Consider the following 1019460-nt stretch of genomic DNA (forward strand, 5'->3'; position numbering starts at 1 on the left):
GTGCCTGGTGTCCCTCACTGCACACCGTTCTGAGTGGGTACCTGCACCAGCCCCCTGGTGCAGTCCCTCTTACTCATGGACAAACAATGCTGACTCTGGTTCTGCAGGAAGCCACCCCTACAGGGAAAGGGCACAGCCCTGGAGGAGTGGGGACAGTGGAAGAGGCACCCAGGGGCTCCAGATCAGCAGCTCCTCCAGGACCCTGGCCTCAGGCTCCTGCTCAAATTCAAGCTGTCCTTTCTGCTGCATAAGTGGATCCCTTCTAGCACCCCCTGGCCAAGTCCCTCCACCTACATGGCTTCGATAACCAAAGGCCACGCCAACCTAGATTTCCCATATCCTCACCAGCGTCCCCAGCCCAGCCAGACTGGAGAGGGGCTTGGGCAATGCCACGCAGAGCGTCATCATAAACAAGAAGTCCACAGACTTCCTTGCGGTCATTGGGAACAGTCCAGTGGGCTCAGGGAATGAAGTGTGGCTCTAGGTCACCAGGGATGAACAAATCCTCTCATCTCATTTAACCTCTTTTAACAAAATGTGGCCACTGGGCACTCCCTCATGAAAACCCTGGCCAGTGCTCTCAGGGGGCGCTCACCCAACAGCATGGCTGATGCATGAAGCCCTCTGGGAGAGGGGATTGGGATCAGGGGTGCTCAGTGTGGGGCTAAGAAGGCTTCCTGGAGAAAGCAGTGCTGGGGTGAGGACTTGGAGGAAGCAGTGGGGGGAGATATGGATATATGGATGGACAGAGAGGAGCGGGGGAAGCTTTATATGGGCCAGAGGTATGAGTACATGTTGGAAGGGACAGGAGGTCATGGCCGATGGTCGGTCAGTTTGAACGAACAGACAAACTCAGGCGGAAAGAGGGAAAAGCATGGCCATCATCCAGGCGCTGGATGCCCACTTTCTGCCAGGTTCTGTGCTGAGTATCGGGCCCCTGTCCTCAAGGAGCTTGTAGTCTCTAGTGGGGAGACTGACATTTACCAACCAGCCATGATTATGTAAAATAGTTCCCAGGAGAGGAGCACTTGGACTTGAGGCCTCCTTGAGCTTGCCAAGAGGAGAATGCAAGGGAGTTTCTCTGGGCCTGAGAGGTAGAGAAGGGGCCAGGATGCAGAGACACATGTGTGGGTCGTCTGCTCATACGCTGGAGCAGGACAGTGGAAAACCACTTTGGGACAGAAGGCCTGAGGCGGGCCCTTAAGGAATGTTTGCCTCCATGCTGGTTACTTGCCTTATGGAAGGATGAATCTGCAAAAGAGACAGAGAAGGAGAAGCCGGAGGGAGGGAACAGTACCTCGTGTCTTCCCCGCCTTGTGTTTTCCCCTTGCCTGGGACCTTACCCCTGGTATTTTATTCAGTCCCCATTTTGCAGCTGATGAAACTGAGTCTTGGAGAGCTCCAAGCGCTAGGTTTAAGGTCACCTAGCAAATGCAGAACCATTTCGCCAGGAATGAAGCAAAGGATGGTCCTGAGCTCGTGCTACCCGCCTGGTGCCAGGGCAGAAACAGAATAAGAAGGGCCTCTTTGCCATCCTCTTGGAAGAGATGTTAGGACCATCCATGGAGCGGAGGATTAGAGCAGGATATGGCTGAGGGGGTCAGCGGAGGGAGCCTCACAGCCAGCTAAAGGGATTCGGAGGAGGTGGTACGTGAAAGGGCCCAGAGACAAGAAACTGGTAGATGGGCCAATGGTGCTCTGGGTGGAGGGAAGTGCATAAACAAGGACACGGAGTTGGGTTCACAGAGGTCTGGGGAGGAACAAACATGCTGCTTTTCCAGGAACATAGGGTAAGAGGGGAGGCGTAAGATAGGATCAGGCAGAAGTGGGTAAGGGGGTGACCATTAGGGAGGCTGAGTTTGGCATGAAAGAGTAGGGCTTTAGCCAAAGCTATTGGCGGTCCTGGAGTAGGAAGAACTGGTCAGATGGGGACCCCAGGAAGACAAACTGATGAACCTGAGGAGATAAAATTTCACCTCATGAATCCTCACTGGAATCGGGGGGATCACAGTCCTCCGTTTGAAACTCTTTGCTAGATGATGTGCTTTGAATGTTCTTGAGTCCCAGGTGGTCTTAATACAAAGCTCTTCTCCCTCTTCCTGTAACCATGCTGGGAATCACACTACTGGGCCCAGGATAAGAAGTGGTTCCTTCTACAGGTGCCACTCTGGAGACAGTGAAGGATGCAAGGTGAGGACAGGCAGCTGAGGTGGATGCATCCAACACAGCCTAGAAAGGAACCATGGGTGAGAGAGGCTGGAGGGCAGGGGATGAGTCTGCCTGATTGGCCATATATTCCTGGTTCCTTCTTCAGATCCCATACAGGGGTCTGAGTCATCATTATCTGAGACCCTACAGATGTGAGGTTGTAGGTTTAAAAAAGAGTACCCTGATAGAAGAACGTTAATGAAATGACCACTTAAAAAGTAGTCCCTGCCTGAAATCTCTCCTTCCACAATGCCAACATCCATCCCTGGCCATCACTTAATACTGGTGTCCATCAGGTTCTTTTTGGGTTTGGGGTGGTGTCAGCAACTGAACATACAATGCCAAAGGATTGCAAAATGAAACTGAGGTTTTATGAAGGTTGTAGGATTTAATGAACCAAGAAAGGTTCTCATCTCTTCTCATCTCACACAAAGCCACAGACAAATGAGAACCCGGCAGAGGTAGACCAGAAAACAACAGAAAGGGAAACTGGCAACAATGAGTTCATGGTTAGAAAACTTGAATGGTCGCTCTGTGATGGAGAAATGTGAAATGAGAAAATGTCATATCATGCTAGCATATGATTTTGCACAAAAAATTTATCTCCCCACCCCCGCCACTGCCCAATCAATACTTGATTTGTTCTTTGTTCATTGGAAGGTTTACATGGCTGTAATTATAATCTCATTTTGGTCCAATATAAGATTCTATTTTCATATTTTTAGTTTTACTTTTCAAAATAAAATCCCAGTTGAAACTTTTTTTCACTCACAATTTCATATGAAATTTTGGTCCCTGTCTTCAGTGGATTCACTGGAGTGGTCTCTTTCTGGTCCAATTATTGGGCAAATATGGAGGTCATTCATTTGTTTTTTCAGCATTAATGAGCACCCGCTGATGGCCAGACACTCTGCTAAGTACTAGGGATATAACTGTCAACAAAACATGCAAAAATCTCTGCCTTCACGGAGAGTGGACCCACTGGGCAATTCCCCCTCCCCCATCTCTTACTCCCTTCCCAATATTGTGGTTTCTGTCTCTGGACCATCGTCTTTGCTCAGAGACCCAGACATTTATGGCTCTACTTGCCAAGTTAGATTGTGCTGCAGTAAAAAGCAGCAACGTTTTCATTCTTGCTCCTGCTGCACATCAAAGTGGGTCATGCATATTGTCACATAATATAGTCACTCTTATGTCCAGGATAACAGAGGCTCCTTGTAGACATGTGTCCCCATGATCACAGTGGCAGGGAAAAAGATATGGCCAAGTACGCAGCAGCTTTGAAAGCTTCCTCCTGGGAATTGACACACCTCCCTTCCACTCAGTTCATTGGTCCTAACAAGACACACAGCCATACCTTCTAGAAGACAGCCTACCAAGTGCCCAGAGAACTGGAAAAGTCTGCCCAACAATGTGAAGATCACATGTGGGCTTCTTCAGAGAGGAGCATCATAGCCTTTATGAGAATGCAAACAGAAAATGGGTGGAAGAGGAAGAGTTATCTTGGGTTGAATCCCTTTGGGCATCTTAGCCCCCAGCCCTGGCCACTGAATACCTCACGGCCAGTGGACTCATCTTCTGCCAACCCTGAAGCCCAGCCTAGCAAAGCAGGTGGAGAGCCTTCATAGTGTCTCAGTCAGCTCAGGCTGCTTTAACAAGGGTACCCTACAATGTGTAGCTCAAACAGCAATTTACTTCTCACAGTTCTGGAGGCCAGAAGTCTGAGATCAGGATGCCAGCATGGTTGGCTCCTTGGTAAGGGCCCTCTTCCTAGTTTACAGACAGCTGTGCTGTGTCCTCACATGGTGAGGAGAAAGAGAGAGTTCTGGCTTCTTCCTCTTTTCATCTAATTCCATCAAGGGGTTCCACACTCATGACCTCATCCACATCTAATTACCTTCCAAATGCCTCATCTCCAAATACCGTCACACTGGGGATTAGGGCTTTGAATTTGCAGGGACACAGACCTTCAGCCCATAGCGTAGAGAAAGCTCTGCCATAGGAGCTCCAATTCCCCTGTGTTACTTCCCCCTCTGAGCCTCAGTCCCTGATCCTTAAAATGGGTATAATAATCTTTATTTTGCCCCAACTCACAGAGCTCCAATTTAAATCACAGATGTGAAAGTATAGTATAAATCACTCCATATAAGGCTCGATGCTCATTATTCATACTCTTACGGCACAATGGTAGATTTAAAAGGGTAAATTGGTCAGAGACTAGAACGCCCTCACTACTGTAAACTCCATCATTTTCTTTAAAAAAATTTTTTTAATGTTTATTTTTGAGAGAGAGAGAGAGTGGGGGACAGGCAGAAAGAGAGGGAGACACAGACTCCAAAGCAGGCTCCAGGCTCCGAGCTGTCAGCATAGAGCCTGATGCAGGGCTTGAACTCACGGACCACGAGATCATGACCTGAGCTGAAGTCGGATGCTTAACTGACTGAGCCCCCATCATTTTCAATTCTTTGAACCTTGAAGGGTTTTCTAAGAGATTCTTCAAGACCCTGTCGGGAGGTCTGACCTTGACCCGGTGTGCCCCTCACCCCATCTTCCCCCGCAAGGCCAAAGCTGCCCACTCACCTTCAAGAGCCAGCCCTGTCTTCCTCACACGGCTCCAGGCCAGCCATGATACGTACCTGTGCAGACACAGGAAGCACTTACTCTGGGCCGGGCCCTGGGCTCAGTGTTTCACACGCATTGCTTCACTGCCTCATGACAACACTCGAAAGCAGACCTGCTACTGTGCCCTTTTCACAGATCAGAAAACTGAGGCTCAGAGACATGAAGAAACCTGCCCTTGTCACTCAGAGGTACGAGTCAGAGCCTGGCTTTGAGCCTAACTGTTGAGACTCTAGAGCCTGAGCTCTTGGCCTTCAAGCTGGCTGACCGGGGTGGGGGGCTCTGCTGCTGGCCTCCTCTCCCTGCTTTCTCGTCCCCAGCTGGGTTAATCTCTGGTACTGACAACCCACTTTGTACCTGGCAGTCTGAGAGGGCTTTTCCTTTGCCTCTGAACGTGAGGGATATTGTTAGGACGGACTCCATGATGGCACAGTGAGAGACACAGAGGCGCCAGAAAGAGGCTGCCAGACTTCCGGTCCCAGACCTATTACTTACTAGCTTTGTGACCTTGGGCCAGTTTCTTAACCCCCCTTGTGTTCACCCAGATCATCTGCAGGAAAAAAAAAAGAAAGAAAGAAAGAAGAAAGAAAGAAAAGAAGTGCTACAGGCTCATGAGGAATCAGTGTGCTAATCCACATAAACTGCTTAGCGCAGTGCCTGATTCAGGGACGGTTTGTGATAAGTGTCGGGAGCCTCTAAATCCTATCTCCTTAAGCCTGGTTGGCAGTGGGGACTCTGTATCCTGGACCCAGCTCCTTCCACCGCCTCCCCACTCCCTATTAGCCTTCCGCTGGCTCCTCACCACCTGGAGCCCTCCCAGGAACAGGGACACAGCAAACCTTCCAGAGTCTCTCCCGCACTGTCCCCCTCCCCGCCCCCCTGAGACCCATTTGGAGGCCTCTGTGCGCATCCGCTGTGTTGTTTGCCTGTTAGCTCGGATGATTTCCCAGCGGGAGCTGCCTCAAATATGCCGACTCTGTAGGAGGAGGGCATGATGCGGATCCGACATTGCTGCTCGAAGCCTGGGGAAGGAGCCCCAGAAGGGTGGGAGCCAGCGTGGCATGGAACCTGGCCGCTTGGAATAGCAAGCAGGCTCTCAGGCACCCTCCCTGGGCCTTGGCACCTGGATCTGACTGGGAGGCTGCAGAACGACACAGTTAAGAACCCACGTTCTGGAACCGGAAGGCTTGGGTTCAAATCCGGCCTGTACCATTAGCGTGCTGTGTGACCTTGAGATTCCCTTAACCTCTCTGGGCCTTGGTTTCCTCTGCTATAAAGTGAAGGGTCCAAATCCCAGCTCCACCGCTTAGGAGAGTAGCACTTGGGCAGGGGATGTAAGCACTCTGGGCCTCAGTTTCATCATCTGCAAAATGGGAATAACGGTCATGCCTACTTCACAGGGTCGTCCTGAGGGTTCCCTGAGCTAACGCATGAAAAGCATTTAGAATAACGCCTGGTGGATATTAATTGCTCCGTACGTATTAGCTGTTATTATTTTTAAAGACTTCTTTCATGTGCTGGGGAATAGAACAAGGAACAAGACAGCTTGGGTCCCTACCACTGGGCAAGTGGGGCAAAGACAGACACTAAGCCAGCCAACCCACCCATCTTTGTGTCCCACTAGGTGTACTGTGTGTGGGGCCCAAGCGATGGATGCTGGCAGCATGTGTGATAGCAGGGTCCCGGTCCGGGGTCCATATGGAGTGGTTGGCAGAACTGGCACCTGGGCCTGGGGACCCCATCCCGGCCCACACAGCCTCCCTGTGCCATCTGAGGGGACAGCGTGAGTGCGGTAACCTCACAGCATGGCCCAGGACCTCAGAGGAAGTTAAGGCCGTGAATATATTCTTCAGGCAACACCCAGGCCGGGTGGCACAGAAAAGGGGGGTCCCTAGGGCAGCCGGGTGGCAGGTCTGGGGTCTATCGATGGCCATGACCACCAAGGAGACATACGAAACACACAGGTGCCCAGATGCAGTCTGAGCTGGGGGGAGAGTAAGACCAGGAAGGAATCCCAGAGAGGAAAGGAAAGGAAAGCCATCCCCAACATGTACTGAGGGGAAGCCCTGGGGTGAGCCCTCTACATGCAGTGTCTCACTTGTAATCCTTGCTGGAGCCCTGGGAGATAAATCGCCACGGTACATGCCCATTACACAGAGGGCAATACTGAGTTTCTGTGGGAAAGACTTGGAAGGAAGACTTGGAAAGGCTTCCCAGCCTGTCATTCCACCCTTAGAAGTGTCTGGGGGAGGCATGGTCCAAGGGTGCCTCTTCAACTTCCTAGGAGCCCCCCAGTGCCAGACAGCAGTTCTAGAAGGGAAATGCCTGGGGGGTAGATTCTAAAATGGCCCTTTCCCGGCGCGGTTGTTCCGTGGGCCCCTTAGCAACAGGGAGGCAGGCATGGATAAGGCCAAGGCCACAACCGTTTGGTGAGTACCTTTCATGGGCCGCAGGGATGCTGGTTGCTCAGCACAGGGGGCTCGCCTTGCACGTGCGGCCCTGGAAAGATGGGCAGAAACTGAATCCGTGTACACGGAGTCCGGTTTTCCCGGCGGTGTGGTGGCTCGCGTCTGAACGGCCCTCCGTGGGCAGAGACTCCAGTGCTGGAGCCTCACGGGGCCCCCGGGAAACGGGCATCTGGCACCTGCTCACAAGTATTCCCACCGTCACCTTAATGGTACACAACAAAGACTCTTTTCGGAAACCTGACAGACCTCATGGAGGGCTTGGGGGACACGCAGTTTTCGGCTTAGTTGTGTCTGTTTCTCCCTCCTGCAGCAGGCCCGGTCGCAGCCTCTTAGCTGGAAGCCTCTGCAGCCGTGGGCGGCTTGGGCCTCAGCCACCTGCAGGGCTGACTGCCCTGGACATCCGGACTGGCGGGACTCCAGGTCTCCCGGCAGGGCAGGAACACCGAGCACTGAGAGGCCGGGGCGCCCTCTGTCCTGATTAGCCCCGACTCCCCACCCCAACGGGAGACCACGGCTGGCTCCAGGATGGAATCCTACAGGCTTTGGGTTGAAATAGAGGGATTTCTCTCACTGTTAGCTGCTTTAAATGAACCCGTGGCCGAGGCCTATTCCCACCCCTGATACACTCTATCCTATTTATTTATTCATTCGTTCACTCACTCATTCATTCATTCATTGGGTAGATAGAGCACACGCCATCCATCCATTCAGGCCATCGCTGAGCACCGACTGTGGGCCAGACGGTGGGGGAGACAGTCCTTGCCTCCAGTGCCAGGAGCTGGCAGCCTCCTGGCTGGGGCAGGTGGCAGGTGGTGGGGGGTGGGGGGGCACTTCAGGACCATAGGTGTGGGCCCAAGGGGGGAGGTGTAGAGAAGGAGACCAGCTGTGAGAACCCCGGAATTCTAGAAGCTTAGGACAATCAGCGGGGCCTGAGAACCCATCGACTCTGCCCCAGCTTTGAAGGGAATACTGGAGCTCATCTGTGTGTGGGGCGGTCCTTGGAGGACAGGCTCCCGGCAGGGGCATGAAAGCATAGACTTCCTAGACAGCTTGGTGACAGGAAATACGATGAGGACCCCCAGCCCAAGGTGAGTGGGCAGGGTGGCAAGGCCAGAACTGCTTGGTGGGTTCACAGTCTGTGCCTGGCCCAGGCCTGGCTGAGACCACGGAGCTGGGAAGCCCCGACCCCGTGGACACAATCTGGGGGCACCTGACCAGGGGGAAGGGGAGAGGTCTCCAGAACGGCCTTCCAGGTGGAGAAAGAAGGCCTGCCATGCTGTCTCTGGAACAATATGAGCTAGGGAAGAAAGGGAACAGGGCACGTTCCGGCTCCAAGGTCAGAACCAGAGGTGGGCGCTTGGGCCGGGACCCGGGGATCTTCCCAGCTGTGCGAGCTTGGTGTCTGTGCAAGGTCACCCAGTCCAGGAAGGGGGCCTTGCAAGGAGACTCTATGGAAAAAAGGCCTGGAAGAGAAGCCTCCAGCCTCCTCAGGACCCGCCAGCTTCCTGCCCACCACTCACAGACATCGTCTCCTTTATCCATCCAGTTTCTAAGGAGGTGGGCGCCATCATGGTCCCATTTTATAGATGCAAAAGCTAAGGCACAAAGAGGTTAAGTAAGGGGCTCAAGGTCACACGATATATAAGCGGCAGAGCCCAGCTGAGTAACTGGCCCCAGGCCACCAGGGAGTGACCATCTCGGACACTAACCCAAGCAATGCTCTGGATCCTAGGACCCGGCTGCTACCCCACAAGCAAGCTCCCCCCACTTTCCAATCCCTTTCTGGCAAGTGAGCGGAGGCCCCTCTCCTGTACCCCAGGACCCTGGTGCTCCCCAGCCTGTCATGATGACTGAAGACAAGCAGGGACCCCGCACTCTCTTCTCCTAGCTCCTTTCCCTGCACACGTCCCCACATCACATGTAAACCAACTCACGCCACCTGCTGCAGGTTCTTGATGGCCCAGAGTGTTCTCAGCCTAGAACGCTGCATGCCAGGTGATTCTGGGACGACTGGGGCCCAGACAACAGCCTCCCCAGAGGCATCTTCTGGGGCCCGCAGCTGGGGCGGGGGGCTGGTATGCAGGGGCCTGCTGAGCTCATGGTGGTCAGGATCACAGCAGCAGCTTGAGAGGCATCACAGCCAGGGGAAGCCCAGTGTCCTGAAGCCCGGTCCCCCAGGCTCCTGGTGCTCCCTCCTCCTCACCCTCCCTCCCTCGCCAGCCTCTCCTATGCTCAGCATGGACTGGGAAGCAACTGGAGAAGAAAAGGACAGGCATTGGCCGGTGGAAGGCTGCTTGACCACCCACCTAGCCTGACCGCTCACCAACATGCTTCCAGACTTCCCCTCTGCACATCATTCCCCCCACCCATAAAGTGAGGGTGGGTGTGAGCTTTAGCGAGGATTACAAAGCACTAGAACCCGGTAGGTGCCCCATTTAGAGGCCCTCCTCTGAACTGAACCCTGTGCAGGAAGCTAGGACACAGGCAGAGAAGGAGGTGCGCCCTGTTCGTACAGCGCTTGGGGTCAACAAGCATTACTGATGAGCAGTTCTGGTCCATCCAGATGAGAGATGTGCCAGACAAGTGCTCAGAGGCCGTGGAGGCCCTGAGAAGGGCATGTCTGATGGGCCAGGATGTTGGGGTAGGGGGCTTCAGAGAGGAGGTGACAGTGAAACAGGGCTTTGAATGCTGAACAGGACTTTGAAAGGCGAAAAGAAAGCAACCATCATTCCGGGGAAAGGCCCAAGGGTGAGAAAGAACCTGGCCAGTTCAGGGCACAGTGAGAAGGTTGGCGTGGTTGAGACACAGTGATGGAGAACTCGGCAGGAGGTGACACTGGACAGAGATGGGGACCCAAATGGGGAAGAGCCCTGGGCGCAAGGCTAAGAGTTTAACCTGCTCTATCAGACGAGAGCAATGGGGAGCCATTAAGCCCAGGGGAGAAGAAGGCTGGTGTGTGTGTGTGTGTGTGTGTGCACCCAAGGTGACAGAGTGAACTGGAAGGGAGGGTAGAGATGGTCCAGGGCAGAATAAGGAAGCAGCGGCAGTAGAAATGGAGGGGAGAGGAGGCTGGCAAGAGACGCATGGAGAGAGATGGCCCAGCCCAGGAGAAGTTTAAGCAGGAGGTAGTGCAGCCGCGAGGCTAAGCGCATGGCTCTGCGGTCCTTCTGCCTGGGTTCAGCTCTCAGCCCCCTTACCTTCTGGCTGTGTGGCCTTGGACAGTCTACCTCGCCTCTCTGAGATTGGTGTTTTCATCTATAAAATGGGGATACTAAGCATATACCTACCACTGAGGGCTGTTGCCAAATTTTATATAAAAAGTCCATGGAGTGATGTTTCATTCATTCAAAAACGAATATATTTATTGAGCATCTACGATACCCAGGCATTATTCTCTTGGTCGTGGATGCAGCAGTGAACGGACTGAAACAAAACCCTCGTCCTCATTGGGGATTACACCCTGGAGAGCTGGGGAGACATGTCGAATGAGACTATTAGTAAGAAGAATATACAGTATGGTGATAAGTGCTAAGGAGAACGCAAGGAAAAGAGGGCTCAGACGTGCCAAGATTTGGAGGTTTTTAGAACAACCTATGTGGCTGCCTGCGTGGTTTTGGAGATGGGGCACACATGGGTGGTATGTCAAGCTCAAGGTGTGGGAGTGGAAGTCACCAGCTGAGCTGGAGCAGGAGCAAAGGTTACTGAGGTGCAGGGGTCAGGAGATAAAAGAGCCGGGAGATGCACCACACCTGTGGATGCTAAAGTCACCTGGTTGATGGCAGGGTTTGGGGAGCAGAGGAAGATGGGAGCCAGGTGCCAAGTGTTTGCTAAAAGAAGGGAGAAATCAAGACCTTGGGAATGGCAAGCAATGGGCGGGTACAGAGTCAAAAGGCAATAGTGCCCCCAACCACCACCACCACGGAGAAGGGATTTTATAGGCAGAAGCAAAATGGTGGTTTTGGAGCAGTGGGTGAGGCCAAGGAGGCCACCGTCCCACCCTTGACACTGAGGGGTGACAAGGAGTAGGCAGTCCTTCCCATCTAGGGCTGCAGGGGAAGCAAGGTCCTTGGCCAAGGACTCTGAGAAAATCCCAGGAGAGCCCCAGAATACAGGGGGCCTGCTGGCTCCAGACTGGTAGCTGCAGAAAGCACTGTGGTGGGCTTGAGGGATGGGAGGTGGCCAGAGGCTGGCTCAGGGACACAGGATAGCAGCGTCCACTATGGACCGATGGGTGAGCTCCAAGATGGCGGGACCTTGGTGCCACCAACGAGGGTGTATCTGGGGCCCTGATATAAACACTGAGATGAGAGTCTAATGGATTTAGCATCAATATCTTCTCTGAGGTGCTGCTCTGGGCCTGGTGGTCAGAAGACATCTCTCCCTCAGCTGGGAGAGCTGAGGAACCCCGAAATGGCCAGCCGGACATTATGACTACGTGTTGATTGATCCATTCAACAAATATTTATTCACCACCTACCATTGGTGCAAGCACTATTCAAGACACTTGGGATATATCAGTGAGAAAAACAGACCCCAATCCTTGCCTTTGTGCAGGGGAAGTAGATTATGAGCAGCAAACGTAATGCACAGATTGTATTACATCATATCATAGTGGTGCATGCTACGGGAAACATAAATGAAACGTAGGTTGAGGGATTGAACGTGAAGACGGACGAACAGGTCGCCAGTCTAAGGGTAAGCTTCCACGAACAAGTCCCCTTTGAGCAAAGACTTGAAAGAGCGAAGGAACGAGCCACGAGAATGTCTAAGGGAAAGCATTCCTGGGTGTGGAACAGCCGTTGCAAAAGAGCAAAGCCAGAAGAGCTGGAAGGATGTCATGTCTTCAATGGGAAGAAGGAAGCAGGCCTGGGGGGCCTGGAGGCATGCGGGGAGCCGTCAAGAGGGCTGTGCCATCGAGTCACGTGACTGGATCACGGCTTCAAGGCATCACTCTGTCTGCTCCACTGGGGATAGACTGTTGGACTACAAGAAGGTGGCAGCAGGGGAAGGTGACAAGAAGGGGTCGGATTGTGAGTCTGTTGGCTTGCAGCTTTATTTAATATGTGTCTCTCCCATTAATTTATGTCTCACACCTGGCTTGTCTCCCACGGTCTCCCCGGCACCTGGGTGATCACTGAAAGTTCGTGTCCTTGGGAAGCAGCCGACGTTCATTCATTCATTTCCCTGTGTAAATATTTATTGAGCACCTAGTATGTGCCAGGCATGGTACTGGGTACTTTTCATACATTATTCAATGTAATCTTCATGGTGCTGGTGAGGAGCCAGCCAGGGGCCCCTCTGCTCGCCTGGTTTTGCAGATGAGGGAGCTGGCATCCAGGGAATAAAAGGCACCCACTTGGGGCAGGGTAGCAGTCGGTTATGCACCAGGAGTCACGTTTAAGCTTGTCTGGCTCCAGAGAGGCCTGCCCGAAGAACAGGGATCACTGGAGATTTACAGGTTCTAGACCACCAAGAAACAGTCTTGGTGTTCAACCATCACACCAGGAACCTCCCATACCCCGGATGTGTTCTATGACCTGGTGGTCACTCGAGGCCCAGATTGGGAGGATTGCCTCTCCAGGCCCCCCCAACTCATGTGCAGAAGCAAGCACATCTCTCTTCAGGCCACAGTGTCCTCATCTGCAGAACAGCAATGTACCTCCTACATGGCTCTGAGGATTGAATGATGTACGTGCCCAGCAATTTCGATGTTTGACAGATCTCCCCGCCACGAGATTCTAAGCTCCTTTTTTTTCACAATTGTAATTATTTTTTATTTTGTTTTTTTCTTAATATAATTTATCATCAAGTTTAGCTAACATACGGTGTATACAGTGTGCTCTTGGCTTCGGGAGTAGATTCCACTTGTTGGGACGAGCCCTGGGTGTTGTATCGTAAGCGCTGAATCATGGGAATCTAAGCTCCTTAAGGACAGAGCTGTGTCTCATGTGCCCCCAGTGGCTAATTCGGGGCCTTGAATACAACAAGTGCTTATTAATGCTGGATGAATTCATGAAAAATATGCATTGTTTAGGCCCCAAGGAATCTCAAGTTCTCTCTTCCTGAGAAGAGAAAGTATTGATATTGTTAAAGGGGTGAGTTCTGAGTGAGTCTGCCCCCTGTTATCACCATCACTGTCATCCAAGCCTCCCTTCCAGGGCAAGGTGCCCCCGGGACGGGCACCAGGGACTGTGTGGGAAGATGTCCTTGGCCAAACTCCACCCCAGGATGGACTGAAGCTGAAGTCCAAATATTCTGGCCAGGAGGGAACCGGGCTGAGGAGGAAGAGGGAGGGAGTGTGGGTGGCAGCTGAGACGGCTCAGGAAATGAACTCCGCCACCTTGTTCTACCCCTGGGAGTGGTGAGGCTTTGCTCAGGCCACCAGGACAGAGAACATTCCTGAGAGAGGGTGGCTGGGGATCCAGCAGCTCCCTCCTGGCTCCTTATCTGCCTCCTGCCGTCAGTCAGCCTGCCTCGATAAGGCAGGGCTGAGAGGCGTCTGGGCCGGAACCACAAGAGAGAACATAATTATAAAGACGCTGCTGCGGGGCAGAGAGGGCAGGAGCCCCGAAGGAGCCACGCAGGGCCATGAGGAAGGCTTGCAGGGGAAGACTTCCCTTCCTTGGGAAAAGGCAGCGCAGTAGCACGCGTTGATCGTTGATCAGGCTTTGCTTGGCTCGCGCTCCACGGGGAGGAAAACCTGCCTTGAACTTGACCTCAAATTTGTATTCCCTACCCTTTGACTTTGCTTCCCTGCCAGAGTCCCGCTCCTGCAGATCCAGGGGTTCCCGAAGGATGAACGGCGTCGGCGAAAAAGTGAAAATAAAATAAAACAAAAATAAAAGTGGACACAGACCACAGCAGTGTGTTGGACTGGCCGCTTTATCGTGGCAAACGTGGCATTATATTTGCTAGCAATTTCCTTGTAGTGTGCGTCATCTATGTTTTCTGGGCTTTACCTAATTCTAAAATGTTCCTGTGTGTAATCACCCTTTAAGGAATAACATGGTTATTTTCTCATAACGCTCCCTCCTGCCCTTTGCTCATTGATTAATTTCTTACATTATTTTCATGACGTATCTATGTTTATCTGTAATCTATAAAGCATTTGCTTTGCTGTTTTCATGAAAGGTCATCTATCTCTCAACATCTCAAGTGGGACAGCTACAGGGACATGACCTCTTAGTTGTTTCCCTGAACCACTTGTGGTTTGAGGAACAAAATTGTTCGCCTCGGTCTGAGGTGCCAGGAGGGGGCCAAGAGGGCCTTAGGAACCCACGCCTTAGGCGTTCTCAGAGAGACCATGCACCTAGGAACTTATGAACCATTCTGCACCTTAACCAACTAGGTTCAATCATCATCTGGAATGCCTCTGGGGGCCAAGTGGGCCTAGGGGTTGGAGTAATTTGTGCCCATAGATATGCTCCTTTGTTGCCGGAGTGGGGCTTTCAACTCCATTTGTCTCTCCTTGGCTGGGAGATATATGGGGCTATCCTTCCTTTAGGTAGAGGAGTCTTTACAGGGGGTGGCAAGGGTTAAATGTAGGGCCGCGCAATTTCCTTGCGGAACCTTATTTTCTTTTCCCAATAGTTCTTTTCCCAGGGGGCCTGTCGAGGGCAATTCCCCAACAGACAATTCCCCAAGTTCTTTTATTTAAGGCCAAATTACATAAAAGCGGGAGGACAAGAAGCTTCACTGTCAGCGGGCCACCGTGCAGTCCCGATCCGTCCACCGCCCGGGCCCTGCCGTCAGGCTGGTTGGAGAGCTCGGCTTCTGGCACTTCCCGTTCCCACCCCACCCTTCAAGCCCAGGGATTACCCAGGAGGGTCCTGGGAGCCCAGTAGATAATGGACACATCATTGACCCGTGAAGTGCTCGGTCCTTCGCGATGGAGTGACGACAGTCATCCGTTCTCATATCGGTTTAATCAGCACTGAGGGTACAATAGGAAGCACAAAGAGACACGGCCTATCCCTCCAGGAGCACACACTGTAAATGGGATGACAGACAGCAACAAAATAACCTCACACAACAAAATGTATCCCTGCAAATGGATACATTTGCTCTCGGGGAAAGAGACTTGTCTCTGCCGAGGCAGACGAATGAAGGACGCTGGGCACAGGTGGTGTCACTTCCCTGAGGGGCAACCCTCTGTTGACACTGAAGGACAAGAAGGAGGTGACTAGTTTTTTTTTTTTAATTTTTTTTATGTTTATTTATTTTTGAGAGAGAGAGAGAGAGCACAAGCGGGAGAGGGGCAGAGAGAGAGGGAGACACAATTCCAAGCAGGCTCCAGGCTCCAAGCCCAAGGCGGGGCTCAAACCCACAGATGGAAAGATCTTGACCTGAGCCGAAGTCAGAGGCTTAACTGACTGAGCCACCCAAGTGCCCCAGGAGGTTACTAGTTTAAAGTGGATGGTGGGGTGAACCTTCCAGGAGGTGAACAGCAGAACAAAGGTGGGAGGTCACAGGATACCTCTGAGGAATGAACTGGAAGCCTGGGAGAGTCCCAAAGGCTGGGTGTGGACGTGGTGACTGACCAGCGGGAGAGGCCGGCAGGGCCAGACTGCACAGGCCCTAGGCGGGCTTAAGGGTTTCGGTCTCTGCCCCAGGAGCAGAGTGGTGGGGGAAAGAGACCAAACCAACTGGTGCTTTGCTATGGGGGCGTGGCCACTGAGTAGAGAAATGGCTGGAGGGGGCGGTGACAGTAGATTCAAGAGGCCAATGGGGCACCTGGGTCCAGACAGACACGGTGGTGGCTGGAATGAGGGTGCAGGTGTCAGGGAGGCGAAGGCACGATGGATGCCACCGCTTTTCCAGAGGTAAATCATAAGCCTTGGCCATGGCCTGGGGATGGGGGTTGCTAAAAAAGAGGTGCCAGGAATCACTCCCAGGCTTTTGACCTGCACACCTGGAGGGAGGGTGGCCCCTTTCACCTGAGTCTCTTTTGGGGGTGCTCCTCACTCCCCTCACAACCCCGAGCTGCTGGTGGTGGGCAGATTCATTTCAGACGCCCCCTGAAATCAGAGGAGGAGGGATGCGGTGAGAGATTTCAGTTCCCTCATGCTGCACAGGAAGCAGCCTCAGCTCAGAGATTATGGGACTGACATAGGGATGGGGTCAGAGCCCAAGGCCCCGGACTCCCATCCAGAGTTACGGGAGCACCGTCCACCGGAGAGGATTCCAGCTTGGCCGTGAGCCTGCTTGGACTCCAGCCCCGATTGTGCCCCATCTCGCTGAGTAATCCCAAGCGGGTCACCTGTCTTCAGGCCTCAGTTTCCCTGCTGTGACATAGAGGGAAATGAAATTCCCACTTCTCTCAAGGGTGCTTGAGAGATAGCAGGGGTTACTACCCAGGAAGCGTGTGGGGAACATGGAGAGAACAGTGTGCTGGCCGCCTGTGGGGGCTGAAGTGGAGAACTGGTTTGGGAAGGGATGGGGGTGGGGTTTCCCCACTTCCTGTCCTTCCTGTCTCTTTCTTGCAGGGTCTGAAGGCTGAGTAGCCAGCGGGATGCCTGGGCTGCTGAACCAGCTCACAGGGGCAGCCCTGCCCCTCACCGCCTCCGATGTCACCTCCTTCGTCAGTGGCTACGCCCTGGGGCTGACGGCCTCTCTCACCTATGGCAACCTGGAAGCCCAGCCCTTTCAAGGTGAGGACCCCTGTTATGGCTGCCCCAGGGCCACCCTGCTCTCAACGTTTTTTCCTCATTTTGACACACACAAGCGGATGGATGTAGGGCAAGTCATGTAACTTCTCCGAGTCTCGGTTTCCCCATCTGAGAAATAAGAATGGCATTTCTGCCCCCAGAGGCCTCAGAGCCAGTAGCAAGTCAGGTCGGGCTTTGGGCTCAGCCCCCACCAGCTGTCCCAGGACTGCCTGTGTCCCACACGGGCATGCCCACCTGCATCAAATGGCCAGACCCAACTTTCTCAGGGAGCCCCACAGCAGGAGAGTCGTCAAGACTCCATGCAAAACCAGGAGCTCCCACTCTTAGGCGTGGCTCACCCTGGTCATCTGTTTAGGAAAATCTCCAGAGGGTGACAAAACAGAACTTGCTGGGGACCCAGGAGACTAAATGATGGGCCAATGTCAGGATGGTCCTTTGGCATGCCACGTGCGGGAAGAACCAGCCTCTGCCCATTTCGTAGATGAGGAAACTGAGGCTCAGAGGGATGGGAGCCGGGTGGGCTCACCATCAGCCAGGCATTGCGCCGCCCTGGTGTTCGTGGCCACGTTAAATGAGATATAGCCTTGATCCCTCTACTGAATCAGAATCTGCCTTTTAACAAGACCCCCAGGGTGACTCATGTGCTCTTAGAGTCTGGGAGGCACTAAGGTCTATAAACACACAGGGCACACACTCTGGGGCACATAGCTCAATAAATGGTGGCTACTTTTTCCATTTGCATGACGACCTCATGAGTTTGGCTCTACTGAGCCCATTTTACAGATGGGGCTGGGAGGCTTAGAGAAGCTAAGTGTCTTATCCAAAACCACCAGGCGAGGAGAGGTGGTAGGGACTGGATTAGAACCTTAGTTCTAAGGTTCTTCTTCCTCCAATGTCCCAGCGTGCAGAATAGGTCACATAAAAATCCAGATTTCCACTGTGTCTTGAAAACTCAAAAGCCCTGGCCACATGGGTCTCATGTGCCTGCACAGTCAGCTGGGACAGGGGAGCAGATGTCCCTTTTGCAGTCACCCCACTGTTCCCACAGTTCCTCTGCTGCACTTGCCTGCTGGCTCCAGAGCCACAAGGTCCCAGCCAGAGCCCTCTGGCACCCTCTCTGTGACAGTGAGAACCAACCATCGATCTGGCAGGTCAAAGGCTTGGGTGCCCTCCGTGATGCTGATGCAGGGTGGGGCTGGGACCCTCCGTGATGCTGGGCCCTTCCCTGGCAGGCCTCTTTGTGTACCCACTGGATGAATACACCACAGTGATCGGCTTTGAGGCAGTCATTGCCGACCGTGTCGTGACAGTACAGATCAAGGACAAAGCCAAGATGGAGAGCAGCCACTTTGATGGCACCCGCATCCGAGCCACAAATGTCACAGGTGAGGAGGACGGAAGGGCCGTGGCAGGGCCTGGGTCTGGCTGGGGTCTCAAGCAGTCTGAAAGGACAACAGTGGGATAGGGTAGAGAGAGCACTAAAGTAGGAGTCAGGAATCCTGTGTGCCCTCAGGCTAATAATTTACTTCTCTGAACCTCATTCCTGTTCTCTCACCTCAAAAGCAGGGTGAGGATCAAAGGAGGCGACAAAAGCGTTGCTAAGTTGCCTCTACAGAGCAGAACAGCGTGTCCATTAAGCTCAGAGGTTGTGGAATGAATCACACCAGGGTTTGACTCCCCATCCTGTTGCAAATGGTATGGGCTTAAAGACAAAATTACACTTCATCCGTAAAATGGAACAAATAATCGTACGCATCCAAAGCCGAACAGAGACGTGTTTGTGGAGATGGCAGTCTCTGGTACAGAGTAAGTACCCAAATCATGGATGCGGATGCCTGCTATTGAGGATGCTGAGGCACAGAGAGGGCCCACACAGCCTCCCTGTGCCATCTGAGGGGACAGCGTGAGTGCAGTAACCTCGCAGCATGGCCCAGGACCTCAGAGGAAGTTAAGGCCGTGAATATATTCTTCAGGCAACACCCAGGCCGGGTGGTGCAGAAAAGGGGGGGTCCCTGGGGTGGCCGGGTGGCAGGTCTGGGGTCTATCGATGGCCATGACCACCAAGGAGACATACGAAACACACAGGTGCCCAGATGCAGTCTGAGCTGGGGGGAGAGTAAGACCAGGAAGGAATCCCAGAGAGGAAAGGAAAGGAAAGCCATCCCCAACATGTACTGAGGGGAAGCCCTGGGGTGAGCCCTCTACATGCAGTGTCTCACTTGAACTTGTCTCAGCCCAAGTTCACACAGCATGTTAGTGACAAGTCAGGATTTGAAGTCAGACCAAGGATCATGTGACATAAGAGACTCTTACCATTGGATCTGTGATCAAAGTGACATTTGTTCACCTGATCATTAAGACAGTCAAGAATCTTCGAATGAGCACCCGCTGTGGGCAAGACACCAAGCTGCCTCCAAGTTGTTAGGGCTGCTCGCAGTCTGGAAGAAAAGCTGTCCACGCGTCGGGGGAGCCACAACAGGAGGTGGAAGGCAGCTGTGCCAGAAGGGGTCTGCGTAACGTCAGAGGAGGGAAGGAGGGTCCAACTGGGGACCAGAGAGGCTTTCGTGGAGGGGCTGGTGGCTGCGTGAGGCTGGCCAAGTAGGGGCGAGGGAACGGGCCTCTCAGACAACAGCAATAGACATGAACAAAGGCATCTGCCCCAAAGGTGGGGGGATGCTGAAATGTGGTTCTTTGAGGGGAAGCAGGGCCTGCGGATGGGGGCGTGGCCTCTGTCCGGGTTGTATGGGTCCCAGCCCCCCACTCCCAGCAGGGTGCTAGTGGGAAGTACTCCAGCCTGGCCTCGGACCCACGTGGGTTCAGATCCCGGGCCAACGAGTTAGTTATTTGCCTAGTAACTTGGGCAAGTTGCACCCCTCCCACCCCCACCCCCCGCCCCACCCCCACCCCCGCCACTAAGCTTCAATATTCCCATCAGCAAAATGGGCTCTTAAACCTACCCCACTTCGAGGGGACTAGAGATAATACGTGCATAGCTGCTGACTCCAGGCCTGTCACTTAGGGACCACTCTGCAAGAGGGGGTTTCCGTCATCCCTCATTCCTGCACGCCAGGGAAGGTGGCTTTGGATGAGGATTTGGAGCGGGTCCTGTTCGTGGTCAACCTGGGGACCATTGTCCCCATGGAGAACGTCACCATCTTCGTCAGCACTTCCTCGGAGCTCCCCACGCTGCCCAGCGGGGCTATGCGGGTCCTGCTGCCTGCTGTCTGCGCCCCGACCGTGCCTCAGTTCTGCACCGAGAGTGCTGGCCCCTCCAGCCAACAGGCCCAAGGGTAAGGAGCCCTGCCCAGCCCAGGGCAGAGTGTTGGGTGGCAGCAGGGAGGCGGTGGATGAAGGCAGGGGAGTGTGGGGCCGGGGAGATAGGAGAGAAGACAAGGCTTGGTGGTACAGTAGCCACCACCCGAATAATTGCTCCCTTCTGCTCGCTTAAGAATCTCCCTGAGGGGCGCCTGGGTGGCTCAGTGGGTGGAGCGTCCGACTTTGGCTCAGGTCATGATCTCGCGGTCCGTGAGTTCGAGCCCCGCGACGGGCCCTGTGCCGACAGCTCGGAGCCTGGAGCCTGCTTGGGATTCTGTGTCTCCCTCTCTCTCTGCCCCTCCCCCACTCACACACACTCTCTCTCTCTCTCTCTCTCTCAAAAATAAATAAACATTAAAAAAACATTTTTTTTTAAATAATCTCCCTGAAATGCCCCGTGCTGCTACTGGCCGGAAGCTCAGGTATTTGGACAGCTTGGGATTCGAATTTCCAGGCTTTATTTTTTAATGCACTCGAGGCATTTTCTTAGCACCCTAGTAGTGCTAGACAGACGGTGTTAGGGATACAGAGGGCGCCCAACCAACATGGCTCCTTCCTTTTTGGGACTTAGGGGGAGAGATCATTATCCAACTAATAACGTAACGGATGCATAGGTAATTGCTTATGTATTGCATGCATAATTAATGATGTGAAAAGTGCAATGACAGGGCTGACAGTATGAAAGAGGAACCCGCCCTGGAAGGCCAGGGGCCAGGCCAGGCTTCTCCAGGGACCGGAGACCAATATTTCAGCTGTGAGCTGAGCGATGAGAAGGAGGTGGGCACCGAGAGGAGAGTTCCTGTAGGTGAGAACAGCAGGGGCAAAGGCCCTGAGGTAGCAAGGACAGACCCCAGAGAACTGAAGCACGGGTGACACGAAATCAGGCTATAGACACTTAGGACACCCTGTAGCCCTGGCTGACTTTGGATTTCTTCCAAAAGCAACAAAAAGCCAGTAATAGGGGTTTTAGGAAGGTGGGACTGGGAAAACTACAAGCCCAGGACAAGAGGGTTTCTCTGTGCTCTGCCGTGCCCCCCACAAACAGGAAAAGAAGGTGTGTCACAGCCTGAGGCACCTGCTGCTGAAATTGGGGCTCCTCCCTTCCCCCCCACCCCGTGGGGACTGAGGCAGGTGAGCATTTCCCATGCAGGGAGAGAGGAGGCCACGGTCAAGCAGCCAAGCAGCCTGCAGCATTCAGATGTCTTTGGAGGTCTCGCATTTTATCATTCACATGTGAATTTTTAAAATTTATGCCATAGCGTCTTTGTGCCACTCTGGCATAAAAATAACACAACTAATGACCAGTTGAACTGCTTAACTCCCTCCCCCCCAAGTCTTGTCTCAAACCTTTGGGCCAAGTTGAAATCTGTGAAGATGTACCATATACATCCAGGACTTTCATACACACCCTGGTATGACTCCGGGACAGCCGGGAACACGTGCCCATCGGGACACAGACAGCAGTGTCAGCAAATGTCTAGATGCCGCCGACCTCAGGCTGAGCCGGGGGGAGGGTTACGGCAGCTTCCCGTGTGGAGTGAGCCTCGAGTGCAATTTTCAGTCACTACATGAACAGTAATTAAACACCTACTGTGTGCCAGGCACCGTTCTGCGTGCGGGGAATATACAGCAGTAAACCAGACAGACAAGGTCGCTGTCCTCATGGGGCTGGCATTCTGACAGCAGAAGTGGGGGGGGGGGGGGCAGACAGTTAATAAAGAGATAAGCCCATAACATGTAATATGTTAGGTGAGTTCTATGAAGCTAAATGCTGTAGAGGCTAGGGAGGATAGATTGGGTGCTATTTTAGCTAGAAAGGACAGCTTAGGCAACATTTGCGTGATCTGAAGAAAGGGAGGGTGGAGATATGCTGGAGGAAGAACATTCTGTGCAGAGGGCAGCAAGAGGGGTAAGTGCAAAGGCCCTGAGGCAGCAGCGGGCATGATGTGTTGGAGGAGCAGCCGGAAGGCTAAAACATCTAGCAGAGTGCGAGACAGGTCAGAGGGATGATGGGGAGTCAGACTGTATAAGGTCTTGAAGCCTAAGTGAGGACACCTGTTGTCACAGCACAGAAACTTGAGGCACCAGCCAGTCTCAGACCAGGAACACCAGCGTGTGTGCTGTCTTTGTACGTGCTGACATTGGCCCCAAGTCTTCTGTGTTTGAGACACGGGGCCTACCGGAGCTGGGGACACTCAAGACCTCGGTGGATGGAAGAACAAGGGGCCCAGGAGGCCCTGAGAAGCTTATCCCTGCCCGTTCCAGCAGGCAGAGTAAAACACGCTCTCAGGAGCAGCCTGCATCAAATCCCCAGGAACCTCGGAGCTGTGCACACAGAGTGACACGAGAAAAAATAAGAATAACAGATAATAATACCAAGGGTTAGTGAGGGTGCCGAGAGGAGGAGACTCCTGTCCATTGCTGGCAGAAATGGAAACTTTACAGCCTGGAAAGCAATCTGGTGAAACACAGCGGCTGTCCTTTGACCCACGAACCCCAGAGACATTGTTTCCTAAGTCCACAAAAGGGATGCAGACCTGCTGTGTTATCTGTTAACCCAGGGAGGCAGGGAGAAGAAGTACAATATAACAGATGCCCCCAGGTGACACGCGTCCCAGCAAAGACTGGTTTGCACAGCGCACCTGGACAGAGCTTAAAAAAACAGCAGTGAGCAAAACAAGGGAAGTGATGGGCCACACACACACACACACACACCCCACAGGGTGCTTTACAAGGAGACCTGCAGATTAAGCACGTAGAACAAAGACCTTAGAGGGTGTGACCCTGAGGGGTGGGGGATACAGTAGGGTCAAAGACAGGGTGGGGGATGACCCAGAAAGAGAGCCTGGGAACTTGAGCCTTCAGCAGGTGACTCACTGAGCAACTCACTGTCATTATTATCCGCATTTAATGGATGGAAAACCCAGACTTGGAGAAGCAGCTTGGGCAAGGCACCCCCGGCTCACAAGGAAGAGCAGGGATCCGAGACATGGTGTGACGTTGTGTGAACATCCTCAGAGTGGAGCCAGACTCACCCGGCGAGGACATGCTCTCTGCCAAGTGCTAGTTGTGGGAGCTTAGGCTAGCCGCTACATCTTGCTGAGCCTCTGTTTTCCCATATGGGAAATGGGGGTCCTGGGGGCCCTGATGCCTCTTCTACGGGAGGTGGTGAGAACGACAGGTGCCAATGCTTTGGGGCACCAGGCCTGGCACCTGGCCCATCCACCGTGAGTCGTTGGGCCTCATGTCGGAGTCCAGGCTCTCCCTGGGGTCAGGTCCCATGGCCAAGTAAGGGTGTGGGGTGGGAGGAGGCTCCTCAGCCCCCTTTCGGGCTGGGCTGCAGGGAACGCCGAGGCCGCTTGGGACTCACCGTCTTCTTCCGTCTTCCTGCTGCTTCCTTCCTTCCTTCCTTCCTTCCTTCCTTCCTTCCTTTCTTCCTTCCTGCCACCTCCTCCTCCTCTCGGCCACCTCCCCAGCAAAGACAAGCATTGCTTCGGCACCCGGGCCCTGGACTCCTGGAACAAGCTGTGCCTGGCAACTCTCCTGGACACCGATGTGTCCAACCCCATGGAATACGAGTTCAACTTCCAGCTGGAGATTCGCGGGCCGTGCCTGCTCGCAGGTGAGAGAGGGCCACCCAGACCTGGATCGGGGCCGGAAAGACCTGAGGCCCGGAGGCAGGGAGGGCTTCCAGCAGAAAGCTGCCAGGGATAGAGAGGAGGGGGAGGGCAGGGAAGCTGACCCGCCCAGAAGCACATGGAGCTTCGTGGACCCCCACTTCCTGCTCCCCAACGTGTGGCCCAAAGATGAGCCTCTCCCAACGACAGGCTTCAAGGCTGCCTCCATGCCCACCTCAATGGCTCCCTTGCATAGTCAAATCGGCTGGGGGGTTTTCAGATCCCACCACCCAGATCCCACCCAGAGCTGCTGATGACAGTGGTCTGGGCTGTGTCTTGAACACTGGAATATTTAAGAGCTCCCAGACGATTCTAACACGCAACCAGAGTTGGGGACTATTGTTCTAATGGCTCCCTTCCCCAACCCACTCAAGGTTTTAAAGGGACACGAGGACGCAGTTTCTTGTCAATGAGTGTTCTCCCAGAGCAGCGTGATGGCATTTACAGAGTGCCCAGCCATCGAGCCCTGAGCTCTTGCTTTCTTTATGTGCACTATGAGGAAGCCACCCTTTGACCCCAGTGGACCCTGAGGTCAGGGCAGGAAGGGCCACAGACATCGCCAGTCTAAGCCCCCATTTTGCAGATGGGGGAATTGAGGAGGCCTGTCCATGGTTGCACAGCAGGTCAGGAGCCCCTCATCTCTGACACAGGTCTTCCTGTCCCCAACGGAGCCCCTATTTCTCCTGAGACTCCTGAGCTTATTCCATGTTTCTGTGCCACTCAGGGGTGGAGAGTCCCACCCACGAGATCCGAGCTGATGCTGCCCCATCTGCACGCTCGGCCAAGAGCATCATTATCACCTTGGCCAACAGGCACACCTTCGACCGGCCAGTGGAGATCCTCATCCACCCCAGTGGTACTACGCGCCAGGCGGGGCCCCTGGGAGGCCTGTGGGAGGGAGGAGGTGCTGATCCTGTGGGGCAGAGATACGCGGCCAGCCTGGGAGAGGGCGGGGGGGCAGCAGAGAGGAAACCAGCAATAGTGGCCCCTGGAAACCTGACTCCAGTTGGCAGAATTGAGTTCCTCCTGCCCGGATTCTAGCTCCAGAGGCCCTGGGGGTCTCATCCACCCAATGGGGAACTTGGCCTCCAGGCCAGCTGAGCAGGTAACCTTTGAAATCCCAAGCTCAGGGAGACCCTCGCAGCTCTGAACCCTCAAAGAACAATTCCTTTGTCTCTTGAAGGCTTCATAAAATGTCAGGATCTGAAAAGATCAGAGCCCAGTCTCACCCCGATTGTACAGATGGGTAAACTGAGGCCCAGAGAAGGGTGTGAGTTCTCCATGGCCACTAGGCTCCCCTGCCTGGCAGAGAAGGAGTCTTCCCGAGACCCACGCCACTCCAGGCAGCCAGGGGGTCCCTCCCCCTCCCCACATTGGGAGTCCTCCCCCTCCATGAAGATCTTCCTCCTAAACCAAGGCCCCTGGCCTTGCCCTCCCACTCGGACAAGTGCCAAGAGTTGATCTCATCTCTGCAGAGCCCCACATGCCGCACATCCTGATGGAGAAAGGGGACATGACCCTGGGAGAGTTTGAGCAGCACTTGAAGGGAAGAACGGATTTCATTAAAGGGATGAAGAAGGACAGCAGTGCAGAGAGACAGGTGCGTGTGGCTGGAGCCGAGTCAGCGGCGGCAGAACTGGGGTGACATCGGGGGCTCGGTCATCAGGGGACCCATGAGGATGCTGAGCAGGGGAAGAGGGTGGCTTGCCCGGGTCCCTCCCTCAGCACGCTGCTGGCACATCCTGATCACTGTTTCCATCTGTGGCTGGGGCGCTGCTGGGACATGGACGTCCAGATGCAGCCGTCACTCTGTCTCCCCGTCACCCGGCAGGCACCCTGTCTTCCTGCCTCCTGCCAGCCCACCTTCTCCTAATGCCACCGAGGTGCCTAAGCCAGGCGACATTCTAGGCTGGTGGCAGAAACAACCTTGGTCTTCTCCAGGACGCTTCATCCCAAGGAGCCCCCAGGTGCCCTCTCAGTCCCACCTTTACCCCTGGGCCTCCATTTTCCCATCTGCTGAATGGGTCTCCTGCTCTTCCTTCCTCTGAGATCCTTGCAACTATTACCTAAAGAATAAAGGCAGAGCAGAGAAAGCCGGAAGGAGACCCTTTCTTGGCCCTCCCCCTCCCCCCATGAAGTGTCAGTGTGAGAAGGCCTCAGCAGGGGGTGGGGGGGGGGCGGCTGGCAAAGGCTGGTAGGAGGCTGAGCCGGCAGCCTCTCCTGATCGTGGCTCTGCACACCAAGCCGGGCCCTGAATGCCAAGGCAGGTGCAAGGACGATGGCATGCTTCTTTTTCTGGTATCCCCATTTTAGACGAGAACGCTGAGGTTTAGCACCCAAGAAGAACCACTCAGCTGAGAGGAAGGGAAGACCGTTGGCTTTGGTGACGTGAGGCTAAGGACTCAGAGTCAACCCTGTGGGGGGCAGCTTGGCTGGATCTAAGAGCCCCTCCCTGACTGGCAGAGGACCATGGCAGAGGGGGAGGGCATGGGAATATGTAGACCCTTCCCTGCTCGTGCCAATCCCTTCAGCAGACATCCCCCTGGCAGGGCCTGCTTGGTGGGGGGCAGGAGGGATGGCGAAAGGAAAGGGTCAGTAGCTCACTGCCCCTGTCGTCGCATGTTGGAGACCCCACTGGGAACATCTGCCTTCCCAGAGGGGCTCCCTCACCCAGATGAATCAGTTTGGAAAAGAGGCTGGGGCCAGGTTCTCAGAGTGGGGGTGTCCCCGAGCTCTGAGGACTGTAGCATGTGGGCAGCAGTGGGGGCAGTGGGTCTCCCAGGCCCGGGGCTCCTCTGCCTGCCAAGATTAAATCAATTAGCCCCGGGAGGGCGGAAGCAAATGAGAATTTGCCACCTTGGGTTGGTTATGCAAGTACCCTGTATTCTCATGAGCTCCGGGGATGACAGGGGATCATCCAGAGCCACTAAGGAGTGATGAGTTTATTGCAATTGGATAAAGGCAGCGGGAGGAGACATTGGTGAATTCTGAGCCGGGGTCCCCACGCCACCTCGCTGAGAGGCAAAACTCAGGTTCCCAGAAGGGGCTCCTGTCACTGGCAGATGAGGCTGTTGCTGCCTTGGGCTCTGTCTTCCGGAAAGCCAGACTGGGCAGTGGCCTTTGGCAAAGGAGCTCCACGTGGGAGGGAGAGCGTGATCCCTCACGGAGGAGGGAGGCAGGCATCCAGAAGGTGAACATCAATCATGAAGAGTGGGTATGACAAGCCGTCAGAGGCTGTGATTTAGCAAAGAGGGGGCAAATGACACAGAGGAAGATGCCACGTACAAGAGACAGATGCAGAGAGAAGCAGAGACAAGTAGAGACAGAGACTGGAAGACAGAAAAAAAAAGCAACTCAGAGATGCACACATAGGTGCCCACACAGATTCATTTCTCATTTATTTATTCAACAAACACTATGTCCCCCAGGAGATGTCAGGCTCTGTTCTAGGCACTGGGAGGACACTAAAAACGACATGTCCTTGTTCTCATGGAGCTTACATTCTAGCACAGACTAGAAGTAAACGAATGAGCAAGTTCAGGGGCAGAGAGGGCTGGGGACCAAGAAAGAAATACCGCAGAACGATAGGATATAATGCGTGATAAGCATGGGCGCTGCTTAGCCTGGTGTTTAGAGAAAGCCTGTCTGAGAATGAGGCCTGGTGAGTGGTGAACAACGGAAGACCGTGCACAGAACTGAAAGCAGAATAAGGGCGACGCGTCTGGGAAACAGGTGGCCAGCGTTGCCGACATGTCGTGGGCAAAGATGGCGGGGACAGGTAGGCAGGGGTCAGGCACTAGGGGGCTTCATAACCATGGTGCAAGGCATGGGGGAAGCTGTGGTGTAAGCAGCAGAACGACAAGGATGATCACACTCCCTGCTCTATGTAGAGAACAGACCACAGGGAGGTAAGAGTGGTTGACAGAGGCATTAAAGGTCCAGACTAGAGACAGTATGGTCCCAAACTGGGCTGGGGGTGTGGGTAGAGACAGAGACAAGAAGACAAGTTCAGAGCGCATCTCAGCGACAGAGCTGACAATGCCTTGCTGAACGACGAGCCGTGGGGGCGGGGGGAAGAGGATAAGAGAGGAACCAAGGACAAGCCCTAGGTCTTGGGTGTGAACACACCTGGGTGGGTGATGATGTCACCTACCGAGGTGGGGAAGGGGCTGAAATGAAAACACTGAGACACAGACACAAAGAGGCACGCGCACCAGACACAGTCAGACGAAGAGGCAGACAGAGGAAATGGGGGTGAGGAGAGAGAGAGAGGTAGGGTGAGGATGGCGGAAATGAGATTCGGCGCAGCGCGCGTGGTGAGTCTGGAAGCAGGGTTCAGCAGCAGCGTGCCAGGGCAAGTGAAGAGAACACACAGAAAGATAAAGAAGTGTGGTGCTGTCCCGCCTTTGATGTTTATGAGTCCATCTTTCTACCGGGCTCTGAGGTAAGCCCTGGTAAGATGGAAAGAGACTCAGGTATGGCCTGCCTGCAAGTAGCGTACCAGCTAGGAGGAGGCAGCCAGGTAAGCAAAACATTGCAATGTGAGAAGCGCCTGGGTCCCCACAACAAACAGCAGCAGATACGGTGACGGTGGCTCCCGTGTAGAGACACTTGCTCTGCGCCAGGCGGCAGGCTTCACGGGCATTGCATTTAGTCCATATAACTCCGTGAGATCAGTACTCTTGTCTTCATTCCATGCGTGAGGAAATTAAGCAATAGTCAGTTCACCCTGAAGACGCGGGCAGGCATTCTAAAGAGGTAAAATCTGAAGACGGAGTAGGAAGTTATCAGAGGGAGAGAAGCGGTAAACCCAGGGAAACCAAGTTCACAGCCAAGATGAGCCGGAGGGAGTGGCTTAGACGCTGGGGGTGAAAGCCAGAGACACACTTCTCAGCTGAGGTCCTGCACGTGTCCATCCCATAACCACCCCGAGAAGGGGATGCTACTTGCCCCATTTTATAAATGAAGAAACAGACCCAGAGGAGGGACGTGCCCAAGATCACACAGCTGGACGGTGAGAGCTGGGATTTAAACCCCGGTCTTTCTGCCTCCAAAGTCTATGCTTGCTGTTTGTTGCCACTGTGAAAGTCTAGCAAACGGAAGAACCGGGTATGGTCGACCTGGAAGTGTCTCTCGTGCGGAGCATGAGTGGGATCTTGACAAAACCTGGTGAGTAACGGGGGACCAGCGTGAGCCCCCAGGAGCAGCTCTGGACGCCTTGAGTGCTCAAGTGAGAGAGTTTTCCTTTCTTCTCCAGACAGAAATCATCCGGAAGCGTCTCCACAAGGACATCCTCCACCATTCAGTCATCATGCTCAACTTCTGCCCCGACCTCCAGTCAGTCCAGCCGAACCTGAGAAAGACCCATGGGGAGTTTATCTTCCTCATTGACCGGAGTGGCAGCATGAGTGGGACCAACATCCACCGTGTCAAGGTACCTATGAGAGGACCCATGCCCCGGGATTTAGGGCTTCAGCACTTCCTCAGCGCTCTCTGTTCCAAGCAGCCCTCCTTCCACACCTGAACTACTTTCCTAAATTACTCCGGGACTAAAAGGAACAACTCAACTTTCTAAAATCCATTTGAACACAGACACCCAAACTCAACTTGTTCCCCAAATAAAACCCTGAAATGGATGAGCAGAGGTAGAACTGTTGCCCATTTACCAAGGGATAAAGTCATCATCAATAGCTTTCCTTGGCACTCTGCAAACCTTTGTTGAGTGCCTGCTTGGGCTGAGACATCTCACCAGGTACTGAGTGGAGAGAGGCACAGAGAAGAGAGGAGGGAACTCACACAGCATCAGGTTTATGTGCCAGATACAATACCAGCCACTTAATGCACAGCGTGGTGTTGAATCCACACAATAATCCCGTGAGGTTGGCCCTCTTGTCACCATTCTCCAAATGGGAAAGCCAATCCTGAAAATTTCAGTAACCTACCCAAAGTCACACAGCTAGTGTGGTCTAAGATCAAACTCATGTCTGTCTGTTCCTACCACCTGACATCAGAGATTCATTGCACATGGCCTCAGCCATTAAGGACTGTGTACAATCCACTAGAAAATATTTGGTTCATTCTTTTTTTTTTTTTTTCAAGTGCCTAATATGTGCAAAGCCCAGTGCTTGGCCATCTGGAAAGACAACAGGTTGTAAATGTAGTTCCTGGCCTCAAGGCGTTCACAGTCGAGTGAGGGAGCAGCCCTGCTAACCAGTCATAGCTGGGAGCATGGTCCCACTGCAGTGGGAAGTTCTGAAGGAGTACAGAAGAGTGATAAACTTTCCCCCCCACACACATATCCAGAAGTGTTTCCTCTCCTTCAGGAGATTATTCACCTCGATTATGGCATTACCTAACTCTCCTTTGTATTTTTCATTGTGGAGAGGTATGTCTCCTCTGCTGGAGTTATGAACTCATTAAGGGAAAGGACCAGATCTTTCTCATCTATCTCTCCCCATGGAGCCTCGCTCTGTACTTACCCATAAAAAGCCCCCAGTTGCTGTTTATTGAACTGGGTAAAGGCTCATAGTTCAAGGAAATGAAGGATGCGGGAACAGGAAGAGAGACAGTTCTGCTGCTGTCACCTGAAATGTCATCCCTCCCCCTAGTTTGTCTCTGGAGCAAACTCTTGTTCCCAGGGCAACAGGATTGGCAAGGAGGGGAGGGGTTAGATGGGATCTGTGATGCCAGGTATCTCCTCAGGCTTGCCATGACTAGGTTTAATCTTGAAGTATGCCTGAGCAATCATGTATGAGACCCAAGCTCCTGTTTGAGGCCTCTAGACGCTGAGGTACAGGACCAGTTGTCACCTTCTCCCCACCTTTGTCTGCCATCAAAAGCAAGAATTAGAATGGGGAGCTGTCCATAGTTCTGCTGAAGTATGCTCCAGGACTGTGTGGCCATGTGTATTTCATTCCATAGCTGTATCAGTTTTTAAGACATCTCTTCAGTTATTCTTAAGTATCATGGGATCTTATGATAGCTCTTAGCATTTAAGTCATTTTTCCTGCCATTTTCCAGGTAAAGAAACTGAGTCCCCAAGAAGCTAGGTGTTCTCCCCAGCACCACAGGGCTAATGAGGAAGTCAGAGCCTCCCATATCTTGGATCAGGGCTCATTTTCCTTAGGTTGCTGGTAGGGTATTAGAATACTCTTTTACTGAGAAAAGCTCTCTTCTCTATGTCATTTCTGCTGCATGGCTTAATAGAAAGAGCAATGCTTGGGTTTTGGGATCAGTTCTGCCACTGACCTGCTATGTGGCTTTGGACAAGTGGCTTCTCAACTCTGGGATTCATTTATCCTTTCTGCAAAATGAGCAAGAACGATTAATTCAGGGAAGGCAAACATATGTCACACGTCCCTTTGTTCCTCTCTCCTAAGGCCAGACAGACATCAATAATTGACCATGGCATTTTTTTTCTCACGCTGAGCCTGGACTCATTCTCTACACCCTTGTCATCTCAGTGGTCCAGGCTGTTACTACCAGTTAAATGGAGTCAGTTTATGAGTGGAAATCTATTTCCTGAACTAAAGACCTTTCCAAACTTCACCCTCTAGAATTTTCAGACAATGACTTCCTCTGACTCTCTTCTCAGTCCTTTCCCCCTTTGGAGTCTCCCCTGCTCTCTTTTCCAGTTCAGCTCACTGAGCTCAAGGTCATCTCTCCACAAATGGCTTTGCATTGGCACAATCCATTCTGCTACACATGCCCCTTTTAGAAAAAGGTACAGAAATCACTCAGGCACACGCTCCTTTCCCCACTGACAACGAGGCCATAGGGGGGTTGCTTGGGGCATTAATTGTGTGCCATTAGGTAGACATTTTAGGGAAAACTAGGCTCAGGAAGGTGGGAGAGAATAGAAATCCAAACAGCCACATCAAGGGGGAAAGTTCAGCCAATTTAATTTCCTGCAGCTGGTCTCATTCTTCAGCTGCCACTCGATGCCAAAAACATGGCTTTAAAAATTCTAATAGGTGTGAGCAGAGACAATCTGTATGGATCAGCAGAGTCTCCCGCTAGCGGGAATATACATTAGTGGCTAATGAAAAAATAAGCAGATATTGACTTCTTTTGTAGAGAAACAAAATGTATTGACACAGGCAACAAAAAGAGACAGAGAGAATGGTGAAGGTTGATGTTAATGTTTGATGTTTGTGGAGGGGGTTGGGAGAGGGGCTGCAGGTCTGTGGTGCCTGCAAGGCTGTATTGCTGTGGAAGTTGCCAAGACAGACTTGCAAGTGCTTCCTTCTGGATTCTGGAATATAACAGTTTGTCTCTCTGTGAAGTCAGCTGAGATCCCTGGGGTGCCATCAATAAACTCCTTGAGGGTGACAGAGAGCCCCTCATTTCTGAGCTCTGTGCCAAGGCAGAGCCAACATGAATAAGGATCTCAGAGCTATGTTTTAAAAGCTGTCTTAGGTTTTGCAATCCAGAGCAACTTCTTAACCCTCTGAGCCTCAGTTTTCTTTTTAATGTTTTTCTTTTTGAGAAAAAGAGGAAGAGAGAGTGGGGGGAGGGGCCAAGAGAGAGGGAGACACAGAATCCGAAGCAGGCTCCAGGCTCTGAACTGTCAGCACAGAGCCTGATGTGGGGCTCAAACTCACGAACTGTGAGATCATGACCTGAGCCAAAGTTGGATGCTTAAATGACTGAGCCACCCAGGTGCCCCTGAGCCTCAGTTTTCTTACCTGTAAAACAGAGGCATTGCTATTAATATGTTTCTCATTGGGGTGGTAATAATAACCATTTACTGAATGTTTACTAAGTGCCAGGCTGAGGCTTAGAGGAGGGACATAACTAACCCAAGGTCAAGTTAGTAATGGGGCAAAAGTGAGATTTAAACCAACATACATCTAACTTCAAAATGTATCTTCTTAACCACTGTGCTGTAATGCATGTTAAAGAGATTAAATGAGATAACTAATAGAAAGTGCTTAGCACAGGATTTGGCACATAGTAATTGCTTGATATTTACCACTGCACTGTTCTATCATCATCATCATTATCATCATCATCATCATCATCATCATCATCATCATCCCCCACCCCCACCATCTCTCCACCTTTCTTCTTTGTCATTATTTATTTCAACAGACCTTCATCAAGGTCTCCTGGTGTTGTCTAGTTAAGCAGGTTAGGACTCTACTGTTCACAAACTTCAGAGGCAAGGTGACACATGTTTGAGTTTTTGACTCCACTATTGTCAGAATGCTCATCAATGACTATCGCACCCCTCTGTGCCTCAATTTTCTCTTGTATAAAAGGGGAATAATGTTGTGCCTGCCTAAAGGGTTATTGCAAAGATTACATACAGTAATGTGTGTTAAGTATCTCCTGGCATTTAACAAATATGAACTGAAGAGACTGTCCCTAAGAGACTTGTCCCCTAGTTAACAGTGGGGAGGGGGCCCATCTGATGCAGAAGGCCCTGGATGAAAGCCAGAAGCCTGTTCCATCAACAGTGTGCCCTGGACCCAGCCACATGCCTCCCTTAGACATTGATTTTGTTTTTGCAGAAGGGAATGGATATTCTCTGCTCTCCCCAACTCTCAGGGTCAGCAGGAGGTGAAAGGGAACTGGCAAATATAATAGAAGGACTTTGAGAAGTCAGGCTTGCTACACGGGTGAGAAGTTTTATGATGATGGCTTTGGTCCAGCCTCTGGTCTCCCTGTCAGCAAATTTCTAGATCTGAGGGAGAAGGCAATGTTGGGTGCGGGCAGGGGGTGGAAGGCCTGCCTGGAGGCCACTTCTGGCTGGGATGAGAACACTGGTGTGTGGTGGCAAAGGTCGTAGCTCCTTTCTGAATTCTGAACATCCCTTTCTTGCCTGCCAGGATGCCATGCTGGTGGCTCTTAAGAGCCTCATGCCGGCCTGCCTCTTCAATGTCATTGGGTTTGGGTCCACATTTAAGACCCTCTTCCCTTCCAGCCAGACCTACAGTGAGGTAAGGAGGGGGAAGGGCTGGGTCCAGGAGTGGATGGGTGGTGAGGAGCAGAGTAAAAGAAGAAAAACAAGGAGCAGGTAACCCTGAGGCCAGCCTCAGAAGCCATCCCTCACGTGGCACCTCAATGATGCCCACAAGCAGAGAACCAGGGAGGCTATCTCTGGGTAGACCGGTTTCTAACATCTCTTTTTTTTTTTTTTTTTAGTTTATTTATTTTAAGAGAGAGAGAGATCATGCACACATGTGCATGAGTGGGAGAGGGGCAGAGAGAGAGAGAGAATGAGAGAGAGAGAGAATCCCAAGCAAGCTCCATGCTGGGCTCAATCCCACAACCATGAGATCATGACCTGAGATGACCTGAGCCAAAATCAAGAGCTGGACCCTCAACTGACTGAGCCACCCAGGCGCCCTGTCTCCTCTTTAAAATAAGGAATGTTTTAGGCAAAGTGTAGGTGTGCACAAAGAGGGGATACAAGGAAGGGGTGGAGATAGGATATATCCTAGGCCTGCCACTCACTGAAGCCTCTGTTTCAAGAGAACGATGGACCCATGCAAGGTTGAGCTAAAGGAGGGAATGGAAAGGGGATTGTGGAGTGAATAGGTGGGGAGGTGGGCTAAGAATAGAACTCACAAGGTTCAAACTACAATTTAGAACAAGAGGGCTGGGGCCCCAGCAGCATGTTCAAAATTGGAGCATATCCTATCCAGACCTAGGAACAAGAAGAAAGTAAGGGAGGGAGAGGAGAGAGGAAGGAAGAACATTTTTCAGTGAAAAATAACTTTATGGGCTTTTAAAATATTTTTTAAAAATTATATATTGATTGTCCCACAATTTCTAAATCTGGATAATCAAAAAGAAAAAAATTTAAATCTCCCATGATCACATCACAAAAAAAAAGAAAGAAAGTCCACTGTTATAGGCTTAGTATAAAGCCTTCCAGACCTTGTTCTATGTATTTACACACATTTTTAATAAAGATAGGATTAGACCTGCCACAACACCACAGCCTATCATAAGCATATTTCCGTGCCAGTAGATATTAATCTGCAGCATAATGTAAATGGCTGCCTAGTATTTCACTACACAGGTAAATCGGGACTTACTTAACTAGATCCCTACAGTTGGGCATTTAAATTGCTTCCATTTATTTTTCTACTCAGTCATCTTTGTAGCAAAGACTCTGTACCCATCCTTAATGATTCCCTTAGGATAAATCCTTAGTTCTGTTGGTTCAAAAGGGACATATACATTTCAAGACTTTTGCTATATGCCGTTGCCCCAATCATGGGCATTGAAAGAGCATCTTCGTGAATCAGGAGCAGTACATCTGATGTCCAGTGAGAATCTGTTCCTGCTGCAGTGACTTCCATCTGGTACAGCAGTCCTTGGCCAGTTGAGTTTCACAGTACTGATCCAGGGGAAGGGGGATCTGAAGCCCACGTCGGGGTACTTTGATTTCCTCAAAGCACCATAGGGAGTTAGCATCCCAGGCAGGCCAGGACTCAAGTCTTGAGATTTCTAGTGTAATGTTCTTATATCACTACACCTCCTGCCTTGCTCATCAGAAAAGGACACCTCATTTGTGCTGAGCAGTTGGGGCTTGATGTATTACCTTTTAAGGGGTGTTTATATTTTTAATGAGGAACAAAGAAAGGACAAAGGTAAGTGAACACACCATCAACAGCATTAGGGCACTGGTAGGGGGTGTTATTGGGCAGAATCACCCCAAATGAGTCGCCATCTATTCCTCCTGTGCACAGACAGGGTTGAAATTGGGAATATGAGTCAATCCAGTGAGACCCAACTAAGATCTAGGGAAACAAAGGGCTTATCCTCCAGGGGGCTTGGAGTCTCAGAGCCATATGGTGATCCTGGGGACTACCTTCCCTGCCTGTGGCACTTCCCTGCAGGAGAGCGTGGCCATGGCCTGTGATAACATCCAGAGAATGCGGGCCGACATGGGTGGCACCAATATCCTCTCCCCGCTCAAGTGGATCATCCGGCAGCCAGTGCACCGAGGCCACCCACGGATTCTCTTCCTGATCACGGACGGTGCCATCAACAACACCGGGAAGGTGCTAGAACTGGTGCGAAACCATGCCTTCTCCACCAGGTGGGCACAGGCTGAAGGTCTAGGGCTTGGTTATCCTGGGTGGCCCTGGGCTGGGGATGGCTGAACCAGGGCACCATGGAAAGTGCCAGAAGGGGAGGAGAGAACTCCCAATTCCTACAGTGCTTTGCGTCCAGGGTGGTGTAGCTGACTTCAGAGTTTGCCTTTTTGCCTCAAGAGTTCAGATGGAATGAGATGCCCACACCTCTGCTTCCAAAGGGCAGCCTCGTCAGAGGAAGTCTTCCTGCTGCTTTGACTCTGTCTTGGGGTGGGGGTTGATGGGCTATTGTGAATGTGAGTGCCTGCTGCTGGCCCTCTTCCTTCACCTTCACCCTCTGCCTGATGTTAGGACCAGCTCTGAGATAGCTCTGCCAGCTCATGCTCTGTCCCTTTCCCCACCAAAGGGACAAAGGTGGCACAGAGGACCAGAAGTAGCAGCCTCTCTCCTCCCCTTCTCCCAGGTGCTACAGCTTTGGAATTGGACCCAACGTGTGCCACAGACTGGTGAAAGGGTTGGCAACTGTGTCCAAGGGCAGTGCTGAGTTTCTGATGGAGGGAGAACGGCTGCAACCCAAGGTGGGTGACAGGGGCTCAGTCTCTTCTGGTGCTGGTACCTCAGGGGTGGAGCTGGAACTTCGTTTCGTCCAGGTCTGAGCTCCCCGCTAGGCCACACTACACCCCAGTGAGGATCAGAGAGGTGGAGGCCACAGAGCAGGCACCTTCTGGAGCTAGTCCAGGACACTAGATCCACTGGTCTCCAGTCACCGGATCTACGTGCTCCATCCCCTGGCTGGGCAGGAGAGGGGCTTCTGAAAGAGTCACTGCCTCTATGGATACGAGTTGTGTTTGGGGTCATTTCTGACCACATTCCTGATGGTGACAAATGGTGGCTCAAAAGAAATCTAAAGGACCCAGAAATCAAGGGGATTATAGTCTTCTCTCCATTTTCTGCACAGTTGGCACAAATAACTCAACCCTTAGAAAAACCCTGTGTCAGCCCAGGTCTTCCAGGAACCAGGGGCAGCTCTGGAGTTAAGAGTGCAAGAGGTTCACTGGGGGATAATATCTATGAAAGAGGAAAGAGGAAGAAGCAGGAAGGAGCACTCTTCAGCCCATGATGCATTTGCATGCCTGTGAAAGGGAAGAAGGGAAGCAGCATGGAGAAGGGAGAGCCTGACTGCAGGTCTGGCAAGGTCTCAGCAAGGACCCAACGGAGAGCTCTGGAGCAAAGATCTCCCATTAGGTAGTCAGATTAGGCTGAAACATCAGGTCCGCCCTGCTCAGCCATTGTCTCGGGGCTTCCAGGCAGAAGTGTGGTCTTGGCTCAGAAGCTGGAGCATTACATCTGGAGACTATCACCTAACTGCATGCCTTTCTGCAAAGAACACAGTCTTCCTCCGAGGGAGATCTGGGAGTGCGCCTTTTTGGCTGCCACAATCCCCAAATCATTTTTCTCCAGCTTTGCAGTACCTTTGAAGAAATCAGCCTAGCTGGTGCTAAACCACAGCTGTCTTTTTTGTTTGTTTGTTTTTTAATTTTATTTTTTTTTTCATTTACATCCAAATTAGTGAGCATATAGTGCAACAATGATTTCAGGAGTAGATTCCTTAGTGCCCCTTACCCATTTAGCCCGTCCCCCCTCCCACAACTCCTCCAGCAACCCTCTGTTTGTTCTCCATATTTATGAGTCTCTTCTGTTTTGTCCCCCTCCCCATTTTTATACTATTTTTGTTTCCCTTCCCTTATGTTCATCTGTTTTTTCTCTTAAAGTCCTCATATGAGTGAAGTCATATGATTTTTGTCTGTCTCTGACTAATTTCACTTAGCGTAATCCCCTCCAGTTCCATCCACCTAGTTGCAAATGGCAACTTTTCATTCTTTTTGATTGCCGAGTAATACTCCATTGTATATATATATACCACATTTTCTTTATCCATTCATCCATCGATGGGCATTTGGGCTCTTTCCATACTTTGGCTATTGTTGATAGTGCTGCTATAAACACGGGGGTACATGTGTCCCTTCGAAACAGCACACCTGTATCCCTTGGATAAATGCCTAGTAGTGCAATTGCTGGGTCGTAGGGTAGTTCTATTTTTAGTTTTTTGAGGAATCTCCATACTGTTTTCCAGAGTGGCTGCACCAGCTTGCATTGCTACCAACAATGCAAAAGAGATCCTCTCTCTCCGCATCCTCGCCAACATCTGTTGTTGCCCGAGTTGTGAATGTTAGCCATTCTGACAGGTGTAAGGTGGTATCTCATTGTGGTTTTGATTTGTATTTCCCTGATGATGAGTGATGTTGAGCATTTTTTCATGTGTTGGTTGGCCATCTGGATGTCTTCTCTGGAGAAGTGTCTATTCATGTCTTTTGCCCATTTCTTCACTGGATTATTTGTTTTTGGGGTGTTGAGTTTGATAAGTTCTTTATAGATTTTGGATACTAACCCTTTATCTCACATGTCATTTGCAAATATCTTCTCCCATTCTGTCGGTTGCCTTTTAGTTTTGCTGATTGTTTCCTTCGCTGTGCAGAAGCTTTTCATTTTGATGAGGTCCCAGTAGTTCATTTTTGCTTTTGTTTCCCTTGCCTCCAGAGACGTGTTGAGTAAGAAGTTGCTGTGGCCAAGATCAAAGAAGTTTTTGTCTGCTTTCTCCTCGTGGATTTTGATGGCTTCCTGTCTTATGTTTAGGTCTTTCATCCATTTTGAGTTTATTTTTGTGTCTGGTGTAAGAAAGTGGTCCAGGTTCATTCTTCTGCAGGTCGCTGTCCAGTTTTCCCAGCACCATTTGCTGAAGAGACTGTCTTTACTCCAATGGATATTCTTTCCTGCTTTGTCAAAGATTAGTTGGTCGTATGTTTGTGGGTCCATTTCTGGGTTCTCTGTTCTGTGCCATTGATCTGAGTGTCTGTTCTTGTACCAGTACCATACTGTCTTGATGGTTACAGCTTTGTAGTATAGCTTGAAGTCTGGGCTTGTGATGCCTCCTGCTTTGTTTTTCTTTTTCAAGATTGCTTTGGCTATTCGGGGTCTTTTCTGGTTCCATACAAATTTTAGGATTATTTGTTCTAGCTCTGTGAAGAATGCCGGTGTTATTTTGATAGGGATTGCATTGAATATATAGATTGCTTTGGATAGTATCGACATTTTAATAATATTTGTTCTTCCTATCCGGGAGCATGGAAACTTTTTCCATTTAAAAAAAATTTTTTTAACATTTATTTACTTTTTGAGAGACAGAGAGATACAAAGTGTGAGTGAGGGAGGGGCAAAGAGAGAGGGAATCCTAGATTCCAAAGCAGGCTCCAGGCTCTAAGCTCAACACAGGGCTCGAACTTACAAACTGCAAGATCATGACCTGAGCTGAAGGCAGATGTTCAACTGACTGAGTCACCCAGGCCACCGCCACAGATGACATGTATTGAACATTTATCATGAGGCAGCTACTTCAAATCCAGTATCTCGGCTAATCCTCCCAATGACGTTGAGAGTTGAAAATTACTAACTCACTTTACCAGTGGGGAAACTGAGGCCCAGGGAGGCAAATTAACTTGCTCAGGATCACTCTCCAGTCCACGCTTTGACACAAGCTTCCTGTGGGCCCTGGGCTAGTCACAACCTTACTTTGGGTCTTGGGTTTTCCCATTATAATAGGCTTAGAGGAGCATTCTGGTAGTTTAAGAAGCTCAGAGGCATGTTCACTGTTGGACAAGCCACCCCAAAGCCCACTGTGTCTTCTCTGCTCACACCCTCTCGTGTTCATACCCACACGATCTTTGTGGGTGCTCCTCATATGTGCATGTCCCTGCTCACGCATGCTTCCAACCTGTGTTCTGACTCTGCCCAACAGATGATCAAATCCCTGAAGAAGGCTATGGCCCCAGTCCTGAGTGATGTAACTGTGGAGTGGGTCTTCCCTGAGACCACCGAGGTCCTAATCTCGCCTGTCAGCACCAGCTGCCTCTTCCCTGGAGAGCGGCTGGTGGGGTATGGCATTGTGTGTGATGCCTCCTTATACATCTCCCATCCCAGATATGTAAGTATCTTAGACATTCCAGAACCTTGCCCACAAAGCCATCCTTAGCTGGAAAGACTACTGGGAACTAGGAACTAATTGGATCTGGTGTTTACAGTTGTGGGGCATGGTGGCCAGGCCAAGGGCATGTGGTCATGATGACATTGCTTGGCTAAGTGCTATCATCGCAATGCGTGGTTCTTAAGATCCCCTGCAGCAGAAAACTTGGGGTAACGCGCTTAAAATGCAGACTCCAACCTCCAACCTGGGCCTACTGAATCAAAGTCTTTGAGGGTAAGGCCTAGGAACCTATATTTTATATAATCTCCTCAAGGTGATTTTGATAAACAATTCATTTCAGAATAACTGCGTTCAGGTTTCTTTCCCCAAACACTCTATTCAGGTCATGTCTCTTCAGATGAGTTTGTGTTTTATTTACATGGATAATTCTCTTGTATGTGGTGACAGACGTGAGATAAAAGTGAGGAATGTCTATAAGGAAGGTGGAGTTCATGTTAAAACGTGGGAGATTGCCCGAGAAGCTATTTCCCCATCCATCTTCCCTCTTTAGTGAGTCTCTCCTCTCCTGCTTGAAGGATTTGTCCTCTTGTTTTATTTTTAAGCAGGAGTCACAAACTCATTGCCTAGAGGGATTGTGCAGGTATAAAATGATTGAAATGAACTTATAAAAATAAAAGGGAAAATGCCATGAAGGATAGCAGTGATCACTGAGCCCATAGAAAGGCCATAAGGAGTGATAAGGAATATGGCAAATTGGACAGCATGCACCCATCTAAATTGGGTGGTCCCCTACCCAGCTCTAACAAACTGTTCCCATGCAGGAATGTGGGCTCTGTGTTAAATGTGTTTTCAGTCTTACAAGAGAAGTTAGAATTTTATGTGCAATTTCCAGATTTTAGAATGTTATAGAATCTCCTAAGAATCATGGTCAGGGTAATGGTTAATGTGTTGTGGAGAGCAGGGCATTCAAATGCAGGGAGAAGTTGGTCAGTCTTTGAACAGTATAGACCCTTCTCGGAGGTCTGGAGGCAGCAGATCACCAGCAGACCCTACCACTGGAAGGGACCATCAAATCCATTCCTTTTCCTTACTCATGAGAATAGCAAAGTTTTCTCCCACTCTTACCAAGGCTGTTGGGTAAGGGTACCCTTGTATATCGTGGTGGAAACATGACTTTTCCCCCTGGAAAGCAATCTAGAAATAACTAATGAAATTTGAAATACATAACTTTTCAGCCCAGAAATCCCTCCTAAGAATCTAACACATAGAAATAAAAGTGATGTAATGGATTCGTGCCCAAGGATTCACCATAGCAATTTTTTATGGCGGCAAAAATAAATGGCCACAAAGTGAATGCTTAAAAATAAGGGGTGGGAGAATATTTATTCAGTCAATTGTTAAAAAGAATAGTTGATATGCAGGATTTCCAAAATGTTTTAAGTGCAAAATTCAAGATACTGATAAATGTAAGTAATACAGTCCAGCTTTGGTAGAATAAAAGTGACCCTCCAAAGCCCTTATGTTTTATATATATATTTATGTCATGGAGAATGGAATGGAAGGAACAGATGGTTCATTCTGTTAATTTTGATGACCTATTTGGAGACAGCAGTGGCATTTAGAATGACATTTTTAAACATGTTTCAATAAATAAGATAATTAAAAATATAAATAGTATAAACGATATGGAGAGTCAATGCCATTCACCATCTCTTAAACAGAAGTCTGCCTAAACAAATCAAGCAAGCAAAAAGCTTTCCTGTTATTCCAGATCTTCAAAGATTGAATGTCTGTCACCTCCTGTCACATGCTTGCTGCCCTGCACATGTTCTTTCCGACACCTAGTCTCACTCTCTGCCCTCTTCTCTCTCCCTCCCTCCAGGACAAAAGGAGACGATACAGCATGTTGCACTCTCAAGAGTCCAGCAGCTCTGTCTTCTACCACTCACAGGACGAGGGGCCCAGCCCAGACAGCAGGGACTGTGTCAGGGGCATGGGCGCACCCTGCAGCCCAAGGCAGCCCAAAGATGCCCAGCCATCCACCGGAGACTCCACCGCCAATCTTGGTTAGACTGTGCTCCACTCTCTCTTCCAGGGAGGCCATGGTTGCTACATTTTACTGAGCAGTTACTATGTGCTAAGCTGTTTTATACAAACAATCTCACTGCAGCTGTGCAGATGAGTACTGCTCTCCCTATCTTCAGATGATGAAATGGAGGCTTGGTGACTTTAAGCAATTTGGCCAAATCATGAAACTTGAAAGAGGGGGAGGGTACAGACAAAGGGTCTGAGAGCTGTCTGGACCCAAAGCTTCTTTATGGTGTTAATTTCTGGTCCTAGGTATTTATTTATTTACTTACTTACTTTGGTGGGGGGGCTCAAGTGAGCAAGGGTGGAGAGAGAGAGAATCACACGAGGGGCAGAGAAAGAGAAGGGATCACCTACTAAGGCTAGGCTACCCAACACAGATCTGGGAAGCAAAGATACCCCAGATGCGGACTCCTGTCCTTCAGAAGCTCTCCGCCTAGTGAAACAGATACAATTGGCCCTAACTCTGATAGAAGCGGAGTGACAGGGACCACAGGAAAGTTTAACAAGCTGTGAGGGTCCCAAGGAAAGACACATCGGTAGAGGATATCAACAAAGACATAATGAGGGCACTGATTCTTAGAAGCGGGAAGAGAGGAGATTCCAGGCAGCAGAAATGGACCTGAGATGTGGAAGTGTGACACCTAGAAAACACATACACAACTGATTGCTCATCTGGCATATTTGGAGCACATAATACATTGAAGAAGGAGCAGAAAGGACAGTAGCTGGGGGGATGGATTGGGACCAGATTAGGCAAGGCTTTAAATGCCAGGTGAGCCGAGACACCTGCAAATCTTTCACCAGGCAAGAGGTAGAAAATGCAAGACGTTTCCAAGCAGGAAAGGAGCATACAAGCCCCTCTCTCCTTCCCCACTGTTCTCCACCCTGATGGCTCCCCTGTCACCACCCTACCCAGGTCTGGACTTCTCCCAGCGACGGCGGGCATATAGCACCAACCAGATCACCAACCACAAGCCTTCCCCAAGGGCCACCACAGCCAGTGACCCCACATTGCCTGCCAGGAGATACCCACTGAGGAAAGCCAAGCCACAGGACCTCACCAACCAGACCAGCACAGAGGCCTCGTGGTGGCAGATTGATCTGCAGGTACCGAGCAGGGCAAGTTGGAGCTGGGGGAGACCATAGATGGGGAGAGAGCTGTGTGTCCTGCTTCAGCCACAAGGATGGGGCCTTTTCTGCCACATCCTATTCTGCCAAACAAGTCACTTCCTCTTCATTTTTCTGGATCTTCACCTGCCTGACCCCCTTTCTAATAATGGTACCCATTGGCCAGTGACATCACTCATTCCATGCACACAAACACCTCCCAGCCAGCAGGGAGCATCGAAGCGGGTGGGGGAGCTGACCGCCCCCACTCTGTACAGATGTGGAAATTGAGGGCCAGAAAGGTAAAGTGACTTATCCAGGGTCATGTAGCCAGTCGGGGGACTGCGACCCAGGACCCTCTCCCTACAAAGCTCCTGCTTCCCTCCCTCCATCGCACTGCACCTTCTGCAAATCCTAAGTGTTGCACATTCACCCCTGGCAGAGATCATCACAGAGTTAGAGCCAGAGCAGGACCAGTCACCCGCCATTCAGCTAGACCAGAGTGTCTCCGCCTCAGCACTATGACACGATAATTCTTTGTGGCCGGTGCTGTCCTGTGTTTTGTAGAATGTTTGGCAGCAGCCCTGGCCTCTACCAACTGAAATGCACCCCCAACCACCATAACCAAAAACAGTCACTGCCAAATCCCCCTGGGGAAGAGGGTAGAGTCACCAGAGAAATACTGTCCTAAACCAGATTGGGGGTTTCTTATTATCTGCATGCCTTTCTCCCATTTTCTTAGGAATGGGTTTCATGTAGCTTTGTCATCATTAGGTCCTGGTTCCATAAAAGCAGCCATTACTTCTCCCATGCCACCCACCGCCCCCTCCATCCCCGCCCCTCCGTAAGCTCCTGCCCTCCCCCCCGGGGCAGAGACTCAGCCACCTAGGCCCTTCTCTGTGCTTAGCCAGTTGGAAGACACTACCCTTGGACTCAGGCAGACTCTGCTCCTTAAGCATGTTGCTTACCCTCTCTGAGCCCTGATTTTCCCTTCTGTGAAATGGAGAGAATCGCTTGTGCAGATGATTGAGCTAATAACAGCCATCAACAGATTTTTTTGAGAGCCAACTGTAGTGGAAGGCTCTTGCAGGCAATGGCTGATAAGAGATGAAGTGCCCTGGAGCAGCAGCTGGTATGCAGTAGGTGTCCCTTAGATGCACCTCTACCTGGTGAGAGCTCTGGGCAGCTTAGCATCTGCTCCCTCCTGCTTGCTTCTGGCCCATCTTTGCTCGTCTCTCCCTGAGCCCCTGCTTGGCTTCTCCAGTCTGACTCTCCCCAACATGCTGGTACAAACGCACACACATGCATATGCAAGCACACACACGTACACACTCCCTGCAGCCTCTGGCTGGGTGAAGGACTGCATCTTAGACCAATCTGTTACCATGGAAGCTGTAGCAGCGTCTGTTTCTTGCTGTGGTTGTGATGTTGGGGCAGGGGTGAGGGGAATCCCAGTCTGTCATGGGAGAGGGGGACTAAGGATCCCTTGGGACCCAGCAGCCCTGGCTGGGTACCAGCTCCCATCAGGGACATCCTAACAATGACCGACAGTCTTTTCCTTCTCCCACACCTTTGTACTGTCCCCAGCCCCAGAGGAGACGGGAAGGAGGACCCCGGCCCCTGCCCTAAGGAGTCCCCATCTAATGGAGAGGCACAGTCCTCTTCTCAGTAAATACTTGATAGAGATGAGGAAGATTCCATGGTTAACTGTTGACCTTAAAACCTAAGAGGCACTTTCTCTGTTTCGCCTTGTAAGTGCCTTTGGCCCTCCCAATCCGCTCCCCCTACCAAGCATAGCAAGTTTCCCGGAGGCACAAAATTCATTTTTAATTAATACTCTTTAATTACAGAAGTACTACACATTCAGAGTTTACAATAAAAACCCTCAAACAGTGCAGTCAGGTATAAAGTAAAACTAACATCACCCCTTCCCTGTGCCCAAACCCACTGGATTTTCAGTGTTTCCTTTCAGAAATACTACAAACACACACACACACACACACACACACGTTTTGAAGAATCACATTATAAATCTCCAATCTATCTAATTATTATTGGATCTCTCCAAAGTCCATAAGTAAATCTCTGATTTACTTTGTTAATGTCTTTTTTAAGTTTATTTATTTATTTTGAGGCAGAAAGAGAGAGACAATGAGTGGGGGGGGGGGGACAGAGGATCTGAAGCGGGCTCTGTGCTGACAGCAGAGAGCCCAACATGGTGCTTAAACTTAGGAGCAGTGAAATCATGAGTCAAGCCGAAGTCGGGCGTTTAACTGGAGGAGCCATCCAGGTGCCCCTTTTTAATTCCCTTTTCTGTATACAGTAAAATTCCTCTTCTTGGTGAATTGTTCTGTGACTTTTGACAAACGCATAGTCCTGTAACTATCTCCACAATCAAAATACCGAACAGTTGCAAGTTACTTTTTTAAAATATGTTTGATTTTAAAACAAACATATGTCCGTCTCGGACAGCTTCCCACGTTGGTAGGAAGAGATCTGCCACTTTGATTTCTGGGTTGTGTGGCGTTCCGTTGTATGGATCTACCATAATAACTTATTTGTCAACCCCTATTGATGCACGTTTTTGACAGGGTCCAGATTTTTCACTTTTACAAACAATACTGCAACAAATCTACAGTACGTGCACGTAGATATCTGCATCCTTGTGTATTCCACAGAATTAAATTTCTGAAAATGGAATTGTTGGGTCAAAGGAGCCTGTGCACATTTCATGTTGATAGCACACTGCTAAAGGTTCCTCCCACAGGCGTGCACCGGCTTACGCCCACATCGACAGTCCAAAAGAGAGACCCTACCCTGTCTCCCCAATTAGCCACAATGTGTGTCATCAAATGTTTAAGTATTTGCCAATCTGGAAAACGGAAAAAAATCATAACTTATTTTAATTTAGAGCAATGCTCATGAAACAGAACATTTCTTCATGGGTTTATTTGATACATTTTGAATTGCCTGTAGATACCCTGAACCCACATTCTACCTCTGCCCTCCTGCCCCAGTGATTTACAAGCGCTTTTTCTTGAAAATGATCTTTGTCATGCATGTTGCAAATATATTTCCCAGTTTATCCCTTGCCTTTTGATGTTTTTTTTTTTTTTGTACCAGCACAAGAACAGATTAAACGCACAAAACAGAAGAGAAAGTCCAGAAATAAAACCAAATGTACATGAGAGCTTTGACAGGAGAGAGGCAGGGAACTGATAAACCCTAGAAACTGAATGAATGGACCATATTCAGGAAGCAGTGTTGAGATCTGTACTACTCAGAAAATCAAGGAAAAGGCTGATTTCTATTTCTTGACACCAAAATAAATTTCATGTGAATCAAAGATTTAAGCAAACAAAAATAAATCATAAAAATTCCAGAAGAGTTTTTTTGAGTGGGAAAGACCTTTTAAGCATGACATATGAGAAGACATAAGGAAAACGCTGATAATTTTAGCCTCCTCCCAACACACACACAAAGTTTTAAACTTTATGGCCAAAAAAAAAAAAAAAAGTGGATTTAGAGTATTATCCATGATATGTGATTTTCCATGGTTTTCCATGCTTTGGGCTTTATCCATGCTTTGGGATTGTTTGTGTTGATGGTTCCTCATGGGTAGTAGAGAGTAGGTTATGTGTCCTTGGGAACCGCAGGAGCTGAAGTGCCCAGGGAAAGAGCTGTGGCTAGGGGTGGAGGGAAGAGGGCAGCCACCAGGAGCTCAGCCTCCTCCCTTCCCTCTTGCACTCCTAGCCCTTGCTCAACAGCGGTCCGGACCTGAGCCAGGGCCCCAAACTCCGCGGCCCAGGTGCCCGCAGGCCATCTCTGCTGCCCCAAGGCTGCCAGCCCAGCCTGCCCTCCAGCCAGGAGACCCAGACCTGGAGCCCCATGAAAGAGCCGGATCTTGGGTTTAACCTGAAGCCTGTTTCAGACAGCCGTAGCCCTGGGGACCTGGGTAAGTGCCTGCAGGGTCTAGGACCTGACTGGGGACAGGAAGGAATCCTTCACCTTCAAATGATAGGACTGATGGCAAATGCCTTCCTCTGTGCCCTTGAGGGAGAAGGATCCGTTATTGCCCATTCCTGCCAGAGAACCTCACTCTCCCAATCAACCTAGCCCTTGGGCTGGCTGTGAGGATCCCAGATGTCCCTGAGGCTGCATTCTTGCGCCCAAGTGTCCCCACACCATTCTATCTGGCCACCTCAAGTACTGGATTCCTGGGAGGTGGGTCTGCCCCATTTTGGGGAGAAGCCATACCCTCCAGCTGCCCTAGGGAAGGAATCCTGTGTTCATTGAGGTGGGGAGGGTCGGGGGAAGACAGTACTTGCTCAGGGATGTCTGCGCCCTGGGGAGGAATGATGTCCCTAGGGATTGACCCTCCGTGCCCCAGCCCAGAGCCCCACCTGCTTGTCCCTCCACTCGCAGAACCGTCCCATCACCCTTCCACCTTCGAGACCGAGACGTCCTCGGACTGGGAACCCCTGGCCGAGTCCGAGGATCGGGTCAGTCCCAGCAGGCCCCCTACCCCAGGCCCGGTGCTGGGCAAGGCCGTGGTCAAGGGCCTGCGCGACAGCCAACGTTTGCAGTGGGAAGTGAGCTTTGAGCTGGGGCCCCCCGGCCCGGAGAGGGGAGGGGCACACGAGGCCGACCTGTGGAGCGAGACCTTCCACCACCTGGCGGCCCGCGCCATCATCCGCGACTTCGAGCAGCTGGCGGAGCGCGAGAACGAGATCGAGCAAGGTGAGCCCCGCGGCCTGCGTACTCCGATCTGCCCTCCCGGAGCCCCTCCTCTCAGCCCCGCCCAATGCCCATCCCACTCTTCCCACCATGATCCGCCCCCTCCCCGCAGCCCCGCCCAATGCCCATCCCACTCCTCCCACCATGATCTGCCCCCTCCCCGCAGCCCCGCCCAATGCCCATCCCACTCCTCCCACCATGATCCGCCCCCTCCCCGCAGCCCCGCCCAATGTCCATCCCACCCCTCCCACCATGATCTGCCCCCTCCCCGCAGCCCCGCCCAATGCCCATCCCACTCCTCCCACCACGATCCGCCCCCTCCCCGCAGCCCCGCCCAATGCCCATCCCACTCTTCCCACCATGATCCGCCCCCTCCCAGCTGCCGCGTTCTGCAGCCCCGTCGCCCTCCCGGCCCACCCACCCGGAGATCTGCTCCCTTCCCCTGGCTTCAGCTCTTTCCATCTTCCCACAGCTGCCATAGTCTATGCTCCACCTCTTCTCCCTACACTGCAGCCTCCAAGTGCCTCTCCTCTCCCCCAACCCCCCAGCCCTCCCTCCACCTCCCCCCGCCCACACACACAGCCAGGTGTTCCATCCTCTCCTGATCAGCCCCCATCCCCCAGCCACCTTCTCCTCCCCAGGGACTCCTCCACCCCTCTCACCCCCTCCGGTGATCCGTCCTTTCCTCTCTTTCCTTCTTCCCCTCTACTACAGGTCCCCCATTCCCCCTCACTCCCCACGGCTTCCCCTTACAGCGCCCCCTGTAGGGCTCCAGAGACAGAACGATGGAGCCAGCCCTGTCCCACCTGACCCGCTCCCCTGGGACGCACCTTCTTAGGGAAACCGCCCCCCCCAAACCCAGTCGGTCCACTCCCTCACTCATCAAGGCCATTTTATTGATTTTGGATCAGCGGGGGGCCAGGCTCGAAGCTGAACAGTGCGATGACCACCACAATTCCTACCCTTACTTACGAGTGCTTGATTGACAAGGACTAGCCAGGAACCCAACATCAATCAAATAATTATACACACAATTAATTGAGTGCATTTGTCCTAAGTGCTATTAAGAAATACAGGGATCCAAGAAATCCTATAACGGGATGGGAGGGGAGCTAATTTAGCTCAGGAAGTGGGACAAACTTTCCTAAGATGGTGACTCCTGGGATCAGGGTGGTGCACACTTAAGAGAATAGATAGATATAGAGAATAGTACTTGTTTATAGGTTCATGCTTTGTTTATACAATAATGTATTGCTTATATTTTATATTATTTGTACTTTCGTTTAATATATATCATCGTTTTCTTTCCATGAGCACCTCACCTTACAGTTTATGAAGCACTTGTACTCCTTTTATCTCCTTGGATCCTCACACAGACAGCCCTCTGGAGGCAGCAAGCCAGAGACTGCTCACCTGTTCCATGGAAAGGGCTTGGGCTTTGGGGTCAGACCATCTTGGATTCAGATCCATCACTGACTCGCTGTGTGACCCTGTGTTCGCCCCTCTCCCTCTCTAGTTTTCATTCTTCTCAGCAAGATTGTCCCAATGGGCCAGACCAGGGGTCCCCACCCAGTCAGGGAAACTGCAAAGTCCTGCTACAAAGTTTTTACCAGATAGCTGCAAAATGAAAATGGAAAATACAGACAACAGAAAGGTTTGGGGGGGGGGGGGTTTTGAGATTTTATTTTTAAGTAATCCCTACACCCAACATGGGGCTTGAACTCACAACCCGAAGATCAAGAGTCACATGCTCAGTAGACCAAACCAGACAGGCGCCCCTAGAAGATTTTTTTAATAATGCTGAAATTATTTAAGGAGTGTAACTATCTTTTTTGTCTTAAGACGTCTTACCTCTTTGACATTAAAATGTCCTTTTAGGAGGGGCGCCTGGGTGGCGCAGTCGGTTAAGTGTCCGACTTCAGCCAGGTCACGATCTCGCGGTCCGTGAGTTCAAGCCCCACATCGGGCTCTGGGCTGATGGCTCAGAGCCTGGAGCCTGTTTCCGATTCTGTGTCTCCCTCTCTCTGCCCCTCCCCCGTTCATGCTCTGTCTCTCTCTGTCCCAAAAATAAATTAAAAAAAAACGTTGAAAATAAAATGTCCTTTTAGGAAATGATGACAGAGGTTAATAATCTGGGGTGGGGGCTAAGGTCAAGGCATCCCCTCAATTTTAAGGGCTTATTTATTTATTCATTTATTTAAAGTTTATTTATTTATTTTGAGAGAAGCAGTCCGAGTGGGGGAGGGGCAGAGAGCAAGGAGAGGGGGAGAATCCCAAGCAGACTCCATGCTGCCAGCACAGAGCCCGATGAGGGTCTCAAACCCACGCAGCCATTGAGATCATGACCTGAGCTGAGATCAAGAGTCAGATGCTTAACCAACTGAGCCACCCAGGCACCCCTTAAAGGCTTATTTAATCCCAAAGATGAGGACCACTGGTCTAGCCCTTCTTTTAGCTTCCAGAACTTCCACATCAAGGGGGACTTTCCGAGCCTGCACACTGACCCCCAACTTCTCCCTCTGCAGGGTCCAGCCGCCGCTACCAGGTAAACGCTGTGCACACCAGCAAGGCCTGCAACATCATCAGCAAATACACGGCCTTTGTTCCTGTGGACGTGAGCGAGAGCCGGTACCTGCCCACCGTGGTGGGGTACCCCAACTCTGGTAAGGCGGATGGGTGGCTGGGGCATGCCTGAGGAACAAACAGTGCCCCCCTTGGCCAGCAAAGGGGAACTGAGACACAAAGGAGCATAGGCCTACCGAGAGGAGTACAAGGAATGACCTAGAAGCAAAAGGGGCCCCTGGCAGATGACTTGGTCACCGTAGGGTGGGGGGCGCATGAGCCCCCTTCTCACTGCTCTGCAGAAGGCCATGAAACCACCCCACTCCCTTTTTCCCACCAAGTGAATATGATTTTATTGTATTTTTCCAACTGGAACAATGTGTGCTCACTGGAGAAAGTTCCAAAATACAGAAAGACCTAAAATAAATAAAAGTGCTTGGAACTGACAGTCCTCCAGAAATGAGTACTAATTACTTCCTTGGTGTGACCATCCTTCCAGACTTCTATGAATATCTACATGTAGAGAAATCAAAAGACAGATAATTTTTTCATGAATTGGATCATACCAATATGCGCAACATTTTCCAAACTATGGGTGTAGAAAATATCTTTCCACGAAGCTGAATCTATATCACCATTTTAATACCTGCAGGGTTTTCTACTTTCATCATTGTAACAGCCAGTTAGACAGCATCCCAAAGCACTTTACAGCAAATGACTTAATTCTCAAAACAGCGCTGCAAACCAGATGTTGTTATGAGCCCCCCCCCCCCCCCCGACTTTACAGATGGGAAGACAGAGGCAGAGGGAGTTAAGTTACTTGCCCAAGGTCACACAGCAGGGAGGGGCAGAGCCAGGCTTTGAATCCCAGCGATCTGCCTCCAGCTTGTGTTCCCTCCTGCTCCTCTCCGCCGCCTCTTAAGGTTTATCAGAACCTATTTCACCAGCCCTGTGTTATTAGACCTTCAGTTTAACCCCCTTTTGATTATTGTAAATTACGGTGCAAAAAACACCTTTATGCCCCTGTCTGGTTATCTCCTTGGGACCAATTAACTCTCAGAAGTAAGAGTGCACATCCAAAGTTCTGCCCGTTGAAAACTGTGATGTATCGTGCAAAACTGACCCTGCCCAGAGGTTGTTCAGAAATCTTCCTTCCCCAACACTGCATGCTACTTATCTTTCTAAATGCTGCCGGGCTCATAGACAAGGAAAGATTCTCTCTTCAGGGAATTATTCTAGGTTTTTTGGTTTTTGGTTTTTGTTTGTGTGTTTTTTGTTTTTTGGTTTTTTTTTTTTTTTTTTTTTGGTGAGTTACTCTCCATAGGGGCATAAACTATATGTACTTTTTCTTTCTTATATTTCATTTTTCCGTCCGCTGCACCTCCATTTTCTTTTTTTTCTTTCTTTTTTGTTTCCTTTAGCAAACCTCCTGAAAGAATGTTTGAAAACAAAATGTGCCTCTCCTCATTTCTCCTGTGCACCCCTCCCACCCCACTCCCCCTGCTGTTTTTCATCTGTGGTACCAAAATAATCAATGACCCGTTCCCTCTTTCAGATGTCTCATTTCAGGTTCTGGCCAGAAGCCCAGGCTGCTCCTCCACTGGGCATTCTCATTCACCGGGCTTTTGTCATCCTGAATGACATTCAGGATGTCTCTCCCTCCCCTCCCATCTCAGACTGTCCTCCTACTGTCTGTAGCCCACAGCCTGTAAGGTTTGGGGACCTGGCCCACGTCTTAACCCAAGTCCCCAGCCCCTTAAGACCTGGATCAGTACCTCCCAAAGTGTGCTCCAGGAAATCAGTACCCTAGTTCCACGTGCCGTTCATGGCCATTCAGCACAAAACTAGGAAGTACTAGTTAGGAAATACATTTAGGAACCACTGGATTAAGCTTGGAACTTTTGATTGCAGAACTTGTCAGAGCCTTTTTTAGTACGTTAATCTACATCAGAAGGCTCAGAGAATGGACCGAAGTTTGCATCTTCTAAATTTACCTCCCCATAGAACTCCTTGGTATTTTTTAAGACATAATTTACAGACTAGTGTTCTCCAAAAGTGGGGTTCCCCAAAACATACTCGAGGGTGCTATAGTTTCATCTGTCTTCTACCCATCCCCCATTGGTGGGGCCCTAGGACTTCAGGGGCCTTCCCTGTGGGAGGGGAACTGGGACCTCAGTCTCTGGGACAGTAAACTAAGAGAGAAGGAAAATGGGGTGTTCCTGAGAAAACCAGCCTTTTAACTAACTAGAAAACATTGCTGCTTTCTGAACGCTAGCTCAGCAATAGCATGTACCCAGCAAGGCTATTATCCCCATTTTCTAGATAAGAAAACTGAGGCACAGAGTGGTGAGCACCCCATCCAGCTGCTAAGAGATGGGGCTGAGGTTCAAATCCAGGTCATTCTGGCTCCAAAGCTCACGGTCTTGCCTTGTAAAATGTCTCTCTGCCTTTGGATAAGTGACAGACTGAAGCCAGAATCATTCCCGCTAGCCTCGGGGGAGAGGCAAAGGACTGACACAACGGTACCCATCTGACCCCCTTCTCCTTGTCCTCGTGAAGGTGCTGCATGGCGGATGGTCAGCTCTCAGGTCCTGACCCGACAGTGGAGGGGAACCTCTGCCGGCTTCAGACGGTCCCAGACCCTCCTCAGGGAATACTCGGCAGCAGGAGATGGCAAATTCCAGAACCTGAGTAAGAGCTGCCTCAGGCGTGCTCTGAAGCCTGGGCCCCGTGTCCAAGGCCGCGGAGGCCAGTCTCTGAGTCTGCACTCTGGGTCCTCACAGGGCCTGGGTGAGGCCAGGCCTCCCGGGCTCCCCGAGGCTCAGCATGGCCCAAGCATGCCACCATCAACACAGCCTTGCAGAGCGAGCTGCGGGGCACCTGCATGCCCGCGCCATCCCTCCACGTCTCCCCCTTCACGGTTTGCCAAGCCGGTGGCTGTTCTCTGACTCCAGTCTCCCGAGTCCTCCCAGGCAGCAAATGCCAAGAAAGCTAACAAACCAGGGGGAAAGCCAGGAACAAAGAGGCAGTTTCATCTGGTTGGGTCCTACCATCTGCTTCTGTCAGGATTCCCAAAGCTTCCTTTCCACCTTCGCCTGATTTCCTTGTGCCTACAGCTTGGGTCCTTAAACATTCATGATTCGACCCTTTTGTGACCTTGCACTAATTCACGGGATCGCTTTCACCCTGCATGTCTTGAATGTACGTGTGTCCTTTGGTCCCTCCAAAGACAGCCTAACTGCTGGACTGGTCCTAACACTTTCCTTCGTGCCCTCTCATGTTCAGTGAGGATCTGCTGCCTTCTTCTGTGCATGGGAAGGACGTCAGAAGTCCCACCTGACCACTAGGCCAGGCACCCAGATCCTGATTGTTTTTTACCTGAGAGACTAGAAAGTCCTTACAGACATTGGTGGGTTAAAAAAGGAACAGTGTGTGAGGGGTAGAAGAGAGTGTAACTCCAGAATTAAAAAGCTCTGCCATTTCTTTGGTCCCTCAGAGCCTCCAAAACTGGGGGGAGCATGCTGTAACCCCTGAACCAAGCCGGGCTTCCAGTCTAGAGGAAATTTCTGTCTACCTTTTCATTTCTCCGTAGCTCAGTTCTTGGTGGCCCATGGCTTCCTTCAAAATCAAAAATCCCTTCTTTTCTTTTTTTTTTAATTTTGTATGTTTTTAAGTTTATTTTTGAGAGAGAGAGAGAGAGAAAGAGCATGAGCAGGAGAGGGGCAGAGATGGGGAGGAGAGAGAGAGAGAGAGAGAGAGAGAGAGAGAGAGAGAGAGACTCCCAAGCAGGCTCCATGCTGTCAGCACAGAGCTGGATGCTGGGCTCGATCCCATGAACTGGGAGATCATGACTGGAGCCAAAATCCAGAATCAGACACTTACCTGGCTGAGCCATCAGGCGCCCCACAAATACCTTCTTTTCAGTTGACCTCTGATTCACACCCAAGTGTCTATAACTTCTACACTCTGACTCTATCCCAAGCCCTTTCCCTCCCCAAGGATGACAATGGCTGACATTTCCTGAGAACTTTCTGTGTGCTGGCCACTGTTCTAATTATCTGACACGGTTTCTCTTCCTCATTGAGAAATGAGGAGACTGAGGCTCAGAGGAGTTAAGTGACTTACTCAATGTCACACAGCTGGTAGAGACGGGACTTGAACCCAGGCAGTGTCTGGCTCCAGAGCCATGAGGCTAACTGCCATGTTGCCTGCCAGTGCCTCTGTCACTCAGGCGTTCAGTCACTGGTGCACTGTTGTGCTATTCCCGCACCCCCAGCGATAAACGGATCTTCCTGGCCCTCACAGAGCCACTAATGGCCTCCTAGGGGACATAGAGGCTTTGATAAACATTTATGCATGAAGCTTTTTCCATATTTTGGAAATTCCCTTATGGTATATTGCCCATCGCTGTCCAGCCCTTGAAACAATCATAAGAATAAGCACCGTGAGTATGCATTTTGAACCAGCTATGTTCAGTTATTATCCCCATTTTACAGAAGGGGAAACTGAGGCTCAGAGCCCTCTGACAAGTTAGTGCCATGTTCTCGTGCCTTCTGGAGAGCTGGCAGGAGCCCCTTCTCAGTGAGGCACAGACCTGGTGAGCGAATGCCCACCTCGCCCCCCACCCTCAGGCCCCCGGCCTGCTTGCATTTCTCTGCTGGGTCTGAGCTCAGGGCTTTATTGAGCACTTACCATGGGCCAGGCACCTGGCACCATCATCTGTGTATTGTCTCCCTTGATCCCTAAGACAACACTGCGAGGTAGATACTATTATCCTCAATTTGCGACCTCAGTTTATAAAGGAAGTAACTTTCCCAAGGTCACACAGCTAGTCAATGGGTGAGTTGGGATTTGAACCCAGGCTTCTCTGACTCTTACGGTGGAGCGATGGTGTTATCTTTGGAAGACGAAGGACCATAAAACAGGGATGGAAACCCTGGCCTTGCTCGTCCAACTTACCCCCCAGGGACTGTGAATTCTTGCCCTCGCTTTCCTTGGGGGGCAGGAGAGGTGGGGAAAGGGAGGGCCCAGGGGGCTCAGGCCTCACCGGTTCCTCTGTTGTAGATGTGGAGGAAAGCCCCAGTGCACCCTTCAGAGAGACCACATCCCCGGGCCGCGAGAAGCATCCTGCTTCGGAAGGTGAGTAGGCAGTCAGCTGTCTCTTTCATTAAGATAGTGGAGTGATTGATCCTTGAGCCAGGAGAGTGTTAGCCCAACAAAGTCTTTGGTGGTTTATTTATTCCTCAAAATGCCACTGTGTGAGATAAGTATCCTTAATTGAAAGACATGGAAACTAAGATTAAGAGAGGTGAAGTGACTTCCCCAAGGTCACACAGCAAGTTAGTGACAACACGAGGCCTGGAATCAGACCTCCCAATTCCCAGCGGAGGGAGCATTCTAGAACCTAACTCTGCTTAGAATCCTCCAGCAATATTCCAGGGAAGGAAGCTCAGTATCCCCACTCGGGGGTGAGGGGGGCTGATGAGAAACTGTCACTGCCCCCACGGGTAACCTTCCAGAAGATACCAGCGGCCGCCAGCCAAGGAAACTTGGAGGCCTATTTCTTATATGTGGACACACATGTTTCACCCTTCCCCACACCACCTGGGTCAAAAACAGCCTAATGAGGGGCGCCTGGGTGGCTCAGTCGTTTGAGCGTCCGACTTCAGCTCAGGTCATGATCTCGTGGTCTGTGAGTTCAAGCCCCGCATCAGGCTCTGTGCTGACAGCTCAGAGCCTGGAGCCTGCTTCAGATTCTGTGTCTCCCTCTCTCTCTGCCTCTCCCCCACTCATGCTCTGTCTCTCTCTGTCTCAAAAATAAAGATAAACATTTAAAAAAAATTTTTTAATAAATAAATAAATAAAAACAGCCTAATGATCAGCGTGGATCCCTAGGGACCTAGGCAGGACCCTGCCCCGTTCTGGGTCACTGTTTCCCAGCTGGGGAGTGAGCCATTGGACAGGGTCATCTGTCAGGTCCCAACTGTCATTCTGTGGCTCTCCAGGTCCCCTGCGCAGTCTGGCCACCAATACCCTGTCTTCCTTGAAGGCCTCAGAGAGTCTCTTTGGATCCAGGTATGTGGGATCAGCTTCCCTGGGGCCACCCCTAGCGTGAAAGGCAGAAAGCAGGCCCAGCCTGACATTAGACAAAAACGAACAATCCGAAAGGGATCCAGGAGGCTCCCTACCCAGAAATATCACCATCTTCCCATCATCACACAGCAGAAGCCCCCACACGTCCATGGTCTCTATGCAGGTGCAAATCCCCTGGGAGGGCTGCCCCAAGACTCTCTGACCCCCGGGGCTGAAAGGAATACATGATCAGAGGGGGGTCAGAAGAAGAATACGGGACGTTCCTCGTCCAGGCTGCCGCTAACTCACTGAATGTCTCGGGAAATGCAAACCTCCCTCCCTGGGCCTCAGTTTCCCCAGCTGTCAAATGAGGAGGTCGGAGGAAGCCATCTGTCACATTCTTTCTGGCCCTGACTTTCAGAAGCTGCTGAGTGAGCACGGGGGGAGGGGGGAGATTCCCAGGGACACCATGGGGGCAGCTACGGCCACCTGTCCCCGGTTCCCCCCACACAGGCTGAATCTGCACAAGTCCAGGCTGCTGACTCGAGCAGCCAAGGGCTTCCTGAGCAAGCCGCTGACCAAGGCTCCGGAGCCAACCCCAGGGAGCCAGAACTTCGACTACATTCCGCTGGTGAGTGGCCCCAGACCCCAGACCTCAGCCCCCCACACTCCCCGAGGGGCCTTCCTGTGAGCCTCCTGCCCACCCCTCCCCCTTCACAAAGGGAAGAAGACCTACACCTTCCCACCCAAGTAGCCAACAGGGAAAGGGCCTGGGGCCTCAGAGTGTCGCTCGAATCCAGCACCAGCATCGTGAACATTCTTTGCAATCCGCTGTCTTTGCTTTAAAAATTCACAGGAATTTTGCATTCTACTCCACCATCTATGTGTGTTTATTTTTCAAGACATAAAAATAAGCCTTGGAATAGCTCACAAGTGAGTAACATTAACACCCCAAGGACACGCGATGTGTTTAGTAAGCGGCTCTGCAGACAGCCCGGCGTGCTGCGGGCAGGGTGAGGTGCCCAGGTCTGGCGGGGGCGTCTCTGAATTGAGGAACAAAGGGGCCTGGCCCCAGCATATCTGGGGATCAGAGGGTGCTGGGAGATGGACGCGGTGTGAGCTTTTCACCGCACAGCCCCAGTCCCTACACTCCCGAGGCATAGTGTCACTTTGAATTTCCAAATATCCTGAGCAGCACAGCACTGTGCTTACGGTAACTATTTGTTGAGCCAGGCACAGTGCTAGACCCTGGGAGACAACCTTGAACTGGATGAACAGAGTCCCTAAGTTCATGGCACTAAGTGTCTTGTGGGGACACAGACCAGGAACCAGGCAATCCTGAGAGGCTTAATTGGCCTGGGTACCCCTCAGGTCTCCCAGGCAGGAGGGGCAGGCTGGGGGGGATGAGCAGGCGGGCGGTGTGGACCCAGGCTTTTGCCCAGCCCGGGGCTGCACAGGCTGAAAAGTTTGAGGCCCACTGAGGGGCTCCCCCCACACAGGTGTCTCTGCAGCTGGCCTCCGGAGCCTTCCTGCTCAACCAAGCCTTCTGCGAGGCCATCCACGTCCCCATGGAGAAGCTCAAGTGGACCTCACCCTTCACCTGCCACCGAGTGCCCCTCACCCGCCAGCCTGAGCCCAAGACCCCAAGTCCCCAGCTGTGCACCGCCAGCCCCTCGGCCCAGCACCCGTCCTGTGATGGCTTCTCCCCAGAGCCTCTGGTGGGGGGCAAGCCAGGCTGGGAGACCAGGGCTGCGATCGAACACACAGGGAAGCTTTGGGCTACGGTGGTGGCGCTGGCGTGGCTGGAGCACAGCTCGGCCTCCTACTTTGTAGAGTGGGAGCTGGTGGCCGCGAAAGCCAACTCGTGGCTGGAACAGCAGGAGGTGCCCGAGGGCCGCACGCGGGGCACGCTCAAGGCGGCCGCCCGCCAGCTGTTCGTGCTCCTGCGGCATTGGGACGAGAATCTGGAGTTCAATATGCTTTGCTATAACCCGAATTATGTGTAGTGGGGGGTGGGGGGGTGGGAGGAGAGGGAGGGGACCATTTGGGCCTGGGTGGGGGGAGATTTTGAAGCTACAGCCAATATATTGGCTGCTAGAAAGAGCCCTGGACTGGCAGCCGGGAGGCCTGAGTTCAATCCCAACTTTGCTACCACCTAGCTGTGCAACTTTAGGCCGGCCCCTGCCCCCTGTCTGGGCCTCAGTTTCCCCACCTGTAAAATAAGCGTGTGAGGTGAGGGAGGTGGTCTAGATCTCTAGAAGCTCTGGAGGTTCCTTTCTGCTGGACATCCAGGGAGCCGTGGGTGGGGAGAGAGAAAATACAGTTTAAACCCAAGTTCTCCTGGAGGAGAGTCACGTGGGCAAAGCCCCCCCCCCCCCCGCCAAATAAAAGGGTGGATGAGCGAACCCAAAGGCTGCCAGTAACCAGAACTGCGAGCCTCATCTAGGCATGAGGAGACCACCTCTGCTCGCTCCACAGTGACGGTCCAGAACCCCTAATCCCAAAATCCCACCTACAAACCGACTGGAGAACCATCCTTCCCAACACGTTACAAAAGAGTCCGTCAGGGGCCTTTTCCCTGGGCTAGGAAGCCCTCGGTCTTTTTTAGTTTGCAGATTTACTGTGACTTCCTATCTAAGGAGAGGAGGCAGGGAAGATAAGGGGAGACCCCCTATGAGCTGACGTGTTGAAACAAAGCTTCATTGTGGGCAAAAATAGTCCCAAAAGAATAGACATGCTGGCAGAAGTCAGAGGAGAAACCAGGCGAACCCTGAAGTCATTTGCACACTTTCCAGAATTGTGCAAGACGGACTCAGCTTGCCCTGAGGGGCTACAGGGACCCCCGTGTTGGCTTCACCGGGGGGCAGTGGGGACCCTCTCCAGCCACACCATTGTGGGGGAGAGGAGCCCCCTTTGCACAGAGAACCAGTGCTCAGCTGCCATGCCTTTGGGGCCAGCAGCTCCAGTGGGGAGGGGAGATTAATTCAAAGACAGGGAAGGCTTGAATTGTAAAGCAGACAGCCCCTGGGGACTTCCCTGTCTCGGGCCTACCTGTGACACCATGTGGTGGCAGGCCTGTGGCCGCCTCAGGTTCCCTGGGGGCTGGTCCCCATCATCTCTGCCCCGAAGACTCCCTTGGAAGTCTACCAGCTTGAGACCCCAGGCTGAACCCACAGGCCCCCCTCCCTAAGGCCTTAATGTCTCCATCAGCTGTCCCTTCAGGCCCCATGGCCCCAGCACAAAGCCCCCTCAGGGAGGTCTGGAGGTCCCCACGGAGCAAACTGACCTGTGGAGGAAAGGAGCCATGGGCTCTAGCACAAGTCCCGGCCTCACAAAGCCTCCAGAAACGCCCGGTCTGCAGCAGGGGCTGAGGGAGAGAGGGTGTCCAGCAGAATGCCCTTCGGGCATGGAGAAGAGGAATCCCCACTGGATGTGCCCCTTGTGCAGCCCGCCCTTGAGCAGAGCTCTGCCCTGGCCTTCTGCTGAGGCTCCAAAAAAGCAGGCAATCGATCTATCCCCAGGGGAGGGAAGGGGCTGGAGGCTTCATATAAAGTCCCGCCTGCTGCCTGGCCCGTGTTCTGCTTCCGAATCACCCTCTGGGGAGGAACCAAGCCGGGCAGTCACCAACACCGTCGCCACCACGACCTCAGCTGGGGCAGGGTGACCGTCTGGGGTGTTGGCTTAAAATCAGTGCCACTGAGAGGGACAAGGGTCTTAGGCTCTCGTGCCCAAGGCCTCAAGCAGGTGTAAGGACAGCGTTATCTCCCTACACACACCCCCGCCCAAAAGTAGTGGTTCTGCAGCCGGCAGCCAGCAGCCCAGCTTCAGGGTCAGGAGAGAGGAGTGTGACATCCCCTTTGGCTCACCATGAATGGAAACAACAGTCAGGCTGAGAGTGCGAACTCCTGGCACCGGTTTGGGCAATGGCTTCCCCTTGCTGGGTGTCCTGGAGCTGGGAGGCTCCCCCGTGCTCGGACGTTCCCAGATTTTCTGCCTCTGAGATGTTTCCCTCTTAGCGACCGTGGACTTGCTCTCATTATCTGTGGGATCTTGAGCCAGTGGCGTGGGCTACCTGGGCCTCCTCCCTCCTCTTACACAGTGAGGTTGGACTGGGCTGTCTGGCCTCGCGATTCACCTGATTCTGGGCCTCCAGGCTCAGTGTGGACAATGAACAGGTTCGAGGTGGCCCAGTGTGGAACTGAAAGGGGTAATCGAGCACCCAGCAAGGTGGTGGGTGGACCACCCCCTTCTCCAGGGAATGTCCTCAGTTCCTGCTCCTCTAGTGGCTGCTGGGGCTCCAGGCAATTTTGATGCATAAGCAAATTGCTGACCTCTGACCCTCTGGCTCTCCTGCCCAGCACCCAAAGGTGTAGAGGGACAAACTCTCATTGATTGCAAATAACCCAAGGGCTCTGAGGGACATCTGGATAAGACATTTTTTTTAAACCTTCAGAGGTATTGAGATGGCATGTTTCTCTAGAATCTGCCCCTAGGATTGCCAAGCAGAGAACCGAAGGGACTCGCTTTAAGGAAAAGTTAAGAACGTTAGGTAATTAGCACAGGTGCTGAAGCTAAGACGGTTCCAGAAATTCTCAAGGAGGGAAACATCATCCCTGCACTTGGGATTAACTTGGATTAACCTGGATCCTTTGTTAAACTAACCCTTGCATTCTAGGTCACGGAAAGAAACGTTTATGCCCTGCCTGGCTGGGGAATCAGGAGACGACAAATGCCTAGTGGTACTGACCAGCGAAGGCTGGACACTTCAGTGGGGAGAACGCTGAGGGAGAGTGGGGGATTTCAGTGCTGGTCTAAACTCCACCAGTGTGCTGTGTGACTTCCGGCAAGTTGCTTGCTTTCTCTGGGCCCTGTTTTGTCTGTTGTAGAATGAGGAGGTCACGCTCCATCAGCATTTCCAACACTATCCCTTGGTGGATATGTGAATTAGCAATTCATGAGAAACTGTCAGGGCAGGCAAATATGTTGGGGAAACACTAGGAAAACAGATCTCTTTAGGTCAAGACTCAGAGTCATGAATATGTAAATATGTATTGTCAGGCTCCAATGAGGTAATTCCGAAGGTTGCTGTCCCCTGGGTTTTTCAGCTGGGAACATTCTGGTGGAGATCTCCCTCAGGGGTTTGCAGACACTGATGTTCAAAGATATCCTTCTGGATGCCAGGCACACCGGGCGGCATAGTGAACATGTCGGGTGGTAGTCCTGTGCTTTTGGAGCTTGGCGAGAAGTATTTGAAGAATGTCTCCTCCGTGAACCATTTCCCCACCCCTGGGGGACGCTGTGTCTTAAGCTGCCTGAGCTGCGACATCCCCGGCCTGTGGTTCTGTCATGTGCAGGTGTGGCCTCAGACTGTGCTGTCTGGGCATCATTTGCACCGAAGGCCAGCCCCTGAGCTTTCTGACACGGATGGCATGATAGAGCTGCCCGCAGCAGTGTGTGTATGGTGTAGCCAGAATGGAGGCGGCGTGGCACTCTCGCGGGAGCACCTGCAGTGAGCCTCCTCGGCCAGGTGGAGCAGGGGAGTCCCTTCCACAAAAGTGTCCCGAGGAGCCAACCTCCTGCCACACCCAGAGTCCTCCCTCAGCAGAGGAGATCAACTCTGGATCCTGGGGAAAACTGGGCCCAGCACTTAGGCAGACCTGCACTGGATTTGAGAAGAAGCATTGGTTGCCCAGTCCTTCCCCTGCCTGTGGACAAACGACATCTACTGGCCTGTGGTGCTGTGATGGATGAATGGAGTAGCTAGTTCCAAAGCTACCTGCTGGGGGTGGGAGTGGGGTGGGGGTGGGGGTTTCACCTGCTCTCTAGGAGGGGAACCTTCTCTCTTTCTTGGCAGGGACTCCCGGTGAAAGGAAGTGAGGAAATGGGTCTCCCCTAATCTGTGTGACCGGCCACCCCATTCACCTGCCCCACTAGAGCCTGTGACACAGCACCTGCTGTTGCAGGGTCCAAATGCTGCTGTCCCCTACTTGCGTCCTGGAGCATCCCCAAGTGGCCCCCAGACACAAACGCATCCTGTATCCTAGGGCTTTGGGAAGGGAAAGAGAAGGGCATTGCTACCAGGAACGGGTTGTGTTCACGACCCGTGGGAGATCTTTTTCTTCTTGCCACCAACTAGCAGGGACCAGGGAAATCAACAACCCCCCCCCAACCAAACGGGCGCATTCCTCAGCCGGCGCACGCGCCACAGCTCCAGTATAAAAATAACCAGGGCAGGGGCGTGTGTGGCATTTTGCAGCTGGATAATCTGATCTTCAGAGATCTGTCCTAAGGTCAGGAGCTTGGCTGCATCTCCCAGCCGGGCTCCCAGCCCCCCTCCGGTGGAGCCCCCTGACCCGCGTGTTCACCCGGCCCCCAGCCTGTTGACTTTGGCCTCTCAACAGCGCTGCCTCCCAGGTTACCCGCCAAAGTGGGATTTCTCCTGTTCATGCTGCAAACCTCCTTGGCTCGGAGCCAGCTGCCTTGAGCTTACAGCCGCTTCCCGAGGCAAAGCGCCTTGCCTCAATGTGGTCGAATGTGGTGACACACGCCGTGTAGTTTCACTATTTGCCCAGGTGGCTTTGGCTCAAGTGGCATGGCCGGTGCTTGTCCCCCTCGGAGCCTTAAGTGCCTACACCATGCTGCCCCATCCCCTTGCCTGCTCATCTGTAATGTCCCCACGGTGCCTGTGATACTTCTTGTCCTCGGAATACACGTTGCCTTTCTCCCGGTAGCCGGTCATGTCAACACTGTGGGAGTCCTGGATGTCAGCCGTCTTATGTCCACCAATAATTAGCAAACCACGCTCTCGGGCTGTATGACCGTGTCTGTCTTCAAAGGAATGGCTTATTTGTAAATGGTGGCTACTGTTCTCTTATAGGCATTTAGCTCATAAAAACTAATGAACCCGACGACATGGCAAAATTATACTTGTGTCTGTTCTTTTGTTCTCGAAACCGATACTGGGCTTTCAAACTCGTGGTTCAGTGCTCTGTCTGCCTTGCTTAGTGTGGTCACATCTGTCTTGGTTTGGGATCCCCCTTGATCAAGTGTCCCTGTTTGCCTGGAACTGAAGTGTGGGGCAGTCTCAGGACGTGGGGCTTTCACTTTTAAAACTGGGACAACCCCGGGGAAATCAGGACAAGTTGGTCACAGTAGTTCAGCCAGAAGAGGAGCCTGAGATAAGGATTCAGTGCAAATAGGGTAATCGTATGATCCTGGGAAACACACCCTTAGGCAAGTGAGGAAGTGAAATCGCAACACAAAACACCAACAAAGGGAATGCTGTGAGCAGGTTACTAGTATGAGTGTGGACTTTCATCCCACAGGGCTCTGGAAACCAAAGTACATGCCCATCTCAAAGCTCACAGAGAAGGAAGGAGTGAGAGCAGGCTCCAGCTCCACTCAGTCACTGGTTGAGGGTCACTCCCAGGCATTCTTTCCTTGGCACGTCTGGCCTGCCACGGGTGGCCGAGCTGGGCTCACTTCTGCAACTAGAGAAAGCCTCCGGTCAAAGAAGTACAGGTATTGGCACGTGTCTAGCCCCCGTGCCCCGGAGCTGAAAACCAGCCGTGGGGATACAATGCAAGGTGCTGACAGCACCTGCTACAGTCGTTCTGCACAGCTGACGTCCACGTTTCGGATTTTCCCCAGAAGCAATTAGCGATCACAAATATATTTCTTCGAAAATCATCGCCAGCCACCGTCTTGCCTGAGAGCCCATACAAACGGACCCCCAAAGCCAACCTGAGTCATCTGGAAGTCCGTTAGCAGCTTACATCGTATCCTTGCATCGGTCATCCCTTTGCAGCCTCCAGGGAGGACAGTTGATTAAAACAGGAATTTCCTAAGGGGCCGGAAACATGGCCGTGACATGCTAACAGCCCCTAATAGGAACAATCTGAGAAGCCAACAGGCTGAGACTACAAAAGCTAACAGAAATACTGCTCACAAGCATGGCCCTCTTGGATGACTTTCAGATGAGTAATGGGCCTTCGCTGACATAGACAAGCCCTTTCTCTGAGCCCCCAGCAGCTTCGACCTGAGGTTCCTTTAGCATCTCACTAATATGTGAGCAGGCACTACTCCATTTTGTATGAAACTTGCTTCTTTGCTTTCTTCTCCGGTTGTGCATTCTGTAAAAGCCAGTGTGTGTGTGTGTGTGTGTGTGTGTGTGTGTGTGTCCTGCTGGGATGGCAGTAAAGGTCTCCTAACTCCTCATGCTATGAAAACATACTCAAGAAAGCAGAAACTCAGGACCCCTGGGTTCTCTCCAGGAACTCGGTGGACGGAGACAATGAAGAAAGCCCAGTGGTTCAGGTCTCTCGGCCCCCTAGGTCCTCTGTCCTGTGGCTGCCAGTCCTCTCCAAGGCACTACTGACCCCCTGGGAAACTTGAGCTCCATTAGGCTTGATTAGTCTTAATCCTGGTCTGAAATGGGGAGAACACATCACGGTGAGTCCCGGCATAGCTCTGCCAAGCTCTCTTGTTCTGCCCCCCCAGCACCAGCCACCCTCATTCTCAGCATCACCTAGAATCTCCCAATCCTAAATCCCTCCTGGAAGGATCCAGACCACCCACCCAAAGTCTAGCCACCCCACACCCGTGGTTGGAGAAAGAAAGGGACACATCCTCTTTGATATAATGAGACATGAGTAATCTGTTGGGAGATGGCCCTCTCCTAGCCTGGGGGGAGGAGGGTCCCTAGATACTCAGAGCTCCTGAGCCTCCCGGTGTGATCTGGGGTGGGTGGGGGGAGTTGACTACCATCGCTCCCTCGGCCACTCCAGGCAGAACTGACCACCCCTCCACTACTCTTAAACTCCAAGATCTTCCAGGTCACAGATATGGACCCTCCCAGGCACTAACCGAGGTCCTATCCTTCACTCCTGGCTTCGGATTCTGGGGCTGCCGCAGAGCAGGGACCCCGGGCTGTTGGCACAAACGCCTCGGCGCGCGGAGCCTGCAGAGCTGTTCAGGTGCCTTCCAGCAGAGGGCGCTGTGGGCGTGCCCTGCCTTCCAGACCCGGGCCCCGCAGAAACATTCCGGGAGAGGAGGGGCAGCAGGGGCAGGGATGGAGAGAGGCTTCAGAAGCTATTCCCGTCCCCTGTCAACAGACTTTTTTCCCTGCTAAAAATGGGTGATTCGTGATAGCTAGGAAGCCCACTGAAAGGCTGCGCCGGTCACGTACTCACCCGTGAGTCCAGACGCTGGGCCAGCTCCCGGGAACTGGAAAGGGGACTACTTGGGCTTCCTTGCTCTGCCCATTGTTCCTCCTGTCTGCCATATTAGCACCCCTCCTTTTGCAGACTCCGCGAGAACCCACCTCCTTCGGGAAGGCTTCCCAGGTCTTCCCACAGCAGCAGCTTCTTACGGGATATTTACTAGTGTATACATATGTGTGTTCTGTCTCCCCCATCAGACCGGGGGCTCCCAACCATATTTGCAGATCTCTTCCGGGGCAAGGCTGTGTAGCTCCCATCAGACTGGAGGGTCTTTGAGGCCACAGGCCTTACGTCCTCCATCTGACCAGGGGTTGTCTCCCCCATCAGACCCTTCACTCTCTGAGGTAACTCTTGTGCACCTCCAGTGACACCTGTCTTAGGTCTCTGTCCCCAGGTAATCATCAATCTGAAGACAGCCCTCCTCCCTCCTCCCCTAAGGGGAGATCAGAGAGCTTTGCACACTGGGTGGGAGAAAGATGGGTCTGATCAGAGGAAAGATACTATTCGGGAAAAGAACAGAAAGCAGGCAGGTGAGATTGGAAAGGATTGAAGACACCAGACTCCCTGTTTGTACCACATGTCGGCTCTGCCTCTGAGGGTTCCCCCGTTCCATCTGTGCGGTCACCCAGAATTTGGCCCTCATCACTGCATGTCACAAGCCAGGGTAACTCGTTCCAGCCCGGGGCCACATAGTGAGCCCAGCAGCCTCTGCCTGTATCCACAGGCACTGACCAGAACATTTCATGTCTCCTGTTTTGGAGGCTGGAAGTCCAAGTTCAAGGTGCTGGCAAGGCTGGCTCCTTCTGAGGACTACAAGGAAAGGGTCTGTTCCAGGCTCCTCTCCCGGCTTCCGGTGCTTCCTTGGCTTGCGGCCCTAGAACCTGTCTTCACATGGCTGTCTCCCTGTGATGTGTCTGTCTTCAAATCCCCCCCCCCGTTTTTTTTAACATTTATTTATTTATTTTGAGAGAGAGCATAGGAGGGGGAGGCAGAGAGAGAGGAAGAGAGAATCTTAAACAGGCTCCATGGAGCCCCAGGTGTGGCTCGATCCCACGACTGTGAGATCATGACCTAAGCCAAAATCAAGAGTCAGATGCTTAACCGACTGAGCCACCCAGGCACCCCTCCAAATTTCCCTTTAATAAGGACCTCAGTCATATTGGTGGATCAGGGCCCTCCACAATGACCTCATTTTAACTTGATTGCCTCTGGAAAGATCCTATCTCCAAATACGGTCACATTCTGAGTCCTGGGAGTTAAGAGTTCAACAAATGGATTTGGGTGGAGGGACACAATTTCACCCATAATGCTACACTCGTGGGGCTGATGTTCTAGTGGAGAGAGACAGACAAGAAACACAAAATCAAGTAAATATACATTAAGGCAAAAGGTGATAAGGCAGAAAAATGAAGCGTTATTAGGGAAAGGGGAGCTCCAGGGTGGGCAGAAAGCTACTATCCCAGGGCAGTTCGAGTCCTGGGGCAGCAGAGAGCACTAGGTGACCGGGAACAAGAGCTGGAAAGAAGGCTGGAGCACACAAAACAAATCTTGCTGCCCTCCCCCACTTTGTGGTGAAACCCAGCCCCCCCCCATGCTGAAATAAGGAGATGGGGGGCACGGTTCACACACCCCAGAAGTCCTGCTGTGAAGGCCCAGGTCACGCCAAGCACACAGACTCTGGGCCTCAGTTTCCCCATTCAGGGAATGAGGAAGACTGGACAAGGTTCCCTCCAACTCTGAGGCTGGTGACTTTACCATCCTGGTTCCAGACTTCAGAACATTCCAGGATGAGAGGGGTGTGGGGATTGCCCAGAGGTTGTCAGCTCTCCTGGAGACAAGGACTCTTCCCTCAGGCCACAAGGCCCCAGCATGCAGGTGGCAGAGTCCTGTGCCACCACGCCTGGCTCAGGGGTGGAGACACGCGCTCTGGGAACCCAGAGAATGTGCAGAACGGCCACCAACCCCGCAGACCCACTGGGTGCAGCTCCAGGCCACCACAACACTGTCCCTCAGGGCCGGAGGCCCGATGAAATTACAACCACCATCAATGAAAGGTTTGGCCCCGAGTAGTGGAAAAAGTGTGAGTTTCTGGGCCGGCCTCTCCAGCCAGCCTGTCTCCTGTAGCTGGCTGGGCGATTCACCTCACCTCTCCCAGCCCCAGTGTGCCTATCTGGAAAATCACCATCCTTCCCTCCTCGGTGTTGGCAGGAAGAAACGTGCTTGTCCCTGTGCGGCTCGGAAGGGGGACCCAGGGGCCCCAAGTCAGCTTTTACAGAGTTGGGGGGTGGGGGGGGGGGAGAAGGGCGGGAGGCGCTGGGCACAGTTCCCTTGGTTTTCTTAAGCTGCAATTCCCAGCCCGGAGAGAACTTTCAGGGTGACACCAAAAAGGCTTGGGAGTTGGCAGGCCCTGTGCCCACAATACCAGTAATAAAATTAAATGAAGAAATGTCCCAAGCTGCCTGGGATGGGCCTGGGCTAATACAGGGAGGGGGTGGTCCCAGGCAAGAAGCGGAGCGGGCGTTAGAAGCCAGCCCGCCAGCGCCCTCTCCTGGCGGTCTCTGCGGCCTCCGTGTCAGCTCTGTTCTTCCCCAGCTGTATTTGTCGCACGTCTTCATCCGCTTCTCGCTCCCACTGTTTCCCACCCCCCCCCCCGAACTCTGCCTTTGTCCCCTCTTTCTAGGGGCGCCGAGCCTGGGTCTCTCTCAATCTGTTTTCCCCGCTCCCCTCCCCCCCATCCGCCCAGCACCCTCCCCCCCCCGCGCGCCCTGCCTCCAAACCCGGCGAAGCCACATCTGTCCTTAACCCAAAATCCTGCCAATTAAACCGCTCCCTCTGGCTCCCGCGGCCGCTGCTGACGTCGGGAGAACCGGGCGAGGCGAGGCCGCCGCCTACGCGGGTGGGGTGGGGGGAGGCGACGGTCCCCTCCCGGGGCCCAGCGGTCGTCCGTCTGTCCGCCCACAAGGCAGGCGAACCTCGCGAGGCCCCAGCGCCGTGCGTCCCAACCTCACTCCCGCCAGGCCCCGCGCTCGGGGTCCCCCATCCGCTCCAAAACCCCCACCTGGGTCCCCTGCACCTCCCCTCCGTCCTGATGTCCCCCATCCGTTCCGAGAGCCGCACCCGAGTCCCCCGGAACCGCCCCCTCGTGCTCGGGGTCCCCCACCCGCTCCAAGACTCGGTGTCGCTCTCCTGGCGGGAGCTCCGCGACCCCCAGCCCGCGCCCCCGCATCCCCCAACCTTTCCGACTGCGCGCTCCCAGCACCCTCTGTGCCTCCGGCGCGCACCCCGAGGTCACCCGCTCTCCCCGCACCCTCCGCGCGCTTGGGCCTCAGTTTCCCCGCGCCGAACCGCGCTGGCTCTGCCGCCACGAGGATGTCGCCTTGTGAACCCGAGGTGGGGGTGGGGGCACATTAAGAACAATCAGCGCGCGCATAGCTGACAGTGTTACCTTAATAAATAATAGTCTGAACGGCCTGTAAATAAATAGAACGCTTTATGTGGGGAGGAGGTGCAGCCCCGCGGCCGCAAGCTGCTCCCAAGACCCCAGGACATTGGCAGGTGCCCTGCGCCCCAGGGGCCTCACCCGCGGCGGGGCTGGGCCTGGAAGCTGAGGCCCAGAGAAGGAGCCCAAGGGAGAGAGACTGGGAGGAAGACAAAAAATGCCGTGGGAGAGAGAAAACGTGAGTGGGGGGCTGGGAAGGAGAGGGATAAATCCGAAGAGCGGAGTGAGGACAGTAGAAGAGGCAGAATCTGGTGTCCCAGGATAACACAGGAGAGAGCTCCCTCCCTCCTGCTGACACACTTCCTCCTGGGTTTCTCCTCCTGTGTCTCTGCTTCTTTGCCCGCTCCTCTTCACCTCCCCCCATCCCTTAACCCTGGGAGACCCCAGGGCTGGGACATGGGCCTCTCCTCACCTGTCCCCACTGGCTCACTAGATGAGTGCCTTCACTCTAGATGCTTTACATGTTGTCCCTGTGTGGAAGGCTCCCTCATGTGCGCTCCAGCCAGACCTGCCTCCTCTGAACCACAGACTAGCACCTCTCTCGGGCATCCAAGACCTTAACGTGCCCCCAGCCCAGCACCCACCCTCCTCCCAAACCTGCTTCACCCTCCTGTTTCCCGTTTGGCAAGTGGCAACTCCCTCCTTCCAGTTGTTGAGGCCAAAACCCTGCATCCTTGATGCCTCTCTCCCCTCCTATTAGGAAATCCTGTCCTCTCAGCCTTGAAAACATCTCTGGAATCCTTCCACTCCTCCCAGCTCCATGGCCAAGCCATTTCCCACCTGGGCTGCTGCAACAGCTCAGGCTTACTGGGCTCCCCATTGTCTCTCTATGGACAGAGTAGAGACACAGAAATACTAGTCACATTAAGCCCCTCCTCTGCTCAGATATTTCATGCAGAGGAAAACCAACATCCTTAAAGGGCCCACCAGACCCTACCGGCCACTGTTCCCTTTTGGCGCTGACCTGCTCCACCCCCCCCCCCCATCCCCTGCTCTAGCCACCCTAGACCCCTCGGCTGTTCCCACCTTTGAGTTTTCACACTAGCTGCTCCGTATTCCTAGAACATTCTCTCCCCACACATCATCATAGGTTAACCCATCACCTACTTCAAGTCTTTGTTCAAGTGTCCCATTCTCCATGAGGCCAACCCAGGGCCATCCTATTAAAGCTATGAATTTCTCTAACCCCTCCCTCCTCTACATCGTCATCATTCTGCTTTCTATTCCTTCAACCTCCAGTGCTCAACCTCTTCTAATAACATGACTTACCCATTTTCTTCTTTGTCTCTCTCTCTCTCTCTCTCTCCCAAATAGTAAGCTCCATGAAAGCATGGGTTTTGTCCCCCGCCCCCAACACTGCTGCTGTATCTTTAGTACCAAGAATAAAAGAGACTCAAAAATATTTGAAGGAAGGGAAGAAGAGAGGGTGGGTGGTTGGAGGGAAGGAAGAGGAGTGCACGGGGAAAAGAGAGCCCCTGGAGGAGGGAACAGCATGGCGGAGGCAGGGTGGCATCAGACAAGCGAAACAGGGTGGGGAGCACTTGGCCAGGCTGGAGCTTGGAGTGGTCCGAGGGCTGTCGGACGTGAGCAACTCTTCACCAGCCTGGTGCCCAGGCTGAAGGAGCACCCAGTGGGGGATGCGGCAGCCCTGTGGCAGGCAAGGTCCCCCCCCCCCCAAACCCTGTGGCAGGGGGCACCGGCACCACCTCAAGCCCCAGCTGGGTGTTGGACCCCGGGGCTGCGGGCGGTACTGCCTGGGTAGGCCCCTGGTAACAGCCACAGTAATTACTGGTTGTATGCGATTAGGGGATAATTATGCTTAATAAGTCCAAAAGTAATTACCATGCAGGCTGCTTGCTGCTTTGGAAAACAGAGGCCCCTGGTGAGCAGGAGCCAGGGAATTGAGAAGGGGGAGAGTGGGCATCACAGAACATCAGAGGCGCTGGTTCGTTTCTCTAGCAGATGCCTGAATCCTCTCGGTGGTATCCCCACCAGGGGCTTGCTCCCCTCCAGTGATGAGGCAGCTCCTTCCATCTTTGAACGGCCACACACACAATTTCAGCTGTTTCTGGCCACACCATAACCTCTTCACTTGCACGCAGCATCTTAGCATATGCACAGACAGAGAACTCAAGTATCATTTGGAAAAGGAGCAAAGCGCATCATCACACGCATTGCCACTGGCTGTTTTATTGACTCACAACATCACTAACGTAGTATTTCCCTTTAGTCCCACTGCACAGGTGAACAGACTGGGTCTCTCAGAGGCCAAGCTCACAGAAGTGGAGGACAGCAAAGCCTGAGTTCACATTTCAGTCTGTCTGATGCCAAAATCTATGTTCCCAGCACCTAAGTTTACTGATTCTCCCTGAGGTCACACAGAGCCAATCCAACCTACCTCCCCAGAAACCAACCCAGGACCTCGTGAGTCTTGTCTTTTTTACTCTACACAGACTCAGTGGCTGCACTCCGTGCTGTGTCCAGGAGGCCACGTGGGGTAATGAAAAGGACACCAGCTTCTTTCCATTGGTTCTGCTGCCAACTAACCCTGTGGCCCTGAGCAAGCTGCTTGTTGCCTTTGGGCCTCCATTTTCCCATCTGTGCAAGGGAGGTAAAGGGGCCCCCAGTTTATGACTTTTGGTTCTCTCCCCTGAGCCCAACCCGAAGACCTGAGCAGCTCCAAGCCCACACTGGCCCAAGGCTTCCACACCTGGGACCTGGGAAGACTCAGTGACCTTCTCCAACCCCTGGGACAGCTTCTTTTCTTCCTCTGGACTGGACTGCCCTGTAGATGCACCCTGAGAAGATGCCTTAGAGGGGACAGTGAGCAATACTTTGCTCTGGACACACACCCCCACCCTTCCATGACCCCAAACATCTACTTTCAACTTCATTCTGAGAACTTGATTTCCAGGGGAGGGGATGGAAGTGGAAGTTTGCAGGACACCAAGAATATCATGTTAACATACAAATGCCCTCCTTAAAATTGCTGCCATCACCTGGATAGAGATTCGTATGTATGATGAGAATAACTTATGGTGATGTAAAGGATGACACTTTGATGTCCATTTTCTCCCATATCTCTACACCAACCTGCTGGGGCATGGGTAGCACTGTCCACATTAGGCAACTGAGGCCCAAGAAATGGAAGCAACTTGTCCCAGATCACATGGCTAGCCAAAGACAGAACCAGACTTTGAATCCAGATCTGACTCCAAAGCCTGTAATTGTGACCATTACTCTGTATCTCCTCACAGCCTCAGAGCCAGCTGCTCTGGCATCAGGGAAATCAGAGGTGATGAGGCTTCAAGGGTCAGATCCAAACTCCCCACCAGCATTAGAGCCCAAGGGTGTCATCAGAGGCTGGTGAAGCTATCTGGCCCCTGCCTGCATCTTTCTTGGTAGAATGTCCACTGCACCTGCTTCTCCACTGAGGATTGTCCTTGGGGTCCCAGAGGGAAAGAGAAAGATTTGAAAAGAGTAAATACAGCAACAGAGGCATCTCATCGATGCCTGGAGCGTTACAACGTGGGGACAGAGAACACAGAAACATAATTAAAACCGCTCTAGCGCCCTAAATTGCCAGGCCTGCAGGCTGAGGAAAAGAATGGAGTGGACTTCAGAGCAGTGCAAATATGGAATCAGGAGGGACTATCCACTCTCAAGCTCCAACAGTGGAAAAAAATCACTACTGCTGTAAAATAATAGAACTGCCAACCACCCATAAAATCTGCTCCATTGATATAAAACATATAAAATGATTTATATTTCCTGTGAGAGTATCGAAATCACAAGTTGTTTTCAGGAACTAATATCACTGAAAAACAATGATCCGTGGGAGAAGCAGACTGGGGTTGGGATACACAAATGCTCCCCAAGGTAGTGGGGTCCCAAGCCACCCCTCGGAAGATTTCCAAACATGAGGAAGCTAGGTACTTATCTCAGGAGATTCTGAGTGCGCAGGTGAGATGAAAGGCCTGGGGATCACAGTACTGATGGACTCTCCTTAGGAGATTCTGCAGCGGTCCTTCCAGCCAGGTCTGGGGTTGAGGGACCACCACGCAGGGGCCAGACATCTTTCAGCACCAAGGACAGGGGCACATGCACAGGCTCTCTCAAAAGCTCCTGGTCCCTGCCCATGCTGGGAATTTAGCTCTTTTACTCTTTTCAGTGGGGAGAGATGAAGAGGATCTTCTTACCTCCTTCCTCCCTCTCCCTGGTTGGGAGGAAAGCATATGTTCTTTGTGGCCACTGAGGCCCAAGACTTACAGGACATGAAAAGCCAATGGTGCAGGGGAGGGGAGGGTGGGCTCACATATGGCTCAAAGATGAGGGACACCGCCCCGGCCAAAAAAAAGGCTTCCTGCTTTTACTTCACAGTGAGGGAGAAGCCAGGAGGGAAGTAGAAGGGTCCTGGACTAGGAGTCCTGTGCATCAGTCTTGAGTCTCTCCCTTGGGCAAGCCACTTCCTCTCTCTGGCCCTGACTGCACCATTTCCTGGGCCCTATGGCTGGTAGAGCAAAGCTGGGGTTTGACCCCAGATCTTTTTGATGACTGAGATAATGCTTTGAACCTCTACCCCACTCACCATGGTCTCAAAACAGTGAATAACACAAACCAGCATTTCTCAAACTGTGACCCTCAAAAGTGAGCGTGTCCCAAGAGACAGGCATTTTTGTGCCTCCAAAGAAGGGAGGGGAAATACTACAGTAAAAGCAAGTTTGAGAATTATGATGGTAAACAGAAACAGATCTGTTTGCTGTAGGACTTCTGGGCCCTCGAATGTGCTATTGTGTGTTGATTGTTTCTGAGATGGCGGGCAAGAAGTACTCAGTGTTTCTCAAACATCCTTTCGTGGAACACCTACAGGAATAGCTAACAGTATTATATCTATATCTATATCTATATCTATATCTATATCTATATCTATATCTATATCTATCTATCACTTATCATGTGCCAGGAGCTATTCTAAGATCTTCCCAATGTTAAGGCACTTAATCTTCACAACAGCCTATGAAGCAGATACTATTATTACCTTTTTGCAGAAACAGAAACTGAGGCACTGGGGGTTAAGTACTTACCCAAGGTCATGTGGCTAGTGTGCTCCAGAGCCTGCACTTAAATTGCATTACTGAAATGCATCTCCCACCTTGAGGACTGGAGTTCACATGCCACGGTCTGGGAAGTGCTGTCCCAGGTGCATGTCTATTTAACCTGGGATTTTAGCAATAGATTTTTCTTTTCAGTTTTATTTGCTTTGGGCTGCTGTTTAGATTCCCTGAGCAAACAGTGGCAGGCCCAGGTGATGACTGGAAGGCAGGAAGAGCCCATGTGGTTGAATGTACGTACGTGTGTATGTGTAAGGTTCAGGTTGGCTTTGCTGCAGGGAGGCTGAGAACTGCTGAGTTTCTAGTCACCTGGTGAGGGACCAGAGACAGGAGAGAAATGGAGAGTGCCTTCAGGAAAGAGGGAAGGAGGAGCAAGGAGGTAGAGGAGAGGAAGAGAGGGGCAGAGGAGGAAGAAGGAGGGCAAGAGAGAAGGAAGAAAGCAAAGGGCGGAGAGGGAGAGAGGGGAGACAGAGTGGAGAGGAGGGAGTGGACAAGAAGCAGGGAACAGAAGGGAATAGAGAACAGCAGGAAGTGGGGACCACCTCCCCTCAGTCCCAGGGCTCTGTCCCACCTTCCTCTGAGGGCCTCACTTGCCCCCATTCTCCTCTGTGGCAGCACCTTCTTCCTTCACAGCCTCAGCCTGGGTGAGGCCCCAGTGCATAAGGGCTCTGGGGACACCTGGGGAGCAGGATTTGGGGGCTGGTCCTGCCTGTGAGACCCAGGACTTTGGCTTGGGAGCCTCTCCATCCCTGGAACCCTATTCTGGGCCTAGCTTCTCTCCAGGCACTTTTCTGTGCTCTTTCCCCTGAACAAACCAACACCTGCCACTCACCAGCACTTCCTGGAACTTCGAAAGAGTCTGACACTCTTTCTCTCCAGTGGCCTTTCCCTGCTTAGGTGGCTTATCTGCTCCAGGACTCAGCTCTAACTCTCATTTTCTGGTCTCAAAAAAAAAAAATCTAAAACATAGATCCTGCTTCTTTTTCCACAGAAACATCAACACCAAATTGGAACATCATTGGTGACAGTCCCTGCTCCAGGCCCAGCCCTGGGGCTTCCTTGAGGGCATCAGGGTGATGTCATCCTGCCAGTCTGAGACACCAGTGGGCTCCAGCCCCATCCAGATCAGCTCCCACCCAGCCTGAGGTCTCTCCCAGCCCAAGCCCCATGCCCAGCACTTCTGGGAGAACATTTGGGGCCAACGTTGCCATGGTAACCATGATACCAGCGGTTGTATTCATTATGCTCAGGGTGTAGAATTATTTGGCCTAGAATCAAACAATGAGAAGCAGCTAGCATTGTGGGTAGAGCAACAGACTGGGAATCAGTGCCTGCCTCTGGCCGCAGCAAAGTTATCATCAGGCAGAGTGACTCTGACAAGTTACTTCCTTATCCTTGCTGGGACTTCACCTGTCAAACGCACACCTGTGTGAACATGGGGAGCATTGGATGGGATGATCCCAAAGATCTCTGACTTGTTGGATGCCTCCAGTAGCTAAGTGACTACCTGAAGTTCCCCACTTCCCCCCCCCCGCCCCCCGCAAAACCACCCACCACCAGCTCCAGGGAGAGACGGTGGGGAAACAGTCAAAAGCGTATCAACCCAACCTGCGTCTTAGGTCTCATTCCCATGACCAGAAATCAGAAATATTCGTCCAAAGGAAGGGAGCCTCCCTCATGAGTTGGTCTCCCTTGGAAAGAAACCAACCTCCCAGGGGCAGATTGCCTGGAACCTCGGACTCCCCTTCCCACCTACCCAACCCTGAGAGCAGCCTTTCTTTCTTTTCTTTTTTTAAGCTTATTTATTTATTTTTGACAGAGACAGACACAGTGTGAGTCGGGGAGAGACAGATAGAGAGGGAGAGGGAGAATCTCAAGCAGGCTCCATGCCACCAGCACAGAGCCTGATGCAGGGCTCAAACCCATGAAACTGTGAGATCATGACCAGAACCGAAACCAAGAGTCAACGCTTAACTGACTGAGCCACCCAGGCGCCCCGAGAGCAGCCCTTTCTTTGGTCCAATCACCCCCCTTCCAGGGATCTGTGCTCAGGCAAGGAAAACTTGGAGTCCACATTTTGGCTGCTAGGGAATGGCTAAGGGAATTGGGGTACATATCCCCAAACAGAACACTGTGACAACCGTTAACAATTATAGTTACTGGGAGTATAAAATTGCTTATGCTCTGGTGTTAAGTAGGAAAAACAAGATGCCAAATGTGGAGTGCTGTACGGTTCTTTTTAAAGGGCATAGGAAAAAATACTTGGCTTAGAATAAATTCTGTTTTCCTTTTTGAACCCTACTTTCCAAATCTCTACAGCTAACATGTATTACTCTATTCTAGAAAGATTAATAAAATGCTTTTTTCTTTTAAGTGGGCCTTGATAGGGAGGCAACAGGGTTTGTCAGTCCTTGGTTCAAATCTTGACTCTGACATTTGCTATCCATGGGCATGATGATTTCCTTGACCTGTCTGAGCTGTGATTTCCTCACATGGGGATGGTGGTGATGCTCAGTGTAAGGATAAAGTGAGATAAGGCCTCTAGAGCACGTAGCATGGCCTGGCACAGAGTGGGTGCACAGGAAACAACGGCTATTAGCTGGACTTTGCGTGGCCATCATCACGCACCCGCTCTGGCTCCGGCCTCAGTCCCCTTCCAGAGTCTTGGCCTCTGTCCCTCAACCTGCAGTTCTGACTCTCTGCCGCCCTCTCAGCCTGCCTCCAGCCCCATCTGGAGAGTCTGTCCCCTGCCCCCAGCACAAGCCCATCCCCAGATACCAGCAGCCCCAAATCATGCTCAAGGAGTTGCCCATAGGTTTCTCCCAGGATGCCCAGCTGACTGTGCACCACTCCCCCAGGCCCCGTCCAGCACCGAGCCCCCACCCCTAGCCAAGGACTCTCCAGCCCCAAGGACTGTCGTTTTTCATAGGCTTTGCCACTTTCCCCAAGTCTTCTGAGGAAGACACAGTCAGGCCTGAGTCAGCCTCTGGACCCCAAGCCCTGCCCTGGGGAGAGGCGTGTCTTTGGATGAATCCGCTGGTGGCAGCACCCCCACTCCCCAGGCCTGGTGACAGACGTGTTTTACCTCTGATAATTCTACCATTTTTGGCACCTAAGGGAGCAGAACAGGCAAGAGAACAACGAATATTTTGTGGGAGCCGGAGGCAACTAGGGTTCTGCAGAGTGACAGGCAGAGAGGACCAGGCAGGGAGAGAGGACAGGCCTGAGGTGGCAGTGCTGTGGCAGGGGGGCGGGGGTCTAGGACACACCCCCGAAACTCATCTTCCCTCTGTCTGTCACTCTCGTGTCTTTTCTCCCCGTTTCCTTCCTCCTCTCCCTTCCTTCTTTCCCTTCATTTGTTTTTTTCCCTCCTCCCTCCTTGCCTCCTCATTAATTCATTCCTATTTTTAATTCCTCTCCCATATTTGTTCAAGTGCTATGCTAGCCCTTTTCCTCCTGCTCTGTGTTGAGTCCTGTGCTGGGCGCTGGCGACATGGATGAACGAGACACAGCGTGGGTCCTTAAGGCACAACACTGACTTTTGCAACCCCATCACTCCAGAGCACTCCAGAGCTCCCACCAGAGAAGCCAGGGCTGCCCAGCCCTCTGGGGTATCTGGGAAGGCTTCTCTGAGGAGGTGCCCACCATGCAGGAGGATGAGGCCTTTGCCCGGGCGGGCAAGGTAGGGCAAGGCGAGAACAGTGTGTGCCAAGGCACAGAGGAGGACTCAGCCAGCAGTAGCCCACAGTGACAGTGTGGCCAGATGCTGAGGAGATCGTGCCTCTAGCTTGATTTCCTGTGACCAGGCATTCTGCTAAGTGCTTTCCCCTGTACAGAGAGGGAAACTGAGGCTCACAGAGTTGTGTGACTTGCCTACCATCACACAGAAAGTAAGTGGCAGAGCTAGGACTTGAACCCATACCTGGGTAGCTCTAAAGGCCATGACCTTGCCCCTTGATCCTGATAAACCTCAGCCCAGTGGTTCTCAGAGTATAGGCCACCCCTGACAGGCGATGGCATGAAGGCTTATCCCTGCAGGCTCAGGGAACATGTCGTACTTCTCTGATGACCACAAAGACAAGGAGCCTCTGCCCTGTGGGTGGGATGCCTCAAGCTGCCCTACGCCACCAGGGAGAAATCAGGTCAGGCCTTTACCCTCTCCCCATTTGGAACATCATGCCGGGTCTGGCTGGGAAGTGAGCCCAAGTGGTTCTGAGAGCAGCGCTGTCTCTCCTATGGCCCAAAACCTTGTTCAAACTGGGCATCTGTCCCTGGCTTCTACAGGAGCAGGGTGGGTGGACAACACTCCCAGCCCTGCCCTGGGCCTCCCCAAATCACAGAGTTGCAGAGGGTGGGAACCAAGACCATCCATGGAGGTCATCACCACCAAAGGCCTGTGGGTGGCAGTGCTGAGTGCCACCAACCAGAGCTGGCGATCCACCCTGAACCACCACCTCCTATCTAAATGCAAATAATAACTCCCATTTCCTCCTCATTGCCTGTGTCTCCTCTAAGCTCAGCAAAGGGTGGGGCAGCCCAGGGTGATGGAAAGACTGAGGGCTCTGGGGGCAGAGTCCTTGGTCTGGGCCTCCACTGCTGGCTTCACCTCTCAGAACCTTGGCTTCTTCATGTGTAGGATGCTGACCATGTTATCCCCCCAGTACCTAGTGATAGTAAGTATTCATAATAGCTACATGAACTGACACAAACTAAGCACTGACTGCTTTTGCTGCATTTCATTCATCACTCATTCATTGTGTCTGTGTATTCTGGGCACTGAACAAGGCATGGAGACAGGACAGGAGTGGAATACCCAAGACTAAGAAGGACAAGGTCCCTGTCTTAATGGACTGCACGGCTGGGGGCTGCAGAGAGTAGAGTGACAAAAAATACAAACCGAGTCATACAATGGCAAGTGACTAGAGACAGGTGTTCATGGAGGAATGGCAAGAAGGAGCCAGCCATGCAAAGATGAGGGGGAGACATTCTGCAGAGGCAAGAGCAGGCAAGAGAGATTGAAGACAAGGAGTGATAGGAATTGGCAGGGGCTGAGATTGGGTCAGGGAGTGTGGCCAGGTCAGGATGGGTCCCAGAATGCTTACAGAAGTAGGACACATCACGGGAGCTCAGCATAATAGCTGTAGGTATGATCTTCTGCTCCCATGTCCTCATTTTCCAGCTGAAGAAGTCCTACAGATGGGCTCATGTTACTGCCAGTCCATTTGCTAATGGCCCAGTGGTCCATCCCGATCCAGAGGGTACCTAGGGCCACCACATGTCAAACATGGCATTCTGAATAAGATAAGGTGGAACCCTAGACTGCACTGGGACTGGCATGGCCACCTTTTCTGGCAACCTCCAGCCTTGCCTGCTTCCTGTGACTTAACACCGTATAGTGTTGGATTCCAGGAAGGGGTGGCCCTTGTGTCTAGGAGAGCCCTTGGGAGTGGCCATCCCAATCAGACAAACAAGGAATCCTGGACAGATGGGGTCTATGAAGCCGCAGAGAAGGGGGCTCTTTCCCAGCAGCTGAAGACTTGAACCTGGCTGAGAGTGTGGGGAAGGGGGGGCAGACATCTCACCACCCCCCTCAATACCTGTAAGCTATGCTCGTGTTTCCTGGTGACCCCTCAGAGCCCCTCCAAGAATGGCTGGGAAAGTTGGTGCCTTGCCCAGAACTGGCACTACTCAGGACTGTCCCTGCAGAGCCACCCCATCCCCACCTTGTGCCTTCTCTCTCCCCTCTCAGTCTCTCTCTCCATTTTATTTCTCCTCTCCCTCTGCATCCCATCCTCTCTCTCCATCTCCTCTCCTATTTTACCTTGTTCCCTTGTCTCCATCCTGCCCTCTTCTTCCTCTCTTCTCTGGATTGGCTAGTTGATTGGTTGATAGACTGATTGATTCATTTCTCTCCCTCCTGGTTCCCAACAGACTTCTAGGAATACATGAAACTCGAGGTCAACAATGATCCGGTCCAGGGTTCTTGGGTGGTCAGGTGGTCGGGTGGTCAGGTGGTCAGGCTCAGTCCAGGAACTGAGCTCTGCATTCCCAAAAGAAGAGGGCTGCTGGTCCATCAGAAGACCGCCTACCAAGAGGGTTTCTCTCCAGAGCACTGTAGGTAAACACTGTAATAGGAGACAGTGAGATGTGTCCCCCAGCAAGTGTCTGAAGGGCAGCACCCTACCTTCATGTGGCCCATTGCAAACCAAACTGTTGGCTTCTAAGGTTACCCAGGGGACAGCCAGGTCAGAATCACCTGGGCAGCTTACTGCAAATACAGATCTCCAGGCTTAGCCAAGTTACTAAACTGGATTTTCCAGGGCTGGAGCCCCAGTATTTATATTTTTAACAGGATCCCTGGGGATTTCAATGGACTGTGGCAACTAAGGAAGCCAAGCAGGGCAAGGGCTGGAGAGAGGGGAGTTCTCTCCCTCTGTACTCAGCCATTCACTATTTCCTACTGTGCACCAGGCAGTGTGCTCACAGCTGGGTACCTATGGTGAAGAAAGACAGAGTGCCTGCCCTGTGGAGCTCATTCTGCCACGATCTTGACCCAAACCCTAATGCTCCTACCACGCCCCATGCAATCTGGCCCTGCCCATCCCCCCCTACTTTCCTACCACTGGACCACTCATGTTAGCTGCACTGGCCCTCATCTGGCTCTTTGAACACTCTTCACTCTTCCTACCACCCATAATTTTCCATGGAGCTCTGTTCCACCTGTCTGGCACTCACCCCTATCCCCACGCCCATGCCATCTTTGCCTTGTTAAACTCATTCATCCACTGGAAACATTGGGAGTAAAATGGCTGAGAAGCTAGCTTGCAAAGCCAGAGGGCCAGGGTTCAAATCCCTACCCTGCTACTTACTAGCTGTATACATTGGGCTCTACTCAATATCTCTGAGCCTCAATTTCCCAGTCTGTAAAATAATGATTGGTCATTACTTCCTCAAGGAAGCTCTGACTCTTAAAACCACTTCGAGTTCCCTGTTATAACTTCTCTTAGCAGCCCCTGCTTCTTTGGGGTAGAGCTTAAAAGTGTTTGTAACTACGTTTCCATTTGTGTAACTACCGGAGTCATGTCTGTCTTCCCCACGAGAGCAAGGACCACTTCTACTTTGTCCTCGCCACTGGGACCACAATGCTTGACACTTTGTGGGAGGTAAAAATGTTTGTCATGGGAGCCAATGAAAGAATCAAGTGTAACCCTCTTCAAGCCAGAGGGTTGAAGTCAACATCAGCATGAGTCACAGTCAGAAGAACATTAGTCTTATACCCAGAAATCACGAGAAGGAAAGTTGAAGGCTTTATGTAGTTTCTTGAGAGAATGCCAGAAGTATGGGTTACATCCATCACTCAGACCAAATATCTTTAAATCTCTCCAGCTCTGCCTCTGGCCTGCTCTAGCCTCTCAGGAAAATGGGCCAGTCTGCTACTCTAGGCCAGAAGCCCAGACTGAAATGCTGCTGGTCATTTTTCTCGTTGAGGGATCTAGAGACACTCTGGAACCTTGTGCTCTGGAACCTTCCTTCTCTAAGGGAAGGATTCCCTGGCCTGCCATGGGAAATATGAACCCTTGAAAGACTGGTGGACAAAGAGCTCTCAGTCCCCTACCTCCAGGCTCAACCAGCCTGTCCTGAGGTCCCCTTGGAAGGGACTGAGGGAGGAGCCCCTCCCCTACCATCTACTGTATAAACCAGCAATGAGGAAAGACAGGATGAAAGGGGTGCCTTTCATCCCCTTTCATTACAGATAAACCTAGAGTCCATACAGTCCTCACAGAATGTCTGTGCTATAAGGGAGTTGACAAAAAAGAAATATACTCTGAGCCTTCAATAAGTTTCTTCCCTTCCCTGAGTTTCAGCTTGTCCATCTGTGAGAGGCTGCTAGACTCCCTTCCAGCTGGAAACCAAGATGGGGTCCTCATAAACCTAGAGCAGCAAAAGAAATTGGCCTGGGACTTTGGGACATGGAATTGGAGAGGACCAAGTCTTCCCTGGGGTTGGTCACATTTCTGGGGCAGGAATACATGAAGATGAGAAGGCTCCTAAGTGACCAGAAGCCTAGGATGGCTTTTGTCAAAGTGTATGTGGCACAAGAGTGCCTCTAGGTGTAGTCTTAACCGCATATCACCTTTCTTTCCCATTGCCCTCAGGTAGCTTGCCCAGGACACATGTTTAGGCTGCTTAGTATTGATGATACGCATCCAATCTCCCTCACAGGGCTGTAAAGACCCCCACAGTCAGTAAGCACATTCATTTTGGGGCGCCTCATGGCGCCTGGTTAATCATCCGACTCTTGATTTCAGCTCAAGTCATGATCTCACAGTTCATGAGATTGAGCCCCGCATCAGGCTCTGCACTGACAGCAGGAGTCTGCTTACAATGCTCTCTCCGTTTCTCTCTGCCCCTCCCCTGCTTGCTCTCTCTCTCTCTCTCTCTCTCTCTTTCATATCAAATAAACTTGAAAAAAAAAAAAGAAGCACACTCATTTTTGCAACCCTGGTAATGGCGGGGGGTGGGGGGTGCTGTAACCTGTGTGCCAATGGACGCTCATTAAATGTCTGCTGACTTGATTTTTTTGAAAAACTGACTTCAGTGCCTGCTGGCTGTGTGATATTGGGCAAGTTTCTTTACCTTTCTGAGCTTCAGTTTTCTCATCTGTAAGACAAAAATAAAAAACATACATACCTATGAGGTCATTTTGAGGATTATATAAAGTTATGCATGTAAGATGTTTAGCTCTACATCTATCACAGACAAGGTTCTCAAAATGTTAATACTTAATAGTATTAATCGTGGTAGTGAAGATGGTGGTGATGGTGAGGGTGGTGATGAGGATGATGGTGGTGATGGTGGTGATGATGGTGATGAGGATGGTGATGGCGATGGTGGTGATGGCGGTGATGGTGGTGATGAGGATGATGGTGGTGATGGCGGTGAAGATGATGGTGGTGATGGCGGTGATGGTGGTGGTGGTGATGGTGGTGATGATGGTGATGAGGATGATGGTGGTGATGGCGGTGGTGGTGGTGATGGTGATGAGGATATTGGTGGTGATTTGGTGATGATGGTGGTGATGATGCAGTGGTGATAGTGACAGTGCTGGTGGTGGTGGGGATGGTTGTGGTGATGGTGGTGATGGTGATATAGATGGTGATGGTGAGGGTGGTGATGAGGATGATGGTGGTGATGGCAGTGATGGTGGTGATGAGGACGATGGTGGTGATGGCAGTGATGGCGATGTAGGTGGTGATGGTGAGGGTGGTAATGAAGATGATGGTGGTGATGGTGGTGATGAGGATGGTGATGGTGGTGATGAAGATGATGGTGATGATGGTGGTGATGGTGGTGATGGTGGTGATGGGGATGATGGTGGTGATGGTGGTGAAGATGATGGTGGTGATGGTGGTGGTGGTGATGGTGATGAGGATATTGGTGGTGATTTGGTGGTGATGGGGTGATGATGGTGATGAGGATATTGGTGGTGATTTGGTGATGATGGGGTGATGATGCAGTGGTGATAGTGACAGTGCTGGTGGTGGTGGGGATGGTTGTGGTGATGGTGGTGATGGTGATATAGGTGGTGATGGTGAGGGTGGTGATGAGGATGATGGTGGTGATGGCGGTGATGGTGGTGATGAGGATGATGGTGGTGATGGCAGTGATGGCGATGTAGGTGGTGATGGTGAGGGTGGTAATGAAGATGATGGTGGTGATGGTGGTGATGAGGATGGTGATGGTGGTGATGAAGATGATGGTGATGATGGTGGTGATGGTGGTGATGAGGATGATGGTGGTGATGGTGGTGAAGATGATGGTGGTGATGGTGGTGGTGGTGGTGATGGTGATGAGGATATTGGTGGTGATTTGGTGGTGATGGTGGTGATGATGCAGTGGTGATAGTGACAGTGCTGGTGGTGGTGGGGATGGTTGTGGTGATGGTGGTGATGGTGATATAGGTGGTGATGGTGAGGGTGGTGATGAGGATGATGGTGGTGATGGCAGTGATGGTGGTGATGAGGATGATGGTGGTGATGGCAGTGATGGCGATGTAGGTGGTGATGGTGAGGGTGGTGATGAGGATGATGGTGGTGATGGTGGTGATGAGGATGGTGATGGTGGTGATGAAGATGATGGTGATGATGGTGGTGATGGTGGTGATGGGGATGATGGTGGTGATGGTGGTGAAGATGATGGTGGTGATGGCGGTGGTGGTGGTGATGGTGATGAGGATATTGGTGGTGATTTGGTGGTGATGGTGGTGATGATGCAGTGGTGATAGTGACAGTGCTGGTGGTGGTGGGGATGGTTGTGGTGATGGTGGTGATGGTGATATAGGTGGTTATGGTGAGGGTGGTGATGAGGATGATGGTGGTGATGGCGGTGATGAGGATGATAGTGGTGATGGTGGTGATGATGGTGATGAGGATGATGGTGGTGACGGTGGCGATGAGGATGATGGTAGTGATGGTGATGATGGCGGTGATGGTGATGGTGCTGGTGATGGCAGTGGTAGTGATGGTGGTGTTGATGGTGGCATTGGCAGTGGTGACGACTGTAGTGGTGGTGATGGTGGCGTCAGTGATAAAGATGATGATGCCATGATGGCAACGGCAAGTCAGCTCAGGTTAACCCAGCTGGCCTGTCAGCTCCCACTGGCCCCTTGAGTCCAGATAATATTTGGCAAAGCAGGTACTTGAAACCCTGACAAGGCCTTTTGGCCTCAAGAACTGCCACTGAGGTGGCAACAGAAAGCATACAGCCACGCTCAGTAAGAGGTTGGGATGTTTCATATGGCATGTTTTGCCAACAAAAGGTGAAGGTAGTAATTTTGAAAGGAATATCTGTGCACTTGAGCTACTAAACAACCATTTAACACAGTGTTCAGCAGGGAAGGCAAGACACGTGGGCAATGAGAAATATGTATCCGTTACAACCCAGAGGATGGCTGACGCCTGTGTGGATCAGGGGCTGAATCCCACTCGTCTGGGAAAGGGGCTGCCTATGGAAATAAACCACAGACCTTTGTTGAGCACCTGCTGGGTGCAGGGCTGGGCTCTGCAAAGGGGTACAGTTGAGTATGGAACCCAAATGTTACCTTGAAAAGCCAGGTGTGGAGAAAGGAAGCAAAATATAGAGAATAAAGATGCCGGTGTCTGTCCATTCATTCAACAAACATGCACTCATCACCTAGAATGTATCGAGTCTATGGTATGTACTGGGAATACTAAAATAAAAGAAGGCTCTGTTCTCAAGGAGCTCCCTGCCTGGTAAAGAAAACAGAGTAAATAAATACTCGCAAAAGAATGGGCTCCAACCCATACAATGGCCTTCACTCACAGAGGACTCACTATGTGCCAGGCACTGGGCCCAGGGCTTTACTTCTGTCATCTCATTACATTAATCTTACCATGAGCCTGTGAACTTGGAGCCATTAGGATCCCCACTTTGCAGAGAAGCAGCCAGGGAGCCACAGAGGGGAAGTCACTTGCCCTAAGTCACAAAGCTCCTAAGTGGAGGAGTCAGGATTTGAGTCTGGCTTTGAGGCTTTTAGGAACCCTCCTGGCCTAGGAGATAGGGGGCCAACTCTACTTGGGGGATGAGGCAGGGGGGTTCAGAGGAGACCACTGAGCCGGATCACAAAGAATGAGGAGAACTATGCCAGGAGCTGGGATGCAGAGGGCAGGCAGGGCATGGGCAGAAAAAGGCTTTCTAGAAGTAGCCACAATGGGAACAAGGGCGTGGAGGTGAGAAAGCGTGGAGGTAAGAAAGGTGAGAAAGGGCGTGGAGGTGAGAAAGAGGTGGCATTCCCAGGGGACAGTGAGGAGAGCAATGTGGCTGGAAAGTTCCTGCAGACAAAGGGGAGTTGAGACTGCTAAGTGAGGGGCAGGGCCAGGTGCAGATCCCTGGTCTGAAAGCAGGGCTACTGGGAGCCTCACACAGCCTGTGCTGAGCCCTGCACTCCTACTGGGCAGTGCCTCCTTGCCCTCCCAGCATCTGGCCCTTAAGAAAGCCAAATCCTTCCTGGGCACCAGCTTAAAACTCCACTTTCAGGTACGGCTGATGTGGTGGAAAGAGCACAAATCTGGGCTAGAATTCCAGCTCCGACCCAACTTGGGGCAAGTGATCTAACCTTTCTGAGATTCTATTTTCTCACCTATAAAATGGGCTGATTTATAGCTACCTCACTTTTGTAAGAAGTAAACAGTATGATACTACTAAAAAGAAAAAATGCTAGCCTAAGGTCTGGCATCTGGCAGTTCCTAAATAATAGATCTTTTCTTTCTCTCCCCTCCCTTCCTTCCTGGTTTCTCCTGTTCCTAAATAACATGGAAACCACAGAGCCTCCATTTTCTGAATGTCCCGATCTCAAATATTCTGTCCCTTTGTCCCGACAAACCATCAAAGATGCCAGGAATCCTAAAGTTTCTACATCCGAACCATGTTCTCCAGAATGTGCAGCCTTCCTAGAATTCCTTTGTGGGTGCTTGGGGTTCAGAAAATACCTTCCCCATTTAGGGAGGATGCAAGTTTAATACAGGTAATGTGGGAAGATGCTTGCCACATTCCCCAGTGTTCTGTCTATCCTTAGATTAGAAATAAGTCTAGGGGATGGGCGCCTCAGTGACTCAGTCAGTTGAGCATCCGACTCTGGCTCAGGTCATGATCTCACGGTTTGTGGGTTCAAGGTCCACACGGGGCTCTGCACTGAGTATGGAGCCTACTTGGGAGTCTCTCCCTCTCTCTCTCTGTCCCTCCCCCCTCAAAATAAATAAATAAACTTAAAAAAAAAGAAAGAAAGAATCTAGGGACACCTCGGTTGAGCATCTGACACCTGATTTCAGCTCAGGTCACGATCCTAGGGTCATGAAATCGAGCCCTGCATGAGGCTCCACGTGGAGTGCAGAACCTGCTTGGGATTCTCTCTCTCTCTCCATCTGCTCCTCCCCCATTCTCTCTCTTTCTCTCAAATAAAAAATTTATAGGTACACCTGGGTGGGTCAGTCAGTTAAGCATCCAGCTTCAGCTCAGGTCATGATCTCGTAGTCCATGAGTTCAAGCCCCGCGTTGGGCTCTGTGCTGACAGCTTGGAGACTAGAGCCTGCTTCAGATTCTGTGTCTCCCTCTCTCTGCCCCTCCCCCACTCATGCTCTGTCTCTCTCTCTCTCTCTGTCAAAAATAAATAAACTTTAAATGTGTGTGTGTGTGTGTGTGTATAAATTAAGAAAAGAAATAAGTCTAAAATACTAAAGACAGATGAGGTTGGTTGCTTCTGGAAGGTGCTAGATGCAGAGGAGATCCTGAGGAGTCCCCTACCTGGGTCTGAGAACTGGGAGGACACAACATCCCCATCCACCCCTTCTCTGAGCTCCAGATGCTTCTACCAACTGCCACTGGGATGCCTCAGAGGCAGTGTAAACTCAACATGACCATAACTCAGCTCCTGCTTTTCATCTTCAAGCCTGCCAGTCCCACATTCACTGCCACGGCCCCAAGGCTGTTCAGATATCAAGAGGGCGTTGCCAACACCCCTCCCCCTACCGGCCTCCTACTCACCTATCGCTGAGCCTGGTCTGTGCCACCACCTGGTGGCTCCACACCTCCCCTCCTCTGCATCCCCACCCTTGTGACCTAAGCCAGGCCCTAGCTTTCTCCAGCGACAATCCCACCCTCCTGCCTGGTGATCCTGCATTCATCACACCCATCCTTGCAAAATGCAAACCTGCTTATGTCACTTCCTGGCTTGATGGTTCCTACTGCTCTTAGAATAAAGGCATCAGTGCTTTAAAGACAACCTTCCCGGGGCACCTGGGTGGCTCAGTTGGTTAAGCAGCCGACTTTGGCTCAGGTCATGATCTCGCGGTCCATGAGTTCGAGCCCCGCATCGGCTCTGTGCTGACAGCTCAGAGCCTGGAGCCTGTTTCAGATTCTGTGTCTCCCTCTCTCTGATCCTCCCCCGTTCATGCTCTGTGTCTCTCTCTCTGTCTCAAAAATAAATAAACATTAAAAAAAATTAAAAAAAAAAAAGACAACCTTCCCTAATGGGTCAGAAGGGTCCTGTGGGTTGGCCCCATCTTCCTGTCTATTCTTACTTCACACCTGTCTCACTCAGACAGACACAGCACCTTCTTCTCCTTTCTGTACACTTGCCCTGCTCTTTCCCACCCCAGGGCCTTTGCACACGTTTTTTCTTCTCCCTGAAAAGCTCTTCTAGCCCCTGTTACCTAAATAGCATCTTGTACTTAACAAAGGATACTTCCTCCAGGAAGTCTTCTGTGACTTTCCAGACTAATTCTGGGTTCCCATAAAGCACCACATATCTCTATGGAGCACTTATCACAGTTGTGATTGTGCATTGATTTGTGTGGTCATTTGATTAATGCCAATCTCCCCAGAACTCCCCAGAGGCAAGGATCGTGGCTGGTTTTGTGATTCCAGAACAGAGGGCACTGGTACATCTTAAGCACACGATGAATAGAACAAAATGAACGAATGCCATGATGCTTCTCCAGGTGCACACCCTCCACTTCCTGATCTTCTGTAAACCTTAGACTTCTACAAAGGCAGATGGAGACATTGAGAGGAAAAGGGACCTGTCAAGTCACAGAGCAAGTAGACAGCTGGGCTAGGACCAGGAGAATCCAGGCTCCCTGACTGGGACACCCTCCCCACCTGCTGACTTGGGGGTTCAAGCTCCACAGTGAGGGGAGGGATGCAGGAAAGACTGTCCTAGAGGACCACAGAAGGGAAGAACTTTATAGGCTGGGTTTCTGCACACCTGGGCTCTAATCCAGGCTGCAAGCACCCTGGCGAGAAAAATGTGTTTTTCCCGTGTTATGCTGGGCCCTGCCGACACCACATGCAAATGTATGCAAATTATGTGCAAACACAGTCTCTGGCTTGACTGAGAGAAACCAAAAGCCTGGTACCAGGGGGAGCCATCTGAGATTAGACCAAGCTGGCAGGCCCTTCTGGCCATAAAGTTCTGACGCAACCCGTTGGCTACACAACTAAGGATGGGGGGGCATGAGCAGGTGTGAGCATCTCCTCCAAAAAATCCCCCGCCCTCCTGTCCTCCCATCAACTCCGGGGGACTTGGGTGCTGGAAACTTAGGGCTATTTTTCCAGGAGTGGGGTCACCCCCCTGCCCACCCATCCTCAGCACAGCTGTAAGAAGGGTCTGCTCGGAAGGCACACCTTTTGGAGGAGTCAGTAGCGGCTCCTCATGCCCTCACTCAAGTGCACCCCAAAACAGAGCCCGTGGCCCCACCTTCAGACACAGAACTTGTGGGTCCAGAAGGGCCCTCACCTTTTGCTTAGCTGATGCATTCCTATCCCTCGAGACTCAGCTCAAGGATCCCCTGGGAAGCACCTCCCCCATCCCCTCACTGTCCCCAGTTGGCATGGACCTCCGCCCTCCTTGCGTCTCCCTGGATGCCGTCCAGCAGAGCGGAGCCCCCGGGGGAAGGTTGCCGTGTGAGGATCTGTCCCTCCCACTGGGCTGGGAAGGCCTCGGAAGCTCATGACCAAAAGTGGGGGGCAATCTGATGTGTGAATGAATGAATGTGAATGAATGAATGTGAGTGATGGGGAAGAAGGAGAGAATAAATCGAGCATCGCTGATCTCTTCGGGGAAACCCTAGAAGGTCTGGGAGGCTGGACGGTGGGGGCTGGGTAGATCCGGCCTCTAGTCCCAAGGTGCCCCTGAGGCCTAGCCCTGCCTTGGCTGACACCTTCCACACCTCCTGCTCCCCTTCTCCCATCCCAGGCTCGGCCTAATCGGCTGTCAGCACCAGTCCTTCGTCCAGAAAGTGAGCTGTTCCTTGAAACCTCATGGCCCATGATTAGATCTATGGCAGCTTTCTAAGCAGCTCAGTGGTTTCCATGGCAACCCAACTGGTACCCAACTGGCAGCAGGCCACCTGGAGGAGAGGGAGGGAGGAGGGAGACAGGTGTGGGGTGCTGCTTGAGGCAGGGAGAGGCAGACAGGATGGAGACGTCAGGAGAGGCCTGGGGAGAGGGAGGGGCCCATGTCACAGAGACCTGGGATGTGTGGGGGTGAGCTGGGGAGGTGGGGCGCAGGACCCAGGAGAGGTCAGACAGGGGCAGGTCCGGGAGGCCGCAGGGGCTTGCGAAGCTGGGGGTGGGTGGGAGAGCGGAGCTGGGGCAGACGGACGGAAAGCCAGGAGTGATGGCAGAAGGCAAAGAGGGCCTGAGCAGGCTGAGGAAAGAAGCAGGAAGCCAGAGGCCCGCACACTGGGGAAGCTAAGGCAGAAAATGCCCTCCAGCCTGCCCACACCTGCCCGGTCCTGGCACAAGGTCAGCCACCCCCCACGAGGTCCATCTGCCTCTGACCTCAGCCCATCTCCAGGCTGGGGGTGAGGGGCCTGGTAGAAGAGAGATCTGCTTGACCTTCAAAAGGCAAAAGGGCCTCTTCAAAAAGCCCCCACGTGGCTTAAGTGCCCAGGTTCCTGACGAGGCTGCCTAACGTGCAGCTGGGACTCAGGCAAGCAACGATGCTGGCAAGAAACGCAGTGGGCCTGCAGCGGGCCTCCAGCAGGCAGGGCGGCCTGAGGCTGCCTGCCAGAGAGAACGACCGGGGCGGGGCAGGAGATGAGGCCTGGGGTCGCTTTGTCAGGATGAGACAGCCATGAAGAGGTGCCGGGCTGGGGCTCAGAAATCCAAGAACCGCCCCGACTCTCTGTCCAGTCTTGGACTGACCTGAGTCACTTCTTTGCAAAAACGGTTTGAGTCAGATTAGGCACCTGGTGGGAGTCCTTCAGGGGTGGGGGACAGGAGCCCAGCTCGAAGTGGCTAAAGCCAGAACAAAATGTATTTGCCCACGACATTGAAAAGTCCAGTGGCTTCAGGCATGGACCAGGCACTCGAGAAATGTCCCAGAGGATGCCTCTCCCCTTCACTTCCTTCTTGGCCGCTTTATTCCCAGGCCACCCTTCCAAGGTCACCAACGGCAGCTCCAGGCTTACATCCTAGTGCAGCAGGAGACTCTCTCTACTGGTGCCAAGAAAAGTCTCCGGGCTGATGCTCACTGGGCAGGACTGGGTCCCCTACCTGTCCCCGAGTAATAACAGAGTGACAGTGAACCCTCCTGCAACTGGACACACACCAGGGACTGCTCTAGGCACTTTGCATGTATAAGCCTATTCTGTCCTCAAAAATGCCAGGACCCCTCTTATTTCCACTTCACAGATGAGGAGACGGAGGTACAGGAACCTTCTATAACTTGTCCATGGCTTGTGGCTGGTGGGGCTGGATTCCAGCCACCCAGGCAGTTTGACCTCAAGGTCCACATCCTCAAATGCACAGGGTCACCTGGAGGGCTTGTGGAAGCAGGCTCCCGCTTCCCGGGGTTTGGGCTGCGTCCAGGAATGGATGTTGCCATCTGCAGACCACGCTGTCAGTAACATTGAACTACCCCCAGATGCTTCTCATGAGCCGCTTGGCTCAGCTGCTGGAACCAATCACAGTGGCTCTGATTTGCCACACGTGGGTCCCACAGCCAACCCAGGTGTGGGGGACGTGGGGGCCAGTACCTAAGTCACATGGACCAAAAATGAGGAAGGCAGCATAAAGGATGTAAAGAGTTTCTGTAATCACAAAGAAGGGATGTTTGGACAACTTGGTACCCTCCCCGTGCCTCAATTTCCTCATCTGTGATTTGGGGATGTTAACAGCTCCTGCCTCGTGGGATTACTATGAGAATGAAATTAGTCAATACCTATAAAGCACTTAGCTCGTGCCTGGAACATAGTGAGAACCTGATGAAAATTAGATACACACTCCATGTGCATCAGCACGAACACACACACACACACACACACACACACACACACACTGATACTTGTGAACAAGAACATAAAAGCACCCAGTCCCACACTTGCAAATTCATGTGAGCATGCAAACACATCCAGAACATACAACTTCAAGCACGTGGGCATATGGAACACCTCAAGGACACACATGAGGACACGGATGTGAACACAAAAGGACACATGCCCTAAGACCTTTGCACACACGGTAAGCTGGCCCCCTCAGTTTGTTCTCGTGGATCCTCTCTGAGTCCACTGCTGCTGGCTGCTCCCCCAAGTTAGGTCTCCTTGTGGGTCTCAGAGAGAAGAGGCAGGTCTGGGACAGGACCACATCAGAGCCAAGAACCAGATATTTAAATCCGTCACAGTCAGATTTATGACCATCTCCAACAATTACTTCAACAATAGTAGGGTGACCTTGAGTGAGTTGCTTAACCTCTCTGAACCTGTTTCCACCTTCATAATAACGTGGGGATGACACATACCTATTTCCAAGGGTTGTAGTGAGAATTAAGTGTCTGGGCTATAGAAAGTGCTCGGTGAGAGGTGGCTGTGTGCACAGTTTTAAATAAGCATCTCTAGTTTCTGGATGGGCTTCCAGACGTGGGAGGGAATCAGTGCAAATTTGCACAAGTAGCTGGGATGGGGTCAGCCTTCAAAGCCGCAGCAGAACCAGGTTCTCTATCCCGCCACCACGACAGTGGGAGCAGCTACGATGCCGACTCACTGTCCCCTCCCAGAGCTGCAGCGTGCCCAGCAGGGCTGAGAGCTGTTGACGGTGTTCCCTGAGGCTCAGAGCCTCCCCCTGCAGCTCCAAGTGGCAGGGCAGTGTTTAGAAATTACAACAATCTGTAATTTGTGTTCAGTGATGTGTGTAAATGTATAGGATCCATATTGGCTGTGGGCAGACACGATTTGCTTTGCAGAATGGCCTTCTTGGTGGGCAGGCAGCAAGGAGCAAGGTCTGAAGTCACCCATGACAGCTTCACAATCAAGGACAAGAGCGTGTTAGGGCTAAGACAGCATCCAAGGTAGCTCTCTAAAGTTCTCCATGGCCAGGCCCCGTCCCTGTATAGGCTGCAGCTTGCTACCCCCTGCCACCCTCCCTGGCAGTCAAGCCAAGTGGTTAAGAATTTGAGCATAGGACAAGAACTTGGGCCTAGGGCATCCAAACAGACCTGGAATCAAATCCTGGCTTCATCACCCTCTCTCCAGGTGGCCTTGGGTGAGTCCCAGCAGCTTCTGGGGCCTCAGTTCCTCCTCTGTAAGACAGAGCAAATAAAAGAGCCTACCTCCTAAGGCAGAGACATCAGAGAGAGATCCTATATGTTGGCGTGTAACAAGTACTCAATCAACAGCACCTAGGATTTTTCCACCAGGCTGGCCTCCTCATTAGGTGCTCTTCACCGTTTTGGGGGGGCTTTGTTTTTGGTTTTGGTTTTGGGGTTTTTTTGCCCAGAAACAACCACTGAGCCTTGGTTCCAAGACAACCATCTCCCACTGGCACCTGGAAACACCACTTGGCACAGACTCTCAAGAAACAACAGCGGCAGCATCTGCCCCACAAGAGGTATGACTCACTTCTGTTTTTTAAATACATTGAGCATTAAACTGAGATCCACGATGATGGGGCGTTTGTCTTGTGTACTGTTGTACCCCTGGCTCCTAGAACAGTGCCTGACACACAGTAAGCACTCAATAAATGTTTGTGGAACTAGTGGATACATTTGTCCACTCACTCATTCTGGAAACATTGCTACTATATCTCAGACACTGAGTGCAGACTGAAGTCAAGTACAAGCTGTGGGGAGAAAGGAACACGGAGGCAAAGAAAAGGTGACAGTTCCTCCAAGAGTCCTGGCCCCTCTCGCAGGTCCAGTCTTGGCTTTGACCCTGAGCTTTTGGAAGTCACCCCCTCCCAGATTGTTTATTCATTCAAAAAGTATTTGTTACTCAGTCCTGAACCCAACAGTGATGCCAGAAAGCCTAAGTAGGTACTCTCCCTTTTAAGAACTTTTGAGAGCCAATCCAGATCAATCTGTCTGCTGCCCTATACTCTAGAGTTAGTATGAACTGGTTAATAAGTGCATAACCCGGGTGTTTGCTCATGAGAGTTGCCATGTCCCATCTGTTTCCCATCTCTCTCTAAAACTAGCATGACAGTGTGCAGAGGTCCCTTTCTGACTATCCCAGCTTAAGCCCAATTAGCTTCCAGCATGCATTGGGGCTGTTCATGCAGATTAACCTCCTCTCCTTGACAGCTGGCACAGAAGATAGTTTTCAGTCTAAAGTCCTGAGGCTGGCATTCAACAATGAACAATGTGACTCAGATGGATGGATGGATGGATGGAGGGATGGATGGATGGATGGAGGGATGGATGGATGGATGGATACATAAACACACAAATTAAAGGGTCAATAGTGGATAGATGGATGGGTGGGTGGGTATATGGATGGATGGATGAAACGTGGACACTCTCCTCACCTCTCCCATCTGATGGGCCCACCCCTCTGGTGATGAAAACCTGCAATGTCTGGCCCCAACTCAGGATAGGTAGGTGAATGGATGGGTCAGTGAGTATATGAACAGTTGACTCCCTGATCTCCTCTTCCCTTTCCGTTGGTCTACTCCTCTAAGCATGAAAACTTATGCACTGTTGCCTTGAGGGTTCCTCATAAGTCACTTACCCAAAATCCCAAGAGAGTAAGCCTCCAATGTTTCTCGATCAATGAGGAGCCTCCAATCAGCAAAATCTACTGAAATAAGTGAGACAATACAGATAAATATTCATTAATCCACTTATTAAGCACCTTGTGTGTTAGGCACAGAATAATAAACCAGCCACTTACTAGCTTTAGGAACCTGACCAAGGTCAGCAAAAGAAACAAAAGATCTCCATATTCTCACACAGAATTTTGGATTTGCACATTTATACAAAATGCCCAACCTCTCACTCTCCTCCCCCATCCCCCTTGGACCTCCCCAGTCAAACCCCATTGAGGGTACCTCCACATAGAGACATTGGGCGGACCCATGGAAAGAGGGTCAGGTCATAGTTACATGGTGAGGTTGATTTTCACTGAGTTCAGTTTAGTTCCATTCTACAAACATCCTCTGAACGCCCTTCTGTGCCTATCTCTGTGGGATAGAAGATGGGCTCCTACCCTTGGATCCTCGCAGAACAATGGCAGGGCAGTGGGAAAGGTCTCAGCTACAATTAGAGGTAACAATCTAAGAGGGGCTCCTCTGGGGCAGGGGCTGTGTTTGAGTCATGTCTGGGTCCTCATGTGGTACATTGTGGTACACAGTAGGTGTTCAATACAGTACTGAAGAACGAATGAATCTACCATTTTCCCCTTTGAGCTTCACCAAACATACCCTTTAAAAAAAAAAGCCAACATGGGAATCTTTTTCTAACTTCAGAGATGCCAGTGATGCTTCTCCAGAAGGAAAGAGGACAAGGATGAGAAGGGGATTGGAAATGAGATTGAGGTGGGAGTGGAGTTTCTCTGGAGTGGCTCCTTTGGACTGGATCCTCAGGCAGGAACACCCTGGCCCAGGCTGTGAGTCCAGAGTAATGATGACGTGTGTCCAGAGTGAGCAAGCTGGTAAGGTCCCAAGACCCCGGCTTCTGAGCCTACAAATCTCCACCCAGCTCCCTGGCATCTTTGCTCATGCCCAGTTTTGCTTTTCTAGATTTTGAGTAAAACTCTCACTAAAAAATGCTGCTGTTTCTCTGCTGGGCCCAGGGAACCCAGGAAAGTGCTGAAAACTTATACTGACCCTTTGCAGGGAGCACTGGCAACAAGCAGCAAATGCGGAAAACCCTAAGGGCAAGTGAATCAGGAGCCCCAAGCAGCTTGGTGTTGCTAAAAGAGCTGACCAAAATTGGACCAGGCTCCTCTGCTTACTAGCTGTGGATAATCTTGGCAAGTTGCTTTACTTCTCTGAGCCTCAGGTTATCTATCTGTAAAACGGGGATCATTGTAGCAACCCATGTGGTGCCTGTGAAGATTCTCCACAGGAAAGAAGTGATTTTTGCTTGTGTTTTTATTTCAGGGTGAAAATTAAATGGAATGATGAAAGGAAGGCACTTAGCCCAATTCCTGGCACATGGCTGGCACCTCATACTTGCAGCATCTCCAGTACAAGGGGCAGGTATCTGGGAAAGAAGAGGACTTTGAAGAATGATGATGAAGATGGTGATGATGATGATGACAATGGGGATGGATATGACGATGACAGTGGTGAGGATGATGATGACATTGGGATGAAGGGGCTGATGACGGTTATATTGACAGAGGTGATGATGAGATGCTGGGTTGAATGTGATGATGATGGAGGTGATGATGATGAGAGATGAAGGGGATGATGTTGGTTGTAATGATGGAGGTGATTAAGATGATGTTGGGATGAAGGAGATGATGACGTTGGTTATAATGATGGAAGGGGATGATGATGATGGAAGACGATAGCAGGAATAAAGAAGAAACTTGTACTGAGCACCTACCTTATTGCAGGTTGGGCTCTGCTCTAGAAGTTTCCCAGGCACTAGAGTACTGATTCCTCATTTTAACCATATTGTTTGCCCATTTCACAGATGAGGAACCAGACGCTCAGAAAGGTTCAGTGACTTACCCAAAACCACACATCTCAATTCCAGGTCTGTCCAACTGCGGGCCGTTAGCTCTCAACCTGAACCATCCTTCGTGAGTGGGATGCAGACAAAGCTGTTCAGCCAAGACGTGGCCTCTACCCAGAGAGAACTTTTTCTGATCTGCCATTCTCTGCCGCTTCCTGATCCATTCTTACTCATCTGCTCAGCCTCAGGGCTGGGGACACAGGAGAGGCTCACCTAGTTCCTTTCCCCCCGGGGATCTTTGGGTGATGTGAAGTGAGTTGGGGAGAGTGCCACATGAGCAAGTACCTAAGAAACTACGTGATGAGAACCACTCTCAAGGCCAAGGGAGCATCATGAGGGACTGATGTTCCGCCAGGGACAGGCACAGAAATCTTCACAGAAGCAGTGACTTTGGGCTGGTTTCAAGGGACGAATAGGAGTGTGATGATAAAGTGAAAATGGCAGAGGGAGCTGCCTGAGTGAGGGCATGAAGGAGGAGAAGAAAATTTGTCCAGGGAATGATGTGGCCAGGGTAGAGGGACCCTGGAGGAGCAAGGGGCTGGCTTACAAAAGAGCCCTGAATGCCAAGCTAGGCAATTCGGACTTTCCCCAGAGGCAGTGCAGATCCATGAAGATTCCAGCTGGGGAGCGGATAACCAAGTTTGTTCATGTTTTCCAAAGGCCAGCGCTGGTGGCAGTGGTGTGGAGAGTGGATTAGGCACGGGTGGGCAAGAAGGCATCTGGAGAGAGTCCTGGACTGGGTCCGGGCAGAGGTGAGAGAAGAGGGCTGAAAATACTGGCTTGTGTGTATCCCCAGCCCCGCTCTGCCATGCAGAGCCTCGGTTTCCTCATCTGAAAAATGGACCATCTCAAGGTTGGAAGGATAACATATGAAAGTGATCGCTCCAGTGCTTGGCATAAAATTAGCACTTGGTAAATGCTGCTGCTGATTGTCCCTGTGTGATAAATGAAGAAGCTGATGCCCAGAAACGTGCTGTGACAAAGTCATACAGCTCGAGAGCATCCAAGCCTGGGGCAAAAGCCGTGTCTTCCCACTCTCTCCATGCCTCAGTTTTATCATGTTTCTCTATCATGAGGGGTAAGTGGCCTCCCCTCAATTTCCTGCTCTGTATAATGGTATCAGGGACCTTCCTGGTGCCCGGAGTCAGGGCAAGGAAAGCAGCCAACACGCCAAGAACCAGGAGGGAGAGACTGGGGGTAGCCCCGCTGGGACCCAGTGGCTATAGAGCGTCCTCTCACTCCCCAGTCACGTCTTCTGCTGTCATCTGGCCTTGATTATGAAATCCTGCCCTGACTTCTTCAACGAGGTGGCATCGGTGGGCACAGGAGGGGCCTCCTCCTCCCCAGCCTGCCTACAGGGCAGATAAAACTCCCCTACCTGAGAGCAGAGCCTCCGTGAGCAGGACTTCCCTGGGAGCCCAGATGAGAAGCTAGTCCAAAATTGCTCTTGCTTGGGGGTCAAGCACTCTGGGTTCGAGTTCTGGCTCTGCCTCTAACTCCCTTTGTGACCCGGACATTGTCCTTCTTGGGACCTCAGCTTCCCCATCTCAGAGTCAGCGGGTTGGACTCTAAGCTTTGTAAAGGCCCTCTCGCCCACATTCTGCAGCCCCTTCAACCTTCATTCCACCTCCTCCCTCCTCCCCTGCTCTCTCCAGGTTCCTCCTTCCAAGCCTCCGACCTGCCCCCTGCTGTCATGCTCTTCGCTCAGGCTCCAGGGCTCCCAGGGTCGGAGGGGCACAGACCCCAGCTGGTGCTGAGCGTCTCCCCGGCTAATAACAGTCCCGCTGACCAGCGGGGTGCCTCCAGATGCCAGTGATGCCCCCCAGCCCTCCCACTCAGGCTCAACAGTAGCCACAGAAAAACCCCTGGCCCTGTCTGAATTGACTTCAGAGCTTGGCCAGAGCCAGGGTTTAAAAATACAAGTGCCCGTGTGCCCACACAGCCTGCACTGCCCACTTCCCAGATGCCATCGTGGACGCCGTGGGTGGCACAAAGGGAACAAGGGGGGGTGGAGAGTCCAGAGAGGCCCGGGGGTGGCTAGTGAGGGGGACAGACATTCCTCAGAGCCTAGACCACAGAACAGGGCTGTTTACACCATCTGGCCGTACCCAGTTCTCCGGTCTCCAGAGAGAAGCAGGCCCGCATTGTGCAGACTTGCAGTATCACGGGCGCTAAAGTCGGATGTACCTGGAGTCACATCCTGGCCTGGCCGCTGACGGGCTGTGTGAGTTTGGGTAGGTCACCTGCCCCCCTCTGAGCCTCGGCCCCACCGGTAATATAGAGGTAATAAAGGTACATACTTCCCAGGGCCCTTGTGAGAGCTAGTTAGGACGATGCACGCAGAGGGCCTGAGCACAGGCCTGACGGGGCGATTGTAGCTGTCTTCGTCCTGACTGTTACTATTTGGTGATGTGGGGGCTCTCTGCAAGGACTCCATCAGGGAGCCAAGGAGAGACTAGAGGCAGAATGTCCCAGCTCTGCTGTCTCACCCACCTCTGGAACCCCAAAAGTGCAGGCCCATCTGGCACCAACAAGGCTGACAGGGGAGCCCAGCTCCCTACAGACAGACAGGCAAGTCAGGGCCCAGAGAGAGACAGTGCCCTGCTCAAGCAGCTGGCAACCGCATGAGCGTCAGAACCTGGAAATCTGGGCCTCGCCTCCAAGGTGACAGAGACACAGCACCCCCAGAACCCGTAGGGCCCCTAGAGCTTACCCAAGACACCCCTCTTCGGTTTTCCAAAAAGGGAAACTGAGGCCTGGAGAGGGGAAAGGATTTGCCCAATTCATGACAGAGCTGGGACCCGAGCTAGGATTGCTGGCTCCCTGACCAGCGCTGTCCCACTCCATATGGCGGCCTCGCCCTCCCCTCTCCTGCCCAGGCCTAGCTGAGGGTCTCCGTCCCAAGGCGACAGCCAGGAGCCTGGTCCTGCCCCCCAGAGACTTCTGCTGGGGGCTGGGGGCGCTGCCCTGTTCCCCAGTCCCACCAGGGCCTGCTACATCCTTACATAACCTGCTCCGAGTTACATAATCTGTTGCTGCTTCCTTCCGGAATGGGAGCTCCGGGAGCAGATTCCAGCGTGGGGAGAGGCTGTGAGCTGCCTCCGTGTGAAAATAGGGTCATTACTGGCACTTGGGCTCCAGTGCCAGCTAATGGCCTTCCAACATGGCCTGGGGCCTGCCAGCCTCCTCCCGGCCCCGGGGGAAGTGGGAAGGCCCAGGTAGGACCTGAGCCCCATGCCAAGGCAGGGTACAGAGGGAGATCACGGTCTGTGAAGCCTTGTGGGGGGGGGGGGGGGTATCAGCCTGAGGCTGCTGCTCAAGCAGACACCGGTCCCCAGATTCCACAATCCCAGGCAAGCACATCGGCCCTAAAGAATTCCCTGGACGGAAACCTAAGGCTGACGCGTGTAGGGGCCATGGGCTCTGGTCTGAGTCTGACCTGGATTATCTTGGTCGTTAGCCAAGTATGTACAGACACATCAAGTTGCTTCCCCTGCACCTCGGTTTCCTTATCTGGAAAATGGGATTAAGAGAAATTGGTTTTATTGGTTACTGTTCATGTTAAATAACATCCTGACTCGTGGGGACCTAGCACAATGCCTGGCACGAAATAAATGCCCATTTGGCAGATGAGACAACTGAGGCCCAGACAGGTGCTATGACTTTAGGGAGCAACACAGCTGTGCAGAAGACAGCCAGCCTACCACATGCCAGGCACATACGTGTTCTACATATATTGACCGGGCTACTCCCCCAAAACCAACTCCATGGAATGGGTCCTGTTATACTTCCCATCTGACAAAGAACCCTGCCTTACAGGAGTTAAGTCACTTCCTTAAGGCACACATTTAGGAAAGGGCCGATCCAGGAATCCAACTCTGACCTGTGGCTCCAGAGCATGGGGGCAAGTGGCAGGCAAGGTAGACAGAAGTCAGGAGGGAGGCCCCTAGGGCTGTCACATCCTTTGGAAACACAGTCGCCCCCACCCCCCACCTGCCCTGTCCCTGCCGCTGCTATGCTGCGTGACCTTGGCCCAGCCGGCTGACCTCTCTGGGCTCTCATCTCCCGGCTTAAACAGGAAGCCCAATCACTAGGTTAACAATTACCAGGGTTATTGTGAGGACACATTAAGATAACGAGTTGGAAACTGCTTTTCAGCGGAGAAAGTACCACACAGCTGTGCGTGGCTCATCACTTCCCCAGCCTCCCTCGCCCTGCAGCTCAGCAGGAACTGGCTAATGGCTGGACACCGGGGGCCTCGCAGCATCCCTGGCTGTTCCAACAAACACCTCTCCCCTCCACTGCCCCTGCTCCGGGCTGCCCTTCGGACACAGAGGCGAAGCTCCAGGCCTGTCCTCTGGCTTCTCTCTAGCACTGGGCTGGGCCAGGCTGGGCCCATGGGTCCTCACCTTCCCACCTTTCTTTAAAAGAGCATTCAGGGGCGCCTGGGTGGCGCAGTCGGTTAAGCGTCCGACTTCAGCCAGGTCACGATCTCGCGGGCCGTGAGTTCCAGCCCCGCATCAGGCTCTGGGCTGATGGCTCAGAGCCTGGAGCCTGTTTCTGATTCTGTGTCTCCCTCTCTCTCTGCCCCTCCCCCGTTCATGCTCTGTCTCTCTCTGTCCCAAAAATAAATAAACGTTGAAAAAAAAAATTAAAAAAAAAAAATAAAAGAGCATTCATTTTAGCTGAGCCCGAACTAGGTGCTTCATGGGCAACCTCACACTTAATCCTCCCGGTGACCTGCATGAAGCTGGGATTCCTCCCCTTCATTTCATATATGAGGGCGCAAAGGCTCAGAGAGGTAAAAGTCAGTTGCTCGGTCACACAGCTGTCAAGCCGGTGGAGCAGGGACTCAAACCAGTACACCCTGGCTGCGGAGTTCAAACTCGCAACTGCCTCCCCAACCCAGCTGCCCGTGAAATGCGGCCTGTTATGCTCATTTTTCAGGGGGAGAGACGGTCACTCAAAAAGGTTAAATAAAGCATTTGCCCAAGAAGCCCCAAACAAGGGCCAGGCTGCAAACTCAGGGCTTTGGGGGCAGGGGGGGGGGGGGGGGGAGGGGCGGGTGAAGGGTAGCCCTTAGCTCCTTCCCTGCTGCTCTGTGTCTTGATCAGGATGCATGAGTGAGAGCCGTCCAGTCAGCCCTCAGTCAGCTGGGCCGGCCGGACACCGTGAGAGTTGACGAAGAGGCACAATAGGGACCCCGAGCCCCAGGGCAAAAGAGTGCCAGAGTGGGGGCCCGGCCAAGTCATGCCCCTCTCTGGACCTCAGTCTCCCCAAGTGTATAAGAAGCGCCAGACCCTGGGTCAACTGGGGAGACCCCTTAAAGTCCCTCCAACTGCAGGAGGCTGTGTCCTGAGCAGGAGTCCCCAACCTGGCCAGTCACCAGAATCCCCTGGGAACTTGTTACAACCCCAAACACCAGACGGCACCCCAGAGAGTCTGATTGAGTAGGATGTGGGAGGGGCCTGGGGACCAGTATTCTTTATAGCCACCAAGATCACCTCCCACACCCATATCCCCATCCCCACCCAAGCCTCTGTCATCAGCCAAAGTCTGAGAATCCCGGGCTAGGACAATTTTCCCGAGGCTAGGTGGACCCTAGTCCCCTGTGTGCCTTCAGAGCTCACACCTGGGGGCGAGGTGGTCCTCAGAGGTCCATGGGTGATCTGGGATAGGTCATAGATGGAGTTGGGGGTGGGGGGGTCTCTAATGTAGGGTCTCTAAGCAGCTCAGAATCAGGACCTGGTAGAATTCCAGATGCTGGGTTGGGCCGGGACCTTGAGATGCCCCCCCCCCACTTCTTATTTGAATAATTCTTCAGGTAGCAAATGTTGATTAGCAGCTACTATGTGTCAGGCACTGTTTTAGGTGCTGGGGGTGCAGCAGTGAGTAAAGCAATGTCCTTCCTCTTGTGACACGTCCATGCTGCTGGGGAAGATGGTCATAGAGTGGCCAAGGCTGGACAGCCCCTCTGGAGCTTCCAACAGCCTTCCACATCCATGACCCCTTGCCTATGACCCTAGTTGTGAGCTGGAAGCTTAGCCCCCATTGTACAGATGAATCACCGAGGCTCGAAAGCCATCTCCATAGTCCGTCTCCTTACTCTAGGCAAGCAACACCGCCATGCCTCCCAGCCAACCCTGTGTACGTCTGCCTCTGAGCAGAACTTTCCCTGTTGCCACGGCAACCCCCCTGGGGAGGCCTGTCCTACTTTATATCCCTGGCATAGAGCAGGCGGCCTCACCCCACCCGCTAAGACAGAGAGACGGGGCTTATCCCACTCATGGGGCAACTGGTCCCACTGGGGAGAGGACCGGGCTCCCTCATTCAGACATCCAATCAGTGCCGAGCAGCATCAGTGTTGCACCAGGGACCAAGCCAGGCCCCAGGACAGAAGAAGAAACGACTTGTGGTCCCCGCCTTTAGACAGCACATGCTACCCTCCTGGGGGGGGTGCTGACAAATGCAGCAGTGATGGGGATCCCGCGTGTGAGCTCAAGTAATCTTGCCATTCACTCCTGCAGCAGGTGTCAACCTTGTCCTCATTTTACAGATGAGGAAACTGAGGCTCAGAGGGGTTAAGAAACTTGTGTAAGGTCACACAGCTGAGAAGCGGCAGGGCCAAACGTAGGACGCAGGGAGATCCCAAGCCACACCGTAGGTGCTCAGGGAGGGGGCCCCTAACTCTGTCATGCTGGTCCGGGATGGGGAAGATGTCTTGTCCTCAAAAGTGATCTCAACAAAAGGAGACCGGGGTGCGGGGGGGGGGGGACAGGAGCATAGTGCGGTGGGGGCTCTCAGGACTTCCTGACCACCCGGCAAGACCCAGAACTGCGGGAGTGGCCTGATCCTCCTCCCCCTGCCTGGTGGGGCCCAGCTGGGACTCGGGGTACCCGATGTGAGAAAGCAAATGCAGTGGAAGGTGGCCAGTGCCAGAGAGACGGGCTCAGGAGCCACAGGGCACTGGTCCCTGAAAAAGTACCAAAGTGCTCCTGGCGGCTCCCGAGGACGCAGCTCGAGGCAGGCGTGCACAACCCCCCACATGCCCGTCGTCATAGCCGTGGGCAAGGCATCTCTACACTCACACTCTCGTGTGAGCCAGGCGAGGGACTGATTGGCTTGATCTTTGCAGCGCCCGCAAAGCCAGACTTGCGTTACCACATTAGTGCAACGGAGATGAATACAGACTGTGGAGCTGACCACCTGGGTTCACACTCCAGCCGTCCTACGTCCTAGCTGTGGGAAATTGGGCAAGTGATGTAACTTCCCTGAGCCTCAGTTTCCACATCTGTGAAATGGGGATAATACAGGCATATGTGTGTGTGTGCCATGAGGGCTCAATGAGTTAAAACCCCCAATTCACAGCAGCGAGTTCACTGTCAGCTGTTGTTCTTATCTCTGTGGCATGTGGATGCACCCGGGTCTGCATTTTCACACAGACAGGTGCATGTGAGCGTGCAAGCCTTGCAAGCCTGTGCCCGCCGTGAATGTGCATCCGTGACAGAGTGCCAGCGCACGTGCAAATCTAGCCACTCGCGTAGAGCTGAATGGACACCTGCTATGAGTGGGAGAGGCACAAGCAGCTGAGCACAAAGGTACAGGACGCGGACACCTGTGGGGCGCCGGCAGGGCAGCAAACACGCATGCGCGGGCCCAGCGGGCCCAGCCCCGTGTGAATACGTGGCTTCGCGTGTGCACCCCCAGGCCTGCGTGTGCGGTGGGCACCGTGGATGCATGGTTGAGGCTGATACACATGACGTAGATGGGTTCTGAGTTTTTTTCCTGGAGCCACTGAGATGCGAACAGATCTCAGCTCTGGAAATCACAGATCCATCGGCGAGGTGGGGGGGGAGGGGTAAACAGGTACTCAAGGCATCAACCTCCTCCCACCGGTCCCCTGGGAGTGTTCAAGCCACAGGGAAGAGAAGCAAAGTGAGGATGAAAGTCGGGAGCTCACAGAGGGCGAGCCAAGCCATGAAGTGCTTCTGTTTTCCCAGACACGAGATGGCCCGTTGTCTTGGGAAATACTCCAACGCCTGTCCAGGCCCCAGCCCACCCTCCACCAATCAGGAAACCCTCCTTCTAGGGAGAAAAAAATTCCACCTATCCCTACCACTGCCTTGGATCTTACTTGGAAAGAAGAGAATTAAAAGAAAAGCTTGCTCAGGTCATGATCTCGCGGTTGGTGACTTCGAGCCCCACCCGGGGCTCTTTGCTGTTACAGCATAGCCCACTTCGGATCCTCTGTCCTCCTGTCTCTCTCTCTGCCCCTCCCCTGCTCCCACTCTCTCTCTCTCAAAAATAAACATTAAAAAAAAATCTTGCTTATTAGCAAGACCCCTCTTGGGAGATTGCCCAGAAGCAAAGCCTCCCCACCTCCCAGGGTGTAAGGAATAAGAGAGGGGGGTTCTGTGCCTCAGGCTATCGGTAATTAGTCGAGACTACAAGCCTAAGTAGCACAGGGGAAATAGATCCTGAAATGAGGAAGACTTCTGTTTATTCAGCACTTTGGAGTATTCAAAGGCATTATCTTGTGAAACTGCATTGCAAATTTCTGCAGTTCAGAGAGGTTCAGTGATTTGCTCAAGGCCACACAGTATTTCATCTGTAGAGCTGAGACTTGACCCCTTGTCTGACTCCACATCTTGTGGCATTTTGTTTACATCATGGCACTGCCCAAACGTAATATATCAATAGCACTACTAATAATAAAATAGCATGGGGACTGCTCCCAGGGAGTCACATGGGACAAAACCAAAAAGCAAAAAAATAGAGGCTCATTTGTACAGTTCCTACTCAAACAGTCCTGGGAGAAAGGAGGGCTCAGATGGCCTTCGAGACAAGGAAATGCTTTGTGGAGGACAGGGGGGGGCTTTTTCATGGGCTTTAAAGAATGAGTAGGGTTTGGATAAATTGTGAGCTTTGAGGCCATTCCAGGCAGGGGGACATCATGAGCAAAAAGGCAGAAACTAGGAGCTTGGAGTGTTGACATTAAGGGTGGAGGTGGGGATGGGCAAGGATTGGTCTGAATAGGAGAATATCTGCTTGGCTGAAGGGGATGTGAATGAGGTGGGGTGGACCAGGTGGCCCAACCATGAACTTCCTATCATGTTCAGCCCAAGGTAGTGCAGGGCATTCAGCAGATACTTAATATATTTCCGACTGGCTGAATGGATGGATACAGATACATGGATGCATGGATGCATAATGGATGGATGGATGGATGGATGGATGGATGGATGGATGGCGAATGAATGGATGATGGATGGATGATGGATGGATGGATGGATCATGGATGGATGGATGGATGGATGGATGGCGAATGGCTGAATGATGGATGGATAGATGGTGGATGGATGATGGATGGATGGATGGATGGATGGATGGATGGATGGATGGGTGATGGATGGATGGATCATGGATGGATGGATGGTGAATGGATGGATGATGGATGGATGATGGATGGATGATGAATGGATAGATGGTGGATGGATGATGAATGGATGGATGGATGGATGGATGGATGATGGATGGATGGATCATGGATGGATGGATGGTGAATGGATGGATGATGGATGGATGATGGATGGATGATGAATGGATAGATGATGAATGGATAGATTGTGGATGGATGATGAATGGATGGATGGATGGATGGATGACGGATGATGGATGGATGGTGGATGGATGGTGGATGGATGGATGGATGGATGATGGATGGATGGGTGGACAGGTGAATTGTATGAGGTACAAGAGATGAGTGTGACAGCAAGGGCTCTGGGCTGGGAACTAGGAGCCTGAAATTCAGGTCCCTTTTCCACCACTAACCAACCATCTGAGGGATGTCTCTGGGCCCCAGTTTCCCCACCTGTAGAGCCCAGGTGATTCTCAAGAGTCCTCCACACATGACAGTCTGTGATTTTGGAGACAGAAGCAGGGACTCAGGCAAGAAAGCCTACTCATGTAGCCCAGGGGGTGGGGGGAGCTGTCAGCAGGGGGTGTGCGCTACAGGTTAAGAACACAGCCACCAGGAAGGAGAGGCAGGTGTCGGCCTGCCTCTGCCACTTATCTGCTGTCACTCCCCCTCCCTAGACTACAGTTTCAGTGGATGCATTCCAGGATTCTAGGACTCTGTGAGACTTGTCTGAGGAGCCTAATCTCTAGAGTGAAGAGCCCAGCCCCACCCCTCTCTTACCCCACTTAGGAGGTTAAAGCGACTTGGGAAAAGCACTTATTCTCAGCTCCTGGAATTACCCTTCATTTTCCTGGCAGATAAATGGGGCAAAACAGAAGATACTGATACATTTAAATGGATCAAGGCAGGCGGAAGTTTATAAGATTTGAATACACTTTCTGGCTGCCTTTGAATATTCATTTGCCCAAGGGAGTGTCGGGCAGCCAGATCCCTGGGCCCTGCAGGAGGTTATCTGAGGCTGGGGGGAAGGGAGGCACAAAGACAGGGTTGGCAGGAATCCCTGCTCATCAGGCACTCGGGAGCTCACCACGGTTCTCCACCAGCTAAAATGTCACAGGCTCAGAGTAAATTCTGAGAGTTGATACACCCCATGGTTACTGTTGCCGTAGCAACTGCCTCCCTGCAACCATGTGTCCCGGCAGATCACAGCAGACAAGATAGGTCTAGGAGGTGAAGGATGAGGAACCAGCCCAGGTCTCCAGGTGGCCCCCAGGGTTCTGAAACCTTCCCTGGAATTCCAGAATACACCCTAGGCTCCTCAAGCATCCCTGAGATTCTGAAACAGAGCCCAGAGATCCAGAACGAGCCTGAAATTCCAAAATCTGTCCTTGAATTCCAGAATAGTTCCCCCAAGGCCTAGAACACAGTCTAGATATCCAAAGGATACCCTTCACTTCTGGCTGTCTTGGCACACTCTGCAGGCAGCTCCCCCAAACTCTAAAACACACCCCTTAATAAACATGTCCTTAAGTTCTTATCTCCCTCGTGAGTAGATTCTTCCCAGGACCTGGTTTTCTGTCTGAACTGTGAGGACCGTAGAGCACTCAGGGCTCGTGCTGGAGGAGAGGGGCTGGGGACGAGCCTAGGGGTTGAGGAGATTGACCTTGTCCTCCAACCCAAAGTGCAGACCACCCCAGACGTGTGGGTACATGCCAGCCCTCACAGTCAAAGGCAGCTCCCCTGGCCCAGTGCTCCCAGCACTTTCCACGGTGTACCCTGTTCTCTGCAGTGGAGATGAGTCGATGCTGAGTCATCTCTACTCTCTGCCAAGGCCCCTGGGTGACCATCAGCACATTAATCCTGGGCCTTCCAGGAGAGGCCAAGCTGAAGGGCAGCCCAAACACTCCTCTCTGCCCAGGCAGTCTGAGGTGGGGGGGGGGGGGGCGGGGGTGGCAGCTGAGTGGAGAAGCCTTCCCCTCCTGGCTTTGGGAGGGGTGCGGTGAAAGGATGGGGGAGGGGGGACGGTAGTCCACAAGCCAGTCCTCCCCACCACCCCTGCCGACACAGTCACCCAGTCCAGACGCCTGAACAACAGCGTCATCCCCGCAAGCTGGTGGGAAACCTCAGACTGCCTCAGTCTGTTCCCTCTTCCTTTCCCACCACGCTGCTCACTGCCTGTCATCCCCACCCTTAGTTCCCTGACCCCATCCTCACTCCACCCCCACCGCCATGGTCCAGGCCCTGTGACTCCGGACCGTCAGCCTTCCCCGTGTCCCCACCTCCACTTCTACCCTCTCAGTTCTGCGGCTCACAGGCAAGGCCGCGACCATCCTGCTGTCCTGCCCAAAGCTGCCGTCCGGCTCCTGCACCAAGCGGCATGGCCACCTCACCTGAGCGTTCGAGGCCCCCTGACACCCGGCCACATCCAGCATTTCCCACTTACGGTCCCGACCTCTGCCAGGCGGCTGACTCCCCATTGTTGGAGAAGGCCCAGCCCCCATTCCCAGACCTCTGTGTCCTCCTCAGAGGCTCTCTGCACCTCTCTGAATCTCCATGTCAGCGTTAAGGGCCACCCCGTCGGAGATGACCAGAACCACTGCTCACTCTGCATCTCTCTGAAACCACAGCACCGCTTGGCTGTACCATAGTGTTCGGACAGAGTTGGTTGTGGATTGTCAGACCTGCCAGGAGCCACAGAGATAATTAAGTCCAAGTGGTTTTCAAACTGGGCTCTGTGGCACCCGAAAGGGGGGCAAGGAGGAGCCTCAAAGACTGTAGGAGGAGCGAGGTCATGAGGGGTGGTCCAGTGCAGAGCATCATTAGCCAGGCTGGCCAGAGAAGGCTCTCTGAGGAAGCAACCTCTGAGCTCACCCCTGAATTGACAAGGGCCACCTATATACACATGATTCTAGGAGCAGGATATTCGTGCAAAAAGAAAAGCCAGTGCCAAGGTCCTGAGGCAGAAACAAACCTGCCATCTTTAAAAAAAAAAAAAGACAAAAAGTTCAGGGTGATAGTGACCAAGGGCCAGAGCCATCCATCCAAGGTGAAACTTCCAAAGGCCCATTCCTCGTGGGGAAATGACCTGGTCTAATCCTGCTATTTCACAGAAGGAAAACTAAAATCAGTATGCCCAAGGATGACTGAGGTCCAGCGGACAAGGGGCGGCAGGGCTGAGACCGGCTCTCAGGTCTCAGGACACTGCCCCAGGCACTATCTGTCACCCCTCGTGGGCAGCACAGGCCTCCCTGGTGTCCGCCCCTCATGGCCACTCACCAGCCCCGCTCCTGGTCCCCACCCCGCCCCACCCTGTGCACAGGTGAGAAGCATGAATGAGGTAACGTCTCCCAGGCCTGGGAGCTCCCGGGAGCAAGCAGCCGGCCAAATAAAGGCTTTATTGGATTAAACATGCATCCTGTGGCCAAGGGCCTCCTGGCACCAGACAGCCTCACAGAGGAAAAAAACAGAGAAGCAGACGATGAAATTAAAAGGCTTTTCATTTCCAGAGCTGAGGCCGACACGTGCAAGTGGGGAAGGCGTCTCTCGTGGCTCCTCCCCACCCTCCTCCCAGGACCCCTGCCCCTGCCTCACCGGCCGGGCTCGCAGCTCCCATGGTGGCACGGGGCCTGCCAGGCGGCCCTCCTGCCGCACCTGGCCCGGGGCTCAAGGAACCAGAAGGGACTCAGGGAAGGAAGGACACGCGGCAGGTGTCTGAGAGGTCATGTCGTCCACCCCACGGTCTCAGGGCTGGATCACCTCTACCTCAGAAGCCAGCAGACCCCAAATGTGGAGAGGGTAGGGCAGGTGAGGGCTGGGGAGAAGGAGACACCTAACAGATCTCATTTCTTAAAAGTGCCTGGAGCCCCAGTTTTCCACGGAGGGGGAGAGGGAACCTCTCTGTTTTTCTGCTCCCCCCTCATAGCCTTACTCCAGCCTCCCCAGAGCCTCTGATAGCAGCAAACTCTCTGGGTACAAATACATGCACCTGCACGATATTTTCCCTGCTGTCCCTGGAGAACATCACCTGGTTTCCTTTCAGACCAATCAGGCCACTAAGATATTTGTATGTAAACAAATTTCCCCACCACGATCGATCCGAGAGAGAGAGAGAGAGAGAGAGAGAAAGAGAGAGAGAGAGTGTGTGTGTGTGTGTGTGTGTGTGTGTGTATGTCAGTTTGTTAGATGCATGTTCCCAAGGCCAAGGTTATCCCCCTCCTGTCAGTGCCGCCCTTGAGAGAGGGTCTGTGGGAATTGTAAGCACCATAAGGAAACAAGACAGTTTATAGATCACTTCAGAGGAGACCATTTCACTGCTGGCTCTTTTCGATGTTTGTTTTTTTTTTTCCCAACAAACATCTATTGAGCACTTCGTGTGTACAAGGCAATGCATTAAATATATTTTGTTTCCAAGAGCAAACAAAACAGACCTACCTCCTTTCCTCTGGGAGCTTACATGTCAGGGCTGAGGGACAGGGTGATTCAGTAGATCTATAATCAAATGACCCAGTTCAAGGGGTGCTGGTAAATGAATCGATGCCAGCCTGCAGGAAGTCTCTGATCGCTGGCTCTACGATTCTTTCTTTGGACATTCTCATCAAGGATGTAATGATGGAGGAGTCCTGGATCCCAGCAAGCTTGGGGCGTTCGTGCACAGATGTTCACAGAGCAGGTGCTCTGTGCCAGATACTGTTCCAGGCACTGAGGACACACCTGTGAACAAGACAGACCAAAACCTCTCCTCATGGGGCTCACATCCTAGTTGAGGGAGAGAGATAATCAACCAATTGATAAGTAAAAGAAAGAGAATATCAGATGCTGGTAGGTACCGTAGAAAAAGTAAAGTGGGAGCTATAGAGTGCTGGAGGGTGAGGGTTACATTTAAATATGATCAGGGAAGGCCTCACTAACAAGACAAAGGAGAGGATGCAGATCAGGCAAGCCGCCTAACACAGCATTCTTGAAAACGGGGAAGGGGGCGCGTGGGGGACTCCGTGGGTTGAGCGTCCAACTTCGACTCAGGTCATGATCTCACGGTTCATGGGTTTGGGCCCCGCATCGGGCTCTCAGCTGTCAGTATGGAGCCTGCTTGGGATCCTCTGTCTCCCTCTCTCTCGGCCCCTCCCCTGCTCACATGCTCTCTCTCTCTCAAAAATAAATAAACATTTTAAAAAATATAATAAAAAGAAATGGGGGAAGCATGTGCAAAGGCCCTGGGGTGGGAGTGTGCCTGGCATGTTCATGAAGAAGCAAGGCCGGTATGACTGGACCAGAGTGACAGAGGGACGTGGGGTGGTAGATGAGATCAGAAGGAAAACAAGAAGAGGCCATTGCAGGAATCCACATGGCCAGTGGAGGTGCTCAGTGGGACACACTAAGGAGTGGTTAAAACATGGGCTCTATCACCAGGTTGCTGGGATCAAGATTCACCTTGCATAGGTTACTTTAACTCTGTGCCTCCATTTCCTCATCTTAAGACAGGCAGAATAAGAGAATCTCCCTCTTGGGGTGGTGTGAGAATTAAATGAATTAACACTCATGAGAGTGGTCAGTACATAATCAGGCATTTAACTGTCAGCTCCTTACTTTCACAGGAGAGTGCCCTGGCCAACGCCACCTTAACCTGATAGTCAAGGTTCACACCACCGGTGATGTCGTGCGCCCCAATGTGATGGGACAGAGAAGGGCACTTCTGCTCTGTGTATGCTTTCCAGAACCCCATAACTTCAGCCTCGTCATGAGAACAGCAGACAAACCCAAATTAGGGGGCATTTTACAAAACATCTGGCCATTACTTCTCAACACTTTCAAGGTCACAAAAAGCAAGGAAAGGCTGAGAAAGTGTCACAGACCAGAGGATGTGGAAGAGATGGGAAAGCCCATGCAGTGTGCGATCCTAGAGCAGCAAAAGGACATTAGCGGAAAAACCGGCGAAACCCTAAGGAAGTCTGGGGCTGGGTGAATCATCATGTACCAGTGTTGGTCTCTCTCAGTTTGACAAGCCTATCGCAGTCATGTAAGATGTTAACGACAGGGAAAACGAGATAAGGGGGCAGAAATCTCAGCTCGTAATTAAACAACCCAAGGACCAGACTGGCAACTGTATATTATTTGTTCAACAAATGCCCATAGAGGGGCATCAGACTGACTCCACCTAATTCTACAGGACCCCCAGGGGAGAAAAAGGGGCCAAGCAAGGAAGTGGGGCATGGGGAGGAGAGGTTCCCTAACAACCCAGGTTCTTCATCCCTGAAAAGGGTGCTGCTTCCCCACTGTGGGAAAGGCTCCAAAAGAGCCTGGAGAACCCCTTGCCCTGGGGACCAGATTCTACCCCATCCAAGGGGGAGGCTGCAGACAACCTGGGCAGCTCCGGTCCCCACCGGAACGTCTGCCTCTCTGGTAGATCTCCAAGTCCGCTCCAGCCATTTCACGGGCTGGCCCCAGGTCACCCTCTCCTGTCCCGTCCCTGACAGACCCAGCAGCTGGCAGAGGCTAGCTGCTCAAACCCTTTACTGTTGACACACGCACCCATCACTGCACATCATCACTGTCAGCCATTCAACTAAGTCCTGTGCAATATGGCAAAGGGCATGCGAAACAGTTTGGGAGGCAGGGCTTGGAGGGGTTGGATCTCAGCAGCGCCCCCTGGGAAGTGTGTGACCAGGCTGGGGCCCCCTACCCTCTCTGAGCCTGTCTCCTCATCCAAAAGTGGGCAGACTAGTAGAACATACTTCAGGATCGGTGTAACTGGTCGTTAAAAGAGAACTCTAGGGGCGTCTGGGTGGCTCAGTCGGTTGAGCATCCAACTTCAGCTCAGGTCATGATCTCGCAGTTTGTGAGCTCGAGCCCCGTGTCAGGTTTGCTGCTGTTGGCCTGTGAGCACAGAGCCCACTTCGGCTCCTCTGTACCCCCTCTCTCTGCCTCTCCCAAAAATAAATACATATTTTTTAAAAGATAACTGTAATAATTATTCTTATGTGGTAAGTGTTGTACCGGACGCAAAAGGGGCACAAAGTTGAATAGACCTGACCCTGACATCTTCTTGGAGGGAAGTCAGGCATTTAACAGTTAATTATAATACAGGACAGAAGTTCTACTGGAAATGCCTACTCGGTCACAGAGTGCCCAGGCAAGGCCCCCAGCCCCATATCTCAAGGCTTCAAGAAAGGAATTATAGGATCTCCTCCTCAGAAGTTAAGGATCTTAGCTTAGTGTGGAGTTGAAAACCTGCCAAAGAAGATTGGCGTGTGAAATCTGTAGGCCTTGATTAGAGACAAACTCTTTTTGGCTTTTTAAAAGCACAACAAAAATAAAGATGCCTTCCTCCTCTCCCTTATGCACGTGCCCCGGCAGCCCTGCCCGCCTCGGCTCCTGCGGCAGCTGTGGTCCTGGGGGCATCCCAGATGCCACTCATCTGCTGCCCTCTGCCCTGCTGCTATGCCAGGAAAGGCCTCAGTGGCCCCAGTGATGACTGTCCCCAGCTTGGCCAGCAGGTAACTTCTCAATGCGCCAGGGCCAGGCCGTTTGGAGGCCAACACTGAGTGTAGACAGGCGAATCTGCCTAAATGGCAGAGGGCCAAGCTGGGGACCAGGGACTCAGCTGGCTGCCCTGGGCACCAGGAGGAAGTCAGGGGGAGGCACCTGCTGTTGGTGGGGTGCGGAACCGGTGGGCCAGGGCCGGGGATGCCTGGCTCATAAGAATAGCAATTTCTATCATGTACCTACTCTGTGCCAGGCAATGTAAAGCGATTTAATTGACTCATTGAATCCTCATGGGATGGAGGACGATTTTTCTCCCCATTTTGTAGATAAAGGAATTGAGGCCCAGAGAGTTGAGAAACTTGGCCATGTCACACAGCTAGTGAGTGGCAGAGCTTGACGTCCAGTTCAGGCCCCTGTTTTAAGCACAACCCGACCCCCAGGGTCTACACAACTCTGAGAAAGCAGGTAAGGAGCACCCGACTCTGCCCTGGGCAGTCCTGGGGGGCTTCCCTGAGGTGGCATCATTGGAGCTGGATCTTGCAGGACTCTCTCGGGCGAGACCTGAGGACGTCCAGGTATAGATGGCGAACGGAACACACACAAACATCTTGGTTCCCCCCACCCCTTGAATGCTGAAACAATAGCAAAGAGGCTTCTTTAAATGCTTGAAGATATGAGCCCACAGGATGGGGAGAATGGGGGAGGGGACAACGGCAACAAAATTTTAGGAGCTGAAAAATGAATGGGCAATTGAGAAAAAGGAATCAGGAAGAACAAAAAATCCCCCGAAGACTCAGGGATTAACCACATAGGTGCCTCTGGAAGTTGGGGTAAAGAGCAGTTCAAATAAAGATTCCTCGAAAGGCTGTTTAAGAAGCTGCTATCACCCCGGACCCCAGACACCTACAGACTGAGGGACACCAAGTACAGTGCACAGGATTGTACCCTCCTGACGACGCGGAGGTTCTGCATATACGAGCAGGCTAGATGTCAAGACCTAACCCTCTTCTACCACTCTGCTGACACACTCACACCCTCTAGGCAGACAACTGGAAGAACTTTTTCTGGGAAACATGATGCACCAAGCAGAAAAGACCCAGATCCACCCTAGATGCCAACAGTGGCGGTTTTCCAACCAAATAGCACTGACAGATCACCCTGCGAGGAAGACAGTCCACAAGACCTACCCACGTACTCAGAGCTTCCAATCAGCTCCTACTTTACTATTTTTAAATATGCACAGATACCAAAGGTTTGCCAGACATCTGAAGAATGCCTTTAACCTGAAAGATAAAAATAAAACAAACAGAAAACACCAACTTGAAAAAACCTGTCTTAATATCATCATGAGACATGCATAGGTGGAATTAAACTAGGATTCTCATTTTGAAAAAGAGAAAGAGACAAAGCATGAAATAAAAAAGCTTTCACAATGAAAGGTATAATGGAAAAAGGAAAAAGGAAAAATTGGAAAATAAGATTTATCTTTTCCAGAGTGACAGATAAGGGAAAAAAAAAAGAGAGAAAATAAAAGAAAATTGGAGGACTTGTCCAGGAGTTCCATCTTCAAATAATAACAATTCTATAAAGAATAGAAAAATGTGTAGGAGAGACAATGTGTAGGAATCATCAATAAAATAGATTGAGAAAATTTGACAGATCAAAAAAATCTTTCTAAATTTTAAGGACTCACATCACAGAGGTTCCAGTGCAATAAATAAAAATAGACCCACACCGGGGCGCCTGGGTGGCGCAGTCGGTTAAGCGTCCGACTTCAGCCAGGTCACGATCTCGCGGTCCGTGAGTTCCAGCCCCGCGTCGGGCTCTGGGCTGATGGCTCAGAGCCTGGAGCCTGTTTCCGATTCTGTGTCTCCCTCTCTCTCTGCCCCTCCCCCGTTCATGCTCTGTCTCTCTCTGTCCCAAAAATAAATAAACGTTGAAAAAAAAATTAAAAAAAATAGACCCACACCAAGGCATATCATCATGAAATGTCACTATCCTGGGACCTCAGAGAAGATTCTCTAAGATTCCAGATTGAAAAGATAAGGAATGAGAACAGTGTCCTTCTCCTGGAATAGGCAATAGAGCAAAACCTTCAAATGTTCTAGAGAAAAATAATTTCCAACCTGCAATTCTATACCTAGCCTAACAGCCAATCAAGGAGGAGGGTAGAATAGAGCCATTTTCAGACGTCCAAAATCTCCAAAACTTAACATCCCATGGATCTTTTCCCAGCAGCTACTGGTGGATGTGCTCCACCGAAACCAAGGAATCAACCAAGAGAAAAGAAGACATGAAATACAGGGAGGTGAGATCCAACACAAGAGAGAGACAGAGGAATCCTCTGGACTGATAGCAAAGGATCCAAGGATGACACCCGTACAACAGGTGCAGAAAGCAACTCGCCCAGGGGAGGCAGGTCACAGGTTCTGGAAGACTTCTTCAGGAGACGAAACTGATAGGAAATTGATGCATTCAAATGTGTCCAGAGGAGATTCACATTATTGGCCAAGAGTTTGGAGTTTACTTAGTTATGAGTACAAGCAAATAAGATATTTTTTTAAAAGACAATTGGTAACTCCAGGGAAAACAAAAACTTGCACAGAAAAGGGGGACAGTGATAGCATTACGGGGAGGATAGGAGACCAGAAGAGCAAGGTCATGGGGCAGGGAGCAAAGAGAGCTAAATCCTCAATTTATGTAGCAAACGATCAGATAGCTGGGCTTCCACTCTGGCATGGCAATGTGAAGAGCTCTGCAGATATGTTTCCCAGGGAAACTGCTGAAAATTATTTTAAAACAACCATTTAAAGTCTGTGGAAATGGTCCTAAGGGCACACAGCAAATGAAGAAACATTCATTTAAGAAAACCTAATAAAACTCTATAAGAGCAGCAAGAGTCTGCAGCATTTGAACTATGATCTGCTTCCTCCTTCTCTCTCAGCTCAGCATTATGAAAACGCCACTCCAGATGGGTGTAGTCAATAGCACAGGGCTCTCTCTGTCCCAGCTTCTGGTGGGAGACCCACAGTATCTTCCAGGAAGGGCAGAATATCAGTATATCTCATCCTGCCTCAGCTTACTGTTGCAGGGACTAAGTCTAGGTGCATGCAGCTAAGAGGTGGGGGCTCCCCTCTTCTTCCCAGCCCCCACCAGGGGGATCGGAGCTCTGCCTTGTGCCCTGCATGCTGGGGCCCTAATCACCCTCATCTTGGCTCATTCATAAAGCAGAATTTCCATGCCAGGAGAAGCAAACTGAGAAGACCAGAGGCCACAGCCAGCCCCCACTCCATCAAGTGCCCAGCTTCTAAAGGAGGGATGTCACTCAGAGAGGAGAGTGCCACTATTTCCACACTAAGTTCCAGAGACCTGGCTCAGAGACCTTGCCCGAAGGGAGAAACAGACCACAAATAGTTGCAAAACTTAACTCAAAAGCACTGAATTCGTTTGCAAACACGGTCTGGGGAAGATAAAGTTTAAGTACGCTATCAAAACCAATAGAGATTGCTGTGAAAAACACAAGAGGAGACCAGTGGGTTCATTTAACATTTCAGTGATACCATAAACTGACCAGTTTATCAGAGAGAACCATGGAAAGAGACAGATAAAAAGAGCCCTCTTCGGATCAGAACAAAATCTCGAACAATGACCTCAAAAATTATATCCTCAAAGGAGACTGGAATTGTTATCATATATTATTTAAGAAGTTCAATTTCCATCAAAAAAATTTACAAGTTATACATAGAAACAAGAGATTTTGGCCCACACACAAGAAAACAAACTGTCTGTGAGAGTAACCAGATGTCAGATTTAATAAAGAATTCTAAGTAGCTATTATATTTTCAAATAACTAGAGAAAGTCATGCTTAAAGAAGTAAAAGAAGATATCTTTATCTTTATCAAATAGAGAGCATAAAAAGGGGGGCAGAATTATTTTTTAGTGGAAATTCTGGAGCTGAAAAGTACAATAATCAAAATGAAAATTTCACTAGAAGGGCTCAACAGTTGATTTGAACTGGCAGAAGAAATAACTAGCAGACTTGAAGATATATTGATAGAGATAATGCAATCCAAAGAACAGACAGAAAAAAGCACAAAAGAAGACGAGCTTTAGGGAAGTGGGGAACCCTATTAAGTTCACCAATGCGTGTATAATGGGAGTGCCAGAAACAGCAGAAAAAAATTCAAGTAATGGCTGAAAACATCCCAAACTATGAAAAACTTTAATCTGTAGACTCAAGAAGTTCAAAAAACTCCAAGAAGGATAAATGCAAAGTAGGAAAAAATGCTGAAAATCAAAGAGGGGGAAATCTCCAAGACAGTAAGAGAAAAGTGATCACTTACAAGGGAACTCAGTAAGATTAAGACTGACTTCTCAACAGAAACAATGGGGCTAGAAGGCAGTTGGGAAAACATATTTAAAGTGCTTAAAAATACTGCCAGTCAAGAGCCCTCTATCCAGAAAAACTATCTTTCAAAAAAGAAGAAATAAAGACAACCCCAGTATTACCAAAGCAGAAAGAGAAATCAGAAGATTATAGACCAAATACATTCTCTGAATATAAATGCAAAATCCTCAATAAAATGCTAGCAAACCAAATCCAACAATGTGTAAAAAGAATTATACACCATGACTAAGTGAGATGACGTAACCCAGGAGTGCAAGATTGGTTTAACATCTAAAAATCAGGGGTACCTGGATGGCTCAGTTAAGCCTCTGACTTTGGCTCAGGTCATGATCTCACAGTTTGTGAGTTTGAGCCCTGCATCGGGCTCTGTGCTGATGGCTCAGAGCCTGGAGCCTGCTTGGGATTCTGTGTCTCCCTCTTCTCTCTGCCCCTCCCCCACTTGCGCTTGCGCGCGCGCGCGCTCTCTCTCTCTCTCTCTCTCTCTCTCTCTCAAAAATAAATAAACATTGAAAAATTTTTTAAAAAACATCTGAAAATCAATTAATGTCATACACCATATCAATAGAAGTTTGTAAAGTCACATTATTACCTCAATAAACACAGAAAAGGCACTTCACAAAATCCAACACCCTTTTGTGATTAAAAAAAAAAAAAAGCACTCAACAAACTAGGAATAGAAGGAAATCTTTCAACTCGATGAAGGGCATCTATGAAAACTCCACAATTAATATCATATTTAATGGTGAAATACTGGATTCCTATTCTCCTAAAATTGGGAGCAACACAAAGATATTCACTCTCACCACTTCTATTCAACAGTGTACTGGAGGTCCCAGCCAGGGCACTTAGACAAGGAAAAGAAAGAAGTAAAATACCTCTCCTCTATTTACAGATGATATAATCATATATATATATACATATATATGTGTATATATATATGTGTGTATATGTATATATATATATATATATATATATATATATATATATATATATTCTAATCCTGAAATCATTATCGCACTATATGCTAACTTGGGTGTAAATAAATAAGAATAAAATAAAATAAAATAAAATAAAGAATAGAAAAAATTAGAGAAAACCTAAGAAAAACACAAGACATGATATGTTTATGGACTATAAAACTTAATATTATTAAGATGCAATATCTCCCAAACTGATCTACAGACTCATTAATACGGGCAAAGGATCTGAATAGTCATTTCTCCAAAGAAAACATACAAATGTCCAAAAACACTTGAAAATATGATCAACGATATTAGTCATCATGGAAATGCAAACCGAAACTTCAGTGTGATGGCATTTCACACCCACTAGGACAGCTATTACCAAACAGTCGGATAATGACAAGCGCTGATGAGGATATGGAAAAATTGGAAATCTCAAACACTGCTCATGGGAATGTAAAATGATGCGACCACTCTAGAAGAGAATCTCAAAAGTTTAAACTATTGTCCTATGACCCAGCAATTCTGTTCCTAGGTATAACATACTCGACAGAAATGAAAACTTATGTCCACACAAAAATTTGTACACAAATATTCACAGCAGCATTATTCATAATAGCTAAAAGGGAGAAAGAACCCAAATGTCCATCAACTGACGAATGGACAAACAAAATGTGGTATATCATCTGATGGAACATAATTGGGCTACAAAAAGGAACAAAGGACTGACCCATGCTACAACGTGGGTAAACCTTGAAAACATTACGCTAAGCGAAAGAAGCCAGACACAGAAGGCCACATGCTGTATGACCCATTTATGTGAAACGTCCAGAATAGAGAAAACAGAGAGAGACAGAGAGTAGATTTGTGGCTGTTTAGGACTAGAAGCGATGGGGCAAACCTTGACTGTGTGGCACCTGCCAACCTCTTTTCTGGCAAGGAGTTCACAGTAGCTTTTCTCAGGGTCCCTAGGAGGGAGTCAAGACCAGCTCTCCTCATGTCACAGATGGGTAGACTGAGGCAACCTATAGTAAAAAGACCCTCCACAAGCAGCCGCCTGGAGCCCAGGGTCCTGACCCTCAGTCCTCCCCTGGATGCGGTGAGGCTGGCTTCACCTCCTGGTCCACTTGGGCCCCCTCTTATCCACATTTGAGATCCAGAGTGATGATGCCACCACTGGGAAGTCCTCTCCATGTCTGCCTTATTTTTAGATGCTGTAAGACTGTTGGGGAAGAAGAAAAAAATCCACTTTCCTGTTCAGAAACATGGACCTCCCTTTGATCACTCCACCTCCCCTGTCACAAAAGGGCCACTGTGCCTTCTCCTTCGCAATTCTGTTGCTCCAGGACCAGACTTGCACCCCTCTCCTCCAGGTGCCCAGCCCTGCCCGCTCTCCAGCTCATCTCAGACCCCACTCCTTCCCACCCACCTCCACCACACAGAACAGCCTGGAAGCCATCCTGTTCCTCCTCCCTTAGGGCCTCCGCACATGCTGTTCCTCCTGCCTGGAAGACCCTTCCCTCCTGTCTCCCTTGTGACTAAGCCCAGCTTCCTTTAGAACTGAACTTGAGGGGCGTCTGGGTGGCTCAGTCAGTTAAGCAGCCGACTTCAGCTCAGGTCATGATCTTGCGGTCTGAGAGTTCGAGCCCCACGTCATGCTCTGTGCTGACAGCTCAGAGCCTGGAGCCTGCTTCGGATTGTGTCTTCTTCTCTCTCTGCCTCTCCCCTGCTTGCTCTTTGGCTCTCTTTCTCTCAAAAATAATAAACATTAAAAAAAAAAAAAAAAGAACTGAACTTGAATGTCAGACTGGATCAGGCTCCTTGATCCTCGTGCCCAAGGCATCCTGAACTTTTCTTTCGTAACGCGTTACACACATTTATAATGACTCAAAAATTTATAAAAATTTTCAAATGCCTTGTCAATTATGCATAATCATTTAATCCCAGGGCGCCTGGGTGGCTCAGTAGGTTAAGCGTCCGACTTTGCTCAGGTCATGATCTTGCAGTTCATGATTTCGAGCCCCACATCAGGCTGTGTGCTGACAGCTCGGAGCCTGGAGCCCGCTTGGGATTCTGTGTCTCCTTCTCTCTCTGCCCCTCCCCCGCTCAAGCTGTCTCTGTCTCAAAAATAAACACTTAAAAAATTTTTTTAATAATTTCACCCTGCTAGGTTGAAAGCTTCCTGACAATAAGCCCTGTGTCCTCCTTGTTCCCAGTTGTCCCCAGTGCCTAGCAGAGTTCCTAGAACTTAGTAGGTGCCCAATTAACATTTGTTGACTGGCTGACCTACTAAGGCAAGGGAAAGCTCCCACCTGAGCGCCCGTATGTTACTCTGTCCTGTCCTCACTACTGAGGTGGCATTGGTTGCCCCTATTTTGCAGAGAAAAAAACAAAAATCAAAACCCTGTAGCTTGGAGAGGTGATGGAACTTGCCCAAGGTCACACCGTGCCGGAGGAAGTGAGAGGGCTGGATGGACACCCAGGCTTCTTCCCTCCAAGGGAACAAACACCCACTCCCCCTCCAAAACTCCCTCCAGTTAAGGTTGTTAGGGACAGGTCATGATGACAGTCTCTGCCACTGGGGGCAGCCCAGACCTGCCCCAGGCTCCAAACAGAGTAAAATCAGCCCAGCTCTTCTGAGGACCCAGTTGCTGTGGGGCCTCCTGCACGTTGTCACCCACCCGGTCCAGGCGCCCAGAGCCCAACCGAGGCAGGTAAATCGAGGGCGACCACGGCGCCTCGGCGCCCTCTAGTGGTGGCAGGAGAGAGCGGCTGTGGGGAGAGAGGAGGACTGGAGGGAGGGTAGGTGGCCGGGAAGGGGGAGGGGAGAGGGGAGAAGAGAAGGAGAGACAGTTGAGGCTAAGGAACAGGAGCCAGAGGCATTTGTCTTGGCTCCAGAGCCCCTCTCCCCCTGCAACCGTCTCTCCGCCAGTTGCCCCTCTGGATTTCTGCCCCCCAGCTCAGCCCAGGCCCTGGGGTCTTCAGAGGGACCCCCCCCCCCGAGACCCCCACAGCCACAGGACGAAGGCCCCAGGTCTACCCAGCCTCCCCCAATGCCTCCCCCCAAATCCCAGCAGCTGCAGTTGCCATGGTACCAGCACCCCCACCCCACCCCCACCCTGACACAGAAGGAGAGTCCCGAACGTGCACGGAGCCAGCTCATTTCCCGCCCCCCACTTCGGGGTAATTAGTGCAAATTAAATTTCACACCCCTTCTCCTGAGCAGTTAGAGCTCCCCGGAACGGATGCCCACGATTCATGGGGGGGAACATAACTCTCCTCGCAGCGTGCAGACGTGAGAGAACATTTCTCAGCCGTGAGTGAGTTCTCGCACTTCCCCCAAGTCGCCCAGGCCGGGCTCCGACACACGTGCACTTGCTGCTCCGGGGTGGGGGCGAACCCAAGAGAGGGTGGGAGGCAGGGACCGGAGCCCCATTCCCGGCCGCACCCCTCACCCAGACTTTCCTGGCTCTGGCTCTAAAACCACAAGGATGGGCCAACTCACGGTAGAAGAAAGGAAAGCCAGGGATCAGCAAGGCCTCAGAAACTCAAATGCGCATCCACATTCACAGGCCTGCTTCCTTCTGCCACCTGTGCCCTCCCAGAGGGCCCCAGAGCTCAGAGCCCCACCCCCACCCCCCGCCTGGTTTAAGGCTCTGTCTGCTCCCCTTCTAGGCCTTTTGGCTAAGATGAAGCGTAAGGCTCTGTCCACCGTCAAATTCTTTTAACAAGGGGCCCACATTTCGTTTTGCACTGATTTCTGCCAATTTTGTAGCCAGGCCTCCTCCCTGTGTGCCTTCGTTTGCACATAAGTATCTGGATAAGCCCACAAACACAACACAAATAATCCCACTACACGCTTTTCAGGTGCTTCCTACACTTTAACCCCGTTTAATCCTTGCAACAGCCCATTGAGGCCACTGTTTCATACAGTGCTTCTTGAACTTCTGGGACTTTCAAGTCCGGGGATCGTGTGAAAAGGTGGGTTCCGAGTCAGTGGGTCCGGGGTAGGGCCTGTGACTCTGCATTTATAGGAAGGTTCCAGAGGAGGCTGATACCACCGGAAGGTCATTTGAGAGGCAAGGGCATAGTCAAGGCTGGAGGGCCTGTCCCCCGGCCGCTTCGGGCTGCAACGGGCTCCCATCGGCCCCCTTCTCTGGAACGCTGCCCTCAGCCAACCCAAGCTGCCTCACCGGAAAATGCCACGAGATTATTTCCTCCTCCAGGTGAAGGGTTGGGGACACACAGCCAGGGACTGACTGGCAAGATCTTGCCTCCTTCCCTGGGGATGAACCCGCCTCTCAGCTTGGTGCCTGGCCACCTCCAGTGCTACCTGCTTCCCTCCTTCCTTACAGACTCTCCCAAAATAAGTCACTTGTATAAGAATGCCTGTCTGGAGGCTTCTAAGGGCACCCTCCCCAGCCAGGGAGATAACTGGTTTTTTCCTCATTTTATTGATGAACAGATTGGCCAAGGGGTTAACTTGCCTGGGATGCACAAGCGACAGACTGAAAATTCAAACAGGCAGCCAGGTTCCACTACATAATGCTGCCTCAGGATGCGTGTATACACCACGTAAATCCACATTTGCACTCACATACATACACTCTTGTGAATGCACCTGTTCGTGTATCTATGCGCGTAGCGTATTCTGCACGATATGGACACCCCAGTGCACATACACGGATATTGCTTCCTTCTAACATCTACTCACACACGTGCACCTACCCCTGATGTCTACCTCCCCAAAGACACAGATGTGCAGATTCGTTCATTCGCTCAGTGAGCAAATGAATTATTTCACATGTACCTGGACATCTGTCCATCAGATCCTGGCTCAGCCATCACCACCTCCCAGAGCTCTCCCTGTCTCTCTGAGATTAGGTCTGGAGTGCCTTCTCCCAGCTCCCTCAGCTGCCATCCTCACCCCTGCTCACAGGCCTGTCTCCGCAGCTAGTCTGAGGGCTCCCCTAGAGTGGGACACCTGGTACAAGGAGGGGACTATAGCAGGCACTCAGTACATCTTCAGTGAAGTGAACTTCACTGGCTCTGCCATTTACCAGTCTTCTGGCCTCAGAGGAGTCTCTTCCGTTTCTGGAACTCAGTTTCCTCGCTTCCCAGGGAGGGGACACCGTGGGGACCTGTAGTGGATGGGCCCCTGTCCAGTCTCAAGGAAGGCACTAAAGATCTCCTCAAGGAAAGAAAGGGATACTGAGTGGAGACTTGAGAGAAGATGAGGATTTAGCCAGGAGAAGAGGGAAAAGGAGATCTCCAGGCAAATGGAACAGCATGTGCAAAGGCTCAGAGGTAAGGGAATGTGGCTTTTTCAAGAAGAAACTTATTCAAAGGAGAAACGCATATGTCCTCAGTGTGGTGGGGAGAATTCTCCATGAGGAGGCAAGACTGATGCTGAGGGGCCACTGTTTGGATTTTATCTTGGGGGCAGTGAAGAACCATTGAAAATGTTAACGACGACATCTGACCTGAGTTTTTGCAAGGGCACCCAGACTGCTATGAAGAGACTCAGATAAGGCAGTGGGGGGGGGGGGGGGCAAGGGCAGGGGGGCAGGAATGGAAGTAGGGGGACCATTTTTTCAAGTTTATTTATTTACTTTGAGAGAGAACAGAGAGAGCGTGCACACACGCATGCAAGAGCAGGAGAGGGGCAGAGAGAGAGGGAGAGAGAGAATCCCAAACAGGCTCCACACTGTCAGTGCAGAACTCGCCCCGGGGCTCGAACTCACAAACCGTGAGATCGTGACCTGCGCTGAAATCAAGAGTCGGATGCTTAACCGGCTGGGCCCCCCAGGCGCCCCAGCCAGGTGCAGGATGATGGTCACTCAGACCCAGGTGGGATCCAGTAGAATCAGAGAGAAGTGGATAGTTTGGAGGTATTAAGAAGGTAGCACCAAGAGGCCCAGCATCAGCTTAGATACGGAAACACAGGGAGAAGGAACCCGGCCTCAGACAGACCCCCCCATTCTCCCTCCTCACATGCACCCCTGCCCCAGCCACTCCCACCAGAAGCCAGGGAGCCATTCCCTTTACTCGCCTCTGGTCCGCCTTTACTGGCCACAGCCAATTCCGTATGGGCTCAGAGCCAACCTGGTCACAAGGCTGTTGCCGCGGCCTGCTGGTCCTTCAAGGCCTTGGAACTCTTGTCCTTTCCAGCCCGCTCAACAGGCTGGGCTCCTCCAGGCAGGGCTTCCCCACAGCACTCAATACAAAGACACCGGTCCGTCCACACTGGTCTAAGTGCCTGCCCCGCCCCCCAGCCGCAGCAGAAAGAGCCCTGAACTGAAAGTTCCTGCTCTCACGCTGCCACTCACTTGCCGGGCGGCCCTGAGAAAGTTGCTCTTCCTCTCTGGTTTCCAATTTCTCCATTTGTCAGTGAGAGGATGGGGTGCAATGATCTCTAAGGTTCTGACCAATCAGAGCCCCAGATAGATCTCCTAGGTTACGATGATTGGTCCCAGACGGAGCACATCGCCCAAGCTGAGCCAATGAGAGTCCATCCTGGGACTTTGATTGAAATTATTATAATAAGCATCTCACTTCCTGCTGAGGTTGCTGGCTGGTAGCATCTGAACCTAGAGATACCAGGTACCCCTGGGAAGAGATCCTGCCTGGGAACCAAGCCGATACTTATCCCTAAGGGCATGGTTCAAGCACCTGGATCCAGCCATGCCTGAAATCAGTTACATAGACCAATAAAATTCCCTTTTTGCCTAAGCCCATCTGAACTGAACTTCTGATGCCTATCTCCAATGGAGTCTTGACCGGTATAAGTCTCTCCACTTGAATATGTTATATCATAGTGCTTTTTCCTGTGATTCATTTGGAATGCTTTTCCTGCTCTCATCTGATTCCCTCAATCCTCGTATCCTTGAATGTAGCTGAGGTGCCTCCCCCTCCAAGAAGCCTTTCCTCACCACCCTAGTCCATGCTGTTACTTCTACATCTGGCATTTCCCCAAATACGTTTCTCAACACTAATCCTTTAAAAATCCCACTTAATGAGAAGGATTGTATGGTCAAACACACTTGGGAAACACTGCATATGCTATATCCTCCTTTTGAAGGCTCACTGCACTGAGCCTATTAAGAATGCTGAGTTTGGGGTGCCTGGGTGGCTCAGTCAGTTAAGTGTCTGACTCTTGATTTCTGCTCAGGTCATGATCTCACGTTCAGTGGGATCGAGCCCCATGACAGGTTCTGCACTGACAGCACACTGTCTGCTTAACATTGCCGCCCATCCCGTCTCCCTCTGCCTCTCTCCCCCACTCATGCGCTCTCTCTCTCGCTCTCTCTCTCTCTCTCTCTCAAATTAAAAAAAAAAAGAATTCTGAGTTCTAATGTGAAGAAGTCAACTCATTTTGTGTTTCACAAACTTATTTCCTCATAAAGCCTCTTCTTTTATTTTCTGGGATACCTAATAACATCTTGCAGGACAGGGTTCCAGGGTCTCACTGAGTAAACACCACTTCAACTTCCATTGGTTCAGGCTCTGTGCCCTTCAGGGGCTTTTCACATCAATTTCCCTAGTGCTTAGTAAATGCCCACTGTGTGCCAGGCCCAGCACAAGTGGCTGGGAATGCCTTAATGAGTCAGTCACTTCCCAGACTGGCAGGAGCCTGCAGGTTGAGGGGCAGTCCTGACTTTACTGCCTGAGTCTGACCAGGGCCCACCAGTGCTGTGTGGCCTTGAGCAAGTCATTTCTTCCCCTCTCTGCCTCAGTTTCTCCATCTGTAAAATGAGAGGGTGAGATGTCACCCTCCCTCACTCGTGCTCTATCTCTCTGTCTCTCAAAAAGGAATAAACTTTAAAAAAAATTCTTTTTTAATTTAAAGGTTGTCATTTAAAGCCACTAACTTTGGGGGTAATTTGTTACACAGTAACAGATAACTACTATCTATCTGGTGAGAGATAACTGATACACGTAACGAAAAAGCGGGGACCTTTTTTAGCTCACTGAACTGAAAAGTCCAGGAGTAGAGTCTGTTTCAGGTATGGCCGGATCCAAAAGCTCAAATGTCAGCAGGACTCTGTCTTAGCTTGGGTTTCTGTGAGGACAGGCCTGAGACAAGGACCTGGACACCTGGTGGTGTTTGGGAGGGGATTACGGGAAAACAAGAATGAGAGAGAGAGAGGAAGGGAGAGAGAGGGAGGAGATTGAGACAAAGGAAAAGGAAAGGGGAGAAAGGGTGTGTTTCCACACTTGCTATGATAAGTAACACGGGCTGGGCTCCTCTGGAATCTCTGAGAAGCAGGCTGCCTCCCAGCGTTGTCCTTCTGGAGAGCGGGAGCCGGGGGCATTTAGCTAGCAGCTCCTCACTACTTGGGCTGACAGTGGCCCGCAGGGTATTGACCTCCCAGAGTGGCAAAGCCACCCCTGTTCTCTGGCTGGGCGGGCTCCTCAGCTCCGGAGACGCTTGAGGTGGACCCTGACAGCTGTCTCCCCCACCCCTCAGCTTCCCCCCACCCCCGCCCCCGCCATGAGATGCTTCCAGGGTCAGGCAGCCTCTTCCGGAGTGGCAGCGACAGTGACATGGGCAGTCCTGGACTCTCCTCCTACAGCTCAGCAACCCCTGGGGAAAGAGTGTGTCTTTCCTGATAGTTCCAGCAAAAGTCTTAGGAGAGGGTTTCATTGGACAGGAAGGATCCCATGCTCACCCCTGAACCAATCACTGAGTCAGCTGGCTAGGGGTCTTGACCCATCCCTGAAGCCATGGACTAGGGGTAGTGCCTCCACTGAAATTTCAGGAAGTTGAAGAAGAAGAAGAAGAAATGAACACTGGCAGGAAAACAGACTGACATCTGTGAAGTCTACATGAGTCTGACTCACATTAGTGGGTTATGAGATCAATTTTCATAGGTAATAACTAGCATTTTTTAATGTAGTAAAACAGGGGTTTTCAAACTTTAGCCGCATCAGAACCATCCAGAAGGCTTGTTGAAACAGTTTGCTAGGCACTACCCAACCCCCCCCCACCCCCCACAGTTTCTGATTCAGCTGGTCCAGGATGGGGCCCAAGAAATTGCATTTCTAACAAGTTCTCAGGTGATATTTGTACTGCTGGTCCAGAGACCCCACTCTGAGAACCACTGGGATCGAAGCTATCAGAGGGCACTGCTTGTAACAAGGCTAAGTTCTGTCCCAGTGACGTGTATGCGGACACAGGGTCACCACGTAAAAAGCAATTCTTACTGAGATTTTCCCAGTACAATTAAGTAATTGGTCCGGAGTCATACAGCTGTCAGGTAAGAGCACAGGAGCTGGAAGGCAGGTCTCACGGGCTTGGAACCACCGTGCTCGACAAATTGCTGCTGAACCACGCACAGCAACTCAGGATTTGGGCCAGTTGTCAAGCTGTGTTTACCACGTGAAGAAGGTAAGGTACAAAATAAGTTGTTGTAACAAATAGAGCCCAAAAGACACTGGCTTCAATAAGATAAAAGGTTACTTCTCTCTCATATGACAGTCCAGAGGTACACGTCCGGGGCGGCTCTTCCAGCCTCCCCCTGCAGCTTCCATACGGGGATCCAAAGGTCTTCCAGCAGCAGGAAGAAGAAAGGGTAAGTATACTCCGTCCTTGAAAGGGCACACCCAGAAATTGCCTGTGGCACTTTCATTCACATCCCATTGGCTAGATCCCAGTCACATGGTCAGATTGACAGCAATGGAGGCTAGGAAATGTAGTCTTGAGCTGGGGGACCGCAATCAGGGAGTAGGGGTGGGCAAGGACAACTGGCAGAGGCTACAACACCAGGTAGTGTGGCCCGAGGTGCCCCGACAGAGGCACCGAGAGGGAAGGAGTGCAGCTCCTAGGAGGACCCCGTCCCCTGCAGAGGACAGGATGATGGCCCAGCCTCAATCCCCAGAGACAGGGTCCAGCCACCTTCTCCAGCCCCCAGCTGTGGATCTAACGCTAAACTGCTCCCCCAGACCATTCTAACTTGGCTTAATAGTTTCTAAAAGGTTTCTACAGACAGCCTATTTCCCAGTTTATTACATCGTGTCAAGCAGAGCTTCCGATTTTAAGCGTCAAAGTTTATTTACTTAGAAAATGTTTGCTTTATCAAAAAGGATGCCATGTGGATATTAGTAAAGCCATGTACCTCCACCCAACAAAATAATCTCTCTGGTTGAACGGGAGTGAGACTGTTAGACTTTATGCCTGAGCTTATTTTTACTGGCCCTGCTGCTGAACTTCACCCCCCCCCCCATTTCATTCCCAACCACAGATGCTTCTTTTTCTAATCTTTCAAAGAAAAAAAAAAAAAAGCAGTGACTCATAAACAAGAACAGATTTCTCTTGCTTGCAGAAAAGGTAAATTGCTGGCGGAAATAAATTTGCAGATGCTAGAATTTCACAGAAAGGAGCTCATTGGTGGAGCTGGTTATGATACCCTGCCCTGCTCCTGCCTTCCCATCGGTATCTCTAACCCCGCCCCCATCTTTCCCAGGGAGCCAAGCTGGGTGCTGTTGGGGCCTGGCTGGGCCCTGGTGTTGGGCGTGACCAGAAGGTAGGCTCCGCCTTTGAGAATCACTCCCCTGTTTATCTCCCGCTTTGTCCCAGTTCCTGGGCCTGGGATTGGGCCTGGGCTGGGGGGGTGGGGGGGGGACGGGGGTGGGGGTGCCTGAGGTGGAGGACTGGGGCATTCCAGCTCTGCACAGTACACTGACCTCGATTTATGTGGGTTACTCCCAGCCTGTGGACCTGTCGCCTGACGAGGAGGCCTGTGGCACCTGCCCGGGGCCTGTGGGAGGTGGTTCCTCATTCAGGCAGACTGTGGGACCCAGGTCAGCAGGAGACAGGCTCAGATGCCAGAGCATCCTCCTTCTAGGAGCGAAGGCCCTGGGGTAGATTCTGGAAACTTCCCTCTCTGTCACAGAATTCATGGCAGAGGGGCCAGGGGTGCAGACGGCCGTTTCCCTAGCAACTGCTGTGTGCTCTCGCGGTGCCAGACCTCCACAGGCATCTCCCCCAGTCCTCACGGCCACCCTGGGAAGCTAGTGTACCCATTTTACAGACAAGGAAAATGAGGCACAGGGGAGTGGAGGAAAAGCCACTTGTCCACACTCCTGTGCCCTCTAGGGACAGATCAGAGATGCAAACAGACCCTGCAACTGGTCTCATATTTCTTCAGCCCTCCCTTCTCTCTCCCCCTCTCTGTCTCCCTCTCCCACCCCTTCCTCCCCACCCCCACTTCACTCCTCTCCTGGAATCCTGACTTCCTCCCCCTCTCCACTGCTCTTTTCACACTAAGCAGAGAATCCAAGGGAGAACATGAGAACATTTTCCCAAAGAAAACAAATGCAGAGGAGCCAGAAGTGGGGGGTAGGAGCATCTCTGAGCCCACTAGGAAAAACTCAGCTCCCAGCAGAGGCAAAGGGTCCCTCCCCGACTCCCACCAACTCCCAGGGACAAGTTAGATTTGCAGTGGCCAGACCACTGACCTAGAACCACCTTGGCAAGTAGTTTTTTTTTAATTATTTTTAATGTTTTGGGGGGTTTTGAGAGAGAGAGAGAGAGAAGAAAAGAGAGAGCACTTGCAAGTGGGAGAGGAGCAGAGAGAGAAGGAGAGAGAATCCCAAGCAGGCTCCACTCTGTCAAGCACCCAGCCAGACGTGGGGCTTAAACTCATGAACGGTGAGACCATGACCTGAGCCAAAATCAAGAGTTGGACACTTAACTGACTGAGCCACCCAGGCGCCCCGTGGCAATTAAGTTTTTAAATGTTTAACATCCCTACACTTCCCTCCCATGCCCCAAACCTTCTGTATTGGTCATTTGTTATTTTAAGCTTCTTATTTCTAGGAAAGCCCGACTATCTACATTCCCTCCACCCACTGCCTTCGCAGAAGGGGTTAATCGTTTACACTGTAGCGTGAGGAAGTCTTTGATCCTTCCCTGGAAGAGGCCGCTACTGGGAGAGGTTAGCCCCAGGGAGATCCATGGGCTCTTTCGATGTCCCCTCTTTTCCAGCAGCCAGATGGACCCCAGGCTGCATCATCTCCGAACTCCCCAGGGCTGAAAGGTGCCAGATGTGGCCAATAGCCACCCCAGATCAGGTCAGGTGCCTCCCCACACTAATTCTTAGCATGGCAAAGGCCTGACTGAGGTCCCCACAGGCAGCAGATGGTGAGCCAACTTCTGCGTTGCCATGGCAGCCCTGAAATGGGGGTGAGGAGACCATGCTGTGTCTTATGCCCTAGATTACATGAGGGCACATGGGTGGATGGATATGAACTTCCACTGTTATTGTTCCCTCCCCAACCCCATCAGGTGGCTGCAGGAGTCTCTAGCAAGATGGGGCAGAGGCTGGGGGCCCAGGACCCAGATGCCAACAGACCGAGGTTCCAGGCTACCTAGCTCCTTACTCCTTGGCGAGAGCAGGGCCAGCCGTAAGGTCAAGTGCAACCAAGGGGCTTCCAGGAGCCCACAACCCTCCTGCATGGAGGCTCAAGGACCTGTTACAGGTAAGACCCTCAAAGACAATAGGGGTCCCAGAGGCAAAAGATCTTTGGCGGCCAAAGATTAAGGGGCGTTTGGCCAAGAGCAGACCCCAGGGCCTGCCTTCACCATTTCTATTTGGTAGGAGACGCAGTGCCGAGGTCTCTGAGTGGTACCAGCCTCCAGGGCAGGACCCAGCCTGGGGTGATCCACCTCCCCTGACCCTCTACAGACAATTCCCACTCCCTGGGCCTGTCTGCGCTGTGGGAGCAGGATCTAAGCCAAACTAGTGGGACATGCACATAGCACTGAAACTCGAAGCCCTTCTTTCCCCAGCCCACCCCCAGGGCCAGCCCTGGTTCTGAGGACCAGCCCCTGCGCATTCACAACATGTACGGCAAATGGTGTGATCACGATGTGTACACACATGTGCACACACACACACACGACATGCACACGCTCTGATCACACACAGTGCACACAGGGGGGGTAGTAAATGCTCAGGGTGTCAGCCCATCATGCCCTGGTCCCAAGGGCTCCCTTACCCACCAGTGCATGCACACATGCTGTGCGTGACTTACACGCACAACCCGTGCACAGGGGACCCACACATCGGACAGAAGAGTCTACCCGCCACGTGCTCAGGGAGCACACAGAACAAATACAGCACGCATGTGAACAACCTCTGCACACATATGCAGCACCCTCAAGCCCCTTGGGGCCAGCCCAGGGAAGGGACAGAAAGAGGCAGGGGAACCCCTTGCCTCCTCCCTGGAGACAAGCTGAGACCTGGAGGGTCAGCCACAGAGACAGGTTGAGGCCTGGGGAATTTCTGACTCAGCATCTGTGCCAGCCCCTACAGACAATGAGATCAGGGACCAGTTCCCCGGAGAGAACCCAGGAGGGAGTGTCTGGGCCGCAGCCAGGCCGGGCAGCCCTGTAATCATCGGGGACAGAGGTGGGGCTAGAGGACAGCCCCAGGGAGGTTCCCTGAGCCTGGCTGAGGCCTGAGGTGGGGCAGTCTCCAGACTGCCTAGCTCCTTCCTTCTGTCTGTCACACCCACGGGGCAGGAGCCTTAGGTAGTGGGTAAAGAGGTGTGGGAGTTGGGGGGGTGGGGGGGTGGCGAAAGCTGAGCAAAAAGCCCCAGGATGGAGACCCAGAGGCCTGAGTTCTGGGCCTGGCTCTGCTTCTGCACAAACGGGCCTTGCCTCGGTTTCCCCATGCATACCCAGGGCAATAACCGAGGCCCTGCTGTCGTCTGTGCTCATACGGAGGCCTGTCTCACGTGGGTCACTAGCCACCTCAACATCCTGACCCCGCAACGCACGGTGCTGCAGGATCAGGGGCCCGGTCCCATCTCTCTGGGGCCTCGCCTGCACCAGTACTGGACCGGCTCATGGGAGAGGCTGGTGAGAGGCTTCACCACCCAGGGAGGGCCTGCTCCTTCCATGGCTTATGCGGGACAGGCTGCAGGGTCTAACTCGGTCTGGTCTTTTGAGCCACCTACCCCAGAACACAAGGCCATGACCACCCTCGCACCAGGGAAAGCGCTCCAGGCTGTAGGTCAGAATGTGTAGGTCGCAGCCACAGGCGCCGTGTGACCTTGAGCAAGCCCCACCCTGGGTCTCAGTCTCCCTGTCTTTGATCTGAGGAATCTGACTTAGAACTGCTCTCCAAGGGACATCCGGTTCTGAGTCTCCCCATCCCCAAGAGCAGCAGACGGCTCCCTGAAACTGAGACCCCCCCTGAGAACCCTCTGGGGCAGTCACCAGCTCAAGCCCTTCGCGCCCACAACCTCAGCGATGAGGAAGAGGCTAGTCAGAGCCCCAATTTACAGATCTGGACACGGCAGCTTGGAAAGGATCAAGGTCACACACCCCCAGCAAGTGGTGGAACCAGGATTCAATGTCACATTCTCTGACTTCAGACCTGAAACTCCTGGAAACTAGACCCTGGCACGGTTTCTCTCAGTGTATGACATGTATTAACTCCATCCACGGGACAACCCCAAAGATGGGTTCTGTGATCAGCTAGGTTTTACTGAAAACAGAGCCTTCCCTGTGGAGTAGCTCGCCCAAACCCTCGCAGCTAGAAAGTGGGAAAGCTGGAATCTGAAGCGAGAAGGACGGTCTCTGTCTGGAGCCTAAGGTCTCCAGCATCTCACTAAACCCTCCCGACGAGAGCAACAGACAGTCCCCAGCAGAGGTTAGGCAGTGGATCGAGGCCACACTTTTTCCACTGACCATGTGTATCAGTTATCGGCTGATGCGTATCAGTAATGCTGAGTAACAACCACAAAACCTCCAATGCACACAACAGGACACACGTGTTTCCTCTCACCTGTCTGCAAGTCAGCGGGGTGGTTCCCCGGCACCGGGCCGGGCTCACCTGGTCTCAGCTTGCCTTGCCCGTGTGTCTGCCCACAACTGGACGCCGAGCTGACTGGCTGGTGTAGGATGGTCTCACTCTCACCGGCCAGACGATCAGCGGGCCATCAGCTGGGATGACAGAAGTGACTGGGCCACGTATCTCTCAACTTCCCGCAGCCTAGCCCACAGTTGCCGGCATGGCTGTCACGAGGGTCGGGGAGAAGGAGAGAATGTGAGCGAGGGGAAGGGAAAGACAGGGAGAGAGAGGGGCGAAGCTTAGGCCCTCTGTTGCCTGCTTCTCCACTTTGCATTAGCCAAATCCTCGGGACAGCCAGACTCATGGGCTGGGGACACAGACCCCGCCTCCCAAAGGGAGAAGCTGCAAAGTCATTTGCAGACAGCGTGATTACAGAGAAAAGGGAAGAACGGGGCACACTTTTGCGATCAATCTACCTCACCGCATATATGCTTCCCACTTTCAATTTTACACATCCGCTCGTTCTATCAGAGTCATAGAAAGACAGAGCTGGGACGGGAAGGCTTAGAGATCAGCTCGTCCCCAGTCACCCATTCTGCAGATGCGGAGCCTGAGGCCCCGAGAGGGAAAGAAATGTGCCAGGGGTTGCTGCCCGAGGCTCTTTCCTGTGGCTCAGGGAGCAGCGCAGACTGGCAGCCTTCTCGTGCCTCTTAGCTGCTGGTGCCCTTGCTACAATCCCACGGAGCGGGCGCTTGGCACTTAGCACCCAGGAAGCTGGTTCTCATCTCAGCCCCCACCCCCTCCTGCTATCCAGACTGAACACTCCGTATTTATATGAGTCACACCAAGCCCTGACATTTGTGTAATTGTCTTCCGTGTACCAAGTGCCTTCACCCATTACTCAGTCCCCGCCGTCACCCTAAAGGGAGGGCAAAAAGCAATAACAACAACCACCCTTAGCATTTACCGAGCACATTCTAGGGGGCACACGTTGTTCTAGAGGCTTGACATCTATTACCTCATTTGGTGCTCACACCAACCCCTGACGAAGGTATGATTGTCATCTCAGATGACAGAAGGAGAGAGCGAGGTTCAAGGAGGTGAAGTGGCTTGCCCAAGGCCACGTAGCTAATACGGATGGGAGAGGGGACACAAGCCTAGGTCAGTCTAGCGCCCAACCACAAGATATGCCAAGTCATTGGAGTGGCCTGGAGAGGCGCCTGGGCTCCTCTTTTTATCGCCACAGAGTTCTGGCCTGGAGTAGGGCTGGAGCTGGGGCTCACCTCCTGAGAGAGGAGGGTATGCTTGAGCCTGCCAGGAATCGGGCGGGGGGGCGGGGGGGGGCTCAGAACAGCTTGGCACATGGAGCTCACTCAGCCACCAGGGTTCAAATCCTGGTTCTGACGCCCAACAGCTGTGTGACTTTGGGTGATATATTTAATTCCTCTGCACCTCAGTATGCCAATCTATAAAATGGGGATGATAGCACTTGTACTCAGGTTGGTACTAAAGATTAAGTGAGTTAATACGCAGAAAGCAATTACCAGCACATAGTAAATGCTCAACAAACCTCGGCTATTCTTCTATCTATCTGTCGTGTCACCATCCGACCCCCTTGGCTTCCGGGACGCCAGACGGAACACCTCGACGGCAGCGCGCGAATCCGTCGGCTGGAGGCGGGGGAGGGGGGGGCGTGGCAGTCCAGGGCTCTGCTCTTCTGCTTTCACATCCCCCCCCCCCCCCAGGGCCGGGTCCCGACGTTTAGAGACCCCAGTGCAATGAGAAGGGTGTGGTGCCACCTCCCCCCCCACCCCCCCACCCCCACCGTGTAAGTCCAAATAAAAGCGATACCAAACCAGGAAAGGAGCGCACAGAAGTTTCACAGCGTTCTGATTTGTGGGAAGAGAAGAGCGCGAACGCTTTGTCTTGCATATTGTTTGAGTTTATTTTGGTGCCTCCGTCTTGCTGGCGTCTTGGGCACGTGACTTGGCGCGGTCCTGCCCTGGGCTCCCAGGTGGCCTGAGGTGTCTCAGGACCGGAGCTGGGGCCCTCAGGAGGCAATGAGCCCATCCTCTCCCAAGAGCACCCACCCCTGCGGGTGGGGCGGTGGGGGGGAATGCAAGAAGAAAACCCCCACCCGGGACGCTAAAAAAAACCCTCCAACCAACAATTTGGCAGCTGTGGTTGCCAGGGAGATGATGAGGGATGCGAGTGGTGCTGCCTCCTGCTTGGCAGAGCCCCTGCCTCCACCCCCAGGGGGGGCATTCTCCTGGTGTCATCGTGGGGGCGAGGGGCCAGGCCAGGAAACAGAAACCCGCAGATCACATTCCCCCGTTGTCCCCGCTGTCCTCAGAGCAGAGGGCGTGGACCAGACAATGGGCTGATGGACAATGGAGAACAGCAGATGGTCTCCCCAACCCTCCCCACCGCCAGCTGGTGCCACTCGGCTTGCCAGGCCTGCCGGAGAGGTCGGGGTGGGGGCCCAGCTCAGCTGGCTGCAGACCCCAGCCTTGCACCTGCCCGCGTCGGGTTTTTGGAAAAAGCTTGAACCGGGAATTGAGACCCCTGAGTGGTGGAAAATGAGAAGAAAAACAAAAACCAACACTCACTGGGTCTAAAATAAATCTGTACTTCACGGAAGATCCAAACTCCCGCAAGGCTCGGCACAACCGAGACCCCGCCATATCCCTCTGGTGTCACCAGACTCCTCTCTCCTGGGTCTCTGCCAGGGTCGCCCTGTCTTTTCTGTGTCTGAAGTATGGTCAGTCCTTCCTGACCTCTGCACCTTTGCCTATGCTGTTCCCATACCCTGGAACGCCACCTCCCTACATGGTCACCTCCTCCCCGTCATCAGGCCTCACCTTAAGTATCATCTCTTTCGAGAGACTCTCTGATCACCCTGCCAAACAGCACCTGTCACCATTCCCAATTAATGATTTTTATTTGTTTGTTTGTTTCTTTATAATTCTCCTCCCGCTGTCTGAAAGCTCCAAGAATACAGGGACCGTGTTTGTGTTATTCTCCACTATATCCCCTGTACCAAGTGCCTGGCAAACAGCACACAGTAGGTGCTTAATAAGTGTTTCTTGGACTTACCAAGCTCCAGGCACTTAATCCTCCCAATCTAGCCTATGAGGTTGTTTTTGTCCCCATTTTGCAGAAGGAAGAGTAGAGGCTCAGAGAGGTTGGTAATTGGCTAAGCCAAGATTAGAATGTGGAGCTAACCCAACTCCAAAATCCCTGGTTTTTTTTTCAATTTAAAAAAAAAATTTTTAATGTTTATTTATTTTTGAGAGAGACAGAGACAATGCAAGCGGGTTAGGCGCAGAGAGAGAGGGAGATACAGATCCGAAACTGGCTCCAGCCTCCGAGCTGTCTGCACAGAGCCTGACGTGGGGCTTGGACTCACGAGCCGTGAGATCATGACCTGAGCTGAAGTCGGACGCTCAACCCACTAAGCCACCCAGGTGCCCCTTAATTTTTTTAATGTTTACTTATTTTATATATAGAGAGAAACAGAGTGCAAGTGGGGGAGGGGCAGAGAGAGAGGGAGACACAGATCCGAAGCAGGCTCCAGGCTCCGAGCTGTCAGCACAGAGCCCGACATGGGGCTTGAACTCATGAGCCATGAAATCATGACCTGAGCCGAAGTCAGACACAACTGACTGAGCCACCCAGGTGCCCCTAAAACCTCTGCTTTTCATCCCACTTTGTTCCACTACTCCTCCAAACTGTAACAGCACCAAATCCCTTTCGGAGGAACAGAGGTCCCTGCCGGTTCCCGGGCCTCTGTTTTCCCATCTGTAAAATGACAACACAGAGCTTAACATCCCTGGAGATTCTCATGACTCTGACAGCCTAAGATCCTCACAGAGATAAGCAGCCCATCCACCGCCCACCTGCCCTCTTCCATTCACCGTCTGTCTGCTGCTTGGGCTCTGGGGGCAGGAGCCCTGGGTCCAGGTCTTAGCAAGGATGTGGAAGAACTTGAGCTTTCACACCCAGTTGGAGAAAAAGGGAACGAGGAGAGCCACTTTGCAAAACGCTTGCCGTCCGCTCACCGTAGGACCCAGCAATTTCATTCAAGAGGAATGAACACAAATGTCCACACAAAGACCCGTACACAATCGTTCACAGCAGTTTTATGCAGAACGGCCCCAAACTGGAAACAACCCAGCCATCCATCAACTAGCGAACGGTCAGAGTGTGACGCCTGTGCACAATAGAACACTATTCAGCCGCCAAGAGGAATATGCAGACACAGCAACAGCATGGCTGAGTCTCTCAATAATTGTGCTGAGTGAAAGAAGCCAGGCGCAGAAGACATACACTGTGTGATCCCATCTGTGTGAAATCCTACAAAGACGCAAAACCACAGTGACAGAAAACAGATCGGTGGTTACCTGGGGCCGGGAGGTGGGGGGCGGGGGGGGGGACAACTGCAAAGGGACACAAGGGAGGTGACAAAGTTCTCTACCACGACTGTGGTCATGGTGACGCCACTGTACATGTTTGTCGTAATTCATCAAACTGTCCGTGTGGAATCGGCACGCCTCCTTGCGCGTGAATTGCACCTTGATGAAGTACCCAAACAAGGGAAAAGGAGAAGGCCTGGGGTCACGTGCCAGCCCCACCATCCCTTCTCTCGCACAAGCCACCGCCTTGCTTTGAGTCTACTTGGGGACTGCGTTGGGGCCTCATAGATGCCAGGCTATCGCTGACCCTGGTGGGTAAAGCCCAGCTGGGAGCAGATGTGAGCTGGCCGAGCCCCTCGTTAGAGCCGCTGCTGGAGGCCCACCCAACAACATGCAGCACGCCCTGGCCCTGGACGTCATTGGATAGGGTTTGGGGCTCCCACTGTGTCTGCTCTCCCTTTCTGCAGTGGCCCTCCCTCACCAGCTCCTGGGCAAGGCCAAAACTTGGAGAGGAGCTACAGGTGGCATTACAGTCCCACCCCAGGCAGGAGAGAGCCTCAGAACCTCCTGACATCACTCATGGCCACCTTGTCCCCAGAGTCGGAATGCTTCCTCCCCGTGGACAGAGCAGCCCATCCCTGCCCAGAGGCAGCACCAGCAGGTAGGACCCAGAGAACAGAGGAGTCGCTAACACAGAGGCCTCCAAAGCCACACTCACACTTCCCTGCCCCCACACTTGAGCACCCTCTTTCCTGCAGGGCAGTGAGAAAGATGGGGGCTCTGGACTCACCTCAAACATTTGCTGGGCAGCCCAGGGCAAGCAGACAAATGGAGGTCTGTGTCAGGAGCATCGCCCCCATCCCCTCTCTTCCCAACACTGGTTCCATCACACTCTGCAAGTGGCCTCAGGTGCACAGGTGGGGCCTCACATGAATATGGCCAAACACCATCCACAGGTCTGACAAGTGGCCACCCCTTGGCCATCCCTTGGACTTATGGACAAGCACACCAAAAGTGTCGTCCAACTGCCGGAAGATGACCCAGGGAAGAGGTTCAGGCGGGCCCTGGAAGCAAAGATGGGGCCATTTCGGCAGGCGCTTGGGGGCCTAGATCCCAAAGCATAGTCCAGGAGAGGGGGTATGGCTTCTGGGTGGATACATTCCCTTGGACTTACAGACTGCTTGCGCCCATAGGGATGGGCCTGGCCAGAGGGAAGGCCAGATCCCGACCTTCTAAAGCTCAGGCCCAGGGCAGGGTCCCCAGTCACCCAGGTCTGAGGGCTACGGGGAGTACTGGGAGGTGGTGATTCTGGGGTTAGATAACAAGAGGTTTCAAATGCCAGGCTAAAGAGCTTACCCTGCACTTCTGAAGGAAATGAACATCCATTGATGAGTTTGGGGATACCAGAGAGTCAAGAGCAGATCTAGATTTCAGAAAGTTTCATTTAATACTCATTTGTGGGTCATCTACTAGGTCCCAGAGCCTTGGCCATTTAGGGCACAAAGCTTTACACGTGCAGCCTGAGGAAAGCTCAGGCTGTAAATGACAAACCTGGTGGTGTTCCTAGGTGCCCAGAGGATTCACATCATCCAGCTTGCAGGAATTTGGTACGAAGCTGTCACTGTAGCAGCTCTTCCGGACTCCATGCCCACCCTGGGCCTGGGGGCTCCACTTTCTCTGGGCCTCTATGTTCTTCTTTTCTTGAGACATTCTCCCCTTGGGTTGCTCCTAGATCTCGGTGCTAATTAATTAGCCCCTGGCCAACTTACTCTCCAGAAAGCATCAGTGGCCTTTGCCACCAGGATGAGGCCAACTCCCCTCCTCCAGGTCCCCATCTCCAAACAGCTGTCCCCTTGCCTGTCACCCTTAGGGGTCACAACACATCCCTTTGGACAGAATCTCTTCAAGAATCTGGATCACCCAGGCTTACCTGCAAAAATGCTTTTGGTTTACCAGTTGCCCAGCCTGGAATACTGCTCCCTATCCTGTCCATAGGCTGCAGACACACCCCAAAGTCTAGCAAAGCAGAAGCGGCTCAGGGTGTACCCCAGCTCTCCCTCTAATAACTGCGCATCTTGGTAGGTTGCTCCACTGCTATTCCTTCATCTGTAAGATGGGTATGAGTACCTACCTCATAGAGTTTCTGCGAGGATTCAATTAGAATGTGTCAGTTGTTTAGAAGGGTGTCTGGCACATAGTCTGCACTCAGTAAATGTTAGTTTATTTATTTTTATTTTTATTCATTTTTTTAAGAGAGAGAGACAGAGCATGAGTGGGGGAGGGGCAGAGAGAGAGCAAGACACAGAATGGAAGCAGGCTCCAGGTTCTGAGCTGTCAGCACAGAGCCCGACACGGGGCTCGAACTCATGAACCATGAGATCATGACCTGAGCCAAAGCCGGACGCTTCACCGACTGAGCCCCCCAGGTGCCCCAGTAAATGTTAGTTTATTACTCCATCTTCCTCTGTCCAGGTCAAGAAGCCTCCCCTGGCCAGCCAATTTCTCCCTCTGAGCTGTTGCCAACACTCTTGTGGACATTGACTTTTTCCCAGCTTCATGCTTTTACAAGCATGCACTGAGTTCCCACTGAGAACGGCAAAGCAGGGCACTGGCTCCAAGGCTCTCCGGCCCAATGGGAAGGAGGTGGAAATGGGTCATCAGATTCTGAGCTCAGGGATGGAGAGAGTGAGGGCTGGGGTTGGGGGGGTGGTGCTGGAGAAGCCCAAGGGTTGGCTGGGTTTGGTCGAGAAGGCATCCAAGAAGGAGAGATGTCTGAACAGAGTTTTGAAACATGAATGAGTATGAGGCCAAGAAAGGGAATAGGGACCCCTCAGACAGAGGAAACAGCATGTGCAAAGGCCCTGGAGGAAGAAAAGGCCTGGCTCTTTGAGGAACTGCAGGTGATCCGGGGTGGCTTGAGCACAAAGGGGTAGGATGAGGGGCTAGAGATGGGCTTGAAGGTAAACAGAAATCAGACCATAAAAGGCTTTCAATGCCCTATGTAAAAGCTAGGACTTTAGTATTCTGGATTGGAGGCCGGAGCAGAAAAAAGAACAATACTGGAAGAACTGGTGAAATCAGAATGAAGTCTGTAATTTAGCTAATGGATACATACAATGCTAATTACTTGGTTTTGACAAACATACGGTGGTTATGTGACACTAACATTAGGGGAAGCTGAGTATAGGATATATGGGAACACCACTCTTCCACAAATCAAAAATTGTTTCAAAATAAAAAGGTTTTATCCGAGAAGGCTAGGACTTTATCTTAGGAGTGATGGGGGAGCCACTGGAAGGTTTATAGCCATGGAATAACAGATACGAGTGTTCTGGCTAAAGGGAGAGATTGGAGGGGGCTAAGCCTGGACTCATAGACTCACCAATAATCCAGGAGGCTGTGTATGGTTGGAGAGAAGTGAGCAGAGCTGAGAGTTTATCAGAATGTGGACTTTAAGAAATTTGGTTTTGAGGGGCGCCTGGGTGGCTCAGTCGGTTGAGCGTCCGACTTCAGCTCAGGTCATGATCTCACAGCTTGTGAGTTCAAGCCCCGCATCGGGTTCTGTGCTGACAGCTCAGAACTTGGAGCCTGCTTCGGATTCTGTGTCTCCCTCTCTCTCCGCCCCTCCCCTACTCACGCTCTGTCTCTCTCTCTCCTTCAAAAATAAATAAAAATTTAAAAAAAGAGAGAAATTTGGTTTTGATTGGATGAGAAGGAAAAGGGGGTGCTGAACCAAGGAAGACACTTGCGTTGCTGGTTTACACGATACGATCACCAGGATTCTCTGATTGCAAGTGACAGAAACATCATATGAGAAAAGAGCAAATGTATTACCCACGCGGTCACCTCTGCCCTGAAAACAAACCAAGAGGAAGCCAGAAATAGAGCTGACTTCAGGAGCAATTGTAACCTTGCCTCAGGCAGCTTTAGGACACCCTCTTCCTCCTGGTGTCTTGCTGTCCTTCTCTATCCAATTGCAAAGAGTTCAGGACTCACATCTTTAAAGCCTTGTAACCTGCCAGGAGGGCATCAGACTCAGAAGGAGTCCTCTCTGGGAAGCCCATTTGGCTTCCTGTGAACTTGGAACAGCCAAACTTCCTCTCCCCAAAGCGCCGGGGGCAAGCGTGAGGCCTAATGCTTTTAGCATCGATTGGCCCTCCCTGGCCCTCCTGGACTCACTGACTCACCACCACCCACTCACAACAGAGCTGAACACCTCATGCTGATCTGATCCTCCCCAGAGGAGGGGAGGTGAGAAGAGGGCTCTGGGCTGCCTGTGAAATGTTGTCTTCTTCCTCACCTCAGACCTAGCCCAGATGGAATGCCTTTCAGGACTTTTCTCATTCTCTTCCCCTCCCCAGGAGTTACTATCAGGAGCCATTGTCCTTATTAGAATGAAATGGGGACCAGGAAAGGGAGGTGGTCAGAGCTAGAGAAGATGAGGGTTGGGGATGAGAATGGTTAGGTTGTTGGGGGAAAGATGTACAGGTCAGCTTAAATCATTCCCTCAGAGATATTTCCCACCACAGTGAAGCAAAAGATACACGCTCTGAAGTCAGACCCCCGGCTGTAAATCTCACTGACATTTACCAACCATGTGACCTTGGGAAAGTTACTAAAACTCTGTCCATCTTCCTTTCCTCATCTGAAATGTGGTGATAATCCTACCTCATGGAGTCTTGAGAGATTTCAGTTTCATTTCCTCAATGTACGTGCCACACTTAGCACAGTTCTTGGAAAAAAATAAACACTGGGGAAAGGACAACTACTTGTAGTTCATCCTGTTTGGTTTTATTTGTGCAACTTTCTTGATTTTGAAAAAATGGATGGATGGTTGCATGAATGGATAGATGGGTGGATGGATGGATGGATGGTGGATGGTGGATGGATAGATAGATCATGAATGGTTGCATAGGTGTTTGGTGGTTGGATGGATGAATGGATAGGTGTTGAATGGATAGGTGGATGATGGATGGATGGATGGATGGATAGATGTTGAATGGATAAGTGGATGATGGGTGGATGGATGGATGGATAGATGGATGGGTGGATCATGTATGGTTGGATGAATGTTTGATGGTTGTATGGATGGATGGGTGTTGGACGGATAGGCAGGTGATGGATGGATGGAAGGATGGATGGTGGGTTAGATGGATGTTTACTTGTCAGATGGATAGATAAGTGGTTGGATGAGATAACTGAAATGTGTAATATGTAGTCCTTGTCCTCACTAAGCTCACAGTTCCGTGGAAAACAAAGAGACAGAAACAGATTATTACAATAGAGAGGCAGAAAACCCAGCCAAGGGTGTGCAGGGGGTCGGGGCAACCAGGAATTAGCCTGTCACAAGAAGAGGGCAGTTCCTCCTGCCCTCAAGGAACTCACAATCTAATTAAATAATTAGCCACTTCAGATTCCTTTTGAAACAGAGCCAGGTGTAGATAAATCTGTATACAGAACAGTTAAGTAAACAAGGTGTACTTTAAAAGGCAGTGAGCTCAGATGTACAATAAATCCTGATTCAAAACATCATTTTCTCCTTGGAACAACCTCAGAGTTAATTCCCCAAATTTCCCAGAACACACACATTTCTTTGTCCCTGCTGCTCAGCCCTCACCTCCTCTCTGGACCGCCTGCGCTACTCTGATAGGAAAATAAATACCCAAAGCCCTCTGCACCCAGCCCGCCTGCCTGCCTCAGTGTGTTACGAGGGGAAACAGATCAATCCTCAGCCTGGAGAGCTCTGCGCCCCTCCCCCAATGGGGCGATCAGACACAGGGATCAAAGGACCACAAGCTTGTTTTCTCATTAGTGCTTCAGGTTTTAGTCTTAAACGGGAAATAATTCATGGCATGAAATGTGTAAAGTACCTGGCCAAGAGTAATTGAACGAGCCCTAGACTCAGCCCCTGGTCCCGGCTCTGCCCCTGGTCACTGTGCAAACAGGGTGGGAGGGGAGGTGTTCTCAGGTCCCCATCTGTCAAACAAAAGGATCCCAACAGAATGATTTCTGAGCTCTCAGTTCTACTATCCAGCAACATATATATTTTTATTTGCAGGTTACAAATGAGGGGGGTTCAAGGGTTTTCAAAAGGGGCAAGTTTGGGGCCCCCTCTACTTAGCATCTGACACAAGAACGTGATCGTGCAGGCTCCCAGCGGTGCTGCGGGGTCCAAACCGGACCATGTCTGTGCAGGTGTTGACAAACTGTAAAGTTCTGCACCGGTGAACGGGAAGAGGGCTTTCTGGACATTCAGAGGTGTGAGCCTGGAAGAAGCAAAAGTCACACGGGGCTTCCACGTGGAGGTGAACTGTGTCACACGAGCTCTGAAGGGCCTTAGATGTCTGTTGCCCACCTCTGGGTGGGGAGCTGACGCCCAGAGAAGAACAGGGACCCCTCCTGGGACTAGAGCCGGCTCTCCTCGTGACCAGGATGCTGCTCATCACGAGTGCGGGCCTGGCCAGAGCCTTGGTCCTGCAGGGTCTCGGGTCTCCTGGGGGCAACGTAAGAGCAGATTCCAAATCTCTTCTTCCAGCAGCTTCCCGGGCCGCACCTACCACAGGGCTTGGGGCGTGAGGCTTGCACAGGTGAGGACACCCACCCTTGCATTGGTAACGATGGTGTGACATGGGCAGCTGGGGAGCGGGTGTGCGGTCTCCCAGCAAATGGCAGTGGTCCAGTCACCCTCAGCCATGCTCTGGGGGCACAGAGCCAGGCTCCAGAGGGTAGTTACAAGCCAGGTTGTGGAGCCCGGTGCCCAGTGTGCAAACCAAGTCCTGCCACTTCCTTCCTACCTGTGTGGCTGCAGAGATCTGATCTCTTTACGCCACAGTTACCTTGTATGTCAAAATGGTTTCATCGTGGGGTCTCTCCTCCTTCAAAGGGCTGTGGGGAGGATTACATGAGGTGGGAGGGAAAGGGCTGTCGTACATCGGGCTCCAAGGAACAGCCTCTAAGATGAAGATTTGCACACGGGAATGAGTCAGGGAGGGCTCTGGGGAAAGCCCCCGTGAGGGCTGCGGGAGGCAGCACTGGACAGAGTGTAGACCCGCTCTGCAGCTCCAGGGCAGGGATCGCCCCTCCAGCTCTCCCACACTGAAATCAGATTGCTGCACCCGGGGAAGTTGGGCTTGGGCTGAGGGCACTTCCAAGGAGGCACTCGGCAGTGAGCTTTTAGCTGGCAACACTCCTGGAAACTGGGAATGAGTGCCTTGGTCCTGAAGGGGGACCTCAGCAGTGCACTGTGTCCTCTGCTTAAAAGAGTTTAAGACTAAAAAAAAAGGGGGGGGGGCGCCTGGGTGGCTCAGTCGGTTGAGCGTCCGGCTCAGGTCACGATCCCTTGGTTCGTGAATTCGAGCCCCGAGTCGGGCTCTGTGCTGACAGCCCGGAACCTGGAGCCTGCTTCGGATTCTGTGTCTCCTTCTCTCTCTGCCCCTCCCCCACTTGCGCTCTCTCTATCAAAAATAAATACATGTAAAAAAAAAAAAAAAGAGTTTAGGACTCAATAAATATTGGCTCTTAAGATCATCATCATCATCACCTTGTTTAACCCTCAAAACCACCCTGGGAAGTGGCTATATTAATATTATTTTACACCTTAGGGAAACTGGGACTCAGAGAGGCCAATTGACTTACCCAAAGATGCACAGCTTATGCATGACAGAGCCAATACCGGGAAACCAGATCTATCCGTGATGAGCCTTCATGCCTCTCTACTCTAAGATGAAGGTCTGCCCATCCCAATCACCCTTCCTTGCAGAGCTGGACAGATGGCCACCCAGGGTGTCCGTGAACAGGAGTCGACTCCTACCAGGGCACCCAGATCCAGCACTGAGACTCCGTGATGGGGCCAAAGTCTGTCTCTACAAAGCTTTTACCCATCTGAGCGCTAGATCCTAAAATAGCCTAGCTCCCACCACACATATTTCAACCATAACTTTGCACTTCCAGGGTGAGAGAAGGGAGCCCCGGAGGTGGAGCCTTACAAGACCCGAGTCTTAAAAAGACACCCACGACGCTGAAATGCTCTTGGCCCGATGCCTTCCAGGAGAGTCGCCACTCACAGCCCCCCATGGCCCCCGTGGCCCCACCGTGAAATCTGAACCCACCCCTGAGTCACCCCCTCCCACTTTAGGCCTCCTTCCCATCACGCTGGAGTGTTTCAATCCCCCCCATACACACACCCTGCTTGTTCCCACCTGCATCCCCTTCCTCTCTGGTGCCCCCCTTCCTCACCTCCTCCCCTGGCTTCCCCCTATTCACCCTTTGGTGTCAGCCTCCCCCGGAAGACTCTGACCTCCAAAACCCACGTTGGAGGCCTCACCTCAGTGTCCCCACCACCCTGTGTTTGTCCCTCCCCCACCCCATACCACACTGGGAGCCTTGTATGGTCAGGAACCATATCTTGTTCACTGCACCCAGCACAGCACTGGGCATGTGGCCTGTGATGAATAAATAGTGAGTGAATGAATGAATGAATGAATGAGGTGATGGAGGAAGGAGAGTCACTTGGTATGATTTACCCTGTCCCCTAGACATGACCCAATAAAGGAGAAAGCCCTTACCCCAAGTCACAATACTCCAGTCTTTTTATTTTAAAAAAAAATTTTTTATGTTTTATTTTATATTTGAGAGAGAGAGAGAGAGAGAGAGAGAGGGTGCGAGCAGAGGAAGGGCAGAGAAACGGAGACAGAATCCGAAGCAGGCTCCAGGCTCTGAGCTGTCAGCACAGAGCCCGACCTGGGGCTCAAATCCACGAGCAGTGACACCATGACCTGAGCCGAAGTCAGACACGTAATTAACTGAGCCACCCAGGTGCCCCCCACAATACTCCAGTCTTAGCCTGCCCTTCTGCCCTACATTACTCCAGAAACTTCCCCAACCCAACACAGTGAAAACCAAACTGGTTCCCAGACAGGCAGGTTGCATTTGTCCTGAAAATCAGAGCCACTATGGTCCTTAAAAACTTGTCGAGGCCAGATGAGGAAACTGAGGCCCGGAGAGGCTACATAAGCCCCCCACACAGCCAGCTGGTAGCCGAGCCCGACCCGTGGCTCCAGCCACCCATCCCCACCTCGGCCTCAGTAAATCCAATCGGCTCTTTCCCACAGCTGCAGCCCCATTGGACCCTCTCTCTGGGGGGGCAGCGAGTGGAGGACGCCTGTCTTCTCCCTGTCCCTGCGGCCAGCAGAACACTTGGATGTTCTCCGGAGCCCATGGGTCCCTTCTTCCCCTCTCCCTTCCCCCACCCCCCTTGCCTCCCTGGCCGCCCAGCTCTGTAGGGGTGGGAACGTGGGAGGTTGGCAGCAGGGAGGCTGCAGGTTGGAAATAAATTCTAATCAAAGACAGAATCATTCCGTCTTCTCCCTCTGCTCGGAGGACAGCGTTTTTGCTGGGTATTACTCATATGTTCGGAGCGAAATCTTCTGAGGCTTCTCAGAGCCAGAGGGGAACTTGCCGGGTTGGGAGGGTAAAAATCTTTTCTTTTTTTCCCCCCCAGGCTGGTTCTCGCTTTTATTATCTTCTCTCTCTGCCTCTCATTACCCGCAGGACTTTGAGGAGACAGATTTCATCTGGCCCTTCTCACCCGGCCTTAAAGGCACAGGACCCGGGATGCTGACAGCTGACCGAAGCCCAGAGGCAGGGAACCGCCAAGGGGGGGCATGGAGGTGCCACCACGAGACAGGTGGGGACACGGGGTGGATTCTTCCAGCCAGTGAAGGCAGGGGCCACCGGCAAGGAAGGCACTGGAGAGGAGGACAGCCTTTCCCAGAAGCAAGGACCAAAAGTGTTCTTCTTGGGGACCTTAATTCCTCTCCATCCTTCATCCCAAGCCCACCTCTGTCCTGTCTCCACCCCCAGATGGACCCACAATCCTACCACCCTTCTCTCCTGTCACAGCTGGCACCTCAGTCCTCTGGCTGATGTCTCCTCTTTAGACCACTGTGGTAGCCCCTCCAGCCCCCCATGCCTGCCCCGCTCTCCCTGCTTCCAGTCTTTCCCGAACACCACCCCCCTCCCAACACACAACATTCCCTTTTCCATCCAGCGCAAGCTGGGCCACATCACTGCCTCCTGCTCCTTTCCCACTGAGACCCGAGTCAAACCCCATCCACGGCCTGCTGTGGCTCCTGTGTCCTCTCAGACCCCTCTCGGCCTCTGTCCTCACCTCCAGGCCTCGGTCACCCCACCCTTCTCCCTGTCCCTGGAACATGGCAGCTGTCTTCCCCGGGCCTCGTCACAAATGCCATTTCATCCGAGGGGCTCTCTCCACCTGCCCGAGCCAGAGCGACAACCCCACCCTGTCACTCCGACCTCATTATCCCCCGTCACCTCCGGGCTCACCACTGTGTCAGTGGCACTAACAAGGTACGAGTCAACCGAAATGACTTCTCCACAGATTCCCTCCCCTGGCAGATGCTGGGGGGAAGAGACATCTTGCGTGAGAGCTGGAAGCCAGGAGTGAATCGGCAACAGCTATGTGTTTATTATGCTCTGAAGTTCAGGGGGCAGGGTCCACCCCGATCGCCAATCTGCCCCCCACCGTGTTGGCGAGGGGAGGTCCCCTACAGCGTCTCAGGCCCACCCCAGATGCAGGGGCGGCAGCGCACGCAGACCGCCCCACGAGCTCTCGAACTCGCGTGACGTGTAACCCCGATGATAAAGCTGTGTTCTGTACCATCTGTAATGACGCTGCTTCTCTGATGGGTACCCCAAGGATAGTCTCTCCATTTTAGCCCTTGTTGGTGCTGAAAGTTGAGTTCTAATATGCTCATTTCTTTCCCACCAGGCTACCTGGGAAGATCTTCGTAGGCTAGGCTCCAGTCTGTCTTTTCACAGCTGCATCCGCGATGCCTGGAACAGAATCTGGCACGTAGCAGGTGCTCAGTGGTCACTGAGGGGTGAACGAGCTACCACCATTAGCGGGCAGGGCTTGGGGAGTCAGAAAAAGGTGCTGTAGACATAAAAGGATGACAGGCCAACAAACACTGGCCTGGCGTATGCACAGCACCGGGGAGACCCTTGCCTTCCGCCTCAAACCGCATCCCGCCCAAAGCTGTCCCCCACCCCAGAAGCACCCCTCCGCCTTACTGCCCACCTGCTCCAAAGAATGGCCGAGGCAACCCAACCCCTCTGACGCCTAACTCCCTACGTTCTGGTTCCTGCCTCGTGCTCACAGAGGTGGCCATACCCGAGGTCACCAGTGCCAGGGACCGCCAGGCCATCTCCTCTGACACTATTGACCATCGATCGCCCTTTCCTTAAGCTCTGGTCCCTGCCGGTTCTGCTCCCACCTCTCAGGGCACGCCCGGTCTTCCCATCGGCTGTTGCCCGGATTCTGTCCTCAGCCTCATCTCCTTTCTCTTCTCCGTCTGACGTGTCCCAATTCCGCGAGTGTCCTGACGCCCCCGTGTCCGATGGCTGAGGCAAACTGACAGTGTCTGGACCCAGAAACATAAAAGTGGGTGTGGCCAATTGTAAGTGTGTGTGTGCTTTTTATTATCAAGTACCGGTCCCGGCCCACCTCACTGACACTGAGCCCACTGAGGCACGTGAACAGACCCTGGGAGGGCGGGCACTAAGCCACTCCCCAGATGCACCCCACTCAGCATAGGTCATCCACAGCCCGCTGCTCCTCGAGCCGGCCCCAGCGTGCCGGAGGCCTGAACAAACGTGCTGAATTAGTGCATGAATGGATTGGCGTGAGGGGGTAAGTGCTCATTCAAAACGCAAGGAAGGGGGTCAGACTGCTTGGTGGGAGGCCAAAGCACCGCTTCAGGCAAGGAACACAGAGATACACAGGTAGATGACATGAATCTGGGAGGGGGGGGCCACCCAGCAATGGTGGCTGAGACTCTGGGGGACATCTGTGTGGGTGAAATCAGCTTGTTAAGACTCTCTGTGTGGCCCTGTGTAATGAGACCCAGGGGAGGACAATCAGAGACCAACCAGTCTCAGGCCACCGTGACACCACGTCTCGGCCGGCCCACTCCGAATGTTCCCTGTATCTCCAGCCACCCGTGCCTCTGCCTTTGCAGGGGGAGCATCTGCAGAGCCGTAAAGGTCCTGGAATGACTCTCACACTAACGTGGTCTTTGAGAGCTTACAAAGACCTCATGTACATCATCCAGGTAGGTACGACTCTCTCCACTTAACAGATAAGGAAACTGAGGCTCAGAGAGGTGAAGTGACTTGCCCAAGAGCTAATAAGAGGTTTGGTGATACCTGAACCCGGGCCTGTCTGACTGGAACTTCACCCTTCCCAGCATTCTATCTTCAGCACTAAAGGTGCACATGAGATGAAAGATATTACAGTCGATGCACACATCCGGCGCTCCAAACCCATGACATCTGCACACAATTGGTGTTGAATAATGCAGTCAATACTGCACAGCGAATGCACTTATCAGATGCCTGCTGGTGATGACAAATGTTACCGGCATGGGGAAGGGGGGGTATCACACGGACATGTCAACACCCGTCGGCCCATTTACATGAGCTGGATTATCAACCCAATTAGTTGTCATCCAGCAAGAAGCAGGGCTCTGGAAACAGATGGATTTGACAGGTAGGGAGTAGGGCTGGAAGAGTCAGGGAAGAATGGGGAACAAAGCTAGGAAAGGCAGCAGAGTAGAAATAGGGGTCGGGGGGGCGGGGGGCGGGATGCTGGGGAAGACGAGGCATGCCAGGGACCAGGCCAAGGTTTCCAAGCCAGTGACTCCCATTTCACTGAGGCCCCATTACTGGTCCAAGGAATCCCAGTGGTGATGGTGATGGCAACAGTGGTCCCCAGCGTGCAGCCCCCCCTGGGGCTCCAATTGGGTGTCAAACCCCTCCTCTCTGTCTCACCCCTGAACTCACGCTGCCACCTCAGGGTTTGGTTACCTGTCTGCATCCCAGACACAAAGGGATTTAAAGCCAGGCAGTCTGACCCTAAGGGTCCAATGACTTATCCACCATCATACTGCTTCACAGTGGATGGTTGGATGAATGGACGCTTAGGTGGTTGGACGGATGGATAGATCATGGATGGATGGATGGATAAAAAATTAGGAGGATGGGGAGGTGAGAGGTGGTAAGATGTTGCAGTGACGGCTGTCCTGATCATTTAAAATCATATCCCACGAGGGATTAGGAGAAAATTAAATAAAGGTTCAGCATAGACCCCTAGGTCAGGGACCAACCACCATCCCCGAAGCCTAGAACTCATGCCATCCTCAGCGGAAGGGCCTACAAGTATCTACGGGCCTTTGCTCCCTAAAGGTGAAGACCATCGATTAGCAAAGGACACAGGACAGTGTCCAGGATAGAGTCATGTACACCGGCCAGACCCCACAAAATTCCAACTGAATATGATAAGGAATATTTCTTGAACACCTACTGTGTGCTGGGCACAGTCTTCTGCTGACCAGCTGGCCGACTGGCTGGCTTCCTCCCTCTGGCCGGTTGCCGGCCTGGGCTTGGCCAGCCGACTCACAGAGCCTGTATCCGCTTACACAGCAGTTGGTGTTTCCCTCACTGTAAATGCCCTTGTCTCCCTGGATAGAGGGAGAGTGTGATGATGACAGGGGTGGTCAGAATGATTTAGTTTCATCTCTGAGGCGCCCTGCCTGGGGAATTCTCATTGTCATCAGTGGTGACAGTTTATGGTTGTGGGTATTTGAACAGCTCGGCTATTTGTTTCGATAGGCCTCATATAAAATTATGAACCAAGCAGATGCGAGATGAGAGGGACAGACTAATCTGTTTGGGGAAAGATTACCTGGAAGCTGCTGACCCCGGCAGAGGAAAACCAGCCACGAGTGGGTTCTCAAGGCATCCCAGGTGTTAATTATGGAGGCGACTCCCCTACGGTCACCCCTCTTGAGTTCACAAGGAAAGTGCTCCTGAGTCTGCCTCCCTACTACCGTGGTTTGGGGGGAAATAGCTTATCCTCTCGAGATAATAAAAGCAATGTACCCTCACTGTAAAATATTTAGAGAATTCAGGGAAGTGGGGGAAAAGGAAGTAAAACTCATCCGTTAACCCTCATAAGGAAAACAGCATTGATCTTTTCTTCCATCTTTTTATTTCTTCTTATATACGTTGACAATGGCTGAGATGATCATAATTAATGAGAATAAGTATATCTTAATATCTGGCAGGCATTGTTCTAAGTGCCTCACATGTATTAGCTCATTTAATCCTCCTAACAGCCCTCTGAGGTAGCACTCTCTGTCTGATTTGCAGATGAGGAAATTGAGGCATTGAGAGGCTAGCTTGTCTGAGGTCACAGCCACTAAGGGGCAGAGCTGGGTTCAAACCATTCAGCGACGCCTTCTATCATGGGCCCACCTGACGGCCTCCTTTTGGCCTTGAGCATTATGACATCGGCGCTTTCCCCCCGTCAGGGCACAAACTGCAGAAACGTCATTTGTAATGGTTGCTAAATATTCCAAGTAGAGGGACTACAGTTCACTTAGTCATTCTTCTATTTTGGAACTCTTTTTCCTGAATGTTCCTGAATGTTCTACAGCATCAGCAGCACCATGGTGAACGAACTTTCGCAGAAGAAAGCCACTGCCTCCTCACCACAGCATGGGCTCACACGCACCCGCCCCATGGCCACCACACAAGGCTGGCCCCGAGTCCGCCCTAGGACCCGATAGAGGCGACTCCTAGCCCCCGATTCCCCACCCACCCACCCCCACTCCCCGCCCCAGCCCCCCAGACGGCAAGCCTGGGATCCCCGGAACTCCGAGGAGGCCCCCCCCACCCCACCCCCCGGACCAAATATATCACAAATACACCCACGCCTGCCAGACAGTGTGGGCTGTGCACCTGTTCCCCCGGCCACCTGGGGAACGCACCTCATCACAACCAGCCTTTCTTTCTTCCTTATAAAATGGCAAACCATCCCTGCTTACCTCGAATGACAAGTGCTCTGTGACGATCAGATGACAAAATTGCCATAAAAAGGCTTTTGAACCCCGGGAAAGAGCTCTGCATATGCAAGAGGTTGTTATTATTATAACATTAATGCAGCAACATCCCCTGAGGAGCTGCTACATGCCAGGCATTTGTGCGAAGCCCTGGGGAAACCGAGACCAGCCAGAGAGCCCCAGTGCCACCGGAGAGGGAAACACGGTCTGATGGAGGAAGACAGACCAGCAATGACACACAGTAGGACAAGCCATTGAACAAAGGGCATCATGGGCCCTGCAGGAGCCTCAGTGAGGGACCTAATTCAGGTGGAGGAGACTCAGGGAAGGCTTCCTGGAAGAGGCGGCATCTCAGCTGAAACCTGGAGGACCAGCAGGATTTGGCTAGAACAAAGGGCTGGGAGACCGAGAGGACAGCATACGCAAAAGGCATAAAAAAAGCATGATATTCTGAAAAGAAAGCATGACCAGGGCATAGCAGATTTATAGAGAAGTGGAAGGAGGGGAGGCTTGCAATGTAGACACCCCCCCCCCCGCTCTTTTAACTGCCAAGGATCCCATAACTGGTTAGGGAATGGGGAGGGTGCTGCACACCCACTCCCCAGCAAGGCAACCTCACCAGGCACGCTTAAGAGCAGCAGCACCCACTTTGCAGCCTGAGAGCAGCACAGCATCATGGGAAGGGCCCCATGGGAATGGTGGCTGGGGGGGGGGGGGGCGCGGGGTGCTCCGTAGACCCACACAGGGCAGTCTTTAAAGGCCTCCCCACCAAGCCTTTGCCCACTCTTGCCCCTGCTTCCCCCAGCTTCCTCTCACCGAGGCTACCCCAAAGCTCAGACTCGATGGAGCCCCAGGAAGCTCAGGGAAAGAACCGATCAGGTGCTGGGTATCGCCTTTAGGTCTTTCCGGCGATCCTCTGAAGCCTGGATTCACGGTCCCATCTCACAGATGAGGGTCAGAGAAGTGGTGACGTAGGCCCAAGCCACTCGTGGACTGTGAGCTTGGGGTTCGGGGGAACGTAGGCATCGGAGAGGCTAGGTTTGAATAGCTGGGCTGCAGCCTCCCCGTTGGCACGCTTGGACAAATTACCACTTCTTTAAATCCCGATTTCACACCTGTCCCTACAGTGACGATAGTGCCACTACCTCTGCGGGCTGCCGTGAGGCCTGGCTGAGATGTGTTCCTAAAGCATGTGGTGCGTAGATTGCACAGCAGCTGTGCTGGTTCCCTAACGCTGCGTCTGATGCTCCCACATGTCCCGCAGGCACCCACTAGGATCGGATTGAATTTGAAATCGTTCCGCATTCATCAGAGGAGTACGTAAGTCCAATCCCAGGCACCAGACACACTCTTGTGCTAAGTGACTTCCAGGTTTGGTCACTGTCCAAGATGCCAGTCCTTTCCAGCTCAGGCAGCACTCCAGGGAGACCCATCGCCCTCAGAACATCTCAGAAAAGTCCCGGGGTCCCTTTCTGAAGGTGGTAGGAACCTAGTGAGGCTCCGGTGGCCCAGAGAAACCACCCAGGGGCTTTGCTGCGGCCTCAGCCGGAAAGCAAAAGGGTGAAGGTCCTGCTGTGTGTCTCCAAACGAGACCCTCAACCTTTCGGGGCCCCCACGTCTTCGCAGTTGCAGGAGGCTCGGGAGTCGCGAAGGCCATGGAGGGTTTATATGTTTCCTTCTCAATAAATATTTTGACACTGTTCTAGATGCCAGCAGACAGCAGAAAACAAGACACTGCCCTCAGGAGGCTTCCACCCTCTCTTATCCTGCTTCCCTGTGAAACGGAGATGATGACAGTCCCCACTTCACGGAGTTGTTGCAAGGATTAGATAAATTCATATCTGTGGGGCGCCTGGGTGGCTCAGTCGGTTGAGCATCCGACGTCAGGTCATGATCTCACAGTAACGTGGGCTCAAGCCCCACTTGCGCTGACAGCTCAGAGCCTGGAGCCTGCTTTGGATGCTGTGTCTCCCTCTCTCTCTCTCCCCTTCCCCTACTCACGCTCTGTCTCTGTCTCTGCCTCTCTCTCTCTCTCAAACATAAACATCTTTAAAAAATAAAATAAGTTCATATATGTAAAGAGCTTAGTATGGGGCCTGGCGCTTGCCAAGTGCCCCACAAACACTCAGGATTATTAGTAGCAGTGGCACCTGTCACCGGGTCACAAGGATTAGATGAGATAGTATAAGTAAAGCACTTAGGGTAAGGCTGGCCTTGCGGCAAGTGTGAAAATACAAGCTATTTCCTCAAATGGAAGCCAATATCACCAGCCCATGCCACGGAGGAGGGAACGGAAGCAGGAGGAGCTCGGTGGCTTGCCCACAGTTTTATTCTGGTTAGCGGAAAGGGGTCTTAAACACACGCCAATTCGGGATTTCTCGACCCCAGCACACTTGGGGCTGGGGAGTTCTGTGTCGTGGGGGCTGGCCTGTGCCTTGGAGGATGTTCACCAGCATCCCTGGCCCCCACCCAGCAGATGCCAGTAGCGCTACCCTCCCCGCTGCGTGTTGACAACCAGAAACGTCTCCAGACACAGCCAAATGTCGCCTGGAAGGCAGAGTTGCCCCCGTTGAGAAGCTTTTCTAAATCAACCCTTGGGCTCATTCAAGGACTTTCAGGATCTGACCCAAAGCCCCCTCCTCCAACCCTGGCACCACCAGAAATGCTTCGCTCCACCAATACCCAGAGGACCTTTCTCAAGCAGATCCCCAGCTTGCCAGTCCCCATCCTGCTGCGTCTTCCCTACACCAAGACTGCCTTTTCCGTCCCCAGCCCCATCTCCCAGGCCCTGCCAAAGCCCACCTGCTCCCTGAATGCCCCCTCCCCAGCCCAGAACACACTATTTCCTGCCCAGCTCTCTGCCTGGAACTATAACTAGTCATGACCGCGACTGGCCCTGTCTGCTTCCTGGCCCCGCCCCCCACCCTCAACTCCAGACAGAAGCACCTTGAGGGCAGGGGGGGCTGTGCCTTACTCATCCATGTGTCCCCAGCACCCAGCCCCGGGCCAGGCCCACCAGGCTGGCTCACTGCTCTGTGTACATGGTGTGTCACAGATGTGACTGGTGCCCAAACAAACTCCTGGGGCTGGTAAAAGGCCTTCAGCCTAGGGAGACAACGTGGCATCCCACTTAGGAGTCAGTAAGCTTCTGAGGACTGACTGAGCACAGGTTACTCCAACCCTCGAGGCGTCGCTTTCTTCATAGGTGAAATGGGGATAATTTATAGTGACCCTGATTGATAGGATGGCGGTGAGAACTCAGGGCTCCTGACTCCTCCTCCAGTGCTCTCTTTGGTTCCAGGACAAGGATTCCCAGGGTAAGGTGGGAGAAGGTGGGAAGCCCCTGCCCTGAGCTCCCGTGGGGGCCTGACATTGGAACTTCTTGGATATGGAAGACAGGGCCCCGGCTGCAAACCAGGATGTGAAAAAGCCACAAGGATCAGGAGGGCGGAGGCAGGCGGGAGGCCGCTGGGGAGGCCCCAGTCACAGTAAATAATTCACACAGATGAACTGGAGATAAGAGCGGCTTCGCGGGGGGATTGAGTTCAGGTCAGAGGAGGCGCAGACGGCTGCAGGGGACCTGTGGTCTCCCCGTCTGAGAGGGGAGCACCAATGTGGCTCCGTCTGCCGGGGGGGGGGGGGGACGCGGCCCCAGGTGCCAGCTCGGGCCACTCCCTGCCACTGGCTGGGGCTCCCCGGAACTGCCCCACGGGGCACCCAGCCCCCGCCTGCCGCCTCCGCGGGCCGTCCCCATGGCAACCGCTGGCCTGGTCCGGGGTTCACGGCCAACCGGATCCTCAGCCTCCCCTCCCCCACGGGAGCATGGGCGGTTGGGGCTGTGCCCTGGGCTGGGCCACAGAGGGCTGCAAGTAGCCTAGTCCGACCCCCTTCTCATTCTGGAGGAGGTGAAACCAGGGACTCTGGGGGTCAGCGTCCACCTGTCGCCTGGAGGTTTCAGTCGCAGCTTCAAGACTTTCCAGCTGGGCTACCACAGGCAGAAGATTCCCAGCTCTGTGCCTCGGTTTCCCTTAGCTGTAAAATGGGGATAATAGTGACTACTACCTCCTTGGGTTGTGAAAATTAAGCGATATAAATGCAAAGAGTGTAGAACAGTTACCGGTGAGCGCCTCATAAATAGTATTTCCACATTGGGAAATGGAGCCCCAGAGGAGCAAAATACCTGTGAAGGGTCAGGGGTCAGGGTCACACATGCCAGCACGGTATTGGCACATTCAGGATTGGAATGATATTGTCAGTCCTTTCTAAGACACCTACCGCCGATGCTGGCAGCATACTTTTGGGGTTCCCCAAGAGTTTCCTAAGTTTCCTGTGGGACCACCCCCCCTTTCCCAACATCCTGAAGCTACACTATTATCAAAGGGTTGTTGGCCAGAGAGTGAGGTCCCAGAAGGCGACAGGAAGCCTCATGTTGGCCAGCTCTGTCTCCCCCGTGCCAAGCACGGTACCCATTCCACCCCACCCCCATCCCTAGCAGAGGAGTCCTTAAACGAATGCAGATTTAGTTCATTAATTAGTTCATTTCCACTGCCCAAACACCCTCCCAGACCAAGCCCCTTATGACCTTAGCCATTCAGCTGTCTGCCTTATGGAACACCCCTTGCCCTGACAACTTCCTGCCATCCCTGTCTGTCCCCCATCTGCCCAGCCCCCATTGCCACTCAATTAGGATTTCCCATGGCACACTTCCCAGATCCTTCTCCTCCCTTCAGCCCGTCCTCCCCGACCTCCCTTTCCCTCTGGTGACCCTTTGTCCTCAAACAGCTGTTTCTGGGTCAAGGACCTTCCTCCAGGCCCCTGGGTGTGCACAGCCCCGGGTTAAGGACAAACCCTCCAATGTGAGAGGTAACAAGAAAAACCAAATCCTCCTCACAGAATGGTGGGGTGGGGGGTGGGGGGGGACCGAGGTGGGGCTATCTCTCTGGGACTTTGGGTTCTGCTGGAGAACAGGCTGGGGCCCATAGACACAATCTCTCTGTCCCTAGGGGCCACCCCACAAGCTCCAGCCCAGCTGCCAGGTTTCCCCGGATACAGCCCGGTCCTCGGATTTATTTTTGCATATGGTTTGAGAGAATCTCTGTTGCTGGAATAATGACAACATTTTTTTCCCCTTCTGCTTCCCTCCAATAGGCAGATTCTATAAACCAGAGCAGCTGCCTGAGGCTTCCAAGAGAAAATTCTGCACAGTTTCTAACCAGGGTGACAGTTCCCCTCCACAGGAAGTTGCTTTTATTAAGATTGTTGGGTTTTTTTTTTTTTTTAATCTGTTTTTTTGGTAAGGCTCCATCTATCGGTCATCAGGCAGCACCTTGGGCCTTGTGGGCATTTTTGTTTTTCCCCGGTTTGCCTGGAATCCATGATTACATCTAAACCACAGTGCGCTTGCCCAACACAGGGGCAACGTTGAACGGCTGAAAAGTGGGTCATTCACATGACCTGGGCAGAAGGATCCCAAGTAATTTATGGAGATACTCCCATACCAAATTACTCCCCACACCTTGAGTGGCCTACACATGATGATTTCCTTCCAGAGAGGACAGTATGGAAAGGAGGTGGGAGAGTAACTTTGCAGTGGAGAAACCTAACAAATGCCAGCTCAGTCAAGTGATCAAGGTCAATATCAACGGTGATTAAGTCATGTTGATAGCATGTACTCTTAATATGATGTGATGAGAAGGGCACTTTATCTCCAAGATCTTCCTCCCCAACCCCATAACCCCAGCTGAACCATGAGAAAAACATCCGACAAAACCCCCAGTTGAGGGGCAGTCTACAAAATACCTAACCAGTACTCTATCAAAAACAAGGAGAGTCTGAGAAATTATCACGGAGTTTAAGGGGACACGAAGACTAAATGTAATGTCCTGGATGGGGTCCTGCAAAACAAAAGGGATGTTAGGTACACTGTCAATGAAATCTGAATGAATTATGGAGTTTAATTAATAGTAAAATACCAGTGTTGGTTCCTTAGCTTCCAGAAATGTAGCACAGTAATGTCAGATATTAACAATAGGAGAAAGTGGGTCAGGGGTATTGACAACTCTGTGCTATGTTCACCACTTTTCTGTGAATCTAAAACTATTCTCAAGTAAAAGTTTATTTTTTAGGGGCACCTCGGTGGCTCAGTCGGTTAAGCAACCGACTTCGGCTCAGGTCATGATCTCACAGTTCGTGAGTTTGAGCCCCGCGTCAGGCTCCGTGCTGACCGCTCAGAGCCTGGAGCCTGCTTCCGATTCTGTGTCTCCCTCTCTCTCTCTGCTCCTCCCCTGCTCACATGCTATCTCTCTCTCAAAAATAAATAAAGATTAAAAAAATTTTTTAAAAAGTTTATTTTTTTAAAAAGGGGGCCCCCTGTTTGGGTTTCCCCAAAGGAAACCAAGGCAACCCCCAAGACCCAGTTCTCCTTGGCTCCCTCTTTTTGCCTGTACAAAGGGTCTGAGCTGCTGACTTTGATGGTACCCCGGCCCAACCTCATTTCCTTGGAGCTGTCATTTTCAAGCCCAAGGATAACTCCCATTTCCTCACTATTGTGTTCTCAGTGTCCGGTCCATAGCGGGTGCCAGTTCATATTTGTCAAATGAATGAAACTTGAGGACTCATCGGAGGAGAAGATCCAAGCAGAGAGCCATGTTCTTCCCTTCCCAGGGCAAGAAGTCAGCACCTGCTAGCTCCCATCCCAAGAATGGCTTCAGGCAATCTGGTTAGAAGTGGGTAAGAGACATCTCTTAACACAGCCTTTGGAGAACAAGCATTCCGATTTACTTACGAGTGCATTTATTGGGGGTTTTGAGGAGCTGATAGATAATAGGCAGGCCGACTCGTCCAAACTGCTCCCCATCCCGCCGCTCCCCAACCCCACAGCGGTGCCTCCACTGCCCCCTCGGTGCCCCCAAAGGGCACTTCTACAAAGACACTTCACGCAACAAGAGCTGTTTGCTAGGTTTTGAAAGTCCGTTACCTGGCACACAGTAGGCACTTCATATGCATTCGTATTGACGACTACTATTTATTATGCACCAGGCTCTATGTGGGGGAGAGGGAGGGGTTCCCATTTAATCCTCTGTTGGTAGGCATTACCATCACCCCCATTTCACAGAAAAGCTTGACAAACTGGCCCCACGTGACAACTAGGAAGTATAGGGGAGAGGTTTCAAATCCAAGCCAGGCAAGACCCAAATCCTTGCCCTTTGCTGCAACACCAGCCACCTTAATAATACCTGGCCCCTTCCACTGGGCCCAGGATCTGCTCCCTGCTGTCCGAAGAGGCCCCCTGTGCTCATTCCTTCATCTGTGTCCTCCAGACGGCAGCAGTGTTCAAGTCTCTTTTTTTTTAAAACTCAATTTGCCAATTTCCCCCTTAGAGGTACTTTTTGGCATTCCTCCGGGCCCTCAGCCTGGACTGGCCACGGAAGCAGAATCCAGGGAGATGGACACTTATTACAAGCATTCAATTAGTGAAGTTTGAATAATGCAGTACTGGCTGCTGGATCGATGCATGGAGGCTTAGAGACACCTTCCCCACCTTGGACTTGCAATGGCCTTTCCCGTATTTCTTGCCACCTAACCGGATACTTCAAACATATTCTGCACTTGGTATAGTTTGATAGCTGCCCAGTCCCCAAAGTGCCTTCTCAACAAATGTTTACCCCCATGTTAGAGTATATTTAAAAGATTTATATTCCCTTTTACTGAATGGAGTCCTCGGGAAAGACAGACTCTGTCTTCCCCGGGCAGAGGATCCTGCCTTGGCTGACGGGGTGGCCTCCAGCAAGAACATTTTAATACATCACTTATTACAATGGACCCAGAGCCTTGGCCGAGGACTCCCGGGCTCCCCCCACCCCTTCCCAGAAGAAGGCAGCTCCAGGCCTTTGCTGACACATCCAAGCCCTGCCTCCCTTCTGACCCCTTCCGCAGTCATCTGTTGTGCAGAATAGCAGAGAACATAACCTCAAAACAGTGAACCAACACAAGGATCCTTAAGGCTGAAGGACCACGGCTGCAGCTGGGATGGAGCCTGGGTCTGGGGCCAGACCATTGTGCATCCCCGTCCCGGAGTGTATGGGCTCTGGGTTCTACTCCTGCCTAGCCTACTTACTAGCTGAGTGACCCTGTGCAAGGTAGTGAACATCTCTGAGCCCCCTTTTCTCCTGTACAGTCAAGGTGAGATTAACACCTGCTTCCTAGGGCTATTGTGAGCCTGGCATGCAGTAAAAGCTCAATGAATGTAGTTGTTCTGTGGTCCTTTTAGGCCCTCTGGGCCATCGATTTCTTCACCTACCAGAGAGTTCATCGCTGTGGGTTTCCAGGGTTTCTGGGCTGATTCCGTGACAGAATAGAAGGGAAGCAATTTAATTGCCCAGTGCTTTGATCAGGGAAGCAGCAGTTACTCCTGGTATGGACAGAGACGTGCCTTCGGGGTGAATCTTTTCATAGGGCCCCTGCCCCTCCTGGCAGATGGAGGCAGAACGGAAAAAGTGGGCCCTGCCCCTAACTCCTGATGCTGCGCCACTCGACCTTCTGATGGGAAAAGCACAGGGGAAAAGAGAGGCGGGCTCTGTGGTACCTAAAGGCCCATCAGCTCCAAAACGCAGGGACTCTCCGGGGTTGGCAACAGGGAGAGCCACGTTCAGGACCAGGGTTGTGCACCTGGGAAAATCAAGCTAGCGCCCCTGATCATCCTGCTGGTGCCACCAGCCCCGGCTCGCCCACTGTTCCTACCAGTGACTGATGGGCTGTCCAGCTCTGTTGGGCCCTCCTGAGGCTCAAGGCCCACACTGCCTGGGAAGGGGGATGAGACCTCACTCCCTCCCCCACAGGCCCTCCAGAGCCCCCCTTTCCCCCCACCGCCACCACCCTGGGGCCTGTCTTACCTGATGTCTGAGTCACAATCAGGCTCCTGTCACTGTGAGCTGTGTTGTGACTCCCTGGCTGACAGTTTTACAACAAACACATTAAAAGCTCCCGGCACTGAGGCTCCTGGATGCAGAACAGCCCAGGAGAAAAACCTCTCCAGGCCTTTCTTCAGCCAAAATCCTTCTCCCAACCCTTCCTCCCACATGGCCCCCCTCTACCTCCATTAACTGCTCCAGAGCCCGACAAGGGATTGAGATTTTTTTTTCATCATGAGCTTTTTCTCAAGTGGTGACTCGGGGAAGCCGGAGACCTACCAGGCTGTGGGCCTCTGAAGTTGGGGCTCATCCCTCATATGGTGACCTGTGAACTCTGCAGTGAAGTCAAAGGTATGTAGTCCCTCCTCAACCCAGCTTCTGAGGACAAGTGGCCCTTTGGTGAAGCATTATATGGGCACACAGTGGCCCGACCCAGAGTGCTACCAACGTCCCTCCCACAACCTTATGAGGCAGGCCCTGCATTATCCCCACCCCACAGACTTGGAAACTGAGGCTTCAGGAAGCGAGGAGACTTGCTCAAGTCCATACAGCTGGGAAGTGAAGGAATTGGGATTTTAATCGAAGCCCGCCAGCCTCTAAACATTGCTTTTAAACAAGACTGACAGCCTCCCAACTCACAGGACCTCGTTCTCTGCACACCCCACAAGGGATGGCAGAAACCTCAGGAAGCAGGGAGACCAATGCAAATCCAAATGGAATAAGCTCTCCCTTGGGCGACGGCCCTGCCAGTGCACTGTCTTTCCTGCCATCTGCGCCCAACCCACACTGTCCTCCACACCGCCTCGCCTCGCCGACCAAAGCTACCCTTCCCTCCTTGTCTGCAGCCGGCAGACAGAAAGCACATCTCCCCCACCCCTCCCGACCAAAGCAGAGACAAGAGAGGAGTGAGACACAGGAACAGTTCTTTTATTGTACATTGGAGAAATAGCCCTGTGTGCTGGTTAAAGGTGCAACATCCAGAATATCGAGTTAAGAAAAGAGGGAACAGGGCAGGGAAGAAACCTCTTGAGGTCCAAAGTTGCAAACAAAAAGTGGTAAAAGATTTCCTCTCGCAAGAGGCGTTTTTGCAAATACCATGCAAAACAGGCAGCTGGTGTGCCTTAAGAGAACCCCTATAAATAACAGAAAAGACTCTCCAAGCATTCCTTAACGTGGACTCAGAGCACAGGGAAAAAGAAAGAAACCAAAATGCCTTTTGGCATTTCAAGATATTTGGCACTCTTGTGATTACATTTTTTTTACAGCCCATCGAAGAGAATAAACTGACACAATATTAGAGAGAAAAAACAGGCTGCTCACACAACAGACTGCAGGAAGAGGTTAGAAAAAGCTCAAGCATTTTTTTTTCTTTGTTTTTGTGTGTTTTTTTTTTCCTGACATATAAAATGTGTCCATTTGCATTAACTTGGGCAAATAGCTTGCAGCAACAGAGAAACACAAGCTTTACAAGTCATTTTAAAGTAAGACAAGGATTCAGTCTAGGTATCATTCCTTAGAAAAGTTCTCTTCTTGTTTTAAACACATTCCTGGTAACTTCAAAAGATGACCAAAAATAAAACAATATCTATAGAGATCATTTGCTGATTTTTTTTTCTTGTACATCCAAGGAGAACAACATAAAAAAAGAAAACTGGACAGCATTTCACATCCAAGTGCACAGAACCATTTTTGCAAGATTAAATAATGTAAACATTGGGAACAGCCAAATCAGCGAACAATGCCAACATTCAAAACACCCGGTGTTGCCGCTTCATTATTTAAGTGGCTCAAAATCCAGATCTATCATTGTGCAATATTCACTGTATATAAAAAGAAATAGATATTACTTTTGACAAGTAGCTGCAACTGAGACGTCTTTTTTATTTCTTTATATGTGTGTATAGAGTGATTTTTAAATTTTTAATTTTTTTTTTTTAATTTTTGTTTTTGCTGAGGAGCCCAGAGCCTTCTCCTCCTCCTTCTCCCACCTCATCTGTCTCCCGGCCTGACGCGAGATACAGGTTGCTGATTTCATCGTGGGTAGCAAGCTAGTAATAAATTTCAAAGTGCTTTCTCTTTTCATGCGTTTTGCCAATGACTGTTACCGCCGTTCTTATTCTCTCCCTTTAACTCATTGTCTTTGGGGGGGGGGGTTAGACACCAGGAGGTGCCTTGTCTGTCATATTTTTCAGCACGTCATCAATCCTATCATCTTCAATAACAACTGCAAAAAAAGGGGAGAAAAGGAGACGTGAGCGCGCTTGGGCCTCGCGGGGGGCGGGGGTGGTCTCCGACGTTTCCCATGGCTCCTGGGGACGGGGAAATGCGGGAGGGCGAAGGAGGGGGCGCTCCTCCAGCGCTAACACAGCCCCATCCTCCTCGGCCTGGGCCCGGGGACCCTGTGCTGCTTCCCTCCGAACCACTCCCCCCAGCCGCTCGCTGCGTCCCGGCAGCGTTCTGAGAAAAGGCAGCAGAGAGGGCGCAAATCCCGCAGGCCGGGCCGCGGCCGAAACGCGCTCTGGCCGCGCGTCCTCACCCCACCTCACCTCTCCCCGGGCGCGTTTATTTAGAAAAAAAAGGCTCCGGGGCTGGAGAGGGTGGGGAGGAGGAGCCCAGGTCTCCGGCTCAAGGACCCTCGGGAGTGCCCCGAGCGCGGCGCGGGCGGCCAAGGTTCTGGGGTGCGGGGTGCAAGGGAGGACTCCGGGGACCACAGCGCGCGGCGGGTCAGGGGTCTGGCCTCGCCAGGGCGGGCGGCCCCTCCTGCGCGCCCCCTCCGCGGAGGTCGGAGCCTCCCCGCGAGGCCGGCCTCCCGCCGGCCCCGCCGCCTCGCTCACCATCTCTACCTAGCCTCGCCTTCCTCAGTCCCGCCATCAGTCTCTCGGCGTGGCCGTCACCTGTCGGGGTCTCTGAGTCTCTCTCCATCTGGGGTGTCGGTCGCCCTCATTGTTTCAGCTGCTTTCCCGTCCTCCCCAGACTGGCGTCCCCTGCTCGCGGTCTCTCCCGCTCTGGCTCCCTCTCCGGAGCTTTGTCTCGGTCTCTGCCCCTCTCGGTCTCCCCCCCCCCCCAAGCCACCACCCGCCTCCCCCCCATCTCTGCGTCTCAGTCTCTCCCGGCAGCTGTCGGTCCCCCTCCTCGTCCCCGCGCCTCCTGAGCTCCTCTCCCAGCCTCTCTGCGTCCCAGTCCCCCCCGGGGCTTTTTCAGCTCCCGCGCCGAGCGCCCGGGCTCAGCCACCCCTCCCCCGCTAAGTAACAATGAGAAGCCCGGGCGCTCCGAAAGCCCCTCGCCTTCCCCGGCGGGAGTGGGGTCCCGCCCCGCAGTTCTCCACGCCGTCCCTTGGGGAGCCCTGGGACCCCCCGCCCCGGGGTGCAGAGCGAGTGCAGCTGCGACTACACTGCGCAAAAGGGGAGGGGGTGGAAATCGCAAAGCAAACTTTGGCGCGGGTGGGGACCCGGGAATAACCTTCCAGCCCCCGCGGCCGCTAGAAGCCGCCACGCCCCCTAGGTGACCCCAGCGGGAATCAGGCTGAGGGGGAGGGGTTTCCGCGGCCAGCCGGTGCCCGACCTGCAGTGCGGGATCCCCCCCAGTTCCGCGCGACGGGATTCCATTCGGTCGGAACCGGCTCCCAGGTGCGGAAGAGCCCCCACAAACCTGGGCCAGGCCTCGGCGCCCGAGAAAGGGGGCGTCCGGGGCGGGGGCAGCGAACTCACCCCGCTTGCTCCGGCCGATCTGGCCCAGCTTGGGCGGCCGCTTGTTCTGGCCGGCGCCAAAGAAGTTGTTGGTGTCCTGCAGGCGGCAGGAGAAGATCTGGCCCACGTCGCCGCCGTCGCCGTAGGGGTTCAGCTTCTCGTCGCCGTAGGGCAGCACCTCCGACATGGTCGCGTCCGGGGGCTCCGCGGCGGCGCCTCCTCCGCCCGCGTCCCCGCCCGCGGCGGACAGGGTCAGCGGCGCTGGGGCCGGGGGCGGCCGGCCGGGGACGGCCCGCGGGCTGCGGCGGCGGCGGCGGTGGCGCCGGCGAGCGGCCGGGGGGCACCGCTGGGCGAGAGCGCGCCGCCCGCCCGAGCGACCCGGCGAGCGCCCGGCGCTGCGCTGCGCTCCGGCTCGGCGCGCGAGTGGCTGCTGCTCCGGCAAAGGCGAGCAGGACTCACATCCTCGGCGCGCTCGGGCGCTGGGCGGGGGCCGGGCGGGGCCGCGAGCCGGAGGGGAGGGTGTCCCGGCGAGCCCGCGGGGCGCGGGGCCGAGGAGGGCGCACCCCGGGGAGCCGGGCGGGCCGGTCCTGCGGCGAGTGCGGGCGGCGGCGGCGGCGCGGCTTCGGGGAGGCTGACTGGGGAGCGGCGAGCGGCGGGGCGGCGAGGGGCGGAGGGGGAGGGGAGCGAGGGAGGAGGGAGGGCACGGGGGTGGAGGGGAGAGGATGCCCGGAGGGAGGGAGGGGAGAGAGAAACCGGGAGGGAGACGGCGAGAAAAACAGAGAAGAAAGAGAGAGGGAGGCCGGGGGACCGGGAGGGAGAGACGGAGGGGAGCGGACGAGGGGAGGGAGAGAGGGAGAGAAGAAAGGGGAGGCGGCGATGGGTCCGGCTCGCAGCGGCCGAGGGAGGAGCGGAGAGGAGAGGGGACCGGGCCGGCGGGGAGAGAAAGAGGGTCGGAGAGGGAAGGCGGAGAGTGGGAGCGCGCGGAGGAGGCGGCTGGGACGCAGGAGCCAGCCCGCGAGCGAGCTGCGAGCGAGAAATGCCGGCCGCGGCGCGGAGGCGAGGCGCGGGGAGGAGGGCGGGAGGAGGGCGGGGACGAGGGGACCCGGGGCCGCGAGGAGAGATCCCTGGAAGCCGCGCGACGTCACGGGGCCGCGCGGGCCGGCCCGGGCCGCGGCTCGCTTCCTGCCCCCGCCCCCGGCCCCCGCCCGCCCGCCCGCCCGCGCCCTGGGGCCCCCCGCGAGCCCCGCCCCGGCCCGGCGGCCTCCGGGCGCCTCCTCCCCCCCGGGCGCCTCCTCCCCCCCCCGCGCCCCTCCCGCGGGGTGTTTACCCGGCCCCGAGCGGGTGCGCGCCGGACCCGCAGCCCTCTCGGCCTCCCGAGGGGTGGGGGGCTGGGATTCGGCGACGGGAGGGGGAGAGGACCCGAGACCTCACGCCCGGAAGGACTGACGGACGCCCGTCTCCCCGGAGGCCGGACGCTGGGGCGAAAGGGCGCAGGGCGCCAGGGCGACCCGAGGACGCCGCCCCCCGCCTCCCCACCGCCGGCCTCAAACCAGGGAGCCCCCTCCCCCCACCACGTTTGCGCCCCGCTTCACACGCTCCGGGCGCGGCGCTTTGGGTCTCTCACCCTCCCTCTCGTCCCTCCCACCCCCGATCGTCCTGGAAGGCCCTGCTCCCGGGCCGCGGCTCAGGACTCGGGCTCCCGCGGGGCCTGGGGGTGGAGGCGGAGGGGGGAGGGGGAAGGGAGGGGGCAGCCCCGCCTCCCGGAGGAGAGTGGAGCGCCTCATTATGCTGGGCTCGCCCGGGATGCCGGGCTCTCGGCGTCCGCTGCCTCCTCCGGGGACGCCCAGGGCCTTGCAGCCCTCTGCGGGGGGGGACCTCCCTGCCAGCAACAGCCTTGAGCCCCGGGGAGAGACTGGCTTCTGGGCCGAGGAGCGGGCTCCCGGGACCCGTCCCGAGAGGGAGACTGGGGCAGCCCCAGAGGACTGGGAGGCGCAGCTGCCAAGCAGATGGTAACTCCGAGGGGGCAAGGTGCATGAGGAGGGCTCGTTATCCTCGCCCAGAGCCAACAGCACCTGCTCTCCCCCTGGAGACCGCCTTCACTCAGCAGAGCCGGCCTGCCCGCCGAGAGGGGCAACCATCTCAAGGTCGTGCAACCTGCTGAAGGCAGGGCTAGGGAACGCATCTAGGTTCTCCTCCCACCCCTGCCGTGAGGTCTCAACTGGCTCAACTTGCTTCCCTGCACCTGGTCCCATCCTTAGTGCAAGAGCACCCTCAGGTACACTCTCCCCTTAATTCTAGAACTCTGGGTGGGGGACAGGTTGGAGGGAAAGGGGTGTGCTTTTTTTTAGCGACACAACACGTGATAGAAAGACTACCTGAGGGGAGCTAGCCCAGCCCCCCTCCTCCAACGGTGCAGAAGGGCCCCAGAGGCAGGCACCTTGCAGAGAGGGGAGGAAGAGGGCTGAGCGATGGGAAAGAGACAGTGGGGCAGATCGAATGGTGTGGAATGAGATTCAGGCCTGGGTTGGAATCCCAGTCCCGTCATTTGCTAGCTGTGTGACTTTGGACAAGCCACCTCCTCTCTCTGAACTTCCATAATCTCCGCTGTAAAATGGGGCGCGCGGCTGGCCAGCTGCCTTTGTGCCTCAAGGACTGTCAGGAAGACAAAATGAAATCGGGCTCCTGGTGCTTCCTGAGTGAGAAAGAACACCACTACTGCATTCATTCCCGCTTCCGAGCTGTCAGAGCTGAGAGGATCCTTAGGGATGATGTAGTTCAACCCCCTCATTTACAGAGGGGGAAACTGAAACTGGCTCAGGGGCTTGTCCCCAAATCCCACGGCTTGTCAGCTTTCCCTTTGCTTCCCTCCACAGTCCCCAGGCTCCATTCATGAAGGCTTTACACAGTGTCCCCTTTGAGGTTAGCACCAGGCCAATTGCTGGAAGAGAAAACAAAAGCATAACAAGCAGGATGATTAGGTTACGACAAGAAGCTCTTACCGTTTGTACCCTGCTTTCTATTTTTCCCCCAAAGCATTTCACATCCATTACTGACCTTGCTTCTCGAAATAAATACCTTCTGAGGTAGAAAGAAGAGCCCGCTGCATCCCTGTCTAACTGATGTTTCCAGAAAGAGGTAAGTGACTTGCCAAGGTCGCAGACTAGTGATGGAGCCAGGAGAAGCCACTCTTCCAGCTGTGGTTCCAGGTCCTCGAAGGGATACTCTGCGGTGCTAGCATGCAGGGCTGGGACTACTCTGCTCTTCTCGCACTCACCTGCTTCCTTTCTTGCTGCTGTGTTCCGAAGCAGTTTACACACTGAGCACCTGCCACAGTGCCCCCCGCCCCCAGTCAGAGGTAAGCAGAACAGCACAGGGAGGGCAGATGAATCCCTGCACACCCGGCAAGTGAGAGTAAGAAGATAAGCCGGCTTTTATACCCCATCTGTTTTTATGTTTTCCTTGCCTTGTTCCAAATAAGGTTAAAGGTGGCCGCATTGCACCTTCCCAATTCAGTACCCACCCCCTTTCTGAACTACACACTCCGCCCCCCTCACCCTCCCCCCCCCCACACACCCCAGGCACGAGGCACTTGACAGTTATAAAAGCATTTCCATGACTATTAACCTTCTTAGAGCCTCCCCTTGGCCTTTAGAAGCTGCAGGACTGGGACAGACCAGCCCATTTCGCTGATAAGGGACCTGAAGGTTGACCCGCGTCTCCAAATCCACACTGCATGGACATTCTCCACCTCTACCCTTTCCCAACTGTCTCCCTTACAAAGTCCACACTCGATCCTCTCTTTTGTCCACCCTTCTTCAGGGGGGCATCCCTTTATCCCAAAGCAGTAGACCGGGATACAGACATGTCCTGGGATTCCATTTCCCCTCCAAAGCTGAGGGGCTGGCTCTGAGCCAGATGCCCAGGGCTGTGTTGAGTTTGCCAGGTCCAGATGGAGGAATGGACCATGTAAGAGTGGCAGCTGCCCTCCCTGCTACCCAGCAAGGAAGAAGGGCAATACACAGTCTAGTGCAGTAGCCCAGGGTGAAGGGGGCAGCCTTCACTGGGGCCGCCATGTTCAAATCTCTGCTCCAGCATTTCCTAACTCCTTGATTATTTCACCTCATTGTGCCTCAGTTTCCTCATCTGTCAAATGGGGATAATAAAAATTCTTCCTATTTGGTCGGGCTTGTTCTAGGGAAGGAAATCATACATGCGTCATATGCCTGGTACACAGTAAGTCCTGGAGAAATGTAGTTACCATTTTTAGCTATTGACTCTTTGTGGCCTTGACTAAGCTCATTCTCTCCTCTACACCTCTGACCCCCACATCACAAAATGAGAAACTTGAAGAAAATCACAGCTTTTTTTTTTTCCAGCTGCAAAATCAGCCGGTTCTCCCAAATCTAAAACAGACAAAAACTGCTTGAGGCAAAGGTGGGGGGCTCCCCGCTCTAACTTCATCTGAAAGCTCCTTCACTGGACTCTAAGACTCTGTAGAACTGAGGACCACAGGACTGGACCATCTCCATGGCCCCTTCGGCCCAGACATTCTAGGGTTAAAGTAATAGGTCTTCACAAGTCCCTGTTGAGCACGGAGCCCTACCCCAGTGTTGGGGTATAGAGAAAAGGAAAGTCAGCCCCAGCAGTACCTGGTGCAAAATAGATGCTTGGCACCTGTTGGTTCCCTTTGTTCCCTTCCCCACTCTCCTACCCAGATGGGGAAACTGAGGCACAAGCGGCCACATCAGAGAGCGATGGCAAAACTTGGAGAAGCGTGGGGCTGTTGGATACCCTGGCCCCAGGTGCCTTGCATCTGCCCACAGCACGGGCCCAGGGTCCCATGGCCTTGCCAGGGCTGGCTCCCACCCTAGCCTTCGGTCAGCAGGGAAGGCCAGGATGCTGTGCTATGCCAGTGGCCAGCTGGTCACCTCCGGAGAGGCTAAGTGGCCTCCCAGCAGGGGACCACCACTCTGAGCCAAGGCTGGATGTGATCACATGTCACCCCCACGCCCTCAGCCCCTCAACTCATCCACCAGAACCTGAGTGCCCCCGGTTCCCCACTGGCCTTGATAGGCATGGCCTCTGCCCGCACCTCCCCACTTTCATGCACACAGCACAGACACACGCAGTGAGGGAGAAGCATGTGAACTGACTGGAGATGGTGTAGGCCTAGAACCAAAGACAAGGATTCATTCATCTTCCACTGGGTCAGCAAATGTGTGTTGGGGACTTTTGCGACAGTTACCTTCCTTCCCCGGGTACAACTCAAAAGACTCTTAGCATCTTTTCTTTACTTGTTTAATCACCAAGACACTTTCTTTAAAAAAAAAGAAAAATCTTAGGAGAAAATAGGTAACAGGCAAGTTACTAGGGGCTCAAGACCCACACTGTGGGTGCCCCCCCATACTCCCTAAAGGGTCTCCAAAGAATGCCCAGAGCCCTAGACAGCTCAATGTGAAGCCACTCCTGGAGTTCACCTCTTCCAACCTCCTCCCATTATGGACGGGGAGACTGGGGCCCACACGGGGCTTGCTGAAACCCGGGACTCTGGCTCTTCTCGCTGCATCACCCAGCACACCCAGGATTGTATGGGGGAGGGGAGCTGCACCGAGCACAACTAGTCAGAAAATAAAAGGGCTTTCTCAACAAGGAAGTTTGCTGTGTTTCTTTAAGATAAAATAAATAAAAGGATCAGAGGGTAACCTATTTAGTTTTTATCGTACCAACAACCCACAAAGTAAGAGTCCCACGGGGCCCCTCAGGAGCAGTGAGGACAGCTGGGAGGAGTTTAGGAAACAGATGTCACCAGAACATGAAAGGGGATGACCGGTGTCCTGACTGTGCTCTCCCCTCCCCTCATCACTCCACAGCCTCACATGGGGGATGGAGGGAGGGGTCCTGAACTCTAAGACAGCAGGCTCTGCCTACCATCCCCAGCCCAGAAGGAGCAGGTGGGGACGCTGGGGCTCTGTGCCACCCTGGAAAACAATAGTCCCTCTCCAGCTGGGAAAGGAGAAGAGGGCGGCAAACAGGCCTGGTGCCACAGTGCTTTTGCATGTACGCACGACCCTGGGAGCAGACAAGGGCAGGTACAACTTTAGCCTTGTGGACCAATGGGGGAGGCTCAGGAGGCCGGGAACTGTGGTCTGGCTGCGCTCTGAATAATTTACTCACCCACTGGGCTTCTCTTGTCCAGAGCTCCCAAGAGCCCCAGAGTCTGCTGACCAAAGAGCCCCTGACTTCACCAGAGCAATGAGCTGAGCTAAAGGGGACTAAGAAGGAGCTGACTCCAGCAAGTTCAGGAAGGGTCACCACCACCTCCCGATCCCAAACTCCTACTACCCGATCGCTACTAAGAGCTTACCCTGCCCTGGGATCATGCCAATGGCTGCAGACGTCTCTACGCTCCTGATTACGTTGGGGAGTGACTGTCATCTATCTTATACCATCTGTAAGGGCCTGAGGCCAGAAAAGTTGAGCAGCAGGCCCAAAGCTGCACAGCGCAGGAGAGGCAACAGGTCTGACTCAAGGCTGAGTTCCCAACTGTTGGGCAACACTGCCTCCCTGAGGACATCTAAGAATCAAGAAACCAGGGACAAGCCTCTTCTGGTCTCTGCACCTCAGGCCTACTACCTACAGATATGGAGGCGGTGGAGATTAAAGAGTCCAAACCTGGGGCACCTGGGTGGCTCAGTCGGTTAGGCATCCGACTTGGGCTCAGGTCATGATCTCAAGGCTGGTGAGTTCCAGCCCCTCATCGGGCTCTGTGCTGACAGCTCAGAGCCTGGAGCCTGCTTCGGATTCTGTGTCTCCTCTCTCTGCCCCTCCCCCAATTGTACTCTCTCTCTATCAAAAATAAATAAGTGTAAAAATAAAAATAAAAAATTTTAAAGAGTCCAAACCTCTTGCAGGCTGAGGACTCCTTGGAAATCTGATAAAAGAGATAGGTTCTCTTTCCCAGTAGCAGAAAATTGTGGACCCAGTTTCCAGGGGATCTCTGAACCCTTACGGCCCCTTAGATGAAGAATGCAGGACTGGTCCTATAAAGGACATTCCCCACCAGTCTCCTGTGACAATAAAAAGGCTTTTAACATCTTAAGCCCAGAGGCCCTCACCCCTGACTCTCCCCCAAACCTGGGGTCAGACCTGTGGCAGCTCAAGCCTGTGCAGAGGAAAGTGGCCATTGACTTCTGAGCCCACTGGGGGGCTGTGCAAGGCTCTGGACCCTTCTGCCTCCATGGACTGTTACTCAAGCACTTTCCCATCCCATGGATGCAACGCCATTTAATGTCCATGAGGACCGGTAAGGTTGGCAGGGCAGAGGAGAGACACTTTCCACCATACGGTAGGGAAAAGTCAGTCCCAAACAAGGAAGGTGAACTGCCTGGCTGGAGAGAGAGCCCTGACCAAGACCCCAGGCCTCCCAGCACAGAGATCTATCTACTGGACCCGGTGAAGAGCAAGCGAAAGAGAGTAAATCAGAAGACCTGGGGTCACTCCCAGCTACACCCCTTCCTACCTGTGTGACTTTGAGGCAGTCACTTCCCTCTCTGAGCCAGAATTCCTCTCAGCTATAAAATGGGGGGGGGGGGGGGGTGTAACCAGACCAGCCTCAAAGGGAGATTGTGTGGATTGGATGAGGGGCTGTTGGGTCACTCAGATAAGAGCAGGGGACAGCTCCATGCTGGGAGTCTTACCACCCAAAGCCTACCAGGAGTGGACAGAAGGGCCCTTTCTTCTGAGGAAAGGAACTTCCTATGTAATAGGGAGAGTGGAATTGAGAAGCGGTCACCGCACGGTCACAGAGGCCCTCCCCATCCTGCCCTGCCAGACCCGGAGCTGAGCAGGGGCTGCGGAAGAAGGAAATCCCGTCTGCGAGGGCAGGTGCCAGGCACCGGTGAGAAATACACCCACAGAAGCAGAGAGCCTAAAGGAAGCCTCGAGGAGGAAGACAGATCCACACGCAGAGGAAGACACTCTAACACACACTGGAAAGCAAGAGGCAAACAGGGCAGACAAGAGGCAGGACCGCCAAGGAAAGCAGTTGACAGCTGTGTCTCATACAAGCAGCCGAGAAGGGGCCAGAGGAGCTGGGTACATGGACGAGGGGCCAAAGGCAAAGACAGCACAGAAGAGACAAGAGCAAGGACAGCAGGCCAGGCTGAGAGAAGCAGGATTTCTCCGCGGAAAAAAAGGCTTCCGGTGGAGGGGAGAATCAGAATCTATGCCATACAATTTTTTTTCAGCATCCTTTACCAGTATGAAGTCATCTGGGTATTTTAAGAACATGTGATGCATTATGCATATCTCATTTTTGTTGAAAGAAGCCTGGGTTAGTATATTTAAAGATGTGAATGCCTGGAAAATTATCGGGGGAGAAATGTGGGATTGTTCCCCCTCCCCCCCCCCCCGAATTTTCTGGGCTTCTCAAAACTTTCACATCTGTACCCAGCTTCCTTCGGGCAGAGATAGGAAGGAACCCAAGAGAAAATCCCTGATTGTCCCCCTTTCCGGGCTGTGGCCCGCTGGCCCTGGGATCAGCAGCCCAGGACCCTCCTCTGACTGGGCTCTCAGGCCTCTGAGGCCTGTTCCCCACCCGGAGCGGAAGAGAAAATTGACCTTTGGAAACGCGGCCTTGGTTTACACCCGAGTCCTCGAGCCGTCCTCAACCGTGGGGACACAGCGCCACCTGGAGGTCATGGTAGACACTGCAGCACTAGGACAGATGGCCGGCAGAGTCCTGAGTCAGGAAGGGTAGGAAGAAATAAAGACTATGGACAAACTTATTGCAAGCATTTATGAAGCTCCACCCTATGAAGCACCTTAAATACTAGGAAAGATGATGAGGGGATGGGAGGCCTGCAATTGTGGCGACTTGGACATGAAGATTAATATGACCTCATTTGTAACTCCCTCCCCGCGGCCTAGAGAGCATTCAGGTTTATGGATCCAGGGTGCCTGGCACACGAGGTGCCTAATGAATGCTTATTGAGTTCAGTTGTGGCTCTCCAGAGTCACGGCCCAACCCTGGAGGGATCTGAATTTGAGGAACGTAATGGGAGGCCGCTCCGGAAGGGACAGAGGATAAAGGGCGATGAAGGCCTTGTAGTTTCACCAGGCAGACCCTCACCCAGGCCCAGTCAGCCCCTCTGCCCAAAGCCAGTGTCACTAGCTCAGCCTCGTGTGCCCTACTCTTGGGAAAGGGAAATGCCAGGTCCCTCGGCTGGCATCTGGAAAACAATAAGGCAGCTGCAGGGGAAGTGACTAATGAGCACTCCAGGGAGCAATTCAGGACATCATACATCGAAACTTCTCCCATTCAAAATTGATAAGTTACCACTATCTAATTAGAGAGAAAATGTGCTGATCTCCCCAGCTTCATGGGAACGTGGTCCTGAGGCTGTTTGCAGGCAGCTAAGCCTGAAGAGGGCCCACATCTCATCTGTCAGAGCAGCAGCCCCAAAGAGAGCCTCAAAACCGCCCTCCTCACTCCCTCATGCATTCCCATCTCTGAGACGCCAATTGTCAGAGCTGGATGGAGACTTGGAAGCTTCTAATCTGACTTGCTCCTTTTCTAGATAGAGCTGAGACCCAGAGAGGTTAGATCACTCCGTTAAGATCACACAGCAACACAGCCAGGACCTGAGAGCAGGCCAGCCTTCGTGCTGCCAGTCCAGACTATTTCCCACCACACAGGGACGTTGTCCCAACTTTGCGTGGAGTCCTCAAGGTTCTGGTCAGCTTGCTGGACGTGATGTTTCTCTGACACAATTTATCCACGTTGGCTCGAGGCCCTAAGAGGGGTTCTTCCCTCACTCCTTACAACCAAGTCATGGCCCAGATCTCTGGTCCAATAACCACCTCCCGCCCCAGGCAGCCTTCCAGAACTGTGTTCCCCACACCTATTTCCCTCACTAGTCAACTCACTCACTCCACATACACTCATTGCTTAAGCTCTTGGGCTTGGAGTCAGACCACCTGGGCTTAAATCTTGTCTCTCTTGTGAGCTTGGCAAGATCCCTGACCTCTCTGGGTCTTGGTTTCCTTTTCTTTAAAGGAAGAATGATGCAAACACGTAACTCACGATGCGGGTTAAATGGCATCAGTCACGTGCAGCATTTAGTGAGCACCTAGCGAAGAGCAAGCCCGAAGTTAGCTCTAATTAGTGCACAGTGACGACCAAAACATCGTGCCTGGCAAGAACTAAGATACGGAAACTGCCCAAGACGTGGGCAATTCGGTTAAGGGCAGGAAAGGGAAGACTCTATTAGGGAATCTCAGGGGAAGGGGCTCTAACTCTGCCTAGGCATCTAGGAAGGGAGGAGACACCACCTAAAGCTGAGTTTTCAAGGGTGAGTAGATGTTAGCAAGGTGAAGAAAGATCTGGGGTTCCAGAGGCAGGACTCAGCATGGCACATTTCAGGAACCTCAGTGCCTTTGCTGCCGGAGCCACAGGTGTGAGAAAGAGAGCTGCAGAGAGGCTTGGAGAGGTGGCCAGGGGCTGGGTCACACAGGCCTGCAGACGCCATGGACGAGTCAGGGCTTGGGCCTGGAGATGACAGGGAGCCTGGGGAAGGGCTTTAAGCAGAGAAGGGACACGATCAACTTGGTGTTTTAAGTAGGTCATTCTGGGCTCTGTGGGGTAGATCTTCTCTGCTTGGCTCCCCTTCAGCAATGATGTGGTGCCCTTGGATGGTTTATTTTAAATGGTCAGGGAATCTGCTCTAACCAGGCCAATTTCAAAGGCCCATCCTAGCTACGCTATTGTGTGGACCACATATATTCCCAACAACTGAGAGTCACCACACCCGTCCAATAGGGTTTACTTGCCTTTCAGACAGTTGGGGTTTATTAAGACAACTCTGAGCCCTTTGAGGGCAGAGGCTGTTTTATTCATTTTTGCATCTCCAGACACAGAATATACATTTAGCAAGTGTTTGTTAGATAAGTAAGTGCTCGTCAATGATACCAAACTCTTTCTCTGAGCATTCCAGAGGCCCTGTGGGATCAGCACTGGATCCATCACCCAATTGGGGGTTTCATGGCCTAAGACCAGGGTGATAAAGGGTGTCAGATTGGCCAAGTTTGTTGTGCTGTTTAGTTGTTCCACATATTGTTGCTTCTAGAATATTCTATCATAATTCTGAATGGGTTAGGATTCCAAAGACCTGCCTTCCAGCTCCTGTTTCATCAAGATAAGCTAGGGAACCTCAAAGCCTTACCCTGTGGTATGTGAAACCAGGGTGTGACTCATGATTGTTAATGTGCTGACTGGCTTGGAAAACACTATGTGTCTGTAATACTCGGTTGTCTGTTGGACAACTTCCCTTCTTAGCCTCTCAGGCTTCATGTGATAAAAGACGAACTGCCTTTGGTCTTTTATCACATTAGGCATTATAGTCAGACCTTGGTAGCCTTCAGCACATCACATAACCTGTAAAAAGGGGTGATTCAGTCTCCCCTGATTGCTTGCCCTAAGTCTAAGAATCAAGGCCTGTAAGGAAGCTAACACTGGCTGGCTCCTGAGGATGTGTGGCTGTAAGCACAAACATAACCCTCCCTTTTCTCACTTGTAAACTGGGGATGACAATATCCACTTTGTAGACCACACGCATTAACACATATGAAGTGCCTAGCAGACGTTCAAAGCCAGGCGTGGTTATTCAAGATGACTTCTAAAGCTGTTTGCCTAGGATTAAAGTGGTGAGCATAAGGGTTGAATCAGCAAAGAATTGAAAACTCTCAACTATCCCAAGGCCAGTCCAGAACTAACCGCTATGTCCTCACCCCCCTGTCATGCCCTGCTCCCAGCCTGGGCCCATCTCCGTCCAGCATAGGTCCTGTTCAACCTTCTTGGAGACGAGGCTCCCGGGATGGAATGTGGGAAGGGCCACAGGTGAACGAGACTGTGACAGTCCCAGCCCCAGCTGGGCTAGGACCTAGCAGGGACCTCAAATCCAGAACCTGAGGATATGTGTGCCCATGTTCCCAACCAGCTGTCACTTCCTAGGGCAGGGACAGTGTGCTGCTGTGGGTCTCCCCCAGCTCCGCTTGGAAAAACACTTGGGGCAGATGCGATCTGCCCAGATCTGAGAGGAGCTGGGGTAGAGCAGGCTGCCTTCCCTCTTCGATCACCCTGGTCTGATTTTCGCATGAAATCTGTGCCAAGGGCTGAACTCTTGGTAGACTGCCACGCACACCCACCGCAGGCAGCTCATTCACCCTCTGACAAAGGCCTGAAGGACAGGACAAAGGGGGCAGGTGCTTTCAGGACGCTCGGCCACCCCCTCACCCTGCCCGACCCCCAAGGCAGCTCCATGGAAACCCAAACTCTTCCCACCTCACCGGACAGGACTCGGTACAGGCACAAGGGTTCTCGCGTCTGCCTGTTCCTGCACAGCTGGCCCCTCCGCTAACATGGGAGCGATACCTTGTGGGATATTCCCGCACACGGAGGAAATTAGCCAGCCCCACTGCCACAGCAGGAGGGGGCTTTGAAAACATCTTGGGAGTTTAAATGTAGAGCCAGCACGTATCAGCTGCAAGCCCCTAGCCCAGTGAACTTCCCCTCTTGGGCTAGTTCCTTGACTGTGAGAGATGCCATGAGAGCCTGCAGGTTTTGTGAGGATTAACCTGCCTTGAAATTAAAGCTTGAAAGAGCACAGAGTACAACACTATAAACATCAGTTTCCTCCCCGCTATCCTCCAGCCCCCCACGGCTGTCCCACGGTCTCAGTGCCCCTCTGGTCAGGACTTCTTCAAAGATGGCTGTCTCAGTGAGGCCAGCGCCACCTACAGGCTGGCCTCCGGAACGCCCTCCCCCAGGCCTCCGCCTCCCCAAGCTGCACACCACCTGTGGTTGGGGCAGCCCCCAACCACCTCTCTACAGAGAAAGAAGATATACACAGAGGCCTTGAGGTCCCTAGATCATCCCACCGCGGCGGGATTCCATTCCATCTCGGGCAAGCCTTAGCCTAACCATCTTACTTTTGTTGACAAAGCAACAGGCTAACACTTGGTTGTAACGTGTTTAATTTGTGCTGTCCACACTGGACGCTGCATAGAACTGGAGTCAGCTCCCTGAGAGCACCCCCACCGCCCCCACACAGAGGAGGATGGGGATGGATGTTCAGAGCCAGGGAAGGGAGAGAAGAGCTGTGTATAAGACTGTGACTCCCCGGAGGGGGTGAGAGGTTCCCCTCCTCGTCTGGCAGGTGAGGGGGTGAACGGCAATCCAGAGGGGGCGATGTGACTACACCCACGGGATGTTAACTTTCCCACGTGAGGAGGCGGGACCCTGGAAAAGGCTCTGTGCTCGGGGTGCTGGCTGGCTGCTTGTCCTCGGTGACAGCCTTGGAGGGAAGCGGAGATGGCCGGGAGGCCAGGGCTGCAGAGGCCTTACCACTTCCTTCAGGTGGCGATGCCTTTCCAGCTGATCTCAGGCTGGGAGAGCTGGAGCCAGCCCTCGGCCCCCTCAGGTCTCGGGAGGTCCCAACCAGGGCCGGAGGAGCGCTCTGACAGCCCTGCCTTTAGAACACCGGAAGGGCCGCGGCCAAACTGCCGTCTTCACCACCAGGGACCGCAAGACAGCGCAACTGTCCCTTCAAGTGACCGCTCTTCAGCTTGCCGAGCAGTTCCCATCTTTTAGGTAGAAGGCAAATGCCAGACTTCACTCTCTTCCGTCCTGACACACATGTGCACACATTTACGAGGTAAGCCGGTGAGGGAAAGGGACACGAGTGACACGGCCAGCCTGGCTTCCTCCTGGGGTACAAGCAAGACTGAGAGTCTCTTCAGAGGCAGCTCCTCCAGACACACACCGCACCCAGAGCCCGACTTCTGCCTCCCTGCTGGCTGAGTCACTCAAGGCTGAAGTCCACAGGAACGAGCAATTCCCCAGAAAGGACCAGAAGACACCAGAACAGAAGAGCTAGAGGTCACTGGCTCGGGCCCTTGAGCGATGCGGTGTTGTCAGTCACACGCACACTCCTCAGGTTCCAGGAAGGAATGCAAGGCCACCACACCCAGCCAGGGTGGGGCTGGGATTCTGAGGCAGTGCTGGAAGGGTCCCCCTCAGGGTGGAAAGGCATCATCTAGTGCTAGAGGCGTGAGATCTGACTCCCCCAGTCCCCTCCCTCGGTCGTACCTAGGATAACAGCTGCCCCCATCACTGCTCTGCTAAAGGCCTCAAGACGAAAATTCCTGAGAAGGTTGGGGGGGGGGGGGTCCCTTCACGTCTACCTGTGGGGCTTCCAGACTGTTAGCTGTTGAACAAGGGAATCACCCGGGTGATCTCCTGTCTGCAGATGGGGCACTTCTTGGGCTCCGGCAAGGCGCGGTAGCACTCGGCACAGGAACAAACGTGCCCACACTCCAGAAAGACGCAGGACTTGAAGTTGCTCAGACACATGACGCAGGCGCTCTTCAGACTCTCCCTGTCCTCAGGCTTGGCGCGGCTCAGCAGCTGGGCCTCGTGCTCCTGGAACTCCTTCTCCATCTGCCTGAGGCGCAGCCGCTCCTGCCGCTGCAGATAGTGCTTTCGGAGGACGAAGAAGAGGGCCGCGCATGTGGCAAAGCCAAAGACCAGCGTCAGGACCTTCCAGAGCCTGACGCTCGACTCCTGCCTCTGCAGCAGGCTGTCAAAGTCCTGGCTGCTTAGATAGTACTGCATGCCCTGCTTGGGGGGCTGCAAGCGGACGGAGTTGTTGTCCAGGACCAGCTCGCCGACCCCCGTGAGTGTGGCCCCAACCTTCAGCATCTCCTCGGTCTCCTGGATGCCTTTGGGCCGCTCGCCGCTGATATAGTGGCCAATGACATCAGTGAAGGACTGGATGGAGGGGTGGAACTTCTCGTACACAGTCTCCAGGCCCAGATCCTGGGAGTCCAGGGGCTTCAGCACTCGCACGGCCATGTCCACGCTGTCCTCGTGGGGTACCAGGTCAAAGGGCACCGTATTGGTCCTCTGGTGAATGATCTTTGAGCAGTCATTCCTAAGACAGCAAGAGAGCCCAAGATAAAATGAAGGACAGCAAACACTTCATGCCCAGGCAGAGACAGGATGGCCGAAATGCCAGGACAGGATAAAGTTTGAAATACCTAGAGGAATACACACAAATCGCTACTATCCGAGTGCCTCATAATAGGGAAGCTCAATTTTTTAGGTTCTCGGGCAATACCAGTGGGCAATAAACACTGTCACAGGTCACTTCTGCCATTTATTTCTCTTTGCCACATTCAAACAAACATCCGATTTCTTTAAAAACATTAAAAACAGAACTACGACAAAGGTGCCCAGGTGGCTCAGTCGGCTAAGCATCTGACTTCGACTCAGGTTGTGATCTCACGGCTCATGAGTTCCAGCCCTGAGTCGGGCTCTCTGCTGTCAGCACAGAGTCCGCTTGGGATCCTCTGTCGCCCCTTCTCTGCCCCTCCCCCACTTGCATGCACTCTCTCTCTCACGAGATAAATAAACATTAAAAAACAAACAAACAGGGGCGCCTGGGTGGCGCAGTCAGTTAAGCGTCCGACTTCAGCCAGGTCACGATCTCGCGGTCCGTGAGTTCGAGCCCCGTGTCAGGCTCTGGGCTGATGGCTCGGAGCCTGGAGCCTGTTTCTGATTCTGTGTCTCCCTCTCTCTCTGCCCCTCCCCCGTTCATGCTCTGTCTCTCTCTGTCCCAAAAATAAATAAAAACGTTGAAAAAAAATTAAAAACAAACAAACAAACAAAAACTACCATATGATCCGGCAATCCCAATCCTCCAGGGTTACATCCCAAAGAACTGGAATCAGGATCTCAAAGAGGTAGCTGCACTCCCCTGTTCCCTGCAGCATTGGTCATGGGAGCCAAGACACGGAAACCTGGGTGCCCGTCAGCGGCTGAGTGTTTAAAGAAAACGTGACACGCACACAGTGGGACATCACTCGGCCACAGAAAAGACGGACACTCTGCCGTCTGCGACGACAACAGGGATGAGCCTGGAGCACGGCGTGCTGAGCGAACTGGGCCACTCAGCAGAAAGACAAACGCCGCATGACTCCACGTACACGACGATCTGAAAAGGTCACGCTCATAGAAACAGAGAGCAGACTGTGGTCACCGGGGGCTGGGGAAGAAGAAAACGGGAGTTGTTGTACAATGGGTATAAAGTTTCAGTTATACGAGGTGAAGAAAGTCTGGAGATGTGCTGGAAGTCACAGCACTGCCTGCCACGCTCCCAAACGTGCCAGAAGGGTAGGTCTCACGTTACGCGCTCTTACCACGATAAAAAGCAAAATACAGAACAAAACTACACCACACAAAAAACTAGGTCAGTTGGAAAAACGGTTGTCTGTGTGATGGCACAAAACTGTTGCAATAGATGCTGAATTCACGAACCCATGCCATAAATCGGTGGCTCTCAAACCCAGTGGGCATACCAACAGATTCCACGCCCCCCACGGTGCGAATGCTGGCTCGGTAGGTCTGGAACGCAGCCCAGGAACCTGCATTTGAACAAGATGCCTCGGGGACTCTGATGGAAGAGGTCCTCAGGCCACACGCAAGCACGCTGTCAGCATGAAGAAACTGGTCTGTGCGCGACACCAGCGTCTGAGCCGACCAACCGTGAGGGGTGGCGAGGCGAGAGGGGATGCGTACCAGAGGTGGGTGGTTCGATTCCACACCATCTTGTGCTCCTGCAGGGTCAGCCGCTGAATCACTCCCTTGCAATTCTCCACGAACTGGCTGTTAAGCGTTTCTTTAACCGATCGGACAGCTCCTAAACGGAAACAAATTATCCGCCTTCTGAAGGATTCTTCCGCCCTCTCCTTTTACGGTGATTGACATTTCGTCTGGTTTGAGCTTAATTAACCAAAATGATGAAAAGGATTATCACGGCAGGTTATGTTTTGCGGGCGCTCTGCTAAGCACTTTACAAGGATCCCTCCTTTCAGCTTTACGACAGCCCTGTAAGGGAGGAATTCCTTTACAGATGGGGCAAGGGAGGTTCAGAAAGGTTCGGTGGTTGCCCCCAGGATCACACAGCAAAAACCCAGGTCTTTCTGACCCTGAAGCCCAAGTTCTGGACCACTGCCCCAAGGCTACAAAAGGCCCTCGATGTCAGCCAAGATTTTTATCAAACTTCTAGAAGAGGAAGTTTTTAACTTTACCAATAAATAAACATACCTTCAATAACTGCATAAGGCACACATTTTCCTGGAGCTTCTGAAAGAATGCTCTTCAAGTCTTCACCCAAGTGGATTCTTTTCGCTCCCTAGATGCAAACAACATATTACGCTGACTGATGAGTACTGCGCGTTCTATCAAACCTAAAGGCCAAACAAGAAAATGACTCTTTGCTTGTCTCACATGGGGAGAATGAGGGAATCAGGCAGGAAGGAGCGTGTGAAGAACCACGTCCCCAAGCTGTGTCCCAGAAGTTGTACCACATAACCAGGCGTGTGCCATCTAGAGACCGGGGTGCCGTGCACATTCTTTCTCCTGTTATTGGAAACATACCCTCCTTTGCGTTCTAACTTCTTTTGGTGAAAACAGCAAAGGTACTTATCAGTTTTCATACCATAGACTGACCATGATTTAATCTCTTCCTGACGACACCGAACTGCGCATCCAAAGGCCTTACGTGTAAAGCACCTAAACGGGCGCCAGACGCGTGGCAGTGGCCCGGGCAGCGGGGTCTCTGAGCATGTCTCCATCCGTGCTCCCCATTACGCATGGCAGGAAAGGGATGCCTTCACTTTGCAGGGTGAGGCTCTGTTTGCTGGCGCTACTCTCCCGCTTTCCCGTTCGCCGTCCTACCCCTGGACAAGCAGGCGAGCACGGTGACCACCGCTGCCACCTCCCTACTCCCGCCACCCCTCCCTCCGTTCAGCCTCTGACCTACCGCGCGTGGGGACCCACCACGCCTGGCGCCCGCTGCATCACAAACAAGACAAAATTAATAAAATCGATGACCGTGTCCTGAGCACCCATGCGCCAGGCACTGTGCTGGGCGCTGGGCATTCAGGGATGAATGAAGGATACTCCCTACTTGCGGCATATCGCCGTCAACAAATCTGAAGATGCCAGGCAAGTAAAGCCTCTGGGAGTGAGGGGGGACTTGGCACTCTGAGGTCACTGTGAGGTGAGGCTAGTGCTATGCAGTAAACGACAGGAGCCACGTCAGTACAAACTTATTAACCACCTACCCTGTGAGGATAATACAAATAGCAGCCTAGCAACTCACGCTTACAGTCTATTGACTTGTTATCTGTCTCCCTCCCCCGGACTATTCAACTGTGGAAGATGATGGGACCTTGCTCGTCTTGTTCACTGCTGTCCCCCCCTAGTGGCGAGAACAGTGCCTGACCCATAGCAGGCGCCCAATAGGTGTCTGATGAATACGTTAGAGAATAACCACTCAGACCCACTACAGTTGACCCTTGAACAATGCAGGGATTAGCGGTACCGACGCCCCCCCACACTTGAAAATCTGTATATAACTTAACCATTCATAGCCTACTTTGACAAGAAGCCTTACTGATAACATAAGCAGTCAACCAATACATATTTTGTATACGTGTTTTACACTGTATTCCTGTACTAAAGCAAGCTAGAGGGGAAAAAAAGTATTTTTTTAAAAAATCGTTAAGAGAAAATACATTTGCCGTCCTGTATTTATCGGAAAAAACCTGCGGATAAGTGGACCCGGACAGCTCAAACCCATGTTGTTCCAAGGTCAGCTGTATACACCAGGCACTAAGCTACACACTTTAAGTGTGTAAGTTCATGTGATGCTCCTACCATCCCTATACAGTAGACATTATTATCCCCAACTACAGACAAGGAAACGGAGGCTCAGAGAGGTGAAGTGATTTGCTTGAAGTCACACAACTGGGAAAGTATCCACCACAGAATGGCCAGGTCGATTTTTTTTTATTTTTTTGTTAACGTTTATTTATTTTTGAGAAGAGAGAGACCGAGCGTGAGTGGGGGAGGAGAGAGAAAGAGGGAGACACAGAATCCGAAGCCGGCTCCAGGCCCTGAGCTGTCAGCACAGAGCCCGATGCGGGGCTGGAACTCACGGACCGCGAGATCATGACCTGAACCGAAGTCGGATGCTTAACCCACTGAGCCACCTGGGCGCCCCTAGAATTTTTTTTAAAGATGAGTGGGAATAGGGTCAGAAAGACCTGGGGTTTAATCAAGCTCCAGTGTATCTCCTATGACTTTGAGCAACCTAATTTGCCTGAGTGTCCCTTTCCAAAACTTTCAAAAAACTGGAGAGAAAATGGGGCGCCTGGGTGGCTCCACTGGTTAAGCGCTCGACTTCAGCTCAGGTCATGGTCTCACAGCTCGTGAGTTCGAGCCCCGCATCGGGCTCTGTGCTGACAGCTCAGAGCCTGGGGCCTGCTTCAGACTCTGTTTCTATCTCTCTGCCCCTCCGTCTCCCCCTCTCTCTCTCAAAATATAAGTAAACATTAAAAAACTTTTTAAAAACCTGGGGAGAAAAATCTCACCGGAGTTTTAGGTGTACTAAATGAAGCTTAAGGTGTGGGAGAGCCTAGCCCAGGGACGGGCACATAGCAGGCATGCAGTATGTATTCCCATCGCCATGAGAGATCCACAAGGATAAGACTCAAACCTACTCTGGAAGTTTTGCAGTCTGATCAAGAGAACAGACTCTAAAATGTTAGGAATCCCGACTCTTTCCAGGAAGGGGCTTTTTCATCCTCATTTGGGAACTAACTGGCAAGACTTTTCGAAAACGGATCCTGGAGAGTTCACGGTTTCAAAGCTCCCACATTCAGCCAGCCTGATGCCAACCTGATTTCTGACTTTGAGAGGCAGCGAGTGAAGTTATCAGTTATACTCCTAGCCAATCACTTCAGGAGTGACTTATTTATAATCAGAAAAACAACTGGGCAGCTGGAATCTCACGAGGAGGCCATATGCACCACAAATCCAACTGCGTGGTAACCCAGTTCATTTCAGATGGATTCCAACACTCCCCTCGATAGCAGGGATTCCACTGAAAACGATATGATGATAATGAGCTGAGTCTGGTTTAGGAATCCTTCTTCAAATAAATGTCAAGTTAAGCCCTAACTGCGATATTGGGACATTTCAGCCAAAAGGAATCGACAAACATCTACTGAGCATCTATCACTCGTCAAGCACGGAGTTAGAACCTAGAAGGAAAGAAAGACAAAGCACAAATGAGACCCTGCCTCCGACCTAAAGAGGTCCATCTCTCATGGGCCAGACATTCACAATAAAGCAATGTGGCCAATCAGAAAAAAAAAAAAAAAAAAAAAAAAAAATCCCACACTTGGAATCAAAAGACCTCACGTTAAGTTCCAACCAGACCAGCTGTAAGACCTTTCCTCTGACTCTCAATTTCCTGCTTTGCAATCTGGAGGGAACTGTCATTTTCTCTACCTCAAAAAATTATCGTGAAGAAAAAAAAAAAAAAAGATGAGAAGGTGCTAAGCTGTAAAGGGCAGCCCAAGGAAGAGTTATTTTTAAAATAACTAAAATATTAAAAAGGAAGAGTCTGTAGAAGCAAGGAACTGAGTAGTTACATAAATGGGCAAAGTCTAGGGTTTCTGCACTTGCTATCTCCTCCATCTGAATTGTTCTTCCCCTAGACACCTGCACGGTCTCCCTCACCTCCTCCTGGGCTCTGCTAAATGTCACCTTATTTAAAATAGCAAACCTCCCTTTCTCCAGCACTGCATTTCCTCTCTTCCCCACATTATTTTGTAGTATTTTTCTCCCCATCTGTCATGCCATCTGATGTACTTGTTACTGTCTGTCTGCTTGTACCAGAGGCGATCTCCGTGAGGGTAGGGACTTTGGTCCCCGAGGGCCTGGAGCAGAGTCGGTGGTCAACAAATAGTTGTCGAATAAAGTCATGAAATCGAGATTCCGAGTAATGAGAGGGGCTTCGGAGGAAAGGGGGCAGTGAAACGGTTATTACGAAACCCGAATTCTGGTCCTAGCTCTTCCAGGGACTGGCGGAGCGACACCTGTCAGGGCCGGTTTCCCCTCTGGCCAAGTTTCCGACGCTGGAGCGGCCCAAGGCGAACCGTGGGCTCACCAGGACCGGGGGCAGGGGTGACCCGGCTGAGGCCAGGCTGGCTCCAGCACTGACCTTGAGCTCTTGGGCGACCTGGGCCTTCTGCCGGTACACGGAGTACAGGACGGCGGTGACGACAGAGCTGGCGCCCAGGAGGATGAACTGGCCCAGCGAGGGCCGCCCTCCGCTCTCCATGGCCGCGTGCCGGTGGCGACGCCGAGGTCAGGCCGCGCGCCCCCGGAGTTCCGCCGCCCTCCACCGGGACCGCGCCCCCGCACCGCCCTTCGCGAGAACGGCTCTCGGTCCCCAGGCGATGACGCGCGGCGCCGGCACCGGAAGTGGGCGGGGCCGAGCAGACCGGAAGGCGGCGTTGCCGGGGTGATCGTCCGGCTGCGGCGGCCTGCACGGCGGCCTGCACGGCGGCGGGGTCTACTTCGCGGAGGGGAGGAGCGGGATGGTTTGGGGGAGCTCGGCGACGGCTTGTCGCTCCTGACCCTTCTTCCGCTTGGACGCGCGGCGCACCGGCCACAGTTGACGTGCTCGCGGCGCCCTGGTCTCGATCCCTCTGGTTTCCTGGGCTTACTGGGTTGTTTGATGGGTTCTTGGATGGCTCCAGTCAGTAGATTGAGAAGAAAGAAGAGGACGAGTGTCAGCAGGCACTTAGGAGTATTGCACATTTAAGCTTATGGCAAACCTTGAGCCTTGGATTTTATTCTTCCACTTTACAGACGCGAAAACTGAGGCCGGGGAAGTTAGGGAATATGCACAAAGTCACACTGCTAATGAGTGCTAGAGAGGAATTCATCACACTCCAGAGCCCTTAACCTCCAAGAGGGCAGATTATACCACCAAAGTAGCCCTTTAATCTGGCATCACTCCTACAACAACATATTTGTTAACTAATAATTACAGCTATTTTGTTGAGTGCCTGTTATGTGTCGGGTACTGTGACAGAAGTATTACGGACATGCCATTTAATCCTCACAAGACGACTATAGAACAGCTTCCAGACTATCTTCTGACCTCTTTAGTGATCTCTTAACTAAAATAATCAGAAGATACACAAAATCTTACCCAAAACATCCGTGTGTTCATCAAGCTAGCTCCTACAGGTTATGCTTTAAATTCTTGAAAATGTAGGAAGGTACCCACGGGTCAAGATTAATATGTAAAATGCATCTAAAATCTGTAAATTTCGCCACAAAAATAAAACCTCTTTACTAAAGAAATTGGCTATCCATGACATTTTCGACCACATTCCTTAATTATCCTTGGAGTCAACCAAGAATTACTTGGAGTCTAACCAAGAACATGGGGTTAGAATCTCCAGATTGTTAACATCCCCAGATACTTTTGATGATTTTCAATCCAAGAGGTGATCGTGAATTTGTCACACGCATATACACTTAAAATGAAGTCTAACTTTAATTTTTTTAATGGAACTTGCCCAAAAGTTAATAACACATTGTGTTGGCAAAGGTGCAGGGACAGAGGCTGTCATATATTGCTGATGGGTGTGAAACTGCACATTCCTTATAATTAACAATTAGGCAATGATGATCAAGAGTAAAAGTGCCCACACCCATTGGCCTAGAAATTCCACCTCCAGAAATTCTACCTACATAAATTCTTACACATCTGAACATGACAAATATACACGATTATTCATTGCAGCATTGTTTTTAATAACAAGAATAAAAACAATGTCAACGTTATCAATAGTTAATTGGTTAAGTAAGTTTTAAAAATAGGTGTATACGGGGGGCACCTGGGTGGCTCAGTCAGCGGAGTGTCCGACTTCGACTCAGGTCATGATCTCACAGCTTGTGAGTTCGAGCCCCGCGTCAGGCTCTGTGCTGACAGCTCAGAGCCTGGAGCCTGCTTCGGATTCTGTCCCACCCTCTCTCATTCTGCACCTGCCCCGCTCATGCTCTGTCCGTCTCTGTCTCTCTAAAAAATAAACATTAAAAAAAAATTTTTAAGTAGGTGTATATGAGCATAGTAATGTGAAAACGCAAAGTGCAAACCTGTTTAAGTATGATCCCATTTATTTTGAAAAGGAGGGAGGGAGTGCCCGGGTGACTCAGTCAGTTAAGCATCCTACTCTTCATCTCAGCTTGGTCATGATCTCACAGTTTGTGGGTTCAAGCCCCATGTTGGGCTCTGCACTGATAGCATGAAGCCTGCTTAGTATTCTCTCTCTCTCTGTTCCTCCCCCACTCGCGCACGTGCTCTCTCTCTCTCTCAAATAAACTTTTTTAAAAAGGAGGGGGAAATATATATGTTTACATATATCTAGAAAGATTCATAAAAAGCTGATGATATTGGTTGTTTACATAGAAAGGAATCTGGTGGCTAGAGAACAGGGTGACTTTTGACTCTTTTGTACCTTTTGAGCATGAACGTATGGCATGTTTTGAACTAATAAAACTTGATTTTAAAAAGAACAAGAAGAACACGCCGCTCCACAACCCATGATTATGAGAGCCTCCTGCATCCGAGGCTCTGGCTGGGCACTAGAATATACAACCGTATATACCCAGGCTCTGCCCTCTGGCAGTGTAGGGTCTTGGGGAGAAGCAGAAATGGACAGTTATCTGCTATCCGGGCCCAATGGAATTAGGGCAAGCAAAACTCCGCCCGCATAGGGAGGTGCAGCTTCCTCTCCTCACTAGGGAAGGAATTTGAGTTCTGTAAACATGACGGAGGGTGGAGTGGGGAGGTGGGAGTAGGAAAGACTTCATGCAGAGGAAGGAAAATAAGCAAAAAGTGCAAAGCTACCAAGAGCTGGCTGGGACAGCCCGAGCCCAGGACACGTGATGACAGAGAACGGGGAGGAAGTAATTAAAAAGGAAGGTGGCAGTCAGGTCCTGTAAGCTCCTAAATGTCAAAACAAAAATTTCAACTTCTTCATTTGGGAGATGCAATCTAGTAAAGCTGGCTGAGAACCAGCAGCACATGATCTAATCTGGTTTTGGGTTTTTTTTCTTTTTCATCATCAAAATCCCTATATCCTTAGCACACAGCAGGGGGAAGAACAAAAAAGGGAATGTAAAAACGCAAACAGGTGTGGCGCCTCCACTAAAGGGTCCTTGTTTATGGGTTCTGATTATTTGCTTTATTCTACAGACCCTTTCATGGGTTCCTTGGGAGCTTGTTAAAAGACCATCAGTCTTAAATGAAACAGTTTGATCTTAACCAACCCTGCCATTTCTTTGCCAAAGGCTAAAATCCTTCATTAGCCATGCTGAGCACAGTCCTATTGGGCCATTTTGAAATGTGCATGATGTGGATCTTGTTAGGAACGATTGAGAGATGGGCAGTTTCCGCTGCAGCCAGATGTCCCTAGGGAGCCATTCCCAGCTCAGAATGGCTGTCCTCATTGAATCACGAGGTAAAGATGAGCCTCTGATTTCAAGAGAGTGAGTTAAGTTCATAACGCACCAGGCGGAGACTCTGGGAGGTGGGAGTTGGGGGGCAAACCTGAGAGAGAGGGGTTACCAAGGACACTGCCACCACTGGAAACACTGAGTACCAGACTTTTGTCATTGATTTTCTCTTAGAGGAGCAACAGTTCTCTGTGAGCCTCTTAGGCTGTCCGTCCAGTGAGACATTTAGCAGAGTCCAGGCACCAAATAAAAGGAAAACTGGCATCTTAGCCGCTGCACTGATGTTACCAGACAGGTGCCACAGGAGACAGAAAATAGAAAAGATTCACATCCGATTGTCATTCAGTGTCCTTACAGAACTTTCCATGGGGAGAGCCACGAACATCATAAGTATTAGGAATTATATAATGTATTTAGCATATTTTTAATGAGCATTTTCCGCATGCTATGTACTCTCCCAGATACGGTGGGTCATGAGGATAATGTACAGGGCATGTCCCCTAACCTGTCGCAGAGTACAGGAGACTTTTTCTTCTTTTCACGATGATTGAAACTGCACCTGTTTGGGTAAATAATCTGAGATGACTTCCTAAGATAGAACATACCAAAGAACAGATATATTAAAAACAAATATAGAAATCAATCAATTAGGGGCACCTGGGTGGCTCAGTCAGTTGAGCGTTGACTCTTGGTTTTAGCTCAGGTCATGATCTCAGAGTTCATGGGTTCGAGCCCGGCATCAGGCTCTGTGCTGACAGCACTCAACTTGCTTGGGATTCTCCCTCTTCCTCTGCCCTCTTCGCTCACTCTCTTTTTCTGTCTCAAAAATAAATAAATAAACAATCTTTAAAAGGCAATCAATCAGTAACAAAAATCAGCTAAAAGAAGCCAGAAACGACCTGTTACTAGGCCCCTAGAATGAGTTAATCGTTACAAGTGGACACCATCCTTGACTGTGAGCTTCCCAACAGCCATGGCAAAAAGGAAATATGTTGATCTAGTAGAAAACATGGGGCAGCAATCCCTATCAAAATAACACCAGCATTCTTTGCAGAGCTAGGACAAACAATCCTAAAATTTCTATGGAACCAGACAAGACCCTGAGTAGCTAAAGCAATCTTGAAAAAGAAAACCAAATACTGGAGGCATCAAAATCCCAGACTTCAAGCTATACTACAAAGCTGTAATCATCAAGACAGTATGGTACTGGCACAAGAACAGACACTCAGACCAATGGAACATAATAGAGAACCCAGAAATGGACCCACAAACGTATGGCCAACTAATCTTTGACAAAGCAGGAAAGAATATCCAATGGAATAAAGACAGTCTCTTCAGCAAGTAGTGCTGGGAAAACTGGACAGCGACATGCAGAAGAATGAACCTGGACCACTTTGTTGCACCAGACACAAAAATAAACTCAAAATGGATGAAAGACCTAAACGTAAGACAGGAAGGCATCAAAATCCTCGAGGAGAAAGCAGGCAAAAACGTCTTTGATCTTGGCCGCAGCAACTTCTTACTCAACATGACTCTGGAGGCAAGGAAAACAAAAGCAAAAATGAACTACTGGGACCTCATCAAAATAAAAAGCTTCTGCACAGCGAAGGAAACAATCAGCAAAGCTAAAAGGCAACCGACAGAATGGGAGAAGATATTTGCAAATGACATATCAGATAAAGGGTTAGTATCCAAAATCTATAAAGAACTTATCAAACTCAACACCCAAAAAAGCAAGTAATCCAGTGAAGAAATGGGCAAAAGACATGAATAGACACTTCTCCAAAGAAAACATCCAGATGGCCAGTCGACACATGAAAAAATGCTCAACATCACTCATCATCAGGGAAATACGAATCAAAACCACAATGAGATACCATCTCACACCTGTCAGAAGGGCTAACATTAACAACTTAAGCAACAACAGATGTTGGCGAGGATGTGGAGAAAGAGGATCTCTTTTGCACTGCTGGTAGGAATGCAAATTGGTGCAACCACTCTGGAAAACAATATGGAGGTTCCTCAAAAAATTAAAAATAGAACTACCCTACGACCTAGCAATTGCACTACTAGGTGTTTATCCAAGGGATACAGGTATGCTGTTTCCAAGGGGCACATGCACCCCAATGTTTACAGCAACACTATCGACAATAGCCAAAGTATGGAAAGAGCCCAAATGTCCATCGATGGATGAATGGATAAAGAAGATGTGCTGTGTGTGTGCGTGTGTGTGTGTGTGTGTGTGTGTGTGTGTGTGTATTATATATACACTGTGGAGTATTACTCAGCAATCAAAAAGAATGAAATCTTGCCATTTGCAACTACATGGATGGGACTAGAGGGTATTATGCTAAGCGAAATTAGTCAGAGAAAGACAATATCATATGACTTCACTTATATGAGGAATTTAAGATACAAAACAGATGAACACAAGGGAAGGGAAGCAAAAAGTATATAAAAACAGGGAGGGGGGACAAAACGTAAGAGACTCTTGAATATGGAGAACAAACTGAGGGTTACTGGAGGGGTTGTGAGAGGCGGGATGGGCTAAGTGGGTAAGGGGCATTAAGCAATCTACTCCTGAAATCATTGTTGTACTATATGCTAACTAACTTGGATGTAAGTTAAAAAATTAATTAATAAGTTTTTAAAAAGAAAAAAATCATAACAAACAAGCCTTGCTAAATTTCCCCCAGTTAACTACACTAACCTCATATCCTTTGTCCTATCACACTTCTCCACAACTGCCCATCCTTCATCAAACCTAGTGCAAAAATGCTCGGGTTTAAACATTTCTTCAGGTTAAAAATAGAACTACCCTACAATCCAGCAATTACAATACTAGGTATTTACCCAAAGACCACAAAAATCCTAACTCAAAGGGATACAGACACCCCAATGTTTATAGCAGCATTATCTACAATAGCCAAACTATGGAACTAGCCTGTGTCCATCAACTGATGAATGGATAAAGACAGAAGATATAGTGTGTGTATACACGTACATATATATACATATATGTACACACACATATATACATACATGTGTATATACATATATATACACACACAATGGAATATTACTCAGCCATAAATAAAGAATGAAATCTTGCCATTCGCAACAAAATGGATGGAGCTAGAGAGTATTTTGCTAAGTAGGTCAGAAGTCAGCAGAGGAAGAGAAATACCGTATGATTTCACTCGTATGTGGAATTTAAAAAACAAAACAAATAAGCATGGGCGGGGGAGAGGCGGGCAAACCAAGAAACAGACTCTTAACTATAGAGAACAAACTGATGGTTACCAGAGGGGTGGGGAGGGGGGGAATGGATAAACTGGTGATGGGGATTAAGGAGGGTATTTGTTGCAATGAGGACCAGGTATTGTATGGAAGTGTTGAATCACTAGATGGTATAGCTGAAACTAATATTACACTGTATGTTAACTAACGAATTTAAGTAAAAACTTGAAATATAAAAAGGAAAAAGGAAAGAAAACATGGGCAAGCATCTGAAAGATCGATTCAAGGCAGTTCGTGAAAAGTCTGATGAAGAGGGAGGGACCAAGTTGTCTGGAGGTCAGCAAGATGGTTCGCAGTCCATCTCTGAGGATGCTGCCATCAGAAGCTCACGGAAGGTGGGAGGGGTAGTGGACGCCCAATGGGTTTCCTTTCAGTTTCCTTTGGGCCAGGGCACCTACTCACCATTGACTGACCAAAGGTTCCAGCACAAAGATGGGAGATCTTCTGGAAAGCAAAATGGCCTGTGAGGATAGAGTGCTTAGGGCTTGGCCTCACCAGCACCGCAAATCACAGGAGAAGTATCAGTCTCTAGATGGGGACTGATCTGTCACAACTGCACTTTGAAACTCCTCAACATACTATGTTATGAACTGTAATTTTCTTTTTTTAAACAGCTTTATTGACATACAATAAACTTAGTTTTGACATCTGTATGGACCCATGAAACCCTTACCACAATTAAGATAGTAAACATATCCATCACCCCAGAAAGTTTCCTAATCTCTCTTGGCGATCCCTCTCTTCTGCCCCACCACTGCTTCATCCCCAGGAAACCACTGATCTGCTTTGTGTCACTATAAATTAGTTTGTGTTTTCTGAAATCTTATATAAATGGACTCATGCAGCATATACTCTCCCTTCTCTGGCTTCCTACACTCAGAATCATTATTTTGAGGTTCAACGATGTTGTTGCACATATTAATAATAGTTCATCCTTTCCTTCTTGCCAGATAGTATTCCATTATGTAGATACACCACAATTTGTTTATCCGTTGACCTGTTGATAACATTTGGGCTGTCTCTAGTTTTCAACTATTACAAATAAGGCTGCTTTGAACATTCACACTCAAGCATTTGTATGGACATAAGCTTTCACCGCTCTGGGACTGGGATGTCAGGTCATACGGTAAATAAACATGCAACTGTTTAAGAAACTTCGAAACACTTGTTCGAAACACTATGTTCCCACCAGCGGTGTATGTGAGTTCCAGATCTTCCACACCCTCACCAACATTTGGAACGATCAGCCTTTTGATTGTAAACATTCTAATAGGTGTGTAATACATTTCATCATGGTTATAATTTGTATTTCTCTAATGACTAATGATGTTGAAGATTTTTATGTGTTTATATGCCACGTGTCTATATTCGTGGGTGAAGTGTCTGCTCAAATCTTCCTCCCATTTCTTTTTTTGGTTGGGCAGTATGGCTTTCTTTCTTTTTAATGTTTTTTTTTATTATTTATTTTTGAGAGAGAAAGAGAGGGAGCGTGCACAGGAGCGAGCAGGGTAGGGCTAGAGAGGCAGAGAGAGACACACACAGGATCTGAAGCGGGCTCTGCACTGACAGCACAGAGCCCGACGTGGGGCTCGAACCCATGATCTGTGAGATCGTGACCTGAGCTGAAGTCAGACGCCCAACCAACTGAGCCACCCAGGCACCCCTGTTGGGCTGTATTACTTTCTAATTATTGAGAGTTCTTAATATATTTTGGATACAAGTCCTTTATCAAATATGTGATTTGTAAATATTTTCTTTAAAAAAATGATTTTACGTAATCTCTACACCCATTGTGGGGCTCAAACTCACAACCCTGAGATCAAGAGTCACATGGACTGAGCCAACCAGGTGCCCCATAAATATTTTCTTCAATATCATGTCTTGACTTATTCTCTTAAATTGTCTTTTGGGGAGCAGTAGCAGCTGACTTTTATGAAGTCCGATATATCAATTTTTTTTCTTCTACGGACCATGTTTTCTGTGTCGCATCTAAGAAATCTTTACCTAACCTAAGATCACAAAGATTTTCTCCTGGCTTCTCCCCAGAGTTTTATAGTTTTCAGATTTACATGTAGGCCTACAATTTATTCTGTATATATGATGCTCCAGGCGCTGGGCTTTCTGTGTGCCGTCTCATGCTAGTAAAGTGGTTATATACCATCTTCCTCCCCATTTTCAGATGAGGACACTGAGGCTCAGGGAGGTGATGTGGCAGGGTTTATCCAACTTCATCGTTCTCCAGATCTACGTGCTTAAGCACTAAACTATACCGGCTTTCACTTCATTCATATCGTTGGCCCTGAAAACAACTTAGTGATTGGTCAGTCATTTCCTACCCTGAATCCCACAAGTTACTCCCACTCAAAGATTTAGTCAATGACAGCCCATTTGGGGAAATCGTCTAGGAACCAGGACTCCTGAGCGCTAATCCTGACTCAGGTTGGTTTTATTACTCCGGAAAAAGATGGAAATTATTTGTAAAACGATATCCAAACGTCCTTCGACCTCCACATTCCATGATTTTCCAGCATTTTCCCAGGAACAGGTGCAGTCAGTGCTGCAGTGGATACTTTTAGCCACAAGGAGGCGCGAGGAGCACAAGAAGCAGTAGGTGAAAAGCTCGAGAATGAAAGGAACTGGGATGTAGGGAGGGGAGAAAAGGAAAAGGGAGGGAGCACTCAGGCTAACTGTGGCCCCACGCTGGGCTGTATCCAGGCGCTCAACTATGCCTCAGTCTTGTTATTTCCCAGCAGGTCCTGTGACCCTCACCTGTTGTTACTTTCACCCCCAGCCTCACCTGGGAAGTTCAGGAGCCGCCTTAGTTGTTAATGGCACCCCTTGCCCAGTTGGAAGGACCAGCACCTGGGTATTGGAAAAGGAGGATTAGGCAAGCTTGAGCCCTAGGCTCTGCCATTTACCAGCAGGGCAAGTCCCAGCCCCTTCCTGAGCCTGTTTCTCATCTGTAAAATGGGAACCCAGAAGTAGATGATCCCCCAGATTATCTTCCAGCTGGGATTCTATTCGAGCTACTTAAAAATTCGAGAAAGAAACATTCTCCTCCCCAGGACAAACCATTTCCCCATTCTGAGCCTGTGTTTTCTTAGCCAGAAAGGCAGGTAACTGCTGTCAGCCCACATAAGCAGATGTGTGGGAAACTGCTACGGACAGATTAGGAATCATTCTCCTTTTAATTACTGTTTGTGTTCTTGGCTTGCCAAATGCAGTCAAGGAGTTCATAAATTTGAACAATTCTAGTTTTTTTAACTAGTTGAATCTGTTTGTCATCATTTGCTAGGTTACTGTTGTCGTTTCTTTTTTTAATATTGATTTTGAGAGAGAGAGAATGTGATGTGTGCGCAAGTGAGGGAGGGGCAAGAGAGAGAAGGAGAGAGGGAAAATCCCAAGCAGGCTCCTCGCTGACAGCGCAAAGCCCCACGTGGGGCTCAATCTCAGGAACCACGGGATCGTGACCCGAGTGGAAATCAAGAGTCGGACGCTCAACCAACTGAGCCACCCAAGTGCCCAAGCAGTTTCTGGGGGGGAAGATTTGCTGTGGTCACAAGATAAACGGTTTACATTAGAAGTTTAATAAGAAAATCAAATGTGGCCAAATGGCAAATGAGTAACACACAGATACAGATGATACAGAGGCCCAGAGGAGGAAAACATTGCCGTAGGGTTTCTACGGTTAGGCAATAACAACAGCAGTGACATTCACTGAATACCTACTATGCGCCAGGCACTCAGCTAAGCAGTGTGCACACAGAGTCATCCACCTTGGATTCAAAGGGGGACTTTGGGGGCCGCCTACCATACCTGCAGTTATGTATGTGCATGTATAGGGGGCCCCTGGGTGGCTCAGTCGGTTAAGCATCCAACTTCAGCTCAGGTCATAATCTCATGGTTCGTGAGTTCGACCCCCGTGTTGGGCTCTGTGCTGACAGCTCAGAGCCCGGAGCCTGCTTCAGATTCTGTGTCTCCCTCTCTCTGCCCCTCCCCTGCTCATGCTCTGTCTCTCTTTTTCTCTCAAAAACTGAATAAACGTTTAAATTTTTTTTTTATTGTATACGTACATGTATAATGACTCATTTAAGGTCCGTCTCTCCTGCTAAATTTTAAGCTGAATGAGCCCAGAAGCTGTAGCTGTCTTGTTACCTGCTGCATTCTCAGCATCTAGCCCAGGAACTGGTATTTAGTAGGTGCTCAATAAATACTTGTTGAATAAATAAAAGAATGAGCAAACCCATTCCAAGCTCACTCCCAGTAGAAAAAGTCCTTCTACACTGACTCAGAGAGGGTCATCCAGCCTTTACTTGAATAATTCCTTTGGTGGAGAACTCACTACCTCACGGGAGTCTATTGGCAGCCATCTGTGTCTCTGGCACTTCCCCTTCTTGGCCCTGGTTCTGCCATCCCGAAGCTCTGACCATCCTGAGGAAAAGGCTGAACATTGAGCTCCTCTGCACACCTCGGAAACTTCCTTTGAGTTCTGCCACCCCTGAGCACACCTAACTCTAACGGAGGGAAGCAGAGTAACATTACGGTGGCTGAAAAGAGTACAAGATGGGAGGAAGTTGCCTATGTGTGAAGCAGATGGGACAGACCCTGAAGAGGAAACAGATCATAAACACCGGAGAGGAAGAGATAAATGTAGGACCCTCTGTGGAAGCACGTGTTGCAAGAGGTGGACCTTGGCTTCGGCCCCAGCCAATCACAGTGGCCCTGGTCCCCTCGCCAGGGATTAGCTTTTTATTCATTTTTGGAAGACAGAGAGAGACAGAGTGCAAACAGGGGAGGGCTAGAGAGAGAGAGAGACACAGAATCCGAAGCAGGTTCCAGGCTCCGAGCTGTCAGCACAGAGCCCGACGCGGGGCTCGAACTCACGGACCGCGAGATCATGACCTGAGCTGAAGCCGGCCGCTTAACCGACTGAGCCACCCAGGCACCCCTCTTCTGTTCCATTCTTAGACAGTCATTCCCCAGGTCGTAAAATGGTCACTCATTGCCCCAGACCCACATCCTCACAGCTTTGCAGTCCCAGTGGAAGAGGACTTCTCTTTCCTAGTGGTTTCAACAAAGGTCCAGGGATTCAAGTCCCGTGGACTTCCCTGGGTCACACATCCATCCCTGAGCTAATCACTGAGGTCAGGGAAGAAGGAATGCCGTAGTCACTCTTAGATGTGTTGTGGCGTGAGGACTGGCCAGAGATCAGAGTGCTGTTCAGTTCCATCCAAGATACATCTACTGAGTGCCTTCTATGCAACAAACACCGCACTAGGCACTGTTACCCAAAGAAGGGGAGACGAATTAGTGTCCACTCTCCCAGCCATAAGACAAGTCAGAGGGACAAGAGCTCTGAGAAATGTACAAATGATAGCTGACCAAGTTATAACCAACACAACCGCATTCTTGGCATAATAGCTTGTGTTACAGCCCAGCCAGTCCTTGGCGGTTGTGGAATGGGCTATAGTTTGCTTGCTTAGCCTAGAAGCCTGCTGGCTTTGATCCAGTCATCGAGGTTCTTCAGGATGTGCTCATTAACATGTAGACGTATTTGGCCAATGTGATCAACTAACGTACAAGTAGAGTTTTTAACCTGCAATTACAACGTACAAGTAGAGTTTATATGGGGCAAAAATTCACTTAGTTACAAGTCAGTGAAACTCAGCTGAGGGCCAAGACAGAGGTGCAGCCAGTGAGCACTCTAGGATACAAATTTAAGGAGGCACTCATTCTCAGGTTCATACAAGCAAGCTCGCCTTGCTCTGGTCCCAGCTCTGGCTCAACTCAAACTAGCTTGAGCCAAAAAGGAAAAATTATTTACAAAACAATATTCTAACTAGGAAAGGTACAGTGGTGAAGGCCGCCTATAGGGCACATGGATCTAGGACTCAATCAAATGCACCCGTATTTATTCATTCTCTTCTCTTCTCCCCTTCCCCTCTTCCACCTCCTCCTTCCTCCTCTCCTCTGCCTTTCTCTGCCTTTTTGTTTCATCTGTCCTACTACCATTAGTCCTTCTCCTTATAATTACATCATAGTCGCAAGCAGCACCAAGTTAAGCCCCTTATCTTGCAAGCAAAATGGGAGGGGGCACTGGGAGAGTTTCCCAATAGTTTCACTCAGGAAAAATCTCAGGGAAGACCTCACATTGGTTACCTTGGGTCACATGTCCATGCCTGGACCAATCACTGTGGCCAAGGGGTGGGATAATATGATTGCCTAATCTAGGACATGTATTCATTCCTATGGTCCAGGGGCTGCAGGTTGAGACCAGAAAAGGATCAGATGAGCCCACAAACTCCTAGTATTTAAAGTCTGAAACATTCTAGCTCTTGTTTGTTTGTTTTTTCCATTGAAACAATTATTTTTAAATAACAGTTTGATAACCCAAGTTTCCTCAAAAAAATGCAACAATTGAGTTACAGAAGAAGAGATTCCACGGTGGGGGGGGGGGGCGGGGAGGAAGAGGTGGTGGGGGAAAAGGCTAGAAAAAATAAATCAGAGCAGATCAGCAAGGTCCTTTAATTAATTACTTTAATACATTTGTATCAAAGCCTACTGCTTGGTGGAGTCTGAACTCTATAATCAGTCAATAGCAAGGACTTTTTGACAGAGCAGAAGCATGTCAGAATGAGAGAAACCACTCTGAAAAGCCACCAAACTGTGTGGCCACCACCTTTCAGGCTGGGACAAGAGGTAACAAGGCCCATGTGCTGGAGAGGACCGCAGAAGCCAGTGGCCAGCACTCACTGGCCACATCTTCTGTGCCCACCTACTATGGCATCTTGTGGGACACATGGTCCCCAGGAACTCAGAGGACTTCCTGAGAGTCATGCCTGACACACCTTTACCCCATATGACTCCCTGCTCTTTCCCAGGCAGACCCACTCAATGCCCACCTTTCAGTCCTGTGGCCATGGGTCAGTCACTTGAGACCTGACCCTTTACCTCTACTCATTTCTCCCTCTACTCAATGTTTACCATGTACAAATAGCTCCCAGGTACACATATATTGAGAAAACTTTGTGTTGAAATACAGCTAGTATTTACAGAGTGCTTATTCTATGCCAAATCCTTTGTATTCATCATCTAATCAAATCTGTGTGACAACGTGTGGCAGAGACAGCTAACTGCACCCCAATATTTGTCCCATCCTTTCTTTCCTTGTCATAAAAGCCCTCAGTTTTAGCTGGGCATATAAAAACTACATTTCCCAGCCCTCCTTGCAGCAGTATAACCATCTAAGCAACTAAGTTCTGGACAAAGGAGAGGAAAGGGAAGTGTCACATCAAACTTCTAGGGAATGTTCTCAACAACACAGCATCAATTTAATCAACAGTAGGGAGGGGTGCCTGGGTGGCTCAGTCGGTTGAGCGTCCGACTTCAGCTCAGGTCAAGATCTCACAGCTTGTGAGTTCAAGCCCCACATCAGGCTCTGTGCTGTGCTGATAGCTTAGAGCCTGGAGCCTGCTTCTGATTCTGTCCCCCTATCTCTCTGCTCCTCCCCTGTTCACTCTCTCTCTCAAAAAATTAATAAACATTGAAAAGAGTAGGGAAAGAAACACTTCATGAAATATATACATTGATCACAAGACACAGCCTGATTCTAGAAAGAGGCACATCCTCCTGTACTCCCTCCTTTGCTCCTGCTGGCTGGAATATAGTCAAGATAGCCAGAGCTCCAGCAGCCATACTGGATCATGAGGGAGAAGCTAGGTGTTGAGGACAGCACAGCAATAACACAAGTGGGACCTAGGTCCCCCAGTGGCTATAAAGCCACCCTGGACTTCTTATATGCATCACAGAGAAGGGAACTTTTCTCTTTTTTAAGACACTTTTGCTTTGGCTTTTTTGTTACTCCCAACAAAACCTAATCTCAACTGCTAATCCTAACTCCCTGGTATTAGCTGTCCCTACCCACTTCCCTGCTTTATTTTTCTTCAGGGAAAATATAATTGCCACCACCTACTAAATTATATTTTAATAATGCGTATGTTTATCATTGGTCTGTCCCAGCAAAATGTAAGCTCACAAGGGGCAGAGATTTTATGTTTTGTCCACTTCTGCGCCCCCAGCTTTTCAGCAGTGCCTGACATAGTGGACGCTCAATGAAAATGTGTTGCCTGGGCAAACAGAAGGATAAAGTTATGTCATAGAACGATCTTACGGATGAGGGTGCAGAAGCTTCGAGAGGGTCACCCAGATGGGTAGCGATGGAACCCGGACGTGACGTGAACTTACACAGTCTGACTCCAGAACCCATGCTCTCAAACACTAACTAAGCTGCCACCCAACTCAGGGAAGCCCCTCAAAATCCTTCTAACCGGAACCATACCTTACTTCTAATGGGAAAGGCTACATTTCTTCAGGGAGGAAATATGAGCAGGAATCTGAGGCCAGAAAGATTCTCTGAGGTCTCAGGCTTGGTTACTAATGAATATTGGAAACAAAAAAAAAGGGGGGGGGGTGAAAATCTCGTGCTTCCTTGATTCTAAGACACTACGGGTTATAAGACACACTGTCAATTTTATTGGGACGAGGGAAAGAAACACTTCATTAAATAGATACATCGATCATAAGACATCTTGATGTCAGAAACATTATAATGGAGTGGCCAAAATGCCTTTGAGAAAGCTGTTAGAGGTATTTCCTTAAGTGTTCCTCGAATGAATACGGTTTGGCCAATTTTTTCCATAAAAGAAGCTAACACAAGGCTGGGTTCTTTGCTTTCCACCCCCCACCTACATCTACGCCAGAGTTAAGCCCTCCCTTCCTCCCGGTGCCTTATGCACGCCTCTTTCTTTCAAGCTGCTGTGTAATTTATGTGCTTACTTATCTCCTCTGTAAGATTCTGGGCTGGAAAGTGAAGATCACTGAACCCCTGCAGCCCCAGCACAGTCTGGCACATAGTAGGGTCTTAGGGAATGTTTACTGAGGAAATGCATGAATGAATCAACGAGCAAATGAACAGAACAATGGGTGAATGGTTATGCCTACACCTGTCAGATCCTCAGCCCATAGGGGTGGGAGTGGTTCCCATGTGTGTCCCTGGTAGAACCCAAGCAAAGCTCCAGGGATTTGAACAGCATCAAAGAAGGGAGGGACAGAAGCCAGAGCTCCTTCCAAGGATGAGGGGAAGACATTGGTTATATGGCCTTGTAGAAAAGAGCTGCTTTTACACTGGGGGAGGGCTCCAGCCTCTAACCCAAAAACCTCAGTGTCTCATCAATTCTGGAAGAAAATCTGGTGCTGCTGAGTTCACCTTCCCCCTCCTCAACTCACAGGCAGGAAGAAGGCAGGACACATTTTCTCCCTGAAATATGCAGAACGGTGGTTGCCATGAGCACTGAGATCCGCATGTTGCTTGACATCCGTTTTTTTAGAAGTTCAGTTGCCATGGTAACAAAATACCATGTGCGAGACTGAAGATGAATCTCTCTAGCTTGAATCTGAGGGAGACAGAGGCTCTTTCTAGACATCTCCTGGTGTGGCAGGGTGGGACCGAGCCTTCCACCTCAGGACTCAAACGCATCAAAGAATTCAATCGAATTGCACTGAAGCAGCCTGCCAAGACATGGCTGATGGAAGGGGAATGCAGCTCCCATCATCAACCTGGCTGGGCTGGGGGGCTACCCAATACCCTCCTTGAAGCCACCTGAGGCACTGTGGACACTGCCTGCCACAGGTGGCATGTGCTTTCAAACAGGAGTCACTGCTGCTGGTGACACATATCCCAAGAACAGGCAAACACGGCCACAGGCAAAACAGCAAGTGTTCATGCCACAGAAATATTTATTGAGCATCTACGATTAGCCATGGATAGTCCTAGGCACTGAGGATACAGACAAAAACCCTCCTCGAAGGGTCTAAATCCTGCCCTCAGGAAGACAGATGATAAATACAGAAGTAAAATATGGTTTATCAGAAGGTGGGGTAGGTTGACGAAGCGCCTCGCCCCGAAGATGTTCTACGTCCCTGTGAATTTGTGAATATTTTGCCCTGTGTGGCAAAAGGGATTTTGCAGATATGATTAATTCAGGAATCTTGAGGTGAAGGTATTATCCTGGATTATCCAGGTGGGCCCAAGGTAAACAAGATGCTGTGGTGCTGGCTTTGAAGATGGAGGAAGGGGTCACAAGCCTAGGATTTAGGCAGCCTCTAGAAGGTGGAAAAGAGAAGGAAACAGATTATCCCCTAGAGCCTCCAAAAGGAATGCAGCCCCATGGCCGTCTGACCTCCACAGTTATAAGATAATAAACTTGTGTTGTTTTAAACCCCTGTTTGTAGCCACTTGCTACAGTGACAATAGGAAATTGATACAGATGGAAACACATGTCAATGGAGAAAAATACAGCAGAGAATAAGGGCAGAGAGTGCCGGTACAAGGGAGGAGGTCGAAGTTCCAAATGAGGTGGTCCGCAAGCCACTCTGAGAAGGTGGCATGTGAGCAAAGGCATGGAGGAAAGCATGAGGGGAGTGGGTGTCTGAAGAACATTCCTGGCCAGGGGAATGGCCAGGGGGAAGACCTCTAGGTGGGAGTGTGCCTGACCCGCTGGAGGATCAGCAGGGAGGCAAGTGTGGGAATAATCGAGAAGTGAATAATAGGAAGTAAGGTCAGCCAGGCTGAGGGGGCAGCTCATGGGCTTAGTAGAACACGGGAAGTCTATAGACTAGATGTTTGTGTCCCTACCCACCAAAGTCGTGTTTAAACTCAATCCCCAGTGTGATGTTGTTAGGAGGTGGAGGCCTTCGGGAGATGATTAGGTCATAAAACCAGAGCCCTCATGAATGGAATTAGTGCCCTCATGAAAGAGACCCCAGGGAGCTCCCTTTCCTCTTCCACCACTGAAGACACCATGAGAATGTGGTCCTCTGTGAACCAGGAAGCAGGGCCTCACTAGACACTAAATCTTCCCGAGCCTTGATCTTGAACTTCGCAGCCTCTGGAACTGTGAGAAATAAATTTCTGTGGTTTCTAAGCCACCCAGTCCGTGGCATTTTGTTATAGCAACCCAAAGAAAGTGAGACAGGAACTCCCAAAGGGCTTTGACTAGGGGTGGGACATGACTGGATTTACCTTCTAAAGGCGTTCCTGTGTTGAGAATAACTGATCAGGACCCTGGACAGAGTTAAGAGGGTAGTAAGGAAGGGGGTGTTGGGGGGACAACACGGGGCCACATTGGGGGCCATGGGCGTGGTGGGAAGGGAGAAGGGGGTCAGACCCCAGATGTTCTTGGAGGGAGAGCTGACGGGAGGCAGAGGGACTGGTTTAAGGCGGGAAGAAAAGAGAGGGGTCGAGATTGATGCTAAATTCTTGGCCAGAGCAACTGGCAGGCTGGCCATCACTGGTTTGGGCCATTTTCATTTTGAGAAATCTATCTGACCTGCAAATGCAAGATAGGAAAAGAGTCTGGAGTTCAGAGAGCGGTCCAGGCTACAGACAGAATTTGGAGGTCGCTGGCTTATAAAATGGTATTTCGGGCTAAGAGCCCAGATGAGATCACCCAGGGAATTCAGGCACTCCACCACCACCACCCCCCGCCGGAGATCAAGGAGATGGGGAGGACTCAGCAAAGCAACTTGAGAGTGGCCGTTGAGAGACCAGGACACCAAGGAGGGCGTAGAGACATGTGTTCCGGAGGAAGTGGTGGCCAGATGTATCAAATGCAGCCGGGAGTTCAGTAAGGTGAACACTGGAAATCGACACTGATTTAGCAGCTTGGCAGTCAGCGGTGACCTTGAGAAGCGTGGTGGAAGCCAAGGCCGGATAAGAGCGGATCCAGGAGAGTGGGAGGGAAGGAAGTGGACCCAAGAAACAAGTTTTCAAGTTTTGCTGCACAGAACAGCGGGGAAGAGGGAGAGACGATGTCTGATCAAGAGAGGGCTTTATTTTAGTTTTGTTTTGCAGCAGATGAAAAATGACAGAATGCTTGCATGCCGCTGGAAAAATATCCAAAGGAGAGGAGAGGGGGAAATGGAGCACTGGGAAGAAAGTGCAGGGGCTTTCCGGGAGTAAAGACCCTGAGGAAGTGAGTGGGGTCGGCTCACTCCCTCCAGCAGGGGGGCTGAATTTAGGCAGCGCCGCCGCCACAGCAGCAGCAGCGAGAGAGGGAAGCCAGCGTGCGAGCACAGAGCAGGTGGGTTGGTGGCTGTGCTGCTGAGTCTGAGGAAGTTCTCTTCCGACTGCCCCAATTTTCTTTGGGAAGTAGGAAGCAAGGAGCCTCAGCGGAGAGTAAGGACAAGGAAGGAGGCGTGGGGGTCTAGAGAGAGGAGGAGGTGTGAAGTCATCACGGAGAGAGGGAGAGTGAATGGACAAGGGACATATAGTGGAACCGGCTGGCAGTCTAAGGTTTGCTCGAGAGGAGTGGTCATGAATGGAGAGTGAGCTCGGTTTCTGTGTTTGTCCCGCCACACTGAGCGGCACGGGTGCAGACACGGAGGAGGTGGCCGGTCGGATGAAGTGAGATTTGGGATTCTGCTCAGGTTAGTAACATAACCTGGGGGAAGGGCAAAGCACTTGAGGGGCTGGTGGGAGGCAGAATAAGCCCCCCCCCCTCCAAAGATATCCACATCCTAATCCTTGGAACCTCTGAATATGTTAGATTACCTGGCAAAAAGAAACCCATATTGAGGTGGCAGATAGAATTAAGATTGGCAATCAGCTGACCATGAAGTGGAGACATTATCCTGTACAGTCCACACCGGCCAAATGTGATCCCAGGGGGTCCTTATTAGTGGAAGAGGAAGACAGAAAAGAAAGAACTAAAAAAATGGCCGTATAAAGACTCAGCCCAGCATTGCTGACTTGAAGATGACAGAAGGGACAATGAGCCCAAGAATATGGGCTAGAAGCCCCTAGAAGCTAGAAAAGGCAAGGAAACAGAGTGCTCCCAGGGCCTACCAACAGCTTGGCGTTAGCCCCATGAGACCCACTTCAGATTTCATACCTCTAGAACTGTAAGAGAATAAGTTTGTGTTGTACACAAATACCATTATGTCTGTGGTAATTTGTGATAGCACCACTAGGAGACTGGTACAGGCGTGTGTGAGGAAGTCACGGCATTTGAGCGGAGTGAGGAGGGAAATGAGCTATGAGCAGGATAAAAAGGTAGTAAGATCGATGAATTAGAGGGCCAGGTGGAGTCAAAGAATTGTTGGAGATGAGGCACTAGAAGATAAATTCGAATACGATGGCATGCTCTGAATTGACACGAGAATGGAGTTGTGGCTTTTGATAATGGCAAGGTCAAGGGTATGACCATGGGAATGAGTGCTGAGACGGGGCGGAAGACAGGATCCTCAGAGGAGGTGGTAGGGAGCCAGAATAGTGAGGAATCACTTTTGTGGATATCGAAATCACCAAAAAGAAAGCAGGAGTGGTACAGCAGAGAACTAAAGCCAGGAGTTAAAATCTTTAGGGAAGAAGGCCCCTAGGCTAATGAATGACCACAGCATGTGGGTGGCATGGTCCAGTGACATGGGAGACTTTAGCAGCAGGGGGAAGGGATTTTGACTTGTGAGCAGCAAAGGCGTGTGCCCCACTGAAGGTCCAGTGGCTTGAGAGGTGAGGGACAGGACCCACCCATCCACTGTGAGGGCTACAGGAAAACATTGTATGGGAATGCCACAGCTTAACCTCTGTTGACCTGTCATTTGTAACCAGCCTCTAAAATGCCTCCCAGTGGTCCAATTTCCCAGCACACACAACATGATGTGGGACTGGCCCTGTGTGACCAATAAAATCTGGCACAGAAACACTCTGTGACTTCTGAGACTAATCATAAAAGGCTTTGCAGCTGCCATTTTGGCCTCTTGGCTCATTCTCTCTGGGGAAACATCAGCCCCCAAGCCATGAGGATACTCAAGCAGTCCCATGAAGAGAAACCGAGGCCTCGGCCAACCGCTGGTACCATCTTGCCAGGTACAAGGGTGAGCCATGTTGGAGCAGCCCTCCCAGCCCCATTCGACCCTTCAGATGACGGCAGCCCCAGCCACTATCTGACTGAGATCTCACAAGAGACCCTGGGAATGGGCTGGCTGAGCTGCTCTCAAATTTCTGACCCACAGACACCACGAGAGGGGACTAAATAATTGTTGTTGTTGTAAGCCACTGAGTTTTGGGGTGATTCATTACACACATACTAATACACTAGTGCTCTCTTAATAGTCTCTCCTCTGGCAACGCCTCTAAGTTTCAAATGACATTATTTCCTCGGGCAGGTTGCCCCAGACCCCCTCTCAGAGCACTCCATTCTTCTCACCACATAATTAAATAATGATTTGTGTAATCGTTCATCTCATGTATATTCCTATGGCATATATCCCTCTCCCAAACAAGACCGTAAGCTCCCGAGAAGGACCACACATGCCTTATCGTCCTCTGTACCCAGGACCGGCCACAGAACAAGTAAGTGTTCAGAAACCATCTGTTGAATGGCTGATTGAGTGAATGAAGATGGGCCACATTTGGTTAGATTAGGATGTCAGGTGGACGGTGTCATGCTGAGATCAGTATCATCACAAAATGGAGCCCAATTCCCCTCCTCTGGCCTTGTCGTTGCTCGCCCCCGCACTGGCTCAGGGCCCAGTGGGCTGCAGGTGTCTCCTCTTGTCTGCATTCCTGAGATCCAGCTGTATCCAAATACAGGCCTTTGTTTAGACTGTTGTGTTTGTTATGCAAACATGACTTTGCTTTGAACTGGACTGCAATTTGATGGATGCACCAGGAGCTTATCTCGTGAATACAGGTGCACTGAAAATAACGTTTCATCCATCACTTTGGTTTATCTGCTGTATTTAGACCACTCAGTACTCAGGCACCTGATTGTAGACTAATGCTATTCCAAAGGCTCCTGTACGCTCAAAATCCTCCAGAATGAATAGAAATTTTTGTCACATTCCTCTTTTTCTTTATTTCTTCCTCTATTTCTTATTTGTGGAATCACAAATCCACAGGCACAATTTTCCCAAAGGGTTAAGAGCATGCCAAACAGATTTTGGCCACTGTTCTGCCAGCGGTGTGGCCTTAGGGAAGCTGTGTGTCCTCTCTGAACCTCAGTTCCCTCATCTGTAAAATGGGAATTATAATAGTTCCTGCCTTGCAAAAGTAATTGCGAGGATCAGTTACGATAAAGGAAAAGGTTTCACATAAGGCCTGGCACACAGCAAGCGTTCAGTAAATACTGGTTTATTATTATCAGAAATGAACAGAGACATGTGACTTTGAAATGAATACGGCTTCAAATCCAGCTTCAAACAAATTGGCAGGAATACTGTGGATGTTCATGAGCATTCTAGAACAAACACAGATTCTTCTTTCTAAAAAATGCACACACAAGTATATACCAATGTAGCACTAAAAGGCACACACACACACACACACACACACACACACACACCTATAACTGCAAAGCATCCACATGGTAAATCATAGCTCATTTCTATTCATCCCTTACGTAATCACTTACAACCACCTGGATATTAGGAAAATTGTACTTCAAGAGCTTTGAAAACCTTGCCAAAATCTCTCTAAATGAAACCGTTCCCAGCCTTCAAGAGAAACATTGCACTACCCACCTTTTTCGGGGAAGGAAGGCAAGTAGTCCAAGGTCACAAAATGAGTCACTGTCGGAAGTGAGATTTTTTTTTTAAATAAAAGTGTATGTGCCATCCTTTAAGGATAACGTACTGACGTACTGTCAGTTAGAGATTTGCTGTAAGCTGCTTCTCTCATAGTTAGAAGGATGACAACAGAATCAGCTGTCAGGAACCCACCTTACTCAGCTGTCCAGCAAATGTCTTTTCAGAACCTACTATGTACCAGATGCTGTCCAGGGCACTGTGGAGTTAGCAGCCTCAAAGACAGATGCATTGCCTACTCTCAGAGTGCTCAGTGACTTAGGAGTAGAGGGAGACAGGCATCCAATAAATGATGACATAAATAATGACATGATGACAATTCTGATAAATGCTTTAAGGGAGCCAGGAAAGGCAGAACCACAGCAAGTCAGGGGAGCTTAGGGGACTGTTTCCCTAGGAGTGGGGACATTTAAAAAAAAATTTTTTTTTTGTAATGTTTATTTTTGAGAGAAAGAGAGACAGAGCAGAAGTGGGGAAGGGACACAGAGAGAGAAGGAGACACAGAATCTGAAGCAAGCTCCAGGCTCTGAGTTGTTAGCACAGAGCGCACACGGGGCTCGAACCTATCAACCGCAAGATCCCCACCTAAGCCAAAGGCGGATGCTTAACCAAGTGAGCTGCCCAGGCACCAACAGTGGGGACATTCAAGCATTGGCTCAGAAGATGAATAGGAAGGATGGGGATGAGCAGAAAACAACCTATAGAAAGCACATAATGGTGCTAGGGAGGTAGAGGGACTGGAAGGAGGCTCGCATAGCGTGCCTGAAGCAGAGAGAGGGTCTCCCAGGGAAGCTGGGGGAGGGGATGGAGTGCAATCACGAGCTTTGGGGGCCAGCGTGACAGATTAGGGATTGTATTAGTTATCTTTGGCTAAAAACAAATCCTCCCAAAGCTTAGTTGACTTAAGACACCAGTGAACATTTGTTAAATCCCAGTTTGCGTGGGGTGGGAATTTGGGACTGGGTTAGCTGCATGGTTCTGGCTGGGGGTTCTCACGAGGTCACAGTCTAGATGTAAGCTGGGGCTAGAGTCATCTGACATCTGACTGGGGCTGCAGGGTCACTTCCAAAATGGCGCCCTCACACACATGGTGAATTGATACTGGCTGTTGGCATGAGGCCTCAGTTCCTTGCCATGTGCCAAGCACTTCATGCTTGAGTGTCCTCGTGATACGGCAGCTGGTTTCCACCAGAGATAGTGAGCCGGTAGAAAGCATGGCAGGAGCCACGATACCCTTCATATCCTGGCCTCAGAAACCACATCATGTCCCTTCCTCAATGCCTGATTCATGACCTAGGTCAGCCCTACTCGTTGTTGGGGCGGGGACTACACACAGGCATGACTACTGGGAGGTGGGGATCAGTGGGAGCCTCATGGTGGCGGGCGAGAGCAGGGATGTCTCACGCATTTCTTCAGTGTCCCCTGTGGTGTCTAGTTTTGAACTCAGCACGCACTTAATAAAACAATTCCTGTGAGGACAGAATATCTAAACCAGAAGGGACTATGGCAATGAGTCCAACTTCCTCATTTTGCAGAAAAACATTGCTGAATGAATACATAAATAAATATGCACTAATTAATCAACTGACCTAGATCGAGGCACTTCTATGTTCCTAGGAACAAATGATCATGAGAATATGACACGTGAATCTGGAACACAATAATGATCCATCTGAAACTACTGAGGAGAGACTTCTGGTAGACCCGGAAAGTTGAGGGAAACTCCCCACTCCTTCCCCAAGCCTCAATAAAAGACAAAAAGAACAATAAAAGGACAAAAAGTGACATAAAAAGAACAACAAAAGAACAATAAAAACAATAAAAGAACAAAAAGTGGCATAAACTGACAAGGAAACACAGAGAAGTGATGACAGCAGCTGACATTCTTAACATTCTGGAAGACGGATGGCACAGGGGCAAGGGGTCGCAAGCTCAGTAGGGTGGGAAACCGGAAACCTCCCAAGAGTGATGCTGGGGAGCCTGGAGCCTAGGTATTCCACGCACCAGACATCTCAGGTGATCAGGTGCAGGGGGTAAGGAAAAACCGAGGGCCAGGTGAAAGCCTGCAGGGAGAGGCCCAGATCCAAGCCTTCTCCTGAGAAGTGCACACATTCCCACCCCACGCCCTCGGCCAGAAGACTAGAGCTTTCCTCTCGAGGGGGACTGCCTCCAGAATATCTGGACTGAGCACCCCCGGGCACAGCTGAGGGTGAGGGAGCACCACGCTGAACACAGAAGCACGGGCAGCCTGCATGCTGATCGGGAGACAGGAGGCCCTGTCTCCACTCCTCCCCCAGAATCCTGGCAACCCTGCTTCTACCTCCCCTCCCCCATGGGCAGGCTGCTCTGGGAGTTCTCTCCGGAGACAGTGTCCAGCCCAAAAGAAGACCTACAGACCTCGATATGGTGAGGGTTGTTAAGAAAAACCAGAGCGGGACTGCTAAAGCGGTAAAAGCAGATTTTATTCAGAAACTATTGCAATAGGGGAAGAGAGACCTCAGTACAAAACTGGGCTCCTTTCCCGATACAGCAAGAACAAGTGAGGATTTATGGCCAAGAAGCAGGGGAATCAATCAGTGGGTGGAAAATTATTAAGAGGATACATCAGGGGTAAAGGCTTTTTCTTGCTAAACCAACTCCACAAGATTCTTGCTGAAGGTGATCAGATATCACCTGGAGGATGGTGGGGGGTGAGGAATTGGATCAGATATTGAGGGTGGCAGATATGGAGGGTGGGGCCCTACTTTATCAATAAAATGACTTAACAAGATTCTGGCTAAAACTAAGCAACGTAGGACTGGCAAGGATGGGGCCATAGAGAAAAGGGTTCAGAAGAGTCTGACTCAATTTTTTTAATGTTTATTTATTTTTGAGAGGGGCGGGGCAGGTGGAGAGGCCAGAGAGAGAGAGAGAGAGAGAGAGACAGAGGACCCGGACGTGCGGCTCGAACTCACCAACCATGAGATCATGACCTGAGCCAAAGTTGGACACTTAACCCACTGAGCCACCCTGGCACCCCCTGACTCAAGTTTTGTCAAGGAACGTCTTTGTTGGGGTTTCCTTACAAAATGGCTGAGTATGTCATCAGATACTGAGACCCACATATGACAAAGACCCGTTCATCCCCCTCCACCCTCCAGACATGAGTTTTCAATCAGCATTTGTGCCTCTCAGATACAAGAAGCGAGGATTAGAGGAAAGCTGTCTAATGAGCTCAGAGATTCATACTGAGCTCATGAGAGTCAGAGATTCATCAGAGATTCTCTGAGGAGAGTCAGAGATTCATATTTCTTAAAATTAATTATTAAAAAATGGAAAACAGGAAAAAGGAATTCAGGGAGCAGAGCAATGCATGAAACTGAAGAAGGCTTTTCTTAAAACAACTATAATTACAATTCCAATGTTACTGTTTTCTCTATATACGATCAACACATAAAGCTGCATCACAATGTTGTAGTAATAACGCAAAGTTTACAAAACATAATTCTTATAGCTCTCATTCTAATCAGGATACCAAATAGAATAAAAATCACAACAGTCTTGAGAAATAATGATAATAATAAATAAAAATTTAAAAATAAAAACAACTGTACTTGGAAAACCCTAAAGATTCCACACACACACAAAAAATTTTAGAATACACAAATTCAGCAGTTACAAGATACAAAATCAACACACAAAAATCTGTTGTATTTCTATACGCTAACAATGAATGATCTGAAAAGGAAATTTTAAAAAATTTCATTTAAAATAGCATCAAAAAAATAAAATAAAGTACTTAGGAATAAACTTCACCAAGAAGGTAAAAGATTCATACGCTAAAAACAATAAAGTGTTGCTGAAAGAAATTAAAGAAGACACAAATAAATGGCAACGTGCATGGACTGGAAGACTTCATATTGTTAAAATGCCCATCCTACCCAAAGCAATCTACAGATTCCATCCATACGATCCCTAGTAAAATCCCAATGGCATTTTTTGCAGAAATAAAAATATCCATCCTAAAATTCACATGGAATCTCAAGGGATCCTGATTAACCACAACCATCTTGAAAAGGAAGAACAAAGTTGTAGGTCTTATACTTTCTGATTTCAAAACTTATTGCAAAACTATAGTAATCAAAAGAGTGCAATACTGGCAGAAAGAGTGATATATAAATCAATGCTAAAGAATGGAAAACCCAGAAATAAATGTTTGAATACATGGTCAAATGATTTTTGACAAGAGGGCCAAGACCACACTCACTGAGGAAAGGACAGTCTTTTTAACAAATGGTATTGGAAAAATTGGATATCCAGATGCAAAAAAATGATGTTGGACCCTTACCTTAGACCATATGCCAAAACTAAATCAAAATGGATCAAAGACCTAAAACTAAGACCGAAAACTACAAAACTCTTAGAAGAAAACACCAGGGGAAAGCTTCATGACATTGAATTTGGCAGTGAGTTCTTGGATAGAACACCAACATTATAGGCAACAAGAGTAAAAATAGATAAAATGAACTACAGCAAAATTGAAAACTTCTGTGAATTAAAGGACACAATTAACAGAATAAAAAGGCAACCTAAGGAACAGGAAAAAAAATATTTTTGCAAGTCAAATATCTGATTTGACTCCTACAATTAAACAATTTTAAAATGGGCTAAGGACTTGAACAGACATTTCTCCAAAGAAGATACACACATGGCCAACAGGCATATGAAAAAAATGACAATGTGATACCATCTCACACCCATCAAGATGGCTACTATATATTTTTTAAATAATAATAATGACAGAAAATAACAAGTGGTGTTATTACAGTTCTTAATTATAAGATGGAGAAACTGAAACCCATCTCTGGTATAAAATGGTACAGCAGCTATGGAAGCCAGTATGGTAGTTCTTCAAAATATTAAAAAATAGAATTACCATATGCTCTAGCAATCCCACCTCCGTTCATAGATCCAAAAGAGTTGAAAGCAGGGCCTCGAAGAGATATTTGTACACCCCTGTTCACAGCAGTAATTATTCACAGTAGCCAAAAGGTGGAAGGAACCCAAAGGTCCATCAACCACTGAGTGGAAAAACAGAATGTGGTATATCCATACAACGGAATATTATTCAGCCTGTAAAAGGAGGGAAATTCTGACACCCAGTACGACACAGATGAACGTTGAGGACCTTATCCAAAGTAAAATAGCCAGTCACAAAAAGACAAATACTGTACAATTCCACTTATATGAGGCTAGCCAAATTCACAGAGACAGAAGTAAAATAGAGGTTGCCAGGGGCTGGGACAGGGAGAAATGGGGAGTTGCTTCATGGATACAGTGTTTCTGTTTTACAAGATGAAAAGTTAGTGGAGGTTGGTTGCACAACAATGTGAATATATTGCAACAACAATGCTGGACTGGACACTGAAGAATGGTTAAGATGTTATGTTATCTGTATTTTACCACAATTAAAAAAATGTTTAAAGCAACTATAATTAACATTATCTGAGACAAGAACAAGAAGGAGATGCTATAAAAAGGAACAAAACCTTGCTCTTTTAGAAGTGAAAAGTTATGAGAAGAGATATATTAAAAAATCGAATGGAAAGGTTGGAAGATAAATTTGAGGTAATGTCCCAGAACATAGAACAAACATTTTTAAAAATGGAAAATTGGAAAGAACATTTTGAAAAATTAGAAGACCAGCCCAAGAGGTCCAACATCTGACTAAAATAGGTCTAGAAAGACAAAATGAAAACAGAAAACACAATGGAGGGTATTAGCACAAAGAAGTGTCCCTCGAATTGATTCCCAGAGTAAAACAGATTGATTTCCAGATTAAAAGATTCACCAAGTGCCCAGAGTAAATGCACATCATTATGAAACTTCAGGCCTCTGGAAGATCCTCAAAGCTCCCGAGAGAAAAATCAGGTCACACGAACAGGATCAGGTATCAGAATGTCATTTCACATTTCAACAGCAATGTGGATCGTGTCTTCAAAATTTGGAGGGAGATTTATTTCCAGCCTAGAATTCTACACCCAGCCAACCTATCACTCAAAGCCACCAGAAAAGAGCTATGCCAAAACAAGGAAATAAACCAATATGGGGGGTGGGGGGGGGGGATGGAAAGCCAAGGGATCCAGAAAACAGGATCCAACACGGCAAAGAGGCAAAGGAAACTCCCCAGGATGGTAGTAGAGAAAAGTCCCAAGACAAGAACTCTGCAGGTCCAAAGAGTCACCAGAACAGACTGGAGCCTGGGGAGGATGCTTCCAGGAGGGATGTCTCTAAGAAACACCTAGAACTGAAAGACCACCTGGTATGTTCAACCAGGCTGGACCTCTGGGAGATGAATTATAAGGAAGTTGTTGTTGTTTTTTTTTAATAAGGCACTTACATATTTCTGAAAAAGCCAAACAGTTGTCCAACAAGGTAAATGGAATCCTAACACACTTCAAGGCTCAGCTTTGAATATTTGCAAGATCATAATAATTAAATACTGAATGCTGATGGTACAATATGACAACAAAATGTTCTGGCTTAACAGAAGGAAGGGGGGAAGAGAAATGTGTGTGATGGGGTGCATCGAAGGGCATGAAATCATCTTCCACAGCAGATAGGCAACAAAGTTTTAAAAACTAGAAAATCTGAAGTAGCTGTGTTATTTAAAAACAGAGGCAGGGGCGCTTGGGTGGCTCAGTCCGTTGAGCACCTGACTCTTGATTTCGGCTCAGGTCATGTTCCCAGGATCACAGCATCGAGCCCTGCATGGAGCTCCAAGCTGAGCATGGAGCCTGCTTAAGATTCTCTTTCTCCCTCTGGCCCTCCCTGCCTCACACGCTCGCTCTCATTCTCTCAAAAAACAATAAATAAACAAACAAACAAATAAATACACGGAAGCATATGACAGAAATGCCGGCCGGGCGTCCCACTTCAGCTCAGGTCATGATCTCACAACTCTGTGAGTTCGAGCCCCGCGTCAGGCTCTGCGCTGACAGCTCGGAGCCTGGAGCCTGCTTCGGATTCTGTGTCTCCCTCTCTCTCTGCCCCTCCCCCACTCACGCTCTGCCTCTCTCTCTATCAAAAATAAATAAACATTAAAAAATTTTTTTAATTAATTAAAAAATAATAATAATAATAAAATGTGCAAAAGAGGGTCGCCTGAGTGGCTCAATGGGTTGAGCTGTGACTTGGGCTCAGGTCATGATCTCCCAGTTCCTGGGTTCCAGCCCCACATCAGGCCCTGCACTGAGCCTGCTTCGAATTCTCTGTCTCCCTCTCTCTCTGCCCCCCCCAAATAAATAAACATTAAAAATAAAAACAAATGTGTAAGAGTGGTTGTCTTTAGAAGTAAGAATTGAGACTGGGGAAGGGTGGGGCAGGAGATTGATTATCTCTTTCTTTATAAACCTACTATAAGGCAGCTCCTGGACTTTCAAAATAATACAAGTATCACTATGGTAGAAATAAAAATGATTGAAAAAAGAAAAACAAAATCCAACTGCACACCAGTGCCTAAAGCAGTGATGGCTGATGCAAAGTTGGGAGCTCTTTTTATCTTTTTTTAAATTTTTACTTATTTATTTTAGGGAAAGGCAGAGAGAGAGAGAGGGAGACAGAGAATCCCTAGCAGCCTCCAACCGTCAGTGCAGAGCCCGATGTGGGGCTCGAACTCACAAACCTCAATATCCTGACCTGAGCTGAAACCAAGAGTGGGGCGCTTAACCCACTGAGCCACCCAGGCACCCGGGAGCTCTGGGGAGGGAGGGGAATCTGAATAGACAGGACAGTGGAGCTCTGAGTGCAGCTGACCCCTCTTAAGGAACCAACTTGGAGGAAGAAGCACAGAAGGTCTGAGACCAAGCCTGGGGCGGGGGGGTGGTGGGGGGCTGGGGGGGGGTGCGTAAGGAGGAGTCCTTGAAGTGAGGAGTGGTCTCCGGGATGGGGAGGTGGGAATCCCTGCCAATGAGGCTAAGCGACTTGGGAACAAGGTAACAAAAGGGCTCACAGTATCAAATGCTGCTCTGAGGTCCAGGGGTCTTAACGTAAAAACCAACTATGGCACCCTGGGATATCACACAGCCCCTCGGGATCCTCCAGAGAGGATTTCCCAAAGGCGGTGCCACCAGGACCAGCTGAGCAAGCCTAGGGAGGCAGTGGAGGCTCTCTGCCTGTAGCTCCTTGACCTCTTGTTCTCTGGGAGGCAGGAGGTTCAGTGAGCAGATCAAAGGCTTGCAATCCTGGGGACATACTCATACTAAAATATGGCTGTTTATCTGAAATTCAAGTTTAACTCTGTGAGTCTTGCATCTGTATGTGTGAACTCCCAGCAACCTCAAGAGGCTTGGAGGTATCTGTTTTGCACACTGATACCTTGCCACTGGCCACCTCCACCAGCACCCTCCCGACCCCACGTGGACACAGGCCATCCTCGCGCAAGGTGGCGCGGTCCAGAGCAGAGGGGGGGTACCCAGGAGACCCAAGGCAGGAGACAGCAGGATTTTTCTATGAGCTACCCTTCAAGTCAAAACCACCCAAAGCCCTTTCTAAACAGGGAGTTGGTTGAGTTAATGTCTCCGTTGGCCCAAGAGACAAATCTAGCACCATGAAAAGCACTCACATGAAGCTCTCATTGTGATCCACAGAGTCTGTTGTCTTGTGGGGAAATGAGGCCGCCTCTACAGGGTGGGAACAGCGGGAGGCTTCTGTGTCCTTCTTGTGTGATTGTTTACCACAAGCACGTATTACTTTTATAATCCGCAAAAAGCAGTAAAGACATTTCCATATGGAAAATAAAATGAGGCCGTAGTAAACCAGATCATCTGTGAGGCCCCCTCCAAAGCTAAGATTCTGTAATTCTAAGTAATTTCCTGTTCTTTATTTGCATGTCATTTAGGAACATTCAGTGATGCAGTTTAGTTGTGGTGGGGGTTTTTTTAAGGGAGGAGGTCTTGGGGGGATTTTTTTTTTTTTTTTAGCTGTCAATCGCCCCTCCTCCCCGCACAAAGGACTCTGAATCCAGCCACTCACTATTGGTGCCTGCCAGCCCTGAATGCTGCTGGGCTGTGGGATATACAATCTTCCCACTGCCCCCACTCTCCGAGGTCACCTGGTTTGGCCTGGCAGGGCCCAAGCCTCTGGGCTCAATCCTGACCTGCGAGACTCCCCAGATGACCTATTCTGAGCCAAAGAAAGAGCCCGGCTGTTGGCTGTGTGACAGCCCAAGGCCATGAGTCTCCTGGGCCCCCATCAGAGCAGACCAGGGATTCTACAGAACTTGTGGCTTAACAATAATCCTGACAGGGGGAGATGTGTCCCCATACCCGAGGACAACTGTCTCTTTCCTAGTACACTAGAACCCCTGCCTAATAAAAGCCCCCACTGATGGGTCCCGGGGAGGGTGGAAATGTCCCATCTACATGCAGCATATGTGGACTCATAGAAGGGTGAGGACTTGCTTATGGATCACCCAAACCTGTCATGGAGCCCTAGTCCTACCCCTTACCAGCCCTGTGACCTTGGGCAAGTCATATAACTGAGCCTGGGTTATTCCAAGGATTAAATGAGATAATGAATGCAAAACTCCAGGGCTTTGGGGAACCTGATTGGAGTTCACAAACCGGAGTTTTATCTATTTAATCCTCAGAGGGCCCAGAGGCAGCCCTTTGGCCAGAATGAGCTTTTCATCTGCAATTCCCACAGACCCAGAACTGCTCTGGAACGTTCCCCCACCCTCAAAAAGTACCCTCCCTGCTTCAGGCCAGGCGAGGGGCTCAGTGACTGCTCTCCCAGCTCAGGCGCAGCGGCCTGGCCCACGACCTTGGAAGAACCTAGGAGAAAGCTTCACCAAGCGACAGTACTTTTCCACTGCACTGCTCGGCCACCTCAGCAGGCTTTCTGCTGTGCAGACAGGAGGCAAAGTGCGCCAGGCCAGCCCCATCAGGAACCCACCCAAAATCACTCTCCGAGATGGGGGTAGGGACAAGCAGTGGCTGAGAAGCAGCTGGAATCCTAGAGAGAGGAGGGGGGTCCCGAAAGTGCCAAGGGGAGCGTGGAGACCACGGGTGAGGTCAGAGAAATTTGCATTCGCAAAGCCCTCCGGTACATTTCAAAAGATCCCTACTTCTTAACCGCCCCTCCACCCTCACCCCTCCAATAATAATGATTAAACCCGTTCCACCGCGCCTGTGCCGGGTCCCGGGCGAAGAGCAGCGCTAGCCGGCGCGGGGGAGGAGAGAGAGGAGGGCGAGGGGAGGGGACAAGAGATCTAGCGGTCCCGCCCGGTGATGTAGACAGCCCGGGGAGGTGGAGCCGCGACGCCTGAAGGAGTCCCCACCGCAATCGCGCTTTCGGTCTACCCCTCCGAGCGTCCAGCCGCCAGCCCCAGCTCCGGCGACCTCCCTGCCGCCGCAGTTTGGGCGGCGGGGACTGCGGGATCCTCCCTGCTCGGGCCTGGGTTGGGGGGGCGCCTCCACCACGCCCAGCCCCCTCCCCTCCTGGCTTCCCGGACGGCTGGAGCTACTCCCGGGGGAAGCTGTTCCCGGACGCTCGGCCGCCGCCCGGGCATCTCGGCTGCCAGCCCGGCTGGGCACCGGGCATCTGCGAAGCCAGCCCTGCCAGGCACTGGGCATCTCCGGGCACCGACTGGCTCCGGCGCCGCCCAGCTGCTCGCGACCCCCGGGCGCGGGCTTCTCCGCACTCCCTCCCCTCCCCCCGGCCGCCGGGCAGGACGCCCGTGAGCTCCCGGTGCCCCCAGCCCCTTTGGCCGCCGCCGCCGCGATGCTGCCCTGGAGACGCAACAAATTCGTGCTAGTGGAGGACGAGGCCAAGTGCAAGGCGAAGAGCCTGAGTCCGGGACTCGCCTACACGTCGTTGCTCTCCAGCTTCCTGCGCTCCTGCCCGGACCTGCTACCCGACTGGCCGCTGGAGCGCCTGGGCCGCGTGTTCCGCAGCCGGCGCCAGAAAGTGGAGCTCAACAAGGAGGACCCGACCTACACCGTGTGGTACCTGGGCAACGCCGTCACCCTGCACGCCAAGGGCGACGGCTGCACCGACGACGCCGTGGGCAAAATCTGGGCGCGCTGCGGGCCGGGCGGGGGCACCAAGATGAAGCTGACGCTGGGGCCGCACGGCATCCGCATGCAGCCTTGCGAGCGCAGCGCCGCTGGGGGCTCGGGGGGCTCCGGGGGCCGCCGGCCGGCGCACGCCTACCTGCTGCCGCGCATCACCTACTGCACCGCGGACGCGCGCCACCCGCGCGTCTTCGCCTGGGTCTACCGCCACCAGGCGCGCCACAAGGCCGTGGTGCTGCGCTGCCACGCCGTGCTGCTGGCGCGGGCGCACAAGGCGCGCGCCCTGGCCCGCCTGCTCCGCCAGACCGCGCTGGCGGCCTTCAGCGACTTCAAGCGGCTGCAGCGCCAGAGCGACGCGCGCCACGTGCGCCAGCAGCACCTCCGTGCAGGGGGCGCCGCCGCCTCGGTGCCCCGCGCCCCGCTGCGCCGGCTGCTCAACGCCAAGTGCGCCTACCGGCCGCCGCCCGGCGAGCGCGGCCGTGGGGCCCCGCGCCTCAGCAGCATCCAGGAAGAGGACGAGGAGGAGGAGGACGGAGACGCGGAGGAGCGCGAGCGTCCCGAGGTGCTCAGCCTGGCCCGGGAGCTGAGGACGTGCAGCCTGCGGGGCGCCCCGGCGCCGCCGCCGCCGGCGCAGCCCCGCCGCTGGAAGGCGGGCCCCAGGGAGCGGGCGGGCCAGGCGCGCTGAGAGCGCGGGGAGCAGGACTTGCGGCCCCAGCCCCCGCCGGCCTGATTTCCAGCCTCCAACCCCGGCCCTGCCCGCTTCGGCTCCCCTCCGGTCCCCCGGCCCTTGCCTCCCTCGTGGTCTCTATTGTCTGCCCCGCGCCTCATCCTGGCTCAGGGTGACGCCTGATACGCCCTTGATTACTGGGGGACTAAAGGGACAGGGAGAGCAGCGATAATCGATTGTCCACCTCTCCCCACGTCCGGAGTTTCCGAGAGCGCCCTCCATCGTGGAATTGCCCATAAGCTTTACAACAGGTCTTTGCCCATAGACCACCCCCTCCCTCCCAAAACAACCTCTCAAAAGAAGAGGGAAGAAGTTTCCAGAAATCCAGGAGGGTGGCCTTGGATCTTGGCCGGGTGGAAGCCGTGGTCCGGCCCTTGGCCAGTCAAGCCTTCCTCCCTGGGATGGGACCAACTCTGGGGAGGCATTCTTGCAGGGGAAGAATAGTGGCCCCGGAGAACTCAGGCCAGGCCCAAGGCGGGAACTGGGTCGGCGGCTTTCATATACACAAGGTTTCTCAGGCCCTATGCCTGGCCTCTCTACCCCTTGGAGGATTTCTGGACTTCACTGCTCTGCGTCCGGAGAAGACTGGGCTGGTCCTACCAACGCAAACAACAGGCTAGACCAGGTAACGGCCCCCTGCACCAGGCAGCTGCCCAAGACTGTGCCCGGGCACCTGGCACCCCCACAAGACTCCTCACCCGCCCCATCTCTCTGCAGACAGATGTGTGTGGTTCCCCACTAGGTTCCCCCAACCAGGACCAAGATGGGGCCTCCAAAGGAGGTAAGGAGAACCTTTGGCAGGTGCTTGAGGACACTGACTACCCAGGAAGTGGACACAGGAGGGATGCCCCCCCCAATTTGGGGCTCCTCACAGGGGAAGGGTCCTGACAGCCTTGTGTTCTCATAGCAAGCTGAGGAAGGAGAGTGTGTTAACCCCACAGTGGGAGTGCGCCCCGCCCAGGTGTCCCACAACAAGGCCACAAAAAGCCCAAAGATCTATGTGTCACCAACTGATCATTGTAAATAAAGTGGACCTGCTTTTTCATCCTTGTCACCACTCCTGTGTTGTGTTTGATGCCAGGCCCGCTGGGGACAAAAAGACTATCATCAGTACCCCAAGGGACAGGAGAAGTGGCCCTCTTAAGCAGCTAGAGCCAACCCTGCAGGATTGGGGAGGAGGGGCTGCTTCCAGGAAGCTGTTCCCTTAATGTCAGGGAAGGAGACACTAGCAGGTGTGAGGTAGTACCTGCCAAGCCTTGGAGGAGCGTCAGCTGTCTGTCTGGGCCGCCCAGGACGTGTCTGCCTGGGCACTCACATGCGAGTGTCCCTGAGACATTTGGCAGGGAGGGGGCACTGGGCTGGGGACTTGCCATCAGCCACACGTCTCTGAGAAGATTCCTATGTATGTCAAAGCATGTGATATATATATATGTATAGATAGATAGATAGATAGATAGATAGATAGATATAGATATAGATATATATATATATATATATATATATATATACACTGCATCTCCCCGGGGACGAAAGTGGGGCTAGGTCGTAAAGGAGAGGGGCGGGGAGCCCATTTTTCCTTCAGGGGAGCTCGAGACGTCTGTCCAGACGTCTATGACAGTGCGAGTCTTGAGCTTGGATATCTTCTTTATTCCTGTGCTGAGCCGGGCACTGATCCCAGACTTCTCCAGAGCCCAGACAAGTGGCCTCTGCAGCGGCCAGCAGTCAGGACAGTCCTGTTTCCTGGAGCTACTGGAACAGAGGGTCCCACAGCCACTTCACCCGGCAGAACCCAGGCCGGGTCGGGGACTTTGAAGGGGAAGCTGGGGTTGACGCCACATGTTGGGGAAGAGGGTACCCTGCACGTTCATTGCCTCCCTCTCACGCACGGGCAGGGGTTTTGTTGGTGTTTCTCCCCATTTGCAGGAAGAGCAGAGGAAGCGGGAAGAATGTCAGACCTGGGAGACCAGGATGGGCTGCGGGTGAGGCAGCCGCTGGTGTTTGAGGCAACCTCACCCAGAAACAAGGTCACATGCGTGCCCTCTTTAGTCAGACTCAAGCGGCAGATGCTTACTCGGCGCTTGTGTTGGGACAGGCACTGAGCTGGGCACTGGGGGTCCAGGAGTCCCTCCCCTGTGGCCCTTTACGGTCTCAGGTGAGATGCACGTGATTAAAGGAACCATTGCTGTATAATAATTCTCGGGTATGTTCTCAGCCTGAGCTCCTACTCCACTTTTCTCTGGCGGCCTCCCCAAACACACACCCACACACCCTTCCTTCCCTCCTCCACAATATACCTGGGTTGAGGAGACCAGGGTGAGGGGACTCTGCCTCCTTACCAGCTGTGTGGCGTTGGGCGACTCACTCAGCCTCTCTGAGCCTCACCTTTATCAACAGTAAAATAGGGACACTATCCACCTCCCAGGCTAATTGTAAGAAGGAAATAGGATCCCATCTGAAAACGCGTTGGTAAACAATAAGACACATGTGGAGAACAACCATTTTACCCAGAGGGCCCTTCTCTTCAGATTAAGACTTTAGTGTGTTTCCCCACAGCCCCACACCACCCCTGGCAGCAGGGATCATAAGCCGTCTTCCCGGCCTCGTCTCCGCTTTTGATGCGTGTGGTGGAGGAAGGACCCAGGGCAACTTCTGTCCATCATCGGATTGTGTCTGAGCCACAGCACAGCACCGGCTGCCCCCAGGCCACAGAGAGGGATCTCTCTGGGGCTGCTCCAGCCACCAGACCCCAGGCAGCCTCACCACCAAGAGAGGGAGACCACTCCCACCTCCATCCCCATACTGACCTTGGCTTTCTCCCTGGTCTCAGGCACAAGATGGAGAAGAACCTTGAACCACTAGTCAAGCTGTCTGGTGCCCCTACATTACCTCTCCTGCTGGTTTCAGATCCCCCACCCGTGAAATGCAAATTGAGCGGGTTGGGCCAGTGGTGTTCAAACCGTGTTCCCCTGATTCCCCGGGGGTGCCCAGGGAGCTGCTGTGGGGAGTGATGGGGAGACAGAATGGGGAGCCCCCCCCACAACCTACTTTAACTGAAGCAGCTTATCTGTTTTCTCTTTGGGGGTTTCTGGGATCCCATTTGAATAAGGGCGTCCTCCTGATTTGTTTTGCTTAAGTTTAAATTGCTGGGTGACACGCTCCATAACCTCCCCTTCCAGGCCTGACGCTGCAGGTGTCTAAGGCCCCTGGGGCTGGTGAGGCCTGAGGAGTAATTCTGGCGCGTGTCAGTGCGACAGTGGGGAGGCTTTCCAAGAACACACAGCCGAGGGCTGTGTGGGAAGTGTATCTCAGCTAGACCCCTCTTCACTTCCCCGCCCCCTTCAGTACCTGGACCGTGGTGGGGCAGAGAGTGGTGCCCAATACTAATTTGTTGAATGAGTGCATGAATGAGTGAGCCAGATGGAAGGCCCATCACGGGATAGGGAACCAAGTGGGTGGAGAAGCATTCCTTCTGCCAAGCTTCTGCCTGGAGATGCTGAAGGAGAACTATATCCTCAGATGCCCTGTTCAGATGGATGGCTATTCTTGGGGGGGAAATCAGCAGTCTGAGATGGGACCAGTGGAGGAAACTGAAGCCTCCGTCCATGGAGTGTGCTCCAAGCTCCAAAGCCTCAGAACTAGATCTGCTCTGTGGACTAGACCAGCACCCAGCACAGGACTGGCCCTCACCATACCAGCTCCTGGTGGTGACCAGCCACCCTCCAGGCATGCTGGCTGGGCAGCAGGAAGACCATCCCGATAGCTGCAGACTCTGATTTAACACACAGGCAGTTAAACCTGGCCTTGGGCGTCAGACACACCCGAATACCAGTCCCAGGGCTGCCTTTTGATGTCCGTAAAACTTTGGGCAGGTTTCTGAAAGCTTCTGGAGCCTTGGTTTCCCATCTGTAAAAACAGGGATAGATGAGTCTGGGTCTTCTACGGTTGTTAGAATGATGTAAGGCACTGCGTTGGGGTAATTTACTTAGCACAGGGTGCCTGATGTACCCAGGAAGTGGTAGCTGATGTTATTCCGGTTATTATTAGCATTTTAGCTGACACTGCTAACCGACAGCGTTGGGCTGAGAGCAGGTGCCTGGTCTCTGAGACACTAAACATGTTGCTTATTCACACCCCAGGTTGGCTCTCCACCTAAAGTCCCTGTCATTCAACTACAGCTTGTCTCATTTTTATCTCCAGTTATTCAACTAACATAAGCCTGATCACCTTCACACTACATTAATATCTTATGCTTTTTGTGTATCCCTTTCTTTTTGCCTTAGCTCCCAGCACAATGCCAGGCACACACCAAAGCACTATGAGGTGAGAGAAAGAAAGAAAGAAAGAAAGAAAGAAAGAAAGAAAGAAAGAAAGAAAGAAAGAAAGAAAGAAAGAAAGAAAGAAACAAGAGAGAGAGAAAAAAGAGAAAGAAAAAAGAGAGAAAGGAAGGAAGAGAAAGGAATAAAGGAAGGAAGGAAGAAAAGAAAAGAGAGAGAGAAGAGAGAGAGAAAAAAGAGAGGAAGGAAGGAAAGAAGAAAAGAGAAAGAAAAGAGAGGAGGGGAGGGGAGGAAAAAAGAAAAAAGGAAAGTAAGAAAGAGAAAGAAAGGAGAGAGAAAGAAAGAAAAAGAGAAAGAAAAGAGAGAGGAAGGGAGGAAAAAAGAAAGAAGGAAAGAGAAAGAAAGAAAGAAAGAAAGAGGAGAGAGAAAGAAAAGAGAGAAAGAAAAGAGAGAGGAAGGGAGGAAAAAAGAAAAGGAAAGAGAAAGAAAGAAAGAAAGAAAGAAAGAAAGAAAGAAAGAGAAAAAGAAAGAGAAAGAAGAAAGAAAAGAGAGAGAAAGAAAAAGAGAGAGGAAGGGAGGAAGAAAGAAAGGGAGAGGAAGAAAGAAAGGAAGAAAGAAAGAAAGAAAGAAGGAAAGAAAGAAAGAAAGAAAGAAAGCAAGCAAGAAAGAAAGAAAGAAAGAAAGAAAGAAAGAAAGAAAGAAAGAAGGGAAGGAAAGAGGGGAAAGGAAGAAAGGAAGGAAGGGAGGAAGGAAGAAAGAAAAAATGAATGGTTGTTGCGGACAGGGACGTTGACACATAGCCTTCCCAGCCAGTTGGGCAGGCAAGAGATTGAAGGGGAAGCTGGAGGTCAAGCCATCATGAGGGAGCCCTCGGCCAGAAAGAGTGGACCAGTACTGCTGTGTGCTGGAACACCCTGGCAAAGAGGCTAAAGGATTGTCCTGGAAAACTCGGGCAGATCTTGGTTTTGCCTGCCCAGCATCCCGCCATTGCCCCATTTTGGTGGAGTCGCCTTCCTCTTCCTCCTGGGCACACAACTAAACTCTCCCATTCTATCCCCGCCCCCACCCACCCTCTACAACCTACCCCTCTCCCCCTCCACCTCCCCATCCCACCCCACCCCCAACTCAGAGGTGTGGCCACGTGACTGGGTTCTAGCCAGTATACAGTTGATGAATGTCACCTTGGGGCCTGGACTGCAAAACATCACCTTTGCCTTATTTTCCTGCCTTCTGGCTGGATGCCATCACCCAGAGTGTCCTTGGAAGCTGTGGATCCAAGAGGACAGAGCCTCCACCAGCCTGGGTCCCTGAACGACCACATGAAGTGGAGCCCCACCTCTGCCACCAACGGGAGCAAGAAATACAATTTTCTTGTTAGCCACAAACACATCAGGGTTGTTTCGGGCAGCACATAGTTTACGCTATTCTTGTGGCCCACTGCCCCGACGCTCCCGCTGAAACCACGATCCACTGCTCTCAGAGCCTGGATACTAATGGAGCTGACTTCACACACATGGGTTCCAAGGAAGGACATGTGATCCAGGCCTGACCAATCCAGATATCCCGTCTCCTCAGCTCCAGAGATTGGTTCTGGGATGGGCATTGGCTCGATCAGAGCCAGTGAAACTTAGTTCTGGAGCTACAGTTGAAACTTGACAAAAAAAGACACTCACTTTCTGCCAGAGTTGCTGAGAGGTGGAGAATATATCTGGTGTTGCTGGCAGCCATCTTGTCACCATGAGGAAAGAGGGCCCGAGAGCCCAGCAAGGTGAAAAGCAGAGCAGGACACAAAGAGAGCAAGACCAAGTCCCATGACATTGCTCGAGCCCCTGGATCCCACAGGACATGCCCAGCTCTGCTCTTGGTGTTTTCGGTTCCTTGAACCAATAAGTTGTACTTAAAAAAATTTTTTTTTAATGTTTATTTATTTTTGAGAGAGAGAGTCAGAGTGTGAGTGCGGGAGGGGCAGAGAGAGAGGGAGGCACAGAATCTGAAGCAGGCTCCAGGCTCTGAGCTGTCGGCACAGAGCCCAACACAAGGCTCAAAATCACGAAACAAGAGATCATGACCTGAGCCGAAGTCGGATGCTCAACCAACTGAGCCACCCAGGCGCCCCATAAGTTGTACTTTTTGCTTAGGCCAGTGTGAGTTGGGCTTCCTGTCCCTCGAGTCAAAGAGAAACCTGGTCCCGCCATCACTGTTTTCATCGGGTCCCCCGCTCTGGAAAAGGGGGATCATCGAAAGGCTTCAGGGTCTGTCACGGGTCAGGTGTGGTTATGGGACAGCAGGACAGCTCACAGGATCCAAAAGCTCCCAGGCCCTTCCCCTCTGTGAGGCCACCCGGTCTTCTGTCCTGGCTGCCCCTCACACACCTTCCCAGTCTCCACTCTGTGGAGTGACTTCCTTCTCTGTTCACAGCACCCGTCCCTCCATGCCTTTGGCCGGCATGTGGCTCTGACCCCAACTCCACATGCCTCTTCAGTATCACCAAAGCCTCTGGCCTCGGTTCCAGTGCTAGAGAATGAAGCAGATCCGCGAGACCTCATCCCCCAGTGGTCACCCCCCATCACGAATCCACCCTGGTCCGCTCAGCTGCAATGGAGGAGTAGGCTTACCGGATGTAAATTTGGCCAAGAAGCCAGTCTCTTAGGGGACCTTCAACAGGAAGGGTCCCTTCTGACAATGGAGCCCAGGCTGAGCAGGCTGATCTGGAAGGCAAAGGCCTGAAACCGCCTTTTATTCAACCCTGGATGCGGGCAAGTCACTTAATCGCTCCAAATCTCCCATTTCCTCTGTAATATGGAGGGTAACACTCCCAGCCACTCCTGCCTCCCAGGGGTGTCCTCAGGGGCCATTCAAGTGGGACAGAATGCCAGAGGGCTCTGAAAAGCAGCAGGTACCACACACACACAAGAGCCTGGGGCAGGGAGTTTCCTCATTGGCTCCAGGACAAGAAAGCTGGAGTGAGGCAGCTCCACAACATCCAGGCCGAAGGGTTCCCATTTGGTGGAAGGAGCCCGCTGCAAAGGAAATGAGCCCAGAGCACATAGCAAGGGAGGTTTAAAATAGACATCTGCAGGGATTTCCTGAAGGGGAGAGCCACATGGCCAGGAAACAGCTTGGGGAGCTGCGGATAAGCCCACACCTTTGCCCGTGCACACATACCTCCCCCCAGGGTGGACTTGAGGGATGCATTGTGCACCCCTGTCTGCAGTCAGAGGGACCTCCAAAGGCCCTGGCACCTGGAGCTAGCTCTGAAGCAGGAACAGGGAAGAACTTAATCACACCTGGGATCTCCCACCCACAGGCCCTGGACAGACAGCCCCGGTGCATCGCCAGCTGCCAAAGCCATCTCAGATCTCATCAGTCAGCAGCCTTTGACATCCGGGTGTGGATGCAGGGAGGGGAGAGGGACATTCCAATAAGATCAAAGTGGACACTTCCCACTCACTCAGTCTCCAAAGGACAGGAGACTTACAGCAGGTCAACCCCTCCGCCAAATTCCATTAATGTGCAGGCACAGGTGGCAGGATGGGCCCTGGGAAGTCTCCCGCTATCCTTAGGGGAAGCACACAGGGGGATGACTTCCGAGGGTTAAGCATCGCCCACGGAGCAGTGCACGCGGTCAGTGGCAGGAGATGTCCGCAAGGATGTGTCCCCCAGCGGCCTGACTCCTTAGAGGTGAATTAAATTCTTTGTCTAAGGTTATAAAAGTAACACGTTTTCATTTGCAACTAGTGGAACAGCAAAGATGTAAGAAAAAATTAATACCCTCTCCCAAACCCTCTCCATTCTCTGATCCCCGGGCCCTCAGCACACACACTGCTAGACAACTTCTGGTACAGCCTGGGGGTTCCTCCCTCCCACCGTTCTCCTTACTTGTGAACACAAATAAACCCACATGCACACATAGAGAGATGTTGCCATTTGCCTTCACGAAAAAATGGAGTCGTTCTCAAACACATTCTGCAACTAGCTTTAGTCTTCTCACTTCCATCAAGCACTTCCCTCCAGTCCCCTAGATTTGATTCTAGATTTTATTTTATTTTATTTTATTTTATTTTATTTTTTGAACACTCATTTATTTTGAGAGAGACAGACAGAGCATGTGAGCGGGGGAGGGACAGAGAGAGAGGAGAGAGAGACAGAGAAAAAAAATCCCAAATAGGCTCCGCACTGTCAGCACAGAACCTGACTCGGGGCTCGAACTCACAAACTGTGAGGTCATGACCTGAGCTGAAACCAGGAGTCCGTTGCTTAATGGACCGAGCCACCCAGGCGCCCCTTTGTCTGGTGTTTTTAAAAGCACCAAATAAACACCGGCTGTGTGCAGATCTCCAGACCACGCCTCTGGGAACTGGACCACAAGTTCCTATGGGCCCTTCCACCTGAGACACCCCAGCATTATGGAGCTGGAGGGGCCCCTTCCCCGGGGTGAGGTCTAGGAAGAAGGAGGAGAGGTATGCTGAGCATATCCACATGTGGGCTGAAAATAAATAGAATCAAGAAAAGCTGGCAAGAATTCCTGGTGCCAGTAAGCAACCACTTCTGCTCAGGTCATGATCTCGCGGTTCATGAGTTCGAGCCCTGCGTCCGGCCCTGTGCTGACAGCTCAGAGCCTGGAGCCTGCTTCTGATTCTGTCTCCCTCTCTCTGCCCCTCCCCCACTCACACTCTGTCTCTCTCTCTCCTTCAAAAATAAATAAACATTAAAAACAATGAAAAAAAAAATTCCTGGTGCCGGGATGTCTCAGCCGGAAGGGCCCCTAAAACTTGTGGTCCAATCCCCTGATTTACAGAGGAGAAGAGGGATTTGTCCAAGGTCACTCCCCCTCCCCCCTCCGGCCCCCTCCCCCTGCTCCCCAGTTGGAATCCTGGCCTCCCTGTGGGTTTTCCAGCAGGTAGAGGAGATACTGATCATCTGTCTAGGGCTTACTGTGCTCTAGGGATTGGGGTGCAGACCAGGGATCCATAGCCCGCATCCCTTCAACTTGCTTTTGATAAATGCTGCGTGCCTACTGCATGGTAAGCACTGTCCTAGGTGCTGAGGAGACAGTGGTGAACAAAATACACAAAGATCTTCGTGCCCACATCCTAGTGTGGGAGGGGCCAACAAGAAGCAAGAATCAGTGAATGAATAAATTCTGTTAAAAGGTGACACATATATGGGGGAAAAAAGAAAAAGTAGAGTGGTGTAAGGAAAGTGGGTACCTCCTCCCTCCCCTGGTGTCTTGAACGGGAAGATTCCAAGGCTATCAAATTTCTGGGCTAGCAATGGCCATGCTGGCAGAAACTTGTTTAGAAAGTCACCCAACCCCTTCCTCCAGGACCGCAGCTGTGCTTGGCCCAGCCTCTCGTGCTGGCGGGTGTGGTCATGTGACCAAGTGTTAGCCAATAGAATGCGAGCTCTTTCAGGCCAGGCCCAGAAAACCTGCCCTGAACAGTCTTGTTTTGCTCTCCCGCTTTGCTCTCCTGTTTTGCTCGCCACACACCCGCCAGCTGTGTAGAGAGGACACTGAGGAACCAGCGGACAGCAGAGCCACAAGATGGAAGGGGTCTGGCTCCCCGAAAACTGGGGGAAGGGGGAGTCCCTAAAGAGACTCCACCACCAGATTAGACTTTGCATGAGAAATAAGGGGGATCACCACGGGGCTTGAAGACCAGGGAGGTAGTTTGCAAACCATTTCAGGCAGAGAAGAGAAGCCAGGGGCTTTTAGACATTTTTTGAAAGACTTCTCGAAGCCACGCTTCTCTTCTTTTCTCACTGTCTGCAACCTGCCCTACCCCTCAGCCCCCATTCAGCCATCTATGTGCATATTCACTCAACCAATGTTTATCGAGCACCTACTCTATTCCAGGCACCGTTCGAGGCACTGGGGATACAGCAGTGAACAAAGCAGATGAAAATACCAGCCCCCAAGGGGTTTCCATTCTCTCCAGTCTACCAGTCATCAGACAAGAAAAAAAAAAAAAAACTAAGAAAAGAGAACACTATTACTAGACCCATTTTACAGATGAGCAGCCTGGGGAGCAGAGGGTAAGTGACTTAAGTGGATATAAGTGTGGCTGGCTGTAATCAAAGTGAACCTGGGAGACTGGGAAAGACAAATGACATCTCATCATCTCACGAGGTGGGAACCTAATTGCCTTTACAAGGCAGTGGGGCTCCCGAGGCCAGTGAGCCAAGGACGGAGGTACCACTCTGCCTCTCAGCAGCTGAGACGCCTAGAGCTTGTTTCTTAACCTCTCTGATCCTCAGTTTCCCCACCTGTAAAGCATGGGTAATCACATATTAACCTCCGTGGCTGATTGTTCTATAACGGTCTCTAACGAATTCTCTCTCCCTGGACCCTCTCCTTGTGTGGTCCCTTCTCACATGGAGTCGGAGCTCGGCCACGTGACTTCAGCAAACGTGACTCGCACAAAGGCAGCAAAACCGCACAACGGGGCTTGCTGCCTTGGAACTCTGCCGTCATACAGAAGACGCCCAGGCTGGCCTGCGGGAGACACGTGGCCCAGTCCGCAGTCAGTGCCAACCTCCAGACAGGCGAGTGAGCCCATCTTAGACCATTTAGCCCCAGTTGTACCCCTAGATGATTGCACACGAGGGACCCCAGGCAAGACCGTCAGAAGAGCTGACAGGTGAGACCAGTCTACGTTTGCTGGCCTATAGAATTGTGAGCAAATGCCATGGGTATTCTTTTAAACCACTAAGTTTTAAGGTGGAATGTTTTACAGCAGTAGATAGCAGATTCCACAGCCTCAAGGCGCGTTTCTGAGGATTCAGTGAGAAAATGCATGGAAAACATTTAAAATCTTGTTTGGCACGAAATAATGGCTCGATGGAATGTGGTTATCATTAATACCGTATCATTTGGAGCCAGGTTTCTTAGTTCCGGGAACCCTGCACATTGGCCTCGTTAGTTACCCAAGTGTGCCCAGATTCTGGAGAATTCTGTGAGTTCACTGAAATCTGCCTGCGGTGGCTACAGACTGGGGGGTTAAGAGCTACCTTGGGTGGACTTTAGCCTGACTACTCTTGAATGAAGAAAGAAAGGAATTACAGGCAGAGACCGGGTGGGTGGCCCCAACAGGGAGTTATTTAAGGTTAAGTAACCAACTGGTAACTCTCTTATGGACTCTTGGGTGTTTTCGGCGGCCCCGGAGTTTGCCCTGAACTGTACCTTGGGGGCTTCTTCCCTCCCTTCCACGTCTGTTTTATGAACCTCTCCTGTGTGCCAGGCACTGGTCTAGGTGCCCAGGACACAGCAGGATGTAAGGGAGACAAGCATCTGTCTATAGGCAGAAGGGCAGTAAACCCATCACCGATATGCTATCAGACAGCAGTCACGCGCTGAAGGAATGTGGGTAGGGTAACCGTAGAGGGTGACGGGGAAATGCAGTCAGGAAAGGTTCATGAGGCAGAAGCCATGTGAAGACCCCTAGGGATGTCCAGGGAGATAGAGGAACCCGTGCCAAGATTCTATGATGAGAAGAACCTTGGGGTGTTTGATGAGGCTGGCAGCCGAGGGGAGACTGGCCGGGCCTGAGGCCAGAGGGATGGGTAGGGCCACTCAGGCCACGGCAAAGACTCTGGGTTCTCTTCTAAGCGGTGGAAACATCTGGCATGCTTGCGTTTTTGAAAGCTCACTCAGGCCACATTTTACAGGATGGGCTTGGGAGAGGGAGAGAGGAAGCAGGAGAACCAGTTAGAGATGTAGCTGGGGACCAGTGAGGTCTTGGAGTAGGGCTGGAGCCGTGACCATGGGGAGAAGCAGCCGGACTCAAGACCGAGTTTGAAGGACGAGCCGGGGCTTCATGCTGGAGTGAGGCTGGGGATGAGGGGGAGTGAGGCATGGGGAGTCACTGCCAGGTTTGTGGCCTAAGTAACTGGGTGACCGGCCAGGCCTTTAATGGAGGCACAGAGGGGGTGGGGGCAGGGCAAGTTGGGGACTGGTGGAGGGGAAAAGCAGTTCTGGTTCAGACCATCTTGAATTCAGATGCTAACAGACATCTCAGCCGAGAAGCCAGTGGGGGAGCTGGATAGGCAAGATGGCCTCCAGGATCGAGACACATGAAATCTGGACGCCATTATTCTAAAGCCATACTTCTGGATGGAGTCACCTGGGAGAGGAGAAGATATAGACAGAGGCAGAGAGGCCCCATCGTGCTTGGTGGCTGAGCAGAGAAGGAAAGAGCCCAGGCTGCAGACACAGAGCGGCAGGAGGAAACCGGGAGGACAGGTTCCCGGGAAGCCAAGGGAAGAAAGTGAACAAGAAAAAGGGAATCCACACATCGAACAACACTTCGAGGTCGAGGACGATGACCTCAGAAACCTGACTAATGGCTTTGGCAAGATGGAGGTCACTGGTGACCTCAGCCAGGGTGACTCCGGCATTAAAGACAGGAGAAGAGGCGCCTGCATGGCTCAGTCAGTTAAGCGTCTGACTTCGGCTCAGGTCACGATCTCGCGGTTCGTGGGTTCGACCCCGCATCGGGCTCTGTGCTGACGGCTCAGAGCCAAGAGCCTGCTTCAGATTCTGTGTCTCCCTCTCTCTCTGCCCCTTCCCTGCTCGCGCTGTGTCTCTGTTTCTGTCTCTCCTCTCTCTCTCAAAAATAAGTAAACATTGAAAGAATTAAAAAAAGAGAGAGAGAGAGAGAGAGAAGTGAGAAACAGAGACCGGGAGGGAGTTTAGTTGAGAGCACCTAAAACCGGCAGTGGCTGGTAGGAACTGAGGCGTCAGCCCCTCACTCCCCCAGCTCATGGCTTATGAAGCACCAGAAAGGGCAGGCACCGAGCTCTGGGGGACGGTGGGGAATGGGACAGTCCCCTCCTTCAGCCTCGGCTGACAAACCACCTCCTCAAGAGGACTTCTCAATCCCCCTACCTAAAGTGGGACCGCTGTGCTAGTCGCTGTGCCAGATCCAACTCATATTTATGAAATTCGAGAGGCGCTTTCAGGGAGACTGACAATGGTGACTTGATCCCCCTTCGCTGCTGACTGCAGTAGTGATTTGGAGTTAAAGGAGAAATACTCGGGTGCAGAAATACTTGGATGCTTGGAGAGCATCTCACAAGGGGCCCCGACCTGGCCTCAGTGAGGGGTCAGAGGCCTATTGAGGAGCTGACATTTGAGTCAAGCCCCAAAGGACAGTGCATCTCAGGGAAGAGCATCGCAGACTCAGGGAACAGCAGGTGCAAAGGCCCTGAGGCAGCAAGGAATTCAGCACCCACAGGCTAGAAAGTAGGCTTTGGAGAAGGATGACCAGGACAGTGATGGTTTGGGAGCTACAGCTTGAGAAGGGACATCTGAAAGAAGCTGGGTGTAGAGCCAGGAGGGAAGAAGACTGGGAGGGGGGCAGGGGTCAGGAGGTAAGATCTCTGTCCCTGCCAGTCTGGCCCACCCTCAAGGCTAAACCTGGGAAAAGGAGCAGCTTCCTTCCTCCCTCCTGTGCAGTTCTGGGGTCCAGTAGGCAGCACACCCATCCTCTACAGGCAGAATGTGGTTTTGTTTTTTTTGTTTGTTTGTTTGTTTTTTAATGCTTATTTATTTTTGAGACAGAGAGAGACAGAGCATGAACGGGGGAGGGTCAGAGAGAGGGAGACACAGAATCTGAAACAGGCTCCAGGCTCCAAGCTGTCAGCACAGAGCCCGACGTGGGGCTCGAACTCACAGAGGGTGAGACAGCGACCTGAGCCGAAGTCGGCTGCTCAACCGACTGAGCCACCCAGGCGCCCCCAGAATGTGGTTTAAAAAGACCAACAGGGAGAGAAGTGACAGGGGGCAGCTGAGGTGGCTGGCTGTGAGCAGGAGAAAAGAAAAGGGAAGAAGGCTTTCTCTCTAGGGGAGGCCTGGAGGGGGCTGATCAGGCCCTACACTGTATGGGTCTCAGTCCTTTAATTAGCAACCACTGAACCCCCTTCTTCTCCCTCTTCAGTCCCCCAGCCCTATTCCAGGGGAGATTTTCCCCTGTGGGTGGGCCTCATTCTGGGTGAAACTTGAACCCTGTAACCCCCCCCCATTTGAATCTTTGCTGGCAGGATGGGGCCGTCATAGCCCCCCAGCCCCACCCCACCATGAGCCTCGACTCAGGGATCCTCTCATTGTCCTCTCCCATTTACTGGCTTCCCTGGGGTCCCCCTGAGCATCAGGGCTGGTGGGGAGGTGGGTGCAATGAGTCCTGGGCCCTACAAAGGCCTGGCCCGCACACCTCACCCCATAGCCGGTATATTGGAAGGGGCTTCTGCCTCCCCCACCCACCGACCAGAGCCCCACCCCAGGGAAGGCAGAGGGCTCTTGTCTTTAAAGAACCAGGGTTTGTTCCTGGAATGGGACAGTTGGGCTGCCCATGCACAGGAGAGTCATACTGCTGCCTATTTTTGTCATGTATTCTCTTCCTTGGTGGCATTTAGGGTCATAAAAATCGCGGGCCTCATCTTGGTTCTGCCACTCTCTCGCTTGCTGCAGGATTCTGCGCGAGAGATGTCACCTCACAGAGCCTCAGTCGCCTCATCTATACAATGGGCAGCACATCTCCCTTGCACGGTGGCTGTGAGAATGACAGGTGTATCACAGCATCCAGTGCAAGGCCTGGCACTTGGAGGGCATTCATCAAACTCTGATGTCCCCCCTTTCACGGCTGCCTGATCCAGTCAATCACTTGAGATGTCTTTTCTCTGGGACTAGCCATGGCCTAGAAAATTCTCCCCAGCATCCTCCTTTGCGGGCCCCAGAATAAGCCCACATACCTTTGACACTTTAAAGATTTTACCGCTAATCTCTATAGGAAGACAGAAGTGCAGCAGGAGAGTGGACAGCATCTCTGAGCCATTGTGCAAGCTGTTCCCTCTTCTTGGAATGCCCTTCCCTGCTTAACTCACTGGTGAGCTACTCATCCTTCAAGATCCAGTTGTAATCGCACCTCCTCTGGGAGGAGGGGGAGTCGTTTCCTGCTGCCCCCCTTCCCAGGCAGACAGAATCCTACAACCCCTCCTTGCAGCCTTGACCCATGAGGGGAGGAAGTATTGCAGAGATGCATCCTGGCTTGCCTTGGTCAGAGCTGCATGGAGGGTGAGCGCAGAGGGAGCATCTCTGTTAGCCCCCCTGCTGCCCTCCCCCCAAGCCAACCTCTACCCTACCTAAGGATCCCTGGAAGGGAATGGGATTCAGGGTCTCAGAGATGGGAACTCAGCCCTTTGGACCCCGGACAGTGTTAAAAATTAATCTACAAGTACTTCTCGCTACCCGGAGTAGGCCACTCAGCATAGAGTTCCGGAAGAAGTTGTCCCTCCCCCACCAGCTCTGCCTGATTCCTCTGTCCCCAGAGCTGTGAGAAGGGGAAGGACTGGCCTGGGGGCTCCCCCAGGATGTCTGGAGCATAGAGGCTATCGTCTTCAGGTACTCGGGTAGGAAGGAGTAGCTCAGCCAGCAAGGTCCCAAGTCCCAAGGTTTATAATTATAGCTTTCGCCTCAACAACAACAATAGCCATAATAATGATAGCAGCTAAGAGTTAGTGAACATTCACCCTGTGTCAGGCCCCACGTGCATTATCTCATGTTATCCTCAGAACAGGCACAGTAGGGAGGCGCTGCCGTTACCCCCACTTTACAGATGAGGAAAATGAGGTTCAGAAAGAAGCTAAGTAACGATCGAGGTCATGCAGCTAGCCTACTGGTCCCCATGTAACTTAGCCATTACCTCTTTTTTCAAATAAACTTATAAGTAACTCATATATGAAACAGAAGAGGTCAGTGCTTTATTAGTGCATGTGTCTTCTTGGTTCAAACGTATACATTCATTTAATCTTAAGCCAATCACTGAGAACCAGGAGCCTGTTGTAATTTTTTGAGAATCTCGAGCTGGAGGTCTTGGCTGATCTTGCAACCTTACGGCAGCCTCGGTATCCACTGGACTCCTATGGTTTGTATGAACAGGCAGTAGTGAGAAAATCCTCATTCTCGCAAAGGTAACCACTTGTGAGCAGTTCACCCACAGTATCCCAATATTCTCTAATTGCTCTGATTCAGAAACTTAAAAGAGGCATAATAGTCACATTTTATTTTAAAAATGAATCGGTTAGAGGCGCCCGGGTCTGTCAAGCGTCTGACTTCAGTTCAGGTCGTGATCTCATAGTTGGTGGGTTTGAGCCCCCCATCGGGCTCTGTGCTGACAGCATGGAGCCTGCTTGGGATTCTCTCTCTCTCTCTCTCTCTCTCTCTCTCTCTCTCTCTCTCTTTCAAAATAAATAAACTTTAAATAAATATGAATCAATTGTCTAAAAGATGTTCACCTTCCTAGCAGAGAAGAGGGTCAGGAGTCTTCAAAATGTATCACTAGCAGTAAAATACACCTTACACAAAGTTATCAGTTGTTGTACAATCGTCTAACTCAGGGGTTAGTAAATAGCAACCTATCTAGGTATTTCAAACAGAAAGGAATTTAATACAGGGAACTGGTGCTTACAAAATCATTGCAGGGGCCCGAGTAGTGGAAGGCAGGGGGTTCAAGGTCATACTACAATAGCTGCCAAGGTCACTGCTGCCTCTGCTGCTGCTGCCCAGCTGTCTCATACCTATGACGCTGGTAATTAGACTCTGCAACATAAGAGTCTGGTCAAAACTTGCCTACCAGCTGCTGATATCACAAGGAGATAGCTCAGTCCCATGTGGGGCTTCCATATCTCACGTGAGTGAGTCTCATTGGCAGAAACTACACCTCATCCAGACCCTAGCTTCAAGGAGGGGGGTTCCTGAAAAAGTAGTTTTTGGTCATTTCACCCCTATAATAGAGGACAGAACAGAGGAGGAGTCAGAGTGGATATCAAGTGCCAATGGACAATATCTGGCCCACCATGTGGCTAGGCACATACTTTAACATGCAATAATGACCAAGACTTGCCTAGTATTTAAGCAAGCATGATAAATGATGGTGCTATAATACATATTTGCTTATATAATTGTACATAGGCAGAGATTTGAGAAATTCAAGGGGGTAAAGGGTGCTTATCAATGACACATTTAAGAGAAGTTAAGATACAGCAGACTCGCTCCAGGCTCTGGGGCCCTTGCTACAGCTGTGCCCTCCACTGGGAACTCCCTTCCCTGGATAACATCTGTGAGATATGTGTTCACATCCTCACCTGCTTCAAGTCTTTGCTTCTTAATGAGGCCTGACCACCAGGTTCCATACCACGACCTGCCTTTCCCTCCTTCTCCTGACCCTGTTCTACTTGTCTATAAGACTTATCACCTTCTCACATACTAGATAATATACACATTTATTATGGTCATTTCTATGACCCTCTCCCCTGCTAGAAGGTAAGCTCCACAAGAGTAAGGATCTTTGTCTGCTTCATTTACTGGTGCATCCCAAGAGCATGGGACAGTGCTTGGCACATAGTATTTACTCAAGAAATATGTGTTGAGTTATCAAATGTATACACAGAGGGGGCAGTAGAAATCTGATTCCCAGGCCTATAGAAAAACAAGTTAACTGTGCCCATTAAAAAAGCATTGGCAGGGCACCTGGGCAGCTCACTTGGTTGAGTGTCAGACTTCGGGTCATGATCTCACAGTTTGTGAATTTGAGACCTGAGACAGGCTTTAAGCTGACAGCTCAGAGCCTGGAGCCTGCTTTCAATTTGTGTGTGTGTGTGTGTGTGTGTGTGTGTGTGTGTCTTTCTGTCCCCCCCCCTCTCTGTCCCTCCCCTGCTTGTGCCCTCTCTCTCAAAAATAAATAAGTAAGCATTTAAAAAATCATTGGCACTCTTCTATGTATTAACATTCTTACATGAAAAATTGGGGGATGCATTGTTCTTCAATATGATTTTTTAAAGAGTTAAAAATACATGTTAGAAAGGATAGACTTCTGATTTATGATGAGTATCAGAAACTAGCAAAGTCCACTGTCTGCCTCCCTCAAACCTTGCCCTGGGAGTACCACAGAAAAACAACCTGGCAGCAGAGTAGTGGTGGACAGAAGGAGGTGAGAATATACTAAGATGTTGTCTTGTTGGGAAGTAAAATATAAATATTGATAAGCTTTAGAAATTGACAGAGGAGGGATGCCTGGGTGGCTCAGTCAGTTGAGTGTCCAACTCTTGATTTTGGCTTGCTCTGATCTCACAGTCATGGAATCGAGTTCTGCATTGGGTTCTGCACTGAGTGTGGAGTCTGCTTGGGATTTTTGCTCTCCCTCTCTTTCTCTGCCTCTCTCTCTCTCTCTCTCTCTCTCTTTCTTTCTCAAATATAAATAAACAAACATTAAAAAAAGAAATTGACAGAGGAAATTAGGATAAGCGTGATTCATAATAATTATGGATAGCTGCTAAAAAGAAAAAGGAAATGAATAATTTTCAAACCAGTAGGAAAAAAAAGTATGGATTTAATAAAAGTCAGAAGGTGGTGAGGGGAGAAAACAAAAACACTAAATCAAAAAGATATATGAGCCCCATGTTCGTTGCAGCGTTATTTATAACAGGCAACAAATGGAGAAACCTAAGTGTCCATTGATGGATGAATGGATAAAGAAAATGTACCATATACATGCTGTAAAAAGGAATCATCTTGCCATTTGCAACAGTGTAGATGTACGGTAAGGACATTATGCTAAGTGAAATAAGTCAAACAAGCAAACAAAAAAAAATACTGTCTGATCTCACTTACATGTGGAATCTAAAAATTGGAGAAAAAAAAGAAAAAAAGAAAAAAGAAAAGAAACAAGCTTAAGGATGGAGAACAGACTGGTGGTTACCAGAGGTGAGGGGTGGGGGTGGATAAGATGGGTGAAGGGGATCAAACGTATAAACTTCTTGGGGCACCCGGGTGGCTCAGTTGGTTAAGTGTCGACTTCAGCTCAGGTCACGATCTTGCATTTCCAAGTTCGAGCCCTGGGTCAGGCTCTATGCTGACAGCTTGGAGCCTGGAGCCTGCTTCAAATTTTGTGTCTCCCCCTCTCTCTGCCCCTCCCCACTCACATTCAATCTCTCTCTGTCTCTCTCAAAAATAAATAAACATTAAAAAAATTTTTTTTAAGGTACAAACTTCCAGTTATAAAATAAATAAGTCCTGGGGATACAATGCATAGCACAGTAGCCATTGTTAATACTATATTGCACATTTGAAAGTTGTTAAGAGAGTAGATTTAAAAGTTCTCCTCGCAAGAGGGGCGCCTGGGTGGCTCAGTTGGTTAAACGTCTGACTTCGGCTCAGGTCATGATCTCACAGTCCATGAGTTAGAGCCCCGCATCAGGCTCTGTGCTGACAGCTCAGAGCCTGGAGCCTGCTTCAGTTTCTGTGTCTCCCTCTCTCTACCCCTCCCCTGCTCACACTCTCTCTCTCTCAAAAATAAATGAACACTTAAAACAAAAAGTTCTCACAAGAAAAAAAGTTGTAACTATATACGGTGATAGATGTTAAGTAGACTTGTGATCATTTCACAATATATACAAATATCAAGTCATTATGTAGTACACTTGAAACTAAAATCATTTGTATGTCAATTCCATCTCAATTAAAAGAAAGAAGGGGTTGGGGCACCTGGGTGGCTCAGTCGGTTAAGCATCCGACTTTGGCTCAGGTCATGATCTCATGGTTGGTGAGTTCAAGCTCTGCACTGACAGCTCAGAGCCTGGAGCCTGGTTCAGATTATGTGTCTCCCTCTCTCTCTCTCTGACCCTCCCCTGCTCATGCTCGCTCTCTCTCTCCCTCTCTCAAAAATAAATAAACATTAAAATTTTTTTAATAATAAAAGGGGGTGACTAAGGTGATTAGGTTGGCTTCAGACTCCTTTGAAGGGCTGAGAAGCAGAGTCTTTCAAGAATAACCACCCCCCACCCCGAATCTCACTGCAAAACCAGCCTGGTAGGGGAGTTTCTGCCACCACTATCACCATGGCTGATGTTAAGAACGTTAGGGCCCCAGTTACAACCAGGAAAGCTTCCGAGCAGGCAGCGGCTGCTCTGCACCAAGAAGGCAAGCACCGTCCTGGCACTAAGGCTTCCACCCCAGCTGCCTCAAAGGAACTGAGACACCTCCAACAGTGCATCCGGAAAAGCCACATGGCCACCTCCTGCCAGGACTCTACCTTACACTTCCATTTGCCTCTCCCTGGAAGAAGCCAAGTGATGTACGGAAATCCTAGCTGCAAGAGAGCCTGGAAATGTCCTGTCTGGCATTCCAGGCTTCGTGGAAGAAGTCATGATGGAAGGAGCTTTGGAGGGGTGCTGAGTAGGGTTGGTCTTCAGTACTTGCCACAGTCCACTCCTTAGTTCCTCAACATCCAACACCACCCTACTTTCCATTCTTTTTTTTTTTTTTAATACTTACTTATTTTTGAGAGATGGGGAAAGAGGGGGAGGAGCAGAGAGAGGAGACAGAGGATCCAAAACGGGATCTGCACTGACAGCAGAGAGCCCGATGCGGTGCTCCAGCTCCAGAAACGTGAGATCATGACTTGAGGCAAAGCTGGAAGCTTAACTGACTGAGCCATCTAGATGCCCCCACCCTACTTCCATTCTTAACCTTCCATAAAATGTTACCACCCAACCTAAAACAAATATATCTCAATCAAACAAGAGCATCTTTATCCTTCCCTCAGAAAAGCAAATCCTATATTTGTTACATATTTATTTTTATATTTAGTGTTATATTTATTTTTTCTTGAGAGAGAAAGAGCGCAAGTGGGGAAGGGCAGTGGGGGTGGGGGGACAGAGGATCTGAAGCTGGCTCTGCACTGACAGCACTGAGCCCGATGTGATCATGACCCGAGCCAAAGTCAGACGCTCAACGAACTGAGACACTCAGGCCCCTCTCCCCTCTCTTCTCTAGTCTTAACCCCATCTTGATATCCTGTAATCTATGCACGTAATTGTAAAGTGAACCCCCAAACAAACACACTATCCAAAATGGCAGAGGAAGGAGGGACAAATGGCACCATCAGTAAACATATACATGACTAAGGAAAGAACGTATAAATAAATGCTATAATTCTCATTTCTGTCACAGGTGATGAGGCATTTATAGCATCTTTCCTGTACTATTTATTCCACGTTCCCTTTGCCTTCAGCAACACCTCGTGTAGTCAGGGTTTTTACCTCATAGGATGATCTGAGCTTCATTCAGGAGGAATCTGAGCCCACAGTTGTCCTGCTCATTCTGGTTTGCTGTCCTCTTCCATTGACTTTTACCACCAGCCTTGGAATTAGAAAGCACCCCAGAGGATTTCAGGGGATCCAGAGACACACGTCTCCCTGTCCCCACTATGCAGCAGCAACTATATTTCCCCCTTGACAACCAGAATCAATCACTCCAGCCAACACAGAACAACCCCCTGACCCCTTGCTTTTTCCCCCTTGTTCATCCAGGGCATGTGGAGTCTGAAATGGCCAGTCTGAAATTGGTCTCAGTTTCCAAATAAGTGGGATCTCTGCGATTTGCTCTGGTGGAAACATTCTTCCTGAGCATATGAAGACCTCTAAATTAGCAGAGCCCAAGGTCTTGGAGAGCAAAGGTTTTCGAAGTTATCCAGCTCAAGAGTCCCTGATCCATGAATTCTGGAAGAGAGAGAAATATCATCTTGCGTTGGTTACTGACTCACAACATATGCCAACTTTAGGCCAGCACTTCAGAGTCATACAAGGTTGCCTTCTGGCGGATACTAGTCAATTCACCAACCCATAAAGCAAAATGATTCTGGTAATAAGAGCATAAGACCAGTGAATAAGACCAGTGAATCTCATGCTTACATATCACTTTCTTTACTACTTTTGCTGGAAAATGAGGTCTCTGGTCAGAACCAATGTTATCTGGACTACCATGATTGTGTAAGACATTCAGTAAATCTACAAATGATGTTGCTGGCAGAGAATGCAAACCCATAACCAGAATAAAGGCCCTTTTTAGGAAGGGCAAATTAATCCCGCCTCCATAATGAAAGGATTCCAATGTAACCAACCTGCCACCAGATGGCAGGCTGGTCTTCTCCTGATCAGGTATCATATTGAAGGCTTAGAGCTGCTGCTGACAGTTGGACCTTCAACTGTGGTGAGACTTAAGCAGAGATTGCTATTATTCACTCAATATCCACTGTCCTCTTCTTCCTTAGTAAAATAACCCTGGTTTTGTTCATGCCATCCACGTATGCATCTGAAAGAGAGCGTTTCCCAGCTTCCCTTTCTATTAGGTGAGACCACATCACTAAGCTCTGGCTAATGAAATGTAAGTAGAGATGCACCCTTTTTACTCTTCTACCATTCTTCCTGCTGCTCAGAATGCGTTTATAAATGCTAACACTCCAGTTAGCCATCTTGGGTCATAAGATGAACTTGAAGATGGAAACTACAAGCTAAGAAGGTGGAAACTGGGTCCCTGATGACTGTGGGGTTCTAGACTAAAAGAATGATAAAATTGTATGTTATTTAAACCATTATTTGGTGTTTTTTTTAAATATAAGTTAAACCTAGTTCTAATATATATATATATATATATATAGAGAGAGAGAGAGAGAGAGAGAGATCTTATTCATTATATATATATAATGAATATATATGAATAAATATAGATAATGAATAAGATGTCAGAGGAAAATCTAAAACATAGCAATAATTACAATAAGTATAAATGGACTGAAGTATCTGATCAAAAGACAGAGACTTTCAGAAGAGTTTTTTAAGTGACCATTAATATGTCATTCATAATGGATTCACTTACAACAAAGGACCAAAAGATTAAGAATAAGGCAGGGGTTCTTGTCTTAGAGCCATTGAACTCTCAGTGAGTCACTGAATAAAATCCAAGGAGACTATGAACTTGGAAGGAAAAAATATGCCTTTATTTTCACTAACCTCTAACTAAAACTTAGCGTTCTTGTTATTTATAAATGCAGACAACAAATCACAGAAATATTAGTGCATCTGTGACTTTGTCACCAATGTAAATCATAAATATTTTCATATCACTTTATCATAGTATCCTAAAATATCTTTTACTCCTATCACTACTTCAAAATCACAGTATTTGTTAAGCCAACTTAACATATATTCCACATCTTCTTTATCCATTCATCCATCGATGGACATCTGGGCTCTTTCCATACTTTGGCTATTGTTGATAGCCAACTGTTAGATCTTGCTATTTAATACATTGATAAAAAACTAGATAGGGGCCCTTGGGTAGCTCAGTCAGTTGAGTGTCTGACTCTTGATTTTGGCTCAGGTCGTGATCTCAGGGTCGTAGGATCCCCGTATCAGTCCTGCATTGAGTGTGGAGCCTGTCTGGGATTCTTTCTCCTTCTGTCCCTCTCCCCCACTCATGTGCACTCTGTCTCTAAAATAATTTTTAAAAATACATACCTTGTCTGAGAATTCAAGCTGGTGCAGCCACTCTGGAAAACAGTATGGAGGTTCCTCAAAAAACTAAAAATAGAACTACCCTACGACCCAGCAATTGCACTACTAGGTATTTATCCAAGGGATACAGGTGTGATGTTTCGAAGGGACACGTGCACTCCATGTTTCTAGCAACACTATCAACAATAGCCAAAGTGTGGAAAAAGCCTAAATGTCCATCGATGGATGAATGGATAAAGAAGATGTGGAATATATGTACAATGGAGTATTACCACCCAGCAATCAAAAAGAATGAAATCTTGCCATTTGCAACTACATGGATGGAACTAGAGGGTATCATGCTAAGTGAAATTAGTCAGAGAAAGACAAATATCATATGACTTCACTCATATGAGGACTTTAAGATACAGAACAGATGAACACAAGGGAAGGGAAGCAAAAATAATATAAAAACAGGGAGGGGGACAAAACATAAGAGACTCTTGAATATGGAGAACAAACAGACGGTTGCTGGAGGGGTTGTGGGAGGGGGGATGGGCTGAATGGGTAAGGGGCATTAAGGAATCTACTCCTGAAATCATTGTTGCACTATATGCTAACTAATTTGGATGTAAGTTTATAAAAAAAAATAAATTAAAAAAATACATACCTTGTCACAAATATTTTAACTATTCTGATAACTATTTCAATACAATTGGTTTGCATTATAATTCCACGCATTAAAAAAACCCATTATTTTGAAAAAGGTTCATAGATCTCACTAGGCTGCCAAAGAGATCTATGGCAAACAAAGGTTAAGAACTCCTAAAATAAAGGGATTCCAGGTTATTAGCATTAACTTCAGAAAAAGAAATTTTTTTAATTGTGAGAAACAAAAGGAACATTCTATATAAATAAACTAATTGATAAATCAAAATGATATAATGATCACAAACATACATGCACCTAACAATATGTATTCAAAAAATAGAAACTGAGTAGAGATTACTTTAAAAAAGTAAGATCTTTTTAGGCTCTTGGGTGGCTCAGTTAGTTAGGCATCTGATTCTTGATTTCAGCTCAGGTCCTGATCTCACAATTCATGATATCAAGCCCCGCATCGGGCTCTGCACTCACAGTACGGAGCCTGCTTGGGATTCTCTCTCTCTCCCTCTCTCTCTTCTGCTCCCTCACTCGTGGTCTCTCTGTCTGTCAAAATAAATAAATAAACTTAAAAAAAAAAGAATTAAAAAAAAGAGTACATTTATCATGATGAGCACTGAGAAATGTATAGAATTGTTGAATCACTGTATTGTGCACCTGAAACTAATATAACACTGTATGTTAACTATACTGGAATTAAAATTTAAAAAGTAATAAAAAATATAAAGCAAAAACTAATAGGAATACATGAGAAAATATGCATATATAAAATAACATGTATATACATGTATGTATAATGTATATACAATAAATAGAGATTTTAACAAATCAATTAGATACAAACAAAAAGGTAAAGTGTTTTGAATAACCTGATTAATAAGTTCAAAATATCATACAGAACTTTATGTCCAACATATGTCGAAAATGCACAAATTTTTCTGTACCTATGGAACATACACAAAGATCAACCATTTGCTAAGTCACAAAGATTGATAACATATCAGAAATTTCAAAGAAAATAATAGACTACCATAGGGACGCCTGGGTGGCTCAGTTGATTAAGCATCTGACTCTTGATTTCAGCTCAGGTCATGATCTCACAGTTCATGAGTTGGTGCCGCATGTCAGGCTCTGTGCTGACAGCACGGAGTCTGCTTCGGATTCTCTCTCTCCCTTTCTCTCTGCCCCTCCCCTGCTCACATTCTCTCTCTCTCTCTCTCTCTCTCTCTCTCTCTCTCAGAAATAATAGACATTTTTAAAAAATAATAGAATACTATATATAACTTTAGGCCAACGATTTTGAAAATTTAGATGAAATTCTTTAATAAAACACACACACGCAGGGCACCTGAGTGGCTCAGTCAGCCAAGGATCTGACTCTTGGTTTCAGCTCAGGTCATGACCTCACAGTTCGTGGGTTCAAGCACACTGACAGTGCAGACCCTGCTTGGGATTCTCTCTTCCTCTCTTTCTGCCCCTCCTGCATGCTCTCTCTCTCCAAGTAAATAAATAAACTTAAAAAATAAATAAATAAAAATTTCTAAACACACACACACACACACACACACACAACTGGTTTACTAAAACTGACACAATAGAGCAAGAAGCAATAGAAAACGCAAATAGCTGTACAACATTTAAAGAAACTTGGGGCGCCTGGGTGGCTCAGTTCGTTAAGTGTCCAACTGCAGCTCAGGTCATGATCTCACAGTTCATGAGTTTGAGCCCCACGTCGGACTCTGTGCTGACAGCTCAGAGTCTGGAGCCTGCTTCGGATTCTGTGTCTCCTGCTCTTTCTCTGCCTCTCCCCCGTTCGTGCTCAGTCTCTCTCTCTCTCAAAAATAAATAAACATTAAAAAAATTTTTTTAATAAATTAAATTAATAGTTTAATTTTTTAAAAGAAAACATGAGACTCAGGATGGTTTGACAGGAAAATTCTTCCAAAACATCAAGGAATAGACTATTCCAACCTTATACAAATTCATGCAGAGGCTAGAGAAGAGAGTTTTCAGACAATAATTGAAAAACTGATTCTAAAAGTTATACAGAAATACAAAGGCATGCAGGAAAAGGAAAAGATAGGAATATTTGGCCTCTAAAAATCAATACCTATTATAACATTATAATAATAAAGACAGGTATGATATGGGTGTAAGAATGAAATGGTCACCAATAGAAAGTATTAGAGACAAAACGATTTCCACTCATATAAATTTGCAATTTGACATAGCTGGCATTGGCATTGTGGATCCTTTGGGAGAGGAAGGAACATTCAATTAGTGGTGCTGGGATCATTGGATGTCCCTATGCAAAAAATTAAATTGGACCCCTACCTTACACAAGAATTAATAAAAATTAATTCCAGATGAATGAAAGACTTAAAAGTGAAAAGTGAAACTCTGACACTTTTTAGAAAACATTCTTATACAAATCCTTTTAAGGATCCATGTATCTGATTTCACTAAGTCCTACTACATTTCTCTCTGAAAGGCTGTACTAATTTGCAATCCCAGCAGCGGCACATAAGAGTTCCAGTCTCCCCTTATCTTTACCAATGCCTATCACCATCCTGCTTTTTTTTTCTCTCTCTTTGCCATTCTGATAGGTATAAAGTAACATCTCGTTGTCTTAATTTCATTTCTGTGACTCTAAGGAGGTTGAGCAAATACCTCCTTGGTCATTTGTATTTTCCTTTCTGCAAATTGCCTATTGATATCCTTTGCCCATCTCTCTATAGACTTTCCTGTCCTTGTTGATTTGCCATGAGTTCCTTACATAATCACTATACTGTTTGTTTGCTGTCGTTCTAGCCTTTGAAAATATTTTCCCTCCCATTTTTCAACCTTCTGCCAGCTTTGTCTATGAAGTCTTTAACTGAACAAAACTCTTTAATTTTTTTGTGTGCGGCTAACTTTGAAGACGTGAAGATTTGGACAGAAGTTCTTTCTATCCCTATTTCTTCTGTAAAATACCTGATCAAGTCTTTTGCCTACCATACTATTAGGATATATGTGGATGTGTGCACCCAGTTCCAACATTGAGGATGGGGTGTTCCCCACACATCCAACAACAAGCAATTCTCAGACTCCAGTTGGGCGTCCTGCAATTCAGCTCAATTCTGGCACTCTCTGCCTGGAGATCGCATCACATTCCAGGTTACAGGTTACAGATTACAGGTTAAGGGTCCAGTACTACAGGACAGCACCCTTCCCTCCCAATTTCAGGCAACAGTTGCAAGTCCAGATTGTCACCTGTACTTCTGACCAACCAGCTACAGATGGAAGGTTCCAATGACCCCTCTGTAGGTTCCATTGATTTGCTAGAGCAGCTCACAGAACTCAGAGAAATATTTAACTTACTAGATCACCAATTTATTATGAAAGGATACAGCCAGATGGAAGAGATACCCAGGACAAGGTATGAGGAAGGGACGTAGGACTTCCATGTCCTCTCCAGGTGAGTCTCCACGTGTTCACCATCTCAGAAGCTCTCCAAACTCCTTCCTTTTGGGTGTTTATGGACACTTCATTATATAGCTTGATTAAATAATTGGACATTAGTGACTGATTCAGCCTCCAGCCCCTCTCCTTTCCCTGGAAGTCAAGGGGTAGGATTGAAAGTTTCAACTGTCCAGTTGTGAGGTTGGTCCCCTGGCATGCAGCCCTCATCCTTGGGTAGGGTCCAAAAGTCACCTCATTAATGTAACCAAAGACACCTCTCATCACTTAGGAAATTCCAAGGGTTTCTGGAGCTCTGTGCCTTGTGCCCAAAACATCAAATTAATATTTCTTACTTTTTTTTAAGAGAGAGAGAGAGAGACAGAGTACTAGTAGGGGAGAGGCAGAGAGAGACACGCACACAGAATCTGAGGCAGGGTCCAGGCTCCGAGCTTTCAGCACAGAGCCCGATGTGGGGCTCGAACTCGTGAACTGCGAGATCATGACCTGAGCCGAAGTCGGACACTGAAACGACTGAGTCACCCAGGTGCCCCCATATTTCTTATTATAAATGAAAATATTACAGGATGCTTGCCATTTTTCTACTGATTTTAGGAAATCGTGATGTATTATGGATACCTAATGCTTCTGGGGGAGGGTGTTAGTTGCCCTACATTTCTGGTCTACCCTATGCATGGACTGAGCCCACTCCTGTGCCCAGGGTACGCTTAAGGCAGGAAGCCATGGGCATGTCCAGGAACCGCCCACTAAAGCTGGAGGCAACAGCTGAGGTGGCAAAGGGGGTTTAGCTAAGGGTACAAAATCAAGGGGTTGAGAGGTTTGGTTCCTTTGCAGGCCTGTGAGAGAGACTCTGTTCCCCTGCTTTCTGGTGATGACCAGCGGTCCTTGGCAGTCCTTGGCCTGTCACTGCACCATTCCAACTCTCCCTCCATCTGTACAGGGTGTTCTCCCAAGCCTCTGTGTGTTCACATGATCATCTTCTTATAAGGAAACCAGTCATCTGGGATTAGGGGCCCACCCTACTTCCCTGTGGCCTTATCTTAACTAACTACATCTCCAGTGACGTTATTTCCAAGGACAGTCACATTCTGAGATACTGGAGGTTAGGATTTTAACACCTCCACTTGGGGCAACACAATTCAAACCATCACACCTACTTTGTCCACTGTGAACATCACCCATCACTTAATACTCCTCTGAGTCTCGATTTGTTTTTTTCTCCTAAAGCTGTTGCCAGGGACATGACAGCTCCCGGCCCTGTGACTCCCGAGGTGCCCTTTGAACCATCACAGCCCCCAGTCATTGAGGGCTTAAACCCCACTGTCTGCAGCACTCCAGAGAGCTTCGAGGAAAAGTTCCTTCACAAGACACGAGAACCCAGTGGTACCCATAGGCTGCCTGGGCGCGGTGGCTGCCCTAACCTATGGGGCCAGAGTCCCGGCTCTCAGCTCTCAGCTCTCAGCTCATGACGCACACCCAGATCATGGCCCATGGTCGCAACCATTTTGCTGGGTCTGGCTGCATCTGCTATGAGGTCTGGATCCTGAGCCCGAGACCTGGCCTCCTTGAAAGTTCCCCAGAGATCATTCCCAGCCCCAGGAGCAACCACCAGTCCTGCCACCTGACTTATTCCCTCATCTTCCCTGACAAGTAAGTCCCTGCGTCAGTCTGGGAAGAGGTGGCCAACTGTGTAACTGACACATGTTTTTTCAGGAATCTCAGATTCGGTTCAGTTTGGGTGTTGCATACTTCTGTTTGTGCATACTTCTGTTCACTTTCTCCACTTCCTACTTAATAGACTGATCCACTTGTGTGTAAAAAAAAAAAAAAAAGTATTCCTCTTCGTCTCCTGTCATTTGGGAAGCTTTCTCCAACCCACCTACCCACCACTCCCTCCAGACAACAGGTATTCAGTATGGCCACGGGCCCCAGTATCTACTCGTGTATTAGGGTGTTTTACACCTGTCCACTGACTTGTCTGTCTCCCTCCCTGGACCGCGAAGTCCTCCAAGGCAGTTTCCAAGTCTCGCTCACCTCCCATTCCCTAGCGCCCTGCACAGGGCCCGGCACACAGTCCTTGTGATAATATGAACTAACACTAGTTGAGCACTTACTATGTGCCAGTCAATGTACTAGGAGTTTTACATTGATTACCTTGCTTTACATTGATTACCATTGATTTACATTGACTTTTTACAACAACCCTAGGAAGTAGTATGTTAGTCTAGAGGCCATGGGATTGCCAGAAACAAAACTCAACCAAGCTTACGCAAGAAGCGAATTTATTGGTTCAGTTGAAAGGAAGTCTGGAAGTGTGTTCATGGCCAAATCCAGACACCCAGAGAAAAATCAGGGTGTTCCCCCCTCCATCTCTCAGCTCTGCTTTTTTCCACATGGCTTCACTTTACAAGTAAGCTTTCTCTACCCAGGGGGCAGTCTAGCTGTCAGCAAGAATCAGATCCTCCTAGTTGAGGAACCATGGCGGGAGAAACCATCAGCTCCCACTGCTCAGCTGGAAAGCGAGGTCTGACTGGCTACCCTGTGCCAACTGCCTACACCTAACAGGCAGTGGAACACGGTGACTAGCAGCCCACCAGATGGTCTCCCCCACAGGAGCCACAGTGAAAGAATGGGATTCCTGGCACCATGATCTACCATAATGGGTACCACTCCCACCCCTTGTATAAGGAGGCTAGAGGGGCCCCGAGTGATGAGCCATCCTGCCTAGATGCACAACTGGTAATAAGAGGCAGAAGAAGGATTCAAACTGTCTGGTCTGATGCCAAGAACTTCCCCCCACCCCAACACTGGTCCATTATGCCGGTTCTCCGTGAGTTCTGGCACAGACCAGAGCGCACGATTCATTCAGATGGAGGCAAACAGACTCGGGTTTGAGATCCCCTTCTGATCTCCGTGAGCTCAGGTGCCCTCATCAGTAAAATATGGGCAGCAAAAACCTACCTTGTGGTGAGGATTGCATGCAATAATTCAAACCATGCATTTAGCACAGGGTCTGGCACGTGCAAAGAGCTTAATAAGAGTTAGCTGTTACTACGAGTAACTATTCGTTGAGTGAAGAAGTGAGTTGATGGCATCTGAGCTCTAACGGAGGGACTGGGTGGCTCCCCTCACAGAGGAAAGGCTTGGGGTGGGGGGAGGGCTTTGGCCCTTGACAATCTCCACCACCACTCAAAACACCTCTCTCAGAGGGGCGCCTGGGTGGCTCAGTCAGTTAAGCCTCCGACTTCGGCTCAGGTCATGATCTCACGGTTTGTGAGTTCGAGCCCTGCGTTGGGCTCTGTGCTGACAGCTCAGAACCTGGAGCCTGCTTCAGATTCTGTGTCTCCCTCTCCTCCTGCCCTCTCCTGCTTTGTCTGTCTCTCAATAATAAATAAAATGTTAAAAAAAAAAAAAAACACCCTTCTTAGATACTCCTATTCTTTGTGCTGGGCAATTAACTTCTCCTAATTTTATGTGGAGTGGAAATTAAAGCATGGTTAGAAAATGTTAATATGATTGACCTAAAACTTAGCTCTATACCTGTTTCCAGGCCCACTCTCCCCTTTCAGATGGCCACTCCAAGCCCCTTCTGTAAGGAATTCTAGAACTACTGCTGGCTCTCCCAAAACCCATACAGCTGGGTTTGCAATGGGTGCTGTCCCTACTTGTGACCAAGTGCAGGTAAAGAGCTTTGAAGACGCCAAGGCCATAACTTGCCTGGAGGCCATCCAAGTTCTCTTGATGCTATGGAACCAAGGAGTCCAGCCCCAGTCCTGGGGAGGTCTGGGCTTAGCTGGTGTGAGTCAAGACAGGGCAGGGGACAGGAACAGCACCACCCACGGGGGTTTCCGACAGGCCTGGCAGGCCAGCAGGGCCTCTATCCCTTGTCCTGTTGCAATTATACTTGGCCTCCAAAAGCCTTAGAATTATTTCCATGTGGAATGGGTACACATGGTCCCCAGACAACCTTTGCTTTCTTTCCTGGAACCCTAGGAGAGGGCCCCTTGGGGTAGCTGGGTAGTGCAGGGATAGAGAAGCCAGGGGGACACGGTTGGTTTCTCTGCCAGCCCTGCTTCAGATCCAAGAAACTGCACAAGATGCCAAACGTGTAGAACCAGAAGAAAATTCCAACAGCAGGCAGGAAGGAACCAGCTGCTTCTCTAAAGGCTGGATGTGTAGAAAGGGGGTGGGGGAAACCTGGAGGGAAGAGGAGAGACAAGGGGAGAGGAAAATGAGGCCAACTTTGCCCAGTTTGCCTGTATCTCTACATGGTGAGAGCTCCAGGCTATAGGACACGAAGATGCTGGGCTGCACAGCCCAGAGATGTCAGCATGCAGGACAAGGACACCCGGCCTCATTTTCTCCCCACCTTCTACCTTCCCCCCTTCCTCTTCCCCACCTTCTAGCCAAGCCCTCAGAGAAGCTGCTGACTCACTCCTGCTTGCTGGGGGTCTGTGGACATTTGGACGCCTCTGGACACTCTATCTGGTGTTCTCTGCCTTTCCTATGTGATCTTGGCCAAGTCACTTAATGTCAATCACCCGATCTGCATGGAGTCACAAAGTGTGCTACTGTCATGATGTCCCAGGACCCTCTAACCACGCTCACCGTACGCACATTATCTCATTTGATCCTCACGACAACTCTGCAAGACACTGTGAGTGCACCCACCGCACAGATGAAGAAACTGAGACCGCAGAGAGAGGTGGTTATTAATTTCCTAAGGTTGTATGGCTAATAAATGGAAGAACTGGACTTCAAATTTAGGTCCACTAAACTCCAAAGCTCAAGCTCTTCTATAATCCGAGGAGGTAGAAAGAACAGAGATGATCACTATCCTCGCTGTAGCAATGACGAAACTGGCTCAGAGAGGTCAAAGAACCGGCCGGTGGTTGCACACGTGGAAAGTGGTGGTGTCAGCATGCAAAACCCGTTTCTTTGGCCACCAACCCAATGTTCATCTTGCCAGCAAAACAAATGAGGAGGCATGAGTTGATGACCTCAGAGGTTCCCTCCGGCGGGGATACTTTTAACTTCTGGGTTAAGACCGGAGTTGGAAGGAAAATGGGTGAAAATGAAGAAGCAACTTGGTCTTACTGCTTTAGCTCACGCTCTGCCTCAGGAAGCCAGAGTGGCTGCTCCAGCTCTGCCCTTTCAACCTCATCACATCCCCCAGTGAAGGAGAGGGTCATTCAACAAACAGGGGCATTTCAACCTTTGGAGCTTGGACTCCCCAGGACTCACCCTGACCTTGACCCCCAGCAGCCTCTTTCCTGAGGAGCGTGTGTCCACAGTCGTCCCCTCCACAGGGGCACCCATGTCCCGTCCCACTGGCCCCTCAGTGTGTCAGCAGTGAGAGTGGTCCCCAGGGGGAGAGGGGGAGCCCGCGGGGGCACGGTCGCATTCTTCACGCTGGGCCGCCCACCACACTCTGGGACCCCGACCTGCGGGGCGGGAACGGGGGTGGGAGCTGGGGGCGGGGGGGGGGGGGGGGGGAGGTCCCTCTCCAGGCCCCGCCCAGCGCCCCGCAGGGACGCGCGCCCCGGGGGGAGGAGCCAGCGTCGCGCGGGCCTGGCGGCTGGCAGGGGACTGACTTCTGCGCCTCCGCTGCCCTGGGGCACAGACATGGCCCAGGAGCGTCCCGCCTGCGCCCTGGAGCCCGAGCTCGTCCAGCGGCTGCTGCTCTCCTGCCGGGAGGCCAAGAAGTCCGCTTACTGTCCCTACAGTCACTTCCCCGTGGGCGCCGCGCTCCTCACTCGGGACGGGAGGATCTTCTCCGGTAAGGACGGCGCCCCGGTCCCCCCTCGGCCGCAGCCCGGGCAGGTGGTCGCAAGAGGACGGGCGGGAGCCCGCAGAGCAGAGAGCAGCACTGGCCGCTCCCAGTGACGCTGCCACTCGCCCCTGCCCTGCCTGCTGTCCCGGACCGTGGGGAACGCAGGTGCTGCTCGGATGCAGCGACGTCCAATTCTTAGAGGACTGGGAAGCCAGAGGTGGGACGGAGAGGGAAGTTGGAAGGGGAGGCCATAACTCAGTGCTGGGGGGAGGGGGGAGAGAGTTGATACTTTCTGACACCCCTCCCCCCCGCCGTCTTTGTGGCGCCCTCCTAAGGCTTCCACAGGTTTTATCAGCAAGGCCTCCCCTCGCACCCACTGACCTCCGTGTTATGCCCACTTTTCAATGAAGAAACTGAGGACCAGAGAGGTGACACGACTTGGTCAAGGTCGCACGGGGCACTGGGGGTGGAACCCAGGGCTGAGATCCCCCGGACCCTGCTTTCTTCACGTCACCTGCTGTGCTAGGAAGGAAAATGAGGAACCGAGGCCAACAGCCGGTGACTTGTTAGTGGACTTCAGGGCTTGCAGAGGGCCTTGGAGGAAGCAAGGAGGCCAGGCGAAGTTTGGGTGACCAGCAATGAGTGCTGGCCTGGGGAGGGTGGGAATTGGAGTCAGCACTAATCTGTTCCTAAGCTCCTTTTCTTTGGTTTGTTGGTTTCATAGAGAAAGCTCACTCGAACAAAAGTTCAGACTTGTTTTCGCTAAGCTGGGAGGCATTTTCATTCAAAAGAGCGGGGCACCGTGGTGAGGAAGTGGCAGGGAAGCCATGCCCCTCCCCGCCACTCTGGGGGCAGATGAGAATTGGCACAGTGGGCAGATAGGGACACCCAGCCCTGCTGCCCAGAATCTGCCTCTGCCTGGCAGCGGCGGCTATTTAAAGGAAAAGAAGCTCACATGTGTGCCTCTAATGGGTAACCTCCAGCAGCCTGAGGCCAGTTGTGGGCCACTCACCCCCACCGCCACTCAGCTGTGAGCCTAGCTGCGAGCCCCCGCCTCCCCTTGTACAGTCCCCCCTCTGGGCTCTCCTTGCTGTTCCAGCTATCTCTCACCTTTGAGGTTCTTTCCGGTTTCACAAGTTACCTGAATCTCAAACATCTTTGAGCAGGAGAAGTAACCTTGAGTCCCTACGTGAAAGGGTGGTGAGGAATGCTCTCCATTGACACAACCCGGCAATCGCAGAGAACGGAACTGAGGCTCACAGAAGCTAAACGCCCGAGATCACAGAGCTGGGATTCTAATCCGGAGTTCCCCTGACGCCAAGGTGGCTACTCTGTAGGGAATCCAGACTCTCCATGTGTCTAGTGCGAATTCAGGCCTGGCCCGGTGGCTCAGATGAGTATTAAACATTAACCACCACCACAAACAACACTGCAGCCCACACTGCCCCGTGGCTCCAGGGTCTTAAACATCGAATCAGCCGTTGGTTCTTTCCAGTGCCTCTTTGCATGGATTCATTCATTTAGCAAATATTTGCTGTGTACCGTGACGTGCTAGGTAATGTGTGGGCCAACCCCCGGGGATAGCGCCATGAGCAGAAATGACATCGTCTCTCCCCCTATGGAGGTCCCTCCTCTTACACAGGTCATGGTTCAAAAGGGAGGCCTCGACGATGACTGCAGTGGTTGAATGAGGTGAGCAGGAGTGTGGCCTATTTAAGTTGCGGGAAGGAACCTGGTTGTGCAGTGGGGATTTAGGGATGCCCCCTGGGATGGGGCGAAGGCCCTGGATTAGGGGCTGCTGGGTTTGAATCCTGGTGCTGCTCTTTATCAGCTGAGGGATGCCGGGCAACACCCTTCACCCAAATGTGCCTTACACATTTGTCGAGCCGAAGACGGTGTGCCCACCTTTCTGGATGGCTCTGAACAGAGCTGCTTTGCCTAGCCCAGCACGGCACCAGGGTCCTCCCTGATGGTTGGTGCCTGTTATCATCAGCCCTGGAACCTCAGGTTGTGAGGCTTTAAGCAAGTCGATGCCTGTAAAGTGACTAGCCCAGTTTCTGCCGCAGTGGCTGCTTCTCCTTCTATTAAAGGTATTGTTCTATCATTACTATTTGGAGGCAGCTTCTGGATGACTTGCGAAGGCCAAGCATTGCCACTGAGATTTGATGAGGTAGGAAGTAGGGAACCAGGGATGTTAAGAAGAAGAAGAGTAACATGAAAGTAGAATTCAAGGACAGTTGTCTGACAGGTACTCAAGGAGGGCCAAGACAGAGGAGAGAGTGTCAGGGGGAGGATGTCTGTCTTATTTGCTGATCGTCCACAGGACCAGCGCATTGCCCAGCCTGTAGTATGTCCTCCGTTGAGGTTTGTTGAGTGTGCGAATGAATGACTCAGACTGGGGCAGTGGCCATTGGAACAAGGAGGAAGGAAAGACCTGAGGAAAACCGTCTGGGACAAATGGACTGGGCTTGGGATGAGCAGTGTAGAATGAAGGAAAGGAATATGGTTCTAGAGTTTCAGCCAGGTAGACCAGGGGCATGAGGAGGCACTGACCAAGGTGGGAGCTGGAGGCAGAGCTGGGTGGTGCTGAGGACATCACGGGCAGGGACCGACGGCAGTAGTAATACCTACAACGCACTGATCATTCACTAAGCACTTGGTATGGAAGATCTCTTGTAATCTCACAGCCACCACATGAAGGGAGACGATGAGTGTCACGTGTCGTAAGTGACAGAAACCAAGCGGAACCATTATGGGCAAGAGGAGATGGTGTCTCCAGGACAGTTGGATCCAGGAACTCCGATGTCACCATGTCCTTCTTTATCCTCCTGGGTGCTTGCTTCTTTCTCTTATCCTGTAGGTGGGCTTTCTCCAGGCATCAGGGGACATGAGTGCAGGCAGCCTCTGGTCCATATTCTTTTACAGCCTCAAAAGCAGAGAGGAAAGAACTCTCCTCAGGGTGCCTGGGTGGCTCAGTCAGTTAAGCATCCAACTGTGGCTCAGGTCATGATCTCACAGTTCGTGAGTTCGAGCCCTGCATTGGGCTCTGTGCTGACAGCTCAGAGCCTGGAGCCTTCTTTGGATTCTGTGTGTGTGTCTCTCTCTGCCCCTCCCCCACTTTGTCTCTCTCTCTCTCTCTCTCTCTCTCTCTCTCTCTCTCTTTCTCTCAAAAATAAAAATTAATTTTTTTTTATTTTTTTTTTAACATTTATTTATTTTTGAGACAGAGAGGGACAGAGCATGAACAGGGGAGGGGCAGAGACAGAGGGAGACACAGAATCTGAAACAGGCTGCAGGCTCTGAGCTGTTCAGAGCCCGACGCGGGGCTCGAACTCACAGACCGTGAGATCATGACCTGAGCTGAAGTTGGACGCTTAACCGACCAAGCCACCCAGGTGCCCCAAACATTAATTTTTTTTTTTAAATCAAATTCCCTGTTGAAAGAAAGAGAAAGAAAGAAAGAAAGAAAGAAAGAAAGAAAGAAAGAAAGAAAGAAAGAAAGAAAGAAAGAAAGGAAGAAAGAAAGGAAGAAAGAAAGAAGAGAAGAGAAAAGAAAAAAGAAAGAAAAGAAAGAAAGAACTCTCCTTCACTAGCTGGAGATGGAAAAACTCCAGGGAAGAGCTCTGATGGGTCCATCTCCAACCACATGCACATCCCTGGGCCAATCACTGTTGTCATGATAGAGTAGTATGATTGGCCCAGCAGCACATCCCTTCCCAGTGGGGGCTGGGTGGGTCTGTTACCACAAGAAGGAGTGTGGAACTGCCAGAGCAAAAGCCCAAGGCACCCTCTACGAATGAGACAACTGAGGTCGTGCTCTTTCTGCTGCCCCATTGCCACAGGGTGCACGTGCAGACAGGGACAGAGAAAGTGTGCTGAGAGAGGGGGACAAATGGAGGGCATTTAGCCAGAATCCCTGGATCTCCTTCTGTAGATGGAAAGGGAGGGCAGATGGTAGTAAGGCAGGGCCTGGAGAGGAGGGGACCTAGAAGAGTCAGAGGAAACCTGACAGGGCACATGGGGGGGGGGGGGGGGTCGGGGATTAGAGACAATTAGGAGGCAGAGAAGGTACAGCTGGATTTAGATGCTGTGCGTTTGTAGTTGATCGTGGGACGAGTCTGCCCAGCTCGTGACTTTCTCCAGCTGCACCAAAGCCCAGCCCGTGTGGAGTTTCCCTCCTCAGAGGCCACCGGTGTCTCATTCAATTCAAAAACAAATCTGACAGCCTTGTTGTCATGATCTTGTAATAATGGTCCTTTCCCCTCGATGCTGACTGACCAGGGCCTTGTGCTCTCCCGGGGTTGGGCCACCGGGAGGGTGATCGATCCCAACAGTTACCTTCTGTGATTGCTGTGGGAGAGCTGTGGGGAGAGGAGGAGCCCACGGGGGGAGGCAGAGCTGCAGAGGGAGAGGGGGGTGGGGACACAGAAGCGATGGGGCAGCAGGGGGTTGGCAGGGGCAGCCAGTGTCTGCACAACGCCAGATAGGAGGTGGCAGAGGAGAGTCATGGAGACCACTCTTTCCTGGCACCCCCCAAGGGATGGGTGAGTTTGTCCTTGGGACACTGGTCTATCTCCCTCACTCCTCCCTGGAGGAGCTTCACACTCTATACGCCCCTTCACCATTTAGCGGAAAAGCCACTTTACTGGATCAGCTGTCATGAATTCTGAGAGGAACAAGCTGCATTTCTAAAAAGATTCTTAAAGAGGTCCTGGTCAATCGCTGAATCCAGCTTGTCTGGGCTTTAACCTTTAAATCTGGTCCTTCATCGCCTTCCCTTAGGCCAGCCCCTGGCCTCCCCTTCTCCTCCAGGACTGCTCTCCAAGCACCCTCCCCACCCCTGACCCCTCATAGCACTTCCTGGTAAGTCAAAGCAGGTGTCTCTAACTGGCTTCCTGTCCGTACAGCCCTCCTCACACCCACCACACCTGTCTTCCCAGCTCATCCATTGGTCCTCTCCACTGTCACTCAAAAACAGCTCATTACGAAGAGGAGCTTCACCAAAACCCCTGGGCTCTGTAGTCGAGCTCGAATATAATTCATATATGATACTGTGTGTTGCCTGTGCAGTGGGCTGGGAGGCGGGAATGTGGAAAGAGTGTAGTATTGCTTCAAGCCCGTGGACGTGACATTTTTCTGGTTCGGTGATTCTCAAATACGGTCCCAGATCTGTAGCCTCAGCACCTCCTGGGACCTTGCTGGAAACGTGAATTCTTGGGATCTGACCCAGACCTACTGAAGCAGAAACTCCAGGAGGAAAGAGGAAGGTTGAAAAAAATTTTTTTTCTTTTGAGAGAGAGAGAGAGAGAGAGAGAGAGAGAGAGAGAATCCCAAGCAGGATCCACACTGTCAGCTCAGAGCCCGATGCAGGGCTCAATCCCATGAACAGAAACCGAGTCAGAAGCCTAACCAATTGAGCCACCCACGTGCCTCTGAGAAACCTCTTTTAAGAAGCTGTCCAGAAGATGCTGATGCCCGCTGTGTGTGACAAGGACCGTTTTAACTGTATTTAGGTCCCTCAAGAGAGACGGTGCTCAAAAGCACTGCTCTTTTCTCTGGGTGGCCAGGCCCAAATCCCCTCTTTGGAACTTCTTTCCTTGCTAACGGCTTGATCACATCTGACCCTCGCCCTGCCTTAAGCGCCAAACCCACTCTAAAACATGTCCTCGCTGAACTGCCATAGAGAAAAAGGACAGCCCTTTGTATCTGACAGGTCAGGATGTGAGTCCAGGCTCCCTGCCAGCAGCCTCAGCCTTTACCTTCTCTAAAATGGGGTTATAACAGCCTCTGCCCTACAGGGTTGTTAAAAGGGTCAACGACACGATACAGATAGAAGTGTTCCACGGAATGCCAGGCAGATAAAAGAAAAACAATGAAAGAAAAGAAAAGAAAGCAGTAATGACAGCCCTATCGTCCTGGTGTTATTTGGTCCAATCTTACAATTGTGGATTCCTAACTTGGCATCATACCAGCCCGTCTCGCACGTGTGTTTCAGAGTAAGTGAAGGCCACACTGGCAATGGCGTTGCTTTGCCTGGCTAGACGACAGCCTGTTTTCTGCGCGAGGGAAGCAAAACGAACCTGTCTGGCCTTTCTTGATCAGAGTACACGGCCGAGGCCTTTCTTCCCATTTTTTCTTTTTCTCTTTTTGAACAAGAGGAGGAAACTCCACTTGAACTTGCTGGAGGCCCCACATGAAATTATAACTTTGCACCTTAGAGGTCTAGCACCCCAGTGGGAAATCACAGTCATTGAAGTGCGGAGAGAGTCTCACGGGCCTCATTGTTCCAGGCGCTGGGCATTCCGCACCCAGGAGACCCCGCCCTCAGGAGGTTTACACTGTGACCTCAGAATTACACAATAAAGACATTTATTTCAGGAAAGTGTCAAGGGCTGTGATGAAATTAAAGCAGGAGAAATGGACCGAGAGGGTAGGAGGCCATGAAGGGAGGAGGCACTCTGAGACAGGACGACCATGGCAGGCCTCTCTGAAGAGGGGACATTTGAGCAGAGACAGGAGTAGGGTGAACCATAGGCATGTAGGGGAAAAGAGTTCCAGGCAGTGGGAACAGCCGGAGCAAATGCCATGTGCCAGGAGGGCACTTGGCATCCTTGGAGAACAGCTGGAAGGCCGGCAGGCCTCAAGGGCAAAAGGAGATGAAGTCTAGGAGGTAGGCAGGTTGGCACCAGATTAGGTAGGACCTTATCGTCGTGGAAAGGATTTCAAAGTGCCTGAAGGACAGAGGCAGGGCCGCTGTCACACCTTATCCAGCAGGAGTAGAAGCTCAGCCACACAGGCCTAGAAAGTCCAAAAAGCTGGACTTTTGTGCCATTAATAGCAGCAGCTGGGCCACTGGCGAGCACTTAGTCTGCGCCACGCTTTGTGCTAATTGCTTTACGTGGGTGGTCTCAACTCCTCCTCGCGCGAATTCTCCGAGGAAGGCGCCATCGCTTTCATTTTACAAATGAGGATACTGAGTCTTGAGGAGGCTTTAGTCTCTTGCCCAAATTCTCAGGGCCAGTGGGGCAAAGGGTCCCAGGGGCGGAAGAGAACCCAGGGGCTCTTTCTGCAAAGCTCTGTTTGGGCAGTGGGGTGGGTGAGTGGGCTCTGGCCCTTTGAAATTTTTAGACACAGTTAAGGGAAATTTCTCTCGATGAGGCCATTCTGAATTTCAAATGCAGCCACAGGCAATTGTCCTGAGGGACTAGCCTTCTGTGAAACCCAAGATTTATGTGAATCCCGCTTAACAGGGAAAGTGTCCCTGAGGGACAAGGCAGGGCTGGGATGGTTGCCAAGACAGGGAATGAAGTGGCGGGACAAAGTTAGCAAGGATCTTACCCTGGGAGAGGCAGAAGTCAAATGCAGCCAGGCCAAAGTCAGCAACAGTGGGCCAGGACAGGCAAGGGCATGTTTAAAGGAAGTCATTTCAGGCAGGCATCAAGGAACCTGGCCGGGGAGACTCGGTGGGGAGCAAAAGAGGCGTATTCATTTATTCATTTAACTTCCGTTGACCCTGAGAGAGGGCCGGTTTTCCCGGCTATAGTGACTCATATAGGAATGTGAACAGAGCTTGGTGGAAGTCGAAAACATGTGGCGTTCAATAAATGTCTCAATCATTACTTTCAGGGTTGCAACTCCCTGATCGCTCTTGGTCCGTCTCCCAACTGTATTAACTGACATCTGTGTGGTTGTAAACAACAGTCCCGCCCGCTAACTAGTTTAGACAAAAGGAGGGAGTATTGGCTCCTAAAAGTTGGGGAAGAGCTGGCGCGTAGCCGGGCCTTCGGGGGCAACTGCGCCAAGCCAGACCCTTTTCCAGTCTCTCTCATCTCATCTTTCATCCATTCTTTAGTGTGTCCATTTCATTGTCTCCTAATGGTCTCCTCCGCAATGAATGGAAACCAGGCCACCAGCAGGTCTCAAGCCCACTCTCAGTCTGCGAGAGAAACGGAAGTTCCGGCACAGAGAATTCTGACTGGCTCAGTGTGGGTAAGGTGCCCGGCTCTGATTGGCCCAGTGAGTTTGGTGCTCAACTCTGATTGGCCCAGCGCGGGTCAGGCACACAACCTTAGACCAATAAAAAAAAAAGTCACGCGAGAATAAGATGGCCGCTCCCATCTGTAAGATGCGTTGAGAACATAGGTGAGGGTTGTTCCCCTGGGGCGGGGAAGGAGAAAGGTGCTACATTGCGGAAACAATAGATGCTCGCTGTCATCTACCCTCTGGTGCCCAGTAGGGACACCCGTCCTTCTTCCCAAAAGTGGAATTCCAAACCTGTTCCCACCTAACACCCCACAGCCAGTCCATGTGCCACTGTTAGTGAACACATTTATCCTGTCCTAGCAAGACACTTGCAGCAGAGGTACCCAGCCCAGGGGATGGCAGGGTGGGGCAGGCCCTCTAGTGACATCCATTCCTCGCCATCAGTTGGACATGAACACCTGCGATCCTGAGAACCATGATGATGTTTAATGGATCAAATGATTAATCGAACCCCTCCAAAGAACATCCATGTAAATAATGCAAGGACAGAAAATTCTGTGGGCAAAATATATGAGGAGATAATGACCAAACAACTTCCAAATTTGGTGAATTCAGGAGAAACAAAATCCTGCATAATCCCTTAGAAAAAGGGAGTGCCATAGGTAAGGAACAGTCGCAGGTGATGAAACAAAATATACACAGTGACTGGAACACGATGGCTGCCTACTTCTTTCATCTAACAGACCAGGGGGTGGGCTGCAGTGCTGGGCATACGGACTGTTCTGCTCTGCTGTGTTCCACACAGTTGTTCAGGAGATCAAATTCCTTCTGTCTTGATGTCCTGCCATCGTTAGAGTGGTGTCCACATCCACGTGTTCAAAACTGGCGCATCCATGTTCCAGAGCCTGGGAAAGGGAAAGATGAAGCAGGGGAGCAAGCATTGTCCCCACAAAAATATCATCTGGAAGTTGTACCCGTTACTGCCATTCATATCTTGTTGGCTAAAACTACAAGGCTACACGAAGTTTCCAGGGAGGCCGGGAAATGTGGTCGCCGGCTGGGTAGTCATGTGCCCCAGTCAACTCCAGTGGCTTCTAGTGGGAGAGCGAACCTTGGGAACAGTTAGTCTTTGCCACAGAACTGGCTGTGGCCTGTAAGTATCTGTGTACATCCTTTCACACGTAGGACCCACTTACCACCTTCCTAAGGGAGGCAGCCCAAAGTCCCACTCAGTCACTGCATTCAGCTCTAAGAGCAGGATCTCGAGGCGGAGCGGTCTCCTTCCTCAGGTGTAGATGTGGCCCCCCTGGCCTACTGGCCCCAAAGCTAAAAGGTAATCACCCACACCTCACTTCACATTCCCACAATATTCAGTGTGGAGTGGGAACAGGAAAGAGTAGGACAGAGTAATAGTCACCAACTTTCCCAACGGGAAAAGGAGAAGAACAGGGCACACACGGTGGCCACCAGTCTGTGCAGTTATCAAACTTGCCAGGCAGTTCTTGTGAGAAGACTCCCCACCCTGGCATGCACTCTGCCTTCCCTTTCTGCCCTGGCGGCAACCCCTTGTCCCTGTCCACTGGGGACCCAGGCTCTGCCCTCTGGGAGCTTCTTCCCTGATCATCCTGTCATTGGCCACACATCTGAAGTGGGTTTTGGAGAGAGTGACCTCCTTGGGGGCACACAGCTCTGTCAGCTCACTTCTGATGGTAGGGTTTGGGGGACCCAGGAGTTTCTTTAGGGACTGAACGATCACAGGGTTTAACAGGGCAGACTTTTGGCTTCTCTGGCTAGCCAATTCTATCTAAAACTTAGAAACCTTCTGGTCTGTTTGCTTCCAGTCATTTCTGAACTGGAGTACCACACCCAAAGATCCTTTCTGGGCATAGTTCTTAAACCTGCCAACTCCCCTTTTTTTTACTGACTGGCTTCCCGGCCTGGCCCATCCCTGGGTCCTTTTGATGGTGACTGCCTTAAGCCTTGAAACAATAGACTGAGAAGGTGACACCCTTCATCAGCTCTTTGCCACAGGGCTGTTCCCATTGTCAGGTAGAAAGATCCCATTGGTAGGCAATGAGTAACATAATCTGCCCTCCAGGTTATTGCAGGGTGGGGCTTTACCAAATCATCTGCCACAGAGTAACAAAGCCAACAGCTCTCCACCTTGCCACATCTGTATTGCCCAAGTCCATGTGTTTTAGGTGTTTTTTATTAAAGCCGCATCTCACTCTGAGTCCAAATTTGTCTATCAGTTAGATCTAGGTAAAGCTGCTATAACAAAAATCCCCAAATACAGTGAATCCAACATGGCGGAATTCTCTTCTCTCACATAACAACTCAGAGTAGGCAGTTGTGCTAGGGCAAATAGGCATCTCAACTCTGCTCTATCCATGAGTTGGACCAGGGTCCCTAGTGCCTTCTCTCTTGTGGCTTCTCCATCCCTATGATCATAAACCACATGGTCAGAGCTGTCCCACCTCATCCCAGCCTGTAGAGGGTAAAAGAAAGGGAGTAAAGGGCAATCAATCAACCTCTTTACAAAAAATGTGATCCAGAAGTTTCCCACCTCACTGTGGGCCACATGCCATTGACCAAAACTTAGTCACGTAGCCATACCATGCTGCAGAGGAGTCTAGGAAATACGGTCTGTAGCTGAGTGGCCATGTGAGCAGCCATATTGGAATAAGGGGGTCATTCGTATTACTTAAAGGAAGAAGAAAATACATCCTGGGGAACAATATCTCTGCCTCAGAGAGAAAGGCAAGCTATAAAGAGCACATCTCAATAGTCAGGGGGAAGCCCAGCTTCTGTGGGCATTTGTTCATGGCCTTACCTCCCTGAAAATGGGGAGTTTGTTAGTCAGCCAATCTGAGTATGCCAATGTTTTATGTCATTGGGAATAGGCTTTGCCCCTTGTCCCCCAGGAACGCTCCTGAGAGGGACACTGGGGAGAAATCCCTTGCTGTGAACTCTGCTACCTTAGCAGCGTGCCTCCCATTGGAGGGCTGGGATTGCCCTAAGGCTTGTGCAATCACAGACACCTTTTGCAAAGCTTGGGAGTTCCTTGTTTGTTAGTTTGTTGGTTTTGACAGTTCGTTTTGCAACACAATTCGCGGGGAACTCGGTTGAACTCTGATAGCTGGTCAACAGCACCGAAAATTTTGCGCAGGCCCAATCGTTGAACCTTCTGTCTCTTAGATCTGGGGCTGGGGGCTCTGCTCATCTTAAGGCTCAGTATCTCCCTTGGCCTTGACGTTTGCTGGGGCGATGGGGCTAGGTTCATCTGCTTTGTTCTGCTGCCCCTGCTCCCGGGCTGTGCTTCAAGACGGAGGCATTGGGTGAGTGACAAGGGTGGGTGTTCTGGGAAGGGCCATGGCACCAGTGTCCCAGCACTTCCTGTCAAACTGCCCACTCTGAGTAACAGGTCCCTCCCTGCGTTGGAATGGGGTAAGCCTCTTACTCAACACCTGCCATGGGAAGTGGTTCTGCTGGAAGTGTCATTGGTTCCCTCCTCTCTTCTCAGGGTGCAACATTGAAAACGTCTGCTACCCAATGGGCGTCTGTGCGGAGCGAACCGCCATCCAGAAGGCTATCTCAGAAGGGCACAGGGAGTTCAGGGCAATTGCTATCTCTAGGTAAGTGGTGGGAAAGGCAGGCTGCCACTGTATTCATCCATCTATTCGGCCATCACTCACCACGCGTGTATCATTCGTCCGTTCATTCATCCAACGCATTTATTCTGTACTTCCTATGTGCCGGGCACCGTCGGGCTTGACAGAGTGCTGAGGATAAAGAGTTAAGTCAAAAATGGACTCTGCCCTCAGTGAGCCTACAGAGCAGGTAAACAACCGAGGCAACTCTAACTCAAGGGCAGGTGGGGTTTTTGCTCTAGTGACAGTACAGACAACAGAACGCCTACAAGATACAACAGAAAGGCAGCATAGAAGCCTAAAGCCAGAGGGACCTGAAAATCACCTGGTATAGACCCCCTGGCCACTACCCCCATTTTACAGATGAAGAAACTGAGGCCCAGAGAGGTTGAGCAACTTTCCTGGGAATTCGTAGCAAAGTTGAGACCAAACTACATCTCTGGAGTCTCACTCTGAGCTCATTCCACGGCACCATGCTGTGCCAGGAAATCAAACACTCTTCCCTGCTCTCTTTGAGCTGCCCCTGGATCCTTCGCTGTGAGAGCTGACTACTGCCCTTGGCATCGCCCACCTCTAAGTGCCAAGAACCAGGCTACCAACGCAAGCTGGTGGGGTGACAGCCAGGTAAACCCGGGTTACAGTTCACACACTAATCAGAGCCCAGCCCAGGTCCTGGCTGAACAATAATAGCATTAACCTACTCTCTCTACATGCCCCAAACATAAATATCCAAGTTCCCATGTGCAGACCCTCACAGGATGCTCGTTGAGTTCTTGTTGGCCCTGGACCCACACTCAGTGGCTTCAGGATTTGAGCATGTGGGTGGGCTCTTTTACTAATTTGGACCCTGTTACGCTTCCGATTTGATAGTGAGTTGCTCTTGCGTGTACCTTTGCACTGTGAGAGAGTTTTCTTAGCAAATTAACGGTGCAGGGAAAACGCCACGGGAAATGTTTCATCCACCCAGAAAGTGGGTGCATGACTGACCAAGTATTGGTTTTCAGGACATCCAGGTGCATGGGTTACGTACTAGGAGTGAAGCACCTCTTCATTGTGGTGGCGCTAGAGGGCCTTCCTGGCAGAAATGCAAGCCTCCAGAAATGCAGGGACCCAGCGCAAGGCCAGCAGGGGCCGTGTGACAGAAACAAGCTCCCGTTTCTTTATAGCTTTGTCTCAGTCTGGTCCCGAGGTGGACCAGCTTATTGAAGGTGATTTTCCTGAGTAACTGAAGGCAAGGTGCACTTAGGGAGAAGGTCGGTCCCGGCTTCCCAGAGCCCTCCCTGTCACCAAGGTCTGTCCTGGCTTCCCTTCGGCTTTGGGAGGAATAAATGAGGCCATGCTGGGAACATTTTGTGCAGATGAGCAGAGCTCAGGATGTGGATTGCGCTTTATTTAAGAGGGGGAGGGGAGAGTAACTCAATTCCAAACCTGATCCAAGAAAATAATGATATTCTGGGTGAAAAAGAGGCCAAAGTCAACAAAAGGATAATGGCACGGTGGCCTTGCTCTATTTAGAATGTTCTAAATGAAACGCTCCTTCTCCTGGTCATTATCTACTTTTAAAAAGGCCTGGGTATCGCTAGCGATGATTAGCAAATCTCCTTATTTACATAAAACCTGCATTTTTCTAGCCACCCAACTGCTCTGCTCCAGGGATTCAGCCTGCACCAGCATCCCTGAGCCAGAAATGTAGTCATTATTGCACTAATGACTTGTTAAATTGAGAGCCGTGGGGTTTACAAGATGAGTGGAAAGTGCCAGCTCCCTCGTTAACACTGACGGGTGTGAACGGTTTCAGAGAGCCCCTTCGAGATCTCCAGAATGCAGAGTGTGGGGCCCAGGCTGGGCTTCTGCTAATGGGGAGATAAGCTTGTCCCGTGGGGGCCCCAGCATAGCCATCAAAGCCGAGAGGTTTCCAGCCCATCGCGTCTGATAAGGATGGCCTCAGCGCGTGACCAGAATCAGCACAAAGCAGGGAAACTGTCAAGCCCAGCACAGCACAGGGCAGGAGAGGTGGTAGGCGTCTTCCTTCACCCTTTTGATTCTTACTCTAGGAGGGAATGTTGAGTAATGATTAAAAACCCTGGCTCCAAGGTTAGTAAGACCTGGTTTCATATCCTGCTCCGCTGTTGCCCGCTGTTGTCCGCCGCTGAGGATCTGAGCTCACCTTTTCATCTGTAGAAAGGAGGAGAGGAAGGCTGACCCACTGGGCTATTGTGAGGATGCGGGAAATGATTTCTGTAAAGGTCTTGGCCCAGAGTAGGCAACAGATTAAAACTATTGTTTTAGGGACGCCTAGGCGGCTCAGGTGGTTAAGTGCCTGACTTCGGCTCAGGTCATGATCTCACCATTTGTGGGTTCGAGCCCCGCATCCGGCTCTGTGCTGCCAGCTCAGAGCCTGAAGCCTGCTTCCGATTCTGTGCCTCCCTCTCTCTGCTCCTCCCCCGCTCATGCTCTGGCTCGCTCTCTCTCTCAAAAAATAAATAAATAAAAAGAAAACTATTGTTTTAACCTTGTCCTTAACTACTTTTGCAAGCTGAAGACTACCAAAGGCAGGGTCCACAGATCCTGGGTTCAAATCCTGGTTCTGCCACTTAGTAGCTCTGTGACCTTGGGCAGGTCATGTCGTCTTTCACCATCTATAACGTGAGGACAATAAAAGTATCTACACATTCCCTACCTTATGGGGTTGTTAGGGGATTAAATGAGTTGATGGACCTAAGGTCCTCAGCACAGTGCCCGGCACAGAGAAGTGCAGTGTGAGGTAAGGGTAAGCCAGTGTCGTGGTCAGGCTCTCTCTCAGCTCTCAGAGCTACGCTGCCTGGAAGCCATATCTTGTGACTTTTGGTGGTTGAAGCCTAAGCCAAATCCAACTTCCCACTGGAATGCATGTTCACCCCACCCCCTTGAAGACCCTAATACAGGTCACTTTTTCCAGGGAAATGTTCTTTGGGAAGCTGGCCACGCATGTCACAAGATTGAGAAAGGAAGTGGTGAGCTTGGCAGGGGCCAGATTATATAGGGCCTTAGCGGCCACGGAGGGGAGGTTGAATTTCACTCAGAGCACCTCTCCCACGGTCGTAACCACAGCCTGCCTGTGTCATAGTACTAACATGCAGACTTTATCTCCCCTCCCAGACAGTACTAGACCCCTGAAGGCAGAGATTCTCCGATTGGTCTTTGTTTCCTTTCCCGTGCCTGTCTGGCATGGTCAGTCTGTGTGGAAAGAAGTAAAAAAAAATAACACAGAGTCTAGCCTCCAAAGATCCTATGGAAACCCGAGCCGGAGCCTGGCAATCACAAGGGTTACTTTGGCTGCGTGTGCATCCTGGGCAGGGGTCACGTCCCCATGGGCTTTTGTTCTGAAGCTGGGAGCATGCTCAGAGAGGACCCACCTTTCCATGGAGCAGAACCTTTCTTTGACTGGAATCCCACATACGACAGCGAGTTATCATGAGGATAAAATAACAAGCCATCACTCTCTCCTCCCTCAGCTGCTTTATGCAGTTCATGCCAGCTATGACACATGGTTGGTTGGTTGGTGGTCTGGCTCCTCTCACTAGTGAAAATCTCCTGAGTGCAACGAGTTTCGTCTATTTTGTTCATTGTTGTATCCCCAGCCCTGATAGTGCCTGGTACGAAGCGCCAATAAATATTTGTCGATTAAAACGAGGTGATAGGGGCATCTGGGCGGGTCAGGGGGTTAAGCGCCCGACTCTTGGTTTGGGCTCAGGTCACGATCTCGTGGTTTCATGAGTTCAAGCCCCACATCGGGTGCTGCCCTGGTGATGCGGAGCCTGCTTGGGATTCTCTGTCTTCTCTCTCTTCTCCCTCTCCGACCCTCCCCCACTCATGCTGTCTTGGTTTCTCCCAAAATAAGTTACAAAGTACTAATAATAACTTAAAAAAAATAAAATGAGATCCTGCATTTCAGTGTTTTGCTGGATGCCTGGGACATTCTAGGCACATATCAAGTAAAAGGATAATCATTGTTAATATATGTAATTTTAAGTTATGGTATATAAGTTATATATAATAAATCTGTATATCATAAGGCACTGAAATTCAGACAGAGCTTATATGTGTAAAGGAATAAGTGCCTAGTAGTACAAGCAATAACAATATGTGTAGAACACTCTAAAGTTTACAGAGTGCTTTCTGCCCTTTATTGCATTTTATCTTCTAGCATTCCTGGGAAGTAGGTGACATGATTCCCCTTGTTTTACAAGCCAAGAAATGCACGTTGGATGGGTAAAAACGACTTGGTTCAAGTCACACACGGTTAGCGAAAGGAGGAGCTGACCAAAAACTAAAATTTAAGCCCAGTATTCTTGCAGACATCTCACAGAGCTGTGCGTCTAGAAGAGCAGGGACGATGGTGGCTGCTGGCATAACCTCTGGTCCTCCGGCAGGCTTGGCGGTTCCTACTGTTCAGTTCACCCTTCGTCCTGCTCAGAGCTGGAGGACTGCCTGTATGTAGGTGCCTCGATTCTGAGAGGCGAAGGAACCCGTTTTTCTCTTTTGACTCACACCGTTTTTTTTCATGCCACAGGGCCTTTGCATATACTATTTCCTTTGCCTGCAGCACAGAAAAACACTGGCCTTCAGAGTACCACCTCTGTTAGTTACTTAGTTTCACTGAACCTGTTTTCTTGCAGGTAAAATGGTCCTTCTGACACTCAGGTTGTCTTGGGAATTCAAAGAAATGGATAGCGAGTGCCTGGCACAGATCTTGGCACACAGTAGGTGCTCACTAACGGTGATTTATGAACTCTGCATTTCCTCCAAGGACCACACCGAACGCCATCTCCTCCACAATATTCTCTGTTGTTCCTCAGGCAGGGATTGTCTCTTCTCACTGTGCATTCTTATTGCATTTTGTTTAAAACGGTAACTCATTTAGTTTTCTATTTGTCCACTGGGCTGAGCGATCTCCTGAAGGCCAGAGACCAATTCTTCTTCACCCTTGTGTTTCTGGAGTGTGGGCGACAACAAGTGCTCACTAAACATTTTCCAAACGTGCTAATGAAAACAACGGGCCTGCCCGTGGCCTTGCCCCCTTGGAGGTGTGGAAAGCCACCTGGTGTTTCTTCTGAGCCTCTGCGACACCATGCGTCTGTGAATCAGAAACTGCTTGGCGAGGTTTGACTTCATCAGGCCAGAACTCAGGGCCTGCATTTCAGTAATTGTCCTCATGCCTCAGGAGAGATTGACCCATGTTTGATTCTCTTTTTCCCGCAGTGACCTCCAGGATGATTTTATCTCACCATGTGGAGCCTGTAGGCAAGTCATGAGAGAGGTAAACACCTTTCTTTTCTGGGAAATATAAACTAGGTGCCTCCCTGCCTTTCTAGGCCGTGGGAGCAAAGCCAGGCTGCCAGCCAGGTCACACAGCTGCTGTCCTGTTTGCCCTGTTGGCTGACATCTAAGCTGTCCCAAGCCTGCGTGAATCACTGGAAATTATTCTTTCATCCAGTAGCTACTTGAGTCAGTATCTACTGTGTGCTAGGCCTGACCGAGCTCTGGGGAGACAGCAGTGAAAATACAAGCCAGGCCTTGCCGTCATAGTTCACAGTCTAGTGCAGGAGGCAGACAGACAACAAATAAGGAGCAAAATAAACAGAGTTTCTGAGAATGATGAGGGCTGTGGAGAAGAGAATGCAGAAAAAGGAGTCAGAGATCAACAAACATTGGCCCAGGACAAATCCAGCCCCCCACCCCTTACTTTTGTAAATAAAGTTTTATTGGCACACAGCCACGCCCATTTCTTCATATTTTGTCTATAGCTGCTTTGGCCCTGCAACAGCAGAGCTCAACAGTTCTGACAAAACCCTGTGGGCTGCCGAACCTAAAATGTTTCCTGTCTGACCCTTCACGGAAAAATAGTTTGCCAACAAGTACTTTATTATTTTTTTTAATGTTTTTAATTAATTTTTGAGAGAGAGAGAGAGAGAGAGAGAGTGTGTGTGTGTGTGTGTGAGCAGGGGAGGGGCAGAGAGAGAGGGAGGCGGAGGATCCAAAGTAGGCTCTGCAATGACAGAAGAGAGCCCAGTGCAGGGCTTGAACTCACAAACCATGAGATCATGACATTTGAGCAGAGATATAAATAATAAAGAACGAGGCAGACAAAGGTCCACAGGAGGAGATTTCCAGGCAAAGGAACCAGCAAGTTTAATGCTCATACATTTGGTGAGTTTGATTAAGTTGGAAGAGGGCTAAAGAGGCTAGAACGCGGCAAGTAAAGGGTAGGGGTGACGGGGCAGGGCCTTATAGGCCACGGGACAGAGGGGATATTGTATTCCAAGAACAAATGGAACTGAATTGTACCCTTAAAAATGGTTAAAAGTAGATTCAATGAGATTCATTGAAAAGTAGATTCAATGAGAGCCAGGCTGGCTCAGTTGGTTAAGCATCTGACTCTTGATTTGGGCTCAGGTCATGATCTCACAGTTCATGAGATCAAGCCCCACGTCTGGCCCCGAGCTGGGCATGGAGGCTGCTTTAAGATCCTCTGTCTCTCTCTCCCTCTGACCCTCCCCTGCATGCCCTCCTTCCCTCTCAAAACAAAACAAAACAAAACAAAACAGAACAAAACAAAATGGATTCAATGAGTTCTTATTCTTGACTCAGTGGAAGTTTTTTATGTGTGTACATTTTGGGGAGGGGTGGGTTGTCAGCTTTCACACACTCTCAAAGAGGTCTGTGTCCCCCAGAGTCCCAAAAGGTTAAAGCCACCGTCTTGGAGAATCCCACAGGCTTGTGAGCTTCCATGTGACATCATCGGTCCTTCTAAATACAGCATCTCACTTAATCTCCACCCCAGCCTATGGGAGAAGTGTGGGTGGTTACCCCCACTTCTGAGAGGAGTAAAATGACCTGCTGAAGGACACACAGCCAGATGGTGGTAAGCTGGCATTCATGGCCAGTTCTGGCTGACCGCAAGGTCCATGCTGCTCACAGCCGCCTCCCTGCCTTTATGGTTCTATGACGAGACAAATTCTTTTCAGCCACAGAGGAGATGTCATGGTGCTTGTTTCACGGGGGCTTCTGCTTTGGAGTTGTTTAATTCCGGGGGGGTAGGGGTGGGGAGAGAGGGGGTAACAACCCCTTTCATTTGCCTTTGTGCCTTGGGCTTTCAGAGCATGTGTCGAACAATGCAAACATCTCCATTTTCTTTCTGCTTCTTGCCAGGCCTGCCAACCAGACACGGTTAGCAGAACTCCCTTCCCAAATTCAGCTGAAAATGCCACCATAAAGGCACTGAGTTCACAATATAGACGTCATCGCCATATTGGGGGCGGGGGGGGGGCGGATAGAGGGGCAGAAATGGCTGCCCAGCACCTTGTCATGTCCAAGGCCATGGAAGGAAACCACATCAGGATGCCAGCCCCCTGGCTCCCGAGGCCCCAGCTTGGTCCAATTGCTCATTGCTGGTTTCTCCAGACAGAGTAGACGTTGGCAAACGGAGAAGGCGGATGAAAAAGCCGAAAGGAGGGAGAGGCAAAACTGAAACCAAATTGCAAGTAACAAGAGAGGAAGCTCGGGGGCCGGGGACCTGGCGCTTAGAGTCGCACTGCTCGGCTTTCATCTGTATCCTCAGGCAGAACCTGCCAAGCAGAGAAATCGCCTTCTTTAAAGCATCAATTAAAAAAAAAAAAAAATCCAGGGGTTCCTGGGTGACTCAGTCGGTTAAGTGTCCGACTCTGGGTTTCGACTCAGCCCGTGATCCCGCGATTTTGTGGGTTTGGGCCCTGCGTCAGGCTGTGTGCTGACAGTGCGGAGCCTGCTTGGGATTCTCTGTCTCCCTCTCTCTCCGCCCCTCCCCTGCTCGCTCGCTCTGTCAAAATGAATAAACGAACATACAAAAACAAAACGCCGAAGACTGATGTGCCTGGAAATCATGTAGTGGTTCGGACAGAAGCACAGTAGAGCTGCAGAGCTGAGTGGTCACGAACAGCCAAGTAACCAGTAAGAACGGCTTCCATTAACTGAGCACCTACTGTGTGCCGGGCACCGTGTACAGGTGCCTTCCACCCATGGTAACACGACAGCCAGGCTGAGCCCCCGTTTGTTGAGGCCAACTTCGGGGCTCTGCATCACACACAGCCGTCTTCCTGCCTGATACGTTCCTCGGTTCTCAAAGTCATTTCACAGATCAAGACACGGAGCCCCGGGGAGTTTAATCGTTTGCCCAAGATCAAACAGCAAGCAGGTGGTAGCTCCTGGGAGTGGGAGAGACCAGGGGTGGGGGGACAGATTTGGGTTAAAATCTTTGCTTTACTGGTTTTGCCCTGCTCAGCCTAAAATGGGAATCGTAATAGCACCTACCCAGGGACGCCTGGGTAACCCGGTCATTTAAGCTTCTGACTTCTGCTCAGGTCATGATCTCACAGTTCGTGGGTTCGAGCCCCGCATCTTTCCCTCTCTCTCTCTCTCTCTGCCCCTCCCCTACTTGCACTTTCTCTCCCTCTCAAAAATAAATAAATAAACTTTAAGGAAAAAAATAATAACACCTACCTCCAAGGGCAGAGAGTGAAATCACACGTGGGCAATATCTGGTGTGTGGTGAGGCAGGCAGGCATCTGCTCGTGCTTGTGAAGAGAAGGTGCTTTAAGGAAGCAGATCTTAGCTGTTGTTTGTCACAGCAGGTGCAGGTCTGGCCCTGGGGGTTAGGTGTTGTTCCTCTGAAGCCCTGGGTGGGTGTCTCATCATAGAACAGATCACTCGTTGCCCTTCAACAAGGTGCCGAGCACTTCTACTAACTGCTCAACAGACATTCTCTTGGTGGCTCCTTCCTCAAGCTCACTGGGCCAGGCATAAGTATTGCCATCCCCATTTTACAGATGAGAAAACTGAGGCACAGAGAAGAACGTTAGAGGTAGAGCCAGACTCAAATCCAGGTCAGTCCCAGCCCCTCGGTCACGCTGCCTCCCTCACGCTGGCTTTGCCTCTTTTCCAGTTTGGCACCAACTGGGCTGTCTACATGACCAAGCCGGATGGCACATATGTTGTCAGGACAGTCCTGGAGCTGCTACCTGCCCCCTTCGGGTCCTTGGGCCCGCAGAAGATCCAGTGAAGGTCGGAAAACACCCACCACCTGGAAGAGCCTGGGTTTTCGCGTGTGCTTGAGGAGACAGCTGCCCGTAGAACTTGATGAAGATGTTCGCACGGGCCTGGGGACATCGGCCAAATGGGCCCCAGCCCTTCCAGGGTCTGGGCAGACAAGGCTTTTTCCAAATTACACTCAAGCATGACGGTCTTCACCTGAACCGATAAAGCGTTTCTTTCCATCCTGGGCCAACGTCCCTCCTTGCAACCCACCTTGTCCTCTCTGGGACAGGACCACCCATCCCTTCCTTCCTTTCCTCCGGTCCCTCTTTAAAATTCCAGCCAAGTCTGGACCTCTTCCCTGTCAGCCTTCCCAAGGTCCCATCCTGTTCTGAGTGACTTTTCTAATTATAGACATCACGGAACATCCCGATTCGGGAGTGCACGTTTTGCTCTGTCTCTACCATTGTTCACAACTCTTAGGATGACAGTGTGATTTGTCTTTATAGAAACGCCTGGATGTTTTCTGCTGGGAGAGGAAATGGGCACCGTGGAACCATGCACTCTTTGGTGTGGAGAGCTGAGTTTGTAGGCTCTTGCTCCCCCAGATGGGAGGCCCTGCTGGGCTGGGCCAAACTGCCAGTGGCCATTTCTAGAGTTTGTTTTGGGCTCTCCGGGCATCGGATGCCATCCACCTGCATGGTTGTAGCTGAGAGATTCCAAAGTCTAAAGAGAAAGGCATGAGTGTGTCTAGACAGGGTAAAAATGTATCTCTGAAGACCTACTGTGTGTCTGGTACTATCACATGGATTCTTTTTTTTATTTAAAGTGCTCAGCAGCTCAGTGAGGTGGGTACCCCCCACCCCCGCTTCTTATAGACAAGGGCACTGGACTTGAGAGAGGTTGACTGACTTACCCTAGGGCTGTAGCAAAGCTCAGGCCCGAATCCAGGTCCTGTAACATCTATGAACCCATTTAGTCCTCACTCGTCGAACTTAAAGTCTATGTCCTCACTTTATCCATGAGCAAATCGGAGCTCAGAGAGGTAAAGCCACTCGCCCAAAGTCACACAGCTAATTTGTGGCAAAGCTGGAATTTGAAATCAGGTCTGTCTGATTCCAAGTGTTTTTTCCATTCTCCCACGGCTGGTATTTGGCTGCCTCTATTTATACCCTTTATATGGCAAATACTGCAGAGAGAAAGATATATAAGAAGCAGTCTCTGCCCTTGAGGAGCTAACTCCCACAGGAAGAGAGGTGTAAACAGGTCAAAGGCACGGAAATATAAACTGTGATCCAGGCGGATACCGAGTGCAAGGTGGGCATGGTGGAGGTGCCATGCTGCCTTCTGGGGTGTGAGGAGGGTCAGGAGGGGACTCTTATTGATCTATTGGTTATCAACTTCGTCTCTCTCTTTCTCTCGTGAACACACACAGTTAGGAAGGTGAGGACTGAATAAGGGAAGGAGCCAGGCTGGCCCTCTAAAGGGGGCTGATGGCTCTGGGTATCCTTCCTGGAAGTTGGCCTTGGGACCAGCCTCACTGGCTGGTAAGAATAGAGCATTGATTTCCTCTTTCCTAGGCAAGCAAATTGCCAGGGTCACAGGAAGTGGACAGGTCAGTCACCCCTTCCCCATGAGTTCTTTCTACTCATTTCTGGAGCACCTGTAGGTGTTGCTGTCTGGCTTTTTCACAACACACCCAGACCTACCTGCCGCCATCTTGGGAGGCAGGAAGGTAATTCCAGCATTGCTGCATGGCACAAAACTCTACCCTGCCTTTCTTTAGGAATGGTTGTTGGGATCTTAAGCACGGTCTTCTGAATGTTCTCAACAAAGGGGGATGGAGAAAGAAAAAAAGAAAATTGGAAGAAAATATACCAAGATGTTGACATCAGTTCAAATTCTGGTCAATGGGAATCCAGATTTGTGATTTTTTTCCTTTGTACATATCTGAATTTTTTAAATTTCCAAAGCATTAAAAAAAAAATGTAACAAGAAAAAAATGAGAGAGCACAATGGGTTTCAACTTTGGAGTTAGCCTCCAAACTGTGTGGCCTTGGGCAAGTTATTTCATTACTCTGAGACTTGATTTCCTCATCTATAAAATGGGGATAACGGAGTCACTGTGCAGATGGAATGAAATCATGAGCCCAGTGGTGGACCCTCAAGAAGTTCTTTTAATAAATCAGCCATTACTTTTATTAAGGGTGACAAATGTTGGTCCTTTGAAGATGGGTTTGATTGGTACCAACAAGCCAATCCGTTCCTTTAACAGTTATTGATCAGATGCCTACTGTGTTCTAGGGCTGGGGTGAGACCCTGGGGACGCAGCAGTGAATAAGAAAAAAAAAAAAATCCCTGCCCGCACGGAGCTCTCGGTTATAGTACTTTATGATGAATATCACCGAGGGAAAGACTCTGAGTGGTGCTCTGAGTGGAGCTTGCCTGAGAATGGGAAGGCACCCCTGAGGAAGGATGTTGCACCCAGATCACAAGAAGGGTCGTCCGGTTAGGGAGCGGAGCTTGAGGAGGGGCAAAGACTGAGGAGGACCACCTGAGGCACTAAAGCCCAGTACCCTTACACTTTGTGCAAACAAACTGGGGAAGACAACCCTCAAAGAAAGATTCCAGAATTATTTGAACGATGTCCGCTTGGAAAAACAGCACTTATTTGGCTAGAGAGAAGCTGGGATGTTTGTTTAAAATCAAAGGGCTTTAATTTTGTGTCCCCTGTTCTGAGCGCCTGCAATTTCAGAGCAGCACGTGCTCTGTTATTCGGAGCTGTCTGTGTTTTTTAGGACTCTGAAGCGGAGTCCCAGATTCCCAGGGAAAAAAATAGAAACAGAAGCATGTATATTTCTGCTTCTCTTGCCAGCTGTTGCTAATTGCTTATGTAAAATACAAGGTTCTTTAGGATTTCCTTTTAGTAGGGAGGAGAGCATGACTATAATTGATGGGCGCCAGGGGTACTTTGGGTGCCTATGTTAGAAGTGAGGCTACGGGGGTGCCTGGGTGGCTCAGTCGGTTAAGCATCCGACTTCGGCTCAGGTCATGATCTCACAGTCTGTGAGTTCAAGCCCCGCGTCGGGCTCTGTGCTGACAGCTCAGAGCCTGGATCCCGTTTCAGATTCTGTGTCTCCCTCTCTCTGACCCTCCCCCATTCATGCTCTGTCTCTCTTTGTCTCAAAAATAAATAAATGTTTAAAAAAAATTTTTTTTAAAGAAGTGAGGCTACAAAGTGCTATTCAAGAATAAATAATGGAATGGCCTAGTAAGTCTCTCACACACGCTTAATATTTTGTGCATGATTACAGGAGCACAGAAACAAGCATGGAAGGAACATCCAGTCTGTTAACATTGTTTTTGAGGGGTAGGATAAGGGAAAATTAAGAGGAGGGGGTTAAAAGCTTAATAACTGAACAGAAAATAATATGGCATAACGATTACATCACTTACCTATTGTTGTGTAACAAGTGATGCCAAAAATATTCTCAGCTTAGGACAACAAAAATTTATTATTTCACAGTTTCTTCGGGCCACGAATCTGGGCAGAGCTGGGTCATCTGACTCACAAGGTCTCATACCAGACTGTGCTTAAGATGTCATCCGGGGCTGCGATCTCACTCAAAGGCTCGACTGGGAAATGGTTCACTTCAAAGCTCGCTTGCAAGGTTGTTGACAGGATCCAGTTCCTGTGGGCCATTGCTGTTGCTATTTGATTCCTTGCTACATGGGCCTCCCCACAGCGCAGATTAGGACACAGCAGCTGGCTTCCCACAGAAGCGAGCAAGAGAGCAGCAGAGAGCAAGCAAGACAGAAGCCAGTCTTTTTGTAACCCAACCATGAAGATGGACATCTCATCACTTTTGCCAAGTTCTATTCCCTCAGAGCAAGCTGCTAAGGTCTAGCCCACAGTCAAGAGGAGGGGACAACACAAAGGCATGGTCACTCTAAAGGTGTAAACACTGAAGCTGCCCAAGGAGAAGGAAAAGAAAAGAAAGACACAGGTAAGAATGGCTGAGGGTCAGAGAGAGCAGACCTGGCCCTGGTAAGGGGTTGACCTTATTGTGAAAAGTAACTGTCAGTTTCAGGCAGTGACATGGTCAGCTTTGTGCTTTAAATAGCTCAGTCTTCTGAAGCAGGTGACATTAGAGACCTGAAGAAAACTATAAGAGACATACTAAAAGAGTAAAGTGTCATTGCCTCTGGGCTTACAGGGAGTTGGAACAGAAGATTGTTGTTTTTCATGATGAGCCTATCCACATATACCATTAGTATTTTCTAACCCATATATTCATATTACTTTTATTTAAAAGAATCTTTACTTTAAAAAAATAGAAAGGTGGGGCACCTGGGTGGCTCAGTCAGTTTCGCATCTGACTCTTGATCTCGGCTCAGGTCATGATCTCACGGTTCGTGGGATCGAGCCCCACATCGGGCTCTGTGCTGACAGTGCAGAGCCTGCTTGGGATTCTTTATCTCCCTCTCTCTCTGACCCTCCCCCATTTATGATCTCACTCTCCTTCTCTCTTTCTCTCTCTCTCTCTCTCTCAAAAATAAATATTAAAAAAAAAAAAACAGAAAGATTGTAAACAAGCCACAGGAAAGAAATTCAGTCAGCAATCATGTAGTGTAAATGCTACAGCAGATGCAGCAGTCGATCCTGTTGGGGGAAGGGGGAGCTATTTGTCACTCCTATGGCTTCCTTCTGGCTCCTCTCCACCCCCTCCCTCCTTCCCAGGAGTGAGTCCAGTGGTTGGGAATTTAAAAGGCTAGCCCAACCCTATCCCCTCTCCTCCCCCTTGGGTACGAGGCTGCCCACAGAGGGCTTGTGTTCCCCGATGGCTCTCAGGCAAGGGCTAGAGATCCAGCAGGCCCCATGCTGGGTGCTAGGGACCTGTTTCAAAATCACAATCCCTGTCCTAAGAGAGCTAACAATTTAGAAGAGGAGACAGAGAGGAGGCATCTAGCCCAGTCTAGGAGAGGTCAAAGAAGTCTTCCTGGACGAGGTGACCTCAACTATAAATAGGGATTCTTTCAAAGAGGTAAATGAAGACAGAGGAACCGGCATGATGCTTGGGGCAATGGCAAGTAACCATAAAGGGCAGGGCAGGGGGACAGCAAGAAAAATGCCAGGGCCAAGTAGTGAATAACCTCTTGTGCCAGACTAAGGAGCTTGGGCTTTGGGGCAGGGGGGTGGGTTGCGGATGGGCAGAGGGCAAGGGCAAAGAGCCCGTGAAGGACGGTAACAGAAAGTGACATGGCCATGTTTTTACTTTGAGTAATCACTGCAGGGCAGCAAATTCATGGGACGGCCTGAGCCACAGATGATCTGAATTTCTCAGCAACACAACATCTCCCCAATCGGCCACCACTATGCTTTCCTCCATCTCGGCCGGGTGAAACAGATACCCTTCTTCCCAGTGAAAACTCTCTCTCTCTCTCTCTCTCTCTCTCTGCCCACGGCTGCCTGGCTCGAACCTCCCCAAACTGCAGCCCAGGGATTTCGCGTGGCCGGATTTTGATCTGATAGCAGCTTTGCTCTGTCAACAGTTTCGGCCAAAACTCCTCCACCTCTGCTGGCAATTTAGAGATAGCATTTGTGACATGGTCTGTGGAGAAAGGATGTTGCTGCTCTGGGAAAATTTGTCTCCTGCCAGGAGGAGGAAAAAGAGCACTGAAATACTGCCAAAAGACGCCATCCACCAGGGAAGGTCAAACATCCCTCGACAGTTCTTTTTTTTTTTTTTTTTAAAGTCTTGTCTTTTTCCGTCTTTTTCCATCAGCATCAGCTTTTTCCCCCGAGTCCTTTGGGGGGAGGTTAAATGATGCTTCTTGGAAATATTACGTACTTTCCCAAAACTACACAGTCTTATCGCCTGGAGGAAAAGGGTACAATGAAGACAGAGGGATGCCCTCAGAGCAGAGCATGTAACAGAGAAGAGTCCTGGGACCTCTCCAAGGACTCCCTTCATTTTCCTTGAATTCCCATGGCTGAGCATAGCAAAACCTGCCTGGTACATAGTTGATATTTAATAACTGTTCTAGCGGGGTGCCTGGTTGGCTCAGTCAGTTAAGCGTCCGACTTCGGCTCAGGTCATGATCTCACCGGTCAGTGAGTTCAAGCCCCACGTCCGGCTCTATGCTGATAGAGCAGAGCCTGGAGCCTGCTTCGGATTCTGTGTCTCCCTCTCTCTCTGACCTTCCCCCACTCACCCTCTGTCTCTATCTCTCAAAAATGAATAAACGTTAAAAATTTTAGAAAATAAATAAAAGAAGAAATGTTCTAGGGATGAATGAAACTCTCGTGTAGAACATTAAGTCTGCAGTATAAACAGATATCCTGGCAGAAAACCACATTCCATACCCCTGACTTCACTTTCTTGGGGTAGCACTAAAGAGACAGAAGATGTTGGGGCTCCTGGGTGGCTCAGTCAGTTGAGCATCCGACTTCAGCTCAAGCCATGATCTCATGGTTCATGGGATCGAGCCCCACGTCAGGCTCTGTGCTGGCAGTGCAGAGCCTGCTTTGGATCCTCTGTCCCGCTCTCTGCCCCTCCCCTGCTCGCACTCTCTCAAAAATAAACATTTAAAAAAGAGAGAGAGAGAGAGAGAGACAGAAGATGTTAAGGGAGAACATCCAGAGGATGCCCTGAGACCTGAGACTCCGTACCACTGTAGGAAGACTTTTCCTTCTCAGGAAGACAGACGGGACGAGTGGAATCAGGGCCACACACTAAGAAAGGCAGCTTCTGTCTCTGCCGCCTGAGGCTGTATCTCTGCCCTGAGAATGGAAAACACAGAACCCCTACGATTTCTGCTAGAAGCGTCTCAAAAAAATCCACTTGCTTGCCCTTGCCATACAGAGGTCTGCTGAAGAATCAAGCTTTGTGCTGTGCTTGGTTCAGACCTGTCAGAAGAAACCTAGTGTTTTGTTTTGTTTTTTACAGGAGACGTGAACCATTTTCTGTTGAACATGAAACTGCACAGCCTACAGTGGAGGGTTAATTAACATCATCCTGGGGATTTTGTGTCTGCAGGTGGGTGGGTTAAGCATGAGGGTTGGTGAGGTTATTTGCAGTGAAGGGGAACAAAACCAAAGGCTGAAAACAAATGCCCTCTTTAACTCGAAAACATCAATACAATGGCTCGTAGTGAATACATCTTACAAGCTGTGTAATCATCACAAGCCTTATGGTAAAAGGTTACATTCTTAGGAGAGTAAAGAAAACCCTTGTGGTTAAAATGTTAAATCTCTCAGAGAACCTCTTATCCCTTCTCTGTAAACATTACAGAGAAGTGTTGTCATGATAATGACACACAGTGGATGGCTAGATTTGAAATTTATTTTGTTAATGTTTACTTATTTATTCATTTTTGAAATGGGTTGGGGAGGGAGAGGAGGTAGAGAGAGGGAGAGAGAATCCCATGCAGAGCCCAATGTGGGGCTTGATCTCATGAACTGACAGATCATGACCCCAGCCAAAATCAATAGTCAGAGGCTTAAATGACTGAACCACCCAGGCACTCCTAGATTTAATCTTTATTTTTGTAAGTTTATTTATTCATTTTGAAAGAGAGAGAGTACAAGCTGGGAGTGGCAGAGAGAGACAGGAGAGAGAGAATCCCAAGCAGGCTTGGTGCAGGGCTTAAACTATTGAACCATGAGATCATGACCTGAGCCGAAATCAAGAGTCAGATGCTTAACCAACTGAGAATTGAACTTTTTTTTTTTTAATTTTTATTTATTTTTGGGAGAGAGCAAGCAGGGGAGGGGCAGAGAGAGAGGGAGAGAGAGGATCCTAAGCATGCTCTGCACTGTCAGTGGAGAGTCTGATGCAGGGCTTGAACTCTCAGACTGTGAGATCATGACCTGAGCTGAAGTCTGATGCTTAACTGACTGACCCACCCAGGTGCTCCTAGATTTGAACTTTAAATGAGACCTTTGCCCCACCTAAGCTTCCGTGGATGAGCCTGAGATTACTGGAGTGTGAAATTTCTCCAACCTTCTCTTCCTTAGCTTTCTCCAAAGGACAACTTCAATGGAGCATTTAAAATTATAATTTATGGGTGCCTGGGTAGCTTAGTCAATTAAACATCTGACTTTGGCTCAAGTCATGATCTCATGGTTAGTGGGTTCAAGCCCCACAACAGGCTCTGCGCTGACAGCTCGGAGCCTGGAGCCTGCTTCAGATTCTGTGTCTCCTTCTCTCTCTCTGCCCCTCCCCCACTCGTACTCTATCTCTTTCTCAAAAATAAACAAACATTGAAAAAATTAAAAAATAAAAAAAATTGTACTTTAAAATTATCTGAGATCCGTCAAAAAAATTTAAGACACTATCTGATTTCTATGTGCACCTATAAATAAATTGGCAAGAAACTCATCTATTTATCAATGTATGTGTCTCCCGAATAAATATGATGGGATATCGCCAGCATCCTGCAATTTCTCCCAATAAAAGAGATCAGAACGCACACACGCACACACACACACACACACACACACACACACACACACACTGCTGAAACAGGTGACTACCTACCTGTTCCTAGCCACGGGCCCACCCCATGTCCAAGCAAGCCTGGTGGCCAGAACTCTTCAGATGATTGAAGACTCCCTCTAGCATCTACACATCCCTTGACTTCATATTTAAGGTGGAACAAAGGGATGTGAAATCTTTTGCTTGCTTTCTCTTGGTATCCTGCCTTTCCCACCCTACCATCATCAGGAGAATCAAAGTGAAGATACTCCCGGGGTGCCTGGCTAGCTCAGGTGATAGAGCATGAGACTCTCGATCTCAGGGTTGTGAGTTCAAGCCCCATGTTGGGTATAGAGAGTACCTAAAAATAAAATTTGGGGGCACCTGAGTGGCTTAGTCGATTAAGTGTCAGACTTCAGTTCAGGTCATGATCTCATGGTTTGTGAGTTTGAGCCCCGCATCGGGCTCTCTGCTGTCAGCACAGAGCCCGCTTTAGATCCTCTGTTCCCCTGTCTCAGTCTCTCTCTCTCTCTGTCTCAAAAATGAATAAGCATTTTATTTTTAAAAAAATTTTTTTCATGTTTGTTTATATTTGCAAGAGAGAGAGTGTGAGCGGGGGAGGGGCAGAGAGATGGAGAAGGAATCTGAAGCAGGCTCCAGGCTCCGAGCTGTGAGCTGTCAGCATAGAACTATGAACAGTGAGATCATGACCTGAGCTGAAGTCAGACGCTCAACCGACTGAATAAAATTTTTTAAACAGGCACCCCCGAATAAAATTTTTTAAACAGATTATAAATAAATAGGTAGATAGGTAAGTAAATAAATAAATAAAATAAAATCTCATTTGGAAAAAAAACAAAAACAGCAGCTCTTTAATGTTGGCTGGCCCTAAACAATGGTAAGTCCTATCCTCTATTTCAGAAATAGGCTGACTCAGATGAGCTACTATGGCAGAGCAAAGTTCAACTCTAGGTTTATGATACAACAAAGTTCATTATTAAAATAGAAGTGTTGTTTGAAACCACTAAGTTCAAAGACAGTTGAGTAAACTTTGTGAACTTTAATGCACTATTCAAAATAAGTTCATTTTCTTAAAACTTTGAGACCATGAATGAGTTAGACCAAACTTTTCAAAAAAGTTTTCATTCTGTCAAGATTATGTAAAACATTTACTGAAATATTACACCCAGAAAATTGCACAAACCAAAGTGTACATCTTGATGAATTTTCTTTTTTTTAAATTTTTTTAATGTTTTATTTATTTTTGAGAGAGAGAGAGAGACAGAGTATGAGTGGAAGAGGGGCAGAGAGAGAGGGAAACACAGAATCTGAAGCAGGCTCCAGGCTCTGACCTATCAGCACAGAGCCTGACGCGGGGCTCCAACTCACAGACTGCAAGATCATGACCTGAGCCGAAGTCGGACGCTTAACCTGCTGAGCCACCCAGCTGCCCCTTGATGAATTTTCATCGAATGAACATACCCAGAGCAAGAAGAAGAATGTCACTAGCCCCCCAAATCCTTCTTGAATCTGCTTCTGGTAACAACCTCCCAAGGACAACTGCCATCCTGACCTCTAACACTGTAGATTAGTTTCATCTGCCCTTGAACTTTGTGCAGATGGAATTACAAAATATTTACTCCTTTTTATGTTCGCTTTCCTTACTGATCAGTATATTTATAAAATACATCCCTGCGGTTTGCATTTAGCTGTACATACTTTTATGGCTGTTTAGTAGTCCATTGGGTGAATATACAACTGATCCAGCCCACTTACTATAGATGGCCATTTGAGTTGTTTCCATCGTCATGGAATAGTGCCACTACAAACATTCTTGGGGAAATACATATGCATTCCTGTGGGTCTATACCCAGGAGTGAAAGTACTGGGTCTCCATTCAATGTATGTATTAGTTTCAACATGTTTAAATTCACCAATTCAAAATGCTTCAAAATGAAGCATTTTGCAGTTGCCTTATTTTTACACGCTAGCCTGCTATTCCTACTTCACAGTGTGGAACCAGGACTGTCCCGAAGGACCCAAGGGAGCCCTGAAATAAATGGATTAGGCTGTGCCTATTTACTCGGGCAATGTTAAGGTGAATCTCAAGCTAGACAAATGTCTCTGCCTGGAAGCTCACCCCCTCACACAGAGATACATGGCCACAGTCACCCAAACATTTTACATACCTTCCAGGACCTCTTTTTTTTTTTTTTTTTTAATGTTTATTTTTGAGAGAGACAGAGCATGAGCAGGGGAGGGGCAGAGAGAGACAGAGACAGAAGCCAAAGCAGGCTCCAGGCTCTGAGCTGTCAGCACAGAGCCCGACTCGGGGCTCAAAATCACGAGCTGTGAGATCACAACCTGAGCCGAAGTCGGACGCTCAACCGTCTGGGCCACCTAGGCACCCCTAAAAAGAATTCTTATCTCTTAGAGACAGATACTAAAGTATTTATAAGTGAAATAATGTAACGTTTGGGATTTACTTTCAAGTAATGGGCAGGAGGGTTAGTAGGAAGGTGTAATGGATTTTAAAAATGGCTATTTGTTGGTAATTGGTGATATGGGGTTCACCATATTATTCTATTTTTTGTGTATGCTTGAAATTTCCCATTAAAAAAAGCCAAGAAAAGGAAAGAAAAAAAGTCACTCAGAACAAATCCCTTTATCAGCCATTCCTAACAGTGGGTTTGGGGAACAGGACTCTGCCACTGTGACTTTGGGCAAGTTGTTCCATGTCTTGGGGCCTCAGTTTACTCATCTGAAAAATGTAGCCTTTGGGTGGGAATTCTCTTGGAGAGTCCTAGGAAGCTACCAGGACTGTGGGCTTGTAGAGAGGAGCCTAAGGGCATGAGTGGTGGGGTGGGCAAGGACCCAAGAATCAGGGCAACATGAACTTTAATCTAAGCTCTGACAACGAATGGGACCTCAGTCACTGCCCTTTCTTATTATTTTTTTTAATGTTTTATTTACTTTTGAGAGAGAGAGAGAGGCAGAACACGAGTGGAGGAGGAAGAGAGAGAGAGAGAGGAGGCACAGTATCCGAAGCAGGCTCCAGGCGCCCAGCACAGAGCCTGACGCCAGCTCCAACTCACAAACTGTGAGATCATGACCTAAGCTGACGTCGGACACTCAACGACTGAGCCACCCAGGTGTCCCAGTCACTGCCCTTTCAATGCCTGTTTCCTTATCTGTAAAAATGACATTCCTATCTTTGTGCGAAAATTAAATAAATTAACAGACGTAAAGAGTCTGGCGCAGCGGGTGATAGTCAATAAATATTAGTTTCCTTTATCAGTTTCTCGATTTGGCCCAGGACCAGCGATGTTCACACTGAGAATTTCCCTAACGCTTAATCCCTCCACGCCGGGTTCAAAGTGCGCAAGAGCGAGAAACTACCCGTCGCGCAGGTGCGCACACGGCGCCCTCTCGCGCCCAGCCGGGGAACCGCTAGAGCGGCGGCCCCGCCCCGCCCCGCCCCTCCCCTCGGCGCCTGCGCCTGCGTAGAGGCGCCGTCCCTGAAGTTTGTTGTGGTGCGCGGCGTCCCGGAGGCCTGCGGCTGGGGGACCGGGTCGCGGTGCCGCCATGGCGGTGCGACAGGCGCTGGGCCGGGGCCTACAGCTGGGTCGAGCGCTACTGCTGCGTTTCACGGCCAAGCCTGGCCCGGCCTATGGCTGGGGACGGCCCGAGCGGCCGGGCCCCGCGGCGGGATGGGGCCGCGGAGAACGCCGGGGTCAGACCGCGGGACCCGGCGCGGAGCCGCGCAGGCTCGGGCTCGGGCTGCCCGACCGCTACCGCTTCTTCCGCCAGTCGGTGGTCGGGCTGGCGGCGCGGCTCCAGCGGCAGTTCGCGGTGCGGGCCCGGGGTGGCGCGGGCCCTTGCGGCCGGGCCGTGTTTCTGGCCTTCGGTCTGGGCCTGGGCCTCATCGAGGAGAAGCAGGCGGAGGGCCGGCGGGCGGCGTCGGCCTGTCAGGAGATCCAGGTGGGCGCCGGCCGGGGGCGGGGCTAATGTGGGGGCGGCGAGGGGCGGGGCTGGGATCACCTGCTGCCTGGGGCCGCGGCGGGTCAAGCTCTACCTCTGTCAGAGCTGGAAATTCGTTGGAAATGAGCAGTGAAGGTTCATTTGCGATGATACTGATCTCCTGATATGGAGCCAGCACCTCACATTTTCCCTTCCTCAAACAGCACCTTTTCGTCGTTATGCTGCTAATTATAGCTCCCGCTGCACCAGGGCTAATGGCTCTGTGTTTAATTTTCTAAAATGTAATGACAGTTAAATCATAGCACTTCTGTTCCTGAGGTAGCTGTCATCCTCAGTTTATGGATGGGGAAAAGTACTCAGAGAGGTGGAGTAGTTTGCTCAAAGGCACACAGCTAATAGAGGCCAGTACCCAAAGTCTGACTCTCCAAGGCCTGTGCCTTTAACCTAAGCCTCCACAGTTTAGCCAAGTTAGTGACATAGCTGAAGCCAAAGTAAAAACTATGAACAGCGGTAGAAAACAGGACCTAACAGTTTTTAGTTAACCTGTGTAAATTTATCAGGAGCCACTGAATATGGGGTGGGGGTGGGGGTGGGAGTTGAGCTTTTCAAATGCTTAAAATAGCTCAGAGATCTGTGTTTCTGTTCAACCAAAATCTGTATTAGGCATCTGCAGAGAGACAGAACCAATAGCATGTGTTTATAAACAGAGAGATTTGTTTTAAGGAGTTGTCTCTGCAATTCCGGAGGCTGGCAAATCCAGAATCTGTGGGGTAGTTAGGTAGGCGGGAGACCCAGGAAGAGCCATTGTTGTGGTTCAAGTCTGAAGGCCATCCACTGGCCGAATTCCCATTTCTTCCAGGGGGTTCAGTCTTCTTCCTGGGATTTGAAACCACTCACTGCGTTACTACAGTGCCTGCATTGTACAGCTTAGGGTGGAGGTCAGGGAAGATAGTGTGACTTGCCCAGGGACACAGCTGGTCAAGGACTGGGCAATGTCTGCCGTGTTTTCTGGTTTCCAGCCCTTGTTCCAGTTCTCCTGACTCATCCATCACCAGAGTGTCTCATGTTTGAGCTCTGGCCAGTTTGGGTGACAGGTGATGTCTGGCCTAGTCCCCAGCTGCTGTCCTTGTCAGCAGGAGATGTAGATGTGGAAAACAGTATGGCAGTTCCCAAACAATTACAAATAGATTTCTCATTTGATACAGCAATTCCACTTCTGGGTATGTGCCCAAAAGAACTGAAAGCAGAGACTTGAGCAGATGTTTGTACCCCCATGTTCACAGCAGCGTTGTTCACAATAGTCGGAAGACGGAAGCAGCCCACATATCCATGGATGGATGAATGGATAAACAAAGTGTGGTATCTAAATGCAATGGAGTATTATTCAGCCTTGAAAAGAAATTCTGACGCGTGGTAGAACATGCATGAAACTTGAGAACATTATGCTAAGTGAAATAAGCCAATTACAAAAGGATAGGTGTTGGGATGCCTAGGAGTCTCTGTCGCTTAGGTGTTGGACTCTTCGTTTTCAGATTTTTTTTTAAGTAATCTCTACACCCAATGTGGGGCTCAGTCCTACAACCCCCGATATCAGGAGTCACATGCTTTACCGACGGAGCCAGCCAGATACCCCGAGAGTCCGACCTTTGTTTTTCTCTTAGAGAGAGAGAGTGCTTGTGGGGGAGAGGAGCAGAGAGAGAGGGGGGAAGGAAGGAAAGAAAAAGAAGGAAAGAAAGAAAACAAAAGAGAAAGGAAAGAAAGGGAAAGAAAGAAAAGAAAAAGAATCTTAAGCAGTCTCCACACTCAGCACGGAGCCCGATGTGGGGCTCCATCCCACGACCCTCGGATCATGACGTAAGCGGAAATCAAGAGTCACATGCTCAACCGACTTCCACCCAGGCGCCCCTCCCCCCCCACCCCCCAACAAGATCCAACTCTTGATGTCAGGTCTTTATCTCAGGGTCGTGAGTTCAAGCCCCTGGTTGGGTATGAAGCCTACTTTAAAAAACACACACAACAACAGGACAGATATTGTATGATTCCACTCATATGAAATACTTAGTCAATTCACAGAGACAGAAAGTGGAATGGTGGCTACCAGGGACTGGAGGGAGGAGGGAATGGGAAGTTAATGTTGAGTGTATATAGAGCTTCAGTTTTGCCAGATGAAGAGAGTCATGGTGATGGATGGTGGTGATGGTGGCACAACCAGGTGAATGTGCTTAGTGCCATGGAACTGTACATTTAAAAATGATTTAAATAGTAAATAGTCATAGCAGCATTATTCACAGTAGCAAAATATTAAAAACAACCCGCACATCCTTCGGCAGGTGAATTGTTAAACTCTGGTACAGCCGTACGGTGAACATTAAGCAATAACCAGGCATCAACTATTGATACAGGTAACAACCTCAAGGATATTATGCCTAGTGAAAAAGGTCCCAAAGGGGTATATACTGTGTGACTCCATTTATATAACATTCCTTTTTTTTTTTTAGTGTTTTTATTTATTTTTGAGACAGAGACAGAGCATGAGCAGGGGAGGGGCAGAGAGAGAGGGAGACACAGAATCCGAAGCAGGCTCCAGGCTCCAAGCTGTCAGCACAGAGTCCATCGCGGGGCTTGAACTCACGGACCGGACCGTGAGATCATGACCTGAGCTGAAGTCGGACGCTCAACCGACTGAGCCACCCAGGCGCTCCCATTTATATAATGTTCTTAAAGTGACAAAACTATAGAGATGGGGAACAGATCAGTGGTTGCCAGAGGACGGGGGTGGCGAGGGGAGGTGCAGATACAAAAAGGTAGCACAAAGAGGTTCTTCAGTGATGGCACAGTTCTGAGTCTTGATCGTGGTGGTGACTACACGAATCTGTACGTGAAATAAAACTGCATAGAGCTGACCTCATCCCGGCGCGGTGGCGGCGCCCAGGGCAGAATCGGAACAGGCTAAGAGAAGACTGGAGGGAGACTGAAGGAAGAGTTTGGGGGCTTTAAGAGTCCCTGCACCTGGCGGCCCTGGTCTGTCATGGGAGTCCTGGGGGCATCTGTGGCCTGAGCAGGGCGGTGGCCCTGGAGGGCAATCAGAGGAAGGAAAGGCCGCTGCTCCAGTTCCTGGCTGACCGCTTGTGTGACGTGGAGGCTCTGCGAGAACACCTGTCCCGACAGCAGGTGTTGAAGGTGCCTCAGAAAACTGGACCCTTCACCTGCATCAAGGAGCATACTTGGAAGGGGCCCATTTCGTCCTGACGCAGGGGGCACTGCCACGTTTCGGGACAAGGAGTGGATATGGTCAAACGAACGTGGCCATTTCTCTCTTGAGGTCTTGGAGTTTCAGGTGTTGCCTGTAGAGGCTGCCATGCCAGTGGCTGTGCCATCAGCTACCAGGGCCTGGACGTCTCAGACCTCCCTGCTGTGTCCAACCCGGCCCTCATCGGAACTTGCTGGAGGAAGTGCTGTCCAAATACGAGGTTCTGGGGGCTGACTGGGCACAGGGCTCGGGTTGGGGCTGGAGGAGCAGCGTCGGGAAACAGCCAGCCCCATCCCCGCCCAGCCCTCGACCCCCTCCCCATCAAGCCGGACCTCAGCGGGGCCCGGTGGAGAGTCCGATGGCTCTCCAAACTCCTGGCTTCCATCTGGGCTCACTCAACATGGGGGCTGGAGTGGGATGTGGGTTGTGGCACCAGCAGGCCAGAGGGGAGAGCGTGGGTTTGGGGTATTAATTCCCCATCTCAGGGCCTCTGGCCGGCTGCACCCTGTGCTGAAAGGTCACAGCCCCGGTCATCCTGTCAGGCAGCTCTTTCCACCATGCTTCTCTCCTGGGTCTCACGAGCCTCCTGCCTCTCCAGACCTGGGGGAGGTAAGCAGCCCCAGGGATCTGTGCTCTCCCCCAGTTTCCCCACACCTGTCCACAACTATGTCAAGAGACTCTTCTCAGAGTATCCGTCCTTGTTTGAGTGTGCTACTGTCTCCTGCCGGGACCCTGGCTGATACAGGGGTGCTACTGGCACCATTACGGGGATGGTTCTTTCCTGTGTGAGACTGCTCAGCTCACCGCACGCTGTAGCAGCCTGATTCACTGGATGCCGGTAACGCCCCAAGTTCCATGGTGTTCCCACTTATCGATTTATTGACTCAGCTCCAGTTCGGCTTGTTGCTCTGCGAGAATTGACCTGGGCCTTTGAACTTGATTTCCTTTGCTAGGTGTGTGACATGACTTGTCAGTAGAGGGCACCAGAGGGATTATGGGAGGAAAGGCTTCGGCTTGCTGGTTCCCTGAGGGTGTGCTTGCTTTGCCGGCTCTCGTTACCTGCATTGCGCGCAGGGCCACCCCAGCAGGTGACTCCCGAGGTGTCAGGCACTCAGCTGCTTCGCCTGGCGCCCCCAGCCCCCAGGCAGTTTCAGAGAGGAGTGCTTCCACTGAGCCACCTCCCTGCGAATGAGTCTCCACCACAGAAAGGGGATTTCCAGTAAATACCAAGGCACCTTATCAGTGAATCCCTTGTTATTTCAATTTGCTGTTAAAGTCAATAATTCTTTTTTTATATATTTTTTTTAATGTTTATTTATTTTGAGAGAGAGAGTGTGTGAGTGGGGAAGGGGCAGAGAGACACAGGGAGACACAGAATTGGAAGCAGGCTCCAGGCTCCGAGCTGTCAGCACAGAGCCTGATGCGGGGCTCGAATCCACAGCTACACGATCATGACCTGAGCTGAAGTTAGACGCTTAACCGACTGAGCCACCCAGGTGCCTCAAGTCAATAATTCTTTATATTAAACTTCACCTGTTCAAAAACTTGCATAGAACTGCACACTCACGAATGAATGCAGGTTTTAAAAGATGGTAAAACTGAGTAAGGTCTGTGGTCTAGTTGATAGCACTGCACCAATTCACGTTCCCAGTTTTGATATTGTATCGCTGCTTTATAAGATGTCACCATGGGAGGCAACTGAAGGGACAGAGGACACTTTGTAGTTTTTTGGGGTTTTTTTTGTAACTTCTTGTGAGTCTCATTCTTAAAGCCATGGTTGATAAAAGATTACAGAACATCGGTTCTGCTCTATGGAGTTTAGAAACCAGTTGGCACAGTGAGATCGTCTTTCTTTTCTATGTTTCTTCTTTCCTTCTTTCCTTCCTTCCTTTCTTCCTTAAGTTAAAAGTTATCATGAATTAGCTTATAGATACGAAGCATTGTAGGAATCCTCCAGAAGGACACGTTGCTGCAGGCTAGATGTCCAGGCTGGTTATTGAAGAGGGAGGAGCTCCAGTTGGGACTTGATGGATGAGTCGGGCTAAATAAACGAGGTGGAACAACACAATGGAATCAGGTCCAGAGAGAGGCATATGAAAGGCGCTTGTGGGCAGATGAGTCCTGTGAAAGTTTTCACAAATAGGAAGCACCCAGCCAAGGTGCTGAGTAAGCTGTTAGGTGTTTTAACAGAAGAGTGATGTGTGAATGTGAAACTGGTAACCAGAGGGTTAATGGGACTAATAAACACAACAGCAACCTTTTACCCAGACCTTTTCCACTTGCCTTTATTATTTTTAAATGTTTATTTGCTTTGAGTGAGAGCACGCTTACAGGGGAGGGACAGAGGGAGAGAGAGAATCCCAAGCAGGCTCTGTGCTGTCACCACAGAGCCTGACATGGGGCTCGATCCCACGAACTGTAAGATCATGACCTGAGCCAAAATCAAGAGTTGGATGCTCACCCGACTGAGCCACCCAGGTGCCCCTCCTCTGGTCTTTAAATATCCCTGACTCTCTTCCTCTGGATAGCTGGATTTGAGGCTTGGGTTCTCGTCTCAGACTCAGGTGGCCTCTTGAAAAAACCCTTTCCTTGCTGCACATTCACTGTCTCAGTGACTGATTTTGCTGTGAGCCAACGGGAGCTCTCTGCCTGTGGTTCCTCAGCCCCCAGCCAGTTCTGGGAGTGTGGTGACCAGTCCAAGCGACTGCCTAGGCTCTTTGTCCTAGGGACTGTCCCCAGAGCCCAACCCCAACTGGGCACTGCCAGCCTTGGGGACCCAATTTAACTTTTGCAGCGAGGAAATGGTTTTCGGCTTCGGGTGGACACGCCTCTTGATGAGTACTTGACATGCAAGGGCAGGTGAGCGCATTTCCTCTTCCCATTGGGTGCCTCCAAACAGGGGGCTTTGGTGTGGATCTCTGCGCCCCCTTGTCTGAAAGTTGACTAGGAAGCTGTTTGGGTCAGACAACGAAGCCTTGGCTTTGGGGCAGGAACCAGTGCTCCCAGAGGCACTCAGTGCTTCATTTGGTTTGTTTGTTGCTGCAGCTTTTGGTATCTTTGGACAAAACCAGCCGTATTCTGATCGGAAAATGGAAAGTGAATTTGATCCCCAAATGCAGCCCTTTGGTCTGTATTCTCCAAAATTGGGCAGTTCTTGCTTTGCAACACTGCTTTCCCACAGTATTCATTAGACTGGAGAAAAATGACCGATCAGTGGATCCATAAATTATGATATATTTGGAAACTGGGCCTTTAAGATTTTGTTTGCATCTGTTTTTTAATGTTTACTTATTTATTTTAAGGGGGTGGGAGGAGAGAGAGAGAAAGAGACAGACAGACAGACAGACAGACAGAATATCCCAAGCAGGCTCCATGCTCAGCCCAGAGCTCAACCGTGAGATCATGACCTGAGCCAAAATCAAGAGTCGGACACTCAACTGACTGAGCCACCCAGGCGGCCCAGATTTTGTTTGCCTCCTGCTTGTGTATCTGTATGTGTGTCCATGTGTGTTGTAAATGTGAGATTTTTTTCTCTACCTGTGGATGGTGCTACTAAAATTAATTTGACAAAGAGGTCAATGTAGTTGGTTTAAAGGCAAGTGCTTGTAAGAATTAGGCATTCCAAAACTGAGAAAAACACTTTTAAGTTCATGTGAGTTGGGAAAATATTCAATATTAAAGCTAATTCAGGGTTGTTGGTTTAATTAAAATGGATGTGTTTTTAAAGTTTCCAGTAGTAGACGTAGGAGGTACAACTGTTGTTTGTTCTGCCTGTGTTTACTGCAAGTCAATAGGTTCATGTTATAAAGTGTTTTGGTAATCTAAACAATCACTGAGAACTAACATGGGTTTCTTTTTGGCTTCTGTTAAGGGAAACAACTCTGTATGCAAGGGAATTGAGACTGGTTATTTAAAGAAGGAAAACTTAGGACAAAACCTGATTTTAAGAAGTTGTAGAAGATTTGTGAGAAGGAAATCTTTGGAAAGGAATTTTGTGCACGGTCGGGACTAAGATTACGGAGATGAGTGCATAAAGAAGTTTTTTAGGGAGTGGTCGACACCTGGGGAAGAGAAGGCTGGTTGAGAGAACAGGATCAGGCAGAGGTTGAGCAGTGACACAACCTCAACAGAAGCCTCAGCTGACTCTCTGAGGAGTTTCCAAAAGTTGGGTTCCTCTTTAGAACCAGCCTAAACTGGGGCAGAGGGCTGGACTTTCATACACTTGTACTGAATGGCCATTAGATGAGACCGCCTGGGAAGAGGGCATGGCCTGGACAAGGCAGGTGTCTTCAGTCAATGCCCTCGCTCGTGAGCCCTGAGAGCTAAGAACCATTAGCAGCATGCCCACCAGCTGAGGGTCCTTCATTCCTGATGGGGGTTCTGGTCAGCACATCCCAGCACAAGGACTCAGCTCCATGCAGCACCCCGGATGGCCCCGTCTCAGTAAGTGTATGTCAACATGGGCAGTGACAGGAAGGGACAAAGGAGGGACTACATACCATTTTTCAAAAATTCGCCTTGTTGGAATGAATGAGTTTTGCTATCAGAAGTACATCAATATAAGATTAGAATTTGGTTTTCCTGTTACAAACGACAGTTTTCTGGGGCGTCTGGGTGGCTCAGTTGGTTGAGCATCCAACGTGGGCTCAGGTCATGATCTCATGGTTTGAGCCCCACGTCAGGCTTTGCACTGACAGATCAGCACCTGCTTCAGAGTCTCAGGTCCCCCTCTCTCTCTGCCCCTCCCCCACTCGAGAGTTCATGCACTCTCTCCCTCTCTCTCAAACATAAATACTGGGGTGCCTGGGTGGCTCAGGTGGTTACAGTTACACGTCTGACTCTGGATTTTAGCTCAGTCATGATCTCACAGTTGGAGAGTTCAAGCCCCACATTGGGAGCCTGTTTGGGATTCTCTGTCCCCCCCTCTCTCTGTCCTTCCCCCGCTCGTGCTCACGCTCTATCAAATAAATAAACTTAAAAAAATAATAGTAAGTAAAGCCTTCTGATATTTCTGATCAACTTCCCAAGATTCAACTTCTAAATGAAATCTTTTTTCTTTTTTTCTTTTTTTTTTTTTTTTACTAATTAGGCTTGTTTATTTGGTATGTCAAATTACATGGGAAGCACTGTCAAATAAGTGAGGATAAACCTTAGATTGTATGAGTGGATGCTATAACTCTTCCAGAAACTGTATAAAATTCCTAAGGTTTTGATATGTCCTGGGGTAATGTCATCATTTGTAATTCCAATTATTAAAGTGTTGTGTGTCACAGAAAAACCATGGCCATTTTTTTAGTTTTCTGTCATTTATAGTTATTGTTTTACTCTGATGCTATTACAGATGGGTTTCAGCTTAAGGAGATTCATGGGAAGGACTTTTGACAAATACGGGTCTCTCATACCAGTAAGATGATAAAGCCAAACTGAGTAAGAACTTCTGGAACTAACAGGAAAACCATTCAAACAGAGCAAGAATTAGTAACATGGGACTGAATGAATTGAGGAAGATAATTACTCTTGATTGAAACGCTGCTGGTTCTCTAATGTTTGCTCGTCCAGATTTAAGGAAAGTGTTTTTCTCTTAAGCTATTATGACTTGCAGAAATTTGGTAGAATAATCCCTTTGTAAACAAACATGATACATTTATCTTTTTCTCCCCACCTGATCCCTCCAGATTCAGAAACTCTCAGTGAGTATTCTTATATTTTCATGGCAATGTATGTATTTGTATACGTTCAGTAAGAATCTGTTCTTAGGACAGGACACATTTGGAAACATTGGTTATATTATCAGGGCTTTGGACTATCATATTTGAGGGAGACGTGCATTGACTCAGATATGAGCAGACAGCTTTAAGGAACTAAGGCTGACGTTTTGGAGCCAATGAAGTGCCTTGGAAAAATCAGCTTTGTACTTACTTACAGAGTTCCCAGCAGGTCATTTTCTGGCAGGTGCAGGAACCTCAGGATATTTTAGGGACCTCAAGAAGAGAGGAACTTACCCGAATCTATAGGTATTGCAGACAGAGTCTGATGGCAAGTACTTGGCTTGGCTTCTTAGCCCTGAGAGGCTATTAAAAGTTCAGTCTGAAATTCTTTGAGAAGTTCCAGCAAAGCAGATTTAAAAAAAAAAAAAAAGGCAAACTCTATATGGCTAGTCACTCTTGCAGCGCTCATGGAAATAATTAGGCCAACGTTGTTAAAGCTGGAGTCTTAATTTGGTTATCTTTGGTGGAAGTGGGGGTGATTTTAGGAAAAAAAAATCAGACCTTTGTGGACGTTAGATTAACTCTGTTTGGATGTTTGTTGTTTGCCTCTTAAACTGGGCTGGATTGTGAATTCTGATTTCCTCCAGTGTCTGGTTATGATTCTCCAAACTAAGGTTTCCAATTTTCTCCTATTCCCATTCCCTAACACTGCCCTTTCTCCTGAAGCCCTGCAAACTGCACACTTGAGGTAGACTTCAGGCAGTTTAGGATTATTAGAGCCGTGTTGGAACCCAAGGAGGCAGCCGGTGCCCGTGGCCCAGGACACCAGAAATCAGACTGTTTGATTGCCCAGGGGGAACAATCGGGCAGATCCGGCCGCCGGGCTGGCAGCCCATACAAAGCCTCCAAAACCCTTTGCGACGGCATTAGTAGCAGACACAGACTTGCCCAAACACCACCCTCGGATTCCTCTGAAGACCGAAGGAGAGCTGCCCGTCCACAGCTCCCGAGAACCACCCAGTGGCAGCTGCCTGCCAGGGTCCTTGCACGACAGAGAGTGGTCTCTGAGATCAGAAGCCTCTGAGATTGTGCCGGGAGCTCAACAGGCAAGGTGTGCCAGCTGCAGAATTTAGAAGTTTTGGCCTCTTAACTAACAAGTGTTCTGTGTTGGGCCGTCTCTGTTTCCAGCGAAGGTACAGAGTTTGAGAAAACGTTCTTCCGAATAACGGGAGAGAAAGGTAGGTGGCCTGAGCCCAGGATGAGCAGTAAAACCCAGTTTGGTTGTGCTTTTATTAGCTCTTGATCCTGTCGGTGAAGACCTTGTGTGGCTCTGCCTCTCCCCCACTCCCCCGACTTCCCTTTACTTGAGCTTTATTAGGCACCTTGGCTCATCGCGCCTGTTTTGTTCCTCACAGGCAATTTTCACCCAGAAAAACAAGCTGCTCCCGGAACCACTGGACACCCGATGCTGGCAGGGCTTCCGGCTGGAGGAGTATGTGATAGGACAGCCCATTGGCAAGGGTTGCAGCGCAGCTGTGTACGAAGCCACCGTGCCTGTGCTGCCCCAGAGCCTGGAGGTGGCTAGGAGCATCGGGCTTCCTGGCAGAGGCCCAGATACCGCTCCCCAGGAAGAGGAGCCGGCTTCCCAGGCCGCTGGCTTTCCCTTAGCCATCAAGATGATGTGGAACATCTCGGTGAGGAGGGGGCCTTTCACCTTTGGGTTGGGCGTTTCTCAAAATGCCAGTCTTGGTGGACCCGATAGTGCCCTTTACCGGGAAGTAGATGGGCGGAGTCTCCACAGTACAGGCGCCTCAAATTGTGACAGTCGGCAAATCGCCTGGGGATCGGGTTAAAAGGCAGATTCTGGTCAGCTGGTCTGGGGTCGGGGCTGAGATGCTGCCTTTCTCACAAGGTCCCTGGTGATGCCCGTGCTTCTGGTCTGTGCACCACACACGGGCGGCAAGGGCCTGAGCACCTGGGTTCTCATTTGTCAGTGCTGGTCCATTAGCTGGATTCAGGTGCGCAGTTTACCCCCACCCTCCCTCTTTCCCCTGACCTGCCTCACTTGAGAGGAGAGGCCACACGCCTGTCCTCCAGACTCCCCCTTTAGCCTCACCTCCAGATCACAGGCTTGCTTGTCACCTCCCTGCCCTCAACTCTGGAAGGACGCAAAGCTTTGGGAAATTGAGTTTTTTCCCTCCACAAAAACAGATTTCTGTCTAATTTCTTTCCCTTTTCACTATATAGATAGGTTTAGAAAATTAATTAAGACCTAATGTTCTTTCTCCTTCCCAGAGCATCCGTCCAAGCCTAAGAATGGGACACAGCTCATGCTGGACATTAAAGAATGCAGTTTCTTTCTTTCTTTTTTAAAGATTTTATTTTCAAGTAATCTTCACATCCAACGTGGGGCTTGAACTCAACAACCCCGAGATCCAGAGTTGCACGCTCCACTGACTGAGCCAGCCAGGTGCCCCACGAACGCAGTTTCTTGTTTTGATCTGGGGGATGAAGGTTATTAGACTATTGCCCTTCCCAGCTGGCTAATAGCTAACAAGTAGCCAAGTACTTGGCCTGGAAAACATCCAGTGTTGGCATCAAACCTCCACTGGTGGGCATGGCACCTACTGTGCTCACAAAAGCTAAAAGACTTAATTCCTGTAGGGTTCCTAACAGGTTCCACAGGGCGTGAGTGCCATTCATAATGAAACGAGGAAATATGGTGTTTTTCCTCGAGTTTGGCTCTTTCTACTGGAGGGGTGGGGAGGGCTGTCCTGTGATTCAGCACCACTTTATCCAGGGCGAGTTTGTCCATCTCTGCCTGTCTGCTGAAGGCAGCCTGCCAGGGGGAGTCTTTGTGTTCCAGTGGCCAGTTTTGAGCCTGGTGGGGACCGGAGGCATTGATGGCAGTGAGAAAGATCCCTGACCGTGACCATCTTGCCATCCCTTCCTGCCCTGGGCACCTGAGCTGCCCGGAGATTGAGGTGGGGTGTGGCAGCCCCCTGGGAGGTGGTGGGGGACAGTATCTCTTCCCTCTCAGGAGAGACTAGGCTTGGCTTGCCCCTATCTTGAATGTCAAAACCAATTCTAGAGGCACCTGGCTGGCTCAGTTGTGGAGCATGTGACTCTTGATCTTGGAGTTGTGTGTTCAAGCCCCACATTGGGTATAGAGATTACTTTAAGATTTTTTTTAAAAAATTCTAGGCAGTAGCTGTCTGGTCCAGATTACAAGGAAGACTCGGACTTGCTCTAGTCCACGTAACCCTGAATTCATGATTGTGTTCCAGGCAGGCTCTTCCAGTGAAGCCATCTTGAACACAATGAGCCAGGAGCTAGTCCCAGCTAGTCGAGTGGCCTTGGCTGGGGAGTACGGAGCAGTCACTTACAGGTACGCACCCCTCTGCCCACCGGACTGGTTGTGAGTTCTGCGAGAGCAGAATCCTCCCGTGTCCTCTGTGTGGCGTCATGTCGATCATAAATGCTCACTGAATGATGCGGCGAATGATGGATTTGTAGTTGCTGGATAATTTCACTTGGAGAGGATTGCAGATCATCTGACCCCAACTGAAGATCTCCCAGAGAAGGCCATCCAAAAACGCCCAATTCAGAATGTTGGAAAGTTGATCTGATTGCTCTTAAGCAATGCCCAGGTGGAATGCCGCCTCCCTGTCGCTGAACTCCATCCCCAGCAGAGGTAGCACTCATTCCACTAACAGCGGCAATGCCAAGAGATTAAAAGGTGGGGGGCTTGGTCCCCAAGAGTTCTGTGTGTGACAGAGGAGCCGGACAAGGTGGGAGCAGAGGCCGGGGAGGTAAGGGCTACCTACGGCCATGTGTGCTCAGGCGCTGGGGGAGCGTGAACGGATGGGCCTCTTGAAGCGACCATCAGTGCTGCCTTTGGAAGGATGAGGAGGCACCACCTGGGCAGGAGGGAAGGCAGAGAGGCCTTCTCCACAGAGAGAAGAAGGGGTGGACGGCAGCTCATGCTCCTCGTGCTTTGTAAGCGCCAGGTGTGCGGTGGTGAGGATCAACGCTGAGTGGGTGACAGAGACACGTGTGGTCACTTCACGATTGTGGACCGCCAGCAGGGGCTGCATTTGGCAACTTACTGGAGGGTTAGTTTCTAGACCCAGTGCTGTCAGAAACAGGAAGGTAGACACAGGGACTTGAGAAGACACATGGAAAGCCCCTTCTATGGTTTGGAAGGCTCCCCGTGACTGGGGGTTCTTAGTATCGTCCTCCTCTCCTTAGTCCTTCGTAGGGAAAAGTGGGTGTCTGCATGTCTGCTGCTTTCTGAGGGGTACAGCTGTCTTCAGGCGGCTTTCTGTGTGCACCTCAGCCTGCTGACATGCTGTCGGGTAGCTCATGTGAGCACCAATGCCTCTGTGGTGGAGGGGCCGCCCAGACCTCCCATCTGAAGTGGTCCTTGTCTCTCACCAGTCCCTTACCCTGCTTTAATTTGTCTTCACGGCATTTATCCCCATTTGACCTTAAATCACAGATGTCTGTCTATTCTCTCTCCCGCTGTCCTAGAAGCTCTTGAGGGCAGGGCTTTTCTGTTTTGTTTGCTGTGTACCCTTGCAGCTCAGTAAATGTCCATTGGATGATTCCATGAATATGGCATCAGTGACTCAGGAGAAACGGTCTCAGTCCCTGAGAGCACTCCTGTTTCTACCTAGCCTCCGCTCATCTAGGGACCTCAGGCTCAGACCTTTGTGATCTGCTCCTCCCACTTCTCTCCCCGACGCTTACACTCTGTGCTCCACCATATTGAATCCATAAGGCCCTCCTCCAAATGCACCGCACTCCTCCTTGCCTGTCTTCCTACGTTGCAGTTAGCTGTACTTGGGCTGCCCTCCCCACAGCCTCCTGTCCCACTCCAGGTCTCCACACACACATACCTTACACGGACACGCTCATCCCCAGGCTCCCATGGCAACCGAGCCGAGCTTTCCCACTGTGGCACAGACGACCCTGAACTGTGAGCCTCCTGATTCTATTACTAGCTCCGGTGCCCCAAGGCTAGGAACACTTTAACTCCCTTGATTGCACGCAGGGGTGCACTCAGATGGACTGGAGAGCGAGAGCAGTAGGAGGCCACCTGTGGACTGGCTCTACAAAGCTCGGGAACTGAGGCGGATCTTCGGATGGGGGTGGCCATCTTGCTCCCTCAGTGTTGTCTTCGTGTTTTTGGGTTTCTCCTCCACTCTGAACTCTCTCACCCGGTGTCCTTCTTTCTTCCCCCATAGCTCTTCTGTTCCTGTGTGCCTTTGATCACATGGGTGACTTTTGGCCGGCACCTTCCACCATCAGTTCCATTGCTGACTGCTAGATTACCGCCATGTTTTTTCATTAATGTTCCTCCAAGAGAGAATCTAACCAGCCCCCTTCCCTTTACCCACCAACCGTTTGGGTCTCCGATGTGACTGCAGGCTCCTTGCCCTTAGGTCAGGTGCCCACCCAGTCAGTAGTGCCTGAGGGGTGGGGCTGATATATAGCAGGCCAACTCACACCATCCAGAACATGGCCACTGTGCGCCAGCAGGCCTGTGGGTGTGGGGATCCCTGAGGAGGAGGTCTGGGCAGGCAAGTGATGGCTGTACTACAACCTGCATCTGTGCCGATTCATTTATTCAACCAAGGTTTATTAAGCTCATACTCCATGTTAAGGGTTAGAACTTGGCAATCATAGGGGCGTCTGGGTGGCTCAGTCAGTTGAGCATCTGACTTTGGCTCAGGTCATGATCTCGCAGTTCACGAGTTGGAGGCCTGCATCGGGCTGTGTGCCGACAGCTCAGAGTCTTGAGCCTGCTTTGGATTCTGTGTCTCCTTCTCTCTCTGAAATAAACATTGGAAGAAAAAAAAAAAAACACCTTGCGATCATAGAGATTCTGGGTCCTTTGTAAGTATTAACAACCTTACAAGGTGTGTTACTACCCTATTCCCTTTGGCAGTTGAGACTGAGCGCAGAGAAGTAACCTGACCAAGGGCTTACAGTGGCCGACCTGAAACTCAAACCAGAGTCAGATTCCAGAGTCTCTTGACCACTGTATTCTGCAGCATGGGATGGATGGATGGACAGATGGATGGGCCAGCGGAGTCCTCAAATGTGATTAGTCATCTCTATGGGTTTGTTTTTTCACTCTAACACCAGGCTCTGCACCTGACACAAAGCAGATCTGTACTAAGTGTTTGATTAAAATGGGTGATTAAATGTCAGTATTTATCATGGTATAATTATCTTTCCGTTGGTCTCATTTGGCTGAACTAGAAAGTCCAAGGGAAGTCCCAAGCAACTGGCCCCTCACCCCAACATCATCCGGGTCTTCCGTGCCTTCACCTCTTCTGTACCACTGCTGCCAGGGGCCCTGGTCGACTACCCTGATGTGCTGCCGCCACGTCTTCACCCCGAAGGCCTGGGCCACGGGCGGACGCTCTTCCTCGTTATGAAGAAGTAAGTAGGAGGCGGCCCCTGGCCCTGTGCACCTGCAGCCCCCGGGGTGGCAGGGAGGAGGCACCTCGTCCTTCTGTAGGGCAAGGCCACGGTGAGGGCAGACTGCCCTAGAGAGCAGCGTCCCTTTAGAATGATTTTTCATGAAAATAGAACTTCGTCTTCACTTAGAACATAGTTTTCACCTAGTGTTTTTGGTACATTTGATTCTTGCTCCTTCTCTACGGCTTGCCTTACCAGTTGTGTGTCTTGTTTAACACAGAAAGTTCTCTCTCCTTGCTCTCTGTACCTACTGGCATTGCTGTAATGGGCATTTTAAGGAAAGAGTGTCTGCTCCATTACTTTCATCACGTGGGGCCCGAGCTCTCACTTCCTAATTCAGGGTAGTGGGTGGGAACAGAAAGGATACTTGAGGGAGAAAAGATTAAGAAACTCCACAATGAGGAAGGATCGTCATCCTAATCGTAAGATGCTGGGGACCAATGATGTGTGATAGCCAGAGGCCCTGTCACCCTCTCCACCAGCTACCCCTGCACCCTGCGCCAGTACCTTCGTATGAACACCCCGAGCCCCCGCCTCGCCACTGTGATGATCCTGCAGCTCCTGGAGGGGGTGGATCATCTGGTTCAACAGGGCGTCGCGCACAGAGACTTGAAATCTGACAACATTCTCGTGGAGCTGGACGCAGGTGGGTCCCTGCCCTACCTCACAGCCATCCGGGGCGCACCAGACTCATGTCTGCAAACATTTAAGGACCCTTCAGGTCCTTTTTGACTTTGTATGTTCTGTTACATGTTGTCTTAATTTCACTCCATGCACAAGAGGGGAGCAATCTCTCCTTCAAAATGGAGGCCTTTGTTCTCTTTGTAGGGCTTGTGGAATGATTCCTTTCTGTGGCCCACTTACAGAACACAAGACTTGGTGGCAGAAGTTAGCTGCCAGCTAGACTGTAGCTCAGTAGAAAAAAGCATTTTGAGACAGAGCTGTCCAAAGATAAGCCCAGTGCCCCTGGGGATCCTGAGTTCCCCACGCTGGAGGCACTGAAGTAGAGGCTAGATGGCCCCTTACCTGGGCTGTTTTAAAGGAGATTTGTATGTCTGCTAAGTTTTGAACTAGATTGAAAATAAGAGGCAATTAAATTGCTAGAGGAACTAGGTTTTTAAAGAAAGTCTGTGTGAATACTTTTACAGACAACTAAATCCTAATGGACCAGTTTCTTGGGTTTGGATTTGGGGTTTCAAGTTCAGATCAGATTCTTGGGGTGGTAAGAGCTCTTAGAGATCGTCTGAGCCCAGCACCATCTGCTGAGTAAACCATGAGCAGCTCCTTCAGTCCTGGGCTAGCTCCGATTACTTGCTTGATTGAGCCAAGCTTTTATCCAGTTCTTTGTTTGGGGGCTTTGATTTCCTGGAGGCATTTCCGTGCCCACTTAGCTGGCCCTCCCGTTGAGCTCTCTGGGAACAGGGTAGCCATCCTGCGCTCCTGGACCAACATGGAGTCCTTGTAAACCTCTCTCACCCATGTCTTGACGGTGGCCATGGTAGGGATCATAGGAAGGCCTCTTGGAGGGGCCAGTCACTTACCTCTGCCTGTCCCTTCCCCAGATGGCTGCCCCTGGTTGGTGATCACAGATTTTGGTTGCTGCCTGGCTGATGAGCGCATTGGCCTGCAGCTTCCTTTCACCAGCTGGTATGTGGACCGGGGTGGAAACGGCTGCCTGATGGCTCCTGAGGTGAGTCCGCTGAGCAGGTCTTGTGCCATCAGCAAACATACTTCTCCACCGTGCTTCCACTGAGAGGACAAGTGTGAAAGTCCTTGTCCTCATTATTTACTCAACACCTCCATCTTTTCTGACCCTTAATTTGGCACAGGTCCCCTGCAACCTGAGTAGATTCTCGTGGGTCCTAGCCACAGCTCAAATTCTGGGTTCTTGGGACAGAGTTCCGATCAGCCCAGGAGTCAGATGCTGTGCCGGAACGTGAATGCGTTCTAGGTGCCAGCAGCGTGAAGCTCACTCATTGCTTCCTAACAGGTGTCCACAGCCTGCCCGGGCCCCAGAGCAGTGATTGACTACGGCAAAGCCGATGCCTGGGCAGTGGGTGCACTCGCCTACGAAATCTTCGGGCTCTCTAATCCCTTTTACGGCCAGGGCAGGGCCCACCTTGAAAGCCGCAGTTACCAGGAGGCTCAGCTGCCCGCACTGCCCAAGTCGGTGCCTCTAGAAGCAAGACAGTTGGTGAGGTCACTGCTCCAGCGAGAGGCCAGCAAGGTGAGGCTGTCCCCAGGTCTTGCAGGAGTTGTGTGAAAGTTCATGTTCCAGAGTAAAGACCAGGTTTGGGCAAGACTAGAGTCACCGATAGCTCCTCTGTCCTAACCAAGTTTGTACAGAACAAACTTTAGTATAAATAGGAGTAGGGGAGGTAGCCACCAGCTTACAGTTCCAGCAACGCAACTTGTCTTGGCTTCAGTGGCTTCAGTTACTTAGAGGGAAGAAGATGCATTTTTAAGAAGTGTTTAACAGAGTTGTAGCTTCTAGGAACAGCCAACATCTAATGAAACAGAGGTGAGGCCTCGCCCAAGAGCAGATCTGGACCTGCCCAGGCCCAGGCCAGGCGGCATGCCTAGGGAAGAGCACAAAGGCAGACATGGTTCAAACCCCTGTCCTCCCGCCTCCCTGCCACCGCACAGCATGTGCTCAGTGCCACCAGTTAACTAAGTGAGGAGAGGTCTAAGGTGGCTCGTGGCCCTTCCTTGACGGGGAGACTATTTCCACGACACATGTGGCCTGCGGCACCTTTGTGCACCTGGAAAAGCCTGCGGCATGGAGGGTGAGCAGCCAGCGTGTGTCAGGAGAGCGAAGGGTGTTGTAGGAAGGAGAGACATAGGGGTGGACAAGAATTTGGGGCCGGAGAAGGGAAGACCCTGAAATGAGGATTCATTAACGGATCGGGTTTGGGGCCACATGCTTTGCCAGCCACACGTTCTAAGCTTCCGCTTCCCTGCCTGTTGCAGAGACCGTCTGCCCGAGTGGCTGCTAACGTGCTTCATTTAAGCCTCTGGGGGGAACACACGCTGGCCCTGAAGAATCTGAAACTAGACAAGATGGTCGGCTGGCTCCTCCAACAGTCCGCTGCCACTTTACTGGCCAACAGGCTCACGGAGAAGAGCTGCGTGGAGACAAAGATGAAGATGTTATTTCTGGCCAACCTGGAGTATGAAACGCTGTGCCAGGCAGCCCTGCTCCTCTGCTCCTGGAGAGCAGCCCCATAAGGGCCCTGCTGTAGCTGAATCACTAAAAGAACTTAGCAGCATCCGTGTGGTGATGGTCTGTGAATGGGCAGAGCTCCCAGGAGTGAGGGCGGGAGCAGAACAGATGGCGTAGGGAGGGCTGGTCAGCCCGGAGAAGGCCTCGGGTTTGGCAAATGGAAGGAACAGCTAGCTCACGTCCAAGTTCAGTCCGTAGCTACTAACTCACCCTAGCTGTGCCATCCTAGGTGCCTCACGTAACCTGTGTGGTCTGACGTTCTCACGGGCAGCGTCGAGGAGCTGGCAAACGGACTGTCTCGTAGCGCAGAAGCAGTCTTAAATATGTAAATACACCGAAATTTGAATTTCACGGGTAACTAATATTTTAATTTTTTCCAACTATTTGAAAACCCAAAAAACAGGCAGCAGGCCAGACTGGCTCACAAGTCAGAGTTTGCCAACCCCTGGTCTAGATGAATTCAAAAGGCCTAATTCTAAAAAGACACCCTGATTAATCACAAGGCCCCTTGTGTGTAAATGCTAATAGAAGGTGAGAAGACCGGAGCACACAGCCAGAGGCATGCATTCTCTGCAGCAAATGAGGAGGAGTGAGGTGTTACCTGCTGACCAAAAGCCCTCATGGACCTCTGTGAAGCCGGTGGCTGAGCTGGTCTGTTAGGTCTGGAGGTGAGGCTGAGTGAGGCCCAGACGTGTGCCTCCCCCCTCACCTTCCAGAGGGCCCAGCAAGGCCCTGCCTGTTGGTAGCAGAGCATGACTCCAGGAAGGGACTGCGGCTTGTTTGAAAGTGGCAGCCATGAATCAGCCTGTGTGCTTCCTGAGCTAAGGCAGACATCTGCCCAGGTCGGTATATTCGGGTGTCAGAATGAAAACATCCAGTGAAGCCTGAGAAGTAGGAAGCCTCTGCACTTCAGTCAAGCATTCTGGAAAGCTCTGGGGTGTGTCTGCGGAAGCATTTCCACTGAGCTCCCTCAAATCGAGTCTAGTGGAGCTAGAAGTAATGAAGAAATGGAAGTTAACCGTGTAGTGTTTTAATGCTAATCTGCCTTTTGACCAGCATTTCTTATAGAAATCGTGAAGAATTAAATGCACATTTTCAACTGCAGAAGACGTTATTTGCTTTGAATTGAATACGTGGCTTTAAGAGTGATCTTTACACCATAATAAAGAGAACAATGAGAAAAGGATTTCACGTGATTTTACACCTGCTTTTTAGGACTACAGCTACTGCCTAAAGCAAGGTGAACGTATATTTTAGTTCCTTTCAAAGAAGCAATTCTGTAATTCTATTAAGTCAAGCACTGTTACCCCAATTTCCCCACCGGCCTCAGTGCGTTATTAACCTTCTCTTCTCCCCCGAGAAGTGAGGAAGTGTTGTGATTTCACACTTAAGGAAAATACGGTTGGCGACACTTAGAGGCCACTTACTATTTTGTGTCTCGTGGCTGAACAGCATCCCCACCACAGCAAAGCACACGGGAGCCACATCAAGTTGGAGGGCAAGGTTTCTTTTTATCTTAGAAATGAGAGTGACCACACATGGAAAATACCACTTAGCATTAGGTGGAAAAACTCAACATAAAAATCATCCCCCAACCCCCACCCCCACGGTACTCAGTGCCGCGTCTCCCACTGAGGTGAGACTCTGCCACTGTCCCACAGCTTAAAAAAACAAACAAGTGAAACACACACACCACCATAAAGACAACCCAACCCTATGTAACCCCCATCTGCATGTTTTGAGGAGTTCCAGGGCTCGGCCGCCTCAGTCGGACTTCTCCTTCTCCTTCATGTGCAAGAAGACCGTGCTGAAGATAAAGAGCCCCAGCATCATGGAGAAGGCGCTGGCGTAGTACGGGTAGGCCGAGGGGATGAAGCGCTCGTACTGCGTGTGTTGGAGCGGCCTCACCGACACCTGCAACACGACAGAGGGGACAGGCCCCGGCCACTCAGCAGCCCAGACGAGGCCCACTCCGGCCGAAAAGGGGACCGTGACTTTGGCTCACCTGAGTGGAAGAGTGCAAGTGCGTGTAGCCTAGCCGGTTGTAATCCACTTTAAACTGGAACACTCCATACACATCGGGCAACTTGAACTGGACGCTGTATTTGCCACCTGTGGGGGGAGCCGAGACCACCAGAGGGGTGTCTCCGTCAGCCTCAGAAGAGCGAGCACCGCGGGACTGTCGTCCTGCCGCTGTCCCCCGTGAGAGCACTACTTGCCTTTCTTCTTCAAGAAGGTCCTCACGAAAGGATCGATGCGGACAAACTCTAGCTGGATGTCATCACCATCAAAGGGGACCCATCTGCCATTTGAGAGCTGCTCAATCACGATGCTGTACTCCTGAGACGACAGGCCGGTCGGCCGGGGGAGTCACCACCCTCGGAGCAGCACCGAGTCCCTCGTGGACCCGGCAGGAACCCCCGGGGCGAGCCCCCGCTCCCCAGCCCGCTAAGGCCCCTCTCCACCTCGGCCCTGGACCACCAACGTCTGCACCCAGACTGCCCCACTTGCGGACGGGCCGGGCACCGTCAGGGAGCCCTGCCGCCACCTTCGCTGCAGTCTCCACCCCTCTCCCCCCAACCAGCAGAACGCAGCAGCAGAGCCCTCCCGCTTCTACACCTCCACGACAAACCCACACCTCTTCACGCCTTTTTAGACACTGGCTTGTGCACCGGGCCCTCTGCACCTACACTTTCTTAGGAGTAAAGATTAATTTATTCATCCTTATTTAGGCCACTAAATATTCAATAAATGCTTCTGAGCTAAAGCAACCTGGCCCAAACCACAGGGGTCCCTCCTGCTCCAAGATGCTCTTACCACTAGGTCGGTGACGGTGTAGGCGTTGGGTGGGGCGGTCTCACCCACCCGATGGTGGGACACGGGCCCCACACGGAGGACACCCTCCTCCTTGAACACCCAGCGGGAGAGGGCCACAGCTAGCTCGTAGTTGCCCGTCTGGGAATACCTGCAGAAGGGGCAAACAGGAGGCTAGGGGCCCAGAACCGACTTCTTTGCAGCGATGCCTGACAATCACGATCCATGGAGACAAACTGCCTGAAACTAGCTTCTGCCTGGAGACCATACGTATCTAGGTATCCTGCTTCAAGGAACGGGGAAAAGAGGTCAGGTGGTGTTGCTGTGGGGTCACCTTCACAACAAACACACTCGCTGAAACATCTCCGGGTAAGCCGCTGCCACCTTGAAAAGTCTAGGGTACCAACACAGCAACGAAGTCTTCAACCCAAAGACACCTGGCCTCCGACACTTCCAGCTGGAAGGCTCCTTCCTCCCCAGCACCAGACCACACGCCCCCAAGCCCGCCAGCACCCACCTCTGGGAGCCGGGCGCAGCCTTCTGCACCGCCGAGTTGAAGAAGGCATCGCTGAAGAAGTCCAGGGAGCCGCTGAAGACGACCCGGGCGTTGTTCCTGGCCTGGAGCCCAGCAATGAGCAGGGTGTTCTTCCCCACTGCGTGGGGGTACTGGGAACAACAGAGGGCTGTCATCCAGGAGAGCCCGGGGAAAGGACAGGCAGCTGGGCCTCTGGGGCAAGAGGACAGCAGGCCGGACGTCAACCTGAGGGCACCGGAGGCCCCGGCGCCTCTGCCCCTTCCTGCTCCCAGCAACCTCTCCTTCACCAGCCTCCGCCCCGTATGCTCTCCTCTTACTCCTGCTCGTCTTCACATAAAGGGCCTCGCTGCTGGGCCCGGGGCCCGGAGGCCTCAAGGCTGCAACGGCCCCTCACCTGGGTGATAGGTTTATCGGGGAAGAAGGAGTAAGACGTGGAGGAGCCCGTCAGGATGTCCAACACCAAAGGATTGTCAGGATCGGCCACCATCCTACAGAAGGAAAGGAGAACACCCCACAGGGACCCTGAGAACTGAGCTCAAGGACCTGGGTCCCGAAGGGTCACTTCTCCACAGGGACGAGTCCTGCTTTCTCAGCAGTTGCACACCTGCTACGCCACTAGCTTTCCTCTTGCTGCAACAACGAAGTCTGACTCTGAGTGTCCTAAATTAATCTCTCCCCTCTCCTCCAGGGATAGAACCCCTAAACCATCAAGGGTGGGTTAGTTTCCCATCCTCCCCAGGTTTCTAGCGCCCTGGGCCTGCTCACTCACCCAACACCTCGAAAGAGGATGGGGTTCAGAGATGATCTCCCAACAATGGTTGGGGCCTTCAGCAGGTTCTCGGGGTCGGCCACAATGAGCGTGTGCTGCGGCAACAGAGGGAGATGGGGGTCAGGAAAAGGCGCCTCCACGCCAGGGACTCCCTTCCTACTCCCTCTCGGTTTCCAGGCTGAGCCCTGGTGGAAGGGCCCCAAACCTGGAAGGTAACGGCCCGATTACCTGGCCAAGGTCTGAGATGTCGTAGTTGTGATGGTCAATGACGGCTGTTTTCTCCTCGTCGAACTCGATCCCACACTCACTGCCCAGCTCTCGAAGAGGGTCACCTGCAAAGACCGAAGAAATGCCTGGTTTAACCCTTACAGGTGGGCCCTGGGCCAAGCAGTGTCGCTTCCCTGGCCTCCTGGTGACTCACCCTCTCCCTGTCACCCTTAGGCCCTGCCACTTCCCCAGGCCGTGCTCAGCCCCAACTGGACAGCTGGACAACAGCACGGTTTTCTGCCTCCAGGGGTCAGAACCTGAATCAGTAACACGGAGAACCACCTGGTCCTCTGCCCACAAATACACAAAACCCCCCATTGAAGCAAAGTCATAACCTCAGGCAGACTTGACCTGAATGAGCCTGGCTTCACGGGACTTCTCCTCCTCATCACCCCAGTCTGTCAACACTGGGAAAAACAAAATGAGACTGGCCGGGTGCTGACACCAACCAAAGCTGCGGGATACGCGTGCAGGCTCCAGAATACTGCTCTCTCCCTACTTCCACGTATGTTTGAAAATTTCCAAAATAGGGAACAACAACAAAAAAACAATCTGTCAAATTACTCTGGGTTCTGCCCAAGTAGCCAGCCACATCTTTTCTTTCTGTAAGGGAAGGCCCACCAACACAAACAAAAAGGGAAAAAACCAAACTGGGAAAAAACAGGGTTCCCAGCCCATAAAAGGCCCCACATCTCCCTGGTCCTGGTGACAGGAGGAGGTGAATGGCTCTGTACTTCCCTCGCTCCCTGACCAGGCCCACCCAGTGAACACCAATCTGGCAACTTCCATTTGTAAAGCTTGCCAAGCTTCCTGGAGAAATGCTGGAAAGCACCAGACCTTCGCAGGTCAGACTTACCAATGTCTGAGCTGGCAGCTACTAGGACACTGCCTCCACCGTCAATAAAGGTACTGATGGTCTCCACGTTGATGTTGCCTCCGAAATCTGAAAGAAGCACCAGACTCGGTGACCCAGGCAGCTCCTCTGACATTTGGGCGGGGGAGAGTGGCCCACAGACCAGCCACAGTCCATCCCAGAACAGCCCTCTGGAGGCCCAGAACGAGAGGGACATTTACCACAGATGCCCGTCTTCCCAAAGTGAAGATCCAACAGTAACAACTTGAATTCATAAACTTTTAACTTACAGAAGTATCGACGATATAGTCAAACACCTACCAATTATAGATGTCAAGTTACTTACATACATTTCGAGTCACGTTCAAAATATATGTTTAGAAGTGCTGCGTTTTCTCAGCTACATTTCATGATACAACTTCATTCAGGCTCCTCACCTGCACCTTTCACATGAGTATCTCTGTCTTCGCCAGAGTCACTTTGGGCTAACACAGTTTTCCAGAGCCCATCAATCTCACTTCCGTCTCAACTGTCTGAGACAGAGCGCCCCTGGGTCTGAGGATGACACGGTCACAAGTACTCATTCACCAACACGCACGGTTTTTTCCCGTTAACCCTACAGATTTAGATCCATGAGAGACAGAACCAGTTTGTAGACTGCTTTTATTAAAGCGATCACCAAAATGGCTCAACTTCCAACGTTTGTACTTATGAGATGATCTTTGTTTTGTCAATCAGTCTGGTCAGGTGACTATCACAAGCATCCAGAACTGGACCAAGAGTCTTCCCCAAAGTACACCCTGAGGTTCAATGTAAAGTAATGGAGGGAATGCTCAGGAATTCATGTAGTGCATGCAGAGAAGGCAAAAAAGGGACAAAGGCGGGAGGGGGAAGCTATTATATAAAGGTCGGTCAGGGAAGACCTGGGCAAGTAGCATTTGAGGTGCGAGAGTGACCCAGGCAGTACGGGGGGCGTTAAGGATGACAGGTACGAGTTCCCCAAGGCAGGTGAGCCTGTCCCAGCAAGGAGCCCAGTGTGGCCGAGCCGGAGTAGGGAGGGGGGAGCAAAAGCACACGTGGCCAGGCTGAAGCAGGAGGGGCAGCTCACGGGGCTTTACAGGCCCCGTGAGGTTGGCCATAAAGAGGAGCCGCTGGAGGTTTTGAGCACGACCCCAACATGCCCTGATCTACAGTTTTAAAGAACAATTCTGGCAGCTGGGTGGAGAATCGGGTACAGGGGACTAGGGTGGAAGCACAGCGGTGGATCAGAAGGCCACCGTGATAATCGGGGCAGTGAGGAACGGGGGGGGGGGGGGGGGGGGGGGCGGGGGAAGGGGAGGGAGGGAAGAGAAAGGGAGGGGGGAGGGAGGGGGGAGACGGGGTGGGCTTACACTCCTGAAGGCACAGTCAGCAGGGCCTGTGACAGGCCGGATATGGGGTGAGAGAGAGAGGGGTGCTAAGGACAACCCCAAGATCTTTGGCCCAAGCAACTGGAAGGATGGAAGGGCCATGTGCGGAGACTGGATACGAAAGTCTGTCCATTACACACCCATTAGGCGGTCAGAAATGAGTCCGTAATAGGACTTTGTGAAGATGCAACTGTGAGAACGGCCCTCTTTTCTGAGAGGTAATTTTGAGAGAAAGACAAAACAACTTCCCTCACCTTCAGGCACAGACAGAACATCTTGTATCTGGGGACTTTACTTACATCCAGAAAGCCATCTATCCACCCACCCACAGAGAGGTCTACAGAGAGGCCAGGCAGAGTCTTAGACAATTTCAAAAGCAGCTCCTGGTGGAATACGGTAGACAGTGGTTCCCAACCAGGGGCAATTTTGCCCTGAAGGGCCATGTCTGGAGATGCTGCTAAGCATCTGACAGTGCACAAGACAGCCCCCTACTACAAAGAATTATCCAGTCCAAAATGTCAAGAAGTGCCACCGTTGAGAAATCCTTCTAAAGAGGAAAGAACCCAGACTGTAAGACAGAGATACCTGGGCTTGAATCTAGGCAATTCTGCCTTCCTGAGCTCATGTGCCCATCTATAAAATAGAACCCTGTTTTTTCAAGATCATTCTTCTGTGACCATCACTGCATGTGACTTGAGAGCCTCCTAATCCCCGAGCTGGCGAGGAACCCAGGGATACACGGAGAAGGACGCCAGAGTTCTCACACCCGAGAGGGCTAACGGAGATCACAGTACCACAGAAGGGCCCTCAGAGCCAGGGCCAAACTCTTACACCGAACCCCCCTGCCTCCACCAGCACACGTAAGCCTGTGGGGCTTACCCTGATAGGGGCAGAAAGGGTAGGACAGTGGTGTGGGGCAGGGCTTTAAACAACACTAAATCTCAGAGAGACTTCTTGCCTTTCCAACGGTTTTCTAAGCTTGCTCCATCAAAGAGAGTATCTTAGTTTGATACTGATCTTAACACTTCTTTAACATTTGCTAATTGCCTTTATAGTTCCTTCCACTGAAAGGTAAGGATCCTGGCTTTCCATTTTTAGTAGTGATATTGAGTTCACTACTAGCTTCCTTTTTAAATGATGTTACAGTTTGTTGCTTTTTTCTTTTTTTAAGGGGTCAATCTAAAGAAAGCGTTAGGTAATTATTAACAGGTGATATGGAATACAGTAAAAATCAGGAAGGAGGTACGGAAATGACTAAGATTTGAGAAACACTGTTTAGGCTCTCTGACCTTCCCAAGGCGAGAGCCTAGCTCAGCCTCTCCCCCACCTGTCTGACCCACAGCTTCCTTCCTTCTCCTGACATCCCCATCCATCTGAGCACAACTTGTAGGCTGTCACAGGAATACCGAAGTATCAGTTGGATAATCCAGTGAAGATATGCATTCTGTTCCACAACCAGCCCTCCACTAGGCCCTGCACATACCCAGCCAGCCTCAAATGGGTTGGGCTAGATTATGGCTCATGTTCTTTTCCAACTCTGAAACTGAATCCTTCTGAATTCATAGTATCAACCATCAGGAGGCTTCTGTAGGCAAACTATATTAATAGCATGCCACTTCCCCTATCCACACAGGCCAACCCAGGCTGGGGGGGCTCTCCATCTTTCTATCAGGCCCTTTATAGGGAAACCCCTTCCCAGAGTAGCAGGGCCTGCTGTTCCATGGTCTGTGCAACACTTGACCCCACAACCCTCAGCTGTGTCTTTAAGAAAGGATGTTCCCTCCCGGGCCCAGGTTAGAAGTGAACGTTTTCCTCCTCCCTGGCAGCAGCAGTGCCAGGGCTGGTGACCCATGCCATGACCCAGAAAATGCACAAGACCCAGAAGAAAGCGATCGATCGTGGGCCCTGAAGTCCAGTTCTGGGAGCGACGCGCAGCACTTACCTTCCACCGAAGGGGAGAAGATGATGAGATTGTCATAGAGGAACTCCCCATACTTAATGAGGGACAGGCTGGGGTCATCTGCGGTCTTGAACGTGAGTTCAAAAGCCCTGTCTGGACGAGAAGAAAACAGGGCGCTGAGGCAGACGGCACGCCAGGGGAAACCACCACTGCAAGGGTCACGACCGCCCCCGCAAGCGAGAGGCCAGAGCTCGCAGCTCCCTCGTGGAAAACCAGTAGGAGGGAGGGTGGTCGCTGCCCTCGGGCTCGGGAGCCTTTCCAACCCGACTGTCCCCCACCACCCCCTCGGGTCCCGGTCTCACCCTTCAGGCTTCGGAAGAAAAGCGAGTGCGTCTCCCGCAGGTTGAGGTTGTCCAGCAGCACTAAGGTGCGGGGACCGCTAGCGCAGACCGGGCCAAGCAAGGGCAGCAGCAGCCACAGGAGAGACCAAGCGCGGGCCGCGGCGCCGGGCTCCATTTTGCGCTTCCTGCCCAGAACCCAGGCACCCGGGCACCGGAAGTGCCCCGTCTACGCTGCCCAATCGCAGTTCGTGGACTTAGAGTAACATCTGGAAACGATCCGGGTAGGCTGTGGCCGGGGGTTCCGAGCCGCTGCTGCGCGGGAGAAGAGCGGGTTAGCACCACCGGAAGTGCCCCGGTTGGAGGCGGGCTCTCTGAATCCTATTGGCGGAAGGGGCGTGAGGTTCCGCCCCCCCAAAGGAAAAGGCTCAATCCTAGAAAGACAGCTCTGCGACCGCAGCCAATCAACAAGGCCGAGCGCCCTTAGGCTCCGCCCAGGCCGGACTCCCGCCGGGAGCCCAGATCCCGCCTCCTCATCAGGCGGGCTTGTCCCTTACGGGACCTGGAGAGGTTGTGGCCACTTGGAACCACCTCCTCGGTGCTCCCTGGCTGTGTCCTCACTGGCCCAGGACAGACTCGGGACTAGAAACCAGGCCCCATCTCTATCTCCAGGGAGGAAAGGGTTGGAAAACTAAGATCAGGGCTAGGATACTTTGAATCTCCTGTCACTAATGGACCCAGCGGCCTGGGTACAGGCCTGACCTACCAGGCCTGGTGGCCCATGCTGGAGGCAGCTGGATAGGCGGCGAACTGGCTTCCGGATGAAAACGCTGTAGCTGGGTTCAATTCTCAGCTCCGCCTCTCACTACCCCTGCTGCTGGGGCATTTCACTTCTCTCCGGGCCACTTTCCTAGGCTGGAAATAGAAATAATAGCGAGGCTCAGCCCTCCCACTTACCTGCGTGCTTTTGGAAAAGCTGAGCTCGTGGGAGCTCAGAGGCAGGTTTTGAAGCACTTCGTGCCGAGTGTGGCTCAGCCTCCCCTCAGTAATGCTAGCTTCTAAATTGATGGGGGGCACCCGGCTCACCTCAGCCCCACCACGGGTCTAAGTAAAAGCAGCTCCAAGGCTGGGTCCCAACCACAATCCTGGGGCAAAAAGCGATGGTGGAGACAGAAGGCAGCTGTTCTTTTCTGACCTTTCACACTTGCCCACCCAAAAGAATGTGGGGGCAAAAGTCAGAACCACCCTCCCTCCATCTCCTTAACTGAATCTACCTCCTCTCCATCTCCGCTGGTTCCACTAAGAGTTAAGCCTCACCCCCACCCTGGGCGCCCCAGCCCAGCCCTCCTACCCTTCTGCATACAATGCCACATCCGTTCACCTTGAACTCAGACCTGATGATGCCTGTAGGTGGCTTAGGAGTTCCACTGCTCAGGGTCACCCAGGGCTCCTCACGCTCAGGTCTCCACTGAAACTGAACTCAGCAACCTCCTTCTCCGGCTCTGCTCAGGACTATCCATGCGGTAAGTCTCCAACCTTTAACACACTCAGCTTCCCCACTCGCCTTTGCGCACACGGCAACCACTCCCACCCCGGCCATTCCCTTCTTAAGCCTCCCAGGATCTTCGTCTTTTATGGTAGCTCCACCCTTCACAAGGATGCTTTTCCCCCCATAAAGCCCTGACCTTTCTTCCTCTCAATGGTGTACTGCAGCCTGCCTCTGGTTAAACTCATCTCTGGTTACCAGAGCACCTTCCACCCCAGCTTCTCCAGGGCATGAGCTCCTTCGCCCAGGCACGTGGCTTGTGGGACCCACCACACTAATTAATGCAAAATATGGAGGAGAACGAACGAGGGGGACTAACGCAGAGCACCTGCTATGTACCGGGAACATCACACATGATCTCATTTAACCTTCACGATACCCCTGGGAGGCAGGTGTTCCCCCTCTCACAGATGGGGCCCAGAGTGCAGTGAGGCCCATCTTCAACCCAAAGCCAAGACTCTTCCCTGAGATTGTGGGGCCCTCCCGCAGGGCAGGCCTGGGATACAATGAGCAAAGGGAGGGATGTATCCTCAACCACTGGGGCGGCCTGGGTTCATTTCTGGCCATGTCAGGGCATCCAGTTCCAGCACAGCCCCCGAGGACTGTCAAAATGTGGCCTTCTTCTGGGTTTCGGCAAGACCAAACCCTTGTTTGGGTTTCCAAAACAAGGTCTCTGCTCTCCCAAGCCACGGATCCTCTGAGACTCTAATGACAGTTCGGATGCTCTCCCCAGAAAAATGTGCTTGTACTCATGAGTGCGGGGAGTTGCAGAAGCCCTGGAACCCATTTGTTTTAAAGGCATCAGGTAGTTAAGAAACCCTGCTCCAGGGGCACCTGGGTGGCTCAGTTGGTTAATGTCTGACCCCTGATTTCGGCTCAGGTCGTGATCTCGCAGCTCCCAGTGAGTTTGAGCCCCACGTCAGGCTCTGCACTGACAGTGTGGAGCCTGCTTGGGATTCTCTCTGCCTCTCCCCTGCTCACTCTCTCTCTCAAAAATAAATAAATAAACTTAAAAAAAAATTTTTTTTTTTTTAAAGAAAGAAAGAAACCCTGCTCCAGAAAGAGCTTCCCTGTGAAGGCCAGGCCGCAGCGGCAGGAGGGGCCCCGGTGACACTGTCAGAGGGTCGGGGAAGGGGAGCTCATCGGTAAAAGCAGTTTATTGGGGCAGCTTCATGCGGGGCAGCGTCCTCTAGGCCACAGACCGGCCGGGAGAGGGCAGCGTGGCACAGCTGCCCCAGGACTCCCGTGCCCATGCTGCCCAGCTTCCCCCCAGGAAGGCAAGGGGAGGAGGCACCATCGTCCATCTCCAACACACTGTCCTTGATCCATGCGGAAGTGGCTCCCCACTCTGTTGGGGCTGCTGGTGAAAGCCTTGAGGTTTCTGAGCCCATCGAGGCACGGAGGAACACTGGCAGGCTGTGGCAGGTGGAACACTGGCGAGGCATGGACAGCCCGAGCGCACCTCTGCGGGGGTGGCCCAGCCTCCCAAGTGCTCATGGTCTGGGCAGAGGAGGCTCTCTGGGTAACAGGGAAGGGAAAGCTCTTCCCAGGGCAAGGGGCCCCCTGGGCTCCCGGACACCATGGGGGCAGGTGGGAGGAGGCCTGGCTGGGGCTGCCCTGGGAGGGCCTGGCAGTCTCCGGGAAGCTCAAAGGCAGGGCAGCAGCAGGAGGCCAAGTTCACAGAGGCTCACTGCCGAAGCTGCTTTTGCTTTTCTTACGCTTGACCTTGGTGAAGGGGATGTCGAGGGACTCGAGGCGGAAGGGCCGGGGCTGGGGCATTTCGGGGGCCTGGGTGGGCACGATGGCCACGGTGTTGTTGAGTGGGGAGCTGAGGCCGGGGGGAGAGCTGTGATGCGCTGTGGAGAAGGGAGCAGAGGAGCAGAGGAGCAGGTAAGTCAGGGGTACGGAGAGGGGGAGCCCTGCCCGCTCCACCCAGCCGGAGGCCTGGTCCCACGGCTGAGCCTCCGAAAGGCTCTGGACCAGGAGTGTGGAGTTTTAAAGGCTCAGACCGAGGCAGCCTAGGACTCGAGCCAGACAAGCCTGCGTTCAGAGCCCAACTTTTGGGAGCGACTTCTCCCAGAGCCTCAGTTTCCTCATCTGCAACATGGACACAATGCCGGGTCCTCAACTGATGTTCATTTGTATCCTGGGCCATTTTCCCCTTCCTGTTCCTCAACTCTGCTGGATTCCACCTCTTCAGTAGTCTCAGTGCAGGACTGAGATTTGCTTTTCATTGATATTTTATTAGAAACTGTGGTCTTTGATTTTGGTTTTAGAAATGAAAGAACCAACTGATTTGCAATTCTTGCTTTTAAAAGTGTTTCACCTTGGTGGCCCTGCCTGCCCCCTTTGGCTCAATGGGAGAAAGCCACCACACTGGCATCTGCAGAAGCCAGTGAGCAGCTGAGCCAGACCCGTGCAACACGTGCCAGGGCACCGAGCCGCGTGTCACAGGCCTGCTGGGCATCGGGGGGGCACCAAACACAGCAGCGGTCCGCCGAGAGATGAAGGGGGACAGGAAGAGGGAGGCTGTGCGTTGAGCACGTACTACGTGCCAGGCCCAGGGCTGGGCTGCTTGCCCACCTCATTTCACCTAAGCCCCGAGAAGTAGGTATACCCAACTCAGTGCACAGCTCAGGAAACTGAGGCTTAGAGATGGGAAGGGGTTTTTAACCCGGGCCTGACGCCACTCCACCCATCACGTGACTCCCAGTCGGCAGAGGACCAGGAAGGGCTCTCTCGGGGAGCAGCTGGAGGACAGGAGGTGGGCAGGGCACTCACCGAGGCTCTTCATGAGATCCGTGCTGAGGATCTGGCTGGCTCGCTTGGACCGGAAGTAGTTACTGGCAATGTTTTCGCTGTCGCTGCGACTGAGCATCAGCTTGTAGCGGTCTTCCTCCTGCCGAGATTCCAGATCCTCGTGGGTCAAGACCCGTTGTTTGTATAGTTCTTACCTCTGCAGGCCCGGGGGACTGGGGGCTGCCCTGAGCCTCACTGCCCACACTCCTGGGGTGGGGTCCAGGCAGCTCAGGCCAGGAGAGCCACAGCTCCAGCCAGAGCTACCCGACCCCCCTTCCTTGGTATGGGAAGTTCCTTGTTCTCCGTCAGGGGCAAGGGCAATGCCATAGCCCCAACCCGTCTCGGCACATTCACAGAACAGGTAATATAGTACTCAGCCCATGGTCCCAACCTCTTATCATCAAGGACTGTGATTTGTCACCACCATAGTGGACTTGTTTTCCTCAGCCTGAATCTCTTCCTTCAGGGACTACCCTTCTCCCCTTTGGCATGGTCCTGCTGAGGCGATCATTCATAGCGCCCTAATACCACCGCTCCCTCTCGTCCACCCCCTTGCTGCACAACTGGGCATGTGACCCAGACCGAACCAGTCACAGAAATACATCTTCCAGGGGCGCCTGGGTGGCTCATTCGGTCAAGCGTCCGACTTCGGCTCAGGTCATGATCTCACAGTTCGTGGGTTCGAGCCCCACATCGGGCTCTGTGCTGACAGTGGGGAGCCTGCTTGGGATTCTCTGCCTCCCTCTCTTTCTGCCCCTCCCCCACTAGTGTGTGTGTGCTCTCTCTCTCTCTCTCAAAAGTAAGTAAAATTAAAAATACTTTTTTGGGGGGTGCCTGGGTGGCTCAGTCGGTTGAGTGTCCAACTTCGGCTCAGGTCATGATCTTACAGTTCATGAGTTCGAGCCCCGTGTCAGGCTCTGTGCTGACAAGCTCAGAGCCTGGAGCCTGCTTTGGATTCTGTGTCTCCCTCTCTCTCTGCTCCTCCCCTGCTCACATGCTGTCTCTCTCTCTCAAAAATAAATAAAGATTAAAAAAAATTTTTTTTTAATAAATTTTTTTTTTTTCCTGGACATAGTCATTGGTCTAAGAGCAGGCCCCTCACCCAGGCCGACTGATCAGAATCTTCCCACAAGTGTTGGTTAAGATGTGGTAAGAGACTGGGTCTCTTCCTCTTGGATCACCAATCGCCAGTGGCCACCTTTCCTGCCACGTAGCCAAAGCCTGCCTGAGTCTGAAGCTAACATAACAAGGGAAGCAGAACCAAGAGGTGGAGAAACACACAGAAAAGTGTGGTGCTTCACAGGGAAGTTTTCTGACCTCTGCTTTGAGGAGGTACATTTCTGTTGTCATACAAAACGTGGGAGATATGAGAATAAAGTGACTTTAGAATCCCAATTACTGTTTCATAAATCCCTGAGGGCCCTTTGGTCCAAAGACACCAGCAAGGGTCCAGGGAACCAGAATGTACTGCCTGGCCTCTGGGATTGAAGACAAAGCTTCTGTCCTTCACCAGCAGGAGGGGCTGCCTCCTACTTTCCCTTTGGCCATAAGGGCCTTTGAATGAGGGCCAGAGGCGGTGCAGGGTCTGGGCGCCAGAATTACATAGAAAGGATCCAGGCTCAGACTCCTGCGTAGGTCTTTTTTTTTTTTAACACTGCAGCACTTTTTCCCCACACAGTGACATGTTGCTGGGGCCTGATGTTCTCCACATGACAGTAGAAAACTAAAATTTGTCATCTCTTAAAGAATTGAGAATTGTGTACAAAGACATAAATTAAAAGCATGAATAAATCTACAGTTGTGAATGCAAACCATTTTCCAACGCAAGGCAATTAACAACCCTTGGTGTTCTGCCAGGAAAACATCAGGTAAGAAAGGAAAGTGGGTCCTAAGGCTCAGACCTTCCCAAACCCTGTCAGACCAGCAGGACAGAAATGACCACTGGTCCAGGACTCCTGCCAGCCTCTAGCGAAATCCTGGGACAGGCAGCTCTCAACACATTAATACCCTGCACGGATCAAGAACCTCATGGTAGGGGTGCCCGGGTGGCTAAGTCGGTTGAGCGTCCGACTTCGGCTCAGGTCATGATCTCACAGCTCACGAGTTCGAGCCCCGCGACAGGCTCTGTGCTGACCGCTCAGAGCCTGGAGCCTGCTTCAGAGGCTGTGTCTCTGTCTCTCTCTGCCCCTCCCCCGCTCATGCTCTGTCTTTGTCTCTCTCTCTCTCAATCTTTCTCCCAAAAATAAATAAACATTTAAAAAAAAAGGAAAAAGAAATTCATGGACTCGCCGATTCTCAAACCAATGGATTTCTCTTCCATAAGCAGTTTCTCCACCTCGGCCACAAAGTGACTGAGATGCATGTACCAAGGGTTTAAATCAAAGATATGTACGTGGTACTGAACATATACCAATGGAACAGTTAACCTGGACACAAGGTCAAGATCAGCAACAAGCTCTACAATCCAGTGATGATACCAGATCCAAGGACCAAAGAAGCAGCCCAGTGCCCTATAGTAACGCTCACCCACTGCACAGTGGGGACGAAGCCCCGCCAGCTCCCGCCTCGCCCCCTCTCACAGAGGCCTTACCATGCCTGCTTCACCGTTGTCTGCGGCAGAGGTTTTGCGGACAACCTTGTTCTGTGGCCCTATTGGAACTGCTATGAGAAACAAAAGCCCAAGTCACTGCTGCCTGGTCTGAGTGCCAGAGGGACAGGGTGGGTGGCAACAGGTCCCCGAGCTGGCAGGTCAGGCCTGGCTCAGGCCCGGGACCAGGGGAGTACACTTCCCAGCCCGAACCAAGGGATGACTTTGGGAAACAGACAATGGGAGGGCTCAGATGTCAAAGCAGCCACTCTCCTGCTTCTAACAGCACAGCAGGCTGGTGGGGGCAGGGGGAACCCCGGGAAGTGGAGCTGGCTGGCCTTCGGGCAGGGGTAGCGTCAGTGCCATCCATAAACATCAGGGATGGGGGACCTAAACGAACATTCTCTTGACGGCGGGGGAGGCCCGCTGGGGGCCCCGGGGGACATAAGACGCTACTGCTCCCTAAGTGCTCCCAGACTCATTGGAGGTGGAGGGGCCTTCCAGACCACCAGCCCCTCCTTTGTGAAGATCAGGGACCAAGGCCCAGAGACAAACAGTGACCTTCATAAAGTCCCACAGGAAGTCAGTGGCAAAAGCACAAGGTGAGCCAGGCCTGGAACTCTGAACGGCCCGGTCCTATCCCCGGTCCTACAACTCCCTGCTCTGCCTGGGACTCTGGCTAAGTCACTCACTCTGAGATTCCGTCTCCCGAAATGTAAAATCTTTGTCCTCCATGGGGTTGCTGGGGGATAATGCTGGGGGACAATCATGACAGTGGTAGAATGTACCACGGGGGCGCCTGGGTGGCTCAGTCGGTTAAGCCTCCAACTCCAGCTCAGGTCATGATCTCACAGTCCGTGAGTTCAAGCCCCGTGTTGGGCTCTGTGCTGACAGTGTGGAGCCTGGAGCCCACTTCCAGTTCTGTATCTCTCCCTCTCTCTGCCCCTCCCCTGCTCACATTCCTTCTCTCTCTCTCTCAAAAATAAATAAACATTTTTAAAAAATGTATGGTGCACTTGGCACGTGCGCGCATGGCGCTAAGCGTTTTATGGGCATTAACACGTGTTAAGCCACCCAGCAATGTCTACGGAAGGTGCGGTCACTAATCCCCATTTCACAGACGAGGACACTGAGTCCCAAAGGGGTCACACGGGGCGTGGTGGAACCCGAATTCCAACCCACACAACTTCTCCCTCAGGCCCTCCATCGCTTTGGAGCCCGGAGCCCCGGGCCTGCTGCGCCCACAGCCAGCAGGGCGGGAGCCCGGGCTCCGGGTCAGCCTACAGGAGGGCAAACCGTGGGGAGGAGCGAGGGGACAGCCAAGCGCCTGACCTACTGGGAGGCTGGTTTTTACGATGATGGGCTCAGGGATCTTCCAGAAGCCGTTGTCCTCATCCCAGCAGGACTCGCGCCGGATCTTCTCCAGGTTGCTGTAGTTGCAGTCGCGGCGGATGAGAGGCTGCACCTGCTCCAAGAGCTGCTGGAGGAGCAAGGAGTCCCGCTCCTGCCGGCGGATGGTGGCCAGGTAATCGATCTTTTCCAGCTCGAACTCCGACTGCAGGTCCTTGATTTCCACCTCCGCCGCCCGAAGCTGAAAGCAGGGGGTGACGATCTCGAGCAGGGAAGACAGCAAGCCCTTTTATCCACCCTCGGCACCCACTGCCCGAGCCTTCAGCCGGCCACCCATCATCTGTTCGCCGATCCGCTCATCCACCCGCGCCCGCCTCCCGTCTGTCCACCAGCACTAAACGAGCACCTACTGTGTCCACAGCCCTAAAGAAAACAGGAAAAGAAGTTGCTCCTTAGCCGCCCCCCCCCCCCCATGCCAGCCCTCGGAGACGACCCCACACAAACACATTTTATCTAGGAGCCTCTTAGAAGGCTCCACACATAACACTGCGGAGTCACCACTTCTTAAAAAGTCTCAGAGACTTGTATAAATCCTTTTCCTAAGGGGAGCAGAGCCGTAAACTCTCAGACTCAGTGCTCACAGTCAAGTTACGACGTGACAGACATTGGCTTAAGAGTCAGACCCATCCTGATTTGACCATGGATTCTAGACTTTTGTGATCTGCCCTGGTCACAGGTGACTCCCAGCTGCAACTATAACCATGCTCTCCCTGAGCCCCAAGATTCCTGGGTGCACAGTCTGTTTCCTTAAAGAGCAGGTACAGTTCGATTAGTGAAAGAGGATGTTTCAAATTCATGGGAATGGTCATCACATGTAACCAGTTGAAAGCAGAGGCTATCTGGTAGGACACAGGTGGGCAATTAATGCTCTATTTCTTGAGGCACCTGGGTGGCTCAGTTGGTTAAGCATCTGATTCTTGATTTCTGCTCCGGCTATGATCTCACAGTTCATGGGTTCGAACCCTGCGCCAGGCTCTGCACTGGCAGTGCAGAACCTGCTTGGGATTCTCTCTCTCCCCTTCTCTCTCTCTCTCTCTGCCCCTCCCCTGCTCCCCACTCACACGTGCTCGCTCTCTCTCCCTCTCAAAATAAATAAACTTCAAAAATATATTAAATCCATGTTCCAATCCATGAACATGGGATGTCTTCCCATTTAGGTGTTCTTAACTTCTTTCAACAATGTTTTCTAATTTTTGGCATATAGTTTTACCCTTCTTTTGTTACATTTATTCCTAAGTAGTTTATTCTTTTTGATGTGTTATAAATGGAATTGTTTTCTTAATTTTATTTGCAGGTTTGCATTCATACATTGAGAGTATGTAGAAATATAATTGCTTTTTGCTTATTAATCTTGTATCCTGCAACCTTGCTGAAGTAGTTTTTTTTTTTTTTTTTAGTGGATTCCTTAGGATTTTCTACATAAGATGATGTCATCTGTACATAGAAATCCTTGTACCTATTCCCTTCCAAACTCAATGCCTTTTAAATCACTTTCTTGCCTAAGTGACCTAGCCAGAACCTTCAGCCTACTGTGAAATAAAAGTGCTGACAACAGACACCCTTGTCTTCTTTGTCATCTTAGGGGGAAAGCATTAAGTCTTTCACCATTGAGTATGTTTTCTGTGGATTCTTCATAGGTGCCCTTTATCAGAATAAAGGAGTTTCCTTCTAGTTCTAGTTTCCTTGGTGTTTTTATCATAACAGATGTTGGTTTTTTCAAATGCTTTTTCTGCATCTACTAAGATGATCATATGGGTTTTGTCTTTTATTCTATTGATATGGTATATTGCATTAATTGATTTTTGGATACCAAACTAACCTTGCATTCCTAGGATAAATCCTACTTTGGCATGATGTACAATCTTTTTACATGTTGTTGGATTTGGTTTGCTAGAATTTTGTGGAGCATTTTGTCTCTATATTTATAAGAAATATTAGTCTGTAGTTTTCTTGTTATGTCTTTCTATGGTTTTGTTATCAGGTGATACTGGACCTATAGAATGAATTAAGAGGTGTTCCCTTCTAGTTCACATGACTTTTTAAAGATACTTTTTAAAGCCCTAGACTTCACTTTACAAATAAAATCCAGTGAGAAGATGTAATGGGAGAGGTTACCCCACAGAGGAAAGCAAATACAAGAAAATATCTAGGTGTGAAATTAACAAGATTATGTTCAAAACCTAAGTGAGGAAATTTATAAAACACTCCTGAGTGACATAAAAATTGATCTGAACTAACAGAAGATATACCGTGTTCCTGGATGTGAAAATCCAAACTCATAAACATACCAATACTCTCAAGCTAATTTATAAATATAACATGATTCTGCCAAAAGTTCCACCAATTTTTTTCTTTGTTTCTCTTCATTTTTTTTTAATGTTTTCATTTATTTTTGAGACAGAGCATGAGCAGAGAAGGGGCAGAGAGAGAGGGAGACACAGAATCTGAAGCAGGCTCCAGGCTCTGAGCTGTCGGCACAGAGCCTGACGCGGGGCTCAAACTCCCAAAGAGCGAGCTCATGACCTGAGTCAAAGTTGGACACTTCACCGACTAAGCCACCCAGGCGCCCCATAAAAAGTCAATTAATTTGACAAAGTAAAACTTAAAAAAAAAAAAAACTTTTGCGTGGCAAAAATACCATAAAGCATAGTAAAAAGACAAATGAAATTGGAACAGAAATCTTTCTACCTTACATCACAGAGGAAGAAATTGGCGACCGACCAAGGAATATGAATATCCATAATATAAATTACAATACTCCTGCTGTAAAGAGCTTCTACAAGCGGAGAAGGAAAGGAAGCAGCATCCTTACGGAAAAGGGGTCAAAAGACTTGGGATGAGCACTGGGTGTTGTATGGAAGCCAATCTGACAATACATTATATCCAATACATACACACATACGTACGTACATAAAGCGAGCCCAGTTCAGAGGGGGTAGAACTGCAGCCGTCCCTAAAACATAGGAAGGAATGGCTCAGCCTTGCTCAACAGTAAGCAAAAGGCACATTGCTGAGGCTGCGAGAAAGCGCACTGGTACGGACTAGTGGAAACGCAAAGGGATTCACCCTCAGGGAGGAGAAGGTGGCAAAAGCTACCAAAGTCACATATGCTTTCCTCCCCGTCCAGCTGGAGGAATCGATTCCAATGTATACCTACCCTAAATACAAAAGCAGTGTGCACAAGTTATTCACTACACAGCACTGTTCCCTGGCAAAAGATAGAAAACAATCCAAATGTCCATCAAGAGAGGGCTGCTGGAGGGGCGCCTGGGTGGCTCAGTGGGTTAAGTATCCGGCTTCAGCTCGGTTCGTGATCTCACAGTTCGCGGGTTCGAGCCCCACGCTGGGCTCTGTGCTGACAGCTCAGAGTCTGGAGCCTGTTTCAGATTCTGTGTGTGTGTGTGCGTGTGTGTGTGTGTGTCTGTGTGTGTGTGTGTGTGTCAAAAATACATAAACATCGTAAAAAAAAGAGAGAGAGAGAGCCGCTGGAATAAACAATGACACACCCTCACAGTGGAGCAGCACCCAGCAGTAAAAAGGAATGGCATATTTCTAGATACCGCTGCCGAGGGACCTCCAGGATGGATCATCATGTGAAAAAGACGAGGCGGAGGAAAGTGTGTCTGTAGCTACTTTTTCTAAGAAGAGGGAGGGCATGTACATGTATGCACAGCAGATTTGTACACACACACACGTATTTGCTTATATTAAAAAACAAAAGTGGGGCGCCTGGATGACTCATTCCATTAAGCATCCGACCCTTGATTTCGGCTCAGGTCATGATCTTGCAGTTTGTGGGTTCGAGCCCCTCATCAGGCTCTGCACTGACAGCACGGAGCTTGCTTGGGATTTTCTCTCTCTCCACCTGCCCCCTCTCTCTCTGCCCCTCTCCCGCTTGTGTGCTCTCTCTCTCTCTCTCTCTCTCTCTCTCTCTGAATAAATAAAATTTTTAGAAAGTTAAAAAAAAGTTCTGGATACCTGGGGATAATGACAGGGGATAGATCTGATTCTCTCCAGACAGGCCCTCCAAAACAACACACTGAGCAAGGAGAGAAAATAAAACCACCCTGAGCCCAGCCTCATGACCCAAAGACAGAACACCAGCAGCTTCGAAATAACCAGAAGTCCAGCAGACAGCTCGTGGGCCCACCCCACAGCAGGAAGGAGCAGAAAGCACCAGGAAAGTGTGCAAGGGGGAAGGCAGGGTGATGAAAGGAAGATAAAATCACCCCCCAAAAGAGAGAGCCCCACTCTGAGTGGGAAAATACCAATAATGGATCTGATACAGCAAAACTGATGGAAGAGACTGGAATGTGGGCTGGTCTCTGCAAGACTGAGTCTCTGCAAGTCTCTGTAGAGACTGAGGGGTTAGTCTCTGCAAGGCATGGCTTCTGGAGGGTGCTTAGAGATGGGAGGCCCCTAGAGGTGGAAATTAGAAGTCCTGCAGAAACAAGAGAAAATGCCAAAAGACACAATGACCCCTCCCACCGAGAGGGAGGGAGAGAGTGAGAATGAGTGGGGGAGGGGCAGAGAGCAAGGGAGAGAGAGTCTGAAGTGGGCTCTGCCCTGACAGTAGCGAGCCCAATGCAGGGCTTGAACTCATGAACCATGAGATCATGACCTGAGCTGAGGTCGGGACACTTAACTGACTGAGCCACCCAGGCACCCCTGTGAATATGTTATCTTATGCGGTAGAAAGCACTTTGCAAATGGAAGTAAGGTTATTCATCTGTTGACTTTATTTTTTTTTAATTAAAAATTCTTTTTGGTAACATTTATTATTGAGAGACAGAGAGAGACACGGCACGAGCATGGGAGGGGCATAGAGAGGAGGAGACACAGAATCGGAAGCAGGCTCCAGGCTCTGAGCTGTCAGCACAGAGCCCGACGTGGGGCTCAAACTCACAAACCGCGAGATCATGACCTGAGTCAAAGTTGGACGCTTAACCTACTGAGCCACCCAGGCGCCCCCTAAGCTGTTGACTTTAAACCAGGGAGATCACCCCGGGTCATCTGGTGAGCCCAGTGTAACTACATGGGCCTTGCAGGAGGGGAGCAGAGAGCCAGGCAGAGGACTGGCCTTAGAAGAGATGCTTTAGACAAAGGAGACAAGGGTAGAGTGAGAGAGCTGAAGTCTGGGAGGAGCTGGCCGTGGCTGTCTTTCAGGGGGGCCACGAGCTGGGAAAGGCAGGCAGCTTCTAGAAACAGAATGACCCCCAGCAGCCAGCCAGTGAGGAAATGGGAACCTCAGTCCTACAACCACATAGGCTAGAATCCTGTCAACAGGTGTCCTAGAAACAGATTCTTTCCTAGCACCTCCAGAAGGAAACTGACCCTGCCAACACCTTGGTTTCAGCCTTGTGGAATTCTAAGCAGAAGAACCAGCCATGCAGGAGCTGGATCCTGACCCACGAACTGCGAGATAATAAATTTGTGTTCTTTTAAGCAACTCTCTTTGTGGGGATATGCCAGCCACCGCAGCAATAGGGGACGGCGTGTATTTAACACTGCACTTCACCATACGAACAGAAGAGTGTGCTATCGACTGAGCAAACCTAGCCAGCAGCCCAAACCTTCACCTCTGCTTCCAGCTGGTACGGAAAGTGCAGAAAACACAAGACATTGCGAAATAAACAGAAAAGAGCAAAGGCAGCTAATCAAAGTTACTATGAGAAACAGAAAATGAAAATCAAAGCATTTCAGAAGAAGAAAATTCCCCCCCAGAGCACAAGCATGCAGAACCAAAATGTAACCCAGCATCCCAACGTGCACAAAATCTCCTTAAATTCACATAGGGAAATTTCGAGTCAGCAATCCAAACACTTAAAGTGGATATGGATGAAAAAGTGAAGAAGATGTAAAATGAGACATTAACCAAACTCCAGAAAGAATTTAAAAAATTTAAAAATTAAAGAAAAATTACAAGCTATCCTGGTAAGAACAGATTTGGCTGAAAACATAAAAAGGGTATTGAGAAAAACCATGAGGGGCGCCTGGGTGGCTCAGTCAGTTAAGGGTCCGACTTCAGCTCAGCTGACGATCTCACAGTTCATGAGTTCAAGCCCCTCATGGGGTTCTGCGCTGACAGTGTGGAGCCTGCTTGGGATTCTCTCTCTCTCTCTCTCTCTCTCTCTCTCTCTCTCTCTCTCTCTCTCTCTCTCCCTCTCTCAAAATAAATAAATAAACTTAAAAAAAAAAGAAAAAGAAAAAGCATGAAAATAGCCAAGAAAATTTAAAAACTACAGAGGTTCAAAGAGAAAAGCATCAGCTTCCACTTTGGCGAGATCCTTCGGTTGGTGGTGTGGGTGGGGACGAGGGTTAGCCGAGGGGGATGTGATGGGGCCCAGGGCGCCCGAGGGCACTCCGAGGGAAGCAGGTGCCAACTCGTCCTCCTCTGTCTTGTCCTCACTCCCTGCGCTCAGTCCATTCACGTCCTTTCTGCTCCTGGAGCCACTGACATTCTTGGCACTGGCCCCTCTCTCGGCCTGGAAGCCTCTTCCTTCAGGTCACGACATACGGCAGGGCCCGGCCTTTCTTAATGCTCAGGTCCCACCTCAGAAGTCACCGCCTCCGTGAGAACCTCCCTGCCCCCCACCCAAGGTGGCCCCAGGAACTTCTGGGGTTCTCTTAATGCTCAGTCTCAGTTCCTTGATGAGGGTGCTGGGTTCATGGGCGCATTCACTTTGCGGAAATGAATTATGTTGCACATTTGTGATTTGTATGTTTATACTTCAATCAAAATGAAAAGAAAAAGGAGTGGGTGGGTGGCTCGGTTAGTTAAGCGTCCGACTCTTGGTTTCGGCTCAGGTCATGATCTCACGGTTTGTGAGTTCGAGCCCTGCATTGGGCTCTGTGCTGAAAATCCGGAGCCTGCTTGGGATTCTCTCTCTGCCTCTCTCTCTGCCCCTCCCTCCCTTGCTCTCTCTCTGTGTCTTAAAATAAATAAAAAACCTTTTTGCAGCAGACCTCCACAGAAACTTGGCCGGCCAGAAAGGAGGGGCAGGATATATTCAATGCGCTGAATCAGAAAAACATGCAGCCAAGAATTCTTTATCCAGCAAGGCTGTCACTCAACATAGAAGGAGAGATAAAAAGTTTCCCAGGCAAACAAAAATTAAAGGAGTTTGTGACCACTAAACTAGCCCTGCAAGAAATTTTAAGGGGGACTCTCTGAGGGGAGAAAAGATGAAAATATAAATAAATAAGTAAGTAAATAAATAAATAAATAAATACCAAAAGCAACAAAGATTAGAAAGGACCAGAGAACACCACCAGAAACTCCAACTCTACAAGCATCACGATGGCAATAAATTCATATCTTTTAGTACTCACTCTAAACGTCAATGGACTCAATGCTCCCATCAAAAGATATAGGGTAACAGAATGGATAAGAAAACAAGATCCATCTATATGCTGTTTACAAGAGACCCACTTTAGACCTAAAGACACCTTCAGATCGAAAGTCAGGGGATGGAGAACCATCTATCATGCTAATGGTCAACAAAAGAAAGCCGGAGTAGCCATACTTCTATCAGACAATCTAGACTTTAAAATAAAGACTGTGTCAAGAGATGCAGAAGGGCATTATATCATAATCAAGGGGTCTATAGAGCAAGAAGACCTACCAACTGTAAACATTTATGCGCCAAATGTGAAAGCACCCAAATATATAAATCAATTAATCACAAACATAAAGAAACCCATCGATAGTAATACCATAATAGTAGGGCACTTCAACACCCCACTCACAGCAATGGACAGATCATCTAAGCAGAAAATCAACAAGGAAACAATGGCTTTGAATGACACACTGGACCAGATGCACTTAACAGATATATTCAGAACATTTCATCCTAAAGCAGCAGAATATACATTCTTCTCCAGTGCACATGGAACGTTCTCCAGAATAGACCACATACTGGGATACAAATCAGCCCTCAGCAAGCACAGAAAGGTCGAGATCATACCGTGCATATTTTCAGACCACAATGCTATGAAATTTGAAATCAACCACAACAAAAAAATTGAAAAGGTAACAAATACTTGGAGACTGAAGAACATCCTACTAATGAATGAAGTTAAAGAGGAAATTAAAAAGTATATGGAAGCCAATGAAAATGATAACACCACAACCCAAAACTTCTGGGACGCAGCAAAGGCGGTCATAAGAGGAAAGTATATAGCAATCCAGGCCTTCCTAAAGAAGGAAGAAAGATCTCAGATACACAACCTAACCTTACGCCTTAACAAGCTGGAAAAAGAACAGCAAATAAAACCCAAAACCAGCAGAAGACAGGAAATAATAAAGATTACAGCAGAAATCAATGCTATCGAAACCAAAAAAACAATAGAACAGATCAATGAAACGAGAAGTTGGCTCTTTGGAAGAATTAACAAAATTGATAAACCACTAGCCGGTCTGATCAAAAAGAAAAAGGAAAGGACCCAAATAAATAAAATCAAGAATGAAACAGGAGAGATCACAACCAACACAGCACAAATAAAAACAATAATAAGAGAATATTATGAGCAATTATATGCCAATAAAATGGGCAATCTGGAAGAAATGGACAAATTCCTAGAAACATATACACTACCAAAACTGAAACAGGAAGAAATAGAAAATTTGAACAGACCCATAACCAGTAAGGAAATCAAATTCACAATCAAAAATCTTCCAAAAAACAAGAGTCCAGGGCCAGATGGCTTTCCAGGGGAATTCTACCAAACATTCAAGGAAGAGTTAACACCTATTCTCTTGAAGCTGTTCCAAAAAATAGAAAAGGAAGGGAAACTTCCAAACTCATTCTATGAAGCCAGCATTACGTTGATTCCAAAGCCAGACAGAGACTCCACGAAAAAGAACTATAGACCAATTTCCCTGATGAACATGGATGCAAAAATCCTCAACAAGATATTAGCCAACTGGATCCAAGAATACATTAAAAAAAATTATTCACCACGACCAAGTGGGGTTTACGCCTGGGACACAGGGCTGGTTCAATATCCGCAAAACAATTAATGTGATTCATCACATCAATAAAAGAAAGGACAAGAACCATATGATCCTCTCAATAGATGCAGATAAAGCATTTGACAAGATATAGCATCCTTTCTTGATAAAAATCCTCAAGAAAGTAGGGATAGAAGGATCATACCTTGAGATCATAAAAGCCGTAGATGAACGACCCCACGCTAATATCATCCTCAATGGGGAAAAACTGAGCTTTCCCCCCAAGGTCAGGAAGAAGACAGAGATGTCCACTCTTGCCACTGTTATCCAACATAGTATTGGAAGTCTTAGCCTCTGCAATCAGACAACACAAAGAAATAAAAGGCATCCAAATTGGCCAGGAGGAAGTCAAACTTTCACTCTTCGCAGATGACATGATACTCTATATGGAAAACCCTAAAGATTCTGCCAAAAAACTGCTTGAATTGATTCATGAATTCGGCAAAGTTGCAGGATATAAAATCAATGCACAGAAATCGGCTGCATTCCTATACACCAACAATGAAGCGACAAAAAGAGAAATCAAGTAATCGATCCCGTTTACAATTGCACCAAAAACCATAAAATACCTAGGGATAAATCTAACCAAAGAGGTGAAAAATCTATACACTGAAAACTATAGAAAGCTTATGGAAGAAATTGAAGAAGACGCAAAAAATGGAAAAAGATTCCATGCTCCTGGATAGGAAGAACAAATATTGTTAAAATGTCTATACTACCCTTAAAAAAAAGAAGGTGGGGAGGTGCCTGGGTGGCTCAGTCAGTTAAGCATCCAGCTTCCGACTTCGGCTCAGGTCATGATCTCACAGCCAGTGAGTTCGGGTCCCGCACTGAATTCTGCGCTGACAGCTCAGAGCCTGGAGCCTGCTTCAGATTCTGTGTCTCCCTCTCTCTCTGCTCCTCCCCCACTCACGCTCCCTCTCTCTCTGTCTCAAAGATGAATAAATGTTAAAAAAAATTTTTTTTAAATGTTGATACTACCCAAAGCAATCTACATATTCAATGCAATCCCTATCAAAATAACACCAGCATTCTTCACAGAGCTAGAACAAATAATCCAAAAATTTGCATGGAACCAGAAAAAGCCCCAAATAGCCAAAGCAATCTTGAAAAAGAAAACCAAAGCAGGAGGCATCACAATCCCGGACTTTAAGCTATACTACAAAGCTGTAATAATCAAGACAGTATGGTACTGGCACAAGAACAAACACTCAGATCAATGGAACAGAATAGAGAACCCAGAAATGGACCCACAAACGTATGGCCAACTAATCTTTGACAAAGCAGGAAAGAATATCCAATGGAGTAAAGACAGTCTCTTCAGCAAATGGTGCTGGGAAAACTGGACAGCGACATGCAGAAGAATGAACCTGGACCACTTTCTTACACCAGACACAAAAATAAACTCAAAATGGATGAAAGACCTCAATGTAAGACAGGAAGCCATCAAAATCCTCGAGGAGAAAGCAGGCAAAAACGTCTTTGATCTTGGCCCCAGCAACTTCTTACTCAACACGTCTCCGGAGGCAAGGAAAACAAAAGCAAAAATGAACTACTGGGACCTCATCAAAATAAAAAGCTTCTGCACAGCGAAGGAAACAATCAGCAAAGCTAAAAGGCAAAAGACGGAATGGGAGAAGATATTTGCAAATGACATATCAGATAAAGGGTTAGTATCCAAAATCTATAAAGAACTTATCAAACTCAACACCCCAAAAACAAATAATCCAGTGAAGAAATGGGCAAAAGACACGAATAGACACTTCTCCAAAGAAGACATCCAGATGGCCAACCGACACATGAAAAAATGCTCAACATCACTCATCATCAGGGAAATACAAATCAAAACCACAATGAGATACCACCTTACACCTGTCAGAATGGCTAACATTAACAACCCAGGCAACAGCAGATGTTGGCGAGGATGCGGAGAGAGAGGATCTCTTTTGCATTGTTGGTGGCAATGCAAGCTGGTGCAGCCACGCTGGAAAACAGTATGGAGGTTCCTCAAAAAACTAAAAACAGAACTACCCCACGACCCAGCAATTGCACTACTAGGCATTTATCCAAGGGATACAGGTGTGCTCTTTTGAAGGGACATATGTACCCCCGTGTTTATAGCAACACTATCAACAATAGCCAAAGTATGGAAAGAGCCCAAATGTCCATCGATGGATGAATGGATAAAGAAAATGTGGTATATATACACAATGGAGTATTACTCGGCAATCAAAAAGAATGAAAAGTTGCCATTTGCAACCACGTGGATGGAACTGGAGGGTATGCTAAGTGAAATTAGTCAGAGAAAGACAAAAATCATATGACTTCCCTCGTATGAGGACTTTAAGAGACAAAACAGATGAGCATAAGGGAAGGGAAGCAAAAATAATACAAAAACAGGGAGGGGGACAAAACAGAAGAGACTCATAAATATGGAGAACAAACAGAGGGTTACTGGAGGGGCTGTGGGAGGGGGGATGGGCTAAATGGGGAAGGGGCACTAAGGAATCTACTCCTGAAATCATTGTTGCAGTATATGCTAACTAATTTGGGTGTAAATTTTTAAAAAATTAAATTAAAAAATAAAAATAAATAAGCAAATAAATAAATAAATAAAACCTTTAAAAAATGAAAAAATAAAAACAAAGCCACTCTCCCCTAGTATTCTCTTCACGGCACTCCCACCGGCTGGCACTGTCCTCTGGTTTCTCTGCTGTGCTCTGTGTCATACACGCCCTCCCAGCACAGACACGTCTGTCGCTGTGACTGCTTCCACGGCAGGCCCGGAACTGTGAACGCCCACGGGCGGGGCGGGGTGGGGCGGGCAGGGCTGGGGCCTCACCTTCCTCTGTATCTTCTCCAGCAGCTTGCTCTTGGCGCGCACCTCCTCCTGGATGGAGTCGTAGACGTTGAGCAGCACCCAGTCCCCGCCGTCCTCATCCGAGTTCTGCAAGGCTGCCACCAGCTGCCTTTTGCGCTCGTCCGCATACCGCTTCCTCCGCTTGTGCCTCTCCTTCAGGTCCTTGTTCTTGGCCTGCTCCCCGCCGACCACCTGCTGCTCCAACAGCTGCAAACTGCCGGGCACAGAGAAGAAAGCACACGTGACGGTATCTGGCCATCGCCGCGCCCTTGCTGTCCAGCGGGACATCTCAGAGTCCATGCAACAACCCGTCGCACAGATGGACACAGGTTCAGAGAGGCCAAGCCTCTGGCCAGGGTCGGAACCAGGGGTCCAAGCAGATCTGCCCAAGTCCAAGCCCGTGCGCTCAACTGCACGACAGCACGGACGAGAATCTCCCTGTGGATCCAGAGCCAACCCACCCGCCACCCGCCAGGGGCCTCCCAGGGCCCATGGTTTTCCCCCAGTACAGCAGGCTTGCAGCCGTGCGCCCCGGCGACCTGCACGATTAGAGTAGCCCTGAGATGGGAACAACATTCAGCGCATCCGGGCAGGCGCTTCATCATCTCCCTCTGCGGCCCCCCAACCAACTCACTCCAGCGTCACTCGCTGCTTGTCCTCCAAACAGCCAGGCTGTCCTCTGCGCTGCACTTTCGTGCTGCCTGGGGCTGTGCCCTGTATCCCAAAGGCCACCCTGAGGCATCTGTCCTGCAAACCTCACTCAGGTGTAGCTGAGCAAAACTGCTTGAAGACACAGAAGAAGCCTTCCCTGACCATCCTCCAGACCACACCCTGAACACCGTCACATGTGCTGAGTGTTCCCTTGGTGCCCGAAGCTGGGTCTCTGCAGGCAGTGTCTCCTTGGACCCTCGTGACGAGCTTCTCAAGAAGCCGAGGCACGGGGAGGCTTAAAGTTGGCCCCAAGAGGTAGTGGGAGGTAGTGGTGGAGGCGGACAGGAACCAAGGCAGGCGACTGCACAACCACTTGCTTTTCTTTGCTACAGAAGCTGGCCCTCCCTGGGCCTGGGTATCTGCCTCCCCCTGGACCGTGAGCCCCTTGAAAGCCAAGTCAGCAGCTCGTTCTTCCTTGCGCCTGGTGCCTGGCACGTAGTTGCTGCTCAGTTCACGTCTGAACTGTGGCCTGTGGGATGGAGTTTGCCACCACTATGAGGAGGCTGAGCCCCTGACCATGGTGCTGACTTCGTCACAGAGGTGGGCCTGACATTATTCACATTCACAGAAGTGAGAACCAAGGCTCGGAAATGTTAAGTGATTTGCACCGAGGGAAGAAAGCCCAGCTCCCCAGGCGGCAGCGGCTGAGGGCGTTTGGGGTGGCCAGTCCTAGGTGTGACATCAGGAGGGCACTGGAGGCGCGCTGGGAGCTGAGGAAAGCCTGCATCATCCTGCCCTGGGATTCCTGAAACCTGATAGCCAGGCCCTGCGGATGCCAGGCAGACAACAGTCCCCTCCCTTCCTCTTGGAGCAGGTGCCTGATGGAGTCTGGTGGCGCCCGTGCGGCTCCCCGAGCAGAGCCCTGCCCGCCCCGCTGATCAGCACCATCCCTGCCCCTCTGCTCCTGGACAGAGGATCAGGGCGTGTCCGGCCTCGGTCAGGAGGGGATCTGGATGGGGGCTCAGTGAAGACTCTCTGGGCACCCCCGCCCCCATGCCCAGGACATAGCTCCGTCCTGCTCTGCCACGGGGTCCCGCCAGCCCCAAGCACCAGCACTTACCGGGCAAGCACCTGCTGCTGGTCTATGGCGGGCAGCAGGTCGTCGCTCAGCACCGCCACCTCCATGCCCACACTGTCCCTTCTCACGCTCGTCATGACCAGCGAGGGCTGAGGCTGAGCCTCCAAGGCCCCCCAGGCCTCAGCCTCGGCCCCTACGCCAGGCTCTGCTGCCGACACCACCTCCTCGGCCATTTCTGGACCCTGGTCAACCTCCTGAGCACAAAGAGAAACCAAAGTGGAGGCAGAGAAGACGGCCCCTGGACACCGGCTCACAGCGGCCTCAATCCCAGATGGCGGCGTCTGGGTCCCTCGCGATCTGGGATGGATCGCTTCTGGTTTGGAGGCACCCAGTTGTACAAAAATGCGCCCAGTTGGGTTCCTACTGCCACCATTTCTTCCAACACCCCGAAACAGTCTTGCTCTTCTGCCCCTGAAGACCCAGGCTCTCCACGGCAGCCAGGCAGTTTTCTCCAAATATGTACCAATCCCAGCCCTTTCCCAAAGAGAACCTTTGGGAAAAAACGCAGTGCGTTTGCAGTTAAATCCTGCTTCATAGCCTTCAGGCCTCCAGTGCCTCTCCCTGCCTCACCCTCCGCCCCCACCCCCCCGCCCCGCCTCTCTCCACCCCTCACCCTGCTGCTTCTCTGGCCTCATTTTCCCATTGCTGAGAAAGTTGAGATGTTCCCAGCCACAGGACTTTGGCACAGGCCATCCCCCGTGGCTTGATGCTCTGCTCTGGCCCCTTCCTCCTGCTCGGGTCCCATCTCAATGTCACCTTACAGCCAGGGCTCCCCTAGCCACCCCATGTCCCATCTACTGAGAACCTGAAGTGTGCCAGCTCCTACCCAGTGATCCTGTCCAGAGGCTGGCAGATAGTTTTCTCTCTCCACACATGTGGGCAGACTTAAAGCCTTCCCCTCACTCCCTGTGGCCTTTTGTGCTTCCTTAAGCAGAAGAGAAAAGGGTGGGGTCTGAGAGCAGCAGTGTTCAAAACAGGACCCGGGCAGTCCCTGCCAGTGCCTGGGGGACCCACGCCCCTGCCCTCAGCACACACTGGGTCTCTGTGCTCTAGATGGGCTTCTGAGGCCAAGGAGAGTCAGAAAGCTGCTAAGCAGTGGCCTCTTAACCACATCAATAATAAGAGAGAGGATGGTTCCTCCATTTGTACACCGCTTTGCAACAGGCCATCCCTGATAAGCTGGGGGAGAGCTGGGGTCATTGTCTCTGTTTTGTGGTTGAGGACACTGAGGCCCAGAGTGTCACAGGAAGACCCAGGCTCCTGGGATTCCTCCCCCCACCTGAGGGTTGGCCCTGCGGGGAACTCACAGTCTTGAGCAGGAGGTAGTCAGCTGTCTCAGCTTCAGACCTAATGTCACCATGCCCGGGCCCCAGCAGATCCGTCAGGGAGGGGTGCTTGCAGGAAGATGGGGAGTGGCGGGGCGGGGGGCAGAGGGACAGTGGGCCAGAATCAACCTCAGCTCCCTGACCTCCCCTTCAGTGCCCCACACCCCCAGCCCCAGGCCTCATCAAGCCACCAGCTCCTCCTGCCTGTCACCGCTGAGGGGATGGGTGGGGAGCAGGGGCGAGGAGATGAGAGAACAGGGAAGAGAGAAACGGGGAGGGAGTATGCTCCCCTGTGCTCCCTGCTTGAAATACTTCGGGTGAAACACGCTTCAGCATCCCCATTTTACAGAAGGGGAAACCAAGGCCCAGAAAGGTGACTGCCCAAGGCCACACAACTAAGTGAGCGGTAGGGCTGGGATTTAACCCGGGTCTGTCTGACTCAAAGGCCTGCGCTCTTTACACACACACACACACACACACACACACGCACACGTGCACACGCATGTACATGCACATGCAGGCAAGGAAAGGAAAAGGAAAAGAACAAAGGAAAGGAAAAAGACCAAAAGGGGGAGAAGAGGAAAGGAATCTAAAACATCACAGCGGGTGGAAAGGGGACAGGATGGAAGAGTGGCCCCACCAGATCCCCGGGGGGTCCCTGACCGGTAGCTGCCTTCCCGCAGACCCCAGCCTGCCAGAGCACGAGGGCGGCCAAGGCCTCCTCCAGCTCCTTTGGGCCTGGAAACAGCGTAACCATGGCAACTCAGCAAATCCCCCAAATAGGTATCCCTCCCTCAGCAGAATGGGCGCCCACCTGGCAAAGCCTCCTGCCTCCCTCCCCCCTCCCCTACCGGCTTACAGAGCATGAGACAGAGCTTCTCCCTTCCTGGACCCCTGAACACCGGTGCCCACGAGCCGCCACCAAGCCAGAGCCACTGCAGAGGTGGCAGCGGGGGGCCAGGGCCCCGGAGGTTAGACATCTGCCCGTGCCCAGCGACCTGTGTGCCCCCAGTCTGAGCTCTGCCCACTGAGTTTCTGCCCGGGAGCCTGGGTGACATCAGCTACCTGTGCAGGGACCTTGGGTACGTCTGCCAGGGGCACCTCGGCTGCCACCACGGCGGAGGACAGCCTGGCCAGCTTGGCTTCCACCTCGGCAAACGGGTCGTGCAGGCCTGGTAACAGCTCCAGGGCGATCCGCTGTGGTTCCTCTTCCTCGGGGACGCACCCCTCCTGCAGCAGGGGCCCCACAGCCTCCTGGCTGAGATACTCGTCTGGGGAATATCTGCCCTTGGCCTCCACCTCGGGCATGAAGAACTCCAGGTCGGAGGGCTCCCGAGGCCCCAGGAAGGCCTCGGACACGGAGGTTTCCTCGAGTGCGAAAGACTTGTCAGACCCCAGAGACACGTCAGACTTGGAGGTCTCTGCCTCGGGCAGCTCCTCGAAGCTGGGAGAAACCTCAGTCCTGGAGACGTGCTCGCCGGGCAGAGTGCGCGGCAGGGAGTAGACCTCGGGTTTCACGGCCATCTTGTAGTGGAACGTGGGTGAGTCCTCAGACATGTTGGCAAACTCAGCCCTGGACGTGCCCTGGGCCTTGAGGACCCCTGCCTTCAGGACAGCCTCTGCAAATGGAGACTCCCTTTAGTTTCTTCCAGAGTAGGATGAGGGGCCCCCTGGGAGCTGGCCCACGCACACCATCTCTAAGGGACATGCTTAACAGAGCCTCCCGGGCCCCCCAAATCTTGGCCTCCAATCTCTATCAGAACTCACACCCCATTTCCTTCACCTCTTCCAGGAAGTCTTCCCTGACTGGCACCATGAGCTGTCCATTCTCTGACCTCCCCAGCCACTAGGTGCTGGGCTCTTACCACCCTGCCTTGGAACCGCTCTTATCACATAAGGTGACTGCCCTGTGGGTCTATTGCTGAGAGCTCCTGATCGGCGAGCAGACTTCACACACGAGACCCAGAGGGGCCCCTGCAGGGGCACCCGGCTCAGGGCTCTCGTCCACAGGATACACTAGACCCGTGGGAGTTCAGTGAACACTGTGGATGCAGGGTAGAGCAAATAAAATCACTCAGAAGCCTAATGTTCAAAGCAGACTGGAGGAGCGCTCTGAAGGACAGAAAATGCTAGAACCTGCCCTTCCCCTCTCCTCTGGGTCTGCCAGCCTGCATGAGACTGCAGTCACACAGGCCTCCTCAGTGCTCCCAACCCATGGGCACTACACCCACCCACTCCTCTGTCGCTGTGTCCTGATGCTCCCCAAGCCTCAGTTTGCACCCTGGCAATGTGAGAATTCAGTGCATCCTAACTCACTGAGGGGGCACCTGGCACCCAGTAATGCCCCATAAATGGTCCCCACGATTGGCCAATATTGTCATCAATACAAGAAGGATTTTACAGTATTTGGGGGCGTCCTAGGAGGTCTGAGTTGCCTGGTGGCACAGGTATTTGAATGATAGTGGTAGGGTGGAACATTCTAGAATATCAAAAGGACAACAAAAATCTTTAGCAAGGCGCAAGTTCTCACTAGTCACGGAGCCCTTATTTTGGGGTGTGTTTGCTTGGATAACAGATAGGCTCAAAAGGGAGAGAAGACTAGAAAAATACAGAAATCGGGGGAAGGAACTCACCCGTGAAACACGGGTGATAAGTCAACCCAGCCTGAGGCCAAGGCGTCACAGATGCAACGCTGCGTGGGTGAGAACACTGCCTGGGTTCCAATCCTGACGCCACTTTACCAGCTGTGTAATCACGGACAATTTACTTACCCTCTCTGTGCCTCAGTTTCCTCTCCTATAAAGCGAGGATAATTGTGGTTCCTACCTGGCTGGGCTGTGGTGAGGAGTACCCAGCACTGAGCCCAGTGTGTAGAAAGTGCTCTACAAATGTCAGTTAGTAAAATGGGGAGGGGAGCCAGCTGGCCACCCACCTGTCTCCTTTCGCAGGTTTTCCTCCAGCGCGGACAGCTTCACGTCATACGAGTTGCGCATGGCAGTGATGTCCTCCTCCAGCCGGGCCCTGGACTCCTGCTCCGCCTCGTAGTCGGCCCTCAGCCGGGCCAGGCGCTCCTCATACTCCTGGGAGTGGGGGGCAATATGGGGGGGGGGGTGCCGCGTCACATCAGGGGGTCGAAACGCAGCCTTCCGTGTTTCTGTCATTCAAACAGCCCAGGAAATACCGATAAACCACAAGAACGGAGTTAAAATGGCCTACACGACCCTGGGGTGATTACTGGCTGGTGAAAACCCTTCTGAACTTCACTCTCCATTTTTAACAGGCTAATTATCTAAGATTTGGCTGTAATCTATCTTTCCACAAAGCAATATATCATGAAGGCCTGTGCAGGTCAATAAATACGTTTTAGCCAAATAGCTCTCAAGCAGTCGAGCACGAAATACATTTTTATTTCTCTGCTTCTCCCTCCATCTTTGCTGTCACCGTCAGCTCTGGTCCAAAGAGCCTCCCAGCCCATCCCCCTCCTCCACTCTTGCCCCTGCCCCAAAACTTTCTCCACATGGCACCCTCATTCCCGTCTGTTAGGCCAGGTTTCAATGGCTTCCTATGTTAGAGGACAAAAGTTTCTCCATTTGACCCCAGTCCCCAGTGATCTGGGCCATCTGCCCCTTGACTAGACCTCATTTTTGCCACATTGGGCACACGGGCCACTGTCCATTCCTAGACAGCCCCAGCCCCACATCCTTCCTGCCTCAGGGCCTTTGCCCTTGCGCCCCCACCCCCAGCAAGCTGTTCCTTCAGACCTCAACTCAGTAACACCTCCTCCCAGAGGCCCTCCCTGACCACCCTCTCTGTCACTTCACTGATTTCTTCTTGGCATGGGTCATGAGCTTCCCGTGGTTCTCTCCATTTAGTCGAGTACAGGTTTATCATCCAGCTCCCCTGCCACACAGCAAGCACTCTCCCCTCAGCGCCTAGCACAGAGGAGGGGCTCGGTGGCTAACCCTTGAACCAGCAAGTGCATGGAGCAGACTGCTGGCCGGTAACCAGACTACTCAGCTGCTGATGCACGTCTCCCACAGGCAGGGCTGGGGGTTATGAGCTAATGACAGTACATGACCTTGGGTGTCACGGAGCCACTAGGGGAGAGAGAGCTCCTGTGCCGTGCCCACCTGGCCAGGACCCTTCCAGAATCACAGAACAAGCACAGAATTCTACAACAGTACAGACACTATGATGTGGGCTCTCGGGGAGGAGGGACAGAAGGGGACAGAGGATCATTAAACCGTGACTGCATGTTCTATGCCACATCTGAGACGCGTTTGAGCCTCAGGGCAGCACACAGGGTTCTGGAGGCCCAGGGAGGTTCCACGGCCTGCCCAGAACTACGCAGCTCTCTGGCGGGGTGGCCACGAGGAGACCTCCTACACCCCGTCCGCTTTCTCAGTGTCCCCTGCCCTTGCCCCCAGCTTCCCCCCGGGCCCCACATGAGACTCAGCCCTCGGCAAGCACCCCTGGCTCCCTCGCCCAGCCCCCTGCACGGCTCCCTCCCAGCACGGCCCTGGCCCCAGTGAAACCCAGGCCCCAGCCTGGTCACACCTACACACCGGTAACCCCTGGCTGGAGATGCAGGTGTATGTGTGCACACGCGTGCACACGCCCACACACCCATGCCTACACACACGCGCACATGCACGCACACACGTCTACATGCACGAGCACACGTGTGCACGTGCAGGCACACATAGGCACACGTACGGCAGTACCAACTTCTAGTCCCAGTTGTAAATGTGTGACCCCGAACCACAGAGGACCGCTGAGGTGGCCTGGTGCCCCTCCTGGGTCCTTCCGCTCTCTGACCGTGGCAGCCCTCCACTCCTTCCTCTTTTGAGAACACGGAAGCATGCCCTCGCTTCCCAGCCCACAGCTTCCTGTCATCTCCAGATGGTGCGTCCATCCGAAGCCAAGCCGCCCACTCGGTGACTTTGCTCTTTCAATCCCCACCTCCCTCCTGCACCGTAGACTTCTCTCTCGGTGTGAGGCCTCTGCAGTCACAGAACATATGCCCTGATCCCTCCAGCACTCAGAACTCCAGGACTCGGTACGTTTTTCCGTGGCCCCACGCACACCTCCAGCTACAGGGCCCGGCACCGGCAGGGGCTCAATGCCTGCTGATGATTGGCTAGGGGGCTGGAGGGCAAATCCAGCCCCCCAAATCCTGCCTCGTGCCTGTTCCACAGCCCAATGGCGAGAAGACGCCCCTCGGCTCCCCCTCTCACAGCAGCAGGAAAGCTGCTGTTGCACCGTTTCTAGAGGCGAGGACACAGGCTCAGAGAGCTGGAACAACCTGCCCGAGGTCACAGAGCCCACTGAGAACTGCACTTGCAGAAGGTAAAAGCTGGTCGGATGCTGGGACTCTTCTGGTCCAAACCCGCCCCGCCCCCGCCCGCTTTCCTGGTGCAGCCGAGAGACTGAGCCCACAGAGTCACATCTCCAACTCGTGGCTGGGCCCATCCCCAGCCCGGTACCCTTGCCGCCCCATACAGGGGCCACCCCCCTTATCTTGAACATCCTGACTAGCTCTGGAATGGAAAGAAAAGCACAGTTGCAGGCACACAGTAGGTGCTCAATAAATACGAGTCATAAGTGAAATGGGCAGGAAGGAGAGAGGGAAGACAGACACCCTCAGCCCTTCCTCCAAGCGGGGCTTGGAGAAGACACATCAGAGCCTGAAAAAAACCTTGGTGGTGGCCTCAGGCGACAGTGCTCTGATGTAGCGTCCGCTGGGTTATACCATGAGGAGGAGGCCAGCGACCCACACCACCCCAGGAGCTGGGCCCGGAACTCCAGAGATGACCTGACATCCCCACCAGGAGCCTTCAGGCCAGCAGAGGAAGGGCAATGAGCCCTGAGCAACCAGAACCTTCACAGGGGCCAGGACAAAGTCCGTCGGGGGTCACAACTGAGCCTCTCCCCGAGGAGTAAAAGCCTCTGCCTGCCATGGGCAGCCCTTGGGGACTCGGGTGGATTTCTCCCAGTCCTCTAGCCCACAGGACTCAGACTCCCAGGCCTTACCCGATCTGCCCCCCAGAGGCTGGGCCCCAGGCCCCCACAGCCCCGCTGGGGCTCCCAGGGGCCCCAGGGCTGATCCCACCTGAGGTTACAGCCGAGAGGCAGAGGCGTCCAGACCCCCATCCCTGAAGAGCTGTCCCTGCCCGGCCTCCACCGGGAAAGAGCCAATGTCCCATCCCCACGCTGAGGTCTCTGAATGGGGCCCTCAACTGGCAGGAATCTCCGGAAACCAGCAGGGCCTACAGTCAGGACAGAGCCTAAACAGGAAGTTAGGAAGCTTTGCCAAGTCTGGCTGTGTAAGTCCCCCTCTAGGGATCAGCTCGACACCTGTAAGTCAGTGGATTATTATTACCTGCCCTGCTGGTTCCCAGAGATGCTGGAAGGCGCACATGTGGGAGCACGACCCAGGTGCCCCTAGGTGACAGCTTTTTTGGAGAGGCCAGCTCCCCACATATCCACTGGTCAAATGAGTGCCTGGGGGCTCCCCACTGCCCACCCGGACTGCCCAGCTCTCAGCCCCTGGCTCATTGGCACCTGCAGAGGGGCCCAACTCCCTTCCACTCTGGCCTCCCCCCACCGCGCACCTGGGGGCAGCCCATTGCCACCACCTGGAAGGCCTTCTCCACTCCCAGCAACCCAGAGTCACCTCCTCCTGGGGTACTGAGGAGAGACTCCTGCAGACCCCCCCACCCCCTCCCTGCTCTCCCCATACAGGTCCTGACCTGGAATGGACTGCACTCTGGAGTCAGGCCCCGAGCTGACATCGCAGCCCTGACTCTCCTTAGCGACATGACCTTGGACAAGTCATGGCACCTCTCTGAGCCTCAGCCTTCTGAGCTCCAAGATGGCCCCACCTGCCAGCCATTCTCCCACCTGCCCAGTGGCTCACCTCCCGAATCAGCTGCTTCTCGGCCTCTGTGTCAGGCTGGATCACAGATGGGGGCACCAGCTTCTCCTCGATCTGGACAGGGTTTAGGGGTACCTGACTGGACAGCAGGGCTGGGAGACAGATGGAAAACGAGGGCTGGGACCAAGGTGCACACAGTTTGCAGGAACTAAGCAGAAATCCATAAATAGACAACTAAATGCTTATTCAAAACAGACTTCACAGTATTGAATTTATTTGAAGCACGTCTCTACACAAAATGCTAATTTACTCAGTCATTCAACAAATATTTCTTAAGCACCTGCATGTTCTAGGCACTGGGGAAACGGCATTGAACAAAACAGACAGAACTCCACACCCACATTGGGTTTTCAATTGGAGACAGAAGGCACATAAAATAAATAAGCAAAATGCCAGCACGGTACAAGGGGATGCGTTCTAGAAAGAGAAAGAAAGCAGGGAGGGTGCTCAGGAGTAAGATCCAAGGGGAAGGGTTACAATTTAAACAGCGTGCTCGGGAGGACCTCCCAGACAAGGTAAGGCAAAGGCAGTGACCTGAAGGAAGTGGTAGAGAGAAGTAGGCAGAGATCTTGGGGAAGAGCTTTCCAGACAGAAGGGAGCAGTGAGTGCAAAGGTCCTGTGGCGGATGAGAGCCTGGACTGTTCCAGAAACGGCCAGGAAGCCAATGTGGCTGGAGTGGAGCAAGGAAGGGACAGAATGGGTGATGAGGAGATCAAGAGGGAACGGGTGGATCGTGGGGTCGTTGGAAGCTGCGCTGAGGGCTTTGGCTTTGACTCGGGTAAACGGGCCGCCGAGGGTTTGCGCAGGGCAATAAAAGGACTTGCGTTTGAACAGGACCTCCCAGGCTGCTGTGTGGGGATGCATGGAGGGGCATAAGGGCAGACTCCGGGATACCTGCCGGGGTGTGGGTGTGCTTTGCAGCAATTCGGGTAGGAGACGTTAGCGACTCAGGGGACAGCAGTGGACAGATTCTAGACATATCTTAAAGGTAGAAACCAGCTCTACTGCTGGATCGGATGCAGGTTGGAGCGAAAACGAGAAACCAAGGGCGACCCCAGGGTTTCTGGCTTGAACACTCGGAAGGGGAGTGTTGTCATCACCTGAGTGATGACACTAAACAGCTAGCTATTCAAGTCCAGAATTCAGAGGCCACTGTGTAGCAGTTGGTTGTGTTTTGGTTTTTTGTTTTTTTTACATATTCTGTACTTTGTGACGTTTGACGTCGTGGGGGACTTGCCAGCCAGGGAGAGACGGCCCCTCGCGGGGCCAGCTAATTCCTAGAGTCAACAACCTGCCAGTCGTTATTAGCCCACCTTTCACGTGCCAACCAAGCACCGCCAAGTCCACACCACACCCCCCTTCTATCTCGCAGTCCCAGCCGGGCTCCCCCTGCCCTAAACCCCTGAGGGCCAGGACTAGATGAGCAGGGACTGCCCCTGAGCCCCAACCCATGGGAATTATTCAATTTTTTATAATTTTTTAATGTTTATTTTTGAGAGACAAAGTGTGAGCTGAGGCGGGGCAGAGAGAGAGGGAGGCACAGAATCCGAAGCAGGCTCCGGGCTCTGAGCTGTCAGCACAGAGCCCGACGCGGGGCTCAAACTCATGAATGCAAGACCATGACCTGAGCTGAAGTTGGACACTTAACTGACTGAGCCACTGGGCGCCCCGGAATTATTCAAACCAGCCAGGCCTACGCGGTTGCTCCCGCCCCGCCTTCCCCACAGAAACGCCAGTGACGGCTCCAAATCCAGCTCTGCACTGGATCCCCTTGCTCCTCCCTGGCTCCTGACCAACACCAGTGCTTCCCCCTGTGGCCCCATGTGGTGTTCCCCGTCTCTCCATCATGAGTAACACCGACCTCTCCGAGCTCCCACTCAGTCCCCTTTATGAATTAAGACCTCAACACAAGTCCCATGGCCAAGTTGAAGGGCCACATGTGAGCCAGGGGCGCAGAGGTGGCATTTAAAGCCACCTTGGGAATGAGCATGGAGAGAGGTGACAATGGAGGACCGACCCTAGTGAGCCTGCAGGGGGAGGGGAGAGGGGAGCACTGACGAGCAGCAGTAGAGGGAGGAGGGGCACCAGTCACAGGGCATCCAGGAACCAGGGGTTTCAAGGAGGAGGGAGGGGAAGGGGCGTCTGGGTGACTCAGTTGGTTGAGCATCTGACTTCGGCTCAGGTCATATCTTGTGGTTCATGAGTTAGAGCCCCACAGTGGGCTCACTGCTCTCCGCGTACAGCCCGCTTAGGATTTTCTCTCTCCCCCTCCCTCTTTACCCCTCCTCCTCTCTCAAAAATAAAACAAACATTAAAAATAAAAAGGAGGAGGGAGGGGGTTGGCTAAGTGAGCTGACACCGGAGGCCTGCCCGAGGCAGGATCCCCCGACTGAACAACTAGGAGGGCAGGAGGACGACGAGGGCAGGCTCATTGTGTCAGGGCTCAGGGCCTGCCCACGCTAGGTGCAAGGACGAGCCACCGGGGCTGGGGAAAGACACAGGTGTTTCAAGTTTGGCTGAAGGCAGAAACAGGCCAGGAACCACAGGGCCGAGAGCCGCGGCTGATGGGAACTGCCGAGGCACAGGCCCACACACAGGAGGGTGCTCAGTGAGCTTTGAATGGATGGGTGGGGGGATGAGTGGAAGCACAGATAAAAAGAATGGATGACAGCATGGAATGAACCAGCGGGTGGGTGTATGGATGGTAGGATGGATGGGACAGGTAGACAGAATGCGTTGATGGATGGGCGGATTAAACGGATGGTTGCTGAGTAGATGGTTAAGTGGGTAGATGGATAAATAATGGAGTGGGGTGGGAGGGTGGGTAGGTAGATGAATGAGTAAATGGGTAGATGGATGGATGGATGGATGGATGAATCGATGAGTGGATGGGTAGATGGGTGGATGGATGAGTGGCTGGCTGGGTAGGTATATGGACGGATGGATGGTTAGATGGATGAGTGGATGGATGAGTGGATGAACGGGTATGTAGAATGGATGGACAGAAGGAAGGTGGGTGGGGAGATGATGAATGAACAGATGGACTCAGGCTCTTTCGTGCTCCCTTCCCCAAGGGATCCTCGGGTAAACAAAACCCTGGAGTTTGCAAGGACCCCGAAAGGCCTGTGCTGCAGGTACAGATTTCTACTTGCCAGATGACAGCCAAACACCTGGGTGTGAGAGCTGCAATCACAAGGTGCCTAAGTGGGAGAGGGGGTGGGACATGGGGGAGTGAGTCACCCGGCTGCTAAGCAGCACAGCATCACGATGCTGCCACAGAGACAGGCGGGAGACAGGTGGGATGGTGGATGTGCAGCCTGGAGGCGGGAGCAGGCAACAGAGCCTTCAGCTGACAGAACAGGCCAGACGGACCTCTTCCCGAGTCCGTCAGTGAGCAGACACCATCCGGCGGTCACACCAGGGCTCTCTCTAACTGTTCAAAAGCTATGTGGGGCACCTGGGTGGCTCAGTCGCTTGAACTTCCAACTTTGGCTCAGGTCATGATCTCGCGGTTCGTGGGTTCGAGCCCTGCATCGAGCTCTGTGCTGACAGCTCGGAGCCTGGAACCTGCTTTGGATTCTGTGTCTCCCTCTCTCTCTCTGCCCCTCCCCTGCTCACACTCTGTCTGTCTCTCTCCCTCAAAAATAAATAAACATTAAAAAAAATTTTTTTTCAAAAAGCTATGCTGGCAGGAAGTGGAGAGGAGATGGGGCCCTGCTTCTGCGTCTCTCAGATGGGAAGCCAGAGGCAGAAGACGAAGGGAGGGAGCCTTTCTCCTCAGTCCGGGCCCTTCCTGCCCCTCCTCCCCCAGCTGCGCACCTGACAGGTTGTCGGGGCTCATCTGCTGGGCCAGAATCGCCTTGAGCTTCTTGATCTCCTGCTGGTATTCGCGCAGGAGGGCATCCTTGGGGTCCTCATTGATGCGTGGCTTGTTCCTGATGTTCTTGGCCCGGTTGGCGTAGCGCAGCGTGCTGAGCGTCTCGTCGTAGTTGTTGTCTGCAGGTGACAGGCAGGCCACCATCAGTGTCTTCGTGTTGCCCCCCAGCGAGTCCTGCAGCAGCCGAGTCAGCTTCGAGTCCCGGTAGGGGATGTGTTTACAGCGCCCATCCACCAAGGCCGAGATGACGTTGCCCAGCGCCGACAGCGACAGGTTGATCTTGGTGGCCTCCTTGAGCCGCTCCCCCGTGGCACCCGTCTTGGACTGCCGCTCGCTGCCCGCCAGGTCCACCAGGTTCAGCTTGCCTGCCCGGAGGTGGTCCTTGCCCCGCTCGTCTGCAGACGGACCGGGCAGAGGGGGAGGGCACTTAGCCACCAGGCACTGAGCGCTCTCACCTGCCGAGGGTCTCACGTTAGCACATAGGAGTCCCATGAAAGAGGCACAATTACTGTCCCCATCTTCCAGATGAGGAAACTGAGGCTCAGAAAGGGCATTTAACTTGCCCTAGGTCACACTGCTGCTAAGCGGTGAATCCAAGATCAGAATACAGGGCTGCCTGACTTGGGGAGCAGGGGCTGGGAGGTCCAGACTATTCTCTGAGTGCAGCAAGGCTTCTTTCAGTGCTAATAGCTCCTCCAGATTTCCTGTGAAGCCAAAGGTGGGGGCAGGGGGCATGACTGGGCGAAAGGTGGGGGAACGTGATTGTATCTTTCAATGCAAAAGACATTGGCTTTGGGGGTTCTCGGACCTGGTTCCCAACCTACCCCTGCGTCCTCCTTGCTGTGTGACCTTGGCAGAGTCATGCACCTCTCTGATCCTTAATTTTCACATCAACAAAATGAGACTGACAACTCCTCACTGGGGCTGGTTGTTGGGAGGGGTTCATTCCTCCTGAGAACAAGCCCAATTCTGCAGTGACTGAGGCCGTGAGGGCAAGGCAGACCCAGGTGCTAAGGGTGACTGGAGTTGAGCCCTGGCTGGTAGCAGGGGCTTAGAGCACAGGTATTGAACGCACAGATCCTGGGGGTCCAATCTTGATTCTATCTCTTAGTAGCTATGAAACTTGGGGGAAATCGCTTGACTCAGTTTCCAATGAGATGGGAGGGGGAAGGCAGGCGGAGGGGCAGGGGCTTCCTCCTTAGTCTCCTGCTGGTTGAAACCAGAACTGGCCTAGATCTGTCCATGTGCACAGCAACCTGAAGTAAAGAAACAGAAAATCTGGCTGGTACCCAGTAGAGGCTTGGATATGTGAGGGGCTTGAAGTTTGAGGCTTTTTTTTTTTTTTTTTTTTTTTTTTAAAGCAGCAGCAGGAAGGAGGGACTTGGAACCGTGCTTTTGGAAAGCTCTTGGCTGGGGGCGCCTGGGCGGCTCAGTCGGTTAAGCATCTGACTCTTGATCTGGGCTCAGGTCATGATCTCTCGGTTCCTGAGATGGAGCCCCACATCAGGCTCTACGCTATCAGCCTCTCTGCCCCTCTCCTGCTTGTGCTCTTAAAAGAAAGAACGAACGAAAGAAAGAGAGAAAGAGAAAGCTCTTGGCAGAATGAACCAGAAGCCCTAAACAGGTTTATACCCTTTGCCCCAGGAGGTCTATGCCAGGATATACAATCCAAGGAAATGACTCTAAATGCGGAAAAGGCTCTGTGCACAAAGACGTTCATTGTGGCATTATTTACAGCACCACAAAACTAGAAACAACTTTACCACCCTGTAAGGATTTGGTTAGACAGGACCATTACTGATGCACTGTCCCTCAGGAGGGACCCATGGTCACAAAGACATGGCAGTAATGATGCTCAGTGAGGCACGGGGAATGAAATGCAGAGGAGAAACTATTTACAGTATAAGATTTCGATTGTGTTTATAATTTTCATAGGGGAAAAAAAGGACCAAAAAAACCCAATATGCTCAAATCTAATAGGCAGTTGGGTTTCTGGGTAATTTTCCCCACCTTTCTCTAATCTCTAAGTTATCTTGATTGAACTTATTTTATAATGGAAATGATAAGCACCTTTTAAATTCGTTCAAAAGCCTGTTTCCAGAGAAAGCCTGCTTCCAGGCAGCCTGCCTCATCCTTCAAAACCTCCTGCAGAGCCCAAGAGGCACTCACTCTGTCCTCCCCTGTCCTAGTCCCACTTGTCCCCCTCATCACATGAGGCTGTGACCTCACTGACCCCACCCTCCCCATATCAGCACCCCGGGGAGACTCAGACCCAGAAAACACAAGCAAGTTGACCCCGAGCCAGGTCACCACACAGTCTGGGTGATGTGGTAGGAGGTACCCTGGCTTTGACCTTGGGTCAGGGATCTCTCCAGAATTGTGTTCCCAGTTGGGCCTAGGCTCCATCCTGCTGCAGTGCTCTCCAGAGTTCTATTCATGATGAACCTCAGACATGGAGGCAGCTGCAGTGCCAATGGGAAAAACCCAGATGTCAGAGAGAACGAGGTTCAAATCCCAGCTGTACTGCTTACTGGTTGCAGAACTCTGCACAAGCAACCCACTGCACCTCTCGGAGCCTCAGTTTTCTCATCTGTACAATGGGAATTAAATTGCCTGTGTCTAGGACTGTTGTGGGGTTTACACAGAAGGAAGTGTGTGAAGTCAGCAGCTATGGGAGGCCAGAAACAAAGAGGAGTTTCTTCCCTTCCCCTTCCCTTCCCCAGGGACCCTTCCAGAAAGAAGGAAGAGGGAGATGACTGAAGAGTGGAGAGCACTGTCTAGAAGGAGGACAACCCGAAAGGTCCAGGTGGTACATTCTGGAGACAGAGCCCTGGGATCGATGCCCAGCTCTGACACTTTCTAGTCGTGGGGTCTCGGCTTCCTCATCTGTAAGAGGGGACGACGTTGGTATCCACCTCCTGGGGTTGTAAGGAGTAAATGAGCTAATGCACATAAACCCCGCAGCCCATGGTAAGTGCTCACTGTGAATGAGCTCCTAGTATTACTGTTATTGTTGTCCATGCTGTTTTTTCCTGGCAATATGGGCCCGAACGTGGGAGGGGCCACTTGGGTTTGCCCCGAGGCAGTTCGAGAGTCTTCTCCCAGTTTCAGATGGGGCCCCCCCCAGGGTGCCCACCTGGCCCCGCATACCCACAGCATAGATCTCGATGCTGACGGTGAAAATGGAGTGGGAGCGCGAGGAGTCCTTGTTCATCAGCGTGTAGCCCACCGAGCGGTTCTTCCAGCCCGCCTCCATGATGCGCTCACACTGGGCCATGTTGTGCACCGTGTGCATGGAGAGCCCCTTCACGTACACCCCCTTCTCCGGGTGCTCCTTCAGCTGTGGGGCAAAGGGACGGGTCAGAGCCGGGCGAGACCGGGGAGCCCCAAGGAATCCAGGGAAGGGCCCAGTTCGGGCCACCTCTGCCCTCCTGCGGTGCCGGTTGGCGCCTCAAATTCCCTGCAACGGGCAGGGGCTTTGCTCCAGGTGGAACCAGCCTCAGACTCACCCCACCTCTTACCTGTTGTGGGACCTTGGGCCAGTCACTTAACCTCTCTAGGCCTCAGTTTCCACATCTGTAAAATGGGTATGAGAGGCCCATCTTTCAGGGTTGTGGCGAGGTTTCAGTCAAATAAGGCCCAAACAACGTTTGGCGCAGTGCCCGGCACATGGCAAGTGCTCCGTAAATACCAGCAGCCGGCCTCACTGCTGCTTTAGTGCTATTATTATGAAGGAGGTTTCCAGACTGGGAGCTTCAGCTCCCAGGGACTGACCCTGTCATCACCCAAGGGCTCTGAAATCTTCTCTTGTGCCCTGTCAACACGTCTTCTGATCGCCTCTCTGCTGTGGCTCCGAGGACACGGGAACGTTTCCAGACCTTGGATCATGGCCGGGGAGGGGCCGTTTGCTGCCAAGAACTCCCACTGGCCCATGGCTCAAGCGGGCCCCCAGCCCTCAGCGTGATGGCAGGGAGTAAATTAATTTATCTGATTGCTCCCTGCTTCCTCTCCAGGCAGCCAAGTTATTCTGTTGCTGACACAGAGCTGTGAGATGAAACATTTGTCAAGTGTGAGGAAATAAAACTAGTCTGGCAAAGAGCAGAGTCATCTGTCTGCTGGTCTGAGCCACGGAGGCTCAGGTGCTGGGCTCCAGCTTCACGGTCCCCGGGGTGGGCGGTCAGGCCCCTGCTGCGTGGGGGCTTGGGGGCACACAGGCCTGCCCTATCTGCTTACGTGTGGAGAAACAGCCAGACCCAGAATGAAGGACCGGGCTTCACGGATCGGAAACACAACTGAGGCACAGAATTGTTAAGTGATTTGTTGAAGATCACACAGCTGTTAGCGCCAGGGCAGTAGTGGGGTCACAGGCAAAAGAAGATTCTAGAGGCAGTCTATGGAGAGAGGCTGCAGCGTCCTGCGGTAACTGAAGCTTGAAATGATGACCTTGACCTAGAGGCTGGGGGTGAGGACGGAGCACCAAGGACAGAAGCAGGAGACCCTGCGGAGGGTGGCTTGAAGCCGGCCAGAACTGCCGCCCCAGCGTCTCACAGTACCGTCGCAAGGACACACGGGCATGGACGGCCACCTGCTCCCAGGACCCCGAAGCTGCCTGCACACGGCAGGCCCGCTGGCCGAGTGGCCGCTCCTGGCCCCCGGGAGAAGCAGCCTGCTCCTTGGTCGGGCAGACCTGGGGTAGAGACCTGACCCTGCTACTGGCTGGCTGGAGAAGTCAATTCGCCTCTCTCTGCCTCCGTTTCCTCATCTGCCAAATGATACCGAATCCTACTTCTGCAAGACCTTTATGAGGACTCGGAAAAGGATGGAGGTGGGTCTGTGGAGGGGAGCCCGCCAGCACAGCACCAGGAGGGTGGGGGCGGGTGGGGGCGGTCTCCCAGGAGCAGGTAAGAGGAGTGGGGGGGGGGGGGTGGGGGATGGGTGCAGGGGTGGGGCAAGCCCTCGTGTCAAGGTGCCGCGGCCCTATTTTCAGGCCCTGGAAAGCTTGCTCCCCCACCTCGAGATCCCCCACAGTCTTGCCTCCCCTCGGCCTCAGCCCTGCTCTTCCAGGGAGGCTCTGAGTGCCCGGGGAACTACTCCTCCCTGCCACACCGCCCTGAGCCTGGTCACCATGGCAACGGCTGGGATACCACCAGCACGGAGGAGGGGCTCCTGAGACTGCTCCCCAGTGCACTGAGAGGCGCTGAGGCCTCACTCCCCTGCCTAGTATGGGCAGTGGGGGTCGGGACGGAGGGAGAGAAACTGCTCCCCCAAATCCCTCCTCGCCCTGGCTGATCTAACCTCTAATTACCAAAACTCTCAGGCCCTGGGGCTCAGAGCTTGTGCTGTGGGGCCTGGCCTCCTGGAATCAAAAGCAGTCTCACCCTTTCCTGACTTGTGTGCCCAGGGGCTGGTCTTACTAGGTATGTGGAACCTCAGTTTCCTCCTCTGCAACAAAGGATCAGGACAGCACAGCTCTCCTCCTAAGGCTGTTCTGAGGTTGACAGGAGCACCTTCAGCACCTTCTCCAGGAGGCGGCGACTCCACACCCCCCAGTGCCCCTGTGGGGAGCGTCTCAGAGTGCAGCTGTCACTGGCGGCCCCTGCCCCCCACCCCGGGCAGCCTGACTCACCAAGCCTGAGGCGTGGGGCCCAGATGGGGCAAGAGCATGGCTGCCAGCCCTCAGGGACTGGGTAACCGAGGCCATTGTAGGGTCTGCAGTGTTGGAGGAGGGGAGGAGGGCCCCCTGGTGTCCCAGCGCAGGTTGGCAGGGGACCCTGATCCCCAGGTTGGCCTTTTGACTCTGACACATGGGAGCGATGCCCTGTGCCTCCCTCCTCTCCCCATTCCCCTGTCGGGGGCTGAGCTGTGACTCAGGCGCTCCAGCTCCAGGATAGAGAAGACAGTAGAAAGACTCCAGGTGGGCGGCTGGAGGTTCCGGCATAGAAAGGCCAAGCACCGCTGTGTTGGTCAGGAGCTGAGAAGGAGGGGCCAGGCCAGGTCCCAGTCAGGATGGGGACTGGAAGGAAGGGAGGTCACACCCCTGTGGACCCGCTGTAGCATGTGGCCTGGCAGCTGGCACCAGGAGGTTTTCCCGTCTTCGCTGAATGAATGAATCACTCGGTGGATGTGCCTCCCTTGACTAGAACTCCACTACTGGCTTCTTACTGCCCTAGAGGTTTTCCAGATTGCTGACCCCCCAAAATACTCGGGGAAAGCCCCTCACAAGTTCTGGTACCAATGCCGTTACTAGTGATTAGCTGTGTGGCCTTGGTCAAGTCCCTTCCCCTCCCTGGGACGCACTGTCCTCATCTGTACCAGGAAAGGCCTGACTAGAAGCTCTCTATGGGTCTTCCCAGATCAAACTTTTAAGGATTTTTCCACCATACGGCTGGGACAAACAAATTTTTCAAGACTGCTACTCTCTGATGTCTGACTTGTTCACTTGGATCACAGAGTGGTCGCTGGTCAGAAGGGAACTCACAACCTCCCCCCACCCCAGATGAGCCCAGGGCAAGTGGGGGGCGGTCAGGGGGCAAGCAGGAGGCCGAAGTTGAATGGGGAAACAGCCCGGCCCCCACATGGGGAAGGGGTGGGGGGAACCAGGTGATTCTGACGTCCTGTCCGATCTAGAGGTCACGTGGGGCAGGAGGGCTGTGGGAGACATCGCAGCACCTGGTTCTGCCTCTCCCACCCCTACCCCCGTCCCGTAGCTGTCCAGGCGCATGCCCTGGGAAGACTTCAGCACTTTGTCACCCAAAAGGTCCAACCCTGACTCTGGCTTCCTAGCCTCAGGCAAATCACCTTGTCTCCCTCAGACTGGTTTTACCCATAAATGGAATCTCCCCGGCAACCTAGGCTCTCTCAGCCGGGGCATTCTGACACTGAAGGAGGTGAGCTCACTCCCAATGCAGGTCGTGGGCCCCCTGGGATGTCCACTGGTTGCCTGGTCAGATAAGGGGCAGCCAGGAGCATTCTGGCCACAGAACTGGCTCAGCCTCCCCCAGTGGGCCTCTCCTCCTTGGACCTGACCTGCCTACCCAGCATTTAAAGAGCCCCAGATAGGACACACGACCAAGGCCTCAGACCAAGGCCTAGATCTGGGCCTAGACCTGGGTCCAGCCTTGTCACCAACTGGCTGTTCAGTCCTGGTAGGTCACCTGACCTCGCTGAGCTCCCCAAAGGGTCAGCCAAGTTCTGCCATTCTTTATAGACCTCCTCTCAAAGCATCTAATGCTGCTGCACCTTGCTGGGAAATGATGCTCTTTCCTTCTGACTCCAGCCTTCTAGAAGAGGGGGAAAGCCACAAAACGTGTGTGATTCTCAGTGACCAACTGAGCCAGCCCCGGGTTCTTCTGTTGCGGGTGGTCCTTGACTCCTTAGAGGGCTCCCCTTTGCAGAGCCCCGGGTCGCATTTCCTGGAATCCCGATGGCATGAAAGCACTCACCCGTTGACGGCCTTCCGTGCTCCTGCGCCCTGTGAGCAGCTTGTCCTCACCACCCTCTTCAATCCCCACAACTACTTTATAAGGTCATGTCTCGGGTCCTGGGGTGCCCCCACACCAGAACCCTCTCGAAAGGGAACAGAGTCCCAGAATCTCAGGCCACCAACAGCCGTGAAATGGGATGTTTGAGATTCAGGACCTTGAAGTCAGACAGACCTAGGTTCAGATCCAGCTTGGGCCACAAACTTGGGAAAGCTAACTAAGCTAAGCGTCCCTTCCCACACTGGCAGATTGGGGATAATAACAGCTAGCTGACAAGATGACTGTGACTATTACATAAGATCACGTGCACAAAGCAGTCAGTGAACAGTGCTCAATAAATGATGATCATTATGTTGGGTTTTTTAGCTTGAAGGGCACTTACAGATTTTCACAGTAATTTTTTCAGAAGTGGAACTCAGTTTTCCAAATGAAATCTATCACAAAGACTTCATCTATTTCACCAGACACAGGTGGGATTCTCCCAGGTGAGGTGCAGCCCCCGCCATGTGTGGTCGGGGGTAGGCCCATTAGCCACTCCCCTACAACATGGATTCAGAGATTCCTCCAAAATTCAAGTCCAAAAGTCCCTGCTCTAGTCCGAACCGGCGCCTGTGCCCTCAGAACACCTCCCCTGTATTTCTGAGGGAGCACGGCCTGACGCCAGCCTCCCCCCTCCACCAGCCCCTCCCCGCCCAAGCCGCATCTGCACCCACCTCCAGTTTCTGCTTGCTCTCGGCCCCCAGCAGGTCACGGACATCTTCATTGTAGATCTCCAGGTAGGAGGCCCGGACCAGGAACTTGGTATTCTCTGCACACTGCGGGGAGTGGACAGGGACAGCAAAGATGCCTGATCACTTGCTGCCAGCCCTGCCCCTGCAACCTAAGCCCTCTGCAGCCAGGACATCTCGAAAGCACCTCGTGGCAGGAGAGGCGATGTCAAGGGGAGGGGAGCCCCCTACCCTGCCTGGCAGGGCCACAGGTCAGGACCAAGCACTGGCCACGGTCTGATCCCTCTACAGCCAACTAGGGGTGCAGTCCCTGCTCTGCCATTTCCCAGATGCAGGAATCTCTGCTCACAGCCATGAGAGGCCACCAGGGCAATTCTTCCCTGCAGCCTGGACACTGGGATAAGCGGTCTTGGCCCAGCACATAGGGGCTACACGTCTGGGCTTCCCTATCTCGACGATGGGATGATAGTGATCTCCTGGGCCAGGGTGGGGGTTCCCTGAGATAATTATGCAAAGGGCTTTGCACAAGGCTTGGTCGGTAGCAACTGCCGAATAAAAAGGGAGGCTCTGATGGTTACAACGGCTTCTCGGACGAGTGCTCTGGATCAAATGATACATTACGATCCAGAAATGGCAGGAGGAAACCACGGCCCTGGCACGTAGAATTTTCTCAGCGTGAAGTTCTTCTCCCATCCCCTTTCCAGAAACCACAGCCTGCCTCCGCCTACCTGTGTCGAGTCCCGGCAGGCTCTGAAGTCCTCCCGGTCCATTCACGGTAATGTCTCAAGAGCCCCCAGACCTGCCCCTTCCCTCCAGGAGGCCCATACCTGGACGCTCTCAAAAATGTGCTCGAAGGCCCTGGGGATGATGCCTCTCTGCGAGGATGGGTCCGGCAGGCCCTGCATGGTGAAGGACTTCCCGCTGCCCGTCTGGCCATAGGCGAAGATGGTGCCATTGTAGCCCTCAGTGACACCCTGCGTGGGAGAACCAAAGCCCGGTGCTCAGCCGGCCGAGCCCAGCTGGACTCGGCCGTCTCCTAACTCACAGACTCAGGGCCCCTCCCAGGATGGCACTGGGCTGGCCGTGCGGTACAGAGATAAGTAAGTCACAGTTCTGTCCTCTAGGGGTCCACCTCCTGGTGGGGGACACTGTCGGTGTGTGGAGTTAAGGGCTTGTGCGATGGAGCCTGGCCTCTCTTTCAGGGGTTCAAATCTGGCCTCACCCTTTTCCTGACTGTGCCGGGGGAGCTGGTCTTACCCAGGCAAACTGAGCCTCAGGTCCCCCCTCAGGATCAGAACAGCACCTCCTTCTAAGCCTGTAGTGAGGTTCACACGCGAACTATTTCCTGCACTGGCACACGGAGGGCTCGCGTACAGGGGCGCTCACTGAATGTCTGCCTGAAACGTGGCAGAGACGGACCTGTACAAGCGACCCTCACACCAGGCAAGCGGAGGAAGAGGAAGGCATTCCAGGCTGAGGGGGTGCGGAGAGGTCAGAGTCTGAGAGCAGGTGGAGCTGGGGCGAGGGGGACGGAAGAAAGGAAGCAAAGCGGCGGCAACCCTGAAATCGGTCTTCACTCACTGACGCGTCTGTTCATTCCACGGCGCTCCGGCTGGGGACACGGCGGCGGTGATCAAGGCGGAACCCCAGTCCCTGCCCTCACAGAGCTCATGAGGTCACCGATTCTAGAACTCAGCACGGGGCAGGGGAATTCTGTGTCAGAACGTGGGCCCAGAGAGCTGCTCCCAGGCCCCAAGGGCCCACCTGGCATCCACACCCAGTGACCCGCAAAGACCCATCCTGTGGGCCAACGTGGGGCTCGGGATCCCCAGGGACTGCTGCTGAAGGAACCAGAAATCATGATTCACAGCTTCTCTGACGGCCAGGCCTCATTCTTCTGGGCGGAACCGGATGAGCCCCTTTCGTCTGTCCAAGGAAACCCTGACCACTGTGTGGGATCCTGCACCTCCGCAGAGCTCCAGGGGGCTGCACACAGGGACCAGCCCCCTGTGGTGGGGGAGAGGCAATGGCAGACCCACCGCCCGGCCAGGAGCCACCGCTGGGCTCCTCAGAGCTGGGGACACATGCAGGGTCCACATGGTGCGGGGCCCAGAGTATCAGCGTCACCCAAGCCCGGGGAAGATATTCTACACAAAAACATATATCGCTTCGCTGTCCAGAAGGGTGGCCACCAGCCGCACTAGCAATGGGCCCAGTGCGACTGAGGAACTGAATTTATTTGATTTGATTTCAGTTAATTTACATTTCACAGAAGCAATATAAAATATTTTTCCATTAAACAGAACCTTATTTTTTGTTCCATTTCGTTTGAACTGTTGACACTTTAGCATCCGCAACATGATACGAAGTAAGACACACATCTGATTTCAAAGACTTGGCATGACGGAAGAATGTCAACTATCTCTCACTGATATCAAAGAATGACCACACGTTACCAGTATGTTTTCTTGAAGTAATGTTCCGGATATACTGGGTTCAATAAAAATCTCTTATTAAAACTAGCTTCATTTGTTTCCTTTCACTTTTTACTTTTACTTATTTTTTTATTTTGAGAGAGACAGAGAGCGAGCGAGTGCACAAGCTTGAGCAGAGGAGGGGCAGAGAGACAGGGAGAGAGAGTCCCAAGCAGGCTCCACACTCAACGCAGAGCCTGCCACAGGGCTCGTTCCCGCGACCCTGGGATCATGACTTGAGCCGAAATCAAGAGTCGGACGCCTAACCGACTGCGCCACCCAGGCGCCCCTAGTAGCCACATTTTAAAAAGTAAAAGAAGGGGCGCCTGGGTGGCGCAGTCGGTTAAGCGGCCGACTTCGGCTCAGGTCACGATCTCACGGTCCGTGGGTTCGAGCCCCGCGTCCGGCTCTGGGCTGACGGCTCAGAGCCTGGAGCCTGTTTCCGATTCTGTGTCTCCCTCTCTCTCTGCCCCTCCCCCGTTCATGCTCTGTCTCTCTCTGTCCCAAAAATAAATAAATGTTGTTAAAAAAAAATGTGGCTACTGGAAAACTCAAATGATGTATGTGGCCCACATTATGTGTGTTTTAGAAATCATTGCTCAAGAGTGCTGTCCAATGTGGGGGCCATTAGCCACTGAGTTAGTTAAATTTAACTGGACTTTAAACAAAAGTAAAATTCAGTTTCCTCAGTAGCAGTAGCCTCATTTCAAGTGCTTACTTGCCACATACGGCCAGCGGTACCTACTTGGACAGCCTGGAAACAGAATATTTCCACCACTGCAGGAGGTCTATAGAACAGCACTGTTCTGGAGCGAAGTAGAAAACAATTTCAGGGGCGCCTGGGTGGCTCAGTCAGTTAAGTGTCCGACTTCAGCTCAGGTCACGATCTCACGGTTCGCGGTTTGTGGGTTTGAGCCCCGTGTCGGCCCTGTGCTGACAGCTCAAAGCCTGGAGGCTGCTTCGGATTCCGTGTCTCCCTCTCTCTCTGCCCCTCCCTGGCTTGCGCTCTGTCTCTCTCAAAGATAAACAATAAAAGAATTAAAAGAAAACAATTTTACATACATTTTTAAGGCAAAACATAAGATTTCAAAAAGGTTTCACCCATCTAGGGTTACCTCCAGATCCACAAGGGATGGGCTTGCACTGAGAACGGGTCCTGCATGTCGGCCGCTCTGTCCTTCCACCCAGGCTTCTGCACGTCACCCTGTTCTGCTACTTACAAGTTGACTCTCAGGAAACCCACTGCTAACTGACTCCTTCTCACTTGCTCACATGCTCAACAAGAATCCCTATGAAACTGCATTACAGGCTGGATGCGCTAAGTATTTTTCCTACGTCACATTAAACACAGAACTGTTGCAATTGAAATAAAAAAAAGTCTGTCCTAAGTTGCCTCATGTTCCCCTTCCACCCCTTCCCCAAAACACTGCTGAATGTCCCATCGAGGGACTGAATGCTATGGCTTTTACTGTATTGACGTCTGGGCGTGGTAGAAGCCGTGGTACCTGGCCTGTGGGTGGGTTGGGGGCGGCTCATTAGAGGTGACTCAAAGGCCATGGGTGTTAAGTGGGAAGAAGGGGCAGATGGCAAAGCCACCGGCTGGGAAAGAGCCCACAGACCAGGCAGCGGGCCAGACACACGTGGAGGGGAGTAGCTCCGGCGAGAATGTGAATGGGCAGAAGGGGTGGGTCTGGGGTGGACAGCACCCAGGAGAGCCAAAGAGGTCACCCAGTGACAGAGAAGATCAGGAATAGGGACTAGATTTAAGTGCAGGAGAAGCAGGAAAGAAGAGAACAGGAAGGCTGTGCAATAGGACCCAAAGGCCAGGGCCTGGGCAGGAGGCCCCGTGGAGGTAACAGAAGCCCTGAGAGAGCTCGGGACCTGGGTCAGAGCCCCGCGGGGCACACAGTACACAGCCCCTAATGGTGCAGTGCTCCCGGCTCAGAGCCCCCTGAGCTGGGCTTTGCCTCTGCTGTGCCCACTGCTCATTTAATGGAAGGCAGCAAAATGCAGCACGGGGACCAGGTACCGTGTGGGTATCAAAACAGCCCCTTGGGGAGCCTGGGTGGTCCAGTAGGTTAAGCATCTGACTCTTGATCTTGGCTCAGGTCACGATCTCACAGTTCATGAGATCAAGCTCTGAGTTAGGCTCCAAGTTGACAGAGTGGAGCCTGCTTGGGATTCTCTCCCTCTCTCTCTCTGCCTCTCCCCCCATACTCGTTCTCTCTCTCAAAATAAATTTTAAAAACTTAAAAAAAAAAAACTCATTCTGTGATACTCCCAGCCTCAGTTTCCCCACCAGGAATGAGGACACCAGCTCCACATGCATCCAGAGTCTTGTGAGAATCAAATGCTGGGCTCCACCTGGAAGGCCCTTTCCACCACCTTCTTGCCTGACCTACTCTTCTCATCCTTCAGGTCTCAATTTAGATCTCACCACTTCCAGGAAGCCCTCCCAACCTTCCCCCTCCTTTCCCATGCCCTCCAAGCCCAGGTTCTCTATGTTGCCAAAGTCCCCCAGGCTTCTCCTCCCACTCATCCCCTTGGACCGTAGCTATTAGCTTAGCTGTTCCTTTCCCTGACCGTGGCCTCACTGAGGGCAGAGCCCAGGTCTTCTTTAGGGCTATGCTCCCCAAACCAAGGATGAGCCTGGCATGGAGATGCTATTTGCCAGCTGAATGGATGGATGAATGAAAATGAATGTATGTCGTGTTGAGCCTGAAGCTCTGCGTGATGTCCAGAGGCAGGTCCTGGCAGAGAATCCCAAGTAGTGGGGGAACTCAGGACAGTAGGGAGAGCTACAGGAGAAATCTGATAGAGCCACTGTGTCCTTAGCATCCCTCACTCCAGGCTGGGGCTTCCTGGGGACCCTGACAAGAGGGGCTTCCTCAGGGGATTACTTCCAAGATGAGGCAGGGACCCATGAGCAAGGCCAAGAAGGACTCAATCTTGGACTCCTCAGATCTCTAAGGGGCCAATCTTGGACAAGGGAGCAGAGGTGGTAGTGGGCCTCAGGAACGGAGCCAGGGCAGGTGGCTGAAAGCTTCAGGGAAGCTGGCTCTGGCTCACCGTGCAGAATGGTCTTCTAGGAGCCAAGTGGCAAAGGGGAAAGGGGCTGTTTGGGGAAGAGTGAGCTCTTGCCACTGGCTGGTCATTCAGGGGCCCAGTGGGGAGGTGGGGTGGACCAGACAACCCCTCAGGTCCCTTCTAGCCTGGGAGTACAGGACAGCAGGACAGCCTGGCCATCCCAGAGTTTGGGAACGCAACCTGGGGAGAGCTGCCCTCGTCCCCCGGGGCATCACCTCCATCAGGCCCTGACCACCGGGGAGTTCTTCAACCCTGCCAAGGGCTTTGACTGAGCCTTCACAGAAGAGATGGGGCCACCAAAGGAGGTGCTCTGGAGGATGGTGCCTGGCCTGCCAGTGAAAGCAAAAAGGGTCCTAAAATGCATTTGGGAAACGCTGGGTTCAGTAAGTCAAACCAGTTCCTTTGCTGCAAGACTCCCCAGAGCTCAGGTGTCATAATGTGCCTTGTGAAGCTTCACACCAGGGAGGCCGGACGCAGCATTTCCCAAACTTCCATTTTTCGTGGGACAATCCGTGACATCTCACTTAAACTAGTGATCCGCTGAGCAGTGAACAGGTGGGGAGGCGTTGGTAGAAAGGAAGAGCCCTTGGCCAGAAGGCATGAGGCAGAGTTTCAGCCACTCCTCTGCTAGAAACCAACCCTGGGAGCCTGGGCAAGTTTCCCTCCCCTGGGCCTCAGTCTCCCCATGTCCCAAATGTGCCAGCTACCTAGTGTGAGTGCTCTGGAAAGCAAAAGCCCTATTAAGGGTCACAAACTGTTGCTGGAGAAAATGGTCGGACCAAAGGTAATGGGGTTCCATTCCTCCAAGACTAAGGCAGGAGGGAAGCGGCGGTCTCCCCGCCCCCCCCGCAGGCTTGACTCAGGGAGGATGACAGGGGATTCTGAATGCTGAGGGGAGGAAGCAGAGGCCATGGCCTGGGAGCAGGAGGAGGTGGCAGCGGCTAGAGCATTGAGAGAAGGCCTCAAGTTCTCAGATGACGGTGGAGGGCTGGGGGGTGGAGGGTCTTGGGGACTGGAGCTCTTGTGGGCAGGGGCCTGGAAGGGGTGGAGGTGAGGACGAGCTTTGGCGTTGCAGACGGTGGAGACCCGGGCGTGGGGGCTGGAGGTGGGTCCCAGCCGTGTCCTGCCTAGACAAAAGACTTCAGCCCAACCTGTTGGTGCCCACCCACGCTCCTCCGGAAGCTAGTTCCCGCCCAGCTCTGGGTACAGTGCCATCCGCTCAGGACCCCTGGGGCGGCCCCCAGCCCTGCCTGGCCGGTCCTCGGAGGCGGCCTCCCGGGCGCCCTCACCTCCACCAGCGGGTAGGCGATCTCGTTGTAGATCTGCTCGGTGAAGTGGTCCATGTGGTAGGCGCCGTCGAAGGTGAACTGCTTGGGGGGCTCGTCGGCAGCGCCCGGGTTCTGGATGAAGCACTGGCCGCGCGCGGAGTCCACCGTCACCACGGGCTGGCAGTTCAGCTCCCGCTCCCGCTGATTCATGGGGCGGCAGCGCACCACCACCTTCACCGACTCCGAGGCCATGGCGCTGCGGCTGGGCGCCCCCCGGCGCGGCGCGACGTGGGCCGCACGGCTGGGACGCTCGACGGCCCGGGCCGGGGGGGCGGGGCCAGCGCCGCTCGCGGGGGCGGGGCCTCGCGGCAGGGGCGGGGCCGCGGCGGGGGGCCGGGACTCCTCGGGGGGCAGCCTGAGAGAAGGAGGGGCGCGGTGCGGGGGTCGCAGGACCGGAGCCGGGCCGCCGCCTCCTCCCGCGCCAGGGTTCGTCCGTCCCTGAGGCCCGGCCCGGGGAGAGGGAAGTGGGGGATCCGCGCTGCAGGCGCCGCCACAGGACCCGAGCCCCGGAGCCGCCCCGGCCGCCCGCTGGCACGCGCTCCGCCGCGGCGTTCGCGGTTGCCGGGCAACACCCGTGGCGTCACAGCCGCGGGCTCCCGAGACATCCCCGCGTTCGCGGCGCCTCGTTGCAGGAGCGTCTCCTAGCTGCAGGCGGGTCCGGGCGGCCCGCTTTGCTGGAGCGTCTGCCCGCTTCTTACCAGGGCTTCAAGTCCGCTCTCTCCTCTGATCCCCACCGCCCAGTTCAGAGAGGTTAAGCAACTTGTCCGAGGTTGCCCAGCTAGGGCAAGGAGGCCAGGCTTGACTCCGCCTCGAGAGAGATACAGGAGGCGGGGCCTTATGCGGGGGCTAGAGACCTACTGAGAAAGGGGACAAGGACCTTGCGGCCTTCTATCCACATCCCTCTACTGACTCAGGAGAGGGCCGCCCAAAGCCTGTTACGGCCTCCGACAGAGCAAAGCTTCCTTCTAATGCTGCCCTAGTTTTTTCTAAGACCCAGCTTAAAAACACAAAAAAAGGGGCGCCTGGGTGTCTCAGTCCGTTGAGCACTGGACTTCGGCTCTGGTCATGATCTCAGGGTTGGGGAATTCAAGCCCCGCGTCAGACTCTGTGCTGACAGCTCAGAGCCTGGAGCCTGCTTCGCATTCTGTGTCTCCCTCTCTCTCTGCCCCTAACCCACTCGCACTCTCTCAAAAATAAGCATAAAAAAGTATTTTTAAAAACACACAAAACAAAACCATTTTTGAGAGACAAAATCTTTTGGCTGGAGAGGGTGCCAGGACCATATCCGCTGGCTCTGTACAAGTCCCTCCAGCCAGAATAACGGGCTGTCATTTTTCTGTGGGATATACCCACTGAAGGTTTTAACTGGAGACATGATTTGAATAAAGCTACCTACCCTATCCCTTCAGGACACCCTGAGCGACTCCCCCCGCCCCACCCCACCCCTGCTGGGAAGGACAAGATCTCTGTCTGGTTCACCATTCAGCACCAGCTGAAGGTATGGTTGGCAAACCAAGACAGGCAAACTGGACAGAGACCTTGCCTTTCAAAGGAAAAGTCTGTACTAGACTATCCGAAGAAATGCATTTTATTTGTTTCAAGTCCACACAGTAAGGAGAGCTGGCTACCCAGGTGGTGCTGGTTGGAACAAAGAGAAAGCTGACTTAGGATTTAAGACACTGAAGCATCTGCGCACAGGGGTCAAGAAACTTGCTGTTTATACCACGTGATGAATGCTGTGCAAAGGAATGTTCAAGTGCTTTGAGAACATTCCTGATACCTTGTCCACATGGATGATTTGTGCAACAAACCCCATCTCTTGTAGAGCTAAGCTTGGTCCTAAGCCTGGGCCAGTCACCAGGTCTTCTTAAACGTGTGCCTCTGGTGCTGCAAGCCTGAACACCCTATCAGCAAACCCCTTTTCTTGCCGGTGAAATGTGAGACCACGCCTCCCACTAGAGACCAGGGGACCGTGGGTTCTGGTGGCAGTCCCTGGTGGAAATGGCTGTATAATGAGTCCCACTCACATTCAGCATAAAATCAGTGCTGTGGTGCCAGTGAAAAGAACCCCCAAAGGACAGCTTCCTCCCATCCCTTTTATCCCTTTTGACAAGACCACTTCCTGGGCAGGGGATTGTAAGCTGGGAACACCAGGCCTGACTTTCCGAGGGTCCTCCCTTTTTTCTCTTCCGTGAGGGCCGCCCTCTCCCTTCCAGGAGTCAGAAATCTGTCATTTTCAAGGCACTGAACAGTCACATCCCACTCCCAGATGGGGGAGGGCAGCCCCCACATTCGTGACTAAGCCTCTGCCTCAGGAATAGAGAAGTTCATACGAAGTAAACTTGCTCCCTAAATAATTTGGTATTCATGTCTGTCCGTCAAGCTTGCTTCTAAAGGGGGGCGGGGGCACCTGGATCTGTCAGTCACTTCAGGGCTATTGCCTTAGAGCAGAATCATTTCTCTGTACTCCCACTCCCTGCTGAGGCCAACGCCCCCCCCCCCCCCCCAGCAGGGTCCACATCAGTTCTACCTTTGGATGGCTGTACTGTGACCCAGCCCCAGGGGGCTTGGGCTGGTGAGGTAGCCCCTGACAACCAGAGCCAGCCAGCGCCACGTTATGGGAAGTGGACCAAAACCAGGTGGCTTCCCAGGCAGCCGCTAGACCCAGAATGGCCCAGAATAAGTTGAATAGAGCCCCGGTCACCCCAGTACTCCTGCGGCTCACTGCTGGCCCCTGCCAGTCAAATGGACAAAGGAAACGAGCCAGCGTGTGCGGGGTGTGTGTGTGTGCGCGTGTCTTGGTGGTTCTTGGGGTTGTTGGGGAGGGGTGAGATGGGGCATCCCTCCACAGAAGGCAGGAATCACAACCCTGTGGTTTTGAGTGGAGACCAACCAGCCTTTCTAAGCAACACAGAGATTCTTTGCCCTGTCTGCTGGTCCACATCCCTTCTGCACACAGGTGTCCACCTGGGCTTGGGGGGCAAGGCTCTTCGTCCATTCTGCCATCCTATGCCCCCTTAACCCTCATTTCTCAACACTCAAGGGGAGACTGCCTTAATCTCAAATGATGTGAGAAACAGGCATGCTCTCTCTGTCAGCCTGGGTGTAGCTCAGCCCAGACGCCATGCCCACTAGCTCCTCAAGTCCTGTTTCTCTCATGGACAGGGTGGCTTGCCCCCAGGTCTTTGCCCACAGTGAGGACTCGCTCCTGCCTCCCCAGACACCTCTCCCTTACATGGCTGGCAACCTCAGTCAGGTGCCCTTGGGAGACTCCCAGTCAGGGCCACAAGGCCTGGCCGCCTTAGGAGGCCATGTCCCTGGTGAGCACACCTTCCTGCCCACCTCAGAAGGCTCCCCTCCGAGGAGTAAGGTGAAGCCTAGAGACAAGCATCCAAAGTCACCTAGCAAGTTAACAGAAGCCTGGAGCTCCACCTGCCCCTCCTGCGGTCTCAGCGGTCACGTCCTATGAGAAGCCATGGGCAATCCCCAGTGCCAGGGCTCCCCACCCCCACCACAGGCAGTGAAGTGACAGAAGACTGGTCCAAGGGGCAGAGTGACTGGATGGAACTGGTGACCAGCGGGGTGGCAGAGGGCAGGGCGGCCCGCTGAGGCCCAGGAGCCAGGGTGAGGCGGGGCCAGTGAGCATGGGGCCCAGCCTCCTAGCCCAGGCCCTGCAGCTCTGCCTCGGACTTGGCATGGCCAAGGGGCCGCAGTGTCCGGGGGGGTCTGCCCTCGGACCCCCGGTCCTGCTCCTCATAGCCAGGATTCAGGCGGCCCATGTTGAGGGAGCAGAAGAAGCTTCGCCCTGTCCCAGCATGGTGCTCCACCAGGGCCTCCAGGCTGGCGAACTCGGCAGGCAGGTGCTAAGGAGGAAAAGGCCGAAGCTCCAGCTCCCTGTCTCCCCATGGCTCCGCTCTGGACACCAACCACCCCTTCACAGGGGATCCTGCCCCACTCCGGAAGGGAGGAAATTCAAGCCCAGAGAGGTCACTGTCCCTCTCACGGCAGAGCCAGACACCGTCTCCTCTCTTTCTTGCCAGCCTGGACAGGACTGAGCCATCCAGCTGGTGATAAGGGCATACACCCAGTCCCTGGAAACCTGTGGTCAGGTCAAGACTCCAGACCTAGAAGCCCAGGGGCTGGGTGAGCTTAGACCAGCCCTTGCCCTCTCATCAGTTTCCAGCTCTGCTAAAAAAAAAAAAAAAAAAAAAAATGGGGCTAGGTTGTGTGGGAAAGCCACTTTTAAAAGCCAGCATCCCTATAGGAATGGGAGACATGACCGGGCCCAAGCCTCTACACTGGAGGTCTCTTCCAAAAGGCCACTCAGGAGAGAGGGGCCTGAGGGCGGGGCGGTAGAGAGAGGTGGGGCCAAGCGGGGCCTGAGGGCGGGGCCAGCAGTCAAGATGGAGAGTTAAAAAAGGGGTGTGGCCAGAGAGAGCCAATGGGGCACCGTGATGAGGCGAGAGGGCTTCGCGGCTAGAAAGGGTGGGGCCTGAGGGCTGGCGGGGCCGAGCAGGCTGCCCCACACTCACCTCCACGCAGTAGCGGCCCAGGTGGTTCCGGAAGACCTGGTGGGGCACCACGCCGCACTGTGTCCGCACTGACAGGCACCAGTGGCCACTGGCGCCCGGCTCGGGCCACAGCAGGAAGGCCCCAAGCACGTCTCTCCGCAGCAGGGCCAGGGCATTGGGCCTGGGAGGGCAGGAGGGAGAGGCTGAAGACGGGAGCCCTGGCCTCAGGTCGCTCCCCGGGGCAATGCCGTAACTGGAAACCATGCTTGACCCAGAGTAGTGGGCCCTCCACAGAAGGAAGCTTTTAGACTCCCATCCTAAGAGGCTTCTGAGGGGTCCCTAGCTGCTGACCGCTTCAAGGCCCAACCGGGAGAGTTTTGAAGAGCTGATGGTTAGGAAGCCGCTGCCCTGTGACAGGCCAGGTGCTGACAGCTTGACCTGAGTTATCCCATTTGATCCTCTCCACAGACCTGTGATGAAGGTCCTCTTATTATTCCCACTTTACATTTGACACACTTGAGGCCCAGTAGGGTGAAGTCCTTGGCCTGAGGCCACCAAGGTCAGGATGGCTCTGCCCTTGTACAGAAATGTGCACATGTCAGGGCCCTGAGGGAGCCCACAATCCATTCCTCTGCCCACCCCAGGGGCTGGGCATCCGGCCAGGCCAGGCCCCTCCTACCTGGAGATGCCAGCAAAGGCCCAGATGTTCTCCGTCAGACTGCCCTCACTCTCCACCAGGCACGAGGGACCACCAGGCCCCCGGGGCCATGCTTCCCACGCAGCAGGGACTATGGAGACCAGCCGGGGTCAGAGGAAGAGGCCCGAGCCCAGCCCGCTCACCCCACCACAACAGACCCCACACCCCGACGCTGGTCTCCTCACCAAGACTCCCCCAGCAAAGACACATCCGCACAAGGCAGACCCCACGCATACCCACTCACCAGCTGAAGCACACCCACAGCTGTACCATCACCTATGCAAGCCCCCCAAGCATGCAGACCGACATGCAAACTCACGTGGACACGCACATAACCACACACAGGCCCAGCCTTGCAGAAAGGGCCACTCAGGTCCAGCCTCTCTGATTCACAAGGGCGCACTCAGGCCTGCGCCCCTGCTACCTTGGGGCAGGCGAGGTCTTTGCAACTCACAGGCCTCCCGAGCTGACAGCTGCAGCTGAGTCTCATAGGTGCAGCCTCGGTAAGCCCCGGAGCGGATCACCTTGCTGCGAATGGCCTTCTTGCGCACCAGTGTGGGTGAGCAGTAGGGATTCCCCAGGCGGGCATGGCGGGTGCCCCCACGGCCTTCTGACTCTGGCAGCTCCTTCTAGGGCACCAAGAGGGGCCCACAACGGGCAGGCAGACTCAGGCCCAGCCACGTCAGGTCAGGCAAAGCCCCCTCCCACTCAAGTCCAGCACTCCCCTCCTATGACCCCCTAACCCTCGCCCAGGTCCCCTGTCCACTGCCCGCTCCCTGGCTGGGGTGCTGCATACCCCACTGCCCACAGGCCCCTCTGCAGGAAGCCGCCGGAAGGAGACCAATGCATGAACGTTCTGTGAAAGCTGATCCCGGCTGAAGGGTTCCCGTACAAGGCCAGGGGGGCCCCCCGGGCTGGACAGTGGCTTCAGGGGCATGTCTCCTGCAGACGCCAGGCAGGGCTCAGGCTGTGCCCGCTCCTCAGGGTGCTGCAAGAGGTAAGCAAGCTGGAAGGAACGGCAGAGCAGCAGGTGCAGGATCTGGACCTAGGGAGGGGGAAGGGGTTGACTCAATTGGGGCAGGTTTCCTGGGGAACCCCTTAGGCCTCAGTGCAGGTAGCCCCTTGACTCGGGATCCTCTTCCGCATTCTTCCTGGGAAAACTCCTACTTATCCCCCAAAACTTCACCACCATGCAGTCCCCCCTACCACCCTCCTTTATTCATTTAACAAATACTGGGCATCTGTTTTGTTCCAGACATCATGCCCGGAGCTGGGAATACACAGGCTAAATGCACTCCTATCCCCTAGGTACACCCTGTGTCAGTACCCTCTTAGAGCAGTGGCTAAGAGCCCAGGCCCTCCAGTCACACAACCTGGGATCCAATCCTGGCTCTGTCATGTAGGGGCTGCTCTGTGACTCTAGGCAGAGCATGGCACTTCCGTGCCTCAGTTTCCTTATCTCCACTTCCCTGTGCTCCTTTAGTGAAATGGAGCACAGAAAGCCCCCAGCATGGGCCCACTGCTCTGGGGCCAGTACATTCTACCCACCACACACATTATCTAGCTCCAACATATTGGAACCGTGAGCTCCGGAAGATCAAGGGCAGTGTCTCAGCCACCTGTCATTCCAGCAGCCAGCACAGAGCTGGAGACAGAGGGGCAAATCATTGCTGGATGGAGCCAAGCCAGCCTCCGCTTGCCAAACACTTGGCTGTCAAGGCTCTGTGGTTCACGGCCATCACACTAGCTTTGACTTCCAGGATCTGTCCGCTCACCCTCTGGCTCCGAGGGGCCAAGCACTAGAGCGGTTCCTGACCTGGACCCAGTTTCTGCTCTCACAGAATTCCCTTGTCTGTCATCAGGGACAGACCAATGCTACAGCGTGGCTCATTCACAAGACCTCAGAAGGGAAGAGTGGTCTAGAGGACTCCAGGTGGGCTTCACAGATACAGGGACTGGCCTTGAAGGGCAAGTTGGAATTTGCCAGAAGGGGAAGGGGATTCCAGGCAGAGAGAACAGCATGAGCAAAGGCCTGGCAGTGTGACCATCCAATTTCTAAGCACATGTCCTGACACCCACTTCCAGGCCCCGGGAATGCTGAGGCCGCTAACTTGCTTTTGTGGCGTCCCCGGTGGGGCAGAGCCACAGAAGGAGCAGGTGTGACAAGGAGTGCCTGCCTGGAGGGGGCTCGGGCCAGCTTGACTAAGCCCTCCGAGGCCTCGGTCCCCTGGAGGCCCTGCTGAGGCACAGCACACCCCCCAACCCCACCCTCAGTGATGGTCCGCCTGCCCCAGGCCCCAGATACCTCTCCGGGCTGGTTGCCTACAAAGAGGTGGCAGAAGAGCTTGCTGGCTGGGCTCTGGGGGTTTCGGGCCACGAAGGCAAACTGGCAGTCAGCTGGGCACCAGGTAGAGTAGAGCACGCGCCTCAGAGCATGAGCCATCAGGAGCACCTGCGAAGGAGGGGGCGGGACAGCCTCCATCAGTCCCACCGCCCGTGGGCCCCACACACCTGCCGGCTGGCCTCCCGGGCCTGCTCTCCAGCTTCGGGTCCACCAGCTCCCAGGGGAGGAGCTCTTCTCTCCTCCCAGGCCTGCCCAAACCCTGCTTCAACGGGGAACCCTCGTCCTTCACATGGCCACTGGGCTTGGCCCCTTACTCCCCACTGCCAACCTGCTGGTTGGGATCGTCACCCCCATGCTGTGGAACTGAGAGGGCCGAAGTATTCACGGTCTGCAGGGTCACAGAGAAAGGCAGTGGCAGCAGGCCCTGGGGTCACACCCCTGGTCTCTGGAGTCAGGTGACCAAGGTTTGAATCCTGGCTCTGCCCCACTCTGTGTGCCGTGGGCAGGTAAGCACAGCCCTCTGAGCCCTTGTGACAATTGTTAAGGGGAGACAGTACCTCCCTCTGATGGGGTTGTGGGTGGGGGTCAGTGAGACCTCACGCACATGGCACAGGACCTGACCCCAGGGCCCCTGTGATGCACACGTCTGGGACACGATCTGCACCACAGTCTTAGGAGAGTGGCCCGGGGGTTGTGGGCTACACAGTCTGGCACGAGGTGAGCGTTCAACACACACTGGCCTTGCACCGGGAGGAGGGTCAGCGACCGAGCAGGGGCTCCCAACTGGCCTCCAGTCTGAGTCTGGCCACAGCCCACTGGCCAACTCTGGACAGGCTTACACAGAGGCCCGGGGACCTGCAAAAAGCTGGGGCTGACCGTCCTGACGCTCAGGCCAGGAGTTAATCCCCGGACATTCTGGAGAGCTTGCCAGAGGGCAGGGCCCTCAGAGAGAGAATGTTCAAAGGCCCAGAGCAGGCTGGGGTGGTGGGGAGGCTCCAGGGGTGGCGCAGGGCCAGGTGCATTCTGAGCAGGACACTTGTCCCGTCCAGTCCTCACCTGCACCCACACGGGCTCCTACCTCACCCTCCCCGCTGTAGATCTTGAGGCCCTGAAGGCTGAATTTCAGGATGACAGCCCGGCGTCTGGGACAATCCTAGGCAGGAGAGAGTTGGATGGGCGCAGGTATTACCTCCCAGGCCCTGCCCTGTCCCGCCCAGCCTCAGCATCAGTCACCACAGGCTGGTCAGCGAACCCCTCCCCAGCTGCCAAGGGACTGAGCGGTGGATGCCTCAAGAGCTGGGGAAGCGTGGATGGCTCCTGGCAGACCACCCCCAGGAGGGCCATAGCTGGCCGTGTTATGACCATCCCCCACATGTCCCATCTATGGCTTCCACCCATGGGACACAGGTCACGACTGCCCAAGGGAAGGGGTCCCCGGGCATAAGGGACACGGCTATAGGAGCCTGGGGATGGCCCTCACTGGGCCCGCTTCTCAGATGGCTTTGGTGTCACCCCTCCCAGGGCCTCATTTGCTCCATCTGTGATTGGGGGGTTGGATCAGATGGTCTCGGGGCCATTCCAGCCTGACATTCCAAGGCTGTGATTCCCTGCCCGGGATGTGCCCTCCCCAGCTCCCTACCTTCAGTGCCCACAGCTGTTGTTGAACCAGCCACACGCTCTCCTGGGGGTCCAGGTCGTCCACAGGGAAGGAACCCACATACTGCTTGGGGGTGTGGTGAGGGCGGGAGGGAGGCAAGGCAGTTCCATGGCTCCTGATCCCCTCCTCCAAATCCCTCCCTCCTACCAACACACGCTCTGCTCTGTGGGGTAAGCTGTGGACACTGACAGAGCACTGTGCTCCGGCCTAGTAGGCTCTCCCGCTTCCCAGCAGGTGGCTTTGCCCGAGCGGCTTTGCCCCTCTGAGGCCCCGTCTCCTCACCTGTGCACACACACATTCTGGAGCCCGGGTCAGGGAGGGAAGACACAGAAATGGCTCCTCCCCACTCCCCATGACCCGCCACTCAGCCACCACGCACCAGAGCGCACCCCGTGGGGGCGGCCCCACCCACCTGGGCGAACTTGGTGATGCACCTGGGCCGGTGAGGGGCTGGGCCGCAGTCAGAGGCTCTCCGGCCCCCTGCCCCGGCCTTCTGCATGGCCCCCAGGGTGCCCAGCTTCGAGCTCCACAGGGGAGGAGGCAGCAGAGGGCAGGGGAGAAGGGACGGTTCCCACGTACCGGAGCCACGCTGCTCCCCTCAGAGGCCAGGGATCTCCTGCACCTCACAAATCCTTCCGGAGCACTTGCCGTGTGCCAGGCAGCATCCAGGGCACTGGGGACACAGGGAACACACAGCCCAGAACAAAATGACCGACTCCCTCCTGCCTCGGGGAGCCCACATTCTCGTGTGAAAGACAGCGAACTAATCAATAGGAGAAGGAATTTGCTAGGGGTGCCTGGGTGGCTTGGTGGCTCGCCCGTCTGACTCTTGGTTTCGGCCCAGGTCATAATCTCACAGTTTGTGGGTTCAAGCCCCAAGTCGAGCTCCGCACTGACCTCACGGAGCCTGCATGGGATTCTCTCTCTCTGTCCCTCTCTCTCTGCCCCGCACCCACTCATGCATGTGCCCACACTCTAATAAACTTTAGAAGAGTTAAGAAAAAAAAAGATATGCCATACGCCAGACCATGATAAAGCAGAGAGGAGGCTATGATATGCAAGTGAGGGGTTGGCCTCACTGAGGAGTGAGCTTTGGGAAAAGAGCCAAAGGTAGGGGTGTGGCAGGCCACACCCTGGGTCAAACACAGACATCTCCGTGCTCTGGGCCGGGCCTGCCCTGTCCAGGGTCCTGTAACCAGCCCGTACAAAGTGCCAGGAGCAGGTGGGGCACACTGGGAAGACACCACCTGAGAGGAGGGGTATGACAGCTGCCAGAACAGTCTGCAGAGTCACAGGATGGGCAGACCTTACCAGAGCCAGGTCGGCATCGGCCTTGAATGTCGCACCACAGGAATGCAGGCTGTGCCCCGCGGGCAGCGGGGAGCTATAGCAAGTTGCAAGGCAGGAGCTCTGTGATCTATGGGAGTGACCCATGAGCTGGATGGCCGGAGCTGCAGAGGCGGGGATGTACTCCACAGGCCCTGGCCCATTCGGCCAGCCAGACTCCAGCCGCTGCCTGAAGCCCCCAGGGGGCCCTGTCCCCCAATGCAGCCCAGGTTTTGGTCTTTCCTGGGGCCCCTCTCCCAGAGCCACCAGTGGAGAGAAGGAAACCTCCCTTACTTAGACTGTCTTCAAGGACCAGGAGAGTGCTCACTCCCCCGAGAGCTCATGACCATTGCTGGTACACAGTGAATGAGGAGTCAAGGCTTCTCGAGAAAGAACGGCTGACTGCCTCTGCCTGGGTCCCCAATGACTCTCTCCCTTAGTTTTTGCTGGGGCCAACCCAGACCCTCCCACCTCCCTCCCCCATCCTGCCTGGCTCTGTCTCCCCAGACTACTTCTAATCACTGCACTTAGGATCAGAGAGACCTGTGTCCAGATGCTGTGTGAGTCTGGGCAAGCTGCCCCACCTCTCTGAGGCTCCATTTCCTCATCCCCAAACCTGGGATAATGTGAGGAGGCAAGACCTGAATGGAGGAGCAGGCACCCAGCATGATGCCATCTGGGCGGGGAGCGACGCTGAACAGGTACAGAGAGGATGGGGGACCCCAAAGTCTGCTGTTCGGGAGGGAGCTTGGGAGGACAGAGAGGTCTGACCACTTCCAGCACCCTCCTTACACTGAAGGACTAGAAGACCTCCCGGTCTAGGAGAGCAAGTCAGAAGGAGAGGCCTGCCTGGGAGCAAAGATTCCTCCAGGGAGGAGAAAGCAGGTGGCATCAGGGCCCCGCCCCGGCAGGAAATGGGCGTGTCCCACTTAGGCTCCACCCACCTTCAGGCAGGTGCTTAGAAACTGACACTCCCAAGGCCAAGAGCCCAGGAACCGCCCCTACCTCTGCCTGCCCAGACCTTCAGCCCCAGGCTCAGCGAGGGTGGGGGCAGCAGCAGCCTTCCAGTACATTCTGCGAGCAACCTACTACTCTACTTTCAGTGAGTCGCCAGCACCAGAAGAGCCAGAAATAAAGGCTGCGTGCTCCCCTTGATGCCTTCCTGGTTCCTCCCTCCTGTACTCTCTCCCCTCCTGCTTTTCTGGTCTCACACCCACTTTGTGATCCTGACCTTTCTTCACATCATGTCCATCACCTATCCAACATTTGATGTTTAAATACAACAAAATTAGATGTGTAACTGGCACAAAAGCTATGTGGCCGCCATGCCAGGTATAAAGCTGGGGCTTCCAGTGACCTCGCCTTTTGCCCTCATTATCACATCATGGGCTGGGATGCCCTGGACCCGCAGGCAGTGGGAAACAGAGGAGGCAAAGGCCAAAAACCAAATGGGGCAAAAGGGAGACAAGAGGAGATAAAGGGTAGCCAATGGAAGTGCGAATGGAGATGAGAGGACAAAATAAGAGATAAAGGAGGGATGGGAGCAGGGAGAGATAAGGAGCACATTTCCCACCCTTCCTGTGCTGACACAGCCCCTCAGTCTTTGGTGTAAGACAGCAAAGAGCCACATGGGTCCGCAGGCACACTCACATTCGCTCTCACACATGCCGAGACAAAGGTGTCTAGGGCTACAAGCTGCCTCCTCCCTCCAGATCCAGAGCAGCAACTTGCTTGGGGACACTCCACTGTCCGGATGGTGGAGGTGGGGGCGCCCCACCACCTACCATCTCTGGATCCTCCCCCGCCCCCCCCCCCATTCCCCAGGAAACTGGAAGTTTGTCTCTTCCTCTCCCTCCCTCCCAAACCTCCCTCTCAGTGCATTTCAGCCCCAAGCCTGGAGTTGGGGGCTGCCCAAGGGACCAGTGAGGGTACCAGGCTCACCCCAACCCCGGGAAACAGACCTGCTTACTCATTCTGGGCACAAACACCCGCTCATCGCTTTGGAACACAACTGTTTTTCCAAGGTTTTACACAGGAGACTGGCTGGGTCAGCACCTTTCTAGGGGGACACCTTTGGAATGAGGCTGGGGCTCTTCTCTTGCTCCTCTGAGGTTTTCCAGGTGGCCCTGCTTAGAGACAGGACACTGGATGGGTTGATCTGTGTTGAGGGGCAAGGACAGAAGCCCTCTACTGTACCGCATCACAGCTCAGTTGAGTCATGGCAGGGCCCACCTTTACAGCATCTGGGAGACCGCTCAGCCTGGAGTCTGGGCTTAGCAAAGGGTAGTTCAGAGGGGTGAAGCCACTTGCCAGAGGTCACACAGCATAAGGGGGGGGGGTTGGGAAGCAAGTCTGGGTCTCTGAGGGCTCTTCCCCTAGGCCACGGCAGTGTCCTCAGACTCCCCTCCCCAGTAAGCAAGGTGTCACATTCGAGTTTGGTGAGTCCCAGTCTATCCGGCTGCCCGGAGCACCTCAGGCGCTAGGGGCTGATCTTAATCAGCAAAGCAGCTGCGTTCTCTGTCTGACTGCCTCTCTGCCCAGATGGTCTGGGGCTGCCAGAGCCCCTCCGGTCACCTGCCTCACCTCCACTATCTTTGGCTCGGCTGCACGCCCCAGCACACTCCTTGTGCCACCCTCACCTACCCTTGGCCTCCGGGTGGGAGGGGACTGGACCAAGCAGCCAGAGGTCAAAATCAACATCACAGATTGTGAGGTTCAGGAGGCTGGTATGACCTTGGGCAAGCCACTTAACCTCCCAGCCTCCATTTCCTCAACTGCAAAGTGGGGATAATAATAGCAGCTGTCTCCTGGGTTGTTTGTTCCTCCTGAAAATATTTCAAGCGCCAACTACCTGCCAGGAACAAAACAGTCCCTGTCCTGGGGGGGCGGGGGGGGAGGGTACTAGATAGCAACATTTCAGAGGACTTACGTGATCTGGAGAAAAACAGTAAGGTGGGGAGGATACGTGGTGTGGGTGTTCGGGGGGTGCTATTTCATACAGGGTGGTTGGGGACGGCCGCTCCAAGCAGACGACATTGAGCGGAAAGTGCTGTTTTCAGGATTAAGTGGGGCCGGAGGCACGCAGGGGGCCAGCGCCCTCGAGGCACAGAGCGCTGCCCAGCGCGGGTCATTCTTCCCGCTCTTACTGTCATTCCTGGGGACTGCGGCCAGGGTTTTGGGCTGACGGTACCCGGCCCGGGGCAGAGAAACTCCCCGGACCGACCGAGGGGCGAGCGAGGCAGGACGCCGGCGGAGGAACGGCGGGGGTGACGGCAGAGGTGACGGACGGTGACGGTGGAGGTGGCGGTGATGCGGGGCAGCGGCCGGGATGCGCCTCCCCAGCCGAGACCTCCTCCCCACCTCTGCGGCCGGGGACCGAACCCCGCTCCCGCCGACCCCCCCAGCCCCAGCCCCTGCCCGGCCCCCCTGCGCTCACTCACCGCGGCCTCCGCGTCTCGAACCCCGTCGCCGCTGCTCCGCGCCGCACCCCCCGCGCGTCCTGCGCGTCTCCGCCTCCCGCCCCGCGGCGCCCCCCGCCCGCGCGCCCCCCACGTGGCCGCGGGAACCAGCACCCGAATCACCTGGCGGCGGCGCCCGGCGCTAACTCACCAATCGGCGCCCGCCGAGCGGCTCCGGTCGAGCGCGCCGCCCAATCAGCGGCCGCGAGGGGCCCTGGCACCGCCCCCGCCAGCTCTCGCCCCGGCGCCTCGGCGCTCCGCCTTAAAGGGCCTGAGGGGTCATCTCTGCCCACCGAGGGCGTCGCTACTCCGGCTGGGGACCCTCAGTGCTCAGGGCCTCGCCGGCGGTTCCCCTCTTTGAAGAGACCTCCCCTTTCTGCCCCCTAGCTAGCTCCTCCTTCTTCAAGCGGCGGCTCCAGCAGCTCCTCCTCTGGGAAGCCTTCCCAGATCACCAGGGACTCCCCTAACCCCTGGAGAGCCGTCGCAACTCTTGCTGGTCACCCCACTCCTCTTACTAGAGTGCAAGCGGCACTGATGAGAAGGGGCTTCCATCCCCAGTGCGCAGGACAGAGCCTGTTCCGTTCAGTGGTTGCTGTCTCGGAGAGTGAGTGAACGCGCCGAGGACCCGGTCTCCGCCGAGGCAACCCAGCTAGCCGCACCCTTCCTCCCTCGCCCTCCGATGGTAGGGGGTATCGCGTATCCTCTTCCTCATCCTTTTCCCGCCGGGCCGGTTTCCTAGAAGGATCAGTTGAGTCGGCCCAGTTCAGCGTGAACCTTGGTCACTGTACGTGGGCCGTGACCCTGTCCTTCGGGTGAGCAAATCCAGCCAGAGTGTCAGCTAGAGCTCTGAACTGGAAAGCACTTTCGTTCCCATCAGGCCAGGCACCTTGTAGGTGCCAAAAAATAAATTGCAAACCCAATTCAACCCGGCCTTCGGTGTAAGAGACGTGAGTTTCACCGCAGAGAGGAAACACCAGACATTGTCTATGTGCTTACTCTTCAGAAAAAAGGGCACCGGGGCTCAGGTCCAGTGGGAGAGCAGAGGCTGCACCCCAGGAAGGGACAGAGGCGGAGGAGGCAGAGAAACAAGGTCTGGGGCTGAGAGCCTCAGGTGAGTTCCAGGAGGAGGCTGGTTTGAGCCCCACCTCTGTTCTGGGCATTCCCTTGGTCTCCCCAGAACATCCGCGTGCCCTTCCAGAGGCAGCTTTGGGGCGTATTGGTTAGAGGCTTGGCCCAACTTTGGGCACGTTGTTTTACCAGATGTGGGACCTTGGGCAAACACCTTAATCCCTGTAATCCTGAGTGCCTCATCTGCAAGCGTTACTAACAGCTGATGCATAGTGACGTGAGGATTCCCGTGAGTTTCCTGGGCAAAGTGCTTGGCACAGTACCTGACCCACAGTAAGTGAAATGCTCAATAATTAATACCAGCTGGTGTTAGACAAAAGCTAAAGGGTTAATTCTTACTAGCTTTCTTAAATAAAAAAAAAAGGCATGTAAGTTTTAAATAGAGGACTTACCAATCAATTACTGGATTCGCAGTCCTACTTGGACTCTTCAGAGAAAACAACACAAGCCACAGTTGCCTTAACTACTGGCTCTCACAAGTTTCTGATGCACACAATTACTTCTGAGGCATACGCTTTTTTAAAACAGTGACAGGAATTTGTTTCAGGCCAAAATGAAAAAAGACCAAGGAATTAAATTCAGATGGTGAAAAAAGTAAATCAGAAAGAGAATTCTGCTTTCTAAACCTTTATCGGGATAAGGGGACAGAGGGTCAAGGTCTCAGTGGCCGGCACTGTGCTAGGTCCCAGAGATGCTGCGATTTACAACAAAACACCACAATCTGGAAAGATAATGTGTGAAATATGTATGTGACATTGGCTCCTGACCACCAAAGATCCCTTTTTTATTGGTCTTCACCCTCAAGAATACAACGTTTCTTTCTTTCTTTTTTAATATATATATATTTAATGTTTTATTTTTGAGAGAGAGAGAGTGTGTGTGTGAACCGGAGAGGGGCAGAGAGAGAGAGAGAGAGAGAGAGAGAGAGAGAGACACAGAATCCCAAGCAGGCTCCAGGCTCTGAGCTGTCAGCACAGAGCCGGAGGTGGGGCTCAAACTCACCCACCGTGAACCACAAGATCATGACCTGAGCAGAAGTCGGATGCTTAACTCACTGAGCTACCCAAGCGCCCCAGGAATACAATGTTTCAAAACCAAATGCCTTTGTCCATTTGAAGTTCATTCCTTCATTTCTATTTATGTATCAAAGTAATGTAACTGCTCACCCGAGCTATTCCCCCACGTTACCAAGTTCAGTTGATCTAATTGCACTAAAAGCACAGAAACTCTGAGCTTCTGCTATGCATGCCGCCTTACTAAAGGTCCGTGAGATGTAAAAGCTGCGGTTTGCATCAAAGGAAGCAAATTTCGCTGGGTGTCAGCCATCTCCTGGGTAGGCTAACCTAGTTCCGTGCAGGACGACAGCATACAACGGTCATCACCGCATCATCATCCGCCCCAGGTATCTTGTCCTGCACCGATCACAACACAGCTCCCGGGAGCCAACAGGGTAGAACTTCAGCCATTGGGATAGTGACTCACTTCTGCAGGAAGCCGAAAGGAGCTATTTCTATGAAGCAGAGGAAGAAATGACAAAAAAAAAAAAAAAAAAAGAGGCAAGCTAGGGTGCTGAGTTTATGATCCCTGAACATGTTAGGGCACACATGGTTATTTCCTGATGAGTCAATGATAATTACTAAACTACAGCTGTGGGCTTGCTATCACAATCTTCTCTTTTTTCTCTAAACTTTCAGAATCTGGTACTGGGGTTGCCGGCTGATGAAGGTGAGCGGGAAGTAACATCACATCATTTCAAGTCTGATCGCCAAGCCGGTGGGCTCGCAGCAGCCCTCAGAACACCTCCCCCTCCACATCTGGTTTTCATGGCGCAAGCTCCCATCCGTTTCCTCAGTTAACACCTTCCCGCATTGACGGTTACTTTCAACCTTGAGCACCATTATTGCATTCTCTAAGGTATGTCCTAACGGCTGTCCCTGCAACCTACCCCCAAGATTGCACCCTCCCAAAGTGACTGGCCTAGAACACAAACGAAAACCAGACACAAAGATGTGTTATGGGGCTGAACTGTTTCTCCTCCCTTAACCCCCCGTTATTGAAGCCCTAACCCCTAGTGCCTCAGAATGTGACTGTGACTGAGAGGGTCCGTAAAGAGGTAAATTAAAATGAGGTCATTAGGGTGAGCACTCATCCCGTATCAGCAGGGTCCTTTTAAGAAGAGGAAATTTAGGGGTGTCTGGTGGCTCAGTCAGTTAAACGTCCAACTCTTGATATCAGCTCAGGTCATGAGCTCATTGTTCATGAGTTTGAGCCTCTGCACTATCAATGCAGAGCCTGCTTGGGATTCTCTCTCTCCCTCTCTCTCTGCCTCTCCCCCCACCTCACCTTTTAAATGTATTTTTGAGAGGGGGGAGGGGCAGAGAGAGAGGGGGAGACACAGTCCAAAACAGGCTCCAGGGTGTGACCTGTCAGCACAGAGCCTGGCGCGGGGCTTGAACCCATGAACTGCGAGATCTTGACCTGAGCTGAAGTTGGATGCTCAACCAACTGAGCCACCCAGGTGCCCCTTCCCCCTCCCTTTTTAAGCGTTCTTTCTGTCTCAAAATAAAGAAACTTTACATAAAAAAAGAAGAGGAAATTTAGACAGACACAGAGCAAGAACAAGGTGAAGACATCAGACAGCCATCCATAAGCCAAGGAGAGAGAGGACTGGAACAGATCTTCCCTTGGCTCTCAGAAAGAACCAGCCCTGTTGACACCTCGATCTTGGACTTCTTTCTAGACTACAGAACTGGGAGACAAACTGCTGTCTAAGCAACCTGGTCTGGTCTGTGCTACTTTGTTAGAGCAGCCCAAGCGCACTTCGTACGGTGATTAAATTCAGAAAGTGGACCACGACCCTCCATGGCCAGACTCCTCTTCCCACGTCTTCTGGTTTGGCGAAGCGTGGAGATTATAGGATCAGGGACATGTCACCTGGTTTTCTAGGTGGGAACCAGAAGGTTAAGCGACTTGTCTGAGGTTGCATCGTCATCTCCAGCCCGTGGGCGCCTGTCAGAGGGTCCCAGTTAGGGCAGCGCTTCTGCTTTTGGAGGATGAATGGGCGCTGCCCCCCCTCCCCCCCCCGCCAAGCATCACCCCGAGCAGCCTGCATAGTGCTGCTGCTGCTTTATTTCTAGGAATCTAGTCCTCTCTTACTGTTCTAGGCTTTGCACTCCCTTCTGTTTCAATATTACCATTAACGTAATGATCCCCACCACCATCAATACAGTGGAATAAAATGGGTGCCCTCAAAACAGGCATTTTCTCTTGTTGCTACCTGTTACCCCATTGGAGAAGCAGGGGAACGAGGAATGGTTCCTAGTACTTTTCCAACTGAAAGGTATAGGTCGGAAGAGGTCCCCTCTCCATAAACACTTGTTAGAGACTTTGTTGCCGGAGACAAAATAAAGGATACTTAATAGAAAATTGGGGACACCTGGCTGGCTCAGTAGCAGGCGTGTGCCACGCTTGATCGCGGGGTCATGAGTTCAAGCCCCATGCTGGGTGTAGAGATTACTTAAGTAAACTTAAAAAAAAAAAAAAAAAGCAGCCCATGCAGCAGGCACCGCTTTCTTTGTAGCCTGTCTTCACCCACAGCCAGCTATGGCCCGAGGGCTGGCCCAGGTGGCAGCTAATGGCTGCGCAGGCCTCTGGTGACCTCAGCTGAGAACAGACTCGTATCTCTTGACCACCTGGCTGCTCTTCTCTCCTTCCCGGCATTTGAAACTCAAACTTATGTCTGTCTCCTCTTTCCTTTTCTCGCTCATCTTTAACATGGAAGCTCCTAGCTGTTTAAAACCTAGTTTCAAAATCTCCTAACAAAAAAATCTGGCAACCATTGCCCGCTAATCTTAAGGCAAGATCCTCTTGTGGGTTGTGGGCAGGGGTTTTGCTACCTGAGCCATCAGTGTCTAAAACCGCTAAGGAGGGAGTGGAGGAAAGGTGACTGGTCATCCATCTACCAAGCCTGGATTTACGTCTCACTCCATCACTTACTACATGTTTAAACTGGAGCAAATTAGCTAAATTTGTTTGCTTCTGCAAATCGGGGTTCATTTCACACATCTTTGAGAACATATTTGTGAGAATCTGAGATAGTGTGATTTACAGCACCTAGCAATAGGAAACTACAGTGAATGGTCATTTAAACAACCAAACTGAACTCTTGTGAAATTAGAGAATTCTTGCTCATTTGTTTAAAAAAAAAAGTCTTTCCTAAAATTCTAAAATGCCTTAGTAACTTCAGTGTAGTGAACATGGTTCAGTACTTTGACAATGATCTCACATGACCCTTGGGTGGTTATTCTAAAAATAAACAAGAACTGTGGATTTGAACACCTTGATTTGACAGATGAGCAAACCAAAGCTCAGGGAGATGAAGAGTCTTGGCCAAGGTCCCACAGCTAGCAAGTAATGCAGCCTCCAAGGACCAGAGGTACAGATGTTAGGACACTGGCCTGAGTGATGCACTCTAACCGGGAGGCTGTCTTAGGTTGGAATTGATGAAAATTTCCAGCAATTTCCGTATCATCCCAGCAAACTTAAGTTGCAAACAAGCAGCATAAGGGATTTAGGTCTGATGTAAGAAGAATTTCATCAGAGCAAAAGTTCTTCCACAGTAAAATGGATGAGCAACTCTCTGGGTTTTAGGAAAGAGTATCTGTTGGTACTGGGGGCAAAGCAGACAAGGATAGCAGGGGAGACCAGATGACTAAGGTTCCTCTCAGAATCGTGAGTGCAGTGAGCGAGGATTACTAATATCCCAGCTCATAATTACTAAGCAGATATCCTGTCCAGAAGGTTCAGTTGTCAGGCCATGTCCCCCTCTGACATGGCTCTAGGCAGACTTCATGTAGTACAAGTTTACAGGTTATCAAGAGCAGGAGGGCTGTTCACTCAGCAGTGTTCTGATGGAAGCTGTCGCTCCTGGAGGAAAAGCTCTCACAAGTACCAGTATCCTGTGAACTGAAAGAACTTGCCTGTAGTAAGGAAACCGTGAGGAAACAGCACCCCAAGGTTAGGATCTGAGAATGACCGAGTACTTGTACAGTAACCAAAACAACTCAGGACAGCCTAGATGACATTCCCATCTGTTGGATTACAGCAGATCCAAGATCGAATTCTAATAGTTCTTGCCAAACTTGTTAAAACAAAAGCCACCGTGACTCCTAGCTGCAAACTTAATAGTTTCATCTCATTTCCAAATCCTCTCCACTCTTAAGTCCTTTGTTTTCCATGAAAAGAACACGGAGTCACTGGGCTGTAGGGTAAGGGAATTCCGAAGCTTGGAAAACTGCAGACGGGAGAAAACGAAGCAGAGCAGCTAGAGATGGCTCTGCATTCAGAGGCCGGGTTTAGTTCTGGTTGTGACCTGGGGCAAGTTTCTGAACCACACTGTGTCTTAGTTTTCCCTCTGTAAAGTGGGCCTAATAAGCAATGATCATCTCATAGGGTTGCTAGGATTCAATGATACAAGGTACGTACAGAGCCTTGGAGAAGGAACTCAATTAGTGTTGGCTACTATCGTCACTATTATTTATATTAACAAGTCAAATTTGCCACTGCACTTTATTGAACACTCAAGGCACCACAGGGGAAGAGAAAGGCACCAAAGAGAAAGGTCTCTTTGTTAAACAAAGATTTCATAGCAAATAGTGTTATCTTTTTTAACGTTTATTTATTATTGAGAGACAGAGAGAGACAGAGCTGAGCAGAGGAGGGGCCGAGAGATGGAGAGACACAGAATTCGAAGCAGGCTCCAGGCTCTGAGCCGTCAGCACAGAGCCTGACGCGGGGCTCGAATTCACAAACTGCGAGATCATGACCTGAGCCGAAGTCGGACGCTTAACCGACTGAACCACCCAGGCGCCCTGCAAATAGTGTTAATTACACATTTATATACAATGTAAAGAGAGAGAGAATTTCAATTTTTGAGGAAAATGACTTGGGAAGGTACCTTCGGAAGCCTCCTTTCACATACTGGTTGTTGACAAAAAATTAGGAACAGTTCAGACTAAGCTAATACATTTAAATAATCAAAGGTAGAAAATTTCTGCAACAGAAAAACCAGTGAAGAATCTGTGGAAAATGACAGAACTTAATAGAGAAAAAAAAAGTTAAGAGATTAGTTTCTTAAAAAAGGCAAACTCCATGCAGCTGAGGGATACCGTTTAGCGATCCCTCCTGGCTTCTGAGCACAGTTCTGTCAAGCAGTTCCTAAGCCAAGAGCTTCAACATGTTCGGGTTCTGTGGCTGTAGCTCAGCTCTGCAGAACTGAGTGACCATCTGTTCTCCCGTGAAAATGCAAAACAAACTGCATGCTGGGAAGTAACGTCGATCAGCACCTCTGGGGGAAGAGCTTAGTAATGATCTTTTTCCAATTAAGAAGAGAATTTCCCATCATGAACAAAATTAGAATTTTTGCTTAACTCAAAGAGAAATAAAGTAATTAATACAATTTTGCAGGTTCCAAAGATGAGAAATCTCAACTATAATCCTAAACTTTTAAAGTTTTTTAGTTGGCTAAATACAGCAGTTCATGAATATGGCTGGCTTAACCTCTTTCTCCTTATCTATCACATGATGGCCAAGAGTATCACAGCCGGAGCAAGACTAGATTCTTTAAAGTAGGTACAAAAAATAGGTTAGCAAACCTAAACTAGGGCTGACAAACTTTTGTAAGAATGATGGAAAAAATGTTAAAGGTGTCGGCATATTACCTAGCTCTTGTTTTCATGTAATTTTTTGGTTAATTATACCCAATAGACAGGATTAAAACATACATCTGTTTTCTAAGATTTATATTGGACCAGACTTCCTTTTCATTAAGACCATGGGGATGGTTATAATCTGTATTGAATGCTTTTACCATAATACTAAGAAAAGGTCTTCACATTTTTTTTTTTTTTTTTTTTTTTGCAATGGTAGCTCTTCTTTCGCAGGTAGGTTAAGAAGCTGACAATCTCTCTCCCGGTACTTTCTGAGATTCATTTATCCAAGGTAGTTTGTAGGTGGTTTAAGAGTATGTGAAACACCGTAACTGAGCTCAGTGAGTCACTAGCAGATGGTACTGAAGCCACTGATCCATGCTGGAAATTGCTGGGATCACATCTGGAGTTTGCAGTTTTTCCTTCTGTAACATGGAAGTCAAATGTTTGTATCCCACTCCTTTAAATGCCTGGACGGGAGAAAAAACCAAACATTCCTTTATCTCAACATAAGTAAGGTGCCTGTACATCTCTGGTGACAGGGTTTTCACTGAAGAGTGGAGTGGCCCTCTTGTCATCTCCCTTTACAAGATGCTGAAGCAAGGACAGTTTTGTCCTTATCTGAACTTCATCGTAACTTGACAAAGTTACGACATTCTGTTAGCTACAGAATGTCAGAGTGGGAAAGGACCCCCAATGATCGAATAAACTTCTTACCCTGTGCTGGAGCACCTATTGGACAACATAACCACTAGGTGGCTGTTCAGAGTATCTTTTTACAAGTGGGATCATAAAATGAAGAAACCAACCAAAATCCTCCAACTTTTGATCCCAGAAGAGTATTCTTAGCACAGGTACCCAACACTCATACTACTAAGAAATTGAGAATTATTACCTGCCAAATAGCAAAAGAGAAATTAGAATTACTTTCTAAGATCAGGTCTGTATCAACCCTTTTGCAGTGCTGTATTTTTTTTTTCTAGTCTAAAGACTATCTATCTGAACATTAAACATAAAAAACTGGAATCTATGATCCTGAAAACAAGGACCTCAATAAAATGCAAAATGACTTTAAACCTCTTATTCATTAAGTAATTGGGTTCAATATATCTAGAAACATCATTTACCATCCATATGAAGAATTCAAAAGCAAATTAACTGAAGTTTGTATTTAAAAAGGAAAATGGAAGGGGAACCTGGTTGGCTCAGTCGGTTAAGTGTCTGACTTCGGCTCAAGTCATGATCTTAAGGTTCGTGGGTTCAACTCCCACATTGGGCTCTGTGCTGACAGCTTGGAGCCTGGAGTCTGCTTCAGATTCTGTGTCTCCCTCTCTCTCTGCCCCTCCCTGGCTCCAACTCTCTCTCTCACTCACTCTCTCTCTCTCAAAAATAAACATTAAAAAACACGAAAAAATAAAAGAAAGAAAGAAATACAAAGGAAAACGGATGGCAGCTATTCCAAGGAGGAAAGACTCCAGTGAATGCAACACTTAGCTACTTTTAAGGGTCTACTAGATAGAATCTTTTAAATATAAGCTACAGTTCAGCAGCTTTAAAATTTCATGTTTATTCATATTTTTCAAAATATATGTACATAAAAAAAGGAAGATTTACAACAGGAAAGATTGCCTTACATGCAACACAAATTCCAATGAGCTCATGATGGGATCACACATGATTATGGATCTACTTCAAGCCAATCTTCTCAAGTCCATTTCCCAGCCACACTCTAGGCTGCAGATGAGATCCCAGGAGACAATGCAAGTGGAATGAAGGAAACAAACGTCTTTTGCCTCTGGCAGTACTCAAGGGGCCAGAAGATGTACACCAAAAAGTTTAAGACAATTAAAATGTCAAGTGCCACAGGGAGGATAAATGATAACCGGAAATCAGTATTTCTCAAGTAGAAAGCTAGTACTATTTAACACAACTTCACAATACTAAACCAAATACAAATGAGAAAGGGTTAGGTAGTTGGGCTTCATTTACTTTTTTCTTTTTTGTAAATATCTCAAAAAAAGAAGCCACTTGCTTGATATCAAAAGTGCTGTGGAAAGAAAGGAGGGGAAAAAAACCCACAGATGAATCTGGAATTTAGTTTATTTTAGCAAATTGTATGTTTTTCCACTTAACATTTCTATATTAGCAATGATGTAACTCTCCAACATTTCCTTATAAAAAAGGCAAACAGGAAACAACTCATGCTCCAAATATTAAAAAATATATTTAAACATTTGATCAAGATTTTATATGGTTTGGTTTTTGGTAACACAGGTGACACCAGAAATCATAAACTCAACATATTCCTGTATTTCCCTTCAGTCAGAAACCAAATGGTGGAGGGAATTTGTGCTTGTGGTTGAGGGAGCGCGACGCTCTGGGCCAGTGAAAAACACCTGGAAATCGGCCAACGTGAAAAGTGGCCCAAAGGAGTCCTAGGTCTGCAGAATCTAATGAAGTCATAATGTCTTTTGGCTTATTCCCAAAGCTAAGATGTCTCTGTGTTTATATAGTTGGAGAGAAAGGGTTAGTGGAGTGGTTTTATAAATAAGATTAATTATTATAGCTATAACTGAAGTCTCCAGGCAGAAGGCTTTTCCATTCAGTCAGTGCTATATACTGCCTCTTTTTTTTACTTCCAGCACCTGACCAGTATCCTATTCTTGATGTTTTCTACAAATATAAAAATCTTTGCAAGTGTTTAGATAAAGCTGGAAGAAACAAAGAAAAAAAAAAAAAGCCAAAGCTGACAATAAAAAAAGAAAGAGGGTTGGGGTAGAGGGAGAAAAAATGACAAGTGGAGATTATACAGTTCAGGAAAATCCGGAGTTATCGCAGAAATTAAAATGACTGAGGGAAGGGGTAGGCACCAAGAACAGCACCTAAAGCGAACAAATGCCTAAACTGGTTTATTTATATTCCCTCCCCACAATGTTCATAGGGAAGGGAAAAAATGTAATTTTAAAAGCATCAAAACTAAAACAAATGCACACTGACCTTAGAAAATAAGATTCTGAGTTTTATCATGATACCCTTTTTTTCCTATAAAATTTACTTTTTTGCTTTGAAAGACTTCTTCATGTTGGCTTTGCCCTTACTGGGCAATTTCACTTCCTTTCTGACACTGGCTGCAGGCTTTTTTGAAGAGCCACCACTAGGTTTCTTGATGACTGAGGATGACGGTCTGGCTTTCTTGGCAGGAGTTTTGGCCTTAGGAGGGGCTTTCTTAGACAAGGGCCTAGCTTTCCCCCGCTGGGCAGCTGGGACTTTGGGCGCGGGCTTGGACCCTCTCTGCTTCACTGATGCGGCCTTCACCGAAGACTTGGCTGGGGTTTTCTTCTGCAACCTGTGAGAACAAAGAGCAAAGGCGATCACTTAGTACTCAAGAGACTCGCTCTGCCAGGACGACCGGCTACTTTGCCAAAAAAGACACAGGGTAGATAGAAGTCACCGATGTAAAGGACAGGAACGTGGTGATTTGACTATAGCCCTTACTAAAACTGTGTGAAAATTCAACCACTTCATGGGAGTCTGTACATAATTTGTGATGTTCTTCCTAGGAAAATATGAGATTGTTTTTCTTTGAATAACCAACCAACTACGGATATACACACAGATTTGACCAAATAGTAAATTACACATATTCACAGTGCTTCCTAAGTTCAAAGCCCCTGAATTTCCAGTAAGACAAATTCAAATGTTACACCAAGAGCCTTCTGAGAAGGATCCTGAGTTGTTACAATGCTATTAATTACTATTACTGCCACTATTAGCTCAAAGGTAGGACATCCACACATCCACACCTTCTTTTAGGTGGTGGCTCTTCGTCATCAGAGTCTTCTTCTGAAGAGTCCTCCTCATCTTCATCCTCGTCTCTTGAATCATCTAGCTCTTTCTTTGGAAATAGAACTCCTGGGCTATGAGAAGAAAAAAAGAAAAGAAAAATACGGTAAAATTACGTAAAAGAGAAGTCCCACATAGGAAAGGGAAAAATGTGAACCTAGATGCTCTTTGACATTCCGCATCTTCCTGCCCTCCCCAAATGCCATGTTGCAAGTGTCGGGTTACAGTTTAACCTGTTTTCAACACACACGCAGTTATAACAAATCTATTAAGAGTCCAGAACCATACCTCATTCCCTTCCTCCTACCATTAGAAAAAATGGACTCTTTATTTTAATTTTTTTATGTTTTTTTAAAAAAAATCATTAATATTTATTCATTTTTGAGAGACAGAGAGAGAGTGCGAGCAGGGAGGGGCAGAGACAGAGAGGGAGGCACAGAATCCGAAGCAGGCTCCCGGCTCTGAGCTGTCCGCACAGAGCCCGATGCGGGGCTTGAACCCATGAACGACAAGATCATGACCTGAGCTCAAGTCGGAAGCTCAACTGACTGAGCACCCAGGCACCTCTTTTTATGTTTTGAGACAGTGAGAGAACACGGTATGACAGTGAGGGAGGGGCAAAGGCAGAGGGAGGGAGAGAATCTTAAGCAGGCTCCACACCCAGCACAGAGTCCAACATGGGGCTTGATTTCATGACTGTGATGTCATGACATGCACCAAAATCAAGAGTCGGATGCTTAACTCACTGAGCTACCCAGGTGCCCCAATAAGATGGATTTTTTTTTTTAATGTTTATTTATTTCTGAGAGGGAGACAGGCAGAGCATGAGAGAGGGAGGGGCAAAGAGAGGGAGAAACAGAACCTGAAGCAGGCTCCAGGCTCCAAGCTGTCAGCACAAAGCCTGAGGTGGGGCTCGAACTCACAAACTGTGAGATCATGACCTGAGCCGAAGTCAGACACTTAACCGACTGAGCCACCCAGGCGCCCCTAAAATGGATTCTTAATCATTTACTTAGTAAGCAATTTAAGCTCCTGATGTGTGTCCAGCACTATATTAGCCACTGAATATACAGCAGTGACTGGTCTGTCTACAAGACAGCAAACAGTTTGCACAGCAGTATACATTTTTTTGGCCTCATGATACTGGCAAAAGACCTCAAAATATCATAAAGGCTGAATCTCTTCAAAGTTTTAGAGAAAGTCAGCAAGGATTTTCTAATTTTCTTTGCCCTTATTGATACAAATATTGATTCCATTGTGTAATAAGTCCTTGAATTATAACATTTTATGTACAAGACTTTAAGAATTAAATTTAATATTTGAAAAATTCAAATAATATGCAATCGGCCAAGTAACAGAGGCTTGTACACAAGGTACAATGTAAGAAATACACTATACTCTTGCTAAAATAGGGCTTTAGTGGTACATGTCATGGCACTGTACTAGAAATCAGAGTGTAAGAAGGCCATTGCACAGGTGCACAGAACAATGCTTAACCCCAAGGAGGTGCTCAATACATTTTTTGGTTTGGTGCATAAATAAAGTATAGATCAAAAAGATTTTCAAGGAAATGGCCCTATCTCTATAGTATGGAGAAGGCAGACTAGGGTTATTGGAAGCAGCCAATGCTCTCCCCTCCTTGAGTGACGATGAAAACATACATAATCCTCTAATAATCTTGTCATTATCATTTATTTAATAAAGAAAGAATGAACACAAAAATAACCGGCCGATGATCTCAAAGAATTCCATGCTTGATTTTAAGGAATGGGTGGCTAATAAGATCTAGCAGGGTAGCCAACATTCTCCAGTTCTAACATGAAAAGTGTTTGCTCTAAAACAATACTGCCTTAAGTAATCTTTATTTGCAAGTAAAACAGTAATAAATTAATCAGTTAAGCCCAAGATTTTAAATTTACAATCACCAACACTTCACATTATGGCCTGGCTGCTTACCTGGGGTAATAGGGAAAACAGAGCTGGAAGGTGCCACTGAATCCTTTGCCAGAGATCTGTTCCATCCATCCATTCTTTTCGCATTTCTGAAGAGTCTTCTTCAACAAATGCACTGAATAAAAAATCCAGAAATGAAGAAAGTTACCTACAATTTTTTTTTTTTTAAATTCTTAACATTTATTTTCGAGAGGCAGAGACAGACAGAGCATGAGTGGGGGAGGGGCAGAGAGAGAGGGAGACACAGAATCCAAAGCAGGTTCCAGGCTGAGCCGTCAGCGCAGAGCCCCGCAGCGGGGCTCGAACCCACAAACCGTGAGATCATGACCTAAGCCGAAGTCAGATGCCCAACCGAGCCACCCAGGTGCCCCTAGTTATTCTATTTTATAAGTCCCTCAACCACAAACATTTATATACAAATTTACTGTCCTGTCAAACAGTAGGTGACATGTGCTAACTGAAATTTTTGTGGTCAGAATTGTTAATTCACTTAACAATTAAGTGCCCATAAATTTGAAAAGAGTTAAATTGTCATGGCAAGAGACTGACCATTAAGTCCATTAAGACCATTAAGACAAGTTCCTCATTTCAGAGAAAGCAGAACAGGAGCCCAGAGTGGTGAGTGATGTGCCCTACAGTGACGCAAAAATGATTAGTAGCCAACCTAAAACTAATCTCTCATTTCCATTCATTCAAACATCTATTGGATACCTGTATGTACTCAGAAATAATTTATGAGAGTATCAAGATGACAAAACCGGGGGTACCTGGTGGCTCAGTTGAGTGTTCATTTTCTGATTTTGGCTCAGGTCATGATCTCATGGTCTGTGAGTTCGAGCCCCGTGTCGGGCTCTGCGGACTGTGGGGCTCTGTGCTGTCTGCAGAGCCTGCTTGGGATACTCTCTCTCCACCCCTTGGCCCCTCCCCTGAACACAGGTGTGCAAACATGCTCTCTCAAAAATAAATAAACATTAAAAAAAGGAAAGCATTCCTTCATAACATTATAAAATTCATACTGCATAGGTTAAAAGTCAGTATTAAGACTTCAAAATTACTTTTTTTTTTTAACATTTATTTATTTATTTGTGAGACAGAGAGAGAGCATGAACAGGGAGGGTCAGAGAAAGAGGGAGACACAGAATCTGGAACAGCCTCCAGGCTCTGAGCTGTCACACAGAGCCCGACGCGGGGCTCGAACCCACAGACTGTGAGATCATGACCTGAGCCGAAGTCGGGCGCTTAACCGAATGAGCCACCCAGGCGCCCCCAAAATTACTTTTAATCAAAAGAATACAGCCTAGTGTGCATTTTGTTACTTATTTTCCATATTCCTTACCCTACACCACTATACCTATTCTCGTAGTTCACTGAGAAAATATACAGCCTCGTTAACCTGGATATGACAGTGCTAAGGCGAGGCTTTTAATCTCAAATCACCACCTGACAGGGTAAAGACACTTTCCTGAGAAAAGTATTCTTTGTTCTAGGGCTTAAGGCAACAAGAAACAACATAAGTAGCATTTTAAAACACCTGCTTGGCTTCAAGGGAAAATTACATGGTTTGGTAGACATTCAGAAAGGCAAAAAGATACTACACTTGAGAGGTATTCTGAACCAAGAGATTTATCTAAAATCTTTATAGTAAAGTAAAATCAAATCCTGATCTTCAGCAGACATTGTAAATTAAGGATAAGCCTTGCTTATTTGTTTTTTCCATGATCTCCAGAACTGTTTACAAGGCAATCCCCCCCGATCCCAGTTAAATGCACACAACTCTGAGCCTTACTTTGATAGTTAGAATTGGTCCCTGGGTGGTTCTCCAGGACATACTTCTTCAGAGCAGTGGTAGAGCAGGTCTTCGGCTCATTCATGGCAGCAATAGCAGACAAGATTGCATATTCCATCAGGCTTCCACCAAGCAGGGGTTTCTCCCCTGATTTCTTCAGCTGTTTTCCAAGGAGGAAGAGAAAAGCATCAAGACAACACTCTCCCAAAGCAGGTCAAGACAAGACTCCTCTGCACCAGGTGGGTCGGAGTTCCTGCATTAGCACAGATATGTTTTACAATAAATTGTCAGGTTAGGGACTTTCTCTTCCCGCTCATCAGGTATTTAATCTAACTGAGGAGTCCCAACCCTCCTATGGATATTTTCTCTTTCCATTAACCCCTCCATCCAACCTAACAGAGCAACAGCTACCCTTAACTCAAACAGAGTGACAGCTGTATCCCAATAAGCAGGTTAACTTGTTATGTCCCAAATAAATAAGACAGTTTTGAGAATACTTCCTTGTCTCAATCTGAAAAGTGGAGTAGTTAGAAAAATAATAAATAACTTTTTTAATCCTGTAAAGAAAATAGCAAAGGAAAAGTTTGATAATTGTTTAGGGTATCATACAACAGAAAATGACATAGCATATTCCAAGGACAAAAGGATGGGGAACAAAGATCAGCACCATTAAGCACAAAGAGTAAAAGGACAAACTCAGGTATGATCTACAACAGAGATTCTCAAAGAGTGGTCCACAAACCCACTGGGGATCCTGAGACTCTTTCAGAGGATCTGCAAGATCAAAACTATTTTCATAATAATGCTAAGACGTGATTTGCCTTCTTCACTGTGGTGACATCTGCACTGATGGTGGAAAAGTGATGGTGGGTAAAACTGCTGATACCTTACCATAAATCAAGGCGGAGACACAAAAATGTACCAGTAGTTGCTGTATTTACTGCTATGTGCTTGTTTAAAAAAAAAAAAAAAAAAGCCAATTTCACTTAAGAATGTCCTCAATGAAGTAGCAAAAGTTATCTTATTAAATCTCAATCCCAGTACATGTCTTTTTGTTATTTTATGGGATGAAATGGGAAGAACACATTAAGCATGTCAACTGCATGTGGAGATATGACGGTGGTCTCAAGGAAAAGCACCCCAGGGTCTGAGTTGTGAGCTGAACTAGCTTCATTTTTCATGGGATACTCCTTACTTGAAGGAACGACTAATAGATACACTATGGTTAATTATTATTTAGACTTGGGCATCTGGTAGACATTTTCTTGAAAATGTATTAAATGAGCCTCTCCCTTCAAGGAAAACAACTAACAGTATTTGTTGCCAAGCATAAAATGCAACTTTTTAAGAAAAAATTTAAATCATGGAACATTTGTATATACTACGGTGAGCTTAGTAATTTCTGAGTACTTAAATATTGTTCTGATAAGATCGGTGGGTACTATTACTTTTGTTACTGTTTGATGAAATGTGGTAACACTTTAATTATCTGCATGATTCAGTGAACCACTATCTTCCAAATGACCATGTTATAAAATTATGCAGTTAAAACATCTGCTCCAAGTTCAAAACAGACCCAAAGATTTAAGGCAAGAGTACAAGAGGTTCGCAGATATGGTTTTAGGTTCCACATGGCAACTAACCTTTAAGGAATTAGCACAAAATCAATTAATGTAATACACCGTATTAACAGAATAAAGGACAAAGATCACATGCTCATCTCGAGACACAGAAAAATCATTTTACAAACCCAAAAGCTGCTCATAATAAAATCTAACAAACTAGTAATAGGGGAGAAATCTTCTCAACCTGATAACAGGCATTTATAAATAACCCACAGCTAACTTAATGATCGAAGACTTGATGTTTCCCCTTTAATAAGGGGAATGAGACAAGGATGTCTGCTCTCAGCATTGTACTGGAGGTTCTCTATTCAGTATAATTAAGCAAGAAAAAAGCAAAGCAAAACAAAACAGCCAGATGAGAAAGGTAAACAAAATGGTCTTTATCTGCAAATGACATGACTCTATGTAGAAAATCGTAGGGAGTCCACAAAAATCCTAAGGAATCTACAAAAAAACTACTAGAACTAGTGAATGAGTTCAGCAATGTTGCCGGATATAAGATCAACAGACAAATCAACTGTATTTCTAAATGTCAGCAATGAACAATCTTGAAAATATTTCCATTCACCGTAACGTGGAAAAGAATAAAATACTTAGGAATAAACTTAAATGTAAGACCTATATACTGAAAACTACAAAATGCTGCTGAGAGAAGTTAAAGATCTAAATAAAGAGACAGTGTTCACGAACTAGCAAACTCAGTATTATAAAGACAATGATTCTTCCCATATTGATGTATAGGTTCAGTGCAATCTCTACCAAAATCCTAGCTGGGTTTTGTGTGTGTGTGTGTGAAAAATAACAAATGGATCCTAAAATTCATATGGAAATGCACAAGACTAAGAATAATTAAAATATTCTTTAAAAATTACATTTTTTGACATTTTCCAATTTGAAAACTTGCACAAAACTTTCAAAGCTACAGTCATCAAGACTATGATCCTGGCATAAGAATTCATACATAGATCAATGGAGAAAAACCAGGAGTCCAGAAATAAATCCTTAATATGTATGGTCATTTTTTTTTTTTTTTTTAAATAAAGATGCCAAGGCAATTCAGTGGGGAATAGATAATCTTCTAAATAAAAAGTGTTGGGGGGGCGCCTGGGTGGCTCAGTCGTTTGAGCGTCCAACTTCGGCTCAGGTCATGATCTCACAGCTCGTGGGTTCAAGACCCACGTTGGGCTCTGTACTGACAGCTCAGAGACTGGAGCCTGCTTCTGATTCTGGGTCTCCCTTTCTCTCTCTCTGCCCTCTCCTGCTCATGCTGTCTCTGTTTCTCAAAAATAAATAAACATTACAAAAAAAATTTTTTAAATAAATAAATAGATAGATAGATAGATAGATAGATAGTGTTGGGGCACATGGGTGGCTCAGTTGAACATCTTGACTTTGGCTCAGGTCATGATCTCACAGCTTTTGAGTTCGAGCCCCACATCAGGCTCTGTGCTGACAGCTCAGAGCCTGGAGCCTGCCTCCGATTCTGTGTCTCCCTCTCTCTCTCTGCCCCTCCCCCACTCACACTCTGTCTCTCTCAAAAAATAAGCGTTAAAAAAAAAATTTAAAAATAAATAAATAAATAAATAAATAAATAAATAAATAAATAAAAGTGTTATGAGGTGCCTGGATGGCTCAGTCAGTTAAGCATCCAACTCTGGCCTAGGTGTTGATCTCACTGTCCCCGAGTTCGAGCTCCACACTGGGCTCTGTGGTGACAGCTCAGAGCCTGGAGCCTGTTTCGGATTCTGTGTCTCCCTTTCTCTCTCTGCCTTTCCCCCACTTGTTCGTTCTCTGTCTCCCTCTCAAAAATAAACAAACATTTAAAAAATTTTAAATAAATAAATAAAAAGTGTTAGGACAACTGGGTATCTACGTGCAAGAACATGAATTTATAGCCCTACCTCATACCATAAACAAAACTCAAAATGGACAGAGCCTAAAAGTATTTAAAAACTCTTAAAAAGAATGTAGGAGTGAATCTTGTGATCCTAAGTTAGGCAATGATTTCTTGGATATAATACCAACAGCAGAAGCAATTTTAAAAAATGACATACTGGACTTCATCAAAATTAAATACCTTTGCACTTCAAAACATACCGTTAAGAAAGTGAAAGCACAGGCCACAGATGAGGAGAAAATATATGCAAATCATGTATCTAATGAGGAACTTGAATCTAGTTAATAACTTTTACATCTCAATAATAAGACAAATAGCCCAAATTTAAAAACAGGCAAAGAATTTAAATAGACATTTTACCAGAAAAGATAAACAAATGTCCATTAAGCACAAGGAAAGGTGGTCAGTATCAGCAATCATTAGGGAAATGCCAACCAAAACCATAACAAAACAGCACTCTACATCCACCAGTATGGCTAGAATTCTAAAAAAGACGGTAACAAGTGTTTGCAATGATGTGGAGACACCAGAACCCTTATACTTTGCTGGTGGGAATGTAAAACGATGCACACACTGTGGCAGTTTCTTACGACATAAATTGACCATAGTGTCCAGGAAGTCCATACTCCTAGTTACATATCCATGTGAAATAAAAACATGTATTTGCACAAAGATTCGGATGTAAAGGTTCATAGGCAGTATTAATCGTAAGAGTAAAAAGTGGAAATAACCCAAACGTTTATCAATTTGTGAGTAAACAGAATGTGTTAAATACAGACAATGGAATGCTATGTGGCAATAAAGAGGAATGAAAGCACTGATTCATGCTGCAACATGGATAAAACTCAAAGAAGATTATGCTAAGTGAAAGAAACCAAACCAAGAAAGCGATAGATTGTATGACTCCATCTACATGAAATGTGTAGAAAAGGGAAATCTATGTAAAGAGAAAGTCGATTAGTAGGTTGGCTGCAGGGGAGAATGGGGAGAGACTGCAAACGGGCACAAGAGATCTTTCTGGGTGATGAAATGTTCTAAAACTGAATTGTAGTGATGGTTGTACAACTCTGTAAATCTACTAAAAATCACTGAATTATAAATTGTAACTTAAAATGAGTGTATTTTATGGCATACAAATCATACTTCAATAAAGCTACTTTAAAAAATCACCATTTGTTGAGTTTTGGTACAGTATCAAAGAATAATACCCACAACTATTTGAAAATTATCTTAAAATACTCCATACTTTTCTGTGTGTGAGGTGAATTTTCCTCAAAGGTGTAACACAAAATATGTTGAAATATCTGTTAAGACAGATACCAGCTGTCTTCTCTTAAGCAAGACGTTAAAGATTTGCAAATTTTTAATGAATAGTACCTCTCTTCTCATGAAGTTTTCCAAAAATATAGTTATTGTTCCACAAAAAAATGTTATTTATGCTGACGTAAAATGTTTTCTTAAAAAAATGAATGAATATTTAAAATTTTTCTCAGTTTTAATCTCTAATATGGTACAACCCACATAAAAACAACCTCCTGGGGTCCTCAAAGAATTTTTAGAGTATAAGTTGGTCCTGAAACCCAAACTTTTGAGAGTCATTTCTCTACAACCAAGCCTTCTTGGCCTCTAACCTGGAATGTCCCAGAAGCACCTTTGCCAGTTATTTGTTCTAACTGGCCTCTCTCTACTGCTCTCTGCAGAGCATTCTTCAACAGCTGAGGCCTGCAGAGAAAACAAACAAACAAACAAAATAGCGATAAACATCAATGAAGAAAGATATGAAGAAACAGATCCAGGGTTTTCCCCTGAACTTAAGTTCTGATTCCTATTAGCTGTAGTAGTAGTTTGTTAAAATGGACAAAATAAATAAAATACTGGCACCCTTAACAAGTGGCATTCTTTTTACTTTAAGCAAAGCAGTTAAGTCATTACCCGGAGACACAAACCATGTCCCATACAGAACCAATTTCCAAACTTCTAGGGCACTCCAAACACCTTCCATTTATTCTACCACAACAGCAACCAAACTGTGTAATCAAACAAAGCATGAGTATGTTTAAAGTCCCACCTAACTCAAGAATTCTCACAGGCAAAATTTCTAGATACTGTATTTTAAAAAGTATGTAACACATTAACAGAAAACAACATTTTTTTACAAACTCTGAAGTTAGCCTAATAGAATTCCCTGGGAAAGAAAAAAGGTTGTTCTTAACATAATGTCTCTGTCTTAAGAGGGTTACAGTTTAAGACAAAACACAAACCAACAATACTAGGTCATCAAAACCAAATGGCAAGAAAGAAGAAACAGAGGGGTGCCTGGCAGCTCAGATGGTGTACTGTGTAACTCCTGATCTTGGGGCTGTGAGTTCGAGCCCCATGGCGAGGTGGAGATTACTTAAAAATAAAATCTCGTTTCAGCTGACTCTTGTTTCAGCTCAGGTCATGATCTCACAGTTCATGGGTTTGAACCCCACATCAGGCTCTGCGCTGACAGTTCTGGGCCTGCTTGAGATTCTCTCTCCCTCGCTCTTTGCCTCTACCCCACTTGTTCTCTCTCTCTCAAAATAAATCAACTTAAAAAAAAAATTCTAAAAAAACCAAAAAACATAAGAACAAGTGCAAGACTGTCCTGTCAAGGTGTAGTCTCAGAGGTGGGAGCGGGGGGAATCTTAGGTGCAGGCACAAACCAATCAAATTGACTTTGGGCTTAAAAGGGGCTGTGGTAGGGAAGAAGACAATCAAATGGAAAGCTATGCATTCAGGCCAACAACAGGACATCTGAAGAAAGGGTGGATCATAATCTACAAGCCTGGTGTGTTCTGTCATCATTCTCAAGAATTACTAGAAGAGCACCCAGTAAGAATCTGAGGTGAGTGGCTTGAAACTGGTTAGTTACTGCGTTGACGAATAAAGATCGGCAGGGCAGCCGGTCGAGAGGCAGAATTACAAGGGCCAAACTATCATTTGAGGTGCTTCACGCTGATATTTTTCTTTGGAGAAGAAATTTAAAATTTTTATCTAACCACTAAGCATTACAGGTTGAGCCGACACTAGTTTTTCATGACATCATCTGTATGCTTAGGGAGGAATAATAGAGGGGATGCCATGATCTAATAGGATGCTAAAGAGTGGGAACTAGCCTATCAAATCTTGCACATCCCTGATACTCCAAATGAAGACACTCCCAACTAAAGAAAACTCACAATGAAAATATTTCTAAGCCAGTATATTCCATTTAGGAGGAATATGATTTATGCCACAACCCCAAACACACACATACCACACTTCAAGTCCCTCATCCCACAAACATTTCCTGAGTATTTATTACAGTTATACAGGGATAAACACATAGATCTGGTCACTAAACTCAAGGAATTCAAGAGATGATGAATATATAATAATCATTGTAAAGAATGAGAAGGATCAGGGTTGAAGTACACATATAGAGCTTTGGGAACATAACTGAGGGAATGACTTAATTGTCAAACACGTTTTCCATTAGTTCCTCTATAAGGCAGACTGCTTAAAGACTGATCTCCAATGGGGGAATCACAAAGTAAGACACTGACACCCCAGTGAGAAGAACTGCCTTAACCGAGGTTCAGATGCTCCAAGAATGCAGCGATCAGTTAAACTGGTTCCCTTCCTAACATTTCTGTTTTCTCAGCAATCTTTATGCCAACATATACTTTGTCTGGACTTGTAGAAGTCACAGAATTCTGTCACTCATTCCTCTATCTTCTAGTAAAACCATACTTACCAGCTGCTTCAAAACTTCTGAGACTGGCCCATTCTTTTACCACTGCCATAACCTTAGTACAAGCCACCATGCCCTCCCTTCTGGGCACTGTGCTTTCTGTCTTCATAATGCATACCACAACTAGGTCAATACACCTACGGAAGCCACCTTTACGGTGTTAATCAACTGATCAGGTGTCAGGACCTAAAGCCTCAACCCAGCTTCAAAGCCTTCCATGACGTGATCCTACTCCTTGTTAGTCTAGATGCAGTCAGACCCGGTCTCCTTTTAGTTCCCAAAAAAGAATGCTAACTCCTGTCTCTGAAATTTTCTCATGAAGCTCTTAAAGAATGCCACTCTACTGGGGTGCCTGGGTGGCTCAGTCAGTTAAGCATACGACTCTGGCTCAGATCATGATTCCACGGTTTGTGGGTTCAAGCCCCACATCAGGCTTTGTGCTGACAGCTCAGAGCCTGGAGCCTGGTTCAGATTCTGCATCTCCCTCTCTCTCTGCCCCTCTCCCACTTGTGCTCTGTCTCTCTCAAAAAATAAACACTGAAAAAAAATTGTAAGAATGTCACTCTACCATCCATCTAAATTCTACACTCTTCTATACCTAATCATGCCCCATCTCTTTAACTTACTGTTAACTCCCAGGCATAGCTCCCTGTTCTGAAAAATTTAGTCTATGTCACACCATTTTGCACTCACTATAGTGCTAAGTGCTATTCAAAATATTTCGTATGTGTGGAATAAACCAGATAATACAACAAACCCAAGAAATAGGTACTATTATTCCCCATACTTTACAAATGGAGAAAAGCTGAGTGACACAGAAAAGTCATTTTTCCAAAGTCACACAGTTAGGTAGGGGAAGAACCAGTACAAATTTGGGCAGTCTGATTCCAGATTCTACATTCTTATTCACTATGCTATGCCTGCACTTTCCAATATAAGACAGCCCAGAACAGTGGAAAAAGCAAGTATCATATTGAAAAACAAAACGGGGGGGCATCTGGGTGGCTCAGACGGTTGGGCACCTGACTTCAACTCAGGTCATGATCTTGCAGTTCATTAGTTCAAGCCCCACCATCGGGCTCTCCACTCTCAGCACAGAGCCCGCTTCAGATGCTCCATCTCCTTCTCTCTCTGCCTCTCCCAAGCACACATGCTCTCTCTCTCTCTCTCTCAAAAAAAAATAAATAAATAAAATAAAATAAAATAAAAATTTATTAAAAAAAATGAAGTTCTGATTTTACCAGTGAGCAGCCAGGTAGCCCTAAGATTTTTATCAGCAAAATTGAGGTAGGAATATATATTTTTAAGTCTATTTTGAGAAATATGGAAAACAATGTACAAAAGGGTTTTATAAAGCCCTATACAAATTCAAGGAACTTTTTATTATTATAACATGTTCTCTTTTTTAAGTTTATCTATTTTAAGCGAGAGAGGGGGAGAACACGAGCAGGAGAGGAGCAGAGAGAAAGGGAGGGAGAAAGAATCTCAAGCAGGCTCTGCACTGTCAGTGTGGAGCCCAACGTGGGGCTCAAACTCAAGAAATGTGAGTTTATGACCTAAGCCAAAATTGAGTCGGATACTTAGCCAACCAAGCCATCCAGGTGTCCCAACAGGTTTTGTTTTTAATTAATCAGACCAGTTTAGTTTGAAGCAGAAAATCATGGGTAATTGTTGATGGCCATGTTACTCAACCATGGAGAAAGGTGGTCTGCATTGAGACATATATAAATGAAAGCCATGTGCAGAGAGAATCAGAAGTAAGGGATGAAGAACAAAAAAGCAACTGATAGCAACAAGGATTCTGAGTTGCAAGCATCTAAATGAGAGCGTTCCATCAGTCTGTTAGAAATGCATAAATGGAATTAAGAAGATCACAAGATGCCTGAAATTGCTCAGAGTTGAAAATGTTTAAGAATCTAAGGGGTCACCAAAGAAATTAAAGAGTTCAGAGATAAGTATAGGGCATACAATTGAATTTGGGCTATGTTCTTATATTGGTGTGGGAAGAGGAAAAAAAAAGAGTATAAAGAAGTTACATCACACACAATGATTTCTAATGCCATGTGACAGAACTACCCTTGAAAGTTTCTGAAGGTATCTTAGAGTGAACTCAAAGTCTCTATGTAAATCCAACATATCCAGTTTTTAATTCAGATTTGCAAAAAATCATTGTTATCAAATACAGAAGAAACTTGCATGTTATATAAAAAACACTGGGATGCCTGAGTAGCTCAGTCAGTTAAGCATCTGACTCTTGATCTCTGCTCAGGTCACGACTTCAATGTTCATAAAATCGAACCCTGCGTCATCAGGCTGACTGCACAGAGTTTGCTTGGGATACTCTCTCTCCCTCTCTCTCTGCCCCTCCCCCACTCGTACTCGCTCTCTCTCTCTCAAAATAAATAAATAAAAATTTTTAAAAATACCGTTGGGGCACCTGGGTGGCTCAGTCAGTTGACTATCCAACTCCTGGATCATAATCTCACAGTTTGTGGGATGGAGACCTGCGTCAGGCTCCACACTGGGCATGAAGCCTGCTTAAGAGTCTCTCTTCCTCTCCCTCTGTCCCTCCACTGCTTGCACATGTGTGCACATAGTCTCTCAAAAAAAAGTCTTTGAAATTAGAATCCTATTTAGCATGGTGTAATGCTCATACCATGAGAATTATATTGGAACAGAGACTAATATTAGCATTAGTTGAGCACTTATTATGTGCCAGGCACTGTTATAAGTGCTTAACATGTACTAGGAGACGTACGCCTGGTAACAACCTTACTAATACACTGTTTACCAGTTAGGAAACTGGGACACAGAGAGGGAAATTACTCAAGGATACAGAGCTAGAAAGTGAAAGAATCAGGATTTAAACCCAAGGGGTCTGGTTTCAAAGTCTGTGCTTTTTACCACAAGCTCTACAGCCGCTAGTATACAGGAGCAGAAACATGTGCCTCATCTCACACACTCTGGGACGAACACTCTTTGTGGAGTGGCCAGGTGAAATGCCCACAGGCATTCAATGGCTCATTCAACTAATATTTATGGACCATCTACTGTGTGCTAGGGCGTGGAGGAAACGGAAGTGAACAATATAGGTAAAACTCCTGGCCAGGGTGTCTGGGTGGCTCAGTTGGTTAAGTGTCCGACTTCGGTTCAGTTCATGATCTCGTGGTTCATGAGTTTGAGCCCCACGTTGGGGTCTGTGCTAACAGGTAGGAGCCTGGAGCCTGGCTCGGATTCTGTGTCTCCCCCTCTCTCTGCTCGCCCCTTGCTCATGCTGTCTCTCTCTCAAAAAGAAATAAACATTAAAAAAAAAACTTTTTTTAAATCCTGGTCTTCAAGATTCTGACATTTTATGGGGTAGACAGGTAGTTTTAAACAACCGGGCAGGGGCACCTGGATGGCTCAGCTGGTTAATCATGTGACTCTGGATTTCAGCTCAGGTCATGATTTCACAGTTCATGAATTTGAGCTCCACATCAGGCTTTGCACTGACAGTGTGGAGCCTGCTTGGGATTCTCTCTCTCTCAAAAATAAACAAACTTGGGGCGCTTGGGTGGCTCAGTTGGTTGGGCGTCTATCTTCGGCCCAGGTCATGATCTCACATAGTTCGTGAGTTGGAGCCCCGCGTCCGGCTCTGTGCCGACAGCTTGGAGCCTGGAGCCTGCTTCGGATTCTGTGTCTCCCTCTCTCTCTCTGTGCCCCTCCCCAACTCATGCCTGCACTCTCTGTCAAAAATAAATAAACTTAAAGTAAATAAATAAATAAACTTAAAAAAAAAAAAAAAAAAAAGAAAGAAAAAAGGCCAGGCAGATGCAGTATGTGTTAGAATGTGATGAGTGCTATGGAGAAAAGTAAGACAGAGAAATAGAATTCTGAATGCTGGGAGAGGAGGGAAAGGTTGCAAATGGAATTTAGGTGGTTCCATCAACCAAATGCAGTGTACAAGCCAGGTACGGACACTAACTGGAACAAACCAACTATAAGAAGTCATTTTGGTGGTGCCTGGGTGGTTCCGTTGGTTGAACATCCAACTCTTGGTTTTGGCTCAGGTCATTCATGATCTCACAGTTTGTGGGATGGAGCCCCTCATTGGGCTCTGCGATGACAGCATGGGGCCTGCTCAGGATTCTCTCTCTCCCTCTCTCTCTCTGCCCCTCCCCCACTCCCTCTCTCTCAAAAATAAACTAACTTTAACAAGTCACTTTGGAGACAACTGGGGACATGTGACCATGGCCTATGTATTGGATAATGCTTAGGATTTTGTCGGAAATGTTAGTACGATGGTTTGTTCTCTTTACATTTATGTGTATGTTTGAAAGTTTCCAAAATAAAACAATTACAAAAAAGGAAGGCAGTCAAGGCAGGGTCAAGGCACTCTAACGAGGACATCAGAGTGAAAACCTGAGAGGAGTGAAGGCGTGAGCAAAGTAGATTATGGGGAAAACCATCCAGGCAAAGGGAACAGCAAGCATACAGACTCTGAGGCCAGCTAAGTGAGGGAAAAGTAGTAGGAGATTAGGTCAAAGACACAGTGGAAGCGTAATGTCACATACCATTTTAGAGACACTGGCTCTATCTGTAAGGAGGCTGGGAAGCCACAGGAAGGTTTGAGTAGCAAGGCGATACGATCTAACTTACATTTTTACAAGTTTCACCCTCACTGCTAGGTTAAGAGCAGACTGAAGGAGAGGGAGCATGAGAGGAGTTAGGAAGTCATTGCTCTAAAACAACTGAGAGATGATGGTGGCTTGGAAGAGTAGTAACAGTGGAGGCAATGAGAAGAGGTTTGTTTATGGATATATCCTAATACCAAATCCAAAGTAACTGCTTACAGATTAGATGGAGGTGTGGGATAAATAGAACAGACCAGCACATCAGGTGAGCTTGAGCCCTACTTCGGGTGAGCCTGAGCCCTGCTTTAGGTGAGCCCCGCTTCTCTCTCTCCCTCTCTGCCCCTTGGTCACTTGTGTACCCCACCCACCCCCCTCTCAAAAACTAAAATTAAAATTAAGTATGGCCAAATTATCATGTTAATTGTATGTATGACAGGACTCCCTGACAGTCAGTGGTAGAGAAAATCAATAGTTTTAGAGAAGTAAATGGAGAAAGAAAAAAAAAAAAAGTTACTGTTAACAAGGTCACAGGAAAAGGTCTCTAGGTTCGTTATCACCTATGAGTTGATAACCCATCTATTATCAGGAAAATATTGTTTCAACGTAAGATCAGAAATGTTCATAAAGATTAGACATGTAACGAAGTTACACTGCTATCAACAACTTGTCTGGTGGGAGTACAGTAGAAAGGCAAGGAAAGAAAAAGCTGGGAGAAGATAATGGTCTCCAGTCACCAGAGAGAGAAGAGAGACACAAGTGAAATGTGTATTTAAATGCATTTCTAGCTCATGGTTGTATATGTGGGTCACACTCAGGGCAGAAAAAGCATACAAAAACCAGGACATTAATTTCAAACTTTGTGCTTCTATGATTCCCTTTTCTTTTGCACTATTTCACTGACTCTCCTTGGGCACTCTGAAGACCACTAAGTGCTTTTCTGAAAATGTGGCTTCTGGGCTAAAGCCTCAGCAATTCTAACTGCTTGCCTCAGTAATGCAAGTAAATATTGTTACTGAACAATATCAAGACAATATGCATTCGATATAAAAATCATCTGTAGAAATCACTGGATTAAAGACAATTTTCCAAAAGTCATCCATCATAACAAATATCTCACATAAACACACTCAAAACACAAACTCTGTGAATTACAAATTTAAACAAATTAATGTATCTGCACAAATGTCTCAATGATCAGTGTAGATATTTTTATGTGGCAACTTTTTAGAACTGAATTACTACCAAAATTCTGCCAGAATTTTACATTAAATGTTTAAATTAGGATATTATATTATTTTTCTCTAGAGGTTTACAGAAACCTGAATTCTCTTATGTTTCAAACTCTAAATTAAAAAAATAGAGTTTAATGTGGGGGCACCTGAGTGGCTCACTCAGTTAAGCATCCGACTTCCAGCTCAAGTCATGGTCCCACAGTTCATGGGTTCAAGTCCTGCATGGGCTCCGTGCTGACAGTGCAGAGCCTGCTTGGGATCCTCTCTCCCTCTCTGCCCTGCCTACCCCCAACTTGCACTTTCTAGCTCAAAAAACAAAAACTTAAAAGAAATGCCTATCAATCACCTCACACCCATTAAGGATGGCTAAAAACAAAACAAACAAAAAACGGGCACCTAGGTAGCTCAGTCAATTAAGTGTCAGACTCTTGGTTTCAGCTCAGGTCATGATCTCCCAGTTTTGTGAGTTTGAGCCCCGCATTGGGCTTTGCGCAGGGATTCTCTCCCTTCTTGGGATTCTCTCTCTCTCCCTATCTACCCCTTCGCCACTAGCTCTGTCTCTCAAAATAAATAAGTAAAAAACTTAAACGAACAAACACACACAGGTTGGCGACGATATGGAGAAATTAGAAATTCTGTATACTGTCGGTAGGAAAGTAAAATGATATGGTCACTGTGGAAAACAGTATGGCAGTTCCTCAAAAAAACTAAAAACTAGAATCATCATTTCATCTAGCAGTTTTACTTCTGGGTATATACCCCCAAAGAACTGAAGGCAGGGTTTCAAAGAAGTATTAGTACATCAGTGTTCACAGCAGCATTATTCACAAGAGCCAAAATGTGAAACCCCAAGCGTTCATTAACAGAAGGATGAATAAACAAAATGAAGTACATACAGCAAAAGAGTACTATTCAGCCTAAAAGAGGAAGGAAATTCTAACATGCAACAATAAGGATAAACTTTGAGGACACTGTGCTAAATGAAATAAGCCAGTCACAAAAAGATAAAGACTGCATGACTCCACTTACATGAGGTACTTACAGCCAAAATCATACAGACAGAAAGCAGAAAGGTGGTGGCCAAGGGGGAAAGGGATTTCCTATTTAATGGGTACAGAGCTGCAATTTTATAAGATGAAGAGTTCTGGAAATACATGGTGCTCATGGTAGCACATCATGAATGTATTTTATATCACTGAACTGTACACTTAAAAATGGTTAAGATGGTAAATTTTGTTTATCTGTATTTTAACACGATTTAAAAAAAAAACATTAAAATTAAAAAAATAATGAGAGCTAGGGCGCCTGGGTGACCCAGTTCATTAAGCATCTGACTTCAGTTCAGGTCACGATCTTGTGGTTCATGGGATTGGGCTCTGTGCTGATAGCTTGGAGCCTGATTTGGATTCTGTGTCTTCCTCTCTCTCTGCCCCTGCCCTACTCATGCTTTGTCTCTCTCAAAAATAAACATTAAAAAAAATTTTTTTTTTTTTAACAATGAAAGCTGAGAGGACATTGAGTTTAATGCTGAATGTTTTAACAGCTGACGTGGTGAAAGAATTATTCTACCAAGGTCTTGTAAGAGTTAACATGTAGGTGTTGTGTTTTTGTTTTTGTTTTCAGAAAGAAACTACAATGGAGATATGAAAAAGAAAATATAACAAGACAAAAAATAAAGCCCAAGGGCATCTGGGTGGCTCAGCTAGTTAAGCATCCATCTGACTCTTGATTTTGGCTCAGGGCATCATCTCACAGTTCATGGAGTATGAACCCCTTGTCAGGCTCTGTGCTGACAGGGTGGAGTCTGCTTGGGATTCTCTCTCTCTGCCTCTCCCCGGGCCATGCTCTCTCTCCCTCTCAAACCAAATAAACTTTAAAAAATAAAATAAAATACAACTAAATAAAATGCACAAAAAAAGGTTTTATCCTTAGCTCAGCTAAATGTTATCCTTTTTGAATATTTACTTTCACCTTTCTCATGAAAAAGAGGCTAAGGGAATAACACAGACATCTGTGCTTTCAAGTACAGGCCAACAGCTCATACCTGATGTCCACTCTAAGTTTAGGGTAATACTGAGACACATATTTCCTGATGAGACTGTAGGAAGCTTCTTTAGGTTCACAAAGGCGAGTAAAGGCCAACGGGAGGATATCCTCCAATTTTACTTGTGGTTCTGGATCCACTGCGGAGCTTCTATTCTGAAATATATTACCAAAAATTATCATCATTAAAGAATATAGAATTTTCTGTTCAAATGCTTCTGTATTCAACTCAAGGGCTTTCCTAAATTGATTGATAATTTAACTTGTGCTAAACTATCACTTTTTTCCACATTCAAACAAATATACTACGGGGCACGATGGCACTTGTGTGGCAACTCTTTTGAGTTATGAAATTCAGATTGAGAGTTAAAAATATGTATAAAAATGAGGGGCACCTGGGTAGCTCAGTCAGTTGCGTGTCCAACTTTGGCTCAGGTCATGATCTCACAGTCGGGGGGTTCAAGCCCCGTGTAGGGCTCTGCACTGACAGCTCAGGGCCTGGAGCCTGCTTCAGATTCTGTGTCTCCCTCTCTCTCTGTCCCTCCCCCACTCACACTCTCTCTCTGGCTCTTGAAAATAAATAAATGTTAAAAAAAAAAAAAGTATAAAAATGAAAAGGAATGGTAGACTTTATTTAAAAGTCTTAGTTTATTCCTACCCTTCAATAACAAAGAATAAAGACCATGCAGCACCAAAAAGCACTGCACAAAAGTTCATTTCAAAAGTGTTTCAAAGTTGTAGAAAAAATGTACAAAAACTTTCAGAGTTGCAAAAACACAGCTGTAGAGGAACAGTCACGATTTCAGTTACTGACATGGGGAAAATACTGAATGTTTCACTTTATTATTAACATTTTATAATTATTATTTATTATTTATTTATATATTTTTATATTAGTTATATTTAGTAGTATTTCACTTTATTATGGAAAGTATTATACTTTCCACAAATGAAATTATGTGTCTTAAGAAGTGTTAACATTTACAAAAAAAAAAAAAAAAAGAAAAAGAAAAAGAAAAAGAAAAGAAAAAAAAAGAAAAAGAAAAACTGGCTCTGAATATAGTTTTGGGGTCTAATATTGGGTAAAGATGTACTCATATATGTCCCTTTTCGTTTATAACAGATTGGTTTCACTAAAAGAAGTATAATTCATAGAGTTGCCAATAATTCAACATATGGCAGTTAAGTGCATGGGCTCGGTGGGGGGGGGGGGGTGGGGAGGGGTGGGGGGACGACTGCTTGGATTTACACTGTTTTCTACTCACCAGCTGGGCGATAATGAGCAAATTACTTACAACCTCTTCAGGCCTTAATAGTAAGGCTACACTTTGCATAGTGCCTGGCACACAGTGAACACTCAATAAATGTCATTTTAGGAGATGTAGTTTTAGAGTGCTCAAACTGTGGTTTAGACTTCTTACCTTTCTGTTTCTGGATTTCTGAGGTGTTTTTCTTGATTTTTGGACCACAATAAAACTCCCAGAAGCACCTTTTCCTTTTACCTATGGTAAATTAATTTTAGTTGCGATAACCAATATTTTTATTTTAAATTATCCTGGTATTAATATTTATAACTTTATATGAGACTAAGCAAAGTACAGGGCATGACGATACAAGAACTAGTGTAAAATGTTGTTCAACTCTTCAGAGAAAAAAGAACAATGGATTAATCAAAAGACTTGGGACTGAATCCCATTTATGGTACCATCTAGCCATTCAATATTGGACAACCCCATGAAGCCTCTGAGCTTTTGTTCCCTCGTCTACACACCTGGGGAAGAATGCTATTGTGACACCAGGTTAACAGTATATATAAGCTATCCACCCCGCATGAAAGAAGGTATAATCTCTTGGGGAAAATGAGAAAATCTCTATCTTGAAAGGAAGACTGCTCCCTGGCAAAAGTTTACGGACCGCTGATCTCAAACTATAGTGCTTCCCAGACCACCCATGAGCCATTATTACTGCACCTGTGACAGTTATCTAACTCACAGCCACTGCATATGATGGTATGTGTAAGTCTTACCACGTGTTTCCACAGTTTACAAAGCACTTTCACAGAACTTTAAAGCTGATTCACACTAACCAGAGTCCTCCACACCTTAGCTTTATTTATGCTATCTTGAACATAGCAATCAAGCTGAAATACTTTCAGCCTGTAAAGTGTTGTTTAAGCATCAAAATGAGGTTCAGCCTATGAGGCAAGAATAGGTCATAAACTATATTTCGTAAAGAAAAACACGAAGCCAGCTCATCAATTATGCTGAATACACTATGATTGAGGACAGATCTTTGGCTCTAATTACACTGGTTAGATAATACCTTTCAGTCAGAGACCATTACAAAGGCCATAAAAACATCAGTTATACACCATTTTGAGAAAACTATAACGTAAGCTCCACGGCAGAAATCTGCTTTACTCACTGATGGGCCCCCAAGCACCTGGCACACAGGAACAATTTGTATTTGTGGAGTGAAGTACTTGTTGGAAGTTCCTAAGCAGAATTTAAATGCCTGAATGGCACAGAATTCTGTGTTCATCAGATTGTGCAGAAAGGTATGGAAGAAAGGCAACGGGACTCTCAGAATGCAGTGAACTAGGTCCTTTGAACTATTTTTGCCACTACCATGGCATTGTGGTAATTACTTCATCCCTCTGAACCTTTGAAGAAAATTTAGGTAAGATACACTCCATTCCAACTTAAAATTTTTATGTTTCTAAGCAATGTTTTGATGTGCTAGGCAAAATAACGTAGATTTATGCCCGAAATCAATACTGGTTTTAGTACTAGTCTCAATTTACTCAGGCTTCTCTAATGCTCCTAACAAGCTTCAATAATTTTAGACACTGTTAAGATGAACCTATTTACAAATTTATAATGGTAACAAGTCTAGTCATAAGGTAGACTTTAAAACTAACAAATGCAAGACGAGAGCAATTCTTTTTTGCTGCTGCAATAAAAGAATTCCTTAACCCCACCTCTCATCTTCAGTACATGATCTCAAGCACAAGGGGCCCCCAAAGAAAATCCAATTAGAAGTACAAGCAGCACTAGAAAACAATTATGCTATCATATTGCTTCTGCTCTCCAGAACAGTTAACTTATCAAAGGTAACTGGCACCAGTGATCTGAAACCTAGTCTCAAATAATAAAACTAGGCCATGCTTAAACATTTCATCATCATGTTAATTTATATTTTTACAAAAAAAAAAAAAAAAAAAAAAAAAAAGACAAAAAGCCTAAATGTTATTATGGACTTACAGCTATTACATGTTGAAATGATCTTATCCTCAACAATTGTTTAATACCTGTTTGATGACACCTCTATTTAATTCTCTTTTTAGTGCTTGTTTAAGGAGGTAGCCCCTTCTCTCCAGCTCCAGAGAAGGGTACTTATGGATAATGTATTTCCGAATAGCAACCACTGATGCACCACTCTTCTGGAAGCATGCCTAGAAAACAGATTTACCGAAACACGCATATTACTTTACACTAGCTGTTTTCATTAGACAGAGAATCTGACACATGTTTTCAAAATAAACTATTTTGGAGATGAACTTGATAATGAATGATAAAAATGGCACGGAAGAATGAGTAGTATTTCAGGTAACTTCAGTTCATCATGGCTGTGGAGAAATACAGAATTACAATATTTTTGCAACAATTTTACTTTAGTTCAAACCAGGCAAAGAGAAGACACAACATGTGAAGAACAACATTCTGTGTGTCAAGGAAGAACCTCTTTCTATTTTAATTCTATTTTGTATTTAGAAGACAGATCTTTAGCATTAAAATGAAAAAAAAAATAGAACATTTCTATTAATTGCAGGATTACAGATCTGGCTCATTTTATGGAATGAGCTTTAGCACACCAGGACCAATGTTTCTCTCTAGGCTTTATGCAAATGTCAGCAGAGAAGATAAACAAAGATAATCTGAATAAATGGCATAAAACTGGTTTTATAAATGGCAAAATCTTAAGGAGAGTTTTGGGTAACAATGAGGACATTCAATTGCAATTTAAAATGCTCTCTTTCACTTCCATCCAATTTAACTATATTCTATTTGATTAATGCCCAAGGAAGACTCAAGTAGGTCATTAAGTCAGGAAGGTGGCAAATTTTTTTCAAGTGCTTTACATTTTGAAGCATACATAAGCAGCATCTGTTATTTACCTAATGGGCTAGTTCACCAATTCTGTGTTGTCTTTCTCTATAAACTGAATGGAGAACTTACTCATTCTCATTGGATAAAACACTTGGTTGAATTTTATTTTATATACTTTGACAATAAAGAAAAAAATTCACAGGCAGATGGAGCAGAAAAGACTACAGAACATAGAACAAGTTGGGTTAATATGGTTCACCTATTTCAAGTAAATGTTTCTGACCTATCAAAACCACTGATGTTTACTCCTGATCTTAAAATACAAAGAAAATCAAACGGAAAAGAACCCTCTAATGCTAAAACAATTCCATGGTCCACCAAACTGACAATGAGATGGAAGCAGACATCAGGACTCCTGTTTGATTCACAAAATGGTTCTGGTAGTCTGAAATCATGATTTGTTACACTGCATGGAACACACACCCACCCACCCCTCATTTGTACAAATATGCACAATCAGATTCAAACTATTCTTTAGACCTAATTTATACTGTTCTAATTTTTTTGTTTCACTATTTAAAATTTTGGTCCTTCTCCAACCTCACTGTGACCCTGCTTCTCTAAACTTAGGCTGAGTGGTCATGAAGTGAAAACCTTGATGAAAAGCTATACAAAGAAATGAGATCTCACCATAGTCAAGCTATCTAGACCAAGAAAGTTTCAAGGAGTTGAGAGCACTCTTAAAAGAATACAGGGAGGAAAAAAAAAAAAAAGAATGCAGGGAGAGGTCTAAAGACAAACTCTTTTCCAGTTTATATGTCAGTGCTGTCTTCTCAAATTCTGAGAATGACCACTAGGCTGCCCCTTCCTATGTATACCATCCTTGATTAAATTGGTTTTTATCCCCCTTTCCCCAACTCTGACTCAGATCCTAGCAACAAGGTCCCTAAAATGAGGGTGTCTTTGGCTCCTATCTTAGCTTCTCTTATCATCTCATCATGTGAATTAACATGGCAAAAGTAACCAGAAAAACTTACACAAAAAAGGCAAGGTCAGATTAGAAGATAACCTTAAAAATCAAGGGGCCTGCGTGGCTCAGTAGGTTGAGCGTTGATTTTGGCTCAGGTCATGGTCTCACGGTTTGTGGGATCAAGCCACGCGATGGGCTCTGCGCTGAGAGTATGGACACTGCTTGGGATTTTCCCTCTCCCACCCTCTCTGCCCCTCCCCCACTTGTATGCGCGAGCGTGCACAAGTTGGGGAGGGGCAGAGAGGAAAGACAGAATCCCAAGCAGGGATGCGGGGCTCCAACTCCTAAACCGTGAGATCATGACTTGAGCCAAAGTCAAGAGTCAAGATGTTTAACTGCACGACCTAGGTGTCCTAAAATAAACAGACCCCCCCCCCCCAAAAAAGATGCTCTTAAAAATTAAAATTAAGAAACCTACATGAGGACCCTTAAGCTAATAGAAGTCAATGGATTATAGAAAAGTCATAAAGGAGGAGAATTTTTGGTGATGAAACAAAGTAGTAAGGTTTCTAAGAAGGTTTCTTATAGCTCAGGTAGGAAAGCTAACCACTACCAGTATTAGACAGTCAAATTTGAAAAATGAACCTAAAGACAGTAAATCTTTTTTGGGGCGCCTGGGTGGCTCAGTCAGTTAAACGTCCAACTTCGGCTCAGGTCATGATCTCATGGTTTGTGAGTTTGAGCCCCATGTCAGGTTCTGTGCTGATAGCTAGGAGCCTGGAGCTTGCTTAGGATTTGGTGTCTCCCTCTCTCTCTGGCCCTCCCCTGCTTGCACTCTCTCTGTCAAAAATAAATAAACGTTTAAAAAAAAAATTTTTTTTAAGATAGTGTATCTTTTTAAGATAAAATCCTCTATGCTATTCCGTTACTCTCAGTCACAATCAGACTTTCATAAAGGCAAAGATGACCGTGTTTTATTCTCTGTTATATCCCTAGCAGGATTATCTGACACAGAGAAGTTTTAGTTAGTCCTTAAATGTTTGTTGAATAAATTAACAGGTTCAGCCTTCAAAGAAATACTATACTTAACCATTAAAATGAGTGTAAAAAAAAAAAAAATCTAAAAATAAAAATACTTGCTATAGTAAATTTGAATTTAAAAAATTAACAGTGCTCACCAAATGTGATTTTCTTAAAAAACAAAAAAACAAAAACAAAAACAAAAAAACACATGAACTTCACAATGGCTTTCTTCTACTTCAGTATTTTTTAGGAAACAGCAAGATTTCTGATGTCTGGACAGGAATATGCCATTTTCAAATAACCAAAAGACAAACAGAATAAATCTAAGATGAACTGCTTGTAATAAAAACTTGCCTTAATGGCCTCAGTTAGGATTGCATCCATCTTGGGACGTGGGGAGGAAGCCATCGGTGTTTGTTTCTGGGCCCTGGCTAGCTGGCTGGCAGAAAGGGTAGCCCAGGAAGGTATTGTTTTTTTCACTTTCTTCTCCTTTTCTTTAGACTGATCTTTCTCACTTTAAAACAAAGAATTGTTATTATGCAAGGTAAACTCTCCAGAAAGAGGTATAAAGTCAGAAAGAAGAATAGACAAGAGAGGGATAAAAATTAATGTTTTAATTTACTTCCACACTAAAGTGATAAAATAAGCAAAGTTTGACAAAATAAAACCTTTTTTAAAAATTGGATACTGTAAATGAACCAAAAAGGTGTTTTCTCTTAGGTACAGGGGAGAGAAGTCATATAAATTAGCACTGGTATGAAGGACCAGCACATGAAAGAAATGAGAATTTTAAAATGTATTCTAATAACTACAACAGGTGTAATTTAGCACAGTGAAAAGAACTCAAGCTCTGAAGTCAGAAGACCTGGGTTTGAGTTTTTGCTCTAACATTTCCTAGCTGTAAGACTTTAGCCAACTGACCTGAATCTCAGCTTCCTCAGCTGTAAAATAGTAATATAAAACATTTTATAAGGTTGTTGCAAGAATTATGAGATTATGTTCATAAAAACAATTTTGTGAGCCATAAAGCATTATACAAATGTATTCTAAATAATCATAACAGTACCCCATGCAACTAAAATATAGGGTAGCTGCTAAAAATTCCACAGAACTTAAACCTATAAAGCTGGGATAAAGGATTCCTTGAGGATTACACCTAGAAGGTATAGTTATTACTGAGTTACTCTTTTATTTTAAATGTAATTCCTAACTGTTCTGACCAATTACGAGAAGAATGCAACCAGTTATCCTGCAAAAAACAAACAAACAAAAAAGCCCTCTTCAAATTAACAAAGAATTTCCACCACACTGTACAAATTATCAGTAGCAAATTTTGCTTTCAGATTCTCAAAGTCACCGTCCAAATGTACACATTTTTAGGTGACTCTGGCAATGGCTGATACAGATTAATGTTTTCTAACATAAACATATAAAAACAACTCGCAAAGGTATAGGTAGGAATAAAATGGTCAAGTGTTTCCCAGGTCAGATTTTTAGTCATGTTTCATTTCTTATTGAAATTATGTCAATGATTAAAATATGAGACACTCCCATAATGAATCCTAAGTACACAAAAAAAAGTTTCAAAGGCAAAAGCAATGAATTTTGGGTTATTCAAACCATTGTTATAAGAGCTACAAGCTCTAATAGGCCATAGAACTATATAATAAACCTATTTCAAACAGTAATTCTAAAAAGTAAATCCAAGTAAGTAGCAAACATCTAGCATAAACCAATGATACAATCCTTTAAAACAATCTGATCTACAGTCCTTTTACACAGTCTTCAATTTTAAATAGCAAGAAGGCGTAACTCCTTACTCCTTTTTGGTTTCCTCAGAAGACTTGTTCTCTTCCTTCTCTTCGTTCTCAGGTTCTCCCTTTGGCTGCTCTGTCTCACTAGATGTAGCAGGTGGAGTTTCATTCTCTTGTTCTTCTACAGTGGAGACAGATTCCTCTGAACTTATATCTGGTTCTAAAAAATCAGGTGTGCAGAATGGCATCAAATAGATTAGAGCCTGAGTCAATAAAAGGGTAAAAGGCTATATTATTAAACAGAGAAGCCAAATGTTCCAATTGACAGACTTTAAAACGAATAAGTGTCTATCAGTTGCAGTGTTCTTTCCTTCCTTATGTAGCTCTAACTGCCTGTTCAAAGGTTGTTTATCCAGACCACCATGTGAAAAAAGGAGATGGACCAGGGAATTACACAGAAAGAGAAACTCATTTTACCCTGAATCAAACCTCTTGCCTGTTCTCCTCTGCAATATTAATGAGATTCATAATTAAGACATTAGCTATTTCATAATTTAACAGATGAATCTTAGTAAGGGAATAAGTAATAGAAAGTTAACACCTATTTTCCAAGTGAAAAGACTGGGGCAAGAGCAGAAACGTGAGGGGGGAATACTGAGGTCTGCAGTGGCTTGTTTGTGTCTTTTCTCAGCAAGCCTCTTTGAGCAGTACTACAAAATACAGAGCCCCAGATATGGTTAAATAGGGACTTCAAAGAAAGGACTCTCCAATGGCAAAACATAGGCAAAAAATAAAAGTATATGCTTGAAGAGTTTGGTCATTTAAATTATGTGAACAAATTATTATCATAATGATGAAAAATCCTAAAGAACAAAAAAATGCCGGGGCGCCTGGGTGGCTCAGTGGGTTAAGCATCTGACTTTGGCTCAGGTCATGATCTTGTAGTTCATGGGTTTGAGCCCTGTGCTGTCAGCACAGAGCCCCCTCAGGATCCTCTGTCTCCCTCTCTGTCCCTTTCCTGCTTGCATGTGCAAGCAATCTCTCTCTCTCTCAAAAATAAACATTTTTTTTAAAAAAAGAACAAAACCATGCCACTTACTTCTTATAACCAAACTACATATATACAATTCTAAAGGAATTTCTAATTTTCAACAAATTAAAATTCTAAACCCTGAATTTCAGGACAGTCAACTGTCATTTGTTGATCTCATCCTGGATTATGTTCTTCAATGAGACATGCATAAAGTTTGAAAATCCTCCCATATGTTTAGCCAAAATTGAGGTTTTAGAGTCAAACATACCTGGATTCAAAAGTTCAGTCCTTATAATTTTCTAGCTTCGTATCTTATGGCAAGTTCTTTGACATCTCCAAGCCTTAGTAATCTTACCTCACAGAGTTATCATGGGGATTCTATAAAATGCTTTAGCGAATACCTGTACTTGTACCATGTGGGTGACTCCCATCCTCCTTCAGCCTCTCCTGCTGCTTCTAGAACTATTTTGCAAAATATTAAAGCTAGAACTTCATTCTAACAATGGCATCAGGTAATTCAGATAATTTTTTAAATCACATATGTATCTTTTACTGCCCCTTGGCCCACTAATTTGACTTAATTGGCTTCATGGGTAAGGACTTTCTATTAGTCATTATGTTTATTTATACATGGTCTTATTCTAAAAAGGATGAAAAGAACCACTTACTGGGTTTTCCTCTAAGAGTAGAATTATAAATTCAATTTCATATTATTTTCTCTTCTCAAGAATAATTGCTTAATAGTTGATGGATTAATAAATGTACAGTCACTCAACAGGCACTGAGTATGTAGTATGTACAAGACACTGCTTCCAACTCATTAAACTATTGTGTCTGCCTCCAAAATGCAAGTATGTACTTTTATATACATTAATACCATAGTGGGAAAAGATAAAACACAGAACTCGTCAAGCGACTTACTGATCCCTTCTGAATTCTTGTCTGACTTTTCCAATACCTGAACTCTCTGGCTTGTATTCTGAAAACTGAGGTCATTAATGATTTAGTGGCTTTACCTGTTAATCAAATGTGGTTTAAGGCAGGCCATCAAGTGGCTTAACTCAGTGCCAGACAAAATAACCAAACTTCAACTCACCAGCACCTCTCATTTTGTAATTTTATTTGGGAGAAAAGAGAGAGAATGTGTGAGCAGGGGAAGAGCGGCAGAGGGAGAGAGAGAATCTTAAGCAGGCTCCATGCTCCGCACAGAGGCCAATTCAGGGCTTGATCCCATGATCCTGGAATCATGACCTGGGCCTAAAACAAGAGTTGGAGCGCAACCAAGTGAACCACCCAGGCGCCTCCCTCTCATTTTTTTAAATATGCTGATTCCCATGTCTCCTAAATAAGCAATTATACCCAAATTGCTTACAGTATTCATCTGAGTATTTTGAGACAAAATCCAGGTTCCACTGGAAAAAAGTATATTCCTGCCGCACCAAGGGATAAAGGCAACAAGAGTGCCTTATTCCTAACCTGTGCTGGTAAACAGATATTTAGTTCTAATAGCCACGACAGGATGGTGCTCATCCCTGGCAAACCTGAGATAAAAAGCAAGGGAGAAAAAGAGAAAAGGAAAAGAAAGAAAAAAGTCACAAGAAGAAAATGAAAAACAAGGAAAAGGAAAGAGGTGATTAAAGATGCCATAAAGGAGCACGATTACCCAGGTGGATGGTTTTACATTTCTCTTGACTCATTATGTTTCTACCTATGTCCAGCCAATCTTCTCTCCACCAATACCAAATATAAACCAATGCTCTGATTGCCCCTTTGCTCCCTTAAGGCCTTGTGATAATTTCTGAGGGATCTTGTACTGTCCGTCTACAAGTCCCAAGTCCCCCATTCGTCCACAGCCTTCATCCCCAAGACACCGTATGCCCAGAAGCTACTCTTCAACTGTTCCTGTTCTCGCCAACCATTTTCTGTTTTTCATTCCAAGAACATGAAGTTTACACCTTCTAAAAATCTTTAGAGACAAGATGAAATTCTTCCTTTGCTCACTTTGGTCTGGAAATGACGTATCAATAGGTACAACTTCTCTCTTTCAGTGTTTCCCCAAAACAGCCATGAAAAAACAATTAAGTTCAAAGGAATTCACAGGATACTCTGAATTGGAGTAGAAACTTCTGCCATTTCAAGTTGTCTCCTGCTTTACTTTACCTGGCTTTTCTTCCTCCCCTTCAGCAAGCTTGCTTTTGGGAGGAGTTTCTCGTGTAGAATTCACAGTTCGACGAATCGGCATGGTGCTATCTTCCACCTTCTGAGAAAAGAGACAGCCATAATCACACATGCATGAGAAAAATTTTCTTTTTCTCTTTTTCTCAAGAACCTAACTAGGTGTCAGAAGACGTAGGAGAATTCTTCAAGTCGACTCCAGGATCTGATGCAAATTATTTTTAACAAGTTTTTTTGAAGTGAACCATGGTGTTTAAGAAGTACTTTTCAAAGTATTTTATTTTAGCTAGAATTTCAAATGGAAACTGGTAATATACTTGATTTGGAATAAATTTAAAAGGTTGGAGGTTTTCTGAGGAATTTGAGGGGAAAGGGAAGATGAAAAGAATTTTTTATCTCTTTGATTTTTTCAGATTCACAACCCAGACTCCCCAAAGGAAAGGAAAGGAAAGGAACATGTACCAAGAAAGACCCAGCAGGGTCTGAAGTCAGGGACTGATCCAAGAGTGAGCTTCAAGAATGTGTCAGCCCCTACCTCACCTAACTTGTCCGCGTGGATCAGCTGAGCTCCTACTATAAGTGGGAGTGCCTTAGGATGGACGAGTTCACCTTGAGACGTATCAGTCGCCATTTAAAATAATTTCTAGGCCCGAGTACAGGTTACACTCTGAAGCCTCTGCTGTTAACCACAAGGATTTTTCCTAATGGTTTCAGTGTGGTGAAGAGTCAACCTAAAGCACAGAAAAGACCTGGTGTGAAGATTAACAGAAACAAAACTAAACTAAATGTCTAAATTTAATACACATCCAAAGGGGAAAAATTAACTATAAAACTTATAGTTAACTGACAGATGACTCGGTCAGTTATCATTAAGAAAGATAAAATCACTATCAAAATATACACCAGATTAAAGCAGCCACTAAGACAAACGCACAAGCCACAGCAGCTGTTGCACCTTCCACATGAACAAAGGCAACAAGGACAAGAAAGCTTGTAAGGAACCTAATCCCATTCCCCTCCTGCTACCATTAGGAACTTAGAGAGGACAGAATAAGCAGACTAAGGAATAGTTTAGTCAAATGTTTCCTCAAAGATAAATGACTAAAGAGAGAAGGGTTTTGTTGTTATTGTTCTCAAAAGGATCAGGAAAATTAACTGTAACTTTAACTTCATCTCCTTTAGATAAAAGTAATACAAGGGCAAAAATACTCCTGAAGAACGTGATACTCTAACAGCCTCCAGATCCAGAGAGGCAAATTCAGACCATCACCTAGGAGAACAGAAGTATGCTTCCAAGACCTTATTTGTTATTTTTAAAGTAAGCAAAACTAGCACAGAAGAAAGAACATAATTAAATATTCAAAGATAAAACCCATGTAGTCACTCAAATTTGCCTGGTCATTAATACTCTCTGTCCTCAAAAAAAAAAAAAAAAAAAATCTCATCTGGGACTCAGTGACATTTTATAACAAAAATCTCTCCAAAATATAAGAAAATGATCATTTAGGTGCTTAGACCTTTGGGCTAACGAACATTAACAAAGAATTAGAGAACAGTAGATCAGTCATTCAACCCCTGCTTGAAGCTCTAACCCTGTCTAGGAATTTAAGTTTTCAATTTGTCAGGTAATAGTCTCAAGCTACAATAACTGGGATAAATTAAAACAAACAAACAAAAAACCCCAAACATAAAGAATGCTTTCACATTTACAGGGAAAATCTTTTTATGGGAACACCAAGAGCAATGCCAGACTTGTGAATGGTCAATCAGCTGCAAACAAATGCAGTTGAAAGAATTCAAGATACACTGAAACTTACTATCAAGAGTCAATTAACAATATCCATGAATATTTTTAAAATTATCAACTGTTATAAAAACTGCTTAAAACGCTCATATGGCAATTCACTTTGAAGAACTATAAAATACAGAAATAAAAAACTGTTTTCTCATCTGTGAAAAGAGGGCCACACTGGCCTTCAGGACACTCATAAGAAACCCCAAAGTCTTGTGAAACCTAAATGTCTATCTTGGAATAATCTGAATACATACACCTGCTCATTCATGCAACTAGCACTTACATGGTAATATATTTTCCTTGACAATAAAAAAACCTAAGCAAATCTGCTGCTGTCTTTACATGTGAACCCTACACAGAAGGAAACTATCATGATCAAGTTATCCTTGGTAAAGTGATATTGCTAATGAATTCATCTTTCCTAACCCACGATAATACTAGGTAGGGTGAAAATGCTACTGTCAAGTCAATAAAACCTTCAGGAATCTCTGCTCATAGGGTATCTTGAAAACAATTTTTTCCCTGTAAACACAATTACTGAAAAAAGTGTCAAAGCCTTTCCAGTCAACTATATTCACCAATTACTCAAAATTAAAACAAACGGGTGAAAAGGGGAGGAGGCGCACAGAGGAAGCTATCACTAATGCCAAGGTGATGAAACTAAAATTGGGGCAACAAGCGCATGGTCCATAAAGACACTGGACACCACTAGCCTAAGGACAAAATGAGTTTAAATTAGGCCAGATAAGACGTATGCCCAGGTTGGAATTTAAAAAAATAAATAAATAAGTTGGTTTGCCAATGTTCCTGGCTGCATCCACCAAAAATATAAATCCTGACACCCTCCTGCTTAAAAACTCCCTATCACCACCCCCACTATTTTACTAGTCCCACCTCCCACTCTATCACTCTACTCTCTTGACTCCAAACACAAAACTTCTTTTGGTCCTGGCACTGTGCTCTGCTCACCCCTCCCTGCCTCAGTGTTTGCACTTGCTGTTCTCTTAAACTAGAACACTTTTTTCCTAGACACCTCAATCACCTTATTGCTCACTGTCACCCCCTCAGAAAGACCTCCCTCCCAACCTTCTCATGCTTCAGGTTTCTTCAGCACTTAACACCAACTGAAATTCAAAATACGTATTTACTTGTTTATCATGTATCTCTTCCAAATGCAATGTAAGCACTATAAGGGCTAGGACTTTAATTCACCAATGTAGTCCCAGCACCCAGAACAGTGTCCAAAACATAATGAGTGTTGGATAAGTATTGGGGAAAAAAGTTAAATGAACAATACTGTGTGATTAAGGACCTATTACTATATTCAGTGCGTGTGAAGAACTGAACCCACTTACTTGGGATACATATTAAGAAGTCTGTCTTGGGGCACCTGGGTGGTTCAGTTGGTTAGGCATCCGCTTTTGGCTCAAGTCATGATCTCACAATTCGTGGGTTCGAGCCCTGCATCAGGCTCTGCGCTGACAGCTCAGAGCCTAGAACCTGCTTCAGATTGTGTGTGTGTGTCTCTCTCTCTCAAAAATAAACAAACATTAAACAAACAAACAAGTCTGTCTGAGGGGCACCTGATCGGCTCAGTCTGTAGAACATGCAAATCTTGATCTTGGGGTCCTCAGTTCGAGCTCCACGTTGGGTGTAGTTTACTTTAAAAAAAAAAAAAGTCTGCCTTAGCTCTGAATTTCCTTGGTAAAAGGTCATGGAACTTAAAGCTTCAGCCTCTAATACTTTAATAGGTTGGCTAATGAATTATTTAATATGTTCAATGTTCATTACACAGCTAACAAAACTATATGGATGGTTCATTCACACTACCTCACCATCACCATGTACCTAGTAACTTTCTGAATCAGACTTTTAGGCTACCATGCTTATTCTCCAACAGAGATATTAGCTAGGTGGTTCACCGCTGGATACTTGGTGCCTAAGAACACACCAGGCATAGAATAGGTGCTCGATAAATATGTTAAATCAAAGGATGAACAGACGAAAAAGTTTCCCACCTAGGTTATGTGTGCCAAAAACAAATAATCTGATTTTACTTGTGATTTATGTGGTTCGTCTGTGGTCTTCAATTTAGGTTTTATTTTTTTAAATGTTGGATTGACTATAAAAAGAACTACTTTTGTAAAAGGAAATTCTAAACTGTTTTTAATTTAACACAAGCAATAAAGGTGATAAAATCCAAAATTTCAGAGTTTTTATTTATTTTCTTTACATTAAGACAAGGCAGGGGGTGCCTGGGTGGTTCAGTCGGTTGAGCTCAGGTCAAGACCTCAGGGTTTATTCATGGGTTGGAATCCTGCATAGGGCTCCCAGCTATCAAGGTAGCTTTGGGCCTTCTGTGCCCCTCCCCCACTTGTGCAAGCACACTGCCTCTCTCTCAAAACAAAAATTGAATAAAAAGAGAAAGCAATAGAAAAATAAGTAGGAACTTATTGTATCTCAGTCTATCGATATCCTTGAAAATACGCTTTTTGGAGAGTACCTGGGTGGTTCAGTTAGTTACGCGTCCTACTCTGGATTTCAGCTGAAATGGGGAGCCTGCTTGGGAATTTTCTCTCTGCCTCTATCCGCCCCCAGCCCTCCGCTGAAGACTGTGTGTGCGCTCTCTCAAAATAATAATCTTAAAATGAAAATATGCATTTTAGGGAAAGTAGTATTATTTCATGTTTTACCAAAAAATGCGTGCAATATATTATGTTATAAAATCACTAGCTTTGCATAGAATATATTAAACTGTTCCCAGTCTAAAGTCTTTAACTGTCCTCAGACTACAGTAATGTCACAAGAAGCATGCTGGTAATTAACTGACAACTTTTTTTTTTTTCCCCCACTTTCACATTTCAATAAATCTGTTATGTACCTAACAAATCTGTCTTGGGCACAGAAGCTATGGCCACTACAGGACCCACCTTGAAAGATAGATAATCACCACCTAAACGGCTTAACACTTAAGATTTTCATCTATGAACAGTTTAGGATACTTCCTCCAACTTTCTGCCCTCAATCGTCCAAGTAAGCTTAAAAACGAAGCCAAATCAAAAATAATAAAAAACCTTTAAAATGTTACTCCTACTTTGAAACACGTTAAACTAAACTTTTTAGAGGAGCAATAAAAACTTAAAAGAGCTCACAGTGGCTTTATGCCCATGCCAAATTAGACAAAATTAAAAGCATCTTTCAAAGTAAAACCAGTCACGTCTAATTTCACTCTTAAGACACGACAGCTTGTCCATCAAGTCCCAAGCGAATTCCTAGAGATATTTCTAATTGTATTCTCACTTTTCGATGTAATGTAAAGTCAGGAACAATAATAAACAACACAAGTTGTACGCTGAAGGGGCAGTTAAGTTCACCTTGTCCAGTCCTCTGTGCAGGAGAGAATACTCCCCCCAAAGGGTTAAGTGACTCGTCCTCGGTCACAGACAGTGGCAAGTCGGTATCAAAATTCAGATCTGAGGCTCTCACTTCAGCACTCCTGCCTCCACCTCTGGACAAACGCTCATATTCACGAGTTTGACTTTATTAACGAAAACCACACCGTCTAAGGTGCGGCGAGTAACAAGCTCTGGGAATGCCAGACGGGAAAACGAAAGCTCAGGCCCGCGTCGCAGCAGCAGCAGCAGCACGGAAACGCCCGCCCAGACCGCCGAGAGGAACACGGAGAACAGCGCAGCCGAGACAAAGAGGCAGGGAGCGGCCGGTGCGGGGCCCGAGCAGAGGCGGGGGGAGCGAGGGACCAAGATGAAGGCAGCGCGGCAGAGGACGGGAGGGCTCAGCGGCGGCGGACACCGAGGAGCTGCGGCGCGGGCTACGCGCGGCCGGCGGCTCGAGACGCGGGGCTCGCGCTCGAAAATGCACGCGGCCGAGGCCAACGCCACGCCAGGGGCAGGGGCCACCCCCGCGACGCTACAATCGGCGGACCGCGAGCACCAGCGCTCCGCGCACTCACCACTGGGAGCTCCGTAATGGCGGCGGCGGCGGGGGCGGAGAAGCCGGGGGGCGGGCCCGCCGCAGCCAGTCACCGCCGCCGGCATCTTTCGAACCCGCTCGGAAAACCGCTGAGGGAATGGGGGGGGGGGGGGGGGACGGGAAGGCGGGGACGACGGCGAGGTCCGCCACGGGCCTCGGGAGCATGCGCAAGGCCTCAGCCAATCGGAGCGCAGCGGGAGGACGCTGGCGCAGGCGCGCTGGGACGCAGGGCCCTGGACCTGGGAAGAGCTACCCCTCCTCCCCCCTAGTCCAAACAAAACAAGGGCGGGAGCGCGCGCGCCAGTGGGCCCCGGAGGAGGCGTCAACGAGAGGGGCAGGGGGCTAGGTCGCAGGAGAGAGGGGAGAGGGCAGGGAGGGCGGAGCGGCCGGGAGAGGCAGACAAAAAGCGCCACCTCCGGGGACCCGAGCGCCCCGCCCCCTCCACTCTGGGAGCGGCGTCGGCGCCCCGGGCGAGCGGCCTCGACCACTCGCCTTCGGGGTCCATCGAGCCCGCGTCCACTCCCCGCCCGCCTGTTCCGACCTGCGTTACCTCTGCGCTCCCCCCTTCCTGGCGCCTGCGTTCAGCACGGCCTCTCGGCGCCGCTCCCGCTGCCGCTCCTCGTCTCCGTCGCCGCTGTCCTCCAGGCCCAGCCGCCGAGCTCTGCCGCCCCGCCCCCCTGCCCGCGGCCCCGCGCGCGCACGCGCACGCGCACTCCCGCGCCGGCCCCGCCCCCGCGCGCGCCCGCGCCCCCAGCCCACGGGAGCTGAGGGAGTGCGCGCGGCGTGCCTCCCTGGCCGGGCGCGCGAGAACGCGAGAGGGCGCTCCGGGACGGGAGGACGCCGGGGAGGGTGCTGTGTGTCCGCCCGCGCTTCCGCCGGGCACTGCCTGGTGGTTCCCGTTAGCTTGGGTTCGCTTTCGTTTTCCTCGCAAGAGCACTCTTTTCACTGCCTGCCCTTTCGCTACTCTCTGATTCGGTCCCTGGTCTTTAGCGGGTCTCCTCCTTGGAGATCCGTCTACCTTTAGTCGGGTTGGCATCTCCCGCTGTCACGTTAGCCACAGCGCGAGAACTACCCTTTTCTGAAGACTGGACAGAACTGGACAACCGGATAGCGGAAAATCCGGTACCTCACATTCGTTCCTATTAAGTATACAGACATTACAGGGCTGAGTAGTGACTCAGGAAAAGAACTGGAAAAGTTGCTTTTCTAATCTGCGAATCGGTCTTTCTTGGCCTCTACATAGGAAAGAAGAGTTCTCAAAAAGTAAACCCTGGGATCAGAAAAGAGGGAATTCCCTTGAATTGTCATATTGCTTGGGTATCAGCGTACTTAGGCAATGTACATACTGTTGAAAAATGTAACTTTTCAAAGTCGATGTAAAGTCGGTGTTTTGTGGTGGGGTAGAGGTGGGGCGGGTAACGAATATAGGGAAATAATAAACACTAAAATTACCCCGAGGCTCACAGCAATGTGGCCAATACTCAAATGCTAATCATTCTAAAAATTTATTATGAAACCATTTAAGTACGCTAGCCCAGTCCTCAGGCCGTGTAATCAGCATTTTAACTATCTACCAGCTTTCCCAGTGGTAGCCATCCACTCACTCCATCCGTCGCAAAATGAGCTGTATCAAATTGAACAGCCACCGTCAGACTCCTTACTAATGGTATTACCAGTGCTCTGTTGTTGCATTCAACCTGTTCACAAGGGGTTTCAGTTATTTTGTGCCATCCCTTTGTCCTGCTCAATTCCTCTGTTCTTATCAACATTCCTATCCTTTGTCTCCCCCTTTAAAGACGCTATTCTATTTCTAGATGTTCATAAAACATCTTACCTTTGTTCTTTTCCCTTAAACTGTCTTTAGCCCTATCTCATGCGAGAAGCTGACCCAATTAAGAGCAAACTAGGTACTAGGTTTACTCCTCCTCCACAGATTTTTGCTTAAAACACCCCCCCACCCCCCAATACACTCCTTATTCTGTTGTTTACAACATGTATATCCAAGGAGGGAAAACCTCAAAAGTCTTCCTCAAGGGTGACACACAAACCATGCACTAGGGCTACCTCTTGCTGAAGTCTGAAGTTTTAAGTTTTCGACTTACAAAGGGACTTTAAATTGTTTACTGTACATGTATATCAGTTTAGGCATTTTACATCTGCTAAATGTAACATCTGGCTAGTTTTGGTTTTTATACTTCGCTGCATCTGAGTTAAGACTCGATGGGGGTATGGTTTTATAGCTTATCTCACTTGGCTTTCTTTGAGCTATACTAGTAAAAACAGTATTCAGGGTTTTGTTTTTGTTTTTTTTTTTTTTAAGATTTATTTTTGAGAGAGCATGAGCAAGCTTGAGCAGGGGAGGGGCAGAGAGAGAGGGAGACGGAGGATCTGAATCTGGCCCCGCACTGACAGCAGCGAGCCTGATATGGGGCTTAAACTCATGAACCATGAGCTCATGACCTGAACCTAAGTCAGGAGCTCAACCAACTGAGCCACCCAAGTGCCCCGCAGTTGTGTTTGTGAAGCAGAGTTATGTGATGAATTTTTTACTATTTACTTAAGCTGTTAAGGCTGTTTGGCTTGCATTGGAAGAAACACACACCTTAGGGAGTTTAGGGGCAGGTCAGCTCCTACAGGGTGTATGGAGGTTACTGTCAGAACATTGGAACTCTCCGCCCCCCCCCCCCCCCCCCCCCCCCGCCGGACTCACAGTCATCTCTTGCACTGAAGTTCCACCATTCAGAGATTCATTCCTTTGGCTAAAGCTTCACTCTCTTCTATAGCACTTGTAAAGTGCTAATACCAAAGAGAGCTAACATACAAGCCTCAAACTGATAGAGAACTCACTGTTTTTCATCTCTAAACTTGAAAATCTAAAGCTTTCCCTTCCACAGTCAGGGATCAGAAGAGTAAGAACTCTGAGAGCTTGATTAGAAGAGGAATTTCTAGCAGAGAGAAGTAATAAATGTGCTGCAGTCTGTGATGACTTAACAATTATGCCCAGGGACACCTAGGTTACAGGAATGACTTGAGAATCTCAGAAACATAGGGTTTTGTGAACTAGAAAAGCAAGTGCTACATCCCCACAATGCAACTGTATCATCTCTAGTTTCCAACAAAACATCCACTTTTTCAGAAGCCAATTCCCTTTGAAACTTTAGCATACAACAAGATTTGAAGACAGTCTGTTGTCAGTGCAATAGTTTTTTTGCTGTCCCTCAAATTTTAAGCTAAGTGATACTTAAGTCTGTTAGGCTAAAATGTCTTGTTTTATATAAAAAAAGCAAAATGTGCGGCTCTGGAGATTTGGGCATAAGGGTAGAGGAAGTTGAAGCAATTGCAGATGTCAGGAGTGGCCCAGGACAGAGCTAGGATATTACAGTCATGGGAGTAAACATTGAAAGTTCCATCTACCTATTTTACTCATATTCCAACTTGTGTTAATAAGGAATAATTCTTCATTGCCTGGTGGGGAGAGGTTTCTGTTCCCAGCAAGGCTGATCTTTGTTCTTCCCACAAATCAAGGCTGAGGAACTACAATTTCTTGCAAAAGTAACCAAAAGCTAGGCTAGTGCTTGGATCCCTTCACAATGTATGGTCCAGGCAGGTTTGGGAGTCACTTGACTTTTCTGGTTTCCAGCCAGAAAGACTTTCTGGAAATGGCTCTCAATTTAGTTGCAGCTTGGAAAGAGATGGCAAGAGAATTAACAATTTGCACTATTAGGCAAAAAATGGAGGTTGATGAAAAGATTTCCTATAATTCTTCCAACTCCCTCACCATGGTTTTCTTATTGTTTGTGGTTACCTGAGGCCATGACCCTGGTTTAGAGATAAACAATCACCCTGGATCCTCCTCTGCGAATGTTGCACTTTCCTCTACTCACTGGTGGCAGTAATTTTATTCAGCCCAGTAGTCATTGAACTGTAAAGCTTTTTTCTAAACTCAGAAATTCTGAATTTAAAACATGTCTGGTGCCGATGGTTTTGGATAAAAGATCATGAACCAGTTATAAATAAACCAAATAGGTTTAGAAAATAACATTTACCCTCACATGTTCTAGTTATTATTTTAAATGCTGGTCGCCAACCATTAATTTCATCATTAAGTTTGAGAAATGCTAGATGTCATTTGCCCTTTGTTCAACTGGAGTCAACATTTCTAGCTACTTGAGGGGGTCTGAAACTGTGTTGAGTTTACTATTTTGAGGATAAGGCTTTTAAACAAGTTATCCTTTAGTTTGAAGTATCTGACATATTGGATGGAGTTACAATTCTGTCCTTAAAGCAACAAAGACATATGGGTATGTTTTTACAGGAATCCTTCAGTGGGGAATAGAATCTAGAACCAGGGTAAGGAAGGTACTTAGTCCTACCATCTCTAAGGAAAACAAGATTTACTTTCAAGCTTGTTTTCATGTCAGGTTCTGGAAATTGTTATGTGTTGAACTGTCTTCTCATCTTTTAAAAACCAGAGGCAATACAACTGCATTTAAGACAGACTAAAGACATTCCATTTGCCAGATTTACTACAAAACAAAACATATCCAGTTTTGTTTTGACTGTATAATCTGAAGTCAAGAGTACTATGCTTCTTCCTCCACTCCTTTGTGGCTTTAACTTACTTGGAGTTAAGGTGCCTGCAAGGCAACCAGGCCTGTGATGGTAGCCAGAGATAGCTAAGGGTCAGATCAGTGACACCAGTGGTGACCAACTGTACTGGTTCACCTAATAATAGGGGGTGGTTGAGGGTTAGTGGAAGGCAGGATTTTCAGGTTCTTTTATTTATTCATTTACTTTTGCAGGCTCCACGCTCAGTGGGGAGCCCAGTGTGGGGCTCGACCCCACGACCCTGGGACCATGACCTGAGCCAAAATCAAGAGTCGGATGCTCAATCGACTGAGCCATCCAGGCGCCCCAGAATTTTCAGTTTTTAAACCAGGAAAGTTCCAGCGAAACTGTTACCATAAGACATCTTTTCTTTGTGATTATGGGGTAGTTTGAGAAAGTTTCTTTTTTTGTTGTTTTTTAATAAGCTCTATGCCCAACATGGGGCTTGATCGAACTCAAGAGTCACATTCTCTACCAACTGAGCCAGCCAGGTGACCCTGAGAACGTTTCTTTAAGTGGGAAGATTTTTTCCCCCCAGTAAAACCCAGTAATTGAAAGGAAAACATGAATCAAAAACAGAATTTTTTAAATTTCAGAATTAAGTTGGATCCATTTGTTTAAAAAAAAATGAAGTTCCAAAAAGATGGCAATAGAAAGGATCCTTCCCTTTTATAAAACACAGTGCAACTGAATGGCAATAAGGGAATGGGATCTTCTTAAAAAAGGGGGAAAACAAAAAATATTAGCTTTGAGTATTCTTTTTTTTTTTTTTAACTTTTTATTTATTTATTTATTTTTGAGACAGAGAGAAACAGAGCATGAACGGGGGAGGGTCAGAGAGAGAGGGAGACACAGAATCAAAACAGGCTCCAGGCTCTGAGCTGTCAGCACACAGCCCGACGTGGGGCTCGAACCCACAAACCATGAGATCATGACCTGAGCTGAAGTCGGACGCTCAACCGACTGAGCCACCCGGGCGCCCCAAGTATTCTTAAAGTACTTGCAGCAAGTCTGTAAAAGTTTCAACCCAAAGTTTGGAAAGAGTACCATAGTTCTTGAGAACCATACGTATCAAGACTCAAGGTTGTAAGTTCAACTTTTAAGACTCCTATTCTGATTTATCAGTGATGCCCCTGCTCTTTCCAACAGATAAAACATTTTGACCCAAAGGGCCCTACATGATGATATTCAAACTTAACATAACTTTGCGTTTCTGCTTACATTCTACTTGGTTGAGTCTATGATACTTAAGAAAAACTGAATACATATCTAATCAATGGGCAAGCCTGTTTGGTATAGTTGTGTCTGTATCCAAAGTAGGTAGCATCTCCATTAGGAACATGGCCAGAATTGGATGTGGCAGTGTATGCACTTTTCTTTTTTTTAATTTTTTAACGTTTTATTTTTGAGACGGGGAGAGACAGAGCATGAACAGGGGAGGGTCACAGAGAGGGAGACACAGAGTCTGAAACAGGCTCCAGGCTCTGAGCTGTCAGCACAGAGCCCGACGCGGGGCTCGAACTCACAGACCGGGAGATCAAGACCTGAGCCGCGGCCGCTTAACCGACTGAGCCACCCAGGCGCCCCAGGGTATGCACTTTTAAGTACCCGGTATTTTTAGGAGTTTATTGTGGTTGGGTAGCAGAAACTAGTCAAGTTTTCCTTTCATTCTAGGTAGGGCAATGTATAACTTGCAAAGGACACTAACCATTAGTCCTTGTTACAATGCCTTATAAAATCCCAGGAAAAGAGGAAGCTTTTACTCCTCAGGTTTGTTAGCAGAGGATGGATAAGCCTCTGCTTATCCTCTTATGAGACTTCATAGTGTATGCTAAGGAAAACAAAACAATGAAAAAAATCTGAACTGTACAGAGTATGAAAGAAACGTGGATAGATGAACCACAATCTCCTATGGTTCTGAAGATAGTACAGTTTAATTATATGAGGGTGAATACCACTAAAGTTATAGAATGTGGTAGAAAACAGGCAGGACATGCCATAGGTATTCCATGCAGAATGCTGGAATTCTGATTTATCTTTTTGTTAATCCTCTCAACAACCCTATGAGGTGGATGGTGTGATCCTTATTTTACAAATGAATAAAGTTTAAACAACTCAGGCAGAGTTGTATTAAAACCCCTATTCTTTCCATTCCAATGCTCCAGAGCACATCCACTATACCATCTTTCCCCAGTGTGGAGTAAAGCCTTCTGGTGAAGAGCAAGCATATTTTTTGGAAGTAACTGCTTCCCAGAAAACCAAGTGCAAAACCTCAGTCCTGACTTGCTAGGTACCTGACTTCTGCGACACTTAGTTCCCTACCTGTTGAAAGGAAGCTGTACCGCCTCATATATGCCATAAGGCTGGTGAAGGGATTGAATTAGAGGATACTCTGTAATGTGTAACGAATTACAGCTTTCCAAGTGTTGTAGCATGTATTAGCTTACTGTGATGTAAGAAGGGCTAATTGTTTTTGTATTTCAAATGAACAAATAAAAGTCTAAATGTTTTAAGAACAGTGCTTGTTTTTAGTTAGCTTTTGGTGAAGAGCTTTCTAAACTGACAGGGATATGAAGTACCCCTCGGCAGTGGTTCTCAAACTTCAGTGTGCCTAAGAATCAGCTGAAGAGTTAGTTTCTTGGGCTCTTTCCACTTAATCAGTTCTGATTTAGTAGGGTGGAGTCCATGAATCTGCAGTTGTTTTTTTAAGCTTATTTACTTAAGCAATCTCAACACCCAGCATGGGGCTCCAACTCACAACCCGGAGATCCAAGAGTCCCATAAGCCTCTGAGCCAACCAGGCACCTCTGAATCTTCATTAAAAAAAAAAAAAAAAAAAAAAAAAGTTTACTTTTTTTTTGACAGAGCATGAGCAGAGGAGGGGCAGAGAGAGAAGGAGACACAGAATCCAAAGCAGGCTCCAGGGTCTGAGCTGGCAGCACAGAGCCCGACGCGGGGCTTGAACCCACAAGCTGAGGTTGGATGCTTAATCAACTGAGCCACCCAGGTGCCCCTGAATCTGCCTTTCTAATGAGCTCATAAGGGCTCCTGAATGCTGTTATTCTGTGGCCCCTACTTTGCAGGACTCTCATCTGGGAAATGTAACTGTTCACTGCAAAGACCCTGGAGTTACTCATGTCCATGGTGTGGCTCAATCTGGGGGTTGGAAAGGATTCCTTTTGTTGAGAACTTTTTTTTTTTTTTAACAAGTACCAACTAAAGTTAGTCTCTAGTGAATTCTACTAAATTGAGAGTAGACCACAAGTTTCAAAAAGTTCTTTTCACCTGTTTGTCTAGAAGGGATTTGTCTGGATTAATTTGTGATAGGGCATGTTTAAATTCCATGTTTGCACGTGCAAATGAACTGTCCCTATATTCTGCCGCTCTTTGTTCATCAAATATACCATGCACCCCCCTGCCCGTCTTTGCACTCATGATCCCTACTTGACCACCTCTTAATTCTTTAGATTTGTTTAAAATTCTCTTCCTGTGGGAAGCATTCTCAAATCTCTGTTTACAGAGTCCTCATTATATGCTCTCATAAAACTATGTTCTCAGAACATGTGCCATTTATATTTGTGTGCCCAACACCTGCAGTTAAAAATAATTTTTAAGTATCTAAAAATATATATTGGTCTCTATGCTGCTAGGTAAACCGGGTAAATCTTTCCACAGTGGTCTCAATCCTGCCTCATACTAGGATCACTGAAGGAACGTTAAAAAAAAAAAAAAAAAAAAAAAGATGCCGTCTTATCCTTGCAGATTCTGAAATAACTGGTGTGGGGTGAGGTCTCAGGATTTGTATTTTTAAAAACTCTTCAGGTGAATTCAACCTGCAGCAATGCTGAGCACCATTCTTTTATGTTCTAGGAAGCAGTTAAGGCAGGACAGCTATTTGAGCTTTGGCAAAGGCAGTTTCCTAGGACTTCAGGCCAGAGACCTAGATTTATCAAGAGGTAAATAAGTCAGAAGAATCAGAAAGGAAATTACTGGCAGCACAAGTTCAGCTGCGGGATGATGATTTGTTTAGAAAATATTGATATTCTTAATTTCATTTAAAAGACTAATATCCTATTATCAAGCCTAACTTCTTTGTTAAACTTGGTAAACAGTGTAAGTGATTCTGGATGTACTCACATGGTTGGCACGAATGAACCCTTTCTAGGGAGGATAGGGAAGTCCCTATGAGTTAGAGTGGACGAATGACTAAAACAGCATCAGCATTAGACCATAAATCTCCCAATCCCAGTCAAGACCTCTTCCCTACTATAGCATACAACTTCTTCCTGTAGGAACTCCTGATATCCGCTTGCTAACATTTCTTTTCCCCAGGCGGTTCCTCTGATGGCTCAGTTTAACTCTTTGATGTGTCCTAATAAATGCTTTTGAGACTTTACATTTACCTCAAGATACTATTTTCGCTGCAGCATCTCACAAATGTTGATATGCAGCACTTCTATTGTCAGTTATATCTGGTTATTTAATAATTTCCATTATTTAACTAGTTAGTTAATCCAGGTGGCATCTTAATGCTGCACTGTATGGCACCTTAGTAAACTGAATATTGCTTGCTAGCTAAGGGCAAGCTAAAACTAATAGCTATAATGGGGAAAGAAAAAAAAGGGGATAGTTCCAATCTTTTTCTGCTTATGCAGAATGAGCAAAAGAATGATTGGAATACCCATACAGTGAGTCTTTTGGAAACCAGAGTTATGTAAAAAAAAACACAATATTTTCTAAAAGTCATAGTGTCCCTGTGAAAGTGGCTTACTCACCTGGCAAGATCTTCAGTAAAAAAAGGAATTTAAAATGGTGGCAGACCTAGATGAAGACATACCCCAGGAGTAATGAGCTCACCCAGTGGCCAGATCTTTGTTTCTAAATACCACTTTCCTAAAGGAAACCAAGTCTCCTTGAAGAAATGGCTGTTTCTAAGCCTAGGTCAGGGAAAATACAAGATATGCCCATAGCATCTTATAGTGTCACAAAGTAAGTGCTCTAAAAACAGAAGTTTGAGGGAATGTCAAAGGGATATAGGAACAAACCTGAAAGAGCTTTCAAGGCCAAAGCTGGTACAATCGGCGCAACAAAATCATGTGCTTTCGGGTTACAACTCAAGTATAAACATACATGAGTCTATAGTGATATATGTACACACACATGTACACACACACACACACACACACACACACACACACTACTGAATAGAGAAATGAATAGACAAATCTTCCTTGCAGGAGGATTTCAAGTAATTTAAGTAGATACTCCCCACTCCAGGAAAGAGTGGAGCTTAATTCCCTCCTCCCTCCTCCCCCCACCCCTGCATTGTGGGCTGGACTTAGTGAATTATCTTCCAAATAGACAAGAATAGGAAAGGGAGAAAAGGAAACTTCACCACCTTAACCATGTAGTCAAGGTTAAACACCACCAATTATGTCATGGATATCATGTACCCTGATATGATGAGAAGGGCACTTCACTTACATGGTATTTTGACCCCAAACCCAAACTAAACTCTTAGTTTAATTGTGAGAAACACACTAGACAAAACCAAACTGAAGGGCATTCTGCAAAATACCTCACTAGTACTTCTCAGAACTGTGAAGGTCAGGACAAAAAAGGAAAGATTAAAAAACTGTCAAAGGCTAGAGGCCACTAAGAGTACATGAGGACTAAATGCAATGTGGTATCCTGGATTGCATCATGGGCTAGAGTAAAAGGACATTAAGAAAACTCAAAGTCTGGAGTTTGGGGCACCCTGGGAGAGCATGAAACTCTTGATCTCCGGGTTGTGAATTCAAGCCCCATGTTGGGCATAAAGCTTTCTTTAAAACAAACAAACAAACAAACAAACAAACATTTAGTTAATAGCAATGCTGGTTTCTTGGTTTTGACACGTCGCATAACATGCTAATAATAATTGGGGGAACTGAGTGAGGGGTATATGGAACACTCTGTATAAATTTGAAACTTTTCTGTTAAGTCTAAAATTATTTCAAAATAAAACATTTACTTAAAACAACTGGCATATGATTCTCTGTAGCTTATTTCTTTCATATGTAAATCATTTCATGATTTGGTAATATAAAACAATGTATTTTTTCTTTTTTTGTAGTCCCAACATCAATAGATTATCATTTTTCCCTCTGAGGGATATATGTTGAATTTGAAGCTGGTGGCACATGATGTCTCTCTCTCTCGAAACTACTAGCGGATATGGAGACCTATCACTCAACTTCTTTACTCTTAACGATGACTGAAGGTGATCTCCTGTAAAACTAATGAATTAGGATTAACCGGTGGTATAGAGGTTCTGTCTCAAGGCATTTTTATTCCTTACTGAGCAATTTTGTCCTCTTGACAAGCAAACCGCATCAAGCTGTTTAATAGTCACACGGTATTTAAGGCAAATGGGCCTCATCTGAAGAAGACACATAAAACCTCAGATTTCAAGTCAAGTGACATCTTAACTTTTATAGCATACACTGTAGTCACCTTTATTTCACCCAGGAACTTCAATCCCAAGAAACCTACTCAAGCAGGACTAAATGAGAAGGTAAGAAGACCAGACCCTTGGTTGCCAGAGCTTGGATGTCAAGCATCTGAGGTCATATACATCAAGTCCACAAGGTGACAAAAGTTAATTCTCACGACCTTATTCAGAATTAGCTGATGGTTGTAAATATACTGCTGATTATACAAAAATGAGTGACAGCGAACAGAAAGTTAAATCAAAAGGCAGGGAAAAATCTGGGTCTAACTCCTGCACTCAGGTCCCTGACACTGCAAACACCTGCGAGGTTTGGTCATTTGCTAAATGTTGGATTGGAGGGCAAAACAAAAAGCAACGGAATGCAGGATTTCAGTTACACGAAATGTCCAGAATAGGCAAATCCACAGAAACAAAAAGCAGATTAGTGGTTCCCAAAGGCTGAGGGAGAGTAGAAAATGAGGAGAGACTGCTAAAGGTTATGGGATTTCTTTTTGGCGTGATGAAAATGCTCTGAAACTAGATAATGGTGGTTGCACAAGCGTGGATATAATAAAACCACGAAAACGTTACACTCTAAAAGGGTAATTTTATAGTTATGTGAATTATGTCTCAATAAGAAAAAAGCAACACAAAGAAAGAAAAAAAAAAGAATGCAGAATGTTTCTCTCCACAAAATGGAATATAGGAGTTCATGAGTGCCAAGGTACGGTCAGAATTGAAAATACGAATCCCTACACATTTTTTTTTTTAAGAGAACAGAATCTGAGTAATGGAAACACAGAATTCGATCCAAGAGCCTAAGGCTATATATCTTCTACCTTAGAATCCTTTTGATATGAACGGAGCCATTTGAAACAAAAAGATAAGTCAAAACCCCCAGAATAATGACACCTTGGAGAGTGGCTCTAGAACAGATAAAATTTTTTTGAATTTAATTCAGAACTCATCTAGAATGAATTTTGAAATATGAAAATAAGACAAAACTAATCAAAGGTCTGTCAGGGTAATGAGGGGTAGACATTTCCTAGTAGAATAGGATGTTTATGTAGCATGTGTAAACCTCGAGCTCTCTTTTTTTAAATGTTTATTTTTGAGAGAGAGAGAGAGAGACAGAGTGTGAGCAGGAGAGGGACAGAAAGAGGAGACACAGAATACAAAGCAGGCTCCAGGCTCTGAGCTGTCAGCATAGTGCTTGATGCGGGGCTCACACCCACGAACCGTGAGATCATGACCTGAGCCGAAGTTGGACGCTTAACCTACTGAGCCACCCAGGCACCCCTCTAGTTCTCTTTCTTCATGAAGAATATGAGCTCCATGAGAGCAGAGACGGTTTTATTTACTGTTGAATCCTCTGCACTTAGCACACAGTAGGTGCTCAGTAAATATTTGTTGAATGAGCCAAGTTCATGATGCAGCTGTGAACTGGCTTGTTCATCTACGGGAGAGTCTAAAATGAGTTTTTTTTGAAAACTAACATCATGTTCTTTTGCTGGCAGGCATAAAACACCTGAACTAATGAACTAAACCTAAATTAATGAACCTGTTCTCAGAGTTAAAATGGGTAAAAGCTTTTGTGACTTGAAGGAGTGAAAGCAGGTCATTGCTGGCCACGTCACCTTTTAAACCAAAAACCATGAAATGCTGCTTTCCAGTAAGACCAGGAAGAGGGTCAGAATCATGATGATACTTGGCAGTTCAGTTGATGTTAGCAGGGATCAATTAATCCCACTTTGTTCATATTTTACCGTCAGCTAATAACCCTTCTACCCCTATGTAAAATTCTGCGTGTAAAGCAGTAAGATACCCAAAGGTCATTCTGTAGCCTCTTCAGTCTTCATCACACTTCATGTTATAGGTGAGATTTCAAACATCAGTTGTTATTATACAAAACATTTTCAACGCTTGAATTTTTTTTCAAAAATAGTTTTATCTTTCCTCCATTCCTGAAACTTGTCCACATCTAAAATACCGATGATAAATAATTAAAAAATACGAATAGATTTAAAAAGGGAGGAAGCCCCTGGGGGCTGAGTCAGTTGAGCGTCTGACTCAATTTGAGCTCAGGTCAGGATCTCAGGGTCATGGGATCGAGCCCCACATAGGGCTCCACACTCAGCATGCTTGAGATTCTCTCTCTCTCTCCCCCCGCCCCTCTCCCCCACTTGCACAAATACTCTAAAATAATTTAAAAAAAATAAATAAATAAAATATTGATGAGTAGGCCCTCACTATGACCTGAAGGCCAGAGCCCTGCAAATATCAGTCACTGATTTCCAAGAGGCGGCCACCACCCTGCATCCCCTTGTGAGTGCTGCCAACACCTAAAAACCTACATCTCTCAGGAGACTCCTGGATCAGAATCCTCTGCATTTTCATTCTGGCAGCTGTTAAAATTCAGTGTATCATAGAATCAGGTTACTTCTTCCAGCTGAGAGATCCCAGGCAGAACCCACAGCCAGACTCTGAAACAACTTTTCAGGCCCCATTTTTTTAATGACAGATGCTGTCACATGTTTGTCACAAGATTTCCAGGACTTAGTTTTTCTAGAATAGCTTTCCACCACTATGGGACGGGGTCTGTGGGGTCATGTAGCAGGATCCTGTATTGTGTTCAACTACACTCTGAAGAAAAACATTTTATTGCTATGGAAAATTTTGTTTTTGTGCTTCTCAAGTCTTGCCAAGTCTCTTAATGTGGATATTTCTTCGGAGATGGAAGCCAGAAGAACTCTTTGGTTATTCAGATACAAAATACAAAGACTGTTTATTTGGGAGCAGCCCTGGCTTTCTTCATAAATACATTTTGTAGGGTGATGGCCTACAAATAATTGAAATGGAAAACCATCTGTACAGACTGTAACTTCGTAAAAGAAGAAAAAGCAAACAAAAAAACACAGTGCTCCAGTATCTGTAGGAGAAACAGTTGGTTTTATACTCACCAGAATGGCTTGAGTGAAGCTGAAGTTGGGAATAATGTGATTTTCACACATGGTACTGGTTTGGTGTGAAATCCCATGCCCACTTTAAAAAAGCGTAATTTAGCTTTGGTTTCTTTCATTCTTTAGAAGACATCTTTGGGTTTCTTAAGCATCAGAGGTAATTGATGATTTAAAATTAGTGGTAGTTTCGAAGTGAATTAAGTTTCCCTGCTCCTAATACGCACAGGGGCGGAACACTTACTTCGACTCGCTTTGCTCCCACCCTGAATGCATTTCTAGCTGATGTTGCAAAGAAGCTTCCTCTGGACTCCCAGAGGGGCTCTCCCGCCCAAGAACAAGTTCCCTCCTTACCCACAAAGTAGCTTGCCTTTTCCCACTGTAGATACACACACACACACACACACGCACGCACGCACGCACGCACATATCCACACATACAACCTCAGGAGTGATTTGGATTAGACGACAAATAGCACCTCCCAGAGATGGGCACACATGCAGCAGCTGTCAAAAGGAGAAGTCACTTTACTTTCTTTTAAACTTGCAATGTTTGTCTTTATTTTGTTCTTTATATTTTGAAAGTGAAAAGAAATAGTATTGAGTCAATTTCTTTTTGTTTTTTTGTTTTTTTAAATATTTGTTCTATGTATTTACAAGCCTTAAAGTTGCTCTAAAGATTTCAAAAGTATTAAGAGTACTTTTCCCAGGGTAGCACTTTTTTTTAAATTTTTTTAAACAATTCTTGGAGTTCTCTGGTCCACAGCATTTCCTTCTGTTCCAAGGTTATGTATGTTTTGATAACTATGGTGATTTTTTTAAAATTTTCTGAAGCAAGCTGAGAGGCAGGCAGAAAGATTTGATGCCAAAAAAAAAAAAAAAAAAAAAAAAATCTTTCTTACCTTGTTCACCCCAAACCTTCTTAAATCTGGACTAACTACTATGTTTTAAAACAAACGTGAGGTGCATTTGAAGGGGAGGGAAATTTATTTCTCTGCTTTTCTATTATACAAGTTGTTTACAGAAACTGCAAATTAAAAAATTACACTGGCATTTGCAGTCCTTAAAATAAATTAAAAGTTCTCAACTTTTTTTTTTTTTTTTTTTTGCTAAACAGATGTGTTTTTTTAAAGTATGAGTCCTTGTTTAAAAAGAAAAGATTAAAACAGAAAATATTTTCTATAAATAATACATGTATTTTGGTTTTAGTGCTCCCGCCCTCAGGTTTGAAGTTTACTTTTTCCAGTACCTTTTTCCTCCATGATCACCTTTTTTCTCTTTCCCCTCTCCCACTCGTGCACACGTGGGGATTTCTGCGAGAATTGGCCTTGCTGCACTGTGATTGGCGAAGACGTGAAACTTTTTAAAAAAATACTTAAATTGTTTCTTTTGTTTCGTTTTGTGTATTTGAAGCTTTAGTTATCCTCAGACTCCTCTTCTGCTTCCCGCAGCCACGTGAAGAACGCAGTGACAGATTTCAGAGCTACACCCTTCCCATTCTGCTCTGCAGGGTCCTTGCTGCTTTCCCACTTGTAGAAAGCATCCTCGGAGATCACCTCCTCATCATATAGGCAATCAAAAAACATCCGTAGCAAATCTGCAAGGAAGTAAGAATATACCATCAGTGTTGGAGGTGCTATAGTTGTGAAGTAAATTACTGTATTTCCAAGGGATGAATGAATGAATGAATGAATGCACATTAATACCCCTAGCACCCAGTGACAATTCATCTTACTCCCTCCTGATAGTGTAATAGCAAAACAACTTGTTTAAAGAACAGGAAAAAAGATTTAAGCAATCTAAATTATTTTTACTGTTATTATTTTGTTCAATTAGAACTATTTTCTGATAATGCTGAGGTGTTTGATATTATGTAGTTCTCAAACTATATACTATAAAAATTAAATACAAGGGCACCCGGCTGGCTCAGTCAGTACAGCATGCAACTCCTCATCTCAGGGATGTAAGTTCGGGCCCCAAATTGGGCATAGAGATTACTTAAAAATAAAATCTTAAAAAAAAAAAAATTAAATATAAGAGTAACAAGTAACTTTACTCTCTTCTCTATACATTTCTCCACTGTTTGAAATTTTACAATAAAAATATATTAATTTTTACAGTTTGGGGAGGAAAAGGCAGAAGGCACTTTTCCCCTTCTAATGTTGTTTTCAAACTGACAGAGTAATAATTTGTATGAAAAATATGGGTAAAAACTACCTCATCTGGATCTTATCCAGAGAAACAACAAGTCTATTGTTTCCAATGCCCAGACGATCTGGGCAAATGTAATCCTGTTTTGCTTCCACAATGGAAACTTAGCTTATATCATTGTTCAGAAAAAGAGAGAAAGTTGGGGCGCCTGGGTGGCTCAGTCAGTTAAGCATCCGACTGTGGCTCAGGTCATGATCTCACGGTCAGTGAGTTCGAGCCCCGCGTCGGGCTCTGTGCTGACAGCTCAGAGCCTGGAGCCTGTTTTGGATTCTGTCTCCCTCTCTCTCTGCCCCTCCCCAGCTTACACTCTGTTTTCTCTGTTTCTCAAAAATGAATAAACGTTAAAAAAAATTAAAAAAAAGAGAAGAGGAAGTTGGCAGATTTATATATTCTTTATTTTTAATTCCTTCATTACGGGCTCTTAAATTCATTTAAAATCAGCCTCCATTTATATTACTGGAGGGAGGCAATGGCATAAATAATTGATAATAAATATTAGGCTTGGAATGAGTCAGGCTAAAATTTTTCTTTAGATTTATCTTTGTAATTTTATTAATTAAGCTAATACTGAAACTACTTTTCATTCTCTTAACTCTGGTTGGTCTATGGGGAAATAGAAACAAGTGGCCAGGATTCTACAATGGTGAATCTAGAAATACGCATCTCTCCAGCGATGATTAAAGCTGATAATTATGGGAGATACTTTAATTTGGTTGGCCATACAGCATCAATTTCACCTCTTGAAAAGTTAACAAGTCCTCATCCTGTAAGAACAGAGAAAGGAAGCCATGATGTTAAATGACCCTTCAAGGTCTTGAGAAAGAGAACACAAAGTCAGTTAATTCTCTGATTCAGATTTAGATGATGTCTCTTCAGTTACAGTGTGAGGATGATTTGTTTCAATCTTTTCCTTCACTTTTCACTTTTTTTTTTTTTTTTTTTGGCATCAAATCTTTCTGCCTGCCTCTCAGCTTGCTTCAGAAAATTTTAAGCACTAGGAAAGAAGGAAAGCCTCAAAACAAACCCAACCTTAGGAAGTGCCAAAGAATTACTTCAATGTCACCTCTAAAACTGCCCTGTACTTCTATACTTTCACAAGTGTCAACTTAATTTTCAAGATTTAATACAATTCAGGGGCTCCTGGGTGGCTCAGTCTGTTAAGCATCCAACTCTTGATTTTGGCTCAGGTCACGATCTCACAGTTCATGACACCAAGCCCCACATCGGGTTCTGCATTGAGTAGAACCTGCCTGGGATTCTCTCTCTGCATTTTCCCTGTGCTCTTTCTCTCTCAAAATAAATAAACTTAAAAAAAAAAAAAAAAAAGATTTAATATAATTCAGTTACTTTACCAGTATCACTAAGACTTGGTGGTTCAGGTTACCTCATGTGTCTGGTTAGCAAAGAATCATAACCCTAAAGTGAAAATTAGTCCAGAACACCTTAATGTCTTTGTTGGGTGTCTGAGGATTCTGAAGAAATATCATCCTTTTTCATTACTAAGACCTGTGTCAAAGAAGGTGAAAGACTGTAATGCATGTATGCTAACACCAAGATGCTCTAGACCTGCCTTGTCTAACAGGGTAGCCACTAACCATGGGGTTATTTACACTTAAATTAAATAACATTTAAAATTAAGCTCCTTAGTCACAACAGCCAGATCCAAGTGCCTAAGTGAATACTGCTCAGTACAGACACATTTCCATCACTGAAGAAAGTATTCTTAAGCAGACCTGCCCTAGAATAAGGATTAAATTTCTAATATAAACTAGTTTTCTTATTTCGATTTTCTCATAAAAGTCAAGTACCCAAAAATTCAGGTTTATTAAAGTTGTTGGTTAAGTGAGTTTTTGTTAGTAGTGATTCTGCCATTAATCACTGTTCATCTCCGAAGTCTTGCCCTGGATAAATCTAACCCACTGGTTAGGTGAATTGTAAGAAGAGGTCATAAGCTTACTGGCAGGTTGATCAAGTTTTACTATTGATGCTTGTAGTGCATAAAGTGCTTGCAGTTCCTTCTCCGTATCTGAGTCTAGGTACTTGAGTAAGATCGGCACTCTCTGCTTGATAACAGCAGTGTCCACTCGGAAGGTAGAACAGTCGGCTAGAGGCAATACAAGAACTAAGCATTACATTTAGGAGTTAACAAGTAGCCATTTTTAATTTTCTGAGTTGATAAGGCATGTGACTACAAGGAAAGTAGAAGTAAAGGAGTCCAAGGAAAAGATTTTGAAATCTAAGATATTCTGAAATTATAAATGGGACATTCTTTCTGAAATAATTAAAATACATGGCGGGGGGATGTATTTTAAGTGCTGCACTCCCTAAAAAGTAGTGCACCCAATTCTTTATCTTTAATCATAATGAAATAGGGACAGTGATTTTGTGACATTCCAAATTACAAAAGAAACATTAAAAAGGGGATTAAAGGGACAGAGCAAATCTTTTCAGAAGGGTAAAACAACCATTTTACTATTTCTAGGAGGGTGAGGACTAACTGTGACAGTGGAAAACAACACATACAATCTAGGTCTTTTAGGGAAAAGGCACAGTAAAAAGAGGCTGAGGAAAGTGTCCTCAGTGCCAAGAAGCAGAAGGTTTTATTTCCTTTCTAAGTTAGCACTAGGACACAACTGTGTTTTTAAAAGCAGCTTTTATACTTTCCAACAGTGATTTTAAAACACCAAAGTTCTACTGTTCCACTGATACTGGAAATGACTTAAGATGTTTTTATGAAGACTTTCTATTAGCTTGTTATTTACCTCATTGAAGATCTAACATTGTAAAAACATTCATCTGACAGAAAATCTTAAATTATAATTCTGAAGCTATCTTCTAAAATGATGACAGACCTGAAATTCTGAACAAATTTTGAGCTAATGGATTTTTTCCCCACCGCAGTGAAAGAAATGTGAATTTCTATCTGAGGCTAGATAGATGATCTCACTCAATACTGTTAAATACGATATGCAGCTAGAAATACGTAGGGTTTCTACCAATCGTAATCCTAACTACCTATGTAATTAACATTCAGTGACACTGTCTTATCATAAGACATAAAGGTCAACATAAAGCAAAAGAAACAACTGGTGTTTTCTTTTCTCATATATGTATTTATATAAAAAAGCTTTTCTGTTGCAATTAGTCCTTCGTTGATATTAGGTTAGAATATTCAACCCATTCATTATAACTCTTGAATGGAAGATGGAGGAGGCTTTGCATACTGGAAGTGAAAGGTAAAGGCAAAGAAAAATACAACAGAGTAGGAAACAGCCCAAGCAGCATGCACCCGTTTCTGTTGAATTGAAGAATACAAGGCATATGGTAGCTGCTCAGATCTGGGCTCTCTACAGGCACAGCAGCTATGCATCTCCCTGCTTGAGAAAGTCAGCCACTGTAGACAGAAAGGGTACTCATGCACAGGGAAAACTTTGAAGACAATATAAACTCAGACCCATGTCATCAACAGTTAACATACTGGGGATTCAGATGTTAAGAGCTGTCTTCAGAGATGCTACTTACCTATAATAGCTGCTTTACAAACAGCTGTCATTAAAGCTCTAAGGAATGTAGGTGAACTCATCTGGCTTTCATCTAAATTAGCCTGAAATCAAAAGTAAATGCAATAGTTAAAGGTACCCTTGCATATCAGAGAAATACATCCCCCTAAACCAGGCTTCATCTGGCACTAGGGGTAGATGGGGTCGCATTCAACCTTCTTGTAAAAATTAATCTTCTGATTCATTGGAAAATTCTTGGGCTACTACCAGTTCTGTCCGAAAATGTTCTCAGTAGCAGCATTTAATTTTCAAGGAGCTCACTGCTGCCTATACTTTGCTGATTCAATTATATAGTGCTGTGTACTATGTACATTTGGAACTACAACCATTTAAAAACATATTTCTTCCTCAATAAATAATCCCTATTAAGATTAATTCTATCAGAACATATAAATTTGAGAGCATTACACCACACCATAGTGTGTTTTAAAGACTTTTCTGAATAGTGTAATTATTTTTAGATGTGCTAACATTGCTTTTTTATCTTAATGTTAATGTGAACTAGAGATCAAACTCAAGCATTGTCTCGAATCCTTCAGGTGGTGAGAAAACTGTTCATCTTTTCTAAGGATGGCAGAAAAAATGTATTTAGAGATAAGTTGAGTAAATGGGCCTCAAATTTGGTTTTTAGTTTATTTCTCTTAAGATCTTCTTAAAAAAGAAAAAAAAAAAAGATCCTATCTTCTTGCTATAAAACACTGTATAAACCATATGAGTACCAAAAGGAAAACAAACAAAAGGAGACATTTTCTAGGCAGGTATTTCATACATTTTTCAGAGTTTATGTTCCTTATGCCTGTGAAGAATTAATGCTTGTGTCAGCTTCTTTTAATAGCACAGCATACTATTTTCCACTGGAAGGGTCAGCCTTAAAATGACTGGCCAGGAAAGAAAAATTAGAGTGTCATTATAAACCTCTGTGTTATAAAGCTAAGAATTTCAAAGATATTGGGAGATCAGTTAAATGTTTGTGAATTGTAAAACTGACACAGATTAACGAGCAGTTCTCTGTTGAATGCCTAACTTCGAATATCACTTCGTGAGAGCAGAGAGGGGTTAACGAGTCGAGTCGGATGGCTAGCTCTGCAGGACACCAGCCGCTCTCTGTACATGGAGGGCTGTGTTACAGGAAGAGGTTTCATTACCAATCTTTTCCAAGAGAACAGAAACATGTGGTGCCACTGCTAACAGCTAAGGATGGGGACAGGATGGGGCAAATGCCACATATAAAAGATTTGATGATTTATGTGTTATAGTGGGTTACTGGTTTACACCTCTTAAAAAAAAAAAAAAAAAACAACTTTATTCAGACTGAAGCCAGACTGGTCTAGGCCCTGACATTACCTTTGCAAAGTCTGAACAATCATTTTTGAAGAATAAGTGAGAGAATAAAAACACACCATTACTTGTTGGCTCAACAGTACTTTATAAACAGGCTGACAGAGCTATTTCAAGTACTGAGTATCGTTTGAAATTCCCAAATACTCAGATTTCAAGTAGTCTGAAAAAAATTAACAAATTAGTAAATATAATTAGATAATAAATACCACTTCCAAACCATTTGCCTTTGTTTTGTTATAAAGAAACAAACTGCGGGGCACCTGGGTGGCTCAGTCGGTTAAGCATCTGACTTCAGCTCAAGTCATGATCTCATGGTTTGTAAGTTCGAGCCCCATGATGGGCTCTGTGCTGACAGCCCGGAGCCTGGAGCCTGCTTGGGATTCTGTGTCTCCTCCTTTCTCTGTCCCTCCCCCACTTGTGCGCGCTCTCTCTCTCTCTCTCTCTCTCTCTCTCTCAAAAATAAATAAATGTAAAAAATAAAAAAAAAGAAACAAATTGCATATGTCTTCCACCAAATAAAGCTAAATATTGTAATTCTAATATTGAAGAATAGAATAGACCTGAAGAATAATGTCAGAAACACTTCAGATTAAGCAAAGATGTTAACGAGAATGGGCAAGAACAAGAAGAAAGATGGGTTTGCTAACCAGGTTAGATTAAGGAAAATCAGATTTACATAATACTGGTACCAAACACAGAGTGACAAATCTTTTCATGTATTGTGAGCTCAGCTACTATTGCATTTTTGTTTGCTCCCTCCTTTTTGAAAGTCTTTATTAGTATAATTTACATTCAGTGAAATTTATCCTTTGTCTTCTCTTTAAGGAGAATACTTGTTGGTCTAGAATAGGCAGAATAATGATATAAAAAAGTGAAGCCCAACATAATTGAAGAGGTGGAAATAGCATCATTTTGCAATCCATGAAAACATAAAAGACCAAATGGCTGAAATGAGGGTGATCTATGAAAAATCATGGCGAGAGAGAATAATGTTAAATATGTAAACACTAACTTGATTTCTAAAATTGAACATAAGGCATGTCAATAACATACCAGGCCAGATGCCGATTCTATGCTAACTTCTGCAACAATGGGTTAAAAGTCTTAGAGAGGAAAGAGATGGTTACACCAAGAGGAATAAAGAAGTAAGTACATGAAAAACGAGAGATGCTAAACCAACCTGCAATCTTTTTCTGATTTGGTTAGTATACGGTAGCTCAGAAAGATGTAAGCATACATTCTCTGGACTTCAGCAAGGTATTTGACAAATTATTTAATGATAACTGTCCCCTCATGGGCATGATGAAAAAGTGAAATAGACAGCAGAATGATGTGAAATAATAAACAGGTTAACGACACCCATGGGATTGGGGGTGGGATCTTGTCCCCAAAAGGATGCTACTTTGTCCCCGGCCCTACCCCACTCACACATTTTGCCCCTAACTTGGATGAGGATAAAGTTGGCATACTAATGAACGCATGGGGGATACAAAGTGAAAAAGATGGCAAGGAAATTTTATGAACAAGTCAGAATCTAAAATGTCCTGACAGACAAAAACTTGTATCTAATTTAAGAAGATGAACATAAGCAGCAATACATTTTAAAAGCCCCATTCTGGTTCAAAAACCAATGCGGTAAGCTCCAGATGGGAGAGATGACTCAACTGTAGAATATAAAAGAATGGGTACTATATGACTGAAAGAGCAATCTGAGTTCAGTGTGGTGAGCCTGCCAAAAGCAAAGAGTCCAAAACAAAAAAGGCAACAGCACTGCCTAACTCTGAATGTTGGAGCACATCTGGCAATCATGCTCAATTTGCACATGTCACTTGTGAGAGGGATATTGAAAATCCAGGCTATGTTTGGATAAGGGTAACCAGATGAAGGGGTGGATATTAAGATTTCAAGAAAGGATGAAAGAACCTAGAGAGAGAGACAGGGATATAACAATAAACTATTACAATTAATTAAAAGATTCCCAGCTGGGTGACAGAATAGATTTATCTTATAGGGACATGGAGGAAAACTGATTAAAAAAACCCTTTAAACTAGGGGTGCCTAGTTGGCTCAGTTGGAAGAACATGTGACTCTTGATCTCAGAGCCATTAATTTGAGCCCCACGTTGGGAGTAGAGATTACTTAAAAAAATAATTTAGGGGCACCTGGGTTGCTCAGTTGCTTAAGTGTCCAACTTTGGCTCAGGTGACGATCTCGCAGTTCGTGTCTGAGCCCTGAGCTGGGCTCTGTGCTAACAGCTCAGAGCCTGGAACCTGCTTTGGATTCTGTCTCCCTCTTTCTCTCTGTCCCTCCCCCACTCACGTTCTTTCTCTCTCTCAAAAAGAAACATTAAAAATTTTTAAAAAATCTAAAAATAGTAAAAAGAAATCTATAAACACAAACAAAACCCCCAAATTATCAGAAACTTCATTTTTTTCTCAATGTCTGAGAGAGGATAAAGAAACAACCCATTTACAAGGACTACAAAAGAGGTTTCATACAAGAGGGAGGGGACTACATTAGCCCTCCATGGCTTTCAACTTGGATTATTATATGATCCCATGGAAAATGTGTACAAATAAAATATACTTATATAAACAAGAATTACTAAAGGAATACAGTACCAGATTTAAAAAGAGACATGATCAATAGATTCCACAAAGTAAGGTTCAAAATTTTCAGAAGGAAGCATTAATATGAAGATGAAAGCCAACACAATTCATAATAATTACATATTGTTTACTGATTTTATCCAAAATATTATTTAAAGTGCAAGAACATTTAGAAAAAAAACTTATATCTTGAATAGTAAAATGTAGGGTATATCCTAAACTAATGAGATCCAGAAAAATGGCTTCTGTTTTGAATAGTTTTACTTGCCTTCCTAAAGGCTGTAAATCTTGTTAAGAATAAAAGAAGTCTTATAGTTTCAAATACACATAGATGAAAAAATAAAACCGAACTCCATCAAAGTTAAATACTCCTATGAAGTGAAAGAGAAGGTACAGGCATACTTGGTTTATTGCGCTTCGCTTTACTGTACTTCAGTGATACTGTACTTTTTATAAAGTGAAGGTTGATGGCAAACCTGTATCAAGAAATTCTAAGGGTGCCATCCATTTTTCCAACAGTAGTTGCTCACTTCGGGTCTCTGTGTCACATTTTGGTAACTCTCACAGTATTTCAAACATTTTTATTATTATTGTATTTGTTATAATGACCTGTCATCAGCGATTATGACTCACTGAAAGCTCAGATGACGGTTAGCATTTGTATAGCAATAAAGTACTTTTTAAGGTATTATATACATTTTTAAAAGATATAATGCTATTGCACACTTAGCAGACTACAGTATTGTGTGAACATCACTTTTACATGCACTGGGAAAACAAAACATTCATTTGACTCGCTTTATTGCTCTATTCGTTTAATTGTGTTCAGTCTGGAACGGAAGGAACCCTCACTATCTGTGAGATAAGCCTGTATGTGAATTAAAGGGATCCCACAAAAATCTGTCTTGCAGAGGTATCAGGGAAGATGACATAATCTCTATACCTCTACCCAGTCAAAGATCTGTTCATCATTTGCTTTGTCTTCAATAATGAGTTTCTCGAGTCGCTTATATAGCTCTTCAGCAGAGAGTTCTTTTTTTGAAAGTGCTTCAGAGGAACAGGAACTGTCAGACTCTATAAAGTCCAACTTCTGAAACATAAAATGTTATATGTATTAATATAAGTCAGTATTAGTAACACCCTGAGAGGAAAACAAAGTCATGGGCTATATCTTCTATTTTACATGGGATCAAAATGATCAGTAGAAGCCAATTTTTATTTATAGTTCTGAAAGATTATTACTCCACTATCTTTCTTGAATATTTCTCCAACTTTTTATACTGTCTATCTCAGATTCTCCTTAAAAACAACAAATCAACAAAACCCCGAGAATTATCTCTGTGGCTATGACCACCTCCAAATCATTCTCAGCTTCAGTCTTGCTCTTAGCAGTGATATAGCTCTAAGGCAGGGCAGGATTACTAGTTAAATTACAATTTAATTCCTTCTGCAGCCTATGGTTTAGTATCAGCACAGCCACAGAACAACTGTCAAAAATCTAATTTTGGTTATGTCCTTCAAACACCATTGTGATCCAAGTAAGAGAAATGAGACCACATTGTAAAACTCCTGAACACAGTGTATTGTAGGGAGGACAATAAAAATGAAGGGTTTGGGGTGCCTGGGTGGCTCAGTTGGTTAAGCATCCGACTTCGGCTCAGGTCATGATCTCGCAGCCTGTGAGTTCGAGCCCCGCATCGGGCTCTGTGCTGACAGCTCGGGGCCTGGAGCCTGCTTCAGATTCTGTGTCTCCCTCTCTCTCTGGCCCTTCCCCTCTCAAGCTCTCGCTCTCTCTCTCTCAAAAATAAATAAACATAAAAAAAAAAAAAAGATAAAAAATAAAGGGTTTTATCAGTATTGCATGAAAGATCGTTTTCCCACACAAATCATTCAATTTCAAAGGACTGAATATTCTGGAATGGAGAATGACTGTAAATACGTAGTTACTTCAATGAACCACAACATCATGGCCTGTGCGAGTCTAACCCAGTGCAGAAATGCCTTCACCTCAGCCTTCAGAGGACCATCCACACACCGTTAACAGCATGCGGCGGGCATCCGGGGCCCCTGGAAGCACCCTACACACATGCAGAGAGCTCTTCAGCCCTGTGAGGAGCACTGGTTTCACTGTTCCCGTCCTCAGCTCCTGGTAGCCCAAGGCTACTCTCACTTTGTTCTTAAATACTTGAGAAGAGTTATTTGACACGACATACCAAATTTTCCAGGAGGTAATTTAATCCTGAATTGAAAACCATCTGACCACAGGACACATCTAAAGAAAGACAACTCAAAGGGTTATGGGAAGAGCTATCTCTTCATTTAATAGAAAAATAAAAAAATCAAAAAAAACAAACAAACAAAAGAATTAAAAAAGATCTCTAATTGGGGCACCTCGGTGGATCAGTCGGTTAAACGTCCGACTTTGGCTCAGGTCATGATCTCGCAGTCAGTGAGTTCCAGTCTCGCACTGAGCTGAGAGCTCAGAGCCTAGAGCCTGCTTTGGATTCTGTCCTTCTGTCTGTCTGTCTCTCTCTCTGTCTCTGTATCTCCCCCACCTGCATGCGCACTCTCTCTTTCTCTCAAAAATAAACATTAAAAAAAAAAAACATAAAAAAACTCCAATTATGTAACTGCTATTATACAAAAAATCTTCTGAGGGTGCCTGGGTGGCTCAGTTGGTTAAACGTCCGACTCTTGATTTCGGCTCAGGTCATGATCTCACAGTTGGGGAGATCGAGCCCGGCACGGGGCTCTGCGCAGAGCCTGATTGGGATTCTCAACCTTCAGATGACTAAATTTTTGACAATTCTTCTGCAGTAAGAATACTTTAGGTGGTGGTCACACAACATTGTGAATACAGTAAATGCCACTGAATTATACAATTTAAAATGGTTAATTGGAAAAAAAAAATAAAATGGCTAACTGGATGTTATAGGAATTTCACCTCAATTTTTAAAAAATAATATTTTATGGGGCGCCTGGGTGGCTCAGTCAGTTAAACATCATCCATCCGACTCTTGATTTCGTCTCAGGTCATGATCTCAGGGTTTGTGAGTTTGAGCCCTGCATCGGGCTCCACACTGACAGCACAGAGCTTACTTGGGACTCACTCTCTTCCTATGTCCCTCATACCCTGCTCAGGCTGTCTCTCAAAATAAAGAAATAAAACTTAAAATAATTATAATATAATACTTCACTTGAAAATTTGATGTTTTTTTTATGCCATTCTGATACATGTACATAAAATTATGATTGTACATATATACTATATATTGAAAAAGAAAATATGTCAAAATTGTTCAATTTTTAGATGGGTAGTTAAAAAAATAATCAAAATTATTGGTAATTCTCAAGGGTATAAGGCAATGTGATATGTAACTATGCTTTACTTTATGAAGCTTCACTATGCAAAAGCCACAGATTAAAATATTAAAGATTATTAGCACAAGCTTTTCTCTAATACCTTTGAACACTTTGATATATTCCTATACCTTCCCCAGATACACAAAGAAAAAACTACCTTGAATTGTTAAAAAAATTTTTCATCCTATTATGTCTTTACCATTTATTAGCATTTTATTTTCTAAAGTATTTTATTTTTAAATGTTTATTTATTTTTTAAATATTTATTTATTTATTTTTGAAAGACAGAGAAAGCATGAGTGGGAGAGGGGCAGAGAGAGAGGGAGACACAGAATCCCAAGCACAGAGCCCAACACAGGGCTTGAACTCACATACCATGAGAACATGACCTGAGCCGAAAACAAGAGTTAGACTTTAACCAACTGAGCCACTCAGGTGCCCCTTAATGTTTATTTATTTTGAGAGAGAGAGAGAGAGAGAGAGAGCGCGAGAGAGCGAGCATATGAGTGGGGGAGAGTCAGAGAAAGAGGGAGAGAAAGAAGTCCAAGCAAGCTCTGTGCTATCAGCACAGAGCAGATGTAGGGTTTGATCTCACAAATTGTGAGACGACCTGAGCTGAAATCAAGAGCTAGACACTTAACTGACTGAACCACCCAGGTACCACACAAAAAAATTTTTTTTTAAAGTAATCTCTACACCCACCATGGGGCTTGAACTCACAATCCTGAAACCAAGAAATCACACTCCAAGGATGCTTAACTGACTGAGCCACCCAGGTGCTCCTTGACTTCCATGGTTTCTGATGACAAACTGGCTGTTGGCTCTTACTGAGGATTCTTTGTACATGACAAGTCACTTCTTTCTCGTTGCTGTAAAGATTTTTTTTTTTTTTTTTTTGGTCTTTGTCTTTCAAAAGTTTTACTGTAAAATATCTCGGAGTATATCTCATTTGGAGATTTGAGATTATCTTGTTTGGAGTTCACTGAAATTCCTGGATATGTAACTTTTGATCTTTGATCAAATTCGTGAAGTTTTTGGCTATTATATCTCCAAGTATTTTTTCTGCCCCTTCCTCTCTCTCCTCCCTTCTGAGTCTCTCTAATGCTCATGTTGTTATGTTTGATGCTGTCCCATAGGTCCCCAGGTGCTGTTCATTATTCCTGATTCCCTTTTCTTTCTGCTCCTCAGACTGAGCAATTTCTTCTTTAAAAGTCTCCTTTATGTGCTTAATGAATTAATTTTCCACTATATATTATTATAAAGTTTATTTAAGAAAATAAACTATGGGGATTTTATTTTAAAAATTTGGTGATACTCATAATTTCATATAATCATGCTAAAAATTTCATTTCAAAAATTAAAGATAGATTTCCAAGGCAGCAACTTAGTGACAAGTCAGTGACTTCTGACTGAGCAATTTCAACTGCTCTATATTCAGGTTTGCTGATTCTTTCTTCTGCCCCATCAAATCTATTGTTGGACCCCTCTAGTGAATTTTTCATTTTAGCCATTACAAATTTTTAGTTATAGAATTTCTATTTGGTTCATTTTTATAATTTCTACCCCTTGAAAGTCCCAATTTGACCATACATCATTCTCCTGATTTCCTTTAGTTCTTTGTCCATGGATTCCATCAGCAATTTGAGCAGATAGAAAGCAGTTAATTTAAATCTCTCATGTGGTATGTCCAACGTTTGGGCTTCCTCAAGAATACTTTTTTCTGTCAGTTTCTTTTTTCTTGTGAATGAGTCACATTTTCCTGTTTCTTTATATGCTTTCTAATTGTTTTTGTTGACAACTAGACATCTGGAATACTGTAATGTGTAACTCTGGATATCAGATTCTCTCCCTTTGTGAGGGATTGTCAGTGTTGCAGACATCTGTTTGTTTAGTGAATTTTAGAAAAAGACCGCATTCCTTCTTGTGTGTGGTCATTACAGTCTCTCTGATCTGTTCTCTCCTCAGACAGCCAGTGACCTTGTAGAAATTTCAGTGAAAGTCTGGATCCAAAGAGAAAAGAGAGGGGTGGGATGGATGGGACTGCATGCGTGCGTGCGTATACACACACACACGCACGCGAACACATTCCATTTCTCTGAATTCCTTGACAGACACCATTCAGGAAACCACTTTGGCCTGAGTAGTTAAAACAATGGACAGGCCCTGCACTAAACCTTCAGTAAATTGCCAAGCAGATTAAAAGGCACAGCACTGGGGCACCTGGGTGGCTCAGTCGGTTGGGTGTCCGACTTTGGCTCAGGTCATGATCTCACCATCCGTGAGTTTTCAGCCCTGCATCGGGCTCTCTGCTGACAGCTCAAGAGCCCGGAGCCTGCTTCAGATTCTATGTCTCCTTCTCTCTCTGCCCCTCGCCCCACTCGCACTCTATCTCTCTTTCTCAAAAATAGAAGAAAGACATAAAAAAAAAAAATTGTTTTTTTAAAGGCATGGCACCAATCTTTTGAGGATAAGGTCTTGATTTCTCAACCTGGCACCAGAAAGGGAGTGCCACCATCTCCCCAACTGTCTGCCACAGGTCTAGGTGCTAATAGCTTCTATGCAAAATACCCAAGTTACTGAAATTTGCAAGATTCTTTTTCATCAAGCATTCCTCTGGTGTTGGTACTGCACAGTTGACTCAACTCCACAATTCCAAGATAGTTGATTCTAACACATCTTGCCAGCTCAATGGTTGTTTCAGTGGAGGGAGGAATTCTGGAGCTGCTTATTTCTTCATCCTCTCTACATCCATACACTGACTTATGAATCTTACAACATTATATTCCTGTGATAAGTGCTACTTGGTTGTGATTAATCTTTTAATATAGTGTTGGATTTAATGTGTGAAAATTTTGTTGAAAAACTTTTCTTTGCATTTATTAGGAATAGTTGGCCTATTATAGTTTTTTTTCTTGAAATGTCTTTGGTTTTGCTATTAGAGTAACGCTGGCCTCATAGGCCATGAATTGGCAAGTAATCTCTCCTCTTCAGTTTTCTGGAAGAATTCTTTGCAGAACTGGTATTATTTCTTCTTTAGATGTTTGGTAGAATTCAATAGTAGAAACATCAGGGCCTGGAGTTTTCTTTGTGGCAATGTTTTTAACTACTTCAGTGTATCAGATACTCCGGGTTATCTACTCTCAAGTCAGCTCTGGTGATTTGTACCTCCCAGGAAGTTTGTTCATTTCAATTAAGTTGACGTACTTATTGGCATAAAAATTATTCATAAATCCCTCGTATCCATTATTATGTTTAGAAACATTACAACATCACCTCTCTCATTCTACTGGTAACTGATGTCTTCTTTTTAAATTTTGTTTTCACTGATTAGTCTGGCTAGAGATTTCACAATTTTCTTTTCTCAGAGGACCAGCTTTAGAATTCACTCACTGTTCTCTATTGTTTGTTTCACTGATTTCTACTCTGATCTTTATTACCTCCTTTTTCTTTTTCTTTTCAGTTTCGTTTACTCTTCCTTTATTAAATTTCGTAAGGTCAGGGGCGCCTGGGTGGCGTGGTCGGTTAAGCGTCCGACTTCAGCCAGGTCACGATCTCGCGGTCCGTGAGTTCGAGCCCCGCGTCAGGCTCTGGGCTGATGGCTCAGAGCCTGGAGCCTGTTTCTGATTCTGTGTCTCCCTCTCTCTCTGCCCCTCCCCTGTTCATGCTCTGTCTCTCTCTGTCCCAAAAATAAATAAACGTTGAAAAAAAAAATGAAAAAAAATAAATCTCGTAAGGTCAAAAATGAGATCACTGACCTATGACCTTATTTCTTTTCTAAATTCAGGTGTTCAGTGCTAACAGTTTCATTCCAAGTATTGCTTTTGTGGTATCCCACAAATACTGATATGTTGTGTTTTTCCATTATCAATGAGTCAAATATTTTTTACTGCCTTTTATGATTTCTTTGTGGAGTCATGAGTTATTCGGAAATGTGTTGTTAAGTCTTTAAATATGTGTTGCCCTCATTCTTATTTTTTATTAATTTATTTACCTCTTTTTTGAGTGAAAGTGAGCATGTGTGAGTTGGGGGAGAAGAGAGGAAGAGAGAGAATCTCAAGCAGGCTCCAGCCTCACTACAGAGCCTGACACAGGGCTTGATCTCACAACTGTGAGATCGTTACCTGAGCCAAAATCAAATTGGATACTTAACTGACTAAGCCACCCAGGTGCCACTGTTGCCATCATTCTTAAATGTTAGTTTCACTGGAAAGACTATTCTAAATAAACTGATATTCTCTCAACATTTTGAGATTACTCCACCATTTCGGGCTTTCACTGTTGCTACTGCAAATTCTACTGTTTCTCTATAGGTGACGTACTTCTTTCTAGCTACTTTAAAATCTTTCCTATGTTTTTGATGTTATGCAGTTTCACTGAAATGTAATCACCCTCTGTGGTATACATGTGCTTTCTGTATAGATTCATCTGTTTTATCAGTTCGGGAAAAGTCTCACCCACAATCTCTTCAAATATTGCCTCTTCTCCATTCCCTCTGTTTTTCCTTCTGGGATTCCAATTAGACATGTTAGACTTTTCATTTTATCCTTTAAATCTCATAGTATCTCTTAGAAATCTACCTTAGTTTCTTTTCTTCTTCTTTCCAAATTTTCTCAGTCATTTTGACTAGTGTTTGGTTGCTTGCACATTTTTGTGAATTCCTCTTTTTTATACAGCGTTATGTTATATTCTGATTAAGAATTCCATTATTTCATGTCTTTGGGGTCTAAACCTACCATTTCTTGTCTGTTTACTCTCATTCATGGTTACTTGTTTCGTCACAGACTAAAATGAACTCTTAAGTGTTAACTATATATTTAGATAATGTTAATTAGTAGAAAATGAAGAGACCTAAGTTGAGCATGTTTTCTCCAAAAAGCATTTTTGTTTGCTTCTTTTGGGAGCCAGGGTAATACTGAACTAGGACCATTTCAACCTCTTCCAACAACTCTGGTAGCATTTACAGTGGCAATGAAACAAACAAGACCCTCATGTATGCTTATTGCTAAGAGTTCAGGTTTCATCTATGGCTTTTCCCCTCACCTACTCATTTTTTTCCTTAGAAAATGCCTTCACTTTCTATCAGCTCAGCAATGCAAGATAACTCATGTTTTATCTAGGCTCTTATCTTTTGGCAGAAGCACTCCCCAGTGTATCTGGACGATAACCAAAAGGAAGCTAATGTCCATATTAACTTAACACAGTGTGTCTTTATCCAGCTCAATATACTAATTTTCAGATTGTGATCATTTTGAGAGAGAGCTGTTTCCTTTCTCGGTCACTCTTCCTTGTCTAGTATTTTTATGGTTGCCTCTTTCTGATGCTCCACAATTCCTTATTTAGAACTACATTATATTGACCATGGGCCTTTTGCCTTGTTGTGGATTTCTGGATCCAGTTACCAAGTGGACAGCCTAGCTACGGTTTTGGCTGCAAGAGTATCGTTTGTCTATCTGTGGAGTTCCCACCTGGCTTCATGAAGTATATGTCTGTCCTCCAATTTTCTACCTTGTAAGGGGCATTCTAGTCCCCATTTTCTCACCGAAATAACTTCTAGGTGTCTCTAGTGGCATTTAGACCCAGAGCTCAGAAGACTTGCCGCTTTAGCCCTATTACCCCCGCTTTATTTGTCAATTTCATTTTTTGGTTCATGGAGATAGGCAGCTCATTTTCTCTGTGTGTGGCTAAGTCCTTTAAATCTTATTTGTTTATCTATTATCTAATGAGTGAATAGTTGAGTGGCCCTAAAGCATGGACTTAAAATGACATCTTGACCATAATTCCTATTTTGGTCTAATTTTAATAACTGGACTACTAATGAAATTACCTTCGTTTTTTCTATGAACCAGACCAACTACTATTAAACAGAAAGGCATAAGCCTTGTTCTTACTTACCTGCTCCAAGAGAAAATTATGTACATCTTCCCCTTCTGGTAAAAAGTCCTTCCAGGTGAGGTCAGCCTCCCTCCATAAGGCTCCCACTTTCTTATGGCTCTAAAACAGAGATAAGTCCAGTCCATTTACTTTTATATAAAGATAGGATGATGATGAAGAGGAAGAAGAGAGGAGGAGGAGAAGGAGGACAGGCACGGGGAGGGGGCGGGGGCGGATTAGGAGAAAAGGCTTGCTTGAAGTCAAGAGTATAGAAATATAAAGACTGAAAAATCAAAACTTTTCCCTTGTTGATATAAAGTTAGTTTCTCAGGACTCCTGGCCCTCACACCAAGATGTCTGAATGTATGTAGTAAATGTAACGGTGAATGGCTGAAGTATAGCTGTTTAAGGTTCAAAAATTAATTTTGTCAGATGACTAATCTAGGAAATTGCAAGCTCAGTTTGGGATTTATGAATATAATCACCTAAAACAAGTCCAATTCACAGAGTTTATAAATTCAACAGCGTCTCTTTTCCTAGTGGTATATATATGTATCCACTATTAAAGTCATACATCAAGCCTCACTGGAATCCCTCTTCACAACAGATCAGGATCACGCTGCCTAACCGGAGAATGAATAAAGAGGTTGCTGCTCCTGAACCAGGAATGAGAAGTATTTCAAGGGCAAGAAGAACAACATTGAGCCCAAGAAACAACAGAGGAGAGCTCTTGTTGGCTGGAAAACTGATGAGAAGGTACAAGTCCACTCCCTGAACAAAGTCACAGTGATGCAGGGAACTCTCAGCCTTCGAGGCCGTGGCTATCAGCTATGAATAATATTACTAATTACTTCATAGAGTAACTTGCCCAAGGCATAGCTGATAACTTGGCAGAGTCAGGATTTAAAACTCAGGCTCTCTCACTTCAGAGTTTATGCTCTATGAGAATTTGGTTAGGAAAAGTGAGAATTTGCTTTTTCTGTTTCTACAGATAAAAGTTAGTAAGAATTTAGGTTTTTAATAAGGACTAATGTGAAGTAGATTAGGAAAGGAGGAAGGAATTTTGGATGTACAAATTAGGATTCAATAAAAACTTTAGTAATAACAAATAATCAACTAGAACTAGAGACCAGGCTATTTAGTAACTACAAATAACTATTACACAGATGAAATACAAAGGGTCTTCTGTACATTCAAGAGACTTTCTATACTAATGCCTACAAAACAATGAAATCTATCATCCCCATACCTTTGGCTACGGTTTGAATCCGTCAAAAATCACTCCAAAATTTTCATGTATGAGTTCTGTTTTGATGTTATCACTGTAGGTGTTGTTAACACCACTTTCCCAAACCTCTTAGACCTCTAATACGGCATCAATACACTCTTTTGAAACTTTTGGTTTAGACTTGTCTTCCTTTCTAGTTTATAAATTTTTTGAAGGCTTAGTTGTCTTTGTACACTGAGATGCTGGCACAGAGTTTTACAGAGAATTGTACAGTATTTATTAAACTAAAATAAGTTTAACTTTAAGACAGCAGTTCACAATCCTATAGAATCTTTTTAAAAATTAATTTATTTTGAGAAAGAGAGAGAGACAGAGTGAGCGCACACACGCACATGTGAGGGGCAGAGAGGGAGGGAGAAAGAGAATCCCAAGCAGGCTCTGTGCAGCCAGTGCAGAGCCTGACGTGGGGCTCGATTTCACAAAGCATTAGATCATGACCCAAGCCAAAATCAAGAGTTGCCCAACCTAACTGAGCCACTGAGGGAAACCCGCCCCCCCCACCCTTTTTTAAAAAGTAGGTTCCATGCCCAGCATGGAGCCCAATGCAGAGCGTGAACTCATGACCCTGAGATCAAGACCTGAGCTGAGATCAGAGTTGGACGCTTAACAGACTAAGCCATCTAGGCACCCCTGTATAACATTTTTAACACCTATTACTAATCAGATCACCTAGCTTGAGATCCAAAATTAATAAAATTAATCATTTTAGGAATCTTGCCTTTCTTTGAAAGCAAGGCGTTTTCACTGAAATGTATTAAAGAGTATAAATAATGTAGGCATTTTGTTTCAAGAGAAGATAAAATTACTAGCCACAAATATAATATATCTTGAGATTATTTAGAATTATACCAAATCCAGTTGAGATTAGATAATTCTTTCCCAAGTTACTAGTAAACAGAAGGAGAAATACACCTCTGTAAGAAACTAGGTTGAAACAGAGGCCTCGCTCTTCTTTTCAAAAAGGAAAAAGGAAAACAGAAATACTTGCATAGCGGTACCTAAGCTATTCACAGATAACTCAAGATTACACTCATTGCCTTGCCTAAGACGCTGTTGAGTCTAACACTCAGTTTAATACTCACCATTTGTTTGCATAGAAGGTGCAATATTTCAGAAAGTAAGACCCCAGCTCTTCCAACAGGAAGTAAAGGTTTGCTAAATTCTCTGTAAAAGATAGGAGTAGTGACTAAGTACCTCTGAACCAAACTTCCAGTTCTAAAACACTAGGTGAACAATGTGTGCTGAACCTAAATCATATTGGGCAAGAGAAAGCTTCAGGACATGCTCTAAGTAATGTTCAGCAGAAGTAGTTCAGACTTCAAGTTCACTCTATGCTTCATGGAGAAGAAAGGGACTTTAGATTTCCCGGGTTTTGCCTTTTTCTTTAACTGCCTCAGTGATAGAAGCAATGCAATGATCAGTCTCATTTAATAATCTATTTACATATACACCACTTCAAGCCTAAATGAGAGAAGCACCTTAGGTAACTGGGAGATGTGAAACTTAGTTATGAAATATTTTTAAGAAAGGAAGTTTTTCTTTACAATATAGATGAAACAGAAAGGGACCATTTATTTTCAGAGTCTAAACTAGTATATCCCACACTGTGTTCCACAGGATATGAATAATTATTCCTCAAGAAAAGAATTCTACAATTAAGAGAATGCTGCATTAAACAAAGCTAAATAGGTTTTGTTAAATTTATTATTTATTTTTTTAAGTAAGCTCTACAGCCAACGTGGGGCTTGAACTCACAACTGTGAGATGAAGAGTTGCATACTCTACTGACTGAGCCAGCCAAGCACCCAAATCTTGTTTTTATTGTTTGGTTTCACTATAGAATTCTCATAATCTTTAATGTGTTGTAATATACTTTGTGAACCTCAAACAAAAGAGACATAATAGTACATAGGGTAGGACTATATGAACAATTTTTGGGGAAATACTGATGTTCTAAAGAAGAGTTTAGGAAAAACTAGTGTATACAAAGTAGAAACAACTTCGGACTCCTGTCCAAATCTAGGAATGCCAGAGATGCAGTCCCTTTACTACAACCAGAGCATGTAGCATGTACGTATCAGTCTGACAAGCTATCATGTAGAAATAACTTATGGCATTTGAGCAAGGACAGACATAAAAGTCAGATTAACATTAAGCTTCCAGGAGCAATAACCTCCCAGTTATGTGATTTTGGAGCCCCATCTACAAATACTGCTAACCTCAACGGACCACAGGGTTATCATATCCCCGTCACTTCTCTGATGGAGATACAGTGTAATGTAACATTTTTATACAGAAATAAGTCCTTTTTTTTTTTTTTTTTTTTTACATTGAAGTATAATTGTATTAGTTTCAGGTGTACAACATAGTGATGTGACAATTATATATACTATAAAATGATCACTACGATTAGTGTAGTTATCTGTCACCATACAAAGTTATTATAGTATCATTGGCTATATTCCTTACACTATACGTTTCATCCCCATGACTTTTATTTTGTAATGGGCAGTTTGTACTTCTTAATCCCCTGAAATAAGAAGTCTTAAAGAGTCACAGGCTGCATCCAAGAGCCTACAAAGGCACTAAGGAAAGAGCACTATGCTAGAGATAGCTGGTAAGTTTTGCATCAGTTTATCTTGATATACACACACACAAAATGAAAACAAAAACAAGTACAACTTACATGATAAGTTCTCTCATAGAGATTCCACCTTCTTTTAACATGGGGGTCACCAGTTCAGCAAGGTACAACCAAATGTGGGGAATATCAATAGCCATGTCATCTGCCAATTCCAACGTTTCTGAAAAACTAGACAAGAACAAGAAGAACATTTCACACAAATATAATTCAGAAGTTAAGATTAAATAAAGAGTCCAAAACTCAGTCAGCAAATATCTATTAAAGCACCTACTATGTTAGATACTATGCCAGGCATAAAGTAACTGATAAATATATTCTTGTTCTCAAAAACCTGTATTAGTAGAGGAGAAATTCTAGGGGCCCCTGGGTGGCTCAGTCAGTTAAACATCTGACTCTTGACTTCGGCTCAGGTCACGATTTCACTGTTGTGAGATCGAGCCTTGTGTTGGGTTCTATGCTCAGCATGGAGCCTGCTTAAGATTCTCTCCCTCCCTCTCCCACTGCCCCTCCCCTCCTTGTACATATGCTCTCTCTCTCAAATTAAAAAAAATGAATAGCACAAACAAAAGCATGTTTGCAGAAAGGGCTAATACTCTGATGAACATGAACTATAGTATCAGGATATCCCAACGGAGAGGGTGGTCAGAAGAGAGTTCTGTATGAAGGTGACTTCTGGAAGATTTCAGGATGAAAACAAGGCAGCCATGTTAAGTTCTGGGGGAAGAGATATTTAATCTATTCCTACACTATCTAATGAGTTCACCGCAGCTGAGTATCATATTCCCTGGACCAGTCAGATACACGGACTGAAAATTTCACTATAATGTAGACTAGACCCAAAGAGAAAAAAAAAGACAAAAATCCTTGTTCTTGAGGAGCTCATAATAGGGAAACAAACTGGATGGATATAAAGGAGTCTGATAACGTTACTAATAACATCATTGTTACGACTTATTAAAAACTGTTGTACCTTTAATGTTTGTTTATTTTTGAGAGACACACACACACACACACACACACACACACACACACACACACACAGATTGCAAGTCGGGGAGGGTCAGAGAGAGAGGGAGATACAGAATCTGAAGCAGGCTCCAGGCTATGAGCTGTCAGCACACAGCCCAATGTGGGGCTTGAATCCACGTACAGTGAAATCAGACCTGAGCCGAAGTTGGATACTTAACCCAATGAGCCACCCAGGTGCCCCAAAACTGTTGCACCTTTAAAGAAAGGCTAATGGTTTCCAGATTTCATGGCCTGAAATTTTTTTCACTGTGAAATAAAATAAATGGGATTTAAATATAAAACTTGGGAAAGTCACATATACAAAATATCAGCAGTTATTTAAGGTAAAAATCACAGTTATTCACTTAAAAATATAAAAACATAACTCAAAGCTTTGTTAATCAGTCCCATATACAGCATGTTAAAAAGGACAAAAACGAAAGTAAATTTAACTCAAGGAGGCATACACATAATTACAAGGAAATGCGCACAATCATAAGGAAAGGAATGAGTGAGTGTAGGGCAGGTAGTATTTGTCTTCATAGGCTTTCAGATCTCTTCGTACATAAAATGGGTGCTTTCTCACTGTAGTTTTTTGGCTTTTAGCTTGAGTATGCCACTCTGTTTACCTACTGCAGAGGTCTACATGTCATTAAAATTTTTCACTTAAAAAGAGATACCACTACAATGGAGGGTTGCCTTTCTGAAGATGTCATTTCAAAACAGTTTGTAGCTCTGCGACATAAGTCTGGGCCTTGTGAATCCTTAATGCTGACTTTCTGCCCTCACAGCTTAAAATTATTTGATATCTACTTGCTATACAACAGATTAACTGGACTCTTCTCTCATTATATGAACACTTTAGGCTCAGTTAATGTGCCACTGATGGAACATAATCTGGCTGGACTCCACAATTCCTGGGCTAATCATCCTACAATGTGAATTCATGTTCCATGGTTTAATGCCATAGATTAAGCTGTTTAATGAGCCCGTGAGACAACTGTAGCCATCCAGTCTTTCAGCAGATCTGCTATTTTCATCTCAAATCAAAACTAGAAGATAACCATATTCTTGCCTTGGTTTTCTAGTTCTTGATTAGTCAGTCATCAAGGGACAGTATGCAGAACACAATCACTGGTCAAATCCATACTGCTGAAAAAAAACATATTTGGCTGAGAGGGCACCTGGATGGCTCAGTTGTTAAGTGTCCAACTCTTGATTTCGGCTCAGGTCATGATTTCGCAGTTTGTGAGTTAGAGCCCTGCATCAGGGTTTCAGCACTGCAGAACCTTCTTGGGATTCTCTTTCTCTTTCTCTCTCTCTCCCTCCCTCTCTCTCTCTCTCTCTCTCTCTCTGCCGCTCCCTCACTATTGTGCACATACGTGCTCTCTCTGAAAATAAATAAACTTAAAAAATAAAAAACCTGTATTTGGCTGAACACAGGATTTCTGTAGAACAAGCTTGTAAGAGGCTTCTTTTCAGGTTTACAGTTCCTAAATTCTTTTGTACAATTTTAAAAGAAAAATCCATGGTGTACAGAAACTTCTAGCTATCTTTGTCTTTGGAGTATTACACAGCCTGTAACACTACCTTGTATAATATACATTTTCTGCCAGATGAATGAATGAGACAGAACTACACCATACCCTTGCTTCTTGGTATGTAGTGACCATTACACCAAATGGACTAAACTTTGGTGAGGTCCACAGGTAGGACTTTAGGTATCCTTCCCTCCATCTCAACTACAGAGGCTCTACTTTTATTTTCTTTATATATGGAGTTCCTGTCTAAAACATAATTAAAGGGATACATGGTAGTTAAAAAAAAGGTTTTTTTTTTAAATTCACTGAAGTTCTGATCAAAACTCTGCTGAAAAGGCAAAATAATGTTCCGTAATTGGAAACAAACAGTATTGTCAGTAGCATCTCCCACACTTTGCACTGTGATAACTTAATAAAAAAGTAAATCTTGATGTAGATAAACAAGAAACGGTGAGAACATCTAAAAATCAGATTAATCAAGTATTATTATGACTGGTCATAACAGAATCTGATTCCAGGTAAAAGAAAGAAATGAAATGATGATGAAAGTTTCTTATACTCTAGTATCATATTCAAAGGATCACTATGGAAAACATTTTTTAAGCTAGATCTTACCTTTGTGAGCAAACTTGGTTTCCACTATTAACCAGCAGGTCAGCAATTTTTTGGGTTTTTTTGCACCTCTGCAGTTTTGCACCTGAAACTTAGTCTACATGTCTGTGTAAGCTTTGAATAGCAGGGTAGAACTGCTGTTGAGTGGCAGGAAAAGTTCCCCAAGATGGTCAAGGAGGAGATAAGAATTTTCTCTCCAACAAATATCTTCCAAAGTCAAGCTTCCTGAAGGGCCCATATTTTGTGTCTATTGACAACTCCAATTTTTACTGTCTTGGTTTTCATTTGTTTATTACACTTTCAGTGATTCCAAATTCCATGGCTAATAGTGAACTATCTTTACTAGATAGCTTTAAGAAAGAAGTCTTCTAATGCCATGATATAAAATGAATTTATCAACACTGTTTGAAACCTATCTCCCTATACAATAATGCATCTACCTACCTACCTGATTTGCCTCATAAAGTATCTAGATTTAAGTCCTGAAAATTTCAAGATGGTTTGATGTTGCCTTTGTAGGGATATATTTTATATGTGGCAACTACTATGCTTGGGGTTGATAAACTATCTAGTAAACAACCTGACTAGAAAGCCTATTTAAAACTCCTGTCTAGTATTAGAATTTAGTAGCAGTGCATCCTTTGAAGAGTTCTGTAGGAGAAATGGCAGATTAATAGTTGACTGATCAGTGCCCAGTAAACAGGGAGGCCTTATACTTTCCATCGACTCTGGCTTGGGGAGCTGGGAGGGAACAGCTTTAACCACTGCTCAGAAATTGGCATCTAAGCAGTAGCAGCATCCAAGGAAGCTGAGCTTAGATGTTCGCCCATATGCTATGTAAGGACAGAGGTCTTTGGATATTGGGACCAAAGAGACAAAAAACTTAGGGCATTTCCATGGCTCCAATGAAATGGCCTCTTTAGACAGTATGAACTATTTATAATTTGGGCTTTAGAAGTAATTAGGAAACTTTGATCTATTTGCAAGGAAACTCCTGGTGGATGACAAGTGGCTGTTTGTTTTTATCTTAGAAAAAAACTGCCAGGCCTCTCCATTTAGTAAGGAACATGGGTCTTCACAGGGGTCCGGGTCTAAGGATGGCGCGGTTAGATCTAACAAAGTATCAAAAGTGAGGTCTGGAATCACTGCATTCTCTCTAGCTATAGAAGGAAATCGGAATAGGGAAAGATGAAGTAGATACCGAAGCACAGAAGTGTTCATCTCATTTTCAGTATAAATAAAAGGTGGTGGCTATATTGCCAGCAGCAGCAACAGGGCCACCACCAATGAAAGTGTAGACACTGATGTCTGAGTATGACATTTTTTCCCCACAGGGAATCCCCCAAAGGGAAATGCCAATGTCTGAGGGAGCCTAGCAATCAAGCAATGAACCTCTCAAGTTCAATGAAGACAATGAAGCCGGACGGCACTTCCTGGGGTCTTTCTAGACAGAAATAAACTTAGGAGCACAGTCTGAAGAGAGGCAGAAAGGGTTAAATAATAATCCAGCATTCTCATTTCTGAAATTACCTGATGAATATATCATAACAGATGAGAAAGAAGCAAATATTTATAAATTAATACAATTGTGACCTCAGATGTAGTTTGTAGGATTTCAAGCTGGCTAGGAACAGAACTTAGATTTATTTGTGAGGGTGTGGTTACCCTCATTTGCTCTTGCTGTTTACACTGGCTGGTTACTGGAGTGACTCGATTTCTCTTTTTAAAACTGGGAAGCCATCTTGGCCTTCTTTTTTTTTTTTTTTTTTCTTTTTTTGAAGTAGGCTTCATGGCCAGGACAGAGCCCAATGCAGGGCTCAAACTCATGACCCTGACATCAAGACCTGAGCTGAGATAAAGAGTCGGATGCTTAACCAACTGAGCCACCTAGGAGCCCCGCACCTTGGCCTTAAAGGACAACAATCACAGCAACTTCTCCCGAGGTTTCTTACTAAGGTAACTGGGTCAGATGGCCCAAATCTAGTCATTCACTGAATTCATAGAAATCTACCTTATTACTCAAAGACAGCTTAGTAAGAATCCTAGGGGCAAGTATGTATATTCTAGGACCTTGAAAACACCACCATTCCTCACAAAATCAAAAGAGTAATCATTCCTGAACATATTCAACTGTGGCATTTAATGATTACGCTATTCTAAGAGGTTGACCATACCCGAAAGACACACAGTGGCATTTTATCACATGTGCATTTAATTTTCAAGAATATAATATGAGCTTGGCAAAAAAGATTTACAAAGAGAAAAATAAAGGGGTGCCTGGGTAGCTCAGTCACTTAAGCATCCGCTTTTGGCTCAGGTCATGATCTCATGGTTTGTGGGTTTGAGCCCTGCATCAGGCTCTGTGCTGACAGCCCAAGCCTAGAGCTGGCTTCGGACCTGGGTCTCCCTTTCTCTCTGCTCCCCCTTCCCCTCAAAAATAAGTATTAAAAAAAAGTTAAAAAAAACAAAAAACAAAGAGAAAAATAAATAGTGTAGAATTCTTACTGTCATTGCACCCAATGAACATATGTCAAGTATGAGATTGGAGAGGAGAATCTGACGTCCTGCCTTCAAGAAATATTAGTTCCTGAACAATTAGAGCGGGCACCTGGCAGGGCCGGGTGTGTTTCTATGTTTATATTTACGTAACACAGCTCCTAAAACAGAAACTTTTTACCATATGCAATTTTCACCTTAAACCTTGATTTCAGAATCTCAACCTGGGTAAGATTCTGTGGCTGTACCATAAAGAATCCAATTCACACACATGTGATGATCACAAACAAATCAGAACCTGATCTAATGAAGATACAACACTAGTGACAGCCAGACTTCATCAAAGCAGTCATCAACAGGAATCATAATGAAACCAACCCGGAACAGACTAAGTCATTAACAACTTGGAGTAACATGTCCTGCTATGGGGCTAGAGTGGACAGATAAGCATCCCTTGGCCAAAATAACCAGGGTTTATTGAAAGGATAAGGCTTTTAGGTTTAAGTTGATTTTCCAGAAATTTTCTCACATAAAAAAAGCTTCTATGGGGCGTCTGGGTGGCTTAGTCGGTTGAGCATCTGACTCTTGATTTCAATTCAGGTCATGATCTCGTGTTTTGTGGGCTTGAGCCCTGCATCAGGCACCGTGTCTACAGTGTGGAGCCTGCTTGAGATTCCCTCTCTCTCCCTCTGCCCCTCCTGTGAGTGTGCTCTCTCTCAAAATAAATAAACATTTTTTCTTCTTTAAAGTTTTTTTCCTCAAAGAACACCTAGGGATTTACAGGTAAACGGGCTGCTGAGGGCCTGAGTTTCCCCAAGGTGAAGGGGTCTCTACTACCTTACTTACACCTTAACACAGGTATAAACAATAGGATTTGGAAAACCAGGAGATAAATGACCTTTATGCCCTAGCACAATCTACAAAATGCCATCATATCCACCAACACACTATCAGTATATTACGCAATTATGATTATCAGTATATTACACAACAATTGTAATTATCCAATTACAGTGGACATAATTTTACTCTATGGAAATAGACAAATACTTAAAAATATATGTACTTTTAAAAATAACCACTACTCAAGAGCCTAGTAACTGAATACCACTCTTGAAGAGGATACTGACCCTTTGAAAAAGTCCTGTTTGCTGAGTTTTTCTGACTGCACCAGCTGATACAGTAATTGGCCCATGTGATCCCTGGTGATCTGGCTCCTTTCCAGGGTGGACTCCACTCCCATTCTCACAAACACATGTAGCAGGCCCTGGGCATTCAGCTCTTCCACACACTGCATGGCTTCCTGTTCAAATAGCAAATAACAGCTTAGTCTAATATCTGGATCCCGTTACCAAAGCGTTAAAATAAGTTTACAATCTTTTACTTATGACAAAGTCAGCAGAAAGCTCCACAAACAAGCTAGTATTCATACATTTTTAAAAAAACATTAATTTAGCTCAGGAAAATGCAGGCTGACAAGGGCAATATTAGCCATATTTAAAAACAGAAAAAAAAAAAGAGGATCTTAAGAAGAGTAATATGTTTAGCTTCACAATTTATCAACAACCACGCAAAGGGCTGAAGTGTGTTTTTCTACAAAATGTTTACCTATCTTATGACTATTTAAAAACCTGAAAATGGTATATTAAGAAACAGAAATTCATCATCACGTGCCAAATGACTTAATGTGGCAACTGAGGTAATTCTGTCTGGGTATGTTAATATTTGCAAAATCTTCAACGAGGAAGGTCTTCCTTCATATGAAAGTTAGTATACTTAGCTTAAGTGCTAAAACCCTCTTAGGAAATTCTTGGGGTGTGGGGCTCGTGAAATGGTCCTTACCATGGGGTGATCTGGCTAGGTCCATATCTCTGAGGCCTGGTAGCCAAGGTTGCTGAATCACCAACACAGCACTGTGCCTCCCTGCCCTCAGCTATCTCAACTCTGTCTGAATCCAAAATCCTTTGGTTCAACCTCTGAAGAGAGCAGCTCTTCTGAGAGGGAAGATGCATGTGAGAAGAGCAGCTGCTTGAATGAAGAAGGGACTAGAGCACATGTAGGTTTCTCACTGCTGCTTTATTTCTCCTCTGCTATTTTATTTAATGCCTCCCCCACATAAACTTTTTATCTAAAAAACTTTCAATGGGGCGCCTGGGTGGCTCGGTCGGTTAAGCGTCCGACTTCGGCTCAGGTCACGATCTTGCGGTCCGTGAGTTCGAGCCCCGCGTCGGGCTCTGTGCTGACGGCTCAGAGCCTGGAGCCTGTTTCAGATTCTGTGTCTCCCTCTCTCTCTGCCCCTCCCCTGTTCATGCTCTGTCTGTCTCTGTCTCAAAAATAAATAAACATTAAAAAAAAAAAAAATTAAAAAAAAAACTTTCAAACTACAGAGACATTGAATAGTACAATGTACACGTATGTAACTTCACTTCAGTTTAGATTCATCAATTGTTAGTTTTCTTCATAGATATGTAAAAAACTTAATACCAACACAATGTCAATAAAAATATTATCTGATAAACAGTACATATTTGAAATTTCCACAACTGTCCCCAAATGTCCAAAATATAGTTTTTTGTTGTTGTTTAGGACCCAACTGAAAATCTGACATCACATGTCAGGATGCATGATGTCTTTTTAGACTCCTTTAATCCAGATCAGTCCTTTCTGTTCATCTTTTTAGAACATTCACAGTTTTGGAAACATTCGGCCCAGTTGTCTTTTAAAACCGTCTTATATACACTTTTAAACCAATCGGTCCTTCTGTTCTCAGTCCCATCTGCACCTTACATGCATTCGTAGTCTGCTAAATAAATGACCACCCATCCTTCTAGTTTCTAACTTCCAGAGTGTTGGTGCGGTCTATTCCCTCTACTCTTTATCCCTGTGAATTTTTACCTCATTTTAAAGACCATCATCATTATAAAGCTTTTTCAGGAGAGCATGGAAATGAATGCACATATCTTCAGTATTTAACCTGAAGTGATCAAGTGTCTTACAAGGGGAATTTATTCACTGAATCTGCATGTGGTATCAACGAACTATATTATGCTGCTTTCAATGTCACAGCAATTCATCATCTTGCTCTTCTCCCCGATTTTCTCGTGTTGATTCTTATTTCATTGAGTATTCAGGTGAATGGACACCTCCTACAGTCTGTGACTGCCCAGTCACTGGCTACCATATCACCTAGTTTTACTTCTCTGCACTGAAACATTATTTTCCTTTTTGTATTTGTTGTTTATTTATTACCTATCTTTAGGGCAGTTTTGTATCTCCCACTAGAACACAGGCTCCACAAATGCCCCATAGAAATAGACCATGTTGCTCACTATATATACACTACAGCATATCCGATGTCCAGGCAGTGTTTCCTAAATTGTGGCTGGCACATTTTAGGTACTCAATAACTATATACCACAGAGGCTAAAAACCATAGGGTGTGGAATCGGACAAATGTAAGTTTGAATTCTGGCCCTGCCACTTGCTACTATGTGAATTCAGGAGTGTAACAATCCCTCAGGCTTGACTTCCCGTCATAAGGTTACTTGAGGAATGAACATAAAAAGGGACTTTGCACACTGCCAAACACAAAAGCTCAGTACATATTAATTTGTATTATTTTTAATAATAACACCACCTACTAAAATGCTAGAAAAACCTTTCCTTTAGGATGAGCTCTGTAAGCCTTTAGCATAACACACTAATAATCTTAAAGGTAATAAGATAAAATCACAGTCTCTGCTCTGAAGCTAGAAGCCTAATTTTACTTTTATTGTTGTTGTTGTTTTTAAAGATTTTCTCTTTAAGTAATCTCTATACCCAATGTGGGGCTCACACATACAACCCTGAGGTCATAAGTTACGTGCTCTACTGACGTAGCAAGCCGGGCACCCTTAGAAGCCTAATTTTAAATCCTGAGTTGGCCACTTATCAGAAGCATGACTCAGATCAAGTTATTTAACATCTTTGCATCTCAGTTTCATTATCTATAAAAATAGCTATTATAATAATATTAAAATCAAGAGGGCGTTATGAGGATTAAATGAACTAACGGCACCTAGCACACAGGGAGCCCTCACTATGTCTGACAATGTCACCTGCTTCTTATCATCATTCTGCAGCAGATGCGCCTTGGACCCAGTACAATGAAATTCCCGAGTCATAACTGACTCTGTTTCTTCCATACTACAGGCCAGGCCTAGGGCTAAGATCTTTCAGAGAGTCCTCCCGTTGAACTTAGGTCTTTTTCCCCCTATGGCTCCCATTCCTCAGAGTGATACTTTTCTCCTTTCAAAGTATTTGTTGCTCATTGACTTGATATTTCCTCTCCAACTAACTGGTTCATCATCAAAACCTCTTAGTACTTCTTCTGAATTTTAGATGATTTTTTAAAGGCTTGAGGGTTTTAGAAAGCTGGGCTACAGTTAATCAGGGTGACTGTTATGTACAGAAAGCAAATAATAACTACATTGTCAAGAGAACAAGTAAGCTTGAAATAATTAATATAATGTTAAAGCAAAAGTAGTTAATGTATCTGACAAATAATTTAACAGATTAAGACTCTGCTGACTCCAGATCCCTAAGCTAGGTCCTATTATATGATCTCTCCTAAGATCCTAGAGGTGTATTGGCATTTACAATAACTATAATTTAAATACCTATTTTTGAGTTAACTCTTTATGACCTGTCTCTGCCACTAGACTCTAGGGCTCATGAAGTCAGGCATGATGTCTATTTTATTCACTACCATCTTAAAATGAAGATCAAAGAGAAAGTTGGGGTTAAAGAACAGCAAATGCAAAGCTGTGTCTTGAATGTTTCACTTAGGCTGTCTGGCCCTGGCAGTGCGATTACTCCTTGGTGCCTCAGGTTTCCACTTATGAAATAAAAAGTAATGTTAGCCATAGTTTAAAGTTAATACAAGAATGACCATAAAAGGACTGTGAAGATCATAACAGGTAATGTACAGCTAGATAAGAATGCCTAAAAATGATAATGTGTGGGTTTCTGCTCATGAACATCAAAGTCAATGTGGTTTTTCTACTGTGGGGATGGACTGGTAGTCATTCCCCCTTCCTGCCATGTGATCTTGGGAACTCCATCATCAATTTCAAAGACAGTAGCTGGCAAGAGCACATCCGAGTTGTGCAAACCGAACTGCATGGGACCTGGATTACTCCAAGTCTTAGTGACAAGTGCTTTAGACCAGAGCCAAGTTACTGTATCTCTCTGCCACGGGGCTTTGTGTTGTTGCTTTCTTTTTCTGAAACTTCATTTACCTTAAAATCATTAATGTGTAGAAACTCATCAATGATAGATTTAGACTTCCTCGCCATCTCCAATTCTGACAACGCAGGCTTGTCAGGGGCTGCTGTTGCTGGAATTTCTGGCTTCGCTACTAATGAGGTTAAAAAAAGTGAGGAAGTAAAACAGACAAAAATTGTAATTAAAATGGGGGATTATGGTTGACAATATTTATTTGTTGTTATACCAACTTTTCCATAAAAGCATTAAAATAGATACAAATCTGACAAAGACACCTAAAAGCAGAAAAGAGAAATATTTATTTTTAGCATAGATAGGCACTAAGTAACTTCATATTCCACAATGAAAAGAATAGAGGGGTACGGTAAACTTTTGTAATTAGAGCTTTTTTGTCCCTTTCTGCATTTTGATTCTTCTCCACTGCTTCAGTGATGAACAGCACGTGAAGCTTGTACAATCACGCACAGAGTTCCAACCACACGGGCCTTTGGCAGTTGCGTGAACATGTCATGATGCTCCTTCTGGCCAGAGTGCTCTTTCTCTCTGCTCCGTACCCATCCCTTCCTATAAATCTATTTCGATTCCTATTGGTTCATCAGACCCGAGGAAGCCTTCCTTGATATCCCTCTGTATCAATTCCAGATAGTTCCTTTGTTAAGTACCCTCTTAGAACTCTGCTCCTTTCCTCCGTGGCATTTTTCTCAGTTTGTACTTATATACAATACCTTTTGTGGAATTATGTCATAGGAGTCCTCTGGACCCAGCAGACTAAAGGCTGAAAGCAGAGACCCAATGCCCACAAGTCACCAGGTGTTCAGTGTGCATGTGGTGAATAAATGAATGACCCAGACGATAAAAATGCATAGGGCAGCTGTGCCACATTATTCACTACTCACAAGATATTTTCATACACTATCTCGTTATGTTCCCCAAATAGATACCACAGATCAGAAAGCCACATGTCCCTGAAGTCAAAAATTCTGGTCTATCAGTTGGGAGAAGACATTTCAATTTGCCTCTGAATCCATTTAGAGGAGGAGACACAATTTAAATAGTGAAAGAAATTTGAAAGCTATCAAGATGTTATAAACAACCAGTACTACCTCAGGATTAGTATTTTAAAGATGCTGAAAATTATCTTTAAACTATTTCTCATTGTTCTCATCATCTTTACCCTCATGACCTCTAGTACTTTTTGAAAAATCTGTATTTATCAGATAAAGTTCTAAATATTTACCCGTATAGACTTCTCATTTAATCTTCATGATAACTCTACAGGGTAGGCACATTTACTATCCCCATATAACACATGAAGAAACAGAAATGCAGACAGGTTATGTAAATGAGGTAATTTTTAGAGCACTGTCTGAGTTGGTCCTCTAATCATATACAAGCTACACATGTACAAAGACCACAGATGCTACCAAGATGAAGATAACAAAAGACAACCTGATATTTTCTCTTTGGTTTGCTTTGGATGTCAGAATTTTCATACATTTGAGGGCTCTACAAAGCCCATGCGCTCTAATGCACAGGAAGGGGTTACTGTGAGAATCTGTTAAGAAATTCAGATTGCTTAATATACAGCAAGAGACCCTCATCACCATCACATTTAATAGAGAATTGGGGAAACTTACAAACTGACGAACAAAGGGACAACCTGGGAAATGAAACCTATGTTACAAAACCATGAAGATGCCCTTTACGTTTTAAGATACTGGTATGTCATTACCATGTAATGATTCTGAAATCTACACAGGGGCAAAATCTCTCTGCACTTTTCATTCCACAGTTAAGGCCCGAATCTTCCTTCTGTGTGTACCAAGTCTCTCACCTGACTCCCGGCCCTTGTTTCGGTCAGCCTCAGCGCTGCTCCTCTCCACGTCCATGCCTCCCGTAAGCTGCTTCACGGTCTCTAGCATCTCCCTGCGTTGCTCTTCTTGAGACTGATTGTCCAACAGGTCTTTGCTGCTGCCGCCTCTCAGGAAAGTATTGGGACGAGCTGCTGCAGACGGCAGGGGCTTGTCATTCTTCTCCCTGCCCACGCTTCCACGACTTAAAACACAAAACATACTTCTTCAGAAGATCACCCCATCCACTACGCATTCAAATCATAAAATAACATTAAGATTTCCTGCAGGTATGTAATTTTTCACACATGACTTCAGGTATGTGAGGCGCCAATTCTACATCAAACTATAATTATGTAAACAAGTAAAATCAGTGCTTTCAGACAATGTTGAGTATGTTTTAGCTTTTCTCACAAATGTTGAAGGGATACCACTTAAGATTTTAAAATGCAATGGCAAATCCTTATTTTAGTTCTTTACATCTTTTAATAAAGACGACAGTGCCGAATGTATGAGCTAAAAGAGCGAAAGAGACAAAGAATACCTAACGGACATGGTATCACTATCTTAGAAATTAGACAATGATACAGTATTTATTCAGAAACTTCAAATATAAGTAAAATATTCAAGAACCAAGTAGCAGAAGTAGTTTTTGAGTGGCCAAAGTCACAAACTTTCTTTAAGAAAGAATCTTCCTATCTCCCTAGGCTTCTTTTCAGACAGTTCCCACCAGTTGGGCAGGTAGTTCCTTGGTCCATAGCAGGCCAGGAGCAGCAAATGAAAAGGAAGAGAGGAGAAAGGACTAGAGGCACGACAGTAGTCTAACCTCTGAAAGAACATACACAAGTACTCAAAAAGCAGAGCCATCAGGGGAAATCTATGGCAGAGCAAAGAGCCATCAATAGCACAAATGATGCTTCATGACAAGCTGAGCCATCACTAAAAGCTGAACTGTGCTAAGCATATTTTACCGTAGAAGCCAAGAGAACAGCAACATAGTTAGAAAGTCTACCTGGCCAAACTGACTACAGTAACAAAAAAGGAAAGTTTGAGAGTTTAAAGCAACTTCAGCTCTAAAAGTGCTTATGTCAAAAATTTTGAGGAGTGCCTGGCTGGCTCAGTCGGTAAAGCATGTGACTCTTGATCTCAAGGTTGTAAGTTCGACTCCCACACTGGGTGTAGAGATTAAAAATAAAATCTTAAGAAAATGAAAACTAAAAATTTTGTTCTCGGTCATTATACTACAGGTCTTCATTCCCTATAAACCAACCAACAGAACACCTGACTATATCAGTCCTACAAAAAAGAAGGTAGAAAGACAGTACAATACAGAGAGAATAGTGAGAAACAAAGGACAGCCTGAAACAGAACTTGAAGAACGGTATGACAGAGAAACATATGGGTAGGCTGTCATGCTCTTTAATTCACATGCTTCGGAGTGTTAGGTTAATCCAGAACATCCTGACCCATTAGTTTAGCAAGCCCTCCACCAGCCTCCAGGGGTGTTTGGGTGGGTCTGACTTTCTTAAGAAGCAAACTATTATACTGGGGCACCTGGGTGGCTCAATCAGTTGAGTGTCCGACTTTGGCTCAGGTCATGATCTCACAGTTTTGAGTTTGAGCCCCTTGTTGGGCTCTGTGCTGACGGCTTGGAGCCTGGAGCCTGCTTCAGATTCTGTGTCTCTGTCTCTCTCTGCCCTCCCCTGCTTGTGCTCTATCTCAAAAATAAACATTAAAAAAAATTCTTAAAAAAAGAAACAAATTATTATAAACTTGCCAGGTAACTTGCCCTTCCTTTCCACCCCATCCCAAATCTACCACCCAATTATGTTCTTATCTTGGAAATTACAGAACATGAAGATCAAAGAAGGAATAGAAAAACAAAATCAACCTTAGGGATAAAAGGAATCCATGCACAGAGATGACCATCATAATTTACATGAGTGTGTGTGTGAGTGTGTGAAAGAGAGAAGAAGAATAATAGAGAAAGAGAGAAGGAGAGAAGGAGAGAGAGAGAACACACATCCACAAGTAGGTCAGTCTTCAGTTAACATGGAGAGTGGGCTCCATACCTGGTTAAGGTCCGTCGGGAATCAAACTCTAAAGGCGTAGACGATGTAGACCCCGAGGGTGCTGGAGGTTGCAAAGCAGAGAATCTGTTTAAACTGGAAGCACTTGACCGTAAGGCATCTATAGGTGTTGAGGATTGAGGGGGGAAAAAATACAAATCACATGACTAAAATGTAGCTTTTACTTCATCTGGCTCTCTAGGGAGGAAAGGGGGGGTGTTGTTTGAGACTAGGTATTTCTAACAAGTTTAACAAGGTGATGCCAATCTCCTCCACAAACTATACTCTTACAAGTATAATGTTAGAAGGAATTTGTCTGTAAAAAAAAAATTTTTTTGAAACCTTTGTTCATTATAACCATTTGCTGCTTTAAAAACATAATTATCCTAGATAGGGAAGGGGGTGGGAGTGGTAGACAGGGAAGGAGGGAGGCAAGCAAAAACAAAACAAAACAAAACAAAATATTGCACTTAAAAAAGCTAACTAATAAAGGTGTGCCTGGATGGCTCAGTCGGTTAAGCGTCTGACTTTTGATTTCAGCTCAGGTCATGATCTCAGGGTTTGTGGGACTGAACACCACACTGAGCTCTGTGCTGACAGTGCGGAGCCTGCTTGGGATTCTCTCTCTGTCCCTCCCCGGCTCGCTCTCTCTCTCTCAAAATAAATAAATAAACTTGATAAATAAAAATTAAAAAATCAGAGGTCAAAATTACTTAGTAGAAGGGAAATATGGAAAGGAAGTTAATGTAGAAGTTTTATTCTTCTAACGTTTATAAAACATTAACGTTTTATACTTTTCCACTGGACTTCATCAGCTTTAAAAAGATGTGTCTGTGGGGGTGCCTGGGTGGTTAAGTGTCTGACTTCGTCTTAGGTCATGATCTCCCAGTTTATGCGTTTGAACCCCGGGTCGGGGTCCTTGCTGACAGCGAAGAGCCTGGAGCCTGCTGCAAATTCTGTGCCTCCCCCCGCTTGCACTGTCTCTTCTTTCACTCTCAAAAATAGACAAACATTAAAAAAAAAAAAAAAGAAAAAAAAGGATGTGTTTGTGATGGTCTAAACATTTGAGTCCTAAGGTCAAATCTCTGAAAGTTTGACTTTTGATAAAGATTTTGAAAAATATTTCAATCTAATTCTTTTACAACTCTCTTATCCAATTCTTCTCAGAAGAATGAGTTTCCCTCTTCATTTGCGATCCCAGTAATTCTCTAGTTATATTGAATTTATGAACAACAACAACAACAACAACAAAGGTACCTAGGAGATTAAAGTCTTAAACAGCCTAATTGAACTCAAAAAACTCTAAATATTTAAAACACCTGAAGATCCATATTGTGAGGGACGCCAGTAAGTTTGGGCATGCTTTGTCTATAGATCTTTTCCTAAAACCATTATTAAACGATTGTGGGAATGCACTATACGGTGAATACTAGACCACATCCAGGTTCCGGAGAAGGGACACGTTACACTTACCGGTCTCACTTGCCTTTGCTCCACCACTGCTGCCCTTTCCCCAACTGCCCAGCTGTGCTTTAGGTACCAGCTGAATTTTCTCATCAATTGTGGGCTGTAATGTAAGTGACCACAAGCCAATTATAGGAAACATTCTAGAATGTTTGATCTTCTTTTTCCCTCCAGTACAGTGAAAACCAACTTTAGCAACAAAACAGTACTTGGAATGCCAATTTAAGAAGTATAAACTGGAGCCGTCCATATTCAAGTGGTGCTCCCTGTACAACCTGCTTGGAAACCAGCTTCCACAGAGTAGTTTAGAACCCCTGGTCTGGAGAATGCATTCAGATGGTGTGCCGTTTGACTAAATGTAAGCAGTTTCCAATCATTCCTCCTGTCCAGTAATGCCCAGTGATTTAAAAAAGAAGTAAAGGAATATACAAATTGTCTAGACTACAAAATTAACTCCTTAATTTCTTCACATTATTGTCACCACACAGGTCAGAAGGCACAAAGATTTCACATTTTAGCAAAGCCAGATATAGGTGGGGGCTAAGGATGGAGAAGTGGAGTGGCAGCATTCAATACGGGGGGGGGGGGGGGGGAGATAAGAAAAAAGCAAACATAGTATCAGATGGGAAGTTAATAAGGATGTCGAGCTCTACAGGGAACACAACATTAGCACAAGTCGATAGAATTACAATGTAATACTAATAAGAAAACATATACCACAGTAAGGTACAATGTAGCTCTTTGTAACAGAAGTGTTAATACACTCTAACAGCACTGCCTAGCTCTATGACATGCTTTCACACAAATCTCTCCTAGTTAACAATGCATTTGTTGAATGGTTTTGAACATTTTCTACGATATTTAAGTACAGTACTTGTAGGATAACTGTCTGAATATACACAAAATTTATTAAAACAACAACTTAAAATCTTTCAAAATATTCAGGAAATAATGTTGTAGCTTATTATCAGCACTATTCTTTTTATAGTATCCATGCGTGGAAACAGTATTAGTATTTAAAAACACAAACACCGTTATTCAATATTGATATAATTTTCAAAGATGTTGGGGCTGACGCTGGAGGAATTCTCTAAATGTGTAAGATTTTGGCTAAAACCATCTCTCGTAAGAAGTGGATGGGAATCAAGCTGTATTCAGCGATGGAATTCCTGCCCTGAGACATAAACAACTAGAAGAATGTACCAGAATCTTAAGAGAACAGGATCCTAGCTAATTAAAATCAAAAGAGATCTAGACAGCAAATGTTCTATGCTGAAGCAATACTTTGACATGAAGACGCAAATGACAGCCCATCTTCTTCCAATTTTCTCAAACTCTTTTTCTTTCTGTCAGTTATCTTCTTTCATTTGATGTTTTCATGTTAGCTTTAGATTGTCTTTGGTATCTTACCAGCAGGTTGCCAATTTTCAGAACTATGGAAAGTGTATTACACAAGGAAGGTTCAAATTAGACTTGTAAATGATTTATAAATCTACTGGGCTGTAGAAGTTTCCCCTTTTACAAAAGATAATGCCACTTCCTCTATGTTCTCCAAGTTCTTCACCCTACTTAGGGTGATCAACTTCTGCTGAAAACATCTGCCAGGAGAAACCCTTTCCTCTTACCACCCATGGATTCTCAAGGGAGAGGAAAGCAGAATGTATTAAATCTTTATCACAGGATGATTTCTAGCAGTGGGTCCTCTTGATTTATTTTAGGCCTTGAATATGGCAAACTGTTAATTCCTTTCCTTTCAAGTTAGGCTTAAACAGTTAGTAATAAGTTAGCTCTTATCCCTAGAGCTAAGGATACATTGTATAAAAGATCATAAGGGACTATAGCTTCTGAAGTATCTTTATTATCATCTCTCTTATACTAAGCATCTGATAACTTTAGGAATTAAACTAGTCTCTTCCCCCTTAGTAAGCCCTCCAAGAAATAAAAAGGACTAACATCAGGACAAGTACGTAAGAATATACTGATAAATACTGTCATATAGCAAAGCATCTACTTTAAAAAAAACCACTCCCCCATAAACTCTGCAATGTAGTTATTTTATATAAGCAAGAAATAATTGAGAGTCCCATTCTAAGGTCGATGTTAAGTTGCGTCATAAATGTCATACTCACCTTAGTGATTTTAAGGAATTTTGAGGGGTCTAGTACCCGACTATTCTTGGCCCCCTGTACAGTGTTCCATCCACCTTCATCCACTCTCTGGACACCTGCAGGGAGAACAGGGTGAGTCAGTTTCCCACAAACTCAAGTCAGTTTGACAATGAAAGAGTGAGCAGTATTTTCAACTCAGCAGCTCCAATCAAAATCAAGGAAAAAGAGGGGCGCCTGGGTGGCTCAGTCGGTTAAGCGTCCGACTTCGGCTCAGGTCACGATCTCACGGTCCGTGAGTTTGAGCCCTGCGTCGGGCTCTGGGCTGATAGCTCGGAGCCTGGAGCCTGCTTCCGATTCTGTGTCTCCCTCTCTCTCTGCCCCTCCCCCGTTCATGCTCTGTCTCTCTCTGTCTCAAAAATAAATAAACGTTAAAAAAAAAAAAATTAAAAAAAAAATCAAGGAAAAAGACAAAAGAAACTGTTAAAGCACTGCTGACAGTCTTTTTAATGCCTACAACATGAACATATCGGATAGAAATACTGTGGAACATGCCCCACCGAGAGGAAATTAACGGATAACGTGAATAGAGATTTGGTGATAGACAAAGGAGGGCCAGATCTAATATTCATAGTTAACACTTCAGATGGAAATTATTTATTAGAAGGTTTATTTCACTTGATGGTGTTAAATGACACAGTATACTTGGATCACCACCCCCGCCCTCCAACCTATCAACTGCTCAGGCAGAAAACCCTGACTCCTGTTTCTCTCACACTCGGCACCCAATCTGTCTGTAAATCTTGGCGGTTCAACATATTCAGCATCTAGCTCTTCTTATTACTACCAACCCTACCACTTTGGTTTTCGCCAGCAACATTTCCTCGATTAGTATAAAACCGTCTTCACTAGCTTCACTGCTTTCACCCCCAACTGTTTGCATCGTAGCGGCCAGCAAGAGCCAAATAAAGTACAAGTCAGGTCCTATCACTTCTCTGCTTAAAACACTTCTGTTACCTCTCTTCATCTCACTCAGATAAAATCCCAAATTACTCATAAATGGCCTCCAAGCTCTGATTAATCTGGACTCCTGCCTCTCAGGCCCCATCCTCCACTACTCTCTCCCTCTGCTCAAGCCACACTGGCCTCCTTGCTGATCCCTGAAAATGCTATTTCAAGGGCCTTTTACTTACAATTCCCTTTGCCTACAAACCTTCCCCCAGATGTGCCCACGGTTTCATTCCCTCATACTTGCTTCTGGTCTCTGCTCAAACACTAACCTTAGTAGGCTCCCAAACCACCCTATTTAGAATTACACCTCAGGTGCCTGAGCGGCTCAGTTGGTTAAGCATCCGTGGCTCAGGTCATGATCTCATGGTTCGTTGAGTTTGGGCCCCATGTCTGGCTCTGTGCTGACAGTGCACAGCCTGCTGTGGACCCTCTGTATCCCTCTCTCTCTGCCCCTCCCCCATTCACACGCTGTCAAAAATAAACATTTAAAAAAAAATAAATAAAATTGCACCTTTACCCACCAAGCCTGGCATCACCCGCTTTCCCCCTCTCTGCTTTATCTTTTTCTCTAGAAAAAGTGATCGGACAAAATTACGTATTTTATTTGAGTATTTATTTTCTGTCTCTCGGGTATGATGTAAGCTACACGAAGGAAGGGACTTTACTTTGTCTCTCCTGTTAAGCAATGGGCACTTATAACGTGTTGAAAGAAAAACCACCCAACTGTCTACCTAAAAGCTTTTCTGATCCTCACATACTTGATTGTCTCTGTGCTATCTGATGTTACTGAGCATGAACAAACTTGTTTCTTGTTTGTTTCTTATACCCTAGTGCTCCTTCCTCTGCAGTTGTTCTTTATCTGTCAATTTCCCAAGAGTCCTCTTCTTCCTTTGGTCCTCTGTAGACATCTTCCATGGACTGGGCTCTCTAGTTCAATAATAAATAAGAGTCATTACGTGAAAGGCACTGTGCTACGTACTAGGGTGAGGAAGGTGAGGAAGCATGGTGTCCCATGGAACTTAAAAGTATACTTTCTTTCCTGGAGGATTCATCTCTCATATGTTCAGTATGAGCCCTACGGTGTGTGCACCAGTTGCTAAGCTGAACCCTTGACACACAACACGTCTTGCCACCCTCACACAAATCCTAGCAACCACTATTAGATCCGTTTTACACATTAAGGGACTTGTGCAAGGTCATGCGGCCAGGATGTAGGGGAGCTGAAATGCAAACCCAGACAGTTGGCTCCAGAGTCTAGTAGGCTCTCGACCACAATACGACTACATCATCCAGCAACTTCCGGCTCACTGAACAGCAGACTGGACAGATAAGCATTCTTACTCGGATACCCTCCTGCCATCTCAAAATAAACACTGATCATTTCCCTTCTGAAAAAGGTTTCCTCTTCCATGTTCTTAAACTCAGTCAATGGATTTTCTACTTTCGTGGGTGTAAAATGTCTTCCATTTCACCTCTCATATTTTTTTCCTATTTCTTCCTTTTAATAATTATTATTACCAGGATTTCAGCAGGAGCGACATTTCTGAGTTCAGTGTTCCCCTTTGACTCATCGTGTTAAAAGCAATAGACTTCTTTTATTTACGTACATCTAGCATGACATTACCCCTTTCTTCAAAACCTTACAATGGGACTTTAAGGTCAAAGATATCAGTTCTTAATCTGGCTCCATTCTTCCAGACAAACATTTCCCACTGATTCCGAACACTTAAATTTTGCTTCAGTCAGGTTTGTTTATGCCTCTTCACAATATATGTTTATTTTACTTTCATGACTAAGATTATTCCTTTCCTTCCCAAATATTTACCATCCACCAGGACCCAGTTCAAAGATGCCTTCATCAAATAAAGATCTCTTCCAGCTTCCTATCTTTCTCCTCCTCCTCTGAATGTTAACAATCTTAATTGAGAATACATTTCATACTTGATAATATCTCCTACTTGCTTGACAAATGTGCCTGTTATTAGTTTGCCTTCCTGGATAAACCATAAGCTTTCAGAGAAAAGAAACTACATCTTCCACTTTTTTTTATAGCCCTCACCAATACTGAGCACAGAGAAGATGCTCAAGAAAGTCCTGTTGATTATTGAAGTTAAAGTAGTCCAAGAAACCATGCTTTGTCCTGCATTCTTAGAGAAACTGCTTCACTTACCAATTACCACTCTATTGTTCAGTTTATTCTTTCTGATGTCACTTCAAACCTGAATACAGAATTCTTACACATCTGTCCCTCAGTCTCCCAAGTTTCCCTAACATCCCAGTGGACTCCACCCCTTACCTGTTCGTCTCTTCTCTTTGGTCATGAGCTGCTGGACCTTCCTTTGCTCTTCTTGTTCTTCTATTTTAGCCTCTTTGTGAATCTGTTCGATAGTCTTAGGCCCTTGATCTGCTCTTCGAGATACCCAGTTGCACTATAAAAGGAGAAAGTAACATTATCAACCAGAAAACAAAACATAAACATAACAATTTTTTATACTTCTCACTGCTGGAAAAGTGTAAAATACATTTAAAAATCTGTACTACAACAGTTTTTCATCTGTTTTACAGACGGCATTGCGTGCAGTCTGAGATTAGATATAAAGAATTAAGTTTGTCTCAATAAACCTTGAACTACTGTATACTGAGTATTCCAAAAGCCAATGAATAAAAAGCTAGAGGGAAAGACTGGCCCAAATGTATTTTTTTAAAAATATTTTTAGATGTTTATTTATTTTTGAGAGAGAGAGAGAGAGAGAGAGAGAGAGAGGCTGATTGATTCAGAGTGTGAGCAGAGGAGGGGCAGAGAGAGAAGACACAGAATCTGAAGTAGGATCCAGGCTCTGAGCTGTCAAGCACAGAGCCTGATGCGGGGCTCAAGCTCACAGACCGGGAGATCATGACCTGAGCCAAAGTCGGATGCTTAACCGATTGAGCCACCCAGGCACCCCCCAAATGTATTTTTTTAAAAAATTTTTTTTTAACGTTTATTTATTTTTGAGACAGAGAGAGACAGAGCGTGAACGGGCGAGGGGCAGAGAGAGAGGGAGGCACAGAATTGGAAGCAGGCTCCAGGCTCTGAGCCATCAGCCCAGAGCCTGACGCGGGGCTCGAACTCGCGGACCGCGAGATCATGACCTGAGCTGAAGTCAGACACTTAACCGACTGAGCCACCCAGGTGCCCCCCAAATGTATCTTTTAAAAATCATCTTGTGGGGCGCCTGGATGGCTCATTTGGTTAAAGTGTCTGACTTTTTTTTTGGCTCAGGTCATAATATCAGTTTCATGAATTCAAGCCCCATGTCAGGCTCTGTGCTGGCAGCACAAAGCCTGCTTGGGATTCTCATTCTCTCTCTCCCTCCCTCCCTGTCTCTCTCTGCCCCTCCCTGACTTGTGCTGTCTCTATCTCAAAATAAATTAATTCACTACAAAAAAATCATCTTGTATATTTGTAAAGAGGAACCAGAAGAGGAATCAAGAAAGCTCAGGACTCTGGCCTTGACTTAATCTGAATTATTGGTACTTAGTTCGTATCACATTCCATGGGGGTTCTAAATCAAAGATGACTAGCATTTTTCATCCTCCTATATCATAGTTCTGATATCCTACAAAAGTGCCATCTCTCTGGCCTTTGGTTATCCTATTTAGGACAAGTTGCTCCTTACAATTACCCTTCTCCCTTTCCTTCCCACCATAATCCCGACAACTGATATAAGTACAAGTAGTAGAAGGCACGGGTGAAGAAGTCTTTTATATTTATTTACATTTGTTTACATGTGCTAGAAGCGAGGATGGCAAATAGGCACAAAATTCTGATCAGCTCGTAGTGGCTTCAGTAATAAAAAGGATCGTGAGGTCACATTTAACCTTAGCAAGATAAAGAACCATCATCAATGCTATCTGGTCTGAGTACAGGGCAGGGAAGGGATAGGACCTGCATTCACATTCTCTAGTTTAGGGTCAGCTGCAGTATATTCCCTGCAGGAGTTAAAATAAGAAAGAGACAAAAGAGGTGGTAGTGGTAAACACTGCACCTGTTATGAGAAATGAGACGCGGCAGGAGCACAAGGGGATACACAGGAAAAACAACAGAGAACAAACAGCAACATGTCCTATGAGCTGGGCACTTGACACGATCACCTCACTGAATCTGTACCACACATGTGCAATGGAGGCAACATCCCCATTTTAGAGAATAGAAATGTAAGGCTCAGGGAAATGAAATGGAATCATGTTGAAAGTGAGGACTCCTGAATATTTAGTAGCCTAAGACTAAATTTAATTGACCAGTTTGAATTCAGAGTAGCGGATTTAAAAACAGCAATGTGGTTTGATAATTAGCTTAGAGGGAAGAAATGTAACAGGCAGGTATATATGCTTCGTGTCCTTTCACACAGCTATGTCAGGGAAGTGTGTCAACTCAGGTTCTGGGAGCCTCTCCTGCAGCATTAAGTTTTTACCTACGTAAATACTAGGACACACTCTCCAACCCAATTCCTTAAAAGAGACTGGAGTAGCTGGCTTGTATTTTCTTACTTACCAGCCTTAGGTCTATCACATCCTGAAGCATGAATCGAATCCTAGATGAGGTTTTTCTTTCTTTCACAATTTTCTCCATCTGATTAAAATACTGGTCCATACGTGGCTGCAAGGGGTAAAACCATTTAGTATTCCTGAGTGAGGAATTCAAGTGTAATTTTACCATACAGAATTTTTAAATGGCCTAAGGACACAACTTATAGACAAAAAGTAATGTGGTACAAATTTTAATTAAGCATCCAAAATAAAGGTTACACATTCTGAGCAGCTGGCTGTAGTCCTGTGATGGATTACAGGTAAACAGAATATAAATCGAAGCATTATACTGCAGGCAGCCCCTGAATCTTCTTTAAAAGAGAGAGGTGGCTGTAGCCTTTGCCCATTTCCAACCTTCTCTGCTGAGAAAGATAAGGACAAGGGCCATACATTAAGCTGGACGAACTAGATTATTTACCATCTCTGAGCCACCAGACCTACCTCAGACTTCTTACCTCTGAACTTTATGTGAGTGAGAAATAAACCTCAATCTTGCATAAACCACTGATATTTGGGATTTCCTGTCACAAACAAACATAATCCCAGCTGCTTCAGAGGTTACAAAACATTTCTGACATTATTTATAGCAAACATTTCTAATTTTCCTACCCGTTATGTGGAAGGCACCATGTTAAGTTTGAACCATAATATTTTTAACGGTTTCTTTTATTATGGTTAGATAGCTTTGTTGCTGATTAGAGCATAAATGTAAGAAAACTACTAGTTCTGGGGCGCCTGGGTGGCTCAGTCAGTTAAGTGTCCAACCTCGGCTCAGGTCATGATCTCATGGCTCCTGAGTTTGAGCCACGCATCAGGCTCACTGCTGTCAGCACAGAGCCTGTTTCAGATCTTCTGTCCCCCTCTCTCTGTCCATCTCCTCCACTGGTTCTCTCTCTCTCTCTCAAAATAAACAAACTGAGAAAGAAAGAAAGAAAGAAAGAAAGAAAGAAAGAAAGAAAGAAAGAAAGAAAGAAAGAAAGAAAGAAAGAAAGAAAGAAAGAGAAAGAGAGAGAGAGAGAGAGAGAGAGGAAGGAAGGAAGGAAGGAAGAAAGAAAACTACTGGCTCGTCACCTCAGTAGCGCCCTCCATCCCAGCCCAGCCCACAGCAGCTATGCTCCTCTTATTTCTGCCCACAATTTGTTATACAGAAAAATGGCCTGTGAAATGGTCATGCAGAAAATGGACAAGGGACAAATAATCTGAACAATTCCCAAACTGGCCTTCATCTAATCTGGGACCCTCTTCACTTCTGCCTGTGATGGAAAAGTGGTAAGGAGCTCGAGGGCCACACACGGACAGTGCGAAGGGCAAAAGGAGAAAGAGCAGCAGTCCAGACCCACTGGGGCAAGATGGAACACTTTTGTTGACAGTCCCAACCGAGGCCCCACTGGATGCTTCGGAGACTGTGGGCTTTTACCTTTGCTTTCTCAAAGTCCAGGTCTTTGCCTATGGTGGTGAGCAGGCGGCAGAGGCACTCTAGGGACTCCTCGTCATGGTTCTTCAGCAGCTTCACCACACAGTCATGCATGATAGCTTCAGTCAGCATCTTGAGTTTAAAGAGCTCTCCAATAAACTTGATGTTACCAATGGACCTCCGCCGGGCTTTGTCCTTAGCTTCTTCTAGTTCGTCATGAAGCCTCGTCCTCTCCTCTGGCTGTTGTGTAAGGAATGACAATAGAAGCTTGGATGACAACTGTACGGCACAAGAGAGGACAGGAACACACACACTCTGACTCATGGTCTTATCCTTTGTGGGGTCAGGGATACCCAGTGAGAATCTGAAAGCAACTTTAGACCTGTTCTATTCCTCAGAAAACTAAACTACCCCCCAAAATTTGCATCCATTTCAGGAGATTTCTGGAACTCAGTGACCTCTCTGGGATCCGGGCTCTGAATTCCTGTCTGGGAAGGTTTAGTTGCTCAACCATGCAGCACGAAAAAGAATAAAGCGTTCCCCTGAACTTCAATACTGTATCTCCACATGAAAAAAAGGCCATAAGGCATCTACTGACATAGCAGGGAAATGTAGCCAGTTTCATGAAAATTCTATTTGGTAACACTCAGAAGCATAAGCACACTGCTTTCCTGTGAAAATACTCACAGCACTGGCAGCCTCGAGTTCTTTCTGCTTCTTTTCAAAGACATCATCATCTGCTTTATCTTTTTCAAACTCTTTCTGGCAACGGTTCAGGAGCAGCTTCCGGAAATTCACTGTGTTACCAGGTTTGTCTGCCATGGGTACTTTCAGCTGCATCCATACAGGAAAATGCAAAAACATCAAGATTACTTAAGACATTCAATCATTTTCTCAAAATATCTATTTTATACAAAATAATGCTGACTGAACTACAGGAAAGCTTCTAAAAGAGGTACACGATTTAGCTCCAGTCAGTTTATGTTTAATGGTAACATGTCTTAAATTTTATACAGAAAAGATATACATTCCTCTCATATAAGTGTACTGTACCTTTTATGGCTGGTTTGCCTCTAGTTGACTTTGATGTCCATGTAATATTGTAACAACTATGACTCCGCCCTTACCTAGACCTTTGTAACTCTACAGGGTTATTACTTTTGTTTTTCTATTACCATGGTAGTTAAGTTTAAAGGTTTAAAGGAACAAACAGAAATGACATAAAGCAGGGGACAATTTCATGGCTATAGGAAAACTGTTGTGGGTAGGGTCCTTATTCTAGAAAAAAAGCAGAAGAGGGGGACCACTTTAAGGACTTTTGAGATACCTCGTCTTCAGGGGAAAGTCATAACTGTGATGCTGGTACTTACCTGTACTATCAATACACTATGTTTACTGATTACTTTTTATGTGCCAAAAGAAAATACTAGTTTTCCAAAGGTTCAATCTAAAAAATGGCCACCTTAGAAACATTTTTTGACACATAGGAAGACCCAGACTGGACAGGGTAGAACCCTGGAGGCAGGATGTGTACAAGGTTTCCACGCAAGTCTCATAGCTGCTTTCTAGTGACAGCAATAGCTGGTATCTTAAAGGTTATTTGTAACCAAATGCAGAGCCGTTCTTATAAGAAAGTGGACTGGTGCAATGACTGACTAAAATATACCATTTTATAGATGAAATGCCCCAGAGTGTCATTCTGAACAGCTACTGTGTAACATGGCAAAATGATTTTTCTGGAATCACAAAGTGGGTCCCAAAATTCTGAAATGCGTGATCTTTGCCCTAAGTTTAATGGGAGAACCTGGTAAAAAACAGAACATCCTGTATTTATACTCACAAACAAGTTACTGTTACCAACCACAATGGACTTGGGAGAGCTGCTGATTCAGGCTGAATGGCTAGAGAAACTTCTTGAGAACTGAGTACTATGATGCTATACTGGGTCTGTGCTAGAACTGACGGACACTCTCCGAGAGATTCCCTATGACACATAAAAGACCATTTAACAGACCAGTTCTTCTTTTTAAGACTTTATTTTAAGGTAATCTCTATACCCGACGTAGGGCTCAAACTCACAAGCCCAAGATCAAGAGTCGCACACTCTACTGACTGAGTCAGCCAGGCACCCCAACAAGTCCGGTTCTAACCAACCAAGAGAGCAAGTGTTTCATTACACCTTCCCTGCCCCCCGCCAGCAGGAAATATTAACTCAGGAAGAGGGTAAGATCACCAAATTTTTTTTTTTGACACACACATAAAAAAAAAAAAAAAAAAAAAGTTAAGATGTCCTTAACTCCAAATTCAGGCCATAAAAATGCAAGTGACTACAGATCATTTCAGGCAGGCCTACTCAACAATTGCATGTGAAGGCAGGCATTTAATCAGCCTTCAAGAAAAGAAATGCTGGGGTGCCTGGGTGCCTCAAGCTGGTTAAGTGTCTGACTTCAGCTCAGGTCATGATTTCACGGACAGCTCAGAGCCTGGAGCCTGCTTTGGGTTCTGTGTCTCCCGCTCTCTCTGCCCTTCCCCCGCTCTGTCTCTGTCTCTGTTTCTGTCTCTCTCTCTCTCTCTCTCTCTCAAAAATAAAATAAACTTAAAAAAAAGACTAAGTTTAAAAACAAAAAAGAAAGAAAAGAAAAATGTTACATGAAAACAAAGGTTTTCCAAAGCAAAAACCAAAAGTGGACTCTATTTAGAATATACAACAATGCACTACGAAAGAGAACCAAAAAGCACATCCACAAGCAAGGTAGTATATAATAGAACAACAACATGATATCAGGTTCCAGAACAAACTAAAACTTTAAAAAATCAGCAGAAGAAAAAACCAGCAGGTATTTCCAACTTGCTGTTTTGTTGAAACACAGAAAACCAGCCAGATCTATCCAGCTTCTTGGGATGTTTACCAGCATCACCTATATTAATACTACAGGCATAACTGGTAAGACAAAAATCACCTGGGCCACAATCTATCAGCTCTAAAGAGATGTTTCTTATATTACAGATTGTACCATGCAGAAAATGAAGAGAATGTGGACAACAGTATGAAACTCTAAGCCACTGTCTCACGGTGAGAGGGACCAGAATGAAAATGAATCAAAAAGATTAAATAAATAAAACTTGTGACAGTTTGATTTCCAGGAAACAAGTAGAAATGGCAAAAGGCAAGGGAGAGCTTCCCTATACAAAAAGTGTAAAAAGCTAAACCTTTTAGACCTTTTCCCTAAGGAAGGCTATTCAAAGTTTTGGGTTAAAGAACAAAAGAGAGGGGAGCCTGGGTGGCTCAGTCAGTTAGGTGTCCGGCTCTTGATTTCGGCTCAGGTCATGATCTCACGGTTTGTGGGTTCTAGCCCTGTGTCTGATGGTGCGGAGCCTGCTTGGGATTCTCTCTTCCTCGCTCTCTCTCTGCCCCTCCCCTGCTCAGCCCCCCCCCCCCAACTTTAAAAAAAGGATCAGAAGATATATATACTTAAAAGCAGTTCTTTTCTTAAAAATGTTTAAGGGGGGGGGGGTGGGCAGGGGCAGAGAGAGAGAGAGAGGGAGAGAGAGGATCCCAAGCAGACTACGTGCTGTCAAGCCTGACCCCACAAACTGTAAGATCATGATCTGAGCCGAAATCAAGAGCCGGACACCTAACTGACTGAGCCACTCCTAAAGGCAATTCTTTTAACCCAAGTTTCAGTTTCATCCTCCAGAACAAGGGAAACACAATACCTGTGTCTAACCCAGAGGACAGCTTTGAGCATCTAATGAAGTGGGTTTAGTGGAAGCACTATGTAAGTCACAGAGGATGGGATATTTGAAACACTGAACATTAAGCTTCAATCCTTTCCACTGCAAAGGAGGCATTCCAATGACTGCAGATTGAGGGACATTATAAAATAGCTGTTGAAACAGGTACTTTGGAGACAGTCTTAACTCCAGCTCTGCCAGGTGACTTTGGCCAAGTTATTACTTAGCTTTACCAAACAACTATTTCTTTCTAAATGGGGATGATAACATCTTACTGGAAATTACATGAGGGCAGTTTAAGTAATGCAAATGATAGTGGCTGGCACATCATCAAGAGTCTAATGAACTAATATAGCTATATTTATACACTTGGAGTTACATTTCACATGTTTATGATTAAAAATTCAGGGTAATCTAAATTATAGTAATGCAGATATCAAAGAAAATATATAAACAAAGTTAGCTCACCAAGTAATTAGGGAGAAAACCACAAACAGCAAGAGAAATGACCATCTGCTATCCGCAAATGATGACAATGAGAGATTTCACATGTATAGGTCCTAAAAAGCATGATTATGCAGAAGTGTTTTAGATACGGTCAAATGAAGATACTGACACCAAACAATCAGTGGAATGAATGGCCACAGATCGGCAAGTACATTTATCTTCAAGCGGATGAATGCCTAGCTATACTACCCCCTGAAGACTTGTTTGGGAAAATGCTTTTAATGTCCTCAGGGATGGTTATTAACAGGGTGGAAATATGGAAATAGGCTAACGAGAACATGTTCTCTGAGAATGGCTGGTGATGCATGGTAACTTTTTTTGTTCTTGAGATGATAAATTCAACAGGGTGATGACATTATTAAGTCAGCCTTGTTGTCTGCTGGACACTGACTGGTCAGAAGACCCAATGAAATTGTTTAGTTAGAATAGACAGGAAGAGTGAATGTCTCGGTCTGCTAGGGCTGCTATAATACCATAGAATGGGGGCTTAAACAACCTTTATTTCTCACAGTTCTGGAGTTTGGAAGACTAAGACTGACGTGCCAGTAGATTCAGTTCTTAGCAAACACCCTTTTCCTGGTTTACAGACGGCTGCTTTCTCATACATCCTCAAGGGGTGGAGACAGGAACCTCTAGTATCTCTTCCTCTCCCTATAAAGGCACTAATCTCACCATGGAGGCTCCACCCTTATGACCTCATCTACACCTAATTACCTTCCAAAGGCCCCACCTACTAGTACCATCAGACAGGGTGAGGACTTGAACATATGATCTAGGGGTGTGGGACAAGAACAAACAGTCTTTAACAATAGACAAGGCAGACGTCTGCAAGTGTGATTATGGATAACAGCAAAAATCAAAGGTGATGTACAACAGTGAGAAAAAGATCTCTTTAGATAACTATCATTTTCATTAAGCAGTAGTCCATGATCAAAACTAAGATAATGTGTTTTAAATGAGTTGCTTGAGGAAGTTGCTCAGGGAGTAAGGGAGTCAGGGGGAATATTTCAGTAAGGCTGTTTGGTAAGCTAGAACACTGGAGAGCACCTAAGCTTTTCATGTTTACACAATAGTAAACTGCATGTCATCTCATATTGGGAGGAGACCTGTCCACGTACCAGTCACCCAGCAATCTTGGTTACGAATGTTGCCAGCATCAGGTAGCCATTTTCGTCAAGCAACAGGACCTGTACTGCTGCTGATAGATTTGCTAGTGTTGAGGGGAGATACTTCTTATCCCTGAAAGGATCAAACTCCTTGAGAGTCAGCAATGGCTGCCAGCAGTGTGTTAATTACAGTAGTCAAATGGAAGACTAGAAAATGAAAGGACCAGTCCCAGCAATGCTTACCATGGCCTAGGGGTCATTTTGCTCTAAAAGCATGTCCTGGTTTGAGGTAAAATATTTGAAATGACTAATGTAGTGGCACCACTATGTTAGCTCTAAAATGTGAAGGGAACAGTAACCAACCAATTGTCCCAACTATCACTCATGAGTCCACGGTGACATAGTATCCTCCATCAGTAGTTATCTCCTGACCTTAGTAAATAACCTATTGAAACTGAACGAAATACATACTCCAAAAATACTACAAACAAATCTATCAAACTGTGTCGCTGGTTAGATACATCTGAAGAGGTATATAGCGGTGAGAGATGCCCAAAAGATTCAAAAGAGTTCTGAAAGGGCAAGTCATTTCTCCTCAACGTTTCTTTAAGGCATTTTTCATCTGTTATCAGGCGAGCTGCACGTCCCTCCTCCTCCAGTTGACTCTAGCCACTTGCTGTTGCCCACGGCTGACTTTTCATGTCTGTACTTCCGGGCATTATTTCTGATGAGATTTAAGTGTGTCTCCTTTATTCCCTTAGTGACTCTTCCTATACTCAATCCTGCCATTCTTTGCATGTCTTGCTTTAAAGCACTTGAGCAGTGGCAACATGAAACTTCTGCAAATGGCATAACAGGACACAGAATGCTCAAAAATCTGCCCTCAGTGCCTACCTTTATAGCTGAGGTATACATGCCTGCCGGAGCAAAGATAAAAAGTAAAAAAAGAAACAATACAGAGGTTGGGCATATAATAACTCAAGTTGTTATTCTTTCATTCATGCATTTACCCACTTATCCCCAACGTATGTCTGAGAGTCTATGATGTGGCCAGGAACCATTCTAGACACTGGGAATTTAGCAGTGAAAAAACAAAAAAAACAGCAACAAAAAACCCAGAGAAAGTACCTCTCCTTAGGAGTTTACATGCTAATGGGGTTTTTGAGATGTGGATTTGGTTTGAATTATGATTAAAAGAAAAACACAGGCATTTAAAATTACCAACAATCCAACTAAAATTTTTATTTAACTCCAGATTTAGATAGAGGATGTTTTCTCTTATCTACTCTTCCCCATTTGCCATTCTGAACGGTCCTCCTCCTAAAAGAAGTACTGAATTCTAGTTAAATGCTGTGCAGTTTGTAAAGGGAGTTCTGTGGGTCTCTCAGTCACTCCTGGTTGAACTAGTGAAAGCAGCGGCAAACTCCACAGGCACCGCTTCCTATCTCTTACGATGCCCTTACGCCTGATGTGCCAGAGGTTTCACTTAATACAGCTGTGAGGAGCAGGCAGCTGTGTACATGTATAAATGTGTCTGTGGAAATAATAAAGGTGGCATTTACAGAGTAACTTGGGAAAATCAAAACTATTACATCAATTTCCTCTGTAAATCTAAAGGATTTCTGGCTTAAAAGCCTATCCTTTAGGGCATCATGGAAAACTGACACAACAGAACTGCCTTCTCTAGCCCTCACCTACATAAGTACTACAAAGTCACATTTTACGTGGAGGTGTGTGATCCATGTAAATGACATGGAGGCCGAAAAAAGTTTTAAAAACTGCTCAAAACTGAGAACAAGTATTCTCTTAAATCTTAAAATCTCAAAAATCTGGGCCAGGTTTCCCAACCTTGGCCCTCATGACATTGAGGGTAGGATAATTCTTTGTTGTGAGGGCTGTCTTGTGCACTGTAAGATGGTTAGGCATGCTGAGCCTTTGCCTACTAAGATGCCAGCAGCCATAACCAAAAACGTCTCTAGGTATTGTCCAACGTCCCCTGAAGAACAAAACCACCCCTGGTTGAGGACCACTGATCTAGTCCATTGTTTAAGAATCTACCATTTAATACTCGAAACCTTTAGAAGAATAAAAGCCCTACTTAGGCAATTTCCTAACTTTCAGAGGAATTAGTGAAGAGGGATGACAGAATGGTTGTGAAGATCAAATGAGTCAGACATAACAGGTTAGCATATTCCGCAAAAAAAAAAATACTGCTATTATTCCCACTACTCCACACTCTTACTACTCATGGCTATACTGTATGACTGGGTAGATAACCATAACCAGATTCTATTATTTGGAATGACCAACACTGATGATCCAGGACAAGTGCCATTAGGTCTACACGTTTCTTACAATCATGAATCAGGCAAAAGACTTTGCAATTTAACCTGTCTTGATAATACACACTGACAGTGATAATTGAGGTACTTAAATAACTCAATGAGTACAGTGGACAGAAAGAGAGCACCTCCCCTAGATGAAAGTTTAATTTTTTATTCACTGTCTTCAATTTCTCTTATTCCATTGGGAGGTGTCATTTCTCAAACTAATGATTATCATGAAAACAAATAACAAACCCAAAATAGTGCCCGTGGTCAAGAAAGTCTGGAAAATATTCCATGGAGTAGATCCTTCTTCTTTGATTTCACAAGAAACATCAGAATAGTAAATGGAAAGACATTTGCTTAAATTGGCCTTAGTGAGACATATTAACATTTTGATTTTGGACAACATTGGCCCAAAGACATGCCATCTTAAAAAAATAATTGGCTAAGGGGTGCCTGGGTGGCTCAGTCAGTTGAGCATCTGACTTCGGCTCAGGTAATGATATTGCAGTCTGTAAGTTCGAGCCCTGTGTCGGGCTGTGTGCTGACAGCACAGAGCCTGGAGCCTGCTTCAGATTCTGTGGCTCCCTCTCTCTCTGCCCCTCCCCAGTTCATGCTCTGTCTCTCTCTGTCAAAAATAAACAAACATTAAAAAAAATAATTGGCTAAACTCCATTTCATTCCTTACAGCATATAAAATAATATGGTGCACATTTAAGTATTTATCACCCAACTTTGTTAAATCTTAGTATTTTTCCATATTTGCTTTAGATCTTTTATTTATTTTTTTTAATCAAAGCCTTTTATTTTTCAGACAGAGAGAGACAGAGCATGAGCTAGGGAGGAGCAGAAGACAGAGGGAGACACAGAATCCGAAGCAGGCTCCAGGCCCTGAGCTGTCAGCACAGAGCCCGACGTGGGGCTCAAACACACGAACTGCGAGAGATCATGACCTAAGCCGAAGTTGGACGCCCAACCGGCTGAGCCACCCTGGCGCCCCTAGATCTTTTACTTTTTAAGAAACATTGGAGTAAAGCTCTAGGGCACACAGAATTTTATTATTTTGCTCTATCGCTTCTTTTTATTTTGTGTTTAACGATTTAAGTTTTAGCTCAATGAATTATGACAAAACAAACTCACATGCACACCACCAGGCATAGCACCAGGTCAAGAAATAGAACACTGACAGTCTCCAAGAGCCCTATTTGAAGTTTTCTTCCAAAACAGTACTACCTCCCAGCCCCCATTATCCTGTAGTTTATAATAACTACTTTTCCTTGTTTTACTGCCTAAACATGCATCTCCACACATCAGAGTTTATTTTTATTACATTTTTGAATTTTGTTTTATTTATTTTTTTATTTAAAAAAAAATTTTTTTTTCAACGTTTACTTATTTTTGGGACAGAGAGAGACAGAGCATGAACGGGGGAGGGGCAGAGAGAGAGGGAGACACAGAATCGGAAACAGGCTCCAGGCTCTGAGCCATCAGCCCAGAGCCTGACGCAGGGCTCGAACTCCCGGACCGCGAGATCGTGACCTGGCTGAAGTCGGACGCTCAACCGACTGCGCCACCCAGGCGCCCCTACATTTTTGAATTTTAAATAAACAAATCACACACACAATATGTATTTCTTTAGGGACTGGCTTCTCTTGCTAAAGTTTATTCTTGTGAGATCCATCCATGTGTATTTAGTCACAGTTTCATGTTCACTGTGCTACTATGAACATTGTTTCAAAGTTTTTATCCATTATGAAAAATGCTACCCACATTTTTGCATATGTTGCCTAGTATATAAGAAATGTACATTTATTGTTTATCAGTTGGATACATACTTAAGAATGGAAATGTTTGTTAAAGCAGAAAAATAACTTCAGCTTTTACAGCTGAGCCCTTCTTACCCCTTACATTCCCACCAGCAGTGCTTGAGTTCCTGGTGACTCACGTATTTGCCAACTCTGGGAAGATTAGCAATCTGGAGTTAACGCGTAGTTTTAGATCTAGTTGGAAAATGTCATTATGTTTGTTGGTATCATCTGAATGGCTTTTGGTGAAATGTAGATTTCAGTCTATTGTCCATTTAAAAAAGTTATTCTCTTAATGATTTCTATTAGCTTGGGGAAAAATCTAATATAGACCCTTTACTGGATTTTTGTAATTATCTTTTCCTAATAAGTGATCTATATTTTTATTCCCTTAATGATATCTTTTGAAGGAAACATGCTAATTTTAATGTAGTCCAATTTACCAGTCTTTTCTTTTGTACACAGTGGCATTTGTGTCTTAAGAAACCTACAAACTATTCTTTTTAATATCTACCCCCCACCCTGGTTACTTTTTATCTTTTGTTGTAAGTAGCTTTACAATAACCAGTCTAAATGTTTTCCTTCCTTCTTACCTTTTATTTATTTTTAAATTCACGCTTGAGGTTTAGAGTAAATCACTTCAATCCGTGGCTTTAACATCTCAGCACTTGTAAAAAATTTCTCAGCCATTTTCTTCAACTATTGCTTTTTTCCCACTCTATCCTCTCTCCCCTTGGGACTCGAAGTAATGCAAAGTTTGAGCTTCTTGAATTTTCTCCATTGTTTGCCTTCCCTTCTGTATTTTTCTCTTTTTTTGTATTTCTGTGCTTTATTCTGGATTCTACAGACTCATCTTCTACTTCATAATTCTTTTCTTCAGCTGTATCTGATGTAGGGCTATTAAACTAATCCATTAAGTTGTGAATTTTATTATAATATATATTCAGTTCTGGCATCTCTATTTAGTTCTTTGAAACTTTCTCATTCTCTGTTGAAAATTTCAACCTGTCTTTATCACCTTGAACATAATAAGTATAGTTATGTAATGTCTGTGCCTGATAAAGCCAGTATCTGGAGGCCCTGTGGGACGTTTGTTTGTTGCTGGTTCTCATTCATGGTGCCTTTTTCCCTTGTGAGATTTATTATTTCTAACTATGTACTGGATACCTTATTTGAAAAACTGTTCATAGAAATAACTGAAGACTAAGAAGATAGTTTCTAAAAAGGATTCATGCTTGCTTCTTCCAGGTACCTAGCAGGCACTAACACTCTGAAATCACTATAATCGAAATTCCAGGACTGAGATCATTTGATGTTGAGCTACATACAGTACTTGTGAGACCAGGTCAATTTCTGATTCAACTGTTTCAAGCATGCAGTCCTTTGGAATCCCAACCTAAAATACAGGATTTACTGGAGCCTCTTCAGCCACTCTTCTGGTGAGTGCTGGTCCCAAATTCTGTCCTCCTAGCCCAACAAGTCTATGAAAAACAAGTTTTTCAAGATGTTTAGTTGCCTCTTCTAGGGGACATTTTACTAAATGTTTCCATTTTCTTTGGATTTCTACCTTTTCTAAGACTTTAGCCTTAGTAATTCTTTTATTTTAATGTTCAATTATTTTGAGAGAGAAAGAGCACGTGCACACACACATGAGCAGGGGAAGGGGAAGGGGAAGGGAAAGAGGGAGAGAGAATCCCAAGCCCAGAGCCTGATGTGGGGCTCAATCCTACAAACCATGAGATCATGACCTGAACTAAAATTGAGTTGGACACTCAACCGACTGAGCCACACAGGCGCCCCGGTCTTAGTAATTCTTTATGTCATTTAACTCTCTGATGCCTTCAAGATTTTTAAATATTTTGTTAACAAACTTTTCTAATTGTTGTCACCCATGGAACGTTGGTCTGGATCACCTAACTTATCAAAACTAGAAGCCCTAATACTTACTTCTGAATACTTTTCCTTAATCTTACTTCCTTTTCTCTCTTACCTTGAATTTGATGTTTGGTATCTCCATTTGGTATAGTTTTATTATATATGTATTTCATATGAACAAGCTTCATTTTGCATATTATAAAAAATTACTGAATGTCATACTGTTATTCAATACTATTTTTGAGGTTGACACATGCTAATACATTTAGTATTAGTTCATTAATTTTAACTGCTATGTATATATATTACTATTCAAATTCACTGACCAAATAAATTGTGGTGTACTATAATATACTGTCTTGTTTAGGCATGTTTCAGTTATTTCCTATTATTCATTGTTAAAATCAATAAAAAAATATTATTTAAAAAGATGGCTTGTGTACATTTGGTAATTTCTCTGGGGTATATACCAAGAAGTAAATTCTTGAGGAATAGAATATGCACATCTTCAACATTACTGTCTAAATACTCACCAAAGTGAAAGTGACTGTATTTAACTCTCAACACTTTTAAATTATTTCATTTTTTAAAATTGTAACAAGTGTGACTTGTACAGAATTGTGGTTTACTTGTCATTTCCCAAATCATGAATAACACTGAATATCTTTTGTTAAGTTCATCAGCCAATGGATTTTCATTTCTATAAAATGCCCATTTTTTTTTTAACGGGGCTATTTTACTTCTTATGTTTTTTTCTCCTTAATTCTATATAATAACATTTTATCAGTTACGTGTATTCCAAATAGATCTCCCATGCTGTGGCTTTATCATTCTATTTTACGTATGTTATCATTTGCTGCATACCAATGACTGCAAATTTTAACAGTCAAATTCGATACTATTTTCCTATTACTCACTTTGAATCCTAATCTTGCTAAAGGAATTTTTCCCCACTCAAAACTTGATGAAGATAGTCTCCTCAATTTCCTCCTAAAATATTAGTCTAATTTATTATTTAGACTTTCATTATTCATCTGATATTTAAATTTTCTATGTAGTAGGAACCAATGAGTCCATTCTCATTGCCCCCTTTTATTTTAGGCCCTCAGTATCTCAAAAGTGTATCAGCTATGATATTGAAGTCAGGACAGTGGTTTACCTTTAAGAAAGAGGGAAGGATACAGTTTTATTTATTGACCAGGGTGGTAGGTACATATGCTCACTTTGTTGAAATAACACTGAGCTACACACTAATAATTTGTATGCTCTTTCTACAGGCGTGTTGTAATGGTGTGCTAAAGCTAGCTTGTGGTGGTTTGTAAGAGTCAGCTATTTGGTAGAAATTTTGTGAGTTAACTGTCAAACTGTCCCTGGCTTGAAATCAGCCATGAAGAAATCATATCATTAAATTTCACAAAAGTAACAAATAAGGAATTTTTCTTTTCCCAAATACCATGTATGCTATATTTCTTTTTTCCAAGTTTTTTTGTTATTTTTTAATTTTTTAAAATTTATTTATTTTAGGGGGGGAGGGAGAGAGAGAGAGAGAGAAACAGAGAGGGGGGGGGAGGGAGGGAGGGAAGGTGAGCAGAGGAGGGGAAGAGAGAGAAGGAGACACAACAGAAACAGGCTCTAGGCTCTGAGCTGTCAGCACAGAGCCCAACATGTGGCTCGAACTCACAAACTGAGATCATGACCTGAGCGGAAATTGGACGTCCAACTGATTGAGCCACCCAGGCGCCAGTTCCCCCCGAATTTTTTTTTGAGAGAGAGAGAGAGAGAGAGAGAGAGAGAGAGAGAGCGCGCACGAGTAGGGGAGGGACAGAGAAAAAGAGAGACACAGAAACCAAAGCAGACTCCAGGCTCTGAGCTGTCAGCACAGAGCCTGACTCAAGGCTCGAACTCACAGACTGTGAGATCATGACCTAAGCCGAAGTCGCACGCTTAACTGACTGAGTCACCCAGGAGCCCCTGTCTGTTACATTTCAATAAAAAATGTTTAGGGGCGCTTGGATGGTTCAGTCACTTAAACATTCAACTCTTGAGTTCAGCTCAGGTCATGGTCTCATGGTTTGCGAGTTCAAGCCCCACATCCAGCGCTCTGCTGTCGGTGCAGAGGCCACTTTGGATCCTCTGTCCCCCTCTCTCTCTGCCCCCTCCCTGCTGGTTTTACTCTCTCACAAATAAAACTTAAATAAAAAGTTAACTTAAAAAAAGTTTTAAAAAATATATCCTTTGGTTAATGATATAACTCTGGGGAAATTTATGCTAAAAAAGTAAAAGCTTCAGCATGTAATGATAAATATACTTTGGTGTTTATTGCAGCACTGCTTGTGGGTGCAAGAAAACCCCCAAAACCAAAAAACTAGAAACAACAGGGGGTAAAAGAGGAGGGAGAGAGAGAAAAAGGCTGGAAAACTTATGGTATACATATATTTTGAAATATTATGCAACTACTAACAAAGTATGAGTAAAATCTATCTTAGTGACCTAGGGATATGCACAAACGTATTAAGTGGAAGAAAAGGAAACTGCAAAAAATACATACATAATTTAATACAAACCCAAAAGTATTTTCTTTATACATAGGTCTATGTTTTTATATAGTTTTATGAACATAAATAAGATTGTGGAGGTACACGTCCATGCCATTCCCACTGACTGCCCTGGGAAGGGAAGTGTAACTGGTGGGGCTGCAAGAAAAAGTAGTACCTTTTTCTGTGAATACTTCTATACTGCTGAACTTATTCTAAGAAGTTACTTTTTAATTTAAGATAATCCAGTAAAGTTTAACCAATATTATTTTTAAAACAGTGAATCATAACAAAATTCACAGAAGTAGTTGGCTTATCTATAATTTCTTCCTATTTTAATCTAACTTCTATTATCGCCAGGCTTTTTCAAAGGCTGTTTTCATCAAGGATACTCTTCTATTAAAAAATCATTAACGATCCTTCACTGCCTATAGGAGTAAATCTGAAATTAGTAAAGAGCACTAAAATATGAGCCAGGAGATCTGGGATCTAGTCTTACTTCTAATGAGGGACCATGAGATGTCAAGGCAGCCACATGGAAAATGAGAGGCGCGAGATGGAGAATTAGTTTGCCTTCAGATAACTACGGTATGGCACACGTTCAAAGGCAATATGGCAAGTGATTGAATAATCCTAGACTAGGATTCTAGTGCTGCCACTTACTAGTTGTGTGACCTTAAGCATGTTATTTATCCTTTTTTAAGCCCCAGTTTCTGATTCAGTAAGTGGGGCTACTAATATTGACCTTTTTCAGGGTTATAAGAACCATTAAAAATAATATATATAAAGCATCTACCCATAATGTAACCCAGTAGCTGCTGAACAGATGGTTTCTGTTATTATAAATCATCCTCATTCTACAGATAGCATTTCAGGACCTTTATAACCACCAATATATTTTTGAATTACTTAAGAATTACTACAGGTCAAATACTGGGCTAGGAACTTTACATACACCATCTCATTATGCTTTTTATTATTAAATTCACACTTTATTATTAAGTATTATCATTATAATAGCCTCAGATTGTATGACTTAATCTTATTTTATGGATTAAAAACTGAGGCTAAGGTTATATAATTTTATAAAGTTACAAAGTTTGTAACAGTTCACTATAGTTTATTACAAAGTTTGCAACTTGCAGAGTAGGAAGTTAAATTTAAAATTTAAAGTCAGAACCATGAGACTCAAAGCCCGTGTCTGTGACAGCTATGCCACGTGCTGCTTCAGATGTGAGCTCTTCTGGCTCTATCCTTGCCCCCTCCCCCGCCTCAGGCCCAACTTGAACTCTACCTGTTTTATAAGTCTGTCAGTCTACCACCAACATAGTCATTTCATTTTTGTCCTACTTAATTTTTCAGTCTAGACCATCCATTCAGGCATCGACATATTGCAACATCACAGAATATGCTGTAAGTGATTTTTTTTTTCCTGCTAATGCTGGGTTTTTTTTTTCAATATGAATTTTAAATTCCTTAAAGACAGAAGAGATAACCTTTCCAAGTCATAACAAACTTACCTACCTCTGGTAGAATGATAGAATTGTGCATTTTCATAGCAAGGCACAATGACAATGAGTTGTGATAATTAAGAAAAAACTCAAATGGTGAAAGGACACACATCTGTGACACAAATAGTACCTTGGTAACAGTAACAGGCAGAGAAAACACAGATGGTACATGGTAATTTTCTGACTGCAGAACAGAGGGCAATGAGCACTAACCAGACGCTCTTTGGTCTCCCATTCTGTCTTGCCCTAGATTTGACAGGCTGTAGATATTAAATGGCTGTGGACAATGTAAAGAGAAAGAAATCTAATAGTTGCTAAGAGATGAAATGATCAGTTTTGAACCTTTTATGACCTCAACTATCCTATCATTTTCACCAAGGCTCAAATTAGAGCAACTATATTTTTTAGTTTGGAATTAACTGTGAATACAAGCGTTCACTTTCTTTCTATAAGCAAACACACCTGGAAAAGTAGGTTGTTCATGACAATAATTTCACATTACTAATTTAAACCTTATTCAATATTGCTCACAATGGATGGGACCATATCAAGCCTATTTCAGTCTAGTCTCCATATCCCCTCCAAAGGTGACGATATATTTCAATAAAGCAAGATGCCTTTCATACATTGAGAATATTATATTAAAAAGTGCTAAAAATATATTCTCCCCTTTACGTTGCCCCAATAACACTTCTGGGAAGAATGTGTAGTGAGGGGAGAATATACCTCTTGGAGATTTCTGGTTTTACTCCTTCCTCTCTTCTTACCGTTACTAGACATCGACACATGTTTGCGTAAGCCACAGAGAAACTGGGCTCATCGATAGCCTTCTCAAAGACCAGGTCAATGACTCCCTTCAGCCGCTCCTCTGTGTCAACGGTAAGTCCTGACACTTGCTTCATCAGTTGGTTGAACATCTGTGGTGTCAATTTATTTAAGATACTTCGAACTTTTCTAAAAAGTTCCTAGAAGGGCCACAAAAAAGAAAAGAGTGTTATCGTAACTATGACAGGATGATTCTTTCTATAAGGATTAGTATTTTGTTTATAAGTTCAACTCCCCAAATTATTAACAAGGACTGTGAACTAATCAAAGAAATAATTAAATCCCATCTATTTTATTTTAATTATTAATTTTAACGTTTATTTATTTTTGAGAGAGAGAGACAGAGACAGAGATAGAGAATGAGTGGGGGAGGGGCAGAGAGAGAGGGAGACAGAGAATCTGAAGCAGGCTCCAGGCCCAGAGCTGCCAGCACAGACCCCAATGCAGGACTTGAACTCATGAACCATGAGATCATGACCTGAGCCAAAGCTGGACATTTAACCAACTAAGCCACCCAGGCGCCTCTAAATCCATCCATTTTAACAAAGAGCAAACAATTATACCACTTCTTTTTGCAACAGATGAGAATTCTAGGGATTAGTCATATTCACTGGTGGGAGTACACTCAGGGCAGTTTGGCAATGTGTATTAAGAGCTCTAAAACTGTGATGTATTTTTTTGAATCAACAATTATACTTTAAGAAATTTATTCATACTTAAGGATAAGTACGTAAGACTTTAGCCATAATGACTTCCTCCAGTAACTCTTTATAGCACATTAATGTGCTAAAATAGAAATCTATCTAAATTATGGCATAGAATACTAGGCAGGAGTTTTTTAAACTCTCATCTAAGTAGAAATATAAGAGAACTTCCACCACTAGAAAAAAGCACCTATAACTCTACTTTGTGGTGAACTAATGACTGCTTTCCTTGTAAGAATGGGAATCAGGCAAGAATGTCCATTTTCACCATCCTATTCAAAGTCATACTGGAGAGGTCCTCGTCAGTACCCTAAAGCAAAGAAAAAGAACTACAACCCATATAGATCGTAAATGAAGAAATAAGACTCTCTTCATAAAGGAGATGATTATCTTTGTAGAAAATCATAAGGAATCTACAAAAATTGATACTAGAACTAATAAATAAGTGTAGCAACACTGCAGAATACATGTTAACATACAAATATCAATTTTACTTGTATATATTAGCAACAAACAACTAGAAATTACATATTTTAAGACTACTATTTAACCATAGCACCAAAAACCATGAAATACGTGGTTAAGAACCTAACAAAATATCCATAGAAGCTGTATAATGAATACCATGAATCACTGATGAAAGAAATCAAGGAGGACCTAAATAAAATGAGATCTGGGTCATGTTCATGTATTAGAAGATCTATTATGGTTAAGTTGTCCATTTTCTCTAAACTGATCTACAGATTTAACATAATCACAATAAAAACCCTACTAGGGTTTTGGGGTAGTTTTTGGTAGAAATCAAGAAGCTGATTTGACTCTGAAAAGTCAAAGAAAAAAAAAAAAGAACAGCCTAAATGACTTTGAACAATAACAAAGTTGGGGGACTCCTACATCCTGATTTCAAAATTTACTACACAGAGTGTGGTATCGGTCAGAGGACAGACACACAGATTGGTAGAATAGAATCTAAGTCCAGAACTGGATTCACATACAACTGATTTTCAACAAAGGCGCAAAGGAAATTGAATGGACAAAGGATAATCCTTTCAACAATGGTGCTGGAACAACTAGATATCCATAAGGAAAAGAAGAAAAAAAAAAAAAAGAACCTAGATCCATACCTTGCATGAAACACAAAAATTAACTAAAACTGGATCACAGACCAAAATGTAAAACATAAAACCGTAAACTTCTAAAAAATAACAAAGGAGAAAAATTTTGCATTCTTGGGTTATGTAAAGATTTTTTAGGATATGACAGCAGAAGTACAACCTCTGAATACAAAAGTTGATACATTCCAACATGATCAAAGTTAAAAACTTCGGTTCTACAAGACACTATCAAGAGAATGCACCAACAAAACAGACTGGGAGAAAATTCTTGCAAACCACATATTTTATAAAAGATTTGTATCCAGAATATATGAAGAACACTCAAAAGTCAATGGTAAGAAACACCACCACCCACTGAAACAGGGAAAAAGATATGAACAGAAATTTTACCAAAGAAGATATAAGAATGGCAAATAAGCACTAAAAAGATGTGCTTATTCAATATTTTATTCATTTGGAAATGCAAACTGAAACAAGGAGATGCTACCACACATCCATCAGAATGGCTAGAATTTATAAAGCAGAAAATAACAAGTGCTGATGAAAAACTAAAACTCTCATGCCTTGCCAGTGGAAATGCAAACTGTTACAATAACCATCTTAGAAAACAGTTTGGCATTTTCTAATAAGGTTAAACCAATATCTACCACACAACTTATGGATCCCATAGCTAGGATCTGACCCAGCAATTGCACTACTAGGTGGTACCGGAGTGCTATTTCAAAGGGGCACATGCACCCCAACGTTTATGGCAGAGGTATTGACAATAGCCAAAGTATGGAAAGAGCCCAAATGTCCATCAACTGATGAAAGGATAAAGATGTGGTGTGTGTGTGTGTGTGCATGTGAGTGTGTATGTGTGTGCGCGCGTGTGTATATATGTATATGTATATATATATATGTATATGTATATATATATATATATATACATATACATATATATATACATATATACACACGCGCGCACACACCCTGGAATATTACTTGATCAAAAAGAATGAATGCCTGCCATTTGCAACAATGTGGACGGAACTAGAGCATATTATGCTAAGCGACATCAGTCAGTCAGAGAAAGACATTGTAAGATTTCGCTCATATGTGAAATTTAAGAAACAAAACATATGAATACAGGGGAAGGGAAGGAAAAATAAGACAAAAACAGAGAGGGAGACAAACCACAAGAGACTCTTAAATACAGAGAACAAACTGAGGGTTTTGGTGGAGAGGTAGGTGGGGGAATGGGCTACCTGGGTGATGGGCATTAAGGAAGGCACTTGTTGGAAAGAGCACGGGTTTTATATGTAAGTGATGAATCACTGGGTTCTACTCCTGAAATCAATACTACATTGTATGTTAACTAACTTGAGTTTAAGTAAGTTAATTAAAATTAAAAAAAAAAAAAACCTTCAAATATCTTCACATATTTCAGATGATAATTTAAGCTAAAAAATAGGATTAAAGAAGGTTAGTTATTAATGTAATGCACAGCATGGTGACTGAAGTTAATACCATACTACATATTTGAAAGCTGGTAAGAGGTAGCTCTTAAAGGTTTTCATTACAAGAAAAAAGAATTTGTAACTCTGTATGATGACAGATGTTAACTGGACTAACTGTGGTGATCAATTTTGCAGTACATACAAATGTTAAGTCATTACAGTGTATAAACCGTATACATACAGTGTGTAAATCAGGTACAGTTAACTGCCTTCCAGACTACCGAACTTTAGCTGCAGAGACAAGGTAACTGCAAGTCAAGTGACGGAGCAAACAGGCGGTGGAGTAGGAGCCACAGGAGGGAGTAGTTTACACACATGAGAGGTCAGAGGCAATGGTTAGGGAGCAAATGAGAATTGAGCCAGGTTATGAGGAACAAAAATAGCTAGCTGAGTGACTGTGTGTCAACTGTACTTAAATAAAAACTGAAATTAAAAAGAAAAAAAAAAAACCAACAACTACCCAAATGAAAAGAAAGGGAAGAAGTCATTTTAGAAAGGGAAAAGGAAGGAGTTATGTGTGAGGGTTTTCTCTTTGGGGACTAGAGAAAAACAAGGAAAGACCAGAGGACTAGTGTGCAAGTTGTAAGACAAAAGGAGGCATTTATTTATTTATTTGAAAATGAGGTCATTAAAGACAGTTTAAAAGCTAGGGTGGAGAGCTCAAAATCAGTTCCTCAGGTAGAGGAGTCACGCAGAAGTGGCAGGAATGTTGTAGCAAGAGAAGAGAGACAGGAGCAGTAACCTCAGGAACCGCCTGAGGAACCAGTACGTGTGGTAGGAGTCTAGACGTGTCATGAGAACCCCCTCATGGAAAAGATGAAATATTACGATCGAGGAAAAATAAGGCCATTGGTATTATTCCTCGTGTTATTAGAATACAGTGGCAGGAATGAAGTCCAAGTGAAAGAGTTTTCTGGAAGTGGAGGTGACAACAAAACCACTGTTTCGATAAAAAAGGAAAGGCACAGAATTAGCAGGAGCACAGGTGAACGTGATGTGCACCTATGCAGCAGAGAAAAAGGAGAGGGAATGGAACACAGATGCTCCGGGACTTAGAAGAAAAATTCTCAAGAACAAGAGAACTGTACCCGTCCTACAAAAGAAGTCTATTAATTCTTCACTAGATTTGCTTTAGTCACTAAGGAAAACTTAGCCAATTAATGAAGGATATATCAATGCAATATTATTATTATGTTTCTGAAATAACCAACAATAGGGAGAACTCTGGGTAATTTAACTTCTCAAAACTTCAGTGTTCTCCTACATAAAAGAAGGACAGTCTATTGCCTCCTTGGTAGCTGCTACAAGAATCGAATGAAGTAAGGTACTTGTATTAGTGCCTTAACTACTAAAACAAGACCTCATCTTCATCATCAATGATAAAGATTCAGCAGGAATTCTAATTCTTTGCAAGCTATTTAGGCATGTTATCATTAAACACTTCTCACAGGGATTGGAAGGAGAGATGCAGAAGGTTTTTTTTTTTTCAAAGCTGAGATACACTGAAAAGAAATTCAGGAAAGATCAGGTACTTGATTTCAGTGAATTTGGAGAAGGGCGTGCTTACGGACAAATATCTGGGGCAATCTGTAAAAAGATGAACAAAGGCAAGTAACCAATTAAGGTTCGAGAGCATGGCTTTGTGATGAATAAGTTCATCTTGGTCTTGACTTCATATGAACCAACTGCCATCGGTTAGTTTATTCATTTAACAGGTATACTGAGTAAATACTATGTATGTGGTTCTGCGTTGGTGTTGAATCAAAATCAAGATTTATAAGGCACACTCTGACCCAGGAACATCCTACTGAGTACCCAAGTGGGCTCTAGGGAGCATGCCAACTGCTTTATAATACTTTATTTAATTGTTACAATAGTCCAATGAGGTAGATAATATTAGTATCTTCATTTTACAGTTGAGATTAAAAAACTGCCTAATAGAACTTGCATCCGTCTCCAGAGCTAAAGCTTTGATTGCTATATTAAACTATTCATGTTGAGAGGAAAGATATTTAAGGAATGAGACACTGAAAAGTCAGCATATGACCTGTGATGCCTGGCTCTGACAGGTGCAAAATTCAAGAGGGGACTCTAGTCTTGGTGCCTAGAAGCAAAAACATCCAAAAAAGATAACAGAGCTAACTTAAAGACAGGAAATGGCATTGTATGTATAGCAAATGATGAATCAAGATGACATAATTTGACAAAAAAAATAATTTTGTTTGGATTAAAGGAATTCATTCAATTTACCGTAAGGAGTTCTGCAGGAAGGTATGCATAGAAAGATGCAAAGAATTCAATTTTATTCCAAAAGACTAAAACATGATTGGTTTCTCAATTCTAACTTATTAGAAACGAAAGTCTGACAAGGAGACATAAAGCAATATGCTAACTAGACTAGCATACGGTACTCACGGAGAACCTAAAAACACATTTTTAAGAAAAGCAAACATTGATCTAAGCCTGAATGACTGAAGTCTAGGACACATAACCCTCTAGACATAGAGTGTCTTGAAAAACAAACACAAGAGATATCTGGCACCCATTATGCTAGACCTTTTACGATAATGCTTTTAAAAGCAAAAAAATTAAAGTCTTAAAAATTTCTATATACTCATATACTAATATACTAATAGGACAAAATGACAAGTTAAAGCAAATTAAAACAACAGCATTATAATTCCAAAATAATGTTAGAATGTACTTCTAATCTCACCTGGGTTTTAATGTTTTCAGGATCCTCAGCTTGGCTGTCTCGTTTTTGGCTGGGCTTCCAGGCATTCTCTGCCTTTTTCAGGTGTACATCTTCTTTCACAGAGACTGTAATGATCTTCCTGGGCTCTCTTCTCTGGCCAGGTTGAGATCTCCGCGGTCCAACGTTCAACAACTAGGACAAGAATATTCTTTATTGTATCTACAGAGAGTACTTAAAATTTACTGCCTCTTCTGTGCGGTTCAAGTCAAGCCTGATGATCACATCAAGTACTTCCTAGATGTAAAGATGGGTATTAAGCACTCACTTTAGATGTGATTTTTTGCGGGGGGGGGGGGGGGGGGGGGATGTGAGAGGACAACCTTACAATACCGTCAATGTAATGTTCTCCACTACTACTGTTTTTAATTCTGAAAATAAAGTGATGAAAAATTAGGTCTGATACTGCTATTGTTTCTAACAAAAAAGACTACCCTTAAACTGAAGCTTTATTTTTTACTTGTTGTGGGACTTTGGACTGCTGACTTGAATAATCATAAAAATTCATAGGCAGTAATCATCACAGTTACAAATCTACTTCAAAAACTAGGTTTCTAAACTTGCAGCATGAAACGAAAATGCACTTTTATCACAAAAATTCTCTGCAGTGTAGACACCCAGCCTTACTACAGATTTTAATGGATCTCTCTAAGTTCCTGCTAGAGTCCCACCCACCACTGTACTCATTCTGTTAAAAACCATTTGCTGGTATGTTGTAATGGTCGTCGAATTACGAACGGTTACTGCAAGAGATAATGGAGGAAAAGTTACACGCGGTGTATTAAAATATCCATAATACTTGTGATCTTAAATGCAAGGAAATAAGTTTTTAAGATTAAACACTTGGGTTGATACTAAGTTCTGCTACTCCCAGATCTGTTGCATACTGACAGCCTTTACTTTCTTTGATATACCATTTTCTAAATGCTGACTAAATACTGTAATTAGACTTCAAGAGGGAAGAAAAAAAAACTTCACACAAGACCTAGAGATCAGAATCATATCTCTTTTAGTGCCTCAATACTGCCCTTTTGAATGTATATAAAGCTTCAGAGAAGGAAGCAGAAACTTAAATTTCATGCTTTATATACAAAAACAAAAACAAAAACAAAACAAAAAACAGGTTCTAAGAGATACATGGTCTTAGTTAGGCCTAAGCTCATAAGCCTGAAAGCCTTTCAACAATAATTATACTTCACCATCCACCCTAATTAGGAATAGTAGTATCAAGGATGTATCAGGATCAAAAGACAGAATTTCTGGGCAATACAAACCGATTTTGTCAAATACATCTAGCTAAGCACTCAGCATAAAAGACACAATCTCAGAATGCTTAGCAAACATTAAAAAACCTGAGGTCAGATAAATGCAGAGGTACCACACACGGTGTAAGTAAAAAAGAACTGAAGAGGACCAAGCTGGAAAAGTACTAACAGGGAATGGTGGCTAAATTGGACAGTACTACTATAAAAATACTTATTTGTAACTGAAACATTGATATAGTAGCCCAGACAAAACAATTCTGTAAGAGAATGCAGTACACCGATTATCTGATTTTTATAATTCAGGTTATAGTCTAGTGTTCACTTACAGGAGTTAAATCTTTTTCAATACTTGAATAAGTTCATATAAACAATTCTATCACAAGATATTCAAATTAATCCATGCATGTGCATGTAAGAATTTGTTAAGAACAAAGACTAATGGGTGTAATGAAAGGTAATTATGTCAAAATCAGGTAAGAGCCATAGTAAGCATAATTTGGGATATAATTTTAATTATGTTTGAATGAAGTAGGAAATTTCCATTTCCAGAAAGTTATGGAAACATCAATGAATATGCCATGAAATCTGAATCTACAAAGTAAATATGACTTATGCCAGGTGCCTTTACCAGATCTAAGTATGTATAGATTTCAAGCGAGCTGCAGAAAATATAAAGATGTGAGAAACATTACTAAATAGATAACAACGTTTGAAAGGAAAAAACGTTTTGAAAAGGTAACATGAGTTGTTCGTCCCAGATAAAGAGTTGGTTTATCACCTATGTGCAAGCTCCCAAGGCAACCTTAAAAATTATTATTTGGCTCACTGGCTATAACTAAGACAGATACTGTTCACAAATATTTATCCAAGTATATTGAGTCCCCAACGGATTTATTATACTTATAAATGCTTAACACACTTGATAAATTATTCTCTAATGTACTCATGTTTACACTACCTGGAAGGACTATGGTACAGCAGAAAAGAGAGGCAGATTAGAAGACAAAAGAACTGTGGACTTCTGAGTTCAATTCTGCTAATTATAAGCAAAGTTACTGTGAGCCAGTCTCTTAACATTGTTGAACTTAGGTTTTCTCATATATTAAATGCTGGTCCTACCTACAAAGTTATTATGAGGATCAGAGACATACGGGATATAAAAGGACCTTAAAAACTAGGTAAGGTGGGGCACCTGGGTGGCTCAATCAGTCGGTTGGGTGTCCAACTTCTACTCAGGTCATTATCTCACAGCTCATGGGTTCAAGCCCCACATCGGGCTCTGTGGTGTCAGTAGAGTCCACTTCAGCTCCTCTGCCCCTTTCTCTCTCTGCCCCTCCCCTACTCTTCTCTCTCAAAAATTAATAAACATTAAAAAACAAACAAACAGGTAAGTGATCATCAAAAAAAAAAAAAAAAAAAAAAAGAAAAACAACTTTTTAAAAAGTGGTATCTGTAATGGTATAATTACCCTTAAATACTTCATGTCCTTTGCATGTGTGTGGAAAACAATACAATTGTGAAATGTATCACATCCTTCAGAAAATGTGCCATATATAATGAATGATTTATTTACTAAACACGAACAAAACCCAGGATCCTGTATTATGAGCTAAGGAGGAAATATTTAACAAAAAACGAAGCCTGTTAAAAGAAACAATCCTGATTGGAAGAGGAACTTCCAGGTTGAAAGAGGAATTTTAAGGTACAATGTGTTCACGGCTCAGGGCCCAAAAATAGCACAACTCAAATGAAGCATCAAAATTTGGCGTTGATAAACTAGTAAGCTGCAGATTTTTTTTTCTGACGAATTTAAGTTTAAACTTTTTTACTGACTATCATATATTTCTCTTAAATGTATTAAATAAGAAGTCATACCCATCTCTGCTTTAGAATTTAGTACACATCGCTCTTATCTCCTTCGGAGACTGTTAATCTCAAACTCCTCTGCTTACCTGGATTAATCCAGGAAAACAGGACCAATATTCATCCTACCAAGTTTTGAAGAAAGATAAGCAAGTGTTCCTTTAAGGACGGAAGGATGATATAAACTCAGAAAACCTCTTTACCCCTAGGATTTTTATAATAGCTCAGCTAAATAAATGTGAAATTACTAGTCTACGCCCACTGCCTCTCTCTCAGTACATTTCCTTTGGGGCACTTTCTGTGATGTCTACCCAGATTACTATTAAAATTAGCATCACAATTCCTAAGTAATTTGACTTTTATTTATTTATTTTAATGTTTTATTTATTTTTTGAGAGAAAGGGAATGGGCAGAAGTGGGGCGGGGGGGGGAAGGGGGACAGAGGATATGAAGCAGGCTCTGCACTGACAGGCTGACAGCAACGAGCCTGATGTAGGGCTCGTACTCTCAAATTGTGAGATCACGACCTGAGTGTAAGTCAGATGCTCAACTTCGTCTGAGCCATCCAGGTGACCTTAAGTAATCTGACTTTTAAAAAACTACAGAGAGGATACTGCCTGAGTGCTTCTAATGGATATGTACGTTACTATCCATAAAAAGACCTTTATGTTGGAAGATTTTATGTAACTGCATGACATGTTAAAACAACTGCTATGCATTCAACATATTTTATAACACCTCTTTTGCAGGAAAGTTCATACTAGGAGTCATAGTTACTTAAGCCACACCATGAACCATACCTAGTAGATCGCAAGATCTTTGGGTGGTAATCATTTATAAGTCAATGGGGAGCTGGGAAAAATGATTAGAGGAAGTTCCGAACCAAAAACTATGAAGAGCAGGGCTGCTGCTTTTTCCCAAACAGCATCATTAACTGTTCCTTTATATGTCAGACATCTACATCCTATGAAACTCCCATCTGAATCTACAACAACATACCAAGGGAAGCAGCACAAATTAAGCAAAGAATGTTTGTTAGCTATGGGAGATGCTGGAAAAGTAATTACTTGCATTAAGGCTTAACATATCAGTATTACTCTGATGAGTCTCAATTTTGCTTAAAAATTAGCTTGTGGCACATGACAGAGCTATTTAAAGAAAGTGAAATAACTGACTTTTTTGGAGACATTACAAATTCTTGATAATGGCTCATTTCCAATCACATTACTTTGAATGCACCAAATAACTCATTTATATGATACAAGTAAGCATGTAGATTAGTGGGCAAACATACATTGTGATAGTTTCAAAATTCATTTTCTAATTTCAGTGTTTTAAAAGAAATGGAGCTTATTCTAAATTCACAGTATTTCCTTTTAGCTATACCTAATTCTATAGCGAGCTGGTGATAAAAAGGGACAGACAGCACACGCTGCAAGAGGAGACGCAACAAATCATACCTTCTGTGAAGGACATATGAACAACACAGAGCAATATGATAAGGACAGATGCTGTTAACCAGAGAGAAATCAAAACAGCATCAACGTTATTTCCAATGTGTGGCAAAACAAAGATATAAATCAAAACCGAAACTAAAACACAAATAAACACTAACAGAAACACAACTTTAAATCACCAAAAAGGGAAATGCTGAAAAATAAAGCATCAAATGGTTTCTAGAAAGCTGCTTTCTACGACTTTCTGGTGAAAGACTTTCACTCTTTAGAAAAAAATTTTAATTTAGTATTTACAGAAAATAAAGATTCAGTTTCAATCCTGTGTGAGAACAGAATATCACACACAGAGATACCTTTAAGATGTTGATGCTCACTAAATAATATGCTTCAAATTACGGATATTTTCTGTAGGTTTTGCAAAGCCTCCAACACATTGTAGGCACTGAGGTATTTTTAATTAGTGTCTGGCTGCAGGCAAACAACAAATAATTCAAATCTCTACCAAGTGGCATTAGTTTCTGATGATACAGTCTTATTTCGAAGCAGGTATCAAAAGTTGCCATTCCAGAAATAAAAAGGTGATGGGGAAATAAAAAGTGTCACCTTAAATAAAAATATTTTTACAAACATAAAATAAAGTTGTCTTAACAAGGTGATCTGCGAATGTATATCAAACCCCCAGCTCCTCCCCAAGTTTCAATTAAGCCCTCTCAATACCATTCCAACGAGGGGGAAAAAAAGGTATTCACATCATCGGCAACTTTCCCCCATGCTTTCTGCAAGTCTACAAAGCATGGAGTAGGCACAGCCTGCCGCATCCTGCACAGGGCAGTGCCCCAGCATAACTCCACTGGTGATGTCACTTCTACCGCTGAAGAGCCTGCTACTGGGGGTGTAAAGGCAACCTGCAGTTTATGAATACTGCACTCTTTTGTACGTGTCATTTGTTCATATTTTGACTTCACAACCTACAGTAAGTGAGAAGAACAAAACAGAAAATATCGTAACACCAGAGACTCTTGTTAAAAAAAAAAAAGAAAAAAAAAAAAGATTCAGCGCACCCCAAGAGGCAGGCTCTTCAGGGGTGGGTGCGACATTGCCAGTGGAGCGCAAGCTGGGGCTTTGCTCTGTTCCAGAATTGGCGATCCATGCCTGCTCTGCACTTTGCAAATCTGTAGAAACAAAGACAAAGAGATGACCATTAGCTGAATGTCATCAGAGATCTCAACTGTATCAGGGCACCTCAAAACAAACCAGAAATCCTATTTAGGTTTGGCTCTATTTTTAATCCATCTGCAGTTCATTTGAATGGAAAAACATATGAAAAAAAAATCGAGACCAAATTAATGCAGACCAACTTCTCTCAAGTAAAAATGACTCAAATGTATTCTTTATTTGCTTTAATGTTAGTATGGAAAAAAGGAGAGTCTTCACCTCTTCCACTTCTTGGTTAGAAGAATCAATGAAAAAAAGCCGTTCTCTTGCTGTGAGACAAGATGTCATGAAGTCTATGACAGTTTGTAACTAATTGGGTTGTAGGAAACTTGCACTTACAGGTACACCTCTTCCACCAGGGGTTTGCCTTCCAAAATCTGCAAAGGCTGGAGTAAAATCTGGTCCTCGAGGCAAAATCCGAGGATCCAGAGTTCGCATTGGCAATTTGGGTTGGTTGATCTGCATGAAGAAGCAAAGGAAAGTTTAACACAAGTTCCAAAGCGTTCAGTGCCAAAAAGGCAAAAACCTAGACAGAAAAGATGGATCAGCTAAAATGATAAGCACTGGCTTTCTGAACGAGCAAAGTCCTATGTGAACCATGGTCCCTCCTCCAGACTAGCCTTAGAGCCCTTAGGTCAGTAATCGCTTTCTGGTGCCCTGGGACTGATTAGGCCTAAAAATTCCCGAGGGGAGGCTAAACACAATCAGTAGACTGGCTTACCAGACACTCAGGACCAGCAGAATGGCACAAGAAGAGCTATGAGAACCAATGAACTAGGAGCAAATTTGGGGATTTTTTTCCAGGATATTCACCAGGACATCATAGCAACTTATCTAGAGGAATCCTGCCATAGCTCATTTTGATTTTGTTGCTGTTGCCTTACAGTTAGTAAAGTATGTATTTTGAGTGACAGTAAGTCTCTAAAGGAGATATTTTTCATGTGTGATCACCATTTAAAATCTCACTTGGTTTGCCTTATTAACGGGAGGTATAGACATATAATGTGACTACAGACTAAAAAAGCTAAGTAGCTCAGGGAGAAGTCAACTAATAAATGGATGCAGTCAGAAAACTATTAGGAGGACAAGAAGAGTTATTTCCTAGAGGATAATCTAATTTAAGTGTATATAAAACCTCCCCTTGTAAAGTAGTCTCAAATGAGCACTACCAAATAAGTACCTAAGAGAGATTCAGATACCAAGAGAAATAAGAAAACCTATTGCTTTAAAAGAGGAAACTAATACAAATATGGTCTGGATAAGCAGCTGCTGGGAATCTCAAAAAGAGGTAGATCTCCTTCTGTAAGATAGTTACCATCTACACGTCACTAAAGATTAATAGTTTCTTTTTAAAACAAAAGTATTTTTTTTTATATTTTATTAAAAAAAATTTTTTTTACATTTATTTATTTTTGAGAAACAGAGTGAGACAAAGTGTGAGCGGGGGAGGGGCAGAGAGAGGACACACAGAATCTGAAGCAGGCTCCAGGCTCTGAGCAAGCGGTCAGCACAGAGCCTGATGTGGGGCTCGAACCCACAGACTGTGAGATCATGACCTGAGCCGAAGTCGGACGCTCAACCGACTGAGCCACCCAGGCGCCCCAAAACAAAAGTATTTTAAGCTTGGTCACCAGCACTGGTTCATCATTTATACACACACACACGTGTGTGTGTGTGTGTATAGTTACTTGGGCAGATATGCATCTGACTCTACTCTTTTTAATTTAATAAAGACAAAATAAACACTGTACTAATTTTCTGTATGCACCATTAGGATCAGATGTTAAAAGAAAGGGTGCCTATTTATTTGCCAGAAGTGAAGATGAATCACTGTAAGTATGTATTAGGGAAATTCTGAGATACAATCTGACCTGTCCTCAATGCCATTCTAATTCTATACTGAAATTTTAGAATAGTGAAGAAAGAGCTCCATATCACTTTAGCCATAGTAGCCCAACAGACAAACGTTTTTCACCATATCACTAGGCAACAACTGGAATAAGCAGACAATTAATCAATTTTAAAACTTCACCATTCAAATATGGGCCAAACCCCAAGGTTACAGCAATCTATAGTAAACCTCAAATCCAACAGCACTATGTAGGAAAACTATAATACATGAACATATATTAGAATTCAAATACATTTAGTCTAATAATTCCTAAAAATTGCTCATACTTCATATATTTATACTGATAAAACCAGTTCCCACCAGAAAGACATAGCTTTCTCTGAGTATGTTGCTTACTTTGTCCAGAACCACGTCACTGATGGGAGGCAGGCCCTCTGGTTTCTGTATACAGGCTGGCATGAACTGAAAGTCCAGCAAAAACTCCCTGTCATACTGCTTCTTGCCCTCAGTATCAGCAGGCTTCCAGGAATCTAGAAAAAGGGATGTAGGCAGACAAGTGTCTATAGGGTCATTATATATATAACCAGTAAGAGTACAAATTAGATTCCAGTACTGACTTTACTTTGTCACAGACAGAAACACAAAGCAAACACTGAGCTACACTCAGAAAATGTCATGTAAAAATTTCAAACTGCCATTTGTTCCTTTATCCCTTCTAGATACCTTTGGATAGTAAACTGACATTATTACAGAAACCACTTAATATAAACTACCAAGCCCTTCAGTATCTCAGAAATAAGAGATCTAATAATACTCTTTGGTTTCATATAGAAGGATTCTTTGGTTGTTCACTTGGAAATATTTTGGGGGGAAAAGGCAAAAGGACACAAAACAAACACAAATAACTTATTTAAGATTCTGAAACGGCTAAGCAGTTAAATACATTTTTTCCCCCCCGACAATGGTTTATTCTATTTTGGAAGTATAGTTGACTTACAATATTGTATTCATCTCAGGTACACAAGACAGTGGCTCGACAATTCTATACATTAATAAAGGCTCACCACAGTAAGTGTAGTTAAGCATCTTGTCACCATATGAAGTTAATGTAATCTTATTGACTATATTCCCTGTGCTGTACTTTTCATCCCTGTGACTTATTCATTTTGTAACTGGGAGTCTGACCTTCTTAATCTGTTCACCATTCTTGCCAACCCCTCATCAACCTCCCCTCTGGCAATCACAGGTTGTTCTCTGTATTTATCAGTCTATTTCTGTTTTTCTGTTTGTTTTTTAGATTCCACATATGAAGTGAAATCGTATGGTATTTGTCTTTTTCTGTCTGACTTATTTCACTATGCAAAATACCCTCCAGGTCCATCCATGTTGTTGCAAATGGCAAGATTTCATTCTTTTTTTTTTTTACAGCTGAGTAATACTTCACAGTGTGTGTATACACGCATGCATGCACATACTCATGTATATACACACATCTTTGTTATCCATTCCTTTATCAGTGGACACACAGGTTGTTTACATATCTTGGCTATTGTAAACAATGCTGCAATAAACATGAGGGTGCATATATCTTTTTGAATTTCTATTTCTGTTCTCCTTGGGTAAATACCCAAAAGTAGAATTACTAACTCATATGGTATTTCTACTTTTAATTTTTTGAGAAACACCCATACTGTTTTCTATAGTAGCTACAATGGCAATGGTTTTATTCCCACCAGTAGTGCATGGGGGTTCCCTCTTCATAACCTCACCAACACTGTTATTTATTTCTTGCTTTTGATACTAGTCATTCTGACTGGTGTGAGGTGGTATCTCATTGTGGTTTTGATTTGCAGTTCCCTGGTAATTAGTGATGTTGAGCATCTTCTCATGTGTCTATTCAAGTCCTCTGCCCATTTTTGAACTTGGATTATTTGGGGTTTGTTTTGTGGAGTTGTATGAGTTCTTTATGTATTTTGGATAATAACCCCTTAGCACTGCTGACTACAGTTTACTGTGAAGAAAATAATGTACTTGCTTGCTGAGACAAAACTGGGAAGGCACATATTCTTCAAAAATCCTGACACACTCTTGATTTTTTATAAATTGCATTTATTGAAGTAATCTCTACATTCAACGTGGGGATTGAACTCATGACACTGAGATCAAGAGTCGCATGCTCTCTTGACCGAGCCAGTCAGGAGTTAATACGTCCTCAGAGTTAATACGTTCAATATTAATTTTAAATTAGTTTTTTGCCATAGCGTTACTTTGTTACTATGACTATTGTTACAGCTATCATTTCTCATAATCCTAATTTCATTATATAAAGTTGGAGAATTTCTTGAAATTTTTGTTGGATCATAGAAGCAAGTCACAGCATTTTTCTTTTAATTAACAAAACTTTCATCAAACCCATGCCCCAGATCACTTCATGATAATACTACTTTACATTAGTGGTTTTTAAGGTGTAGGTGATAGACTCATGATGGCCTGTGAGAACACTGCAGATATTTTCAACCAAATCCTCATTACCTTATTGTATTCATTAAAAGGCAGACAGTTTATTGGGATCTAAATTTTATTTTTATTTAAAAAATGTTTTCAATGTTTATTTATTTTTGAGAGAGAGACAGAGCATGAATGGGAGAGAGGAGGAGAGAGAGGGGGATATAGAATCCAAAGCAGGCTCCAGGCTCTGAGCTGTCAGCACAGAGCCTGATGCGGGGCTCAAACCCACAAACTGCAAGATCGTAACCTGAGCCAAAGTCAGATGCTTAACTGACCAAGCCACACAGGGGCCCCTGAGACCTAAATTTTAAACTGCCCTTTTTCTAGTTATTGCTAGTGTATGTTACAGAGGCAAAAGGCAGTTTAGTGTTTCAATACAGTTGGGGTCTATAGTTGTGCACTTATTCTTTGCCAAATAGAAGGATAAGAATATAACTGACAGGGGGTGCCTGGCTGGCTCAGTTCGTAGAGCATGCGACTTTCGACCTTGGGGGAGGGAGTTTGAGTCCCACACTGGGCATAGAGGTTACTAAAAATACACTCCCCCCCGACTCCCAGAGATATAGCTGACATGGTCCTAAACATGATAAGCGTCTCAATCTCCTGAAGGACTGTTGGTAGCCACAGGTACTTCGTGATATGATACAAGCCTAGATTTTTAGAAGTAATTTCAGTACACTGAATCCTTAAAGTTAAAAAAAAAAACCTACTATAGCATGGCCTTACAATTTCATAAAACCCATTAGCAGCAGTTTACTGGTAGTGAAAAGACCAGTATATTAAGGTGCTATCAATAATCAGTGACTTTCAAACATTTTTGACTACAACTCACAGTAAGAAATATAACAACTTTATGACCCAGAACAAATACATATATAAAAGATACAAAAGTTTCTTAAAACACGGTCTACCCTTACTCCAGTAATGCACTGACATGTTTTTACCGTTCTCCATTTTATTTTAAAAATTTTTGTAAGTTTATTTATTTTGAGAGAGAAAGCACGAATGGGGGGAAGGGCAGAGAGAGAAGAGAGATAGAGAGAAGCCCAAGCAAGCTTCACACTGTCAGTGCAGAGCCCGACGTGGGTCCCAGACCCATGAACTATGAGATCATGACCTGAGCCAAAGTTGGACACTCAACTGAGTGAGCCACCAAGGTGCGCCTCTGTTGTCTATTTTAACAAACGCTGGTTGTATCTCACTAATTTCACAACCTATTAAAAGGGTTAAAAACAGCAGTTTGACAAACACTGTCTATGGATTATTTTTGAGGTCTGACATTTTACAATCCAACCCTACCTCGCACAGAAGTCACTCAGATTTGGCTGGCTAAGAAAAACTGCACTCATCCCAAACTTTCTATCAAATGAACCACCCTTCCCCACATATCCATGCAAACCTCTCTATTAATCTCAAAGTCAACCGCAGTTCACATATACTGGGATAGAGGTTTGGTATTTGGACAGTACCTAAAGATGAAACACCCTCTGAGACATAGCATGGATTTCACAGGGCACAGTACTGCAGGTACATAGGAACTGCTTCTGATTATCACAGTTCCGTTCTACAGAGTGATTTCTGTCAACAAATTTCTGTTGTGAAATTAGTTTAATGAATTATAACCAACATTTTTAAATTCTTTTTTTCTTTTCTTGCTCTTAAGTAGGCTCCATGCGCAATGTGGGGCTTGAACTTATGACCAAGACTCCTATGATCAACAGTCGCATGCTCTCCTGACTGAGCTGGCCAGGGACCCTGTAACCCAACATTTTTAAAAGAAGAGAATACAGTAAAAAATGTCAGTGCATTGCATGAAGTAAGGGTTAAGTGATTAAGGCTTGTGAAATGATGGAACACAAAATAGCACCGAAATAGTCCTTTTTCAAGTAAACTAAATAAAATTCAATTTCTCTTGTTGAGTCCCACCAGACTAGCACTGACTGAAATCCTCTGCCAGCAGCTCTTCCGATGCCAGTAAAGCAGAATACCAGCATCAGATATCACTTCCGCCCACACAGAACTCTGGATTTGCCAGTCACTAACTTATGCCTGCTAATCTATTCTGTAAATATTACTCTGTGACGAGACTCTTCCTTCCATCCAATATTTCTCCACAGGAACCAACATTTCTGTAAGGTGAATAGATAAGACACACATAGGAAGGTGGGGGGGGGGGGGATGGGATAGACTTACCTGGTTTGAATGAGAATGTCACCCCTTCACCAGAACTATCAGTGGAGCCTGAATTAGCATCTACTCCTTCACCCTCAGAAATACTCTCAGCACCATTACGTACAGGCTCAGCTTCTTCTCCATTTTCTTCCACAGTTTTTACTTTTTTTAGGTCGGAGGGTTCTCTTCCAGGATGAAACCCTTGGCTCATTTTATCCTGTTCAGATTCAAGTACTTTGTCGCCTGAAAGCTCCTCTTCAGCTTTAGGCTAAAGCATAAGTGAGCACAGAGGTTACATCATTTTTATCATGTAAATATGCATGAAGACCTACATGTATCCCCTCAAAAGGCAGGGGAAAACATGTCACTCAAAAAAAGGATGTCTGTGTTCAGCACATGGAACTAGAATGCTAGGTTTATTTAAAACACTTTTCTCATTTCATCTCTTGGGATACCGAAGACAAGTCATATGGCTACAGAAATGCTTTAACATGACTAATGAAATCTAAATGTACCAAAGGTTAGAATGGAAAGAACTGTTAATCCTAGTACTTGATGGACACGAAAGAGTCCTAGTCAGAAATCTAAATCAAGCACTCCTACCTCTGCCATTAATGCTCAACAAATATAAAAAGAAACACTAGAGGGTATTTTTTGTGCTGCCCTCTTGCTGCTAAATGGAGATTTCGATGACTAGAGCATCTGGGCCCCAAAAAGCTGATTATCCCTCATTTTACAAGGAAGCCACCTGTTAGTTAAAATCTATTTTTGTTTGCTTGTTCTCAGAATTCTCTATGGTTGTGACCTTATTCAAATTACATATGGAAAAGTGCTCGGCACATATTCCTCTACAGAGAAATCCGGGTTCTAGTGCATCTTACTTTTAAAAAGCAAAATGGAATTGAGGTTATTCACCAGATTATTTTTGACCACCACAGTTTCAGATATCAAAGAAAAATTAATTTCTTGAGGGCTATATATGAACCGTCAAAACTCCCTGAGGCAAAGTTCTCTATGAACTTTAAGTTCTTCTTTATCATGAAAGGTAAGTACTCTAAAAACAATTCTTCGGAACAAACACTCAGAGGAAGTAGGCATTCTAACTGACAGATTCACGCCAGAAGAGCCAAAAATAGAAGCTCAACAGAGAACTGTATGAAGGAATGTCATTTACGTAGGGGCACCTGGGAGGTTCAGTCAATTGAGCGTCCAACTCTTGATTTAGGCTCAGGTCATGATCTCACAGTTTGTGGGTTTAAGCCCCGCATTGGGCTCTGCTCTGAAAGTGTGGGGCCTGCTTGAAATTATCTGTATTGCCCTCTTTGCCCCTCCCAAACTCATGTGCGTGCTCTCTCTCAAAAACAAACATTAAAAATTTTTTTAAAAAATGTCATATACATAAGCAAGTGGTTACCCTAATTGCTTTACAAAATTGTTTTTTCAAAAAATTAAGGAGTTACAAATCCTACTTTGTTATATAAATGAAATATCTTAATAGGTATAATACTAATAAATTTTCTTCTAAACTACATCAGATCATGGGAAAAGACTACATTTTCAAATGCTGTAAATTGAAACAGATGGTTTTTCGGATTTGCTTCTATAATGAAAACAAAAAATTCATGCAAACATGCACACACACACATACACCTGTGTGCACGTTTGCTTTCCCCCACTCCCCTAAAAGGAAAACATATTATGGAAATAATCAAAAGAAAGATGTAAAAATTTCAAGAAGACAAAAGCTGAAATGATTTCAGATCATGTAAAATGAAGAAAAATGTTATTTTAGAGAAAAAAATATATTATGTCCTCTACTCTGTACCTAAAATCAACAAGAGAAAATCTGTTGGATATAAAGCAGAGAATCTATTACTTGGAAAGTTAATTTCTAACTAGAAAAAGAAGTAAAAAGAAATTTGTTTCCATGGATGACAAACCATACTTTAGAGAACACAGAACCACTGAAGTGTCTGAGGTACACTGCTAGAAGCATATTTTTCAAGGAAATCCACAAAATTAGCTGCATTAAGTATTTATGATGATTATTTTTCTTTCAGCTGGATGACGCTATATTAAACTAGTTTGTAACTGTCTAACAGTTTCTAAACTGTTTACTAAGAAAACCAGCTTGAAGCAAAGAAAACACCTTATGGGCTGGACTGTAAAATGTTAAACTTTTATAGGAACTTGTTAAAAGAAGAATTTAGTTGATAAAACTGCCTATTTAACTCATGAGTTTTTAAAGTGCTAGAAAAGCAGACCGACAACTATGTATGTGATAACAGAGGAAATACACTAAAATTTAAAAAGGTATTTTAAAGATGCCCTGAGCATCAATTTTAAGATGAATCATCCTTCTAGTTATCCTTGTAGACTACAATTTATAGAATTTGATAAAATATTTGCAGTGATATAACCCAATATATAACCAAAAATATGCTGGAACCTGAAACACATTCTTTGAAAGGCTGAGAAAAATCTATTAAGAAAAGGAGAGCTTGATAATCAGTGAAAACAAAGATAATGACCCCAGTATATACTAAACTACTCTAATAAATGCTCAAATTTAGGAAAGACAAGGAATTAGGATATCTGGAGGCAAAAAAAAAAAAAAAAAAAAAAAAAAAAAAAAAGTCTGTGTGCAAATAATCAAAAATAAACCATAAAGTAAAGAAAAAAGTGATGGATTCAAAATGAGCTGAAACAGTTCTCATGTACGAAGAATAACAACGTGAAGCAGGTTTTAGCAAATAATCGCTCATGGGCCAAATTTGGCCCATCAACTCTTTCTGTATGGTATGCGAGGTAAGGATGGTTTCTGCATTTGTAGTAGCTGAAAAAATTCCAAAGAATACTATATACTTTCATGAATATTACATGAAATTTAAATTCAATGTTGACCAATGAAGTTTTACTGGAATTCAGTCACAATTATTTGCTTACACATTCATTATCTGTGGCTGCATGTGGCCTACAACAACAGAATGGAGAACTGTGACAGGGATCATATAGCCCACAAAATCTAAACTATTTACTATCTGAACGGTTACAGGAAATGTTTGCCAACCTCTGATCTAAAGAAGAGAATGAATATCTGCAGGCACAGTAGTGGTGGCCTTCCCATTTAATTCAGTAATGCTTAGAAATCTAGCAAAGGAACATCAAGTATAACAAGAAAATGAATAAAAAATAGCGGAATCTAAAGAGTAACCAGGTTAGGAAGCTCTTACAGCTATACCAGGAATGTATGGGACTCCCCTGTCTCTGGAAGGTATTTTATTCTCTGTAGGAGCAACATTTTCTTGTTAAACTGCAAGACACGTGCAGGAACTATTTGCCCCTCTACAAATTCCTGCTAATTCTTATCCCCTGATAACCACATTGAAATCGCTTCCGTGAAACATTTTAGTGGTTGCTATGGGACTAACTATGACATCAGTAGAGCATCATGTAAGAGCAGTGACAGGACAGGGGGAAATAACAAAGGGGTACTGTGAACTGCTTCGAAAGGGTAAGAATTGTAACTAGATAGAAAAGCCTTTTGAAATAAATGTATTTAAAATCACTTTAAAATAATTTCTATATTTTAATGTTAACACTCTATACACTTATAAGAACTATTTTAAGCAGACATTAAGAGTTCAAGAAAAAAGCAACATACAGATGTTTTAGATTACTCTTGATTTATAAGATTCAGTATATAACACTCAGGATATGAAGATTATAGACTATGAATCTGTTAGAACACTCCTTCGGACTGACTCTGCCCTTGTTTCTGCGTCACCTTGTCTCCTGTTGTGCTGTAACCTATAGCAAAATCTGGAATGGTTTAGTTCAAACAGGCAAATCATATGTGAAAAGTTATATTCCTGGGATCCAGTTAGAAGACGACATATCCAAAATGAATTTCCCTAAAATGTACCTGACGATTTCTATCACTACTGCTAATGGGTATTTGAAAAAACTTTCCATTATTCTTTACCAGATTAGTCTTTCCATCCAGTTAATATAAGGACAAATTCAACTGACAGGGTTAAGGGATTAACCCAAAATTAAACAGTAACTTAGTTTTGCTGAAGCGACATTTTGAAAGACAAGAAATTGATGAAACTGAACATGCTACCAACAATCTTTTTAAAATTCTGTGGACTAAAAAAAAAAAAAAAAAAATCAGACTATGTGCTCACGTTTCCTTGAAAAACAGGATCTCAAAAAAGAGATAAAAATATACACTTGTCTTGAAAATGGCCCCACAATTCCTAACATCAGCTAAAGAGATTTACTGCTGCCCCTTACCTCCACTTCTGCCTCCAACACCTCTTCAGTGGTTCGGGTCCGATCTTTTGGTTTTTTCCACATCTTTGGTGCAGTTACAGCTGTCTGAGCTGAAATACAAGATTAGGGCCATTACTTCCCACTGCAAAGTCATGTTTGATAATACGAAATCTAAATGATACCTATATTCAAATTTAGCACGCCAAATGAGGGCTTCACCCATACAGAAGAAACAGCAGAATGATCAAGTCAATAACTGGGTAGCTGTGGCCCAGATACTGCAATGGCATGTATCTTAGGCACAAATTGTTCACATCAGCACATACAGCCTTTCAACCAGTGGTTTAGGTTCATCCTGTTTCATGGTTAGGACATAGCCAGGCATATAATTCAGTATGTGGTATCTATACAAGAAATTGGCCTACCAGCCAATTCTAGACGTGGGTCTGCTTCTATTATTAATTAACTATGTGACCTAAAGCAAGTCACACATCTCAGGTCCCTTGCATATTCAACCACAAAGGTTAAGAGTGAGGTTAGATGATACCTAAGCTACAAAAAATATCAAATTCCAACTTCTGTTTTTTTAAAGCCTTAGGGGCGCCTGGGTGGCTCAGTCGGTTAAGCATCCGGCTTTGGCTCAGGTCATGATCTCACGGTTTGTGAGTTCGAGCCCTGTGTCAGGCTCTGTGCTGACAGCTTAGAGCCTGGAGCCTGCTTTGGATTCTGCGTCTCCCTCTCTCTCTGCCCCTCCCCCACTCACGCTCTGTCTCTCTCTCTCTCTATCTCTCTCTCAAAAAATCAATAAACATTAAAATAAAATAAAATAAAATAAAATAAAATAAAATAAAGCCTGTAGACAACAAAAGGACACTTTAAGATTTCATTAGCTAGGCAGCACTTCTACAACATTCAGTTCTCATTTCAGATCAGTCCTGTTGGTCTAGTCGTTCATACTGCTGGGGAGAAAAATCAAGAAAACCTAATTTTTACTCAATTATTATTATATTGTATCAGAAGTTCTAGATGGAAAATTAAGCTCACAGAAGATTTTTTTAAATGCATTCTCTTTCCTCTTTTTTTTGAGGTTTATCCACTTATTTTGAGACAGAGACAGAGAGAGTAAGCAGGGGAGGGGCAAAGAAAGGGAGACAGAGAATCAATCCCAAGCACTGACAGTGCAGAGCCTGATGCGGGGCAGAGCCTGACTCGGGCTTGAATTCACAAACCTTGAGATCACAACCTGAGCCAAAACCAAGAGCTGGACGCTTAACTGACTAAGCAACCCAGGTGCCCTTACAAAGGATTTTTAAAAAGTCATTTGACTTGTAATTCCACAAAACCATTCAACACTTGGATGTGCAATTTAAAGACTATTTAAATATCAGAGAGCAAAAAGAAGCTATTAAAAGGATCCTACAGAGGCATCTGGGTGGCTCAGTTAAGTGACAGACTTCGGCTCAGGTCATGATCTCAGGGTTGTGAGATCAAGCTCTGCGTTGCGCTCTATGCTGATAGTGGAGCCTTCTTGAGATGTTCTGCACCCCACCCCCCGCCCCTCTCTGCTCCCTTGCCCCCTCCTTGCTCTTTCTCTCTCTCTCAAAATGAATGAATAAACTAAAAAAAAAAAAGGATCCTCTTGAAGGCAACACATGAGTCAACAGAGAAGTAAGGTATGACAGGAAGGTAGGTAGAGAGAAGAATCAAAGAAAAGTCCATTTAGCAAATGGAGACATTACCAAAAGAAACAAACACAAAGCTGAAGGGTACCATGTACTGTTTCCCTACAGAAATGTAACATCACTCATTAAGACTAAACCAACCAGTCTCTCTGAAGAGCCCACTCTTTTTTCGGAAGAACAGTACTATATGAACACTCACACTGTTTTGGGGAACAAGGAAAAGGAAACATTTAACATTCTTCTCAAAATTACTGCACCATTATAAACAATACTCTGTAAATCTCTTTTGTTACATACACCTCACTTTTTTATAACTAGATATAACTAGATGGAAAAGCCTTCACCTCAGGGACTATAATAAACAAAAAACATTAGACCACTGTTAATCTTCCTTGGTGACCTATTCAAAGTAAATTATTTTCTCAAAGTATGGAACTAAGATTCTGGTAAACATGGGTGTAAACATGGGCAATTTGCTATAGCCTCACGGTCTTATATTGAATATGTATATTCAGGTGTGTATGTATGTAGTGGTCGCTTCTTTTTTAAGGAACTTCTACATATAACCAGTCTATTTAATGTGCATCTCTTCAAAATGCTTGCGATTAATTCTGCTTCCACAGCAGAATCCTTTTGAAGAGTTACAGAGTTTGAGTGACACGTACATTTTATTTTTCTTAATTTTTTAAATGTTTATTTATTTTTGAGAGAGAGAGAGAGAGAGAGAGAGAGAGAGAGAGAGAGAGAAGGGGAGGGGCAGAGAGAGAAGGGGACAAAGGATCCGAAGCAGGCTCCACACTGTCAGCAGAGAGCCTGATGCGGGATTTGAACTCACGAACCCTGAGATCGTCACCTGAGCCGAAGTTGGATGCTTAACTGACTGAGCCACCCAGGTGCCCCGTACATTTTATTTTAAATTTTATTTCATACATGCTAAAATTTAGTTCTAAATTCCATTCACAGAATAGGGAAGACCACTTTATGAAGGATTCTTTGGTATGATATATACACTCATGAGTAGTTTCCTCTAACCAACAAAACCCAGAGATGTAGATCAACTGATTTTTTAAGAATATATCAACCATACCCACAACTCAAAAACATTAAAAACAACCACACATTTCTTTCCTGGACAACATAAAACATTTAACCTGCTTTTTAAAAAAGAGCTACTTACATAGCAGAAATTGTTACTCTGTTTAAGTGGCTACTTAAAGTTCTGATTTAAAGTAGAAATGCACAAAAGGAAGTGAGAGAAAGCACACACTTCTTTAGCAGATATGCAAGTCTTTGAAAACCTGAACACAGATATCCACATACCTAGTATCTGGTGAGATTATGATATACAATCCCTCTCTTACCACATTGGTGGAGAGGTGCAGTGAACTTTGGTTGTGCTACAGCTGGGAGAAGAAAAGGTAGGAAGGTAGGGAGACAGAGGCATCAACGCTCTGATTTAACAAGACAATTAATAATGAATTAGCTAGAATAAGAAAATTATATCCAAGAGACCATCTTAAATAGTCCATTCCCAATGCCTACACCTTAGATTAGGCTCCTATTACTACATGATTAACTATAAGATGGTCTACCTAAGAGCTACAGGCTCCACGCCAAGTTGCAAGCTTGAACTCATGAGAGTTAACATGCTCTCCACTCATAAAATTTAAACAGATATAAAGTTAGAAAATATCTTATCTCTGAGATACCTGAATGCTTTGGCCTACTTACTTGCCAGCATTTAAAAGATACAAGTATAGGGACGCCTGGGTGGCTCAGTCGGTTAAGTGGCCAACTTCAAGTCATGATCTCACGGTTTGTGAGGTCGAGCCCCACGTCAGGCTCTGTGCTGACAGCTCAGGGTCTGGAGCCTGCTTCTGATTCTGTGTCTCCCTCTCTCTCTGTTCCTCCCCTGCTTGCACTCTGTCTCTCTCTCAAAAATGAATGAAGATTAAAAAATTAAAAAAAAATAAAAGATACAAGTATATGCACACTATATATTTAGTTTTCTAATTTTTTTTTTAAATGAACTGCAAACAAGAATGTAAAGCTTTGTAGTATTGATCTTTGACAGTAGGAACTGTCAAAACAAAACAACTCAGTCAAAATTCCTGTATGTTCAATCTACTAAATTTTGATTAAGGGGGTAAAAAGACTTTCACAGATTAGTATTTGAAAAGGAAAATTTGAAAGCAAGTAAATCATGAAAGATAAAGCTAAATAAAATATAGTAAGAAGTAAAGAACTGTAAAAGGGTTTGATATGCATGATTTTTATTAAGTCACTTTAGCCAACAGTAAGTAGGAAGAAGGGCACCCGGGTGGCTCAACTGGTTATGTGTCCAAAACTTGATTTCAGGTTCAAGTCATGATCTCAAGGTTTGGGAGATGGAGCCTCACGTAGGGCTCTGCACTGACAGCATGGAGCCTGCTTGGGATTCTCTCTCCTCTCTTTCTGCCTCTCCCCCTGGCTTTCTCGCTCTCTCAAAATAAATAAACATAAAAACCTTTGTTGTACAATAAGGTTCTCAATCTAAGAATAATACAGTTCTATATTAAAAAAAAAAGTAGGAAGAAAGAAAAAACTTTCCCGACTAGTCCATAGGAAGTCCACCTTCAGATGGAAATCAATTGCTTATGTTTCAATCTACTGACCAGGACCAAGTCACAGCAAAGATTTTTATGATCTGTTTCTAGTCATAAAGATACAGCTTTTGGCTAGTTAAACTAGGCCAAGGGCTTAAAAAAAGATTAGGTTCAAAAAGAAAAAAGGCAAAATAAAAAATTGTGCCCATACTACATTTATAACCATATAAAATACTTACATAAAGACTAGAGGGAAATGACGAAAAGTGTAATGCTAATACTCAGACTATATCTTTGAACAATGGAGGGCTTTTCTCCATTCTTCAATATTTATAACAGTAATATAAAATTTGAAGAAATAAAAGAGTGAAACTTTTAAAAGTGATTTGTATTCATTGTTTCAAGCTTATTTTATCTTCTATGACTGGAAAAGGTATTTTGTCCTATAGTTTAGGACTGCTCTGTATAAAAATATACTACTAAAACAAATTTTAAGAACTATTAACCTGATTGAGGATATCAGAATTTTGCTTGTGCTTTTTTGATTATTTTATTTTATTGTATTTATTTATTTTTTTGAACTTAAAAGTCAGACACTTAACTGACTGAGCCACCCAGGCGTCCCTATTTTATTTTTATTTTTTACATTAAATCCAAATCAGTTAACATATAGTGTTATAATGATGTCAGGGAAAGAATTTTCCTGATTCATCACTTACACATAACACCTAGTGCTCATCCCAACAAATGTCCTCCTTAGTGCCCATCACCCATTTAGCCCATCCCCCCACCCAACACCCCGCCAGCAACCCTGTTTGTTCTCTGTATTTAAGAGTCTCTTATGGTTTGTCCCCCTCTGTTTTTATCTTATTTTTGCTTCTCTTCCCCTATGTTCATCTGTTTTGTTTTTTAGATTCCATATATGGGTGGAATCAGCATATGCTTTTTTGAATTACCGAGGAAGTAGGAGAACTCATGGAGCTCTATGAGAGAGAACATTAGCTCTGTAACAAGAAGTGAAAGCATCATCATTCCACATAGGTTAAAAGAATGTGAAAGAGGTGATTCCATGAGAGGTAAATTTTTAGTCCCAACATATTCCACTAGCTTTCCAATATAAATCTGAAAACCACTTTTACTAAAGATGCCATGTTGGTATTCTTGCTTCTCTTTACTATATTATTTCTACTTTATTAGTTATTTCTTCATTAGTCAAGTAGATACCCAGGAAACTAAAGGTTAATAAAACCTCAATTTTTTTTCTGGTGCCAAAAAGAAAAAAAGACCTTTTCTACTTCCCCTTTTCTTAGCTCTCTGCCTAGAGAAAGCTTGTAAATCTCTCCTCTATCCCTTTGATATATGTGCAAATCTTTTTAAATGCTTAAAGAAGACTCTAGGCAGGTTTACAATTCAGGAAGTTTTACTTAAAGTGTGGGAGCCATCTCTCTCCTTGTCCTCATGAGAGTTACCTCTAGGCAACTACCCGCTTATCACAAACATACAAGAAGTTTAATTTCTCCTTTGGATAAAGGCAACTGACTAACAGATGGACACCCTAACTACCAAGAGAATTTGGGATGAACCAGAATAGCAACGGTCGGTGCTGGTATAATCCTACTACATGAAGACAAATTATCATTATCTTGAGAACATGTATGTACTGAATTATATTTGCCTGGCTTTATGAAAGGGTGTGAGATTTCCTTCTGTCTGCCATCTTATTAGTGGGTTGCCTGTGATGCTCATTGACGTCTTAATGCTTACTCAATAATAAATCTATCTTCCTTCTTTTCTACATTTGTGAAGACCATTTTCTGGTTCGGCAGGAGGTTTTCATTCCCCCCCCCCACCCCCCAATCCAGTACCAAGAATGAGATGGTTTAGGTGTGCCTAAAGGAAGCAAATCAGTTGAAGATCTTATAGCCACATAACACCCAAATAAGAGACCCCAAATTCTAAAAAGTCACCCTTTTAGCTCTCTACTCATTTGGAATATAACATGAACTCCTCAGTTCTAAGATTTAAGATGCATCTGAGTCTCTGGACTGAAGAAACCCAACTCTAAGAGGCTATGAAGCCTTATTAAGAATAGACACTTCACAATCGGTAAGGGAAGGAAGGGCCTCTGTACATGGTCACAGGGTTGTACATAAAGAGTAGAATGTTCCATGATGGAACTTCCAGTGAGAGTTCTGACTCTTAACACCCAGTTCTTATCTCTTTCCTATCATTTTTATCATTTTTTCACATTTTATTTTCCTTTGTTTCCTCTTGGTTTTGAAATCCTAAAAGTTGGCATTCATTCATTCTGATTACATCATATTCAAGAATTTTATCTAAAGTTTCTTGAGGCTGGGGATCCTAATCTTTTTTTTCTTCCACAGATCATTATGAGAATCTAGGAAAATCTTATGATTTTTCTAAGAAACTGGGGCAGAGCAAAGAAAAACCTAGTTGAGAGAAGGGTAAGTTTTTTATCTGTTATAATGGCGATTTCATATGAACTAGAAAAAGAGAATAATGGTGATAAACTATGTAAAAAAGATGGTTCACAGAGATGTCAACCAAAAGAAAAACTAGAGAGTAAGTCTGTCTGTGTTTTTCAGCATCTTCTCAGGGGTTACTATTTGAAATGTATGGATGGCTTGGTGATTATGCTTCCAATTATATGTTAGAATGCTCTAGGACTTCTTCTCATAAGTTTAAATAGTATAAGCTGGTTTGCCTGGGGTCTAGCACTGGAATCAAAAACAAAACAAAACAAAATGAGGATTCTAGACTTACATTCTACCAAAAATATACATCTACAACACAATTTAAAATTTTTTACTTCCATGGTGAATCACTGTATTGTACACCTGAAACTAATATAATGCTCTATGTTAACTGGAATCAAAACAAAAATGTAAATTTAAAAACAAATTTTTTTTGGTTTGTTAATACTTTTAATATTCTCAATAATTTTTTCATCTGATTTTGTTTTGTTTTCTATTTTAAAATTTTTCCTGTTGTTTTTATTATTTCCCTTGGGTTGAATTTGTTTCTTTTAAAAAAAATTTTCAGCTTTACTGAAGTATAGCGGACATAAAAAATGGTAAGATATTTAGAGTGTACATTATGATTTGATATAAGCATACACTGTGGAAAGATCCCCTCCATCTAGTTAATTAACACATCTATCACCTTACATATATATGTATGTGGAACAGGAGTTGAGAACATTTAAGTTCTTTTCTTTTTGCAAATTTCAGTTACACAATATGGTGTTATCAGATAGACACCAAGTTTTACATTGGATCTCAGATTTTAATTCATTTTACACAATTTGGTCTTTGAACAGTTTCTTCAGATGGAGGCCGAGGTCATGAATTTGAGACCATTTTTCTCTCCTAATATGCGTATTTATTTACTGGTGTAAACTGCCACCTTAATATTACTTTAGCTATGTGGCAGGCAGAACAATGTACCGCCAAACATGTCCACGTCCTAATCTCTGAACCCTGTGAATATGTTACCTTACATGAAAAAAGTGACTTTGCAAATGTGATTAAGGGATCTCAGGACGAGGAGACACGTATCCTGAATTAACCTAGTGGATCCAATGGGATCAAAAGGGTCTATACAAGTGGGAGGGAAGCAGGAGAATCATAGACATTTGGTGCTGGCTTTGAAGATAAAGAAAAACACAGGGCCAAAGAATGTAGGTAGACTCTATAAAAATGGAAAAAGCAGAGTCTCCAGAAAAAAATACATTTTTGTTCCTATCTCTAGTCCAATGAAATGGATTTTGAACTTCTGACCTCTCAAACTGTAAGGTAATAATTATGTGTTTTCAGCCATGCGGATTGTGACGATTTGTTATAACAGCAATAGAAAATGAATTCAAGCACAAATTCTGATTTGGGTTTTCATTTCTGTTCAGGTGAAAATACTTGATCACTTCCCTTTGATTTCCTCTTTTACTCTTGGGTTATTTAGAAGGGTGTTATTTAGTTTCTGAATACTTGGGGGATTTTCTAGAGATAATTTTCTTACTGATTCCCATTTTAATCACACTGTGGTCAGAGAATATCCTTGCTTTAAATTGAATCCTCTGAAATTTATTAAAACCTGTTTATAAAGCCACAATATGATCTATCTTGGTACATTTGCCATTTGCTCTCATGCATCTGCTATTTGATGAGTGTTTTGTGTCAATTAGGTCAAACTGGTTGATTGTGCTATTGAAGTCTTTTATAGGCTGATTTCTGTCTACTGGTTCCATCATTTATGTGTTTCTAATTATGTCATGGATGTCACTACTTTTTGAACATGTGAAATGCAGTTATAACTGTACTTACTAATTATGTTGTCTGCTAATTTTAATAACTATGGGTCATATTTTTTTCATGGTTTCACCAGTCAATTCTACCAATCATTTGAGGAAGAAACAGTATCAATTCTATACAAAATTTTTCTAGAAAACTGAAGAGGAGGGACTACTTCTCAATTCATTCTATGAAGTCAGCGTTACCCAGATGCTCAAACAGGAAAATTACCAGAAATCTTCAGGCCAATATCCTTTATGAACTTAATGCCAAAAAGCTAAATAAATTTTTAGCAAGCCACACTCAAAAATATAATAATAAAAATAAAATGATCAGAGGCAAATTTTATTTCAGGAAAGCAAAGTTGGTCCAATATTTTAATTTTACTTTTTTAAAGTAAACACTCTACCCAGCTTATTAAAGTAAGCTTGGGGTCAGGCTTGAACTCCTGACCCTGGAAAATTTGGCCTAATATTTAAATATCAAGTAATATAAAGCAAATAGCTAACAAACAAAAGAAAACCATGACTGTCTCAAGATACATAGGAAAAATATTTGATAAAATCCAATTTGTATTCTTGATTGAAATAAGGAATCTCTCAGAAAATTAGGAATAAAAAAGAACTTCCTCAACCAGATAATTCAAGAACCTACAGCTAACATCATATTTAGTGATGAAAAGATTGAATGCTTTCTTCCTGAGAATGAGAACAACAAGAATATTTACTTTCACTTCATCCAGTTGGTATCATACTGAAGGTACTAACAAGTGCAGCAAGTCAACAAAAAGAAATCCAGTTAGAAATGAAATACAAGAGGGGTGCCTGGATGGCTCAGTTGGTTAAGTGTCCGACTCTTGATTTAGGCTCAGGTCGTGATCTCAGTTTGTGGGTTCAAACCCTGCCGTGGGCTCTGTCCTGTGTCAGCATGGAGCCTGCTTGGAATTTTCTTTCCCTTTCTCTCTCTGCCCCTACCCTACTCATGCTCACACACTCTCCCTCTCTCTCAAAATAAATAAATAAACTTTAAAAAAATTATAAAAAGAGGGGCGCATGGTGGCTCAGTTGGTTAGGCGACTGACTTCGGCTCAGGTCATGATCTCACAATTCCCGAGTTCGAGCCCCATGTCGGGCTCTGTGCTGACAGCTCAGAGCCTGGAGCCTGCTTTGGATACTGTGTCTCCCTCTCTCTCTGCCCCTCCCCAACCCCTTTGTCTCTCTCTCTCTCTCTCCTAAAATAAACAAACATTAAAAAAAAAAAAAAAAGGAATGAAGTAGAATGGTCTTTGTTCAGGAACAACATAAGTACTTATATAGAACATCCAAAGAAATCTCTACAATAAATGCTAATAAAACTAGTATATGCATTTTAGCAAGATTGCAATATAAGAAATTGAAAAAAAACTGTATTCTATTTCCAAATGCTAGTAATGAAAAATCAAAAATTGAAATGAAAAATACCATTTATAACAGCATCTAAAAGATATGAATTTGACCAAATTATAAAATACTTGTACATAAAAACCTTCAAAACACTGCTGAGAGAATTAAAAAAGACAAATGTCAAAATATGCCATGTTCATGGGTCAGAAGACTCCATATTGTAAGATGTCAATTCTACCTATGGATTCAACACAAACCCAATCAAATTCCAACAGGTTTTTTTTGTTTGTTTGTTTTTTGTTTTTTAAGTAAGCTGTACGCCCCACATAGAGCTTGAATGAGATCAACCTGCATGCTCTACCCAATGAGCCAGCCAGGTGCCCCAACCAACAGGCTTTTCTGTAGAAAAACATTTGAGGAGAAAACTGATTCTAAAATTAATACAGTTAATTGTACTGGAATTAGATAAAAAACTTAAAAATGAAAAAATCTAAATTAACAGGGTGCCTGGGTGGCTCAGTTAGCTAAGCTTCTGACTTCGGCTCAGGTCATGATCTCACAGTTCGTGGGTTCGAGCCCTACATCAGGCTCTTTGCTGACAACTCAGAGTGCCTGGAGAATGCTTTGGATTCTGTGTCTCCCTCCTTCTCTGCCCCTAACCCCCTCGCACTCTGTCTCTCTCTCCCTCAAAAATAAAGATTAAAAAATTTAAGAAAACAACTAAATTAACATAAAAAAGCAAAGGACCTACAATGGCCCAAACGATTTGAAAAAGAAGAATAAAGTCGGAGGACTTAATACTATCTGATTACAAAAATTATTACAAGCCTCAGAAATCATGACACTGTGGTACTGGCATCAAGAAAGACAAATAGATCCGTGGAAAAACAGAATCCAGAAGTAGACCCACACATAATATACATAATATATTTTGGAGAAAGGTGTTAAGAAAATTCACCAGAGAAAGGCCAGCCTCAAATTCTCCCACACTGCTGTAAAATGCCATGTAAAATGGCACAAATGCCTGGAAAATGGCACGCAGTTTCTTAAAAAGTTAAACGTACATTTATATGTAAAGAAGACATTCCACTCTTATGTACTCAAGAGAAATGACAAAATATATCCACAAAAAGACCTGTACGCCAATGTTCATAGAACTCTGTTATAATAGCTACAAACCGAAAACAACCCAAATGTCCACCAACAGGTGAACAAACTGTGATACATCCACAGTACATCAGTAATTTTATTATTTAAAATTTTTTTTAAATGTTTATTTGAGAGAGAGAGTGGGGAAGGGGCACAGAGAAATGGGAACAGAGAATCTGAACTGGGCTCCGTGCTGATAGCAGATAGCCTGATGCTGGGTTTGAACTCATGAACTGCAAGATCATGACCAGAGCCGAAGTCGGACGCTCAATGGACTGAGCCACCTGGTACCCAGTATATCAGTAATTTAAAAAAAAAATGAGCTACTAACATATGCAACAATGAGGATAAGCCTACTGAGTGAAAGAAGCCAAAGAAAAGTTTATGCTGACTTCATTTATGTATGAAGTCAGAAATTCTAATAAATTCTAAACATTCTAATAAATGCAAACTAATCTAATAAATTCTAAACATTCTGATAAATACAAACTGATCTATGGTGACAGAAAGCAGATCAGTGTTTGCCTTTGGAATGGACGGAGGGTAGTGCAGCTCAGAGGAATTTATAAACAGGTATGAGGAAATGTTTTGGGGTGACCAGTTACGTTCATTACCTTGGTAATGGTTTCATGAGCATATATAGAGACGTCAAAACTAATATACTTTAAATAACATAGATGTTAACTTCATGTGAATTATATCCCAATAAAGGTGTTAAAATGGTCTGAGTGGTTTCTAAAAGAATTAAAACATAAGCATATCCATGTATCTATTATAAATGTGCTAAAAAATGATAGTATTTTTAAAGACTCTGAAATAGCCTGCGTAAGCATTTGTCAATTTACAAAAAGAAATATATACTGTACATCCAAGTAATGGGACTCCAAGGACTTTTTTTCTTCCTCCTAACTTTTGTTGCTTTTTATCTATTTTTTTAAATGGCAAAAGTATCAATCAACACAAATATAAAGGTAATATCCCCCTCCCCCAACTAGCTAATTCTAGTGACCTGAGGTAAACAACATTAACATACTTTGGTAGACTGTCTGCCATACCTTAATGTCTCATACAAATAGTCACAATCAAATATAAGTGTTTATTTTAAATAGAAAAGTAGAGTCATACTAAAACTTATTTTGCAAAATGCTTTATTTTCCCTTAATTTATTATGAAAATCTCTCCAGGTTATCACACGGTTCTCATGCATATATTAGCTTCCCAATATTCCAGAGTACATATGTACCATTTCCCTTGAAAGATATTTTGCTATTTTTCTTGCCAGATTTAGTTCTAGAAAGGTGAAAGTAATTCACACTCGTATCCCAAATACGTGAGTGTTGTAGTTCCTCCCTTCCCATAAATGCTTGATATTATACCTAAAAAATGGTTATTTCCACACTCCATAATGAGGGTGAGCATCTTTTCCTGTTTTTAATTGGCTATTGTTCTTTCTTTTCTGTGAATTTTTTATTTTTATTATTTACTCAATCTTCTATTAGACTGCTAGCCTCTTTTTTTTTTTTAAACTTATAGGTACACTACAAACAGGTTAACCTATTATATACCCATTGTCCTCTTTCTTTTTGCCAAAATTCAAAATTTTCTCATGAATTTTCTCTAATGAATATGTGTTATTTTTATTTTTATTTATTTTTTAAAATTTTTTTTTCAACATTTATTTATTTTTGGGACAGAGAGAGACAGAGCATGAACGGGGGAGGGGCAGAGAGAGAGGGAGACACAGAATCGGAAACAGGCTCCAGGCTCTGAGCCATCAGCCCAGAGCCTGACGCGGGGCTCGAACTCACGGACCGCGAGATCGTGACCTGGCTGAAGTCGGACACTTAACCGACTGTGCCACCCAGGCGCCCCTATGTGTTATTTTTACAAAACAACACCAACAAAAAAAACCATGAAAGAAAACATGCATGTTAATTGTTCTGAAATTAAGGCAAGGAAAAGTCTTTTTTGATAATGATGCCAAAACTTATCAATGTGCCACTTTAAAATCTAAAGTCCATTTTAAAATGGATTCACTTGGATGAGAATAAATCCATTACTGGCAATCTACTTCACAGTCTTTAAGGCCACGTGTTTCTCTAGTTTCTGAAGTGTATCAAGGCTAGGAAGTTAGCTTCTTCCTTCAGGTCAATAGCAGGACCATTTCCTGCCCCACCAGCACTAAAAATTTTACCACCAACTCACTTGCTGTGCCTTTGCTATTCTACACAGAGCCATGGACACAAGTTAAGAATCCGATATTAGAGTTTGAGCCCTTTGAAGATTCAGAACGGCATCTTATTGGTCTCCTTTGTATATTCACCATCTAATATAGCATGTGACCCATAGGAGATGCTCAATGAAAATCTGCTAATGAAATCAAAATTAAATCCAAAGTTAATGTCTGTCTACAACAATAAACACTGGTTCAGTCTCCTGTTTAGTAGGAACTATTATATTACTCCCACTTCCAGAGATGAGGAAACCGAAATACAGAGAAGTTAACTCAACTGTTCCAAACCCAGAAAGAGTAAAGGCTAGAGCTAGAATTAAAATAAGGATGCAACTGCAAGCCCGTCTTCCTGACACAAACCCCTGCCTCTTAACTCTAGCTTGTTCCTGCACCCTCCCTTCTGAATTCCAATTTCAATTGCATTTTGGTTAAGGTCTCTTTTGTTTTTGCAGCTGGAGAAGACGTACAGTTAACCAAGGGAGGGTAGTGTGAAGAACACTGTTCATCACTCCCATAGCATAGCATGTCAAGTCATTAGGAAAATAAAATGGCAAAGTGACTTTAAGGGGAAAAATCTGCTCCCAAAAAGCTCAGCAAGAACAATGCACTATGCAATTCTGTCAGCAGTAAAAGCAAAGATGACTCCCATGAGACCGGCAGCATATTTTCTAAGTCTCTGTATCATATTTTACTATTCCTTGTGCAGTAACCTAGGCATTTTTGCATTTTAACAAAATGCTTTTGTAGCACTTCTACCATAATCAAGACTGCAAATTAACGTAAATCTAGCACAGATGAAGATATGTCCATCACCACAGCACAAATATAGAATTTAATTGGACAACAGACTATAACACAAGTAGCTATCTTTCATTTACTCAATGCTTTTCACCTCTAAACACACTAAGGCTCACAACCTTGAATATGCAAAATAATGGATGAAAAAAACACCCTCTCACTTGACCATCCGTGAGATCACACTGCCAGTGCTTTGCTAAAGTGCAGAGGAGTCTACTGAAACCTTAATCTAGGGGAACCACTATAAGTAATAAAACACACCCTAACAGATGTACTTCCTTATTTCTTCACCGTACACAACCCTAGATGGACACATGTGTCTCTCTGTAAGATCACGGAGTTCCCAAATATTGTGACCTGATAGAATTATATTTAGGTGTTAAGAGTCAAGGAATTGTCAGAATGGAAAATTTTATGAAGAAAGCCATACTGAAAAAATTAAATTCTCAGCAGGTTCTTTAGAATGGTGTAGGCTGAGAAGAGGCATCAAGGCAATAAAGGGGTAATTAGCACCTATCAAACGATGTGAAAGAGTGGCCAAAACAATGTAAAATCAGGGAGAGATGAGGACTAACAGAGAGCCTTGAAGGCTAACCCAAGAGTCTGGAACTTATACTTTTGAAACAACTGTCTATTTAACTCTTGGACAGACACATCCAGAAATTATTTTTTCTGGAAGACTTTACTGGAGAGTTTTCAAGAGAAATCTCAAAGCGGAGAGAACTGTAATAGCTGAGGGAATAATACGATTGGTAAGTCTATGAAATGGACTAGAAAGAGAAGAGGACTGAATAGCTGGATGGATAAATAAATGGGATGGACAGCTGGAAGGACAAGAAAGGCCAAGCCGTCGGAGGACTTACCAAGGGTGGCTCAATAAATAAGGCAAAAATAAATAAGAACTAGGCTAACTAAGAACTAAGGAAATGCAGAATCTTTACTTCTAAAACATATAACCCTTATGTGTCTCATCCACAGATTCTGACCCTGCTCTCATGTCCCAGCCAGTGTTCCCTATTTGTGACATCAAACAATGCCCCCAGAATGGCTACTACTGTGGTGCATTCACCACGTAGCTGAGAACACCCTCTCAAACCCAGGTAAGACAGCTACTAGTAAAATAAGACAGAGCGATGACAATATACAGTTCAGACCTAAAATACATCAAAAGACAATGTGGTTTTTGGTTGTACCCCAACACTCCTCCGTGTCTGGTACTGTCAATTATGGTGTTTTGGCCGAAATCTAGCTCCGAAATTTCTATGCTATTAATTTCCCTAACCTGATTCATTTCTAGCTTCAGGGTTTTTAGCATTAATTTCTTAGGCTGATGCCCCTGACAGATCCTTACATAAGATGCTGGTGACATAACTACTCTCATTCCTATTCATTTCTTAAAAATAGTAGCTTTACTGAGAAATAATTAACATACTATACAATTCACCTTTTTATGAAGTATACAATTCAGTTGTTTATAGCTGTAATAGAAAAACTCCAGTCTTTCCATTTCCCTTTATAGGGAAAAACTCAGTTATTTCCTACTGTGTGTTTCCTTTACTACTTAGAATACTGTACTTCTGACACTTTTGGTCATCACGTGGGTTTCTTTTTTTTCCCCTATAACAAACAATTCTCTGTGACACCAATCGGGTGTTCTACAAGTTAACTCAATTCAAACACTATCAACGTGAAGATAGTGTCAGATCCCACGGGTTAGAGCTCAGTTCCAGAAGACTGTTCTCCCCTATACTTCATTCAGATGCCACCAGGCAAAAGCCCAGGTGACCAAACAGTATAGATCGGAGGTTCCAATGACCCCTTGTCGCCTCAGGTTTGATTAACTTCCTAGAGCAGCTCACAGAATTCAGGGACTTTCTTGTATTGACCAGTTTATCACAAGATATGATAAAGGACCAGATGAACAGCCAGATGAAGAGATAAATAGATAGGGTGAGGTCTGAGAGGGTCCCAAGTACAGGAGCTTCTGTCTGTGAAGTGGGGGGGGGTACATTACTCATTTCTGGTGTGGACAAGTTTGCCACCCTGGAAGCTCTCTGAACACCCTATCCCTGCGATTTTATGGAGGCTTCCTCACATAGGCAATATCAAATAATAATGCCATTTGCAGCCCCTCTCTTCTCTTACAAGGATTGGGGTGTGGCTGAAAATTGCAAACTTCTAATGATGATTTGGTCTTTCTGGTTACCAGCCCCCATCCAGGAGCAATCCAGGAGCCCACCTAGAATCACCTCAACAGAACAAGATGTTCTTAGTGCTATCACTTAGAAATTTACAAGGTTTTTAGGAACGTTGTGTCATCAATGGAGGTAAAAGACCAACATCAGAACAAAAGATGCTCCTAGTGTTCTTATCACTGAGTAAATGACACAGGTTTTAGGAGCTCTGTGCCAGGAAGAGGGGTTAGAAATCAATATATATTTTCTATTATTTTACAACAGTATATTCACAGAGTCGTGTGACCATCAACACTATCTAACTTCAGACATTTTCATCACTCCCCAAAAGAAACCCTATACTCATTAGTATTCCCCTCCCACTCTCCTCAATCCCTGGCAACTGTGAATCTACTGTGCGTGTCTAGTAATTTGCCTATTCTGGTTTTGTGTGACTTTTTCACTTGGCATAAGGTTTTCAGGGTTTATTCATTTTGTAGCTTGTATCAGTACTTCATTCCTTTTCATGGCAGAATAATATTCCATATTCTATATATACACGCACACCCCAATTTGTTTATCCATTCATTAGTTGATGGACATTCAGGTTATTTCCACTTCTGGACTACCCCACTAATTTTTTTCCCATTCCTTTTTTCTCTCTGCCCTTCTTCCTAACTTTCTACTCCTGCTCTAAATAGGAAATTAATAATGTTACTATTATCCTCTACTTAAATGCATGCCTAAAGGTTTTCAATGGTGCAGATTTTCCTTAAAATTCACTGTTCTAAGCACACCTTCTCCATTCCAACTGACAACAGAGGTCACCTCGGCATGTGTGTAACCATTGTGGAGATTAAATGACAGAATGGGTACAAAAGACACTACTCAAAATTAAACATACACAAGGGACTATTTTGAGGGACTTTCTACCATTTCATGCTCAGGATTTACTTAGGAACTTTTGAGATGGCATCATCTTGTTGAGTTTCTCTTCTCTGGAACATAAATTCCTAAGGACAGAGATAACGACACCCATTTATCTGTGTAAGATCAGTACAGTTCAAAGGCAACATCTGGTTCCTTATACTAGCTGAAAATGGAAGTATTAATAATATTACACATTTACAGTGAGCTCATCATGGGTCAGACACTGTGCTAAATGCTTTACATAGGTTACGTTTTATGTTCATTACAACTTTTATGAAGTAAACACTATCATCATCTTCAAATTCTGGATGAGGAAACAGTCTAAGAGGTTAAGAATCTCACCCAGGGTCATAGAGATAGACAGGGGAATGGCTAAGGTGCAGGAGTGTCTGACTCTGTTGCCCTGATCTTAACCAATACACTTTACTGACAGTGTTGAGATTAACCAAATACACAAAAAGTAACATTCAGATCCTATGCATATATACTCAGAAAATTGCTACTATAACTAAGTACAAGATGATCTTGTAGTAAAAGTTAGACGCTTACAGTTTTGAAGTTTTGAAGTGACACTCAACATCCTCAAGGGCTTAAGCAGAGATAGGAAAAAGCAGTGGAAGGGCCAGATCTGTAGTTTAAAGAGATGACTGCTTGGCAGAGAATGAACCTGAACGGGGACAGAGCTGGAGCCAGGGACATGAGAGGTCCTAAGGCAGTGATAGAAGGAAAATTGAGAAGAGAGGACAAATTCAACAATCACATCAGGTAAAATCAGAGAACCTTGTTAAATGACTACACATGAAAGATGAATAACTCAGGGAAGAAGTCCATCAACAGTGGCTTCAGGATCTTAGCTTAATTCAAGCCAGTGCCATGAACGGAGATAAAGGAACAGGTTTACGGAATAGGTTATTAGTTCAATAGCGGATGTGTTAAATCCAACATGGCTCTAGGGTTTCCAAACGGAGATAGCTGGCAGGCAACAGGATACATAAGACAGAAGCTCAGAAGAGAAGCTGGGGATGGAAATGAAAATTTGGAAGCCATCTGCATATACCACTGGGAGCCATCTACCATCAGAGTAGATGAAATCACCCCCCAAGAACGTGTTGAACGATAAGAGAATTAGAACATGACCCAAACATAAAGGAGTTTTTTTGGCTGATGGAACTGTTCTACATTTTGACTGTGGTAGTGATTACATGACTTTATGTGTCTCTCAAAATTCACAGAAATGAATGCTAAAAAGGAATGAAATTAACTGCAAAGAAATTATATGCAATAAATCTAAAGGGAAAAAAAAGAGCAATGAGTAGTGTTACATGTGGTGAACATATCATAAAATAGCATGCTGGGAACAGAAAGCAGATGATGTTAGTTGAATAGTGAACAGAGAAATAGAAATGATATACTCTTCTTGGGAAGCCTGGATGAGAAGAGCAAGAATGAGGTTAAATGACAGCAAAATGGACATGTAGGACTGAGGAAGGATTTGTAGTATGAGATGGACTTCAGCAGATTTAGAGAAAGAAGTCTGTGGAAAGGTAGTGAATACACATGAGACTGCAAGGGACAACTAACAGACTCCGATGAAGTTTGGATAGAGACAGGTTGGTACCTCCAGCAGAAGTTTGAAAAAGGCATACTCAATGCACTCAGTACTCTAAAGAATGACATAAAGCCATCTATCTGCTGAGGGTGTGGAGGGTTGGGCTGAGTACAGGATTTTATAAAAGGCAAGTCATAAAAGGAATGGCTGGGGACAGAGAGCACGGATTTGTAGATACATTCACAGTGGTATAATCTTGCCCAGTAGTACTCTGCCTACTGGAACTGAAGAATAGAGAGGATGGGAGTATAGCTAACTAATGTTTCTCAGAAAGAAAAGGGGGTAGGAAAACCACAAATTTTCATAAAAGGATAGCTCAGATAATCCTCCTCCTCCATCTCTGCTTAAATCTTGTACTCCTTGAAGCCTATAAGTCTGATTATGTTATTTATAAAAAAATTTTTAAGAGAGAGAAAGAACTCAAGCAGGGGAGAGGGGGCAAGGAGAAAGAGTGAGAAAGAGAGAGAGAGAACTAGAGGGTTTTAAGCAGGTTCCATGCTCACCTCGGAGCCTGATATGGGGCTCTTAACGACCCTGGGATCATGACCTGAGCCAAAATCAAGAGTCAAGTTGGATGCTAAATTGACTGAGCCACCCAGGCACCCCTGATCATGTTACTTAAATACTAAAACCTGCTGCCTCTCCAGCATTCCTTCCCCTGCTAGATTATTTTTATATCACCTAAAACATTTTAATGCATGGGGCAGGGCACCTCGCTGGCTTAGTCACTGCAGCATGTGATTCTTGATCTCAGAGTTGTGGGTTCCAGCCCCACACGGGGTGTAGAGATTACTTAAAAATAAAATCTTAAAGAAACAAAAAACAGAAACCACCCAACAACTTTCTGGCATATTACTAGACAGAGATCTCTGGATTCCTCATTGATGCAGCCACAGTGCCCAGAACAATGACCTACTCATGGCAGACCCTCAGAAACTATTTGTGGCTGAAACAGGTGGGTTTCCACATCTCCCTCTGAACCTGGGTCACATGTATAAATGTAAAATCCTTAAATCCCAAAAAGGTTGAAAGAACGTTATAGCAACAATAGTAAAGAATGTCAGAAAGAATAACAGAAATGTGAGATAAAGAAAGGCTTTAGTTGTAATTCTTCCTATGACCCTGAGAAATCCAACTTACCATTCAATGGCTTATTTTTTGTATAGGCAAAATAGGAATAATTTTATCCCAGGAATAACTGCTTAAATTGTAAGATTAATGCCAGAGAAAAGGCTTTTTGTAAACATAAGAAAAGTAACATGACTTTATCATGATTGAAGCAAAATTACCAGGTACTGTTAATACAGCACTGATAAATGGAAAAAAGACATTTATTGATAAAAATGTATTTTGGACATTTTTTCTGCACTAGTACGGAAAATTCTGTCAAAGGTGTTAGAGGGGCACCTCATTAGAGGGTGGCTCAGTCAGTTAAGTGTCCGACTTCAGCTCAGAGCATGATCTCATGAATCATGAGTTCAAGCCCCGCATCAGGCTCTCTGCTGACAGTCCGGAGCCTGCTTCAGATCCTCTGTCTCCCTCTCTCTCTGCCCCTCCCTCACTTGTTCTCTCTCTCTTTCTCTCAAAAATAAATATAAACACTAAAACAATATTAAAAAAAAAAGATATTAGGAACACTTCCCAAGACAACTAACTGTGTGCACAGTGAAGACTGGCGCTGGAAGAAGAAAAAGCTTTTAGCAAGATTAAGTGTTCTAGACACAGCTCTCTTTTGCCTGGCAGAGAACAGGATTCCCCGACACTGTCTCGACTACCCTCTCTGGAAGCAGGTAAGCACAATGGTTTCTTTTGGGAGTAAATTAGTAAGTCTGGGGAAATGTGGGCTAAATTCGGAACAAAGAATTCATGTCTATTCATGGAGATATGTACGACTAAGTTAACATCCAATAATGAAACTTTGAGACTCATGTTGCAGATAAATGAACTATTGTAAATAGTAGGAAAGTGTATGCTGCATGAAGATGAGGGATTGTACAAGGGGCTTGGCCAGAAGGCTTGGCGCTTGAGTCTGTTAGTACACTCCCCCCTAGGGTGTCTGGGCTCATCCTGTAGCATATAAAACGAACTTGACCCAGCACCAGTACTTTCCAGGGAATGCTTAAGATTTCACTGTGGAGGGCAACAAGAAAGGAGGAATCATACGACAGAAATGTTTTCAGGCAGCTCTCTTTCAAATATTTTTATAAACAAGTGGGGAAAGTCAATCCTTTTAATTTTCTTATCCCTAAGGATCGCTCAAACGCAAGCCTCCAAAAAAGGGATCCAAAAGTCCGTGTTTTAAAGATTGCTCTACTGGATTTGATAGATAACATGGAATCAGGAACATGTGAGTCCGGTTCGTAAGGCTTCAGAACATATTTCTCTAGAGGAACACGAGAAATTAAATTATAAGGGTGTGGATTAAGAAAAGGCTGTGGGACATCTAATCACTGGTGATTTGTTTTTGGCCCCCACAACTAAATATCCCAGGGATATTTCAAAATACTTCTCAGAGGGTGTAAACTGAGCAAAGGTTAGAATAAATTTCAAATTCCTTATTCTTGGTGCTGACCTTCAGATCATGGTTTTAAACATGAATCTTTTTCGGTTTAGTCTACCCAAACTTTAAGGCTTTTATTTCCCTGGTTTTATGCTTACTTTGGTTTTATTTCTTAAAATACTGTGAATAGGGGCGCCTGGGTGGCTCAGCCAGTTGAGCGACCAACTCTTGGTTTCAGCTCGGGTCCTGGCCTCTCGGTTTCGTGGATTCGAGCCCCGCGTCAGGCTCTGTGCCAGTAGTGCAGAGCCTGCTTCAGATTCTCTCTCTTCCTCTTTCTCTGCCTGTCGCCCACTGGCACTGTCTCTGACTCTCATGCTCTCAGAATAAATAAACTTAAAAAAATAGGGGCGCCTGGGTGGCGCAGTCGGTTAAGCGTCCGACTTCAGCCAGGTCACGATCTCGTGGTCCGTGAGTTCGAGCCCCGCGTCAGGCTCTGGGCTGATGGCTCAGAGCCTGGAGCCTGTTTCCGATTCTGTGCCTCCCTCTCTCTCTGCCCCTCCCCCATTCATGCTCTGTCTCTCTCTGTCCCAAAAATAAATAAAAACATTGAAAATAAATAAATAAATAAACTTAAAAAAATATATAAAGTACGGTGACTATGTTCACAGATGAAATTAAATCAAGGATTCTTATTAAAACATCTTCCCCCTAAATTAAAGTATGTTGCTTTTACACTGAAGTCAATCAAAACCGAAAGAGAAAATAGCAATGTCACTGGCTATATATGGATCAGTATTTTAGTAACACCTTCCAAAGCATACAAATGTATCTCCATTTGAGAAACAAATCTCTCATCTTGAAATCTACACAACTGGAACTGTCCCTCAACCTTAGCTGAGCTTACAAGAACGTAAGGGATAGCTGAGCTTACAAGAACGTAAGGGAAACTACTGGAAGGCACATAAACAAGGTCAGTTGCTGTTACGGCTGTAGCCACTATACTACTGGGGATGTGGGATGCTATGCCAGTCTCTATAACTAAGGGAGTTGACATTTTAACATTAATGGCAGAGAAGATCTTGGATCCCAGCAAAGTGAGGACCTAGAACTGAGACTCTCACAAAAATCCCTGACGTGCCTAACAGAGTGACAGCCTCTGTGAAAAGGTAGCTAAAACCATAAAAGAGAACAAAATATACCAGCGAACTGACACAGAGTACTGACACGGAAGGACATTTGGTCTCACCTAGGTGGAAAGGGACTCTTGTCATTCTGAAAAATAGTATCCACAGGGAATGCCTTCAGATTTTGCTTGGAATACGAAAGGAGATTTAGAAAATTAAACTCAGATTAAGGTGCAGCTAATGCTTTCCTCAAGACATGTGGTAAATAAAGCAAACACAAAACAGCTTTGGGAGGACTTGCCCATGATGTACATACAGTAAAGTTTACCTGAAGAGGAATTCATAAAGCAGATTTATAAAATATATGAAGAAACAATGCACTATGAGCAAGAGCCAGAAGACACAATAAACTGGAAGATTAAAAACCTCCCTTGGCCAACGGAATTTCAAATAATAGTTTTATATCCAACAAGGTAATAAAAAAAACCTCACTAATATTTTCAAAAGTGGAAAAGTTCATGTCACACAATATGCATGTTACATAGCACACGCATTCTGGAAACTATAGAGAAATGAATTCCTGGATGATGAGTGAGAAATGTTTTACCACAAGTTCTAAAACTTTCTTTTCTTATCCAACAAGTATACAGAAACCATAACAAAAATCCTAAGACTTTAAGAAATATCCAATTAATACAGATTTCTGTACATTTAATTATTGAAGTATCGTACAAACTAAGTAATCAAAAGTCTGGTCAATCTCTGAATCTTTTCAGAGGACACTGAACATAAACACAATTCTCATTTCACAGGGCGTGCTCTTAACCTAAGCATCCAATATTGCTGTGCTTTGCTCTAATCAGAAATAGGATCTAGAACAGTTGCAAGAAAATGTCTTCCAGCAGAAAAGGGACTATAGCCCTAATATCTGATGTCACTGCTTTAAGCAAGTATCTCTATTCCAACTACTGTGTATTTTTATGCATCACACTTGTCAAGAGCAAATGGGTTTTGAAGCCAGCTTTAAAGTGCTTCATCCTCAGGCAGACACAGTTAAGAACTGATCTCAAAAGTCAGTTACAAAAGACTGATATCCACATCAGATTGTTATGATTTCCTCATCTCTCAACATAAACAAGGTCCTAAATGGGTAAGTGCAAATAAGACTAATTATTAAGAACAGGACAACTTCAAGTGGATATATCTATAAGAATGATGATAATTTAAGGTTTTAATGTTAACTTTTGTGGCAATGACATTAAAAATATTTGTATAGGAATGAGAGGGCCAGGAATGTTTTTGGTAGCTTTATCATTTTAAAAATGCTAGAGTTACATGGGTTTTCCAGGTTCATTCACTTTGAATTCTGCCAAGTGTAAGAAATCAAAGGATATTATAGCACTTCTAGTTCTTTTACAATACATTTATATGCTAAAAAAATCATCGAACGAGAAAAATGCCAGGATGCTTTACTTCCTGACACCCAAAGTCTACCCTCACCCCTCATCATGCAGAAGACATTCTTTCTTTTCTACCTATCCTCTGGTTCACTGCTGAAGTATCTATTCTTTTACCAAGCTGCTAGTATTACTAACTCCAAGAGTAATTGCATTTCAAAAAAAAGAACCATGATATGAAAATTAATTACCTAAAATCCGTTTGTCCATCTATATCTGAGGGCTGTCTTGCCACCTAATGAACATACTGCTTAAAAACAACAACAACAACATCAACAACAAAAACCAACGATGTCAGGAATGAGTAGAAGTATGAGTTTGGTGTGGGCTTTCTTTACTCATTTCAGGTCTCAGGTATGGTTTGTATCTCTGACTTTTATTCCCTAATGATTACTTTGTTTTTCTTTCTGTCATTTGTTTTGATGTTTTTACAACATTTGTCTTCAAGTAGCTTCTCCTGTGAGATAACAACTCACAGTTGGGTAAGTGAAAGGGAACAATTAAGGGTCAAACAAATTATTGTTTTCCAACAAACAAGTGTTCTTTGGGGGGCATTCACCTATAGCCATCAAAACTTTTTTTCATGAAGCCTAGGTCATCACCCCACCAAGGAAGAAGGTTCCTCAAACCGTGACGACACCGTGAACACAGATGCCAACGGAGGCCAGTCTGTTGAGGATACAGGTGATTTACAAACATTTACTCCTTGTCCCAGCTACCTTTCAGTGTTTGCTTTACCACTTTGGTCACTCTGTTGAACTAGATGTTCGACTGTTCCAAGGAACCGGACAACTCTCACACATTTATGAGGAAAACGCTTCAAGAAGTGAGCTGTGTGAGAAAGGTGTATCTTAAGAGGACTGGGTTTTTGATTAAGATTCCCTACCCATTACACAGCTCAAAACAGACAATAAATACCAAGGATGTTGATGACTAAAACCAAGTGCATTTCTAGATCAACTGCTGGGGGAGCACTCATTTGTCAAATTGTGTCATTCAACCTGAGAGGTACACCGGGAGTAAATCAGACTGCATGGGGCACTAACTGCACTAGATGGGCTATGTGGACTTGCTAAAAGCCATATTATTATGTCCTACTGACTCTAGCTGATAGGCCTCATGTAATGTTTTTATGATAATTGTAAAAATCCAGTGATTACTTTCTACGATCCTAGGTGATGCTACATTAAATAAGTAATTTTTAATTGGGAAGAATAAAATACTCTGATAATATAAGACTATAAAATTATAATGATAAAATTCGTATCATAGGAAAAAATGAAACCTTTAAAGGAAAAAATGAAGAGCATTAAATTTCCCTGCAAGTTAATCAGAGAGGACACTTTTATTTTTCAAAACTAGTTACAAACTTTGACATTCTGATTGCTGTTTTTCTAAATCCAAGATTAAGTTCTCTAAAGTTTAGGATTGATGGGGCTTCAAAATGTTGAGAAGATAGGATTAGGAACTATAGGGTATGCTGGTTTTAATTGGTTTCTAAGCCCCAGAGCTGCAAAATTAACCCCTGAGGACCTGATCCATAAGAACGAGGCAAAAAAACCCAAAACTCAAAACTCAAAACAAAAAAACACATGTACAGTGACATATACCTTGGAGGCATTTTGTATATTTGAAATTTCATTTGCATTTTAGACAATGGAGTGACTCTTTTGCAGGCTGCACTAAAAGCATAAACACACCATTGAAGAAATCAGACTACGAATTTCAGCATTCATTTGATGTTTCTGGAAGTCAAGGAAAGTAGCCAATTAAAAATAACACAAACACTGCTTCTTTTTCATGTTCAGCAAGCATAAAATAATTAATGACAGAATAGCTTACCTGGGCTGGGGCTCTTTCTTGAACTTAGGTTCTGAGAATCCACAATCTCTTCTGTTTGCCCGTCTGCTTCTACCTCTAGTTTGTTCTGAATCTCTTTTGCATCTTCACTAAGGCAAGTTCTCACACTCTCGTCCTCTTCTAAGACCCTAGGGACCGTGGTGGGAACACCAGCCATACTAACATTAGTGGCAGCAGCAGAAACACCGGCTGGTGTGGGAGGAGGAGGAGCTGGAGGAGTTGGAGGAGATGGAGAAAAGGAAGGAACTGTGGAAGGGGTAACGGGAGCTGGGACACATTCCAATTTCATTTCTTCTGGGGCATTTTCGAGAACCTCCAATTCAAGAGTCAATGGCAACACCTCCTGTTTTACTATTTCCACAATGCTCTCCGAGGCTGGTAATTTTTCACGAACTCCATTCATTTCATTAATTAGGTTAGTACTAGAAATCAGTGGAATATCATTAGGTGCTACACTACAAGATTTCTTGCATATATCATCATCAATTACATCTGTTGGTGATGGATCTGATGTCTCTGTGCAAGATGTGGGGCTAGGTACAGGAATTGTGTCTTCTTTTGAGGAAGAGAGTTCACATCTGTCATCTACAGCAGTGGTGAATATTGGCTGGCTACTAAGAGCAGCAGAGGTGGGGGAAGCAATGGTACTTCGAGCAAGTGGAGAAACAGTGGTAGGTGATGGAGGCAGGGGAAGCTCTGGCATGGATTCTACCACAGTAGTCTCCAACGTCTGGCCTGCTTGTTCTTTCTTCTCTCCACTAAAGACTAGCCTAAGGACTGGGGAAGGAGACTTTAACACTGGATCTGGTTTTGGCTTCTCTTCTGGAGAAGAAAAAACAAAAAAGAGTTTAAGAATCAGAGATTATACTGTATTATCTTGGGCCAGTTCTTTTCATCTCTTACCCAAAATCATGGGCAAAAGAAGACACACCACAATATTAGACTTATTCTGCCACTCCAAAAACACGGTCATATTTTCTAGTTCTACCCAGTGTTACTTGGTCATCAATAAATATACACTTTAATTTAGAGTAAAAGAAGGAATCAATTAATCAAATAATTATATCAAGAATGCAATGGAAAAGCTCATCAAAACAAGCTAAGCCATTACGGAAATGGGGATGAGGCTTTCTTTCAAAGTAGAGACCTTCATTTCTACTGTATCTTGCTCCTTATGGAAGATTTTTCTACCAAGGATACACTATAGGGGCAGAACATCCAAAGGACAAATAACTGCAGATTGAATTATTATAGACTGCTATTTTTTTATTTTATACATTTCTGCATTTAGGAGAATTTTTGTAAAGAATGTATATTGTATAAAAAACTATGTTTTAAGAGAAGCCATCAAAGTACCATTTTTTAAAAAAGATTTTTAATGTTAATTTATTTTTAATAAAGACAGAGACAGAGCATGAGAGGGGAAGGGGCAGAGAGAGAGGGAGACACAGAATCTGAAACAGGCTCCAGGCTATGAGCTGTCATCACAGAGCCTGAGGTGGGGCTTGAACTCACAGACTGCAAGATCATGACCTGAGCTGAAGTCGGACGCTCAACTGTCTGAGCCACCCAGGAGCCCCTATCAAAGTATCATTTATTATCAATGTGATTTATTATCTATGAAATCTAAGTTCCTGAATATAAAAATTCATTTATAAATTAATTTTTTGAAAGAAACATTTATATAACCAGAAATAATGTGAAAATATAAAAATGAAAACTTATCTTGTAAAAAGAATTCTTAAAGGAAATGCCAAAGTTAATATTCAGATAACCAAGTCCAATAAAAAAGAACATAATACATATGAAATATTTGAGAATATATAAATGTATCTGCATATAGAAGCAAGAGAGAGAGAGAGACTGATAATCACAGTAAAGATACCAGAAACATGTAAGAAACTGTAATTCATGAACATTTCCATGTTCTAAACTTCCGCGTAAACTGATAGGTGATTCACCCCTGGGAGGATGAAGCCAGAGAAGATTTAGGCTGGTTTCGAGCTGTGCTTCTGGAGAGTGATAAATAGGTTCCATCAGAAAAACAGATACTTAGGAGTATGTTCCTCAAATGCAAACAAAAATTTTAAGAACTACTAAAAGACCATCTAAACTGAATTGAACTTTATTTTCTCTGCCAGAAATCTTTACCCATCAGTGAAAATGAGTCTCTACGATAAATTATTGTACTTAAGTAAATCTATCAAAGAAAATATGCTGTTAATCACAGAAGCACATGGTAAATATTACCATTAAGTTGTTAAAGGCTAATTCATTCGATGCAACTACTTCTGCTGGCCTTAAAATTCATTTTAACTCCCGGGTGTAGAGATCAGTGATTCTTAAGTTGAACTCTAGGTATTTATTTAAGAGGAAAAATAAGATCGTTAGGCTCTCACTGTCAAATCCCTCAGACTTGGGGCACCTGGGTGGCTCAGTCAGTTAAGTGTCTGACTTTCGCTCAGGTCATGATCTTGCAGTTTGTGAGTTTGAGCCCCGCGTCGGGCTCTATGCTGCCAGCTCAGAGCCTGGAACCTGCTTCAGATTCGGTGTGTCTCTCTCTCTCTGCCCCTCCCCTGCTCATGCTCTGTCTCTCTCTCTCTCTCAATAATAAATAAACGTTAAAAACAAAACAAAACAAAACCAAATCCCTCACACTAAGTGGTCAGGGCAAGAGAAAAAAATATTTCCAAAAAAATTTGTCTATTATATGTATTACATGTGTGTGAAATAAGTATAATAAATACACATTTATTAAAATATCACTCATCAAAATAATCATCAATTCACTGGAGTAACTGCTAGATGGTCGCCCAGATTAAATTATAACACTGTGAAAGCACATCAGAATAATACCCTTTATGACCACTGAATGAAACCTAGCTGTAGCAAATTAAACAGTAAAATATAATTCTCACATCAATAATTTGGTAAGACTATGTCAATTCTATTACTAATTTTGAAAAATAAAATTACTGAGACTAAAAACAAAAACAGAACTAGGACTGCAATTTCTATATACTCTTGAGAAAAATCTAAAATGAAGAAAATCAGAAGGGGTGCCTGGTTGGGTCAGTCAGTTAAGCATCTGACCAGCTCAGGTCATGAACTCGTGGTTCTTGAGTTTGAGCCCCGCATCAGGCTCTGTGCTGACAGCTCAGAACCTGAAGCAGGCTTCAGGTTCTGTGTCTCCCTTGCTCTCTACCTCTCCTCCACTCACACTTTATCTGCCTCTCTCTCAAAAATAAAGATTGAAAAAAAATTTTTTTTAATTAAAAAATGAAGAAAATTAGAAACAAAGAACTTATTTTCAGAGTTCCTCATTCTGATATAAAACTCCTTTAATTCATTCAAATTTCAGTACGGAAAGCTGAAAAGTATACTACAGTAAATACAGAACACTGCTTTTATCTAAGAACTTTTATCATTAAAAGTATGCTTTACAGAGCCATGATAGTTTGAAATCTAATATACTGCATTAAAAATATTTATATCATTTGGCCATCTTTAGGAAACTGAGAATTCCATTCTTAAAAAAATTTTTTAAAGAAATAATCACGCAAGAGGGAGCAAAGACAGAGGTTTAGAATATATAAGTAGATTTATATTAACACTATAATAGCAACAAAGTAAGAGAGATAAGTAGACTAAATGTCTAACATGAGGAATTTCTTAAACAAATAATAGCCTGGGCCATATAATGGTAATATTGTGTAATCATTTAAAATAGGCTTTAAGGGGTGCCTGGGTGGCTCAGTCGGTTAAGTATCCCACTTTTGATTTCAGCTCAGGTCATGATCTCACGATTTGTGAGATGAAACCTTGTGCTGGGCTGACAGCACAGAGCCTGCTTGGGATTCTCTCTCACTCCCTCCCTCTCTCTCTCTCTCTCTCTCTGCCCCTCCTCCACTTGTGGGTGCAAGCACATGTGCTGTCTCTCTAAAAATGAATAAACATTTAAAAAAATTTAAATAAATAATAAAATAGGTTTTTAAAAGAGTAATGATATGGAAAGCTGTTTATAATAAAAGATATGTTTTTTGACAAAGCAGGGCACAAAACTGTATGTAGAGAATAAGCCTAATTTGGTAATTTAAAAATACATATACTACTAACATATGCATATGCACGTGGGAAAGTCTCTACGTATCCATAGTTTCTACAATGAATGCAATGGAACCAACTGCGTAGACAGGTGCCTTTTGGTTGTCATGAGCCGCACATGACTGAGAAGGTACTACTATCATTTAATGGGCAGAGACCAGGAATGGTAAGCGTTCTGCAATTTGAGGGACAGTCTCACGTAACAGTGAACAGTCCTGTCCTAAACTCCAGGGGAGCCCCAATTGAACTACATTACTAGAAATGGTTGAATTACAACAGAGTATCATTCACTGAATACCTACTCTATACTAAGTGCTTTCAAAAGGCACTAAAACTAAGACTAAGGCACAAAAACTTGTATTTGTATTTCACTGTTCATACCATATCCTCCATACACTGGACTGAATGTATGGTATCATCAATACCAACTGATGATATTAACTCAATCTTCAATGGTTTTCCTTCTACAAACCAAGGTGAGGTCTTCCCTGTGTCTTTATATCTTTATAAAGCACCAAACAAATGGGAAATGTCACAATTTGGCGTTCATGTAACCATGTCAGCTATTCATATCAAAACCTCTCAGAAACCAGAAGTTTAATAATGGTACTGAACATTTACTAAGTACTCAACTAGTAGGAACTGGGTTAAATACCATATATACATAGTGTCCTTTAATTCCTACAACCACCGCTGGGGTAGAAAGTATTATGTTCCTATTTTACAGATTGGGAAATGGAGTGTTCTACAGATTGTCATACTGTCATAGATCTGTCATGCCAGAGTCAAGTAACTGGCCAGCGCTGCAACTTGAAAATGATTCCAATCCCATATTTTTCCAATTGAGGAAAAAGAAAAAGGTTTATGGAAAAAGGAGTACTTAGGTGAATCAAGCTGGTACGAGAGTTTGGGGCCAACATGAGATTCTGTTACCCAATGTAAACCCACAATAATGATATTTTCATTGAGAGAAAAACCAAACTGACTGCAGAATGCAGAATCTATTATTTCTTAAAGTAACCTAGCAACCTTTGAAAACAGCACATTTTTGCATCCTACTTTAATTTCAAAAGGAGCCTATAGTTAAGAAGAAAACTAAAAAAATTTTTAACTATAAAAAAATTCTCTGAAAATTGGTGAGCCCTTTCTAGTGTTATTTGACTACATACGTTTGGTTTAAAAATTACTCTGAAAACTATTCTAAATATCGGCAAGCTATAGGTACAATCAGAAATGGAAAATTATAATTAACTCAGGTTTCTGGAAAATAATTGGTACTAAGAAGGAGATGGCAATAGTCCCTCCCCCAAAGAGTTATTTATAAATATCACAAAATACACTTAAAATTCAAGTTTTTCTTTCCATCAAGGTAAAATAAAACATTTTCAATCCACTCATATTTATATCAAACATCAATCTGAAATATTTACTTTTCAAAGGTCCACTAAACATAAAGAACCAAGAGGAAACCAATACTTCTGTATTCTTCCTTATGGAAATCAAGACCTAAATATGACAAAGTGAAGGTGTTTTATATTCTAAAAATTGTAGCAGGGCAGAGCTATCATCATTAAGACATCTTATGAATTCTTTGTATCGTGGCCTAGCTGAAGTTTGCATAGAGGATAGGTAGGGTTTGAGGCCTTATGTGATGGTTAAGTATTCAACATACTTAGCATAATTCTAACTAGCAAAGGGATTACAACTCTGCAAAACTAATAAAGTTTTGAAGAGAATACCCTGAAAATTCTTTTCTACTTAGATTAAAAACATTCTGATTCTTGACTCAAAAACGCTCTATCATTGGAGAAAGAAAGTGGTCTTCCATAATACCTACAAAGTGCATTCCTGAAAGGTGAATGGCTTTCATATTAAAAAATTTAACTCTAAGCATGCATGAGTCTATCTCTGAACACTGCCAGAAGACGTATCTGACAGTACAACTTTTAGAAGCATGCCAGGTTGGGGTTTGATACCTATTTTTTCGTTTAAAACAATCTTATAAAACAAATAAAATATAGGACACGTCTCTGTTCGAGTTTACTAGGTTCCTCAATACTAAAGAGAAAATACATCCTATTATCTTTGTATGCTGTAGAAAACATTGAAATCAAACAGAAGTTTCTAAGTATGATTAACTTGCAGTCCAGTAAAAAATCAATTACATTCAAAACCATCCTTAGGTTATGTGCCAATTCCCAAGTACCTTTTAAAGAGTGATTTTTTAGAAAGTACATTTAGTAACAGCCAGCTAACAAGGGAGGAAGGAGTAATTCAAAAAATTAGAAATCACTTATGCTTTCCACTCATTCTTAGAAGAAGTCAGAAACATGATCAGAGCATGCTCAGTATCACTTGCTTTCCCTTATGCCTGATGACAGACAATTGTTCCCCAATTTTGGTTAAGGTCAACCTAAATCCAACTTTAGCAAGCAAGAAAGAGAGACTGTGATATCTCATTTTCTGACATGAAACTTTCCTACAGTTTTCTATTTATAATCCAAAAGGCAATGTGTACACTTATTTCAACCAACGTTTTACACTTCATGTTCAAGGTAAATAGGAGTAGGGACCCTGGTTTAATTGTGATCCATAGTATAATGACTCATCAAGACCAAATACTATACATGATGGAAATGGAGCTAGGATAAACTGAGTGCTACAGAACTGAGGCTACAGAGCCAAATTTCTAAGAAATATTTCATGTTTTTAAAAATAGCAAGATACAGGGGCGCCCGGGTGGCTCAGTCGGTCGGTTAAGCGGCCGACTTCGGCTCAGGTCATGATCTCGCGGTCCGTGAGTTCGAGCCCCACGTTGGGCTCTGTGCTGACTGCTCAGAGCCTGGAGCCTGTTTCAGATTCTGTGTCTCCCTCTCTCTGACCCTCCCCCATTCATGCTTTGTCTCTCTCTGTCTTAAAAATAAATAAACGTTAAAAAAAATTTTTTTTTAAATAGCAAGATACAAAAGAACATGTTAAATATATTAATAAAACGGTGTTATTCTTATAAAGCAATATATACTTTGATTTATTTCCCCAACATTGTTTTCCCTAAACAGACACACACACCCACTCAGAACAGCTTCAGGCAACCAAGTTTTGACCTATAAATAAATAGATAGTGAGGCATTAATAAAATACAGGAAAAAATTTTACTTATCAACCCTACTTTACCTTCCTAGAGGTAGAACACTTTGATTTTCCATCTCAAAGTTTTGTTTAGTATCTAAATAAGCTTCAGATGTTCTGCTCATACCCTTAAACGCTGAGGGGAATGTAATTAAAATTAAAAAGGAGGGAAGAAAACAGTTATACACAAACCTTGCTTCTGGTCGCTAGCTGCAGTGACAGGGGTGCTGGCAGCAAGATGAGTGCTCTCCACAGTCCCATAAACCAGAGGGCTGTGCTCAGGGACCTGGCTGGACAGCTGCTGGGATTTGAAGTACAAAAAAGGGTGATAATGAGCGTGCGAACATAAAAACTAGCAACATGGAACCCAAGCAAGTAGGGAAGACAGAGTGGGGCAGGAGATCACAAAATTAGAAGGAAAAAAACAAAAAGAAAAGAAAAAAAGCAAGGAAAAAAAAATACATAGGCCAGTTTAATAATTCAAAAAGTACAGAAAACGGGAAGAAAAGGAAAGAGGCAGCAGGAAAGGGGAAGGAAAAGAGATGATTACTATTAACCACAGCAAGAGAAGAAAGCACAGAAATCATTAGTATAAATCCATTCTCCAGGGTTCCATCTAAGAAGGAACTTTTTTCCACCTAACAACAGACATCACATCTAAAAGGTAATTTAACCTCTCCCAAAGACCAAAGGGATCTGGTCAACTTCACTTACAAACTACCTAGCAAAGTGGTTCATCTGACCAAAGCTGAACAAACAAAATATGATGTTTTAAAACCAGTCACTGATTCAAGAAAACAATACTGAAGAGTGATTTTTGCCATTTGTCTATATAATCACACGGGTGAAATGCATCTTCATCTAAGGCATTTTCACTTTAAAATGTCTTTAGATTCTGGGTGAAGGACAGTTATCTTTTCAGAGTCAGAAATCTAGGTAAAAGATCTGTTTTTCAGAGCTAAAAGGAAACTCTTCATTTTCACTCAACCACTTCACTGGAATCAAAAGTGGCCATCAAAATCCTAGCAGAGTAGGTTGAAAAAGTTGCAGCCATCGTTCAACTTAGAGGGAACAAAATGACAAAAGAAAGGACAAGGAACACTCATTCTACATCACTTTCCAGGTAGGTATGTGTTCTGGATTTGAGGGTTACACAAAAGCCACAAAACAAAGCATGGTCTCTCCTGAGAAATCTAAGGTCATTTTTTTTTTGGATAGCTATGATCTCCTACAATGAATTCTATCAGAGCTATCAGAGCAGAGTCCCTGCACAATTCTGATTTTCTGTGTGTGCATGCATGTGTGTGTTTTAGATGCGAGGCAAAATTAAGGTATGAATGAATATGGGGTGGGTAGGGCCACTTAAAAAAGTGAGAGTCAATAAACAATATTTTCAAATTTGTAAGTCTCATTTAGCACAGGAAACTAATATTAAAAAATCCGTTCAGATACATACCATTTATCACGTCATTTAAGTAACAATGCTTTCAGAATGAACATGCAATTTATATTTGATTTTATCTGGACTGTACAGAATAACAGACAGGAATGCAGAAAATACTATTATTTTACCTATTCATTAGATCATGAGAGTGCTCATCATATTCCACAATTATTTCTAAATGAAGACTACTAAAATTATATTTTCATATACAAAAAAATGAAGTCACTGTTTTCACTTTGAATCATGAATAAATGAAAAGTATTGCCATGATTACTCTACTCTGAATCCTTAGTACTGGTGGGAAAAAAAGCTGTTATTAAAATTCAAAAATTAGGACCACTTCAGAGCTATAAATGAAAATACAGGCTCAGTTCAATTCTAAGGCTGAAAATAGCTCTAGAACAAAGGAAAGAGTCTACGTTAGTTAGCATTTATTAAACAGGAAAGAAAGACTTGTAAATTTTACCATTTATCTAAAAGGAAGAAAGTATTAACTCCAGTTACCTAGGAACTTAGGTAGACAGAATGACATCTATACATGAGATGAAATGTTTAAGACGGTAAAAGCTACTGATATCTATAAATCTGTACTGATCAGAATTTTTCAAGCTCAGATTAAAATATCTGCAATCATATTAAAGAGATAACTGCACAGATATTTTTAAATTAAAGAACTAGGAAGATTTTATATATATGCATTTATAAGAAAGCACTGAGGTAAACCTGTTGGTTAAATCACAGTTCCAAATACTAGTATCCAGTACATGGTTATAGAACCACAAAGTGCTAGGAAAGAACCTCTTGGGTTTCCTCAGCTGTAAAATGCAAAACAATTGAATAAAGATTGTCTTTTCACTTTTAACATTCTCTAAGGCTCTGAAAGCATCAAGAAAATAAAATTCACATCAGTATAATTCAATATGCTTACCTTGTTTTAGATTAATTTTAATTAAGGATAATCTTAAATTTTAGCTTAACATCTGATTTCATATTTTTTCCTCATGAAATACATACAAAAAAGTCCTGACTTGAGTCTTGACTAATTAGCCTAAGGGACAGACATACCCCCTCTTCCCCTATTCCTCACACCCTGAAAGGTGGGGAGGCTTTGCCTCAGGGTAATCTTCCAAGAGGGGTCTTGCAAGCGTCTTTTCTTTTTTTAAAAATGCTGGGGCACCTGAGCAGCTCAGTCGGTTAAGCAACCAACTTCAGCCTAGGTCATGATCTCTCGGTGAGTTTGAGCTCCGTGTCTGTCTCTATGCTGACAGCTCAGAGCTTGGAGCCTGCTTCAGACCCTGATGGAAACAGACCTGATGAAATCAACAACCCTGCTCTATAATTCTAAATAGGACCCTCTGGCTGTCCATGTACAAATTCATTTTAAGCAAGACAATAGCTTATCCCTCGCCACTAAGAGTCACTGTTCATTGTGACATCTCATTCAAAACTTCTGAGAGAATCCACCTTAACCTAGATATCTGTTTAAAGTTTAAGACATTTTCCACACTACTGAAAAATACTGTTGATTTTCTTTTTCTTCACGTAATCTACACCTAACGTGGGGTTCAAACTTAACAACCCTGAGATCAAGAGTCGTATGCCCTATGTACTGAGCCAGCCAGGCAACCTGAAAAGTACTATTTTTAAGTCAAAAGAGACTACTAATGAGAAATTAGTTTATTAAAGATGAAGAACAATGTGATTTAATTCAATGACCACTATCTTTATTGAAGACAATATTAAAAAAAACATACCTATATGCTTCAGGGTAGACTAATGATGTAAACTCACTAGAGCTTACAACAGAGTCGTCAAAATGACATTTTGAAAGATAAGACTGGTTTGTTTACATTATGTGGTAATCTTCAAATTCTTCGTGCAGGAACTTACCCACTTAGTGTATAGATTACTTATATTATTGTCTGAGCTTTAGAATCCAACTTAACTATTATTATTAACACTATAAAACTAACAAATGGTTAGAATTTAAGGTTTCTAGTTATCAAGTTTATAAGAAGCTCTTCAGAAGACTGAATGACTTTGTAATTTTCACAAATAGCAGGGAAGGCTGTGTCTTTCCTAAAATACATTATCAATCACTAGTCTCCAACATTTCTCTGTCCCTATACTCTGGCATAGGACTCTCTCCCAAGTTATAACAATGCTTCACTATAAGAGTAATTCTTAAAACAGGAAAAAGAACAAAGGTAGTAGGGAGAGAAAGAAAGGTATATAAAGTAGTTCATTAAAAAAATTAAGTGATTTTGAGACATCACCCCAGCCTTTGGAAGCAGACAATTTGGGGAGCCTTGCTTATACAGCATCATGTATTTATATTTACCCTATAGAGTCCCATAAAAAGTTTCAGGCATCTAGCACTTTTTGTTTTTTTTGAGAGAGACAGAGGGGGGTGGGGAGGGAGAGAGAGAGAGACGGAGATACACAGTCCAAAGCAGGCTCTAGGCTCTGAGCTGTCAGCACAGAGCCCGATGTGGGGCTTGAGCCCATAAGCGGTGAGATCATGACCTGAGCTGAGGTCGGACGCTTAACTGATTAAGCCATCCAGGCGCCCCTCTAGCATTTCTTAATACAGAAATGTTCCTTGTGCCTTATTGCTATCAACAAGAGAGATGTAGCTGAGAGATTGTGATGCTGAGGGAAAGTAACAAAAATATTCCTTCTTTCCCACTTTAAAACATTTTTTAATTTTAATTTTTTAATTTTTTAATGTATGTTTACTTTTGAGAGAGAGACAGAGTGCAAGCAGGGGAGGGATAGAGAGGAAAACACAGAATGTGAAGCAGGCTCCAGGCTCCAAGCTGTCAGCACAGAGCCCGATATGGAGCTTGAACCCAAAGACCATGAGATCATGACCTAATCTAAAGTCAGACGCTCATCTGAATAAGCCACCCAAGTGCCCCTAATGTTTATTTTTGAGAGACAGAAAACATGAGCAGGGGAGGGGCGGGGGCGGGGGGGGAGACAGAGGATCTAAAGCGGGTTGTATGCTGATAGCAGAGAGTCCAATGTGGGACTTGAACTCATGAACCTGAACTCTGAGATCACGATGCGAGCCAAAGTCTGAAGCTTAACCAAGTGAGCCCACCCAGGTGCCCCTCCCACCTTAACATTTAAAAGCTGAAAGGGAACTCTGGAATTACTTAGTACAATCCCTCATTTCATTGATGAGAAAAGCAGGGGTTAAAAGGACTTAACAACATTGTGATCTAAGATCATATATCTAAGTGACAGAGTGGTGACGTGGAGCAAGTGTCCTAGCAGACTCTATGAGCTCTACCCACACACCTAGGCCTGTGTACTGTGATCACCTGCAGGGGCACACATATATACACACCTAGATTTTTTATGTTTTTGAGATATAATATCTTCAGGAGTTATTCCACAGATCATTTTAAAACTAAGGAAGCAGGGCAATTTCAAATTCAATCTACTATTTACGGTAAAAACAGTAGCAGCAAAAACCTGTTTCTCCTCTCCATTCTCCTTGCATAAACCTAATACAGTTTCTCTAAATTAACTTTCTTCTTTTGAATGCCTGCCAAAATGAAACTCATTATCCCCCTCTTCAGATACCCTGATATATACTCCATGCTATATTTCACTATAAATCCAGGTATCTAAGCTTGAAGAGCCACCTCTGACTGTTCCCTCTTACACATAGGGGAACCATGCATCCCGCTTAACTGGACAGTACTGGTTCATGCCTGTTTCCCCATCAAAATGATCCACAGCATCCCCATTCATTCTAAAACTGCCCCAATTTAGATGATAAATTATAAGGTCATTCTTTCCGTAATCCTTACTTAGTAACCAATTGCTACATATTTCTCTAAGAGGTTTCCTCTCCCTTCAACTAACTCCCTCATTTATCACCTGAAATGGTAATAACCTCCTTTTGTCTAATTTCCCATCTCCACATGCCACCCTTTTGTACATACTATCCCTCTGCCTTGAATATCCTTCTCTCTCTTTTCATGTTGTGAACATCAATCTGGGAACTCAGACCAAATGTCATCTCTGCTGTGAGGCCTTCCCAGATGCTTCCAGTCCTTCTCTGCTCCTCCAGAAATATCAAAAACTGCAATACTAATAATACGTGGTGTGCACTGAACACTCACTATGCCCTGAGCTGAAGCAACGTTTAAATATTTTCTCTCATTTAATCTTATCGTACCTATATACGATAGGTTTTATTTTCTACATTGTTAAAAGTGGAAACTAAGCCTCTGGAAAATTAAGCAATTTGGCTAACGTTACAAAATTAAGTAGTGGAACTGGGACTTGAAACCAAGTATGTCTGCTTCTGAGCCACAGCTTTTAAATCCCTTCCCTGTACTATCTTACCGGCACTACCATTAACAGGTTTCTGGGATCCAACACATTTGAGCCTGCGCTGCAATCCTGCCCCACTTGGTCACATCTGTGCCTTCATAATTCTCTGTACACACTTCACAGGAGGACCGGTAATACATATGTTAGTAAGTGTCCTCTGCCTCACTTAAAAAGACTGGGATGACCTCAAGAGATAGGGAAAGACTTTGCTATTCATAGCACCTGCAACTGTGGCTCAAAGCAGATACACTGTAAGGTCAAAAGCAATAGAGTACTTACTATTCAGTCATAAATTCTCATGCAGAGGATTGTCTCATCTGCAGTCTTAGTAACTAGAGTATGGTTCAGGATCTATCTAGAATTAGACCACAGTTGCAAACTAGCAATCATTAGGCTAAGCCTAATGGATCTTCTTAGGCTGGCACAGTGCTATGTGTTAGAATTAGCCACCAACATTTAAAATAGGCCAATTTTTTACATAAAGATTTTTAGCTTCTTTTGAAACACTGGATCAACATTTTTACCCAATATAACAGACGGGAAGTAATAAATGACTCCTTTAACAAGAGATGTTCTCTCCTACATTATGGGCACCACTATGAATTTCCAAAAGTGAAGCCAAGAGTCAGCTGCCATCATCATGCTTATGTGGTTGTTCTTGAGATATTTTCCCCTTTAGTACATATGTCTCTGGTAAAAAGGTATGTGTTCATTCCATGAACTTGGAAAGACAATAGATTAATAAATGTGGTTTTAAGTGTAATTACCTAATAAAATAAACTGATGCCTCATGACAATAGGATGCATCAAAAAGTATTACCAATTATAATTACTGATTGATGGCCTTTACAAATTAAAAGTGGACATTTAATGTCCTTTATGTTTACGCAAATAAATATACTTGTATTTAGGCCTGTGGTCCCTGATGAAAACTTAAAAAACAAAACAAAACAAAACAAAAAACGGACTTCTGTAGCCAAAGGTAACCACAAGAGGGTAGGATATCAAGCTTGGTAAGATTAAGAAAATCAAAACACAGGGAATTAAAATGCAAAAAAATATATTAGCACATGTCCAAGTTGAGAACTGAACACAAGTCAACCAAAGGTTGTCAGGTATATAGCTTGAAAACGATGATGTTTTAATTAACGTGGGGAAAAATATAGACCAAAATTTAACTGTCCTCATCAACCAATTCCAAGTTTTTCTGTAGTATGCCCCTACATAACTGAGTACATAAGTATATAACTTAAATAAGCATGTAAATGTTACCTCTCCCATGTTCACTTCTAGGGAAGAAATTAAATAAATTCACAAATCTTTAAGAGACTCTAAACTCAGTCATGTATTTGTGACACCAATTTTTAAAAACGCTTTTAACAACTTTTTTAAACTATGTTACTAAAATCAAGTCAATGGTCTAGCATTCTGAAATGATAGTTAATTATCCATGTATCACATATTTATAAACTGGGCCCTGAAGAATACCTCACCATCAAACCACAAATGAGGGAAGCAAGCAGCCCCCACAACTCCTTAATAATTTTCATTCTATCTGTTTTCTATGCTGAGCTCGTAGTTTAGGTATTTTGAAGCTTTGAAAATCTCTTAACTCCTCTCCATGGTTTATCAAAATTTAAAGTGACCAAGTGATGAAATCAAAATATTGGCAAATTCAGGAAATTCCAGCCTCTACTACAGTTTATTAAACTCCAGCTTCTCCTGGAATGTCTTGATTTCTAAAAGCAAGAAAGTGAACTTTTTGAAGACCATGATAACTACATTCTGTAACAGGAACAAGATGGTGCTTAACTGGTAGAATTTCCTAATAACCCATGTAAATAATTAAAGAAGACAACCTCCAATCAAAAAGCCTATTTGTGTGTCCTAAAAGGTAAGAGGTATGCCTAAGATACATCTACATATGCTCTGAATTACATAGGCATTGCCCCAAACAATACTGTTAAATAACAATGTTTAAATTTTCAACCTCAAAAGTTTTCATGAACATAGTGTACAGCATTTAATTTCTAGGGCTCCATATTGAAACATGAAATACACATTTATTGAAGAGGTTTCCATAGGAACTGCAACTCCTTTTGGTATCATGCAATAGCTCACTAGGAAGAGTGGCAAAAGCTATACTCTGAATGTGGAAACAATACACAGAAATGTTACCAATAAAAATCTGAAGTTATAACAATTTGTAAAGTGAAAGAACATGTCTGTTTAGACATCATTTGAGGTTCTGAGACAACTGATGGACATGAAAAGTCAGAAAGTAGCCACAGAAAAAAGAGGAGTCCAGCAGAGGTTAGTGAACAAATACACAGCATCATCCCTCACGGCTGACTCCGTCTTACCTGAGGAGGAGTAGGTGTGGAAGTGGGTCTCCCTATGGGTGGGGTAGGATTTCTGCTGCCACCTCCAGACATAATCTCCTCTGTTATGTCTTTCCCTCCCTGGTTTGGATCACGAATTCTTATCTATAAGGTCAGAATAAGATGGCATATTATCTGTATAGTACATTTATAGGCATACGATGTATTAAAGGTAAAACCTGGGCAACCTATAAATATCAAAGTTGATAATCACCACATCTGACTTTATTTCAGTCACAGAACCATATGGGGTCATTCAAAGAAATTTGGGACATTAGTTCTGACTTGAACAAATTAGGGTAACAAGCTAAAAAGAGATCCAATTCGCTGAATTTCTAGGTCAAAAAGGCCAAGTATTAACACTTACCTTATAAGCACTGCCAAATTGACTGATTTTATGTACAATAATTAACATAAAATTCATAAGTAAAATCGTTTTAAAATACATCTTACTCTGTAGAACGAAGTTTTAAGGGTCATAAATGGTTCCTTAACAAAATGAAAAATGTACATATCCTAGTAATTAGAAATAGGAGTTTATGTTGCAGATAGACTTATATATGCATGTAAGAATGCTAACTGTAACAGAGGCTTTTTGAGCAAAGGCATAGAAACAATCTCAAGGCTAATCAAGAACACAGTAATTAAAAAATTATGCTACATCCTTACAATTAAATACCAAACAGACAGTAGACAGAATGAAATAAATCCACATGTACTGAGATGGAATGATCATCAAGAGGTACTGGTAGGTGAAAAGAAGCAAGATGCAGAACAATGTAAGTGGTTCTCTTACTTTTTTATTTTATTTTATTTTATTTAAAAAAAATTTTTTTTTTCAACGTTTATTTATTTTTGGGACAGAGAGAGACAGAGCATGAACGGGGGAGGGGCAGAGAGAGAGGGAGACACAGAATCGGAAACAGGCTCCAGGCTCTGAGCCATCAGCCCAGAGCCTGACGCTGGGCTCAAACTCACGGACCGCGAGATCGTGACCTGGCTGAAGTCGGACGCTTAACTGACTGCGCCACCCAGGCGCCCCGGTTCTCTTACTTTTTTAAAGGCTACCTATGCTCACTGATATCAGTGGAGATGGTGCTATAAAGGAGAGGGAGCCCCAGGATCTAGGCCTTCCAACCTGTGATGCTGCTGAGAACTAAAGGCCCTCTTTGCTATCCTCACCTTCAGAGAGCAGCCAAGGTAGCCCTGGCTTCATAGAAATAGCAAAGAATTCATTAATAAAACCACCTGGATCTGGAAGCTGCTTTGGGAGTTTTTCAGTAAGATTCCTAGTATCAGCTATGTTTTCAGGTAAAGAAACTTGTTTCTACTACAGTTTTAAATATTGGTTTTAATTCATTTGTTCTATTTTCTTCTACAGTAGCATCTATTATGTCTTTCATTTTCATTCTCTTCTTTATTAATGTTTGTGCATCCTGAATGTTCTGCAAGTCCAACATCTACCATGATGTTTTAACATTTCCAAAGCATACTTTCTCAACTATAGTGTCTGGCAACACTGGCATGTGCTGTTTATTGTGATGTGTGCACAAGAAACATGTGTCTGATAAGAAAAGAACCAAGTTTTGAGTTTTATTAATTTTTACCGAGAGCACTGTCAAGAATATTGACTAGATGTAAAAAAAAAAAAAAAAAAATTAAAAAAGAAGATGTACTGACTATGATGATATCCCTCCCACCTATCTTATCTTTGTGAATTCCGTTTTGTGTGTCCTAATAGGTAAAAGATTGCGAGCCACTCTTCTACAGGATGTCCTACAACCTGAATTTTCTATTACTGCATTCTAATTTGCTTGAGTCTGCCTTACTAGACAGATACAAAGCCCCCGTAACCTCTTCAAAATAATTAAAATACATTTTCTAAATTCTGCTGTTTCAAAAAAGAAATCTATTCCAACAGGGAGGATTTTTATTGTTGTCATTAATACTTTGCTCAGTTCTCTTCTGCTGATTTCCTGTGGTCAGTTCATATTTGAATGTAGAACTCAATAGGACAAAGTTCATGGATAATAATCAGTATGTGAAAACTGAGCTCAAACTTCTCCCACTTAGCAAGGTCTTAGCAGACAAACCCTCCCAGTTTCTGAAGAAGGCATGTTGTCATCTGGCATACCTAGTTTAGTACATGCTGAAAATGATATTAAGCAAATGTTACTTTCTAGTATGTGTCCATACAAATCCTCTGGTCTAGTGGTAAGGACATAAGGGAAGAACAAAAAATGCAGTCATTTGTGAACTGAGATGAATGACTACAGCTGTGGGTAAACTTACTTGACAAATGAGTGTACATTCCATTTTAAAACAGGAAAAATTAAGAAGTATCTCTTACGGTTTTTTTCTCTCTCTTGGCTGGAGGGGGCTGCTGCTGCGTAGGCACTATGATTGGTGCTGACTGATACACTGGCTGACTTGGGTAAAAAGGCGTTCCTAAAGAATTAGAAAAAAATGAGAGGAAGCATTCAGTTATTTTGTCAACCACTATAAGACTACTAATGGCACTGTGTCTCCAAACAAGCAGTTAAAAAAAAAAAAAAAGTACCAAACAAAAACATTCCTCTTAATCATCTCTATCCACTAGCTCCCCTCTCTCTACTAAAGTGATCATGGAATGATTCCAAACACTGATCTTTTTGTCAGCATCCAATATGGAAACAACTAAATAACCAACTCCTGCAGATTGCCATCAGAGTTACCTTTCAAAAAACTAATCAAACTATAGCACTGCTTTTAAAAATCTATTCTGGGGGCCCACCCATTCCCTGCAATGAGATTCTTAAACAAGGGTTTCTGTGAATATGTTTTGTGTGTGGGTTTAGTCAGAGGCAAGAGAATATATCTGATTATCTTGTGGATTGGGAATGGTTTAATTCTTCTCCCTACTGACAGAGAACCACTGTTAGGCTTTTTTCTGCTCCAACAGCAGGACATTTGCTAAGCCTTGATGGTGGCTCCCTGTGACAGTGGTTCTATGTCAAATGGCACTGAGAGGTCAACTAAGATTCACTAAAGTAGAATTCACTGACGACCATGACAAAAGTTACACGGGTACTGGTGAGGGGGATGCCTCCTGATTAGGGTGGGTCCAATAGTGAATGAGATGGAAATGAAGACAGTTCAGCATAGGTAACTCCTTTTCTTTTTTTCTTTAAAAAAAATTTTTTTTTAATCTTTATTTATTTTGAGAGACAGAGTGTGAACAGGGGAGGAGCTGAGGGGAGGGAGACACAGAATCAGAAGCAGGCTCCAGGCCCTGAGCTGTCAGCACAGAGCCCGACGCGGGGCTCGAACCCAAGAGCCATGAGATCATGACCTGAGCTGAAGTCGGGCACTCAACCAACTGAGCCACCCAGGCACCCCAGGTAACTCCTTTTCTTAAAAGTTGTGCTATAATTAAGAGAAGCAAAAAAATGTTTGTTTGTTTTTTTCCCCTTAAGGACATGAATGAAATCATACACCTATATGCTGAAAGGACTAATCCAGCAGATGGGAGAAAGAAAATAATAATGCCAGAAGGGGAGAAAAGAACAGCTGGAGAAGGAGCCTTAAATGTGTAAATGCTGCAATCTACTGCTCAAGTAGAAGACTAGACTTTGTTAGGAGCACTGATACTGAGTCACAAGAACAAGAAGGAAAAAAATGAAGGTATGAAGATAGTTAACACAGGCAAACTTTTTGGTACTTTAATAAACAAATAACGTTGGCTCTATCATCGCTGTCATCATCAACATCAAACCATCCCCACCATCATCACAGTAATCTTCAAGTGGCAATTTCTTGGAAGCAATATGATTTGCAGTACCAGAACTGTGTAGGTCACAATCAAATTTGGAGAAGATCTCAACAGGGGGCGTAATGAGGATTTCAAAAAACTCAATGTAGAAAAACACCGTAGCCAATCTTATTTCTGTTTATGTTTGTTTATTTTTGAGAGAGAGGGAGAGAGAGACAGAGAGAGGGAGGAGAAGAGAGAAGGGACAGAGGATCTAAAGCAGGCTTTGTGCTGATAGCAGAGAGCCTGGTGCGGGGTAAAACTCACAAACCATGAGATCACCACCTGAGCTGAAGGTGGATGCCTAATTGACTGAGCCACCCCAGCGCCCAACAAAATCAAGCTTACATAAGCAATTCTTCACTACCGTATAATGTCACTAGTTCTAAAACTCAGAAAACAATCCCCTGAAATTGGTTTCAAATGCTGCTAGAGAAGCAACACAATCTGCTCACCTTGCCATATTTTTTAAACTAAGTGAAATAAGATCCAAAAGGTGAATCAGCCCTTTAAGAAAAAATATAGATTGTTCTAATGAAACGGTTCTGAGTCAAACATAACTCTGATAGGGACTGGCATATAATACACATATAATAAATACCAGCTGAATAAACCTGGTAGCATACGATATCTCACAGAGTTAAACACAGCAGAATATCAAGTCAACTGTGGACCCCAGCAGAGCAGGCATTCTACCCTACCAAACAATGGTTATCTTTTAGAATATACTAATGAAACTTCTTATATAGTCAGAGGCATTTAAAAACATTTATTTGGGGGCGCCTGGGTGGTTCAGCTGGTTGAGTGACTGACTTCAGCTCAGGTCATGATCTCACAGTTTGTGAGTTCAAGGCCTGCATCGAACTCTGTGCTGACAACTAAGAGCCTGAAGCCTGCTTTGGATTCTCTGTCTCCCTCTTTCTCTCTCGCTCCTTCCCTGCTTATGTGCTCTCTCTGCCTCAAAAATAAATAAATAAACATTAAAAAAATTTATTTTAAGGAGCACCTAGGTGGCTCAGTCGGTTAAGGGTTAGACTCTTGATTTCAGCTCAGGTCATGATCTCACGTTTGGTGAGACTGAGCCCTGAACTGGGCTCTGCGCTCACAGTGCGGAGACTGCTTGGGATTCTCGGTCTCCCTCTCTCTTTCTCCCTCAAAAACAATTTTTTTAAAAAACAAAAAAAATTTTATTCTATTAAAAATGTGAATAACTTTTGCATACCATTTATCAATTAGGCCTGTTACTCAATGTCCCTGAACTTCTCATGCATGGAATGTAGCACTTTTATCTACATCAGGGGTATGGCAACTAACACCAAGAAGCTAAATCCAGTGCAATGCCATTTATTTTGTAAAGTTTTATTGGAAGACACTCACATACAATATTTTATCTATTATCTATGGTTGCTTTTTCACTAAAATGGCAAGAGTTGGAGCACCTGGGTGGCTTTAGTTGGATGAACATCTGACTCTTGACCTCAGCTTGGGTCCTGATCTCATGGTTCATGAGTTTGAGCCCCATATCTGGCTCCTCGCTGATGGCATGGAACCTGCGTGGGATTCTGTCTCTCCCGCTCTCTGCCTCTCCCCTGCTCTCTCTCTCAAAATAAATAATAAACATACATACATACATACATACATAAATAAATGGCAAGAGTTGAGTAGTTGTAACAACAGAGACCAAATGGCCTGCAAAACCTACAATACTGCCCTTTATAGAAAAAGGGCTGACATTTTTTATCCTGATCCCTGTGGTTCTCCAAACCCTAGTCTACACAAAATGTATTAATGATATATGGCAAAATTTATACAAGAATAACCACATTATGATAACACACACAGAGACACAACTATAGGCTTGCCAACTTGACATTTTGGAAAGGTCTGTTACTATTTTGAAATTATTTCAGTCTTGTTCCTTTGTTTTTAAAACAGTCTTCCTATATGAAATGATACTAACATTAAATAGCCGTTTTCTTTACAAGTCTTACTGGCAAAAGTAAAAAATCTAATAGTCTTATATGTTTCTTCTTTTATTTTACTTTACTTTTTAAAATTTTTATTTGACCAGGACATTGAAAAATCTGGGAACCAATGGTCTAGTCAGCATTTACAGTTCTTCCCATTAATAAAACCCTAAACACAAATGTCAAATAAATGCACTGTACAATCCTGAAAGGCAGGAAGAGTATCTTAACATCTAAATTCTACAAATACCTAGCATGTCACCTTCTTTTTTTTTTTTTTTTTTTTTTTTTAATTTTTAAGTTTATTTATTTATTTTGACAGGTAGAGAAAGAGCACGAGCAGGGGAGTGGCAGAGAGAGAGGGAGAGGGACAGAATCTGAGGCAGGCTCCACACCAGTGCGGAGCCCAATGTGGGGCTCGAACTCACAAACCACCAAGATAATGACCTAAGCCGAAACCAAGAGTCAGAGGCTTAACTGACTAAGCCACCAAGGTGCCCTTGTCTTTTTTCTTTTTTTTAAAGTTTATTTATTTATTTTGAGAGAGAATGTGTGTGTGAGCAAGTGGCAGAGAGAGAGGGAGAGAGAGAAAATCCTAAGCAGATCTGCACTGTCAGCGTGGAGCCCAATGATGTTTGGGCTCATGAACCTTTAGATCACGAGAAGCTGAAATCAAGAGTTGGACATTTGACAGACTGAGCCACTATCTAGCCATTACTTTAACCCAGGAGCCCCTACCTAACACACTGTCTTATACACTGCAGGTCTTCCAAAAACCTTTCAAAACTTCAAATTTTCTATAGAAAAAAAAATAAACATAGTGGCTAAATATGCAGGTTAGCAAATTAACACCAATTTATCCTGTAATATCCAAGAATAGTAACGTTGGTATACAACCACATCAATAATCAAAATATTAACACTACACAAATACACAATCAAATTCAACTTAAGATGCCGTAAAGTTTCCCACCTCTATGCATCATGGGGAACAATGAACAAATCTCTCAGTTCTCAGAAACTGAATATCATACCCAATCACCATGAAGCTCAGGAAAAAAGTAGAATGAAAATGAAAGGGGGAGGGAGAAATCACATGATAGAGTTAAAAAAAAAAAAAAAGGAAAAGTATGCTGGTTTGAAGCAAGGGAGAACGGGACCTTTTACCAGGTAAATTCTCAAACTTTTTTTTATCTTTCTCAGTATCACTGTCACTGCTAACCACACCTCTTTGTTCCCAAACCTAATTTTTTACACCTTGGGCCATCACCCCTAGTGTTGGCCTGGAAATAATTTTAGTCTTCCTGAGGTACTTTCCTGCTATAACAGGCATCGAAATATTTAAGAAAACAGCAATAAGAGAAAACCTGAAAAATGACATTGAGCAAATACTACTCATTAGTTATTTTTCCACAACACTGTAAAAACACTGCAAGAATTAGAATTCTATGATCTTGATTACTGAACTTCATGGCAAGTAAAAATAATCTTTGAGAATCACTGCTTCAAGATTTAAACCCAAGAGAGGAATAAAATGTTAGTATACTAGAATGAACTAAAAGCTAAGGACTAAGAACTAAGAATTCTGAAAAGTAGGCAGGAAGGAATGAGACTAGGATTCGTTCCTCACCAGTTCAGCCAGAGGAAGGTCCTCTGCCCTAGAAGATAGGACTGCTGTCCTTCAGAACAGAGAATTAGGATCTGATCCCTATACCTGATACCTTTTATTTATTTTTTTTTTAAGTTTATTTCTTTCTTTATTTTGAGACTGACCGAGAAAGAGCATGGGTGGAGTAGAGAGCCAGAGAGAATCCCAAGCAGGCTCTGCACTGCCAGCACAGAGTCCAATGCAGGGCTCAAAACTCATGAACCATGAGATCATGATGTGAGCTGAAGTCAAGAGTTGGACATTAAACTGACAAACCCACCCAGGGGCCCCAATTCTTTAAAAATTAAAAAACTGTGTTAGCCACTTCAGTCCACGTGCACACTTTTACATAATTTAAATACACAGGATTTAGATTAGTTAGCTTTTTTTTTTTTTTTTAGTTAATTTATTTTGAGAGAGCAAGAGCTTGAGCAGGGGAGGGGCAGGGAGAGAGAGGAGAGAGAGAATCCCAAGCAGGCTCTGTGCTGACAGCACAGAGGGCACACACAGGGCTCCATCCCACAAACCCTGAAATCATGACCTGAGCTGAAATCAAAAGACACTTAACTGACTGAGCCACCCAGGTACTCCTCTATATTCACTTTTAACCTGAACCCAAGATTAGGGCAAAAGAGGAAAGAGAGTAAAGGGGGGGCATCAGGATTAGATGGATCCAAGAGAAGATTCCAAGAAAAGAAAATAGGAAGGGGGATGTTTTTGGCTTCTAGACCATAAGGATACAACAGCTGCCTCAAGGTGGTATAGCTGAAGAACCTATAATCAATGGAAACTACTAGATCAGAGCTTTTAAGTCTGACAGAAAAGCATATTAACTAGTAGTAATCTTTACAACTAAAATATATGCCCAAATAATGAAGATAATGTAAACTTCCTATGAGAAGACTGGATTATAAATTATGATTCATTGCTAAAATGGAAAACTATGTAGCTTGAAATTCTGTAGATAATAAAATGGAAAGATGCCCAAGAATATATTGTGAGATTGGGGGGGGGGGGGTGGTGAGGGGGTGAGGGAGAACCAGGAAGTCTTAGAACATTATAAATTGTGTATGTCCATTTGTATTAAAAATCATTTAAATGTAAGTGAAAAAGTATGTATTGATCTGTTAAATCATTATTTCTTTAGGGAGAGGAGTAGGGAGAAAAATTGGATCTTTCAACTTCATATATTCTATATTATTTGTAGTTTTCATCACTAACTTGGTTACTTTCATAACGAAAAATTATTTTAAGACGTTTTTCTCATCTTAAGGAAACTAGGGAAACAGTGCTTTAATCTGGATGACAAATTGCCTACTTAATGGATATTGGATCTGCATAAGAATTTCCCCAGGAAGAAAGAATATCTAACAAAGGGAACAGACATCAACAATATCTGAGATATAACTGCCCCTCAATATCCTGCTTTTTGTGAAAATAAACAAATACGGTCTGTATATAATAGAAATAAAGCCAAATATGTTATAATATTGTATACACAAATCAGCAAAATACTTCCCTACTTATAAACTCATCTATATTGTTTCTATATATATTGTAGTAATATTAAGAGCAATAAAGGGGGCTAGCACAGATTTATAATAGAATTTTAATGACATTTTCTGAGTCAAAAAGCCATTTATATTATTTATAAATAAACAGACTAGATTTCATGTATTTTTATTTTTTTTAGAGAGACAGAGAGGGAGGGCACGGGGGGGGGGGGGGGGGAAGGAGGAGGAAGGGGGAAGGGAGAGGGAGAATCCCAAGCAGGCTCCATGCTCAGTGCAGGATCCAACATGGAGTGTGATCCCACCAATTTGGGATCATGACCTGAGCCAAAATCAACAGTTGGATGCTCAATCAACTGAGCCACCCAGGTACCTCCATACTAGAATTTAGTGAGACATCTTTCAAACTGATTTTATAAATTAGAATATACAATTGCATTCCCTTTGCAACATGCGATTGAAAGAAAATCCTGTGGATTTTAGCATGTTTACTCTGACAGACAATCTCACCTTATAGTTTTCTTTCCACTTAATAAATTCTAGGTAATATCAACAGTCAATTTTATACTTAAAAATAATTTTAACTAGGACACCTGGGTGCCTCAGTTGGTTGAGCATCTGGCTCTTGATTCCAGCTCAGGTCATGATCTCACGGTTCACGGGATTGAGCCCTGCATTAGGCTCTGAGCTGATGGTGCAGAGCCTGCTTGGGAATCTCTCTCTCCCACTTTCTCTGCCCCTCCTCTGCTTGTGCTCGCTCTCTCTCTCTCTCTCAAAATAAATACATAAAGATGAAAAAAAATTATTTTATTTATTTTTATGTTTATTAAAAAATTTTTTTAACGTTCTATTTATTTTTGAGACAAAGAGACAGAGTGAGAGCGGGGGAGGGGCAGAGAGAGAGAGGGAGACACAGAATCCAAAGCAGGCTCCAGGCTCTGAGCTGTCAGCACAGAGTCCCACACGGGGCTCAAACTCTTAAACCGTGAGATCACGACCTGAGCTGAAGTCAAACACTTAACCGACGGAGCCACCCAGGCGCCCTTAAACGATCTTAACTGGATTTAAATTTGCAGAATAAGTGCCAATACCAAGGCACTGAGGTGGTATGAAAACTACAAGTTCAAATGAAGTTGAAGGAGCAAACAAGGAACACTTCGATAATCCTGGCAACATTCTATGTCAGAGCTGGTGATGCACATGTATTATTTTACTCTAAAACACATACATGGGAGTGTCTGGCTAACTCTGTAGGTAGAGTATACAATTCTTAATCTCAGGGTCATGAGTTCAAGCCCCACATCGGACATGGAGTCTACTTAAAACAAAAATAACACATGTAGGTAGTATGTGTTGTTTTGAAAATATCAAATATTTCTTAGTAAAAATACTTCAATAAAGCTGTGTCTTATATATACATACTTGAGACACTTAATGAAGCTATAAAGTGTATCATTTTAACAGTGTATCATTTTGAAAGTTGTACTCAGTCATCCTACCCCAACAGCCTACTAGTTACTGCTCTAGGTGCTAGGGATATAGCAGTGAACAAAACAACAAAATTCCTTGCCTTTGTGGATAGTACATGCTAGTAGGAAAACATTAACAAAGGCTTTGATAAATGGTGATAAATTATTGGACAAAAAGAAATCACAGAAGGGAGATAAGGTATAGTTGCCCCTTGAACAATGCACAGGTAAGGGGCACACTCGGCTCCCTTGCATCCAGGCCAATGTCCATGTATAAGTTTGGAATTCTCAAAATTTCATCTAATAGCCTACTGCTGATTAGAAGCCTTACCAATTAATAGTTGATTAACACATATTTTATACATTACATATACTACATGTACACAGTCTTAACAAAAAAGCTGGAAAAAACCATTATTAAGAAAATCATAGAGAAGAAAAAATACATTTATAACACCATACTGTATTTACTGAAAAGAAAATCCATATATAAGTGAGTCCATGCAGTCCAAACCCGTGCTGTTCAATAGTCAATTGTATGTTTATTCTACCAGCAAAAATCCAGTAAAAATCCAGGTAATGATGATTTGGTTTCAGATATCAGAACCTTGAGACATGGGTTCTTTCCAATTACCAGCTCTTTCAGAAGATGTCATTAACTAAATATATTTCTGTTAATACTCTTTCCTGGTAAGCCATTCTCTAAAAGGCTTTCAGGTCAGAACTGTTTGCAACATTTTATTTAAAAATTCCTTACACCACTAAACCTCACTGCCTAAACTGATTAGCAAAACAACAAAATGAAATAAAACACAACAAAGTAGTAGAACTTGCTCAATATTTCATACATACTTACCATAAGCATTGGGGAAGTCCCCAGGTCCTGGTCCAGGATAAAAAGGCCCTGGCCCTGGTGGTTGAACTGGATATTGTTGTGGGGGCCCAACATACGGAGGGCCACTATGACGGTACTAGAAAAAAGAAATTAAAGACATTTATAAATAATATGAAGGTAGCTTACTATAAAATAAATAAAGAGCTGTGTGTATGTGTGTGTATATATAAGAGAATTACTTAAATAAAATGAAAACACTTGGTTAAATACATTTAAAAATGTTTGCTTGCCATCAAGATGCAGTGAGGATGGAGAGAAAGATATGCATTAGGTAAAACCTTACAGCAAATCAGTGCACAGACCGACATCAGCTCACTGTAAAATTATTTCAGGCTGGTAGCTTTCAACGAAATTGAATGATATCACAGGAACAGCATTAATTACTGAGTCTATTTTAGAGAAGTTGGATGTGAGGAAGGGATGGGGGAAAGCCAGGAGATAAAAATAATTCCTCTAACAGCTTAGAAAAACTTAAGTAAAGAGATGTAGAAATATCTCCTTACAATATTATGGAAAATGACAAAATGGCGAGACTTATAACCAACAAGAAAGTTCACATATATGTTACTAAAAAACCACTGCGATCACCCACCCTACCTGCTTCCTCTGATGAGAATGTGAGTAAATCCCCACTCTACTGCTGGACCACACAGACCTGAGAGATACTTTACCTGTGGGATACAGTACTGAGGGCCCTGGGGCACTGGGTACGGCATGGGTAGATGGTTAACCATCATGATGTGCTGATTGGCCTGATACACTGCAGTGGGTGTCTGTGCACCAGGACGAATGGAAGGACTGCTGTTCGGGATGGTAGCTCTAGGAGGCTGTATCTGAGGCCTCTGAAAAAACTGAGGAGGGGAGAAACAAATATTTATATATATATTTTTTACAAAGGGAAATACATAAATTTTACTATCTTGAGCTTTCTCCTCTTTTCCACTAATAAAAAGGTTATCAACTTTAATTGAAAATACAATGTACATGGAAAGAGACAAACTGTCTATGGCTGGGATCAAAAAACATATCCTACACTAGGCACACTAAGTCAAGTTTTGATCAATGCTGTCACACATATGAAAACAGGGCGGTCTCACTTTTAAAATGAAGTCTCAGCTAATTTAAACTAAAAATTCTATACCATAATTATTAATTTTAAAATCTGTGATAAAATGTAACAAAAGCTTGTCTCTCTAAAACTCGTTCTACTATATAAAAGTACTGATTATTTCACTAAGAGTAGGTGGCTCATAATCAACTTATTAAAAATTAAAAGCAGTCACCTAAAAACTACCATTCAAGTAATTTATAAAATATTTAGAAGAACAAGAAATCAACCTGGATATAAATACTTTCATCTCAGTCAAGTTAAATTAAAACTACCTATAGGGTGATGGGAATGGCCTTCCTTTCCTAAAAAGTGGCAACCCATATTAAATCGAATCCAATTTTACTTTCTTGAATAGTTTGCAAGAGAAGTGACAAATCTAGACAGACTTAAGAATGGTCTGGAAGGAAGAGAACTCAAATGTATCAAATAGCAGCCAGTACCTGTGGTCATTTATGGTTCTCACTGCAGGCTTACAAGCCTTGAAACAATATATCAATTGTAAATTCCCACCATAAATGCATGTATAATCATCAGCAACAATCAACTGTAATTGTCTCACTGTAATAATAATAAGGGACTAGAGCAATAAAGAGGCCATGCAGAACTAGTAGTTGTTACCTGGATGGGTCTGAATCCTCCCTTCAATTATGAAGCAAGAAAGCAGCAGGAAATAGAAAGAAAGCCAATGGAAAAGCTTATAGATCAGTAGGAAGGGGTAGGACATAGCATGCAGCTCAACAAAAATATCTTTGTATTTAGTAATAACAGGAAAAGAAGGAAGATTAGAAAATCAGAATGACAATTCTCCACTTGAGAATTCAAGGACACATGGAATTGAAGAATCAAATCATATTTAATTGAAAATAAATAAATCCAGTGGCAAAAATATTCTAGTAGTAGCCACAAGTTATAACAGCTTGAGAGGATATGTCTACTTATTAGCACAAGTACAGTTGGGACTACTGATTCCTACTATTGGCTCTACAGACACCCATTATGTAATTTGGCATTAGTTATTCAGCTTCTCTATGATCCACTCTCCATTTTTAATGGAGAAAAGAGGTAATAATAAAAGTGCCATTCATTATTTTAAAGTTTACAGGGGCGCCTGGGTGGCTCAGTTGGTTAAGCATCCGACTCTTGTTGATTTCATGGTTCATGAGATCGAGCCCCTCATTGGTCTGCATGCTGACAGCAAAGAGCCTGCTTGGGATTCTATTTCTTTCCCTCTCTCTCTGCCCCTCCCTGACTCGCTCACTCTCTCAAAATAAATAAATTAATTTAAAAAAAAGTTTACAGAAGTCCTAAGAAATAACTAGGCTTTTCAAAATTTATCAGACCCTTCAGGACAGGAACCTCTCCACTACCACAGTATATAAGAGGCCACTTAAAGCTTTAAAATGGGGAAATATAAAACTATTCTTAAAATGTGGTCTAGCTCCAAAATCTCCTGAGTTGTTTCATATTCCAGACATGAGTACTTCTACTGGCCCAAATAAAGGCAAGGATGAGCTTTGACCTGTGGGCCCACTCTGGTCATATCCTGTCTTACTCTTCTTAAGCATCAAGCTACCCAAATGTGATAGAAGAAATAACTTTTCATCCTGTGCTCAATCGGAAGGATTAGGATCCAGTGCCCAAGGCTCATCCCCATTTGGCCTTCATAACCCAGGACAAAGAAAGCCCTAAAGAGATTAAGTCACAGAAAAACAACAGACAGTACAGCAGGAGAATGGAGTGAATGAGGGAGGCCATAGAGAGTAGCTGATGGAGATGAAAAGAAAGTACAAGAAGCAAAGTTGGTAATACAGGAACCTGGGCTGGGACCACACCAACAGCAATAGTCTTCTAGTTATTTCCACCGACACAGTTTTGGTAACAGACACAAGAATTTCTGTTGACTTCAACCAAGAACACTGAACTAGTAAGCTTTCCACCCTAGACTTCACTTCTCTGAATTACACAGCAGGTAAAATCTATCACTCATCAATGTATGTGAGCTATAAACATATTTTAGGAATGAACTTAAGCATTTTTATAACTTGGTTAATGTATTGGGGGCCACAGAACTATTACAGGTCTCAAGGAGAGAATAGTCATTCCTCTGCTCAACTAATTGAGCATTACTAGATATTAGATATAGTAGACAGAAATCTTACTCCTGTAAGATCCTTTTCCACCAACTCTAGAGGGCAGCCAAGATAAGGACAGTATCAAACAGAACAGGTGATGATCTACTGTGGTTATATTATCATCAAATTCTGTCAAAGTATTTACTGCCTGAAGAGACACAATGCTATTGAGTTGTATAGAGCAAGAAAAGCAGATACGGTCAGAGTTTCCCCACAATTCTAACAGTTTACTATATGCGAGTCCTTTTCTTGGCACTCTTTTCCAACTCCTCTGCTGGGGTTTTTAACCACTCTGTTTACAGTAACTGCGATTACAGCTGATTCAAGGAGGATTCGGAATAGCAGTAAGACTATCTTCTTCAGTGGTTTAAAAAAAGAAACGATATTACTGTTAATATTACTGCTAATATTAATGTGCAGCTGAACTCAATAAAACACAAAATTTGTGGTTATGTAGACATGCTTTTTTTAATACACTAAGATTTCAGCTTTGAAGCAATGTAGAAAAATGTATTCATATATGCACACTAAATAAGAGTGGAGATTTATATAGCACTTACTACCTACCAGCAACCACTCAAAACCTTTTACATATATATTAAATTATTCTCACAACACACCTCTAAGGCAGGTACTATTATCACTCCCATTAGATATAAGGGAAAATTGAGGGACTGGAGATCAAGTACCTTACTAAAGGTCTCCTATCCGTAATTTAAACACAGTCAGGTTTAGGTCTCTAACTTTAATTGTTACACACTCCACTTCTCACGAAGTGGAACACCCCTCATATTTTCCAACAACTGTCAGTCAGAAGACATTTTTTCAAAGGCTGCAGGGATGTGTTGAGACCTTTATCCAATGCACTAAGGGCTGCATATCCCTCAACCAGAACTGATTCCTGGTAAGAAAAATGCTCTATCGGTTACTTCACAAAATTCATGCTTATTCTTCAGGAAAACAAATTACTTCTACCTGTAAGATTCTAATTCTCTATCTCCCTTAAAGTAACTGATACCTGTTCATATGCTTTTACATGCTTGGTACAACATTTAACAGACCTACTTTTACTCAATCTCACTGCATTAAGATTTTTACAGGGGCAGGCGATCTGGAGCTTATTTTTCCCCTTTAAGAAGTTCCTTCCGACCCTCCTTCCCTCGCTCCCCACTCCCGCAGCATGTGTGTGCAGACACACACAAGATTCTAGTATCAATAGAACTAGAAAAGGTGTAATGGCTGGAAAAACAAAGACATAAAAAGAGATGAATTCTCTTTTTTGCACTCTCTCCTAGCCATTCAACTGTGAATTTAGATTATGATTTAATAGTCGGACAGGAAATTTAAAATCTGTGGGTGGGCATGGCAGAAAACCACAGGTTATGAAAAAGAAGGTGTAAACGTGAATGGGCCTTCCCAAACTGCTTGCAATGCTTCAGAATCCCTTTGCCTGTCTAATGAGTGATGAAGAATCATTAAAAGAATCAAACTCACCTGGATGTGAGGACAGTACAGGCCATTTAATCTAACCACATACCTACAGTTTAAATCTCTTATATGAAATGGCCTTGAGGTTATGAAACTTGAGCAACCCAAGACACAGTTCCGTTTCATTGTTAAATGGAGTTCTGACACAGCAGAGGTCTTCCCTTCTACTGGCTCTAAATTTCTCTCTCTGTGTCATCTACCCTCTGGTCCAATAACTATTCCTAAAATCACATCAACGTCAAATCCTTCTACCATGGAAGTTATCTGAAGACAGCCATCACTGCCAACTTTCACACCGTCTACTTTTTGTTCAAAGCCAATCATTACCCTCCACGTTCTATCCCTTGAACCAAGATTCTGAATTCCGTCTTCAGGTTTCTCTCAATAGGTTTCCACTGCTCCAAGTCTGACTAAATAGAGAACCAAACACAACTATCCAGGTGGCGTCTTCCCAGAACATACCTGGCTTCACTCAATAAATGTATCTGTTGCTAAATGAAAGAGAAACATCTGTCTCTGATTCTGGCTGACTACATTTCTACTAATAAAACCAAGAACAACAGAAGAGCTTCTGTCAACCACATTTTACTACTGATTGGTACTGAGTTACATACAATCTTTTAAAAACCCTTCAGTCTTCTTTACATATATCCTAAAAATAAAGTCATGCTCTTCACTTTTGTATGTACTTATAAAGAGGTGTTCTTGTACAGGAACATACAAGGGAATCTTGCATATTGTTCTTTTGAAAATTTATCTGGCAAATTTAGGGATGCCTGGGTGGCTCAATTGGTTGAGCATCCAACTTCGGCTCAGGTCATGATCTCACAGTTGGTGAGTACGAGCCCCACATCAGGCTCTGTGCCCCCGGCTCAGAGTCTGGAGCCTGCTTTGGATTCTGTGTCTCCCTCCCTCTCTGCTCCTACCCCACTTGCACTTTGTCTCTCTCTCTCAAAAATAAATAAACATAAAAATTTTTTTAAAAATTAAAAAAAAAAATTAGCTGGCAAATTTCAACCCATCATTTCAGACTGTAGAGATACTTTTAGAGTCTGAATACATCATGCAGTGTCAAAACCACATAAGCATCAGCAAATTTGACAGGCATATCATTTAACCAAGTCACTGATGAAAATGCTGAAAAAGACTAGGTTAAGAAGGGAGGAATTGTGTACAACACAAGTATCATCTCCAAACTGGATTTCAATCTGGGTTAAAAGTCTTTTGGGGCGCCTGGCTGGCCCAGTCGGTTAAGCGGCCGACTTCGGCTCAGGTCATGATCTCGCAGTCCGTGAGTTCGAGCCCCGCGTCGGGCTCTGTGCTGACAGCTCGGAGCCTGGAGCCTGTTTCAGATTCTGTGTCTCCCTCTCTCTCTCTGACCTTCCCCCATTCATGCTCTGTCTCTCTCTGTCTCAAAAATAAATAAACGTTAAAAAATAAATAAATAAATAAATAAATAAATAAATAAATAAAAGTCTTTTATCTTCCAACTGTCTACTAATACACCAGGAGGATGGCAAAGAAAAGCATCAGCCCTCATTTGAGGTAGTACTTTGGGAAGCTCCAAAGGGCTAAGGCACATTTAAAAGAGAGGCTAAATTTAGAGTACTTGTGATAGCAGACTTCCACTGAAACATTCCAGAAGCCAGAGGAAAAATGTTACCTCTTAGAAAATCCTTCTACAGATGTGATAATGATATCATTACCAAAAGTTTCCTGGACACATTAGTAATAATTGTTTTTTGAAGATGCTGGTAATTATATCACTTCTCATGAATTCCCCTTTCTAAAATCATCAAAAGACAAGGGGATCTCTAAAATCTACATAATACCTCGAAGTTCTCATGGGGCGCCTGGGTGGCTCAGTTAGTTAAGCATCCGACTCTTGTCTCAGGTCTTGATCTCACGGTTCACGGGTTCTGTGCTGACAGAGCAGAGTCTGCTTGGGATTCTCTCTCTCCCTCTTTCTCTGCCCCTGTCCTCTGTGTGCATGTTCTCTCTCTCTCTCTTTCTCTCTAAATAAACAAACTTAAAAGAAAAAAAAAGTTCTCCGGTGGTGCCTGGGTGGCTCAGTCAGTTAACTGTCTGGCTCTTGGTTTTGGCTCAGGTCATGATCTCACGGTTTGGGAGTTTGAGCTCCAAGTCGGGCTCCACGTTGACAGGGTGGAACCTGCTTGGGATTCTGTCTCTGTCTCTCTCCCTGTTCTTTCTCTCAAAACAAATATATAAACTTAAAAAAAGAGAAAGAAAAAAAGTCACAGATTTCCATATATAATAAAAAAGTGTTAAAAAGAAGTTCTCTGAAAATTACCTATTCATTTTTAGCAACTAGAAAAATCATATTCAATCACATTAGTTCCCACGCGGGAAAAAAACTACTGAATACTAACTTGCAAAGCAATAAAAACCGTATCGAAAATATGCTTCTGAAACACCTAGCTTTCTGCAATTTATTGTTCAGCCTCCTGGAAGAACAGTAAGATTTGCAATTATGAATTTTTTAGATTAATATCTTCAAAAATTCTGAAGTACTCTGGAGAAAATAACAGTGCTATGATTTTCTGGCAAGTTACAAAGGGACAAGCAGTAAAGAGTCCACATAATGGGATATCACTCAAGTATCAACCAGAGATTCTACTGACTTACAATAATTTATAATGAAGGCTATTACATTCTAAATTCTTTGTGTATCTTCCCTGCATGTGGCCAATATCACATACTTCAACATTTCATTAAGAATTGGAAGATGTAAACCCTAGAGCTGAGTTTTCCAATACAATAGCCACTAGCCATATTTGATTACTTAAATTAACATTAAATTAAAAATTCAGTTCTTCAACTGCATTGCACAGTTCAAGTGCTCAACAGCCACATGTGACTAGTAGCTACTATAGTGAACAGTACAGACACAGAACGTTTTCACCATCACAGAAAGTTCTATTAGAAAGTACTGCCCTAGAGGATTACGTCAGATGGCCGACAAAAAAACAAAAAACAAAACCCTAAGGATTCTGTCAGGAACAGAAGGTGTTCTGTCTGATCATAATGTAGAGTCTGGGAAAGGAACATCCTTGTAGAACACTCTACTCATAGGTAAAAATAGGCTGAGAAAAGGGAGAAGAAAGGCAGGCTGTCTTATTGCTAAAGAAAACTGACATTTACCAAGGATCTATTATGCGCAAGGGATCGTGACAGGCAGGCACTGGGATGCTCACAACACCCTTAGGAAATAGGTGCTATTGTTGTAATACTTCAATACTTTATCATTTATGAGCACGTTTTATCATTTCTCAGATAAGAAATCTGATGCTCAAAGTTAGTTTGCAGTAAAGCTAAGATTCCCCGTTATGCCAACTTCTAACCTATATTTTCTTTACTATCTCTGCTGTAACCTTACAATGCTTTTGTGAGTAAGGCACCAGATAAAATTGCCCATGACTGACTTAAACTCTGAAAAATCTAAGCACTGGTCATAAGACTGCATAAATGCTTGATCTGATTTCTAAGTAATATCCATTAAACTCTGATATGCCAGGTCTGGCCCCAGAGGCAAGCCCTAAGCCTTCATTTATTTTACTTTCCAAATTTAAGAAAGTGCCTAGAGCAATACAAATATTTCTCAACCAGAAACTAAGACTTCAAATATAATAGCACAACTTTGAGTACAAAAACCTTTAAGGGTCATAATGGAAAAAAACACAACACAACAACAACATAAGCCAGCTGTTTTCTTTTAATCTTTTAGCAACAAGAACAGAACTACAACAGGAAAACACACACACAGTTTCAATGCTGGCCACCAGGTAACATATTTCCTTGATGCCCAATACTATTGTGTTTTATGAAGCTTTTATTTGTTTATACTAACTCCAATTGCTCTGAATATGGCATATTCTCCAACACTTGTGAATACTATGTGAACTAAAATCACGTATCGACACGCCGCAGAATATTTTTTGTTTTATGAACACTCTTAAATATACCAATTCCCTGGTCTTCCTCAAAATGCAAAGACTACTCAGCCGTAGTATAAAACCAACACTTGATCTCTGTTGTGAAACCCAAAAGTAAAATAAGGACAGGAACACAAGTAACTTCAAACCACAACTACACAAATTTCAGCTACCAAACATGAAAATAACACAAGTCAGAATCTACATTATACCAAGTGACTTGTTTCACTTATGAGTGTACGTTCTGTTCTGTTCTTTCAGTTTCTAATTACCTTGGGATTTTCAAACACCAGAGTAAAAATAGTTGACATATTTCTCAAGCCAAGGGTGTTCGCATATAAAATTACTTAGTACTTCTTTCACCCTTGAAGAAAACTGTTATTCTAATCTAAAGCTGTCTTCGGACTGCAAAACGCCAAAAAGAAAAGAACATCCTAATTAACCTGAAGAATTTCTGCAAAAGCCAAAAACTAATGACACTGGAAGAAGACATGGCTGACATAATTCTAACTAGAGCATGGTATCCCTGACTAGAAGGACTAAATAAGAACACTGGCTGGCCACACATAAACATATTCTAAATAAAAGCAGTCCCAAGAAATACATTCTGTAACAGTTTCTTGGTTCTATTAAACTAAAAAGATTTGCTATCCAAAATCTTACATGTTTCATTTCAATTCAGGTACTTCACTTTGTACAAAGAAGAAAAAAAAAAAAAAAAAATATATATATATATAGGTCCTAGATTACTAGCCTGGACAATCATGTTTTCTTTTCACAAGCAATTACCCGCAACTAGCTTATCGAAACAACAGTACTTATTTTCTTCATAATGTTCAGAGAAACAATTGTTACTAAGCATTCACAAAAAGTTATGTATTTACTGTTGGACTTTGGAAACAGCAATCATAGGAACATCATCCAGCATCAATCAAATTATTTTCTGAAAAAAGATCAAAGCATGAAAGGATATGTGATCAGAAAGGGAGCCACTGATGAACAATGCAATGCAATAAAGGAAAAGTGAGAAACCTATTCACTAATTCTAACTCTCAATTTAATGCTTTCTGGTCAAAGGAAACCACCATAACTGAAAAAACCACTTGTGCCTTCAATTCACAACAAACCAAAACTAATATAGGACACAGATGTTTTCCCTTTAAAAACGTATTCTCTGTAAACCACTCAATGTTTTTCACTGTACTGATTTCACTATACAAGTCTCTACGTACGGTTTTGTCTTATGAGCATCTCCTCTATGAACCTCTAACTGTCGTTAGATCTGAGGAGATCATTTTAAATACCGACTTCAGCCAGTGATTCTCAAATGAGAAACAGTATCACCTCCACTGGGGTTATTTGGAAATGTATGAAGGTGTTTTTGTTTTGTTTTTTAATTGTCACTGGGGAATCCTACTGGCACTTAGAGCCCTAAGGTTGCCTAATGAACTGTAATTTACAGGGAAGCTTTTCATAACTGGTGATCCCACCCAAAATGCCAATATCTATTCCACGGTGAAACAAACCAAACTAGTCTGTACATCTATGGACACAGAAGAGCGAACTCTTTCTAACATGCTCTATGCCGTTAATACTGGTTCAGCCAGCTCCTGCTCAGCAGTCCTCACTTCAACACCAAGCCCCTCCCTCCTCTAGTTCTCCAAGGTCACTCATTACTGCTACTGCCTCAACCAAAGTCACATTATTTCCTTACTTAATTCTCTGTGGTGTAATGAAAAAATTCTAACTGGCATTTAGAAAGAGGGGAATGCCAGAGTAAAAACACCCAGATACCTAAAGTTTTTGTATCCAAAAGCAATGCTCTGTATTTATGCTGCATCTCAAGAATCTATCTTTAAGAACTAGTGTCAGGAAGTCATTATCTTCCTTGTTGATGAATAAGTAATAAGTATACACACATACGTGATTCCAATTTTTTTAATGGTTAAAACACGCCATAATTTCACAAGTATCATCCTATAGCTAGATAAAGGACCAATCTGCCAATACTTTTTTGAGTGAGTCCTATTACACATGAAAAATGATTTTAGAACTGAAATCAACCTCTTGTCACAAGACTCCTTAAAGTTTTCCTTGATTTTTGAAATGGAAGAACGACAAAGCATATCATAAGACTTCAGGTTCAGAAGAAAGTTCAGAAGACAGATTTTCCCAAAAAAGACCATTTGTAAAGGCTTAAATACAACATCCCCCTTTGAGGACCATCACTATTGAATAGAAATAATAGAGACATTTAGCCTTATATGAAGGAGTTCAAAAATGTTTTTACTTAAACAACAGTTTCTTTCTACTCTACTTCTTGAACAGAGATATCCCAGATTTTTCTATTAGTGGTCTTACTGGATTGATCCCTGACTAAAATTTAAGCCTGGCCTCTATGGTCCTCGACTAAACATTTTTTAAAATTAATAATCAATCTTTTTAACTTAAGAGATTATCTTTTTTTTTAAATTATTAGTAATCTTACCCCATATATTCTTGGTATGTGCTAAACATTGCTAATCAGTTTACTTGCACTCCCTCATTTACTGTTCCTATCAGTCCTAAGATGGGTATTAATACAGTGCCCCTTTCACAAATGAGAAAACAAAGGCTGAGAGCAGTGAATAACTTACCCCAAACCACTCAGTTAATAAAGAAGAGTCAAACCTAGGTCTAGCTGACACCAAATGCCAAGCTCTTCAAGTACTTTAACAATACTGTCTGTTGATACTAAAAACTACCCGAGTTTTATTTCTTCATCTAATCCAAAGAACTGCCATCCACTTCATACAATCACCTCGGAGTTCTCCTGCAAAGTGTCTTTGGAATCTCAGATTTTGCTTGGCTTTTACATCCTCTAACTTGGAAAGACTGTATTTTGAGAAACAGAGCCTTGTATTAAATCACGGGTAGACAAAGAAATCCTTTAATGAAACAATGTCCATTTACTCAGTAGTAAGAATTCTAACTATGATAACACAGGTAAACACTGGTAACTTTTCTCTTGCTTTATCAAACCATATTATATTGCATAATAATATTAAAAACAGCTACCACTTATTGACTGTTCACTTTGTGTCAGATGCCTTAGGAATCTTATCTCTAATGTAAAGGGTATTTATCCCCATTTTACATAGGAGGGAACTGAGGCTCAGAAAAAGATCTGGTTAAAACAGCTGGTTACATGATAATATGGTGGTAATAAGAACCCAGATCTGTACAACTCTAAAGTCTATGCCCCTTCTACTATAGCAGAAGAAAATGTTTCAGAACACTCTATCAAAAACTACTCGGAGGGAAAAGCCCTGCAAAAGTCTTTTTCTCCCCAAACCACCTCCTCTAGTATATTCCTGCTAAATAAATTAGTGTTAGTGGATACATTTTTGGATATTAATTTAAACAATCACTTCATTTAAAAGAACCAACAGGCTAAGGATAATTCTCTATGCAGCAAATGAATACATGTTATTGTTAACTGGATGTTAGATTTCAGTTAGCAACTGAGAGTAAGTGGTTTTAGAAATACTAATGCTATTTTATACACATCAATACAAGTTACATCAGAATGTTAACAGAAAACCCTTAGAATGTTGCCTGTTCCACTCAGTTAAATGTAAACAGTACAGATACCCACAAAATCGGGGGGGGGGGGTTAATTTATCAAAAAAATGTCAGGGTTCTCTACATTCAGAGCAATTATTTTGAGGGAAAAAACTCCCATAAACAGAAGGGAATGGGTCTGTTACGCACAGAGTGCTGTGAGGTTAGTGAAGAATGAGAAGAGGAGCCCACGAGGCTGCAGCTCCTGGAGAGAGCAGCGGAGCGGCCCCTGGAACGGCAGCATTCTCAGAGTCAGCAGCTACTGGCACCCCCGCCTAGTATTACGGGTGATAGTGAAGGGGCAAGGGTACAGTACCTGATGATGGGCAGGTCGAGGCCCCGCTGCAAACTGAGAAAAGGAGGGAAAACAAACACAAAAGGAAAGGCACAAAGAGTCAGAAACACCACAACAAAAACCAAAATGTCACACAATATGCCAAAAGAAAAAAACCCACAAGAAAAAAAAACAAAACACAAACAGTCAAAGCTTTGCTGCAGGACAGTGACAGACAGGTACTAAGATTCAACAGGTTAACACCACTACCAGGTATAGTTTGTCATTTATCAGCTGGGAGAGAAACAGCTAAGCTGTTAGGCACGTAAGGGTATCCTTCTGATAGGAATAATTAAAAACAACAACAACAACAAAAAAAAAAACCCCTAAAATAAAAAGAAAGTCTGAAATACTAAGTGGTTATATTAAGACAAACATGAAAAAGTCAAGTATGCTTATGCAATTGATATAGCTGGAGGAAATGAGAAAAGCTTTTATATTACAAGAAATAGCCAGGAGGTAATTAAAATGTCCAACAGGAAATAAAGAATGTTAAAGGACTGATTTCAAATTTACTTAAGTTTAATGGGGTATCTCATACATGAAATGGAAATTTCAGTATCTTCCTTTATTTCTTAAAAAAACTTTCATTTATATATCTATAAATATATAAACATATTTATAATATATAAATATGTATTTAAATATATAAATAACTATATATATATTTAAATACAATTAACTAGTAAAGTTTAGTATCAGGCATACCAAAGCAAACAGCTGGTAAAGAATATCACTCTCCAACATGATTAATCAAAGTGGTACTATTATCAGCTCAAGAAGAAAAAAGAGTGAAAGAAGTCAAATCTCTCAATCACTGTTTATACACAACAGCACAACACTGTACATATGCACCTACTGCTATCTGATACTGAGAATAAAAACAATAGAGAATATAACTCCTTAGCTAAATACCGTGCTTGAAAGCAGATAATATATATTGCAACACCTAATTTCCCTAACTTAGAATGAAAGAAAAAGGTCTTCCACCCATAAAATTTTACATACTAAACCTCTAAGATCAAATAATTCTTCATCAGAGCACTAACTTGCCTTCCAATGTGATTTTACTAAAAAGGACAGAGAAAACTTTTCAGGACATAGTGTCTGGACTGGCTACTAATGCATTAACTATCTAAATAATAAATATTAACCACCCTCTTTAGTAGTGAAAACAAAGTATTTACAAAGCGGTTTTGAAAAGCAAACCACACAAGGCTTTACTTTAATACATTTAAGGAACTAAAATCTATGTCTTCAATTATTTTCTTTCCTAGACTAGAGCCATCCTTCGGTCAACTCATCACTACAGGTGAATCAGACTAAAGATTAACTAGGAAACAATCCCTCAGACTCAGAATTCAAATTACGTGCAAAAGATTTGGAATTATTTCCCCAACTGCCATTATTTCATGTAAATAATTTTCAACTACATGCAGTGGAGCTCATGCCACAGAGTAGGAGATGGCTGAAGACTGCTCTACCAAGAATTCACCCTGGAGAATAAAACACCACCTATTATTCAAGTAATGAAATGTGTTTTAAACACATTTTGAAGCTATTCAGCATAACTTAATGAGTTCTTGATGACCTACATGATTAGACTGTGTTAGGTCAGCCATTATATTTGTGAATTATTGTAAAATCATTTTTCAGAATGATGACAATGGCAGCTATACTCTTCTTGCAGAACATTTTCTCTTCACAGAAACTGAGATCTTCTATTTGCAGTTTTCCAATTATGAAAAGAAAGCAGATCATACCTCTACTACGGACATCAAGTTTCAAGAATAGGCAATACCACCCATGTGGTATGAAAGTAGGGGGTGGAAGTGAGATGTTTCTTCATGACACTTTTGAAGAAAATGGGAAAGAAGGGCCATGTTAAAAAATTAACCTGAGTACAGCAGTACCTGTCTTATCACTGTTCCACAGAAAGGTCCCATTTCTAAGGCTCTAAAATAAAAGTTGCAACTTCATGTATTTGGAAGGTCCAGTCAAAAGATAACTTTCTATGAACAAGAGGAGTACCTTATAAAATTACACATATACTTCAAAAAAACAAAAAACAAAACAAAAACAAAACAACAACAAAAAAAAAAAACAACCAACACAAGTTAGTGGGAAAGTACCCTAGTCTATTTTGCACTAGTCACCATTGGCTATTGAGTTTTTCATTTGGAATGACAATAGTCTTAGTCCTGTGGGTAACTGTAAGCAACAGAACAAACTGTAGTCGCTGCTGGCTCATATTAAAAATAGACACATTCATTTCTTTTTTTTTTTTTTTCTTTTTACGAGGGGTCTTTAAGATGGTGAGGACTGTAGATATTAAAGAAAGCAGCTTTCTGTGAACTTGGATCTAATGTTAATGCCACCCACCCACCCACCCACGCACTCACTCACTCACTCTTCTGTGCACAGTTGGCAACAGGGCATGGCCAACATAACACTGATGTATCTTTGGCACTTAGCACTACAAAACAGAAAAATAACCAGTGGATACAGGTTACTGAAAAAACCAAACTGTTACCCCTCTTCCAATTAGGCATTTAATAGCTTCACTATTTTAGAGGCTATTTAAAAATAAACTATTGTTTAAAGAGTTCCAGTACAACCAGAAAACGGGACAGATAGGTAACTAATCAGTACGTTTTTGCTTTTAAACAAGAGTTTCAACAATATGAATTTAACTAAGATACCAGGCATCAAATAGAAATATGGACAAAAAGATAACCTGAAAGAGGGCAGGGGCCACTTGAAGCCACTTGGATTGCAAAGGCAGCTGTCCAGGGAAGAACAGAATAGCCTAAACTGTGCAATTGCCAATGGCCCATTAATGCAGAAATAGAATGGAGTAAGCTTTAGCTGCTCTACAAAGCCATGGGAAGGGTCCCTTCCTTAGTGCAACAGCTTACCTCTCCTCACCAGTTGGGATAGCTGTGGGATGGATGAGACTAGACTATGGCAACTTGGGATGTAAAAGGAAAATGCAATCCTGCCAAATTCCATATCCCATCTTCACCCTCCCAGCACCAACACAAATGAAATAAAGAAAACTGGACCCAAAACAACAAGCAAGAGTAGTCTTGGGTTTGCTAGTCTTGCACTTGTTTTGGGATATGTAATGGAATGTTATGTGTGTGGTTTTTAGTAATGGGGGTGGTAATGGTCACTAGCAGAGCAGATGGCAAAAATTGCATAGAGGATAGTATCTGAAGAGTTTATGACCACAGAAAAATGGCTGACAACTACAGACAATTTCCTCTTTGATATTCAATTATAAAATGGAAAGAGGGAAAAAGAAGCGTTGAAATTTCTTTTAAAATCAAATTTATCTGAAAGGGATATCCCTCTTTGAGTTTAAAATAAAGAAACATCTAAACCCCAAATTACTCCTGTCTAATTCCCAATCAAGAAGACCCACCCAATTTGTTATTCTTTTCCCCACTATGCCTGGCAGAAACTGCCATGCTAGGTTAGACTTTCAGAGAAGAAGCCATCAGAGCATTTCTGTTCATCAGCCAATAAATGGATGTGGTCAAAAATAATGAGTGCCAGAGGCACCACTGCCTGCAAGAAGTACAGTTTGTTATATTGCTTACAATGCAGTATTTTATCCAGCCTCTTCCAGCCAAGGACCTGTAAACGGGAGTCTGTTCCAAAACCTTCCTCCTCTTCCAGTTGTCTGTGCAATGTATTGGCACTGTTCTGCTGGGCTGTCAAAAAAACTGGTTTAGAGATGCAGCTCTTCAGTCAGGTTTTGCGCCAGTTCTAACCATGTAAATTTCTTTTCTTTCAATAATTATAAATGGGGGTGGGGGTGGGGGTGAACAGGGCCATAGAATTCTTTGCAGTAAGAGCTTACCATAATGTCCCGTGTTTAATGACTATAAGCAGGGCCTATCTAAAATTAACCTGGTGAGATCTCAGGCCCACTCCAAGTAGTAAAGTATGCACATCCCCAAACCACTCTCAGAACACAACTTGCATCACACATCTTGTTGATCATTTCAGCAAAAAAAGAGACAAGCAAACAGGCAACTAGGACCAAAGTCCCACCTCTTTAGAATGGTTCTTCCACCCTCTGGGGAGAACCAGGATCTAAGAACAGGTATTGGAGAAGAGGACAACAGGGAAAAGGAAGACAGAAAGAGGGTAAGAAAGAGATTATATTTTGGTGCAGTCTATGATCTCTAGTTCGTTGAGCAATCTTTCATACATTTCAACATTTCTCAGTTCATGCATAAAACCAAATGAACAGAAGCTAATGCAATGATATACTCCAGTACTACAGGCAAAAAAAAGCAGGGGTGGGGAACCAAAAGAAGATACCTGTATTCTGAGGAAAACACAGAGCTGAGATACAAGTAGGGATGTGAGATACAATGTGAGATGTTACAGAAGCACCTTCTGGCAAAATCTAATCATGCAGGGCAGGAAACGACGTTCTAAGGAATGGACAGCTGAAGCCACTATATACTTTTGTGAAACAGAAGGATGAACCTTGAATAAATTCTCAGGCTTTGCAATATTTATTGCAATCCATGTAAAGGATGAGCAAAGAGGATGATAGCATTTTAATTTGTATGACAATTTATTTACCATCTGAAAAAACAAATACACCACTGGTGTATGTCATGCATATGTCCAAACTGTCAAATGATTAGAACTGACCTAGTGACACTGATTTAGAACTATTACTTCCCAAACCACCGGAATTTGCGTCTAATTAATGAAATTTAATTTACTTCTAAAATCACTGTGCTTTACTCTCTTTCTGAATTTTCAACAGTATAACAAATTAAGAGCTGAAATGAAGTGAACTTGAATGCAACCAGATTTTTTTTAATATCATGCCACAGGAAAGTAAAAGAAGATATAAAGCTCCATTTCTTCTTTTTCTTAATTTAAATTATTCCTTATATTAAAGGTCTGAAAATGCAATGCTAACCGATAATAGTAATATTATGATGATAATGATTAATAACAATAATAAAATAAATTGGCTTTGGAACAAATATCTAAAAATGAGAAAAAAAAATTAGCCAAAGGAACCCAAGCTATTAAAAACACAAACTTAGATGGAAAATATTATCTAGAACAAGCTTCTGCTTACTTACCGGAGAACGGGTTTGAGGTTGTGAATTCATTGTCTGAGGGGCTTGAGGGTATACCAACGTGGTTGGACCTGCATTCTGTCCAGAGGGATATGGGGTCTGTCAAAAAATGGCAGTAACAATATCATATTTTGAATATATATGGCATGGTAACTCAAATTATTAAAAAGAAATTGACAGATGTATTCATTAGTGTGGTTTCTATCTGTACCACAATATGGAGCAATTCACGATCAGAGCAGCATCTGCGACAGGTTACCTAAAACCTGATAAGGAGACATCTGCAAACCAATGACTAGGTACAATTATTTGATAACTGAAATACAAAGAGCGCTCACTATCAATTCATCTATTTCTGAAATGGACAGATCATGCCACAACCAAAATCAAACATAGCTGAAAGAAATTGTTACTGCTGTGATGAGCTTTCCAAAATACCCCACAAGCAAAGAAAACCATTGAGGAAGACATCCCAGAACAAATTAGCAGTTCACGAGGTTAACTGTTATGTTATTATGTTATTGCTGTTCTCTTCCACTGCTTACACTGTAATCCTTTTATAGGACCTTTTCTTTATTTTTACATAAAAATCTACAGAAAGTTGGAAAAAAGTGTGACTTAAGTGGTAATATTTACTAACTTACCACAAGTCTTCTGAAAAAGGAATATAAACGTTTTATTATAAACCCATGTTAAATGCTACAGACTAATATTCTACGTGCTACTGACTTCAGAAAAAAACAATACGTGTAACATGTTTAAAATGAAATACTAGCAAAAGCAATGGACACAGGACCTGAATTCAAATACTAACAACTGCCACTTACTTGGGCAAGTAACTTACCTCTCCCATGAATGTAAAAAGAAATAACACACCTACCTCATAAGGAAGTTGCTAAGATTAAATGAGGTAACGTCATTTTTACTATATGGTCATTCACGTGTTATCACCATGGTGCCAATTTTACACGTGAAATCAAGGATCAGAAAATTCTAGTGTTGGGGCGCCTGGGTGGCTCAGTTGGTTAAGCATCCAACTCTTGATTTCAATTCAGGTCATGATCCCAGGGTCATAGGATCGAGCCCCATATCATACTCTTTGCTGACAGCATGGAGCCTGTTTGGGATTCTCTCTCTCTCTCTGCCCCTCCCCTCTTCATATGTACTCTCTCTCAAAATAAAAGAAATAAACTCTAAAAAAAAAAAAAAAAAAGAAAGAAAGAAAGAAAGAAAGGAATTTCGAGTGTGTTATCCAAGGTAAATAAGTAAATGATACCTCTAGAAAGTATTCTAACTTTGCTTTAAAAGAGAATTCTACAATTTTTGGCATCTGCTGACCTTTTAGTGAAAGTTTAGCTGGGATTAACAATTTAAAGCAACTGGCTGAAGGGCCCCTCCCTGGCTGGCTATATCAGTGGAGCATGTGTCTCTTGATCTCAGAGTCATGAGATCAAGCCCCACATTGGGGAGTAGAGATCATATAAAAAAATAAAATCTTTGAAAAGTTCATCAGAACTTTCAAATAATGAAAATGCAACAACATCAATGGGAAAAAAAAAAACAATTTTTTACTGGACGAAGAGGATAGTTTGCAATCTTCCAATATGGTAACCTAATTATACCCATCTCTATAACTGACATTAAGGTTCCAGATCAGGTTAATTTCCCTTTTCACTATAGTTCTGCTCACTCTGGCCACAAACTGAAAATTATGACTGCGAGTATCTCACATCTATCAAATAGGTGATAATTGCATCAGATATGACCCAAGAGTTATCCATGGTTTCTCATCAAAGATAATTTTTAGCACCGTTTCAAACACTAAGTTTACATATGTACGTTTCATACTCAAACTCTGGAAGGCTGGAGTAAATTTAACGTAAAGTTAATGTAAAGTTAATGTAAAGTTCACTTACGTAAAATTTAATGTAAAGTTAAATTTAAAGTTAACTTTCTAATTCAAGTTTACAGTTTCAATTTAAGAGTGGTGAATGGATTTCTTACTAACTCTGGCTGCACTCAAATTTGAAAACTATTTCATCAAGTTCAATTACAACATTTGGATACAGTTGTAAAATACAACATCAATTTCATTCTTTATCAAATTAAAGAAAGTGACCAAGTGTTAAGAAATTCATATTCTCAGTGGTAAGGCTTATTGGTTTTAGGAAATCTTGACACTTTATTCTCAACAGTTAGTTGGTGTTGTTTGAAGCATAAGCTTCAGACTATCAAGATCCTAAATACAGCATTGAGATGTAGGACTTATAAAATCATAAAAAATGTTCTCTCCTTCTATACTTCAAAAAGTTGGGTGAGAATTTGGTCCTCTCACAGCTAGAGTACTACAGAAAGGAAGAACAGCCCATTTTCCTTTCCACAGAGGATGCTGAAAATTTGCATCCTGGCCATTTTTGACCTTATTCAAAATTTTCACAAATATCTCCAACACTGGAGCCATCTAAGACAACACACCTACAATTAACTGAAAAAGCAGCATGTGAATTACCATTCAGGCACAAGTTCTTTCATTCGTTAATAGCACCACTCCTGGCAACACAAATTGCTGGTTCCCTGTCAATACTGGGGTTGTATCATTGCTCTTAAAATGATTATTAATAAAAGAATTTCTTTTCCTTTAGCTTGAAATTGCTCTTTTAAACAAACACATAATCAAGTTCTTCTTCTACTCAAATTGTATGTATGCCAAGAGCAGATTCGTATTCTACAAATTTTCATGTAAATGCAAGGCACACATAACATCTGATGACAGCCACACACAGAAGCGATTCCTCTTTCACTATGTCCGCCATTGTGCCGTTAGCAGTACGTGATTTTACTAGAGGCACTGATAAAGGAAGTTTGGCAATTGCTCACTTGGCTTTCTCTCAGAGGGTTATTTCACTCTTTATGCCTGGTTTTACAAATTTCCTAGGAATGATATAACTAACTCCTGTACCTGGTGCTGCTGTGAAGGGCGCAGCTGTGAAGGCTGCTGCTGTGCTTTTTATCTCTTTTCTGCATTTCTAATGACACAATTCAACAAGTTTACTGATCAAGTCATTCTGGAATAACCTGTTTAATTTACTACTATACTTTCTTGAAAAATAACACAAATATTTGAATAGGAACATTCTATGAACAAGTTTCATGGTATCAAATGAAGAGAGAACTCAGGACGGATCAGTGGAATATCATTTCAGTGGTTGTCACTGGTTTTTCATCTCCTTTCTCTTGTAATACCTTCAAAGGTATCACAAAGACTTACTTCTCCAAGGATATATACATGAATAATTTATATTGAAGCTGCTTTCAGTTCACTGTCCAAGTTTACTTGCATTCTCATTTTCATTACTTTTATGTTTCTTCTTTTTTATTCTTTAATGTTTTTATTTATTTACTTACTTATTTTTTGAGAGAGAGATAGAGTGAGTGGGGAAGGGGCAGAGAGAGGGAGGTACAGAATGGGAAGCAGGCTCCAGGCTCTGTGCTGTCAGCCACAGAGCCTGATGCAGGGCCCGAACTCAAGAGCCAGGAGATCATGACCTGAGCTGAAGTCAGCTGGTCATCCGACTGAGCCACCCAGGGACCCCTTCATTACTTTTATGTTTCAAAGAACACTGATCCCTTTATATTAACTTAGGGAAATAAGAACACAACAGAAACAATTAGCAAAAGATGTTAACTGACTGTTAACAGAATGCCAGTAAAGAAAAGCCAATCAAAATAGTCTTTGTGCTTCAAACATAACCTTTAAGTCCATAATAACTATTTAAGAAACAGTGATGTGGATAATTAAAGATAAAAATCTGAGAGTAAATTCCATTACAAGACAGGACACACTAACACAGCATCATAGGATCAGATGTGATCATTTTTAATATATAAGTATGTAAAAAACTAACAAGGATTTTTAATTTTTGCCACATATGGCAATGAACTTAAGCCAAGAAAAAGAATTAAAACAAAACATTTATAGCTCTTACTATGTTTTAGGCACTATTCTGAGCACTTCACATATAACTCTGAGATGAAAGGTTATTCCTCCTAAGACTCCTCCTTCACCTGAAACAAATTCTGACATAAAGCCTAATAAATTCAATACTGTGCATGTGTGTGCGTGCACATGTAAATCTGATTGAAAAAGTTGCCACAACCTTCCAAAGGGCTATTAGATAATACCAAATTTTATTTAAAATTTTCTTTAATTTTAGAGATAGAACGCAAGTGGGATAAAGGGCAGAAGGAGAGAGAGGGAGAGAGAGACAGAGACAGAGAGAGAGAGAGAGAGAGAGGGAGAGGGAGAGGGAGAGACAGAGACAGCGATAGCGACAGAGACAGAGACAGCGACAGCGACAGAGAGAGAGAATCCTTAACCAGGCTCCACGCTCAGGATGGAGCCCAACGCAGAGCTCGATTTCAAGACTCTGGGATCATGACCTGAGCTGAAATCAAGAGTCAGATGCTCAACCAACCGAGCCACCCAAATGACCCTGAAATTATTTTAATTTTATTCCAGTATAGTTAACACACAGTGTTATATTAGTTTTAGGTGTACAATATAGTGATTCAAGAATCCTATATATTACTCAGTGCTCATCATGATCTACTCTTCATCTTTTTCCCCCTCTCTCACTCATCCCCCCCACCAACCTCCCCTCTGGTAACCTCTGTTCTCTATAGTAAAGAGTTGGGGATTTTTGCTTTGTCTTTTTTCTTTCTTTTTCCCTTTGTTTCTTAAATTCCACATGAATTCTTGTCTTTCTCTGACTTATTTCACTATTCATTCTGCTCTCTAACTCCACTAGTGTTGTTGCAAATGACAAGATTTCATTCTTTTTATGGCTAAATAATACTCCACTATACATATACACCACATCTTCTTTATCCATTCATCCATCAATGGACGCTTGGGCTATTTACAGAATTTAGCTATTGTAAATAATGCTGAGGGGCACCTGGGTGGCAAAGCTTCTGACTTCGGCTCAGGTCACGACCCCACAGTTCTTGAGTTTGAGCCCTGCGGCAGGCTCTGTGCTGATAGCTCCGAACCTGGAGCCTGCTTCGGATTCTGTCTCTCTCTCTGCCCCTAACCCACTCACACGGTCGCTCTCTCTCAAAAATAAACAAACGTTAAAAACAGCAATGCTGCAACAAACCTAAGTGTGCCTATATATACTTTTAGAAAGAAGGAAAAAGATAATCCCAAGCAGTGCAGAGCCCAATGCGGGGCTCAATCCCAGGAACCATGAGATCATGACCCAAGCTGAAATCAAAAGTCAGAGGCTTAACTGATTGAGCCACCCAGGCATCCTCTTACCACATTTTAAATAAGCTTATCCGTTTGACACACAGTTCCATTTCAAGGAAAAGATATATTCATAAGGGCAAAAAAAAAAGTGGGGGGGAACATGCTAAATTTCTATGTTTTTCTAATGAATAAGTATGTTATAGTCAGTAATGAGAGAATATAAATGCAGCCTACTTATATAGTTATGTTTGATATATAAAATAGAACATGTTCATAAATGTATAAAGATAAGATGTCTTCCTAAGCAAACTTAGTTTAGCATCAGCTGCTTCTGAGGAATGGGAGTTGGAAGGAAAGTATAGGATAAAACCTGTGGTTTTATTTTATATAATTCTGTATTACCTGTTTTTCGTTTTTCAAGAATCAAAAGAATTGATTACTTTTATAATAATTACATAATGAAAATAACCTCTATCCTTCACATTCCTCTTCACATCACAGAAAAAAACAAAGCAAAGCAGAAAATACAGTAGGAATTCTGTATTTTGAAAGTTCTATATATTTTTGGAACACAAAATGTCGTCTCATAAATCACAATTAAAACTAAGGCAACAATATTTATTGAAATCTAGCACAAAGGAGCCACTATATATAGCTATGGGCTATGTACATAAATGAGGGTGAAGATATACTGTTGCGGGCTTTTTAACCTTCAAGAACTTCCCAATTTAACCAATAAAAGATAGAGATATAAAACAATTTATTCAGCCATAGGCTATAATCTTTTACACTCATTAAAATAGATATAGAGCGGGGCACCTGGGTGGCTCAGTCGGTTAAGCGGCCGACTTCGGCTCAGGTCATGATCTCGCGGTCTGTGAGTTCGAGCCCCGCATCGGGCTCTGTGCTGAGAGCTCAGAACCTGGAGCCTGTTTCAGATACTGTGTCTCCCTCTCTCTCTGACCCTCCCCCATTCATGCTCTGTCTCTCTGTCTCAAAAATAAATAAACGTTAAAAAAAAAAATTAAAAAAAAAAAGATATAGAGCAACGTTTAATGATATGGAATGAATGGTACCAAGAATGTTGAAAGTAGCACACATATGGATAGAAGGTACTGGTAGCATTTCAAATCAGTAGGAAAATGCCCAGAATTACTTAATAAATTGTGTGGGGAAAAAGATGAATATATACCATCAGCTCATAGCACCAAAAAAATTCCATATTAATTTAAAATGTTGGAACGTAGGGGCTCCTGGGTGGCTCAGTCAGTTGGGTCTCCGATTTCAGCTCAGGTCACGATCTCGCAGTTTGTGGGTTCAGGCCCCATGTAGGGCTCTGTCCTGACAGCTCAGAACCTGGAACCTGTTTCGGATTCTGTGTCTCCTTTTCTCTCTCTCTCTGCCCCTCCCCCGCTTGTGCTCGTGCTCTTTCACTCTCTCTCTCCTCTCTCAAAATTAAATAATTTTTTAAAAATAGAAGTAAAAAATAAAATGTTGGAATGTAAAATATTAAACTATATAAGTGCTAGAGACAAATCTTTTTGTATCATTCAGAGCTGGGAATACTTTTTAAAATCTGAATAAAAAGACTACCTACAGCTACACCAATAATTTACTTAAAACAGACAATTGCTGGGGCGCCTGAGTGGCTCAGTTGGTTAAGCGCCCAACTTCGGCTCAGGCCACAATCTCCCATCTCACGAGTTCAAGTCGCGCACCGGGCTCTGTGCTGACAGCTCAGAACCCAGAGCCTGCCTCAGATTCTGTGTGTCCCTCTCTCTCTCTCAAAAATAAATGAACACTAAAAACATTTTAATGAATAAAATAAACGTACAGCAATGCTAATTATATGCACATTGTACAGAAGATCCATAGGACTTTTTCATCTTGCAAAACTGGAACTCTATAACCACTACTTCCATTTAAGTGTTATTTATACACATTTAGTCACTTAGAATTTAAACTTAAACAGCCAGATATGACTAGTTGATACCATACTGCACAACACAGGTGTAGAAAGCTGTTAATTCCAAAATCTTACTCTTCTCGTGTCTAACGTTGTATGTTTACAAACGTCCATAACTCTGTTTTCACAGAAGTGAAATAACATCCAACAAACAAGAACACAATATAAAACACTGGAAAAAGAAGAAGAGACCCATACACAGTCTTAAGCATATTACTGGTTTTCCTCAGCTAAATAAAGGCTGAAGTTCTTTGCCACAGATTCTCAGGGTGGACTGCTGATCCCTGGGCATCCCTGAGACCTTAATTAGAGGGTCCGTGAGGTAAAATCCTTTCCTCATATTAATGCTAAGGTATTATTAGCCTGTGCTAATGACACAAAAAAACAAGGTGGGTAAAACTACTGGTGTGTTAGTAAACGTCAAGGAAAATTGCAATCTTGCTCTCTTCACTTCCACATTCACTATGCACTCATTTAAAGAAATAAAGTCAGTACTTAATGTCATTTACAAGAACGAAAAAGTTATGAATTTTTATTTTCAGATTTATAAATTCACATGGAGTTTGAAAAATACAGAAAGTTTCCCTACACATGCTCTTTACCTAGTTTTCTGTAATAGCAACAAATACCTACAGTACAAATCTATAAAAATGGCATTGGAATAACCCGTCAACCTTCTTCATAATTCACCACTTTTTTGTACATACACATTTTTTGTGTGTATTTAGTTCTTGGTAATTTTGCCACACGTATAGATTTGTGTCACCACCACTACAGACACAATACAGGAAAGTTCTTTACAAAGATCCCTCAGACTGCCCCATAGTAGCCACAGGCACATTCTTGCCTTCTTCCTTCTTCCCTCACCTCTCATGCACCTAACTCACAGTAACCACAAATCTATTCTCCATCTCTATAATCTGGTCATGTATAGATGTTAGAAAACTGGAACCATATGATAAAAAAGCTTCAGCACATGTCATTATAATACTTGGTGTGACTAAACAAGATGAGAAATAAAGCACTTCCAGAGCATACCAAAGTAAGATGGTTCTATTAAGAAACGGCACTTACTCCACTGCTTGCGTTACAAGCTGAACTACACGCAACACCATCTTACTTGAAAGAATAAATAACAGACAAGTATGCTTGTGAAGACTTTGGTACGTGGCAGACAGTTTATTAAAAATGAACAAAACGAGTCTGTCACAACAAGGAAAATGAAAAGGATTTGTTACCAATAATAAAGTTAAAGTCAAGAAATAAAAATTAGACTACTGAAAATATGTATCTGTCACCATGAGCTTGGCGCCTCCCAATGTGTAAGACTTTATAAGGAGAATGTGATTTTTTAGACTAATACAAATTATGTGTATAACTCAGTGAAGCAATATTTTTCAAATGACCAATATGTGATGCTACAAAATCATATAATACTAAATAATTAATTCAAGTTCAAGACAGACCAGCAGGTTTTAACATACCAGAGTACCAAAAGTTCAATAATATGGATTCAGATTCAACAATGTAACTAATGTTTAAGAAATTACCATTTACTGAGTATAACACAGCATCAAAGGATTATCACACATTTCTGAAAAAACATGCATAAAATGTCTCCCTTTCCCAACTACACACCTGTGTAATACTGTATTTTCTTTATACTTCAGCTAATATATTGCAACAAGTAGAGCGCAGAACCACATATGAGATTCCACCTCACTTCTTTTTTTTTCCTTGAAAACAATATTTTATTTTATTTTCAATATATGAAGTTTATTGTCAAATTGGCTTCCATACAACACCCAGTGCTCATCCCAAAAGGTGCCCTCCTCAATACCCATCACCCACCCTCCCCTCCCTCCCACCCCCCCATCAACCCTCAGTTTGTTCTCAGTTTTTAAGAGTCTCTTATGCTTTGGCTCTCTTCCACTCTAACCTCTTTTTTTTCTTTTTCCCTTCCCCTCCCCCATCCATGAGTTTCTGTTAAGTTTCTCAGGATCCGCATGAGAGTGAAACCATATGGTATCTGTCTTTCTCTGTATGGCTTATTTCACTTAGCGTAACACTCTCCAGTTCCATCCATGTTGCTACAAAGGGCCATATTTCATTCTTTCTCATTGCCACGTAGTACTCCATTGTGTATATAAACCACAATTTTTTTATCCATTCATCAGTTGATGGACATTTAGGCTCTTTCCATAATTTGGCTACTGTTGAGAGTGCTGCTATGAACATTAGGGTACAAGTGCCCCTATGCATCGGTACTCCTGTATCCCTTGGGTAAATTCCTAGCAGTGCTATTGCTGGGTCATAGGGTAGGTGTATTTTTAATTTTTTGAGGAACCTCCACACTGTTTTCCAGAGTGGCTGCACCAATTTGCATTCCCACCAACAGTGCAAGAGGGTTCCCGTTTCTCCACATCCTCTCCAGCATCTATAGTCTCCTGATTTGTTCATTTTGGCCACTCTGACTGGTGTGAGGTGATATCTGAGTGTGGTTTTGATTTGTTATTTCCCTGATGAGGAGCGACGTTAAGCATCTTTTCATGTGCCTGTTGGCCATCCGGATGTCTTCCTTAGAGAAGTGTCTATTCATGTTTTCTGCCCATTTCTTCACTGGGTTATTTGTTTTTCGGGTGGAGATTCCACCTCGCTTCTATTAAGCCAGGTATTACAAAGATTTGCAAAACTGTAAATAATACAACTTTTCTCATCAATATTTTTGTCTTAGAAAATATTTGCACATAAAAACATATTATTGATCTCCACAATAAGTGAACTTTATTTTTATGTTAAAGTAAATACTTTTAAACTCCTCAGTTTTAACTTCTAACATTGCAAATATTAATAGATGAAACATGAAAAAAATACTGCAAATCCCAAAGAGTTATTTAAGAGTATAAAGAGGCCCTGAACCAAAACATTTGAAAACACTGACCTAGATTAAGGCTAAAGTTATTACTTGGCAATCAAAAAGAATGAAATTTTGCCATTTGCAACTACGTGGATGGTACTAGAGGGTATTATGCTAAGTGAAATTAGTCAGAGAAAGTCAAATATCATATGACATCACTCATATGAGGACTTTGACAGATAACAGATAACAGGACAGAACATATGAACACAAGGGAAGGGAAGCAAAAATAATATAAAAACAGGGAGGGGGAAAAAACATAAGAGACTCTTAAATATGGAGAACAAACAGAGGGTTGCTGGAGGGGTTGTGGGAGTGGGGACGGGCTAAATGGGTAAGGGGCACTAAGGAATCTACTACTGAAATCATTGCTGCACTATATGCTAATTGGGATGTAAATTTAAAAAATTAAATTAAATTAAAAAAAAAAAGACTAAAGTTGACAGTGGTCCTCCTCTTGCTATGAAAATATTAAACACATACTCCATTTCCCTATCCTTAAGTTTTTCCTAAAAACAAAAACAAAAAAACCAACAACAAAAAAACACTTGCCATTCCTGATGACTGCGGAACAGTTTTTTACTCTCTCATATCTCCACAAGCATTTTACTGTGAACCTAAAATAATTGATCATCCACTGTTTCCAGGCACCTTCAATCTTGTGAGAACTGTGTTCCTTGGCTCTACACAACCACACTCAAAAGGATAGGAAATGGAGTGGTGTTTTTGCCTGCCCTTTACCAAACCCCTCCCTTGGCATGGCACAGTCTGGAGGAAGCCACCCAACTGCCAGTTTCTCCCTTGGGACAGAGAGAAAGAATGGAACTTGCTCATAACGTTCTGACTTGGCTTACCTAGCGGTTGCCTACGAAACTGGTTTCTATCTCGCCATACTCAGAGCACTGATGGGAACAGTGGCATAGTGTCAATATCAGGTTGGAGTCCCGCAGAAAGCAGTCACACTAGCTGAGCTGAGAACTGCAGGGAAACTTCAGACCTGTAGGCATTGGGGGCAGGAGATACCAGGCAGAGAAGACCCTTCAGGAATTTACAACATTTAATAGTAGCCATGGATATAGTAGAACTGGAGGGAAACCACACACACAGGCCCAAGGAAGATGTATGAACAGAAAATGCCTGTGAAGATCTTTAAGCCTTCACACTGGACTGGTGAGTGACGGCCTTCCCCTGCAAGGACCCAGGCGGCAAATACTAGGAGGTGTGGCCGTTTTTCAAATGTTCAATTTATAAGGCATACACATAAACAGGGGAATACTGCGCATTCAAATGAATAAATCTCTAGAAACCAACCTTAAAGAAACATAGACTTTGGAGTTACTTAAAACAGTCTTGAATAGGCTCAATAGAATGAAGGAAAACACAGAGACCTAAGAAAACCAGGAAAACAATACATAAACAAAATGAGAGCATCAACAAAGAGAAATTGTAAAAAAGAATCACAATCTGGGGTAGAAAAACCCAATAACTGAATTTTTAAAATTCACTAAAGGGATTCAATAGCAGACTTAAATAGGCAGAATAAAGAATCAGTGACCTTGAACAGAGGACCTTTGAAATTACTAAGTGTGGGAAGGGTGAGGGGGCAGGGAGGAGGAAGAGGAGGAGAAAAGTAAAGAGAACCTAAGGAACCTATTGAAAAAAATCAATAGGGAGAAAAGTGAAACGGGCAGAAACCATATTTGAAAAAATAATGGCTGAAAATATCCTAAATGCAAAGAAAGACAAGGACATAAAAATACAGGAAGCTCAATAAACTCCAAATGAGACACATTATATAATGAAACCGTTGAAAGAAAAAACCTACCAGATGAAAATTCTACGTCCCTCAAAAATGTCCTTCAAAAATAAGAGAAATTTACAGATGAACAAAAGCTGGGAAAGTTCATTACAAGACTTGTCCCACAAGAAATGTTAAAGGGAGTCCTTAAAGTGGAAACAAAAGAAATACTAGGCAGTAACTGGAAGCCACAGGAAAAAATAGAGTTCTCTAGTAAAGTTAAATTCACGGGCAAATATAAATACCTATATTATTGTTCTTCTGCCTCATAACTCTATATTACTTTATAAGATTTAAAAGACAAAAGCATAAAACTAATTATAAATCTGTTAATGGATACACAATATAGAAAGATGTTATCTGTGTCACCAATAACAGAAAAACGGGAGGAGGCAGAGGTGTAAAGAAGTAGAATATTTGTAATTTGTTTGTAAGTTAAGTTGTATCGGTTTAAAATAGATTGCTGTAACCTAAGATGTTACATATAATTCCCATGGTAATCAGAGAGAAAATATCTACAGAATTTACACAATAAGGAAATGAGAAGGGAATCAAAACATGACACTACAAAAACTCAACTAGAAAGACAGCAAGGGGAAAATGATTTGAAAAAATAATAAGAGTTATGTCATAAAGAAAATTTTAAATGGGGCGCCTGGCTGGCTCAGCTGTAGAGCATACCACTCTTGATCCCAGGGTTGTAAATTCAAGCCCCATGCTGGGTATAGAAATTACCTAAAAATACAATCTTAAAAACAACCAACCAACCAAACAAAATGGCAACGTGATTCTTCTCCTACCAGTAATTACTTTAAATATAAGTGGATTAAACTCTTCAATCAGAAGACAGGTTTGGGGGGGACCTTGGTGGCTCAGTTGGCTAACCATATTGTGGTTTGTGATTTTGAGCCCACATTGGCTCTCTGCTGTCAGCATGGAGCTGGCTTAGGATCTCTCCCTCTCTCTCTGCCCCTCCTCCTTCTATAGAAGATTCCCTTTAGACCTAAGAACACATATAGATTGAAAGTGAAAAGAGGAAAAACTATTCCATGCAAGTAACAACCAAATGAGAGCAGATGTGGCTACACTAATATCATACAAAATACACTTTAATTCAAAAATTGTTACAGGTTGTGATGAGCACCAGGTGATGTATGGAAGTGTTGAATCACTATATTGTACACTTGAAATTAATAGAACATTGTATGTTACCTCTACTGAAGTTAAAATTTTTAGAAAATTTGAAAAATTGTTATAAGACATAAAGAACATTATAATGAGGCAATGCCAAAATATAACACTTATAAACACACATGCACAAGTATATCATAACTCCTAAATTAATGAAGCAACTAGTGACAGAATTAAAGGGAGAAATAGTTCTGTAATAGGAGATTTTAACACCCCATTTTCAATAACTGACAGAACAACCAGACAGAAGATCAATAAGGAATACAGGACTTACTTTTACAAACCAACTGGACCTAAAAGACATACAAAACGCACCATCCAACAATAGCAGAATAAATATTCTTCTGAAGTACACATGGAACATTCTCCAAGACAAACCATAAGTTTGGCCACAAAACAAGTCTCCATGAATTCTGAAAACTATTTTTCCAGATTACAATGGAATAAAACTGGAAATCAATAGCAGATGGAAAATACACAAAGATATGAAAATTAAACAGCACACTCTCCAACAACCAATGGGTCAAAGAAAAAAAATCACAAAGGAAATTAGAAAATATCTTAAAACAAATGAAAAAGACAACATATCAAAACAGAATACAACAAAAACGGCACTGAAAGAAATTTATTTACCTGTTTACATTTAAAAAAAAAATAAAAAAGATCTCAAATCAACAAGTTAACTTTAACTAGAAAAAGAAAACACAGGGGCCCCTGGGTGGCCCAGTAGGTTGAGCATCTGACTTTGGCTCAGGTCATGATTTCATAGTCCGTGAGTTCGAGCCCCGCGTCGGGCTCTGTGCTTCAAGCTCAGAGTCTGGCACCTGCTTTGGATTCTGTGTCTCCCCCTCTCTGCCCCTCACCTGCTTGCACTCTCTTTCTCAAAAATAAATAAACATTTAAAAAAACTTTCTGTAACACAACAAGACACAATGCCTTTCCTCTGTTTCAGTGAAGGAAAAAAAACCCAAATTCTTACCTTTTATTTCCAAGGAAGGAGAGTAACAAGGAGAATCAGACCAAACCAAAATACAGATCTTCCTACCTCCCAAAGCGAGAGGTATTATTAGAAAATAAAAACAGCCCCATGTCCCTGGACATTGAGAAACACTACAAGTGACTAAAGGAAACAGAAATAATTCCTCCACTACAGAGGCAAACATTGTGTCTGCACGGCAATCAGGTTCTGTGAAGTATCTATTGCAACTGCCAATATGACAGGAACTGGAAAACTACTTTCTCTTTCGCTAAATCTGAATTTATCTCCTGTGAAATAGATGAGCTCACTTGAAATCATTTTCTTATTTGTTCTTCAGAACATGCCCAAGCATCATGGCTTGTCCTTAGGTGTTCAAGCCCACTGAGAAACGACCAACTTGTTATTTATCTATTGGGATGAGGGCAGGTATGGGATCACACACATATGGCCAGTGAAACTGCTGGAATTACCTTCCAATGGTGTTCAAGTCAGGCCTAATTTACATGCCATAAATTAGAGGCTACCTATTCTATTATGCCATACCAGGCATATTAAATTTCTAGTGATTGTACCAAGTAAAGAGATGCCAAAATAGAAATCCTACTAAGTATTCTAACAGTGTAATACTGAAAATAAAAACTTAAATCCTCCCATGTTTACTTAATATTTTTTTTGAAACACAGAAAGTGCAATAATTGCTGAATACTCCAGTCATTTTTTCATCAACCGTAAAAAGGTTATGTATTTCCCACTTTATATAGAGCATCAAGCATCATTAAGTAATGTAATTTTACAGGCTCCTAGACCAATCAAATATTCCCACTCACTTAAACATTATTGTACATAGAAAGGTGGCATTTATTTCTTCTTCATGAATCCAGTTTCTTTTCCCTTTGGAAATAATCTCAGAGATGCAAGTTCATATGCTGCACAAATGATGTACCTCCAAGAGCAAGAACACTCAGATGTCAAAACGAATAAATTACAGTGACTCACTGCTTCCCAGACAAATGAGCAGATGATGATGATTAGATACACTGAGACTTCCAAGTGCTTTCTCCTTGAGAGCCAAGCATGTAAATAGGTACATGGGGCAATAATAACAACACTGACACACTGAACACCCCAATTACAGTATGTGATGGCACAAATCTTGAATACAGAGTGAGTAAAACAGGAAAATCAATGTGAAAAGAATTACCATCATAATTTAATATTAACATAAAATCCAGCAAATATATACCACACTAACATGTCCATCTGAAAAAGATACTTGCTATAACCTCACAAAAAGGAAAAAAAGTTCCTGTGTAAAACGCTAGCACATAGATACCTGAGGCACAGAAACTGTCCATCTATCTGTCCAGAATATAAGCTCAAATGCAATTGTGCAGAATTATTTTATGGATAATTAGAAGGCTTTCTTATTTTCCTAACCTTTTATTTAAGCTTTATACCAAAGCATTCATCTTTCAATGAAAGAACTGAAACAGCACTAGCCAACAATTTATTCAAAATTATCTATAAGTAAAAGCCCTTGCCATTGGGTCTGCATTATGATTTTTCTGTCTTATGATGCCAAATGCAGTAAGAAAACAAAAATCCCCATAAGCTATTTTTAGATCATCACAGAGCTGGTTAAGTAAACATTGTGCCTGCTGTGTAATGTGACTCCTCTCATACTTACTCTGCCGAGAATAAACAGACGTCATGCACTCTCAGTCACATGAGACAGGCGTAGAAAACAGCTGAGTCACCCACCAATAATCTTCCTGCTCCCAGGAACTCCATGGAAATTTCTGTCTTACCACAACACTTGGTGTCTTCTCCCATCCCCACTAATAAGTTACAGTTCCCTGATACGATAAAGCTCATTTTAGGAATCACATGGTCCTATCTCCACCGCAACCAACACACCAAGTGCTCCTGACAATACAAAAACAAAGACAGGCAAAAACAGGAGGCTAATTAGGCTAGCAAGCTTCAAATCAATTAGGTCAGGGCTATTTTGGAGAAAAACATGTCTCTCTAGGAGACCAGGGGGAGAAGGCAACGAACACTGCACAATCCATATAGCTTGTGCTTATGTTGAACTTGCCAACACATACCTTAGGTTTTCTTTTGGAAGCATCCTTAAATGAAGTATTTTAAGTTCTTGACTCTTCTTAAAAATAACAAGGCCTCAAGGGCAAAATTACTTCAGATTTTCTTTCCTCTGCCGATTCTAATTAGTAGTACCATCAATGGAAACCATTAAACACACAAAAGCATTTCACTCGAAATTGGAATGAAATAAATAAACCCTCAAACCATACATTATTTAAAATGTAGCAATTTGACAATTTTTTATTCAGCATCAATTGGAATCCCAGAAATAAAGGTAAAGGAGACATGGTTCCTATATTCAAGGAGTTTATAAGTTACCTAACTCAACTGTAAGAGAATATAGAAAACGTTATAAGGCGTGTGAATACCAGGTCAAGAAGCAAAGCAAAAACATTAATTCCTTCCCTGGAGAAGATTCCAGAGAGGCTTCACAGGTAACAGTTCCACAGTGGATGAATGGGTGAGGGCAATCAGCCACAGGAGGAAAAGGGGTACCATGCGGAGGCAAAACAATGAGTAGAACACAAGCATGAAGTCTTGGGAAAGCAGGGCTTATCTGCTGAACCCTGAAACAGGTCAATAATGCCAGAGCACAGTGGCAGGTGAGGCAGGAAGCCACAGAATTAGATTGGGCCAGACTGAAAAGATGTGTCAAGATAAGTAAGGATTTTACCTTGAAAGGAACCCCAGGAGTGGTATCATTGGATCTGTTAAATAAAAAGAACGATTGCAACAGTAACGAGTCCTCGAGAAGAGATCTGCGTCAGAGATACAAAACTACTGCAAGAGTCTACCTACGTACACGATGATTAAGAATCTGGCCTCGCACAAGGAATCAAGACAAAGGAGGCAGATTTGAGAGATAATTAGTACACTGAAATAGCATGACTTTCAGCAACTAGATATAAGAGGTAAGGAAGTTGACATTCTAAGATTTGAGGATGGGTAGCTAAGGATGCTTATAAAGCCAAAAATGACTGGGTCCCAGGCGACCCCTTGGACCTCACCTCATATCCCCTTACTCTCGAGGCACACTGTCCATATTTATTTCCCTCAAACACACCAAGGTTATTTTCACTTTATGTCTTTCTTTTCATTAGCGGTTTCCTCCCTCTTTCGATGAAAAAATGATGAAATTCAATTGTATTATGTTGAGTTTTAACTGTTGGAAGAAACCCTCAGGTACAAATGCATAGAGAGCAATTAGATACATACAGAGCAAAGTCATCTACAGAGAGGGATCTAGGAATCAGCAGAATAAAACCAACAAACAGTCCTTGCAAACAGAGGGGATGAGATCACCTAGGATAACACAAGACCAAATAACAGAAAACAACTTGAAATAAACATACTTGAAAGAGGAACTAAAAAGATAGAGCTTCTGAAAAGGTGGGACCTCTGCTCCCTTTACTGAGAGTCTATTTACTACCAGGCACATATCTAACTAATTATACACAACCTCTATGAAGTAAATGATTGTAAAAATAAGAAAAGGGGTACCTGGATGGCTCAGCAGGTGACTATAGTAGGGTTGTGAGTTCCAACCCCATACTGAGGGTAGAGTTGACCAAAAAAAGGTGGGGGGGCACCTGTGGGTCTCAGCTGGTTAAGTGTCAGACTTCAGCTCGGGTCATGATCTTCCAGTTTGACAGTTCAAGCCCCACATCGGGCTCTGTGCTGACAGCTCAGAGCCTAGAGCCTGGAGCCTGCTTCGGTTTCTGTGTCTCCCTCGCTCTCTGCCCCTCCCCCACTCAGGTTCTGTCTCTTTCCATCTCTCAAAAATGAATAAACATTAAATTTTTTTTTAAAAAAGAAGAAGAGGAAAAAGGAAAAGAGGTTCAGAGGAAATAAAGTAACTTGACCAAGGTCACATATATAAATGGCTAAATCAGAATGTGAATTTCATTCTGCAGACACCCATGAAGTATAAGGAAACAAACACAAGTGGTGAAACAAATATCAATTACAATAAAATTCAGAATAATGGTTACCTGTAGGGAGAAAGGAGAAGTACATGAGAGCTTCAAGCATACTGGTAACTGACTTCTTCAGGTAAGTGGTGGTCAGTTATTTTCTTATTGTACTTTCAAACTGAACATGTTATATTAACTCTCTTATAAGATTATGTATTTCATAATAATTTTTCAAACAGTAGGGACTTAAACAAAAGTAAGCAGAAGGATTAGAAATGGTGGGGCTGGGCTTCCACAACGCATAACGTCTGGAGCTATACGGCACATATGTACTATTCCGGATGTTGGCGGCAAAGTGCGGATAAATGCACAGTGCCGGATAGAACTGCAAGTCGGTTAGGGATGAGTAAAGGATTACAGATCGGCTAAATGACACCTTAGTCTAGGTTAGTCCAGCTGTACTAATATAAATTTTTTATAAATTCCATCAACACAGGTATTTGAATTTCTACAGCAGAACCCTACATCCTGGGGGCCAGAATAGAGGAAAACACCTGATAAGTTAGGCTGACTCAGGGATGGGGATTGGCAAAAAAAAGAAACTAAGAAAAGAAAGGGACCTAGGGATTAATGATTAATGATAGGATCAAGACTAAACAAAAGGAATGTAAAAGCTGGAATGGGCTTGTCACACAGAATCAAAAGGGATTACAGAATTTAAGGGTTGTAGGTGGCAAATAAAACTGAACAGGGAAAGGCAGAAGATGAAGGCTATGCTCAGAGAAATTTAAGATTTTCAAAAACTTAGAACCAGAAAAATTCTAGGCACAGACCAGATCTAGACTGGTCCTCTTCAACAGAAATACAATCCATATGAGTAATTTAAAATTTTCTGGTAGCCACATTAGAAAAAGTACAAATAAACTGGCAAAATTAATCTTAGTGATATGTTATTTAACCAAATATACCCATAATTTCAACCTGTATGCATTATAAAAACTGAGACATTTGGTTTATTTTATAATTTCTAGCACTTCTCAATTTGCACTAGCTGTTTCCTGTGCTCAAAAGCCCCAGGTGGCTCTAGTGGCTATCATATTGGACAATGCAGGTCCAGACTTTTTCATATGGGTTGTTCTATATGTATCCACATATGGTTGCTCTGAGAAAGTGAAAAAAGGGAGGCTGAATCCGAGAGTCCACAGCAATGGTTGTAAAGGCCAAAAATGAATTCTAGAAGTCTTCAAGGTAGATGGCAGAAAGCAAAGTGGACAAGTAAATTCTGAACCAAATGCTAAAATCCTCAAATGGGGAAATCTGCCTAGCACAATTAGGGGTGATATCAATAAGAGAGCAGTATATGCATTTACTGCACATGTCAAGGGCAAGGACCCAGAGAGAGTAGTGAAGGGTCAGAACAGTGCTCATTAAGCCTGCCTCCCAAAATATGAAGAATGTAAGAAAACAAGTAAGATCCACTTGAAGGATTCCTAGGAAAGTAAGTTACCTAAATTTCAGAGAGTAAGGAGACAGAGGGAGGGTGAGAATTCAAGGAAAGGGTGGTAAGGAAGAAACCTGATAACAGGACATTCCCAGCAGGTTCACTAGCAGAGACTCTACAGGCACTCTGCTATGGAATAAAATTATAAGCAGATAAGCAAATAAATAGTAGACAGCAAGTTTCCTGATTCTAGGCCTATTCTGGACCTTGAAGAATAGTCATGTAAATTTTGGAATATTTAAGTCACATAAACCTTGGCATATTTAATCATCTCAGAAATAAGTGGCTTAAATACAGAGTTGGAAGTTTGTAAGGAAAATATCTTCCTTTAACTTTGTAAGATGACCTTTTCCAAAAACAACCATTTGTGCCTAGCACACGGTATGAACTATGCAAATATCTGGCATCCATATATTTGTGGGAAGAATGGCTTACTAAGAAAATTTTGCTATTTACTCAACCACATCATCTTAGTAGTAAACTCTGGTAAGTAGAAGGCCATATAGTCAATAAAACAGCTTTTAAAAAGGTTTAGGAGCGACTGGGTGGCTCAGTCGGTGAAGCATCCAACTCTTGATTTTGCCTCTGGTCATGATCTCACAGTTACAAGAGTGAGCCCCACATTGGGCTTTGCACACTGACCACCCAGAGCCTGCCTGGGATTCTCCCTCTCCCTCTCCCTCTCTTTCTACCCCTCCCCTGCTCACCCACACTCTCTCAAAATAAATAAATAAACTTAAAAAAAAGAAAAATGTTTAAAAAAAAAGGGACCTGGGTGGCTCAGTTGATTAAGTGTTCAACTCTTGAGTTTGGCTCAGGTCATGATCTCATGGTTTCTGAGTTTGAGCCCCCAGATGGGATCCACGCTAACAGCATGAAGCCTTGGGATTCATTCATTCTCTCTCTCTCCCTCCCTCCCTCCCTCTCCCTCTCCCTCTCCCTCCCTCTCTCAAAACACATAATAAACATTAAAAAAGCTTTCAAGAGGGGCTCTTGAGTGGCTCAGTTGGTTAAGTGTCCCACAACAGCTCAGGTCATGATCTCCCTGTATGTGAGTTCAAGCCCCGTGTCGGGCTCTATATGGAGAGCTCAGAGCCTGGAGCCTGCTTCAACTTCTGTGTCTCCCTCTCTCTCTGCCCCTACCTCACTCATACTCTGTCTCTCTTTCTCTCTCCCTCTCTCAAAATAAATGTTAAAAAAAAAAAAAAAAAGTTTCAAAGAGAACTCAAACCACATAGATCCTATTTACCACAATAAGCTATATGGACTCCTGTATCTTAAGTCACCTCTAACATTGTCTTACAGCCATAACACTGGGCACAGGCACTGTCCTGTAAAAAATTTAATGTCCTCCAATTTTTCATTCTCATAAAAATCCAGGAAGATAATAGAGTCATGCAAAGATGCTTGCACTCTCTCAAAAATAAATAAGCATTAAAAAAATACATATGTTATAAATCAAAGTCTGTCTAAATCCAAAGGATGGCTCTAATAGACGACTTGGGATAAATCTGAATGAACCTTCGGCGAAAACAGTATATATACAACTAATCTTCCCAAATACTAATAAATAGTGTATCATCTCTCCTCTACACCACTTTTTTTTTAAGTTTATTTATTTTGAGAGAGACAGAGAGAGAGAGAGAAAGCTCATGAGCGGAGGAGGGGCAGAGAGAGAGAGAGCGAGAGCGAGAGCGAGAGCGAGAGCGAGAGCGAGAGAGAGAGAGAGAGAGAGAGAGAATCCCAAGCAGGCACCACACTGTGGGGCAGAATCCAATGAGGAGCTCAAACCCACCAACTGTGAGATCATGACCTGAGCCAAAATCAAGAGTGGGACGCTTAACTGACTGAGCCACCCAGGCACCCCCACCCCACTTCTCCCATTCCTGTCTTGAGGCAAAACAATTCTTGCCTTGATGTTGATGTAGTTAGGAAAACATTTCATCTGTTACAATAAATGTTTTATGATACTGATTTACAATAAGGGAGAAAACAGATAAACTTTACAGAAATGCCATGTCATCATTTCAGGTATGATTTTCAAATTTTTTCATCTCGAACCCTATAAAAGAGTTAATTCTAATAAACGACTGAACAATAGATCAGATACCACTTTTAATTTCTTTTGCTAAGGATTCTACAGACCACTGAACGAACAGCAGAAAGAGAAGACCGTAAAGAACCAGTGAGAGACCATAATACACTTCACAAAATAAAACAGAGCACGCATAAACCAGAACTGTGCACTTGGACTTTTTCCCAAACACATCATAATGCAAAGAGGATTGCTTCTCAAAGCAAATAACAGATGTGCTACTAGGACAGAATTTTTCCTTTTCCTGTACTGTAATGTTTGCCTGACAGTTAACACTGCTAAATGATTTCTGGAAAAGTTCACAGATGAACCTCACTATGTTTGTAGGTAATATCAAGGTCATCACCATGGCGTTCTGAGGAGTTACCCTGGGATTTCTAAACCACTTTAAATATCAGCTTTGCCTGAGGTGTAAGTTGTATTTGTTTTTTTCTTTAAATAATTCTGATGGGGAAATAAATAATATAGTCAAATAAAAAATAGTCAAACTAATAAACTCTTTTACAATATAAGACAACAATATTTAATGATATAAGTGCCTATGTAGCAAGGACTGATTTTCAGCACTGATGAACAGTTATGAGATGATACTAAAGGGTTTAGAAAAAGTCCCAGATGGTTCCCAGAGGCAAGGGGTGGGGGGGGGGATGGGAGAAACAGGTGATGGGGATGAAGGACAGCACACGATGTCATATATACCAGGTGATATATGGAAGTATTAAATCCCTATATCGTACACCTGAAACTAATAAAACACTATATGTTAACTAACTGGAATTTAAATAAAAACGTTAAAAAAAAAACCCACAAGAGTGGGTAAATAAAAACAAATTTAAAAAACAACGTTAAATACTCCAAAACTATCATAGCATAGGAGATGCCAACGTACACTTACTGGGATTTCAGGGGCTCTACGTTCATCATTCAACTGAACTCTCACACCAGCCTGTGTTGTGGGGCAGGCACACTTTGTTTTATTGCCCTTCACATTACCGAACTTGGCAAATACTGCTTTTTTTTGTAAACAGAAGGTTTGTGGCAGTGCTGCATCAAGCAAGTCTAACAGTGCTTATGCTCACTTTGTGTCTCTGTGTCACTTTTTGATATTACAGTATTTCAAACATTTTCATTATTATATTTGTTATCATGATCTGTATGAGTAATTACGACTCACTGAAAGCTCAGAAAATGGTTAGCAATTCTTCATAGGAATAAAGTCTTTTTTTTAATTATTTTTAAAATTTTTATTTATTTTGAGAGAGAGTACGAGCGGGGGAGGGACAGAGAGAGAGAGAGAGAGAGAGAGAGAGAGAGAGAGAGAGAACCCCAAGCAGGCTCCACACGGCCAGCCCCGAGCCCAGCATGGGGCTTGAACCCACAAACCACGAGATCATGACCTGAGCTGAAAACAAGAGTTCAACACTCAACCTACTGAGCTACCCAGGAGCCCCTAAAGTCTTTAAAAAAAATTTTTTTTAAACGTGTATTTATTTTGAGAGACCGACAGACAGAAAATGAGTGGGGGAATGCAGGGAGAGAGGATGACACAGAATCTGAAGCAGGCCCCAGGCTCTGAACTGTCTGCACAGAGCCTGATAAGGGGCTCAAACTCATGACCCATGAGAATACGACCTGAGCCAAGGTCAACCAGGTCAAAGCTTAACCAACTGAGCCACTCAAGCACCCCGCCCCTAAAGTCATTTTAAATTAAAGTTATATACATTGTTTGTTTTAGACAATGCTGCGTGTGGCACACTTAACAGACTACATATAATATAAACATAATTTGTATAGTCCTGGGAAAACCAAGAAGTTCCATTTGGAAGGAGGTTTAACATCCAAGTTCTTATAATTTTTTTTAAGTTTATCTATTTACTGGGGAGGGATTCACAGGGGCAGAGAGAAGGAGAGAGAATCTCAAGCAGACTCTACACTGTCAGCACAGAGCCTGACGACACAGGGCTCAGTCCCACAAACCGTGAGATCATGACCTGACCTGAAACCAAGAGTCAGACGCTTAACTGACTGAACCACCTAGGCACCCCACAAGTTATCATAATTAATAAGAGGTAGAACTGGGATTCATAACCAGGTCTGTGTTTTTAAAAAGAAACTTCATTTGTGCTCGCTTCGGCAGCACACACACTAAAACAAAAAACTTCACTTGAGTGTCCAACTTCAGCTCAGGTCACTCAGCAAACTGAGAATTCGCTCCTGTGGTTTATAGTGCGGATGTGGGGGTGGAGCTCCTTGCCTCAGAAAAAAATATGGGAAGAGAACAGGATCAATCTCTTTTTTTAAGTTCCACTGACAGAGAAAATCTTGCTAGGACTCGATCACTGTTCAACTGGTGGGCTATCCTCGAGGACTCTTCAGAAATGCTCCAGCAGAGAGTAATCACCTCTGAACGGAATCTCTTCTCAACATCAGACACATGATTGTTAGAAAATTTAAAGGAATCTATTTTAAATGCTATCTCCCACAAACACTGCTCTTCCTTAATTGCGGCTTTTGGACATTTTTAAACGAATGTTTTAGGCAATTCAACTGTTCATTAAGTCATAATACGTGTCTCATTCTGCATTCACACGATCCAATCACTCTTTCTTACCTCAAAAATAGATCTATAATGAGCATTACCCTACACACATTGAAGTGTACTCTGTATTATTCAACATCCATCTAACGGCTACACTTTCTTGCCAGTATTCCTATTAACCAAATACTAGAAGTATTTACCATAATAAACAGAACTCTAGCAAGAGACGATTTTGACAAACTGATTTCACATCATATTCTGTAAACTGCAATAATCAGCGCAAAAAATAATGACCCTTAACTTCTCATATTACATTTCTTTAAATACCTTAACATATAAAATCAGTTACTCAGAGACAGTATATCTTTGTACCTAACCACCATGACTCTATATAAAAGCTTATTTGTTTAATATTATGTTTAATAATATTAAGTAATTTATTATTAATTAATAATCATTTATTTATAAAAGTAATAATTTGTTTGATTATGTTTAATATTCAGGCCAGAAAATGAAATCACTTGCTCAGAAAAGGAAATGAATACTATATTCCATATGTTACTGAACTGGTTTTTAAAACCCTAAATCCCTGTCATGGTATCCTGATCAAGGACTTTTCCAGTTTAGGAATTCAATCTTAATTATTTAATTCATGACAACAGTACAGCTGGAATATTAAGAAAAAATTCCCAGACACTTCCTCAAAATAAACCTTCCTCAGAGCAAGCTCTCTAAAGATACAACAACAGAATATCAGACTCTTTTTTACTTAGTTTTGTACCTATAAAAAAAAACTTTTGCTGAATTGTACAAAAAAGTTAACAGTACCAGTCAGGAAAAAGCTGGTCTGTTTAGCTAATTAAAGCACCACGCAAACAGCCGCAAAGTGACACCTCTGGAAAACTTCATTTAGGGCTATTTTCATCCACCAAAGATTTAAGGACTTACTTATGGTTCAGACGACTGTACTAATTATACAAGACAAGGAGTCTTGTCATTTAAAATTTGAAAACAACTGTACTACAGCTTTAAATCCAGGAAGATTTGATTGTACTGAAGCCAAAAGCACCTGCAACCAATGTGCTCTCTTACTCTGCTTGTATTACAAGAGTCAATTATACAACACCTGTCAGAACAGAATTTTGCCCTCTCATCAAAATAAATCAGAATACGTTATCAATACTGTAAAAACTATTTGAATACAGACTGTGATGCAAAGTATATTACCAGTATGAAGTTACTAACAGTTTCCTGTAGACACTAGATAGAAATGGTTTCTCAAAGCCACCATCCTTAAATTAAGAAATAGCCCAATTCATTATGTTTCTGTCATCTAAAAGTGTTCCTTTCACTGAAAGCTGCTCCCAGCAAAGAAGACCTAAGAAGTCTCATTTAGGCAGGGGTATTTCCTGTTCCACAGCTTTGGTCTCACACTGCAATTACCTGGGCCCCATCCCAAGCAATTAAATGCAAATCTCTGAAGAATGGGACCCAAGCATCAGAAGGTTCTAATGGCAGCCAGGATGAGAACCACTGATAACTCTTCTCATTTCTGAGCAGTGAGACATTATGTGCAACAGAAAACACTGTCTGAATTTAACACTATTTCTGTATTCTTTACACTTAGATCAACATTTAAATGCTATGGCTTGTCACCTTCCACTAGACAATGATGGACTCATGACAGAATGGCTTTCACAATATACGTAGATCTGACAGGCTACCTGCTTTCCCACAACAGTAGCTGTACTGTTCCAAGTTCAGCTTTTCCCTATACAGCATGACAACTCAGTACCAGCTCCCCCAGGTTACTGGGCTAAAAGCACCGGTCTATCCAGGAGATATCACTGAGTTCCCAGGCAGCAAAGGCATTCTACAATCTGTGTACTGCTGCCTCTGTGCTTGTAACATCTGTGTCAGCTATTCATTACACTTCCTGTACTTTCTACATCTCTACTACTTTTCTCCCTCCATTCCTCCCATCTTCATTTAGTTTCTGATATCTTCTCCTACTTTTTCATCTAAAACATTTCTAGCCAGAGTCCTGATTCTCTTCATTCGTCACACTGGACAGAATCTTCACTCTAGGTCCTGCTGCTTCTCAGGACTACCTCCTCCTCCACTAACTTCTTGAATTCCGTATCTAGATGTACAGCTCTACATTTAAGAATCAGAAGCTTAAATATTGTGTGGCTGAATTTTTTAAAGCCCCACATTTGCAGCAAATTTAAGTTGTTTGGGTGACTGTTTTTACTGTTTGATAAAAATAAAGTTGTAAGTGGTGGCTGTATTCCCGAAGTATTTATGAAAGCTCAGTTTGTTAAACTAAACCTAAAATAAAATACTAAAGGGAATTAGGAGAAAACAAGGAAGAAGGCCAAGAGTTGGGACCTGAGGACACTGACCTGGTCCCTTACCAATGCTACCTAAGGTACCTGAAGCAAACCATTTCATTTTTCCCCACTCCACTCTTCCAGCACATAAAACAGGAATGATCACATCCATCTTATAGTGTTCTTGTAATGATAAAATAAATAAAGTGAATTAAGAAATGCTCTGAAAACTCTAGCCTATAGAGTAATCTATCACCAAGATATTATCTTCAAATAATCTGATAAGAGGAGTACACGATAAATACGAGTTCATACCGTTATAATTCAAACTATACTAGTGAAAATTATTTCTAAATGTTTCCACAGTCAGGCTTTCCTACCACTGTCCGTATCTGCTAAGGAACTGAAATTTGGGGGGCACCTGGGTGGCTCAGTCAGTTAAGCGTCTGACTCTGGATTTCAGCTCAAGTCCATGATGTAGTGAGTGGTTTGAGAGTTTGAGCCTTGCATCAGGCTCTCTGCTGTCAGCACCGAGCCAGCTTCAGATCCGATCTCTCACCCCACCCTCAATCACACACGCAGGCATGCAGTCTCTCTTGCGCTCTCACTCAAAAATAAACATTAAAAAAAAAAAAAAAGAACTGAAATTTTGGAGAATTTTTTATTCTGATTCCTACAGCATTAGATCTACTTTTAGAGCCTGTTGTTGCAACAGCTTCTAGTGTAAGACAGTCTTTTTCAAAGACCCTCTAGAAACAGCCACTCTTCAAGAAATCTGCATTTCTTAAGGCTTTTGGAGTAAGTCAAACTAAGATTCAAAGAAGGATGCCTTTTATATATAACTGGCTTTAAAAAACCTTTACCTTTTCTGCAAATTGTACAAAGTTTTATATTCCCCTTTTCTAGTATGCATTTCAAACGTGGGTTTTTTTTTCCTCTTTTGGTTTTCTATCTTCCTAACTTCACTTTTATAAAAGCTAAAAGATAATCACTCTCAAAAGCAGAGATAATCTAGGTTCCTGATACTTATTTTCTTGGCCTACTGGCTAGCTGCCAGTTTTTCTGCCACTTCCCTCCCTTCTTAAAAGTTGCCAAATGCTTATGTAAATAAGCCAGCTGGCTTCTGAGTCATCACTTCGGTATCCAACTTCCCTAACTCCCAACATGAACCTTAATACACTCTATGAACTCTATTAACAGGCCTTGGAATTCTTCTGTGTCTTTTTGAACATAAGCAGCTGGATTTTTAGTGATTGTTCTCACTCCGATAAAGTTGTTATTGGCACCTGTTACTCATACACTAGTAAGTGTATATCTATCATTCCTTCTAAACCTACCTTTCCTCTTGGTAACCCAAGACCTTTTTCTCTAAACCTGCTACTGTTTTCCCAAAGGACAAAATCTCTATATACGTAAAAATTTTAAAGTTACTACGAAATTCAATAGTCTACATTTAGTTTAACAAAATAACTGGTTTGCCAATGGCTTCTTCATTATGGCACCAAAGGCACAGGCAACAAGAGAAAAAACAGATAAATTAGGCTTAATCGAAATTCAAAATTTCTGTGCAAAGGGCACTATCAACAGTATGAAAAGGCAATTGAGGACTGCATATATCTGATAAGGAAGTGAGATCTAGAACATATAAAGAACTCCTGTAACTCAACAGCAACAACACAAAACAATTAAAAAATGGGCAAAGGACTTGAATGGACATTTCTCCAAAGAATATATACAAATGGCCAATAAGCACATGCAAAGATGTTCAATATCACTAATCCTTAGTGACATGCAAACATATTCTCTCTCTCTCTCTCTCTCTCTCTCTCTAACACACACGCGCACGCACGCACGCACACACACACACACATTTTCTGAACCCATTATCAAGTTTGTTAAACTCAAAAGCATATTCTAAATGACAGCAGATAAAAGGTGGCCAATTCAAAGCTGGAAATAATTATAAGGAAAGGCAGTTACTACACAAAAGTTCTGTATTAAACAGATAATGCACTATGGCAATTTATAGCTGTATTTACAATCAACACCATCATAACAAGAAGTACACTAAGAATAGGTATGCATTAAAGAAAACTTACAGTGCCCCAAAGTACAATATAGCAATCTTCCACTCAGATCATTTGTTCATTAATTTTTCTTTTTTTTTTTCAATTTATTTATTTTGAGAGGAAGACAGAAAGTACAAGTGGGGAAATGGCAGAGAGAGGAGAGAGCTAGAAACCTAAGCAGGCTCCGCACCATCAGCACAGAGCCACAGAGCCAGACATGGGGCTCGAACCCAGGAACCCTGGTCTGAAATCAACAGTCCGACGCTTAACTGAGCCACCCAGGCATACCCATTTATTTTCAATTTTTCTATCTTCTATATGCCTTTAAGGCTATACATTTTCCTCTGAATAACATTATCAAGCTTATAAGTAAGATTCACAAAATCTTAGACAAAGTGGTATTTGTCATTTCAAAAGACAGCATTCTGTTTTCGTTTTATCTTTAATTCAAGAGATTTTTAAATTTCCAAATAAACAGATTTTGTTATCTACTCCTACATTATGTTAAGATTATGCAAAGTGTAAAATTATGTTCAACTAAAACAAATTCTAATTCTTATAGGCTTTTTTTTTTTTTAATGTTTCTTTATTTTTGAGAGAGAGAGAGTGTGAATGGGAGAGGGACAAAAAGAGAGGGGACAGAGGATCCAAAGCAGGCTCTGGACTGACAGCAGCGAGCCTGATGCAGGGCTTGAACTCACAAACCATGAGACCATGAACTGAGGTGAAGGTGGATGCTCAACCGATTGAGCCACCCAGGAGCCCCCTGATACACTTTTTTAAAAAACAATAATTATTGGGGGGGGCGGGGGGGGGGGGGCTGGATGGCTCAGTCAGTTGAGTGTCCAACTTTGGCTCAGGTCATGAGCTCGTGGGTTCTGAGTTTGAGCCCTGCATCAGGCTCTGTGCTGACAGCGCAGAGCTTGGAGCCTGCTTTGGATTCTGTGTCTCCCTTTCTCTCTGCTCCTCCCCTGTTCACACTGTGTCTCTCTCTCTAAAATAAACAAACATAAAAAAAAATTGTTTTAAACAACAATTATGTTAAAATAATTATTCAGTTTTAGCTTAAACATATAACTTAGATTTTGTTATTCTTTTGTTATTAAGCTCTAATTCTGTCACATATTCAGGAAAGGATGTAAATATGATTGAAATTTAACATTTTTCTCTTAGCCTAACATGATCAAATTTTGTAAATGCCCCTTAAGTATTTGAGAAAATAAAAATAAAAAGCATGACCTTAGTTAACAAAAAGTGTTTTAAAAAATTTAAAATTATTTCATTTAAATTATCAGTTGGGGGGGCACCTGGGTGGCTCAGTCGGTTGAACATGAGACGTTGGCTCAGGTCATGATCTCACACTCTGTGAGTTCGAGCCCCGCGTCGGGCTCTGTGCTGACAGCTGGGAGCCTGGAGCCTGCTTCAGATTCTGTGTCTCCCCCTCTCTCTGCCCCTCCCCTGCTCATGCTCTCTCTCTGTCTCAAAAATAAATAAAAACATTAAAAAAATAAATAATCAGTTGGTTTTTAAATCTTCTATTTTAGTTGAATCACTAAAAAGTTACCTACATATTATTAAAGTTTGATATTTATGATGTTCAAGTCACTGATACCCTCATTTTTTCATGATTAACTATGTCCAAAATTTCTCATCCATATATTTATTTTTCTGCTGACATACATATATATATATATATAAAATTTATATATGTGTAAAGCTGTATCGACTTAAATAAAAACAACTTTACTATCTGTGTGATTTAGCTATATCAGAAATTGACAAACTATGGCCTTGGCGCGTGTTTTTGAAAGGACAGCTAAACAAGATTTCTACATATTTAAAGGGAAAAGGAGGAGGTGGAGGAGGGGAGCCAGGAAAAAGGGTGATGAGGGGACTGACGGAAGAGAAGGGGAGAGAAGAAAGGGAAAAGAGTGGGAGCAGAATAATAAGCAAAAGACTATACGACCCACAAAACCCAAATTCTTACCAGCTGATCTTTAGAGCTTAAGTGTGCTCATCTATGTGAGAGGTTGGCAAAATTTTTTTTTACAAGGGTCCAGCCAGTAAATATTTTAGGCTTTGCAGGCCATACAATCTCTTGCAACTATTCAACTCTGCAGCTGTAGCACAAAAACAAAACTCATAAATAAATTACTACGGTTGGGTTCTGGTAAAACCTTACGTACCAAAAACAGCTTTTGCGCCTAGTCCATAGTTTATGAACACCTGATCTCCATGATTATACTTGCGGGTCTGTCCACTTCTCTGAGATGTCACTCTCCCACACTAATTAATTATGGATCTGATCATTTCATTTTACATTTGCCTTATATTCTCAACAAATTAAGAAAATAAGAGTTCATGATGTTACATCTTCTAGAAATTGAATCTTGCACTATAAGGAATTATTTCTCTCCCACAGTTTTTGGCCTTGAATTCTATGTTGACTTGCAAAGGTCGCTTATGTCTGTGTTCCTTTCATTAGCATTTTCCTATTAATGGTTCCATACATTTATTTTCAATCTTTCTGCATCATGTTTAAATGCATATACCTAAATTTTGGTTTTTGACCAATCTGAATCACTGTTTAATAGAGGAATTTAACTTCATTATTATTATATAGTGACTAACATATTTCAGTCCTACTATGTTATCACATTTACTTGGCATTATCATCTTTCATATATTTACTAAATTCGCTGGGGTTTAAGGGCACCTGGGTGGCTCAGTTGGTTGAGTGTCCAACTCCTGACGGCGTTAGCTCAAGTCATCATCTCACAGCTTGGTTCGTGGATTTGAGCCCTGCGTTGGGCTCTGCACTGACAAGTGCGGAGACTGCTTGGGATTCTCTCTCTCCCCCTCTTTCTCTGTCCCTCCTCCACTCACTCACTCTTTCTTTCTTTCTCTTTCTCTCTCTCTCCCCTTCAAAAAAAAAAGAATCCTTGGAGTTTACTGGTTCCATCTTATTCTTTATTAGTAAGGAAATTATATATCCTTTTACCATTGTATGTGCCAGTTACTTACCTATTGTCTTTCACCACTAACCTACCCTCTAAGTAGGAAGCTGCTTTTACCTCCATTGCTCCAGACACCAGCTCCATTCAGATCAGAGCCTCTCAAAGCCATTAGAATGCCAGCAGCAGTATGCACACTTGATATTCGAAGTACCGGCCTCAGCCTCATCTAGTTCTCGTACCTAGTTTCTGTTATCCAAGGACCAAACTCCCTTCTCAGAAGTGTAAGCAGCAGTCCCAAAAGACCCTTCCTCCAAGTTCCTAGGTCTGGCAACACCACCACTTCTCTCTCATTTCTTCAGCATTAGGGATGTTCGTTGCTTCCTGTGGTTATTAATCTCTGGATTGCCTCAGCATCCTCTTGACTATCAATCAGCTGGCATACGAAATCGATGTATTAAATCCCCTCTATTTGAAATACTTAGTACAACTGTTTTCTTTCCCCTGACAAAACATTAACAGCTGTACCGCTAAACAATTTCAGTTGTTGTGTTGTTAACTGCACTAAACAGGCAGGTCTAAATTTAGGAAATAAACTGTAAAAGAAGGTAGGCATTTTAATGGTGATCAAGAGTAACAATTGAGGGGGCACTTGGGTGCCTCAATCAGTTAGACGTCCGACTCTTAAATTTCGGCTCAGATCATTATCTCACAGTTTGTGGGTTCAAGCCCTGCATCTGGCTCTGTACTGCCAGTGTAGAGCCTGTTTGGTATTCTCGCTCTCTGCCCCTCCCTCATTCGTGCTCACCCTTGCCCTCTCTCTCTCTCTCTCTCTCAAAATAAATAAATAAACTTTAAAAACATAATAATACAGTGCAGTATGTGAAAGTAGAGTATCACTGGCAGGAAACTAAAGAGATTTTGTCTGTGAAGTATAACAAAGTATTCCCAACATATTTTTTTTTCTATATATCACCTACTTAGGTGCCTATGAAACAACATGCTGGGCAAACAAAAAACATACCCTATAAGAAAGGGAGAATTCAGATAGTTTGAGAGTTTATGATTCATAATAATAATAATAATAATAATAATAAGGGTACATCAACTGATAAAAAGTTTAAAATCAGGGATGCCTGGCTGGCTCAGTAGGAGGAGTATGTGACTCCTGATCTCACGGTCATGAGTTTGAGCCCCACGTCGGATATAGAGATTATTTACACATGTACGTACATACATATATACATAAATAAACAAGCAGCTTTAAAGTTTGCTTAAAATCTTTGTTTAAAAAAAGTTTGAGGGGCACCTGGGTGGCTCAGTCGGTTGAGCAACCAGCTTCGGCTCAGGTCATGGTGTCACAGTTTGTGAGTTCAAGCCCCGCGTCGGGCTCTGTTGTGCTGACAGCTCGGAGCCTGGAGCCTGCTTCTGATTCTGTGTCTCCCTCTCTCTCTGCCCCTCCCCAACTCATGCTCTGTGTCTCTCCATCTCAGAAATAAACATAAGAAAAAAAAATTTAAAAAAACGGTATGAAATCAGGGGCACCTGGGTGGCTCAGTCGTTTGAGCGTCCAACTTCACCTCAGGTCATGATCTTGTAGTTTGTAAGTTCAAGCCCGGCATTGGGCTCTGTGCTGACAGTTCAGAACCTAGAGCCTGCTTTGGATTCTGTGTCTCCCTCTCTCTCTCTGTTCCTCCCCTGTTCATGCTTTATCTCTCTCTCAAAACTAAATAAACATTAAAAAAAATTTTTTTAAGTTTAAAATCAGATTTATCTCTTCCTCTCAGCTAACTTTCAGTGTGAGTGGACACGTGAGAAAAAGAAATAGTAAATAAATTTATGCACTGAGGGAAAAAATGTGTTAACTTTGGTAAGTAAATTATGACATTTTATTTTTAGGAGTCATTTCATATATCAATATATATTCATTGTTCATAGTTACTTGATTCTACTTGCTTTAACTGTAACTTAACCTTTCCTTCACTATTCATTGACTGTATGTTTTTTAATTTTATTTTATCTTAGAGAGACACGGTGTGCACTCGAGTGGAAAAGACAGGCAGAGGGAAGGAGATGGAATCCCAAGCATGCTCCATGCTTAACACGGAGTGCAATGCAGGGTTCTATCCCACAACCCTGGGATCATGACCTGAGTCAAAATCAAGAGTCAGACACTCAAATGACTGAGCAACCCAGGTGCCCTTCATTGACAGAATTTAAAATTACTGCAAAGCTACACTACATGTGTTGTCTGCTTTTCGTTGACTGTTGAGTCACTGAAATTCACAATTTTTAGTTCTATAAAGATGCTAGCTTTTTACACACTCTACTTTGTAGTTAGCAAAACACTTCAAATGAATTTAATCTGATCCTTGACAAAACAAATACAGCTGACCCTTGAAGAACTCAGGGATTAGGGGCACTGACCTTCCCTCACAGTTGAAAATCTACACACAACTTTTGATTCCCTGAAAACTTAACCACTAAACAGCCTACTGTTGACCAGAAGCCTCACCAATGACATATACGTTGGATAAACATGTATTTTGTATGTTATATGTATTATACTGTATTCTTAGAATAAAGTAAGATAGAGGGGTGCCTGGGTGGCTCATTTGGTTGAACGAATTTGGCTCAGTAAGGAGCCTGCTTAAGATTCTCTCTCCCCCTCTGCCACTCTCCTCCTCTGCTTGCATTCTCTAAAATAATAATAAAGTAAGCTAGAGAAAAGAAAATTGTAAGGAAAATACATATACAGTACTACGCCGTATTTATAAAAAAAAAAAAAAAAAAGGTCTACCTATACACAGTTCAAACCTGTGTCATTCAAGGGCCACCTAAGCTTCTCTCGCTTTTTCCATTGCTCGCAAATTGAACTTCTCCCCTGCCATTAACCATGTATAAACACATGTACCCATCTGTATGATTAAACTCAGGACAATACTCTATATCTCTATGGTACTTACCCCTTCCGCTGACCTTTCTCCTGTAGTCCCATCTGCCCACTTCCCCCAAAGCTCTCTGAATCACATAAATATTGCCATGGACGGAGTTGAGCATCTCCCTCACTAATCCCCTAAAATTCATATATTGAAACCCTATACCCCAATATGGTAATATCTGGAGACAGGGCCTTTGAGAGACAATTAGGTTTACATAAGGTCATGGGGATGTGGAGCCTCATGATGGGAGGAGGAGTAGTGCCTTTACAAGAGACACCAGAGAGCTTACATGTCTCTCCCTCTCTGCCACGAATAGAACATAACAAGAAGGTGGACTTCTGCAACCCAAGAAGGACCTCATAAGGAACCAAAGCAGACAGTACCCCGATCTTGGACTTCCCAGCATCCAGAAATATGAGAAATGAATGTCACCGTTTAAGCCACCCAGTCTCTGGTATTTTGTTATAACAGTCCAAGCAGACTAAGACAGATGGAATATGAATTTCTGGGGCAAATATCGTAAGCACTTTGGATTGAATTGTCAGGCGGCTCCACTTCCTGACTTTCTTTACAATTTACTTGTTCAATTTCCCACCCCAAAATTTATTGGCATATGCTAATTTCTGTAGCTGAGTTGAAGTTGCAATTTCAGAACCATAAAAATCCAAAAAATCTGAATGTCACAGCTGGGTAAAAAATAGATTGATGGCAATAAAGTGAATCTCTCCTAAAAGCATGAGAAACAAATGAAATGTCAAACTCCATAGGGGTGAACTTACAAGGAAAATGCTGAGAGAATTCACTACCTATTAAAACAGATGAGTGGTAGCCATAGAAATCAAGAAAAAGCAGAATCAGACTTATAAATACAAAGAACAAACTGATGGTTGCCGAAGGGAAGGGGGGGTAGACAAACAGGGGAAGTGGGTGAAGAGGAGTAGGAGAGAGACACAGGTACGCTTCCAGTTATGGAATGAATTAAGTCACAGGAATAAATGGTACACCATAGCGAATGCAGTGAGTGGGACTGTAATAGCCTTATATGGTGGCAGATGGTAGCTACACTTGTGAGCACGGTATAAGGTACAGGGTGGCTGAATCACTATATTGTACATCTGAAACTATTGTAACATTGTGTGTCAACTATCCTCAAATAAGAAGAGGAGGAGAAGGAGGAGGAGGAGGAGGAGGAGGAGGAGGAGGAGGAGGAGGAGGCGGCGGCGGCGGCAGCCCGCCACAGCAGTGGAGGCTCACAAGATGTATCCAGAGAAGCAACTCTACATGTAAAGAGGGAATCCTAAACTTTTTCCTCCCTAACAAAGTTTATATAAAAATGAACATCATCAATAAAACTGGAGCCTGTATCAAAGACAACGGAAGAAATGTGTATGAAATCACAACCAGTTTTTGCAGACTGATTCTTTCAAAATTCTTTGGCTTTCTAAAACAATGTTGACTTAATGTAGGATTTTAAAACTTTCACTCTTTATACTTTAATATTTCAAAATACAAGTTCTCATCTTATAGATCTGCCAAACAGAATCTACAATATGGGAGTTTAGGGTGAGGAAAGTCTGAATAATAATTACAACTTACCTATCATCCTTGCTGCAACATTTAGAAATAACTAACCAAAGAAACTTTGAAAGAAAATCACTGGGATTTTTCTCTATGCAATGAAAAGTATAATCAAGCATATAAAAATTACTTTAGGCATGTTTCATGGTAAGTTACAGGACTGCATAAAAAATCAAATTCCCCTGACAGGAAAATATTTGGTGAACTCCTGCCTTATAAAGATGGTTGCAACTGTTTTATTAATAAAAACAAAAAATGACAGAACAGGTGAAGTTCTCTAATCAAGTATGACAATATTAAAATAAATCTCAACGATTAGAAGAAAAAAGCTTACCACAATTATTTAGCATGTACCAGATGAAACGACAAACATAAATGATGTGGATATTTTATAGGTCCTTGTAACTTTTATACTAATGACATCTGTAAAGGCATGTTAATTGACAAAGTGTTTTAAAGACAATATGTGACGAGGTTTTCAACAAGGTATACATTTTTAAGCACACATATAACCAACTGGAGGGGAAAAAAACCAAACAATTTGGCACCAGGAGGGCCCCCTCAATAGAGTCAGTACTGCAGATTTCTGAACCCACATCAAATCCCCCTATGTGCCAGGAACGCAGCTTCAAAACACCACTCATTTCAAAAAATACTTCCTTAGATAGCCACAATGTGTTCCATGGGAGAAAGGGAGTAAAACACAACAAATTTTGCTTTGCTTTCCTTTTTTATGAAAATTCAATACTCCTTTATTTCAATAACGAAATGTGATAAAAATTTTCACAGCTTTCTCTATTTTATCCTGGTTATCAGCAAGGCTGTCATAGCTATCAAATCAGATTTTATTTGCTTCATGACAGGAAAAAAAAAAAAAGCTTGCACACAGTAAATAAAATCATTACTTATCTTAATAATAAAGAAAAAGCAGTTGTAAAGCCTGAAATAATTAGTCAAGAACTGCAAAGCAACATGAGACATTTTCTGTAATAAAACAAGACCTCTGAAAGGAAATTGAAGTCTGGAAGTTGGATAAAGTGAAGACTTGTTCAAAACTCACTCTTTAGTAATCACGAAAACTGTAGTGTTTAAAAGAAATATCATGGTACACTTACCATGATGAGCATTGAGCAATGTACAGAATTGCTGAATCACTACACTGTACACCTGAAACTAATAAAACACTGTGTTAACCATACTGAAATTAAAATTTAAAACTTAATAAAATGAAAAAAAGAAGCAGCAGCAGCAGCACGACCAATCACCATACCTCAATGGAGAAGTCCTTTGCTTAGAATTTCAAGAGACAATGAAGACTCGAACCAGTGGATCATACACCTTCACCATTCTCAGTCCACTACAAAACATGACTGAGTCGATCTCCCAGAAGAAAGAGGAACCAAAAGAAATTTCCAGGAAAAGCAGGCAGAAAACATTTATCACTCCACTTCTTGGGCAATATTCTGACCACGCCTTCTCACTAATTACTGTGAACATAGCTTAGGAGTCACACAGTGACATCAAGAGAAAAAATGAAAAGGCCTAGATGTTGAACCTGATAATCAGTGCCAGCCTGGTCTCCTTATTTTGTAATTTAGCTCAAATCTACAAAAATTAACTGAGTTAAGAAGCAAATGTTTAACTACAATTAAGCAATAAGTAGAAAACATTTTTGTTTTGTTTAAGATAATGCAAATAACAAACTCCTGATATTTTCTTCAAAGATAAAAAATAAAACAGTGTAAAAGTCTACCTAACTTTAAATTTAAAAATACAGAATACAAAATATTTTCATAATAAGAATTGGCTCCTCTGAATTAGTTTCTAAAACTTATGAAGACTTTTTTTTTAATAAGTGGTTCTCATTTTTTTTTTTGTACATTTTTTTTAACGTTTATTTTTGAGAGAGACAGAGAGACAGAGCATGAGCAGGGGAGGGCAGAGAGACAGGGAGACACAGAATCTGAAGCAGGCTCCAGGCTCTGAGCCGTCTGCACAGAGCCTGACGTAGAGCCCGAACTCACGAACCATGAGATCATGACCTGAGCCAGAATCGAACACTTGACTGAGCCACCCAGGCGCCCCTAAAACCTATGAAGATCTTAAAGGGAATTCAGTTCTCATTTAATATGAAGCTCTTGTTTACAATGAGAAAAACTGAGCATTAAAAAGAACTTCCACTGGGTGAAACTTTGAAATAAGACTGGCAGGGCTGAGACTCTTAAGTCTCCTGACTGCTGGGAGAGGATATTTTTCTACTTACTTTGAAATATGCCCCAAAAGATACTTTTTAAATTCCAAATTCCTGACCATTTCCTTCATAAATGCATTCTGGATTTAGTGACTGTTGAAGTGCTGCCATTTTAGGGTAACTGAAAAGAATCCACACCTTAAAAGACTGTGTCAAATTTACTGAGCTTTGAAAACATCATTTTGGGGTGCCTGGGTGGCTTAGTAGGTTAAGCATCCAGCTCTTGATTTTGGTTAAGGTCATGATCCCAGGGTTATGGGATGGAGCTTTACATTAGGCTCCACACTAAGCATGGAGCCTGCTTAAGATATTCTCTCTTTCAATCTCTCCCTCCCCCGTTCACACACTCGCTCTTAAAAAAAAAAAAAAAAAAATTTTTTTTTTAACTATTAGTCTTTTATAGTGTAATAGTCCAAAGTTTTTTACTTTGATTAAACAAAATCACCAGAGGAGAGAGGAGTGGAAAGATTCAGAAGTCATGTAACAAAGGAAAATACAAATAAAACCTTAAATTTCACATGTGCATGTACATGCACATACATATGTAAAATCTTATCTCAAAGGCAAAGAAGCAGGTGAAGAGATTGCCACTGATGATTTAAGAAACAGCCTGGGAGCAATTTTCTACAATTTCTCTCTTTTATGTTTCAAAGCTATGAAATTCACTTTTCTTCAACTTAGCTACATTCATTTAGACCCTAATAGGTTCATTTTGTGTTAAAACATTGAGTCACAAACAGTCACTTGAAAAAAAAAAAATTCACAGAGGAAGGGGGAGACTCATTAAAAAGGCCATATGCCTTGGGGTGCCTGGGTGGCTCAGTCGGTTGAGCTTCTGACTTCAGCTCAGGTCATGATCTCACAGTCTGTGAGTTCAAGCCCCGCATCAGGCTCTGTGCTGACGGCTCAGAGCCTGGAGCCTGCTTCGGATTCTGTGTCTCCCTCTATGTGCCCCTCCCCAGATTGCTCTTGCTCTTGCTCTTGCTCTCTCTCTCTCTCTCTCTCAAAAATAAATAAAACATCAAAAAAGTTTCCTTATTCTAGTCTTGAGTTGATTTGTGCCCAAGAATAAACCACATTACTGCTAACAGAAAATGACCAAGGTTGGCTTCTTCTCTTATCCTGGAATGGATAAGCCAACGCAGGAGATAAGCAAAGACTTGGAAAATATCTCAAACTCTTGGGGAGAGCTTCTGAATTTCACACTAATACCAGTCACATAGCTAAATTAGAGCAGTTAGACACTCATACACTTGCACACACATATACATCCTGAGGAGAACCAAGTCTGACAGGCATGAAAATAATAAAAAGCCACTTACTGAAAGTAATTAGCATCTCCTATTCTAAGGCAGGATTTTATATAATCTTCATAACAACTCTCTTAAAGGGTGGTAGGACTCTAATTCTCACCTATATAATGACATCATGTAACCAGAAAGAGAAAGACCAAGCCCCAGAAACCAGCTCTGTTGAGAGTCCAAGCCTGTAATACATTTTTCTTCTGTTTTGAAGGCTATGAGTTCCATTATGATCCACGAACATATCAACTGTTAAACCTAAGGAGACCACGTTTCCCACAGAACTCCTCAATTTTCCAAGCATGCCAATTCAGAAAAACTTCCTCACTCTATCAACACATGTTAAGACACTGTTAGGAAACAAATGAACCCATGTTAAGTCTACCTGTGTCTGAAAGGAAAGAGAAAAAGGGGACTGTGAACCAGGTGCGATTTAGTGGGTTCCTTCATCAAATTAGGAAATATGGTAGCAAAACAGACCACAAAGAAAAGCAAGATAATACTTGGTGACCATTCTCCACCAGGAGATTCTTGTACTCTGACTTCTAAAGGCAATAAATGGCATCCATAAAGGCATTGGTAGGCTCAACAACTGAGACCGCAGCAAGATCACTATTTTTAAATGCAAATTTGCATTTTCAAGCAGCAAGGTCTTTCAGAAAACTTAAGTGCTTTCAGCCAACTGCCCAGGTCAAATCATAACTTATAATAATACGAATGAGAAACTGAAAATAAGCTTTCCCCTTATGTTACAGTGATCAGTACTTGCCTCTGAGGCTCAAAACTTACCTTGTTTGCCTATATAATCAACATGGATCTGGGTTCCTTAATATGTATTTGTAAAATTTTAAAATATTTTCCCCTTCCAGCTGACACAGTGTTAAGCTTTGTCAATAGAGGGACCTATAGAAATACTGCAGAAGGAAAGAGTTTTGATTCCTGGTTCCTATCTGGCTTGCAAATCACTTGACTTCTCCAGTGATGAGTTGCCCTAGAGTGCCCAGCATCTTCAATGCCAGGCTTCTACAGCAATGAGCAGCGGCCAGCAGTACCCAGTGGTCAACAGTTGCCTCTGTTATTTTTAGGCAGTTTCGTAGCAAAATACCTCCTCTAAGAAACCTACCTGTGAAGAGCTTTCCCTGAGTACTCTAGAAGGAAGAATTGTGGCAAACTGCAGAGGGTAGATTTCTAGTAAATTCCACCGATGTGGTACCACAACAACTTCTCTAACATTCAGTGAGTCACATCATGCCCTATTCAACAAGGTCTGGACCTCAACCCAAGATGGGGGAGAAGTCTCTTACCTTAACACTACCAAGGGGAAAAAAAACCAAAAACAAACACAAGACTTGGCTGGCCTTTTATGAATTTTAAAAACAACATACACTACGTATGAACGTGCTACACTTTGACCTTCCTAAAAAGTCCCCTAGAGGATTCCCAATTTTGAGTGAAGAACCAAACAAAAGACCCTGCAGCAAGTTTAGGTTGTGATGCCAGTTGCTCTACCACATGGGACCTATGATCCAGCATAACCATGGTTACCTGAAGTATCTAGGATAAACAGAGACGGTACAACAAGAAGCCTCTAGCCACGGCACACGGCAGCACTTCTATGCTATAAGAGATTGGCACTAGAGGATCCAGCATTCCCCAACAGCCCATGGGGTGAATTTCCAGCAAGTTCCACAGGTAGGATTTTTAGCATATTCCACTGGTATAATACTACACTGATTTCTCTATTAGGTAAGCCACAGCCATGCACTCCCCATTATCAGCCCTGGAGAAGGAGGTTCTTCCATTTGTATTCTGTCTCAGACCCAGGAGAAGCATCTGCTTCTTGTATTTGCTACTTGTGTATTTTCTAGAGTTCTCTTTCTTTAATAAGCCAATCGCTCATCATTCCAATTCGTTATACTGAATTCTCTTTTATTAGGTAATCTCTACACCCAACATGGGGCTTGAACCCACAACCTCAAAATCAAACAAGAGTCACATGCTCTATTTACTGAGCCAGACAGGTATCCCGTGAATAACCTTTTATATGAAACCTTCCCCATTCAAATTACCAAATGGTTTTTCCCTCCTGATTAGACTCCAACTAAAATACCATATTAAGAGCGTGAGTGTTCTCATCAGTGCCATGAAAACCAACACAAGAACCTAATTTTAAACAATTAAGAGTTCATTTTGACAAATTTTAGCTTTAAAACTAAAAATTAAATAGGAATGATGCAAACATAGTTTAAGCGTAGTACTAAGTCCAAATTAATGTATATATTTCTTAAAATATCAATCATGGTTTGGCAAGTTATACATTCCTTCTCCAAATGTTCTGCAGTGTTTAAAAAAATTTTTTTATGTTTATTTATTTTTAAGAGAGAGAGACAGAGACAGAGAGAAAGTGTGAGTGGGGGAGGGGCAGGGAGAGAGGGAGACACACAATCTGAAGCAGACTGCAGGCTTTGAGCTGTCAGGCAGAGAGTCTGATGAGGGGCTTGAACCCACAAACCACTAGATCATGACCTGAGCCAAAGTCGAATGCTTAGCTAACTGAGCCACCCAGGTGCCCCTGTTCTAGAGTCTTTAAATGAACATTAATTAGCCCCTAATAATCACCAGCGTTTAACATTATTTTTAATAAGTAATACCTTATCTCTCTTATTCTATAGGGTGTAAAAGGCCTAAAGTAGGGGTGCCTGGGTGGCTCAGTCAGTTAAGCATGTGACACTTAGTTTCAGCTCTGGTCATGATCTCACAGTTTGTGAGTATGAGTTCCGTATTGTCAGTGTAGAGCGTGCTTAAGATTCTGTCTCTTTCTCTCTCTGCCCCTCCCCATTCATGCTCATTCCTGCTCTCTCTCTCTCAAAATAAATGAACTAAAAACAATTTTTTAAAGGCCTAAAATATGGAAGTGACAACTGAAAATAATGTTGTAAGCTTTCATTTTTAAAAGGGGCAGTTATGGGGCGCCCGGGTGGCTCAGTCAGTTAAGCGTCTGACTTCAAGCTCAGGTCACGATCTCACGGTCTGTGAGTTCGAGCCCCGCGTCGGGCTCTGGGCTGATGGCTCAGAGCCTGGAGCCTGCTTCTGATTCTGTGTCTCCCTCTCTCTCTGCCCCTCCCCCATTCATGCTCTGTCTCTCTCTGTCTCAAAAATAAATAAACGTTAAAAAAATAAATAAATAAATAAAATAAAAGGGGCAGTTATGTATAAACACTGACAGTCTGAAATGGCATGGGTCAAATGGCCTGACCCTCTCCACATTCCACGAAGACACGTCATAATTCTAGCATGCTCTTCACCATAAGGAGCCCAAAACAAGCATGTAATGGTGGACTGGTACAAGCTAATCAATATCTTGAAAAATGGCTTAAAATGCGGGCGATCCACAGTGACTTTTTACAACAGTGTTTCAATGTCCCAGCACCTGCTAATTGGAAATACACTATGGAGTTCACTATTTAATAGTTCAACCTAATTTTAAGCCTAAGACAGTCCAATAACCTATTTATGAACTCAAAAACCAACAAAGAAGCCCACCACAATTACTCAAGAGGTAAAAACACCCAACATTTTTTTTAAGTAGAAAATAACCATCACCACTCCATCAAAAGGAGAAGAAGGAAGACTAGATTGCACACTGAAAAGCAAAAAAGTGCTTTGTGTGGTTTTTAATGGACTTTAGAATCATACTCTAATTTCTTGAACAACACAAAGGAAAACTAAATACCACTGACAGTTCCTTCTGAATGACTCCGTAATGAAACTGTATTAAAATTGTCAGTAGCCACAATAATGAGAGGTATATCTAAAAATATTAAAACAAATTACTCTTCAAGTCATATTGTATGTTACTGCTCAGAAGTTTGCCTTAAAAAAACAGAAACACTACTTTTATATGGAAATTTCCTTAAAAATAAAGAAGTTTATCTTACTTGAGAGAGTCCAGGGGACGATGCATGTCCCGGGGGCGTTGCCGCAAGATTTGGGTGCCCCTTGTTTATTTCATGTGCTGAATAAGGGGAAGGGGTCGGGGGTCCCGGTTGTCTTGCTACTTGTGTTACCTGTGAGGAAATCAATATTTAGTAAGAGTTTTATATTAGTAACTCAATCTTAATAAATACAGCTGAACTGGTTAATTTCTAAAACTGAACTATCTGTCTCATAATTTATACTAAAATAAGTGCCAGACTGACTAAAGGCTTAAAATTTCAAAATGAAGCAATAAAATGCTTGGGGGGGGTGGGGAAACATGACTATTACCATCAGTTTGACAAAAGATTCTTGAAGCACAATCTAAAACCAAACCTTAAAGGCAAAATTATGCTAAATGCAAGAAGGTACATTTGAAACTAAATATTGTTTAGTTTTAATATAATGCCACTTCTAGGACATTTTGTAAAAGAAACAAAAAAAGAAAAATGATTGCAAGGGGAAGGGGAGGACTACAGAACGGACACAGGAGATTTCTGGAGTGAAATAACTGTTCTGTATCTTGACTGTAGTGGGGATTACATGTCTCTCTGTGTTCGTCAAATCTCACAAAACTGCACACTATAAGGTGAATTTTACATTATGTAAATTATACCTCAAATCTGAACCAAAAATGGGGCAAATTATTTATAGAGTATACTCTCATCTTTTTTTTTTTTTTTTTTTTGGATTTTGGCTTTCATATTAAAGTTTATTCATTTATTTTGAGAGAATCACAGACAGCGTGAGTGGGGGAGGGGCAGAGGGAGAAGAAGACAGAGAATACCAAGCAGGCTCCATACTGTCAGTGAGAAGCCCAATGTGAGCCTTGAACTCATGAAACAATGAGATGGTGACCTGAGCTAAAACCAAGGGTAGGATGTTTAACCAAGTAAGCCACTCAGGCAACCCATCTCATTTTTGTTTTTAAAACAGTACATCTAAATAAACATGTAAAGTTACATGTTTGCATATTTCTATATGTATATCTAAGCCTACAATCTATGTCTACATATATGTGTATACATGAAATACCCATGCATTTACACATACTCGCAGGTATATATGTCCTATTAAAAAGATGTGCAATGACTTACACCAAGATCTGAACAGAAAGCGTTACAAGTATTTTTTTTTCTCATTTTCATTTTCTAATATAGTTCAATAATCATGAACTTGTACAGAAAAATAATTAGCATATGTTTCTATGTAAACAAAAACTACATCCTTCCACTTTTTCCTGGTAATAAACTGCCCATTAGCCAATGATGATGGATATAAAACTACATTACCCAGGCCCCTTTCCAATGTCCAGCAATGAATCCCAGCCAGCTACTCTCAACCACAATCTAACCCAGACTAGCACTGACTGAAAGTTTGGCAAACCTCCATGAATGGGGGCAAATTTTATAGTCATCGAATATGAAAGAATCCATTCTCCTTAAGGTGAAGGCCTCAAATGGGGGGGGGAGGGGCATGAAAGCTTTTACAATCTAGTAGAAACTACAGACCTCTCCTAGAATCATATTTTTAAAATATTTATTCAATTATTTTGAGAGAGAGAGAGAGAGAGAGAGGGAGTGCATGCAAGTGGGGGAAGGTAGAGAGGGAGAGGGAGAGAGAGAATTCTAAGCAGGTTTCATGCTGTCACTGCAGAGCCTAATGCAGGGCTTGATCTAACAAACCATGGGTTCATGACCTGAACCAAAATCAAGAGATGGACACTTATCTGACTGAGCCACCCAAGTGCCCCTAGAATCATATATTTTTTTTAGTTTTTAAAAAATTAATTTATTTTGAGCCGGGGGGGGGGGGGGGAGGGGGGACCCGTGGGCAGAGAGAGAGGGAGACAGAGAATCCCAAGCAGGTTCTCCCCAAGTCAATACATAGAGTCCAATGCAGGGCTCAAACTCACAAAACAGTGAGATCATAACCTGACCCAGAATCAAGAGTCGAACACTTAACTAACTGAGCCACCCAGGCACACTGGAATCATATCTTTAAATGCATAAAATAAATAGGATTATGATAAAACCAATTATATTGAAATATATATATGAAAATATAAAGATAAGTTTGCGATATAGTAATATATGTTCTTTATATTAAAAAATAAAAACTAATGATAGATAGCCTGCATCCATAATTCAAAGAAATTGTAACATTCAAATTGTAACATTCCTTCTCACACCAGCGCATGCGGGCACGTGCACGCTCACACTCTCTCTGAAAAATATGTAAATATACATTAAAAAACCCACCCTGGGTGGTTATTTAAAAATAAATAAATAAAAATAAGTAAATATTTTTAAATATTACTTCATGTATATCATAACAAAAGTAAAATTTACAGGGGCACCTGGGTGGTTCAGTTCATTAAGCATCCGACTTCAGTTCAGGTCACGATCTCACGGTTCATGAGTTCGAGCCCCATGTCGGGCACTGTGCTAAAAGCTTAAAGCTTACAGTCTGCTTCGGATACGGTCTCTTCCTCTCACTGCCTCACCCCCACTCGTGTTCTGTCTGTTGCTCAAAAATAAATGAACTTAAAAAAAAGTAACAAAGAAAGTAAAATTTACAAAAAACAAAAAAACGAAAAAGCTTTACCCTACTATCAGAAGGCAACAGGAAGGACATAGGTACTGTGAAGGAATTTACCTTGTCTCCAAAACTACAGAACAATGAGTCACAACTGCCTTAAAACCATGCCCAAAAAATGATTCCAGTTTGGGACACATATTCTAAAGAAAAAAAATCTCACTTCAAAAATTAGGAACATAAAGATATATTCAGGGGCACCTGGGTGGCTCAGTAGGGTAAGCATCCAACTCTTGATTTTGGCTTAGGTCATGATCTCACGGTATGTGGGTTCAAACCCCACATCAGGCTCTGCATTGTCAGTGCAGGGACTACTTGGGATTCTCTCTCTCCTCCTCCCCTGCTTGTGTTCACTCTCTCTCTCAAAAATAAACATTAAAAAAATTTTTTTTACAAAGATATCCAAGAGCACTACAAAGAGCAAAAAAGGCAGAAACAGCAAATAATGGGAAAATAAAGTAATATAAGTAAACAAAGGACATAAAAAATATATAAATTTGGGCTGTTATCAATACAAATTGATATGTTAAATACTCAGGAATAAAAAAGAAAAACATACACTATTCGGAACTGTGAAGAAATTCTTCTATATACTAACAAAGATGGGGAAAAAAACACATCAATGATTTCAGATAAAGGTTAGTGTTCATATGGTTCGTTTTTCCCTGAAAACTCTTGAGTGTGCTTTTTTAAGAGTACTGTATCAGCCAATAAAATACAAATGTTTGAGAGAAGAAGAAAATGCATTTTGCCAAAGCCATAAGTATTATGCTATTACTACATTAAAAATTTCCTTATATGGGAATGCAAGCTGGTACAGCCACTCTGGAAAACAGTATGGAGGTTCCTCAAAAAACTAAAAATAGAACTACCCTACGACCCAGCAATTGCACTACTAGGCATTTATCCATGGGATACAGGTGTGCTGTTTCGAAGGGACACGTGCACCCCCCTGTTTATAGCAGCGCTATCGACAATAGCCAAAGTATGGAAGGAGCCCAAATGTCCATCGATGGATGAATGGATAAAGATGTGGTGTGTGTATACATATGTTATTCGGCAGTCAAAAAGAACGACATCTTGCCATTTGCAACTACGTGGATGGAGCTGGAGGGTATTATGCTAAGTGAAATTAGTCAGAGAAAGACAAAAATCATATGACTTCACTCATGTGAAGACTTTAAAAGACAAAACAGATGAACACAAGGGAAGGGAAACAAAAAGAATATAAAAACAAGGAGGGGAACAAAACAGAAGAGACTCATAAATATGGAGAACAAACTGAGGGTTACTGGAGGGGTGGGGGGGGGGATGGGCTAAATGGATAAGAAATGGGCATTAAGAAATCATTGTTGCACTATATGCTAACTAACTGGGATGTAAATTTTAAAAAATTAAAAATAAAATTAAAAAAAATTTTCCTGGGGCGCCTGGGTGGCGCAGTCGGTTAAGCGTCCGACTTCGGCCAGGTCACGATCTTGCGGTCCGTGAGTTCGAGCCCCGTGTCAGGCTCTGGGCTGATGGCTCAGAGCCTGGAGCCTGTTTCCGATTCCGTGTCTCCCTCTCTCTCTGCCCCTCCCCCGTTCATGCTCTGTCTCTCTCGGTCCCAAAAATAAATAAACGTTGAAAAAAAAATTTTCCTTATAAAGCAAGCACCAATGAAAAACAACCTTCATAGGCAAATATCCCTAAGGTGTATATCCTCTGCCATTCTTCAACAGCTAAGCCAAACTGCAGGAATCCTTCAGTACTGTATTTTGGCACTCCCTCCCAAAATTGGATGTTTCTACTAATAAAAGCAAGCCAAAGAAAATAAATCTGTATAAAAGTAATAGGAGAGGGGTAGTGGCTGGTTCACAGCACTGGCATGTCTCAGCCCATGGGTAGGAGTGAAGGACCAGAGAGGAGGTCCCAGAGACCTGGGGAGGGGAGGACAGGAACAAGCAGGGCAGGGTGACCAGGCTGCCAGTGTGTTCAGAGAGCACAGAAGCCATCTCAGGTCCCAGCCTAAAACCCTCCAGGGTCTGTGGTCTACAGAAGGGCCCCCTCTGAAGAACCTCTAAAGGAAATAAAAATGTTCACATAGGCAGGCATTATCTACAAATAAGGAAGTAAAAAGGACAACTGACTGAATTTTGGAGGATAACAAATCACCCCCAACTCCCCACCAGAAAAAATTTAAACTAATGCTGTGGACTCCTTCGATGGTTTGCCTCTGAGAGAAACCTTCAAAAAAAAAAAAAAAAAAAAAAAAAAAGAAAGGAAGGAAGGAAGGTAATAGGAAACGCACAAAAATCATATCCTTCTAAACAATTTTTCCTAGAAACAAGCTGCTATATGCAATAAATCTCTGACCTGCAATTACAACTCTATTTAATGGAAAAAGACTATTACAAGTGTCATACTGCATTACACGCTATGTTTGCTTTTACCATATTACAGAGTTTAATATCTTTGCAAGGAAGAAGGTATACCAGCTTCAATTAAAAATTATACCAGATAGGGCACGTGCATGGCTCAGTTGGTTAAGTGTCTAACACCTGGTTTGGGTTCAGGCCATGCTCTGATGGTTCATGAGATCTAGCCCCACTTTGGGCTCTGTGCTGACAGCCAGAGCCCGGTTGGGATTCTCATTCTCTCCCTGTCTCTGCTCCTCTCCTGCTCGTGCGCACATGTGTGCTCTCTATCAAAATAAATAAATAAATAAATAAATAAAGTTATTCAAGATGTAAGCAATTAACACAACCCCAACCCAAGGAAACGGCACAAGACTAATGAGGTTGTTGGGGTTAAAAACTAAAGTTACATAAAACTTTGAATACTTCTTTCAAAATATTCCTAAATTAAGGATTATTGAACCTTCTAATCTCTGGCTAAAGTTTCTTCTCTCTGGCTAAATTATCCCATTTCAGACCTTATTGTTAAACTCCATGTCCTTCAAAGGTAAAGGGAAGTTTTTATAGAATGAAAAACAAAAGTTTCCCCATTATTTCAAACATATTACTACCATCTCAATTATGGATGCAGGAAAGACAGGTATAAAATAGCTGATTATGACAAATACTTAACCAATCCCAAAGCTAAAATGATTGTCTTTCACATAGTATTAATCCTAAGCAAAATTAATCAAGAATTTCTTCAAGTGCAGTGTGTGTATTGAAGTTTAAAAGGTATTAAAACAAGGGGGCATCTCGTGGCTCAGTCAGTTGAGCGTCCGGCTTCGGCTCAGGTCATGATCTCTCAGTTTGTGAGTTCAAGCCCCGCATCGGGCTCTGTGCTGACAGCTCAGAGCCTGGAGCCTGTTTTGAATTCTGTGTCTCCCTTTCTCTCTCCTCCTCCCCTGCTTGTGCTCTCTCTCTCTCTCTCTCAAAAATAAACATTAGAAGGTAACAATAAGCTCAATAAGCTTTTGTATTTTTTTTTTTTTTTACAGATACAATATTTTTGCATTGGCAATAATGTGGAGGTCCTCGAATTCTCACCCATTTGCTGGTGAAAATGTACATTTGTACAACCACTTTGGGACAGGCTACAGTAACCATGAAAACAGGCACACCCTGTGCCGCGACTCCCCCATTCCTACCTATACCTCTATGAGACAAAGGACAACGTGTGACAAGGTACACGTACAAAACTGTTCATGGTCGTACTGCTGTTAGTAACCCAAACTGGTAAATAACACACTGTGGATTAACAGAAGAGTGAAATCAATAAGGCAATATTTCCCTATGTAGAATTCAATGAAAAACTAAAGCAACTCACTACAATCTGGATGATTCTCATTAACACAGAAGAACATTCACAAAATGATTCCCAAAGAGTTTCAAAACAGAAAACACTTGACTAAATTAGTTTAGAAATGCATAAATGGATGGCAAAACTGTCAATAAAAGCAGGGAAATTTTTAAGGCAGATACATTACTTTGGGAAGACAGGGAGTTGTGAACAGGAAGGGCTACATACTATTTCCTTTACTTGGGAGGTGACACACAATTTCTGCTGTAAAATGATTTTAGTTTTTAGTTTTCTGCACTTTTACACATGTAAATTTTAATCCCCTACCATTCTCTAAAAAAAGATTAGAGACAAAAAACAAGCAAACTACCCAAGGACTGGAGTAATATATTAGTTAAGTTAGCATTACTTATGTGGCTGTTACAGAGTAGAAAGTATATGGAAAAAAATAATATTGGCACAACACAGGAAAACTCTAGAACTATGACCCAGTGAAACCTTCAGCTTGCTAGTGAATTTCCATTCAAGATTTCTACCTTAAAAAAGTTTCCTATAAAAACGGATATATCGAGTATGCTGAACAATATGAATCAAAGGATCTTTTGAAAAGTTATAGGTAAACGATAACGATCATGCAAACTAAGATTAGTCAGTAAGTTTATGAAGCTTATTTAGTGCTAAATCACCTGACGTGATAAAATATTCTGGCCAATTAAGAGCTATCAAACATAATCTACAATTTTCAAATAATAATTAAAATATAGAAACAATTAGGGGTGCCTGGCTGGCTCAGTCATTTAAGCATCTGACTTCAGGTCAGGTCATGATCTCACAGTTCGGGAGTTCAAGCCCCATATCAGGCTCTGTGCTGACAGCTCTCTCAAAGATAAATACACATTAAAAAGAATTTTTTTTTTGTTTAGAATATAGAAAACAGTTAACATTTCCTAAACATGATCATTCTTTTATGTCCCCAGAGGAGTGGAAATACCATGCAGGAAATACATAGGGGGTGGGGGGTGCGTGGGGCAAGGTATAAGCAAGCAATAGGGAATAGAGACTATGGAGAACTAGAGAGAAAACCCACCCTTCAAAGGGTAACAGCCACACAGACATTCAGCTGTAGCCAAAGTGCAGCCATTCAGGAATTCCAGATAAGTAGTGTTCTATCTCCCATGTTTACAAGAGAAACCAAAGATAAGGAGTTTTACATGAAATTTTCCTGATTTCCGAAACATTATACAAACCAAATGAAGCACATCTACGCATTAAGTACAGAGGCAAACAGTGTGTGACTCTGGCTCTAGGGGTACCCTCATGATCATCACCAAATATAAACTTTCTATTTTAAGGAAGCACTCACACAGAGAGACTTGTGACTGGATTCTAGACAGGCATTGACTGCATACAGATATATTGTTCAATGTCATACACACATATATAAGACACTGTGTTTTTTATTTACTGCATACATATAAATGCCTAATATATAATATAAGCAATAAAACACGCTGCTTAAAAACCACATAATAATTAAATCTTTATTAAAAGGGTTAGAAAGGAAAACTCCAAGAATCCTATCAAGTCATGTTAATGTTTTCAACAACAATTCATCTAAAGAAAAAGAGCACACAGTTTATGTCTGAGAAGCAATCCTAACTTTTTTATACTAAGATAAAGTTTATTCACTGAAGTCCTCTAAAATCATTCCAACAGCTGTAACGCCCACATGGAAATGACCAAGTTCAATAAGGGGTAGACTGGAAAGATTCCAAAGCTTTCCTTAATTGGCTACTTTCAATAACATGATCCTCTAGCAACTGAATGGGTAAGTAGTTTTCCCCCTTACTTTTTCATATCATCCTAGTATTTCCTTCAAATCATTTATTTCCCACTATCTCCAAGTATTTATTTATTATGGATACTGGGAAATAAAAGCTGGCCTACTCAACTTAAAAGGAGCACTACAGTAGATACTGGAAAACCTTATTTAGTATTATGACACTTTTCAACTTCTCTCTGACATTATCACCACCAATGCCCACCCACCATTAAGAAAGAAAGAGAGCTGGGGTGCCTGGGAGGCTCAAGTCAGGTAAGCGTCCGACTTGGGCTCAGGTCATGATCTCAGGGTTCATGTGTTTGAGCCCCAGGCAGAGCTCTGTACTGACAGCTCAGAGCCTGGAGTCTGCTTCAGATTTTGTGTCTCCCTCTCTCTCTGCTCCTCCCCAACTTGCAATCTGTCTCTCTCTCACAAATGAATAAACATTTTAAAAATTAAAAAAAGAAAGAAAAGAAAAGAAAAAAGAAAAAGAAAAGAGAGTGTAGGGGCACCTGGGTGGATCAGATGGTTGAGACTCCAACTATTGGTTTCGGCTTGGGCCATGATCTTGCAGTTTTGTGGGTTCAGGCCCTACATCGAGCTCTGTGCTGGTCTGTCCCTCCCCCACTCGCACTCTGTCTCTCTCAAAATAAATATAAATAAACTTTAAAAAAGGAAGGCAGGAAGGCAGGCAGGCAGGCGGGCAAGGAAGAAAAAGTAAATGACCGTCTTCTCAGCTACACCCAGAGGTTGAACCATACGAAATTTCAGATATTCAAGTATTTCTGACATTTTAAAAAAAGCCAATTTTATGATTCAAGTTATACTTAAATATTGAAGCAGACATATGTTGTCATAGGCAGTTCTACCATAGACTTAAAACAGTAGGTGGGTGGAGGCATTACTGTGAGACAGAAAGGATTAGAGGGAGAACAGTGCAGAAAAAAGTAAGTTTCAGATGCCTATTAGACATCCATTGTAAGGGATTCATACTCAGTTGAGTATATGAATCTAAGCTCGAGAGAGGAGTCAGGGCTAAGGAGGATAAATTTAGAGGTAGGTTCATCATCAAAGTTCCAGACAGTCTCTAAGCTAAGTATAAAACTAGCAAATGAAAAGATGAAAAAATTTGAAATTTATAACCTGGGGAGGCAAAAACCAAAGCAAAAATTTATTTCTGGACCAATTTGGTAGTGTTAATTAGTACATACACAAGAAGTGGTCACTTTCCCCATGGAATCAACATGGTTTATTTATCTGCTTATAATTTTAAAAGAAAAACCAAGCTTCTCATAGAATAAATCAGTAATAAACTAAAATTTAAAAAAATCAGAACCTCAAAGGCAAAAAAGGTGACTGACACAATTTCAGCTGTCCTAGGATCAGTAAGGGTCTAGTATCGCAGGAAAGAGAAAACAGCAACATTTTTTTTTTAGGTTGGCTCAGTATTTTTTAATTGAGGTATAATAGACATAAAACAATTTTTTTCAAAAATATTGGGTCTGCTGGTGTTAGAACAGAATATAAAGGACAGGAGACATACCACACAGTAATTGTAATACAAACCAATTTGATATGATTCCTAATTTTACCTCCTTTGTAATACAGTCAACACTAAGCTTCAAAGTTGTATTAGCCACTGTATTAAGATACAAAGAAAGATAAAATAACCCTTATTCTAAAGTAACTCAAACAGAAAGAAGTCACGGGTAAATAAACGAATCATGTGATAAATGCTATTTGATGTGTATTTAAAGTATTACTGAAAACCAGAAGTAACCAGGGCTGAAACTCTGGAAAGGTTTGGTGACATCTGAGTGGCACCCTGTGAACTAAAAAGCTTCAGTTCAGACCAAGAATTAAAGACAGTATATTGAAAAGAAAACTAATGGGTACAGAGGTAAGAAGGTGAAACATGTCCCACAAACAGGCAAGGGTTCTCTTTGGGAAGGGTTTATGGAGGAGAGAGAGGTTAAGTAGAAAGAAAAGGGGTTGGTACAACCGCAGCCTGATTTTAGAGCCAGACTGTGAAAATCTTTCTAAGGTTTTCCTTAGAAAACCTTTCCTTTCTAAGATATTTTGTTTTGTTTTTAAAAAATTTTTAATGTTTATTTTTGAGAGACAGAGAGAGACAGAGACAGAGACAGAGACAGAGAGAGAGAGAGAGAGAGAGAGAGCAGGGGAGGAGCAGAGAGAGAAGGAGACACAGAATCCAAAACGGGCTCCAGGCTCTGAGCTGAAGCTAGAACTCATGAACTGTGAGATCATGACCTAAACTGAACCCGGATGCCCAACCGACTGAGTCACCCAGGTGCCCCCAAAAGTATTCTTTTTTTAAAGTGCACAACAAAACTAAAAGACACATGTCAAAATGAGTGCAAGACCCTTTCATAGCAAAAATATAGGCCATTTTTCCCCCTCTTAGATTCTCCTGAGTTTCACTTATTTCTAGCAGATACACAATTTTATAGTGAACAACTGTGTTTTTTAAAACTTGACAGTTAGGTTACCACATTGACCTATAAAATCCTACTTAAGCCAATGAGGAAGACAAGGTTCACGTTATCCTCTCTACCCGTTGCCACTCAGAGCAGTCAATCATCACTGTGATTCTCATGGCCTGTTTGTCTCCTTGGAGTACATATGGAAAAGGACAGAATGTAACAAGCACTTATGACAGTGCTTGAAAACAAGTGGCTGCTCAGACCACTGAGTATAAATTCTATATTATTAATTCCACCAAATTTCACACTACCTAAATTTGGCTCTTTGACAGTAAACCTGATTTAGAGTATCAACTCATAAAGGCCAGGAACAACTCAGGTGGCCAGGGCTGCCTTACAGTACAAAGGAATCAGGTTAAGATAACAAATAGATTTTAATTTCTTTCATTGTTAATCACAGCCTGGACAACTGCCATAAGATTTCAAAGTTCTGCTTTTGGAAGGGAAGATTGTAGCAGAGTCGAGAATTGCTGAATCGCTATAATGTACACCTGAAACTAATATAAGACTGTAAGTGAACTGTAGTGGAATTAAAAGGAAAAAAAAAAAGAAAAAGATTCCAAGGTCCTTTCTCAACTCACCAGTGAAACCTTAATCAATTAGAGATAGTTGTCTTGGGAAAAATTGGTAAAGAATATCTGTTCTACTAAAAGATAATCCAACCATTTAGTAAAACTATCTTCACATATAAAAACTAATTAACTCTTGGGGCACCTGGGTGGCTCAGTCAGTTGGGCATCCGACTTCGGCTCAGGCCATGATCTCACCGCTCATGAGTTCAAGCCCCACGTCAGGCTCTATGACAACAGCTCGGAGCCTGGAGCCTGGAGCCTGCTTTAGATTCTGTGTCCTATTCTCTCTCTCTCTGCCCCTCCCCCACTCTCTCAAACAAATAAATGTAAAAAAAATTTTTTTTCTTTTTTTTAAAAAGGAGGGGGCGTGCCACCCAGGTGGCTCAGTCAGTTAAGTATCTGATTCGGTTTTGACTCAGGTCATGAATTCACAGTTGGTTCTGAATTTGAGCCCCACATTGGACTCTGGGCTAGAAGCACAGAGCCTGCCTGGAATTCTGCCTCTCTCACTTCTCTGCCTCTCTCCCGCTCCATATCTCTCTCCCTCAAAAATAAATAAACATTAAAATACAGAAAATTTTAAAAAAAGATAAAAGATAAAAAGGGAACTGAATTTAGTGGAAATTAAACATGTCCATGCCTATCCAACCTTACAGTAAAAAATGACCTTGCTATTCATGCCACCAATTTCACAGGGGTAAGTAAATCTATGTTTGAAATAATATTTTCTTTTTCCTTGAAATAATTACAACTCCATTTACCACACAAGTCCAATTTCATATGACTCATTTTATTTTAAACTGGTCCCTATCAGTTCTTTTATTTTTAATAGTACATAGGATGCTTTGTGAATGGCCCTGAAGGCAATATCCAAGAGTTTAATGAAACACATTTTTGGAGTTCTCTAACATTAAAGGTCTTGATTACTGTTTCTTCTATTTTCTTATCTGAGAAATTCAAAAGCAATTTATAGGTGACATTTAACAACAAAACAACTTTTTTTGTATCTTTAAGGTGACTCCTTCTTTTGAAGGAGAAAAGTCAAGTAAATAAATATTAAATAATATTTTAATTAGGAATGTGATTTAATATTTAATGCAAAATTGCTCATTAACAAGGTATCCTAATTTTCATAAATGTAATTACTCAGCAGATACCAAGAAAAGCAGAAAAACAGACCTAGAATTTTTAAAAACCAGGGTATAAATAATACCCACAATCTTATGAGTGAGGGTCCTTGCATTCTCATAAAACTTCAATAAACATATGTATAGTTTCTAACTTCCCTGCTCTGAAAAGTAGATCCATCGCTTTCATCATGTGATCAAGAGTCCTGGGGTATCTGGGTGGCTCAGTCAGTTAAGCATCCAACTTCGGCTCAGGATGTGATCTCAAGGTTCGTGAGTTCAAGCCCCGCGTCGGGTTCTGTGGTGACAGCTCAGAGCCTGGAGCCTTCTTTGGATTTTGTGTCTCCCTCTGTCTCTGCCCCTCCCCTGCTCACGCTCTGTCTCTCTCTCTCTCTCTCAAAAATAAATAAACCTTAAAAAAAAAAAAAAGGAAAAAAAAAAAGTCCTGATCCTAAAAAAAAGTTGAGTATTGAATTTATTGCTTTTAACCTCATCAGTGAGAGGTTAACAAAAAGAAGGCAGCTTCCCACACACTAAATGTAGTACTTCACATGAACTGTGAAGACCTATAGACCTGTATTCAAATTATACATCTTTAAGTCCACTTCCTTATTTACAAATGAAAAGTTGTCCTCAGGATTATTAAACAGTGCAATGCATGTACAGCACTTAGCAGTGCCTGGGACACAGTAATCGCTCAATAAATGCTAAAGATCCATCTGAATTGAAATCCTGCCTTTATATACACTAGCTAGAGAAACTTGGGCAAGACTCTTCAACTCTGTGCCTGCTTCCCCAACTAATAAAAGGGACATGATTATACTTACCTCATACCTTTGTTATAAGCATTAAATGAGAAGATACAAGTACAGTGCACAGAATAGTGTCTGGTGCATAGTAAGTGTCACATCATCAGTAAGTGATAATGAAGAAAATGTTCTATAACTATTCTATCAGTTTTCTCATGGTCAACTCCTCTGATCAGGTTTGGTGAATTTTTGTATGTATTTCATGACTTATTACATCATGGAGCAGTACTATCATCATCCACTTTAAAGGACTTAACTGGAATATGTTCACTTATCCCCACTTCCACTAAGACCCAGTCCAAACCTTCTGCCCATTCATCTAGCCATCTTCTTCCTCTGATGAACAGTTACAGTCATGCTCCACTCTTCCAAGTACTTCTTCCTAATGAGAAGCCATGATAACTCTACCAATAAATGTTACTTGCTATTTACTTACATATACTTGTTCTAATTTATATGGTCATTAATGGGTCCTTCTCATTTTCCAATATGTACATAAAATAACATTTTAACATCATGCTGGTAAAATGAGAACCCTTAAAGACAAGAATCACAGTATCCACCATCATTTTCCGTATTATCTTTTTTTTTTTTTTAAAGTAGGCTCCATGCCCAGCATGGAGCCAGTGTGGGGCCTGAACTCACAACAGTGAGATCAAGACCTGAGGTGAGATCAAGAGTTGGACGCTCAACTGAGGGAGCCACCCAGGTGCCCCTGTCTACCCCTATTATCTGACACAAAACCTTGAACACAGTTTTCATTCAATAAACATTTACTAATTTAAATCTGTCTCAATTATCCTGTGTAACTCTGCCACATTACCAATATTTAAGCCCCAATACCAAGCTCCCAGAGGCCAGAGGCTTTTTCAGTTGTATTTATAATGCTACAGTAGGGGCACGTGGATGGCTCAGTCAGTTTAGCATCTGATTTCGGCTTAGGTTGTGATCTCACGGTTTGTGAGTTTGAGCCCCATGTTGGGCTCTGTGCTGACAGCTCAGAGCCTGAAGCCTGCTGCAGATTCTGTGTCTGCCTCTCTCTCTGCCCCTCCCCGCCTCGCACTCTGTCTCTGTCTCTCTCTCAAGACTAAACAAACTTTTTAAAAAATTCTACAGAAAAGAAACTTCAAACATGTTTTAAATATTACAACAAATAAACAACCCTATTCTGTATTTAGAAAAGAAAGGAAATAGAGAAAAAAAGACTCAATCCAATTGGCAGGTACATTTTTTTAATGACTGCTTATTTTTGAGAGAGAGAGAGAGAGAGAGAGAAAGAGAGAGAGAGCGAGCGAGCAGGGGAAGGGCAGGGAGAGGGAAACACACAATCTGAAGTAGGCTCCAGGGTCTGAGCTGTCAGCACAGAGCCCGACACGGGGCTCAAACCCACGGACCATAAGAGATCATGACCTGACCCGAAGCGGGCCACATAACCGACTAAGCCACCCAAGCACCCCAACAGGCATAATTTTTAACAACAACAAAATATAGCAGTAAGAGCATCAGCCTTTCCTAAGTACAGTATCTGATACTGACTATGGGATTTACTTAAAGAAAGGAGGGTGATGTTAGTGACAGGTAAGAATGAGGTTTTTGGTTTTTTTTTTAATGTTTATTTATTTTTGAGAGAGAGAGAGACAGAGCACAAACAGGGGAGGGGCAGAGAGAAAGGGAGACACAAAAACTGAAGTGGGCTCCAGACTCTGAGCTGTCAGCACAGAACCCGATGCGGGGCTCGAACTCACGAACTGAGACATCATGACCTGAGCTGAAGTCGGACGCTCAACCGACTGAGCCACCCAGGCGCCCCAGAATGAGGTTTTTTATAAAAGTAAAACTTTCTGAAGATGTTAGTAAAAGGTGAGCCCAAGAAGAATAAGGAAATGATGAAATATATTCAGTCTTGGATAGCTTATACATTTTTATAATATTCAGTCCAAGGTGATCTCTCAAAATAATATAAGGTTCAGGGCTTGTTGGCTCAGTCACTGGAGCATCTGTCTCTTGATTTTGAGTTCAAGCCCCACGCTGGGTGTAGAGTACTTAAAAAAAAAATAATAATGATACAAGGCTTACACTCAGCTGACTCTATGATCCAGCAATCCCACTTCTGAGTATACATCCAAAAGAAATGAAAATAAGATCTCAGAAAGATAACTGCACTCCATGTTTACTGCAGCACTACTCACAATAGGCAAGATCACAGAAACAACTTCAAAACCCGTTAAGAGATGAATGGATAAAGATGTGACGTACGTACGTGTATACACACACACACACACACACACACACACACACACACACTATTACTCAGCCATAAGAAAAAAGAAGTAAATGTGCCAATTGCAACAATATGAATGGGCTGTGAAGGCATTATGCTAGGTGAGGTAAGTCAAACAAAGAGAAACACTGTATGATAGTACTTCTATGTGGAACATGAAACAGTCAAAACTCATAGAAATAAAGTAAAGAATGGTAGTTACCAGGGGCTGGGGATTGAGGAACTGGGGAAATGTTGATCAAAGGGTACAAATTTGCAGTTAAAAGATGAATACATTCTGGGGATCTAATGCACAGCACTGTGATTATACTTAGCAATATTATATTATACACTGGAAAATTGTTAAAAACTAGATTTAAATGTTTTCACCACAAAAAAGAAATGGTAATTATGTGACATGATGGAGTTGTTAGCTAAGGTAATTGTGGTAATCATATTGCAATACGTAAGTATATCAAATCAAAAGGTTGTATGCCTTAAATTTGTAATAAGTCAATTACATTTCAATAAAAAAATAAATTACTTGGAAATAAAAGTGACACAAACCTTAGCTCATCTGACTACCTTTCTATAGTACCAATTTCGGTAACTTTTTTCCTAATAATTTATAAAAATAGGATAATAATCTCTAATTACAGTAACTTCTGGACAACATTGTTAAAATTATATTATTGTGAACAAAAATTCTGCATGGAATTGCTAAAAATAAAACAATATGTCTAACAACATGGCAGTGACCAACTAAAAAGAAGAAATATAAAACAACACTATTTAACACGTGGGTAATGACACTACGTCTTTTATCCCCTAATTTTGCTAGGTTTCTATAAGGTACCTTTATTAGTTTATTAAAGGAAAGAGCTTACTTTCCTATTGTAATTTAGACATTCCAAAAACTATCTTGTGCAGTAAATCCTGAAGTCTTAAAAGCCGCATTATTAAAATGGAAAACACAAACATTTCATCTACCCTAACATTAAGCTTGTTTAGGTATCATTTCAAAGGCATCGTAAGAGTAGTCAGTAGTTGGCTGGTTCTTGTACCAGTGGTAAAAGTCGAGTGGTGATGGTGGCAGTAGTTGCTGCAAAGAATCTGAATGATGCTTACATACCAGGCTTTACCAGTTTTAAATGGATTTGTCTTACTCAACTTACATAATGACCTTTTGAGATGAATGTTAATAATTATCTTCATTTTACTAATGAGGAAGGAAACTAAGGTACAAACAACTTAACTTGCTCAATGAGACACACAGCTAGCTGCTCATGTAAAAGCACCAGGAACTGAATTCATCTGGTATCATTCCGGAGCCATTTAGCCACTTTTAACCACTATCCATTCTGCTGCCCATGTAAACCGTGAATTCCAACTCATCGACTAACACAGTAAGTATCAAAGTATTTTTATAATTTAAATCTTAACATGTCATATCCATACATGAATGGCTCCAGCATGCCAAATAAAATACAAATGCCTGTTCAGAACCTTACAAAATTGGCATGATCTAGACTCTGTCACCCTCTAAAGCTGGTTTCCAATGATAACCACAATCTATTTAAATTTCAATTAACAAAAATTAAATAAAATTGAAAATCCAGCTCCTCAGTCACACTAGACATGCTTCAAGTGCCGAACGGGCATATTTTTTCTTAAGTTTGTTCATTTATTTTTCAGATAGAGAATGAGCAAGCACACGCAAGTGTGCACACAAGGAGGGAAGGGACAGAGGGAGGGAGAGACTCCCAAACAGGCTCCTCACTGTCAACACAGAGCCCGACAAGGGGCTCGATCTCACAAACCCCGAGATCGTGACCTGATCCAAAATGTCTAACAACATGGCTTCAACGACTGAGTCACCCAGCTACCCCTGAACAGACATGCTATTAACAGACGGCACCAGTTCTGAGCCTGCCATCTTGTGCTGTCTCCAGAGCACTGAGCTTCCCACTACCAGGAGAGCTCTACTCTTCTACAAACCTTACTGTGCAAATCTGTTTGGGAGATTGACAAACTTCCTCCCTATCCATTAAGGACTGAATTCTCCTCATGGTTCAGATATCTTAAAATGCCACCTTCTCAGGCTCATACCTAATTATAAATTACTCTTTCATTTTATGTCATGTATAGCTCCATATCTCCTTCAAAGCACTTACTATAATTTTTATTAATTTTTACTTTCATCTCAATGTTTTTCTCCTATTCAACAAATACCAGCTGGATTGTTAACAATTTTAATAACGTTGCTAACATTTAGGGAGAATCGAAATCTGAGTTGCTCAGCAGTGCAATTATTAACATTTTGGGCTGGGTAGTTTTTGTTGTGAGGCTATCTTTGCACTTCGGGATGTTTAACTGCATCCTTGGTCTCTAGCCTTCAACTGTCACAAGCATTCATTCCCTTCTCCCTCCCCACCCCCATCAAATTGTGACAACCAAAACTGTCTCCAGATATTGCCAAACGTCCTCTGGAGGGAAAAGCATCTCCAGTTGAGAACCCCTGACCTAAATACTTCCAAGTGATTACAGAATTCTGAGTTGAACATTAAATCAAAGGCCAAAATTTAAAAAATAACTAAATACCAACAAATTGGATAACCTAGGTAAAATGGACAAATTCCTAGAAACACAAAATCTACCAGGATGAAATCATGAAGAAACAGAAAATCTGAATAGATGAATAATTAGTAAGGAAACTGAATCAGTACTCAAAACAATTACAAAACCAAAAGCCCTAGACTTTATGGCTTTATTGGAAAATGCTACCACACATGGAAAGAAGAACTAATACCAATTCTTCTAAAACTTTTCCTTTTTTTCTTCAATATATGAAATTTATTGTCAAATTGGATTCCATACAACACCCAGTGCTCATCCCAAAAGATGCCCTCTTCAATACCCATCACCCATCTTCCCCTCCCTCCCACCCCCCATCAACCCTCAGTTTGTTCTCAGTTTTTAAGAGTCTCTTATGCTTTGGCTCTCTCCCACTCTAACCTCTTTCTTCTAAAACTTTTCCAAAAAAGTGAAGAGGAGGAAATACTTCCTAACTCATTCTATGAGGTTAGCATGATATTGATACCAAAGCCAGATAAAGACACTATAAGAAAACTATAGACCAATATCTCCTACAGGTATCAATGCAAAAATACTCAAAAACAAACAAAAAACACCCTAGCGCCGTCAGGGTGTCTCAGTTGGTTATGCATCCGACTCTTGATTTCAGCTCAAGTCATGATCTCGTGGTCCTGAGATGAGCCTCTTGTTGGGCTCTGCACTGGGCACGGGGCCTGGTTATGATTCCCTCTTCAGGGAGCCTGGATGACTCAGTTGGCTAAGCGTGAACTTCAGCTCAGGTCATGATCTCACAGTACGTGGTTCAAGCTCCAAATCAGGCGCTGTGCTGACAGCGCGAAATCCACTTGGGATTCTCTGTCTCCTCCTCTCTCTCTGCCCCACCCCCCAATGTGCGCACGCACATGCTCTCTCTCTCTCTCAAAATAAACAAACAAACAAAAAAATCAATCTGTGTAATACATCACATCAACATGAAGGAAAAAACCCACCTGATCATTTCAACTAATGCAGAAAAAGCATTTGACAAACTTTACCGTTTCATGACAAATACGACTCAACAAACTAAAAAAGGAAGGAAACTACCTTAGCATAATAAAAGCTATATATAAAAAACCCACACCAAATATTGTGCTCAATGGCAAAAGACTGAAGCTTTTCCTCTAAAATCAGAAACAAAGCAAGGATGCTTGCATTCACCACTTCTCTTCAACACAGTAATGGAAATCCTAGCTGGAGCAACTGGCAAGAGAAAGAAATAAAAGACAAACTGAAAAAGAAGCAAAATTATCTGTTTCAGATGATACGATCTTATATGTAAGACAACCCTAGGGATACCACCAAAAAACTCGCAGAACAATAAATGAATTCATTGAAGCAGCAAGATATGAAGTCAACACACACAAAATCAGGTAAATTTCTATACATGAACAGTGAACTATCAGAAAATGAAATGAAGAAAATGATTCCATCTACATTAGCATCAGAAAAAATAAAATACATAGGAATTAACCAAAGAAGTCAAAGAATTCTACAGTAAAAACTATAAAACATGACTAAAAGAAATTAAAGACCTAAAAGAATGAAAACACATCTCCTATTCATAGAGTACAAGACCCAATATTGTAAGATGTCCCTACTGCTGAAGTGATCTACAGATCCAATGTAATTCCTACCAAAATCCCAATGTTTTTTTACAGAAATAGAAAAATCCATCTTAAAATTTATATGGAATTTCAAGAAAGCCCAAACAGACAAATCAATCTTGAAAAAGAACAGAAGGACTCAGTTTCTTTTTTAATTTTTTTTTAATATTTATTTATTTTTGGGAGACAGACACAGTGCAAGAAGCGGAGGGGCTGAGAGAGAGAATCTGAAGCAGGCTCCAGGTTCTGAGCTGTCAGCACAGAGCCCAACGCGGGGCTCGAACCCATGAAGCGCAGGATCATGACCTGGGCCAAAATTAGATGCTTAACCAACTGAGCCGCCCAGACACCCCGATGGACTCAAACTTCCTGATTTCAAAACTTACTACAAAGCTATAGAAATCAAAACGTGTGGTTTTGGCATAAAGACAGACATGTAGATCAACAGAAAAGAATAGAGAGCCCAAAAATAAATACTCGCACATATGCTCACATGATTTTCACAAAGAGTGCCAAGACCGTTTAATGGGAAAAAGACAGTCTTTTCAACAAAGGGTGCTGGGAAAACTGGAAAACTACATGCCTTGAAAAAGAAGGAAATTCTGATACACACTACGATACAGATGAACACTGAAGACAGTAGGCTAAGTGAAATAAAGCAGTCACAAAAAGGGGCGCCTGGGTGGCTCAGTCAGTTGAGCGTCCAACCTTGGCTCAGGTCATGATCTCGCGGTCTGTGGGTTCGAGCCCTGCGTCGGGCTCCATGCTGACAGCTCAGAGCCTGGAGCCTGTTTCGGATTCTGTGTCTCCCTCTCTCTCTGACCCTCCCCCATTCATGCTCTGTCTCTCTCTGTCTCAAAAATAAACGTTAAAAAAATTAAAAAAAAAAAAAAAAACAGTCACAAAAAGATTACTACATAACTCCACTTACAGAAGGTATTTCTAGTAGTCCAAGTCATAGAGACAGAAAGTAGAGTGGTGCTTTCCAGAGACTCAGGGGAGGGGAAAATGAGAAGTTGTTATAGAGTAGTGGCAGTTGTTGTAATAGGCAGTTTCAGTTTTAGAAGATGAAAAGACTTCAGAGGATGCATGGTGACAGTGGCTACATAACAATGTGAAAGTATTTAGCAACACTTAACTCTATGCTTTAAAATGATTAAGATGAGAGGCGTCTGGGTGGCTCAATGGGTTAGGTGTCTGAATGTTGGTTTCAGCACAGGTCATGATCTCAAGGTTTGTGGGATGGAGCCCCACATTGGGCTCCCGGCTGATAGCACTCGGAGCCTTCTTGAAATTCTCCCTCTCCTCTCTCTCTGCCCCTCCTCATGCATGTGTCTGCACTTTCTCTCTCTCAAAATAAATGAATAAACTTTAAAAAATTAACATAAAATAAAATGACTAAGATGGAGAAGCGCCTGGGTGGTTCAGCAGGTGAAGTGTCTGATTCGCATCTGTCTCTTGGTTTCGGTTCAGGTCATGGTCTCACGGTTTGTGGGTTCAAGCCCCACATCAGGCTGCATGCTCACAGTGCGGGCGGAGCCTGCTTGGGATTTTCTCTCTCTCTCTCTCTCTCTCTCTGCCCCTCCCCTGCTCTCTCGCTCTCTCTCTCAAAATAAATAAACATTTAAAAACAAAAACAAAAAAAAAGAGCACAGCTCCTGAACTTGGGGGGGTGTACAGATTACTTAAATAAGTGAGTAAACAAACAAACAAACAAACAGTTTAAAATATAAAACAGGGGTGCCTGGGTGGCTCAGTCAGTGGAGCATCCAACTTCGGCTCAGGTCATGATATCACAGCTGTGGGTTCGAGCCCAAAGTCGGGCTCTGTGCTGACAGCTCGGAGCCTGGAGCCTGCTTCAGATTCTGTGTCTCCCCCCATGTGTCTCTGCCTCTCCCCGGCTCATGCTCTGTCTCTCTCTGTCTCTCTCTCTCTCTCAAAAATAAACATTTAAAAAATTAAGAATAAATAAATAAAATATAAATTTATTAGGATGGTAAATTTTAAGTTATGTATATTTTACCACAATTTTATTTAAAAATAAGGTACTATCTAAATGTGATTTCCATCTTTTATTTAAATTTCAAACACAAGAATCTGGATTTCTAACTATGGTCACCTATCAGCAATGCTACTGGAGAAAAGTGACAAGAATACTTGTAAAACTACCATGTTCTTACAACCACATCCTTTTTGTCACAACAATCAGGAAAATTTTATTCCTTCTCTATACTCCATAATGTAAAAATATTAAATAGGAAAAAAGAATAAAAGGCTTTTAAAAAGAAACTTATAAAACATTTCCGATTATTACATTCCTACAACTGAAAATGGGTACACAATTAAACGTTTGCTAATTTTATAAATGAAATATGACATCATGATTTCACCAATGTTAAACATTCTTAGTCACTTAACCTGCTAATTTTCTCTTTTGTGAATTGCGAAACTGCACTTTTGACCTATCAAGTTAGAATGAAAATGAGAACACCTGAAACTCAAGACACAATGAAATGGAAACACTCCTATACTCTACAGCAACATAACCTGCCTTAACTATGTAATATGTCAAAAACATTAAGTATCTTTACACTGTGTTTATGTAAGGCTACTTTTGAAAAATCTTAAATAGGAAGTAATGCTATTCAAACAGAGACAAAAATATACATACATATATGTATATGTATAAATCACAAAATTATTTAAAACAGAAAATAAAGTGTTTAAGCCCAACACTGGTTTTTATACGTACAGATTATGCAAATTAGGGTTCACCTCACTGACATGCTACAAACTAACGTTTATAATGTTTGCATTATGTGTTAACATGTCGTATTTAAACAACAACAACAACAACCAGGGTCCCTCGGTGGCTCAGTCAGTCGAGCGTTGGACTTCAGGTCAGGTCATGATCTCACGGTTCATGGGTTTGAGCCCCACATCAGGCTTGCTACTGTCAGCACAGAGCCTGCTTTGGCTCCCCTGTCCGTGCTCTCTCTCTCTCTGACCCTCCCCCTGCTCGCACTCTCTCAAAAATATACATTAAAAAAAAAAAAAAACCAAATTGTATAATCATATGATTTATATTATGTTCAATAAAAACCAAACTCCAGGGGCCCTGGGGCGACTCAGTCAGTTAAGCATCTAAGTCTTGGTTTCAGATCAGGTCAAGATCCCATGTTTTGGAGATGGAGCCCACATGGGGCTCCTGGGCTGGGTAGGGAGCCTGCTTGGGATTCTCTCCCTACTTCTTTCTATGCCCCTCCCCAACACGTGCTCTTTCTCTCGCTCACATATATATAAATAAATTTTTTTAAAAATGTATCCCAGGGGCGCCTGGGTGGCTCAGTCGGTTGGGCGTCCGACTTCAGCTCAGGTCATGATCTCACGGTCCGTGAGTTCGAGCCCCGCGTCGGGCTCTGTGCTGGAGCCTGTTTCACATTCTGTGTCTCCCTCTCTCTCTCTGACCCTCCCCCGTTCATGCTCTGTCTCTGTCTCAAAAATAAATAAACATTAAAAAAAAAATTTTTTTTAATAAAAAAAAATAAATAAAAATGTATCCTTAGGGCGAAAAAGAATACACTGAACATGTGACTATCACAGCGCTGAATTTTAAACCTTTAGTTTACTTTTTCTAAAAAAATAATAATAATAGTAAGTATAAAGATTACTTTTTCTCCCAAGAACAAGCTACTGATAAACACAGCATGGAAATATATTGAAACAATCTGAGTGACAAAAGGAAAATCAAAAAACAAAAGCCAACCAGTACCTACTACATTATTCCTTTTCCTATTATACTTTTTAATAAGTGTCTTGAGAATGAGTTCATCATTATACAAAGCAGACCAATGGCGGGGGGAGGGGGGGAGGGATGGAAAAGAAAGATTAGGAAGAAGGGAGGGAAGTTAAGAATGACGCATATGTTAATTTTATCGATTGTGGCAAAGGTTTTCATGGGGGTATGTTAAACCTAACCACATTATACACTTTAAAGAGTATACTTTAAATATATTTAAATCACAGGCACTATATATGCTGTGTATCAAATATATCTCAAGAAAGCTGTTTACAAAAATAAAGTCTACGTAAATAAATCCTCAGCTCAAGTGGTGTATTTACCATGGGGAAAAAATGCATTGTTATTCTGTGCTGGATTACAGGACAATTAAGTAGATTTACATCTCACTAGAGTGTTGATCAACCCACGCTAAATTTTGTCTCTGTGCAGCTATCTCCATTGACATGTTGGGCCAACTCAGTATTTATTAGTGACTTGAAAACAAACATAAAAGTATGATCTTCTAATTAGATGACACAGAACTATAGGATGACAGAAACAAGACTTTAAAAGGATAAGCTGCCTGAAAAGGATTATGAAATGTTATCGCATTAAAGAATAATTCATTCAGATTTAATTATTTATAGGAATTCTGCAAAAGCAGTTAATAAGACAACTCTTATAATCTACCAGAATATGACTGCTGCTTTTTGTAGTCATTATTCCAGAAAATTCCAGTTTATTTCTGCAATTATATTAAAAATACTGGCTTACTAGTCATAAAATCTAATTTCTCTAAAGAAAATATGAAGCCAAAAACACACACAAGATGGTAAAATTTCAGTTTGTTTTTCATAAGTATGCTAATTGAGAGAGTTATTCATGAATATATTTCAAGTTACTGGCTCATTCCTTCAGTTTTGCCATTTCTTCTCTACCATGTAATATATACCTCTCTTTACTAGAGTTTAAAAAATACTGGCTCTATTCTTTTTTTGTTCACATAATCAATCACTCTAATATAATAACGGTTAATAAGGTATAATAACAAAAGTATCACTCCCATCCCAGAGAAACATTCCAGGGAGAAACTTATATAAATCAGGCTTAAGTAAATAAATAAATGATAATCAAGCTAAAACATGTAACTGAGTCCTCCTTTGGATACTTCTTTGATTATCAGCAGAAAACCTACTAAAATGGCTGGCATAAGCGCATAAAGCCTGCATATCAGACACAAAAATGTAAAGTCTTTGATTGTATAATTGTTTAAGACTGGCCAGGATTCATTTTTTTGTCTTTCAAGGAATTCAACCAACTCAATTAAAGTGACATATGGGCACCATGTGGCAAGGCAGGAGGAGGTGAAATGAGGGTTAGCCTTTATTTTATGACACAGAAACGATGCTAATGGACCCAGACGCTAGAGAAACAGTGACCAATACGTAATCTTGGGGTTGAGAAAAGGGGGAATTAAGAATGTCAGAGCAGCTGGTCAGCCAGTCTCCTACTCATTCAGTTAATGTGCACAACACTGTAAAAGCACGGCAGAAATTTAAATTGCTATGAATGGAAACTGATTAAAAAAGTGAAGACTGCCATATTTTAAGGTAACTTTTTATTGCCTAAAATAAAATCCCTCATCTTTCCAGAACAGGCAGTATATGTAATTGATGTACCCACTTTTTTAACTGATTGAAGGACTACATATATAACACTAGCTTCCAACAGTAAAAGTCAACTTTGATCTAAGTAAAAAAATAAATTCAAAACCTTTGTTCCAAAACATGACATGTAAAATCTGTAGCAGGCACTGTGCTGTCACTCACAAGATAATCTTCTCTCCAAAGTACTAAGTTTACAAAGTCACATGTCTTCATTTACGAGGAGTTTCAAAAACATGTCTATACTTTAGCTCAGTAATTTCATTTCTAGAACGTTATTCCACAAAAATAACCCAAAATTCAGGAAAGACTTTAAATTCAGTAAGTTATTTCTAATAGGAAATTTAGAAACAACCTAATGTTTAACTTCTCAGCAAAATAATGTTTAATTCTATTAATTTTTCTCAACAATAACCCTATTCCTGCCCCAGTGTTCACTTGTATAAGGTACCACATTCATTCAGTTACTCAAAGCCAAATCCCTAACATCACCCTTCAGTCTTCTTCCTCCCACATCTCACATCCACGCTACCACGATATCCTATTGCATCTATATACCAAATCCCACCACTAATCTTTTTCTGCTACCATCTTAGAGCAAGCCACCATCATCTATCTTCTGCCTGTTTTACTTGAACAATCACTTAACTCATCTTGTTTCCACTTCACCAACACAGCCACCTGCCCTAGTCACAGTCTGCTATCTATATAATAGCTACAGTCGCCTTTTAAAAGGAAATTCAGATCTACTGCTCTTAAGTTTCTAATGGCTTTCAATTACATTTAGATTATAATAATCCAAATTCTTACCATGCTAAATAATGCCCCATCTAATCGGATACTCCACATACTTCTCTGAATTCTGTTGCCACCCTCTCTACTCCACACTAGTTTCCTTACAATTCTAAGATCACACGAAGCACCTTGCTATCTCTGGGCCTTTGATTTTTATTCTTTTCATCATTTATTTTTATTTTAGAGAGAGTGAGCAGGAGAGGGGGCAGAGGGAGAAAGAAGGGAGGAGGAGGAGGAGGAGGGAGAGGGAGAGGGAGAGAGAGAGAGAATCTTAAGCAGGCTCTCTGCAGACTCGGGACTCAATCCAATGACCCTGGGATCATGACCTGAGCAGAATCAAGAGACACTCAACCAAGTGAACCACGCAGGCACCCCTCCCTGGACCTCTGCACTGCAGTTCTACTAGAAATGTACTTTCCCTAGAAATCTGCAAGACTCACTCCCTCACTTCTTACCTCTTTATTTATATGCCTTATTTAGATAGAACTTCCCCTGAGAGCCCAAGGAAAATCGGAGTCCAATCATTCTCTATCCCTTTATCATTACTCATTTTCATCAAGGCTCTTATTACTACCCAAAACTATATTGTGCATATAGTTGTTTACTTTCCTTCTATCCCATGGAAAGGTACAAACTCTATGAGTACGGAGGGTTTGGTTTACTCACTACTACATTCCCAACACCTACATAGTGCCTGACACACATTAAAAGCTTGAGATATCTTTGTCAAATGTTGACTGAATACTACATTCTTGTTAAAAAAAAAAAAAAAAAACACAAGAGAAAGCCATTTATTATTTAAGACATGTTTCAAATAGCAAAGGAAATGCTAACATTATAATATAAACTGACAAAATATAATAAAGTATCTTATACAGAGCCTACAACACAGAAAAAAAAAGACAAAGGAAACTATATAAAAAAAAATGGTTATAGTAGATGCCTCTAGAAATCACTTAACATTACTAAAAATTTTCATTTTCTTCTTTTACCTATCTTAACTGTGAAAAATAACTGAATGGCAAAGCTGCCCTTATGCTCAGTACTAACAAAACAAACAAAACCCTCTGGTCTATAGAAAGTTTATGCTAGAAAAAAAACTTGGAAGGTTATTTTTCTTTCTTTCATTTATTTATTTTGAGGGACAGAGGGAAAGCAAGAAAACAAGTACAAGCAGGGGAGTGGAGAGAGAGAGAGAGAAAGAGAAAGAGAGAGGAGAGGATTCTGACTCGGGGCTCGAGCTCATGAACCACAAGATCTTGACCTGAGCAGAAACCAAGACTGATGCTTAACCCAATGAGCCACCCAGGTGTCCCTCTAAAGGTTATTTTTCCATGTAAATTGAAGTTTCTCAATTACTAGGAAGATCAAGCAATTTGTTATATGAACTGAGTCCATTTTAAGAGTCAAGGGGTTCAAAAAGTAATTTACAAGTGTTAACTGATCTACACTAGGAATAAACTGAGATTTATTTCAGAGAAACCATCCTACTCATTCATGCACAATAGAGTTCTAACTCTTTAGGACAATCTTCAAACCTCCCAAACCCATCTATCGCATCTCTACTTCTGCTACAAAGCCTAACACATATGCCACACTAAGCCGACTACTGGCCATTCCATTAACAATGCCTCTGAATTTTAACTTCCTAGAAGGTTTTTTGCTCCCCTACTCTGCCTAGAGAAATCCTATACCTTCCAGCTTAGTGCCACTTCCTCAGTGAGGTGACTTCTTCCTTTCCCATATATAGTATCTTTTTTTCTCTTATCAAAGGTTCTTAGGGGCGCCTGGGTGGCTCAGTGGGTTCAGCGTCCGACTTCGGTTCAGGTCATGATCTCATGATTTGTGGGTTCGAGTTCCCCATCAGGCTCTGTGCCGACAGTTCAGGGCCTGGAGCCTGATTGGGTTCTGTGTCTCCCCCTCTCTCTGCCCCTGGCCTGCTCACACTCTGTCTCTCTTTCTCTCAAAAATGAATAAACATTAAAAAAATTAAAAGAAAAAAAAAGGTTCTTAACCTTGGGCCGATGAATGGCCTAATAATCTTTGTGAAATTTTGAAATTATATGTAGATACTGGGTATACGCTCTTTTTTGAGAAGAAAGCACTGTGACTACACTCAAGATTGTAAAAGTAATTCATAACCCAAAAGGATAAGAATCATTGCTTTATCATGCCACTTTAGATTAATTACAATTATTTATTTACTCCTCTTTCTCACTACTCTGTGAGGTTTTTCTAAGTTTATTATCTTGAGAGTGAGAGAGAAAGAGAGTGCATGCGCGCACACACCCAACTGGGGGAACGGAAGACAGAGGGAGAGAGAGTCCCAGGCAGACTCCTCACTGTCAGTGCAGCGACTGATGCAGGCCTCGAACTCACAAACCATGAGATCATAACCTGAGCTGACATGAGACACTTAACCTACGGAGCCACCCAGGTGCCCCACTCTGTGAATTTCTTTTAAAGCACCTTATCGATATGGTAAGGAATAAATGGTATGATGAACTGAAATGTTTAAAAGATAGGTCTGATTGCTCAGTTTTCCCTAAATTCCCTTAGGCTCACTTTAAGACACCTGAAATCCGCTTCTAATTTTATTACCTTCATCCTCTAACTTTTAAATTTCCCTCCATTTATGAATTTCAATCAATCATTTAACATAAAAAGTTTAACTTCCTAGGGGCGCCTGGGTGGCTCAGTCCATTAAACATCGACTTCAGCTCAGGTCCTGGTCTCAAGGTTTGCGAGTTCGAACCCTGCTTCGGGCTGTCTGCTGTCTGTGCAAAGTCCGCTTTGAATCTTCTGTCTCGCTCTCTCTGCCCCTCCCCAACTCTCTCAAAATTAAATGTAAAAAATTAAATTTCCTGGATTAAAACCAATGTTCTCAGGGGCGCGTGGGTGGCTCAGTCGGTTAAGCATCCGACTTCGGCTCAGGTCATGATCTCGCGGTCCATGAGTTCGAGTCCCGCGTCGGGCTCTGTGCTGGCAGCTCAGAGCCTAGAGCCTGTTTCAGATTCTGTGTCTCCCTCTCTCTCTGACCCTCCCCTGTTCATGCTCTGTCTCTCTCTGTCTCAAAAATAAATAAACGTTAAAAAAAAAATTAAAAAAAAAAAAACAACCAATGTTCTCATTTCTAAACTTTTTGAATTTTGTTATGTAATCAAAGGGAAAAAGAAAAAGTTTTGAAATTAAAAAAAGTAAAATAAAAAAAATTTTTTTTAAATATCCAAAAAGAGGGGCGCCTGTGTGGCTCAGTCGGTTGAGCGACCAACTTCGGTTCAGGTCATGATCTCGCAGTTTGTGGGTTCAAGCCCCGCATCAAGCTCTGTGCTGACAGCTTGCTCAGAGCCTGGAGCCTGCTCCGGATTCCGTCTCCCTTTCTCTCTGCCCCTGCCCCTCTCACAGTCTGTCTCTGTCTCTCTCAAAAATAAATAAACATTAAAAAACAAAACAAAACAAAACAAAACAACACTTTAAATATCCAAAAAGAAAATTAAAACTCAATATCCTAAAAGAATCACAAGACAAGGACAGAGGTAGATTTATGGAAAGATGAAAAAATACAAAAAAAGGTGACAGGTGTATGAGCCAATCTATCCTAAGACAATGCTTGTTTCATATTCACTTATTAAATTAAGATGATGGGGGAAAGACCTAGTCACCCTTCTTATATTATATACACCTATTTCAGTTCAGGGTTTTCATTTAATTTTTGCCAAAAACCTTTCACATGCCAATCAAACCAACACTATTGTGACATCAAACGCTTATGTGCAAGAAGTCATCCAATACGACCAGCAATCATGAGTACTCACCGTGCTATACACTGCCGGGACGGCGGGAGTGAAGAGTCGATCCTCGAGAGGCTGCTGTGCAGGTCCTCTAGGAATTCTAGAAGAGTGAGTTAAGGATAAGAGAACTCAAAAATGCCTTGCTGTAGCATTAGCAAAAATTTACCATCCTAAGATTCTGTCCATGACCCAAGTTTTGTCACGTAATTACTAAGGCTACTCATTTACTTCTCCACAAAAACGGAAAACAAATATTTCAAATTTCTTCATGTAACCAGATCAATCTCTCCAAGTGATTCCCATGATAAACGTTCCATGGCAACTCAAAACAAACAAGCCTCCACACTTTAGGTCCATGATGAGAATCTACCACCTTTACTTTCTAGAGAAAAAGACTAAGGAAGTGTGAGCAGGACAGGCAGAAAGATACACGTAAATTACTGAAAAAGACACAGTCTCTTCTGCTAACTGCAAAGGAATGACTAATAGAATTGTTTCCTGGTTTTTCTATGTTAGTTGCTTCTTTCCCTTCTCCATTATTTCCCAACCAACGCATTAAAAAAACAAACAAACAAACAAACAAACCCACAATGGCTCTCCAGCATAACAATTAAAATATTCCAGCATGTGGCCAGGATATTGCTAAAAGACAAAAGACTATCATTTTACTCAGCTTCAAAAGTAAATGATGTGAGCTCCTTCCACCTGGTGACGAGAGGTGATATTTCCCCTAAGAATGTCAACAACAACAACAACAAAGAACAGCAACCAAAAGATTAACAGCAATTCTCTCCACACAGTGGGATTACATAAGTGTATTGAATGTTTCCATAATAAAATTTTTGAATCAGTTAAATGTACTATTTAAGAGGACTAAAAATATAATAAACCCAAAATGAAACAGAATGCCTCCCTAAACCTATCATTTCTCCTGTCATTTTCCTTTCTAATTCAATGAAACATTTTAGAAGACAAAATACCAGCTACGATTAATAATTTTATATGAATGACCACAAGTTACAGAAATCTGAATCATTAAAAGTTAAATTCTTTATACGTAAGTAGCAACAGTTTGTTGAGGTGGGAGAGGGAAAATAAAGCAAAAACCATCCATGGTTTAGCCACTCAAAATCAGTAACACTGTACCAGTCTCTAGACAATTCTTTAAACTAACCACCTCAGACCACACAGTTCATCCCCTACACATAAGAAACTGATTTCAACTACTGCAAGAAATAACAAAACTAAAACATTTCATACAGGAGCTGCTTCTTAAAAACTTTATATATGTTTGCAATGTAGAAAGCATAAGACTAATAATAAGTTCCAGGACAATAGTCCTTCATTATGAGCTTGTCGATTCTTTCAGAAAGAAGATTACTCTTGGCTGGAATAAAACTTTCTTTGAATTATAGTTCTGCACCGCAGTCACATGAATGGTGGAAAATATGAGGCCATTCTTTCTTCTGCAAAGCCAACGACTTTTGCTTCTTCTAGCTAAGGCTAATTCTCACCACATGAGAATAATCTCAAATGAGAGTCATCAGTACTATGCCCCCAAAAGCTGAGACATGCCATTTAAACCTTACAAAGGAAGGTTAGGGGTTCCTGATTTCTATTAGTTATTTTATTGCCTAACAATACAATTATGAGATTTGTAAAGAGGCAATCATATATTTGGCCAAGAGTCCCACTAACAAACATTCTTCTGGGCCACAAATAATGTTTATTTTGTTTATTTCACTCTCTGTAAACCACCAACAGAATACTACAGGTTGATAAATTGTTTCTTAAAAGAACGTTGAAGTAAAAATTCTTAATTTTAAAACAAAAACATAATTCTATAAAAACAAAAACTGAAAATACAAGTCAGGAGATCTGAATCTAAAACAGGCTGCAAGCCTAACCAACTATGTTGTCTTCACCGAACCATTCCAAAATATCTCTTATAAACTGAGAATCAGCAAGAAGTAACCTGCCCCAGTTAATAAGGCTAGGTACTCAGGCCAGATCAAGTCTTCCTGAATTCTAAAAACGACTCTCTTCCTATTATATCAATATGTCACGAACAGAATAATGACCACAACCTGGTCAAACTATGGTTGCCCCTATCTATATGACAAAACTAAATGAACAGTTCGTCTCATAGAAGAGTCAATGGAGTGTCACCCCAAAATTTCTAGAAAGTCCCAAATTCTTGGCCTAAACTGAATCATCTGCCCAATGGCAAATGTACACTTATTAATACAGACTTGGCAATTACTGTATCAAACTAACTCAGCTTATTTTACAGAGCATTTTTTTCCTATCACATATCTTCATAAATATGCTAAAAACCACTAAATTGTACACTTTAAAAAGTGTGAATTTTATAGCATGTGAGTTATATCTCAATAAAAAATTTAACTTGTGGGGTGCGCCTGGGTGGCTCAGTTGGCTAAGTGTCCAACTTCGGCTCAGGTCATTATCTCGTGGTTCTTGGGTTCAAGCCCTGCGTCCAGTTCAGTGCTGACAGCTCAGAGCCTGGAGCCCGCTTCAGATTCTGTGTCTCCCTCTCTCTCTGCTCCTCCCCTGTTCATGCTCTGTAGCTCTCTCTCTCAAAAATAAGCATTAAACATTTTTTTTAATTTAACTTCCTATATTTTTGCTTCCTTGCAAGTAAGTTATTTAGCCCCTCTTTCCACTAAAAACAGCCTCAATAAACCAGACTCAAATAGGCACTAGGCATTTTCTCCATAAATAAGTTAATTCGAAGAAATGACATGCATGTAAAGCTCTTTCACAACAACATACTTCCTCCTAATTCTGCCTGTAATTAAGCTTATTACCAGCTTTCACCAAGTACTGTATCTCCAGCATACATCACTGGATATTTACTTATTTACTTTTGAGCTCAAGGTAGCAAAAAAAAAAAAAAAGGCTTCTCAGAGTACCATTTAAAATTCAAATTCAACTAATGAACAGTGATAATATGCATGTGCAGTGCTTCAGAATATGTTGTTTTTTTATTTTTTAAATCTCAACACTAAAACACAGTAGGCATACTCACTTGACATTTCTGCGGTTCAAACTACTATGGATTATACCATTAGGAAATATAAGCAAAATCATTAGCAAGACCAGAAGGATGGTATATAATAACTGAATTAAGATTCTAAATAGAAATACAAATGGAAAATATTTTTTTAATTCCGCACGCTCATTTTCTAATAAAAAATGTAAGAAATAAAATTTGAAGACTTAAGAGTATTAAAGCACAACACACTCTAAATTGATTATTAAAGAACTCACTACATACGCTCCACATTAAATGTCAATTAGGCGGATAAAAATTTTTCAAACACAAGATTTCGTCAAAGAAATCCAAAGACCAGTGAGATTATATAATGATCTGAATGTTTCCTGCTTATGTCAGGAAAGAAAGAAGGGACCAGTAATTTTTTAATTTACAGATGTGTACTGGGGGTGCCTGGGTGGGTCAGTCGGTTGAGCGATTGACATCGGCTCAGGACTTGATCTCACGGTTTGTGAGTTCGAGCCCCGCGTCGGGCTGTGTGCTGACCGCTCAGAGCCTGGAGCCTGCTTCAGATTCTGTGTCTCCCTCTCTCGATGCCCCTCCCCCACTCATGCTCTGTCTCAGAAATAAATAAATATTAAAGAAAAAATTTTTTTAAACTTACAGATGTGTACTGAAATTTCATGAATGATGAACTCTCATTAGGATGAAGTTTCTTGATCAATGGCAATTGTATCTGACCCTGAGTTTGACCTGTAGTCACTATCTCCTCAAAAGGTTTTATCTTGAGAAATTAGAAAATAATTAATGAAAATCAACAGAAATCTTCCTCTAGTATGCTAAAACACTAATGTTCCATTTACAACTCACAGCTGAATGTTCCTAAACTTTACCCCAATCCATTGTAAGAAAAGCTAGGGGCGCCTGTGTGGCTCAGTCAGTTAAGCATCCGACTTCTGCTCAGGTCATGATCTCATAGCTTGTGAATTCGACCCACACGTTGGGCTCTGTGCTGTCAGCACCGAGCCTGCTTTGGATCCTCTGATCCCCTCTCTCTGCCCCTCCCCTGCTTGCTCTCTCTCTCTCAAAAATAAACACAGGGGTGCCTGGGTGGCTCCCTCGGTTAAGCGCCCGACTTCGGCTCAGGTCATGATGTCACGGTTCTTGGATTTGAGCCCCACGTTGGGCTCTGTGCTGACAGCTCAGAGCCTGGAGCCTGGTTCAGATTCTGTGTCTCCCTCTCTCTCTGCCCCTCCTTTGCTCATGCTCTGTGTCTCTCTCTGTCTCTCAATGATCAATAAACGTTAAAAAAAAAATTTTTTTTTTTTTAAAGAAAAGCTAGTCTCCCAAATCAATGCTTACCATAAGCAATATTTATAGTGACAACCTCAAGTTATTATTGCCTCACTGAAAGTGAAAGCAAGGTTACAAATCCCATTGCACAAATTACTTTAGAGAAGACACAGGCAACCGATTTCAGGAGATAAAAACAAATAAATGAAAAAGATCTTTTTCTACATTATTTCTTATTTAAGCTTTATGGCAATATGGTAATATCAGTCAATTTACACCTTTCTCCACTTTCTCTTTTTTTGTTGGGATTTTATTTTCAAGTAATCTCTACACCCAGCATGGGTCTCAAACCTACAACCCGAGATCAAGAGTTGCATGCTCTACTGACATGCCAGGCATCCCTCCTTCTTCAAATAGAGTTTTGATAACAATAAAGGAAGAGAACATGTATAACATAAAAGGATAAGGGCAGAATTTCTATACTACACTCTTTTCACATACAATTGCTTTGGAAATAGCTACATTCCATTTAGTATTATTTCCACTTAATTAATATTGAATATATTAATATTGAATATAAATTCCATTTAATATTAATATAAATATCCCATTAAGGAAGGGATATACTCTTTAAAAATTAAAGAAATGCAATTTAAATAAACTAGCATATCTTGAAAGTAAACCCTAAAAAACAAAATTTAACCTACCTTTATAAAGGAGATGCACTAGCCAAAACTGGAAAAACACACTGTCTACATAAATGTAAATATAAGAAGCAATCCCATGTCACTGTTTATCACACAGAAAATTGTCCAGATTAATTCAGAATGTTTCAAAAAAATATTTTAAGAGTCCAAAATTTTATTATTTGAAGAGTTTGAGATGTGCTGCATATAGAAACTGACTAGTTAGTTATAGAAAGCTAGTATAAAAAATAACGCCCTCTTGCTCGGACAACTGAATAGACATGCAAAGGAATGATGGTGGGTTGCTTACTTGACAAAAATTAACTCGAAGTAGATCAAAGACTTAAATGTAAAGGCTATAACTTGAAATTTTCAGAAGTAAACATGGAATAAATCTGCATGGCCTCATATTTGGCAATGGATTATTAGATACAGCAGCACCAAAATCAACAACAAAAGAATAAATCATACTTCAACAAAATTAAACAGTACTGTACATCAAAAGACAGTATCAAGAAAATGGAAAGACAACACATAGAATAGGAAAAAATATTTGCAACTCTTATGTCTGATAAGAGATTTCTATCTAGGATATATAAAGAACTCTTACAATTCAAAAATAAAAACACAAATAACCCATTATTTCAAGTGGAGAAAGGATCTGAAAAGACATTTCTCCAAAGAAGATCTACAAATGAGCAAAAAGCACATGAAAAGATGCTCAATATAATTAGTCAACCGGGAACCGCAAATCAAAGCTGCAATGAGATACTACTTCACACCTACCAGGAAGGATGGCTATAATCAAAACGCCAGAGTCAGTGAGAGTACAGAGAACCCTCATATACTGCTGGTGGAAATGTGAATTTGTGAAGCCACTCTGAAAAACGGTCTGTGACAGTTCCTCAAAAGTTTAAACACTGAGTTACCATATGACCCATTAATTTCACTCTTGGGTATATACCCATGAGAAATGTAAACATATATCCCTGCAAAAACTTGCACATTAATATTTATTTACATGCACTATTATTCCTAATAATAAAGGTAGAAAGACCTCAACTGTGCATCAACTGATGAATGGAAAGCATAAAAAAAATATTATTTGGCAAAAAAAGAAACGAAGTACTAATACATGCCACAACATGGATGAATCTTGAAAACATGCTAAGTGAAGGTCACAGAAGACCACATATTATATGATTCAATTTTTATGAAACGTTCAAAATAGGCTATAAAGACAGAAAGACTAGGAGTTGCTTAGGAGTAGAGAAAATGAAGAGGGAGGGAGCTGATAGCTAAGAGGAATGGGGTTCCTTTCTAAGGAGATAAAAATGTTCTAGAATTGACTGTGGAAATGGCTGCACACATCCGTAAATGCACTAAAAACCAGGGCATTGTACACTTTAAATGAGTCAATTTTACGATATGCATATTTTATCACAATAACGTTTTATTTAAAATAACCCTTTCCGGGGCGCCTGGGTGGCTTAATCAGTTGAGTTTCCGACTTTGGCTCAGGTCATGATCTCACAGTTTGTGAGTTCAAGCCCCACGTCGGGCTCTGTGCTGACAGCTCAGAGCCTGGAGCCTGCTTAGGATTCTGTGTCTCCCTCTCTCTCTGCCTCTCCCCTACTTGTGCTCTGTCTCTCTCTCTCTCTCTCTCTCTCAAAGATAAATTTAAAAAATAAGATGTAAAAAAAATTTTTTTTTTAAATAACCCTTTCCTACACTGGGAAAAGCTTCATAAAAGATAAGGACTAGGGGTGCTGGGTGGCTCAGTCAGTTGAGCATCCAACTTCGGTTCAGGTCATGATCTTACAGTTTGTGAGTCCCAACTCCGAGTCAGGCTCTGTGCTGACAGCTCAGAGCCTGGAGCCCACATGGGTGTGGGTGTGTGTGTGTGTGTGTGTGTGTGTGTGTGTATGGGTTGTCTCTCTCTCTCTCTCTGCCCCTACCCCACTCATGCTCTCTCTCTCCTTCAAAGGTAAATAAACATTGTAAAAAAAATGAATAAAAAATAAAGATAAGGACTAGAGCTATAGAAAACTGTGTATCAAAAAGGGAAGCAAATTCCATAATGGAACCCTCAGAGGCTAACAGTAAAGTATCCTCAGCTAATTGCTACTTACATAGGTGATACCAAAGAAACAGCTCATCTCAAACCCAAGCATAAAACTGTGCTGAAGGGTGACGCCTGGGTGACTCAGTCAGTTATGTAACCCACTCTTGGTCTCGGCTCAGGTCATGATCTCATGGTTCATGTGTTCAAGCTCCAAGAAGGGCTCTGCACTGTAGTGCGCATCCTGCTTGGGATTCCCTCTCTCTCTCTGTGCTCCTATTCGGCTTGTGCATGTACACGCTCTCTATCAAAATAAATAAATGAAGGCAAAAAACCCACAAAGCTGTGCTGATTAGATTAATGCATGTTATAATTAAAGATGAAACAGACAAGACTGAATTAATTTAAAGTTGTGAAGCGTAGACCTCATAGACATCAAACGTGTAAAATATGCCACAAAGAATGATAACCCTGAATGACTCTACTCAGCAAGTACAGAAATCTCAGGGATCACAAGGTTAGTAACTCTGGACAAAAACAGAACAGGAACTGTATTCTCAAACCTAAACACTATGACAAAACTACCCCTCCTACATATATATATATATATATATATATGCGCCACATACATACATATATATATATAAAAGGACACCAATGTTCTAAGAAAACCAAATTTTTCTTCATTGCTCTATATCATTTGCCATTGAAACTGCAGAGAAATAGGGGTGTCTGGGTGGCTCAGTCCGTTGAGCATCTGACTTCAGCTCAGGTCATGATCTCACAGCTCATGAGTTTGAGCCCCGTGTCAGGCTCTGTGCTGACAGCTCAGAGCCTGGAGCCTGCTTCGGATTCTGTGTCTCCCTCTCTCTCTGCCCCTAACCCACTCACATTCTGTCTCTGTCTCTCTCAAAAATAAATAAACATTAAAAAAAAAATTAAAAAAAAAAGAAACTGCAGAGAAATAAAACTAGCCATTTTATTCTTTCAATTCAATTTAATGTTGGACTGTTAATTTAGGTCCAAAATCCCTTATTGGAATTCAGAATTTTTCCAAAGATAGAAAGTTAATACAGTTGTTACATTATATAACATCTCCAGCAGGGTCTACGGGCAATACTCCTTAATGAAACACATTTATCTCTACTGCAAAATATATAAATATTCAAACTTCTGGCTTTCTGGCAAGAGTTTTTACTAATTTATGAGAAAAAATGAGTTTTCCAGACACTTTTGATTTTGGAATTGCAAAGTGCAAACAGCCCATACCTTCTTTCCCATTGTGTTTCTGCGCAAATCTGTTTCTAGAAACCACTATATGAATGTTAACAACTAGGAACCATTAAACTATTTTTTTTACAAATCTGAAAACTTTAGTTTCAAAGTGTTTGGCCAGAAAAGCCCTTGCTCTGGCTCTGGTTTTCTAACTCAGAAACTGATTTCACGACAGTCACATTTAAGTTGAACCAAAAACATAAGCTGCTTAGATGGGGGGTGGGGGGGGCAAGGATCAATATTGTGAAAGAATATAGCTGCTGACCATGCTGTTAATCCTTCTACTCAAGACAAAAATACAAACTTTCTATGAGACAAAAAGATACACATATGAAAAATGAATATACTCACAATTTCAAAGTTTTTAGTTCTCAAGTTTTTAATTCTAAGACAAATATTTAAGTGTTATAATAACACACAATTCAGATTAAAACAATCCATGTGACAAAGAAAAGGCAGAAGGTAACAAAGTAGACCTCTTCCTTCAAAAATGTCTACCTTGAAGAAATTTCATTAAGAATGATGAAGGGCAGGGGCGCTGGGGTGGCTCAGTTGGTTAAGCGTGAGACTCTTGATTTCGGCTCAGGTCATGATCTCGTGACTTCGTGAGCTTGAGCCCAGCATGGGACTCTGTGCTAGCAGCACAGAGCCTGCTTGAGATTCTCTTTCTCCCTCTTCCTCTGTCCCTACCCTATTCATGCTGTCTCTCTTTCTCAAAAAAAAAAAAAAAAAAAAAAAAAAAAAAAGATGAAATGCAGTTAGCAATTCCATTTGTATCCTACATCTGAATCACTCAAATGGCCTTAGATAATAACCAAATAAAATATGCTGATATGCCAGATTCCTCTGGATATGGATCCAGATAATAATTGGTAGGGAATACACATTTGACAGATTTTAAAAGTCATTCTCCAAAAAAGAACTGAATGAGCTAGTCATTCACATACAACAAAAGTCAGCCTTCACTAGACATTCCACTGCTGGCTACAAGCTGTTAATAGGTAGAACTCTAAAATTTTCAAGGAGGTGACATTTACCTGAACTGGTAGAGCATTTTTAAAATGTAATATGAAGATGAGATCATAATTGCAATGTTCTGAAATTCTACTAGAACTTAGGTTTAAAAAGAATCATGGCAGGGGCGACTAGGTGGCTTGGTCAATTCAATGTCCCACTCTTTTTTTTTTTTTAATGTTTATTTCTGAGAGAGAGGGAGGGAGGGAAGGAGGGAGGGAGGGGGAGAGGGAGAGGGAGGGAGGGAGGGAAGGGGAGAGGGAGAGGGAGGGAGGGAGGGAAGGGGAGAGGGAGAGGGAGGGAGGGAGGGAAGGGAGAGAGAGTGAGTGAGAGAGAGAGAGAGAGAGAGAGAGAATGAGAATGAGAATGGGCAGGGGAGGGACAGGGAGAGAAGGAGACACACAATCTGAAGCAGGCCCCAGGCTCTGAGCTGTCAGCACAGAGCCTGACATGAGGCTCAAACCCATAAACCATGAAATTATGACCTGAGCCAAGGTTGGACGCTTAACCAACTGAGCCACCCAGGCACCCCTGAATGTCCCACTCTTGATTTCAGCTGAGGTCATGATCCCACGGTATTGGGACTGAGCCCGCATTAGGTTGCGTGCTGACAGCAGAGTTGGCTTAAGATTCTCTCCCTCTGCCTCTCGGCCCTGCTCACACACTCTCTCTCTCTAAAATAAATAATAAAAGTAGACGGGTGAAGGAAAAGAATAAACAAAAAATGGCTTATAGGTGCTTTATCTTGAGCAGTGACATAGACAGTGGTACTATTTACCAAACCGGGAAGGAACAGGTTGAAGTAGGGATGAAAAGGAAATTAAGAGTACTGAAATGCCTACTGGAAATGTCAGGAGACACAATAACAAAAATTAGATATATGATTATGTAATTAGGGCTAAAACTCTGACCTAAAGATACAAAACTTTCAAAATTCATTAACATGAAACTAATCTTTAAACCCAATAGAAAGAAAGGAGGCAAAGGACCTCAGACCTGAGGGTGAGACACAGGATAGATCAGCAAAGGACCCTACCTGTAGCCACTGAGGTGGGACGAAAACCAACAGATGCAGTGGTACTGTGGTAGCCAAGGGCCACACCACTACTCATGGGAGTGAACAATGAGTCCAGAACACTCTCTTTACACTCTTACTGCTGACACACCTGGACAAAGACAACCAACACACAGGCCCTCCAGAAAGTCCTGAGAATCAAGTTTCAGACCACACAGGCTGTTATAGTTAGCCAATGTTATAATAAAAACCACCTCAGCATTAAAAAGGGGGGAGGGGCCTCTGGGTGGCTCAGTCTGTTAAGTGTCCTACTCTTGGTTTTGGCTCAGGTCATGATCCCAGGGACAGGGGATAAAGCCCCAGGTTGGGCTCTGCACTGACAGGGCAGAGCCTGCTTGGGATTCTCTCTCCTCTCTGCCCCTCCCGCTCATGTGCACACATGCTCTATCAAATAAATAAACTTAGAAAAATATGTATGAATAAATGTAAACTATTCTGGCATACAGTAAAACTCTATAAATGTTAGCTATCATAATGGTTACTTAAAAAAAAACTAGTTGTGAGGGGCACCTGGGTGGCTCAGAGGACTGTGTGTCTAACTCTTGATTTCTACTCAGGTCATAATCCCAGGGTCGTGGAATCAAGCTCCAAGTCCAGCTCCGCGCTGAGCAGGGAGCCTGTTTAAAATTCTCTCTCGGGGCACCTGGGTAGCTGAATTGGTTAAGCGACTGACTCTTAGTTTCAGCTCAGGTCATGATCTCAGGGTTTGTGAGTTCAAGCCCGCTCCTCATCAGGCTATACACTAACAGTGTGGAACCTGCTTGGGATTCTGTCTCCCTCTCTCTCTCTGCCCCTCCCCTGCTCGCTCTCTCTGTCAAAACAAGTAAGTTAAAAAAATAAAAAAGCATCTTGTAAAAAAATAATAAAATAAAAATAAATAAATAGGGGTGCATGAGTGGCTCAGTTGGTTAAGCGTCTGACTTCAGCTCAGGTTATGATCTCATAGTCTGAGTTCGAGTCCTGCGTCGGTCCCTGTGCTGACAGCTTAGAGCCTGGAGCCTTCCACATTCTATGTGTGTCTCTTTCTCTGCCTCTCCCCCACTCACACGCTGTCTCTTTCTCAAAAATGAATAAACATTAAAAAGCAATTTAAATAAATAAATAAAATTCTCTGCCCCTCTCCCCTGCTTCCTCTCTCATTTTTATGTGTTTATAGTCACAAGTCTTGTTAGTAAGAGAATCTGAGTTCTGAGGCTGCAGGGAACTCCACAAAACAGCTATACTCTCAATGTGTTTGTCAAATGTACAAAATTTTATTGATGAAACAAGTGATACCATTAGTGTTATGCATTACTACAGCTATACATACATATACATACAAGGCACAAAAAATGTTTTTTAATTTTTTTAAAGTGGGGGGGGGGGAATCAGTATTTTCTGACTGCTAAGGAAAGGAGACTGGATAAGAGTAAAGTTATACTGAGTTTTATTCAGCTATATATATGGCGATAGTAAGTTATTTAAGTTTTTCTGACTTAGGTTTTAAGTGTCAAGGTCCACTTTGACCCCTCAAGTAGGTTCCTAGATATTTAGGTAGAGAAAAGTTAACATGGACCTTAAAGGTAAATAATAAGGGGGGCACCTATGTGGATCAGTGGGTTAAGAGACTGACTCTTGATTTTGGCTCAGGTCATGATCTCATGGTTCTGACCGTGTAGGCTTTGTGCTAGAAGTGGAGTCTGCTTAAGATTCATTCTCTGGGGTGTCTAGGTGGCTCCGTAGGTTAAGCGTTCAACTTCAGCTCAGGTCACGATCTCGCAGTCCGTGGGTTTGAGCCCTGCATCAGGCTCTGTGCTGACAGCTCAGATCCTGGAGCCTGCTTCAGATCCTGTGTCTCCCTCTCTCTTTGCTCTTCCCCCACTCATATCCTGTCTCTCCCCATCTCTCAAAAATGAGTGTTAAAAAAAAAAGGACTCATTCGCCCTACCGCCACCCGGCACCCAATGCATCACGTGCGCACACACACTCTCTCAAAACAAACAAACAAACAAACAAAAAGCAGGCTCAGTGCAGAGCCTAACACCAGCTCAACCTCATGACCATGAGATCATGACCTGAGCCAAAATTAAGGATTGGATGCTTAACTGAGTTACCCAGGCACCCCCAAGAAACCACATTTCCAGTAACAGCTGTGTCTGAGATCTAAAATAATCCTGGTTCTACAGAATACATGTGCAATCTGTTGCTCAGGAAGTGATTACCAAATTTACTTAGATATATTATCTGGTTTACAAACATAGTAATTGTTTTTTAAGATTTTTTCATTTTATTTTTTATTTTTTAAATGTTTATTCATTCGTGAGAGACAGAGACAGAGCATGAGTGGGGGAGGGGCAGAGAGAGACAAGACTCAGAATCGAAAGCAGGATCGTCAGCACAGACCACGATGCAGGGCTCGAACTCGCAAACCTTGAGATCTGACCTGAGCCGAAGCCGGATGCTTAACCAAATAAGCCACCCAGGTGCCCCTAATTTTATTTTTAAGTAATCTCTACACCCAACGTGGGGCTCGAACTCACAACCCCAAGATGAAGAGTCACCTGCTCTACCAACTGAGCCAGCCAGACACCCCCAGTTTAACACATATATAGACAGATATAACTTTTTCTACCTTTGTCTATTTCACTGGTCATTAGTAAGATTATTGGAGAGTGGAGCAGGGAAGAAAAGGCTGATACAGCTTGCTGTCATTTATTACTCCATTATAGCCTTCCAGTGTTAGTCACTATTGTTTAATAAGGCAAATATTTCATTTTATTATGAATTTATGAACATAAAGACTTAAATACAAGTACAAATGTAAATCATAAATACATTAAAAAAACAAATTTGTGTCACCTTTCTTTTAAGAACAGCAACAAGGGGCACCTGGGTGGCTTAGTTGATCAGACTCTTGACTTTGGCTCAGGTCATGATCTCAGGGTTTGTGGTTTGTGAGTTACAGCCCCATGTTGGGCTTTGCACTGACAGAGCTGGAGCCTGCCTGGGATTCTCTCCCTATCCTTCTCTCTCTGCCCCTCCCCTGCTCACACTCTCTCACAACAAATAAACTAAAATAAAATAAAACAAAACAAAATAAAATAATAAAAACTGCAACAAGGCTTTTATTTTCTCTCTCTCATTTTTTTTTTCCCAACTCTGGCTATAGTAGTTTGTTTTCCCGTTATTTTATCTTATTTATTCCTTGCTTTATCCACCATGGGCTTGAGGCAGCTTACATCAAATAAAATACATATAGAATATTTAAATGAAAGTAAATGAGCAAATATGACAAAGACTGGCAGTCTATAAGGTCCCACAATATTGCAAAATAAGCTAAAAGATGCTTATCACAGGTTTGGTGAACATAAAATTAACAGAAACGTTGATACTTTTCACTTGTATAAATATGCTATCTAGAATTCGCTTTGCCCCAAATATATCATTTCATCATAATAGTTACTGCATAACTTAACTGGAAGAAGACATGAGTTCAAGATAGACTATGTAAAAGTGACAAATTACTTTTTAATTCATATTTAAGTAACTTCTATTTAAAGAACATGAAAAACATTCCTTTTAGAATTGAGGCCATGAAAATTAGCAGAGCTACCAAGTTTCTTAGCATATACAAATAAATACAATATGTATGGATGAAAGCATATATTTATAGAGATATAGAGTCTTGTCATTCCCACATTTAACTTACACAAATTCAACCAAGCCACAAGGAGGGCAGAGGGGAACAGAAATACAGGAAAATGTGCATAATGCTGACTCTTGCCTTTCCCCTCAAGGAACATATGCTCCAGAGTCCGCATGAGATCTGCGATCGAAACTGACTAATATGTTTGGTTCTCAAAGTATGGCTCTAATGTTGAAGTACCTGTTTGTTGTATAACCTGGCTTCTAAATAATGTTGAATTGTCCAGTGCTCAAACAGGGAAGAAGTACAACCTGGAAGAAAAAGTGACTGCGCTGCACTTACTGAAACACAGTATGGTAATATCTGATATCACACCTTTTTTAAAAGAGACTTCTGTAAGGCGCCTGGGTGGCTTGGTCAGTTAAGCATTGGACTTCAGCTCATTTCATGATCTTGAGGTTTGTGGATTTGAGTCCCACACACTATTAGGCAGTGTCTAATAGTAAATGAGTTGGCTGCTGTGTGTGAGATTTGCTCTATCTCCTTGGGGAGAGGGGTTGTTTGTACACGTGTGGGACTGTCGTTTGCTTGTCATTACTGAGAGGGGAGTGATACCATCACTTAACGTGGAGGGACCAGAAAAGCTGAACGTAGTGCAGTTCAGGGCAGCTCTGCTGTCAGCGCAGAGCCTGCTTCAGATCCTCCCTCTCCCGCGCTCTCTGCCCCTCCCCCCTCCCACGCACCGGCACTCTCTCAAAAATAAATAAAAAACTTTTTCAAAATTTATTTTTAAAAATGAGACTTTTTTTTAAAGTTTATTTTGAGAGAGAGAGAGAGAGAGAGAGAGAGAGAATGAGTTGAGGAGGGAGAAAGAAAGGGAATCCCAAGCAGGCTCTGCACTGTTAGCATGGAGCCCAACGCAGGGCCTGATCCCATGAACCTCGAGATCATGACCTGAGCTGAAATCAAGAGTCAGATGCTTAACCGACTGAGCCACCCAGGCACCCCGAATCTGAAACTGTATTAAGTTTACAGTTATAATAATTGTTCTATATTGCATTTTTTATAAGAATTTTTTTTTTTTTACTAAGTTTGTTTATTTTGAGAGAGAGAGAGAGAGCGAGCACAAGCAGGGAAGGGGCAGAGACAGAGGAAAGAGAAAATTCCAAGCAGGCTCGCTCTGTCAGAGCAGAGCTCGAAGCAGGGCTCAATCCCATTACCTGTGAGATCATGACCTGAACCAAGTTCAAGAGTCAGACGCTTAATCGACTAAGCCATTCAGGCGACCCTACATCACATTTTAAATGGATCTTTCACCTATGCATAACTTTGTAACATATGCATTAATCACCTGGGAAATATCGGTGCATTAAGTTAGCCAGATTTTCCAAATGGTGTACTATTAAAAACCAAACCTGATTTCACCAGTAAAGTTTATTAAGCATTGGGAAGCTGTCAAATTCATGATGGCACATACAAGTTTCCAATATTCTAATCTTCACTTCAAACCTATAACTTTATTATTGGCAACAGTCTGCCTTAAAGCGACAAGCACACTCACTGATTTCTGAAAATATGTCTGCTAAATATCCAAGTCTGAATACAGTTGGTCATTCTTTCAAGTAAAAATGGTGTTACAGAGGGGTGCCTGGGTGGCTCAGTCGGCTGAGCGTCTGACTTGGGCTCAGGTGATGATCTCACGGGTCATGGGTTCGATCCCTGCATCGGGCTCTGTGCTGACAGCTCAGAGCCTGGAGCCTGCTTTGGATTCTGTGTCCCCCTCCCTCTCTGCCCCTCCCCTGCTTGCACTCTGTCTTTTGCTCAAAAATAAATAAAAAACATTTAAAACAAAATGTTGTTACATATAAAAGTGGTTAGTGAAACTGATATAACACTTTATTTCTTAGCTATACTGGAATTAAAATAAAAAACTTCATCAAAAAAAGTGATTAGTTCTGCCTCCAACTCAACTTTTCAGGATAAAACCACCACTGAACAACTATGTAACATGCCACCCATTCCATCACACAGAACATTAAGAAGATGTATACTGGAAGGTCAAGATTTAATAAACTGAGTAAGTTTTACTGTTTCATGAAAGATATTAAGTACAAGAAACAAACAAAAAAGACATTAAGTGAAACTGGTGCCTTTTCTTTCTTTTCCAGAATGTGTGTTGGTGAAGAACACAATCATTACCAGTACAGTTTGGTAGCACTACCTCGATTCACGCTAAGGCGCCAGCAGTTTCACCCACAAATGATTCTGCACCATCACGAAAATGTCAATATTAAGTGAAAAAGGCAAAAAAGTATCTCAGAACAATTATTAAAACAGTTCTGACCTCTCCTCTGCTTCTACATAGCATACCCTAAGAAAACCACACTCACACAGGGCCCCCTGAGGCCAAGAGCAGAATTTCAACAGTATTACTGTCCGTAAGACAAGTCCTAGAGCATTGTAAATCTAGGTAAGCAGGCCAGAAGCACACTGCTTCAAGTAAGTAAGGGCACCAGAGAAACCCATTAAGTGTAGTTATACTAAATTCATGCAAAAATGGTCATCAAATGGAGTCATGAAAAAAATCCAAAGGGCTTTTCATTCATACTGACAGAGAACTACTGTGCATTTGAGAAATGAAATATGATTAGTCATTAATGTTCTTTCTGGGGAAAAAAAAAAGAATAAACTGGTATTTATGCTGGAACGTATTCTGTTAGCCCTAGTAAAATGCTAAAATAAATGTAGCAATGGCAGCCTTTTCTACTGCTTCCCTGGCATACCCATTCCATCTAGGCCTCAGCCCACAGTCATGTAATTCTCCTTCTTCACCTCATCCTTAGGATCTAACATTGTAGGACCTTCTAATAGGATCTAACTCATCAGCACAGTTCAAAACACTAGAAAAACGAAGACTCTTTGCTCTTCCCTTCTCCTGAACCTCTTCTCTTTTCCTCTAGCTTCAGGTTTAAGTAGCTGAACACTTATCCCTCAAGAGATGACTGTCTGGAATGGGTACAGCAACTGGGACAGACCAAGCCAGTGGCTCCAATTCACTCCAAGAGCTCAGAGTTGAACCGCAAGCAATCCACACAAAGCCCTTTAATCTATAAACTAGAACCAACAATTTCAGCCAACACCAGGTTTCAAAGAACTTGAACATACTTCAATTTGAAACCCAGAATTTAACTGAAATAGATCAGTTCGGAATATGTCAAAGAGGTTTATGACAACAGTTCTAAAAACTCTTTAACTCAAGGGGCGCCTGGGTGGTTCCGTCAGTTGAGCATCCGATTTGGGCTCAGGTCATGATCTCATGATTTGTGAGCTCAAGTTCAAGTTCAAGCCCCACATCGGGCTTGCTGCTGTCAGCACAGAAATCTGCTTCAGATCCTCTGTCCTCCCCTCAAAAATAAACAAACATAAAAAGAAAAAAAACCACTGAACTCAGAAGGCAGTTTATTCACATCACAGTCTAAAGTACAAATTTGATTTTAGCATTCCAGTTATTTTATTTATTACCTGTGTGATTTCTGGGGGTGTTACATTTAACATCTTTTTTTTTTCATGTTTTATTTTTGAGAGAGAGCGAGTGAGCGAGCATGATTGGGGGAGGGGCAAAAGAGACTCAGGAACAGAATATGTGAAGCAGGCAATGCTCTGAGAGCAGCAAGCCTGATGCAGGGCTCGAAACTCACGAACTACAATATCATGACCTGAGCTGAAGTCGGACACTCAACCAACTGAGCCACCCAGGTGCCCAACATTTAACATCTTTAATACAGGTCTTCACCTGGAAAATGAGGACAATAATAGTACCTACTTGGTAGAGTCGATAAACAGTTTAAAGGATTTATTTAAGACATTTAACCCAGTGCCTGGTATATGTTAGAAGCAATAAGCCACTGCCAATACTAAGACCTCCAAGAGCAATTCCTCGTTCTAGCATACAAATCAGAATAGCAGCTGAACCAATGACAAAATAAAAGAGATTTTCCCTCAGAGTTCAACCAAATATTTATATAACAGCTTAAGTAACATTAACTGTGAAGAAATTTTCACCATGTTATAGATTACATTTCCTTTGTAGGGTATGTGACTACCCAGCCTTACCACCTAAACATCTAGTACATGTATTTAATACTGAGATTATTAAACAGAACTTAAAATGCTCACAAATATTTTCTACCAGACACTGTATAGTGTCAAATGTAATGAATTGCGACACTAAGTTTACCTTAACAAATGACTTGTCTACGAGGAAAATTTGTGACAGATAAGGAAATAAAAAATCATAAATTTTCACAGAACACCGATGAAAAGACAGTTAGGATTCAATAAAATCCTCCAAAATCTCTCAAGAATACAACTATAACAGGGGCACTTGGGTGGCTCTGTTGGTTGAGTGTCCGACTTGGGCTCAGGTCATGATCTCACAGTTCAGGAGTTCCACCCCACGTTGGGCTAGCTGCTGTCAGTGCAGAGCCCAATTTAGATCCTGTCCCCTTCTCTCTGCCCCTCCCCTGCTCATGCGCGCGCGCGCGCGCTCTCTCTCTCTCTCTCTCTCAAAAATAAACAAAGGGACACCTGGGTAGCTCAACCAGTTAAACATCTGACTCTCGGATTTTGGTTCAGGTCACGATCACACGGTTCATGGGTTTGAGCCCCTCATCTGGCTCTGAGCTTGGAATTCTCTCTCTCTCTCTCTCTCTCTCTCTCTGTCTCTCTCTCCCTGCCTCACCCCTCCCACTTGAGCTCTCTCTCTCTCACACAAAATAAATGAACGTTAAATAAATAAATAAATAAATAAAATTGTGAAATGTGCTCCAGCTATATCTGATAAAGTTTCCACATCCAAAAGCAATGTTTTAAAAATAACTTTCGCTTATTTCACATTAATGGTTTACTTTTATAGAAGTAAAATGTAGGACAAAGGCAACACTATCAACTTTTTCCTGTTAACTGGCACGAGTCATTCTTTGCATAATCCATGTAACTGCCTAAATTCTTGACTTCATGTTATCTAATAAAACATAAAAACACTGAGTAATTTAAAAGCCATGTGACATTAGTGAAAAAGATTCTGGTCTATATTTCATGAATAAATATCAAGCATCAACAATGAGTTAGACGGGATACAGCCATACAAAAAAGTTCATTTTGACTTTTGAAATAAATGACAAAGAATAATTTCAACAAGATCAAGTCTTGAACAATGGCACTTAGGCTGCAATGGCACTTTATCAAAAAAAAAAATCACCAGAGGAAATGAAACTTTGCTTTTCTTTGCATTTTTCATTACAAGATACTGGATTTTTCTTTTGTAACTATTTATTTTCAAGTAAGGAGGTAAAATTCTAAAACTGATCCTGTTGCTGCTGCAAAGTAGGAACAATGAGACTGAGGGTGGTGAAAGAGAAAGGCCTAGTGCAAGCCCTAACAAAGGCCCAGCACACCGGCTAGAGCTAAGCTCCCCAGAGTATGAAAGCACTCTTTGTCTTTCTGGTCAATGCAAGACCATTGAATGTCCCAGTATATAGTTAAAAAAAAAGGGGGGTGGGGGGCAGGAGAAGAGGGAGGATGGGAGTTCTGCCTCTTTAGGGGATGTCTCCTCAGCTGCCTGGGTACAATAAGGATGAAGGCTGCAAAGGCACAGAAAAGCTTCCAAGCATGCAGTTACCCAGTCTTTGTCTATTAACACAGACCAGCAAGAAGGACTCATGTGCCCTGACTACACTACGTCTTACTTTACCCCTAAACAAAAGTCCAGGAACTGCATTTCTATTTCACACTGATCCTTAAAATCCAGTTCATTCAAAAAACTACAGAGGAAATAAAGTCTTTTGGCTTCCAATTTGGACTCCAGCAATAAAAATCCCCTCCCTTTACTTGAAGAGGCATCAGAAAAGTTCAAATTAATAAAGACATTTTTTTTTTTGCTCCAATGTTTTTCAAAACGCCAAATAACCAAAGGAGGTTCTCTAATGAAGGCAACAGTTCAATGTTTAACACAAGCTCACAACAGTGACCTCACAATTCAATTCCAGTATACTATACTTAATATACTTTGAAAACAGTAAACCCTCAGGGTGTGGACCATAACCATGTTCCTCACTGCCATAACTTAATGAACTGAAGGAAGGTTAGTGAAAGAAGCTGTCACAGTTTAATAAAATTTGATTGATAACCCACCATAAAATTATCTATGAAGCTACAACTGGCATAAGACACCAATTCCTTTCAGATTATAAACAAAGAAAATCTTGGGGGTGCCTGGATGGCTCAGTCAGTTGAGTGTCCGACTTAGACTCAGGTCATGATCTCACGGTTTATGGGTCCAGGCCCCACATCAGGCTTGCTATCAGTAGACAGCCCACTTAGGATCCTCTGTCCCCTTCTCTCTCTGCCCCTTCCCCACTTGCGCGCTCTCTTAAAAATAAGTAAAACACAAAAAAGAAAAAAAAAACGTTGGGGCACCTGGCTGGCTCAGTCAGTGTAGCATGCAACTCTTGATCTTGGGGTTCTGAGTTCAAGCCCTAATAATGGGTGTAGAGATTCCTTAAAAATAAAATCTCTACCGGGCGCCTGGGTAGCTCAGGCAGTTAAGAGTCTGACTTCAGCTCAGGTCATAATCTCATGGTTCACTGAGAGCCCCACATAGGGCTCTTGGCTGTCACCATGGAGCCAGCTTTGGATCCTTTGTCTCCCTCACTATGCTCCTCCCCCAGTTCATGGGTACGCGTGCACTCTTTCTCAAAAATAAACATTTTTGGGGCGCCTGGGTGGCGCAGTCGGTTAAGCGTCCGACTTCAGTCAGGTCACGATCTCGCGGTCCGGGAGTTCGAGCCCCACGTCCGGCTCTGGGCTGATGGCTCAGAGCCTGGAGCCTGTTTCCGATTCTGTGTCTCCCTCTCTCTCTGCCCCTCCCCCGTTCATGCTCTGTCTCTCTCTGTCCCAAAAATAAATAAACGGTGAAAAAAATAATAATAATAAATAAATAAATAAAATAAACATTTAAAAATCAAATAAAATCTTTAAAAAGAATGTTGATTTGCTTGAAATATACACAGAGAAAGTTAATATGTCTTCATCACTGGAAATTTTCACTTGAAAATCCACTCCATGACTAAGATTTTATATATGCATATGGATGACTTATGCATTCCAAAGAGACAAATCAGATTGCAAATGTATTTTAATAATTAACATTTATTCTGAAGGTTATGTAGATTTTCATTAATTAGAAATTTTGTTTGTGACACTACTTTTAAGAATCACTTAATTCCCTCTTTTGAATTGAAATGAGTATGAAATTGTAGTATCAGAGATTTGGAAAAAATCCTAGGATGTAAACTTACAAAAATGAAAGTCTAACTAAACAAAGGGGGAAAAAAGACTTAGAAATTAATAACATGCTGAAGGTCACACAGCTAAATGTCCTTTATAATGACAGTGGAAAATAAGCCAAATTCACATACACTTTGCAACCTCATTTTTACTGGGTCATAATTTGCAAATGAATAAATCTTCTACTACTCCCAAAGGGCCTCTAAACAATTTTCTGGAAGCCATATGGACTTCTGAAATGAAAATGGTATTTCAGTGAGAATTTAAAATGTATAATAAAAACAAAGAACACCATCTAAATTTATGTGATAAATAAAAAGGAAGAAATAAACATTATGTATCTTGAAAATAGAACAAAGAAAACTACAGATATAACCACAGCCTGTAGATCTGTAGATGTCTTGGGCTATTAACTGTAACTACTTTTTTAAAAAAATTTTTAACATTTATTTATTTTTGAGAGACAGATCATGAGCGGGAGAGGGGCAGACAGAGAGGGAGACACAGAATCCAAAGCAGGCTCCAGGCTCCGAGCTGTCAGCACAGAGCCTGACGCAGGGCTCAAACCCACGAACCGTGAGATCGTGACCTGAGCTGAAGTCAGATGCTTAACCGACTGAGCCATCCAGGCACCCCTAACTATAACTAATTTTGGTAAGACCACTTGATCACTGTTAAAAAAAAAAAAATGCAAATGGCACAGAGAATATAAAGTAGAAAGTATCAGTCAGTACAAAAGGATCTAAGGTAGAAAGTACCTTCCATCACCCAGTCTTTTTCTCGTGCAACTAATCACAGTCAAGTTTCTAATGTTTCTTTCCATACATTTTCTACACATAAACATATGCTATCATATTTAACAACTCTTAAAAATTGTTTGTGTATTAATCTAAAATGCCAGATCACTATAGGTTTAAGAAAGGAGAATGAAATTTCTAATATAGGCCATTCATAATTATGAAACACGATGATAATTAGATGAAAGTTATAAAATAGGGACAATAAATGTACCAAGTGTTAACTAACACCACCATTTGATCTAATATTCCATCTGTAAAAACCATTTTCAGCATAAAATTTCACACAATGGAGCCAATTAAAATATACACACTAGATTGGGGCACCTGGGTGGCTCAGTTGGTTGAGCATCCAATTTCAGCTCAGGTCATAATCTCAGGGTTCATGGGTTCGAGCCCCACAAGGGCTTTGCACTGATGGCACAGAGCCTGCTGGGATTCTCTGTCTCCCTCTCTCTGCCCCTCCCCTGCTCACTCTCTCTCAAAAATAAACATTAAAAAAAAAAAAAAAACCAGCATAAACATTAAAATCAAACTAGAGCTAGAATCCCATGTTTACTACCAAGCTTAGTTTTCTAACCTGCAAAGCAGTATTCTTAATAAGACTGGCACCTACCTAGTAGACATTCAACTAATGACAGCAATTATTACTACTACTATCAGTATTTTCAATGAAAGCTTTCATACATTGTAATAAACATAAATATATCCTATATATTAATATTTCAAACACAAAATTACTGTGTTCCTGGCATAACTGCATGGGGCGCTTGGGTGGCTCAGTCTGACTTTTGACTTTGGCACAGGTCATGCTCTCATGGTTCATGAGTTCGAGCCCTGCATCAGGCTCTGCACTGACAGCATGGAGCTGCTTGGGATTCTCTCTCTTCCTCTCTTCTACTCCCCCCCGCCCCCCACTAGTGGTCAGTCTCTCTTTCTCTCTAAAATAAACTAAAAAACAAAAAAAATAAAAAAACAAAAAGTAAAAACGTACATAAAAAGAAAAATGTACATATACACATAAAAAAGCATTCCATTTCCTCAGTTTCTGAATGCACACAGATGCCAATGATGCATTAAGATTTCAAGAAATGTGAGAATTTAGCTTTGGACCCAATATTTGATTTAAATTATCAAAAATACCAACTGAGTACATGTTCACTTTTCCATTTCACTTGTGAAACAACTTTCACATCAACCCAGTGAGTTGGGAGCAGAAACCATTACCTTCTACAGTGGATCTAAGTATAATGTACACACGTGTCCATTAGCTCTTACAGACCCTTCCACTCCCTTCCAACCTGTTAGCAGTCACTATTAAAAGTAATCATGGTAGACGAGAATTTTGACAAACAGAAAAATCTGTGAGCAGCAGTTACTTCCCTCACTGCTGATATATCAAAATTCTTTAATTCTGAATGCAGTTAGTTAGCACTTACCATGTTCAACTCACTGTCTTTACAGTTAGGATTCAAATCTGTAACTTAAACCCAGATTGGTCTAAGTAATAAAAGTTCTTATTCTCTGTTAATCATGTCCCTCCTGAAATGTCCACACTCAAAGGCGGTCACTATTTATCACAACCCTGTCTTACCCCTAACGCACTTCCACCTTCCTGCTGCTCACTGTTAAAAGCACCTTCAACTGTCCAGAGGCCCAATGAAGCAGCAGCAATCAATCTTCACCCTTCCTACTCCCTCACTCTACACATAACCAGATACAAAATGAGAAAGATCCACTACTGTGGCTTAAACTGTGACATTTAATTAAGGTTCCTGAATTATGATCAATTTTGGTAACTAAACCACTGCTTCAAAATATGCCCAGCATGAAAAATAAGCGACCACTGATTTTTTTATGATATTCATATTATAAGCACATTACCAAAAGTTTGTAAAATAGAAAATTTTTAAAAACTACCCACAATTCTATCTCCCTACGCCACTCCTTGCATTTTCATCTATTTTCTTCCAGTCCTTTCTCCTATGTATGCATTATCTTTTTTTTTTTTTAATGTTCATTTGTCATTTGTGAGAAAGAGAAAGAGAGAGAGAGAGAGAATATCAGTGGGAAGGGGCAGAGAGGGAGGGAGACACAGAATCTGAAGGAGTTTCCAGGCTCTGAGCTGTGAGCACAGAGCCCGACGCGGGGCTTGAACTCACGGACTGTGAGATCATGACCTGAGCCAGTCTGAGGCTTAATCGACTGAGCCACCAGGCGTCCCTCATATGCATTATCTTTAAAAGTTAGCATAGTACATGTACAATTACCACCTTTTCCCTATTAAATCATGGGTCTTGCTAGTATTCATAACTATATTTCAAAAATAACTTCATTATAATATAGAGAGCTTTGCTGAAGTTTTTGAAATACAGGCCTATAAAGAAAGAATAAAAAATAATTCAACCACAGCCAGCAATACTCATTGTTAACAATTTAGTGGATTTGCTTCCAGTTTTAACAATTGTTTGTTTCCATTCTTTATTGTTAATGAAACTCTGATAGAATATGGAATTTCCCTATAATGGGAATTTCCCTAATAATGGTCTGAACTAACTTTGGCCCTATTAGGTTACCATTAGTCCAAAGTGCTATGTTCATTTTCCAAAGTGACTGCTCATCATTTATACATCTTCAAGTCTACAATCCCTAGCATGCAGCAGCCCAGGAATAACTTCCTAAAGCAAAGAGCACCATCGAAAGCCCATCAAGATAAAAGACAATTTCTACCAAAACCAGAAGAGTAACTCTAAACTATAACATCTCTTCAAACAAATGATATGTAAGACTCGTTAAAGACTGGAACTACCTGTAACTATACACACACACACACACACACACACACCCCACAGAGAATTATTTTGTTTCTCAGGAGTTTTATATGTAGCTAGAAGATAAAAGTAAAATCATATTTTCAATGTTTATTTTTATTTATTTATTTTTGAGAGAGAGGAGAGGGGAGAGAGAGAGAAAGAGAAAATCCCAACCAGGCTCTGCAACTAACAGTGCAGAGCCCAACGCGGGGCTCAAACCCACGAACCGCAAGATGATGACCTGAGCCGCAATCAAGATTCGGATGCTTAACTGACTGAGCCACCCAGTGCCCAGAAGTTAAATCTTAAAGTTTGAAACAGCACCAGAACAACAGGAGACATATTCCTTTTTATTAGCATTTCCTTCTTGTCAGTATATACTCTAATTATGTCACTAAAGTAAAAAGAAAAACGTTACCCCTTTGACAGATCCCGACCTGATCGTTTGAGTCTGCTATGGAACCCAGGAGAAAAGTCACTGCAAGTTATCCACCCCTCATCTACAAAGTTCCTCCAGACCACCTGCCATCTGCCTATTCTACTCCATGTTCTCAGCATTCCTAGTTCTAGGACATCCCTCCCACCACTATTTTGGCCCTACATCATTGACCCTTCTGTTTGGAAACCCTCTGACAACCTCACTGGAATCACCATTCCAGCCTACCCTATCTGACCTTCAGTCCTGTCCATCACACCATCTGAAAAACAGACACAACCTGAATTTGGGGTTCTATGGTTCAAAGTCCACTACTCATCTGGTCTTCTCGGAACACCAGAGAAGGAACAGATACAATAAGATATTCCTCAGCTTATATAAAGCTCAAATGCAATGCAGAGCCACAGAGAACATAAATACTTTCAGTTTTGCAAGATTTAGTCATTAACTCACTCACTCATTCATTCAACAAATATTTACTAAGAACCTACTTCATGTCAGACATTTTTAGCAACAGGAGACAGATCAACAACAAAATCCCGACCCTCTTGGGAGTTTATATAGTTAATACTATGTCAACATCTTGGTATTGACATTTTCATCCAATTGCTTTACTCTTACTATATTCAAAAACTAAACTAATTAAATATTACAAAATAAGGGGCGTCGGTGGCTCAGTCAGTTAAGCAGCGTCCGACTTCAGCTAAGGTCATGATCTTGTGGTTCTTGATTTCGAGCCCCGCATCAGACTCTCTGCTGTCAGTGCAGGGCCCAAGTTGAATCCTCTGTCTCCCTCTCCTTCCTCCTTGCTCTGTCTCTCAAAAATATAATAAACATTAAAAAAAATTACAAAGCAGAAGTTTTAAAAGAAAGAGGGGTGTGGACATTTTTGTTAAATGATGTGAACATAGTCACAACATAATCTGCACGAATATTCACACTAATTACGTTCCGGAAAAAAAACAGGTATTTCCTTTTACAGGCTATCAAATCTCAACCGCATGTTGAAATGTGATAGATATCTATCCTGTCAGCAAAGGTGACCACAAAGTAATCTGTAAGGCCTTAATGGTGAAGGGCTATTATAGACAAAGCATAGGCAACTAGGATACAAAAGGGTGAAAAGGGAATTGTTAGATGTCCATCTGTGCTAGGCATTATGCTACAAAAACGCAGTCTTATCTTCAAAGAGTTTACAATTTGGTTAAATAATATACGTGTATAACAAATAACTATTTAATAAGTTTTGATGAATGCCACATCAGTAATGTCAGTGACTCTGCAGGGCTTCAGAAAACAAAAAAATATTTGTGGACTGCAATGATCAGGAACCATTCACAAAGAAGAAAGGACTGAAAAGGATTGTAGAGAAAGGTTAAGACTGAGAAGTAAAAGACTGAGAGGCTTTTCTAAGTAAAGAAAACACAAACTGAGACAAGAATGTACCTGGAATATTCGATGGTTATACACTGCATGAGCAGTGCAAGTAAATAGGTCTACCTAAGACCAGAACATCATAGATGTCAGAGCTAGAAAGGGCTCCAATTCTACCCACATTCTTCCACAGACAAAAAAAAAAAAAAAAAAGTGAAACTCAGGAAAGTCACCAAATAAAACCACAAAGTAAGTCAATAGCAAAGTTAAGATTACAATCTAGGTTTGCCAATGCTTATGACTGAACACTATCTCCCTACTGAGTATGAATTGCAGAATGTTCCAAGAGAAAACACACACAAGAGATTTCAGGGAAAGGTCCAGGTGAAGAAACAGTACAGATTCATAAGGTTTAAAGTTACAGAAGCAGATGAAATCTTGGAGAACCGTATGGAAGAAAACAAGAGCCAAAGACCAAATCTGAAAAACTACACGAGGGATCATGCACTCTTCCACCCCACATTTCTGTCTTAGCCCACAGAATAGACACTACTACCATTTTTTCACATTAGTAGATCTCAAATGCTATCACTGTGCATGTACAGGCCATTTTTGTTTCCTGTCCTCTAAGCCCTGCAAGACAAGTCCAAGCCCTGTTTTAGACCCCAAGTGTCCCAAATTCTGCTGGTGACTATGTTAAACCCATAGAAGTTAAAAGGGGTAAAGTAGCAGTATGCTTTGAGATTTGAGGAAACCAATGTGATCACATTCCTACCCCTTCAAAGTTCTAAGTAAGAGTATTTCAGAGAGAGAAAAAAAAAATGTCAGGAGTGCCTGGGTGGCTCAGTTGGTAAAGTGCCCCAACTTTGGCTCAGGTCATGATCTTGAGGTTCGGGAGTTCGAGCCCTGTGTTGGGCTCTGTGCTGACAGCTCAGAGCCTGGAGCCTGCTTGGGATTCTGTCTCTGCCTCTCTCTCTGCCCCTCCCCTGCTCATGTTCTGTTTCTTTCTCTCAAAAATAAATAAACATTAAAAAAAAGTTTGAGGGGTGCCTGGGTGGCTCAGTCGGTTAAGCGTTTGACTCCTGATCTCAGCTCAGGGCATGATCTCACAGTTGTGAGACTGAGCCCCAGATCAGGCTCCGTGCTGACAGCACCAGGCCTGCTTGGGATTCTACGTCTCCCTCTCTCTCTGCCCCTCCCCCGTTCCTGTAGTCGCTTTCTCTCTCTCTCTCTCTCTCTCTCAAAATAAACATTAAAAAAAGAGAGAGAGGGGCGCCTGGGTGGCTTAGTCAGTTAAGTGTCCGACTTCGGCTCAGGTCATGATTTCACAGTTCATGAGTTTGAGCCTCACGTTGGGCTCTGTGCTGACAGCTAAGATTCTGGAGCCTGCTTCAGATTCTGTGTCTCCTCCTCTCTCTCTGCCCCTCCCCTGCTCACGCTCTGTCTCTTTGTCTCTCAAAAATAATAAATAAACAATAAAAACAAACTAAAAAAAAAAGAGAGAGAGAACAATCTTCCAGCAATTTTGCAGTTAAAAAAGCAAAACAAAACCAAAAGAAACACTGAAGTGCTCCAAGAAACTTGGCCAAAATTACCAGCAGCTCAAGAAAAGTACCTTTAATATAGAATAGTTCTGAACAGCTATGGGCACAAGGGAAAGATACAGCAACAAAGTCAAGAACGTGCATGTGAAAGAGAAGGGCAGCATAAGTAATGGCGCATGAATCCTGAGAGATGTGAGAGAGAATGGAAATAGGACCAAACAGAAAATGACAGGGGTATCTGCAAAAGAAACGAAACTTCCAAAGGAAGTTAAGTGAAGATACAAACAAAGAAATATTTTCATAAAGAACTAAGAAGTACTGCCCTAGAACTGAGGCTTTGCAGCACTCTATGATCAGGAAAAATAAAACAAAACCAAAAAACTAGGAAGCAGAATGAGGACATTTACTTCCTCATCTCACATACTCACTGCTTTGCTCTTCTCAGCTTAGAGAATATGAAATTATCTGTACCGCTAAAGAATATAGGAACAACAACAGAGAGGAAACTAAAAGTCTGAAGTATATATAAAATGTTTTAATGTGGAAAACAGGAGGAGATACAGCAAAGCTTCCTTTCCTTTGCTGTGCTCTCTATCAATTCCCATTTCCCAGCCATGCACATTTTCAAAATCATAATTAATAATAGAGGTGTATGTACCTCCATCTGTGGTTACTCTCATTTCTCATTTTTGTTTTTAGCAAATATCACCAAAGGCATCAACTCCATTATTCTAAAGTTTGGTCCCACCCACAAACATCTCTGGTAGAAATAAAGATACACTTTCAAATATGCAATTCTGTGCAACCTAAACCAAGTTAATTAAGAATCATTCACTCAAAACATACATAAAATGACCATTTTGGTATTCTTTATCTGGCTTAGTTCGAAGTTAATTTCAATCTCACTCCAAGATTTTCCACCTCAGCTCAGATCATCACTGAACCTACTCATTCTGCTGTACTCTTCCAAAGTTCTTCATCTTCCATCTTCATAAAAAAAATTTTTTTTTACCTTAAAGTAGAATTGACATACAACACTATAGTAGTTTCACATATAAAACATAACAATTTGGAGATGTGTGGATATTGCAAACCGATCACTATAATAAATCTAATTAACATCCATCACCATAGTTTTTTTTCTTGTAATGAGAACTTTTAAGATCTACTTTCTTAGCAACTTTCAAATATGCGATACAGTATTATTAACTATAATTGCCATGGTGTAGAGTACACCTCCATGATTTATTTATTTTATCATTGAAAATCTGCGCCTTCTGACTCCCTTCACCCATTCTGCCCACCCGACTCCCCACCTCCAGCAACTATCAATCTGTTCTCTGTATCCATAAATTTTGTTTTGGGGGTCTGCTTTTGTTTTAGATTCCACATATAAATGAAATCACACAGTATTTTCTTTATAAAATTCCGTAAACTGAAGTATTTTCCAAGGAAAAATAAGAAAGAAAACTTACTGTGGATATTGACCACAATTACATGACTGGAATTTTTTTAAGATATTTCAGATTATGTCAACAATAAGGTCAGAAAAATAACTCACCCTTTAAAACAGTATATTGTTTAGCATCCATAAATTACTTTTTAGTTACATGAGCTTAGAATCTTATACACACTTTTAATGCTTCTTTAAAAAAACAAAAGACTTTAACTCCATCTATATTCTATTGTGCTGAAAAAAACATTCAACTTTGTTTTTTAAAGGGTTCAATTAAACAAACTTAAAAAAAAAATTATAGCAGGGCATCTGGGTGGCTCAGTAGGTTAAGTGTCTGACTTTGGCTCAGGGCATGATCTCACCATTTGTGATTTCAAACCCCACAATGAGCTCTCTGCTGTCAGCACAGAACCAGCTCAGATCCTCTTGTTTCCCTCTCTCTCTGCCCCTCCCCCGCTGGTGCTTACATGGGCACTCTCTCTGTTTCTCTCTCTCTCAAAAATAAACATTAAAAAAAATTATAGCAATGAGAATGAACTACAGCTATATATAACTGGTATGACTCTCACAAACAATACTGAGTAAAAGAAATCAGACACAAAAAAGAAAATTATGTGATTAGATTCGTACAAAATCCAAAAAATGACAAAAAATAAACTATGTTATTAAAAGTAAGTCAGTGGGAGCAGATACTAACTGGAAGGGAACCTGGCAGGGGGGGTTCTTCTATGGTTAATATTCCATTTCTTGCTATTCTTTACCCATGTTTTCAGTATGTGAAAATTACTGTGATGTTCACCAACGACTCATTGGGGAGAGTCTGTTACATAGCAACAAATAAACTTCATGTGTGCACAAAAACAATTCTTCCATTATAACAAACTTAGGAGGCAGCATTACGGCAGAGTATGGCCAAGTGTCTACACGCTGTATGTAAAACTGAGTTACTGTTATGATTAAATGAGTTAATCCCTCACACAGTACAGTAGCTAGTATATTGACTAAGTGATCAATAAATGTTAGCTTTGGGGTTTTTTGTTATTGCTTCAGTGCTCTCTAAATATGCCATATTCATTTCCCCTCCTACACCTTTGCCTCACTTTCATCACCTAGCTCCTCCAAATTCACACAAATCCTAAGTAGTCCTCAAGACCAAGTTTAAATCCTTCCTCTCTAACAAAGTATTTTATAACTACTCTTACCCTCAAGTTGCCTTTTTTCTTTTTAAAAAAAGATTTTATTTTTTAAGTAATCTCTCCACCCAATGTGGGGCTCGAACTCACAACCCTGATAGCAAGAGCTGCACGCTCCACCGATGGAGCCAGCCAGGTACTCCCAAATTTCCCTTTTCTACGATCAACTGTATTTATTGACTAAATACACAGAACAGATAAATAACAATTTATTATTAATGTATATATTTTAAATTTTGTTTAGCTTAAAAGAGCCGTATTTCACTTCCTCCACATGCTCCCCAATACCTAAGAGGAAAGACACAATAATCTAAGTAGAATTTACAAACTATTAGGTCCATCCATCTGTCACACAGATGAGTAACAACAGGAGTATTCTAGCTGGACACCCCACAGGATCTTCTAGATATTTCGAATACTTAGGTGGCCACTAAAAACTATTCCAGCACTTCAAAGTCTTACTTCAATGCCCCAGGTTAAGAGTCAGGTGAGCAGCATAAAAGGGTGGATGGGAGTAAAAGTTTCACATTCTAAAATTTGAAGCTCAATAAGAACATGCACCTATGCTATAAAAACCAAAGGCTAATTGTTCCACCTCAATATGCTCCTGGGATGAAGGGGGATGCTGAAGGTAAGGAGAAAGGTGGCACTTTGGAGAAAAGAGGCTCTCAGCAATGGCAGAGCACTAGGGGAAGAATGACAAAATTAAACACAACAATAAGAGCAAGACTCTACTGGGCACTCCCTACAAGCTGGGCTCCATGTTAAGCATGTACATGCACTTGTCATTTAAGGTTCAAACGCCTTGTCAAGTAATCAGTATTATTTTTTTTAAGTTTTATTTATTTATTTTGAGATGTGGGGCAGTGGGTGGAGAGAGAGAAAGAATCCCAAGCAGGCTCCACGCTGTCAGCACAGACCCGACCTGGGAATCGATCTCACGGAACCATGAGACCATGACCTGAGCCGAAATCAAGAGTCAGATGCTTAATCCCCTGAGCCACCAAGGTGCCCCAGTAATCGCTATTATTAAACCCATTTTACAGATTAGACAGCTGAGGGACAGAGACATCTGGTGCCTTTTCCACAGCGAATCAGAGCAGACTCTGACCATTCAACACAGACCACCTGAGCTCCAGTTCCAAAGAAGCCTGTGGCCAACATCTTCTATGTGCCCCTGTAATGAATTCATGTATTTATAAACAAGGGACTTAAGAACTGGAGAGGAGCTTAAACTCTTAAACAATTCGAAAAGATAAAGGAGTTGGTGAGCTCTCAATAATAATACCTCTTCCACTACATTATATAAAAACTGCCTTATGCCAAATAATAAACTGTAATTACTAAATAAAAACAAAATCATGTAAACTTTTTTAAGACACCAAAATAATTTCTATCTTCCCATAAATTGGAAAACCAAAAAACTAAATGACTAATTCAAACCATGTAACTTCCTGTTGATTTATTATCAGTTATGAAGTACAAGGTAAGAGAAGGAGAATGACATTTTAGTGAAGGTCATAAATTAGTTGGAATTTAGTTACAAATGTAAAATCTCTGCTTTTCAAATAAACATCTCATTACTTAAGATTCTTTCACATGCTTAATGCTTAATACTTTCGGCAGTTAGCACACAGATACAGAACAAATTTCCTGCCAAGTCAAACAATAGATTTTTTTTCAGTTTGGGCTAATTCAAGTTCAACTGTGATTCAATTACTGTAGTCCAGACCAATAATATTGAGCACTTTCATGTAAGAAAATAACACTAATTAAATGTGTGAAAAACTTCTTTCCAGTGCATTTAACACATCAGTTGGGGGCTTAATCTGCCAGTTTGCATTACACATGTGAATGATGTGTAACTGCACTTAAACTAGTAGCAATGCTGAGTTTCAGACTGAAGCAAAACTTAAATCATGATGAATTTGGAGGCAAGAGATTTACAAGCCAAAATCACATATGAAGGCAAAACTGCACAGCTGGAAATATGAATGTAAGAGTCACAAAGTTTAATTCCAATTAAAAATAAAATCCTCTAGAAACTGCTGATCCATTTGATAGGCAGGCTCTTCTGTTGAAGTGTCTTCATGACCCTCCTCATTCTCCCTTAATGGTGAATTATCAAAGTATCTGAAGACCGTAAGACATCTATCAAGTCTCAAAAGATATGCATTCTTTTAATCGGCCTTGTCCACACGGATTCTCAGCCAGTGGTTAAATAATAATGATAAATTAAATAATACAAGACAGGACACTTGAGAGGAAAAAAAGGAATGAATCAACAAAGAAAAAAATTTGGGCGCCTGAGTGGCTCAGTCAGTTACACGTTCAACTGCAGCTCAGGTCATAATCTCATGGATCGTGAATTCACGCCCTGCGTCTCTGTGCTAACAGTTCAGAGCCTGGAGCCTGCTTTGGATTCTGTGTCTCCCTCTCTCTCTGCCCCTCCCTCACTCATGCTCTGTGTGTGTGTGTGTGTGTGTGTGTGTCTGTGTGTGTCTCACTCTCAAAAATAAATAAACATTTAAAAAAAGAAAAGAAAACAGAAAAAAACTGATGCCTTTGGCACCTAAACTGAAGTATACATGAGCATTTGGGCCAAAAAACTGGCTTAAAACTCACTGACACTTAAGGAAAAAAAAAAAAGAAAGAAAAAAAAGTGAGGGAAACAAATTGCAGTGGACAATTTTTTATTTTAAGCAGCACAAAACAAACTTATCTGCAAAAAAAAATTTTCCTAGATTATAATTCAGTAAAATTCTGCCACAGAATTTCCATGAAAAACAGGAATACTACTCAATGGCAAATCCCAGCGATGACAAAGAGCATAGAGTAAAAACTGAAATGCTCTGGTACATATAGTTAGGTTTTTGATGGTCTAGAGATCAATTAAGATACTGGAAATACATTATTATATTCTCTTCCCCAAATACCTCGAATATTATATATGTCTTCCTCAAATTCAAGTGGCATTCATTTTGGCCTGCCAACAAACTATTGTCCTAAATACTTAGACAGTATAATTCTTTGAATTCTTTGAAGATTAATACTAACCATTTAAAACTGGTTCCACTAAAGACCTTCATTTTGTGAAATACATACTAAGGCATTTCTCAACTGCAAACCGAAAAAAGGAGGGTGAGGGGGTGCACGCCTGGCTGGCTCAGTTGCAAGAGCATGTGACTCTCTGATCTCAGGATCCTGAGTTCAAGCTCTACTTTGGGTGTAGAGATTACTTACTTACTTGCATAAATAAACTTTAAAAAGAGAGAGAGAGAGAGGATAATACTTCAGTCATGATTTTTTGTTACTATAGTGTTTTCTGGTTTTGTCCTTCTTAATACTAAGTAGCTCTAAAATTACCTCCACATCAATGAACTGTTTCAACTCCTCCAGGTTAAAAAACAAGTTCCGCAAGTCCACATCCAAAGTAAAAGATATTACCAAAAAAATGTGCCCAAGCAATATCAGCTACTACAAATCTAAATGAGGGGCGCCTGGGTGGCTCAGTCCAACTTCAGCTCAGGTCATGATCTCACGGTCCATGAGTTCGAGCCCTGCGTCCGGCTCTGTGCTGACAGCTCAGAGCCTGGAGCCTGCTTGGGATTCTGTGTCTCCCTCTCTCTGCATCTCCCCCACTCGCACTCTGTCTCTCTATCAAAAATAAATAAACATTAAAAAAATTTTTTAATCTGAATGAAAGGCAATTTACTTTGATTATACATCCACTTAAAACCACTGAATTCTCAATAACTGTGTGCTCATTAAAACGCTAATATGTAAAAGGTGGAATCTGACTTATGCATATGGAGCTTATGACATACAAAGAACAGCTTTTAAAAGAGAAGACACAATAAAAAGAGGGGGCTGCAAACGAAGAAACAGACTCTGAACTACAGAGAACAACCTGATGGTTACCAAAGTGGAGGCAGGTGGGGGAATGGGTGAAAATTGATGATGGAGATGAAGGAGTGCACTTGTAACGAGCAGTGGCTGTTGTATCGAAGTGCTGAATCACTAAATTGTACACCTGAAACTAGGATTACACTGTATGTTAACTGGAATTTAATAAAAACTAAACTACAGAACAGTACAAAATAAATTAAAAGAAGAGACACAATTGGACAGTTTAGTACTGTGGTCAACTTTAGCAAAACAAAAGACAGCATGACAGTTCTTCATGCGTGAAGAATTAAGCTCTTAGAAAGTAAAGACTTCTGTTAATTACAGATCTAACCAACAAAGTTTTTTAAATGGTATCAAAGCTCTAAAATTAATATAATATATAATACGTTAACACATCTAAGCAATTTCCAACAGTCAGATTCATATGATAAAACTAAAGCAGGAGTTTTAATTAAGATGATCCATTAGCCTACAAATGACTGGCTTAATTATTCAAGCACAAGTTATTTCTCTATACCCAGTATCAGACCAATTTCAGGAACACATTAAACACTTAAAATTGTAATGGTCACTAGTTTATTTCAAAATAGAAAACTGAACCAAGCATAGCTTGATGATCTGGGAGCACATTCTATCAAAATCATTCAACTCTTGACAAAAGTACTGTGAAACCAAAAACAAACAGGGAAGTCCCAGAAACAGTGTTTAAGCACTGCTGAAACACTTATCTCACTTTGTTAATGACAAAGGGCCCTTAAAGACAAAGTCTGACGGTTACATATTTCATATAATAAGAATAGCTAACATTATTAGGCACTTACTATGCCAAGTATTGTTCTGTGCACATTAATTTATTTACAACAAACCTACAAGGAAAGTTCCATTATTTTGCCCCATTTCAGGGAGGAAAACTAAGGCAGAGAAAAGGAAAAAAAACAAAACAAAAAACCCTGAGGATGTAATTCAAACCTAAATATTCTACTATAGAATCCATATTCTTAGCCACAATACCATGCTAATTTAAATAAAGTATTGATTCTAAAGCTGAAGAGACTTAAGCAAACATTATGTCAACATAAGGGAATCAAAGGCATCAGGTACCACAGTTGATACATTAACAGAGAAGACTACAGGTCAACTGATAAAGAAGGTGAGCTTGCCCATGGAACTCTCACTTCTATATTCTAACCTACTTTGCCTCACTTAGTGGCATTCTCCCTCCTTCCTTCACAGGCATCAAGTGTCTTCAGCATCACTGAAACCAGTAGAAGACTAAAGAATCTCAATCACAATATACCTTAATAAATCCGTGACCAAAAATAGTTTAGACTTCTGGAATTACTACTATTTTATCACAGGAATAGATTCCTTAAGCTCAAAGAAAAGTGTTCTAAAAATAAACTTTAATATACTCTCCAGGAAACCAAACAAGTACTATGGAAGAAAACAGGGTCTTCCAGGTATCTTAGTCAAATGGAATGAGTGGGAGAGCAGTATAAGATGTTAATTACAGAGGCACCTGGGTGGCTCAGTTGGTTAAGGGTCGGATTTCGGGTGAGATCATGATCTCACTGCTCTACAGTTCGAGTCCTGCATCAGGCTCTGTGCTGACACCTCAGAGCCTGGAGCCTGCTTCAGATTTGGTCTCCATCTCTCTGCCCCTCCCCTGCTCACACTCTGTCTCTGTCTCTAACATAAAATAAAACATTAAAAAAAATTTTTTAATAAAAAATTTTTAAAAAGATGTTAATTACAGAATCTAAGTGGGTAAGTATATGTAAAATTGGAGCAATTCTTTCAAAACCAAAGTGATACCAGTATCATTTCTCTGCTCTAAACCCTCCGATGGCTTATCTCAGAATAAAATCGAAAATCCTTACTATTTCCTACGAGGGTCTACATGAACTGGTCCCCCTACCTTCCTCACCTCGAATTATACCGGCCTCCTTTAGCTGCCTCAAACGTGTGCCGATGGTACAAACTTCAGAGATCTTGCACTTACTGTTCCCTCTAAGACACTCTACCCACAGGTACGCTGACCCCACAAGCTCCGCTTCCTTCATCTCTCTGTTCAAATTTCCCCTTGAAGACTTCCGCTATCACCCTAAGTAACAGTTCTCTCCAACTTCTTGGTATCCTGCATTATCTTTCCACATAACACTTATTGCCATAGGACTTAACATATTTGGTACTATCTTTCTACCCCTGCTACAATACAGGTTTTGTGAGAAAAGGGCTTGTTTTTACTCACTGCTTTATCCTGGGCTCCTAACACAATGCCTTACACATAGCTGGTATTCAATAAATGTCTGTTGAATAAATCAACAAATAAGCAAATTCCTTAACCCCACCCTATGTGTAAGGCCATCCTGGCTTCCTAGCAATAATAGGATAATGGCTTGTTTTGAGGACTCTCAGATTCAAATAGCAACTATCTCACCAACCATGTGCCATAAAACTGGCTTCTTACACTGTACTATAAAGCACTAGTTGATGAAATTACCCATACAACACACTAAAACCAGAAATTAAGTACAGGTGAAGAAAGACCTATTAAAGACATATATTAAAAAGAGAAGTCTTACACATTACAAACACTCCACTAGATCTGCCAATAAAAATAAAAACTTTTCTTCCTACAGTTAAAAGGCACTTATGAAAATACACTAAAAGTCTGAACACTGTCAATCTTGTAACTTTGCTTAGGTCATGACGAAGGTCAGATCCAAATCTGCAACCCACATCCAACAACCATCCAGAGTCTTTGGCATTTATTTCAATATAATTTTCATGCTCTACCTATCTGTCTGCATGTCTATCCCCATCCTGTTTTCCCTTTGCTTTGATTTCCTTATCTAGTTTTTTTCACCTAGTGTTATCTCAATTCTTTTTGTAAACCACTTTGAATCCTTCTTGGAATAAAGTTTAGCACAGATTGATAAAACTCTAAAGATTACCAGGAGACTTCTATTTCTACTTAAGATATAGAAAGCTGCAAAGAATATAGCACCCACTCTAAAAGAAAAGGCCAGATAATCTAAAATTCCACAATTTTACTTGAGCCCTTCAGAGACTGCTAAAGTTGCAAGGCAACCAAATAAAATGAATTCCAAAGAGAGGCAAGGTCCTCCAAATAAAGGACAGAACACACGGCAGACCATGAGAAAAAGAAGTAATTACAATACCTGAAATAAATTCCTAAAAGTTAAGTGTAGACAAGCATACACTTTGCCAACTGGGTGTCCTGGATACAATGGGAGTCTACACTCACTTGCAAGCTCTTTTCTATAGGCCTCCACTAGATACTCATGAGAAAGACTAGATTCATAGCAAAAAACAGAGTCCCACTCAATGGCACAGTACAGGAAACGACCAGCCATCACTGAGAACAGACACAGAGCCCCACATGCTTCCCCAGATCCTTTTCTATGAAGCAAAACCCTTAGGCCACTGGAGAAGAAGCAACAAACATTCACACTGCCATGACACTGGCAACATCTACTGTTGCCAGGATAAGAAGATAAGCAAATCCCTCTACTCCTGTGGGAAAGGGTAAGAAATCATTTTGGGGGGGCTTGGGTAGCTCAGTTGGTTAAGCGTCTAACTTCCACTCAGGTCATGATCTCACAGTTCGTGGGTTCGAGCCCCATGTCAGGCTCTGTGCTGACAGCTCAGAGCCTGGAGGCTGCTTCAGATTCTGTGTCTCCCTCTCTCTCTCAAAAAAATAAACAAACATTAAAAAAACTTTTTGTGAAAGAAAGAAAGAAAGAAAGAAAGAAAGAAAGAAAGAAAGAAAGAAAGAGAGAGAGAAAGAAAGAGAGAGAGAAAGAAAGAAAGAAAGAAAGAAAGAAAGAAAGAAAGAAAGAAAGAGGAAGGGAGGGAGGAAGGAAGGAAGGAAGGAGGGAAGGAAGGAAGGAAGGAAGGAAGAAATCATTTTGGGTCTAGAATCCAACACTGATACATCAAGCAGAAGTCTTCTAATGCTCAGGGAGGAACAGAAAAGCCCATTTAAGAACAATCACAAATACAAGCCAAACACTGTTACAGGAAAAAGGAAAGGGAACAATGATAAAGCCTCACCTCTGAGGCCAATAAAAATAAAAATTTTTCTTCCTACAGTTAAGAGGTACTTATGAAAATACACTAAAAGTCTGAACACTGTCAATCTTGTAACTTTGTTTTGGTCATGACAAAGCTCAGATCCAAATCTGCAACCCACATCCAACAACCATCCATAGTATTTGGCATTTATTTCAATATAATTTTGAAGGGTCTTCTTAAGACTGAGGCTAGGGGCACCTGGGTGGCTCAGTTGGTTAAGCATCCGACTCTTGATTTCAGCTCACGTCATGATCTCATGGTTCATGAGTTCGAGCCCCTCATCAGGCTCCGTGCTGACTGTGAAGAGACTGCTTGGGATTCTCTCTGTCTCCCTCTTTCTGCCCCTCTCCCACTCACATGCTCGCACACCCTCTCTCTCAAAAATAAACTTAAAAAAAAAAAAAAAAAAGATTGGAGCTGGACCAGGATAACTACCTCCACCACAATCCTGACACCAAATAGCAAGCAACAGCATTCTACCACCAGGTAACATTAGCCAACACAAGACTTTGAAAGCTGTGCTACACTGAAGATAATGATAACAACAATAAAACCCCAGACTAGCTCAACTCATGTTAAGTTTGACTCAATACCCCACTACAACAGCCCAACAGAAAAGAGAAAAGATTTACCCATTTAAAAGAATAAATATGTATCTCTGCTGTATTATACACAATGCCCAACACTTAAATAAAAATCATGAGATACACAGAATCACCCACAGTGAAGAGAAAAAACAATCAATACAAGTAGACTCAGGGATCACTCATATACTGGAACTATCAGACAGGGTTCTTTTTAAATTATGATTATTACTGTGTTACAAGATTTAGTGAAAATGATGGATAACATATATGAACAAAGAGATAATTTCAGGAAAGAGATGGGAGAATATTTCTAAAAGTCAAATGGAAATACTAGAAATAAAATACACAATGTCAGAAATAAAGAGTTCTTTCAACAGACTCAATAGTAGACTGGACTCAGTTAATGAAAGAATGAATGAACATGAAGATACATGAAGACACATCAATAAAAATTATCCAAACTAAAAAAGAGAGAACCAAAAAAGCATCCACTATTGAGGGACACTGTCAAATGGTCTAAAATACATACAAAATGAAGTCCCGAAGGAGAAAAGAGAAAGACTAGGGCAGAAGAAATATTTGGAGATAATGATCAAGAATTTTTCAGAAATAATCAAAGATATCAAATCACATATTCGAGAAACTTAGAGAAATCCCAAATAGAATAAATACAAAACCAATCAACAAACAGATGCCTAGCCACATCAAACTCAAATACCTTGAAGGCAACTGAAGAAGTAGGAGGTTGGAGGGGGAAGGGTGGATATTACATAAATACTCAGGAACAAAAATAAAAATTACATCAGATTTTGCCCAAAATTAGGCAAACCAGAAGACAATGGCTTTTTTCAGTATTTCAAAGTAGTAGAAGAAAAAAAAAGGTAAACACAGAACTCTATATGCAGGGAAAGGATTTTTCATAATGAAGGCAATCTTAAAATCACTATCAATATAAACAGTACTCTCCCTGCCAAACTAAAGATAAATGCTATTTACTTGAAATCCACAAACATGGTAAAAAGTGACTTTGCCCTCAAAATAAAGTTGAAAAACAGAGGTTATTTTTCATAACATCCAAACATTTTCCTTACCATTCAAATGAAAGTTTATCATCTGCTAAACATCCCACTAAAAACCCTTCCTGCTAATTCTTCATACCTCTCATCCAATCTATGGCTTGGAATACTATGGAGGAACTGAAGCAATTAAAAGAGAATGAAATAAACTTTGGGAAGTATGCTGAATCCAAAAAACTATTCTTTATAGGACGCCTGGGTGGCTCGGTTGTTTGGGTGTCCTACTCTTGGGTTTTGGCTCAAGTCATGATCTCATGGTTGTGGGACTGACCCCACATTGGGCTCTGCACCGACGGCACAGAGACTGCTTGGGATTTTCTCTCTCCCTCTCTCTACCCCTTCCTTGCTTGTGCTCTCATGCACGTGCTCACTCTCTCTCTCAATATAAATAAACTTTATTTATATAAACAAAACAACGGGCGCCTGGATGGCTCAGTCAGTTAAGCATCACTTCAGCTCAGGTCATGATCTCACCGTTCGTGAGTTCAAGCCCCATATCAGGCTTTGAGCTGACAGCTCAGAGCCTGGAGCCTGCTTCAGATTCTGTGTCTCCCTCTCTCTCTGCCCCTCCCCTGCTCATGCTCTGTCTCTCTCTCTCTCTCTCTTAAAAATAAACATTTTTAGGGGTGCCTGGGCGGTTCGGTCGGTTAAGCATCCGACTTCAGCTCAGGTCATGATCTCACGGTCCGTGAGTTCGAGCCCCCGTCAGGCTCTGTGCTGACCGCTCAGAGCCTGGAGTCTGTTTCAGATTCTGTGTCTCCCTCTCTCTCTGACCCTGCCCTGTTCATGCTCTGTCTCTCTCTGTCTCAAAAATAAATGTTAAAAAAAAAAAAAAAGTTTTTTTAAATAAACATTTAAAAAAAATTTTTTTTAATTAAAAAAAAAAACTCAAAGGCAACTGGCTAGCTCATCTGTAGCACATGCCACTCTTGATCTCGGTGTTGTTTGAGCCCCATGTTGGGCACATAGTTTACTTTAAAAAAAAAAAAAAACAAAAGGGAACATCGTCTAGCTTACATACTCCACTCATTACCATCTTCTCTGATGGTCAAAAAAGAGGCTTCTTAAGAACAGACTGAGCTTTCAGACGCTTTTTAAACCTAAAAACCACAAGTACTAAGTTTTGAAAAATATCTGACATGCTAATTATAAAGCACTCAAGATGGTTCAAGATACTTTATATACTCTAGTCCTCACCATTATTCTAGTAACAAAAGCACCACTATTCCCATTATGGATAAGGAAGTAGAACTATCAGAATTTAGGGGCACCTGGGTGGCTCAATCAGTTAAGCTTCCAACTCTTGATTTCAGCTCAGGTCACGATCTCACGTTTCGTGGGTTCAAGCCCCACATCAAAGCTCTGAACTGACAATGCGAAACTTGCTTGGCATTCTCTCTCTTTCCCCCTCTCTGTGCCTCCCATGCACGCTCTCTCTCTCAAAATAAATAAATCAACTTTAAAAATAACAAACATCAGAATTTAGATCCTTAAAGATTATTGTCATCATATGCATTATCCCTAGTCCTTGAAATGTATTCCTTGATTTCCACTGTATATGTCACTTGATTCTTGATTCTTCTTCACTTGATTCTTCTGTTTATGCCAATCAACAGTGAAGAGATCATATTTAATAAAACCTCATGTAAGAATTTTACCTCACTGAGCAAAATAATTTAAAATGATCTTACCCTTGGAGTGCCTAGGTGGTTTAGTCAGTTAAGCAACCCACTCTTGATTTTAGCTCAGGTAATGATCTCACATGTTGTAGATTCGAGCCCCGCATCAGGCTTTGTGCTGACAGTGTGGAGCCTGCTTGGGATTCTCTCTCTCCCCTCTCTCTAACCCTACCCTGCTTGTTCTCTCCCTCAAAATAAGTAAATAAACTTACAAAAATCCTTTTAATAAAATTAAATGGTTTTGTCCTTACTCTTTAGGAGATAAAAATCTTATGAGTTCAAAATACTGGCTAACAATACTTAGATAAGCTCTTTAAAATGAAATGGTCCTATTTCTCAAAATGAGACTTAAGAACTCTATCCAAAAACACAAAGTTGGAAGTTTAGAAAATACTTCACACGCTCAAAACATATGCACACAACACTTGTGATTTAAGAATTATTTTTTTTTTGCACTGTAAATAAAACTAAAAAGATACGGAAAACTGAAATATCAATATATAGCAAGTGTATAAAGAAATACATTGGACTAATAAATCCCAAATTCAGGATAACAATTACCTCTGATGAATGAGAGGAACAAGTAATCAAGGAGGGTGTATGCTGAGGGCTTTAATTATATTGGTAACATTTTGTTTGTGATGCTGGCTGGTGGATACACGGTTTTGCTGTATTATAGTGTATTTTTGTATATCTGCAGTATTTGAAAATAGCTTTTTCTTAAGTTTTCAAACTAGATGTACCCCTCTGCATCTCCATGAACACAAATGTGTATTTTATATAAAAGATCATCAATGACAGTATTACTATGGATTCTAGAAGGAGAAATATATCCAACCACACACACTACACTTACGCACCAACTCCATTCATGACAAGTAAACGTCTTTTGTATCAGAAGACAGTTTACATAGCCCATTTTCATCATCTATACAATGAGATCAATACCACCTACCTATCCATGGCAGTATTATGAAAATTAAATGGGACAAAAAATGTATAGGTCACCTGTAATATGTTCATCAAATGTTAGTTATTAATGGCAGAAAATTTTTAAAGGCAAAAAACACGACACTATACGTCAGTATTTACTAGCTGTAGAATCTTTACATGTAGACTTACTCCTGATAGTGTATACGTTATCTTCCACTCCCAATTTTTGGAATAACCTTGGAAATGGATACATGTTTAACTAATATGAGTGACATAACACAGCCAACCCCCACAAATGCAATGAATAAACATTTATTTATTAGTGTCTACTTTATGCCCAGCACTGACCTAGGGAAATATAAACCAAAAACATAGTTCCTACCTTAAGCAGTTGGTTTAGTGAAGAAAACAGATAAAAAATCAATCTATCCATAGCTGCTAGTACAGCAACCAACCTGGATGGGGAAAGGTGTAAAGCACCCCCTATTGATTGGTATTCCTGCCACCAAGCTCCTTTTCTTCATCCCTTCCCCTACCCTCAGCCCTGCTAGTCTTGGTCCTCTCTGAAAGCAGACAGTGAAGTGGGATTTATTCTACAGGCACACAACAGAACTGCACTGTTCACTAGGCCACATGGAGCTACTGAGCGTTTGAAATACAGCTACTACAAGGTAAGATATATGTCAAATATACACTGGAGTGGAATGTAAGTACAATGTCAAGTGTACACTGGAGTGGAAAAACTTAGTATAAAGAATGAAAAAAGTACAGTATATATCACTAATAATTTTTACCAAATGAGCACATCTTAAAATGACAGTATTTTGTATATATTGGGTTAAGTATGTTATTAAAATTGATTTCACCTGTTTCTTTTCTTTTCTCTTTTTATTTTAACATGGCTACTAGGAAACCTGAAACTACATTGGTGGTTCACATATTTCTACTGAACAAATGATTAAAAAAAAAAAAAAAGACAATACATAATGCACTTCAAAAGTACTGGGCTAAGTATTAGTTGAATCTGAATCTAAAGAAAAGATCTATGCTGTCAGAATTCTAACTACCTGGAGTATGTGTTTATGACTGACAATGAAATTCACTAACCCAACAAATTTAAATCACTCCATGTTTCTAGATTGATATGCAGTAAATTGTTCCTCCTCCTATTACAATGAATCACACCAGAAACAGCCCAGTGTGCCAATGTAACACAGTTCATCAAAACCATACCACAACATCAAAATCCAAGCTCTTTTTACAAGAATGACAAAGAAATAAACTTCAAAACATCCTAAAAACAAGACAGTTACTGATGAATGCAACTTATTTATTTATTTATTTATTTATTTATTTATTTATTAAGTAAGCCCCAATGTGAGGCTTGAACTCACACCCCCAAGATCAAGAGTCAGCATGCTCTGTTGACAGAGCCAGCCGGGCACCCCATGAATACAACCCATTTAACTTACCTATAAGTGCACAGTTATAGACTCTGTCCCCTGAGGCTAAAAGTCAAAGCTCTTACTCTTCAATACCTAGAGAGAAGCCATGACAATAATTCATTAGGTACATGACTCACAGTGACCTGAGTTCCTCCAGAGTAAAGTGAAGAAAAATGAGGACCCGAGTAAGAGCGAAAAGAGAGAATCCTTAATGCTCTCCTTCCCCAAGCCAAGGAGATTTACATGGCTGAGAAGGTTCTGAATAGGTCAACCAAAGGGAGTATAAATGGACCTTGACATCCAGGAGTCCTAAGAAGTGACTTCTAGGCATTCCCTCCTGTCTGTTAAGAACCTAGATAATAATGATCAGTCCTAAAGAAGCTGTAAGAGTTGTTACTCTATTCAGCATTCATATTCTTATGTTAAAGTCCTAAAGCCCTGGAAATTTGACCTCAAGGACCTCTGCAATATATATGGCCAAGAATCAAAAACCCAAGGCAGTCTCCTTGCCAGAACTTCATTAACACAAAAATATTATCTGACAATAAGGCATGGCCTGAGAAACTGCCCCAAACTGCATACACTTAAAGTAACTTTAGCCAAACTGCAGCCTTTAATGATTTACAGTTCTGTAATACAGATTTTCACCAAAGAAATAAAGTTAATCTCATCACAAATGAATGCTTATTAATTCTATACAAGGTCCAGGGCAAAAGCACAAAAATACTAGTGCTGACACCAAACACTTAAAAATAATAATGGCCGGCTGAGTGGTTCCATAGACCTTGATAACTGTAACAGAACAAGGACTGACTTGAGCTCAGTACTTGTGCAATATACAAGGGGATATTCGACACCAGACTTCTTTTTTTTAATGTTTATTAATTTACTTTGAGAGACAGATAGTGAGTGAGCAGGGAAGGGACAGAAAGAGGGAGACAGAATCCCAAGAAGGCTCCATACGAAGAGTGGAGACCGACACGGGGCTTGAACTCATGACCTGAGAGAGATCAAGACCTGAGCTGAGATCAAGAGTCAGATAGTTAACCTACTGCCCACCCAGGTGCCCTGACACCAGACTTCTGACATAAGAACACCCCCAATGTGACCCACCCTAAGCCTGGGTTAGGTAAAAATTGGTATCTAAGCTCCTATATAACCCTGTGCCTTTCTTTAATACAGCAACTATTATACTGTATTACATCTACCTCTTCAATTGTCTGTCTCTCTCACCGTAACTCTGGCACCTAACATAATGTTAGGCATATCACTGAGTGCTCAAAACAACATTTGCTGGTTGAATGGATAATCTGGAGCTACGCAGTCCAACAGGGCAGCACCCAGTTACTTGCAGTTATTTACATACAAATTTAATTAAAATTAAATAAAGTTTTAAAATGTAGTCCCTCAACTACACTCCTCACATTTCAAGTGCTTGTTGCAACATATGGCTACTGGCAGCCACACTGGACACTGCAGACACAGAATGTTTTCATCATCACAAAAAGTTCTTTTAGACACTGCTGGTCTGAAGTGTCCCTGGATTCTGGAGGTACCTGAATAGCCTACCAATTCATACTTTCTCCTTTTTTTAAAACACTTTTTGTTAATATTTATTTCTTTGAGAGAAACAGTGTACGAGCAGGGGAGGGACAGAGAGAGAGAGAGAGAGAGAGAAGGACAGAGGATCCCAAGCAGGCTCCACGTGACTCAGGCCTCCAACTCATAAACATGAGTTCACGACCTGAGATGAAACCAAGAATCAGATACTTAACCGACTGAACCACCCAGGTGACCCTTCATACTTTCTCCTAATGGGACTATTATTCTGAGAGAGAAAAGGTGGGAAGAAAAATGTTTAAAATGTGCGCCAATCCCAATAAGCAAGGCAATAAAAGGAAAGGAGTGCTGCAAGACTATCAATTGTATTTCAAACTTTTCTAGGAATTCTTAATTGCTAAGGTTTATTTGGTTATCGACACCCTTCCCCCATGTATTTCACTGCTCTGCCTAAGAGAAAGCCCTTAACGGGGTGCCTGGGTGGCTCAGTGGGTTGAGCATCCAACTCTTAATTTCAGGTCAGGTCATGATGTCGTGGTTCATGGGAATGAGCCCTGCACTTGGGATTCTCTCTCCCTCTTTCTCCCCTGGCCCTCTGTCTCTCAAAATAAATAAACAGACTTTTTTAAAATAAAGAAAAGTCCTTAGTAACAAAAAGGACTGTTGCATATTTCTAGGAAGATGAAAGAAAGGATATGGGACAATTTCTGTCCTAAACATAGGCTAAAAAAATAAAGCAGGTCAAAAAAGTTAATTTAGTCTAGATAATCAATTTTGCAGAGGAAGAGACTGGACACAGAGAAGTAAAATAACCCCAAAGAGAAGAACAGACGTTAGAAGCAGACCGGGTAAGAGATAAGAAAATGCAGAGTGCATAGAAAGCCAGGAAGGTTATGTTTTTCACAAAATTACAGCACATTATGCAAAACATCAAGAGTCTACATTTAAAAGGGAATGATAAGCACTAGTAAAAAGTCAAGTAACTCTACTAATTCTAAGTCTGTCCTTACAAACCCTAATACGGTACTTAAATGCTTCACTAGCAGTTTACTTTTTCTTTTTATAATATAATCACGGAAATCATGTTTCTATAATATAATCACATAGAATCTATTTATTCCCACTAGTCATAATAGATATGAATGAAGCCACAAATACAAGAAACTAAAACTGAAACTAGAAGTATTTACTAATTATTTTCAATGGCAACAATTTCAGTAACAAGGTTGGAACATAAACACTGAAAGTGAAACTAAATGGTGAGGAATAATTTGCTTCTCTAATAAAAATGAAATCACTTCTGTCATCCTGAAAATGGTGCTTGAATAAAAACCAAAGTAAGAGCGTTTGTACTTAGAGATTTTCATTATCATGAATCATAAATAAAAACATAAAATAAAAGGATTAACTTTAAGTTCTCTTACTATCACTTTACCCTGAGCAAAAGCAAATTCAGTGTAATAAATCCTAAAGTGTTATTAAAACAAAGACAAATACACTGTTTTGACATTAACTTATGTATTATGTAGCCTGCTGTGTCCTCAGCCTCAAATTCTCAGGTAACTATTGAATTCTGTGTTTTAAAGGGCACAAATCCCTCCCTTGTAGGGATTTTATATATCTAATTTCTTATGTCTAAAGATCCAAGAAAAGCTTTTAAGTCTGTTCCACTATGAATACAGAAAATACCAAATCTAGAGCTGAATCTTCTTTCAATTATCAAATGATATGAGAACTTTATAATAATACAAAAAGGAGAGGCGCCTGGGTGGCTCAGTCAACTGAGGGTCCAACTCTTGATTTACGCTCAGTTTGTTACCTCGGAGTTCGTGGGTTCAAACACCGCATCAGGCTCTATGCTGGCAGCACACAGCCTGCTTGAGATTCTCTCCCTGCTCTCTCTGCTCCTACCCTGGCTCAGGCTCTCTCTCAAAATAAATATTTTTTTTTTTAAAGGGAAAAGAAAACGAATGGGCAGCAACATAAAAACTTTATTTTCCTATATATATTTTTTATCTTTCATCATGTTTAGTTCTATAGCTCATTACAATATTCTTATCTACTCAGACATGTTAATAATGGAAAACTATTTCAAAACTATTAACTTTATTAAAATGCAAAAAGTAAATAATTTTACAGGAATGAACTTGGAGGTAGGGAAAGCAAACAGCTAAAAATCTCCTATGAAGATTCATCCTACGTTCATTGTCACTATTTTCTGAGTTCATTACTTGGGATTTCACCCTTTGACACAGCGAACAAAGATTTTATTGGTGAATCACTGAGTACCTTACAGCTGAATACACTAATAAAATATAATTCTGTTATTTGGGTTATGATTCAATTATACTGTTTAAAATCTTTTACATGTGGATGGTTAGGCTGGTATAAGAGCCATTTAGCCCAAATTACCTCTTAAGAAAGCTACTTCACTATCTTCTTTTCCAACCACTAGCAAATGTGTGACAGACTTTAGTTTTAACGAACTGCTGTTCAACTGTCTCATGTGCATATTTGTGCGCTCAAAAAGATTAAAGCTAATTCAGAAAGATGCGGTTTGTCTTAAAAGGTTTAACGGTCAGGGACGCCTGGGTGGCTCAGTCGGTTGAGCATCCGACTTCGGCTCAGGTCATGATCTCAGGGTTCATGAGTTTGAGCCCCGCGTTGGGCTCTGTGCTGACAGCTCAGAGCCTGGAGCCTGCTTCGGATTCTGTGTCTCCCTCTCTCTCTCTGCCCCTCCCCCACTTGCTCGTGCTCTCTCTCTCTCTCAAAAGTAAATAAACATTAACAAAATTAAAAAATAAAATAAAAAATAAAAAAAAATTTTAAAAAACAAAAAACACATGTCCTAGAAGCTGCTGGTTGCCCCACAATTTTTGTTTTCCTCTCTTTCCTCAATAAAAAAGTGATGTATGAATCTTCTGGTAAGTGCCCTTTGAGAAAAGGAAGCATTTCTTGGTCCTCTCCCTTCTCCTTCCTGCTAACTGGCATGCAAACTTACAGGATACACCTGGAATAGTCCTCTTGGACCACAAGGTTCACTTGACCAACACAGGGCATGCTCAAAAAAACAGAAACTTAGGGGGCACCTGGGTGGCTCAGTCAGTTAAGCACCCAGCTACGGCTCAGGTCATGATCTCACAGTTCGTGAGTTGGAGCCCCGCGTCCAAGACTGTGCTGACAACTCAGAGCCTGGAGCCTGCTTCGGATTCTGTGTCTCCCTGTCTGTCTGCTCCTCCCCCACTTGCACTCTCTCTGTCTCTCTCAAAAATAAACAAACATTAAAAAAAAAATTTTTTTTTAAAGACAGAAACTTAGGGGCGCCTGGGTCACTCAGTCAGTTAAACATCTGACTCTTGGATTTTGGCTCAGGCGACTGAGCCTGTGCTAGGAGCCACACTGACAGTGTGCAGCCTGCTTGGGATACACTCTCCATCTCTCTCTCTCTCTCTCTCAAAATAAATTAAAAAAAAAAAAAAAAAGACAGAAACTTAGATCCCTAACACATCTGAGTCCCACAATGACTCAGAACCTGGTAATATGCTAGTTAGTGGAATAGTTCAGATTTAAATCAAGGAGTCTCTCCATTACACACTGAAGTATATGTTAACACATTCACTTCTGTAGCACACATAATTCTTTTTTTTTTAATACTAGGCAGGCTTGTGGTAATCCTAATAATCAGTAAGAACAATAGGGGAAGGATTATGCCTTACTCATTTGGACAGGGCTAGCACAAGGCCCTGCACACAATACACTTTGTTGAATTAAGAAAGTTCCCTTCAAAGCAGGAAAGAAAACAGACATCAGTGCCCATCAGTTTGTCAATTTGACTAATGAGATACTGGTAATAAAATATTTCAAGTTCTAAGTGGATGTCAGGTGCAAAATGTCTGCTTTGTGCTCTCACTTTCCTATGTCCCAGAACTAAGATATTTTTCAAAATGAAAAAAAAAAAAAAAAAAAAAAAAACCTCCTCAGGTCATCTGCCAAATTCTACTTCAGTATTAATCTAGAAAAGAAACTTAAAGGACATGTCCACTGAGAAGTAAGCATTCATTACTTGATCATTACAAATCAAGACTTAACAAGGAAGAGGTGCCAAATCCAACAGCATCATGCTAGTAACACTCAAAGCTCTAAGAAAAGGAACTGTCCAAATAATTAAGCAAGTACTAATTTCATGTCCCTAAATATTATGCAAGACCTAATTAACTCACATTGGGCCATTCCTATTTTCTAGGCCAGGAGTCTTAACTTTAGTTGCATACCTAAAACCCCAACTCCAAAATCTGATTCAGAAAATGTCTATATACCTTTTTACATTGCAAAACAGATTCCAACAAGCAAACAAGATTGAATACTGCATCCTAGCCTTACTATGTCCCTAAAATTATGCTAATTAAGCTGGCATTTTCTTGAATTAAGAAAAAAAAGCTAACTTACATGGGTCACTAAAGTCTAATGCAAATATTAATTTGGTTCAGTGACAAAAAAATTAGTATTTCTTACATTCCTTTTTTTTAAATAAATGCATTTCTGGTTGTTTTGTTTTGTTTTGTTTTGTTTGAGAGAAAGAGCACGAGCATGAAAGAGCAGAGAAAGAGGGAGAGAGAACCTCAACCAGGCCATCAGCATGGAGACCGATGGAGGGCTCAAACTCAGAACTGTGAGATGAGCCGAAATCAAGTGTTAGACGTGTAGCCAACTGAGCCACCCAGACTCCCCAGTTTCCTTTTTTTTTTTTTATTATTTTTTTTTTTATTTTTGAAAGAAAGAGCATGGCTGTGTAAGCAAGCAACAGAGAGGGAGAGAGAGAGAGGGAGAAAGAGAATCCCAAGCAGGCTCCATAGTGTCAGTGCAGGGCCCAAAGCAGGGCTTATCTCACAAACCACAAGATCATGACCTGAGCTGAAATCAAGAGTCCACTGAGCCAGCCAGATGCCCCAGTATTTCTTACATTCTTAAACATTCTCCCCCAATTTATTTTACACTGGCTTCTCTCATCAAGAGAACCTCACAATATGTCTTTGTCAGGAAAATACAATGTTCTCTAGATATTTGTCAATAACCAACTCAATGACAAACAGTTATCAAATTCATTTGCCAGTCACAAAGACAGCAAGAAACTTAAACAGCAGAATAGGAAAATGTTTTTCCTTTCACTAAAATTCAAGGCCCCAATAGCTTGGGCAGGAGAAATATTTATGCAGATTATTAAAAAAAAAATAAGCAGAAAGCAGTTTTTAGCAATGGATAACGTTAAAACCACCCATTTGAAAATGAAACTAATCTACAAACTGCAAAAAATGGGATCTGAAAAAGGCAGACATATTCAGGGTTAAGAATGAAAAATGGTTAATTATTTCCTTGTTTTATGAAAACTTTAGTTTCAATTAAGCTCTTCAGCTAAGGAACCAAGAACAAAAGAGTGTTGCATTACTAAAATAAAAACCAAACAATGCTTTAAAATAATCCATTAAAGGGGCGCCTGGGTGGCTCACTCAGTTGAGCATCCGACTTCGGCTCAGGTCATGATCTTGCAGTCTGTGGGTTCGAGCCCCGCGTCGGGCTCTGGGCTGACAGCTCAGAGCCTGGAGCCTGCTTCGGATTCTGTGTCTCCCTCTCTCTCTGCCCCTCTCCCACTCATGCTCTGTCTCTCTCTCTCTCTCTCTCTCAAAAATAAATAAACATTAAAAAAAATTTTTTTTAATAAAAAATAAAAACATAAAATAATCCATTAAAAAAAACACTTAAAAACTATAAGGTGCTTTTTTGTTTGTTTGTTTACTTATTTTTTAGAGAGAGAGTGTGTGTGTGAGCAGGGTAGGGGAGAGAAAGGAGAAGAGGGAGAATCCCAAGTAGGCTCTGTGCTGTCAGCATAGAGCCCAATGTGAGATCATGACCTGATTCTAAATCAAGAGTCAGATGCTTAAATCAACTGGGCCACCCAGGTACCCGTCTTAAGAATATTTTTAATATTTACTATCAGTCTACCACAAAAACAAATGTCAGGAATAAAGAAGACATATTTTTAAGAAAATTACCACTTTTCAAAATCCATCAGTGATTTGCAATTATCATCTCAGATAAAGAAGACAGTTTTGTCTTCAAGGTACCTCTAAGTCATTAATAGAAGATCAGGGAAATGCATGACTCAAGGCAGGGAGTCTGCCCTAATAATTCCAAGATCCTTTAATTCCACCTATATTTATCCATCAAACATATACTAGGAGCTAAGGAGAGCCTGGGCAGCTCAGTCGGTTAAGTGTCCAACTTCAGCTCAGGTCATGATCTCACAGATAAAGTGTCTGACTTCGGCTCAGATCATGATCTCAAGGGGAGTGTGAGCCCTGCATCAGACTCTGCTGTCAGCACAGAGCCTGCTTTGAATCCTCTGTACCCGTCTCTCTCCCCACTCCCTGCTCTTGCTCTTTCTCAAAAACAAACATTTAAAAAAATAAAAATAAATTTAAAAACGAGATTCACTTGAGCCTAATTAGTATAAAGCAAAATCTCTGTATCTCAGGCCATTGAATTTTGATGAAATAAAGTGAGTTATAATAAATAAACCATTAGAAGACAAAGAATGGGTCCTAGCTTTACAAAACATCCAGCAAGAGGCATCTGTATCAGCTAGCCTTATTTTTCACCAGCTTTTTATCCCCTGAGCCTTGAAATAAAGGGTTCTCAAACTGCAAATCCCGGGTACAGGTATCAACACAGCAGAACACAAGAAGAGCTTTAAACATGTACTAATAAACTTTGTAGCATCTTTAGTTTAAGTCTTTAGAAAATGATTTTTGTTTTCTATGCAACAGCTTTTTTTTTTTTTTTTTTAGTACCATGTGTCACACCATTTACTTGGTATTTTGTAGAGGATCTCATTTAATCCACAGAACAACTTGAGCAGTGGTATCAGCCCCTCTTACAGACAAATAAATTGAAGTTCAAAACATTGAGAGAACTGGGGCACCTGAGTGACTCAGTCAGTTAAGTGTGTGGCTCTTGATTTCGGCTCAGGTCATGATCTCACAGTTCATGAGTTTGAGCCCTGCATCAGGCTCTGTGTGGGCAGTGTGGAGCCTGCTTGGGATTCTCTCTCCCCCTCTCTCTCTGTCCCTCCCCTGCTCATGTGCTGGCTCATTCCCTCTCTCTCTCTCTCAAAATTAATAAACATTTAAAAAACAATAAACATAAAGAGAATTGCCAAAAATCACATGATTAGAAATGACAGAACCAGAACCTAAGTCTGTTCAACTTTATAGTTTTGCTCTTTTTCTAAGCGTTCCTGGCCAACATCTCTTAAAGTATCCAGTGTACTTTATAATTCTGATTTTACCAAATTAATGCATTTGAAGCAAAATTATAAATATACATTGCGATGTCACTTGAGGGAAACAAATTCAAGTTTGCATGGAAGGTCACACTAAGACTATTCAATTATCCAGTTAAAATATACTATAGGTAAAATTTGATTACATAACAGGACTCCATATCAAATTCTAACCAATGTCACAAAATTCTGAAAGGTTAAAAATTACCATATATAAAAGACAAACATACAGTTTTAACAGGCATACAAATCAGAAAGGTGATTTTATGCTTAAAATAATATGTTAGGGGGTGCCTGGGTGGCTCAGTTGGTTAAGCGTCTGACTCTTGATTTCAGCTCAGGTCATGATTGCACAGTTCATGAGTTCAAGCCCTGCATCAAGCTCTGTGCTGAGCAGAGCCTAGCTGGGATTCTCTCTCTTCCTCTCTCTTTGCCCCTACCCTGCTCACTCCCTCTCAAAATAAATAAACTTAAAAAAATAAGTAAAATAAAATGTTAAAATGACCTATTAGATGAGGACAATAGCATCCAATGATGTGACTATAAGAGGGGCGCCTGGGTGGCTCAGTTGGTTAAGCATCCGACTTGGGCTCAGTCATGATCTTGCAGTTCCTGAGTTCGAGCCCCAAGTTAGGCTCTGTGCTAACAGCTCAGAGCCTGGAGCCTGCTTTGGATTCTGTATCTCCCTCTCTCTCTGCTCCTCCCCCACTTGCAGTCTCTCTCTCTCTCTCTCTCTCTCAAAAATAAATAAGCGCTAAAAAAAATGATGTGACTATGAGAAAAATCAGTAGTCACAGTTTTTCATTTCAACTAGAAAGCCTAAATGTACAATGCAATGGAAATGCAAAATAAACCTCGATTCCTCAAAAGATAATGAATTCCCCAGAGAGATGTTATTTTATTAATATTAGGATTTCCACTTCAAAATCTATTTGTGAGAAGAAGACATGGGTATAAAATCACAATTAGAATATATGTGGGAAATATTGTGCATGAGATATTCCACATAACATATAGTATGAAACACATAGTATATAAAAAGCTGACTATATTGCAAACTTGTTAACATGAATTTTCCTAAAAGAAATGATTTTCACTTTCATCAGCAATACATTCTTTTTAAAACTTACTCTAGGAGAAAATAAAGGCACAAATACAGTACACTGTCCCTGGTGTCAGGTCCCACCCACAAAACATGAAGACAACATTCAATTAGGGAGAGAGACCTATCACCCAACTGCAAGAAATCCATCCACCCAACTAACTCTACTGATCCACCTCATTCTTTATTCATAAATATGAATGGAAACTACCAATCAGCAGACATTTAGAAAGTAAAGAACCAGGACACCTGGCTAGCTCAGTCAGCAGAGCATGTAACTCTTGATCTTGGAGTCATGAGTTTGAGTCCCACACCAGGGATAGAGATTACTTAAAAATAAATAAATAAATAACCTTTTAAAAAGAAAGTAAAAAAACAAGAAGAAAAAACAAAGCCTTGGAGGAGAGAAATGGTGCAGGGAAGAAAAGATTTTTCTAATTTCTAATTAGCACCTAGGCAAGTATTCAAGGTAATATTTGACTCATAAAATGAGATACAGCTGCTATCACAAAAAGGAGGAGGGGGAGAAAACAAAAGCTCTTGGATATTAAAAAGCAATTGCCAAATTCTTATTATTTTTTATTTACATACCCTTCAATTCAGCAATTCCACTCCATTTATAGAACTCCATCCTACTAAAGGACACATATGTCCTTCAAAAAAAAAAAATCGAAAAGGGGCACCTTGATGGCTTAGTCAGTTAAACATCTGAGTCGACTTCGATTCAGGTCGTGATAACAGGGTCATGAGATTGAGCCCCATGTCTGGCTCCATGCTGGGCTTGGAGAGTGCTTAAGATTCTCTCTCCCTCTGCCCCTCCCCTGCTTGTGCATGGGCGCATGCTCAGTCTCTCTCTCTCAGAAAAAAAAGAAAAGAATTAAAATACACATATGTCCAAGGAAAGGCACTAGAGATTTTAATACCCCCCCCAAAAAAACCTAACAACTAAACTAATACCCATCAACAGCAAAAGAGTTAAATAAATGTTGGTACAACTACACTATAGGATAATCAGTATGTATCAACATGGAAAATGTATACAGGATACCTGAAAAAGCAGTCACTAGCATGTACAGCATAATCCCACTTCATGTTTTAAAACAAAACATGTCAGGGCACCTGGGTAGCTCAGTCGGTTGAGCGTCCGACTTCAGGTCAAGTCATGATCTCACAGTCCATGAGTTCAAACCCGCGTCAGGCTCTGAGCCTGCTTCGCGTTCTGTGTCTCCCTCTCTCTCTGCCCCTCCCCTGCTCATGCTCTGTCTCTGTCTTAAAAATAAATACAAACATTTAAAAAAAATTTTTTAAACAAAACATGTCGTGTAGGAAAAGTAATACATTGCTATATTATCCTATTACACAAAGTGCCAGGTACAATTTTAAGCACTTTATATGCATGAACTCATTTAATCCTCACAACCACCTGAGGCACTAGAGTCTCTAATTACCCCTTTTATACACGAGGATATTGGGCCACAAAAACCGTAAATCACTTTCCCAAGATACACAGTCATTAAACTATGGGAGCCAAGACTACGATCTGTGGGATTCTAAACTCCCCAAGATCACTCCACATTTCCAGCAGTTAGGACATAAACCTCAGAGTCCACCTCCAGAGGGCATCCTCTAAAAACCTCCACCTGTCTCCTCCTCCTCTACCCTTTTCCCCTCTATTTGTAAATGCATACATAAAGATCTATAAAACACACCAAATCATCAACTGTGATAGCCTCTAATGATGAGAGTGGAAGTGAAGAGTTTTCATACTTTCAAATATGCAATATATGTATACATATATAAATTGACATGATTTGTATTCTTTATAACATACATGCACCATTTTACTAAGTTTTTGAACTTCATCTAAGATTTCAACAAATACCTGAGCCCAGGATACAAGCAGATAATTTTCAATTCAAGAAATAAAAGCTAACACAGGGAAATAAACTAAATCTTATAAGTAATAAAAGAAATGCATATTAAAATTGTGTATCATTTACCTATCAAATTAACAAAATTTGAAAAACTAAAATATTTAATGCTGGTAAAAATACAGCAATATACATCAGTTATCCTCATGTTCACACCTGCCGACCCAGTAATTTTTACTTTATTAAGGAAATATCTGAAATACTGAAAAACATTATACATGAAACGTTAGTCTCAGCACTTCTTTTGGTAGCAAAATTGTTAACTTCATAATCCACTGATATGGGTTGTGTTTTAAGTATACTGCAGCACAGCCACATACAGAAATATTATGAAGCCATTAACGTGCTCAAAATGTTTAATGAAATGGGAATAGATCAGTTAAAATAGAAAAAATAATAAAATTATTTACAGAATGACTTGCAGCTATGCAAGTAAGCTTATGTATATAAATACATACACAGCAACACATGCATACATAAATACGTACATACACAAAAACTCCTTCAAGTTAATATATCAAAATGTTAGCAATAGTTATCAATGGATGATACAGTTGTGATTTTTCCATTATTTTTTTACACTGATCACATGGCTTTTCAGCAGAAGGGAGTTTTTTTTCCTAAATCAGAAAAACCTTTTCTCTTCATCATATTAAGACAGCAACGAATGAATGACTGTGTCACTGTCCACCCAGATACACCACATCTCACTGGTTGCTAGGCAGCATAACCCAGTGGTCATCCATCATACAGTATCTAGTCACAAGCAGAAAGGCCAGAAATTCAAGCACAAACATACCGCCATTCAAATGGCAGTGCATTCACTGCATGGAGTGGCTTAAGCAGGACATGCGGCAACTTCAATTCTCTACTCAAACCACTCCCCATCTCTCTCCGTAACATTTTAGGTTTACTTCGGGTGTGGCACAGTACTCAGCCAAGTCAAGTGGGTGGTGCACAGGGGCAGACCTTTTCAATCCTCTACTGTGCGTCACCCATTCTGTGCCGGAGGGGAAATGCTCTCCGTTCAATAAATTCACCCAAGTCAGAAAGCGCTGTCATTCTGGACACTTCTCTGTCATCAACTGAGACAGGTAAGGCTTGCCACTTTCCATAAATAGACAATCTTGCTCAGCGAACGACAGCATATGCTAAAATTTCCTACTCCTATAGAGAACGGGTGGTTCTCTGCTAGGGCTATACATCCTAAATCCCTCCCAACAGCAGAATCTGTGTTGTAGTAACCCTTCCACAAAAAAGCCCAATTCTCATGACAACAGCCTTTAAGAGAATCCTGACCCAGATCACGTTCCCCAGGCTGCTCCTCCTGCATCGTCACAGGAACCACAGCAGTTAGTCCTATACTGTGCCTGCCCGTGCTGCTGCAGCAGCAGCCATTTTTGGCTCAACCCCGCTGCAGCCCCAGATGAAAGCCAGGACAGCAAGAACAAGACGGCAAAGGACTTCAGAAAGCAAACTGTAACAAATCACAGGCATCACAAGAAAATGCTGCACTAATTTGCCACATTGTTAAAAATGTTTTGTTTTGTTTTTTTAATGATACCTCTTTTATAGTAGTTTAAATGGTATCTGTTGGTGTCAGGAAAACAAATTTGGGTAGATCAGCACTAGCATTGATATCATGGTAAAAAGATTAATTTGGTCAGAATGCTTGGAGCACACAATTCGTAATTCATTTTTACTTAACAGTTAACCAAAAATATGCCCTCTCTCTCGCTCTCCTTTGATTCCCTGTTGAAAATCTAAAAATGTTTTTTAAATCCTCTTTACTGTCTTGGGGCACCTGGGTGGCTCAGTCGATTGATTAAGCATCCTACTTCAGCCCGGAGGGGTGATCTCACAGTTTGTGGGTTTGAGCCCCGCATCAGGCTGTGTGTGACAGCCGGGAGCCTGGAACATGCTTCAGGTTCTGTGTCTCCCTCTCTCTCTTTGCCCCTTCCCTGCTTGTGCTCGCTCGCTCTCTCTCTCTCTCTCTCTCAAAAATAAACACTTCTTACAAAATCCTGTTTTTGGATTTGGGGCGCCTAGATGGCTCAGTTGGTTAAGTGTCTGACTTCTGCTCAGGTCATCTCACAGTTCATGAGTTCAAGTCCCACAATCCGGCTCTGTGCTGACAGCTCGGAGCCTGGAGCCTGCTTCAGATTCTGTCTCTCCCTCTTTCTCTGCCCCTCCCCCCGCTCGAATTCTGTGTAAACATAAAAAAAATTTTTTTAATGAACATAATTTAATGCCTCTACTAAATGCAGAACTTACAAGGAGTCACATTTTAGCTCAGTTTCATTTCTAAAAATAGAAATAGCTTTATTTTTCTGATTATAAAGTGATAGGTGGGGGTCTTTTTGTTGTTTGTAACGCTTCCATGCCCAAAGTGGGGCTTGACCTCATCACCTTGAGATTAAAGTCGCGTGCTCTACACTTAGCCAGCCAGGCAGCACCAAAAAGTGATACATGGTTAAAGAAAATAAAAATCACCCAATCTCACTGGCAAATAGATAACCCTATGAACGCTGTTGCTTAAACAAGCACTTTGAAAATATGTTTTAAGATAAAATTTGATCAGACATGCTATTTTTAACTGGTTTCCACAAAATACATGTCGATTTTTTTTTTTTTAATGCAGGCTCCACCCCTAACATGGGGCTAGAACTCATGACCCTGAGATCAAGAGTTGCATGTTCTACTGACTGAGCAGGCCAAATGCCCCTGGACTTTTTTTGAAATGTCAATAAATGTTTTGCAACATTTTTAAGGGTTACATAATATTTCAATGCATATACAGCCCATAATTTCCCCAAAACCCTATTATTAGGCCTTTAGTATGTTTCAAAAGGTTCACTATTATAGGGGCACCTAGGTGGCTCAGTTGGTTGAGCAATCAACTTTGGCTCAGGTGACAATCTCGCGGTTCGAGCCCCACGTCGGGCTCTGTGCTGACAGCTCAGAGCCTGGAGCCTGCTTCCGATTCTGTGTCTCCCCCTCTCTCTGCCCCTCCCCTGCTCATGCTCTGTATCTCTCTCTCTCAATAATAAACGTTAAAAAAAATAAGGCTATTATAAATGATGGCATGATAAAAATCAGAAATTTGAATACCAACTTTAACAGTACAATTCCATAAAGCAGATGATACTTAAAAAAAAAGTCTGATTTCAAAGTAATCCTCGGATATATGCAGAAATAATCCCTTAGAACATTAATAAAATTTAACGTAACAGCAGCACAGTTTGTCATATCCACCAAGGGCACCTGAAACAAAATCTTAGGCCAAACTGTCTCCTCCACCCCACTTGGGAAAAAAGATTCATTTTAGTCTCTGTCTTACCCTACATACTGGTTTAGTAAAACAGACTAAGTTCCAAAGACAAGACAGCAGCAGAGCCTAAGTAAGAACTGAAAGCAATTCCATGAGGTAAAACATCTAGCACTCCAACAGGACACTTCAGAGGTCCATCTTCAGATTGGAGGATGGGGCTATAGAGGGCTCAGAAGAGGTTCTCACGTCTCCCAGATCCACAACTGACAGGGAACCAAGCACTCAGAGCAGCCATGCTTGAAAGTACACCTATATATTCTGTCAGAGAAGTTCCTCTGGGTTAATAAATTTATTCGAAAACCCAACTATTTCTGGCTCTGTTTTCCTTAGATGGAATTAGTCAAACCTGCTAACTAGGTTTACCTAGGAAAAGGAACCAAAGACAGTAAAATGTCCCTTTCAGAGTATTCAACATGGAGCTTCTTTATGAAAATGAAGTTCATTTCCTTCCAACGCAAAAACTGGTTCCTATTTCAATTTCAATTACCCTTCCACCCTTCACAAGTGATGACGGTATCTACCACAATGAGTTCAAGAACTTCCCTAAAGCCTTTTCTTTGAGATCAGTAGTGGTATTACCTGATATGATTTTACAATATTGTAAAATGAAATAAATCAACATTTGAAAAACCTACATAATTTAGGGCAGCATAATTTTCTAAATGACAGATGCACGATGTTATAAAATCAAACACCAGTAAAAGATCCATTCAAAGTACAATGAGAACAATAAAATGCATGAAAAGTTCAGAGACATGACATCAGGTTTCAAATTGAAACTAACCTTTAAGAAACATCCCAGTTTTGTTGTAGTAATAAAGAATATCCACAATTATTTGAGAATAACATTAAAGTATTTCTCTGCTGAGGAATACCTGAGTTAGACAAGATTTCCTTCATATAAAACGTACAGAATGCAGAAGCAGATGAGAATCCAGTAATCTTGTAAGCTAGACATGAAAGATACGTGCACAATCATAACATAATGCTACTCTTCTAATTGTCCTGAAAAGGTTATTTTTAATTTTTCAAACTATACAAACATACTGGATTTGTTATTACTATTTGAGTGAATATTTAAATTTTTTTTTCCATTTATTTATATTTGAGAGACAGTGCAAGTGTGGGAGGGGCAGAGAGACAAGGAGACACAGAATCCAAAAGAGGCTCCAGGCTCTGAGCCCGATGTGGGGCTTGAACCCACTAACTGTGAGATCATGACCTGAGCCCAAGCCGGACGCTCAACTGACTGAGCCACCCAGGCCACCCCTTAAATCTTTTGTTTTAATATCTAATACTGTAAATACCAGCAAATATAGCCCACATAACAAAAGCTCTATGAAATCCTCAGTAATTTTTTTTGAATGTTTATTTATTTTTGAGAAAGAGTGCAAGTGGGGAAGGGGCAGGGGGGATGAGGCAGAGGATCTGAAGCAGGGTCTGTGCTGTCAGCAGAGAACCGGATGCAGGACTCAAACCCACAAACTGCAAGATCACAACCTGAGCAGAAGTCAACTGACTGAGTCACCCAGGTGCCCCAGATCCTCAATAATTTTTAATAGTGTAAAGGAGCCTTGAGATCAAAAATTAAATCTGAGAACTGCTGTTTTAAGTCAACAGTTTCACTGTGTTATATGTGGGAAATCTGCATCAGTTTCCTGGAGTATCATTTCCAATCTACAGATTAAAATCTATGGCAAGTTTTCATTTCTGCGAGTGATTTTTTTTGCATCAAAAATCTTAATCACTGGGGTGCCTGGCTGGCTCGGTCAGTAGAGCATGTGACTCTTGATCTCAGGGTTGTGAGTTTGAGCCCCACACTGGGTGTAGAGATTACTTAAAAATAAAATCTTTAAAAATCTAAATCACTACTGTAAGAGCTCACGTAAATTTATATAAGCCTCCTTCGCAATGTCAGTTATCAGTTGAATCACCTTATATACTTATTAATAAATTAACTCTTAAATGTTCTCCACTCCTCTCTCATATTTCCTAACTAGACTGGAAAATTAACAGGGACAATGCCACTTTCTTTTCACTTTTCCCCACAGTCCTCCTGTAGTCCATAGGAGGCATTAAATGAATGTTGCCCCTGTACCAGTCACTCACAGCCACTATCAGAACAATGTGTTATTTCTGAGGGAAAGCTTAAAAAGTACATCTCAAAGATTTCTAGACAGAAGAAAAAAGTCCTTGATCATTCAGAAGACAGTAATGGCACTCTGAATAGCAGTATCACTAATTCTGGTAACTATCAACTATAGCATCTGCCACAGTGACATTTTTTTTTTTTTTTTTTTTTTGGTGACATTTCTTTTTGATAGTTGAGGGCCTCTGAGAAGGGGCTAAGTTAAAGGATTTCCATGCTCCATTCCAACCCTCATATTCTAAGACTCTGATTCCTTTTATTCTCAATTGGAGCATTAAATAATGCTGGACACTATGGTTGTTTAGGGGCTGAACGATGAGTCAGCAGGTGAAGCCATTTGTGAGAAGCAGTTTCATTACACTTCCAACAACAGAGAAGCCAGCAAAAGACAGCTGCCATTGTTTACATTGCTGAACATGCTGTCGGTTTCACAGGCCTGTAAAACCACCTATTGTCAGCAAGCCCCATTTCTCTTAGTTAAGGGTTAAGAAGCACCAGACTTAGCTATCAGTTCCTAAAGCACAGTGAACAATCTCTTTTCTCAAAGCAACAATGTAAGTGCCTAAAAGAACATTCAAGAACCATTCTTGCAACAGGCAATGTGCCTCCATTTACAACAATCTGAGTCTCTTCAAAGACTACGCAAGTTATACATGCTCAGACACAGAAAAAAATGTTTCCAGTAAGAAAAACTAGGGTATTTAAATGAAACATACACACACCCACACAATGTTGTTAACTATCTAAAAGCACAATTCAGAGCTCCTTTAAAAGAACTGAGAATAAAGAGGCAAAATATATGAATTGCTACTCTTGAGAGCTAGCGAGTCCAAGCGACCTAAAACCCCATGGAATTACTTTCTCTTATGGTTTTATTTTCAACTCCGTTTCACTTCTCAGAACCGGAAGTGTTTCATCTTTAAGATCTTGCTGTCCTAAGAAGGATCCCCTCCAAATACATTTTTCATTTCAAAGCTGTGATTTCCAATGAAGGACTGAACTGAAAAAGACCTCCCAATTGGTTTCTAGTTTCATATACAATGCCTCATCTAGACATTAAACCTAAGTTAATTTCCCTTTCATTTCAAAGGCAGATTAACCTAGTATTTCAAATTCCTCGCCGAATTAATAAGAAGATATAGATCTATCTGTATGTCTATCTACCTACATATATATATATATATACCTACATTTATAAATACATGTATACACACACGCACACACACACATCTGTCTATATGTCACTATATATAGTGTCACAGGGCGCTATGACAAAAGATGCCCTAACTTGTGCTGAGCAGGAACTATTCACCATTATTTATCATGACCATATGCTTATGAACTATAAACTTATAAATTCATAAGCTATCTACCATGAATCTGCTAACCAAACATGCACTCACTTAAATCAGAACTGTATATTTTGGGGCACCTGGGTGGCTCAGGTGACTAACTCTTGATTTCATCTCATGTCACGATCTCATACTTCATGAGATCAAGCCTCACATTGGGCTCTGCGCTGACAGCTGGGAGCCTGCTCAGGATTTTCTCACTTTCTCTCCCTCTCCCTGTCCCCCACACGTGTGCACTCTCAGAAAAACATTTTTAAAAAAAGAAACTGTATCTGTTTTTTAATATATATAAAGTTCAGGGTGCCTGGGTGGCTCAGTCTGTTAAGCATCCGACTCTTGGTTTCATCTCATGACTCTTGGTTTCAGCTCAGGTCATGATCTCGCAGTCTGAGTTGAAGCCCCACATTGGGCTCTGCAATGACAGCATGGGGCCTGCTTGGGATTCTGGGTCTCCCTCTCTCTGCCCCTTCCCCACTTGCTAGCTCGCTCTCTCTCAAAATAAACAAACATTTTTAAAAAATAAATAAAATATGTGAAATTCAAGTGATCTTTAAATGCATGTTGGGTAACAACCATGGAAATTTACATAGCTCCAAGTTTTCTTGAACAAAAATATCTATGCATGTTTCATAAATCTGGAAAACTGCAGATAAGAAAATAAACAAACTCAAAGCCACCCTCAGTAAAAGTATATACAACCTACTTTTAAAAGTTCCAAGTAAAAATTATAACTCACACGTCAATCTTGGATTCGAATTCTTTACTACAAATATATAAACCAATCCTGCCTCCTAACAACCTTGCAGAATGGTCCTCCTAAATCTCAAAATGACCGTTATCATTCCCCTAGCCTACAGCTGTGATGGCTCCCCTCTGTCATCTCGGTGAACTCCAAGCTCCTTAGTCTGACTTATAATGCCCTTTCTGTGGCCTCTATCTGTCCACTTCTTCACTCCAAACTGTTACTCTAGCAATGCTGAACAAGTCATTTTTCACTGTCTTGAGTTTCTGTACATGCTGATTCCTGGCTGGAATACTCTTTTCCCAACCACTTTCTTTCATATGGCACATTCATCCTTCCAGATTCAATTTAGAGGTGTCCCCTTCTTGAGGAAGCCTCTTCCCTCATTCCTCCCAATCCTCCTCCACCCCACCCCCAAGATGAATGACCCTCCCCAGAGCTCCCATAGGCCTTGTGCTTACTGACTCCTGTTCACTTACCTTCTTATATATCTGTCTCCTGCAGTAGGACTGTAAGTCTCTCAAAGACAAAGACTTATTTCTAATCCCTCAGTGCTCAACAAACATCTACTGAATGACTAAACCAGAATACATAAACAAGAAAACAACTTTTTCTTTAAAAACCTATGGAGAATGTATCCCAATTCTGCTTTGTTTTACACTCCATGTGAAACAGCTTGCCAAATCACCAGTCCCCAGTTAGTATAAATATTGAACTAAGCAGTTACCAATTTGTAAGCCAGTCTCCTTAGGTCCACAAATTCATCATCCATGAGCTATTTTCACTGTTTCAAAAAGCCTAAGAAATTGTAAGTCAATCCACAATAACGAGGCAAAGACTGGCTAACTAAAACATCAGTTCCTTTTCTTCCGCTTAAAATGTACCAATTACGAGTGGTAACAATGAGTTTATTATGCTATGCTTAATTCCTGATCAGCATATAAAGATCTTTCATTAAAAATGTGAATTCAGGGGTGCCTGGCTGGCTCAGCTGGTAGAGCATGCAACTCCTGATCTCAAGGTCATGAGTTTGAGTGCCACACTGGGCTTAGAGTTTATTTAAAAAAAAAAAAATGTGGATTTAAAAAAAATTTTTAATGTTTATTTTTGAGACAGAGCACGAAGTGGGGGAGGAGCAGCAAGAGGTTGGGGGGGGGGGTCGGGGGGGGGGGGGAGATACAGAATCTGAAGCAGGCTCCAGGCTCTGAGCTGTCAGCACAAGAGCCCGAAACAGGGCTTGAACCCACGAACAGCAGTATCATAACCTGAAGTCAGATGCTTAACCAACTGAGCCACCCAGGCACTCCCAAAACATGTAGATTTAAAGTGATGATTTCATAACTGCTGCCCAGAATCCCAACAGCAGCCTATGAACAGCCAAGGCAGGTAGTAAGTTAAAGGTTTTTAAAGGTTGTTTTAAATTATAAAAAATGTGATTATTATAGAAAATAAGCAAAAGTATAGACAAATGTAACTACCCAAACCAAAGCCTTTCGAGGACTAATTTAAACTTGCAAAGAAACACTGGAAAGAATTTCTCCTCAGTCTCCAATCTTCCTTGAATGTAACAACAATTACACAGGCAGAGTTCAGAGTTTAAACCAAAAGGCTACCTTTCACATATTAAGTATCACTTTCTCCTGTCTATATAAAGCTCAGTGGAAACCAAATCTGGAAAGCTGTAAGACTGTTTTCCGAGTTCTCTCTCCTCTTTCCCCTCAGCAGTTTCTTCGTCTTTTCTGTAGCTTCGCCATCTTCACATCAGCAGACACTGCATCGACTACTAAGAACATTTGCTTTCCTCTGGACTCTCTGCTATGCTTCTATTTCCACAGATTTGTCTAGCCCTCTCTGCTCATCTGACCTCCATCTCCTTATTTCCAAACATGTCCAGTTTACTTCCATCTGTTAAATGAGTAAGGGCACCTAAGAGGCAGAGACCCCATCAGGTTTATTTTGTATCTCTGTCAACAACTAGCACATGCTGTTATTTAATAAACACTTGTTCCTTTTGTCATTTAATAAATAATTATTGTGTATGTACCAAGCATCAGGCACTATTAGCTTAATCTGTGGAATCAAAACAATGATCAATATTTCCCTTCCCCTTTCTACTTCTCTCTTTTCTCAAGATTTCATTACATTTTTCCTTCTCCCTTGAGCATCTTAACCTTGCCATTACTAGTTATCCTGTTCCCTTCAGTTGAGCCTTCAATTGAAAAGTAAATAAGCTACTTTCATAAATATGATTCTAGAAGACAAATACCCTTATCATTGACACTAATTTTCACAAATGCTAACTTTATGAACAGACCAAAGCCTTCAATTTAATGAAAAGCATGGGTAGACTTACTTTCTGCACCGAGACTCTGTGTTTGATAAATAAATGATTAAATAAAGAAAGGAACAATTACAGTCTAAAGGAGATTAAGGAGAAATAATAACCAAATGCAATGTGGGATGCTGAAACAGAAAAGGAACAGTGGAAAAGCCAGTAAAAATTATAATAAGGTTTGCAGTTTGATAATAGTGTATCACTGTTAATTTCCTGTGCTTGATAACTGTAATATGGTTATGGAAGATGTTAACATTAGGGGAAGGAGACAAGGTATGTAAGAGAACTCCTACTACTATTTTGGCAAGTTTTCTTTAAGTCTAAATTATTCAGGGTTCGGGGCATCTGGCTGGCTCAGCTGGTGGAGCATGTGACTCTTGGGATCTTGGGGTTGTTAAGTTCAAGCCCCATGTTGAGTGTTGCAATTACTCAAAAATAAAATCTTAAATTAATTAATTAAGTTCAAATAAAGTTTCATTTTTTTAAAGAGGCTGACAATACCTTGCTCCTATTTAGTTCACATGCTAATGTCAAAGGCCTTTATAACTAAAAGACCTAATACAAACCGTTAGATGAAAGGATATAAGGTATTTTGCTGCTTCACAAAATATCAATGACATAACTAGAAATAGCATAAAGACTCCTAATTTTCTAAACTCTACATAAAGGTTACTAGATAGGATGACTGTATAATTTACCATCCAAACCAGGACCATTACAGGAGAAAGGAGATCTTAAGTCAAAGTGGTTACTGTTATTAAAAATATCAAATCAACTTGAGTCTGTACTAACTTGATGCTTTGGCAAGTTAGAGGCATCTCCCTCAAGCTCAGGAACAAATGCCCCTGGGAGACCGGACCAGAAAGGTACACCAAAGATCCCCAAAGAAGACTGCATAAAAGGAAAATAAGCCAGTACGTGCTTATATGCTTGTATCTTTTAATTACGATTTTCAAAAGTCAAGAATAAGGGGCACCTGGGTGGCTCAGTCAGCTCAGTTCATGATCTCAAAGTTCATGAGTTCAACCCCCGCCTCAGGCTCTGTGCTGACAGCTTGGAGCCTGGAGCCTGCTTTGGATTCTTTGTCTCCTTCTCTCTCTGCCCCTCCCCCGCTCATGCTCTCTCTCAAAAATAAAATAAACGTTAAAAAAAAAAAAAAGAATAAAATCACTGACTTTCCAGAGCAGCATTCAGCTTTCACTATCTTACCTAAAATGTACCACATTCAAGTATACTCACCCAGTCACAATGTAAAAGATATTAAGCTAAGGTCAAGTACTCTGCTGTCTGCGTTTGAAACAGCAGTTACCTCAGGAGGTTGGACTGGTTCCAAATTCTTATACTTCTAAAAAAGATCAACAATGTAATATTGAAAGTATCAGATGAATATATTAGCCTCAAAGCCTCAACAATATTAATCAGGTACTTGAGGTCATTAAAATTTTCCATCGGTAATTAAGATCCACTTTCTTCACGTATTTAATGAGCTAAGCTAAAGATATACATAACAATTTATAAGACTTAAAAGTAGATAAAATCTTAAAAAATAAGCAACCCTATTCCCACACTGTAATATTTCAAGTCACTGAAGAGACTTTGCGTGTATGCGTGTGTGTGTGTGTGTGTGTGTGTGTGTGTGTGTGTGTGAGATTGTGAGACTGTGGAAAATCTTTGTCCAAAACCATTTTTATTAGACCTGAAAGGTTACAAAAAGCCTCATTAATGTGGTCTTTTCCTGAATAGCAGAAAGGATCCTATTAGACAAGAGGTGAGCAGTATTTCCCAATTTTATTTCTTTATAATAGTATACACATTAGAATAGCCTGAGGGTATAACCTAATAAATACAAAATCAAATTTAATTTGAAACTTATATAAATGCTCTAGGCAGAACTAATATCCTATGTGAAATACAATAATACAAATAACCCAAGAATTTGTAACTTACAATTTCAATTCTTCCCAGCACAGCAAAATAGTCAAATGCCCATGTGTTATTTTTCACAAAGCTATCATTGCTTAATAGGAATTTATCTTAATAATAAAGATAGGCAAAATCTCTTTTGAATAGCTCTTCTGTTTTTTTAGGCATTATACAAGAGGTGGAAATGATCAAAATTCATTTCTTCAATAAGTCATATTTCATAAATAGCACACCTCAAAAAATCTCAAGCATTTAATAGATGATAAAACCTTAAATGTATTTCTGTGATGTCATTCCTAGTCTCTTAATCTTTCCTGTTCCTTATTTCAACTTGCACATGTCAGGGCACCTGGCTGACTCAGTCAGTAGAGCAAGCAACTCTTGATCTCAAGGTTGGGTATTCAAGCCCCACGCTGGGTGGAGAGATTACTTAAATAAATAAATCTTCCAACTTTCACACCTCAACAAATCTTCAAAAACACTGTTTCCATCATGTCAGATTCCCAATAAATAAAAAAACAGAAACAAAAGAAATACAATTGATTTTTGACAAAGCATCAAGACAATTCAAAGAATGCTCTTTTCAGCAAATAGTACTGAGACAACTGAATAGTCACATGCAAAAGAATAAATCTGGACCTCTACTTCACATCATACACAAAAATTAGCTCCAAATGGATCAAAGACCTCAGTGTAAGAGCTAAAATTGTAAAAATCTTAGGGTAAACAAAGGAGTAAATTTCCATGACCTTGGATTAGGGAAAGCCTTCTTACACACACACTAAGGAAGCACAAATGACAAAAGGGAAAAAAAAAAAAAAAAAAACATTTGATTTAATCAAAATTAAAAATTTTTGTGCATCAAAGGACACTACCAAGAAAATGAAAAGACAACCCACTGAATGAGATAAAATATTTGTAAATGTTATATCTGATTAGGGACTTGGATCTAGAATATATAAAGAACTCTTAACAACTCAATAATAAACCCATTAAAAACTGGGCAAAGGATTTGAACAGACATTTCTCCAAAGACAGATGGCCACTAAATACAAGAAAAAATGCTCAATATCATTAGCCATCAAGGAAATATAAATCAAAGCCATAATAAGATATCACTTCACACCCACTAGGATGGCCTATAATAAAAAAAGATAATGACAAGTGTTGCAACCCTCATACTTTGCTGGTAGGAATGTAAAATGGCGCAAACTTTGGAAAAAGTTTGGCACTTTCTCAGAATGTTAAACGTGGAGTTACCTTATAAAACCTAGCAACTGTACAAAGTATATACCCAAGAGAAATGAAAACATATATCCACGTTAAACATTCATAGCATAACTGTACGTAATAGTTAAAAAGGTGAACAACCCAAATGTCCACCAACTGATGAATACATAAATGTGACAGAACAGTATTCAGCAATTGAAAAGAAGTATTGAAACATACTACAATGCAGATGAATCTTGAAAACATTATGCAAAGTGAGAGAAACCAGTCACAAGAGACTACATATTATACTGTATCATTTATACGAAATATGCAGAATGGGCAAATCTACAGAGGCAGAAAACAGATTAGTATTTGCTTCAGGCAGAATTAGGGAGGTGGAAATGGGAAGTCCAATGGGTTTCTTTTGGGAGTGATGAGAATGTTCTAAAATTGATTTTGGTGATAGCTGCACAACTCTGTGAACATAAAATTACTGAATGGTAGACTCTAAACGGGTGGCTTGTGTGGTATGCAAACTGTATTTCAATAAAGCCATAAAAAAAAAAAAAGTAACGGTTTCTTTCTCACAAATGAAGCCTAACCTTCTCTTATTTTTTTTTTTTTAAACATTTATTTATTTTTGAGACAGAGAGAGACAGAGCATGAATGGGGGAGGGTCAGAGACCGAGGCAGACACAGAATCGGAAGCAGGCTCCAGGCTCTGAGCTGTCCGCACAGAGCCTGACGCAGGGCTTGAACCCACAGACGGTGAGATCATGACCTGAGCCAAAGTCGGAGTCTCAACCGACTGAGCCACCCAGGCGCCCCTAACCTTCTCTTATGATTCAAAGCCCTCTAACACGTGGATCCATTATTTCAAGCATTCTACCACAAGAGCCCTCCACTCCAAGCACACTAATAAGGATTCTCACAACCCAGCATACAGCATGCTTATTTCAAGCCCAAACCTTTGTTCAAGCTGATTGCTCACTCACCACGATCCACTCCCCTCTGCCCATCCAAACCCTGACCATAGTCTTAAACTCTTGTTTCCAATATTTTTTAAATTCATCTTTCAGTTCAAATTCTTTCTCTTATATGCTATTTTCTGGAGTCTAGAAAAAGCCAGGAGTCTTCCCACCCTTTCTTACATCCCTCTCTATTCTACCTTTCCATTCTCACCGTAAAATACTGTATTCTGGGGGCACCTGCATGACTCAGTGTGTTAAATCTCCAATTTTGGCTCAGGTCATGATCTCGCAGTTTGTGAGTTTGAGCCCCATGTCAGGCTCTGCACTGTCAGCTCCCTGGGAGCCTGCTTCAGATTCTGTGTCTCCCTCTCTCTCTGCCCCTCCCCTGCTTGCACTCTGTCTCTCTCTCTCTCTCAAAGGTGAATAAATGTTTTTTAAAAATGCTGTATTCTGGCTCAAAATTGGCTGTATTTACTTTACCGCCACCCTGTTCCCCTACCCCCCGTCCTGTCATTCCAAAATTGTTTGTTCCCAGACTTCAAGTTCTCTAACCCCACATGCATGAATCCCTTATTGTTTTTTCCTCCTTTCCTCCTTCCTTCCAATCACTCCATATAACACCAACATTTCCTGAAAAACAATTAAAGGAGCTATCATGATAGCATGTATACATTCCAAAACTATCTGGAGTAAATACCACCTTGGCCACCAGTCTTTTTTTTTTTTTTCTTGTTTTAGTTTAATATGCTTGAATACATGAAGATGAATTCAAAAGGACAGTAAAAAAAATGTACATATTTGTAGGAGCAAAAAAAACCTGTGAAGTTACATCAAATTTAATGTTATAAATAATGCAAAACATTTTGGCCACAGTAACTCAAAACATTTGACTTACTGATAAAGGTTTCAGCTCTTATCTTTCTAATGTACAGTCCTACCTTCTGAGTACAAATCAAAGGTAAAAGAGTATCCTCAAGAAAACCTTGCCAAAGAACAAAAAATAATTCATTCCAAATTAAGAAAACCAACCAAAAAGCCTTTTCTGCTGGTGGAGAATTAAATAACAAAATAAGCAAGATACAAAACTATATATATATATATATGCATATATACATATGCACACACGTATGTATACATACTACGTATATACACACATATGTGTCATTTTTTAACAATAAAATTGTCAAGTATTTAAAAAAAAAAAAAAACCTTTATATGTAATTTGACTTCAAGTTAGGTTACAAAAAAAAGGGCAGAATTTAAGCCCCTTAAAGTCCATAGAAAAAAGTATAGAAGGGGAGCCTGGGTGGCTCAGTGGGTTAAGAGTCTGACTCTTGATTTTGGCTTAAGTCCTGATCTCGAAGTTCATGAGATCGAGCCCAGAGTTGGCACGCAGCCTGTTTGGGGCTCTTCCTCTCTCCCTCTCCCCCTCCCCTGCTTGCTTGCCTGCACAGTCTGTCTCTCTCTCTCTCTCTCTGTCTCTCTCAAAATTAAATAAAAACTTTTTAAAATTTTTTTAAAAAAAGGAAAAGAAGTACAGAAAAAAATATACCAAAATGTTAACAGTGGTTGTCTCTATATACTAAGATTATGAGTGACTTTCTACTTATCCGTATTTTTTAATTTCCTGATTTGATTATGTTACTCGTAGAATCATAAAACAAAATTTTTAATAGTAACATTTAACTATAAATGTTTTTCCTCTTTGGCCTTCTACCAACCCAAATCACATGTATCTATTCTTCAAAGGCAACTCAACCACATTAGATGACTTTGTAAACTGGGTCCATGTTATTCCATCTCAAATAAAATTATGGAACTATTATCAATTACTTATCAGCACAAAACAATTTTAGGGCAGTCTTGTGGTTCCATCTATATTAGCCCTAAAACTTATCCTAAAACAGATCCCCAGACTAACTTAACCAACATTTCAACAAACATTTACAGATTTCGTATCTACCACGGACTGCTCCAAGTGCTGGCAGTTCAACAGCAAACCAAACTGACAAAAATCTCTGCCTTTAGGGACCTCACATTCTACTGATAAAATTTAGAATCTCATGAGAGGGAACACACATGGGCTTGAAAAAGTACAAAACTGCTACTAGTTAATAAAGGTCATAAAAACTGACAAATTTCAAATGTACTTAAAATAGTTTAAACTATCTCAAATTTCAGCTGAGGCTACAAGATTCAAAAACTCCCTCTGGTTGGCAGCAAGCCAAAGAAGTAGGCGCCATTTGAGAATTCAGAAGTAGCTTGGGATCTTGCAATACTTCATCGATGTAAATTTCAGCTGCAATGTATACACTGCTTGAAGTCAGGCACCTGGCTATTAATCAGGAAACAGTCTCCTATTATATTAGCTAGGAGTATTATTCCTACAATAAAAATAGATCGTGTCTCATCACAAGAGTTTACTCCAAAATTTACTTTCCCTTATACCTCATAATGAATTACCTGTTATCATCAATGAGAGCCAGCCAGCATCCGGCCATGGCCACCTTATTTTATGGTCTCAAGTCATCATACAATCTTCGCTGTCACAAGAGGCGAAGATAAGGAAGTCACAGAGGCATTTCAGTCTGACTAATTCTAACTTTATTTTTGTTTAATTTAGTCCTTTTTTTAAAAGTTTATTTATTTTGAGAGAGAGAGAAAGAGTGAGAGGTCGCACAGGAGGGGCAGAGAAAGGGAGAGAGAGAATTCCAAGCAAGCTTCACACTTCAGCGCAGATCCCAATGCAGGGCTCAAACTCACAAACCGTGATGAGCCAAAATCAAGGGTCCAACACTTAACCAACTGAGCCACCCAGGCGCCCCTAAATCTAACTTTAATAAGCCCCAAACCAGAGGCTTCTAATATAAGCAAGTTGCCCTCGGCATGATCCATGCTAGCATGCTTCTAATGTCAATATGTCACCACAGAAACATGTTACTGACCATCAGACAAAGAATCCATTAGTAGGATTCTACAAATCCTTCCTACCTACTTGGAAGAACAAAACAAACCTCACACCATAATCTTCAGACTTATAAACCACTGTAATTCAAGAGAGTCACTTAATAAACTAGTCTAATTCCTCCATTTTAGAGAAAGGGAAACTGATGCCTAGAGCAGTTATGTGACTATTCCAGGATAATACCTCTGTAAAAATTGAAAACTCAAACTCACATCCAGATTTTTTTTTAACTCCAAATCAGGTACACTTCTCAACACATCAAGCTAAATTTACTTATATTTCAAAGCTAGCTGGTACTGTTTCCAGGTCAAAATCTAGTTTCAAAAGGACAGGGAGGTATTACGGGAGGAGTGGGAAGGAGACTAGGAAAGGACCAACCACAGAGAGCAGATCTGAAATGTATCTTCTCATACTCTAATTCTTCAGATTATGGTGCAGAAGACACTTTGAATCTGTGGCAACTGTGTTTTGGTTACCATGTTCTGGGCTACCTCCTCCAGCTTCTCTGCTCCTGCTAAAAACATGAAACGTGACTGAAATCCATTTACTAAAGTTCTATGCAGCAGCAACAGCAATGGAATTGGCAAAAGTCAGCTGGCAGGAGAAAGCTCTGACACCTCAGGTAATTCTTACTCAATTCTTCTAATGTAGCTTAGATGTCAGTTTCTTCTAAGCTCTAATTCCTCCTTTCCATAAGACTAAGTAAGCTCTTACAGCAGAGTTATGAAGGTACCTGCCTCATGGTATTGTCATTCACTTGTCGGGACCAACTTCTCTGAAGGCAAAAGCTTTTCAAACCTAGATCTAGCACTGAGTCTGGCACACAGTAGGTGCTCAAAAAAAGAACAAATGCATTTTAAAACCTGCCACTTACATTAAATCCCCAATATAAATGGCTAAAACGTGGCAACCCTATTATGATTTAAAGCATGGTTTTCAGGGCGCCTGGGTAGTTCAGTCAGTTAAGCGTCCAACTCTTGTTCTCTGCCCCGCCCCTGCTTGCATCCAAGCAAGGTCTCTCCCAAACTAAATAAACATTAAAAGAACAAAAATAACAAAACATGGTTTTCAAATATTTTTTAGCAACAGAACTTTTTGTAAAAATCTTATCAAAAACCCCAATGTGGAAAAACAACATATCATCAGTCTTTACGTGGTTTCATCTCCGTTTGACAGAAAATACCACACTTTAAGACTTGTAAGCCTAGGAGCGGCGGAGGCAAGAGCCAGTGTGACTCCGGCGTCTAAGTCACGTTCTTCCTTCTGCATCATCTTGCATCAATCTCCCCCTCTTCTTCCTAGAAGAGGATCTGCCCTTTAAGATCACACATCCATCTTTGTTGGTGGTGGGGCTTAGGAATAGAGAGACTGCTGGCCACTTCATGAGTTAAGAGTTCTAGTTGCTAGTTACAATGGTATTTTGCTGGAGGCCTTGCTAACTTCTGAACAAGCAGAAACAGGCACGGAGTCAAATGAGGCAGGCCTATTCTTATGCTGCAAGGCTCAGTGAGGTAAAGATAACCTACTTGTCTAGCAGTATGTGGCTATGAACTAATTAAAACAAGATACAGTATCATGGCAGTCTAGATTACTCCACAGAGCCTCTTTACTGTATACAGACCTTCCCCTAGCTACTTCCCACTCTCATATGCAGACGTGGTAAGAAGGAACGTGGCACAGTAGAAAGGACACTTGTGAGCTTGGGAGCTCGTCACACCACGGTCTGAACTGCGGGCCACCAATTACTAGATGGACAACCTTGGGAACATTATTTAACTTCCCTGCTCTTCAGTTTCCTCATCTATAAAACAGAGACACTACCTACCTCATAAGGATTCTTGTGAGAATTAAGTAAAACCATGCATGTATGGTACCTAGAGGAGTAGGCACTCAATAAATGAATACTATTATTATTACTCAGATCTAGCTTTGGTAAAGAAGCAAAAAAGAGAAAAAAACAAATGTTATTGGCTTCAACCTACAGAACTGAAAATCAACACAGAAAACAAAATGAAAAGCCAATGGGCATACTTGTTTTTAATATATGTCATTTTGGGGTTGCCAGAGGCCTTTACCAAATCTAGTTCCTTCAAAGAACCCACTGCCCTGATTTTTTTAACCCAACTGGCTGCCCCAAAACAGTAACTAGACTCCCCAGAAGTGTCAGCAGCTCTGGGAGAAATGACACCCTGAAGTCTTTCCGTATAAATAGAACACTGTGTATTCCTAACAGACTCAAAATTGTTCTAAGTCAGAACTATTTGGGCACCTAAATTCAAACTCATTTACCTTTAATTATCTGAAGGATAAGCAGTTTCCATCTCAAGGGACTAGGTTTTAAGGGGAGGTCCAAGAAGCCCCTGAAAATGTAAGCAACAGTTTCTGTGGAGAGGTCTATAAGCTTTCATCAAAAATGTCAAAGTTGTTTGTTACCCAGAAAAGGTTAAGAATCACTTTTAAGATGCTCAACAGAGCTTCTGGGAAGCTCATACGAGGAAGCTGGGTTGAGCATATCTCAAGGCAAGTATCTTTAAGTGCCAATTTCATAAACTATTCATATTGGATTGTGTCATAGAAACTCTAAGCATCTTCCTGCCTCACCAGTAGCACTTTTCACAGCAGGGCTTATCCTTTCATCCCTGCCACCCTTCAGCATGTCCCATTCCTTCCCAAGCCCCAATCCCTGCTTCTTTGCAGTCAAAGGCCTGTACCTGCAGTGGTTTTCTGGGCCTGCCATGTAAGAACAAAGTCTACTTGAGCAGGTCCCGGTTTATATTCAAATTCATTACTGCCAACATTTCCCTTCATTTCTGATTTGTCACTTGAACACTAAGTACAAACCAAGGACACTTTGTCAGGTGAAATCTCCTTTCAGTATTTTTACAAATTTAAAATACTACATGAACTTATTAATTCAATTCGAACACAACTGCACCCATATGTTTTGAGGAACTGGAGAGCTAACCAAGCCATAGAAAGAGCAACTCCAGCTTTCACCCCAGTATCAATGTTTCCCTGCGTGTCAACTTATCACATAATGGCCACTCTCCTCAAACAGATACAAATTCCCACACTCCCTCAGGGTAGAAAAGCGGCACTGCTCTATTTGGATCCATTTTAACCAATTCCCCACTACCATGGATAACATTTCATCGTTTTGTTCTAATGACATGTAACCTATACCTCATTTACTATACGAGCTTTTAGATTTTACTAACTGAAACCTTGCAGTGCATAAAGCAAAAAGATAACAGAACTGTGAAATACATCAAGAATTTTAATTTCTTCTGACACGAGGCAAAGCAAAAACGCAAAGCCACATAAAATCAACTACCCATTACTACAAACAGGCGTTAAGAATCATCTCCATTGGAAATTACACCTTAAATTTACGCCCTTTAACAATTGTTGCAGTATTAGTAACTACATTCATGTTGCAACCAACTCAGAGCTTTTATAAGTCCTTTCTTTGTGAAATGCCTTGAGAAAAAGCACATTTGAAACATCTAAGTCGCAGCTCCCTGTGTCCAAGTAACACCACCAAATTCACCAAGCACTGGTCCTTTACTTATCACTCTGCACATCAAGAACACTATGGGCTTCCTTTGAATGCTAAATTGCCAAAATAGCTCCAATTTAGGACTGACGAGTTTACTTTGGTGGTATGGTACATAAGCTTATAACCCTAACCACGCATGAGCAGTCAAGACCAAAAAAAAAAAAAAAAAAAAGACAAATTAGAAAGGAATTCAAACTCACTAAATGAAGATACGTTCAACAGATCCAGCACTGAGCTCCACCTTGAAGCAGGCAAATCAGCCACTCTTTTTTTTTTCCTAAAGTAAAGCAACTAGGGATACTGATCAAAACTAACCAGATTTTCCATGAGCAACACTAAGGTATCACTTAGCATTCTCAACCGTGAAAAATTCTTAATTGAACAGAACCATGCAGATTAAAAACATTATGAAATCAGTACACACATCACACTGGAACGGAATTTATCTTTACTCTGCAGCACACTGCCTGGATTGAATAACAATATTTAGAGAACAGAGAAAACGACACTTGACAGAAACCAAAAGGATGACCTGAAATGACTCCAGAAGGGAGATACCTTTCCCTTCTCAAAGCAATCGATACAGGCAGGAGTCAAACTACGGACTGTGAAATCATCTGTGGACTTCACAGCAGTTATACGCTCTAACGCCCTACCCTCTCTGGAAGTCAAACACAAAATGACACAAATACAAAAACACAACACATCTAACATCCAATGGTGATTTATTGATTTACACGAATACAACGGATGGGGACGGAAGGTGCATGATGAAATATTATTCTCAGGTAGGTAATACCTTTCTAAATCTCCGTGGGATTCATCAATTCATCGCTTTACCTTCACTGGCTAGTTTCTGACTAAAATACCTCGCCATCAAGTCTTTTTCAATCAAAGCTGTCCAAAAATTCTACAATCGAGTAAATAACATGAAATTAGATACAGTCAATGCTAGAATTTCCTCCAGGAGCCCTGATCCCCTCTAGACATCAGGCCTAAGAAAAGGAAATTAAAGTCTTTAAAAATATCCATCATAACGCAAGTCTTCCAAGAAGTGAGACTTTTGAGGGTGATGGGTAATGTCAGTTAACTTCCTCTTCCTTTAAAAAGGTCAAAGACAGGGAAGCGTCCGGTGTAACATTTCCTCCTCAGATCGCGTTCCACCACAAACCACATCACAACCCGCCCCCCCCCATCACTAAACAACATTAGCCAGAGGGGGTGCTTTCTGTACATTTTCACCATAGATTTAAAATCCAACTTACCTCAGAAACGAGCTGAGCTTAGTTTCAAACAGGAAATTTACCAACAAAGTTTATTATGTACTAATAATAAGTAGGGAAGCCCACCAGGCCCCGCCGCAGGGGGAGCAAAAGGGAGATGGTGGAGGTGGTGGAGGTGGAGGAGGTGGAGGAGGAGGAGGAGGAGGACGTCGTCGTGGTGGAGGAGGGAGAAGAGGAGGAGGAGGTGGTCGTCTAGGTCGCGGTAGTGGTGGAGGAGGAGGAGGGGGCGCGGGGGGGGGGGGGAGGAGGAGGGAGGAGGAGGAGGGTGTAGTCCTCACAACAATCAGAAAAGCCTTCCCTGCAGGGCTGGTCCCAGGCACCAGCAAATTCGGCCTAATAAAGGGGGGCGGGGGGGTTGCGAGGAGGGAGAGGCGGGGGGGGAAGCGAGGAGGGAGAAGCGGGGGGGGGGGAGGGGAAGCGAGGAGGGGGAGGCGGAGGGGAGGCGAGGAGGGGGAAGGGTCCCCCAGCTCTAAAAGGGAAGGGCTGCAGAGGCCGGGCCGAGCGGAGCTAGTTTTCACAGTACTGCAGAGGGTCCAGGCCCCCCCCCCCCACGCAGTGCTGCTGCCGCCGGGGCACCCCAAAAGCTCCGGCCCACCCGGCTGCGGGGACTCGGGCGGCAGCCCCTTCCCTGGCTGGACTGTGGCAGCCGGCAGGAGGGTCCCCGGGGAGCCACGGGCCCCCTGGGCTGTGGCGAGGAGCCGAAGGGCCGGCAGGAAGGTGAAAAGGATACTGTTGGGGCGCCTGGGTCTGGAGGGCCCTGATGTTCGGGTGAGGAGGGGCCGCTGCCGCCGCCGCCGCCGCCGCTGCCGCCGCCGCTGCTGCTGCCGCCGGGTGAGGAGGCGGTACCGCTGCTGCCGCCGCCGCCGCCGCTCCGGTGCCGGGTCCGGTTCCTGCTGCAGCCGCTGAGCCTGATTTCAGAGCCGGTTTCTGCGGTAAACTCATGGCAAAGCGAAGCCACCAACCCCCCCAGAGCGGGACCGGGCGCGCCGGGGTGCAGGGGCCGGGGGCAGCGGGGGGGCGGGATGGGGGCAGACCCGGGGAGGCGGCGGGAGCGGGGGGCCGGGGGGAGTCTGGGAGGAGGAGGAGGAGGGGGCCGGGGCCGGTCACACACGCCCGCCGCCGCCGCCGCCGCCGCCGGCAGCAGCAGCCGCCCCGCGGGCCAGCACCACCGGCTGCCGGTCTCCGTGACAACGCGACCCCAGGGGGGGGGCCGGACCCGGCGGGGGCAGGAGGCGGAGAGACCGGACCTTTCACGGCAATATCCTCATGGGCCGGCGGCGGGGGGTCTTTATCCCCCTCCCCGGGGGAAGCGGCGCCCTTCTCGGTAGCGGGGCTCAGGCGATGCCGGCGGATTTTCTTCACTCAACGAGCAGAGCATCCAACATGGCGCTGCGGCCGCCTCCAGCAGTCCGGCAGGACGGCCGCTCGGAAAACTTCGGGCCTTTTCGGAGAGGCTCGGGAGGCCGAGGGTGGGAAGCGCCTTCGGCTCTTTCCGGAGACTGAGAGCGGTCGGGATTCTTCGGAGACGCTCGGGGGCGTCTTCGGCCGCCGTTCGGGAGAGCTCTGGGGCTGACTCGCCTCCTCGGGAAAGATCGGCGAGAGGGGCTTCCCAGGCTCGCCGCCGCGGGGGTGCGGGTTGGAGGCAGAGACCAAAGGCGAGGTCTGGTCCGCCAGAACCCTCCCCTGCCGCCCAGCCTCGAAGAACAATGGCAACGGCCCTGGAGCCTGCGGTCCGCAGAGCCCTGCCCGCAGGGGCGGGAGGCAGCGAGGCGAGAAACCTCGGTTACAGTGGAAGGAACCGCTTAACCAGAGTGAAACCGCTGGAAAGGAACCCGCTGCGTGCATCTATTAGCATAATAAGTAGCACTCGCTGGCCTCTAATGCAGCTCGCGTCCATTGTGTCACTTCGCCCTAGTACACTCTGAGGGGTAAGTGGAATGAGGAGCCTCGCTTCCAGAGCACTTTGAGGCCGGGAGAGGAAAAGTGACTGGCCCAAGGTCACCCATCTGGGAAGGGGCAGAGCCAAGCTTGGATCTGAATTCCACCTTCCTCTGGAAGACCCTTGCCGACTCCCAAGTTGCCTGGGGACCTGATGCAACCCTCATCTAATCAGCAGCCTGGTCCCGGGGTTCTGTGGACGGATTTTTACAAGGCCTGCCCCATGACTGGAGCGCTCCTTGACCAGCAGCAGCTCTGCAGTGGCCTATACCAAGGTGACATTTGTCCTTCTCTTCCTACAGGGCCGACCAAGACCGCCCAGCCCCACCCCGCACATGCCACCCCAAGGCAGGGGCCTTGTTCTCGGCACAGGTGATTGCGTGGAAAGGAATCTCAGGGATCAACGGAATGATCCCAGCAGTAATGGTTACCAGGCACAGAACACTTCATATTCGTTATCTCATACAGTCCTGTTAAATAGCACCCATTTTACAGGTAAAGAAACCGAAGCTCAGAAAGGCTCAATACTGTCACACAACAGGAGAGCTGAGAAAATTGAGGCTCAAAACGGACAAGAGACTTTCCCCAGGTCACCTGGGCAGGTGTAGTTGACAGAGTCCAAACTCGAATTTGGTTATGACTCCTGCTACACTGCTCCTGCTGCCCTCCTTTATCCCCCCCCCCCTCCCAATTCACATAAAGCTCTACACATAGTGGGTGTTTAATCCCTGATAGTCCCTGCTAGCTCCAAATGCCTCATCCCCCATCTCCAGACTGGAAGACAGGAGTTACTTCATACACTGGAATCCTAAACCATTTGGATTTGTTATACCCGGTGATTTAGAATTGGATCTTCTGCTCTTCCCCAGGCATGACTGGCTCCAGGAAAAATTCCCATGTTGCTCATTTCACCCAGATTCTCCCTCCGTATTCTGAGATCTCAGACTTCCTTCCCCAATCAAAACCTGTTCCCGGGAAAGAATTGGGCTTCTTCTTATTTACAGTAGATAACTGATAATTGCTTCGTTGCTATTCTCTAAACTAGTTTCATTTTCTAACTTAATCACAGCTATACGCATCAGGTGATTGCTGTGTGCCTGGTCTGTGCTAAGCACTTTGTGAGCATTCTCTCTCTTAAAACCGGAAAGACCTTGGGCAAAATAATGTAAAAGTCTCTGATAAGATTCTGGCCCCAGGCAATGAGGTGAGCCTTACAGAGAACAAAGCAAAAAAAGGTGGAGTGTTCTTTCATCCAAAAGCATGGCTCTACTCAACACCTCCCCTCTCACACGGAGCGGAGCGGCTAGTATTTATTGAACCCCTACTATGTGCCCAGGATACAACTCTGCTACACGTTTCACTTAGACTTTTACTCCCCTCAACAACTATGTCAGGTGTTCTTCTATCCTGTTTACAAATGAAGAAAGTGAGGCTCAAAGACCGGTAAAAGCAACCTGTGTAACTTTGAAGTAGAAAGGCTGGTAGTCAGACCCAAGGCATCTGACTCCAGGTCTGGTATGCCACATTTCCTTCAACATAGCAACCTCCCCACTGTGGGAGACGTTGTCGACACGCACAGCTGCTTTTGTGAACTTGCCTGCTAAGGGCCCTCCAAGGTTCCCCCTTTGTCTTCAGGATCCAGTCTAAATTGGAGATCCATCGTGACCTGGGCCCTGCCGCCATCCTGCCACTCACATCTGGAGTGGTCTACAGCAGACAAAGCCATTTTCCTTTTCCCGCCACCCCCCACCCCCGCCCTGCACCAAGGCCTGTCGGCAGACAGCTCCTACTACCTGTAACCCCAAACCACCCTCTTTCTTAGCCCATTGGCTCATTCCTGCTCCTCTTGGTTGGCTCAGGCCTCACCTCTTCCAGGCAGCCTTTTCTCACTGCCCAGACTGAGCAAGGCTCCCAAAGCAGTGGCTGCTTAGTTCTCAGGACACTCTGTTAAGCAACTAAGCACAGCCATTGGGATCAAATTACTTGAGTTTGATTCTCAGGCCTGCCTTTTTTTTTTTTTTTTTTTTTAATGTTTACTTATTTTTGAGAGCGAGACAGAGTGCAAGCCAGGGAGGCACAGAGAGAGAGGGAGACACAGAATCCGAAGCAGGCTCCAGACTCTGAGCTGTCAGCACAGAGCCCAATGCAGGGCTCAAACCCAAGAGCTGTGAGATCATGACTGAGCCAAAGATCATGACTTAACCAACTGAGCCACCGAGGCGCCCCTCAGCCCTGCCTTTTATTAGCTGTATGACCTTGAAGAAATCACTTAACCTCTCCAGACCTCGGTTTTCTCATCTGTAAAACAGATTCTACCTCCTATTATGAGAAATAAGGCAACCAACACAAAGCACTTAGTCCAGTCCCTGGCTCATAATAATTGTTGGTTATGTTTCTTAGTCATTTAAAATATCCTGAATATCTAGCACTCAATAAATAGGACGTGAAAGTTGCTGAAGGCTAGGATAATTGTGAATTATCAGAGGATTTCATGCTACCCTGGCATCCTGGGTATCCCAGAGCCCAGGCTAGGCCTCACTGTACAGAGAAAACAGGACAAAAGTGTCCTGCAGCAGACACCGCTAGCCCACAAGAGGAGTGTTGTACCTTTGACTTCTGCTTTTCCCAGAGCCCACCATGCTCCCTCTGTCACAGACCAGCATTCCACCCCCCAGAATAAATATACCTCTCCATCCTCATTCAGAGAGCCAGCAGACAGGTGAAGATTTGACTAATATATGTCATATGGCTGGGTGATGGAGTTTTGCTTATTTGTTATCATGTGGGGTCACTGCTATTTCTCTGAATGAAGATTGGGCTCAGGAGGGCCCCTTAACTTCTTAACTGAAAACTTTTGAAAACAGTGCTACAAGCTAGCGTTCTCTCCTCCTTTCATTTTTCCTCCTGGAGGGGACTGGCCTTTCAGCATGAAGACAAGCCATGTTATGCCAACAGAAGCCATCTTAGTAGACACGGAGGGGTTTATATATTATTTGCTGTTCGACTCAACAACATGCAAACACCAAGGCCTGACAAGGGTAGAGCTGGGCATGAACCTTGGTGATCCAAGATCTAGACCCTAGTGAATTAAGACCTAGAGATGGGAGACCAAGAAGGTTTAAAAACATAAAAAGGGGGGCTCCTTGGTGGCTCAGTCAGCTGAGCATCTGACTTCAGCTTAGGTCATGATCTTGTGGTTCATGAGTCCGAGCCCCACATGGGGCTAGCTGCTGTCAGCTCAGAGCCCGCTTCAGATCCTCTGTCCCCCTTTCTCTGCCCCCCCTCCCCCCCCCTCTCTCAAGAATAAATAAACATTAAAAAAATTATTTTTAAAAAATATAGAAAAGGAGAATTGAAGGCTGAGGAAGGAGAAAATTGAGGGCACCCACGTGAGGTGGTCGTGGGTGGAAGGAGAGAAGTAAAGAAATAGTTTGCCCTATTCCCTGTACTGTAAACATGTTCATAATTGGTCATGAATGCTCTTCAGTGAAGAGCTGTGCCAGAAGGTCCTTCAAAACATCACAGGGCCCAGTGGTAGGGTGCCATGTGAAGGTGGTGGTTCCTTGAGAAGGTTATAAACGTTAAGACCCATCTGGATTCTAACCTTACAGACTGGCTGTACTATCTTAAGCAAGTTTCCTAACTTCTCTGGGCCATTTGCAAAATGATGGGGGTGGGGGGACTCTAAAGGATTAAGGCAAGACTTAAAGGAGCTGCCAAGCATCACCAGAGCCTAGGGCCTCAGAAGCACCTCCACAAAGCTTAATTCCTTCCCTGTTCCCTCCAGAGCAGGGTGCAGCTTCTCTAACTTGCTGCCATCCTCACTTCTGGAACCAAGTTGTCCTGCCCCTTTGCCCCCAGTGTGTGGGATGGCTCTCCTTTGCTCAGCTACTGCTGGAAGTGATCACAGGCCTTGCCAGCTGCCAGGATACAAGAAGGAGCCAAAAGTATGATCACAGAATGGTTAAGATGGTAAGCTTTATGTTATTTGTAGTTTACCATGATTTTTTTTTTTTTAAGTATTATAATAGAACCTAGGCAGGACTGAAAATACCTCAGAGATTACCTTACCCAGTGTTCTGGTTTTAGGAATAGAGCCCAGAGATAGGAAAGGATTTTTTCAAGGTCACACAGCAAGTGAGCCACAGAACAGAGACTGAAACTCTGGCCTCTCTTCACTGCTAGGCCAAGGGGTTTGTCGCTGGTACCATTCTCCCATTAAGAAGTCTGCCACCAGGGCGCCTGGGTGGCTCAGTTGGTTGGGTGTCCAACTTCCACTCAGGTCGTGATCTTATAGCTTGTTAATTCGAGCCACACATCAGGCTCTGTGCTGACAGCTCAGAGCCTGGAGCCTGCTTCGGATCCTGTTTCCTTCTCTCTCTGCCCCTCCCCAACTCACTCTCTGTCTCTCAAAAGTGAATAAACATTAAAAAAAAAAAAAAAAAGAAGAAGTCTGCCACCATGGCCCTGGCCTTTTCCCACTTCAAGCTTTGGCCATCCCTCTCCTGCCTGCCTCTGGAGCAGGAGAGCTTCAGGATTCAGGTAACTGGCATTTTTTGAGTGACAATTATGTGCCAAGCCTCATGCTGGGATCCTAAGAGGAATATGATGCCACATCTAATGGGGAAGAGAGAGCTCTGAGCTCTGAGCTTCTCTCCTATGCACTGGCCTTTTTGATGTTCCTTTACATTGAGCACACTCTCACCACAGGGCCTTTGCACTTCCTATTGCCTGTTTTGGGGATAGCTGCACTGCACATTCCCTCACTTCCTTCATGTTTCTGCTCAAATGTCACCTTATCTGGGAGGGCTTCCCAGACATCCCATGTAAATTAGCAACCCACTCCCATCCCCAGCACTCCCCAGCCTGCTTGCATTTCCCTCATTACACCTGTCACCATCTGACTCGTGACATTTATGTATTTATGAGTTCATGGTCCCTCTCTCGGCATTAGAATGTTATCCCTAAAAGAGGAAGGATTTTGTCTGTTTTCTTCACTGGTATGTGTCTAGGTTATAGATTCGTGCCTGACATGTATTATGTGCTTGTGATATCGTGATTCGTAATAAGAAATTTATATTTGCTCTTCTACTAAAACTCTCTAAGCAATTAGAATGGTAAAGGTATCTTTTGTTATATTAATGAGGTGCTTTTGGAAAGCCCTTTGGTCACCTAAGGATGGGGTGAGGGGAGCTGGTTGTCAGGGGAAGGAATCCTGTGATCAGAGTTGAAATTTTCAGCCCCGCCCCAGAATCTGCGAAGGGGAGGAGAGCTGGAGATAGAGTTAAGTGCCCAATGGTCAATGATTTAATCAGTCCTGCCTATGTGATGGAGCCTCCATAAGAACTCCAAAGGATGGGGTCCACAGAGCTTCTAGGCTGGTGAGTATGTGGAGACTCTAGGACAGTGGACTCCTGGAGAGGGCATGGCTGATCCAGACCCTTTCCCCATACCTTGACCTGTACGTCTCGTCCACCTGGCTGTTCCCAAGTTATATCCTTTCATAATAAACGGGTAATCTAGTGAGTAAAATTCTCAGAGTTCTGTGAGCCACTCTAGCAAATTAAACCCCAGGAAGGGATCGTGGGAACCTCGGCTCTCTAGCTGGTAGGTCACAAGCACAGGTGCCAACCTCGACTGGCAACCAGCATGTGAAAGGAGGAGAGCAGGGCAGTCCTATAGGACTGAGCCCTCAGCCTGTGGGATCTGATGCCATCTCCAGGTAGATAGTGTCTAAGTTGAGTTAAATTGTAGAACACCCAGCTGGTGTCTGAGAATTGCTCGGTGTTGTTGAGCACTCAGTAAGTGTTGGTGGCCTGGACACAAAACAATGACTGCTCTGGGTACACAGGTTGTGAGAAGGGGGGACAGAGTGGAAACAATAGAACGCAGTTCTGTCTCCTCAGCACTTCCATTCTCTGACCTAACTTGGCCAAAATTAGGACTGTCCTTCAACTTGAATATCACTCGCAAGTGCTTTGAATTAAATCAAATTTGTTACATCTGGGTGTGTCCATCATCACCAAGATACTGCTTTTCTCTTTGCTGGTCAGTTTTGGGGGTTATTTTTAACTTTGTTTTTTTAGTAATCTCTACACCCAACATGGGGCTTGAACCCATGACCCTGAGGTCAAGAGTCCCATGCTCTTCTGACTGAGCCAGCCAGCCGCCCTGCATTTTTTTTTTTTTATTATGGTAAGATGTAAGCAACATAAAATTCACCACTTCAGCCATTTTTAAGCGTAGGATTAAGCGGCATGAGGTGGCATTCACATTGTTGTGCAACCCCCATCGCTGTCCAACTTCAGAACTTCTGCAACACCCCACCGGAAACTCTGTTCTCCTTAAACAATAACTTCCTGTTCTCCTCCCTGGCAACCACATTCTACTCTCTGTCTCTGTGAATTTGACTCCTCTAGGGACCTCGTATAAATGGAATCACACGACACTTGCCCTTTTGTGTCTGGCGCATTTCACTTAACTTGATGTTTTTAAGGTTCATCCATCCTTGGGGCTCCTGGGTGGCTCCGTCAGTTAAGCACTCAACTGTCAGTTTCAGCTCAGGTCACAATCCCATGGTTCATGAGTTCGAGCCCCATGTCAGGCTCTGCACTGACAGCATGGAGCCTGCTTGGGATTCTCTCACTCCCTCTCTCTCTCTCTCTGCCCCTCCCCTGGTTGCACACTCTCTATCTCACTTTCTCTCCCTCAAAATAAATAAACATTAAAAAAAAATTAAGGTTCAGGGCACCTGCGTGGCTCAGTCGGTTGGGCATCTGACTTTGGCTCAGTTCATGATCTCATGGTTCGTGAGTTCGAGCCCTGTGTCAGGCTCTGTGCTGACAGCTCAGAGCCTGGAGCCTGCTTCGGATTCTGTGTCTCCCTCTTTCTCTGTTCTTCCCCTGCTTGCACTCTGTCTCTCTCTCTCTCTCAAAAATAAATAAAGATTAAAAAAAATTTTTTTAAAGGTTCATCCATCCTGCAGCATGTATCAGAACATAATTCCTTTTTATGGCTGAATGATATTCCATTACATAGATGTATCACATTTTTGTTTGTCCATACATAGATCAGTGGACATTTGAGAATGGGTATGCAAGTTGTCTGTTCAAGTTACTGCTTTCAGTTTTTTGGGGTATGTCCCTGGAGGCGGAATTGCTGGATCATGCGGTAATTCTGTTTCACTTTTTTGAGGAACTTCCATACTGCTCTCCACAGTGGCTGCACCATTGTACATTCCTACCAGCAACGCACAAGGGTTCCAACTTGTCCACATCCTCATCGGCACTTGCTTGCTTTCCTTCCTTCGTTTCTTTCTTCTTTTCATCTTTCTTTCTTTCTTTCTTTCTTTCTTTCTTTCTTTCTTTCTTTCCTTCCTTCCTTCCTTCCTTCCTTCCTTCCTTCCTTCCTTTTCTTTTGTTCTGGCTAATAGCCATCCTAAGGGATATGAAGAGGTATCTTGTGGTTTTGACTTGCATTTCCCTAATGATATTGAGCATCTTTTCACATGGTTGTTGACCATTTGATACCCTCTTTATGGAAATGTCTATTGAAGTGCTTTCCCCATTTTTCAAGTAAAAAAAAATTTTTTTTAATGTTTTATTTATTTTTTAGAGAGAGTGTGAGCCGGAGCAGGGGAGGGACAAAGAGAGGGGGACAGAGGGTCCGAAGTGGGCTCTGCGCTGACAGCAGCAAGCCTGATGCGGGGCCTGAACTCACGAACCGTGAGATCATAACCTAGTTGAAGTTGGATGCTCAGCTGACTGAGCCACCCAGGTGCCCCTGATTTTTTTTTTTTTTAAAGCAGTCTCCATTCCCAACATGGGGCTTGAACTCACACCCCTGAGATCAAGGCTTGTGTGCTCCACCAACTGAGCCAGCTAGGTGCTCCCTGTTTATTTATTGTTGAGGTGTAGAAGTTCTTTCCTCTCTTCCACCTTTTTTATTTTTTACTTAAAAAAAATTTTTTTATGTTTATTCATTTTTGAAAGACAGAGACAGAGCACAAGCAGGGGTGGGACGGAGAGAGAGGGGGACACAGAATCCGAAGCAGGCTCCAGGCTCTGAGCTGTCAGCACAGAGCCCAATGCGGGGCTTGAACCCACCAACAGTGAGATCGTGACCTGAGCCCAAGTGGGACGCTTAACCAACTGAGCCACCCAGGCGCCCCCCTCTTCCACTTTTAACTGTGTGTTTTTGAGCAAGTCACATAACTGTGCCACAGTTTCCTCAACTATAAAAACAATTTTTTTAACCTATCCATTCCTACCTCCTAGAGCTGTTGTGAGCATGTAAGTGACCTAGCAAGCAGAAACCAACCACTAGCATGTCTGGCTGCCAAAAACAGCAACTAATATCCACTGAGCGCTCACAATGAGCCAGGCGCTGGGCAGAGCTCTTTATGTATTAACTCGTTTCATCCTCCTCCCACTGGTAGAGTGCTGAGTACCGATATTGCTTGCACATAGGAGCTGAACCATAACAGGGGCTCCTTCCTCCCTTGTCTCACCAACCACCCAGCATGTTCAGGAGGTGCCTGCTGGGTCTGGGGCAAGGCAGTCTTGACCTCTCTGAGGCCAGGCCTTCTTAGAACCCCCTACACCAAATCTACTGAGCTCCACCTGCACTGCCACCGGGCCTGGCCCAGAGAGAGGTCTCTAATACCCGCCTAGCTGGCTTCCAGCCCTCCCTAAACCAAGGGACTTCTTCACACAATCACCCGCATATCCCATCTTGAATCTGGAAACCATATCCTTCTACCCTGGGTGGCCCAGCCTTCCCCAGGCTCTTGTCAAGCCGAATGCTATTTAATCATCCTGCCAAGTTTGCTGCCTTGGGAAAACCCTGGGCTCTGTTTTCCCCCTATCCAATGATTGGAAGAGGAAGCTGGATTTCCAGATGCCCACAGCTGGCACCACGCACCAAACTGGCTCCGATCATCTCCATGGGAGCCAGCCTGCTAGCCTGGCCTGAGCTGCTGGCACTACAGACAACTGGAAAGAGGCTGAGGCACATTGCTGTGCTCTGCCTTTCCCACTGGCGTGAGAATGAAAATAGCAATTTAGAATTAATTCTGCAGATGGGCATTTTTTTTCAGTTTCCCAAACTTGGCAATCATGCTCCCCACCCCGCCATTACACGCCTTTTCTTCCACTTAAGTAGAGAAGTTGAGAAAGATGCACGCTTTTGCCCTCTGTGCAGGCTAAGTGGCTGTCGGCTAGAGTCCCAGCCAATAGGTTCCTGACTCGGATAGCTGCCGTACCGCATCTGGCTCCTACCAATATCTGTGCCCTCAGTTCTTGCCCCTTCCCCATGGACATGCACCCTGAACAGCCATGCACTTTCATGTTGCTGAATCTTTCCATACATTGTTCCCGCCACGTGGAGTATCTCCTGCTCCTGGATTGCCTAGCAGGCTCCTTTTTATCCTTCAGAACCCAGCTCGAGTATCATTTTATGGGACACGACTTTCTCGATTCTCCTCCTGCTCCCCCCACACAGATTTCACTGCTCCCTGGCTTCTGCTACTTTTGTGCTGGGACATTATTTTCTTGTGATTCTATCACCCTGTATTCATAAGGGGCTTGTGTAGCCTTGTACCTGGCATGGAGTAAGTAGTCAATAAACATTAATTTTTTAAATGTATTTTTGAGAGAGAGAGAGAGTGAGAGAGAGCACGAGGGGTGGAGGGGCAGAGAGTTGGGGGGGGGGGGTGGGCAAAGGATCCAAAACGGGTTCCACGCTGATAGCAGTGCACCTGATGTGGGGTTCAAACTCACAAACCGTGAGATCATGACCTGAGCCAAAGCTGGACGCTCTACCAACTGAGCCACCCAGGTGCCCCTAAACATTAATTTATCTCTTCTATGAAGATGTAAATGGCTTGGGGATAAGTATCACATCTGAACATAAGGCAAATAGAAACTTCTTTCATCTCATGCCATAGCATGGCCAGCTTTCAGCACTAAGTTATATCCTCAGTCTTCTCGAGCCAAAGTGTCAGGAAGGTTCCTTTAAATAAATGTAAAACATCCACATCGACCCAGACCAACAGCCCCTGCTACTCACACCCATAGCGCCATTTACTTCTCACACCTCTACTTACTTGTCTCGTGGGTGTTCCTGGCTAGAGAGTAAGCTCCCAATGGCAGTGACCATGACTTTCACACTCATTGCTATAAGCCAGGACCCAGACAGAGTCTGGCATAGAGGAGGCATTCCATAGACGGCAGAGGGATGGAGGGATTGAGTTACTGAGTGTAACCTTACTCTGGTAGACTTGGGGGAGCACTATCTGGGCAGGTTGGAGTCCTCCACCATATAAGGGTTTCTGGAGTGGCCTTCCCTGCTCTTAGAAAAACAGCTAAACACCATAAGTGAGAAATGTGGGAGAAGGCCACCCAGGTCAGTGCTTTCTATCTGTGCAGCATAGGGCTTTGGTCTTGGAAAACAATTGCCTTGGCTCAAAACCGGTTCTGAGACAGTTAAATCACTTGGCCCTCTTGGACCTTGATTTGTCTCCTCTGTATGGGGATTACAATAGTTCCAATGTCCCAGCAGGCTGTGAGTTGGAAAGACCTAGAGCAGTACTGAACGCAGGAGATCATCGGTAAATAGGGTCCTTTTCCCTATAGCTCTTTGGGGAGGGGAGAGGCCACGCGGCTCAGTCGTAGAACTGCACACATGTAGGACTCACGGGCCAGAAAAGCACAACAGTGAAGAGCTCAAGTTCTGCAGCCAGGTTGCCTGGGTTCACATCTCACCTCATTAACTCCGCCACCTTGGTGAGACTTCCACCCTCTGAGTACCTCAGTCTTTATCTGCGATAATAGTAATGATAATGTAGCATCTATCCCAAAGGACTTTATAATGAGTAAGTGAAAGAGTGCCTAGTGCGCACTAAGCCCGCAGGAAACCAAAACATGAGCCAGCTTTTGTATTCAAGGTGAATGTACCCTTTCGGCCATTCTCTGAACTGCCATTCCCGACCCAGAAGGGAGGGGAACTGGCTGCGGAAAGTTTGGCATGGCAGAGGGGGTAGAAGCCCAGCTCGGGGGTCAGGCCCAGCCTGGGTTTGAATCTCAGATTTGCCACTCTCTAGCTAGGCCATTTTTCCTCTCCCATGCCAGTCTCCTGCTAGGAACCACCATGTCTATCCCACCAGGTGGATTCCAGGATTCCAGGAAGTAACATACTCAAAGCACCCAGGATGGGGGCCGGGCCCAGAGAAGCTGCTGGTGAATAGTGAGTCCCTTACCCTCCCTCCAGCTGGCGCTCTGCCCCTCCCAGCGCTGGCACCGCCTGCCAAATCCAAAAGTGGCCCTGCAGCTGTCGTTCTGAAAACACATTCCCTGGCTGCTTTTGTCTTATCATCCAAGTCTTCCCCAAAGCCTTAAACATTCCCACATCAAGGGTTTAAGAGGGCAAAAAAGCCCAAGCGGACCTATCCACGCCGCTAGTTGGCAAATGTCCCAGAGGATCTTGCTCTGCCAGTCACTGAGCTTGACATTCAGTTCCCTCAGTCAAATTCGCTCACATCCGACAAGATCAATGAGAAAAATAGGCAGCGATGATCAAAAGGGCCGACAAAAGCTCTTGGGGCAACTCTCCCAGCAGGATTTCACACCACACAAAAGTGCATGCAGGGGGTGTTCCATAAAAGCTCTGCCACTCACAGCATCCCCCAGGCCCAGAGACCAAAAAACGGTTCCTATGACAACGCTGCTGCAAATGTTATATATAAATGTGTGTGTGTACACAGCCACACAGAGATGCACAGAAATAAACTCTTGGCACAATGCTTTCCTGTTCCAAACACGAAATAACCTGCAAGGATTGATTGCTGGAAGAGAAAGCAAAGAAGGGTTTGAACAAACATGCTTCCAACGGGCTGGCTCTCAGTGGATTATACACCTGTTTTGATGTGGGTCTGTTTCGTTTCCTGCACCTGGAGTATAGTAGATAGCCAATAAATACGTAATCGTTGAGTGAAGGATACGCGATGGATAAATAGAAGAAAGGAAGGGAGGGACGGGAGGGAGATCAGAGCAGCCTGGAATCTCAGGGCTAAAAGGCCTCCTGCTGAGTATCCAATCTAATCCAACCTGCTGTTTTCTTCTCTTGGGCAAACTGATGCTCACAAAAGGGAAGGAATCTTGCTGAAAGCCACTTACTCCAGCCCCGTTCCTGGAGAATCAAGTAAGCAGTTATGTGACTGTGAATCCAGTTTCTAGCTCAATTATAAGCGTATGTTGAGCAATTATTATGTGCCAGCAACTCTACGAAGACTTAGCACAGTTTGCAACTGTGCAAGGGATGTACTAGTCTACCCATTTTAACAGAGATGGAAAGTGGGGCTCCAGGAGATGAAGTCACTCGGCCAAGGTAGCGTGGCTACCTTGTGGTTGGAGTGGGAATTGACCCCAGATGGCGGTGGCTCAAACACCAGGTTCTGAGCCCCTACATTACACAGCCTCTCTCTGAATTCAGGGTCTGGGCCAAACCGGGGAGCAAAACAGGAAGTAGTGGCAAAAATTCTGTCCTTTCTTGCAGATTTGGAGGCTCTCGGGGAGGTGAAGGAACTTGCCTAAGTCAGGGAGCTGTGGGGAAGGGGCTAGAACTCACATTTTGGGGCTCCCAGTCCAGGTTTCCTTCAATTTACTCACTGCTTTTTCACAAAACACCCCCAGGACTGAAGGCTAGCTCCTGTTAGCCCCAGAGTCAGCCATCTAACTGGGTAAAGAGAAGGGTTCACCTCTGGCTATGGCGGCCCCAGTCCCAGGACAGTCGGGAGAGGCGGACCCAGGTCTGACTCCAAGCGTCTCTTTAGGGTTTTGCGCCCTCTGGTGGTCATATGTTGAAATTAGCAAGAAACCCCTAGCTTGAACTCCCTAGCAAACTCCCTCTGTAGAACCATTTTTCCTTCCAGGTGCTGGAAGGAAATGGAAATGGTACACAGGGTCCAGGTCCAGGCTCTCCGCTGCCCGGGATGTGCCATGTTCCTCTTTTTTTCTCTGCTTCCTGATTGGTCTCCCTGATTCCGCTCTGGCCTTCACACAATCCATTCTCCGCACAATCAGCAAAAACGCTTTTAAAAACCCAAAATTGATCATGCAACTCCCCTGTTTATACTCTCCAATAGTTCCCATTGCTCTTAGGATAAAGCCCGATCCCCATTACGGCTGGAAGGACGCAGCCCGATGGCCAGGCTGTCCCTCTCTCTCTCTCTGTCTCTGCAGTGTTTGCATCCCTGATCTCCAGCCTCACTTGCTTACATATGTTCAAGCTTTTTCCTCTTTAATTGAATTCTTACAAATCTTAAAACCCATTTTGCAGGTGAAGGAAATGAGCCTCACAGTGGTTACTCAGCTTCTCCCAGGTGACAGGGATTTACTGCTGGGAGCCAAGATTAAACCCAGGCAGTTGGAGCTGGGGCTGACCTTTTCGGTTTGCAGCTTCTCTTCCCACCATTGTCCCCATCCTACTCCCGAGCTTCACCTCCCCACCTTCCATCCCAGGCGTCTCTGCCTCTCCGCCTTTGCACAGGTGAGGAAGCAGAGATCCCGGCATCAGTCACCCTGTGTGTGTGTTTGCTGCTCTCCCCTTAACAAGCGCCCTTACATCACCATTACCTCACGGGAGCTGTGTGAGGGGGGCATCATCGGCCCCATTTCACAGGTGCAGAAGCAGAGAAGTGATTTCCTTCAAATACACAGTATTTCAAATACACAATATTAGGCAAGTATGAAAGTAGAGGACCGCTGGGAGTTGCAGCCAAAACATGAGTTAGCACCGACCCCATCAGGCCTGGAGAAGGAGGGGGGTAGCTGCAGCTTCAGGGAAGGGGGTAAATCTCAACCTCACCGGGACCCTTCCCCTCTATAGAACAAAAGTCTTAGGCTGCTAGGGACAGGCAGCAAACCCTGAACCCCAGGGCTCATGTGAAGGCCCGCTGCAGTAGGTGGGGGGAGGGAGGGAAGGGCAGGAAACCATCCTGTACCAGGATCCTACACCTATGCTATTACAGGATCACTGGGGAAGCCTCAGCCCTAAGACCAGGAATGCAGAGTTTGCCTAAGACTGAGGCTGCACCAGGACAACAGACCATCCCCCTTCCCCCAGGCTAGTAAGCATCGGGTAATACACAACAGCAACCCAAGTGAAGCGTGGAAAGCCCAGGGGTGGGGCAAGAGTGCTAATAAAAATCTCTCCAGCAGCCTAGCCCCCATCCTTTTTTTTTCTTTTCTTTTAAGTAAGCTCTCTGCCCAACAGTGGAGCCTGAACTTGTAACCTTGAGCTCAAGAGTCGCATGTTCTACCTACTAAGCCAGCCAGGCGCCCCACTAACCCTATCCTAAGCCTGAGGTGATGCCAGAAGAATTGGAAGCCAGTGGAGCAATGAAGGTGACCATAGCAACAAGAAAGTCCAAACCAGCTCAACCTTTGACTAAACTGACTTAAGCTTCTATGCTAATTGTCTAGCAGATGTATTGCCCATTTAATGCAATTGCCATTAATTCTATTTAATTTAGTGTCTACTATCCTAACACAAAATGTCATTCAGTCAAAAATCATAACACACTAAAGAGCGAGGAAAAAACCATCCACCGTCAATAGACAAAGGAATCAACCAAGCCAGACTCAGAAATGATTCAGTTGTTGAAACAATTAGACAAAGGCTTAAACATTTTTTTTCGATTTTTAAAATGTTTTATTTTTATTTTTGAGAGAGACAGCTTGAGCAGGGAAGGGGCAGAGAGAGGGGGACAGCAGTAAACCCAATGTGGGGCTCGAACCTATGAACTACGAGATCATGACCTGAGCTGAAGTCAGATAGATGCTCAACCACCTGAGCCACCCAGGTGTCCCTTTAAATTAAAAAAAAAAAAGGGGAGGGGGTAATATTTATTTATTTTTAAGAGAGAGAAAGACAGAGCATGAGTGGAGGAGGAGCAGAGAGAGGGAGACACAGAATCCGAAGCAGCCTTTCAGGCTCTGAGCTGTCGGCACATAGCCCGATGCAGGGCTCGAACCCATGAACTAAGAGATCATGACCTGAGCCAAAGCCAGACGCTTAACCGACCAAGCCACCCAGGCGCCCCTAAAGATTTTCTTTTTAAGTAATCTCTACATCCAACATGGGGCTTGAACTCACAACACTGAGATCAAGAGTCATATACTCCACTGATTGAGCCACCTGGACACCTGATGAGCTGATAGTTTTGAGTGGAGCCCAGAACATAAGAAGGCTCCTCTGCAACAGGTCTTAGGCTGGTTGGGCCGTGTGATCCAGCAGGTCCCATGGAGCTTTGAGTATTACTGGCAGATAGAAATGGTAGGTGCCTACAGCTGAATCCTAGCATAGACCCTTCGGATTTTGGAACTCAGCCCTTCCAACTTGAGTGGATATCTACACTTTTTTTGAGAAACAACTTTTGGCTTGCAGCTGGGCACATGACCATGGGCCCCCACGTTACCACACAATCTGAGCTGCTCATCATGGATTGGGTATTGTCTGATCCACCAAGCCAGAAAAGTGGGCGGTACACTCATTATCAAATTGGGCTTGTGTATTTGACACTGGGCTTGAGGAAAGCCCTGAAGATACAAGTAATTGTATGAGGAAGTGGCCCGAATACCCACAACCCTTACTCCCACTACATTACCTTCTCTCTCCAAGCCCACCCTTATGGCCTTCTGGAGTGCTGTTACAAGTTGGCTTTTGTCTTAGGTAGAGAGGATTGATGTGTCATTCCGTGCATAGATCTCCATCACTGTTGTATCTTCGTTGTGAAACGTGGCTTTTAGCATTACAACGTGTCTCTCTTTGTCTCACTAAATGTTTTATTTTGGTTGAATTCTGGTATCAGGGTTGCAGACCCTGCTTTCTTGCTTCCATTTGTCTCATAAATCTGTGCCCATCCCTTCACTCTTCCCTGTTTCTCTGTGTTTTGGTTGTGTCTCTTGTATAAACCATAGAACTGAGTTTTGCTTTTGAGTCTTTTTTTTTTTTTTTTTTTGTAAGTCAGCTCTACGCCCAACATGGGGCTTGAACTCAGGACCCTGAGATCAAGAGTTGTATGCTCCACTGATGGAGCCAGCCAGGTGCCCCTTTATGAGCCAATTTTAAAATAATTTTCAGGGGCGCCTGGCTGGCTCTGGTTGTTAGAGCATTGGACTCCTGATCTCTGGGTTGTGAGTTCAAGTCCCATGCTGGGTGTACAGATTACTTAAAAATAAAATCTTTAAAAATAATAATAACAATTTTAATAAGTGAGTCAAGCCCATTCAGTTACTATTTTTTTAAGTTTTATTTATTTACGTACTCTACACCCAACGTGGGGCTTGAACTTGTAACTCCAAAATCAAGAGTCACCTGCTCCACCGACTGAGCCAGCCAGGCGCCCCAAGTTTCTGTATTTGATTTAAGGTGTTTTCCCATATCCCCACCTGCTTGAGGATATTTAATTCAGTCTAGAGTATCATGTTACAGTTTTCTTCAGCTTTTTTTTTTATTTTGGGAAGATAATTTTTATCAGTTTGAAATGCTCTGAATTTGTATTTCTTTTCTTTTTTCTTTTTTCTAAGACATTTTTTAAAAAAAAGTAATCTCTACACCCAACATGGGGCTCAAACTTACAACCTTGAGATCAAGAGTCACATGCTCTATCGACTGAGCCAGCGAGGTGCCCCTATTTGTATCTTTTTAAAGATGGCTGTGCTTACCCAAAGTTATAAACACATCTTGCTATATTTTATCTAATACTTTTATGATTATATAAAAGCATATGCAGCTTAGGTTTCTAGTACATGTAGAATTTATTGCTGTGACTGTGTGTGAGAGTTGTGTGAAGGAGGTGAGGTCTAGATTCATTTTTTTCCCAAGTGGATGTCCTAACATCCACTTGTTAGATGGCTCACCATTTCTCAGCTGATTTAAAGGGCTTCCTTTATCCTATACTAATACCCACATATACAGAGAATTGTTTCTGGCTCTCCCCAAAATTCCAGTCATTCCATTCCTCTATCTGTACACACCAGCAGCACACTTTATTATTTACTATAAGTTTATAACAGATACTGACAGGCCAGCTCCCTCATTGTTCTTTTTCAAAATGGTCTTGGCCATTGCACATTTTCTCCTCCGTGTGAGTTGGCTTATCACGTGCCATGAAAAATGATCTTGGAGTTTTGGTTGAGAGAACACTGAAATTATAGATTAACTTGTGGGAACGTCGACACCTTGCATTCCAGTGAACCTTTCCATTCATGACCAGGGTGCTCCCCTGTGTTTAATTCAGGTCTTCTTACATGTTCTTCAGTAAAAAGTCTTATAGTTTTCTCCATAAAGGTCTGGCCCATTTCAAATTGGGTTTATAATTGTCTTAGATTCCTTAAAGTTTAGTGTCTTCTTCAGTCCCTCTGATGGGGTTTTGGGGTAATGGGGGGGGGGTTCAGAGCTGACAGCCAAGAAGGAATCCTTGAAGATGTCTTTGGTACAAAAAGGTGATTTTATTAAAGCATGGGGACAGGACCCGTGGGCAGAAAGAGCTGCACTGGGGTTATGAACAATGACTGATTATATACCTTCAGGTTGGGAGGGGTTTAAGGACAGCGTAAGTCTCTAAGGAATTTTGGAAGCAAGGTTTCCAGGACCTTGAGGGGCTAGCTGTTGTTAGGAAAACATCATTTATTACTGTTTACTAAAACCTCAGTCATGAGACCCTTCAGATATATATCAGGGGCCACATGCTTAGAGTATAATTGCCAACATATACTTGGGGGCTAAAGATAAAGGAAGTTTGCAAAGGAATTTTTATGTGTTTAGGGACACTCACAGAATCCTGGGGCAGGATAATGTTAAGCCAAGATTCCCTTTTGCCCCTAGCAAGGTGTCATCATCGAGGCAACTGAGCTCCTAGAGGGAGGTCACTCTGCCTGTTTCAGGACTCTTCAGTGGGCTGTAGGCAGTAAGGGAATTTAATTTTTCATTTGCCTTTGTTTCCCATATCACCGTGGCAAGCACCCAAACCCCCTTCCCTCTTGATGAGGGTGATATTAGGCCTCCAAGAAATGGCGTCTATAGATTTCTGGAGAATAGGTTATGGATAAGATTGCCTTTTTCTTGCAGTTTACTAAGTTATCTGTAAACTGAAGGAGACTCCTGTCCTGCATGACTGTGATCTCTATCAGTCAACCATCTGCTTTCTTTCCTTTCCCCTGTTCTGGGGCAGCCAGGAGTATCTGAGGAATATCACACATATCTCACCTTGGGGGGAGGGGTGTTGTTAGCCTGTACTTTGCCCTCAGCTTGCCTTATGCTCCCTCATTACCTCCCTTCTGCAGTTCGTCAGCCCTCCCAGAGGGCCCCTGCTGAGCCTCTTTGCTCACACAATTACTCACGGCTAGAAGTCCCATAGTTTCAACTTGCTTTCTAGTGGCACCTGGTAAGTTTTTCATCTTTTCAACTGTAGGATAAACCCCTGTAGGGTCAGGCTGGGGTTTTAATTCCTGCTTGGGGGTGGGGGCTTGCACTGAGCTGAGAGGTAAGACCAGCTGCTACAAGGAAGGAAGGGGAGGAGCAAGAGGCCCCAGGGCTCAGAGGAGGAGAGAGGGAAGGGCCTGTTCACTGGGTCACTGGGAAAAGGGGAGGAGCAGGAAGACAGCCCTCTGCAGGGAAAAATGGCATCTCTCTTTGGCACCTCAGTGTGTGTGCATGTGTGTGTGTGTGTGTGTGTGTGTGTGTGTGTGTGTGTGGTCCCCAGGCCATCGTTATTCCTTAGGAGCCTCTATTTTCCCAGGCAGCTCCTTGCCAGCAGCCTGAGTTCAGAACTCAGCTCTGCCCCCATTCCCCTCTGATCTGGGTGCTAAAGCACCTGTCTTAGGAAATTGCTGTAAGCATTCAAGGAGAGGATGTGCAAGGACACGGCACATGGCTTGATTCGCAGTAGGCACACATGTGGAAGCTTTAAGAAAAAATGCATATGTTCATTCATTCATTCATTCATTGGCAAGGATGTATGGAGGACATTCTAATCTGAGGGACAGGCAGGGAAGGACGGGGCTATTGAAGGTGCAGAAAGGAGGCTCAAGGTGGCAAGGGGGAGCTCTGGCGGGGGCAATTTGGGCAGAGCCCAGGTCCTAGGGCAAGTAAATGCAGTGAAGGGGAGTGATGTGATCTTTAAATAGGTTGCTCTCCTAGAGACAGTTGGAGGGGATAAGGCTGAGCTGTCCAGATGAGAGACACTGGGTTATGTATAAGCTCATGTATGCGTGGGGCAGGCACACACCTAGTGTGAATGTTGTGAGGGGTTCAAAGTGTATCACTGTCTCTCAAGCATCCGCACATCTCCCCAGTATTTGTGGGTCACATCAAAGAGAAGGCAGAGAAAAATGTCCATTTTACAGCTAGAGAAATAGAGTCTAAGACAAATGACTTATTCCTTTTAAAGCAAGTCAGGTTGAGGGGTTTTGCCCCTTGAATAGGTGCTTGCTCAGGTCATCGCTCTGTCCAGTTCAAAGTACGAGCACCAATTCTCCCCCTTCAGAACTGAAGGCTCAGCTGAAGTCTCTGCTCTCTAGCAAGTTTTCCCTGGTCACCCCAGCCCACTGGGCTTATTTTCTCTGGCATTAGTGTGTTGTGGGATGGCTCCCTTAATGATATATTACTTATGACTATTTGTCCGTTCAGCCATTCTTCCATTCATCCACTTATCCATCCATCCATCCATCCATCCATCCATCCATCCATCCACCTACCCACCCATCCATATATCTATCTATGCATCCATCCATCACCCATTTCCCAACCATCCACCCACCCACCCACCCATTCCCCCATCCATCCATCCATCCATCCACCCACCCACCCACTCCTCCATCCATCCATCCATCCATCCATCCATCATCTACCTGTGCACCCATCAATCCACTCACCCACATACTTACCCAACAGTCACTGAGCCCTACTCCATCACTGGTCTGTGTCAGGCACTGGGCTGCTGGAGATGGTACAGACACCTTCACAGCCTAGAGAACTGGAACCTCTGTGTTATGAGTTGAATTGTGTCCCCTCAAATTCGTACGTTGAAGTTGTAACCCTCAGTTCCTCAGAATATGATCTTATAGGATCACTGCAGATGTAATTAGTTAAAATGAGGTTATCAGGGTGGGCCCTGATCTAATATGACTGGTGTCCTTATAAAAAGGGGGGGGAGATTCAGACACATACCAGAAGTGCACACAGGGAGAACACCATGTAAAGATGAAGGCAGAGATTGGTGATGCTTCTATAAGCCAAGGAGTGCCAAAGATGGCCAGCAAATTGCCAGAAGCTAGGCAAGAGGCCTGGAACAGATTCTTCCTCCCATTCTTCAGAAGGATCAACTTCGTTGACCCCTTGATCTTGCACTCTAGCCTCCAGAACTGTGAGACAATAGATTTTTGTTGCAATAAGCCAGCAAGTTTGTGGTACTCTGTTACGGCAGGCCCTGGTACTATACATTCTGGTAGGAGAGTGAAGCCTGTGTGATCCTACGTGATCTGGACTGGAGGTCAGGAAGGGCTTCCTAGAAGAAGTTATGCTGAGCTGGGCATTGAAGGATGAGTAGGAGTGTATCAGGCAGAGAAGTCAGAGAACATTCTAGGGAGAAGGAAGAATGTATGCAAAACTCAGGAGGAGGCATGAGTATATGTCAGACACTTTTCCTTGAACTTCCCTGATTTCATCTACTGTCTGCCCTGCCAAGCATCTGAGGCCTGGAAACTCACTGCCGACACCCTTTGCTCCAAGATAACAGAAAATTCAATTTTTCTAGGATGCCCCTTGGGCACAGTGGGGACATGCATCATTGTCACTAGCAGGGAGTGCTCACATGATCATATTGATGGAGGAAGGACGGCCAGATGGGCACAGGCACTGAGTAACCTTCTGGCACTTGTCAGGGTCCAAGTCCTCTGCTCTGGGGAGGGGTGCAGCTGGCCCCCATGCACATGCGACGGTGTGCAGCTCTGTGCTGGCCAGGAGCCCTCCCATAGCCTCCAAGCACTGTCCTCGGAGGCCACACACTCAGTCACATGGCGCTCGGTACAAGTCGTTTATTTCAGTTACAATAGTGCCACACCGAAACTACAGTAGCACAAAACGTAAGAATACAAAAAATAGATTCCCAGCCCCAAACCCCACATCCAAGTAGCCGCAGAGAAGCCAGACCTATGGCTCCCGGGCCTCAGGGGAGGGGTCTCTCACGGGGCAGCTGTCCACCTCCTCAGCCTTGTTTTCAGCTCGGCAGGGACAGTGGGGGTGATCCCTTTGCTTCTGTCCCTGCTGGGCCTGAGCCCTCCTCCCCCTTGGCCCCTGCCTATTCCCAGGACACCCTGAAGAAATGAATGTAGTCTACATTCCCTCTGGCTGGACCCTCAGCCCTGGGACACTTGCTTCTGGTTGGGAGGTCCCAGCCCAAGGTGAGGACAGACACCCCTGAGGACTGTGACCGCCCACGGGGAAGGCGGGAAGGCAGGACGAGGGGGGTAGAGGAGGTACCTGGAGGGCACTAGGGCTGGGAAATCCAAACTCTGTGTGGAAGCCCCCAACTCTAGCTCCTTCTCTGGCTCCTAACCTACGTCTCTGAAAAGTGACCAGGACTGCTGCTTGCGGGGACCAGGGGCATCATCTGGACCCCACCCCACCTCAGTGCCGAGGCTGATCTGGCTGGCCCTCTTGGGCAGGGAGGATTCTAACTTCCGGGGCGAGGTGACGGGGCACGACCAGGCCGTGGGCTGCCGAGAAGGGAGAGCCAGGGTGAGCACTGGCTGCTCTGGCCTCAGTCACAGGTGCCTGCTTCCCCCAGAGAGAGCTCCTGCACCACAGTTTCAAGGAGGGAAGCCACTCCTGGTTCCCTGACCCCACAGGCTAGACTGATCACATTGGGGGAACCTTTTCCTCAGTCTGCCTTGGCTGAAAACATCTCCAGATGAGGAGTCCCTCTAGTTACAAGTATCGTCTCAATTCAACCCAAGGGGCTGAGGGTGGGATGGGGCTCAGGGCAAGTTCAGGAGTCCTTCAGATTCTTGACCTTGGTGCCACTGCCCTGTAGGCTAGAGCTCCCAGGGCGCCGTGAGGGGCAGCTCTGTGGGCACTGGGAGTAGGGGGTATGGCCTTGCATTATAGTCAGGACACTTGAAGGCTTCACTGAGGAAGCAAAGGGGCACCTGGTAGGGGGTTGTCTCCTTGGGGTAGAGCCTGGGCTGCAGCCTCAGATAAGGCACTAGAGATGGAGGGAGGGCAGGTGGGGCTGCATGTGGTCCCTGGAGCCAAGCCCAGGCCAGGGGTGCAGGACGGAGCTCAGAGGGAGGATCTGGGCCCTGTGGGACAGGAGAGCGGTCTTCTTTTTTGTCCTTCCTCTGCAGAAACGGGTCAGCAAGGCAGACCCTGGAGTGGCCGGGCTGGGAGGGCTGCTGTAGACAGGGAACCAGACCCTGGGACACACATGCAGCGGCCAGAAGAGGGACAGAGAGGGGCTATCTACGGCACGGCAGAGAGGATCTGATGGAGGGCCAGGTCTTGCAGGCCTTCTGCTGTCCAGGCCCAGGGCATCGGGGTGCCCCAGGATGGGTTTGAAGGCCATGACCTGGCCTCATCCTGCTGCAGCCATCAATTCCCTGCTGCAACTTTGGGGATCAGACCGTCCTAGTTGGGGTTCCCACTGTTGGACTCTGGGGACAGAGGCAGGCAAGCTGCGAGGGGCGGTGCCCATGAGCTGGCCTCTGCCCCTTCCTGGCCTCCATACCTCTCCTCTCTACACCCTGCGACTGCAAAACCAGGTGACAGAGGCTGAAACTGTAAAGGCCAAGGGATGGGCAGCTCTCTACTTGGGGACGCGCTCAGTGGCTGGGGATGACTGCCTCAGGCGACCTCACGGCGAGTGAGGAGGAGAGGGGTAAATCAGTGGGGCTTCCCTTATCCACAGGTTATTTAGAAAAACAGAATATAATAAATATACCAATCCTTTCCTTAAAAAAAAAAAAAAAAGTGTTTTAAACTCATTATTTCCCTGAACATTTCCAGTGTATTCCACAATGTTTAAAAAATAGTTTCCCCAAAAATATATCTTTAAAGCATTTGACACAGTGGCATTTCTGGTGCTTCTGGCTCCAGATGTGGGCGGGGGGTTGCGTCCACTGTCCTTGTCAGCGTGGGGCCCAGGCCTGGTGAGCAACCAGCCTGATACCCAAATGCCCACTGGAGTTGACGCACATGTACCTGGGATGCCAGGGTCTTCACAGGGGATCAAATCTCGGATTGTGTTGAGAACCCACATCGTAGGCTCAGTTCCGGCTGAAAACCCTCCAGTGCGGGGTAGGGGGGCCCTGGGTGGCCAGGGGGGCGGGGCGGTGCCCTGGACGCTGGATGGAGAGATGGCCTTGTTGGCCCCACCTGGGGGCTCATCCTCTGTCTCGGCTCTAGGTGCTCCCACCCTCACCAGACTTCGCACTTGTGATGAGGGTTCATGGGCGAGCCAGGGGGGCAGTGGAAGTGTTCTGAGAACTCCTTGGAGTTGGAGACGGAGCCAATGACCCGGAAGCGGGAGGGGCTGTGAGGATCGGTGATGAGGCCTTCGTGGGAGCTCTCGGGTGTGCGGACAGAGCACCAGACCTTTGTGAGGCAACAAAGGAGAAGCTGGGTCACTATGGGGCCCTGAGGCTGCCAGACTGCCCCCGTCCACGGCAGTAGGGGGATGGGCCCCCGCCTGGTTCTGAGAGCCTGGGGAGTCAGCTGGGGCTGCCGAGTGTGTGGGGAAGAGACGCTGGGCTGGGATGTCCCCCATCCCAGCATCCTCTACTGCAGTTACCTGGGTCTGTCCTGGGCCTCTGCATTAGATTTCATCTGAACAAAGGGTTCTGCCCTAAAACCAGTCTGAAAACCTTGAACTGAGTCCACATCACTCACCTCCTGGGCAGAACAAAAAACTGTTTATGGCTCTGGGCACCAACAGAAGACTATACATTAATGCCAACTCAAGGGACATCCTGGGGCATTTTGAGTTTAGGAAACTTCTAGAACCCCTGAACCAGGAGGCCCTTAGCACTTACCTGTCCTCTCATCTACCTGATACTGGAGACCTTTTGATGGCATTCACTGGATTTCTCTAATGGCAGGAAGCTCACCTTACAAACTGGATGCCCGATGGACGGGCCAATGAACTAGGAGGTTATCAATTGAGGGGAACTTGCCTTTTGGCTCTCAGAGCTCTTGGAGCTTCAAGATGGCAGAAAGTGCCTGCGTTTGGCGTTTTTTTCCTCTAACAAACTCACCTGTGCAAAGCCCAGGAAGAAGAGCTGGTTATTGGTGAGGCCCAGGGTGGGCAATGTCTGCTCAGCCCCGTTCTTCTCCACCCAGTTCTGGTAGGCCTGGGAGCAGAGAAAACAAAGCTCAGCGGCTCCCTCGACACAGGAGCAAACAGGGCGACAATGGAGGGCCGGTGCGGGAGATCCCGGGAAGCTCTACCCTGCTGGGGCGGGGACTCACACTGCGGAGTCTGGGCCTCGGCTCAGGCTAGAGGAGTGATCTTCACCCGCACCCATCCTGAAGGGGAGCGCCGTTCAACCCTAGGCTTAGATACCACCGACACGCCCACAGCTCTCAAGTGCCTCCTTCCAGCTCCAGCCTCTTCCCTGACTTGTTTATTCAACTGCTTCAGCTGGATTTCCACGATGCATCCCAGAGCTAACATGGCACAGCAGAATGAGAGGTTGTACACGCACACGCACACGCACACGCATACGCCTTCCCACCACAGTAAATGGTACCACCAACCGCCTAGTTACTCAGACTCCAGCCCCAGAGTTCTTTGAGCTTCTCTTTTTTTCTTTCTTCCTTTTGTTTTTTTTAAAGATTTTATTTTGGGGGCGCCTGGGTGGCTCCGTTGGTTGAGCATTCAACTCTTGATTTCAGCTCAAGTCACGATCTCACATTTCGTAGGATCGAGCCCCACGTCGGGCTCTGTGCTGACAGCATGGAACCTGCTTGGGATTCTTTCTCTCTCCCTCTCTTTCTGTGCCTCCCCTGCTCTCTCTCCCTCTCTCTCTCAGAATAAATAAATAAATAATTTAAAAAAGATTTTATTAAAAAATTTTTTAATATTTATTCTTGAGAGACAGACAGAGAGACAGAGCATGAGTGGGGGGAGGAGCAGAGAGAGAGGGAGACACAGACTCGGAAGGAGGCTCCAGGCTCTGAGCTGTCAGCACAGAGTCCAATGTGGGGCTCAAACTCACGAACTGCAAGATTATGACCTGAGCGAAAGTCGGACGCTTAACCGACTGAGCCAGGTGCCCCAGATTTTATCGTTAAGTAATCTCTACATTCAATGTGGGGCTCGAACTCACAACCCCGAGATCAAGTGTCACACACTCTTCTGACCGAGGGAGCCAGGCCTCCTGAGCTTCTCTTTCAATCATCCAAACAATCCAAATCTGACCACTTCTTACCCTTGCCATGGCTTTATCCCTTCTCTTGCCGGATAATCTCACAACAGCTTTCTAACTAGACTCCTTGCCTCGAGCTGGTCCAATTCCAATCCCCTCCTGACACAGCATCTTAAGCCATCCTCATAAAGTGGGGGTTGGCAAACTTTCCCGTGAAGTAAATAGTTTCAGTTTTGGAGGCCAAAGGGTCTAGTTGAAACTACTCCGTTCTGGCGTTGTCAGTGTGAAAGCAGCTGCAGACAACGTGGAAGTGAACGGGCCTGGCTGTGTCCCCCTAAATTTTTTATTTGCAAAAACAGGCTGAAAGCTGGATTTGGCCCACAGGGTGTAGGTTTGCTGACCCTTGTTTTAAAGGATAAATTAGATCGTGTCATTCTTCTTTTTAAAAATCGTGCGGCAGCTCCCATTGTACAGAACAAAACCCAAGCTCCTTAAGCCGTTGACCCAGACCTGGTGAGCTCTGGTCCCGATCACTCCTCCAACATCCCCTCCCTCTGCTCCACCCCTGCCTGTCTTCCCGTCTTTGACCATGCCGGGCTGTGTCCATTTGCACGTACTATTCTATTCCAGCTTTCCCTGCCTCTTCCTCGTCATTCAAGGTCTCAATTCCAATGTCATCCCCTCCAGAAGGCCTACCCTGACGACCCTCCCCCCTTATTTTTCACTACCTTGCCCTATTTTATATTCTTCATCTTATCAGTACTTGAAATTATCTTATTTGTTTACTTGTGTATTGGCTTTCTTCCCCCTCCCCTGCCCCACAAAATTGTGAGTTTTGTGAGAGCACGATTCCTGTCTGTCTTGGCACAAAATCTCCAGTGCCTAAGGCAGCCCATGGTGGGCAGAAGGTTTTCAGTACATTTTCACTGACTCCTGGACTTCAGGCAGGTTGCTGAGTGTTTCTGGGCTCAGTTTCCTCACCTGCAAAATGGTGGCTGTAATACCTAATGGTAAAACTGTGGGGGTACTGAGCAGAGTCTGGCACATAATAAGGCCTCAATAAATGGCACCTCATTTATTTATTTCTGCTCTTACTGTCACGGTGAGAAGGACGCTCTGTATTGCTCTTTTGAGAGACATCTCCTTCTCTTCTCGTGGCCTCTGCTCTCTCTCCCTTCCAGTTCAGCTGACCTTTCGGAGTGTCACTCTGTGCCCAACTTTCTTTTTAAAAAATTTTTTTTAAACATTTATTTACTTTTGAGAGACAGAGAGAGACAGAGCGAAGCAGGAAAGGGGCAGAGATAGAGGGAGACACAGAATCTGAAGCAGGCTTCAGACTCCGAGCTGTCAGCTCAGAGCCCGACGTGGGGCTCAAACCCAGGAACTGCGAGATCATGACCTGAGCTGAAGTCGGACTCTTAACCAACTGAGCCACCCATATGCCCCTATGTGTATCAACGTTCTGCCACGCCAGCGATGTAGGGAGTAGGTGTTCACAGTCAAGCACACTGGGGCTCGAGGAGGCTAAGTGACTTACTCCAGAGCCAGGACTTGAACCCGGAACTGGCTCCATGACGGTGTCCCTTCCCTCCCCTTCCCTCCCAGGTCCACTGCTGTCTGAATTAGTGGTGGCTTTCCTTGAAAAGGTCGTCAGGTAGGTCCAGCCTAAGCCCTTTCCTATGTCTCCTAGTTGGGCCAGACTTAAGGCTGGAAAGCCCTCTGTGTGCCACGCTCTGTGCTAGGGACTTCCACAAGCTTCTCCATCAGTTCTCGCCCATTTTGCAGACGGGGAAACAGCTCATGGAGTGGCTACAGTTTGCCCAAGCTGGTCTCTAATGACCCTTTACTGAGGAGACACCTGCACAGACCCAGACTTGGGCCGGGGCATGTGCGGGGGGTGAGCTCTTACCCGATAGGCCGCCTTGAGGCCCCCGTTGTCGGCGATGTTCTCCCCGAGGGTGTGCCGGCCGTTCACTGGCTCCCCGTTCACACTGTAGTTGCTGTACTGGCCGACCATGCACTCGGTCTGCTGCTTGAAAGCCTCCACGGACGAGTTCTTCCACCAGGGCCGAAGGTTCCCATCCTTGTCGTACTCTCGTCCTGTGGGTTCAGAAGGGAGCGTTAGGTCAAGGGGAAGGAGAGGCAGAGCTGGCACGCGTAGCTGCTAACAGAGCCTCTCCTCCCAGTGAGAAATGGCTCCACCCACCCACCTCCCTTCTACCCACCAGCACTGGGGAGATGGTGCCGGTCTGGGGGCCAGAGGAGCTGGGAGGATGAGCCAGGCGGGCTGGGTGGCAGGTGGCAGTGAGAGAATGGAGGAACGGGATGCAGGCCAAGGGTCAGCTTGTCCACAATTTCAGTGGAGCAGGAGTCATTGTCAAGGCTGGCGAAGAGCCTTGTTCCCTGAGCCCAGGAAGGGGTAAATGGAGTCAGCAGCACTGGGGTCACAGACAGGCCCCGGCCTCTAAAGTCCCGCCTCTTCCTTTTTGGCCTTGGAATCCCCAAGGCAGGAGGGAATGAGAATTCTGGACATTTTCTGATGAGGAGGCGAATGACTTCAACTCCTCTGCTGGCAGTGGGGCCAGAGAAGTCTCTGGAGTGGAGGAGAAATTGTGCTCCCTGAGGACTACTAACACCTACTCCTGAGTATGGGACACCTTCCAGGAACCCCCTGTGTCTGACACAGTCCCCACAATCACCCCATGAGGTCGGAATTGCCATGCCTGCTTCACAGACAAGGACGAGGAGGCCTGGAGAATGACAGGATTTGTTAAAGTTCATTCAGATGACAGGAGGCAGGGCTAGGACTGAACCCAGATCCATCTGCCTCCAGACTGTTGGAAGCGACGAGAGCAAAGCAGAAGCACTGGGGCCAGGAGTCAATGTGCCCGGTCTGAAGGGGGCCCCAGGGAGTCGTACCTTGATCATCAAAAGCATGAGTCAGCTCGTGGCCCACGACAACACCAATGCCACCAAAGTTTAAGGCCCTGGAGGGGAGGAAACAAGAGTGAGGGTGATGTCACAAGGGGACACGGCTTCCTGTATCTGGAGAAACAGCAGGGTCCTGTGGCGCTCTGCAGGGACATGGCTGCAGCTTGAACTTCCAGCCAGTCCCCTGAGGCCACTGAGAGGCTGGGCAAGCGGGCTGTGGTCAGCCTGTGCCCAATGGGTGCCAAGCACTGTATGTGATGCTCCACAGAACGGCACTGTCCTCTTTGGTCCCCTCAAAAGGGTTCGGCATTAATGACCGATCTATGAATGAGCAACCACTTGGAATGGCTTGATCACATTGTCCACGGGCCACGCAGTGAGCAAAGAGCAGACCTGGGATTCAAACTCAGGGCCCCATACCTTGTCTGTGTGAGACAGGGCCCTCACCCCTCCACCTCCCCGGCCGTGATGGCTCTAAGATACCATTGGAGGGGCATTCCCCTAGATGGAGCTCCTGACTCCATGACATGCCCCCAGATCCCCACTCTGCAAGGGCTTCTGGATCCTGGAGACCCCTGGAGGGAAGCACGGGGCGGGGTGGGGGGGGAATGGACGTCCCAAGCTCCCCGGGCCAGTGGGACAAAGAGCACTCAGTGTGGCTGTGGGCCACAGGGCTGGGCCGGGCGTCCACTGAGGGGCAGGGGAAGGAGACGGGACGGGAGCACCCCAAGCATCCTACTTGGGTGAGGAGCGGGTGTAGAATGGCGCCTGCAGGATGCCAGCAGGAAACACGATCTCATTCTTGGTGGGCGAGTAGTAGGCGTTCACCATGGGCGGAGTCATGCTCCACCTGCAAGGACACACAGGTGGGGTCAGCCAGTCTGGAGGATATCAGGAGCCTTAACCCCGGCCCCAAGTGCACACAAGTACAAGGACATCCTTAGCATCACTGTTTTGGAGGGAAAAACCAGAAAAACCCCAACTGTCTGCAGGCAAGGGATTGGTGAAATCCAATGTCACACACACGGAGGAACAGTGAGCCTCTTACAAAGAGAGACAGGCCACGGCTGGGCGCCTGGGTGGCTCAGTCAGTTAAGTATCCAACTTCGGCTCGGATCATGATCTCACAGTCTGTAAGTTCAAGCCCTGTGTCGGGCTTTGTGCTGACAGCTCAGAGCCTGGAGCCTGCTTCGGATTCTGTCTCCCTCTCTCTCTGCCTCTCCCCTGCTCATGCTCTCAAAAACAAACATTAAAATTAAAAAAGAAAGGAAGGAAGGAAGGAAGGAAGGAAGGAAGGAAGGAAGGAAGGAAGGACCACTGCTGCAAAGCAGCTCTGAAAGTTTGGTCTGTGGACACTGGGAGGGGCCCTCAATTCCCTTGGGGGGGGTCTGCAAGGTCAAAGCTATTTTCATGATAATGTTAAATCGTTATTTGCCTCTGTGACATGTTGACATTTGCAACAGTGGGTAAAGTTGCTGGAGCCTAAGTGTGACTCAAGACAGGGGCACCAGCTGCTCCAGTGGTCACTGTGCTCCTCACCAGGAAAAAAAGCCCCATTCCATTTGGGAACATTTTTCTTTCTTCCTTGCTCCCTTCTCTCTCTCTCTCTCTCTCTCTCTCTCTCTCTCTCTCTTTCTTTCTTTCTTTCAAGTTTATTTACTTATTTTGGGTGGGTGGGGAGGCAGAGAGGCAGAGAGAGAGAGAGAGAGAGAGAGAGATTGATTGAGAATCCCAAGCAGGCTCCACACTGTGAGTGCAGAGCCCAATGGGGGCTCGAACTCACGAACTGTGAGATCATGATCCGAGCTGAAATCAAGAGTCAATGATTTAACTGAACTGAGCCATGCAGATGCCCCATTTAGGAACATCTTTTTTTCTTTTTTTAAATATTTACTTATTTTTGAGAGACAGAGAGGGAGAGAGAGAGAGCGCAAGCAGGGAAGGGGCAGAGAGAGAGAGGGAGACACAGTATTCAAAGCAGGCTCCAGGCTCTGAGCTGTCCACACAGAGCCTGATGCAGGGCTCAAACCCACGAACTGTGAGATCATGACCTGAGCTGAAGCCAGATGCTTAACTGACTGAGCCACCCAGGTGCCCCCCCAGAGCATGCAACTCTTGATCTATGGGTTATGAGCTTGCTTACAAAAACAGAGCTTGGGTATAGAGCTTACTTACAAAAATAAAACCTAAAAAACTAAAAAAAAAAAAAAAAAAATTAAGTTTATTGATTTATTTTGAGAGAGAGAGAAATTGTGAGTTGGGGAGGGGCAGAGAGAGAGAGAGAGAGAGAGAGAGAGAGAGAGAGAATCCCAAGCAGGCTCCACACGATGAGCACGGAGCCTAATGAGGGGCCTGAATTCATGAACCGTTGAGATCATGACCTGATTCGAAGTCAGATGCTTAACCGATTGAGCCATCCAGGCGCCGCAGAATTTTTTAAAAATTAAAAAGACACTTTGAAGTTTCAAGCAAAATTAATTACTTAATTAGTAAAATTACAAGAACTTGTATTAGTCCCTCCAAACTCGACAGCTTCCCAATACTTAAAGACTTTTCTCAGGAGGTCAACAGTGATATGAACAAATGTGGATTTGGGGGGAAGGTATGTAAAAGTCAGCGGGGCCATTGTTTCCCAAATGACCGATGTGTGATGTGACAAATTAGGGCTGGCTAAAAGATCCATTCAAAGTGCAAGACAGACTGATGGGTTTTAGTGTAACAGAGTAGGAAAAGTTCATGACTATGGGTTCAGGTTCCACAGTGCGATTAACCTTTAACAAATTATTACTTGCTGAGTTTTGGTGTAGTATCGACAAAGAGTGTGCACTAGTATCAGAAAGGACTACTAAAGCATTCCTGCCTTTCCCAATTTCGTGTCTGCATGAAGCTAGGTTTTCTTTATATATTTCAAAACAAGATATTGCAGTAGATTGAACACAGCGTCAGATAAAGAATCTAGCTGTCTTCTATTTAGCCAGATATCAAAGAAATAGGCAAAAAGTAAAATAATACCTTTTTCTCAGTAAATATTTTGTAAGAAAATAGTTCCTTTTAATAACATTTATAATAAATTGATATAATCGCCATACAAAAATGACTCTTTGGGGTCCAATAATTTTTCAAGAGTGTAGAAGTGGGGCAGAGTGCCTGGCTGGCTCAGTGGGTGGAGCGTGCAACTCTTGATCTCGGGGTTGTGAGTTCAAGCCCTATGTTGGGTGCACAATTAGTTAAAAAAATAAAACCTAAAAAAAAATTTAAAAACAAAGAATGTAGAAGGGAACCTAGTGGTAGAAACATCTGTCCACTTGATAATTTTTCTGGTATTGGGGGGGGAAGTTCAGTAAGGAGTGGAGTGCTGGGGTGCCTGAGTCAGTTGGTTGTGTCCAACTCTTGGTTTCAGCTCAGGTCATGATCTCACGTTTTGTGAGTTCGAGTCCTGCATCAGGCTCTGCGCTGACAATGTGGAGTCGGCTTGGGATTCACTCTCTCCCTCTCTCTCTGCCCTCCCCCACTGAGGCGCTCACTCTCTCTCTCTCTCTCTCAAAATAAATAAACTTAAAAAAAAAAAAGGAGCAGAGTGAGACAGGAAGGACGTTTTCTCCAAGAGCTTAGACAGTTCACTCTGTCTCCTCCAGGTAAGCGCCACAGAGATGTGTTGGTGGGTAACTGAAGCCATGGAAAGATACTGGGAAATTGAAAATTCATATTTTTTTTTTAATTAAAGAAAAAAAATTTTTTTAATGTTTATTTTTGAGACAGAGAGAAACAGAGCATGAACAGGAGAGGGGCAGAGAGAGAGGGAGACACAGAATCTGAAACAGGCTCCAGGCTCTGAGCTGTCAGCACAGAGCTTGACGCGGGGCTCGAACTCACAGACCGTGAGATCATGACCTGAGCCGAAGTCGGATGCTCAACCGACTGAGCCACCCAGGCGTCCCTGAAAATTCATATTTTTTAAAAACACATGGTTACATGAATGGGCAGGAGGCAGAATTTAAATGATAAATTTTAAGTTAAATTAAAGACTTCAGATAAATTCGGAACCTTGTGGCAGTATCTGTGCCATAGTCTGGAGACAGAGGAAACAGAGATGTTCAAACCTCGGTTGGCCACGAGGGGGCACCAGAGGCAAAGAGAAGCTGCTTCCACCTTGGTAAGATTTATTCTGCAAAATGTTTTCGGCGTGGAGGGAGCTTATTTTGAGAACTAGAGCTGCGTTGACAACAGAAGATTTTTCCAAGGAGACTGCTCAAAAAATGACAGATGCCAGAGCTCATTCCAGATTATTTTAAGAAGGTTTGAGGTCCAGGCGAAAGCTGTATTTAAAAAAACTTCCCCAGGAGGGGCGCCTGGGTGGCTCAGTGGGTTGAACGTCCAACTCTTGGTTTCGGCTCAGGTTATGATCTCACAGTTCGTGAGTTCGAATACCATATCGGGCTCTCTGCTGTCAGCGCAGAGTCCCTTTGGAATCCTCTGTCTCCCTCTCTCTCTGCCCCTCCCACGTGCGTATGCGCAGTCTCCCTCTCACAAATAAACATTAAACAACAAAAAAAAACCTTCCTCAGGAAAACACACACACACACACACACAACTTCCCCAGAGGGTCCTGATATGCAGTGAGGTTTGGGAACCACAGCTGTTGGGGGCCCGTCTGGAATCCTCCCTAACCGAGGGCCTCCTCTGGGCCAGACACTCCTGCGAAGTTCTCACACTTGACTGTCCATGGGCTCCTCCCATCTTATCTGCAGATAACAAGGCAAAGGCTCTAAACACTGAAGCTGTGGAACCAGGATGTGAGGCCGGGCCGCTCAAGTCTAGAGGCCACTACTCTGCCAACAGGCTGGGCACCGGGGGCACACAGACCTGGGCCAGTCCCAGCTCCTGGCTGGGCACACTTCCTTGGTCCCTGGTCTCTGCATCTGAAAAGTGGGAAAACCACGGTACCCACTCCTCAGATGGCACTCAGGAGAGTCACGGTGGGCACGTGGTGCATGTGCGACAAAGGCAAGCTCAGCCCAGAGCACCCTGTGTTCTGGGAGCTACTTCCTCCCAGCAAGGCCCAGGGACTCACTGGTCTCTGTTGGGAGCTTTCCTGAGCTGGTCAGCAGTGACCCTCCAGGAGAAGTTGAAAAACCGCATGGCATTCTCGAAGTAGAGGTCCGGAACTGCCGTGTACTGGACAAGAGGAAGCGAAATCACAAGATCAGAGCGTATCCAGGCCAGGAGGCCCCCCGGCTCCTCGAAAGGCAAACCCCTTCTTCTAAAACTGAGGAAGCTGAGACCCCACGAGGTTAAGGGATGGGTCCACAGGTCAGAGGATGGAATGGAGGGCTCGGGACTGCAGGCTTGGTGGCTTCCTGCCTTGGCCCTGACCCTGCTGGGGCCCGGCACCCTCCCCTCTCCCTTTCGAGGACACGGTAAGAACTTCACCAGGACCGCTCGATACCAAGCAGTATCACGGCCTGCAGCAGCGCCTGGGCCTTAGGCAGGAAATCCCTCCAGTGCTGTCCAATCCATGATGAGGGACATGTTCTATGCCTGTGTTATCCCGTATGGTAGATACCAGCTACATGTGGCTACTGAGCATTTCAAACGTGGCTAGTGTGACTTTTACATTTAATTAAATTTTAATGTATTTAGATTTTAATTAATTAAACAGTAGTGGCTTGTAGCTACCACTCTGGATAGCACATGAATCAAGCCGGGATCTGTCTCTGACATGTCAGGGCACAGGCATCACTGCACATTTTCCTTAGCACTGAGCCCAGCCTTTCAGCTCTTTTCAGGGGGCAAGGTTCTCCCTCAGATCGGCTCCAGGGCTTTCTGGCTTCTCGTCAGAGCTCTGGAAAGATGCTGGGGCCCTGGGGACAGGACTCTGATCCTGTGGGCTGTCCGCAAGAGCCTCTGGATCCTGTATTGTGACACCCTGGGGCATCTTAAATTATTCTGAAGGAAACACGCTGCAGAATGAGTCAGTCCCATATTCTCAGAAGTAGTTTTAATATTCTTGGGTTTTAAATAGAGCCATGATGAGAGGTTATTATAATTGCAAAAATGCCTGAATTCACAAATTTCAATCACAAAAAGATATAAAACTATCTTTCAGGGCAGAAATACAATCCATTTAAAGGAATGACCTGCCAAAAGTTCCAACTCCCAGGAATATATCAAGCACCCCTGTTGCCTCATTTAAGCTTAAATGTGCATTTGGGATTCATGCTTCCTCTTTCCCATTAGCATTTAAGGTCCAAATGAGGTCCAGGTTTTTCTGGGAAGGTGGGGGAGGCCCCTGGGGAGAGGAGGCAACTTGGGGGCCTGGGAAGGAAAAGGTGGTATGAGGGGCTCCCTGATATTTTAGGGGCATCAATTCTGTCTGTGCCTTCCAGGGTCTGCTCACCTCCATGATTCCCACTCATCCAATGGAGCTGCCCATGAAATGGAGTGTCTGGCAGGGCACGTGGCACCATTTGGCACTGACTCTGACTGACAGAGGCTCGGGGGAGGCGGGCCCAGGAGGGGAGGAGCAGAGAACCCATCCCCACACCTCCCACCACCGCATCTTGAGATGTCCTGACAGTCAAGGTGCCTCCAGCATCCCACCTGGACCCAGCCTGCCTCTGCTCGTCCCCAACTGCGGACCTCCAGGGGCATCTGGGAACGCAAGGGGGCAGGGTGGGAGCCACTCACGTCATTGAACACTTTGTCGAGCTCCTTGGGGTCCATGATGAAGTTGGGGTAGCCTATCATGTTGTAGATTGCGTCTGCCTAGACAGGAGAGATACGGTGGACACTGAGCGCTCAGCAGGGCTGGCTGGCCTTGGGCTCTGGACCAAAGGGACACGGGCAGGTCCTCCTGCTTGGGGTTTCCACATCTCTTTCTGGAAAGGTTCCTCTCTTGCCTGACTTCTACTTACCCTTTGGCCCTCTGCTTAAATGTCACGTCCCGAGGGAAGCCTTTGCTGGCTGTCCCCTGCTGGACTCTATCAAGTCCCTCCCTCTTCGTTAGACATGTCACATCTCCCTGCATTTTTCTCTCACGTGCTCAACACGGTCTGTTTTTACACAGTTATTAATGCAATCATGTGGTCAAGGCTGTCCCTCCATCCTGCTGGACTGTTCACCCCCTGAGGGCAGGACAGCGTCCACGCTGGGCTTACTAGCTGGGACTGGTCTCCCTTCACGCACCCTCCTCCGTCCGTGGCTGTGGCCCCACGGGCGGGAAGCCTCAGCCATCCCTTCAGGCACCGGGCCAGCCTCACCTTCTCCTTGGCTGATCTCCGAGTGTCCTCATCCATCCACTTGAGTGTGTTCAGGCTTTCCTCAAATGCCTTCTTGATCTCTAGGATTATCTCGCTGGCCTGAGGAGAGAGAAGCTGACCAGTGAGGTCTGGGCACTGGACAGACACCCCAGGCAGAAGGGAGGCCCTGGGCCAGAGTCGAAACTCAGATCACAGCTCAAAACCTCAGGCTGTGAGTGCTGGGCGAAGAAGGGGAGCCCCCGCCACTTCCCCAACCTTGTTCCTCAGAACACTTAAGTCCTGCAGGACAAGACTGGACCTCCATAAACAGAACTCCATGGCCAAATATACGTAGGACAAGCTTTGGGGAAGCTGGAAAAATCTCTCCTCTGCAGGACTTTTCAGAACCTTTGGCGTACAACATGCACTGTGGTTCTTCTGGAGAGTGTAAAAGTCTTATTAGTCTTTCTCAGACTTACTGGCCCACAGGATTTCTTTACTGATGGAATGGGTTTTAAAATCTACAGATCCCGAGTTCTGAGAAGCAGTCTCAGCAATGCTGTGCTCAGGCTGGAGATGACCAGCTTCTCTTGAGGGCGATAATGTCACAGGCAGACCCGGAGGGCAAAGATGCTAGAGCGGGAGGAGGAAGTCGTGCAGCAGAAAGAGCAGAGGGGCTGACGGCTGACAGAACTAGATGAAGATTCTGTATCAGCTGCTCACAGGCGAGTCGAGTCGCCTAAGGAATGGGAGTCTCCCTTTGCTAACATCTGACTGCAGATAATATCTACATAATTAAAATCAAGAACAAAAACTGTAACAATAACATAATAATAATAATATAATAGCTACCACTCACTGAGCCCTTGTTTTGTGTGCGGTATTTCATTTTGTCTCCCACCGCGGGATGGACAGCCCCACTTCCAAGTAAACGGTGAAGGGAGAAAAACTGTCCCAAGTCACCCCACCAGGAGGTGATGGATCCAGGATCTGGACTGGGGCCTGGCTGTCTTCACACACTTAGCCGTGATGTTCCTCTGCGTGTCCAGAACAAACCCGTCACCCACAGGGTAAGAAAAATGTCACCCTCCAGGCCAGAGCTGCTCTGCCAACACCAGCTCGTTGGGCCCCTCATTCCCCTTGGAGGTAGAGGCAGAGATGGCGGAATGGCCTTGCGGGGTTAAAGGGCAATACAGCTACAGTGCCTGCCACTCAATTATAGAGCTATCCCAAATAACTCCTGGCATTCAAGGCTTCAGAAAACAGGAACTTTGAGTTAAGGCTGGAGCCCTGGCCTGGAGTAGGAAAGGTCCAGAGCAGACAGAAGTGTGGGCTGTCAGGTTCATGAAGGGCCAGTGCAGGTGCGACGTCACAGCCTGTGTGCAAGACGAGGCACTCACTATGCTCTTGCTGTCCTCCGCAAAGGTCGCTTTGACAAACATAGGGCCCAGGGCGAAGCCCAAGTTGTTCTCTGTGTCGCTCACGCAGAACTTCCACCGGGGAAGACAGGTCTGGAAACACAAGGGACAGGGGTTACTTGGTCCTGTCCTTCTTCCCAACCCTTGTCCGTCCAGGAGGCAGCAGCGGCTGGGGCTGCTTCCTTCCAGAACCTCCAGGAGACCTTTTCTGACGCAGTGGAAGTTATTTTAGGCACTAGATCAAGAGGCCACAGAATATTCCTCATCGCTGCCATCTATGATTTCCTGAATGCCAGGCTCTGTGTACAGCATGTCATAAATGGTATCTTAAGGAGCCATCAGAACGAACCTGGAAGGCAGGGATGTGGGCCTTGACAGATGAGGAAACAGACACAGAAACTCTGCAAGGGGAAGTCGGCGGTCCAGGGTCCCACAGCGAGCGAGGGGTGTTACAGTGACAGAACTCTGACATGCCTGATCGCACGCCCCACCCCCAACCCCTACCTCGCCCTGCCCCCTGGGGGAGGCTAAGAATCCTGGTGGCAAAGACTTGAGAAATTACTGTGTCTATTCTTGTGCAACAGGAAAACCTTCCCAGAAGGCCAGACCCAACCCCATTTTCTTTTTTAATGTTTGTTTATTTTTTGAGAGAGAGAGAGAGACAGAGTATGAGTGGGGGAGAGGCAGAGAGAGAGGGAGACACAGAATCCAAAGCAGCTCCAGGCTCTGAGCTGTCAGCACAGAGCCAGATGCGGGGCTCAAGCCCACGAACTGTGAGATCATGACCTGACCCGAAGGTGGATGCTTAACCGGCTGGGCCACCCAGACGCTTTAGGACCCAACCCCATTTAAAGCCTCCTAGAGGAAGGACCAGCACAGTGATGCTGCAGGACGCAGATGCCTTGGTAGCCTGTGGTCTTGCCCACAAGCCTGCCAGCCCACCAGCCCACCAGCCCCCAGGGCACCTATGGGGAGCTGGAAATGGGTGGCCTTAGGCCGTAGCCCCACAGAGCTCAGGGGAAGCACACACACGCTGGTTCGAGCCCCGCTTGCTCTCCTGCCCCACCAGCCTGCTGGCTGTGCATGGTCCCCGTGATCATGAGTGGTGGCCCTGCTCACCCTGCTCGTGTAAATCCATCGTGTGGCCTCCTGACCCTGAAGAACAGGTGGTAACAACCACCAGGCTTGGGGCAGCCTGCTTCATGATAGTTTTCCAACTGAAAACAAGCAAATGCCCACCAACAGGCAGACAGATAAACAAAATGTGGTATTTTTATACAACAGCACACTACTTGGCAACCGGAAGGAGTGTGACACACAATATGGATGCATTTCACAGCTATTAGCTGAGCAAAAGCAGCCAGACATGAAAGAGCCCACAGTGTGCAATCCCACCCACACCTGTCCACACCCACTTGGGGGACTGAAGGAACCTTCTGTTCCAAGGACACTGGGTAAGTGGGTGACAGGAATGTTCTCTATCTTGATTGGGGTGCTGGTTACATGGGCGACTTCATTTGTCAAAACTCGCTACACTGTGTACTTCGTGTACCCCGTTCATTTTACGGTACGTAAATTCTACCTTAAAGAAATTTCTTCCAGGAAAGAAGGAAGAAGGGGAGGAAGTAAAAGGCATCTCAGCCTTCCACAAGTTGAGTGGCCCAAGTTCTTTTAAGCTTTCCCACCCATGTGTCCATTTAGATGCTGTGCCCTCCCACAGCTGGACATGGCTGTGCCCAGATCTGGCCGAGGCCACCCACGCAGAAGGTCAGGACCGGGGGGGGGGGGGGGGGGGGGAGGGGAACTCGAACTCCCAGGCTCCGTGGGGGCCCTAGGCCCTGATGGCTGAGTCAGGGGCTGAGTCTTACTGCCTTCTCAGGAGAGCTTTTGCATAAACCCATTCATTCATTCGCTCCCTCATTCATTCACATGCCCAGTGCTCTCTGGGCAGTTCTTTTGCACCCTGAGGGCGCTAGGTGCTTGGAACCTAGAGGTGAATCAGCCGTGAGCTCTGCCTTCAAGGGGCTCAATAGAAACGCCCAGAGCACCCAGGGGGAGAGTCAGACACATAATAACAGCAACAATGGCAGCAAGACTAGTGTGTGCCAGCTGAGTGTTTATCAGGTGTGGGCCGTAGCTCATATAATCCTCATAATGTGGGCCACAGCTCATATAATCCTCATAATAACCCCACGAGGCAGGTTCTGTGCTCCTCTTTGCAGATAAAGTGCAGGGTGTGGAGTGCTTTAGCCTTTAGGACAGACTTTGTGGGAACACCTTTGTGTAATCCCAGACGGTGCCCTGGTCAGTAGGGCAGGGCAGGGATTAAGTATTCCTTTTTATATTTGGGAAGACTGAGTCTTCTGCTCCAATGAAGTGATTTGCCCAAGGCTGTGTGGTTAGAAGAAGCATTTCAAACACAGATCTTCTGACCAAAGTTCTGTGCTGTTTCCGTATACCATGCATGGGGCATATTGTGACCCTGGCTCATAGCCTCCCACCTCTAGGGGCTCCCAGTTGCCCTGGCTTCTGGCAAAGCCTTTCTGGGCTCCACCAGCTCTTAGCATCCCACTGATTAGAGCAGCACCCTGCACTCTGAGACTCGCCCAGGGAAGCTCTCCCTATGTATCTATGTATCTATCTACCTACCTACCTACCTACCTACCTACCTACCTACCTGCCTACCTACCTACCTATCATGGTAAAATACACAGAAGATTTACCATTCTAGCTGCTTTAAGTGTATAGGTCAGTGGTGCTAAGCATATTCACATTGCTGTGCAACCAATCTCCAGAACTTTTCATCTTGCAAATGTGAAACTTCACGCCCATTGAACAACTACCCATTGAACAACTCCCCATGCCCGCCTCCCTGCCCCCAGCCCCTGGCAACCACCAGGAAGCTCAATTTTGACTTCTGGCTTCTGCAGAGCAGAGGCTGAGTGGAGCAGAGTTCGGGTGGGGGCTGTGGAATCAACTGTGCTAGGTTTGAGAACCCACTCGCCACTAATGAGCTGTGTGACTTTGAATCGTCCTTTCCCCTCATGGAGCCTCAGTTTCTTTATCTATAAAATGGGCTGATGATAATAGTTCCGAACATACAGAGCTGTTATAGGAACTTGGTGACATAATGCCTACAAAAGGCAACATCTAGTAATGATGTCTTTTATTATGATGATGATCATCGTTAGCATTAGTGAGTGGCTGAAAGTGCCAAGATGTCACCGTCATCCAGAGCTGGGTTTGAATTGGAGTTTGGCTGCCTCCTTGCTGGGTGACTTGGGAAACCCTTCACCACCTAGAGCCCATTTCCTCATCTGTACCCAGTGGGTAAGCAATGATGCAGGTACATGATCCCCACACAGAGGCATCTCTGTAACTACCATCCCCAGTCCTGGTCAGACCCTTCCTGAATAAAGTCCCGTGGGAAGCCAAGTGCTCCAGGGGACAGAGTCCATGTCTCGTCATGTCTGTGACCCAGGGCTCACCCAGGGCCGGTCCAAGGTAGGTACAGGTGGAGCAGGAAGGCGGGTCAGCTGAGCAAAGCAGCCAATCCTTCCCCTGGTCCTTCTCTGCAGGGCCACGTGGCTCTCATGGCTGAGGTCCTTTGGTGCCCTCAGAGGCCCCTCTTGTCAGGAGCAGGGCCTGTTCCCAGCCACCCTCTCCTTCCGTCCCCTTCCTGCCAGAGGTGGGTATATATGGGGAGGGTAAAGAAAAGGAGAACTCTTCCCAGGATGAGCTCTAGGACCGGAGGCCAGCACCCACATCCCACCATTCTCTGCCAGCCCTTATCCGGCTCTGTCTACTACACTGGACTCTAGGAAGGGCCATGGGGGCAGGGCGGCCGGAGCCAGCTCTGCCCGTCCCCTGGGGTCTTGCTAGCTGCTGTCCTGGGTGGGTGCACTGGGCAAGCTTAGCACCTCGCCCTCTATTGGTCTATGGCTGGGGCACCTCCCTGGGGCCCTGACTTGGTGTGCGTCCCATCAGCACATATGAGGACCTCACGATGTGGGCTCTTGAGGCACAGATGCCACCTCACTTGTCTCTGTGTTCCCACAAGGGACTCATGTCCTATGAATACATGTCTGTGGGCTACATGAATGAGAGGGTGACCTCCTTGGGGAAAAAGTGGAAGTGTCTGGGAAACTTCCCACCTAGGGTGGGGCCCTGAGAGGGGGGAGTGAGGGTCCTGGAGCCCTGGGACCTCTGGGAGAATGGGCCCTCGGGGCCAGGGAGCATGACAGCAGTGAACACATGTGCGGACTTACCATGAACCAGGTGCTGCACTGAGTGTTTTATGTTTATGGAGAAGCAGCAGTATTACTGGAGGTCCCCTGTATAAAATGGGGATGATGATCACACCCACCTCATAGGGATATTAAGATCACTGGAGTTACAGGAAAGCGTTTATTATCACCAGCATCGAGAAGGAGTTGGAAGGAAGAAAACAGAAGCCACCTTTTGCCGTAAAGTAGCTAACTCTCTAAGATTCATCTTTACCCTTTAAGATTGGATGTAATCATCTCCTTCTGGAAGCTTCTGTCCATCCCCAGCTAGCTTAGATCCTCCCTCATGAGTTCCACGGCCCTAGAGGACACTAAGGTCACAAGAGCCTCCAACCCAGGGCCTGGCACACAGTAGGTACTCAGCACGTGCATAGGAATGCAGTCACAGAGGCTCACCTTCTTGGTCCCATACATGACTTCCATGAACTTCTCGTCGGCGTCCTGAAAGCGCTGATCAAGGAAGGAACTTGTCTTCCGCACCAGGTTCCAGATCATGTAGTTGTTGAGCAGGCTGGGGCAAGAGATCAGACCGCTCAGAAGGGCCCAGAGCTGAGAGCATCACAGCACTTCCCCCACTGACCTTTAGGGGGCGCTCAGAACCGGCCTTCGGCTAGCAGGCTCTTTCCCAGACCTGCCCCAGTCTGGCAGGTTACTGCTCACTTACGGGGAATGTCAGCTCTTCAAGGCAGAGCCTGGGTCCTCTTTTGAAAACCCCTCAGTGCCTAGGGAGGTGATTTGTACATCACACGTCCTCAATACACGCTTGTTGCATAGCTGCTTTTTGTCTGGAAGCCGTGGAAGAGCAGCATGGAGATGCCCCCTGGATGCTGTGTACTGCTGGGCTGGAGCAGGGAGGAGGCTGCCATGTCCCCAGCTTGGAGATGTCCCGGCCAGAGGGCCAGCGTCAGGAAAGGGGCCTTAAGAATAGGAGGGGCAGGAAAGGAAGCCCTGGCCAGCTCCTCCATGGACTGCGTGAAAGAGCTCACTGCCCCCTCCCTCAGGGCACAGAGAATGCTCTGTGGCTGTTGTCACCTTTGCAAAGAAGCCACCTTGGTACAAAGAGATGTTCACAACAGTGAGCATCTAGCCTCAAACTGGAACCAACCTAAATGTCTGACAATAGGGGAAGGGTTGAGTAAATAATCATATGTATACTTGGTGGAATACTGTGCAGCCGTGAAGAATGAGGTCCACAGAGAGTGCGGGATAACATGGGGAAAATGCTCTTGACAAAGGTCAAGAGAAAAGCAGATTACACATGTGGTCACAACAATGGGGAAAAAAGGAACCATGTATTAGAAAATTCACCTCTCTCTCCCTCACACACGTGCGCACACACACACCCCATAGAATCAACAGCAGTGTTTGGGTAAGTTTAAGTTTTTTCTATTTTTTCTGTAGTTTTCAAAAACCTCTCCAAAAAATCTTTAAAATTAAAAAAAATCAGAAGTATTAGCTACAAATATGAGCGAACATTCACCGAGCCCCATTCCAAGTCATACTCTCACTCGGCTCTGGGATCCCTACAAGGTAGGTGCTGTTTCCAGCCCCATTTTATGATGGGGAGCATGAACCAGGAGAGGGCGAGAAACTTGCCCAAGGGTACAGAGCTGGTGGGGGGAGGGGCTGGGATTTGAAGGGCTGCCTCTCCCCAGGGCCCACGCTCCTGAGTCAGTCTGTCACCCGCTGGCCACACCTATCTGGCGGGAGAAGAGGACAGCAGCGGCAGCGGGAAGGTGTGACCCCAAGGGCTGCCTGGCCGTCCCTTACCATTTGTCCGTGTTGTTGATGAGGGTGGAGACCTGCCCCAGGTACTCCTTGTCGTAGACAACAACAGGCTCGGACTCATTGATCTCCACGGGGTAGAAGATGGTGTTGAGAAAGGGCAGCCAGTTGATGGCTGGCGCCAAGGCCTGGAAGGGAAGAGACCGTGTGACTCTGGCTGGGCTGTTTCTCCTCCACGCCCAAGGCTCCAGGGTGCTCTTCCGAGGAAGGCGGCACCATGCCTCCGAAGAGCTGGGCACGGACAGCGCCCTGTGCAGATGTCGAACTGAGGTCTCTGGCTTTTGTCAGAGATGCTCTCGACAGAATTCTAAGGAGCCAAACACCAACTTCAACTTGAAACGGAGCTGGGATGGAATAAAGGGGACACAGTGACAGCAGCAGTAGCTACCATTCTGCAAGTCCCTCCTGTGCCAGGTACCACTGCAAACGACACACGTCTTCTTCTCTCAGCGGGACCTCATGAGAGGCCTCGGTGGGAGGCGCCACTGTCCCCAGTGTATCGATGAAGAAACTGAGCCCAGACGGGCCTATAACGGAAAGCTGTGTAGCGTCCAGAGCCAAACCGCCTGGGTTCGTATTCCAGCTCTCTTACTTACTAGCTGTGTAACCTTGAGTAAGTGGATGAACCACTCTGTGCCTCGGGGTCTCGTCTGAAAAGGGATCTCCTCATCATAACAGAACTCACACCATGGGGTTAGTGTAAGGATTAAACAGGTTAATGCTGTCTGTTCCATTCAACATGCACTTCCATAATACCAATTACTAGGTGATTAGGCTATACGACCGGTAAATTCGAGAATGATAGCAGTATAATGTGCAAATGCTTCGGGCCACAGGTGATTTTTCTTGGGCACGGGATCTGAAAAAATAAGCTTAGACTGACAACCTCCAGCGAGAAAGGAAAAGCCCCCCGCTCTGCTGATGCACAGGAGGCTGGCTGGTCAGCTCTATTTTACGATCATTTATTTTTTATTATTTATTTTTATTTTTGAGAGAGAGAGAGAGAGAGTGCATGAGCTGGGGAGAGAGGCCAGGGGGTGGGGGAGAGAGAGAGAGAGAGAGAGAGAGAGAGAGAGAGAATCCTAAGCAGGCTCCACCCTCAGCACAGAGCCCGACACGGGCCTCCACCTTGCAACCCTGGGATCATGACCTGAACCTAAACCAGGAGTCAGATGCTTGACCAACTGAGCCACCCAGGTGCCTGTAAGATCATTTAAAACGACGGCCGATGCCAGAGCTCCCTCTGCACTCCGGCTTCGAGTAACTCCCAGCTTCGAGCAGGTAGCCTGCTCTCAGCCCGCCTAGCGGCAGCAGCCCCACTGCGCAGAGCCCATCTGCCTGCACGGTCTCTGTGTCCACAACAGCCTTCCTCCACTGCCCACCAGGCAGCCTCCAGGCATGCTGAGCTCTCTCCAGGTTCCACTTATTGTTTTGGTTACAAACTTGCACAACTTCTGGGTTTAAATGTGGTCAAATACACAAACATAAAGTTTACCATCGAAACCATTTAAAAAAAAATTTTTTTTTCAACGTTTATTTATTTTTGGGACAGAGAGAAACAGAGCATGAATGGGGGAGGGGCAGAGAGAGAGGGAGACACAGAATCGGAAACAGGCTCCAGGCTCTGAGCCATCAGCCCAGAGCCTGACGCGGGGCTCGAACTCCCGGACCGCGAGATCGTGACCTGGCTGAAGTCGGACGCTTAACCGACTGCGCCACCCAGGCGCCCCTCGAAACCATTTTTAAGCATGCAGTTCAGCGACATTAAGTACCGTCACCGTCCATCTCCAGATTCCATCTTGCAAAACTGAAACTCTGCACCTATTAAACAAGAACCCCCCCTAGTTCCCTCCCTACTGGGCCCCCAGTAACCATTATTCTACTTTTTGTCTCTATGAATTTGGCGGCTCCCGCTACCTCGTGTAAGTGGAACCATACAGTATTTGTCTCTGTGACTGGTTTGTTTCACTTAGCGTGATGTCTTTCAAGTGGCACAACTTTTGAATCTAATTGGAGTTGTTTATACAATTAATGAGAGCTTCATAAACTGCAGGGCCCTGGAACTCTCTAAGTCCAATTTCTCCCACACGGCCTGTTGTTCTTACTTTTTCGCCCTGTAATTTTACAAGATGCAAACATATACTGTGTTATATGGTATGTGTCAGTCACAGAGAATGGTAGCCAGCACTTAACAAGCACTCAATCGATATGAACTATTGTAATCATTCTCAAGGTCTCCCAAGCGTGGGCCTGGGCTTGAAGGATTATAAATTCTGTTCTCTGTTCCCTTGCAAAAGGGCAGAACTGAAGACAAAGGCTGCAAGAGACACATTACAATCGGCCTTCATTTGGTAAGATCGATCAATAATGTACAATGTAAAATCAATCTACAACATCAGATGAACCTATAACCTGTTGGTAACTACCTACGATACCCTCAGTGAGAAAGCAGTCATAAAGCCCTCCCCTTAACAGATGCCGACTTTGCAGATGAGCTAAGGTGACTTTTCTGAGTTCACGTAGTTAGCTAGTGACTGTGCAGGTCTAAACTCTAGGCTCCCTCGTCTCTCCGGTTTCAAAGGGTAACTCAGCTCTTGGGGAACAAGGACCTCCGAGGACAGAAGAGGGCAGCTCCCACAGGCAGCGGTGTGCCAGCTCTTGGGGGGGCAGGGAGGCGATTCATAGTGGCATCAGGACCTACCGCAAACTACCTGCGGTGGTTTTTGTCAGAGATGCTCTAGACAGGATTCCAAAGAGGCGTGCCCGGCAGGCTCCCGCACATCCCTGCCCACCCGACTCCAAGAGGAGACATGGATCAGAGTCCTCACCATGAACTGTTCTGGGACCTCAAGCCGTTCTGTAGCTTTTCTCTAAAATGCCCCCCCCCAACACAAATATAAATACAAATAAAATGGGGACAACATTCTGCACCCTCCCCCCCACCTCACCGTGGTTGGCTGCTCTGTACCTCGTGGGGATGGCCTGCTCTTTAAGCCTGAGCTGCCTTTCCCCCTAGCTTGTCCATTAACTCTTTCTCTCTGGCAAGAATCCCCTAGGCAGGTAACCTCTGGGGCTTCTCTTTAACAATTTCTGTGGCTGCAAAACTGGGAGGTGTCCAGGTGAGACGGTCAAATAGGGCTCAACGCTTAGAGACACCTGCCTGCATGATCTGTTGGCAAAGACGCCTGGGAAATTCACCAGGTTTACAAAATGTCATTGTTTACACAATGAACGAGAGCTTCACAAACTGCAGGCGACTGGAACATTCTAATCAGGGTACAGACATCAGGTGGTGATAAATCCCTGTGCACTTGACACATGCCTGTTTCGTCAGGGAGAGCAGGTGTTCCATGCAGGCAAATTCCCATAACCCCAGATAAGGTGTGTGTTGAACAGAATTTTCACATTTTCAATCTTGCTTTAGTGAACGCCTAACTTAAACATGTGTGCCTAGATCTGTCTCCATAGAGACGGCTGTTTTAACTGACTGGGACATTCCACTTGTGACTCAAATCCTTTGGGGCACACCAGTCAGCTCTATTTTCCAAACCTGCAGCCAAAGAGTACTGCTGGTCACCAACCAGCCAGCTCAAGTAGGCTTGCAAAATAAGAGAGAAAAGGAAGATGCTATCAAACATGATCTCAGCTGGAGAATTTAGAGCAGAGGACAGGACTCATGCTCAAACAACTTTTTCTTGTTTTTAATTTTTAAGTTTATTTATTTTGAGAGAGAGAGAGAGAGAGAGAGCGAGCAGGGGAGGGGCAGAGAGAGGGAGAGAGACAGAATCCCAAGAAGGCTTCATGCTGTTAGCGCAGAGCCCGGTGCGGGGCTCGAATTCATGCAACTGTGAGATCACAACCTGAGCTGAAACCAAGAGTCGGACGCTTAACCAACTGAGCCACCCAGGCACCTCTCAAACAACTTTTGATATGGAAGGTCTTAGAAAGGAATGAGAAGGGCCTCAGGCCCCCAGAGAAGGAACAGAAGGATGTCTGATTCGTGGCTCTGAATTCAGACTCTGATGGGGGCTGGCCTGGAACCACTCTATTCTGGTGGGGTTAGCCTGGACACATACTGTGAAGGCTGGCACACCTTTCCCTGAGTCACCTGGGGTATAGGAAGAAAACCAAATTTCCAGCTACCAGGGAATAGCAAGGCATTCTCTGTCCAAGGCTGGAATAAATCAAATTGGTTTAGTGTTAGAGACGTGGGCTGGCATCATCAACAACAAAGGAATAACACGAATAACGATTACTACAGTACATTTGAATTGTGCACATGAGCTTACAAAATGAAATTTCATCCTTTGCCTCATCTCATCCTCTTTAACCCTGTGGGCAGGCCAGGAAGAGATTCTTTTGGAGGATACTAGGTTTCAGGGGTCCAGGACTTAATCTTTAAATGCTAGACATAATTTTTTAATATGCACACATGCCCTGTTCCCCTGGGAGACACTCCAGAGTTTTCAACTTGTTCTCAAAGAACTCTGTGACTAAAGAACCAGTGCACCTTATGGGGACAGGGGCTGCCTCTCATTTGTCTCTTGTGTTCTGGAATAAAGCAGGTGTGAATGAGTGAGGAAGGAAACAAAGGCTCACATGGGGGTCTTGTGACTTGCCCAAGGTCACACAGCTCCTAGTGGGGCTGGGCCAGAGCAGTCTTCTGACTCCAAGCCCAGGGCCTGTACCTCTGCTAAAGTCCTCCCCTACCTGGAGGGCTCTGCAGCAGCGGGGGAGGAAAAGCCTTTCCTGTCTTGCTCGAAGATCAGAGCAAAAGCAATGTTATAAGGTGCCCTGGGGTACAGCCCGGAAGCCACGCTGGGGCAGATGTGCTCAGGGCTACTGTGTCTCCTCTGCTTCCCTGGGGGTGGTCGGTTGGCATTATGGCCACCGTGGGGGGCTGGGCTGCTGCTGGGGCCCTTCTTGCGTTGAGAAGTGGACAGCTGGAGCAAACCAAATCACACTGCACAGACAGCATCTCCGTTGACCTCCGGGCCTCAGAGTGGCAACACGGTGCCAGATGGTCCCCAACACAGGCTGCTGATCTCTGTAACAACCCACGCACACCACTCGCCCCGATGCCAGCTCCTCCGGGGACCCGAAGGGCAGCTGGCACCCAGAAGAGACTCTCTCACCTTCATCCCCAGCTTTGCCTGGGCTGTCTCTCCACCTGGGACACCCTGTCAGCCTGGTGCTCCTCTCGCCAACACATCCCACTCACCTTCCCTGACTTCCCCCTACTCGGGTCCTAGTGCCCACCTTCTTTCACCCAGAGCACTCAGCAGTGAGTCTGGGACTGCTTCCTGGTTGGTGTTCCTCTCTACCCTGGAAGTACCTCCAGAGCAAGGCCCTGACGGTGGCCCTATACCTGTCAGAGCAAGGAATGGAGGGTGAAAAAGGGTAGGGACCGAGGTGTTCTTTCTGAAAGGAGAGTGCATGAGCCAACTCCAATGGGTGGGCGGAACCTGGCTGGTCAAGGTAGACAAGGAGGGAGGAGACATCTCGGTGGAACCCCTACACAGTGGCCTAGTCACCCTCCCCAGCGGAGAAGCAGGCCTCACCGAGGCTTCCTAGGCAATGGCAGGAAACAGGAAGACTGGCCAAGGCCACCTTGCTGATTCCTCTGCGACCCTGGGGACCTGGGATAAAGCCAGACGCCAACACACGGTGAACTGGCAGTCAACTCACCACCTGCAAGCCTCAAGGAGCCACCAGGGGGCAGCCTTCAGCAGAGGGGCCACTTGCTTTCCGATGGGTTACACCCGGTGACAGAGAGAAACCCCCTCTCACCTCCAGGAGGTTGCCAGGGATCGTGGTCAAGAACAGAGATGCCATGAGCCACGCGTGAGTCCAATGTCCAGCTCCCCTGGCACTTAGGGAGCCTCAGGGCCTTGAACATGTCACTTAACCTCCTGGCTTGGAAAAGGGACAAGTGACTACAGAACCCACCTCTCAGGTCTATTGTTTGCTGTATATACACCAGGCTCGATGTGACTGGGGCTTGAGCATGGAAATGCCCAATCAGTGTGAGCTATTATCGTCATGACCACAGAGCCTCCCCAGGTAAATGCTGTTGTTACAGAAAAGCTATGTGGCCTTCAGCAGATAACTTAGCCTCTCTGAGCCTCAGTTTTCCCATCTGTGAACTGGGGCGACAACCATCCTTGCTCCTTAGGGTTGTTCTGGGGACCTGATGAAGTGGGTATAAAAGCTCCAGCCCAGCACCCTACGTCCTGAAGCCCTGCGCCTGCCCCGGGCTCCACGTCAACCGGAGCTCACGTTACCTGCAGTTCGGCAGCTGTCACTTTGTGGTAGATGAGCTCCTCGTCCCGACGCTTCTCCTGGGGGATGGTGATGTTGGCCAGTGCCGTCTCAAAGTCCAGAATCTGTTGCATCTGGGGCCGGATGGTGGCCTCGTCCCCTCCACCCAGCAGCTTCCCCAGCTGGACCATGTAGTTCAGGTATCCCGTCAGCACCTGTGGGCCCAGCACCCGCAGTCTATCAGTCGTCTCACCTGCTGCACGCTGGACACGGGTGGCGGGTGGGGCAGGGCCAGCCCAGTGCGGGAAGTCCGCAGACCGGCTGCCCACGGAACTCGGCACGAAGCCCTCAGGTGCTCGAGTGGGTGGGGGTCCCTGCTGTTCCCCACCCACACGCCTGCTCGGACGCCCATCACGGGAAAGCTACCCACAGACCACCCTTCAGTTCTTACAACACGCTTTTTCTGAGCTGCCCTCCTCTACCATGTCCCCAGATCCGAATTAGGTCCCCGTGTTCGACTTTCTCAGCTCACCCCTGAGCTATCACAATTTGTCATTATGCCTCCAACTGGGTGGTTAGTTCATTAACGTCTGCCTCCCCTGCTAGACTCTAAGCGGGGACCATGACTGTCTCAGTCCCCACTCTCCCCCCAGCACCAGGCACTTGGTAGGTGCACGCCCAATACAAGTGGGCAGGATGAATGGACACACGATGAACCACAGACGAGGTTTCTCCGGGACATCATGAGAGGCATGGGTTTTGGAGTTAGCAGGTCTGGATGTGAATCTCAGCCTCACCCCTATGTGACCTTGGGCGGGTCACTTAGCATCTCTGGGCCTTGTTCTCTCCTCTATAAAAGGCAAGGTAAAAATAATACCCACATGGCAGATGAGGTGAATGAAGTTCAGAGACGTTCTGTATCTGCGGGGTTACTGGGGGGGCGGGGGGAAGAGGTGAGTATATAAGAGGCTTAGCACCCACAGATGGCCATGGCCATTACTGCTGTCTTGCTCTACAGTGGGGACAAAAGACACCTGTCCATCCCCTGCCTATTGTGCCCACGATGCCTGAACGGGAAACAGCTAGTCTGTTTCTGCCAGGGACTATCTATCATCCATCAGATAACTGATTCCTCAGTGCAACTCCAGCTTCAAAGACCCGCACAGGTGTGATGTGGAGGGGACACTGAGAGGGTAAAACGTCACAGGGTGTGGGCTGGGAGCCACTCTCTCTGAAGAAGCACACTCACCTTCTCGTTTTCAGTTTTGTTCAGGTAATAGTCCCTTGAGGGTAAGCCCAGGCCAGACTGGTCCACCTGGAGAGAAAGGCAGGGGTGAGCGGGGGTCTCCTGTCGCACATACACACCGCCTGCTGTGGGGACAGCTGGCACATGGCAACACAGGACCAGCCTGGGTCCCAGCCAGAGCAGGAGCTGGTAGCGGAGGACCCCTCTGGGGTGGGGCCAGCCGGCGTGGGAACAGACACATGTCTGGCTGCATAGCTGCCCGGACACGGGGATTCTGGGCCCTTCCGAAGGGCTAGAGCCACCCTCCCTCTAAACACCTCTGAGGCTTGGCATGGCGCTTCTACTTAATTAAACACTTCCCAAGACGGTGCAGTGGTTAAGACCCCTGTAGCCTTAGTCAAGTCACTGAACCTTTCTGGTCCTTAGGTTCTTCGCATGGAAAATAGGGGAAATAATAACCTAGCCCTCAGAGCTGGAATGAGGACTCAAAGGAGAGAGCCAGGGGAGGACGTGCTGAGGGTCTGGCAGGTAGGGGAGGGTCAGTTCCTGACAGCAACTCTCGGAGCCTAGAGGAGGTGTTGTTACAATTCGTTTGATTGAGAAGGAAACTGCAGCTCAGAGCGGTTGAAGCACTTGCCCGAGGTCACATGCTGAGTGAGAGGCAGAACTGGATGGGAACTCGGCCTTCACGGCCCCCAGCCCGGGCTCCTCGCTTCCTCATCTGAGGGTGGGCGGATCAGGGCCGGGGCTTCCCTGGGGGTGCCGATACAAAGTCCAGGGCAGGCTCCGGCAGGAAGAGAGGGACTCCAAGCCATTCCAAGCAGAGCCACAAAGGGCGGAGGCTGAGGTGAGGGAACCGGGAGGGGGCTTTAGCTGTGTCCAGGAGTTGGCATCACTCTGGGGGCCCACGGTGACCGATCAGAACCCCGGAGACCCGTCTGTGCTGCACTGACCCCACCTACCCGAGGACGGCAGCCTGCTCTTTCGTGACTTGTTGCCGACAAAAATCTCACGGTCCAGAGTCTCCAGAAATAATCCAGGCTCAGAAACCAGAGGCCTGTCGCCCAGGGCAAGTCTGCCCCTACTCCGGCGCTTGCAAAACTCAGAACAGGTTAAATGCAAAACATGCCCATTCGTCTTCCTGGGGACCCAGGCCAGCTCACCTGGATCACGTTGCTGTTGGAATTCTTGGAGTCGGCACTGACGTAGACAGAGAAGAAGGGAGACGTGCGGTAGTGGGAGGTGACCACCTGCAGGGTGTCCTGGAAGTTGTCCTTGTCCCAGGGACCTGTGATGTTCCAGCCCCCTAGCTGCGGGCAGAGAGAGGGAAGGGGGAGGTGAAGAGGTGGCAGGAGACCCGGGTGTGAATTCTGCTCCTGCCACGGACTTGGTCTGTGACCTGGAGCAGTCATCTGACCTCTCTGAGCCTCAAGAGCAAATGAAAGGGATGGTCTTCGTCGAGTGTCTGACCAGCAACAGGAGACGCTGGGTGGAACGAGATTTGCCCTAAATGAGTGAGCAATGAATCCACGTGGCAGCTGCTCTCTTGGGGATGGGGATGGAAAGGAGACTTCTCCCACACCCTGTTCACTTTTTGAATACTGACTCATGTGGATTCAGTTGTGCACAAAATTCAATTGTGCCTACGGAAAAAAAAAGTCTCCGTATTTTTAAAAAGGTTGATAAAGCCATGGTCTCTAGTGTCTCTCAGAGCTTGGACTCTTTTTTTTTTTTTTTTTTTAAGTTACTTGTTTGTTTGTTTGTTTGTTTGTTTGTTTATTTAGAGCATGAGAGAGAGGATCCCAGGTAGGCTCCACACTGTCAGTGCAGAGCCCGATGCAGGGCTCAAACTCATGAACCGTGAGACCATGACCTGAGCCGAGGTCAGATGCCTAACCGACTGAGCCACCCAGGTGCCCCTGGGAGTTTTGTTTTCAAGTAGGCTCTATACCCAACACAGGGCTCAAACTCACGACCCCGAGATCAAGAGTCGCATGCTCTACCAACTGAGCCATCCAGGTGCCCCGGAGATGGGATTTTGTAATCTCCTCGGTGTCTCTGGCTTGGCACACACTGGCATGTGGGACCAGTGCCAGAGGGGAGGACTGTCTGGTCTCCGGTGTCCACAGCTCCCCATCCTGCTGCAATGACTTCTCAGAGCCAAGCCAGGAGGCGGGGCCCTGAGGGAGCATGAGACAGCTGGGAAACATCCATGGCCACCCTCTGTGGGTGTCAGGCAGCCTAGCCAGTCATAGGCAGCCCCTGCAGAGTCCATCCAAGGCTGACTGGGAGGTGCCCAGCAAGAAAGAGTCCTCCCCTGTGAGAGAATGGGAGGCCTGGGGTAACTGGGGCCCTCCTCATGGGGGAGGAGAGGGTTCTTCTTCTTCTTTTTTTTTTTTTTAAAGAGAGACAAAGACAGTGGGGAGAGGGGCAGAGGGAGAGAATCTTAAGCAGGTTTCACACTCAGCACGGAGCGACAAGGCTTGAGCCCACTACCTGGGATCAGGACCCGAGCGGAAATCAAGAGTCAGACGCTCAACCAACTGAGCCACCCAGGTGCCCTGGGGCGGGGGGGAGGGGGTTCTGCTTCAGATCTGAGACTTTCAGTTGGTCCTTCTGGAACATACCCCTCTTCACAAAAACACACCCTCTGCGGAAAGGGAATCAACAAGGTAGAGAAATGCTTTTTCTATAAATACGGCCCCCATCCCACACACAGATGCAGAGAGGCATACATACGTGTGGCACACATCCACAACAGGTGCTGACGCGTACCCTGACACAAATACAGATATTCCCACCCACAGAGACACATGCGTACACATGAGCACGTGCACGCATACATACACACACACACACACACACACACTCAGACACACTCAGCCCCGACAGGTTCTACAGTCCAGCTGGGTGCGGTGGTTGGAGATGTGAGGTCGCCAGGCCCCAGTGGTACCTGAGAGCTGGGGTGGCAGCCAGAGGGGCGGAGGCAGGTGGCTCAGGCTGGAAGAGATCCATGAGAGCCTGCTCCAAGAACTCACCTTCTCAATCAGCTCCATCAGGGGCTTGGCCTTAAGCTCCTCGATCCTGGTTTCATTCATACATGCACGGTAGTATACTTGGGCCTTCCTTTCTGCCTCGCTCACACTGGCTGTGGAATTTTCTGGAATGACAAGGGATAGCAGTTTGCAACACGCCCTCAGTTGCTCAGTGGGTAGCACTGAGGGAGTCCTTCTCAGAGCCTCGGTGTTCTCAGCTATAAAAAGACCTAGGACTTCTCCCTGTCAGGTAGCCACAAAGACTCAGTCACAGCGGGTATATGACTGCCCCTGGGCAGATCCTGAGAAATGAGGTGCTTCCTAATTTTTGCTGAGTGCAAATAAGAAAAGCATACCATGTGTCTCCCTGTCTGCCAGGCAGGTTCACAGACATGTCCCTAGGCTGGCAGCATGGGCCACCCAGAAGGACACCCTGCTTTCCCTGCTGGCTAACACGTGGCCCAGACACCCCCGCCTGGTGTGTGGGACAGAGGCCTGTCTTGGTTTTCAGCCCAGATGACTTCTCTTGGGATAAAGCCTGGAGCTGAATGGAAGCTTCCAAGGCCTCATTCCCTAGGAGTTTCCTTCTCCCTTTCTCCCCTGAGGGTCCAGGCTGTTCATCAGATTTACAGTTCACGCAGAGTGCTTTTGCCGTGTCTCTTCCTAACTCAACAGTCAGCACCTCTATCCTTACACCGGGACGCCTGGGAGACCTTGGTCCCCCTCTCCCTGTCCTCAGTGTCCCGGTCCAGGAGCCGCCTGCTGAGGGCCACACTCCTGTACGTGCACCAGCACAGGGCAGAGCCCTGTTTATACCCAGGGAAGGTGACTACATCCTGCTGTTCAGGTCGTGAAGGACCTACTACCTGCCAGAGCTCCCATGCCTGAGCCTTCATCTCAGAGCCCTGCTCCAGATAACGCCTGGGTCCCTGACCCCCTCAATTCTGTCTGTCCACTTTGCTGCCTCCCTGGGGAACCCCTTCCTCACTGCTCCACAGTCACCTTTCCTCATTTCTTTTTTTTTTTTTTAATGTTTATTTATTTTTGAGACAGAGAGAGAGCATGAATGGGGGAGGGCCAGAGAGAGAGGGAGACACAGAATCCGAAGCAGGCTCCAGGCTCCGAGCTGTCAGCACAGAGCCCAACGCGGGGCTCGAACTCACGGATCATGGGATCATGACCTGAGCTGAAGTCAGACGCTCAACGACGGAGCCACCCAAGCGCCCCGTACCTTTCCTCATTTCAAATTCACTTCTCCTGGACCCAGAAACTCCTTCTCTTGCTTCCTTCAAAGACTCCCCCAAACCCCACTTCCTCCATGAAGACTTTTCTGGCAGAACCTTATCCACTCATCCACTAAATAGATGCTAGACGCTCACTCTGTGCTAGGTACTGCACAAGCTTCGGGGACACAAAAGACAATCTCCCCGTCCCAGTGCTTCTTCCTTTCTAGTATGACGACACAGATAACAGACAAGAAAACACACGAAGAAAAACGTCCCCCTGGCCCTCCTGTATGGGACACTGTCAAAATCCTACACCCTTCAAGGCCTCTCCCAGAGGCCATCTTTCCTATGGAGCCTCTCCGGAGACGTTCTTTCATGAAGGCCCCAACATAGAGCACCTATTGAGTGCCAGGCACTGGGCTTGGCTCCAGTTTTACAGACATGAATAAGACCCAGGTAGTCTCTGCCTTCAGGGAGTTCATGGTCTAGTAGTGAACACAGCCAAGCAAAGAAATGACCGGGAGACACGGAGGTGCTTTGGTTAATGCAAATGGCTATGGAGCCCAAAGAAAATTCACACCCTTTGGTGGGGTGAGGTGGGGTCAGGGGGACTCTAGCTCTAAGCCAGTTCTTTTATTTATTTTTTATTAAAAATGTTTTTTAGGGGCACCTGGGTGGCTCAGTCGGTTAAGCGTCCAACTTCAGCTCAGGTCATGATCTCACAGTTTGTGATTTCGAGCCCCACGTCAGGCTCTGTGCTGACAGCTCGGAGCCTGGAGCCTGCTTCGGATCCTGTGTCTCCTCTCTCTGCCCCTCCCCAACTTGTGCTCTGTCTCTCAAAAAATCAATAAGTGTAAAAAACAATAAAAACATATTAAAAAAATGTTTTTTAGTAGGCTCTACACCCACTGTGGGGCTCGAACTGACAACCCCTAGATCAGGTGTTGTATGCTCCACGGACTAAGCCAGCCAGGCTCCCTGAGCTGGTTCTTTTAAAGGTAAGAAGTTATTCACCAGGTAGAAATGAGGGGAAAGAGCCTTGGGTTTGGACGAAATTGGAGAGTGTGGGGAAACACGAGAGGCGCACAAGGGCATGCTATCTAGAGAAAAGGTATCCATTTGGAGTGGCCTGTGGTGCAGGGGGCACCCGTCAGCTCCTGACTTGACTTTCAGCGTGGGTCACTTTAGCTCTCCCAGCCCTGTTGCAAAAGCCCACCTGCCCTCCCCGCAATTCTTACCATAACCAGCACCACGGTTTTCTCTGGTCAGAGAGCATCAACCCCCATCTTGCTGAAGTCGGGGTGATGGCCCTGAAGAGGGCATGGGACCAGCCTGAGCTAGTCTGAAGGGAGATGCAGAGACAGAACCCTGAGAGAGACAGTGGTCAAGGGGCCTGAGTGACGAGGGGCTGTGGAGGGTCCACACAGCCCTGGAAGCCACAGCTTGCCATGCCGCTGAAGCCTAGAAACACCTGAGCGTCCCTATTCCCTTCTGGGGCACGAAAGGAAGCCTTCCGGAGGGGAGGGCAGAAATGGGGAGAGCTGGACCTCTCCCTGCTCCTCAGACTCAGGAAGCAGAACTTTAGGGAAAGCAAAAGGGGGGTTTCCACCCCCCCCCCCCCCGAAGCCTTGTTTCTATGACAATGCCTCCCAGCAGCTGGGCTGTTAGAAGGGAAAGCAAAAGAATCATCATTGCTTGCCAGAGCCCGAAAGTAGCGTCTCATCTTCCATATGTGGCTCTGGCCGTGACCCTGAAATGCCAGGGTCGGTGATGGGGGAGTGTGCTCTGTGTACTCTGGCCAGTGAGAGGGCCTGGCATCTCCCTCCCCTGCTGCACCAAGGCCACTGAGATAAGAGGCCCAAAGAAAGGCTCCGGAGGAACAGCCTGGCTGTGCTCATTCTAGAGAGTTCCAGGTGCCCATCTTTCTCTGCATTATCGCTAGGCGGTCAGAATGTGTCCTTCAGGCACACACACCCTCCCGCTCTCCTTCGCTGAGAGGCTGCCCCTAATGAGTTCAAACTTCCTTCCTCTGAGCTCCACACCCTGGATCTCACATTCACTTGTTTTTTCACAAATGTTTATTGAGTTCCTATGGTTTGGTGGCTGCCGGGCTCGGGGGAGAGTGCAGCAGACCACGCGGATACGCGTCTGTCCACAGAAGGCCTGTAGGCTGGTAGGTGAGACAGCAATGAGATGATCACAAAGCATCTGACCGCACGGAGGGCAAACGCTATGAGGACAGGAGGCCCTGAGAAAGGATGGCGGGGGAGGCCCCAGGGAACCCCTTGCCTGAACTCTGGGCTGAAGGCTGAGCTCAATGTGGCGGGGACACGGGGGCCTGTGCTTGGGCTGCTTCACCCACTAGTTTGTCCTACTTGTCCGTTTCCTCGCCTGAACTCAGAGGAGGGCACAGAGTAGCCCCCAGCAGTATTTGCTGGGAGAACGGAGCCCAGTGTCTGTCTGATGAGGAAGGATGCCATATCTGGGCGCCGAGAGGGCGATGAGGTCAGTGCCTGATGGAGACTGGCACAGGCAGGAAATGAGGCAGGTGTGGCAGGAAGGGCCAGGGGCACAGGCCTCACCGGGAATCGGCATTCACATCCCCTGTATTCCCACAGTGACACCGGCTGGGGCAGGAGCTCTGGGAGAAGGTCCAGCTCCTCCATGGCTCCCCCTGCCTCCCTCCGGCTCATGGAGCCCACTGGGACAACCCTCAGCACCCTCTCCCCTCTCCTCTCTTTCATCCTCTCCCGTGGGGCATCTATGACCTGGGAGGCACTGGGGAAACAGAGGTGAAGCAAGACGGCCAGGTGGCAGGCCACTGCAACAGACGAGGTAAGCGATGGTGCGGGCTTGGGCTGGGGCGACAGCAGAGAAGGGGCGAGAAGCAGTTGGAGTATGAGAGAAAGAGGAGTCTCAGATGCCACTGCATTTCCTTGACCTGAGCAAGGGGTCGAGGGATGGGGAGGGGGATAAGCAGTTCGGTTTCCAACATTTTTAGCTGGAGACAGTCTAGTAGACGCTGAGGTGGAACCCCGGGTGTGGACTTTATAGAGCTAGTGTCTTGAATGACTCTGAGTTCAAATATACTCTGGAGCACACAAATCCCTTAAAACTGCCTATAAGGCCCTATGTCGTGCATTCTCAACAGGGACAATACTGCCCCCGAAGGGGGAGAGAATTAGCTCTTAGGGAGCAGAAATATCTTACGCTTTCACGTGTACATATAGTATGTAAACTGTAAGTAGTAGTATCTCTTATATTCTCACTGGACTTCATGGACTAAATGGATAAATTCTTAGAAATACACAGCCTGCCAAGACTGAATCATGATGAAACAGAAAATCTGAACAGACCAATTACTGGTAAGGAGATTGAATCGGTAATCAAAAACCTCTCAACAAACAAAAGTCTAGGACCAGACAGCTTCACCGGTGAGTTCTACCAAACATTCAACAAAGAATTAAGGGACCAATCTTTCTCAAACTCGCCCAAAAGACAGAAGAGATGACTCTTCCAAACTTACTTCGCAAGGCCAGCATTACCCTGATACCCAAACTGAAGATGCCCCAAGAAAAGAAAATTATAGGCCAACATTCCTGATGAACATAGACGCAAAAATCCTCAACAAAATATGAGCAAACAGAACTCAATAAAACATTAAAAGGATCATACACCACAAGCAAGTCGCATTTATTCCAGGGATGCAAGGATGGTTCAATGTCCACAATGAAGGATAAAAATTGTATCATCTCAACAGATGCAGAAAAAGCATTTGACAAAATTCAATATCCATTTATGATAAAAACTGTCAACAAAGTATAGAGGGAATGTGCCTCCATGTAATAAAGGCCCACAGCTAACCTCATACCCACTGGTGAAAGCTTTTCCTCTAAGATCAGGTAAAGACTAGGATGCCCACTCTTGCCACTTCTATTCAACATAGCACTGAAAGCTGTAGTCAGAACAATTAGCTAAGAAAAAGAAATAAAAGGCATCTGAATTGGAAAGGAAGAAATACTTAAATCTATCAAGTTAAACACAAGTTATAAATCTTTTGTTCTGTGAATATGGTGAATGAGAGAATAAATGTCTTTTAATTTTGAAAAAAAAAAAGGGAATGGAAGAAGTAACACTGTTGCTATAATGCAGAGAACGTGATATTACATACAGAAAACCCTAAAGACTCCATCAAAAACCTGTCAGAACCAATAAACAAATCCAATAAAGTTGCAAGATACAACATCAATACGCAAAAGTCTGTTATATTTCTTTTTTTCTTTTCTTTTAAGTTTATTAGAGAGAGAGAGTGCAAGTGGAGGAGGGGCAGAGAGAGACAGGGAGACAGAGAATCCCAAGCAGGCACTGCATTATTAGTGCAGAGCCTGATTCAGGGCTCGAACTCATGAAGCATGAGATCATGACCTGAGCCAAAATCATCAGACGCTTAACCGAATGAGCTGCCCAGGTGTCCCTGTTGTATTTCTATACTACACTGATAATGAACTATCAAAAAGAGAAATTAAGAAAACAGTCCCATTTACAATTACATCAAAAAGAATAAAATATATAGGAATAAATTTAACCAAGAAGTTGAAAGAGCTGTATATTGAAAACAACAAGATATTGGTGAAAGAAATTGGAGAAGATGCTTAAATGGAAAGATATTCTGTGTTTATAGACTGGAAGAATTAATACTGTTATGCTGTCCATACTACCAGAAGCAATGTACAGATTCAATGCAATCCTTATCAGAATTGCAACGGCATTTTTTACAGAGACAGAACAAATAATCCTAAAATCTATATGGAACCATGAAAGACCCTGAATACCCAAAGTAATCTTTTTTTTTTTTTTAAGTAGACTCCACATGGGGCTTGAAATCATGACCCTGAGATCAAGACCTGAGCTGAGATCAAGCGTTGGATGCTTAACCGACTGAGCCACCCAGGCTCCCCGAGAGTAATCTTAAGAAAGGAGAAAAAAGCTGGAGGCATCATGCTTCCTGATTTCCCTGATTAATGAAGACAGTATGGGCACAGCAGAGGAAACCATCCACAAAATGAAAAAGGCAACCTACTAAATGGGAGGAAATATGTACAAATCACACATCTGATAAGGGGCTTATATCCAAAATATATAAAAAACTCATACAATTCAACAGCAAAAAAAAAATTATTATCTTATTAAAAAATGGGCAGAAGAGGGGTGGCTGGGTGGCTCGGTTTGCTGAGCATCACACTCTTGGTTTTGGCTCACGGTTCATGATCTCACAGTCCGTGGGTTCGAGTCCTGTGTCAGGCTCTGTGCCTGGGATTCCCTCTCTCTCTCTGCCCCTCCCCTACTCATTTTCTTTCTCTCTCTCTCTCAAAAATAAATACATTTTAAAAAATGGACAGGAGACATAAATAGACATTTTTCCAAAGAAGATATACAGATGGCCGACAGACACATGAAAAGGTGTTCAACGTGACTCATCATCAGGAAATGCAAACCAAAACCACAAGGAAAGACCACCTCATACCTGTCAGAATGACTAGTATCGAAAAGACACTAGTATTGGTGAGGACGTGGAGCAAAGGAAACCCTCATGCACCGTTGGTGGGAATATAAATTGGTGCAGCTGCTGTGGAAAACAGTATGGAGGTTCCTCAAAAAATTAAAAATAGAACTACCCTATAATCCAGCGATTCTACTTCTGGGTATGTACCCTAAGTCAGCAAAAACACTACCTCAAAAACATATGCACCCCACGTTCACTGAAGCATTATTTACAATAGCCAAGATATTGAGACAACCTAAGTGCCCACTGATGGATGAATGGATAAAGAAAATGTGGTATACACACACATACACACACACACCAGGAATATTATTCATTCATAACAAAGAAGGAAATCTTGCCATTTGTGATGACATGGATGAAACTCAAAGATATTATGCTAAGTGAAGGAAGTCAGACAAAGACCAATTAAAAAAATATATTACATATAATATATATTTTAAAAACCAAGCTCGTAGATCTAGAGAACAGATAAGTGGTTGCCAGAGTTGGTGGGTGGGGTGATGGGATAAATGCATGAGCTGTTTTAGTTTATCTCTTTAAAGAAATTGAACTAAAAAAAATAAAGCAGAAAAAATATTAAAAAAATCTTTTTGACATTTATTCATTTTTGAGAGACAGAGACAGAGCACAAGCAGGGGAGGGGCAGAGAGGGAGGGAGACCCAGAATCCAAAGCAGGCTCCAGGCTCCAAGCTGTCCGCACAGAGCCCGACATGGGGCTCAAACTCACAGACCGTGAGATCATGACCTGAGCTGAAGTCGGACACTTCCGGCAGAAAAAAACCTTTTAGGGAGGGGGCAATTGATGAAAAAAGGTTGAGAAACACTGCCCTTGATGGGGGTCTCCACCCCCTGGTCTGTCTCCAGCCCCTCTCCCTCTTGCTCCCAGATCCCTGCCCCAGGACCACTGTGCTCACTGTCCTGCCTGGAATAATCTTCTCCTCACATCCACATGGTCCATTCTCTCATGATTAATTCAAGTTTCGGTTCAAATGTCCCTATTCTGAAAGCCCATCCCTCCTTGACTGGTGTAGTGACAGTGGCCTCTTACCTTCATGGCCCTGCATCCTACGTGATTGGTTTCAAAGCCCTAATGCTTCACAACATTCCTTATTTACTTGTTTATTTGTTTACTGTTTACTGTCTTCCTTGCTGCAACATAAGTTCCATAAGAAAGGGCTGTCTTATTCCTTACACAATCCCTGCACCTAGTGATGTCTGGCACACAGCTGGTGTATAACATATTAACTGCTGAACAAAGGAATGAATGATGGAATATTCTGGGAGCTCTGCAAAGAAAGGTACCGATCACAACAGCCTGAGGGAGGAGGCTTTGGTTCAGAGTGAAATGAGCCACATTTAGTTTTCTCATGAGGAAAACCTTGGACTCCTCAGAGACATCCCTGCTTGAGCTTACTTTCCAGAAGAAGGTTCCATGGGAGCAGCCTAGCTGCTCAACAGTATAGCTCCCAGGATGGAGATGGAGGCCATGTTTGAATATGGCGGCACTTCCAGGGCCCCCACGGTATGAAAATCATTTGGCAGCCCAGGGCCAGACAACAGGCCTCCCAATTGCCTGGGTACTTCCTTCCAGGGACCCTGAGTTCCAGAAACTCCCTCAGTCACTTCCCCAAAGTCTCAAAGAGGAAAGACAGCACACCATTTAATCGGCCCACTTCTTCCTCTGTAAGTTTTTATTGGAACAACCTCTCCCACACCGCTCCCAGGGAGGAAACCGATCTCCAGCAGCTGGGCGGGCTGCAGAGATGGGGGTTCCTGGGAATTCTGTGGTTCTGTGGTCCCTGTGCTGCAGAAAGACCATCTGGCCAGGAGCATGTGGGACTCCACATCAGGGCAAGATCTGCACTTGTTGTAGATAAAACCACAGACTCGGTTCAGGCTGTCACAGGCCCCCATCCTGTGAGCAGAAGTGGGGGAGCAGATAAACGAAGCATCTTTTTCTGCAGAAGAACAATAGTAAATGATGAGACCATTACCACGACTGGTATCTACTGCAGGCCAAGTCCTGGCCGAGCTCTACTCATCACCACACTGACAGCCTGAGGTGATACTATCCCCCATTTCACGGAGAAAGAGAGTGAGGCCCAGGGAGAGGAAGGAACTTTTGTCTAGGGAGGCAAAGCTTATATGCGATGCATTGGCATTTGAACCCAAGCATTCTTAAGCCATCCTGAGAAAACGAACTGCTTCCTCTCTGTGTGGGTGTGGCTGTGAGTGTGCATCTGGTCCTAACAGTTTCCACCAACGGGTGTTGTTACTATCACGCCCAATTTATAGGCAAGAGGTTGAGTAATGTGCCTGAGGTTCCACAAGCGAGTGGCTGAGGTCAGGGACGTGAGCTCTCTCTGCGTACCTTTCCTTTCCTCCAGGTTGGCAGCACCGAAGCAGTCCAGCCAGCCTGGAGAAGCCCTGGACACCCACTCCTGTCCTCAGAACGTGAAAGACGGGCATGCTGCTGCAGATGGAGAGCGTGTTGGACACAGCTTGTCCACAGAGTTTCCAATACGCATGGGAAGATGCAACAAAGCTAGACAGCAGCTACCGGGAAAACGAACCAAAATAAAAGTGCAAGACATATCACAGGGCGACACGATTAATTGCCAAGTCACTGACATGGACAAATTTAATACTGATGGAATGATTCTGTCTCTATTTCTCAGGCAGACTGGCGCTGGGGTAGAAAGAAGGGAGACCACAAATTCCTTGTGGTGTATGGGTTGCTCAAATTATTACAAAAACCAGGCATTAATTTTGCATGCATTAATCTTATAAAATACGGTAAATATGACAGGCACATAGAGCACAATTGTAGCTCAAACTCAGAGAGGCCCTTTGGTAGCCACAGAAGGCCTGGCGGAGGAAGCAGGTTTTTGTTTTTTGTTTTTAAATGTTTTTATTTATTTTTGAGACAGAGAGAGACAGAGCATGAGCAGGGGAGGAGCAGAGAGAGAGGGAGACACAGACCGGGAAGCAGGCTCCAGGCTCTGAGCTGTTAGCACAGAGCCTGACGCGGGGCTCGAACTCACGGACCGTGAGATCATGATCTGAGCCGAAGTTGGACGCCCAACCGACTGAGCTACCCGGGCACCCTGGAGGAAGCAGGTTTGAGAAAAGTCCTGTAGGATTGGAAGGGGTGAGGCAGGTAGTCCATACAGCAGAATAATCTGTGTTAAGAGCACAAGCTGGAAAGCCTGGGGCAAGGCCCAGCCTAAGGGAGAGGGGTCTAGCTGAATCCTTCCCCTGATGAAGGGAGGCCATGCTCTTGCCTCCCCAAGGCCTACGAGGACAGCCCAAGCCGGCAACTTGGGTGGGTGCCAGAGTGTCTCTTGGGTGAGGCACCTCTGTCCCATGAAGCTGAGGTCAGCCCTCCCAGCCCGTGAGCTGCAAGGACATGTCACAGTGGCATCTGGCAGACTTCAGTCCACCTGCTACAGGTCTGCCTGGATATCCTCTGGGGGGGCCAGAGTGAATTCACTGTTCGGAGAAAGGAGTGGCTCGCCCAAGGTCAGCCTGGTCAGCTGACACAATACTCACCAGCACTCTGAATGCTCCTTCTCCTTCCAGAGGAGCCTGCCCTAGGCCAGCTTGGCCAGCCTGGGCACCCCCTGCACACTCCACTCCCCATCAGCTCCGGCCCCGCTCCTGAGGCCAGCTGGCTGACCCCTACGTCCTGCAGAAGCTGAAACCAGTCTGGCCTTGAGCCCAGGAATGCACTGGCCCATGTTATGCACTGGCCCATGTTCCCGCATTTTTTGTCACCCACTCACCTGCCTCCTGCCCCTTCGGGGGTTTCCAGGTGTCAAAATCCCAGATATCAAGGCCCACAGGTGAGGGGCCATTTCCAGACTAATTCCCAAGAGTGAGCCTGGCAGGAAGGGGACTCTAGGATATTCCTTCTGGTCATAAGCTTCTGTTCAGGAGGATTTGGGGGTGACCTCACCTGCTGTGTTCATCAGGCTTGGGCCAGGTCCCACCTAGACTGGAGAGCTTAATCAAGCTGCCACTGGGAAAAAGGAGGTTGGTGAATCGTGCTTCTGGGCTGCTCTGTGGCCTCTGCATGGTGAATCTGACTCAGGGGAGTCAGTAGAAAAAGAGTGCAGGTTTGAGGCCCCACAGCTCCAGGGCTAAATCTCACTACTTCCTAGGTATTTGTGAGTCTCATCTGTACAGTGGGTATATACATCCACAGCTTAAATAAAATAATACAAGTAAACAACCTAGCATGGTCATGGATATGCCTTGTACCTCTTTCCCTAATAACTAGGTCCACATCAGTGCCTCTAAAAGAAATACAATAAGCAATAATGAGGTTTTCTTCAGCCACCGCACTAATCCTTACAACATTGCCATCAATGCTCTGAGTCAGTTCCCACCTTACAGACGAGGAGCCCAGTAGCTTCTCTGTGGTCGCACGGCTTGTCAGGGAGAGGTCTGGGCTGGCGCTCACTCAGGACACCGAGAAGGTGGCGCTGCTTTGGCGAGCACTTACTAGGTGCCAAGCTCTGTGCTAAGCACGCTGACCTAGCACATATAAGCCCATACTCATGGTAACCTTGGGTTAGATGGCATCATTACCCCCATTTTAGAGATAACGAAACTAAGCCGGAGAGGAGGCGGGTCACTTGTCCAAGGCCACACGAGTGATAAGCTAGCGTGTCAAGGCTGCCTGACTTCAAAACCCTGCAGTCTGGCCTCCTGATCCTACCAGACCCCGGCCTCAGGGTCAGGGGCTTGAACGCATGGTTCTGGCTGTTCCGTACCCAGCACAGCACAGCTCTCCACCTGCACCTTGACTCTCAGGGATAGGATGGATGTTAAGGCCAGAGCATGGGACTAGAGCCCACTCCTCATGGCCCCTGCCAGCTGGGGGGAGGGTCGGGGGATGGGGGATGGGGCATGGACTCAGTCCTGGCAAAGACCCAAGGTCCTCCTGATAAGGACTGGCAGGAGCATAGGCCGTGGGCACCACACAGGAGGGCCAGTCCTGGGCCTACACTGGAAAGTTAGAAGGCCTCTCTGCCTGTCTTCTCCGTCTCCTCTCGGTGCTAACTGCTCCCCAGGGCTGGAGCCCGTCTCCATCCAGGACCAGCAATGTATCCTCAGCAAAGTCCCTTAATGTCTCTGAACCTGTTTCCTTATCTATAAAAAGGGAACAAGAGTTCCTAAGTCCCAGGGAGGCTGTGAGGATGAAGGAGGCAATGGATATGAAGAACCTGGTACAGGGGCGCCTGGGTGGCTCAGTTGGTTAAGCGTCCCACTTCAGCTCAGGTCACGATCTCACAGTCTGTGAGTTCGAGCCCCGTGTTGGGCTCTGTGCTGATAGCTCAGAGCCAGGAGTCTGCTTCAGATTCTGTGTCTCCCTCTCTCTCTGCCCCTTCCCTGCTCATGCTCTGTCTCTCTCTGTCTCAAAAATAAATAAAAACATTAAAAAAAAAATTAAAAAAAAAAAAAAAGGATCTGGTACACAGCATGGCAAGCAGCAGACACTCAAACATCAGTTTCCTTCTCTCCTTCCTTCAGACCCTCAATGCCCCGCACTGCCAGCAAGATGGGCGGGAGTCATAGCCGCCCCTTATATCTGAAGGAGGTGGGGTGAGACGGTGGGGGGAAGGACACCTGGCCCCGATTCAGGCAAGTCCCAGCCATGCCACCTACTAGTCTGTCCTGTGGATGCCTCTGGACTTTAGTTTCCTCATCTATCAAGTGGGGTGAATGATACCTTCCCCGTTCCTACCTACGGGATCAAATAAGGCAACATCTACAAAAAAAGCTCTGTAAACTGTAAAGGACTGTGCAAAGGTCGAAGGTGAATCATAACTACGACACTAACATACACAGCAGCCGCCCCACTATGCCCGGCCTAGGCAATGAGCTTTATTTTTTTTTAGTTATATTTATTTATTTAGAGAGACTGCGTGTGGATGTGAGAGTGGGGGAGGGGCAGAGAGAAAGGGAAAGAGAAAATCCCAAGCAGGCTCCGTGCTGTCGGCGGAGAGCCTGATGTGGGGCTCCCTCCCACGAACCACGAGATCATGAGCTGAGCCGAGATCAAGAGTCAGACGCTTAACCGACTGACACCCAGGTGCCCTGGCAACGCACTTTAAATACATTTTTCCCACTTTATTTTTGTAACCTGGAGGAGGCACGGTTCCCATTATACTGATGAGAGGAGAAGCCCCGAGAGAGAGGCCATGTCACTGACCTGAGATCACAGAATAAGTGGCAGAGGCAGGATTTGAACCCAGGTCCTGGTGACTAACGGAGAGGCCCTAGGCCATCTTGTTTCCTACTTGGACTATTCTCCTGCATTGGTTGTTGGTCTGTGCCAAGCCCTTGGCTGTCTTTAGGTGCTAGAGAAGGGACATCCTGAATTCTAATCTGGCTACCATAGACATATTTGCCTCTTAAGCAAATATGAACTTCTAGTTCTGAACTCAAAGGCGGTGTCCCCTTTCAGAGGTACCTAGACAGCATATAGAGGGCGGGGGCTCTGTTGTCCCTGGCATACTGAGTTCCTTCAGCCCCGCCTCCACACACTACCCTGCTCTGATCCTCAGGGAGACAAGCTGCAAGTTGGACTGCAGAGGGGGCTGCCGAGGGGGGCCTGCCCAGGAGCCACAGCCGGCCAAGGAGACATGGTGGGTGGGCCTCACCCAGCAGCAAGGGCACTTCCTTCCACCCCCGGGGGCTGGCATAGGAAAGAAACGATAGGTCGCCTTAACCTGGTCTGCTTATTTTCACCATCATCAAAAAGGCACAATTGCCTGAGACTTCGTAATTGTCAAGTTAGAATTTTTTCCTGTCTCATAGAAAGGTTTCTGTCCCCTTTGGGGTCTCTTCTTATATTTTACCTACTTTTGAGTACCTTGAAGGTATTTTTAAAAACTTAGTAAGTATCTGTTGAATCGGTGAATCTAGATTCTGTCACTGATGGCTTTTCATGATCTAGCCTCTCCCAGCACCCAGGACGGGGCCGGGTCAGCAGGAGAGGGATGGCAAAGGTCTCAGCTGCAGAGGGGTTCAAGTCAGGATCTATGTCGTGGTGGGTGTTGCGAATTCACGTGGGAGACGACCCTAATGGGCAGGTGTTAATTCAACAAACATTATCCAGGGTTAACCCTGCAAACAAGACAGACGTGGGGCTCTAACCTAAGGATGAAACCACCAACACCAAGGTCAACTAGAGGTGTCCGAGGCCCAACAAGGTGCAAAGAGGAGAACTTCAGTTAGACGGTTATCGTGCAAACCCCACCACCACGAGGCCAAGGGACGGCCCTGCCTGCAATGCATAAACTCTCAGTTAAACTGTTCTAACTTTCATCTGCTCACAACCTTAAAGTCTGACCAAGTGTGTTCACCTTGGTTCCCTTGGCTCACAACTTTCAAAGCTCACAGCCAATTCCGGTCCAAACTAAGCCACAGCTTAAAGCCACAAAAGCAAGGGCCACAGCTACCAGTCCTCGCGAACCTACTATGCGCCGCACATACTGCGCGAACCCTTTACATGTGTGCTGTATAGTTCTCAAAACTCCGAAGTTTGGGTATTATTAGCCCCATTAAAAAAAAATTTCTTTTGGGGGCACTTGGGTGGCTCAGTCAGGTAAGCACTGAGTCTTGATTTTGGCTCACAGTCGTGAGATGAAGCCCCGCGTCCATGCTTAGGACTCTCTCTCTCTCTCTCTCTCAAAATAAAGAAATATTAAAAGAAATTCTTTTAGTTAAAGTATAGTCAACACACCATGTTACATTAGTCCCAGGTGTACAACACAGTGATTCGACAAGCCTACACACCGTGCTGTGTTCACGGCAAGAGGAGCTACTGTCTGTCCCCACACAAGGCTATTATGGTACCACTACGTTCCCTGTGCTGTACCTTTCATCCCTGTGTATTAGCCCCGTTTTTATAGATGAAGGGACTGAGGCTCAGAGACAAGTAACTTACTCTGGACCACACAATGAGTGACGGGGCAGACATTTTAACCCGGCTTCATCGACTCCAAAGCCTCTGGTCTTCCCTTCCATCAAGCTCTTGCTCTAACCAGGCCTGGCCAGGTAGGTCCAGCCGACGGCTTCCCTCTGCAGCCCACACACTGGCCTCCCTGCTGGGTGCTTACCAAGGAGGTGCTTGATGATGGCTTGGTTGTGTTCCCAGAGGTTGCTAAAGGTCCCCCAGCGTGAGTGGCCGTCAGGCACGGGGTTGGCTTTGATCCAGCCGCCACAGGCGTAGGTGAAGAAGTCCTGGCAGGGGTCCACCGTGGGGTCCATAGAACTCAAGATGGAGCTGGTCACAGAGACGCAGGCCTCACTTAGGCACACTGAGGGGGTTCCTGGCAGGGGTCAAGGATAAGAGGCCAGTGAAGGGCAGGGAGAAGGCTGTGGGAATATAGCGCAGGTGGCCTGGGGTGCCATGGCCCACCCCAGCCTTGACCAACTGGATTTGGAGCTGGATGGTCACTAGACTTCTAGAGACAAGTGATTTCAGTAGATTAACAATTTCCTGGCTTATAAAATAAGACTTTTTTAGCTCCCTTTTTAAAATGCTTTCTGCGGCTCGAAAAGTACCCAGAACAGAGGTGTTTCTCTTAATCAGTCCTTCCTTTCATAAATATTCATTGATTTTTTTATTATTCCCGGATGCTCAACAAGTTGATTCACTCATTCATGCAATCATTTATTCAACAAAATAATTACTGAGTTTCTTCCAGGGTCTTATTGAGTATGGTGTGACAGTGTGCGCAGGTGTGTGTGCGTGTGTGTGTGTGTGTGTGTGCACGTGCGTGTGTGTGGTGAAGGATATAAAAGGCATAGTCTTTCCTTCAAGAGCTAATAATTTATCTGGGGATACAGACATTATACAAGAAAAGTTAAATCACGACAGGAGGAGAAATGTCTGTCATTTATTCTATAAACATAAACTGAGTATATTTGGTCCGTGACAACTGGGTGATACAGACAATATGGTGCCAGGACTTAAGGTGAAGGAGAGGCTATTAGGAACAGAAAAAACTATGACAAATCATTCCCACTGAGTACAAGGTGGGAGATTATCTCATTGACTCTCAAAGAAACAAAAACAAACCAGACCTAAGAGACCATTTTGCTCAAGGCCATTTTTATATACGAGGAAACTGAGGCACAGAGAAGTTAAGTACCTTGTTCAATAGCCAAAGTACCCCATCCTTTCTCTGTTCTGTCTCCTATAGGCCTGGAGGGGTGCTATCCCAGCAATGACAGGAGGCATCTGCCAGGTGCCTCCCTAAGGAGGGGTGGTAACCGGTGCAGGTGGGCCATGGGGAGGGCCACCAGATACTGTAAGTGCCCCCAGTGAATCAGCTGCCTCTGACCCGGCTCTCCTAGGACATGGGGCAGAGGCAGTGAGGGCTCATCGAAGGTCAGAGGCAAGAAGAGGGGCCGGACCCCTGCCTCAGCATTGGTCAGAGGGCTCCAGCAGAGGAACTAAACTGGGCAGCCTTAGCAGCCAGAGATCCAGCCTCATGACTAAGAACACAGGCCCAGCTGGATCATCCGTTGACATGCCACACGGGCAACAAGAGGGACTTTACACACGTGCGTTATCTCATTCAGGCCTCACTGCAGACAGCAGATACGGCTGTGACGCCCGGTTCAAAGAGAAGGAAACTGAGGCTCTGTGTGAATGAATGGAACGCAGTCACCCGGCTGCGGGGGAGAACCAAGGCTGAACCAGCTGTGTTCTGCTGCAGCAACTCCAAGGCCAGGTTCTCAGTTTTCCCTCACCGCCTCTTTGCCGGTCACATCGGGTCTGGGGCGGCCCTTCTCTCAAGTTCAGCATCCCTACCACACAGGGAGGAGTGTGGCAGGGCCGGGGCCGGAGGCTCTGAGACCTGGGTTAAATCCCAGCTTTCTGATTCTGGCTGAGACTTGTGCAGGTGACCTCATCTCCCTGAGCCTCAGTTTTTCCACCTAGAAGCGAGGAAGCACAGTGGACCTGACTTCACTGTGACGATGGCCGCCTTCGTGGCTGGGCCCGATGTTCCCAGCCCAACCTTCAGAGAGCAGGAAAGGATACAGAGTCTGGCACCAGCCTGGCTGGGGTGGCCTGTGGGCTTTTTAATATCCGATGACAGTCACCAAGTCTGGTAGGGCTCACAGGAGCCACACGATAGCATAAAAATCAAGGTGACCTTATTGTGAGGTAATTACTTGTTTGGAGAGAACTATGCAACAATTACAAATTACCAGCACGTCAGGCAGGAAAATAGAGAAAGGAAGCGGCAGGAATATGGTGCCATTTAACTGTCTCTAGGTGAGACCATCTCAGTTCCAAGTCGCACGGCCCACTCCCCACGAAGGAAAATACATTTCCTAGAGTCTTTAGGGTGGGTGGGGGAAGGGGAAGAGCGTTTCTGCATAGTTTGAAAAAGCCTATTCACTATTATGATAGAACTTCATATTCGGGAAAGGAAAAGAATACCTATTGTTTTTATACAACAAACTACAGGAAGTGAAGCCTGACAAAATCTTGGCTTGTGGAATGCCCAGAAGACAGATTGCAAGATGGTGATTCTTGGGGAACAAGACATGTCAGAATCTGCATGCCAGCGTGCGTGGGAGAGACGGTGGGGGGGGGGTGGGGGGGGGAGATCCCGGATGAATGGTTTTTGGGGTTATCATGAGAGGACTTGGGTTTAAACACAAAAGAAGAAACCAGTCTCCAGGAGTTACTCTGAGAGGCCTGAGTTCTTCACGAAAGCACCCAGTCTGCTAGGTACCAAGCTAGTGCTTAAGCAACAATCATTGGTTGTTTACCTGCTTAATGGTTTGTAGATCTTTTCTCGCTATTCCTGACCCAGCGGGGGCTTAACATGTATTTGATCAATTAATTGTTTCCAGGCCCCCCCACCATCTAACATCACGGTCAACACTTTCAAGGCTTCAGCTATTGAGGAAAACCTTCCCAGACCCTCATTCTTTGCTGGGCCCCTTGGCTGGCTGCCTGGCTGTCCGCTCTCTGAGCACAGACTATGCTGTGTCATGACTGTCTCCCTGTCTCCCCCCCCAGCTGGAACATGAGCTTGAGGGTAGGGCCAGCACCTTACTCACATTCACATCGCCTTTGCTCGGCACGGTACTTGGTACCTAACAGCTGTCCAACATGTGTTTGTTGAATGAATGAATGAGTGAATGAAATGAGCTTTGTCCAGGACTTGGTCACCACCTGCAGAGGCGGAAAATATTTCTTCCTTTGAGGATGTGTGCGATCAGTCGAGAAAGCAGGAACAGCCCCAGATCTAGTTCACAGACACACCTGTCTGGGCAGTGCTGGGCCTCAACACCGAGTAAGACACTTAAGAATATTTTCTGGGAGAATTGGTGTGCTTTGTTGCCACTGTTTGTAAAGCACCTGCAAGTTTCTGGAAAGCGGGGTGCAGGGTGAGGGTAGACAAATATGTATGTAAGGGCCCAGACATAACTTTGAGATGGTCTTTCAGAATCATCAGAGAATGTGCTTCGACTAGCCTGATGTTTGCTCAGGTGTGGCCAATGGCAGCACCTGCTGACAGGCATGAGGTTACTGTCAATATCTGGGGTGGCCACTGCTTTCCCTGGTCGAGGCAGCCAATGAAGACACATCAGTTGGCTCAGGGCTCATGAGATCCCCCATCCAGGCCCACCTGGGGGGAGAGGTCCTTTCATCCCGGTCCAGACTGGGGACCCCCTCCTGCGGTCCTCAGGGGGCCCTGATACAGGCCGAAGCAAGACTGCTCCCTGTGGGCCCCACCTGGGATCCAGCCCTTGGCGGCTCCCTTCTAGTTTCTGGGAACTCCCGGGGCACTCTCAGAGAGCCTGATCGAGGGGGCTGAAAGGATGACTCGGATGAGGTCCTGCCCTCTCTCCAGGCCCTCAAACTCCTTCCCCCTCGTAGTCTAACATGGCCAGCCATGCAGGCTAGCAGCTTCACAGTGGGGAAGGCCCAGAGAAGCCTGGAGTGAATGCTCCCAGATCCCATGAGGGGTCATAATCTCTCTGACGGGATGAGTAATCAGGTGACCAAGTAGGTGGGGTTGGACCCCGAGCAAAGCCCCCAGAGGCTGCTCAGATGGACCATCTGCCATCGGAAATGTTGGGGCACAAGGGTGTGAGAGACCCTGGAATCGGCAGGACTCCCATCCTTGTTTCTTATCTTGACTCCACCCTTTCCAGTTCCATAAGTGCTTACTGAGCATCAACTCTACATGAAGTACTTGACTAGATCCTCTCAGCCAAACACAGACGGCCAGCCTCAAACCTGATGGCAGGATCAGAGGGGCCCGATCATGCCGCTAAACAAGGTACGATACAGAAATGTGATAATAATGTGTACAAATGAAGTACACAGAGGGCGGCTGGGCCGTGACAGGACAGCTGTTCTGAGGGTTCTAACACGCACCGGGGTGCACCCCAATCACAAAGGCAGGTGGGGCGTGCCAGCCTCCAGTTGAAATCCGGCTGCCCTAGTCACTTCTGCACCAGCCATGTAACCTTGAGCAAGTCACTTTGTCTCACTGCCTCAGTTTCCTCAGGTGTAAAACGGGGCCCAAAGTAACCACACCTCAAAGGCTTGCTGTGAGGAGGAAATGAGATTATGTGTGTGAAGAAGAGGTGGGGTGTTGGGTCCACGGAAAGTATTAAGTAAACGGAAGCTATTGTTGCTATTTTGTTGGAACTAAGGATGATGGACAGTGCCAGACTGTGCATCTAATCAGCCCACATCCTAACAATAACAGCACTCAGAGCTCAGGTTAAAGAAGTCCTAATAGGCACCAGGTATGTGATAGACATTATCTCTAATCCTCAGAGCCAGCCCCAAATTGGACACCATTTTCCCCATTCACAGTAGAGAGGACACAGGCTCTGGGAGACTAAGTGACTTGTCCAAGGCCACACAGATGATGAACGGCTGGGCCAGTGTTTGGACTCACGTCCAAAACCTTTACACTACCCACGCTGTCCACCTCCCGTGTCTCAGTCCATCTCAGCACCGAGCCACCCAGACCCACTCTCTCCTTGGCCTTGAAGGCCAGTCCCGGCTTGAGCAGGGAAGCCCTCTTGCACAAGTGGCTGGACAGAGCCGAAGGCAGGAGTGAGTCAAGCCCACATCGAAACACAGAGGCACCTACTTGTCTGGTATTGAATGCCCAGGGCTGCCAAGCAGGCCACCAGTCCGGCTGCCAGAAGTAACACCAGCACCACCAGTCGCTTCTCCATCTGGGTCCGCGCAGCCCAGCATCTCTGGCCACTCCGGGGGCTGCGGAAGTTCACCTGCAGGGAAGGAGGCAGGAGGGGCGGGGAGGACGTGAGCCTGGGCCTCCCCCTCCCCAGGAGCAAGGGGCTCCTCGGCAGGCCCGGGCCCCGGGGAGCCATCAGGGCTGCCCTTGGCCTCAGGGGTGGTCCGGTTCCCACGGAATCAGTCCTAATCCAGGAAAGGAACAGCCACCCTACTCAGCAGCTCGGATTAGCTCCTAAATGCTAGAGTCAAGCCGCTCAACCCAGCCGGACTTGTGTTTTTTGTGTTACCCGATACGGGTCGAAGAAAAAAAAAAGAAGAGCTCTTCCCTGTTTCTCCAGCAAGGAGTTCAAAAAAGAACAGGATGTTTGGACTTGGCATCCAGTGAGCGTCCAGCTGGGCTCTTCTCAGAGCCCCCGCACCGGCAGGCCAGGATGACACAAGCACAGCTCGCACTTCCCAGGAGTGTGGACATCCTTAGCTCATTGCTCCGAGTCCCGTGAGGGCTGTGTTATTAGTTCTCCTTTACAGATGAGGAAACCGAAGTTCAGAGAGGGTGAGACCCCTGCCTCTCATCACACAGCTAAATGGGGAGAGATGGGGTTTGAACCCACGTCTGTTGATTCCAGAGCCCACCAGGGGATCAGGGACTCGAGTCTGGGAGGTGTCAGGGGAGATGCAACAGAGATAGCTCCACTGAGGCAGGCCCTCAAAGGGAGGAAAAATGTCCCTGGCCTAACAATCTAGCTAAACAGGAAGGGAGGCACAATGAGAGGAAGTGGAGGGCGTGGCAGGGCCCTTAGGGCTGAGGAGAGACAAACTGGCCAACAGCACTCAGAGCCCTCAGCCCAGGCCTTCACACCCCAGACCAGCTCGGGGGAGCCCCCCCTCCATTCCAAGAGGTGCTTCCTGCAAAAGCCAGGGCCACAGGACAGGAGGCGTCCCCCAAAGGTGGGGCTCGGCTTAGTGACACGGCGGTGTGCCAACAGCTGAGCACCGGCTCAGGGCCATGTTGGAAATGCTGGGAGGAAGATAGACTCCCTCGCTTTCAGCTGCTCACAGTCCAGCAGGAAGACAGATACAGAAACAGACTAGGGTGGGAAGGGGTGGGGGTGGGGGCGTCCAGTCAGGGAAGGCTTCCTGGAGATGCAGACGCTTGTGCTGGGTGTTGAGGAATAAGTAGGACTGGCTGGCTGATGGGGAAAGAATGGAGAGAGGGGGCAAGGCCTAGATCCTAAGGGGCACTACAAGCCCATTTAAAGAACGAAGACATCTTCTGGAGGGCTGGAATGACATGACTGGAGTTGCCCTTTGGAAACACCAAGGTGGAGGGAGTGAAGCTTGCTGGGGTGTGGGCACGCAGGCGGGGAGACCTGTAGTTGCCGGGGGGGGGGTGGGGTGGGGGCGACGGGTGGGGACCTGCCAGGGGAGATGAGGAGACTCAGATTCTGACCTGCAAGTGCCTCCCTAAAAGCTCAGGGGGTGGCTGTCCCCGGGAGCCAAGTCACAGCCCTCAGGGAGCCTCACACTGGCACTTGGGGGTCTGAGGTTGGTCACCTTAGGGAAAGGCACCACGCGGCCTCATGCTCATCCCGGGTATTTTCTGGGCAGGAAATGACTGGGAACTGCTACACCAGAGAAAGGGGAACACAAGGACTTTATGTGGAGGACAAAAAAAAAATTATGTTCTGAAACCAACAAAAGGAACTTGGGGCCTAGTCATATTTCCGAGGAGGGCCAGGCGGCTCCCGATACCGAAACAGCTGTGTCAGGTGGAGGGAAGGGTGCCACCTCCTGAAACCCCTTTCTCAAGAATGGTTTCAAAAATGTGAGAAACGAGGGACGCCCGGGTGGCTCAGTCGGTTACACGTCCGACCTCGGTTCGGGTCGTGATCTCGCGGTTTGTGGGTTCAAGCCCCGAGTCGGGCTCTGCGCTGACAGCTCGGAGCCTGGAGCCTGCTTCGGATTCTGTGTCTCCCTCTCTCTCTGTTCCTCCCCTGCTCTCTCTCTCTCTCTCTCTCAAAAATAAATACAGATTAAAAAAGATATTTAAAAAAAAATGTGAGAAACGAAGATTCTGACCAGGCTCCTGCTGTGAAGTGAAAACTGTGGGTCGGGAGGGCCTGGTGCAGTCGGCCTGGGACTCTGCTAAACGTGTTCCCAGCACTGCAAGGCTTATAAAGTGCTTTCTCCTCAGCATCAATGCTCGCACTGACTTTTCACCCCTCCTGCCACACTGGCCCTGGCCCGTCTCACCGTCTGCCTCCACCTGAGGCTTCTCAGCCTCCCGTACCATGGCCCAGCTCATGGGGCGAGGGGGTGAAAGGCAAAGAAGCAGGGAGGCCTTGGTTTAAGATGCACCCCTCTGCCTGGTGCCGGCTCTCGGAAGCCAGGGAGCACAGCCATCAGGCCTGGGGGAGCGGGCCGACTTACCATCTGCAGGGAGAGCAACACCTTGGTGTGAGGAATATGGTGAAAGGGAGGGAAGGAGGCAAGAAAGGGAGGGAAGAAGATGAAAGGAACAGAGAGAAGGAGAGAAGAGTCACAAAAGTAGCCAACACTTGAGTTCCTTCCCTGTGCCTGGCTTCGTGCTGATTCTGTTTGGTTGCTGGATGAGGCTACTCTCTTTTCACAGCATCCTTAAGAGAAGGTACTATAGTAGCAGCTCCAGAAGAAACACAGGAAGTAGGGGAGGAGAGAGAACCGTGAAAGAAACCTCTCTGTCTCCAGAACCCGCAGCCTCAGCCCCACGGCGGCGCTGCCCCCGAGGAACATCAATAGAGCCGAGCCTCATTCATTGTTTAGCGTCAAGCAAACAGATGGTGCTCGCTGCAAAAGTGAATCAAAATTAAGTCCGAATTAAATTACGAATGCAGTTCCAGGAAGAAATGGCAAACAGGAGTTGAAAATAGGATTTTTAACCTTTGTCATGTTCTTCGCTCAACTCACACTGAACTAGCTGAGGGCCTGCTGGTTTCTTGACAAGCCTCCTCTCTGAGGGCAGAAGGAATCCAGAGACACCCCTCTGGGGCAGAAGTCCCCCGAAGGCACCGCGCCCAGATCCAGGGGCCTCTCCAGGAGAAGCCGTCCAATTCTTGGAGCGGTGGACAGGGCCAGGCTGCGAGGCCCTTCTCTCTGAGCCCTGTGGTCCTCGCCCTGCCTCCTTCAGAGCATCCAGCAAGTTGAGGTCACAGCAAGGGGAGGACACAAGCGGTTTCTCACATTCCTTTTGGAAATGAGGGCAAGTTGATGACCGGAGCCGGTCTGCAGCGACTCGGAGGCTGGGGGGATTTGAGTCAGGCAGCCCACTCCATCTCAGGAGAGGTGACTGGGAGTGGCCATCAGCCAAGGAGCAGAGCTGCCAAAGCCTGGAAGATGGTGCTGAAAATTACTTTAAATGCTCAGCTCATGGGTGGGCTTAATATCCTATTTATTGTCACGGTGAGGCAGAGAGAGAAAACCGAAGGAAAAGGATGCCTTCAAAAGAGACAGGTGGAGAGGGAGACAGAGGAGGAAGGAGATAGGCAAAGCCAGAGAAACAGAGAGAGAGAGAGAAAGAGATTGAGCTGTCCAGCCTAGGGGTTCCCAGGGTTTCCACAGCCAAGGGAACAAAGCCCTAATGAGGGATAAATATTCGGTTACAGAAGGGAGTGCTTGGCTCACCTAGGCTTACAGCAAGAACGAGTTCTGCAGGCAAGGACGGGACCTGACTGCCTGGGGCCCAGGAGACAAGCCAGCAAGAGAAGGGGAGGGGAGTGGGGCAAAGCCTGGTTTTCAGAGGAAGCAGGGGGTCAGGAAAAGAGGCAGAGGTTCTTCCTGAGCCACTGCCAGGTCCCCCAGCGACCTGGGCTGTGCAGAGAGGCAAACAGGAGTCAGTCTGGCCAAGGGTTTGGCAGGGAGCCCATCCCCGCTGCAGCCCAAGAGCCTGGCCACCCCACGAGGGCTGGCAGGGTGACCGGACTGCCTGCTTCCAGCCAGTCTCTCAGAGCAGACAGACCATGACCAGTGAAGTTTTTATATAGAGGACTTCCAGCTGAGGCCATGGAGGCCAGCCCAGAGCAAAACTATAATGTCTTCTTGTCCTCCCACCTCTTCCCTGAGCCCTACCTGTCCCCTGCCTTCATGCCAGACTCTCTTCCAATGACTGATAGTAGCTTATCAGTAGCACCCCACAGTACCTGCTGTGGGGTGGAGGGCTCCTTCCATCTAAACAGGAACCAAAGTCTAGTTTTTAGAAGAAGCACGTCTCCAGCTCTCTTTTCTTCCCGGAAGGAACACCCAGCTACCAAAGGTGTGAGAAAAGGGGGGCGTCAAAGGCCCGCCTCGACTTGATCAAGACCCCTGCATGTATGTGTGTCTGTGTCGCTGGGCAGTCTCTGAACCTCCATCTCCTATCTTTAAAATGAGGAAGCTAGATGAGCTTCCAGGTCTGACCATCTCAAATTCTAGAAGAACTTGAAAGCCAGGAGTGTAAGGCCCAAATGGGGAGATGAGCCGAAATGACCTGCTGGTGAGCACAGAGGTCTTTATAAAGTACTGAGCGGGCTTGTGCCTGAAATCGCCCTCGAAGGACAGGCCTGTGTGTGGCAGGGAGAGAAAAATGAGAAAACCACCATTAAGAATTAAATACCTCAGCTTTCTCTTCTCTTGAAACAATTGATTTTTTACGAGCAACAGGATGGGTTTCACAGGCTTTGGTAACAGTCACGGCCACCGGCTCTCCAGTTTAGGCTGCAGGTATCACTTTAGCTATTTCCCTTTGAGTCACTGAAATGGTGTGTGCTGGGCTGCTGGGGAGGCCAGGCAGCCGGCCCGAGCAGAGCAGAGGCTCCAGAGAGCAGGGTGGTTACATTCAGGGCATCACTGAGATCTCACACCTGGTGAGTCACGATAATTCCGATAGCAACCCAGTCCATTTTCTGAGCACTATGCAAAATGCTTTCACTTACACTGCCTCATTCTAATCTTTGCAACAACTGTTGATAAATAATATTAACCCCATTTGACAAAAAAAAAAAAAAAAAGCTGTTTCCATGAGTTGCTTTTAGGTCTCACAGCCCATAAGAGGCAAAGCTGAGGATCTGTCCTGGGGCCTATCCGGCTTTAAATTCGGCACTCAGTGGATCACAATTCACTGGGGCCTAAATGTGAGACAAAGGAAAAGAAAAACAGGTAGAACGGGGGTCCAGCTAAATTCAGTATTTGGTCAGCATATTCAGTAATGAAGGGGTCAAGTTTCATTCAAGGTTTTCATTTGTTAGTATTGGTATAGATAACTTTGGTATTCTAGAATAATGGGCTTCAAAGTTTCGAAAAATCAAGTAGCTTATTTTTATAGCTGCCCATCAAAGAGGGAGAGTTGGGGGTGGGGGGACAGGGGCCATTTTTTAAATCTTAAACTTGAAGGAGCCGTTGCGTCTTTAGTCTCAGGGCATAGGAAATCATCCGAAAGGCTAAAGGGTGGTCGGTCACCTGCAATGTTAAAGTTACCAGGCTTATCTTCCAACCTTACCAGATTGAGTAAATATATTTTTACCTACTGGTACCATGAGGCATTTTAGTTTTCAATGGCAGCATGTTTTGGAAGTTTTTAAACAACATAGAAAAATACTTATGAAGTGTCATTAAATGAAAAAAAGCACAGTACAACATCGTGTACTCAGAGTGAGCTCAATTATGTTTAAAAATATATGCATGCAAATGTGGAAAACTAGAAGTAGTTATCTCCAAATGCTGGAATTACTGTTTCTTTTTAAGTCATATATATACATACATATATATATATATATATATATATATATATATATATATATATATGTTAGACTATTTGTTTTTAAGACAAATACAAATACTATTATACAAAGACTATTACTGTTTCTTTTTAAGTCATATATATATATATATATATATATATTACTTAAGCAGAAAATCTTAAAAACAAATAGTCTAACATATTATATATATAATATGTTATATTATATATATACATATATATATGTATATATATAACATATATATATATAATATGTTAGACTATTTGTTTTTAAGATTTTCTGCTTAAGTAATCTCTATACCCGGTGTGGGACTTGAACTCACAGCCCTGACATCAAGAGTTGCATGTTCCACCAACTGAGCCAGCCAGGCACCCCTACACTTGAATTTTGTTTGTTTGTTTGTTTTTTACAAATAAGCATGTGAAGTTTTTATATTGGGATGGGGGAAAACCCTAATGATTAAAAACAAAATTAATAGAAAACTCTGCTTTGTAAGTTGATCAAGTTCTTGATTCAAACATTGGCTAGTTCATACTTGCCTTGGGGAAGTCAAGGGGGTTCAAGAGAAGCCGGGCTGGGTACCCAAAGAAATGCCCCAAGTCCTTTCAACATTTTTGGCTTTTCCTGTATAAAAAGTAGACAATGTGCCCAGTTTGGCAGATTGGTGTAGGGACGGCAACACTGTACTCCATCCCACATGACAGCTCTATGACCACAGGAATGTCCCCAACCTCCACGAGACTCAGCTTCATCATCTGTAACATAGCCATGGGGCCCTTACCTCATATGTCATAAAAACAACAATAATCCTAGCAGGCCCCATAATAGGAATTACATTTACTTTGTCCAAATCCCATTTTACAGTTTCGTGATTAAGCAGCTCAGCCAAGACCATGAAACCCGGGACCCCAGCTTCCACTCTGCTAGGCAGCCTCGGGCAGATGAACATACTCTGTGACATGAAAAAGGCTCTACCTGTGGGGGCTACCTGTCCTAGTATGGTGATGACAACGCCACATATTATTTTGTGGTGAATTCTGAAATGTGTTTGTGCTGATATATTTAGAACCTTCTGGGCAATATGAGACTGAAAAGGTTGCTGATTAGACTCTGTTTTGATTTGTGAAGGGAAAAGTGCCTGCCACAGAAATTTAATTTCCTGCTGGATTTAGCCTCTCAAGAAGGGTCCCAGGGAAGAGGTTTTAGACAGACTGAGTTGATTTCTCACTCCCAGATTTCTAGCTCTTAGTGACTTAAAGCGAGTTGTATCCCCATTCAGAACCTGTTTCCTCATCTGTAAGTGGGAACAGTAATCCCCACATGTGGGTGGTCCTGAAAGTAAAGTGGGATGATGTAGGTAAGGGTGCCATATTCTAGCGGGCAGACCACTTGGAATCATGAGTTGGGATCTCCCTGGGCCTACTTAATTAACTGTAGGAAGGACTCCATCAATGCTGTTTCCCTTTATTGGTATTATTATTATTTTTTAAATCTTGAACATTATTATTATTTTTAAAAATTGTTAACATTTATTCATTTTTGAGAGACAGAGAGAGAGTATGAATGGGGAAGGGACAGAAAGAGGGAGACAGACTTCAGGCTCTGAGCTGTCAGCACAGAACCCAACGTGGGGCTCTAACTCAAGGACTGCAAGATCATGACCTGAGCTGAAGTCGAACGCTTAACTAGCTGAGCCACCTAGGCATCCCATTCCAACTTCTAAGAGGTGTGAGTTTGCATGCACCCTAAGTTTGCCCCTGGGTGAATTGTGATTTGGTAGCAGCTCAATGCGTGGCCCCAACACGCTCCCCAATTCCTCCCTTGGTTAACCTGGCAGAAATCCTCGGACTGAGATGCCCTGCTCCTCTCTGCGAGCTGGCTTCCTAGGAGTCGGATCAAGGTCCCCCTGGGTGTCCCTGACACTTCCAACTCGTTCCCATCCACCCGCCTGGGTCCAAACCTCACCGGGGCTGAGGTCCTGTTCAACACTACCCCAGCTCAGCCCTGCAGCGAGAGAAGAGCAGCCACAAGGTAGGGAGGTGGTGGGCCCGTTTGAGTCCCACAGGGGCAGACTGTGGGGAGGGGAGAAACTGGGTTTCGTGAGTGGGCTGCAAAGGGGAGGAAAGAGGAGGCAGAAGATGGGCTCCTCCCTGCAGGAAACGCAGGAAGTGAAGAATGGGGTCATGCCGACCAGAGAGGGTGACTAACCATCCTGGTTTGCGCAGGACTGAGGGGTTTCCAGGGACACAGGGCTTTCTGAGCCAAACCTGGGACAGTTTTAAACTCTGCCATTATTGGACTATGTGACCCTGGGCAAGTTCCTCGGCACTCGGGGGCTGCCTTTTGTGTGAAAGGTAATCGGTCCAGTTCAGTTCCATAGGGTGCTTCAACTCTGCCAAGGGGTGGAAGTCTCACTTGCAGGTGGCAGGAGGATTTAGGGGCAGCCAGGGCTGGGGAGGAGACACGGGTGGAGGGAGCCCAGCACCTCCGGACCACTTCTGCCCCAGAAAGTCCTCTTCCCCACGGAGCCCAGAGCGGCCAGGTTGGCACGGCCCCCTCCCGGGCTGGCAGGGATGGGGGCGGGGGCGACAGCAGCGCGCATGACCGGCTGCCTTGGGGGCTCGCAGCGGGCCAGGGCTCCTACCTGCAGGCCGTTCGGGTACACTTCGCCCTCGGACAGCGAGTCGACCAGGTCCTCCTCATCCAGCGTGGCCCGCTTGTAGGTCGACATCTGCAAAGCCAAGTGCAGCACGGACTCCCTCAGCGCCTCCATGGCTCTCGCACGAATGGGGAGAATGGGGAAGCGGCCCGGCGCCACCGCGCGCCCCGCCCCGGCCGGCCGGGACACCGAGACCGGCCCAAGGACCGGCCTGCGGCGGGGGAGGGGGGTCCCGCCTCCCTCCGCCCCCTCCCCGCCCCCCTCCCCCCCATCCCGCTTATGCAACGCCGCGCCTCACCCCCCGCACCCACAGCGCCCGCAGCGCCCGCAGCGCTGCGGCCGTCCGCTCCGCATCCTGCGCCCCGCGACGCTCAGTCCCCACCGCCAGGGAGCCCGGGCGACAGGCTGGCCGGGGCGGGCCGGGCTGCGGGGGCCCGGACGGCAACACGACACCTTGGCGGGCGGGGCCCGATCCGCGCGCGGTTCCCGGTTCCCTCCCTGGCCCCGCGGGGTGACCCGGGGTAGGTGGTGGTCCCCCACCGCCACCCCCTAGCAGGCAGGAAGAGGTCTCGGGGCAGCCCCTCCTCCTAGGAAACCTCACTCAACTCTCCCTTCAGTAAAGTGGGTGGCGGATACGGGAGTCAAGTATGAGGAAAATGCCCCAAATTTGGATCACGACTGTCAACAGAGAGGTTCCACCCACCAGTGGCCCTTAGGTGCCTCAAGTAAGTCTCCCCATCAGAGATAGAAAGACGAGGGGGGGGTGGGGGGAGGGAAAGAGGGGGAATAAAAAAGACAGGTGTCTCCCCTCTCATTTCCCCCTTCCTCTAGCTCAGGGGCCTTATAAGCCAGAGAATTTCAGAAAACTCCAGACTTTGGAAGTCACCAGGAAGGTGACCCAGCCACCCCTCCCTCCACCTTCCCTGTCAGCAGTCCAGAGACTCAAGTAGGTGCTCCCTCCCCAGTCCCTGTGACCTGGGCTGGAAAAGTGGGCTCTCTCGGGTGTGGGTGCACTCAGGTAGGGACTCCAGGGGCTCCGTGCCTCCCATCTCAGAGAAGTCTAGCCGGCAAGTTTCCCAAAGGACCCTCCACTCCCAGTGAGACCTGGAGTCCCCTGCATTTGTCCATTTTTCAGCTTTCCACAATGCACGTCTGTTGATTCCCATTATTTGGTTCTCACAGCCACACATATGTGCACAGAATCTGGGTGGCTGGGTGGCTCAGTTGGTAAGCGTCCGACTTCGGCTCAGGTCACGATCTCGCGGTTCATGAGTTCAAGCCCTGTGTCGGGCTCTGTGCTGACAGCTCGGAGCCTGGAGCCTGTTTCGGATTCTGTGTCTCCCTCTCTCTCTGCTCCCCACCCCCAACGCCCTCCCTCCCTGCTCATGTTCTGTCTGTCTCTCTCTCTCTCTCTCTCAAAAATGAATAAACATTAAAAAAAATTAAAAGGAAATTCTGATCTCGCTATGCCCTTGTTTGAAACTCTGCAAGGGCAGTCCCTTTACCAGTCCCCCACGGCCCCCGGGGCCACCCCTGACCCTCGTCTCATGCTGCTCCCCACCTCACTCACTAGGCCCCAACTTCTTTGGCCTTCACGCAGTTCCTCAGATTCTCAAGTTTCTCTCCTCTCCCAAGATCTTTATGGCTGCTGTTCCCTCTATCTGGAACATTCTTTACTCATCTCTACTCCTCCCATGACCAGTCCCTGCTTCAGACCTCAGCTAAAACTGCCACCTCGTCCAGTGTCCTAACCACTCTTAAGTAGCCCCTCAAATTCTCTTCCACGTACCCCTTTTTTTCCCTTTATAGTATTTACTGCAGCCCTGTTGTCATCAGCATCATTATTTTTTTTACATCAATCCCTCCCTTCCCACCACAAGCATCATGAGCCTGGGACACTGTTTGGCACAGAGAATCCCCATCACCTCGCATACAGTAGATGCTCGATAGACAGTTCAAATCGATAGTAGAACAAGTACAGGGAAAGTGAAAATTACTCTGGGGCAGTGCCCTGAAGTTCCTGACAATCTAATTTTGCAACATCTAAGGATAAAGGAAACATATCTAATGGGCACAGGCCCTGGGGGGAGGCAGGGTGCATGGGAAGAATTTTAATTCTGGAATCTTCTGCCCTGCTTCCACTGGGTGGAGGAGTTCCCGTTACCCACTGGAGACAGAGAGAAAGGACTCCCGCGCTTCTTCACTTCACGCTGGATTACAGCTGGACTTTTTCTGAAACGAGGACACTCGGTCACATTAAGTAACAAGTGTCAACCGCCCAAGGAAAAGACCCTTGAAAAAGAAGTTCAATTCACCACACAGCCGGGCACAGCAGCTAATGTTTCATCCATCATCTCATTTAAGCCTCTGGCCCTTCCCTCTGAGTATTACTGGCCCCTTGTACAGAGCCTGAAACTGAGGCTCAGGCAAGTAACTTGCCTGGGTGCAGAGAGGCAGTGGCTCCTCCTTCTTCTGTCTCATTTCAGAGGTCACCCCTTCTGGGAAGCTCTCCTCACCACCCTCCAGACAAGTGAGCCTCTGGCCCCCTGCTCAGTGTCCCCCCCACCCCAGGCCCCCACCCCGTGCTTCCTTCTGTTGAAGCCCACAGCACTCTAAACGAGAGAACCTTGAAGCGGGGGCCAGGGCTCCTCAGGTCCCGTACCCCCCGGGGCCTAGGCCGCAGCCAGGGCCTCCGTGGGTGTTGGAGCGAAGGTAGGAGGCAAAGGAGGGAGGCTGGAAACCCATCCCAGGGGCCAAGGCCAGGCCACGGGGGCCAGCCGTCCCACTGCAGCCCGTTTGTGGATGGATGATGAACACAGCTCACATACCTCCCAAGCAGAAACCCGCTCAGATGGAGACTTGTTTATGTTCCAGTGCACAAAAGCTGAGGTGCCCCTCCTAAAACGCCTGCCTCAGACGTGGGAATGGCTTGGCTGGCTCGGTGAGGAGCACAGAGGCTCCAGTCAGTGAGTGAGTGACACTCCCAACAACAATGGCAGCCGTATGTTTGTCCCCACCCAGAGCCGGAAGGGGCCTTCCCTTCACGGTCTTGCTGGGTCCCCACAACTACCTGGAGCCTCAGCCTCGGCAGGTAACACTTCCATGTTATAGGAGAAGTGAGAGGCCAGAGGGAGCGGAGGCCCTGGGCAGGGAGAAAACAGCACCTGCTCTGTGCTGCACAAAAAATGCGCCTCTCCTGACCCCTAGATGCCCTGCTGGGGGCGGGGGCAGGGAACCATCACCTCCACTTTCCCAGTGAGAAGACTGAGGATTAGGGAGGAGGCGGGATGTGACAGTCCCCTCCCCAGCCGCCCAGGTGGCCCAGGTGGCCCAGGTCGCCCGGCTGCAGAGTGCGATGCCTCAGCTCATGCTGCCGCCTCCAGGAACCCCAGCCTCACGGCTAGTAAGGCCCTGCACCTGGCCCTGTGCTCCTAGTCCTGTGCTCCCTGTGGAAGGGGGAGCTGCTCCTTCAGGTGGGGCCCTCACGGAGTGGAGTCCAGGCCCCGAGCCGGCAGGGTGGCCGTGCTTATTCTGTCTCATTGCAGGTGTCCCGCCCCACCCCATGAGCTTCCGGGAAAGCAGAAGAACACAACTGCTTTGCAGGGAGTCTGCCTTGATCTGCTTTTCCTCACCGGGCCCCTCAGTGTTCACGAGAAGGGCTCGGTGGAGACCAAGTACGGAGGAGTGGGGACCACAGCTCGTCCCCAGGCCCGCAGCCGCACACAGAAGGTGATGAAAGCCAGAGGCGTGGGTGCTGGTGCCCCGCTCTGGAAACCCCACCCCGGGGTGAACAGAAACGAGGAATATTGGAGAACTCTCACGTTTCTGACAACAAAGGCCTCTGGCCCAGTGACACACGGGTGTGATCCTGCGTGCTGTGACTGTGTTAGTCACTCAGATGGTTCTGTGGTTGGTTTGCCCAAGGCGGGGAATCTTCAAGGAGACTTGGGAGTGTGTCAGAGGCAGGAAGAGCAGTCGCGAGTGACATTCCGAGGCCTGCGACTCCTTGGCCACACCCTCCAAGCTGTTTTCGTGTTGTTTCTAAGCCTTGGCTCCGTCAGTTCCTGCCTCGGGGGCTCATAATTGGCTGGGATCCGTGCTGTCCTTATATGTCATCTAATACACACTTGCACTGTGTGTTAGTTCAATACTGTTATTTAACAGACACAACCACAGAGTGGGTAAGAGCTCTAGATCTGCACCTGTGCTCTGGATTCCCAGTGACAGCCTCTCTGTGCCTCAGTCGCTCATCTGGAAAGTGGGGGTGATGATTGTAATCCCTCCCTCGCAGGACTGCTGTCATACATATTTAAGTGAGTTGACTTGGAGCAGGCTGGGCACACAGCATGTGCTCACTAAGTGTGAATTGCCCTTATTTACTTCTTCATTACTTATAAAACATGAGGGCTGCAAACTTTCCCTTGACCCCCACCACCGAAAGAACAAACGCTAAACTCCTCCCTCTCCAGGTCCATCCTCCATATGCCCCTCAGGTGAGCGGTTGTCCCCTAACCCTGACCCAGCCCTGCAGGCGCTGACCACCCACAGGAGTCCATCGAGTCCTTGACGCAGGTCAGGCCTGTGCTGTAAGCTGAGGGGGCAGCTCCCAGTAGGACTTGGTCCCACCCCCGAGGGACCAGCAGCTGATATCTCCTCTCCCAAGACTGGGCCCCCTCCCAACCAGTGCTCTCCATCTCTGGTCAATCTCCTCTGACATCTGGTCCTCCCTGCCTCCTTCTCTGTGGTGTGCCCGCCACCCCCCCCCCCAAGTGGCAACTGCACTGATGCTCAGGCCTTGTCTGGGCATCTCTATCCCTGGGATGGAGAGGACCTGGGGGAGTGGGCAACAATCATCTTACTACTTTCCATCCCCAGTACCTAGAACACAACCTGGTATATAGATAATCGGTTAAATTTTTTTTTAAGTTTATTTATTTTGAGAGAGAGAGAGAGAGAGAGTGAGCACGGGAGGGGCAGAGAGAGACGGAGAGAGAGAGAATCCCAAGCAGACGTGGGGCTTGATTCCACCAACTGTGAGGTCATGACCTGGGCTGAAATCAAGAGTCAGATGCTCAACCCTGAGCCACCCAGGCGCCCAGATAATTGGTTAATTTGTATCCTGGATTTTCACAAGGGCATAAGCATCTGTGACCGCAACAAAGAAGAAAGAGTAGAGTTTAGTTGCTTGATGACAATCAAGTAAAATCAAACAGAACAGTTATGGGCACGAACAAGACAGTGAAAATAGGACTGTCCCTCCTGAAGACGATGCTACATGACGTTTATTACTATTGTATCATCTATTACACTGCTTGGTCTTTTACAGGAGAAATTTCCATATGATTAATCTCTTTTTAAATTTACCACAAAGTTCTTGAAGGAATGAACAGCTTCTTTGCTTTTTGATAATAGGAATCATAGCAATTGTCCCAGACCCTTTTTTGCCTTGGCTGCCAGGAAGCTGTCCGGCAAATCAGAAACTCAGCTATGGGTACTTTCCTGGTCTTTACGTTCAGCTTCTTCCTTGTCCACATTTTTCAGTCTGTTTTCTCTGCTCCTGGTTTTCCATTTCTATTGTATAGTATTTTATTGAATGAGTTTTAGTCATAATCCATCATGAATTCTTTGTGGAATAAAGTGAATTATAAACAACCTAATTCAGGAACACCCCTTCCCTCATCCATGCTGCGGGGAACACAGTTTCAAGAACTTTCTTCTTCTTCTTTTTTTTTTTTTATAATTTTTAAAAATGTTTATTTATTTATTTTGAGAGAGAGCATGCATGCGAGTGGGGGAGGGGCAGAGAAAGAGGGAGAGAATGAATCCCAAGTGGGATCCACACTTCCTCAAAGAGCCCAATGTGGGGCTTGATCCCATGAACCATGAGATCATGACCCGAGCTGAAACCCAGAGTCAGATGCTTAACCGACTGAGCCACCCAGACACCCCAAGGAACTTTTTCAACAGTGTGGGTGAGGCAGCCAACACAGACCTGGGCCCAATCCCAGGTTCCTGAGCTCATTTCCCCTTTTGGACCTCAGTTTCCTCATCTGTAAAAAAGGGTTGTTGTGAACTGCCTGGCACGTAAGCATCATATCCCATCCCCACCTCATACCTGCTCCTCTTTATTTTTCTTCACCACTTTTCCATTTACTTCTGCCTTTGCCCATGTTTCTGATCGCAACCGTAGTTCAGCCAACACTGGCCCTACTTTAGCTGTGCTGCTGTAGTCAGGACAAAAATAACCAACTTCCTGCTGATCAAGGTTAACACCAGTGGTAAGTCCAGCGTGATAGTAGGCACTCTTGGTACGTGGTGGGAGGGGTACTTTACCTCTGTGTCCTTCCTCCCCAGGGCATATTATTGCCAGTCTAATAAGGAGAAAAACATCAGACAAATACCAACTAAGAAACATTCTACAAAATACCTGACAGTACTCCTCAAAACCGTCAAGGTCAAGGCAGCTGTCAACAAACAAGGCAAGTCCGAGAAACTGTCACAGCCGAGAGGAGTTAAGGAGCCATGACTCCTGAATGTATTGGGGTGGGGATCCGAGAACAGAAAAGGGACATTAGTAAACGAGAGAAATCTGAATAAGGTACAGACTTCAGCTGGTAATAATGCATCAATATTGCAGTGTAAGGGAACTCTCTCAACCATTTTCTCAAAAATGCTATAAATCTAAACTGTTCTAAATGAAATATTTTTCAAATGTTTATTTGTTTTTGAGAGAGAGAGAGAGAGAGAGAGAGAGAGAGAGATGCAGAGAGTGTGAGCACGGTAGGGGCAGAGAGAGAAGGAGAGAGAGAATCCCAAGCAGGCTCTGTGCTGTCAGCACAGAGCCTGAGGTGGGGCTTGAACTCTGAACTGTGAGATCATGACCTGAGCCGAAATCAAGAGTTGGGTGCCTAACTGACTGAGCCAGCCAGGTGCCCCAAAATGTTTATTTTTTTAAAAAACCACAACTGCTGCCCTCTAAAACAGAAAATGGAGTCATGGACATGGACACGAGCCCAGCACTGCCCAGTTCTCAAGGCTCTGTTATATCCTTATCTTATATGTATCTCATGAGCACCCTGCGGAATAAGCCCTGGGACCCCCATTTTACAGATGTAGAAACCGAGGCCAGAGAAAGGAAGCAGCTTGCCAGTTGGTGACAGAACTGGGACTTGAACCCAGATCTTCCTGACCCTCTCACGGCCTCTTCCTCTCTTCTTGGGCCACCTTCCTGGGGCCTGGCTCCCTAGGCTGACCTCCTTTGGAGACTACAGGCTGCCCTGGTTGTGTTCTGAGACAGAGGGATGATATAAGTGGCAGTGGAGGTTGGGGAAGGAGACTTCACTTGGTGCTGGAGGCCAGACATGGAAAGGTAGACAGGAGCTGGAGGCAGGGGAGGCCTACAGGTGCGACTCTGCAACAGACAGGAGGCCGAGGGTACAGAATGTACATGGGAGACCAAGGCTGCTCACTGCCTCCTCAGAGGAGGTAGCAGCCCTAACAGCCCATGAGTCAATCGCCCTGGTCTGGACCAGAGTCGCAGGCCGAGCTCCCCTAATGTGCTGGCAGAGGAGACGTGCCTACACATGTAGGGAGCTGGAAAACACTCTCCTACTTGGCCCCACGTTGACTCACCTGCCTGGGGGCCCTGGGAGGCACTCAGAATCTACCTGGTGCTGCCAACCAACCACCTGAGTGCTGCCGAGGAGGCTAGCCCACGCCCAAGCCCCAGAGCTGGCCGGTAACCTCCTCCCTCCTCCCTGACACGGGCTGCACATCACACTGCTGACCGAGGTACGTGGCCTCTCTCCACCCCTGCACGGGACAGCTTCCGTCTGTCACCTCTGCCCCTTTGGGGGTGGGGGGCTTGGGTCTGCCCCTCCTCCCCCTGGAAGCCTTCCCTGGTTGGCCCTTTAACCAGCTTGATCTCTGCTTATCACTCCCCCCAGTGTCTCCTCTCCCAGCTGGCTCCAAGCCGAACTTTCTAAACTAACTGATATGGTCCAGTCAGCCTCCTCCTTCACAGGTTGGCTCTCTGGAACTGGCAGAAAAAAACCAGAGGCCTTGGCCTGGCTTTCAACCTCCCCTCCCTGCTGGGGTCTGGCTCCTGGTTCCTTCTGGGCTTCTTTCTTACCAGTCCCCCTCACATACTCGAATCTCAGTAAAACATGTACGGTCAGTCCCCTAAACACACCGTGCTTCCTGCTGCCAGGCCTCTGCATAGCCACTGCCCTCTGCCTGCCAGGCCTCTCCTCTCTCTCATTCCCCCTTCCTCCCCACCAACTCTTCAGCTCACATGCATCTTCCTCCAGGCAGCCTTCTCGGACTTCACTGTGACCTCTCCTCTGTGCTCCCCAGCAGCACCCTGCACGACCTTCTAATATGTCATCCCAACATAGTGACTGGCAGCCAAGGGCAGCTGTGTGACCTTCACAAAGTCATGCCACTTCCTTTCTGTGGGTTTCTCGTCTATCAAGTGGAGATGATGATGGTACCTGCCCCATAGGGTCTTTATACATATCAACTCAAATGAGACACAGAAAGTCCTCCGTCCAGTGCTTGCAGAGAGGCAGCTCGGTAAACATGAGTGTGGGTGGTTGGTGGGTGGGTTCAGAAAGCCCTGAACCCCGTCATACTGAGAACGACAGAAGACAGGAAGGGAAGCAACAATTAGAAGGACCTATGACATGCCAGGTGCTGGGCCAGTGCAGAACAACTGTGACATGGGGAGGGAACACGCTCAGAGCCCTACACCTGGTAAATAACGAAGCTCAGATTGCAGCCCAGCTGTATCGATGCCCAGAGCTTATGGTTTCGCCATGACAACACATAAGATGGCAGCCCCAACCTGCTCCATCCTTCCCGCCACAGGCCTCACCTCTCGGCTGGGTTAACGGGCCAGCTCACTCACTCCAATCTTCTCTAAGCACCAAGATCAAAACAGACCAGAACCTTGCAGCTGGCCCTAAGCTGCGCAGGGTGACCAGTCTGGGTAAGTCCCAAGCCGAGGAGACCCAGTGTGCCTGAACAATTTGCTGATCTCATCACATAAAGCTTAGGACAAAGTTAATCCGTCTCACTTAATGATATTTGTAATGGTAATGACGGAGCTGTCTCATAATTAGGCTCAACCAGGAAGCAGCTCGTGGAAATGGCTGTAATTAGTATCTGTGTTACAGAGGTGGGTAGTGAGGGCAGGGAAGAGGGAGGGGGAAGAAGGTGGGGCTGGAAGTTTTGGGGACTCCTTGGATCCATGAACTGAGGGTGGTTGGGGCCCTCACAGTTGTGCCAGACCCCGTGCCAACCAACTCAGGTGAATGATCCTGTTTAACATTCATGATAACAGGCCCCCATTCTCTGTGATGTGGCCCCCATTCTCCCTTTTCTAAAGCGAGGAAACAGGCTCAGAGAGGTCCATTCACTTGTCCAAGGTCACACAGCCAGGGAAGAACAGAGCCAAGGTTCACACAGGGCTGCTCATCTCCCCATCCGGCCCAGGTGGTGTTCTAGACAGAAGGCTTGGGTGTGGGCTGGGAGGCAGGAGATCTACATTCTGGCCCCAAGTCGGATGCTGACTTCCCCTCAGGACACAAACAGGGTGTGCCTGTCAAGCTGGGCATGGCTGAAAGCATGGACTTGGGAGCTGGGTTCCTTGGATTCTAATGTTGGGGCAAACCGCTTTGCCATCTGAACCTCAGTGTCCTCATCTGTGAAATGGAGACAAAAGTGTTGCCCTCAAAGGGGTGGGAGGGTTCAACAAGCTAAAAAACCTAGAACAGTGCCTGAATATTTTTATTACCTATGGGGAAAGCATGGGCTTTGAAGTCAGTTTTTCCACCTGTAAAATGGGGAGGCAGTTTGCTAGATTAGAACGGTGGTTCACAAGCACATATGTTTTTAACCCCATAGAGCCCTTTATTTTGAAGAGTTAACATTGCCAGGTTCCGGGGTGGCTCAGTCGGTGAGGCATTCGACTTGATTTTGGCTCAGGTCATGATCTCATGGTTCACGAGTTGGAGCCCTGCATCAGGCTCTGCGCTGACAGTGCGGAGCCTGCTTGGGATACTCTCTCTCCCTCTCCCTCTCTGCTCCTCTCCCCATGTGCCCATGCACACAGGCACACTCTCTTTCTCTCTCAAAATGAAGAAATGAACTTAAAATAAATTAATTAAAAGGTTGCCATGGCAACCCAACCCAAACTACAAAAGAGATCTACGCGGAGTTGCCACTTACGTTCAATGATCCCCTATCTTGACCCCAAACTGGCTTCCTCAAGGGCTCCACGGGGTGGATTTTGAAAATCACTCATTTATATTTCTTTCTGAGAACTACTGGCTCTAAAGCTCTGAGATCGAAGATGATGTGGATACAGGAAGTGGTGGCCTGGGGCTCGGATGGTGTTTGCCCCGCGGGGTGGGCGCATGGGGGCTGTGGGGCAGGCTGGGCCGTGCCCACAGTGGAGCTCACAGGGACCTGCCGCCTGCCACCATTCAAGCCAATAGCTGTCTCCCCCAGTGGAGGCTGGGAGACAAGGGGAGGCTGGGAGACAAGGGAGGCTGAGTGGAGCATGTGACTCTTCAACTCTTGATCTCGGGGTTGTGAGTTTGAGCCCCACGTTCAGTGTAGAGATCACTTAAAAATAAAATCTTAAAAAAAAAGAAGAAGAAGGGAAACAGACCCACATTCCAGCCTAGCCATGTGGCCTCCAGCAGGTCACAGCACCTGTCTGGGCCTCACTGTCCTCAACTGGAAGACACGAAATGATAACACCATTCTCATCTGGTGACATCAGGCCAGAACTGAATCATGCGCATGTAAAGCCTTTGCAATTGTGAAAGACTGCCCCAAATTGACCCTTTTTGCTGATTTCTAGTAGATTATTTTCTCTTCCTAGGAGCACAGAGTCTGGAGCCAGACTGCACAGGGTCAAGTCTCAACTCCACCACGTACTGGCTGAGTCCCCAGGGTTCAGATACTGAGCCTGTTTCCCCCTGTGTAAAATGACAACATAAGGGCCTTAGCATAGTGCCTGACAAACAGCAAGTGCTCAGTAAGTGTTGGCAGCTCTTGAGTCTGAGGAATAACTAAAGACAAACTTGCTCGCTAGCGCCCTCAGCCAGTGTAGACACAGCTGAAGAAGGGTGAGGGACTCCTGATCCTCTGAAGCACGCAGCTTCAGACGCAGCAGTTGGCAGGTTCTGGTTCTGTGCTCAAGGACGGATCAAGCTAGACTGGGGATTTGTCAGTCCTTTGACTTTAAAAGTCCAGTTCGACTCAATAGCTGTTTCCCAGCGGTTCCGTGGTACCTGTTTACTGAGTACCTAACATATGCCAGGCCCCCACCACAACCCTGCGTGGTGGGTAGCACTGTCCCCATTTGACAGATGAGGAAACTGAGGCTCAGAGAAGTGACGTGACCGCCCCAAGGCCAGGCTGCCCCTTCACAATGCACGGGATGTGGAGCCAGGCCCAGAGGTCTCCCCTGGTGTGGAGCCTGCCAGAAGGCTTGTGAAGGCCTGGGGTGTCAGCCCATGTGACTTGCTGCTCTGGTGGGAGGTGGCATTCTCAGAGTGAGGACACCCAACCAGCACACGTCTTATGCAGGAAACCACCTTACCCAGAGGAGAACCAGCAGCCCTAGAGGCCGGGCCATGTCACCTCCTCCGAGAGGTCCTCCTTAGCCAGCCCTGCCACCTCATCCCTGCTCTGGCCCATGGCCCACAGCCCTTTGCTGTGCACCAGAATGATGTGAAGCACCCTACATACATCACTCATTTACTCCTGCCAATGACTTTCTACCTCTCTGAGCCTGGCTGTCTCACTGGTAAAATGGGGGACATAAGATAAGAACGCATACCTTGGGGTGCCTGGGTGGCTCAGTCGGTTAAGTGTCCGACTTTGGCTCAGGTCATGATCTCTCGGTTTGTGGGGTCGAGGCCCACGTCGGGCTCTCTGCTGTTAGGGCAGAGCCTGCTTTGGATTCTCTCTCCCTCTCTCGCTGCCCCTCCCCCGTGTGTGTGTGTGTGTGTGTGTGTGTGTGTGTGTGTGTGTGTGCATGCGCGCGCGCGCTCTCTCTCTCTCTGTCTCAGAAATAACCATTAAAAAGAAAAAGAATACATATCTCAAAGGTGGGTGTGAAGATCAAATTGGGAAAAAACAAACAAACAAAAACAATGGCAAATGCTTATTTATCACTTACTTCATGCCAGCCTGGTTCAGTGACACACACAACAGACAGGAGGGTCTGGCCTGTCCCTGCCCTTCCCGTCAAGCTTCTGGGACACTTGCCTGCCAGGGACCACAGACCCTCTTTCCCCACCACACCAAGTCCTGAGGGATAGGACCAAACGGAGCACAAAGAGCACTGGAGTAGAAAGAAGCCAGTCCGGGTTTGGCTCCTGGCTGTGCCCTCTCTGGGCCTCAGGTTCCTCTTGTGCCCCCCGCCTCCCCAAGGTGGGAGGGGATGATACAAACGCAGCACTGTTTTGCCTGATGATTCTTATCTTCCTTCCCCAAGTGATAGGCTTGTCTGGACAATGATGTGCGGAAAGGAGGCCAGGGCGGGGGTGGGGCGGGGGGGCATGGGTGCACCGTCCAGGATGCTCCTGCCACCAGCTCCCCAGGGCGGCAGCAGCCTGGCCTGGCCGTAGGCTCCCCTGGCTGATTCTTCCCTTCTCCCCTGCCCCCCCCCCCCCCCCCCGCCAGCCTGGGCTCTCCCCCTGCCGGGTTCCTGCTACTTCTGCCCCCACTTGCCCAGCGCTCCCTGACAGCCTCATCAAGGGGCAGCCAGCCTTCTATCTTCCCAGCCCCGCCCCTGGCTGCTTTCCCGGCACTTCCTGAAATCGGGACTCCACCAACTGACAGCCAAGGCGTCTGAACTTGAAAACTGCCCGTGCCAGGGCAGTCCTGGCAGGCGGGGCCCAGGTGCACTCTCACTGCCTGTCCAGGGTGGCTAGCGACGCTGCACCCCAAGTGGTGTGCTCGCCCCTGGCGGCCTCTCCCCTGCACCCTGCCTCCCGAGGGGAATGTGGGTGGTGGTGAGGAGCGCAGACTTGGGAATCAGCCAGGGGTCAAAGCCCAGCCAAGTCCTCACTCTCTGTAACCCTGGGCAGGTCCCTTAATCCCTCCCTATGGTGCAGCTTACTCATCTGTAAAATGGATTTATTAATAAATTGTTAGGGGGTTTAGATGACTTAATAACATCAAGCACTTAGGAAAGGACCTCAAACAAAGGAATCACTTAACAAATATCAGCTATTACTATTACTAACATGCTGATTAGCCCGAGGCAGGACTCACAACACAGGAAGCCCACGGGTCTGGCCCACAGATGTGAATTATTCGGCCTGTGGTGCAGTACAAGGTTTTGAAATACCAACATTTAGGAGACTTTACATGAAAATCAGTATTTTCAGCTTTCCCCTGGAGCCGAGGAGTGGCTGCCCCCTTGGCACAGGCCACGAGTCCCCGGGACACCACAGCCCTCCCACCCCACCCCTTCCGGGCTCCTCTGCAATGTGGCCCGGGGTCAGCTGCCCCTTGTCATCATGCTAGTGCTCTGTTTTTTGTAACGAAGAGAAAGAGAAGAATTTCTTGTACCCTTGTCTTAGTCAAAAGTGGGAAAATACCGGGGTGCCTGGGTGGCTCACTCGATTAAGTGTCCGACTTGGGCTCAGGTCATGATCTCTCGGTTCATGAGTTCGAGCCCTGCATTGGGCTCTGCGCTGACAGCTCGGAGCCTGGAACCTGCTTCGGATTCTGTGTTTCCCTCTCTCTCTGTGTTTCCCCCGCCCTGCTGCTCGTACTCTGTCTTTCTCTCTCTCAAAAAAATAAATAAAATGTTAAAAATTAAAAAAAATAAAAAGGTGGGAAAATACCTTACGTGAGGCTTAAACAGGGCAAAACAAATCTATGGTGACAGACGTTAGAATATAACAGTTGCCTCTGAGGACAGGACTTACTGGAAAGAGGCAGGAGGGAACTTTCTGGGGGAATGGAATGCTCTGGAAATGTCCCGTATCTCGAGCCCACTGTGTTTTCACGGGTGTCTACCTTTGTCAAAACTCATCAAACTGTTTGCTTCCGGTCTGTGCCTTTCACTCTATGAAACTTACGCCATGATAAGAAGAAAAAAGCGAAAACGGAAAGATGGGGCAGGAGGGTCTCATGTTTCAAAGCAAACGGTGAGTGATTCCTTTGTGGTGTAAAGAGAACACCTGTGAATTTAATAGACTGGCAAACGCCAAAGAAGACACAGCCTAGGGTGCCCCCAGGAAGACAAGTGGGTCCCCCTGCTCATATTTGAGCTGGAGACCTATGGTCTAAGGCCATGACTGATCTTCAAAGAACTGCACACAGACCCGTGACGTGCAACACAGAAGCCAGCAAGCCACATGCAGTACTGAAACTAAAGTCAATTAAAATAAAATTAAAGTAAAAAATTCAACTCCTCATTTGCACCAGCCACGTTTCTTTCTTTTTTCTTTTAATGTTTATTTATTTTTGAGAGGGAGAGAGACAGAGCATGAGCAGGGGAAGGGCAGAGACAGATGGAGACACAGAATCCGAAGCAGGCTCCAGGCTCCGAGCTGTCAGCACAGAGCCCGACGCGGGGCTCGAACTCGGGAGCGGTGAGGTCAGGACCTGAGCTGAAGTTGGACGCTTCACAGACTGAGCCACCCACGTGCCCCTGCACCAGCCACGTTTCAAGGGCTCAACAGCCATGCGTGGTTGATGGATGGCACAGACACGAAACACTTCCCTATCGCAGAAAGTTCTATTGAACAGCACTGGGGTACGCGCTAGTTACAAAGCTGCAGTAACTTCCAGATCACCCACCAGGGTGGGCACCGTGATCACAGCCTCACAGCAAACGACACAGAGTTAGGTGCTCAGTAAACATGAGTTGGATGAACGAATGAAGGCAGAAGAAGCAAACAGTGAGGCCCGGGTTTGAAACGCAGGACTCTGGTCCTTGACGACTGTGGGGCCTCCAGCAAATCTCCCCTGTGAGCCTTGGTGTTGTGTAGAGACGCTGCCACAGCACTATCTCCCTCCCAGACCTGGGCACGTAAAACCAGTGTCCTCACGGCCGCTCAGAGGACCAGGGGCCTGCGGGAGAAGGCCCATTCTGGAGTCTGGAACAGGTGGGAGGCGTGGGAGTGATGGGCGGGGCCGCTGGGGGTGTTTCTGTTTGTGAGAGTAGCTTTTGAACCTGGGGGAGGGGGTGGCAGTGATCAAGAAAACACGCTGGGCCCAACTCTGCGGGCTCAGGAGGGAGGGCTGCTGAGCATAGGGAAAAATCTACGTTAGCCCCCACGCCTGGCTGCCAGAACCTGAGCCGAGAAACAGCATCAGACACCCACCGACACTGCTGTGGTCACGGTGGCTGAGACAGGAGCTGCCTGGATCCCTAGAGAGACCCCACTATCCTCAGGGTGCGGACCCCTATCAGGGCAGGCCAGGATGGGGCCCACCATGGGTTCTGTCGGGAGCGGAGAGGGCTGGCTGGGCCCTGAGCAAGGTGCTGGCCGAGGTCCGTCTTCCCAGCGCCCATCTGTCCCCCTCTCCATCCGCACGGGAGCTGCCAGAAGTGGGGGATGTCAGTGCCCATCCATCTGTTTGCTTATTCAGCAAATCTTTATTCAGCACCTACTGTGTGCCAGGGAATGAGCTCCGTGCTTCACGCACACCATTGAACAAGACAAAGTCCTTGTCAGGAGCGTGGATTTTAATTGGTGAGACCAACGCTGAACAATGTTGCTAAGAGTTATAATAACAGCGTCTAGCGTTTATTGAGTGCTTACTGTGTGCCAAGCTCTACAAGTGCTAATTTTTAATGCATTTCTTATTTCATCCTAACAAAAATAATAATATGTGTTATTAATGACCCCATTTTATAGGTGACGAAACTGAGGCACAGAGAAGTTATGGCCAAGATCGTGTGGCTCTAAGTGGTGGCACTTGAGATTTGAACACAGGTGATCCGACTCTAGAGTCCCTAACCCTACGCAGTATCCTGAATGCCTCACTGCAGAGGCAGTGACCGACTGCCTCACTGGGTCATAACGTACAGCAGGGTGGCGTGGTAGTGAACTCCTGGGGAGGGGTCAGGGAAGGCCTCTGTGAACAGGTGACATGTAGACTGAAAGCAGAATGACAGGTGTCAGCTGGGAGAAGGGCACTTCAGGCAGAGGGAACAGCAAGAGCAAAGCCCCAGAGACAGCACCAAGCATTGTGTGCACGGAGCAGAAACAAGGGCAGTGTGGTTGGAGGGAAGTGAGCCTTGTCCGAACCCCATCCCGTCCTATCCTACAGATGAACTAACCGAGGCCCCAAGAGGAAGCCCCCTGAGTAAGCTGAATCAGGGGTACGGCCAGGACCAGAAGCCAGGCCTCTGGACCCTCAGTCCAGCGCTCCTTCCAAAGCCCTGCATGCCTTCGCCATGAATGCTAAGGGCTGAGTAGTGAGGACCGAGCCTGCCTGGGCCTAGAATGGCCAAGGGCAGCTGACGGCCCATGGCGTCCCTGCCTCCAGACCCTCTCCCTTCTAGGTCCGGGGTGTCAGCTCCTGGGCCACCTGCTGCTCAGGACTCCTGTCCATGTTTCCACAGCCAGGGTCGTGCGACGCTGGCTGCCGCGCTTTATCTCTCCTCATGGGGGTTCACTCCCCTTAATTCGCTTTTCTCTTCACAGCAACTCTGAGGGGTGGGAGTCAGGATCTCCATGTCATGGGTGGAAACACAGATTTTGAAGTGGGACACATCCAGCTTAGCTGTTCGGGAACTGTGACCCTGAGCCAGTCATGCCACCTCTGGGAGCCTCAGTTTCCCCTTCCACACCATGAAGATAGTAGCAGCTTCCTTGCAGCGTTGACAGGAGTGGCCACTGAGACACTGTGTGGAAAGTGTCACCTGCAGTGGCTGTTCAAACATAAAAGACGGCATTCAAACATCATCGTTGTGCCCACTGACATGAGGATGTTGGGAGCATGGGGGCACCTTTCATTGCACCCCATTCTGGTCACTGTCGCCACCAGCTCTGGGGCTCCAGTTCTAGAACAGAGTGTGGCATTCTTTGACCCACTGATGAAAACAACTTGGGGCTGGGAGCTCTGCCTCACTGGCCCAGCCCAGCCCTGCCTCGATGGTGGTGCCCCCTTTGGGGGAGGGGGGGGGCTGCCGTTCCAGACAGGAAATGGGAAGGGACAAGATAAGCCTTTGTGGGCCCAGGGGAGAGGCCCCCGCCCACTTGGGAGCCTGGGCCTGCCGTGAGCATCCTTGTGGGGCAGAGATGTGGGAGAAAGATCTTGGTTCAAAAGAGAGGAGGAGGCTGGCTCACTGGTTTCCCAAGACCCCAGTGGGTCACATCCCTTCTGGTTCCTCCCAGAGGGTTCAGAACAGGTGACCTCTAGAAATCTGCCTGCCCCACTCCCGCACAGAACCATCACCCAGCTCCTCCCACCCACATGGGAACCGCCACCCTTCCCCTAGAGCGCACCTTCCACTTCTCTAACTCCGGGCCTTTGCTTACGTGGTCTCCTCCACCTGGAGAACCCTGTTCCCTGCTCTAGTCACAGAGGCCTCATCTTTTTCTTTTGAGGCACAACCTAAATGGTGTTTCCTTGCCCCTGGCTGAAGTGCCTCCTTCCTTAGTGCTTTCCTTTTACAAGCATTTATGAAGGCTCTCAAGACTGACTGGCCTCCTCTCTCCCATATCCTGCCAGGGCCAGAAAGGGGGGCAGAATCAGAAGACTTAGTCCCCTTAGTCTCTGACCCCAGAGACCACTCGTGTAGGATTCCCAGGGGCTGCTGGGCTCCTCCCTTGGAGGAATGGAAAAACACTCTCACTGGGGAAAATTCCTTCTGTAAATTGGAGATAAGATGAGGAAAGGTGTCCTGTGGGAAGGGCCAGAAGACCTGAGCTCTGGTGTGTGTTCCAGAATCCCTAGGTCAGGGATGAGGCTGAAGAGGCAGGAGTGAGGCTGTCCAGAGCCTGTCACATGGATCTAGGAAATGCAGCTGTGCAACCCTGGGCAAGTCACTTAGACTCACTGAGCCCCAAACTCCTCGTTTGCAAAATGGGGTTGGTACTCCCTGCCTCCGTTAAATAGAAGGGGAGCCCTTGGCACGTGGGAGGGGCTTGAGCCTGAGGCAAGCGGGGGCCACGGACTGATGCTGACAATACCCAGGACTCCCCTTCCTGCCACCCAGGGCCTCCCCTGTCAGAAACGGCTTTAAAACTCTCCAGTACCTGGGCTGGAAGCCAGAGCTCCTTCATGTTATCGACCTCCTGCCGAGGGCTTAGCCAGACCCAGCTGGAGCCTGTCATTCACTGTTTCTGGAAACTGCAGGACAGGGAGTGCCCAGCAGGAGCCTGGCCCTAGCTCCTGGCTAGCTGGGACTGGAAATGGGCCAGGGGAGCACCCCACCGCCTGTGAGAGAATCCACAGGACCCTCCCGGCTTCCCCTGTTCATCATCCAGCTACACCGGAGCTCCCACGGGTTGGGCATGGGCATGTGTCGTCCCCACTGGGGCACAAGGCACAGAAGTTCCACAGAAAGAACTCTGGGCCGGAGTCAGGGGTGGTCACCCCTGCTCTGTGGTTAAGAAGATAAACTCTAGAGCTAAACTGCTTGGGTTCAAATTCTGGCTCCGTTGTTTACCCACGACACAACCTTGAGCAAGTTACTCAACCTCTCTGTGCCTCCATTTTCTCACCTGTAAATTGGGGAAATAACAGTACCTACCTCACTGGGTTGTTAGGAGGATGAAATTTGTTCTTTGTGAAGTGCTCACAATGGTGCCTGATACACAGTAGCGGACTGGTTAGCTGGATGGATGGATGGATGGATGGATGGGTGGATGGGTGGATGGGTGGATGGATGGATCAATGCATCCAAGCTCTGCACATGAGGCCCTTTAACATCTGCCCAGGCATCATCATCTGCCACCCCCTAGGCAGGTCATGATCACGTCTTTCCCCCAAGCTTCCTTTGCCTGGCAAAACCTTGCCACTGCTGTTTGTCTCCCAAAACCCCTTCAACACCTAGTTCAAATGTCACCTCCTCTGTGAAGCCTCCTTGGTCAAGACCCTCAGCCTTGTAAGTGACAGAAACCCAGAAAGAACTGGGTTTTGTATCAAAGCAAACAGCCTGACTTGCATGCCTGAAAGGGAGGGAGGCTCAGGACTGAGACAGGAAGAGACCCAGGAGCTCAGAGGATGCTGGTGGGTTCTCTCCCCTCCCCCTCCTCCCCTTGGTGTGTTACCCTCATTCTCACCTCCTGAGTTGAGATCGGGCAGGCTCACCCGATCTCTTCTCTAGAGAAGAGAACCCTCTTCTAGAACCTCTCTTCTAGAGGACCCTCCTTTCTCCCTGTGTTGAAACACAGTCCTAGGGAACAAGTCTGATTGGCCAGGCCTGGCTCATGTGTCCTCCTGGTGAAGAAGCAAGAGGCAAGGCCCTATGATTGGCACTGACTACTCCCAAGGGGCTGCCGTTAGCAGGAAGAGAGGGAAGAGCAGCTAGACAGACACCATCTGTGTCCATGCCGTGGCCCTGGCACCCTGGCTCTGCAAATTCCTTCCCCTGTGCTCCCATGGCACCCTGCACACCCCCACCAGATCCCACCATGCTGCCGGATGACCTGGGACTGGGTACGTGGCTGTCCCACCCGCTGGACCAGGCAGTCTTAAAGGGCCACGGCTCTAGTTACCCTGGCGTCCCGGCATTCAGCTCTGCCCCCTTGAAGGTAAATCGCTTTCAACAAATGAGGAAGATGAGGGTCATCTGGGTGGCTCAGTTGGTCGAGCATCCGACTTCAGCTCAGGTGGTCTGTGGGTTCGAGCCCCGCGTCGGACTCTGTGCTGACGGCTCAGAACCTGGAGCCTGCTTCGGATTCTGTGTCTCCCCCTCTCTCTGCCCCTAACCCGCTCACACTCTCTCTCTCAAAAATAAATAAACACTAAAAAAAAAAAAAAAAAAAAAAAAAAAAAAGAGGAAGAAAAGACACAAGAAGAAGAGGCAGTTGCCCACGGGGCCAACCAGGATCTTTTGATCCCACCGGGATCCTCTGCCTGCAATCGTCTAAATCACCTTTTTTTAAAAAAAGAAACCTCTGACAAGGACACTGGAACCCATCCCTCAGGAAGCTGGTGCACCCGTGGGAAAGGACTCCAGCTTTGCGGTGAGTTGGACCGATGTTCCAACCAGCTTCTGGCGAAGACACATGATACTATGGTCAAGTGGTGGTTGTGAGGAGTAAGAGAACGTGGACAAAGTGTGCGGCGTGCGGTAGGGCCTGGAGGGATGGGGGCCACGGCTTTCAGAGTGGGGCTCCCTGCCCCTCTCAGGGCCACAGTGGGTCTGGCCGGCTGCCCGCCTGCAGGACCCAGAGGGTCACAAGCCCGGCAGCTCCCCTCGCCGTACGTGCAGGGGCGTTCCGGGCATCCACCCACGCCTCCGTTCGGCAGGCCCATACCACACGGGCTTCTGGGGCAAGCCAGCATCGCCAGGTGGCAAGGCCCTTTCCCTGTACGTCGTCACCCTCATGGGGAGGCAGGACGGCCTGGCAGCAGGAGAGTGGTGGACTCGGGACCCAGGAGGCCCGGGGTTCGGATCCCAGCTCTGCCTCCTCCTACGTGTCTGACCTGGGCAAGTGGCACGACCACCCTGTGCCTCAGTTTATCAGGAGAAGGGGACACCAAGAACACCGCTCTCACGTGTGGCAGGAGAAAGAGCGAAAGCCCCTGAGGCACTCGGTACTGCTCTTTGCTGGATTCTGGCGCACATCCGTGGGGTGGGTGCCACCACTGGCTCCCATTCCGCAGATGATAAAACCTCAGAGCCAAGGCCAGACGCCAAGCCTGTCTGCCGCTGAACCCCCTGTTGTTTTCCCTCCGCCCCTCTGCCCCCCGCTATTCCCTCCCGGACTTTGAAATCCTGTCTCAGCAGGAAGTGCTGGTCCCCACCTGCCACACTGCCCAGGCCTCGTGGGAGGGTGACGCCCCCACGCAGCCCCGGCCAATCAGGGTGGACTCTTGCCAAACCAGATGCTACCGAGCTGGCGTTGCCTCAGTGACCAGGAATGTCCGCCTCACAAAGCCCACCCCAGGCTCGGCCTCGCATCTGGTCCCCATTACCCCCCCTCACCACACATGTGTCGTGCTTGCCCGGGAGGCTGGGGGGAGCCTGGGAGGAAATGCCGAGCAGGGAGAGGAGGCCCGACTCCTGCTGACAGTGGGGGGAGCAGGGGCTGTACTGGCTCAAGAGGACACATGCTGCCCCATCTGCAGCCTTGGCCCAGAGTGGTCCCCAGGCGCAGAGCGGAGCCGAGGAGGGGGTGGAGAACCAGAGACAGGGACACGACAGGAAAGGAAGTGGAGGGGTGACTAAAGGGCGGGAAGGTGCAGGCCATGATTCCGCGGCACAAGCTCTCCCCCCATCTAGCAGTGGGAGGAGCAAAGGTTGTGGACCCCTGTGACTTACTGCTGTGTGATCCTGGGAGAGGGGCCTCACCTCTCTGAGCATGTTTCCTCATCTACCCAACGGGGATGCAAACCTACTTTGTGGGGCTGGCTGGTAAGAAATAAGGAGATAACTCACAAAAAGACAAAGGCACACAGGAATTCGAGTTCTACCACCTTCTAAGGGCACGGGCACAGCAGCGTTCTGGCTCCTGGAGAGGCAGTATGGGTGGCCAGAATGACCCCAGGGTTCAACCTGAGTGTGACCTGTGTCATGCAGGTGGCAGCAGTGAAGGCCCCGCTGCTGCGAACGAGTAACAGCAGCCACAGCAGCAGCCACGAACACCACTTCGTGAGCAAGGACTTCATTCCAAGGTCCTGTGCCAACGACTACCCCGCATGACAGGCGAGATGTGGAGACACAGAGAGGTTAAGTAACCAGGCCCAGGCCACACAGCCGGCGAGAGGCCATCATTCAAACCCAGGTCTACGCAGCTCTTAGGCACCACAGGATCCCGCGGCACAGCGTGGGAATTCTGGCTCGGGAGGTGTCCCTGCCTGGGGCAGTCACCAGCACCCAGCGGCATTCCCAAACCCCCTCCTGGGCCCCCCGAACTCCTGGCTCTATAGTTATCCAGCCCAGCTCCTCCTCCTCCTCCTCCTCCTCCTCCTCACCCTAGGGCTTGGCTCCTGGTCAGCCAGCCCAACTGCACAATTAACAATTGGGAACGTTTCTTCTCTTCCAGGGGAGAGAACAGCACAAGCCTTGGTGACAGGGATGCAGTGGGACCACCTCCAGGACCCTTGAGGTCTGTCCTTCATCCCTGCCAGGCTGGGGACACCCCTTTCCTGACCCAGTCCAGCCAGGAAATCAAGTGTGAGGCACCCCTCTCTGTCGTGTGTTCCTTTCCCATCTGACTCTTACCCTCCACCCCCACCAGGAAGACTTCTCGAATGCGCCAGCCCATAGCCTTTGCGTGCTCCTCTGACCCAGGCATCACTGATTCTCAATTTGTCTATTTAGTCAGCACCGGGCCTGCACCAACTCACAGGGTCATGTATCTCTATCAAATTGTAAGTAACCAGCATTTGTTTGTTTGTAAGACACCCTTCTCAACACCAAGTCTAATACAGGACATACAGAGGTTGCCTGACCCATAACTTACTTCTTAGCTTGGAGAACTCTTACTCACCCTTCAGAACCCAGACCAAATGTCATCTCCTTCATGAAGTCCTCCTCTGTGTCCTAAGCTGCCCCAACTGTGTGCACCTTTAGTGATCAGTATGTATCTCTAGTTGAAATACCCTCCCCCCCTCACCATACTGTAATTAATAACAACCTTGTGGGCACTGTGCTAAGGTTGTTATACTCAATTCTGAAGCTATCAATAGCTCTGCAAGAGAGAGCCACTATCCCTAGTTAACAGATGGAGATGATAAAGCTCAGAGAGCTTGATAGACTTACCTAATGTCACACATATAGTAAGTGGCAAGCCCGGGATTTGAAGGCAGTTCTGCTCATGCTCCAGGCAGATCAGGCTGCCTCCTGCGTGATGGGGCTCTCCCACCACGTGCATCTGGATCCTAAGCCTAGCACGGTCCCAACCTTTGCAGTTCCCCCGTGGGTCGGCCCCAGACGTGAGGTGCCACTCACGACCAACCCCATGGTGGCATTCAGACCAAACTGACAATCAGCTGGCCCTGCCTCACTCGACCAGCCTCCAGGATGACTTCGAAAGCCCTAAGCATTTGTATCCAGGTGACTAGGCATTAGAAGCAGCTCCTGTTTGCCCTGTATTCCTGGCCTCTGAGAATATGCTCTCTGTGTACATGGGCACCCCCAGGGGAGAACTAGGCTGGGGAAAGAGTACAGGCTCTGGAGTTGGCCAACTTGGGAACGGGCTGTGGCACTATGGGGACTCCACCTCTTCAAAGCCTTCGTCAGCTCGGCTGTGAAATGGAAGAAGCCCTCCTCCCATCCTCAGAGCGGGCTGTTAAGATCATCACCACGTCTCACACTGGCCACACGTCCACTCATTCACTCGACAGATAGTGACTGCACACCTACTATGTGCCAGGCACTGTTCATGGTGCTGTTCACAGCAGCAAACGAAACAGAATTCTTAAGAGGCCTTTAATTTTCAGAGCAGGGGGCACTTCAGATTGTTGGTCAATTCTCTCAGCAAAGAGTCCTATGATATGGGGGGCTTATCTGATCTTGTCCCACTCCTTAACATCAATAACCCATATATACCTTGGACACTCTCCTGTGGTCACCAAGAGACATGGACAAGGAAGCCCCACAGCATCGTCGAAATAGTGAACCAGAGGGGTGCCTGGGCGGCTCAGTCAGTGAAGTATCCAACTTCAGCTCAGGTCATGACCCCGCAGTTTGTGGCTTCGAGTCCCGCATCGGGCTCTGTGCTCACAGCGTCGAGCCTAGAGCCTGCTTTGGATTTTGTGTCTCCGTCTCTCTGCCCCTCCCCACTTGTGTGCTCTCTCTCTCTTGCTCTCTCTCTCTCAAAAATAGATAAATAAACATTAAAGAAAAAGAAAAGAAGTAGTGAGTGAGAAACAACCCCCACAGTTGTCTAGAGCAGCCCGGATAAGCCCTGGCAGGTGCACGCAGTGGAATACTACTCAGCACTGAACGCAAACTGCACACAACTCAAACACAGACAGAAGAGGGAAGAGCCAGCTGCAGAAGGAAACACAGCTTCCTGCCAACGATGCAAAGTTTTAAAGCACGTGAGCAATACTGTGTACCATTTGGAGAGGCAGAAACATCCAGTCAAGGTAGCAAGGCAGTCATTCACAGAGGTAGTTTCTTCTAGAAGACAGGGTGGTAGGGAATGGGATCAGGTAGGCACATGTTGGGGGATTAAACTGCATTTGGAATGTTTTATTTCTTAAACTGGATGGTTGGTTCGCCAATGTTTGTTTTTACTGAACGCTGTGCTTTTTATGTGTCTGAAATACTGTGTCACACTCCAAAAGAAGGCATGGGGCTTTGGAGACAGGCAGACTGGGATTCAAAGCCAGACCAGTGCTTTGCTGTTATATGAGCTCAGTTTTCTCCTCTGTGAAGTGGGGATCGTAACAGCTCCCAGGACTCTTCTGAGAAGAGTTGTGTTTGTTGAGGTTGTGTTTGTAAAGGGCCTGTGCACAGTAGGGCGGCCTGGCACATGACAGCTGCTATTGTTCTTGCTGGCGGGGGTGGGGGTGGGGGGGATCTCCTAAAATGAACAGGCAGAGAAGAAGCATCAGTCCACAGGCCTCCGACTGGGGGCGGGGGGCGGGGGGAGGGTTTATTTGTCTCGAGGCCAGAGCGGCCTTCAGTGATTCTTAACTGGTGACGCATCTGGGGCTCTGGGGATTGGCCAACCTTGATCCCTTGACCAGGATACGTACAGTCACAGGCCTGGGCTGGCTGGACTCCCTCTAACTTCCCACTCTCTTCTCAGACTGTTCCTGGGCTTCTGGGGACCCCTCCCTTTTGTGAGCTGGGCAGGAAAGCTGGCCTCCTCCCTGCCCAGTCCTCCCCAGCCACTCCTGAGACCCCGCTCATCATTCTCAAGGAGGAGTCTTAGCCACCTTGTACCCAAATAAATCCTCTGGAGTAACTCTCACAGGTCCCAGGTATCAGCAGGTACGGCCCAGAGCACGGAGCCCAGGCGTCTGTCTCCTGGTTCAAATCCAGGCTCAGAATGTAACCTCAAACTCTAACCCGGGGCCGCCGTGCCACCTCCCTCTAAGAGAGGGGATGGAGGATACCTGCAGACAGGGTCTGCGTCCCAAAGGTGCAGCTCAAAGGCATCCGATGGCACATCCCAGGTGTCCAGACACATAGACATTTAAAGATTTATGTATTTAAACGATTCCTCCCGATTTTGGTACAACCTAAGATGGCAGTCCTGTTGGACTCCAAGATGAAGTAGGGTGAGGGGACACGTGTAGGGGGCAGGGCAGGACCTGGGCAGAAAGGGGCAGGAAGACAGGAGCAAGGATCCTTCACACAGGCCCTCAGGCACGCGAACCCAGTGAGGCTACCCTGCCGGCACACGTGAAAGAGTTTATCGTAGTTCCCGGGAGTCCAGGGACATTTCTGGGGCACAGCCCCAAGAGGGCAGCCAAAGGGGGGGGGGGGCGAGTGGCTGTGACATTTTATTTCAGATTGTGATGCATCTGGGGAACACACTGACTTCATCCCCGCTGCGTCCTAACCCGGTCCCACCCTCGTTAATAAAGAGCAGCCCGGGGGCGCCTGGGTGGCGCAGTCGGTTAAGCGTCTGACTTCAGCCAGGTCACGATCTCGCGGTCCGTGGGTTCGAGCCCCGCGTCAGGCTCTGGGCTGATGGCTCAGAGCCTGGAGCCTGTTTCCGATTCTGTGTCTCCCTCTCTCTCTGCCCCTCCCCCGTTCATGCTCTGTCTCTCTCTGTCCCAAAAATAAATAAACGTTGATAAAGAGCAGCCCGGGGCGCCTGGGTGGCTCAGTCGGTTAAGTGTCCGACTTCAGCTCAGGTCATGATCTCACGGGTCGTGGGTTCGAGCCCTGTGTCGGGCTCTGTGCTGACAGCTCAGAGCCTGGAGCCTGCTTTGGATTCTGTGTCTCCCTCTCTCTCTGACCCTCCCCCGTTCATGCTCTGTCTCTCTCTGTCTCAAAATAAATATTTAAAAAAATTTAAAAAAAAATGAAGAGCAGCCTGGACTAGGGGTATCCTCCCTGCAGATTTGGAGACTGAGACTGTTTCAGCCACTCAGTGAATCTTTGGGAGTCAATCTCTCCCTTCTGTGGGCTTCTATTTCTCCATTTGCAAAATGGATGGATGATATCTAAGTTCTCCCCAATCTATCACACCTGCTCCGCATGCCTGCATAACCAGAACCGGCAAAATCCCCTTCCCTGGGTGATGTGGCCAGTCCCCCCGTGGCCTCTTCCACCTGGCCAGTCCCACACACCGTGATGTGCTCAAAAGTCAACGAAGGAGGTAATTACAGCTACCAGGTGGACGCGTCTCCGTGGGAAAGTGAATCAGGATCCTAACAGTGTGCGTGGAAAGCGTGCCCCCAGCAGAGGGGGCTGCACGGGGAATACTGCCCATGCTACACTTTCACACCCCTTCTCCGCCCATCAGATTTTGCAGGCTTTGACGGAGCTGAGCCCATACAACTCCAGGGTCTCAGTTTCCTCATCAGCTAAGTAAAAATAATAAGACAGACCAAACAGGGCTGTTGTGAAGATGTGATAAGATGTGTGTAAATGAGCCGGCATATACTAGGTGCTCAATAAATGCTGGCTGCATGCTGCCTCTCCATCTGTCCAGCAAGGTACCCCTGGCACCAGGCTGGCACCAGGAGACCCTGGTTGCTGGTTCCCTGGCTTGCTCAGCCCCCCACCAGGCCAACAAGCAGTCCGGATGTTTACACTGGCCAGTCGGGGCCCCCTGCCTGCCTGGAACAGGCTGAATAAACACTCACAGTCACACGGCTCCTGCCTCCAGCTTCCCGCAGACCGCTTGCCTCCCAGGCTGGTCTTCATTCCTCAGGCCTCCACCCTACTCCAGATCCTCTGTTTATAGATTCTCCCCATGAATTGTGTTTGGGACTTGCTGCGTCCAGCTGCTACCTGGCGAGATCCCCCAAGCCAGTCCACAGCTGTCTCTAGAGCAGGGGCGAAGTGAGAGAACACTCAGGGAAGCTGTGTTGGCTCGGGCACGTCACCCGACTTCTCAGAGGCTCGGTTTCCTATAAAGTGGGGACAACAGGGACAGTGAAAATGAAACGGGGTAGTGTGAGGAAGGCACAAAGCACAGTGCCTGGCTCATGGAAGGTACTGAAAAACTAAGCTCTTAAAAAATGATTACTGGGGGCGCCTGGGTGGCTCAGTCGGTTAAGCGGCCGACTTCGGCTCAGGTCATGATCTCACGGTCCGTGAGTTCGAGCCCCGTGTCGGGCTCTGTGCTGACAGCTCAAGAGCCTGGAGCCTGTTTCAGATTCTGTGTCTCCCTCTCTCTGACCCTCCCCCATTCATGCTCTGTCTCTCTCTGTCTCAAAAATAAATAAATGTTAAAAAAAATTAAAAAAAAAAATGATTACTGTCTTACAGGTAATTCAGGAATTTAGCCAAAAAGTCAGTGGGCCCCAAGAGCACGTCTTAAAAATAAATAATAGGAAATTCCTGGCCAGATCGTGCCAAGCACTTTCCATGCATGATCTCATCACACAGCAACCCTAGGAGATAGGGTGCATTATTAGTCCCATTTCTCAGGTGGAGAACTGAGGCTCAGAGAGGTTGAGTCACGTATACGGGGTCACACAGCCCCCTGGCAGCTGGAGGAAGTGTGTGCCTGACCCACAGCCTGTGCCCTTGACCTCCACACTCGCCCATGTCCCTGCAGGAACCTCACCGGTGTCTTCCCTCCACCCCTCCACCATTGTGGGGACGCTTCTTCCTGAGGTCCTAGCCTCCTCTAGGCCACGGGAGTAGTGGGAGCTGCCAGCAGCCTGGGGCTCAGCTGTGCTGCCACCACTACCCCAATGTCTGGGGCAGATCGCAGGCAACGTTCTTCTCCTGCCCTGGGTCAGAGGGCACAGGGGCCTGCTGCTGCTGTGGGCCTCCCGGTTTGGAGAAGGGGAAGAAGGCTTAGAGAAGCCCTCGGCGATGCATCACCTGTCCCGTGCCAGGTTCCGGCAGGCATGACCATCCTGTGCAGGACGTATTATTATCCTCACTTTATAAAGGAGGAAACCAAGGTTCTGAGAGGTGATATCACTTGCCCGGTGGCGTCCCACAGCCGATCAGTGACAGCTGGGGACTCAAACCCAGGCCACTCTGACTCACCAGGCTGCCCCTGTCTCCCGAGAGAGATAAGACACGACACAAACAACCTAACACAAACCAGAAATCGATAAGGACCTTCAGGGAAGGCCAGATAACAGGCTGGGACATTTACAGAGAGGGGCTCGGCCTTCCTGGGGAAGTCTTTGTGTGAGTAACACAAGAGGAATCCCTCATGGGAGACACAAGTCCTGGGGGCGCCAGCAGCCCTGCCCACGAAGGGGGTCTGTTAGGGATCTACGCCTGGGCAGACAGGGCTGACCACGGGAGATATCCTTCCCTGTGGCCAGTCAGTGCCTGTGTTAACAGTAATCAACACTTAATGAGCACCTACTGTATACTGGGCCAGGCACGGGGCTTATTTTATTCTGTTTTCCTAGAAATCCTGTCACATGGGAAGCATTATCTTCATTTTAGAGAAAGAGAAACTGAGGCTTAGAGAGGGAAGGGCACTTCCTCAAGACCATTCTGCTCAAAAGGGGTAGATCCGCCTGATTCCCGAGTCCGAATGGAACAGAGCTGTGTCCCTGGCTAGCTCTCCTTGGTCTGGACCTGTGTCCCCGCCTCCCAGGGCACTTCCCCAGGCTCACTGACCACTGCCCCCACATGGCTCACCTGCGCAGCCGGACAACTTCTGAGATCGGTATGGTATCTCCATTTACAGATGAGGAAACCAAGGCTCAGAGTGAAGTCTCACGGTGGCTTCGAGTGAGATGGGCTGGGGGCAGGGGTATGTGGGGGTGAAACCGCAAGACCCCACACCCTCGCTGAGCTGAGAAATGCTCCCCTCTGTAAGGGTTAGGGACAGGTCAGTGCTGCCCACTTCTGGCCTCCTAACAGACGCTTCCTTTCCATGACTGCAGGCACCCTGTGGGGAATTCGGTGGTCCTCTGCCCGGCAGAAGCCAGGGGATCCTGGCGGCACGGATGCCGTGGGAACACCAGAGGACGCTGTGAGGGCAGAAGGCCAGTCAGCTTCTCTCACCAGGCCAGTGCACAAGGCAGGCCAAGGGCTCAAAGTGGGGCTATGCCAGGGACCTTCCTCCCATGCGCCCCATTCCAAGGCTCCAGACCTTGCGACAAAAATGACAGTGCGAACTGTCGGCACAGAAGACCGGGAGGTGGTGCTGTTGAGCCCTGGGAGTGAGGCTGGCCTAAACAGCTAGGTAGGCGAGGAGACGGTGAGCCAGCTAGAGACGGTGAGGAGAATCAGAGGAAGGACAGACAGAGGGACAGCCAGAGAACAGAGCCAGGAAGGACAAGGGGGCTCAGAGTCGGCCAACACTTCCTGAGCCTGAAGGCCATGGCTGGTGTCAAGCTAGCACTTCGGCACACCAGTGTTGTCACCTGAGCCTCTGCACTGTCCCACCCCACAGAAGATAAGGACGGCTCCCGAGACGGAGGGGAGTGAGGTCAGAGATGCAGGTGATGGGCCCAGGCCAGGGCACAAGGTCAGGGGTGAGAGAGGGACAGAGAAGAATGAGGGAACTGGGGTGCAAGCAAACACCACAGAGCTGTCTAGGTGGACGGGACAGTGGTGGACCCAAGACTTCAAGGTCCCCAGGGCCCGGGCCCAGGCCGAGGGTGTCAGGAATCCTCCCTCAACCACGGGCCAGTGGCTCCTCTTGCCAGCAGTCAGTCAGCGGGGCTCGTCTCTGTCCTTCTAAGCATCGTATAGAATGAAAAGAACACTGCTCTACAAGTCCTGAGTTCAAATCTCATCCCTGATACTCACTTGCTGTGTGAACTTTGGTAAAGCATCTGCCTTCTCTGGGCCTTTTCTTTAAGACAGAAGCACAAGTTCAAATCCTACTGCTAACGAGATGTGTGATCTTGGGCAAATCACTTAACCTGTCTCTGACCCTCGATTTCCTCGTCTGTAAAATGGGTCTATTAATGGTACCTATATCTGACAAGATTAAATGAAAGTATGTAGGTTAAGCCCGTAGCCCATACGAAACCCTCAATATTAGCTGGTATTAAGGTTACCGTACCTTTTATTGGATTATCAGCGGGCCTCAATCTGAGGCAGTTCTGCCCCTCTGAGGAGTTTCAGTATATACATGGCAGCATTTTTGGTTGTTAGATGACTGGGGAGTACGAGCATTTAATCCCAGGGGCCATAGTTGTTAAATTCCCGCAGTGTGTGCAACAGTCTTGCAGAATAACACAAACTGCTTCTCTCAAAATGCCAACGGCACCTGCATCAAGAAACACTGGCTGCTGGGGCACCTGGGTGGCTCGGTCAGGTAAGCCTCCGACTTCGGCTCAGGTCATGATCGCGCAGTTCACGAGTTCGAGCCCCGCATAGGGCTCAGGGTGGTCAGCATGGAGCCTGCTTCAGATCCTCTGTCTGTCTCTCTCTCTCTCTCTGGGTCCCTCCCCGCTCATGCTCCCCTCTCTCTCTCAAAAATAAATTAACATTTAAAAAAAGTTTTTAAAAAAAGAAACACTGGTTGCTAATCCCAGTGTCCTTGACCTCCAACGATCTCCAAGTCCAACAGGAGGCAGTGCAGGATGGTGGGTCTCTGAGTTACACAGACCAGTTTTCAATCCATTTCTGCTACCAACAAGCTACGGGAACCTGGAGATATCACGTCATCTCTTTGGGCCTCAGTTTCCTCATCCGTGAAAAGCAGATACTGATTTGTGCCTTGTATGACTGCTTGTGGCTTAAACAGGGTAACAATGACAGAGCATCTACAGCAGGGTCCTTGGGAAATGTGGTCATTGCTAGCACAGAGCAAGCGGACAGGTGGCTGGGGCGGGGTGGACGCGTGAGTTATCAGAACCACCTTTCCACACCAGCTGGCTTTCCCATAGCTCACTGGTCCCTGCAGCACTCTGGGAGAAACAGGCCGTTGGGATCCCAGGGTCTTGTTGGTTAGAGCAGGAGGCAGGTCTGGTTGGGCTCCTGAGACCCACCTGGCTCCTGAGACAGGAGGGAAGAAGGGAAGAGCCAGGAAGAGCCCTGAGCAAAGAGGACAGCTGAGCTGTGAACAAGGGCCTTTTAATGACTGTCACAGCTTGCTTGTAAGTGGGGGTGGGTGGCAGAGGGAGGGCGGAGACCTGATATTTATCAGACCCTGGACTACGCACCATAACGGGGTAAAGTGCTTTCCGTGTCTGGCATTTCATCCACCCGACAACCCTGCAAAGTAGGTGGTGCTGCCCCCACTTTACAGACCAGGAGCCCGAAGCTCAGGCAGACGACACGATGTGTGTGGAGTCATACAGCTCGGATGCAGGGACAAAGTCACAGTTCTTCCTCTCTTCCTGTCTTTTCCTTCTATTTCCCACCATCCCTCTCTCTGTCTACACTCTCTCGCTGTCTGACCCCATTCAATGGTCCCTTATTGCTCCAAAATTAAAGATAAAACTACAAGCACCCCAGGCTCTGGCCTTGCCACCCTGTTGAGCCTCATTTCACAACATCTGCAGCCTCCCCACCCCAGGCCCCAGTGACTCTGCTTTTCTTTCGTCCTTTCTAATCCCTTAAGCCCCAGGGCCCTTGCACACACTGTTCCCTGTGCCTGGAGTGCTCCTCCCCTCCCACCTAATCAACCTCACCTCTCCTTCAGATCACAGTGAGTGTCACATCTGCAGAGAAGCCCTCTCTGACCTTTATGAGGCCAAATCCCACCCCACCCCACCCCCAAGCACCAGGACTTCAGGGCATTTGTCACTGCTGCAGTTTCATGCTTGTCTGAGATGATCTGATCAAGAGCTTACCTGCCCCCACGCCCTCCTCACAGGTATTTGTCAGGTGCCTACCACATGCCAGACACTGTCCAAGGTGCCACGGGGACAGTGGCGAACAAGCCAGGCAAGGTCTCTACACTAGTGGGGCTCACAGCCTGACGGCAGGAAACTGACAAAGAGGGCAAAGGGGTGGAGGTGGGAATGCTGAGCAGGCTGTGTGGGAGAAGTAGGGAGGACAGGCTGGGGGAAGGCCAGAGAAGAGGTAGAGAAACACGCAAGGCCCAGGCACGGAAATGGGTTTCGAACACCCCAGAATTCCCATGAAGGAGTCTGATTCGCTCCCAGAGTCATGGGGAGCAATGGAAGGGTTTGAAGCAGGGCAGTGGCCGGGCTAGCCATGTGTCTCAGAAAGATGGCTGAGGAGGAAAGCTTGGAGGGCCAGGCTGGAGGCCGGGAGGCCAGAAAGGAGGCTCTGACCTAATCCAGGCAAAGGGGGCCGACAGAGGCCAACAAGGGTGAGGAGTGGGAGGAAGAGGAAGGGAGGGAAGCATGATGTTGAAAGAACTTGGTCAACTAAATGTCCTGTGATGCCCTGGATGGGATCCTGGAAGAGAGAAAGGACCTCGCTGTAAGAACCGGGGAAATCCAAGTAGAGTGTGATGTCCCCGTGCCGGTTGCCTAGCGCTGACAGATGCACTGTGGTCGAGTACACGTTCCCATTAGGGGAAACTGGGTGAGGGGTACACAAGAATTCTTATCATCTTTGCAACTTGTCTGTGCATCTGAAATCATTTCAAAATCAGATGCTTATTTAAGACAAAAACAGGGGCACCTGAGTGACTCAGTTGGTTAAGCATCCAACTTTGGCTCACGTCATGATCTCGCGGTTTGTGGGATCGAGCCCTATGTCAGGCTCTGTGCTGACAGCTTGGAGCCTAGAGCCTACTTCGATTCTGTGTCTCCTTTTCTCTCTGCACCACCCCCGTGCCCCCTGCTGGTGCTCTGTCTCTCTCTGTCTCAAAAGTAAAATTAAAACATTTAAAAAAATTTTTAATAATATAAAACAAAAGCCTGGGTGCCTCAGTCAGTTAAGTGTCCAACTCTTGATTTCTGTTCAGGTCTTAATCTCACAATTAGTGAGCTGGAGCCTCACATCAGGCTCTGAGCTGACAGTGAAGAGCCTGCTTGGGATTCCCTCTCTCTCTCTCTCTCTCTCTCTCTCTGCCCCTTCCCCACTCGCATGTGCGTGCTCTCTCTCAAAAACAAATAAATATTTAAAAAATAGTAATTAAATAAAGAAAAGTTAAGCATGAAGCCTCAAGAGTGGATACGCTAACTTGGAGAGAAGGCAGAGGCAGGGGGACCGAATTATGGTAAGTGCTAGATTATGGTACGTGCTAAGGAGAAAAATCAAGTGGGGGGCAGGGGAGGGGGGACGGAAAATGGGAAGGGTGGGCATTTTTCATTAGGGTGGCCCTCATGTCACCCTCAAGCGACATCTAAGTAAAGACTCAAAGGAAACACTTTGCAGGTGGTTTCTCATTTATTTTTCACAACTGTGGGTGGTATTTATTTGCCCTGTTTTACAGACGAGAAAGTGAGCCCTAAAGAGGTTAAACCAATTGACTTAAGGTCACCTAGAAAAGAATGGGGGCTCCCAGACCTACAACTGGACACAGGCCCCTCGGTTCCTCTCTGGGGAAGGTAGTTAGGAGCCCCACCGCCCCGCCCCGGGCCCTGGCAGACGTCACTAACTGATGGAACCCACCTCGGCTCACTCCTTTGCTGAAGCCAGATTTCCAAACCCTTCCAACAGCCGCTACTAATTAGTAGGGTGTTGCCGTACCTTCCCTCCATGTACCTTCTTAACTCGATCAGGTTCGAGAGGTTAAGGGACAGAATGGGCCGCATGCCCCCCTGAGGGCACCGGGTGGGCAGAGGAAGGGGGAGAGGGGCCAGTGTTGGTCAACAGGAGGGTCCCTCCACCTGCTCAGCCCAGCACGGTTCTGTCCAGGATGACCTCGATGGCCGCGGAGATTCGGTTTAGTGACTTAACCGCGTCTGGCTGCCCCCTCCAACAGTCGCCCTGGGACCCCTCCATCCACGGTTACGGCACTCTTCGTAGCTGAGAAACAAATTTGGAGGGGACCAAGAGGGGGTCTCCCCACCCCCGAACCTTTCCCCCTTCTTTCCACTAAAGAGAAACATTTCAGGGTTGAAGCAGTGACTCACATTTCCCCAGAGACGGGCAGGCCTGGGCTGAGTCAGGCTGGAGGAACCCGAGGATCACTCATCGGCTTGCCCGCGCTGGCTGAGTGGCTCAGGGCCCCAGGAAGTCAGGGGACAAACGGAAGCGGAGGTGGCACACACAAATAGCCAGAGGATCTCCCAACCCGCCCTGGAGCATGTCACTGGGTGTCACCTGGCATTGCTCAAACGGACCTTGATGCAGAAGAAAACTCCTCTGGACCTTCCTGAATGAGCTTTACGGCTGACTCACCGCCACCTGGGGACAGCGGGTGAACGCACAAACCACCAAAGAAGGGAAAAACGGTTCCCATTAAGAAATCTCTTCAGTGGATGGATCAGAGACCACCAGCGCAAATACTCACTCGCATTTCGTTCTGGGTTTTATTCTTTAAAGAAGCACAACACAGCAGCTGGGGGTTGGAACTGACTGCAAAGGGTAATTTTAGATGTTAAATTCTACTTCTCCTTTAGCTGGCATTCAACACGCAGAGATGTGTCCCCAGGGACCACATGAACAGGAGATTGGCTACAAGAAGGCTTGTCCTCCATCCTGAGCCCCTCTCTACTTCGGCCCCATGAGCTGTGCCCTCCTCCGCTCATCCTTTGCTTGGCATCTGCCGAGGGCAGGCGTGCCAAGACGGACTTCCCCTCCGGGAGAGACAAGAGGCAAAAGGGTGTGAGTGGCTGGGAGGCAGCTCCAAATGTGCTTCCGGCTGCCTGCCTCCCCCGAGGGTACCAACTGCTCCCCTCCAGGGAGACCCCCAGATGGGGCTCCAGAGCAGCCTTCTGCTCGTCCTCCTTTGCCGGCCTCTTCTTGTCCCTCCTAGTGGCCTTCCTAGGCCATAAGCACACCCAGCCTCCACCCTGATATTGGATACTCCACAGGACCCTACAAGAAATTTTGGCTCTGGAGTCGGCCATGATACTGGGTCTGCCACTTCTAAGCAGCATGGCCTTGTGGAGTCGCCTTGCCTCACCCAGCCTCAGCTTCCTCATCTGTTAAATGGGGACACAACAGGACCCACCTCTTGAGAGTCCATCCTAATGAAATGAAATGTGCTGCTCCCCCAGGGCCCTCAAAAGTTAATGCTCAGGGAACCGTGGTTCCTATGTCCTGCTCCATGGAGCAGACAGGTCGGAGAACAATGAGAACAGGTGTTACAAAGAGTTATAAAGGGGTCCCGGTACTGTCCTCCTGATGTTGGCCAGAGGTTCAAGGAGATCCTGGCTTCTCCATGAAGCCACTGGTGGCTCTTACACTAACCTACCTCATTTCCAAACCTGCTGCCCATTTTACACTAGTGCCGTGATTTCCAGATCGCAGCTCCCTAACGTGGGAAGGGAACTTTCTTAGACTTGTCCTAAACCCGCCTCACCCTGACCCAGCAGGACCAGGGGGCTGAGCGGGTAGATCTGTTTTTCCTGCCCCTTCTCAGCCTTCATCCTTCTTCCACCCAACATTCTGAGCCAACAATAGCTACTTTCCAGGCTCAGTTGCCCCACAGAGCACTATTCCCTGAGCAAAAATACCCATGTGGGGGAGGGGGAGGAGGCTAAGGAGACACCACAAAGCGAAGGCCTGGGGGGTGGGGTAGCAGGAGGAAGAGAGGGCATTTCTTGAGTGCCTACTGTGTGTCAGGGCGAGAAAGGGCCAGTCCCTGGGGAGATTCAGGAACCCAGAAGACTGTGGGTGTTGCGTCTCTAGGACAGCAGCGGACCCAGCCCCCAGAGATCAGGCCCAGGTCCAAGTTCCAGGGCAATGCTCAGGGAATAGGGTAAGGTGAGTGGGCTCCAGACCCTGATGAGAAAAAAAGGAGCCTGAACCCCAAAGAGATTCCAAATCCTAAGAAAAATGGGGGCTCAGAAACAGAGGGGATGAGTTTCATGACAGGGGAGTTATCTTGGATCCTGGATCCCTGGAGGGTTTAGACCACGGTGGGGCGGGAGGTAGGGACCTGCAGAGCTGGAAAGTCATTTAATTGAACATCTCTGTGGTCTTATGTGCCAGACAAGGTTAACTAGGGGAAGAAAACAGAAATCTTAAAACGGCAGCCAGCAGCTTCCGCTTTCAGAGGTTTGGATGAAAGGGTATCTGCTGGCCTCTGGGAAGACCCCACTGGGCAACGAGGCAGGCCCAGGCTTTGGCTCTGTGACTCCTTTCTCCCCATGGCAGGGCATCTCCTCCAAGCCTTGGAACACCCCACCCCACCCAGTGAGGGGCTGTTTGTACACAGTGGCTCCAGCCCCCGCCCAGCCCGGGTTCTGTGGGCTCCTTCAAAAGCCTGGGGAGGGCTTCAGTGCAGAGGTCACAGAGAAAGAATCTGGAGGTCAGAGCACCACCCCTCTCCCCTCCCCCAACAGAGGCTTCAAAGACAGAATCTGTGCGCACAAAGCATCCCCCTCCCTGGAAGCCACCAGAGTCTTTGGCGTGTGGGGGGGGGGGGGGAGACACGGAGAGGGGGCACAGCCACCAGAAAGCCTGGAAGAACTTTGCTGAAGTAGCTGCCGGGAATCGGGGCCCTGAGTCAGAGTTTTCCTGGAAGGCCCTGGGTCAGTCAGGAGTTTTGATGCTGAGCTACGTGACCCTGACCCACGGCAGCTCACACACCTTTGTAGGCTCTGTTCCCACCTGTCAGAGCGGTGGGCTGGATCCCCCGCCCCACCCCAACCAATCGCCAAGCCCTGTCAATTCTACCCCTCAATGTCTCCGTCTGCCTCTCTCTCTCTTACCGCTACTATCACCGGCCTAGGCTGAACCACTTCCGACCCCCACTTTTGCCCCCTCATCCCCAGCGGACAGCCAGAGTGAGTTTGATAAAAAGGCAAGTCAGATCCTGTCGCCTCCCTGCTGGCACCCCTTCCAGGCCCCGCTGAACCCTCCACCCTGCTGGTTATAAATGTTTGCCTTCTGTCCTTTTTCCAGCTCAAATGGGGTCTTTGGTGTCAAAGAAAATAAAAGCCTAAAATTTATTCATTTGAGAATACATACGCATACACACAGAGACTTCCACTGCTCTTGGGATGAGGTCTAAGTCTCTTACCTGGTTTGCACTGCTTGTGGGGCCCAGCCCCTGACTACCTCTCAGTTTACCTTGGGTCACACTTGCTTTTGATTTCTACTCCAGCTACCATGAACGTGCTATAGAGGTCACCTACCTCAAGACCTTTGCACATGCTATTCCCTTGGCCTAGAATCTTTCTCTCCATCTTCTAACCTGGTTAGCTTATCCCATCCTTCAGATCTCTTCTCAAATATTTCTTCCTCACAGATGTCTTCCCTGATGCTGGTCCCCTGAGCCTCTGCCTTGGAGGGGCCCCTCTGATATAAACTCACATAGCATCCTGCTAATAATTAGAGATCCATGAGATTACCTAAGACCATGTCTGTGTGCTCACCATTCTCTACCTTATGCCTGCACATAACGGGTGTTCAATAAATGGTAGCTATTGTCACCATTAATCTTCCCATATTTACCTGGTGGGAGGAGCTAGATTCTGTGCTTCCAAGAATCTGTATGCGAGAGTCTGCAAAAGAGGCAGTGTGGGGGTTACTTTCGCAGCCTTGGCAGCTGAGGCATCTGGGTTATAATCCCAGCTCTGCTACTACAAACTGTCTTTGGGCAAGTCACCTAACTTCTCTGAGCCTCAGTTTCCTAATCTTGTTTGTTTGTTTAAGATCCTATTTTTAAATAATCTCCCCACCCAACATCAGGCTCAAACCCACAACCCCAAGATCAAGAGTCTCATGCTCAGTCAACTGAGCCAGCCAGGCTGATCCTGTTAATCTGAGGATTAAATTAAAACTTTGGACACTTTGGTTATAAATGTCTTCATTATGGGGTGCCCGGGGGGCTCAGTCGGTTGATCGTCCAACTTTGGCTCAGGTCATGATCTCACGGTTAGTGAGTTCGAGCCCTGCATCGGGCTCACTGCTGTGCAGACCCCACTCTGGATCCTGTCTCCCTCTCTCTCTGCCCCATCCCTCCCCCCCCACACTCTCTCTCTCTCTCTCTCTCAAAAATAAGTATTTTTTAAAAAATGTCTTCATTATGACTGGCAGAAATCTCTTTCAGGACACCCTGCCTCCTTTTGCATCAATTTCTGCCACCAAGCAATGTTCTGATGGCTGAAAGACAAAATAAAATGCCCAGGACAACACGGAGTCCAGAGCAGACATTGTAAGACGTCAGGATTTCCAAAGTGTGATCTATGGCCCACCAGCATCAGAATCTGGGAGTGTGTCAGAAATGTAGGTCCCTACACTTCAAACTTACTGAATCAGAATGTCTGGGACAAGGCCAATGAAATTTGCATTAGGAATCAGAATCTCTGATGGTTTTCATGCATACTCGAGTTTGAGAAGCATGGCAACTAATGCAATCGTATCGCTGTTACCTGGAACCGGCAACTCCTGGGGGCCCTGCTTCTAAGCCCAGAGGTTATCTGTTATAACAGGGTTAAAGCTTCAGTCAGCAGAAAGGCACACGGTCTATCAGAAACTGGTATGCTTCCTAATGGCTGAAGCACAGGCCTTGGGCTTAGACAAATCACAGTATAAATTTTGGTCGTTCTACCTACTTGCTTAGCTGTGGGACCTCAGACATGTGGCCCAACCTCTCTGGGCTGCCTTCCTCACTTTTAAAATGGTGACAAACAACCTCGACCTGCCAAGGTTGTTGGGATAATCTGAGGAAGTGCCTTATGCAAAGTACATTTCAGGTGCCCAGTGGGAGGAAGAGGGGGGAGGGTGAAAAACAAAACAGGAAGTGCTTCACTACCTCCCCAAGCCTCCTGGGCTGCCGCAAGAGCACTGGTGGTGGAATCTGTGTCCTTCTCAGACACCACAATTCCTGGCCACCTGGAACAGGCAGAGACCCTCTCTGAAAGGTTGGTCAACCACCCAGTTCCTTTGCAGAAAAGGAGAGTCGGCCAGGTTTCCAAGGAACAGAAGCAGGGGTTGCATGGGAAATGGCTAGATAGCTGCCCAGGGCCCATACTGAGGGACCTGGGACCAGAAGGGTCACATCTCTCAGGGCCAGGCCTTGCAGAGTAGTGGAGGCAAGCAAGCCATGGTGGGTGAGAACACAGACTCTGAAGACAAGCTGTTTGGGTTTAAATTCTCGCTCTGCCAACTACTGGCTGCACCTGGCTGGCAAACTCCTGCTCATCCTTCGAGACCCAACTCAAGTATCACCTCCCAGGGCCAACTTAGTCATCCACTTCTCCCGGCCCTCAAAGGCTCCTGCCCACACACTCAAATACTATTCAGGAATTTACCTGTTGACTTGTCTATCTTTCCCACAGGCCTGGGAGTTCTTTGAGGGCACCCTCACACCTGGCACAAAAGATGTGCTCAGCAAATGCTGATTCAATTTGAATTCCAACTTTCTCAGCCTTCTGAGCTCCCTTCCTTTCCCCACGGAATGCCTCCTACTTGACTCCCTGTGCCTCTCCCTGATACAGGCTCTTCTATTTTTTTAGGGCTTTAACTTCCAGATCCCTTTCTCCTGGAGGTCTGAATCTGCTCGTCGCGGAGCTGACGCTTAAGGAAGGCTGTGCAGAAAGACCTAATAGTAATTTCTCCACCTGTGCTGACTGCAAGGCCTCCCATGGAAGGTGAAGTGCTCAGAGCCCAGGAGACTGCCTGGTCGGGCATAAGGGCTGTGGGGCAAAGTCAGTTATAGACGAAGCACTCTAGCACAGTGGCTAAGAATGGGCTGCGTGACCAGATTGTCTGGGGTTCGAATCTTGCTCTGCCACTTACTGACTCCGAGAGATACACTGCCTCTCTGTGCCTTCGTCTCACCCCCTATAAAATGGGGCTGATAATAAATACCTCACAGGGTTGCTATGAGGACTAAGTGAATTTGTCACATAAAACATTCAGCATCGTGCCTGGCACACAGCAAGTAACTCAATAAACACCATTATCGTCACGTGATAGCTAAGCTATTAAACACTGCTGGCAGGAAAAGACTAAAGATTACTGAAGAACACCCTAATGTAGGCAGAAGTTAATATTACATCATTTCCGCCACGGAATCACCAGGTGTCGCCGGGCCCAGAAGGTCTCCCCTGAAGCAGCGGGCCCGGCCCCGTGCTGATCGTGGTCTAATGGTATCAGAGCCGTGTTGCCCGGTCTCACTCATGGACTGGGGCTCCCTAGGAAGAGCTGCGTCTGCACATCCTCCCAGTGAAGGGTGACACAGAGCAGGGTTGTGGGGGATCTCTGCCAAGTAAACAAGCTCGCCATGTAACCTGAGTCCTTGACCGAGGCCCCAAGCACAGTCCTTCCAGGGAGGCCCATTTCACTGGTAAGGCAACTCCCCGTTGTCCATAACGCACACCCCTACACACCGCCCCAGATCCCTCCCGGTCCCACCCTTGCCAGGCGCTAGGAATACAGAGCGGAAAAGGCAGGGGCACTACTAGAACTCCATCTAGGAATAAAACCAGTTAACATATACTAGGCACTTCCTGTATGGTAGGTCTGGATCCTACACTGCACAGGAATTACACTGCTTGTTTAAACAACTCTCTGAGTTTGGTACTATTATGGTTCCCATTTTCCTTAGGCAGAGACAAAGGCTAAAAATTAAGGACTTTGCTTGAGGTTCCCTGGGTAATTGGCAGAGTGGGGATTCAAACCTACGCAGGCTGGCCCCAGAGCTCAAGCTCTTGATCTGTGTCGACGCAGGGAGACGTGACAGGGTGGAAAACTGCATCCAAGGTGACTTACACCCTGACAGAAGGCAGTCGGGGTGGGAAGTGACAGGGGCTGTGGGAGTGCATGACAGGTGGGTGGGGGGGTGATCGAGAAAACATCTAAGGATAGCTGTGGAAAGAGGAATAGGCTTAATGGATTTGGGACATGTGTCAATGTTGCTCTGAGTGACACCCGCCTCTTTGAGTCGAGCACTGAGTATATGCACCACACGTGCTCCGATCACATCGTCTCTCATTTCATGTCTGCCATCACCCAGGGAGGAAGTTGTGACCCCCACTTCACAGGCGGGAAGCCCAAGGCTCAGAGAGAAAAACTCACCTGCTAAAAGGCCCTTTACAACAACTAAGTGGTGGGTGGATGCTGGGTTCAAGTTCAAGTCAATCCCGTAGCCCCTGCTCTTAACCCTTAGGCTCCACTCTACAAACAGGAATCAGTGAGTGTGTGGTAGGGACCTGATGCAGAAGGTGGGAAGCCACGTGATGTTCCATCCTAGGCCTGCATTTAGTCTATGTCGGCTCCCTGTGCAGGCTGGAGGCAGACACAACAGCTCCAGCCTACCTAAGCCGTGTGTGTGTGTGTGTGTGTGTGTTGGGGTGGTGTTGGTAATTAAGAACCTTGTTAAAGGGTCTCCCAACTATATGGGGAAGTAAAATAAGCAAGCAGCAGTGGGGTGGGGTGATGGTGGAATTTCCTCCCCTCCCCTGCTTATGTGCATTCACCAGAACCAGAAATCAGGGCAAGAGAAGGCCACACACACCTGTTCTTCCCAGCACGTCACCAGCCTTAGAATGACAGAGCCACAACGGTGATAATGTTAATAATGGCTCCCCCTTACTGAGGACCTACTATGTGCACCATCCCAGGAGCTCTACATGAATCATTTCAACCAATCCATGAGAAAGGAGGTACTATTATCCCATTCCACGGGGCAGAAAACCGAGGCTCAGAGAGTCACTAGCTCAAGGTCACCCAGCTGGGACTAGAAACCACGTCTGTTGACTGTAAAACCCACATCTTAAACAGAAAGAGCACTGAATTAGGAGTCCAGGAGATGAAGATCTAAGTCCTGCTTCCAACTCCCTGTGTGGCCTCACGCAAATCTCCTCCCTGTTCCGTCCTGAGCCTTTGTCTCCCCAGGAGAGGTTGGTCCAGAAGGTGTCTCAGCCCTTCGGTGACCCTGCGAACTGCCACGCCCTCTCGCTGTCTCCCCCCCCACACACACACACTCCGGGAAGCCCAGCAGCAAGTGGAGCAGCCATGCAGAAAAAGATGAGCTAGTGCCTTCTCATGGCTGCCTTATGATCCGAAGCAGCTGGAACACCCAGAACCACAAAGCCACAAGATTCCCTCGCGCCGGGCCGTGGGAGCGGGAGCCCAGAGGGCAGAGGGGCCGGGCATCCCCGGGGCAGCCACCACTTCCTCTGCCCTCACTTCTCGGCAGGGTGTGCGGAAGTGGGGGAGGCAGGCTCTGGCTCTGTGCCCTTCCGGCTCATTTCTCTGGGTCCCCGTGACCTGGGGTGGTGGGAATGTGGTCACTCTGGGAGAATCCCGAGATCTCACTCTGGAGGGCTAAGTTCAACGGGAAGTTTTAAGACGAGAACCTCTGTTGGGTTCCAAAGGCGATTTTTGCCCACCATGCTCTGCGGCCAGAAGGTCCTGTGCCATCTGAGATACCCTGTCTCCCTCTCTCCATCCTTCTAAGTAGTTGCTAAAATCTCAGATCCTAGCGTAAGAGAAGTCTCCCCTTCAGGACAGGTCAAAGTACTAGGGTCCTGCTTCCCTTTTACCTGCCGCCCGCCTCCCTGCCTCACTCCTGCCCCCTGCGGTTCATCCGCACAGCAGCCAGAACCTTGCCAAAACCAGTATCTCTCTCTCTCTCTCTCTCTCTCTCTCTCTCACACACACACACACACACACACACACACACACACACACACCAGCTTGGAGCCCAGCACACGCACGCGCACACACACACACACACACACACACACAACCAGCTTGGAGCCCAGCAGTGGCTTCCCATCACTCTTAGAATGAAATGCCAACTCCTCCAGCCCCTGTCCCCACACCTGACAAGGCCCTCCATGCCCACCTTTTCCCACCCCTCTTCCCTTGCTCTCTCTGCCCAGCCACGTCAGCCTTCTCACTGCCCATAACATCCAAACCCCATGTCCCTGTCTCAGGCCCTTTGCACTGCTGTTTCTCTGTTCAGAGCTCTCCTCTCTCACATCTTCGCCCAGCTGCCCTCTCCTCATCCTTCAGGACTCGGCTTAATGTCACCTCCTTCCTTGCCCACCCATTTGAGGAGCTCCCTCCCCACCTCACAGCTAACTCTCCACCACATCACTCTGTTTTCTTTCCTTTCTCTGAAGTGATCTTTGTGGTTGGTTGGTTTGCTTGTGTAGTCTCTGGCTCCCTCACCTAGAATACCTCTCCTCAAGGGCAGGGATTTTACTGCCTCATCCACTTTGGTCCCTACAATGAGGTGGGACCTCATTTCATCCTTACAACTGTGCAGGTGAGGATGCTGGAGTTCAGAGTGGTGGACTGACTTGCCTAAGGTCACACAGGATGCAGACCCAGGTCTTCTTGATACCAAGGCCATTTCTGCAAAGCCTCCGTGGACAAGGCTTCCAGGGGCCCACTTTGGGGGGGGCTCTCACCCAGAGAGGACTTATTCACAGTGAGGCTCCTACCAAGGACAGCAAGAATGAAGAGCCTGCCTACTTCCTCAATGGTCCTTCTTTGGAGATACGGGGCAGCTGGGGCTCGCCAGTGGGGCAGGTACAATCCTGGAGATGAAGAAGCATGCCGTGAATGCCTCCCAAATAAAGGGAGCCCACTAGAAACTGGGGAGCTGGGGAAACCTTCAATCTACCCCATGTTGTGCAGAAGGGGAAACCTAGGACCAGGGCAGGGAAGGGATCTACCTGAGGTTACACAGCCTGGCAGAGCCTCACAGTCTGGGGTCTCCAGAGCCAGAGGCCCCTCCCTCCCCTGAGAAATGACAGGGGAAACCCAAAGCCCAGGTTCTAGGGAGAGAGCACTGCCAGGCCCTGAGGGCAGAGGAGGGCTGGCAGAGTGGATCTCAACCACCTGGACAAAGAAAAGACTCACATTCCTTCCTTCTTTCAAAAAACATTCATCAAGAGTCTACTCTAGGCTAGATCTTGGGCCTGTCGGCAGAGGTGAACAGCACACTCAGAAACAGACACCTCCCCGGAGAACCACGTGGTGGATCCTATGACAGTGAAATACACACAGACCCTCTGACTCTGCAGGTCTCCTCCCAGGATCCAGCTGCGAGAAAGGAGTGTGTAGGTCCACCAAGAGAAAAACAGGAATGTCACAGCTGCCCAGACAGGAGTGTCATCCGAAGACGCATGTGTGCCTCTGCCCAGTGGGACACCGTGCAGCCTGAAAAGGAGCACATTCCGGCATGTGCGGCAACGTGGGCAAACTGAACACCATTCACTGTTATCGGAAGCTGAAGGAAACCAGACCCAAGAGTATATATTATGAGTTCATTCAGATAAAGTTCAAAACCAGGCAAAACTAGGGTGACATAAAGCAGATTAGCGGCCACCTGTCACAGAGAGGGATGGAAGGGAATATATGGGACCTCTCTGGGGAGGAGAAAATGTCCTATGTTTTGATCTAGGTCCTGGTTCTGCCGGTGTATACATTTTTTGGGGGGAGGGGGAGGGGGAGAGAGACAGAGAGCATAAGCAGGGCAGGAACAGAGGGAGGGGGTGAGGAGACAGAATCCGAAGCAGGCTCCATGCTGCCAGCACAGAGCCCGATGTGGGGCTGGAACTCACGAACTTCGAGATTGTGACCCGAGCGGAAATCAAGAGTCCGATGCTTAACCAACTGAGCCACCCAGGTCCCCCTGCAGGCATATACATTTGTAAAAACTGAGCTGCACAAGATGTGTGCATCTTACTTAAGAAATTATACCACAATTTAAAAAAATGCATAGTCTTGCCCTCGGGAAGCACACAGACCCGCGGAACAGGACTGGCATATCGTCCTCATGACCACGATCATGAAAGAGGCTGTGCTGGGACTGAGCTGGCTTCTTCCGAAACAGCGTGTGATTAACACTTCCAACCACTGTACAGAAGAGGTCCCACTATCTCCAGATCAGAGGTGAGGAAAACAAATCTCAGAGAGGTGACCGAGTGTCTGAAGTGACACAGCAAACGTGAGGGAGCAGTCTCCACCCCGCTGGCCTCCCTTCCCCACACCTTGAGGTTGCTGGTCCCAGGCACCCCCATGCCCCTTCCTCTCCAGCTGAACACCGAACACCGCATGAGCACTGAACTTCTGTGAAATAGCTGCTTAGGAAATGCGTTCTTCCTCCGCCTTCCGCCTCCTCCACCCTCCCTCACCCCCTCACTGCCACATATCTCTGAGGACATTTCAGCCCTGGACTTCTGCCCAATGAGAAGGAGCCCCAGAGGCCGGGCAGCTATGTGTTGGGGGTGAGGGGTGAGTGGTGGTGTGGACCAAGTGGCTTTCTCCGCTCCTGGGCTCCCCTGACCCAGCCTGCGGCCCCAGAGTGCCAGGAGGGCTTGAGGTCAGAGACCCCACCCTTGGCTCCAGTTCACGAGTGACGTAACCCAGTGTCTGGACTCAGAGAATCATGAAATGTTTATTTGGAATAACAGCCACCACCTCCATCGCCACCGCTTACTCAGTTCGTAGCCTGTGCCAAGAGCTTGAGCCTGTCTCGTGAAGCCTCACCGACGCCCCTCCAAAACAGGTACAGTTAGTTAGGATCTCATTGTACACACAAACTGGAACTCAGTGGGGTGCGGTGGCTTCCTGGGTCTCACGGGGAGGAAGTGATAGCACTGGGATTCAAACCCAGGTCTGCCCGGCCTTCAGCCCTGGGCTCTGAACCGGAGTGTGATGCTTGTAATCCTGCCCGTTATCACCGAAAATGCCCCCTGAGTAGGTCTGTTCCGGCCGCATCACTTTACAGATGGAAAGACTAAGGCCCAGGAAGGGAGAGCCCCCAGCTCAGGGCCACACAAAAAGTTGGTGGCAGGGCTTGGCCTGAAAGCTGCATGTCCACCCTTGGCCTGGCTTTCAGTGACCAGGGCCTTGGAGCAGGCCACGTGCACCTGGATGGGCAGCGTGTGGGAGGCAGGGAGGCCTGGTTCCAGGCGGAGGTAAATATTGACATGACACTGTTTACACTGTAACCCTACTCTGCCTGGCGGCCGCCCCACACCCACCCCACACTCGCCCTGTCCTGTCCCGATCCGTCCTGCCCAGAGGGGAGGAGGCTTACGGGCCAGGAGCTGCTGCTCATATGCTCCTAGGGGCGAGTGGGCAGGGAGCCCGGGACATCTTCTGTCAGGGGGCTGCTGGAGACCTGGGCTGTGGCCCACAGGGCAATGCCAGGAGCTGAGGAGCTGGGGAGCTGGGGAGCTGGGGAGCTGGGGAGCTGGGGTCTGAGCTGGGAGTCACAGGGCTGAGTTTCCGTCCTAGCTCTGCCACTGACTGGCACTGGGACCCAAGAACAGTCCGTGAATGGGGAGGAAAGGGCTTCAGTGACTGTCAAGTGCTGTGCAAAGGTGAAAGATAAGTATCAACATTCCAGCCTGGCCACCGTCCAGCCCCAATCAGCTCCCACTGCCTCTGGCCACTGCCCAACAGCCCCATTCCCGTCCCCAGGGGGGCTTTCCTAGGAGGGCAGAGTTTCTGAAGTGGGTGGCAACTTGGGACTGAAGCCAGAATCTTGAGGAATCAGAAGGCCGCTGCCTGGTTCCAGTCCCTAATTCCCTAAGTGATCTTTGAGTGTCAACTTCCACAGCTCTGTAATGGAGATAAACCTACTTCCTGGGGTTCACGTGAAGGTCGGAGAGGTTTACATTTAAGTGCCAGGCACACGGGAGATCCTCATCTTGCCCCTCGATCTTTCCACCTATAAAATGGGGAAGTTGCATCAGATGGTTATAACCAAGCACTCTACAGTTGTAAGATCTAGCAGCCAGGGCCCCCTCTCCGTCTCTGAGCCCCGAAGTTAGATCCTCCCTCAGCTAATTTCCTGAATAGTCTTCAGAAACTTGTTCCCCTGTTTACATCTCCCCCCAAGGAATCCCCCAACAGCTCTGTGGGGAGGAGAGAGTCATTCCCAGGCTTGTCAGTGAGCCAAGACAGGCCTGTGGATATTTCTGCCACCCCTGTCCTTGGGGCATCTGGGAAAAGGGCAGAATCCCCAGGCTCTAGACCCCTACTGACAGTGGGATTCAATCAACATTGGTTGTTCGTTAAACCGGGCCCAGACTAAAACTCTTTAAGGACAGGACAGCACCTCCTTATTTTCATCACTCTAAAACTTGGCTCCTAGGAAGCACTCCATTCCACTAACTGTTGCCAGAGGAAGCACAAATGCCACCTCTTCTGGGAAGCTTTCCCTGATACGTACTCATGGCCGGGGTGACTCTGCAGAACATGGTAATGTCATGTTCTACCTTATTTTAGAGCCACTTGGGAACTTCGTCCTTCTCCTCTATTAGATCAAAGTTCCTTGAGGCCAGGAGCCCCACACATTATTTGCAGGAAAGGAGGTGGGGAGGACGGTCAATGTCCACACGGAAAGGGGCTTTGTGCAACCTCTCTTCACCGCCCACTCCGGGCAGCGTGCTGGGGGTGTGGGTGGCGTGGAGGGGGCAGCGACTAGTGTCTAGACCACCACCAACTCTCCCAGGGCCACTCCAACTGGTTTTCCAGCTCCCAGCCTCACCACTCCTACCCCGAAGCAGCTTGTGTGACCATCTTAGAACACAACTCTGACGACATCACTCCCCTCGCTCTGAACTCAAGGGTGGCTCCCCACTGTCCTTAGGATCGAGCCCCAAACCTTTAACAAGACCCCACCTGCGTGCACCTGCCCCAGCCACCTCCCGAGCATCATCTTCTGAGCCCCCAGACGAATTAATTCCGGAACACACATTTTGTCTCATCTTGCACCTACGGCTCCCTCCGCCTGGAATGCTCTGCCAGGTGCCATTCATTCTTCAGGCCACAACTTTAATGCCATGTCCTCGAGGAGCCTTGTCTGATCCCCAGGTGAGGTTCACTTATCTGCTCTACAGTACCCCGTGTGTCTCCTTGGCAACAGCAATTGCACTCCTAATTTCCTGCTCCTTATCTGCCTGCCTGTCTGCCACACTGTGGAAGAGAGACCTATCAGTCTCTTTCACCCTGACTGCAGCCCCGATGCCTGGTAATGTGCCAGGCGGACTTGTTTGGTGAACGAACGAATGAATGTGCTAGGGGTGCTCACCTAGTGAACTAAAAAAGGAAAAAAATGGAGCAGAAACACAAAAAGTCATAAACATTTGCTGATGGTTCCTCCCTGGCCGTAGACATCAAAGTGTGGACTTTAGCCAAGCGGGTTATGTCTTGGCCAATGCCCGAAACCTTCTGTCGAACCCACCCTGTAGCCCTCTCACTCCTCAAATCTTGTCGCTCCCCTGATGGGGTCTGGTCTCTCCAATGCTGCCTAGGAAACCATCTATTTATTCTTTAACAAAAATGAACAACGGGCCTGTCTACCAAAAATCTTAGCGACGTCAGGAAACCTGAGTAATCCGGTTATGAGCGTAGATGCTGGCGGCACGTGGAAGGGTACCACCGGGCTCTGGGAAGCCAGTAGAGACTGGTTCAGGGGACATGTGGCTGGCGTAGCATCTTCAAATAGTAACACTTTACCTTAAGTTCTTAAGCATTCCACATAGTATCCTAGATTGTATCCTCATGATAATCCTGCTAAGAAAACAAATCTGCCCCACTTGGTAGGAAAGGAGTGCAGAGAGGGGGAATAGTTGATCCAAGGTCATGCAGCAAGCTGGAGGTACATCCAGTGTTCAAACTTAGGCACTGGACCCTGTCCTCAACTCAGCCACTCACAGTAAAGATGATTCCCAACCCTCAGCCATGGCTTTATGCTCAGCCCCTAGGTTGGACTGTGAAGGAACATTCTCAAGAAGCCACAACAGCAGACTGGGAACACTGGGTTGAGTCTCTTTCTCCCCAACCTGTCTGCCTGGTAACGCTCTAAATATATAGGAGGTATATTTGACCCTATCTTGCTGTGTGACTCTAGGCAATCTCCTTCACTTCTCTGTGCCTGCTGCTGGGTGGTATGAGACAACTGAAGACAGGAGATAGAAAAAGCCTTCTTAGAACCCTCCGGCCAAGCCTGCACTGAGGTCCACCTGAGGACTTTAAGAACTGCCCTGGGTGAGCAGCTGGAAACCATCGGGGAGATTCAGCCAGGACAAGAGGGAACAGCCCCACCCACCCGCCAAAGGAGCCCCATTTGGAGCCTGGGGGCCAGGGGAAAGAAACTTGGCTACACTGGAGGGGAGGGAATGCGGGGTTTGTTTAAAACTCATGGAGCAGGAGATCCAAGGAATAAACTCTTTAGCTGCCCTGAATCACCCCCACCTCAGGAATGAGCACAGGAACTAGTGTTCAGGGGAAACCAAATGACAGGGGCCAAAGAGGCCTGACGTCCGCCTCCACCCCATCTCCCCCTCCCCCCACTGCCACCCAAACACCCCCCCCCACACACACACACACACGCGTGCGCATTGGGTCTACAATCCACTCCTCAGCCTAAGCCTTTGGCCATCTGGCCCCACCAACATCCCTTGACCACGTTCTCTCCTCCTTCCTGGCTCTCATGCCCAGGTGCCAGGCAAGCCCCCTTCTGGCCTTTCCGAGAGAATTTCCTGTGTCTCACGCCCTGGTCCTCTGTTCACACAGGTTTCTCTACCTGGATGTTCTTTCCAATTCAGATGCCACTTGCTCAGTGAAGCTTTCTCTCATCTCTCCAGCCAGGAGGGGGCCCTCGCCTGGCATGATACCTCTGCCCCTCCCGAAGATATGCCACCTAGCATGAGGATCCTGGCAGACATTTACACAGTGGCAGAAGCTCCCCTAACAGTATTTGTGACAGTTGTTCCTCCTCCGCACAGGGCGTATAGTAAGTGTTCAATGAATCTTCACTGAATGATGAACAAAGAAGTGATTCTTAAATCTCACTGTCCCCTTCTTCTCCCGACAACATGATACGCTGTAATCCTTCTTCCAGACTAACAAACAGATGTCACACACAACTTCCCAATTTGAGTTTAAGACTGTACAAGAAAGGAAACGAAGCCGTATTTGAGCAAGCACTCCCGCTGTGTTATCTCACCAAATCCCCACTCCACCCCTGCAAGTAAGACTTTTCAACTCTTCTCACAGATGAGGAAACTGATAGTTAAAGATGAGGGTTTGACTTGATCCAAGTCCCTGTGGGGAAGTGGAAGAGCCGGGCTCTGAACCTGAATCCGTTTGATGCTAAAACCTGGCAGGTTTCTTAGGTTGTAAGGCTCGGAAAAGTGTGTCCAAAGTGAGGTGCCCTCTCTTTCTTTGGTGGTTTCTAAGGAGGAAAAAATTCTCTTTCTGAGTAACGTAGGTCAGGGTGGGTTTGGAGGCGGAGCAAATGATATGACCTCAATGTCTCACCCCCTTTAATTGCCTATGTGCTGAGACTTTAAATCAAGGGCCAGGCCATAGGGTGGCCTTAGGGTGCGAGCTCCCTGCTACTGGAACCATCCAAGTAGAGCATTCCAGGGGAGAGATTCCTGACCAAGGAGGTAGGTTGGATCCAAGATGGTCTCTAAGCCATAATTTCATTACTTCTGACTCTGAACAGGCAAGTGATGGCAAAGGGGGAGGCAGATGTTGGCAGGAAGAGGAGAGAGAGAGGAAGGGAAAGGGATGTTGTAAGGGGACTCCAGCTCTGGGCGGAGCAGAGGTTGGTCCTGGGGAATCACTGGGGGACTCTTCATGTCTACAGGGGTCCCATCTTGCCCCCACCTGGGCCCCTTCAGGCTTGGCAGCAGCATCACAGAGAAACAGAGGTGGCTGTACCGCTGGGACTGGCAGCCATCATCGCTGGCACATGCCCTCCTCAGGCCCTACATGGTGACTTGTACTCACTTCACAGGGCACAGAGAGCAGGACTAGGAGACAGAATCAGAAGGGCTTGCCCAGGGGAAAGAAAGCAAAGAGAAGTAGGTGGCCTCCGCCCCCAAGATGCAGAAGTGATCTAGGGAGGTCACCTCTCTAGGGAGGTGATTGGAAGGTCCAAGCTTTTCCTTCCAGAGAAAACACCCCTCCCTTAAAAGAGCTCCGAAAAGCCCAGCCTCAACCACATGAGTTTCTCTCTGGGGCTTCAGAAACCCCCATGAAATCTCCCAGCCATGTCCCTTCTCCTTGGTGTCGCTGACTAACCCCTTCAGCAACCCCCTCCTCCGAGGACCCATTACGGGGAGATGCTGGGGAGACCGGATCACTGAATGCAGGGTCCTCAAGTGTCCCCTGGTCTCTGACAGCCGCCAAACCAGCTGCCTCCATTCTCCACTCCCGTAGGCCATAGTGGGATAGACAGTCCCCGAGTGCCCTCGACCGAACCCTCCGAATGCGCTGGGCTCGGCCACCCACGATGCCCCAAGCCGAGCCTCAGCACCAGACCGACCTCAGCGTCCCGGGACACTGAGGTCCAATTGGATCCACCGGCTCCCTAACCAACCCCGACCCCGTTGCGGACCCTGCCGGAATGCCCGGGGTCTCCACGCCCAGCCAGGACTTCCGGACGCCCCAGACCCCAACTGCACCAAGTGTCCCCGTACCGAATCGGCCACCCCGAGCCCTCCAAACCCGGCTGGGGCCAGCCGCCCAGAAGCAAGCTCGGCGCGGCCCCCGACGGAACCGAGGCGGCGCCGCCCGGCCAGCCGAGCCCGGCCCGCGCGCCCCCCGACTCCTCGCCTCCCGGGCGAGAGCCGCAGCCGGCGCCCAGCCCCCCGCGAGCCCGGCCGAGTCCCACCGCGGCGCCGCCGCCGGGGCCGTCCAGGCGGGGCGGGGCACTCACCATAGCTCGCGCGCTCCGCTCCTGCACCGCGCAGCTCCCCGGGCCGGATCCCAGCTCTCGGCTCCAGGCAGCGCTCCTCGGACAGCGCGGCTGGCTGGCCCCGGCCGCGCGCTCAGCTCCCCGCGGGCGAGCGCGGCTCCGGCGCCTAGACTCGGGGAGGCGGACCCGCCGAGCGGCCAATGGCAGGACGCGGGGGCCGGGCCGCGCAGCCAATCACGCCCCGAGCCTGCCCTCGGCCCCGCCCCGCACCACCTCCTTAACCCCAGGCGCGCCGGACAGGGAGCGCGGCTGCGTGGGGACACCGCGGCCCGCGCGGGCGGAGTCTCGGGCTGCGGGGTGTGGGGTGCGGGGTGAACCCTCGCTGAGCCAGGCTTCGGGGGCAGGCGGAGCCCAGGGAGCGGCTCCGCTGCGGCGGGTGCTCGGCGCCAGGAGCCTCGGCGACCTTTGTCTCCTGCCTGGCGCCTGCTCGGGAGTGTGACCCAGGGCGCTGCAGCTGCGCGTGTATTTATGTGGTGTGTGTGTGTGTGTGTGTGTGTGTGCGCGCGCGCGCGCGCGCGCGCAAGAGGGGAGGAGGGGGAGAAGAGGACAGAGAAAAAGCGGGGGAGGCGTGGATCCCGCGTGCCTGTGTGTTTATTTGCGACCGAAAGGCAGAGACTGGCTATATTTGGGGTTTGTTACTTCAAGCTTGCGTGTGTGTGTGTGTGCGTGTGTGCGTGTGTGTGTGTGTGTTTTAAGAGAGCAGGGCGAGAGAAGGAGTGGGAGGGAAGCAGCGAGGGGGACCTATGGCTCTCCATGCCTGTGCATTTTGGGCGTCCGGGGGAGAGACTGTCTCTACATGTGTGTTGTATAAGAGAGTGAGTGAAGGAGGAGGGAGCGGCAGGGTGTCTGTGTATTTGTATGATGTGTGACCTGTGCCTTATGGGCCTGTTGTACATGCATGTGATATGGTAGAAAGAGACTGTGTCCCTGTTACAGAGACCAAATCCCTGTGGTTTTGTGGTGTTGGGGGTGCATGTGTACATGTGCACACACAAGGAGGCTTGGCTGTGATTTGGTACACTGTGGATGTAGCCTAGTTTGTGGAAAGAGATAAAAACCTTGTGTGTGCAGCAAAAGTGTTTTGTTTGTGTGACTTTGTGATCACTTGTATTCATGTTGTGTTGAGAAAGAGAAACCAAGGTGTAAGGGGTGTAATGAGTGTATATTCTGGAGAGACAAAGCCCTCCTGGAGGAGATGGGGTTTGGGCTTTGAAGGAGGTAGAAGCCGTTCATAAGGCAAGAAGGAAAGACGTGCGGAATCTTGCCCACCAGCCGTGAGACTGGTGGTAAGGGCATTGAATTGTCTGGGAACAGGTGGATTCTGGGAGAGAGGACATCTAGTGCCAGGAGGGAGGGTAAGAACAGGGGACAGCAACCCCTGCTCAGGAGCTGGCTCAGAATGACTGCGCGTGCAGAAGAGGGAAGGTCTAGGCACACAATGCCAGGATTTCTAGGGGACCATCTGTTCCTGGGCAGTGTGTGTGGCAACCTAGAGGGCAGGGAGGGGCTCTGTGGACGTAAATCTCCCCCCTTCCATTCAAGAGTACTCTGAATCCTTTCAGGTGGAGGGAAGGATGTAAGGAGTAGGGCCACCTGTCAAAATTCATGTAGCATGTTGAGTGCAGCAGACAGGAAGCATGGTAGAGAGGGGGGCGGGTTGGGCCTTGCCCAGGTCTCTGTCCCAGACACTCTCTCCACCCTGGAGGTTGGGTAACATACCATCAGCTGCCCAGGCCTGAGGTAGTTTCAGATTCCTGGCAATTCCTCAAGTATCTTCCTGGGAGGTGTAGCCTGAGGCCTGGATTTTGAGATCCAGGAAAACACAAAATTGGAACCCAGTTATCCTGAGTTATCCAACAATGTGATTGTGGGGGATTCCCTTCTCTTCTCTGGGCCTCAGTTTTCTCCTCTGTATTCCTGCCCATCTCCCTGTACTGATGTGAGGATTTAACAAGTTAATGTACACGCAAGTCCCTTGTAAACGACAAACCACTGGAAAATGCTAAGCATCGTTCCATTTATACAAAGTTCAGAAATAAGCAAAATGAATCTGTGCTGTGGGGAAGTCAGGCTACCTTTGGGGAGGGAATAACTGGAAAGGGAAAGCCAGGGACACTTCTGAGTGCTGGTAAGGTCTCAGGAAAGAGGGGCTGGGTACGGGATGTGCTCAGTTTGTGAAGCCTCCTTAGAGTCTGTGTATTTTTCTTTCTACAGGCACACCTTGGAGACATTGCAGGTTTGGTTCAAAACCACCACCATGAAACAAATACCGCAGTAAAGCAAGTCAAATGAGTTTTTTGGTTTCCTAGTACATTTAAAGTTATGTTTACACTATAGTGTAGTCTGCTAAGTGTGCAAAAGGCATCATACCTAAAAAAAGAACCCAATGTACATACCTTAGTTAAAAGATACTCCATTGCTGGAAAATGCTAAACATTATGAGCTTTCGATGAGTCATAATCTGTTGCTGGTGGAGGGTCTTACCTCTACGCTGATGGTTGGTGACTGATCAGGATGGTGGGTGCTGAAGGCTGGGGTGGCTGTGGCAATTTCTGTTTTTGTCTTTTGTTGGTGGCAGTTTCTTAAAATAAGACATCGGTGAAGATTGCCTTATTGATGGGCTCTTCCTTTCATGAACAGTTTCTCTGTAACATGTAATGCTGTTTGATAGTATTTTACCCACAGTAGAACTTCTTTCAAAATTGCAAGTCAATCCTCTCAAACCTGCCACTGCTTTATCAACCAAGTAATATTTATCTAATATTCTAAATCCATTGTTGTCTTTTCAACAATCTTCACAGCATCTTCCCCAGGAGTAGATTCCATCTCAAGAAACCGTGATCTTTGCTCTTCCATAAGAAGCAAGTCCTCATCTGCTTGAGGTTCATCATGAGATGGCAGCCATCCAGTCCCCCTTTCAGGCTCCACTTCTAATTCTAGTTCTCTTGCTGTTTCCACCCCATCGGCAGCTGATCCCTCTGCTGACATCTTGAACCCCTCACGTCATCCGTGAGGGTGGGCATCAACTTCTTCCAAACTCCTGTGAATGTTGATATTTTGATCTCTTCCCATGAATCATGAATGGTCTCACTGGCATCTGGAATAGTGAATCCTTCCCAGACAGTTTTCAACTTACTTTGCCCAGATCCAAATAATTTGGATATTATTAAATAATCTTCAATATTAAATAAGTATATTAAACAGCATCAAATAATCTTACATACCAAGACCTTGATCCATGGGCTGCTGAAGGGATGATATATTAATTAGCAGGCACGAAAACAATTTTAATCTCGTTGTACATCTCCATCGGAGCTCTCGGGTGACCAGGTGCGTTGTCAATGAGCATTAATATCTTGAAATGAAGCTTTTTTTTTTTTTCCTGAGCAATAGGAATCAACAGTGGGCTTAAAATATCCAGCAAACCATCGTGAACAGATGTGCTGTCACCCAGTCTCTGTTGTTCCCTTTCTAGACTGCAGAGTAGATTTAGCATGACTCTTGAGGGACCTGGGATTTTCAAAGTGGTACATGAGCAGAGGCTTCAACCTCAAGCCACCAGCTGCATTAGCCCCTGACAAGAGAGTCAGCCTGTCCTTTGAAGCTTGGAAACCCAGCATTGACTTCTCCTCTCCAGCTATGAGAATCCTACATGGCATCTTCTTCTAATATAAGGCTGTTTTATCTACATGGAAGTCTGTTATTCAGTGTAGCCACCTTTATCAATATCTCAGCTAGATCTAACTTGCGGCGGCTTCTACATCACCACTTGCTGCTTCATTTTGCACTTTTATGCGATGGAGATGTCTTCTTTCCTTAAATCTTGTGAACCAACCTCTGCCAGCTTTGGACTTCTCTCCTCCAGCCTCCTCCCCTCATTCAGCCTTCATAGAGCTGAAAAGAGTGAGGGCCTTGCTCTGGATTAGGCTCTGGCTTCAGGGCTTGTTGTGGCTGGTGTGGTCTTCTATCCAGGCCACTCAAACTTTCTTCTTCTCAGCAATAAGACTGTTTCACTTTCTTCTCATTTGTGCGTTCACTGGAGTAGCGCTTCCCATTTCCTTCAAGAATTTTTCCCTTGCATTCACGACTTGGCTAACCAGTGCAGGAAGCCTCGCTCTCAGCCTATCTCAGCTTTCAATATGCCTTCCTCACTGAGCTGAGTCATTTCTAGCTTTTGATGTAAAGTAAGAGACGTGTGACTCTTCCTTTCATTTGAACACTTAGAGACCACTGTAGGGTTATTAAATGGCCTAATTTCAATACTGTTGTGCCTCAGTGAATAGGGAGACCCAGGGAGAGGGAGAGAGACAGGGGGGTGGCTGATAAGTGGAGCAGCCATAACACACATGACGCTTATTGATGAGGTTTGCTGTCATATATGGGCACAGTCCATGGTGCCCCCAAACCATTACAATAAACATCAAAGACCAATGATCGCAGTTCACTATAACAGATATAATAATGAAAAATAATGAAACATATAATTTGGGGTGCTGGCTGGCTCAGTCAGAAGAGCATGGGACTCTTGATCTTGGGGTCGTGATTTCGAGCCCCACATGGAGTAGAGATTACTGAAATAAATAAAACTTTAAAAATAATAATGAAAAAGTCACTAAAATGGGACACAGAGACACAAAGTGAACAAATACTGTTGGAAAATGGCACCCATAGACTTACTCGACACAGGGTTGCCAGAAACCTTCAATTTGTAAAAAAATGCAATCTCTACAAAGCACAATAGGGGCGCCTGGGTGGCTCAGTTGGTTAAGTGTCCGACTTTGGCTTAGGTCATGAATGGTTCATGAGTTCAAGCCCTACATCAGGCTCTCTGCTATCAGCACAGAGCCAAAAATAAATAAACATTGGGGTGCCTGAGTGGCTCAGTCAGTTAAGCATCTGACTTTGGCTCCGGTCATGATCTCATGGTTCATGAGTTCAAGCCCCTCTCTGCTGTCAGTGCAGAGCCCGCTTTGGCTCCTCTGTCTCCCTCTCTCTGCCACCTCACTCATGCAGCTCTCTCTTTCTCTCTCTCAAAAATAAAAAATTTAAAAATAAATTTAAAAAACAAGCACAGGGGCACCTGTGTGGCTCAGTCAGTTAAGCGTTCGACTTCAGCTCAGGTCATGATCTCACAGTTCATGGTTTCGAGCCCTGCGTTGGGCTCTGGGCTGACAGCTCAGAGCCTGGAGCCTGCTCCAGATTCTGTGTCTCCCTCTCTTTCTGTTCCTCCCCCACTCATGCTCTCTCTCTCTCTCTCTCTCTCTCTCTCTCTCTCAAAAATAAACATTAAAAAAAATTTAAGCTATAAAAAAAAAACCCCAAAGGGGGTATGCCTGTATATTTTATTCCAACAACATGTTCCAAAAACAAAAAAGAAAGGTCATGCATCCTGACCACATTTTCTTCACTCATGCAATGGACATTCTGAAATGCTCTATCAGTGAGGCAGAAACCGGGTTGAGCAGTGGGGAAACAGCACAAACAAGATGTGATCCTGGCTGTGGGAAGAAACAGAGGAGAGTGGTCATGGCTTCCTCATTTCTGAAAGGAACATGTGGACAGCAGGGAGGAGCTTTGCCCAAATTCACTCCCTGGGCAGAACCAGGACTAGAAACAAAGCCTCCGATGCTGTGGCTGAGTCCTTTCTTTATTTTTATTTTTAAATTTCTTTTAAATGTGTTTATTTATTTTTGAGAGAGAGAGAGACAGACAGACAGAGCATGAGTGGGGTAGGGGCAGAGAGAGAGAGAGGGAGACACAGAATCCGAAGCAGGCTCCAGGCTCCGAGCTGTCAGCACAGAGCCCGACACGGGGCTCGAACTCACAAACTGTGAGATTGTGACCTGAGCCAAAGTCGGACACTTAATCGACTGAGCCACCCAGGCGCCCCAGGACTCTCTTTTCTTAACAAAATTCCCCTGAGTCTTAACAAGATTCTACTGAGTCTCATTAGCTCTTATGGAGACATGTGTCCGTTCCTCTGCCAATCACTGTGGCCAACGGTTCTGACTAGCCAGACCACAGATAGCGAGGGCCCCAGAAGTACCTGGCATTTGAATCTGACTGTGGTTTCCAGCCAGCCCAACCTCAGGATTCACCAGGGTCCAAGAAAAATGCCCCAGAATTTGTGGAGAGGCTTGCATTTCACAGCCTTTCAATAAATGGTAATGATTACTATCGGTATTATTCTCTGCTTTGCCTGTGCCGTCATCTTGTACAGAACAGATGCCCAGTAATGTCTAGTATACATTTGGTGCCCAAAGAATCCTTAGCGGTTGACCAATTTCTTGTGGTTTTTCTTTTGGATTCATACCACGGACCAAGTCAGATAGAATCTGGACAAACTGAACAGCCCACAGGCATGCAGACAGAATGAGACTCGTTATAAGGGCTCTTAAATTTTGATTTTATTTCTTCTTCCATTACTGAGGAGAATCTACAGTGTAGAACTCCCAGCAGAGAACACCAGACTCTCCAGGAACAGACTCCCTGACACTCACACACCAGCCTGTCCAAGAAAGTGGAGTCAGGAAGACATTGGAAGGAGCCCACTAGGATGCTGGCAGGGGAGGGGGCAGGTAGAGCTGCTCAGACCCAATTAGACTATTTCTTGACTCATCTAACCCCACAGAGAGGTCGCCTGGGGACCAGGATGTCCCAGCCTGACCCCTTCCCCATGGGCCACCGGCTACTCTAATTTAGTTGGGCAGTTTGAGTTTCTGGGAGGAATTGGAGGTCCATTAAGACATCGCCAACAATGGCCTCTATTTATCAAGTGTGTGCCGGGCCTCCTACTGGGGATTTTCCATGATTTAAATATAGGACCAACAGAATGCATTTTGGATACTCCCGTTAACTCTGCGTTTGCTTTACTTTTTCTACTATTTCTCCCTTTGCCCTGATTTCCTTACATAATTCCAAAAATATAATAAATCTGTGTCTTCTCCGAGTTCAAACTTAATCAATACATGCTCATTGTAAAATAATGCAAACAATACAGAAACAAATACAACAGGAAAAAAATCCCCCATTCCCCACTCCTCTGATATGAACCACTGCTAACTCCTTGATGTGATTCTGCCTTGAGCTGTATTAACAGATGTTTGTCCAGTCTGTGAAAGGAAAAACATTATCCACCTGTTATAGCCTCCCCTCCCTCCCTTACTCTCAGGAAGGAAACTGTAGGTCAGGCAGCTGCAGCCTGGCTTTATCCTGGGGATCTGGGGAACAGGTGGAGAGAGGGAAAGAAACAAGCTAGGACAGCCAGGGCAGAGGTGGCTGAGTTGGAAAAAGATAGGGAGAAGTTGGCGCAAGGGACCAACGATGTAAAACCAATGCAGACTGGGCTTTGAGAGAGGAGCTGAGGAATCAGAACACAGATTTGGGGGCCGCTGTCCTGTGTGCAGAGGGTGAGAGGGAAGGCTAGAAAAAGAAAGAGGGAGAGGAAAGCGAACTTCAGCAAGCTTTATTGAGATTATAAATGAGACCTACTTTAACATTTTCAAATGAATTGAATACATGTTTAAATTGCTTTTCCAAAAAAATATATATATATATATATATTGCTTTTCAAGATTTCTTTGGGAGGAGGACCTGGTGTTTCTAATTCAATAGGAGGCTGAGACTAGCCTCCAGGTGGTCCAGCTTTTCCCAGACTACTTTTTATAAACAAAAATTGAGATTACATAATAATAACGGCTGAAATGTATTGTCTACTTACTATATGCCAGGAACTGTGCTAAGGACTCTCTCATGTGAATTTATTTAATTCTATAATAACTAATGGGGGTAGGTACTACTATTACCCCATTTTACAAACCAGGAATTTGAGGCTCAGAGTGGCGAAGCAACTTGCCTGGGGTCACACAGCCAGCAGGTGGGGATGCTGAAATGAGATACTTGTCAATTATTTTAATCTTCTGGCAAATGTCATTTTTTTATTTTTTAATTTGTTATCTATTTTTTTGCAAGCAGCTTCAAATCCCTTTCTGCTTGTGATCAGGTAGAGATGTACATAAACAAAGGCAGGCATATGCTGTCACGGGACCCACCCCCAATTCTTTGTGGGATCACCAGTATTTTCTCCATTAAGCACCCAAAGCTGAGTGGGACACGGCACTAATCCAGGGTGACACAATTTTCACGTTGTGTCTTGGGATTTGATGAACTGTGTTGGAGTCTCAGTTACCCAGGCACAAATTCACAGCCCCTGAGGGCTGGACCTGAACAAGACGCGAAAAGTGATCTATTCCGTCCCCTTTGCGGTTTCTGGATTTCCTTGGCAGGTCCCCCTCCCCTGAGGTCACCCGGTCCAAGTCTGAACACCTCTGTGTATAGCAGACCCACTACTTTTGCAGAGCCCAGAGGGAAGCAGCTGAGAAAGTAGGCCAGGCTGGAGCAGCGAAGCAGAAGAAATGCCTGAGAATGAGCTGAGAATAACCCAGGGAGACTGCCAGAGGGGACAGGAGGGCAGAGAGAGTGGAAAACCACATCCTCAAAGGCCTTCCTTGCCGATAGCAGCACTTTGATAGCAGCCCCTTTCAGTTAAGGAAGTAAGAATGTATTTTTTTTTTTAAGGAACCAAGTCACCCCCAAACCAGACTACTATAATCTAATACATTTTCCTTTTTGCCTTGGCTACTAGGAAGCCCTTGGGTAGGTTGTATATTTACATAATTAACTAATTCCGTCCAGACACCTGATAAATTTCTCCCTCTCTCTTTCTAATGACTTTCCATCTCTCTTTTTAAATTGATTTTTTTTTACAACGTTTGCTTTAACACCCAAAGGCTACCTCTTTGCATTTTTGTAAATGGAGGAGATATTGGTTATAAACAAAAACAGTTTGTAATGTGAATGTGTTGGTTGACAGCTGGAGAGAGCCAGATGGTGGAGGACACAGGATAGGACGTCGGACTGGGTCACGGTGGGGGAAAGTGGGTCAGGTAGGAGGGAGAAGATGGCAGAACGGTGATTGGTCACATAGAGAAGAGGCGCTTGGTGCTAGAATATTTGACATGGTGGGAGGTCAGGGTGCTAGAGGGAGTAGCTGAGTGTGGAGGAAGGAGTGTGCAGGTCAGCAGGAAGGAAAGAGTTTTCTGGCAGTGGGAAGGGCCTGTGCAGAGACCCAGACATGGGAAGGGAGCAGGAACACAGGAAGAAGCTTCCGTGGTTGGAGCGTCTAGAACAGTGAGGACAGTGCTGAGCTGGGGCTGGGGAGACCCAGGCCGGGCCTCGTCATTCGGTGAAGCGGCTTTCATCCTGAAGCCTGAATACTCACATTCTCAGGAACTGCCCTGGGGAGCTGGTCTCAGAGGCAAGGCGGAGCCTCGCAGCCCCAGGCCAGGGGCTGTATCCCGCCCCTGGGTGTCTGTGCTGGATGCAGCTACAACCTTAGGGCCAGGGGTGCAGGTGAGGGCAGGCAAAGGCTTTGACCCAGGTGCCCTTAAAGCAGACCAGGCTGCTCAGCTCTGCTGACTCCATTGGGAACTCCCCAGGGGCTGCCCAGCCACTCAGAACCACGGAGGAAGACTCAGGGCTCCAACCAGGCCGGTGGGTGGGCCTGGACCCACAAAAAAGACCATCTGACTCGGGCTGGGGACCATGGGATGAGCTTCCGCTCCGGAGTCAAACTCTCTGAATAGATTCTCATGTGAGAGTGGACCACACTGTCTACTTCTCTGAACCTCATCTGTAAAATGGGAGTGAGAGGGGCACCTGGGTGGCTCACTCAACAGTCAGTCGAGTGTCTGACTCTTGATTTCAGCTCAGGTCATGATCTCACAGTTCATGGGATTGAGCCTTGCGTCAGGCTCTATGCTGACAGCACGGAGCCTGCTTGGAATTCTCTCTCTCTGCCCCTCTCCTACTCTCAAAATAAATAATAAATAAATATTTAAAATGGGAGCGATATTACCTTCCCTGAAGGCATGTTTAGAAGTTTAAGTGAGTTGGGGTGCGTAGGTGGCTCAGTCGGTTGAGCGTCTGACTTCAGCTCAGGTCATGGTCTCACAGTTCGTGGGCTTGAGCCCCGTGTCAGGCTCTGTACTGATGGCCCGGAGCCTGGAGCCTGCTTCGGATTCTGGGTCTTCATCTTTCTCTGCTCCTCCCCTGATCGTGCTCTGCCTCTCTCTTGCAAGAATAAATAAAACATTTAAAAATTAAAAGCAAAACGAAGTTTGAATGAGTTAACAAAAGCAAAAGATTTAGCGTAAGATAGTTAATGAATGCTCATTCCTGAAGGGAAGAGGTCCCTGATGCAGCCACCCCTGGACCCTTGGACCTCACACCTGCCTTCCGTGTCTCGAGTCTGATTAGGGCTCTCACAGCCACCGGGTTACTGCTGATGCAGTGTCCCCTACTCTGTCTTGCCCTGTCTGTTCACTCTGTTGACTCCACTGGTCTCCCCTGTCTGACCCCAGCTCTGTAGCCCCAGAAGTGGGACCAAACTGGGGTTGGCGCTCAGTAACGTCTATCAGACTGTACTGAAGTTCTCCTCTGGCGGATGCAACCTGTTTAATGAGCACCTCCTCCTTGCCTACACCATCTTGTTTAGCCTTCACATAACCCCTATTTTCTTTTTTTTTTATTAATTTTTTAAATGTTTAATTATTCTTGAGAGAGAGAGAGACAAAGACAGAGAGAGAGCAGGGAGAGGGCAGAGAGAGGGAGACACAGAATCAGAATCAGGCTCCAGGCTCTGATTTGTCAGCCCAGAGCCCGACGCGAGGCTCAAACCCACGAACTGCGAATCATGACTCCAGCTGAAGTCGGATGCTTAACCAACTGAGCCACCCAGGTGCCCCTACATAGCCCCTATTTTCATAGATGAAGATCCTGAGGGTCAGAGAGGTGAAGTGCCTTGCCCCACATCACACAGCCTGTAAGTGACAACCTAGGATGGAACCCACCTCTATCTGACTCCAAAGAGCCTGCTCTTAACTGTGGCTTTGTACATCCTCACTGCGGTTCCTCGTGTGGAGGGCAGAATTCAGAGGCTCCAGCAGCCGCTGCAAAAGGCCAGAGGACCCTGGGATGGGGACAGTCACCCAGAATCTGTGGGCATCGGTCTCCTAATCTATAAAATGAAGGGGCTAGATCAGTGATTCTCAACACTGGCAGCCTATTCAAATCGTCTGAGGAGCTTTAAAATGTACCAGAGCCTGGGCCTCACCTCAGGTCAGTTAACCCTGAATCTCTGAGTGGGTCCCGAAGTCTATAAAACTCCCACATGGTTTGATTGCACGCTCTGAGCTGGGATCGCTGAACCAGCCTCTCTCCCTGAGGCCTATTTGGAACCCAGAAGATGTGGGTTCTAATCCCAGATCCACTCTTTCCCCTACACCATCTTCATCCGGCAAATGAGGAGAGCAAGGCTCAGTGAAGTCCAAAGTCATACAGCTAGGAAGTGGTACTGTGGGGCTTAGAACCCAGGTCTGCCCTCTGGAGCATCAGGTCCTGGACGAGCAGAAGAGGTGTGGGCGGGTCCACTTAGAGTCTGTGGCTCCCCTGGCAGCCTGGACTGCCCGAGCCTGGGTGGGGCCCGTCGGGGGGCATCCTACAACCACCGCTGCCCCATGACTCACGGCTTGGGGAGCAGGTGTTGGGGCAGCATAACGTCACCCATACCGCAGCCATCTGCTCACCCAGCATGTGCCCAGGCACCTCCAGTTCCCACTGTGCCCCACACCGAGGGCAGCAGCGGGCCTGTGTGGACAGACCGGGCGGCTTGTGTGTAACTGGGGGGTGCCGGCACTGGCCGCAAGAACACGCTGGCAGGGAAGCTGGTCCCAACTTAAGGCACAAGCAGACCCTGTTTTAAACACCTGCCCCATCACTCATGTGCACATGGTCTTTGCAGGTCAAGGCAACTTTGCAAAACACTGCAAGATATGTGTGTAAAAGCACAGCTCACAGACTTCTCAGTGGGGCTTTGGCCGTGCCGGTCCTCACCTGGAGCACCTTCCCCTTCACTCTTGCTTGCAGGCCTGAGTCCCCCTGTCAACCTTCACATGGGCCTTCTGGGGCCACCATCTCTCAGGAGGCTCCCCCTTCATTCTCTGTCACTATACCCCCTGTTCTTCTATTTGTCAGAATGTATCATTCTAGGGGCTCCTGGGTGGTTTAGTCGGTTTAGCTGAGCATCTGATTCTTGATTTCAGCTCAGGTCATGATTCCAGGGTCATGGGATTGAGCCCCATGTTGGATTTTATTGAGCACTTACTATGTGGCAGGTATTCTCTCTCTCCCCCTCTGCCCCTCTCCCCTGCTCACACTCTCTCTCTCTCTGTCTCTAAAATAAAAAATAAAGGGGCACCTGGGTGGCTCAATCAGTTAAGCATCCGACTTTGGCTCAGGTCATGATCTCATGGTTCATGAGTTCAAGCCCCACATCAGGCTCTGTGCTGATAGCATGGATCCTGCTTGGGATTCTCTCTCTCCCTCTCTCTCTCTCTCTCTGCTCCTCCTCCTTCTCTTCTCTCTCTCTCTCAAAAATAAAATAAACATTAAAAATTTAATTTAATTTAAAAAAAAGAATGCATCACTCTATGCTTAGCTGTTGATGACTTACTGTTTGTCTCTCCAGTTAGACTGTAAAGCCTAGAAAGGTAGGGATGACCGCGTCTTTCGTGTTTTGTCCTGTCTCTTCATGAGGAGTCCCTTACTTACCGCAAAATTTACCCATTTTAAGGTTATAATGCAATGATTTTTAGTAAATTAACAGAGTTGTGTGAACATCACCTCGGTCCAGTTTTAGAACTTCTATCACCCTGCAAATTCCCTCATTTGCTTACGGTCCATCCCTGCTGTCACCCTCATCCCTGGGCCGTCACTGATATGCTTCTGTCTCCCTGGGTTCTGCCTTTTCTGGAAATGGCACATCATCCAATACATGAGCTGGGTCTGGCCTCTTCGCATGAAGTCTCTGAGCTTTGTCCTGTTGTCGCGTGTCGATAGTTTGTTCCTTTTTATTGCCGGCTAGTATTCTGTGGATGTGGATTTTTTATCCATTCATTCACCTCTTTGACTTCTGGATGGACAGATACTTCATTTCCCTCGGGTGAAATGTACACACCTGTGGGCAGAGTTGCTGGGTTATACGCTAAGCGTATGTTCACCTTCTTCAGAGACTACCCAACTGTTTTCCCAAGTGGCCGTATCACTTTACATTCCCACCAGCAACGCATGAAGTGGCACCACGTCTTTTATTTACCAAAATATCCCCAGGATGTAGCCTGAGTACCTGCCACATAGTAAGTGCTCAATAAATGAATAAAATAAATGTCGGCTGAATCAGTGTGTGGTTGGGCCCCTACTAGGAGCCCAACATTGTGCTACTCACAGCTCTTGGGAGGCTGTGTGAGGTACCCAGTGGCTGTCCTCCTCTGGGAATGACATTAAACTAGCAGAACACTGGATACCACGGCCAGATTGGTGGAACCCCCATCCTCATCCCCAAGAAGGACCCTTAAGAATGATGTCTTAAGACATCACAATGCCCTTGGCTCTCTGGAAGATGGTGGAGGAATGAACTCCACCCAGAACACAGCTGCTCCGCGTTGTCCATAAAAGTCTGCTAAAGAGATCGTCCCAAACATAGATCCACATGGCACCTATGTTACAAATCTGTCTTGTACTTTAATGCCGGGGTAGAGCATCTTTTCCAGCTGAAATGGCCTTCATTCCTCAATCACGAATCAGAGACAATACATTGTTTTCTTTCTTGCCTTGGGAGAGAGGATGCTCTGAGCAACATCAGGTTGACTGTGAACTCCTGGAGGGCAGGTACCAGGGCCTGTTTGCTTCCAGCTCCCTGGAGCCCAGCACAGCCCTATCCCAGGGTGCTTTCTCAACAAATGTTTGCTGGGTAGAATGAAATGGAAAAACAGTAACTTGACTTAGAATATTTTTATCGAATATTTCCAGTGGTCCGTGTATTTTTTTTTTAATAGTCTGTATGTGTGGTTTACTGTCGATGCTGTAAATGTTACTTGGTGGCGTATAAATTATGAAAGAATAATAGTGAAGAAAATAGTTTTTGGTATTAAAATGTTTACATCTGGAGGGCAAGATAAATCACGCACAAATGGCTGCAGAGGAAATGAGGGCATGATGGGTGCCATACAGGAGTCATTAGGGGTTGTGGGAGTTCACTGGCCAGGAGGAGGGGCAGGAGAGGTTAGGGTATAACATCGGGCGAGATTTCCAGAGGCTGATGCTTTTAAGGACCTAAGCAGGCTAGAGTTGAGGGAAACAGGCCCTCTTACCCCCGTAGGAGGTGGAAGGTAGTGGAAGGAACAGTTGGTTCAAGAATTCTCAAAAAGAAGGGGTCCCTGGGTGGCCCAGTAGGTTAAGCGTCCGACTTAGCTCAGGTCATGATCTTGCAGTTTGTGAGTTCAAGCCCTGCGTTGGGCTCTGTGCTCATAGTTCAGAGCCTGGAGTCCGCCTTGGATTCTGTGTCTCCCTCTCTGCCCCTCCCCTCCCCCATTCTCAAAAATAAGTAAACATAAAAAATTAAAAAAAAAATTCTCAAAAAGAAAAAAGAGAGAAAAAAAAAAAAGAATTCTCAGGGAAGCTGGTCTTGAAAACACATATCCCTTTGATCCAGAAGTTCTACCTTTAGGAATTTCTCCTACAGAAATAATTAAAAAATAGGCACAAAAATGCAGCTGTAAAGATATTCCCTTGCAGAGTAGATTTTAATAGAAGCTAATTATGCCCATCATAATTATGCTGAGAAGGTTTTGGCAGAATCTCTTTAGCCATTAAAAATATATCGACGCAGGATATTTATTGGAATGGAAAATTGTTCATGATTTGTGGCTGAATTAAGCAAAAAGAAGGTTATGACATTGCATGTACCCAGCAACTCAGCAATTCTTTTTTGGGTATTTATCCCAGAGAGATCTGTATTCCTTCCCATACACAAGAAGACTTGTAACCAGAATGTTCTGTAGCATGGTTTGCAAAAGTAATCATCAGTGGGGTAAGTAAAGAAACTGGTTGGCTCATCCCCCAGAACTGGGGATGGCAATATGAAGGAACAAACTAGGGTGTCAGGGAGCAACACGAACACAACTCTAGAACATAATGCTATAAAGTCAGAGGCAAGTTGCAGAAGGAATGTAAGCAGAATTCTGCTGTTCATCGGAAGTAACAATATCCACAGCGTGCATGAGAATAAACCCCAAATGTGTGAGAGAGGCTGACTTGGGTGGAGGGGGTACCTGGGAGGAATGGCAAAGGACCACCCAGGGGGCTCCAACCATATCTGTTAGGTGTTTTTTTTAAGCGGGCGGGGGGGGGGGGTGAAGTAAACATGCTAAAAATGTTAAGATTCGTCAAAACTCAGTTAATATAAATAAATACATGGGTAGGGGCGCCTGGCTGGCTCAGCGGATATAGCACACGACTCTTGATCTCAGGGTTGTGAGTTTGAGCCCCATGTTAGGTGTAGAGGTTACTTGAAAATGAAATCTCTTTAGCGGCACCTAGGTGGCTCAGTGGGTTAAGAGTCTGACTCTTGGTTTTGGCTCAGGTCATGATCTCATGGTTTGTGAGTTCGAGCCTTGCATCGGGGTCTGTGCTGGCAGCGTGGAGCCTGCTTGGGATTCTCTCTCCCTCTCTCTCTGCCCTTCCTCTGCTTGTGCTCTCTCTCTCTAAATAAATAAACATTAAAAACATATGCGGAGAACTAAAATTTAAAGAGTATTGTATGTATATAGCAAATAATCAGTGAATCACAAGAATTTCTGTGTGACAAGATCACAGATTATTTTTATTCTCCTATGTCTGTATTTTCTGATTTTCCTATAATGAACATGTATCACCTGTGCAATGGTTCAAAACCTTGAAGAAAGTAAGAGTCTAAGAACCTGCAGGCAGCTGTAGATGCCACTGTTGGTTCAGTAAGGAGCCAGTTGGATCCCACCAACTCTCAGCTCTGAACCAAGACCCAGATGGATAGGAAGCTCCAAAGATTCACAGTGAGAAAGACGTGATGTTGGACTCTTGCTTCATTGTCTTCCCAGGACTCTACTTCTCACCCGTAGATACATGCCTGTCATACAGCACGCTCCTAGCTCTCCACGGGCCACCCACCTCAGACCTTCCCAGCTTGTTGCTCCGTGAAGCATGAAATATGCAAGGGCAGGGGGGCCGAATATAGATACGTATGCAATTCACGTATATACGCACACGTCTGTAATCACAACCTCAGGAGGAACAGAAGGTACAACACCTGAGATTTGGCTTGCGTCGGGTGCCTACGTCTGAACGCCCCACCGGGATCTCAGAAGGGCTTTCCCATGAGAAAAAAATGGTGGTGGTATTGTAACAAAAGGAAGAAAACAAACTACTGTGTAGACTACAAATAATAAAAATGAAAATGAAAAAATAATAGAAATAAAAATAATAAAAATATAACTCTCACAGTCCTTAATTAATTAATTAATTAATTAATTTTTAAAAGCTGCAGGGAGAGGTGCCTGGGTGGCTCAGTCGGTTAAGCGTCAGACTTCGGCTCAGGTCATAATCTCGCGGTTTGTGAGTTCGAGCCCCGCGTCAGGCTCTGTGCTGACAGCTCGGAGCCTAGAGCCTGCTTCCCATTCTGTGTCTCCCTCTCTCTCTGCCCCTCCCCCACTCACACTCTGTCTCTCTCTCTCTCTCAAAAATAAAAATAAACATTAAAAAGACATTATTGAAGAGGGCATCTTTTGGGATGAGCACTGGGTGTTGTATGGAAACCAATTTGACAATAAGTTTCATATATTAAAAAAAATAAAATAAAAAAATAAAGTTTCCAGATCTGAAAAATAAATAAATAAATAAATAAATAAATAAAATTAAAAAAAAAAAAAAAAACTGCAGGGAGGGCCTTCTGGGCAGAGACAAGAGTAGGGCCAAAGGCCGGCCGTGGAGAAGCTCCTAGCACATTTGGGTAGCAGGCAAGGGAGGGATGGGCAGAAGAGCCTCTGGAAGGCACGACCCGTATAACACGCGGGACTCACGTGGGACGTGGGGCCTCACCGCGGGCTCTCTGGCCCTTGGGAGCCTCAGGTATAGTCCCAGGAATCTGGCTCCAGTAGGAGTTTAGTGCTAATGTAAAAACGAGCATAAGCATAGTGTGAGTCCCCCACGTGACCCGGGCCTCATGGCCCAGGGCCACCAGCCCTACTCCAGGCCCCTGTGGGGCTGTGCTCCGGGTCTGGTTTGTGCCAACAGCGCTACTTTAATTGTCTCAGGCTGATGAGGAAAGAAAGACACAGGCCTCAGCCTGGCCAGTTTATTTTCCAGCACCATGAGCTCAGCCCTTGGGCCTGGGACAATTCCAGGGGCCTAGGAGATCTTCAGACCCGAAAAATAAATTTTATTGACTCTAAAATAAGAACAGAAAGAACCGAAATAACACACACACACACACACACACACACACATGCACACACATGCACACCCTGTTAACTGAAATAATTTCAATTGCAGAATTATAAAAATAAATTCCTTTTTATTATTTTTTTTAAGTTTATTTATTTATTTGGGGGGAGGGACAGAGAGAGCGAGGGAGAAAGAATCCCAACCAGGCGGGGGCGTCTGGGTGGTTCAGTCAGTTAAACATCTGACTTGAGCTCAGGTCATGAGCTCACAGTTCGTGAGTTTGAGCCCCACGTTGGGCTCTCTGCTGTCAGCACAGAGCCTGCTTCAGATTCTCTGTCCTCCTCTCTCTCTGCCCCTCTGCCGCTTGCTCTCTCTCTGTCTCTCTCAAAATAAATAAACTTAAAAAAAAAAAAAAAAAAAAAAAGAATCCCAAGCAGGCTCTGTGCTGTTAGCATGGAACCCAAAGCAGGGTTCCATCCCATGAACCGTGAGATCATGCCCTGAACCAAAATCAAGATTTGGATGCCCAACTGACTGAGCCACCCAGGTGCCCACAAAATAAATTCCTTTTAAAAGAACAAAAAAAATTATATTTGTTGTGGAGTGTGGGTACATTTTAGTATGTTTGACAAGGGGTGCGGTAGAGCCTCCCAAGGTAAGAATGCCGGGGCCCGGGAAAGTCCTTAAAACAGTCCCAGTTAAAGCTTAAAACGTACAAAGACAGCACGCCCACAGCAAGGGAGGCCAATGATGAGCCCATGTGCTCACTTCCTGAGAGGTCTCCCCAGGCCCAAAGGGGAAAGAGGTGGCCAAATTGAGTCAGCCCACACAGCATTGTAGAAGCTCCAAAGTTAGAGTGCCTGGGTGGCTCAGTTAAGCATCTGATTCTTGATCTCAGCTCGAGGCTTGATCTCTGAATACAGACCAAAAAAAAAAAGTTTATAGAAGCTCCAAAGTAAAAACAAAAGTGAACAAAAAGCTCAACACACTAGCAGAGTCTGTAAAACCCTCCTAATTCCACGGGGTGATTTTGATTCCACGAAACATCATCATCCGGTACATGCTATGAATGGCGTTCATCTGAATGTTACGGGTTCTGCAGCTGTGTTTGTGATTCGTTTGTAACTTGGTTTCATGGCAGGAGTTTGTGTGTAGTTTTACGTTGTAAGGAACAGTGTGAGGAAAACGACTCCACTCCGTGTCTGGCGGGGAAGATCTTCTTCCTCTGGGAGAGCCTGCTCATATCTCACTCGAGTCTGGGAAACACTGGGAAGGGCACAGGCTGCGAGGGCTGGGTGAGCTGGTGGGAGCATGACTTCGGGGAGATGAATGGGGCGCGTGTCGGGTGACCAGCAGCAGTGAGAACAGAGCCGGAGTGAGGCTTGAATACCAGAGGCCGGGGCAAGGGTCTTCTTTGAGCTGCCACAGTGCCGAGGCTGGGATCTGGAAAGCCACAGGACCTTGACAAAGACTGGCCACCACCCTGAAACTTCCTGCGGTGGGGAGTCCAGGGTCTCCAGGCTGAAGGCAGAAAATATGTCTGTCCTGGTCCCACGGGGTCCCCTGGGTCAAACCAGCACATGGAGGTCTGCACGTTCGGGGCCAGAAGGGAAAAGTGGTCTCTCCTTTCTTCATACCTTGCATCCGATCCACGGTTAGTCATTTTGCTCTACCTCCGGAGGATGTCCAGACTCAGCCTCTCCTCCTCGCCTCCACCATCCTCCACCGGGACTGTGTCAGAGGGGTCTCACCGGTCCCCCTGCTCTGCCCTTGTCCCCCGAGAGCCTCTTCTCTACACAAAGAGGGGGATTTTTAGAGTCTAAATGCTCTGCTTTAGTGGCTTCTCACCAAGTTCAGAATTAGGTTCAAACTCTTCATGGCAGCCTCCCAAGGCCTGCGTGACCCACCTCCACCCACCTCTGCCACCTCCTCTCCTCCTCTCTCCCTCGTGCTCACTTAGCTCCAGCCACAGTGTTCTTAATGTTCCCAGAAAACGCCAAACTCGTCAGGTTTCAGGATGTTTGCTCCTGCTGTCCCTGCACTTGGGATGCCCAGCCTCAGGGCTCAGTGGGGAGGCTCCTCCTTCCCTGATATTTCCTACCACCGATGTCACTGTCTCAGAGAGGCCCTTACGCTGATCCCCTAGAAGATGGAGGGGCCACCATTGCCCCTCCCCTGCCATCCATTAGTCTGTTTCCAATGTTCATAGCACTTACTGCTTCCTGAACTTGTCAACGTATTCATTACTCTCTCAAATTCAAATCTAAAGTGGATTTTGAGCCCCCGTGAGGGCAGGGCCATCTCCGTCCTGTTCGCCTGGCATACAGTAGGTGTTTGGTAAAAGTTGACTGAGTGAACAATGAGGTATCCTTTCATACTGCTGGTATGGCTATAATAAAAAAAAGTGAGGGTGTAGAGAAATGAGAGCTTTGATACATTGCTGGTGAGAGTGTGAAAATGGTACAGTAGGAGTTTGTCAGTTCCTCAAAAAACTTTAATGTGGAGTTACCATATGATCCAGTAATTCCACTCCTAGGTACATGGGCGAGAGATACGAAAACATACGCCCGCATAAAACCTTGTTCACGAATGTTCATCGCAGCACCGTTCCTAATTGCCAAAGAGTGAAAACAGCCCAAATGTCTACCAGCTGACAAACATATAAATAAAATGTGGGGTGCCATTACAATGCAATATTATTTAGCAACAAAAAGAAATGAAGTAATGATTCGTGCTATAACATGAACAAACCTCAAAAATATATAGTACTAAATACATGGAACCAGACAGGAAAAGGCCACATATTACACGATTTCATTTAGATGAAATGTCTAGAACAGGAAAATACATAGAGACAGACAGAAAGTAGATTAGTGGTTTCTAGGGTCTGGTGGGGTGTGATGGGGTGTGACTGCTAATGAGTATGTGGTCTCTTCGGGGATGCTGAAGTGCTCTGAAATTAGATAGTGGTGATGGTTGCACAACCTCGTGAATATACTAAGAACCACTGAATTGTTTTCTTTAAAAAGGTGGACTTTAGAATATGTGAATTATACCTCATTTAAAACAAATCTGTACACAAATTTTGATAGCAGCATTATTCATAATTGCCAAAAAGTAGGGGGAAAAACCAAATGTCCATTACCTGATGAAGCTACTTTAAAAGTTTATTGAGGGGTGCCTGGGTGGCTCAGTCAGTTGAGTGTCAGACTCTTGATTTCAACTCGAGTTGTGATCTCAGAGTTGTGGGATAGAGCCCTACGTTGGGCTCCATGCTGAATGTGAAGCCTGCCGAAGATTCTCTCTCTCTCTCTCAGATTATAAAATAAAAAAAAGTTTGGAGCACCTGGGTGGCTCAGTCAGTTGTCGGTTCAGTGTCCAACTTCAGCTCCGGCCATGGCTCAGGTCACGATCTCACAGTTCATGAGTTCAAGCACCTCATGACATTCTGTACTGTCAGAGGGGAGCCTGCTTCGGACCCTCTGTCCTCCTCTCTCTCTGTACCTCCCCCATTTGCGCGTTCTCTCTCTCAAAAATAAACATTAAAAAAAAAGTTTAGGGTCACCTGGGTGGCTCAGTCAGTTGAGCACCTGACTCTTGATTCCTCGGTCATGATCTAATGGTTCATGGGATCAAGCCCCACATCTGGCTCTGCGCCCACAGTGTAGAGCCTGCTTGGACTCTCACTCTCCCTCTCTCTCTGCCCCTCCCCTGCTCACACTTTCTTTCTCAAAATAAATAAATAAACTTAAAAAAATTTTTAACTAAAAATTTACAAAACGTTTATTGAATGAATGAATGATAAAGTTGAGGAGGAAGATATGGGAGAAAATCAACTGAGAAACTCTTCCCTACGTCTGGACAGAGCTGATTCCCTAAGACACCCTCGCTGTGGAGCCCAGGGCACCTGTTAGTGCCCTTCTCTCCCCTCTTCTGCTTCTCACCTGCACCTCCTCTCCCCGCCCTCCAAGTCGGAGATTCTGGTGGAAAGAGGCCCTTGCTGGGCTGGCAAGGGAACGGGCTGAGACGGAGCACAGCTGCCCCCTGGTGGTGGCCTGACGGGAGCACTTGCGGCAGAGGGGACGGCCTTGGGAAAGGAGCCAGCATTAGCCAGCCAGGGAGGCCTCAGGGACAGGCTAGGGGTGGAAGAAACTTCCCAAATGCCCGGAGGCAGGGACTTCTATGGATGGCGCCTAGGACACTTTGCTAAGTTTCTGCGGCTGGTATCAGGATTCATAATTATTACTGGACTTTTCTGTGTGTTTCCTCCTCCTCCCAAAGTGATGTGGGCACCAGGAGTGTGGGAATGTGTCTGCTGCTTCACTCTGCTTCCCCAGCTTCCAGCACGGTCCCTGGCACTTAGTAGGTACCCAACCAAAGTGCGCGTGCTGTAGTTTGTTGTAGCAGAAAGAACAGATGGAGAAGCCAGGCTGTGAATCCAGCATCTACCTTGTTCACCCAGGGATTTGGGTACGGCACGAGACCTCAGTAGGGATGGTGGGGGGTGCCCTCTGCAGGGTCTACAGACCTGGGGTGAGATACCAGAGCTCCACTGACTCGCTGGGTGACAGCAGGCAAGGCTCTTGACATTTCAGCCCTCTGCCGTACCCCCTTTAAAAATTGGGAGAGTAAAACTTTCACCTCTGCTCCTTTGACCCCTTTAATGAAGATGTACTCAGAACCTGCCGCATGTCAGGTGTTGTGCTAGTGCTGGGTTCACAGCAAACAAAGAGCCGTATCTGTCTCTGCTCTCAGGGAGCTTGTATTCCGGCGAATGGAGCCAACAACAGTCAATTATCACACACCTAACATATTCCAGATGGATCCTGCAGGTTATAAAGCACAGGTAGCTGTAGGAGAGGACAGAGGGAGACGGCACCCAGGATTAGGTCAGAGAAAGCTGCTCTGGAGAAGGACGTTCAAACTGAGACCCAAGGAAGGTGAGGCTTGGTGAGAAGAACGTTCCAGAGATGTGGGAAGGTATTCAAGAGAATAGCAGCTCCACCTCGCATCACAGGGAGTCACATGGAAGCCAGGGCTGTCCCGGCCCAGAGGGAAGGAAGGCAGGAGAGGTGGGCAAGGGGCCTGGTGGGCAAACTTCAAGATTTGGATTTCATCCTAAGTGCAACAAAAGGGCATAAAGTAAAGAAATGAAAATCATGGGCCACCTGGGTGGTTCAGTCAGTTAAGATTCCGACTCGATTTCAGCTCAGGTTGTGATCTCACAGTGATCTCTCGAGTTCAAGCCCCACATCGGGCTCTTCACTGACAGCACGGAGCCTGCTTCGGATTCTCTGTCTCCCTTTCTCTCTGGCTCCCTCTCTCTCCCACTGGCTCTCTCTCAAAAATAAATAAGCATTAAAAAAAAAAAAGCAAAAATGAAAATCATGCTTCCCCCACCCAATGCCTCACCCTCCCAGATCCAGTCAATATTGACTTAACTCTGGAGAAGAGACCAAGTTGAGTGAGACGGCAGTTTGGCAGTATGGCTCAATCATCTTTATCAGTGTACAAGACCACCCTGAGAATCAGCTTTCTGAAATAATCTAGAACATTTGCTAGGGCAGGCATAAGATTCTAACTGCTGCACAAAAGATATAACAAAGTGTTGGATCCTCCCTTTGTGGCAAAAAAATAGAGAGGATTTGGTTCAATCAGTGGTTCCCAGCCCTGGTATGCCTGTCAGAATCTCCAGGGGAACATTTTAGAGTAGCATTACCTTAGGGCGCCTGGGTGGCTCAGTTGGTTAAGCATCTGACCTCAGCTCAGGTCATGATCTCACCGTCCGTGAGTTCGAGCCCCGCGTCAGGCTCTGTGCTGACAGCTCGGAGCCTGGAGCCTGCTTCGGATTCTGTGTCTCCCTCTCTCTCTGCCCCTCCCCCACTCACCCTCTGTCTCTCAAAAAAAATAAATGTTTAAATAGACAGACAGATAGATAGATAAAGTAGCGATACCTGGGACCCACATCAGAATCTCCTGAGTGTGTGGAGCTTGAAATCTGTGTCTTAACATGCTTCCCAGATGTTCTAATGCAGCAGGCCCACTGAGAGAAAATCTATGCTCTTGACACATAATGGGAATTTTGCCGAAAAAACAATATTACAGAAATATACCTTCTGAGGCCTATCGGTCATGTTTGATTGCTTAGGATAAAAAGTGGTTTGCAAAATAGTAGAGGAGTAGATCTTCCTTGTTTTGTTTTTGTATTCTCTGGTTTTCCACAACAAGCATTGATTGCTTTGGTAAAAGGCAATGAAATATAAGAAGGAATGGAAAGGAAAAAGAAGAAGAAGGAGAAGGAATGGAAGCAAAGCCTTACAGGGCCGGAAATGTGATAACTCAGATACTTCTTGGTGTGATCATTGTGTGTTCAGGTGGAAAGACTGGATTTCACTCACTCTATCCTTCAAAGGTTGTATTGACCCCCTCTATGCGCCCTGCCTGCATTAGGGGCTGGTGCGCAGGCACAGATGCGGTCTCACTGTAGTGGGCACAGAGTCAAGTCAAGAGACAGACATTAATCAAGTCATTGTGTGAATGAGCAGAATTACAGCCCAGACTAAATTTCTGGCAGGAAAGAAACATGGGTTTTTTTTAGAGAGTTTACCGTAAGACTTGACCTAGACTCCAGGGTCTCCAGGGTCATGTAGGATCTCACTGAGGAGGTGATCTCTGAGGTGAGATCTAAAGGGTGAAGAGTAGTTAACTAGGTGAAGGAGTGGAGGTGGAAAGGAGAGCAGTCCAGACAGAGCAAGAACAGCATATGCAAGGGCCCAGGGGTGGGAGGGAGTCCAGTGGATTTGAAGAACTGAAAAATAGGGCCAGAGTGCAAAGAAGTGTGTAAGTAGGGGCCCTAAGAGAGGCTGGGGAATTACCAGGGGCCAGAACATGTAGGCCTTGCAGGCTGTGTTAAGGTTTGGGGTCTCGGTCCAAAGAGCAATGGGAAGCCATCAGTGTTTCAAATGTGGAGATGTCATAATCAGATCTGCATTGCGACGTGACCACTCTGACTGCTGTGTGGCGAAAAGCCTGGAGGGGGTCCCTGAGACAACGCCGGGAGACCACACAGGATGGTTATGGTCATGTTTCTTCATAAAAGCCTAGGCCGGAGATGATGGTACCCGGCGTAGTGTTGGATAGAGGTTGATAGAATGGGTGGTACCTGGCGATGGACTGCATATTGAGGTGAGCGCGAGAGAGGTTTCCAGGATGACTCGCAGGCTGATGGTGGGAAGGATCCTTAGACAATCAGGGTGGGGGAGATTACGAGTTGGATTGGACAGGCTGGGTTTGAGGTATGCTTGAGACGCCCAGGTGGAGATGTAGTACGAGTGGCTGGATGTACTGACCTGGGGTTCAGAGGAGGAGCTAGGTTAGAATGGGGTCCTCAGTCTTGGCATTGCTGACAGTTGAGGCTGGGTAATTGTCACGGGGGCTGTCGTGGTCACTGCGGGATGTTTAACGGCATCCCTGGCCTCTGCCCACTAGATGGCAGCACCTTCCCGAGCTGTGGCAACCCCACAGGTCTCCAGACGTTTCGCTGAAGGTCCCTTGGAGCACCCAGTCACCCGCGGTTGAGACACCCTTGGCTAGAGGTGTTCGGGAGTCATCAGCACCTACGGGGGTGTGGCCACGATTGCCCAGGGCGAGAGTGTGAGAGTGAGACGGAAGAAGAGGGTCCAGGACCCAGTGCTGAGGAGTGCCGGCCGCAGGCGCTGGAGGCCAGGTCAGGAGGTGGGAAAAGGACCGCAAGGCAAAAAACTCTCAAGTGAGGGAGTGCTTCCAGAAGGAGCGTGTAGCCAACAGCGTCATGTGCCGCTGAGGGAGCGTGAGTGCCCTGAGCCTGAGCCGTGTCCACTGAGCTTGGTGACCTGGACAGTGTGGTGACCTCAGGGTGCTTTGGTGGAGCTGAACCCAAACGTCCAGGCCACAGAAGATAGAGGAGGAAGCGGGGAAATGAGTGCAGTGAGAGCAGACAGCTCTTCCGGAACTGTTGCCAGGTGGAGAAATAGTGGGGAGAAACAGGAGGGTGGCTTGAGTTGAGGGCTGGGAGTGGGGGAGGTGGAGGTTGTTTGCAGGTACTTTTAAGATGAGAAAGACTTAAGCATGTCAGACATGCGGGGACAGTCTGGCTCAAAGGGCGGAATGTGCTGCACAGAGGCGATAATTAGATGAAGACAGGAAGGAATGGGCCGACTGGCCAGTGGTGAGCGGTGGGTGGGAGGGGGAGCCAGGGAAGGCGGCAGGGGTGGGGAGTTTTGCCTATTTTGTGGGTGATGTGAGGGTCCCCAGCTGAGGGGGCAGGCCTGCAGGCTGTGTTTGTGGAAGGAGTGCTGAAAAAGTGGGGCAAATGGAGAACCTTGATAGGGTGGATACCAGGTTGCGGAAAGTGGGAGAGAGGGTTTAAGGAGACATAGTTAAGGAGCCAGTGCAGTTCTGGATCCTGAGGAAGAGGCAGGTTATGAGCTGCTCTCCTTCTTATCCATTGTCTGGGGTCCAAAACTGGCTCTACCCTTTAGTTCAGTGGCATACCGTCTCAGTGTCTTAGTTTCCAATCTGTAAAATGGGGATGATACCAGAACCTGCCCCATAAGTTTGTGGTGAAGATCCGATTAGATAAAGTGCGTCGAGTTCCTACCACTTGGAAGAGCACCAGGGGTGACCCCATTGGCATCCCTGGGCCTGGAAAACCCAGCAGGTGTTACAACAGACTGACCAGCAAGGGGCAGCATGTCCATGCAGGAAAGCACTTGGAGCTTGCCTTTAGGTCAAGGCGCCTAAGCCAGCAACGACGCAGGCCCAGGCTAGCCTGGATCCCCATTTGGGTGGGGAAGAAGGTTAGAGGGTGGTGGGGTGCCCCAGCTCAGGTGGGATGGGGAGCAAGCAGTGTGAGGGCTCACAGAGTGTCTCTGGGAAGAGGAAGGACAGCTTTGTGGGCAGAAAGGAGCAATAGCCTTGATGCACCAAAAGGAAAACAGACGAATTCATACTAGCTGCTTCCTGTGCCCAAAGCCAGACTATGCTGGGTGACCACGGATGTTCTGGGCAGAACAGGATGAAGAACCCAGTCTAAGAAGTAGCCTTGCTGGATATCTGGCTGGCTCGGTCGGTGAAGCATGTGACACTTGATCTCAAGGTTGTGGGTTTCAGCCCCACATTGGGTGTAAAGATTATTTAAAAATAACATCGAAGCAGAAGGAGGAAGGAGGAAGAGGAAGGAGGAAGAAGGAAGAAGGAAGAAGAAGAGGGGGAGGAGGAGGAGGAGGAAGGAGGAAGACGAAGAGGAGGAGGAAGAGGGGGAGGAGGAGGAGGAGGAGGAGGAGGAGGAGGAGGAGGAGGAAGAAAAGGAGGAAAAGGAGTTCGGCTGAGCCTGGGGACGGGAAGGGAACTATGCTGACTTGAAGAGGGCAGAGTTCAGCCTGGGATTTGGGCTGGGAGTTGGGGAGTGAAATGGCTGTTAGGGATTTGCAAGCTAGGAGTTAGAAAGCAGAGTGAGAACATGAGACAGAGAAGCCAGATTTGGGGGCCGGGGGTGGGGGGAGGGGTGGTGGTCTAACAGAGGAAGGATGGAGAGAGCCAATCAGACTCCGGGAGGCCCAGGGCCCCAGACACAACCTTCTGGCAGAGTCCCAGACCCAGTAGCCAGAGAGCCAGGCTGAGCAGGCCTCACCTGGCCCGAAGTCCTCCCCTGCCTTAATGAAGCCTCTGTAGAGCCAGGGAGGTCCTGGGTGGGGCCGCTGCCCTCCAGGCTTGATTCCCCTGCCAGGAAGTAGTAAGGCGGCGTCTTCTTTTTCCTGGTCCTTCTCCCAGGTCCCTTTGCTCCTCTGCCTGTTGTCACAGTGGACATACCACCCAGAGCCTATTCTCTCAGATATGGGGATCCATACCCGGGTGCAAACTCAGCCAAGGCTGGGATTATAAACAAGGTCAAGGCTACCCGCGTGGACCATGCTCCCACCCGGTTACTCCTCTTTACTGGATTCCATTTGTGCCTGGCCTAAAACCCTAGGAGGGTGCCTGAGAATGAGATGGCCTCAACTGTTTGGGATAGGGCAGTCCTCGGGGCTGCCTGATCCCATGCCCTCATTTTACAGGGGAAGAAACCAATGCACAAGATCACAGAGGCAAAGTCTTGTGGCAAAGCAAAGACTCAAACCTGAGACCCCAGTGTTCTTTACCCTGATTGGTAGAGCTATGAACAGATAGCCATGCAGTGGCTGCAGAACTCCTGCCTGACAGAGGAGCCCAGGCTGGGTGTCATCTCCAAGAGGGATCTTTTTCAGGACAGAGCATGTCCCTAGCCCCCTGTGTGATCTTTGTCAAATCCATCCCTCTCTCTGGGTATCAGAGCCTCAACTCTAAAGTAGGAGGATCAGAAGAAAGGTGGGGGACAACTGTTTAACACATTTTATTACGTGGTATAATCTTACTTTCAAAATTGGAAAAACGAACAAGAAAAGAAAATTACAGGTTCATTTTACCTATGAACATGAAGATACAAATCCTAAATAAAATACTGGCTGATTGAATCCTATTTTTTTTTTTTTTAAATCATGGCCAAACGGGGTTTATTAGAGAAAAGAAAGGAGAATTAACAATCAGAAAATTCATCCATTAGGGGCACCTGGGTGGCTCAGTGGGTCCAAATCTTGATTTCGACTCAGGTCATGACCTCTCGTTCATGAAATCAAGCCCCATGATGGGCCCTGAGCTGATAGCGTGGAGCCTGCCTGGGATTCTCTCTCTCCCTATCTCTCTCTGTCCCTCCCCCTGAGCCACCCAGTCCCTCCTAGGGCAAATACAGTCTTAATGGACAAACTTTAGGTGCCTCTAGGATCACCGACAACTCAAAGATACTTGGTATCACAGCTACTATTAATTTAGCCCTGGGGTTGTGGCTGAAATTACAAAGAAAAGGAAAAGAAGTGGGAGAACTGGAAGATAAGAGGTAAAACTGTCATTATGTACAGAGTATATAGTCATCTACAAAAAAAAATAATGCAATAATTACGCAAGAAAAGACTTACCTATAAGAATTCGTAGCATGTTTCCATATCAGCAATAACCAACTGGAAAATATAAAGGAAAATAAAATACCTAAGTATCTATGGAATTTGCTTCTTCCTTTTTCTTCTTTTCCCTTTCCTTCCCCAAAAATCCAGTCCTAGAGCCATTAGATGGGGCACAAGGTGACATCTGTGCAGAGGGGTGGCCTATTGTGGTCTTGGGGCCCAAGTGGGGCAAGGAGGATCCAGCATGGGGGAAGCTTGGCATGAGATGTCAGAGCCTGAGCAGAGTGAAGAGAATGACATATATTCTCTTGCTCTGTCCAAGGAGGTGGGGGGGGGGGGCAGTAATACTCCAGCAGCAATGAGCACTCCTAGTACTCAGATCTTGGCTTCTAAAGATCATTCTCCACTAGGGGCACCTGGGCAGCTCCATCGGTTAGGTGTCCAACTTCGGCTCAGGTCATGATCTCACAGTTGGTGAGTTCAAGCCCCATGTCGGACACTGTGCTGACAGCTCAGAGACTGGAGCCTGCTTCACATTCTGTGTCTCTCTCTTGCCCCTGACCCACTTATGCATGCTCTGTCTGTCTGTCTCTCTCTCTCCTCCCCAAAAATAAACATAAAAAAAATATTTAAACATAGGGGCACCTGGGTGGCTCAGCCATGAGCCACCTGGGTGAGATCAGTCATGATCTCACGGGTTTGTGAGTGCGAGCCCTGCTTCAGGCTCTGCACAGACAGTGTGGAACCTGCTTGGAATTCTCTCTCTCTCTCTCTCTCTCTCTCTCTCTCTCTCTCACGTGTGCATGCGCTCCCTCTCTCTCTGCCCCTCCTGTGCGCTCTCTCTCTCAACATAAACTTAAAAAAATTTTTTTCAACATCTTTAAACATAAATAAATAAATATCATTCTCCACTAAAAGGAACCAGGTCTCCTTGGATGAATGACTGATTTCAGGATTGGGGCAAAGAAAGTAGAAAATAAACATAGCTCATGTTGTCATAAGAGAAAGCAAGGAAGTGCTCAGAGAATGATGGGACGTGCCAAACGGACATGTCCAACCTGGAAGGGCTCCCCCACAAAAATGAGACAATCTGAAAGCAAAATAAGTATTAGTGATACACTGAATAAAATAGAAAACCCATGACTCCATATTGCTACAACTAAATACATGAATAAATTGAAAGTTTGGTAAAAATAGAATATATATGGGCACCTGGGTGGCTCAGTCGGTTAAGTGTCAGACTCAATTTTGCTCAGGTCATGATCTCACAGTTTCATGGGTTCAAGCCCCGCATCAGGCTGTGTGCTGACAGTGCACAGCCTGCTTGAGATTCTCTCTCTCCCTCTCTCTCTCTGCCTCTCCCCTATTCATGCTCTGTCTCTCTCAAAATAAATAAACTTTAAAAAAGAATATATATTTTTTATTTAAAAGTTTATTTATTTATTTTGAGAGAGATAGCATGAGTGGGGACGGGCAGGAGGAGAGAGAGAGACAGAGAGAGACAGAGAGAGAGAGAGAGAGAGAGAGAGAGAGAGACAGAGAGAGATCCTAAGCAGGCTCCAAGCTGCCAGTGCAGAGCTGGACTTGGGGCTTGAACTCACTAAACTATGAGATTGTTTCCTGAGCTGAAACCAAGAGTTGTATCCTTAACCAACTGAGCCACCCAGGCGTCCCGAGAATATTCATATACTTGAAAGAAAATTTTTCTAATGTTTATTTTTTATGTTTAAGAGAGAGAGAGCGACTGAGCAGGGGAGGGGCAGAGAGAGACACACACACACACAGAATCCGAAGCAGGCTCCAGGCTCTGAACTGTCAGCACAGAGCCCAATGCGGGAGCTCGAACTCACGAACCGTGAGATCATGACCTCAGCTGAAGTTGGATACTCAACCAATTAAGCCACCCAGGAGCCCCTAGAATATTTATATACTTTTAAAGAACCACTCCACCAAATACTTTCAATTACAAAGGGAAAAAGAATAGCTTGCCAGGGGCAACACCTGGCAGATACGGCCTTAATCAGATGATCAAAGTAAACACCATTAGCAATGGGACAAATCGAAATTGTGTGCCATCTGATAGGATGCCATGGGAAGGATGCAGCATTGTTACTGTGATGTTCCTGCCAAAGATGCACAATCTGAATCTAATTGTGAGGAAATATCAGACAAACCTAAATTCAGGGACATTCTGTGAAATAATGTGAAAAAACAAACTTGTCTGTGCTCTCCAAAAGTATCAGGGTCATGTAAGTTAAAGAAAGACTGAGGAACTGTTCCAAACCAAAGGAAATTAAAAAGACATAAAAACCAAACGCAAGGTGTGGTCTGAACACGTGATTCCTTTTGCCATGAAGAATGTTATTGAGGGGGGCACTTGGGTGGCTCAGTCGGTTGAGCACCCGACCCTTGATTTCAGCTCAGATCATGATCCCAGGGTTGTGGGATGGAGCCCCGCATTGGGCTTCAACCTGAGCATGGAGCCTGCTTAAGATCCTCTCTCTCTTTAACAAAAAAAGAAAGAAGCAAGCAAGCAAGCGAGGGAGGGGCACCTGGGAGGTGGCTCAGGTGGTTGAGCATCTGACTTCAGCTCAGGTCATGATTTCACGGTCCTTGAGTTCAAGCCCCACTGACAGCTAACAGCAGCTTCACATCCTATATCTCCCTCTCTCTGACCCACCCCCATTCTTGCTCTCTCTCTCACTCAAAAATAAATAAAACAGGGGAGCCTGGGTGGCTCAGTCGCTTAAGCATCTGACTTCAACTCGGGTCATGATCTCAGGGTTCATGAGTTTGAGCCCCACATTGGGATCTGTGCTGATAGCTCAGAGCCTGGAGTCTGCTTTGGTTTCTGTGTCTCCCTCTCTCTCTCTCTGCCCCTCCCCTGCTCGTGGGTTATCTTTCTCACTCTCAAAATTTCAAAAATTAATAAACATTAAAAGATAATTTAAAAATAAATAAATCATTAAAAAAAAAGATTCTCTCTCTACCGCTTCCCCTCTTCCCTGCTTGTACTCTCTCTAAAAAAAAAAAAAAAAAAAAAGGGAGAGAGAGATTGAGAGAGAGAGAGAGTGAGAGAGGCACCTGAGTGGTTCAGTCAGTAGAGCATCTGACTGTTGGTTTCAGCTCAGGTCATGATCTCACAGTTCATGGGTTTGAGCCCCACGTCTGGCTCTGCTTAGCCTATCAAAGCCTGGTTGGGATTCTCTGTCTCTCTCTTTCTGCCCTTCCCCATGCTTGTGCTGTCTCTGTCTCTCTCAAAATAAATAAATAAAACTTTAAAAAAATGTTACTAAGATTATTGTTGAAACTTGAATAAGGTCTCAGGATGAGATGGAGATGGTGGTAATGTATCAGTGTCAATTTCCCAATTTTGATAGTTACGTTGTGGCTACATGAGATTGTCTTTGTTTATAAATACTCAATATTAAGTATGTGGGAATGATGGGGCATCAGATTGGCAACCTCAAATAGTTTACAAAGAAAACCTCTTTGTATTTTTCTTGCAACTTTCCTGTATAATTTAAATTGTTTCTAAAATTTTTTAAACCTAAACTTGACATTAAAATATCTAAAAGTTGGGGCACCTGGGTGGCTCAGTTGGTTAAGTGTCCAACTCTTGGTTCTGGCTCAAGTCATGATCTCTTGGTTCTTGGGTTCAAGCCCTGCTTCAGGTTCTGTGCTAACAATGTGGAGCCTGCTTGGGATTCTCTCTCTCTCCCTCTCTCTCTCTCTCTGCCCCTTCCTAACATGCATGTGCTCTCTCTCTCTCTCTCAAAATAAATAAACTTAAAAAAAATCCTTAATATCTAAAAATTAATTAAAAAAAATTTTTTTTAACATTTATTCATTTTTTGAGAGTGAGAGACACAGAGCATGAGCAGGGGAGGGGCAGAGAGAGAGGGAGACACAGAATCCGAAGCAGGCTCCAGGCTCTGAGCTGTCAGCACAGGGCCCTACGCAGGGCTTGAACTCACAGACTGCGAGATCATGACCTGAGCTGAAGTCAGACGCTCAACCGACTGAGCCACCCAGGCACCCCTAAAAATTAATTTAAGGAATGGAAAAGATCCCTAGGGTGAAAGTTTTAAGATTCTATTAAAGAGGAGAGCACCTGGGTGGCTCAGTTGGTAGAACGTGCAACTCCTGGCCTTGGGGTTGTGTTCGAGCCCCACATTGGGTATAGAGATTACTGAAAGAAAGAAAGAAAGAAAGAAAGAAAGAAAGAAAGAAAGAAAGAACTTAAAAGAAAATTCTATCAAAGGACATAAAAGAAGACATAAATTGGTACCTAATTCCATTTAGGGAGACGTAACATCATAAAGTTACTGGATCCTCTCAAATTCATCTACAAATCCAGTACCATCCCAAGCAAAATTCTACATGGACTCTGTTTAGGAGAAAACAAATGAGATTATTCTAAATTATATAGGGAAGAATGAAGCCCAGAAAGAGTCAATCTATAAAAAAAAAAAAAAAAAAAAAAAAGGAACTAAATGGGAGAGGTTGTATTTCATCAGATATATAAATATAGAAAGATGGATACACAGATTATAAAGACAGATAATAGATGATAGAAAGGTAGGCAGGCAGGTAGGTAGATAGATCTGCTATAAAACAAGGGTAGCACTGGGAATGCAAGCTGGTGCGGCCACTCTGGAAACCAGTGTGGAGGTTTTTCAAAAAACTAAAAATAGAGCTACCTACCCTGCAACCCAGCAATTGCACTACTAGGCATTTATCCACGTGACACAGGGTCCCTGTTTCAAAGGGACACATGCACCCCCATGTTTATAGCAGCACTATCGACAACAGCCAAAGTATGGGAAGAGCCCAAATGTCCATCGATGGATGAATGGATAAAGAAGATGTGGTATCTGCATACAATGGAGTATTACTCGGCAATCAAAAAGAATGAAATCTTGCCATTTGCAACTATGGGGATGGAACTGGAGGGCATTATGCTAAGTGAATTTAGTCAGAGAAAGACAAATATCCTATGACTTCACTCATATGAGGACTTTAAGAGACAAAACAGATGAACAAATAAGGGAAGGGAAACAAAAATAATATAGAAACAGGGAGGGGGACAAAACAGAAGAGACTCATAAATATGGAGAACAAACTGAGGGTTACTGGAGGGGTTGTGGGAGGGGGGATGGGCTAAATGGGTAAGGGGCATTAAGGAATCTACTGAAAAATGTTGTTGCACTATATGCTAACTAATTGGGATGTAAATTTTTAAAAAAAAAAAATTTTTTTTCAACGTTTATTTATTTTTGGGACAGAGAGAGACAGAGCATGAACGGGGGAGGGGCAGAGAGAGAGGGAGACACAGAATCGGAAACAGGCTCCAGGCTCTGAGCCATCAGCCCAGAGCCTGACGCGGGGCTCGAACTCACGGACCGCAAGATCGTGACCTGGCTGAAGTCGGACGCTTAACCGACTGCGCCACCCAGGCGCCCCTGGGACGTAAATTTTTAAAAATAAAAAATAAAATTAAAAAAAAAAAAACAAGGGTAGCACCATAAATCGAAGGAGGAAGGAGCACACTTTTTAGTAGATGGCATTGGGAAAACTGGCTCACTGTATTGGAAACAATGAAACAAAACTGGCTTCATACCTTTACCCACCACAAATGTAGATTTCAGATGTATGGAAGCCCTAAATGTGAATATCTTTATGATCTAGAGATGGGAAAAGTATTTCTTAAATTAGACCCAAAACACAAGCCATAAGACAAGAAATACTGTCTTTGATTATATCTAAGATTTTTGCTCAGTGAAGGACCATAAAAACAAAATTAACAGATAGAAAACTGGTAAGAGATTTTGCTATGTCTGAGGCTGACAATGGATGAATACTTAGACTGTACATGGAACTCCTGCAAATCAACAAGAAAAGGAACTAAAACATTGGGGAAAATGAGCAAAGGATATGAATAGGCAACTCACAGAAGGGAAATCCAAATGACTAACAAGATGTGAAGAGATGCTTAGATGCATACATAATCAGAGACACACAAAGTAAAGTATCAGTGAGATGCCATTTCACATCCATCAGGCTGGCAAAACAACAGAGCTGGACAATGCCGAGCATTGGGGAAGACTTAGAGAAACACCCACCCTTGTGAATTGCAAGTGGGAATAGAGAACAATCAGGTAGTATGTAAGTGAAATTAAGCATGCATGTACCCCAATGACCCAATACTGAGTTGATATCTGTGTAGATGGAATAATGGTCCCAATTTTTCACCCCATGTCCTTGTCATAGCCTCAAGATGGGCAGAGAATTTCCCCAGCCCTTGATGTTGGGCTTGGCCATGTGAATTGCTTTGACCAATAATGTGTTAGCAAGTGAGACACATGTGGATGCATGAAAAAGACTTATGCATTTGAGCTTGTGCTTTTACACTTGTGCCATCACCATGGGAACACTGGAGTAGCCCCCTGCCCTTCCAGCCTAGGCTGGAGACGTGCCTGAGAATTAAATGAATATAAGAAGAAGAGAAAACACATGAAGAGCCATTGCTGCAACTCCATTTGGACACGTAGGGTCAACACTGCTTTGCCCACAGAACTCAGAACTTTGCACAGAGCCAGAACTCACTCTGGGATTTTCAGTTATGCAAACAAAAGGTCTCTGCTTAAGGCAATATGATTTTGGCTCTTTTGTCACTAAAACAGAGTCCAGATGAATTCATCTCCCTTTGCAGTATTTTAACTACAACCAAACTGAATTACTTATTATCCCTTAAATATTCAGCGTCTCTTTGCTCTCACTCAAATTCAATGTAACTAATATTTTTATGAGCATATATCATTTCAAAGATAGAAGTTTCTAGAAATAGATACTACCAAGAGCAACTGGCTGGCTCAGTCAGTGGAGCATGCAACTTTTGATCTTGGGGTTATGGGTTCGAGTCCCAGGTTGGGTGTAGAGATTACTTAAAAAAATAAATAGAAATAAGAACTTAAAAAAAAAAAAGGTTCTACCTGGCACATGTTATGTCATGATCTAGCCTATGGTAGATATGAACTACTCAATTTTATTAATTCTTTCAAAGAACCAATTACCATTGTTGATTTGCATTTCTGCTCTTTACTATTATTTTCTTTAGTTGATTATTCTTAGATTTTTTTAATATTGGATATTGTTCTTTTTTTAATTTTATTTTTTAAATTTACATCCAAATTAGTTAGCATATAGTGCAACAATGATTTCAAGAGTAGATTCCTTAACGCCCCTTACCCATTTAGTCCATCCCCCCTCCCACAACCCTTCCAGTAACCCTCTGTTTGTTCTCCATATTTAAGAGTCTCTTATGTTTTGTCCCTCTCCCTGTTTTTATATTATTTTTGCTTCCTTTCCCTTATGTTCATCTGTTCTGTCTCTTAAAGTCCTCATATGAGTGAAGTCATAGGATATTTGTCTTTCTCTGACTGACTAATTTCGCTTAGCATGATACCCTCTAGTTCCATCCATGTAGTTGCAAATGGCAAGATTTCATTCTTTTTGATTGCTGGGTGGTAATACTCCATTATATATAAATATTTATTTACATATATATATATATATATATATATATATATATATACCAAATCTTCTTTATCCATTCATCCATCAATAGACATTTGGGCTCTTTCCATACTTTGGCTATTGTTGATAGTGCTGCTATAAACATTGGGGTGCATGTGTCCCTTCAAAACAGCATAACTGTATCCCTTGGATAAATACCAAGTAGTGCAATTGCTGGGCTGTAGGGTAGTCTATTTTTAACTTTTTGAGGAACCTCCATACTGGTTTCCAGAGTGGCTGCACCAGCTTGCATTCCCACCAACAATGCAAAAGAGATCCTCTTACTCTGCATCCTTGCCAACATCTGTTGTTGCCTGAGTTGTTCATGTTAGCCATTCTGACAGGTGTGAGGTGGTATCTCATTGTGGTTTTGATTTGTATTTCCTTGACAGTGACTGATGTTGAGCATTTTTTCATGTGTCGGTTGGCCATCTGGACGTCTTCTTTGGAGAAGTGTCTATTCATGTCTTTTGCCCATTTCTTCACTGGATTATTTGGTTTTGGGGTGTTGAGCTTGATAAGTTCTTTATAGATTTTGGATACTAACCCCTTATCTGATATGTCATTTGCAAACATCTTCTCCTATTCCGTTGTTTGCCTTTTAGCTTTGCTGATTGTTTCCTTCGCTGTGCAGAAGCTTTTTATTTTGATGAGGTCCCAGTAGTTCATTTTTGCTTTTGTCTCCCTTGCCTCTGGAGACCTGTTGAGTAAGAAGTTGCTGCGGCCAAGATCAAAGACGTTTTTGCCTGCTTTCTCCTCGAGGATTTTGATGGCTTCCTGTCTTACGTTTAGGTCTTTCATCCATTTTGAGTTTATTTTTGTGTCTGGTGTAAGAAAGTGGTCCAGGTTCATTCTTCTGCATGTCGCTGTCCAGTTTTCCTAGCACCACTTGCTGAAGAGACTGTCTTTATTCCATTGGATATTATTTCCTACTTTGTCAAAGATTAGTTGGCCATACGTTTGTGGGTCCATTTCTGGGTTCTCTATTCTGCTCCATTGATCTGAGTGTCTGCTTTTGTGCCACTATTATTTTCTTTTTCCCGTGGGTTTGATTTGCTGTTTATTTCAGCCTCTTGAGATGGACACTTTAATCATTATTTTTCAAGCCTTTCTCCTTTTCTAGCATATACATTTTAAGGCTACAAATTTTCCCCTAACAGTTGTGTTAGCTACATCCCACAAGTTTTGGTATGTCATATCTTTTTTTTTCTTTTAAAGTTTTTTGTTTTTGTTTTCTTTTCTTTTTAAGCAGGGGAGGGGCAGAGAGAGAGGGAGAGAGAGAATCCCAAGCAGGCTCCCTGCTGTCAGCACAGAGCCCAAGGTGGGGCTTGAACTCATGAACTGTGAGATCATGACCTGAGCCGAAATCAAGAGTCGGACGCTTAACCAGCTGAGCCACCCAGGCGCCCCAGTATGTCATATCTTCATTATCATTTAGTTCAAATGTGTTTTTTTTTAATTTCCATTTTGACTTCTTTGACCAGTGTAATGTTGAACTCCAGGCAATTGGGGATTTTCTATTTTTCTTTTGCTATTGATTATAATTTTGTTCCCTTTATGACTACAGAATATAGTCTGAATAATTCCAATCTTTTGAAATGTGTTATCTTTTTTTATAGCCCAGTTTATGGTTGATTTGGATAAATGTTGCATGCCTACTTGAAAATGCGTGAATTTTGAGTTCTCAGGCCAAATTTGTTTAGCAGACACCCCTAATTGATCCTAGCCCTTCTAACATTATATCTCAGAGACAACGTCGGAATCCTTCTTGATGCAGGGCTCCAAGCAGTCACTATCAATTGATAGGAATAGGCACTCCATATGGAACCTATTTCCTGCCTGTATAGTGTCGGGATTCGCGGTAAGGTGTCGGTGCTTGTCTTCAAATCCCAGCTCCTCCGCCTTCTAGCTGTGTGATCTCGGGCAAGTTGACCTAACCTCTTTGATTCTTAGAGTCTGGTCTGAAAAATGCTAATAGCTCCCTTGCTACCTGCAGCTGTGAAATGAAATGAGAATGAAGTGTTTCGCTCAGTGCAGGTCATCTAGTAAACACCCTCTAGGCAGACATATCGGTGCCTGCCCAGATTCTAAACTCTTCCACCTTTCCAGCTGGGGTTCTGCTCACTCTTCAAGGCCGTGGTAGAATCAATCCCTCCTCTGGGAAGCTGTTGATACTGAGCCTCTGCTCATTCTTGTTTTGGCTGTCTGGCAACTAAATTCTGGTTCCTATTCTAGAGGAATCCCTTCCTTAGGAGTCATGGCAGGAGATGGAAATGCCTCTCGTTTTAAAGGCAAAAATCTTTAGATGTGTGTTTTCCCAGCTTCCTTTGCAGATTGTGCATTGTCATGTGACACTGATTCTGCCAATCAGACATTCCTGCTTGGAATTCAAAGCAGAGACAGAAAGACAGTGCCCCATGGGTTGCAGCAGCAGCTGGGAGGAAATGGCCTTTGTCATCTGGTGTCCTTTGTGGATGAGGATTAACACTGCAGGCTGTGGCTTTGGGGCTGGGCTGTTACTCACCTGACCACTTCCATGGGTGATTTTGGTGGTGAAGGGGTTCAAGACAGCCCATCTGCTCCTGAATGTGCCACTTTGGCAGTGGATTATTTAGAGCTGAAGGCACTTGAGACCCTGCAGGTTGAAAAGAAACTCGTCCCTCCTGCAGCCACATAGAAGAATCTAAATTGGGGGTCTTTCCTAGAATAAGGATTTTAACAAAGATAGATGTAATCTCAGTGACCCATCTGTATGGCACCGCAAACATCTAATTACCAAACATCTACTCTTCTCACTGCCCTGGAAAGGGCATTACCCTTTGAGCCAAGATCCCAGACCTCTACTCCCTTCTCCTTAGTTCAGAACGACAAGTATATCTCATTTCGCCTGTTTTTGGAATTTCCGTGTCTGTGTGGTTTCCCCGTACGTAGTCTATTCTTTCTCCTGTTAATCTGTTTCATGTCAATTTGATTCTTAGTCCAGCTGGAAGGGCTCTTGAAGGAGGACAGGAATTCTTGCTTCCCGACAGTGGCTTCTTGGCCCAGAGGTCTGTAAGCCTGGTTCTCCCACATACCAATACCCTGGAACAAACCCAACACCCTTCCAACAAGTTCCCTTGCTGCTTAAATCAACCAGAGTCAGTTTCTGTCATAGCCAAGATCCCCTCTGCTAGGCCTTCCTTCCTCCTCCTTTTCTCTCACCTCTAAGGCTCCTGTGGCCCCAAGGGTTTCCCCACTCCCTGCAGCCAGGAAGGCCTGGCTTTGACCACAGCCATGTCATTTTATGCCCCTACAACAAGCTCAAAGTCCTCTATCCAAAACTCGATGGGCCAGAGGTCATTCAGAATTCAAAAACTTTCAGATTTTAGAAAGGTGATTTGGTGCTTATTCTGGGGCCAAATCCAGTAATCAACTACATTAATATGTTCATAATAAATGGCTTATCCCAGTAAAATTATAAATAGCTTGGTGTCAGTTCAGATTAGGTTTTTGCTATCAATGACTTTTGATTGCAAACTTACAAAAACACTTTGGAGTTTTCAGAGCTATATAAATTTCAGACTGCAGATTAAGGGATTGTAGATATGTAGAAAAAAAAAAACTTAAAAAACAAAAACTCTACCAACGAAACTTAAAGATCTAATTTGCTTTGTTAAATGATTCATGAACCATGCAGCATCCTATCCGGCAAGTAGAAGAGTGCTCCAAGGAGTTTTACAAAATATAACTCTTTTGCAGGAAGCAAAGGGGCAAGAAAGTTGTAAGCAGAAGAAAAGAAAGGTTTATTCCAGCAAGATCACCTTCCCTTAGGAAAAAGAGCAGGAGGGGGTTACTTATCATGCAGATTACCTCTTCAGCCTTTGGGGAAAGGAGAGGGCCCAGGTGATAGATAACTTCAAGAGTGCTTATCAGAAAATTCCTGATTGATAGGTTAAGATTTATTTTTCAGGGGGAAGTTGAAAGTGCAATTAGGTTAAGTACTAAGCTCTGGTTTGGTGATTGGGCCTGGCCCAAGAGAAACCATTTGGGGTCTGTGGTTTTCTTTCTTTTTTTTTTTTTTTAACATTTATTTATTATTGAGAGACAGAGAAAGATAGAGCATGAGCAGGGGAGGGGCTGAGAGACGGGGAGACATAGAATCCGAAGCAGGCTCCAGGCTCCCGAGCTGTCAGCACAGAGCCCGACGTGGGCTCACAAACCGTGAGATCATGACCTGAGCCGATGTCTGACGCCCAGCCTACAGAGCCACCCAGGCTCCCCTGTGGTTTTAACAAAGCTTAATGGCCAGTATTAGCTGGCATTTATTAAATACCTACTGTGTGCCAGGAAATGTGCTGGCAATCCTCACCTCCATGCTATGAAGTAGGTGTGATTTTTATATCCATTTACAGCTGAGAAAACAGTCTTAAACATGAGCATAAGAGCAGAAACTATCTGACTTTGGGAAGAGATGTTATTTTATTTTAATGTTTTTATTTATTTTTGAGAGAGAGAGAGAGAGAGAGCGCGCGCGCGCACGAGCAGGGGAGGGGCAGAGAGAGTAGGAGACACAGAATCCGAAGCAGGCTCCAGGCTCTGAGCTGTCCGCACAAAGCCCGATGAGGGCTCGAACTTATGACCTGAGCCTAAGTCAGATGTTTAACGGACTGAGCCACCCAGGTGCCCCAAGAGATGTTATTTTAATGGATGAGAAAATGGGAGGCTCAGAGAGGTGAACTGATTTGCCCTGGGTCACAAAGCAAGAAATTCACAGGACAGAATCCGGAACTGTCCTGCAGTCTCCCTTTGAAAGAGAGCATTCAAGTGCCCCTAGGGGTCCAGTCCAGCCCATTTCTACTCCCCCGCCTCCAATCTCCTCCCCCCACCTTGTCTCTCTCCTGCTACCTAGAGCCTCACCTCACCTTTGCCCTACTCTATCCCAAATCTGGTAACCCGGATTTGGCAGGCACAGGATGGAAGTGCCAGCTTCCTACCCCTCCCAACCCCACAACTGCTCAAACAAAAGATAATGCAAATACCTTCTCAGGAACAACCACGAGCAAATGTCTACGCTTCCCTGACCGACTGGTTATAAACATGCAAATGTCTGGGTCATTTCAGTTTATTGACTCCTGGGCTTGGCTATTTCTGGCCACTTTCTCCTTCACTACTCCCAAGCCCCACCCCCGATTTCCAATATCTTTTGAATCAGTGGTTCCCAGACTGGGGGTTTCACAAACCTGTGTGCCAGCAAAACAAAAAGAAGCAGGGGGTGGATGTAGAATTGCCATTAAGGGCGTTAAAAACCACAATTCCTGGCAACCTAGCTCTACCCTTCCAGAAACTCGGGACATTTAACATCAGCATAGGGGCACACTTAACTTCACTGAAGAGTCACAACACTTGTTCTTTGTTCTTTTGTTGTTGCCGCTGACACAAAGAAGCCACAGTTGCCAGGATGGCTATCCTGGTCCCCCAGCAGATGGCTGACCATTTGACACTGGAAACTCCTCAAAATAAGAAGCTAGGCTGGTTAACCTGCAGTCTCAGCCAGCCCATCTTTCTTCAGTCTAGAGCAATCCTAGCTGCCTATAATTATTGCTCGTTTTGTGCTAGGACCAAAGATAAGAGCCTTCCATAGGGCAAGAGGCAATTACTATTCTCAGCCTCATTTTACAAGTGACAGCAGGGATTTATTTTTTATTTTTTTCAACGTTTATTTATTTTTGGGACAGAGAGAGACACAGCATGAACGGGGGAGGGGCAGAGAGAGAGGGAGACACAGAATCCGAAGCAGGCTCCAGGCTCCGAGCCGTCCGGCCAGAGCCCGACGCAGGGCTCGAACTCACGGAGCGCGAGATCGTGACCTGGCTGAAGTCGGACGCTTCACCGACTGCGCCACCCAGGCGCCCCGACAGCTGGGATTTAAATGTGAGTCTTTCTAGCTCCCAAACCACTACCCTGTAATACCTCTCCGAGAAATGGGGATGAACAGGGGTACGCAGAGCATCGCATACTATGCACATACCTCACTGTAGGGAGAGAGCAATCTGGGAACAAAGTGTTGAACAAGCAGAACAGACTGTTGGGAAAAGGATCTCGAAGCTGGATCTAGAAGTTGCCCAATGTAGGGCTGGAACTAAGAACCATGAGATCCTGACCTGAGCCAAAGTCAAGAGTCGGGCACTTAACCCACTGAGCTACCAAGGCGCCCCTGCATTGGGAATTCTTTGCCATGTTATCATTACTATCCCTCTGTTGAAAGGAAGAATGATACAAGAAACTGTGGAGGCTGCTGTTAGGCTACGGGCTTGAGCAATGGAAACCTAAGTTAAAAGGGCCCACAGTGACCACCTAGCTGAATGCGAATAGGCTCCTTAGGGGACCCGCCTCAAGATATCTATAGGCCCTAGTTGATCAGTGGGCTACTGAAAACCAGGCACAGGTACCAAAAAAGGAAAATTCTACATGTTACCGTACCTCCTCACTCCCCCCTTAACTGTGCTCCTCACCACTGCCTCCCAGCAGACAGTCTCTCCTTTGCTGTCCTGCCTGCACTGCCTTCTTGTGGTGTGTTCAATAAATTTCTATCGCCTCTGTTCCGCCTCAGGTGAATTCTTTCACCACCCACGCTGCTGGCTTCCATCTGATCCGGCTGCCGCACGGAAACCCCGATATATGTTTCACCATGTTTTACCATTTGCTAATATTACACCACATTTGCTTTATCTCCATACGTGTCAGCACTGGTCAGTAGGAATTTCTAGGATGATGGAAATGCTTCATTCCTGCACCGTCCAATACAGTAGCCACTAGCCACATGTGGTTACTGAGCACTTAAAATGTGGTTAGTGTAACTGAGGAACCGAGTTCTTTATTTTTAATTAATGAAACTGTAAAGAGCTGCATGTGGCTAGTGGCTACCGCTTTGGATGGCACAGCTCTATGTGAACACGTTTTAATTTTTTTTTTTTTTTTAAGAGAGTGCGAGTAGGAGAGAGGGTCAGAGGGAGAGAAAGAGAATCTTAAGCAGGCTCCACACTCCGAGTGAAGCCCGACACGGGGCTCGATCCCACGACCCTGGGATCACGACCTGAGCCAAAATCGAGTTGGACACTCAACTGACTGAGACACCCAGGCGCCCCTTGTTGCAAATTGCTATATTATACACATGAAACTAATACAACACCGTATGCTAATTATACTGGAATTAAAATAAAAAACCTTTTTTCAATGTTTACTTATTTTTGAGAAAGAGAGAGCACAAGTGAGGTGGGGCAGAGAGATAGACACACACACAGACTCTGAAGCAGGCTCCAGGCTCTGAGCTGTCAGTGCAGAGCCAGAGGCAGGGCTTGAACTCAACAACTGTGAGATGATGACCTGAGCTAAAGTCAGAAGTTTAACACACTGAGCCACCCAGGTGTCCCTAAAATTAAAAACTTAATACAAAATAAATGGGGTACCTGGGTGGCTCCGTTGGTTAGGCAGCTGACTCTTGATTTGGCTCAGGTCATCTCACAGTCCAGGAGATCGAGCTCCACGTTAGGCCCTGCACTGACAGCATGGAGCCTGCTTGAGATTCTTTCTCTCTCTGTCCCTCCCCTGCTCATGTGTTCGCTCTCTCAAAATTATACAAATAAACTTAAAAAACAAGCTTAATGAAAAAGAAAAGAAGTTGCAGACATCATGACACTTAAATACTTAAGTTTATATATCTTCAGAACAAGGACATTTTCCTATATAACTAGGGTACCAATTTCACACCTGAGAATTTTTTTTATAACAAGTTTATTGAGATACAATTCACATACCATACAATTCACTCACTTCAAGTTCACAATTCAGTGTATTCACAGAGGTGTGAAACTGTAGGGGTCTAGGGCAGGCTGCCCCAAGATGAGCCATTCCGGCATAAAGATTATTTTGAGTTAAAAGTAATATCCCCCCCAAAGTAATAAAAACCCAGCAGATGCAGGAAAAGCTCTCTGCCTCCCCCTCAACTGCCTAAATTTATGTTGGAAAGGAGAGCCTGTACCAGGAAGAGAGCTATAAAAAGAGACTCCCTTTACCTAAGAAACTTATCTGCATAATAGAGAAACTTTTTCTAAACATCTCCCTTCACCTTCTTGCTAATGGTCTTCCTCCCCTTTGTATCCACAGCCCCCTACTCCTCTCCTTAGCTCACATAAACTTCACATTACCTCACTGTCTTTGGAATTTCTTATCTGTGTGGATTTCTTATTCTGTGTGTACTTGTGCCTGTTAAATTTTATTTTCTCCTATTAATCTGTCTCAGGTCAATTTGATTCTAAGTCCAGTTAGAAGGACGAAAGGGCAGAGGGAGGTCTTCCTCCCCGACAAAACTGTCACCACAATCAATTTTAGAACATTTTTATCACCCTAAAGAGAAACCTGTACTCATTAGCAGTGACTCCCCATCTCCTTCTCCAATCCCCAATTCCTCCCTCAACCCCAGCCCTAGGCAACTACCAACCTACTTTCTGTCCTTATGAATTTGCCTGTTTGGGACATCCATAAATGGAATTACACAGTATGTGGCCCTTTGTGACAGGCTTGTCTCACAAAACAGAACGTTCTTGAGGTCCATCCATGTTGTAGCAAGCCTCAGACCATCATTCCTTTTTACTATCACTAGTGAGGTAAAATTCATATAACGTGAAATTCGCCACTTGAACCCGTACAATCCAGTGGCTTCCAGTAAACTCACAATTGCTGGGCGACCAAAACTACTTTCTAGTTCCAGAACATTTTCATCACTCGCAAACCCACAAACCAATCCCTAGATCCATTAAGCAGTCCCACCCCGTTCCCCCACCCCACCCCAGCTCTAGGCAACCACTAATCTGCTGTCTCTGTGAGCCCTTTTTTACCTTTGTGGGTCATAGAAATGGTATCATGTAATATGTGGCTTTTATGCCTGCCTCCTTTTACTTACCATGTTCAGCATAATGTCTTCAAGTTTAATCCAGCTTGTAGAGTGTACCGGGACTTTGTTCTGTTATGGCTGAGTAATATTCCATTGCATAAATGTACCACATTTTGTTTATACATTCATGAGCTGGTGGACATTTGCACCGTTTCCACCCTTTGGCTATTGAGAATAATGGTGCGATGAACATGTGTGTAAGTTTTTGTTTGAACATCTGTTTTCGATTCTCTTGAATTACTCATCAGATCCTAATTCTATGCTATTCTATGCTTAACTTTTTGATTAACTGCCAAACTGTTTTCCAAGCAGCTGCACCATTTTGCATGTCCCACAAGCGATGTGTGAGGGTTCCAACTCTCTGCATCCTTACACTTGTTATTTTCTGTCTTTTTCTTGACAGCCACCCTGGTGGGTATGAAGTGGCACCTCATTGTGATTTTGATTTAAATTTCCCTAACGACTAATGATGCCGAGCACCATTTAATGTTACTGGCCCTGTATATCTTCTCTGGAGAAATGTCTATTTAGGGGTGCCTGGGTGGCTCAGTCGGTTAAGCACCCGACTCTAGCTTTCAGTTCAGGTCATGATCTCACGGCTTCGTGGGTTTGAGCCCTGCATTGGTCTCTGCGCTGGCAGTGTGGACAGAGCCTGCTTTGAATTCTCTTTCTCTCTGCCCCTCTTCCACTTGCGCTGTCTCTCTCTCAAAATAAAAAAAATAAACTTAAAAAAAAAGAAAGAAATGTTTATTTAAGCCCTTTCCCCATTTTTAAAATTGGGTTGTTTTCCTTTTTGTTGTTGCACGGTAAGTATTCTTTATATAGCATTCTGAATACTAGACCTCTATCAGATACATGATTTTCTCCCATTCTGTGGGTTGTCTTTTCACTTTCTTCATGGCATCCTTTGATGCCTAAAAGTTTTTCATGTTGATGAGGTCCAATTTATCTACTTTTTCTTTTGTTGCTTATACGTTTGGTATCATACCTAAGAATCTACTGCCAAATCAAGGTCATGAAGATTGACCCCTATGTTTTCTTCCAGGAATTTTATACCTTTAACTCTTACATTTGGGCCTTTGATCCATTTTCAGTTAATTTTTGTACATGATGTGAGGGAAGGATTCAACTTCATTCTTTTGCATGTAGATACCCAGTTTTCCCAGCACCATTTATTTGTTGAAAAGACTCTTCTTTCCCCTACTGAATGGTTCTGGCACTCTTGGAAAAAAAATCAGTTAACCATAAATTTATGGGTTTATTTCTGGACTCTCAGTTCTATTCCACTGGTCTCTGTCAGTCCTTATGCCAATACCACACTGTCTTGAACAATGTAGTTCTGCAGTCGGTTTTGAAATCAAGACTTGAGTCTTCCAACTTTGTTCTTTTTCAAGATTGCTTTGGCTATTCTGGGTCCCTTGAGTTTCCATATACATTTTAGGATCAGCTTGTTGATTTCTGCAAAAATGGTTGGAATGTTTCTAGGAAATGCAATCTTTAGATCAATCTGGGGAGTTTTGCCACCTTATAAATATTAAGTCTTCCAAACCATGAACATGAGACGTTTTTCTATTTATTTAGGGGTTAATTTCTTTCAACAATGTTTCATAGTATTTATGTATGTATGCCATTTTTCTTTCTTTCTTTTAAATTTTTTATTTGAGAGAGAGAGAGAGAGAGAGAGAGAGAGAATGAACTGGGGAGAGGGGCAAAAGGAGAGTGAGAGAGAGACAGAGAGAGAGAGAGAGAGAGAGAGAGAGAGAGAGAGAGAGAGAGAGAATCCCAAGCAGGCTCCACACTTAGCATGGAGCCCAACATGGGGCTCAATCCCATGACCCTGGGGTCATGACCTGAGCTGAAATTGAGAGCTGGACACTAAACCGACTGAGCCACCCAGGCATCCCATTATTTTCTTTCTTAAGTTCTGTGCCCAACATGGGACTCAATCCCATGACCTTGGGGTCATGACCTGAGCTGAAATTGAGAGCTGGACACTAAACCGACTGAGCCACCCAGGCATCCCATTATTTTCTTTCTTAAGTTCTGTGCCCAACATGGGGCTTGAACCCACAACCCTGAGATCAAGAGTCACATGTTCCGCCCACTGAGCCAACCAGGTGCCCCTGTTTTGTAGTTTTTAGTGTATAAGTCTTGCACTCCCTTGGTTAAATTTATCCCTAAGTGTTTTATTCTTTTTGATGATAATGTAAATGGGATTATTTAATTAACTTCACTTTTGGATTATTTATTGCTTAGTGCATATAAATACTATTTATGTTTGTATAGTAGTATTTTATATTGTATTTTGTTTTTATCCTACAAAACTGTATCCTGCTAAACTTGCTTATTAGTTCTCATAGTTTTTTAGTGGATTCCTTAAGATTTTCTATATACAAGATCATGACATTTGAGAATAGAGATAGTTTTATTTCTTCCTTTCCAATCTGGATGCCTTTTATTTCTTTTTCTTGCCTAACTGCTCTACCCAGAACCCCCAGAACAATGTTGAATAGAAGTGGTGAGAGCAGACATCCTTGTCTTTTCCTGATCGTAGGAAGGAAAGCATCACCAATATACCAGCTGGGAGTTTTTCAGAGATGCCCTTTGTCAGACTGAGGAAAGTTCTCTTCTCATTCGTTTGTTGAGTGTTTTTCTCATGAAAGGATGTTAGATCTTTTGGACTGCTTTTTCTTTTTTGCAACCATTGAGATGATCCTGTAGTTTTGTTCCTTTATTGTATTGATATGGTAAATTGCATTGATTGGTTTTTGTATGTTAAACCAATCTTGAATTCCTGGGATAAGTCCCACTTGGTTATAACATATTCGGTTTGTATTTGGTTTGCTGTTTTCCTCGAGGATTTTTGCATTTACATTCACAAGGGATATTGGCTTTGTAGTTTTCTTATGTCTTCATCTGGCTTTGGTATCAGGGTTATACTAGTCTCAAAGAATGAACTGAGAAGAGTTCCCTCCTCTACTTTTTGGAAGTGTTTTAAAAAGACTGCTGTTAATTCTTCCTTAACCAGCTGATATAACTCACCAGTAAACCTTCTAGTCCTGGGCTTTTCTATGTTGGCAATTTTTTGACTACTGGTTTATTCTCTTGTTATATGTCTATTCAGATTTTCTTTTTCTTCTCTTTTTTTTCTTTTAACTTCAGTTTTGGGGGCACCTGGGTGGCTCAGTTGGTTGGGTGACCAACTTCGGCTCAGGTCATGATCTCGCAGTTTGTGAGTTAGAGCCCTGCGTCGGGCTCTGTGCTGACAGCTTGGAGCCTGGAGCCTGCTTTGGAATCTGTGTTTCTCTCTCTCTCTGCCCCTCCCCTGCTCTTGCTCTGTCTCTGTCTCAAAAATAAATAAAACATTAAAAAGAAATTTTTTTAAATTCAGTTTTGGTAGTTTGAGTCTTTTTGTTTTTTTTTTTTAAATTTTAATGTTTATTTTTGAGAAAGAGAGAGAGAGAAAGTGTGAGTGGGGGAGGGGCAGAGAGAGGAGGAGACAAAGAATCCAAAGCAGGCTCCAGGTTCTGAGCTCAGAGCTGTCAGCGCAGTCACCCAGATGCCCCAATCCTTTTTATCTTTGTAAAATACTCCCCACGTTAATTTCTGATTTTAATAATTTGAGTCTTCTCTTTTTTTTTTTTTTCTTGGTCCGTTTAGCTAACGGTTTGTCAACCTTTTCACAAAACGGATCTTCTTGGGGCGCCTGGGTGGCTCAGTTAGTTAAGCATCTGACTTCAGCTCAGGTCATGATCTCATGGTTCATGATGTTTGCAAGGTTCGTGAGTTCCAGCTGGATGCGGACAGCAGAGAGCCCTGTCAGTGCAGAACCTGCTTCAGATCCTATCCCTCTTTCTCTCTGTTTCTCCCTCACTCTCTATCAATAAGAAAGAAAGAAAGAACAAAAGAAAGAAAGAAAGAACGAACGAAAGAAAGAAAGAAAGAAAGAAAGAAAGAGGTAATTTTTTAAGTAAAAATTTTTTTAATTGAAATTAAAAAAAAATTTAAAAACATGTTGGTCTCAAAGAACCAAATTTTGGTTTCATTGATTCTTTCTATTGTTTTTTTTCATCCTCCTCTTTTTTAATCTCCACTCTAATCATTTCCTTCTTTATACTTGCTTTGGAGTTAGTTTGTTCGTTTTTTCTAGTTCTTTAAGGTGGAATATTAGGTTATTGATTTGAGATCTTCTTTTTTCTTCTTTTTTAGTGTAGGGATTAACAGTTATATACTTCCCTCTGAGCACTGCTTTTGCTACATTTTTATTGCCAAATAACATTCTACCAAGTGGATATGCCACATTTTATTTTTTTCAGACTGAGAATCTGTCTTTGAAAATTATTTATTCATACTCTTTCAAGAAAACGTTTAACCACATTTTATTCATTCCTTCATCAGTTGATGAACATTTGTGTTGTTTCCACTTTTTAGCTATTCTGAATATGCCCCTATGAACATTTATGTACAAGTATTTGTGTAGATATGTTTTCAATTCCTTTGGGTGTATAGCTAGGGGTGAATTGCTAGGTCGTACGGTAACTCTACAGTTCTTTGACACTCAAGAATGTAACTTTGACACAATATCATTTACATATTCAAATTTCCCTAGTTGTACCAAGAATGCCTTTTATAGCTGTTTTTGAAATGCAGGTAAAGTTACATATGGCGGAATTCGTACATCTTAGGTGTACATTTCAATGAACTGCAATAAATATATACACCTGTGCTACCACCTCCCCAAACATAAGCAAAGATACAGAACATATCTATTGCCCCTGAAAATTTCTTTTTCCAGCTACTCCCCCACCTCCCTCCATATCTATTGTTATTATGGTGATGGCAGTTCTGGAGATGGTCATAAAGGGCTAATATTTATTTCAACTTCAGAATCTGCAAAACACACTCCCTTCACTTTCTTTTTGTTATTTATTTATTTATTTATTTATTTACTTACTTACTTACTTATTATACTAGAGAAAGAGAAAGCATGTGCAGGAGCAGGGAAGAAGGGTAGAGGGGCAGAAGGAAAGAGAATCTCAAGTAGGCTCCACACTGAACAATGCAGGGCTCGATCCCAAGACCCTGGGATCATGACCTGAGCCGAAATCAAGAGCTGAACGCTCAACTGACTGAGCCACCCAAGTGCCCCTAAAGATTGTTATTTTAAAGTAATCTCTACACCCAGCATGGGGCTTGAACTTGCAACCCTGAGATTGATCACATGCTCAACCCACTAAGCCAGTCAGGTGCCCCTCTCTTCACTTTTTAAGTTTTTATTTATTTATTTTGAGAGAGACAGAAACAGCATGAATGGGGGAGGGGCAGAGAAAGAGGGAGAGAAGAGAATCCCAAGTAGACTCCGCAGAACTTGATGCGGGGCTTGAACTCACAAAACCATAAGACCATGACCTGAACAGAAACCAAGAGTTGGACACTTAACTGACTGAGCCACCCAGGCACCCCTCCCCTCCCTTCACTTTTTAACTTGGAGGCAGACTGTGGGAAGGGTGAGACCATGAACATTGATGCTAAAAAGACCCTGCTCTCATCCTAAGTCTACCATTTATTAGCTGCGTACTATGGGTTGGTTACCTAAAATCTCTGAATTTGTTTTCTCAAATATAAAATATACCATTAGTGAAAACTAGTTAGAACAACGTATCTAAAGCACCTGGCACCACGTGGCCACCTACCAAACATTAATTCACTCTCCATTTCACCTTCTTTTTCCTTATTTAATTCTCAAAACAACCTTCATTCAATCAGTTATCTACTGGGTGTTAGGTGCTAAGCTCTGAGGAACAATGTGAATTAAAACAGCCACCATCCCTGCCTGCCTGAAGGTTCCAGTCAAGAGGGAAAGACGGAAGAGGAGTGTTAACTGAATAACCATACTGAAATTAGGAATATGAGCCCAGTTCTCTAAAAGGGTATAATGGGAACCTGAACTCTTTCAGGACTGCTAATCAGGGAGGACATTTGGAAGGAAGTGACTCTTTAGCTGGAAACTGAATAAATAGGAGAGAATAAGGCAAGGCTTTTGGGGAGTAAAGAGGGCTATCCAGGCAGAAAACACAGGATGTGCAAATGCCCAGTGGCAGGCGAAAGCATGGTGCATTCCAGGAACCAAAGGAAGGCTCAGATAGCTGCAGCAGCAAGGAGCTAAGTGTAGCTAAGGTGGTGAGAGTGAGACTTTGCAAGGCCCAATCGGCCAAAGGAAGAAATCAGGTCATTAGCACGAGAGCAAGGAGGAGCTATGGATGGCTTTTCAGCAGGGATGGAGATAGGAGCATAATGTGATCAGCTTTGCCCTTAGAATAGAAAGCAGGGTTATATCCTGAGACCACCGGGAGGCCTTGCAGTCATCCTGAGGAGGAACTGGTTGCCCTGAGTAGGATGGTGGGTGGGGTGATGGAGGGGAGTGGTCAGAATTTAGAAATATTTAGGCATTTATTGTGTAAATCAAACAGGAACCGGAGATGGTCTGGACACAGGGAGGGAGAGACACGGAGGACATTCAAGTTTCTGGTGTGACTGCGGATGAAAGGCAATTCCAGTGAGATAGGAACTCCCAAAGGGGACCAGGATGAGGTGTTGGGGAGAAGCTGGGTACTGTCATCTCCACTAAGTTGAAGAAACTGAGGTTCTAGAAGGCAGAGAGACTGGTTATGGCCAGGCAGCTGGATGAGGTGGGCGGGGGGGGGGGGGGGGTGGGAGGGAGGTAGTGATGCAGTTCTGAGAACCTGCTGCTACTGAGGAAACTTCCAGCTGGTGTGTTTATGACAGGGGGTGGGGGTGGGTGTTAGAAATACTCTATTGCTTAAGATCTGGAAACATCCCTGTCTGGGCATTCTGGAAAGGATTTCAAACCTCATATGGAAGACAGAGCCAGCAAGAATGATGCCAAGAAATGGTTGTCCGAGAGCACAAAAATATTCTGGGCAGCAGTCACCCTGCTGACAGCGTGCAGTGCCTGGAATACAGTAAGTGCTCAGTAACCAGTGACTCTCTACTGAGGCCGGCCTGGCACCTGAAGGCTGGGGCCGTGGAAGTGATGCTTCACCCGCTCACTCTCATCTACCTCAGATTCAGGGATCATATTGGGAATAGTGGTCCCTTCCTCCACTGGGAAAACCTATGTGCCAGGACAAAAAGGAAAGGGAAAGCCAACTTTTCTGAATACCTGCTATGTGCCAGAGATGTGTTGGGCTTTTACAGCTATTGTGAGGATTTGATAACTAGACTGACCTAAAGAGTAAATGAATTCCCATTTGAAGTTCAGACAGAGCAGTACTTTTGCTCAAGGACACACAGACTGCAAGTGGCCAAGGTGAGGTTCCAACTTGGCTGTCCAACCCCTCAGGCAAGACGGAAACGATGTATCAGACACAGAGATCAAGGTTGGTTCTCAAACCCCTCAGGCTTCAGGGATTTGAAAAAGTGAAACTGATGCTGCCATAATTGTCAAAGCTGGATGTCAAAGCACCCCTCCACCCAAGGATGGGGAGGGGATAAAATTCCAGAACTGGGAAAATAATTACATCCCACTCAAACCCTTGGCAATTTGCCCTCAAAGGTAATTAGCACTGAATGCTGGAAGTAGGGAGAAAGCACACACTGGCCAGGGGCGTGGGGAGAAGCAAAAAATTATTGTTCCTTTAGAATTACAAATATCAACTGGCCAATTCAGGGATTGTGTTGGGGCCTTGGGCTCCCAGAGAAGAGATCTGCCTCACCCTGCCCTCCAGTCAGACTAGCCTGACTCAAATCCCTAGTCCCACCCTGCTTGTAAGACCCCCAGGACCCAGTAGCAGTTCAAGACAATGAAACTCTGCTCCATTCTTCTGCATAGGCTCCTCCACCCCTCACCTAACTAGACTTCCAAGGGAAGAGCTGGCCCTGGGGGCTGCTGTGGTCATAAAGGACATCCGTTCATTGCTCTCCCTCAGGGAACTCACAGTCTCATAGAACCTAGGGTAGGAAAGTATTTGGGGTGATACCAAGATATGGTCTTAAGTAACCTCAAATCACATATTGAGAAAGCTTTCCTTTTCCAGTTTTACTTCAATCTGTCATCCATCAAGATCCCTTCCACACCTCCCTAACAGGTGCTCAAAGGCAACAGACTCAAGCTAGAACTCACTGAATCCATGGTCATGGCTACCTTCTATTTAGGGAAAATGAGATCGGTTTTCCATTTACAACAGAGATTTTAATTCTAAAATAAATCAGCTGCATTTAAAGCAAGGGAAAAACGCATCTGCTGAAGAAGTATGCCAGGTGCTGACACGGCATGTCGTCATCTAGAGGGAAGCAGAAGAAAACACTGTTTCTAGCCAGTGCCACAGTCTCAAAACTATCCTACGGGATCCCTGTCCCACCTAGTTCCAAAATACCCTAGAGATTAAAGTGTCTGGAGTTCTCTCTTGTCCAGCAAGAGAGTGGACACAGAATTGAATACGAGAGAGGCTAATGTCCGGGAGGAGATGAGAGCCCCAAACAAGGGTTTTGTAGGGGTTTTGTCTCTGTATTTTTGAGCTCACAAGATATTACCCACGTGGTGAACGTGAAGAAAACAAGATCTTACACACGTGAGCATGGAGAAAACAATCAGACGGTAATCATTCACTGTGTAAGAAGCAAAGGGTCTAGGGGCTAAATGGTGTTTGTGATCAAGGTACCTTGGTGCCAGATGGAAAGTAATTTCCTGCATGTGATATAACAAGTTACCCGTGGTCCCATTATAATACCTCGCTAGCTAAGCTCGGGTGCTTTCACCCCCACCCCGTGGTGGTGGCTTTCTGCCCTAAGCTTTTTACTAACCCATTTATGTAAGTAGAACCTATTTCCCCACATTAAAGGATTTTTCTTTTGGTCTAGGATCAACTGGCAAAGGACCAGCTTGGGATAAAAAAAAAATAATTGAAACGTTGTTATTGTTTTCTTTAGGGACTGTTTTCCTCCCTCCCACCCCTCCCCCTGGGAAAAAAATAATATAAACAAAACTGCCTTGTTTTGCAACTATGGTCTTAAGATATTTTAAGAGACAGTGATAAGAAAACAGACAAGTCCTTCCAATCAGAGACAGAAAGGTGATGGCTTGGGGCCACCACTCCCAAGGCTGGGGACCTGACTCCCAGCACCAGGACCCCACTTTAGACCTTTAGATGCCTAAGGGCTGTAGTGTCCCTTACCAAACTCTTCTTGTGAGATTAGAAGTATAAATAACATTAAACCACAAATATATACCTAACAGGTATGCCAAAATTAAAACTAGTTTATACCTCGGTATTTTAAGTTTACTGATTGCAAAGTTCTGAATAAGATTGTCAAAATGAACTTTTGTTCTTGGTTTTTGTTTGGATTTGGGGAGATTCCTTTATTTTCCTGGTGTCCTGGGCCTAACCACTGCTTGCTAAGGGAGGGTGGGTTGGGATGGGAGTATGACACAGCCCCGCCCAGGGACTGCTGCTGCACCCAGGATTAGAATGTTGGTATGTCACCTGTCAGGGTCACTGCTGTCAGTCTGACCTCAGTCTTTTAGCCAGCCAGTCAGGAATTTGGGATTAGCTGGATTCTCAGCAAGCAATCAGAGTTTCCTCCATACACACCCTCTGTGTTGGGGACCTGGAGAGATCAGGAACCACAGGTGTAGAGAAAGGTCAAGATTAAGAAATAAAATAGTCTTAGGGGCACCTGGCTGGCTCAGTCAGTACAGCATGTAACTCTGGATCTCAGGGCTGTGAGTTTGAGCCCCATGTTGGTGTAGGGATTACTTAAAAATTTTAAATCTTAAAAAAAAAAAAAGAAAACAGCCTACCATTCATTACCATAATGCAGATCTCACAACTGATGAGATACCTCATTCCTAGTCTATCAGAGCAGGACAGGGCCCAAGATCATGCCTTGTTCAACCTTGTCATTTCACAAATACAGGAGTTAAGATTTCAGAGTTACTGGTGGCTCCTGAAAAGGAGGGACTTGGGGCATCTGGCTGGTTCAGCCAGCATAGCATGCAACTTTTTTTTTTTTTAATGTTTATTGATTTTTGAGAGACAGAGACAGAGCACAAGCAGCGGAGGGGCAGAGAGAGAGGGAGACACAGAATCCGAAGCAGGCTCCAGGCTCTGAGCTGTCAGCACAGAGCCCGACGTGGGACGTGGGGCTAGAACCCATGAACTGTGAGATCATGACCTGAGCCGAAGTCGAATGCCCAACCGAGCCACCCAGGCGCCCCACAACTCAACTCTTGATCTTGGGGTCATGAGTTTCAATCCCTGTGTTGCTCCTGGAGCCTACTTAAAGAAAAAAAAAAGAGGGACTAAGTAAGTACATGTATAATTTAATTATGGACAGGTCCTAGCACACAGTAGGTGCTAGAAAAACAAACAAAAACCAACCAACCAAACAAAAAAAACCTTCACTGAATCTGAATAAATCTTCATCGAAGATCTGCTGGAGGAAAGAAGAGGGAGGACGGGGGTCTAGGTTGAGATTCTTAGGCATGGTGAGGAGCTAGGTAGAGCCACTCCCAGGCATTGTGACCCCCTCCCTCCCAGTGAATGGTTGTCTGGCGGGCAGTGGTTTCGGCATCAGCTTCTGCATATACATGCGGAAGCACCGATAGTGGTGGAAATAGTTTCCTGAAAGTCCTTACTCTAGTCCTGCTTTGACGTGTCATGGCCGGCCCAACTCTGAGGCCCGGAGAAGGTCCCCCCACCCTATGGACCCTCCCCTGCTGCCCTCAGGAATGCAGTGCCCACGCTCTGGGGTGGGAAGCCATACTGTTCATTTCTACAGGCCATTTTGGGCAAGTTGCTTTCTGTCCCCTCCTTCCTGGGAAGATCAGGTGATACTGGGACAAGAAGAGTATTGTGGTGCGAACCAGCATTGAAGTATCCTTAAATGGCTGTGGTTCTGGTGCACGCTCTAGGCACACACATGGGCACATGCCTGCACATCCCCCACCGGCTTTGCCCAGGAGAAATAAGGGGGTGGGTTGGTTGTGCCTTCTCTCCCTGAAGAAACGCGGAAGTTGGATGATTTGTGGCTCGTTTTAAGGAGAAATGGGGAAGTGAATTTTCCTGGGTAGGGCATTTTTGGTAACACAAAACAAAAATCGGGGTGAGAGGGAATTGTGAGGCTGGAACTGGAAATTCCAGGGATCTCCACGAGCCCGGGAGAGTAAGCTCTGCCAGGCCTCCTGCGCTGGAGGTGGGGACTGGAGAGTGGGAGCCTGGGGGACTCGCTCAGGGCCTTGGGCAGTAGGTCTCTCTTACCTCAGTTTCTCCCTGAGTGACTGTGCTCTCCTCCTCCCTCCGCTGGCCTGCTCCACGTCCTGTTTCCACTCGGTTCCACAAGGCGCCCCGCCCCAGGAAAATCTGACGTTGCCTCTCTCTTGATCGACAACTGCCCTCCCCTCAGTTTCTTAGTTCACATGGCCATGGGGTCAGCAGACCAGTCTAGGTTTGGGCTGAACCTGCAGTGTGTCCAGGTGTGTGTGTGCGCGTGTGTGCGTGTGCAGGGGTGTCCTGTGGTGGCTACTAAGAGCAATGGGTAGGGCGGTCGGGCCTCCCCCAGGAGGAGGGAAACTGCGAGCAGGCCCATTACGTAAGTCGGGATGAGAGCTCGGCCTCTCACTGCGAGAACCGAGCAGCAGCAACAGTGGCTTCCACGAGGAGGGAACTCATCATCCGGGTGTCCGGTCCCAGCGCTAAGCCGACTACTTCCTCGGGAGCTGCCATCTTGGCACTGTGTGACTCCACCCCCGCCCAGAGTTGATTGGCCCAGGAGTGGACATGTGACCCAACTGGGCCAATCCGATTCTCTCCTCTGGCCACCCCAAAACTGCTATACCATGTGCACTTTGGTAGGCAGCCCTGGGGAGGCCCTGAGGCAAAGACTGGGAAGAGGGGTCAGGGGGTCTGCAGGGAGAGAAATGAAGCAGGTGCAAACTCAGAGACAGGAAGTGGTCTGGTTGGTGATTGATCAAATCCCTGCTTCTAATTTCTTCTGGAGGCCTGGCAGCCTCCCTGCCTTTGGCTCCTTTGGACAAACTTCCTTTTAATAAATTCCTCCTTGCAGCAGTGGTTTTCTATTACCTGCAACTAGACTCCTCATTACAGATATCTGATAAAATAATAGTAATAATCAGTAATAGCTCATATTTATTAAATGCTTATTAGGTATCATACACTCTTCCCAGGTGTTTATATAGTTTGTCTTCAACTTCTCAACAATGCCATGTGGTGTGTATTAATATGCCCGTTTCACAGCAGACGAAATTCTGGTCACACAGCTCACTTGCTCAGGGTCACATAGCCAGTGAAGCCAGGTCTGTCTGAATCCAGGTAGTCTGATTCAGAGTGGGCTGATCATCACTACAGCCTTTTAACTAGAAGCTGTTAGGAGGTAGGGACTCAGGCCTTCTGAGGCCATGTATCACATGCTTTTACTCCAGTCCTGCACCCATAACTCAAGCAGGGGGAGTTGGCAGCTGAAGTGAAGTGTTTGCCCTCTGCCCTACCCCCAACACCACCCCCACCCTTAGAGGTAGAGGAAGAGTCTGGAGTCCCTGGGTTTCCATGACACTGCACTTTGGGGTGGTAAAGATTAAACCCCTGGCGTTCCTCCGAATGCCCAGAGCCCTCTGGAGCCACCAACGAGGAGGCTGGAAAGGAGACCGAACTGTCCTGGAGGTATGGCATGTGGTCAGTCTTACCTTCCAGGAACACTTGCTGGCACTTTGTAAAAGAGCGGCAGCGCACCTTCCTCCCCCACTCAGAGACTGTGAAGCACCATGGTTAGGGGCTAGGAATTGTGTGCCAGCTGCCTGCTCTTGACTCATTCTGCAAGCCTCTGTTTCATTGTCTGTAGAAGGGGATCATAATAACCCCCATCCAGAGGAGAAAGTGAAATAATGGCATCCAGAGGATTTAAAAACCTGGGAGGGATTGGGAACATGTGTACAAGTTACATGAGAAAAGCAGGGACCTGCAGTCTGTCTCCTATGATCCCATGCTTTTAGAGTTTTTGTTTTGTTCTCTTCTGTTTTTAAATCTGGAAAGATAAATACCGAGGTGTTAAATGGGATATTTCTGTGTGATAAGATTACAGGGCATTTTCATTTATTTTTCCTTTTTGCATTTAAACTTTAAACTTTCTAGCATGAGCATAAATGAGCATATATTTTAAAACCTATCACACTTTACACATATCAAATATTTTTATTATTTTTTACTTCTAAGTGCTTTGGCAAGTACAAAGTCATCCATAAATGCAAGAGTGTGAGTACTTGCCTGAGTCCTAAAGCCATTGTGTGTGGGGGTGCTTGTGAGCTGCCTCCCCAACACTCACTCCCGTCTTCCTTCAGAGCAGGCTGGGTGAGCTGAATCCCATTCCATCTCCACCAGCGGGCCTGGATTGGCTGGAATCAATCATTGTGGTGACTTTGTTAGGGAGTCCATGATGGACATTGGGTCAATCCTAAGATTTGTGTTTGTTTGGGTGAGGAAATAGATTTCTTCTTTTTAAAAATATCTTAAAGGAGACTTCTGTAACTTGCTGACATTGGCCTGAGTGAGAGTGGGGCCAAGAAGGAGGAAGAGGAGCTGAGACATGGAAAAACAGAGCAAAACCAAGTCCTGATTACATCACTGCGCCACTGCGAAAAGCCTCTCTGAACGTAGACTTTTTGTTTTTGTTTGCCAGAGAATTCCCTTTATTTTCAAAACCAGTCTGAGAAGTTGGATTTTCTATGAGTTACAACTTCCTAGCTGATAGAGAAACTGGGACCAGAAGTGGGATGTTGTGAGTAATAGACCCAGAGCGTGTGGGGCTCAGGAGATAGGAGGGGCACAGGTGGACCCCAGGCTCCTGGCTGAGATGTTGGCAATTCTAAAGTAGAAGGTGAAGGAGTTGGTTGTGCTGTAGTCTGTTGAATCTTGGAATTCAAACCAGTGCCTATAAGGCTGCTCTTTAAGGAGACTTGTGGGAAAATCTCAGGGTTTTGGAATAGGTGTTCATTTTTTGTCGTCATTGGTTAATTTCTGCAAGAGACAGGACTCCGTGGACATAGGCCTGTTTAAAAGGAGGGAAGGAAGTAGGAGGGCTTTGCTAAGAGAAGCCCTTTATACCCATGGTCTGCAATACAAGTTGACGGTGAGTTCAGGATTCCTGTTGAAAAGCAGAATGTTCTACGTCAAGCTGTATTTGGTGTAAGCAGAGCCAGGAAGTTAAAGCCTTGGCAGGAGATAAAACTGAACACCCCTCAGGTCCCTCACAAGCATATCCTGTTAGGCATTCTTTGTCTGACAAAGATGCCCAACTCCTACTCTTTTGCTTTTGCTGGGAGTCAAGAGGCCAGTTAGTGGTATGTCTCCACCCCTGCCATGGCTTTGACATGTCAAGGTAGAGGTCATCGGTGAAAGCAAGGGCAGGGGGATGCACTGAACCCAAGGCCAGTCGTCGGGAGGTAGATATCCTCAGCCCATGTTCTGGAAACAAAGATGTGGCAGTCACATCTGGCTTGGGTTACTACTATATGTATTTGATTAAAAGCAAATAGATTAGACACCTACTAAGCCTTTATGAATATCACTAAAGTAAACCTCAACCTACCAATATCGGCCTGCCATTGTCCACACCCTAAAGCATGCTTGGGTCCCTGACTGTGTCTAACAGGAAGTGAGGGGCCAAAGTGGTGCAACCTCCAGTGAGAACATGTCCGAGAACCATCTCAGATGTGTCCGTTGGAAGACAGGGAGGTGATAGATAGGCTGAGGCACAGGCAGGAGGATGGACAAATCTTCAAGGAAGATTTTATCAGAGATGATGAAAACCTGGTGTGTTAGGGCAGGATGGAGAGTGGAAAAGTTCTCTCCCCTGCCATCCTGGGTACAGCCAGCTTTTCTTCTACTTATTAGGGATGGCTTGTCTCCTGCCTCCATTCTGGAAATGCCACGGGACTGCTAAAGCCAGGCCTGCCTGAATCTGCTCTGGCTTCTGGAATCCAGCCCCCAGTAGATGGCCTTAGTCCTTCCTTTTGGCCTACGGGCTTCTCTAAGGCTGAGAATAGGAAGCAACATGCTCCCTTTCAGAGCTGGGAGCTCAGAGCTCAGAGCCTGCTCGCAAGCCCTTTTAGAAATAAAGGACAAAATGGGGACATTGTTCCCTCGACAATGGGGTTTCTCACAAGCGGGCTTCCCCTTTTGTGAGGAGGGCTCCCTTTAAGAGCAGCTGGGACTGGCCAGTTCTTAGGGTACTGAGCGCCAGCTGCTAAGCTGACTGATGGGAGGGACCCGGACTGGGGATGGAGTTGTCCGTGTGAAGGGACGCCTTGGGGTAGTACTGCCTGAAAGATTGGACTAAGAGAAGATGGGGACTGGAGCAAGCGCTAGGCTTCAGATGGGATTCAGACAGGGGCTGGGGCAGGATTAGGGAGTAAACCTAGGCCTGGGGCCAAAGCCAAGGCTGGTGTGAGGCTTGGAGGGTAGAACTGGTCTGGGAGGGCATGTCACACACAGCGCAAAAGCCCAGGCATGAGACATAGGCAACTCAGGTTCTCCGTTGACTGGTTGTCCTCAGACAGGCTCTCTCTTGCCTTTCATCTTTGTTCCAGTGTTATCTTCTTGGCCTTCAACACCCTATTTAATGCCACAATCTGCCCCCGGGAGGCACTCTTGTTCTTCCTTATAGCTCTTTATCCACATCCTTAACATTTCTTTTTTAAAAATGTTTATTTATTTTGAGGGAGGGAGAGGGGCAGAGAGAGAGGAGAGGGAGACTCCCAAGTAGGCTCTGCACTGCCAGCTTGGAGCCCAACGCAGAGGTTGAACTCACAAACATGAGATCATGACCTGAGCCAAGGTGAAGAGTCGGTCACTTAACCAACTGAGCTACCCGGGCACCCCCCCCCCCCACCACTTAACATCGTCTAATGTACCATATAACTTAGATATTTATAATGTTTATTATCTGTCTTCCCTAACTAGAATGTCAACTCCATAAGGACAGAGATCTTTATTTTATTCACTTGTGTCCCCAGTCCCTAGAAGAGTGCCTGGCACGGAGCAGTCATCCATCCGTTGGACGAATAAAATTGTTAAGCTTCTCTGAGCTGAGAGCTTCCTCCTTTGAAAAGCGAGGAGGATATTCATGACGCAGCCTCAGTGTTGCGGATTTAGTGGACATAGCGTTTTACACCCGCCCGGCAGGCACTTGTGCAAATGACAGCCTGTGTATGCCTGAGCTTCCTCACCTGTCAAGTGGGAATAAAAGTCCTACTCTGTAGGGTTGTTGTGAGGATCGGATAGGTTAACAGGTGCAAAGCACGTAGACCAGGGCCTGTGACAAAGTCAGTGTTCAGTAATGTTGGGCGTCATGTTGGTCGAACGAAACCGTCTTCTCCTTAGTCTTCCAGAGCCTTTCAGTTCATTGTTCTATGGAGCTGAAGGTGGGGCTGAAAGTGGTACCGGGACACAAGTGGCTGAAACTTTGGTTATGCCTGGGCTTGAGATGGAATGATCCTTTGTTTGTTTGTTTGTTTTTAAAAATTTTTTTTAACATTTATTTATTTTTGAGACAGAGAGAGACTGAGCATGAACGGGGGAGGGTCAGAGAGAGGGAGACACAGAATCCAAAACAGGCTCCGGGCTCTGAGCTGTCAGCACAGGGACCCGATGCAGGGCTCGAACTCACGGACCGCGAGATCGTGACCTGAGCCGAAATCGGCGCTCAACCGACTGAGCCACCCAGGCACCCCTGGAATGATCCTTTGAATACAGGGGTCAGAATAGACAAAGCGTTTCCAGAGCCCAGCATCCTTAAATGTCAACCTAGAGGGGCTCCGGGATGGCTCAGTCCGTTAAGCGCTGGACTCTTGGTTTTGGCTCAGGTCATGATCTGGTGGTTCGTGAGATCTAGCCCTGAGACGGGGTCTGCACCGGTGGTATGGAGCCTGCTTGGGGTTCTCTTTCTCCCCCTCTCTCTGCCCCTTCCCTGCTCATGTGCTCTCTAAACAAACAAACAAACAAACAAACAAATTTTTTTAAAAAAGTTAAAAAAAATATCCACCTAGATTTCAGGCGGTCTTTCCCCAGCCCCAGGTCAGAGCCCACTCCTCACTGCCCCCCCTCCCCCCACCAACCCCTGGAAACAGACCTCAGAGTTTTGTCTCTTTTCTCTCTGTACCTTCTCCTTCCTCTCTCTCCATCCAGGGCTTGAGCCACCAGTGCTCTCCATCTCAGCATTTCCCAGTGAAGGAGACTCCCCAAGGGGCAGTGGAAGTCAGAATTAGAACTCTGGACCTCCTGGCCTTCTCATCTCAAACCTGGCTTCTAAGGCCTGGTAAACTTCAGGCCTTGTTAAAAAGCAGGGGGCTCATCACATGCTCTTAATAAATATGGAGTAAACAGATGAGTAGAAAAAAGTAGAAGAAGCCCCAGCTTTGACCCTGACCTTTATTTTTTAATTAAAAAAAATTTTTTTAATGTTTATTTATTTTTGAGAGGGGCAGAGAGAGAGAGGAGGATAGAGGATCTGAAGTGGTCTCTGTGCTGACAGCAGACAGCCCGATGTAGGGTTCGAACTCACGAACCTTGAGGTCATGACCTAAGCCGAAGTTGGACACTTTAACCGACTGAGCCACCCAGGTACCTCAACCCTGACCTTTAAGTAAATAACATCTTTGGACTCCAGTTTCCTCATCTCTTGTGGGGACTATAAATGCCTGCCCTGTCCACCATATAAAAGTGTTGTGAGACTCATTAAATCATTAGTTCTTTGGGCAAAGGGAACTTGGAGGTCAGGCAGTCCAAGTTGCTTACTTTTCCAATAAGGAAACAGAGCTCCAGAGACAGGGGATGTGTAGACGTAGAGAAACCTAATATAATGAATTGCTTTCTACCAGCCAAGTGGTCCCAGAATCCTGGACTCTCATCTGGATTTAGATATTGTCAGTCCATCCAGGCAGAGGGCATCTGAGCCTAGGCAGGGAAAGTGACTTTCTCAGCTCCCCCAGAAAGCTAGGGCAGAGCTGGAAGGTGGGGATCCTGGTTTCCCATCCAGGCCTCCTTCCTGCTTCACTGACAGCACCAGGAAGGGAGGTACCCAGGGAGCATGGGCAGCAGTGGCTGCTGGGTGCCCCCTGCCCCTACTTCAGTTGAATTTTCCTTGTGGGACAGAGCCCAGGAGCAGGCTAGGAGAGGTAAGGCAGGAAGGAGGTGGGGTTGCCCAGGCAGTGGTTCCTCTCAGTGGACTCCCAAGGTGGGATAGTACCTTGGGGAAAATCACCCAGACACAGGGGCCCCAAGCTGGCCATGTGGTGCACCCAGAAGATCCTATCCCTCATAGCTTTGGGGAGATCAGAAGTCAGGGGTTGGTGCTGGGGACCCATGACAGGTGGAATAGAGTTCCCCCAACTTCCTGCTGGCTCAGCCTCCCAGCATCTGTCTATGCTGTGACAGGCAGACTTACCATGCCTGGGGATTTTCCCCTGGCTCACTGATGATGACACCATCTCAAGCCTCCTCCTATCCCTAAACCCTTGCTTGGAGTTTGTAAGCAATGACAGAGGCCTTCTTAGCTTCTGGTCAGTTCTGGATGTTTTCACCCATGATGTCTTATACAAACGTGTATTTCCTAAACTTCACTCATGTACCACATCCATGATTTTTGCTGTAATAACCTAAGCCATTAAATATATAAATAACGCTCTTGAAAAAGAGAAAGGGTGTGCATGGCACCTGGGTGGCTCAGTCAGTTGAGAGTCCGGCTCTTGATTTTGGATTTTGGCTCAAGTCATGATCCCAGGGTTGTGGGATTGAGCCCTGCATCAGGCTCTGAGCTGAGCATGGAGCCTGCTTGGGATTCATTCTCTCTTTCTCTCTCTCTCTCTCTCTCTCTCTCTCTCTCTCACCACCCCTCTCCTCTGCTAAAGATACCTTGTATTACTCCTGTAAATGAAGAAACAATATCAATTGCTAAAAATACAGAAAGCAAAAACAAATGCAAAGACATTCTTGGTTTCTGGTGCCAGGTCCCACTTCTGGCTCCAGTCTTACTGGCAAGTCATGTACTCTTTCTGGGACTCTGTTTTCTCTTCTGTAAAATGGGATTGTTGGGAAATAATATATGCAAGATGCCTGGCCCTGAGCTGCCATGGAGCAGGTCAGAGAGTTCTGGGCTGGTATTGGGTTCTGCTGGTGCTAACACCATCTCCCCTCTACTCTAGACTTGACCCCCTTCTCACCTTTAGGACAAGGTGGCTGCAGGAAGATTGGGGCTTAGATATTGAGGATGGCAGAGATCTGGGGGACCCAACGTCCGTGCCTTCAAATCTCCGACTGGCTTTTGTGGGTTAGAGGCACAGATTGCTCCAGGCAGCCCTAAAGGCCACCGAAAATACCCTTTTCTCGGGAGGCAGTCAGGTCTTTGTCGCTGAACGCATTCAGACATTGCTGGGAGACTTGGCAGAACATTGTCAGGAGAATTCAAACTCAGTCTGGTTCTAGGGAAAGGAGGCAGATCCCCCCTGCTCATGGGGCTGGTCACTGGGGAGTAGGGACGAGGCCTATAGTGCTGGGATCTACTCCTGTCCACCCCCCTCACATTCATCTAGAATTTTAGAGTTTCCTGTGCACTTTTCAACTATTCTCTCATATGACTCTCCCAGCAAGTGGTGAGGGAAACCAGGGAATACAGTGGCTATGGAACAGGGGGATCCACAGGGGCCAAGTGACTTGTCCAAGGTCACCAGGGTGGAGTCTTGAACCCGGGATGTCTGACTCCTTTTCTTGGGAAGTGTGGTTCACTCCTCTGTCACCCAGGAGGCTAGTGGCTGGGAATCTGTCTGGGACCAGTCAGCATGGACCCTGGCTGGCCCTTTCCCTCTCAGGAGAAAAGAGGTAACAGCCCCTGTTTAGTGGAGGCTCCCTTCTGGAAGCCACCCCTCCTAGGTCACCCTCTGCTTCCTGTGGCCCTAGCCAAGGAGAGAACCCAAGGGCAGGGAAGAGAGCTAGCCGGATAGAGTGTTAGCCGTCTGGTCTGAATTGGAAAGGAGAGAGGGCGGCAGGGAGAGTCGGACAGACAGGTGGACAGAGACAGAGGACACGTGCATAAAGACGAATAGAGATATGGAGAGACCCGAAGAAAGGTAGACAGACACAGACAGACACACAGAGAAGGGCAGAAAGACAGAGGGCAGGAGAAAGACCCACAGAACGAAGTTAGAACCAAAGATAAAGACAACTGGGCTACGCGCGCGCAGAGACTTGAATCCGCCAGACCTCGCAGAGAGGGAGGCAGAGAAGGCCCCGGCGGGAGGAGGACAGGGACCGAGAGAGCGGGGAGGGGGGGGGGCGGTGGAACAAGCCGGCAGCTGGGGCCCCCCCGCCGTCCCTCCCCCACCGGCCGAGGAGCCCGACGGAGCTGGGGCGCCCCGTCTCCCGGCAGGGGGCGCCCTGGCCGCGCTGCCAGGTCAGCCAACACAACTCCGGCGGGGGGCGGGGCGGGGAGGACCCGGCCCGGGCTGGGGGAGGGGGCGGGGGCGGGCGCGGGGGAGGGCTGCCCTGGCCTCCCTCCCGGCCCCGCGGCCGCCTTTATAAGCTCGCGGGGGAGGTGGCCCCGGCAGCGTTGTGCTCCCGCCACTCCGGGCCCTCGGTCCCAGCGCACCGGCCCCACGTCACTTGTGCCAGGACAGACCTTCGCCCACGAACTGTGCTCAGGTAAGGACCCGATGCCATCCCCCGGCTCTCCGGGATCCCTGGGGACGTGGTCGACACGGGCCCCTCCCACATCCTCCCTTCGTCCGGGACCGGCGGCGAGAAGGGATAGAAATGTCAGAGCGCGGACCTCCGCGCCTGCACACCACCCAGGGCGGCCCGTTCGCGACCCTCAGCCACCTGTCCCGCTCCCGAACTCGTGCACATCCGAGGCTCTCGGCAGCGCGCTGGGCCAGGCTGGAGGTTGGACGTGGCGCCCACGGGGACCGCGAGCTAAGGGGACCGCGCTCGGGACGGCCGCTGCAGTTCTAGGGTCTCCTGCCTCCTAGGTCTCTGCCTGGGACCTACACCTGTCTTCGCGCCTCTCCCCGGTGTCCCGTGACCGAGCTGCCCTGATGATACCCATCTGGTGGGAGATCCAGAGACTCAGGCTGTCAACCCCAGCACCCTGCCTGGTGTCTTTCCATGCCGCCCACCTAGGAACCTCTAGATCACGCTCAGACGCTTGGGGAGGAGGCTAGCGTGTCCACGTGGGGTCCAAAGTAGTTTGGGGCAAAGCTGGAATGAGCAGAGGGAGGGAGGCTCTGGGGTCCCAGAGCCGCGTGGTGGCGGGGGAGGGGAGAGGGGACAACTGGCGTGTGAGTGTTTGCTGGGAGTTGGGGTGGCCACAGCAGCGGGGGGGGGGGGGGGGGGGCGGGGGGCAAAGCCCTGGACCCCTGGAAGCAGAGGGAGCCTACCCCTCACCTCTGGCTGCCCGCAGGTAAGTGGGTTGCCCAAGGCTGATTCCCATGCCCAGTTTAGGTTAAATGCATGGTCACAATGGTGGGGGAGGGAGCTGAGAAAAGCTCCATCATTGTCCCTTCTGACCCTTTTCTAACACATAATGGGGTTGGGGGAGGGGGGCCTTTACAAAGACTTCTGGGTGGAGGAGGAAAACGCTGGAGATCAAAAGAAGCTTCGGATTCTGAGGCCAGAAAGGGCTTTTGAGCCCTGGGAAAAACTTGTACAGGTGGGCAGGTTTCCCAAGGAGGCAAGGGTTGGCTCCTTGACTTAGTGAAGATGCCAGAGACTGCATTGAGGGCCTGATGTGTGCCAGGCCTGCCCCAGCCCTTCACGTGCACCATTTGGTTTACACATGGGGAGACTGAGGCTTACAGAAACTAAGCAAGTGAGGACACCAGGATTTGAACTCAGAGTTCCAAGGCTCCATCCCTTCCCACCCTCCAGACCTGCCTTCTCCAAATGTCCAGCCCTCCCCACCTGTGTTGTCCTCTCTCCACCCACTCTACTGCTCCCTGCCCCTGCCCATCTTGTCCCTCTGTCTCTTTTCTTCTTCCTGAACTTCCGTGCCTCTGAAGTCCCTAAGCAGCAGAGGTCCCTGGACACAGCTTCCCAACTTCCCAGCCCCTGGAGTGAGACAGGCTCTGTGTCCGTGTCACCCCCTGTAAAATGGGAGTATGTCTCTCTCTTAAGACTCTTGTGAGGAATAAAACTGAACTGAGGCCAGAAAACAATGCTATCTTTATTCAACAAATACTTATTAAGCTTTGTGCCAAGCCCTGTTCTAGGTGCTGGCAATGGAGCAGGAGAGAACAGACAAAAGCCCTCTTCGTGGAGCTGATATTCCGACATTCCCATAGAATCGCAATCAAGTAATTCACAAGAGAGAAGATGAAAATGCAGTAATACAGGGGCTCCTGGGTGACTCAGTTGGTTGAGCATCTGACTGGATTTCAGCTTAGGTCATGATCCCAGGGTTGTGGGTTTGAGCCCTGCCTCAGGTTCTGTGCTGAGTGTATAGTCTGCTTGGGATTCTCTGTCTCTCTGTCTCTGTCTCTGTCTCTCTCTCTCTCCCTGTCTCTCTCCCTCTCCCTCCCCCCTCCCCTCCCCCTCCCTCTGACCCTCTCCCCCACTTTCTCTCTCTGTCTCTTTCTCTCAAATAAAAATAAAAATTAAAATGCAATAACATGTATAAAGTTGATTGGCCAAGGAGCTCCTGGGTGCCTCAGTCGGTTCGGGGCCTAATTCTTTGGCTCAGATCATGATCTCATGGTTCGTGAGTTTGAGCCCCATATTGGCTTCTGTACTGACAGTTCAGAGCCTGCTTGGGATTCTCTCTTTCTCCCTTTGCTCCTCCGTGTGCTCTTTCTCTCTCAAAATAAATAAAATAAACTTTAAAAAACGTTAAAATTTTTTTTTAAAGTTTTTTTTTGAGAGAGGCAGTGCGAGCAGAAGAGGGTCAGAGAGGGAGACACAGGATCTGAAGTAGGCTCCAGGCTCTGAGGTGTCAGCACAGGGTCCGATGTGGGGCTCCACCCACGAGCCGTGAGATAATGACCTGAGCCGAAGTTGGATGCCCAACCAACTGAGCCCCCCAGGTGCCCCAAACTTAATTTTTTTTTAATTGGGGGCTCCTGGATGGCTCAGTTGGTTAAGCGTCTGACTTCAGCTCAGGTCCCAATCTTGTGGTCTGTGAGTTCGAGCCCCGTCGGGCTCTGTGCTGACAGCTGTGCCTCTGTCTGTGTCTCTGTCTCTCTCTGCCCCTCCCCCACTCACACTCTGTCTCTCTCTGTCTCTCAAAAATGAATAAATGTTAAACAAAATTTAAAAAATTGATTGGCCAACATTTTATTCTCTCTAACAGAAAAAGCAACTTAGCGGTGTGACCTGAGACAGGTTCTGTCCCCTGCTGTGCTTCAGTGTCCTCCTTGAAGCTGAAGACATCAATAAACAGTACCTACTGTAATTTGAGGCATCTGAGTGGCTCAGTCAGTTAAGGGTCCCACTTGGGCTCAGATCTGGCTCGGATCATGATCTCACAGTTTGTGAATTTGAGCTCTGTATTGGGCTCTTTGCTGTCAGTGCAGAGCTCTCTTTGGATCCTGTCTGCTCCCCTCTCTCTGCTCCTACCTACCCTGCTCGGGCGTGTGAGCTCTCTCTTTCTCTCTCAAAAATATTAAACAACAAACCAGTACCTACTGATGGTGAGGTCTATACATGATTAATGCATGCAAGGTGTTTAGCTAGTGCCTGTACTTAAAGAAAATATTGACTATGATCAGCTCTAATCTCAGCAAAAAATGCAACTCTGACCCTGGGTGTGAGGTTATGTCACTACCCCTGAACCCTGGCCACCCACCTTCGCCTCAGCTCAACCCATTCTCTGATTGGCTGCCCTATAGGATGGCATGATGCCCTCACTACCATCTGAGATACAGCCTTGCTCAGCAGCCTGGAGCTTTGTGCCGGGCACAGGTTTGGAGCTGTCATCATGCATTGCGCCCCGCCCTCTGCCTGTTCTTGTGCCTCGCTGTGTCCCAGCTTGGGACTGGGGTGAAACCAAGCTCAAGTCCTGCCTGTCCCTTGGCTTACTTATCTGACATTCCCTGCAAGCTAGATGCTGTCCTCGATTTACATATGAAGACACTGGTCTTAGAGAGAGGGAGGGATTTGTCCGAGGACACACAGATGTTACCTGGGAAGTGGGGGTGAGGGCCCAGGTGGCTAAAATCCCAAGCCTGGTGATCTCCGTGTCGTACCCATCTCTGGGGATGGGGCCTTCCTAATCCAGGAGCAGGATCCAGCAGCACAGCTCAGAGTTCTCACCTTGAAATAGGTCCGACTGAAGTTATTAATACAAATCCCAGAGCTCCGAGAGAGCTTTGCGGAGAGAGTGAGCAAGCTGGGCTGAGGACCAGTGCTCAGAAATCTTCCTGCGTGGCCACAGGAATGCTGACTAAGCTTCCCAGGGCAACGTAGTCACAGGCAGGCTGGAGCTAGGCTAAGAAGCATGGCTTCCTTTTTTTTTTTTTTTTTTCCTTCTAGAGGTATCCTGGCATTTAGAGGGCAGCTGGGGGCAGTAGATGAGAGGTTCATTCCCAGCAGTTCTTTGTGACCCTGAACGAATCACTTTCCCTCTCTGAATCTCAGATGAAGAAATCATTGGCAATGTGGGTTAGTAATATGTACTTTGCAGCTGCTATGAGCGGCCAGCAAGATCATAAATGGTTTTCCAACACTGGGCTAAGTGTTGGTGGCTTAGGAGTTCTATTCCCAGGGCATTTTCCTTCATCACTAGCAGATGGTCCATAAGGGCCAGAGGGAAGGCCCTGTTTAGGTTAAGAGGCCTAGAGAGCAGGGAAAATACTGGCTTTGGGGTTGGCATTTTGGCTTCCAGTCCTAGCTGTGTGACCTGAGGCAAGTCACTTGGCCTCTCTGAGTGTTGGGTTCACAGTCGGCCCTCAACAACTTTTATACAATGTTCACTGTCCAAAGAACATTTAAGAGTAGTCTCTACGTTTTCCACCTCCCCATCCCACCCCCCAACATTTCATAATTGCTCCCAGAAAAAGTTCCTGCTTAAAGTTTTCCATGCTGAAATTCTCAACCTCACTGTGGCATGAAATCAATTGTTTGCATTTAATTTGACTTCTCAAATTAAGGGGTAAAATTTGAGATGAGGGTAGGGGGTTGGGGGAGGAGAGAGGAACATGAAGTTAAACCAGATGTGTTTTTGTTTAACTGTCGGATGGTGGTTAAACTGCCTGAGTATTACCCTTGTTCTTTTTGAATTCCAGTAACCAGGAGTTAGGTTTCACTAAAAATTGTAGTGTTCCTTCCCAGCTAATGTGGACTTGTCTTCCCCATTATTATTATTATTTTATATTCATCTGAGGCCACAAAGTACTGACCAGTGAGGATACCTCATAGATGCCTGGGATTTCAGAGCTGGAAGGTGTTTAGAAGCTGACGCAGTCAGCTGGCTGCTTTGCAGACCAGAGAGACTGAGGCCCAGAGAAGGGAGTGCATCTGTAATGTATCTATTTTTTGAAAAGAATTGTTGAGGGAGGATGCAGGGGGTGTGGATTAGTAGAAAAAGATCCTCAACTCAAGAGAGCAGAGTTGATATGCTACCTACCAGTGTGACCTTGGGCAACTCACTTCCCCTCTCTGAGCCTCAGTTTCCTTATCTGTAAGCCAAGACGCCTGACTTCTCCAAGACTTGGAATGGGTCTAATTCAATCAACTGGCCTTCGAATATTTATGGCCCAGGTAATGGCAGGTCTGGCACAGGCTGCCCTCCAAAGGTGGCAGGGGACAGCTGTGGCTGCTTAGTGACTCCTACGGTGATTTAAAAACATTGATTGAGTAGTTGTTGTTGTTCAGCCAAGCGATTTCATTTTACTTCTCTTGAGATCAGATGTGGCCACACGGGCCCACATTCCTGCCTGGCCACTGTGGCGGGAGTGGATTAGCCGCTGCTCTGTCCATGTTACCACAGTCCTCACGACTGCCTTCTCCCTCACACCCACCTGCCTCACTGACATGACCTGCCTGCCTTGTGAGTTTGCAGTTTCTGAGCAAGGTGCTGTGAGGCCTTGGAAGGAGGGCTCAGATCTCATCTGAATGACTGCATGAGGCTTGGGCCAGCCCTCAGGAGGCTGGCAGTAGGAACGTGGGACACGTGGACATCCTTCTGTGGCTACACGTAGGTGTTTTCTTCCAGCTCTCGTGGTCCCCGGGGAGAATCTAAGGGCTCTAGAGGTCTAGGGGTGCCACCATCAGCCTGTCAGGATGCAGATAGCTGGGCCTGGGGCCTATCTCCTGGGGGACAGGCAGCCCTGGGTGCTCCAGGGTACAGATTAATGCAGCTCCCTCAGGAAGGGACTCCCTGGACAAGTACCAGCTCACCTAATGCTCCCGACAGCCCTGTGCTCTGGTGTCACTCCACAGACAAGAAACGCCATCTTGCGCTCTGAACCCATGACTCTGTTGTGTCCCCTTTCCTCGGTGCCAAGACCCGGCCATGACGGGCAGGCACCATGGTGGCAGCACAGATCTCCAAGTCCACGTGACTGAGCTGGAGGGCAGTGTGGGAGGCCGAGAAGCCTTGTGGTTAAATACAGGGGCTCTGGAGGCAGCTGCCTAGACGTGAGATTCTAGGTGTCCACAAGTGCTCTGGGGATACAAGACGAACAAGCGGGAGCCCTCGTTCCTGGGAGTAACCACGGGCCCCCTGGTCCTTGCTCTTTTGGAGGAGCTCAGAAATGTGCCCTGTGTGGGTTTGCATTTTGTGAGTGCCCGCTGGGTGCCTGTACCTTCAACATTATCTCTGATCCTCACCTCCCCACCTCCTGCTGCTTTGCTGTAAAGACTGAGGCTCAGAGGGTAGATATGTGGGAGTCAAACCCTTTCCCCCAGTACCTCTGACCCAGGGAAGGGAGGAGAGGAGGGGGACTGGGAAGCTATTTCTGGGAGTAAGACCTCCACCCACCCTGTAGTGAGGCCCTGCCCCCAGGCATGTTTCATAGAAGTATCTTCATCCTCCCAGACCTCATTTTGACTCAGGGGGATGAACTTCGCCAGGTCAGGTGCGCAAGCCTCTGGGCAAAGATCAGCAAACATTTAATGTTCTTTAAAAAAGTGTTTAGGTGGCTTTTATTTGAAAAGCCATAAATCTAATCTTTATTTTTTATTTTTATTTTTAAAGTTAATTAAAAAAAATTTTTTTTTTTTAATTTTTTTTTCTTTCAATGTTTATTTATTTCTTTTGGGACAGAGAGAGACAGAGCATGAACGGGGGAGGGGCAGAGAGAGAGGGAGACACAGAATCAGAAACAGGCTCCAGGCTCTGAGCCATCAGCCCAGAGCCTGACGCGGGGCTCGAACTCACGGACCGTGAGATCGTGAGCTGGCTGAAGTCGGATGCTTAACCAACTGCGCCACCCAGGCGCCCCCCCAAAAATTTTTTTTAATGTTTATTTATTTTTGACAGACAGAGCATGAGTGGGGGAGGGGCAGAGAGAGAAGGAGACACAGAATTGGAAGCAGGCTCCAGGCTCCGAGCCGTCAGCACAGAGCCCGACGCGGGGCTCGAACTCACAGACTGCGAGATCATGACCTGAGCCGAAGTCAGACGCTCAGCCGACCGAGCCACCCAGGGCACCCCTAAAGTTTATTTATTTTTGAGAGAGAGACAGAGCGCTAGTGGAGGAAGGGCAGAGAGAGAGGAGAGACACAGAATCTGAAGCAGGCTGCAGGCTCCAAGCTGTCAACACAGAACCCGACTCAGGGCTCGAACTCACGAGCCATTGAGATGATGACCTGAGTCGAAGTCAAGACACCCAACCAACTGAGCCACCCAGGTGCCCCCATAAATCCAGTCTTTAAAAAGGATCTACCATGTGACTTTTTGTTAAGTCAGCCTCTTGCCTTCTTTGGTCCACCTTTTCACTTTGTCTCTGAAACAGCAGGGTGGGTACCCTTTCAGATCCCAGGCCAAGTTTCCCGGGATTTCTGTCCTGTAATCCCCCAGGCCTCTTGTTGGCTGTCACCAAACTGTGTCAGGCTTGGCCTTTCTGAGTATCATTTGCTAATTTCTCCCTCCACCTGTCCCCACATTGACTTAATGGCCTCTTAACATACAGGAGTTAATAACTTACCCATCTGCCACCCTCCTGGGCAGAAAGTGCCTCAGTGGATTGAGTCTCCCTCTTCTCGCCCATTCCTATTTAGCAGTGCAGTAACTGCTCTCTTTTCTCTGCCTCCTTAAGTGAGGTCCCCACTTACTTGCTAACATTGCCAGGCCAGAGGTGGCCCAGTGGCCGCACCTGGAACTGCTCATTTGGTGTGGCAACAGCCCTGTATGGCCAATGCTACATTACAAACGAGGAAACTGAGGCATGAAGTCAAGCAGCTGGAAAGTGGGAAGCACACCCATTTGTCCCCTCCTGTTGCGGATCCGCCACTGGAGCCTGCTTCCTCCTCTGTGACACGGATGACAAAATCCATTTTCCTAGAAGGATCTGGTTCCTTATTTATTTTGAAATCATCAAACAGTAATTCATATTTCAGTTCAGTTAGGCAGATATCAAAGATGAACAGGCTTGCTCTCCAAACCCTTGCCCGCATCACCTGAATATTTTTGGTGTGAAAATGCTGGGTTTTTTTTTCCCCCTTTGACCTAATCCTTACAATTAACATTTAAGGGTTTACTCTGTGTCAGGACTGGAGCTAATCACTTTGAATGATATTATTGTGTTTTTGTCCTCCTCCATTTTACAGAGGAGGAGGAAACGGAAGCTCAGAGAAGCTAATTAACTTTTTCAAGGACACACAGCTGGAAGGCGGAATCACCAAATCCGGGTCTCAGGCTGTCCTGCCTAATCAGATAACCATCTGAATTCAAATCTTTGTGGTGGGATCCAAGCCCTTGGGGGACCTTGGTATCTACATTTGTTTGCACTGGAACCATCTGCCTCTGGGATTTGCTGGAGGTGGGGTTGAAGGCTGGGGGTTGGGGGGAGGGTGGATGAGAAGGAGGTGATGGTGCTGAGTGGAACCAAGCTTAGGTGGCCCTGTTTGGGCTTTTATTCTCTCAGACAATGGGTCTTGGGGCCTGGACACCCCCTCTTCTAGCCAAGAGGAAGGAAATGACAGTCCTGGCAGGAAGCATCCTCAGAAAGCCAGAGGACCCTGGGTGTGGATCCCAGCCCTGCCATTCAGGCTGTGTGACCTTAGGCAAGATCCTTTCCCTCTTGGCTTTCAGTTACCCCACCTGAACACTAGCTTCTCCGGGCATAGGAACTTAGCAGATGAAGTGCACTTCAAAATCTGTTTATGTTGCTTTCACAGCTGGTGTTTTTTTTAGACCTTGACTTGAAGTATGAGACCATCAAAGCGATGCCTCCGTATGTGGCCAGTACACAATTCATTCTACCTGTGAGAGTGTAAGAGTTGAAATATTTTCTGATACCAGTGAGTTGGAATTGGGTATCAGTTTGTGGACCTGCCATGATTTCAATCTTGCAAAAGACACCAGTTCCGCTTGTTGTGTTCTTCAGCCTACCGCCTTAGGACTTTTCTAGTTCATGTGTGGCAAGCAGTTGGCTTTCATGCTGCTACTTGCTTACTTTACGCCCATGTCAGACATCACTAATCAACCACTGCTGTTTCCTTCCAACCTCAAGTACCTTCTAAACGCAGCGCTCCAGGCAGCCATTATCAACTAATTTGAGTTGGCAAATAAGACTGAAGGATGTCACAGAACCAAATTAGATTTAGTTATTGGGTGGAAGGTGGGGAAGGGACAGGCCCAGGGTGGCCTCCAGGTCACTGTCACCCTGCTCCTCCTTTGTATGGGAAAGCAGGAGGAACTCAGCTAGATTGGGCCAGAACTCACCTCTGGTGCAGGGTGAGGACCTTTCCAGGGCCATACAGTTGTGCCCCTGTTTAGTCCTCAAGGGGGCGGTGCTGGCTTCTAGAGCTGGTCACAGCCCAAGCTTTAAAAGTAAGAGTGGAAAGACAGAGGCTGGTTGCAGATTGTCCTAGAGAGTTAGGCTCACTCCTCCCCCACCCTATGTACTGGTATCAGTAGTAGGTAATAATGGTCATAATAAGAGTTGTTAACATTTTATGAATATTTATTATGCACCAAGCCATGCTGCTAACTGCTTTATATCTATTCACACTTTTAATCCCATTTCTCAAGTAAAGGAAATGACTCAGAGGTGAAGCAATTTGCCTGAGTTGCCCTGGCTGGTGACCCAGCAGAGGCTTGGTGAACTGGTGGGGCCGCTGAGATTTTAAGTCACAGCTGTGCAAGTCTGCAGCTGGCTCCCTCGCCGGCTCCGCGTGGGGACTTCCAGACTCCACACTTGCTCTTCCCCAGCTCACCATCCTCATTTCTCGTCTGTGACTGTGACCCTCCTTTACCTGTGCAGAGTGCTCTTCCTCATGCAACACCTCTGTTCCACATACTCCTGGGGGCAGCACAGCAAATGGCATCTCTGCTTTGACAGGTTAGAAAATTGGGTCTGGGGTCCAAAGGGAGGAAATGGTAATCCCTGCGCCAGGGGATTCCATGTTCTTTCTGCTTGTCCATTCATTCCTTTGTTTGTTTGTTTGTTTGTTTATTTTTGAGAGAGAGAGAGTGAGAGAGAGAGCGAGAGCATGAGCAGGGGAGGGGCAGAGAGAGAGAATCCAAATTCCAAGCAGCCTCCACACCATCAGCACAAGTCTGACACGGGGCTTGACCTCACAAACTGAACTGTGAGATCATGACCTGAGCAGAAATCAAGCTTAAATGACTGAGCCACCCAGGTGACCCGGATTCAATGTTCTACCTGTTCCTTGGGACTTTCTGAACTGATGACTGGGCAGGAGGTGGGAACTCAGGAGTGGTACAGCTGAGGTGGGGTGGGGTTTGATCCCCCATCCTGGATGTACCAGTCCTAGCTCCTGTTCTTTTTTTTCTTTAAGTTTTTTTAAAAGATTTTATTTATTTTGAAGTTTATTTATTTTGAGAGAGCACGAGCAGGAGTCAGGGAGAGGCAGACAGAGAGGATCCCACTAGCAGTGCTGAGCTTGAACCCACGAACTGTGAGAACATAACCTGAGCCAAAGTCAAGAGTCGGGAACCTTAGCCGACTGAGCCACCAAGGTGCCCTTTAAGATTTTATTTTTTAAGTAATCTCTACACTCAACAACGTGGGGCTCGATTGAACTCACAACCCCAATATCAAAAGTTCTCTACCAACTGAGCCAGCCAGGTGCCCCCTTAGCTCCTGTTTTAATCAGCCACACGACCCTGGATAAGTCACTTTGATACTCCCAACCTCAGTTTGTAGGCTCCTATCATACTTTTCCATTTTGAAAGCCCATTCTTTTCTTTATGCTTAAGTAAGCTCTACACCCAACATTGGGGCTTGAACCCACAACTTCGAGATCACAAACAAGTCACATGCTCCACCTACTGAGCCAGCCAGACGCCCCCTTAAAGCCCTTTCTTATTCATGAACTCATTGAATCCTTAAAACAGCCTGAAAAAAAATATTATCTTCCCAAAAGGGGAAGCTGAGGCTCAGGTCCAACCAATGGCAACATCAGCCCTCAAACTCCAATTAGGATCCCAGACTAATGGGCTTTCCCCACATGTGTTCCCCAGCCTCTCTTCTCTTGGCCTTTGCACCTGCTGTCCTCTTCTTTGCAGCGCCCTCTTTGCCTGTGTTGTCTGTTGGTAGCATGGTTGTTTTTTTCTAGATCTGGCTCAGAAATCTTGAGCTCTTTGTAATCCGGTCATTTGCGTAGTGTCTGCCTCTGAGTATGAGTTCCTAGAGGGTAAGAACCTCATCTGAATCCTTTGTGAAATCCAGTGTCTATCAACCCAGGTGTCTGTGTGCAGCAAATGCTTGATGTCCTTGGGTTAATGAAAGGCTGCTACACCCGGCAGGGTTTTCCCCAGCTCAGCTGCACTCGGTTCACCGTGGGGAAACCTGGGGAGGCTGTCCCACTGGGTTTGAACACCAGAGCCACCCCAGGACGAGCTCAGCTGCCCTTCCTACATCTCCATTGGTGTCCTCACATCTCCACCGGTGACACCAGCTCATAAATCGTTTGTTAACGATTGGCAGCCGGACAAGCCAGTTTCCCTGTTGGCGGCTCAGGCCCTTGGTCGGGAATGGGTTCCCCCAACGATTACCACTGCCCCGTCTTTTTGTACATTTTGTTCACAGATGCACCCTCGGTGCCAAACAACCTTAATTTCTTTACTGATAATAGTAATGGCCATCATGTGCTGCATCTATATGAACCATGCTTCTTGGTGCATAGTAGACACTTAATATATATTTGGTGAATGAATGAGTATTTGCACATCATACACTAGGGCTGGGCCTAAACAGAGGTTTCCAGGAAGGGAAACCAAGCTGTCACCTCACCCCTGCCTGGGATAGTCCTGGCATGTGTCAGCACCCTGGTTGCCTGGAACTGCCCATGGTCAACAGCAACAGAGACTAGCACCTCTCCAGGTGAAGAAGGACCCTGACTGCCCTGAAGGAGGTATTGCTGTGGTCTGTAGTGCACAGAGGTAAAAATGAGGCTCAGTGTGGTTAAATAGCTTGCCCAGGGTTGCAGAGCTAGTAGGTGGGGGAGCTGGGATTTGGACTCAGAGCCTAGAGTCTTTCCCCTTTGCTTCTCAGTCTGCTGAGCAGGTTGGTTTTGGCTCCGGTGAGGGAGATAATGTCTGTCTGGGGATGTCTGGTCCAGAGTTCCAGACCTGGCTCCAAACAACCTTAATTTATTGAATAATAGTAAGCACCATCGTTCACTGAATCCCTACGTGTGGTATGCCCTTTTTCATCGGGTCCTCTTAGCCTCCCCACAGAGTAGCTACTGGAATCCCTGTTTTTAAAGGTGGAGAATAGAAGCACAAAAAAGGACTGAAGGTCATGTAGCTAGCTCATCAGTGGTTAAGCCAGAATTTGAACCTGGGCAGCCTGGCTCCAGAATATCAGTCCGTGATCATTTAATACTAGATAAATCTATGTAGGCCAGATGTGTAAACTCCTCTTGAACCTCATGGTTCTTCCGGAGCCAGACTCGGGGAGGAGGTGCAAGGCAGGAACAGACTACAGGACACTTCCTGGCCCCCTGAGCTGAGGAGTGCAGAGTTTATCTGTCCCTTGCGTGATTCCTGGGGGAAGGGAGAAATGGGGGCTGGGGTGGGGGGTGGGCGTAGTAGGGCAGTCCTTGTGTCTCCAGGACCAGGGTCAGGGGGAGGCCAGGGCAACCAGCCTGGCTGAAGCCACTGTTAACTCAGAGACCTCAGCGGGATATTGGCCCCAGCCTCAGTCCAGGGCTCTGGCCTCAGGCCTGACTCTCCTGGGTTTCTATCCCAGCCTTCCAATGTCTTCCTGGGGTGGGGAATCTCAGAGCGCTGGCTTATGTGAGGACTTTGCTCTGAAATTTCCTCCTTCAACACCAAATCCCTGGGCTGGCCTGCCTGTCCCACTTCCCCCTTTTGGAGGAAGTGGATCCTTTCCTCTTTTGGGTAGCTGTGTGATTTGAATAATTGAGTGTTTCCCAGCTGGCACCTGGCCGTGGAGGGCTCAGCTCTGCAAGGCCTCTAGCTGGGGCTCTGAGGCAGGCCTGCCAACTTCCTCATCCAATCATGGTGGGCAGAATATAGGGAGAGTGCCTGTCTTGTTGGTTTGGCCAGGCCAGGCCCCAGATGATTCCTGGGAGAGGCAGTGCCGGCATCTGGCTGTGTCTCCTCATTTTCTGAAGTGGCTCCTGGTGGGGGAAGAAAGGGGCTGCCCCTGCTTCAGTGGCCTTTCTCATCAGCTCACCTGGGTGTCAACTTCTTAGCATGTGTCTGGGTGGAGAAAGGAGGAAGCAGAGTCAGGAAGGGGGAAAGATAAATGCAGAGGACAATATTCATTCATTTGCTCACTCATTCGACAAATATTTTCTTAGCCCAACTGCCTGCTAGGCCCAGGGCTGGGTGCTAGAATTCATGGATGAATCTGGTCTAGTTTTTGCCTTCAGGAAGCATCCAGTGTGTGAGGAGATAGTCATGTAAGGAGTCCCTACAGAGACCCATGAAAGAAAGTGTAGGAGCCATGGGACTGGAGGAGGCCACCTAACCAAGCCTTGGGCAGAATGACCACAAGGGATTTCTGGACGAGGTGCAGGTGGTATTAGATTTTTTTTTTCCCCTCCAACAAATATTTACTGAGCATCATCTATAGGCAGGTGTGGTTCTAGGTGCTGGGATACAGCAGTGAACGCCACCAAAGTCCAGCTGGAGCTTCATTGTACTGAAAGAGACAGATGATGAAGTGTTTATGTTAATTTCAGACAGTGGTGAGCACTGTGAAGGGTATGAACAGGGTTGTGAAATAGTGAGGAACTGGAGAGGAGCAGAGGCCTCTTCACTCCGCGTAGGCAGGGAAGGAAAGGACACAAGAGGTGGTCTTTGACCTGAAGAAGGAGGAATGAGCCAAACATCTTCCTGGGGGAAGAGTGTTCCAGGCTGATGATTGGCCAGGGTAAAAGCTCTGAGGGGAGAAAGCAGGGCAGAGAAGTTGTGAGTGGTGCAGGGTGGGGGCCAGGAGGTGCTGTCAGAGAGGCGGGCAGGACCCAGAGACGGCAGACATCTGACCAGCTGTGGAAGAATAAGCGGGGCCTGCCAGGAGAAATAAAGGGTTGGGTGACCTGTTTGCTGGATGGCCCCTTGAGAAATGTGAGTAGGAATGGCCTTTGGGACTTGACATTCCATCCCTCTCTAAGTACACATGGTGTGGGGCAGTTGAGGCCCAGAGAGGGAAAGTGAGCCTCCTGAGGTCACAAAGGGAGGTGGTGGGACTAGCCCACACAGCCCCTCTGCATTCAGGTGGACATTAATTTTGCCAAGAAAGTTCCGTACATTGCCTAGTCTGACAGAAAGGCGAGGCTCCAAGAGGAACAGGGACCTGGTTAGGAGTCATTCAGACCTCGGTTCCATATAACTGGCCATGACCAAGTGACTAAACCTCAGTTTACTCATAAAATGGGGACAGTAATGGTTTCTAGCTCATAGACTGCTGAGGACACAGTGAGAGAATAGGTGTCGAGCACTTTCTATGGTGTTTGGCACAATGCAAATATGGGGAGCGCTTTTGTTTCCATTTTAAGTTATTGTATGGACCCTGGGGTCTTTTTCAATGGATTAATCATGATCCTCATCACTGGTCCACAATGGCTCTTGGTCTATTTTATTACTAAAAATAAATTAAAAACTCCTATGAACTGTCATCCACACTACCAGGACTAGGATATTGACAGTAATTTACATCTTCCTCCAGGCTCCTCCAGCTCTCTGCCATCACTTGTCTTCATGTGGGGTCACCACTCTCCTGAATCTAGGGTTTCTCATCCCCCCTCCTCTTTTTTTTTAAAGTAATCTCTATGCCCAATTTGGGATTGAACTCACCACCCTGAGATCAAGAGTCACATGCTGTACTGACAGAGCCAGCCAGATGCCCCAAACTTTGACTTTTTTGATTGTTATTTAAGATCACATATGTGTGTTTCATACACATGAGTCATACATAAATATATATATTTAACTTCATAAAAGTATCATACTTTATGTAATCTCCTTAGACTTGTTTTCTCACTGAATCCTATAGCTGAAATTGATTCAATTGTTGCATGTAGTTATATATATTTTTTTACTTTTGTATATATGATATATACCAGATAACTATTTCACAACATTTATTTGATTTCTTGTTGGTGGCATTGGGTTACTTTCAGGTGTTTTTCTAGTGTGGAAAAAGTACCTATGAATATTCACATACACATTTTACAATGCATGCATATAGGAATTTTCTCTTGATATATACCTAGCCATGGATTGTTGGGTCATAGGGTATGTGAAAATTTGTTCAGCATTACAAGACAAGAACAAAATGGGTTGGGTCTGTTTGTACCCCTTCCAGTAACATATAAGAACTGTTCTGTGTCTCTGTAACACATGGTGTTGTCCGACTTACAGTTTTTTCCGATCCAAGAAGAATAACAATTTCTCTTTGTAGACTTGATTTGCAATTCCCTGATTACCAGCAAAGTTGAGTGTGTAGAGTATGTATGAGTCCTCTTCTGGTGACGTCTTTTGTCCATTTTTCTTTCTTGTCCTTTCTTTGTCCTTTTCTTACTGATTTGTCATAGTTCTTCGTATTCCTGAGTCTAGTCATATTTTGGAAACAGAAATTCTAAAATTTAACAAAGGTCAATTTATCTTTCTTTCTTTCTTTCTTTCTTTCTTTCTTTCTTTCTTTTAAATGTTTATTTATTTTGGAGAGAGAAAGAGACATAGCGTGAGCAGTAAAGGCGAAGAGAGAGGGAGACACAGAATCTGAAGCAGGCTCCAGGCTCTGAGCTGTCAGTACAGAGCCCAATGGGGGGCTTGAATTCATGAACCCTGAGATCATGACCTGAGCTGAAATCAGATGCTTAACCACTGAGCCACCCAGGTGCCCCTCCTTTTTTTTTTTAACAGACAATTTTATTTTATTTATTTTTAAGGTACAAAGTATGTTGTTTTTTTTTTTTTAAAGTAGCCTCCATGACTAGCATGGAGCCCAATGCAGGGCTTGAACTCACAACCGTGAGATCAAGACCTGAGCTGAGCTGAGATTAAGAGTCGGACGCTTATCTGAGCCATCCAGGAGCCCCGTTGATAGTTTTCTTTTGTATTTTTAGATCTTTGTGCTTTTGAACTTTTTTCTTAAAAAGTTCAGACAACCTTATTACACTGCCAGTACAATCTTAAATAAAAATGGTGATACTAGGTATCTTTGCCTTGTTTTTTTATTTTAGAAAGAATGTGCTAATATTCCCCTTTTAATATATATGTCTTGTAGATTTTTAAAAAATGTTTATTTTAAGAGAGAGAGACAGATAGAAAGTGAGCAGGGGAGGGGTAGAGAGAGGGAGACAGAGAATCCCAAGCAGGCTCCGCACTGTCAGCACAGAGCCCGATGTGGGGCTCGAATTCACAAACCGTGAGATTATGACCTGAGCTGAAATCAAGAGTCTGATGCTCAACTGATTGAGCCACCTACAAGGAGCCCCTTGTAGATTTTTTGTAAACTGATTTTGTTCAGGTTAAGGAAGCTCTCTTCTATTCACAACTTACTGAGAGCTTTTTGAAAATAATAATTAGTGTTGAATGGTATTAAATGCATTCAAAAAGTATCTTGAGATGATTAGATGGTTTTCTCCTGTAATCTGTTAATGAATTTAATTACATGTATAGATTTTCTAATAAACTATTCTTGCATCCTAGGAGAAACATAACATTCATTATGTATATATTGGTTATGGTCTGATAATCTCTTGCTTGGAATTATAAATAGACCTCTAATTTTCATTTTTATATTGTACTTTTTTGGCTTTGGTATTGCAATTATAATGTCCTCATAGAAGTAGATAGTAATGTTTTCTCTTTTGCTTTCTTCTGGAAAAAGTTTGGGTAAATTTGAGATGATTTGTTTCCTTAAGTCTGATAGAACTGATCTGTAAAATCACCTTGGCCTGTTCTCTTTGTGGAAAGATTTTTACTTTCCTGCTTCAGTTTTTATTTATTTATTTATTAAAAAAAAATTTTTTTTTAATGTTTACTTTTGAGAGAGAGACAGAGTGTGAGCAGGGGAGGAGCAGAGAGAGAGGAAGACACAGAATCTGAAGCAGGCTCCAGGCTCCGTGCTGTCAGCACAGAGCCCGATGTGGGGCTCAAACCCACAAACCGTAAGATCATGACATGAGCCAAAGTTGGACACTCAACCGACTGAGCCACCCGGGTGCCCCTGTTTCAGTTTTTAAATTTAGGTTTTTTATTTCTTCTTGAGTCAGTTTTGGTAAGTTATATCTTTAGGAATATATGTATTTAATCTACATTTTCAAATTTACTGGCATCAGGTTGCTTATAGCATTTTAAAAAATCGTATCCCCTTTTCTATAATAATTGTCTTATCTCTTTTATTGTATTTAAAAAAATTTTTTTCTTAATCTTTATTTTTGAGAGGGAGAGAGAGAGAGACAGAGCATGAGTGGGGGAAGGGCAGAGAGAGAGGGAGACACAGAATCCGAAACAGGCTCCAGGCTCTGAGCTGTCAGCACAGAGCCCGACGCGGGGCTGGAACTCGCAAATTGCGAGATCATGACCTGAGCCGAAGTCAGACACTTAACCGACTGAGCCACTCAGGTACCCCTCTTTTATTGTATTTTTAAAATTAATCTTGCCTCAAGTTTATGGACTTTTTAAAGGACATACTTGTGGCTTTGATCTTTTCAATTGAATCTTTGTTTTTTGTTTTGTTGATTTCTGTTCTTTATAATCTCCTTTTATTTTCTTTGGGTTGCTGTGTTTTCTAACTTCCTAAGTTGGACACTTAACTCGTTAATTTTTACCCTTTCTTTGCTGCATTCTATAATTTTTGGTGTATAAATGTTTCTGTGATCATTCAATTCTAAGTAATTTTAAATTTCTACCATGACTTTTCTTTGATCCAGTTTATTTAGAGATGTTTTTAATCTGAGTGTATGGGGAACTGTTTGTCCTTTTAAAAATATGACTTCTAAAAAACAAAAAACAAAAAACATGACTTCTAAATTGTACCATTGTCAGAGAATGTGGGCTATGTAAAAACCTGTCATTTAAAATGAGAGGCTTGCTTTATGGCCTGGTATGTGATCAATTTTTAAAATGTTTGAGTGTTTCTGAAAAGAATCTGTTTATGTACTTTTATTTCTGCCTGCCTGCATTTTTATTTCAATTTATCTTGCCTTTCCTTTTTTAATGTTTTATTACTTTAAAAAAATTGTCAGCTGTAGTTTTTCCCTACAAAGACCAGATTAACATTTTCTCATCTCTCTCCATCTCCCTCTTAAGCCCTCATATTCTTCACTGGCTTGTCCTTCAGCCCCTGTGACATCACATTAAAATTGTTTTTAAAAAATAAACTTTATTTGTTATTTGCTCAGCCTTCAGATATCTTTAGTTTTATCTGTTCACTTTGTTTCTATTAAGTGGTTACTTCCAAAAAAAATTGGGGGGTGGGGTGTCTTTTTGGACAAACCTGAGCCATGTAGTGTGGTTTTCATTAGCCTTTAGTATTTGAATGACAGTTTAGCTGGATATGAAATTCTTGATTCCAATTCTTTTCCTTTGGTACTTTAGTCAATTTAATTTGATTATTCCTTTGTAAGTAATCTGTTTTTCTCTAGACTTTAGAATGATTTTGTTGTCTTGATATTCACTATAATATTTCTTTTTTTTTTTAAGTTTATTTATGTATTTTGAGAGAGAGAGAGAGAGCAAACAGGGGAGGAGCAGAGAGAGAGAGAGAATCCCAAGCAGACTCCATACTGTCAATGTGGAGCCCAACACAGGGCTCAAACCCAAACCATGAGATCATAACCTGAGCTGAAGTCAGACACTTACCTGACTGAGACACCCAGGTACCTCTTCACTATAATATTTCTAAGAGTTCATTTTTCCTTCTCTGTCCTGTTTGGTATATTTGAGGCCCTTTCAAAGGGAGATCTTTCATCTTTCTTTAGTTCCAAGGTTATCTTCATTATTTCTTGAAATATCTCCTCCCTTGACTTATTTTCCTTTCCTGGGACTCCAGTTATCTAGATGTTGGCACTTAGATGTCCATCTCTCTTTTTGTTGATGCATAATTTCATACAATAAAATGCATAGATGTTAAGTGCACAATTCAGTGTGTTTTAACAAATATACATTACCTTGTAACCGTGATCTCAAACCAAGATTTAAAAAGAGCAACATTTCCATCTCTCCAGCAAGTTCCTTCATGCCCCTTTCCAGTCCATTTTGCCTCCAAAATGCAATCATCGTTCTGATTTCTTTCACCATAGATTAGATCGGTCTTTTCCGGAGTTTCATGTAGATGGATTACGCAGCATGTACCCTTTTATGTTCTGCTTCTTTCACTTGGCATAGTGTTTCTGAGATGCATCTATGTTTGTTGTATCCTTTGTTCACTCTTCTTGGCTGAGCAGTTTTCTGTTTTATCACTATACCACCATTGTTTATTCATTTGTTAATGAACATGTAAACTGTTTCCAGTTTGAGGTTATTATAAATAAAGCTATGAACACTTATGTATAAATCTTCATGTAGGCATATTTTCATTTCTTTTGAGCAATTACTTTGGGGTAGAATTGCTGGATCATGTGGTAAATGTATGTTTACCTTTATATGGAACTGCCAAACTCTTTTCCAACTTCACTGTACTACACTATATTCTCATGAACAATATATGAGACTTCCGGATTTTTCTACATTCTTGAGTGTTTAATTTTACAAAGCATACTTTCATTTGGTTTCAGTTGTTCTGGTGGGTGTGAAATGGGTTTAATTTTCATTGATAGCAATAATGTGGAACACCTTTCCATGAACTATTGGTTATTTGTTACGTTTTCTTTTTGAAGTGGCTAAGTCTTTTGCCCATTGTGTGTGGGAGGGGAGGGGCTGGTAATCATTTTATTCTCAACTTTAGTATTTTTAAATTTACTGGATGCAGTCTTGCAGTTGTGTGTACTATGCATGTTCTTTTCCATTATGTGTCTCGTGTATTCACTTTTTCTTTTAAGTTTATTTATTTATTTTGAGAGAGAGAGAGAGAGGGAGAGAATCCCAATCTGGCTCCTTCCTGTGCTGTGATGTCATAGTGTAGAACCCCACACAGGGCTCAGTCTCACAAACTGTGAGATCATGACCTGAGCCAAAGTCAAGACTTGGATGCTTAACTGACTGAGCCACCCAGGTGCCCCTATTCACTTTTTTAATGCTATCATTTTTTTTTTTTACTTCTTTTGCTTTTTTAATTTTCTTAACATTTATTCTTTTTTTTTTTTGATAGTAAAAGACAGAGTGTGAGTGGGGGAGGGTCAGAGAGAGAGGGAGACAGAATCTGAAGCAGGCTCCAGGCTCCGAGCTGTCAGCACAGAGCCTGATGCAGGGCTTGAACTCACGGACCGTGAGATCATGATCTGAGCTGAAGTCGGACGCTTAACTGACTGAGCCACCCACGTTCCCTCCTTTTTTTTTTTGTTTTTTTAATGCTTATTTATTTTTGAAAGAGAGGGAGAGGGAGGGAGGGAGCGCTCATGCATGTGCCTGTGAGAGGGGGAGGGGCTGAGAGAGACAGGGACAGAGGATCTGAAGCAGGCTCCACGCTGAAAGCAGCAAGCCTGCCCAACTGGAACCCACAAATCGTGAGTTCATGACCTGATCAAGTCAAGACTTGGACACTTAACAACCGACTGAGCCACCCAGGTGTCCCCTTAATAGTATCTTTTGATGGGCAGAAATTTTAACTATTGATGAAGTCCTGTTTATCAGTTTTGTTCTTTTTGAGGTTTCACCTTCCCCGAAGTCACAAAGATAGCCTCTTATGTTTGCTTCTAGAAGCTTTGTGGTTCTGGCTTTTATAATTAGGTTTATGATCCATTTCAAATTAATGGAGTAAGGTTGGGGGCGGTGTTTTAACTTATTTATTTATTTATTTATTTATTTATTTATTTATTTATTTATAGTGCAAGTCGGGGGGGGGGGAGGGGAGAGAAAGAAAGAAAGAAAGAAAAGCAAGGAGCCTGATGAGGGACTCAAACTCATGAACTGGGAGATCATGACCCGAGCTGAAGTCCAACACTTAACCGACCAAGCCACTCAGGTGCCCTGATGTTTAACTTTTTAACTTAAGTTTTACCATCTTTTTCATATTTTCTGTTTCCTAAAGTTTCCTGGCCTCTTCTTGGAAGTGTTCCTCTATCTGGTATCCCAGTTCCCTATTTCTACTCTACCTATTACGTTTGTTATTTCGACAGGCTTTTCATGCAGAATATTTTTACTTAGGTCCTCTGATACTTTACTGTTTTTTTATATTGCGAATATCTCCCTTCTTTTCTGTGTTTCTAAGGCTTATTTAATTTTTAAAATGTTTATTTATTTTCGAGAGAGAGACAGAGAGTGAGTGGGGTTGGGGAAGAGAGAGAGGGAGACACAGAATCCGAAGCAGGCTCCAGGCTCTGAGCTGTCAGCACACAGCCCTATGCGGGGCTCGAACTCACAAACTGTGAGATCATGACCTGAGCTGAAGTCGGACACTTAACCGATTGAGCCACCCAGGCACCCCTCTAATTCTTATTTAAAATTCTCAGTCCATCTGTTGAATACAGCTGATTCCAGTGGTATCTTTAATCAGTTTGTTTTGAAGCCATTGTGTTCCTTGGATTCCCTGTTCTTTAACCTGTGAGCTCATTTCTCGGGGGGCAGGGGAGGGGGGCTCAGCTATTCTGTCTGGTGCTGTGCACTGGGCTAAAAATCTAAGCCTGACCCTAGTCTCTGTCAGCACCAGTGAACCCAAGGAGATGACAGTCCTGGAGTGGAGACCCTCAGTCTGGCAGAGCCACTCTTCTCTCCCAAGTAACCAACTGCACAGGACTGGGCTTCACTTCCAGCACTCCAGAAAGAAGCCGCCAGGGGAGGGGGCTGTCTGGTTAGGTCAGAACCCACCAGCCATGAGGAAGGGAACGGGTGGTAGAGGGACTGGAGGCCTGTCAGTTCCCTCTTGATTCCTGCAATCCCACTTTGCCCGCTGTACCGCTGTGACTTTACTCCAGAAGACACTCATGCCACCTGCCTGGGCTGCCGTCGTCCACATGAGAGCGCTGGCTTCGGTTGTTCTGGGGCACTGGGCTTGTTGGGGACGGGAGTGTATGCTGGGTAAGGCTTGATGCAAAGAGCCAAGAGCAGAACTCAAATCCGATTTTGTTTTCTATTCTAGTATTTTCTACCACCCTAAAGACTAGGCCCCGCTCCTTCTTCTGGCTGTAGCACCAAGCCCCTACATACACCAATTTAAACAGAGCCCAATGCAAGGTTTGAACTCATGATCTGTGAGATCATGATCTGAGCTGAAGTCGGATGCTTAACCGACTGAGCCACCCAAGTGCCCCCAAAGTGGCAATATTTAATATGAAAAACTGGCCTCATCATCTGCCCTTGCCCCTTTGCGTGCACCTCACAGCTCACTAGTCTCAAAAAAAAAAAAAAAAAAAAAGACATTCATGGCCCCCAGAACTTTGCATGGGCTATTTCCTCTGCTTTGACTGTCTTCCCTCCACTTCTGGAAAAATTCCGGTGCATACTTGAGACTCCTTTCCTGATGGTCCCTTATGGTCACTGTGATACTCAGTGATGGCATGGGAGTCTGGAGTTAGGAAACCTGGCTGCTTGTCCTGATTCTTCAATTCACTGGCTGTCAGTTTTGGGGAAGGTCACACTACCTCTTTAGGTTCCTGCTTGGGGAAAAAAAAAATGAGTGTCAGGGTAGATCATTCCTTTTTTTTAATTTTTAATTCTTTTTTGAGACAGGGAGAGGCAGATCATGAGCAGGGAAGGGGCAGAAAGAGAGGAAGACACGGAATCTGAAGCAGATTCAGATGTGGGGCTCGAACTCATGAACTGTGAGATCATGACCTGAGCTGAACGAAGTCTGCCGCTTAACTGACTGAGCCACCCAGGAGCCCCTAGGGTAGATCATTCCTAGACTCTCTTTCAGCTCTGACAAGCTGACACGGTAGTGAAGAGTGAAGGTCCTGGAGTGGGGCTGCCTATGATCCCTTCCGGGGTTAGCACTTAGTGACTGTACTTCAATGCCTCCTTTGCTAACCTAGCATCATGGTTAAAAGTTTCTACTTCAGAGTTGGACAGTTTGGGTTCCTAGTCCCAGCCCTACCACTGCTTGCTGTGTGATCATTGGCAAGTGACTTAACCTCTCTGTGCTTTTTTTTCTCTTCTGTAAAATGGGGTTGATACTAAGGGTGCCTACCTCAAAGTGTGAGAGCACAATGAATGCAGCTATTGTTATGCTGTTGGTGGTGGTTCACCATTATGCAAATCTCTATTCAGTTCAACAAATTCTTTGTTTGTGCCCTGCTAAATGTTTTCTAAATACACTTTCTATTGGATTTTATCTCTTAACAGATACTCTCCATTGCATCTTATCTTTACAACAACCTTGCAAGATGGGGATGACTAACCTTGTTTGACAGATAAGGAACCTGCAGCCCCAGAGGCAAAGTCACTTTCAAAGCTGCACCGACAGGACTTAACCCTTGTCTACCTTCTCCATGGCCAAGATCTTTCCACTATGCTCTATGTTCAGAAAGATTAGTTGGGGGTTTTGGGGATTACCGGATAAACCCAGATGGGAAAGCTCAGTGAGAAGCTCCCCCACCCCCCTATACATGTATTCCAGCTGTCTGCCTGCCCTTGGCCATTCACAAGCTGTCTTTTGTAGATTTCATGCAAATGTGGGTTTAGTGATGGGCCAGAAGTTAATTGAGGAGGCAGAACAAGGGTGGGTTGGACAATTAGGGGCTCCTATGACCTGGGATAGAGAGCCAGAGGGTCTCTGGGAAAAGGAGGGCGACTCTTGGAGGACAGGAAATCAGCAAAGAGGCGGTCTGAGTTTCGACAAGCCCAGAGCTGAAGATGGAGGCAGATGTGGGCCTTGCCAAGACGCAGCTCCAGAGGGTGGCACTGGGGTTGAACCCTGACCTCTTTGTGCTCCTGCGGGTCCGGGCATGTGGCTTCACCTCTGAGAGCCCCAGTTGCGTCATCTGCAAGAGGGCTGCTAGTGCCATTTGGTAGAGTTAGGGGAGAGGGCATAGGGGAGCCCAGTAACCCCTGGTTAGATTAGCATATGCAGGTGGACCTGAGATTTAATCCTGAAGCTTCCCGAAGTTTCCTTATCCACAGTTTGGGAGTCTCCTGCTCAGCTGTGTGGGATTATTGCAAAGCCACGGGGTGAGGGGTGAGGAGTTCTGCGTGAGCCTTTCTCTGTCCTCTCTATTTAAAACTGCAAACTGCAAACACCATGTCCTCCTCCCCACCCCCCTCCTTTTCCTCCACCACGTGGTATCCTATTGACTTTATTTCTTCTTTGTTGTCTGCTCATGCCGGCAGCCCAGCCAGGATTTGGGTTGTTTGGTTCTGCATGTAGAACAGCCCCCAGCTATAGCAGGTGCTCAGTAAATAGCGGTCAACTGATTGATTGTTGGTTCGATAACAAGTAGGGAAGGGCCCTCATGTATAGGGATGAGTCAGTATCAGTTGGATCTTGGAAATGTAGAGTAGAGGTCGGGACAGCTTGCTTGAGGTGTCCAGGGCTGCCTGGGAAAGCATTTGGGGCTTCGGGGCCTAGATTTCAGGGTGGTTCCTGGTCCCTCTCTGGCCACAGCCAGTGGGAGGTGAGTCCCGTAGGATAGTAAAGGTGTTGGGCCTGAGTACTGGGGCTTCTTGAGGAGCCAAGAGCCTCAGGCAAACAGGGAAGCCATGATACTTGGCTTTCTCTTTAGCCTTTTTTTTTTTATTGAATTTTTAAATTTTTGATGTGATTTTTTTTGTTTTGTTTTGTTTAAAGTAATCTCTATACCCAACGTGGGGCTTGAACTCACAACCCTGAGATCAAGAGTTGCTGGGGTGCCTGGGTTGCTCAGTTGGTTGAGCATCCAACTTATGCTCAGGTCGTGGTCTCGAGGTTCGTGAGTTTGAGCCCCTCATCGGGCTTTGTGCTGGCAGCTCGGAGCCTGAACCCTGCTTTGGATTCTGTGTCTCCCTCTCTCTCTGCCCTTCCCTTGCTCATACTCTCTCTCTCTCTGTCTCAAAAATAAATGAACATTAAAAAAATAAAAATAAAAGAGAGTTGCATGTTCTACCAACTGAGCCAGCCAGGTGCCCCACTTCTTTAACTTTTTAAACCACTCTGACTTCCCCTAAGCAGAACAGACTATCTCAAAGAAATGACAGCCCCCAATGCCAACCCTGCACCGAAAGGCCTAGGAGAAAAAGCACTGGGCTTGGAGCCAGGCAGATCCCACAGCATGGCCTGGCCTTGCCCCTCTTTAGCAGAAGGATCTCGGGCAGGTCACTTCACCTCTCTGTGTTTCCTCTGTGAAATGGGTGTAGCAGGATCCCCCTGTACTCCGACCTCCTAGGGCTTTTGTGTAAAACCCAGTAAAAATGTGTATTATGACCAATCATCATCACTAGACCAAAGGTCCCACAAGGAAGATCTTGCATCTGCAGCCCCTAACACAGGGGCACTTGGAACGTGGTGATCCAAGAGCTAAAGTCCACTGACAACAACTTTTGGAAGGGGAGGGTCTCAGTCCTGCCTGTAGTAGGGTTGTTACGTCCTGTTCAAGGATCTCCCACGGTTCCAAGGGTTTATAGATTCCAAAAAGAAAACCTACCTTGTGTTCAGTTGGACTTTTAAAAAAAAATTTTTTTCAACGTTTTTTATTTATTTTTGGGACAGAGAGAGACAGAGCATGAACAGGGGAGGGGCAGAGAGAGAGGGAGACACAGAATCGGAAACAGGCTCCAGGCTCCGAGCCATCAGCCCAGAGCCTGACGCGGGGCTCGAACTCACGAACCGCGAGATCGTGACCTGGCTGAAGTCGGACGCTTAACCGACTGCGCCACCCAGGCGCCCCAGTTGGACTTTTATTTAGCCATGTGTTTGAACCTTACTGACCCATCTTTAACTTGTTTGCAAGATTTTTCCTTTGGTGGGAACAGCTGGCTGAGTATGACATGATGCGGTTGCTTACATTATAAGGGGCTCAGAGAAACTGACTGAACTGGAGCTCTAAGGTCAGACTGTGTTCCAAGTAACAGTAAATCCAAGGCAAACAATAAGGGGTATTAATTGGCTCATGGAACCTGGATGTTCAGAAGCGAGCTTCAGGCATGGCTGTATCTAGGGACTCAAGCAATGTTACCCAAGACTCCAAATTCTCCGCGTCTAGTTCACCTTCTAAGGAGTTGCTTCATCTTCAGGCTCCACACAGCCCTCCTCCCCACTGCCTCACCCTTACAACACACCATCCAGGCGGAGAGAGTCTTCCACTTTAAGCCAGTCAGGACCCACCTGCAGCTGCTGGGGGTGAGATCAATCCCATCCAAACCACATGGCCAAAAGGGGGAGGGTTGCCGTCCAGGGAAACTGGGACATTGTCAGGAAGGGGAAGTGGATTCTGGGTGGCCAAAGATTACAGCAAATATCCACGATCGTCATCAGAAGGAATGTGAAAAGCCAGAGGAACATCTGCAGAGCACTTTACAGTTTGCAAAGTTCCTCCCTTCCAAGAAGCTGATATTGGAGGCAGAATGGCATTTATTATCCCTGCTTCACAAATGAGGAAACAGCTCTTGAGTATTTGGCCAGGACACTGACTTGTACCCCCCTGGCCTGCCCCTGCCCGTCTCAAGCCCCTCTGAGGAGTTATAAACCCAGAAAGGCTGACCTGGGAGGGAGGGGGCCCAGGGGGCGTGGGCCAGGGGCGGAGGCCTGACTTCAGGACCTGTGGTGGGGTGGTGAGGCAGTGGCCGAGCACATACACTGTGGGTATTCGACAGCACTCACAGCCAACACTCCAGTGCACACACAGACACGGGCAGAATGAGATCACGCAGCACACTGGTGCGGGGCTCCCCGTACCTAGCGGTGGCTGAGGCCTCCGCTGTGCCATCGGTGATGGAAGCTGCCCTGGCAGATGACCCGGATGGCGGTAGCAAGCTGGATGTGGAGCCAGCCAGGCCTGGCCCGGATCCCAGCTCTCCCACGCGGTTGCTGTGTGACCCTGCTCCTCCCGCCCATTTCCCGAGTCTCCGTTTTGTCTTCTGACCCAGGGCTGATAATTCCCACCTCCCAGGATCCTTGGAAGGCGGAACCCAAAGCTCCGGCACATAGTAGGTGCTCCATTAAGAGTCCTTCCCTTTCCGTCTCCGTAGCGTCCTGTTAATAGCTGTGTGACCTCGGCCAGGCACCTGAACTTCTCTGTACAGTGGGAGCAACGATCGCACACGCGAGAGTGCTGCTGTGAGGGTTAGGCGAGTCGGTGCATGCGAAGCGCTTAGAACCGGGCCTGACACGCTCACTGTACCTATTACTACCAGCTAACGTTTATTGTGTGTTTCATGGGCCGAGCCCTCGGTATTTATCTTCCGGTTTTTTGGTCGTGTTCTCATGCTTACAATCGCACAGTGACATCGGCACTCACTGCGATGACCTCCCTTGCACGAGTGAGGAAACTGAGGCCCAGAAAGGTGAAGTGACGTGCCCAAGGTCGTGAAACCAGTAAGCAGTGGGGACTCTGCCGAGCTGTGCGCCCTTGGGTGGGACCCTCGCTTCCGCCAGCCCAGGTTTCCTGTTGGGGTGGGGGGGGCGGTATCCCTGCCCTGATACCTCCTGGGGTCACCAGCAAATGCAATAGCAGCAGGAGCCGCCGCCTCCTGCTGCTGGAAGGTTCTCTGGGAATGTAAGGAACGCTGTTATCCAGCGCCAGCTGCAGAGTGCTATCTCTGGGAACATCCGTGTCCTCCCTGCTCTGACGCGAGCAGGGTGATCGCGACCCCCCCCCCCCCCCCCCCCGCACATGCCACCCAGGGATGCGGCTTGTGTTGGCTGGCACCCAGCAGGCTACAAGTTCACCGCCTATCTCCCCAATCCGGAGTTGTCACGGCCTCTCTCAGGGCGCACGTGGGGCCTGTGGAATGGCCGCTTCCTCCCTAGGGGAAGGCTGCCAAGGTGCGTGGGCCTCGAGGGGCGGGGAGCAGAGAGAGCCATGGTGGTCCAGTGACCTGCCTGAGGACCAGCTGGAATAGGAGGCTTCTGGGGGGAGGAGGCGTGCGTCTAGGGTGTCACCATGTATGACCCCGGGTAGATCCCCTCACCTGACCCCTCTTCTGTAAGTGGCGCTGAGGAACCCTCCTCCAGGGGCTGGGGTGACATGGGATGTAGTGAGCATGTCCAATAGCAGCTGCATGCGGTCCATTCGTCCACAGACGCACAATGTCCATGCCGTAGCCAGAACAAACGTGGTTCATTTCCAGGCTCGCCTGCTGCTTGGGAGTTTAGTTTTTACACTTGGCCCTGGAAGACAGAAACATCCACAGGGAGCGTTGAATACTGGCGGTGTGACCTCGGGCAAAGGACTTAACCTCTCTGTGTTTCTGTTCTGTCACCTGTAAAATGGTAATAATAGCACCTATGGGGTAGGTTGTTTTAGGGATTAAATGAGGCAATAGAGGTAAAATGTTTAGAACAATGGTTGGCACATAGTAAGGGCTATGAAAAGGTTTGCTATTATTTAAGGGTACAATGACAAAGTGCGAAACAAGGCCTTTTTTAGAATAGTCTCAGTTTGAATTGTTCTTTTCAATTGACACAAATCATTCATGTCTGGAATTCCAAGACATTGGCACCCACGCGAGGCCTCCCAGACTGCTTTGTGCTTCCAGTAATAGCCCCCAGATTGTAGCTGGTTACTGTGGAGACTTGTGCCTGCCGTTGGTGTGCTGTGTGACCCTGGGGAGCTCGTGTACCCTCTCTGTGCCTGCCTTTTCGTGTTGTCGATGATGAGAGCAAGGATGGACAGTCCTGTCTGTCTGTCTCCTGGAAGCAGAGGGGCTTCTGCTGCAGGAGTGCTGAGTGAAACACCCAAGTGCAGGGGGTGGCAAACACCTTAGAAACACACAGCACATGCTCCCCTCCCCCCACCCCCCTCAGCTTCCAGGCTCGGCCCAGAACAAGGTGGTCTGGGACAGAACGTAACTTCTCCGTGGGATGGTAGAAGCCCGTGTGCCCATAGAGGAGCCATCCCTGACCCTCCTGTGCCCAGGCGCCCCAGCCATCTGAGCTCCCAGGAATGGGTTTCTGGGCCCCGCCCCCCACTCCCCACCCTGCCAGCTCTCCTACCAGCTGAACCTTGACTGGCTCTAGTCTTCTGCCCACAGAGCCAGTTTGTGGCATGAAGACCATCCAGATGCCCCAGGGAGCCCCAGAAAAGCTTTGGCTGCAGAACCCAGGCCTTTGGGGCTTCTGATTCTGGCTCTGCTGTGTGGTCTTGGGCAAGCAGCAGACCGTCTGAGCTTCAGTGTCTTACTTAACCTGTAAGATGGGCTGGCATGTAAGCGGGCAGGGGACATGCAGGGTGTGCTCTTGACCCCGTGAGCTCAGCAGGCAGAGCCCGTTGTGGCTGGTCTGGGCTGCCCCTCCGCCCTCCTGTCAGGGGCACCCTCTGTCTCTGTTCATCTCAACCCCCACCGTCCTTCCGGCCTGGCTTTCCTCCCACTCTGTCCGTGGAACCCTCCTGGCTGATCCTGGGGGTTCTCTCTTTCTCCCCTTCAAGAGGAAAAGAACACGTTGCACTGCTTCTGGTGGGTTGTCTCTTCCCATGTGGAAACATGGAGCCCCTTGACCATGAGAACTGGAACCTCTACCCCTTGCCTTTAGTTAAATACCCACCTCCTGCCAAGTGGAGGTCCTGTGGGGCCTTCCAGGCAAGCAGGTCTGTGGGAAAGCCCTGGGGGCTAATGCCTGCCTGGCCAAGCTGAGCCAGCAGAGAAGGGTCTGTCCATTTTCTGCTCCAGGCGTTCATGGGCTCCTCTTACCCACCATCCTGCCCCGCCTTCCCCCATCCTAGCTGCAGGCTGATATTCACTGAACACTTACCATGCCCTGGGGTCTGTTTGAATCCTGTCCATCTATTAACTCACACAATCCTGACAGCAACCCTGTGGTTTCTGTTAGCCTCCCACTTTGCAGACACAGGCCGGGGGTCCGTGGCCCTTAGCTACTCTCCCTGGCTCAAGAGGGGCAGAGGCAGGATCTGAACCCTGTGGTCTGGCTGCACAGCTCGCTCTTTCTGCGGCTGAGCTGTCTTCAGCCGCTCACGCCTTGACCCCACCACCCTTCAAACCCACCTACCGACATTCCCTGGCCACCCAGCTGTGTGCCAGACTCTGCCGGCCACGGGGCGGCCACCATCAGCAGAGCTCACGCCACAGGAAGAAGTGACAACTGATGGCTCTCTAAGGCTCTGATAGAGGTGACCAAGGCCTTGAGCGCCCCAGGTTCCAGAAGCTTCAGGAAGAGTCAGAACTACCACATGGGCTGAGACGGGGGCGCAAGGCAGCTCTGTGGAAGGTGGAAGGATGATGGGAGGGATGCATGGAGTGGACAGCAGGGAACATTCTAGACCAGAGAACGCAGTGTACAGAGCTGCTGAGGCTGGAAGTGCTCAGGGGACAGCTGGTGTCTCAGCTGAGCCCTGAAGACGGCAATGGCTTGGCAGTGAGCAGGGTTGACACCGTGCCTCCCTGGGCACTCCCACATCTGCTTTTTGCCGGGAGAGAGTGCTGTCAGCAGCTGAGGTCTGAGCCTTGCCCTGTCCCTGGCATCTGGCCCTCCTCCTTCTGGGGAAGCCCCTCCTTGGGTCTGACCTGCAGCCCACTCTGACCACCACGCATTCCTTCCTGAGCCCTCTACCCAGAGGCTGCTTCATGGCGGCCATAAATAACTTACGTCAGTGAATGAATAAAGTCCTGGCCAGCAAGGCTTGCCAGAAACGCCAGACTTGGCTGAGAGAGGGATTCTGTGTCCCCTCTCTCTGACCCTGCAGCTGAAATGTTCCTCCCTGGGCAGCTGCCTCAGCCCAGTTTGGAATTGTAGGCGGCCCCCAACCCCCATCCCAATCCCCAGCCTGCTGGGAGCTCAGGGAGCACTCAGCACTTCCTGCAGCCACAGCTCCCTCGCAGAGCCAGGAGGGCCCAGCTGACAGCCCAGAGGGCGCTGGCTCTGGCCTGTTCTGATTGTTCCCTGTGTGGGGGGAGTAGGAGCTGGGCAACCAGGGTAAGTCTTTTCTCTTTAGGCCTCAGTCTTCCCATCTGGGCAATGGGACACTGTGTAAAGGTGTATTTCCCAAACTAATCTGCTCACAGAATGACTCAGCACGTCTTGCCCTAGGAGATTCTGACTGAGTAGGTCTGGTGGGGGGGGGGGGCAGGGGAATGGGAATTTGGGGGTTGGTATGTATCTTTAATCTCCTTTTTAAAATTTGAATAAGTCACACCCTTTTCTTTCTGTACACTCCCTTCGCTCAAACCTCATCAGGTCCTCAGTACCTATAGCAATCCAGGCAGGGTGGGGGCTCCTGGCTCCAGGGTGGAGTTTTGCATATATGGGAACCTGCACGTTTAACTGCCTCCCAATCGTTGTAAAACACCCCCATCACTCATTCTTCCCAGTCTGTCTCTCCCCACCACCCCCCAAACCACTTGGGAATAGGGCTTTTTCCGATTTGCCCCCAGGTGATTCCTGTGGCCTGGTAGGTTTGGGGAAATGTGCTCAAAGGACCCGCCACAGCCCAGACTTTCCAGGTCAGCGACTTCTAGTCTGGAGGCTCCCTAACGACAGATAACTGCCTTCTGGCCCAGCAGAGTAAGGCTAGGGAGCACGTGGTGATCCTCCTTGAGACTTGTATTGATTTGTGAGGCTGGTGGGTGGGGGAGCCTTAGAGCTGTCCCAGCCCTGGGAGCTGGGTGGGCCCGGAGGGTCTCTGGGTGAGCTGTGGTGGAGAGACCCCACAGCAGGGGTGACCTCCGGGTAGGTCCTATGAGGAGTCCCATGCAGGGCGTGGCTTAGCACCTTTCATCTGTGTGAGCCTGGATCATCACCACTGTCTGCCCCCCTCCCACATGCCAACACTGCCCAGGCCGCTCTTCCCTCATTGGGGAGGGGGACAAATTATCCAGCTCAGTGTTGTTAATGAGGACTAAACTGAGGCCCCGAATGTCACACAGTGTCTGGTATGCTACAGGTGCTCTCCTAAAAGGGCAATGGGTGTCAGGGTCAAAGGTGCAGGGACTGACCCAACATCACACAGCGGGGGGAGGTGGGGCCGGGCCCAAACGTGCTGGCCATATGACAGCTGACCAAGTGACTGCACTGATGAGTCTTAGTTTCCCTGTCAACAGGGCCAACGAGCCAACCCTGCTTGTATCACTGGGGTGTTGTGAGGGTCTGACACGATTTGAGGTAAGGGCCTATTGAGAAAGACAAGGCTTTCATGGAGTGATACCACTGAATTTCCTGTGTTCGTGGTGAGCTTAGTGGCCTTTCTGGGACCAGAAAGAGGGGCCCTCTCTTGGCATGAGTGCTGACCTTGAGTGCTCTGTGCCATGACCGTGAGTGCTTTGTGCCATGACCTTGAGTGCTTTGTACCATGGGGTCTGAGGTGTCCCAGATGGCAGGAAGTGTAATCAGAAAAGGCCTGATCTCACAGGCACACAGGCTGGTGTTCATCTGGGCTCTGGACGTGTCTCATGGCTTTGCTTCACTAAGCCTTAGTTTCTTTCTTCTTTTTTTTTTTTTAATGTTTATTTTTGAGGGAGAGAGAATCTCAAGCAGGCTCTTCACTAGCTGTGAGATCATGGCCTGAGCCGATAGCAAGAGTGGATGCTCAACTGACTGGGACACACAGGCACTCCTGAGCCTCAGTTTCTGAATCTGTAAGATGGGAACTATCACTACCATCCTCACTTGATAAGATGTTGGGACGCAGGAGAAAGGGCGATGAATATGGAAAGGGGGGACTTTGGAAGCAGAAAGGGACCCTCCGGGCAGGCAGCATCTCAGCTACCTCCAGCCTGTGTGTGTGACAGGTGGCTTTGAGCCAGCCCCTGGCAGTGATTCACTGGAGCCTCCCTGCTGTCCTGCGGGGCTGCTGCTGTCCCAGTTCTGAGGCAGTGCAGGGCTTGGGGTTACAGTCCATGGAGGTTGGCAGATCTGGGTTCAAATCCCAACTCTGACATCACGCCTCTGAGCTTCTGTTGCCTTCATTTGCAAGCAGCGTTGCTAGAGCCTCTCTTATGGGGTGAGGCACACAGTTGGCCCCCAATAAGAATAGTTCCTCTTAATCTGGACATCAGTTCACCCCTCTGGCTGATTCGGTGCAGTCTCATTCCTGGGCTTGTAAACGGGGGTGGAACAGCCACTGTTGCTGCTTCAGAGGAATAGCCAACCATGACCTGGGCCGGCCAGGCATCCCTTCCTTCTGTGCTTTTATCCCACAGGGTGACCGGCACAATGGCTGGTGCGTCGTAGTAAGTGCTTTTTCTACCCTGGCCAGTCAGGAATCTCCAAGATGACAGAGACCATATCTATCCTGTTCCCCCAATGAGTCCTTGGTACTTAGAACAGAGCCAGGTACACAGCAGGTGCTCACTAAATGTTTGGGAATGAAGAATGAATGAACAAAGTTGAACAGGCATCATGTGGGGAAGGCCTGGCTTGGGGGAGGGGAGCCTCACGGGCTGTGCCCCCCTTCCTGCTTCATCCCCCCTGGGCTAATCCCCAAAGATTAACCCCAGGGAACAAAGCCAGGTCACAGCCACTGACCCAGGGCTTTGGAGCGAGCATCCAAGGCTAGGGTGACCGGGTGTTTGCAGGGTACTGAGGCTGCCCTGTGGGGCCCTCTATGCCTCAAGATGAGCCTTCTGTCCCCCACCCTGGACATGGTCCTCACGGCGGTCCTCAGCCTCCTCTTCCTGATACTGACATTAAGCCTGCTCTTTTTTTTCACCTGCCGCCTGGCCAGGCCCCTCAGGTAGGAGAACTCACCAGGGCCCAACTCCCCTGCCTCCAGATCTCCTGCCCTAAACTCATTTGTCTACTATTTGCTCTTGTGGAATAAAGGGCGGGCGGGCGCTGGTCTCTCTCCTTCTCCGTGGTGGGGAAACTGAGGCCCAGAAAGGCTGAGTCAGCCTGGGCTTGAATTGCACCTGGCCACGGATAGCTGAGATCCTTTGCTCAGTTTCCTAAACTGTCTAGCGGGCTAACCATACTTGCTGTGAGCAGTAAGTAAAATCACAAATGTCAACAGTTAGCACAGTGTTCAGCACAACGTGTGTGCCCAAGGAATGGTAGTGATTTTTATCTGGCAATTGTCCTGGACCTTTTGAGACCTAGACGCCCAGGACTGGCTTTTTCCTGACTCCTAGGGGCTCCCATATCCTCTGCCCCAGCTCAGTCCTTAGGGCCCAGGCCCCACCCCTCTGCTCTTTCTCCTGATCTGCCAAGTAGTTGCTCCTCCGGGGCCCAGAGCCCAGTCAGGATTTCTGCATAATTGTCATGAATAATCAGGGCATGTAGCTGGGAGCCTGGCAGAGACAGTCCAGCTGGGAGGTGGGGGGCAGTGGGGCTGGCTCACCCTTGGAGGCTCCATTCTGAGCTCGTAGAGCATTGGCAGAGGGTGGTGGGCAGCTGGGGCCTCTGCGGCCCCAGACTGGGCCCCACGGAGTCCATCACCAGGGCTGCGAGAGAGCAGACTTGGAGACTCAGGGTGGGGGCAAGAGCGGGAGCCAGCAGAGCAGATTCTGGCTTCTGAAGGCTTTAGATTCCAACCCCCTCTCCTTTTCAGGCAGAGGCAGTGGGAGAAAGGCACCTGTCTGTCTCTAGGACAGGGGTCTAAAGACCACATCCCTGGGGTCAAAATTCCAGAGCATTCCAGCCTGAATCCTGAGGCTTTTCATTAAGTTAGCATTTACAGGGCTGCTTCTGTGTGCGTAGGGTTGGGGATTCAAAGATGTGGAGTGGCTAGCAGGGAAGAGAAATAAGAATAATCATGCAGGCTGGATGAGCCCTGTAGATCTCCTGGAGCCACGCTTCACTTTTGTTTTTCCTTATTTTCTTGTTTGTATTGGATGGAGAGAGAATTAAGTCCTATTTCTCAGTGCATGGTGCACTATCATGAGCCTTGATTTTTTTTCACAAAGGAGATCATGGCAAATAATAATAATAATAATAATAATAATAATAGTAATAATAAAGGAGATCATAGACCCCCTCTGTCCACTACATAGGTTATTAGTGAGAAATCTTGGTGAAAGTCATTATAAACAGAAGTGCAGTACACAGGTCATTTTCATGTTGTCTGTGTTTATAGATTATTTATAGATCGTTTATGTACGCTCTCAGAGAGTAGTGCTCTTATTTTATTGAAGTATAATATACATTCATGCAGGAAAGTGTCCTCATCGGGGCGCCTGGGCGGCTCAGTCGGTTGAGCGTCCAACTTCCGCTCAGGTCATGATCTCGCGGTCTGTGGGTTTGAGCCCCGCGTTGGGCTCTGTGCTGACAGCTCAGAGCCTGGAGCCTGTTTCCGATTCTGTCTCTCCCTCTCTCTCTGCCCCTCCCCTGCTCATGCTCTGTCTCTCAATAATAAATAAATGTTAAAAAAAAAAAAAAAGAAAAGTGTCCTTATCAATACATTGACAGCTTATTGGGTTTTCAGACAGAATGCACCCATGTAACTAGCTCTCAGATCAACCGCAAGTCCTCTGTGCCCCCTTCGGTCTCCACAACCCCAAGTGTAACCTTTATCTTGTCTTCTAACACCTAGCTTTGTCTTTATACTTTATCGTGACTTCTGTACTCTCGGATTGGCTTCCTTCATTCAACCTTCCCTTTGTAAGATGTTGTTGTATGGATTTGTCCATACTCACTGTTGTGTAGTTTTCCAGCCTGTGAACCCACACAACGTATTTATCCATCCTGCTGAAGATGGAACTATTCTGAGGCCGTTACAAGCAGGGCTGATATGAATGTTCCCATAGATGTCTTTTGGTGAACACACGCGTGTGCGCGTGCGTGTGTGTGTGTGTGTGTGTGTGTATCTCTGTTGGAGATAAATGGGTTAGAGGGCACAGGTACAGTGTCAGCCTCGGTAAATGCTGCCAGTTTTCTTTTTTTTAATGCTTATTTTTTTTGAGGGAGAGAGATAGAGCGCAAGTACGGGAGGGGCAGAAGAGAGAGAGAGAGAGGGAGACACAGAATCCGAAACAGGCAGAGCCCCACACGGGGCTCATACTCCAGAATGGCAGGATTGTGACCTAGGCTGAAGTCAGACGCTTAACTGCCTGAGCCACCCAGAAGCCCTGATGCTGCTTTTCCAAAGTGGCTGTACCCGTCTACGCTCCTCCAGCAGTGAATGGCTGCTCTAGGAATACCATCTCCTTGCCAACACTTGCATTTTCTGCACACACAAAGGAAGGATTTGGGGTTGATTCTTCCCTTCCCCCTGCCTCCCTCTTTAGAGCATTAGCTTTCAACTGATGTCAGTATTTACTGTGTCAAGCATTGGAGTATGAACAAACAAGGCAAAGTCCCTGCCTTTAGAGACTCCCAGTGTGGCGGCGGAGATGGACCAGAAAAGAGTTACTTTCAAAACAGGTACCTACATACAATGATTGATGTGGCCACTAGAATGAGTGGCCATCCTGAAGGCTTCCTGAAAGAAGGCGACTTTGGTTTTTAAGCCATTTGGAATAATATTATAATGTATTGATATTGTGTAATAATTTTTTTAAGTTTATTTTAAGAGAGAAAGTGAGCACACGTGAGTGGGGGAGGGGCAGAGAGAGAGAGAGAGAGAGAGAGAGAGAAGGAGAAAATCCCAACTCACAGCTCCATTTCACAAACCGTGAGATCATGACCTGAGGTGAAATCAAGAGTCGGACACTTAACCGACTGGGCCACCCAGGCGCCCCGATATTGTATATCAATTTACTAACATTTTTTTCTGATGTTAGGGTTTACTCTAGAAACACTTGAAAACAAAAGCAGAGTAAAAAGAAATCAGGGGGCTCCTGGGTGGCTCGGTCGCTTAAGCATCTGACTTTGGCTCAGGTCATGATCTCACAGTTAGTGAGTTCAAGCCCTGTATCTGGCTCTGTGCTGACAGCTCAGAGCCTGGAGCCTGCTTCAGATTCTATGTCTCCCTCTCTCTCTGCTCCTCCCCTGCTCACGCTCTGTCTTTCAAAAATAAAACATAAAAAATAAAAATAAAAAAAAAGAAATCAGAAATCGTCTGAAATTCCACCTCAGAGTTAAGTGCTGGTAGATGTCAGATGTAGAGTATTTCCTTTCAATTCCCTCCTGCCCCATCAAGCTGGGTTTTAAGGGAGCCAGATGGATGTGGAAGAGGGGTGGTGAAAAGCACAGGGGTGCAAATGAATGGCACATTTGGTGACTGGTGGGTGTTTTGTGGGTGCGATACCGGTGAGCCCTCACCTCTGGGCACTGAAATGCAGGGCGCACGTTTTAAAGATTGAATCAAGATCCCCTTTTCTAGGGGCAGAGTGGTTTCTTATCTAACGTGACACTCAACTGTACAATGTTGAGCATTGTTGCCATTTCCCACGACAAATGAAATGATCATTTTTATCTGGGTTTTGGTGGCAGTACTATTTTCCTGTGAAACTCTTGCCATTTAAAATTTCTCATCTTCCAGCAACATTTATGCACAACAGGGTTAGTACATTTCTCAGCTGCAATTGGGGTTATCCTTTGTGATCCTGACAGTATGACCACAGTTTAAAAACTTTCTTATGCCATTTCATACATGCTTATTTTAGGCAATTTGGAAAATTCAAAAAAATAATAATAAAGAGAAGAGTAAATAATCATTCATAGTCTTCCTGCCCAGAAAAAACCACAGTTAATGTTTTGATGTATTTCCTTCTAGAGTGTGTGTGTGTGTGTGTGTGTGTGTGTGTAACAGTTTTTTAAAATTATAAAGGTAACATCTTTATTTGGGAAACGTGGAAAAGACAATGAAAAAACAACCGAGCCATCTGAAATGTCACCACCCAGAAATGGGCACCTTCAGTAGCCAATCTTCCTGTGTATCAGTTCTATTCCTTTTATATCTCTCACCATAAATGACAAGCTCTAGAAGAGAATGTGGCAAGTGTGGTTGTCTCTAACAAAGGGTGGACTCTGTTGTGTCTCCAGTGTGCTTGGGAAAGGTAATTCAAAGGCTAAAGACTGGTTCAGAATCAGGAGCAGGAGCATCCTTACCTGGGAGCTTGTTGGAACCGCACTCGATTCTGGGCGATGGCAGGTGGATACTGGGTCTATTTTAACAAACCCTCTAAGAGCCCAAAATGCATGCTGCATTTTGGGAAGCATTATACAGAAAGACTGAACTCTGGTGGGTTCCAGGCTCCAGATGGACTGAGAATGGGAGTTCACTTGGAAAATGGGGAAGGAACCATTTTGCTTCATGGAACTCGTGTATTATACTGCCACAACTGTATGTGCTTAAGCTTCCTGGGGGAGGGACCATTGGGGTTTACATCCTAGTGCCTAGCCCTGTGCCTGATTGGTGATAAGTACTCAACATATAATGAACGAATGAGTGAAAGTATGAGTGGATGGACAAATGAATTCTGGAGCTGTGGCCCACATGTCTTTTTTTCCCCCCCTTTAATTTCTAGGATCGGAACATCGGTTAGCATCTGACCACTGCCAGCCCATTCCCTCCCAGCCACGTTGGTCATACCTCTGGGCCCGAGAGAGAAAGCAGGTCTTGGAGTGCACCATGATTTCTCCATTCTTGGTGCTGGCCATTGGCACCTGCCTTACCAACTCCTTAGTGCCAGGTACGATGGAGGACCCAGGCGGAAGGGTGGGGAAACCTGGTGCAGGTGGGATAGGATGAGGGCAGTGTCTATGTTGAAGGTCATAGAACTGTCCAAGTTAACAGCTGCAGACAAATGTTCACAGAGCAGGAGCCCCCAGCTCTGCTACTGCGCGTTCTAATGTTGGACGGGCCACTCTTTTTCTCTTTATATTATCCTTCTCTTCCTTAATTGGGGCATAAACTATTCCAAGTCTTGAGAGGCTAAGTCTCCTGTTGGTTTTGTCTATTTAACTCTCCCTCATGGTGATATGTTTCCTTGTGGTTGGTAATTTTTGCTGGTGAATTTGATAATTTCATTTTTTGTTGGTTATTGGAGACTAACCTAGAAGTGTTTCTATGGTGCAGTGTTGTGTTTGATTCTTCAACTGATTCTGGACAAGTTTTTTCTAGACAAGTTAATTCCTCAGTTTTGAGTTCTTACACTATAAATTTGGACCCCCACTTAGACCGGGCTCAGATCTGGAGTGTTATCCACGTTTCCAAAGACTGGCCTTCTTTCCCCATCCCTTCCGTAGTTCCAAGGTAACATATGCACGTTACCAACCTAGACCTGTATCTGGGCGGACACCCCAGGGCCACTCAGCAGCAGCCCCAAGTGGAAGAAGGGAGCCCATCTTGGCTCAGTCCACTATGTGAGTAGAAGTCCCTGGTTGCCCTCCCAGAATCTTAGTTTCTCCATCTGCCGGGTGGAGACAGTAATTCCTCCTCCTTACATCTGTTATAAGAATCACACAGTATTGGGGCACCTGGGTGGCTCAGTCAGTTGAGCGGCCGACTTCAGCTCAGGTCGTGATCTCACAGCTCGTGAGTTTGGGCCCCACGTCAGGCTCTGTGCTGACAGCTCAGAGCCTGGAGCCTGCTTCGGATTCTGTGCCTCTCTCTCTCTCTGCCCCAACCCACTTGAATTCTGTCTCTATCTCTCTCAAAAATAAAAAAATTAAAAAAAAAAAAGAATCACACAGTATAGTCAGTGTCAGGCAGGGAGTGGGTTCTCTTAGGAAGAATATTTTCTTCTTTTTTTTAAATGTTTATTTATTTTTGAGAGAGAGAGAGAGAGAGAGAGAGAGAGGGAGCGGGGGAGGGGCAGAGAGGGAGACACAGAATCCAAAGCAGGCTCCAGGCTCTGAGCTGTCAGCACAGAGCCCGACGTGGGGCTCAAACTCACGAACCATGAGATCATGACCTGAGCCAAAGTTGGACGCTTAACCAACTGAGCCACCCAGGCACCCCAAAAATATTTTCAACAGATGAGGAAATTAGGGTTCAGGGAAGGGACTGGCCTTCCTCGGGGAGAGAGTCAGGGCTAGGGATAGAACCTGAGCTGCTGGATCCCCAGGCCATCACCCCCTCTGTGGTCCCATGATGCCTTTCGGTGTGTATCCTTGGGGACCAGCGGTGGCTCTAGGACCAAGTCCCTGCTTTCTCAGCACTCATAGCCCACCTGGGTGAAAGGTGCATGAAACAGATGGATGAAAAGTGAAAAGATGAAAAAGCAACGAAATGAAAACTCTTCAAATATTCAGCAATTCAATCTTTTGTATTTGTTCCTTTTTAGACATTCCATTGGGTGTGTGATGGCATTAGCTTGTCCTCTCGCTCTTTTTTAAGTTAAGTATAGCTTAAAGTAAAGTGCACCAATTTAAAACGCATAGCTTGATGAGTTTTTACGTATTGTATGTCCTTGTAACCACCACCCAGATTAAGACAGAACATTTCCAGTCTTGGGACACTTAAGGGCCTTCCTGTGTGCTCCCCAAGCAACCCTACCCCCAAGCCAAAATGACACAGGCTCACTCCTGCCACCGTAGATGAGTTCTGCCCGTTTTAAACTTCATGTGAATGGAATTATACAGTACACATTGACAAGTACTTTTCATGTGGCATTATATTCTGAGCATTTGTGCATGTCATTTAATGTTCTCCAAAAACAATGGCCTTTTGATACTTGGTTGTCCAAAGCCATGATTGCTCAAGTCAGTCCCCTGACAATGAAGTTAGTTTGACATCCACTAAACCCTTCTCAGGTTCAGGCCCTAGGGTGGCTCTGGTGAAAAAGACTGAACAGTCTCTCAGTCCCCAGGGACCAACCACAGTGGGAAAACTGGCAAACTGGGATCAGAGCTTGAGTCAAGACGAAGGAATAAGTGCAGGGAGGCTGATGCCAGTCCAGCCCCTGGGGGTCTGCCAAGCTGTTGGGGAAGGGGGAGGGAGGGCCTGGTTATAGGAAAATCGAGACGGCAAGAAGTTCATCACCACCCAGATGGCACCCAAATGGCCGAAGAAGCTCCTTGACCAAAGCCTTGCCACTGTGGTATGCGTGGAGGGAGGCAGGAAGGAGATGGGAACCAGCACTGAGCCAGTGGGATCCCTGATCAAAACCACTGGCTCAGGCATTTGTTGAGACGTCATCTCAGTCCTAAAACTGTCTATGCACTCCCGTTTTCCTGGGGGGCAGAAACTCAAATGGAGAGAACTTGCCTAAAGGTATACAGCTAGATAGAAGGGCCGAGGCTCTCCAGACTCCAGCTGGGGACTCCGCCTGTGGGGTCTGAAATTGGTGAGCTCAGCAGATACCTTCGGAAGAGTGGCAGCATTGGAGGCTGCCATGGTGAGGAGGTGGGCTTGGCTCCTGGGCCTCTGCTTGCAAGAGAAATGGATTCCAGGGGGCATCTGGGTGGCTCAGTCAGTTAAGCCTCAGACTCTTGGCTTTGGCTCAGGTCACGATCACATGGTTCCTGAGATTGAGCCCTATGTCGGGCTCTGCACTGACAGCACGGAGCCTACTTGGGATTCTGCCTCCCTCTCTTTCTGCCCCTCCTTCTGCTTGCTCTCTACCTCTCTCTCAAAATAAACAAAAATAAACTTAAAAAGAAAAATAAAGGGTGGGGGGATTCCAGTTATGGCCTGGAATTACTGGTGGTGGGGGCGGGGAATGTTGATCTCCTGTGGGTCAGGAAGTCAATTTCTCGAATCCAGCCCTCCTCGTGACCCTGGGAGGAATAGACAAAGAACCACATCTGACAGGGAAGGAAACGGAGATTCAGGGAGGTGACCTGGCCACACGGGGATACTTGGCGTAGTTGTGGTTTCCACTGAAGTCTGTTGGGCACTACAGTTGCGTTCTTTCTGGACTACATGGGGGGCGGGGACGGGGGCGGGGAGAAGAGCATTCCTGGTTCCCAGTGTTTCTCAAGGTTAGGGACACAGAACAGGCTCTTTGCTAATTTATCCTAACAGGAATAAGATTGTGCGTGGCTACTTTAAATTTGATTCATTAAACAAAAGGCAAGTCCTGCTTTCCAGTACTGCTATCGATGCTGTTGGTAACTCAGGTTTCTGCTGACTTTAATGATTAAGCCAAGCAGAGTTGATCATTGATGGCTGGATACATCTGGGGACTCCTTCAGGTGAAAGTAGTTCTCTCGGACAGATTAAACATTACCCTCCCGATTGTGCTTGCACAGTTAATTCATTTGCTGCCTTAGCAGAATGTCTCTACTGGGTGGAAGGAAACAGCATGGGTTTTGGAGAGTGGATCCAGAGCTGTGTGGCCTTGGGCAAGTTGGCTGGCATCTCTGGGCCTCGGTTTCTTCAGTCTGAGACATGGGGAGAAGGCCCAGCGTCCACAGGCTTGTTTGGAGGGTTGGCCTGGCAACTGTCGACAAGCCACCTGGTAGCCGTCTGAGACTGACGGCTGCTGCTTCCTCCCCCAAGTCCAGGCAGTCCTGCCCTCAGGCACGAGAAGTTGGGGGTCTGTAATGTCTGGGGATGGGAAGCTGCCCCCCATCCCTGCCGGATAACTCTGCCTCTCTGTCTATATAGAGAAAGAGAAAGACCCCAAGTACTGGAGGGACCAAGCTCAACAGACCCTGAAAAATGCCCTAAGGCTTCAGAAGCTCAACACCAACGTGGCTAAGAATGTCATCATGTTCCTGGGAGATGGTGAGGCCTGGGGGCCCGAAGGAGAGGGCTGGGTGGGGGCACCTAGGGAAGGGCCTGGGGAGCCAGGCTGTGTTGAAGAGGCTGGGGCCCTGGGAGGCATGTTTAAAGGGGATGGGGGTCCAGGCTGTGGACCCAAGAGGTCTGCTCTGCCAGGCGGTCCCTGAGGGTCTGGGGAGGGAAGGGAGAAAGGGGCCTCCTGGTCACATTTACAGAGCCTTGCTCCAGTGCCCACTGCCCAGCCAGGCCGGGCAAAACTAGAATTCTATAGGTGCCCGAGATGGAGAGGCGGGGAGCCCGAGAGACTGAGGCGCCCCCTTCCCCTGCCGCAGGGATGGGTGTTTCCACGGTGACGGCCGCCCGCATCCTCAAGGGTCAGCTCCACCACAATCCCGGGGAGGAGACCAGGCTGGAGATGGACAAGTTCCCTTACGTGGCCCTGTCCAAGGTGAGCTCCGGCCCCAAGCCCGCAGCACTGAGGAAGGGCAGGGGAATCCAGCCTGCGGGCTAGGCGGTCAGCCCTCCTGGGGTCTCCGCGGGGGCCCCCCTGTGAAATGGGCATGGCAGCAGCTGCTTCCCGAGACTTTATTTTGAGGGTTTTAGTCATTGATTTAAAAATCAATTGAAGTATGAAGCGCACAGAGGAGAGCGTGCGTGCGCCAGCGTATAAACCGCACGTGTCCGTATGACCAGCGTCCAGGCTGCGACACTGAACGTGACAGCCGCCGAGAGTCCCCCAGCTCTCCTCCAGTCCCTCGTTCCACCCCCCACCCGACGCCCACTGGCTTCCGACACCGCAGACGAGCTGCTCTGCTTTTGTCCTTGCTGTGGACGGGATCGCGCAGTTTATATGCTTCCGCGCCGGATCCGTTGTGTTCGTTGTCTCCCCAGGCGCCTCCGGAAGTGAATTAGATTTCTCCCTACGGCTCTTGCTGCTGGGGTCGTAGGGGTTGGTGCTGGTGGTGCTCTGTGATACTGATCCTCTGGACCCTCTGGGTCAGGCCCAGGGCTCACTGCTGGGGGAATGGCAGGGCCTGGAATGTTCTCCGTGGCTCTCAGGCTGGTGGGAAGGAAGACGGGCAAATAGTTTCAGGGTCTCAGCTAGAAGTCTGAACGGGGGAGGGGGGCTCTTCCCCATTTCCTCCGTTCTAGATCTTGCTTCTCTTCCCTTTTCCTTCCTTTTACCCAGCCTCCCTCACCTCGCTTTTTCAAGAACTCAGCAGCCCTGTCGCCCCCTCCTTACCCCCCTCCCTGCCGCTCAGGGACTTACTTGCTTCCCCCTCCCCGTTGCTGGTTCCCATAGCCCCAGGCCCTGAGGGAGGCCTGAGTGACCAGCCCCCACTCCTCTGCATGTTGGAGGGTTGTATTCACCCCTTCCTGCTGCCCTGGCTGCCAGGGCACAGGGAGTGGGGGCAGGAAGCTGGCAGCCAGGTGATGCTGTGGCTCTGGGGGACCTCTGCAGGTAGCAGGGCTCAGCCAAGGCCATAGGAGGCCTCTGTCTCCATCATGCCCCAGCCCCCACGGTGTGAGTGGGGGTGATGTGAAGGCCACCAGCAAGGCCCGGCCGACTCCTGCCCCTCCTTTCCCACCTGCAGACATACAACACAAACGCTCAGGTCCCGGACAGTGCAGGCACCGCCACGGCCTACTTATGTGGGGTCAAGGCCAACGAGGGCACCGTGGGGGTGAGCGCAGCCACCCAGCGAACCCAGTGCAACACAACTCAGGGGAACGAAGTCACCTCCATCCTGCGCTGGGCCAAGGACTCTGGTGAGTGGGGGTAGTGGCAGGGAATGGGGCCCAGCTATATTTGGGTCTCAGTCTGCCCCACTGTATAATGGGGAGAGGGCAGAGAAAGATGCTCTCCAGGGATCTTCCAGCTTTGATGTCTGGGCATCTGTGAGATATTCATGGGACCCCTTCCATGACAGGGTGGGCTAGTGGCTTAGGGGGTTACTCAGCTGTGGTTCTGGTCCCGGCTCATTTCCCTGAGTCTATTTATTTGACTATAAAACGAGCATGAAAACCTTGCCCCCTCATACATCTGGTGTGAGGAAAAGGTAAGGGACGTAGCCCGGTGGGAGTTCAGTGTCTACTTCTCCCTTCTTCTCCCTGGAAGCAGGGGAGGCCCTGGCCCGTGTCCCAGGAACTCTGGGGTCAGAGTATGAGGCTGACTGGGAAAGTGACAGAGCCACACCACCTGAGGGCCCCTAGGAGAGCCCCTGTGTTCTTGCAGGGGACCCAGGCAGGGTCCGTGGGGTGTGTGATGGAGGGGAGGATTCTGGCTCAGGTGCTCACAGCTTGAGAGCTCTCAAGAAGGGGAGGGCCACAGAGGCAGAGTGTCTGAGCTGTGCTGCCCAGATATTCAGAAGCCACCACTCCCTCTACCAACCCCTTCCTTCAGTACTGGTGGGGAGACTGAGGCCCAGGCAGTCTGTTGAACTGACGGGAAGCCAGTCTTTAGTCAGGAGAGGGAGGGAGAAGGCAGCTGGGACACCCCCATTCCCAGACAAAGCCAACTGTCCTCTCCCACACCCCAGGCAAATCTGTGGGCATTGTGACCACCACGAGAGTGAACCACGCCACCCCCAGTGCCGCCTACGCCCACTCTGCTGACCGCGACTGGTACTCAGACAACGAGATGCCCCCGGAGGCCCTGAGTCAGGGCTGCAAGGACATCGCCTACCAGCTCATGCACAACGTCAGGGACATCGAGGCGAGTGTGGGGGTGCAGCTCAATCGGGCACGGGCGGGCTTGTGAGGCCGGGCCTCCGGTGGGCCTCGGGCCTTGAGCCTCAGGCCTCTGCTGGCTCAGGAAAAGCAGCTGGGCCTGGCTCCCCACACACCTGGGAGGCTCCCAGCCCATTAGGGGATTTGCGGTTGGGGCAGGGAAGCGCTGGAAGCTTTCTCCGCGGTGGGGCCGAGGGATAAACCCTGATGTGGCTATACCACCACACCCCAAGAATCAGGCGCCCAGGGATTATTCTGTAAATTGGAATCTGGCGCTGCACCACCAGCCCCCCACCCCCACACGGGGAAGTAGGGGTGACACAGTGGCCATCTGAGGGGAGTACCTGCCCTGCACACTCACACGTGCACTGACAGGCACGTGTCCCACGCACTCAACTAGCAAACCCAGAGAAAGGGTGGTATGGGCCATGGTTAGCACAAGCTCTCGTTTTTAAACTCCCTGGCTTCAAATCCTTGCTAGCTGTGTGACCCTGGTTCAGTTACTTAACCTCTATACCCATTCCTTTTATGGCCCGTTTGTAAAATGTACCTAACTTGTAAGCCCATTGAGAGATCCAAATAAAATAATCCCTCAGAGTTGAGTAAGTCCTGACACCTAGTGAGGGCTCAGAAAGTGGTAGCCTTATGCATGAGCCACATACCCCTGCCCTGCAACATAGCTTCGGCAGACTGAGCAGGCTTAGGCGTGCAGGTGCACACCTACAGCCCAGATACTGCCCACGTGGTGCTCAGAGGGGTCCCTACTCTGTTCTTACATGAGAATGTCCAGCTGTTCTTTTTTTAGGCTCTTGTTACCCCACTGCTGGGGTCTGGTGAGGGGGCGAGGGGACTTTAGCTCCCTGAACCTAAAATGGGGTTTCGGCGAGGCTCAAAGAAAGCCCCCGGGTCCCACCTACACCTCACCTGCTTCTACCACCACCAGACACCAGCCAGTTTGCACTGGCTCCCAGACCTGCCTCTGTCCCCCATGCAATGCTTCCCCCCAGCCTCCAAGGCTACCCACCCATGACTTCCTTTTCCCAGGCGGTGGGTTGAGCACCCCATTTCAGGACCAACAGTCCCGTTGATCCCTCCTCGTGAGCCTGTATCTGTATCTGAGCCTCTGTCCTGGTTTTGCCTCCACCTGACGCGCATCCTGGGGCAAGCTGCTTCTCCTTCCTGAGCCTCAGTTTCCCCACCTGTACAACAGGAATAGAGAGCCCCACCTGCCCCCTCCCGGAGCCGCTGGAGGCCGAGATGAGGTCATGGATGTGAGAACATTTGTTGTACAAGTGCAGGGTGTAATTACGGGGCTGCTCCTGGGGAGATGTGCCAGGAACAGCCGGAGAGGGGGACAGGAGCTTAGGGAAGAGTTCTCCGTGGGGTGAGGGTGGACGGGGGGTCCTCAGGCCGCCGGGGAGTCAGCTGGGGCATGAGTGAAGAGGTGGGCCAGGGTGAAGACTGCCCTCCTTCCTCTCTCCTCTCGCCCTTTTCCCTCCCGTCCGCTCCTGCATCTCAACCTTCCCAAAGCCCCCCAGCCCCCCGGCTGCACATGAAACACAACTCCTGGTGTCCGCCCTGAAAATAAATATCTTTTGCTAAAAAAAAAAAAAGGAAAGAAAGAAAGAAAGACACAAACCCAAACCCCAAAGCCAAACAGCAAGTCTGTTATTTGGGAGTTTAATGAGCGTGTGAAGTCCCTGCTGGGGCTGGAAATGATGAGGCTCCAGGCAAGAAGATTGGGGGCTTCATTTTCCACTCTGAAAATGCCAAGGGGTCAGGTTCTGTGGGAACAGGGGTGGGGAGCCGGGGCCGGTGACCCGGGGTCCCCTCTCCTTCCCCTCGCAGCCTGCCCTGCCCCCAGAGCTCCTGGCTGGGGCTGGCAGTGAGGAACTCGCCTCTCTGGAAATACTCTGATATCCACTACTTCTGGTAACGAGAACACTGCCCACTGGGGCTGCACCCGGGTGCTGGGACTATATCGCATCACTGCATTTCCTTCCTTAGCAATCCCGTGGGTGGTTGTTACTTCCATTTTACAGATAAGGAAACCGAGGCTCAGAGAGGTGAAGTGACCAGCCCTTGGTCAGTAAGCAATAGAGTCAGAGTCAAACCGAAGTTGGACTTCCAAGCCCATGCCCTTTCCAGCTCCCCGTGACCCAGGGTGGCCGCGGGTGCCATCCCCACCTCCACCGTCGGCCCGGACCCCTGGGTTCTGAGGAGGGAATGAAGCGGAAGGGCGAGAACAGTACTAGGAAATGCCAGGCCTGGGACAGTGGAGCTGAGGCCAGCCATGGCCGGGTTCTGCTCTCCCAAGGTGTCGAGGGGCGGCGGCCTGGCCTGGCGCCCGCGGTGACAGGAGGACACCGGTGTGGCGGTCACCGCAGGCGGCGGCTGTTGTGTTCTTGGCCCCATTTTAAAAATAGTCAGGACTTCAAACATGGACTCCCAAGGAAAACAAACAGTCCCGCGTCCGTCCGCCCGCGCACGCCAGCCATGGTGAGTAAAATTAGCCTGGCGGGGACTACACAGACGTGAGCACTGGCCACTGTTTGCCCAGGCTTCCAGCTGGGCTGTCCCGAGACCTCCCTGGCAGAGGCCTCTCGCCTGTGGCATTCTGTCTCCCACAGGGGAGAGGAGGCTCTTGGAGGCCCTGTCCTCGGCCCTGCAGATGCACCAGGGTCCCAGTGCTGGGGTCAGGGAAGCCTCATGATCAAATCCTGGCCGTGTCCCTTACTGTGTGGCCTTAGGGGGGAGAAAGATCACATTTCTGTTCCCCTTTCTTTAGTTGGAAAATGGGGACACAGGTTCCCCTGCAGCCTTGGTATGAAGTGGATTAAGATAATGTATCTGAAGGGGCACCTGAGTGGCTCAGTTGGTTAAGCGTCCGACTTTGGCTCGGATCATGATCTCACGGTTCATGGGTTTGAGCCCGCGTCGGGCTCTGTGCTGACAGCTCGGAACCTGGAGCCTTGCTTCCGATTCTGTGTCTCCCTCTTTCTCTGCCCCTCCCCCGCTCACTCTGTGTCTCTCTCTCTCTCAAAAATAAACATTTTAAAAAGTTTAAAAAAAAAAATGTACCTGGAGTGTTTAGTACCTGACATGCAGTTAGTCCTCTGTAGACATGTTTTCTTATGCAAGTGGGAGCTGAGTCAGGCTTCTGGAAAACCAAGTAGGAGAAGTTACCAGTACCTCTAGTATTTCACCCAGAAGCCCCAAACCATGGTCTCAATAGACTCATGATTTTATCTCCCCGCTCGGAAAAGCAGAGGCTCAGGGCAGGCAGTGTGGACTGGAACCAAGACTCTCCAAGCTGGAGGGGCACCTGGGAGACTCCGTCGGTTAAGCGTCCGACTTCGGCTCGGGTCATGATCTCACAGTTTGTGGGTTCGAGCCCCGCATCGGGCTCTGTGCTGACATCTTGGAGCCTGGAGCCTGCTTCGGATTCTGTGCCTCCTTTTTCTCTCTGCCCCTCCCCCACTTGTGCTCTGTCTCTATCAAAAATAAATAAATGTAAAAAAATAAAAAATAAAAAAATAAAAAAAGACTCTCTAAGCTGGAGAAGCATTCACACTATTCCCGGTGTCTTTAGGAGCCCAGCTCTTGAGGCTTGGAACCCTGGGGTACTGATGTTTCCTGTCCCCTTTAGGTGATCATGGGGGGTGGCCGGAAGTACATGTTCCCCAAGAATAGAACTGATGTGGAGTATGAGATGGACGAGAAGGCCAGGGGCACGAGGCTGGACGGCCTGAACCTCGTTGACGTCTGGAAAAGCTTCAAACCGAGACACAAGGTAACCCATTGAGGGGCCAGGTGGCTGCAGGAATGGGGCTCTGGGGAACCTCTCTCTGAATCTCAGTTTGTTTCTTCCTCTGTAAGTGGGGGGTCATAATTCTTACCTTGAGGGGCTCCGATGATCTAACAGATACATGAATGGCACATAATACATGCTCAATTAATCCCTCCCTTCAGAGGAGGGCACCCAGGAGAACTAGGCAGTGAAGAGAGGGGGCCAGAGAGTCACCTGCATGGACATTGAGGCCACTTGAGCCCCTACTGTGTGTGGGACCCCTCACCGGGCATGAATTCCAAGGGATGAATCAGATGGTCAAAGGAATGTGGATCTCTGTGTGCTTGGATGGCTGGAAGCCCAGGACCTACGGGAACCCAGAGGGGACGGACCACAGGGAGGGGCTGAGAAGCCTTGAGGAGGAGGAGGAGTAGAGGAGGAGGTGGCAGGAAGGGGAGGGTGCGAGCCACGGTGGGAGGTGGAAGCCGTCCATCTTGAGTTGGCTTTGGCCCTGGTGAGGGCACGTGCTGGGGACGGGAGGCTGGAGCATTGGAAGGGCCTGAGCGCTGGCTCCCTGGAGTGGTTCTGGCAGCCGCTGGGCCTGGGGCAGCTGGGGTCTGGAAATGACTGTGGTCAGGGCTGAAGACAGTGGGGAGCAGCCTGGGAGCCACTTTGATGTCACTCTGGGGTTGGGTTTCTGAGGGTTCCAGGACTGGCCCCCAGGGAGGCCTTGTGGGATGGGGCTGGGCCAAGAGTGAGGTGGAGGCAGGGGCCTGGGGATGGCCCCCACAGGGTAGATGAGGGCGGGACTGAGCCGCTTTGAACCTTTTCTGTTCCTCTGAGTCAGCTCTGGCCGGGCCGAGCCCCTTCCCTGGCCCAAGCCAGAGAGACACTGCCCCTCCCAGCCTCAGTTTCTTTGTGCGGGACATGGGGCTAGGATTTAGTCCTTCTGGCCTGGGCAGGTGCTTAACCCTGGAGCTCAATCTAGACTCCAAGAGGGAGAGACAGGACCCACACCAGTCAACGGACAGGGTGTCCCTGTGGGTTCCCAGGTAGGCCATACATACCTCGAAAATCATGCCTGAACAGTGGATGCTGAAGTCAGACTCCCAGTGGCTCTGTCATCTGTGACTCAGTATCCTTGTCTGCAAAATGGGAATAAGTATCTCCCTCGTAGGGCTGACGTGAGACTTGAATGAGGTCACACAGGAGAACCAGCTCAGCAAAGCGGGGGTGGGGAACCCCACTTCCTCAGCCTTCCCGCCCTCCTTCCCTAACAGTCACTGAGGCTCCAAAACCACAGGTCCCAATGCCATTGCCCAGAGAAGGCAAGGGGCTGTCCTGAGGATGCACAGCTGAGTCTTGGCGGTACTGTAGCCCCTGGCTCTGGTGCTGAGTGGTGACATCTCCAGTTAAGTCAGCCAGCCTCTTCCTGCGGCCTCTGTCCTGGGGAAGCAGCACTTCCTTTATCAGCCTCTTAGATGAGGTTGCTGGGGGAGACCTAGGGTTTTACTTCCTCCTTAGCTCTCCATAGCTTCTAGAACACACACAGCCCACACCCCTCAGTGGGTGCTCAAGGCCCCTGGTGACCTGCACCTTCCTCTTCTTGGCTCCATGATCCCTCCCTGCTATTTGAAACTCTCCTCCCTGACCCCAGGCTGATCGATGGCTTCTTGTCCTCCAGGGCCCCATTAGGACATCACCTGCACCAGGAGGCCCTCCCTGATCCTGCCTCTGGGCCCACAGTGCCCCCTGGTCTCTCGGAATTCTCTTGCCTTGCATTAGAATTGCCTATATGTCATTTCTTGAAGGCAGAGATGGGAGGTCCTCAGGGAGGGGTTAGTAAATGACTGAAGGAAACAAACATGTGCCCCGGTCCCTGAGACCCACTGGGCTCTGTCCTCCCAACCCCCCAGCTCCCACGTGGCTGACGCTGGCCTTTCCTCCTAGCACTCCCACTATGTCTGGAACCGCACCGAACTCCTGACCCTTGACCCCTACAGCGTGGACTACCTCTTGGGTAAGTGGAGGGTGTGGAGTAGGGGACACCCAGCTGGGTGCCCTGGGGCTGGGGCTGTGAGTCCAGCACCTGAGGGGCCAAGGTCCCAGCCCTCCCTCTACTTAGGGACCTTTGCTCTCAGGTCGAGGACCTGGGAGAGGTGAGGAAGGGGGTCTGGTTCATAGAACTGGGCCTGAAATCTGCTGGCTGTGCCAAGTGAACGGTTCCGTTGAGCACAAAGGGAAAGTAACGCTCAGGTAGGGGAAGGGACCTGTGGCATCCCACTCATCTCATTAACATCAGGGCCCAGGTAAATCCAAACCCCGGCTGGGGCAGGAGGCCTGGAGCCAGCCCTGCTGTGTGGCCAGGGCAGAAGCCAGCCGGGTTGTCTCTGCTGGTCTTGACTGGGGGATGTCCCCCGGGGAGTGGGGAGCCAGGGCCCTGGTGAGGTGGAATGAGGCCCTGAGCACCACCACGCCGACACCTGGGTCCCCTTTCCCACCTGGCTGCTGTGCCCAGTGAGTGGTGGCAAAATTTCCTACAAACCTTTTCCAAAGAGCACACCTCTAGGTCCTGGGTGTATCATTGGAGGTTATGGGCTCAAAGCTGGGCACCTGGGAGGATCCCCTAGACAGACCACACACACACACAGCCCTCTGCTTGCCTGGGTCACACAGCACACACCCTATAGCACACACAGGTGTGTAGAGTTATACATGTTCCCATGCAGCACAACAGGCCCACTCATGGATCTTAGAGCCAGAGTGCTGGGTTCAAATCCCACTCTACCACATATGAGCTCTGCAACCTTGAGCGGGTGGTTTCTCCTTTCAGCGTTTCAGTTTTCTCTTCTGTAGAGTAGGAATAATGTAAAATGAAGCTAATGATGGGGCCTACCTCAGGGCTGCCATGAGTACACATGAGCCAATGCACTGTGTAAATTACTTGTTGGGGCGACTGGGTGGCTTGGTTGGTTGAGCGACCGACCGACTTTGGCTCAGATCATGATCTCGCCATTCTGGAGTTCGAGCCCCGCCTCGGACTCCGTGCTGACAGCTCAGAGCCTGGAGCCTGTTTTGGATTCTGTGTCTCCCTCTCTCTCTGCCCCTCCTCCACTCATGCTCTGTCTGTCTGTCTGTCTGTCTCTCTCAAAAATAAACATTTAAAAAATAAATAAATAAATTACTTGTTACCGTGTAGTAAACGATCTCCAAACTTAACAGTTTAAAATACGAGTTAACATTATTACTTCACATGGTTTCTTGGGGTCAGGAATTTGGGAGCAGCTCCCATGGGTTGCAGTCTCCACTGGGTCTCCCATGAGGTTGCAGTCATCCGAAGGCTTGACTGGGGCTGGGGCTTCCGTATTGGCTCACTCCTAAGGTTCGCAAGTTGGCGCAGGCTGTTGTCAGGAAGCTTCAGTTCCTCGCCACATGGAGCTCTCCATAGAGTTGCTGAAGTGTCCTTATAACATGGCAGCTGGCCTCCCTCAGAAGAGTATGCACGGCTAAGGCTGTAATATTTTATGCCCTGGCCTGGAAGTCACATACCATCATGTCTGCAGTATTCTGTTGGACACACAGGATAGTCTTGGTGTGGGAGGGGACACACAAGGGCGTGAATTCCAGAAGACGGGGACTATTGGGTGCCATCTTGGAGGCTGGCACCTATGTGCTTCCAAAGCACTTAGGACGGCCTGTGGCACACGGTGAGCATTCTGTCCATTAGAGCTCTTGCTTGACTGTGCCCCCACTCACAGAAGGGGTAAGGTGTTCTAAAAGAACATCCAGGACTAGAAATACCACCCCGGTACATGTGGAATCTTGTGACATGGTCAAAGAATGGACCAGTCTTATTTCACAAGTGAGGAAACCAAGACGTGAGCCAAACTTTCTACCATTTTACCACACAGGACACTATACCCTTCACACCTGACCTGTAAATGACGTGTAGGTGCACACGCAATCTGCCCCCATTGAATCCATGCCCTCAGCCTGGGGGCTGTGGTGCCATGCCTGGAGGCCTTCAGGCTTGGGGCTGGGCTTAAGTCCCAGATCTCCCACTTAGCAGCCAAAGATACCAAGCTACTAAGCACTGGTGCCTCAGTCTCCTTCTCTGTAAAATGGACTTTGGTGAGCCCTTCCCCATAGTGTGGCTGCAAAGGTAAAAGGAGGCATGTTCTCAAAGCACTGGGCACATTTGGGCCCACAGGAGTTTCTCCCTGCCCCCCTGCTTGCTCTCACCCCAAGCTGTATGCGCCCAACCTGTGTTCCCTGAGATAGCCCGGGCTCCTTCGGGGCCCTCCTTGCAGAGTCATGAGAACTCACCATCCATATCGTCCTGTGCCCTCAGGTCTCTTTGAGCCGGGGGACATGCAGTATGAGCTGAATAGGAACAGCACGACTGACCCGTCACTCTCTGAGATGGTGGAGATTGCCATCAAGATCCTGAGCAAGAACCCCAAAGGCTTCTTCTTGCTGGTGGAAGGTATGGCCCCAGGTTTGGCCTCGGGGCCACTTCCCGGGGAGCTTCCTGGAGTTGGGGGATGGGGTAGACAGCTGTCTACTTTTGGGGAGAAGGAGATTCCTTTTGGGGAAGATGGGGTACGCAGGTGTTGAAGCCCCCAGCCCAGCAAGCCGTTCTCCTTTGGGCCTGAGGATGGCCCGTCAGGCTGACTAGTCCAAGAAGACTTCCCAGGAGCCTTCCCCCGAGGCCCCTGAGCTTCACTCCTTCCAAAAGACAAATTAGTAGGCCCTGATGGACCCCCCTGCATCTGAGCGGCTGCCTGGCTGGGCTCAAGGAACAGGCCCGGGGTCCTCGTCCACACACGCCCATCAGTCTGCGGGAGCCCTCAGCTGGATGGTGCGTATCTGCTGTTCCTAGGCACGTGTGGGGCCAGCGTCAGATTCGTGAGTCCTGTGCCTGAAAGGAGACCCAGGGCAGGCCCTGGGATGTCTCGGGTCCCCCAGATTGGGACAGCCAGAACTTTGGGGATTGGCAGTGCTGCGTACCAACGTTCACAGGGTTTCCCAGCGCTGATGGGAAGCACTGGAGTCGGGCTTGTGTTTTTTGCTGCTGTGGCCTCTACCTGTACATTTCTGTAAAATGAGGCCAAAAATAGTCTTCGAAGTGTTATTAGCATCCATTGCGTTCAGAGACATAAAGTACTTGGAACAGGGCCCAGCAGAGAATAAATCTTCCGTGTTTCTATTATTACCATTATTATGATTACACAATAGCTAAGTCAATAACAATAGGAAGTGTGAGGAAGTGATAAAGTTTCCGGAATCTTCCAAAGTTCTAATAGCCATTGTCTTCTGTGGTTCCTGATGTTGCCTCACTGAACTCTAGAGGTACACACACACACACACACACACACACACTTGCACATATACTCTCACCACACATATACACACACTCAGGCCCCTCTGCCTTCCAGAGGCCAGTGGCAGCCAAGCCGGCTTGGCCGCTTTCTCGCCAAACCCCAGGGTTCCCACTTAAGCATGGCAGGTCTCAGCCTGGCCTGAACAGGCCTCTGACGCCAAGGACCCAGCCAGGAACCAATGGTGGTGAGCACAGGCTCCCCTGGGAGCATTTCTCTTTGTGACTGCTCCCAGAGCCACAACAAAGGGAGGACCCACCCTGCCAGCCTGCCAGGCCAGAGTGGTGAGGCTCAGGCCAGTGGGAAGGGAGGGCGGCCAGGCCGCCCCGGCTCAGGACCCTCAGAGTTGGGAGTGTCCACTCAGGCATCCTTCTCCTGTTAGAGACAAGGAGGGGTCCCCTCAGGTCATGTAGCCCTGAGCCATGACCTTTAAAGCCAGGCTCAAAGCCAAGCATCTTGCGCTCATATAGGAGAGGCGGCACAGGATCCAGGCTTCAGAGGCCTTTATGTAGGCTTGCTACGGGCACTGAGAATGAGAGTCATGCCTGAATTCAAATCCCGCTACTCCCACCTTGGTCGCGTCACTTCTGCCCCCAGGCCTCATTTGCTCCATCTGTAAATGGGGCCGGTTGTGCCCATTTCTGCCCAGGATTGTTGTTACGGGGAAATAAGACACCGGCTTGTTGTGCCTGGCACTCAAGTAGGACCTCAGGCTTGCTGGTTCCCTTCTCTGTCTGAGGTCTCAGACTCCTTCAAGCCGCTGAAGATGCTGCCCTGAGAGCCCCATGGGGTCACAGACAGAGCACAAAGTTTTCAGTCAGGTGGATCTGGCTTTGCTCTCTCTGTGCATGAGCCCTTGGTCTACAGCCTACCTTCTCTGAGCCGCCGTAAAGGTTGAACGCCGCATAAAGTGCCTGGCGTGGTACACGGGGCCCATCAGAGAAAGGTTAATCCAGCAGTAGTGTGGTGGGGCCTGGGGGCACCGATCTTCCGTCCCCTTCACCCGAGCCCTCTGCCTCGGTGTCTCAAGGAGGCAGGATTGACCACGGGCATCATGAAGGCAAGGCCAAGCAGGCGCTGCATGAGGCAGTAGAAATGGACCAGGCGATTGGACGGGCAGGCGCCATGACGTCCGTGGAAGACACACTGACCATCGTCACTGCAGACCACTCCCATGTCTTCACTTTCGGCGGGTATACCCCCCGTGGCAACTCTATCTTTGGTAGGTGGGCCGCTGTTGGGGTGGACACGGGGCACTCCCAGGGCTGCCCATCTGGGAGCAGGCGCAGGGTGGGAGAGCCAGCAAGCTCGGGGCCTGGCCCGTGTGGGATCCATGAGAATTGGGTAGGACAGAGAAGTTACGGATGGGTGGGGGGTGTAGGGTCAAGCGCATGCGTGGGTGGATAGAAGAATGAGAGGATGGATGGATGGACTGGTGAGGGCTGGGTGGATGGACAGACGGACAGGTGGAATACCAGATGAGGGGGATGTGGGCACAGTGAAAACCGAGGGGTGGTTAGTTGGAAGTAAGCCAGGTTTAGAAGGTGGCTCCATGGAGTAGTTCAAAGGGAACTTGAGGGTTGCCAGGCTGGGGCTTGGGGACTCCAACATGACTCCGGGGCCAATGCCTTTCTGTGCAGGTCTGGCCCCCATGGTGAGTGACACAGATAAGAAGCCCTTCACCTCCATCCTGTATGGCAATGGGCCTGGCTACAAGGTAGTAGGTGGTGAGCGAGAGAACGTCTCCATGGTGGACTACGGTGAGATTGTCAAAGTCCAGAGCTGGGAGGGGACACGGTGCCCCTTGGGGATGGGCTTGGGAACCCTGCAGGCTCCCTGTAGGAGACCCCAAGGTCAGGGATCTCCTAAGAGCCAGGACTTGAGTCAGAGCAATCCCAGTTCAAACCCCCTTGTACGATCGAGCAGCTCTGTGACCTTGGGCATGCAACATGGTCTTCCCCAGCTTCCCTTTCCTCCTTAAAAGAATTCTAGCTCCCAAGGTTGTCTGAAGGACTAACTGGGTCTGAGGAGCTTCGTGTAGTGCCCGGCACATGCAGGTGCCTGCTGTGTTACACTGCCATCTTTATGGGCTATATAATGTTCCAAAATCTGAGCCTTCTCAGTGTATTCATCTGGTTCCCTCCTGTTGAATATTCATTTGCTCATGATGGCCCCAGTAGCCCATGGGGGTCTAACTGTGCAGCCAATGGTAGGAGGCTCTCCCGGGTTGACTGTTCCCTTCTAATTGAAACAGCCCAGCTGAGGTTGATTTTTCTCTTCTGGGGGTTGAGGGTACAGGCTTCTGTGTCAGAACGGACTCAGGCCCAAATCCCGTGGCCTTACACAAAATGACTTCCCGGCACTGAGCCTCGGTTTCCTCCTCTATGAAACGAGGGCATGTGAACCAGCCTGAAAGAGCGGGGGGGAAGTGGCTGCAGACTGCCAGTCCCCTGGCAGGCTCTCAGCAAGTGTTTCTTCTGGCCCACAGCTCACAACAACTACCAGGCGCAGTCTGCTGTGCCCCTGCGCCATGAGACCCACGGTGGGGAGGACGTGGCGGTCTTCGCCAAGGGTCCCATGGCGCACCTGCTACATGGCGTCCACGAGCAGAACTACATTCCCCACGTGATGGCTTACGCGGCCTGCATCGGTGCCAACCTTGACCACTGTGCCTCGGCCAGCTCGGCAGGTGGCCCTTCACCAGGTCCCCTGTTCCTCCTGCTGGCCCTGCCCTCCTTGGGCATCCTGTTCTGAGGGCCCGCGGCCCAGGCACCCACTAGCCTATGACAGATGGCCAGCCTCCCTCTCTCAGCACTGCCCACCACCTGGGAGCCCACACCTCAAGGGCTGGGGAGGCGGGGGGCCTTCACAGCCTCAACAGCTGCCAGAAAGAGGACCCAGGAAACCAAAGTCTGCTGCCCGCCTCGCTCCCCTCTGGAATCCTCCACTGGCACCAGACCCATTCCTGGCCTCCGGCCTCTGCTCCCTCCCTGCTGCCCCTTTGGCCAACAGAGTAGGTTTCTCTTGGGCAGGCAGAGAACACAGACTGCTGAAATTCTCAAAGCATCTTATTTTTCTAGCAAACATATTTCTCCAGGCCTGGAGGCCCCGAAGCTTCCATGGAACATTCCGGATCTGACCTTCCCACTCCCCTCCCCTCTTGGAACCACCAGGCCCCATCATGCTCATGTCCCTACCCGCAGGGGAGACCGAGTCCTTCCCTGCAGGATGGGGGTTTGCTCACTCATTCCGAGGCCGCCAGGGGCTCCCAGGAAGTAAACTGGGCCTGGCCATCCAACCCCAGGGTGGCCGGACACTTCCCAGCTCTTAACACGCACGCCCACTCCTCTCTGAAGCGACACCCCTGTTTGGAACGGCAAATTTTTTTTTTTTTCTCTTTTTGGTGTTGGTTAAAAGGGAACACAAGACATTTAAATAAAACTTTCCAAACATTTCTGAGGACAGAACTGAGTCTTTGTGGTCAGTGAGGAAGAGAATGAAACAAGCTTGTTTCTCTGGGAAGAATTGGACTCCGGGCCCAGGAGGGCAGATGGAGTCCGGCGGGGAGGAAGGGGCGTCCTGCTGACCCGGGGGCTTCTTCACTCGTTACCTGCGTGACTTTGGACAAACTGCTTTGTATCTCTGTGTCTCCGTCTTCTTAGCTATAGAATGGGACGCAGTCCGGTCTGGGTTGCTATGAGAGAAAAGTATGCCTCTGGGCCCTGAAACTCACAGCAGGAAGGCCTTCAAGGGCCCTGTGACACTCTTGCCACACGCTCCGACAGACAGAGCTCCGTGTCCTGGTCCAGTGGAGCCGTTCGTTCGTTCGTTCGTTCATTCATTCATCCAGTAAATCCAGTTGGCCCTTGAACAAGACAGGTTTAAATTGCATGGGTCCACTTACATGCAGATTTTTGGGGGATAAAGACAGGAAATGTATTTTCCTTAAGATTTTATTTTCTTTTTTTTAAAGATGATACTTTTTTTTATGTATTTATTTTGACAGAGAGAGAGAGAGAGGGGAAGGGGCAGAGAGAGAGGGAGACAGAGAATCCCAAATAGGCTCCACGCTGTCAGCGCAGAGCCTGACGTAGGACTCGATCTCACGAACTGTGAGATCATGACCTGAGCCGAAATTAAGAGTGGGATGCTCGACCGATTGAACCACCCAGGTGCCCCTCCTTATGTTTTTTTTTTTTAAATAACATTTCTTTTTCTCTAGCTTACTTTATTGTAAGAATATAGTATACGGTGCATATAATATCAAATATGTCAATTGTTAACATATTTATTTTAACATAATACACACAACATAAATATGTTAACAGTGAATTGACCGTTTTATGTTATCAGTAAGGCTTCCAGTCTTTAGGAGGCTATTTGCTAATTGGGGAGGGGGTCACAAATTATACACGGATGTTTTACTGCACAGGGGGTTGGTGCCCCTAACGCTCATGTTCAAGGGTTAATTGTGTTGGGTAGGTGACAGGCACCAGACCAGGTCTTAGGAATTTTGTGGCAAACAACACAGACATGCTCCTTGCCTTCACAGAGCTTCAGCCTAGCTTGGCGATGGTGATCTTTCCATTCCTGATTATCTGGCCTGAGAACTGGGCTCAGGATTGCACCTGATATTGGGTATACAGGGTTCTCCAAGTCTGCTCCTTGCCTCATTGGAATGATAGTCCCTATAAAGGTAATAATCATAATCGTTAACATTGAACACTTACCAGCTGACAAGCTCTGCTTGGTGATCTATATGGATTCAGTTCATTTGATCCTCACTAGGAAGTAGGCCCCTGTCATCCACATTTATAGATTAAGGAAGCCGAGGGTGCAAGGCATGGTGTGATTGCTCAAGGTCCCCAGGTTGTGGGGCTGGGATTTGAATCCACGTACATCCGATTCCAAAACCCCTATACTTAATGACATCCTTTGTTTATAATACGTTTCCGACTTCCTGACAACATTCTAACGCAGCCAATACTAGTGACTCAACACACACTAGTCAAATGTGAACTCAGAAAGATGAGAAACCACGTCAGAAGTGTGCCCTTCTTCAGGGAGAAAATGCAATCAGGCCGATTTCTCTCTGAACTTTCTGGCAGTCCTGGCAGAAAGGGGAGTCCAGCCACGCCGATGCTGGGAGAGAAAATTAAAACTAAGGGGTGCTTGGGGGCCCCTGGGCAGCTCAGTCGGTTAAGCATCAGACTCTTGATTTCAGCTGAGGTCATGAACTCACAGTTTGTGGGTTCAAGCCCCACATCAGGCTCTGCACTGACAATGTGGAGCCTGTTTCAGATTCTCTCTCCTCTCTCTTTGTCCCTACTCCGCTTGCACTCTCTCTCTCTCAAAATAAATAAACTTAAAAAAAAAAAAAACAAACTATGGGGCACTTGGGTGGCTCAGTCAGTTAAGCATCTACTCTTGATTTCAGCTCAGGTCATGATCTCTCAGTTCGTGGGTTCAAGCCCCATGTCGGGCTCTGTGCAGAATGTGGAGCCTGCTTGGGATTCTCTGTCTCCCTCTCTCTCTGTCCTTTCCCTTCCCTTTCTCCCTCTCTCTCTCAAATACATACACATTAAAAAAAATTAAAACTACATGCGTACATTCTTGCCAGGGCAAAAACACAACTCCTACCACCTTCACAATTTATATGTTATCTCTACTATTATGTCCTAAACAGTTGTTTAAATCCACACGGGAGCTGTTGAGCTTTAAACGTTCCCCAGTACCACCTGAAGTCAGCTTACATGTCTCCAGGATGTGCAAGCCATACTTTGTGTCTTGGGTTGGGCTTTCCAAAGGCAGACCCTGAGAAAAGAATTTGTGCACCTGCGGTTTGTAAAAGGAACCCAGAAGGCACCAGGCGGAGAGTGGGGAGGTGGGACAGGAGAAGGAGGGAAGCTGATAAAAGGTAAGTTATGTAGCAGCTCGCCATCAGGGGCAACCAGGACTCAACCCCCGCCCCTGCCCCCCGCCCCGGGGCCACCAGGAGGCCCAGCAGAAGACACCCCTCCATCCATCCTCCTGCCGGCAGGTGAGGGAGCTGTGGCGTTTACTCACCAACTCTCATCCTTCATTGGCCAAGGGCTGCTCCCGGAAAGATGACAGCTCGGCACTTCCAACCTGCCCGTGAAGGGCTGAGAGAAAGCCCCCGGGCACGTGCTGGGACGTTAAATGCTCAGAGGACACAAACAGGGCACCAATAGTATCTGTTTAACTTTGCGATACGCGGAGGAGGCTAAAAAGCACGGACTGTGGGTCAGAGAGACGGGGGTGCCTGCCTCTGCTCCATTGCACTGTCGTTTCTATGAACGGGGCAAGTTCTTTCACTTTGCTGCTGTTCATTCCTACACTGGAATGGCAGTCAGTACCCACAGCACAAGGGTTTCCAGAACAAAGAAAGGATGGCAAATCCACATGCATTCATCCAGATAACCCTGCCTTCTGTGAAAGATAAATCCGGAACTTAACCCAGGAAGAGTTTATTTCTATCTTAAACATCTGGTGCCTCTGGTCGGGCGCCTGGGACCCAGGCTCTTTCCACCTCGTTGTTCTGCCTCCTCCAAGTCCGGGATGCACCATCTCACTGGGACTACCGAGGTTCTGCGTGAGCAGCACATCGATGGGGGGGGACCCTCTTTTTAGCCACTTCTTCCTGGAAGTGCCACACATCACCTCCACTCATGGTCCATTGGTAAGAAGTGGTCACATGACCACCCAGATGCAAAAAAGGCTGAGTAGTGACATCTTCAGCTTTGGAGCAGGTTTCCAACCTCAGCATTACTGACTCTCGGAGCTTATGCTCACTCGCTCCCCAGACATCACTACATCCTCAGGGTGTTTGAAAACATTGGGAGATTTCACATCACGTGATATTTGGACTTCTGGCTTTTCCGAGAAATTGGAAGGTCTGGCTGGCACGGCTGCACGTTTCTGCAGGGCAGTGGCTGATCTGAGCCGAGAGATGGCGGCCTATCCAGCGTGTGGCTCTCCTGTTTGCCACCGTCCCCAGCACTCAAGGAACTCACACTAAGCCCCTTTCGGCCAGGTGGAGACAGAGCTCGGGACCCATGCCTGTGAACGGGCCGTGGTTCTGTCCTTGGAAAGCTCACATCTCACAAGATGGCCAGAAGCAATCCCAGTGCACAGGCGAAGCAAGGAGCTGTGGGGGCAGCTAACCAGCAAGGGGCACGGTGGGGCGGGCACTGAGGCAGAGAGGGCAGCAAGCAGGCTGGGGCCTGACGGGCCAAGGAGCACTGAGGCAGAACGTGGGGGTACAGAGAGGATTCCAGAGGAGACCTTGTGGGGACAGATGGGCGGGAAGGTCTCGAATGCCATTCCAAGAAGCTGGAGGTGAACGAAGACCCTGGGGAGCCATGGAAGTTTCTGGAGCCTGGGAGTGAGCCTCATTTTTGAAAGATCATCATGGCTGCCCAAAGAAACTGTGACGGTGGACCAGGCAGGAGAAGCTGGGCCCATGGAGACGGGAAGGGGGAACAAACCCCAAATATGTGCCTGAAAGTCCCAGCTCCTACCTGTCCAGAAGGCAGCTGGAGCAGCCGGTGAGTGAATAGTTTGTCAGCAAACTGCGCTGATATTGAGGGACGGAGGGAGCAGCACATCAACTGCAGTGAGGTTGACACCTTGCGGGCACATGTGTCACGTACACGCCCCCCACCATCCTGTGAGGTGGGCAATATCATCCCCATTTCACAGATGAGAAGGGTGAGGCGTGGCAGAACACAGTGACCTGCTCAGGGCCCATGGCTTGTAAGTGACAGCTGCAAGTTGAACCTAGGTGTGCCTGACTCCCAGCCCGTGTCCCCTCCCTGGCCTCTGGGTGCTAATCCCTTCAAGGAAAACAAGCCAGGCCCCATCAGCCGCAGAAGCCCTTCGATGGGGGAGTAAGAGCCCCAAGCCAGCAGAGTTTATAATTAGCCTTGGTGGCTAACCCAAGACCTCCCACCAAGATCTAGCACCAGCCGATCGGGGGGTGGGGAGGGTGGGCTGGGGAGATTAAGTTCTTAGAAGAGGATTTGGGCTCCCGAGTTTCTGGGTGGCTCCCTGGGGCCTCCTTGTGCTGCCGCCGTGATCATGACTCCAGGCCATGGAGTCCTGCTCCTCAGCCATCTGCGCCGGCCTCAGGATGGGGAGGACACACATGTCCCACCAGCCAAGCGGGGGGCAGGCGCATTGGGGTCTGCCACCAGCCAGGGCCACGTGTCCCTCCTACCCGCGGGAACAGAGGCCTACGATCGTTGAGGTAGCGGGAACCCAAGCCAAGGCACGCGGGCGAACATTCTATGGTGTCCCCAGAGCGCCAGGCACTGTTCCTGGTGCCTCACAGGGCACTTAGCCTATTTAGCCTCCCCACCACTCTCAGAGAGGGCAGGACTGTTTCTGTCTCCATTTTACAGAGGAAGAAACGGAAGCAGAGAGAAACTGGTCACTTTATGCAAAGTCACACACTACCAAGGGATGAAGGACGGGAAGCTGAGCGCCGTGGAGCCCGAGCGCGGGATTCAATCATGCCCAGACCTCCTCTGGGCATGGTGAGCAGCCAGGAGAGGTCGGGAGTGTCACTGCAAAGGTGGCAGGGGCGGGACATCACGGGCGGAGATCCTGGGCCCTTGTCCTGGTGGGGAATGCCCGTGGGCTGCCAGCAGAGCCTCTGTCCCCACCTGCCCCCGCCAGGGTGGCTGGCTCCAGGGCGTCAGAGGGCAGCCTGGGCTTGCACACCCTGGCTGAGGGCCCTGTGATTAGGCTCCTGCTCACTCAGCCCACCTGGTTGGGAAAGGATGGCAGCTGAGAGGCTGAGCCCTGAGGACCATTGGCCGGGGCAGAGTGCAGGAGGGTCCTGAGGCAGGATCTGGAGGAGCGTGAGATGTGACCATTCGCCCCTCTCCCTCCCACAGCCCCCGCGGCCGAGGCCTGAGGGGCTGCTGCCCGCTCCCCGGGCATGAGCGGATGCCGTCCTGGCATCTTCCCTCATGGCAAGTTTTGGTGCTTCGTGTGCCCTTTGTCTGCCTTCGCTCCTGAGGGATCTCCTGGGGCGCAGGCCTCTCTCCACCGTCCCCCAGACCACGCTCAGGGCTGGAGGCCAGGGAGGAAGGCAGCCCAGAAAGGGTCAGACACCAACTTGAAGTCACACACTAAAATGGCTTAGACACAGAAGGTGACGTGGTCCAGTTTGTGCTTTGGAAAGATCACTCTGGCCACCGTGCAGAGGAAGGACCGGGAACACCAGGAGTAGACGCTGGAGGCAGTCTGGAGGCCTTGCTGTCGCTGGGGGTGGAGCTGGCTTGGGCCAGCTAAGTGCGGTGGTGGCGGGAAGCAGCTGGAGCCCAGACAAGTTTGGGAGTTAAAGCCAGCAGGGCTTGCTGAGGGACTGAATGTGGGGAGCAGAGGAAGTAGAGGAACCGGGGATGCCCCCTGAGCTTTTGGCCTGGGCACCTGGGAGGAGTGCATTTATGGACATGGGGGAAGAGATTTGGAGGGAAAATAGAGAAGTGGTTTGGGTCACGTTGGCTTAGAGATACCCGTTGGACTCGGGGGTGGACATGCTCGTGGGTAGTTGGGAAGGATGAGTCTGGATTCAGTGGAGGAGCTCAGCTAGAGACACAAGGAAGAGGGTCGTGACGGTATTTAAAGCTGCAGGGCACAGAGAGAACGTGATGGGCCCAGGATCACAGCCAGCCAGTGGCCAGGATTTGAACCGGGGTCCGTCAGACTCCAAAACCCACAGGAGCCTTTTTCACTCCAGCAGGTGTTCACTTCTGGGATTCCTCCAAGGTGGGAGAGGGAGGAAGGGAGGTGGTGCCGGAAGCTTCTGAAAATAAATCCAGGAACAACTGAGATCCTTCCAGTCTGGGCTACCCACCCCCCAACTCCTGCCTCCCCAGCCAGAGGAGCTCTTGTCAAACGTGGAGTCCTGTCCCCTTCCCATTGTACAGATGGAGAAACTGAGGCCCAGAGGCGGGCAGAGCTGGGATCTAGGTCTTCTGCCTGCCACCCTGTCTTCTCCACCAGCCTCTAAGGTCGGCTCCTGTCTGAACCAGCTCAATGGTTGAGTGGAAGCCATCCAAAGGAGACAATCCCGAAGGGGATGGATGTTTCTCTTGGGGCCCTCAGATGGAACTGGGGCCTGGGGCCTTCCCTCCTGGGCTCCCCTCAAGGCAGTGTTTGCCCCATGCCTGCCTCTACCCCTTGTCCAGCCATCCCCAGCCTTCAGGAGCCCTCCGAGTCCCTGGCAGGGCAGCCTTGAGCCTGACTCCAAGCCTGGCTCCTGTCCCGCAGCCCAGATCGAGGTCCCTCCTGGCCCCTGCCCAGACCACCCAGCGCCAGGGCCTGGCAGACCCCAGTGGGGCTGGTGGGCAGTGCTCCCAGGTTGGCCAGCCGCGGTCTGGCTCCACCCGAGGGGCTGTGGCCTGGGAACCGCTAGCTGTCTCCTCAGGGAAGCGGCTGGGATCTCCAGAACAAACAGGGAAACCACAGGCCCCTGCCCCACCCGAGGAGAGGGGGGCTGCCTCTGGCCACGTCCACCGACACCCTGTTCTCCAGTCATGGCCAGTAGGGAAGAAGCAGAACGGCTGTGGTCACCTGTGGACGGAGAAGGCTGCGACCGGGGCTCTGGCCACGCTGGCTGCCCCTGCAGAGCCCCCCGCGAGGGAGGCTGGACTGAGCCGGGGCAGGGCGCATCTCAGCTTCAGGCTGAGAACAAAGCCCTGGAATCCAACAGATCTGGGTTCAAATCCGGACTCTGCCACATCCTAGCTGAGCAGCCTTGGGTAAGTGACTACACTTCTCTGTGCCTCAATGTCCTCTCTGAAAAGTGGTTTCGGTGGCCCCTGCCGCCTACAATTGTAGTGAGGTGACCCAGAGTCCTCTGGAGGGAAAGTGCCCGGCTCAGGGCATGACACACAGTAGGTCCTCGCGAGACATCAGTCCCTGACCCGTCACCGGCTCAGTGACAGCCAGAGTAATCTCAGGGGACTCCTGGGCCTGGCGGGGCAGGCTGGGACAACCTCCCTGATTCAGAGCAGCTGGGGGAGGGGAGCATCTGACTCCACTAAAAGCCGCAATTAGAGCCCAATTTAAAGAAACGCTGTGTTAGTTCTTCCCAGGGCAGATGTGATTATAGGCTCGGAGCTAAACCGTTACTAACAGGATGCCACACAGGTCCCTTCCCGGGCATGGAGGATGTCCAGCCCCACACCCTCGCCGTACAACTGGGGAAACCGAGGCCCAGGGCAGGAAGGGACAAGCTCCAGCTCACACGCAGGTTAGAGGGGGCCAGGCCCAAGCCCTGCCTTCCGACGGCCGCTCCAGGCTCTGTCCCCATCTCTTTGCTTTTCTCTGAAGGATTCATTGCTGCATCTAGAAGCCAGAGACACCTTGGAAGAGATGACATTTCTTGAAAAGGAGGGATGGGGGCTGAGGTGGCGGAACCCCCTGAGAGGAGGTGGGGCCTCAGGGTGACACTGGCCATGAAGCCAGGGCTTCGGGGCCAGTGACAGCTCCCTGCCCAGCCCAGAGGGACCTCGAAATGATACTGATGATAATTACAGTGATCATGAGGGCCCCCTTCCTGCGGCACCTACCGTGGGCAGGCATCAACTCCTGTCTTTAGTTACCCCGGGAGGGAGCTGCTGGCGTCGACCCCACCGCAGGGAGGGCAAAACCAAGGTCCTCAGTCTCTTGCCCAGGATCCACTGGGAGCCGGTGGCAAGTGCAGGCAGTGGAACAGGTGTTCGAGCCCAGCCAAATTGCTAAGGTCCTTTAGCGCCAGACCCGAAGTGAGTTCCTCTCAGCAAATGGTGACAGTGGGTGAGTCAGCGAATGAATGAATGAATGAGTGAGTGAATGAAAAGGCTACTTAAGGGACTCTGTTCCTGGGGAGGTGTGGGAGGGCATAGTCATCCCCTCCAGGGAGACCCCTGAGATTGATAGTCCACAGGAAAATGCCCGTTTCAGCTCTCCAGAAACACGAACTCACAACCCTCTGGGTCCCAGGAATCTCCCTGGCTGTCCCAGTGCCCTGCAGACGAGCCCTGCCAACACCCCTGCGGCCTGCCCCTCCACCTTAGTCCCAAGCAGCCCCCCAAGGCCAGAAGCCAAAAGTCACCCTGCCCTCATTCCCACCCCCCTCCACACTCTTGCCCAGGCTGAACTCCGAGTTGCAACTGGGGTCTGGGGCAGGGGTGTGATAGGGAAAAACTGGCCTCCTCTCTCCGTCTGCCCCTTCACTCTCTTCCTGCAGCGCACTTTGGGAGTCCCCAGGGTGGGGGCACTGCACTCACCAGTTAGCCTCAAGGAGCTTGGGAGGTAGGCTGCTGGAGCCCCCTGCTGGCCAAGCATCCCCATCCCCATGGGGGGTGGGTTGGGAGGATTCTTCATTCAGCAAATATTTATGAAACCCCTACTATGTGCGGGGCCCTGGGTTAGGCACTGGGCTCAGCAGAGAATGTACACAGACCCTCCCTTCTGATGTCCATGGTTCCACTGAGGAGGTAACTGATGTCGGGGTCACGGCCTCCCAAGGACTGTCCCCACCCCCAGAGAACTGAAATCTCTCTGGGCAGGAGGTGTGCCCGCGCTGTGACACTGGGGTATGGTTGTGCTACCCCCACCAGGCTGGGGCTCCCACAGTCTGTGTATAAAACCTGTCATTCCTAAGAAACCTCTCCGCTCCCTCCAAGAGCCTCCCAGGATAGGGTTGCCAGACAAAATATAGGATGACCAGTTAAACTTGAATTTCAAATAAACAAGGGATGATTTTTTAGTATAAGTATGTCCCAAATATTGCATGAGGTGCACTTAAAACTAAAAATTATTTCTTGTTTATCTGAGATTCAAGTTTAACTGGGCTCCGTGTTTCTACTTGCTAAATCTGGCAATCCTACCCCTGGAGCTCATTCCTTCTGCTGGCACCTGGCCTGTCCAGATGGCCCATGTCGTGCCTGGACATGGCCCCCTGCCTGCCCAGTTATAGCTCCTGTCCACCCCCAGGACTGCTGTCCTCCCCCACCGGGCCCTCAGCTCCCAGGTGGACACCCACTCCCACCTGGTACACAGAGTCCAGCCTATGGACTGTCAGGAATGCTGTCTGACCTCCTTCACGATGGGCCCCGAGAGAGGGGGACAGAGCCACCGCTGCAAAGAGGGACCTCGAGCGTCAGAGACAGGGAGAGGCAGAGATCCAGAGATAAAGGAACATAGTCAGCAATGGAGACAGTGGGGGAGAGCCAGAGAGCTTGAGTCCCCCCATCCAGGGCTGCTTCAGGGAGACCAGTGCAGGTGCCGGAGGGTCCTGAGAGCCCACGGGAGTTCTCCCTGAGTGGATCGGGACAGAGGCTGGGCTCCCGAGCCCCAACATTGGGCCTGGGACTCTGGGTCCTGGATGGGCAGGCCCTGGGAGGCAGCTTGGGGTCTCCCGCACTAACAGTCAGGGGTGGGAGTCCAGCCCCAGCCCCTGCCACTCTCCCCTCACCCTGCTTCCCAGGGGCAACACAGGGATATTCATGGCTTCCCAGAAGGGCCTATGGGGCAGCCAGAGTGGCTTTTAAAATTAGCCTCACTAACCAGATCTGGTTATTTCAGGAGACTCCGTCCCTGGCTGTCCCCTTGGCAGGGCGGGTACAGGGAGGGAGGGACCTCTACATTCCAGGGTCCCTGGCTAAGTACCCCCTGTGGCCTAAGCAGTAGAGAACATCCAGGTCCCCGTCCCCTGGCACTGGGCGGGCCTGAGCCTGCGGCCGTCTCCTTGGCAAAGTCGCCTCAGGGTTAACCATGAACGTCCAGGGACACCCCAGGGGACAGGGGAGGACCCCTCCTACTAGGCCAGGCACCCTAGAAGCCATGACAGTCTTTTCACAGCAATAGGTAAGGCTTTGTCCTCCTTTGACAGGCAACGAACCTGAGGCCTGGAGAGACAGGTACCAGCTCTGAGGCACGGGGGACGGGGACGGTAGGTCAGCCAGGTGCCCAAGTCCCTCCACGGGAGGCCTCTTGCCTCCTGCGTCTGGAGAAACCTCTGGC

The 1019460-nt window shown here is 46.6% G+C and overlaps 13 protein-coding genes, 8 long non-coding RNA genes, 1 other non-coding gene and 2 pseudogenes across 89 annotated transcripts; 13 read left to right on the forward strand and 11 right to left on the reverse strand.

Moving 5' to 3' along the window:
- Positions 1–8198: 8198 nt before the first annotated feature.
- VWA5B1 (von Willebrand factor A domain containing 5B1) lies at positions 8199–58622 on the forward strand. 7 transcript variants are annotated; one of them, XM_053208207.1, is made up of 23 exons: positions 8199–8383; positions 8707–8852; positions 16781–16945; positions 18196–18348; positions 19983–20253; positions 23755–23900; positions 24680–24811; positions 25431–25555; positions 29213–29389; positions 33789–33899; positions 35811–36013; positions 36472–36586; positions 39862–40047; positions 41930–42113; positions 43055–43245; positions 46999–47200; positions 47671–47985; positions 50508–50645; positions 53104–53235; positions 55609–55683; positions 56550–56619; positions 57130–57247; positions 58116–58622. In XM_053208207.1, exons 3-23 carry the CDS (start codon positions 16807–16809, stop codon positions 58620–58622), a joined length of 3690 nt encoding a protein of 1229 aa, XP_053064182.1. In that variant the 5' UTR covers positions 8199–8383; positions 8707–8852; positions 16781–16806. The 7 variants fall into 7 exon arrangements, with proteins under 7 accessions (XP_053064182.1, XP_053064179.1, XP_053064186.1 ...); XM_053208204.1 differs by having other exon boundaries at positions 8199–8852; XM_053208211.1 differs by having other exon boundaries at positions 8199–8852; positions 53104–53217.
- Positions 58623–163147: 104525 nt separating this feature from the next.
- CAMK2N1 (calcium/calmodulin dependent protein kinase II inhibitor 1) lies at positions 163148–166249 on the reverse strand. The gene is made up of 2 exons (XM_027060213.2): positions 165949–166249; positions 163148–164465 (listed from the first exon to the last, which is right to left on the reverse strand). The coding sequence occupies exons 1-2, from the start codon at positions 166112–166114 to the stop codon at positions 164395–164397; spliced, it is 237 nt and encodes a 78-aa protein (XP_026916014.1). The 5' UTR covers positions 166115–166249; the 3' UTR covers positions 163148–164394.
- A 12693-nt stretch (positions 166250–178942) lies between these two features.
- On the reverse strand, positions 178943–187319 carry MUL1 (mitochondrial E3 ubiquitin protein ligase 1). The gene is made up of 4 exons (XM_015086389.3): positions 187062–187319; positions 183092–183179; positions 182564–182684; positions 178943–180917 (listed from the first exon to the last, which is right to left on the reverse strand). Exons 1-4 carry the CDS (start codon positions 187179–187181, stop codon positions 180188–180190), a joined length of 1059 nt encoding a protein of 352 aa, XP_014941875.2. The 5' UTR covers positions 187182–187319; the 3' UTR covers positions 178943–180187.
- A 32010-nt stretch (positions 187320–219329) lies between these two features.
- FAM43B (family with sequence similarity 43 member B) lies at positions 219330–222143 on the forward strand. The gene has a single exon (XM_027060212.2). The coding sequence runs from the start codon at positions 220079–220081 to the stop codon at positions 221054–221056; it is 978 nt and encodes a 325-aa protein (XP_026916013.1). The 5' UTR covers positions 219330–220078; the 3' UTR covers positions 221057–222143.
- Positions 222144–227287: 5144 nt separating this feature from the next.
- On the reverse strand, positions 227288–232218 carry LOC128312873 (uncharacterized). Its single transcript, XR_008292731.1, has 3 exons — positions 231669–232218; positions 227988–228080; positions 227288–227592 (listed from the first exon to the last, which is right to left on the reverse strand). It is a non-coding gene; the product is annotated as an uncharacterized LOC128312873 (long non-coding RNA).
- Positions 232219–242337: 10119 nt separating this feature from the next.
- On the reverse strand, positions 242338–255935 carry LOC128312875 (uncharacterized). Its single transcript, XR_008292734.1, has 2 exons — positions 255704–255935; positions 242338–242925 (listed from the first exon to the last, which is right to left on the reverse strand). It is a non-coding gene; the product is annotated as an uncharacterized LOC128312875 (long non-coding RNA).
- On the forward strand, positions 249944–251101 carry LOC113599128 (HIG1 domain family member 2A, mitochondrial-like; annotated as a pseudogene).
- CDA (cytidine deaminase) lies at positions 254362–275719 on the forward strand. Its single transcript, XM_027060211.2, has 4 exons — positions 254362–254599; positions 266100–266211; positions 271468–271525; positions 275186–275719. Exons 1-4 carry the CDS (start codon positions 254446–254448, stop codon positions 275300–275302), a joined length of 441 nt encoding a protein of 146 aa, XP_026916012.1. The 5' UTR covers positions 254362–254445; the 3' UTR covers positions 275303–275719.
- An 8313-nt stretch (positions 275720–284032) lies between these two features.
- Positions 284033–284105, forward strand: TRNAE-CUC (transfer RNA glutamic acid (anticodon CUC)). Its single transcript has one exon. It is a non-coding gene; the product is annotated as a tRNA-Glu (tRNA).
- A 3153-nt stretch (positions 284106–287258) lies between these two features.
- Positions 287259–307515, forward strand: PINK1 (PTEN induced kinase 1). Its single transcript, XM_027060209.2, has 8 exons — positions 287259–287735; positions 298109–298387; positions 299981–300081; positions 302964–303146; positions 303668–303831; positions 304748–304875; positions 305176–305412; positions 306156–307515. The coding sequence occupies exons 1-8, from the start codon at positions 287340–287342 to the stop codon at positions 306411–306413; spliced, it is 1746 nt and encodes a 581-aa protein (XP_026916010.2). The 5' UTR covers positions 287259–287339; the 3' UTR covers positions 306414–307515.
- LOC128312876 (uncharacterized) lies at positions 292639–297129 on the forward strand. The gene is made up of 2 exons (XR_008292735.1): positions 292639–295428; positions 296327–297129. It is a non-coding gene; the product is annotated as an uncharacterized LOC128312876 (long non-coding RNA).
- A 384-nt stretch (positions 307516–307899) lies between the features above and the next one.
- On the reverse strand, positions 307900–315601 carry DDOST (dolichyl-diphosphooligosaccharide--protein glycosyltransferase non-catalytic subunit). Its single transcript, XM_015086366.3, has 11 exons — positions 315318–315601; positions 314998–315108; positions 311650–311736; positions 310755–310858; positions 310527–310621; positions 310152–310245; positions 309740–309888; positions 309226–309373; positions 308628–308748; positions 308414–308520; positions 307900–308322 (listed from the first exon to the last, which is right to left on the reverse strand). Exons 1-11 carry the CDS (start codon positions 315469–315471, stop codon positions 308173–308175), a joined length of 1320 nt encoding a protein of 439 aa, XP_014941852.1. The 5' UTR covers positions 315472–315601; the 3' UTR covers positions 307900–308172.
- Positions 315602–317877: 2276 nt separating this feature from the next.
- Positions 317878–364775, reverse strand: KIF17 (kinesin family member 17). 8 transcript variants are annotated; one of them, XM_053208310.1, is made up of 16 exons: positions 364496–364774; positions 358473–358619; positions 357631–357732; positions 352587–352776; positions 349379–349891; positions 345542–345651; positions 341555–341702; positions 339688–340241; positions 338605–338691; positions 338124–338222; positions 337280–337491; positions 335491–335722; positions 323558–323816; positions 322229–322296; positions 319621–319738; positions 317878–318695 (listed from the first exon to the last, which is right to left on the reverse strand). In XM_053208310.1, exons 1-16 carry the CDS (start codon positions 364724–364726, stop codon positions 318517–318519), a joined length of 3249 nt encoding a protein of 1082 aa, XP_053064285.1. In that variant the 5' UTR covers positions 364727–364774; the 3' UTR covers positions 317878–318516. The 8 variants fall into 8 exon arrangements, 7 of the variants coding, with proteins under 7 accessions (XP_053064285.1, XP_053064284.1, XP_053064296.1 ...); XM_053208309.1 differs by having other exon boundaries at positions 322229–322299; XM_053208321.1 differs by lacking the exon at positions 364496–364774 and adding an exon at positions 359065–359424 and having other exon boundaries at positions 322229–322299.
- Positions 364776–366775: 2000 nt separating this feature from the next.
- SH2D5 (SH2 domain containing 5) lies at positions 366776–379253 on the reverse strand. Of its 6 annotated transcripts, none has more exons than XM_053208411.1 (10): positions 379043–379253; positions 374156–374416; positions 373726–373809; positions 373165–373239; positions 372048–372194; positions 370539–370787; positions 370197–370371; positions 369725–369833; positions 369067–369226; positions 366776–368397 (listed from the first exon to the last, which is right to left on the reverse strand). In XM_053208411.1, exons 2-10 carry the CDS (start codon positions 374240–374242, stop codon positions 368194–368196), a joined length of 1290 nt encoding a protein of 429 aa, XP_053064386.1. In that variant the 5' UTR covers positions 374243–374416; positions 379043–379253; the 3' UTR covers positions 366776–368193. The 6 variants fall into 6 exon arrangements, with proteins under 6 accessions (XP_053064386.1, XP_053064382.1, XP_026916003.1 ...); XM_053208407.1 differs by lacking the exon at positions 379043–379253 and adding an exon at positions 378679–378940; XM_027060202.2 differs by lacking the exon at positions 379043–379253 and adding an exon at positions 378510–378593 and having other exon boundaries at positions 373726–373806.
- Positions 379254–387908: 8655 nt separating this feature from the next.
- HP1BP3 (heterochromatin protein 1 binding protein 3) lies at positions 387909–426661 on the reverse strand. Of its 13 annotated transcripts, none has more exons than XM_027060197.2 (15): positions 426511–426630; positions 425345–425478; positions 423554–423631; positions 420711–420906; positions 420161–420260; positions 417034–417187; positions 415568–415727; positions 412422–412565; positions 410533–410613; positions 409113–409267; positions 399098–399188; positions 393945–394104; positions 392162–392273; positions 390166–390279; positions 387909–389708 (listed from the first exon to the last, which is right to left on the reverse strand). In XM_027060197.2, the coding sequence occupies exons 4-15, from the start codon at positions 420804–420806 to the stop codon at positions 389414–389416; spliced, it is 1662 nt and encodes a 553-aa protein (XP_026915998.1). In that variant the 5' UTR covers positions 420807–420906; positions 423554–423631; positions 425345–425478; positions 426511–426630; the 3' UTR covers positions 387909–389413. The 13 variants fall into 13 exon arrangements, with proteins under 13 accessions (XP_026915998.1, XP_053064318.1, XP_053064337.1 ...); XM_053208343.1 differs by lacking the exon at positions 426511–426630 and adding an exon at positions 425941–426114; XM_053208362.1 differs by lacking the exon at positions 425345–425478 and having other exon boundaries at positions 426511–426525.
- Positions 426662–440524: 13863 nt separating this feature from the next.
- On the reverse strand, positions 440525–750165 carry EIF4G3 (eukaryotic translation initiation factor 4 gamma 3). 28 transcript variants are annotated; one of them, XM_053208300.1, is made up of 36 exons: positions 749988–750165; positions 670795–670870; positions 597419–597514; positions 595901–596014; positions 592278–592310; positions 581404–581424; positions 580346–580525; positions 579636–579750; positions 570745–570842; positions 568377–568499; positions 560409–560517; positions 552966–553805; positions 527215–527303; positions 522937–523183; positions 518632–518765; positions 516723–516842; positions 516230–516340; positions 510548–510718; positions 504456–504653; positions 488976–489122; positions 488292–488567; positions 486840–486944; positions 484602–484734; positions 481319–481413; positions 479199–479292; positions 477729–477846; positions 475641–475861; positions 473821–473939; positions 469672–469844; positions 462927–463052; positions 461323–461404; positions 458974–459072; positions 450662–450808; positions 445731–445812; positions 444166–444312; positions 440525–441594 (listed from the first exon to the last, which is right to left on the reverse strand). In XM_053208300.1, the coding sequence occupies exons 3-36, from the start codon at positions 597446–597448 to the stop codon at positions 441413–441415; spliced, it is 5079 nt and encodes a 1692-aa protein (XP_053064275.1). In that variant the 5' UTR covers positions 597449–597514; positions 670795–670870; positions 749988–750165; the 3' UTR covers positions 440525–441412. The 28 variants fall into 28 exon arrangements, with proteins under 28 accessions (XP_053064275.1, XP_053064268.1, XP_053064238.1 ...); XM_053208293.1 differs by lacking the exon at positions 749988–750165 and adding an exon at positions 641038–641166; XM_053208263.1 differs by lacking the exons at positions 670795–670870; positions 749988–750165 and adding exons at positions 634663–634720; positions 641038–641131.
- Positions 492679–497306, forward strand: LOC128312874 (uncharacterized). Its single transcript, XR_008292733.1, has 2 exons — positions 492679–494220; positions 496782–497306. It is a non-coding gene; the product is annotated as an uncharacterized LOC128312874 (long non-coding RNA).
- Positions 498806–503590, forward strand: LOC113599501 (uncharacterized). The gene is made up of 4 exons (XR_008292732.1): positions 498806–499207; positions 500745–500852; positions 502538–502765; positions 503540–503590. It is a non-coding gene; the product is annotated as an uncharacterized LOC113599501 (long non-coding RNA).
- On the forward strand, positions 526368–552284 carry LOC128312871 (uncharacterized). 4 transcript variants are annotated; one of them, XR_008292728.1, is made up of 6 exons: positions 526368–526429; positions 533845–533925; positions 542308–542429; positions 543539–546997; positions 547668–547832; positions 551713–552284. It is a non-coding gene; the product is annotated as an uncharacterized LOC128312871 (long non-coding RNA). The 4 variants fall into 4 exon arrangements; XR_008292729.1 differs by having other exon boundaries at positions 543539–543656; positions 551713–552233; XR_008292726.1 differs by lacking the exon at positions 543539–546997 and having other exon boundaries at positions 551713–552221.
- A 22110-nt stretch (positions 750166–772275) lies between the features above and the next one.
- Positions 772276–885547, reverse strand: ECE1 (endothelin converting enzyme 1). Of its 5 annotated transcripts, none has more exons than XM_027060171.2 (19): positions 885233–885547; positions 833295–833381; positions 824770–824911; positions 819745–819957; positions 804823–804944; positions 802948–803094; positions 801788–801853; positions 800562–800753; positions 794263–794405; positions 792889–793003; positions 788189–788299; positions 786810–786908; positions 786238–786315; positions 784622–784725; positions 780290–780400; positions 779539–779606; positions 778529–778719; positions 775507–775602; positions 772276–774847 (listed from the first exon to the last, which is right to left on the reverse strand). In XM_027060171.2, exons 1-19 carry the CDS (start codon positions 885233–885235, stop codon positions 774671–774673), a joined length of 2265 nt encoding a protein of 754 aa, XP_026915972.1. In that variant the 5' UTR covers positions 885236–885547; the 3' UTR covers positions 772276–774670. The 5 variants fall into 5 exon arrangements, with proteins under 5 accessions (XP_026915972.1, XP_053064447.1, XP_026915974.1 ...); XM_053208472.1 differs by lacking the exon at positions 885233–885547 and adding an exon at positions 836138–836276; XM_027060173.2 differs by lacking the exon at positions 885233–885547 and adding an exon at positions 833608–833748.
- Positions 808077–815846, forward strand: LOC113599499 (uncharacterized). The gene is made up of 3 exons (XR_008292757.1): positions 808077–808218; positions 808664–808880; positions 814000–815846. It is a non-coding gene; the product is annotated as an uncharacterized LOC113599499 (long non-coding RNA).
- Positions 885548–885688: 141 nt separating the features above from the next.
- Positions 885689–890538, forward strand: LOC113599500 (uncharacterized). The gene is made up of 2 exons (XR_008292766.1): positions 885689–886557; positions 887486–890538. It is a non-coding gene; the product is annotated as an uncharacterized LOC113599500 (long non-coding RNA).
- A 52252-nt stretch (positions 890539–942790) lies between these two features.
- Positions 942791–1008871, forward strand: ALPL (alkaline phosphatase, biomineralization associated). 4 transcript variants are annotated; one of them, XM_053208489.1, is made up of 12 exons: positions 942791–942861; positions 989372–989536; positions 993400–993519; positions 993849–993964; positions 995112–995286; positions 996057–996232; positions 999896–1000039; positions 1001987–1002056; positions 1004388–1004522; positions 1006448–1006639; positions 1007058–1007177; positions 1007906–1008871. In XM_053208489.1, the coding sequence occupies exons 2-12, from the start codon at positions 989476–989478 to the stop codon at positions 1008169–1008171; spliced, it is 1575 nt and encodes a 524-aa protein (XP_053064464.1). In that variant the 5' UTR covers positions 942791–942861; positions 989372–989475; the 3' UTR covers positions 1008172–1008871. The 4 variants fall into 4 exon arrangements, with proteins under 4 accessions (XP_053064464.1, XP_026915970.1, XP_014941877.2 ...); XM_027060169.2 differs by lacking the exon at positions 942791–942861 and adding an exon at positions 950728–950886; XM_015086391.3 differs by lacking the exon at positions 942791–942861 and adding an exon at positions 977853–978001.
- LOC106988002 (ATP synthase membrane subunit K, mitochondrial-like) lies at positions 959501–959764 on the reverse strand (annotated as a pseudogene).
- Positions 1008872–1019460: the final 10589 nt, after the last annotated feature.

This window comes from Acinonyx jubatus, chromosome C1, assembly GCF_027475565.1.
Source record: "Acinonyx jubatus isolate Ajub_Pintada_27869175 chromosome C1, VMU_Ajub_asm_v1.0, whole genome shotgun sequence".
NCBI lineage: Eukaryota > Metazoa > Chordata > Mammalia > Carnivora > Felidae > Acinonyx > Acinonyx jubatus.

Coding starts and splice junctions, on each gene's coding strand:
- VWA5B1 (XM_053208204.1), top strand. CDS start 16,807: ATGCCTGGGCTGCTGAACCAGCTCACAGGGGCAGCCCTGCCCCTCACC. Junction 36,587..39,861: donor GAGAACGGCTGCAACCCAAG/GTGGGTGACAGG, acceptor TCTGCCCAACAG/ATGATCAAATCCCTGAAGAA. Junction 57,248..58,115: donor ACTTCGACTACATTCCGCTG/GTGAGTGGCCCC, acceptor CCCCCCACACAG/GTGTCTCTGCAGCTGGCCTC.
- CAMK2N1 (XM_027060213.2), bottom strand. CDS start 166,114: ATGTCGGAGGTGCTGCCCTACGGCGACGAGAAGCTGAACCCCTACGGC. Junction 164,466..165,948: donor GATCGGCCGGAGCAAGCGGG/GTGAGTTCGCTG, acceptor CTTTTTTTGCAG/TTGTTATTGAAGATGATAGG.
- MUL1 (XM_015086389.3), bottom strand. CDS start 187,181: ATGGAGAGCGGAGGGCGGCCCTCGCTGGGCCAGTTCATCCTCCTGGGC. Junction 182,685..183,091: donor GCCTTATGCAGTTATTGAAG/GTATGTTTATTT, acceptor GTTTCCGTTTAG/GAGCTGTCCGATCGGTTAAA. Junction 180,918..182,563: donor AATCGAACCACCCACCTCTG/GTACGCATCCCC, acceptor TTGCTGTCTTAG/GAATGACTGCTCAAAGATCA.
- FAM43B (XM_027060212.2), top strand. CDS start 220,079: ATGCTGCCCTGGAGACGCAACAAATTCGTGCTAGTGGAGGACGAGGCC.
- CDA (XM_027060211.2), top strand. CDS start 254,446: ATGGCCCAGGAGCGTCCCGCCTGCGCCCTGGAGCCCGAGCTCGTCCAG. Junction 254,600..266,099: donor GGACGGGAGGATCTTCTCCG/GTAAGGACGGCG, acceptor CTCTCTTCTCAG/GGTGCAACATTGAAAACGTC. Junction 271,526..275,185: donor GTAGGCAAGTCATGAGAGAG/GTAAACACCTTT, acceptor CCTCTTTTCCAG/TTTGGCACCAACTGGGCTGT.
- PINK1 (XM_027060209.2), top strand. CDS start 287,340: ATGGCGGTGCGACAGGCGCTGGGCCGGGGCCTACAGCTGGGTCGAGCG. Junction 298,388..299,980: donor AGATGATGTGGAACATCTCG/GTGAGGAGGGGG, acceptor ATTGTGTTCCAG/GCAGGCTCTTCCAGTGAAGC. Junction 304,876..305,175: donor GCTGCCTGATGGCTCCTGAG/GTGAGTCCGCTG, acceptor GCTTCCTAACAG/GTGTCCACAGCCTGCCCGGG.
- DDOST (XM_015086366.3), bottom strand. CDS start 315,471: ATGGAGCCCGGCGCCGCGGCCCGCGCTTGGTCTCTCCTGTGGCTGCTG. Junction 311,737..314,997: donor CTTCTCCCCTTCGGTGGAAG/GTAAGTGCTGCG, acceptor TGCTTCTTTCAG/ATTTCGGAGGCAACATCAAC. Junction 309,889..310,151: donor CCGATAAACCTATCACCCAG/GTGAGGGGCCGT, acceptor TGTTGTTCCCAG/TACCCCCACGCAGTGGGGAA.
- KIF17 (XM_053208309.1), bottom strand. CDS start 364,726: ATGGCCTCGGAGTCGGTGAAGGTGGTGGTGCGCTGCCGCCCCATGAAT. Junction 352,777..357,630: donor AGAGCAAGCAGAAACTGGAG/GTGGGTGCAGAT, acceptor TTTGCCCCACAG/CTGAAGGAGCACCCGGAGAA. Junction 335,723..337,279: donor CAGCAGCAGGTGCTTGCCCG/GTAAGTGCTGGT, acceptor TGTGCCCGGCAG/TTTGCAGCTGTTGGAGCAGC.
- SH2D5 (XM_053208411.1), bottom strand. CDS start 374,242: ATGCAGAAGGCCGGGGCAGGGGGCCGGAGAGCCTCTGACTGCGGCCCA. Junction 369,834..370,196: donor GCTGTCAGCTCGGGAGGCCT/GTGAGTTGCAAA, acceptor TGGTCTCCATAG/TCCCTGCTGCGTGGGAAGCA. Junction 369,227..369,724: donor GCCTTTGCTGGCATCTCCAG/GTAGGAGGGGCC, acceptor CTGCCCTCCCAG/GCCCAATGCCCTGGCCCTGC.
- HP1BP3 (XM_027060196.2), bottom strand. CDS start 420,806: ATGGCGACTGATACGTCTCAAGGTGAACTCGTCCATCCTAAGGCACTC. Junction 410,614..412,421: donor ATAGAGGTGTCATCAAACAG/GTATTAAACAAT, acceptor AATTTACCATAG/GTAAAAGGAAAAGGTGCTTC. Junction 390,280..392,161: donor TGTTTTCCCTATTACCCCAG/GTAAGCAGCCAG, acceptor TTCTTCTCATAG/CCCAGGAGTTCTATTTCCAA.
- EIF4G3 (XM_053208263.1), bottom strand. Junction 510,719..516,229: donor TGAAGAGCCTGCCTCTTGGG/GTGCGCTGAATC, acceptor TTCTTGTCCTAG/TTGTTGAACGTTGGACCGCG. Junction 459,073..461,322: donor ACCTTCTATGCAAACAAATG/GTGAGTATTAAA, acceptor TCTCTGTTTTAG/AGCCATAAGAAAGTGGGAGC.
- ECE1 (XM_015086367.3), bottom strand. CDS start 833,423: ATGGAGGCGCTGAGGGAGTCCGTGCTGCACTTGGCTTTGCAGATGTCG. Junction 794,406..800,561: donor TGACAGCTGCCGAACTGCAG/GTAACGTGAGCT, acceptor CTTCCCTTCCAG/GCCTTGGCGCCAGCCATCAA. Junction 778,720..779,538: donor TCATGCTTTTGATGATCAAG/GTACGACTCCCT, acceptor CTGAACCCACAG/GACGAGAGTACGACAAGGAT.
- ALPL (XM_053208489.1), top strand. CDS start 989,476: ATGATTTCTCCATTCTTGGTGCTGGCCATTGGCACCTGCCTTACCAAC. Junction 996,233..999,895: donor ACAACGTCAGGGACATCGAG/GCGAGTGTGGGG, acceptor TGTCCCCTTTAG/GTGATCATGGGGGGTGGCCG. Junction 1,000,040..1,001,986: donor GCTTCAAACCGAGACACAAG/GTAACCCATTGA, acceptor CTTTCCTCCTAG/CACTCCCACTATGTCTGGAA.